The 1,153,433-nt window shown below is 42.6% G+C and overlaps 1 protein-coding gene across 1 annotated transcript; it reads right to left on the reverse strand.

The window, feature by feature from the left end:
• Positions 1-165,782: 165,782 nt before the first annotated feature.
• On the reverse strand, positions 165,783-754,693 carry LOC126280942 (acid sphingomyelinase-like phosphodiesterase 3a). Its single transcript, XM_049979805.1, has 10 exons — positions 754,040-754,693; positions 530,629-530,698; positions 430,727-430,795; positions 413,326-413,488; positions 304,602-304,807; positions 281,062-281,231; positions 253,026-253,224; positions 215,821-215,933; positions 208,121-208,359; positions 165,783-169,519 (listed from the first exon to the last, which is right to left on the reverse strand). Exons 2-10 carry the CDS (start codon positions 530,690-530,692, stop codon positions 169,264-169,266), a joined length of 1,479 nt encoding a protein of 492 aa, XP_049835762.1. The 5' UTR covers positions 530,693-530,698; positions 754,040-754,693; the 3' UTR covers positions 165,783-169,263.
• Between the last annotated feature and the right edge of the window lie 398,740 nt (positions 754,694-1,153,433).

The raw sequence follows: 1,153,433 nt of genomic DNA on the forward strand, positions 1-1,153,433 counted from the left end.
GGCCGTTTGGATCCGACGCGACATCACTGTAGAGATAGATAAAATTTGTGTGTTATGTGTTATGCGGGGTCATATAAGCGTCAATAAACCGCATCTTTTGTAACACGTCCATTGCTCGCAATAACTGACTTCGAGCGCCAGTCCTGATATTCTGAAGAAGACGCCGGAAGTTCATCGCTGATTTGTAGACAGCGCAGAGCCTCCGTCATCCTGAACGGTGCGATGATTGCAACTTGAGGTCCCCTTCCAATTGTCATCGCGCAGGATTTGGAGACGTTCATACGGCTGCCCGCACCTCTCCCGCATTTTTCGATCCCTCTTGCCTCTTGGAGCTTCTCGTTGATACGTACGATAAAGACGAGATCGTCTGAATGGGAGCGACATTTGAATGTGTGTCCTCGCAGAGTGATGCCTGATAAACGCCGTTGCTGGCTGTAGAAGTGGGTGTCTAGTACGATGGCGTACTTGGTGGTTGAAAGAGGACAATCCTGTCGGACTAAGCGTGCAATCGATATGGGTGTTGTCATCTGTCCGTTAACCGTCATCCGTGACGAAGCTTCACGGAGTAGCCGCATGATAAAGAGGACGAAGACAGGTGGGAAGGCCATCCGATCCACCAGCTTCGCGAGGAAGGTGTGGTTCACTCGATCGAGGGCCTCATCCAAATCGACGGAAACCATGGTTCCCTGCAATGACTAAAGTCTGTATAATCACATAGCGTCTATTCTATATAGAAGGACATCTGTTCAGCCGACTGGAGCTGCTGCAGGACTGCAGCACTCGTCTCAGACACGTCGCCAGGAAGAGCGTGAAAATCTTGCCTCAAGAGGGTGTGGGTATCCGAAAAATTACACTTCTCATAAAAGCCGGTACCGGCGTCGTCATAGGGGACAGTAATCGCAGGTAAATCTCCCTCCACAGCGGCAACATTAAGTCCTACTATATAAAGTTATTGCTACTATTATTAACCTGGTGAAAGTTTTATAATAAAACATTATTATTATGGCAAGTGTGTACAGCTCTGTCTCTAACAATATCATTGCCTTCTATACTTTTTCTCTAAATGTTACTAGGCGGTCTATTAAAACTTTATTATTGTTATTATAAACTCTTATATGTATCCATACAACCTGTATTATGAAAACCCGTATTCTGACATCTCAGTGGTCAAACATTTTCTGGAACGTTCTACTATAAGACATGTCAATGTTTTGGCAGAGAACAAACGACAGAAATTAATTACTATTTCTATAAATCACGAAAAGCCAGTTTTCTTGTATCAGATTGTGACATTAGAAATTTTTATAAGATTTTTTAACAATTATACCTTAATGCCCCTGCACGCAACAGACAACTTTAGTCGTCTTGCTACTGTAACTGCATGAATATTCTGCAATCCAGTAACATGGTAAAGTAATTCAAAAGAAGTATTGCGATTCTTGCAGAATGCAGTGCATGGTCACAACTGCTGATGTTACTACTCCCATTTTTTTTATAGAAAGCAAATGATCAGGAGGTGTTTAGTTAACAAGCCTTAAGTGGTATAAAAAATGAAAAGAATGAATAAAACTTTTAATTTATTATATTCTGAGAACTCACGATTCACACACTGACAAACTTTACTCACATCCTTCTTTTCCTTGGACAGTCTGATTAGCAAATACTTTATTTATTCCACAATTCCTTTAATCAATAATCACGTATTTGATCACAATAAAGACACGAGTATTATTTTCAATGTATGCGTACACAAATCTGACAGAATCCCTCCATTGCGCAAACAAGCAAAAACTACGTGCAGGAAAAAAGCAAATGACCAAAAGTCCCAGAATAATACAACATTCTCCTCTGGCATCACTAGCACCCTCAGCGCAGGCTACGGCATTCCTTGATACGTACCTTCTCTCCACGCCACGCTTCGTCCGACTGCTCTCAATAATTGGTTGCTCGGTCCCACTCGCTATAATAATATCTCAGGTTTTGAGTTTGTGTATGCACTCAAAAGCAGAATGAATAGCCCACATTCCGAAGAAAGATATATAAATGTCCAATTTTCATAATATCCATCCTCACTTTTAATAATTTTGTGGAGTAATTCTTGTCCAACATGCTGGCAAGGAGCAATCGCAAAATTCTTACATAACAAAGCTAAGAAATATAGGATCAGCTAACATTAAAAGAAGCGATAAAAACGTAAATAAATCATAATATTATATAAACATTTTGCCTAATAAGTCCAGAAAAATACAATACAAGTTACATATTATGTACTCGTATCCACAAAACACGGACAATACTTAATTTAACAGTATAATAATGTGCCACTTACAGTTCTCCAAGTGTGTGATAATGACCTTCCGTTGCGCCGATACAACTATTACATAGAACTACAAATAGTGGAAAGAGAAAATAATAAATATTCTGTTCTTTCGAGAACAGTTACTATCTTCATATACAGTTAAAGGCTACCCGGCCATTGACCTTCGTTTGTGTGAATGCGCACAGGTTCCCCGAAGTCTTATGGGAATTGTCACCTTATTTGGCGCGAGTAATGAGTGGATAGGCAAATATCTACAATGAACATTACGTATGTAGATTATGGACAGTTGGGATTGTGGGTCTCACGGGAAGCGTGCAAGGGATACGTCACTGCAGTCGCGCTATTTAGCTGTGTCCACATTGGCGCAGATGGAAAGAGCATGTGCCATGTAAGCGCATTAATGGCAACACATTTTAAAATGTTACAATTAATTGTAGATCCCAGTGTTGGTATGTCCATAGTAATTACATCTGATTCATATTATCATACAAATAGAAAATTAGCATTTTTTTTTTGAAGATGCGGTCACCAACAAAGTAAGAGTTGCAGGTAAACAATCAAAAATTGAAATTCATATAATCCCAATTCTGTGGTAGATATTGAATAAAAAGCATATGTGAGTATGCATGCTATTCCTCTCAGAAATGTGCATGCATCCTCTCATAAATTTTTTCTTGATAAAATAAATCTCCTTTAAAAACATCACTGTGACCATACTTTCGAACAAAGTGCGCTTAAACAGAATTTCCATGTATGTAGTTTTCGTTTAAAGAGTTTACATTCCTTATCTTGACTGATTCCATAAATAGCTCCATAAAAGCTTCCTCACTAAATTATTTATAATGCCTCGTATGTCTTCTTCAGAACAACATATTTCGTTATCCTTCAGCATAATGTCTTACAAATTGTAATCAATTTCACATTATATACCAAAAATGCCCTATAGCTAAAAGAAGATCGCTGCACCATAATAAGTCATAATAACATCATAATCCTCATATGGCAGTCCTTAAGCAAAATTCCTCATCATAATCCGAAACCATATCACACAATATTCCATTGATTCACCATGCGTATGTATGCAACTCTGAAATTACCACTCTTTGAGATTCTTAGTAAATAGTAGAACAAGTGTCCATCAGAAACTTTCCTAATTAAACTACTGCCCATCAAAAATACCTTTCTCAGTTCAAAACCACTCACACAATCACTTATCCAAAATAAAGTCAGCCTTTATCTACACCTCTAGAACTCGCAAGTTACTTCAGAAAAAAATGTACTTACATAAAATGTTACCTCATGCACTTTACTCAAACACAGCACAGTATTCCCTCTGGTAAAGGTAAAGCAGGAAATCCATAAGTCTTCGAAAGTCACAAAAACTTCATTACGTGTGCAAACTAGCTATCTGTAAATAACAAATGATCATCTTAGATTTTCAAAACCAAGCCTGCTCTGCTATAGAAAGATCTCAAAAGAAAAATTCCAAATTCATGAAATAACGTAAAGATTATTAGATTTCAATCAGATTCTTCACCTGGTTACTCAGACTGATACGAACTGAATACAAATCGTTCGCAGATGGCTTAACATTCCATATTGTCACAGTGCAAATGCAGATACAAAAAAAAAAGTTCTACAATCAATGTTTATCACTTTGTCAGACTATGCTTAGCAAATTCAAAGTACTTCTCTTCAGACGACACAAATAGTAGATAGACACTATTTATTAAAATTTCCTACCAAATAGATTGACAATAAAAGCGATATTAACAGATATACAGTTCAGTTAAAGAGTGTAAAGCAGTGATGAATGCTAAATTAATAAAATGCACTGTAACAGCTGGTGAAACTATGCTCGCCCTGCACATGATTACTACAAAATAGTAGAATGTCTAAGGTATTATTCTGTGTATTCCTTGCTTTCTGATACATGACACAGTGTCATGTACTTATAGACTTTCCCTCATGCGATAAACGATGCGATTTGAGCAACACTCTCTGACCTACCTCTAAGTTTTTAATATTTCTTCGTGGGTTTTGAAGCTTCTTCATTTCCTCTGCGGCTTTCTCTGTGTTTTACAATGCTAAATTGATTAATTCATGGTGTCTTAAACGTCATTGTGCATTGAAGTGTATTAATTGTTTTATACGACCTGGTGGTGCTTTATTCTTCAATACGAAGAGTGGACCCAAAGCTACAGAATCACTTCGCAGTTTGTTGATGATATTATTAAAATCCAACAACTGCAAATCCCTGTTTTTGTGTTGATAATGACAATACAATCTTCAAAATTTATCTAACCCTTCCATATTGCCTTTAGAGAGGCTACAGGGTTGCATAAAAACTGATATAAATATTCGTTTAATTTTTTCTACGACTCAGAGTTCTTAGCCATATACGAGTATTACAATAAAATTGTCGGCCATTATTAGAAATTACTTTGTCACTACGGCCTACTTCTTCCAGGAAGTTCCTTGCGAATGCAGTGTAACTGATTATGCAGTTACTTTCTGTAAAAGTGTGAATGACACAAATTTAGAGGTTAACTCAACAACTACACTAACAAATGAGTGACCACTTTTATATCTTGTAACTGGACCGAAAATATCAGGAGCAGCTCATTCTCTTCATTTCACGGGAGTAATCAGAAATAGTGGTGTTCTCTACATAATGGTAGGTGGTTTTACTTTTAGGCACAGACTGCATAAGTCAAGATTGTACAAATTCGGTTTTCCATATTGTTGAAGTAACATTTATCTCGTAATACCTGAAAAAATTTCCCAGCACCAGAGTGTGCGTGACTGAGATGTGTGTACTAAATGAGTTTGTTGACGAATCCCTCTGGGCTGCACAAAACCAAAATAGAACTGCCAAGATATCCATATCTGAATAAAATGTTGTTACATACAAGGTAAAACTGTATTATCACTGTATTTGATTTGTTTTCAAATTTTCTGTTCCATGGGTCTTTCCAGATTGTATCTTTCTGCTATTCGTGAACATTATTACATAATGAAGATGAAATAAGTTTTCAAAGGCTACTTTTTGCGGATATAACATACTAAAACCGTTTTCTTTGCAGTCTTCCTGCTTACTCTGGACTCAATCAACAGATGTACGTGAAAGTGCACCACGAATAATATTTTCAAACCCAGTATGTGAATCACAATGAAACTGAATTCCTGAAGGAAAAAAGCCCAACGTCTAAAACGATCGTGATTTAGTTTCATTGTCATAAGAAAGTGAACTACCCGATGTTCGGTATATATCTTAGTGTGTTTACCTTGCAGAAAGCAACGAAATTTATCAAGTGCCCAGACAATGGCTAATGCTTCGACCTAGGTGACAGAATAGTTAGATTCGTCTTTTGAGACTTGGCTGGCAGAAGCTATACTTCTCTGTGTAAGCATTCCCTTTTCTACAAATCTTGAAACAAGTGTGCACCAAGACCAGATTTTGAGCTATCCATCCAAAGGCAAATATCAAAGACATAAACAAGGATGTGATAGTATAGCTGCTTTAAGTAGTGCTGTATTTAGATTATCATCCCAGTCCCATTCTGTATTCTTACTTGTGAGTGTAAATAGTGTAGGTGTAGACAAGCTCTGTAAGCTGATGCAACGTCGATGACAATTCAAAAGGTCTAAGAATCCTTTACGTTGTCGATTGTTTGTTGGTATAGGTATTTCTTCAATTGATTTCATTTTTTCTGGATTGGGTAAGATACCTTTCATAGGGACAATGTGGCCAAAAAATTTAATTTATATTTTAACAAATTCTGATTTTTCTAAATTGACTGTAATGCCGTGCTCAAGAAATGTCTATAATAGTTCACTCAGTACTTGGTTGTGATCTGTCCACGAATTTTCAGCAATCAAAATGTCATCAACATAAGCGTGGATCCTGTCTTTCAAATGCTTTGGTAAAATATCAGTCAGACCGTGGATAAATGCAGATGATAAAACAGTGAGACCAAACAGTAATTTTCGAAACTGGTAGCAGCTTCCAAAATAGACAAAAGCTGTATGTTTCCTTCATTCAGGATGTAATTCGATTTGCCAAAATGTGTATCGTATACCGACAGAAGGCATTACATTTACACCACGAAATTTCAGCTGTAATTATTCCTCTGGTGTTCGTGGTCTATCAGTTTCTGGACGTATCATAGTGTTGATCTGTCTGGAATCGAGAACAAATCAAATGAATCACCTTTCATTTTAACAACTTGTAATGGACTATTGCATGAACTCACAGCATGGTCGATTATCCCGTTATCTAGCATCGATTACATCCCCTGTCTGACGTTTTCTCTGTATGTCAACGGAATAACGTAAGGTAGTACAAAAAACTGATTGACGAATTGATAAATAAAATTATTTAATGTTTTTGTCTTGTGAGAAAAACTTCAGGACGAGACCTCTGTGTACTTTCTTTTCTACTAATGGTACTTTGCTAATAGACTGTTCAGCTTCACAATGAAAAGCTGTTCTGTTGTTCTACATCTACATTTATACTCCGCAAGCCACCCAACGGTGTGTGGCGGAGGGCACTTTACGTGCCACTGTCATTACCTCCCTTTTCTGTTCCAGTCGCGTATGGTTCGCGGGAAGAACGACTGTCTGAAAGCCTCCGTGCGCGCTCGAATCTCTCTAATTTTACATTGTGATCTCCTCGGGAGGTATAAGTAGGGGGAAGCAATATATTCGATACCTCGTCGAGAAACGCACCCTCTCGAAACCTGGCGAGCAAGCTACACCGCGATGCAGAGCGCCTCTCTTGCAGAGTTTGCCACTTGAGTTTGTTAAACATCTCCGTAACGCTATCAAGGTTACCAAATAACCCTTTGACGAAACGCGCCGCTCTTCTTTGGATCTTCTCTATCTCCTCCGTCAACCCGATCTGGTATGGATCCCACACTGATGAGCAATACTCAGGTGTAGGTGGAACGAGTGTTTTGTAAGCCACCTCCTTTGTTGATGGACTATATTTTCTAAGGACTCTCCCAATGAATCTCAGCCTGGTGCCCGCCTTACCAACAATTAATTTTATATGATCATTCCACTTCAAATCGTTCCGCACGCATACTCCCAGATATTTTACAGAAGTAACTGCTACCATTGTTTGTTCCGCAATCATATAATCATACAATAAAGGATCCTTCTTTCTATGTATTCGCAATACATTACATTTGTCTATGTTAAGGGTCAGTTGCCACTCCCTGCACCAAGTGCCTCTCCGCTGCAGATGCGACTGTCAGACAAATGCAGTGAGTATGGTGCCTCAAGCTGAGAGGGAAATCGCATACAGTTCACATCTTCATCTTCCTTTGTCAACCAGCCTTGAAATTCAAGTGTTACTGGTACATGGTTTATTTCTAACATTATTCAGCATCGCAAGAAATTTACATCGTTTTATATTCACGTAGAAACTCTATAACAAATATTGCTTCTGTTGACAAAAGACTAATGATCAGTCAATGGAGTTAATATGGTTCCTACGTTGACTGTCGGCAACTGCAAACGGTTCGTTTGTAGGGTGACTGCTCGTCATTGTTGCGTCGGCTCGTTTTGCCTAGAATGATTGAGTGGCAAAAACTTTGAACATAGCTGCAAAGAAGCTTCCTGGCGGATTAAATCTGTGTGCCCGACCGAGATTCGAACTCGGGACCTTTGCCTTTCGCATGCCAGTGCTCTACCATCTGAGATACCGAAGCACGACTCACGCCCGGTCCTCACAGCCTTACTTCTGCCAGTATCTCGTCTCCTACCTTCCAAACTTTACAGAAGCTCTCCTGTGAACTTTGCAGAACTAGCACTCCTGAAAGAAAGGATATTGCGGAGAGATGGCTTAGCCACAGTCTGGGGGATGCTTCCAGAATGCAATATCCTTTCTTTCAGGAGTGCTAGTTCTGCAAGGTTCCCAGGAGAGCTTCTGTAAAGTTTGGAAGGTAGGCGACGAGATACTGGCAGAAGTAAAGCTGTGAGGATAGGGCGTGAGTCGTGCTTCGGTAACTCAGATGGTTGAGCGCTTGCCCGCGAAAGGCAAATGTTCCGAGTTCGAGTCTCGGTCGGGCACGCAGTTTTAATCTGCCAGGAAGTTTCATATCAGCGCACACTCCGATGCAGAGTGAAAATCTCATTCTGGATATTCGCAAAGGTTCAGTGACCGTGTCAGAATTAAAGATCTCGGCCGGAAAGGCGACGTCATGAGCACTTGTCACATGTTCATTGTTCGTTTGCGTCACCCTCTGGGATATTTGTACTACTCGTTTTGTAACTGTGATCAAATGAGTTGGCATCAATGAAACTTCAGTGTAAGTCTGTAACTATAATGACTCGAACCTTTATGCTAATTCTTCCATTTGTAAAGTCTGTAACTATAATGACTCGAACCTTTATGCTAATTCTTCCATTTGTAATTCTTGTTCTGACATCTGTTGTGTCAACCTACGGTATATCCTTCATTATGTCTGTGTATATTGTTGTAGGTATGTGCGGATAAATTGTACTGAAGATGCAATTAATAGTGAAAAAAAGCAATTAAACTCGAAGTAATTACAACTTTAGGCTAACAGAGATGCACCAATGTCTAAATCTGTCTCTAATGCTCTCCGCTGAGAATTTTTGCTTCATGAATCCTGCAAAGCCTCAATTAGTAGAGCACTAATTACCATTCCTATTGTACCTGCACAGTCTTAAATAACTTTAGCATATATGAATCAGTCTTCGTCAGAAAGTGTCCGGCGATAAGATTTTTACCTAGAAAGACTCTTAAATCTCTAGTGGCGAAATCTTGCTGCAGAAGCAACTGCTGATATCCTCCGGACGCTTTTAAAACCTTTACTGTTCATAAATAGGAACTTGTAGAGGAGGCTTGCTTACTGATTCTGTACAACTCACTCGACATGCTATGATGCGTAGCCGTTCACAGATTTCTGTTAAACAGGGAACACTAATAACCTGCTTCGACTATCCTTGCAGATCCACCAAGAAACATCCTCAGTCAAACGTCTGTAGTTCGTATAGGAGCTTAGCACAATTTACTCGCAAAAAATTTTCTTAGAAAATAATTGAGACCGATTCAATTACCTTTAAAAGAAATTCCATATATTCTCGCAGAGGTTTGCTATGTTAAACTCTCAAATATTTCTCCCTTTCTTTATACAACTCCGCAACAGTTTATTTTTTAGAAAATGGTGCTCAGCAATTTCTCTGCTCAAAAATTTTACGCATCTGTGTCCTATAGGTCCACACATTAACACTTCTCTATGGTGAGTTCTTTCCCATATCGCTGAATTTTTGCTACAGCCGACCACTCACTATGGAGCAGATCTATTTTTCAGAGTAAACGCATCCCTCACGCAGGTGAAATGCGCTTACTTGATGTATTTTATCAATTTTAGCTTCGTTGACCCCTCAGCGGCTCGGGTCAGCTTAAAAATATAAACGAGGAACATAAATCGAACTAGCGCAGATTTGGCCTGGATATTACAGACTCAATACGACATTATTAATATCGGATTTGAGAGATGCCCGCGTACTTAATTTTAACCTTTAACCTTCCTGAAATTTCCTAGAATTAATGATTTAAATTGTCATTCATCTCGACCCGACACAATGAGAAGTTCTCTTCCTGTATATTACAGTTTTGTTCCTGTAAGTTGCTAGAGTCTTTGATCTGACAATGAAGTTTCTCAATAGATCTTTTAATCTCAGTATGTAATTGTCTAGTTTCGTTATTGAATTTTCTAATCTCATGAAGCATAGCTATTATTAATTGTGTAACATTATTATTGAAAAGGGGAAGGCAAAATTACTTAGCTTTGCAGATGTAGAAACCATACCTCAATCTCTCATAACAAAATTGGATTCTGTCACGTTATTTTGATCTCTTGAACTGTGTTTAGTTCCCTGTAGATCATCACACAGTATTGGCAAATATTAGCCTACACTATTATTATTCACAGTATTGTTCGAAAATATCCTGACTTCATCATCCTGAGGATAAGTTTCTGCACTATGTCTCGAATTTCCGAAACTTCTTTTGGAACTATTCTACAGTCTTGTCCATTCATTGTCGTTGTATCAGTAAAGAAAATGACAGAAAAGTGCAAGAGAAATGTCTTAACACAAAACTTTTAACCTCACCGTTACGAACTAAATAGGCAATTTCTGATCCAGAATTTTGAAGTAATGCACGACAGTGCGCAAGCAACAGAAAAGCTACGCAATAACTACTGACCAACCTCCGATTATTATTGCATAAAATTTTGCGAATTCAGTAACAAGACGAATGATACCTAACTGAGAAATTATCCAGTGAAACAAAATCCTGTCAGCATCCAGGTGAAAGTTTGACTATCAAAAATTATCATTAATCTTAGCCTGGTAAAGCTGGATTATCAAAAATGACTATAATGACAACAGGCGTAAGGAAATGTGTAAAGGTTTAACTCTGGAAATATTAACGTTATCTTTATTTTTTCTCTAAAAGCTTGTAGGCTATCTAGTGAAACTCTTATTATCGTTATCATGAACTCCAACATGTAGCCATACAGTCTGTATTATGAAAACCAGTATTGCGACATCACAGTATTCAAACATTTTCTGGAAGATGTTATTCTGATAGAGACCAAAAAACAGGAAATACTAATTCTTCCTACAAATAATAAAAAATCAGGTCTCTCTATGAATTAATCCCCCATGAACCATGGAACTTGCCGTTGGTGGGGAGGCTTGCGTGCCTCAGCGATACAGACGGGCGTACCGTAGGTGCAACCACAACGGAGGGGTGCCTGTTGAGAGGCCAGACAAACGTGTGGTTCCTGAAGAGGGTAACCAGCCTTTTCAGTAGTTGCAGGGGCAACAGTCTGGATGATTGACTGATCTGACCTTGTAACACTAACCTAAACGGCCTTGATGTGAAGAACTGCGACCGGCTGAAAGCAAGGGGAAACTACAGACGAGGGCATGCAGCTTTACTGTATGGTCAAATAATGTTGACGTCCTCTTGGGTAAAATATTCCGGTGAATATGGATTGGGGGTAAGAAATGAAAGAGGAAGCCGTCTGGTAGAAGTTTTCAGAGAGCATAGCTTAATCACAGCTAACACTTGGTTCAAGAAGCATAAAAGAACATTGTATACATGGAAGATTCCTGGAGATACTAGAAGGTATCAGATAGATTATATAATGGTAAGACAGAGATTCAGGAACCAGGATTTAAATTGTAAGACATTTCCAGGGAGAAGATGTGGACTCTGACCACAATCTATTGGTTATGAGCTGTACTTTAAAACAGAAGAAACTGCAAAAAGGTGGGAATTTAAGGAGATTGGACCTCGATAAACTGACTAAATCAGAGGTTGTATAGAGTTTCAGGAGAGCATAATAGAAGAATTGACAGGAATGGGAGAAAGAAATACAATAGGAATGGGTAGCTCTGAAGGATGAAGAAGTGAAGACAGCAGGGGATCAAGTAGGTAAAAATAGGAGATACAGTTGAAATCCTTGAGTAACAGAAGAAATGTTGAATTAAATTGATGAAAGGACAAAATATAAAAACACAGTAATGAAGCAGGAAAAAAGGAATACCAACTTCTCAAACATGAGATCGACAGGAAGTGTAACATGGCTAAGCAGGGGTGGTTAGAGGACAAATGTAAGGATGTAGAGGCTTTTCTCACCACGGGTAAGATAGATACTGCCTACAGGAAAATTAACGAGACTTTTGGAGAAAGCGGAACCACATGCATGAATATCAATAGCTTTGATGGCAAGCCAGATCTAAGCAAACAAGGGAAAGCAGAAAGGTGGAAGGAGTATTTAGAGGGTCTATACAAGGGCGATGTTCTTGTGTACAATAATATAGAAATGTAAGAGAATATACACTCCTGGAAATTGAAATAAGAACACCGTGAATTCATTGTCCCACGAAGCGGAAACTTTATTGACACATTCCTGGGGTCAGATACATCACATGATCACACTGACAGAACCACAGGCACATAGACACAGGCAGCAGAGCATTCACAATGTCGGCACTAGTACAGTGTATATCCACCTTTCGCAGCAATGCAGGCTGCTATTCTCCCATGGAGACGATCGTAGAGATTCTGGATGTAGTCCTGTGGAACGGTTTGCTATGCCATCTCCACCTGGCGCCTCAGTTGGACCAGCGTTCGTGCTGGACGTGCAGACCGCGTGAGACGACGCTTCATCCAGTCCCAAACATGCTCAATGGGGGACAGATCCGGAGATCTTGCTGGCCAGGGTAGTTGACTTACACCTTCTAGAGCACGTTGGGTGGCACGGGATACATGCGGACGTGCATTGTCCTGTTGGAACAGCAAGTTCCTTGCCGGTCTAGGAATGGTAGAATGATGGGTTCGATGACGGTTTGTATGTACCGTGCACTATTCAGTGTCCCCTCGACGATCACCAGAGGTGTACGGCCAGTGTAGGAGATCGCTCCCCACACCATGATGCCGGGTGTTGGCCCTGTGTGCCTCGGTCGTATGCAGTCCTGATTGTGGCGCTCACCTGCACGGCGCCAAACACGCATACGGCCATCATTGGCACCAAGGCAGAAGCGACTCTCATCGCTGAAGACGACACGTCTCCATTCGTCCCTCCATTCACACCTGTCGCGACACCACTGGAGGCGGGCTGCACGATGTTGGGGCGTGAGCGGAAGACGGTCTAACGGTGTGTGGGACAGTAGCCCAGCTTCATGGAGACGGTTGCGAATGGTCCTCGCCGATACCCCAAGAGCAACAGTGTCCCTAATTTGCTGGGAAGTGGCGGTGCGGTCCCCTATGGCGCTGCGTAGGATCCTACGGTCTTGGCGTGCATCCGTGCGTCGCTGCTGTCCGGTACCAGGTCGTCGGGCACGTGCATCTTTCGCCGACCACTGGCGACAACATCGATGTACTGTGGAGACCTCACGCCCCACGTGTTGAGCAATTCGGCGGTACGTCCAACCTGCCTCCCGCATGCCCACTATACGCCCTCGCTCAAAGTCCGTCAAGTGCACATACGGTTCACGTCCACGCTGTCGCGGCATGCTACCAGTGTTAAAGACTGCGATGGAGCTCCGTATGCCACGGCAAACTGGCTGACACTGACGGCGGCGGTGCACAAATGCTGCGCGGCTAGCGCCATTCGACGGCCAAGACCGCGGTTCCTGGTGTGTCCGCTGTGCCGTGCGTGTGATCATTGCTTGTACAGCCCTCTCGCAGTGTCCGGAGCAAGTATGGTGGGTCTGACACACCGGTGCCAATGTGTTCTTTTTTCCATTTCCAGGAGCGTAGATTAAGGTGAAATAGGAGATATGATACTGCGTGAAGAGTTTGACAGAGCACTGAAAGACCTAAGTGAAACAAGGCACCTGGAGTAGACAACATTACATTCTACATCTACATCTACATCCATACTCCGCAAGCCACCTGACGGTGTGTGGCGGCGGTTACCCTGAGTACCTCTACTGGTTCTCCCTTCTATCCCAGTCTCGTATTGTACGTGGAAAGAAGGATTGTCGGTATGCTACTGTGTGGGCTCTAATCTCTCTGATTTTATCCTTATGGTCTCTTCGCGAGATATACCTAGGAGCGAGCAATATACTGCTTGACTCTTCGGTGAAGGTATCTTCTCGGAGCTTTAACAAAAGCCCGTACCGAGCTACTGAACATCTCTCCTGCAGAGTCTTCCACTGGAGTTTATCTATCATCTCCGTAACGCTTTCGCGATTACTTAATGATCCTGTAACGAAGCACGCTGCTCTCCGTTGGATTTTCTCTATCTCTTCTATCAACCCTATCTGTTGCGGATCCCACACTGCTGAGCAGTATTCAAGCAGTGGGCGAACAAGCGTACTGTAACCTACTTCCTTGGCTGTCGGATTGCATTTCCTTAGGATTCTTCCAATGAATCTCAGTCTGGCATCTGCTTTACCGACGATCAACTTTATATGATCATTCCATTTTAAATCACTCCTAATGCGTACTCCCAGATAATTTATGGAATTAACTGCTTCCAGTTGCTGACGTGCTATTTTGTAGCTAGATGATAAGGGACCTATCTTTCTATGTATTCGCATCACATTACACTTGTCTACATTGAGATTCAATTGCCATTCCATGCACCATGCGTCAATTCGCTGCAGAACCTCCTGCATTTCAGTACAATTTTCCATTGTTGCAACCTCTCGATACACCACAACATCATCTGCAAAAAGCCTCAGTGAACTTCCGATGTCATCCTCCAGGTCATGTATGTATATTGTGAATAGCAACGTTCCTATGACACTCCCCTGCGGCACACCTGAAATCATTCTTACTTCGGAAGGCTTCTCTCCATTGAGAATAACATGCTGCGTTCTGTTATCTAGGATATCTAGGAACTCCTCAATCCAATCACACAATTGATCTGACAGTCCGTATGCTCTTACTTTGTTCATTAAACGACTGTGGGGAACTGTGTCAAACGCCTTGCGGAAGTCAAGAAACACGGCATCTACCTGTGCTACCTGTGAACCCGTGTCTAAGGCACTCTGAGTCTCGTGGACGAATAGCGCGAGCTGGGTTTCACACGACCGTCTTTTTCGAAACCCATGCTGATTCCTACAGAGTAGATTTCGGGTCTCTAGAAAAGACATTATACTCGAACATAATACGTGTTCCAAAATTCTACAACTGATCGACTTTAGAGATATAGGTCTATAGTTCTGTACATCTGTTCGACGTCCCTTCTTGAAAACGGGGATGACCTGTGCCCTTTTCCAATCCTTTGGAGCGCTTCGCTCTTCTAGAGACCTACGGTACACCGCTGCAAGAAGGGGGGCAAGTTCCTTCGCGTATTCTGTGTAAAATCGAACTGGTATCCCATCAGGACCAGTGGCCTTTCCTCTTTTGAACGATTTTAATTGTTTCTCTATCCCTCTGTCGTATATTTCGATATCTACCATTTTGTCAACTGTGCGAAAATCTAGAGAAGGAAGCACAGTGCAGTCTTCCTCTGTGAAACAGCTCTGGAAGAAGACATTTAGTATTTCGGCCTTTAGTCTGTCATCCTCTGTTTCAGTACCATTTTGGTCACAGAGTGTCTGGACATTTGGTTTTGATCCACCTACCGCTTTGACATAGGACCAAACTTTCATAGGATTTTCTGCCAAGTCAGTACATAGAACTTTACTTTCGAATTCATTGAAAGCCTCTCGCATAGCCCTCCTCATACTACATTTCGCTTCTCGTAATTTTTGTTTGTCTGCAAAGCTTTGGCTATGTTTATGTTTGCTGTGAAGTTCCCTTTGCTTCCGCAGCAGTTTTCTAACTCGGTTGTTGTACCACGGTGGCTCTTTTCCATCTCTTACGATCTTGCTTGGCACCTACTCATCTAACGCATATTGTACGATGGTTTTGAACTTCGTCCACTGATCCTCAACACTACCTGTACTAGAGACAAAACTTTTGTGTTGAGCCGTCAGGTACTCTGAAATCTGCTTTTTGTCACTTTTCCTAAACAGAAATATCTTCCTACCTTTTTTAATATTTCTATTTACGGCTGAAATCATTGATGCAGTAACCGCTTTATGATCGCTGATTCCCTGTTCTGCATTAACTGATTCAAATAGTTCGGGTCTGTTTGTCACCAGAAGGTCTAATATGTTATCGCCACCAGTCGGTTCTCTGTTTAACTGCTCAAGGTAGTTTTCAGATAAAGCACTTAAAAATGTTTCACTGGATTCTTTGCCCCTGCCACCCGTTATGAACGTTTGAGTCTCCCAGTCTATATCCGGCAAATTAAAATCTCCACCCAGAACTATAACATGGTGGGGAAATCTACTCGAAATATTTTCCAAATTATTCTTCAGGTGCTGAGCCACAACAGCTGCTGAGCCCAGGGGCCTATAGATACATCCAATTACCATGTCTGAGCCTGCTTTAACTGTGACCTTCACCCAAATCATTTCACAATTCGAATCTCCGTCAATTTCCTTTGATACTATTGCACTTCTTATCGCTATAAACACGCCTCCCCTTCACTGTCCAGCCTGTCTCTGCGGTATACATTCCAATCAGAGTTTAGGATTTCATTACTGTTTACATGTGGTTTCAGCCAACTTTCTGTCCCTAGTACTATATGGACGTTGTGACCGTTTATTAATGAGAGCAGTTCTGGGACCTTTCTATAGACGCTCCTGCAGTTTACTATTAGCACATTAATATTGTTATTCCCTGTTGCATTGTGCCTACTCCTGCCTTGCCGCGTTTCAGGAGGCGTCTTGTCGGGCCTAGGGAGGGAATTCTCTAACCTAAAAAAACCCCATGTGCACTCCACACGTACTCCGCTACCCTCGTAGCCGCTTCCGGCGTGTAGTGCACGCCGGACCTATTCAGGGGGACCCTACATTTCTCCACCCGATAGCGGAGGTCGAGAAATTTGCACCCTAGCTCTCCGCAGAATCGTCTGAGCCTCTGGTTTATGCCTTCCACCCGGCTCCAAACCAGCTGACCGCGATCGGTTCTGGGAACGATACTACACATAGTTAGCTCTGATTCCACCCCGCGAGCGAGGCTTTCCGCCTTCACCAACTCCGCCAACCGCCTGTACGAACTGAGGATAACCTCGGAACCCAGACGGCAGGAGTCATTGGTGCCGACATGAGCAACAATTTGCAGTCGGGTGCACCCAGTGCTCTCTATTGCCGCCGGTAGGGCCTCCTCCACATCTTGGATGAGACCCTCCGGCAAGCAGAGTGAACACTGGCCTTCTTCCCCGACATTTCTGCTATTTCCCTAAGGGGCTCCATCACCCGCCTAACGTTGGAGCTCCCAATAACTAATAAACCCCTCCCCCCGTGTGCCTGCTCGGACCTTGCTGAAGGAGGCGTCACATGTCCACTCACAGGCAGAGCGGGCGATGCCACACGGCCAGCCTCCACATTGACCCTCTGCCTCACGCGCCGTGAACGCCGCTGAAGCTGCCACTCCCCATGGCGAGAGGTTGGCCCAACCACGCCCGGTACACGCGAAGTTGTCTCGACAGCAGGGACAGTGGGTGAAGCATGTAACACCTGGGGTGTACCTTGCGTCGCACCAGACACCCCTGCGTCCGTACACAGCAGTCACACATCCTATCCATCCTAAGGAATCAATTTACTGAAGAGACTTAATCAACTTTTAACTACACTGCTAATTCACTAAAGGCGGCTGATTATTGACTAAACTGTGATTGCTAACCACTTCTTGTATAAAACAATGAAAATAGCATTACCTGTCTCTGGACTGTATTGAAAACAAACACTAGCACTACTGGCACTATGGTTGACTAAAGGGACTCTCTCTGACTGTATTCAAAACAAACACGAAATCTATGGAACAGTATTACTAGCACTCGACAATTAAAGCTTCCTAAAAGCAAAAACACACGGAAGAAGAAGTGACAAGTAAGAAAAATATAGTTAATACTTAAATTAAGGTAGCTCGCTGCACAGCAGACGTGAAGCAGACGGCGGTTAGGGCGCCAGCCTTGGGGGAGCCAATCCCGACAAAACTCTACCATCTGATGAGCAAAATGCATGAGACAGGCGAAATACCATCATACTTCAAGGAGAATACAATAATTCCAAGCCGGCCGGTTCAATGCGCTACAGTCTGGAACCGCGTGACCGCTATGGTCGCTGGTTCGAATCCTGCCTCGGGCATGGATATGTGTGATGTCCTAGGTTAGTTAGGTTTAAGTAGGTCTAAGTTCTGTGGTACTGATGACCTCAGCAGTTAAGGACCATAGTGCTCAGAACCATTTGAACCGTTTTTAATAATTCCAATCCAAAAGAAAGCAGGTGTTGACAGATGTGAAATTACCAAACTATCAGTTTAATAAGTCACAGCTGCCAAATATTAACGCGAATTCTTTACAGACGAATGGAAAAACTGGTAGAAGCTCGGGGAAGATTAGTTTGGATTCCGTAGAAATGTTGGAACACGTGAGGCAATACTGACCTTACGGCTTATCTTAAAAGAAAGAGTAAGCAATGGAAAACCTACGTTTCTACCATTTGTAGACTAAGAGAAAGCTTTTGACAATGTTGACTCGAATACTCCCTTTCAATGGTCATACGAGTAAAATACAGGGAGCGAAAGGCTATTTACAATGTTTACAGTAACCAGATGGCAGCACAAGAGTCGAGGGGCATAAAAGGAAGCAGTGGTTGGGAAGTGAGTGAGACAGGGTTGTAGCCTCTCCTTGATGTTATCCAATCTGTATATTGAGCAAGCAGTAAAGGAAACAAAAGAAAAATTTGGAGTAGGTATGAAAATCGAGGGAGAAGAAATAAAAACTTTGAGCTTCACCGATGACATTGTAATTCTGCGAGAGACAGCAAAGGACTTGGATGAGCAGTTGAAAGGAATGGACAGTGTCTTGAAAGGAGGATATAAGATGAACATCAACAATAGCAAAACGAGGACAATGGAATGTATTCGAATTAAGTCGGGTGATGCTGAGGGGATTAGATTAGGAAATAAGACACTTAAAGTAGTAAAGGAGCTTTGCTATTTGGGTAACAAAATAACTGATGATGGTCGAAGTAGAGAGGGTATGAAATGTAGACTGGCAATGGCAAGGAAAGTGTTACTGAAGAAGAGAAATTTGTTAAAATCCAGTACAGATTTAAGTATCAGGAAGACGTTTCTGAAAGTATTTGTATGGGGTGTAGCCATGTATGGAAGTGAAGCATGGACGATAAATAGTTTGGACAAGAAGAGAATGGAACATTAGACATGCGGTGCTACAGAAGAATGCTGAAGATTAGATATAACTACTGAGGAGGTATTGAACAGAATTGGAGATTAGAGGAGTTTGTGGCACAAGTTGACAAGAAGAAGGGACCGGTTGGTAGGACGTATTCTGAGGCATCAAGGGATCACCAATATACGAGTGATAGAATAGCATGGAGAGCTACATCAAACCTGTCTCAGGACTGAAGACCACAACAACAACAACAACAACTAAGAAGTATACTGTAATGTTCCTGCACGCTACAGGCAACTTATCTTCTCTTGCCGCTGCAACCGCATGAATAATCTCCATCGAGTAACATGCTAAAGTACTTCAAAAGAAAATACTCACCTTTTCCTTTTTTTGTAGAAATTAAAGATCAGGATGAATTTAGTCAAGAAGCCTTAAGTGGTACAAAAGGAATCAAAAATATATTTTAATTTACTATATTCTGAGAACTGATTATTCACAAACTGACAAACTTTACTCAGACCTCTCTTTTCCTTGGACAGTTTGAATAGCAAAAACTGTATTATTCCAAAATGTCTTAAACCAATAAAGACGTATCTGGTGACGGCAAAGATACTAATATTGTTTTCTGTAAATGTATACGCAAATCTGACAAAATTCCAAAATTCCTTCATGCAGTCTAGTGACTGGTTTGATGCGGCCCTCCACGAATTCCTTTCCTGTGCTAACCTCTTCATCTCAGAGTAGCACTTGCAACCTACGTCCTCAATTATTTGCTGGATGTATTCCAATCTCTGTCTTCCTCTACAGTTTTTGCCCTCTACAGCTCCCTCTAGTACCATGGAAGTCATTCCCTCATGTCTTAGCAGATGTCCTATCATCCTGTGCCTTCTCCTTATCAGTGTTTTCCACATATTCTTTTCCTCTCCGATTCTGCGTAGAACCTCCTCATTCCTTACCTTATCAGCCCACCTAATTTTCAACATTCGTCTATAGCACCACATCTCCAATACTTCGATTCTCTTCTGTTCCGGTTTTCCCACAGTCCATAATTCACTACCATACAATGCTGTACTCCAGACGTACATCCTCAGAAATTTCTTCCTCAAATTAAAGCCGGTATTTGATATTAGTAGACTTCTCTTGGCCAGAAATGCGTTTTTTGCCATAGCGAGTCTGCTTTTGATGTCCTTCTTGCTCCGTCCGTCATTGGTTATTATACTGACTAGGTAGCAGAATTCCTTAACTTCATTGACTTCGTGACCACCAATCCTGATGTTAAGTTTCTCGCTGTTCTCATTTCGACTACTTCTCATTACCTTCGTCTTTGTCCGATTTAATCTCAAACCATACTGTGTACCCATTAGGCTGTTCATTCCGTTCAGCAGATCATTTAATTCTTCTTCACTTTCACTCAGTATTGCAATGTCATCAGCGAATCGTATCATTGATATCCTTTCACCTTCTATTCCAATTCCACTCCTGAACCTTTCTTTTATTTAAATCATTGCATCCTCGATGTACAGATTGAAGAGTATGGGTGAAAGGCTACAGCCTTGTCTTACTCCCTTCTTAATACGAGCACTTCGTTCTTGATCGTCCACTCTTATTATTCCCTCTTGGTTGTTGTACATAATATATATGACCCGTCTCTCCCTATAGCTTACCCCTACTTTTTTCAGAATCTCGAACAGCTTGTACCATTTTATATTGTCGAACGCGTTTTCCAGGTAGACAAATCCTATGAACGTGTCTTGATTTTTCTTTAGCCTTGCTTCCATTATTAGCCGTAACGTCAGGATTGCCTCTCTCGTGCCTTTACTTTTCCTAAAGCCAAACTGATCGTCACCTAGCGCATTCTCAATTTTCTTTTCCATTCTTCTGTATACTATTCTTGTAAGCAGCTTCGATGCATAAGCTGTTAAGCTGATTGTGCGATAATTCTCGCACTTGTCAGCTCTTGCCGTCTTCGGAATTGTGTGGATGATGCTTTTTCGAAAGTCAGATGATATGTCGCCAGACTCATATATTATACACACCAACGTGAATAATCGTTTTGTTGCCACTTCCCCTATCGATTTTAGAAATTCTGATGGAATGTTATCTATTCCTTCTGCCTTATTTGACCGTAAGTCTTCCAAAGCTCTTTTAAATTCCGAATCTAATACTGGATCCCCTATATCTTATAAATCGACTCCTATTTCATCTTCTATCACATCAGGCAAATCTTCACCCTCATAGAGGCTTTCATTGTATTCTTTCCACCTATCTGCTCTCTCCTCTGCATTTAACAGTGGAATTCCCGTTGCACTCTTAATGTTACCACCGTTGCTTTTTATGTTACCAAAGGTTGTTTTGACTTTCCTGTATGCTGAGTTTGTCCTTCCGACAATCATATCTTTTTCGATGTCTTCACATTTTTCCTGCAGCCATTTCGTCTTAGCGTCCCTGCACTTCCTATTTATTTCATTCCTCAGCCACTTGTATTTGTGTATTCCTGATTTTCCCGGAACATCTTTGTACTTCCTCCTTTCATCAATCAACTGAAGTATTTCTTGTGTTACCCATGGTTTCTTCGCAGCTCCTTCTTTGTACCTATGTTTTCCTTCCCAACTTCTGTGATGGCCCTTTTTAGAGATGTCCATTCCTCTTCAACTGTGCTGCCTACTGCGCTATTCCTTATTGCCGTACCTATAGCGTTAGATAACTTCCAACGTATCTCGTCATTTCATAGAACTTCCATATCCCACTTCTTTGCGTATTGATTCTTCCTGAGTAATGTCTTGAACTTCAGCCTACTCTTCATCCCTACTATAATTGTGATCCGAGTCTATATCTGCTCCTGGGTACGCCTTACAATCCAGTATCTGATTTCAGAATCTCTGTCTGGCCATGATGTAATCTAATTGAAATCTTCCCGTATCTCTCGGCCTTTTCCAAGTATACCTCCGCCTCTTGTGATTTTTGAACAGGGTATTCGCTATTACTAGCTACGTGCAGCAAAAAGCAAATTACCAAAGACCCTCGGTTAATACCAAAAGCTCCTCTGCGCCACTAACACTGTCAGGCCATGCTACGAACTCTGCTGAAGCGCGGCTCCTTTTCACGCCAGGCTGCGCCTGAAGAACATTTCTCCTGCTACTACTCGTGGTAATAATATCGATTCTGTGTACATCCAACATCAGAATCAATAGCCCGGTTTCCAAAATTTTTTTTTAAAAATGACACAAACGTACAGCTTTCATCCTTGAAGGTCATATAAAATTCTAACGGCAAGCCGTCTGATCCTGGTGATCGGTTGAGAGCCCCCTTGGCGAGCGCATTAGTGATATCTTCGGTTGGAAAGTTTGCTGCAAGGGAATCAGTCGCTGGTCGTCAATGGTAAGATGAAGCGTCTGTAGTATCTCCATAACTGTGTCTACGTTACGGTCTTATTCACGATAGAAGTGGCGATAGTGAGTTTCGAAGGCTGTTAGGATGCCTACCAGTGATACCAACCGTCGGTCGGCACTCAAATCTAAGATACGGATCAGCTCTTGTCGACGCTGTTTGAGATCTGCGACGACATGATGGAATGTGGGCGTTTCTTCGGTGATATTATCTTGGCATGGCGCTCCGAGAACTATGCCTACCAAACGGCTCTGAGTAAGGGCCAATACCGTGGCCTTCACGCGTCGAAGCTCGACCTGATATTCCGATGTTTCTGGGTGCTCCGTAAGTTCCCGGTGAACCACGTAGTCAAATTCTGTCGTGTCTCTGCCACTGCAATCTTTACTTGCCATACTGGACCAGCGTTTTGCCCATAGTTGGTTTCACACATTGTACCCATCACAGGAGGATGGACGAGGATTGTGTGATGCGTCTTTCGCAGTTCTCTCATATGATCGTGATCAATTCGTCGACGTTCCGGTTCCTGTAAGTAGGAAACGCTACGTTTCCATGGACACTGAGTGCGCTATACTGTCTGTCGTTGGAGGTCGATCATGCAAACATAAACACTATGGTCTGAGAAGGTCGAAGGCCATCTTTCCGCGTTCAGAACATCAGAAGTGAGAGGGAACGTCATGTAGACGTTGTACAATCGACTAAATGAGTGGCTCATGACGTACGTGTATCCCATGTCCCAGGTGTCTTTCAGGAGTGCTAGTCCTGCAAGGTTCGCAGGAGAGCTTCTGTAAAGTTTGGAAGGTAGGAGAAGAGATACTGGCAGAAGTAAAGCTGTGAGGACCGGGCGTGAGTCGTGCTTCGGTAGCTCAGATGGTAGAGCACTTGCCCTCGAAAGGCAAAGTTCCAGAGTTCGAGTTTCGGTCGGGTTCAGAGTTTTAATATGCCAGGAAGTTTCGTGTGACATCCTCCTAGGGCTTGTGACGATTTCATCTTGTAAGCACGACTCTGACTCTGCCGTCTATGTCATCTTCCTTTTCCTGTCGTTTTGGTGACCTTTGTTTGCGCGGTTGTGCTTCAGAGTGTACGACGGGATGGAGTCGCAACTTTCAGGGACGAAGACGATAGCGGGCACGCCCATGAAATCGACAGCCGAATCGTCTTCGCGTCTGTTATGCGGCACCGTGATCTCCTGGAGAGGAGCTGGCCGTTGTATTAAACGATCGACCTCGCCTTTCCCGGTCTCTGCAGATTATGAAAGGTCGTGTGGAAGGTTGGTATGCAGACATCGGATGGGTATCTGGTCTCAGTGCCGCAGGGTAGGTGTGTGGAAGTGATAGGCGGAAGGGGAGAAGCTTCGTCGGTCCACAACTGTGTAACTCTGCGTTGGAGGTATTCATTATTCACATGTACTTCTTTACCACTTGCAGAACAGGTCATTGGCTGCCTATCGTGTATGACTGTGGCCACGGAGCTGCCAATGAAGAGGTACGACGGGGCATGTTTCCTCATTTCAGTACGGACTTGCCGCAACTGTGTGTGTACTGAAGTGTGCCATTTCTCTGTCACATGCCTGCGTACTGCTCCATAATGGTACAGTGCCGGCACTAAGTCCTCTGCTGGCATTTCGAAGATACGGATCGTGCGTAATCCCAGGCCGGTATATTCAACAATTTGCGCCCATAAGATATACTCTGTTCAACAATTACTGGGCCGACGTGTCTGTCCGAATGTCGGAAGTTGAGGCCATCTTTCGTCCTTTCTAAGATCTTGTACAGCGAAAAAGCAACAGTGAAATAGGAGAACGGTTCTGGAGTGGGATTAAAACTCAAGGTAAAAGCTTATCAATTATATGAATCGCTGGTAACATAGCTTTTCTCCGCTAAACTGAGGAAGAATTACGTGATCTTCTTAATGGAATGAACAGTCTAATGAGTACAGAATCTAAATTGAGAGAAAGACGAAAGTAATGAGATGTACAGAAATGAGAACAGCTAGAAACTCAAAATCAGGATTGATGGTGCGAAGTGGATAAAGTTAAGGAATGCTGCCATCTAGGCAGCAAAATAATGATTATCCGACGGAGCAAGGAGCACATAAAAACAGAGAAGCACCGGTGTAAAGGGCATTCCTCTCCAAGAGAAGTCTACTAGTATCAAACCTAGACCTTAACTTGAGGAACACATTTCTGAGAATTTACGTTTGGAGCACAGCATTGTACGGTAGTATACATGGACTGTGGGAAAAACAGAACAGAAAAAAATCGAAGCATTTGAGACGTGATGCTACAGATGGATATCGAAAATTAGATGGACTAGTAAGATAAGGAATGAAAAGGCTCTGCGCAGATAGGACATATGTTAAAACATCAGAGAACAACTTACATGGTATTAGAAGGAGCTGTAAATGGCGAAATCTGTAGAGGAAGACAGATATTGGAATACATCCAATAGATAATTGAGAATGTAGGTTGGAAGTGCTACTGTAGTGAAGAGGTTGGCACAGGAGAGGAATTCGTGGTGAGCCGCGTTAAAGCAGTCGGAATATTGATGACTCAAAAAACAAAAGATCTTATTGCAAGCTGCATCGTTGGTCGGTTTGACGAAGCCAACTACTAACGATGGACATGTGTATTCCGATCATATTTTTCGGTGGCTAGTGCTTTGGTGGCCCATATTCGCTATAAGAGATGAACTTCATTGTGAATTTACAGTGACAATTGGTCATTCTGTCGTTGGTCTTAAAATCCTCGTTTTTCACTTTCCATTTTCTACCACGAATCGCACGTTTCACTAATTCTGTGCAATAGAAAATGAAAACTTATGTAGAACCGACTGAAGCCATCCACTATCCTCCATTCTTTACGTGTAGTTCACCTAGAAAAATTAATAACAAGGACATTACTAGAGTCTTTTAAAAATAGTAGTAATAAATGGAGGAAGACAGAAACGCTAAATTAATAGAGCTGTTTTTCAAGAAAACACTTCATTACCAAGATATTAGAGAAAAATTAAATAGTTTGATAAATGAAGAATACCAAATTGAATATTTTGGTTTTATTTAATTTAAAAATGGTTGTTCGAAAATTACAGTTTACGATAAGGAAATGAATGTTTTCGTACAAGTAAAAGATTTAAATAAGCATAGTAGAAACAAATATATAAAAAGGGTTCTTAAGGCAATTAATAAATCTTATTTGGAAGAAAGAGATTCAGATTTTAGCGAAGAAAGCGAAGTAAATATGGATAAATTTTATAAAAAAGATTTTCCTCAGGGAGAACCTGTAAAAGAGCACAATGGTAGTTGAATTTAGCAAAGAAGAATTTAATTTTTATTTATTGTTTTGTTTCTTTATTTTTAATTTCTGGATTTCCCCAACAAAGAAAAAATGCAAGAGTAATCAATTTCGCTACACACACAAAAATTCAACACATTAGAAAAATGAATCACTAAAATATAAACTCTAAACAAAGAAAAATTAACTAATCTCGAAATGAAGATAACTAGGTTAGATCAATTAAGTTAGACCCAGAAATTGGGGCTACATATATTTTGTGTTGAATGATGATCGATTAAGTTCGAAACCATGATAAAAGATTAATTAACCAATTAAACTTTAAACAAATGTAAAACAATTGTTAAACTAACCATAAAAATTAGCATAAATATAATACATGCTAAACATTCAGTTTGTTTAAAAGTTATGTTAATTATTTTTATAATTATATTTATGTTTTTTTTACATTTTTCCTGTGTCCAGCTTCCTCAAACTTGCAATAGAATAATTCACCATAATTATTCAGGTGGCAATTATTTTTCCCCTTTAATTCCACATAAAATTAATAAATTTTTCATTTGTGATTCAGGTGGCAGAATTTTTGGTCACTTACAATTTTTAAGATCATTATTTATTGCTTTTATTATTCTTAATATTTCCTGTGGGTAAATTTTTAACATCTGGAACACAACATTAAAATCCTAGAATATAATTAAATAAATGGATAATCTAATTATTCCTAAAGGTATTGCACCTTTGGAAACAGATGTACTTGTTTACATAACTAATGAGATCACCTTAATTTAAGTATTATTTGTATTTTTCTTACTTGTCACTTCTTCTTCTGCGTGTTTTTGCTTTTAGGAAGCTTTAATAGTAGAGTGCTATTAAGTGTTCCATAGATCTCGTGTTTGTTTTGAATACAGTCAGAGAGAGTCCCTTTAGTCAGCCATAGTGCCAGTAGTGTCAGTGTCGCCCTAACCGCCGTCTGCTTCACGTCTGCTGTGCAGCGAGCTACCTTAATTTAAGTATTATCTGTATTTTTCTTACTTGTCACTTCTTCTTCTGCGTGTTTTTGCTTTTAGGAAGCTTTAATAGTAGAGTGCTATTAAGTGTTCCATAGATCTCGTGTGTGTTTCGAATACAGTCAGAGAGTCCCTTTAGTCAGCCATAGTGCTCGTAGTGCTAGTGTTTGTTTTCAATACCGTCCAGAGACAGGTAGTGCTATTTTCCTTGTTTCTACAAGAAGTGGTTAGCAATCACAGTTTAGTCAATAATCAACCGCCTTTAGTGAATTAGCAGTCTAGTTAAAAGCTGATTAACACTCTATAGTAAATTGATTTCTTAGGATGGCTAGGATGTGTGGCTGCTGTGTACGGACGCAGGAGGAGCTGGCCACTCTTCGCGAACAGCTGAGCGTGTTGATGGCCGCGGTCAGCCGTCTTCAGGCTGCTGCCTCGGAGTGTAGCGGCAGTGGGGAGTCTGGTGCGTCGCATGGTGCACCCCAGGTGTTAGATGCTTCACCCACTGTCCCTGCTGTCGAGACATCTTCGCGGGTACCGGGCGCGGTTGGGCCACCCTCTCCCCAAGGGGAGTGGCGGGTTCAGCGGCGTTCGCGGCGCACGAGGCGGAGGGTCAATGTGGAGGCTGGCCGTGTGGCATCGCCCGCTCTGCCTGTGAGTGGACATGTGGCTGCTCCTTCAGCAAGGTCCGAGCAGGCACACGGGGGGAGGGGTTTATTAGTTATTGGGAGCTCCAACGTTAGGCGGGTGATGGAGCCCCTTAGGGAAATAGCGGAAAGGTCGGGGAAGAAGGCCAGTGTTCACTCTGTCTGCTTGCCGGGGGGTCTCATCCGAGATGTGGTGGAGGCCCTACCGGCGGCGATAGAGAGCACTGGGTGCACCCGACTGCAAATTGTTGCTCATGTCGGCACCAATGACTCTTGCCGTCTGGGTTCAGAGGTCATCCTCAGTTCGTACAGGCGGTTGGCGGAGTTGGTGAAGGTGGAAAGCCTCGCTCGCGGGGTGGAATCAGAGCTAACTATTTGTAGTATCGTTCCGAGAACCGATCGCGGTCCTCTGGTTTGGAGTCGAGTGGAAGGCTTAAACCAGAGGCTCAAACGATTCTGCGGAGAGCTGGGGTGCAAATTTCTCGACCTCCGCTATCGGGTGGAGAAATGTAGGGTCCCCCTGAATAGGTCAGGCGTGCACTACACGCCGGAAGCGGCTACGAGGGTAGCGGAGTACGTGTGGAGTGCACATGGGGTTTTTTAGGTTAGAGAATTCCCTCCCTAGGCCCGACAAGACGCCTCCTGAGACGCGGCAAGGCAGGAGTAGGCAAAATGCAACAAGGAATAACAATATTAATGTGCTAATAGTAAACTGCAGAAGCGTCTATAGAAAGGTCCCAGAACTGCTCTCATTAATAAACGGTCACAACGCCCATATAGTACTAGGAACAGAAAGTTGGCTGAAACCAGACGTAAACAGTAATGAAATCCTAAACTCTGATTGGAATGTATACCGCAGAGATAGGCTGGACAGTGAAGGGGGAGGCGTGTTTATAGCGATAAGAAGTGCAATAGTATCGAAGGAAATTGACGGAGATTCGAATTGTGAAATGATTTGGGTGAAGGTCACGGTTAAAGCAGGCTCAGACATGGTAATTGGATGTCTCTATAGGCCCCTGGGCTCAGCAGCTGTTGTGGCTCAGCACCTGAAGAATAATTTGGAAAATATTTCGAGTAGATTTCCCCACCATGTTATAGTTCTGGGTGGAGATTTTAATTTGCCGGATATAGACTGGGAGACTCAAACGTTCATAACGGGTGGCAGGGACAAAGAATCCAGTGAAATATTTTTAAGTGCTTTATCTGAAAACTACCTTGAGCAGTTAAACAGAAAACCGACTCGTGGCGATAATATATTAGACCTTCTGGTGACAAACAGACCCGAACTATTTGAATCAGTTAATGCAGAACAGGGAATCAGCGATCATAAAGCGGTTACTGCGTCGATGATTTCAGCCGTAAATAGAAATATTAAAAAAGGTAGGAAGATTTTTCTGTTTAGCAAAAGTGACAAAAAGCAGATTACAGAGTACCTGACGGCTCAACACAAAAGTTTTGTCTCAAGTGCAGATAGTGTTGAGGATCAGTGGACTAAGTTCAAAACCATGGTACAATATGCGTTAGATGAGTATGTGCCAAGCAAGATCGTAAGAGATGGAAAAGAGCCACCGTGGTACAACAACCGAGTTAGAAAACTGCTGCGGAAGCAAAGGGAACTTCACAGCAAACATAAACATAGCCAAAGCCTTGCAGACAAACAAAAATTACGCGAAGCGAAATGTAGTGTGAGGAGGGCTATGCGAGAGGCTTTCAATGAATTCGAAAGTAACGTTCTATGTACTGACTTGGCAGAAAATCCTAAGAAATTTTGGTCCTATGTCAAAGCGGTAGGTGGATCAAAACAAAATGTCCAGACACTCTGTGACCAAAATGGTACTGAAACAGAGGATGACAGACTAAAGGCCGAATTACTAAATGTCTTCTTCCAAAGCTGTTTCACAGAGGAAGACTGCACTGTGCTTCCTTCTCTAGATTGTCGCACAGTTGACAAAATGGTAGATATCGAAGTAGACGACAGAGGGATAGAGAAACAATTAAAATCGCTCAAAAGAGGAAAGGCCGCTGGTCCTGATGGGATACCAGTTCGATTTTACACAGAGTACGCGAAGGAACTTGCCCCCCTTCTTGCAGCGGTGTACCGTAGGTCTCTAGAAGAGCGAAGCGTTCCAAAGGATTGGAAAAGGGCACAGGTCATCCCCGTTCTCAAGAAGGACGTCGAACAGATGTGCAGAACTATAGACCTATATCTCTAACGTCGATCAGTTGTAGAATTTTGGAACACGTATTATGTTCGAGTATAATGTCTTTTCTGGAGACTAGAAATCTACTCTGTAGGAATCAGCATGGGTTTCGAAAAAGACGATCGTGTGAAACCCAGCTCGCGCTATTCGTCCACGAGACTCAGAGGGCCTTAGACACGGGTTCACAGGTAGATGCCGTGTTTCTTGACTTCCGCAAGGCGTTTGACACAGTTCCCCATAGTCGTTTAATGAACAAAGTAAGAGCATACTGACTATCAGATCAATTGTGTGATTGGATTGAGGAGTTCCTAGATAACAGAACGCAGCACGTCATTCTCAATGGAGAGAAGTCTTCCGAAGTAAGAGTGATTTCAGGTGTGCCCCAGGGGAGTGTCATAGGACCGTTGCTATTCACAATATACATAAATGACCTGGTGGATGACATCGGAAGTTCACTGAGGCTTTTTGCGGATGATGCTGTGGTGTATCGAGAGGTTGCAACAATGGAAAATTGTACTGAAATGCAGGAGGATCTGCAGCGAATTGACGCATGGTGCACGGAATGGCAATTGAATCTCAATGTAGCGAAGTGTAATGTGATGCGAATACATAGAAAGATAGGTCCCTTATCATTTAGCTACAAAATAGCAGGTCAGCAACTGGAAGCAGTTAATTCCATAAATTATCTGGGAGTACGCATTAGGAGTGATTTAAAATGGAATGATCATATAAAGTTGATCGTCGGTAAAGCAGATGCCAGACTGAGATTCATTGGAAGAATCCTAAGGAAATGCAATCCGACAACAAAGGAAGTAGGTTACAGTACGCTTGTTCGCCCAATGCTTGAATACTGCTCAGCAGTGTGGGATCCGCACCAGGTAGGGTTGATAGAAGAGATAGAGAAGATCCAACGGAGAGCAGCGCGCTTCGTTACAGGATCATTTAGTAATTGCGAAAGCGTTACGGAGATGATAGATAAACTCCAGTGGAAGACTCTGCAGGAGAGACGCTCAGTAGCTCGGTACGGGCTTTTGTTGAAGTTTCTAGAACATACCTTCACCGAAGAGTCAAGCAGTATATTGCTCCCTCCTACGTATATCTCGCGAAGAGACCATGAGGATAAAATCAGAGAGATTAGAGCCCACACAGAAGCATACCGACAATCCTTCTTTCCACGTACAATACGAGACTGGAATAGAAGGGAGAACCGATAGAGGTACTCAGGGTACCCTCCGCCACACACCGTCAGGTGGCTTGCGGAGTACGGATGTAGATGTAGATGTAGATGTAGAAAGGGAATGGTTACTGCTATTTTTTATTTATTTAGGATGTTATGTTTGCCACTTTTATTCTGAAGAAGATATAAATTTAATTCATCCTTGTTATTTTTTTTGGAGATTATTACATTTGTAAATATATAGCAAGCTGACTTGGAATTAATTATGAATATGAACCAATTAGACTAGATTTTTCAACAGAATAATATAGCGATTTCAGAGAAAATCGAAACAGTTAAAACAGATACATGAAAAATAAGACAAGAAGAACTGCTAATCTTTCCATATTGTTATTTGGTATTGTTTAAATTTTATATAATTTAACTTTAATCTTGTACATTAGAATTATGTTGTTATTTCTGATTCCTTTCTCAAGTCAGTATTAGGAAAATAACAATCTCCTACATTTTCGAATTTAAGAATGTAACTGTCATTTCCTAGATAATTTTCGATTTTAATGCTGGAAATAATTAGTCATAATTCTACTTCTAGATCTTCTAGTCGTTTACAATTTTTCATTCTTATTTTTGTAATATTTGACCTATTTTAGTGTTTTGGATTATTTATTTATCTTCTTCTTTAAACAATAATCTCTACTAGGCTCTGAAAACTGTTTAAGTAACTCATTTTAGGAAAGGAGTCTCCATTAAAAGTGGTGACTATATGGTCTTATTTCTAAAAGTGGCTCTTCCTTAGGCTGATAAAAAACTTCCAATTGTTGTTGAAGACTACTCTGTGGAATGAAAGAAATCCTTCTTTTTTAAGAATATTTTTATTTTCCTTAAGTTTTATGAAGATATTTTTTTGGGATCTTTGTTAATATACACAGATTTTTTTACCATTTTATTCACCCAATACACCTACATATGTAAACTTATTTTTATAATTTACCACAAAACCATAAATTTTAAATCTCCACTGTAGGAAAATCTATCAATTGTTGTTTCAAATAGTTTTTTTGTTTCTTCTCATGTTTCTCTTTTTTTTGCTCTTCTGAACTATTTTTGTAATCGGCTTTAAAAGATATAGTGCTATCTAAATATTCCAGTTTTCTTTTTTGTCTAGTTAAATTTTTTATTCCTTGTTCCCTCCTTTTAGTGGATTGCAAATATACCTTTTTAATAGGTTCATTTTCTTTAATTGTATAGTTTGTTGATATGAATGGAATAATATTATTTTCTTTTATTAATCACAATTTCTCAATATTTCTGTCTTTTGGTATTGTAGAAAACTAGCTAATGGTTTTATAGAAACATGTGACACCAGATTTTATAAAGTATGTTCATTTTACAGAAACTATATTCTCTGCCTCTTCAAAGATTTTAGGGGCTCATTTGCAGGATGTGTGCGGGTGTATTTGGAAAACATGCATGTAAGTTCAGAATATAAATAAAGGATTACTTATGATATTTATTAGTATAAGCAGATAATCCATTGTGGTGTGGAACCACTGAAACAGTATAATTATGCATTTAAGTTGTCTTGCCAGGAAGATGGCACCTTTCTTGTTCTTGAAGAGGCCCAAAACAGATGCATATTTGCCATCACTGCAGATAATTATTTGGAACACCGCCATTATTCTATTTTATTGCGATGCTATCTCACTTGGTGTACTCGTAGTGATGTACAGAAATAGCATTAATATAAGTGTCTGTGGAATTTAATTAAGTATAATATTTTATGAATACAGTGATATTATTTAATTTTGTATTTCATTTATGTTGAAAGCTCTTGTTCTAATTAAATGGCGTCTTGGCATAGCTAACGGTGCCATGTTCCAAATTTTATTAACTGTCCAGCACAAGCCATAACTTTGGAATTATTCAGTCTACAAAGTCTGGTAAAGAAATATTTTCAGAAAAGTCACTCAAGGACAAACTTACAATGAATGGACCTCAGACAAAAAGCCATTGTCAAGCACCCTAAATATCCATTATGCACCAAATATTTATTCTCTGATCACATTCTACTATCATTACCTATTACTTTTGTCTGTTCTCTGAGATTCTCAAACCAGACAGGAAAAGCCTAGAGATCCAAATGTTAATAGGTAATAAGTTAAAACTTAAAGCAGATAAATTACATTCAATTAGTATTTTCTCTTTATTCTTCATCATCTGCTTTAAATTTTATTTGCATTCCAGTTAATTTTTTAGTATTATTGTTAACCAATAGATATATTCCAAAAGATTGCTGTAAATAAGGCAACTACTGTTTCATAGTGTACCTGTTAATTTTTGCCGCATTTTAGGTGCTCTAACAGAATGAAAAAGGGCTTACTTGAAATATTTATTGTTATTGTTATTAGCGCTAAAGAATCTGTTAATGGGTCGAATTCTTCTTCTCTGTGGGATCCTCGATTAATATGATTATAAATAATATGATAAATAAATAACAGGATAATAATGTGATTATAAATTGTTCCTTCCAGTCTTGTAATTCCATTTTCTTTAGCTAATTTAGAAGCAAAAGTTTCTTTTAGTCTTTTATGTGGGCAGTTTAAAAATTTTATAACATACTTACTAAGTTGTTTATTAACTCAAGGACACAATATTTTGCAAATAAATTTATTGTATATTTTCACTCTAGAATTGGAATTAATTCCACTTAAACAGTCAATTCCTACAGAATTATATTTTGGTTACTATTACATTACACTCTTCTATACATTCACCTTCCATAGGAAAATTAAAATTGTTTGTTAAATGTTTGCACATTTCTTTTTTGTTAAAAATTCTTCCCAAATGCAATCAGTAATAGTGCTCCTTCTTGTGTGTCCAATCTTGATGTCTGCGATTTCTTTTTTGTAACAAATAATAACTTGTTTTCTATATGTACTTATTATTACATCCGTATCTATATTAATGGCTTGTTTAGCTCTTTTAGATGTTGTTGTATTCTAATCTATAAGAAGAGGTATCTTCCCTTCAATAGAATGCTTTGCAGACTAAAATTTAGAAAATATTCCATTCAAGAAACTGTCAAATGACTCACATATTTCTTTCTTAACTAAAAAAAAGTTTTTGTCTGCATCTCTTGTACAGTTTATAAAATCTGTAGTTTTCACTACCATAATTTATTGCAGAATAGTTCTGTAACCAGTTTAAATTGTTCTAATTTTTCTTCTCCATTTGTCTAAATAATATCTCCAACATTTTAACAAGATTATTATTATTTAAATTTTCTCTAAGAAACCATAAGCCAAATCTTTGGTTGATTACTTTTAATTTATTGCACTAAAGTTCTGTTACAGAGACTTTTTTATAAGTGGTAGACATTTTATTTTCAACTCCTATTTATAGAGGAATAAATTAATTACGTTTGTGATACAGTAGTTAGACTTAGAGATGTAAAATTATTAATAAAAGATATGCAGTTTAATTGTTTTCAAAAGTGGTTGAATCTGAGTAATTAAAAGTAAAGTGAAATGTTTTTTTTTTTCCCTATTTGAATAAACTTAAAACTAGAAACAATGAAATTCATGGTACCAGATTCACTTTATCAAAATTTGTTTTGAAAATTATATTTTTTCCAATTACATTTTGTGGTTTTTAAATGGACAATACGAAACAGCTAAAGCAGTGTGCTGGAAGTCAAGAGAAAAAGAATATTAATGAATTTCATAAAGTTAATTATGGAAATGATTGATATTGTTAGATTTCTAAGTAATAAAATAAATATTAACCAGAAAACTAAACTTACTTATGAATGTGAGAAAACTGTAAGTAGGTCTTATCTCAAGAAACGTTTACATTCGTCAGTTCTTTAAAATCTTATGACTGCACAAGAAGAAAAGAATTAAGAAAATTTTAGGAAAAGTACAAATGTCTTACATCCTTTCATTCATTTTATTTATTTACTTACATTCAATTTGTATGAAAAATATTAAATTTTATTTTCTTGTGTTCACCTTTTACATAACAATAATAAACTTTATTTTGTTATGTTCACCTTTTGTATGAAAAAAATTATTGTTTTTGAAAATTGATGAATGTGATACAAAAAATATTCATTATTATCAATTTTTCTAAATCAGTTAGACGTGAAAAGTGGAGAATAGTAGACGGATTCAGTAGTTATTAGGTAATTTTTCACTTTGTAGTGAAAAGAACGAGTGAAATGAGTGGTTTTTAGCAGAAAATGTAGAGTTAGAACTTACTAAATCCATCTACTCACTCGGAAGTGAACAACCGCAAGACACACGTTGCTTCGAGGACATCAACAGCTGTGCCATCTCCGCTTGGCGGCCAGTGGCGAGCTGACCATGTGGCTATTCGAACATTACTCACTGGCAGACCCAAACTTTCGTAGTTTGTCAACCATGTATCCACAAATTGTACTCGTATATCCATTACGTATATTCCTGTACAGGGAGTCATTTTACTTCAAAGCTCCTTGCCCGATAACGGCAGATAAGTGCTATATTTCAGTGCCTGTATTATTCCGACTACAACGCAATGTACCTTTGGACATGCATGCATGTCTGAAGGAAAGGCAGTGTGGTGACTACAGACGTTATGAAGTACATGAAATGTATTCGCTGTTGAGAATATGGACAAAGATTGGCTGTATCATAGAACTGTGACAATGAAAATTTGGGCTTGGCGGGGTCCCGGATTTCTCACTTCCCGCGAGCGGTCGCCTTACCATTTGGCTGTCCGAGCACAGCCCACGGCCAGTCCCAAACTTCCACATGTCGTCAACCATGCTGCTACAGCCTGTACTCGTATATTCATTATGTACAGGGGAGACATTGTACTTGAAAGCCACTTCTCCAGTGTCCCAAATAAATACGATATTGCTGTCCGCGTGTTATTCCGAACTATGATTTAAGTACATTCGGACATGTTAACCGTTGGCCGGGGGGGGGGGGGGGGGGGAGGGGTGCCTTTTCCTGCACTGTAGCGTTGGCCATCGTCATCGGCGAGTTTCTCGGGCAAGGAGCGGTTCTCGTCGCGTGCAACCAGGTTATGAAGTGCAGCAGTCAGTTGTGGAGTGCTACATACGCCGAGATGTATTGGAGAACTTGTTAGCAGCTGCGAGCAGGAGGGCAGTATTATCCGGTGCCTACCTGAAATCGTGAACCTATTGGCCTCCTTGGCGTTCATTTGTAATTGTATATGAAGACTGTTCAGTAAGAACTTACTTAAAGATTGTTAATTCTGCCCCGGTGTGAGCTAGCCAGGAATCTGGTTTCTTTATGCCTTTCAGTGACTCATTTTGGGGCTGTGACTCAATCTAGAGGTTTCTGTAAATGTCAAGCTAGAATTTTGCAATTTTGATCTGGTACTTGAAATCATTGTTTGGTATCATTGGGTATTTGATACTACTGGTTGTAATTTCTGTTCGTTGTAGACCTTAGCGCTTTTCCTGGGACAAGTTACTGTATTTGGGCTGTAACTCAAGTTGTTGCGCTCAACGAAAAGGTACGTGCGTGTGGTTCATGTGTGTGCATACTCTCTTATTTCATGTTGTGCAGCCCTTCGGTTTATAGGCGTACATTTTTATCAGCCGTCTTCTATATGGTGCGTATCGAAATTACAATGTGTATTAGTCCCTAAGAGGTCCCAGTAGAGGCATCCCTTGAATTATTTAATACTTAGTTAATCCTGTATGAATTATTATGTAATTATTGTTTAAATGACTTTGTACACTGTTCCCTGTTATTGCTAGGAAGGTTAACTTATCATGTTTATGAGTGTAGCTCTCCTGTACTGAAGTATGAATAGTTGGTTTCCTTGAAAATAATCTTTAGTTGGCCGTTTACGTATTGCTGTTTGTGTTAATTGGTTCAAATGGCTCTGAGCACTATGGGACTAAACATCTTAGGTCATCAGTCCCCCAGAACTTAGAACCACTTAAACCTAACTAACCTGAGGACATCACACACATCCAATGCCCCGGCAGGATTCGAACCTGCGACCGTAGCAGTCCCGCGGTTCCGGAGTGTAGTGCCTAGAACCGCAAGACCACCGCGGCCGGCTGTGTTAATTTCCATCAAACTTGCTTGCTCTTTGTTGTTTGTATAGGATAACAGCTTTGAAACGCAGCGTTTGACATGTTGCTGTTCTGCGTGTTCGCGGCATAGACGTTTTTCCCTTCTGCGTCGGCGGATTTTCCGGCATCCCACGAATCCCAGGTGTTGGCAGGTCACACAACTTCAAGTTGAGTAGTTTATTGTCATTCTTTTGGTATCGTGCCACGGCCAAGATGTCGCTGGATCAGGAAGTTAATTTACTTAGTGTTTGTATTATTGGAAGATCCTCGTGAGCGCGTGATGAAAACTCTTGGGTATACTAAGCTCTGAGTTTCTAGATTTCTTCAAAATAAAATGGAATTTAATAGTCATTATTACTTTGATAATGTTTTAGGTGCCCAGTAGTTGATTTAAGCACTTAACGACATCTACATATATACTCCGCAAGCCACCCAACGGTGTGTGGCGGAGGGCACTTTACGTGCCACTGTCATTACTTCCTTTTTCTGTTCCAGTCGCGTATGGTTCGCGGGAAGAACGACTGTTCAAAGCCTCCGTGCGAGCTCGAATCTCTCTAATTTTACATTCGTGATCTCCTCGGGAGGTATAAGTAGGGGCAAGCAATATATTCGATACCTCATCCAGAAACTTACCTTCTCGAAACCTGGCGAGCACGTTACACCGCGATGCAGAGCGCCTCTCTTGCAGAGTCTGCCACTTGAGTTTGCTAAACATCTCCGTAACCAAATAACCGTGTGACGAAACGCGCCGCTCTGCTTTGGATTTTCTCTATCTCCTTCGTCAGCCCGATCTGTTACGGATCCCACACTGACGACCAATACTCAAGTATAGGTCGAATGAGTGATATGTAAACCACCTCCTTTGTTGATTGACTACGTTTTCTAAGGACTCTCCCAATTAATCTTAACCTTGCACCCGCCTTACCAACAATTACTTGCATATGATCATTCCACTTCAAATCGTTCCGCACTCTTACTCCCAGATATTTTACAGAAGTAACTGCTACCAGTGTTTGTTCCGCTGTTACATAATCATACCATAAAGGATCCTTCTTTCTATGTATTCGCAATATGTTACATTTGTCTGTGTTAAGGGTCAGTTGCCACTCCCTGCACCAAGTGCCTATCCGCTTCAGATCTTCCTGCATTTCGCTACAGAGTAGATTCTAGATGTATCTGTAACAGTTTTGTGGCCAGCCGTTGATTTACTAATGTTTAATTGCTTTTGAATACATTGTGGGACTGAATAGAGATAAAAGAGTTACAAGTATTTACTATCGAAAACAGTCTTGATCACATTTTATTTATTACGGTAATGAAGAAATTCTGATCAACATGGTTTTTGATAGTAAATGCTAATGTTTGCTTCTGTTTTTACACGTGGGTAGCATTTAGCCACCTTGGCCATATCTTGTCTATATGAGAGCAGAATAAACAGTGGAGATGTATGCATTTTAACACTTTTTATTTTACGTTTGTTGAACATATATTCAAGTCCTGTTGCGGCATTATCTCACTGTTGTGATGCTAGTCGCGCGGACAGACTGCCGCCGCAGGTTTATTTAATCAGTTAACTGCTTGTATTCTGGCATTATATTGCACAACTGACATGTTCTTGGAGTACCATTTGTAGCTTTATGTGTAATGAAAATGTCCTTATTCATTGTGATTTTAAATCAAAAACCTTAACTGTCTGTATGTATTTGGCAAGAATCTTGGTAACTGTTAGTTAGCTTACGATACATTTGTTGTTGAATGAAATATATGTTTGGGAATGATAAATGACTCTTGAAGTTGGGTCACCGCTCTACGTGTTTTCCTTAAATTAATCACGTTCCTTATCCTGGGCAGCATTGCGAATATTGGAAACCCTCAGCTGTCTGTATAACGGAATGACGACCATGAACAATTGTGCCGGCCCGGGACTCGAAACCGCATTTCCCGCTTCTCGCGTGCAGTCACCTTACCATTTGGCTATCTGATCACGGCTTACGAACAACTGAGAATATATTTCATGCAGTTCATAACAGCCTTAGTCGCCGCAGTGCCTGTTCATTCGGAAGTACATGCATTTCCGAAAGTACTTTGCATCACAGTTCGGGATAACTCAGATACTGCAATATCGTAAAAGAGGAAAATTCTGAATGTGATAAACTGCGGTTACCTATGAGGTCCATTTTGAGTTACATCCAGTACGCACCTAATAAAAGATGTCGGACGGATGGCTTGCACAGAACCTTAAAATAATTTCGAGGCGATTTTTATAAGACGTTCCGGTGAAAAATTGACAATAGATATTCACAGAACCTCCTTTCAGACGTTCGTTGCGATCTAAGGATGTTACTAGACTAGTTGATTCGGTACGTTTTTTAGATAAGAAAGCTTTGTAAGCGACAGTACACCATCCGAAACTTAAGGTTTATTGTTGTTGTTGTGGTCTTCAGTCCACAGACTGATTTTATGAAGCTCTCCATGCTACTCTATCTTGTGCACACTTCTTCTTTTTCAGGTACCTACTGCACACTACATCCTTATGAACCTGCTTTGTGTATTTATCTCTTGGTCTCCCTCTACTATGTTTACCTTCCACGCTGGCGTCCATACTAAAATTGTGATCCCTTCATGCCGCAGAACTTGCCCTACCAAGCGGTCCCTTCCTCTAGACAAGTTGTGCCACAAATTCCTCTTCTCCCTATTCCATTCAGTACCTCCTCGATTAGTTAAGTTATCTACCCATCTAATCTTCGGCATTCTTCTGTAGCACCACATTTCGAAAGCCTCTATTCTCTTGTTGTTTAAACTATTTACCTATCGTCCACGTTTCACATCCACACAAGACTACACTCCATACAAATACTTTGAGAGCAGATTTCCTGACACGTAAATCTATACTTGATATCAACAAATTTCTCTTCTTCAGAAATGCTTTTCTTGCCATTGTCGGTCTACATTTTATATCACGCCCCCCCAACCGTTCTTCGACAGTCATCAGTTATTTAGCTCCCGAAATAGCAAAACTCATCTACTGTTTTAAATGTGTTATTTCCTAATCTAATTCCTTCAGCATGACTTTATTTGATTAGACTACATTCTGTTATCCTCGCTATACTTTCGTTGATGTTCATCTTACAGCTCCCTTTCAAGACACTGTCCATTCCGTTCAACTCTTCTTCCAGGTCCTATACTGTCTCTGACAGAATTACAATGTCATCGGCAAACCTCATAGTTTTTACTTCTTCTCTATGGATTTTAATTCTTACTTCATATTTTTCTTTTGTTTCCTTTACTGCTTGCCCTGTGTATAGATTGAATAACGTAAAGCTTACCGAAACAAATCTGGTACAATAATACGTTTCCTTTCTTCTTATTTTTGCCAGCGTTTATACCGTATGTTCGCGTGGTTGACATGTCAATCTGGATTTGGTAATGCTATTGGCATAGGGTGGCCAGATGACATTCCTGTTGCCACCCTGTCCCCCCTCCCCCCAAACACTCTCCACCCTTTTACCATCCGTTTGATGTTTGATTCTAGTTGTGTCAAAGCGTGGGACGTTTTCTAAGCTGAGGTGGTACGTGGTACGTGGGTACCAGTCGGGTATCATTTAGTCCAGTGGTTGCCAACGTTTCTGAGACCAGTACCCCCGAGTGCAACCAGGTAGTAGCTAGTAATCCCCCCCCCCCCTCTCGGACTCATCCCACCATTAAAACATTACCGCCTAACTTACTTTTAGAGTGAAAAAGTATTTTCTAACGCTTTCGTTTTTAAAATGACTGAAAATATGTTATATTTAGTTTTCACAAATATCTTATTAGACAAAGAATTAATGATCTAGAGAGACAAATTTTCCTGTTCATTTCTAAGAACTTTTTTTTAAACAATGATGAAGCCATTTCCATTGCATCACGAGTTTTACCTGTAACTCTGCAGAAGATTGTCCCCTGTTACAAAACATGCTCCCTCTGCTCCACTTCTCTTCCTAGCGATACTTGACCCATTCTCTGTACTCTCACCTAAAATCAGCTAAAGTAAACTGTGTTCACTATACTTAGGCCTGATGTATGTGCGTCACTTGATTGCTGGACTCCTTACTTCCAAACTGGCAGCAACTGGAAGACATCAAGCTGCCATGGTTTGTGCATCACCACTGACATTTATATTATTCGGATTGTTATTATTATTATTACAGCGTAGGTCCTATAACAGCTTAGCAGCCATTACGTAGTGACTGTTGTGTAGTGCTGTCTATTAGTTCGTTCACTTTTATGAAGGGAATGAAGAAGCAATTTATGGTGTATTGTGAGAACTATCAACATCTCGGACGAGTTACTATCATTAGATATCGAAGCATATGTGACTTACACGTCTCAATTTTAATGTCGTAGATGCAAGGCACAAAGTATGTATCTAGTGGGTAGACTGTGTGAAGAAGATGTTGATCATGCATTCGTGTGACAAGTTGTAATACACTGAAGCGCCAAAGAAATTGGTTCAGGCATGCGTATTCTAATACAAAGACATGTAAACAGGCATAACACGGCAATACGGTCGGCAAAGCCCATATAAAACAAGAAGTGTTTGGCGCTGTTGTTAGATAATTTACTGCTACTACAATGGCATGTTATCAAGATTTAAGTGAATTTGAACGTGGTATTATAGTCGGCGCACGAGCAATGGGATACAGCACCTCCGAGGTAGCGATGAAGTGGGGGTTTTCCCATACGACAATTTTCCGAGTGTACCGTGAATATCAGATGTAACTGAGGGACCATTAACAAGCGTCAGCGTGCGAACCATTGAATGAAACATCATCGATATGGGCTTTTGGAGCCGAAGGCACACTCGTGTAGCCTTGACGACTGCACGAAACAAAGCTTTACGCTTCGTCTGGGCCCGTCAACACTGACATTGGACTGTTGATGACTGGAAACATTTTTCCTCGTCGGACGAGTCTCGGTCTTTAGAGCGGATGGACGTGTACGGGTACGCAGAGAATCTCATGAATCCATGGACCCTGCGTGTCAGCAGGAGACTGTACAAGCTAGTGGAGGCTCTGTAATGGTGGGGGACATGTGCAGTTGGAGTTATATGGGACCTTGATACGTCTAGAAACGAATCTGACTGGTGACACGTATGTGAGCATACTGTCTGATCACCTCCATCCACTCATGATCATTGTGCATTGTCATTGACTCCGGCAATTCCAGCAAGACAATATAAATCGCACACGTTCGAAATCGCTACAGAGTGGCTACAGTAACACTCTCCTGAGTTTAAATATTTCCTTGGCCTCCAAACTCCCCAGACCTGAATTTATCGACTATATCGTGGTCTAGGGGTAGCGTCTTTGATTAATCAAAACGTCTTCGGTCCCGGGTTCGATCCCCGCCACTGCCAAAATTTTGATACTTTATCAGCATTGGCAGCCGAAGATTTCCGGCATAAGAAGTCAGCCTCATTCTGCCAACGGCCTTGTCAAAGAGGGCGGAGGTTCAGGGCACTCTCTTGTCCTAGGGGTGGGAAATTGCCCCTAAAGACGGAAGATCAACGACATGAGGATGCAGAAAGCAATGGAAACCACTGCATTAAAAGCACGTAACGTGTATCCACAGGACATGTGGCTTGTAGTTGAAGAAGTGTCATGATGATCCCTCCATTGGCAAAAGATTCCGGAATAGTCCCCCATTCGGATCTCTGGGAGGGACTGCCGAGGGGGAGGTTACCATGAGAAAAAGATTGAGTAATCAACGAAAGGAGAATGTTCTACGAGGCGGGGCGTGGAATGTCAGAAGCTTGAACGTGGTAGGGAAACTAGAAAATCTGAAAAGGGGAATGCAAAGGCTCAATCTAGATATAGTAGGGGTCAGTGAAGTGAAGTGGAAGGAAGACAAGGATTTCTGGTCAGATGAGTATCGGGTAATATCAACAGCAGCAGAAAATGGTATAACAGGTGTAGGATTCGTTATGAATAGGAAGGTAGGGCAGAGGGTGTGTTACTGTGAACAGTTCAGTGACCGGGTTGTTCTAATCAGAATCTACAGCAGACCAACACCGACAACGATAGTTCAGGTATACATGCCGACGTCGCAAGCTGAAGATGAGCAGACAGAGAAAGTGTATGAGGATATTGAAAGGGTAATGCAGTATGTAAAGGGGGACAAAAATCTAATAGTCATGGGCGACTGGAATGCAGTTGTAGGGGAAGGAGTAGAAGAAAAGGAAAATATGGGCTTGGGACAAGGAATGAAAGAGGAGAAAGACTAATTGAGTTCTGTAACAAGTTTCAGCTAGTAATAGCGAATACCCTGTTCAAGAATCACAAGAGGAGGAGGTATACTTGGAAAAGGCCGGTAGATACGGCAAGATTTCAATTAGATTACATCATGGTCAGACAGAGATTCCGAAATCAGATACTGGATTGTAAGGCATACCCAGGAGCAGATATAGACTCAGATCAGAATATAGTAGTGATGAAGAGTAGGCTGAAGTTCAAGACATTAGTCAGGAAGAATCAATATGCAAAGAAGTGGGATACGGAAGTTCTAAGAAATGACGAGATACGTTTGAAGTTCTCTAACTCTATAGATACAGCAATAAGGAATAGCGCAGTAGGCAGTACAGTTGAAGAGGAATGGACATCTGTAAAAAGGGCCATCACAGAAGTTGGGAAGAAAAACATAGGTACAAAGAAGGAAGCTGCGAAGAAACCATGGGTAACACAAGAAATACTTCAGTTGATTGATGAAAGGAGGAAGTACAAAGATGTTCCGGGAAAATCAGGAATACAGAAATACAAGTCGCTGAGGAATGAAATAAATAGGAAGTGCACTGGAGCTAAGACGAAATGGCTGCAGGAAAAATGTGAAGACATCGAAAAAGATATGATTGTCGGATGGACAGACTCAGCATACAGGAAAGTCAAAACAACCTGTGGTGACATTAAAAGCAACGGTGCTAACATTAAAAGTGCAACGTGAATTCCACTGTTAAATGCAGAGGAGAGAGCAGATAGGTGGAACGAATACATTGAAAGCGTCTATGAGGGTGAAGATTTGTCTGATGTGATAGAAGAAGAAACAGGAGTCGATTTAGAAGAGATAGGGGATCCAGTATTAGAATCGGAATTTAAATGAGCTTTGGAGGACTTACGGTCAAATAATGCAGAAGGGATAGATAACATTCCATCGTTGTTGTTGTTGTCTTCAGTCTTGAGACTGGTTTGATGCAGCTCTCCATGCTACTCTATCCTGTGCAAGCTGCTTCATCTCCCAGTACCTACTGCAACCTACATCCTTCTGAATCTGCTTAGTGTACTCATCTCTCGGTCTCCCTCTACGATTTTTACCCTCCACGCTGCCCTCCAATGCTAAATTTGTGATCCCTTGATGCCTCAAAACATGTCCTACCAACCGATCCCTTCTTCTAGTCAAGTTGTGCCACAAACTTCTCTTCTCCCCAATCCTATTCAATACCTCCTCATTAGTTACGTGATCTATCCACCTTATCTTCAGTATTCTTCTGTAGCACCACATTTCGAAAGCTTCTATTCTCTTCTTGTCCAAACTAGTTATCGTCCATGTTTCACTTCCATACATGGCTACACTCCAAACAAATACTTTCAGAAACGACTTCCTGATACATAAATCTATATTCGATGTTAACAAATTTCTCTTCTTCAGAAACGCTTTCCTTGCCATTGCCAGTCTAAATTTTATATCCTCTCTACTTCGACCATCATCAGTTATTTTACTTCCTAAATAGCAAAACTCCTTTACTACTTTAAGTGTCTCATTTCCTAATCTAATTCCCTCAGCATCACCCGATTTAATTTGACTACATTCCATTATCCTCGTTTTGCTTTTGTTAATGTTCATCTTATATCCTCCTTTCAAGACACTGTCGATTCCGTTCAACTGCTCTTCCAAGTCCTTTGCCGTCTCTGACAGAATTACAATGTCATCGGCGAACCTCAAAGTTTTTACTTCGTCTCCATGAATTTTAATACCTACTCCGAATTTTTCTTTTGTTTCCTTTACTGCTTGCTCAATATACAGATTGAATAACATCGGGGAGAGGCTACAACCCTGTCTCACTCCTTTCCCAACCACTGCTTCCCTTTCATGCCCCTCGACTCTTATTACTGCCATCTGGTTTCTGTACAGATTATAAATAGCCTTTCGCTCCCTGTATTTTACCCCTGCCACCTTTAGAATTTGAAAAAGGGTATTCCAGTCAACATTGTCAAAAGCTTTCTCTAAGTCTACAAATGCTAGAAACGTAGGTTTGCCTTTTCTTAATCTTTCTTCTAAGATAAGTCGTAAGGTCAGTATTGCCTCACGTGTTCCAACATTTCGACGGAATCCAAACTGATCCTCCCCGAGGTCTGCATCTACCAGTTTTTCCATTCGTCTGTAAAGAATTCGCGTTAGTATTTTGCAGCCGTGGCTTATTAAACTGATAGTTCGGTAATTTTCACATCTGTCAGCACCTGCTTTCTTTGGGATTGGAATTATTATATTCTTCTTGAAGTCTGAGGGTATTTCGCCTGTCTCATACATCTTGCTCACCAGCTGGTAGAGTTTTGTCATGACTGGCTCTCCCAAGGCCGTCAGTAGTTCTAATGGAATGTTGTCTACTCCGGGGGCCTTGTTTCGACTCAGGTCTTTCAGTGCTCTGTCAAACTCTTCACGCAGTATCGTATCTCCCATTTCGTCTTCATCTACATCCTCTTCTATTTCCATAATATTGTCCTCAAGTACATCGCCCTTGTATAAGCCTTCTATATACTCCTTCCACCTTTCTGCCTTCCCTTCTTTGCTTAGAACTGGGCTGCCATCTGAGCTCTTGATATTCATACACGTGGTTCTCTTCTCTCCAAAGGTCTCTTTAATTTTCCTGTAGGCAGTATCTATCTTACCCCTAGTGAGATAAGCTTCTACATCCTTACATTTGTCCTCTAGCCATCCCTGTTTAGCCATTTTGCACTTCCTGTCAATCTCATTTTTGAGACGTCTGTATTTCTTTTTGCCTGCTTCATTTACTGCATTTTTATATTTTCTCCTTTCATCAATTAAACTCAATATTTCTTCTGTTACCCAAGGATTTCTAGCAGCCCTCGTCTTTGTACCTACTTTATCCTCTGCTGCCTTCACTACTACATCCCTCAGAGCTACCCATTCTTCTTCTACTGTATTTCTTTCCCCTATTCCTGTCAATTGTTCCCTTATGCTCTCCCTGAAACTCTGTACAACCTCTGGTTCTTTCAGTTTATCCAGGTCCCATCTCCTTAATTTCTCACATTTTTGCAGTTTCTTCAGTTTTAATCTACAGGTCATAACCAATAGATTGTGGTCAGAGTCCACATCTGCCCCTGGAAATGTCTTACAACTTAAAACCTGGTTCCTAAATCTCTGTCTTACCATTATATAATCTATCTGATACCTTTTAGTATCTCCAGGGTTCTTCCACGTATACAACCTTCTTTCATGATTCTTAAACCAAGTGTTAGCTATGATTAAGTTGTGCTCTGTGCAAAATTCTACTAGGCGGCTTCCTCTTTCATTTCTTAGCCCCAATCCATATTCACCTACTATGTTTCCTTCTCTCCCTTTTCCTACACTCGAATTCCAGTCACCCATTACTATTAAATTTTCGTCTCCCTTCACTATCTGAATAATTTCTTTTATTTCATCGTACATTTCTTCAATTTCTTCATCATCTGCAGAGCTAGTTGGCATATAAACTTGTACTACTGTAGTAGGTGTGGGCTTCGTATCTATCTTGGCCACAATAATGCGTTCACTATGCTGTTTGTAGTAGCTTACCCGCATTCCTATTTTCCTATTCATTATTAAACCTACTCCTGCATTACCCCTATTTGATTTTGTGTTTATAACCCTGTAGTCACCTGACCAGAAGTCTTGTTCCTCCTGCCACCGAACCTCACTAATTCCCACTATATCTAACTTTAACCTATCCATTTCCCTTTTTAAATTTTCTAACCTACCTGCCCGATTAAGGGATCTGACATTCCACGCTCCGATCCGTAGAATGCCAGTTTTCTTTCTCCTGATAACGACATCCTCCTGAGTAGTCCCCGCCCGGAGATCCGAATGGGGGACTATTTTACCTCCGGAATATTTTACCCAAGAGGATGCCATCATCATTTAATCATACAGTAAAGCTGCATGTCCTCGGGAAAAATTACGGCTGTAGTTTCCCCTTGCTTTCAGCCGTTCGCAGTACCAGCACAGCAAGGCCGTTTTGGTTAATGTTGCAAGGCCAGATCAGTCAATCATGCAGACTGTTGCCCCTGCAACTACTGAAAAGGCTGCTGCCCCTCTTCAGGAACCACACGTTTGTCTGGCCTCTCAACAGATACCCCTCCGTTGTGGTTGCACCTACGGTACGGCCATCTGTATCGCTGAGGCACGCAAGCCTCCCCACCAACGGCAAGGTCCATGGTTCATGGGGGGAGGAACATTCCATCAGAATTTCTAAAATCATTAGGAGAAGTGACAACAAAACGACTATCCACGTTGGTGTGTAGAATATATGAGTCTGGCGACATACCATCTGACTTTCGGAAAAGCATCATCCACACAATTCCGAAGACGGCAAGAGCTGAAGAGAACGAGTATTATCGCACAATCAGTTTAACAGCTCATGAATCGGAGCTGCTTACAAGAATAATATGCAGAAGAATGGAAAAGAAAATTGAGAATGTTCTAGGTGACGATCAGTTTGGCTTTAGGAACAGTAAAGACACGGGAGAGGCAATTCTGACGTTACGGCTAATAATGGAAGCAAGGCTAAAGAAAAATCAAGACACGTTCAAAGTATTTGTGGACCTGGAAAAAGCGTTCGACAATATAAAATGGTGCAAGCTTTTCGAGATTCTGAAAAAAGTAGGGGTAAGCTATAGGGTGAGACGGGTCATATATATTATTTACAACAACCAAGAGGGAATAATAAGAGTGGACGATCAAGAACGAAGTGCTCGTATTAAGAAGGGAGTAAGACAAGGCTGTAGCCTTTCACCCCTACTCTTCAATCTGTACATCGAGGATGCAATGATTTAAATAAAAGAAAGGTTCAGGAGAGGAATTAAAATACAAGGTGAAAGGATATCAATGACACGATTCGCTGATGACATTGCTATCCTGAGTGTAAGTGAAGAAGAATTAAATGATCTGCTGAACGGAATGAACAGTCTAATGAGTACACAGTATGGTTTGAGAGTAAATCGGAGAAAGACGAAGGTAATGAGAAGTAGTAGAAATGAGAACAGCGAGAAACTTCACATCAGGATTGATGGTCACGAAGTCAATGAAGTTAAGGGATTCTGCTACCTAGGCAGTATAATAACCAATGACGGACGGAGCAAGAAGGACATCAAAAGCAGTGTCACTATGGCAAAAAAGGCTTTTATGGCCAAGAGAAGTCTACTAATATCAAATACCGGCCTTAATTTGAGGAAGAAATTTCTGAGGATGTACGTCTGGAGTACAGCATTGTATGGTAGTGAAACATGGACTGTTGGAAAACAGGAACAGAAGAGAATCGAAGCATTTGAGATGTGGTGCTATAGACGAATGTTGAAAATTAGGTGGACTGATAAGGTAAGGAATGAGGAGGTTCTAAGCAGAATCGGAGAGGAAAGGAATATGTGGAATACACTGATAAGGACAAGGGACAGGATGATAGGAAATCTGCTAAGACATGAGGGAATGACTTCCATGGTACTAGAGGGAACTGTAGAGAGCAAAAACTGTAGAGGAAGACAGAGATTGAAATACGTGTAGCAAATAATTGAGGAAGTAGGTTGCAAGTGCTACTCTGAGATGAAGAGGTTAGCACAGGAAAGGAATTCGTGGCGGGCCGCATCAAATCAGTCAGTAGACTGATGATAAATAAAAAAAAAGCGTGGATGCCTTGCAACGTGCTGTTTGGAAGAGATCTCCAGGCTCTCGTACTCTTATGGATTTATGGACAGCCCTGCAGGTATCATGGAGGCAGTTCTGCCCAGCACTACTTCAGACATCGGTCGAGTCCATGCCACGTCGTGTTGTGGCATTTCTAATGCTGGCCGGCGTTCTACACCAGTTTCTTTCTCTTCAATGTATATACCACATTGTGTAACACATTACTGCTAACGTTTTAAAAAATTTGTAATTATTAGCAACTTATGTAGTCCGTATTACAGTCTAACGAAATAGTGATTTTAAAAATAATTTAGCGTCATGACTGAAACGCAATTCAATCCTATCATTTTTATCCCTCAGAAACTTACATTTTTACCCTCAGGGGGTAATTACCCACAGGGTTCGAACCACTGACCTAGTCCGACGAGGGAAACAGCCTAGAAACATTTAGGCTGGTCGGCACACCGTCCCTCGTCGTTAATCCGCCGGGAAGATTCGACGTGAGATCGGCACACTCCCTAAATCCAAGAAAGGGGCCGCTAAGGCCCTCGGCCATCCGGGAGCATTAGAACAATAAAATACTTTGGTAGAATTTAAATGGTGCTTTCAGCCAATGATTAAAAACCTCTAATTATTTGTTGTACCTTTTGGTAAAGATAACAACATTTGGGATAAAATAATTCTGGGTAATGTGCGTCATTGCAGCTACCAAAAACCGCTAAATTTCCGACGTTTTGACCAACTTGTTGCGGTCATCTTCGAGGAGGTAGAAGCATTTCTTAGCTACACAGATTTTTAAGAGAAGGAATCTGTGCTTACTGTAGCAACAGTACTGCCATATGAATGTGAGAGCGTTACAGAGAATGAGTGGACTGTCGTCCCGATATCACACAGTTTCAGTTCCGCGAGTGATTCCTCAAGCAGTCGCAGTTACGGTGCCTTTCGAGATAATATCTTGGGCCGGTTACATTCAGGAGGGCTACGGCTACCTGAAAGCGCGCTTAATCAAATTGCGCTCCCCCCGGCTATTGACAGACCGTTCGCTGGCCCCGCTCGCTCTTTTCATCGTGAATTAGTGAGGGAGACGTCGTGCAGCCGGGGACACCCCGCTGGACCGCCCCTTTGACGGAGGCTCCGTCGCTCGACTCCATCTCCTCGTGTTCAGGGAAAATTTCCTTCCGTCCCTCGTGCAATTCAGCTGCACCTCTTTCCGCTGGCGCACCCACCAGCGTTTCCTCTAGCTACAGTATGTGTCCTGCCCAACTTCGTTTCATTCCAATTACTCGCAGCTACGTGAAACTGATGAATAATTACAGTACCTGTCGTGACGGAATCAACCGTAATACACGTTATGAACCCTCTGAGACCACTGTGTATAGATCATTTCATTTTTACGACAATAACATCATGAAAACTATCTATTGTAACGTTTGTGTCTAAAGTAAAGTGTGATGTTTATGTCCAACAAAGTGGTGTGCTTACTGCATAACTGCTTACGTGTATCTATATATTTACCTGTCCCTGTTTTAAACAATCTGTCTACTAGTAAACCCAACAGTAAACCCAAACTAATTAAAACCTGTGTGCGATAGCAACAAATTAAAGGTAAGTACATTCAGATCTACTCCACCTTACTATGTTCCTGTAAATCTGAATAAGTGTCCACCCCCGGTAGCTGAGTGGTCAGCGCGACAGAATGTCAGTCCTACAGGCCCGGTTTCGATTCCCGGCTGGGTCGGAGATTTTCTCCGCTCAGGGACTGGGAGTTGTGTTGTCCTAATCATCATCATTTCATCCCCATCGACGCGCAAGTCGCCGAAGTGGCGTCAGCTCGAAAGACTTGCATCCGGCGAACGGTCTACCCGACGGGTATACGACATTTTTTTTATCTGAATAAGTAAAATAGTGGTCCCTGTGCCAAAATCCATAAACTTGTGTGAAACAAATTTCTTACCTCGTATTGGTGTCGCATTGGATAACGCGTTGTTCTGCTCTCAGCACTTCTAAACTAGCTACAGTTGTAAAAGCCAAAATGGAATATATCTGACTGAGACACATATAGAACATGTTCAAATGAAAACGACATGGAATTGGGAGGCGGACCGTGACTGAGGAAAATGACTGTAATACCTTACTTCAGACTCTTACTGTATTATGAACCTAGCTTGCAACTGTTAAGCCATATCACAAATATTCCATTTATGCAAACAAATTATCTTTACAAAAAATACAATAAAGAATTTGAGGTTACGTATAAAGCTGGTCTCATTCAAATTCGTTCTACAGCAAGCTCCCATAAATACATAAATATTGATTACCTTATTGTAGGTGGATATGGCAATATGCAGAAAGATTCTTCATCAAAATTTCAGAATATTTGTAGTATTTTCTTAATTAACTTTACTTCAAATGTTATTTCTTCCATAGGTCAGTAATGCAGAACACTGAAATTATTACACAAATATTCAATACTGAGCGACTGCCCACTCCGGAGCATTCCAACAGACACGGCCAGCCTCTGGCGTGCCACTCAACAACTGCCTGCTATTGCGCGACCTAACATACGCTTTTCGTTACACATACTCCTCCTCATCGATAGCTGTCTCGCAGCGTTCTTTAACACATACATCTTTGCAATCGATGTATCGCTTATGCACTTGGATAATACGTTGAAATTTCAATTTTCATTATATTTACCTATTTCACTACACAGTAATGCTATACAGGTTGGGGCACGGAATGTGTCACCAATTGTTTCTTTCACAGTTTACGACCCACATTAGATATCACGTTGGGATCTCTACAGCAGTACCAGCAGAGCTTAGAAAAGCAAATGATTTACGAAATGACGTGTAATTCACGATACTGGCGCTAGGATACTATTAAGGAGTAATGGCTGACAATGGAAAACTGACGACACAGCAGCGATCGGCAATTGTGTTACTTTTCCATGAAACGAAAAGTCTTGGTGTGACTCAGAGGCGTTTTCGACAACAGTTTAACACACGATGGGTCCCTTGCAAGAAGACCATCCACAGGTTGTCAATAAACTTGTACAGGAAGGAAGAGTATTGGAAGCGGAGCCACCTCGACCTAAGCGTGTTTGTTCGCCGGAGAATTTTGAAGCGGTGCTGTACAGAGAAGTCCCGGGAAATCGTGTAGAAAGGCAGAAATGCAACTGGGAATATCCAGACGCTCCGTTCAACGCATTCTTAACAGTGACCTCCATTTGTACCCATATAAGATGACCTGTGCACAGAAGCTCACTGAAGAACACTAGCAGCAGAGACTACTGTTTGCTCAGTGGGCGGAGGATAGAGAAGAAACTCTCAACAAGGTTTGGTTTTCAGACGAGGCTGATTCTCATTTAGACGGTGTGGTTAACAAACAAAACGTACGCTTTTGGGCCACTAAAAATCCACAAGTGCTTCATCAACGACAACATAATGCTCCGAGGATTACAGCGTGGGCAGCAATTTCTAGTCACGGACCTATTGGACTATTTTTCTTTGAAGAAACGGTGAACAGCGAGCGTTATTTGAGCAAGCTTCGCAATAGCTTCATTCCACAGCTTCTGGCTATTGCCTTGCCCTTCCACACGCAGTGGTTCATGCAAGATGGAGCTAGGCCACATACTGCAAACACTGTGTTGGATTTCTTACACGAGCATTTCGACATGCGGATCATTTCACTCAGGTTTCCAGGTCGCATCAGTGACGGACAAAATTGGCCCCCCAATAGTCCAGACCTCAATCCATGGGACTTTTTTCTTTAGTGATACCTAAAGGAAAAAAATTTCCCGAAACGTCCACCTGACTAAATGGAGTTCAGAAGACTTATTCTTCAAGCTTGCAGTGAAATTACGGAAGACATGTGCCGCAGGGTAATCACTAACTTCGGTTTTCGTTTGAAGGAAGTTAGGAAACGAAATGGTGGACATATTGAGAATGTGCTGAGTTAGAACAAATCTCCATTGACGGCTCTTTATTGTAGTATATGTTCCTTTCAGATTGTATTGACAATAAAGTTTATATTCAAAAACAAAATGGTAACACATTTCGTGCGCCACCGTGTATTTTGTGCTTTCTGCTTCATTCGATGTGAATATAAACATAACTATGTAAATTTCATAAAGTTGCTATTTTGTTAATTTTACATAATGGATATGTATTATTCAGTTTAAACACTTCTTTTTCAGCAATGTAAACAACTAGGTCGTTTGGCTACAAGTGTCATCTCTGTTTTCTTTTCACTTGGCGAGAAGAATACATAAGAAAGAATCTTATGGAGTGATCTGAAAAAGTCAGATTTCTTTTGTGCAGACGTAGCAACCAGAACGAATTTCCTATCTCACGTCATAAGATGAAAATCGTATTAATGTGGAAGTTGTAAAAGTACTATGAGCTAGTTCTCTCAGCGTCTTAAAATACAAAATCAAAAAGGGATAAGCTATTATTCTTTCACATTTAAAGTTAGCCAACAAACTGTTACATCGTGAAAAGTCTCAGAGTTTTTCGTACATGTAAAGTTCGTGACAGTCATATACCGAAGAAGACAGCGGTGCCAACATAAAGACCAACCATGTAGCAGATAACAGTTGTTTAAACAAGTAGATGACTACATTTAAAATTTAAATAAAGTAAAAGACCGTTATCAGTGCTTTGTAGGTTTGATGTTATTAAGAGAGGATGTTACATACTTGAAGTGAATGAACAGGCCCATGAACACAAAATGTGGAACGGCAGTAAATGAAAGAATGATGAAAGTAATAATCTAAAATTGAGATTAGCACCAATATTGACACCTAAATGGAAGATAATGGCTCAATTATAAACTTCACAATTTCTGGTGAACTACAAAAACAGTCCACAAATCGTTAAAAATTTGTAGCCGGTTCTGTCTTTTCCAACCTTTGATTATACCACCTTTGATTATACCACCTTTGATTATACCACCAGCACAATGTAATAATTTATTACGTTACAATAAAAAGGTTTATTACGATATGTATTGAATTATTAAGAAAGTGACTTGTATAGCTCTCTATATCTCCCTCTTTCTCTCTCGTGCAAACGACTTTCTTTTTGTTAGTATTATTTCAACAGGATTTACAAGAAAAATAAAGATCTAACGATGGGTTGTTGCCTCCCAGATACACTTGCCAACATTTTAGATAATTTAGAAAATAAATTCCTTAAAGAAAAATCACAGCTAGCAAAATGATGGTATTCTATAGAAGATATGTAGATCAAGATCAAGCTTATCCATTACTGATATTTTAGAACCCATGACTGATAACTGAAGGTAAATGCATAAAACAGCAGCTAGTAACTTCTTTGAATATTTATTTACTGTTCCATCGACCGGTTTTCGAATCTTTTCAGGTCCATCTTCAGATTATACGATTTTCAGTAAAATGCATTGAAAGTTCACAATTTAAATCAAGGAAAACAATGTTATTAGCTGTTTAGATACGAGAAAAGTAATTGCTATTGGTAAACATGAATCCATTATATTCCCAAAAGGAAGGACCACTGACGGTACAACATAACAATCTTCTTGCACACCCAGGGATACAAAAACATGCTTTTTTCAGTAAGATTCTCGAAAGATTAATTAAGCACCATCTCCATGATGAAAAGTAGCCGAAATGACTTAGATATAATCGTACTAAAGTATATGAAATGTTTCAAATAGATGTATTACTACGAATTCTCATAATTTTACCTTGGTATCACACTCTCCATACAGCCTATTCAATGATATGTTAGAATACCTTTTGTCCATTTTTATTCATTTTCAAATGTTTTTTAAAGTAGCTACTGTGTGTATGTCATTCCGTTACTTATTTTAAAACATGTTGAAACGGTTAGGCTAGATTGTCATTTGTACCTGGTTATCTGTTGATAGGTTTCTTCTGCTGCTCGGTCTCTCTACATAGGAGATCGTGTTACTTCGGTTGCAGTCTGAAACGTTTAGCGAACTTACATTAGTTGCACAATCTATAGAACATGTTTTTAAATCAGGGTATTACTTTCTAAAAAAGTTTATTGGTAGTACATTAGAGGTAACTGTCGTTTTAATCAGTTACGACAGATATTGATAGAACCTTCTGCCTACATAATTGAGCGATATACAGCTCTTAATTTGAAATATATTCAGGTGGCTCTTTTAGGCATACATTATCTGTATCTTCTGTTTGAACCAGTGAGTTTCTCCACTTGTAAGGGTAAACATTGTGTCAACTCACGGAATCCACACAATTATGCAGCTGTTACCGTAATCGGTGACAGTGTAAAGTATTTCAGCTATCACTAACCATATCAATCTCTATTAGATGTGACTTTTAGTGTTAACATACTCGTAGAATATTTAAAGCCCTATATCCTGTAATTTTATTTTGTGTTAGTTTACTAGGTTACCAGTTTTTGTAACCTATAATTATTGTGTTTTGTATAGGGCGAAGCAGGCGTCATTCCATATTTCAAATTTGCTTTCTTGTTGCCCCAATAACTGTTGGCTGAAATAACATTTGTCACTCAAGGTCACTGTTGGACGGATGCAGGGTACAGAATATGTAAATTGTTTCATACAGACTTGTACGATTATGGTTTCATAACTCTGGGAAAAATGCAAGACTTCTCGACATAGTTTCCTTTGAGGGATATACACCTCGTCCAGCGATCCTCCAGATGTTTCATCCCATCAGAAAAATAAGTACAAACTCTTCAAAATACTCGTTGACTGCAACCATCTCATCAATATTTGGTGAAAATTCCTTCCCAGCAATCCGACGTTTCAAGTTAGGAAACAACAAGGAAACACTTGGAGTTAAATCTGGTGAATGAGGTGGATAAGGAAACAGTACATAGCTTGATTCATGCACTTTCGCCGTTGTGTGGGATGGTGCATTATTCTGGTGTAAGAACACATTTTGCTTGCCTACCTTGGTCTTTTTTCAGCCAACAGAAATTTCAAATCAAACATCATAGAAGCATAAAAGGTCCAGTTATGGTTCTGCCTTTTTCCGTGTAACCTATTACTATTAAATCTTGGGAGTTCCAAAAAGCAGAGGCCGTCACCTTACCAATTGACAAAATGGCATTTGTCTTCTTCGGTACACTTTCACCAGTCTTTGTCCGTTGTTTTGATTGCCGTTTCCACTCAATTGTGCAATGAGTGATTCAGGTTTCATCAAAAGTCACAAGTCGGCGCTGAAATCCTGCGGAACGCGATTAAACATCGCCAGACATTGTGTTTCGATGTTATACCGGATGCGCTTTCAATTGACTGTGAAGAATCGTGAGCAATCGTGATAGCCATTTCGCACACAGCTTCTTCATAGCCAATTCTCTATGTAGCATTTTAGGCACTCGCTTTCCTTGAGCTGCCTACAGTCTCAGCAATTTCCTGAAATTTTCTTCGGAGGTCTTTCATTAATAGAACATGGATTTAGTCAACGATTTCCCTTGTGGTGACCTCAATTACAGGGCCGAGAGCACTTCGTCTTGGTGTTTTCCCGACCATGCTTAAATTCATGATGGTGCAGAATCTGTGTGAACTTCATTCAGTTCAGTTTTCATTTGTGGAGCAGTCCATCTCGTCAAATGAAAATATTTAATAACAGCACTAACCTCACTTTTCTCTTTTTTTTTCAATCGCAGTCCTCGACACACATATCAATTGAGATGGTTGTCAGGAAAGGGCTGTACGCAGTACATTGTTGAAATTCTTTATACTGTCTTCGGAATAATAAAGCTTACCAACTATAAAGGTGCAACAGAAGTGTTCCATTCTTTCTAGAAATTTGGGAGACTGACCAAACCACGCCAGTATGTGTGTGTGTTTGCTGTTACTTATGTGTACCGGGTGGTCATAATTAAACTTTCCCTATTTAACACGGAAACTAATTACTGCACGAGGACCAGACTTGGAAGCATTAATGTCAATGACATGGGGAAGAGAAATAATTCACAATCATTTCAATTGCAGACTTTTAATATGCTGCTAGGCACATCATACCATTACATACCGGTGCCATTACAGCTATAAAAGGTGCTCAATATGGTGCCCATCAGTGTCCAGAAGAGTCTGAAAGCGCAGGATTGCATTCTGCACAGCAGAACGAAGCAAGTCCGTAGGTGTACTAGCTACGTCTCTTGATATGCTGTGCTTCATACAGCACAAGTGTACATGTTCTCCTGTTAAACCCTGTCCTTCAGGTAGCCCCACAACGAGAAATCAGAGGGATTGAGATCAGGTGATCGTGCCGGACAGGCATTTGGAAACGATCGGGCCCCATCTTGAACGAAAACTGTTGATTTCAACGCGTCTCTCTATGAGCAGGTATGATATACTGGCAAAGCATAGCGCTGTAACGCTGGCTGGGCTCTCTGCACATCTTTGGTCCTTGAGCGCTAACCCGTTCAAAAAAGAATGGGCTAATGATGAACGTAGCCGTGTAGCCATACCATACGGTGACACGTTCACCATACAGAGGAACTTTATGCAAAGTGACTGGGGGTGAAGTTACCCACTCTCAGCAATTATGTGTATTCACCTCACCCGTCAGAGAAAAATGAGTTCCGTCTGTCTGTAGGATGGTCCGGGGCCAGCCCTCGTCAAATTCAGTCTTTGCGAGAAAGTAGAGAGCGAAGTCAACACATCGTTGTGTGTCCTGTGGCGCAAGCTACCGTACGATACGGGTCTCGGACGGATACTATTTGAAAATGGTTCGAAGCACCTTCCGTACAGTGGACCACAGGATGTTTAACTTTAGTCACACAGCACTTCTTGGATACCTGCAATTGCGAGGAACGTTGTCTACCATGGCAACAGCGATTTCATCAACTACCTGTGGTGCAGCTTTGAAACGTCCCCTTGGAACAATTATACAAGACTGTGCTTAAGCTGACACAATATTTTTTTAGCGCAACGCAATCTGACTTTCAACAATTCCTACAAAAGAATGGCCCTATACCTTTCACAAATCACTTACCTTACAAAAATCTTCGTTACTCGATCTACTGCTATACAGCGAGCGCCACTACTGCCAGCTAAATAAAAGATTCAAATTACTGAAGGCACTAACTACTAATAGACATAGTTAGCGAATGAAAGATTTTAATAAAGAACAAATAATGTATTTACCTTAATATCATCAAAAGTCATAATATACACTCCTGGAAATTGAAATAAGAACACCGTGAATTCATTGTCCCAGGAAGGGGAAACTTTATTGACACATTTCTGGGGTCAGATACATCACATGATCACACTGACAGAACCACAGGCACATAAACACAGGCAACAGAGCATGCACAATGTCGGCACTAGTACAGTGTCTATCCACCTTTCGCAGCAATGCAGGCTGCTATTCTCCCAAGGAGACGATCGTAGAGATGCTGGATGTAGTCCTGTGGAACGGCTTGCCATGCCATTTCCCTCTGGCGCCTCAGTTGGACCAGCGTTCGTGCTGGACGTGCAGACCGCGTGAGACGACGCTTCATCCAGTCCCAAACATGATCAATGGGGGACAGATCCGGAGATCTTGCTGGCCAGGATAGTTGACTTACACCTTCTAGAGCACGTTGGGTGCCACGGGATACATGCGGACGTGCATTGTCCTGTTGGAACAGCAAGTTCCCTTGCTGGTCTAGGAATGGTAGAAGGATGGGTTCGATGACGGTTTGGATGTACCGTGCACTATTCAGTGTCCCCTCGACGATCACCAGAGGTGTACGGCCAGTGTAGGAGATCGCTCCCCACACCATGATGCCGGGTGTTGGCCCTGTGTGCCTCGGTCGTATGCAGTCCTGATTGTGGCGCTCACCTGCACGGCGCCAAACACGCATACGACCATTATTGGCACCAAGGCAGAAGCGACTCTCATCGCTGAAGACAAAACGTCTCCATTCGTCCCTCCATTCACGCCTGTCGCGACACCACTGGAGGCGGGCTGCACGATGTTGGGGCGTGAGCGGAAGACGGCCTAACGGTGTGCGGGACCGTAGCCCAGCTTCATGGAGACGGTTGCGAAGGGTCCTCGCCGATACCCCAGGAGCAACAGTGTCCCTAATTTGCTGGGAAGTGGCGGTGCGATCCCCTACGGCACTGCGTAGGATCCTACGGTCTTGGCATGCATCCGTGCGTCGCTGCGGTCCGGTCCCAGGTCGACGGGCAGGTGCACCTTCCGCCGACCACTGGCGACAACATCGATGTACTGTGGAGACCTCACGCCCCACGTGTTGAGCAATTCGGCGGTACGTCCACCCGGCCTCCCGCATGCCCACTATACGCCCTCGCTCAAAGTCCGTCAACTGCACATACGGTTCACGTCCACGCTGTCGCGGCATGCTACCAGTGTTAAAGACTGCGATGGAGCTCCGTATGCCACGGCAAACTGTCTGACACTGACGGCGGCGGTGCACAAATGCTGCGCAGCTAGCGCCATTCGACGGCCAACACCGCGGTTCCTGGTGTGTCCGCTGTGCCGTGCGTGTGATCATTGCTTGTACAGCCCTCTCGCAGTGTCCGGAGCAAGTATGGTGGGTCTGACACACCGGTTTCAATGTGTTCTTTTTTCCATTTCCAGGAGTGTATATAGCAGTTCATGACATCCATTCTTACAAATTTCTAAACTCCGCCATCTCTCTCCCCACATCCACCACTGCTGGCGGCACACCTCCAACTGCGCAACGCTACGTGCCGCTAACAGCCAACTGCCCAAGGCTACAATGGCGAGTATTACAACAATGCCAACCAGCCACAGACTGCACACAGCACGGCCAGTGATTTTTCATACAGAGCGCTATGTAGCGTTACCAATAAGAAAACCTGAACAGCCTACTTACAACTTCTCTTAGGCCTCTTCCCGCAGCGACGCCCAGTTCTCCCATTCATTCGAACATCTGCGTCACGCTCAGCACAGCAGGTGGAGAAAGATGACCCTTCCGTAATCCTTTCATCCGGTCATATTCTGGAAGTGCAGCTGCAGAATTATTGTGGTTCTGATAATAGAGCGTCACCAATAATAACCTGCTCCGCTTGCACAACCTCATGTTGTCACGCCAACAAGTGCACTGCGATTGGGTGCGTGCGACTATTAATCACGACTGATCATGGCATCTGGTGGCCATAGTTAGAACTGGACGGTGGCACTGTGACACACGGAAATCATGCTACCCGTACTGTGGACATTAATTCTAGCAATTCTGGTACTCGCACGGTAATTAGTGTCCATGTTATAACATGTTAAACACGGAAAGTTTAATTATAGCCAGCCGTATTTTGTTTCTATCACCGTAGCTGTTCGTGTAACACACGAAAGTTGCTGCTGATGCAAAGTACAGATTCTTCAACTGTTATGACTGTCACGTTTAGGAAATTAGTAATTTGTGGTAAGTGTCTATGGGACCAGACTACTGAGTTCATCGATCACTAGACTTACACACTACTTAATCTAACTTAGAACAACACACACACCCATGCCCGATGGAGTACTTGAACTTCCGTCGGGAGGACTGCCACGTTTACTCATTATAACATATGACCCACAGCACATAAAATCGTTAGACACTAGTCCCTACTATCACAGCGGAGCTATCGATGTATGCAAACCTCTACATCATAATTTGTTCAAGTAGTAAGCAATGATCAGCGGAGTAGTCGCCAGATGTATATTGACTCCGTTCGTAGGGTTAATGCTGGATATTCAAATGGTTCAAATGGCTCTGAGCACTATGGGACTTAACATCTGTGGTCATCAGTTCCCTAGAACTTAGAACTACTTAAACCTAACTAACCTAAGGACATCACACACATCCATGCCCGAGGCAGGATTCGGACCTGCGACCGTAGCAGTCGCGCGGTTCCGGACTGAGCGCCTTAACCGCGAGACCACCGCGGCCGGCGCTGGATATTCACGTAACAAAAATTAGGGCAGTGTCTGGCATATTTTATGTGTCTGTGGCTGTGTGGTATGCTTTGCTTATCGTCGGTTTTATTATTATATTTGTCGTACTCTTATTTCCAGCTACGAACTCGCGGATTTTATTACTTAACGCCATCGATAATAAATCGTCTAGTACGATGTCGTAAATGTTTTCATGTCTGTGTGTGACTTTTTTCGTATGTTTCTCGTTAACATGTACGCCATCATCAGAGTTATGACCGTTTAATCTTATAATGCTCTTGACACGTTCTTTCTGTTGGCATACGGTAACCTGATGACGCTCCCTGGACTGAAGCTGGTTAATCAGTATAGAAATTTTATCAGCACCTCTTGACCGTTAATTATGACTGTTGTCAGACAATGAAATGGCTGCAGTCGACCGTATGGTGTTATTTATTGTGTAGTTGTTTATTGTGTAGCTACTGGTTTCGGCTCTTCAATGTGCCATATTCAGGCCGTAGCTAACGCTGAACGGGCTATCAGGAACCATCTTTACAATGCATCAGTGGTCAACTTTAATGGTTTACGCACTCTATCTGTAACGTGGTGCCAGCACTCCAAACATCAACTGCCAACAAGTTGGAGTGCTGACACAACATTCAGGGAGTCTCTGTAAACTACAATACTGGCCATTAAAATTGCTACACCACGAAGATGACGTACTACAGACGCGAAATTTAACCGACACGAAGAAGATGCTGTGATATGCAAATGAGTAGCTTTCCAGAGCATTCACACAAGTTTGGCGCCGGTGGCGACACATACACCGTATATCTTTCCATTTATGGTCTGTGACTTCATATGTCAGTTTACATTGCATCACATTTTAACACCCGCGGTCACATATCTGATAAATATGACTTGACACTATGATTTTCTTCCGACAGGAAGAAGATGCTGTGACATACAAATGATTAGCTTTTTAGAGCATTCACACAAGGTTGGCGCTGGTGGCGACACCTACAGTGTGCTGACATGAGGAAAGTTTACAACCGATTTCTCATACACAAACAGCAGTTGACCCACGTTGCCTGGTGAAACGATGTTGTGATGCCTCGTGTAAGGAGGAGAAATGCGTACCTTCACGTTTCCAACTTTGATAATGGTCGGATTGTAGCCTATCACAATTGAATTTTATCGTATCGTGGCATTGCTGCTCGCGTTGGACGAGATCCAATGACTGTTAGCAGAATATGGAATCGGTGGGTTCAGGAGGGTAATACGGAACGCCGTGCTGGATCCCGACGGCCTCGTATCACTGGCAGTCGAGATGACAAGCATCTTATCCGCATGGCTGTAACGGATCGTGCAGCCATGTCTCGATCCATGAATCAACAGATGGGAACGTTTGCAAGACAACCATCTGCACGAACAGTTCGACGACGTTTGCAGCAGCATGGACTATCAGCTCCGAGACCATGGCTGCGGTGACAAGGAGCGCCAGCGGTGGTGCACTCAACGACGAACCTGGGTGCACGAATGGCAAAACGTCATTTTTTCTGATGAATCCAGGTTCTTTTTACAGCATCATGATGGTCGCATCCATGTTTGACGACATCGCGGTGAACGCACATTGGAAGCGTATATTCGTCATCGCCATACTGGCGTATCACCTGGCGTGATGATATGGGGTGCCATTGGTTACACGTCTCGGTCACCTCTTGTTCGCACTGACGGCACTTTGAACAGCGACCGTTACATTTCAGATGTGTTACGACCCGTGGCTCTACCCTTTATTCGATTCCTGAGAAACCTTACATTTCAGCAGGATAATGCACGACCGCATGTTGCAGGTCCTGTACGTGCCTTTCTCCATATCTCCCACCAATTGAAAACGTCTGGTAAATGGTGGCGGAGCAACTGTCTCGTCACAATACGCCTGTCACTACTCCTGATGAACTGTGGTATCGTGTTGAAGCTGCATGGGCAGCTGAATCTGTACACGCCATCCAAGCTGTGTTTGACTCAATGCTCAGGGGTATCAAGGCCGTTGTTACGGTCAGAGTTGGTTGTTCTGGGTACTGATTTCTCAGGATCTATGAGCCCAATTAGCGTGAAAATGTAATCACATGTCAGTTGTAGTATAATATATTTGTACAATGAATACCCGTTTATCATCTGCATTTATTCTTGGTGTAGCAATTTTAATGGTCAGTAGTGTACTTACGTTTACCACTGCTGCAGTGTATATATTGATCGTGAAAATCCCTTCAGCATCAACTACGGGTCCGCGCTCGTGGTCTAGTGGCTAGCGTTGCTACCTCTCGATCACGGGGTCCCGGGTTCGATTCCCGGCCTGGTTGGGATTTTCTACCTTGGGCCTGGGTCTTTGTGTTGTTCTCATCATTTCATCATCGTTCAAGTGACAATACTGGACTGTCTACAGATGACCGCACAGTTGAGAGACCCACAAACCAAACAACATAATAATTTTTATCAACTTCGGCTTGAAGATGACGCACTGAAGCGCCGAAACTCGTAGCTACACAATAAATAAGATCATAAGGACGGATGTAGGCGTCTTATTTTCTTACAGTAGTGAACGGCCGAGGTCGCCAAGACCTCCAGCCTAAAGGTTGGACATACAAAAAGTTAATTATGACGTTCTTCAGGTATTTATAAGCTGCGGGCCACCACCTTCTGAAAATATACTAAAAACAAATTTTTTGTAACATCAAGTACATCAACTTTTTAATTTATCTTTGTCGACTTTTTTCCATTCCCTAGAGGATAACAAAGCATGTTTGCGTTTTTGCTTTTCAGCCAAACCGGAACTGCGAAGACGCGGTAAATAGCTGTGCCCTAGGACAGGAACTGCACGAGTTATTGTCTTGAAAGTTACTTGGAACACTTGTGTGTACAGATTGTGCATCGTACTATGATTTTTGTTTTGTACATTGCAATTGTCAGTATACAGTATATTCATGCAAACGTTTCATAGTTTTCAAGTACGTTATTAATGAAATCGTGCATACAGATCTTCACTTCTATTGGCCCTTTCTTCCCATATGTCTCATTGAACATGTAGAAGTAACTGCTACCAGGTATACAATTTGTTTACATGCTACATTACATATATTCAATACTGTCGTTTTTGTTTAAGCATGACATACGGTACACAGATGTCATGCAGAAATGCCTGCTTGTTCTATTCCTTTCCAATACCAGAATGTGACTACAGTCTGGAGAAATGCCAAGAGAAATCCTGGAAAAATTTTGTTCTTGCCCCAAATAGACGATTTCTCAAGCTGATTCTCCATGACTTACTAAACTGGTTCCATAGGCGGGTCTCATTCTTACTTCACAGGGTAGAGCGATTTTCAAACTACGCGATGGTAGTAACATCATTTTGACCAAAATGTAACGTATCTGGTTAATGCACTAACGCCTACAATTGGAAACCAAATAGAAGACGAGCATTAAAGCAGGTATCATCGTGCATTTATCCACGTTTATCTCCATTCTCTTCAATATACCACGTAGAAATACTACCCAAACCGCCATGGACTTATTATGATTATGCAGTGACGTTATTTTCAAACGTAAAGTAGCACCGCCAGCCGAAAACCTGAAGGCGCTACTGATCTCTTTCCACAAATCTCGCAAAACATCTCAGTATCGGTAACGTTACGGATTAAGCATATCCGATGCTGTCTCCGTTTCTCTCCGTATGACGTATAGCGAAATGGTTTCTGTCAGTCAACAATTCTTCGACCTCGGTGCTTAGTTCATGAAGAATCTTAGTTATCAATCAGCAGAATTGAACAGTGCGTAACAGCTTCCGAAACGTTAGGAAACGGGAGACTACCTGATCATCTGCGTCTACAATTTTGAGATATTATCTATTAAAAACAGAACCTGAATGTTACTTGCAGATGTTTCCCATTCCAAAGGAATTGTTGCACGGATCTTGTTACTCTCCTGGGACGTTCTATCACAGTCAGGTTTAAAAGGGGCTGTAAAGACAGTCGTTAGACACATCTATAAGCATGTATAACTTTTCACTAATAAATAGGCGGATTCACGAAGAAGGGTAATGTGTGTAATCCGTAAATATTCTGTGGAAATAGCTGAATTATGACGCCGAGTATTTCTGTCTGCTGGTGAAGATATATCTGAGGAAATGCTGTAAGGATTTTGATACGATTTTCAATAATAAATAGACTAATTGACGAGAAATATTTGTGTGTAATGTTTTTCCACTACTGGAGACAATTTGCCCGACTGTAGATACTTATTTTTTGCGCTACCTGTGCACAGCTGGAGCGGAACATCAATCGATGCAAATAATGAAAATGCATGCACGTGCAGGGGGCAGGCAAAATAATGTGAACACTTGTACATACTTAGGAATGGTTTATTAATAAGTGTTTCGACCCCATTTGCTCGTAATACAGTTGCGATTCTTTTTTAAATACTGGCGTATAATTGTTTAGTCTCCAGTGGCATGTTATGCCACTGTTCGTTCAGATCCTCTTCTAACTCCTGTAATGACGAGGGAGAGGAAATTTGCTCCTGATGATGCGCTCCAATACTACCCACAAGGGCTCGATTATGTTCAAGTCCGGGGACTGTGATGGCCAGGGATGACGCTGCAGATCGGTTTCGTGCTCCTCATATCACTATTGTACTGTCCTGGCTGTGTGAGTGGGTGCATTATCATCCTAAAATATGGAATCATTGTTGGGAAACAACACTTGAAACATGGGGTGCCCGATGTTGGGAATAACGGAAACGTTGACTCGTCAGACCATATGACGTGTTTCCACTGATCAGCCGTCGAGGATTTATGCTCCTGACACCATGTATTTCCGCTTCTTTGCATTGGTTGCCGTCATTAATGGTTTCGGTATAGCAGCTCGCCCCTGAATATTCGCTTTGTGGAGTTCTCGCGAACAGTGTCGATAGATACGGGGTTTCGAAGATGGCTATTGAACTCTGCAGTCACTTTAGCCACCGCAGTTTTATGTTGTTTTGATACAATTCGTGTTAGCGTACGACGATCTCTGTCAATTAGTTTTGATTTGCGCCCATTATTACGTTTACACGATGATTACTTTCCATCTTTTGTGTTGGCTATCATGACTGTCGAAACAGTTGCTCTTGAAACTTTCAATATGTCTTGGTTATTGATGCTCCAGCTAATCGGGCCCCTCGGGCCCCCACAGTCTTCCCTTTTCGCAACTCTTTTAGGTCTTCATTGCTCGTCGACCACGGCCTCTGCATGCAAATTTGAAGTGAGCGCTACTCGTAAACAACCTGCACTGGCGCTTAGTCCGTACTGCACACACACAGTCCAGCGCGACACGTGCCTTACCTGCGTCGTTGACCTTCAATCATCCAATTACTACCACTATTCGCATGCACATATGTATATATGTATGTGTGTATGTACCAAATCTTTATCTAAACCGCTGGATCGATTTCAACCAGGGTCAGGAGACGGGTCATATACTGTGTGTAAAGAATCCCTGTCGGTGTAAGAACCACCTGTCTATCAAAGGGGTTGGGATGGGAGTAAGCGAGGGATGTAGCCCACTATGGGCGAATACCCAGTTATTCGCACTGTACTTTATGACTTACAAAACACCTTACACGTAATTTCTAACACTTAGGGATTTTTTCCTTGATGACAACATCCGCAAAATTATGAAAGCTTACTACATTTTCGCTGTTCGTGCAGTAATACTGCCTCATCAGGCATGACGTTTTAATTTATTACTAACTGTATTCGCCATACACTTTGTAGACAGTGTCCACATACACCCCTGAATGCACCTGCAAAATTATATCATTGCAGGACACAATTCTGGGAACACGACGTCGTAAACACAGAGATGAGGGAAAAACTACCGGATTACGCGTGGCTTTCAAATTTATTACTTCTCCGCTATTGAATGTATTCTTAACACATATAGCAGTTTGTATCCACACATGCTGTTGAATGTGCCTGCAAAATTACGTCTTTAAGTGACACATATTTCAGGATATACTACGTCATAAACAATGCGCTGCATGAAAACGAAATTTCTGTGCGAAATTCACTAGGGTAACAGGTAAACTTTGTTTATAAATATGTTTTAAATATGTTAAATACATGTGAAATCTATGTGGCACGTACGCGCTCGAGGAAAGCCACTGCTAGAAAGGTACCCCGCCCGGTGTATCCACGCAGTCTCCGGCGCCTAGCCACGGTTCACTCGGTTGACCCGTTGGAGGTTCGAGTCCTTCCTCGGGCAAGGGTGTGTGTGTTGTCCTTAGCATAAGTTAGTTGAAGTTAGATTAAGTATTGTGTAAGCCTAGGAAACAGTGACCTCAGCAGTTTGGTCCCATAGGAATTAACCACAAATTTCACAAATTTAGAAAGGTCCTTCTGTAGCCCTGGGTCGATTTTAGCCAAACTAAGTACCCTTATTCCTTATTCTCTGTAAAGAGATATTGTGGGGTTAAGAGACAGCAACCTCCTATTCGGGTAGTGGTGATATCGTGGAGAGAGAAGGGCGCAGGAGGAGATAGACACAGATAGGGCGAGGAGCAGATGGACAAAGAGACGGAAGAGAAATAGATGAACAGACAGAGCTAGAAGGAGATGAACAGAGAGGGGAAGAAGACATAGGCAAGGGAAGGATAGGAGGAGATAGACTAGAAATGAGCGTTTGGCATCATTGGGCGGCCCCATGCGGGACAGGTCCGGTCGCCTTGATGCCGATCTTATTACATTCGACGGCACATAGGGCGACCTGTGCGCCGGATGGGGATGAAATGATGATGGAGACAACACAATACCCAGTCCCTGAGCGGAGAAAATCTCCATCACAGCTGGGAATCAAACCCGGGCCCGTAGGACGACTGACCACTCAGGTATCGGAGTGAACAGGAGATGGACTAAGAGACAGGGGAATAGGAAATGAACTTAGAGGGGGTGAGAAGCAGATAGAGAGAAATAAGTAAGAGGCGGGAGGGGGGTAGGAGGAGGTGGACAGATGGGGGGAGGAGCAGATGGACAAAGAAGGTGCGAGGAGAAGATGACTCGACTCGGACAACAAATAGACGGACTTATAGATGATTAAATACATACCTAGGCAACGCTGGGTACTCATCTAGCTGCTGTATGTATCTCCCCGTCTTTTCTTTTATACACTGGTGAGACCTGTGTTCCTTTCCAGACATATTCAATAGTTTGCTCTGTCTTTCGATCTACTAAGAATGCATCGTTTAGTATAGATGCGCTGTTTTGTATTACATTCCAACTGCAATTAGCAAAACGAAAATGGTTCGAATGGCTCTGCGCACTATGGGACTTAACTGCTAAGTCATCAGTCCCCAAGAACTTAGAACTACTTAAACCCAACAAACCTAATGACATCACACACATCCATGCCCGAGACAGGATTCGAACCTGCGACCGTAGCGGTTCCAGATTGAAGCGCCTAGAACCGATAGGCCACAACGGCTGGCAATTAGCAATTACCTAAAAGAATCGCATAAGCGATCATACCTCACTTTTATCAGCATTCGCTATAGGGGTTTAGGAAGATTTACCAAAAGAGGAATTGTATCTGAAGAAATCTGATATGAAAATACTGACTTTAAAAAAAATTGTTTCATAAAAATTGGGTGTATGCAAGACAAACATAGAGTATAGTGTTTGCTTAACGTCACTTTATCAAATTAAATTTAAAAATGTCACTTATAGTTTTTGTATCTCTGATAATCTTACTAAAAAATAGATTTCAGTGCAAGTTTAATCTGACAGTTTGTAGTTTGTGGGCATGAACATTAAAAATTCAGGCTTCTCATTCCACCACCGAAGTTCAGAACCGATAAAATGGTCTGCAGCAAATTAAAAAGAAATTTACAGCGAACGCCTGGGGAGCCGTTTTAAAATACATCGGATTTATTGACGTGTGGCATCAGATATCGCTGACCGTGTAACAGGAAACTTTTTCTGCAGAAAGCAAAGCACACAATAAATCAACAACGTTCGTAATAAACGTAAGCATCTTTCTTCCTGGAACATGACACTGCCGGCTCGTAAATCACTCTCACAACAATTGTAGGCACATTCGCCTGAAACAAAACAAGAAAGCAGCGGAAGAACCTAAAAATACAATGAAAATTAAATATGGCCTCCAGATTAGACAATATTTGTAACGTACTGCATTGAAGAAAGAGAGTTGTTTTTCTTTCTAATGGGCGAATAGACATTGCCAGGCGTCGAGAAAGACGGGGTACACTCTGAAAAAAGCCGTATCAGCTATATTGCTCTTACCGAGGAGAGAAGAAATATATGCACTGACAAACCAAACACAGCCTGACAAAATGTGATGTGCCCAGAAGACACGGTCAAATGACAGTGTAACTTCGTACACGTACATAACATCAGCGTGTGTGTAAATGATCGGAGTTGCAGTTCTCTGTGACAAGTAGAGTGCCGACCAGAGTACATTAGCGTTGATCATATTTTGCGTTGATACCTGGCCTGGCATGATACGTAATAGACGAGAACTGCGTGAGCTGTTGAGAGATCACTGTCAAGGACACGAGAATGCCACTTACTCGTGTGAGACAGCGTTATAAGCACTCTACAGAATTTGATGGGTCCTCGCTATAGGTTTCAATTTGGCCGGTTGACCGAATTCTGCAATACCGATATCTATGAGGCATTCGGACGCGACAGTGGCGCGATGTTGGACTACAAGCGAGCTCGAGGGCAGGTATACTCAGCGTCATGGTTCGACTCGACCACGTCTGACCACCACAGTAGGGGGACCGACCTGTAGTGCACCAAATACCACACATCAGCACCAGCCGTCCAAGAATAAGCACTGGACTCCTTGCAAACATTGTGTGTCATCCTTCACCGTCGGCCATAGACAACAATGTCGGACTAGGGAATCATGGCCCCATCCGTAGGCTGCCGGTAACAGCACAACACAAAACGGCTGCACAGTACTGCTACTTCTGGCATCGTGGTCACGGCTGGAAGTGACTGAGGGAACTCTAACGGCACAAATGCACATCACGGACGTAGTGCTTCCCCATGTGTTACCTGTCAAGCGACAGTGTCGTCATTCCTGAACATGTCAATGCTTGCCCACACAAGTGTATGTATGAAATGTCTGTGTCTTGTTGAGAGACCCTCGCGGGCAGGAACATTCCGAGATCTATCCCGTTACAACAGCTAGGGAGTCAGCTCCATCCCATCCGGGAGATCAAGGACCAGTTACAGCAGTTATGGGCCAACTTGTGTCAGGAGAAGATTGAGCGGACGTTTTCAAGGGAATCAGTGCACGCTTCCAGGCCAGAGCATACTGATAAGTGGGCTGCACCCTAACTTCTTTAACCGGCCGGTGTGGCCGAGCGGTTCTAGGCATTTCAGTCTGGAACCGCGAGACCACTACGGTCGCAGGTTCGAGTCCTGTCCCGGGCGAGGATATATGTGATTTCCTTAGGTTAGTCAGGTTGAAGTAGCTCTACGTTCTAGGGAACTAATGACCTCAGATGTTAAGTCCCATAGTGCTATGAGGCATTTTAACCTAACTTCTTTGAGAATTTAAATCGATTTTATAATCACTAAAATAGTGTCATTTCAATCCGTTTCGTTTAGTTCTCCTCTTCTGAGTATTTCACTTTTTGTGTCAGGCAGTGTGCTTCGACCATTGCCTAGAGCGGAACTGAATGCTGCCTGGTGGCTCTACAGACTCCTGAAGCGATTAGGAAAGTGAGTAAGCGGAGCAGAGATTAATATCATTCTACTGAATATATGGACCGAAATTTTCTGCGATAAGCAAATTAAAAAAAGCGTGCTGTAATGGCCTGATGCCTGGGAACGAGTATCTCGAAAACCACGAAGCTCCTCAACTATTTACTTGCAACGTGGTGAGCGTCTACAGGAAAGCGAAGGCACAAACAGGAAGCGACAATCTTTCAGAAGTCCTCACCTCATGACAGAACGTGGAGGTCAAAGGCTGACCCCCTCTATATGACGGAATAGGCAACGATCTGTGGCATATATTACGAATATGTACATCTACATCTACATAGACACTCCGCCAGTCACCGGACGGTGCACAATGGAGGGTACCTTTTACCAATACTTGTCATCTCCTTTACTGTACCACTCGCAAATAGAACGAGGGAAAATCGACTGTCTGTCTGGCTCCGTATGAGTCCTAATTTCTCGTTTCTTATTTTCGTGGTCCTTGGGCGCTATGTATGTTGGCGGCAGTAGAGTCGTTCGGCTGTCAGCTTCAAAGCCGGTTTTCTAAATTTTGTCTTTAGTGCTTCTCGACAAGACCGTCACGTTCCCTTCAGTTCCCGAAGCATCTCCCAGCTCTTACGTGTTGTTCGAACCTACATCTACAGCTACATCTACGTGATTACTCTGGTATTCACTATAAGGTGCCTGGAAGAAGGTTCAATGAACCACTTTTAAGCTGTGTCTATCTTCCCACTCTCGAACGACACCCCGGAAACACGAGCACTTAAATTTTTCTCTGCGAGCCCTGTTTCCTCTTATTTGATCGTGATGATCATTTCTCCCTATGTAGGTGGGTGCCAACAGAATGTTTTAATGATTGCCACTCCAATTCACGTATCGTGTCTGTGACACTATCTCCCCTAATTCGCGATAATACAAAACGAGCTGTACTTTTTCGATGTCATCCGTCTTTCCTACCTGTTGTGGATCACACAACGCACAGTAATACTCCAGAATAGGGCGGACAAGCGTTGTGTAAGCAGTCTCTTTAGTAGACCTGTTGCACCTTGTAAGTGTTCTGCCAGTGAATCGTAGTCTTTGGTTTGCTCTACCCACAATATTATCTATGTGATCGTTCCAGTTTAGGTTATTTCTAATTCTAATTCCTCAGTATTTAGTTGAATTTATAGCCTTCATATTTGTGTGACTTAACGCGTAATCGAAATTTTGCTGAATTGTTTTAGTACTCATGTGAATAACTTCACACTTTTCCTTATTCAGGGTAAATTGCCACTTTTCGCACCATACAGATATCATATCTAAATCATTTTGTAAGTCGTTTTGATCATCTGATGACTTTACCAGACGGTATATGACAGCATCATCTGCAAGTAATCTGAGACGGCTAATCAGATTGTTTCCTATGTCGTTAATATAGATCAGGAACAATCTAGCAGCCAGCTTCTGAACGGCTTCCGCGTCTTCCTGCAATCTGACCTGGTTGAGATCCTAAACACTCGAGCAGTACTCAAGAACAGGTCGCTCCAGCGACCTATATGAATTCTTTTAGAGGTGATAAACTCTTGCCTTAGGTTCTCCCAGTAAACCGATGTCGACCATTCTCCTTCCCTAACACAGGTGTCACGTGCTCGTTTCGCGTCATATCGCTTTTCAGCGTTACGCTCAGATATTTAGCTGCCATTCGTCACACCAATTGGAAAATTTTATGTAAGTCGTCTTGTATGTTCCTACAGGCACTCAACTCCGACACCTTAAAGTACACCACAGCATCATCAGCAAACAACAGCAGATTGCTGCCCACCCTGTCCTCCAAATTATTTATGTGTATAAAAAATAATAGCGGTCCTATCATATTTCCCCGGGGCACTCCTGACGAAACCATTGTCTCCGAGGACAACATCTACATCCATACTCCGCAAGCCACCTGACGGTGTGTGGCGGAGGATTGTACTGTTTAGATCTTGTGTAACAGTGCTTTTCTGCCGTTTTACCTTGTTCATATCTTGTGTCAAATTATCAATTTTGGTATTCATATCACTGAAATTTGTGTTGATACTAATTTCGTGTTCATGTTAGATAATAACTGCCATAGCAGTGTGTCAGTTGTACTACAGTGGTTGCTGTCAGCTGAACTTTCCATGTTCATGTTTGTGTTCTGAAGAAGCGGTGTGTGTGACGTGTTGTCGAGGTTCATATTTGTATCGTTCTCTAATGTTTCATTCATGAGCAGTATATCACTCTGGGTATTGCACGACTCTCGTCAATTGTAAACATTGTGCCGTCAAGGTTATTCTGCTGTGGAGCATCGCTATCATTTGTCTCACACTTCGACATTCATCTCTGACCTACTTAAACCTTCTACAGGAGGCATGTATGGAGCCTGAACTTCAATAGTTCGATCTCGCAGTTCTACGCCATCTTGGCTGATTGCGTTTTCCCTATTACTATCAACAATGGGCATTTATTTTTCTGCCATGTTGTATAAATATGCAAAAAAAATTTTCACAAAAAATGTTAACATTTCATATGCTTACTATTACACTTGATAATTGTAATTTACGCGATGCCAAAGCCTGTTTTACGTCTATTATGATACGCAAACGATTGTGTCGCAATTCTTTATGTTTTACTGACAACTAATTCTTGCACATTTTCCACCATAAAAGGAAGGGAATAATGAGGAAAAAGTTTATATTTAAATCAAAAGAGGCGCTACCAAGCGTAATCGTGCAAGCAACTTGCGTAGCCGTTTCACCATCGCTGCGCCGAACAAATCAGCTTACTATGGAAAATTTTACGAAAACTGGGACTAGTTATTATTTCTTTCTAAAATATTCTCCTCAGTTTTTGCCTTTTTGCTTTACTTGCGCCCAGTTGTGATTCACACCGGGTGCTATTACTTAAGATGTCTTCGAGCCACTTACATATATGTTAACTTATTCCATATTTTCGTATCTTCGTTAGCAGCGTTCAGTGGGGCATCGTGTCAAATGCTTTCCGAAAATCTAGGAATCTGTCATTTGCCCTTCATCCATAGTTCTCAGTACATGATGTAAGGAAAGGACAAGCTGAGTTTCAGACGAGCGACTCTTTCTAAAACATGCTAATTCGTGGACATAAGCTTTCTTATAAAAGTTTATCACATTCAAACTGAGTATATGTTCAACGATTCTGCAGCAAACCACTATTTGTAAAATCGAACTGGGATTCCGTCCGGACCTGGTGATTTATTTGCTTTCAGATCTCTCCTTTGTTTCTCCATGCAAGGTATATTTATTACTCTGTCGTCCATACGGGAATTGTCCGCTTTTCAAATGAGGGTGTACTTGTACTATTCTCTTGAGTAACGGTACAATTCTTGTCCAGGCACAAGAGTTGCCGTGCGAACGTTTGCAGCATTTGGTTGGAAGTAAGGCTCCGTAACAGACGATCCGTACGTATTGGCATTTTCACCCAATGGGCATGACATCACAGATATGGGACATCGAAAAAATGGAAACGGGTCGTGTGGTAGGATGAATCACGTTTCTTGTTCTACCAGGTCGACGGTAATGTCCAAATATCCCGTCATCCAGGTGGACAGCTGCACGATGCACGCATCTCGCCAAAAAGACTGGACGGTGAAACATGCTAATCGGGACATTAGTATTTTGATATCTCGATAAAAATGTTTTTATATTGCCCTAGCGTCGTCAACTGGTAACAATTAAGATTCTGTCTTTTTGGACTCTACGTACAACAATTATTTCGTCTCTGATCTTCCGTCACTGTTCGGCAGCTAGCACCGCGAACATAAATTTTTGAAGTATTAGTTGTTATTGTTAAATGACGTAAGAGAGAATCTCGTACCGTGTTCTTTAATCGTTTTTGAGAACTGAAGATATTAATTCCCAACATGCACTCATTGCATTTTAATATGACTGTGTTTAATACTTCATATGCCGCAGTAATAGTTCAGTAAACACTGTTTTGATAGCATGGTGTGGTGTGATATTTCTCAAAAAAAAAAAAAAAAGGAAACCTTTAGCTTACTTGACTAACGAACCAGATCTCCGCTACTGTCTGCATCTCAGCAAAGAGTAAGACAACTGAAAACCCACAAGTAGAAATGCATATCGCTGTCTTGCTAAAATCGCAGAAAACGACGTACTTAAAATAGATCGTAAGGCGTTAAAATAAAACTAAGATATTACAGTGTCCCCAAAGTATGGTTAATGTTCTACTGTTTTTCGGCAGGTATTTGAAAATTCGTTTTTGCAACAAACAACAAACAGAGTAAACCCGAAAAAGTCCTCCACATTACGTCTTTCATGCGACGCCCATCGTCGAGGCAAAGCGTTGGTTTGATTTTTAAAGTGGGTCTTCAAGCGCCCATTCAACAGAGAGGTCCAAACTTAGTTCAGGGCGATACTCATTCGCTCATTCTTAACGGTTCTAGTAAAACGTGAAGAATAAGCAATACTCCAGCAGCGACGGCACTCCTCTGTCTTCCTCTTTAGTTCTTATATTCTACAGCTTCCTCTCGATCCATCCTTTCATCTTGTTCCTTCTCCTTGTCAGAGTTTTCCACGAGTTCCTTTCCCCACCAATTCTGTAGAGGACCACCTAATTCCTCACTCTATTAGTTCACCTAAATTTCAACGTTCTTATGTAGCACCGCATCACAAAGGATTCGATTGCCTTCTGTTCTGGTTTTCCCACTCTCCATGTGTCACTACCGTACAGTGCCGTGCTCCAAACGTGCCTTCTCACAACTTTCTTCCTCATTTTAAGGCCTATGTTTCAAAGGAGTTTACTGGCTCCCATTTGTATGTGGCACCCGAATATGATTTTATAAACGATGTATGTCTCTGACAGGCCTTATTTCGCTGACTGTGTAAGACCGCAGACCCAGAGATACAGCTTCTGGTCAGACATTATTGTAGTGTTGGAGTAAGAGAACGCTGTTCGCATAGTTGTAGGTAGCTATCGGTGAGCGAAAGACGATGGAACAGGCAGTTTTTGTGGTGTGCTTTGTGAAGCCACCAAGTGTTAGATTAATGTAGGTATGCAGCCATTGAAAATAAGTTACATAATTGAGATTTTTGTTTTTTCCAGCGTTTTAGTATGGTGAGTTGGCTGGTAATTGTCAATTCTTAAGTGACCCCAGAATGTACGTAAAATGATTTGATAAAAAAAGCTAGTTAGATATTTCTCTTTTTAATGTTTATATGATTTGTTAATAGAGCTATACGTAATTTGGTGATTTGCATTTATGTTGGATTAGGGTGGTTAGATAATACTTGCTGTTTAAATCTCATTGCCTGTGAATCAATTGTGGGTACTGTAACTTCAATTGTCAGCTGCTTTTAAAAAGAAAAACTTAGCTTGCAAAATAATTTTGCTACACAAATCCGTGATAGTAATCCACCACAATCGGTACTGCTTCCTTGTCCACGTCATACGTGTTTCAAAGAAGTTGGATTTTCATAAACTTTTTCATTTATCAGCCAAAACACTTTCATTTGCATTTCAAAGCACTGCAGCCAGCATTGCACATCTGTGAGCCTGTAGTTAGCATATTATTTTATGAGAGACCAGAATATGTCGCGTTCCATCGTTGCTGCTTTAGAGATAAGACAATTTATTTGTTATGTGCACAGGGACCAAAGTCATCAGTTTTGAACAGGGTCATAACATTCAGTGCATAAGGCGATGAATGTATTTTTCCGTGACTGTATTTCTTTGTTGGTGTTGGGAGTTGCATTGCCCAATTAGTTCGTATAAAATTTCGCTAATAATAACACAGAGTAAGCACACCACTTGCAGTTACAACACGCTACACGTTAACCCGGATTTTCTATCCATTTCACAGTTCAGGCACTCATTCAACGTAATCGTAAAGTTTATTTTATTTTTTAAAAAGAACGCTACATGTTTGATCCCAGAAGACATCTCTTGGCCAAGAATGTCTTTTTACTAGTGCTAGACCACTTTTTAGTTCCTCTATACTCTGTCCGTTATTGGTTATTTTACTGCGTAAATAGCTAGATTCCTTAACTTCAACTACTTCGTGATCCGCCATTCTTATGTAAATTCCTCATGGTCTCATTTCTGCTGACACTATACTCATTGGACTGTACATTCCATTCAGCAAATCTTTCGATTATTCTTCATATTCTCTGAGGATAGCTGTGTCATCAGCGAATGTTATCATTGATATCCTTTTATCTTGAACCTTAATCCCATTCTTAAACCTTTATTTTATTTCTGACATTCCTTCTCCAATGTATAGATTGAATAGCAGGAGCGAAAGACTATACACCCTCCATACATCCTCTTTAATCCCAGCACTTCGTCTTGGTCTTCTACCCTCATTGGTACCTCTTGGCTCTTGCACATGTTGAATAATAACGTGTTTCAGTGTAGCTTACCCTTATTTTTCTCATAATTTGAAACACATGGCACCATCTAACATTGTAGAACTCTTTTCCTGGTCGACAAATCCTATGAACGTATCTTGACATTTCTTCATTCTCACTTCCATTGTCAGAACTACCTTTCTGGTGCCTTTGCCTTTCCTCAATCCAAACTGATTCTCATTTAACTGATCCCCAATTTTGTTTCCATTTTTATTTATATCATTTTCGTCAGCAAGTTAGATGCATCAGCTGTTAAGCTGATTGTGTGATGGTTCTTGTACCTGTCGGTTGTTGCTATTTTCGGAGTTGTGTGGATGGTATTTTTCCGAAAGTCTGATGGTATATCGCGAGTCTGATAACATTCTACACACGAACTTGAATAGACGATTTATTGTAAATTCTTCCAGTCCATTGATTTTAGAAGTTCCGGCGGAAAGTCATCTATTCCTTCTAACTTATTTGATCTTAAGTCGTCCAAAGTTTTTTTAAGCTCTGATTCCAATAAGGGATTGTTTGGGCTAAGTCCAGCTAAACGTTGCCGAAACGAAATTGCAAATATCATCCGAAACACCAGAGTAAAGGAGCCTGACAACCCACAGGAGGGACCCAAGCTATATACTTTCTCTTTTATTTACACTATATGACATATCGTTAACGGTTTTAATGTTTTCCAGTGACAATGATTTTCATTCAGTCTTAGATCGAAGATTTACAGAGCATTGGAATTGTATGTTGCACACACACACGGAAATTACATCACTTGCATGGGAAGAAAAGCTACAGTACACAAATATTTACGCTGAAGACAGCACTGTAGCTTTCTCACACTTTTTTCTTTACACTACATTATATAGTCAGTAATTTTTTCATTGCTTCGTTAAAGACAGTTGTTACAAAACAGTTAGATTGTTTTGCAAAATTAGGTATTTGAATAATCTTTTACTTACTTGTTTTGTAAATAAAACCTCCTTTTCCTAGTACCAGCGGTTTTATTTACAAAACAAGTATTTCTATGCTTACTGCGGAGGATAGCCACGCGAACAAACTTGTTCCAATCGTATATACTTATATAATCGATTTGACACTGATTAGTTATTAGTGAACACACACAGTAATGCACACGTTACGTAAGTACACACAAAAATACATACATATACATATTCATTTGCCCTAGAGTGCATGCTGGTTTGTAAATATGTTCAGCTTTCAGTTATAATGTCTTTTAGTTTTGGTGTTGAAAGATCAGCATTACATAGGTATTATTTATATTTGCTTTTATTATATTGATTGGAAGTTTGCCTCCCAATGTCATCTGTCTTTTTATTTACTGTATGGTTACAATATTTATTCTTGGCTTCTTCACTACGCACGGCTGTTGAGTGGTGAACTAACTCCTTCTCCATGATATTAGTGCGGTAGTTGTAGGGAAACCCGGTCAGAATGCACAACACCGTGGCTTGTGGCATCATGATATTGTCAGGGTACATAGCAGTTGGTACAATTTGACATGCGGTAGACAGGACAGCTCGGAAACAGTATCACGGAGTGGTGGTTGGCACCGTCAACAGGAAAGTCGGTCAGCTTTAGCAGATGTGATTCATTCTGCCAAACATGCAACAGATCGTACAAGAAAATATTATTTTTAAATGAACCCAACTCCATTTGACTGTATTATAGTTTATTTAATTACGATCTATGTTTTATGCCATTTTCAGGTGATTGACTTCATGTTACTAACATATACTGGAGGACATTAAGATCATAATTGGCGATAACTAAAGAAAAATATTGGCTCCTCAAGACACGCCATTCTTTTAATGACGAATTTTGAGCTCGATGTCCTGCAACATATGTTAATGGCATAAACTCAATCACTTGAAAATGGCATGAATCGTCGCAACCTAGATCGTAATTAAACAACACAGTCATATGGGAGTGTGTTTGTTTAAAAATTACTGTATGACTGTTGATAAGTAATACCAAAACATTTTTAAGAAAATATTAGCAGTTCTTCATCGTCAGTCTACTGGTTTTGATAAGGTCTACAGAATACATAGTCAGTGGATTGTGGTAGTTTCGTTGAAAATATAATCCCAAGAGGTGATAACGCAAACAAGGAATATGAACAGCATGAAAGTGTGAATGGCCTAAAGGCATGTAATTAACTCTGCCAACGTCATTACAGGATGGAAACGTTTCCAAAAATGCGTTTTCAGATCAACCGAATCTGCAGCACGCTTATGCACCATTAATTTTATCTGTACTTTTGAGTGCCTCCATGAACGCGGATAGTTCAAGGCATCTCAATGTCATTTTTAACTGCACCACGTGATGTGAGTCAACTGTTCGCCTCTCGCAGCCAATTTCTGCCTGATATTAACAGCGACTAGGTAAACACCGCAGCCAGTTCGTAGAAGTAGGCAACACAGAGCACTTTATTCACAGTATTGAAATTTAACCGTCAGTGCGTTTCGCAGAATCTCGTTTATGCTGCATGGCACGTGATTAGGTACGTCGCATTTCAAAACGTTCGCTCATAGTGTGTACCTCCAGAAAATGTCCATCCACAAACCTCACACGGCGAAGCACATGGACAAATTAAGGTAGTAGTACAGTTAACATGTACTGTCTCTTATGACGTGAGAGGTAATGAGTAACAGTGGATGCAAAAATCGTCGATAGAAACATTAGCCATTGCGCAAGAATGATGAGTGATTACATAATAAAAACAGAGGAAAACCAACCTAAGTGAAATTGGCAATCAAACCGAGCCAAACTGTGATTCGAGGCACTACTATCTTGATACATGTTCCCAACTTAGACCTGGACAATCATGGCCTTTGCATTGGCAATGCTATCAGTCCTGCAGCCAGACTCAACACAGTGATTGTTCTCGAAAATTAAAGAAGGAATACATTGGACAATCACGCCTGAATGGGAAAAGATGGCGTACCATTCAGGAATACACTCCTGGAAAAGGAAAAAAGAACACATTGACACCGGTGTGTCAGACCCACCATACTTGCTCCGGACACTGCGAGAGGGCTGTACAAGCAATGATCACACGCACGGCACAGCGGACACACCAGGAACCGCAGTGTTGGCCGTCGAATGGCGCTAGCTGCGCAGCATTTGTGCACCGCCGCCGTCAGTGTCAGCCAGTTTGCCGAGGCATACGCAGCTCCATCGCAGTATTTAACACTGGTAGCATGCCGCGACAGCGTGGACGTGAACCGTATGTGCAATTGACGGACTTTGAACGAGGGCGTATAGTGGGCATGCGGGAGGCCGGGTGGACGCACCGCCGAATTGCTCAACACGTGGGACGTGAGGTCTCCACAGTACATCGATGTTGTCGCCAGTGATCGGCGGAAGGTGCACGTGCCCGTCGGCCTGGGACCGGATCCAGCGACGCACGGATGCACGCCAAGACCGTAGGATCTTACACAGTGCCGTAGGGGACCGCACCACCACTTCCCAGCAAATTAGGGACACTGTTGCTCCTGGGGTATCGGCGAGGACCATTCGCAACCGTCTCCATGAAGCTGGGCTACGGTCCCGCACACCGTTAGGCCGTCTTCCGCTCACGCCCCAACATCGTGCAGCCCGCCTCCAGTGGTGTCGCGACAGGCGTGAATGGAGGGACGAATGGAGACGTGTCGTCTTCAGCGATGAGAGTCGCTTCTGCCTTGGTGCCAATGATGGTCGTATGCGTGTTTGGCGCCGTGCAGGTGAGCGCCACAATCAGGACTGCATACGACCGAGGCACACAGGGCCAACACCCGGCACCATGGTGTGGGGAGCGATCTCCTACACTGGCCGTACACCTCTGGTGATCGTCGAGGGGACACTGAATAGTACACGGTACATCCAAACCGTCATCGAACCCATCGTTCTACCATTCCTAGACCGGCAAAGAAACTTGCTGTTCCAACAGGACAATGCACGTCCGCATGTATCCCGTGCCACCCAACGTGCTCTAGAAGGTGTAAGTCAACTACCCTGGCCAACAAGATGTCCGGATCTGTCCCCCATTGAGCATGTTTGGGACTGGATGAAGCGTCGTCTCACGCGGTCTGCACGTCCAGCACGAACGCTGGTCCAACTGAGGCGCCAGGTGGAAATGGTATTGCAAGCCGTTCCACAGGACTACATCCAGCATCTCTACGATCGTCTCCATGGGAGAATAGCAACCTGCATTGCTGCGAAAGGTGGATATACACTGTACTGGTGCCGACATTGTGCATGCTCTGTTGCCTGTGTCTATGTGCCTGTGGTTCTGTCAGTGTGATCATGTGATGTATCTGACCCCAGGAATGTGTCAATAAAGTTTCCTCTTCCTGGGACAATGAATTCACGGTGTTCTTATTTCAATTTCCAGGAGTGTAGTTCGCAATGCAGAAGATCAGCGTTGCACGCATATGAACATTACAAATACTGAAGTTAACTTATTGATCTCTTTCATTCCACTATAGTACAAACACATTGTATCCCCGCCAGTCCTAGACAACTTCGCTCAATTCTAGCCTCATCAAAGACTATCTCTTCCTTTCAGTATCATCCTTGCTCTTCCTACATTCACTGTTAGCAGCTGCAGATGCAAACTAAAGTATATATCTTTCTATCTTCTTCGTGAGCATGTGTCTCTTGGTACACCATCTCCACAGTCACATCATACCGCCAGTATAATTTAGATGTAAATTTATTCGTTGTTAACTTTTAACATCCACCAAACCACAATAATAATTTCAGTTGTTTCAGTATACAGGTAAATCGCAACAGGTCGCTTTATTTGACCAGTTTTGCTTGTCACAAACCAGAAGCTAAGATCTTCAGTGCCCTGGTGGCAACAGGCTAGAGGTTTAATACAGACACGACACCTTCGTCAGAACTATCACCAGGTATTTTACTTTTTTTTTAATAAGAACTGTCTATGCATTTGGCTGAAGAATAGCCCTACCTGCTGATAGGGGACTGAAGAAACCACACAGAAAAAAGGTCGGTATCTCCAGAAGATTGTACGTTACAGACAAAACAGAAAATTGTGGTTAAATTCAGGAAAAAGTATAAAAAAACCGACGCCTGGAGCAAGCAGGCAATTACCTCTTACCCCTCAACACAATTACAGTTACACTTCTTTTGACAAATAAATAAGTTTAGATGTTTTAGGAGTCAAAGAAACGAAAATAAAAGTATAATAATATGTGTTTTGATGAATATGGGTGATGCAAATAGAGACAGGAAATAGAACTTACTGTGTACAGTTCACCTCCAAGGTTACAGAAATCAACCCTACTGCAACAACAATTGTGTGCATCCCAATGACACAAGCTGAAGACGTCGACGTAGGGAGAGTATATTACGGAACTGAATGAGTAATGATGTATGCAAAATGATGAGGCAATGGAACACAACAGTCTGGCAAGGTCAAGATGACAAAACTATGATACAATAGGGATCCACAGTGGTACGAATGATATAAGAGAAATACAGTTTTACTTTGCTATAGATTGGAGCTAGTAACAGAAATACACAGAGAAAAAAAACATAGAGGGTGAAGTACACTTGGAATGGGTCAGGAGGCACAGGAAAATACGTACTGGATTACATCATATTGAGACAAACACTGCGAAATCAGACACTGGATTGTAAGGCCTACGTAGAATATAGACTCGTATCACAACTGACTAATTATGAAGAAAAGGCTGAAGTGTAAGAGACTCGCCAGGGAGAATCATTGCCTCAGGAAGGAGCTATTGGGAAAGATATGTCTGAGGCTGTTAATAGTGAGATAGGAAAAACTAGTTTAGTTTGTGAGAAATGGACGCACTTGGAAAGTGTAGTAAGTAAAGTCAAACACACAAATACTGCTATAAGAAAGGTACCTGAGAAGAAATTATTTCCATCGGAAAAATCAGTTCATCGATAAGAAGGTAAAATAAATAAAAATGTTCAAGCTAAGAAAAAATTATGAAATACGTAATGCTAAGAAATGAAATCAAGAGCAGTGCAAGAGAGCAAAAGCGAAATGGCTGCGGTAGAAAAGATTCAGCATGCAGGAAGAAAAGGTTAAGAGAAAACAAATACGTCAATATTGTAAACGTTAATACCGATAGGGATAATGTATATAGTGAGGACCAGATAAATGCAAAAACGGATTTCGATATGCATGACATAGGAGACATATCTTTTTTCGAAATTTCTTAAATATTTCAGAGGAAATGGTTGCCAAAGAACTTTGAAGTTAGTGAAAAATATCATGACATCATGAAGGGCATACCATCGACATAGTCACGAAGGTAGTGGAGACAGGTACATGTGATAACTATTGCACAATTAGCTTTACAGGCCATGCAATAATATTACTGTCCAGGGTAATGAACGGAACAATACCAGAAAGAATTGAGGCTTAGATTACGAACAATTTGGGTTAAGAATCGATAAAAGCATCAAAAGGACGGTTCTGATCTGGAATATAATAATGGGAGGAAGACATGGAAACCTTAAGACACATTTATAAGCTCTACCGACATGGAAGTAACGTAAAACATAAAGTGATGTAAAAGAGAAATGATCGGACTAAGAAGGACGTAAGGCAGGCATTCAGGCTTTTCTACGCTATCTTTCAACTTGTACATCGATGATGCAAATGATGACTATTAAAGAACACATCAGATGTAGAAGTAAACCGTGATGACATTGCTTTTTTCTGTGAAAGTAATAACGAATTGTTAAAGCTATTGGATGGGATCAGCAGCTAACTTAACACAAAATATGATTTGAAAGTAAATCAAAGAAATACGAAACATTAATGACGACCATACAGAGCTTAGTGACAACCTTGACCTCAAAATTATGGAATATGTTGACACGGAATTAAGGAATAATACTATGCATAACCCTTGACCAGTGAAGTAAGAATAACATAAACTAGAAAAACAAAGGTAAAAGAGGTTTACTAGTATGAAACAAAATATATTATTTCCGAGAGCGTTTGGATTATAGCATTGCTAGGAAGGAAATCATGGACTGTAGGAAAGAAACGGAAAAGAGATTACAACGTTTGAGATATGTTACTGAGGGACGTTAAAACTGAAATGGACTACTAAGGCAAGGTACCAAGTGGATTAGCAATTGGTGCGAAAATTAATCTATAGGAATCACGAACTCGAAGAAATGACGCTATGATAACACTTGCGTTAAGACGTCACTGAGGGCGAAGCAGATTGTTAGAAATGATAGAGATTTCTACATACCCAAAAAAATAATTGAGGACGCTGCAATCATGTGATATTCTGAGAAAAAGAGACAGTTACTGGAGAAAAAATTGTGGTGGACACCACGAAAGCTATTAATGACCAACAAAAAGAGGAGTAAGTATGAAAAAGTTTTCTGAACTAGTTGTGGATGAACAACTTTATTAACAGAGTCAGACTGATTTACTCGTAAAATCTGAGTGAAAAGTTATTTATCAACTATGAAAATATCTTACTACGGCCTCGTTCACTATTTGCTAAGCACTGGTCGTCTATGGTATAAATAGTATGATTAATAAAGAAAATATAAAAGATAGAAGAGCATCACAGAAAGGCTATTACGATTGTAATTGAAGGTGCTTTAAGACAGGCAGTGTCCACCATAGGTTGCTTCTACAGTGATCATGCAGCACATTACGTCATCTCATATACACCCCCGACTGAAATGGCTCTGAGCACTATGCGACTTAACTTCGGAGGCCATCAGTCGCCTGGAACTTAGAACTAATTAAACTTAACTAACCCAAGGACATCACACACATCCATGCCCGAGGTACCAAAAGGATCAAAACATTTAATATACATTGCAACAGTAATTGCAGAAACTTCCTTCGCAAAATTTCATGCACTAAGTCTTCTGCGTGGTTCAGCAGCGTGAAAAATCTGTGTTTGTTGGCTAAATCTAAAACGAATAATCCATACTGCAGAGCCAAGTAACATGCTATAACAGAGAAATTCGCCATTTCAGTGCATCGCCAGTAATTGACACGCTTTGGAATTGCTGTTGCAATGTCTCAAATATACACTCACGAGCTAAATCATTGTTGTGGTTGTTGTTGTTGTGGTCTTCAGTCCCGAGGCTGGTTTGATGAAGCTCTCCATGCTACTCTATCCTGTGCAAGCTTCTTCATCTCCCAGTACTTACTGCAGCCTACATCCTTCTGAATCTGCTTAGTGTATTCCTCTCTTGGTCTCCCTCTATGATTTGTACCCTCCAGGTTGCTCTCCAATGCTACATTTGTGATCCCCTGATGCCTCAGAACATGTCCTACCATCCGGTCCATTCTACTTCTCAAGTAGTGCCACAAACTCCTCCCCAATTCTATTTATAACCTCCTCATTAGTTACGTGATGTACCCATCTATTCTTCAGCATTCTTCTGTAGCTCCACATTTCGAAAGCTTCTATTCTCTTCTTGTGCAAACTATTTATCGTCCATATTTCACTTCCATACGTGGCTACACTCCGTACAAATACTTTCAGAAATGACTTGCTGACACTTAAATCTATACTCGATGTTAACAAATTTCTCTTCTGCAGGAAGACTTTCCTTGCCATTGCTAGTCTACATTTTATATCATCTTTACTTTGACCATGCTATTACAACCTGTTTAATAGCGTGTGCACTGATAAAACTCAATACAGTAGTGATTGTGTGTGGCACGGAATCGTCAAATCGTCGGCAGTTTTTCGGAAATATATGGCGACACACATGTTCGCACAGGTCGTACAACTTCCGTGACTGACACGCCAGTGTTCCATGTGCGGCGCAGGCGCTGAATACCGTAACCAGATATGTTACATTGGTTTGAGATCAACAGGATCTATTGACCGACATATCAACGTGAATTAACTACCATACTCCTCAAATCATTGTAGCACGATTCTGGCCTTGTGACAAGAACAATTATGTTGATGAAATACTCCTTCGGCGTCAGAGAAAATACCAAACATGGAGGGACACAGGTGTTACGGGATGAATACTAATACTGAATAATAATAATGAACTAAATGAATAACTGTCATCGTGCTTCCGGATTAGTACCATAATCCCATAGAAGCCCAGGTTTATTATCTCAGTTTCATTTTAACATTTCCAGCGTAAAAAGTACATCTTCCTTGCGATATATTTTGACAAAATTGTTCTCTGAGGTTTTTATCAAGGCAGCTATTTGCATTTGTGCCGTCTCGATTGTCACATGTCTTCCACTCTGTGGAGATGCACAAAATATCAGTGGATACTTCTGCTTCATTAGTCAAATAAGCTAGAAGGTTTTCAAGAAGGATCGGAAATACGCACTTTACGAGTTATGAATTTTATGAAAATATAGTTTAATGAAACACCGTATTACTTCGGTATACGAAGATTTAACCGCAATCACATTAGAATGTACTGAGTGCATGTTGTAAGTTAACAATAGCACTGCTAAAAAAATTACAGAACAAGGCACAAAATGCTTTCTTTCATTGTTTAGCAGTAAATACTAATATTTCAAAAATTTATTTTCGTAGACCTAGCTGACGAACAGTGCGTGAAGATCAGAGAAAAGCTAATTGTTCTTGTATCTCTTACATGGTGTCCAAAGAAATAAAATAGAGTATAATTGCTATCAGTTTTCGATGATTGGTTAGTATAAAACTTATTTTTTGCCAAGATATCAGAAATGGTGACATCGTGCAACGGTCGCTGAAATTACGTTTCCTACTGACCTACACACTTTAGCTACTCGTCTTATATGTATTTTATTGTGGATCGAAGAACTATTATCTTGTTGTGAATTTTGTTACGCGTACAACGGATAACGGCCAGGGGCGTAAAATTCAAAATGCTAATAAGCATATCCAGAAATCCATTTAGATGGATGCGGCACACAAGTTGATCAAATTTTTCTCACTTTCGTAAACTTCAAAGTAGCAAATTCTGCAAGGAGTAATAGCCGTAGGCAGTCTCTTCTGGCTCCATTAATATCTGGAAGTATCTATAATTTGTGGAGTTGTAGTAATACGCACCTTTTCTTTAAGTACATTATTTATAATACGTAGCATGAAAGTAGCAATGCTGCCTGTTGTGCTACGATAAAGGTTTTCTAAATTTTATCAGCCATTGTTGTGTGCATCTAACTTTCAGGACCATTCATGTTGTCCTGTGGAATTTAGCTAATTACTTCAAATATCCAATAGTAATTATTTTCAATGACTTAATGGTTTAACAAATATTTCAATTTTCACCTTGGATTTGCGTAGTTCCTCTGGGTGTAAGTCGGATGAAGCGAGTAGAGTATCTTATGAACATAAAGATGTGCCAGAAAGCTCAACTGTGTAAATCATTGAACAAATGACTCGCGTGTCAGCGGAATTGAAGGACTCGTATGAATGCTGAACAATCTTGGTGAAAAAATAGACACAATTAAATCTATTCTGGAGAAAGTTAACGTTTTAGATTTTGTCAATAAAGAGCAGGCCAAGACAGCAGATTAGGTTAACGGAATGGATTATATTCATGAAGAACAGACGAGCATTGCGATGAAAATTAATTCTATAGATTCCATCGCCGAAATGGTGAGCACAACTGAATCAAATAAAATTAGTTAACCAGGTCACAGTTGAGCAGAACCACTTACCTAAAGAATAGACCGTAATCAAACAACACTGTTGAAGCTTTATCTAACTGAATAGATAATATCATGATAGATCGACATATCGAAGTAGTGGTTGCGAGCACATTAGTTCTATGCAAACGCAAATGTCTGACTGGACCGCTCACCAAAGCAAACAGAAAGGAGCAGAGGCCACCGAAGAAAACTTCTCTTAGCTTAAATTGTGCAGTGGAGCGAATAATAGGGTAAAAAAATGAAAACCGGAGCCAGAACGGAACTTTGAATGCATTCACAGAATGGAGGTACGCGTTTAAGAAGTTTCATGGAAGCTTTTTTTTAAAAAAAATGAAAAAGAACTTAGTGGTTGTCACGACAATCACGTGGACAGTATACACAAATATGTGAAATCCATTCATCACGTGATCTACACGTACATGGTTACCCTGCAATTCACACTTAAGTGCCTGGCAGAGGGTTCATCAAACCATTTTCAAACTACTTCTCTACCATTACACTCTCGAATGGCGAGTGGGAAAAAAGGAACACCTAAATCTTTCCGTTCGAGTTCTTATTTCTCTTATTTTTTATGATGATCATTTCTCCCTAAGCATTCGGAAGAGGAAGTTGGTGATTGAAATTTCGTGCATAGATCTCGCCGCAAACAAAACCGCCTTTGTTTCTGTGACTGCTACCCCGACTCGCGTACCCTATCAGTGACACTCTCACCCCTTTTGCGTGATAACACGAAACGAGCTGCCCTTCTTTGTACACACCGAGGAGCAATATTACAGCAGAGGACGGACAAGTGTTACGCAGGCTGTCTCTTCAGTGGGTTTGTCGCATCTTCGAAGTGTTCTGCCAACAAAGTGCAGCGTTTGGTTTAACTGGCTCTGAGGACAATGGGACTTAACATCTGAGGTCATCAGTCCCCTAGGACTTAGAACTACGTAAACCTAACTAATCTAAGGACATCACACATATTCATGCCCGAGGCAGGATTCGAACCTGCGACCGTAGCGGTAGCGTGGTTCCCCACAATATTATCTGTGTGGTCTTTCCAACTTAATTGCTCGTAATTGTAATTCATAGGTATTTAGTCGAATTGACAGCGCTGAGATTTGTGCGATTTATCGTATACTCAAAATTTATCGGATTTCCTTTACTACCCGTGTGGATGACCTCGCACTTCTCTTTGTTTAGTGCCAGTTGCCACTTCTCGCACCATACAGAAATTCTCTATAGATCAATTTGTAATTCGAATTGATCGTTTGATGATTTTACTAGACGGTAAATCACAGCGTCATCTGCAAACAATCTAAGGAGGCTGCTCAGACTATCACCTAGATCATTTAAATAAATCAGGTGCAGCAGAGGGCCTATAACACTATCTTGCGGAACGCCAGATATCACTTGTGTTCTACTCGATAATTTAGCGTCTATCACTACGAACTGTGACCCCTCTGAGGGAAAATAACGAATCCAGTCACATAACTGAGACGACACTCCATATGCACGCAATTTGATTAATAGTCGCTTGTGAGGAACGGTATCAAAAGTCTTTTGGAGATCTAGGAATGTGGAATCAGTCTGAGATCCCTTGTCGACAGCACTCATTACTTCATGGGAATAAAGAACTAGCTGTGTCGCACAAAAACGATATTTTCTGAATCCGTGTTGGTTATATATTAATAAGTAATTTTTTTCAAGGTGATTCGTAATGTTGCAGTACAGCATACGCTCCAAACTACTGCAAATTGAGGTCATTGATATGGGTCTTTAATTCAATGGGTTACTCCCATTTCCTTTCGTGAATATTGGTGTGACCTGTGCTACTTTCCAGTCTATAGGAACAGACCTTTCGTCAAGTGATTCCACAAATCAAAACCCGTTTCAAACAGTTGAATGCCGACATGTCCACATTCAATGTCCATGACGCATACAGCGTAGGCAGTTACGTCCCCCAAAATAACAATGTCATTCCGTGCACTGCTGTCAGACACAAAGTGGGATCAACCCTGTACGCACTATTATAGAAGCATTGCCATGTCTTCCTACATCTACAGCTACATCTACATCTACATGATTACTCTGCAATTCACATTTCAGTGCTTGGCAGAGAGTTCATCGAACCACAATCATACTATCTCTCTACCACTCCACTGCCGAACAGCGCGCGGGAAAAATGAACACATAAACCTTTCTGTTCGAGCTCTGATTTCGCTTATTTTATTTTGACCATCATTCCTACCTATGTAGGTTGGTCTCAACAAAATATTTTCACATTCGGAAGAGAATGTTGGTGACTCTAATGTCGTGAATAGATCTCGCCGCGACGAAAAACGTCTTTGCTTTAATGACTTCCATCCCAACTCGCGTATCATATCTGCCACACTCTCTCCCCTATTACGTGATAATAGAACACGAGCTGCCCTTTTTTGCACCCTTTCGATGTCCTCCGTCAATCCCACCTGGTAAGGATCCCACACCGCACAGCAATATTCTAACAGAGGACGACCTAGTGTAGTATAAGCTGTCTCTTTAGTGCACTTATTGCATTTTCTAACTGTCCTGCGAATGAAACGCAACCTTTGGCTCGCCATCCCCATAATACACTCCTGGAAATGGAAAAAGAACACATTGACACCGGTGTGTCAGACCCACCATACTTGCTCCTGACACTGCGAGAGGGCTGTACAAGCAATGATCACACGTACGGCACAGCGGACACACCAGGAACCGCGGTGTTGGCCGTCGAATGGCGCTAGCTGCGCAGCATTTGTGCACCGCCGCCGTCAGTGTCAGCCAGTTTACCGTGGCATACGGAGCTCCATCGCAGTCTTTAACACTGGTAGCATGCCGCGACAGCGTGGACGTGAACCGTATGTGCAGTTGACGGACTTTGGGCGAGGGCGTATAGTGGGCATGCGGGAAGCCGTGTGGGCGTACCGCCGAATTACTCAACACGTGGGGCGTGAGGTCTCCACAGTACATCGATGTTGTCGCCAGTGGTCGGCGGAAGGTGCACGTGCCATCGACCTGGGACCGGACCGCAGCGACGCACGGATGCACGCCAAGACCGTAGGATCCTACGCAGTGCCTTAGGGGACGGCACCGCCACTTCCCAGCAAATTAGGGACACTGTTGCTTCTGGGGTATCGGCGAGGACCATTCGCAACCGTCTCCATGAAGCTGGGTTACGGTCCCGCACACCGTTAGGCCGTCTTCCGCTCACGCCCCAACATCGTGCAGCCCGCCTCCAGTGGTGTCGCGACAGGCGTGAATGGAGGGACGAATGGAGACGTGTCGTCTTCAGCGATGAGAGTCGCTTCTGCCTTGGTGCCAATGATGGTCGTATGCGTGTTTGGCGCCGTGCAGGTGAGCGCCACAATCAGGACTGCATACGACCGAGGCACACAGGGCCAACACCCGGCATCATGGTGTGGGGACCGATCTCCTACACTGGCCGTACACCTCTCGTGATCGTCGAGTGGACACTGAATAGTGCACTGTAAATCCAAACCGTCATCGAACCCATCGTTCTACCATTCCTAGACCGGCAAGGGAACTTGCTGTTCCAACAGGACAATGCACATCCGCATGTATCCCGTGCCACCCAACGTGCTCTAGAAGGTGTAAGTGAACTACCCCGGCCAGCAAGATCTCCGGATCTGTCCCCCATTGAGCATGTTTGGGACTGGATAAAGCGTCGTCTCACGCGGTCTGCACGTCCAGCACGAACGCTGGTCCAACTGAGGCGCCAGGTGGTAATGGCATGGCAAGCCGTTCCACAGAACTACATCCAGCATCTCTACGATCGTCTCCATGGGAGAATAGCAGCCTGCATTGCTGCGAAAGGTGGATATAAACTGTACTAGTGCCGGCATTGTGCATGCTCTGTTGCCTGTGTCTATGTGCCTGTGGTTCTGTCAGTGTGATCATGTGATGTATCTGACCCCAGGAATGTGTCAATAAAGTTTCCCCTTCCTGGGACAATGAATTGACGGTGTTATTATTTCAATTTCCAGGAGTGTATTATCTATGTGGTCTTTCCAACTGAAGTTGTTCATAATTTTAACACCCAGGTACTTAGTTGAATTGACAGCCTTGAGAATTGTACTATTTATCGAGTAATCGAATACCAACGGATTTCTTTTGAAACTCATGTGGATCACCTCACACTTTTCGTTTTTTAGCGTCAACTGCCACCTGCCACACTATACAGCAATCTTTTCTAAATCGCTTTGCAACTGATACTAGTCTTCGGATGACCTTACTAGACGGTAAGTTACAGCATCATCTGCGAACAACCTAAGTGCTCAGATTGTCACCCAGGTCATTTATATAGTTCAGGAAGAGCAGAGGTCCCAGGACGCTTCCCTGGGGAACACTGATATCACTTCAGTTTTACTCGATGATTTGCTGTCAGTTACTAAGAACTGCGACCTTCTTGACAGCAAATCACGAATCCAATCGCACAACTGAGACGATACCCCATAGGCCCGCAGCTTGATTAGAAGTCGCTTGTGAGGAACGGTGTCAAAAGCTTCCCGTAAATATAGAAATACGGAATCAACTTGAGATCCCCTGTCGATAGCGGCCATTACTTTAAACATGCTCTGACAGAGACAGTTTGATATTTTTTCACCAGGACGCTGTGATACGCATCCGACTCCGCTCATAAAGTCATTTACAGGTGAGCCATGGAGGCTTTAATCATGGTAGCATGGCATCTCACTGTCGGCATTAATTACGTGAGTAACAGATGCAGAACTGATCGTATATCGCGTGCCAAGGTCTTTGGCCGAGGTCTGTGTATGGTTGGTTTGCCTGGTCCTCGTGAGGCAATTGGCTGGAGGGCACGTGGCTGACAAGTTGTTGCTCTCGGGGGACTGTGGCTGTCCTGTGCGGATCTCGAGAAGCCATGAATGTTTAAATCAGTCGGGGGCAAGCTTTGGCGGCTCGCTTACTGATTGGTGGCGGTGAGAAGCAGGAAAACGATAGTTGCGTGTCAGACTGTAGGAGTCGAGGGAACATGAACAGGCGCAATGGTAGCACTCGCATTACTGGTAAGGATCACGACTGTAATAAAAATCACGTGGTGAGTGGCGTGACGATAATGGCCATGAAGAGAATTCTAGGAGTTGAAGTTACGGGAGGTGGCAGAAAAATAAACGAAATGTGCGTACTGCCCCGGGTATAACAACAGTAGGAACTGCAATCAGCCGGCCGCGGTGGCCGTGCGGTTCTGGCACTGCAGTCCGGAACCGCGGGGCTGCTACGGTCGCGGGTTCGAATCCTGCCTCGGGCATGGGTGTGTGTGATGTCCTTAGGTTAGTTATGTTTAAGTGGTTCTAAGTTCTAGGGGACTTATGAACTAAGATGTTGAGTCCCATAGTGCTCAGAGCCATATGAACCATTTTTTGAACTGTAATCAGAAGCAAGAACTGAAAAAGTTTTGTGATGGACAAAACATTAAAAACTAACGCCGAATAGGCAGATTAGCCCCAGTGATCTGGTTGAGGCAGATGTGAGGGACACAGATACTGATATCAGTATGTTACGTTTACAACGATGGAGTTGACATTCGATATGATTTGCAAGCCCTCCATGAAACTTGTACTTAGGTAGGCACAAAAAAGGCGATCGTTTATGGTGCTAAAAAGAGATTGAATTAATACCTTGTAGCCTCCTCATTCCCAATCGGCCTTCTGGATTGCGATAAAACTTACCGTGATCGCATATGAGTAATGAAAATTTACAGTGAGTAAGGCTATCGTGACTGAAGGAAAATAACACCGTTTAGTTGGAGGAAAGTGTACAAGAGACTCTTCGGAAGGAAGATCCTAATCTAAACTTAAGCTAAATACTAACGATAGTTTTGAAATGGGTGGAACAACAGCGCAATCGTTCACGAACCGCATAGCGGGGAAATGGGTACCAATTAATGTCCACTTACAAAAATCACTGATAATAAAAAGAAAACACTGATTCTCTAAAGAGAGGAGAGTTAAACAGTCGTCAGCCCACTAGGGCAGTGAATCTCCAGGACCTTAAGAAAGGTAATGGCAAAGAAGCTCAAGTAAATAATCACTAGAGTGGCAACAGAAGGTTGTCACGCTTGTCCACAGCACAACAGTTCACAAGAAAATAAATGAATGAGAAAGCACTTAGTTTGCCGTTACTTATGCTGAAATACTAAATTCTGAACGTAAAGTTAAATGGAGTTACTGGTTAAATAATTGACTGGCCTAACATGAACTCTGTTAAGTAAAAAAATTACTTTCAGTAACCTCAGTGTAACGTAATGCAAAATTTTGAAATAGGCATGCAATTTACTTTTGGGTATTGAAAGATTGAACTGAATTCCCTTTAAGAAAATGAGCAAAATAACAACAATGAAATACATACAAAGTTGGTAGAAGTCACTCGCTAAGCTAAACACAGAATAAATGAAATTGGGCACTCTTAATTTGTGCTCTATCATTACTTACTTGTTTTGCCAGTGAAATCTTACGTTACTTTGAGTGAAGTTAATACTACAATTTTCAAATTGGTTTACGCTCTGTTATTCAATGCAGCAAAGAACAGTTGCCGAGGCAAGAAATTTAGACTAAAACTTACCACTAGCAAACAAACAAAACTGCCAATAAATAGTTAATCAATTTTCATATATTTACGACACTCGGTGATTGCATGAAAAGGGAAAGGTATCCTGCCTGGCAATAATGTCTGAGGGCAATGACTACACAGGTGCCCAATAGGCTTTAACTATTGCAACTTACTATTCAAATTAGTCATACTTTGTGAAAGAAAAGTAACTGGGTAAAGCCCCTACATTCCTATATCTGTCTAACGACCTTGTAGCTGTGTGGACAATACGTTCAGCAAAGTCACCCTAGCTCACGCATGTATCGTTACTCTGGATTTCCGGTCAGTCAGTAGGCCGAGATGTGTATCACTTCAGCCACAATGCGTTCCACACCTTCATTCCATAATTTAGAAGTTAACTGTGCCCCATTGTCGGAGTAAATCGCTTTTGGTCAGGCGATATCCACAAAGTAACCGTTGGCAAGTTTGTTATGAACCACTTCAGCTGTTGCCTTTCTTATCATCTATAACTTAATGAACTTCGGAAAGGCTCCCACCACTACTAATATGTAGGCGAAATTACCCGAGAATTTTGGCAGAGGCCCAGAAAGTAAGTTCCGATAGGTCTCTAAAATGGGAACCACAGTGAAAATCAGAAACATTTTATTTGGATGAGTTACCTACACTTACCTGATACATCCCTACATAGTCGCCACTCCGACTTCGACGTTTGTTAGAGCGTTATACCCAACTTCCAATACCATTGTCGTAATAGGCAGCCGCCTATGCTTTCCGATAATTCTCTATGTTGGTCTATAGCCCATAGCCTGCACCCTAGTGTTGTCTTCGTATCCAACGTTTCATGTGAAGAGAGATGATACTCAGGATGAGCCCGTTGGGGTTGTGTTGTGGGTGATCGAACACTTCCCAACGAAAAGGCTGCAGGAGCGTTTTCTCTGCCCCTGCAGAGTGCACTTGAGAATTGCCATTATATGACTAAACATGCACATGAAGTTACAAGTGTGACTTTCGATTTACACATGTGAAAGAAAAGTAACTGGGTAAAGCCCCTAAATTCCTATATCTGTCTAACGACGTTGTAGCTGTGTGGACTATAGTTGTGTAACACGATTCATTGTCCCGATTCGACTCCTACGATTCAATCTCACATTGCGAATCGATTCCTACGATTCTTTCACGATTCATTCTAGTCTGCGATGGCACGATTCTTACGGAATGCAAAAGTTCTACTTCTTACTCACAAATGGCAGGACATGTCTGAAATTGTCAATGGGGTTAGAATCGAACTGTGTCATGATAGTTTATGACAGAATTAATTTACTTATATGAGTAAACATGCATATGAAGTTACAAGTGTGATTCTCGATTTACACATGTAATGCCTTAATTGATGAAAGGTCACGTTTGATCTGATTGAGTTTTTATTTAAAAAATTCTTTTGTATAAAATCGCGTGCTGTAAGGAAAGACATCTATATACAGATAAACATAAAAACCAAAACCTTAACTACATTCAATACGTACTAACAAAGTTTTATAGAAACATGTGAAATAGCGTTTTTATAATATAAAATTGCGTTTTTACGAATGGAACTATGTATGATATATATATATTGTAAAACTGAGTTTTTACGGAAGAATGGAGCTATGTAGGTGAACTCAAAAAGCACAAACCAGTCTAAATACAAATTTTCATCCAAATCATTAGGGTTCTTTTCGAGATACGCGAAATATAATACATAATCCAAGTGCTATTGCTCGTGTGTAAAGAAGGTGTACGTGTTTTGCACTGCATCTGCAAGAAATAAGAGGTACGTATTTATTCATCATACTTGGATTTCTGGATTTTAATCACGAGTATCGGGAGCTGTGTACTCGCTGTATATCGTTTCTGTCATCACTAGTTCGTGTATTACTCGCGCAAATTAAGCTGACGTCGCCGTGGTGGCTGATGGTAGCAACAGTAAATGGGATATGCCTTTACGCTCGTTCCCGTCAGCCACCGCCAAGTGTCAGCTTGGTTTCCGCAAGTAATATTACGGCCCACGAACTTCGTTTGTTCGTTCCGAGCTTCCTTTGTTCACACGCATCCTCCCCTCGACTGCCATCTGGCGGTCGTAATCATTCGCCACGACTCGGCATGATTCGGAAGTTGCCTTCGAAGCATAGCATACTAAGAATCGACGAAACATTGGAACTTGGAATCGTCACGACTCGGAAACAAGCAATCGTTCTTACGATTCTTTTGAACGACGATTCGTCCGTATCACGATTCTTATGATTCTTTATTTAGAGTCGTTCTAATGAACGACTTATTCACGAATCGCCACAGCTCTAGTGTGGACGACGAAGAATGTAGCCGACGACAATGCTCAGCTGCTGTCGTCGCTGCTGCTGTTCGAAAACTCCGAGTCGTCTCTAGAGCCACGGTTAATTACGGGACAGGGAATAGTTAGAGTTGCAGTTTCCTCCTTCTGTCCACTCCTACCGTGCTCTCAATGCTCGCGGGTTAGCTAATCAGGTGCGTCTACACTGGCGCGAGCATAGCTGCACACTGCGTCGGCGGTAGAGCCCAAGAAACACTTCCACAACTCTTTCATTGCTCAAGCTGCTCTGCTTCCTCTACGTTCGCTACGCGACAGAGGCTCTCCATACGCAGAGATAAACAACGGACAGCTACTGCATTTTGTCATTGCTATCGATACATTTAAATAAAGTTCCCTGGTCTATTAGCGAGAAATTTACAATATTTGCATTGTAATTAGGATGAGTTATATACAGTCAGAAATACAAACACTAGTACATCGATTACTTATTAAGTATAGTTTCTGTAACAAGACTTACAGCTACAGAATCAGATGTAGAGTACAAGTTATCAACGGATAGTAAATACCGAAAATTTTTAGATAGTGCAGTAAGTATTTTACCTCTATTTTCAGTGTTGCATGTGCCCAACACTCCATGAGTTTTTCCAGAAGGGAATGTCGGAAGAAATACAAACGGAACTGAAAATTCATTAATGCATTCAGTTTTGTCTACATAAATTTTCTTAATCATTCAAAAATGGTTGAAACTGATCTGAGCACTATGGGACTAAACATCTGAAGTCACCAGTCCCCTAGAACGTAGAACTACTTAAACCTAACTAACCTAAAGACATCACACACATCCATGCCCGAGGCAGGATTCGAACCTGCCACCGTAGCGGTCGCGCGGTTCCAGACTGAAGCGCCTAGAACCGCTCTGTCACACCGGCCGGCTCTTTATCATTCATTAAGCTTCTCAGTAATTATCATAATTATGTGTCGAAACAGCATGACAACACCGTGCCATTACAACTCATGTCATCATTGTGTACCATAACACATTTCAAATAAAAAAAATTACATCTTTCAAAAAATCATTACATTTGAAATGAAAATTTCAAGTCCGTGCTTTACAACAAAACGCAAGTAACGTAGGTAATGGTATACAAATAAAGAGTAAAGGGATAAGAAGCGATAAAAGAAATCAATAGTTACAATATTTACTTTAGATAGTTGTTCCTAAATATCTTAGTCATTAACAGATTCCATTTCTCATTACGAGAGTTTGTGTGTTTCAAGCAAGCGTACCGATGATATTTAAATGTCTACAAGAAATCTTTACACTGTTTGTGGTGAAAAGAAAAACGCCACGATCCGCAAGCTTATCTACAGACGACGCCGCAGCTTTCTAAGAGCCGGCAGCGGCTCAGTCCTGACAGGACATTGTTGCGTAAGCCACAGTGGCACGCTTGTTCTCAGTTTGTGCAGTGGCATACAACAGCGTCCACCTGCCTTACGTGTTTCGAAAACTCACTCTCCCGTAATATCAAGGAGTCCTTGTATTTCTATCACAGTGGATAACTCAACACTCTCAATATTCACGCGCATACACAGACCTGAAACTTACACATTTGCTGTGTGCATCGATATTCATTGACATTGGTCATGCCTTGGAGTTTCCTTTAATTTCAGTTGCTTCCACAACATTTACTCTTCAAGCTAAATTGCTCGTTATACTTCTTGCAAATTCGTTGATGACTATCTGGTCCACGAAATAAATTTGTAATAAATTTTAAAAATTACAATAATAACTAAGTTTTCACTGGCACTTTCAAGTCAACAGTGTTACGTACACATAACAGCTAGCCAGAATTAGGAAAAGCTAAACAGTAAGCCTTAGTGTTAGGTGTACTGACAATCGTAAGTGGTCCATCATAAATGAATTTAAATTCTGATATCTCATTACCAATCTCGCTTGATTTCTTGTTCGCTTCATCGAGAACGAGGTCGCCAATTGCAAATGTAGCAAAGTAGCAAACCACGCTTTCGTGTCATGACGCCGTATTCGCGCCTCGGCTTTCTTTTTCATAAACGTTCTTTCTTCACCTCAATGTCAATGCTAACTCGTGGAGAGAAATCAGTTATCTCCTCCACCAAACTCTTAGACTTATGATCTAAAAGGATTTCCTCGGGAGTGAATCCTGTAGATTCGTGTGTCCAGTATTCAAGATCTTTTCAAAGTCGTTTACATATTTGCCCCACGCTCTGCGACTGTGGTTACAATACGATCAGCAAAGTCACCGTAGCTCACGCATGTATCGTTACTCTGGATTTCCGGTCAGTCAGTAGGCCGAGATGTGTATCACTTCCGCCACAATGCGTTCCACACCTTCATTCCATAATTCAGAAGTTAACTGTGCCCCATTGTCGGACTAAATCGCTTTTGGTAAGGCGATATCCACAAAGAAATCGTTTGCAAGTTTGTTATAAACCACTTCAGCTGTTGCCTTTCTTATCATCTATAACTTAATGAACTTTGGAAAGGCTCCCACCACTACTAATATGTAGGCGAAATTACCCGAGAATTTTGGCAGAGGCCCAGAAGGTAAGTTCCGATAGGTCTCTAAAATAGGAACCACAGTGAAAATCAGAAACATTTTATTTGGAAGAGTTACCTACACTTACCTGATACTTCCCTACATAGTCGCCACTCCGACTTCGACGTTTGTTAGAGCGTTATACCCAACTTCCAATACCATCGTCGTAATAGGCAGCCGCCTATTCTTTCCGATAATTCTCTATGCTGGTCTATAGCCCGTAGCCTGCTCCCAAGTGTTGTCTTCGTATCCAGCGTTTCATGTAAAGAGAGATGATACTCAGGATGAGCCAATTGGGGTTATGTTGTGGGTGATCGAACACTTCCGAACGAAAAGGCTGCAGGAGCGTCTTCTCTGCCCTGCAGAGTGCACTTGAGAATTGCCATTAAGAAGAAAGTGCGTGGCAGTTGTGTTAGGTGTGCTGCCTTTATTAAGGCGAAGCCTCACAGAAGGCCCTCCTACTTGGCGGGAGACATTGTTGTTCTAGGCACCTTTACTCCCTCACAGTGCGCTCACAACTGAAAAGAGCGTCTTGATGCGATCGACAGTCCTACTGGAGACACTACCCCACAGATCTGGGCAATGCTTCATCGGGTTTTTACTGTGGTGTCCATTTCGCGACCGTTCGGAACTTACTTCCTGGAGAGATATAGTCATAAGCCACAACTTACACGAAATTGATTTTTTCATGTTACGGCATTCTTAACAATGTCTTCTTCACAACGTGTAGAAAAAGTTCCGTGTTACTGCAACAGACGGCAGGCTATGGCGGAGTGCAGTTCTATGCCGTGCCATCTGGTGGTAGTTTCAGAAGATACATAGTCACAAGCCACAGCAAAATGGCAGGTGGGTTAGGAATGACTGAAGCGTCTTCGGGTCTTCAACGCATATTTGACACAGACAGTAGTGGAAGTGAAGAGCTTTACCCTTTGGATCCTGACGATGATGAATCTTGGCATCCATCGACCAGCAGTGGCAGCTCAGATGATGGTTCGGTAAGTGTATAAAACGGTTTATTCCTGGTGATTAATTTCCTGTGGCTTGTGACTGTTTCTCTCAACATTGCAAACGCATTTGACAGCCATCCTGTGTTTTAATGATGAAACTTGATGGGCACATTTATAGTACTGCTTAATGGTGCAATAATGTAGTTTCAAAGGCAAAATATGTGTAAACAGTATTTTCTCATTAATGTGACGTTAAAAAAATTAATGTTTTGTGTGGCTCATGACTATATCTCACGCAAATTCTTAGACTATTTTGCTCTTCATATTATAGCTTGAAATAAGTACAATAAATGAAGAATCATCCGAAAAACCAAAGCCTTCACGGAAAAGAAAGCGAAATATTGATCAGTGGAAGAAAAATAAAGCAAAACGTCGATGAAACGCTGGTCAGCAGTATAAGTCTTTAAAAACCCACAAGACTGTTCAGACTGCTACTATAGGAAGTCCTTGTACAAATGCTTCACAAAACTGCTTGGAGAGAAAGAAAACATTTTGATTCATTTTGGGACATAGGAAACTGATGAGCTGTATGAAAATGGAACTTAAAAAGCGGTGGTTTGTTCACTATTTAAATACAAATGGTTTAATATTTTGTATATTTATTTCATTTTGTTATATTTGTCATAATTTCTTTCAAAGCTATCCAAAAATGACTTCCAAGAAAATATCAACCAGGGATGTTACATTTTCTTATAATGTAATGGTATGCGGAATAGAAGTCATGATCTGCAAGAAAGCTTTCCTAAGGGTTCATGGCTGGCTTACAGACACATGCACGAAGAGTGGGGAATTTGCAACATCAAGTGAAGCAGGGATTTGAAGTGCCAAAAGAAGATGGAAGAGGTTTGTATGTTACTCTGTGCTATAAGTTAGGGATGAACTCAAACTCGTACTATACAAATATTTCTATTAGGAAGAGGATACAAGCTCATCTTTTTTTGCTTTCAGGAAAACATGGAAACTACCCTCATAAATTTCAAGACGGAACTGTACAAAGTGTTAGAGAATTTCTCAACGCCATACCGAAATGTGACAGTTATTACAGTAGGAAACAGAACCCCAATAAAGTGTATTTGGATTGTGATCTCACAATTGCTTCCTTATTTCGAGATAAATACTCAGAATACTGCAAGGGAAAGCAGGTACCTGCAGTATCTGAAAGTAAATTCAGAGAAATTTTCGTATCTGAATTTAACATAGGCTTCAAACAATCAAAAAGTGACGCCTATTCAAAATGTGATGGATTTCTCATTGCAATAAATAACCCAGAATTATGTGCAGAAGAAGTCACAGAAAAGAAACAACAATATGAACAGCATCTCAAAAAGGCTGACAGAGGACAAAATATGATTGCGTCTTTAAATGCTCTGGCTAAAGAAAATTCGAAAGAGCATCATGTGATAGCAATGGACATGCAGCAAACGTTCCCCACACCTAAACTAACAGCTGATCCAGGATTTTACAAAAGGAAAATATGGACATACAGCTATGGTATCCACGACTGTGGGTCATATAAGGGTTATAAGTCTCTGTGGAGCGAGAAAGATGGAGGACGGGGTTCAGATGAGGTTGGGAGCTGCTTATTGAAGTACTTGGAGATAACAAATCCTCAGACAGAACATCTCCACATAATCACAGACAACTGCAAGGGTCCGGCAAAGAACTGGACTATTATTGCTTTGGAAAGGTCCCTTGTTGCTACCAAAAGATCTGATTCCGACCAGCATTACTTCCTTGTAATGTGGTAGGTCACACCATGATACCTTGCGATCGTGATTTTGGTCGCATTGAACGATATGCAAGAAACAGTAGTCCAATAGTGTACACTCCAGTTGAATGGGCAGAAGTAATAAAATCTGCGGGGCTAGTAGAACAAAATCCATATCAGCTGCCAATAAAGTACAGAAAGCCACTACCAATTAAACAGAAAAAAATGGATGATGTACTGACTCTTATGCCATACATACCTGCAGCAAATCAAGATTTATTTCGGTCATGTACTGGAAATAACGTGCACAATGACGAGGTAGAGGAACTTCCTTTATGTAACTGTATCGATGAAAAAGTAATTTATACATCTCAGATGCCTTATATGTATATATTAATGTGTAATAAATTTATATTCTGCTTACTGTGTACGAGTAGTTAAAATAAATCCTTGCCAATTCATACTTGATGTTTTAAACAGTTTTTTGGGAGATATAGTCATAAGCCACCGTTGACTACATCCTAACTAGAATCATTCTAAAATTAATATTTTATAGCATGCAGAGAGTTGACTAATTTACAACATGCTTCGCAAGTATTAAGCAAGTGTTCGCAGTAGAAATAAGGATTCTATTTTGTATTAAACATTTGCAGACCTCCGTGGAATTTTAAACTCGTTGTATCTCAGAACTAGTTCGATGTGGCTTATGACTGTATCTCTCCAAGAGAGAGAGAGAGAGAGAGAGAGAGAGAGAGAGAGAGAGAGAGAGAGAGAGAGAGAAGAGCCAAAGAAACTGGAACAAATGTAGGACCCCGCGAGCACGCACAAGTGCCGCAACACGGCGTGTTACGGACTTGACTAATATTTGAAGGAATTCTGGAGACAACTGACACCATGAATCCTACAGGGCTGTCCCTAAATTCGTAAGAGTACGAGGGGATGGATCTCTCTTCTGAACAGGAATCCCAGTTATACGCTATAATGTTCATGTCTGGGGTGGCCAGCGGAAGTGTTTAAACTCAGAAGACTAGTCCTGGAGCAACTCTGTAGCAAGTTGGGACGTGTGGGGTGTCACAGTGTCCTACTAGAGTTGCCCAAGTCCGTCGGAATGCACAATGGAATGAATGGACGCAGATGATAAGACAAGATGCTTACGTAGGTGTCGCCGGTCAGAGTGGTATCTAGACATATCAGGGGTGCCACATCATTCCAACTGCACAAGGCCCCACACCATTCCAGAGCCTCTACCAGCTTCAACAGTCCCCTGCTGAAGTGAAGGTCCATGGATTCGTGACGTCGTCTCCATACCCGTATGATACAATTTGAAACGAATCTCGTCCAACATGTTTCTAGTCATCAACAGCCCAAGGTTAGTGTTGATAGGCCGAGGCAGGCGTAAAGCTATGTGTTGCGCAGTCATCAAGGGTACACGAGTGGGACCATATCGATGACGTTTCGTTGAATGTGTCTCATGCTGATACTTGTTGATGGCAGAACATTGAAAACTGCAAGAATTTGCGGAAGGGTAGCACTTCTGTCACACTGAACGATTCTCTGGAGTCGCCATTGGTCCCGTTCTTGCAGGATCTGCTTTCCAGCCCCAGTGATGTCAGAGATTTAATGTTTTACCAGATTCCTGATATTCGCGGTACACTCGTGAAATGCTCGTACAAGAAAATCCCCACTTAATCGCTACCTCGGAGATACTGGGTCCCATCGCTCTTGCTCCAACCATTACACCACGTTCATACTCACTGTAATCTTAATAATCGGTTTACATATCTCTGTATTTGAATACACATGCCTATACATGCATATATCGGTTCAGTATCGACACCAGGCCAAATATTTCACGAAATTAGCATCAAACGAAAAAACTACAAAGAACGAAACTTGTCCAGCTTGAAAGGGCAAACCAGATGGCGCTATGGTTGGCCCACTAGATGGCGCTGCCGTAGGTCAAACGGATATCAACTCCGTTTATCTTAAATAGGAAGCCCTATCTTTTATTACATATTCGTGTAGTACGCAAAGAAATATGAATATTTTAGTTGGACCACTTTTTTCGCTTTCTGATAGACGGCACTGTAATAGTCACAAACATTTGGCCCACAATTTTAGACGAACAGTTAGTAACAGGTAGGTTTCTTAGATTAAAATACACGACGTAGCTACGTTTAAAGATTTTGTTTCGGTTATACCAATGTGATACATGTACCTTTGTGAACTTATCATTTCTGAGAATGCATGCTGTTAATGCGTGATTACCTGTAAATACCACATTAATGCAATAAGTGCTCAAAATGATGTCCGTCAACCTCAGCGCACTTGGCAATACGTGTAACGACAATCCTCTCAACAGCGAGTAGTTCGCCTTCCGTAAGGTTCGCCCATGCATTGACAACGCGCTGACGCGTGTTGTCAGGCGTTGTCGGTGGATCACGATAACAAATATCCTTCAACTTTCCCCACAGAAAGAAATCCGGGGACGTCAGATATGGTGAACGTACGGGCCATGGTATCTTGCTTCGACGACCAATGCACCTGTCATGAAACATGCTATTCAATACCGCTTCAACCGCACGTGAGCTATTAACCTGCCAAGGTCGCTGATGTTCCACTTGTCGCAGCCATAGTGGATTTTCCGTTGCCTAATAGTGCATATTATGCCGGTTTACGGTACCGCTGTTTAGAATGACGCTTCGTCACTAAATAGGACGCGGACAAAAGATCTGTCATCGTTCCGTAATTTCTCTTGTGCCCAGTGGCAGAACTGTACACGACGTTCAAGAGTCGTCGCCATGCAATTCCTGGTGCACAGAAATATGGTACGGGTGCAGTCTATGTTGATGTAGCATTCGCAACACCGAAGTTTTTGAGATTCCTGATTCTCGCGCAATTTGTCTGCTACTGATGTGCGGATTAGCTGCGACAGCACCTAAAAACCCTACTTGAGCATCATCATTTGTAGCAGGTCGTGGTTGCCGTTTCACATGTGATTGAACACTTCCTGTTTCATGAAATAACGTAACTATCCGGCGAAGGGTCCGGACACTTGGATGATGTCATCCAGGATGCCGAGCAGTATACATAGCACACACCCGTTGGGCATTTTTATCACAGTAGCCATACATCAACACGATATCGACCTTTTCCACTATTGGTAAACGATCCATTTTAACACGGGTGATGTATCACGAATCAAATACCCTCCGCACTGGCGGAATGTTACGTGATACCACGTACTTACACGTTTCTGACTATTACAGCGCCATCTATAACAAAGCGGAAAAAGTGGTCCAAGTAAAACATTCACATTTCTTTACGTACTACACGAAGATGTAATAAAAAATGGAGGTTCCTATTTTTAAAAAGTGGAGTTGATATCTGTTTGACCTATGGCAGCGCCATCTAGTGGGGCAACCATAGCGCCATCTGGTTTCCCCCTTCAAGTTAGACAAGTTTCGTTCTTCGTAGTCTTTTTCGTTTGATACTTATTTCGTGGGATATTTTGCCCAGTCACTACCAATGGGCCAATAGCCTGAGTGCATCAGAATGTTCATTAAACTGGCGCGTAAAAATTCGATGTAAAACCGTCAAGAACTTTTCGAGATTTTTGGTAACAACGTTTTCCTTTTATGTATCACAAACATGAAAATATATATAGCGTATATTCATCAGAATCTTTATTATAGAGTATTGTGTAAAAATTTGATGGACATTGCTAAAGAACTTTTCGAAATTTTTTTGGTATAAAGTTAAACGAAGAATTATCTTTATAGTGTAGTATAGATAAGGAATAACAACTTCCTGTGTTCAATATAGTAGGGAATAACGACATGTATGTGTCGCCCGATAACACTAAACTTCCTATAATGCCCCTCTACTACTGAAGAAATTTACGTTCCGTACTGATAACGAAGGAATGTCCTCATTCGCAGTAGTTGGGCCTTTCGAGACGTTTCGAAGCTCCTGAACTGGAGTTCTTAGAGCATAAAACGAGGTGGCGTAAACCCGCGGATGTCTCGCAGTTCTCAGAGAGGGGAGACTCTCGGAGGAGTTACGAGCGACAGGTAGCTCTCTGGAACAGCGGCTTTGGCGCGATCCGCGAGGCAGCTTGGAGCCCGCTTAACGAGATGTCACAAGAGCTTCATTACCAGCCGCTCGTTATGGGGTACTGGTGGGGAGCAGGTGGCAATCACCAGGCCACACCGCAGTCTGGCGTGGCTGCGTCGACCGGGCCAGCATCAGCGCCACTGTGCAGTCTTGTTCAGACATTGTAGGGGATTGTTGAGCAAAACGGGGTACATTAACTTTTAAATCATACAATTTTTTTCAGTGATCAGTAAGTCTGCATATTTAGGTTATTCGGATCTTTTATATATTCAAAGATGTTATTGTAGTCAGGTTTCAGCTTAAAATAAACCAGAATAAAAAGTAGGAACTTTGCTGCGCACTAAGAAACCAGTTTTCCTCCACCAGTTGGGTAAATGGGGTTGCCATTTAAATTTCTGTAAAATCTTGAAAACGTAAAGAAGTTTTAATTTACTACGCAAAATATGTGATCACATATAGAAATCTTTAAAAAGACTACCAATAATTACGATGAAACTATTTTAAGTATCAAAACTTTTTCAAAATATTACACTAATACAGAGAAAGTTCCAAATAATTTGTCACAATCAATAATAAACACGACGTCCTACTCAATCCTCCCTGATTTCAAGGACCTAGGGGAGAAAAATGCACCACATTGTAGAGCGTGTCAAAGAATTTATATTCCCACGCCAGAATGCCAAGTATCGTCGCCAGAGTGCAGCGTGGTCGCGTGAAGTGAAACTGGCGACTCCCAAGCAGTGCACGCAAGCAGTAGTGTGGTTTGCAGTAACAAAATCGCCGATTACTGTGCAAAGAAATTATCGTCGTGTGCATGAATATGATCCACCTGATGTAAAAACAACTAAACAGTGGTATAGGAAGTTTCTGGCCGCAGGAATTCTTATGAAACGTTCTGGAGGGCACGTTACGGAGTTTCAGAAGAGACAGTGGAGGACATCAGACCAACGTTTCTCAGAACCCCACGTAAGTCAATTCGTCAAGCATCTCGACAACCTGATGTACCTAGATCAACATTGCGTCGTCTAGTTCACCAGCATCTTTTTATGTGTGCTTACAAAGTGCAATTTCTGCAACATCTGACGCCGAACGACAAACCACGCCGACATAAATTTGCTTTGGATATGCTGCAGCATATTGATATAGATGCCAGCTTCCTGGAAAGGTGTTTATCCTCAGATGAGGCAACCTTTCGTCAATCAGGTAGGGTTAATAGGCATAATGTTCGGATTTGGGGTTCGCAAAATCCGCACATTGTCATAGAACACGTTCGTGATAGTCCTAAACTAAATCTCTGGTGAGGGGTAACGCACGACAGGACTGTTGGACGGTTCTTCTTTGCGGAACAAACAGTCAATGGGTCAGTGTATCTGGACATGTTGGAGCAGTTTGTGTACCCTCAGATACAACACTTGCACCACAACATCATTTTTCAACAAGATGGAGCTCCATCGCATTGGTCAACGGTTGTTCACAAGTTCCTGGATAGGAAATTTCCCAGTCGTTGGATCGGACGGGAAGGACCCATTGCCTGGCCACGACATTCACCCGACATTACACCATTTGGTTTCTTCATGTGGGGATTCGTGAAGGACAACGTCTACACGACCAAAATGGACGATATTCCTACATTGCGACATCGTATCACTAATGCGATTGCAACAATAAGAGAAGAAATGTTACAAAGAACTAGGAAAGAAATTGAATATAGACTCGATATTCTTCGTGCTACAAATGGTTCACATGTTGAGGTGTATTGATGATAAATAAATAAATTCTTTGAGATGCTCAACAACGTGGTGCATTTTACATTGTCGTATCTACTGTGGTTTTTCTTCCCTGGGTCTTTAAAGTCAGGGATGTTTGAGTGGGACACGCTGTATTTTATAAAGGTAAGATGCAACGTGATTGCCGCTAGGACTCAGAAAAGTGTCCCTGTACAATCAAGGGCCTTATGTCTTGTGGTAGCTCTCTATCCCTTATTGAAGAAGAAGGTTCCCTTTCTAAAGTAAGGAGCGTGCCTTTGAAGACATAAGGCTGGGACGTTTCGCCCACCAGTAATTTCTAGAACATCCCATGATATTCGAGAGTACTGGAGAGCATTACACAAGATTCCAGAATGTTTCGGAATGTGCTACAATGATCCGGGATATTCTGGAATGTTCCGGAATAGTCTAGAACATTCGGGACGATTCCAGAATGTTCGGGAACATCCTGGAACATCTCATAGCATTATGGAATAATTCAGAATAGTGTAGAATATTGTGGAATTTTCTGGAACACTGTGGACCATTTCAAGCCTTTTAGCTATGTTCTAGACTACCCATTGGTAGGGATTTATAAATCAAGACCTGTCGTGCGTACGAACGTCAATTTCTTTTCAGTGACGAAGATAGGAACCGAAAACAAGAAAAATCTTTCACCGACAGAAACAACGAATTCCGTTATAAAAAACATCCAGGAAACACTAAAACTTGCCCACTAGGCCGAGTACACATCGTACATCCGAAAAACGCCAAATTTGTCTATCTCCGGATGTTGCTGCACGAAATACAGGGACAAACAAGAGTCACAGATCTCAAGACGTACAGAGCAGCATGTTAACGCTTAGGACTAATGGAAAAACTGCAATCACTGGGAATTAACACTACAATAATCCTCACTATCACCTTCAGCTGAACAAATAAGAGACACATTCGCCATAATTCTAACGCCGAAAACATTGAATCCAAAAAACTATACGCTTTTTTCAAAGACAGTATGAGTAATGACATACTCTATGAAATCCAACAAGCTCATCGAACGGAAAGACGACATTTCCAATGAAATACTCATTCGCCTAGAAGACAAATGACTAATTGTTTAGCAGCATGCAACCAGATTCTGGTACGTGTTGGGATGCAAGCACCACGAAAAGATGCAAACACAGTGCTACACTTCGAAATTGCAAATGAAAAATGGTACAAAACTATGAATTATTTCAACGTATCGTTCACAACAAACCACTCCACAATGACAATCAAAAGTAAATTTATAACGTTGTTTGTGGTGTGGAACTATGTGCTTGTTAAAATTATCTCCTCGGATGGATAGACAATGACACATTATAAGACTTGCGAGGAAACTGTGAAGTGATGGGAGGAATTCTACTTATACTCTCAGATTGTAGACAAACACTTCCAGTTATCCCCCAGTCAAGACCAGCAGAAGCGATTAATTCTTAAAAAGCTGACGTATGTGTTCGACTAAAGAAAAATGAGAGTTGACCTATCGAAAGCCGAAACAACAGCACATTTTGCTCAATAACATAGTTACAAATAATCGAAGGAACATACCCTACTGACCAAATGACCGGCCACATTAAACTCAACAGTGATTTCTGCAACACAGCCACTGCTAAAAACCAACTCATCGACCAAATATACCCAAACATTGTTCACAACTATACCATTCCAGACTGGCATTTGAAAAATCAATTTTGGCAACTAGAAATAATATTGTTGACGACATCAACTTTAATATTCAAAAGAAAATTCTCGGTGAAGAGAGAACATACAAATCAATACACACTATGTAAAGCGTTCAAGATAATGTGAACTTCCATACAAAAAGTCTAAAATATTTGCAAGTACCGGCAATGCCATTCACTGCCTCAGAAATCTCAACTCACCAAAACTTTGTACAAGGGTGGTCTCCAAAGAGTTATCGAATAACGTCATCGAAGTCGAACTTATGACTGGAAAGAATAGAGGACACAGACTAATATCCCAAGAACACTTCTGGTTTCTGCTGAAGTGCCATTTCAGTTTAGAAGACTGCAATGTCCAATCGAATTAGCCTACAGTTTTACAATTAACAAAAAGCAAAGACAAACTTTAAAATACTGCGGCATCAACAGCGAAGACTCCTGCTTCTCTCATGGTCAGCTATACGCCGCTTACTCTTGTGTAGAAAATTCGAAAAATTTGTACACATATAACTCGGACAACAAGATGAAAAATGTTGTTTGTAAGTATTGTAAATAGAATGTTTTCAATAAAAACTCTTTTACTTCTTGTACTAGAAAGTAAATTTTATTCTAACTACCCCATAATCTCGTATCAACTCCCTGAACGAAGCCAGGCATCCTAGCTAGTAAAAAGTTTAAATACAAGTTATCGATAACAGTAAACGCAGAGAAGTAGTTGTCTCCCTCAACTTTGTAACATTGTTCATAAGTACAGAGCGACCATATAGACACTGGATCAATCATTCCTTCTATAATGAGTCTATATGTAGCCTATTACAAAATGTGAAAGTGTGTATGCTTCATCTGCGTTCATTTTGAATTTTTCTTCTTTCCCTTTCCTGGCTTTTTCTTCAGCTACCAAATCAGACTTGTACGGAGAGGCTTTTGATATTACTGTTTAGTCCTTGTAGGTGATTTTCTTTGTACATTCTACCAAATCATCCTTGGCTGGAGGCAATAGAAAATTTGATAACACAGAGAATGGCGACGATGTACCTGAAGCACCAGCAACCGAAATCAAGTCTACACGATGTCGTTTCCGAAGTCCAGAGAGCGCTTATCAGTTCATCTCGTAGTTCTGAAAGCATTTGAGCAGTAGAAGATTATGAAACTTTGTCTTGGAGAAAATTTACTCCAGGAACATCGTATTAGCTTCTGATATATCCTGTTGTGGGATTTCGCTTAATTGAGAAACAGTTACTTACCTATTTCTTGTCAGTTCATGTGCCCTCCACAAGGGGTAGCCGCGAGGTGTACTGTTCCTTGTCACGGTTGGCGCTGCTCCCCTCACCGTCGGAGAGGTTCGAATTCTCCCTTGGAAATGAGTGTGTGTATTGTCCCTTGCGTAAGTTAGTTTCACTTAGATTAAGTAGAGTGTAAGCCTAGGGACCGTCGACCGATGACCTCAGCAGTTTGGTCCAATAAGAACTTACCACCGACCAATTAGTGCATCTTTTCAACACACATCTCCAGGAAGCTCCATCATCGAAGAAAAATTCAGCGAAAATCTCAAAAATGTCTATAACGGAAAGGAACAGACGTCCGCTAACGATGACTATCTGCAATTCCCAGAAACGGCGGCTGCTAGTAGTTTCGACCGCTATCAGACCAATGTCAGCTCTAAGGCACTGAAATCTAAAGGTACTCTGTTTGAGCCACATCTTCAGTTTTACCTTACACTCGCGTATGGCAGTTGTGTTCTATCACGCAGGTAATTTTGATTGTAGTTCTTGATATCAAACTGACACTGTTTCCCCTTGACGACTGATAATGAAAGTTATCTACATAGGGAGCGCTGAAACAGTGTGAATTTCTCGGTACGATATGAAGCACTAATTTCAGTAGTGGTACAAGTCTATTTTTGTTCATTTTGAGATACAGAGTCCTAAAATTAAATGAGCGCTTAAAAATCTGCAGTTGAGGTACCAGAAAAATTCAAGGATATGGCTTTTCGCTAGAGATGAACCTTTCTTTCTGTTTGTTTGGATCATTAGAAGCATTATAGGCAGAAAAGTGGAGGTAATGGACTTGTACCACTATTGAAATAAGCCCTTCATATGACAACTGTCTAATTTCTAAATTCCAATTACAGATTCAGATGTAGTGGACTTCCTTTTGAACATGAACTCATTTATGCCACCTACTTCTTAGGAATGTTATTTTAATTAACCTGAAATGCCTCTGAGTATCTGTACTTTAAATTTCATAAAAGAATGATTCACGAGAATACTCTGAACAACTAACTGTTTCGCAATTCTGGTGTATCTGTTCAATGTACATAAAATTTACCTAAATGAAAACTGTTACCAATATTCTGTAAAAAAAAGTTCCTTTAGGACCTACAACAAATTCTTACCTTGCAGCGGCTAACTTGAAAACCGTCACTGCACTGTGTATGATGATCTGAAATAAACCACAATATCTTACTGATATTTCTTTGAAGTTGAAACTTGAGCTAATTAGTCTTTGATTCTCTTTTCCAAACCAGTAACTGCTGTCCACGCGAAAGTGCGAGGCATAACAAATCAAATTTTTCCAAATATGTTGTTTTGAGCAGTGCGGATGTGCTTCGTGAAATATTTATAAAAGACAAAAGGAAGTACTTCGAAACAGAATTTCTTTAAATGACACAATCGTGCACTTCAGCCGATACCAACAATCAGCATTATCTCCCTTTGTACTCTATATTGTCTGCTTCTACAAAATATTTCTATTACAGAATTTGTTATATTGAGTTCCTAGTACAATATCATGTAACTAATCTAATAGGGGAGCTAATTAAAATACTGGACGTGTTGTTGATATTTCTCCCAGATTGCTAACATGCAGATATTATTGTACACAATGAAATCTTTGCACAGCAATAGTAACTGAATTCCCACTTACCGCTAACAAACCAAAGAAAGTTACCTTTTTCTGAAGCGCTGTTTCTTTATACAGTCATCTAAAAGTTATACATCGTTCTCAGGTTTCACATCATTGGATCTCTCAAATTCCAATCTCTGTGCGACACCCCTGCTGTCTAAGCTCCTCATTCTGCCATCAAGCAACACCTTCTCTTCAAAGCTACACGTCTGCTACCGTAAAAAGCTGCGACTTGATTCACATCTACAAGCTTACACACGCTTTTCTGAACAGCCCAACCTTTGGAAACCAGAGACTGCATGTCACTCATGTGTTCAGCATGCAAAGATATCTGACGTGAAAGTACTCCGAATAACCAGATAATTTAAATTATATTGGCATGCAAATATGCACATAGTGGTAATGCACCAAACTAACTGTGAATTACTACCATTGAAATAAAATGTATAAAATTTTCAACAAGAAATGTATGACTAGCTCACCAAATTTTCCCACGTTAATAACTGAGCAACAGCCTTGCTCAGGCGCAAAAGGTTGAGAAATTCCTTAATAGTCACCTCCGTGTTATCGTCAAGAGAAAAGTAAATATGCGATTGACTCGACAAATGTTTTATTGGTGAACGACCAGACACTGTTGTTGTTGTTGTCTTCAGTCCTGAGACTGGTTTGATGCAGCTCTCCATGCTACTCTATTCTGTGCAAGCTTCTTCATCTACCAGTACCTACTGCAACCTATATCCTTCTGAATCTGCTTAGTGTATATCGTAGACAAATGGCTCAAGGAAACATTGTAGAACCGTTATTGTTCGGAATATATGTAAGAGACCTCGCACATAAAGAAAACAGTACACTGAGAAACATAAACACCAAGTTACGTACGGGAATGTCGCCTCGTTGGGAGCTATAAACATACTGAAAATGATATGGACACAATATCGACTTTCGTGGAATAAATAACACACTGATAAAAATTTAAATTGAAAGAGAACATAAATAAAGTCACTAGGTACATCAATTTATGAATATCGTAGTGAAATGTAGACTAGTAATAGCTACAAAAGTGTTACTGGGAAAGAGAAATTTGTTAATACAGTTCGTAAATTTAAATGTTAGGAATTCTTTCCTGAAAGTCGTTGAATGTAGCGGTGTGTTGAAGTGAAAATAGTATGATGAGCTGTTGAGACAAGATAAGAGTAAAGGCTTTTGAGATGTCGTGCTATCTGAGAATACCGAAAATTAATTGAATACATCGGACAACTAATGAGACTGATGTCGTGCTATCTGAGAATACCGAAAATTAATTGAATACATCGGACAACTAATGAGATTGATGTCGTGCTATCTGAGAATACCGAAAAATAATTGAATACATCGGACAACTAATGAGATGGTTTTGAACTGAGCTGGAGTGAAAGAAATTAGGTTCAAAACTTGATTGAAAGAAGAAATTGGCTGATAACACACATCATCCAGCATCGATTTGTCATCAATTTGGTAAGTGAGGGAAGAATGTGGGGTAAAAATTGCAGGAGGAGAAAGTGGCTGCAGTAAGTAAGTCAAAACTAATTTAGATTGTAGTTATTATAAAGAGATGAAGAAACTGGCACACGGCAGCGTAGTGGAAAGTTGAATCTGCACATTTCTTGTCTATAGGGTTACTACTATAGTCGTTACAAAGCAACATCAAGTGTGGACGGAACATCAGTTGTATGTTCGGTAAATAGCCTACTTAGACTTAGCGTGAGAATCTTATGAAACGGAAGCAGAGCAGCAGTCAGGCAAAAAATGAGAATTTAGCTAGGGTCAATGAATACTGCTCGAGTGGAACTTCTTGTCTGTTCAGGAAAGTGTTTTGCAACCGGACTCGACCACCGAGTTTTATATATTCGAGAATGCTCCTATGCCTTGAGTATTTTTGATGCTCTTTACAATGGATAAGACGAATTCGTCAAAAACCTTCAGACGTGACTCAGTTCGAAGTTCAGAGAGCAGATTAAGGAACTAAAAAGAAAGTAATAAGAAGAAAGACTACGTTGGTTTTCCTAAACTATGTGTATACCCGTATGTAAGCCATGTGACATGGCAGTGAAAAAGTGACAGAAGTATAAGTTTTTGAAGAGAATGTATTGCCATTTACAGCTACGGAGTGTTTTTTTTTTATTTCAGATACTTGGCCGCTTAATACAACGACCCAACAGCTAAACAGAAGACGTTTGACAGCCAAATTAACACTTAGTGTGGTAACCACGAGATCAAGAGTGGTACAAAACCCAATATAGTTAAATATAGTGTTTCAAAGCTCAAGTAGTGTGGATTGGGTTCGCGATTACGCTTGTAGGTGCTATGTAAGACAAACAAGGTCGTAGGAAGGTTGGTCTGCTCCTCAGACGCGACCAAATTCTCTAAAAAACTCTCGTAATAAAATCACTATATTTGAGAAAAAGAAAAAGGGCAACATGTGCTCTCTAGTTTACTCATAATGACATCGTCTTGGGTAACGTATTACAGAGCTGTAACAGTGCTTCATTGAGATGTCAGTGCAAAGCTGGAGTTCGAGTGATACAATGAGTTTATATCTATATTCATTTTGACTCATCTTAAGCATAAGGTGTCCAACAAATCAGCCCCTGGGAAGGACCATATCGGAAACGCAAGCTGATCTGTTGTTTGGGTGTTATTGCGCCTACAAAAATGGGGACAAGGAAGATGAAACCATGAGGAGACAACAAGGTGTTGGAAGTCCACGCCTCATCCCAGAAAGTGCAAGTTAGAGGCTCGCCTGTCCTGCACAGTAGGACAGGCGATCATCTGTAGCGGATACGACGACCAAGTACAATGCTAGTAGAGGCAGAAATGTTTCGTAACTCACCCTTCAGAATACATAGTTGAAAATGGTGTTTGCATGTTGGCCCAGCGTTAACATCAACTACGATTGCAATACGAATGGAATCTCAGAGACTTCTCAGCGGATCAATGCAAACGTGTTACTTGGTCGGGTGAACGGATCGATGATCGTGTCTGGGTGCACTGTCATCCAAGCTAATGGCTGCCCCCCACACTTTCTGATCTGCAGACCCATGAGGATAGTAATATGCTGGGCCGAACACCCACCGGCACTTCCTTGCAACCTCTGCTAGTGACGAAGCCTTCATGATCGCTCTGGACAACGTGATATGATTCTGGACCACATGAGTCTCATCATACTCAGTGTCTTACTCGATGGCGACAACGTCTTCATGTCAGATCGTTTCTATAACTGCTTGGGTTTTGCCTGTCTTTCCTATGCCGATCATTTCATCTCAGAATAGCTCTTGAAACCTACGTCATCAATTATTGTCAGAATGTATTTCAATCTCTGCCTTCTTGTGCAGTTTTTAGCCTCTATAGCTCCCTCTAGTAGCAGCGAAGTTATTCCCTGATGTCTTAAAAATGTTCGATCTTTCTATCTCCTACCCTAATGTCCCTTCCTCTTGTCAGTGTTTTCCACACATTCCTTTCCTCGCAAATTCTGCAGAGATCTCTCTCATTCCTTACTTTATCGGCCATCAAATTTTTTACATTCCTTTGTAACACTACAACTCAAATGCTTCGATTCTCTTCTGCCCTGGTTTTCCCACCATTTTTCCACTACCATACAATGCTCTATTCCAAATATACATTCTCAGGAATTTCTTCTCGAAACTAGGGGCTACGTTTGATACCAGCAGACTTCTCTTCACCAGGAATCCCCTTATTGCCAGTGCTATCCATTTTTCTCCCTCTGTCATGGGTTATTTTGCTTTGTAGGTAGCAGAATTCCTTCATCTCCTTCATGATCACCAGCTTAGATGTCAAGGGGGGACACTGATGAAACTGACCAAAAATGCAAATTTTCGAGTTAATTTTTATTTATTAGTACAACTCATAGACAATAAGGTCCCAAAATTTCAATGTTGAAATCGCATCCGAAGTGCCTGAAAATTAATTAAATGTGTGACGTGGCCTCCGTGCCACGCCCAAGTTTTGACGCAGCATTTCAATACCAGCTCAGTGAACAACGATTCTGTGAATTGCTTTTAACTAAACGTGTTCTGGATACATCTAGAAGGCCACATACTTTCGTTTTGTAGATCATCTTTGGCCGATCCTGCACTTATCAAAAAATGTGTTCATGCCAAAATCCAAAATCCAAATGTGTCTCTAAATTCACTATCATCGAGACGATGCCCTAAAAACACATATGCATCTGCTACAGTTGTCAGAATTGCACCTTATGATGCAGTTATGGTATGTAGTGATGGAAGTGTCGGGAGGATGAAGCTATTAGAAAATTTTACTCAAGACATACTGGGAAAAATAGATTACAGCGCGTCTCTGCGGCTGAAAGCCGGCCGCAGGGCGGAGCGGTTCTAGGCGCTACAGTCCAGAACCGCGCGACTACGACGGTCGCAGGTTCGAATCCTGCCTCGGACATGGGGGTGTGTGATGTTCTTAGGTTAGTTAGGTTTAAGTAGTTCTAAGTTCTAGGAGACTGATGACCTCTGAAGTTAAGTCTCATAGTGCTCAGAGCCATTTGAACCATTTTTGCAGCTGAAACGTCAGTTGAATACCTGGTAAAAGAAAGAAGACAGACAAGAAGAAACCCGTAGAGAAGCCTTGAAGGGAAAGACGACCCAGAGTACAAATGTGGTGCCTTTTTAGAAGTGACATACGAAAAAGTTAGGTTGAACTTTAAATTTCGTTTCCCGAAAACTTTGTTCTTTAAAGATTATGAACCTTTTCCTCAGATTCTATGAACGCTTGAATTATGAAATTTTGAATACATATTTCTGTAAACCTAGGAAACGTTGTCTAGAGAGCAAATTTTGAAATTCTGATTGTAAGCTGAGATATAGGGCAAAGTGCTTGGCATTTTACATGAATTTAAAATTGTACTTGTGTAATTATAATTAAGAAATTATGAAAATTCTTCTATGTGACCGATTCCTAAAAACAGCATGAGAGAAGCTTGCAACATATAAAGAGATGAAAGAGAGAAATTTTTGTAGAAATCTCTTGAATACTTTCTGAGGAAAAGGAACATAATTTATTTTTTGAAAACAATATTTCAAATTTCATTAAAAAAAGTTGATTGCATATAATCAAAGGATTTTATATGTACATGTGTTACTTTCATCTAAAGCGTGATATATAATTTCATTGCCATATCTCCAAATCTGTGGATTTGTTGCATTTTTGAAATGGTATGTGTTTTTCAACAATGTCCTCCCATAAGTCTCTCTCTGTAGTCTTATGTTCTACCCCTCATTACTTATGTCCTCCTTCGATATACTCTCAATCGACATTCTGTACTTATTAGACTCTTCATTCTATTTAACAGACTTCAGTGAATCTTACGGTTGACATCACTAGTAGCAGGATATGGTGGTTCTGGCATAGTCTACATTGTTGTCAAATTCATTCAAGATAGCGGATTCTATCCCAACCCTGCCCACTGGTGATGTCATGAGTTTTTTCCATTCCTCCACCCTGTCTTACATAATTCACAATATCGCTACCAGAATGAGCTCAAAATTTTGAAGGCTTGGGTAGAAACATTGGCGGGAAGCAACGGCAATGCTGCATCTGATCTTTCCAGGATGTTAGGCGAGCATGGCATTTATCAGGTGAAGCAGTGGTAATGTCACCGTTCCTCTATAATGACATAACATCCTGGAGGTCAGCAGGCACTGTCTTTCTCCAGTCTGGCACTGGTGAATGGACGTCATGCAGCTAAAGACCCTGCTCTATCTCTTCCACCCACCGCAGCATGTCTTTGAATGGACTGGCATGGACCTACTGGTACAGCTCCCATTATAATTTATAACAACAACATACTGATCTAAAAAAGTATGTACAGCACTATGAAACATTTCAACGGAAGGAATATGTACTTGCAAGACATCTGTGATTCTTTGTGGCTGGTGTAACATTGCCCTAGACTTACTTAAAATCCCCTACAATATGAAGAACATATCGACTTAAAAATATATATAGGTACACACAAATTACAATGCTATGAAAAAAACTAACACAGAACGTACTTAAAAGATGGAGTCACCACTGGAGGCTGCTTTGGGGATGACAGAGACTCATCAGCTGCACCCTTTCAAACCCTCACTGCTGATCAAGGTCAGTCAACATTTCAGGAAACCTATTGCGGGCTGCATCAAAGCTGGAGAAAAATCTTCTGGAACAGGTGTTGTTAACAAGGTCAATGTTCCAAAATTGTCTCTGTTGGCTGTTTTCACCAAGTCCACCCTGGACACCTATTGTCTGCCACATCAAAGCCAAGGTCAGCCATTCCAAGATGAATCTTGAGCATGTGTGTGTGTGTGTGTGTGTGTGTGTGTGTGTGTGTGTGTGTTTGTGTTGTGTGTGTGTGTGTGTGTGTGTGTGTGTGTGTGTGTGTGTGTGTGTGTGGTGACAAGAACTGCACCGACGTTTGACAGTATTTCTAAGAAGGTTTTTGAAGCTGCAGTGTAGTTTTGCTCCCTCAAACATGCCATTGGATGGCATTGACTCGACTAACGTCGTGCTGAAGGGAACTGACACCATGAACCTGCAGGGCTGCCCTAAGAGTACGAGAGGACAGAGATCTCTCCTGAACTACATGTTGCAAAGCATCCCAAGTATGCCCAATAATGTTCTACTCTGGGAGAGTGGTGACCAGTGGCAGTGTTTAAACTCAGAAGGGTCTTCCTGGAGACACTCTGTAGCAACTATGGACGTGTGGGGTATCGCCTTGTTCTGCTGGAATTGCCCAAGTCCGTGGGAATGGACAATGAGCGTGAATGGATGCAGGTGATCAGACAGGAAGCTTATGTACAAGTCACCAGTCAGAATCATACGTAGATGTGTCAGGCGTCCCATATCACTCCAACAGCGCATTACAGAGCCTCCACCAACTTGAACAGTCCGATGTTGACATGCAGGGTGCATGGATTCATGAGGTTGTCTCTATACCCATACATGTCCATACGTTCAATACAATTTGAATCGAGACTCATCCAACAAGGCAACATGTTTCCAGTCATTAACAGTCCAATGTCGGTGTTGATGGACCCAGGCGGGGAGTAAAGCTTTGTGTAGCGCAGTCAACAAGGGTACACGAGTATGCCCTCGGCTCTGAAAGCCCACATCGATGATGTTTCGTTGACACTGACACTTGCAGGTGGAGCAGCTTTGAAATCTGCAGAAACGTGTGGAATGGTTTCACTTCTGTCACATTAACCAATTATCTTCAGTCATCATTTGCCCCGTTCTTGTAGGCTCTTTTTCCCACCGCAGTGATGTCGGAGATTTGATGTTTTACTGGATTCCTGATATTCACGGTACATTCGTAAAATGGTCATACGGGAAAATCCTCATTTCATCACTATCTCAGAGATGCTGTGTCCCAATGTTCGTGCCTTGACTATAACACCACGTTCAGATTCACTTAAATCTTGATAACCTGCCATTGTAGCAGCAGAAACTGATCTGACAACTGCGCTAGATACTTGCTGCTACAAGCTGACAGACCATATCAAATTGAGACTGATGCAATGGCCTCAAGAAGCTGTTTCCAGTCTGTGAGCGAAACGCCATCTGAGCACCGCAGTAGTTTCTCAGATGAACATGTCTGACTGGAGGTGCTGCAGCAGCACAGGCTTTCTGCGCGCCTCTGTCAGTCTCTGGCTGGCACTGTGCGAGACAAGGCCTAGGTTCAGCACTCCTGGTGCACCAGGTAACATGTGGTGTAGTGCCATCGACACACTCTCATGTATGGTAGTTGTTGCCAGCGATGTATTTTCTTTTTTGTTAATCAAGGTATGTAAGACATCTTTAGCAATGAGTAGTGGATCCTTGGCACTGTGTATTGGATATGTCTTAACAGATCTTTAGCCCTGTGTATTTCGATGCTTTTATATACCATTTTGGCCGATATGTATGATTTTCCTCTAATTTCTATGCACTTCGTTGGTCTCATTTCAGTTTCCTGTGATTTTTTCAACCCGTGACGGTGCTTTTAACTACCGTTTTTTCGCGATATGTCTGATTTACTGTTAATTTCCATGAGTGTTTCTAACTACTTTTTTGTGATATGCGTCGTTTCTTGACAGTTTCTACACTTGTGAACACTTTAAATTGATGTCTGTTCAGTGCCCCATGATTTGTTTCTTGTTGTCATGTTTTACCTAGCATTTGTTCCTGATATATACGGTGTACTGTCAGTTTCATTGTGTACTTGGAACAGGACATCTTTGCAACAGTTGTGAAACATTTTCTATTGGGATAACATTTGTGGTGCCATGGTCTGTAAACAGCGTACAGGCGAGTATGTACAGCCAAATATTTGAAAGTTGATCGGTATTGTGAAATAGTTCTCACATCAAAGCCATAGAATATTTGGCAGTTCTGTTTCCCTCAAAAATTTGAATTTACCTTCAACTTTAGCCCCAAAAATTATGAAATAAGTAAAATTTTCCAAGAGGGTAAATCGTTTGAACCTGTCTTCACTTTCCCTCTGTCTTGTTTCTAAAATCAACTGCAATGTTGGGACTGCCTCTCTGGTGCCTTTACCTTTCTAAAAGCAAAACTTATCTTCCTGTAACATATCCCCAATTTTATTTTGCATTCTTTTGTATAACAACGTCGTCAGCAACTTGGATGCATGGGATATTAAGCAGATTGTGTGGTAACTCTAGTATTGGTTGCAGTTTTCAGAATTGTATGACTAATGTTTTGCCAAATGTCTGATCGATTCTACACATCAATGTGAATGGCCGTTTTGTTGCCAAATCCACTATATTTTTAGAAATTCTGAAGTAGTGTTATCTATTCTTCCTGCCTAATTTTGTTTTAAGATTTACGAAACTATTTTAAATTCTGATTCTAATACTACAACTCCTATGTGTTCCATATCATCTCAAGCTTCTTCTATCAAGTCATGAGACAAATCTTCCCCTCATAGAGGCTGTAAGTATAATCTTTCTATCTGATCTCTCCTCCGCATGTAACAGGGGAATTCTCATTGAACTCTTAATGTTATCACCTGTCTTTTTAATTTCAACGAAAGTTGTCTTGACTTTTCTATATGCTGCGTCAGTCCTTCTAAATATCACTTCTTTTTCGATGTCTTCACATTCCTCATGCAACCATTAAGCCTCAACTACCCTACACTTCCTATGTATTTCATTCCTAAGCGACTTCTATTTCTGTATTTCTTTATATTTATTTCGTCTATCAGCTGACGTATTTCCTCTGTTCCCATTGTTTCCTTGCATTCACCTACCTTTCCAGCTTCTGTGATTGACCTTTTTAGAGATATCCATTCCTCTCCAGCTCAGCTCCCTGCTGAGCTATTCATTACTACAGTACCTATAGCCTCAATAAACTACAGACGTATTCTTAATTCCTCAGTATTTCCGTATCCCACTTACTTGTGCAATATCATTCCAGACAAGTCTCTTAAGCTTCAGCCTACTCTTATCATTAAATTGTGATCTGAGACTTGTAAGGTCACCCATATATAAGCGTGCTAATGGTCCGCTCACTATGTGTACAAGGTAAGTGAAGATGAAATGGGTAGATCACGTAATTTCAATCATCAGTGTTCTCGTCCGATTGCGAAAACATTCTGTTGGCACCCACCTACATAGGGAGAAATGATCATCACGATAAAATAAGAGAAATCGTGGTTGGCACATAAAAATTTAAGTGCTCGTTTTTAACGCGCGCCGTTAGAGATTGGAACGGAAGAGAGACAGCTTGAAGGTGGTTCATTGAACCCTCTGCTGGGCACTTTATTGTGAATAGCAGAGTAATCACGTAGATGTAGATCTAGATGTAGATGTAGAACTAATGAGGACGTACTGAACAGGAATGTCGAAAAGAGAAATTTGTGGCACAAGTTCACTAGAAGAAGGGATCGGGGGGACATGTTCTGAGGCATCAAGCGATTACCAATTTTGTATTGGATGGCTGTGTGGAGGGTTAAAAGTCGTAGAGGGAGACCAGAAGATGAATACACTAAGAAGATTCAGAAGGATGTAGGTTTCAGTACGTACTTGGAGATGGAGAAGCTTGCACATGTTAGGGAATCACGGAGAGCTGCATCAAATCCGTCTCTGGACTGAAGACCACAGCAAAAACAACAACAAGGTGAATTTATTCTGCGGCTGAACGCTAGCAGGCCCAGGGTGCACTGCTGTAGTTCTGGTTAATTAACTGCTATGGGTGAGTTCAGGTACAGAGACGAACAGTGTAGCCAGATATGTGTAAATTCGGAAGTTCGAAATTTGGATGGGTGTTACCGCAGGAGATGGACGAAATATGGCAGGCAGTCAGGCCAGCTGAAAGATGACTTTTCATAGCTCTTAGAGAATGCATAATAGCTCAAAGGAAATCTGTACCGCAATCTCAGATAAAAGAGACGCATCCAAGGACACAATCTCAGAAAAATGAGGTGCATCCAATGACACAATATTTTCAATATCTTTAAAACTACGGAAGTTAATATTTTTCACTAAATAAACGTTTTTACAATGAACGTTTGAATTACCAACACTTTGCCGGCCGGTGTGGCAGTGCGGTTCTAGGTGCTACAGTCTGGAACCGAGTGACCACAACGGTCGCGGGTTCGAATCCTGCCTCGGGCATGGATGTGTGTGACGTCCTTAGGTAAGTTAGGTTTAATTAGTTCTAAGTTCTAGGCGACTGATGACCTCAGAAGTTAAGTCGCATAGTGCGCAGAGCCATTTGAACCATTACCAACATTTAAATGCTTCATACAAACACAAAAAACATTTTGGATCATCTAGGTTCCGAGAGTTCCGGAACCTGTGCAGAGATCAACATTAACATCATTTCCGCCCTTTTTATTCGTCATGAAATCCATACATAGCTTGTTGTACCACCATGCAGCGAGACCTTCAGAGGAGGTGGTCCCGATTGCTGTCCACATCCTTACCTCCAATACCCAGTAGCACGTCCTCTTGCATTGATGCATGCCTGCATTCGTCGTGGCATGCTATCCACAAATTCATCAAGGCACTGTTGGTCCATATTGTCCCACTCCTCAATGGCGATTCAGCGTAGATTTCTCAGAGTGGTTGGTGGGTCACGTCGTCCATAAACAGCCCTTTTCAATCTATCCCAGGCGTGCTCGATAGGGTTCATGTCTGGAGAACATGCTGGTCACTCTAGTCGAGCGATGTCGTTATCCTGGAGGAAATCATTCACAAGATGTGAACGATGGGGGCGCGAATTGTCGTCCATGAAGGCGAATTCCTCGCCAATACGCCACCGATATGGTTGCACTATAGGTCGGAGGATGGCATTCGCGTATCGTACAGCCGTTACAGCGCCTTGCATGGCCCCACATAACAGTAGGGAACCTCCACATTGCCGCACTCGCTGGACAATGTGTCTAAGGCGTTCAGTCTGACCGGGTTGCCTCCAAACACGTCTCCGACGATTGTCTGGTTGAAGGCATACGTGACGCTCATCGGTGAAGAGAACGTGATGCCAATCCTGAACGGTCCATTTGGCATGGTGTTGGGCCTAACTGTACCGCGCTGCATGCTGTAGGGGATGCAAAGGTGGACCTCGCCATGGGCGTCGGGAGTGAAGTTGCGCATCATGCAGCCTACTGCACACACTTTGAGTTGTAATACGACATCCTGTGGCTGCTCGAAAAGTATTATTAACATGGTGGCGTAGCTGTAAGGCTTCCTCCGAGTCATAATCCTTAGGAAGTGGTCATCCACTGCAATAGTAACCCTTGGGCTGCCTCAGCGAAGCATATCATCGACAGTTGCTGTCTCTCTGTATCTCCTCCATGTCCGAACAACATCGCTTTGGTTCACTCCGAGATGCCTAGACACTTCCCTTACTGAGAGCCCTTCCTGGCACAAAGTAACAATACGGACGCGATCGAACCGCGGTGTTGACACTCTAGACATGGTTGAACTATAGACAACAGGAGCCGTGTACTCCCTTCCTGGTGGATTGACTGGAACTGATCAGCTTTCGGACCCCCTCTGTCTAATAGGCGCTGCTCATGCATTACTGTTTACATCTTTGGGCGGGTTTAGTGACAACTATGAACAGTCAAAGGGAATGTGTCTGTAATAAAATGTCCACAGTTAACGTCTATCTTCTAGAGTTCTGGGAACCAGGATGATGCAAAACTTTTTTTTATTAGTATATAATGTCAAAAGACGATATCTCAGGTGATAGCATTGCATAATAGATCTCACCTCAGAAACCCACCTATCTGTATTTTATTTATTCACTAACAAAATCTTTTACATCTTAGTTTCTAACACAAGAATACTGGCTTATCTATTTGTAAACACACGTGCATGATGTATATTTATTGTGAATTGGCTGATAGTGACGGAATGTTTGTAACATTTCGTTATTTAATTATTGTTGTAATATATTTGTTCAGTCCGGGAAGTGGTGAAGTAGTGGCAAATCATGTTTGTAGAATTTAAGGACGATGTGTATTTGGTGGGGACGGAACACTACGAGGAATCAAGGAGAGACTGGGACTTTTCTAAAGAGGAGGGCATGAGAATGATTCTATACACTTAAAGATTAGTTTTGAAAGAAGGTTTCCTGCCTGTGGTAACATAAGATATACGGTCGTTAAGGTGATATGCTTTGTGTGGTGAACGGCTGCTACAGTAACTTCTGAAAGGGTTTTTTATATCGAGAGGTCTGATAGTCCCCCAGAGTAGTACTCTTTTTCCGACTTCTTTACGGAACTGAGGATAGACAGATTATGAGTCACTATTCTTTCTAATGCGTGTGCTAATTTGTAATACGCCATGTTGAAATGTGGATTGTTTTGAGATCGTGAATATTTCGTGCATTGTGTTCACGAAATGGACTTCGTCTACCAGTACATTTGATGATTTTTTAGTTTTGGGGGCTTTGCTACCATTCTCGTGACGCTGTCAGCGCTACTTTACTGCATTTCATAAGTATATCCCCTGTCTGTATTTTCATTGAATGCCATAGGGTGATTTCCCATTTATTTGAGGTATCCTTTCTTCAATACACATTATTCAACATAACTCTCTGTCGTCTACATCAATTACCGACTTTAGAATAAAACCCTTGATATTAAATTATTCATTTAATTTTTATTTTTATTTCTGTGTATTTTATTAACACGCAATTTTAGCCAATGCGCAGACTGTTTAAGTGCAGGATCGCAGCTACAGGTTACTATTTACAGAGAATTAGCTGCGCGACATGAAAGCAGACGTGCGTGGCTCGTTCTCATGACAACATCGAACGACTCTTTTTTAAACATAGTCGAGTGCAGCCCAAGTAGCTGATGTAACAGTGTTTTACTTTATCTGTATTGCTATACGAATCTCTTACTAATAATTAATTAAAGATTCAACCACTTAAACTTCGTTTTGATCTTCTTTGCAATACTTCTGTGAACTGCATCAAGTAAAACTAAATGTAATGTGCTGAACTGTTATACGAACAGTGATGTGAGAGCTTAGCAGCGGCTGTAGTCGAACAAAGAAAGTCAGTGTGTGTGTAGTCTCGTGTGCGCATGTACGTTGTATTACGTGCTGGTATCGCGCGGCATAAAAGCACATGGAAAATTTACAGGTGAGTTCTTTTATTTCGCATGTGGTTTGGATTAGATATTAACGTGAACGTTATAAAAGCAGTTGGTAGGCTGAGTACTGCAATTTTCTCAGTGTTGTGAGCGCATTAAAGATGCACAAGTGAGTAAATTTTGACTGTCATCATTAAAACCAAATGGTTGATAGTTGTTCGAACTGCACGAACTTCTGTACATTACAGCTCTAACTTTACTTGTAATTTCTTGAATTATCGCGCCCGCTGACACATTGACCGTCGCTGTGGCAACATTTCCTCGATGTACTACAAGTGAAACTGGTTCGGCAAAATTGTGAATTCGTGAAGCTGTATCACACTCTAAAATGGACGAAATACCTTCGCGAACGGCAAGCCGAGGTGAATTTCACGCCGTTTGAAACTGATTCTGGAATGTTACTAAGAGTATAGTGGAAGCAACGTTATAATCGTAGCTCTACGCGTATGGTCTAGGAACTGTCAATAATTAATTATGTCCGACGGAGGAATACATCACCGCCAGGAGAATCATATACTGAGCTACAGGATGTTATCATCGCAATACACAACTGACGGAGCCCTTTCTGTTACCCCACCACCGACGGGGAGTGGTCGTCAACGTCGCAACTCACCGACCACACGAAGAGATATGACTGAATGTGTAAGTACGCAGACTACGTTTAAACCGCGTACTCATAACTGAATGCAGGTTTATTTGGCTTTCATAGTTATAACTGCGCAACATTACAGGTTGTTCAGGTGTTGTTCATGAAGTGCACTTAAGAAATTCTGATCCAGTTTACATCAGTAACTTCGGTACCGAGACGGATAATTTCGAGTTCAGAAAAACTATTTCCTTACGTTTCCAAGATAACAGATAAAGTCGCGGTCAAAATTTCGCAAAGTAATTTTCTTAAAGCCCGTAACTCTACAAGAGGTGGAAACATAACAAGAAGATGGTGGACGAATTAAGTAACTACGAACACTTCTGAATCAAAATTATTATATGACTGCTATTTGGTGACTACCAAGTGTATACTGGTCTCTCTTCACATGTTCTCAGACAAACTGTGGCAAAAGAAATTGCTACCTACCAGCGTTAATTTGCTTAATCTATCCCTGATACAGAACTCATTTACACTGCTACTAAGTATTAGAAACTTCAGTTTTGAACATAAAGCTTTTTACGTGAGGCCACTCAATATCTCCTGCAAGCTGTTACATAGGATTCGATTAAGCTCCTTTTTGATGTGTAAAAGCGAAATCAAGTATTTAATTTATTTACTGGCGGTACTCTGCATCAAACACTATACTAACCTGTTACTGCGGTAACCACAGTGGTGGACCACAGTTTTAATTAAAACTCTTTTGGACGTATTCCCTTAAAACTGTCAAAAATTAAAAGTACAATGTACCGCAACAGCTGAATTTGATATTAAATAATACAGTTTCGATGACCTCCTAATAATTGTTGGTTCAAAATACATTTTTACCGTTTTCTGTACGTGAGAAATTAATTCTTCAGGGTACAGGAGTGTCAGATAATGTAATTGGATACCAGATTCATTTCTAGAACACTCGATTAATACTCTAAAACTGGACACCATAGCATCATGTGCACTATTTGCATGCACTGCATTTTTCCGGAACCCATCCTCCATTATCCTTCTCTGATAGTGATCTTACGTGACTGTTCTATTTTACCATCCTTTTTGATAGTATACACAAATACTTATACGATATGGTGTGCATATGATACTGAATGTAAAATCTAACTGGAATTTCAATACGGCATGGAGTCTCGTTCGCTTTAATACTTTTAATCATTTTTTTTATTTCTGGGGGTGCCTATTATATCTATCAGTTGTGGGTCTGTGCGGCCTTAAACATTAGTACGTTGGCCTCATCTTGCGGAATACATTTTTAAATGGGAAATTTAAGTTATCTGCTTTCTGTCTGCTGTCGTCGGTTTGAGCTCCAAACGTATCGAATATATCATGTGTATGCTATTCTGCAGCTACAAATTCTATAAAATACATTGTAGTGATATTCCACCAGGGTGGCTTTTAATATGTGTCTTTTACTTGTAGCTATCGGTTTCAAACATAGTTCATTTTCTTGCAGAACTTTAATGTAATCAAGCTATAACCAGTAAATATACACTTTTGTTTTCTTACTTTGGAAATGGTCGTTATATTATCGATCTGTGCGTCAGAGATAGGGTTTGTTCTTAAATTTTTGTCTTTGATGAAAATCGATTTATGTCACATGTAAAATTTAGAATTGTGTTTTGCTTGAGTTACTTGTCTCCAGAACATCGTCCAAGTTCTCAATGTGTTTCTTATTTTCGAGTTCCGACGTTAGTTGGTTTTTTTGCCAGATATGTATTTCCTCCGAAATGTTCATGTAGCTTCCTTTTAAGGCTCTGAGAAGAACAGAAAGATTAGTGTTTATATCCACCTAGAGCGTTGATTTCCACTAAGAGGTATAGTGAATCAACGTCTACAGTAGATATAAACACTAATCTTCCTATACTTCACAGAGCCGAAAAACGAAGGTACACACCATTTTGGCAAAAAATACGGGGTGTTCTAAAAGTCTCTCCGCAGTGCCGTATGATTGTTAGCAACGCGTACCGTATGTCGCAGTGAATATTCCGAAATGAAACTCAGTGAAATATAAGTTATTAATTTACTGAATACTCATTTTTAATTACAAATTTTCACATTAAATGTTGAAAGTGTCCCCCCTGTTGTTGAATACACAATTCAATTCGTCTAATCATGTTTCTAAAGACAAGCTGTAACATTTCTTCTGTAACAAAAGCAGTGAAAGTGGATATTGAGTTTTCAATTCATCGATGGATTTTGGACGGTTTTTGTAGGCAGTTGCTTTGGCTGCTCCCCAAAATAAAAAGTCAGGTGGTGTTAGGTCCGGAGATCGTGCAGGCCAAAGTCCCTGTGAAATTATGAGATCACCAAAAACGTCAGCAAGCAGTGCGTTGAAACGCGAGTTGTATGCGCGGTTACACCATATTGTTGAAAATAACTGTTCAGTATTTGACTTATTTTTCTATGAATGGGTATAGAGTACAGCTGCAGTATCGTTGTGCGTTTATTGTTTTGTGGAAAGATATGGGACGTCTAGAAATTGCAACGCAAATTCCTATTTTCAGAGAAGAAGTGGTTTCTCATGAATGCACAATAGATTTGCAGTACTGCACATACGAGAATTTTGCGAGTTCATGTATCCAAATAAAGGAAACCACGCCTCATCAACGAAAAACGTTTCATTTAGAATATCCCTTCCATTTTGTTGAACGAAATTTTTGAACAGTTGTCAACAATGCAGTCTCTTGGCATGATCAGTATTTTTTAATTCTTGCACGAGTGTCTCTTTGTATGGGAAAAGTTCTAATTTTTTCCGTACAGCTGTGTGGGCCGTTCCGATACTAACATCGACTTCCTGGTTGAGTTTTCTTACTGACGTGTTCGGATTCATGGACATTTTATCGGAAATGTCGAGTCGTTTACCCTCAGAGAAAACGGTAGGACGACCACTTCTCGGTGCATCTGTCACTGAACCTGTACTCCGAAATTTGTTAATCAGATCTCACACAGTGTCACGGCGTGGGAGTGTTGTCTCCGGGAAAACAGAATTAAATGTTTGACGAACTAAAACTGTGTATTTACCGCCACTTTGATCACTTGTTCGACTAAAAACACACGTTCTTCAATGGTTAGCATTTTAGCAGCGACAAAAACAAAACAAACGAAGAAAGGAACTAAACTTAAACGTTCAAGTCAACACGTAACGACCCACACCCACTATACTACTGACGCTGGCTGAGGCAAACGACACAGTGGGATGTTGGTAGAGTCCACTTGAAGGGAAGTAACCCAGGCAGGCGAACAATCACACGGCACACGTGGCTAACAATCATACAGCACTGTGGAGAGACTTTTTTAACACCCCGTATAAATCTACACAGATATGCAAAAAATCCATAACATCCTAAATTAACAAACAGTAATCAGAACTAAAAACATATTGAGAACTTCGACAAAATTCTTGATGGTGACAGGTAATTCTTAACTATGTTTATGTGTGCTGTCTCACCTTCCGGACGTGTCCCAAAGAACAGAAGCCTCTCGGGACCCACAGCTGTGATACATTGAAGATGGTGGGGAGTAGGGAGGTAAGGGAAGGGGTTACGTATGTCAGACGCATCGTGGCATAACGCGGAATCAGCAGTGACGATTGGAAATGTGTGCCAGACTCGTATGTCCTTCTTGACAGGCAGGTGCGTTAACAGCTGCGCCATCCAGCACATGGCAGAGGCACATTGCGACCTAGCACCGCGTAGTCGCAGTCCCGGCCCACGTCCTCCACGCTCGCTGCTGTGTGATTCCCGCAGGAGGTCAGATGTACTTGTACATCGGCAGTGAAGAAGATGGATTGATTCCCCATGTAGGTGAATCAATTATGTACGTGTGTGGTGTCCGTCCCTTTGGAATGTCCAGAAGAACAGACGCCGGACTGTGGAAAGGTGGCCCTCGGTGGGAGTGTGGGTCGGCAGAGATAGTCCACAGAGTTGCACCAACGCTGTGTGCTGGCTGGCGCAGTGGTTAACGCAGGTATTCTAGTAAAACGAAAACCCAGGTTCGAATCCCCGTTCGTTCAACATTTTTACTCGTCGCCGCTGATTCCGTTTAATGTCGTGATGCAGCTGACATCAGTAATACTTTCTCTTCCCTTTCTACACCCTCTACTTTCAGTCAGCATAAAACAAAATCCTAAATTGAGTGTTTGATACAAATCGAGTTTCATCAAAGATAACAGTTTAAAAATAACCCATATCTCTAACACTTAGGTCGACAATATAACGACAATATAGAAATGTAACAAAAGAAAATTACATGAAGATGGTATCTGTTCTTTCGAACATGTCCGAAAGATCAGATACTATCTTCATATAGTTAAGGCTAACCGGCCATTGACCTTCTTCTTCTGTGCGGATGCACATGCGTTGCCAGAACTCTTACGGGACTAGGTAAGATTGCTGCCGCGAGTAATGGCTGTAATGGGCAGGGGCTCTACGAATATAGTGTGTGTACATTAAGTTTGGAATGTGGGTCTCACGAGGAGCATGCAAGGGATAGCTCCCTGCAGTCGCACCATCCTCTGTGCCCTCGGTGGCTCAGATGTCTGCCGGCACGGTAGCTCAGCGTGTTCGATCAGAGGGTTTAGCTACCCTCTACACTCTGTAATAAAAAAAAAAAAAAAAAAATAAAAAAAAAAACTGATCAACGAACAACCTGAAGGGGTGTCATCGGACGTCCACTACGAACAAATTCAACGAACAATATAGAACAAAATGAGATAAAAATTGGATAGAGCGTCTGCATGTAAGCAAGATATCCCGGGTTCAAGTCCCCGTCGGGACACACATTTTCCACTGTCCCCGTTGATGTATATCAAAGTCTGTCGGCGGCGTAGGGTCTTTATTTAATCATTTCAAAGAAAAGTACATCCTAACTGAAAGATAGCATTTAGTATCTTATTGTGTAAGTAAAATTTTTTATTTCAACTATATATTACACATTTGTATACGTATACAGCGTGTTAAGTTAGGAATGTATATATTTTCATTGGTTATTGAGGACAGTCCACTGTACAACATGACATCAGTATTTACTTTATTTGCAGTCTAAGAAATGGCACTTTCTTAGGTTGACCAGGAGACGAATGCCTGTCAGAACGCATCAAATCAGGAAGGAGACTGGTGACTCAGAAAGAAAGAGATGCTGATTAATGCCTTCGAATGTGTGAGGCAAGTGTAAGTCATTAATGCTTATATTCCCTGGGCAGCGAGTCAGGTATTGAAGTGTGGATGCATGGAAGCAAAACGGGAAGTCTACACCGGCATGTGTGGTGCACTTACTGGCCCAGCTATGACAGTGTAGAAAACGTCAGCTAGCAAATTATCTGATACGTTTATGAAAAGACCTTAGACGTAGAGAAAAAGTAACTAACACAGTGAAGAGTGTATACAGTAAAATACAAACGGTCACATTATCTGCTCTTATACCCATAACAATCTTTACATAAATGTATATACTGATAACAGCTTGTTTAAACTTAGATGCCACTTCAAAATCAGCAATTCTTGATATTGGTAGCAATAAATAGAAAATATGTGTAGAAAGCAGCTGTAGGAATATATTATTAAATGCATTTTATTCGACACATGTCCGCGAGAGATTTGATTGCATGTTAGGACCCGTCCGTTGGTTTACGTATGACCAGATCTTATTAGGATTTTCTGATATCGCCAGGATCTGGCTGAGAAAATAACGGTGTAGAGACATGATTCAAACTCGGTTGTTACTGCTTGGTTTTCGAGTATTTTACTTAGCGCTTCTTACACGCTTGTCTAGTTACAAATGCTATAGCTACCACACCACCGACAAGTGGAGGCATACTCATGCAAGAGATCTTAATATCCATCAAGTGATGTCCAATCAAGAACATCAGTGTTCCAGATTATAAGTAACATGTGCTGTCGTTTCGCAAACGAGAGCATATTCACGCAAGTGTCAAATTGAAAAGTAATAGTCACTAAAATACACTCCGGCCATCGTTAATGCTATAAACATGTTGCTAAAGACACACCCGCACTGAAGTAACAGCCGAGGTCTCTAGCCGTCATTAAATTCACCGCTGTGAAGAAAATTATCGAGATGCTCTCCTACCAGGCGAAGCAGAGAGTAAATAAAATACACGGAGGAGCCAGAGAAACCGGTACACGTGCCTAACAACGTGTAGGGACCCCACGAGTACGCAGAAGTGTCTCTACACGACATGGTATCAACTACGTTAATGTCTGAAGTTGTGCTGCAGGGAACTGACACCCTGAACATGAATCCTTGCAGGGCAGTCCATACGTCCGTACGAGTACGAGGGGCTGGAGATCTCTTCTGAACAGCACGCTGCAAGGCATCCTAGATATGCTCAATAATGTTCATCTCTGGGGAGTTTTGTGGCATGGGAAGTGTTTAAACTCAGCGGACTGTTCCTGGAGCCACTCTGTAGCAATTGTGAACATGTGGGGCGTCGCATTCTCCTACGGGAATTGTCCAAGTCCGTCGGAATGCACAGTGGACACGAATGGATGCAGGTGATTAGACTGGATCCTTACGTACGTGTCACCTGTCAGAGTCGTGTCTAAACGTAAGAGGGGTCCCATCTCGCTCCAACTGCACACGCCCCACACCATTACAGAGCCTCCACCAGCTTGAACAATTGCCCGCTGACGTTCAGCGTCCATGGATTCATGAGGTTCTCTCCATACCCATACAAGTTCATCGGCTCGATACAATTTGAAATCAGACTCTTCCAACCAGCAACTTGTTTCCAGTCATCAATAGTCTAATGTTGGTGTTGATGGGCCCAGGAGAGGCGTAAACCATTGTGGCGTGTAGTCATGAAGGGTCCATGAGTCTACCTTCGGCTCCGAAAGCCCATATCTATGATCTTTCGTTGAATCGTTCGCATGCTGACATTTCTTGATGGCCCAGCACTCAAAACTCCAGCAATTTGCGGACGGATTACACATCTGTCACGTTGACTGATTCTCTTCAGTCACCGTTGATCCCGTTCTCGTAGGATCTTTTTCCGGCTTCAGCGATGCGGAGATTTTATGGTTTGCCGGATTCCTGATATTCACGGTACACTCGTGAAAAATCCTCACTTCATCGCTCGTGCTCCGATTACAACACCATGTTCAGACTCACATTAATCTTTATAAGTTGTCATTGTAGCAGCAGTAATCGAGTGAGACACTTGTTGTCTTATATAGGCGTTGCCGATCGCAACCCCGTATTCCGCCTTTTTGTACACCTCTGTATTTGAATAGACGTGCCTGAACCGGTTCCTTTGGTGCTTCAGTGTTCTTGCAAATAAAGCAACAGGAGATGATATGGAACCATTCCTTTGTCCTTCAATGAACTGACACCATACGAAAAAACGGTGAAAATTATGGAGGCTTCACACACGGTCATTTTTACATTCGTTCGCGTTGCCTTTAGCATTTCTCCCTCACTTTGTACGCAGTCTCTTCTGCAGCGAGAGTGCAGTAGTCTCTGTTTTGACAACAGTCTGCGAACGCTAAATGCTTGCGGCTGTCACAAAAAACTGCGGAAGTTCCGTTTTTTGTGTCACTCTGTCATACCACAGTACAAAAATCCAACACTGAACAGGAAGCCACAGGAAAATTCAGTCAATCAATGTTCCGATTGATTCCACGGAGCAGCATCTGTCAGTTGTGTGAAAGCCTTTCTGATGAGATCGCACAGGACGGGTTAAAATAGTTTTCAGATGTGACATGTGTTTGTCATTTACATCTCCGGGACGTCTATCAGACTAATAGAAGACCTACAGCGGACGAATGTCGCTCACGTAGCAGAATTTTATTGCGGCTGCAGGCTAAGTAATTTGGGACCATTCAGTTCCAAACAGGTGGCGCACGAGGGAAACAGCAAGTGGCCAGACCGGTAGCAGGGAGGGGTGGGGGTGGGGAGGGGGAGTGGAGGGGGGCAGGACAGCCGTTAATTCCGCAAATGGCCCCTATTTACCGACAGGACACCGAGCCGCGCACAATGGAGAGCAATTACGGACAGAGGCAGCCGGCCGGCCGCCAGTCGATACTTGTAATTTGCAGCGCGGTCAGGGCTGGCCCGGCAGCGCAGGATCACACGAGCCGCCGCCCGCCCCGAGGACCGGCGGGGGATGAAGCGCGGACACTGGCGGCAGGCGAGCCACCGGGGCATCAGCCACGTGGGCCTGGTCGTGGCTGGTGAAGCGGCAGCGAGAAAGGGGCACACTAATGACGAGCAATGACGTCGGTCAACACTGAACCACCTCGTCACATTGGCTGAACGTAGTCGGCAGTAGTGTTCAGAGGCAAATGGGAATACTCGTTCTTACCAACTTTGGAGCGGGATGAAGAAATTCCTGAACAAGAAAAGCGAATTTTTAAAATTAACCCAGAGAGTACTGAATTATTTGTTTTTCAAAATTGATTTATATCTTATCTACATTCATTCACAAGGTTGTAAGGAAGAAAGTAAAAACAGTTTTGAGTATTTATTTTTATTTAGTATTTCCAAAAATGGGCGTCCTTCCAGAAGGACGTCAGGAAAATAAGGGAACGTATTTTTAAAGTATGTGACATTGCACAATTAACTTGTTTTGGTTTTTATACTTTCAAATAAACATAAATAAATTTGAATTATGGGCTAAAACAGCTAATAAATACAAAAAAACAAAGAAAATAACCTAACCACACATTTTATGCACTAGTATGATAAGACAAGTAGTAAACAAATGTGAAGTGGTTCGTCACATTTTACACACATAGTAGTAGTTTTTATGTGGCAACGTCAGAATTTCAGCTGCTTCTTCTTTTTTTGTCATCTCGTCCGTTGGTAATTCAGCAACATAATGTTTTCTCCCATCAAATCTAGAATCTAGTTTTGCCCTCTTACTAGGACGTCCTCTGCTGGTAGTGACTCTTTTGTTAATTTTAAGGATTGCAGTGACAATCCGACGACGAAATGTCAGATGATCTATGGGTTCTTCGTTGTGCTTGTAAAAATCCCAGGCATTTTGCTCTACAATGTCTATAAAATATGCAATTATCGGGAAATAACACTTTTTCCCTCCTACAGAGCATCTATATAGGGATACATTATGCTCAGGTCGATCTATGCCTCCCATTGTAGGAGTGTAATAAGTTAGGTTGAAGCACACTAATCCTTTCTTTTGTTCCCTGGAAAATCTTGCTACAGAGTGTAGTGGTTGCACTCAATGGAAATCCCAGATGCTGAGTCAGAACAAACTCCATATGACCCTCTATTTCCTTTTATTTTATCTACATATGATAGAGTACAATTCTTAACTCTGTTTCCTCTTATTGTTCCTGTTGCTTCCACGCCCCTCTCTTTTAGGTCATATAGTAGTTCAATGCTCGTAAAGAGGTTATCAAGGTATATTCGATATGGAACATGTGGAAGTAACTGGTCAACATAAGTCATTACCACACCGTAACCCATACCTTTCGTTTCATAATCCTTACTAATCGTGCCAGCTCCTTGGTAGGGTTCGAGCCAAATAATATATGCATCACTTGTCCTCCACACCAAAATTTCAAACCGTATCGGATTGGTTTCCCTTTTATGAATTGTTTGCACCCACGACTCCTGAAGTATGGGGCCATCGATTCATCGACAGAATGATGACGCGCGTGAGGCGCAAATGGTTTGAATCTTTCATTCAGCACACATAGTAATGGGGGGATTTTCCCAAAACGGTCTGATTTATCTGAATTATCATTGTTGCATACATGCAAATTGGAAAAGATACAGTCAAATCGATCTCTGGACACGGCATTTGTTACGAGGTCATTGTGCCTGTCTTTATCTGATTGCCAGTACATCTTTCTGCGTGACGCTGTTACATATCCACTTAGCAGAAGCATTGCAATAAACACCAAAAATCTGAACAATCACCTAGTCTGTTTCTTTAGGCTGTGTACTGATTTGTGTAAGTGATCATCATTTGAAGCACTTCGTTATCAAAAAACTTTTGGAAATAGCAGTGTTCGCCCTTTCTTCATTGCAACTGTGAACATTAGAGAGGCCATGCAGGTGTTGGATACATTTCTTGAGGTTTAGAAATTTATTCTTTGATAGCCTAGCTGGTTTGTTTGTGGTTGTTGTTGTTAGTGTTGTTGTTTTTGTACTGCTGGAGGGTCCTGAAACAACATCAGTGGTAAAGGATTGTTCCCTTGTTGCATTCACAGCATTACCATTGATAGAACTGGACAAATCACAAATCGAAGCAGCATTGAGCTGACTTGCTGGTAATTTATTTACACTTGGATTTTCTTCAGCATCCGAATCTTCATCTGCTACGTCATCAGATGAATTTTGAGGAGTGTGTAATGTTACATTCACACCAGTATTCGGTATTTCCCCATCTATTGATTCTAACATGTCGAAAAGTTCCATCAGTATACATAGTTTTCTGTGAATACAAAATGACAACATATTACCCTGACGTCCTGCTGGAAGGACAGTTGAAAACGTGATTGAATTACAACTGATGAAAACTTTCAATGGTAATATGAACCCATAAAGAACATACACTCCTGGAAATGGAAAAAAGAACACATTGACACCGGTGTGTCAGACCCACCATACTTGCTCCGGACACTGCGAGAGGGCTGTACAAGCAATGATCACACGCACTGCACAGCGGACACACCAGGAACCGCGGTGTTGGCCGTCGAATGGCGCTAGCTGCGCAGCGTTTGTGCACCGCCGCCGTCAGTGTCATCCAGTTTGCCGTGGCATACGGAGCTCCATCGCAGTCTTTAACACTGGTAGCATGCTGCGACAGCGTGGACGTGAACCGTATGTGCAGTTGACGGACTTTGAGCGAGGGCGTATAGTGGGCATGCGGGAGGCCGGGTGGACGTACCGCCGAATTGCTCAACACGTGGGGCGTGAGGTCTCCACAGTACATCGATGTTGTCGCCAGTGGTCGGCGGAAGGTGCACGTGCCCGTCGTCCTGGGACCGGACCGCAGCGACGCACGGATGCACGCCAAGACCGTAGGATCCTATGCAGTGCCGTAGGGGACCGCACCGCCACTTCCCAGCAAATTAGGGACACTGTTGCTCCTGGGGTATCGGCGAGGACCATTCGCAACCGTCTCCATGAAGCTGGGCTACGGTACCGCCCACCGTTAGGCCGTCTTCCGCTCACGCCCCAACATCGTGCAGCCCGCCTCCAGTGGTGTCGCGACAGGCGTGAATGGAGGGACGAATGGAGACGTGTCGTCTTCAGCGATGAGAGTTGCTTCTGCCTTGGTGCCAATGATGGTCGTATGCGTGTTTGGCGCCGTGCAGGTGAGCGCCACAATCAGGACTGCATACGACCGAGGCACACAGGGCCGACACCCGGCATCATGGTGTGGGGAGCGATCTCCTACACTGCCCGTACACCTCTAGTGATCGTCGAGGGGACACTGAATAGTGCACGGTACATCCAAACCGTCATCGAACCCATCGTTCTACGATTCCTAGACCGGCAAGGGAACTTGCTGTTACAACAGGACAATGCACGTCCGCATGTGTCCCGTGCCACCCAACGTGGTCTAGAAGATGTAAGTTAACTACCCTGGCCAGCAAGATCTCCGGATCTGTCCCCCATTGAGCATGTTTGGGACTGGATGAAGCGTCGTCTCACGCGGTCTGCACGTCCAGCACGAACGCTGGTCCGACTGAGGCGCCAGGTGCAAATGGCATGGCAAGCCGTTCCGCAGGACTACATCCAGCATCTCTACGATCGTCTCCATGGGAGAATAGCAGCCTGCATTGCTGCGAAAGGTGGATATACACTGTACTAGTGCCGACATTGTGCATGCTCTGTTGCCTGTGTCTATGTGCGTGTGGTTCTGTCAGTGTGATCATGTGATGTATCTGACCCCAGGAATGTGTCAATAAAGTTTCCCCTTCCTGGGACAATGAATTCACGGTGTTCTTATTTCAATTTCCAGGAGTGTAGGTTAATTCTTCAAGATATTATGCGACAAGTTTCAGAATTATTGACGCAATATGAAAGAAAATATACATATCCATCGATGACAAGGTCAGTCAGTTGGTCTATGGTAAAATCAGCCCTACCTTCAAGATACAGTTTCTCACTCACTATGAACGACAGCGTCAAACTGACTGTCGCAGCGCCAACTGACTGTGCATACTTCATATAACAACGAGTCACAGTCCGTTGCAACAACGCATTATTCGCAAAAATAAATAATTTCAACAGTGAGTGACGTCGTCCTTCCAGAAGGACGACAGGGTTATCTGGGTTAAATAAATATCTATCAAATATTGATGAGCCATGGTAAAAATTGCTGCTTTGAAGAGCGCTCCGCAGCGCGTAGTGTGGAGGTAGTCGCCCTCCGTCTCTGGCGGTGGCACCGCTGTGGCAATCGTAGCTTTGGTGTCTCCCTCTGGTGGGAATGGGAAAGCTTGCCTGCTCACGTGCATTTAAGGGGGCTATGAACTCGCCACTGGTCCCCCCTACCCTCCATCTCTACACCCTTCATCTCCTTTCCCAAGGTGGCTTCCATCAACTCCCCCTCTCGGATGATGCACTCTCTCCCTCCATTTACCCCTGCTATCAACTCTGACCCTCACTCCCCCTTCTTTCCTCTGTCCTTTTCCCGGGCTCTCTCTCCCCCCCTTCCATCCTCTTTTCTCCCCACCTCCCCTCTCTCTGGCCCCTCCTCTCCCCCGAGTCCTTTTGCATTTCCCTCCTCTGCCTCTTCTCATTCCCTCTCGCGTGTGCCCTGCCCCTCTCCCCCTTTATAATTCCTCTCCTTCCTTGGTTCCCCCCCCCTTTTCGTTTTTTCCTTCCTCACTCCTTGTTCTTCCCCCTTCTCCAGGTCCCCTCCCCCATCTGCCTTTGGCTCGGGAGTGTCATCTTTGTGCCGCCCTTTTCGTGCAGTGTTTTACCGTGAGTGTTTTTAACAGTGAGTGTTCCATGTGTTTTGGAAGTGTTGCAAACAGCCATCATATTGTCCCTGGGTGTGCTTTTTATCTCTTGCGAACAGAAACCAGACTGTCGCCGTGGTTTTTAATTGTGCACGTACTATGTCTTTTATTAACATTGCCAACCCCTTTTGCTTTCTGTTTTAACTTTCCGCATTTTTCCGCCATTTTACACTTTACGTCACCGTTTTGTAGCCTATTTTTCTTGTTTCTTTTCTTCTTCCGTTTTTAAAATAAAAGTCTGTAGGCTGTAGAGCAGCGTACTAAGCTACTACCAGTCCGCCCCCTTCGAGGGGGGAGGGGGGGGATTGAAAATTAATAAAGAAAAAAAAAACTCGCCAGTGGGTCAGTCTGAGTCAGTCTCTCGTCCCCGTCTTGCTAGTCTGTCTCTCTTCCGCATTTGTTGGGCAGTTAGTGTCTGTCTGTCGTCCGGAGTGCTAGTATGTCTTTCGTTCAGATCAACCTTTTAAGTCTTTCCACTCCGCCAGTAAGAGAACTCAGCGAGTGGTCGCCCGGTCGGGGCTTAGTTCCTGCATCTGAGTCTGCGCGTTAGGCCGCCAGTCTGTTCGAGTTTGCTCAGGCAATGGTCATTGGCGGTGGGATCGCTCGGTTGGTCGGTCGCACACTGAGACACAAGATGACTTATCCGTCTTGGACACGAGAGTAACAGGAGTCAACCCACGACATCATTCTGGCCGGTGCGAGTTGCGACGCCGAGAGACGGGAGATCAGCGCGCCTTCCTGCGTCCGTTGTAGCGGCTGGCAGCGGACGGTTCGTGAGACCGATTTTGAGGTGCTGCACCAGGTCTTCTCGAGAAATCGCAGTTTACTAGAAGTTGAGTGATTGGTGATATGTTGTGTGATTTACTCTTGTTACATTCTGCTTGTTTTCTTGGTCAGTCTCTCGTCCCCTGATTGCTCGTCTGTCTCTCGTCCGCATTTGTTAGGCAGTTAGCGTCTGTATGTCGTTCGGAGCTGCCTCTGTCACATTTGTCGGATTTGGTGTGTTAACGAATGTATTGCTTGGAATGTAACAGCCTAATACCTGAAATATGTTTTGACCTTGCCTATGATCTTGAGAGGCGGTATCTGTGTACTGTAGAGCATCTTAACTTGTTTCGCCAACCGTGTAGAATTTTATATAAGATTGCATTTCATTGGCTTTTATTTAAATGATAATTTTAATATATAAAGTGGCCACCCTTTCACCGTAAGACTTTTCTTAAAAGTGAAAATCAAGCTGCACCTACGGTTGCAAAGCTAATATTTTAGTTGTTAGTGTTTTGTACCACTTCCATCTCACCTACGGGGGTGCATAGTTTGTGTGCTTGTGTAAATTGTTAAAACCTTTAATTTAAAGTAATCTGCTGTGTTGCAGATTAGCACCAGTGTAGTCTTTCAGAAGCTGTTGTGAGCGGGCGTAACTAAAGCCGTGTCAAAAGGGAGCGGCAAGGTTCTCTGCCCAAAAGCTCATATGGTAAAAATTTGTTTCTTTCTGCCTCTGAATAAATTGTAACTTGATATTTACAGGGTGCTTTCTGATTATAATTTTAAATCTGTTTCTTTGAAAAAAAATGCTTTTAGGCGCTATTGAAGTGAATAAAATTCCCGTTTGTTAAAAGCAATTTGGTTATCACGTCATCAGTTACTCCCTGGCATCTACGTCCGCGCTCACATTGTGCGATTAAATGTGTTAATGTTCTTCATGAATCGATAGTAAATAAAATAAATTCTTAAGAATATTCAATGAAATTAAATCACGGTACAATTGAGAAACTTAATTACAAGCCTTGAGAAGAGGTGAGTGTCAATGTTGCACACGGGTTGGACAAAAGTATGGAAATACTACAGGAGATGCATATCTGAAAAAGCAGATGCTAGTTAAGGCTGCAGGTTGCGCTCTTGTGTTTGACCAGGGGCCGCTCATGTGCAGTGTCCTCAACACGCTGGAAGTGTCGGTCGAACAGTGTTGTGTGCAGTTGTGAGTTCATTATGTCGGAGATGTCTGAATTCGAACGTTGGCAAATTGTTGGTACTGTTATGGTAGTTTCTTCCGTAATCAATTTAGCGAGAGTGTTTGGTGTTTGACGAGGCACCGTACCGAAGATGTATACCACATACAGGGATACTGGAGAGACGTCATCCCATAAGTTACAACAAAAAAAATGGCTCTAATCATTACGGAACTTAACATCTGAGGTCATCGGTCCCCTAGAACTTAGAACTACGTAAACCTGCAAACGTAGCAGCAGCGCGGTTGCGGACTAAAGCGCCTTGAACCACTCGGCTATACAGCCGGCTCCGATAAGCTACAACGCGGACGAAAAACGTATGTTGCGAGTTCATGAGGGACGGTCATTGAGGAAGACCTGAAATTCCAAAACCGCTCTTCAGTGATACAAACGCCCATAAAAGGAATGCGTGGCGGAGAAGCAATAAAACCAGGACTATGGAGCAATGGACGAACGTCATTTGGTCGGTTGCTTCTGAACTCACAATAATTCCAGCTTCTGGCAGTGTTTACATTCAGGGAGACAAACATGGCTCGGTGATGACCTGGTAGCCAAATCGTGGTAGTCTGTGGGCCCCATGGTCCACTCCAAGGTTGCATTTTTGCCAGGGACTATGTAACCCTTTTGGCTGATCAGCTCCATCCCTTGGAACAATGTTTTTTCCTCAATGGTGAACCTGTCTCCCAAGAGGAGAGGACCCCTCTTCACACAGCTCACATCGTCCAGGACTGGTTTTATGCGCACCTGCTTGAACATCATTGTCACCAGACCGCACTGCACCAGACCGCCAATTGTTGGTGCTCTTACTTATTTCCATCAGTGCTTCTTCGATGCATAGATTGTTCAGTATTAGGAAATGTCTTATACCCTTTCTAATACAAGCATTTCATTCTCGTTCTTCCATTCTAAGCTATTCTGGCACAAATGACGATCCAGCCTCACCACAGTTCTCTTGGTTCTTTTCTCATTCCATCCAAACTTCACAGAAGCTCTCAGGGTGAACTATCCTCCTGGAAGGAAATATATGGAGGAGGAATGCTTATCAATAGCTAGTAACAACTAGGATGAAATGTCAACTTTCCCCCTTTCGGCAGTGTGGTAGATTAAAACAATTTTTAAAGTAGAAAATAGGTATGTGACTCATCCAAGGGCAGCTCATTAAGCTAGGGTATTGCACGGACACTATCACTCAAATGAAAATTCTAAAGTACAAATATCTTGGCTTGTTCCCGATGCTGCTATCAATATTATACTGCCTGGAAGTTCCAAAACATCGCTTAGTCTGTGGAGGAATAAATGCGTCACTCTGTGACCAGGTCACTTTCTTGACTTACTCATCCTTCCCTCCGAATAATATGAACGATAAACCGGAGGGCTGTTAGGTTTATGAGTGATGATGATGGGAATGCACTCTATTGAAAAGATATTATTTATTTTCGTACTTTATCAGAGAGCTGATCAGTTGTACATTACAATTGCATTTGTCAAAGTATTTTAAAATATTTCAGTGAGGGTAGAACACAGTTTACAATAGACACATTTCCAAAACACGATAGTTTTCTAGATCACAGCTTTTTTCATTTAGAATGAAGACACTGCAAGGGTGATGGATAACACAGAAGGCGAAAGAAATTAAGGATTAAGTTCTTTTTAAGCACACTTGAAGCAAACAATAGAACCACTGTTCATTGAAAGGAGTAGAATTACATATCAAAGCGATTAACAGCCACGCTCTTTCCATTTATGTTTGGTACAATCCAAACAATCACTGTTTATCCAAGGCATTAGAATTATATATCGCAATAAAACAATACATTAAAGAGAACTTTGACTGAAAACAGTGCGAGATAGAGAGAGGGACAAGTGCCAGTTCCATAGAGCAGGGCTGATAGGTGCAGTAATGTGGCTAAAAATTTATCATACAAAATTCAAATTAAGCAAAAATGAGAAAAACCACAATTGTTACAGCAATCACGTGAGTGTAGCAATCAGAGTGTTCATTCACAGTGACAATGAATTCGACGTTGTAGAACTGTGAACTGATAATGCCATCAAAATCACTGTTCAAGAGACGATGACTATCAGACGAATGTTCCGAGCTGTATGAGCAGTTGCGTGGTGGTCAAAGACACGCCCTTGTGCAGTCTGCTTACTAAAAGAGGTCATCTTGTATAGTTTCTGTTGACTCCTGCAGCATTAGTTGCATCGTATCCATACTAAATACACGAAAGCATAACTATGTGTACATATTTTTTTCCTAGATATTTTATAAGATTTGCACAAATTATTTTACGTACATTCCAAGTCATGTAATGATTGTTAGTTGTTCTCTTATATTTAAATTTGCAGCATTATAACCACATAGCAATATGCCAAAGAAATTGCTAATGTAAGAAGTAATGCAGACTCGCACCTCGGTTAAGATAAATATTTATGTATCTGTGAAATGGGGCCGCACTCGTGGCTTGGAGGACGCGGTAAGCTAGCACGCACGTCGAAACGTTTGAGTAGCAGCAGGCGTGGTCGGCCTAAGGAGCCAGAAAGGGTAGTTTTGTGACAGTTGGTAGCCACGGTCTCATTAAGGAGCTAGAAGTGAACAATTTTTTAGTCTGTCGTGGTTTTCGTATGACGTGGGTCGGAAGCATATAGTGGAAGACTGAAGAGGGTTCTGCGATAATAATTATTAGTATAAAGTAATTTAGTAATGGGCTTCGTATGAGTACAGTGATGGAATGGACAGTGGCTGATGCTTTAGCAATGGTGTGGCTATTTTGCGCTGTGAGGCTAGAAGAATATTAGAGAAAATGACTTACAGAAATTCTCTGCTCTAAGTACCAACAATTCACATCCGTACACCTGGAGGAATACAAATAGCAGGTAATGGTGCATCAGCAGTAGAACAGGCAACAAAGTATGTGGTATGTATCACATGGAGCCCTGCCTATGAGCAGACACAAATTTTGCATAGAATTCATCAACTTCGAACAGCAAAGGCAAGATCGAAACATTGTGTACATTATTCACGTAACAGGATCAAAATTCATATTTTCACTAACTTTGACAATAGACTATACAGATACTAAAAATTTGTAGTATTTGTATATTAATAATCCTGGCTACTCTGGTAGTCCCTCCGCAGAGTATAAATAATGGACAATAATAGGGTTAATAATTTTAAATACTTTTTTAGTACGGCTCAAAATTAATAGTTAGAAACTGTACTCAGATATTGAAAGTTTTCAATCTAAAGTTTTCACAATATTTTTAAAAATCACAACATTTTATTGTTTAGTAGTAAGCACTAGCTTTCGGCTTAACTGCAAGTAGTGCACTGCGAATAAACGTACTTACATTAAAAGAGAATGAGCTGTTGTTTAGGACGTTTTGTTGTTTAGCAGAAGCCATAAGTCAATGTGCCTCTGTGTCTTCGGATACTGATTACCTTTAACGTTGAGGCACATCGTAACTGTGTCGGTGTTGATACCGGTAGAGACAATGTGAAATCAGAAGTAACTGCTACTTTCTTGCTTTTAGTAACAAATTTTTTTCCGTAAAACTGCTTCGTAAGACAACAGTTTACTAAATTAAATGCAAGTAATCGACCAGTCAATAACTTGCACAATACTAATTGCATAGGTCTTTTGAATAGTTATTGTTATTGCAGGAACATATAGTTTGAAGAGTAATTAGAAGTAAGACAGTTAGATCCGTCTTTATGATAACAGGGCAACTTTACAAAGAGGTCATGCGCTAAGTATTCAGTGAGAGTTCTAGCTCATTCAATTTGGAACATGTTAAAGGACCGTTACAGAGAGAGAGAGGGAGGGAGGGTGCAGATAAAGATAGATACAGAGAAAGAGAGAGAGCAGGGGCTGAATTATTTTGAGTCTAGTACGTCAATAATGAACATTCGCAGGCAATTCGATTAAACTGAAATTCACCAGTGGGGACGAAGCAGCAGAGTTCACACGTTGAGTTGCTCCTTGATACTGTCATCAGATGTCTGACCCTGAGAAATATGCATCTCCCTTGGAGTGCAGACTTTTAATGTCATCTGCACAACTACAGATTTTTTCTAGGTCTCACTGCACGTTGTGCCACAAACTTAGTTAACGAATGTTCTAAGCGATTTTCATCTCTAGGAACAGCACTAGGAAGCATTTAGTTCCCCTAGAACGGCATGAAAGAAGACAGTTCTCTCTTAATTTTCCGCTATTGTGTGGGGCACACATCTGAAATGACTGCATTGCTTCGCAACAGAGTGAAATGACACAGTGATGAAGACGTTGCTTCCGTAATCGGGAAGAAGGCGCTTCGAATCCTTGTCCGGCTGCCAAAATTGGATTTTCCATAAATCTCTTACTGTAATATTATAGCTGCTTCCTCTGATACAGACGCGGCCATCATTATCCAGATTTAGCTTTTGCACCATCTGTTCAATCGACGTCGTCGACAGAAGTTAATCTTAGTTCTTCTGAAAAAAAAAGAAAAAGTTCCAAGACAAAACGATGAAAACCTCCTGCATCAGGAATGAGTGTACAGTAAACTGCAGCATGTAACGTATTTTTTGAGGTAGGCCATGGGTGTCATTAGCTATGCTAAATAACTGCATCGAGAAGTTATCATTATGCACTAGCTGAAGCAGTATTTCATGCTACAGTCAGTGATGGCACGTAACCGCACTTTCACAGCTGTCTCTCAGTCTTCCTATTTGGCGACTAATGTTTAGTTGAAGGTTTTTGCTTCTATTTCTATTTTCGTTTTTATGTACTGTAAGTCTTTTGTATATATATGTTCGTATGAGATGACTACCAGCCCAATAACACGGGTTCCGGCAATAACGATAGTATGAAACGTAGCTCGTTCTGTTCGACCACAGGATACAGAAAGCTGTAGATAAAAAGCGCTCAGGTAGATATCGTGTTTCTTGACTTCCAAAAGGCATTTGATAATGTTCCACACAGCCCCCTAATGGACAAAATACGTGCATGTGAAACATTAGACCAACGGTATGACTGGATTGAAGAGTTTTTAGCAAATATAAAATAGCTTGTCTTTCTGAAAGGAAACAAGTCCTCGAACGTAAAAGTAATTTCGGGCGTGGCCATGGGACTGTTACAGGACCAATACTTTTCACAGTATGAATAAATGAGCTAGTAGGTAACTTCAGAAGTTCCATGAGGCTTTTCGGGGGTGGTGCTGTTGTATACAGAGAAGTTGCGACGCTAGAAAGTTGTGGTGAAATGCAGGAAGACGTGCACAGGATCGACGCTTGGTGCAGGGAGTGACCAATTGACACTCAGTATAAGCAAATGTAACGTATTTCGAATATATTGACAGGACGACCTTTTACTGGATGGTTACAAAATTGTAGTAGGATCACTGAAGAAGTTAACTTCCATAAAATCTGTAAGAGGATGTGTGTGGAATAATCTGAAATGGAATGACAGCGGCCGGCAAGAGTGGCCGAGCGGTTCAAGGCGCTACAGTCTGGAAGCGCGTGACCGCTATGGTCGCAGGTTCGATTCCTGCCTCGGGCATGGATGTGTGTCATGTCCTTAGGTTATTTAGGTTTAAGCAGTTCTAAGTTCTAGGGGACTGATGACCTCAGAAGTTAAGTCCCATAGTGCTCAGAGCCATTTGAACCATTTGGAATGACAGCATAAAATTAATAGCGAGTGTGGCAGACACCAGACAGAGATTCATTGGAAGAATCCTCAGGAATTTTAGATCATCAACAAAGGAAATAGCTTCCAAAACACTCGTTAGACAAATGCTTCAATATGGCTCGTCAGTATGAGACCCGTAACAGTTAGGACTGGTTCAGGAAATAGAGAAGACCTGGAGAAGTACAGCACTTTCATTTAGTAGGCACGAAAGTGTCACAGTGATGATCAACCAACTCCAGTGGCAGACAGTGAAAGACTGCGTCGTGCAACACATTACGATCTGTTGTTAATGTTCCGAGAGCATTCGTTCCTGGAAGAGTCAACCGACATATTGCTTCATCCTACAAATATCTCGTGGAAAGACCATGAAAGAGACTCGAGGCTCCGACCCCACCCCCTCCTCCCTTCTCCAGTGGACTGTTACCAGTAATATCTATTCCCGAGAACCACTCGTGACTGGAACAAGAAAATGAAAAGTAACACTGGTACAGTAAGTACGGTATCCTCCTCCTCATAGCGTAGGTAGTTTGCGAAATACAGATGTGGATTTGGATGTAGAAAATTCATTTATTTTCATGGCATTTAAAGCTTATTTTGTGACAGTGATCCAACACACGTATATAGAGTGCTACTTCCAACGATTGTGCGACAACCCACGAAGTTGTTTATTGTACAAGTCCTTGAGCGGTGCTGGAATAAAAAGAGACCCTCAAATCACTTTGAATGCGATTTTAGTCGACTATTTAATACGTAATTATGTTATCAGTTTAGCTGTTTTTAAACAGAAAAAAACTTATTTAATGACAATAATCAAAAGGCTAGATCATGTATGGTTTGGACATCTTGTTTCATTGTCCTAACATAATGGATAGTGAATGTAAAACCAAAGGGTGGTGAAAACGGCGCCCATATAAAAAAAATATTTGGGGTACGGCTAATGACCACATCAGGCTGTCCACCGAGCGTAGAACTGAAGAGGTGGAGTAGAGGAGAAGAGAAAAACAACAATAAGAAGAACAGGGACAATATCAAGAAGATCAGTGTCCGAGTAATGTTCAAACAAAACATGTACCAACATTAAATTATAACATTTACGAAAAAAAAAGATTTCTCTTTTCTTCGATGTATTTCCTCTCCAGTTCCCTCAAGAGCCAAGGAAGACTCTGATGTCTTAACAACTGTTCTATCATCCTGTAGCTTCTTGTAACTTTTTTCAATACATTATTGTCCTCTGTGATCGATGATCCTGCGGAGAACCTGCACAATATTTAATTTTTCAGTACACTTCATTTTCAATATCCTTCTATAGCACAATACCTCAAACGTTTCGATTTTTATTTTTTGAAATCTTTCCACAGTATTTGATTCACTTCCATACAGAGTTACACGACCCATTTACAATAATGTAACCGTCGTCTATTTTCGATGTCGACGTGCAATAACCACTCTCAGACGGCCGATGGCAGCACTAACAAAAAACATGGCGCTAGCACCATTGCGGACATGCCAGGAATGGTTCAAATGGTTCTGAGTACTATGCGACTTAATTTCTAAGGTGATCAGTCGCCTACAACATAGAACTAATTAAACCTAACTAACCTAAGGACATCACACACACCCATGCCCGAGGCAGGATTCGAACCTGCGACCATAGAGGTCGCGCGGTTCCAAACTGTAGCGCCTAGAACCGCACGGCCACTCCGGCCGGCCATCACTAACAGCGGAAGGTATATAAGGACGCGTGAAATAGTGCAATCGTTGCTATGCCGAAAAGGAGCAATTTTTCTGACATCCGAAAAGGCTTGACCAGCAGCTTTCGGGTCAAGGGTGGAAGCATTTCCGAAACGGCTACGTTTGTCAACTGTTCGGGAACCCCCATGGTTAAAGTATACCATGCATGGTAAAACGGCACTTTCCCAACGCGGCGCCGAGACAGCTAAAGTGCACCAACAGCAATAGATAACAGGGATGAACGACAGCTGCGGAGATTTGTAGGGGGTGGGGGGTGGGGGCAACAGCAGCTGTTGAACAGATGAACCAAGGGGCTACCAACAGCGTATCCTGAAACACCATTCAGTGAATGTTGTTGCATGTGGGCTTTCGTAGCAGGCACCTGATTCATATACCCATCTTGACTACTGTTCATCGATGATAAAAGCTGGAAATGGCAAGCAAATACCGTAATTGGGCGTCCACTGTGGCGACATGTGGGCCTTTCAGATGAACGCGGGCGAAACTCTGAAAGCGCTCGAAGAATCCAGCTACGAGGAGGGGGCGTTATGGTCTTGCGAATGTTTTCTTGGCATTCTCAGGGTAATCTCGTCGTGCTGGAAGGCACAGCGGATCAACACAAATACGCATGTATTCTTGGGGACCATGTAAATCTGTGCATGCAGTTTGGTTTTCCTCGGAACTGTGGCATTCTACCAGGAGGACAATGCAACGTGTCACACAGCTCGCAATGTACGTGGGTGGATCCTCAACCGAGGAAACTAACACAGCTGGCCAAGGCACTGGAGTAGACATGTCTCCACATCCCCGTCGATAACTCACAAAACCCCACAGATCTCTTCCTGCACGCATAGCAGCGGTTCGCGCACTATAAGGTGGTTATTCAAAAATCCTTTTTCTCAGATATCTTTTTGCTCTATGTTTCTGGTCACATTGTTCTGTTCATTCCCTTTAGTATATCCTTTAATTCTTCTTCGGTTTCACTGAGAATAACAATTTCGCCAGTGAAAGCAGTGACAGTCTTTCACCCTGAATTATTCACTTTTTTCAATTATTCTGTGTATTCATCTTGTCAACAAACTGGATGCCTAAGCTGTTATGCTGATTGTGTGCTCTAGCTATCTTCGGAACTGCGTTAGTGGTATTCTTCCGACAGTCTGAAAGTATGTCTCCAGTCTCATAGATCGTACTTACCAACTTGAGTGGTCGTTTGTTTGCATTCCCGCTCCCACCTCTCCTACTGATTTTCACAATCTGTATATTGAGCAAGCAGTAAAGGATACAAAAGAAAAGTTCAAAGTAGGTATTAAAGTCCGTGGAGAAGAAATAAAAACTTTGAGGTTTGCGATGACTTTGTAATTCTGTCAGAGACAACAAAGGACTTGGAAGAGCAGTTGAACGGAATGGACAGTGTCTTGAAAGGAGGATATAAGATGAACATCAACAAAAGCAAAACCAGGATAATGGAATGCACTCGAATTAAGTCGGTTGATGCTGAGAGAATTAGATTAGCAAATGAGATACTTAAAGTAGTAAAGGAGATTCGCTATTTTGGGAGCAAAATAACTGATGATGGTGGAAGTAGAGAGGATATGACATGTAGACTGGAAAGGGCAAGGAAAGCGTTTCTGAAAAAGAGTAATTTGTTAACATCGAGTATAGATTTAAGTGTCGGGAAGTTATTTCTGAAAGTATTTGTATGAAGTGCAGCCATGTATGGAAGTGAAACATGGGCGGTAAATAGTTCGGACAAAAAGAGAATAGAAGCTTTCGAATTGTTGTGCAACAGAAGAATGCTCAAGGTTAGATGCGTAGATTAGATAACTAATGAGGAGGTATTGTATAGGATCGGCAAGAAGATAAGTTTGTGGGACAACTTGACTAGAAGAAGGGACCGGTTGGTAGGATATGTTCTGAGGCATCGAGAGATCACAAATTTAGCATTGGATGGCAGCGTGGAGGATAAAAATTGTAGAGGGAGACCAAGAGATGAATACACTAAGCAGATTCAGAAGGATGTAGGTTGCAATAGGTACTGGGAGATAAAGAAGCTTGCACAAGATAGAGCAGCATGGAGAGCTGCATTAAACCAGTTTCAGAACTGAAGACAACAACAAAAACAACAAAGGAATGTTATCTATACCTTCTCCTTTATTAGAGTGCAAGTCTACACTCTAAATGTAGCAGTCTATTCTCAACGTCTTCATTATGGACTTCCATTGCTTCTTGTATCATGCCATCATGCTGCTGAACTGCCCATCGGATCCCTTCGATGTCTTCTTTCAACCACTCCGCTCTCTTCTCTCCTTTTCATTTAATTTTATCGAATGTTTACGTTTTGTGTGTTCTGAACCTGTCCTTCCGATAACAAATTGGCTTTCGATTTCTTCGGATATTCCCTGTAAGCTTTCTCCTTAACATCGGTGCCCTTTATTCCTGTCTTACATTTCTGTATTTCGGTCTCTGCCTGATGGGTTTCATATTTCCTTCTTTCATTAACGATGTGAAGCATTTCTTATTTACTCAGTGTTTACTCGCAGCTACCTTCCTTGTACATATATTTGTCCAACTTTCGTGATGGGCCTTACTGGAGATTTCGATACCTCTTCAACTAAACAGCCTAATGTGTTATTCACTATCTCAGCCTCAGAGAACATGAAACACATCTCGCCCCTAATAAATACCACTTCATTCCACGTTAACGCATCCAGACAAGTCCCTTGATGTCCAGCCCACTCTTCATCATTACGAAATTGCGGTCTGAATATATAGCTGTCTGGGTTCGTCTTTGAGTCCAATATGTGAATCCGGAATTTCTGTAACCATGATATAATCCAGCTGACATCTTCCAGTGTCTACCGGCTTTCTACTAATATACATTCTGCTTTTCTGATTTTTGATCAGTGCATTTTCTATTACTAGGTTAACTTTGTTGCAGAACTCTATTTGTTTTTCTCCTCGCTCATATCTACTATGATTCCCTTATTCTTCCGTATTTCTGTTCATTCCCCTAGCACAGCTTTCAAGTCCCTCATGGTTACTAAATTATCGTCTCCCTATACAAACTAATTTACCCTTTCAGTGCTTTCGTGTACTCTCTGTAATTCTTTATCTTATGCTTGTGACATCGGCACGTATAATTGAATTATTTTTGTTGGCATTGATTTGCTGTCGATTCTGATGAGAACAAGCCTATTTGTGAGTCCATAATAACTCACAAACCTTTTTATTCGTCTCGAATAAGTATATTACATATCATATCGAATAAATATATTACACTGCTTTTTCATTTTCTGCTGCTACTGATGTTACCTTATTATTGTCTGACCTTGATCCTTCTCTTTTTTCTGTTCCACTTCCTTGATCCCTAATATATCCAGGAATCAGCCTTTGAATTTCCCTTTGCAGGTATTGTAGCTTCTTTAGCACATTCATAGCTCTGACATTCCACGCTCAGAATCATAGTATGTTTCCCTTTTTTCGTTAACATCAAAATTGAAGGCTGTGAGGTAGAGGAAGTGAAGGAATTCTGTTTTCTGGGCAGCAAGAACACGGACAGATAAAGAGTGCGTTCCTAGTTAGAAAATTTCTACTAGCATCAAACAGCGGCCTTAATTTCAGGAAAAAATTTCTGTATATTTAAGTCTGAAGGACAGAAAGCGAAACACAGACCGTGGGTAAATCGGAAAAGAAGAGAAACGAAGCATTTGAGATGTGATATGGTAGAAAGATGTTAGCAACGAAGTGAACCGTTAAGAAATGAGGAGGTTCACCGCAGAATCGTCAAGGATATGAAAATAAAGCGTTGGCAAGGAAACGAAACTGCATAATGGGATACGTGTTACGACATCAAGGAATAAATTGTAAATTTCGTGCTTCTTGAGGGAGTCGTAGGGTCTAAAACCGCTAGGGTAATGCGTAGACAGAAATACACTCCTGGAAATTGAAATAAGAACATCGTGAATTCATCGTCCCAGGAAGGGGAAACTTTATTGACACATTCCTGGGGTCAGATACATCACATGATCACACTGACAGAAGCACAGGCACATAGACACAGGCAACAGAGCATGCACAATGTCGGCACTAGTACAATGTATATCCACCTTTCGCAGCAATGCAGGCTGCTATTCTCCCATGGAGACGACCGTACAGATGCTTGATGTAGTCCTGTGGAACGGCTTGCCATGCCATTTCCACCTGGCGCCTCAGTTGGACCAGCGTTCGTGCTGGACGTGCAGACCGCGTGAGACGACGCTTCATCCAGTCCCAAACATGCTCAATGGGGGACAGATCCGGAGATCTTGCTGGCCAGGGTAATTGACTTACACCTTCTAGAGCACGTTGGGTGGCACGGGATACATGCGGACGTGCATTGTCCTGTTGGAACAGCAAGTTCCCTTGCCGGTCTAGGAATGGTAGAACGATGGGTTCGATGACGGTTTGGATGTACCGTGCACTATTCAGTGTCCCCTCGACGATCACCAGAGGTGTACGGCCAGTGTAGGAGATCGCTCCCCACACCATGATGCCGGGTGTTGGCCCTGTATGCCTCGGTCGTATGCAGTCCTGATTGTGGCGCTCACCTGCACGGCGCCAAACACGCATACGACCATCATTGGCACCAAGGCAGAAGCGACTCTCATCGCTGAAGACGACACGTCTCCATTCGTCCCTCCATTCACTCCTGTCGCGACACCACTGGAGGCGGGCTGTACGATGTTGGGGCGTGAGCGGAAGACGGCCTAACGGTGTGCGGGACCGTAGCCCAGCTTCATGGAGACGGTTGCGAATGGTCCTCGCCGATACCCCAGGAGCAACAGTGTCCCTAATTTGCTGGGAAGTGGCGGTGCGGTCCCCTACGGCACTGCGTAGGATCCTACGGTCTTTGCGTGCATCCGTGCGTCGCTGCGGCCCGGTCCCATGTCGACGGGCACGTGCACCTTCCGCCAACCACTGGCGACAACATCGATGTACTGTGGAGACCTCACGCCTCACGTGTTGAGCAATTCGGCGGTACGTCCACCCGGCCTCCCGCATGCCCACTATACGCCCTCGCTCAAAGTCCGTCAACTGCACATACGGTTCACGTCCACGCTGTCGCGGCATGCTACCAGTGTTGAAGACTGCGATGGAACTCCGTATGCCACGGCAAACTGGCTGACACTGACGGCGGCGGTGCACAAATGCTGCGCAGCTAGCGCCATTCGACGGCCAACACCGCGGTTCCTGGTGTGTCCGCTGTGCCGTGCGTGTGATCATTGCTTGTACAGCCCTCTCGCAGTATCCGGAGCAAGTATGGTGGGTCTGACACACCGGTGTCAATGTGTTCTTTTTTCCATTTCCAGGAGTGTATATAGTACAAATAACTGATCATGTATGGTACAAGTGATGTAGCGTACACGTGTTACTTGAATATAAAGAGGGTGGCGCAGCAAAGGAATTTCTGGCGGACCACATCGAATCAGTCACATGACTGATGACTTAAAAAAGAATTTCGTCGATAAGAACACTGCTAACAGGTTCGAGGCCCAAACCAGCACACAGCTTTAACTATTAAGAAGTTTCATATTAGTATGCAGATGTTCATTAACTCTCTCAATACTGTACAACGAAATAGTATTCCATGTTATTGTTCGTATACTATTCGATGAAATGCAACCAATTTTAAGGGGCCTTATAATTGCTGTAGTAATTTGATTTTCTTTAGTGTATATGTAAATAAACTTAATCTGTCATAATTATAGCACAGAAACAAATTGAAATTCTGACGCGATCTTCACCTCGAGCCGACTCCGTCTCAAACATCCGTATTAGAGAACACTTTTTAGTTCTTCAGCCTGTCGCGGCGATTTGTTTACATCTCGAGGTGACGGTATCATTTGATAAAGGTAACGAATCACGGTTTCGAAATATTGTGCTTCAAGGACGCTGATATACGGCAGAATGCTCAGCCTCTCAAAATGTCTATGAACGTTCTTTCCAATTTTAATTCAAACATCTGAATTCTGATTGTTTATTTGTGTTTTGTCCGTGATTATTTACGCTTTATAGCGAAATCTCAGCGTTTCAAACAGCAGTAGTCGTACGACACCTTCCATTGTCCAGTAATACATAAAATACCTTGCAGTGGGCTGTGAAAATAATAACAAGTTGATGCAGTCGGAAATGAAGACCGCGTTTCCACTGATTCTACAGCTACGCTCTGCAAACCACTATTAAATGCATAGCAGAGGGTGCGTCTCATTTTGCCCGTTATTAGGGCTTTCTTTCGTCCAATTGGCGTATGGAGTGCGGAAAGAGTGTTTCCTTAGATGGATATCATACTTGTCAAAGCTTGTCTTCGTGATCCCTATGGGAGCGATACGTCAGAGGACTGTAATGTATTGCCAGATTCATCACTTCCTTGATCCTAAAACCTTTCTACATAGGTTTTCACGGGACTGTTCTCATCCCTCTTGGTATCTGCCACTGCAGTTTGTCCTGTGTCTTCATGATACTCTTCCTTGGGTCGAACAGAAATACAACTATTCGTGGTGCCTTTCTTTTTATCCGTTGTATTTCCCCTTTTAGTCCCATTAAATATGGGTCCCACACAAAGGAGCACCAGTGTTTGGTAAGCAGTCTTCGTCGTAGATTGAGTGATTTACCAAGCAATCTGCCACCTGCTTGATTTACGATTGAGACTTGGTACTCACAAACATTTTAAAATATTCAGTACACTATCTTCACCTCACATGTTTATTCACAGCGATCATTACAGTGCTGCAAAGGTCAGCACATTCTACTATCTCCAAAAACGTTTCTGAATTCCTAAGGGACCAAACGTCTGAGGTCATCGGTCCATAGAGTTACAAAATACTTGAGCTAGCTTATGCTGAAAACAACACACACATCCATGCCCGAGGGAAGACTCGAACCTCCGGTGGAAGGGCCGCGCAATCCGTTACATGGCGCCCCTAACCGCGTGTCCACTCTGCGAGGCCTACTATCTCCTGTAAAGGCGCCAACAAACGCGTGAGAGACTATGTGAGCGCTCCATTTCAATCCCCATAGATCGTTATATCCATGTATTTGTATGAGCTGATCGTTTCCAGCCGTGATTCACTACTATTATAGTCTTGGGGTGCAACGCTTTTTTCGTTTTGGGAAGTGCACAGTTTTACGTCACCAAAAATTTAAAGCTCGTTGCCAACCACCTTATGAAGATCTGCCTGAAAGTTAGTCCAGCTTATTTCAAATGATACTTCTTTATAGATACGTGCATCGTCTGCAACACGTCTGAGCTTACTGTTAATATTATCAGCACAATTTCTCGGGGCACATACGAATTTACTTCTATATCTGTCGACGACTCTCCATCTTAGATTATTTACTGCATCCTCCCTATCAAAAAATCCTCAATCCAGTGACAAATTTTGCTTGATACCCCATACGAGTGTGCCTTTCATAATACACACTGACATGGTATTGAGCCAAGTACTTTCCTGAAATGAAGGACATGTGGCCCTCGGTATGTCTTGTGAAAAGAGTGCGCGTTGGGTTTCGCTTGGTCTATGTTTTCGGAATCCAAACAGGTTGGTACTGAGGAGGTCATTCTGTTCTAGGTAGCTCAGAATATGTTATACGATTCTACAAAAAACGAATGTCAAGGATATTGGACGGTAGTTTTGTGATACCCTTCTTGCAGACGGATATGACTTGTGCTTCCTTCTTATTGGGTACGGCTTTTTTTTCGAGCGATCTATGGTAGATTATAATTAAAATAGCGGGTAACTCAGCAGCACTTTGAGCATAGAAACTGGTAGGGGCTACACAGTTCCCTAAAGTTTTGTTCAGTTTTAATTGTTAGCTGTTTCTCAACTCCCCAAGCATAAAAATTTCACTCATTTTTGCAGTGGTCCGGGGGTTAAATCGGGACATTAATGTTGGGTTTTCCTTTGTAAAGGGAGTTAAAATTTACTAAATTTCCCTTGCTACCCTCAATTTCTGTTGCTATATGGTCCATGAGTGACAAGTCACAAACTTTGGTAAGCCCTAACAACACAGAGGATAAAAGCTGCAGACGAAGACGGAAACTGCAATTCATCCACATCCAGCAAATAAATGAGGGCGCATTACATTAGTCAGAAAGTAACCTCTCTTTAAATAGGACTATAAATTCTTTGGTGGTCGTGGAGGATCATTGTACAATAATATTCTGATGTGGTAGTCATTGAAGGCTTCACTCATTGTTCTTTTGAGAGCCGAGCGGTTATCACTGAACATCTTTCCATCTATAGCTCTCCGATATTACACCTATTGTGCAATACTCTCTTTTTTCCTTCAAGAGTTCCTATAGAGTGTATACCACGGAGGTTCCTTCCCATCAAGAGGTGTCCCACTGGTTATCCATCTACACGTTTCACGATCAACTATTATTTCATTCTTCAGCAGTAGTTCCTCTTCATGCTCCTGCCCTTAGCTAAAAGTTTCAAATGTCTCAATGAGGGCACTACAGCGTCTTTACCCAGTTTGATTAAGATACATATTCCAGAGTGCTGAAATCTGTTTTGGGCCCTACCGCCTCATTTCATAAAGGTTAATACGACTGACAGTTGTATTCTTTAATGTGACTATCATGCGTGTAGTGGGATGAAATTTGTCAATCGTTTACATATAAATCCCCTGTCGTCGAATTCAAATTAGAGTTTCTTTATAGAGCCTCTGACAAGAGCAATACCCCTTCTCCTGAGAAAAGAGAACATTATGCTGATATATTGGTTGCTTACATGTCCGCCCGCGGGCGCGTAAATGGATTTCTGTGTGTGAGAAAAATATGTAGACATAAGAAAAAAATTACGTTAACGACTGTGGACTGTGGCTCAATTCCAAAATTCAAGGAAACTTTTTTATTGAAAGCAGTTATTACGTCGTCTTTCCCACAAAAAAAGTCGAATATGGCTTTAATTAAATGTTCAACCTCTGGCAAGCTGCTAGTCACGTCTGTGTCTGCTTAATTTCCTTTATATGAAGCGATAAAGCACATTGATCTGCTAAGCTCAGACACTATGTTATTAAATACATCCGATCACCTCCGCCTTGAGACTGCCTCGAACACTCGTCTGTGCCGTGTCGAACAGTCGTGGCCGCAGGAGCAGTGGGACAGAGAGCGGCAGCAGACAGTTGGCATGGCCTACCTGCACGCTCCCACTGTTGCACATACTGCTCGTACAACTCGCTGATAATCTAGTACCGCTGGTCGCAGCACTGTGCCGACGGAAGAGGGCGCTCTACTAATACATCCTTCTGGACAGACCCAAAATAAGCTAGGGTAATTGGGAAATTTTCAAACTATCATTCATTTAACTTTATTAGGAATTTACACCATTTAATGTGAGAAGAACGAGGGGCCCAAGACAATTATAACAGGATTTTCATGATTCTTTTACTTGTTCGTTCTTACAATCATTTGAAAGGAGACTATCTACACTTATTTTCGCATCTCTTCTAATTTCTAAACAGCGGCATCCAGCATTTCTGAAAAAGTAACATACACTGATGCGCCAAAGAAACTGGTACAGGAATGCATATTCATATATAGTTGTATGTAAACAGTCAGAATATGGCCCTGCGGTCGACAACACCTTTATAAGACAACACGTGTCTGGCACAGTTGTTACTTCTGCTACAATGGCTGGTTATCAAGATTTATGTGAGTTTGAACGTGGTGTAGCAGTCAGCACGAGTGTATCGTGAATATCAGGCATCCGGTAAAACATCAAATCTCCGACATCTCTGCAGATAGAAAAAGATCCTACAAGAATAGGATCAACGACGATTGAAGAGAATCGTTCACCGTGACAGAAGTGCAACCTTTCCGCAGACTGCTGCAGATTTCAATTCTGGGCGATCAACAAGTGTCAGCATGCGAACCATTCAACGAGACATAATCGATATGAGCTTTCGGAGCCGAAGGCCTACTTCTGTACCCCTGATGACTGCACGACCAAAGCATTACGCCTCGCCTTGGCCCGTCATCAACGACATTTTACTCTTGATGTCTTTAAACCTGTTGCCTAGTCGGACGAGTCTCATTTAAAATTGTATCGAACGGATGGACGTGGACGGGTATGGCGACAGCCTCAAGAATCCATGGACTCCGCGTGTCAGGAGGGCACTATTGAAGCTGATGGAGGCTCTGAAATGTGTGGGGCATGTGGAGTTGGAGTGATATAGGACCACTGACATGTTTATATACAACTCTGACAGTGACACGCACATAAGCATTCCGTCTGATCACCTGCATCCATTCATGTCCATTGTGCCTTCCGACGCAGTTGGGAAATTCTAGCAGGACAGTGTGAAATTCCACACGTCCAGAATTGCTACAGAGTTGCTCCAGGAAGACTCTTCTGAGTTTAAACACTTCCGCTGGCCACCAAACTGCCCACACATGAATATTTTTATTTATGTCTGGGATGCCTTGCAACGTTCTACTCAGAGGAGATCTCCACCTCCTCGTACTCTTACGGATTTATGGACAGCCGTGTAGGATTCATGGTGTCAGTTCCCTCGTGCAATACTTCAGACGTTAATCGAATGCACACCATGTTGTGCTGCGCACTTGTACGTGCTCTCGGCGGCCCTGCACGATATTAGTCAGGTGTGCCAGTTTCTTTGACTCTTCAGTGCACTACTTCTGTCACGCATCGTCTTATTTGACTTCATTCACATTAACCTAAAAAGCTCGATTTATGATTGGAGGTCCAGGAAAATCGCCAGATGTCGCATTAAATAAGTTGAGAAGAAAGCTGCGATGTAAAATAAATGGTGATGCGTTTGTAACAAGCTACAGATTTCATCGAAAAATTTAAATTTATTTCTTATTTATTCCAGCAGCTATCCACTAGCTTTCAAGTTGGGACTATTATGTGTATTATGCTGAAGATTAGATGGGTAGATCACATAACTAATGAGGAAGTATTGAATAGGATTGGGGAGAAGTTTGTGGCATAACTTGACCAGAAGAAGGGATCGGTTGGTAGGACATGTTCTGAGGCATCAAGGGATCACCAATTTAGTATTGGAGGGCGGCGTGGAGGGTAAAAATCGTAGAAGGAGACCAAGAGATGAATACACTAAGCAGATTCAGAAGAATGTAGGCTGCTGTACGTACTGGGAGATGAAGAAGCTTGCACAGGATAGAGTAGCTGGAGAGCTGCATCAATCCAGTCTCAGGACTGAAGACCACAACAACATCAGCTTGGTATTTTCGATCTTGTATTTTTCGTGCCCACTGTTTTTGTGTGCATTATCAGCTCAGTATTTTCGTTCTTGTATTTTTCTAGTTCTCTGTTATCGAAAGATTTCTTTCATTTTTTCGAAGTGGCAGGAGAAAGTGATGGAAAGTTGTATTCAGCAGCACACACAATTTCTAATATTACTTTTAATTTCAAGTGCAGGCTAAATAACAGAGATACTTGTAGTCCTGTGGGTTCCTTTGAGTGCCAGGCAGAGGGATTCAAAGTGTTGCTCGTATGTTACATCTTAATTAATTTTTTTCCACTCAACAGTCACGAAAGAATAAACTCAGTATGATTATGGTGAAGTCACATTCACAAGAAACGAAACGTATTGCTCTTTTCTGGTACCAGGACATTAGTAGGAAAGAGGAGAAGAGAAAGCAAAGTTTAGAACTTTTTTTATGGTGGAATAAATTTTCATTAAGCGCATACAGGAGTTATCATGCGTGCCGTTTTCATGCAATTCATTCATTACCACAATTAGCCGGTGTCTCTTCCGCAACGAGTATGCTCGAATCACCTGGCTCATGAGCTCCTGTGCTCTCGCTACCCCACTCCCGAGAAGCTGCCACAGTCACGCATAACGATCTATACTCAGGCTTGTGCTGGCCTCCTCAATTATCAATGCACCAGAAAACCCCCAGTTCTTTAAAGGATCGAACTCCTAGGAATAAAACAGCTTCAGAACTCTGATTACTTTACAGCTGAATTAGTGTGTAAGGGTTAAATAGGTTAAATATTTTACATTAAGCATGTAGGCTAGGGGAACTCTGGAAAAGTTTTGAAAGTATGCTTACAGTCCGCTGGACGTCGCTGGGTGTTCTCATTACGAATTACTTGATAAATATGGTCTGGGTAATTTGAACTTCGTTTTAAGCAAAATTGGTGGTTCACTGATCCCAATGTTTATGACAGCATATCCCCTGAAATATGTCTCTTACAGTGATATCATTTAGCTGATACATTCAGTGATATACACCTACAACACAAAGGTAATGCAATAGCGACATACATAAATACTGATGACGGTAGTATTGCGTACACAGGGTCTAAAATGTCAGTGAATTGGCGGAGCGGTCTCTTGTATGCGTCTGATTCACGTAAAAAGGTTCCCGATCTGATTATGGCCACACGACAGGAATTGCCAGACTTTGAACACGGAGATGGTTGGAACTAGACGCTTGGGATATTCCGTTTCGGAAATCGTAAGGGAATTTTATTGAGCCGTGCCGCGCCTCGCATTGGTGCTGTTTGTAGTTTTCCGCTCTCTGTTGCAGGCCAGACCGTATCCTTTAGTTGACATGGTTGCGATTGTTTGTCTTCTTCTGGTCTTGACTGGCGCCACTGGTTTCGCAAGCGTTCCCTGTACCCTAGTGGCAGCTGCGGCGGTTATCAATATGTAGTAACTGTTGCCCTATCTTTGGGGCCACGTCGTTGGTTTTTCAGGGTCGTGTGAGTGGGCCAGTACGGTTGGGGACGCAGGAGGAGCCATGTCTGCACAGTGCCAGAATACGACGAGACCGCTGGTGGCACGCATGGACTGCCGGATGGAAGGGCTGGGGTCACGAGGGTGCACGACCTCGTTGTAAACCGGATCTTGCAGGCTGTAAGTTGAGTGCATTTCCGTCCAACAGGAGAAACCTCTACCATTGTGACATCTCCCGATTCTCCAGTGGCTTGGGTTCGTGTTGCTGCTCGGAGTGTAGCCGAGGCGAAGAGCAGTGAGTGGAGTGCTTGGGTAAAGAGGATCTGATTACCTTTCCTTTCTTATTATTATTTACTGCGTTCAGCTTCTTACAATTTGTTAAGTTTAACCAGTTGTATTTTTCGTGCCTGGTGGCCACCTAACGCCCCAGTTAGCTGCTCTGAGGGTTTGTGTTTGTAACAGCAGTGTAGGTTTCCTCGCCTTGCTGCCACTGTCCGGTAAGGCGTGTAGTTTTGACAGCTTTCTTGAGTGTACGCCGTTTGTGATTCTTCTACTCATAGTGATTCCTTTCTCTTTGCCAGGCGCCCTAAGCATGGTATTCTGGGGACGTAGTGCAGTCCACCGTTTCAGGCTGTAGTGTGTTGTTCCATTTTTGCATTTGGTTCTTTTGGACGTCAGGTAGCTTCAGCAAGATTACCATTAGTCATTCGTTAGATAGCCACTAGTTTGAGTTGCCATCTTGTGAAGAGAATGCAACTCTTGGCTGCTTATCTCATCGCTCGAGGAAGTGTTTGTTGCCGGACCTTCTCAGAGGTCGATTTCTGGAGCACCGACTGTGACTGGTCCTTGTGTTTTGTTATTGTATTATTTACTACCATACCTTGTCATGCCTGCATTAAAGGATATGTATGTCTAGTTAATAGTTCCAGTCGCCCTCTGGAATAAATGTAGCAGTGTAAGGGTAGTGTTACAAGGTTACTATCATCTTATTTGGCCCGTCTGGTCGTCAATCGCTTGTTTCTTTTAATTAACTTTTGTTGTATTGCCTTTCCTGGCGTGTAAGGCCGTCAGCCGTGAATTGGTCATTTACTTTGAAAAAACAAATTCGATATTTGTATGTTAGCAGTAAGCCTTAAAATCTTATTTCCTGCCATTCCTGACCTCTGATACCTGCGAGTTCTGGCTCAAATGGCTCTGAGCACTATGCGCCTTAACTTCTGAGGTCATCAGTCGCCTAGAACGTAGAACTAATTAAACGTAACTAACATAAAGACTTCACACACATCGATTCCCGAGGCAGGATTCGAACCTGCGACCGTAGCGGTCGCTCGGCTCCAGACTGTAGCGCCTAGAACCGCACAGCCACTCCGGCCGCCTCAGCGAGTTCTTAAACATTCTTAATTTATTTCCATTCTTGGCGTGTAAGAGTTTCAGCCGTGATCACAGTGGCTTGGTACTCCTTAAGCGTTGTTTGTATCTGTATTTTATGGTGATTTGCTAAAATGTAACGCACTGAAAACGCTATTATTTTCAAAGTTGTTTATTCCTTCACTAATAACGTTTGGTATTTTGTCTGTTTATTGTTGAGCCTGGAATTACTGTTTTAAAAATAAATGTGTGTAACTGTAAAAGGCAACCAATAGTAAATGATTACGGCCCCGTCCACAATTGTAACCGAATCCTGTCTTCCGTTGACAATCAGGTTTCATTTATATTCGAAGATCCACAATGTCAAGAGTGTACCGAGAATACTAATTTTAGGACCGAGCGAGGTGGCGCAGTGGTTAGACACTGGACTCGCATTCGAGAGGACGACGGTTCAATTCCGCGTCCGGCCATCTTGATTTAGGTTTTCCGTGATTTCCCTAAATCGCTCCAGGCAATTGCCGGGATGTTTCCTTTGAAAGGGCACGGCCGACTTCCTTCCCCATCCTTCCCTAATCCGATGAGACCGATGACCTCGCTGTCTGGTCTCCTTCCCCAAAACAACCCCCAACAACCCAACTAATTTTCGGGCATTACCTTTCATCACGTACAAGGCAGTGGCAACTTCCTTCACTTAACGAGCGACAGTAGTGGTGTTTGTGTTGGGTTGTCAGTGCTAACATATAAGCAACAATGCCTGAAACACCCGCACATGTCAATGATTGACATACGACGAACATATTCATTAGTGAAATGTGCCGTTAATGCGCTATGGAAGGAGACCACCGCCAAGACTGTCTTTACTAACAGCACGGTGTAGTCTGCAAGACCTCTCCTGGGATCGTGACCATGTCCGTCGGACTCTAGGCGAGACTGGAAAACCGTGGCCTGGTAATGTGAGTCCCGATTTCAATGGGAGGGAGCCGATCGTGGGGTTCGAGTGTGGTGCTGACCCCATGTTGCCATGGACCCAGGTTGTCAACATGGCACTGTGCAAGCTGGTAGTGGCTCCATAATGGTAGGGCCTGTGTTTACATGGATCCACTGGATCGTCTTGTCCAACTGAACCGACCATTGACTATAAATGTTTATGTTCAGCTGTGTGGAGACCATTTGCAGCCATTCATGTATTTGATATTCCCAAAGATCGATCTTATGTCACCAGATCACAACTGTTCGTATTTGGTTTAAAGAACATTCTGGACATTTCGAGCGAATTATCTGGCCACCCAGACCGTCCGATGCGAATCCCATAGAAAATTTATTAGACGTATTTGAGAGATCAATTTGTGTACAACAGCCTGCACCAGCAACATTTTCGAAAATATGGCTCAATATTTCTACAGAGGACTTACAGCGGCTTGTTGGGACCATGCCACATTGAGTCAAGTCACGTCTTGTTGAAACACATCGTCGGGCAAAAGGAGGTCCCACACCTTCTTAGGAGGCGTCTCAACACTTTTGTCACATAAGTGTATGTAGACAGAGTTTGCAAAGTGCGAATAGAGGCAGTAGTAGCGAAGTAATAAATTAAAAGGTTACGTCTGATGTTGAAGTTTTATCGTACGAACGACGACAATGTAGTAACTGATAATGTTTTCCCTTTTATCATTTTGTGGGAGAAAAAAAAATTGTGGCACAGTCTGACTTGAAGGAAGAGTTAGACACATGGACATATTTTGAGTAGACAAGTAATGAAGAATTAATATTGGAGTAAAGGGCAGGAGGTAAAAATCGTATAGGGAGACCAAGAGATGAATACAGTTACCATATACAGAAGACTGTAACTTGCCGTTGTTATTCGCAGACGAAGAGATTTGAACAGGATGAAGTATCATGGACAACTGCATATAATCATTCTTCAGAATGCATACCACAACAACAACAAAGTTTTGTGGGAGGCATGAGCAAGAAACATTCATAAAGATACGAAATTGCGTGTAAAGTTTGTTGTAAGTCTCAAAGTGCTCTCAATCTCAAATATTGTATGAATAAAATCATCACTTCAAATTTTTAAATTCCGTCAATAATTATGCGAAATATTGAAAATCAAACTTTTGTTGCCACCAGCACCTGCTAGACAGGTAGTCGGCAACTAGTACCTGGTTTCGGGTTCTGAGTCCCTTGATAGTCGCTGAGTAATACAAATAACAAGAATGCTTAACTGAAAACTTGATAAATACATTTTCTCGGAAATGGAACTATTACAAACAAATTGTACCAATTAATCGTTACGTTATTTGTTATACGAATATGTCCCACCTTATTGGTTCAAAATTTATTTTGTTCATTGCGAACTGCTTCGAGGTTTCAACGATAAATTATGGAAATGAAACAACAGGAAGATAAATAGAGTATATAGGCCATCTTTCTCGTAGGTGATACCTGTCATTTAATTGTCCTCTATTACGATGATAATATCAAAACCAAGCCCAAAATATCTTATGGGTTTATCTGAGGAAAAGAGCTCTACATTGTTGAAAACGTGTGTACACTACCATTAATCTCAAACGTTTCATTAGTTATTACTGCAGTGTAGTTCGAACAGCCTGTGAGAAACGATCTGATAACTGCCGATTTTGAGGAGAAACATCGTTATGATGCGGGGAGCACTGCTAAATATCGAGCGAAATTTCACGTATCTGTTCCTTTACTAGAACTTCTTCCTAGAGCCTTGCGTGATATTCCTGTCAGGAGTATTAAATAGAAACAGTAATCTAGGATGTTCGTCAAGGATGGAAATAAGCTACGCATGTTTTATAATTTATTTTTATTCACAATTTGACATCAATTTGAACAGAAATATACGTTTTACGAATATCGTTGGGTATAAAATATTATCTTCAAAGATAGGAACAATATTAGCGTATTTAAATATTTTCAGAGGTTTCTCTTTCAAACTTAATACACTCATGATAGACGTTATCTTCACTGGAAAATTATTAAATAGACATTCAAAAATTTCTTCACACCAATTACATGATAACATACACTTTAAAAAACATTTGTAATCTATATCAATGAGATTAAAGCAGACTGTAGCTGCACTTAAAAAAATTATCACAGTTTCAATTAACCTGTGTATATTCGTATATCATTGGTCACACATAATTTCCCAGCAGCATCACATAGAACTCTTCAGCAGTAGTTTATGACTGAGAATTAGACAATGCCGTGTGAAAGATGTAAAAATGTTAATAATTAAACCAGCGAATAAATTTCAGGTAATACTGTCACATACAAATATCAGTTACTATGTCCAGGCAGTCATTTTGTAAGTAACAAAATAAAAGCGATATGTAACAAAAGACGCAAATGCCCAAAAGCTCATTCCCAGGACCGATAGAAGAAAATATAGTGTTTTTAAGTCGAGGGCTAACATTTTGTTAAGAAAGACAATGAAACCTCGAAAACTCTTCAAGAGATTTTCGATTTCATTAAATGCAGTTGTCGTAAGTTATATTGTACCATTCGAGTTTCTCGATTTTTATCTTGTGCCTACGAGGTCTGTGACAACTTATCAGAGACAAGACAAATTGTGGTGGTTACTGTAATAGTTTTTTAATCATTATTATTTGTTTCACATCTTCGTGTCAGAATCTGTAGAATTGCGACTTCGTCAACTAGACACCTGTAAGAATAATTTCAATTTGTTCCGGAGTTTGATGGAAGAGATTCTCTGTCTCCCCAATAAAAATAAATTGCTAAGTAACTGTAAATTTCTACAGGTAGGATTTTTATTTGCTTCTTTATATCGTAATGCGACTGCAAATAATAATACAAGTCCACAAATCACCGCTGTATTTGAAGCACAATAACCGTATTTACGAAAATAACATAAAGACGTATTGCTTGATATACTGATCATTGGTTGTACTCAAACTCTGGCACCAGCAGCATGCTCCGACCACAGACGTATAAACAACTGAAAATCAGTGAAGTTAAGAACTAACGTTGTTAGTCTGGGGAAACGTTGCACTCATCTACACTTTCACTGTTGAGTGATTAACTGACAAGCACTTTTCAATTATTTTTGTCCTAACAATTATGAGGAGACAGTTTTCGTGGAGATATGTGAATCAAGACAACGGTTTGGCATTTTGAATGTACTGTGTTATGCATCAGTATATTAAAATTCTGTACATATATCAAACAATATGAGATTCAACTATGCTTTTCTGTGATACCGAATCTACGAGTTTCAAATCAACAAAACATTTCTTCAGTGTAATATAGTTTTATTATGTAACTACAGTAATTTCTAACCTAAAGATTTAATCACTAAATTAAATAAAAGCTTGTAACGACAAATACAGTCACGCAAGTAAAATTTGCTGGTACAGACCTGGATATTGAACATAACCGCACGCAAACCAAAAAAGACAGTTATACATATGATAGCGTGAAGAAATTGTTACTTCAATTATTCCTCAAGAAAGAGAAAACATTCTATCACAGTTGTTGCTCTAGTCAGTTCGTCATAATATAAAAGCAGGGAATGCAATTTCGAGCAAATATGGAGTAGTCACCAAAGCAACAAAATGAAGAAAACTGAACCTTGTCTGATATTTCCGTCATTATTGTAGAAAAGTAAACAGCACACCGGTTGCATAACGAAAATTGTTTGAACCTTTAGCACATCACTTTTCTGTTGACAGACCGATGAAACTTACAACATAAAAGTCTTCTAAACAATAAAACAAAAATCTTGACGAAGATAAAATAATTGTCCGTTAACTTACTGACAGCGTCATGTATGCATTGAATTATATGGCATTGTTATTACCTGAAGTACGATTGAAAGCGTTTTGCGTGGAACTGTTCACTTATGGAAATTATATGTATACGATTTCTGAGCTTATAAGTCCAGTGACAATGGTTCTCCAGAATACAGTTTCACACTGATCGAGAACCATTAAAGCAGTGGGAATCCTTTGATGTGAATATCCATGTACTCAGTAGATACTATCAGCTTCGTTCTTCTGTGGTGGTGCCTCATTTGTTTTGACATGTAGAACATGAAGAAAGGCAAGTAGTGTTCTATGGAAGAAAATTTACATTTATTACGACTGTTGTTCTTATTGTTCCAATGCAGAACGAGTTTTATTGCTGCGCTTCGCGAAACGGACCAAAGGAATTTGTGAACCTAAGTCTGCAGAATGAGCTTTTCACTCTGCAGCGGAGTGTGCGCTGATATGTAACTTCCTGGCAGATTAAAACTGTGTGCCGGACCGGAACTCGAAGTCGGGACCTTTGCCTTTCGCGGGCAAGTGCTCTAGTGGAAGGTAGGAGACGAAGTACTGACAGAAGTAAAGTTGTCAGTAATGCTTGGGTTACTCAGTTGGTAGAGCACTTGCCCGCCAAAGGCAAAGGTCCCGAGTTCGAGTCTCGGTCCGGCACCCCGTTTTAATCTCCCAGGAAGTTTCTTACCTCAGTTAACACTGTCGATTATGTCAGCAGCGTTTCGAGATGCCGCAACATCAACTGTCAGAAAATATTCTTGATTGTGGAACGCAACAAAACACGTCAACGGCTGGAAGACGGCCTACTCGGAGAATGAATAGTGGCAGCCGAAACCGGAAGTGTATTCACAGCCGGCAAGTGTAGAAAAATTATCTGCGGTGATGTAAACAGAAAAAGAATGTTTATCACGTTAATAAATTCAACAAAGTTTCAAAATATTCCGGCGTTGTTCACAGATTATTTCCTAGGATAAATAGTACATGTAAATGCGACGGCTTCTCACTTAGAAATTGTTTGGTTATATTGGCTGTAAAAGTCTTACTCTGGGAAAAGGAGTCTCCGAGATAATTTTCCTTTTCAAGTCATTATTAATGTAAGAATTCCACTTCAGTATCGAGTACACCATCAGCTTTGCAAGTTTCATATGATACATGTACTGGGTAGCATGTCCGCTGATACTGATGGAATGCGTTGGAACATGTGAGGTTAATGATGAAAAATTTTCGACCATAAATTTAATGTACAGAGTTTTGTTCACAAGGCAATGGGAGGGTTATATTAATGTTCCACTTCTGGAGGTTAAGTTCGCATGTAAAGTCGTCTACATGAGCACAGTTTCAGGTGCACATATTTCGTAGCGCTGTAACTTTTCCAGTCTTCTTGTTAACTCCGTCGGTTGAACGAGCACTGCGGTAGTAGTCATCCAGTAGCAGTGGATGATCCGAGGTCTCCGCGTGCTTCAAGCGGCTTGCGTCACGTGCTCCCGGTGTCACGACGCCGTGTCGGATACGCACAGCAGCAGCGCCACTGTCATCACAGCGGCCGCCAGAGCAACTGTCGCGGCTGGTGGCCGGGGAACCCCCGCCGCAGAGTGCAGCGAGCTGGCGGCCACGGCGAGGCAGCGGCGCAGCGCGGCGCGCTCCAGCTTGGTCGCCGAGCAGAAGTGTGCGTGCGCGCACGCCGAGTCACACCACGCGCTGCCGCCGCCGGCGCCAGTGTACCTCACCGATGCCGCCCTGTCGTACCTGCGGAACGGCGTCACTATAAAGCGGCCCCTAGACGGACATAGGCTGCTCAATAATATCTTCAATTATATTGTCAATAATATTGTGCAATAATACTGTGGTTCGAGAAGTTGGACGATAAATCAGCTGTTGGTGTGATACTGTAGGTTTTGTGCGTACACGGCCCAACCGTTCATACATTATATAAGTCTCCACCTCCTCCCATGAACCATGGACCTTGCTGTTGGTGGGGAGGCTTGCGTACCTCACCGATACAGATGGCCGTACCGTAGGTGCAACCACAACGGGGGGGGGGGGGGGGGGGGGGTTATCTGTTGAGAGGCCAGATGAACGTGTGGTTCCTGAAGAGGGGCTACAGGCTTTTCAGTAGTTCCAGGGGCAACAGTCTGGATGATTGACTGATCTGGCCTTGTAACAATAACCAAAACAGCCTTGCTGTGCTGGTACTGTGAACTGCTGCTAGCAAGGGGGAACTACAGCAGGAATTTTTCCCAAGGGCATGCAGCCTTACTGTATGATTAAATATTCTTGGGTAAAATACTCCTGAGGTAAAATAGTCCTCCATTCAAATCTTTAGGTGGGGACTACTCCAGAGGACGTCGTTATCAGGAGAAAGAAAACTGGCGTTCTACGGATCGGAGTGTGGAATGTCGGATCCCTTAACCTGGCAGGTACATTAGAAAATTTAAAAAGGGAAATGGATAGGTTAAAGTGGGAATTAATGATGTTTGGTGGCAGGAGGAACAAGACTTTTGATCAGGTGAACACAGGGTTATAAATACAAAATCAAATAGGGGTAATGCAGGAGTAGGTTTAATAATGAACAAAAAAAAAGGAGTGCGGGAAAGCTACTACAAACAGCATAGTCAACGCATTATTGTGGCCAGGACAGACACAAAACCCACGCCTACTACATTAGTACAAGTTTATATGCCAACTAGATCTGCAGATGACGAAGAAATTGATGAAATGTATGAGGAGATAAAAGAAATTATTCAGATAGTGAAGGGAGACGAAAATTTATTTGTCATGGGTGACTGGAATTAGTCAGTAGGAAAAGGGAGAGAAGGAAACGCAGTAGGTGAATATGGATTGGGGCTAAGAAATGAAAGAGGAATCCACCTGCCAGAATTTTGCACAGAGCATAACTTAATCATTGCTAACACTTTGTTCAAGAATCACAAAAGAATATTGTCTACTTGGAAGAAGCCTGGAGATACTGACAGGTTTCAGATAGGTTATATAATGGTAAGACAGAGATTTAGGAACCAGGTCGTAAGGCATTTACAGGGGCAGATGTGGGCTCTGACCACAATCTAATGGTTATGAACTGTAGATTAAAACTGAAGAAACTGGAAAAAGGTGGGAATTTAAGGCGATGAGACCTGGATAAACTGAAAGAACCAGAGCTGGTACAGATTTTCAGGGAGAGTATAATGGAAAAATTGAGGGAAATGGGGGGAAGAAATACAGTAGAAGAAGAATGGGTAGCATTAAGTGATGAAATAGTGAAGGGAGCAGAGGATCAAGTAGGTAAAAAGACAAGGGCTGGTAGAAATCCTTGGGTAACAGAAGAAATATTGAATTTAATTGATGAAAGGAGAAAATATAAAAATGCAATAAATGAAGCAGGCAAAAAGGAATACAAACTTCTCAAAAATGAGATCGACAGGAAGGGCAGAATGGTTAAGCAGGGATGGCTAGAGGACAAATGTAAGGACGTAGAGGCTTATCTCACTAGGGGTAAGATAGATACTGTCTACAGGAAAATTAAAGAGATCTTTGATGAAAACCCAGTTCTAAGCAAAGAAGGGAAAGCAGAAAGGTGGAAGGAGTATATAGAGGGTCTATACAAGGACGATGTACTAGAGGACAATATTATGGTAATGGAAGAGGATGTAGACGAAGATGAAATGGGAGATATGATACTGCGTGAAGAGTTTGACAGAGCATTGAAAGACCTGAGTCGTACCAAGGACCCCACAGTAGACAACATTCCACTAGATCTACTAACAGCCTTGGGAGAGCCAGACCTGACAAAACTCTACCATCTGGTGAGCACGATGTATGAGACAGGCGAAATACCCTCAGAGTTCAAGAAGAATATAATAATTCCAATCCCAAAGAGAGCAGGTGTTGACAGATTTGAAAATTACTGTACTATCAGTTTAATAAGTCACAGCTTACAGACAAATGGAAAAACTGATAGAAGCCGACCTCGGGGAGGATCAGTATGAATTCCGTAGAAGTGTTGGTACACGTGAGGCAATATTAACCCTATGACGTATCTTAGAAGAAAGATTGAGGAAAGGCAAACCTAGCATTTGTAGACTTAGAGAAAACTTTTGACAATGTTGACTGGAATACTCTCCTTTAAGTTCTGAAGATGGCAGGGGTAAAATACAGGGAGCGAAAGATATTTACAATTTGTACAGAAACAAAAGAAAAATTTGGAGTAGCAATTAAAATCCATTGAGAAGAAATAAAAACTTTGAGGTTCACTGATGACATTGTAATTCTGTCAGAGACAGCAAAGGACCTGGTAGAGCAGTTGAATGGAAAGGACAGTGTCTTGAAAGGAGGGTATAAGATGAAGATCAACAACAGCAAAACGAGGATAATGGAATGTAGTCGAATTAAGTAAGGTGATGCTGATGGAATTAGATTAATAAATGAAACGCTTAAAGTAGTAAAGGACTTTTGCTATTTGCGGAACAAAATAACTGATGATGGTCGAAGTAGAGAGGATATCAAGTGTAGACTGGCAATGGCAAGAAAAGCGTTTCTGAAGAAGAAAAATGTGTTAACATCGAGTATAGATTTAAATGTTAGGAGGTCGTTTCTGAAAGTATTTGTATGGAGTGTACCCATGTATGGAAGTGAAACCTGGACGATAAATAGTTTAGACAAGAAGAGAATAGAAGCTTTCGAAACGTGGTGGTACAGAAGAATGGCGAAGATTAGATGGGTAGATCACGTAACTAATGAGGAGGTATTGAATAGAATACGGGAGAAGAAGAGGTTGTGGCACAGCTTGACCAGAAGAAGGGATCGATTGGTAGGACATGTTCTGAGACATCGAGGGATCACCAATTTAGTATTGGAGGGCAGCATGGAGGGTAAAAATCGTAGAGGGAGACCAAGAGATGATTACACTAAGCAGATTCAGAAGGATGTAGGTTGCAGTAGGTACTGGGACATGAAGAAGCTTGCACAGGATAGAGTAGCATGGAGAGCAGCATCAAACCAGTCTCAGGACTGAAGACCACAACAGTAACAACAACAATAATGTGCAATAATACTGTGTTTCGAGATGTTGGCCGATAATGACGCTGTTGCCGTGATAACTGTTCCACCTTATTGCAAGTAGTTGGGAAAGGTGGACCAAAAATTGTATCTAGGAGCGGAACTTGACAGAACTGGTGCTGACGGAAAAATATTATAAGTTTTTTGCGTAGACTACCCAACAATTCATACATTATATAAGTCTGCAGTCTTTTGTGGCTATTTTCAGTGATGTTAAACTCTTCTGTGTTGTTAGGCTGCGATATATTTCTTCAAACAATCGGCATTTCGCCCCCTCTTCTTCAAGATCTGGCGGTGTCGCCTTTTCTTATAATGGAGACATTCCTGTGCTTGTACTGGAGAAGTTGGATTAGTGGGCAAAGATTTTGAGACGTCGTGGTCTCCTGATCTTCATTGCTTACATATTCTGCCCTCACTATGAAATTCCGCAGATCATTCGAACCCAAACTCGATAAGATAAAGTCGATGTTGTATGAATTCATGTAAACGACACGCAAATGACTAATAAATCGCAAGTGCGTACCGTGGTTGAAATACTCGAGGCTGGCGTACACCCATACATTTCAGACACGACGGTCACAGGAGCTTTTAGTTCGAGAGAGGCAACCGCACGCCAGGAGGCCGGTCCCAACCCGTCTACGTCGGCCGGTGACCGCCCGTAGAGCAGACACTGTTTCCCCGAGTGAAAGGACGACCCCGTGTTCGGCTTAAAAGCAAATTCCGCTATACCGTGTGGGAGCGACCAACCTACGCATTTTTTACACATAGCACGCAGTTTCATAGTTTTCCACAATGAGATAGCAAACGCCTAACGCCGATACTACAGATTTCGGGATTGGTCACCTTAAACGAAACGTCATTCTCCCGTTTTAGAAGAGCAATAATGATTGGTAGAAGATATTTGTGACGCCTTGAGCTGAATGAATAATGGAAGAGACCGAAAGGTATACCCCGTCACATCTGGCATGGAGAGGGGCCGTTCCGTTGTCGCTCTTTGAGCGAGAACACGTAACGAGAGCGTGCGCGTTCGTACATGTATTCAAAGAGCGACGAACAAGTCTCTCTTCAGTACTTCACTGGGAGAGCACCTCTGTCAAGAGCTAATCGAAGTGCGACTGTATATTGAATCCTTGCGTTTAAGCGTTGTTCACTGTGTCGGCCGCCACACTTATTGTTTAAACGGACAAAGTTATAGTTAAACACCCGCGAGCAAATTTTGAGTGGCATCGCGGTGGACTGGTTATCTGACCGGTGTACCACGCCAGTAGTTAGACTAGGGGCGAATAGGAGTCCTTGACTTCATCAAGGCATAGGGAGAGTTTGATTGGCGATGGTCAGTCCAGATAGAAAGAGAGTTATCTTATTTTTCAGCAGCGAGCGGCGCAGACAGCAGTCATCGCATCTTACGGTATTGTGCGCTACAGCTCTTGCAAGCCCAATATTTCCTGCACGACAGTACACTTCACTGCATTTCACACGCGACAGCCTCGACCGTACCTAGCAACATTCTAACGGATAGTTATTCAAGTTGAGTAGTAGCGGCTCTCAGACATTCTGCCAAGTCAATAATAATCTTTAACTTTGTATAGAAATTCCATTAGCGATTCCTATCTTTAAGAGGTAACTTCACATCCTGAAAAGAACCAGGAATTAAATTATTCAGCTCATAACTTAAAGTGCCATTGTGATTTCTCAGAATTTTTACTAAATAAATAATAATTTTCGTTAGTTTCATGTTTTTCTTACACTAACTAGCACTACTCCAGTACCCAAGTATCCCACTACTTACGTAAGAAATTTTGTGAATTTTTGTGTCATTTCCTTACAATGGACGACTCCAGAAGATATTTATTGCTGAAAGCTCTTCAGGCATTTCTCTTTAGAACGTTAGGAGCGTCTGGCTGATTCTGTAGTAGTGTGGCGGTGGAAATTGCATCTTGCAGGAGTCACAGGGTATAGGGTACATCTCAGATTAATCCTTTGCGCAGAATGACAGAATAGCAACTCCACACGTTCATCACCAGAACCTTGGGTTGACACGGGTGTGTGCCATCATCACTGGATAGTTAGTGAAGTTTGTACACGCTAAGGTCGAAGAAGGGGGTTAGTGGCTTTAACTACTGTGGCTACCATTGGTGGGCCAACGTCTTTAGTTAGAAAGGAATTTTTCGCGCACTTATGTTGGAAAAGAATTCCTGGTTAAAATTCTGCTATTTGTGGCCCCATATCATTGGCCAGAAGCGAAACCGGCAGAGCACGAGTTAGGAAATTTTCATCCAAACTATAGCTGTCTGTAGAGGTGGCTTCCAGGGCGTTGTTTGTATTGCTCGTTCACAGCGGCTGCGTATTCACTTCTCTGATAGCTGAGAGCCACGATGCCGGAAACCTATAGCCGTCCTCTCTATTGAAGTTACGTGCTTTCTTAGAAATTTCAATCGTTTCTCGGACTTTTCTTCATCAAATGTTGGTTTCCTTAACCAGAACACGAACGTTATTGAAATCTGTGTCAAGGCCACAATTCTCGTGATGTTCCTCTGCCGCCGATTTCATGCATAGAGCAGCGGTGGCGTTTGAGTTCCTAATACGATCGACGCCCTGGAAGCCTCCTCCGTGGACAATAATATTTTGGATGTACATTCACCCTCTCATGCTCTGTCCGTTTCGCTTCTAGCCAATGATATTGGGCCTACCAATAGCAGCAGGAGTAATTTTAGGCAATAACTCTTCTCCGGCAAAAGAGCGGGAAAAATCACTCTCTTACCACCGACACTGGCCCACCAATGACACCCACAGGACTTTAAGCCAATAAACCCCTTCTTCGGCATTAGCGCAGGGACACTTCTCTTAATATCCAATGGTGACGGCCCACCAATGTAAGCCCAAGGCTTTTTACCCAGTAATCCAACTTCTCCAGTACAAGCACCATGACAGTGCCTAATCTGCTGTAAACACCACAAGATCCCGGAGAAGATCCCAGCAGAGGAGTCGAAATGTCGGCTGCCTGAAGAAATACGAAGCACCCTAACAACCCAGAAGATTTTAATTTCATTTGACACATTACTGGAAATGGTTCTCCCCATACATTGCCGTCAGCTTTACACACACTGTAGGAAAAGCTTAACACAAATGCTGTCTTTAACGCAGTTTACCTACTGGTTTCAGTCCAGGACCATGTTCACGGTGCTGTACAAAAACAAAACGAACATTGCGGTAAAATACAGTGACCAACAGGAGCTGCAAGATCAAAAAGTTAAGAAAACAATATTCATATGATACTTACGTCAAATATGCAATTATAAAACCAACATTATATATAATACATTTTTCGAAAACCAAAGATACATAACTGAAGTAAAGCAGAAGAATTCTGAACACAATAATTGTCTGAAATGTAGGTGCTAATCACTAATAATCAAAGGAAGACATTAAACTGGCTTAAAGTACTTAACAACATAAACACATGTAATCACAATATGATTGTCAAGCATCATGAAGTACAAAGATAACTCAACGATGGAACATAATTGAAGACATCAAAGATTACAAGGTCAAAACGTAAAATATATGTACATAAAATACTTAAAATACTATCAAGCATCTTATGTAAAACACATAAAATAGTAAAATAAAAGTCAGTGTTTCTTTCAGCTCTAAAACTAAGCACAACTCTTTTAACATTATATAAACTGTGTAACACATTCATAATTCTGGCTGCTATCAGGCACAATATGTCATCACACCACATGGTAAGCTGAAAACACAATGGTCTACATGTAAAAGAAGAAAATATACTGATGTAGCTAACATCAGCTATCAACTTCAGAACCAACAAAGTATCCAGGCTCTCGCCAACACCCCCCCCTCCCCATTCCCCTTTCCAAACATCAGATAATTTACTGTGGATGTACATATGCCCCGTATACCCATATCAAAAAAAATAATAGAATGAGAGACAGTGTTACACCAATTATTTATAAGGGGCTACCAAAAAGTATCAATTTGAGGAAGTTGCTGCAGCGTACATACAATTTAGTGCGACTGCGGTGCATAATTATGGAAGGGTTTAGTATAGCATTCGGATTTTCCCATGTGCGCGGTGTAAATCAGGAAACGTGGACTATATCGAAGTAATCACATAATGCGTCCAAACAGGAGCAGTATGCTGTTATTCTTTTCTTGGCTGCTGAATTTCATATAAGCACACATTCCGCTGAAAAGTGAAAATCTAATTCTGGAAGATAAATATTTATTGGGTGTATTCTTTCATTCATAACTTCGCATTAATTAAACTTTTTAACGATGTCTTCATTCATGGCCATGCACAATCTTTTCTGAGCTATAAGACTAGAATAAAATATTCATAACACCACACATATACATAAACGGTTTGAGACATAGAAACGAGTTTTCTGGAAAACAATAGTAGACAAAGAGGAGAGTATTTTGCCATATGTTCAATATTCAAAACTTCATTATCTACTGTTTTCTTCAACACATTACAACTTTTTTCACTCAAACAGTGTAATATTTAATGGTTATCGATATCTGGTAAACGATACTTGTTGTGGGGTTTGCAACAACGTTAATTTTTACACCAAGGATGCGCTTTCTTGTAAGCTATTAACCCGACTTATCCACGGTATCTCAGTTAATATATAACTGTTTCAGGATTATGCACAACTGTGTCTGCACTAGTATGTTAACGAGGCAACATTGTGTGAACACTACTGTACTTTAGCAAACATAGCAAATTTTAACATTACAGCCAGAAAACTTTAGGTTTTTAGTCGAACTGCGCTACTTATGACATTTGTTTAAAGAAGAAAGTAAGAAATCCGGGAAAATTAAAGCGTTCCATTTGTTGCAATTTCGCAGGAATCATGTAACCCAGTTTGTTTATAATAAGTAACATGTAGTGAAACTCAACAAAGAAATTTCTTTCCACAACTCAATGACTAGATGAATATGAAAAATATTAGCACCAAATAGCACACCATCGTTTCAGTTCTATGAGTGAGGGACTAAACTTATTTATGTCTGACAGCTTACAGTTCATCAAAGATACTGATTATCTGTTTCAAAACAATTTTGAAAGTAGTCATAGTGACCACAGCTTCAAAGATATAAAACATATTGTCTCTACAGGAACTCCTATTCCAGAGCCAAAAAGGAGAAGAGTTCTACGCATTAAAGCGTGTATATTTCCATTTATGAGCTGTTAGACCGTATGATTAGCATTTCAAAAAGATATTAGAGGTGAAGCAGCTGAATTACTTTTCTAAATGGGGATAGAAACAGTGAATTGTTCTAATTTTTCTCAGAGCACTGATAACAAGAACAAAAGTGCTTTGGTAAGTTTTAGTACCAACTGTTCATTATTAAAAACACAGTAGCTTACAGATATCCTTTGAAAATGGAACAAAAGAAATGATTTAGTGTAATCTGACTTGATAACCGTTTTTAATGTTCAGGAAAGTGTCACCAGTGGTGAATTATGAGTAAAATAGTTGAAATATTAAAATCTACTTCTTAGTGCAAACATACAGAGGAGTTTACACAATTTCACCTTAACAACATGTTGTGCAGATGCATCTGCGACAGAATCATGAAACAATTGTTTTCTAAGTGAGAGACTGACCTTATGAAAAAGCACACCCTCGGTCAAAAAGCAAACATGTAAAATCTTCACTTATGTTGTAGGAAAACCCACAGCAATTCTCGTTTGAGCAGTTATAAATCACCATTAAAAATGGCCTTGTTTCATTGAAAATTCTGTAATGTGTTAAATAAAGCAACAGATAGTAATGTTTTGCATATTACCCATCGAACAAAATACTCTCCTGTTTGTATCCTATCACTTCCCAAAAACTCGCTACAATATCCCAAATCATATATGAAATATGTTATGAATATTTAGTTCTGGCACTATTGGTGGAAGCGCGATAGCACAAGAGTGAACTACATAAAATCAGTCTTATCGAGTGTGGTGACAGATAGAGACCTGCTTCCAAATATGAAGTGTAATTCATTATGTTACCTAAATTTCATACTCACCAATAGGCAATGCAGCATGGTGCTAATGCAAAATCATTGCATTCCCTATTTTTCCTTGAAAGTTTTCGAATTTGGCACAGTGTCTCAGTTAACCGCAAAATCTGACAGTAACTTCATCATTAACGAAACGATGGGCACACTTCACCATGTGCTGGCATATAAAGCTACAGCAATTTATTTTTACCAACCGCTTTGCTTAAAATCGTTCGAAAGGAATTGCAGAGTGTGCACTTTCATTCTGGCAACGCAGCACATTGCCAACTGACACTTTGGAAGAGAGTAGAAAATGTCGTGTACATTCTGGCTTGCAGGTAGATACGGGTCCATATCAGTTGTGGCTGTCACCAGGTGGCCATTGTGTGCTGCCGCAGTAGGTGAGACGCTGGTAGAGGCACATGCTGTGCAGGAAACCCACTTCCTTTCTGTGAACACTGTTTTTACGGTAATACAGTAATAGTTACGCCCCGAAGATGGCTATTCCAACACGACCAAAATGTCGGACATTTTAGTATTTTAACGTTTTACTGTTTTATATGATAATGTACCCTTAGATCTATTTAAATGGCGTTTTTAGATCATTTGAACACTACCAAGATATTTATAGTGAATATTCGATTTTGTTTGCTGACTGTTTTAACTTTGAAACTCGTATTTTCAGCAGGGGATTGACAAACTGGGTATACAATATCTTATAGAAAGTATCCAGACACATTGACTAGCAGGCTGCCCAGCCTTTGCTGTGTGCACCCACAAGCATATATAGCTCCACTGGACAGCATGGAGAGCTTGTACACAGACACTTCCTACACCAAGAAAATGTTTCTTAAAATGGACCTGTCCAATCAGAGATTCATATAGGCTCTGTTCACCCTTCGTCTATATGGCGACTTGAACTCTGCTGGGGATATTTTCAATGAGGTGCCCGAATATCTGTGGAGTGATGACAACCCATTCATCCTTAGTAACTGAAACCAGAGAAGGTGATAGAGATGGAAGCTGCCGATTTCTAACTTATTGCAAGGGAATCACATTGGGTTCAGCTCAGGACTCTGAGTGGGCGAGGCTATTTTAAGAACCATTGTTTTGGTGTAAGAACTGAAAGAAAGCCAGTAGTCTGTGTGCCGACTCAACATGCTGTCCAGTGCAGCTATGCATGCTTACAGGTGCACACAATGGATTCTGGATAGCCTGCTAATCACGTTGCTGCAGTCCTGTTGTGAGTACGATGTCATGCACACTGTATCAGCTATGTACTCTTTATCACACAAGTTAAAAGAAATTATTCATTACAAAAAATTTACTTTTACGTTACGTTTAGCTGTGTATATCAGCTTCATGGTGAAGTGCCAATCATTTTGTTAATGGTCACACTTACTGTTATATTTGTTGTAAGGTGTCAAACAAATAACACACCTTACATTAAATTCCTGAAACAATTATGGTTAATTCGATATGTCACACGACACAGCTACGTGAAAATGTATGAATTTTATTGATAGGCAACGCGAAGTGAATAAACAAACCGACATTTCGTGAATATAAACCAGTAACACACACTCTAGTAATTACATGCAAGTAAGTTACTTGACCCGAGCTGTGAGACGCATTTCTAAGGGAAAGCGAATTTTACAATGGCATGCCGTCTCAAGCACCTGAAACCCGCGCCACGGGACACCTAACGGATACAATGATACGCCACAGCCACTGTATAGGCCGCCGGCAAAAGCAGCTCTGGTCCCTGCTTTTAACCAAGACCCTTTGGAAGGCTTTCTACAGGAACATGGCTGGAGATCACAGATAAACGTCTGGAGAACCCCAGCTCAAAACACTGGTGACTCACAGTAGCCACCTGCGTTAAAATTCACATGAAAGAAAAAGCTGATTATCACAGTATTACATAGTAGAAGTTAAAATCCGCCCTACGAAAGAAACGACACCTATGATAGGCTACAAGAAACTCTAGTGTGTGGAGACATAACAAGTAAGAACTCTCTGACTAGTCAGGAAGAAAACATGTGGGCACCAGCTGTGTTATAGCCAAATTGCAGGAAGAGTAATTGGCTTCGTCTCTTGCAGAAAATCGTCAAGTGTTTGAGCAAGGCGACTCGCACCATTCTGAGACGATTGCGAGAGTCATTATGTGAACACTTGTTCTCAGGCTCGTCGTAAGGAGTTTAACAGCAAAGTCCCCTAGTATGGAGAATTGCACCTGTCAGTTAACGCTTGCGAGTGATTTGAGGTCAACAACGTACATGCTATTCCAGCCAAATGCCACTTAACGTAGCTATTGAATAAAATGGAGTCTCGGCTTCACTGAAGACATAGGAAATTTATCAGGCTGGTGTTAAACAGCCGAGAGAGATTTACGTAGAACAGTTTCTCAGACTGACACCTCGTGCTGTCAGCCGCCACTATCGCCGTCGACGCAAGGTAATCACGTGCGCTTATGCTGCTCTAGCGAGTGATTTCAATTGATACTGAGAACTGCAGTTGTCTCCATCTCTCCTGATTTTCGTGCATTCAACCATGGTCAGTAGTTAAACATATTCACAATTGTCGAGCTTAACTGAATCAGAATGAAAGATGTCGAATCTAACGAAAAGTAGTGATCACCCACTGTAGAGTTATTAATTGTCTTACTTGTGTACTTCTTTTTGATTGCTGTTTACCGACCCTCATTCAATTTTGTGTATTTTCATTGTGCATTTTTGAATAATTTATTCTTTGGCCCCAATTGTATTAAATTTGTTTGTATTTTTATCGACCCATCAGACAATGTCATCAACCATCTTGCCATTAAAGAACCTTATAATAGTTAGGAATTTCGCTTCACAGTTGTGAACACACAGTATCAATATTTAACCATCCAGTACGTAATTTTGCTAACATTTCTGTGCCTCGAAGTCATACTTAAATGAAAAATAAACCTTAATAACGAAAATGTAAGACTTTCATTTTTGCTAACCCATACTCTAATTTCTGTTAACGATAATGTTACCTTCACAGGGAGTGTAGTGCAACTGACGGTGATATAAGACACCAACAGAAACATACGTTTTTCATAGTAGGTGCATTCTTCTGCCATCTGCTTCCAGGTACTCCATATTAGCGCCCTCAGTAGTCATTAGATACGTGAGAGGAGAGAATGGGGCGTTCTGCGGGACTCACGGGTTTCGAATGTGGTCAAGTGATTGGGTGTCACTTCTTCATACGTCTGTAAGCGAGATTTCCACACTCCTAAACATCCCTAGGTCCACTGTTTCCGATGTGATGGCGACGCAGAAACCTGAAGGCAAACGTACAGCACACAAACGTACACGCCTATCTCGTCTCCTGACTAACAGACACAGCCGACAGTTGAAGAGGGTCGTAATGTATAACGTCTATCCAGCCCATAACACAAGAATTCCAAACTGCATCAGGCTCCACTGCAAGTGGTCTGAAAGTTAAGCTGGAGGTAAGAAAAGGATTTCGTGGTCCAGCGGCTGCTCATAAGCAAAACGTCACTTCGTTAAATGCCAAACGACGCCTCGCTTGGTGTAAGGACCGTAAACATTGGACGATTGAACAGTGGAAAAACTTTGAGTGGAGTGACGAATCATGGTACGCAGTGTGGCGATCCCATGGCTGGGTACGGATATGTCGAATTCCTGGTGAACGTTATCTACCAGCGTGTGTAATGGCACAAGTAAAATTCGGAGTCGGTGGTGTTATGGTGTGGTCGTGTTTTTTATGGAGGGGACTTGCACCCCTTGTGATTTTGCGTGACACTATCACAGTACAGGCCTACATTGATTTCTAAGCACCTGCCTGCATCCAACTGTTGAAGAGCAATTCTGGGATGGCGATTGCATGTTTCAACAAAATAGAGCAAACGTTCAGAATGCACGGCCTGTGTCGCGGTGGTTACACGACAGTAAATTCCTGTAACAGAAAGGCGTGCTCAGAACACCTTTAGGATGTTTTGAAACGCCGACTTCGTGCCAGGCCTGACCAACCGACGTCAGTACCACTCCTCATTGCAGCACTCCGTGAAGAATAGGTTTCCATTCCCCAACACACCTTCCATCACCTGATTGAACGTATGCCTGCAAGAGCCGAAGTTGTCATCAAGGCTAAGGATGGGCCAACACCATATTGGATTCCAACATTACCGATCGAGGACGCCACGAACTTGTAAGTCACTTTAAGCCTAGTGTCAGGATACTTTTGATCACGTAGTGTACATTCGCGACAAGACTTCCTATAATGACGTAGAAGCAAAACCTAGCCTATCGCAGGCCTATTACACAACCTCGCTCAAACTCAGTGAGTTGTTGGTAAGGTGTCTTTGTCACCTTAAAGGCATTCTCGACTAACGTTAGCTCACCAAGTCCAATCTCAAAGGTAACTGAAGTTCAAGATCGTTACAGCGTGTATTTAAAAGATACCTGATTAGCATCCTCATAGAGGCGCTACTATAGCCAGTCTTACGCGACTGGCGGGAAATTTCAATAGACACAATCTTTCAGATGTAGAAACACGTTTACCAATTTTCGATTACGTCGCACCACTTCTTCTTGATGTTGCCACTTTTTTTTCCCGTCGATGTGTATTGGAATTTTTTCAGTATAGCTTGAATACGTCACAACGTACATTACGAAAAGAAAAAATTAAGGGCAAGACACAGACTTCAACTGAGAAATAGGAAGAGGTTATATAAGGGAAATTAATGCCGAAACCGATGGTCAAAATTAAAGTGCATCTGGGATTCATGACCGAAAATAGTTGTACACTAATCAAAACAAGTTTTCTATCATCCTTGTTCCCAGAACTCCTGAAGATAGACATTGACTGTGGATATTACATCACAGGCACAGTCCCTTTGACTGTTCAGAGATGTCACTAAACCTGCCAAAAGTGTAAAAAATCATGCATGAGCAGCCCCTATTAGACAGAGGGGGGCCGACAGCCGATCAGTTCCAGTAATTCCAGCAGGAAGTAGATGCACGGCTCGTGTTGTCTGTAGTTCAGTCATGCCTAGACGGTCAACACAGCGGTTCGATCGATTCCGCATTGTTACTTTGTGATAGGAAGGGCTCTCAACAAGTGAAGTGTCCAGGCGGCTCAGAGTGAACCAAAGCGATGTAGTTCGGACATGGAGGAGATACAAAGAGACAAGAACTGTCAATGACATGCCTCGCTCAGGCCGCCCAAGGGATACTACTGCAGTGGATGACTACTACCTAAGGATTATGGCTCGGAGGAATCCTGATGGCAACGCCACCATATTGAATAAAGCTTTTCGTCCAGCCACAGGACGTCGTGTTACGACTCAAACCGTGCACGATCGGCTGCATGATAGGCAGCTTCACTCCCAACTTCCACGGCCATCTCCATCTTTGCAACCACGACACAATACAGCGTGGTACACATAGGCCCAACAACATGCCGAATGAACCGCTCAGAACTGGCATCACGATCTCTTCACCGATGAGTGTCACATATGCCTTCTACCAGAAAATCTTCGGACACCAGTCTGGCAGCAACCCGGTCAGGCTGAACGCCTTAGACACACTGTACAGCGAGTGCAACAAAGTGGAGGTTTCCCGCTGTTTTGGGGTGGCATTATGTGGGGCCGACGTACGCCACTGGTGGTCTTGGAAGGCGTCATATTGGCTCTACGATACGTGAAATCCTTCCTCCGACCAATAGTGTAACCATATTGGCAGAATATTGACGAGGCATTCGTCTCCATGGACGACAATTCCCGTCCCCATTGTGCACATCTTGTGAATGACTTCCTCCAGGATAATGACATCTTTCGATTAGAGTGGCCACCATTTCCTCCAGACATGAGCCCTATCGAACATGCCTGGGATATACTGAATAGACCTATTTATGGACGACATGTCCCATCGACCACTCTGAGGTATCTACGCCGAATCACCGTTGAGGAGTGGGACAATCTGTACCAACAGTGCCTTGATGAACTTGTGGATAGTATGCCACGACGAATACAGGCATGCATCACTGCAAGAGGACGTGCTACTGGTTGTTATAGGTACCGGTATGTACAGCAATCTGGACCATCACTTCCAAAGGTCTCGCTGTATGGTGGTACAACACGCGATGTGTGGTTTTCATAAGCAATAAAAAGGGCGAAAATTTTCTGTGTAGGTTCCGGAACTCTCGGAACCGAGGAGATTCAAAACTTTTATTATGGGTGTAGTAGTAATGACACATGATGGAGGCAGCAAGAATTGTATAAACTGCAGACTAACACAGGTAAAGAGGAGACTCTTGATCAATTGAATTCTTTTTGTATCAAACACTGACCTTAAAAGGAGGAAAAATTCTGATAGCGTCGTCCAGGAGAAGACTGCACGTTTGGAGATTTTTAATACATCGAGTTACAACTTCCATGGTAACTGAGGCAGCTATAGAGATAAACTCTGTAGGGGAAGACATAAATAACTGAAGACTTCGTGTGCTTGAGCTGCTCTGAGATGGAGAGACCGGCCGCCCCAAACCAGTCAGAAGGCTGATGAGCAAAAGAGAGAGAGAGAGAGAGAGAGAGAGAGAGAGAGAGAGAGAGAGAGAAATGGTGTCACGACCCCAAATCTGGTAAGACCAATCTGGTGGCTCATTAAAGCCTAGCGACTTCTGCACCTGATGATAACTCCAGCATGTCGTTGCTTGAGACAATACTGAATGCAGTCGATTTTTCTGTGTGAGAAGGTAACGGATGCCTGTGAACTTATAGCAACCATTCACAGTATTTTTTTTTTCTTTTGTAAAATAGCTGTATAAATGAGTACGGAAGAGAATTGATGACACACTTGGAGGAAACAAATACCATCCCTTATTGGGGAAAACATTAATGCTGACTACTGACAAAAATACAGACGAATGGAAAAACTAGTAGAAGCCGACCTCGGCGAAGATCAGTTTGGATTCCGTAGAAATGTTGGAACACGTGAGGCAATACTGACCCTACGACTTCTCTTACAAGCTAGATTAAGGATGGGCAAACCTACGTTTCTAAAATTTGAAGACTTAGAGAAAGCTTTTGACAATGTTGACTGGAATACTCTCTTTCAAATTCTGAAGGTGTCAACGGTAAAATACAGGGAGGGAAAGTCTATTTATAGTTTGTACAGACACCAGATGGCAGTTATAAGAGTCGAGGGACATGAAAGGCAAACAGTGGTTGGGAAGGGAGTGAGACAGTGTTGTAGTCTTTCCCCGATGTTATTCAATCTGTATATTGAGCAAGCAGTGAAGGATAAAAAGAAAAATTCGGAGTAGATATTAAATTCCATGGAGAAGAAATAAAAACCTTGAGGTTCGCCGATGACATCGTAATTTTGTCAGAGACAGAAAAGGACTTGGAAGAGCAGTTGATCGGAATGGATAGTGTCTTGAAAGGAGGATATGAAATGAACATCAACAAAAGCAAAACGAGGATAATGGAATGTAGTCGAATTAAGTGAGGTGATGCTGAGGGAATTAGATTAGGAAATGAGACACTTAAAGTAGTAAAGGAGTTTTGCTATTTGGGGAGCAAAATAACTGATGATGATCGAAGTAGAGAGGATATAAAATGTAGACTGGCAATGGCAAGGAAAGCGTTTCTTAAGAAGAGAAATTTGTTAACATCGAGTATAGATTTAAGTGTCAGAAAGTCTTTTCTGAAAGTATTTGTATGGAGTGTAGCCATGTATGGAAGTGAAACATGGACGATAAATAGTATGGACAAGAAGAGAATAGAAGCTTTCGAAATGTGGTAGTACAGAAGAATGCTGAAGATTAGATGGGTAGATCACATAACTAATGAGGAAGTATTGAATAGGATTGGGGAGAAGAGAGGTTTGTGGCACAAATTGACCAAAAGAAGGGATCGGTTGGTAGGACATGTTCTGAGACATCGAGGGATCACCAATTTAGTATTGGGGGGGCAGCGTGGAGTCTAAAAATCGTAGAAGGAGACCAATGGATGAATATACTAAGCAGATTCAGAAGGATGTAGGTTGCAGTAGGTACTGGGAGATGAAGAAGTTTGCACATGATAGAGAAGCATGGAGAGGTGCATCAAACCAGTCTCAGGACTGAAGACCACAACAACAACAACTGACAAAAAACTACAGAACTGTAGGGTCTGGGCGGTGCAGGAGAAGAGAGACCTAACGAGGTACAGCGCATTCGAGGGCTGAGGTCGCCCCTGCAGTGATCTGTCTTACCGAATTGTCTAAGACTGTTTCTGGTGCTTTTATTTACTGGTGTGCTTCACCAGCTAATTTGCTGGCATGATCCGTGAACGCACACTGAACGATGTAAGACGCCGAGCGGTGCCTGCCTGACGATTGATGTCATAATGGTCGTGAGCAGCGTGCATCGTAGGGGCCAAGCGCAACGTTGCTGCTCACCCCAAGCTGCAGGAACATTTTTAAGATATAAATCGCCCCCCACATACGCACACATAACGTTTAGTTAATCGACCACAGAACTCAAACATTATTTATTGGGCAACTGATGCGTTAATATCAGCGTTTGGTTAAAAGCGAAAATAAATAAATTTGCCTATTTTAATGTATTTCGTTCCTTCATAAACCGTGTTATCATTTTTACAAATTTTATTCATAACGACATGTTCCAAACGTCAAAATGAGGGACATAATTTTTATATGTAATTAAAAGAGAGTGTCTTGAGAATATTTCGATAGGAGAACTAAATTCCACTTTCTGTCTGGACAGTCAACGTTCTAAATAATTATTTAGGTAGTGACCCTCAGCTGTCAAACGATTCAAGAATGGTACCTTCAAAGACTGAAACGTAAATAGTTCAGTCATATAACCAGTTTCGTTGGCAGGTCAAATGTTCACTTCTTATTTGCTCAATGAAATCAGCTTAAATTATTTCGATCTGCTGCTGATCTATGATTCGTAAATTTGAAAAAGGTTGTAGCAGCTTTTTGCCAATTTGAAGATGTAACTCTTGAAAAATTTGACAGCTTTGAACCACTGCCTGCAGAAAGTGTTCCCAAATTCCATATTCCATGGTTTACCTACAGTGATCTTATGTCCAGTCATTAAAAATTTATCTGATTGGGTAATGGAGATAGTGTGTAACCGTCGTTCCATATGGGGCCAGCAGCTAAAATCATAGAATGCATTCGCAGAAACAACAGCCTCTTCGTTCTCAGGAATGAGAAAAACAAAGATTAAAAAGTAAATGCGACAGTAGCACTCAACATTATGTAATATGAACAGACTCTTATTCTTTTCTTACCACACCTTGCTCCAGAATTATTAATATAATGCGTCACTTATATGGTTGTAGTTCCAGTTATTCGTCAAGCACAGGGAAATATATATCGGTCTGCTGCGTATCGCGTATTACTGGGGCTTCATATTGCTCACTCTTCACTTTGTATTGAACAGCGCCGCCGCTTTATACCATTGTGTTCTGTGAAATACGGATTCTGTGAACTCAGACCAATACCGTGCTGATTTGTCGCTTTTTACTTCCTACATTATTGGCCCATGCAAGAAATATTATTGCGATGCTACAGAAATGAACTGCTAAGCAAATAAAACAACTTTTCTCCGTTTTACAACCAGACGAAAATGTGAAAATTAATTGGATGCACTTAACGGCCAGTGAACTCACTTTCACACACTGTATTCTGTCGCAAATAGACGCATATTTCTGTAAATAAAAGTTATTTCACAGAAATATATTTTACGACGGGCATTTTATTAGTTAGACTATTTACCCACGATGAAACAATATGTGGGGGTCGAAATGGAAAATGATATCAGTATGGTATATCTCCGCAAAATACCACTAGTTTAAACGAAATAATGTATCAATAAAACATACACAGATCCATAAACTGTTCACAGTATATCAATTTAAGGTATGTATTTTCCTACATCACATCCATCACATTCGTAAGGTTTACTGAAGAACGAAATTATCGTTTCACTTTGATTGATCTGTCAGATCTGTGGGTTATCATAAGTCTCATGCTGAAGTGCAACATGAACACGAATTTAGAATAAAAATAAAAATACTCAGTAACGAACATGACTTCCTCTGAACTAACATAGACACAATTCAGTCCTATATTTCATGAAATATGTTGTATTAATTTTTAGAACATCGCGTGATGAGATGATTCTGATGCTGCAATGTGTCACGTACAAGAAGCTCGAATAAAAATTAAAATATTTAATAACGAACATTACTTTCTCTGAACTAAATTACTGGTTACAGAAAAATTCGCTTTAGTCACCAGGATTTGCTAATTATAGTATCTTCACTGGTAATGTTTGGTGTTAACATGCGCATCCAACATTAAAGTTTACAACTAAAAATTCTTATATCCAAGGAGTGGTGGTTAAATTTCTGACAATGGCTTCATTATAAAGGTTGTGATGTATCATTAACACTCAAGTGATGATATCTTGATGGAACCCACAGATTATTCTCAGATACAACCTGAAGCCACTCTTTCGTAGTATAGTAACTGAAATATTTTTATTTTCTTTGAGTTATTTAGATGAGTTATTATGTCGATTTTTGTTCGAAATTTATAAGTTTTTTAGTGTAATAAAATAAATTAGTTTCTTCTAGGAAACTAAAGACTTCAGGGTAACAAGTAGGTGTTACATTGTTTGATGTTTTATTTTTAGTAGTATAAGTATATATTTTAGACCGTAGCGACATCTTCTGTTCTGTTAGCTCTCTCTTAGTTAGAATCTCGGTTACATTTATGTTGTTGAAAACTGGTATTTGTGAAAGTTTCGTTTCGAAGGAGTTATGAATAAACCAGAATCAAAAGTAACCTCTGGTTCAGCTTCACTATTTATTGATTGCAATATGTGCAGTTATTGAAGCGTTACGATTCTATGTCTGACGCTGATTGGTTTAGCAATACTAGACTGCACTCACTAAAATTTTGAAGTCATTCTCAATTCAACATCAGTTAAAAAAGTTCATGAAATAGTTAACTCCCGATTGCAACACAGAGCGATCGGCTGACTGTCATTTACTTGAAGAATTTCACGGACTACATTGCAGCAACATCTTTGGCTTGTGAATAAACAATTTACGACGATGTCAAGCTATGTTACTTACACTATTGCTGTTTCAAGAGATTTGAATCAGGTTTGTGACTCGTTGTCCCGTCTGTAAATAAAAATAAACTAAATACGACCCTGGAGATCGAAGACAACTTAATAAACTAAAATTTAGCACCGTGGACCTTGCGTGCCTCAGCCATACAGATAGCCAAACTGTAGGTGCAGGCACAACAAAGGGGTGTATGTTGAGAGGCCACACAAACGTTTGGTTCCTGCAGAGGGTCAGCAACCTTTTCTGTAGATGCAGGGGCAAAGGTCTGGATGAAGACTGGTCTGGCCTTGTAACATCAACCAAAACGCCCTTGCTATGCTGGTAGTCAGGACGATGGGAGCACATAGGTACTTCGCGTGTACTACAATCTTAGTACAAATGATATCAGCGACACGTCATCTGTGGTAACACAGAGGAGGTATTAAGGAGAAAAGTTTCCGAGGGAAGAGGGTTTATCATACGCACGTACGTATAACCCTCTCCCTCTGTCCCTCTCTTTTTCAGCTTACCGTAGCACTCCTTGTGATATGAACTTTTGGAAAACATTGCAGAAATCTTCCCAATAGCGGATTATGTTTTATTGTCTCTCTTTGAGCTTCCAGAATTGGTGTCTATGATGCAAAGAAAACAAATCCATGAAGATTTTTTGTGACTATGCCACAGAATAGAAACCAACAACTGCAATATATTACGTCACTCTGGGAAACGGCAGATATATTTTAAATTTTATTCATTGTTTCGAAACTGATGATATAGGGACGCTGAAAATCCTCTTACACATCAGTGGATCTTGCCTTATTGAAATTAAAACTAATATTGCATTCGTTTTGTGTTAATGTATGTGTTTCACTGCTCGCTACTTTTCCTTTGCGTAGTCTACCCATCATCCTATAAATCGGTTCTTTATTTTATTATATCCAGCTATCTGGCACCCAGTAGTAATGAAAACGACCGATAGTGCGAAATACTTACTACGTAATTTGAAGCTAGCACGGACGCTACAAAAGTGGTAGCTACAATGTTTATGCCGGGTGATCACTCTTCTTGCACAGAAAAGTTGGAAATACAAATTTCACAAACATATCTCTTGAATTAGTCACGTAGGTTCCTTTCGGGATAACGGAACAGGATGAAAGTTAATGAAATGGTGTTAGCCCCTGGTATTAAAAAAAAAAAGTAAGATTAAATTTTGTTGGCAGAAATGTCATACTTTTAGCGTACGTATCATACATGCTGGTTATCATAACTCATAACGAAAACAGACATGGTGAAATTATATCATAATTGAAAGAAAAAAGTTTTATTGAACACAAGTCCCCAAACGAGCAGTTTCATCCGTGTCCCAAGTTTGGGACATATGATGGAAGAGGCAGTACCTAGGCCTCTGAGATGTCTTGGCCAAATTTTCTCTGCATTTTGTGTCATTGGTCGTCTCAAAAGCAAAGTATACCCATTCCCATTGATATATTTGAAGAACTGGAAGAGCGAAGTGTGTAGTACGGTCAAGGTTTACGAGATATTCTGAGAGTGTCTGAAAGAATTCGTAATCCACTGTAGAGGTTGGTAGAGTGTTCCATCGAAATGCGAGGACGGCCTTCTAAAGGTATGACTGTAGAGCAAATTTTACCATGTCCCGTACTGGAAACAGCATTGTATTTCTCATTAAGACATGTAAATTTTGAGCCCGAATATAGGATGACACAAGAAAGTCTACATCTGAGATACACGAATATATTTCAGTGGCACCTCGTAACTGCACGTTATCAGTTACCTTGCAGACTGATAATTTGCGGAAGTACGTTTGCTGAAACGTTTCTGCTTTCAGTATCGTGTACTGTTATTGCTCGAACACCGTATCTTGACAGTTTTAGGTGGGAGTTGTTTTCATCTATGGTTGCTGAATATTGCGGCAGAGGTCGGGCCTGTCAAATGGTTTTTACAGGATTGCCTATCATTACCGAATGCCTCATGTACTCTCCTCTTTGTTTTGCTTTGTATTGCGCCTCGCTTGTTGCTCGTGTCGTATTCTGCAATTGGGTGAAGACGCTGTTCCTGGTCGATCGCAGGGTACCAGTATGACTCCCGCGACCCTCAAGATAAAAGGGAGATTCTTAGTAATAAAGCCGTATTCATAAAATGATGCACAATGTGTTCAAGAGCTTTAAAGTGGAAAAGGAAAGCAGAGAGCTGCTACTCCCTATCACTCAGGTCCGTAAGAGAGCTGCTACTTACACCGTCAGAAGTGTTCGAACATTAGGTAGGATTAGAAAGTTTGCCAGCTCTCATCAAGGAGAAACGCCTGCTATTCCAGGAAAGGAAACGACGGTTTAGTTCTAATTTGTACTGTAAAAGTAAACAGCTGTTTACATTCGACGATGCTTCCAACTAGACAGCTGCTATGTTGAAATTACTTTATTTTTATTTCGTTTCAGTTACGAAGAGACGCAGTGATATTCAAGACGAAATCGACGACTTCAATAAATTGGTTATAAGGAATACCATCGCGGAGTTCTACACGCTGCGAAAAGTCTAGTGAGGCTAAATTTCTCCCAGTGCTGCGTGAGAAGATAAGTTGGAGATGGGCCACTTAGTCATTAAAAACTTTACTTAAGTCGATCGGATTCATGGGGAAATCCTTAATGAACAAACGAAATGTGTTATTAGAACGTAGTGATATTTCTCTCTGGCAGTATCGTTTCCTAGCACAAGGGAAACTGAACAAGGTATTTTTTATCTTGATAAGTCGTGGATTGATAGCAACCTGACTTGTGGCAAATACTGGCACATACCACAAGATGTATTCGATGTTATGGCGTGGGGAAGTGGCTCCTAGAAGATTGACAGTGGCAAGTGTTGGCTCGAAAGACGGGCTTGTGTCTGCAAGCGGAGCTTAAGTTCTGGGCGAAACCGACGCAAGGGGACTATCATGGCCAAATGGACTCAGACAATTTCGAGAAGTGGTTTTCAAAGAAGGTGCTCCCAGTCTTCCGCCAAATTGAGTTATCGTTATGAACAATACATCGTATCGTTTGAGGCAGGTGGACAAAACAACATCAATATGCTTTCCGAGGGTGGCGATTATAGAATGGCGGCGAAAAAGAAAATTTTATGACAGCATGGCAAAGGCGGCGCTGTATGCCCTTGAGGAGGCGAACAAATCGAATGTAAAGACATCTGTAGTAGACGAAATGGCGAATAATGCTGGTCACACCGTAGTTCGCCGGCCGCGGTACAACTGCGACATGAACGCAACAGAACTTGCATAACTTGCATGGGCGAAAATTAAACAGTAGGTGAGGGAGCACGTCCCTGAGGCATGTCTGTCGCTACTCTCAAAAGACTGACGGACAATGCCTTCAGTTCTGTCACTCAAAGCGACTGCGAAGGACACTGTAGAAAAGTGCTAAAGGCGGAACAAGACTACAGAAGACGCGATGGCGTAATGGAAAACTCACGACATCATTATACGTATTAATGACTCCAGTGAGGATTCATCTAATACAGCCACAGCGAAACATGAGCGCTCATCCCGCACGGACACAACAGATAATTTTCACGTACCGACACGGCCTAGGGTGTCCATTAAAGTGAGTAAAATAATTCGTCAAACAGCTTCAAGCAGTGTGTAAATGATGCATAGACTGACTTATATCTGTTTTCTATCAAACATTTACTTTTTCTGTAATTTATATCATTTCTGATCACTTTTACGCACGTTTTAGAAGCAGATTCCTTCACTGGTTTCGGCATTCATTGCCACCATCCTTCAAATCTGCTATCACTGAAGCGCGAAACACGGGTGTGGGCTGGCTGCCCTGCGAGAGGGAGGCGAGGCATGTCCCGAGCCCCTCTCGTCTACCCTCTATGGCCCAAGTTCTCGCTTGTTTACGTCCGCGGGCGGCTACCACGATATAGCGTCCGACTAATACCGAGGTCAATTTTCGCCATTAATAATTATGATACAGCTTATAAAAGTTATTCAGCGCAGGAGACTGTGATTTCTAAATTAAATTTATCGGAAAACTAAGATCGATAGACAAGTGCAAATATTGTATTTTTATTATGAAACCTTTGAGGTTTTTTTTTTTTTTACAAAAGTTATGAAGTAGTTCAAAAAGCTGCTAACTGATGTTGCTGTAGGCCGTGCAGCTCATCCAGTATCAGCGTCCGCGTCCATGATTAGACTCGTCCTCTGCAAGCGGTCTTCGTTGTCACATCACAGTCTTTTCGAAGTGGCCAGTACTCACATTATTGAAAAAACCCCACACGAAGAATGCAATTTTCCATCTCATCCCATAGTGTCTCAACGGAAATTGATTCAGATGCTTCACAGATCGCCGATTCAAGCTCGTCGAGCAAGCTGGAGTGGTTCAAGTAGACAGCGGTTTTCAACGTGCCCACAAAAAGTAGTGCCAAGCAACCAGACAGGGTGAATATGGACCCCAATCTCTCCCTGCACCAGTATACTTGCAATAAGCGAGACAAAATGGTTCTGTTCCCGAAGTATTCAAGAAAGCGAAACATCTTATCCGTGCGATGTGTTCTGGTCTCATTTTGCATGAACCATTTACTACCTGCTCGATCCTAGCTATGAGGCAACGAATTGTTTCAAAAGTGTCACGTAACGTTCACTAGCGACCGTTCCTAGCACGAAAAACGGCCGATAATTCTACTGCAGCATACTGAAGCCCAAACAGTAATTTTGGGAGAATATAGTGGTCTCGCTTCACAAAAGTGCGGACTTCCGACATCCCAAAACCACCAGTTTTGTTTATTCACGACTTCATTCAGGTGAAAGTGTGTTTCGTCTATCACCGAGATGCAGCCGACCTCAAATCATTCATTATCAATAGTAGTAACAATATGGTTCGCAGTCAGACCTTTGTTGCACAGCTCGTAAAGGCATGATTTTGAATGGAAACATGTGTAGATCTGTTTCAGTATTTTCTGCGTCCTGGAACGCTTCACACCAGTCTATTCTTCAATTCCTGGGACGGATTTCCTTCAATTTAGCTGAATAGTTCCAGAAAACGTTTTTAAGTTTGAGGAGTAAATACGATTTGCCGGGGGCCAGCATCCCCCGCTATATCATATCAATCACGCAGCCTCTCCTTTGGACTTTGGCAAAGAGCTTGCAAACGGTTTTCACATCGGATCCTTTTGGAATATTAAATCATACGACAATGGAATAAGTGATTTCAACCTCACCCTTCGGTACGCTAACGGCCTTTCACGTTTCAACGGCGGAACTGGTCGCTCTGAGCTGCGGCGCGCTATGTATTGCCACTATGCGACTACAGCGCCACATGTTAACAACTTTTCGAACTATTTCAAAACTTCCATACGATTTCTGTATAAAAAATTTTACTGCTTTCACAATAAACATACCGTTCGTTGCACTCCTACTTTTCGAGATATTTAATTTTGAAAGTAGGGATACCTTCGCTGGACACCCTGTATATGTCGCATGAAGTTTTCCTGCGCACGTAACAGATCGGCTTGCCTTCGAAGATGTAGAGTATCATAAATGAATCTATTATATTAAGTTAATCAAATAAGGAAATTATTCACCAAGTTTTAAAAGAGTAAATGAATGACGTGGCAGATGACGACGTTACCTTTCTGGAGGATTAGAAAGTCTCATACATCTATTGCTTGATTTCATTAAATAATCGCAGGTGAAAGTTGCGATGGTTTCCGTAACAAGTTCGCCTTATTACTGTCAGCAACCATCATTTGTTATTCAGCTTGCGAGTAGTGTACTCGAGTGCTGAACGTAATTCATCTGTATGGATGACACTGAACTGAATAATATCTGTTGCCATTAATTCGCTGGCTTCCACTCTTAACAGACATTATGGCACCTGATCTGTGCGATCTCCTGCTCTTATGAGCGAATTCAACAAGATCTGTGGTTATAGTAAACCTAATCTACCCACGCTGAGGGACCCGCAAATTTTAATTATTGAAAGTTGCGTATCAGCTTTCAAAATTATTCTTTCTTCCAGGTATTGTGAATTGGAGGCATACTGCTGTTCTATACCAAGCGATCGAGTACTGCTGACGTCGCAGTCTTTAGCTGGTTGAGAATACATGCATCACGACAGGTAATTTAGTGAGTGGTAGCGGAAGACTATATAGTAAGCCAGTGGGCTCGCTTGATCTCTGTAAGTGTATCCGTTTGAGCGCCGGCCGCGGTGGTCTCGCGGTTCTAGGCGCGCAGTCCGGAACTGTGCGACTGCTACGGTCGCATGTTCGAATCCTGCCTCGGGCATGGATGTGTGTGATGTCCGTAGGTTAGTTAGGTTTAAGTAGTTCTAGGTTCTAGGGGACTAATGACCACAGCAGTTGAGTCCCATAGTGCTCAGAGCCATTTAAACCATTCTTTTGCATCCGTTTGAAACCACGCAACGCATTCCACTGCGCTGATTTGTCTGTTCCTGTCAGCGTTTCTTGGTGGTCTAATGTGTCTCTAGGTGTTGCTTCCACGTCTGATCTTATAGACGACTTACAGAGCTATTTATACTGAAGTTACTTTCTGATGGTCCTCTTTATGCAAGAAGTTACAGAAGCGTACTGAGACTGTCGTTCAAATCGAGAAGCTTTGGGTAATATTGCTCGCGCATTTTTTGATCCATACTGTGCCTTTAATTGTGTTCAAACTTCACCTTCTGTGTACAGTGCGGTTCTTAGCATCCGACGCACATAGTACAGAGCTGATATATTACTATCCATCCGAAAGGAAGGTTTGTTAAATACATCCCACTCTAGTTTATTAAAATGACTACACATTTTTTGTGGTTCAGTTCTCTCTTATGTGGCAAACCAGTTATGTCACTTGTTTTAGGTATGGACAAGTGTATTCTTTCTTGTGTCAATGGCACTGATTTGATCCTAAATTACCCATCCATCAATGCTTTTCATTCCGACATCAGTGTTAAACATGATCAAAATTCCGCTGTGTGCTGCAACGCGTATTCGTATAAAATACTAGTCCTGCTCTGAGGAAGGCCTTTTTATTACGGTCGAAACATTTATCTTAAGTTAATAGTTAAAATATTTTACACAATGACACGTTAAAAATACTAGAAGATTTTTAATCAACTTGCCGTCGGCCAAGGAGCCTAAGCAGTAACGACAAATCAATGTCTAAAGACACTGTATGCATTTTGCTCTCTGCACTCAACTGCGAGTGTGAGCTCTCATCTTTCTTCTTTCTTCAGCAGGAATGTTAATAACAGGCTTAACTGTAAACAATATAAACTGCACTATGTGATCCAAAGAATCCGGACACTTGGCTGAAAATAACCTACAAGCTCATGGCGCCCTCCATCGGTAATGCTGGAATGCAGTATGGTGCAGACCCACCCTTAGCCTTGACGACAGTTTCCACTCTCGCAGGCATGAGTTCAATCAGGCACTGGAAGGTTTCTTGGAGAATGCCAGGCCATTCTTCACAAAGTGCTGCACTGAGGAGAAGTATCGATGTCGGTCGGTGAGGCCTGGCACGATTTCGGCGCTCTAAAGCTCTAAAACATACCAAAGGTGTTCTGTAGGATTCAGGTCAGGACTCTGTTTAGGCCAGTTCATTTTAGGGATTTTATTGTTGTGTAACCACTCCGCCACAGACCGTGCATTATGAGCAGGTACTCGATCGTGTTGCAATATGCAATCACTATCCCCGAATTGCTCTTGAACAGTGGGAACAAGAAGGTGCTTAGAAATCAATGTAGGCCTGTGCTGTGATAGTGTCACGCAAAACAGCAAGGGGTGCAAGTCCATGAAAAACACGACTACACCATAACACCGCCGCCTCCGAATCTTACTTGTGTCACTACACACGCTGGTAGATAACGTTCATTGGGCATTCGCAGTACCCGCACCCAGCGGTGGGATCACCACATTGTGTACTGTGATTCGTCACTCCACTCAACATTTTTCCACTGTTCAATCGTTCAATGTCAACGCTCCTTATACCAAGCGAGGCGTCGTTGGCATTTACCAACGTGATGTGTGGCTTATGAGCAGTCTCTCGGCCAAGAAATCTAAGTTTTCTCATGTTCCGCCTAACTATCATAGTACTTGCAGCGGATCCTGATGCAGTTTGGAATTCCTGCGTGATGGTCTGGATAAATTTCTGACTATTACACATTACGATCCTCAAATGATTCAAATGGCCCTGAGGACTATGGGACTTGACATCTATGTTCATCAGCCCCCTAGAACGTAGAACTATCTAAACCTAACTAACCTAAGGACATCAGAGAAAATCCCTGACCCCGCCGGGAATCGAGCCCGGGAACGCGGGCGTGGGAAGCGAGAACGCTACCGCACGACCACGAGCTGCGGACCATTTTGCGACCCTCTTCAACTATCAAGTATGACACAAGTGGCCCCCAATCACCTGACCACCTTCGAAGTCTGAGTTCCACGGAGCGCCCCATTCTGCTTCACGATGTCTAACGACTACTGAGGTTGCCGGTATGGAGTACCTAGCAGTAGGTGGAGCACAATGCAACTAATATGAAAAACACATTTTTGGGGATGTCAGGATACTTTTGATCACATTATGTAACCATGACAATAAAATTCATTTGTGTCCATAAGAGTCTTGCGTCGCAAGGTAAGTATTAACTACTTCTGAATATATTTTTAAAATGAAGTCACACTCCGTCAAAAATTTATTTCTTGAATCAAAACTTCGTGTAAGAACAGGCCATTCATAGCATTTTTCTAAAGACATTTTTTATTTTACTGAGAACAGAGAGTAGTAGGCCCGTAATCATAAAATGCTACGCTCACGACATAGTACCCTGCGTGGTGCCTCTGAATGATTGCCAGACGTTTTTAAAACTCCCGAAGAATGGTAGGGTCAGTGGGTAACAGTAGCAGTTCTGCACCTGTGCAGATACTACGCAGGTCCATTATTGCTACTGCTCCTCACCGACCCCCTTGCTGACATCTTCTCAGGTGTTGCTCTCCCAGCTGGATCTCGCTTATCACACAAGGCCTGGGCTGCCACAGGGCCACGCCAGGTGCAAAGACGCTCCCACCGGTGGGGCAAGCTGCCAGATCCACATTGTGACTGCCGAGCTGCGCACCAAGCTATGCGTCACATTGATAGCTAGGGTTGGATTCGAGGAAAAACACGTAGTGAAGAGAATTCCCTGTTAGCAAAATAGGAGACAGTGCACAGGAATGAAGAACTAGACACTGTTATTAAACATATGTAACCTTTGAACGTTCATCGTTTCTTATTCTTATATGCAGGCTGTACCATATTCTATGATGTAAGTGTATACAATTGACTGTACATGATAATAGAATAAAAAAAGTTTCAGTAAACATAGGTCTCCAAAACAAGGGTTTGCGGCCTACTAGCGACTTTGTGGTTACTAACCACCACAGACTTGATTCTGTGTAAGCGTCATCCCATTTAGGAAAAGATACGATTATTGTATAGCATTAACAAAAATTATTATCGATACTTTTGCAGAGGTGTAGGTTTGTTGACTGAGCACGACAACATAACATAAGAGGTTTCGGAGCAAACGGATCTTGTTGACTTCTTGCCACAATATTTCGGCTGGCAACCGTTCAGCCATCTTCAGGTATCCGCCACTGGAGACAGTCGGCTTCATAGCAAAAATTGGTGCATGAGCGTAGGCGGCCGTCACCGGAGCGTCGTCTATCGAAATCCACGCCCTATGAAAATAGTGTTCCATTTTTGGCGCGCAGGCGCATGCATAAAGGTGAAACAACATGCACGACCTCTAGCGTCACTCTTGGTACCGGCGCAAAAAACAAACGTAAGATGTCGCCAGATGTGAGACGTGTCATTATGAATAAAAGATTTTGTATCAGAATAAATTAAAGAACTCAAACCGTCATGGTTTATAAGTCCTAAAAGGATCTCGCCGAGAGCAAGAGGTTCCTTTTTTTTTTTTAATCAAAAATCTTATAATTCGTGACGGAGGCTTTCAACTGAACAAGGCTTGGGACCCGTTGATCTCTTTAATTTTTTATTGTGGGAAAACTCTCTTCTGATTGCCGCCTATGCACATGCGTCGCAGCACAAATGTTTGCTATAAAGCCGATATCGTGAACTCATAGTCTCTAGTGGCTAACACCTGAAGATGGCTGAACGGTTGCCAGCCGAAATATTGTGGCAAAAAATCAATATGTGCGGCTTAAATCCCGAAACCTCACAGAATATTCAGTATGCCGGGAAAATTTCAGGAATCACAACAGCGTGACAACAGTTACTCAACTGTACTCGTAATGAACGGAGGTGTTCAAAGTATCCCTATACCCGAATGTAGGCCTGTACCGCCGACAGAATGAGTTTCGAGTCCTCCCAAGTACGCCTGTTTCTATATGCTTGACAAGCACTGACGAGTCTGTCCTTCAATTCCTAAACCGAGTAACCAGCGTGGCCTACACCACACGTATAAGATGGCCTCAAACAACGAAATCCATGGGGTTCAGGTCAGGTGATCTTGAAGGACACGTTACAGGTCCTCCTCACCCAGTCTAGCTTTGACATATCGGCGCATTAGATGTGGTTTCACCATACCAGTAAAATGTGCCGGTGCTCCATTATGCTTGTATTATATGGTGTAGCGTTACTCTGAAGAAACATCCTCACGTAACCCTCCACAATGATGCCGCAGAAACCTAAGGTAATTCCGTCCATTGAGTTTGTCTGGTAATATTCACAGCCAATCAGACGGTCATTTCGTACTATTAATCATTCAATGAGAGATTTATGTTTATCTTATGAGTTGGAGCCTAGATGACTCCTAATGCTACTATTTTGATAATTACATACACCAGCAAGAGTGTACCCTGCTTTATATGTAAATAAAATTTTACTGTGAAATGAAGAGTTGCCAACGGATTGGTGTTTCATCCACGGACAGAGACTTAGTCTAGGACCGAAGACTGCCTCACTAAGACGCTAAAATCTTTGGGATTGGTAGGGGTACACTACTTTGCAATGCATTCTTCTCCAAACACTGCGATGTTTCATTCGAGGAATTTGTGTGGCCAGTGTCCCTGCCATGATACCTGGAGAGTTTTCATCTGATTCTAGCACCACTCCTTCACGCACATGTGTAATTCGTGCAACCCTACCCTCCCCACCTCAGACGCGATGATGCTACCTTTAAAGGTTCCTAATGTCTTTGGGCAAGGTATCCTCCTTGGTACAAGCGTGCAGCCTCTCGTGCATTGTCATTAGCCCTTTTTTTCTTTGTCATCAGTCTACTGAATGGTTTGATGCGGCCCGCCACGAATTCCTTTCCTGTGCTAACCTCTTCATCTCAGACTAGCACTTGCAACCTACGTCCTCAATTATTTGCTTGACGTATTCCAATATCTGTCTTCCTCTACAGTTTTTACCCTCTACAGCTCCCTCTAGTACCATGGAAGTCATTCCCTCATGTCTTAGCAGATGTCCTATCATCCTGTCCCTTCTCCTTATCAGTATTTTCCACATATTCCTTTCCTCTCCGATTCTGTGTAGAACCTCCTCATTCCTTACCTTATCAGTCCACCTAATTTTTAACATTCGTCTATAGCACCACATCTCAAATGCTTCGATTCTCTTCTGTTCCGGTTTTCCCACAGTCCATGTTTCACTACCATACAATGCTGTACTCCAGACGTACATCCTCAGACATTTCTTCCTGAAATTAAGGCCGGTATTTGATATTAGTAGACTTCTCTTGGCCAGAAGTGCCTTTTTTGCCATAGCGAGTCTGCTTTTGATGTCCTCCTTGCTCCGTCCGTCATTGGTTATTTTATTGCCTAAGTAGCAGAATTCCTTAACTTCATTGACTTCGTGACCATCAATCCTGATGTTAAGTTTCTTGCTGTTCTCATTTTACAACTTCTCATTACCTTCGTCTTTCTCCGATTTACTCTCAAACCATACTGTGTACGCATTAGACTGTTCATTCCGTTCAGCAGATCATTTAATACTTCTTCACTTTCACTCAGGATTGCAATGTCATCAGCGAATCGTATCATTGATATCCTTTCACCTTGTATTTTAATTCCACTCCTGAACCTTTCTTTTATTTCCATCATTGCTTCCTCGATGTACAGATTGAAGAGTAGGGGCGAAAGGCTACAGCCTTGTCTTACTCCCTTCTTAATATGAGCACTTCGTTCTTGAACGTCCACTCTTATTATACCCTCTTGGTTGTTGTAAATATTGTATATGACCCGTCTCTCCCTATAGCTTACCCCTACTTTTTTCAGTATTTCGAACAGCTTGCACCATTTTATATTGTCGAACGCTTTTTCCACATCGACAAATCCTATGAACGTGTCTTGATTTTTCTTTAGCCTTGCTTCCATTAATAGCCGTAACGTCAGAATTGCATCTCTCGTGCCTTTACTGTTCCTAAAGCCAAACTGATCGTCACCTAGCGCATTCTCAATTTTCTTTTCCATTCTTCTGTATATTATTCTTGTAAGCAGCTTCGATGCATGAGCTGTTAAGCTGATTGTTCGATAATTCTCGCACTTGTCAGCTCTTGCCGTCTTCGGAATTGTGTGGATGATGCTTTTCCGAAAGTCAGATGGATCCCCTATCTTCTAAATCGACTACTGTTTCTTCTTCTATCACATGAGACAAATCTTCACCCTCATAGAGACTTTTAATGTATTCCTTCCACATAACTGCTCTCCCTCTGCATTTAACAGTGGAATTCCTGTTGCGCTCTTAATGTTACCACCGTTGCTTTTAATGTCACCTAAGGTTGTTTTGACTTTCCTGTATGCTGAGACTGTCCTTCCGACAATCATATCTTTTTCGATGTCTTCACATTTTTCCTGCAGCCATTTCGTCTTAGCTTCCCTGGACTTCCTATTTATTTCATTCCTCAGCTACTTGTATTTCTGTATTCCTGATTTTCCCGGAACATGCTTGTACTTCCTCCTTTCATCAATCAACTGAAGTATTTGTTCTGTTACCCATGGTTTCTTCGCAGCTACCTTCTTCGCACCTACGTTTTTCTTCCCGATTTCTGTAATGGCCCTTTTTAGAGATGTCCTTTCCTCTTCAACTGTGCTGCCTACTGTGCTATTCCTTACTGCTGTAACTATAGCGTTAGAGAACTTCAAACGTATCTCGTCATTCCTTAGAACTTCCGTATCCCACTTCTTTACGTATTGATACTTCCTGACTAATGTCTTGAACTTTAGCCTACTCTTCATCACTACTATATTGTGATCTGAGTCTATATCTGCTCCTGGGTACGCCTTACAATCCAGTATCTGATTTCGGAATCTCTGTCTGACCATGATGTAATCTAATTGAAATCTTCCCGTATCTCCCGGCCTTTTCCAAGTATACCTCCTCCTCTTGTGATTCTTGAACAGGGTATTCGCTATTACTAGCTGAAACTTGTTACAGGACTCAATTAGTCTTTCTCCTCTTTCATTCCTTGTCCCAAGACCATTTCTCCTGTAACGTTTTCTTCTACTCCTTCCCCTACAACTGCATTCCAGTCGCCCATGACTATTAGATTTTCGTCCCCCTTTACATACTGCATTACTCTTTCACTATCCGCATATATTTTCTCTATCTGTTCATCTTCAGCTTGCGACGTCGGCATGTATACCTGAACTATCGTTGTCGGTGTTGGTCTGCTGTCGATTCTGATTAGAACAACCCGGTCACTGAACTGTTCACAGTAACACACCCTCCGCCCTACCTTCCTATTCATAACGAATCCTACACCTGTCATACCATTTTCTGCAGCTGTTGATATTACCCGATACTCATCTGACCATAAATCCTTGTCTTCCTTCCACTTCACGTCACTGATCCCTACTATATCTAGATTGAGCCTTTGCATTTCCCTTTTCAGATTTTCTAGTTTCCTTACCACGTTCAAGCTTCTGACATTCCACGCTCCGACTCGTAGAACATTATCCTTTCGTTGAATATTCAATATTTTTCTCATGGTAACCTCCCCCTTGGCAGTCCCCTCCCGGAGATCCGAATGGGGGACTAGTCCGGAATCTTTTGCCAATGGAGAGATCATCATGACACTTATTCAACTACAGGCCACATGTCCTGTGGATACACGTTACGTGTCTTTAATGCAGTGGTTTCCATTGCTTTCTGCATCCTCATGTCGTTGATCATTGCTGATTCTTCCGCCTTTAGGGGCAATTTCCCACCCCTAGGAAAGGTGAAAGGATATCAATGATACGATTCGCTGATGACTTGCTATCCTGAGTGAAAGTGAAGATGAATTAAATGATCTACAGAACGGAATGAGCAGTCTAATGAGTACACAGGACAAGAGAGTGCCCTGAACCTCTATCCGCTCCTCCGCCCTCTTTGACAAGGCCGTTGGCAGAATGAGGCTGACTTCTTATGCCGGATGTCTTCGGGCGCCAGTGCTAATTATTAATCAAAATTTAGGCAGTGGCGGTGATCGAACCCGGGACCGCAGACGTTTTGGTTATGAATCAAAAACGCTACCCCTTGACCATGGGTACAGCCCTAACACACGTGAAATGCGTACCTGCATACTCCCTAGCGATCCGTGTTACCACCAAAACTGCTACAAGACAACTGACGCTCCACAAACATCTGCCATGAGTGCCACTCTGACATGTGTAATCTATTGTCGTATCCATAGTGTTTACAGCTCCACGTCTCGAAAATGTAAACAAAAACCACACTACGGATCACCACGCAGTGCTTACACAGAATCATGTCAGTGGCAACTAGTGACCACAATGTCTCAGTTATCTCGTCAACAGTTAGTTAGCCGACCTATGTTTACTGATTCACTTTCGCTTTTTGTACCTTCTATTTTCAACTGTATCCGTTTACGCCTTTAATTAAGATACACCCTCTATGTATACACTTGTAAGTATCTCCCGAGAGTTATGAGTATTAGTCATATGCTAAATAACAATAATTAGTGTACACATGAATGAAATCACATTCACATTCAACAGCCTTCATACTTTTGCTGAGGAAATAAATTAAACGTGCTTCCCATCCACCGGTACTATCCAAGGTTTTTGAGAGGTTTTTCTTTTGTTGTAAGGCGATTGTAAATCCATTCGCAAATGTTCCAAAGTGGGATTCATTCTTCCCCACTATCACCTTTCCTGGTATTTAGCTGAAGAGTCCTTTCGTCTTCACTGGGTGATTGCTGGATCAATCTGGTCCACTTTCATAGGTAGGACATGAAATGTTATAAACTCTAAGAAAAATACTGTAAGAGGACTTACCCGAATTGGACTGAAAACGGGGGAAGTGGTTTGCATGTGCAGACAAACAAATGATTACACTTTCTGAAGAATTGAGTGGCTTAGTCAAGAGAAAGAGCATCACAAATCAAGCAAGTCAGGAACGGATTGTTGGTACACCTCAGGCATTTATGCGAGTGGTTGTTCGGCTTCACATTGACTGACAGGATTGTTGGGTCTTCTCGTGAGCAATATCATGCCAAACTCTGACACATTGAAGCCTTCCATCTTCAACATCCAGAGATGGCTATGGGGCCTTGCCCATAATATTCCAAACGTACTGAATTGTGGAGAGATCCGGAGACATTGCTTGCCTCGCACAAAGACAAGCTGTACAAGCTCTGGCCGGATGCGGACAGGCATTATCTTTCTGAAATGCAAACTCTTGACGTATTTCTGTACTATAAGCATATCATTGATGACTGATATTAAAAGAAATGGCACCCCACACCATCGCTCCTCTTTGTAAAAACATATGATAGGCGACAGTCGGGTTGTTATCCCACCTCTTTTCTGGGTGTCTCTAGACACGTCCACGCTAGTCATAGAAGCTCAGTTCTAAGTGGGACTCATTAATAAAGACAGTTATAGTCTTATCAATGAGACTGCAGACCGAGGCAAGTCTGGAGACGTCTCGGACAGCGATGGGATACCAGCCTGAATGTCTCCCGCTCTACGACCTGACAACAAGAAGTGATGTTTTGGTCTGCCATTTCTTTTCAAGCACGGCCCCTGTGGTTGTCATCCGCGACACCTTTACAGAAGAGCGGTAGGTCGAAGATATTCTACGCCCTGTTCTATTGTCTGACGTAGCAAGTCACCCTGGACTTAAAATTCAGCGAAAGAAAATGCCCGCCCTCACATGGCGAGATTTTCTACTACTTGTATTCGTGCATGCCGAACATAACCGTAGCCGCAAGGTCACCGGATCTCTACCCTGTTGAGAAATATTGGAGCATTATTGGCAGGGCCCTCCGACCAGCTCGGAATTTTGTCTATATAACACGCCAGTTAGAATTTGGAAAGATATCCCTCAGGAGGAGATCCGATAACTGTATGAAACAACGCAAAGCCGGATAAGAGTTAGGTTAAAATTCGTGGTGAGTGGATATCAGTGATAAAATTAGCTGATGACATTGTTATCCTTAGTAAAAAGAAGAAATATTAAGGGATCGGTTGAATGGAATGAATGGTCTAATGAATAGAGCATATTTATTGGGAGTACATAAGTGAAAGGCGGAAATTATGAGAAGGAGAAGAAATGAGAACAGCAAGAAATTTAACGTCATGTCATGATGTATATGAAGTTAGAAATTCTGCTTCCTAGGGAAAACATAACTCATAGTAGCTGGTGCAAAGAGGATATGAAAAGGAGAGCAGCACTGGGAAATAGAGCATTCCTGGCCAAAAAATTGTACTAGTATCAGACATGCTGAGAGAATTAGATTCGGAAATGGGACACTTAAAGTAGTAATGGAGTTTTGCTATTTGGGGAGCAAAATAACTGATGATGGTCGAAGTAGAGAGGACATAAAATGTAGACTGGCAATGGGAAGGAAAGCGTTTCTGAAGAAGAGAAATTTGTTAACATCGATTATAGAATTAAGGTGTCAGGAAGCCGTTTCTGAAAGTATTTGTATAGAGTGTAGCCATGTATGAAAGTAAAACATGGACAACAAATAGTTTGGACAAGAAGAGAATGCAAGGTTTTGAAATGTGGTGCTACAGAAAAATGATGAAGATTAGGTGGGCAGATCACATAACTAATGAGGTGGTATTGAATAGAGTTTGTGGCACAACTTGACAAGAAGAAGAGACCGGTTGGTAGGACATGTTCTGAGGCATCAAGGGATCACAAATTTAGCATTGGAGGGCAGCGTGGAAGGTAAAAATTGTAGAGGGAGATCAAGGGATGAATACACTAAACAGATACAGAAGGATGTCGGTTGCAGTAGCTATTGGGAGATGAAGAAGCTTGCACAGGATAGAGTAGCATGGAGAGCTGCATCAAATCTGTCTCTGGACCGAAGACCACAACAACAACGACAACATCAAACATAAACCTTAATTTCAGGAAATATGTTTCTGAGAACATGCGTCTGGAGTATAATGATATATGGTAGTGAAATATGGGTTGTGGGAAAACCTGATCAGTAGAGAGTTGAAGCATTTAAGATGTGGTGCTACAGAAGAATATGGAAAATTTGGTGGACTGATAAGATGAGCAATGAGGTTCTCTGTAGAATTGGTTCTATGTAGAATCGGCGGGGAAAGGAATATTTGGTAAACAATGACGCGAAGCAGAAACATGATGATAGGGCATATGTTAAGACGTCAATGAACAACACCATGGTGATAGAGGATGGTGTAGAGTGAAAAATCTATAGGAGAAGTCAGAGATTGGAATGCATCCAGCAAGTAATGGAGTGCGTAGTCTGCTATTGCTACTCTGACACGAACAGGTTGGTGCAGATAGGGAATTCGTGGCGGACTGCATCAAACCAGTCAGAAGACTGATGATTAAGAACAGAAAAATCGGATCCACAATTTCTGACCAAGGTTGTCCTTAGTTGTAAGGCTCGCCTGGTATTTGGTTGGTAAGTCAGAGACTCTACACTGGATCACTGCTCGAACAGCCTGCTTTACCTTTAAGGATAGGAAATGAAATGCAATAATAATAATAGTAATAAATCCAAATTATTGGAAAAACGATCAGAGTACGATCAGCGCTGTTACGTCTTTGAGGCTTTACGATTCATTATTTGTTGCCGTTGTGCAGTAGTAAAACCTGCACGTGGGGGAACACCGTGTGCATGAACGCCTGGGCTTACTTGTTGGCTAGTTTGGCACGTGCTGGGTCCGGGAAGGCCTCGGCGAGGCCAGCGAGAGCCTCCGGCGAGATCTCGTGGACGCCGTAGTAGGAAGTGAAGTTGTACTCGAGCTGCCATTCGTCGGCGTGCGGCGTGTGGTGGTGGTGGTGCTGGTGCTGCTGCTGCTGCTGCTGCTGGGCCAGCGCCTCCCGCGCCGCCACCTGCTGCAGGTCCAGGAAGTACTGCGCGTAGTCCAACACCTGAAACGTTCAGTCTACTTAGTGGTGTCGTGGTTTGACGTGAGGCGTATCTGCTTGTGCTCATGTCGTTTAACAACCACCTCCTGACACACTAGGAAATAATTACTGCTGCCTAACACCTGAATCGTGCTCTATATTTAAAACTGTGTTTTTTTTATCATTGGGCGTTTGTGCATCTTGGGCAGGTGCAATGGACATCGACATCGACAGTCATCGTAATTCTAGAAAATGTTGGAATTCACTTTTCCCTTTATGTCTAATTCATGTGGATCACAATAATACTGATATACATGCGATGTGTCATACTAATTTATACAACTACAAAGAATAATTAACTCTTCTGATATAAACATTATTCTTTAAAATTACATATTTACTATAGTACAATGGAATATACTGGAATATATAGAGTGAACCACCTAAACTTTGCATCGCAAATATTGCGGCAATGGAATGTGCTATTGGTGTGCGGTTTTCACAGAATGGATTAGAGGACGGGGACTCGTAACGTTGACCAATAGTAGCTTTCTCGCTTCCCGCGCCCGGGTACCCGGGTTCGATTCCCGGCGGGGACAGGGATATCCTCTGCCCTCGTGATGGCAGATGTTGTATGATGTCCTTACGTTAGTTAGGCTTAAGTAGTTTTAAGTTCTAGGGGACTGATGACCATAGATGTTAAGTCCCATAGTGTTCAGAGCCATTTGAACCTTTTCTTTTTGTTGACCAATAAACAGATTGTAATAATACAAACATCAACAAAAGTTTTGCATCAACTCGGTTCCGAGAGTTCCGGAACCTGTACAAAAAATTGGAATGACCTTCAGAGGTAGTGGTCCGGTTCACTGTACATACAGGTACCCGGTAGCACGTCCTCGTACACTGATGCATGCGTGTATTCGTCGTGGATTACTATCCACAATTTCATCAAAGCACTGTTCGTCCAGATTGTCCCAGTAATCAACGGCGATTCGGCGTAGATTCATCAGACTGGTTGGTGCGTCACGTCGTCTATAAACAGCGCTTTTCAATCTATGTCAGGCATGTTTGATAGGAGTCATGTCAGGAGAACACGCTCGCCACTCTAGTCAAGAGATGTTATCCTGAAGGAAGTCATTCACAAGATGTGCACGAAGGGGGCGCGAATTGTCGTCCATGAAGACGAATGCATCGCCAGTATGCTACCGATGTAGTTGCACTAGCGGTCGGAGGATGGCATTCGTGTATCGCACAGCCGTTACGGTGCCTTCCATGACCACCAGCAGCATACGTCGGCACCACATAATGCCACCCCAAAAAAGCAGGGAGCCTCCATCTTGCTGCACTCACTGGACAGTGTGTCTAAGCCTTTCAGCCTGACCGTGTAGCCTCCAAACACGTCTCCGACGGTTGTCTGGTTGAAGGCATATGCGACACTCATCGTGATGCCAAACCTGAGTGGTCTATTCGGCATGTTGTTGGGCCCATCTGTACTTCCTCTGCATGGTGTCGTGGTTGCAAAGATGGACCTCGTAATGGAGGCTGGGAGTGAAGTTGCGCATTATGCAGAGTTTGAGTCGTAATACGACGTGCTGTGGCTGCACGAAAAGCATTATTCAACATGGTGACGTTGCTGTCAGGGTTCCTCCGACTCATAATCCCAAGGTCTGGGCATCCTATGGAGTAGTAGCCCTTTGGCGGCCTGAGCGAGACATGTCAACGACAGTTACTGTCTCTCTATATCTCCTCCACGTCAGAACAACATCGCTTTGGTTCACTCAGAGACCCCTAGAAAATTCCGTTGTTGGGAGCCCTTCCTGGCACTAAGTAACAATGCTGACGCGATCCAACCGCGATATTGACAGTGTAGGTATAGTTGAACGACAGACAACACGAGCCTTGTACCTCGTTCCTGGTGGACTGACTGGAACTGATCGCCTGACAGATCCCCTCTGTATAATAGGCGTTGCTCATGCATGGTTGTATACATCTTTGGGTGGGTTTAGTGACATCTCTGAACAGTCAAAGGGACTGTGTCTGTGATACAATACCCACAGTCGATGTGTATCTTCAGGTGTTCTGAGAACTGGGGTGATGGACAACTTTTGTTGTTGTGTGTAATTAGAAAGTCTATTCTAGTCCTTTCATACACTTTTGTAAATGTAGCAATGGCTGCTGACATTAACGAACTAAACGAGGGTCAATTAGATTGTCAGTGTTTTTCGTTGCAGGACTCTAGTGCGAGTCGCTTGGCAGATATCGTATTTTCAAAGTTAAGATGACCACAAATATATACATTAATTCCGTGGATTCTGACCAGTAAAGAGACAGTTGACCATCACAGGTTGCATTCTAAATGACAACCAGTAGTGGCAATACACGCTTCCAGTCTGATACGGAAACACTGCTGCAAATGCGGCAGCATCTCAGCGAAGATGTCCGCCCAAGTTGCAGTAGTATGTCGTTGCATATCATCGGGTGTTGTTGGTACGGCTTTTGTAGAGAGCTTCTCTAAGCTTTCCTCAAAGAGAAAAGCCTTCTGTAGTCAAATCCAGAGAATGGGCGGGCAGGGTACAGGTCCTCTGCGTCCAATACAACGATTTGGAAACAATACGTGAAGATATGCTGTAATACTTCGTATTCTATGACCTAGACCGCCTCGTGTTGGTACCATAGGTTCCTTATAGTCTGCAGAGGAACGTCTTCTAGCATCCGTGGAAGATGATCTTTTAGGAGGCTGCTATACCTGTGTGCGATCAGCGTTCAGTCTACGAAAAACGGTCCAACGGCCTGATGGTTCACTATGACACACTCCATGGACGCTGATGTATTCTCTCTTAATGACTATGTACAGAAGTTAACACGACTCTCATAATCGTTTCTTTGCAACTATTGATGGAGAGAGATGGGATAAGGGTTGAATCTACGTCTACGGAGAATGCATAGGACACTTGCCTGTCTCATGCCACCTCTTAATGCATTTGCATGGGAGCTAAGATGCAAATCAATTCCAACAGCAGCAAGAACATTTATTTCCCACTCTTCTGTCGTCATTTGATTCATTCTGTTATGATGTCTAGGTGTTTCACCATCTCTTCTGCGAAACTAGCTGAAGAGTTTGGTAAATAACTGCCGAGATGATTGACGTCTATTGGATATCTTGCCTCATACACTATACAAGAATGAACTGTATTCTTTCTACACTCTCCATTGACCTTGAGCATGTCGACTTAATTATACATTTGTACGAAGTATGGATGTAGATGTAGATGTACTGCTTGGGCTGTCACACATTAACTGGCAACCATGTCACAATGCATTCAAGTAACACATAAGTGCACTGTATGCATATGTAGCAACGTTCTACTTAGCAACTATACCGGTTATAGAGCCAAAACAATTGTCAGTGTAGAAACCTCCAAAATATATCTCGCACTAGAATCCTGAAATAAACACTACCGACATTGTAATTTACGCATCTTTTAGTTTGTTAGTGTCAGTAGGCATTGCTATATTCAAAAAGTGTATGTTTGCAGGAAAATACACTTTATATGTATTGTTACACGCTGTTTATTGGCTAACAATATGAGTCCCTTACTGCCTATCCATTCTATGAAAATTGTACATCAACAGCATTTTCCGTTTCCGCAATATTTGTGGTGCAAGCTGTATGTGACTAACCCTGTATGTGTCTTTCGTAACGGTCCCACAACCAACGTATTTTCAATAAGATGTATTACAAGCTGGAGGGGCGGAGGATAGTATGTGCCCTACGAAAAATTTAAATTCTTTTTTAAAATTGTTGTTGGCTTATATTAACAATTATAATTTTAAAGATGTACCGATGTGTAAGTGGGATCCAAAACTTGAACATATCTATAAACACACTTTTAGGAACATCAACGTTCATTCATGAACGTCTACTCCCAAGAAACGGGGATCGTACTTTGTAGCCAAATGGAGAAATATTTTTAAAAATCTGAATTTTAATAAATGTTCTCAACTTTTACTCGCGACATGCATTTTAAGGAGATGCTGATGTATATGTAGGGTCCTGAACTTAAAACATTGAATATGACCCATACTGTGAAAAGTTACATCTACCGAGAAATCAATTTTTGGATTTAGTTTAGTAAAGACCACTGTAATGGAGGTGTAGATTCGTATTTGCGCTAATATTAATTCTTACCTCCACCATTGGCATGCTTTTACAACACTGTTGCGTACATTTTATGATTGTAGATTACATCTTCCACGCTGTGTGTCTCAACTACACTCCTGGAAATTGAAATAAGGACACCGTGAATTCATTGTCCCAGGAAGGGAAAACTTTATTGACACTTTCCTGGGGTCAGATACATCACATGATCACACTGACAGAACCACAGGGACATAGACACAGACAACAGAGCATGCACAATGTCGGCACTAGTACAGTGTATATCCACCTTTCGCAGCAATGCAGGCTGCTATTCTCCCATGGAGACGATCGTAGAGATGCTGGATGTAGTCCTGTGGAACGGCTTGCCATGCCATTTCCACCTGGCGCCTCAGTTGGACCAGCGTTCGTGCTGGACGTGCAGACCGCGTGAGACGACGCTTCATCCAGTCCCAAACATGCTCAATGGGGGACAGATCCGGAGATCTTGCTGGCCAGGGTAGTTGACTTACACCTTCTAGAGCACGTTGGGTGCACGAGATACATGCGGACGTGTATTGTCCTGTTGGAACAGCAAGTTCTCTTGCCGGTCTAGGAATGGTAGAACGATGGGTTCGATGACGGTTTGGATGTACCGTGCACTATTCAGTGTCCCCTCGACGATCACCAGAGGTGTACGGCCAGTGTAGGAGATCGCTCCCCACACCATGATGCCGGGTGTTGGCCCTGTGTGCCTCGGTCGTATGCAGTCCTGATTGTGGCGCTCACCTGCACGGCGCCAAACATGCATACGACCATCATTGGCACCAAGGCAGAAGCGACTCTCATCGCTGAAGACGACACGTCTCCATTCGTCCCTCCATTCACGCCTGTCGCGACACCACTGGAGGCGGGCTGCACGATGTTGAGGCGTGAGCGGAAGACGGCCTAACGGTGTGCGGGACCGTAGCCCAGCTTCATGGAGACGGTTGCAAATGGTCCTCGCCGATACCCCAGGAGCAACAGTGTCCCTAATTTGCTGGGAAGAGGCGGTGCGGTCCCCTACGGCACTGCGTAGGATCCTACGGTCTTGGCGTACATCCGTGCGTCGCTGCGGTCCGGTCTCAGGTCGACGGGCACGTGCGCCTTCCGCCGACCACTGGCGACAACATCGATGTACTGTGGAGACCTCACGCCCCACGTGTTGAGCAATTCGGCGGTACGTCCACCCGGCCTCCCGCATGCCCACTATACGCCCTCGCTCAAAGTCCGTCAACTGCACATACGGTTCACGTCCACGATGTCGCGGCATGCTACCAGTGTTAAAGACTGCGATGGAGCTCCGTATGCCACGGCAAACTGGCTGACACTGACGGCGGCGGTGCACAAATGCTGCGCAGCTAGCGCCATTCGACGGCCAACACCGCGGTTCCTGGTGTGTCCGCTGTGCCGTACGTGTGATCATTGCTTGTACAGCCCTCTCGCAGTGTCCGGAGCAAGTATGGTGGGTCTGACACACCGGTGTCAATGTGTTCTTTTTTCCATTTCCAGGAGTGTATTATCTTACCAATACGACATTGTTACGTGCAATGGATGACTATCGACTGCCACGCCTTACATGCTGTTTCATGTGTAAACGAGTCCGGTATCTCGCTCAACATTAACCACAAGTAAATGGGGAGCGAAAGTCGTTTAGATTCTGTAGGAGTAGTTTATCCGCAGCGAAATACTTGCGTGACACTGTTCTGACTAATTAATCATTTTGAGAAGCTCAAGAACAAGTCGTGGCTTTTGGTTCCATCAAAATATGTACGGAATCACCGTTTAGGTGAATCTCGTACCAAAAATGTAAGCATCTGCTGATGGATGACGATGTCTTTTCCATGGCGTACTATTTTATCCATCAGTACAGTTCCCAGTCAATCTGAAAGACCAAAGTCGTACAACAAAGCGTCTAAGAGTTAGGTGAATGCCAGATGACGTTACAGTGCCGAAATAGTCATTTTCTTAAAATTTCTGGATTTCGTGGGTGTGATCGACGCATAAATCTGGTATATATTCTCAGAGGTGAAACCCAGCTCCCGGTGTCAAAAACTCAAGGTAATTCGTATTTATAGGTCATTATGATTTATCATGCCGAGTCGAATGCATAAGCTTGCGTGTGATGACACCATTCTCGATTAAAGTAACCAGTCTTTCAAATCATTCTGTGCAAAAACACTATCACTAGGTTATTTCTTGTACCACTATTTACCTTTCCGCTAAAATTGTTATGCTATTTATTAATGTATATTGTCTGTCTATATAAGTATGCACGATTCTTTCTTCACTGAAACGCTAGTCTTAGAAAGTTTACTTCAGGCCTCCATACTGTAAAGCACATTTCACTGCTGTCGAAATAACAGTACGATCCCACAATCTACACCTGCACCCGTACTAAGCCAAACATAAAGGACTTCGAATTTATTTCAGTTCCCTAAATGAAGCAACAAAACAGATAGTTTGAGAGATTCCAAAATGAAATTTTCACTCGGAAGCGGAGTGTGTACCGGTTTTACACTTCGATAACAAATTAAAACTGTGTTTTTTCAGGTAGCTGATGATGGCAACGTAGTTGTTTGACGAAATATTGCTCTTGTTTAACACTAACATCCGGCAGTTCAGCCGTGAACTATTTTAACAGATTAAAACTGTCTGCTGTACCGAGACTCGAGCCTGGATCTTCGTGTTTTGCGGGTAAGTTCTCTCCCGTTTGGGTTATTCAATCAGGATTCACGATCCGTCCTCATAGTTTCATTGGCGCCAGTATCTCTCCTACCACCTCCAAAACTTCACAAAAAGTCGAATTCACTTAACTTTAATCTGCCAGAAAGTTTCAAATCAGCGGACACTCTTCAGTGGACCGTAAATGAATTCCGGTAATGATCTTCCAGGCAGGTTCTAAACCATTTCTCGACAATATCTTTTTTCCAGGAGTGCTGCTCCCACAACGCATCCAGGTAAACGTCTGCGAATTTTCGAAGGTAGGAGAAGTGGTACTGGTACAAGTAAAGGTGTGATCTTTACTTAAAATAAATATATAGAAAGAAAGTGGATAAAAAATATAAAATAACAGATAGCTCAGTCGTTAGGGTGCTTCGTCACGAAAGACGAAGAACCCAAGTTCAAGTACCGGTCCAGCACATAATTTTAATCTGCCAGAGAGTTTGACTACAGTGATTCGTATTGTCCCTTCAGTGTTTTGTATTGGTACTGTTTCTACCAAGCTGCGGCCTACAGTGTGTTATAAAGAAGAAAACAAAATAAAATAGAACGAAAACCACGACAGCGGCACAGCAGCAACTCACCTTCCCTGTGTCGGTGTCGAACTTGTAGAGGCGAAGCCCTGGGTTGGTAGCAGAGCCGTGCCCCCTGCGAGGCGAGACGGCCGGAGCCACCATAATCCACGACACGGGAACACCTGTTGGACAAGACAGTCCCCTTCATCATGCCCTCCTCGCCATCAGTATAGCTAGATGAAGCTTTGTGACTATCGTTGCCAGTTCAGCGGTAGCTAGGCGAGGATCGCAGTTAACAACATGTAACATCCACGACATAAATATTAGCTACAGTGCGACGAGAGGAAATTATGCTTGTAACAGTTATAAACATTATTTATTCGACATATGAAAAAATAGTGAAAACGATGATAAATAATTATTCTTATATAATATTCTATGATGTAATTGGACATATCGATGTGCATCACACAAAGACAACGATAACTGTAAATTCCTTTTATTATCTGCATTTGTCTTCCTACGTTTTTGCCTTTTGTTGGTTGGCTTTTGTAGGCGGCGGACGCATATCAAACTGAGGTCTGTTAAGAAATTGCAATTATTTGTTAATTATTACTTGAGAACAGAGTTCATTATTATTATAAATATGTGTGAATAATTATTTGTAACCTTAACTTCTCTCTCAGTAAGCATTATCTGTGTTAGTTATTTCTTTCCGCTGCAAGGAGCGCAGCCATTCATGATAGCGATTTGTATCGCGTTTTTTGTCTGTGTTTTCCTAAGAAAAAAAATCAGATGTTTTCTTGATGAAGTCTAAATAGTGCACAGTACGAAAGTAAAGTTTAATAAGCATTTCAAATACTAATCTTATTTGCTCTATTAATAGAATGTCTCTATCAATTTCTGCCGCCATCTTAACAATTATCTCATTGGCAAATTCCAATTACGCAACTCTGCAGACATAAATGCCGAAGGGAATACAAATGTGTAAAAATAAATGTGCACCGGTGGTACCGAACTTATTTTAATGAAAATAAATCGAATCACATTGGTTCTTTAAAAATAATCCTCATAGCACGATCCTTATAACAAACTTTTCTACCTGATGTATGGAGCCGAAATTATTTAAGCACGAGTTGCGAAGAATATTGTTTCAAGTAACACACGTCAGTGTTGTGCGCGGCTGATATTCGGTGGTTTTAATGATCATTTTGCTGAAGATAACTGTTTCCATCCTAATCAATAGTTGTATAGAATCTGTTGTATGAACTGTGATTTAGTGACACTTACACAACTTACAGAAAACACATTAACACGACGTTAACTTGGACTTCTTTAGCAACTTGACCAAATCTTTAGCCGGGAGATAAATTATTTAGTAATTACTCAATGTAATAAAATAAGATTATCATTTTCATTTACATATTAATAAAATACCAAACCACCGAATAAAACAGCGAACGCCACAAACAGCATGTAAAGTTCCTCGACGAAAGCGAAATTAATGTGTACTTATGAGAATTCATTATCTTGAAATTGAAAATATGGATCTTCAGCTAAAACGTCTAGAGTGGAAGGGTGTAGTCGACGTATAAACCTAAGCTGCGTAACACAATTAAAGGAGCGCTTTTTCTAAACCCCATAATTGTCTCCCACTGCGACACTTAAATTTAGAATTGGGCTCGAAAGTGCCTCAGCCTTCCCCTGTAATGGTGGAAAACAAAATCTGAACGTGATCCGAAGCAAGAAAGGGTATTTTTGCCTTTTCAACACTTGAGTCGCGCTCCGCTGCTACTTAAGCGCCTTAGTGAAGACAATCTCTTCCGAAGGGGTGTCGAAGGGTTTGCATACCTACAGGCACTAGAGCGTCAATCAGATAAGCGGGATGTCCATGTCTCTGCACAGATAAATTTCTGAAGTGCGCCTCAAAGAGGCGCAGGTGGTACTGAAGGTGTTGCCTAATTGGGGAACGGTGAGTTTCAGAGGAACCCTTTGCAATATTATCATGCATGTGTCAATGTTGCGTTCGTGTATGATCTAGCCGTGTCATGCTGAAGACAAGACTGCTCCATGTCCGGAAGATCTCTTCAAGTTCGAAACTCGATCGGAACACGCTGTTTCTCACGCACCGACATAGTTAGGTTACACATCGCCATGTTACACGCTGAAATTCGGAGACCTCTATCGGTAGAGAGGTGCAAATATGTAGACATGGAAAATTAAGATGTAAAAAGTTAATAAGGTTGGTTTTATATGAGAAACTTTAAGAGTTATCACATAAGAAATTCGGTGACATTACTTTTCAGCAAGCCCTTGTATTTCCGTTGTCTAAGACTTACAACACCCATTGCCGAAGCTGCAACATTACACTAATTTCCGCTTTTAAAATTAAAATTTATGTTTCCTGTGCAGCTTGTAATGTCCGTCACGTCAATACAACATCTGATATCTTCTACTGAGGTGTCATTGTTACCTCATGATCTCCATGTCTGTTCCTAGCACTACAGGAAGCGTGCTCTCGTCTGGGAATCAGCAATCACATAATAAGTAGTCTTACTGGTTATTTCGGTATTTTTACGTTAATAATCTTTCAGACGTAGACAGTATTTGACGAGAGCTCTGTTTCAATAAACCAAGGTCCACCAATCATCTCTATAAATATTTCAGGGGAAAACTGTCTATCTCCTTGTCGCAGACCGCTTCGGCGCCCAATGACATAGCAATTTGTAGTGATCGATGAGTAACTTGAGCCATCCCAATCCGATTTACTTTCAGTACTGTTTCACTTGGCCTATTGTATTCCTGAACATTCTGTTTGTTTCTTTATAAGCGTGAGTAGGTCCCAAGTACACCTCGGTGTTTCAAACGTAATAAATATCACAAACTGTATAATTTGGAATTTTGTGGTAAGATCTTATGGAACCAAACTGCTGACATCATCGTTCCCTGAGCTTATGAAGTACTTAATAGAGCTTAAACTAACTTACGCTAAGGACAACACAAATCCCCGTTCCCGAGGGAGGACCGGAACCTCCGACGGGGGCAGCCGCGCGAGCCGTGACAAGGTGCCCTAGACCACGCGGCTACCCTGTGCGGCACAAATTTTGTGAATGCATTGTTTCTTCGATTACATCTACTTGAATACTCTACCATTCACGTTTAAATGCTTTGTATAAGAGTCCAAGAAAACACTTTCAACCAATATTTTCTCCGCTGCGCTATCAGTCAGTAGATGGGAAAAATGAACATGTCTTTCCAAGTTTGTTTCATTTTTACCTCAACTGTCTTTTCTCCCTCAGTAAGTGGGAGCAATACAATGTTTCGTCTCCCTGAAGTGAAAGTTAATCATTTAAAATTTCAATCGCTTACCGTATTCGAGAGAGTTTCTCCCGTATTTTGTGATACACAAAGCAATGCTTATTTCTTCAACGTTCCCGGCGTCTTTCGTTAATGTTGTCTCGTAAGGATACGACAGCCAGCAACAACTGTTTACAAAGTACAGTCAGGTGAAGTGTAAAGTGTATACGACATGCGAGCAGACCTACTGCTGTACTTCTCAATAACGATGTTTCCTGAATGCTTTATGCTTCATTATGCGATAGCCTGTTGTACATTCATGTTCAGAGATATCAAAACACCTTCAATGACTAGAGATAGCAGGTTGATATTCACAGGGCATGCAACTTAGCATGTTGTGCGGAAATGATGAGCACTTCAGTCACCTCTTTTCAACATGTATCCTGTTACCTAGTAGGCAAAGGTTGCACCATGTGCCCTGATAACTTGTTCAATGCGTGATGGCATCGAAGCGTATAAGGCGTGAATGGCGTCCTATGATATAGCCATCCAAGCTGCATTCACCTGGTTCCAAAGTTGATCTACGGTGGTTGGCACTGAATCACAGCGCTGCCCCTGTTGTACAAGGTATCACGCATAGTTTCTATTGACAACAAGTCTGGTGATATGGCGCGGCAGGGCAAAAGGCTGACGTCCTGTAACACCAAGAAGACACTTATTCGTAAAACAAAATGTTGTCATACATTGTCTTGCTGAAAAATGGCGTCTGGGGTTTTATGCAGAAAGCGTATGGCTATGGGTCACACTGGTCACAGTCCCCTGGATATGCACCATCTGTGATTTGCGGTTGTACCCAATAACGCAGCTCACCATAAGGCCCTGAGTTGGCGCTGTATGTCTTGTGCGAATGCAGTCACTGTGATGCCGCTCTCCGTGTCTGCGGCGAACCAAAGTGAGGCCACTATTTTCAAATAAACAGAACCGGATTCGTCCGAAAATACTATCTGATGCCATTCTTGCCTGCAGTGACGTCGTTCCCCACACCACTGCAGTCTAGATTGTATCTGCACGTTCGCCAAATGTAGGCAGAGAAGAGGACAACGAACACGCAACTCAGGACGTAAAAATAAAAAAGGGAACGGACAGTCATACCTGATAGTGTACGACATGTTACACTGCTCCACTGTTCTGCCAGAGCCGAGGAACGACGCTTATCTGTTCTGCAATGCCATTCGGATGAGGTGTCGATCTTCTCGGGGGTGGTCTCAGTGGTGCGACCTGGACCATCTCGTCGTGTTTTACAGCCTTCCGTGAATCATTCAGCACACACCCGTTGTACTGCTGAAAAACTTCGTCCCATACGCACATCAATTTCCAGGCTGGGTGCGCTTCATTCTCTCTTGCCGCTACTGCGCACTCTTTGAAACTCTGACTTGTATGGTTCACAAATGTGTCTGCGCGGCATTTTGCACGTCTGCTCAAGTCATACTAATTCTTTACCTTCAATTTATAGCGACAACGAGAGCCGCAGACACGTTTTACCATTAGGTGATGGTGCTCCGCACTATTGATGTTAACATTGAGCAACCGGGGCGACTTGGTTAAAATGTTGATGATCTGTGCAGAACGTGTAAATGTATGTGTCCCGTGAATGTGAACGTCCTATCTATAGTCGCTCGCCGAACATGAGCGTGTAAGTACGAGGTACGTTGCGAACCAATATTACAAGCCGTTGTTGATTAAATGTTGTACAGGGCGTCTGGACTGAGGCATACACAAATAAATGCGCGTAATGAAATAACTCGATGATTTATGTTGATGGATAAATACGAAATCCATAGAGACAGTTTCAAAAACGTGATCGTCACCATTTCATGAACAGTGCTGAATCACATGACGCGTACATCTGTCTCGACATCTTCAGTGAACTATGTAGCTCCGCAGATGCCGCCCAATGTCATCTTCCAACAAAGTGGTGCTCTTTTCCACTATCATGTGGATGTTACTAAATTTCTTCATGAGATGTTTCCTGGGCGTTGGATCTGTTGGGGATTGGGATTTCCCATTGCCTGGCCTCTCGCTCTCCCAATCTGACTCCGATGGATTTCAGTCACGTGAGTTTATCAAGCAAATGGTTTGCAGAAATAAGGGCAGAGTTCCGTTAAATTTTATACAATGGAGCTATTCCTCAGTAGAGGACATAAAACCTGTCATTTTTATGAAAATGTTGCTGTGAGCCGTGGCATACGACTCCACTGGCGCCACTAACCACTGGTACATCCGATATCGAACACGGTCATATGCCATAGTTAGGGTCCTTGGTCGAGGAGTGTGTTGTTGAGTTTGGCGGGCCGTGGTAGTAGCAGTTAGCAGGAGAGCACGTGGCTGGAGAGCTATTCGTTTAGGGAACTCTTGCTGTCCGCTGAGGGCTTCCAGAAGCTGCCATAGGTTACATTGAGGCAAACTTTGCCAACTAGATTAAGGATTGATAGCTACGAGTTGCGAGAACAGCAGCGGACGCCGCGTGCAACATGTTCAACAAGTTCCCGGCTAACACTGCAAGCTTAAATTTTACAGCACCTGGAAGATCACCTGTACGGATTGGAGGCAATAACACCCATGCTTGGAATCCTGGATGTCACGACTCCTTCACATCTGAGCGATGTTAAGTTTTTATTTTTTATTTTATCGGTTCTTGTTGTCGTATGGGCACGTCTGTGTTAATGTAGAGCTAGATGTGCAATATTAACTCGCCTCCGAGTGATTATGTCCATGTCAATGGCCAGAGAAACTAATAATTATTTGTTATCGCAGGCCATATTCTGACATAGCATAAAAACTGGCCCCGAGTACTAAGCCTGGAGGTAATGAGTAGCCGTTTCAGAAATAGCGATGGGCCAGGCTCACATAAATACTGTTTTTAACTGGCAGGTTTAGCCACCACCAGGAGCAGGTTATGAGGGGAGTCTTTCCGATCAACGTTCATAAATGGACCATCAGCTGTCGCTTCAAGACGCCCTTCGCTAGGTTCAATTCTGCTATCCAAACCTGCGTCCGAATGCTACTCACTTGCTGCCTTCCAGCCGGAGGGCCACCTACGGGCTAACTTCCATCTACTGCAGACGGCCTACCTTATGGGTCCGCAGACCGTGCGTAGGTCACTTAACTGCCCAGCTTCCATCATCCTCTGTTTGCAAATTTTTTACCTGATCATCGCCCTGTGCGTGCAAATTTTTGGCTGCCGTTCGCACTGGCTTCCACGGTTCGACTCTGCAAAGCATGGCGCATCACGCACTGGGTCGTGCTTCTGCCCAGCTAACGAGACCGACTTTGCAGATTCTGCAGTAACGTAGCCACGACCGACAGCCTGGCAGCTGATACAGCACTAAACCGCGCACTGCAAACCACATAACCTCGCAGCCGGCTGGGCGAGGCGACGCCGCACGGGGGCCGTAACAAGAGGCTGTTTGCTGCCCCTAGCACGCTTCACCAACAGAGGTCAGCATGCGCCTTTGGGGCGCTGACAGCCGTCTGGCGTCACAACTGTTTTATCTTTCGCTCGCAGTAAAAGTGTCCTGGGAGCATATTTTTTTATGCCTGGACACCCGGTCATCCACCGGTTACCTACCCACCCCACCGGTGCAACAACGAACAGGGCGGAAAGCTGAAGGCCTTCCTGACCTCTAGCAGCCCAGCTCCACCACTGTAGAGATAAATAAAACCCAACCTCTACAATGACGTCAAAAGCGTTCCTTCCAGGGACATCTGGATCGAGAACAACTTCGGCAGCTGCAACGTATAGCATCAAGAAGGAGGTAACTGGAATGCAAAAACTGCTTTCTTCTTGCAAAATTGCAGGGTCTAGCGACATTAACATCGAATGAAAAGTTGTAGGGAAACCTCTTCATGGACAATTTTGAGGATACTTCTTTAGACATGGCTCCATTAAAGCCAAGTTCTTTCTTTCGATACATTGATGACAGCGACGTGAGAAACTTCACGAGTTCCTGGAACAGCTCAGCGACATAGCAACGTCCAGTTCACCATGGAAAAAAACGCAATGCCATTCCTCGACTTCTGAAGCATTACTTAAGGAATATCAATTTCTTGATGTGTGAATTATTTGAAACCATTTTGTCTTGCGCTCATGTGCGTCTTTTTAATTTAACAAATATTTACAGTTAGTTATGAAAAGCGCAATGAAACGAAATCCTGAGCAGGAGAGACTATAGGAATTGTACATTTGGACCAATGATGTCTGAGAAATCATTCTGTGGCTGAAACGAACCGCACTCTTTGTAATTTCAAATGTTTTGGAAAAAGCGAGGTACGAGGCTCGCGTCACAAAACTTCCCCTTCTTCTCTGATCTGCATCGATCTGAGGAGGCGACGTATTTTGGTGTGTATCTGTAGTAGCTTGTAGATTTCATTTATAATTAAATATGTTAAAAATCTCTTAAATTCTCGTTATCATTTATAACCAAAAGCTTTCCTCGCAACTATTAATATGTACAAGAATTTTAATTTTGTAGTATGTGTTTCAGAAAAGGCAACTGGAACTGCGGACTTGGAAGACCATAGGAAACATACGAAATGGCCGAATGCAGCCCGAGTTCAGTCATTGATTTTACTCTGCTATAAGCAAAGCACCTCCCTGAGATTATTTTCCGATCAATTAATACTCTCTTGCGATTATTTTTTGGAAGGGCAATCCACGTATAATTTGGGCATTGTCTTCAAACTGAGAATCTGCCGTTCTCGCTTTTGTGAGAAACAGGCTGCACAAAACTGATGGTGGTGTGAAGTGACTACGATTCGGAAAGAATGATACCTTCATGAGCCGTTTTTTTTTTCTAAAATCTCTGCATTATTTTTAGAGGCGTATGTGATGCAGTAGAAAGATTCCACGCTACCATCAACAATGACCGTTGCTCCACTGATCAATGAGAAAGGAACTAAATTCATTTTATAAGTACATTCCTACAAATTTTAATACTTTATTCAAATACCAGAGGAAACGCGTCACTTTCGCTTCCACCAGATGTGAAATGGATGCCTTTGCCACATCTTCTACTGAAAATCCAGCCACACCGATCAATATTTCCACTCCATTAGCCATCATCATCCAGCATACACGCGCACTGTGTTACGAATATTGGTGCATCGTGCGAGAATGATATCAGACAGTGACAACCTGCCCCATGAGCCTAGCAACCTACGCAAGGTCTTCAGGAACAAACGTTTGTCAAATAAATGAAGCAAATTCAAGCAAGAGTTACAGTAAGACCACCAACAAGGAGCACAACATGAATCTTGCTTTCTTGCCATTCTGTGGCTCCGTGACGGGCAACATAAGCCGACTGCTAAAGAAGCTAAGATGAAATCGAACTTGAGGACACCGACGAAAATTCGTTAATTAGTGAGTCCATGCGTTTGCGGCCAGTCTTACGTGGGACGGAGAGCACGAACAGTGGAACAATGCACGAAGGAGCGTGAGTGGTTTTATTGCCTGCACTACCCCGAGAAATCCGCTTGTCTGAGTTTGCTTTAGAAAATAGACCACATTTCACGAAAAATCCGTCGGTGTTCGCACTAACAGCTTCTGGGACTGTGTAATTAAAAAAGTAGTTGAAATAAAAATCACCGATACCACCCTAAATAGAGACGGTAAACTACAGCTCAGAACGGAGTGGGATCCAGCGATCAAGCGGGTGAAGCGGGCACTTCGATCGCCGACTCGACGTATACCCATATATCACTATGCCGCAAGCACTAACACGTCTCAGCCAGAAGCTGAGCGTACCAACAGCCCACTGGCGGTCATACCAGTCGACAATGGCCAAGGAGTGCATGATCGAAAGTTCGTGTGATTTTAATCCCTTGATGCAATGGGAACCCGAGTACTTTTTATGCTTTCTTGTAATTTTTTGCGATGAAGAATCAGTCTCCTACAGATTTCAGATTCCGCTTGGAAATGGAGTGTGTGGCATTATAGTCAGATGATGATTTAAGGGCAAGCACAATAAATGTTAAGAGGAATGTATTCTAGTTTGTTCCACTCAGTATGGCAAACGTGATCGTCTTGGAGTGTGTGAGGTGTGGACAGCCTTTCAGGTGCGTATGTTGAGTCAGAGCAGCAAGTGTGATGATAGTGTAACATTTAAGTGTCTTTCTCATCATTTTAACTATTTTTGGTCCGTTCTTGCTGTTTTGTTTTGCTTTTGTAGTTTTGTGTATTCGATGGAGGTTCCACAATGTCATAGTCAGAAGCACAGGCAATCACCCACGTAAGAGACTGTGAAATCTCTAGTAGAACAGTTAGATCAGTTGAAAGCTGATAATACGGAAACGCATAAACAGCTAGCTGCTGTAAGAGAGAGGACAAGGCCCCGTCCAGTTTGACTGATCCCTCATTATATTCGTCTGCCTCTAGTTCGGTTAATCCTTTTACGGGGAGGGCAGAACCTTAAAGCTTCCCTGTTGCAGAGCAGTAGAATATCTTGATAGAATAAGGAATATAAAAGTGAATAACTGTGAGCTGACAGGGAATGACGAAGCAGGAATAAATCGCTCGACCACTGTCACCACTATTTCTTTGAATTTAAGCCTGCACCGATAACTTGTTGTTCTGAACACGCATATTTTCCTTTTCTCTGTGATGTACCTGAGTATTACGTAATTCAAATTCGTTATAAGGACTGCTTTCACAACTTGCCCCACCGGTTATGAAACTATCTGTTGGTTTTGGGTTGTTTATCACTAACTGCTCGTGTATGCTATCGTGGACAATTCTCGTCTGCTCTAGAACTCCTTAAAAGCAATTTCACAGACAGCTGCAAGTAAACCCAGCGATATTTGATGCCTGCCTCCTACTTGATATATAAATTTTTACCAACGTATCGAGGGTAACTTGAGACCTTAAGCAGTTGTCTGGGACAGCTAACCATTTGAAATGTCTTTCTTGTAGTGTTTCAGGATATATGTCGCATGAAGCGGAGGGGGAATCGATAGAAGGAACTAATTCCTAATTTAACAGCGTTGAGGGATATAACTTCTAGCCATAGTAACTGATAATGTTAGGGCTTACCTAAGTACAGAACAAAAACGCAGTACCTCCATAGCTCGAAGAAAATACTTAACGGTAATAGCCTTCGGTGTCACAGAAAAGCGGCAAATTTTTAGGTAACAAAGGAAGGAGGATACGCTTAAAGTTGGTCAGCGTTCAAAGTCAGTTCCGTTTCGTAAAATCTGAACATGAATTGTATAAATGGAAGAATCATTTAGACGAAGTACGAAATACATGCCAAAAGAAAACTCGCACATTCACCAGCCGTACTGCTATTGCCTCAGCGATTTTCCAGTGGTCAAAACAGACTCCTAAAGAAGCCTTCGCCGCTGGCATGGAATCATGGCGTCAGCGTTGTGAAAAATGTGTACGTCTGCAGGGCGATTACGTCGAGAAGTAACGCCAGTTTCTTTGATTTCGGGTGAGTAGTTCATTAGAAAAAAAATCGGAGGCCTTAGAAGCTGAATGCACCTCGTAAAACTAGTGATCACTGTTACTTGCCTAAATGCGGTAATTTTTCTTTTCTCACGTGTACACGATGTAAAGAAAATATTTGTTTTCATCATCCAATAGAAACTTAGCATTTTTGTGACGACTACTAGAGGTCAGCGAATTGTCTCACTTCAGTAAAATACACCTTATTCAAAAATTATCATAAGGGCTATGCTAGATAAACTGTTAAAAATATTTCCTATCAACATACTTAAGTCCTGAATGATAAAAGTCGTCTGTAATGTAACATAATACTCTGCCTTTATTGTCGTTTCTCTTCTAGTTGCTTGTGTAACAATTACATGTGCAACAGTTTACCTGGCGATATGATCTGCAAGCTATTCAACGAGTTAATGATTTGAGGCTTCTTTGGTATGGTTTAAGTGTTTAAAAGTTTGGTGTGTGCACTTACGACTTGGAGCAACGTTCTGTTCTCCCGACTTCGGCTGCTTACTTGTCGCTTCGCGCGTCGCGCAGGAAGAGCTGTACAAACAGCTGTTATGAGCGGTTCCTCGAGGTGCGAAAAACGGGTGACTAAAATTTTCTTTAAAAATTAACTTCAGTGCACCTTACCGACTGAAATCATGACAGAGCATTTCTCTCGGTGTATTCTTCCTGCATGAAAAATTTCAGGTTAGGTTTCGACATGTCGGATTGTACCATTATCGTTTTAGAAACTGAAAGCACATTTATTCAGACACCAAACTACAGCCAGAACCGAAATGACCTACTGGACTCGAAGTGCACGTATTTATCGAACATTCCGTAATTTTGATGTTTATAGAAACATAAAATATTTAAGAATGTACAAACGTTAAAGGCAAAAGATGTCTGGAAAACCTTCCAGAAATGATAAATATAAAATAAGAAATAATTACTGGTGGCTCGTGTTTATGGTGGCATCCCGCAGGCGCTACACTGTATACACTACGTCTGCTGTCAGTACGGTTGTATCGAACGAAAATTTTGATGTTACGTTGTCTTTACAAAACCTGTTTTTCTAGAGTGTGGTCTTTATGGAAGTGGAACTTAGATGATGACATGTATAGATTTGTAGACGCTTCTGAAAAGTGTTGCTAAGTAATAATACCGAAGATTAAATTAATTTTTGTGGTAGCTTATGAACAGGTATTGCATCAAATACCTGCAGAAACAGGTCTATGATACAACTTAACTAAAAGATGGCTGTGTTGATAGTACATATGCTGAAACATTAAGGACAAGTTAATTTCCTTGTGGAGGGAATTGTGATGGGTAAAACTGTGGGGGGAGGACAAAGACTTGAGTACAGTACGTATATGTGTTGCAATGGTTACCCAGAGAAGCTGATAAACCAAAACAGTATGACCACTACCGTCCGCCATATCGGATGCCGGTTGGTGTTGTTGCGTGCACGTCACTTGGTAACAGAAGTACGTAAGAGGAGCAGACACGGACGGGGGATCACCCTAGCGAAGATATGGACTACAGATGTGGAAATCCATTGAGATAGGCGACTTTGGCAAAGGGCAGGTTATTATTATGCAGAGCCTGTGAACGAGTACTCCGAAAACGGTGAAGCTGGTTGAATGTTTGCTTGCTACTGTCGTCAGCATTTACAGAAAGAGTAGGACAGTGAAACTCCCATTAGGCGCTAAATAGTCGGACGTCCACGACTCTTCATGGAACCTGGGATTTGGAGGCTCCTTTGCTTGTCACGTCGCGAGTCAGTACGCAGTAACATTCATTGCACTACTTTGCAGTACGGCTCATAGCTTTGTAGCCGTTGGCGGTGATAGAAACAGCCGCTTGTATCTTAGCGTGTCTCATTCGCACCTGTCTCTAGCCTGGGAAGCGGTACCTGTATCAATTTCAGCGACAGAATATTCAAGTCCCTAAGAATCTAAATAAACTATGTTAAATATTATTCAATTTAGTTAAAAGTCAAATTACTGCTCTTTGTTAGTAAAGAGAAGATTGTGTAAAACTCTCAGCTTTCTAGCTGGCATACTCTCAGAGTTAGAGAAAATGACCTAAAACACCCCAAACGAACACTTGTAAGATTAAAGTCAGTTAGGATTCATAACAGTTTGTCTTTTAGTATCATTTGGAATCATTACTGAAGTTCACATAATGTTAGGTCAGTTTGTTTGAATTTTCATGATTAAAAACGTTAACAATTTTTCATTTTCGTAATATAAAATTCAGAAAATATCAGTATTTATTTAATGTGTTGTTGTGTGAGTAAATGAGATTGAGTGAGAGTGTGTATGTGGAAATACGAAAAAATTAAATATTATCTCATGTTAAACATTACGTAACTATGCCATGGGAAACTGTTAAGCAAACAAGTTGCCATGAGAAATGTAATTTCCCCATAGTGCTGTTGACATATGTCCAAGGGTACTTGCTTTTGAAAGAAGGCAGCCAGAATAGCTATTTGCAGAGTAATAGTTTTCTAAAGTTGTTTCAAGATTAGTTTTCTTTGCGTTTGGTTTTGTTAAACATTTTATTAATATTTGTATGATGAAATGACATAAATGCATCTGTAAATGTGGATTGGCGTAAGACAGTTTTAGCGCGAGAAATAACTCGGAGGATTGTTTTGATTGGCTGGTCATTTTGAACAACCAATCAGCGTTAAGAATTTCCCGCTCACTGCAAGTAGTTATAGGACCTGAAAGGATCGGCAGCGAGGGAGTCACTAATCAGCTATCGGACGTGCAGATCATATTTAACGCTTCTTTCTTCAGTGTGAGTAAAATGAAGAAATAATTGGATTCTCGCGTCCAGATTGTGTGGCCAGAATGGCAGTTGAATTTACGAACAGTTTCGTGAAGTGTGAAAGTTTTTGGATCGTTTTGTTAGAAGGAGAACAGCGTGTGAACTTTCGGCTTTAGAAAAAATTCCGAGTGGCATGTTTCGTATTCGTTTATGGAATATTTGGGGAGCAGTTTCTGTTAAAGAAATTCTCTGAAAAGGACTGAATGTGAAATTCAAATATAATAGCTGAGTATTGACTGTGAAGTCACGTATTCAATCGGGTCGGACTTAAGTGCATTTCTGGCTGCTTTGCATGTGAAATGTATGGCATGACTGTGAACTGAGAACAGTGATCTTGTTAGTTAAGTATATTCGGGGCTGATGGCAAGTGTTTATTTTTGAACCTAAAGAAATAAAATAACTCGTGGCAGAATTTTGCCACTGTTCTAAGGAGATAAAGCAATCGTCTTCCACCTGGAATTTGTTATAAGGTATTAAGGGATAACTTTCTACCAGAGTTTACGCGGACTTCGCAAACGTAAGTATTGACGGTGTTTTTCTTTAATGCTGCTTTTAACATCGTCTCGACAGTATCTACGTGTGAAGAGAAACGGGCTGGTGATCAGATGCCGTACTGAGGTAGGTGGAACTTTTGTAGCGCACAATACGACGAGAGTCAATGAACAAACACTAGGCATAACACGACTGTCTAACACGCCCCGCAGCACGCTCTGTAAAGTAGGACAGATGGTGATTTGTGGCATCTCTGCCGAAAGAGCGCAATGCTAGTGCTCGTACAACTGGTTCGGAGTACACCGTTCATCGTACATTACTGGACATGGAGCTCCGCAGCAGACCACCCCTACGTGTTCACATGTTGATCCAACGACATCGTTAATTACTATTGCAGTGAACACTGGGCTATCGGGATTCGAGCGTCAGTCAATGGAAACGTGTCGGCTCTTCGGGTGAATTACATTTTTGCTACACTGTCTCGATGGTCGTTTCCGCAAACGCCATCAACGGCAGTTCGAAACATGCAGTGCGCCACAGACGCAGGCTGCTACTGGTCGTATTATGCTGTGGGAGACATTCTTTTGCGCTTGCGTGGGGCCTACGGTAGCAACTGAAGACATGCTGACAGCTACGAACCACTGCATCCCTTCATGCGTGATGACTTCACCGGCGGCGATGTCATCTTTCAGCAGTATAAATGCCGTTGTCTCGAAAACAGAACCGGGCTTCAGTGATTTGAGGAGCATTATAGCAAACTCACGTTGATGTCTCGGTGATCAGATTCACCTGACGTAGATCCTACGTAGCCTATCCGGGTCGCTATCGGGCTTCATCACTGCGTACGCAAATTACTGGCTCGTTGTTTACGCAAATCACATGACTTTTGCGTAGACGTCTGATGCCACATGCCTCCACTAACCTATCAACAACGTGTCGGATCCGTGATACACAGAATCAGTGATGTATTTAGCTCAAAGACGGACAAACAAGTTATCAAGAGGGCGGTCGTAATGTTTTGGCTCATCAGTGTACATGTAGGTAGCTGAGCCGAAACCTTTAGGGACAGCTGCAAAATATTAGCCTTTAAATTGACAACGACAATAAGTGAATAAACTGACTTAATCTCCAAACTGAAAATAAAATTGAAAACATTCTTAAATGCCTTTGATTCTACGTTTTCCGTAAATATCTAGCTTCGTGATTTAAAATTCCTGTTAGCGTAATGAGGAATATCAACGTTAATGTTGGTGAAAGTTGGCGAGTCTGCTCATTTTTCATCTTCACGTACGTAGTCATCGTCACTCTCCTTAAAAAGCGAAAGCAAAAGGCAATTTAGTTCTATTACTGATTAAAGCTTTGAATTCTTTCTAGCTGCGATTGATTAGTGACCGATAAGAGAGTATTGATGTCTTTATTCATTTTATTGTGATTCCAGGGCTTGAAGGCTGTGATATAATTCCCGCAATAAAAGCTTTTGAGCTAATAAGTTATGGCGTTGCAACCTCTTATTACAACTGAGTTATTCGAATTCACAAGATAATAAACGAATAAACCGCTTCCTTCACCTTTTGTTCCTTTAATGACCCTCTTTATTGTATTCTTCTCTACTTCAACAGTAGTAGTTATACGCGTTTCCTCCCCTTCCGAACGATTCGTATTTGAATATAATCAAACGATTTCGTAACGTTGCAAAAACATGAGTCAGTTAGCCTTCTCTAGAACGAACAGCCTCTTTATGAGGAATGATATACCATCCTTTAGTAAATGATGATTTGTGGAAGAGAAAGAGCTTCAAATGGTTCAAATGGCTCTGAGCACTATGGGACTTAACTTGTGAGGTCATGAGTCCCCTAGAACTTAGAACTACTTAAACCTAACTAACCTAAGGACACCACACACATCCATGCCGGAGCCAGGATTCTAACCTGCGACCGTAGCGGTTCCGCAGTTCCAGAATGTAACGCCTAGAACCGCTCGGCCACTTAGGCCGGCTCCTAAACTAAAAAACTAAACTCCGCCCAAACAGGTCATGAAGTTCCAATGGCACTAACCGGCCGCCGTGTCATTCTTGGTCTACAGGCGTCACTGGATGCGCATACGGACGGGCATGTGGTCAACACAGCACTCTCCCGACCGTTTGACGGTTTACGAGACCGGAGCCGCTACTTCTCAGTCAAGCATCTTCTCAGTTTGCCTGACAAGGGCTGACCCTGCTTGCCAACAGCGCTCAGCAGACCGGATTGTCACCCATCCAAATGCTAACCCAGCACAACAGCGCTTAACTTCGGTGATCTGACGGGAACAGGTGCTACCACTGCGGCAAGGGCGTTGGCGATATACCATCCTAACCACTACTATTTCACGATACGTAAACATAGATTTCATGTATAATTCAGGCTGTTATGTCTGTTAATGGGTAATTTTACACAAACTGTATAACATTAATGAATGATCGCTTCGTCGGAACCACCTATTCGTCACCATTGCAGTGTACAAGTTTGAAGCTTGACTCTGAGGTGCCTCCTACCTTTCTCTCTAATTGTGCAGAAGCGTGAGGCCATTTGATATCAACCTCTTGCTCGACCCTTCAAACAGCAAGACACGTCGGAAGAAAACGTCAGTGCAGAAAATCATGTGAGGTGTAAGGTGGATTAATGGCACCAAATTTCACCATTATTCTGCACAGTGTCACCGTGATCTAGTCACACGTTGGGTAGGTCGTCATACTCTCTCTTACCGTCATCAGACCATCTCATCTTATCCCTTCTTCTGGCGCCTCTATGGTGGAAGTCAGAAACGCACGTCAAGCATTGAAGTCGCACGTTGTCTCACGTGTGACCGAAGAAAACGCTTCAGATATACCGCCTCTTAGGATCGAAATGAAATGGCCTTAGTGAGTAGCACAAATGGTGTCAATTGAACCACCCTTTTTCTTGGTGCATTACATTCGAGACATTTCACAGTCGAGTGCAATTGTTCTCAGTGTGGTGAGAAACAGTACGACGTTCTTGACACCTTTTGACGCTGCTGATACCCAAAGAGGAGTGGACCATTCTCTAAGCCGATCGTGCACCAGAAATCCCACTGAATGTGATTGCGCCAATTTGGAGCTCAGTGCAACAGCAAATTTTGCTTTGTTTTACACGTTGGAACCACTATTGATCGTTCAAAACTATTCGACGAAATCTGGACGTGATGCAAGACATCAAAGGTAGCTTATGCTTTTTCAGTCCCGTTGTTTCGTGTAATGTTTTGGCGAGAATATAGAGGATTGAGACATTGACGCTTGCTTCTCTTTAAGATTGGTTGTTGGTTGATTTGGGGGAGGAGACCAAATAACAAGGTTATAATTCCCATTGGATTATGGAAGGATGGCGCAGGAAGTCAGTCATGCCTTTTCACAGGAAACATACCAGCATTTGCTGGAAGCGATTTAAATCACGGAAAACCAAAATCAGGATGGGCGCACGCTGGTTTGAACCGTCGCTCTACGGAATGCGAGTCCAGTGTGCTAACCACTGTGCCACCTCGGTCGGTCCCTCTAAGATACGAGCAGTTTGGCAACACGCTTCGTGTCAAAGTCCCATCTTTGTTGAGCACATTAAGAATTACCTGAATGTATAGACTGATGGCATCCTAGACCAGCAACCCCTTGACAACTCTCTGATTCGCCACGCTTACTAGCAAGCATTATAGAAGCATCGTAGCCTCCCTGCAGGCTCCTAGTACTGTGCCCATACAGATATATTTCTAAACAATAAAGGTGGGCGGCAGGTACCGAGAGTGTTGCTGAAGTGGGTGGTCATAAAGGGACCTTTTGCCGTTTTATTCATGCATTTGTCATGTCACCAACCTCATCTCGTTGCCCCCTTCCCAATGACGTCACATGAGGGCTGAAAACAAAGAGGGCTGTGAACGTTTTGTTGCTTTCGATCACGTTCGGATTTCGTTGAATGGTTTTGAACTGTCCCAAGTCGTACTACAGTGTACACCAAATTGAAAATTGCAATCGCACTGCACTCCAAGTCGGTGCGATCACGTTCAATAGGTTCGCTGTCGCACAAATTTGACTGCAATACGACCTCAGTTATTGAATATGGTACACACGGCGGTTAGAGAAGGTTTGAAACGTCATCAGTGTCATAGACTGTCAAGTACATCGTCCTCTCTTTCATCTCAATGCAAACTGTCGTTTTCAACCGCGAAATGTGCAGCAATCAACGCCGCAAATAAGGGGGTGGTTTTATTAATACCGTTTTGTGTCGATTCTGAGCGTCGGATGTGTCTGAAATGTTTTCCTCGGCCACCCATACGAATACGGTGTGATGTCAACGGTGGGCGTCGCGGATCTGACTTCCACCGCAGAGGTGTCAAAATAAGGAATAAAATTTGGGGAAGAGGGGGTGGGACGCCCTTCCCATCGTGTGATGTATCCATAGCGGCGTTGGGCAGAATAATACTAAAATTTGATGCCAATATGACAAAATTAACTCACCTTACACTTGGCATGAACTTCTGAGTTACGGCCATTTTTTTCGTATGTGTCGATACATCGGTGTCTGAAGCTGGTCCCACGTTTTGTGTCATTCTATATAATAACGTTGTAGACAATTCTCGAATAAGGCTGTAGGCACCTTCGAGCCAAGTTTATAACTTGTATGTTGCAGTGGGGATAGTTAAGTGGTTTGGAAATAGTGATCCTTTATCTGTGTTGCGCAGAATATTTTAAGTAAAAAGTCAGAGTCCTATTGATATGTGCCGGTTGCTGTGGCCGAGTGGTTCTAGGCGCTTCAATTTGGAACCGCGCCTGCTACGGTCGCAGGTTCGAATCCTGCCTCTGACATGGATGTGTGTGATGTCCTTAGATTAGTTAGGTTTAAGTAGTTCTAAGTGCTAGGGGACTGATGACCTCAGATGTCAAGTCCCATAGTGCTCAGAGCCATTTGAACCCTTTTTTCTTGATATCTACATTTTGTCTGCATCCTGCCCGCTCTGCATCATTATGAACAATCGATTATTGGGGAAAGTCAGCACTGTAAAATACCTAGAAGTGAGCTAAAATGGAACGATGACATAAAAATTGTAGGAACTGCGTCATGTATTATTTGCTGTACGGGAGTCTGGAACCAGACAGAAATTGGTTGGAAGATTATATTTCATAGGCCAAAGTGGTAACCTCTAAAATGTTTTTTCGATGTATACTTCAGTACTGCTTTTCAGTGTGGGGCACCTAAGAGCTACGTTGAGTTTCAAACAACAACTGAGCGTTTTGATACGATTTTGTTTTGTAAGTCAGAGTAGGCACTGAGATGAAGGAATTGCAACACCACTAGTAGTAGGACGGAAATCCAGTCCAAAGTTGCAAATTTTGCTTTTTTATTCACTCGATGATTAGTTTCGGGGCGATACACACTTTCAAACCATCGTAACATAGTCGAAAATGGCATTTCCGAAGATGTGAAAACCGTGTATAAGAGGTGCAACGAACAGTTACAGCGCATACAGATAACGTTTTTGATATGGTTTTGAAACTTCTAAAATGCCATTTTCGACTATGTTATGGTAGTTTGGAAATGGGCCTCTGCCCAAAATTAACCATCGAGAGAACAAAAAAAGTAGTATTTGCCGGTTCGTTCTACCGATTAACAGAAGTTGCTTACCAACAGTTACTCCAGCATGCTGGAAGTTCGTATACACTACGAGTAGGTTTACGGTAATATTTCAGCACGTCGAATGAATAGCCGAGCACAATAAACATAATTCACAAAGTGACCGTAATGCAAAAAACAGAAATATTTCAGCTTATGCCATGGAGTATAATAAGTTGAGCCGCCATGACACCGCAAAGCAGACGTCAGCCATATTAGTAGGGTCAAGAATTAGCTTCTGTTGGTAGTGTTTTGGGAAAAAAAGGCCACATTATATCATTTACAGGTGTACTGGTCATAAGGGTGTCACGTATCACTGTTAAGCGGACTCGTTCAAGCGATGTGTTCCTTTATATAGTTGAATTGTAGTTACGCTGGATCCTTTTACTGTAGTAGTTTTGTTTCTGTACATCGACTTCCGATTTCCTATCAGTACAACTCGGAGAACGCTCTGATTGAACACGTGGACACGATAGAAATTAGGAACAAGAAGCAGTTTTAAACACTAGACTGCTACTGTTGAGGGTCTATTAACACGGGGGAGCCAACTTCAAAACAATGTACAGCGCACTTCCGTCTATTTTACCTCCATGGCTTATGCATCTCGTGCACATCGTTTACGACCAACGTAAGGCACACAACGATTTTATAACTCGATGCAACCTACAGAACGTAACACATAGTGGCTAGCGAAAGAAAAAAAATTATTTTAGGTATGGAAACATAAATTTTTCCTCGCATTGATTGTAAACCAGATACCAAGAGTGATGTGCTTTTTTCATTTATTTACGGTATTTTCTTACAACTGTCTAACTACAATCTGTTTACTTTTTTCAACCATATTTGGAAAAGCAGTTGAAATTTTTAATGTTCGAGTTATAGGATAAAGACAATTTCAGTTAGTTCATCTCAGCTGCGGAGATACTAGTAGATTGTTTGCATTGTTCTCTGTCCATAATTAATCATACTATAAGCAAAACACCGCAATATATAGTACATGCTAGTATCCATTTTCTGACAGTATTTGCCAAATATAGGTGCCCTGTAATCCACTTGCCTGTGCGGCAAGCAACAGTGAGTTCACGCGGCATCGAGAACAGGTCTACAGCTTCCGCGTAATTACTGGACGCCATATCATATGCCGGTAAATTGCCTCCGTTGCTGATGGGGTTAGCACAGGCTAAAATCATTTCGCTCCATAAATGCAATTAATTACGAGAACAACCGTGAATCTCTGGCATCAGAGCAGGTAACGGCCTCAATAGCCCGACGCATCTTACACATTTGTTCCCTTTCTGAAAAAAAAAATCATTCCACGGAGATAAAAACTTCATTTTCTGTACACTGCCCTTAATCAGTCGTAAATTAGAGGAAAATATTTGTGTAAGATGTGTAGTTTACGTAACAATGTATTTGGAACTGTAAAAATAGGAACGAAATTATTTCGTTCCAAGTTGTTCTGAAGGAATATTTTCTCCCAATTTCCTCTATTACTTACATTCTGAATGCTGTCTGTCAAAAACTTTATGTCAATAAAAAAACAGAATAGAAAATGAAATGAAATGGCGTGTGACGAGGGCCTCCCGTCGGGTTGACCGTTCGCCTGGTGCAAGTCTTTTCATTTGTCGCCACTGCGGCGACTTGCGCGTCGATGGGGATCAAATGATGATGATTAGAACAACACAACACCCAGTCCCTGAGTGGAGAAAATCTCCGACCCAGCCGGGAATCGAACCCGGGCCCTCTGGATTGACAGTCTGTCGCGCTGACCAATCGGCTACCGGCCCGGACAGAACAGTAATATAATGTAAAGGAAGCTGGTAAAGGCTCAGTAACGTTTTCAGTACCCACCAACTAATACATTTACCAGTTACTTAAAGATCTTTGTGATAATTAGGAATATGTATGTGATCAGTTGAAGTCACACAACACACAAATAATTTACACGTAGCCTGCAAGCTGCATCATTTCTGTGGACATCGTGCGAATGATATATGGTAGACAGAATTAGCAACATTTTGGAAACGTAAAATTAATTTCACAGTCTCACACATATGTTGACAGGTGTGTCGGTAGTTTCCTTCGATATTTCACAGGCGGATCTGACGCTATCTTTCAGTAACTTTATGGGAACTTCCAAATGCTATTTATTGTAGAAAGTGGCGAACTATAAGTTCGCTTTAGGGATGATTGTACTAAAATACCTTATTTTCCTTAACATAGTGGCATGTCTGAAATGGATTTCAGAGTAAATTAAAACAGTAAACTATTATGAAAGCTTTTAAAAAGAAAAAAATCTCGTAGATATTATTGACTGCCTACTGAAATATTTATTTGAAGGGCTTATTTCAATAGTGGTACAAGTCTATATTTGTTCATTCTGAAATACAGAGTCCTAAAGTCAAATGAGCGATGAAAAATCCGCAGTTGAGATACCAGAAATATTAAAGTATATATACTTGAATATTTCTGGTATCTCAACCGCAGATTTTTCAGCGCTCATTTAACTTTAGGAGTCTGTATCTTAGAATGAACAAAAATGGACTTCTACCACTATTGAAATATGCCCTTCATTTCTCTGCGTGGGTGGGTTTCACTTTTTCTCATTCTTTCTCAGACAGCATATGCGCAAATAAATCAAAAGAAATGTGCCTGTCATTTGCAGAAAATTGTATACACTATTTCTACAAAAGTGTTAATCATTAGATAAGAATGCATAGTTTCATAGTGATATGTACTAATAAAAGTTTCTCAGGCTTCCTGCCGCGTCAAGTGTTTTGAAACCATGAGCTTTCGGCCGAGTACTCCTCGGCCATTGTCAAGTGGTGACTGTTTCTAGTTGCTGCTGCCGTCCTTAAATAGCCGCACTGCCTTCCATGACGTCACTGGTACCCGATCCGGCCGCCGCCCCCGCTTCAGTCTTCCGACGGCCGGGTCCCACGCTGTGATTAGCTGCAGGCCGCCGTCTCTATTGAGCGTGTTGTCGCAAATTTTAATCTCGATCAATTCTTTCATTATGCTATCCCAGAAACTGTTAGTCCGTGTGATAATAGATGCATCGTCGAATGCAACACGATGACCGTTTTCTAATGCATGCTCTGCTACCGTTTATTTCTCTGGATAACGTAGACAAAAACATCTCTCGTGTTCTACACATGTTTAATGGTACGCACAGTCTGTCCGATAAAGAACTGTGTGCACCACATCAAGAACACAACCGACTTTATCAGTCGAATTATCAGTCTTGGAGAAGGGGATACCATGGTCAGGTGTGATGTAGTGTCATTGTTCACTCGCGTTCCATTAAAGACTATAGATCTGTCCTCCCAGTTATTTGATAACAGTGTTGTGGATTTATTCAAGCGTACTCTGACGTCATCGTATTTCTTGTATGATGGAGAATATTTCAACCAGACGGACGGCTTTGCGATGGGAAGCCCATTAGCTTCAGCTGTAGCCAGTCTGTTCATGAAGTACTTTGCAAACATCGTCCTGGACAGGGCTCCTGAAAAGCCTAGTTGCTTTTATCGTTACGTCGACCACACGTTGGTTGTCTGGTCTCATGTACGTGAAAAGCGGGGAGAATTCTTGTACCACATCAACAACATCCATGACAACATCAAGTTCACGATGGAAATAGACATATGGTGCCTCGCCGTTCCTTGATGTTCTCGTCCGCCGCAAAGCAAATGGGTGTCTCAGTCACAGAGTTTACCGGAAACCCACCCACACAGAACGATATCTGCACGCCAACAGCTATCGCTATACGCCGCAGAAACGCTCTGTTCCGTGGACCTTTGTACATCGAGCCGAAAGCGTCTCCGATTCTGAAAACTTACCGAAGGAACTGAGCCACTTAGGGAAAGTATTCAAGGAAAACGACTACAACAACCGCCACATTTCGCAACCTTCCTTTCCGAAAATAAGTAAGCAGAAATATTCCGAGGAGGACTCGAAAATGTTTTCGTTCTAGCCGTTCTGTGGCGAGATAACAGGAAAGATAAGCTTGCTCCTAAAGAGACATAAAATCGATTCGGTCTTCAGGACTCCAGCAAAAATTCGACAACTCTTGAGGCCTGTGAAAGACGACGTAGGCCTCAGAATGCCAGGAATATATAAAATACCATGTGGGTGTGGACAGTTCTATATCGGACAGTCTGTGCGTACCATTGAACAGCGCTGTGCAAAACACGAGAGATGTGAAAGTCTGCGGTACTCAGAGAAATCAGCGGTAGCAGAACATGCATTAGGAAACGGTCATCGTATTGCATTCGACGAGACATCTATTATCACAAGAACTAACAGTTTTGGGATAGCGTAATAAAAGAAGCGATCGAAATAAAAATTTGTGGCAACATGCTTAATAGAGACGGCGGCTAAGCACAGCGTGGGACACGGTCATCGGAAGGTTGAAGCGAGTGCGGCGGCCGCACAACGCAAACATTACCATATATGGTGCTGGAGCGGATACCCTGACGTCACGGAAGGCAGTGCGGCTATATAAGGACGGAAGCAGCAACTAGAAGACAGTCACCACTTGACAATGGCCGAGGAATACTCAGCCGAAAGATCGTGAATTTCAAACCACTTGATACGGCTGGAAGCCGGAGAAAATTTTACTAGCGATCATTGTTTAATACAGTTTAGACGTATACCTCTCTAAATATGATAATGCTGAATATTTCCCTAGCCATAATAGTTGGCAATTACGTATCTGAAACTCTTAAACGAAGAGCGTCTGTGAAGTTGCAGTAGAGAAGCTTATACTTTTATTCCAAAGCTATAAGTGTATTAGTGTTCATTATGGTAAAGTTTCTGTGTAGGTAGTGCTAAATATATCTCGAGGTAACTGGAAAACGTAGAGCTTACAGATATGTCCGTTGGATAGTATTCAGAGACCCCTCCTGAAAGGAAATACACATACAAACTAAAAGATACACAGCTCAGATCGAAACCTGGCTACACGGTTGCTGATAACCAGAATAGGGAGATTTATTTGGTTCAAAAATGGTTCAAATGGCTCTGAGCACTATGGGACGCAACTTCTGAGGTCATTAGTCCCATAGAACTTAGAACTAGTTAAACCTAACTAACATATGGACATCACACACATCCATGCCCGACGCAGGATTCGAACCTGCGACCGTAGCGGTCTCGCGGTTCCAGACTGCAGCGCCTAGAACCGCACGACCACTTCGGCCGGCACATTTATCTGGTTTAAATACAAAAAGAATAAACTTTTCTAAATGAAAGAATTTGATAAATAATAATGTAGGAATTATGTTAGCAGAAAGAGCTAAACTAGCTTATTTCGTTCACTATACACCATCTTTTTCCATCACAAATAACACAAATACAAGGAAAATGTGATGACCATCGGGAAGATTATGAAACGAATATCTGTGAAATGTAATACACTCCTGGAAATGGAAAAAAGAACACATTGACACCGGTGTGTCAGACCCTCCATACTTGCTCCGGACACTGCGAGAGGGCTGTACAAGCAATGATCACACGAACGGCACAGCGGACACACCAGGAACCGCGGTGTTGGCCGTCGAATGGCGCTAGCTGCGCAGCATTTGTGCACCGCCGCCGTCAGTGTCAGCCAGTTTGCCGTGGCATACGGAACTCCATCGCAATCTTTAACACTGGTAGCATGCCGCGACAGCGTGGACGTGAACCGTATGTGCAGTTGACGGACTTTGAGCGAGGGCGTATAGTGGGCATGCGGGAGGCCGGGTGGACGTACCGCCGAATTGCTCAACACGTGGGGCGTGAGGTCTCCACAGTACATCGATGTTGTCGCCAGTGGTCGGCGGAAGGTGCACGAGCCAGTCGACCTGGGACAGGACCGCAGCGACTCACGGATGCACGCCAAGACCGTAGGATCCTACGCAGTGCCGTAGGGGACCGCACCGCCACTTCCCAGCAAATTAGGGACACTGTTGCTCCTGGGGTATAGGCGAGGACCATTCCCAACCGTCTCCATGAAGCTGGGCTACGGTCCCGCACACCGTTAGGCCGTCTTCCGCACACGCCCCAACATCGTGCAGCCCGCCTCCAGTGGTGTCGCGACATGCGTGAATGGAGGGACGAAAGGAGACGTGTCGTCTTCAGCGATGAGAGTCGCTTCTGCCTTGGTGCCAATGATGGTAATATGCGTGTTTGGCGCCGTGCAGGTGAGCGCCACAATCAGGACTGCATACGACCAAGGCACACAGGGCCAACACCCGGCATCATGGTGTGGGGAGCGATCTCCTACACTGGCCGTACACCTCTGGTGATCGTCGAGGGGACACTGAATAGTGCACGGTACATGCAAACCGTCATCGAACCCATCGTTCTACCATTCCTAGACCGGCAAGGGAACTTGCTGTTCCAACAGGACAATGCACGTTCGCATGTATCCCGTGCCACCCAACGTGCTCTAGAAGGTGTAAGTCAACTACCCGGTCCAGCATGATCTCCAGATCTGTCCCCCATTGGGCATGTTTGGGACTGGATGAAGCGTCGTCTCACGCGGTCTGCACGTACAGCGCGAACGCTGGTCCAACTGAGGCGCCAGGTGGAAATGGCATGGCAAGCCGTTCCACAGGACTACATCCAGCATCTCTACGATCGTCTCCATGGGAGAATAGCAGCCTGCATTGCTGCGAAAGGTGGATATACACTGTACTAGTGCCGACATTGTGCATGCTCTGTTGCCTGTGTCTATGTGCCTGTGGTTCTGTCAGTGTGATCATGTGATGTATCTGACCCCAGGAATGTGTCAATAAAGTTTCCCCTTCCTGGGACAATGAATTCACGGTGTTCTTATTTCAATTTCCAGGAGTGTAGATGTTATGGCCAATAAACTAAATTGAAAGTAATTAGCTATAGTGTCGCTAATATCCGGTAGATTGTGTACGGTCAAATGATAGAGGTCCTACGACTGTATGATTGAGAAAAGATGTATGCCAATTACAATTAAACTCCAAATTCATCTTCACTTAATGATCATTTGCGTATATACAGCCAATTGTAATTCCTGTCAGTATGCTGATGTCTATGTGTATAGTAGGCCATTTGTAATTGTGATTTTACATCTTTGATATGTTGTTGTTGTGGTCTTCAGTCCTGAGACTAGTTTGATGCAGCTCTCCATGCTACTCTATCCTGTGCAAGCTTCTTCATCTCCCAGTACCTACTGCAACCTACATCCTTCTGAATCTGCTTAGTGTATTCATCTCTTGGTCTCCCTCTACGATTTTTACCCTCCACGCAGCCCTCCAATGCTAAATTGGTGATCCCTTGATGCCGCAGAACATGTCCTACCAACCGATCCCTTCTTCTAGTCAAGTTGTGCCAAAAACTTCTCTTCTCCCTAATCCTATTCAATACTTTCTCATTTGTTGTGTGATCTACCCATTTAATCTTCAGCATTCTTCTGTAGCACCACATTTCGAAAGCTTCTATTCTCTTCTTGTCCAAACTATTTATCGTCCATGTTTCACTTCCATACATGGCTACACTCCATACAAATACTTTCAGAAAAGACTTCCTGACACATAAATCTATACCCGATGTTAACAAATTTCTCTTCTTCAGAAACGCTTTCCTTGGCATTGCCAGTTTACATTTTATATCCTCTCTACTTCGACCATCACGATTTATTTTACTCCCCAAATAGCAAAACTCATTTACTACTTTAAGTCTCTCATTGCCTAATCTAAGTCCCTCAGCATCACCCGACTAAATTCGACTACATTCCATTATTCTCGTTTTGCTTTTGTTGATGTTAATCTTATATCCTCCTTTCAAGACACTGTCCATTCCATTCAACTGCTCTTCCAAGTCTTTTGCGGTCTCTGACAGAATTACAATGTCATCGGCGAACCTCAAAGTTTATATTTCTTCTCCATGGATTTTAATACCTACTCCGAATTTTTCTTTTGTTTCCTTTAGTGCTTGCTCAATATACAGATTGAATAACATCGGGCGGCGGCTACAACCCTGTCTTACTCTCTTCCCAACCACTGTTTCTCTTTCATGTCCTTCGACTCTTATAACTGCCATCTGGTTTCTGTACAAATTGTAAATAGCCTTTCGCTCCCTGCCACCTTCAGAATTTGAAAGAGAGTATTCCAGTCAATATTATCAAAAGCTTTCTCTAAGTCTACAAATGCTAGAAACGTAGCTTTGCCTTTCCTGAATCTTTCTTCTAAGATACGTCGTAAGGTCAGTATTGCCTCACGTCTTCCAGTATTTCTACGGAATCCAAACTGATCTTCCCCGAGGTCGACTTCTACTAGTTCTTCCATTCGTCTGTAAAGATTTTGTGTTGGTATTTTGCAGCTGTGTCTTATTAAACTGATTGTTCGGTAATTTTCACATCTGTCAACACCTGCTTTCTTTGGGATTGGAATTATTATATTCTTCTTGAAGTCTGAGGATATTTCGCCTGTCTCATACATCTTGCTCACCAGATGGTAGAGTTTTGTCAGGACTGGCTCTCCCAAGGCCGTCAGTAGTTCTAATGGAATGTTGTCTACTCCCAGGGCTTTGTTTCGACTCAGGTCTTTCAGTGCTCTGTCAGACTCTTCACGCAGTATCGTATCTCCCATTTCTCTTCATCTACATCCTCTTCCATTTCCATAATATTGTCCTCAAGAAATTTGCCTCTGTATAGACCTTCTATATACACTTTCCACCTTTCTGCTTTCCCTTCTTTGCTTAGAACTGGGTTTCCATCTGAGCTCTTGATATTCATACAAGTGGTTCTCCTTTCTCCAAAGGTCTCTTTAATTTTCCTGTAGGCAGAATCTATCTTACCCCTAGTGAGATAAGCCTCTACATCCTTACATTTGTCCTCTAGCCATTTCTGCTTAGCCATTGTGAACTTCCTGTCGATCTCATTTTTGAGATGTTTGTATTCCTTTTTGCCTGCTTCATTTATTGCATTTTTATATTTTCTCCTTTCATCAATTAAATTCAATACTTCTTCTGTTATCCGAGGATTTCTACTAGCCCTCGTCTTTTTACCTACTTGATCCTCTGCTGCCTTCAATACTTCATCCCTCAAAGCTATCCATTCTTCTTCTAGTGTATTTCTTTCCCCCATTCCCGTCAATTGCTCCCTTATGCTCTCCCTGAAACTCTGTACAACCTCTGGTTTAGTCAGCTTATCCAGGTCCCATCTCCTTAAATTCCCACGTTTTTCCAGTTTCTTCAGTTTTAATCTACTGGTCATAAGCAATAGATTGTAGTCAGAGTCCACATCTGCCCCTGGAAATGTCTTACAATTTAAAACCTGGTTCTTATATCACTGTCGTATCATTAAATAATCTATCTGAAACCTGTCAGTATCTCCATGCTTCTTCCATGTATACAGCCTTCTTTTATGATTCTTGAACCAAGTGTTAGCTATGATTAAGTTGTGCTCTGTGCAGAATTCTACCAGGCGGCTTCCTCTTTCATTTCTTTGCCCCAGTCCATATTCACCTACTACGTTTCCTTCTCTCCCTTTTCCTACCACCGAATTCCAGTCACCCATGACTATTAAATTTTCGTCACCCTTCACTATCTGAATAATGTCTTTTATTTGATCATACGTTTCTTCAATTTTTTCGTCATCTGCAGAGCTAGTTGGCATATAAACTACTGTAGTAGATGTGGGCATCGTATCTATTTCCCTTTTTAAATTTTCTAAACTACCTGCCCGATTAACGGACCTGACTTTCCACGCTCCGATCCGCAGAACGCCAGTTTTATTTCTCCTAATAATGACATCCTCTTGAGTAGTCCCCGCCCGGAGATCCGAATGGGGGACTATTTTACCTCCAGAATATTTTACTCAAGAGGACGCCATCATCATTTAATCATACAGTAAAGCTGCATGCCCTCGGTAAAAATTACGGCCGTTGTTTCCCCTTGCTTTCAGCCGTTCGCAGTACCAGCACAGCAAGGCTGTTTTGGTTACTGTTACAAGGCCAGATCAGTCAATCGTTACAAGGCCAGATCAGTCAATCATCCAGACTGTAGCCCCTGCAACTACTGAAAAGGCTGCTGCCCCTCTTCAGGAACCACACGTTCATCTGGCCTCTCAACAGATACCCCTCCGTTGTGGTTGCACCTACGGTATGGCTATTTGCATCGCTGAGGCACGCTATCATCCCCGCCAACGACGAGGTCCATGGTTCATGGGGGGAGTTTTTTATGGTAAGTAATTCATTTTATAAACTTGTGTCCTTCCTGCCGTAATTAGCCAAGGTCGACTTACTCAGGTTAACATTTCGCTTGAAGGTTCTCCCACGTTTTCTGTGTGCACTGACAGTTCTTTCTACATCTCGTCGCCTGTTAATTTATTGACAAAAATAATTTCAGGTGGTTGTGACGCCCATATTTTACATACAGGGGATAGGGAAAATAATATGAACAGTGGTAGTAATGGGATGGTTGTGTTTGACGGTCGCCAACGCAAGTAATGCACGTGTTGCGTTGCACTGTGCTTGTTCAGTACGGACTGGGCATCAGTACAGGTTATTTACGAGTAATACACACTTCGTTTCTACATTCAGAGGCCGAGATCGATATGCACTGTATGCAATGAAAGACGTAGCGGAGTTTCAAAGAGGGTACCCATTAGTTGGAGCATAAGTAATCAACACATGCAACCTACTGAACGTTTCAATAGCAACTATTTCAACAGTCATGAGAACCTGCACATAACATGGAAAGAGATCATCGTCTAAACGTAATAGTTGGGGCAAATTAAAACTAAATGACAGAGATCGTCGTGCGCTAACACGAAAAGAGTCAACACACGACAAAACTACGGCGGCTAAAATGACTGCAGAACTCAATAGCCATCTTCGAGACGCCGTATCTATCGACACTGTCTTCGAGAACTCCATAAAGCGAATATTCATGGGCGAGATGCTATACCGAAATCATTAGTGACGGCAACCACTGCAAAGAAGCTTAATACATGGTGTCGGGAGTATTAATCCTGGACGGCTGATCATTGAAAACACATCACATAGTTTGACGAGTCAACAATGTTTTCGTTGTTTCCAACATCGGGCTGGTTTTATGTCTGTATAACGTCAAAAGAAGCCTACAATCCAGACTGCTTGATTCCAACGGTTAAGCAAGGTGGTGGAAGGGTGATGGTGTGGGCAGCCACATCGTAGTGTTCCGCTGGTGCAATCATTACTCCCAAAGGCCGTGTTCCTGCCAACGATTATGCATTTTAGGTGATCAGGTGCACCCCATGATTCAATGTCGGTCCCCAACAATGATGCCATATTCCAGGACGATAATGCACCCATTCACACTGCCAGGGCACTACAATCGTGGTATAAGGAGCATGGAGCTGAACTGCAGCGTCTTCCCTAGTCAGCACCGTCCCCACACTTCAACATTATCGAACCCTTGTGGTTGGCATTGGAGCGCCCAACCCCTTAGTAATAAACGATTCCCAAGGTACTGGTGTTCACATTATCTTGTCTATCCCCTGTATTTGGAAAACGTCATATTATCTCTTCTAACTCCTGCAGTGACGAGTTAGGCGGAAGTGCGCGCTCCTTTGCCGCCCACAAGGGTTCGATAACGTTGAAGTCCGGGGACTGTACTGGCCTTAGAAGACGCGCTGTTCAGTTGCATGCTCATAATGCAACGATTGTACTGTTAAGCCTGTGTAAATGGGTGCCTTGTCGTCCTGACGTATGGCATCATTGTTGGAGAACATTTGAATCATGGGGTAAAATTCTTTATTTACACAACGAGTTTCAGTCGTCTGACCACACCAGACTCATAAACGGACTCACAGCATCATATTATGCGTAATATAAGATGACTAAGGTGAGGTGGCGAAACCATTAATTACACATTGTTATATGGTAACATAAATTACATTCTGATTCTATAAAAGCTGTTCTGAGTAGGGTAGTCAGTCATTTTATAACTGTAATCTACGTTAACGCCGTGAATGGATTCATGACCTTAAAGCTAAGGCCTTTGCTACTATCAACTTCGATATTAGTACTTTTAAGTTAGGTATACACGTGGGAGTCTTTCAATCTTGGAGAGCTTTTGCGATTAGTGTGTCTCGTATAAGCAGCTCCGAGAGTCTGCTCGCAGGCAGTATCCGACAGTGCAGGTATGCTCAGATAGCCGTCGCAGAGTTGTTTACATTAGGAACGAATTTTCACTGACAGTTACTATCGCTTGTTCTTTCTGTACTTGTCTGAGTGTCTTCGAGAGCAGATGTCTGAAGCGTTTACACGCATTAGGATGAGAGCGTCTGCAAGAGCTAAAAGATCACTATCCGCGAATTTTTTTTTGGTTGTAGTTTTGAACATGAAGGAAGAGGTTGCGATGGAAAAGCGCCGGCCTGCAGCTTCACTTTTAATACTTAAGTGGCAAAGAACAAAATTAAAAGACGGTATTCACGTTGGGTAAGAGAACGGATTGGGCAGTGGGATGATTTTGGAGCGTGCAAGACTCTTATTGTAGAGCTTGTAATGGAAAAATCAATAACAATATTGAAATTTTACGAGAATGACAGCTACGGAAATGGAAGAAATAGTCACTATAATTCTACCCAAAATTACCAGTCTGGATACTATTATGCACAAGTTTGTTAATGTAAAACACACTGTTTGTTACATAAATTATTCTGCCATCTTCTACATTTATTCTCTTTAATACTAGTTAAAGTGGCGATTGCGATGACATAATATTACATCAATTTCATCTTGATGTCTTCAAAAGTTCAAAAGCCGAATAGGGTAGGCATCCAATAAAATGAAGCATTTCCGAACATACATTTATTCGAATGTTTTGCTTATACTGACTTACGGAAGCACTAGTAACTTCCTGAAGATCTGATCCCAACACCCAGTATAATAACTCAATCAATAAATATCATGTCACAAATTCTAGATACAGAAGTATTGCTTTCCGAGTTTCAAACCGATTGCTTTCTAGCATAAATTTATCAATGTTAATTAATCAGTGTCCTAAAATTACTTTGCCCAAAAATATCTTTGCTGAAGGTTTTAAAAACTGTTGCCATTTCAGCCAACAAACTTCGCTTCTTATCTCATTTCCTGTAGTCCAATAAATGCACATTGTATAACGCTGGCCTTTCATCGTACAAATTAATTTAATGAACAACCTCGTCCTGGGTCCTCTTCATGCCAAATTACTTTTTTCTTTCTTTTTTTCACTGACGCGTTATCTTTGGTGCGTATCCATCACCAGTCTAATCTCAAGTTCCCGACAATGGTAGTAGTCGTATGTGTATTTTTTTTTTTTTTTTTTTTGGGTCGTCAGTCTACTGACTGGTTTGATGCGGCCCGCCACAAATTCCTCCCCTGTGCTAACCTCTTCATCTCAGAGTAGCACTTGCTACCTACGTCCTCAATTATTTGCTTGACGTATTCCAATCTCTGTCTTCCTCTACAGTTTTTGCCCTCTACAGCTCCCTCTAGTACCATGGAAGTCATTCCCTCATGCCTTAGCAGATGTCCTATCATCCTGTCCCTTCTCCTTATCAGTGTTTTTCACATATTCCTTTCCTCTCCGATTCTGCGTAGAACCTCCTCATTCCTTACCTTATCAGACCACCTAATTTTCAACATTCGTCTACAGCATCACATCTCAAATGCTTCGATTCTCTTCTGTTCCGATTTTCCCACAGTCCATGTTTCACTACAATACAATGCTGTACTCCAGACGTACATTCAAAGAAATTTCTTCCTCAAATTAAGGCCGGTATTTGATATTAGTAGACTTCTCTTCGCCAGAAATGTCTTTTTTGCCATAGCGAGTCTGCTATTGATGTCCTCCTTGCTCAGTCCGTCATTGGTTATTTTACTGCCTAGGTAGCAGAATTCTTAATTTCATTGACTTCGTGACCATCAATCCTGATGTTAAGTTTCTCGCTGTTCTCGTTTCTACTACTTCTCATTACCTTCGTCTTTCTCCGATTTACTCTCAAACCATACTGTGTACTCATTAGACTGTTTATTCCGTTCAGCAGATCATTTAATTCTTCTTCACTTTTTATGCGTATATAGAAAGCCTTATTTCACTGTTGATGTTGCGCGCGCTAGTTAATTATCCAAATATTTGTATTAACGTGAGATTAAGTCTCTTTAGTAACTCCTTTTTAATTTTCGTTTCTTAATTCTATGTTACATGTCTATGAAGTTTTTATACGTTATTTTCTGTGTAAGTCTAGAACTTTTGTAACGGGCTACATGCTCGTGGTGTTCATTTAGTAGATAACACAGGCGTTCCCTTCGCTCAGAAAGACGCCGCGCCTACATATCATGGTTCAAACACACAGTTTCGAGGCTTTACCTAACGTGTGTGTGATTACGGCAAAGTGTATTGCAAATTTGTGGTGCTGAACTAACTGTGAAATGCAGCCCACATCTTGGACGCAATATGACGTTCAGCGCTCCCCGAGATCTCCTCAGTTCTCCATCCAACGTTGATATAGATTTTCTTGTCTTACAGCTACCGCGACCAAGTCTCGAGAGATAGAGGTTACCAACTGTACAGATGAAATACGGTAAACCGTACCTTTCTTACACCATGTCCTAAAGTGATAAGGCCATAATGGCATCGTCAAAACATATAAATATAATCAGCACAGCATCGTCACATAGATCTAAAATAATGTGTAGAACAGCCCACATAGCTTTAGGATAAAAAAAAGAAAGTAAGTAATAAACGGACCCATAATCATCTAGAAAAATGAAAGAATAAAGAAAACATGAACACCATTCCAATGAAATTTCACGGAAAAATGCCCCAACAAATACAAAAGCGTTTGAATAAATCTAATGTTAGTTGTGGTTTTCAAGTTAACAACACGCTGATACTCCGTGTAAAACATAGTTTGAGTAAAGATTCTGATAAATGTGACTGTCCTGGAGTTTGCAAGATTGTTTGCAATAGTGGCAACAAAGTTTACATCGCTCAAACCGACTGTTCTTTTACATCAGATTCAGGGGGCATTTGCAAGCATATATCAAAACTGCATTGACAAGGCATTAGGCAGACACCAGCCACACTATAGACAATATTGAGAACTTCGTTGTTTGACAACGTACTACGATAACCAAATAATGCCTCGCGTATTTATACCTAATCTTACTTGATGATTTATGTCGAGAACAGTAGGCATTTGCCTTATTCCATACATTCGTCGCTCTAATCTTGTAACTGATTATGTCCTACCTATCCATGGAATGTATAGCCTGACTATATAATTTTATTTAGTGACTGTTAATATGTTATTTAAACGTTTTCTGTGGGAGAAATATAACGAACTACGTAAAGACCTCTAATGGTTAAGTTCTTACGATCGGTGCGCGCCTACATAACATCATGGCGGCCGGCCCAACAGAGGGCGCTGATCATTGATCTGTCTTTTTTCAACTGTCATATAGACATTTTATCTTACATAGCAATTTATAGGTTGCCACAGGCAATTTGTTACGTATTTTAATTGTTGACCGTAAATTCACCATAAAAAGGGCCGGACCTATTTTCTTCATACATGTCATTTTAATAATTTTGTATGGGTAACTGTATTCGTCTTTTAAGGTATGACATTTGGCCTCTACGATAGTTATCAATTTTAAAAGTCTACTACATGTATTTTACCTAATGTCTTTTAATCAGATTATGTTTTTTGCGTAAATGACGACTACATCCAAGCCCACAGTTGCATCATCTAGGGAGGATGTAGGTAAACAGATTTCTGGTAGCTATTGTACTTCAGTAGCCAGTTTCAATAATGACTGAGTGGACGATGTGGCCTATTCTACACCTTATTTTATGTCTATGTGACGGTACTGTGCTGATTATATTTATAGGTTTTGACAATGTAATTATGGCCTTGTCACGTTAGGACATGGTGTAAGAAAGGTACGTTTTACCGTATTTTGTTTGTTCATTTCCCTGGTTGTATGATAGTATATTCTGATACGAATTGCTGTACTGTGTTGAAATACTGCTCACTAGGTGTATACATTTTTATATTTTAGATCTGAGGATGGTCATTATGGACTGAAACCGGTCATCGTTAAAGAACTAATATTGTGATCAAAGTCTCCAATAAAAAAAATGACAGTATTGGATACGCGACTACGTCGCAATTGGGAAGATAGAGGTTACCGTCTATGCGAGACGTCTAAACTCGCAGAATGCCACTGTCTCTAGCTAGGTATTGTAATATTAGTAATTTTCGCCTCACAAACATTAATATGCGCTCAATAGTAAATGCCTGATGGCCTAAAGTTATCGAACAATTGTAAAAAAAACCATCGCATAGCAGCGACAGAGCCTATTATTCTCTATCATTGCCGTTCTTGCGCGGTGCCTGTAAATCTCTATGTGCATGAATCGATTAATGGTATAAAAAAGAATTCTGTTGTTTCAAGACAAATGAGTCTTTTGGCGCCTCACCTTTTACTGTTTGTATTCTATGAAAGTCGGACGCTGACTTGCTGCGTTCCGCAACTGTATTTTATATTCTATGTGAAAATATTGAGTGAATATGCTAAATGTTATTTTTTTTTTAATCAGACAGCATGTAGTTTCTTGTAACTGATTACGAACAGACAGCATCAAGAGGACACTTTGACTGTTATGTGTAAAGTATTTAACCACAATGGTCATCTATTGTAATTTAATATGAAAAGGTACGTAGCATTTAAAAAAAGTGTGTTACAGATAAGTGTGCTTACTTTAGTAAATTAACCTTGATTATTTCCATCTCCTCATTCAATCAGTTGATAATCAATTTGTGTTAGTTCATCACCAGAAATTACGATCACGCTGATGGACCGAACGCGCCATGAGGCAGAAGGAACATTATCATTTTCCTATTATTTCTGAGCCAATTTTTTAAATTGTGTAGTGTTGCATTTCTCTTAAGTCCATAAATCTTCTGGTCCCTTAGTGTTGTTCCGGGTATGACTATTTCGCAAATAGAAAAATGCACAGAAATGATAATATTTATCTTATTCAGGTATTTAATGCTCAACGTATGTTATTATAATAGTGTAATCAATCCTTGATTCTGTTGCCAAGTGGCCCACCAAAATATTCACTCTTTCGATATTACAAAAAAAAAATAAAAAAATAAAATAAAATAAAATAACAATTCTTTTTCTTTTCGTCCACCAAGAGCAACGCGACAGAATTTTTGCGAGTAATTCCCCTTCGTGTGTGCTGCGGGAACTGAGTCAGCTCTCTGGCAGTATCCGAAAGTGGAACAAGAATTCGTTCGACACTAAATTGGAACGTGACTGCTGCTAATCACATCAACTGGCCTACAGTTCGCTTCTTCGAGGGATAACTAGTATTTCCTACCTTTTTTGTTGTTCTTCTTATTCTTGGACTGTGTTATGTCCAACAGTCACTTGTTCCGCAGTTTACGCATAAAGGTGGCGTAGACCTGTCAGTGCAGCGGTAGGTGATGAAGCGGCAACGCGCGTTTTACGTACCACTCGTGTCGTAGACGACGCGGAAGCAGTCGGCATGCAGGTGTCCGAAGAACTGGCCCACGATGATGGAGCTGTAGCGGCGCACCAGCTCCAAGTAGCGAGCGTTGAAGCGCTCGCGGAAGACGGCGCGGGCCGGCGGGGTCACCAGGCCGCTCGTCCGCTCGTCACCGCCGGGAGGTACGTGGCCCACGATGTACACCTGCGAGAAGCGCTGCTCTCACAACGCTGCACAGCACGATATAATATTCACTCTTTCATACACTGAGGCGGCGAAAACATGGGGATAACATGTGCGTATGTACAGATGGCGGTAGTATTCCTTACAAGAGGTACAAAAGCAAAGTGCAACAGCGGAGCCGTCATTTTTACTCAGACAATTCATGTGAAATGGTTTTCGACGTGATGATGGCCACCCGACGGGCTTTTGCAGACTCTAAAACGGGAATCTTCGTTGAAGATAGATGCAGGGATCATTTAATTTTGGAAATCCTTAGAGGATTCAATATTTCGAGATACACAGTGTCAAGGGAGTGTCGAGAATATCAAATTACCTCTCATCACGGACAACACAGTAGCCGTCGGGCTTCATTTAACTGCCGAGCGCAGCGGTGTTTGCGTACAGAAACAAGCAAGACTGTGTGAAATAACCGCAGAAATCAATGTGGGACGTACGACGAACGTATCCGTCAGAGGAATGCGGCGAAATTAGGCGTTAATGGGATATGGCACCAGACGAACACGCGAGTGCCTTTGCTAACAGCTCCAAATGGCCTTCCGCGCTTCTCAATGGCTCGTCAACATATCGATTTGATTCTAGGCTGCTGGAAAACTGTGACCTGGGCGGATGAATTCCGACTGCAGTTGGTAAGAGCTGACGGTTGGGCTCGAGAGTGACGCAGACCTCACGAAGCCATGGCCCCAGGTTGTCAACAACGCACTGTGTAAGCTGTTGGTGGCTCCATAATGGTGTGGGCTGAGTTTACATGCAATGGACTGAGCCCTTTGATCGAACTGAACCGAACATTGACTGGAAATGATAGCATTCGGCTACTTGGAACCATTAATCGACTTCATAAACCCAGCCAGCCATGGAACACTTATTGGTGTCAACGTCTCATTCAACGGTTTTAAGAAAATCCTGGACTATTACAGATAATGATTTGACCACACAGATTCCCCAACAACCATCACAACGACCATTTATGTGATATAATCGAGAGATTATATTTTCACAACACCCTGCACCAGTGACATATATGTATCTATTTTTGGCTATAGAAGCAGGAGGCTCAGAATTTTTGCAGAGGACCTCTGAGTATTGCCATGTCGAGGTTTTGCACTACACTGGTCAAGAGCAGGTCCAACATGATATTAGGAGGTACCCCATGTCAGTAGTGGGACAAGGCCAGCATCACCCCACTCTCCATTGTTGCCAGATTTATTCAAGATGGCGCCGATGATGTCATCCAAGTCGGCGGCATGAAGACTTGGCAACAGCACATGTCATCATCCATGATGGCGGATTTTGGCAGGAAAATAGGGCAATTGGGCTACATCCACTAACCTAACCCTCCAGAAAAATGGAGCGAAATTTGAATTTTCGCAGGAAAATAGGCCAATTGGGCTACGTCCACTAACCTAACCCTCCAGAAGATGTTGGCGCGAAATTCAAATTTCAACAGGATAATGCCTACAAAACCATACCTGTCTTTACTCTTATTCATTATCATTTATTATTATTTATTATTATTCATTATCATTTATTATCATTCATTATCATTTATTATTATTATTTATACAGTGCACTTGTATTTGCTATGAGGTCCGGATACCAATTGTGTTAGTTCATACTCCTGCCACCAGAGAGCGCCACTGTGACGTCATTCAAGTTGGCGGATTTTGTTGGGAAGGAAGCCAATTGGGCTACCCCCACTAACCTAACCCCCAGACAAATGGCACGAAATTTGAATTTTGGCGAGAAAATAGGTCAATTGTGCTATATCCACTAACCTCACCCTCCAACACGATAATGGCTGCAAAAACTGTGCTTGTTATTACTATCATTAATTATTATAGATTATCATTTATTATAATTCATTATCATTTATTTTTTATTTTTATTATTGGCCTACCTCCCCTACAAAATTGCGCCAAATTCTAATTCCAACACGATAAAGTCTCGAAAGCTGTACTTATTATTATTATTATTATTATTATCATTTATTATTTATTCAAGATGTCCGATTTCTGTGGGAAGAAAGCCATGTGCGTTACATCCATATCAAAAAATCTGTCACAAGTTCAAATTCCAACACCATAATCAGTCACATGTACGAAATAGTCCACATCCTACGAACATACGCAAATGTTCTCAACCCTCCTATATCCCAGCCCAGCCGTTCAATCTTTCTTATTCCTTCTTATCGAATTTACTAGCCTAATTTCCTAAGGCCCTATTATCGAAGTCCGATCCTGCTTTCCTTTCTGAGTCTTTCTGTGGTTACTTTTACAGAGATCGCTAAATTACTTCCACAGCCCCCTCAATCTATACACGCACACATGCATACACACACACACACACACACACACACACACACGCATACACACACACACACACACACACACACACACACACACACACACATGGTCATCCTCTCTACTCATCTCATATCATAAGCAATAGTAACTTCACAATCCAGTATATACAAAGCCTACACAATGTACGCCACAGTAATTTTAGAGTACCGCCTATATGCCCCATTGCCCTCCATTCCTAAGGAAGCACTATGAATCTGCTTTTTTTTTCTACACATGCGACACTCAGTGGTAATCAGTGCTCCTACATCAACGGACGGAAGTCCCTCTCAGAACTGTTCCACAAATTCGGCGATCGCCTCCCTCACCACAAATTCGTTAATGTCTGTTCTTCCTTGCCTGCTCGCGTTTTCTAAAAATATCTCCAGACTCATAGACTACAAGAACACACCAAAATTTTTCGAAGTACAGCATCCTGTAAACCACTGAGTAACTAGTAACAAGCAGACCACAAATTGATATTCCCACTCTTGAATACTGAAGCTGTTGATGTCATCCTCAGACTCATAGACTGCAAGAACACATGTACTTTCTCCATAATATTGCACCATTTTAGACGTAGTTCTGAATATCATGCACTAGGCTACACCCTACATTTCACTAGTTCATCATAATTCCCAAGATATAGACTTCAAATTAATGCTCTACAACAGCCGAACTTTATCTATGTGCAGCATGCTGTAAACCACTGACTAACTAGAAACAAATATGCGGAAAACAATATTTCCACTCTTGAATACCATTCTGTCATGTAATATATACCAGATCTTCGCTATAAGTTACACGTCAACTAAGGTCTGCCCCAGGTCTAGAGAATAGGCAAGCGTGTATCCAACACACCACAATCGATCTTCACTCACCTAAATAAAGGCAGTAAATAAGCAAAAGTAGTCAACCAAACAAACAACATCCCATCGATTAACACTCCAACCCTAATCGATCATCTTCTCAAATTCTGACATGATCACCAAAGCCACCCAACAAATACTACTACTTTGCTATTCGGCCGTCTAGAAAACCGCCAAGTTAACCCTTACTGATCATTACGCTCCAACAGGTCTCTGCATTCGGACAGCTGCTCTAGTTATTTATTATCATTTATGATAATTTATTATTATTTATTATCATTTATTATTATTTATTATCATTTATTATTTTTTATTATTTATATCATGCCCGGTGTTCGCCACGAGGCCCGGAGTCCAACTGGGTTAGTACACATCGGCACCAGCAGTGGGCTTCATTCAATATGTCCGATTTTGGTGGAGAGTTTGAATATTGGCAGAATATCATACAATTCGTTTATCTAACAAAAATTGATCTAAGTTCAACTCTGTTTAGCTCCTATCACAACCACCAGAGTGCTCTGTCATCGCGTCAGTTGATTACGCAATTATCGTTATTCAAGATGGCTGTACTCAGTGCAAAATGTGTCACCTTTCCCAAACCTGCATGCTACAGTAACATTCCAACTTGACTTTAGTCACGCCCTACTTATCGTTCAGATGATCCCTTTTCCAGACCTTTGCGCATCTGATCTCTGCAATTTAATTCAGATAAAGACTTATCCATACCTTCTGTAGCCTGTCTAGAAACAGGACGACCTCAGTTACTGCAACAGGACCTTGTTTTGACCATTCGCCGGAAATGCGCTCAATGTTGTACATCCCAAACTAAATACAAGTACAACAGATCCTTAACATCCCATCATCTTTATTCTCTACCTTCAAACAGTGAAAAAAAATTACCAACTATAAAAGCTAATCATATTTACAAGTCACAAAGGCACCTATGCGATCCACCTTCAGTGTGGACAAATGGAATTCACAATGCTGTTGCCGAATAACTCAGAGTGCAGCCATCCAAGAATTCCTAACAGGTCACTAAGTCCAACTCCTCAAACTGCAGCTGCCTATGTGGATAAAATCATATTAAATATTCAGACGCTGCAGGGACCACTTTAAAGTTTTATCACCCATACTCTAAGTGAATGAGAAGCTACCTCTGGCCCTTGTTCAAACACTGTTTTCTATCACGCTTTTGCACACTGCTGAACATTTCGTCTTTCTGCTGCGACTTCGAAGTCCGTGTCTCATTCTAAACAGACATTAACACGGACTGATGTATGGCCTCTCACAGGAAACTATACGTTGCATCTTTCAATCATATTCTTACGGTCGATAGCATAAATAAAGGATGGCTAATATACAAGGAAACTAGAAGAGCTTGGTGGCGTTGTGGCGACTTTCCAAACTATCGCCCCCACCCTCCCCGAAAGTGATTAACGGCCTCTACATTTAAACCCATATATCACAGTGACCGAATAGTTGATAACTCTGCGTTCCATTTCTAGTGATTGCTCATTTTGCACATAAGTACCGCATCTCAGTTTTCGGTGCTATCAACCCCACAAGTTGCGGTCCATCAACCAAAATTTGTTCCCCAATGCAAACAAGCATTGCCACTCAATCATTATGTGGTACCCAATGCATGGTTGGGATGGAGAAGGCACCACCGATCTACTGTAACATCATCCGTCACAGCTGATACCGCGGAAAAATTTTTACAGCAAGTCCAACACTGGCCAATCATGTGACAGCATGTTGTCCTAATTTCAGTAACATAGCTAAACCATACCTCCTCTACTTTGCAAGTATCATTGCGATTATTGATAGATGACTGGTCAGTATGTCCACTCACACTTAATTCTCTAATTCATAAAAACGATCAAAGTATACGAGGCAACACTATGCATATTTCTAAGAGCTCAAACATAGTACTCGCTCAATCTCTCTGCGTATGGTGGTCACAGAGCAAACTCACCATCTTATGTTAAAAGACAATCCTCACCTGGATATTGACCAACCAACCCTGCATAATCGCTACCCAATTAATTCTTAACCGAGCAGATGAATACAGCTACACTCCACCTCCCTTGACTGAATAGAGCTGTCCTAGTCCTAACACCTCCAAGCACACCACATTTATCGAGATGTGTCCAAGTCTTGGAGCTTATCACACCATATTGATTTATGGTAACAGATTTCAAAGTCCCTTAATGTAATAGCATACAGTTAAGAAGAACAAGAACTGACTGATATTTATACTCAACGTCGCTCGACACATTTTTATGTAAATCATCCAATGTATCATGTGTAAAGTATTGTTCTAGAGTTTAGGATCGATGTCTTGAAGGTTCTGGTAAGACAGAGAGAGAGAGAGAGAGAGAGAGAGAGAGAGAGAGAGGGAACATAAAAACTTGCACTCCTAAGACTAGAAAACTTAGCCGGCCAGAGTGGCCGTGCGGTTCTAGGCGCTACAGTCTGGGACCACGAGACCACTACGGTCGCAGGTTCAAAACGTGCCTCGGGAAGTTAGGTTCAAGTAGTTCTAAGTTCTATGGTACTGATGACCTAAGAAGTTGTTGTCCCATAGTACTCAGAGGCATTTGAATCATTTTTGAATTAGATAACATAAAAACTGGCGAAAATCTTAGATCGCCACTTTTAGACATACATCCTCCTTCCCGGTTCCCCTACGCTATTTTTGCCCAATCGTAAAACATTTGCCTTGTATGATACGAGCACAATATAGCCCTGCAAACACATGCAGTGCCCACTGATCACATCTGATCTCGAATCAGAAATTATACTATTACTCCATCAGATCTAAATAAAAATGATAGTTATTAGTGGGTCGTACATCCTACAAGTAAACAGATGCGTTTAACAATAGCGTCCAACATGTGCAAATTACAAGTAATTCCGTCACCAACTGTGTAAACAGCCCATCTGTCAGTTAAATGTGTACACAAGGATCGCAGCGCCTCACAAGCACCCACAGCTATCTCGGTTAGGACCCTGAAGTCTCGAGTTTACACCAAGTATGCGACAGGCTGAATCAAAAAGAGTTTAGAGGAATGTGTCAAGTTTCATCACACATGAGGTACAAGTCCTCTGATGACCGATAGGTTCACCGTTAACGACTGCAAGTAGACAGTGCTTTAAACCACATACGGAACACGTATCTGTATACAAATAGAACGCAGGCTATATCACGTAACTATTGCATCCAGATAGCACTCTGGAAAAAAATTTAGCTTCAGCAACTTGTCCTTCTCTAGAATAAATCAGTCATCGTTTAAATCGTACCTAGTTACAGCTCTATCTCAATCGATCATCCCGTACGCTCTCTGTTATGCTTTAACGCAGATGCGAGTAACTTTAGACGTGAATGGTTCTCTGTCCTCCTGAAAAGCATCAAATACAGTGGTCAACTCGTGTGTATCACTGCTACTTCAATAGAAATTCACTATAATACGAACTCAAAGGGAAAAAGTTGACTACCTTCCTGATTCCGCTCGCTTTGATTTCATCATTTTCCCACATACCTCTTGTTGCCGCATACTTGACTCCATGTACAAATTGCGCTGTGCATACTAGAAGATAAGCAAGTACTCCCTCATTTTCACCACATTTCGGTGTACTTTCGGTTAGTTTATACCTATGCCCTAATCAGTTTACGCATTTGTTTCGATTTTATGTCAAAAACATCCAAGCCGCGCCAGATTAATCGAGGGGTCTTAGGTGCAACAGTCATCCACTGTGCGGCTGTTTCCAGGAGAGGTTCGAGTCCTCCCTCGGGTATGGGTGAGTGTGTTTGTCCTTAGAATATTTAGGTTAAGTAGTATGTAAGCTTAGGGACTGATGACCTTAGCAGATAAGTCCCATAACATTTCACACACATTTGAACATTTGAACAAGATCCATCCATGCGACCACGACATAACCTATCATTCTGTGTTCTAAAATTTCCTGTAAATGTAACACAGGTGTATCCAGTCTCTCCCACATTTGGAGTGCGGTTGCTCCGTTTTCTGTACGTGTGATCGATTATGTTGTTGGAATTGGAACTTGTGACAGGTTTTTTGTTATGGATGTAACGCAAATGGCTTTCTTCCCAGCGAAATCAGACATCCTGAATAAATAATAAATTATAATAATAATAAACAGAAATTAAGTTCTCGAGACATTATCATGTTGGAATTATATATGGCGCAATTTACTAGTGGAGGTAGGCCACTAATAACAATAAATAATAATAATAATAAATGATAATAAATTGTAATAAATGATAATCGATAATATCAAAAATAATAAAGACAAGCACAGTTTTTGCAGCCATTATCCTGTTAGCATTTGAATTTGGTGCAATTTTCTAGTGATGGTAGACCAATAATAATAGTGGTTCAAATGGTTCTGAGCACTACGGGACTTAACTTCTGAGGTCATCAGTCCCCTAGAACTTAGAACTACTTAAACCTAACTAACCTAATGACATCACATACACCCATCCCCAAGGCAGGATTCGAACCAGGGACAGTAGAGTTAGCGTGGCTCCACACTGTAGCGCCTAGAACAGCTCGGCCGCCCTGGCCGGCCATAATAATAAATAACAATAAATGATAATACATGATAACAAATGATAATGAATAATAGCTAATAATAATAATAAATTACAGTTTTTGCAGCCATTATCATGTTGGAATTTGAATTTAGTGCAGCTTTTTTCTCAAAGGTTAGGTTAGTGGATATAGCACAATTGACCTATTTTCTCTCCAAAATTGAAATTTCGCGCCAGTTGTCTGGGGATTAGGTTAGTGGAGGTAGCCCAACTGGCTTTCTTCCCGCCAAAATCCGCCATTTTGAATGACGTCACAATGGTACTCTCTGGCGGCAGGGGTATGAACTAACACAGTTGGACTCTCGACCTCGTAGTGAACACAAGTGCATTGTATAAATAATAATAATAATAATAAATGATAATGAATGATAATAAATGGCAATGAAAAATAATGAAGACAAGTACAGTTTTGCAGGGATTATCCTGTTGGAATTTGAATTTTGCACCAATTTTTTTCTAGTGGGTTAGGTTAGTGGACATTGGCCTATTTCCCACGAAAATACAAATTTCTCTCCATTTTTCTGGATGGTTAAAGTTGTGGACATAGCCCATTTCCCCTACTTTCCCGTCCAAAATCTCAATCTAGGATGACTTCATGCACTGTTGCCAAGTCTACATGCCACAATCTTTGATGATGCCATCACTGCCATCTGGAATACATTTGGCAACAATGGAGAGTGGGGCGATAACGGCCTTGTCCCACTACTCATGACTTTTCTCACTTCAGCATAAACATGTGTAATTCGAAATTTATTAGTTAATTATCCTGTATTCCATTGGCATCGATTTTCGTTATATTTTTTGCATTCCACTACGTTACAAATTTTTAATTTTTGTTTGTCCTTGTGCTGAGAAGAATCATCAGGATTCTGATTCAGAAGAGAATAGACAGTTAGATCATGTGAACACATCAGATCCCGACTTTGTAGTGGAGGGGAAGCTGTACTTTTACATCTAAAACGATATAAATGATTTGGTCAGAGGCCTAGGTATGACCTAGTCAACTGCCGAGCTTTTGATATTAAGATTGAACCAATGAAGCGATGGGAACTGTTAGATGCAAGTGCAAAAGTCGCAGATAAGAGAAAGCGTTAGGAAATTTTCTCCGGTTTTTTTCCTTCTAACAAAGTGGTCTCTGAATTTATTATGAAATTCATCTACATCTGCATGAGTACTCTGCAAATCACAGTTAAGTGCCTGGTAGAGGATTCATCGAGCCCCATTTAAAGTAATTCTCTAATACTCCACTCTAGAACAGCGCGAGGGAGAATCAAACACCTATATCTTTCCGTATGATCTCTGACTCCCCAATTTTATTATAATTATCGTTTCTGTCTATGTAATTTGGCGTCCACAAAATATTTTTCCATTTGTAGGAGAAATTGAAATTTCATCTGAAAATTCCGCAACCCTTTGTCATGTTCTTGACATTTTCTCCCCTATTTTTCAATAATATAAAGCGTGATGTCTTTCTCTGAACTTTCAAGATGGATTCCATTAGTCCTATCTGGCAAGGATCCCACATCGCTTAGAAGTACTCCAAAAGAGTATGGACAATCGTACTTATAGTGTAGGCAGTCTTTCTAGTACAACTGTTGCGCATCTAACTGTTCTGCCAATAAAACGCTGTCTTTGGTTCGCCTTCCCTACAACATTTTATGTATGTTCCTTCCAATTTAAGTAGCTCGTGACTGTTGTTCCTAGGTATTTACTTAATTTTTCGGCCTTTAGAGTAGACTGATTCATCGTGTAACCAGAGTCTGAGGAATTCATTTTAGGACTCATGTGGATGAACCCACACTTCTCATTATTTTGGATCAACTGCCAATTTTCGCACCAAACAAATATCTTTTCTAATTAGTTTTGCCATTTGTTTTGATAGCCTAGTGAATTTACTAGACGATAAACGACGTCATTAGCAAACAACCTGAGACGGCTGCTCAGATTGTCTGCTAAATCGTTTCTTCAGATAAGAAACAGATAGATAAGGAACACCACCTTGGGAAACGCCAGATTTCACTTCTGTGTTACTCGATTACTTTCCGGCCGTTACTGCGAACTGTGACCTCTCTGACAGGAATTCACCGATACAGTCACATAACTGAGATGATATTCCATAGGCAAACAACTAGATTACAAGCTATTTGTGAAGTATGGTGTCAAAAGCCATCTGGAAATTTACAAATGTGGAATAAAGATTAGTGGTCTATTTGACGTAACTGGAATCATACTGAATCCAAATGGCTGGTGCTCCTCATGGACTACTCATCAAAAAGCCTCAAAGCTGTAAAAGTACAAAATGAGAACAAGTATCCATCTCTTCCTGTGCCTCACTCAGTGCATCTCAAAGAGAAGTATGGGGATATTAAGATCTAGAGCAACGACTGATGTACGTGGGCCATTTGGAAAGTAAGGTCTGGTCGATCGTGTAATGGAAACCAATGTGAGTATCAATAATGTTGTACTTGCAACAGTTACCTACACCTTCCAGCTACTTCTCTAAATTCGTCCCTTCGACTTACAATTTCGTCGTAGCGTTGTACCAACTTTCCAATATCCTCGTCATAGAAGGCAGCCGCCTGTCTTTTCCGTTGGATCTCTACGCTGGTCTGCAGCTAAGTGCCTGCCAAAACGTTGTCTTCGTAGTCAGCGATTAGTGTGAGCAGACAGACAATCACAGGTAGCCACGTCTGTGCTATATGATGGACGATGAACGACTTCTCCTCAAAAACGATGCAGCAGCAGCCTCATTGCCCTTTCAGCATGCTGAAGATAATTGTCAAGAAGAAGGAAATGCATGATAGTTACGTATTGTGGGCTGCACGAAATCATGGCTGACCCCCCACCCCTCACCCCATATCTGGCAGGAGACACTACTTTCTTGGCTTGTTTACCTGTTCACCGTGCATTCAGAAGTGGGAAGAGCGCTGTAACTCGGTCGATAGACATGCCAGAGACACTTACCAATACATCCCTGCAAAGTCTCTTAGGATTTTCCCTGTGGTTACCATTTCGTGTCCGATTGGACCTTAATTTCCCAATAGCCCTCTACTGAAGAGTATGGGTTTGCAGTCATGGGGTGTCTAACGAGTTTCCTAGGTGGTTTTACCAAGTGTAATATGTCAAAAATATTAATTCATCACAGTTTCCGACAGGGCTGCAACATGTTAAAAATTCTTTCCCAAGTCTCCCTGCCATCTTTTTCTTTGGGATCGCAGAGACTCCAAGGAGCACTACAACAAACTAATTTGGCCTCTTAGGACTGATTTTTCCGTTAGGACATGTAATCTTATTTCAGAACGACTGGGTAAAAGCAAGAGGGCAGGTTGCCTCCACTTCACATAAATATGGGGCTTTGAAGCAGTTTGTATGAGTCCTAGATAAAAATTTCGCAGCAGTCAAATACTTTGAAATGTTCTTTAAAAAGTTCTAAGAGGCATCCGAGGCAAAGGTTAAAGAATTGCAATGCAACAAAATTCCACAGTTGCTTGATAAGAAGGGGAAAGATGCTTGGACCAGCTTTGTTGCAGTTGTTCAGGGCTTTCTGAGCAATAAAAATACCTAGACCTATGAGTAACTGATCCGGAACTTTGTGTGAACTACATTACTGTGGGTTATAGAATGTTTCTGAAGGTCCGTGTGCTTGATGCTCATCTTGATACCTCCGAGGACAATATGGGACATTAACTTGGAGGAACAAGGAGTGTGCTTCCATCAGGACATGCTGTAATTTTAACACCACTACCAGGGACAGTATAACGAATGTATGATGGGAGCCTATATTTTTGAGCTAATTCGAGACAGTGAGTTCGATAACACAGGTAAATCTCACAGTTTTAAACACGGCTGTCTCACAGCAACTGTGTAAAAGTTTCTGTAGAGGAATCACACAGCCGACCGATTGGAAATAACTGTTTGGTACATTGACCTAGGTTTCGATACCTCTAAGGATGTCTTCCTCAGAATGAAGTCTTAAAAAAAGAATTCATAGAAAATTAAGTTTGACAAAATTATTAACCAAGATGAAAACTATCGTAGCATACACAGGTTACTTACTTAAAATTACTTTGCAAGAACTAGATGGTGTTGTAAATAAGTATAAATTAATCTCAGAAGTAACAAATTCCTGCTAACAAAAATAAAGTTTGACATAAATGATTAAAACTTTACTAACTTTTCAGATATAATCAATCTGAAAATAGCATTTAATTCCCAAAGATAAAAATTGTTTGACGTAGTGTTAGTAGATCTCTGGAGGCGTGAAGACTTGAATAAAATCTCTGTCACGTAATGGGGCAGTTAGTAAGGCAGTGGTCTGATCTACCATTGTATAGAAGATCATCCATTTTCACCGATGCCACTATGTAATTGCCATCTCTGCTGATGCACACGTGAGTTTATTTTCAAACCGACTCTGCTCTCTACAATTACTACATCCAGTCTCACAAAACAGAGATGTTGCACCACAAATATGGAAGAAAATAAAGCCAACTGTTAGGGAAAAGAGCCTATCGCAGAAGGTTATATCTTTTAATGAAGAGAAACCCTGCCAAGAAAGTGACTAATGAGCTTAATATGAGTTCAGAGAATGAAGGACAACAAGAAAAAGAAAACATTGAAGATACAGTTGCTATTGTAAAATCGTTATAGAACATGCGCTAAGCATGCATGTTTTTCCAGGTCTGAGATTTACGCTTTCTAAAATTAGTCGTCAATCTATATCTCGCAATATTTGCATTTGCTTGTCTGCAATCGGTTGTAGTCCAGGATTTGTATCAGATTCTTCCTTACATTTACCTAGATGACGAGAGTTTTAAACCGGCCACTTGATCACACTAAAATGAAAGCTAATCTGGAATGAAAATGAACCTGTTTTACTCGTAGATAACCTTATCTCTGTGTAAGGTGTCAGGCAAATCCAACACCTTCCATGAAAACCCTGACATGTTAAGCAAATCCAGTACTATGTCGCATAGCTCCGAATAAAAATCGTAACATTAACTTAAGCATAGTAATACTAGTAAAGAATGACCAAATGGAATTCCACAGACTAACACAAGATTGCCTAAATGCATGTCGTACCTTTCTACCGTGAGACCGACGCAGTTCCAAGGGGAGAAACGAGATCAGAACCATGTTAAGCTGGAAGGCCCTACAATAAGGGACGGACTGGACACACACGTCGCCAGCTAACCATTAGGTCGACACCACCCGCAAGTTTTAGCGTGAGACTTTTTCGCGTCTCTGTTACATTAGGACCACCCCCCAGCCCATGTTAAAAGATAGAGCCCACCGGAAAAACAGTACAGATCTTACGATAGCGCTAAAAGGACCACACCAGCTGCAGGTTTTCGCGTGAGACTTTTTCGTGTCTCTGTTAGGTTGCAAACTTTAAAAACATTGCCCCACCAAGAAAAGTATAACGTTTCTCATTGGATAGACAGAATTTTTGTAGGCGGAGCTTAAGGTTAACATTGAGACCGTGATTGGTCAGATGAAAACACAGCCCGATAGTTCTTTATTTTTTAAACCAACTTCGATAAATTGTAGTAAGGGGACGTTAGGGGTTAGTTGCTCCCGAGAGGGCGAGCTGGACGTAGCTGCGCTGGCTGCCGCCCACCTGACGAACACCGACAAGGTAATGAATAAAATTTCCAGTGGTAAACTTAACTGCTTTTTCGACGTTATTTTACCAGCTAACTAAAAATAGGAAAGCCTTGAACTCCTTCCACTAAATTTAGTTAGTATTAAGATTCTTTTACAGGGTGTGCATTGGAGCTGACGCTGAAATCATTTCGTATTTGGTTATATCATCGCTAGTCTCACTGAACTCTTCTGAATTCTACATGTCATGTGTGATCTGGTCTCTCCTTACCAGCAATAGGTCCCAGGTTCAAACTAGTCAATTCCCTAAAAAACACGCTGAGAGCGTCGTTGCGCGAAAGTGGTAGGGAGACACAATATAGAACAAAAAGAAACCACCATGAATGTTAGAAAATGGCGACCCAGCCAGGATGGTAAAGTAATATGACTGAAGGTCGACCACATGCCTAACTAGGTCAAAAAAATAACTTGTGGAAAATTTTTTGTAAAAAAAAATTTTTTCTATACTTATATATAGTCGATACAGTAGCTGCAGCGATAGGTAGTAAGAAAGTATTCAACAAATAGTGAGACACTGTAGCAGAGGCAATAGCATAATTATGTTATGAGTTTTAATATTGTTAAAATTAAGTTTCTTTCCAATTCAAGCACACAGGTTCAAATGACTCTGAGCACTATGGGACTCAACTGCTGTGGTCATTAGTCCCCTAGAACTTAGAACTACTTAAACCTAACTAACCTAAGGACAGCACACACATCCATGCCCGACGCAGGATTCGAACCTGCGACCGTAGCAGTCGCACGGTTCCGGACTGCGCGCCTAGAACCGCGAGACCAGCGCACAGGTAGCGGATACATTGTTGACAAGTTGATTCTGACCCAACAAGTAAGTGAATGGTTTGTCAAGTCGAGTGAACAAAATTTTTATGAAACGCGTGAGATTGTATGAGCGCATGTTGACGCAAAGTAGGGCGCGTGAATTGATTTTAAAACAGAAAATAAGGGATTCGGAAAGATTAGCAATGGCAGATCGAGATCTTGACCGAATTGAGGTAGAGACCCATCATGAAAATGGACAGAAAGTAGAGGACAGTACAACAGACGATGCAGTACCGTGAGAAATAGGACAGACAACGCACTATAACGAGGATAATGTACGCCAACGCACAGAAAACCTAGGTCAGCATACGACAGAGGAGCAGGAAAGTAGGGAGACAGGCAATGAGGATTCTAACTTGGGTCTTGAATACATAAAACCCATGGTACAAGTAATCAGGGCTCCCTCACCACAGAGTACAAGGAATGCGAGCAAAAACGTGTCACAGCACAGTTCAATGCAATCGGTTGCAAACGAACACTTGGGCGAAAACACAGAGCACAGGACGTCGGAACAAAACGCAATAGGACCATTCAATCTGGTAGAATTATTACAGCAAATTACGGAAACAATGACATGGCAAAATAAAGACATAGCGAACCAAATTCAAATTCAGAATGCAGAAACCACGAGACAAATGCGTGAGATTAAAGAACAAAACAAAAAAATTCAGTTACACGTAAGTCATATTGAAGACGAGGCAAAAGAATCTCGAGAAGTGATAGGAAACTTAATAACAGGTCACAATCAATAGAGAACAGACATTGACAAGGTACAAGCGGACGTACAAATATTGTGTAATGACATTCAGGACGAGATCAAAACATTACGTAACAACACCCACGGAGAAGTCAAGAAAGTAGAGAAACAGATAAACGAAATTACTAGACAAGCAGGAAGTACAGCTCGTGTAATTGTTGAAAACTGTGTGTTACACAAACGTATCACAAAAGCAGCGCTGAAAAGATATGATAACCGCATAGTCGAAATAGAAGCGCAAACGAAGCGACAATTTCAGAAATTGCGAACAGAGTTGTTGCAAACCATTGAAGAGCGTAGTGAACAGGATCGAACAAGCACAGAGTGTGCAACCACATCCGTATCTGTAACAGCACTGGAAAAACAAGAAATTAATGAAGATATTACGCATTTGCAATTCCAATCACAGGCGGAAAGTAACATACGTGAAATCAGACAGTCTGCACAGCAACAAACACGTTTCGAAATTCTTGATGAACAAACGTCATCACAAACACATGCGGAACCACAAATGTATGTTTCAAGACAGTCTGGATAGTGCAAGGATGCGGCAAGGTTAGCCTGACAAGATACCCAACCAATACGTGACAATGGAAAGCCAGGTCGCGAAGAGTACAGTGCAATGCATTCAGCTACACGTTCACAACCGATGGAAGAAAATTATTGCGTACCATTCCACCGATACTACGCAAGGGTAGGCGAAAGTTACAGTGGACAATATCCAATGGATCTACCACAACCGGAAAGAACGATGGGAGAAATGATCAGAAACAAAAGTGGCGAAGAATCGCGAATTTCATATGGAACTATGACGAAGTACGACAACGATCATTTCTTCACAGTCAGAAAATTTCAGCACTTTCGAGGAGGAAACTCATTACATCCACGAACTTTTATTGATCAATTCCGAGTAGGATTACCAGAACACTGGACACTAGCATACAAATTAGACTTTATATGTGCACACATGTCAGGAACAGTCGTATAAACCATGCAGAATGTTGCAGCAACATGTCGATCGTACGAAGATTTCAGTGAGAAGTTTCTCTCACGATATTGGTCCAGTGAAGCACAGAACAGAGTGAAGTGCGAATTATTACAGAACCCATATTTTGAAAATTCAGGAGAGAAGAGTCCCATGAAATTTTTCGAATTAATGGCAAAGAAAAATCAATGCTTAAATGACCCATACAGTGACGGAGAGTTGATTAAATTATGCGGGATGAAGCTACCATTGAAATACTAGCAATCATTAGTGGGTCGCGGAGGCAATGACGTCGAAGCATTTAAAGGTATTCTAAGGGAACTGGAGTTCATATTTTCGGAAGATGACGCAAGAAAAAGAAGAAGCGCACGTGAAAACGAAAGCAAAACGCAGTGTAATCCACAAGACACAGTACGAAGAAACAATAATTACGAACCATGTGATAACTTTGCACCAAGAAACGACAATAGATTTCAACAAAGAAACTGTTATGGATTTAGAAGAGAATATGGCAATAACTATAATTCACCCAGGAACAGCAACAACTATTACAGAGGGAATAACGACAACCGGAACGGGTACTGGAGTACCAATAGACCGACAAATTATCAACAAGCTGAACAAGAAAAAAGAATACATATAGAAGAGGTGGAAGTAAGTCCTCCAAACGCCGATAAACGATCGAATTGGCAGCTAAGTGCCCATGCCAAAGAGAATGACGCACCGATCCAGGACAATTGCAGCACCTTGAACAGAGAAATAAAAATCTTATCACGAGAAGAGAAGAAGGAAGAAACAAATCCGTTGGGACCAGATGAAAGCGAAGGCAAGAAAATATCATTATCGTGTTGGGACGAAATTAATTGGGAGAATACTGATGAGGAAGATGAATTACCAGAGGCATGCACAACGAATGTAGGAGGAATGGTCGAAGTAATGAGTATTGCAGAGCTATTTGAGATGGAAACCAGGGAAAGCGAATTCAATGAGGATAATGCGCAGTCGACAGAAGTTGAAAATAAGTTACAAGTGGGCACACAACCCAACGTATATAATGAAGGAAGTTATGAAGCGATAATTAGAGCAATTAGATGCGATTATGTGGAAGTAGCGACGAAGAAGGAGAAGATAGACGAGGATGAGGAAAAAGTAGAGGATGTAGAAGAAACTGTAAATGAAGGAAGAAATAGAGAAGAGGAAATAAAAGAGAGAGAAGTAACAATCGAAGCTTATCCTACAGAAAGTTCGAATTCAAAAGGGAAATTCCTAAAAAGACTCATGCATGATTCAGTGGAGGATTCGTTGATGCAAGAAGAAGAAGAACAGAACCAACCCTTTCAAATTCAACCAATTGTGAAGGCCATGGTAAAGCATATCCGAGTCAATATTGTAATGGATTGCGGAAGTGGATTGACTGCGATCTCAGAAAATTTATTCATACAGTGTAATACCAATGAGGAATTGTCAGTTCTGAAAATACGTAAGACTAAAGTAAGAGGTCCTATTGGAAACAATGCTGCGGAAGTTACGAGACAAACAAGGCTAACTCTTTCGTGCCAAGGTCAAAAGATCGAAACCAACTTTGTGATTATACCTAAACCAACTGTAGATTTGATTATAGGTGCTGATATTTTAAATGAGAGACGAGCGATAATAGTTATGGGGAAAGGTGGCGTAATATTCGGGAATGTCACACTTCTCTTTGAGCAAAAGCTAAAATTAGAAGAAATACCAGTTATAAACAAACAATTAAGAATGATGTGAGATAAAGAGGATGAAGAATTAGAATGGTATGCACAAAAGAATGAATCGCCTGAACTCATGTTAGAAGTCCATAAAGAAATCGGCGAAAAATTGCAAGAAGTTCAAGGTATTTCGGAATACAGTAATAGAGAATTAGAGGGTATTTTACGAGGTAAAGCAGAGGTATTTTTACCTAATACTGGCAGTATTAAACACTTTCAGTACAAGTTTGAAGATTAATTTTATTACTGGAAAATAATCAGCACAATATTGCAAGATTACGTTGCAGATAAGATCGCCAGGAAGAAGAAGAATGAAGAGAGAGGAAGGTGGAAAAAAAAGAAAGTAGTTTCAATAATAACACAAATAGTACCATAGATTAAGGTGAAGGGATAAAGCGTAGATAGTATAACAGCATGAAATACTAAAATGCTATACACCATGACACAACACAAAAATAAAAAACGAATTTGAGGTTTCTAGAGTAGATGTTAAGACACCAAATATCTTAGAATTGTAACATAGAAAGGGTGTCTAAATTTGTAAAGCTTTTTAAGAAGGCGCAAAACAATGTACGTAGTAGACATATGATAGATGATTATAAGTAAAACTTTTTGTAAGAACCATTGTAAAAACTCCAGAAAGGAATAGATGCAATGACCGACAAGTTGCAATGCGAGAACTATCAAGTAAGAAAATGACGTAATTAGCAAGACACAATTCCTACAAGGTAGAAGCGAGACCAACAGAAAGCCCTTGTACAAAAGTGGGCAATAAATTTGCCCTCTAGGTGGAACCTTGATAGGATGGAACAGGGAGCCGCACAGTGACAGCCCTGCAGAGACACCACATGACGCCAGAAGGGACCGGTGCAGGGAAACCGGATTTTCACCGCTCGTAAACCCCGATGTGCCCCCGAATCAGCGGAGCGAGCAAAAAACGATCCAACGAGAAGACCGCTTGGGCAACCACCGCTGGCAAAAAATATGTGTAAAAGTCACACTACTGCTATTAAAGAGCACGCTGATGCACGAAACTGAAGAAAACTTCCACAAAGTAAAAATGACACGCCCAAACAATTTATCAAACTGTTACTAGGAGGAGAACTTCAAAGTGACTAGTTACCAATAAATATTTCTATATCCTGCCCAGAGAAGAACCAAGAACCAAGTAAGAAGCAGAGAAAAAGCAGGAAGAACAAAAGTTGAAGATTCGCAAGATTGAGAGCAAGAAAGAAGAAGGGTGAAGAATAGACGACATACCTTCCCAAATCCCTATCCTATTGTAAACTAGTCGTCTGCGAAGGATTACACCGAAAAACCACCGCTTTCCGCGACACATAATGATGACTTTCACGCATACAAAGCCAGTAAACCACGAGATTCTGCACTCACGGCTCCATTCCATTATGGGACCTCCACAACAGCAACACACACTTGCAAAGCCAACAAGGAACGACGAACAAAGCTGTACATCAAATACTTGCCCACATCCATCTCGCTCAAGTCCATCACCTTCGTGCCAAAACATTCGCCAACCTCATGCTTAAACATTCATAGGATTGTGTGAACGTGTGAAATCAAATTATGTGATGTACGAATTGTGCAAAAGAAACGTGTAAAAAAGCTAAATAAGTTAAGCCCACCAGACAACTGATAAACTACAAAATAAGTCATTGACTATGGACTTAAGTAAAATATAGACTTTCGATAAAAATAAGTCATTAGTTCTGAAATTGACAGTATATAAAGAAACCATATGCCACTTATTTTCTCCTCATAAAAATAAAAGAATAACTAAATGTTACTTATTTTCTCCTTATAAAAACAAAGAATAAAAAAATTATCTTGTTGGATGTTTTCCCTTTTTTTTAGCATTTGTACCATTTATTAGGATAATATCTCAATACTTGTGTATGTATATTTCTTTGTCAAAGCAATTCTTGGGAATAATTATTATTTGTTAGTGTAACAATGTTGGAAGTTAGATATAGTGGGAATTAGTGAAGTTTGGTGGCAGGAAGAACAGGACTTCTGGTCAGGTGACTACAGGGTTATCAACAAAAAATCAAATAGGGGTAATGCAGGAGTAGGTTTAATAACGAAAAGGAAAATAGGATGCGAGTAAGCTACTACAAACAGCATAGTGAAAGCATTATTGTGGCCACGATAGACACGAAGCCCACACCTACTACAGTAGTACAAGTTTATATGCCAACTAGCTCTGCAAATGACGAAGAAATTGAACAAATGTATGATGAAATAAAAGAAATTATTCAGATAGTGAAGGGAGATGAAAATTTAATAGTCATGTTGTTGTTGTGGTCTTCAGTCCTGAGACTGGTTTGATGCAGCTCTCCATGCTACTCTATCCTGTGCAAGCTTCTTCATCTCCCAGAACCCACTGCAACCTACATCCTTCTGAATCTGCTTAGTGTAGTCATCTCTTGGTCTCCCTCTACGATTTTTACCCTCTACGCTGCCCTCCAATACTGAATTGGTGATCCCTTGATGCCTTAGAACATGTCCTACCAACCGATCCCTTCTTCTGGTCAAGTTGTGCCACAAACGTCTCTTCTCCCCAATCCTATTCAATACCTCCTCATTAGTTATGTGATCTACCCATCTAATCTTCAGCATTCTTCTGTAGCACCACATTTCGAAAGCTTCTATTCTCTTCTTGTCCAAACTATTTATCGTCCATGTTTCACTTCCATACATGGCTACACTCCATACAAATACTTTCAGAAATGACTTCCTGACCCTTAAATCTAGAATCGATGTTAACAAATTTCTCTTCTTCAGAAACGCTTTCCTTGTCATGGCTGACTGGAATTCAAGTGTAGGAAAAGGGAGAGAAGGAAACGTAGTAGGTGGATATGGATTGGGGCTAAGAAATGAAAGAGGAAGCCACATGGTAGAATTTTGCACACAGCACAACTTAATCATAGCTAACACTTGGTTTAAGAATCCTGAAAGAAGGTTGTATACATGGAAGAACCCTGGAGATACTAAAAGGTATCAGATAGCTTATATAATGGTAAGACAGAGATTTAGGAACCAGGTTTAAAATTGTAAGACATTTCCAGGGCAGATGTGGACCCTGACCACAATCTATTGGTTATGAACTGCAGATTAAAACTGAAGAAACTGCAAAAAGGTGGGAACTTAAGGAGATGGGACCTGGACAAACTAAACGAACCAGAGGTTGTACAGAGTTTCAGGGAGATCATAAGGAAACAATTGACAGGAATGGGGGGAAGAAATACAATAGAAGAAGAATGGGTAGCTTTGAGGGATGAAGTAGTGAAGGCAGCAGAGGATCAAGTAGGTAAAAAGACGAGGGCTAGTAGAAATCCTTGGGTAACAGAAGAAATATTGAATATAATTGATGAAAGGAGAAAATATTAAAATGCAATAAATGAAGCAGGCAAAAAGGAATACAAACGTCTCAAAAATGAAATCGACAGGAAGCGCAAAATGGCTAAGAAGGGATGGCTAGAGATTCTAATGTTAGGATGTAGAGGCTTATCTCACTAGGGGCAAGATAGATACCGCCTACAGGAAAATTAAAGAGACCTTTGTATGAACATCAAGGGCTCAGATGGAAACCCAGTTCTAAGCAAAGAAGGGAAAGCAGAAAGGTGGAAGTAGTATATAGAGGGTCTATACTAGAGCGATGTACTTGAGGACAATATTATGGAAATGGAAGAGGATGTAGATGAAGATGAAGTGGGAGATACGATACTGCGTGAAGAGTTTGACAGAGCACTGAAAGACCTGAGTCGAAACAAGCCCCCCGGAGTAGACAACATTCCATTAGAACTACTGACAGCCTTCGGAGAGCCAATCCTGACAAAACTCTAACATCTGGCGAGCAAGATGTATGAGACAGGCGAAATACCCTCAGACATCTAGAGGAATATAATAATTCCAATCCCAAAGAAAGCAGATGTTGACAGATGTGAAAATTACCTAACAATCAGTTTAATAAGCCACAGCTTAAAAATACTAACACGAATTCTTTACAGACGAATGGAAAAACTAGTGGAAGCCGACCTCGGGTAAGACCAGTTTGGATTTCGTAGAAATACTGGAGCACGTTAGGCAATACTGACCTTACGACTTATCTTAGAAGAAAGATTAGGGAAAGGCAAAGCTAGGTTTCTAGCATTTGTAGACTTAGAGAAAGCTTTTGACAATGTTGACTGGAATACTCTCTTTCAAATTCTAAAGGTGGCAGGGGTAAAATACAGGGAGCGAAAGGCTATTTACAATTTGTACAGAAACCAGATGGCAGTTATAAGAGTCGAGGGGCATGAAGGGGAACTACTGGTTGGAAAGGGAGTGAGACAGGGTTGTAGCCTCTCCCCAATGTTATTCAATCTGTATATTGAGCAAGCAGTTAAGGAAACAAAAGAAAAATTCGGAGTAGGTATTAAAATCCATGGAGAAGAAATATAAACTTTGAGGTTCGCCGATGACATTGTAATTCTGTCAGAGACAACAATGGACTTGGAAGAGCAGTTGAATGGAATGAACAGTGTCTTGAGGGGAGTATATAAGATGAGCATCAACAAAAGCAAAACGAGAATAATGGAATGGAGTCGAATGAAGTCGGGTGATGCTGAGGGGATTAGATTAAGAAATGAGACACTTAAAGTAGCAAAGGAGTTTTGCTATTTGGGGAGCAAAATAAATGATGATGGTCGAAGTAGTGAGGATATAAGATGTAGACTGGCAATGGCAAGGATGTAGGTTGCAGTAGGTACTGGGAGATGAAGAACCTTGCACAGGATAGAGTAGCATGGAGAGCTGCATCAAACCAATTTCAGGACTGAAGACCACAACAACAACAACAACAACAACAATGTTGAAATGAGTGTCTAGAAACAAAAACATTTTACTTGCACATGTTATTTAGAAAATGTGTTAGGAATAGGTTTTACTTAATTACTACATTTATAAAAACAATATTTCTAAGAAAATCGATGTGAAAAACTCCTCACTTTCGATAACAAACTTCTTAAAAAACAAACTTCACACTTAAATCAAGAAAGAAACTAATTAAAAATTAATAATAGCATAAAAATATTCTTTTCTTGTCATTTTAATTATAATGTGGAAGAATATAAAAATATAAATTAGTAATACAAACTAGCATAGAACAGAATAACGTGGCTGAACATTACGCAACAAAATTTAGACAAATTAGAAAATTTTTGACTGACTTAGACAACGATTCAATCATTTACTAAATTCAGTACAAAAATTAAGTTCGAAGGGTGGTGATATGTAAGGTGCCAGGCAAACCCAACACCTTACATGAAAACCCTGACATGATAAGCAAATCCAGTAGTATGTCACATAGCTCCGAATAAATCGTAACATTAAATGAACCAAAATAATACGAGTAACGAGTGAGCAAATGGAATACCACAGACTAACACAAATGCTTAAATGCATGTTGTACCTTCCCACCCTGAGACCGATGCAGTTCCGAGGGGAGAAACGAGATCAGAAGCCGAGAGCAGAACCATGTTAAGCTGGAAGGCCCTACGATAAGGACGGACTGGACACCCATGTCGCCAGCTAACCATTAGGACGACACCACCCGCAAGTTTTAGCGAGAGACTTTTTCACGTCTTTGTTACATCAAGGACCACCCGCCAGCCCACGTTAAAAGCTAGAGCCCTCCAGAAAAACAGTATAGATCTTATGATAACACGAAAAGGGCCACACCACCCGCAAGTTTTAGCGTTAGAATTTTTCGCGTCTCTGTTAATATGTCCGCCCATGTTAAAAGATAGAGCCCTCCAGAAGAACAATATAGATCTTACGATAACGCTAAAAGGACCACACCAGCTGCAGGTTTTAGCGTGAGACTTTTTCGTGTCTCTGTTACGTTGCAAACTTTTTTAAAGAACATTACCCCACCACGAAAAGTATAACGTTTCGCATTGGATAGACAGAATTTTTGTAGGCGGAGCTTAAGGTTAACATTGAGACCTTGATTGGTTTAGATGAAAACACAGCCAGATAGTTTTTTTTAAAAACCGACTTCGGTAAATTGTAGTAAGGAGAAGTTAGGCGTTGTTCCCTAGAGGGCGAGCTGGACGGAGCTGCGCCGGCCGCCTCCCACTGACAAACACCGACAAGGTAATGAACGCACGCGGTGCCGCATAACAGCGCATAAAGCTTCACTCAGAACTGCAGAAGTCTCATCTGTTACACCTCCTTTTTGTGTAATACTAGTGTCGATTGTCAATTAAAGCTCATGGTGTTCACATTTGCCACTTGAAGTAAAAATCTGAAACTCGATGATTTTTCTTTTATATAGTTATTGAGAAGCCACATCAGCCACTGTAATTTACAACAAGTTAGATAAGTTATTAAAGATAATTGAGGGTCACTGTAGACCATTTTGATAGTTTTTCTCTTTTGTGAAACTTAATTTAAACCTAGATTATACACTCCTGGAAATTGAAATAAGAACACCGTGAATTCATTGTCCCAGGAAGGGGAAACTTTATTGACACATTCCTGGGGTCAGATACATCACTTGATCACACTGACAGAGCCACAGGCACATAGACACAGGCAACAGAGCATGCACAATGTCGGCACTAGTACAGTGTATATCCACCTTTCGCAGCAATGCAGGCTGCTATTCTTCCATGGAGACGATCGTAGAAATGCTGGATGTAGTCCTGTGGAACGGCTTGCCATGCCATTTCCACCTGGCGCCTCAGTTGGACCAGCGTTCGTGCTGGACGTGCAGACCGCGTGAGACGACGCTTCATCCAGTCCCAAACATGCTCAATGGGGGCAGATCCGGAGATCTTGCTGGCCAGGGTAGTTGACTTACACCTTCTAGAGCACGTTGGGTGGCACGGGATACATGCGGACGTGCATTCTCCTGTTGGAACAGCAAGTTCCCTTGCCGGTCTAGGAATGGTAGAACGATGGGTTCGATGACGGTTTGGATGTACCGTGCACTATTCAGTGTCCCCTCGACGATCACCAGAGGTGTACGGCCAGTGTAGGAGATCGCTCCCCACACCATGATGCCGGGTGTTGGCCCTGTGTGCCTCGGTCGTATGCAGTCCTGATTGTGGCGCTCACCTGCACGCCGCCAAACACGCATACGACCATCATTGGCACCAAGGCAGAAGCGACTCTCATCGCTGAAGACGACACGTCTCCATTCGCCTGTCGCGACTCCACTGGAGGCGGGCTGCACGATGTTGGGGCGTGAGCGGAAGACGGCCTAACGGTGTGCGGGACCGTAGCCCAGCTTCATGGAGACGGTTGAGAATGGTCCTCGCCTATACCCCAGGAGCAACAGTGTCCCTAATTTGCTGGGAAGTGGCGGTGCGGTCCCCTACGGCACTGTGTAGGATCCTACAGTCTTGGCGTGCATCCGTGCGTCGCTGCGGTCCGGTCCCAGGTCGACGGGCACGTGCACTTTCCGCAGACCACTGGCGACAACATCGATGTACTGTGGAGACCTCACGCCCCACGTGTTGAGTAATTCGGCGGTACGTCCACCCGGCCTCCCGCATGCCCACTATACGCCCTCGCTCAAAGTCCGTCAACTGCACATACGGTTCACGTCCACGCTGTCGCGGCATGCTACCAGTGTTAAAGACTGCAATGGAGCTCCGTATGCCACGGCAAACCGGATGACACTGACGGCGGCGGTGCACAAATGCTGCGCAGCTAGCGCCATTCGACGGCCAACGCCGCGGTTCCTGGTGTGTCCGCTGTGCCGTGCGTGTGATCATTGCTTGTACAGCCCTCTCGCAGTGTCCGGAGCAAGTATGCTGGGTCTGACACACCGGTGTCAATGTGTTCTTTTTTCCATTTCCAGGAGTGTAGATGTGATATGGCATAGGTCATCCTTCGATTCATTGTAGAACTTGGAAACCCATTCAGGGCATATTCGTTCACATTTTTGTTGAACGCTGTTGGTTTTCACCATCCTGTATTAAAACACTTCCTTTTATCAATAGTGCAATTTATAAACAATGTTTTGTGAGTAGAATAAAATTTCCAATGGTAAACTTAACTGCTTTTTCGACGTTATTTTACCAGCTAACTAAAAATAGGAAAGCCTTGAACTCCTTCCACTAAATTTAGTTAGTATTAAGATTCTTTTACAGGGTGTGCATTGGAGCTGACGCTGAAATCATTTAGTATTTGGTTATATCATCGCTAGTCTCACTGAACTCTTCTGAATTCTACATGTCATGTGTGATCTGGCGTCTCCTTACCATCAATAGGTCCCAGGTTCAAACTAGTCAATTCCCCTAAAAAACACGCTCAGAGCGTCGTTGCGCGAAAGTGGTAGGGAGACACGATATGGAATAAAACGACACCACTATGAATGTTTAGATCTGGAACACGCCTGCCTTCACGGCTGTTTCAAGCAACGTTGAAAATGATTTATGCGATGTGAACGAGAGTGAAATAGCACATCAACCATGCAATGACAATTCTCAGAATTGGTACTAAACCTTTATGGTTTGTACTGGAGTAGCATTGAAGATTTATTTAGCTTCCAGCAGCTTTTGTCCAAACACAATAAATGGCTTTCTTCGCGAGTAAAGGTATAAAATCACAGTGGTTATCATGTAGGTACTGCATGCTTCTGTTCTGAATGTCTGAGGGCCTTCGATACTGTATTTGGTTGGTGTATAATATCTTTAGCCCAAAAATTTTTCTAAGGTTAGGACTTACGAAGCCACAACTTTTCAACCTATACAAAATTGGTTATAACGATTAATTGTAAAATTAAAAAATAAAATTAGATATATTACATATTTCCATCACTACAACTAGGTGAAAAAGTCGTGGGAGATCTCCTTTAGCCCCACGTACTAGTGGAGCAGTTCGACATGACATGGACTCCACAAATCGCTGGAAATTGTCTGCAGAAATATTGAGCCATGTTGCTTCAATAGCCGTCCATGATTGCGAAAGTGTTTTAAATGCTACATTTTGTGCACGAACTAAGCTCTCGATCATGTCCCATAAATGTTCGATGGAATTCATGTCTGATGATATTGGTCGTCAAGTCAGTCTCTCGAACTGGCCAGAATGTTCTTCAGACCAATCGCAAACAATCATGACCCGCTGACACCTCGTATTGTTACCCATAAACTTTCCGTCGTTGTTTCGGTTCATGAGGTCCATTAATGGCTCCAAGTAGCCGAACATAATAATTTTCAGTCAATGATAGGTTGAGCTGGACCAGGAGACCCATTTCATGTAATCATAGCCCGAACATATTTAGCGCCATTACCAAATTGTAAAGTACACTGTTGACAATTGTGTCCAAGGCTTCGTGCGTTCTGCGGTAGAATCGAACCCTACCAGCTCTTACCTTATGGAAATAAGGACTCATGTGATCAGGTCACTGTTTTCCAGTATGGGATCAAACCGATATGGCCACTAGCCCAGGAGAGACACTGCAGGCTAAGTCGTGTTGTCAGCAAAGGATCTCGTGTCGTTCGACTGCTACCATAGTCCATTTACACCAAATTCCGCCGCACTGTCTTACCGGATGCTTCCCTCGTACGTTCCACATCGATATCTGCAGTTATTTTACGCAGTGTTGCTTGTCTGTTAGCATTTATAACTCTATTAAAATGCTGTTGTTTACAACCGTTAAGTTAAGTCCATCGGCCATTGTGCGATGAGAGGTAATGCCCGAAATCTAGTATTCTAGGCACATTCTTGATACTGGCGATCTCGGAATAATGAATTACGCAAAGAGATCCGAAATGGAATTTCCAACGTGTCTTACTCCAACTACGATTCCACGTACAAATGATGACAATTCTCGTCGTGCGGCGATAATGACGTCGGAAACCATACGTATGAATCATCTGAGTACAAATAACATCCCCGTAAATGCACTGCAGTTTAATATCACGTGTGCGCGAGCCCATGTTTTTGTCACCTCAGTGAACAATGATGGGGAGCGCTGCCCGTGAGGGAACGCACCGTCTCCCTGTTGTTGAGCGACTTCTGAAGCGTGTTCTCCAGCCACGCCCACTGACCCGCCGGGTCGTCGTCCGACCCATGGGAGGCGCCGCCCACGCCTATGTAGAGGTTGGTGTTGATCAGAATGAGTCGCAGCTTCCTCTCCTTGCGCTCGATCGTGTAGTAGCCGCCTGCAACAGAGAAATAAATCGACACATTTAGCGCCATGCGTTACAGGAAATCTGAGTAATGAAACTGTACATGACCAGAAAGAGAAATGTCCTCCGTATGTTTGACAAGCAATAAATTAGTCAATCGCAATTTTACTTTCAGAAATTTTTTGTCAGCAATGCAAAGCATACTATGCCAGCTAGTTTAAAAGAAAAATATTTCCCATTTTACTACTCCATTGCATTTTTCTACACTCCTGGAAATGGAAAAAAGAACACATTGACACCGGTGTGTCAGACCCACCATAGTTGCTCCGGACACTGCGAGACGGCTGTACAAGCAATGATCACACGCACGGCACAGCGGACACACCAGGAACCGCGGCGTTGGCCGTCGAATGGCTCTAACTGCGCAGCATTTGTACACCGCCACCGTCAGTGTCAGCCAGTTTGCCGTGGCATACGGAGCTCCATCGCAGTCTTTAACACTGGTAGCATGCCGCGACAGCGTGGACGTGAACCGTATGTGCAGTTGACGGACTTTGAGCGAGGGCGTATAGCGGGCATGCGGGAGGCCGGGTGGACGTACCGCCGAATTACTCAACACGTGGGGCGTGAGGTCTCCACAGCACATCGATGTTGTCGCCAGTGGTCGGCGGAAGATGCACGTGCCCGTCGACCTGGGACCGGACCGCAGCGACGCACGGATGCACGCCAAGACCGTAGGATCCTACGCAGTGCCGCAGGGGACCACACCGCCACTTCCCAGCAAATTAGGGACACTGTTGCTCCTGGGGTATCGGTGAGGACCATTCGCAACCGTCTCCATGAAGCTGGGCTACGGTCCCGCACACCGTTAGGCCGTCTTCCGCTCACGCCCCAACATCGTGCAGCCCGCCTCCAGTGGTGTCGCGACAGGCTTGAATGGAGGGACGAATGGAGACGTGTCGTCTTCAGCGATGAGAGTCGCTTCTGCCTTGGTGCCAATGATGGTCGTATGCGTGTTTGGCGCCGTGCAGGTGAGCGCCACAATCAGGACTGCATACGACCGAGGCACACAGGGCCAAAACCCGGCATCATGGTGTGGGGAGCGGTCTCCTACACTGGCCGTACACCTCTGGTGATCGTCGAGGGGACACTGAATAGTGCACGGTACATCCAAACCGTCATCGAACCCATCGTTCTACCACCCCTAGACCGGCAGAACAATGCACGTCCGCATGTATCCCGTGCCACCCAACGTGCTCTAGAAGGTGTAAGTCAACTACCCTGGCCAACAAGATCTCCGGATCTGTCCCCCATTGAGCATGTTTGGGACTGAATGAAGCGTCGTCTCACGCGGTCTGCACGTCCAGCACGAACGCTGGTCCAGCTGAGGCGCCAAGTGGAAATGGCATGGCAAGCCGTTCCACAGGACTACATCCAGCATCTCTACGATCGTCTCCATGGCAGAATAGCAGCCTGCATTGCTACGAAAGGTGGATATACACTGTACTAGTGCCGACATTGTGCATGCTCTGTTGCCTGTGTCTATGTGCCTGTGGTTCTGTCAGTGTGATCATGTGATGTATCTGACCCCAGGAATGTGTCAATAAAGTTTCCCCTTCCTGGGACAATGAATTCACGGTGTTCTTATTTCAATTTCCAGGAGTGTATTTATAGAATTCTGATGGCAAGTGTATAAGAGTGGCACCATAGGATTGCTGAAGTTGCACAACAATACGAAACGGGAGGAGTTGATTCTAAAGCTTATAAAAGGCACAGTAAATCCGAAAATACACTAACGGCGAAGGAAAGTTGCAACACCAAGACGGGTTTCTATATGTGAAAGATGACGTCTGTTCAAATTTAGCACCAGTCGTATAGGAGAAGCGATAGTAGTGCCATTGTTCTTGTTGTTGTGGTCTGCAGTCCTGAGACTGGTTTGAAGCAGCTCTCCATGCTACTCTATCCTGTGCAAGCTTCTTCATCTCCCAGTACCTACTGCAGCCTGCATCCTTCTGATTCAGCTTATTGTATTCATCTCTTGGTCTTCCTCTACGATTTTTGCCCTCCACGCGGCCCTCCGATACTAAATTGGTGACCCCTCGAGGTCTGAGAACATGTCCTACCAACCAAACCCTCCTTCTAGTCAAATTGTGCCACAAGCTCCTCTTCTCCCCATTTCTAATCAATACCTCCTCATTAGTTATGTGATCTACCCATCTCATCTTCAGCATTCTTCTGTAGCACCACATTTCGAAAGCTTCTATTATCGTCTTGTCTAAAATATTTATCGTACACGTTTCACTACCACACATGGCTACACTTCATAAAAATACTTTTAGAAACGACTTCCGGACATTTAAATCTATACTCGATGTTAACAAATTTTTTTTCCTCAGAAACTCTTTCCTTGCCATTGCCAGTCTACATTTTATATCCTCTCTACTTCGACCATCATCAGTTAGTTTGCTCCCAAATAGCAAAACTCCTTTACTACTTTAAGTGTCTCATTTCCTAATCTAATTCCCTCAGCATCACCAGACTTAATTCGATTACATTCCATTATCTTCGTTTTATTTTTGTTGATGTTCATCTTATATCCTCCTTTCAAGACACTATCCATTCCGTTCAACTGCTCTTCCAAGTCCTTTGCTGTCTCTGACAGAATTACAATGTCATCGGCAAACCTCAAAGTTTCTATTTCTTCTGCACGGATTTTAATACCTACTCTGAACTTTTCTTTTGTATCCTTTACTTCTTGCTCTATATACAGATTGAATAACATCGGGAATAGGCTACAACCCTGTCTCACTCCCTTCCCAACCACTGCTTCCCTTTCATGCCCCTCGACTCTTACAATTGCCATCTGGTTTCTGTACAAATTGTAAGTAGCCTTTCGCTCCCTGTATTTTACCCCTGCCACCTTCAACACCGTTAAAAGCTTTCTCTAAGTCTACAAATGCTAGAAACGTAGGTTTGCCTTTCCTTAATGTATTTTCTAAGATAAGACGTAGGATCTGTATTACCTCACGTGTTCCAACATTTCTACGCAAATCAAACTGAGCTTCCCCGAGGTCGGCTTCTATCAGTTTTTCCACTCGTCTGTTAAGAATTCGTGTTAGTATTTTGCAGCTGTGGCTTATTAAACTGATAGTTCAGTAATTTTCACATCTGTCATCACCTGTTTTCTTTGGGATTGAAATTATTATATTTTTCTTGAGGTCTGTGGGTATTTCACCTGTCTCATACATTTTGCTCACCAGATGGTAGAGTTTTGTCAGGATTGGCTCTCCGAAGGCTGTCAGTAGTTCTAATGGAATGTTGTCTACTCCGGGGGCCTTGTTTCGACTCAGGTCTTTCAGTGCTCTGTCAAACTCTTCACGCAGTATCATATCCCCCATTTCATCTTCACCTACATCCTCTTCCATTTCCATAATATTGTCTTCAAGTACATCGCCCTTGAATACACTCTCTATATACTCCTTCCACGTTTCTGCTTTCCCTTCTTCGGTTAGAACTGGGTTTCCATCTGAGCTCTTGATGTTCATGCAAGTGGTTCTCCTTTCTCCAAAGGTCTCTTTAAATTTCCTGTAAGCAATATATATCTTGCCCCTAGTGAGATAAGCCTCTTCATCCTCACATTCGTCCTCTAGCCATCCCTGCTTATCCATTTTGCACTCCCTATCGATCTCATTTTTGAGACGTTTGTATTCCTTTTTGCCTGCTTCATTTACTGCATTATTATATTTTCTCCTTTCATCAGTTAAATTCAGTATTTCATCTGTTACCCAGCGGTTTCTATTAGCCATCGTCTTTTTACCTATTTGGTCCTCTGCAGCCTTCACTACTTCATCCCTCAAAGCTACCCATTCTTCTTCTACCTAGTTTCTTTCCCCCATTCCTGTCAATTGTTCTCTTATGCTCTCCATGAAACACTGTACAACGTCTGGTTCTTTCAGTTTATCCAGGTTCCATCTCCTTAAATACCCAACATTTTGCAGTTTCTTCAGTTTTAATCTACATTTCATAACCAATAGATTGTGGTCAGGGTCCACAACTGCACCTGGAAAAGTCTTACATTTTAAATCTTGGTTCCTAAATCTCTGTCCTACCACTATATAATCTATCTGATATCTTCTTGTATCTCCAGGGTTCTTCCATGTATACAACCATAGCGCTATTATGAAGCAGTAAATATGGTTTACTTTAAATAGACGCTGTAACGGTCACAACCGGTAGTTATTTTTGAGATTTGACGTTGCGAGTTGATGTCAGTCAAGATTGCCTTTAAGACAAATAAGGCGTCATTATTAGTCCCTCTGTGAATTTGAACAAGGTCGGGTAATAGGGATATGAAAACGTGGATGTTCCTTATGGGATATCACAAAAAGAAGTGGCAAGAATGTAGGCATTGTGCATGACTGCTCTTCACCAGAATGTACGATCGTAAAATGACTGGGCTCTGGACAGTCACGTGGCAACTGCGAGAGGGAAGACCACAGTGTTCGTAGAATGGTTCTGGTGCATCATTCTGCATCTGCAGCAACAATTTGAGCAGAGGTTGTCACAAAAATGACACAACGACCTGTAGTGTTCATTCCACTGACCCTAAACCGCCGCCATCTGCGACTTTAGTCGTGCCAAGCGAGAGCTCATTTGAGAGGAGAATGGAGGTTTCTGATGAAAACTGGTTCTGTTTCCGTGCCAGTGATGGCCGTGTGTTGTTTAGAGGCCAGTGGTAGACACACTGAACCATGACAAGGAGTTACGGTCCGGCATGTGATTTCGTATGACAGCAGGAGCACTCTCGTATTCAATCCACGCACCCTGACTACAAATTTGTACATCAGTCTGGGGATTAGGTCTGTTATACTGCCACTCATGAACAGCATTCCAGCGCTCGCCCACACACCGCTGTTGTAACCCAACGTGCTGTATAGATTATCGACAAGTTGCCTTGCCCTGCACCATCACCATATTAGTGTCCAATCGAGAGCATAGGGGGAAATCATCAGACGACGACTCTAGTGTCATCCACAAGTATGATTAGCCGACCAGCAGCAACAGACGCGGAACGCCAACGCACCAACTGACATCTAGCACCTGTACAACACAGTGGAAGCACGTTTACTTAGTTGCATTCAAACGTCTGTCGGTTGCACGTGTTTTTAATGGACCAACATTTCACATTTGCAAATGTTGGACGTGGATTTTTCTCAGAGGATCCACGCAGGCATGGCTTACTTGGAACAGATACAATGGCGACTACAGTGAACGAAATATGAGGTGATCTTGCATTTTCAGGACGTTACAGAGCTAACACAACAAAACCAAAAACCCAACAAAAATCGCGGTGGTGAGACGAGGTCGGCTTTAACTCTAGTCTACGGCAAGTATTGAACAACGTGTAATTATTTTCAGTTGTGAGTATTACGCTGAACAGTCGAGATTAATAACAAGTTAATCACTGGAGACATCACTTCATATGAAGCATCAAGATGGGTTGGGTTCTTTTGGGGGAAGAGACCAAACTTCGAGGTCATCGGTCTCATGAGTTTAGGGATGGACGGGGAAAGAGGTCGGCCGTGCCCTTTCAAAGGAACCATCCCGGCATTTACCTGGAGCGATTTAGGGAAATCACGGAAAACTTAAATCAAGATGGCCAGACGCGGGATTGAACCGTCGTCCTCCCGAATGCGAGTCCAGTGTGCTAACCACTGCTCCACCTCGCTCGGTGCATCAAAATGAAAAGCGCTCTGACTTTTTTTTTAACAAAATACGTTTTCAGTTCCATTTTGATTTCTGTACTTTGTTATATGACCCTAGACTTACTTCAAGTATGTCCGCCTCCGTTGCCAATTGGTAGCGTTACCACCTACCACGCAGGGGGCCCGGGTTCGATTCCCGGCAGGGGACTGGGTGTCGTGTGTCCTTTATCATCATTTTCGTCATCATTGACTCGCAAGTCGCCGCCGTGGCGCCACCTACAAAGGACGTGCAATACGGCGGCCGAACTCCCCAGAATATGGCCTTCCGGCCACCAATCCCATACGATCACTTCATTTTTTTCTTCAAATGTCAAATGATTGCAGAAAATGTTCCAAACATTCATTGCTAGATATCGTATGGTCTTTGTGAAGAGCTTTGGTTCCCAGTAAGGTTCCAAATGTCATGAGTCAAGCTCTCCTCCGTGTAACCTGGGATGGTTTCACAAGGTAACACATAGTCTAAGTTTTTGGTGAAGAGACACAGCACGTTAACCCTGACAGAGATTTTGAAATTATAGAGAAAGGAAGAGGGGTAAACAAGGAATTTTGTTTCTCAAAATTTACACAAGTCATGTAAAGCTGTGTACCGATTCCATGCAATTCCAGCGAATAAAATTGACGTTCTTGATTTTAAAGATGGTGCTGTAACATTTTTGAGAATGCAGATGGGTCCTTATCCATCACAAATAGATATATGAAAATTCATATATTGGAACGGAATAATGGAAAATGTCAGTTCATTCAGTGGAAAGCCTATAACAGATGCATGACGTACCGAACTCCAAATGAAAGACCAGCTATGATTATCAGTTGCAAAACAGAACTACTTTGTTGAAGAAGTTGACAATTTTTCTTCAATACCACGGGGAGTTTTACAGTGAACTTTTCAACGTCTGATCCGAAGAATAGATGTTATAAGAAACATAAGTTACTACTTAGATATGGTTTTCTTAAATTTAACTATGTTATTTCCTTGTAAGAGATTGAAAAAAATGTGAAATGGTTTATGTTGACTAGAGTCGTATTGGTACGGCCGTATTTCTGCACTTTAAGTATCATAAGTAAAAAGTAGTGCTTCTGTGTTAATGGAGCATGAAAGAAGAGCTTTCTTGTTGGAACATAGAACCAGTCTGTTTCCTGATATGACACTTTGAAAATTCTGAATAAATTATTTATTTTCTTAACCGTCTCATTACTTTTTTGCAGTACTGAGGTCGGCAACATCATTTTATGGCATCAGAATACCTTCTCAGCTTTTTGGATGTACAATAAGATATATATATATATATATATATATATATATATATATATATATATATTAATTCTCTTATTCATATGATATCAACAAACACAGCAATACATACATTTTAAACCCTGGTGCATACAGGAAGTTACAGACGATTTTATAAATAATAGATATGCAAATGTGCCACAGATACAGATCCTACGCAAGATGAAGACAGCAAACTTTACCAACTTCCTCACCTAATCATTCCAGGTAATGACTACTTATGTTAGCTATTAGATTACACTGTTATTTATGTAAGTGGACTTGAATAAAACATGTATTAAATCTCCATGAAAGAAGTACATCGTTTGTTTGAAAGAACCTTCTTGAAGCTGGCTAAATGTATTTGGTCGTTTTAATGTAAACTGAATAATTGGATGTAAGCATATTCAGAAAAATTATTGATAAATTTTGTGACACTGTATTGTTTTTCTAATGAAAGATCGCAAAACTTTAGCAATAATCGTGGGTTTATTGAAATAATGTGTATATATGTGTGAAAATTGTTTACTTTAGAATGTTGGTGATTGTTTCAATATTTAACACGAATTCAGTAGTTTGTGATATAACATTTATATCAAGTATTCAAGATCGAGCAGCAGCGCACACATACAGTCTTTAGTTTCGAGATTTGCGTCAGGGGACGCTTTTGACTTTTGGATTGGTGTTGTGTTGGGGGCTGTGCTTGACGGCCATCGAGATAGTCTGGGCGGCTAAGCGGTTGCCCTACTGAAACCAGGTTTGTCTATCAATAGTTAGAATAATTATGGTGAGCGTAGGCTAGAACTTTAACTTTTGATCGGGCGTAGAGTATTTGACGGTACTTTAGGAGAATGAGTTTCAGTGCCGATACCAGCTTTATTTGTGGGGCTAGTAGCAGATGAGTACTTTAAATATTTTGCTGCAGTTAATGCTGAAATACAGTACAATGGGCTAAACTGCTTGATTTGCATTGGTTATTTGTGATAAAGAACGTAACTTTTATGTCCCGATTAATAGTGAGGAACTGTACTGTTCGACTTTGAGTACTTGCTTTCGAATTTCGTAATTCAAGACCTTTTATGCGAACAGTGCATGCACGTGTTCCATATATGTTTCTCCGCTGCGCTGCATTACTTGTTATTTACCTTTGTTTGCAATTTAATCCGCAGTTCTGTAATGCCACTGTTCATAAATGTGTGAAATATTTGCAACAGTCATTTACTGCATTTAAACGATGCTTCCACTACATTATCACTCCAATTGGATTTACCTATACAGTTTCCCTACTTATTATGAATTATTTCGCCAAACCCCCTACTAAATTACAACAGTCTAAAAGTCAGTTCATCAGTAAATGCATGGGTTTCAGAGTGCTGAAACACGACCGACTCTTACGACACTGAAGTGAACAAAGATAGTAGACTAAGTCGTAGATCGTTCCTCACCAAGACTGCCGGTGTAGTCGCAAGGGATCCATGCTTTTCCGTTGTTTGATCTCAAGTGTTCCAAAGTTCCTACAAATACTAATAGTGGGTCATCTATGTCTTCCAAATCGACCCATATTTCTTCTTCTATCACGTCAGCAGACAGTTCCTTTGCCTTTTAGAGCACTTAGTGTGCTCCTACCTATCCGCTCTCTCCTCTGCGTTTGATAGTGGATTTCCTTTTTCGCTCTTTAATGTTGATGCTTTTAATTTCACTGAATATTTTGAATGATTTATATTTTGAATTTGTCTGTTGTAAAGATTATTAATCTGTTGTAAAAATTATTTTTCATTCCTACACACTTTTCTTGCTGCCATATCGCTTTGGAAACCAGCAAAATTCCTGTTTAATTTCATTTCCACGTGACTTACATTGGTATGTTCCTATCTATTCCTGAATTTTTTGTAAATTTCCTTCGTCCGGCCATAAACTTGAGTAACCCCACATTCGTTAGCAGTTAGCGTCCTCTCCATCTTCCGTACCTGCGCTATTTAAGAATCTCGTTTCCTAAACATCCTTCACTACACGAAACCAGACCACGGCCGGCAGAACGTAATTGGTTCGAGGCCCCTGCATAATGCGTCGAATGACGCCGTTGACAGAGTATGGCCCGGCGGTCAGTCGGTACCAACGGGCCCGCCAGGGCCTGTTGACGGGGCTTACAAACCATCTGCAGCTTAGCTGACGACCGTGGTGTTCATTTTCATGGTAACTATTTTCTCGGAGTGCTCCACACACCCTCATTAATTCAGTATATCACGGATTTCCACAATGATTCTTCCTCATGATTCTCTTAAACGTCATCACTGTTTTATCTGATATTACGTCTGTTCCGGGGTGGGACTAAAATCGAGTATCTGATTTAAACCTTTTCGTCTCACCGTGATATACTCCCTGATTTCTGTTTTACGGTTTCTCTCTCTCTCTCTCTCTCTCTCTCTCTCTCTCTCTCTCTCTCTTTCATCACCTGTTTGTGACTTCGTAATGTCTAAACTGCTCCCTTTGGCGTTAGTTTCCTGGCGTTTCACTGAAATCACAGTAAACCACTTCGTACTGTCGTCTTATACATAACGAACCCTACTCTCGTTGATTCATTCGATGCTCTTGTTCATATTATCCTATACTCTTCTGAACAGAAATCCTTACCTTCTTTTAGTCTCACTTCACTGACCCGAACTATATGTAGACTGCATCTTTGTATTTCCCATCCCTGCCACACTCAAACTTTCGAGATTCCGAGACTGAGTCGTGGTATTTCTCCCTTTCACTGATTCTTCTATGCTTTTCTTATGGACTCATTCGCGTTCACAATCCTTTCGAACGAAATCCCAGTGCGGAACTAATCCATCATCTTTTCCTGACACTTCGCGTTTCATGGGGATTGGGGATTAACAATAGGTGTATAAGCTGTGGTTTAGAAAAGTGTGTGTGACATCTTATGGGAATTAACTGCTAAGGTCATCAGTCCCTAAGCTTACACACTACTTAACCTAAATTATCCTAAGGACACACACACACACACCCATGCCCGAGGGTGGATTCGAACCGCCGCCGGGACCAGCCGCACAGTCCATGACTGCATCGCCCCAGACCGCTCGGCAAATCCCGCGCGGCTGTGGTTTTCATTTCCGATATTCTTGTAGCCGTTACGCACCGTAAGAAGAACTGGGCACCCTGATCCCTATCCACTCACTCTCTTAATTACATACTCCGCCAATCGTTCCAACAATTCTTTTATCAAAATTATGTGGAACGAGTCATTTTACAAGATATGTATACCTGACTCATTTTAATGGACTTCAAGGGGTTGATGGAACACAACTAGAATAGTTAAGAGGGTCACTCTGAAAGAAATGCGCAGTGTTATTTAAACAGTTTTCCACACCTTCCATATTTTTACGATGTCTTGATGCATTCTTAAGATAGACAACGTCATTTTCGTACATAACGTTAGATACTTTAAGTTAGTTAACGCCACCTGCACAGTTTGAAGCACTGTTTGCAACCTTTCAAAAGGGAGTCATCATCTTCAAATCCTGTTGCACAAAGCGATTTTTTTTCAGTTTACCGCAGAGGTAGTAATCATTCGGTGATAGATCAGAGCTGTAGGGTGGGTGTTTCAATGTCGTCCTCGCAAGCTTTGTGATCTCGTCGGGATTATTCTCTGAAACCGCCTTTTCCAACCTCAACTGTTTCACTATTCTGCACACACTCGCTTTTGCCACTCCCAGTCGGACTGTGAGTTCCTTCACTGCTATTTGTCTGTCAGCCAACACCAAGTGGTGAACGCTCTGCACAGGAGTCAAGGCAGTAATCTGATCCAGAGCCACACATCATGCCAGTAAATGCCATACGACGCCTCGCTTGGTGTAAGGAGCGCAAACAATGGACGACTGAACAATGGAAAAACGTGTGGAGTGACGAATCACGGTACACAATGTGGCGATCCGGTGACTATGTGTGGGTATGGCTACTGTCCGGTGAACGTCGTCTGCCAGTGCGTGTAGTGCCAATAGTAACATTCGGAGGCGGTGGTGTTATGGCGTGGTCTTGTTTTTCATGGAGGGGCATTCACCGCTTGTTGTTTTGCGTGGTACTATCACAACACAGGTCTACATTGATGTTCTAAGCATCTTCTTCCTTTCCATTGTTGAAAAGAAATTTGTGGATGGTGATTGCAGCTTTCAACACGATCGAGCACCTTTTCGTAATGTACGGCATGTGGCAGTGTGGTTACAAGACAATGACGTCCCTGTAGTAGGATGGCCTGCACAAAGTCCCAACCTGAAACCTACAGAACACCTCTGAGATGTTCTGAAACGCCGACTTCGTGCCAGGCCTCACCGACCGACATCGATACTTCGCCTGAGTATAGCACTTCGTGAAGAATGGGCTGCCATTCCCCAAGAAATCTTCCAGCACCTGACTGAACGTATGCCTGCGAGTGTGGAAGCTGTCATCAAGGCTAAGGGTGGGCCAACACCATGTTGAATTCCAGCTTTACCGATGGAGGGCGCCACGAACTTGTAGGTCATTTTCAGCCAGGTGTGCGGATACTTTTGATCACATAGTGTAACCTCTCGTTCCAAGAGCTCCTCCACCTGCTATGTTCGATGCGGTCACGCACTGTCGTCGGTAAAAACGAAGTCAGAGTCGAATGCACCCATGAAAAGATACACGTGTGGAAGGAGTACAATGTCGCAACAACGTTTACCGGTGATTGTACAGTACTCATGTATTTGGAAAGTCAGAATTCCCATGCAACATTATGCCTCCCCACTCCTAAGCACCCGGAAACTAAAAAGATAATGAGACACTGTTTCTGTGCACCTTTAGTACCGTGACATGGCGAGAGATTGTGAGACGTAATGCATCCAAGAATCTTGTCGAATATGTTCTGATGGGGCAGGCGTTAATGGGTGGGGAGGCATTATACTGCGTGGGGGTACTTACTTGAAAATGTTTGAACATGGTACTCACTGGTCAACATTATTGTAACGCTGTACCTCCAACCCCACGTGCATCTTTTCAGTATGCATTGCGAAGAACTATTGCAGAACGTAGATTTGCACCAACGACCGGCAGTTGACAACCGCGCAGGTGCAGATATGGAATGGCCTACAACAAGAATTCGTTACCAATCACGTGGCCAGCATGACAGGATACTGCAGAGCATGCATTATCATCTGTATTGATGACACACCATGTTAAGAACCATGTCCCGCCTTTTGTAATGTCCAGGGGACCATCGTTAATTGCTGTGAGTCCAGTGTAATTACTGTCTCATTGCGTAGTTCTTTCTGGTACCTTCTTTCAGTATTTCTGTAGAATTTCCTTCGATGTACGGTCCAACTCACTCTGAGTTATTTTACTTGCAGTGGCTTGTCTTCTAAAAGTTACTTTCGTTCTTAAGTTCATACCAGTGCACACTGAATTTAAGATGTGAAATAAAAAAGGCTCCAAGTGCCAAAATCATGAATTTGAGGAACATGACTTTTAAGTATATTACGTAATTAATGGTCATAATTGCTGTATTAATGTGCTTCGATTCAAAGTTGCGGGTAGTATGGATCTAATTTTCAAAGGATATTACAAACATAGTGTTGCAATTGTATGAACAACATACTGGATGTGGAAATGCAATAAGTAGCTCTAAGTCATGTAGTTCATAGTAAAAATTCACTGCGTTTCGCAAAACTTTACGTGCTCATTATTTGTCAGGTACCGTGACATTTAAAACAAATCTTTCTTCTTTTCTTGATAGATGTGACTTGTTACATCCAGGGCAGATACTTGCATATAGTAAACCTTTACCCAAAATAGGATACCTTCGCAGGTCTCAATTTCATTTAAGCTTTTCCTGGTCTTAACTACATGATACTAGCATTTCTTCAACCATAACCACGGTACTTTGGATATGTTTTTTTTATTTGCTGTGTTTAAATTACGAACTACTCCTTTCGTAAAATCTACGAAGTCATACGCATTCATGTTACTAAGGTAAACGGCGATATTTGTCTTGATTGCTTATCATGACAAATCACCCCAGGCCAAGGCCGGAATGGTTCCCTTGAATGGGCACGGCTGCCTTCCTCCCCCGCCCTTCCCTAATCCGATGAGACTGATGACCTAGCTGTCTGGTCTTCTCCTCCAAAGCAACCCAACCATTACCATGTACTTTAAATCTTCTGGACCAGTACAGTTGGTAAATCATGAGTAAATATTCTGGCGAGTTATGATGTTCGTTAGTGATCGGTAATGAAATTTACCTTCTGTGCTGGGCGAGCTTTTAGCAGGAATACGTTTATTACTTGAATTTACAAATTCATTCCCTCCTCTTTTCATCTTTTTTTCTCAATGTTGCCACAGTATCTTCTCCTTTAATTCTTCTTTCTTTCCACTCAAACTATTACGGACGTCTAGGGTGTGTCTCACATCTTACCCAACGCTGAAGAGTGCCATCTTTCGATCGCATTTGGTATTGAATTTTTATTCGTGGCAGTTTGTGCCTGTTATATGTTATTTGGCTTCACACGTAGGCTCCATTTCAGACAAAACCTCAAAATTCCTTACTATAGGATTTAAAGCCTTTTTTTTTTTATTTGAATCCTAAAACGTCTCTATAAACGTTGCTTCACTGACTTCCAGTGTTGATGTCCAATTCTACATTTCTTCATCGATTATGTGCCGGCACTCCTATGAATTCACACTGAAAGATATATGAGCTAACAGGAATACTGAGCTTTCAATACTAAATTATCATGTATCAATTATATTTCATATCTCAATCACCTTCCACATTAGCTACATGCATATTAAGATTTTCATTTAATACAAAACAGTAAATAACCATATTCTTGCATTTTCACCCTAAGATTTCCTTGTTCCATCCCTTTTGTTGTCTGCTTCGAAGTGTGTTTGTCGTGTGCTGCAGTTTCTGTACGTCATTACTAGTGCTAGGGTAATGGGGACATGAGCACAATTTTGATGTCAAATAGATATTAAAATTAATGAAACTGATCAGTTAATTATTCCCATTACCCTCCATTCCCCCCTGGCGCCACCCGGATGACGTCATGTGTTTTCCGCAGCCTACATGTGGCTCCCTGCCATCTCTCCCTCCCAAACCCTCCCCCGACTACCATCTAAGCTACTGACAGGATTTTCGAATTTTGGCGAGAATTTTCAAAATGGTGGGAATTTCTCTGTCCTAGGGCTGTACTGACGTCCTTCCCCCACCCCCCACCACACACCCTTGAATTGTCGGGGAAGTAAAAATGGCAGTCCCATTTCTGGAAGACGAACACCGATCCCTCCGAGGTGAGCGATAGATTTCGCGGACAAATAGTGGACTTTTTTCCCCGATTTTACGCAGGTTGGACATGTGTAGGTGGTGTACAGCCCTGACCTCTGCAGTCTGATCATCCGTAATCGGCTCTGAGCACTATGGGACTTAACGTCTGAGGTCATCAGTCCCCTAGAACTTAGAACTACTTAAACTTAACTAACCTAAGGACATCACGCACATCCATGCCCGAGGCAGGATGCGAACCTGCGACCGTATCGGTAGCGCAGTTCCAGACTGTAGAGCCTAGAACCCCTCGGCCACCCCGGCCGGCCTCCGTAATCGGGGGTGGTGCAGCAGTCTTCTTCACTTTCTTGAATCGTAATATAATATGACGCGAATTATGTCCTGCAGTCGAACGTAAAAACTACACCGATTTTGCTAATAAAACCAAAAGGAAGTGGACTGCAGCCATTTTCATGCAATGATTATATTTATTGTCGTCGCAATTGTGTTTTCCTTTTTAATAGAGACTCACTTATGAGAGGTGCGTTGACGTTAAATACAATTGTTACAGTGAATTTTTCCTCCTCTGAACGGCGTGCGCTTGCTGGCGGAGGTACCAGAGGTGTGGTGGGCGTGTTCCATAGGAGGTCGCAGCTGCCCTTTTAGACAAAAACATGAGGTCAGGATAATCATCATTGACCCCACTTTTGTTCTGCGGACGACAGTGTGACCGTCTGTTTTAAGCGTAGTTTCTGTCGGCATCGATAACGTTGACTGCCCTGTCACATGCTCATCCGGGACGCTTTGTACTGCAGACTCCGCCACCAGATCGGCGAGAGGCTGCTCCAGGGGCATAGGCAGTGAGCGTCCTGTTTTCCAAGCAGCGGACGTTTGAAAAAGTGATCTAGAGACTTCTCCGAATTTTCGTTGTTGCCCCAGGAGTGATCCAGTCCTTCATAGAAATAAGTTTAGCAGATTGTACGAAGCATCTTGTTCTTGTCTTCTGCCTATCTGCGACTGATTTTTGCAGACTGGAGACTGTATATCAATGCCATCAAAAGGATTTCTTTTTGGAACATCAGTGACAAGACACAACAGGCCTCTATCCCTACCTACAGTGAGGAGAGGGACAGATAAGGGATGGTAGGGTGGTGGGGAGTAAGATCGCCTCCAAGTTGTTCAGTTCATGACAGCCAGTTGAGGAGGACACAGCTGCAACTGCTGCCAATCTGTAATCTTCTTGGGACGGTTTTTTTCGGTAGTTCTTTTATTACAATTATTTTTTCCCAATCCCCAGTACATGTATTGCTGTATAACCCGTTGATTACAAGTGCTTCACTTTTTTTCACGACAGTTCCGATACCTAATTAGAACAGTGAACCATATTCAATCAGCTGTGGTAGCAAGTAATGGTCTTGATTACCTGGACTGCAGAGTAATTGTCGAGCAATGTCTGACATAAAACAACAATAGACACAGTCCTCAGCTGTATGCTTAAGGTAATATAATTATCAAACTCCTCTCTGTCCAACATCAGCATCTTGTCAGCTAAACACAATTCCAGCCTATTTTTCCCCACCAGCTTGCAGGTGAAGCGTAGCGTTTGAGTACGTCTGCCGCTAACTTAGGGTAGTATTGCGAAATTTTTCCCCACCAGGATAACACCAGTTGTAATTCCCGCCAAAATTCTAAATTTATGACAAAATTCGAAAGTACAACCAATAGCATATGTGGGGAAGTGGGAGGGTTACGGAGGGGGAGGGGCGGGGCTCTCGTGGAGGCTGAGGAAAATACATGACGTCATCAAGGGGGAGAGGGGTCCAGGTGGGGGTGGAGGTGGGTGCGTGAGAGTAATTAATTGATCAATTTAATTAATTTGGATATCAATTTTATATCAAAATAGCGCTGATACCCTCCTTACGATACAACTTATGTCTCTGGACTTGCGGTAAGTCTCTGTGAATGTAGGGACAGCTTAGCCAACTTTTGCGTTTTTCAACGGGGACTCTTCTGGGTCAGAGAAAAACCAGCGACTGATGGTCTGTCGTCCTTGTTACGTTGGCACAGGTAGAATATGCATATTGTTTGTGTGCCAACTCCCGGTTCACAGTAGAGACTCGAGCAGTCCCACTGCTCTGAGGATCGTCGAACAGGTAGGTAGCATCTATTTTTAGTCCTTAGTGCTTTAATTTTGTGAATGTGTAAGCTTCAGCTTAATTGAGTCCTCAATTCATTTCTTATTAGGTTCCAACTGTTATAGAACAACTAAAAACTCCTTTTGTAGACAGGAGCTGAGAATAATTTCGCGATTTTTACAATTTGTACCAGTGTTTCCTTTGTGCTCTCTAACTTTATGACTATGGAGCACAGAGCGACATGGATCTATTAATGTTATTATCTTCCCATATAAATTGTGAAATTAATTTGAGCACTGTGCATGGTTTTAATATTCGATAGTCATATTAAGCAAAAAGGCCACTGGGTTTTGTGCAGATTTGAGTGAGTTTTCTTTGAGCACTTGTATGATGTTTTAATACGTTTAAGAGCATTTCCCAATCTGATTCTCCTACAGAATTAATCAAGACTCACTAATAAGAATTTAATTAACTTTTACTGAATTGAGGCCTATCCGCTGTTTTTTCTTTGAAACTTCCTGGAAGATTAAAACTGTGTGCCCGACCGAGACTCGAACTCGGGACCTTTGCCTTTCGTGGGCAGGTGCTCAACCACCTTTTTTCCTTTTTTTTTCTTCTTCTAATGAACCGCTGCAGGAGCAGGACGGCGGGTAGGGCAGGGATCGACACCCGAAGCCTGGCCATCCCACTGCCACGCCCAAGCAACGTGTTCTACTTCGAGAATCGAAGGATCAGGAAGAGGATGTACTGGGTTTGTCGATGTTGTTTTATTTATTTATTTATTCAATTTTTATAATATTTTTAATTTTTTTCATTTTTTTTCATTTTGTATTGTATTTATAGATTTATTTTTTTTCCATGACAAAGAAAGATCCTACAACTGCTGTAGCCGAGTGTCCGAGTCGTCTTCTCGTCTATTGGGAGGGGTTCCCCCCTATTCCGTCCGTAGAGAATCAGTATGCTCCAGGTTTCTTCTTCATTTTCAGCGTCTCATACGCGGAACGCCCCAGTGAGCAGGAGGATCCTCAAATAATGAACCTAAATAATTTACGAAACGAGTTCTGTATTTCGGGTGGCGGCTGAAAGCTACATGTGTCGTAATCAATAGGGGCCAAAAGTCGAGGGTGCCTTTGGGAGCATCGCAAAATATGTGGTAAACGGACATGCCTTTGAGCCAGTTAACGGCGTTCGTTCTGGTTGATGGAAAGTATACGCCGGCGGGGCGCAATACATCATCAGGGGAGATAGACTCCGGCAATCGCCGCAAGAGTAACGCCAGCATGCGCTGCGTCAGTAGCCAGCACTCGCTGGTCGCGGAACACGTCATACGGTGTGAATCAGAGTCAACGACTGAGCATGTCGGACACAAGTGGTCGTCGGTCAGATGTATGGAATGTAACCTCTGACGAGTAGCGAACTTCCCATTCACAACAACGTACCACAATGAAAGCACCGTCGTAGGTAGAAAAGGCGTGTGTACCGCTCTCCACACCGTGTTCCAGGCAACTTAAGGACGTCTGTGGGCGACCGTATTTACAGATTGCTGCTGTTGATAAAGGCGATAATGGTCTTTCGTGCTGGGCTTCCGTGTCGTCTGAAGTTCTGACCGTAAGTAGCTGAAGTCAATCAAGAACTCTCTGATGTAGGTGAGTGCCGATGAAATGTGTCCTACAGAAACAGGGGGATGCAGAGAGTGTGGTTCCACTTCCGCTATCAGGGTGCCCGTCAGAGTGGCGTGGGCAGAGGTCCACGTGCGACGCATAGTGTTGAGATAAAGCGATCGCGCACGGTTATATACATGAATTAAGCCGATGCCGCACGCCCGCTGCGGTAGTGTCAGGGTGACGTATCGGACTTTAAAAACAAGACCGGTGCTTACGAAATGTCCATATGCTGCTTGAAATCTGTCGGCCATCGTAGCCGTCAAGGGAAGGATATGCGCAAAATAGTTCAGTTTTGAGACAAGATAGGTGTTGACATAATGTGTTCTGAGGAGCATATTCAAGCGACGGAGTTTGTCGTCCTGCAGCAGAGCACGTGTCTGGCGTAGGAGCCGACGGTATGTAGCCGCCGCCGTGCGGTGGACATTGCTATAGAATTGCACTCCTAAACACTTGAGTACGGGCACCTTGTCAAAGGGCACCGCCGTTGTGTGGGAAAGCCCCCCTCCGACATCCATGTATTTTGTCTTCTTCACGTTGATGACGCTCCCAGCGACCGACCCGTACTGGCGTAGCCACTGTAGCGCCATATGCATTTCATCCTCTGATCCGGCCAGGAACACCACGTCATCGGCGAATGCACCACAACAAAAGGTCAGGTCCTGTAAGGAGATACCAGTTAATCGCTGCCTTAGCCCATGTAAAGCTGGTTCAAGCGCTGCAGCAAATAATATACCTGACAGAGGGCACCCTTGTCGCACTGACCGTCCAACAACAATGTGACCAGACTGATAACCGTTGACCATCATGCGGGAGCGCGCTCCGTATACCAGTCGAAGGACCACCTGTGCAGACTCCGGAGAGAGGCCCATGTGTTGCAAAACTGCGCGTAAGAAGCCGTGGTAGACGCGGTCGAAAGCATGGTCAAAATCTACGGCGACAATGGCGCCTCGTATTTTGCAGGCCGCCGTCAAAGCACTTACCTCGCGGTATGCTCCTAACGCCGTATGAATGTTGCTGACACCACCTAAACATGTCTGGTCGGTGTGGATGGCTTTCCCGATAGCGGTGTGGAGACGCGCGCGGAGGATACGGACGAAGATCTTGTAGTCGTTGTTGAGGAGTGTGAGTGGGCGAAATTCCTGCCACCTACAAACACCATTCAGTTTCGGTACTGGGATCAAGATGCCTTCTGTGAATTCTGTGGGAATTTGTAGCCACTTGTCGCCCATAAGGTCGTAAAAAGTGCGGGAGAATTCCAGGGGTAAACCGTCCGGTCCAGGCGACTTGTTCGGTGCTCCACGTGCCAAGGCCGATGTCAGCTCGTCGGGTGTAATGGGCAACAGCAGACTATCATCGGATGCCACGTCCCAAGGGGCGGGAAAATCGTGCAACAGCTCGTCATAATCACGTAGATTTCGCGGATCTTCCATGTACAAGGTCCCATAGTGTCCGGCGAACGTGTGCGCGATGTCCATTTGTGTCACTGCGCGGCCGCCCTCCTCCGTGTTTACCGCCATTAATGAACTGACGTTTGCAGTGGCGCCTCTCGCGCACGATGTGATACACTGACTCCGTTTCGTTGGGTATACAGTCTTGCACTCGCGCACGGATGCGGACACATTCTAGCTGCTCGGTCCAGATGCGAAATAGACGAGGTTTGATGCGTTGTACGGATATCTGACGTTCGGGAGACGGCGGTTGCGTTGCCAGCTTACGTAACGCTGTATAGTAAAATTCCGATGTTCCCCTTTGCCGGTTCGCTCTGTCACGCCCGTAGGCCATCAAGGTCTTTCGGACTGCAGATTTGACACATCCCAGCCACCACAGCAACGTGGAAGCATACATGGGCAGGCGCCTGATGCATCGACGCCACGTGTCAGTGACTGCTCGCCGACACCCTTATTCGCGAAGGAGGGAGACGTTCAGCGACCAAGGGCCCCTGCTGCGTCTTGTGAGTTGTCGGGTTAAGGTGATAGTGCATATGTACGCGAGATGGTTCGTGAAGGCCGTCGGCCAGAGTTCTGCATCACGGGTTGCTGTGCGGAGGGTACGCGAGACGTATATCCGGTCCAGACGACTGGCAGAATGGCTGGTAAAGTGCGTACATCCACTCTAGGTCCCATGATGTAAGAGCCATGTGTCGTGGAGCGCGAGGTCGCGTATCAGTGCTTGTAGAGCCGGGCTTGGCACGTAATGCGGTATCTGGTCCTCGGGCCGCAGAACACTGTTAAAATCGCAGTCCACTATGTAATGGTCCATATTTCATTGCAAAAGTGGGGCTACCTCCTCCGAATAGAAGACATGCCTGTCACCACGGTGCGAATCACCGGAGGGAGAGTAGACGTTAATGAGGCGGACTGCGCCAAGTGTGGGTGTGATGCCTCACCCGTTCGGCCAGTACGTCACGTCCGTCGTGTCTATGCCATCTCGGAGAAGGATGGCCGTTCCACCTGCGCCATCACCTAAGGGTCGGCTGTAGGTGGCGTAGACTTATAGGTCTAAGCGCAGCTCGGGACGGACCTCCTGGAGAAGGACAATGTCCAAGTCTGCCGCTATAATCATGTCGTGTAACATGCGGGTCTTGACAGTGGAGTGGACACCATTTACATTGACTCTTCCCACACGGTATGACTGAGACATATCAAGTGCCGAAGGAAGTGTGCCGGTGCAAGCCCACAGTGATCTCACACATTCCACAGCCATCCATCTGCATGCTGAGCATTACTGTGCCGTATGAGTCCCTTACTGGCAGAGCCCTCCGGACTCAATGTCAGCCATGGGCTCTGGTGGAGATATCGATGTTTGCTGAGCATCATCTGCCTCCATATCGTCTGCCCAATCACCAAGAGACGGTTGTGATGTCATTGGTGGCTGGTCGCTTTCACAGGAGACCACATTTTGGGAGTCGGCGCAACGCGCCTTGTTTTCTGGGCCACCAAATTTAGGAGAGTGTTCCTTGTCCTTAGTCACCTTCTGGTGAATGATGCCACTGGAGACCGTTGCAATTGTGGACGAGTCAACGAAGTCGATATCTTCCGCCGGCTTCACATCCCTGTCCTGTTCATCAGCTGACAATCGCCTCTTCTTGTGTCGCTTGGGTAATTTTTGCTTTCGGGTCCGAGATTCGACATCCACTGGAGGACGGGGCTCGACACAGTCTCGGTCGATGGGAACCACTGTGTCCGATCCCGACAGTGACGGTGGCTGGATGCCCACGACGCTGCGGTGGGCAGAGGCTGTAGGAACCTCTGCACCGTTGGTCTGCGGCGTCGTCGATGGCGCTGACTCTCCAACGGAGCTGGCAGCGGCTTCAGGAGGTGGCATGTGTTGATCATCCATCACATCATGTCGTGCCGCCTCCACATATGTTAGCGGGAGAGAGGCCATAGTGGATCGTTGGGGAAGTTCATTGCGGGGCACCTGAACGAGGCAGCGCTGCAGACACTCAGTTCTAACATGGCCCTCCTGGCCGCATCCCGGGCAGGTCCTCGGTTGTCCATCATATATAACAATAGCGCGGCAGCCACCAACGAAAATATATGACGGAACGTGCTTCTTAAGTTCTATGCGCACTTGTCGTACTCCGTTAAGGAGGGGTACGTTTCGAATGTGTTCCATTTCTCCTCTGTGTGGCTCAAAACTGTGCTGTATGGCCGCAGCGCATCAACGGCTAGGTTGGCAGGAACTTCGAACGGTAGTTCAAAGAGGCGCACGGTACGCACCCCCAGATCAGCATGGTCAACTCCTTCCACGCTCACGTTACCGTCTGCGTGACAGAAGCGAAAGCCGTTTGCAGATCGTTGGAGTAATCTGTCGCAGGCCGCTTCGTCAATCAGTTTGAGGTACACTGTGCTGGTTACAATAGACAGATGAATGCCTATCAGTTCTTGTGGTTCTATATGCATGATGTCTCGTAGAAACCGTTCAATTTCATGGGCCTTCGGTCTCGTGTACGATGCGTTGAACGTTATTTTGATTGTAGCTTTTCGATATGAGAACGCCATGTCGGGTCGGTACAGGTACTATACGGCAAGACAACGACGCGACCGCGCGCTAGCGGGTAAACAACAACACCTGCGGAGCACTGCCCGGCCCGCCGAGTTCGTCCGCACGGTATCACGGCTGAAAGCCAACGCCCCATCTGAGCTACCGAAGCACGACTCACGCCCGGTACTCACAGCTTTACTTCTGCCAATACCTCGTCTCCTACTTTCCAATCTTTACAGAAGCTCTCATGCGAACCTTGCAGGACTAGCACTCCTGAAAGAAAGGATATTGCGGAGACATGGCTTAGCCACAGCCTGGGGGATGTTTCCAGGCTAGTCCTGCAAGGTTCGCATGAGAGCTTCTGGCAGAAGTAAAGCCTTGAGTATCGGGCGTGAGTGGTGCTTCGGTAGCTCAGATGGTAGAGCACTTGCCCGGAAAAGGCAAAGGTTCCGAGTTCGAGTCTCGGTCGGGCACACAGTTTTCATCTGCCAGGAAGTTTCATATCAGCGCACACTCCGCTGCAGAGTGAAAATCTCATTCTCGTTTTTCTTTCCAAGAAAACATTCAGGTTAATGCTTGGTAGGTCAATTCAGGCGGTGAACCGAGATATCTTCTATAATTAGGTCTCAATTTAAATTCATATAATAAATAACTGATCATAGTCGAAGCAGAGAGGGTATAAAATGTAGACTGTCAATGGCAGGGAAAGCGTTTCCAAAGGAAGAAATTATTTTAACATCGCGTTTGGATTTAAATGTCAGGAAGTTTTTTCTGAAAGTATTTGTATTGAGTATAGACATGTATGGAAGTGAAAAATGGACGACAAATAGTTTAGACGAGAAGAGAATAGAAGCTTTTGAAACGTGATGCTACAGAAGAATCCTGAAGATTAGATGGTTAGATCGCGTAACGAATGTGGAGGTACTTAACTGAATTGGGGAAAAGAAAAATTTGTGGTACAACCTGACTAGAAGAAGGGATCGGTTGGTGGGTCACACTCTCAGGCATCAGGGGATCACTAATTTAGTACTGGGGGTGAGGGGGGTTAAATCGTAGAGGAAGCCTAAGAGGTGAATATACTAAGCAGATTCAGAAGGATATAGGTTGCAGTAGTTACTCGTATATTAAGAGGATGGCACAGGATAGAACAGCATGGAGAACTGCATCAAACCAATCTTTAGACTGAAAACCACGTAAACAACAACAATAATGTACCAGACTACGTAACAGAATAATTTTCCGTCAGCCAACTTCCCTATATAAACAACCAGGTACGTTACGGACATCAGTTATCAGGATGCTTTACCTTTGCGCATGGTGTGCAGTGCCTCGGAGGGCAGCCAGTAGCTCCAGAGCTGCGTGAGATTTTGGTAGGCTCCGGGCGCGTCCTCGTGCCCCAGCACGGGGAACACGAATTGGCTGCTGAACGACTGCCGCAGCAGCGCCGTGATGTTCTGCAGCGCCGACAGCTGTTGCTCCTGGCCTCGAGCGCCCACGTGCGAAGCGCCGTCCCTGCGGAGAGAGCGACAGGCGCACTTAACAATCGTGGCCAGCGCTGTACCACAAGTAGCACAGCTGTTGGTACTCCAACATAGAAAAAAGCAAAAGTCAAATTAGCCCCATACTCAGAGAATTTTTGTAGGGCAGCAGATGTTGAATCTTGAACCACTGCTCATGATAAGACAGCTACTGCCACAGGTACAGTCGTGGACAAAACGAGCGAGACCCCTCGCCTTTTCGTTCTGCTGACCCGCACAGCTTTAAAGTGTGCTACACAGCATAACAGGCAAGGCGACGAAGTACTACCAACATACTATGCACAGGCGTGAAATTGATAAACTATCCGGACTTTGTCACACTGTTTTCAATCAGATGTAAGACTATACTAATGCTGATTAGTGTGTTAAACACAACACGTAAATATAAGATATAAATGAAAGAAGAAACGCTAATTAGAATGAACTGTACTAATAAAAATGAATTTCAGCTTATCGAGATAACACAACAGTTCTAGTAAGACAAAGTACCCCAGATCGATACGAATTATCAAAATATTATGCGCATTCGGCCGCGAAACGGTTTGTGTCAACTTTCAGACCAGTCGTAGTGGATTACCGTTGCTGACCTACCATGAAAGTGTGCAAATGTAGCAACGCGTAATGATTCACAACGAAATTCCGTTAAAAATCATTCAGTGCCACACGTAAGTCAATTCAATTATTGACAGAAGTGGAAAAGGAAGGCAGTAACAAGTATGAAATTCTACAAGAGTTTCATATTGACATCCACAGGGCGCAAGTGCAGAATAGATGTAGCAATAAAACGCATTGGGGGCGCGAGAATTTCTTAAAATTGCTTTACTGATACTCTATCTGCCTACATCGACATTAGAACCGAAAACAAATCAGACCTCCCTTGCAGTAGCAAATACCTTTCACTATGCTAGCAGACAACCCAGGCAAACAGCCCTCTATTATTACCCCAGACATGAATAAGCCGGCAATTTCGCAATGAAAATGTCAAAATGATCTGCAGTTCCTGTTGCATAAAGCCTTCTGGACTCTAAAACATGAATTTTGAACCTTTATGTCATCGCTTATGTGACAATAATTCGGGATGTTTATAGAAATAACAAAATAATGTTATTAGCGAGTAACGGCAACGGGTTCTACACAACGCTGCTGACTACTTTGAAGGACAGTAACAGGTGCAAACATGTAACTCTTTTGTATCGGTTGTAAATTAATAGTTGCCACTATTTAAGCTCCAACCCTCGTATAGTCTTGCATATGATTGAAAGCAGTCTGACAAAGTTTGGATGGTTCGTCAATTCCACGCCTGTGCATAGTATGTTGGTAGCACTTCGTCGCCTTGCCTGTTATACTGTGTAGCAGACTTTAAAGCTGTGCGGATCATCATAACGAAAAGGCGAGGGTCTCGCTCGTTTTGTCCACGACTGTACATCTACATGATTGCTCTGCAAATTAAAATTAAGTTCCTCGCAGAACTTCAAGCTATTTATCTACCATTCCACTCTCGAAAAGCGACGGGAAACACGAACACCTTTATTTTTCTGTGCGAGCTCTGCTTTCCGCTAATTTATGATTAAGATCCTTTCTGCGTATGTAAGAGAGCGTCATCAAGTATTTTCGCTATCGGACGAGAAAGTTGATGATTGACATTTCATGAGATGATCCTGCTTTAACGAAAAACGGCTTTGTTTTAATGACTGCCACTCCAATTCAAGTGTCATGTCCGTGGCACTCTGTCCCCTACTTCACGATAGTACAAAACCAACTGCCCTTCTTTTAGTTTTTTCGATGTCTTCCATCAGTCTCACCGGAGGCGATCTCACACCACACAGCAGTACGCCACAGGAAAACAGACAAGCGTAGTGTCAGCAATTCTTTAGTAGACCTGTTGCATTTTCTAAGTGTTACGCATTATACATCGCAATCTTAGGTTTGTTTTACCCACAACATTATCTATGTGATCGTTCCTATTTACGTTATTTGTAATTATAATCCGTAGGAATTTAATTCAATCTACAGCCTTTAGATCTGTGTGATTTATTGTGTAACCGAAATTTAGCGAATTTCCTTTAGTACTCATGTGGATGACTTACCACTTCTAAATATTTAGAATCAATTGCCACTTTTCGCGTGATATCTTGTCTAAATCGTTTTCCAATTGGTTTCGATACTCTAATGTCTGTACTAGTCGATAAACGACTGCATCATCTGCAAACAATCTAAGAGAACACCTCAGATTGTCTCCTAAATCATTTATGTAGGTCGAGTGCAACAGACGGCCTGTAACAACGGATATTAATTCTGTTTTACTAGATGACTTTCTGCAAATTACAACGAACTGTGACTTTTATGACACAATATCACAAATCAAGCATTCATGTGATCCGTTAATAGGCATGAAGTTTGACTAGTAGGCCCTTGTGAGGAACACCTCAGAAGCCTTCTGCACATCTAAAAATATCGAATCGGTTCATTCTCTGTCGATAGGATTGATTCCTTCCTTTCTAGAAGAGATAGAGAAGATCCAACAGAGAGCAGCTCGCTTCGTTACATGATCATTTAGTAATCGCGAAACCTTTACGGAGATGATAAACTCCAGTGGAAGACTCTGCAAGAGAGTTGCTTAGTAGCTCGGTTCGGGCTTTTGTTGAAGTTTCGAGAACATACCTACACCGAAGAGTCAAGCAGTATATTGCTCCCTCCTACGTATAGCTCGCAAAGAGACCATGAGGATAAAATCAGAGAAATTAGAGCCCACACAGAGGTTTACCGACAATCCTTCTTCCCACGAACAATACTAGACTTTAATAGAAGAGAGAACCGATAGAGGTATTCAAGGTACCCTACGCCACCAACCGTCAGGTGGTTTGCTGAGTATGGATGTAGATGTAGAAGTAGAAGAAAGAGCAAGTTAAGGTTCAAAAGAACGAAATTTACTGCATCCGTGGAGACTATTTGTCAATAAATCGTTTTCTTCGAGATAATTTACTATTTATTATGTTTGAACACATTAAATGTTCCAAAATCCTACGCCAAATCGAAGTGTTGCGACTGTATTTCAGCATATTACTCCTACTTTCTTTCTTGTGTAGTTGTGTGACTTGTGAAACTTTCCAGTCATTAGGTACAGATCTATCGGAGCGAACGGTTGAATATGACTGTCAAGTATGGAGCTATTGTATCAGCATACTCTGAAAGGAACCTGACTAATATACTACCTGGACTGGAGTTCTTGCCTTTATTAAGTGATTTAGACTGCTTTGCTGCATGAAGGTCATGTGTTTCTAAGTTATTTTTGTTGACAGTTGTCCCAGATTCTAATTCTTCTTTGGTGAAGGTGTTTCGCAACATCATAGCTAGTAACACTGTTTTAGTGGCACTGTCATCAGTGACATCACAATTGGTTTATCTCACAGTGCAACTATTGATTGCGTCTTTCCGCTGGTGCATTAAATATGTAACCATAATCTCTTTCGGTTTTCTGCAAGATTTCGAGATGTAGTTTCGTTGTGGAAACTATTAAAAGCATCTCGGGTTGAAGTTCGTGCTAAGTTTCGAGCTTCTATAAAACTTCGCCAGTCATGAATGTTACGACGTGTCACGTGTGGATCTGCGTCGTGTTGATGGCGGTGAAAGGTTTGTGTTGACATGGTGGAAGAGAAGAAAGGGGTGAATCACGGAGCCGGCGCATAGACTACTGCTCTCGTATTGCACCAATGGCGCAACGTCTCCATCACAGGGATGGATCACCATCCACAGTGTCACATGCTCTCACTTCGTGTGACACTGCGGACAAGTTTGGAATGTAATCCAGGACACTGGATTACCCCTCGACGGTCAAATATTGGCAATGAAACTTTCCCACCATTCAAACGCCACTGCATAAGCGTGCGTTAGTGATGTCGACTACAGAATTGAGTATTGAGTCCAGCACTGCCAAACAAGACAGAATACTCATGGGCAAATGAATCAGACACATCTCCTGTTCTGGGACTTCCAAGCAGGTGTAAGTGCTGGAGTAGGACTCGAATGCAAAACTTATGTATCACAGTAAATATCGTAACTACTGTGGCATCAATGCACGACTCATAACGCGCCCCCACAGCAAGATAGGAAAGTAGGAAAGATGTTCCCAGCGGAAGTAAAACTGTGATGGTGGGTCGTCATGGATCTAGATAGCTCAGTCGGTAAAATGATTTCTTGATACATGCGTGGTTCTACATTTGAATCATGGTCCGACACAAAAGGTTTGATCTGCCAGAATGTTTCAAAACACGTACGCTACCTGATCAAAAGTATCTGCGCGCCTGCTAATGCACACTCATATGAAGTGTCTTCTCCTATATAAGGGCTTGAACGTGGCCTGAGACTCTTTCAAGGATTTCTGAATGGCGCTGGAGGAACTGCAGCCCATACTACAACGGTTTAAACAAGAGAAGTTAGTGATGTTGCACGCAGGGGTCTTGAACGAAGTCGATATTCTAATTCATCCCAGATGTATCCTGAGAGCTTGAGCTCGGGAATCTGGGCAGGCCAGTACATTTCAGGAATGTTACTCTACACAAACGATTGCCTCGTGGATGCTGCTTAATGAGAGAGTGTACTGTCATGTCGATAGAACGAATCATTGTTTCCGGGTTGTTCCTCTACACTGCCGCAAAAGGTGTTCGTATCCTTCTTCATTGGCCGTTTTCTTAAGAAAAATAAGCCATATCTAAAAGTTGCCATACCACTAAATTACAACCTTGGTGCTTCGCTGTTGGCACTACACATGACGACAGATATACCTCTCCAGGTGTTTGCCGGACCCAAACACTTCCATCGGCTATAATGTGATACGTCAGTCCAAACCACTCGTTTCCAGCCACCCATGGGCTTCACATTTTACACCACCGTAAGCATCGCTTAGCACTGACTACAGAAACATCTGGTTTGCGGGGAGCACGTGGACCTTTGTTGTACAACGTTTTAACTCCTTATGAGCTCTCCTGACCGCCCCTTTCTGCTGTTGTTCCTTTCCTACTTCTTTCATACTAGTGGGTACACTTCTCGAGACGTCTGGGGTTCAGTTCGGCATCACATATTGTGTCCCGATATTTTTGGTCAGACAGTGCACTGCATAGTGAAACATTCGTCCTGTAGAACTCCCGTGTTTCAAAAGACAACGGTCCTGTCACCGTGGTATGTGCAACAGGTGATCTTGTCTGTCGCCGTGTTAGTCGTCAGTTTCACCAAGTAGTGCAGGGTGGGCAAACTGTGAGTTGTTCGTACATTGAATCGCTATGATATAGCGGATACTCGGTGGATGGGACACTATGGCTCCGAGTCACACAGTGAAGATGGGTGTACTCTAAGTACCGGCTGTTCGAGACAAATGCCGATGGCCGGACTGTCTTGATGACTGAGGTCTTTTACGACATTAGTGCAACATTGGAGCTGATAGACGGGGCAGAGCGGAGCATACTACCAGCCTATTTGTTCCGGATGACTGGGGCTATTGACTAAGCAGCCTGCTGCTGTTTCACACAAAGCATCCGATTACTGGACGTCAAAGAAGTCGTGAAGCCAAGTTTGGTGCAAGTTTTGAAACGAAAACAATTTTAATAGAGGTTGCCTGAGAAGGACGGAAAAAAGGTGAAAATACAGAAGATTAAGAGTATTTTTTGTCATGGTAATAGTGCGGAGTGATTTTGCCGAACAGCAGCAGATTGTAAGTTATACTGACGTTATGCAAACAAAGTGTTGGTAGGAAGTCTCTTTCCAATGTACACCTGTTTAGCTGGATCGCTACTTACTTGCCTCCCATGCCGCATACCCGGGTTCGATTCCCGTGCAGGTTGGAGATTTTCTCCGCTCGAGGACTAGGTGTTGTGTTGTCCTCATCATCATTGCATGCTTATCAACGGCACGCAAGTTGCCCCACGTGGCGTCGACTGAAACTAGACTTGCGCTCGGCGGCCGAACTTCCCCAGATAGGGGCCAACAATGCCATGGAATCATTTCATTTCTTTCCCATACCAGAACAACACAAGAATTCTTTGAAAATCGTACAGCTCTCAACGCGCATACATCGGCTGAAGTTGAATACGTTTATCTATGTGCTTGCCATCAAATTTACAGAAATTAGTATGATAACAAAATGGATTCATGTGCTTCAGGCTTCATCATTCCTGCTTTTAAAAGTATTTTTTCCTTCTCCTAACAAATTATCTTCAAAATCTGACAGCCTTTTATAGCTTTTTCAAAGAGAAATGTAAAGTAAATACCCACTGATGATAGCATCTAATGTCCTTGAAGACGGACACCTGAAGGAAAAGTAGTGTTTCGCATTAGGCAGAATTTCCATTCTACTTTATAAACATTTATGACGGTCATGCGCGTGTTATGTATTTTGGCCTTTCGATGTAGTTTTAAAGTGGGTTTCAATGGAGTTTTGATAATATATGACTGGGATCCTCAGAACCACATTTGAACTGCATTATTCGGATCAAAAGTGAATTCACACGCCTCACGACGGAAGCTATCTGTCAAACTGTGTAATGTCATGGCCAAATTACAGTGGCAGTGTCAGTCAACCTGTGTGTTCATTAAACAGCAATTAATAACAGGAATTCAATTCGAATTTCCCAACGCGTTTCCTTTAATAACTTGAAAATGTTTGTAATGATGTTTTATTTCTGGCATTAAACGAAAAATTAACAGTAAAATTTAAAATACCGTAATGCTGAGCAACCTTCTAGCCGAAGAGTAGAGGACTGCTTCCAACTCACAGACGACCAAGATCTGACTACATTGCAGAAAATAGTTACTCACATACTGCTAACAAAATGTTATTTGCGCTATAGATCAAGTGGTCGGTGTTCTTGCCAATGATTAGCAATAACTTTATGGATCATTTGTTCGAGTAGCTTGACATGGCATATGGGAAATGTAGCTTGACATAGTATATGGAAAATGTTAGGGAATACAGTGTTATACGTTTTCTTTACCGTTGGGAGGGGCGTAATGGAGCTCAAGATTATAACGCCAGGCCAAACTTTGAGCTGATCATAATCTTCAATAAATGACTAGACACTCCGGAGATAGCTAAACTTTCAGTATGCGTGTGCTGGACATCTCTAAACTCCACATGTACCACTAAACTCCACATGTACCACTTTCTTTAAAAGAACTCTAAGCAGCTCTTTGCTAATCCAAAGTTACTTTATGTGGACACAGAGAGTTTCTTCTCCTGGTCAAATGGCCGCTATCTACACTCCTGGAAATTGAAATAAGAACACCGTGAATTCATTGTCCCAGGAATGGGAAACTTTATTGACACTTTCCTGGAGTCAGCTACATCACATAATCACACTGACAGAACCACAGGCACATAGGCACAGGCAACAGAGCATGCACAATGTCGGCACTAGTACAGTGTATATCCACCTTTCGCAGCAATGCAGGCTGCTATTCTCCCATGGAGACGATCGTAGAAATGCTGGATGTAGTCCTGTGGAACGGCTTGTCATGCCATTTCCACCTGGCGCCTCAGTTGGACCAGCGTTCGTGCTGGACGTGCAGACCGCGTGAGACGACGCTTCATCCAGTCCCAAACATGCTCAATGGAGGACAGATCCGGAGATCGTGCTGGCCAGGGTAGTTGACTTACACCTTCTAGAGCACGTTGGGTGGCACGGGATACATGCGGACGTGCATTGTCCTGTTGGAACAGCAAATTCCCTTGCCGGTCTAGGAATGGTAGAATGATGGGTTCGATGACGGTTTGGATGTACCGTGCACTATTCAGTGTCCCCTCGACGATCACCAGAGGTGTACGGCCAGTGTAGGAGATCGCTCCCCACACCATGATGCCGGGTGTTGGCCCTGTGTGCCTCGGTCGTATGCAGTCCTGATTGTGGCGCTCACCTGCACGGAGCCAAACACGCATACGACCATCATTGGCAGATGCGACTCTCATCGCTGAAGACGACACGTCTCCATTCGTCCCTCCGTTCACGCCTGTCGCGACACCACTGGAGGCGGGCTGCACGATGTTGGGGCTTGAGCGGAAGACGGCCTAACGGTGTGCGGGACCGTAGCCCAGCTTCATGGAGACGGTTGCGAATGGTCCTCGCCGATACCCTAGGAGCAACAGTGTCCCTAATTTGCTGGGAAGTGGCGGTGCGGTCCCCTACGGCACTGCGTAGTATCCTATGGTCTTGGCGTGCATCTGTGCGTCGCTGCGGTCCGGTCCCAGGTCGACGGGCACGTGCACCTTCCGCCGACCACTGGCGACAACATCGAAGTACTGTGGAGACCTCACGCCCCACGTGTTGAGCAATTCGGCGGTACGTCCACCCGGCCTCCCGCATGCCCACTATACGCCCTCGCTCAAAGTCCGTCAACTGCACATACGGTTCACGTCCACGCTGTCGCGGCATGCTACCAGTGTTAAAGACTGCGATGGAGCTCCGTATGCCACGGCAAACTGGCTGACACTGACGGCGGCGGTGCACAAATGCTGCGCAGCTAGCGCCATTCGACGGCCAACACCGCGGTTCCTGGTGTGTCCGCTGTGCCGTGCGTATGATCATTGCTTGTACAGCCCTCTCGCAGTGTCCGGAGCAAGTATGGTGGGTCTGACACACCGGTGTCAATGTGTTTTTTTTTCCATTTCCAGGAGTGTATATGAAGTGATTAGTTACCTTCCCAAGGAAATCGGCGAATACGGATTCACAGCGATAATTCTCATGGTGTATCATCGCAAAACAGTAAGGTTATCGCTCTGAAGAGAGACGAGGCGAACGGCTCGCGCGATTGTATAGTCTGTAGTTGTCAGATCTAAAGCGTATGGATACCCTATAAATACATTGTTACAATTATTGATCCATATTGAAAAAAAGGTAAATTAGTTACAAACTACGGCGTGCGCACACTTTATTCAACATGCAAATGTCACTGCAGATGATCTGATTTGCGTTATGTTACGTTCGATACTGTGTGCTTTTACCAGTAGAGGGGATGTACTAGGGGGTTAGTATAATTATATATGTTACTAGCTTGGACCGTGGCGTTACCCATGGTTAAATAGTTATTTATAAATAGATGGTAATGCCGAAACCCACTATTCACGCGTTGCACAATCAGAAAAGCCATCCCTTGTTATATCTTTAAAAGTACATTATAGGTAAAGCTTATTTACAAAATCTTCTACATACAGGTATACGAGGGGAATTGAAAAAGTAAAGGTACATTTGTGAAAAGCTGTACTAATTCTTATGATAGAAAGGTAACATCCCTCGACTTCAATGCAATTTTCCCGACGGTTTACGAGTTTTTTTTATTTCATCAGAAAGTACGTTTATCACTTCCATCTGTAACCAATTGACCAGCAATGACGTCTTCATCACTTTCAAATTTTCTTCCCTGTAGTGCTTCCGTTAAGGGTCCAAACATGTGAAAATCGCTTGGAGCCAGGTCTGGACTGTATGGTGGATGTTCCAGCACCTCGAATCCCAACTCTTTTATTACGTCGGCTGTCCGTTTGGCAGAATGTGGGCGAGCGTTATCTTGCTGCAGGATGACGCCTCTTCACAGTTTTCCTCGACATTTGCATTTGATTGTTAGTTTCGTACGCAACACATCACATCCACCATACAATACAGACCTGGCTCTAAAGCCTCGTTTACGCTGGGTTCACGTCTTGCAACATTGTGGCATGCTACGGAAATGTGGCGTGCGTCGTCTTGTCATTTAGTTCTAAATGTTTTGAAATGCTTACCTACTACATAACACTTTTTCAAAATTAATAAGCAAACATTATTAATAGTATTAATAGTAAACTTTCAATGTTTGGCTCGACAAATTTAAATTATATGTTTTAAGTTTTACTCCAGTGCGTGGCAAATATACATCCCAGGTTGGGATGCATAAACTAAAACCAGAGGAGAGGATGGTCTGATGCAGAGGGGGGCAAATCCCCCCATTCCCCCATGCAAATCGCACACTGGTTAGATAATCCCTACCATCATTGGCGACGATGTGGCGCAGACAAATAGCGAACTTCTGCTTGACCCTCTGAAGTATGGGAACGTCGATGCTGTCGATGACCTCCTGCGTGGCTGTCTTCCGCTATTCATTGGTTTTGGAACTATTGCTGTATACTTTGTCTTTAACATAGCCCCACAAAAAAGGAGACTCATGTGTTCAGATCCGGAGAATACGGCCAATTAAGGCCCATACCAGTGGCCTCTGGGTACCCCAGAGCCAGAATGCGGTCTCCAAAGTGCTCTTCCAGGACATCACTCCCCTGCTTCTGTGCGATCAAGATCTGTCTCGCATGAACCACATCTTGTCGAAATCAGCGTCTCTTTGGGTAAAGGGGATGAAATCATCTTCTGAAAGCTTCAGGTACCGTTAGGTAGTCACCGTGCCCTCAAGGAATGTCGCACCGATGATTTCGTGACTGGACATAGCACACCACACAGCCAGCTGTTGAGAGTCAAATGCTCGCGAAATGTAGTCCCCCTAAATGCACCAATTTTGATTATTGACGAATCCATCCAAATGAAAGTGGGGTTTGTCGCTTAACCAAACATCATTGCGCTTACTAATTCCCATCATGACCCGTTGCCAACATTGCAGTTTCAACGACATAACGCAATCCGTTCAGAAATTATGACGATTTCATTTCATATAGTTCAATAATTCTCACCCTGTACTTGTGCCACCGAAGGGCGAGATAAGGGTGTGCAACAGGCTGCCTCAGTGTGGTGCTGCACCTAAGCCAGTATACAGGGTGCTACAAAAAGATATGGTCAAACTTTCAGGAAACATTCCTCACACACAAGGAAAGAAAATATGTTATGTGGACATGTGTCCGGAAACGCTTAATTTCCATGTTAGAGCTCGTTTTAGTTTCGTCAGTATGTACTGTACTTCCTCGATTCACCGCCATGATTTCATACGAGATACTCTACCTGTGCTGCCAGAACATGTTCCTTTACAAGTACGACACAACATGTGGTTCATGCACGATGGAGCTCCTGCACATTTCAGTCGAAGTGTTCGTACGCTTCGCAACAACACATTCGGTGACCGATGGATTGGTAGAGGCGGACCAATTCCATTGCCTCCACGCTCTCCTGACCTCAACCCTCTTGACTTTCATTTATGGGGGCATTTGAAAGCTCTTGTCTACGCAACCCCGGTACCAAATGTAGAGACTCTTTGTGCTCGTATTGTGGACGGCTGTGATACAATACGTCATTCTGCAGGGCTGCATCAGCGCATCAGGGATTCCATGCGACGGAGGGAGGATGCATGTATCCTCGTTAACGGAGGACATTTTGAACATTTCCGGTAACAAAGTGTTTGAAGTGACGCTGGTACGTTCTGTTGCTGTGTGTTTCCATTCCATGATTAATATGATTGGAAGAGAAGTAATAAAATGAGCTGTAACATGGAAAGTAAGCGTTTCCAGACACATGTCCACATAACATATTTTTTTTCTTTGTGTATGAGGAATGTTTCCTGAAAGTTTGGCCGTACCTTTTTGTAACACCCTGTATATGGTGTAGCAAGGAGTCTTTCGATCGCGAGGTCATGTGATACACACCACTCGCAACCGAAAGTCCGTTTCTCACGCCATGATAACATGCTATTCATCCATGAAGACGAGACAAGAGCTCCATCATTCTCACACTCTTCACCAGAATGTGATTGAATTCCTTTTGTGTGGATGAGGTATTTTTTTGTGAATACAGTGAGGGACACGTTTGCATGCCGAGTAGTGGCAGTGTGAGTCTGCCTCTCATAATTATTTATGAATCTGTGTGTGAGCGTGTGTGTGTGTGTGTGTGTGTGTGTGTGTGTGTGTGTGTGTGTGTGTGTGTGTGTTGTGTGTGTTTTTCTGTGTGTCTGTGTGTTTGTGTATGTGTGTGTGTGGTTTCCCACTGCTGCTGCTGCTGCTGCTCTTGTTACTTCTGTAAATATAATATATATAAGAAATATCACCTCTATCACACTGTCTCTCTCTCTGCTATTAATGAGTGTTTATTCCTGCATACACAATGTAAATGAAAACAAATTCCTGAACGATCATTTATAAATCTATGATGTAGTTATGAAATGAAATTTCCAAAAAATTTCTTTGTAAATATATTGTAATTGAAAGAAATAACAAAGAGCTTTTTGGAAATAAAGATTGTAAATATGTAATTAAAAAGGTATCTGTATGAATAATAAAAATTGTTCATTTTCTTTTTCTTCTTGTTTATTTATGAAATACCTTCTTTCGAAGCCTATATATTTTTTATCTATTAATGACGACGGGAATCACAAAAATATAAGGAAGCGTCTTCTGAACATAACATTTATTGTTATTATATCACAGACATCCTCCCCGCCTTCCACACACACACACACACACACACGCACACACACACACACACACACACACACACACACACACACACACACACACACACACCAAATAGTTCAGTTTTACGTGCATTGAATTCAGCTTGGACTGCATTCAGTCCTATCACAGCAATTACATACACTAAGATTCCCTCAGTGTATTCCACATCCAAACTTAAAGGATCAGCTTTCATGGATCGTGGCACATGAGGAATACACGTTTTGCTATACAGATCTAGCTGGTCCAACCTCACTTTTCTGGCGTGCAGATACGTAATACAGGCATCAAATGCTTCTCTAACATGCTGCTGCCAGCGACACAGTATGTCTGACACTGTCATTAATGTATATTATAGGTCACATAAATGGACTACGCTTGAAAGTATGATGTATCTGGCTGCACCATCACTGCTGCAGTATATCTCCATACTTGTCTACTACAACTGCTTTAGCTTCTATCATTTCGTTGTGAATTGGGGTAAGGAGAGAACAGTACTCATCAATTATTTTCTTTCAATGTATTCAGTCCTGCCGCACAAATAGTCTAATCCTATTCACCTGTAGCGCAATTCGTTGCACTTTGCTACACATTCTGGATGTCGATAACAGTTTCAGACTCCTTGTCTGACAACATTCTGCTACCATTAGTAGTCTTGAGCAGTTTCGATGCTGCTGCTACTGGCTGGGGTCGATCGAACGCCAGCAGGTCTGGGAGCTCTAATGCAGACTGTTGCAAACTTCTTATCTGCCAATTTGCTCCTGTTGAATGCGTTTCATTCTTATTATTGATCGAAGTACTGGACGCAAGTGGCCCTGGTGTTGCACAGGCATCAGATAGTATGAACTACTGCTCCACGTGGAGCCCATTGGCCGAAATGCATCGACACTCAAACGCTATTGGACCCCCTCCCAACCCACTAGACCAGGATGGTGGGATTGGGGAAAGGGGAGCGGAACCGAGAGGGCACAGAGAGAGACGTAAGAGACCAATTACGTACCAATTAATTGAGTTGTGTCTGCTTGCTTAGTTGAGTGGTAACGTGCTTGACTCCCGTGCAGCAGCGGTCCCGTGTTCGATTCCCGTTCGGGTTGGAAATGGTCCCCGCTCGTGTGCTGAGTGTTGTGTTTTCCTCATCATCCGTTTCACCCTCATCAAGTCGCCCAATGTGGAGTCGGCTGAAATAAGACTTGCACTCGGCGGCCGAACTTCCTCAGATGGGGCTTCCCCGCCACCAATGTCAGATGATCATTTTTTAAATTGATTTGCTATCTTGTCATGGATCAATAAACATGTAAATCAAATAAAATATTATGGAGAAGGTACTGTCATCCAACTGGTTTGTGTACATTTATTTATATTAAGATAAGGTGACAGACATGTAAGAATCGTTCCATTACCGATTCCTATATTTTGAAAGACTGATTCCTTCCAGAGAATAGTCGGTACATGAAATGGAACGGGTGAGATGGAGAACAAGGAAGCCGACGTTACTCTCCTACTAGATTGACGGATATAAGACACACGGTTGGCTGAGACTGACAGTGATAATAAACCGTCTAAGAGAAAAATGAAAAATTCACACACTGCTAACAAAATTTTATTTGCACCATAGATCAAGTGGTCTGTGTTCTTACCAAAAATTAGCAATAACTTTAGTGGTCATTTGTTCGAGTAGCATTTCACACATTCACCTCTCACTGGCTCACACTCAAACACGAGGTGCTTCCTCGCTTCTTGAGAGCAAAATTCGCCTAGAATCTACAGTAGATATATATATGCCGTCTAATGCATCATAAGTCTAATTCCCCTGATGACTGCGATGCAGGACGATGAGTGGAACATGGACTCCTGTAAAAATTAAGGAACCTTTACAATCCGTGACGCTCAACCGTTGGCCACAACACACGTTTATTAGTATCTGCTATACCCCAGAACCTCAGTGATTGAGGTTACAAATATGGTTAGTACCAGTGATGTAAGATGACCTGTGGGCCCACACAAACACACTCATTTTCGTAGAGTGTACTTCAACCCATTCTGACACGATTTAGGAACATTGTTTTTCTAAGGCTTTAGATTGCCTGCTGGGCGCGATAGTCACACAAGGAACGGTCAAACCTTTATAATTAGTGACACATTTTCCCTACGAAAGATGACTTGGAGGAGACAATTGCAGATGTATGATTTCGGGCTGCTCAGTAAATATCTCACCACCAAAATCACCTCGTCAGCATTTTGGAAACGCCTGCCACACAATGAAGGAAAGGGAAGATGTAAGGAATTAGGAAAAATTTGATAGCGTAAAGAAGCATTGTGTATGACATTATCTTGTGCGAAGTGAGTGGAGTTCCAGGGTAAAAACAACCTCTTGGAAAGCGTCGTCTTCTCAGCCTCTCTAAATCTCCTCAGGAGATTTCGGTACAATCCTTCAGTAAGGGTTTGCGCCTTAAAGACTTAATTAGTTGGTACCAAACCATGACAGTCACGAAAAACAGATTGACCACGTTCAGACGATGGTTGGGTCTTCGCTTTTTCTGGTGGAATAGAAACCACAAATAAGGAGCAGCTGCCGACATTGCTCCTTTGTCTCGGGTTTACAGTGATCGATCTAGCAGCTCCTCCATTGACGTTACGGACGGAGAGGGAGGGATGGATGAGGGGATAGGGAAGTCACCCTCACGTATAGATGATTTTCCATTTCATCCTTCGTCATTCACACATGTCACACTAAATCACCAGCAGATGATGACGTATTTTTGCCATACGCTTCCAGCATGTCAGCATGAACTGTTGAAGTGTTGTTAGATTGTAGGCGCAGTGTAACGAGACGGGCCCATTCGAGGACGAATTCCGAATCAAAAGCACTTGCTGTCACGCGCTGGCTCAGCATTACGCCATGACAGCAGCTCCTCAACCACGTCACTGTCCCTTGGGCCATGACAAGCCTTAGAGACGTTTCAATTTCTCTTGGCGAGTTCTGTACCATATCTGCAGTAAGAAGTCCTATCCTACATTCTAAAATTCGTTGGCTGTGGATTCCATGGCATGGCCTGTGTTAGGTATAGATCTACTATTAAATAGTGACATATGAAAATGTTTGCTGGACTAGGACTCGAACACGGATTTCCCGTTTATCGCAAGCGGTAGCCTTAACTGCTTCGGCTATCTGTGCACGCTCCCCAGAAAGACTACTCCCTTATGTCGTAGTCCACTAAGATGGACGAGATTTTATTCGGTCACGGAGGGCAACGCACGCATGCTGAAGTGGTGAAGACTACCGCTCACAACAAGAGGGAAATCCTAAATCGAGTACCAGTCCGGCAAAAGTTTTTATATGTCACTATTGGGTCGCAGATCTATACCTAATACTGCTGGTGTCATGGAATTCAGTGAATTAATTTCGAAGTATTTCGTACAGTTGCAGATCGTCATCAGTGTTTGTTCTTCCAGATATGCTTGTAATTAAGACCTACCCTGTAGCGCATAAAAGTTAGCCTCCGATGTGTAGAGCGGGGCTTAGCGTCTGCCTTGTGTACTCTTCCACCGTGAGGTCGCCAACACTATTCGCCACCTAGACGTGACCGCCAGCCTGGTGGTACAACCGAAGTTTCAATGGATCAGGGGTCGAGAATGGCCGTCGCAGCGCCGAGCCATCGGGATGCCCCACTGCCTCTCTCAAGCCACCATTCTGCGATATAACTGGGCAACACCTCCGACTACCGTTTGGCGGATAGTCGGCTCGCTCCGCTCACAGTTACAAGAGATGATGCGCTGATGTCTGACATAGCTCTGCGAGGTAGGTTGACCTATGCGGCTGAGCACAGCCGCGCGAACGCCTCATATCCGTTTCCCGTCAACGCACAGTTTCTACACCCGTCTAATAAAGAAGTCAGTCAATTGTATCGTCAATCACTGGCTGCCCGCAACTTCTTCACCTGCACCCCAGCTTCACGAGAGATCCTCACGCCCACATCGATCTACACCCTTACGGTACAAAACGAATTAAAGCGCCATATCGGTGGGATAAGCCATTTTGTTTTTTTCACCTGTGGTAGGAGGATTCGATTTTGTGCGAGACATGTGGGCGTAAACAGACAAAATACAGGACATTATTAATAGAATTTTACTAACTAGGAGGACAGGTTCCTTGCAGCAAAAGACCAAAAAAAAAGTTCATTAAAATGTGCTTGGTTTTCGCGTTATTAATGAAATTTTACGATTTAGGTGATTCTACCTCATCAGCAGATAACTTGCGTAAATAAATGCTCGAAATTTCCTCTTTTGCTTCTAAAAACTCATGCACTCGTCGAATTATGGGCTGTTACATCCATTCAGCTACTCCTCGATGGTTTAGAAAGGTTTCGCAAGCCTCCCTGACACGTCGAGTAAGAGCTTCTGCATCCAGGTCGTCTGCTGCGTAGACCAATTGTCTACAGAACGTTTTGCGGTGGCCGGCCGGAGTAGTCGAGGGGTTCTAAGTGCTACGGTCGCAGGTTCGAATCCTGCCTCGAGCATGGATGTGTGTGTTGTCCTTAGGTTAGTTAGGTTTAATAGTTCTAAGTTCTAGGGGACTGATGACCACAGCAGTTAAGTCTCATAGTGCTCAGAGCCATTTTGAACCATCTGAACCGTTTTGCGGTCTATATCCAGTTGGTACACGTAAAAGATCCAGATGGTGCAGCAACAGAAATCTCATGATGCACAGGAATTTTCTGAATTTGCTCTTCGGTTTCTGGCAGGGATCTAAATTGATAACTTATGGCCGGGCAGTATTCTGTGGAGTGATGATGGTTGTTGATGGTGTCCCCAGCGATAATAATCGAATGGATTGAGGGCAGGGGAACGTGCTGGTCCTCCGCTACTTGTCCGTCTGTCACGGCAGATACTAGGCAGTACATCTCGAAAGCTGAGAAAAATCTGATAGAGCTCAATCATGCATTAGCAACACGTTTCTGTTTATTTGCAAGGGCCCGTCTTGTAATAGGACTAGGAGGATGTTCAGAATATAGTCCCGTTATGCGTGCTGGGAAAACGTATAGCACTACCAGACAGTCGCCCACAGTTCCAACCTAAACATTAATCTTAGGCCGGCCTGAGTGGCCGAGCGGTTCTGGGCGCTACAGTCTTTAACCGCGCGACCGCTACGGTCGCAGGGTCGAATCCTGCCTCGGGCATGGATGTGTGTGATGTTCTTAGGTTAGTTAGGTTTAAGTAGTTCTAAGTTTTAGGGGACTTATGACCTCAGCAGTTGAGTCCCATAGTGCTCAGAGCCATTTTGAACCGTTAATCTTAGACTGACGTTGATGTCTAGTCCGTACTGCAGAATGGGGATTGCGACCGGCTGAAATGTGTTGGCTGCGGAAATTTGTTATTCCATCTCCTCCAAACGTTCTTTCGTCTGTAAAAAAAAAAAAAAAAAAAAAAAAAAAAGACAAGCAAACGACTGGCAATTGTGCAACAATTCATAGGTAAAAGCTCTCGCGTGGTGGATGATCAGCAGGCCTAAGTCCCTGCAGACGTTGAAAATGATCCGGATACGTGAGTTGTTCGTGAAGTACCCTCCTTTCTGAACTTCGAGCAAGGGTCACTTGTATTGCGCTAATATCTGGCTGCCCGTATGACTTACTTTTCTTGTTCTTCCTCGGTCAGTAATCTGTGGAACTATGGACAACGTCTTGGTAATGTACTGTACACGGCACCCCAGGTTGGACGGCTCGGTAGTTTTCGATCTGGAAACAACGTCTAATACAGCCACACAGTCTCGTGTCCATTACCATTCGTGCGACCATACATAAATATGATATCCACCTGCAGACGAAATCAGCATCCTGCAATGTTTGAACGAGGCCCTTTCAGTTAACATGTATGAGCCGTGGCGTTTTGCTGGAGCGCCAGCGTAGTTTCAAGTACCTAGCCTTCGTGCTCTTATCTTTGCTTCGGACACGTACTGAGTCTTGGCTGCCTTATCTTTGCCGGAGGAGTTAACTGGAGGTTCTCCAGAAGAACGTGACAGTGGCCGTTCGATGTTACCTGAGGCCGGAGTGCGCTTAGAGTAGAACTGGAACCGACCGCGTGTATGGGGCAGCTTGGTGGAGAGCCTTTCCTGTCGTCTGTGAGGAGGCTCGTTGCTGCCCTGGGTTGCGTGCTGGGCTCGTTGCTGCCCGTGCTGCTAGTTCCGGATACGGCTGTCTGCGGTCGTCCGCTGCCTTACTTCGGCCTGCTGTACCCGACGCACTCATGGCCTGTGCGGCTGGTCCCGGCGGAGGTTCGAGTCCTCCCTCGGGCATGTGTGTGTGTTTGTCCTTAGGATAATTTAGGTTAAGTAGTGTGTAAGCTTACGGACTGATGACCTAAGCAGTTACGTCCCATGACAATTCACACACATCTGAACATTTTTGTACCCGACGCAAGCCATATCGGACGTCCAGCTAAAAGTTAAGTGGATCTGTCCGTCATATGTGACTTCTGATTTGTCAGCAGTTTTGTAGTGCTTTAAAGTATATCGAACATTTTTCCCTTGGCTTATGCCATAATCAACTTCCTGTGGTGTGAAAGCATTCTGTCGATCTACTATTGGTTTCCAGAATGAGATTTTCACTCTGCAGCGGAGTGTGCGCTGATATGAAACTTCCTGGCAGATTAAAACTGTGTGCCCGACCGAGACTCGAACTCGGGACCTTTGCCTTTCGCGGGCAAGTGCTCTACCATTTGAGCTACCGAAGCACGACTCACGCTCGGTACTCACAGCTTTACTTCTGGCAGTATCCGTCTCCTACCTTCCAAACTTTACAGAAGCTCTGGAGTGCTAGTTCTGCATGTTTCGCAGGAGAGCTTCTGTAAAGTTTGGAAGGTAGGAGACGGATACTGGCAGAAGTAAAGCTGTGAGTACCGGGCGTGAGTCGTGCTTCGGTAGCTCAGATGGTAGAGCACTTGCCCGCGAAAGGCAAAGGTCCCGAGTTCGAGTCTCGGTCGGGCACACAGTTTTAATCTACTATTGGTTTATTTCTAAAACCTTGGGTGTATAAGTTCTGAGGATGTTCAGAGTGGTATGCTATGTAATAAGCCTTGTATGTAGGAACCATTTATTTAGTGAGGTGTGTAATTCTTCTTTTACCATTACATGAGTATGCTTCATTGTATTGCCACAATTAACCCAAAATTCCGTTTTGTTCATTAAAAATAGATGCACATATTTGTTGAAACTGATTTTGCGCCTTCATCTGTCAGCTAAGCGATAAGACCTAGTGTACAGTGTATTTATATTTGGAAGTTGATTAGCTGTGCCTGCATGGTCGTCATTCCGGAGGAGAAATGTTTATAAATGTTAATCGAATCATAAAGTACTTGATCTTGTAAGTGGGCTGCTTCTGTGTTGGCAGGGCTGTGTAGAGCTTTTCATTGGATCTCTGACTGATCTTTCTTTGTAAGAGACTATGTTGTTGGTTGGATTCGTTGTTGGAAGATAATCATCAGTAGTGTTGGGCAGTTGGAAGTTGGTCGCCAGCACTGATGAAAGTACTGTTGGGCAGAGGTCTGAAGTGTTAGCGTAGGCTAACGTTCTGTACATGTTTGACTTGGAGATATTATTCATGATTATATACCTTTGTACTGGATGTCAATGAACATTTATATTCGTCTCTGAACTGGATGTCACATTATTAAGGTAAAGCAATACATTTCTTTGGTTTGCAACAAAAACTTTCCATTGATAATCACATTCCTATTAGTAGTTAGAGGCTTTAGTAGTTAGAATCTGCCGGCCGCGGTGGTCTCGCGGTTCTAGGCGCGCAGTCCGGAATCGTGCGACTGCTACGGTCGCAGGTTCGAATCATGCCTCGGGCATGGATGTGTGTGATGTCCTTAGGTTAGTTAGGTTTAAGTAGTTCTAAGTTCTAGGGGACTAATGACCACAGCAGTTGAGTCCCATGGTGCTCAGAGCCATTTGAACCATTTTAGTTAGAATCTTTTATTTACTTGGCACTATTGGCGCTCGCTGTATAGCAGTGGTCCACGTAATGAAGATTTTTGTGAGGTAAGTTCTTAATGAAATGTATGGGTAATTGTTAGGATTTCTTTATAGTCAGGGCCATTCTTTTGAATTGATTATTTGAAGTCAGGTTATCATTTTTTGAGCAGTCAGATTGCGATGCACTAGGATATTGTAGGTCTCAGTCATTCAGCAATTTAAGCACAGCCACATGCATTTAAATAAAGAAGTTTCAATTTTAAAGAAGGCAGTGAGCTGTTTTATTAGTGGATAATTTAGCCTGTTATTTAATATCTTTTGGTGGTTGTTTACATTGTCCCTGAGGACCTGTTCTGTGCGCTTGTTAAATATTACAGCTGGCTGGCTGGTGTTTCGGAGTAAGCGCTGCCTTATCACCTACTGGTACCGGGGCTGTGAAATCCTGGGTAGTGGGAGGTGACTTCAGGTCGAAGCTCGAGAAGTGGGTCTTGTACGAACTGCCGGCTTCCGCCTTCCGCCCTCCGCCTTGGCTTCTACAAGTTAAGTTTCCGTTCCGCCTTCGAGCGACCTGGCGTCACTCCTCGCTAATTAATTCTGGTGCTAATTATGTTTACTCGGGCGTTTGTTACATTTATTATTTATTAAAACCGGCTAGGGTGGCCGAGCGGTTCTAGGCTCTTCAGTCTGGAATTGCGCGACCGCTATGGTCACAGGTTCGAATCCTTCCTCGGGCATGGATATGTGTGATGTCCTTAGGTTAGTTATTTTTAAGTAGTTCTAAGTTCTAGGAGACTGATGACCTCAGAGATATTGAGTTCCATAGTGCTCAGAGCCATTTGTTTATTTATTAAACTTTGCCTGAAGAGCAACATACAATAGTGAATCAATTTTAATCCTTCAGCGCATAATTGTTAGTGGTTTTAAAATTGGCTTATATATGAGATTATATATAAGACACTGGTAGCAGATTAAGGTATTGTTGTTTAAAAGGAATTTGTTTATATGACTGTTAAATAAAACGAGTGATAACAAAAGGGGTCCAGTCCTTCCTATCTGTTTCCCTATTCCCTAGAAGACCAACGTACCAATATACCTGAAGTACATATATGCAATGGAGACGCTGAAGAGAGACGAATGACGAATGTAAACAACTCTCCTCCGGTAGCGCCATCTAGAATACAATGAGTCTAGATCGTGTGAAGGTATGTGAAGCTGTTGGGAGGTACTTGGTAAGCCGCTGAACGTCAGTTTTCATTAATAATTCTAAACCAAAATATTCTCGGACATATGTTGACCCGAATTATTTTTCTTGTTTTGTTTTAAGGAAACTGTTCCCGAAGTTTGTAAAAGTATTTTTGAAAAAACACAGTATTAATTATGTAACTTAATTTTTAGAGGTGACAAAATAAACTTTATTGCTACTTCTCGTAGAAACGGATGCATTTTACCCGAGTTCAGGTTCTTGTAACATTCATCCCCGATATATGACGACCATCGTTCTAGGGATAACTTTCATGCCATTTAAACCACCATCACACGAGACTTCTTCCATTATGTGCCTAAATAGCGTGGTGTTACAGAGTGGGCTTGCTTCATCTGTAACAGTTCTCAGTGACCTCAGCTATCGATGTTAGCAAAACGAATATAGTAAAGTATTACTGGAGAGGGATGTCACTAAATTTCGTTATTAACTATTGAAATCATTATTAAAAATGAAAGGATTTATTCATGCGCAGAACTATGTTTTACAGGCCACTACGATAATCTTCAGTTTTGTGGCGAACTTCTGTGTCGACAGGGTTTGCGAAATGTGATGCGACTGTAGCTAGTAGTGAAGAGGAAATAATTTAAAAAGTCATTCATGATGCTGATGATGAACAGCGAAAATTTAGTAAACCTTGCATCATTTAGTGGATGCTGCCAAGGAGAAAAAGTTTCATGTAGATTCGAAATAATGTGTGAATTTAGTTGCTAATCAATGGGTCCTCTCATTCTCAACTACTGGATGTATACACTATGTGATCAAAAGTATCTGGACACCCGGCTGAAAATGACTTACAAGTTCGTGGCGCCCTCCATCGGTAATGCTAGAATTCAGTATGGTGTTGGCCCACCCTTAGCCTTGATGACAGCTTCCACTCTCGCAGACATACCTTCAATCAGGTACTGGATGGTTTCTTGGGGAGTGGCAGCCCATTGTTCACGGGGTGCACTGAGGAGAGGTATCGATTTCGGTCGGTGAGGCCAGGCACAAAGGGGGGGGGGGGGGGTTCCAAAACATCCCAAAGGTGTTCTATATTATTTCGCTTATGAGTCTGTGCAGGCCAGTCCATTGTAGCGATGTTATTGTCGTGTAACCACTCCGCTACAGCCAATGCATTCTGAACAGGCGTTCGATGGTTTAGAAAGATGCTATCTTCATCCCCGAATTGCTCTTGAGCAATGGGAAGCAAGAAGGTGCTTAAAACATTAATGTAGGCGTGTGCTGTGATGGTGCCGCGCAAAAAAAACAAAAAAAAAAAACAAAAGGTGTAAGCCCTCCCCCCCCCCCCCCCTCACCATCCACAAAAAACACGAGCACACCATAACACCAACGCCTCCGAATTTTACTTGTGGCACTACACACGCTGGCGGATTACCTTCACCGGACATTCGGCATACACACACCCTGCCATCGAATCGCCACATTCCGTACCGTGATTTTTCACTCCACACATCGTTTTTCCACCGTTCAATCATCCAATGTTTACGCACCTTACATCAAGCGAGGCTTCGTTTTGCATTCGCCGTCGTGATGTGTATCTTATGAGCAGCCGCTCGACATGAAATCCATGTTTTCTCACCTCCCAACTAACTCTCATAGTATTTGCAATAGATCCCTATTGAGTACGGAATCCGTGTGTCATGGTCTGGATAAATGTTTGCCTATTACATATTACGACCCTATTCAACTGTTGGAGGTTTCTGTTTGTCAACAGACGAGCTCGGCCTGTACGCTTTTGTGCTGTGCGTGGCCGTGCACTTCTCCACTCCACTATCACACTGGAAACAGTGGACCTAGGGATGTTTAGGAGTGTGGAAATCTCGCGCACAGACGTATGACACAAGTGACACCTAATCACCAGACCACATTCGAAGTCCGAGAGTTCCGCGGAGCGCCCCTTGCTGTTCTCTCACGATGTCTAATGACTACTGAGGTCGCTGATATGGAGTACTTGGCACTAGGTGGCAGCACAATGCAGCTAAAATGAAAAACGTATGTTTTTGGGGTGTCTGGATACTTTTGATTACATTGTGTATATTCTGGGGATCTGCGCGCATCGATTTTCACTGCCTCAGAATATCTACCGGGTGGTTAAAATTAAATTGCAGCTAGTCAAGGAGGTCCAGTGTGGGCTCTAACTATTTTACGATAGCGAAACTTGGTAAATATGTTAGAGCGTTAATGTTGAACCGATCTGCGTCGAAACATATTAGTTGTTCTTTTGGCCACAAGTGCAAATCTGGCACTGTACACGGCGTGACAGTATGATATCCACGCTACCATTTTATTTGTCACGCCATAGCGTGAGAGAACAGCATAGTTATAGAGTTGAAGAATAGTACACTGTGCGATTACAGTGCAGTATTGATAGAGTATTGACGATTGAAAGGTCTGAGGAGTAGCCTAATGTCATTAATTAGTTCAAAGCAGATGATAAGGAAATTCGAAAACACGGATGAGCTTGGTGTGGCACCTCGATGGGGAAGCTGTGATTTATTAATGAGGTTTGCAGTTGCTGTGATTTACAATGTAGCACGTGCCCAGGCAGTGCTAGTGCTCGTGTAGTATCACGAAAACTGTCCATCCCATGGTCAGCAATACGGAACGTTTTGTGGTGTATATCCAGGAGATAACCATACAAGATCCAGACGGTGCAGCAAATGAAACCTCATGATCCACAGCAATCTTCTGAATTTGCTACTCAGTTTCTGGCACCGATCGAAGTTCGTGACTTATGACCAGGCAATATGCTATGGAGTGATGAGGAATATTTTACACTACATGGTGCAGTGAATATACAGATCTGTCGAATTAAGGTACTGTTGGACGCCATTTTGTGGAGTCAAAGAGCCACTGAAATCTCCTGTGTGACCGTGTGATGTGGATTCACAAGCACCTTTTTACCCGGCCGTTCCTCTTTCAAGAGAATACACCCAAAGGGGCTGGCAGGGGTAGCATGACACCTTCAAATTACCAAGTCCACCTTGTTCAGCTCGTAATTCGCGCTTTGGAAAAACGCAACTGTGTGGAAACCACTGTTTCCATGCAAGATGGTGCAACACCTCATGTCGCTCGTCCACTGGAAGATATGCTTAATGCAGCCTTTCAGTAATGTAATATTTCCAGAGATTTTTCAGGCACGTATACTGTAACACCACCTCACCTGAAACCACGTGACTTTTGGTTCTGGGGATATCTAAAAGGAGACGTTCACCAGGAATACGTTCGATCTCCAAAAATGGTTCAAATGGCTCTGAGCATTATGGGACTTAACGTCTGAGGTCATCAATCCCCTAGAACTCAGAACTACTTAAACCTAACTAATCTAAGGACATCACTCACATCCATGCCCGAGGCAGGATTCAAACCTGCGACCGTAGAGGTCGCGCGGTTCCAGACTGAAGCGCCTAGAACCGCTCAGCCACTCCGGCGGGCGTTCGATCTCTAGCCCGTTTGAAGGCCAGTGTACAGGAATGCGTTGTCCGGCTTTACCAAAGTGCTGCGAGCAATTGTTGATCACGTCGTTTATGGATGCAGCATCACTTCGACGTCTCCGGGGCTAATACTGAACAAATCGTATAAGCAGCGGTTAATAACTAAAGTAAGATTATGCCTTTATCACTTTTATGCCCACGTCCATTACCTAAACCATTACAAATGGAAACATTTCTATACGTCTCTCTTGCATCACAGCACCATATTTGCAGCGGATGACCCATATTGGAACTATTTCTCTTCAGGATGAATTCGTACCGCATTAGAATATCTAATAAGTTTCGCTGTCGTACGATAACAGCCCGTAAGAGTCCTCTCTCACGGTACACAGTTTACAACTTTAATACTTTTCGTACTCTGTTGAACTATTCCATAAGATTATACCTCTTAAAAAGTATATTACGTCAGCATTTTAATTTTTAGATTCGGGCCGGCCAGGGTGGCCGAACGGTTCTAGGCGCTACAGTCTGAAACCGCGCGACCTCTACGGTCGCAGGTTCTACTCCTGCCTCGGGCATGAGTGTGTGTGATGTCCTTAAGTTAGTTAGGTTAAGTAGTTCTAAGTTCTAGGGGACTGATGACCTCAGAAGTTAAGTCCCATAGTGCTCAGAACCATTTTTTTTAATATTCGGTCATAATTCATGTGAAATACGGAAAATAAAATTTTTGTTGTCTCTGGAAACCGTTCGATAGGCAGCCTGCAAATGGAACCTATTCCGAGACCCAGGATAATCATTAGTAATACAGGACGGTGATGAAAACATAATACACATTTTCAGTACTTTCCATACCCAAGTAGCAGCTTTAAAATCTTACCGACGATCCCCGTTTTTCCCACCAGTTGGCTAGGAACTACGAAAATAAACATGAAGTAATTTGCTTACCAAGTGAGGTCGAAGCAAATGAAGTTTATTTCCAGGGTTTATTGTAAACATACCTAACACTTACAATTTACGGAATTCATTACGTTACTTCCAGGGGATTCTATGTAAATTCAATTCTGCCCGTCAATTCCGTGAGAACATCTGCGGCAGAACACGATCACGCAACTGAGCGAGATATGGAACCCCACGGTGCAGCGCACTCGCAAAGCAAATAAAGCTCTGAAGTAAAATATTCCATTGGTGTTCTCGTCCGTAAATCTCAGTACTTGTTTTTGCGCGCACGTACGATTCAATCTAATGAACAAGCTTTGTGGAAGCATCGAAGTTATTTCAATTTCGCTGCAGTCCTTGTGTATCTGATTCTCTGTCCAGATACATGTACAAAACACGCATATACACACACACGCACGCACACACATACATGTACTGTAACACAATGCGGTTGGCAGTTTGGTGAAATATATCCACATAAAAGCGATTGTAGTTGTTTAGTCAGTGTGCTTATTTCGATATTATAAAAAAATCTGCTGAAGGAGCCGCTATTGTCATTTTAATCTAAAGACATCATTTTTAGAGTCTTAATGAAAGAAAGCAGGGCACCGGTGCGAATCTTTCACATTTTTAATGTTTTAAATAATGATCGTACTGAGAATAAACTTAATCGTTGGGATAAGGTTAATTGGGGAAATGAAGAGAAAATACCTTCAAAATTGAATCGAATGACATGAAATAATAATCACGAATTTATGCTACATTCTATGTGTAAACTTTTCCAAGCACATAATTTTGAACGAAATTCAGTTATAGTAAACACGTTAGGCCGTAGTAGCAATAGATAAATCACAATTCAAGGCGACAATAAAAAATATGCTTATCGTTTCGGAAAGTGTATTCATTTATAGAAAACAACTTATGCCACGGGTAGAGACAATGGACTACTGCAGTAATCTCGGTTATTATCTCCGACAATATTGTACACTAATATTCAGTAACTAATAACTGTAAAACAAATAAAACTGTGTTTTCAGTTAGATAATATGAGAAGGGAGATTCTTGTTCGTGATTAATTAGTTAGCTTTCTAAAATATAGGTATGAAGGTGGGCATCTGTTACGTTTTTCTTGACTTTCGTAGTTAAAAGCCTCTTATATGTAAAAATTTTCCAGCAATAGAATGTTTTAGAGCAAAATCGGCAGGCGGTGTTAGAAACCCGTTAAAAACCTTTCTAACGTTACCACATTTATCCCTACTGTATCAGTATATGTTGAGAAAAAAGGATGTTGATTTGAGAAATAACATGCTTCGTAAGGAAACGTTAAAGGAATGAGCAGTTTGAATTGGAATTTCGTTACCCTTTTCTACAGACGTTTCATTTGTGCGTATCTTATTGGTCTCTGCATGTGATGTTTTCAAACCATGCTCAGTTCCCACATCATCTGCGAACAAAACTTCAGGTGGCTTCTTAAACACCCTCATATTACGAGCTCGTCAACTGGAGGAATCAACTATTTTCTAGGACTGTGACTTTGCAAGAGATCTCAGTTTTCAGCAGATAACACTCACATTAAGTAAATAAACTGAAATCCGTAAAAGGTTTGTAAAAAACAAAGAAGAAACCCATAAACTTCTAATCACATAACTTTTGTCTCATTTTCGACCTAAATTTCATCTACTTCTTCATCTGTACTCTGAAGCCCACCTGATGGTGTGTGGCGGAGCTTACTTCTGGCGCCAGTAACTAATCTCTCCTTCGCGGTTCGTTAATGGCGTGTGAGAAGAATGATTTGGCACAACATTGAAACATGGAAAGATCTTGAACCCACAGTATTTTATTAACTCTAGCAGTACCGATGAATTTTTTTAACGCGCTCCACCACTAGAGGAGGAAATGGGGTTACTTTGCATCCACTCTGTAAAAAAATTAGAAAATAACAAACTTCATTAGTTGTTGAATTATATTTACAGCATACTTCGTAAAGGCGTACTGATGTGTAATTAGGATCCAGAACTTGAAAAGGTGGTGTAGCACACTCTCAGCAATAAAAAAATCACTTTTAATAACGTATATTACCTATGACCACCAAAAAAGAGTTCAAATTACGTTCTTTGTTGTTGACATTTGTTTTCATCATACATGTTAAACAGACTGATATGTAACTAAAGCCCTGAACCTGGAAATATTGAATACGATCTTCAATTGGAAAACTGACATCTACTACTGAGACTTCCATTTATTGGTTTAATAAGAACTAAAAACCAAACAAAAGGCGACTGGTTGCAATAATTTCAATAAACCTTGAGACTTAGAGTTAAGTTTAAATAAAAAACTTAAAACGATAATGGAATGTGGAAGAAAAATTCATTAGAACCATAAACGTTTTGTTCAAAATTTTGCAATATATGAGAACTGAATGGATTGTAGCACTAGCGAAAGGTGGCATAAAATACCTACTCCTCCCCTGGTACTGTGAGGGTTAAGCGTTATACGTCATCATGAGGAGAAAGCGGTGGGATAAAATGTAGAAAGGAATTACCGATAATAAATGTGTACAACGTAAGTATGCATACTAGTGATCGATATACTGAATTTTCAGGTAGTATAATACATTTGCATCAAATATCAGTAAAAAGCTCACAAAAGCAAGCATATGGACTGAATAGAACATATATTTCATAAGGACGTATTTGACGGCTCCATTGCCTATTCAAAGAGAACCACAGCCAAAGTGACTGTGGAAATTAAGCCATCCAAAAAGTGAACGAATGCCATTAGGTAGCACTAGTATTGACGGTAGAAATGAAATCAAAGAGTAACTTTCCAAAAAAAAAAAAACATACGTAGCGGCGAATTATATGTCAGAACATCGTGGACAATTTGACAAACATACATTTATGCTACTTATGTAGAAAAGAAACTTATACTATTATTATATAAAACTATGGTAGGATGATAGCTGTGCCGTGAAGTACCACCGTGAAACAGAGATGCTCATTAGACAGTAATCAAAACGGAAGACATATTTGCAACTGTTAACTAGTGTAGTACAGTGTAAATATAAAACCGATATAGGTCATAAAATAAATAAAATACACTCCTGGAAATGGAAAAAAGAACACATTGACACCGGTGTGTCAGACCCACCATACTTGCTCCGGACACTGCGAGAGGGCTGTAAAAGCAATGATCACACGCACGGCACAGCGGACACACCAGGAACCGCGGTGTTGGCCGTCGAATGGCGCTAGTTGCGCAGCATTTGTGCACCGCCGCCGTCAGTGTCAGCCAGTTTGCCGTGGCATACGGAGCTCCATCGCAGTCTTTAACACTGGTAGCATGCCGCGACAGCGTGGACGTGAACAGTATGTGCAGTTGACGGACTTTGAGCGAGGGCGTATAGTGGGCATGCGGGAGGCCGGGTGGACGTACCGCCGAATTGCTCAACACGTAGGGCGTGAGGTCTCCACAGTACTTCGATGTTGTCGCCAGTGGTCGGCGGAAGGTGCACGTGCCCGTCGACCTGGGACCGGACCGCAGCGACGCACGGATGCACGCCAAGACCGTAGGATCCTACGCATTGCCGTAGGGGACCGCACCGCCACTTCCCAGCAAATTAGGGACACAGTTGCTCCTGGGGTATCGGCGAGGACCATTCGCAACCGTCTCCATGAAGCTGGGCTACGGTCTCGCACACCGTTAGGCCGTCTTCCGCTCATGCCCCAACATCGTGCAGCCCGCCTCCAGTGGTGTCGCGACAGGCGTGAATGGAGGGACGAATGGAGACGTATCGTCTTCAGCGATGAGAGTCGCTTCTGCCTTGGTGCCAATGATGGTCGTATGCGTGTTTGGCGCCGTGCAGGTAAGCGCCACAATCAGGACTGCATACGACCGAGGCACACAGCGACAACACCCGGCATCATGGTGTGGGGACCGATCTCCTACACTGGCCTTACACCTCTGGTGATCGTCGAGGGGACACTGAATAGTGCACGGTACATCCAAACCGTCATCGAACCCATCGTTCTACCATTCCTAGACCGGCAAGGGAACTTGCTGTTCCAACAGGACAATACACGTCCGCATGTATCCCGTGCCACCCAACGTGCTCTAGAAGGTGTAAGTCAACTACCCAGGCCAGCACGATCTCCGGATCTGTTCCCCATTGAGCATGTTTGGGACTGGATGAAGTGTCGTCTCACGCGGTCTGCACGTCCAGCACGAACGCTGGTCCAACTGAGGCGCCAGGTGGAAATGGCATGGCAAGCCGTTCCACAGGACTACATCCAGCATCTCTACGATCGTCTCCATGGGAGAATAGCAGCCTGCATTGCTGCGAAAGGTGGATATACACTGTACTAGTGCCGACATTGTGCATGCTCTGTTGCCTGTGTCTATGTGCCTGTGGTTCTGTCAGTGTGATCATGTGATGTATCTGACCCCAGGAATGTGTCAATAAAGTTTCCCCTTCCTGGGACAATGAATTCACGGTGTTCGTATTTCGATTTTCAGGAGTGTATATCGTGTGAAAGAATAAGTTTCCAGTCATCATAAGGTAAAGTGTTACTTGGGTGTGACCAAATGTAGTTATATTACAATAGTTGAACATGTAATAAATGAGATACAACAGAACGGCTTAGGTAAGTCAAGATGAATGGCAATTACTTCGATTAAACCAGTAGCTAATATTACAATATAACGATTTTTAAAGATTTTTTGATAATCGTAATGATATAACATTCGATCGTAAAACAGTCTAGCTTTGTCTTTCAATGGTTTTTCCTGTAATAACAAATTCTACTCACAGCCAAATGACTTAACTATGGGTATTTTACATACTGGTGCCTTGGCAGAGATTTCTATCAATCGCTTCGAAGGCACATTTTTGTAATCCCGTTCATTGTTCATACCAAAAAGAAAATCATATCATCGTTAAGCTGATGACATTGTTGTACACAGGATGTGATGAGAGAATTTCCACACAAACTTTTATTTTCCTAAAAACCAATTATTTACACATTGCCTCAAAAGGATCAAAATAAAACAATGCAGCTGAAGGGCTAGTTAAGCAAAATTTAAGATACCTCCTGGGCTGAAGGTCAAAAACCACACCAAAAACCAGAATGGCTGAAGGCCTGAACACAAGTTCTAATAAAATTGCTTTAAAGAATACACATGGCTGAAGGCCTCATCTTAAAAATATTTCACAGAAAAGCTTGGCTGAAAGCCACACACTGGACATTGAGCAAATAAGGGCTTAAGTACCGGAGAACAAGAATTTCAGATAGAAAAAAATTTCAAAATTTAGTTTTTAATCAAATCAGTCTTCAAATTTTAATTTATCGCGGCTGAAGGCCTGATTTTAAAATTAAAGCAAACTAAATTAACTGAAGGGTGAACGCCTCGCACAGTATTTCAGATTAAAATGAAAATCACAATCTAAAAGCAACAGAACAGTGGTTCTCAGAAGTGATCCAAGGCTCAGCCTGAGGAGCTAGCTCTAACATAAGGTGCCAAGAGTAAGGTTAAATAATCTGATGGCAACCCTACCTAGGGACGGCTGAAGGACCGACCAACAACCTAATCCATTCCCTTCCGCCCGACCAACGGCACGACAACGGAAAGTATCAGCTGAGGACGAAGATACCAGCAGCACTAAGTCTTCAAAATTGGCGTCTAAAATCAGCCAAGGCACAATAATCACACTAAGAAAAAAATAAGAACAAACAACTAAAAGGCTGTCGAACTACACACCGTACTTGATATCATCAACATGACGAGTGGGGCGCTAAAGGCCGCACGGCAGATAATACCGCTGGTGCACTTCACTGATAGGTAACAACCAATTTAATACTTAAAGACCATACAGGAAGACATCTGTAAAAGTTCGCCAGCTCCGATGCACCATACGTTGCTGTTAGCCGGAACGGCCCAGGGAGCAACAACTGGCAATAAACGAAGATATGTTACAGCAGTTGAGGTTTCATAACAGGTTAACTTGCCACTCAACTGCAGTGTCCAGGTTCGGTGGGCAACGAACTTTGTAGCTCTCGCAGCTAGCGCCTCACAATCCAACTGCGCGCGTCCGCCGCCAACGGTCCTGGCCTCACCTCATGCCGCAGAGTCTTCCTCGCTGCTCTGTCTCAACCGATCGACTGCCACACACCACCACACGGAAATACAAGGTGTTACAAAAATTTAAGGCCAAACTTTCAGGAAACATTCCTCACACACAAAGAAAGAAAACATGTTATGTGGACATGTGTCCGGAAACGCTTACTTACCATGTTAGAGCTAATTTTATTACTTCTCTTCAAATCACATTAATCATGGAATGGAACCACACAGCAACAGAACGTACCACCGTGACTTCAAACACTTTGTTACAGGAAATGTTCAAAATGTCCTCCGTTAGCGAGGAAACATGCATCCACCTTCCGTCGCGTGGAATCGCTGATGCAGCCCTGCAGAATGGCGTATTGTATCACAGCCGTCCACAATACGAGCACCAAGAGTCTCTACATTTGGTACCGGGGTTCCGCAGAGAAGAGCTTTCAAATGCCCCGGTAAATGAAAGCCAAGAGGTTTGAGGTCAGGAGAGCGTGGAGGCCATGGAATTGGTCCGCCTCTACCAATACATCGGTCACCGAATGTGTTGTTGCGAAGCGTACGAACACTTCGACTGAAATGTGCAGGAGCTCCATCGTGCATGAACCACATGTTGTGCCGTAGTTGTAAAAGCACATGTTCTAGCAGCACAGGTAGAGTATCCCGTATGAAATCTTGATAACGTGCGCCATTCAGAGTAGGTGCAAGAACATGGGGCCAAATCAAGACATCACCAACAATGCCTGCCCAAACGTTCACAGAAAATCTGTGTTGATGACGTGATTGCACAATTGCGTGCGGATTCTCGTCAGCCCACACACGTTGATTGTGAAAATGGATAATTTTATCACGTTGGAATGAAGCCTCATTCGTAAAGAGAACATTTGCACTGAAATGAGAATTGACACATTGTTGGATGAACCATTCGCTGCTGATAGTGCCTGTACACGCTGTACATGGTACGGAAACAAATGGTTCTCCCGTAGCACACTCCATAGAGTGACGTGGTGAGCGTTACCTTGTACAGCAGCAACTTCTCGAACGCTGACATTAGGGTTATCGCCAACTTCACGAAGAACTGCCTCGTCCATTGCAGGTGTCCTAGTCTTTCTAGGTCTTCCCCAGTCGCGAGTCATAGGCTGGAATGTTCCGTGCTCCCTAAGACGCCGATCAGTTGCTTCGTACGTCTTCCTGTCGGGACACCTTCGTTCTGGAAATCTGTCTCGATACAAGCGTACCGCACCACGGCTATTGCCCCGTGATAATCCACACATCAAATGGGCATCTGCCAACTCCGCATCTGCAAACGCTGCACTGGCTGCTAAACCACGTTCGTGATGAACACTAACCTGTTGATGCTACGTACTGATGTGCTTGATGCTAGTACTGTAGAGTAATGAGTCAACATTACCTTCCTTCAATTGGGCCAACTTGCGGTGAATCGGGGAAGTACAGTACATACTGACGAAACTAAAATGAGCTCTAACACGGAAATTAAGCGTTTCCACACACATGTCCACATAACATCTTTTCTCTGTTTTTGTCTGAGGAATGTTTCCTGAAAGTTGCGCCGTACCTTATTGTAACACCCTGTATAGCTGTTACACCAAAGATGGTACAGCAGTACTGTTATCGATAAGTGCTGCTGCTGCAACTGGCGGAGCAAATCAGCAACTCGTTATGGTAGTAAGTCAGGGAGAATGCCAAAGTACAAACTGCATCAACGTGAGCCGGCCATGGCTCAAAATTTAACTTGTTACCTTGAATATAATTCATGTTAATTAGACTGTAGGTAGCCTTACGAACCGGAACTCAACATCACACTCCCCATAAACTCTTCTTAGCACTGAAAAGCATCCCATCGACTCACTGGTAACAGCCCCGCACCACACTACACGCTCCTTCTCAATAATCATCCCTTACCTGGCAACCGGAGCAAAGATATCAACTTTGCATCATATCTCTACGACAGCTACTTCATATTCGATTACTCTTGCTTTAGTTAATCCCTATTCTCTTTTATCTATGAGTGTACTGACAATACTGACAATATCTCTGGCGCCCAGCTTCCAATACTTCGAGGACATACCGCAAAAAGAATTAAATACCCAATGACAGAACGTGACGTAAGAGTATAAATTCAAAGAAAAGGCAACTCATCCACTGGTCACGACCACCCCTCACCTTTCTAGTCACTCTTGCAAACCTATATACCACTATCCTCTCCATATGTTACTATACTGAGCCGTGGAGAACCCCCTATATTTCCTCAAACGGTACAAACTCTCAGTGCTACTTCCTCCTACCACACTGTCTGCCTCACCTCTGGCTTGAGCAATGTCTTCGAATCCATATTCTTCCCACGCATCCATCAACACTTGAACCAGCATCGCCTTCTTGCCATTGACCGATGTGGTTTCTGTCCCAATTTCTCCTCTGAAGACCAGCTCCTTCATATCAGCCATCTCCTATCCCACCATCTTAACTCCTGTAAACCCGCTATTTTTGTGTCCTCGATGTAGGAAAGCATACTGAAGGGGGTGGATTGGTGAGGGTTGTCTGGGCATATCATCTGTGTAGAGGAGATAAAAGATAGGAGAGCGGACAGAGCCTAGGCAGCGGGGAAGAAGTGACAAAATAAACATGAAGAACAAGGACGATTAGATAAGGATGCAATGAGGTTGACATAGCTAGTTAAAAATGCATATGTCTGGAGTTTGGGAAGTACAATGGACTGCCAATATTACATTAAAAATGAAAGCCAGACAGTTGAAAGACGAAAAAGTACATATTTCAAAAACACGTCGCAGAATAGTGACACCAATTTCCTTGCCCTTTGCCCTACACTCAGAACGAATTCCTCCACATCCACTACAAATAGCTTACCTCCTGATGTAACCAATGACTCCTCAAGTTCAACCCTTCCAAAACCCAGGCAATAATTATAGGATGAAGCACTTCCACCAAGTGGGTGGTTTCTGGTACGTTGTAAAAGTACATGCTATTGTATGGAATATCTCACATATGCTGAACAGTTTCAGGTAATAGTTATATTCTACGATATGCTTTGAGCTGTGCCTTCAGAAACTACGTATATATCCATACGGACATACTTTGCAGTATAAAGAAATAGACCGAAGCGCGAAAGGAACTGGTATAGGCATGTGTATCCAAATGGAGTCGACAACGCTGCGGTCGGGAACGTCTATATAAAACAAGGGTCTGCCGCAATTGTTAGATCGGTTGCTGCTACTGGAATGGCAGGTTATCAGGGTATAATTGAGTTTGAACGTAGTGTTATATTCGGCGCACAAGGAATGGGATACGGCATCCTCGAGGTAGCGATGAAGCGTGGACTTTCCAGTTCGACCATTCTGCAGTTGGAGTTATATGGGACCCCTGATTTGTCTAGATATGACCCTGACGGGTGACGCGTACGTAAGCATCCTGTCTGATCACCTGCATCCATTCATGTCCATTGTGCATTCCGACGGACTTGGGCAATTCCAGCAGGACAATGCGACACCCCACACGTCCAGAATTGCTACAGATTGGATCCAGGAACACTCTTGTGAGTTTAAATACTTCCTATGACCACCAGACTCCCCAGATATGAACATTATTGAGCAACTATGGGATGCCTTGCAACTTCAGACGTTAGTCGAGTCCATGCCACGTCGTTTTTCGGCCCTTCTGTGTGCTGGCGGGGGCCCTATACGATCTAAGGTAGGTGTACCAGTTTCTTTGGCTCTTCAGTGTATATTCAGCATTGTGCACATTTCATACGCTTGATGATATTAGTTTTTATTTTGGTCCACTATTACAATTTCGCCGGCCGGAGTATCCGTGCGGTTCTAGTCGCTACAGTGTGGAGCCGAGCGATCGCTGCGGTCGCTGGTTCGCATCTTGTCTCGGGCATGGATGTGTGTGATGTCCTTAGGTTAGTTCGGTTTAATTAGTTCTAAGTTCTAGGCGACTGATGACCTCAGAAATTAAGTTGCATAGTGCTCAGAGCCCCATTACAATTTCGCCTTAATTATTTTCCGTGCGGACATCAGTTATCTATGAGCCTAACAAGTTTGTTTTGCCCGCACTTGTTTTCAGATTTCTGTTCCCTATCTCGTGACGTGCTATGTTTATGAACGCTTGTTTTACAACAAACAAAGACATAACATCGTAAGTTCTTCAACTTCGTGTACTAAAATTTTAGTTTCGAGTTTGATCCTGTGTTACGCTTGAAAATAATGTACTGAACATAGATGATGTAAATATATATTTCTGTCCATGAAACATATCTTGAGAACTGTATTAGAAGATGCTGTACGGTACTTAATGTGTGACACCGATTTGCATATGTAAGTTTCCAGCTGTTAGTATAAGACGTGGATATACTCTGAAATCGTATCGATAGCACAGTAAGTCTTGTGTTTTCATTCTCTGACAGACAGTTAAAATTTTCCCATCCACTCATACACATGTGATAGTTATATAAACAAATGTATATATTGAGATTTGTAGAAAACATTACAAGGTGCTTTCCCTTGTTGTTTCTGGATAGATTTGACCTTTTAATAGCGTAGTAATGTTATTGTTCTCGTAAGCACCTTCATGTCATGCAACTTATGTTTTAAAAGACGATCGTTGACGACCGGCCTGTGCACCAATGTGCAGCTTACGTGATTTTTGAACGAACTGCAGACTTTATATCTACATCTGTTGCTGAAGCTAACTACTATGTTCGTTTAACACTACATTCAATGTAGTTATATGGATCTCATACTTTTGGTCTCTTCTTTAATCATGGTGCGTTGCATGTTTTTGCATTCGCTTTAGAAAGGACAGTGTTCAAAACTAGAAGTGAAAAATAAATATTTTATAACACAACCTTAATGGAATGAGATAATGTTCCATTATTCATTGTTCTGAAATTCGTTTAGTGCTATCCTTACACTGCAAAAAATGTTAATGGAATGGCATAAGCTCCAGTAATTAATTATATTGTAAAAGTTAACTCCGTAATTTCAGAAATATAAAGAAGATTAATATTGTAACATAACTCATCTTGTAGATTTATAAGAATGCTTCCAGTGCATGGTTCTTTTGTGGAACAGTAGTTGTACCCGTGTTTTACAATCTGAATCATGATTTTTAGCAAACTAATGAGGTGACCTAGCCAGAAGCACTACTGAAACTTTACATGGGATTGGTCCGACATGTAGGAACATGCCCTGAAATTTCTTATAGAGGAAAAAAAATACACCGAAAGAAAGATTCTGCATAAATTTTAGCTGGCAGTGCGCGCTGCAGGTATTTAAAAAAAAGTGTTGAAATTCCCCAATTCGTCGCTGGAGACATGCACATCCTACTGCAGCTGCAACGGACTGAATATGCGTAACATGGCAACAAATAACAAGACTCAGAGCGACCGTAATTTCTAAAGCGAATTTTAGTTTTCTTTGCTGGTTTCTCTGAAACAATTGTTCGCAGTTGTTATTCACTCAGATCTGCGACTCATTTAACATCTATAATTATAATCAGTTGTCTTTACTGTATTGTAAGTGTCAACAGTGGAGATAATATTAATTTTGTTTAACGTGTGATGTTCAGCAGTGTGAAAACCCGGATTTGCTTGGTACAATGTCACTCTGAACTAAATAAATGTAAGAAGGACTTATTTGAAGGATAAATATACTCCAAAACGAAACAAAAAGACAAACTATTCGGAAGTTTCGCTGTACAGAGTGACAACAAAGCCACGCTGCCCCCATTTATAGCCGACATAAATCCTAAAGTTCTTAATAAATAGAATGACCATCAATTATTTAGAGGAGTTTTCTTGAGATATAAACCATGCAGGGCTGCTCGTGAGTAGTAATGCAGCGTTACCGATGGAGGTCTATGAGATTTGGCCCTCATAACCGCAGTTGCTTACTTGAAGTCTTCTTAGACATGGTTAACCAATTTCAACACATCGTACAGTATAAGAAGTCACAAAACAACGAACTTTACTTCAACCGAAAGTGTAATGGAGGTGCCATTAATTAATAGATGATGTGAAGACGATGCTTGCTTTTACCCCACGTCTGCTGATTGTAAAGTCGATCAGTGACGTATCATAAAGAACTGCAAGCAAACCACACTTTATCAAATGGCTCTGAGCACTATGAGACTTAACTTCTGGGGTTATCAGTCCACTAGAACTTAAAACTACTTAAACCTAACTAACCTAAGTACATCACACACATCCATGCCAGAGGCAGGATTCGAACCTGCGACCGTAGCAGTCGCGCGATTCCAGACTGTAGCGCCTAGAGCCGCTCGGCCACTCCAGCCGGCACAGATTTTATCATTTCGAGGAGAAACAAGACAGAGTCCGTTGTGCAATTGATTACTGCTGTGACGCATTGATATACAACATGAGAGTGGTAAGTATGAGTAGATCACTGCTTCCCCAGATTTATACCTGTGTTTAAGGATCTCATGGCATATTAGGACCAACGTATAACAGACATTTCAAAATCTGGAAAAATATGAAAGAATAATTTTTAGCATTTTATTCGAAATGTTTTCTTATCACTTGCTCAGACAACTAAATTGTTTTTGTTGGACTATTCATTAATTACAATATTGTGTGCATTAACAATTTGCTCAAGCACATTTTACGAACTGCCTTAAGCATGTTCGGTATGCAGCACAATAAACGGAGCAACGACCAGTACCATATCTTAATCTGCACTACTGGCCATTAAAATTGCTACACCAAGAAGAAATGCAAATGAGAAACGGGTATTCATTGGACAAATATGTTATACTAGAACTGACATGTGATTACATTTTCACGTAATTTGGGTGCATATATCCTCTGAAATCAGTACCCACAACAACCACCTCTGGCCGTAATAACGGCCTTGATACGCCAGGTCATTGAGTCAAACAGATCTTGGATGGGGTGTACAGGTACAGCTGCCCATGCAGCTTCAACACGATACCAGAGTTCATCAAGAGTAGTGACTGGCGTATTGTGATGAGCCAGTTGCTCGGCCACCATTGACCAGACGTTTTCAATTGGTGAGATATCTAGAGAATGTGCTGGCCAGGGCAGCAGTCGAATATTTTCTGTATCCAGAAAGGCCCGTACAGGACCTGTAACAGGCGGTCGTGCATTATCCTGCTGAAATGTAGGGTTTCGCAGGGATCGAAGGAAGGGTACTGACACGGGTTGTAACATATCTAAAATGTAACGTCCACTGTTCAAAGTGCCGTCAATGCGAACAAGAGGTGACCGAGACATGTAACCAATGGCACCCCATACCATCACGCCGGGTGATACGCCAGTATGGCGATGACGAATACACGCTTCCAATGTGCGTTCACCGCGATGTCACCAAACACGGATGCGACCATCATGATGCAATAAACAGAACCTGGATTCATTCGAATAAATGACGTTTTTCCATTCGTGCACCCAGGTTCGTCATTGAGTAAAATATCGTATGCGCTCCTGTCTGTGATGCCGCGCCAAGGGTAACCGCTACCATGGTCTCCGAGCAGATAGTCCATGCTGCTGCAAACGTCCTCGAACTGTTCGTGGAGATGGTTGTTGTCTTTCAAACGTCCCCATCTGTTGACTCAGAGATCGAGACGTTGCTGCACGATTCGTTACAGCCGTGCGGATAAGATGTCTGTCATCTTGACTGCTAGTGATATGAGGCCATTGGGATCCAGCACGGCGTTCCGTATTACCCTCCTGAACCCACCGATTTCATATTCTGCTAACAGTCATTATCTCTCGACCAACGCGAACAGCAATGTCGCTATACGACAAACCGCAATCGCAACCCCAACACACCACCACGTGATGGTATGCATTTCCCCTCCTCACACGAGGCATAAAAACAACGTTTCACCAGGCGACACTGGTCAACTACTGTTAGTCTTTGAGAAATTGGTTGGAAACTTCCCTCATGTCAGCACGTTGTAGGTGTCGCCATCATCGCCAGCCTTGTGTAAATGCCCTGAAAAGCTAATGATTTGCGTATCACAGCATCTTCTTCAGGCCGGTTAAATTTCGCATCTGTTGGACGTCATATTCGTGGTGTAGCCATTTTAATGGCCAATAGTGTACCACAATTCTGTCTGAATAAAGCTAATAATAACTCTGAAGTGACTGAAAGCATTAATATTTTTCTCTCGCTAGGTGTGCCTGGTGTAAATAAATTGTTTGTTTACATCTTCGAAATGACAATTCACTTTATTTTGAAGAGTATAGGGAATGAAGGAGGAACTGTTTCATTGTTACCTCTGTATACATCATTATTAAGTACTGTGTTACAGGAACTATTAAAAACTGATATATGCGCAAGAAATATTTCATGCCAGTAAATTAAATTCACGATTTGGTAAGCCGTCTGTATTGTAACATCACACACTGTCTTGGTTTATTTCCTCTGCTAGTCAGCTTTGTAAGAATTACATATGCAACAGTGTAGCTGTTTCAATTCGAACTACCTTTCATTCGAAACATTAACGATACGCGACGTTTTTTATATGGTTTTGGTGCTTCCAATTCGCTTGTGCCACTCCGGACTATGCCACTGTGCGGCGCCATTCTCTGTTGTCACGGCCGATTGAGCGCTGGGCAGGAAGGGCTGCACAAACCGCTGCCATAAATTGTTCTTCGAGAGGCAAAAACGAGTTTACATGAACAATTTTTAAAAAGTACTTTAAGTGTGTTTTAGCCGCTAAAATTCTGCGGTGCATTTATTTCTTCGTATTCTTTCTGCATAACAAATTTCAACGTGGTTCCTGACATGTCGAATAGGACCGTTGTCTTGTTAGACAGCAAACGGGATGAGAAACGGGCAAGCTATGATCGAAGGGTAACATACAATATTTTATATTGGAAAGCAGTTTATATATTTATCTTGTGGCATATATTAGGAGTCTTTGGATGACACTAATAGCTCTATCTACACAAAGATATACGACTGCTACATATCAACATTGAAAACCAGCTCTCCAAAGTAATATAACACAAATGACAGTAGTTACGTGCGATAAGACGGTGATTTATTTATTTTAATAGCCCACTCGTCTCTGACAGGAAATATTTGAAAGGAGCCTTGTAGGTATGTGTAGGACAGGTTGACGTAACAGGAGCAACTATCTGTCGTTTATCACCACAGTCACAATATGATGATGATTTACATCACCTGCGGAACCTCGCCGGCCAGTGTTGCCGAGGGGTTCTAGGCGTTTCAGTCTGGAACCGCGTGACCACTACGGTCGCAGGTTCGAATCCTGCCTCGGGCATGAATGTTTGTGATGTCATTAGGTTAGTTAGGTGTAAGTAGTTATAAGTTCTAGGGGACTGATGACCTCAGGTAATAAATCCCACAGTGCTCAGAGCCATTTGAATCATTTTTTGCGGAACCTCTTCCGTTGCCAGTTCGGACGTAGTTCAGTGTAGTTTAGATTGCCCGAAGTTGGTCATATTAACGTCATTTTGAAGAACAGTTTTGTTGCTATCAGCTTTTCTATTCATAGATGGCTTTGTATTCATTTCCAGTAGGATTCCTCTCTACGATAAGAAATGGATCTCCTGATATTGGTCTGTTTCGCTCCGCAGGGAATACATCCCTTTAATATTGGAAGGTCTCAATTACCAACGGTTATCCAGTAGTCACGCAGAAGCAAACTGTTCCCTTTCATACAATAAGTGGAATGAGACTCCAGAAAGGTCACCAGTACGCGCAGAGATTCATTAAGTGATACATCCAACTTTTTTCAAAAGTGGACTGTTAAGCCAGACAGACAAGCAGTGCTCTGCTGTTCAATGAACCTATCCGAGGGCTGGTACTTGAAGAGATTCCGCTGACGATCCCCAACTAGAGCCACAGAACTCACCGAAAATATTATTTCAGCTTTTGAATTTAGCTGACGCTCGCGTCAAGCGCCAATTGAAAACAGATCTAAAACCGGGGAGCAGAGCAGCCATATAATCTCAATGATCTTCTGACTGAAATAAATTTGTAAAAGACAGGAAAACAGAAAATTAGGTACATGTTAAATCTCACATGTAACGCAATTCCCATGTAACAATTTCAGTACAACTACTCACAAAAAATATAGTCTACAAATGGAAATCAGAATTCTTTTCAGACATTCTTCACAACAGAATGTGCTTTATGAAGCAAAGTCAGGAATTTATAACAACACAGGGATTGGGTAGAAACACTCTTGTTTATGCACCATTGACAAAAAAGTAATAAGAATATCTTTATTCCGAGGGAAATCATATTAAAAGATATGAGAAAAAGCACTATTTTGGCAGTGTTGAGGCCTGAAGATTGCGGTACCGTGCCGCGGAAATTAGTCGTGTGGTAGAATCAAGATACCCTCAAGATACAATTGCGGTGGCACTTTTTCTCATATACCCCATCAGCTGAAGTTCCTCGTCCCTGCAAGAAGATGGGCGTTAATAAACAGAGTAAGCGAGTTTTCTCTCTGTTATATTACCTGGAGGGTTTTCTGTGAGTAAAAACATGTTACCTGTACTGTCAGTCTTAGTCTTTAACGTACCATCATCGTTATTTGACAGGATCTCATGAACAAGAGCATAAAAATATTTATGCTTCCATCCTACAAGACTTAACAGCGGAGCTGATTACCATCCTGCAGAGTTTCTAATCTGCTTATTGAAAAATAGGAGAGTCAACCATCATACGATCGGATTAAAGATGTGAGGCTACGCTAATCACGTGTACAACTGAAGAAGTAATAACGCTGTTGCGCTTCATAGATGTAACATGAACTTCTTACCAACGTAAATGACTACTTTGTTTCCTCCATGACGCAAATAAATCAAATATATATATTGGATGCATCAACATCGTCTGTGTCCAACGAGGCTATCAACACCGTCTGTGTCCAACGAGGCTACTTCGACTCAGACCACCACCTACTACAGATCAGGATTCGTCTTTTGCCCAATAAAAAGCTCCAGAAGAACAAAAATTGTTAGACCAGATCCAGAATACTTTACTTTAATCCAGACACAAATATTACACAAAATTAAAATGGAGAAAATGACAGACTGGACACATGAAACTAGCACAAGCACCACGCACACGGAAACACCGATGGTGGCACCACACATGTAACCAAGTTATTGGCCAACGAATCAGTGCATAGAAAAAATTTTGTAGCCATAAATCCCAAGAGAATTGGATGAACTTCTTGAAAACACAGAAGCAATCAAGCAAAATCATTCGCAGTGAAAAACGACAGTGTGATAAACGGCGACTGACGGAGCTCGAATCGGACTTCATGAAGAACAATACAAGAAACTTCTACAGAACGTTCAGAGAAAATATAATTGGATATCAACCACCCAACGTGTGCTCTATAAGACCGGATGGAACCCTAGAAACCAATACCAAAAAAATTGTGATATTCTGGCAAAGTACTTTGAAAAACTGCTCAACACGGACCAATTAGTGGAAGAAATGATGACAGAAACGAGCACGTACAATCCAGATAGTGAATCTCCAACTCTAGAAGAAGTGAAAGAAATAATCAAGTCACTCAAAAATCGTAGAGCACCAGGAGAAGATGGCATCACCGCGGAAATATGGAAGTTACATGACACAGAACTCACCAAAGACATCAACAGGATATTGAAAGACATCTGCAAGACCATGAAAATTCCTGACGATTCGAAAACTGCCCTAATAAACTACACAAAAAAGATGACAAGACTGACCCGAACAACTACAGAGGAATATCCCTACTACCGGTCACATACAAGATCCTCTCTAAAGCTTTACTGAGCAGACTAGAATGCCAGACCGACCACTTGATTGGGGAATACCAAGCAGGCTTCCGTAAAGGACGGTCTTGTGAGGAACAAATTTGGAACCTGAAAGTGATTTTACAACACAAACAGAACCTGATCATTACCTTTGTCGACTTCAAAAAGGCGTACGACTCTATCGACCGGAAAAAAATCTTCAAAATTCTAGCAGAATACATAGTAGACAACAAAACACGGGCTATCATAGAGCAAACTTTAACCAACACGACGTCCAAAGTAAAGTTCTGTGGGGAACTATCAGAGCCCTTTGAAATTCACCAGGTGTCCGACAAGGCGATGGCCTCTCACCTCTCCTTTTCAATCTGGTGTTAGATAAGGTCATAAAGAATGGGAAACATCAAAACAGGGGATAATCTTAGGAAACCTACAGATTAAATGCCTGGCTTTTGCAGACAATTTGGCGATTGTCACGAAAGGTATAAAGGAAACAAAATACGCTATTGAAAAACTGCACGAAATCGCTTCCAAAACTGGACTACAGATCTCTTACGAAAAGACTCAGTTTATGAGCACAAAGAAACTCTCATCTCTGAACACAAAGTATTGCACGATTTACAAAACGGCAAACTTCAAATACCTCGGTGAAACACTACAAATGAGTGGACATATCAGAGACTCAAACGAAGAAAGAAAGACTAAACTGGACAAGGCATACGAAGTAGTGTGGAATCATTACAACAAGAAGTCTATCTCAGAAAAAGCCAAATTACGCCATTACGACACGGTGGTGCTCCCCGAGGCACTATATGCAGCAGACACCACACTAATCCTAGGGCATACACGTATCAGACAATTAGAAAAAGTAGAACGGAAAATACTTAGGAAAATATTTGTTGCAACTAACAACAATGGAATATGGATCAAGAAACCTACAGAGGAACTATACAAACATACGGAGACAATCACAGAAAAGATTAGAAAACGCAGACTACAATTCTATGGACACCTATACAGAATGCCATCACACATGCTGGCCAAACAGATCTTTGACTGGGTAACCACTAGAAACAACAAATGGGTGGCAGAGGTAGAAAACGACCTGAACCAACTCAACATAACAGCAGACACAATAAACGACAGAATAAAATTCAGAAACATCATTAAGAAAAGTAAACTACATGAGATACAATGTGACAAACGAACAGTCACAAAATGGACCGAAGAACGCAAGCAAGATCACAGCCAGAAGATGAAAGAAATATGGGCAGCCAAACAGGCAATCAAGATGAAGCCGAAGACACAAAGCCGACAAGAAGCATGCACAGAGGATCGGAAACAGAAACACAGCGAGCGAATGAGGGAAGTTTGGGCAGCAAGGAAGGCAGCAAAATGAACTGGCCATGTAGTTTAGTCCAAATGCGCTCTTCAAGGGCAAAACCCCAATAAAAATAATAATTGGATGCATCAACATCGTCTGTGTCCAACGAGTTACAAAAAAGACAATAGGTAGGCTACACTAGGTAGCACGTTATAATACGCACAATAATTCCATTCTGTACCTCTGACATCCAGGTTTATCTTCACAGAGCCAGTACGTACACTTACGAGCAAGGGTCACTTTAGAGAAGACGTTCAAAGAGGCCGCCTTGCATTTGCAAACACTTCGCCACCGCTGGATCATACTTTGCTTGACCGTATGCAACACACCTCCACCCACCAGTGCCGAAGCGGTATGCATGTGAGCTATTAGATCGTGTACATCCACGGATGTAGTATTGCAAAGTTGTTCAATTAAATGCCCCCACTAATAAAAGTCTAGTGGATTAAAGTCCAATAAACGAGGACACCAGAGCATTTGATATCCGCGACAACACATTTTCATGAAAACGATTAATTTATATAGTTAGACACGTTCACTCCAAAGTGTAGTGTTGCACCATCATGCTGAGACCTGGCTATCGCGGAACACTAAGTGTAAAGTTTTCTAACGCGTTAGTCAAAGTATTGCAAGGGAACTTGAGATACAGGGGCGCACTCAAAATGTCCATTAATATGTAAAGGCCGAAAAGCACTCCTCACACAATTTCACCTCACAGATTTATGTCAAAGCGTGGTGGAAAGCCACGTTCACGGGTGAGATGTTGGTTGTGTTCTGACCAATAACGGTTGTTGTGGAGATTGAAAATACTTTCACGAGTGAAGCGAGATCCCTCAACCCATATCACGTTATTTATCAATGTCTTTATCTTCCATTTGGTGCAATAGCCGTTCACAAAACTGTACTCGTCAAATGCAGCCTTCTGGCCGTTGTGCTAACATGTAATGATATGGATGCAGTTCTCCTTTGCGCCGCACTTCAACAACTAGTCTTTGCGTTATTTGGAATTGTATTGTAGTGTCATGGGTAATTCGCTGGCTGACTGGTGAACAGCTTCTAGAACTCCGTCCTCTGTGTTAATAAACGAAAAAAGGTTGGCAAGTTTAAACGAACGCAAAATCCCCAAGGTTCGCGATCTTTTAAAGAATCTCGAAATAGCAAGGACTACAAAGCGAGATGCTTATAATACACTCCTGGAAATGGAAAAAAGAACACATTTACACCGGTGTGTCAGACCCACCATACTTGCTCCGGACATTGCGAGAGGGCTGTACAAGCAATGATCACACGCACGGCACAGCGGACACACCAGGAACCGCGGTGTTGGCCGTCGAGTGGCGCTAGCTGCGCAGCATTTGTGCACCGACGCCGTCAGTGTCAGCCAGTTTGCTGTGGCATACGGAGCTCCATCGCCGTCTTTAACACTGGTAGCATGCCGCGACAGCGTGGACGTGAACAGTATGTGCAGTTGACGGACTTTGAGCGAGGGCGTATAGTGAGCATGCCGGAGGCCGGGTGGACGTACCGCCGAATTGCTCAACATGTGGGGCGTGAAGTCTCCACAGTACATCGATGTTGTCGCCAGTGGTCGGCGAAAGGTGGACGTGCCCGTCGACCTGGGACCGGACAGCAGGGACGCACGGATGCACGCCAAGACCATAGGATCCTACGCAGTGCCGTAGGGGACCGCACCGCCACTTCCCAGCAAATTAGGGACACTGTTGCTCCTGGGGTATCTTCGAGGACCATTCGCAACCGTCTCCATGAAGCTGGGCTACGGTCCCGCACACCGTTAGGCCGTCTTCCACTCACTCCCCAACATCGTGCAGCCCGCCTCCAGTGGTGTCGCGACAGGCGTGAATGGAGGGATGAACGGAGACGTGTCGTCTTCAGCGATGAGAGTCGCTTCTGCCTTGGTGCCAATGATGGTCGTATGCGTGTTTGGCGCCGTGCAGGTGAGCGCCACAATCAGGACTGCATACGACCGAGGCACACAGGGCCTACACCCGGCATCATGGTGTGGGGAGCGATCTCCTACACTGGCCGTACTCCTCTGGTGATCGTCGAGGGGACACTGAATAGTGCACGGTACATCCAAACCGTCATCAAACCCATCGTTCTACCATTCCTAGACCGGCAAGGGAACTTGCTGTTCCAACAGGACAATGCACGTCCGCATGTATCCCGTGCCACCCAACGTGCTCTAGAAGGTGTATGTCAACTACCCTGGACAGCAAGATCTCCGGATCTGTCCCCCATTGAGCATGTTTGGGACTGGATGAAGCGTCGTCTCACGCGGTCTGCACGTCCAGCACGAACGCTGGTCCAACTGAGGCGCCAGGTGGAAATGGCATGGCAAGCCGTTCCACCGGACTGCATCCAGCATGTCTACGATCGTCTCCATGGGAGAATAGCAGCCTGCATTGCTGCGAAAGGTGGATATACACTGTACTGGTGCCGACATTGTGCATGCTCTGTTGCCTGTGTCTATGTGCCTGTGGTTCTGTCAGTGTGATCATGTGATGTATCTGACCCCAGGAATGTGTCAATAAATTTTCCCCTTCCTGGGACAATGAATTCACGGTGTTCTTATTTCAATTTCCAGGAGTGTAGAAACGTCTCTTTACATAATGCTGTTGCTCCAGAAAGATAGCAGACAAAATCTGAAAAACGATTCGAGCGTGTTCAACAACTGTAAACTAATTAACACCTAGGTATTTCTGAAAGTAGACTACAAGGGTAGTCCCTAATGTAAGGTCTCCTATTTTTTTATAAGTATATAGAACTGTTTATTTCTACGACAGGTTACGTCAGTTTACAGCTTGAACATTTAGCTATTTTTCGATAATCACCATTTCTGTCGATCCATTTTTGTAGACGCTGTGGCAGTTTTTGTATGCTCATGTCATACAAGCGCGTCGCCATGCTGTTCAGAAAGTTATGAACCTGTTGTTTCACCTCGTCGTATGGACGGAACAGAATCGCTTTCTGGCCAAATGCTCTTTTAACTTCGGGAACAGGTGATGGTCACTGGGCGCCAAGTAAGGACTATGGGGTGGGTGGGTGGGTGATTATGTTCTACTGAAACTTTTGTAGGAGAGCAACAGTTTGCAGAGCGATGTGTGGGCGAGGGTAATCATGAAGAATGTGTATGCCCTTGCTCAACATTCCTCTTCTCAGGTTCTGAATTGCCTGCTTGAGTTGTTTCAGAGTCTCACAGTAGCTGTCAGTGGTAATTGAGGTTCCAGTGGGCATAAAGTCGATCCCAGAAAACGGTTGTGATGACTTTACCGGCAGACTGTGTTTGAATTTTTGCGGGTTTGCCGAAGAAGGATACCGCCACTGGTGTGAATATTGCTTGGTCTCAGGTGTAAAGTGGTACGCCCAGGTTTCGTCCCCCGTGACAATTGAGTCCAAAAAGTCGTCCTGTTCGGTTGCAAAGCTGTGAAGAAATGCGCTTGAAGCATCAACTTGTTGCCGCATGTGGTCCTCAGTCAGCATGCGTGGCACGCATCTTGTGCACACTTTCCGGTAGTTCAATGTTTCCCTTAAAATTTTGTGAGCGGTGCTCCTGAAAACATAGAGAACCAACGAGCAGAGATCATCGAGAGTGATTCGCCGATCTTCATTCATGCTTTGCTCAACCTTCAACACTGTCTCCTCAGAAATTGACGGTCTCCCGCTCTTTTGTTCGTCGTGAATTTCGGTCCGACCAGCTGCAAACTCTCTACACCACTTACGAACATTTTTGACATCCATGCACGACTCACTTCCGTCAATTGGCGATGGATTTCAATCGGCGCAGTGCCCTTTGCGTTCAAAAACCGAATAACTGCGCTCAATTCTCACTTGGCGGTAACATCCAACGGGAGCTCCTTTCTCAACGGCTGCCAAGCCAAGACTGAGCGGCTCAGCGAGGCGTGCGCATGTTTACACACAGCGCGTGAAGCACTCTTCATAACAGTGTGACAAACTGCCACGCAAACAGAGTTCTGTACTTATTAAAAAATAGGAGGCCTTACTTTTTGGGTCACCCTCGTATTTTACAAACGACAATAATTCGGAACTTGACTACGTACAGTCTGTTATATGAAATGTTTTCAAGGTTTTGCTCTTCTTACTACGAGGCAGATGATGAATCTAGATGTATGCTCACTCCACAGTAGTTTAAGTACTTGGCCCCTATTGTCGTAAAAGGCTGCTCCAAAGAAGTCCGCAGCTCGTAGTCTAGTGGCTAGTGTTGCTACCGCGCGATCACGGGGTCCCCGGTTCAATTCCCCAACGGGTTGCGAATTTTCTCTGCCCGTGGGCTGGGTGTTTGTTTTGTCCTCATCATTTCGTCATCATTCGCGCAAGTGGCTAGATTGGACTGTGTGAAGACTGGGACAGTGTACGGGCGCTGATGACAGCGCACTTGAGCGGCCCACAAACCGAACATCATCATCTTCATCATACTCTAAACAAAACGAAAGCATTAAAGCAGGAGCCATTCATATTCGATTTGAATTTGAGTCACCGGAAAATTTCCCACCAGGCGCTAATGCATACTCGTTATTATTGCACAATACTGTATTCAGTTACTCGCCTTTGACTAGCGTTGTTCAGCGAGCTGTGTCAAGGTATATATGTGTCTTTCATGTGCGCCAGTTGGAGATGAATACCCATTGCGCAAATATAGTGGCTGACGTGCACGGATTTCATAAACACTGCAATAGTTTCGTCGCATTCACAGACTCAGGACGAGTTTTAATAGGTATCGTCGCTTCCCCCCATCCACTCACAACAATAAACTGTTCGAATACTCAGAAGACTGCAGTGTGGTGGGTCTGCTTTCATCATGGGTAAAGCTGGGATGAAAAGAGAAAGTCTGTGCAATACGCTGCTCTAAACGCCGGTGGTCAGTAGCTGCTTGTAGCCAGATGCACCATCTCATTCTTCTCTGTACGCAGAGTAGTCCTACTCGTTTAACAAGCGAACTACTTTTTATGCGAAATTAACCCGCTTCTCCTTCTTGTCCATGTTTGGTAAGTAGTGCTGTGTACCAACTCGCTGGGGCTTTTTGCACCACGCTATAGGTAAGTATTTGTACTGACTAGAGCAATTTTTCTTTTCTTTTTTTTTTTTTTTTGTCGACCGTCTACTGACTGGTTTGATGCGGACCGCCACGAATTCCTTTTTCCTGTGCTAACCTCTTCATCTCAGAGTAGCACTTGCAACCTACGTCCTCAATTATTTGCTTGACGTATTCCAATCTCTGTCTTCCTCTACAATTTTTGCCCTCTACAGCTCCCTCTAGTACCATGGAAGTCATGCCCTCATGTCTTAGCAGATGTCCTATCATCCTGTCCCTTCTCCTTATCAGTGTTTTCCACATATTCCTTTCCTCTCCGATTCTGCGTAGAACCTCCTCATTCATTACCTTATCAGTCCACCGAATTATCTACATTCGTCTATAGCACCACATCTCAAATTCTTCGATTCTCTTCTGTTCCGGTTTTCCCACAGTCCATGTTTCACTACCATACAATGCTGTACTCCAGACGAACATCCTCAGAAATGTCTTCCTCAAATTAAGGCCAGTATTTGATATTAGTAGACTTCTCTTGGCCAGAAATGCCTTTTTTGCCATAGCGAGTCTGCTTTTGATGTCCTCAATACATGACTCAAAAAAGTAAAAAAGGTTGCTGTCGGCAGATGACATATTCCATAATAAGTAATGATATTAGGTTTGCTTAATAGTAGTAGTAGTAGTATTAGTAGTAGTAGTACCGAGTAGATTTAAGCACGCTACAACCTGTTACAGAATTTTTTGGGTAATTGCGTTTCGCTGGCTGTACTGTGCACGAGAAGCAACAGCAGGGGGCAGCGATTTGAAATCTTTATCGGTGCTCGCCGCACGGCTGGCGTGTTCGGGATTATAAATAGCTCTGAGCAGCGTAATGCCAGCCGCATTCTACCTCAGATCACCACCTGGTACTGACGTCTGAAGAATGAAACATCTAACCAGTAGAATAGTCGTGATCGCGATAATGACCACAGCAAGTAGCCATACAGTCACATGATGACAACACCACACTATTATCATTATTTATAAACGATGGTGTACATCTTAAACGACATAGCAGAGAATGTGGATGAATGTAGGCATGAAGTACTATTTGGTGTTTATTCATGATTCTTCTGTGCTCTTTCTTTAGTTTCTACACGGTCTGGCTTTGCTGTGGAAATTAAATCCTGTCACCGATGATGAAATGTCGTGTGGCTAGGGCCTCCCGTCGGGTAGACCGTTCGCCTGGTGCAGGTCTTTCGAGTTGACGCCACTTCGGCGACCTGCTTGTCGATGGGGATAAAATGATGATGATTAGGACAACATAACACCCAGTCCCTGAGCGGAGAAAATCTCCGACCCAGCCGGGAATCGAACCCGGGACCTTAAAATTGACAGTCTGTCACGCTGACCACTCAGCTACCAGGGCCAGACGTCTCTGACGATGATCCCTCGGTAATGCAGATGCGTGAGTAGTAGCAGTAATTCTCCTATTATACTTCTGTAACTCATTTGTTGTAACAAGACGTTGATGTCTTGTACGTTAGAAAATTGGCGTTCCACCAGTACCATCACCATCACCACCATCACCACACCCAACCATTTGTGCTGTGACACAAATGCAATCATTTTTCACTGACAGGATTCTCTCGGACGCATTCTCCAACTGGCACCGTACACCTCCTTCTCTTCCTGCACCACTAACAATACCAATGTTGCTGGATATTCTTCTAGCAGCTGATGATGAGCCCCCAGTTGATGACAGGTTACTATAAGCATATTTCAGCAATGCGGTCAGCAGTAGTTTTATGCGTAATACTCGGAAATTACTATTATCAGTCATCACATATTACTAATTTCTATTTCTGAAGTAGTAGATATTTATTGGTTTCGTGCATTCTTCTTCTGTGCCCGAATTAATAGATGCTGACAGGCTCGCACTGTCACCGCCGCCCTTGCTAGTGTAGTCAGCTGCATCTGCCACCAGCCTCACAGTGGTCTGCTCTACGTCTACAATGATATTCCCATGATACGGAACGATGCCTGGCGGAGGGTACCAAGTACCACTAATAATCATTTGCTTTCCCAGTGATTAAAATTCTTCTGGGTATTATGCCGCGTCATTGCTAAAAACTAACAACAATAATAAACTAAAACCAACGTTTCGGCCGAATTGCAACGGCCTTCCTCAAGGCACGACTGGTTTTGCATGGGGATAATGTTTGACGTCACTGCTGTAAATTTTTAATTGGCCCTCTAATGTGATTGGCTAGTCACGACGTAAGATAAGATGGAAGGAAAGAGGCCTTTCGTCATGACTAGCCAATCATATTAGAGGGCCAATTAAAAGTTTTGCAACAGTGACGTCAGACATCGATAGTCTGTAATAAATTGTCCCCATGCATAACCAGTAGTGCTCTGAGGAAGGCCGTTGCAATTCGGCAGAAACGTCGGTTTTAGTTTATTTTTGTTGTTAGTTTTTAGCAATGACGCAGCATATTACCAAGAAGAATTTTAATCACTATGACATCGACCGCGGAAGCCTACGTTCTAATGTTTGCGTTCCTCTTTCACTCGCAAACAGAGCGAGGGAAAAACGAATATCTATATACCTCCGTATGAGCACTAATTTCTTGTATCTTATTTTCGTTGTCTACATGCGTTGTATTTGATGCCTTTTACCTGTGACCTAGGTTTAGCGTCTTCGATTAGTAATATTAAACGTCCTCGGACCCGAATTCGAAACCCATCACAGCTTAAATTTTGATTAATAATCATCAGTAATGGCTGAAGACTTCCAGCAAAAGAAGTCACCGTCATTCTGCCAACGGCCTTGTCAAAGAGGGCGAAGTAGCGGACAGAGGTTCAGGGCACTCTCTTGTCCTTGGGGTGAGAAACTGCCCCTAAAGGCGGAAGAATCAGCAATGATTAACGGCATGATGATGCAGAAAGCGGTGGAAACCACTGCGTTAAAGACACTTGAGTGTATCCACAGGGCATGTGACATGTAACTGAAAAAGTATCATGATGATCTCTCCATTGACAAAAGATTCCAGAACTGCCCCCGTTTCTATCTTCGGGAGGGGACTGCCAAGGCTGAGGTAACCATAAGAAAAAGATTGAATAATCAACGAAAGAATAATGTTCTACGAGTCGGGGCGTGGAATGTCAGAAGCTTGAACCTGGTAGGGAAACGAGAGAATCTGAAAAGGGAAACGCATAGGTTCAATGTAGATATAGAGGGCTCAGTGAAGCGAAATGGAAAGCAGACAAGGATTTCTGGTCAGATCAGTACAGGGTAATAACAAAAGCAGCAGAAAATGGTACAAGGACACTAGGATTCGTTGTAAATATGGAAGGTAAGGCAAAGAGTGCGTTTACCTCTACATCTAAGTTCAAAATGTCTCAAAAGGCTCTGAGCACTATGGGACTTAACTTACGACGTCATCAGTACCCTAGAACGTAGAACTACTTAAGCCTTACTAACCTAATGACATCACACACATCAATGCCCGAGGCGGGATACGAACCTAAGACGATTCAAGACTGTAGCGCCTAGAACAGCTCGGCCATCCCGGCCGGCTACATATAAGTGATTACTCTGCTATTCACAATAAAATGCCTGGCAGAGGGATCAATGAACCACCTACAAGCTGTGTCTCTCCCGTTCCACTCTCGTACGGTACGCGGTAAAATCGAGCACTTACATTTTTCTGTGCGAGCCCGGATTTCTCTTACCGTGATGATCATTTCTCCGTATGTAGGTGGGTCCCAATAGAGTGTTTTCGCAATCGGAGGAGAAAACAGGTTATTAATATTTGATGAGAAGCTTCCGTTACAACGAAAAACGCCTTTGCTTTAATGATTGCCTCTCCAATTCACGTATCATGTCTGTGACACTATCTCCCCTATTTCGCGATAATACAAAACGAGCTGCCCTTGTATGTACTTTTTTGATGTCATCCGTCAGTCCCACCTGATACGGATCCCACACCGCACAGCAGTACACCAGAATAGGACAGACAGGCGTGGTATAAGCAGTCTCTTTAGTGGACGTGTTGCACCTTCTTAGTGTTCTGCCAATGAATCGCAGTCTTTGGTTTGCTCTACCCACAACATTATCTATCTGATCGTTCCAATTTAGGTTATTTGTAATTGTAATTTCTAAGTATTTACTTGGCTTTACAGCCTTCACATTCGTGTGGCTTATCGCGTAATCGAAATTTGGTGAATTTATTTTAGTTCTCATATGAACAACTTCAAACGTTTCTTTTTTCAGGGTCAACTGTGAAACGTTCAGTGACGGGGTTGGTCTTATCAGAACCGACAGCAAACCAACACCGACAGCGATAACTCAGGTATCTATGCCGATGTCGCAAGCTGAAGATGAAGAGACAGACAAAGTATATGAGGATATTGAAAGGGTAAACAGTACATAGAGGGAGATGAAAATGTAATCGTCATGGGGGACTGGAATGCAGTTGTGGGGGAGGGAGTAGAAGAAAAGGTTGCAGGAGAATATGGGCTTGGGATAAGAAATGAGAGAGGAGAAAGACTAATTGAGTTTTCTAATAAATTTAAGGTAGTGATAGGGAATATTATGTTCAAGATTCACAGGAAGAGGAGGTATAGTGGGAAAAGGCTGGGTGATACGGGAAGATTTCAGTTAGATTACATCATGGTCAGATGATTCGGGAAACTCAGGAATAGAGAAGTACAAGCCGCTGAGGAATGAAATAAACAGGAAGTGCGGGGAAGCAAAGATGAAATGGCTGCATGAAAAATGTGAAGAAATCGAAAAATAAATGATAGTTGGAAGAACAGATACAGCATACAGGAAAGTCAAAACAAACTTCGGTGACATTAAAAGCAAGGGTGGTAACATTAAGAGTGCAACGGAAATTCCACTGTTAAATGTAGAGGAAAGAGCGGATTGGTGGAAAGAATACATTGAAAGCCTCTATGAGGGAGAAGATCTGTCTGCTGTAACAGAAGAAGGAACAGGAGTCGATTTAGAAGAGATGGGTAATCCGGTATTAGAATCAGAATTTAAAAGAGCTTTGGAGGACTTCAGATCAAATAAGGCAAACGGGATAGATAACACTCCATCAGAATTTCTAAAGTCATTGGTGAAGTTGCAACAAAACGACTTTCTATATTGGTGTGTAGACTGTATGAGTTGTCAACAGCTTAACAGTTTATGCATCCATGCTGTCGACAAGAATAATATACATAATAATGGAAAAGAAAATTGAGGATGCACTAGATGGCGATCAGTTTGTCTTGAGGAAAGGTAAAGCCACGAGACGGGCAACTCTGACGTTGTGGTTGATGATGGAAGCAAGACTAAAGAAAAATCAATACACGTTCATAGGATTTGTGGAAAAAGCGTTCGTCAATATAAAATGGTGCAAGATGTTCAAAATTCTAAGAAAAATAGGGCTAAGCCTATAGGGAGAGACGGGTAATGTACTATATGTACAAGAGCCAAGAGTGTATAATAAGAGTGGACTACCAAGAACGAAGTGTTCGGCTTAAAAAGGGTCTAAGAAAGAGATGTAGCTTTTCGCTCCTATTGTTCAATCAATATATCGAAGAAGTAATGATGGAAAGAAAAGGAAGGTCGCAGTTCGTAGAAATAGACGGCAAATCATCGCGTAAAACTGAAGTGATATCAGGTGTTCCCCAGGGAAGCGTCCTGGGACCTCTACTGTTCCTGATCTATATAAATGACCTGGGTGACAATCTGAGCAGTTCTCTTAGACTGTTCGCAGATGATGCTGCAATTTACCGTCTAGTAAGATCATCCGAAGACCAGTATCAGTTGCAAAGCGATTTAGAAAAGATTGCTGTATGGTGTGTCAGGTGACAGTTGACGCTAAATAACGAAAAGTGTGAGATGATCCACATGAGTTCCAAAAGAAATCCGTTGGAATTCGATTACTCAAGAAATAGTACAATTCTCAAGGCTGTCAATTCAACTAAGTACCTGGGTGTTAAAATTACGAACAACTTCAGTTGGAAGGACCACATAGATAATATTGTCGGGAAGGCGAGCCAAAGGTTGCGTTTCATTGGCAGGACACTTAGAAGATGCAACAAGTCCACTAAAGAGACAGCTTACACTACACTCGTTCGTCCTCTGTTAGAATATTGCTGCGCGGTGTGGGATCCTTACCAGGTGGGATTGACGGAGGACATCGAGAGGGTGCAAAGAAGGGCAGCTCGTTTTGTATTATCGCGTTATAGGGGAGAGAGTGTGGCAGATATGATACACGAGTTGGGATGGAAGTCATTACAGCATAGACGTTTTTCGTCGCGGCGAGACCTTTTTACGAAATTTCAGTCACCAACCTTCTCTTCCGAATGCGAAAATATTTTGTTGAGCCCAACCTACATAGGTAGGAATGATCATCAAAATAAAATAAGAGAAATCAGAGCTCGAACAGAAAGGTTTAGGTGTTCGTTTTTCCCGCTCGCTGTTCGGGAGTGGAATAGTAGAGAGATAGTATGATTGTGGTTCGATGAACCGTCTGCCAAGCACTTAAATGTGAATTGCAGACAGTCATGTAGATGTAGGAAGGTTCAGTGGTGGAATTAAAATTCAAAGTGAAATAATATCAATGATACGATTCGCTGATGACATAGCCATCAGTGAAAGTGAAGAAGAAACATGATGTGCTGAAAGGAATGAAGTATGTAATGAGTATAGAATATGGAATGGGAGTAAATCTAGCAAAGATGAAAGTAATGAAAAATAGCAGAAATGAGAACAGAGAGAAACTTAAAATCTCGATTGTTGATCACGAAGTAGATGAAGTTAAGGAATTCTGCTACCTAGGTAGTAAAGTAACCAATAATAGACAGAGCAAGTAGGCCATCAAAAGCAGTCTAGAAGTGGTAAAAAGGGCATTCCTGGCCAAGAGACGTCTACTAGTATTAAACATAGGCCTTAATTTGAGGAAGAAATTTCTGAGACTGTACCTCTAGAGTACAACGTTGTATGGTAGTGAAACATGAACTGTGGGAAAACCGGAAGAGAAGAAAATCGAAGCATTTGAGATGTGGTACGACAGGTGAATGTTAAAAATTAAGTAGTCTTATACGGTAAGGAATGAGGAGGTTCTGCACAGAATCGGAAAGGAAAGGGATATGTGGAAAACAGTGATAAGGAGAAGGGACAGGATGATAAGACTGTTATTAAGAGATGAGGGAATGACTTCCATGATACCAAAGGGAGCAGTAGATGGCAAAAATTGTAGAGGAAGGCAGGAACTGGAATGTTGTGATCTTCAATACAGAGACTGGTTTGATGCAGCTCTCCATGCCACTCTATCCTGTGCAAGCCTCTTCATCTCCCAGTACCTACTGCAACCTACATTCTTCTGAATCTGCTTAGTATATTCATCTCTTGGTCTGCCTCTACGATTTTTACCCTCCGCGCTGGCCTCCAATACTAAATTGTTGATCCCTTGATGCCTCAGAATATGTCCTACCTACCGATCCCTTCGTCTAGTCAAGTTATGCCAGAAATTTCTTTTGTCCCCAATTCTATTCAATACCTCCTCATTAGTTATTTGATCTATTCATCTAATCTTCAGCATTCCTCTGTAGCACCACATTTCTAAAGCTTCAATTCTCTTTTTGTCTAAACTATTTGTTGTCCACGTTTCACTTTTAAAAAAGAATTCCTGACACTTAAATCTATACTCGATGTTAACAAATTTCTCTTCTTCAAAAACTCTTTCCTTGCCATTGCCAGTCTACATTTTATATCCTACCTACTTCGACCATCATCAGTTATTTTGCTCCCCAAATAGGAAAACTCATTTACTACTTTAAGCGTCTCTTTTTCTAACCTAATATCCTCAGCATCATCCGATTTAATTCTACTACATTCCATTATCCTCGTTTTGCTGTTGTTGATGTTCATCTTAAATCCTCCTTTCAGGACACTGTCTATTCCGTTCAGCTGCTCTTCCAGGTTCTTTGCTGTCTCTGACAGAATTACAATGTCGTCAGCGAACCTTAAAGTTTTAATTTCCTCTCCATCGATTTTAATTCCTACAATGAAATTTTCTTTTCTTTCCTTTACTACTTGCTCAATATACAGATTGAATAACATTGGGGATAGGCTACAACCCTGTCTCACTCCCTTCCCAACTACTGCTTCCCTTTCACGCCCCTCAACTCTTATAACTGCCATCTGGTTTCTTTCAAATTGGAAATAGCCTTTCGCTCCCTGTATTTTACCCCTGCCACCTTCAGAAATTGAAAGAGATCATTCCAGTCAACACTGTTAAAAGCTTTCTCTAAGTCGACAAATGCTAGAAACGTAGGATTGCCTTTCCTTAACCTATTCTCTAAGATGTGTCCTGAAGTCAGTATTTCTCACGTATTCCAACATTTCTATGGAATCCAAACTGATCTTCCTCAAGGTTGCCTTCTACCAGTCTTTCCATTCGTCTGTAAGGAATTCGTGTTAATATTTTGCAGGCTTGGCTGTGGAACTGGAATAGAGCCAATAAATAATTGAGGACGTAAGTTGCAAGTTCTACTCCGAGCTGTGAAGTTGGCACAGGAGAGGAATTTATGGCAGCCCGCATAAAACCAGTCAGAAGACGGATGACCACAAAACAAATCATTCGGCAGTCGTATTCAAATGCCTGTTTTCTAAATTTACTCAGTAGTGTTTTCTGAAAAGACCATCGCCTTCCCTTCAGGGTTCCCCATATGAGTTCCCGAAGCATCTCCGTATCACTTACACATTTTTCGATCCTACTGGCAAAAAATCTAGCAGCTCGCCTCTGAATTGCTTCATGTCTTCCTAACTCCCCCCCCTTCCCCCCACTCCCCTCCCCCCTGGTACAAATCCCAAACAGGCGAGCAGTACTAAAGAATAGGTAGCGCCAGTGTCCTATATGCGGTCCCACTTAGAGGTGGATCACACTTTCCCAAAATTCTCCCAGTAAACCCAAGTCGATTACTCACCTTCCTTACCACAGTTCTCACATGCTCGTTCCACCTCAAATCGCTTTGCAGCGCTACGTCCAGATACTTAAATGACTTGATTGTGTTAAGTGGGGCACTAGTAATACCGTATCCGAACATTACAAGTTGTATCGTCCCTATTCATCCTCATTCTCTTACATTTTTCCAGAATTATGTCTGGCTGCCATTCATCAGGCCAACTCGAAGTTCTGTCGAAGTCGTCTTGTATCTTTCTACTATCACTTGACTTCCACATCCTACCGTAAATCACGGCATCATCCGCAATCAACCACAGATTGCTGCCCTCCTTGTTCGCCAAATCATTTATGTATATAAAGAACGACAGTGGTCCTGTGACACTTCCATGGGATTCTCCTGGCAATACCCCTGTCTCTGATGAACACTCGGCATCGAGGACAACGTTCTGGATTCTATTGTTTAACGTGTCTCTGAGCCACTCACATATCTGTGAACTTTTTCCATAAGCTCATGCATTCTTTCACAGGCTGCAATGGGCCACCGTGTCAAATGCCTCTCTACCAAGCTCACGACAGACCTGAGCATCTCACTGGCGACCGTCCACATCGCCACAACCAGCCCACCTCCCCCCCCAATTGGCGACCAACCCGTGCTGCCACTTCACCGCCACCACCACCCTCCCCACGGTCTGGCTATACAGGAAAGACGCAAGAGGTGCATTTCCCATCATGCATTCAATGCTGCAGTTTGCCACCATCCCGCCCTGTTAACATGGACTGTCAGGTTAGTCACACAACTGTTTCAACTTTCTGAGTGATTTCTGGAGCCTTCAGGAACAGGAACTCCTATACCTGTGTAGATAACTCTATTGATAGGTGTAGGGACTCATCTCATTCCTCGATCCATGTATGCCCATTTTGCAAAGAGAAATTCCTAGAATTGCTAGTAGCCCTCGTTATCCCACTATCAACAGTGGTCCACTTCTGTGCTGTGAACTCACTTCCCCCCTCACGGAAGAAGATAGCACTGACAGTGTTGATGAGACAGTGAATGTCTACATTTGTGGGGGAATGGTATGATGTAGGAGAGTAATTCAGTTGCAGGTTGGTTCATCACTTTTGTCTCGAGCGTTATGCTGGGCCAGTTTCCCGAACTGTAGAAAAGAGGGCCCTGTATGGTGCTTAGGTGGTGGTGGTTGTTGGGATGTTTAAGGGGGACGGTGCTTAGGATTGTACTCCTCCTTGATGTGTACTCCTATGCCAATTACCCAATAAATAGTGGAGCCAGCTTGATAAGTCTTTCGAATCAGATTGCACCAGATAATTACATCACTGCTCAAACTGCTGCTAAGGGAGAAGTGTTTTGCTTCGCATGGGTGCTTCTGGCTAGCGATAGAAGTTATGAGCATAATGTTCATCGTTATACTCAGTCAAAAGTAATAACGTCTGTGAGCATTGTAATTTCAATGGTTCATTCTTCTCCATAAAACTCTCATAGATTTGCAAGGTAATAGACAGACAGCAATATGTCTCGATCAAGAGCGTTTCCCAACTACTTTCCTCCTAAATGCGTAAAGACAGACACAAACGACATTTTTGTCAAAGACGCCTCCGCTTGTATACTTCAAGCAAGTATTTAGCTAATTCTTAATTCATTGATAAACCCTGGAACCTGAGCACGTAGTAATGCCGAGTGAGGCAGACAAGTTGTTGAATTTTAAGAGCACCAACCCCCAGGTAGATATCCCTTTGTAGTTTACACAGAATTCGAGGGCCTCCTAGCTCCTTTGGCGCGTTGTGAATACAATCCCTTAGCCTCTCATATAGCCTTCACAGAATGATATGTAACATGTGTGGCTGTATTCATTGTTGTGTGCACGAACTATTTAACTCAGTCATTTCAGATCATTCGTATTGGGTAATCCTGCGAGCTGATTGCTCACTGACATCAAACTCTCGCATGGGAGGTTGATCACTATTACAGCAACACCGTTCCAGTAACCGACTTGCAGAAAAGCAGGGAATTTTACGAGAAAGCAATTGATTGTTGTGTCTGAGGGTTTTCGCTGGATAAAGATACAGAGGCGCCTCATAGCGATCACTGTCATCTAACGGGGAAATTCCGTGGAGCAGCTCTGCATCCATGTTACTAGAAGTACCAATTACCACAACAAATACTCATTTTCTTTCATAATTCGAGCGTGTAAGATGTTCATTTTCTTGTTGAGCCTTTGCGTCACGTCAGCATGAGAGATTATAAAGTCATTATCATCACTGACACCGCTGAACGGTATAACGGTATATTTCATTCTCTAAGCGGATTGAACCTACAATTGAGCTCCGCTTCCTGGATTCTCTCTGGTTCACACTTGCACCCCTTCGGAAACTAGCTACAATGCAGCGTTAAGAGGATATGCATATCAACAGAGCAGCATATTCCGGTGATACAAAGTTTCAGATTATGACGAAAAAGTGGTCTTTCCTTACGAATACCGGACTCAAAGGAGAGACCCAGCGAAACAACATTGCCCGATATTCATTTATCCTCTAGTACTCATAGGAATTGTCATAACGGATGCCGAGTAAGAGTACACGCTGAAGATTTGGTAGGGGTTTAATACCACTAATTTACTGGATTATGCAAGATTGTGCAAGCATATGAAGACACACGTAGGACTACCCGCAGACATTTTGAGAAGTTCCATGCTGAACGCTTGGACACGCACTCTCTGGGTCCTTCTTTTTATTACTGTGCACCGGCGCTTTCGGTGGACGTAATGTTTCGGTATGGGTGGGTTAGTATCGAGCTCTTGTCATGCTATTTTATTCGGAATGTGGGGGGGGGGGGGGGGGGCTTTGCCAGTGAATGAACAGGTAAGCTAAGATGAATAACCGACAAATGAATAACGAGAAGTACAAGGCTTCTCGCAATGAATCGAATCATATTCCCGACTTGGAGACGAATACTCCATGAAACAGTCTCTGCCGACTGGAGAGTTTCAGTCGATATCCGATGAACGTAAACTCATCAGGTTAGGGATATAGTGTAAACATGTGTCCATTAACTCTGACATAGGATATGTCATGGAGGTGGACCTTAAAATACATGTGACGTACATGACATGGACGCCGATTAGCCGTTATGCCCGGAGCTCTTAGCCCCGCATAATGATTCCATTCGCAAGCTGGTGACAACTCTGGCTAACAAGCAGAGGTATATCATTCACTACCGTATCATCCAGCAACACCTCAGTCTGAGATGGAACTTGTTATAATCATCCGTACCATCTTCTTCAACTGGAGTCCACGGCTGAGAGAGTATATTGATTTAAATGCCGAAAAGATGGTTCTCATGATGTGTGCTTTTGAAAAGGCCTTTTTCAAAAATAAGGAATAGTACGTTTTGCGGGTAGATTATGAGAAATGTTAGAGAGTACCCTGTTATGTGTTTACCTTACCGTTGGGAGGGGCCTAATGGCGGACAAGACTATATCGTCAGGCCTAATTTTGAGCAGCTCATAATCTTCAGTAGAGGATTACACTCTCCGGAGATAGCAAAAGTTTCATTGCGATTTACGAAGCCTGTCCGTGTCACAATGTGTGAGTTGGACCTCTCTAAACTTCACTAGTACCACTTGGAAAGTTCGCTGAGCAGCACTTTGCTAATCCAAAGCGTGGCCGCGATCTGTACGAAGTAATTAGGTACCATCCCGAGGAATTCGGCAAGTCCGGATCCGGAGCTGATAATTCATATGGTGTAACATCGCAAAAGAAAAAGGTTATCGGTCTGGAGAGAGACGAGGCAAAGGCTCCACCGATTGTGAAGTTCGTTTTCTCTTTTGTAAAGCGTTTGGATACCCTACATATACAGTTTCATAATTATGGATCTATATGAAAAGAAACGCAAATTAGTTACAAATTACGGTGTGCAATACGTAAACGTCACTACAGATATTCGGCTTTCGTTATGTTACGTTCGATAGCGCCTGCCATCATTGACGAAGATCTGGTGCAGACGAACAGCGAAATTCTGTATGACCCGCTGAGGCTGTCGATGAGCTCGTGAATGGTTATTTTCAGCTCAGCAATAGTTTTGGAGCTATTACTGTACACTTTGTCTTTAATATAGCCCCACAAGGAGGAGTCTCATGTGTTCGGATCCGGAGAATATTGTGGCCAGTCGAGGCCAATGCTGGTGGCCGATGGGTATCCCAGAGCCAGAATGCGGCCCCCAGAGTGCTCCTCCAGGACATCAAACACTGTCTCGTTTCGATGGGGTCGAGCTCCGTCTTGCATGAAGCACATCTTGCCGAAATCAGAGTCACTTTCGATAGTGGAGACGAAATCGCCTTCCGAAACCTACACATACAGTTGGGTAGTCACCGTTCCCTCAAGGAGTATCGCACAAATCGTTCCGTGACTGGACATTGCACAACACACAGTAAGCTGCTGAGAGTAAAGAGCTTACCAATCGCGAAATACGGATTCTCAGTCCCCCTAAAGGCGCCAATTTTGCTTATTGACGAACCCATCCAAATGACAGTGGGGACTGTCGCTAAACCAAACAACAATCCGCATGCTAATTCCCATCACGCCCCGCAGCCAACCTTGCCGTTTGAACGTCGTAACTCAAACCGTTCAGAAATTATGACGATTTCATTTCATATAGTTCAATAATTCTCACCCTGCACTTGTGCCACCCAAAGGCGGGGTAAGGGTGTGCAGCAGGCGGCCTCAGTGTGGTGCTGCACCTAAGCCAGTATATATGGTGCTCCAAGTAGTCTTCTGATCGCGAGGTCATGTGATCTACACCACTCGCAACCGAAAGTATTTTTCTCACGGCATGAGAAGAAGCTAAGGTCTCTGAAGACGAGATTCTCGTTCTACCATTCTCACACTATTCACCAGAATGTGATTGAATTCTTGTTGTGTGTGGATAAGGTGTTTATTTATGAATACAGTGATGAACATGTTTGCAAGCCGAGGAGTGGTGCCGGCCGGAGTGGCCGAGCGGTTCTAGGCACTACAGTCTGGAACCGCGTGACCGCTACGGTCGCAAGTTCGAATCCTGCGTCGGGCATTGATGTGTGTGATGTCCTTAGGTTACTTAGGTTTAAGTAGTTCCAAGTTCTAGGGGACTGATGACCTCCGAATTTTAGTCATCTAGTGCTCACAGTCACTTGAACCATTTTTGAGGGGTGTTAGTGTGAGTCTGGCTGTCGTAAGCATTTGTACGTGTGTGTGAGTGACTACATCTACATCTACTTCTACATCCATACTCCACAGGCCATCTGACGGTGTGTGGCGGAGGGTACCCTGAGTACCTCTATCGGTTCTCCTTTCTATTCCAGTCTCGTATTGTTCGTGGAAAGGAGGATTGTCGGTATGCTTCTGTGTGGGCTCTAATCTCTCTGATTTTATCCTCATGGTCTCTTCGCGAGATATACGTGGGAGGGAGCAATATACTGTTTAACTCTTCGGTGAAGATATGTTCCCGAAACTTTAACAAAAGCCCGTGCCGAGCTACTGAGCGTCTCTCCTGCAGAGTCTTCATCTCCGTAACGCTTTCGCGATTACTAAATGATCCTGTAACGAAGCGCGCTGCTCTCCGTTGGATCTTCTCTATCTCTTCTATCAACCCTATCTGCTACGGATCCCACACTGCTGAACAGTATTCAAGCAGTGGGCGAACAAGCGTACTGTAACCTACTTCCTTTGTTTTCGGATTGCATTTCCTTAGGATTTTTCTCTACCTATTTATCTGCACAATGTGTGTGTGTGTGTGTGTGTGTGTGTGTGTGTGTGTGTGTGCGCTTCCCTACTGCTGCTGCTGCTCTTACTTCTTTAAATATAATATACATAAGAGATTTCACGTATCTCATACTGTTTCTCTCTCTACTAGCATACATAATGTAAATTAAAACAAATTACTAAAGAATTGTAAATCTATGTTGTAATTAATAAATGAAATTACCAAAAAATTTCTTTGTAAATATATTGTAATTAAAAGACATAACAAAGAGTGTTTTGGAAATGTATATTGTAATTATCAAATAAAAGTTTTGAGTGTATGAATAATAAAAACCGCTCTTCTTATTGTTGTTGTTGTTGTTGTTTTTTACTTATAAAATACGTACTAATGATGACGGGAGGCGGAAAAATTTAATGAAGCGTGTTCTGAACATAACATTTACTATTATTGTTTATTTCACACATAGTACTGCCCAAACAGTTCACCTTTAGGTGCCATGCATTCAGTTTGGATGGCATTCAATCCTACCAGGGCAATTATATATTCTCAGATCCCCTCAGTATTTCCACATCCACACTTAAAAAATCGGCTTTTATGGAATGTGGCACATGAAGAATACACGTTTTGATATACAGATTAACCTGGTCTAAATTCAGTTTTCTGGTGTGCACATGCCTAATAAAGTTCTCAAACGTTTCTCTAACATATTGCAGCCAGCTACACAGTTTACTTGTCACACTCATTAATGGGTATTACAGGTCGCATAAATGAACTGCCCTTGAATGTCTCATGTATGTCGCTACACCATCACTGCTGTGTTACCTCTCCATACATGTCCACTGCTAGTGTTTTACCTTGTATCATTTCGACGTTAATTGGCATAAGCAGAGAACAGTACTCATCAATAATTCTTCTTTCAATGTATTCAGTCCTGCTGCACAAGTGGTCAAATCCCATCCACGTATAGCCCACTTCAGTACAACTTTGCAACACATTGTGAATGTCGATAACGATCTCTGAGTGCTTGTCTGGCAGCGTTCTGCTAGTAGTAGCCCTCGAGTGCAGTTCCCATGCTGCTGCTAGTGGCTGGGGTCGATCGAACGCGAGCATGTCTGGGAACTCTATTGCAGACTGCTGCAGTCTTTTTATCTGGCTACTTGCTGCTGGCGAATGCACTGCGTCGTGATTACTGCTTAAAGTACTGGACGCAAGTGGCCCCGGTGGTGCTCAGACATTTGGAACTATGAAATACTGCTCCACGTGAAGTTCCCAGGCTAAGAAGCCCTTGGCCGAAATGCGTTGTTACTCAAACGCTATTGGAAACCCAAACACTACATCAGGGGTGAGCTGTGGGGAAGGGCGGGAGGGGAGACCTTAGGGCCCAGAGACAGACTTAAGAGACCAATTATGTACCAATGGATTAAGTTATTTTCTTGTCAGGGATCTATAAATTTGTAAATTACAGAAAATGTTATGGAAACGGTACAGTCATCCAACTGGCCTGTGTACAGTTAAGTATATCAACATAAGGTGATCGTCGTGTGAGACTGGTTCCGTTACTCTTTCATAAGTTCTGAAAAGATTGGTTCCTGTCAGAGAATATAAAGAGACTTCAAATGGAACAGGTGGGATGGAGACCAAAAAGGAAGTCAATGTGACTGTCCCACTAGACTGTCGAATATAAGATACAGGGTTGGTTGTGATGGGTGACCATACGTTCTGCCGAGTGCTGTAGGTAAGCGGGATGCACTCAGCCATCGTGAGGCAAACTCAGTAGCTACTTGATTGAGAAGTAGCGGTTCCGGTCTCATAAACTGGCATACGGCCGGGACAGCGGTGTGCTGACCACGTTCCCCTCCATATCTGCATCTAGTGACGTCTGTGGGCTGAGAATGACACGGCGACCGGGCGGTACCGTTGGGTCTTCATGGCCTGTTCGGACGGAGTTTTGTGTCATCTTTTAGCTATGTCCGTATTTACTTCAACTAAACAACGCCGTTATTAATATGAATCAATTTGTATGGACCTAATTCTATGCTTTACCTACAGTCACACTCAATTCACAATCAAAAAGTTGAAAGTCATCTGATATAAGTGGTTTGTTGCAAAACTTATCTATGACTAAGACTCTGTAGTCAGTGTCTCCGTCTACTTTGACTGAGTAGTACCAGCCATGTCTTTAGTCAGCGTTTTGGACGTGGTGTCTAACCAGCCAATCATAATGCCTGGAGCCGAGCCTTTGAGCTTGGTTGTGCAGCGCGATCAGCTGGACCTTCTTCTCTCAAAATCCGACAAATGTTGTGAAAATCGTTGTGCCTGCACCGAAGTGGAAAGTAGAGACATTTGTCTTGTGACACAGACTGCGAGATGGACATTTTGAAGTTACGTCTTCGAAGATTATTGATGAGACTGTTCCTTGTTCGCACTGCACTGGCGTAATTGTACTTTATGTGATTCTTCAAGTTCATTTACGGGATTTATTCACATGGAAAATGATAGCTGTATATTCGATTCACATCTCTGTTAGAATACTGTAGGAGCAATGTCTACTTCTCCTTGGATCACGTGAGCAGATTGGTCGCTTTGTACATTACTTTATCACTCTTTAAATAATACCGTTGGTAATTATCATAAATAATATTGTGGGTAGTTATCATTAATAAGGGGTTATCATTCCAAATTCCGAAAATGTGTTGTTACGTAAAGTCACATGATCTGCCAGCAGATGTTTGTAAATGTTATTCACGAGTTTTAATGTCTGCTTCCTGGATAATAACTGAGTTTAAATTCAAGCCTCTCCTGATTTATTTTTCCCAAGGATACATATTTCAGTTCTTCGATCTTTAATGCTTAGTCGCACGTGTACTCATTGCAGCTTCGTTCTTGAATGTAAAAATTCATGTGCAACCCATTTCAAACGTATTTTAACTGGGCTGCCTACAGCAGGCAAAACATTTCTAGAAACTGATTTCAACAGCCATACTGTTTTCCATTTATATGCAGTCTTCGGCTTTGTGGCTAACGAAAGTCGCAGTGCTCTTCGAGGCACTTCCCGCAACGAGAAAAGGTTAGAGACCCTGTTTTCAAATAATTTTTCCCATTCGTTAATTATTACAAGTTTCGTCTAAAATCTGCAATGCAAGTATTTTTCCTTGAACGAAGAATAGATTGTGTCAGAACAGTTAGATCTTGTTTGCAATTTAATCTTGATTTCAATTATGCTAAAGGCATCTTTATTATTGGGTCTCGCTGTGAAAGTTGCTCCACCACCTCATATTTCATGAACCATAGTCAGATCTTGTTGTTGTTCCCTCTTAAAATCCAAGTTTCACAAAAAGGGGAATATTTTCAGGATATTAAAATCGGGAACAGTATTCATAGAAGGTAGTGGCGTCATTCAGAGTCAATGACATTTACTTCAATAAAGTTATTGTGATGAAAGTGCCAGCGCACAAACTCACAGACAGGCAGACAAAAATCCGTGTGCGAAGCTCTGTAGCTCGTATGGTGTCCCTACAACCCATTCATTATGACTATAAAATGCCATTGTTTTTTATTTTTTAGAAACTGCCTCTGTTGGTGAAGTGGCTAGTATACGCGATTGTGGTGGAATTCGTCTCGAAGGTATAGTTCTGACAAATATTTCACCATCCTTAGTCGGTTAGCAAGAAGACATCACGAAGTTTTTGTTAATGACAGTGCGACACTGAGTGTTTAATCGTCCGTCGGATGAGAAGGAGGCAAAGCACCGACATTGATACGGCACAATGACGAAGGAATAAACAACACTTCAGTATTTAAATATGATCCATGAAGGTGGATCGTAATCTCTCGACGCACTTCGCTTTAAGACGAGAGCACAGATAAACAAGAAGAGTAAAATCAGACCGATGCGCGTTCGGTTACTGGTCCAAAAGAAGATTCCATTTTTACAGTCTGTAGTTGGGAAACTGAACTAACGGTTTTTCTCCGGTTCTCCTGTTGACGATTCGACGTTGTTCGCTGCATCATTTCCAACATCACTGCCATACGCGAGTTCCACAGGATGCCAGGTTTACTCTTTGATGAACATTTGTTCACACTCCTCCGCATCAGCGTTCCTTCAAACTCACACTATTTCGCTGTTTTCAAATCTTACGGATGATGCAACCACTCAGTACAAGCCAACAAGTTCCCATCAATAAAAGTACGTGATATAACCATACGGTATGAAACTGCTTAATTTTCACGACCAGCTGAACTCAATCCATCCCAGTCTAAAATATATGTGGGAACATGAAAGACTGAGCTACTTTTACTGAGACGTTTGTTATAATGGCAGAGGCATTCTTGGTCTGTACAGAGTATTTGTGCGCAGTGACCTCTGCCTGCAAGTCTAGAGATTTTTGCCATATTTACGAAGGAATCCCGTGTTGAGGAATCTGGCCATACCGCTTTCAAGTTGTCAGATTTTCCAATGGAATGTGACACCAAATCGATAAATCTAGCTGCCGTTGCGGAAAAAAAGTTAACAACGTCTTTTTTTAAAGTATTGTGACCGAGAAATAAAAGAGGAATACGAGGGGAAACGAAACATCTCTTACCGTAACAACGCTGGCTAACTTTCACTGAATCCTGGCATTCGGCGAATTTCATTCCTGTCGATAGAAATAAAAAGAATGCTATGTACGTTGAAGACAATATCGGACCCTGAAAACTGGCTGCTGCATACGGCACTGTAACGGCCTTACACGTCGTTTCTGTGGTCCAAACAGCGAGTATCATGGAGCAGCTGAAATTTCTGCCTTACGATAATTAAAGACTCTAATAAACTGGGATAAACCTTACATACAGGCAAGTAGGTTCCACGCCAAACAACAATATCTCTATACCCGGGTATCATATATCTAAAAATACAGACTGGAAGTATTGCTTTACCTAAAGTATCAATCTTGGACCACACGTAGAATTGCTGCAGTATAAAACAGAAGGTAACTGAAAGAAATACGTAATGACACGATTAACAAGAGAACTTTTATTCAAAAACAATAATTAAACTAAATTCATAGAGATTGATGATGGTCCCAGGGACATTACAGACGGCGGAACACGGTTTTTAACAGGGTGTGTGATCATCACGGACGGCAGTTCACGCTCTGTGCCGTCTTCCCATGTTGGCCACGAGGTTGACAAGGAGCAGTTGTGTAGGGGGGAGGAGGAGGAGGGGGAATAATATGTTGTCCGACTCTTCTCGGAATGTGCTCTCTCGACATTTCAACAGCACATCTCTACGTGATACACAAAGTCTCTATCTGCCAATGGAGTTTGTTGAGCATCTCCGTAACGCTTTCGTGCCGGCCAAACCATCCCGTGACGAAACGCACCGCTCTTCGTTGCATCTCTCCTATCTCTTCTATTGGTCTTACATGGTAAGGATCCACGACAGATGAACAGTACTCAAGCATCAGTCGAACAAGCGCTTGTAACACACTTCCTTCGTGGATGAGTCACATTTCCTTCAGCTTCTTTCCATTAAACTGATTCTGTCATTTTATTTTCCCACTATATGTTTTATATGGTCATTCCATTTCAGGTCACTCTGGATTCATGGAGGAGATAGAAAAGATCCAAAGAAGAGCGGCACGTTTCGTCCCACGGTTATTTGGTAATCGTGATAGCGTTACGGAGATTTTTAGCAAACTCAAGTGGCAGACTCTGCAAGACTGCAAGAGAGGCGCTCTGCATCGCGGTGTAGCTTGTTGTCCAGGTTTCGAGAGGGTGCGTTTCTGGATGAGGTATCGAATGTATTGCTTCCCCCTACTTATACCTCCCGAGGAGATCATGAATGTAAAATTGGAGAGATTCGAGCGCGCAGGGAGGCTTTCCGGCAGTCGTTCTTCCCGCGAACCATATACGACTGGAACAGAAAAGGGAGGAAATGACAGTGGCACGTAAAGCGCCCTCCGCCTGCCTAGAAACCATATCCACAGTTGTCGGGTTACCTCTCCCCGCTGTTAACCCGTCGGCCGAATTCGAGCCGGGGACGCAACACTTCCCCATGTCCCGAAAGTGAGCGCTTGAACGTACTCGGTTATCCGTGTAGGTGAGGTGTGCACGTGTATAGTGCAATTAATTTATTTGCAGCTTTTCGTAGATTAGGAACGTTACACGTTGTTTCAAGGTAGGCCATATTTCATCAAAACCCACTACTTTGGATATAGCAGAAAGACAGGTGATGCCGCATGTGATGCATCTTATGCATGGACGTGAAATTACGCCAAATTTGGAACTGACAAAAATCTGTCAGAATTCAGAACTGTAGGAAGAAAGTGCTTGTTTGGAGAAAATGAGAAGTGGAGTGGGGAAATGAAAGTAAGATCCATTTGGCGAAATTGGTTGGCTACAACACGGTGCGGCTGGCAGGCTTCAATCATACAAAGGAAGCTACGTGGCATCAGACGGCTGGAGTGGCAGATCCTGCAGATGACCGGCCGACTGAGTGGATCGACAGCTGACAGCTTGTGTAGTGGGCGGGAGCCGGCGTTCTGAGACCTGGGGCAGTGTTCGCAACCCCCGCACCGTCCTCCCTTACCCCACGTGTATACACCGCGCATCTGCTGCAGACAACGAAAGATAGGTCCAATTTATTTCGTTTGGTACTTTGTGGTGTTGAAATAATTGTCAGTACGGAAGGGAGTGAAGGTGGATAGATTAAATGATGCATTTCACTGTCGTTGCAAGTGAAAGTAGCTCTCCAAATCTTTCAAGTGTAGTACAGCAATCGAATTATCCTCTTTGAAAACAGCACATTTACTTGTACATTAGATCGACTGAAGTGTCTATACGTGTAATGAGATGTTACAGTACAAGTCGTCACATATTATGATAAATAATACACTACTGGCCATTATAATTGCTCCACCATCAAGATGACGTGCTACACAAACGAAATTTAACCGACAGGAAGACGATGCTGTGATATGCACATGATTAGCTTTTTAGAGCATTCACACAAGGTTGGCACCCGTGGTGACACCTACAACGTGCTGACATGAGGAAAGTTTCCAACAGATTTCTCATACACAAACAGCTGTCGACCGGCGATGCCTGGTGAAACGTTGTTGTGATGCCTCGTGTAAGGAGGAGAAATCCGTACCATCACGTTTCCGACTTTGATAAAGGTCGGATTGTAGCCAATCGCGATTGCGTTTTATCGTATCGTGACAATGCTGCTCGCGTTGGTCGAGGTCAAATGACTGTTAACAGAATATGGAATCAGTGGATTCAGGAGGGTAATACGGAACGCCGTGTTGGATCCCAAAGGCCTCGTATCACTAGCAGTCGAGATGACAGGGATCTTATCCGCATAGTTGTTACGGATCGTGCAGCCACGTCTCGATCCCTGAGTCAACAGATGGGGACGTTTGCACGACTACAACCATCTGTACGAACAGTTCGACGACGTTTGCAGCAGCATAGACTATCAGCCCGGAGACCATGGCTGCGGTTACCCTTTACGCTGCATCACAGACAAGAGCGCCAGCGATGGTGTACTCAACGACGAACCTGGGTCAACGAACGGCGAAACGTCCTTTTGCGGTTGAATCCAGGTTCTGTTTACAGCGTCATGATGGTCGCATCCGTGTTTGGCGACATCACGGCGAACGCACATTGAAAGCGTGTATTCGCCATCGCCATACTGGCGTATCATCCGGCGCGATGGTATGGGGTGCCATTGGTTAAACGTCTCGGTCGCTTCTTGTTCGCATTGACGGCACTTTGAACAGTGGACGTTACATTTCAGACGTGTTACGACCCCTGGCTCTACCATTCATTCTATCCCTGCGAAAACCTACATTTCAGCAGGATAGTGCACGACCGTATGTTGCAGGTCCTCTACGGGCCTTTCTGGGTACAGAAAATGTTCGACTGCTGCCCTGGCCAGCACATTCTCCAGATCTCTCACTAACTGAAATCTTGTGGTCAATGGTGGCCGAGCAACTGGCTCGTCACAATACGCCAGTCACTACTCTTGATGAACTGTGGTATTGTTTGAAGGTGCATGGGCATCTGTACCTATACACGCGATCCAAGCTCTGTTTGACTCAATGCCCTGGCGTATCAAGGCCGTTATTGTGGCCAGAGGTGTTGTTCTGGGTACTGATTTCTCAGGATCCATGCACCCAAATTGCGTGAAAATGTTATCACATGTCAGTTCTAGTATAATATATTTGTCCAATGGATACCCGTTTATCATCTGCATCTCTTCTTGGTGCATCCGTTTTAATGGCCAGTAGCGTACGTACAAATTTTGGTTTCTCAGAAGGATGGAACTGAGCTTGCAGCTACACTCTAATGTACAGTGGTGTGCAAAACTTAAGAACGAATCTAACTTCCGCGCTATGTGTCACTGCCACGTCAGATAGCTTGACGAAACTTGGACCATACATAGAATGAACTGCTACAGTATAATACAGAAGATAACAGAAATAAATATGCAATTAGACAAACTGAAATAATTATTTTATTGTAATACAACGAACAAAAATTGAAATGATCGTGTGACATTGTGGACAGGGAAGTCCCATTTGCGGAAGTTCAGCCATTAAATGAACGCCACTCTGGGCGACTTGCATCCCGGGGATAAGCATGAAATGACGAGGAAGACAACACAATACCCAGTCCACGAGCAGAGAAAGAACTCCAACCCCGCCGGCGATCTATTCTGAGCCCGCTGCGTGGTAGACAAGCATGTTACCACTGAGATAGGCAGGCATACAATATTTATACTGAAGTCACCACAATTTATTACTTTCCCCTGGACATTAGAAACAGCACGACATGGTTTTTAGAAGCTTAGTAGGATGTGATAGCCTGAGACGGCAGCATACATTGTGCAACGTGCTCCCATGCTGGACACGAGGTTGGTCAGTAATTCTTGTATTAGGGCTCGTGTTGTCTGTAGTTCAACCTTGTCTAGACGGTCAATACCGCCGTTTGATTGTGTCCGCATTGTTACTTTGTGCCAGGAAGGGCTCTCAACCAGGGAAGTGACCACGCGTCTCGGAGTGAACAAAAGAGATGTTGTTCGGACATGGCGAAGATACAGAGACACTGCAACTGTCGATGACATACCTCGCTCAGGCCGCCGAAGGACTACTATGCAGTGGATGACCACTAGTTACGGATTATGGCTCGGAGGAAACCTGACAGCAACGCCAACATGTTCAATAATGCTTTTCGTGCAGCCACAGGACGTCGTGTTACAACTCAAACTGTGCGCAATACGCTGCATGATACGCAACTTGCAATCCCAACGTCCTTGGCGAGGTCCATCTTTGCAATCGCGGTACCATTCTCCGCGGTACAGACGGGCCCAACAACAAGCCGAATGGACCGCTCAGGATTGGCATCCCGTTCTCTTCACCCATGAGTGTCCCAAATGTCTTCAACCAGGCAATAGTCGGAGACGTGTTTGGTGGCAACCCGGTCAGGCTGAACGCTTAGACACAATGTCCAGTGAGTGCAGCAAGGTGGGGGTTCCCTGCTGTTTTGGGGTTGCAGTATGTGGGGCCGACGTACGCCCCTGGTCGTCCAGTAAAGATTGTACGATACGTGAATGCCATCCTCCGACCGACAGTGCAACCATATCGGCAGCATATTTGCGAGGCATTGGTCGTCATGGACAACAATTCGCGCTCCCATCGTGTACATCTTGTGAATGACTGTCTTCAGGATAACGACATAAAAAAAGAAAAATGTGTGTGAAATATTATGGGACTTAACTGCTAAGGTTATCAGTCCCTAAGGTTAGCGATACTTAACCTAAATTATCCTAAGGACAAACACACACCCATGCCCGAGGGAGGACTCGAACCTCCCGCTGGGACCAGCCGAACAGTCCATGACTGCAGCGCCTAAGACCGCTCGGCTAGTCCTGCGCGGCCGATAACGACTTCGCTCGACTAGAGTGGCCAGCATTTTCTTCAGACATGACCCTATCGAACGTGCCTGTGATGGACGACGTGGCCCCAACCACTCTGAGGGATGTACGCCGAATCGCCTTTGAGGAGTGGGACAATCTGGACCAACAGAGTCTTGATGAACGTTTGGACAGTATGCCACGATGAACACAGGTATGCATCAATGCAAGAGGATGTGCTATTGGGTATTACACATACTGGTGTGTACAGCAATCTGAACCACCACCTCTGAAGGTCTCGCTGTATGGCGGTACAACATGCGGTGTGTGGTTTTCATAAGCAATAAATAGGGCGGAAATGATTTTTATGTTGACCTTTATTCCAATTTTATGTACAGGTTCTGAAACTCTCGGAACCGAGGTGATGCAAAACTTTTTTTTTATCTGTTTAAAAGAAAAGTTAATTGTTTTAGAGTGCTGCTAACACCTCTGATATATGCTTCCGTGTTTCGTGTACTTGTAGTCTTCTGGTCGCACCACTGTTGACTACACACACTCGAGAAGTTAGTGTCATTGTTTGGACAATTACAACTAGAGGTAATGGTAACCAAAGCCCTGAAAATTCTTTGTTCGCTCTGTACTATCTGTGGTGTAAAACAAATAGGTGGACGTCCAAGCGAATTCCGAAATACTGTTTGTGAAAAATACATACCATTACTCGTTTGTATGCATTTGTACACAAGCGAGATCAGACAAAATCAAGTGAATGGAAAGCAGTTATTTCTATATATTTGTAGCACCACAATACCTCATTGACCAATTGTGGTCATTATTTACTTATACATAAAGTTACTTTAATTTATTACAAGTCTCCAATAATTCATATGAACATCCTAACTCAACGTTGTTTTCAATGATTACGCTCCACTTTTACTGCGATGTTCAAATCGTAATGAAGTGCTAATACCCTGAAGCATTTCTTTTATTACCGATGGCTCACCGAGGAATAACGTTCCACGACATACAAATGGGTATTTCAAATCTAGGGCACCATCTGCGTAGCGGACTGCGACATTTTCAAAACAATGCAAATCCTGTCAGTGTAACGTAGAAGGTGTTAGTTAAAAATCCTTTACTGAATGAAATGTTGTGAGTGTTCATTTTCTCGATTGACTGTTGCGGTGATACTGTACTCCTTCATCATGTGCATCTTTTCAAGAGTGCAGTCGGCCATGGCCTCATTTTTATGGATGACAATGCTCGATCGCATAGATCAGCTAAAGAGGAGAATAAGTGGATATTCGGTGAATGGACTGGCCTGGTGACCGTTCCCCCGACTGAAGTCCCATCGGCAACAAGTGGGACGCGTTGGGCAAACGTACTGCAGCACATTGTAACGTAGCAAATTATTACGAATTATCACATTGTATCAGAACAGTAGCTTATCATGGAGGCGGGAGGAGAGGAAATGTTGGTTCACACGCTAGTACCGAGCGAGGTGGCGCAGTGGTTAGCACACTGGACTCGCATTCGGGAGGACGACGGTTCAATCCCCCGTCCGACCGTCCTGCTTTAGGTTTTCCGTGATCTCCCCAAATCGCTCCAGGCAAATGCCGGGATGGTTCCTTTGAAAGGGCACGGCCGACTTCCTTCCCAGTCCTTTCCTAGTCCGATGAGACCGATGACCCCGCTGTATGTCTCCTTCCCCAAACCAACCAACCAACTGCACGCTAGCACATCTGACACTCGCTAGTGGGATTGGCGAGCGATGTCCTGGCTTAACGCTGCGTGCAATGCATTACGCATACTCTCTATGAACCTGAAGAAGTACTATTCAGTATTAATCGACCTTTTTCCAACTTAGTATACCAAATTCTATTGATAACAGGAGCATACTGCTAAAATTTCAAAGCTATAACTCTAATACTTTCGGAGTTATAAATTTTTACCTAAAAGACATAACACCTTCGCTGGCATCGTGACACCTAATTACGAACCGTAATTTATTTATCTATAGTATCAACTAAAACTATAACCAACAGGATAGGTTTATATAATCTAATTTTCTGGAATTTTCGTTAGCTTACTTGCCACAGATTTCTGACGTAATCAACAGTACATTGGAACATTATTATGTCATAGTTTTCTTTTTTTTGTTTTTTTATTTGTTTTTTTTTTTTGGTTGTGCGAATACTTTGGAGAGACAGAGAGAGTGAATGGACATATATAATGTGAAAATGTGATATTTTATTAAAACTATGTCAATGTAACCCTGAGAAAGTTTTTGTGTAATTTAGTAATTTTTTTTTTTTTTTTTTTTTTTGTAGAAAGGAATCGTATTTCGTTTTCATTTAATTTTATATACACTCCTGGAAATGGAAAAAAGAACACATTGACACCGGTGTGTCAGACCCACCATACTTGCTCCGGACACTGCGAGAGGGCTGTACAAGCAATGATCACACGCACGGCACAGCGGACACGCCAGGAACCGCGGTGTTGGCCGTCGAATGGCGCTAGCTGCACAGCATTTGTGCACCGCCGCTTTCAGTGTCAGCCAGTTTGCCGTGACATACGGAGCTCCATCGCAGTCTTTAACACTGGTAGCATGCCGCGACAGCGTGGACGTGAACCGTATGTGCAGTTGACGGACTTTGAGCGAGGGCGTATAGTGGGCATGCGGGAGGCCGGGTGGACGTACCGCCGAATTGCTCAACACGTGGGGCGTGAGGTCTCCACAGTACATCGATGTTGTCGCCAGTGGTCGGCGGAAGGTGCACGTGCCCGTCGACCTGGGACCGGACCGCAGCGACGCACGGATGCACGCCAAGACCGTAGGATCCTACGCAGTGCCGTAGGGGACCGCACCGCCACTTCCCAGCAAATTAGGGACACTGTTGCTCCTGGGGTATCGGCGGGGACCATTCGCAACCGTCTCGATGAAGCTGGGCTACGGTCCCGCACACCGTTAGGCCGTCTTCCGCTCACGCCCCAACATCGTGCAGCCCGCCTCCAGTGGTGTCGCGACAGGCGTGAATGGAGGGACGAATGGAGACGTGTCGTCTTCAGCGATGAGAGTCGCTTCTGCCTTGGTGCTAATGATGGTCGTATGCGTGTTTGGCGCCGTGCAGGTGAGCGCCACAATCAGGACTGCATACGACCGAGGCACACAGGGCCAACACCCGGCATCATGGTGTGAGGAGCGATCTCCTATACTGGCCGTACACCTCTGGTGATCGTCGAGGGGACACTGAATAGTGCACGGTACATCCAAACCGTCATCGAACCCATCGTTCTACCATTCCTATACCGGCAAGGGAACTTGCTGTTCCAACAGGACAATGCACGTCCGCATGTATCCCGTGCCACCCAACGTGCTCTAGAAGGTGTAAGTCAACTACCCTGGCCAGCAAGATCTCCGGATCTGTCCCCCATTGAGCATGTTTGGGACTGGATGAAGCGTCGTCTCACGCGGTCTGCACGTCCAGCACAAACGCTGGTCCAACTGAGGCACCAGGTGGAAATGGCATGGCAAGCCGTTCCACAGGACTACATCCAGCATCTCTACGATCGTCTCCATGGGAGAATAGCAGCCTGCATTGCTGCGAAAGGTGGATATACACTGTACTAGTGCCGACATTGTGCATGCTCTGTTGCCTGTGTCTGTGTGCCTGTGGTTCTGTCTGTGTGATCATGTGATGTATCTGACCCCAGGAATGTGTCAATAATGTTTCCCCTTCCTGGGACAATGAATTCACGGTGTTCTTATTTCGATTTCCAGGAGTGTAGTTTCGGAATTACGGATTTTCAAGTCTAAATTACGTGTGGTAACCTGATTGGCTGACATTGGAAATAACACGAGTACAGAAGTGCGAGAGATAATCTGAGTGGCTGCTTAACATACCAGCCAATAGGAATTCAGCATTTCCCGCGCGTCTAAGTGCGAGTTGGTACCTCTACTCTGTGAGTCGAGGTAGTCGCTCGGGACACGTCCTATGCTAAACACCTACGTTAAATGGCGCTAATCAAATTTGTACCAAAGTGAAGAAATCCGCTCGTGTAATCGATTCTCGTATAGTTGATGTAAAGCAACTATATTGTTGAGTATTTCGCGAAAGTTCGAGCTTCGTGAGTGATTTATTTTAGGATATTTCGCATGTGAACCTTTCAAGTGGTAAATTAACTCCGCGTTGCGTGTTTCGTACAAATAGCAAGATATTACGACCAGAAGTTCCGTACAAGAAAACTGCTGAATGACTGACTGGGTTAACTGGCAAATATTCGTGAGTCGGTGACTGTTTAGGACGTTTAAAATATCCGGTCGACCTAATTATCATCTGGTTGCTTTTGTGTGTGAACTTGTTACAGAAACAGTCAGTAACATTGCATAATTAGTGTCGGATATTATAATCGGGCTTTATAGCCTTGTTTCAGAGACAATAAATCAACTAAAAGGAAATTTTCGACATTTTTTTCCAAAAGAACACTCGATAGTTTAATTAACTTTCAGCTACAGCGTATAGATTGGAGTTACGTGGCCTTTGCATAGCATGTACTTAGTCGGAATTGTGTCAACGCTGCTTTTGTCGGGTAACCCACTATCTGATATCGCAGAGTGAAGAGACAGATAACCTGAAGCCTATCCAGGTAGGTGGACAGATTGTTTAAAGGATAGTGAGAGAGCAACCCGCCCCACCGCAACACTCACATGTACCAAAGACCACCCAGCACCTGTCAAACCCCGCGGTTGGGGAACGGAACGCTCTACCGCAAGAACTCTTGACCATCCTTGTGGCCAGCGTGGGAATACGTTGCTGAGCACGCATTACCTGCTGTGACGGTCACTCACGCTGTTAAGAACCTTGTCCTCCATTTGGTAACGACTTGGGGTCCATCATGAACCGTGGTGGCTTAAGTGTAATTAATAACTTAAAACAGAAATATCATTTCTGTTGTTCTCATTGATCATTTCTTTCACTTACATTCTGTACTATGCCGTAGGAGTACTATCTGCGTATGGTCCAAGATTCGTGAAGCTATGTTAATTGGCAGAGACTCCCTAAGAGAGAGTTACTTTCGTCCCTAAGTTTTGCACACCAGTATATACTAGTAGTGACAGTAAATTTGATGTGTACATTTCGACAAGTAATGCAGACACTCTCGATGTGTAAATATTTATTCATTTGTTCTTCACGCCTTGCATATTGTGGTATAATGGAAATAGTATTCTCAGCATGCGTAGCTTAAACTTTTATTTAGATCAGCGGTGTCAGTATGCGAGCTATATGTATATTTTTAAATGTTATGAGACAATTATGACAGTAATGCCACGTGCGATTTGTACTCACATTCTTTACGTATTATCATAAATAATTTTCTTTTTGGGCAAGAGTTATGTTTTACAGTTACTATTCTTTCCTCTCTGTGTGTGAAACCGTGTCCATAATTTTCTTCGGCCATTCACCTTATTTACATTTTCATATTTGGAACATCACAAGGTTATATTTACGTATTAGGAAAATGTAAAGTTTAAGTGATATTATTCACTAACGACCTCGTCAAACAGTCTTCATCTCCTCTAAAATTGTGCTTGGACAAATAGCTTTTGTGCATAATGTCATATAGGCCTGTGACGAAATATCTGCCGCCCGGGACAGCGGCTGGTCCAACATTTATCAGAGAAGGTCACCAAACAGCAGTACGTTTTGAGGAGTTACTTTACTTTCTTTTTAAACCAGTTTAGGGATTTCAATATCCGTCTTCATGCGCCATATGCACTTCATACATAGTCATTCAGATATATAGATATTGGTGTACTTGAGCCATCATTATCAGGATACCGTGAATTGGTTATTTCTATGCACTTGAATAACGAATTCACGGTATCCAGATGAATGTCTGTACATCAAGTGCACATTGTGCAAGAAGATCGCATATTGAAATGCCGAAACTGGTTGTCAAAATAAAATTAAATAACTTTTCAAAACATACGGCTGTTTGGCGATCTTCCTTGGTATTTTTTCACGTGGGAATTACAATATGGCGCATAATTTGGGAGACGGGAGACATATTTTAAGCATTAGCTATAAGTTACACAATATTTCCACTTTTGCAATAATCGACATGTCATTTTAGCTAAACATCAATACTGCAGAACAATTTAGATCTGTTAGTGACAGGGAGATAACCATTGCTTGTGTGCTAAGACATTTTTGATCTACTACCAGTCTTATTTCACGCCAACGAAGGAAGATCAGGTTTTAATGTCGCGTTGACATCGAGGTAATTATAGACGGAGCATCGGCTCGAACTCTTGCAAATATGTGGAAGTAAATGAGCTGTGCTCTTTAAAGGCAATCATCATGGAATTTACTTGCAGGAATTTAGGGAAATAATAGAAAATCTGAATCTCGGTGGCCAAATACAGATTTGAACTATCGTCCTCCGAAACGAGAATTCAGTTTGGTAACCACCTCGTTCGGTCACTTGAGTTACCAGGAATTTTCAGCTGCCTGCTTGAAATGATTGTAGGTGGGGAGAAGATAAGGAAAAAACGTGACCACCAGCGAAATAACATTTACGAGTCGGAACTCAGATGTGAGAAGTCTGAGCGCAGTAGGGAAGCTAGAAAATACGAAAACAGAAATTCGAAGGCTCAGTCAAGATAATGGTAGTGGAACTCAGTGGAAAGAAGATAAAGATATCTGATCAGTCGAATATAGGGCAATGTGAACCGCAGCATAAACTCGCAAACGGGAGCAGGATCCGTTGTGGACACAGGGCTGTACTCTACAGATTTCACAGGGAAAGAACCGCCGCGATCTACTGTCCAGGGATACATGCCGATGTCGCAAGAAGAAATTGAAGAGACATGAAAACATGTGACGATATTTACCGAGTAATTCACTACGTAAAGTTAGATGAAAATCCAGTCGTCTTGGGCAACTGGAACGCGGTTGTTGGGGAAGGAGTAGAAGAAAGGATAACTGGAGCTATGATTTGTAGCAGATTAATTCAGTTCTGCAACACATTTCAGATGATAGTAACGAATACTCGTGTTCAAGAATCACAAGAGGAAGGGGTATTCTTGAAGAAAGACCTGGAGAAAAGGTGAGTTCCTACTAGATTACATTATGGGCAAAAAGTGTTTCAGAAGTCACGTATTGGAATATAAGACGTACCCACGTGCAGATATAGACTCAGATCGCAATATAGTGATGATAATAAGAGGTTGAAGTTTAAAAGTATCGCCCGGAAGGAGCAGTGTAGTAGGACGTTGGGTACTGAGGGAAAAAGGAAATTCTGGGTAGCTACGGCGAAATGGTTGGTGGAGAGAGAGAAGAAAATTGGAAAAGAAACGTCTGTCGCGAGGAATGGCTCACTGCCAAGGAAACTCAGCACAAACTTTGGTGAAATTAAAAGCAAGAATGGTAACGTAAAGAGTCGCATGGAAAGTCCACTGATAAACGTAGAGCATATAGCGAGTAGGTGGAAAGACTACGTTGAAGGACTCTAAGAGAGGAGGATTGTCTGATGGCGTTGCATGAAAGAGGAGTAGACGTAGAAAAAACAGGGCATCAAGTATTACAGTTAACATTTAAAAAAGCTATGGAAAGCTTAAGAACAAATATGGCAAAAGCGTCCGACAATGTAAATTGGTGCAAGATGTTCTGAATTCTGAAAAAAGTAGGAGTAGGCTATAGAGAAAGACGGTATAATATACTGTGTACTCGTACAAGAACCAAGAGGGAACGATAAGGTTGGAATACCAAGATCGAAATGTTCTGATCAAAAGGATTTCAGAGAAGTATGCAATTTCTCATCCCTAATGTTTAATCTCTACAACGAAAAAGCGATTACGGGAATAAAAGAAAGCTTCAAGAGTGGGATTAAAATTCACGGTGAAAGGATGAACAGTCTAATAAGGAAAGAATATAAATAAAGAATAAACCTACAAATGTTAAATGTGATTAGCACAAACTTTACACCCAAATTTTTGAGCATGAATTAGGTGATACTAAGTAATTCCGCTACCTTGAAAGAAAACCATGATGGATAAAGCAAAGGGGAGACAAACAACAGACTAGCACAACTAGACAGGGAATTACTGGCCAATAGTACTCTACTGGTGCAAACACAGGGCTTAACTTGAGGAAAATATTTCTGAGAGTATACGTTTGCAGCATAGCACTGTTTCATAGAGAACGTGGACAGTGATATAACCGAAATGGAACAGAATCGAAGCGAATGAGATGTGGTGGTGTTACAGAAGAATCTTGCAAATTAGGTTGACTGGTAAGATGAAGCGGTTGTCTGAAGAATCGGAGTAGGAAGGAGCGTATAGAATACACTCAGAAGAAGACTAAAAAGGGACAGGATGATAGCACATATGTTAAGTCAACAGGGAATAACCTGTACGTTACTATAGGGCGCTGTAGAGGGTAAATACTGTAAAGGAATTCATACAACAGGTAATAGAGGACATATGGTGCTAGTATTACCCTGAGATGAAGAGGTTAGCAAAGGAGAGGGATACAAGATGGGCTGCATCATATCATTGAGAAGACTTATGACTGAAAGAAAGTTGACATGATCATGTGTTTGTTTACGTATTTCTGATGAACAACAGATAATTTAAAGGTGGAAATACTGAATATGTGAATCCACTTTGCATTTCAGCAAGTGCTACAGAGATCAAACTCAGCTTAATGACAACTGCTGCTAAACCAGTAATTTCTCGAGATGAAATCTCTTTAGCATGAAATAATGATGTCTATAAAAACAAACTGTGTCCAGTTGTATGATAAATTTCTTATAATTTCGCGTTCAACTGTCGACATGCTGACATTGGTATTTTAGATCTTGGGAATAGATGGGACGAAATTAAGAACACAATTCCTAGGAAAGGGCACCAACGCCTGAGGAAGAGTTTAGTAAGCGTAAGCGTAAGCTGCAGAAAAAAGAACTAATTAAAGGGTGTAATAAAACTGGAAAGGAATTGGCATGGATCCAGGGGAATTAGAAACAATACAGAATAAAGTGGAAGAAAAGAGTAAGATTCACAAGTTAGAGAATACCAAATAAACCATACCTTACCTGTGCTTTCTTATGACTTGGGTGATTCTATTACAAGAAACTAAGAAAATATCTCTCTAAACATTACTCGAAAAGCAAGAATAAATGCCTTTTATTATTATGAACTTCTCTTCCTACATTTAATTATTGATACTGGACTTCAAATATTGTGATGTGAGGAATATCATTCTGAGACCATAACATATTTTAGTGCATCGAAAAATTACCTCTGGTATGAATATTAAACTTTTTTTCTGACTCGAAATAAATTCAAAAATTCTTTTAATTCTGAAGTATTACTTTGTCAGGCTTAAGCCAGGGTTAATTCAAGCTTCTGATAGTGTCATCTTTTGTTCAACAGTCGAAGCAAGAACAAATTTTTAAAATTCATCACTGATAATTATATTTAGCGGTAATTCATCTTACGTGAATAGGCAGCAAGCCTCTATACATCGAATTGCATACATAGTCACGAGCCTAAGAGGAGACAAAAGCTAAGCAACAAGATCAAAAAGTAATTGGAAGTTTCAATACACTACTTGTGATAAATATTCCTTATTAAGCGCATATCACTGCAATTACTTTTACCATTAATTAGAAGCCTCACACAAAAAGAGAATCAAAACGATTAGTAAGTGACAATAAATATTTTTTTGATCGTTAAAGAACATTCACGTTTTTTAGTAGGAACTATACCAACAACGGAACATTATAAGGAAGAAATCAGTGATCTCATTCATAACATGCTCAGACTGGACGTTAGTGAAAGGCAGTTATCCTAACTCACGTTCCGGTAGTTGGGGTGCCTAATCACGATGGATTAGTTAGGTTAGTGTTATACGTCACAGGCCCGAATAAGATGGTTTTATAAAGTCGTGCCTTTCATGTTGAATATAATAGTTTGTGTGTTTATACGAGGTGTGTCCCAAATGTTAGGTGGTGGATTATTGAATCATGTGTATGGAAATGATATTTTGATTTCCACGCCAATTTTAGAAGGGAATTGCACGCTGGACAAAGTTCTTGGAAGCAATCGGAAAAGGGGAATGAAATTAAAATGAGACAAAACAGTGTCTATAAAACGGTAAGTGAAACTTTTGGGACATATTATTGGTGATGAAGTAAATCTTCCAAATCCTGAGAAAATCGATGTTATAGTGAATAACACAGCATCTACTGACAAAAAAGCTGAAGCAGACGTTTAGCTTTGGAAATTACAGCAGATTATTATCAGGAAAGTTGTTTAATACTACATGTTAATGGAATTTATTAAAGGAAGAAGTACCATGTAGAAGGACAACAGAATGTCAATGGGTGTTTGAAGTAGAGGGTCTTTGTGCAGCAATAAAATACTTTATCAAGCGAACTTTGCAAAGCCATTTCGTATAAATGCACGTGCGTGTGGGTATCGAATACCTGTGGAACTGTTCCAAGTGGATGAAGAACGCACCATTTTTAAGCTAAGGAAAATCGGAGCCACGCTCTCCGATTGGCCATGGGATTGCCCTGTTGCCGTTCGTCACTTGACGGGCAGGGCTATGGTTATCGGTTCACACATACAAACGTCCCTCGCCCCCTCACTGCCCCAACGTGATATGAACACGTGTTGAACAGGTCTTGCAGTTTGTCTCCACTTCACGTTAGAGGAATTCGCATTTAAGTTACTCTTCGGAGCACACACCTGCGATTTAGTCATACACCAAGCATGGCCGCACAGTACTCGTTTGAAGAACAATGAGATACGCTTTTTGTTTATGGACTACCCGACAGTAATGAGCATGACGTTGGACGGTTGTATGGGAAACGGTACCCAGCAAGACGCCACCCACGCCCGCAAACGTGAATTCAGCGGTGACTTGGCGAAACAGGCTCGTTATCGGGATATCATGGTGATGCTGGATGACATCGAACACGGCGGAATGCTGCATTTGAAGAGACTGTCCCCGAGCGCTTCACACTGGACTCGCATTCGGGAGGATGACGGTTCAATCCCGCGTCCGGCCATCCTTATTTAGGTTTTCCGTGATTTCCCTAAACCCCTCCAGGCAAATGCCGGGATGATTCTTCTGAAAGGGCTAGGCCGACTTCCTTCCCCGTCATTCCCTAACCCGATGAAACCGATGACCTCTCTGTTTAGTCTCTTCTCCCAAACAACCAACCAACAAACCCGAGCGCTTAGAGGAACCATCTACGACAAGTACGTCAGCCGCTGGGCTGGACACTGGGGTTACTAATCGGCTAGTTGGGATATTTTGAGGGATGACGGCCAGAATCCATTTAGTTTCCACCCTGTCCAAGGCTCTCAATCCTGCGTCGGACTATGGACACGGGCTAGGGTATTGCCGGTGGTTTCTGCGAAGTTTTGCACGAGATCCCGACATCCCCGCTATTGTGTTATTTACCGATGAGAGCAACTGCCATCGGGATGGCCTTTAGAACACTCACGTTCATTACTGGGCAACGGTAAATCGTCACGTCACGTGCGTGCACCGACAGCAGGAACGATTTTCGCTTAACATTTATCTAGGCATTGTGGTTGACCATCTGCCTGGGCGGTTCGTCTATCTCCTTGACTCACTGGAGCAAATAACCTAGACTTTTTGCAAGATACTCTACCCAGCCTGCTGCAAGATGTTCCCCTAGACATACGGCTACGCATGCGGTTGCAGTATGATGGAGAGCCAGCACATAACAGTCGTGCTGTGTGCGGATATTTAAATGAACTCGTCAACGGCCAAATGATCGGCAGATATCCTAGTAGGACATGGCCTCTGCTATCACCAGACTTCAAGCCACCGGACTTTTTCCTGTGGGGATTCTACAAGGTTCTAGTTCACCCACCCGGACCCGAACCACCTAGCAACGAAGAGAAATTAATGGATCGCATTCAACATGTCGCCAATCGCATCAGAAAAATGTCAGTAATCTTTGAAAGAGTTCGACGAAACACCATTCGTCGTTACCAAGCTTGTGTGGCGTTAGAGGTCGCTTGCTCGAGTACTTGCTTTAAGTAAAAATGTCCTAGCTACAAAGACTTTCTGTAGGCGAACTGACAGCTGTTGACGGGTTTGTTCCCGGTACGTCTAATCATGAAACAACAATGGATGAGTCGTGACCCCAACGGATTCACCCCCAGGCTCCCAGAGTTGAAGGCTGGCACGCTACAACCGAGCGCACAGGCCGCCTTGGATACATCCCAATCTACGAGAGGCAAAGCATCGGACAACTGGGCAATCCCGCGGCCAATAGGAGCTCGTGTCGCCCAGTTTCCTTAGTTTAAAAATTGTGCGATGTCGACCTACAAATTTTGGTTGCTACTGGCATCAGCTATCCAGGGTTAAAATGTCGCTACAGAATCTTTCTCCACCCTGTATATTTTTGCTATGATGATGAAAATCGGTGTTGAAGACCTACTGAAGAATATTTCCAAAGAATTAACGAAGTAACGATATTAAGATGGCAACAATACTGGTAAAAAGTTATTTAGGTTAACCAGAATATCCCAGAGTATTATCAGTTCTATAAAGACATCTTGATTAGGAAGGAAAGAAGAAAACATAAAATTAATAGAACATTTCTTTCCAAGACCATGTAAAATTGATAAAACCTTGTGCAACCTATCGTAATGATGGTAGTTACAACAAAATGAATTTCAGCTTTCCTGCGCGGGAGTAGCCGAGCGGTCTCAGGCGCTGCAGTCATGGACTGTGCGGCTGGTCCCGGTGGAGGTTCGAGTCCTCCCTCGGTCATGGGTGTGTGTGTTTGTCCTTAGGATTATTTAGGTTAAGTAGCGTGTAAGCTTAGGGACTGATAACCTTGGCAGTTAAGTCCCATAAGATTTCACACGCATTTTGAATTTCAGCTTTAAATGATAAATCACTTTCGGCTTAAAAATTACCTAAAACACAGAATTTACTTCTTTTCTTGTGACTCAACTTTCTACATCTACAGCTACATCTACATGGATACTCTGCAAATCACATTTAAGTGCCTGGCAGAGGTTTCATCGAACGACCTTTACAATTCTCTATTATTCAATTCTCGTATAGTGTGCGGAAAGGATGAACACCTATATGTCGCCGTACCATCTCTGATTTCCCTTATTGTATTGTAGTGATCGTTTCTCCCAATGTAGGTTAATGTCAACAAATTATTTTCGCATTCGTAGGAGAAATTTGGTGTTCGTAGTTTCGTGAGAAGATTCACGCACAACGAAAAACGCATTTCTTTCAATGATCTCCAGCCCAAACACTTTATAATTTATGTGACACTCTATCCCATATTTCGCGATAATACAAAACGTGCTCCCTTTCTTTGAACTTTTTCGATGTACTCCGTCACACCTATCAGGTAAGGATCCCACACCGCGCAGCAGTATTCTAAAAGATAACGGACAAGCGTTGTGTAGGCAGTCTCTTTAATAGGTCTGTTACATTTTCTAAGTGTCCTGACAGATGAACGCAGTGTTTGGTTGGCCTTCACACAATCTTTCCAATTTAAGTTGTTCGTAATTGTAATATCTACATATTTAGTTGAACTTACGGCTTTTAGATTAGACTGATTTATCGAGTAACCGACGTTTAACGAGTTCCTTTTAGCACTCATATGGATGACCTCACACTTTTCGTTATTTAGGGTCCTCTTCCACTTTCCGCACCACTGAGATATCTTTTTCTAAATCGTTCTGCAATTTGTTATGATCTTCTGCTTACTCTGTTAGTCAATAAACAACAGTGTCATCTGCAAACAACCGAAGACCGGTGATCAGATTGTCTCCCAAATCGTTTATATAGATAAAGAACAGCAAAGGACCTATAACACTACCTTGGCGGACTTTGTGACACATTAACGTGTTTCTTGCAGAGGACGGCGAGAAATACTAGCTTAATACTTGAACACTGAACGTAAGAGCACACTTTGATTAAAACACTAAAAATGTACCTAATAATCTCAGTTTCAGAGCGCCATTATTATTTATACTCGACAACATTTTTATGATGAGTTTTGTAGTCTGAGAGGAGAAAATGCTTTAAGTATGTGGAGTTAACAACACCGAAACTGTGGATAAATAAGAGAGAGCGTGGGAACAGATTCTGCAGCAATGTTCAGTGTGTGGGGGACTATATTCTGTACCACTGTAGTCATTTCAGTTTGCTATTTTCATCATTGCAGCGCCAACAACAATCGTTACGAAATTGTCTCGAATGAAAAACAGCCCACAGTTGCACTAAATTATGTTTATTTTCAAACTTGACTATGGTCTCTGCTGTAATAATATAGCCTTCTTCAGAAGTCATACACACTAATAAATGAAAAATATCTTAGACCAGTGGCTAAGTTATTTCATTGGTCATGACGCAGCCGCTGGACTGATAAATGAAAAATGTCTTAACGGAGTAAGTGACGCCAGAAACTATTTCCAGAAAGTTAAGCGATTTAGACAGGAATATAATTTAGCTTACACAAGCAACAAATTAAATACGTGCATTAGTGTATCGTTTCGTCTTGCCGTTAAAGGTTTCACTTTTCTTTGTGTAGTTTTCCAGAAAACACGAAAAGATCGTAACTTCGCGAAGTGGTGTTTAGGCTTAAATTTTGTAAACGTGTTTGTTTCTTGTTTTACGGTAATTTCACTACTTTCTCGGTAACAAATAAGTAAACTATCGTAAATAGCGTATAACTTCATTGTTTTAATACAGCTTTCAGAAAAACAGCGTAACTTTCTATCAGAAACTTGCTTATATACATTTGTAAGAGGTCCATAATTAAGGAATTTGTTGTTAGCGCACTCGAACTGATGTAATTTCGATGTATTGCTCACGCGTTGCCTGCGATATGTAAGCTAGAAGAGAATCTGAAACCAAAGAGCAGTATTGACTGCAGTAAGAACTGTGTGTTAGTAGGAGTAAGTAGTTGCTAGCGAGCAGTCGTGTCTGGTGTATCGTGTTAGCTGGGCCGGTCGTGTGCAGCGATGGCGGAGCCTGAGCGTTGTACGATAAGGTAAAAGCAGCCTCGCGCATATGTAGTATTGTTACATCAAGTCCCATGTAAATGTTTTAAAAAAATCTGTTAATAATAATCTTTCTCATAAAGAGTGACTTCTGACTTTAATCTCAATTTAAAGAATTCACAAATTTCTCCAATCCTTGGCCATCCCGATTATTGAAAAGAAAAATCAGTTCTTTCCTCTTATATAAGACGAATCTATCGGCCAGCATTACACATAGCTGCGCAAGGAAAATTTCTGATAGGAGCAGATATATACGCGTTATCCGGCGATCTAATTAAGGTAAGATTTTTCAGTTTATTCAGAATGATGTATCAGGGCCATGACGCAGCATTGCTGACGTCCAAAATTTACCAGGTTAAATTGACTGTAAATTTATAAGTGACCCACATTTTTTTATTGAGAGATTAGTCACGTTTTTATTATTGATAGGTTACGCAATTTATTTTGTGTGGAGGTTACACTGAATGTGAACGACATAATTATATTTTTTTTACTGTTGAGAGGTTTAGGAATTTCTGGTGTTTTGAGATTACACTAAATGAGAATAATATTCATATTATTTTATTTTGTGGGGAGGTTACACTTGTCGACAACCGGCCAGGATCGTATTTTTGTGAATTTCTGAGAAGTAGTCAGCTATATATCTGCTCTTGTTTACTCAATATTAAAAGTAGTTTGCATCTGGCGCAACGCATTTACTAATTTGTCACTTTTTCTTTCACAGGTCATCGGCAATTTATTCTTTGTTGTAACTGTATTCGTTCCATTTTTGCTTTGTCTTTGTTTGATTTTGTGCTTAACTTTGAGTTGTGAAAATGCCGCAAAAAACAGCTAACAGTACATCGCGAGTCGTAATGGGTGAAAAAGCCGACTTTAATAATTTGACTGATAATACTAGCGACACTCAGTGTCTTGATAATAATCCTCCAGTTACAGACAATCAGTGCGTACCGACCACTAGTAATGATTATAATATAAATGATGACCAAACAAATTCCATTGTGTGCACTGTAAATTTAACAATTGATGACGTGGCACTTTCCGTTACAATGAACGCACTCCAGTTTGACACGGCTGATTTGCAAAATTTACGTAGCGAACAGATAATTGTTTCTAACGAAGGTGACCAATATACACAAATCACGTCAGATTTGATTCCGCTGTAGTTACCAACAAAGCACATTCGATTAGCAAACCTTTTTGTGAATCAGACATTGACCATATGGTTATACAAAACGTGACACATGCAGATACACCATCACACAGCACAGAGAATACAGCAACTAATTTTGGCATGGATCGAGTTATGGCTTTACTGCTACAACTTAATGAAAATCTCAAACAACAAATTACTGAATCGAACAAGCAACTTAATGAAAGTTTCAAACAGTCGAATGAGAAACACGACAGGTCGTTCAAACAAATTAATGAAAAACTTGACACCTCTATTGAACAACTTACTAAACGGATAACAGCCGTTGCGGAGCAATGTAGCGAAACTAAAAAAAAAAAAAATTACGTGAAGAAATTAAGGCGTATGCCAGGAATAATAGTGAAGGGACAAGAAATATACATGCAGCCACAACGAAATTACTTAGATATGAAATCAGTGCAGTCGCTAAACAATGTTCTGAAAACGCAACACAGTTACGCGACGAGTTTAAATCAATATCAGAACTTTCACGCACACTGGATGCGAAAGTAGACACGAAATTCGAACAACAGAACAGCCTAATTGACGAACGTTTTAATCACCACCTACAAAACAGTGAAACGCGTTACCGTAAATTCATACAGGAACAGAACCAAGTAAAGAAAAGTCATGGATACAATTACTGCACAGAGACAGGAAGATAAGCGTAAAATGCTTACGAAGGCGAAAACATACGTAGACAACAATATTGCAACAGTATCAGACGAAATCAAACAGTTGAACACCGAATTGCATGATGAAATCTCCGATCTTAAAACACAGACACACACACACAGTAGACTTTCAGACAGTGACCAACAGACTTGAACAATTACAATTAATACAGGATCCCGAAGCCATTAAAGCAGACGTTAAGAAATTGAACAAAACTACCCGTAAAATCCAAAAACATATTAATGCTTGTGACACTAAAAATGATCAGGTTAAAGCATTAACTGAAAAATTTGATGAATTGGCCAGTCGTATTGACGTTATCGGAAATAATAATGATACCAAATCAGACGATACGTCACCAGTTTCGTTTAATCAAACACCCGAATTCAAAAATTTACAGCAGACGATTAGTGAGATAGGTCCGTCCAATAATACATTACGTAGAAAATTGTCATCTTTACAGCACGAATTGACGGAGATGAAAAATATTTCAGCCTTTAACACTTCTCAGCATACGCCACTTTCCGAACATTTCACACACTCACACAGCCAGTACAATTTAGGTAATTTACATAGAGTACGTGACTTAGATTCCGAACAGTCACAGACAAACAGATTATCATACAATCCTGAACCTGTTCAGACATTCAGAGACGAAAATTTTGATTACAAGCACTTTCTGTCCGTTAGGAAATTTAAGGTATTTAAAAATGACGGAACACAGATTCACCCTTTGGACTGGATACAACAATTTAGATTTGCTTTTCCACCAACTTGGCCCGTGACACACAAACTTGAATTTATTTGCAGTTTTTTAGAAGGTGAACCGGCAACTCGTATGAGACCGATCGCGAGACAGTGCTACTCGGTAGAAGAATTTCAGAATGCCTTTCTGTCAGTGTATTGGTCGAAGACGACACAGCGCGGAATCAAGGATCAATTAATTAGCTTACCAAATTATGAGAACTCAAATTTTCCCACTGTCACGCAATTCTTTGAGCACATGGTCCAACAAAACCAATACTTAAGTGAGCCATACAGTGAATCAGCACTTATACAATTATGTATTTCTAAATTACCACGATCGTTAAGAGTATCACTTTTAACAGGTCAGCAGAAAGAAAATATTTCGGCATTCAGAGATCTGTTACAGCTTTTGGAAGTTCAGCAATCAGACTATTCCTTCATTAACAAAAATTTTTCACATCATAACCAAGGCAAACAAACACACGGAAATCACGATCAGCCACGCTATTTTAATAGCAAAGGTGATAGACGGTCCAGGAATGAGAACCACCAGAACCTTAGTAACAGACAAAATTTTAATTATCAATATCCTCATAATTATCAGCAACAGCAAAGACAATTTGGCAACAATAGAGGCTTTTCGCCACAACATCAAGAAAACCATTCGGTTAGCATACCTAACCAACAATGTAGTCTGCCAGGTCAACCAAGCTTTAATGTTTCGCCTCCTACACGTATAGCGTCGGCTCCACCAAATAGTAACGCACAGCAACAAGGAAATCACTACGTACAGAGAAAACACCATTTCAACTCGTATCGCAATGCGCCGTATAGCAACAATTATGACAGACGTAAAAGTAATGAGCACAGTTTTCAGCGTAACAGTCGGTCTTACCAGCAGCAGAATCATCGGCAACAGATTATCATGAATGAACCAGACAGTAGATATCATCCCGAACGTAATACGTCAGAGAGAAATAAAAGAACAGTACAAATAGTGGAAATGCCACAGCATCCTCCCACAAATAACAACACGTCAGATAGAATTTGACTAGATACGGCACAGATTGAACCTCCCAGCGATGTAAGAAAAACTTTTGATACACACTCTTGTTCACGAAAATGTTATTACTTTTGACGACATCCGAGACACTCTTGCAGGAAAAACCAGTTATTCAAAAAACCATTTCCCACCCTGTCATTGAAGTAACGATTGGATCATCCACATTTTCAGCAGTAATCGACTCTGGATCACTTATGTCAGTTATAAATGAGGAAACTTTCAACGAATGTAACGAAGAGAATACTTATCCTACGTTACCATTAGGTAAAACTAAAGTAAAAGGAGCAGTATCTAGTAAAGGAGTAGATGTAAAATTACAGACACACTTATCATTTTGTATTGCAGGTCATACGTTCCACTCAAATTTTTGGATTGTTCCCTTATTGACAACAGACGTTATTTTAGGTACGAATTTTTTGGTACAACACGACGCAGTTATTGACTTTCAAAATTCCTATTTAATGTTAAAGGATGAAAATGTACAACTTGCATTAGAATTTCAGCACTCTTTATATGCAGAAGAGCAAACAATTAATCGGACAGAGGTCATTTCTGCACCACTGTCATTCCACATTGTTCACAGATACGTTCGTACACAACTATAATACACAAGACGAAGCTTACTATGACGTTATGCAAATGATTTCTGATAAAGTAAAACAAAGCAGTGCAAATACAGACGACGAACATACGCAACTACGCAAAATTCTTTTATAGCAAGCTCCAGTTTTTGATAACATTCCTGGTACTATGTCTGGTTTCATGTATGAATTTCAAGTTAAACAGCACGACACATTTAAAGCTAAACATTATCCCATTCCGTATATTCACAGAGAACAGGTTAAGAAAGAATTGCAAGCCATGCTTGACCAAGGTATTATTGAACCGGCAGTTAGTCTGTACATAAACCCGCTCCATATTGTTAAGAAAAAGGATGGATCACTATGACTCGTACTTGATTCGCGTCACATCAATGACATTATTATTAATGAAACAGATCGCCCTCAAACACTAGAAGAACTTCTACAGAAATTTCATGGTACTGCTATTTATTCCACATTAGATTTGAAATCGGGATTTTGGCAAATTCAGGTCCATCCGAACTGCAGAAAGTACACAACATTTCTCTGTTTTGGTGACTGTTATCAATTTTGCAAATTACCGTTCGGTTTAACAATTTCTTCAGCAGCGTTTATTCGCGGTTTGAATACTATACTTCCGACAGAACTTAAAGACAGAATCACAACGTATGTAGACGACATTCTTATTGCAGAAGCTAACTGGTCTGAACACAATTTGATTCTGGAACAACTGTTGGAAACTTTTCGTGCACAAGGACTCACAGTTAATCTTAACAAATCGCACTTTGGCAGAACTTCAATAAAATTTCTTGGACATGTAATTTCAGCAGAAGGCATTGCGCCTGACCCGGAAAAACTTCAAGCTTAACGTGACATTACTGTTCCAACGACAAAGAAACAATTACGCTGCTTTCTGGGATTAATTAACTTTTTCCGTAAATTTATTCATTACTCTACTTTAGACACCGCTAGATTATGCCAACTGATGGGTAAAAACACTATTTGGTCCTGGGATAGCCAAGCACAGACTGAATTTGTCAATCTGAAACAAGCTTCGTTGAACGCACCACTTATGTCACCCCCAGATCTCACTAGCAATTTTTCCATTGCCACCGACAGTTCTAACACAGCTTTAGGCGTACACATTTTTCAGGAAATTGAAGAAGACGGTAATACAGTAATTAAAAACATCGCTTTTGCAAGTCGCATTCTGTCACCTGCTGAACGCAATTATTCTCTTACAGAACTTGAAACATTGTGTTGTATGGGCGTTTACCCGATTTAGGCATTTTCTTTATGGAAGACATACTACCGTTTACACAGACCACAGAGCTATCCAGTTTTTACTTTCCGCTAAATTTACACATGACAGATTAAGCAGATGGAAACTTTATTTACAGGAATTTAATTTTACAATTGTTCACATTCCCGGTACACAAAATATTGTAGCAGTCGCACTATCCCATTCTCTCTGCAACAATCAGCAATCAATCAGCAAGACATCGCAACCAACTTCTGCCAAGCAAATTCTAGCGTCATGTATATTCAACATGTCGCATTTGAAAATTTCATTTCATCGTCATTACGAAACATAGCACAAGAGCAGAGTAAAGACAATGTATGGAACGAAATTAAACACCTTTGGCAAGATAAGAATAACGTTAGCATTAGAAACCATTATACTGTACGCAATAACATTCTGTTTCTCCGCTCTCACCCTGACAGCAACAATTGGGTACTATGCATTCCTGACGAACTTGTTAACAAATTAATTTGGTATAGTCATTTAAGTTACGCACATTATGGAGTCAGAAAATGTTTTCTTATACTAAGACAGAACTGTTATTTTGCCAACATGGAGAAACGTATTCGACGAGTTTTAGGGTCATGTAAAATCTGCCAGAAAGCTAAATCAGACACGACTTCACATATTCCTCCGTTACATCCCATTGTACCTGTTGAATTGAGACACATGGCTTCTATAGACTTTTTCGACCGATTCCCAGAACTAATAGAGGTTTTTGCTACATCTTTGTCTCCTTTGAACTCACTTCGAAATTTGTTACCTTAACTCCGTTGCGCAAAGCTACTGCTAAATCTATTTCGAATCCATTTGTAAAACATTTTTTATTTTATGTAGGGCATGTATTGAAAGTAATTTCCGACAATGGACCACAATTTCGATCTGCGATATGGACACGTATGTTACGAGCTAGAGACATTTCTCCGATCTATATATCCAAGTATCACGCTTCTTCGAACCCTTGTGAACGACTGATGAAAGAAATTGGTAAACTGTGTAGAATGTACTGCCATAAGACTTATTGATTGGGATACACACATACTCTCATTCCAGGATGTAATTAACTCCATACCAAATGAACCTACTATTCTATCTCCGACTGTTATATTGAAAAATGTTGAACCACCTAACAAAATTAAAGAATTAGTATCCTTTCCTTCATCTCGTCAACTACGCCACCATGAAATAATTGAGATTGAGCTCAATAACATTAAACGTGCCGCAGAGCGCCGGAGAAGACAGCAAAAACAGGTTTGCACACGCCGTGACTTTCATATTGGATAGAGGATATTAGTACGCACACTCTATTTATCCAAAAGAGAATAGAGTAGATGCAGTAAATTTGAACTTCTATACGCAGGTCCATACAGAATTCGCAGCATTCCTCATCCCAATGTGGTACATGTTGAAACTTTGAGAACCAGAAAAAGCAAAGGCAATCACCATGTCTCCAATATTAAACCCTTTATTGAATGAACATACTTTGATTTATCACATTGTAATGCCTTTTCCGGTTATTGATGTGAACACTTACTGATGATTATCATATTTTTTTCTGGCAAGTGCCCGGCAAGGTAAGGTTAGCAGGTCGCTTTTCTTGTTATATATCAGACAGTGCACATTCTCCATTTTTTTTGGTGTATGTATGATTGTTTTCCTAACGAAAGTAGAATTTTTGTCTGAATGCACTATGAAATGTTTAAGATGTAATAAACACCAGTTGACATTGACATTTTGCATTATGATATCTCAACATCTTGACTATTTGTCATTTTTACATTATGACAATGTGTGTACATTTTTTGCCCGTGAAAACTGTCTGTTTTTTACCTAATATGTTTTCGGTCATGCTATGCTGTATGCTTATTTATATTACTAGAAACAAGTTTTTATTTAATGGGTATATGAATTAAATGCAAGATATTTACCCATATTTATCATTTTTCAGAAAGCAATACCGTGTAAAAGAAATGAATTAAACAACCACAGTGGTTTACTACGAAATGGAAATTTTACCACCAGAATGAAGGAAAGAAAATGCAATATCTTGTCATGAAGAGTAAATGGATCAGAATTAACAAGCATTAACCAGAATATACTGTACACATCGTATGATAGCAGTCTTAACTATTTTTCTTTCAGAATACAAGGCGATTGATGCAGACTGTCAGACAGAACTACAGATGTTAATTTTAGTGATGAAATATGCTAGAAGTAAGAAACTCTTTACTATATGAAGTAATGAATGATAATGAATAGTTGTATGAAGTAAATGGTAATATGAATATGCATAATGAAGTATCTATTTTTTGCAGATGATAATAAATGATGATGAATAGTTACATGAAGAATATGCTAATACGAATAATGAAGTTTTTCTTTGCAGCTGATTATAGTGATGAAGTTATGGTAGTACATATAATGAAGTTTTTCTTTGCAGATGATGATAATGATATAGTTTATATATTTACTGTTAGTTAAGAAGTGCTATGTAGTTATTTAAGTATGTGTTGCAGTTCCTTTTGACAGTATGTCATATGTCGCACTGTATAATGATTGAATGTTTTGGGAAAGACAGCTAGAGTACATACACATTAAGTACTCGTTTCATTACCTGTTAATTCAAAGTTAACTATTTTTCAGCATAATATGCATTTCTTCTTTCAGCTCAATAATCCATTTTGTATTTCTTCCAGGAGAAGCTTTTCGTGACAGAATATGCTATAAGTTACTAAACCTGTTCTAGTACTTGCGTTTTTTTTACCCAGTTGTGTCTATCATTTATGAATGTGATCACATATACTGTACTTATTTCAGAACCTTGCTACAGCTGACTCATGACGAATGACATAAATAATCCTTATTTCCAGCAATAAGTCAAAGCAAATATTTTCATGCTCCAGCAATTAATTATCGACCTCAGTGCAATGCATTATTACGAGTCCCAACTATTACCTGTATACAACTAAATAGTGCTACCAGTTTAAGATATATTTTTAGTCCTAAAGATAAGGCAAATTTTCTGTATATTGATTCCATTTTGTCTATGTATTATTGGACTACCGACCATGAGTAATAGTTCCAATGTCTTACATTTTAAATATGTCTCATGTAACTTACATATCATATATAAACACCAGTAGCTTGATACTACATTCAGTAGCTCCTGTTTTAAATGATTTGTGAATAACACTGAATAATGTTTTGTAACGCTGTATGAATACTATGTAACTGGCCAATGAATGCCACTGATTCAATCAGATGAGTTATGAATAGTGTTTTGTAATACTCGATACTTACATCTCTAGTAACTAGCCAATGAGTGCCAATAATTGTTCATATGGGTTGATAAACTAGTGTATTTCTATGATGACTAGCATAAGACTTAATGTGTACTTCACCTTCTGACCTAATTACCAGCAATTACTGCAATATCCGTTTATCCTGTCCATCCTCATAATGATGGAGCACTATATTGGTTTTTGCACTAATTCTACGTTGCTGTAAGTGTATGGAGTCTACAAGAAAATGGTGTTGACATATCAAGCTGTCCACCACCTTGAACGATGGAGATGTTATTATGGTCCTACTGTTCGGTGTACCTAATGAACTACCAAAAGAACAGTGAATATTAGTACAACATTTCAGTGTCTTGGCTACATTAATAAATACTTCAGGGAAGAGAACTTCAGACTGTCTCACTTGGTGTTGTGCTTCTGTAGAAAGATATGAACTTTCAGTGCAGCTACGTGCAACCTACTGTGCTACAACCATAATGCAATCCTTCCCATTCCTTTCCTAGTTTTTATAAAATGGTGAAGACTTATACAGTGCGTTTGCACTTTATTTCATTTCTCAATTTGTTTAAATTTTGTAAAATGGTAAACACGTATACATTGCGTGTGCACTTTGTCATGTAATATATTTTGTACTCAATGCGTATATACTTTGTCATTTCTGAATATGTTTTGTACTCAGTGCATGTGCACTCTATTTAATTTCTTAAGATGTTCTGCACTTGTCAATGATGTATATACTCTGTGACTGTAGACAAAGTAACTAAATAGATTATAGAAAAATTTGTTGCTCATGGCAAGTCCAATTGACAAACCATCGCTGCCAAATTTTTGCCCCCCCCCCCCCCCCCCAGTGGAGGGTTATGTAAGAGGTCCATAATTAAAGAATTTGTTGTTAGCGCACTCGAACTGATGTAATTTCGATGTATTGCTCACGCGTTGCCTGCGATATGTAAGCTAGAAGAGAATCTGAGACCAAAGAGCAGTTTTGACTGCAGTAAGAACTGTGTGTTAGTAGGTGTAAGTAGTTGCTAGCGAACAGTCGTGTCTGGTGTATCGTGTTGGCTGGGCCGGTCGTGTGCAGCGATGGCGGAGCCTGAGCGTTGTACGATAAGGTAAAAGCAGCCTCGCGCATATGTAGTACTTTTACAAGTCCCATGTAAATGTTTTAAAAAATCAGTTAATAATAATCTTTCTCGTAAAAAGTAACTTTTGACTTTAACCTCAATTTAATGAATTCACTAATTTCTCCAATCCTTGACCATCCCGATTATTGAAAAGAAAAATCAGTTCTTTCCTTTTATATAAGAAGAAACTATCGGCCAGCATTGCACTTAGCTGCGCCAGGAAAATTTCTTATAGGAGCAGGTATATACGCGTTATCTGGCGATCTAATTAAGGTAAGATTTTTCAGTTTATTCAGAATGATGTATCAGGGCCATGACGCAGCATTGCTGACGTCCAAAATTTACCAGGTTAAATTGACTGTCAATTATTGAAAGATTATAAGTGACCCACATTTTTTTATTGAGAGATTAGTCACGTTTTTATTATTGATAGGTTACACGATTTATTTTGTGGGGAGGTTACATTGAATGTGAACAAGATAATTACATTTTTTTATGGTTGAGAGGTTAAGGAATTTTTCTGTTTTGAGGTTACACTAAATGAGAATATTTTTCATATTATTTTATTTTGTCGGGAGGTTACACATTCGTTTATAGGCCTAATTCTCGAAACGTTTTTGGAGAATCAGACTTAAAGTATCTCCTTCAATTGTCCTTTTTTTCATTCCATCGAGTGAAATATATAATAAATATCGTATACCTTCATTGTTTTAATACACTTTTCAGAAAAACAGTGGAATTTTAAATCAGAAACGTGCTTACATACATTTGTGAATAGGCTTAATTCTTTTAATGTCTGTTTCGATTTTCAGTAATTTAATTGAATTATTCTAGCTAAAGTATTATTTTTTCCATGAGTGAGAAGTGCCTGACTTGCTGTAGAATTGTTAGTTCCGGGGTTTGGTGTGATGGATGGAGTAGTTTTTCTCGTTGGGGGGACTGCAATGGCGTGGGTGTCTGGAAAGTGGATCAGACACAACAGTGGTTATGTAGGATTTGCAGCAGAGATAGGAAGATAGTGGAACAGGAGGGGAAAATTGCTGCCCTTCAGGCTGAGCTAGATCAGTCTAGGGAAGATCTGGACAGGCTAAGGAGGGAGAAGGGCAAAGAGAGGTGGGAAGTGTCAACACGTAACAGAAGGAACAGGCCCAGAACTAAGTCTGACAGTATTGTGGTGAATGTCACAAATCAGTTTGACCTCTTGCTTCAGTTAGAAACTGATGAGCCTTAAGCAGATGTAGGTGTAGACAGTACACAACAAACTTTCAATAGGAAATTGAAAAAGAATGTAGGAAAGTCATCGAAAAGGAAGAAAGTTTTGTTGTTAGGTAGTTCCAATGCCAGAGGTGTAGGGCAACGTCTGCAGAAGGAATTAGGACCAGAATACCAGGTCACAATTTTTTTCAAACTAAGTCTGGATCAGGTGACAGAGGGTTTAGGTTCACTCTAAAGGATTTACCAGGAAGACACCGTGGTTAATGTGGGAGGGCTAGGGCACAGTATCGACAGAGATCCTGGGTACAGTATAGAGTGTGACCTGGTAAAGATTGCGTCGGCGTCCAGACAGACCAACGTTGAATTTGTATCTGTCCTGAGACGTCATGACCGGCCTCATTTGAACTCTTCTGTTGGGAGAGTTAATTTGGAGTTTGAACAGCTGCTTCGGTCGGATGCGGGGGCTCATATTGCTGTGGTTCCTGTTGATTCTCTCAGTCGGTGGGACTATACCAGGCCTGGCCTACATCTCAACAGGAAAGGGAAGGGTAAACTGGCTGGGATAATAGCAGGAAATTTAAGGGGAAAGCACTGCCATGAATGGTAAAATACCAGTGGTTACAGGTGTTGGAGCAGCACCTTTTTTAGGATAGGTAAGACAGAAAGATGTCAAGTTCTACGAGAGGTCAGGATTGAAACAAATCTTCGGTTTAGGAAAGAAATAAAACAGCAGAATTCTAGCACATTGGATCACCAAGCACAGCTCTCAATTATAAATTTTCACCAATCATAAGAGATTTTATCTCCACCAAGTTGTATCTGTCATACGTAATAGCATTGATGAATTAGTCACCCAACCCAGTTGACATATGCCTCTCGGAACACCATGTGACCACTGGTATAGGAACTAGGTCTAAGCACAATGAGAATCTCAGAAGAGTACTGCAAATGTTGGAATAAGGAAAGGTTCTCATAAAAGTGAAATCAAAAATAACGTAAGTATATTTCATCAAAATATTGGAAGCTTAAAGAATAAAATAGATGAGCTTCTGGTTTGTTTAGGAGATTTAGAAGGTGAGGATGAAATATACTATGCCTGCCTCAACGTCACATTTTTACTCATTTGGATAAGGTAAGTGTAAGTGGATGTAAGCTCTCTGCACATATAATTAGAGAAAATATCGAGAAAGGAGGAGTTGTCATAAATGTCAAAAGTTATCATTCTGCAAAAAGTATAGAAGCAAAAAAGTTTTGTGTAGAGAAACATATAGAAGCATGTGCCTGTGAGCTTAAATTAAATAAAGGCACATTTATAATTGTAACTGTATATAGGTCCCCATCGGGAAATTTTCATCTATTTCTGAAAAATTTGGCCTCCTTGTCTGTCAGACAGGGGGAAGCAAATTATTATTTGTGGAGACTTCAATGTAGAATCTCTGAAAGACGGTAATAGGAAAAATGACCTCGAAGTATTACCAGATTCTTTCAATTTGACACCCATTAATGATTTTCCTCCTTGGGTGGTAAAGAATAGCAGCTCACTGATAGATAAATATACTCGTAAGAAACTATGTAACAAACCATGGCTTACTAAGGGTATAAAAATACCTTCTAACCGGAAAAGGGAATGTATCTGACACCAAGAAAGAGTAGTGACCCAGAAACTATCAACATTATAAAAACTACTTTGCTATATTAAGTAAAGTTACTAAAAAATCCGGAATTATGTCTGAAATCAGCAACTCTGATAACGAAATTAAAACACTTTGGAATATTATTAAAAGAGAAACAAGTCAACCAAGAGCACAGGAAGACAGTATTACTATCGAATTGAATGAAAACTTTACAAACAAAAAGTCAGAAGCTGAAAATATTTTTAATAATCATTTTATAAATGTTGTGGATATAGTAGGATCCAGGTGTTCATTAGAAGATGCTAGGCTGTTAATGGAAGAGGCCATACCTATACAATTTGATACAATTGAAAGCTCACCCAGTTCTCCCTCTGAAATTAAGAAAATAATAAACTTCTTTAAAATCAAAAACTCAGATGGAATTGATGGCATTTCCAGCAAAATACTAAAAGCTTTTGATTCTTGAGTTTCTCTCGGCGTATTTGATAATCAAAATATCCGCGGGTGTACTGCCGGTCTATCGTGTCCCACGGGCACAATATTTCGGCGATCAAACATGTCGCCATCATCAGGTGAACTGATGGACTGAGCTCCTGTGAACGCGCCGGCACGGAGATCCGTACGCTATGGCTGCTCAGGCGGCGGCGGCGGCCGATTTAAATACCCTCCGCCCGCGGCGCGCTCCCTCCGCCGTCCGCGCCCCACGCCACGGTCGCGCGGTGGAACAGATTGCGACGGCGTCTCAGATGACGTCGGTGTGATGGCTCTGTCCGCCGTGGTCGTCACAACTATGGGTTTGCTCGATTTACTGTTGATTAACCCAATCGCTGGTTCCCAAGCCTTGCTAAGATTATAGCCACAGTCACGGTTTATGAGGTCGTCATTGGTGCGAATTTCGATGGCCTCTCTAACAACGCTCTCCCAGTATCGCGACGTCTGTACCAGAATCCTCGTGCGGTCATACTCCATAGCGTGATTTTCCGATAAACCATGTTCAGCGACCACCGACTTGCTCGGATACATCAGTCGAGTGTGCCTCTGGTGTTCACGGCATCGATCCTCGACGGTCCGCATCGTCTGACCAGTATACGACTTGCCACATTGACACGGAATCTGGTACACGCCGACCTTCCTCAAATCGAGGTCATCTTTGGCGCTCCCCACCAGTGCACGAGTTTTATTCGGAGGACAAAACACAGTTCCGACCCGGTGTTTCTTCAGAATGCGGGCGATTTTCCCAGAGTGCGCGCCTGTGTATGGAATAAATGCAGTGCCTACCTCCTCCCTCGTGACTTCATCCATCTCAAAAGGTTGTGATGCAGTGGTTGGGCGGAGTGCACGTTGGATCTGCCACTCTGAGTACCCATTTTTTCGAAATACAGTTCTCAGATGTTCCAATTCCTGGGGTAGACTCTATGTGTCAGAGATAGCGCTCGCCCTATGTACTAGAGTTTTAGGAATGGGGTACTTAAAACTCTAGTACATAGGGCGCGCACTATCTGACTGAAATACGCTATTGTTATACCTTTGTATAAAAATGGGGATAGATCTGATGTCAACAATAATTTTTTTAGAAAGTAATGTATTCAAGAGAAGCTTCACATATCTGTAAAATGAAGTACTAACAAAATGTCAGTTTGGTTTCCAGAAAGGTTTTTCAAAAGAAAATGCCACATATGCTTTCACCAATAAAATTTTCAATGATCTGAATAACCGAACACCACCGATTGGGATTTTTTGTGATGTGTCAAAAGGCTTTTGAATGTGTAAATCATGACAGTATGCTAGACAAGCTTAAGTATTGTGGCTTGAGTGGGACAGTGCACAAATGGTTTCATTCGTACCTACCTGGAAGAGTGCAGATAGTGGAAATAAGCAGTTCTCATAATATGAAAAGATCAGCACATTCCTCAAACTGGGAATTATCAAGAATGGGGTTCCACAAGGGTAAGTCTTGGGTCCTTTGTTCTTAATATATATATATATATATATATATATATATATATATATATATATTAATGACTTGCCATTCTTTATTCATGAAGAGGTAAAGTTAGTTCTCTTTGCTGATTATACAAGTACAGTAATCACACCTGACAAGAATTAACTGACGAAATTGTGAATAATGTCTTTCAGAAAATTACTAAGTGGTTCCTTCTAAATGGACTCTCACTGAATTTTGATAAGACACAGTACACACAGTTCTGTACAGTAAATGGTATGACGCCATTAATAAATATCGACCATAATCAGAAGCATATAGCTAAGGTAGAATATTCAAAATTTTTAGGTATGTCCATTGATGAGACATTAAATTGATGATCTGCTGAAATGTTTGAGTTCAGCTACTTATGCAATAAGGGTCACTGCAAATTTTGGTGGTAAACATGTTAGTAAATTAGCTTACTACGCATATTTTCACTCATTGCTTGCATATGACATCATATTTTCGGGTAATTCATCACTGAGGAATAAAGTATTTATTGCACAAAAGTGTGTAACAGAATAACAGCTGGAGTCCACCCAAGATCATCCTGCAGACATTTATTTAAGGATCTAGGGATATTCACAGTAGCTTCTCAGTATATATACTCTCTTATGAAGTTTGTTATTAACAACGAAACCGAATTCAAAAGTAATAGCAGTGTGCATAACTACAATACTAGGAGAAAGGATGGTCTTCACTCTTTAAGATTAAATCTAACTTTGGCACAGAAAGGGGTTAATTATACTACCACTAAAGTCTTTGGTCACTTACCAAATAGTATCAAAAGTCTGACAGATAACCAACAAGCATTTAAGAAGAAATTAAAAGAATTTCTAAATGACAACTCCTTCTACTCCATAGAGGAATTTTTAGATATAAATTAAGAAAAAAGCAAAAAAACAAACAAACAAAAAATTATAAAAAATAAAAAAACAAAAAAAAAATAAAAAAGTTGTTATATTAACTTAATTGTGTTGTTAAATTAACTTAATTATGTCATGTATTGGAAAATTTGACTCGTTCCACATCATTATTATTCATGACCTATGGAACTAGTATTAATCTAATCTAGACCGGATGGTCACCCAGCCCAACAGCGCTTAACTTCGGTGATCTGACGAGAACCGTTGTTACCACTGCGGCAAGGCCGTTGGAAGGCCTGCTCAACCCTATGTACATATTCTAAAGTCTAATGTCAATTCGCTACCACAAATTTCTTCTGTCACTATCGTGTCCTTTCCCTTCTATGTAGTTGACATATTTTATATTTTATCCTCTTCTCGATGTCTTGCAGAAAATTCCTCATCGGCCGTCTTCTTCTTTTCTGTCCCAGTGCTTTCCTTTGAAGAAAGTGAAAGAAGAAAGTGTGGTGTCAGATGACATATCCAATAAATTTTATTTCTCTGTTTCTCCATTTCTTTTAATACTCTTAATCTCTTCGTTGACTTGACTAAGGACTGTGGGCAAGGGCTTTTCTTTTTTTTTTTTTTTTTTTTTTTTTTTTGTTCTGCCCGTTCTTGTCACTTTCCACCATATCCAAATTTCAGCAGCTTTATGTCGAATCATTTCAAAATTCAACTTTCACTTTCATAATGAAGTGTCCTCTATAAATATGATTTTATAAAGCATTTATTTTAGTTTTCAGCCTGTTCACTTTTAAATCCCATAGTATAAAAGTCTGATTGGGACTGCAACGTTATATTCATTTCTGTGTCTGTGTCAGTAACTACCATGATTGCATCAGCAATTTTGATGAAATGGATCAATTTACAATTGTTTTCAATTCCCTTTGTTCTCTTATTCGTGATAAATAACTTCCACAATGGACATATCAAATAAATATGGTGAGAGGGTACACGCTTTCAAACTCTTTTTTCTGTTGCTGGTCTCATCCTCTGTCTCATTTATGTTTAATATTTGCTGTCATTCTGATACTGTGGATCAGTGTTCTGTCGTTCCACTAAAGTTCTTTTTCTTCATAGTTGTAAAGGATAGATTATAGTTCTCGCTGTCAAAAACTTTTTCTAACTCAATGAGGGTAAGATGATTTCTTCTGTCCAATCCATCTTTCTCTTCAGTATCATGTGGAAGGCCAAAATTCCATCTCTTATTCCTGTGCCTTCTCCAACTCAAAATTGGTCTTCTACGCTACGTTTATCTACTATTACTTTTAATATGATCCTAAGTCTTTTATGATTCACTGATGAAATATGTATGTAAAATGCGGTACTGCCTCGTTAGTAAAGTTCATTTCCCTTTCTTTGTCTAAAAACATGCGTCTCATCTATAAATTTAATGTCACATTCCGCTTTATACTTCACTAAATGCTTTTGTCTGTAACACTTATAAGAATACCTAATAATATTGGAATTTACATCTTAGGTCCACTTCAAGCAATGTTACTTTTAGTAGATCAACTTGAGGCAATGTTACTGCTAGCCGCGCGGGATTAGCCGAGCGGTCTCTGACGCTGCAGTCCTGGACTGTGCGGCTGACCCCGGCGGAGGTTTGATTCCTCCCTCGGGCATGGGTGTGTGTGTTTGTCCTTAGGATAATTTAGGTTACATAGTGTGCAAGCTTAGGCGCTGATGACCTTAGCAGTTAAGTCCCATAATATTTCACACGCATTTGAAAATTTTTCTTTGTTACTGCTGGTACAAAGAATATTTTTTTGGTTTCAATAATGCTTCATCTCAAAAAAATGGTTCAAATGGCTCTGAGTGCTATGGGACTTAACTTCTGAGGTCATCAGTCCCCTAGAACTTCGAACTATTTAAACCTAACTAACCTAAGGACATCACACACCCCCATGCCCAAGGAAGGCTTCGAACCTGCGACCGTAGCGGTCGCGCGGTTCCAGACTGTAGCGCCTAGAACCGCTCGGGCACAACGGCCGGTGCTTCATCTCATCAGAAAGTATTTTAAGGCGAAGAAGATACTGCATGTACTACAGAAAAATTTAATCGCTGTTTGTTTTTATTACATTTTGTCTGGAATCTATTCTTGGTGACATGTTTATAGACAAACATTGCATTTTTCAGACACACAAAATACTCTTGACTCCCCTAAAATGTTCTTTATCAAACCATTGTGCGTAAAGTATCATTTTTTCGTAGTACTGTCAACTGCCTGCTTGGACTGTTATGTTACCAGCTCATATGTTTTTCTATGGTTATATAATTACAGGATAACCAAAAACTTTGCTTACTTCGATTATTTTAATAGCGCGATTGTAAGCTCTGACGGATTTGGTAACAATTCAGTGTATGGCAAACAACAATGCTGAACAAATATTGAATGTATACATTTTTCTTCAATCTTTAGTTTCAGCAGACCTCATGAAATCAACAAACTATCTCAGCATAAGTCAGTTAAATTAATCTGAGCACCCGGTTGACGTGTCTAGTGCAGGTAATATTTTAGCTGAGGAACATTCTACGTTGACATGTCTAGTGCACCAAATTTTTACCCCCTCTCTCCTGCTCGAGCTTTTTTTTTATAAAAAAGGCTGAGGAGCACCATACGTAACTTCAGGGTAGATGATACAGATGATACTTTTGCAGAACTTACTGAAGAGATTACTTTCGATGTTAGTCTTACGGCTGACGCACACTCACCCCGTCCAGAGGATGAAGTCGATGTTGTCGCCGTGCTTGCTCTTCATAGCACGCACAGCAGACTCGACCAGGTCCCACGGAGCGTCGCAGCGGTAGTCTCCCAGCTGGCCAGGAGAGGCGCCACCTACACCTCCTGCTCGACCCGTGTCCGATCGCCAACAGTCTGTGACAGTACGAAATGTGGCTCTCAGATAGGTCTCTGAAATAGTGATTCAGATTCAGTTTCTTACCATCTAAAATTGTTGGTGAAGGTGAAAAGATACAGAAAATGTATGAGGACATTGGATATGTAATTCAGTATGTAAAGTGGTTTGAAGAAATAGAGGTGACTGGATAACAATAGCAAGGGAAGAAACAGAAGAGTTACCAGAAATGACGGCTTCGATAGTAAGCGTCAGGGAAGACTGGGACTAATTCAGTTCTACACCATATTTCAGCTAGTAATATTGGAGCAGATATAGACTCTGAGTTCAGGGTTTTATAAGCAATGAAGAGTGCATCGAAGAGAATCGTCTGGAAGGGACAGTGAGAAGACATATGGGAAGGAGAGGTACCGAGGAATCATAAGGTGCATTTAAATTGCTGTATGTGTATAGACTTGCGATAGTAGATTGCATAATAGACAGTTTAGCTGAAGAAGAATGGATATTTGTAAAAGTGGACAGACAAATACTAGTACAATGAATGTAACAGCAAAAGAACCTAGAGAAACAAAAGAATTACCCAACGGTCGACCGACGAAAGAAGTACATATGTTTAGGAAAAGAATTGACTAAAGCGACATAAATCACATAGGAATAGTTCAAATGGCTGTAACCACTATGGGACGACACATCTGAAGTCATCAGTCCCCTAGACTTAGAACTACTTAAACCTAACCACCCTAAGGACATCACACACATCCATGCACGAGGCAGGATCCGAACCTGCGACCGTAGCAGCAGCGCGGTTCCAGACTGAAGCGCCTAGCGGCCACAGCGGCCGGTATGGTACATAGGAATGATATAAATATGAAGTGCAGGGAAGCTAAGGCCGAATGACAGCAGGAAGATTGTGAAGAAATTAAAGAAGGAGTGGTCGTCAGAAAGATTGATTCAGCATACACGAAACTCACTACAAATTTCGGTGAAACTAAAAGCATAGCAGTCAGCATTAACAATGCAAGCGGAATTCTAGTAAAATGCTGAGGAGAGAGCGGACAGATAGAGTACACTGGAGATGTCTATGGAGGGGAAGGACTGTCTAATGATGTGATAGAAAAAGAAATGTGAGTCGATTTAGAAGACATAGAGGATGCAAAATTAAAGTCAGAGTTTAAGCATTGCATTAAGAGCTTTTCAAGAGTTCCGATCAAATAAGACAGAACGCACAGATAACATTCCTTCGGAAGTACTAAAATCACTGAGGGATTGGCAACCGAACATGTTTGTAGAATGTGTCAATCTGGAGACATAATTGCAGGCTTTCAGAAAATTTTTTATCCACACAACCTGAAGACGGCAGCAACAGAGAGTGGGAGAACATTTGCACAAGCAACAACACCAGAGGGGAGAAGTGACGTAGGGCGTGATGGTTGAGGTAAGACATAAAACCAAAAAACGCGTTAATAGGATCTGTCGATGTAAAACACTGTTCGACAATGTAAAATGGTGCAAGACATTATAAATTCTCACAACAGTAGGTGTCTGGTATACAGGATATGTCCGGAATCCCACTCATGGTGAAAATATAATAGATCTGAAATCAACAAACTGACCAGATTTCCTCGAAGATGAAAGTATTGGAACTTGTCTCAGTGACCATGAAGCAGTTGTAGCAACAATGAATGTCAAATTAGATAGGGCAACTAGAGGAGAAGGATTTATGTTTTCAGCAGAGTAAATGAAGAGCCAGTGGTGTCGTATCTCAGTAAGTAACTCCAAACGTCTATATGTGGAGAGGAGAAGGTAGAAGATCGGTGGCTCAGGTATAAAAGAATAGCGGACCATGCACTTGGGAAATATGCACCCAACATCAGAATTTACGATGGAATAAACCCTCAGTGGTAAATATTTATTGTAAAGAAAATTTTAAAAGGAACAGAGACTACAACACAGTAGGTGTAAAACAAAGCAAAGACCTTCATATAGGTAGATCCTAAATAAAACGCGTTTGGCTATCAACAGGGCAATGCGTAAAGCTTTGAACGAATAACATATCACAATATTATCGAAGGACCTCTCACAAAACCTAAATAAATTTGGTTGTAAGTAAAGGCCTTTATTGGTACCAATGTTAGTGTCAAGACACTCGTGGACGAGACAGGAACTGAAATTAAGGACAGCAAAGCATAACCAGCGATGCAGAACTCGGTTTTCAAACATTACTTTACAAACGAAAATCCAGGAGAATTCCCTAGTTTAATTCCCACACAACTGGAAAGATGAGTGATATAGCCTAGATATTAGTGGTGCTGAAAGACAGTTGACATCGCTAAAATTAAACAAAGCTCCAGGACCGGACGAATCCCTATCAGCCTCTACATTGAGTTTTCGGAAATTAGCCTTGTTTTCCCATAATTTACCGCAAATTTCTCAAACGGAAGACCATACACATTTGCTGAAGCAATTACTGAGCACATCCGTTTACAAGGATAGTGTAGATGATCCAGAAAACTGGCATCCAATATCCTTGACATCTGCCTGTTGTAGAATCGTAAAAAACACATCCTACGTTCAAACATACTGAGATATTTCGAACAGCACGATCTCCTCCGTGCCACCAGCATGGGTTCGGCACATACACTCCTGGAAATTGAAATAAGAACACCGTGAATTCATTGTCCCAGGAAGGGGAAAATTTATTGACACATTCCTGGGGTCAGATACATCACATGATCACACTGACAGAACCACAGGCACATAGACACAGGCAACAGAGCATGTACAATGTCGGCACTAGTACAGTGTATATCCACCTTTCGCAGCAATGCAGGCTGCTATTCTCCCATGGAGACGATCGTAGAGATCCTGGATGTAGTCCTGTGGAACGGCTTGCCATGCCGTTTCCACCTGGCGCCTCAGTAGGACCAGCGTTCGTTCTGGACGTGCAGACCGCGTGAGACGACGCTTCATCCAGTCCCAAACATGCTCAATGGGGGACAGATCGCTTCCCACACCATGATGCCGGGTGTTGGCCCTGTGTGCCTCGGTCGTATGCAGTCCTGATTGTGGCGCTCACCTGCACGGCGCCAAACACGCATACGACCATCATTGGCACCAAGGCAGAAGCGACTCTCATCGCTGAAGACGACACGTCTCCATTCGTCCCTCCATTCACGCCTGTCGCGACACCACTGGAGGCGGGCTGCACGATGTTGGGGCGTAAGCGGAAGACGGCCTAACGGTGTGCGGGACCGTAGCCCAGCTTCATGGAGACGGTTGCGAATGGTCCTCGCCGATACCCCAGGAGCAACAGTATCCCTAATTTGTACTGTTGAGACCTCACGCCCCACGTGTTGAGCAATTCGGCGGTACGTTCACCCGTCCTCCCGCATGCCCACTATACGCCCTCGCTCAAAGTCCGTCAACTGCACATACGGTTCACGTCCACGCTGTCGCGGCATGCTACCAGTGTTAAAGACTGCGATGGAGCTCCGTATGCCACGGCAAACTGGCTGACACTGATGGCGGCAGTGCACAAATGCTGCGCAGCTAGCGCCATTCGACGGCCAACACCGCTGTTCCTGGTGTGTCCGCTGTGCCGTGCGTGTGATCATTGCTTGTACAGCCCTTTCGCAGTGTCCGGAGCAAGTATGGTGGGTCTGACACACCGGTGTCAATGTGTTCTTTTTTCCATTTCCAGGAGTGTATAAATCATGTGAAATCCAACTCGCATTTTCCTAATACGACTTTCTGAACCCATGGATCAAGACAGTCACGTGGACGCAGTATCTCTATTTTCTAAAAGTATTTGTACTACACGCACGCTAATAACCAAAAGTACGATTATGTGTGGTATCAAGTGATGTATGTGAAATAGAGGACTTCTTGGATAATGAGACATCGACAGATGTAGAAATAACTTTGGGAGTGGTGCAGGCATGTTTGTTGGGACCCTTCCTGTTTATTTTTCCTATTCATGATCTTGCATAACATTAATAGTAATCTGAAATCTCTCGAAGTTTATGCCGCTATCTATGAAGCACTGCCGGAAAACAACGGCACAGGTATTCAGTAGAATCTAAATATGATTCAAAGTCGTGTGAAAACTGGTCACTTGCTTTAAATGTTCATAAACACAAAAACTGTGCATATCTCTAAACTAAAAAACTGAACATCGCATGACTAAAGTATCAGTGAGTGACAACAGCTATCAGTCAACTCATACAAATATGTGTACCTGGTTGTAACACTTTGTAGGTATAAAGAATAACACTACAACACAGACTTAGGCTTATATGAAGCAGATGACATGCCTCAGTTTATTGGTAGAATAATAAGCAAATGTACATCAATCTATACAGAAGACTGCTAAGAAATCACTCGTAAGACACCTCCTAAAGTATCCCTAAATTTCATGGAACTTGTACTAACAAGAGATATTGAATGTATACATGGAAGGACAGCACTAATGGTCACAGGTTTCTCTAACCCGTGGTAAAGTGCTATAGAGGAAGAAACTAAACTTGAAGAAAGACGCAAACTACCCACGGATAAATTACAAAGTTCCTATAACCAGCTATAAATGATGAATCTGCGATTAAATTATAGCCCCGTCATATCACTCCCATAAGCGTCGTGATGACAAGATTAGATTAATTATTGTGCGCACAGAACCATGCTGGGGGAAGTTATGCTTCTGGTAGGGAATTCGGTGTCAGATTGGTCTGCCTGAGAGAGACCAGACAAAGAATAGTCCGCCAAACAGTGCCCCTTTCATGGGAACATGTGAGCGGCAACCAGATGGGCCTAGAGCTATGCTTCCACTTAACTGTGACAGACAGTTTATGTTTTCTTTCCCATCAGAATCTGTAGGCCAACTGTTGCTTTTTCGACGCCGACAGAGTTACGTTGCCAGGTTCGATGGTGTCTTTCGTTTTTATTCTCCATTGAAGAAGATATCATTGGCTAAGACGGTCGAAGACAATGATATACGACACCCAACAGTAGAAGAGGCGGAAGACATCTGCTCGGGTCCGACGAAATCGAAGGCTGGGAGTGGTAGTTGGCCTAGGAGAAGGAGTCCGAAATATTACGCAGCAGGCTTGGAAGCTGTGAGGTGGCAGCCCTATCCCCAAGCTTAACCTGCACAGCTCTCGTAGCGCGGCCAGGAGACCTTATATACTGACTCTCTTCACGATTCACGGCGTATGATGATAAAGGATGGGTCATGGAAATGTCCTACGTAAATCAAGGATAAATGAGTAGGTAACATAGATAGAGTGACAATAGCTACATGGAAGCAACGAGGGGTTGGAAACAAATAAATGGAGCTCTTTCGTAAATTAAGAGGTAAACAAATTGCTATAACTATTATAACAGAAATAGAAAGGAAGATTAGTATAAAATGTGCAAACGTTGTCAAAGATGCCTAGAATCTTTCTCTGTAACGGTGCACAAACGTCGTACCCTGAGACGTCAGGGGTCGACGACGCTTCAGATTCCAAGGTGCCGACACATGCGGTAATACTGTAACGTTACGCGTAAGGTGATTTTGCTTGCTGGGCTGGGTGAGAAACGATGAGACGAAGACGCCAAGTGATCTCTCCAGACGAGCCATTTGCAAGGGCGTCAATAAAGGACCGGTTGGATACCCTAGGGACCGTCCAAAATCATTCGATGAAATTTGGACGCGATCTGAAGCAGCAAAGGCACGCTTACGCATATTCAGCTGCCTCCCTCCCCTTTTACTGGACAGTTAGTTCAGTTCGTAACGGGTCATGAAAATCTAATAGACATGAGCTAATAGAATGCGGTTATAGGGGAAAGCGAAGAAGAAAGGTTTACAGAAGAGTATGGGTTCGGTAGTATAATGAGAGGAGAGAAACACTAATTGTGTTCGGCAATAAATTTCAGCTGGTAATAGCGAATACTCTGTTCAAGAATCAAAAGAGGAGCAGGTAGACGACTTAGAAAGGCCGAAGATACGGAAAGATTCCAGTTAGATTGCGTCATGGTCAGGTAGAGATTCCAGGCTTACCCAGGAGCAAATATAGTGATGATGAGGAGGCTGAAGGTTAAGACACTAGTCAGGAAGAAAAAGAAGTTGGATACAGAAGTACTAAGGAATGAAGGGACCCATTTGAAGTTCTCTGAAGCTATTGATACTGGAATAACGAATGGCTCAGTAAGAAGTTCAGTTCAATAGGAATGTACATCTATAAAAAAGGAAATCATAAAAGACTGGAAAGAAAACCCTAGGCAATGAAGGAACTACGAAGAAACCATGCGCAACAGAAGAAATACTACAATTCATTGACGTAACAAGGTAGCACAAAAATCTGCAGGGAAATTCAAGTATACAGAAATAAAAGTCACTTAAGAATGAAATACATGGGAAGTACATGGAAATTAAGGAGAAATGGCAACATGAAGAATGTGAAGAAATAGGGAGAGAATTGGTTGTCCGAAGGATTGATTCAGCAAACAGAAAAGTCAAAATAGCCTTCGGTTAAATTTAAAACAATGGCAATAACATTAAAAGTGCAACTGCAATTCCGTTGTTGAATGCAGAGGAGAGAGCAGATAGGTGGAAAGAGTACACTGAAAGCCTCTTTGAGAGGTAGGGCTTGTCTGATAACGTTATAGAAGAAGAAACGAGAGTCGACAGGGAAGAGATAAGGGATCCAATATTAGAGTAGAATTTTAAAGATCGTTGGATGACTTAAGATCATATAAGTCAGGAGCGATGGATTATCTCGAAATCACTGGGGAGAGTGACAACAAAACGATTATTCACGTTTGTGTATAGAAGGTGTGAGGCTGGAGATATACCACGAGACTTTTGGAGTAACATCATCCACACATTTCCAAAGACAGCCAATGTCGGCAAGTGCGAGGATAATCGTTGAATCATCCTAACAGCTCATGCATACAAGTCGCTGACAAAATAATATAAATATGAATTGGAAAGAAAATTGAGGATCAGTTGCTTGGCTTTAGGAAAAGCAAAGGCATCAGAGAGGGAGATCGCCCGTTGCGGTTGAAAATGGATGCCAAACTGAAGAGAAATAAGGGCATGTTCGTAGGATTTGTTGACATACAAAAAGCGGACATCAATGTAAAATGATGTAAGATGTCAGAAATTCTGAGAAAATATTGGCAAACTATAGGCAGATGGCTTACATATAATATTCACAAGAACCAAAAGGGGAGAGTAAGAGCGAAAGTCCAAGGGACCAAGGGCTAAAAGCTTGGATTAAAAGGATCCTAACACCGAGTTTTATTTTTTAGTCTCTATTGTTTAATAAATTCACCGAAGAAGGTATGATGGAACTAAAAGGAAGTTTCAAGACTTGGATTAAAATTCAAGGTCAAAGGTAACCATGATTCGCTGATGACTTTGTTCTCTTCAGTGAAAGTGAAGTAAAACTGCAGATTTTGTTGAATAGAATGAACTGTCTAATGAGTACAGAATATCGACAGAGACTAAACCGAAGAAAGTAACGAGAGGTAGTAGAAATGAAACCAGCGAGAAACTTAACATCAGAATCACGGGTCACGAAGATGAGTGTCATAGTACTACTGGAGGCTGCACGAGGTAAAAACTGCAAAGGACAGAGGCTGTAATACATCCAGAAAACTGATTACGTATATTGCAATGCTACTCTCAAATGCAAAGCTTGCCGAAGGAGAGGAATTCTTGGCGGGCCGCATCGAACCAGTCAGAAGTAAGAGGATTAAGAATAATAAAAAAATAAAAACTGGCCTAAACAAGGTAGTTGCTTGTCACCAACCTTATTGAATGTATATATAAATGATCTGATTTAGAACTGGAGACAGAATTTAAACACGGTTATATAGATTAACAGAAATAAATGTGTTAATATCCTCCTGTATGCAGTTGATGTTACAATTTTGGAAGAAAGTGAAGATGAGCTATAAACTACATCATTAGGAAATGAGAATATAGCTCTCGAATATAAGCAAAGCAAAACTAAAATCATGGGAGAAACGTCCCCCTTGTCACCGCTGAAAAATGTTGATGGATAATGCAGAACCTAAGCGAGTCTCCAACTTCAATATTTAGGATGCGACGTAAGCTATGATATGGAAAACGACACATAAAATAAGATTAACAGCTGTAATGCAGTATGTGGAATGATACAGAACGAAATGGCTACGACCATGTTGTTAGATAACTGAGTCGTGGGATGCCTAAATAATGCGATAAAAGTATACTACAAGCAACAGAAATGAGGTTCCTTGGGAAAGTGAGAGGTGTTACCAGGTATTACCGTACAAGAAATGAAGATACTGAAGATGAATTAAATTTTTTATAATATTAATGAAAAGATTGAAAAATTAAAACATTCAGGAAGCATCACCTAGAAATAATGAGTTTAGAAAGAACCCCACGTCAGGCTATGATGTACCAGCCAAGAAGGAGAGAGGACGTAGGAAGATTTAGAATGAAGTTGCAGTGAAAAGTAGAGACGGAACGTGTACAAGTTCCTGAACACTGAAGCGCAAAAGAAGAAGACAGTAGTTTAAACAATTATTCTTCCCAAGCCTCATATGCGAATGGAATGGGAAGAAGCCCTAATAACTGGTAGAATGGGAAGGACTTTCATGCACGTCACAGCGGTTTGCAAAATATCGATGTAGATATAGCTATATATGTTTACAATAAGCAAGAAGGAACTATAATAGTGGAGGAATAAGAGCTTCCATTGAAAAGGTGGTAAAATAGGAATGCGGTCTTCCATTTCTACTGTTCAATCTGCATATCGAACAGATAATTTCGCAAATAAAGGCTTAGTCGTGGAATGGGATTCTGCTTCAGGACGACGCGATGTCATTGATGACTCGCGGATCACATTGCTATTACCAGTGAAAGTGAGTAAGAATTTTTTATTGTGTTGAACGCGTTGAACAGTCTACTGAACAAAGAACACAGACTATGTGTAAAGCGAAGAAAGGCAAAAGTAATGAGCAATGTCAGAAACGAGATTAATGATGATCTTTCTATCAAAACTGGGAAGCACGATGTAGACTAAGTTACCGAATTCCGCCATCTCGCAAGCAAAATGACATATGATGGGCGAAGGAGACAAAAAGTATACTAAAACTGGCGAAGGAAGCATTACTTGTCCAACGATGTATCAAATATCGGCTTTAATTTGAGGAAGAATTTTCAAGGAATATACTTTTGGAGTACAGCATTGTGCAGATGATACCAATGATACGAAACGTGAGATTTATAAATTTTAATGAGCGTGGATGCTTTTCGAAGTGCACGAAATCAGTAACGTTGTGATTCATTTGGCTGTAGCGTAGTTTGCTAACCTCATTAATAAGAGCAGTGACTATATGATTTTACGTCAAAGAAGGACACCATTTTCTTCTTATCAGTGGGCACGTTTATGATCTTTTATCAACTCGTCTTCAACTTCAGTTGTTTCAGGATAGCGTTGCTCGTGCTTCTCGTTGTGGCTTAAAATATGTGACTATTTATTTATCACCTGATGTGAAACAGAGAAATATGGCTCTAATTGAAAGCGAGTGAACAGTCTGAACATAAGAGAGAGAGAGAGAGAGAGAGAGAGAGAGAAAGAGAAATACTACGTCTAAACTTAAAGAAAAAATATGGGAATTTTATCTGTCAGAGAGAGGTGGCAATGATAATGAAACAGGGATAATACAGACATATTATGAAATTAAATTACATATACATATGTACATATTGACACACAAGAAACCTATGTTTGTCTTTTGAAGTGAATATCCAGTCCTTCAATCCAGCGCTCTGCATCTGGAGTTGTTAGCAGGAAGTCCTCTTTGGCGCCGTGATAGGCTCGAGTCTTGCATTCACTGACAATGTGGTGAATAGTCTGGTATGGAGCCCCGCAGTCACAGGCTGGATCAGGCAGCTTCTTCCACTTAAAGAGAGCATCCCTGCATCGGCCATGGCCGGTACGAATTCTGTTGAGAGTATTCCATGTCTTGCGTGGTAGGTCGAATTAACTTGGAAGTTTAGCACCTGAGAAGACGTTATGCAGGTGCACGTCTGTCACTGCTTCCCACGGACATTTCCATTCTTCAAGAGCTTTGAAATCCTTAGCAACCATGTCAGCAGTATTGCACAGTGTTGTATGGCGTGATTTCAGTCTCTTACGATTTAAAAGTAGCAGGTCGCTATGCATGGGTAAGTTAGAATTCTTGGAGATCTTGTGCAACTTCTCATAAGGTCAGTACATCTGCGAAGATCAGGAGGCATTATACCGGTTACAGTAGAAGCCAATAAACTGGAGTAGATCTGATTGTGCCAGATATTATGCGCATTGTCGTACCCACCTGGGTATCAACAAGCCTTGTATGGTGACTGTTGTCCGCAGCTCGTGGTCGTGCGGTAGCGTTCTCGCTTCCCACGCCCGGGTTCCCGGGTTCGATTCCCGGCGGAGTCAGGAATTTTCTCTGCTCGTGATGACTGGGTGTTGTGTGATGTCCTTAAGTAACTTAGGTTTAAGTAGTACTAAGTTCTAGGGGACTGATGACCATAGATGTTAAGTCCCATAGTGCTCAGAGCCATTTTATGACTGTTCGTCCAAACAGCTGTACAGTACTCAGCACTTGAGTACATCAAGCCCAGAGCAGAAGATCGCAGGCTGGTTGCTGAATATCCCCAGGTGGTTCCGCATAGCTTGTGGAGGATGTTGTTTCGAGTCCTCAACTTTTCAGCTAAGTTAAGAAGGTGTTGTTTGAAGCATAGTGTGCGATCCAGGATGACACCAAGATATTTTGCGTTTCAGTTATGACGAAGAACTCTGCCTGTGAAACTTACTTCCCGTTTTACGTTCGCCAACCGGTTATTTAGATGGAAGCAACACACTTCTGTTTTACTCACACTGGGTTGGAGTCTCCAGATTTTGAAGTAATTATCTAATGCAGACAGGTCATTGACTAGAATCTCTTCTGTTGTCTTCAATTCCTGGTGTTTTACTGCTAGAGCCAGGTAATCGGCATAGCAGTATTTTCTGAACGAAGAGTCAGGTAGATCAGATAGATATAGGTTAAACAGTAAGGGTGAGAGAATTGATCCTTGAGGCAATTCGTTGTTCAGCTTCCTCTCCTTATGTTGCTTCCAGTGATTACCTGGAACTTACGATCACTTTTTTTTTTTTTTTTTGGGTCATCAGTCTATTGACTGGTTTGATGTGGCCCGCCACAAATTGCTCCCCTGTGCTAACCTCTTCATCTCAGAGTAGCACTTGCAACCTACGTCCTCAATTATTTGCTTGACGTATTCCAATCTCTGTCTTCCTCTACAGTTTTTGCCCTCTTCAGCTCCCTCTAATACCATGGAAGTCGTTCCCTCATGTTTTAGCAGATGTCCTATCATCCTGTCCCTTCTCCTTATTAGTGTTTTCCACATATTCCTTTCCTCTCCGATTCTGCGTAGAACCTCCTCATTCCTTATCTTATCAGTCCACCTAATTTTCAACATTCGTCTATAGCACCACATCTCAAATGCTTCGATTCTCTTCTGTTCCGGTTTGCCCACAATCCATGTTTCACTACCATCAAGGCTGTACTCCAGACGTACATCCTCAGAAATTTCTTCTTCAAATTAAGGCCGGTATTTGATATTAGTAGACTTCTCTTATCCAGAAATGCCTTTTTTGCCATAGCGAGTCTGCTTTTGATGTCCTCCTTGCTCCGTCCGTCATTGGTTATTTTACTGCCTAAGTAGCAGAATTCCTTAACTTCATTGACTTCGTGACCATCAATCCTGATGTTAAGTTTCTCGTTGTTCTCATTTTACTACTTCTCATTACCTTCGTCTTTCTCCGATTTACTCTCAAACCATACTGTGTACGCATTAGACTGTTCATTCCGTTCAGCAGATCATTTAATTCTTCTTCACTTTCACTCAGGATAGCAATGTCATCATCGAATCGTATCAATGATATCCTTTCACCTTGTATTTTAATTCCACTCCAGAACCTTTCTTTTATTTGCATCATTGCTTCCTCGATGTACAGATTGAAGAGTTGGGGCTAAAGGCTACAGCCTTGTCTTACACCCTTCTTAATACGAGCACTTCGTTCTTGATCGTCCACTCTTATTATTCCCTCTTGGTTGCTGTACATATTGTATATGACCCGTCTCTCCCTATAGCTTACCCCTACTTTTTTCAGAATCTCGAACAGCTTGCACCATTTTATATTGTCGAACGCTTTTTCCAGGTCGACAAATCCTATGAAGGTGTCTTGATTTTTCTTCAGCCTAGCTTCAATTATTAGCCGTAACGTCAGGATTGCCTCTCTCGTGCCTTTACTTTTCCTAAAGCCAAACTGATCGTCACCTAGCACATTCTCAATTTTCTTTTCCATTCTTCTGTATATTATTCTTGTAAGCGGCTTTGATGATGGAGCTGTTAAGCTGATTGTGCGATAATTCTCGCACTTGTCAGCTCTTGCCGTCTTCGGAATTGTGTGGATGATGCTTTTCCGAAAGTCAGATGGTATGTCGCCAGACTCATATATTATACACACCAACGTGAATAGTCGTTCTGATGCCACTTCCCTTAATGGTTTTAGAAATTCTGATGGAATGTTATGTATCCCTTCTGCCTTATTTGACCGTAAGTCCTCCAAAGATCTTTTAAATTCCGATTCTAATACTGGATCCCCTATCTCTTCTAAATCGACTCCTGTTTCTTCTTCTATCACATCAGACAAATCGCTACCCTCATAGAGGCTTTCAATGTATTCTTTCCACCTATCTGCTCTCTCCTCTGCATTTAACAGTGGAATTCCCGTTGCACTCTTAATGTTACCGCCGTTGCTTTTAATGTCACCAAAGGTTGTTTTGACTTTCCTGTATACTGAGTCTGTCCTTCCGACAATCATATCTTTTTCGATGTCTTCACATTTTTCCTGTAGCCATTTCGTCTTAGGTTCCCAGCACTTCCTATTTATTTCATTCCTCTGCGTCTTGTATTTCTGTATTCCTGATTTTCCCAGAACATGTTTGTACTTCCTCCTTTCATCAATCAACTGCAGTATTTCTTCTGTTACCCATGGTTTCTTCGCAGCTACCTTCTTTGTACCTATGTTTTCCTTCCCAACTTCTATGATGGCCCTTTTTAGAGATGTCCATTCCTCTTCAACTGTGCTGCCTACTGCGCTGTTCCTTATTGCTGTATCTATAGCGTTAGAAAACTTCAAACGAATCTAGTCATTCCTTATAACTTCCGTATCCCACTTCTTAGCGTATTAATCCTTCCTGACTAATGCCTTGAACTTCAGCCTACTCTTGATCACTACTATATTGTGATCTGAGTCTATATCTGCTCTTCGGTACGCCTTACAATCCAGTATCTGATTTCGGAATCTCTGTCTGACCATGATGTAATCTAATTGAAATCTTCCCGTATCTCCTGGCCCTCTCCAAGTATACCTCCTCCTCTTGTGATTCTTGAACAGGGTATTCGCTGTTACTAGCTGAAACTTGTTACTGACCTCAATTAGTCTTTCTCCTCTTTCATTCCTTGTCCCAAGCCCATATTCTCCGGTAACCATTTCTTCTACTCCTTCCCCTAGAACTGCATTCCAGTCGCCCATGACTATTAGATATTCGTCCCCATTTACATACTGCATTACCCTTTCAATATCCTCATACACTTTCTCTGTCTGTTCGTCTTCAGCTTGCGACGTCGGCATGTATACCTGAACTGTCGTTGTCGGTGTTGGTCTGCTGTCGATTCTGATTAGAACAACCCGGTCACTGAACTGTTCAAAGTAACGCACACTCTGCCCTACCTTCCTATTCATAACGAATCCTACACCTGTTATACCATTTTCTGCTGCTGTTCATATTACCCGATACTCATCTGACCAGAAATCCTTGTCTTCCTTCCACTTCACTTCAGTCACCCCTACTATATCTAGACTGAGCCTTTGCATTTCCCTTTTCAGATTTTCTAGTTTCCCTACCACTTTCAAGCTTCTGACATTCCACGTCCCGACTCGTAGAACATTATCATTTCGTTGATTATTCAATCTTTTTCTCATGGTAACCTCCCCCTTGGCAGTCCCCTCCCAGAGATCCGAATGGGGGACTATTCCGGAATCTTTTGCCAATGGAGAGATCATCATGACACTTCTTCAACTACAGGCCACATGTCCTGCGGTTACACGTTACGTGTATTTAATGCAGTGGTTTCCATTGCCTTCTGCATCCTCATGCAGGTGATCATTGCTGATTCTTCCGCCTTTAGGGGCAATTTCACACCCCTAGGACGAGAGAGAGCCCTGAACCTCAAACCCGCTCCTCCGCCCTCTTTAACGAAGCCGTTGGCAGAATGAGGCTGACTTCTTATGCCGGAAGTCTTCGGCCGCCAATGCTGATTATTTATCAAAATTTCGGAAGTGGCGGGGATCGAACCCCGGACCGAAGACATTTTGATTATGAATCAAAGACGCTTTCCCTAGAGCACGGGTATCACTTCCGATCACTTAGCATGCTGTTAAACAGTCGAGCCATTGTTCTGCAGGGTATGATTCAGTTAAATCAACAAATGCCACAAATGTTTTCTGTTTCATTTGCTATCCTGACTCTATGAAGGATGTGAGAGACAATACTTGGTCGCAGCAGCTACGCCCTGGTGTGGAGCCTGCCTGATCAACTGGAACGTTCTCTAGGATAGCGCTACTTATTCTGTTATAGGCTAGCCTTTCAAAAACCTGGTAGCAGCAGCTAAGTAGGGCAATGGGGCGATAGCTTTCTACCTTGGTGCTGGGTCTGCCAGGTTTCAGAATACATATTAACTTCGCATTTTTAAACACCAATGGAAGTTGACTAGTTAGCAGGATGTCAGTGAAAACTTCTGCCAGCCATTTCTTAGCTTTTCCTCCCATATGGATCAGAAATTCAGGATGGATACCATCGAATCCTGGCGCCGTAAGAGGTTTTAGGTCCTTCAGTCCAGAGTTAATGTCTGAAACTGTGAAGGGATGGGGATACTCAGATGAGGGAGTTGCCTTCTTTTTCAGGTCACGAAGCTGTCATCTGATACGTCTTGTATGTTTCTTGTCAGGAGGTACTTTTGAGGTAGTAATGATGTGGAAAGCAATTTGGTCTGGTGTTACTTCGGAATTTTTCCTGCATGCTGGTGCACTTCTTCCCAGTTTTCTCAGAAGACTCCATTCTTTCCTGCTCGAGTGGGTAAAGTCCATATTTTCAACTGTTTCTGCCAATTTCTGCCTCCGAGATATGTCCAAGATTCACAATAGTCCCTTAACTATCTCTGGGTCACCACGTTGCTGGAAGTGTTGATACAGTGTTTCACTTTCATCGTTCCATCCTGGAACGTATTCTTTTCGGTATCCTCTTGGCATACACTCTTTAGCTGTTTCTGTTACTGCACCAGCCAGCTTTCTGGAAATTCCATCGAGCATGCGGAGTTGATCTTATGACAGAAACCGTGCAACCAATTTGTATTATTACAGGTCTGTGTTGGCTGTGAGGAAAGGCATCTATCACTTTCCTTGTGACTTTGATAGGTAGCCAGTTTCGTTGAAGATAACAAAGCATAAGTCAGGATTTGAATCCTTGTCCCAAGTAGCTGATCTGAAAGTGTCTTGATCTTTGGCATCAAACTCTAGATGGAGAGTATTCTTCGGGCCATCCTGCAAGCATGCTCCCATTTTCATCAGTTTGAGAGTACTTCCGAAGTTAGTTGTAACTATTGAAGTGTCGTATATAACTTGCCGGATGATCTGCTGTGTGTGGGACAAAATCAGGCCATGTTGGTTTGGGTGGTTTGTAAACATTTGTAATAGTAATACCATGCAATTGTATGACAACTGTATGTATTTCTGCCTCCATACTTACAGAAATCAGTGAAGCTTCGTTTATGTTGTTACTGACATACGTAGAAATTCCATACACCTGGTGGTAAGTTACATCAAGTGTAGAATATCCAGGAATTCGACCTCGGCTTCGGAATATTTCTTCGCCGGAAACACGAATTTCCTGAATGGTGACGACATCGATATTGTTGTCCAGTAAAAATTTTGACACGTAGCCACACTTTGTCCTGCTAATGCTTTCGATATTCAGTTGAAGGAGTCTGATTGTTGGTCCAATGTTTCTTGTTTATGATCTCTGGAAAGAACTATTTATGCTATTTAGTTGATATGCCTTTGCCAAGAGATCCTATGGACAGTCTGGCTGCCTGTAATCACTGTTGCTCAATTAGCACTACCCAGGAGGCACGTGTAGGGTATTTTAAGGCTAAACCTAGGGACGTGAGCAACGTTACCTCACTACAGGAGGGAATATAAATGTGACTAAATACATATTTATGGAAAGCGTCAGTGAATGAACGAAAACAGTACCAAGATTTCTAATACTTGAATTTAGAGAGAAAAATTTATCACTGAAATGTGTTAAACGGCCGTGTACGTGTTTCGTATTTCGTTGAAGACGAATATATATCGTACGGCTGAAGCACTGCTACTGGATGATGTTTGAGAGGGCAAAGGCACATTCGTCTGATTTGAATAGTAAGGGTGGCGACATGTTATGGCGTGAAGAATCAGTCCCGATGTTCTGGTCATAAATCATGGTCAAACCTGCCAAAACTTCATTCGTGGTGACTTTGCTGGGGGCCACCTGCACCTACAAAGCCACGTGGGAGCCAGCTGTAAGGAGATTTCTCACAAGATCCGTAGCTTGCAGTCATGTCTTCATTCGTTGTCAGAAGTATACAATGTATATATTCTTCCAGAATGAGAGAATATTCTTGTCAACTGCAGATGAAGTCTTTTGTAGTACTAAAAGTGTTAGTTACGTGTCAAAATATCGTTCGCCGTTTAGAATAAGGAGCAAAATCGTTTCTATGCTTCAGCTTCTTTGTCTATATGTGGTGTTAGCTTCACCAGAAGTGCAGGCATAAGTCACTGAAATCTGTAGATGATAGAAGATTCTTTTGTAGAAGGAGCGTACCAGTTCTTCATTCACATCACTTTTACACGTGGATTAACGTTTGATTATGTTTTCTAGCCTTAATTTAGATTTTATTATGCAAAAGTGTTAATGAGTGATGCCGACAGTAAATTAAACTTATACAATGAAGTGAAAATATGAAGTAATCTGATTAAAGTTTATACGGGTGGTCATTCAGATGCAATGTAAGGTATTTTCTGGTAGAGCAGTGGGAAGCAGCGAAGATTTTATTCATCAGTACTTACTGGATTTTGGGTCACCGTTGCGATCGTACTTTGGGTCGTAATGGATGTCCGTAATATGCCAGAAGTATCCTGCAAAGGAATAAGAAAAATCATGTTAGTTGTTCAATGTCTTGGAATGAGCTAGTAATGTCGTATATAGGTAGAATTTATATAACACTTCCAATCACAGTGTGGAATATAATTTCGTTTAATATTCCAAGAAATTAATTTCCTAATTTACATCGCTATAGTGTATACGTAGAGGCATGTATCTGCCCTCTCGAATGGCTTTTGAAACAGCCTGACACTAATCTCCTTCTCTCAAAAAATATCCGACAAGCGCATGGTTTCACAAAAAAAGACTGCTCACTCAGCCACTAAATTTCGAAAAACTTGCTGATTTTCAGTTCTGAGCCATACCCACCAGTAGTGCAAAAATCCAACCAACATGACACAAGTTTATTCACGATGCTTTCGCTTACTGGATGAGACACAAATCCACCGCGCTGTGTGGCAAACAAAATCATCTCAGCTGTAAAGGCAAAAGGTGTTCTTTACAAAGAGTATATTCTTCCAGAATACAAGAAATCTTCAGTCTTGAAAAGAGGAACAAGTAAACAATGGTTTCATCACAATCACTTCTTACTCATCAGACTAATTTCTCAAAATTCATCACGCATCTGCAGTACCTTCTCGCCAATGATTCTGATCACCTTGACATATACCAAGAAATATACATCGAGTAAAAGGGGGCAATCAAAATATTTCCTTTCGAAGGCCACACTAGCTCCTTGCCTATATGTCAGTGCTTATATACCCACATCGGAGTCACATCGGGTTGTAGTTTTCACACGCTGCAGCAACGCCCTCGAACGGAAAGTTTTTAATTGCCTCTTTCTCGTATAGACTACATGTAGACTTTAACACTAAGCTGAGAATGCACCCAGTAACTCCAACAGTAAAATACGCATGTGTATTCGTACAAATCCCACATGGAGTTACTTTCCGGCCAAACATATAAGCTTCAGCGAAGGAACGTAATTCGCTCGAGCAAGCAGATGACAGTAATTATCATTTCATTGAAGGCTTCAAGTATAATTAAATATTGATACAAGGGCCATAGAATCCTATACAAATAACTGTAAGTTCCCACACAAAATCTTTAATTCTTCAGTTCAAGAATGTCTAAAGAGATGTAAGTCGAGTTAGACAGTTAAATCATGTCATGTAATAACAGATGTTATTCCCAGAATGTGTCAGAACATTAAAGCACTATTCTACGAGCAAAGAAGGTACCATGAACTTTACACAATACCATTGCTTTCAACAAGCGGTACAGCTGAATAGTGGAATAATAATATCCCTTGCAAAGTGCCTCACTGTAATTACCAAGAAAATCAGATGTGATATTTCCACAAATAGAGACACAACAGAACAAGGAAATACTACGATAAGCTGATAAACATGGGAAAAATTATATCAGGGACAGAATTATGAATAAATTATTAATCAGAAAGGTAACAACTCAGATCTTGGGAGGTGTCATCTACCGTGTTGAGAACTAATATGATTTCATGCGTGGCTAGACAAAGCCTCGACCTATGAAGATATGCTTTGTTAAAGGTGTGTACGCGCCTTAATGTTGTTCGGTAACGCTGTCTTCCCACTAGTAGGTAAATGAATTTATCAAAGTAACATACACGCTTGTGTACATCAGTGCAACGGAAAGTGGATGTGTATTGCTTATGTAATTGAGTATCAAATAGTAGGTATTCCACACAAATAAAAATGTAAGTGTTAGTTTGTTCAAACCCCCCGTCTGCCCTCGGCTCTGGTATGTCACATTCGTGCCAAGTTTTTAGCGCAGTGTTGAAGTGAGTGTTCAGTGTTGTGTGTCTTTCCAAAATGTTGCGAACAGAAACCATGCTGTCGCTGGATGTGAATTTTATATCTGTTGCGAACAGAAGCCAGACTGTCGCCGTGTTTTCTAATTGTCTGTCTGTTATTCTACCTGCCTGCTTCCTGTGTATTTTATTAGCATCAACCCTTTGTTTTATGTTTTATGTTCCACAATTTCGAGTCATTTTACCATTCAAGTTACCGATTTTATCGCCTGATTTTATTATTTATTATCTTCATCTTTTTAAAACAAGTTATGTTGGCTGAAGAGCGGCGTACTAAGCTGCTGACATCCGGCCCCCTTCAGGGGGAATCGAATCTCAATAAAGTAAAAAAAAAGAAAACAATAAGAATCGTATATCTCTGAAAGTACTTCATCGATTGCTTAGAAATTCTGACGCAACTTTGCTTTCGAATACGAGCGTGTTTTTACGTACCTACTAGAACGCCTTACGGTATATAAATTTATAAGTGATCCTGTGTTTGCGTCCGAGATGCCCAACATGGCTGTGCCCATGAAGGATCGGGCACTACTGGTAAAGCAACTTCACAAGAACGGTGAAAGTGTGCCAGTAACCCTGCAGAAGTTCCCAACACTAGAGGGTATGAAAAAAAGACATTGGTCCGATAGCTGCGGAGGATCTGAAGAGAATGATTACAAAATTCGGTAAGACAGGTTCTTTTGAAGCGCAAACTGGCATGTGGCAAAGAGAAGACGTAGCCAGAGCATTGCAGGAGGGTCGAGTGGTGATGTGGAAATAAGCAGTGCACGGGGAATTACCTGAATATTGGAGATGCCCACCAGCAGGGTGAATAAAATCCAACGAAATATTCTTCATGACCAAACGTACAAAATTATCGACTTTCAGGTGTTGCTTCCTGTTGACCTCCCAGCAAAGCAAAGGTTTACTCTCGAATTTCTTGCTCGCTTGGAAACAGACAATGAATGGCCGTGGAACAAGCCGTGGACAGACGAAGCCCATTTCCATCTCCAAAGACATGTCTATACGCAATGGACAACGTAAAACCCGCACGCATATCAACCGGTATCACTTCACTTTGCGAAGGTGACTGTGTGTTGCGGGCTGACGGCATCGTGTATCGTAGGACTGTATTTTTTCGAAGAGATGAGTCCTGTGGATCCTGTCAGCTGTTCCGTCACTGTTAAACGCAGCCATCCGACAGTGTGGATGTGAAGGTAGGATCATTTTTATGAAATCTGGTGCTGCTCATCACTTTGCACAGCCAGTGAAGCGGCTGGTCAGAGGCATTTCGAAAATGTTACAATTATCAGCCGTCACTTCCCAACAGAAAAGCCATCCAGACCACTTGTTCTTAACGCGTGTAACTTCTGGCTGTGGTGTTATCTGAAATATTTTGAGTTCAGTGCTCCAATTACGAACGTAGCTGAACTGAAGGCATACATAGTGCAACGTATTCTGCGCATGGCCCCCGAGACCCTCAGATCTGTTGTGGAACAAGCTATTTCTCGATTTCAGCTTGTGGTAGAAAACGGTGGACAACATACAGAACCTGTCTTTCGCCAGTCTCACGATAATTAGAAACAGGAATCATTTTTTTATCCGGTTTTTGGCACAAGGACAATTAAAAACGGGCGAATTTTTCATTTTAATGCGGTTTCGATCCCAGGAGAATAGATATCATTTTTATTTTTATTTTGTTTGTAGTCTCAGGATGTTTAAAAGTAGGTGTTTCCCATTCTACGTGGTACGAAAGAAGTATAGGGTTTAACGTCCAGTCGAAATCGAGGTCATTTGAGACGGAGAACAACCTCCGATAATTTCAAGGATGGTGAAGCAAGTAGGCCGTGCTCTTCCAAAGGAACCACCCCGACATTTCCTGGAACGATTTAAGGAAATGAAAGTAAACCTAAATCAGGACGGCAGTACCTAGTTTTGAACCTTAGGTTTCTGTAACGCCGATCGATTATGGCAACCATTGCGCCACCGCGCTGGGTGACGTGGTACGATCTTACCGTGGTGGATGTACTTATCTCACTAACAGAGCCACAGCTGTTGACTGCTGTATTTGTGGTGCCATGTCCGTTGAAATGTACGGATGGTGCAATGTGCAACTCAAATCATAGCCGTCGAATAGTGATTGATCTGTCGTTTGTAGGACCGCCAGAGTGGCCGAGCGGTGCTAGGCGCTACATATAGTATGGAGACGCGCGACCGCTCCGGTCGCAGGTTCGAATCCTGCCTTAGGCGTGGATGTGTGTCCTGTCCTTAGGTTAGTTAGGTTTAAGTAGTTTTAAGTTCTAGGGTACTGATGACCACAGTAGTTAAGACCCATACTGCTCAGAGCCATTTGTTTGTCGTTTGTAGCTGACCCGATTTACACTAACTCACAATGTATTCATAAAATTTAGAATTTTTGTTTGTTTCATGACGTTTCCCCTGCCTCAGTAATATGCTGTTCAAATCTGACGTCATTCTGAGCAGTGGCTCTCTTTCTACAGCGTTCTGAAACTTTAACTACACTCCTGGAAATGGAAAAAAGAACACATTGACACCGGTGTGTCAGACCCACAATACTTGCTCCGGACACTGCGAGAGGGCTGTACAAGCAATGATCACACGCACGGCACAGCGGATACACCAGGAACCGCGGTGTTGGCCGTCGAATGGCGCTTGCTGCGCAGCATTTGTGCACCGCCGCCGTCGGTGTCAGCCAGTTTGCCGTGGCATACAGATCTCCATCGCAGTCTTTAACACTGGTAGCATGCCGCGACAGCGTGGACGTGAACCGGATGTGCAGTTGACGGACTTTGAGCGAGGGCGTATAGTGGGCATGCGGGAGGCCGGGTGGACGTACCGCCGAATTGCTCAACACGTGGGGCGTGAGGTCTCCACAGTACATCGATGTTGTCGCCAGTGGTCGGCGGAAGGTGCACGTGCCCGTCGATCTGGGACCGGACCGCAGCGACGCACGGATGCACGCCAAGACCGTAGGATCCTACGCAGTGCCGTAGGGGACCGCACCGCCACTTCCCAGCAAATTAGGGACACTGTTGCTCCTGGGGTATCGGCGAGGACCATTCGCAACCGTCTCCATGAAGCTGGGCTACGGTCCGGCACACCGTTAGGCCGTCTTCCGCTCACGCCCCAACATCATGCAGCCCGCCTCCAGTGGTGTCGCGACAGGCGTGAATGGAGGGACGAATGGAGACGTGTCGTCTTCAGCGATGAGAGTCGCTTCTGCCTTGGTGCCAATGATGGTCGTATGCGTGTTTGGCGCCGTGCAGGTGAGCGCCACAATCAGGACTGCATACGACCGAGGCACACACGGCCAACACCCGGCATCATGGTGTGGGGAGCGATCTCCTACACTGGCCGTACACCTCTGGTGATCGTCGAGGGGACACTGAATAGTGCACGGTACATCCAAACCGTCATCGAACCCATCGTTCTACCATTCCTAGACCGGCAAGGGAACTTGCTGTTCCAACAGGACAATGCACGTCCGCATGTATCCCGTGCCACCCAACGTGCTCTAGAAGGTGTAAGTCAACTACCCTGGCCAGCAAGATCTCCGGATCTGTCCCCCATTGAGCATGTTTGGGACTGGATGAAGCGTCGTCTCACGCGGTCTGCACGTCCAGAACGAACGCTGGTCCTACTGAGGCGCCAGGTGGAAACGGCATGGCAAGCCGTTCCACAGGACTACATCCAGGATCTCTACGATCGTCTCCATGGGAGAATAGCAGCCTGCATTGCTGCGAAAGCTGGATATACACTGTACTAGTGCCGACATTGTGCATGCTCTGTTGCCTGTGTCTACGTGCCTGTGGCTCTGTCAGTGTGATCATGTGATGTATCTAACCCCAGGAATGTGTCAATAAAGTTTCCCCTTCCTGGGACAATGAATTCACGGTGTTCTTATTTCAATTTCCAGGAGTGTATATGAAGGGGATACATTGTTAGCGTAAAACCTCATATTCGTATGTTCAGAATACTAAATCTCCAAAAGTTCTTCACCGACTGCTTCAAAATTTTGTCACGACGCTGCATTTGAACAGTCATGTTCTCATATATTTACTTTCAATACGTGTATAAACTAAACTAAACTCCGTCCGAACAGGCCTTGGAAGGACCGACGGTACCACCCTTCCACCGTGTCATCCTCAACCCACAGGCGTCACTTAAGCATGTGGTCAGCACACCGCTCTCCCGGCCGTATGTCAGTTTTCGAGAACGGAGCCGTAGCTCCTCAGTTTGCCTCCCAAGGGCTGAGTGTACCGTGCTTGCCAACAGCGCTAGCAGACTGGATGATCACTCATCCAAGTGCTAGCCCAGCCCGACGGCGCTCAACTTCGGTGATCTGACGGGAACCTGTGTTACCGTTGCGGCAAAGCATTTGGTATATATGCATATATGTAAATCTTAAGTAGAAATGTTATTACCAAAAATATCGAAACGTTGTTGACAGATTTACTTCACATTTTTGCTCGATACTCTAACTTTTGGACAGTCATAGGCTATATACTATATCTAATGTGTATAACATTTCATAAAATAATCACGATGTATATATATATAGGAAACGGCAAAGTTGTATGTATGGATTGTCAGATTATGTTTAGAGTAATACCACAGAACCTAATTTGCAACAACAATAACCAAGGCGGTAGGTCAGAGAGAGTGGGGAAGTGGAAATGGACCTAGAAAGAGGAGATAGGGAGAGAGGCATTAGGAGATGGAGAGAGGGTCGACAAGATGACATAGAAAGGGGGTATAGTCTTTACACGTTGTATTATGGACTGCCACACACTTTAATACCCATCTACATGGCATCCAAGTTTTTAGCTGATTACCTCGGCATTTTGTGTAAACGTCTTTGAAGTGTCTTCTGCAGAACGAGATGTTTTGGGTGCTCACAGGTAATAATCCAATGTATTGAGAATAGGAGTGCATAACTAGTTCTCTGCTATCTGTACATGGTGGAGAACATCCAATGTATATCGAAAAATGAAATATGATTAATTCCCAAATCACTAATGCGATCCCGGGCATCTGAGCTCGAGAACGGGAGGCCAACCACAGAGTGTCGGTGAGTGGCCCCGGAGGTGTAAGTGATACGGTGTTATCTGCAATAATATTCAATTATCAAGCAGAGTGTACCAAGTTATGTGGCATCAGAGCGGCCGTCGGCGGCTGTATGTAAACACGGCTGCGTGCTGCGCTGGTGGAAAAAAAATGTTCAAATGTTTATGAAATCTTATGGTAGCCATTTGAACACTTTAAATTAGAAGAAGACATATCAGATGGGCCTGCCGAATTTTTAGCTTCTTTTCCATACTGAAAAGGATGATGATTAATAATGCTTTTACATGTTCGTCCCAAATACCATATTAGATGAAGACCAGTTGGACTACAGCCACACAAATAACGGGTTCCTAGTATTTGTTGGGAAGTCTTGCTCTATGGTGTAGTGTCTGCTGGAACCAATCATCGCTGTAAGCTAGTGGTTTATCTTACGACACATAAAAGAATTCATCCTGAAAGCAACCGTGAACTTCTGCCAAAGTCACTATCCACCATATTCCCCAGGAGAACGAGAATAGCGTATGTAGCAGCCTAATGCTAGTGGAAATCAATTGGGTTGAATGAGGTATGAGCAGCCTAAATGTTTACATCGATTCACAAGATACGTTTATTAAGTACAGTCCGAAATATAGACTCCACCACACGTTTCTAAGAGACAAAAACAGTTTATTTGGTGTTAAGTAATTTAAACGTCACTACATCACTGGACGTAACGGATAAAGCCTTTGTAAACGAAAACTTGAACTCGGAAGAGAATAAATTCGCGAACTCTCTACATATCAGAAACGAATGAAAGAAGTTATTGAGTGAACATCCATTTAACTTCGAGATAATTAGTACAGGTGGAATAGTTCTTTTGAGCAAGAATGGGTACAGGAAACATTTAAGTACTAATGAAGAGTTACTGATGAAGAGTGTTTGATAGCTTCCGCCTTAATTCATTCAGAGAGCCGACATTAACTCTAAATAAAGATTTCTAAACCTTCATCAAAATGTGCTGAATTTTTTAGGGATTGAGAATGTCTCGTCAAAAGAAAAAAAATTGGGATTAAAATCAAAATACGTGCATCACTCTAGTTATGAAATTCCAAAATAAATTAAACTATTTCGCTTTTATTACAGTACTAGTTAATTATTAACAGTTTACTAATGCTTACATTTCTCTATGCGCTACAAAAATACACTTCAGCGAAGAACATTTCAATATCGTAGATCACCTGCCTATCGCTGAACTAAATTTAATAACAGTTTTATACAACAGTGCAAATAAAGGCTTTTGTCTTCCTTTTCTGTCTCCATCTGATGCTTGTAAATCGGATTACTATTGGCTACAGTCTCGTGCAGTTTACACAAGTGCTTATTAAATGTTTTACTGCTATCATGCCACGAACTTTTAATCTCGGAGTAAAAATACCGGATTATTCAGCCCTAAATGTCCTCTGAAACAGATCAGTCTATAGATGACCATCGCAAACACGGGACCTAAGTAATCCTCTTAGAGATGTATCAGGCAATGAATTTACAATTGCAGCAATAATTTCTGATCCTGTTTTTGTTTTGTTTTTCCTTCTGAGTGGGCGTGAAGCAATGTGGATCACATGTATGTGTTTAAATATGATCCTGTACCAATGTGCTAAAAGACGTGATGAAGTGCTTGTTTTATCCTTCGCTTTGCATTATTTTATAAGCTGTTTACAGAAGCAGATCGCGTTGATTGTGGTTTAAGGAATAAATCCGAATCACCAAACGATTTATTTTACGCTTTTTTGAAGTATTTCATTGACATTAATTAACTTACATGACAAAGCTGGTTCTCAATACCGAGAATAATATTGCAATTAATTTCTCTGTTTCTGAAGTCACCAATTAAACAAGTCATGTACTGAGACCAAACACATGCCGTAAATTGCACTGTTTTTATCACAAATCGGGCAAAAGTTTGATTAACTTCAGCTTGTTACAAGAAATCTGGAATTAAGAGCTTTATCACTGATACTGAGTTTTAAGTGACACTGTAGCTCAATAACTTTTTTTCTCTTCCGGAGCCTAAAGGCTCTGCATCAAAATCACAGGAATTTAACCGTCCGCCCCAATAGCGGAGAGCAACTTGAACGGATGTCTTGTGACGTCCGCCTAGACCAAACACAACGAACTGTATCGAACAAAATGAAAAAAGAAAAAAAAAAGTGGTCAGGTTGACGGATTGCCGTCCAGGGGGCCGGGGTTCGATTCCCGACTGTGTCGGAGTTTTTCACCTCTCAGGGACTGAGTGTTGTGTTGTCTTCATCATCATTTCATCCCCATAAAGCGCGCAGGTCGCCCAATGTGGCGTCGCATGTAATAAGACCAGCACCAAGGCGGCAAGATCTGCCCCGCAAGAGGCCTCCCGGCCAATGACGCCAAACACTCATTTCCATTTCCGCAGGAATTTTACCGACTAATTTGTTGTCTGCCAGAGATAGACGAAGTTAGTTCCTGAATTATTGAGACCGACGAGTTTATACGGACGTAAGTTCTAAGAAAAAATTTTTTTTGGAATTTAGCAATACGTTTTATCTTCCTGAGACAAATGCTGAAATCAATCTCTATAGTTCAAGATCTGTATATAAGTGTTCCAAGACCTAATATTTATTACATACATTCTAATCCCTTCATCTACTACATTGCACATATCTTTAAGTGATACGTAAAAGCAAATAACGACCAAATGGAGAAAACTATCGTTTCATTGAACTGAATTTTATGACAGTTTCGTTTTTGAAGGACGAGAAATATAGAATAGAGAAAGACACAAATTGTACCAGAGAAGAGGCAGACAGAGAGGCAAAACTGAGGATGGCGAACATGGAAAAGGAGTTCGATTACTGTAATGTAGTATAAACTGTTACGAAATAAACAAGCCTGGGAATGAAGTCACATTTTTCGTGAACCGAATGCACGTCAGGAACTCATCGGAAAACATTGAACAGAGAGGAATAACTAGGAAATGAAAAAGCAGCAAGAGATCAAACAGTTCATGCTGGTGTTCAGAGAGTAAGAGACTGTAAATAAGTAGTGGAGTAACGCAAATAAGAAAGAAATAACAGTCGTGTACGATGACCGAGAAACTGCAGAAGGAAATTCTAACTGGCAGGGTCTCAGTAATTATTAGACAACGATCGCACAATGTGAACTGAAAGGCAGTGTGGATGCAAACAGTATTTGCATCAAAAACCCGTAGCAGCGAGTAGCGGCATAAATAAATAAATTATTCTACCACAGTACTAATTATATATTTATGTGGATATGCTGTCTGTTCTTTCGGACACCATTGAAGACCTGCAGCCGTCTAGAACGAAATTTCAATTATATTAGTACCTTCCGCTGCTGACGGGCTTTGATATACACTCCTGGAAATGGAAAAGAGAACACATTGACACCGGTGTGTCAGACCCACCATACTTGCTCCGGACACTGCGAGAGGGCTGTACAAGCAATGATCACACGCACGGCACAGCGGACACACCAGGAACCGCGGTGTTGGCCGTCGAATGGCGCTTGCTGCGCAGCATTTGTGCACCGCCGCCGTCAGTGTTAGCCAGTTTGCCGTGGCATACGGAGCTCCATCGCAGTCTTTAACACTGGTAGCATGCCGCGACAGCGTGGAAGTGAACAGTATGTGCAGTTGACGGACTCTGAGCGAGGGCGTATAGTGGGCATGCGGGAGGCCGGGTGGACGTACCACCGAATTGCTCAACACGTGGGGCGTGAGGTCTCCACAGTACATCGATGTTGTCGCCAGTGGTCGGCGGAAGGTGCACGTGCCCGTCGACCTGGGACCGGACCGCAGCGACGCACGGATGCACGCCAAGACCGTAGGATCCTACGCAGTGCCGTAGGGGACCGCACCGCCACTTCCCAGCAAATTAGGGACACTGTTGCTCCTGGCGTATCGGCGAGGACCATTCGCAACCGTCTCCATGAAGCTGGGCTACGGTCCCGCACACCGTTAGGCCGTCTTCCACTCACGCCCCAACATCGTGCAGCCCGCCTATAGTGCTGTCGCGACAGGCGTGAATGGAGGGACGAATGGAGACGTGTCGTCTTCAGCGATGAGAGTCGCTTCTGCCTTGGTGCCAATGATGGTCGTATGCGTGTTTGGCGCCGTGCAGGTGAGCGCCACAATCAGGACTGCATACGACCGAGGCACACACGGCCAACACCCGGCATCATGGTGTGGGGAGCGATCTCCTACACTGGCCGTACACCTCTGGTGATCGTCGAGGGGACACTGAATAGTGCACGGTACATCCAAACCGTCATCGAACCCATCGTTCTACCATTCCTAGACCGGCAAGGGAACTTGCTGTTCCAACAGGACAATGCACGTCCGCATGTATCCCGTGCCACCCAACGTGCTCTAGAAGGTGTAAGTCAACTACCCTGGCCAGCAAGATCTCCGGATCTGTCCCCCATTGAGCATGTTTGGAACTGGATGAAGCGTCGTCTCACGCGGTCTGCACGTCCAGCACGAACGCTGGTCCAACTGAGGCGCCAGGTGGAAATGGCATGGCAAGCCGTTCCACAGGACTACATCCAGGATCTCTACGATCGTCTCCATGGGAGAATAGCAGCCTGCATTGCTGCGAAAGGTGGATATACACTGTACTAGTGCCGACATTGTGCATGCTCTGTTGCCCGTGTCTATGTGCCTGTGGTTCTGTCAGTGTGATCATGTGATGTATCTGACCCCAGGAATGTGTCAATAAAGTTTCCCCTTTCTGGGACAATGAATTCACGGTGTTCTTATTTCAATTCCCAGGAGTGTATATCAACGGGAAAAGGTGAAAATGTGTGCACCGACCATGACTCGAACCCGGAATCTCTTGCTTACATGGCAGACGCTCTAGCCATCTTTTTATTATTATTATTATTATTTTTTAGTGAGCCGGTGGGGGCTCGGGGGGCAATGCGGGCAGGGGTAGAAACCCGAGGCCTGGGCACAGTGTCCTCCTCACCACCACCGAGCCTGCGGTGCTTAGGGATGTGGGAGACACAGGAATCAACAACAGTGGAAGGCGTTGTTATTTATTTATTTGCATGTGTTTTTGTATTTTTCACTAAAATCGTGAAATTATGTGAACACATCGGCGAAAGATAAAGAAATATAAATTCTGGTTAAAGAAAGAGAAAGGAAAAAGGAAAAGTAAAAAAGAAATAAAATCCGCGCAATCTGCGACGCGCCCTCCCATCCGCAGAGGTCAGAAGTAGAATAGATCGTAGGCGGTTGAAACTCAGACACCGCCGGGGGAGGAGGGGTAGGTACCCTCCGAGCCAGGCACCCCCCAACTCAGTGGAGGTCTAACAAAGACCGCTCGAAGATAGTTAGCAAATAATGTTCGGTAACGTGTCGTGTTTTCGAGAGCTGCATGGGCTGTTCTTAAATAGGTCCAGAAGTCGAGATGGTATTTAGGTCCCTCATGAAAGAGATAAGCGACCGCCCACCCTTTCACCCACGTAATAGCATGACATTTGGCGGCGGGAAAATGTCGGTCCTCTGGGTATAGAAACATTCGAGGTTCGATTGTGGCTGGTGGCACCCGGAGATAGCAGGCAATGATTTGCTGCACGAAGCGCCATACATCTTGCAATGAGGCGCATGTCAGACGGTGTTCATCAGTGTCCAGTTGCTGGCAAAGGAGACAAAGAGGGGATTCTGACAAGCCAATGTTCTGCAGTCTCTGCTTCGTGGCAAATTTCCTGTTGACTATGTGATACCACAGTGCCCGGACGTTCGTAGGGAGGAAGGGCTGGTGGAGTGTAGTCCACACTATGAGCCACTGGATAGAGGGATGTTTGGTCTCCATCACACTCCGGGGAACACAGCGCAGCAACAGGCTGTAAAAATCATTAGTCCTGGGTGAGTGTGTATCTGGGAGACTGGTATGTATGTAACTGTAGTCGACGAAAAAGGTCGAATGATGTGACAAATGAGGCACGATATGGCCGACAGACACCGGTGGTGAGGCGGAAGCAGGTAGGAGGACCTCAAGCAAGCTGTGTGTTAGAGATGTACCGTGGCCCATCCACAGTTTTCTCATGGTACTCATGTACAAGGCTGCAGCTCGCAGACGGACATTGACGAGCCCGACGCCACCATACCGTGGGGGCAGGGTAAGTGTCTCATAACGGACATTGAACATTGAACCAGCCATGAGATAATAGCCAAAAGCCGCCTGAAGGTTGCGCCCAATTGCAGTTGGCAGAGAGAGAACTTGCGCGATGTGAACCACTTTTGATGCCACATAAAGATTAATAAACTCAACCCGTTGAAGTGTGTCCTGGCGGCGCAAGAGGTTCTGGCGGACGTCGTTGCGGATGACGTGTAACAGGCGATGGAAATTCGTTGCCGCTGTGCGTGTGACCGTGGGTGTAAAGGTAGTGACCAGGTACCGGAAAGTCAGCACAAGCGGCGGGGGTGCCCCTGCACCCCCCTGGAGGCCTCGTCCAATGTGCATTGCAGAAGATTTGGCGACATTCATGGCACTGCCAGCGGCAGCCCCATAACGGGTAATCAATTCGAGGACTTCTCCAATGTCAGAGCCGGAGCGAATGAGGAGGAGGAAGTCACCAGTATATGCCCGACAGCGAAAAGTGTGTTGGCGTAGGGTGAGGTCAGAGAGCTTGGTCGTCAAGCCCCCCAATAAGGGGCTCAAGGGCTACGGCGTACAGGCGGGTAGAGTGGGGGTACCCCTGCCGTATCGAGCGGCAGATAAGTACCGGCCCCGCTGAACGTCCATTGACTTGGACACGTGAACTGGCACTGTCGTAAAGACGCCGGATGACGTCAAGAAACGGATGCCACCGGAAAGAGGAAACGATGACGCACTTTATCGAAGGCGCTGTCGAAGTCTATAGCGACGACCGCTGCACGGAGTTTGCAGGCCGCCGCCATCGCAATTAAGTCTCGGCATTCCCCTGTGGCAGTGTGTATGTTAACCTGTCCTCCAGGCGTCGTTTGCTCTGATATCTGAGCCATCGACGGCATCCAGGATAACGTGACTGCAGGGACTATCTCGCGCACGCCTCCCGCGAGACCCACATTCTCACCTTGTATGTCCACACACTACAATCGTAGTGTCCCACCCCAACACAATCATTACCAGTGGAAAACATTCTTACCAAGTCCCGTAAGAGTTTGGGGAATATGTGTGCATCCGCACAGAGGAAGGCCACGGCAGACATAGTTTTTGCAATACTGGCCATGACCTTCTGTGAAGATGCACACATATCCCGGGTTAGAGTCGCGGTCGGGGCACACATTTTCACCTGCTCCCGTTGATATATACCAACGCCCGTCAGCAGCTGAAGGTATTAATATAATTCTAATTTAATTCAGTAGTAACTGGTAATACACACAAACACAGCGACGTGTTAGGTGGGGAAGCACCAGCAAGGAATGAATACAGAATCATCTGCGCGTGCTATATTCATTGACGAACTAGTACTAAGTTTTGCAAAGAAGATCACGCACATGTTTGAACTTTAATTTTTAAGGAACGTGCGGATCAGGGAGGATGGAGACAGTAAAGAGGCACTGAAATAAAGCGACGTACGAAAGGGAATGGTGCAGACAACGCAAGTACCACCTCCCTTCTTCAGTGTTAGCGACAAATATCATGTGGCGCTAATAAAACTTACATGTTGTTATTGTTTTACTTAAACTGAAATAACTATGTGTGTGTGACTTAACTGCTAAGGTCATCACACGACTTAAGCTAAATTATCCTAAGGTATCCTAAGAACAAACGCACACACCCATGCCCGAGGGAGGACTCGAACATCCGCCGGGACCAGCCTGAAATAAGCGAGAACGTGAAACTTAAATTGCTGAATGCTTACTGAACCTTCTTAAATTGCTGAGTGGAACTGAACGTACTGTCTCTTTATTTGTTTTTTACCATTTCAACACTGGCCTACAGAATTTTCCCTGACAAATACAGCTCCAATTTGTTCAATTCATTTATTGCCCACAATATACAAGGATAACGCAATCTGACGGCTCAAATAATTAACACGAAAGAATTGCCCTGAATTAAAAGAAATCCTAACAATATCCTACACTTTTTTGTAGCGCACTTACCTCACAGAGAACCTTCGTGACACCATCTACAGCAAATACAGCAAGCAGCAACTACAGCCAGCTAAATAAAAAGATTCTAACTACGAAAGTCTCCAACTACTAATGCGCATATGGTTAGCAAAGGAAAGATTTTGTTGCAGAGCAAGCAATGTATTTAACAGAATTCACCTTAATCATGAGACATTCAGTTCCAAAAATTATATAATTGTCAATAATTCCATTTTGCGAACATCAGCAGATACATCAATCATCATTTTACAATTCATGTCCTGCGAATACTAAATCTCCATGACGGACACACGTGCAAATCGGCGCTCGCGCTGACATGACACTTCCATTGCTAACTATTATCTTCTAGCTGCGAGTCCGACCAGCCACACAGTCTCTTAGCGAGAGCTTTGAGTGCTGTCAGTGATATTAATGCAGTCTATAGTACTGCCAACATACAAACATATAAACAGACTACTTTATTTCTCTGAACCAAAATAAAATATTGTAAAACTGATTACTGATCGTTGGGAATAATACTACACAATGGTCTATTAAAGTCGACCTTACGTCAAAAGAGTTAGTAATAAGCCGTAATTATCCTCGTACAAAACATACGTATCAATTTACCAAAAATCATGGAATAAAACCACAAACATCCAATAAGGGACTCAGGAGTTGTTTTTCTATGAGGGTTAGCAGTTCCTGGCAAAGTTACAGTAATTGCCCAAAGTGGTCCTACTTCCATCGGCTGCGATGATAGGAAAAAGCTCTCCTTATATGAAACAAGAAATAAAAATTATATGCTCATGACTACCTCGTGAGGCAATATTTTTTGTCATGGTACTGGGATGGCATTATAAAATAAAACAGCTCGTAATATTGTCATAGACAACGTGGTGGTGGAGAGTATTCTTACACTGTCCTGCATTAAATAAATATACATCTTGTAGTCAGTCGTTATTTCACTAACAATAAATTGCGGTTTACTCTCTACATGACTATTAGACGTCACGGCTTTGTGGAAACATCGCAGTGTACATTGGCGGCAGCAGAATCGATCTGCTGTCAGCCTCGAATGCCAGTTCTCCAAATTTCGTCAGCACTACTCTGCAAGAAGGGCGTCGTCTTCCCTACAGTGACTACCGCTTTAGTTCACTAAGCATGAAACACGGAATAAAAGTATATTTTCAAGTCTACATGGCCTGGCAAAACGTTTCTTGTCTTGGTGCTCCGTAATATTCAAGTACTATTAATAAATCTACCAGAAAGCTACCGAAATTCTTCTGCATCTTCCTTTAATCAGATCTGGTGGGGATCCGAAACTCAGAGAATCCTTCCCGTCCTCAAGCCAATTATTTAGCCCATATTTCCCCAGAGCACGATATTTAGAGTTTAAACTTTTCCCATGCTTCCTCTATGTGCATCATATTGGAACTAAATGGTGCTCATTCACTGTACATGAAGCATGCTAACAACTTCAATCTCTAAAAGCATTAAAATTCTATTACCCTTATTGAATGATTCTATAGTAGTTACAGTCTGTTATGCATCATGATCACTTATCCCGGTCTCTATACTGGCACTATCGACCAGGTCAAGCCAGTTTGTAGTTTCAATCCCTAAATGGCTTCCACTGCTTATGGGTTGCCAAATAGCTGCTCAACACAGCTTTAGAAAAAACTGTCCAAAACTATTTTTCGAAACTCTATCAGTACCACCAAATGGTTCAAATGGATCTGAGCACAATGGGACTTAACTTCTGAGGTCATCAGCCCCTTAGAACTTAGAACTACTTAAACCTAACTAACCTAAGGACATCACACACATCCACACCCGAGGCAAGATTCGAACCTGCGACCGCAGCGGTCGCGTGGTCGTACCACCTGTAAGGGATCCATAGACGTCCTTTTCTATACTCGGTAAGTTTAAGCTGCCTCCGACAAATGTTGTATGATCTGCGTACATTGTCGTCACTGAGAGTAGACTTTCTTTGAAACATACTACATCTGTTGCGGCGGAATCACATGGCCGGCAAAAATCTGATGAGTAACTTCCCGTTGGCCAATTACTCGCTCCCAGAAAACTTCACTGTCAGACGCAATATTTTTGTTGACTGCAGTGAACACTCCCCTACCAATGACGCGTAACCTCTCTCATCGATAAGCGTTCCATTGCTCGGTAAATATTATGGAACTACTTCGCTCTCACTCAACTCTATGTTTCGAGCGTAATGTGATCGTGACAGTTGTTGGGTGTGCGGTAAACGTGGGAAACTTGTTACGAATCCTTCGGCTGTTTATTGTCAGAATTTTGATATTCGAAGAGTGTTTTCTGTGAACGCTGTCTGATTTCGCTCTCTGATTACAGACTAGTGAGCATTCCTCAATCGACCTCAAACTATCCGCTAGCCTCAAAAACCCCCTTGTGCACGCCACTACTACTCTGCTACCCAAGTAACTGCTTCCTCTGTGTTGTTCGCCTCTACCTATCAAGGTGAGTGTTACAATTCTTTACCCCATAACGAATCTGCTGCCACGATCGACAAAGAATCAACAGGATCTCTGACTGAGACTCTCTACTCAGTTCCTAATCAAATTACACAGATCAATTCCGAGTACGACGTTAAAGAGTACTAGTGGCTTGCACAAGGTTTTTTTAATATTGTAACAAATAAGCCGTCGGTCACAAATATTAAGTCAAAAATTGTCCAGGTGACTGAACACTGAACTTTAGCAGTTATGTTACTTTTTTCTTTTTTGTCTTTTGAGGCTAGCAGATTGCTTGAAGTCCTCTCATTAAAGGTCGCTAGTCTAGTGAATTCAGACTGAGTAGACAATAAAAACTCTTCGAATATCAAAATTCTGAAAATGAACTGCAGGATTATTCGTAACAAGTTTCCCACGTTTACTGTCCACCCAACAGCTGTCACGATCACATTATGCTTGGAACGTAGAGCTGGATGAGGGCGAAGTAGCTCCGAAATATTTAACGAGAGGCGGCATGCTCAGCTTTGCCCCTCGAGTGAGGCTAGTACTCTTCTCCATTTCCGCGAGCCACTCATACCGACTGAGCATGGTCTTACAATCAAAGCAAGGGGTGTCAGTGGTACCGACGTGGGCCACAACTTGAAGATGACTGCATCCTCGACAGCAGGAGACAAGGCCTTCGCATACTGAGATGAATCTCTGTTCCCCTCGGATGAAAGTAACGTTCATACGGTGGACTTCTTTCCAGACCTGGACGCTATCTCCCTAAAGAGTTCCATAATGAAACTGGAGCTCCCGATTACTAGCAATGCCGCATCATCCCGTGCTCCCGTTTGGACTCTACCGAAAATACGGCCACCTATCCAGTTACAGGGTGAATAAGCGAGGCCTGATAGCCAGTCCCGAGATTGACTCCCCTACCTCGAGCGAAGCGAAGGCATTACGAACCGCCACTCACCTGCTCTGACTGCCCACTTCCTCCGCCACCGTTACAACCTGAGACACCAGTCACAGCCAGATGACAGCAACGAACACGTCTTCAGCTGTTTGCAAACTGCGGTCTACCTCTCCGTCATCTGCACACAGCAACTAACCATCCTACGTTTTTGACTCATCAGTCTTTTGACTGGTTTGATGTGGCCCGCTAGGAATTCCTCTCCTGTGATAACCTCAACGTCGTACTTGCAACATACGTCCTCAGTTATTTGCTGGATGTATTCCTATCTCTGTCTTCCTCTGCAGTTTTTGCCCTCTATAGCTCCAACTAGTACCATGAAGTCATTTCCTGATGTCTTAATAGATGTCCTATGATCCTGTCGCTTTCCGTTGTCAGTGTTTTATATACATTCCTTTCCTCTCCGAGTCTGCGCAGGACCTCCTCAATCCTCACCTTATCCGTCCACCTAATTTGACACATTCGTGTACAACTCCACGTCTCAAATGCCTTGATTCCCTTCCGTTCAGGTTTTCGAACAGTCCATGTTTGAAACTTCCTGGCAGATTAAAACTGTGTGCCGGACCGAGACTCGAACTCGGGACCTTTGCCTTTCGCGGGCAAGTGCTCTACCAACTAAGCTACGCAAGCGTGAGGACGGGGCGTGAGTCGTGCTGAGGTAGCTTAGTTGGTAGAGCACTTGCCCGCGAAAAGGAAAGGCCCCGAGTTCGAGTCTCAGTCCGGCACACAGTTTTAATATGCCAGGAAGTTTCATATCAGCGCTCACTCCGCCACAGAGTTAAAATCTCACTCTGGAGCCCATGTTTCACTACCATCAATCCTGTGCCCAAACGTACATCCTCAGAAAATTCTTCCTGGAACTAAGGTCTACGTTTGACACCAGTAGACTTCCCTTGGCCAGGAATGCCCTTTTTACCAATGCTGGGGTGCTTTTGATGTCCTCCTTAATCCAACCGTCGTATGTTATTTTGCTGCCTACGTAGCAGCCCTCATCTGCTACGTAGCCACTAATCCTGTTGTTACGTTTTTCGCTGTTCCCATTTCTGCAACTTCTCAGTACTTTCGTCTTTCTTCGATTTACTCTCAGTGCCTACACATTAGACTATTCATTCCATTCAGTAGCTCTTGTAAGGTCATGCTGCTACTAATAATTTAAGGAGGAGGAGGAGGAGATTAGTGTTTAACGTCCCGTCGACAACGAGGTCGTTAGAGATGGAGCGCAAGCTCTGGTGAGGGGAGGAAATCGGCCGTACCCTTTCAAAGGAACCATCCCGGCATTTACCTGAAGCGATTTAGGGAACTCACGGAAAACCTAAATCAGGATGGTCGGAGACGGTATTGAACCGTCATCCTCCCGAATGCGAGTCCAGGGTAGGTGCTCATATAACTTAATGTCTGTCGAGAATCGCGTGGGGGCGGGGGTTAAGAATTAATTATATATCAAAGGGGGTAGGAGTATGATCACTTAGTGACTGCCAATCAACATATAGTTTCAAACCTTTAGCATACTCCTTCTCACTGTCGATCCCCACAAAGTAATGAGGGAAGAAAGTTTGTCGGTTACTAAATTTTCACTGTCGATGCGGTAAATCTGCCGGATGAAGCATGATATTCAATTTATTACTTCTTTACTGCTGCGTATATTCGCGACACACATTGAAGACAGTATTTACAAATACCGCTGAATGTAATAGCCAAATTATATCTTTATACGAAGCATAGTTCAGGTAATACGCCACTACAAACACCGAGATGCATGAAAAAATATCGCATCATGCATTTCATTACTTACAACTCTGTTCACAACACAGAGGGCAGGCAGTAGTCAAATTTACCACCGGATGTGACTGCAGAACTATATCAATCTAGAACACAAAGTTCAGGAGATATGTCGTTAGCATGGAGCTGCGCGGTAATCAAACTGCAGGGCGAAATTCGCTAGAACGTCAGGTGAAATGCGTGTACAAATACGTGTTAAATGTAAATAAAATATTAAGTGACTCATCCTAAACCCCCTACAACGCTTTCAACCAAATTTGGTACACTTATAAGTTATGATATAAAAATAAATACTGCGGGGGCAAAAACCACCAGCCCCCTAGTAGGATGAGCGTGATAAAATGGCGAGAGAAAGGGGGGGGGGGGGGGGGGGAGGAGCTACGGCTGGAGTTGCCGAGCGGTTCTAGGCGCTACAGTCTGGAACTGAGAGACCGCTGCGGTCGCAGGTTCGAATCCTGCCTCGGGCATGGATGTGTGTGATGTCCTTAGGTTAGCCTTTTATTCCCATCTCTGAATCCCAAAGAAAATTGTTATTTATGTATGATTTTATCGCTGTTGTCAACGTAACTACTGTACTTAAAGTTTTCAACATGTTTACTGGTTATGTAAACGATTTTGAAATTTAAGCTACATAAGCTTGACAGAATCGTATTTCTATACAACCTGAAATATTTATTTCAACGCATGTATTACCAGCTCAAACAAAGATCTCTACATCCCTTTGAAACTAATTCTGAAACAATAATGTTATCATGTACATTCTTTGTATTTTGTGAGTTTTTCTCTTTTGCTATTTGATACTTGCATCAAATAGTTTCTAGACGCCATCTTTGCTTACATAATATGACAGTTTATATATGATGTGTTACGACAGAGAAAGGAGCCTGTGACTACTGGAGGTATCCTGTTTTACTTCTTTTATTTTCACCGTTAGATGTAAATTCTGTTTTTAGTAAAAAAAGAAAAACTCAAAACCATCTTCTCAAATAGTTTTTTCTTTCTTCATTAGACAGCTTCAGTTCCCCCAAAATTGTAACACAATACGCACATGCGTCATACTAACAAATGTAAATGGATCTCGTGAGGGAGCTCTAAAATTTAGAAACGCGAGCCGGCCGGTGTGGCCGTGCGGTTATAAGCGCTTCAGTTCAGAACCGCGTGACCGCTACGGTCGCAGGTTCGAGTCCTGCCTCGGGCATGGATGTGTGTGATGTCCTTAGGTTAGTTAGGTTTAAGTAGTTCTAAGTTCTAGGCGACTGATGACCTCAGAAGTTAAGTCGCCTAGTGCTCAGAGCCATTTGAACCATTTTTTGAAGGGGGAGCAGAAATGAAATGAAATGATCGTATGGCATTGTTGGCCGGGATGCCCCATGCGGGGAAGTTCGGCCGCCGTATTGTTAGTTCTTAGTTGACGCCACTTCGGCGACTTGCATGCAGAAGATGGACATGGAAAACTGGAAGAGGAAATGGATAGAGAGGGGGAGTGGGAAATGTCCAGAGGAGAGAGGAGGAGATGGACACAGAAGGGAGATTAGAAGGACTAAGAGAGGGAGGAACAAGAAGATGGGCAGAGGGGGAAGCAGCAGATGCACAGAGAAGGGAGGGGCAGATGTAGAGAGGGAAGGAGGTGATGGACATAAGGAGTGGCCGGAATCGCTGGAATGAGAGTGGAGGTGCGGACAATTTGGACTGAGAGCGGGGCTGGAGGAGAGATGGACTAATAAAAGCCTGGAACGCTCTCAGGTAGCTAAACTATAAAAGCCGAAAGGAAAGCAGCTAAATAAAAAACTCTCTCCTGACGGTTCATGATTGTAGCCTAGCACCTGAGACAGTTATCTACAACTGCCAGTGGTTGTTCTGGACAAGCGGCAGCGGCACTAAAGTCAGCGTAACTCTGCACTACACAGTTACTAAAACGCGATACTATCTCTCTTAAATATACAAACACCCAAGGAATTTAAATATTAAACTATGAAAGTATGCAGGAAAGAAAGTAACTCGCCACCCTCCTGGTGGTTAGTGATCATAAGATCAGTGCACCGAGACACCCAAACCGAAGAAAAATAAGCAGAAGCGTATCTACTTAAAATAGAGGAACCGTAAAAAATTTGAGTGACCGCTTCCTTAGAGACAGTCTCCATTCCTTCAGAGCGTAGACCACATGCGGCTTGAATACGACGAAATAACGTCAACAGATATTGAGAGATTTTTACAAAAATAATTAATAATAATTTGAGAAATTTTAGGAACATTGACCTTAGGAGAAACAGCTAGCTGTAAAATTATATTAAAATGCTGTTCAGTGTTCCATACACCTCCATAGCAGCCTGCTACACGTCACCGCATCCTGCTGATACCAAGGACTAAAAAAATGGTCCGATAATGGATCGATAAAGGACCAAAACCACTCACAAAACGGAGCATATAGGTCCACAATACATACACGCAATCAAGACTGTTATATTGATAATAATGAGAGAGGTAATGTAGTGGTTAGCACACTGGACTCGCACGCGGCAGGACAACGGTTCAAGCCTACAATCGGCCATCTTGATTTCGGTTTGCCGTGATTTCCCTAAATTGCTTATGGCAAATGCCAGGGTCGTTTCTTCGAAAGGGCACGGTCCGAGGTTGTTTTCCGCCTCTTAAGACCCCATTGTCGACGGAACGATAAACACCAATTTCATCCTCCTAAGACAGTTTCATTGGGGTAATTTTAATAGAAATTAACAATAGACGGAACTGGTCCCCCACGGTACATAAAACACTGTCGCAGGAGCAACGGAAGAAAACGTGCCAAATTTAAAAGAACGCAAAATCCTCATGATTGACGAAGTTTTGCAAAATCTCGAAATTTAGCGCAGACTTCAGTGCGAGATCCTTTTAACAGTTTGCGCAACGAAACTGTGTTTCGAAAACTGACGGAAAATCCCGAGATATTCTAGCAGTATATAAAGCTTACCAGCGGCCAAATAAAATAAATAACTTCACTGTGTTATAGCGATGAGCTATGTTTCCGATGACAGTGCCGCTGAATCAGAGTTACTAGGTACGCTTTCTGAAATACAGAGTGATTATTATTAAACTTTCAGAACGCTGCATAAATAACACCACTGGTCAGAACCACATCAAATTGCAACGGAATATTATGGGGGAAGGGGAAAAATGCAAGGCAGAAGAATTAAAATTGTGTGAAAATTGATCAACAGATGGTCATCAACAGATGGTCATAATACGTAAATGAAAACATCTGTCACGCGCACGAACCATTCGAGTTGGTATAAACACGACCTGTACACGGCTTTTCCTCCTTTCGCGTTTGCAACGTTCGCCACGACGGTCCCAATGCAAGATCGCGCTCTGCTTGTAAAGCTGTGTTATAAGAATGATGACAGTGTACATATTGCTCGGCAGAAATTCCGAACACTGAAGGGTTTTCAAAAAGGCGTTGGTCGGATGACTGCCTTGGGTCTGGAGGAAATGATTCGGAAATTCGAAAATACGGGTTATTTTGGTCTGCAACCTGGTAGAAGGGGAAAACGAATTGATTCGTTTGGAAGCAGTGGCCGAAGGAATTCAGGAGGAGAGGTGGTGCGCAAACGTGTAGTGCACGGAGAATTCCCCGAACATTCGACGTATCCGTGAGCACGGTGCGTAAAATCCTATGAAACATCCTTCTTTGCTATGCATTCGAAAATACCCATGTACACTAGTTTCTTCCTGTTGATGTACCAGCAAGAGAGACTTCTGCCTTAGAATTTCTTGCCCGCGTCGATGTGGAAAATGATCCAACGTGGAAGATTTTGTGAACGGACGAAGTCCACTTCCTTCTGACAGAATATGTCAATACACATAATTGTCGAGTATGGGCAACGGAAAATCCGTAAGCAAATCTACCAGTAGCACTTCATCCTGAACAGTTCATTGCGTGGTGCGGATTTACAGCATCATTTATCATAGGGCCATATTTTTTTCGAAGAGACTTGTGCTTCCGGTCCTGTTACTTGTACCGTCACTGGTAAGCGCTTTGAGAGTCTTTTGCGCAACGACGTCATTCCAGCTCTCCATCACCGTGGATATGTGAATGGAATCATTTTTAGGCAAGACGGTGCACCTACGCACATTGCAAATCCAGTTAAGCAGCTGCTGAACCACCACTTCTGAAACGCTAGAATTATCAGCCGCCATTTCCTTACAGCCTGGCCGTCCCGATCACCTGATCTTAATCAGTGTGACTTCTGGCTGTGGGACTATCTGAAAGACATTGCGCAACATATTCTGAACGTGACCCCGGAAACACTTCTATCAGTTGCGGAACATACTGTTTCTCGATTTCAACTTATTGCAGAAAACGGTGGACAGCATATTGAAGATGTTTCCAGTCACACGGAAATTAATAATCCTATTTGACTTTCAGTGACGTTTTTTATGTTTTTTTTGGACTAAGGACAATTAAAAACCGATTTTCACCATACGATTTGATATGAGCTTGGCGTGGTGGATGGGAGTACGTAAGTAACAGTAGCACGTCTGTACACCCATAACCATTGAGTAGCACAGTTCGTTTAACGACAAACGCACACCTTAGGCATTATTGTACGATTCATTGGTCATTTGTAGTCGACCACTATTAAATTATGATGTTTACAGCAATTTGACGTCATTCTAACCAGTGGTGTTATTTCTACAGTGGTTTGAAAGTTTATCTTTAATTATAATCACCCTGCACTTTCACCAAATAAGACGAAGTTAATGTTCGAAAATACACGTCAAGAGTAACTGTCAATATGAGTAACTTGGAAGTAGATATCCTTAGTATAGCAAAACAGCTTATATCACTTAATAATTGCAAGTCTTCCGGCCCTGACTATACCAAACAGGGTATCTCGGAATATGCTGGTATAATAGGTCCATACCTATCAGTCACATACAACTACTCGCTCGATAAAAGATGCGCACCTAAGGACTGGGAAGTTGTACAAATGACACCAATACTGAAGAAAGGAAACAACAATTATCCAGCGAATTATAGAGCCGAATATTGTCGTAAATTAGCAGTAGGAGTCTGGAAAATATACTATGTTCGAACAATATGATCTTACTTGAAACAAAGTGTCTAGTGATATATTGAATGGATTCATAAAATACAGTTCTTTTGAAACGCAACCAGTTCTTCATTCGCTCGAAGTGATGAGTACTTTTGCAGGGTATATCAAACTGATCCGATATTTCTAAATTTCCAGATGGGTTTTGATACTGCTCCTCACAAGCGTCTTCTAATAAGACTACTTGCCTAGGGACTATCATCTCTGCTCCGGATCTTCCTTCGCCATTCATGTTAGAAATGGTACAGTTCTTATTAACGGAAAGTCGTCGAGTAAAATGGAAGATACATCTGCTGTAGTCCGAGAAAATGTTGTTGACTCTCTCCTGTTACTAATTTATATAAATGATTTAGGGGACATTATGAGCAAACCTCGTATTTGGTTTGTAAGGTACTCAGGAGACCAAAACCAGTTATAAAATAATTTAGAGAAGAAATCTGTATGGAGTGAATAGAGGCATATGACTAAAGAGCCACGCGGAGTGGCCTCGCGGTTAGAGGCGCCAGGTCACTGGCTGCGCGGCCCCTCCCGCCGTAGGTTCGAGTCCTCCCTCCGGCATGGGTGTGTGTGTGTGTTGATCTTAGCATAGGTTAGTTTTAGTTGGTTTAAGTCGTATGTAAGTCTAGGGAGCGATGACCTCTGCAGTTTGGTCCCTTAAGAACTCACACACATTTGACGCTAAATATTTAGAAGTGTGAAGCCATCCACATGAGTACTGAAAGGAATATGCTCAATTTCGGTTACACGATAAATTGCACAAATCTAAAGCTGTCAGTTGAAAAATGTTGTAACCAAAACCAACTGCGGCCTTGGGCTGGGGATAGGAGCCGCCAGGCGGGGAAGCCGCCGGCGGTGGAGCACGCACCACTGGGTAAACACAAGGACGAGTCGGACGACAGACCAACGACAACTAACAACAACCGACCACGACCGACTATGACCAACACAACAAGATAAACAACGGAGGCTTGTGGAAACAACAACACCAAACACCAAAAGTAAATCCACTCAGAACCAGAGCCAGGCAAATGTCAACAACGAGAAACAACCAGAACGCAGGACCGCCGAGATAGAAACGAAATCCAGAGCGAGTACCAGACTGACTGGACTAGGTTCTTTTTGTTTTCTTTATTGTATTTCAATTCCCCATCGTGGCGGGCTGGCAGCAGCATAAGCGCTGCTCTTCAGCAGAAAGACATAGAACAAACAATAGAAGACATTTAAAAATAACAAAGGAGAGAATATGTTGAACATAGGCATAACAAAAGGGGGAACATCATGGAAGGCAATAGACAAAAAAGGGGTGACTGTAAAATGGAGATAAAAAAACTGTTTAAAAGTAGCACACACTAAAAACCACACACTGCGACAATGAAAAGAACATAAGGCACAGTATGACTGGAGCATAAAAGGTATCGATGGATGGCGTAGCACAGAACAAACACTGACGGCGAACCTCAAGGCAGTACACAATTAAAATCACACCTTTTGGCGCACAGGAGAAACAGCACTAAACAGAGCACTGATGTGGCACAAAGACGACGGTCAAAACGGAGGATCTGCCAGGCGCAGGGAGATGAGGGAGACCGGAAGAAAGGAGGGAGGGAGGGGAAGAGAGGGGGGAGATGAGTGGGGGGCGTGCTGAAGAGGGGCAGGTAGGGAGGTATGTGGGAACGAAAGAGGCAAGTATGGGGTGCAGGGTCTCGGGGGGGGGGGGGGGAAGGAGGAAAATCCGCTCTGGGAGAAGAAGGGGAGAGGAAAAAGGAGGCCCTGGGGAAGGGGGGGGGGGGGAACAAGGCCAGGTTATAGTTGGAAGGAAGGCTAGATGTCACGGGAAAGTTCGTCATCCAGGAGGGGGAGGTGTTGGAAATTGCCCTGATGGAGGAGATGGAGGGTGTGGAGGTGGAGAGAGGGAGGGATACAGCGATAGGGGCGCAGCAACGGGCAGAGGGTGGAGAGGAAGGAGGAAACCAGAGGGTGGAGGGGATCAAGTCTGCAGACAATGTTAAGGAGGGACAGGAGGAGGTGGGGGGAAGGGGATGAGTTCATACAGGAGCCGTGTGGGGGAAGGAAGGCGGATACGGAAGGCAAGGCGGAGTGCATGGCGTTCAAGGATTTGGAGGACCTTGTAAAAGCAGGTGGGGGCAGACATCAGGGCAACTCTGGCATAACAGAGGATAGGACGGATGAGGTATTTGTAGGTGTGGAGGATGGTAGGAGGATGCTATCCCCATGTCCGGCCAGATAGGAGCTTCAGAAGGCGGAGGCGGGAATGGGCTTTTTGCTGGACAGTCTGGAGATGAGGGGTCCTGGTGAGGTGTCAGTCAAGGGTGAGGCCAAGGTATTTCAGGGTAGGGGTGAGCTGGATGGAACGAACATAAAGGGTGACGTAGAAATCATGGAGGTGAAAGGAGCTAGTGGTGCGACCTATGATGATTGCCTGTGATTTGGAGGGGTTGAGATGGAGGAACCACTGGTTACACCAAGTGGTGAACTGGTTAAGGTGGGTTTGGAGGGTACGTTGGGACCGTTGAAGGGTAGGATAGAAAGCCAGGAAGGCGGTGTCATGAGCATACTGGAGAAGGTGAACTGGTGGGAGTGGCTTGGGCATATCAGCCGTATACAAGAGTTAAAGGAGAGGGGAGAGGAGAGAACCCTGGAGGACGCCAGCTGTGGGATAAAAGATACGGGAGTTGGTGTTCTGGAGGGTGACATAGAAAGGACGGTGAGAGAGGAAGGAAGCGATCAGACGGACGAAATTGATAGGCAGGGCGTAGGTTTGGAGTTTAAAGAGGAATCCGGGATGTCATACACAGTCATAGGCATTTTGGAGGTCAAGGGAAACAAAAATGGTGGAGCGATGGGAGTTGAGCTGGAGGGCCAGAAGACGAACGAGGTTGAGGAGTTGGCCTTCAGCAGAGAAGGAGGGTCGGTAGCCACACTGGGTAAGGGGGAGGAGGTGGTGTTGAGCGAGGGACTGATGGATACGGTGGGAGAGGATGGATTCAAAGACCTTACTGAAGACAGAGATGAGGCAGATGGGACGATAGGGAGAGGCAGCAGAGGGGGGTTTGTTGGATTTGAGGAATAAGAGGACGCGGTAGGTCTTCCACAGATCGGGGTAGAAGCCATGAGAGAGGATGACATTATAGAGCTGGGCGAGGACAGTCAACAAGGAATAGGGGCTTTCTCGAAGGTGACGGTAGGTGACACAGTCATGACCAGGGGCCGTGTAGTGTTTGGACTGGAGGATAAGTTTAATGTCTTGTGCTGTGATGGAAAGTGTTTATGTCAGAGGGGGGCAACTGCCCTAAGTACTGTAGACTAGGAGCAAGTTGAGCGACCGATGTATCGGCACGTTCCGTGACGGTGGGGAAAAGATAATAATCAAAGTGGGGATCATCGGGGATGGAGAAGACCTCGGAAAGGTGGGAAGCGAAGTGGTTGGCCTTACTGAGGTTATCAGGAAGGGGGCGATCGTTATGGAGAAGGGGGTAGTGCGGAGCGGAAAGGGAACCAGTAAGGTGATGGGAGGCCGACCAGTACTTGGAGGAGTTGATAGGGAGGGTGGCGTTGAGTAGTGTGCAGGTCTGGCGCCAGTCTCGGCGTTTCGTTGCTGCAATAAGGTTCCGTACGTGTCGCTGTATTTGCCGGTGGCGTTGGAGTGTATCCCTGTCACGAGTGCTGGACTAGGGCAGAACGGTTCCCTATATACGAAACCGGAGGGAGCGGCTATTGGCCGCTGTCTGCACGTGGCTTAGCGGCTGCGCGGAATAGCTGCCGCGGAGGCGGAGCCCTCTATGGGCTGACCACGTCCATTTGTTCTGGCACTTGTTCGACTTCCGCGGCGGAAGGTACTAGAAAAAAAAACTAGAAAAAAAATACAATTACGAAAAACGTAAATTGGAACGACCACATAGGTCATTTTGTGGGGAAGGCGAACCAGAGATGCAAAAAACCCACTAAAGAAACTGCCCACACTAAGCTTTTCCGTCCTATGCTAGAACACTGGTGTTCGATATCGGATCATTACCAGAGAGAACTGACGGAGAACATAGAGAATGTTCAAACATGAGCAGTTTGTATTGTAATAGCGGAATAGGGGAGAGAGTGTCACAGGTTTGAAGGGCTTATTTCAATAGTGGTGCAAGACCACTTTTGTTCATTCTGAGATACAGAGTCCCAAAGTTAAATGAGCGCTGAAAAATCTGCAGTTGAGATACCAGAAATATTCAAGCATATGGCTTATTGCTAAAGATTAACCTTTCTTTCTGTTTGTTTGGATCATTAATGTCAGAAGCATTATATACAGATACGTGGAGGTAATGGACTTGTACCACTATTGAAATAAGCCCTTCATATGACGCATGACTTGGGATGACAGTCAGTGAAGGTCTTTTCTTAGTTGCGGATATTTTCACGAAATTTTCATCACCAACTTTCTCCTCTAAATGCTAAGAAAGCCCTTTGACTCACATCTGCACAGGAATAATTGATCATCGTAACAAAATAAGAGAACTCAGAGGTCACATGGAAATATTTAAGTGTACATTTTTCCCACAAATGCTGTTCGTGAGTAGGAAGGTAGACGAGGAGTGTTAAAGTCGTTCGATGATTCCTCAGTCAGACATTTAAGTTCAATAAAGGACAATACAACAGTCGTAAATAGAATAAGCTAGGATATAAGAGTGAGAAATCAAGTACCTGCAGGATGGAAATTCGCGCTAAAATGTAAGTATTTATAAATTGGTCAAAAAAGTTTACACTTCCAAGCAGTGCAAGTAAATTACAGTCTAAAATGTGAAATGCACATTAAGTACAATTTCAAAAACATTTAACCGCGAGACGTTGCATGCCAAACGATATCTAAGTACTCCAACGAAACATGTAACATATACTCAAGACCAACAAACTAGGGCACTGGTAGTCATACGTTCTTGCACAAGAGTCAATAATGAGACTGTAGGCCACGCTTAGAGCCACATATGTACCGATTTTGTTATTAACTGGTAACCTATATAAAATAGTATATTAAGTGTCTCAATACAGTATCTACAGTAAGGGCGCGGTACGGCGGCCGCCAGCCCTTTAGATTAATCGTTAAAAGCCAGCACCATCCGGAACACTTGTTGTCGACTGTTCTGTGCTTCATGTTGCTGTCACCTTCAGCAACTCCAAAGTTGTGACACTGTCGTGTTCACTGTCAAGCGCCCTATCCAATATGAAAAACGGTAGCAAATATTTACTAAATTTTTTGAGTGCCATTTTCCTTCCGCTAATTGAAATGTCTTTCAACAACCTTAGTTTAATTTCATATCCCTTACTACATACTACATTCAAGAATCATGTTACTTTCATGTCCAAATTTATACGTTCGCGCACGCACCTGAGCTGCCAGTACAGGAAGGGACAGAACAAAACACTCTCTCTCACACGCCATTTACACCGCAAGAGCTGTGCTACTCTATGGTAAGCTCATGGCCGAACGAACTAACGTCAATTATAATTAAGAATATCTTGAAATATTACTGTCTCTGTAAGTAGTTTTGTTTGTTACTGAGCGTGGAATCTACGCTGTTAAGACGTTCTTCAGTTTAGTTGACGTTTCTGGGGTTTCTAAATCCATGTTATTGTAAAACACGGCCGAGAAAAGCGGGCCAAAAGAATATTTGATTCGTGAAGAAGTTTCACGACCAGTGCTACAGAGCAACGCCGACTGGGGTGCTCATGGTGATATTGGGCTTACTGCCACGGTACATAGCAGTGCAAAGCAGTGGTGCACAGTATTGGCCCAAAAAGCGTGAATATGACAAAGTAAATGAGACATTGGGCACATCGAAGACAGAGATAGTGCAAGAAATTTGATACGGGTCAGGAACGGGGAGGAGACCATACCCGTTCCCTCTTAACATAAAAGAAAGATTAAGAGTGTCAGACTTGTTTCCTGTTAGTAGCTAAGTGTGTGCTGAGTTCAAACTTGGCCTTGAATCTGGGCTCTTTGCCTTTCGTAAGCAAGTGCTCCGCCTACTGAGTCATCCAAGCACGGTTCGCGACCCGCCCTCATAGCTCAGCTTCCGCCAGTAGACCATCTACAACATGTCAAACTTCGCGTAAGTTCTCCTGAATACCTTGCAGAAGTAACCCTCCTACAGGAAAACATATTGCAGATACGTACCTCAGCCGTTGCCCTGAGTATTGTTTCCAGAACTATTTTTCGCTCTGCAGCGAAATATGTACTAATTTGAAACTTGGTGGCAGATTAAGTGCCCTGGACAAAGAAACTAACGGTGGCTTAGCCATGTCTGTGCTATATCCTTTATCCGAAGATGTTTATACACACAACGTATACAAGAGAACTTCTATGAAGTTTGGGAGGAAGGAGATGATGTAATGGTAAACCCGTGAGGGCGGGTCGTGAGGCCAGGTTGGATGTCTCAGTCGGTAGAACACTTGAATGCAAAAGGAAAGATCCCAGGTTCGTGTTCTCGTTCAGCACACAGTTTCAGTGAGTATGAAACTTTTGACCTAGACACTGCCTATCGGGACTTAGACCATATCCCAGCTACTTACTTAAAATACGGCAATAAGGCACAAACACTTGTGGATGTGGAGCAATCGACACCCTTCTCCACATCTTATGGGAGTCATCCATTACAGAAGATGTTTCAAGTTATGATAGACATGTCTTTGGTAATACACTTGACTAAAGCACAATAAGAAATAAGGAGCTGTGGCAAAAGTTATACTTGGTAACATCAAAAATATATGCTTAAGTGGAATTCTTCAATTGTATGACCATACTGTCATACAGTTTCTTCGTAACTGTTGAGGGTATTTTTGTTCTGTCGTTGCAACTACAAAAATGCGTGATTGTTTTCACCAGACGCGTTCGCTTTATTGAAGTAAAGCTTAATCAGTGATCTGTAAGTTATTTACACTTTGATTTACTTTTAGATCGAAAAACAGTACGTTAAGAATAAGTTGATTTGTAAATATGGTGATTTTGGGTACATTTCTCTGATACGTCGGGAAATGCCGATTAGTAGCACAAGGTTGTTTTTCTGCGTTTTGGTCATCAGTCTACTGACTGGTTTGATGCGGCCCGCCACGAATTCCTTTCCTGTGTTAACCTCTTCATCTCAGAGTATCACTTGCAACCTACGTCCTCAATTATTTGCTTGACGTATGCCTATCTCTGTCTTCCTCTGCAGTTTTTGCCCTCTACAGCTCCCTCTAGAACCATGGAAGTCATTCCCTCATGTCTTAGCAGATGTCCTATCATCCTGTCCCTTCTCCTTATCAGAGTTTTCCACATATTCCTACCCTCTCCGATTCTGCGTAGAACTCCTCATTCCTTACCTTATCAGTCCACCTAATTTTCAACATTCGTCTATAGCACCACATCTCAAATGCTTCGATTCTTTTCTGTTCCGGTTTTCCCACAGTCCATGTTTCACTACCATACAATGCTGTGTTCCAGACGTACATCCTCAGAAGTTTTTTCCTCAAATTAAGGCCGGTATTTGATATTAGTAGATTTCTCTTGGCCAGATATGCCTTTTGCCATAGCGAGTCTGCTTTTGATGTCCTCCTTGCTCCGTCTGTCATTGTTTATTTTACTGCCTAGGTATCAGAATTCCTTAACTTCATTGAATTCCTGATGTTAAGTTTCTAACTGTTCTCATTTCTACTACTTCTCATTACCTTCGTCTTTCTCCGATTTACTCTCAAACCATACTGTGTACTCATTAGACTGCTCATTCCGTTCAGCAGATCATTTAATTCTTCTTCACTTTCATTCAGGATAGCAATGTCATCAGCGAATCGTATCATTGATATCCTTTCACCTTGTATTTTAATTCCACTCCTGAACCTTTCTTTTATTTCCATCATTGCTTCCTCGATGTACAGATTGAAGAGTAGGGGCGAAAGGCTACAGCCTTGTCTTACTCCCCTCTTAATACGAGCACTTCGTTCTTGATCGTCCACTCTTATTATTCCCTCTTGGTTGTTGTACATATTGTATATGACCCGTCTCTCTCTATAGCTTACCCCTACTTTTTTCAGAATCTTGAACAGCTTGCACCATTTTATATTGTCGAACGCTTTTTCCAGGTCGACAAATCCTATGAACGTGTCTTGATTTGTCTTTAGCCTTGCTTCTATTATTAGCCGTAACGTCAGAATTGCCTCTCCCGTGCCTTTACTTTTCCTAAAGCCAAACTGATCGTCACCTAGCGCATTCTCAATTTTATTTTCCATTCTTCTGTATATTGTTCTTGTAAGCAGCTTCGATGCATGAGCTGTTAAGCTGATTGTGCGATAATTCTCGCACTTGTCAGCTCTTTCCGTCTTCGGAATTGTGTGGATGATGCTTTTCCGAAAGTCAGATGGTATGTCGTCAGACTCATATATTCTACACACCAACGTGAATAGTCGTTTTGTTGCCACTTCCCCTAATGATTTTAGAAATTCTGATGGAATGTTATCTATCCCTTCTGCCTTATTTGACCGTAAGTCCTCCAAAGATCTTTTAAATTCCGATTCTAATACTGGATCCCCTATCTCTTCTAAATCGACTCCTGTTTCTTCTTCTATCACATCAGACAAATCTTCACCCTCATAGAGGCTTTTAATGTATTCTTTCCACCTATCTGCTCTCTCCTCTGCATTTAACAGTGGAATTCCCGTTGCACTCTTAATGTTACCACCGTTGCTTTTAATGACACCAAAGGTTGTTTTGACTTTCCTGTATACTGAGTCTGTCCTTCCGACAATCATATCTTTTTCGATGTCTTCACATTTTTCCTGCAGCCATTTCGTCTTAGCTTCCCTGCACTTCCTATTTATTTATTTCCTCAGCGACTTGCATTTCTGTATTCCTGATTTTCCCGGAACATGTTTGTACTTCCTCATTTCATCAATCAACTGAAGTATTTCTTCTGTTACCCATGGTTTCTTCGCAGCTACCTCCTTTGTACCTATGTTTTCCTTCCCAACTTCTGTGATGGCCCTTTTTACAGACGTCCATTCCTCTTCAGCTGTGTTGCCTTCTGCGCCATTCCTTATTGCAGAATCTATTGCGTTGGAGAACTTCAAACGTATCTCCTCATTCCTTAGAACTTCCGTATCCCACTTCTTAGTGTATTGATTCTTCGTGACTAATGTCTTGAACTTCAGCCTATTCTTCATCACTACTATATTGTGATCTGAGTCTATATCTGCTCCTCGGTACGCCTTACAATCCAGTATCTGATTTTGGAATCTCTGTCTGACCATGATGTAATCTAATTGAAATCTTCCCGTATCTCCCGGCCTTTTCCAAGTATACATTCTTCCTCTTGTGAATCTTGAACAGGGTATTCGCTATTACTAGTTGAAACTTGTTACAGGACTCAATTAGTATTTCTCCTCTTTCATTCATTGTCCCAAGCCCATATTCTCCAGTAACCTTTTCTTCTACTCCTTCCCCTACAACTGCATTCCAGTCGCCTATGACTATTAGATTTTCGTCCCCCTTTACATACTGCATTACCCTTTCAATATCCTCATACACTTTCTCTATCTGTTCATCTTCAGCTTGCGACGTCGGCATGTATACCGGAACTGTCGTTGTCGGTGTTGGTCTGCTGTAGATTCTGATTAGAACAACTCGGTCACTGAACTGTTCACAGTAACACACCCTCTGCCCTGCCTTCCTATTCATAACGAATCCTACACCTGTTATACTATTTTTTGCTGCTGTTGATATTACCCGATACTCATTTGACCAGAAATCCTTGTCTTCCTTCCACTTCACTTCACTGACCCCTACTATATCTAAATTGAGCCTTTGCATTTCCCTTTTCAGATTTTCTAGTTTCCCTACCACGTTCAAGCTTCTGACATTCCACGCCCCGATTCGTAGAACATTATCCTTTCGTTGATTATTCAATCTTTTTCTCGTGGTAACGTCCCCCTTGGCAGTCCCCTTCCGGAGATCCGAATGAGGGACTATTCCGGAATCTTTTGCCAATGGAGAGATCATCATGCCACTTCTTCAACTACAGGCCACATGTCCTGTGTATACACGTTACGTGTCTTTAATGCAGTGGTTTCCATTGCCTTCTGCATCCTCATCTCGTTGATCATTGCTGATTCTTCCGCCTTTAGGGGCAATTTCCCACCCCTAGGAAAGGTGAAAATATCAATGATACGATTCGCTGATGACATTGCATTCCTGAGTGAAAGTGAAGATGAGCAGTCTAATGAGTACACAGTATGGTTTGAGAGTAAATCGGAGAAAGACGAAGGTAATGAGAAGTAGTAGAAATGAGAACAGCGAGAAACTTAACACCAGGATTGATGGTCACGAAGTCAATGAAGTTAAGGAATTCTGATACCTAGGCAGTAAAATAAACAATGACGGACGGAGCAAGGAGGACAACAAAGGCAGACTCGCTATGGCAAAAAAGGCATATCTGGCCAAGAGAAGTCTACTAATATCAAATACCGGCCTTAATTTGAGGAAGAAATTTCTGAGGATATACGTCTGGAGTACAGCATTGTATGGTAGTGAAACATGGACTGTGGGAAAACTGGAACAGAAGAGAATCGAAGCATTAGAGATGTGGTGCCATAAACGAATGTTGAAAATTAGGTGGACTGATAAGGTAAGGAATGAGGAGGTTCTACTCAGAATTGGAGAGGAAAGGAATATGTGGAAAACACTGATAAGGAGAAGGGACAGGATGATAGGACATCTGCTAAGACACGAGGGAATGACTTCCATGGTACTAGAGGGAGCTGTAGAGGGCAAAAACTGCAGAGGAAGACAGAGATTGGAATACGTCAAGCAAATAATTGAGGACGTAGGTTGCAAGTGCTACTCTGAGATAAAGAGGTTAGCACAGGAAAGGAATTCGTGGCGGGCCGCATCAAACCAGTCAGTAGACTGATGAAAAAAAAAAGCCCCAAGTCACTGTATGTTTTTTTGTTGAAGTGCACGTTTTATGAGATGTGTGGTGAGGTTTCTTTTTCATTGTTTGTCTCATTATTTTTTGTTCAGTTGGTCTACTGTTGTTTCTTTGTGTCCATTTTTCATGTTATTTGTTTTCTGATGGCTAGCTATTTGTGGTAATCAGCCTGTTTAACATGTATCTTATTGCTGCTTGCTTGTGGTTCTGCTGATTGGTTTGAGGCTGCATTTAAGATAATGTCACTTTCTGTTTCTTTTCTGTATATGTCAAATATGTGTTTATTATTGTCTTTTCCTATGGTTATATCTAGAAATTAGAGTGTGTTTTCTTGATCTTCTTCTATTGTGAACTTTATGTTTTCTTGTATAATACTTATATCTTGGTGTAGTAGGTGCATTCTATGTTTAGGTTCATCTACCACACATATTATGTCATCAACGTATCTGTACCAGTACATGATGATGTAGCTTTTATTTGTCATTATGTATTCAAATATTAATTTTTCTATACAGTTCACGAAAATGTTGACTAATAGCTGAAATAGCTGAACCCATGGGTAAACCTTCTTCTTGTATGTATTCAAAATAAGTTTGTTGTGTTATTAACTGTAATAATTTCATTGTTTCATCTATGAGTTAAAGAGGTAGTTGGTTGCGTGATTGCAGGATTTCTTCAGTTATGTTTATGGTTTCTTTAACAGGGATGCAACTTTAACAGGGATGCAACTGTACATACTTTATACATCAAAGAAGAGAAATATTGCTGTGTCAGGGATTTTAGTGTCTGTTATATGTTCTGCCAGTTGAGTGGTATTTTTTACTTTATAATATTGGGTGAACTGTGACTGACTTTGTTTTGCTAGTAGATATGTAGGAGGTCCCAAGTTCGAGTGTCGGTCTGGTACACAGTTGTAATCTTCCAGGAAGTTTCGACACTAAATTCTTCATTTGTATGCCATAGAGTCTGTAGTTGGGTTATAATTCTTGCGGGTATTTTTATTCTGTCGTTGGAACTACAGAAATGCTAGATTTTTTTCACCAGACGAGTTTTATTTCATTGAAGTAAAGTATCATAGTGGCCTGTAATTAAGTTATATACATTTTGATTTGCCTTTAGATAGAAAAACAGTTAGTTAAAAAAAGTAGATTTGAACTTACGGTGATTTAAACACGATCCCTCTAAATGCTAGCGATTATAAAACAAATAGCACTGAATTGGAATGACTGGCAGCATATTCGACACAAGGTATAAATAGTACATCAGAGCATTTAAATACGGTACAAATTATTCAACATTTGTATATCATCTAAACAAGAACACCATAGACCAAGCTATAATGAAAAAGATATGAATCTCATAAAAATCAGTAAGAACAGACATCTCCTCCTTTTCCAAGAAATTTTCTACACAAATAAGCATTAATACAAACTGAACAGTTGCTCAGTTACCAAATAAATATTAGAAATCAGACACTATATATAATAATTGATGAAATTACATGAAAAATAAAGTAGCCTTTTCTATCCTTGCTTTCATTTACAAGTGGAACCAATAAGAACCGTTCCAAATCACTTGACGGAATTTGAACCTGATCTGAAGTAGCATAGGGTGGTAAGGCCTTTTCAGCCTTCCTGTTTCACCTTCTCTATGGCGTTATCACAGTGGGGTCTAACTCTGACACATGCATTAGCACAATGGTACGGTCCCTCTAAGACCATGTAGTCTGCCAGTCTTTTCAGTGGCACCCCTACAAATTCAATGATAATTTTTGAAATGTGCATTCATATGGAAAGTAGACCAAGGTGCCTGAAGGCAACCACTTTACATCCTTACGATGCCAGTTAACTCCCTGCAGGGATCTAGGGCTAATTCACAGGCATGTCAGGCGCATGTGACGAGGGGCATTGCCAAACCTGTGGCGACGGGGGAGGGGGGGGGGGGGGTATTTATACATCTGTCAATGACGCATCCGTCCGTGGTCATGCCACAGCCATGAGTGAAATGATCACCGTTTGCCTCCTTCGGGTAACGTTCAGATTCTCGAATAATTTTGAACGGTTCTAGTGTTTTCAACCTTTAGACGAGATCACAAATTGCAGTCATGTTGCACTCCAGAGGGGTGCGGTCACGTTCAGTGGGAATGGAACCCCACAATGTCCTTACAGGCATGTACTTAGAGCGGGGTTGAAACACCCAGGAGTATCAACAGCGTCCAATATTGCCAAGGACGTCGTCCTGTTGCTTATCACACTACGAACTGTTGATTTCGACCGTGAAATATGTAGGAATCAACACCCAGAAAAAAGAAATGGTGTGTCTGAAATGTTTTCCTCCACCACTCATAAGAAAATTGCGTGCTTTCAACGCTGAGTATCGTCATTGTGTCCTCCAACTGTGGCAACAACACAAGGGGTGCATTGTGGGTAACAGGGGGTTGCGACGACCATCCAACCGTGCGACACGTCCACGGTTGCATGAGCCGAATCGCAGTCATATTTGGTGCTAGTGTGACATCATTAACCCACCTTACATGTAACACGTAAACTTCTGAGCTGTGGCCATTTTTTGCATGTCGCGACACCTTGCCAGTTACAGCGTTATTGAGGCGTCGGGTGACGTCAAAGGGCGACATGTCCTTTCACGCCTACGCAGAAACGATGTAGGCACCTTCGAGCCAAATTTTAAACTTATGCGTTGCAATGGGACTCAGTTACGGGTTGTCGAAGAAGTGATACTTCGTGTTGCGCGATGTAGATTACACAAGCCTGCGTTTTGAAAATTTTCTGCAAATGATTTCCCAAAAATATATGTTCTAGGATCAACACAAGTCCGAAAATTATTTTCATTTTGATCTATCACATCAGTATTTTTCACAAATACTATGTTTCATTTTAAACATCTATATATATGTGATGTAAAATTACTACCTCTTGTGGTTCGTTGTAATATGTGATACGGAAATTTAATAATATTACTCGCGCTGTTAAGGATCACTAATTTAAACTGGGTTTCGGGTTTCCCTCATACAAGTTTTCATCCTTTCTCTACCCGTTTCCAAATACCATAACCTCCTATGCTACGAAGTAACAACCACCATACACAGTGGTGGGAGGGAGAGGGTGGAGGGTGGGAGGGAAAGGAGGTAAGTTTGTGTCTGTCGCCGATGTTCTTTGCTTGACGGGTCGTAAAGGAAACGTCATAAGCACCCGTGTTTAGGCAGCAAATTCACGTGCGTAGTTTGAGTGAACTCGAGGAGAGACTTTTCAGTAAATATCAGTAGCTGGTGTAGTAGATCAAAATTAACTATATTTGGACAATAAATTGTTGTGTGCAGATATTATCTGCGGATTAGTATTAGATTTATTTGGTTGCTTTCGGTTTAACAGGAAGCGCAGACCTCATCACATGGTACAAACTCTTGTCATCTACAAACACGCTTTATTTAGGAAATAACTTTTGGTCATTTCGACGGCTTAGTGGATTATTGCTCTTAGGATAATACGTCAACCAGATGTTATTAATAATCGTGAGTATATGTATATGGATAGAAACCCACAACTCTTCCCTTACAAACTAAACCCAACTAATAAGAATGCTTTGGCTATATATAGGCACTCACCATTTTTAATCACTTCTAAGGTGCTTGTCTACATCTACATCTATATCTACATCTACGTGATTACTCTGCTAATTACAATGAAGTGCCTGGCAGACGGATCGATGAACCACCTTCAACCTGTCTCCCTTCCGTTCCACTCTCGAATGGCACGAGGGAAAATCGAGCACTTACATTTTTCTGTGCGAGCCCGGATTTCTCTTACCGTGATGATCATTTCTCCCTATGTAGATGGGTCCCAACAGAGTGTTTTCGCAGTCGGAGGAGAAAACAGGTTATTGATATTTCATGAGAAGATCCCGTCGCAACGAAAAACGCCTTTGTTTTAATGATTGCCACTCCAATTCACGTATCATTTCTGTGACACTATCTCGCCTATTTGGCGATAATACAAAACGAGCTGCCCTTTTATGTACTTTTTCGATGTCATCCGTCAGTCCCACCTGATGCGGATGTCACACCGCACAGCAATACTCCAGAATAGGGCGGACAAGTGTGGTGTAAGTAGTCTCTTTAGTAAACCTGTTACACCTTGTAAGTGATCTTCCATTCTATCCAAAATATTATCTATGTGATACTTCCAATTTAGGTTATTTGTAGTTGTAATCCGTAAGTATTTAGTTGAATTTAGAGCCTTCAGATTTGTGTGACTTATCGAGTAATCGAAGTTTAGCTGATTTCTTTTAGTACTCATGTGAATAACTTCACACTTTTCCTTATTCAGGGTCAATTGTCACTTTTCGCACCATACAGATATCTTATCTAAATCATTTTGCAAGTAGTTTTATCATCTGATGACTTAACAAGACGGCAAATGACAGCATCATCTGCAAACAATCTAAGACATCCACTGAGATTGTCTCCTATGTCGTTAATACAGATCAGAAACAATAACACTTACTTGGGGAACACCGGATATTAATTCTGTTTTACTCGATGACTTTTCGTCCGTTACTACGAACTGTGACCTTTCTGACAGGACCTCACGAATCCAGTCGCACAACTGAGGCATACTCGGTAGGCACGCAGTTTGGTTAGAAGACGCTTGTGAGGAACGGTGTCGAAAGCCTTCTGGAAATCTAAAAATATGGAATCAATTTGACATCGTCTGTCGATGACACTTATTACTTCATGAGTATAAAGAGCTAGTTGTGTTTCGCAAGAACTATATTTTCTGAAAACTGAACTTTACACACATAGAAGAGAGATAACAGTACGCAATATTAATTATGTTTGATATTTTACAAAATTTGCTTTTTCATGTGTTTGGGTTCAAATGGGTCAAATGGCTCTGACCAGTATAGGACTTAACATCTATTGTCATTAGTCCCCTCGAACTTAGAACTATTTAAACCTAACTAACCTAAGGACATTCACACAACACCCAGTCATCACGAGGCAGAGAAAATCTCTGACCGTGCCGGGAATCGAACCCGGGAACACGTGCACGGGAAGCGAGAACGCTACCGCACGAGCACGAGCTGCAGACTGTGCTTGGGCAAGGCATCTTTGTCCGTTATGTTAATTATGACCGCGCTCTTGCAGATTCACCTTTTATCTTTATATCGGACTTCGTATTTGAGATCAGCACCCGAAGATGTCGATGGTTGGTGCTGGACGACTATCTTTTCAATTTACGGATCCTTTCTTTGCCAAGCCAAGACACTCAACAATCTTACAAATAACTAGTGACACAAAATAAAACATACATGGATTGGTAATAATTATATTCTGAGATAGAAACATAGTTTAAAAACACACATCATGTGATTACGAGTGCCGAAGACTGCAACTCGTGAATAAAATATTGAAATAATACAATGTCTATGGCGGTGTGTCACACACATCCGATCTGTACAGGAACTATCAAACAAAATACTTTCGTCATCTGACGATCGTAATTCTTTCTCTGTTTTGCAGCGGCTGCAGGCAATGCTTGCACTGGATTTCACCTCTGGTTTTTTGCTGTATCTTTGTTTTTCAACTTATAACCACGACCTTTTCCTAAATGACTGCTCAGCGTTAAAATGCGCCTTTAAAGAACGGTGTCTAAAGCCTTTTGGAAATCTAAAAATATGGAATCAATTTGACATCCCCTGTCGATGGAACTTATTACTTCATGAGTATGAAGAGCTAGTTGTGTTTCACAAGGACGGTATTTTCTAAAACCGTGCTGACGATGTGTCAATAAATAGTTTTCTTCGAGGTATTTCATAATATTCCAACACAGTATATGTTACAAACCCTACTGCAAATCGAAGTTAGTGATATAGGCCTGTAATTCAGCGGATTACTCCTACTTCCCTTTTTGGGTATTGGTGTGACTTGAGCTATTTTCCAGTCTTAAGGTACGGATCTTTCTGTGAGCGAGTGGTTGTATATAATTTCTAAATATGGAGCTATTTTATAAGCATACTCTGAGAGGAACCTGACTGGTATACAATCTGGACCAGAGGCCTTGCCTTTATTAAGTGATTTAAGCTGCTTCGTTACTCCAAGGATATCTACTTCTATGTTGTTTATCTTAGCAGTAGTTCTTGATTGAAATTCAGGAGTATTTACTTCGTCATATTTGGTGAAGGAGTTTCGGAAAGCCGTGTTTAATAACTCTGCTTTAGTGGCACTGTCTTCAGTGACTTCACCGTTGTTATCGCTCAGTGAAGGCATTGATTATGTCTTGCCACTTGTATGCATTATGGCTTTTCTACCAGATTTCAAGGCAGAATTTCGTTGTGGAAATTATTAAAAGCATCTCGCATTGAAGGACGCGCCGTATTTCTAACTTCTGTAAAACTTTGCCAGTATTGGAGATCTTGCGTTCTTTTAAATTTAGCATACTTTTTTCGTTGCTTCTGCAACGACGATTGTCCGTCGTAGACGACAGAGGTGCCGCATGAATCTACCGTCATCAAAGCGAAGACGAAAAACAGTAACGAGGATTCTTCTGTGTTGCATCAGAGAGCCATATCTTTGCTGTACAGGGATGTGCTACACTGTATAAATGTCTTCTCCTACACTGGTATGTATAGTAGGTGCTGTTATTTCATGCGCCTGATGTACCATAATCCTCGTTAGGAAGATCTGTTTACGGAACATCGTCACACGCTTTTGTCTCTTGGTGGTTGTCTCTTGGTGGTTAGTCTGGTGGTACCATAGCGTTTCATCACCCATAACATTACAACACTCTTATCGTGACGGTGTTCTGTTAGTGCTACTGGCTGCACGATTCGGTGTGAGACAGTGAGCTCCACTCAATGTACCTTTCGTAACTTGTATTTGCCGACTGTTTGGTCTTTTCTCTGGTGCATGCGTTGTCAAAGGCAGTTACTACTTGATCCATAAGTAGGAGAGACGGCACGCTTGTTCTCATCCACATGAAACGTTCAACCGGTCAGTGTTCACATATTCCAAGGATTGTGTGTCAGGGATCATCCGTTGTGAAGAAGCTGAAATTTGCATTAACTCTGTCACGTTGGATAATAGGTTAGTGTGGCGTAGCGTAAACAAGAGCTGAAGCGGAATTCACAGGCTCAATACGAGCCAGCAAAAATTATTAGCCTTGGACCGGTGTACTTCAAATTCGTCTACTACTGCAGACAGAACATATGCAATTTTCTTATTTCAACTTTTTTATTCCAGCTCTAGGTATTTATGAGCGAGTGAGGAAATACTTTTGCGTCCCTGGTGAGGAAAATCAGTACGCCTTTCACATGTCATCACTACAACAGTTAGAACAAATTCATTTTGCTTATATCAACTTCATTTTATTTACGACTGCACTAATATTGAATCCAGAAATTTAGAGCGCACACGCCATCTTCAAAGTTCATCAGGTACAGTGTGCTCCTCCGCCATCCCCACGTTTCCCGAGTCTTCTAAAGGTCAGAGCTGTCAGACACCACGATGTACTTTCGTGTCGTTTGCAGACAGCTTCGGCGCCGCCTCTTGTGCTTTTGTGCTTCCAGCGACGTTTACACCGCAGCGTCGTCGTCGTCGTCAAACTCAGATAAATCCAAGACTCTGAAAAAGAAAATGAGTATATGAACAAAAGTTTCTTGGAAATCGTGAAGCTCCTGAGTGCTAAGACTCCATGGTATCGTTCGCAGTTTCGACACCGCCATCTCGGCTTTTGCGCTTATAGTGACTGGTACACGTCTCGTTCTCATCATCCTCATATAACTGCAGTGCTCTGGAAAAAAGAGAAACCGGAGCGTGAAGAAGAGTTAACTGAGTCGTGGGAGCTTTTATGTACTCAAGAAACTATGGCATACCTTCGAATGGTTCGAAAATAACTTCGACGTTGCCACCTCTTCAGCTTTTGCGCTTCCAGCAACTGGCACAGCGATGATTTCTTCGTCGTACTCAGATAAATCCAAGGCTATGAAAAAAAGAAGAGTACATGAGTAAAAGCGTACCGAATCGTGGGAGGTTGTACGTGCTCATACACCACGCATACCTTCGTATCGTTCGCAACAGCTTCGACGCCGCCATTTCCTTTGCTTTTGCGCTTCCGGCGACTTGTCACAGCGTCGTCGTCGTGATACTCAAACGCATGCAAGTCTCTGAAAAACAAAAGAAAATACATGAGCAATAGATCACTGCGAGTCGTAGCAGCTCGTACATACACACACACCATGGCATACCTTTGTAACGTTCGCTAACAGCATCGAGGCCGCCACATCCTCGGCCTTTGCTCCTCCAGCGACTTGTACACGGCGGCGTCGTCGTCCAAATTCGTTCGCCTTCTGCAGCATGCTGTCTGCTCTCAGCGACCTGTCTCTGACACTCTGTCTGAACTTCCCAGCGTCCTCCCTTATATAGATGTACGACAATGCTAAGCATAGTTTCCGTGGAAATTTGCTGTGACGTCATTCCTCTACACATTGTTCATTGCAGTTCCTCGTGCGTGTATCGATACCCCACAACAATTCGTGAAATACGAAGCGAGGAACTATAGTCTGGCTTACCCACTGCTTCTATGCTCGATATATAGATTGAAAATTTAGTGATTTAATCCCCAAATATTGTTTGCGTGGTTCGCAGACACTATCGCGTACATTGTGCTGTTAATCCCTTTATGCTATCTAGACTTGTAACAATTTGTGTCTCACTTATGATATGAATTCACACGAGTATCATACACAATGTTATGTACTTTCTAATATTATTGATGGGGATGAAGTTTTTTTTATTTCACCAGAATGTTACCCGAGTTGTACTAATAGGTTCAAGTCTCCGGACAGTCTCCTGTATATTCCTATTCCATGGTTTCTTTTCAAAGCTAAAGAAGACCAAATGGCGTTCAACCCCTTTCAGGCTTAGGATCTTGTGACTTTGTTGGCAAAGAGACACGGGATTATGCGCTTCCTGTTTCTTAATTTTGTTTATATGTTACAAAGCTAGACTTTCAGTTTAAGAAATCATCGCTATTCTGCCAGCTTCCCTGTCAAAGCGGGCGGGAGACGTGAAAGACTTTCAGTGGACTTTCTTATTCTTTGGATGGGGAACTATCCCTAAATGGGGTATTAACTAACAACAGTAGTCGTTATGGCAATGCTGGAGAGAGTGGATACCATAGCTTTAAACATACATAATGTGTATCTAAAAGAAAAGTGCCTTATCGTATATGGCGGATCACACAAACCCAGTCGGAAAACCTATATTATCTCCCCCTATATAAGTTGGTTTGAATCATTTACGTAGTGGGCAACTCGAACATAGTACGTGTTCCAAAATTCTACAACTGATCGACGTTAGAGATATAGGTCTATAGTTCTGCACACCTGTTCGACGTCCCTTCTTGAAAACAGGGATGACCTGTGCCCTTTTCCAATCCTTGGGAACGCTACGCTGTTCTAAAGACCTACGGTATACCGCTATAAGAAGGGGAGCAAGTTCCTTCGTGTACTTTGTGTAAAATTGAACTGGTATCCCATCAGGACCAGCGGCCTTTCCTCTTTTGAGCGATTTTAATTGTTTTTATATCCCTCTGTCATCTATTTTGATATCTACCATTTTGTCATCTGTGCGACAATCTAGAGAAGGAACTACAGTGCAGTCTTCCTCTGTGAAATAGCTTTGGAAAAAGACATTTAGTGTTTTGGCCTTTAGTCCATCATCCACCGTTTCAGTAGTATTTTGGTCACAGAGTGTCTCGACATTTATCCATTCGAGCTTAGAATATGATCAAGAATTCTGCAGCAAACTGGCAAGGACATTAGCCTGCTGTTTTTCGGGCCACGTACTGGAGAGCGAAAAATAGAGATACAGATGAGAGAGAGAGGAAATCGAAGCAATGGATGAGCTAGTGGGCTCGAGTGATAGGTGTAATTATTACCGTAATGAAAGTGAAGTGTGGGTGGGGAGAACATGTAGCCAGACGAATAGATGGCAGTTGGAGGAAAGAAGCTTTTTATTAGGTAGTAAGAAAAGACCGAAGCTATGACATTAGGAAAGAAGGCTGCCTAAGACCATAACACTTGAAAAAGTATAGCTCAGAGAGAGGACTTTACCCATTACGATGACTTTGGTATGATCACTCTATTGAGATCAATCTGTTCAAGCAAATTGTATACTGCCTGACCAAAATAAAAAAAAGGGAGGAAGCACCCAGGAGGCGAAACGGAAATTTTATAGGATGAGAAAATAGGCCTATATGATGTTATTTTAGTGACTGCAAAATAGAGCCGAATTTACAGTCAACTTGACAGTAAGACGATGCACCTGCTCTGGGCTCCACGCGAAGCGCGGTAAGAACGTGCCACAACGACATCTTATTCTTTGTTACCGGTCGAATGCATGGCTCGTAGATCCAGAAAGGGAAATGTAGCACAGGCTCTTCGGCGAGCTCAGAGAACTGTACTATTGTGCCTGACAGGCGCGTATAGAACATTGGTCGTCAGATGATTTGGCTCAAAAGCCTATACTGACATTTGGGCTGGCACCTTCGTCTGTATATGTACCTCCCTTGCGATTGAATGGTAACCTACATAAGTTAAAATGGTTCAAATGGCTCTTAGCACTATGGGACTTTACTGCTGTGGTCATCAGTCCCCTAGAACTTAGAACTACTTAAACCTAACTAACCTAAGGTCATCAAACACATCCATGCCCGAGGCAGGATTCGAACATGCGACTGTAGAGGTCGGGCGGTTCCAGACTGTAGCGCCTAGAACCGCTCGCCCACTCTGTCTGGTCCTCCATAAATTATTATGATACGAACGGCCCATTGACTAGCTACGGTAAGTTGACTAGGGGCCCCTTAGTGTACTGATCGTTAAAAGTCTGCACCATGAGAAAAAATTTGTATCGACTGTTCTATGCTACATTTAAATGCTTTATGCAGTATGAGATACGGTCGCAGTTGTTTACTAAATGTTTTGGATGTCATTTTTGTTATATTTATTGCACTGTAATACCACAGCCTTACACCTTGCTACAAACACGAACCGCATTTAAAGATGGTAGTCTCCTTAAATCGTATTCACGAGCCCAAGTTACTTCCATGTCAAAATTTACATCATAGCAGCTGCTTGGTACGTTAGTGCATGACCTCGACCTGCCAATATTGGTGTTACTGGAAGTGAAGCAATAAAAGATTCCCTCTCTTAAAACCCTCTGCAACTGCAGAGGCTGTGCTTCTACCCTGTGGCAAGCGACCAACATTAACCAGCTCACGGCAGAATGAACCAACATCATCTAAAACTATGCAGATCTTGAAATATTACTGTCCATGTCGGTATTTTTGTTTGTTACTCGGCATCAAATCTACACTCTTAAGAAGCTGTGAACGTTAGTGGGCGTTTTTGAATTAGTTGCTAGATGCATATTACGAAATATGAGAACCGCAAGCGGCACGAATAGTTGATTCCGGACGTATGCGGCCAGCGGGCCACAGTTTGAGGACCACTGGTCTGGGGAAACCAAATTGCAATAAAACTGTAATTGTTTACAAAAAATTAACAAATATTAACCCACTGCATTTACAAATGGGATATGCCACGAATACAACAGCCAAGACTTTATTGTGGATTACAGACACCACAAACGTATAAAGACACTGTAAGCTATGAAACCGTAATAGTCTCTTAGGATGACAGCTGTCAGCGTATATTTCATGATACATTCCACTGAACTATTTCTTTCATTGCTTACAGTGTCTTTATTCTTAAAAACAAACAAAACTTCATTATTGGTAACAGACACCATATTATATGCTGACACACAACATCCTAGCGAACTATTCCTTTCTCACTGCATACGATGTGTGTATTCATACATGGTGCTGTTATCCGTAGTAAAGTTTGTTTGCTTTGTTCGTGACATAGACCGTTTGTACATATAACTGCTTAATATTTGCTTGTTTTAATGAAATAACTACAATTTTCTAGGAATGTGATTCCTCTTAGAATTCAGAATCTATTACGATATTTCATTGGAGTTATTCGATGTCCTGCTTTTAGTATTTTTAGGCGTTACAATGTGTTTATGCCGCAATAAGTTTTATTCATGACAAGTGATGCTTGTAAGAAATTGGTGTAACTTTGAAAATGCTGTCTGAAAAAATAGAGGTGTACAGTGAAAAATATTTTTGCGATTATCTTTTACAAACTGTAAACTTGGTTGTCTCGGTATGTTATGTTTTCGGACTTTGATATCTACGCCATCTGGCGCTTTCTTGAGTTTACCAGGTTCACGAGATTGGGGGTTGGGGTTGTTTTGGAGAAGGAGATCAGACAGCGAGGTCATCGGTCTCATCGGATTAGGGAAGGATAAGAAAGGAAGTCGGCCGTGCCCTTTCAGAGGAACCATCCCGGCATTTGCCTTTAGTGATTTAGGGAAATCCCGGAAACCTAAATCAGGATGGCCGGACGCGGAATTAATCACGAGATTGCTGCCAACGGTAGTTTGGTATGGGATGTCTCTTGGTAAACATCGTTTGAAATTGTACTGAATCTATCTTACTTCAGTCTCTATGTTTTACTTGTACTGGTTCCTAGTGTGAGCATTTTTTAGAGATTTATAAGTACATACTTTTCAGCGTGTGTCTCGTTTTTGCTGCTACTAGAATTTACTTTGTCATATATTTTACTTACGACTTTTGTACTGTTTTTTTATTGCCACAGTATTTGAAGAAGATGTTTCGAAAAGCGTTACAATGCCCTGAGGTGACAAAAGTCATAAAATGTCTCCTAATATCGTGCCGGACCTTTTGCCCGGCGTATTGCAGCAAATCGGTGTGACATGGCTCAAGTTGTTGAAAGATCTCAGCTGAAATAACGAGACAAGCTGCCTCTATAGCCATTACTGTGAAGGTGTTGCCGATGCAGTATTTTGTGCAGGAACTGGCCTCTTGATTGCGTCTCGCTAATGTTCGATGGAACTGATATCGGGCGGTCTGGGTGGTCAAATAATTCGCTGGAATTTTCCAGAACATTCTGCAAAGCAACAGCGAACTGTTGTGGCCTGGTGACATGGTTCGTTGGTTGGGAACACGAAATCCTTGAATCCCTGCAAATGGTCTCCAAGTTTAGCCGGAACCAAGTTCATTCCATGTAAACACAGCCCTTACCATTATGGGGCCACTATCGACTTGCAAAGTGCCTTTTTGATAAACTGGGCCTATGGCTTCGTAGGCCAGGGCCACACTCGAACCCAGTCAGTATCTATTACCAACCGAAATCCAGACTCATCTGACTAGGCAACCGTTTTCCACAACCGATATGGTCGCAAGGCCAGGAGAGGCGCCACAGTCATCGTCGTGCTGTTAACATAGGTAATTGCGTCGGTAGTCTGCCGCTAGATGTCGGTGCACTATCCTGACGAATACGTTTGTCGCACGTCCCACATTGGTTTCTGTGGATATTTCACGTTGTGTTGCTTGTCTGTTAGCACATAACTCTACTGAAACGTCGCTTCTCTCGGTCGTTAAGTGAAGGCCTTCGACCACTGCGTTGTCCACCTACATCTACATCTACATCTACATCTACGTGGATACTCTGCAAATCGCATTTAAGCGCCTGGCAGAGGGTTCATCAAACCACCTTCACAATTCTCTATTATTCCAATCTCCTATAGCGCGCGGAAAGAATGAACACCTATATATTTCCGTACGAGCTCTGATTTCTCTTATTTTATCGTGGTGATCGTACCTCCCTATGTAGGTCAATGTCAACAAAATATTTTCGCATTCGGAGGTTATAGTTGGTGATTGGAATTTCTGAGGAGAATCCGTCGCAACGAAAAACGTCTTTCTTTCAATGATGGCTAGCCAAAATCCTGTATCATTTCTGTGACACTCTCTCCCATATTTCGCGACAACACAAAACTTGCTTCCTTTCTCTGAACTTTCTCGATGTCCTCCGTTGGTCCTATCTGGTAAGGATCCCACACAGCGCAGCAGTATTCTAAAACAGGTTTGCCTTCCCCACAAAATTCCCTATGTGTTCCTTCCAAATTAAATTGTTCGTAATTGTAATAACTAGGTATTTAGCTTAATTTACGGCTTTTAGATTAGGCTGATTTATCGTGTAACCGAAGTTTAACGAGTTTCTTTTAGTACACATGTGGATGATCTCACACTTTTCGTTATTTAGGGTCAACTGCCACTTTTCAACCATTCGGATATTTTTTCTAAATCGTTTTGCGGTTAGTTTTCGTCTTCTGATGACATTATTAGTCGATAAACGACAGCGTCATCTGCAAACAACCGAAGACGGCTGTTCAGATTGTCTCCAGAATCGTTGATATAGATAAAGAGCAGCAAAGAGCCTATAACACTACCATGGGGGACGCCAGATATCACTTCTGTTTTACTCGATGACTTTGTCAATTACTACGAACTGTGACCTCTCTGACAGGAAATAAGAAATCCAGTCATATAACTGGACGATATTCCATAAGCAAGCAATTTCACTACAAGCCGGTTGTATGGTACAGTTTCAAAAGCATTCCGGAATACAGAAATACGGAATCGATCAGAAACCCCTTGACAGTAGCAGTCAACACTTCATGTGAATAAAGAGCTATTTGTGTTTCACGGAACGATGTTTTCTGAACCTGTGTTGAATGTGTGTCAATACACCGTTTTCGTCCAGGTAATTCATAATGTTTGAACACAATATATTTTCCAAAATCCTGCTGCATATCGACGTTAGCGATATGGGCCTGTATTTTAGTGGATTACGCCTACCACCTTTCTTGAATAGTGGTATGAGCTGTGCAACTTTCCAGTCTTTGGGTAGGGATCTGTCGTCGAGCGAACGGTTGTATATTACTGTTAAATATGGAGCTAATGCATCAGCATACTACGAAAGGAACATAATTGGTATACAGTCCGGACCATAAGACTTGCTTTTATTAAGTGATTTAAGTTGCTTCACTACTCCGAGGATATTTACCTCTGCGATACCCATATTGGCAGCTGTTCTCGATTCGAATTCTGGAATATTAACTTTGTCTTCTTTTGCGAAGGCATTTCGGAAGGCTGTACTTAGTAACTCTGCTTTGGCAGCAATGTCGTGGACTGTATCTCCATTGCTACCGCGCAGAGAAGGCAGGGATGGTTTCTTGCCGCTAACGAACTTCACATACGACCAGAACCTCTTTGGATGTTCTGCCAGGTTCGAGAAAAGGCTTGTTGTGGAAACTGTTATAGGCATCTCGCATTGAAGTCCGCGCTAAATTTCTAGCTTCTGTAAAAGATGGCAATTTGGAGAATTATGCGTCTGTTTAAAGTTGGCATATTTGTTTCCTTGTTTCTGCAACAGTGTCCTAACCCGTTTAGTTCCCAAGGAGGATCAGCTCCGTAGTTTGTTAATTTATTTGGTATAAATATCTCAATTGCTGCCGATACTATTTCTTTGAATTCAAGCCACATCTGGTCTACACTTACATTATTAATTTGGAATGAGTGGAGATTGTTTCTCAGGAATTCGTCAAGTGAATTTTTATCTGCTTTTATGAATAGGTATATTTATCGCTTATTTTTCGAGGATTTGGGGATTACAGTATTCAATCTTGCTAGGACAACCCTGTGTTCACTAACCCTTGAATGAGTTTTGATGATCGTTATTAACTCAAGATTATTTGTTGCCAAGAACTGATGCCTGAAATCTCGTATTCGCGACACATTCTTGAAACTGTGGATCTCGGAATACTGAATTTCCTAACGATTTCCGAAATGTAACGTCCCATGCGTCTTGCTCCAACTACCATTCCGCATTCAAAGTACGTTCATTCAAGTCGTGCGACCATAATCCCGCCGGAAACATCTGAACATGAATCATCTGAGTATAAATGACAGCATCACCAAAGCGCTGTCCTTTTATAGTTGTTTTCGCGATACGAGCGCCATCTGCATACGTGCAAATGGCTGTGGTACAACTTTTGTCCCCTCTTTTTAAATTGCCTGCTGAATACGTCTCTTTTATTACATGCTGAGCCTGAACGGTAGCGTAACTTAAACGTGGATGGATTCGACAATCACATGTAAAAAATCTTTAGTGTGAATTGCAGAGCAGTCATGTAGATGGAGGTATGATTCACTGTGGCAGGCTGGTGTCGGATCACTCACGTCAATTCAGTGATACCAGTAACATTAAATGCAGGCCACATTCCTGTTTTCAAATCATGAAGAGACCTCTGGCCTAACTGACAGTAGTTTCCGAATTACAGCGCTGATTGTTCTGTTAGTTCACTTTGGCGATAAATACAGTCATGCTTTCCATCATGCAAGTACTGCAACACCCAGTTGCAGTACTGACTTCAAACAACAGTATCTGAATTGGACAGTCGATGCACTGCTGTAAGGTAGTAGTTTGTAAGGATCTGTACAGAGCTCTCTGTCGAGATTCAGCTGTCCTGGCCGTCTGATGTACCAAATAGCGCGATGATTTTCTCGGGCTTATTCGCAAAGCAGTCATTAATTGGTCTGATTTACTGACGGTTATAGACGGTACAGCTATTGTAGTGATCGGGACTTGCCGCAATCTCCATTGGTTTGCTCAGTGCTGGAGTGCGCTTTCGTCGTGCGTGAAAGGCCTGAAGTTCACACCTCTGTCCTTGAAAATAGACGCCACCAGGTCTAAACATGAAGTTATGCGGACGCATACCAAAGCTGATGTACGGAGAAACTGGTTCACTAAATTTCTGTCAACTCTCCTTAGGGCAGTACACAACTGAAAAAGTTTTTTTCGTATCGCTGACGCATTTTTTTCGTCGGTCGCAGAGTATACACTACGCATTGCTCTACTGTAGGTGCTACTTCCCGTGCGACTGAGTAAACTCTTGGATAGGGTGCCATTGAAACAGCGGCAAAAACTGCACAAAAATTTCCATATGTGATGTTCTGCGCTACGTAACGTCTTTGCACTCCAGCTGAATAAATGATGTCGTTCTGGTCTTCAATCCAAGACTGGTTTGCTGCATCTCTCCACGCTACTCTACCCAGCTCAAGCCTGTTCATCTCTGCCTAACTACAGCAGCCTACATCCATTTAAACTTTCTTACTGTATTGAAATCTTCGCCTCTCTGTACGATTTCTCTCCTTAATTTTCCCATACGTTGCATCGATCTCTGCCATTTTCTTACATGCTTCTACTTCTCTTACGTCTGCGAAGCCCAAGATTCTTTTATTATTTGTTTTGTGTAGATTTTGTGTCTCATACCGAAAACAAAAGTTGTAAGAAATGCTTAGAATTAATTATGAACTGATCAAAGGAATCAACATGTCGCTTTTCGATTTACAGAGTCAACACTGATGTCATGTAATAAATGACTTAATTTTGTGGCAACGAAACTCCATGTTCCTTTTACAGCAGAGGTTTAATGGTTAAAAATTTACATATAAACTTTACAAGCCATATTACACTCTGTGACGGAGGGTACTTATACTATCAACATCGCTCATCCTCCTGTCTATTGCATCAGCAACTGCTACTCTAGAAGGATTGCTGACCGTAAGACTTCGTATCTGCGATCTAGGAACAGTTGCAAATTGACAAAACTTGTCGACTACAGTTTGTATAATTGCATATGGAGCCTCTAAGTAGCAGATGCTCAAACTTCAATATTTTATATTTGCAAATTGACAAAACTTGTCGACTACAGTTTGTATAATTGCATATGGAGCCTCTAAGTAGCAGATGCTCAAACTTCAATATTTTATATTAAGTGGACATTCTGGACATCAAAATAACGCCAACAGATCAGCCTTCGTAATAGCGAACGATAGCAAAGAATAAAATATAATTAGGTGAAAGTATACATAAAATTTAACTATAAAATTAAAAAAAATAGAAATACCTTCTCCATCTGCATGAGTACGCTTTGACTCGAGGATTGCCGACTCACTCACATACCAAAGGGGCCAATGTAGAACAGTGCAACATCAGTAGCTCTAACTCCTTGTGTGTTTGTAGTTAGTAACCAATCTTTGAACTCATCCGATGCTGCCCTTGAGAAATCTGCTTTTCTTTGATTACATTTTCAATACTGTATTTTGTTCTCTATTAATATCAAGAATAGTAACTATTAATATAACTTTATATATATACAGAGTTGCCACCTAGAATAACTCCGGCCACCTAGAATAACTCCGAAAGTATGATAGTAGCTGAAACGTTTTGTGGGACTAGAGTTGCATGGGACAACGGGGGCCGTAATATGACGTTCGTCTTTTGTTGCTAGGTGGTGTCGCGTCAGAGATATTAAGGTCAACTTTTTGTGATTCAATACTATAGTTTGGTACTTATTTTCTGATAGCAGCTACCGAGGTGAATCCAATGATGTGTAACAGTAAGGGCCTTGAAGGTCAACAAAGGTCACAAAGATGGCATGAACGTTCATTTACGGAAGGTGTTCAAAGTGATGACCATTGGTATCAATACAGTGCTTCAATCCCCTTATCATGGATTGTGTGGTATTCCTTATCACATTGGCAGTTATTGAAGCAAATGCCCTGACAATTCTCTCTCATATATCTTCAGTTGTAGCTGGAACATCTTTATAAACAGTTTCTTTCACGAATCCCCATAACAAAAAATCAGAGGCGTCAAGTCTGGCGAACGAGCCGGCCACGACACATCTCCTCCGCGTCCAATCCAACGATTTGGGAACTGTCTCTGCAACTTATTTCTAACGATCAGCGAAACATGTGACGGACTCCCATCGTGTTGATATGGCATTCTGTTCCTTGTTCCTAAACGTATTTCTTCCAATAACAGATCTAATGTTGATGAAATCTTCTCGGGTTATCAGCCGAGTGGTGGCGTCGTCTTGTCGCAACGTTTCGATGAGTTTCGTACCCATCATCTTCTGGGTACGAAACTCATCGAAACGTTGCGACAAGACGACGCCACCATTCGGCTGATAACCCGAGAAGATTTCATCAATGGAATACGCCGAGAAAGACTGCAATCGCGTAGATCTAATGTTTCTTGCATTAATGTGGTATACTTCCTAATATTAAGATTTCCTTCGATGACATAGGGGCCTATAATTCTGTCCTCCACACCATACATTCACCGACCACGGTTTTTGGTGTGTAGGTTGCTGCAGCCTACATGGATTTTCAGTTGCCCAATAATGCATGTTATGCAAATCAATATTTCGATGGTTCGTTCAGTAAATAAAATAAAATTCATTCCAGATCCCCTTGCGATTTTACGCGAACTAACACAAGGATTTCGAGCCACAGTGGCGAGAGTACCAATTTCCGTTTCCTCATTAGTAACCTACATTTGCCGGATATGTTTCGATGCGTTAAACTGCCAGTTGTTCTTAATTTGACATACACATATTTGAATATACGACGTGTAGGGTGAGTACGTTGAAGATATATTCCAGCGTATAAGTCTCTAGCTCTCAATGAATTTCGTTGGCATTCTCTGTAAATGAGATGCATATCGACTAGTCCTTAGAAGCAATGCATTGTTAACATTCGCTTGATTCGGAGATACAAGTCTTATCGTTCCTATTAGTGTTGTACTGCGAAATCGTCGAATGGTATTTACATGTCAATGGCACGTTACATGGATACGCCGTATTCGGCGAATATTTACTATTTGCACGTTATACGAGAGATAATTGTCAGATCACGTGCTTTGATAAGTGCCGAAGCGATAAGATATCTTATCTAAATCATTTTGCAAGTTTTTCATTCATCTGATGACTTTACAAGACGGTAAATAACAGCAAGCTACTCAGATTTTCTCCTATGTCGTTAATATAGATCGGAAACAATAGAGGGCCTATAACACTTACTTGGGGAACGCCAGATATTACTTCTGTTTTGATCGATGACTTTCCGTCTACTACTACGAACTGTGACCTTTCTGACAGGACGTCATGAATCCAGTCGCACAACAGAAGCGATACTGCGTAGGTGCGCAGTTTGGTTAGAAGACGCTTGTGGGGAACGGTGTCAAGAGCCTTCTGGAAAACTAAAAATATGGAATCAATTTGACATCCCCTGTCGATGGCACTTATTACTTCATGACTATAAAGAGCTAGTTATGTTTCACAACAACGATGTTTTCTCAAACCGTGCTGACTGTGTGTCAATAAATCGTTCTCTTCGAGGTACTTCATAATGTTCGAATACAGTAAATGTTTCAAAAACCCACTGCAAATCGACCTTAGTTATATAGGCCTGTAATTCAGCGGATTACTCCTACTTCCCTTTTTGGGTATTGGCGTGACTTGAGAAAATTTCGAGTTTTTAGGTACGGATCTTTCTGTGAGCGAGCGCGTGTATATAATTGCTAAATATGGAGCTATTTAATCACTATACTCCGAGAGGAACCTGACCGGTATACAATCTGGACCGCAGACATTGCCTTTATTAAGTAATTTAAGCTGCTTCGTTACTATAAGGATATCTGCTTCTATATTTATCACTTTAGCAGCTGTTTTTGATTGGATTCAGGAATATTTACTTCGTCTTCTTTGGTGAAGGAGATTCGGAAAGCCGTTTTTAATAACTCACCTTTAGTGGCACTGTCATCTGTGACTTCACCGTTGTTATCGCGCAGTGAAGGTATTGATTGCGTCTTGCCACTGGTGTGCTTTATGTATGGCCAGAATCTCTCTAGGTTTTCTTCCAGATTTCGAGACAGAATTTCTTTGTGGAAATTACTAAAAGCATCTTGCATTGACGTAAGCGCCATATTTCGAACATTTAAAACTTTGCCAGTGTTGGGGATTTTACATTCTTTTAAATTTGGCATGCTTTTTTCGTTGCTTCTAAAAAAACGATTGTCCTTCATAGAAGACAGAGATGCTGCATGTATCCACCGTGATCAAAGCGGAGCCGAAAAATAGTAACGAGGATTTTTCTGTGATGCATCAGAAAGCCCTATCTTTGCTGTACATGGATGTGCTGCACTGTATCTGCATAATGTCTTCTCGTTCGCATGCAAGTCTCTGAAAAACAAGAGAGAATACATGAGCAAGAGATCATTGCGAGTCGTGGGAGCTCGTACGTGCTCACACACTGTTTAGGGAACATACCATGGGCATTATCCATACAACACTCTTGTCGTGACGGTGTTCTGCTAGTTAGTGTTACTGACTGTACGATTCTGTGTGAACAGCAGCACTGGCTTTGAGTGAGACAGTGCGCTCCACTCTGTGCGTCTTTTGTAACGTATTTGCCGACGATTGGATCTTTTCTTCGACGCATGCGTTGTCAAAGGCAGTTACTACTTGATCCATGAGTAGGAAAGGTAGCACGCTTGTTCACATACACATGAATCGCTCAACAGTTCAGTGTTCACATATTCCAAGTATTGTGGGTCAGGGATCATTCGTTGTGAAGAAGCAGAGATTTGCATTACCTCTGTGTCACGTTAGCTAATAGGTTAGTGTGGCGTAGCGTAAACAAGGCTCAATACGAGCCTTGGACCAGTATACTTCGAATCCGTCTACTACTGCAGACAGAGGAAATGCAATTTTCTTATTTCAACATATTTTGTACCAGATCTAAGTATTTATGAGCGTGGGAGGAAATACTGTTCCGTCCCTGGTCAGACAAACTAGTCTTTCGCATGTCTGTCACTACAGCAGTTAGAACAAAGTCATTTTGCTTATATCAGTTTTATTTTATTTACGACTGCATCAATATTGAATCCACAGATTCAGAGCGAAGACGCCATCTTCAAAGCTCGTTAGGTACAGAGGGCTCCTCCGTCGTCCCCACGTGTCTCGAGTCTTCTAAATGAAAAGCTGTCAGATGCCACGATCTACTTTCGTGTCGTTTGCAGACAGCTTCGGCGCAGCCACCTCTTGAGCTTTTGTGCTTCCAGCGACCTGAACAATGCAGCGTCGTCGTCATCAAACTCAAATCCAAGACTCTGAAAAAGAAAGTGAATATATGAGCAAACATTTCTTGGGAATCGTGGAGCTCCTGAGTGCGGAGACTCCATGGTATCTTTCGCAGATTTCGACACCACCAGCTCAGCTTTTGCACTTATAGTGACTGGTACACGCCGAGTTGTCATTGTCCTCTAATAACTGCAGTGCTCTGGAAAAGAAGAAACCACTACGTGAGGAAGAGTTAACTGAGTCGGGGGAGCTTTTGTGTACTCAGACACCGTGGTATACCTTCGAATCGTTCGAAAATAGCTTCGACGTCACCACCTCCTCAGCTTTTGCGCTTCCAGCGACTTGCACAGCGATGATTTCTTCGTCGTACATGAGCGAAAGCTTACCGAATTGTGGGAGCTCGTATGTGCTCATACACCACGCATACCTTCGTATCCTTCGCAACAGCTTTGACGCCGCCATTTCCTTTGCTTTTGCGCTTCCGGCGACTTGTCACAGCGTCGTCGTCGTGATACTCAAACGCATGCAAGTCTCTGAAACACAAGAGAATATATGAGCAATAGATCACTGCGAGTCGTGGCAGCTCTTACGTGCTCACACACCACGGCATACCTTTGTAACGTTCACAAACAGCATCGACGCCGCCACATCCTCGGCGCTTGCTCCTCCAGCGACTTGTACACGGCGGCATCGTCGTCCAAATTCCTTCGCCTTCTGCAGCATGCTGTCCGCTCTCAGAGACCTGTCTCTGACACTCTGCCTAAGCTTCACAGCGTCATTCCTTATATAGATTTACGACAATGGTAAGCGTGGTTTCCGTGGAAATGTGCTGCGACGTCATTTTCTGCCCATTGTTCATTACAGATTCTCATGCATGTATCGATACTACACAACAATACGTGAAACATGAAGCGAGGAAATATAGTCTGGCTTACCCACTGCTTCTATGTTGGATATATAGATTGCAAATTTAGTGATTTTAGTCCCTAAATATTTTTTTGCGTAGTTCGCAGACACTATCCCGTACATCGTGCTTTTAATCTCGTTATGCTACCTGGACTTCTAACATTTTGTTCCTCAGTTATAATACGGATGCGTACGAGTACGTCGCACAATATTAGGAACTTTTCAATATCATTGAGGGAGATGACTTTTTTCTTATTTAATCACAGTGATATCCGAGTGATACTAATTTCAAGTCACCGGTCAATCTCCTGTATATCATTATTTCGTGGTTTCTTTTCACAGGTCAACAATCCCGAATAGCCCTCTACCCTTTTTCAGGCTTAGGATCTTCTGACTTTGTTGGCATAGAGACACGGGATTCTAAGCTTCTTGTTTCTTAATTATGACTGTATGTTACAAAGCTAGACTTTCCGTACAAGAAATCATCGTTATTCTGCCAACATCCCTATCAAAGCGGGCGGAGTACGTGAAAGAATTTGAGGGGACTTTCTTGTACTTTAGGTGAGGAACTATAAATAAAAGGGGGATTAACTAACAACAGTCATCTATATGACGATGCAAAAGGGGATCGATACTATAATTTTAAACATACATAATGTGTATCTAAAAGAAAAGTGCCTTATTATATATGGCGGACCACATAAAGCCGGTCGGAAAACTGATATTCTCTTGCCCCATATAAACCCGCATCCCGTGGTCGTGCGGTAGCGTTCTCGCTTTCCACGCCCGGGTTCCTGGGTTCGATTCCCGGCGGAGTCAGGGATTTTCTCTGCCTCGAGATGGCTCGGTGTTGTGTGATGTCTTTAATTTAGTTAGGTTTAAGTAGTTCTAAGTTCTAGGGGACTGATGACCATAGATGTTAAGTCTCATAGTGCTCAGACCCATTTGAACCATTTGAATCCCATATAAGGTAGTTTTAATTATTTACGTAGTAGGCAACGTATGAAATTGCTAAGCGGAGGACTCTGGTTCGATACAAGTTACTGGAAAACTATTAACGCAGGTTGGAAAGAGCTGCAGAGCTACGTGGCGTCCATTCCGCACTCATATCGATAGGCTGCTTCCGCAGAGAATGAAGCTACAGTCAGTCACTACTCCAATGTGCTATCGGACGATAGACCTGTAGACTTCACTTTATGAATACAGTCCTTTCGTCGGTTGATAGGCTTGCGCCCTAACGCTGGCGTGTCACTGTGACGGGAATGGAACTGGTGTATGGCCTTGCTAATAACTTTAACAAGTAGCTGAACAAAGTAGACAGACTGGAAGAAAGTAAAGTACCTTGAAGACATGGTCGGATTTGAGTGTAACTTCGTACGTGTAAACTCCTTCGCCGGGATGTAAATGATTAGAGTTGCAATTGTCTGTGAGTTACAACAACAATCACCAGAGTGCATTAGTATTATTAGTTTATAGTGTTTTTACGAGGTCAGGTATGCTATATAACTAGTGTGAACAGTATCACATGTTGAGTAATTACTATGAAGAACACGGAAATGCCGTGTACTCGTGTGAAACAGTGTTATTAGCAATAGTGTCAAATGGCTTCTAAGTGGGTTTATCTCGATTTGTGGAGCATTCGGATTGGACTGTGGCCCGATGTTGGACTACATGGGAAAGTGAGAGCGGTCATACCGTTCGTCGAGGTTCCAGTCGATCACGGGCGACCACCACAGTGGTGGATTATCGTATTTTGCACCAACCGTATCGTAACAGCTTCGGACATACGACGCCTACCAGAGAACAAGTTACGGGCATCCACAAACATTCTTTGTCATTTCAAACCATTGGGTGGAAAATAGGCAGGAGGCAGCTGGAGCATTATCGTTCCACTTGTAACACACCGTTAACACCACAACACAAACAAATGAGTTTTGTCAGGTGCTGTGATTGGGAAGAATGAACTGCTGACGAACGGTGTAGGCACAGTGGTTTTACTGTACATCTCCATCTAGATACATACTCCGTTAGCCATGGAATTGTGCGTATTGGAGTGCACCTCGTACCAATAACAGCCATTTCCTTTCCCATCCAACTCGCAAATAGAACGACGGAGAAAGACTGCTAAAATGACTCCGTGTCAGTCCTTACGTCTCTTATCTACTCTTCGCGGGACATATGCGAAATCCACTTTGGCTGCAGTTGCATTTTTCTACAGTCAACTGCAAATTATTGTTCTCTAATGTTCCTCAGCAGAGTTTCGCGAAAGGGACGTTGTCTACCGTCAAGGTACTCATTCCCATTTGAGTTCACGAAGTATCCTTGTAACACTCGTGTGTTAAACAACCTAACAGTAACAAATTTAGGAGCACGCTTCTGAATTGCTTCTATGTCTTCCTTTAATCCGACATGGTAGGGAGCCTAAACACTTCAGCAGTACTCAAGAATGGGTACCACAAGTATTCTGTACGCGGTCTCCTTCGTACATGGACTACACTTTCCTAAATCTCTTTCACCGTCCTTACTTTCTCTTTCGATCTGATATCGTTTTATATCGTGACGACGAGATAGTTAATCGATATAACTTTGTCCAACTACACACCATTAATACTGTATTCGAATTTTACATGGTTGTTCTTCCTACTAATATGTATTAATTTACATTTTTATACGTTTCAGGCAAGCCTCAAAACGGCAAACCAAAAATTATCTGAGTCATCCTCTGTCCTCCTACAGCCAGTCAACGACGACGCTTTCCCATAACATATAGTGTCATCTTCGATCAGACGGCGCTGGCTGTTCGTCCTATACGACAGTTTATTTATATTAAGAACAAGAGCGGTCCTATCACATATACACGGGAGAGTACTCAGTATAAGTTGGTCCGTTGGTTTCTGATGGACACTCGCCGTCCATGACTACTAACTGATGCTCTGGAGACTTTCGTTAACAATCTTTCGTGGGTCATCGTGTCAAACGCATCACTAAAATATACGATACATGTAATCTGGCTGTACCCTTCATCCAGAATTCACAGGACAAACTGAGTTTTGCACGAGCTATCCTTTTTAAATCAGTGCTGATCTGTGGACAAAAACTATTCAATCTCAAGCAACATTTATCCATTCAAACTTAGAATATGTTGGCTCGTAAATCCAGAAAGGTAAATATAGCACAGGCTCTTCGGCGAGCACAGAGAACTGTACTTTTGTGTCTGGCAGGCGCGTATAGAACAGTGGTCGTCAGATAATTTTACTCAAAAGCCTATACTGACATTTAGGCCGGCACCTTGGACCGTATGTATACCTCTCTTGCGATTGAATGGTAACCTACTTAAATTAGTATGTTACGAACGGCCAATAGGCTAGCTACAGTCAGGGTACGGTAAGTTGACTAGGGCTCCTTAGTACTGATCGCTGAAAGTCGACACCATGCAAAAAACTTTGTATCAACTATTCTCTGCTACATTTAAATGCTTTACCTAGTACGAGGCACGATCGCAACTGTGGGTGGGGTGGCCGAGTGGTTCTAGGCGCTATAGTCTGGAACCGCGCGACCGCTACGGTCGCAGGTTCGAATTCTGCCACGGGTATCGATGTGTGTGATGTACTTAGGTTAGTTAGGTTTAAATAGTTCTACGTTCTAGGGAACTGATGACCTCAGAAGTTAAGTCCCATAGTTCTCAGACGCAACTGAATCATTTTGATAACTAAATGTTTGGATGTCATTTTTGTTACACTCATTGCATTGTAATACAACAACCTTACACCTTGCTACAGACACGAACCGCATTTATAGACGACAGTCTCCTTAATGCGTATTCAAGAGTCCAAGTTACTCCCATGTCAAAATTTACATCATAGCAGCTGCTTGGCACGTGCGCGCACGCTCTTGAGTTGCCATTATTGGTATTACTGGAAGTGAACCAATAACAGATTCCCTCTCTTAAACCCTCTGGAACTGCAGAGTCTGTGCTACTTGTTCTTCTACCCCGAGGCAAGCGACCAACATTAATCAGAATGAACCAACATCAAGTAAAATTAAGTACATATTGAACTATTACTTTCTTTGTAAATATTTTTGTTTGTTACTGGGCATGAAAATCTACACTCTTAAGAAGCTGTGAACGTTAGTTGGCGTTTTTGAATTTGGCTTTTAGTTGCTAGATGCATATTATGAAATATGATAACAGGAGGCGTCACGATTCGGGAAGTATGTGGCCAGCAGGCCACAGCTTTACGAGCATTTTTGTAGGGGAAATCAAATTGCAATAAAGTTGTAATTGTTTACAACAAATGAGCAACTATTAACCCACTGCATTTACAAATGGGACATATCACGAATAAAACAGCCAAGGCATTATTATGGATAACAGAAGCCATAAACGTATAAAGACACTGTAAGCTATAAAACAGTTCGCTAAAATGACAGCTGTTAGCATATATTTCATGATACATTCCATTGAACTATTTGTTTCGTTGCTTACAGTGTCTGTATACTTAAAAACAAACAATACTTTATTATTGATAACAGACACCATACTATATGCTGACTGACATCATCCTAGAGAACCATTCCTGTTTCACTGCATACGGTATGTTTATTCGTAGTCGTATTTTTCTTTATTCGTGTCGGAGCACATTTGTAGATATTCGTGGTTAATATTTGCTTATTTTTATGAAACAATTACAATGTTCTAGAATTCAGTATCTATTACGATATTTTAGTGGAGTTATTCGATGGCCTGCTTTTAGTATTTTTACACGTTACGATGCATTTACGCCGTAATAAGCTTTATCCATGGCAAGTGATGCTTGTAAAAAATTGGTGTCACTTTGAAAATGCTGTCTGAAAAAGATAGATGTGCACATTGACAAATATTTTTACGATTTTCTTTCACAAACTGTAAACTTTGTTGTGTCGGTATGTTATGTTTTCGGACCTTGATATCAACGCCATCTGGCGCGTTCTTGAGTTTAGCAGGTTCACGAGATTGCTGCCAACGGTAGTTTGGCATGGGATGTCTGATGGCAAACAGCGTTGGAAACTGTACTTAACCTACGTCTCACATGAGTGTCTAATTTTACTCCTACTGCTTCCAAGTTTGAGCATTATTGACAAATTTATAAGTACTTACTTTTCAGCATGTGTATCGTTTTTGCTACTGCTGTAATTTTCTTTGACATGTATTCTAGCATATACTACTTATGACTTTTGTACTGCTTTTTTAATGCTACAGTTTTTGAAGAAGATGTTTCGAAAAGCGTTACAATGCCCTGGGGTGACAAAAGTAATGAGATATCTCATAATATCCTACCCGACCTCCTTTTGCCCGGCGTATTGCAGCACCTCGACGTGACATGGACTCAAGTCATTGAAAGATCCCAGCAGAAATATCGAGACAAGCTGCCTCTATAGCCGTCCATAATTGTGAAGGTTTTGCAGATTCGGTATTTTGTGCACGAACTGACCTCTTCATTATGTCTCGTTAATGTTCGACCGGACTGATGTCGGGCGGTCTCGGTGGTCAAATCATTCGCTGGTATTGTCCAGAACATTCTGCAAAGCAACCGCGGACTATTGTGGCCTGGTGACATGGTTAGCTGTTTGGGAACAGGAAATCCATGATTGCCTGCAAATGTTCTCCAAGTATAATCCGAATCCACTTCATTCCATGTAAACACAGCCCTAACCATTATGGGGCCTCTATTGACTTGCAAAGTGCCTTTTTGATAAACTGGGCCCATGGCTTCGTAGGCCAGGGCCACACTCGAACCCAGTCAGTATCTATTACCAACGGAAATCCAGACTCATGTGACTAGGCAACGGTTTTCCACAACCGATATGGTCGCAAGCCCAGGAGAGGCGCCACAGTCATCGCCATGCTGTTAACATAGGTAATTGCGTCGGTAGTCTGCCGCTATAGCCCATAAACGCCAGATGTCGGTGCACTATCCTGACGAATGCGTTTGTCATACGTCCGACATTGGTTTCTGTGGATATTTCACGTTGTGTTGCTTGTCTGTTAGCACATAACTCTACTGAAACGTCGCTTCTCTCCGTCGTTAAGTGAAGGCCTTAGACCACTGTGTTGTCCACCTACATCTACATCTACATGGATATTCTGCAAATCGCATTTATGTGCCTGGCAGAGGGTTCATCGAACCACCTTCACAATTCTCTATTATTCCAGTATCCTATAGCGCGCGGAAAGAATGAACACCTATATCTTTCCGTACGAGCTCTGATTTCTCTTATTTTCTCGTGGTGATCGTACCTCCCTATGTAGGTCAGTGTCAACAAAATATTTTCGCATTCGGAGAAGAAAGTTGGTGATTGGAATTGCTGAGGAGAATTCGTCGCAACGAAATACGCCGTTCTTTTAATTACGTCCAGCCAAAATCCTGTGTCATGACACTCCCTCCCATATTTCGCGACAACGAAAAATGTGCTTCCTTTCTCTGAACTTTTTCGATGTCCTCCGTTGGTCCTATCTGGTAAGGATCTTACACCGCGCAACAGTATTCTAAAAGAGGACGAATAATCTTAATACAGGCAGTCTTCTTAGCAAGTCTGTTACATTTTCTAAGTATCCGGCTAATAAAACGCTGTCTTTGGTGTTCCTTCCAATTTGAATTGTTCGTAATTGTAATAACTAGGTATTTAGCTTAATTTACGGCTTTTAGATTAGACTGATTTATCGTGTAACCGAAGTTTAACGAGTTTCTTTTAGTACACATGTGGATGACCTCACACTTTTCGTTATTTAGGGTCAAATGCCACTTTTCACACCATTCAGATATTTTTTCTAAATCATTTTGCAGTTTGTTTTGGTCTTCTGATGACATTATTAGTCGATAAACGAAAGCGTCATCTGCAAACTACCGAAGACGGCGGTTCAGATTGTTTCCAGAATCGTTTATATAGGTAAAGAGCAGAAAAGGGCCTATAACAGTACCTTGGGGGACGCCAGAAATCACTTCTGTTTTACTCGATGACTTGCCGTCAATTACTACGAACTGTGACCTTTCTGAAAGGAAATCAGAAATCCAGTCACATAACTGAACGATATTCAACACGCACGCAATTTCACTACAAGCCGCTTGTGTGGTACAGCGTCAAAAGCCTTCCGGAATTCCAGAAATTCGGAATTGATTTCAAATCCCCTCCTCCCCTCATGAACCATAGACCTTGCCGTTGGTGGGGAGGCTTGCGTGCCTCAGCGATACAGGTAGCCGTAACTTAGGTGCAACCACAACGGAGGGGTATATGTTGAGAGGCCAAACAAACGTGTGGTTCCTGAAGAGGGGCAGCAGTCTTTTCAGTAGTTGCAGGGGCAACAGTCTGGATGATTGACTGATCTGGCCTTTTAACAATAACCGAAACGGCCTTACTGTGACGTTACTGCGAACGGCTGGAAGCAAGGGGAAACTACGGCCGTAATTTTTCCCGAGGGCATGCAGCTTTACTGTATGATTAAATGATGATGGCGTCCTCTTGGCTAAAATATCCCGGAGGTAAAATAGTCCCCCATTCGGATCTCCGGCCGGGGACTACTCAAGAGGCTGTAGTTATCAGGAGAAAGAAAACTGGCGTTCTATGGATCGGAGCGTGGAATGTCAGATCCCTTAATCGGGCAGGTAGGTTAGAAAATTTAAAAAGGGAAATGGATAGGGTAAAGTTAGATATGATGGGAATTAGTGAAGTTTGGTGGCAAGAGGAACAAGACTTCTGGTCAGGTGACTACAGGGTTATAAACACAAAATCAAATAGGGTTAATGCAGGAGAAGGTTTAATAATGAATAGGAAAATAGGAATGCGGGTAAGCTATTACAAACAGCATAGTGAACGCATTATTGTGGCCAAGATAGACACGAAGCCCACACCGACTACAGTAGTACAAGTTTATATGCCAACTAGCTCTGCAAATGACGAAGAAATTGAAGAAATGTACGATGAAATAAAAGAAATTATTCAGTTAGTGAAGGGTGACGCAAATTTAACCGTCATGGATGACTGGAATTCGGTAGTAGGAAAATGGATAGAAGGAAACGTAGTAGGTGAATATGGATTGGGGGTACGAAATGAAAGAGGAAGCCGCCTGGTAGAATTTTGCACAGAGCACAACTTAATTGTAGCTAACACTTGGTTCAAGAATCATAAAAGAAGGCTATATACATGGAAGAAGCCTGGAGATACTGACAGGTTTCAGATAGATTATATAATGGTAAGACAGAGATTTAGGAACCAGGTTTTAAATTGTAAGACATTTCCATGGGCAGATGTGGTCTCTGACCACAATCTATTGGTTATGACCTGTAGATTAAAACTGAAGAAACTGCAGCAAAAAGGTGGGAATTTAAGGAGGTGGGACCTGGATAAACTAAAAGAACCAGAGGTTGTACAGAGTTTCAGGGAGAGCATAAGGGAACAATTGTCAGGAATGGGGGAAAGAAATACAGTAGAAGAAGAATGGGTAGCTTTGAGGGATGAAGTAGTGAACACAGCAGAGGATCAAGTAGGTAAAATGAAGAAGGCTGGTAGTAATCCTTGGGTAACAGAAGAAATATTGAATTTAATTGATGAGAGGAAAAAACATAAAAATGCAGTAAATGAAGCAGGCAAAAAGGAATACAGACGTCTCAAAAATGTGATCGACAGGAAGTGCAAAATGGCTAAGCACGGATGGCTAGAGGACAAATGTAAGGATGTAGATGCTTTTCTCACTATGGGTAAGATAGATACTGCCTACAGGAAAATTAAAGACACCTTTGGAGATAAGAGAACCACTTGTATGAATATCTAGAGCTCAGATGGAAACTCAGTTCTAAGCAAAGAAAGGAAAGCAGAAAGGTTGAAGGAGTATATAGAGGGTCTATACAAGGGCGATGTACTTGAGGACAATATTATGGAAATGGAAGAGGATGTAGAGGAAGATGAAATGGGAGATACGATACTGCGTGAAGAGTTTGACAGAGCACTGAAAGACCGGAGTCGAAAAAAGGCCCCCGGAGTAGAGAACATTCCATTGGAACTTCTGACGACCTTGGGAGAGCCAGTCCTGACAAAACTCTACCATCTGGTGAGCAAGATGTATGAGACAGGCGAAATACCCTCAGACTTTAAGAAGAATATAATAATTCCAATCCCAAAGAAAGCAGGTGTTGACAGATGTGAAAATTACCGAACAATCAGCTTAATAAGTCACAACTGCAAAATACTAACGCGAATTCTTTACAGACGAATGGAAAAAATAGTAGAAGCAGACATCGGGGAAGAACAGTTTGGATTCCGTAGAAATGTTGGAACACGTGAGGCAATACTGACTCTACGACTTATCTTAGAAGCTAGATTATGAAGGGCAAACCTACGTTTCTAGCATTTGTAGACTTAGGGAAAGCTTTCGACAATGTTGACTGGAATACTCTCTTTCAAATTCTGAAGGCGGCAGTGGTAAAATACAGGGAGCGAAAGGCTATTTACAATTTGTATAGAAACCAGATGGCAGCTATAAGACTCGAGGGGCATGAAAGGGAAGCAGCGGCTGGGAAGGGTGTGGGACAGGGTTGTAGTCTCTGCCAGATGTTATTCAATCTGTATATTGAGCAGGCAGTGAAGGAAACAAAAGAAAAATTCGGGGTGGGTATTAAAATCCATGGAGAAGAAATAAAAACTTTGAGGTTCGCCGATGACATCGTAATTCTGTCAGAGACAGCAAAGGACTTGGAACAGCTGTTGACCGGAATGGATAGTGACTTGAAAGGAGGATATAAGATGAACATCAACAAAAGCAAAACGATGATAATGGAATGTAGTCGAATTAAGTCGGGTGATGCTGAGGGAATTAGATTAGGATATGAGACACTTAAAGTAGTAAAGGAATTTTGCTGTTTGGGGAGCAAAATAACTGATGATGGTCGAAGTAGAGAGGTTATAAAATGTAGACTGGCAATGGCAAGGAAAGCATTTCTGAAGAAGAGAAATTTGTTAACATCGAGCATAGATTTAAGTGTCAGGAAGTTATTTCTGAAAGTATTTGTATGGAGTGTAGTCATGTATGGAAGCGAATAATGGACGATAAATAGTTTGGACAAGAAGAGAATAGAACCTTTCGAAATGTGGTCCTACAGAAGAATGCTGAAGATTAGATGGGTAGATCACGTAACTAATGAGGAAGTATTGAATCGGATTGGGGAGAAGAGAAGTTTGTGGCACAACTTGACCAGAAGAAGGGATCGGTTTGTAGGACATGTTCTGAGGCATCAAGGGATCACCAATTTAGTATTGGAGGCTGCGTGGAGGGTAAAAATCGTAGAGAAAGACCAAGAGATGAGTACACTAAGCAGATTCAGAAGGATGTAGGTTCTAGTAAGTACTGGGAGATGAAGAAGCTTGCACAGGATAGAGTAGCATGGAGAGCTGCAGCAAACCAGTCTCAGGACTGAAGACCACAACAACAACATCAAATCCCTTGTCAATAGCACTCATCAGTTCATGTGAATAAATAGCTAGTTGTGTTTCACTGGATCAATGTTTTCTGAACCCGTATAGAATTTGTAATTCATAATGTTTGAACACAATATACGTTCCAAAATCCTGCTGCATATCGAAGTTAGCGATATGGGCCTGTAATTTAATGGATTACTCCTACTACCTTTCTTGAATATTAGTGTGACCTGTGCAACTCTCCAATCTTTGAGTCCAGACCTTGCGTCGAGCGAACGGTTGTATGTGATTGTTAAGTATGGAGCTAATGCGTCAGCATACTACAAAAGGAACCTAACTGGATAAACATTCTGGACCAGAAGACTTTCTTTCATTAAGTGATTTAAGTTACTTCACTACTCCGAGGATATTTACTTCTACGTTCCTCATGTTGGCAGCTTACCTCGAATCGAATTCTGGAATATTTACTTTGTGTTCTTTTGGGAAGGCATTTCGGAAGGCTGTTTTTAGTAACTCTGCTTTGGCAACAATGTTATCGCCAGTATCTCCTTTGCTATCGCGCAGAGAAGGCATTGATGGTTTCTTGCCTCTAACGAACTTCACATACGACCAGAATCTCTTTGCATTTTCTGCCAGGTTTCGAGAAAAGGCTCGTTGTGGAAACTGTTATAGGCATCTCGCATTGAAGTCCGCACTAAATTTCTAGCTTCTGTAAAAGATGACCAATCTTGAGGATTTTGCGTCTGTTTAAATTTGGCATATTTGTTTCCTTGTTTCTGCAACAGTGTCCTAAACCGTTTTGTTTCCAAGGAGGATCAGCTCCGTAATTTGTTAATTTATTTGGTATAAATCTCTCAATGGCTGCCGATACTATTTCTTTGAATTCAAGCCACGTCTGGTATACACTTATATAATTTGGAATGAGTGGAGATAGTCTCTCAGGAATTCGTCAAGTGAATTTTTATCTGCTTTTATGAATAGGTATATTTTTCGCTTATTTTTCGAGGATTTGGGGATTACAGTATTCAATCTTGCTAGAACAACCCTGTGTTCACTAACCCTTGAATGAGTTTTGATGATCGTTATTAACTCAAGATCATTTGTTGCCAAGAACTGATGCCTCAAATCTAGTATTCGCGACACATTCTTGAAACTGTGGATCTCGGAATACTGAATTCCCTAACGATATCCGAAATGTAACTTCCCATGCGTCTAGCTCCAACTACCATTCCGCATTCAAAGTACGTTCATTCCAGTCGTGCGACCATAATCCCGTCGGAAACATCTGAACATGAATCATCTGAGTATAAATGACAGCATCACCAAAGCGCTGTCCTTTTATAGTTCTTTTCGCGATACTAACGCCATCTGCATACGTGCAAATGGCTGTGGTACAACTTTTGTCCCCTCTTTTTAAATTGCCTGCTGAAGACGTCTCTTTTATTACATGCTGAGCTTGAACGGTAGCGTAACTTAAACGTGGATGAATTCGACAGTCACATGTAAAAAATCTTAAGTGTGAATTGCAGAGCAGTCATATAGATGGAGGTATGATTCACGGTGGCAGGCTGGTGTCGGATCACTCAGGTCAATTCACTGATTCCAGTAACATTAAATGCACACCACACGCCTGTTTTCAAATCATGAAGAGACCTCTGGCGTAACTGACAGTAGTTTCCGAATTACAGCGCTGATTGTTCTGTGAGTTCACTTTTGGCGATAAATACAGCCATTCTTTCCATCACGCACGTACTGCAACAGCCAGTTGCAGTACTGACGTCAAATAACAGTATCTCAATTGGACAGTCGATGCACTGATGTAAGGTAGTAGTTTGTATGGATCTGTACAGAGCTCTGCGTCGAGATTCAGCTGTCCCGGCCGTCTGATGTGCCAAATAGCGCGATGATTTTCTCTGGCTTATTCGCAAAGCAGTCATTAATTGGTCTGATTTACTGACGGTTATAGACGGCACAGCTATTGCAGTGATCGGGAACTGCCGCAAGCTGCATTGGTTTGCTCAGTGCTGGAGAGCGCTTCCGTCGTGCGTGAAAGGCCTGAAGTTCACACTACTGTCCTTGAAAAAATTAAGCCACCAGGTCCAAATAGAAAGTTATGCGGACGCATACCTAAGTTGATGTACGGAGAAACTGGTTCATTAAATTTCTGTCAACTGTTCCTTAGGGCAGTACACAACTGAAAAAGTATTTTTCGTATCGCTGACGCGTTTTTTTCCTCGGCGGCAGTGTATACACTACGTATTGCTCTACTGGAGGTCCTAATGCCCGTGAGATTGAGTAAACTCTCACCTAGGGTGCCATTCAAACAGCCGAAAAAACTGCACAAAAATTTCCATATGTGATGTTCTGTGCTTCGTAATTTCCTTGCAGTCCACCTGAATAATTGACGTCGTTCTCGTCTTCAATACTAGGCTGATTTGCTCCATTTCTCCATGCTACTCTGTCCAGCTCAAACCTGTTCATCTCTGCCTGACTACAGCAGCCTACATCCATTTTAACTTGCTTACTGTATTGAGATCTTCGCCTTTCTCTACAGTTTCTGTCTTTAATTTTCCCTTATTTGCATTGATCATTGCCATTTTCTTACATGCTTATACTTCTCTTACGTCTATGAATCCCAAGATTGTTTTTATATTTGTTTTGTGCCGAGTCCTGTCACATACCGAAAACAAAAGATGTAAGAAATGCATACAATTAATTATGAACTGCTCACAGGATCCAACGTGCCACTTTTCGAATTACAGATTCAGCAGGGATCTCATGTAATAAATGACTTAATTTCGTGACAAGGAAATTCTATGTTGTTTCTACAGCAGAGTTGTAACACTGTGTGGCGGAGGGTACTTATACCACCAATATTGCTCTTCCTCTTCTCTTTTCCATGCACAAATGCTGCCGTAGAAGAACGGCTAACGGTAAGAATTCGTATCAGCGATCTACGAACAAGTGAAAATTACCAAAACTTGTCGACTACAGTTAGTATAATTGCTTATGGAGTCTCTAAAAAGCAGGTGCTCAACGTTCAGTGTTTTAGATTAAGTGGACACTCTGAATATCAAAATAACGCCAATACATTAGCCTTCGTAATAGCGAACGATAGCTAGGAATAAAATATAATTAGGTAAAAGTACACAAAAAATTAAAGCATAAAATTAAAAAAAAATTAAAGGACCATGTCCATTTACACGAGTACGAGTAGACTCGAGGATTGCCTAGGCACTCACATACCAGTGGGGCCTATGTAGAACAGTGTAACAACAGTAGCTCTAGCTCTTTGTGTGTTTGTAGTTAGTAGGCAAACTTTGAACTCATCCGACGCTGCACTTGAGAAGTCGAGTAATATAAACTGAAAGTTTTTAAATAAGAACTTTAAGTCATTTTTTTATTTTCTGTTGATTTTATTTGATTACATTTTCAATATTGTATTCTGTTCTACATTAATATGAAGAATAGTAACTATTAATATAGCTTTATATATACAGGGTGAGTCACTAACTACTGCCACCAAGAATAACTCCCACCGAGCGGCTCTAGGCGCTACAATCTGGATCCGTGCGACCGCTACGTCCCAGGTTCGAATCCTGCCTCGGGCATGGATGTGTGTGATGTCTTTAGGTTAGTTAGGTTTAAGTAGTTCTAAGTTCTAGGCGACTGATGACCTCCGATGATAATTCCCATAGTTCTAAGTTCTAGGGGACTGATAACCTTAGCAGTTAAGTCCCATAGTGCTCGGAGCCATTTGAACCAGTAACTCCCAAAGTATGATGGGATCTGAAAAGTTTATGAGACAAAAGTCGCATGCGACAACGGGGGCCATAATATGACGGTATTTTGTTGCTAGGTGGCGTCACATCAGAGACACAGAGGTCTACTTTGTGTTATTTTTTTTAATGGGATGCTATAGTTTGGTACTTATTTTCTGATAGCAGTTATCGAGGTTAATCCAATGATGTGTAACAGTATGGTCCTTGAAGGTCAACAAAGGTCACAAAGGTGGCATCAACGTCCATTTACAGAAGGTGTTCAATGTGACGAACATTGGTATCAATGCAATGTTAAATCTTCTTATCATGGGTTGTGTGGTGTTCCTTATCTCATCGGCACTTCTTGAAGCAGACGCTCTGACAATTCTCTCTCGTATATCTTCATTTGTAGTTGGAACGTCTTTATAAGGAATGTCTTTTACGAATCCCTACAATAAAAAATCCAGAGGCATGAAGTCTGGCGAACGAGCCGGCCACGACACATCTCCTCCGCGTCCAATCCTACGATTTGGGAACTGTCTCTGCAACTTATTTCTAGCTATCATCGAAAAATGTGCCGCACATCCATCGTGTTGATACCAAATTCTGTTCCTTGTTCCTAGAGGTATATATTTCAGTAACAGACCTAATTTTTCTGCAGGAACGTGGTGCACTTCCTAAGATTAAGATTTCCAGCGATCAGATACGGACCTATAATTATGTCCTCCAGAATCCCATACCAAACATTCACCGACCACGGTTTTTGGTGTGCCAATTGCTGCAGCCTACACGGATTTTCATTTGTCCAATAATGCATGTTTTGCAAATTAACATTTCTATGGTTCGTGAATGGAGCCTCGTCAGTAAATAAAATCAAATTAATAAATGTGTCATCCCTCGGAATCTGAAGGAGAGCCCATCGGCAGAATTCAATCCGTACCAGTTAATTCTTGGTGGAGACTGATGTGGTAAGGATGACATTTATTTCGATGCAGAACGCAAACAACACTACTCTTGCTCATGCCTGATTCCCTTGCGATTCGACGCGAACTAACACAAGGATCTCGAATCTCAGTGGCAAGAGTACCAATTTCCGTTTCCTCATTAGTAACCTACCTTTGCCGGATATCTTTAAATGTGTTAAAGTTCCTGATGTTGACATACATGTATTTAAATGTACGACATGTAGGGAGAGTACGTTGAAGATATCTTCCAGCGTGTAAGTCTCTATATGACTGAATTTGGTTGGCATTTCCTTTAAGTCAGACGCATATCGACTTGTTCTTAGAAGCAATGCATCATTAACATTCGCTTGATTCGAAGATACTAGTCTTACCGTTACTATTATTGCGAAATCGTCGAATGGTGTTTACATGTCAATTCCACGTTAGATGGTTACGCCGTATTCGGCGAATATTTACTATTTGCACTATATAGAACAGAGAAGTGTCAGAGCATGTGCTTTGATAAATTCCGAAGTGATAAGGAATACCACTCAGTCCATGATAAGGAGATTGCAGCACTTCATTGATACCAATTATCATCACTACAAACAACTTCTGTAAATGGATGTTCATTCCACATTTTTGACCTTCGTTGACATTAAAGTCATGTACAGTGTCTTTACAGAGTCTTTGAGCATTGTCAGTGCCAGAAAACACTAACGGAATCAAGAACTGCACGGGATGAGGCCAAAAGGATAGCGGGACGCAATATGGCCGCCGTGCCATCCTCTGTCAGCGACTTGTTGCGTGCAGGGGCTTGAGGTTAGTTCAGCACACCGTCCTCCCGGCCGCTGTCGGCTCCCGGATCTTGGAGCTGCTTCTTGTAATTGAAGCGGCTTCTCAGTTGCCGTCACAGAGCTGTGTGGTCTCCGATCCGGTCATCCGACAAGGGAATGTACCTGGCAGTTCCGAGAATTGAAACCAGTTTCACATGGAAATCAGACGCGCTGACCAATCAGTTACCGAGGTGGAACATCGTGAGTACTTTGAAAGAGTAAATAGATCTAGACTTGTTGCATATAAAATTGAGAATTCCAAATGTTCAAATGCGTGTGAAATCTTATGAGAATTAACTGCTAAGGTCATCAGTCCCTTACCTTACACACTACTTAACCTAAATTATCCTAATGGCAAACACACACACCCAGGCCCGAGGGAGGACTCGAAACTCCGCCGGGATCAGCCCCACAGACCATGACTACAGCGCCTTCGACCGTTCGGCTAATCCCGCGCTGCTGAGAATTACAGAAATGAATGCATATGATTACATGCAGCCACCCAAAACGCTGGCAAATTGTTGGCGGAGTCACCAGTCATTACATTTACATCTGCACATACATCCATAATCTGCAAAGCACTGCGAAGTACATGACAGAGGGTTCTTCCTATTGCACGACTTATTACGGCTTCCTCCAGTTCCATTCACATTTGTAGCGCGGGAGGTACAATTGCTTGAAAGCCTCTGTCCATTGTGTAACTATACTAGTCAACATTGGGGCGATACACTTAACCACTTAAGCAAAGTAAGTCTTCCGGTCCAGACTGTAGACCAGTTAGGTCCCTTACAGAGTTTGCTGACGCAATAGCTCCATACTTAACAATCGTATAGAACTGTCTGCTCGACGAAAGATCCGTACCCAAGACTGACAAGTTGCACAGGGCTCACCAATACTCAAGAAAGTTAGTAGGACTAAGCCACTAAATTACAACCCATATTATGAACGTCGATATGCAGCAGGATTATGAAACATGCATTGTTTTTTAACATTATGAATTACTTAGCAGAGAACGACCTGTTGAGACACAATCAACACGAATTTAGAAAATGTCGTGAAACACAACTAACTCCCTGCACACTCGAAGTGTAGAGTGCTGTTGACAAGGGATTTCAAGAAAATGGTTCAAATGGCTCTGAGCACTGTGGGACTTAACATCTGACGTCATCAGTCCCCTAGAACTTAGAACTAATTAAACCTAACAAACCTAAGGACATCACACACATCCATGCCCGAGACAGGGTTCGAACCTGCGACTGTAGCAGCAGCGCGGTTCCGGACTGAAGCGCCTAGAACCGCTCGGCCACATGGGATTCCAAATTGATTCCATATTTTAGACGTCAAGAACACTTTTGACATTGTACAACACAAACGGCTAGTAGTGAAATTGCGTACATACGGACCATCGTCTCAGTCATGTGACTGGATTCATAACTTTCTGTCAGAGAGGTTACAGTTCGTAGTAATTGATGGGAAGTCACAGAGTGAAACAAAAGTGATTTCTGCGGTCTCCCAAGATAGTGTTGTAGGCCCTCTGCTGTTCCTTATCCATACAAACGATTTAGGAGGCATTCTGAGCACCCATCGCAGGCTGCTTGCAGATGGTGCTAATATTTACCGTCTAGCAAAGTCATCAGAAGATCAAGACAATGTGCAAAACGATTAAGAAAAGATATATGTAATGTGCTGAAATGGGCAATTGACCCTAAATAATGAAAAGGGTGAGGTCATCCACATGAGTGCTAGAAGATATCTGTTAAACTTCAGTTACACGATAAACCAATCAAATCTAAAGGCCATCAATTCAATTAAATAACTAGAAATAACAATTACGAACAACTTAAATTGGAAGGAACAGATAGAAAATGTTGTGTTGGAGGGTGACCGAAGATTGCGTTATATTGGCAGGACACTTAGAAAATGTAACAAACCTACTAAGGAGACTGCTTGTCTGTCCTCTTTTAGAATACTGCTGTGCGGTGTGGAATCCTTACCAGATAGGACTGACGGAGTACATCGAAAAGAAAGGCAGCACGTTTTGTATTATCACGAAATATGGGAGAGGGTGTCACAGAAATGATTCAGGATTTGGGATGGACGTCATTAAAAGAAAGGCGTTTTTCGTTGCGACGGAATCTTCTCATGAAATTCCAATTACCAACTTTCTCCTCCGAATGCGAAAATATTTTGTCGACCCCGACCTACATAGGGAGGAACGACCACCACGATAAAATAAGGGAAATCAGAGCTCGTACGGAAAGATATAGGTGTTCATTCTTCCCGTACGCTATAGGAGATTGGAATAACAAATACTTGTGAAGGTGGTTCGATGAACCCTCTGCCAGGCACTTAAATGTGACAGAATGAGATTTTCAGTCTGCCGTGGAGTGTGCGCTGATATGAAAATTCCTGGTAGATTAAAACTGTGTGCCGGACTGGACTATTTGTTTTTCGTGGTCATTCCTCTTAAGGTCGCTCTTAATAGTTATTCGTAGATATTTTACGGTAGGCACTGCTCCCGGCGGTTTCATCAACAGTGCAGCTGTACAGTAGTGAGTTTCTTTTCCTATGTATTCGCAGTACGTTACATCGTTCTGGATCAGCTGCCAGAATCTGCACCGTTCATCAATTCTCTGGAGGTCATTCTACAAATCGTTACTACCTTCTGGCGATGCTACTTTGTAATGGGCAGCCAAATCATCTGCAGTCAGCCTTAGAGAGCATCCCATGCTTTCTATTAAATAGTATATATATGTATATATATATTTTGTAAACAGTAAAGGTCTTATCCACTTCCTTCGGGTACAATGGGAATTATCTTTACATGTGTCGATTTTGTGCCGTTTCAGTGCAGCATGTTGAGTTCTACCTGCAAGAAAGTCTTCAATCCAGTCATAAATCTGCTCCTATACTTGAAAAGCTCGTGGGTTTTTTTTTTCACTAAACGTCAGCGCAGGACCGTGTCAAACGCCTTCCCGAAGTCAAGGAACACTGCATCAACCACAGCGCCGTTTTTTACGGTGCTGTTCATTTCATGGTGGAACAGAGCGAACAGAGTTTCCTAGGACCTCTGCTTGTAGAATCCATGTTGATTTTCATAGACGAGATTTTCATTCTCAAAAACGTCATAATTCTTGAGCATAAAACATATTCCGTAATTCTTCAATAGAATGACGTCAGCGATATAGGTCTTTAATGGTGTGGATCTATCCTACTGCCGGTCTTGAAAATGGGAATGACCTGCGCTTTCTTCCAGTCACTAGATACCCTTTTATGCTCCATAATTCTGCGATATGTTACTGTAAGAAGGATTGAAGAATTCTAAATTCTTTTCCATAATCTTTCTAGAATCTTATACACTGAAGCCCCAAATAAATTGCCACAGGCATGCATATTCAAATACAGGGATATGTAAAACGGTAGAACACGGCGCTGTTGTCGGCAACGCCTATATGAGACAAAAAGTGTCTGGCGCAGTTGTTAGATCGGTTACTACTACTACACTGGCAGGTTATCAAGATTTAAGTGAGTTAGAACGTGATGTTATAGTAGGCGCACGAGCGATGGTACACAGCATCTACGAGTAGCAATGACATAGGAATGGTCCCGTACTATCGTTTCACGAGTGTACCGTGAATATTAGGAATCCGGTGAAACATCAAATCTCTGACCCCGCTGTGCTCGAAAAAGATCCTGCAAGAATGGGACCAATGATGACTGAAGAGAACCGTTTAACGTAACAGAATTTCAATGCTTCCTAATTGCTGCAGATTTCAATGCTGAAACAACAGGTGTCAGCGTGCGAACCATTCAACGAAACGTAATCGATATGGGCTTTCGGAGCCGAAGGCCCACTAGTGAGCCCTTCACGACTGCACGACACATAGCTTTACGTCTTTCCTGGGCCCGCCAACACCATCATTGGACTGTTAATGATCCGAAACATGTTGCCTGCTCGGACCAGTCAGATTTCAACTTGTATCGAGCGGATGGACGTGTACCGATGCTCGCTTGGGTCCTACACGACATCAGGCAGGTATACCAGTTTTTTTGCCTCTTCGGTATAGGTATCTCTTCTGGTCCTCACACGTTTCCACTACTAAGCGATTGTATTTGTTTTCATATTCTGCAGGCAGTTATCTCAATATCTGTCATTTTGCCATTCTTACGACGATGGAAAGGAGGGACCGTGTCGTGATCTTCCGCAGTGAAACAATTTCGGATGACGGAATTCAGTATTTCGGCCTTCTTTCTGTTGTCTTCCGTTTCGGTGGAAGTATGGTCACTGAGAGAATGATTTTGAACCATTTACTGATTTTACATACGACCAAAACCACTTAGGGTTTTTACTCAGATCGGTAGACAAAGTCTTACTTTCAGAGTCGTTGAAGGCCTCGCTCATCTCTCCCTTTACGCTCATTTTAGCTTCATTCAGCTAGGTTTTTACTTCACTTGAGTCAGAGATGAAGTTCTTTTTGTTTACATAGCTGTTTTGCAATATGGTATTAAACTATGGCAGGTTTTTCCCATCCCTTAAGATCTTACACGGAGCAAACCTGTCTTGGGGATATTTCACGATGCTTTTGACTTTTTCACATTTTTTCTCCACATCTTCATCCTCATCACCGAATATTTGGTACTGTCTGCTAAGATTCTCTGAAATTTGTTTCCTGTCACTCGTGCTAGGCTAAAATAACTTCCTACCTTTCTTAAAAGCCGACCGGTGTGGCCGAGTGGTTCTAGGCTGTTGAGTCTGGAACCGCGTGACCGCTACGGTCATGGATGAGTGTGATGGTTGGTTCAAATGGCTCTGAGCACTATGGGACTTAACATCTACGGTCATCAGTCCCCTAGAACTTAGAACTACTTAAACCTAAGGACATCACATACGTGCCAGGAAGTTTCATATCAGCGCACACTCCGCTGCAGAGTGAAAATCTCATTCTGGAAACATCCCCCAGGCTGTGGCTAAGCCATGTCTCCACATTATCCTTTCTTTCAGGAATGCTAGTTCTGCATGTTTCGCAGAAGAGCTTCTGTAAAGTTTGGAAGGTAGGAGACGGATACTGGCAGAAGTAAAGCTGTGAGTACCGGACGTGAGTCGTGCTTCGGCAGCTCAGTTGGTAGAGCACTTGCCTGCGAAAGGTAAAGGTCCCGAGTTCGAGTCTCAATCGGGCACACAGTTTTAATCTGCCAGGAAGTTTCATATCAGCGCACACTCCGCTGCAGAGTGAAAATCTCATTCTGGAAACATCCCCCAGGCTGTGGCTAAGCCATGTCTCCACAGTATCCTTTCTTTCAGGAGTGCTAAGTTCTGCATGTTTCGCAGAAGAGCTTCTGTAAAGTTTGGAAGGTAGGAGACGGATACTGGCAGAAGTAAAGCTGTGAGTACCGGGCGTGAGTCGTGCATCGGTAGCTCAGTTGGTAGAGCACTTGCCCGCGAAAGGCAAAGGTCCCGAGTTCGAGTCTCGGTCGGGCACACAGTTTTAATCTGCCAGGAAGTTTCAGTTTCTTGGATGTTTCTACTGTTAATGTTAACTTATGCCAGTTCAAGTGTGGACACCCTCAGGTCTATTTTTTGACATTACATTGAATATATTTGGGGTCGTGAACCAAGAAGGCATTTGTCCTAGAAGACGTCTTGTCACATCCAACACACACAAAATAATAACATCCCCAGGTTATTGTCGGTTAACTGAAGTCTCCTCCGATAATCACAGAATGATTTGGAAACTCACGTAGTAGAAGAATGAGGTGTCATCTAAAGTTTTCGGTCACACCTGAGCATGAGTCTGGAGGTCGATACATGTATATGCTTTGTTTAATACTGAGCGTTGCCGAAACAATCTCTCATTCAGTTTCATTTGTATCTCCGTTTACTTGAGTTTCTAGCGTACTGGGACATATATACGACTTCAATTCCCATTAGTCTATCCCTTCAATATACACCTACTTCCCGATATGTCTCGCAGGTATCAAATTCGGGTTTTAGCCAGCAGTCTACATCTGGTATTAAGTATGTAAGCGCCACAGTATTTCAGGAGCGCTTGAAGCTCTGACACTTGGGTGCGAATTTTATGAGAGTTAATCACTAGGATTTTGATACCATCAGCTATAGGGGGCATTTCTTTGATTCATGCACTGATACTTTCCATTATTCGCCAGCTACCATTATTTGGTCTGAGTAGAGAGTCACCTAATCTTAGAAAAGTGTCTGCATCCCACACAAAGCTAACTGGGTAGTAGCCTCTGATGTGTAGTACACATCTGACTCATTTAAGTGGACCACACAATTCTCATACCCATGACACAACTCTACAAAATCGGACACTAGCTTGTCACATAATTTTCGATGTCTGTCGTTCGATCCTACCATACGACTCATATCTATGGTGCCATGATCAGTTACGGAGACAATGTTGCAAATTGTCAGCTTAGTTGAAATCCAATGGTTCAAAAATGGTTCAAATGGCTCTGAGCACTATGGGACTTGACTTCTGAGGTCATCAGTCAAATAGAACTAAGAGCTAATTAAAGATAACTAACGTAAGGCCATCGCACACATCCATGCCCGAGGCAGGATTCGAACCTGTGACCGTAGCGGCCGCGCTGTTCCAGACTGAAGGGCCTAGAACCGCTAGGCCAATCCAGCCGGCTGAAATCCAATGAGGCACGTTGATCTTGTCAGCCTTATCTGCCGGAATGATACAAGTATAACATCAATGCTTACACGTTAGCCCCTATTTTTCCCAACGTGCACTGCAATTTGCAGTTGGTTGTATCATGTTATGTCAATGGCTGCCGGAAAAAAACTCTTTAACTTATTGAACAACGCTTCCAGACTTATACACTGGTATTCTTTCCCATAACTTGCTGCCATTTTCCTATTGGGCACCACTGCGGGTCGTACACTTGAACTTCTTTTTGTTGTGGGAGACTACAGTTGTCATCGCATCCGGCATCTCTGTCGCCAGGCGCCTCGAGCTCGCCGTTCTTATTCCTCCTTTCCTATACCGCTCCATCGCTTCTTCGATACCCCTTAGTCTTTCTTTTCCTCTGCTTCCGGACGGTTGCTCTTTTCGGCCATCTGTGTGCTTCCATTCCTTTAAAATACCTTAGCCATCCCTGCTGTCTATCTCTCTGTTGAAATCATATTGCTACAGTGGGCCGTTCTTTTATTTCCTTATTTCTTACGACGTGAAGTCGGGAAATTCTACAGGCTCTTTCAAAGTGGGCCATTTCTACAGCTCTACGTCCCACCTTACTCCCATTAAGAATTCCTAACACTCACTGCCATAACTTGTTATTGTTTCCAAGTTGGATTTATGTATTAATATTTTAACCTTTAAACGTTTTGGGAAAAAAAGGTGCATCATTTAACAGCAGCCTACCCAGCCTTATTACTTGTTGTTAATCTCTGTCACATACTCCATCATGTGACAGTATACTTCCTAGATACTTAAACGCTTTACACATCTTAATCTGGTTTCCTGCGATGTCCAAGTTCATTCCGTTCTATCCACAACCTAGACATTCCGTCATCTCAAACTTAGCTCTCAGACCCAATTTCCTGTTCTTTCAACAACTTCCTAAGCATGGAAGATACATCCTCCTCTTCAGTTGATTTAACATCCCAATCATCAACATGGAAAAGAGTGTTGTTGTTGCGGTCTTCAGGCCTGAGACTGGTTTGATGCAGCTCTCCATGCTACTCTATCCTGCGCAAGCTTCTTCATCTCCAAGTACCTACTGCAACCTACATCCTTCTGAATCGGCTTAGTGTATTCATCTCTTGGTCTCCGTTTACGACTTTTACCCTCCACGCTACCCTCCAATACTAAATTGGTGATCCCTTGATGCCTCAGAACATATCCTAGCAACCGATCACTTCTTCTGGTCAAGTTGTGCCACAAACTTCTCTTCTTCCCAAACCCATTCAATACTTCCTCATTAGTTATGTGATCTACCCATTTAATCTTCAGCATTCTTCTGTAGCACCACATTTTGAAAGCTTCTATTCTCTTCTTGTCCAAACTATCTATCGTCCATTTGTCACTTCCATACATGTCTACACTCCATACAATTACTTTCAGAAATGACTTCCTGACACTTAAATCTATACTCGATGTTAACAAAATTCTCTTCTTCAGAAACGCTTTCCTTGCCATTGCCAGTCTACATTTAATATCCTCTCTACTTCGACCATCATCAGTTATTATGCTCCCCAAATAGCAAAACTCGTTTACTACTTTAAGTGTCTCGTTTCGTAATATAATTCCCTCAGCATCACCCGACTTAATTCGACTACATTCCATTATCCTCGTTTTGCTTTTGTTGATGTTCATCTTATATCCTCCTTTCAAGACACTGTCCATTCCGGTCAACTGCTGTTCCAAGTCCTTTGCTGTCTCTGACAGAATTACGATGTTATCTGCGAACCTCTGAGTTTTTATTTTTTCTCCATGGATTTTAATACCTACTACGAATTTTTCTTTTGTTTCCTTCACTGCCTGCTCAATATACAGATTGAATAACATCGGGCAGAGACTACAACCCTGTCTCACTCCCTTCCCAACCGCTGCTTCCCTTTCATGCCCCCTCGAGTCTTATAACTGCCATCTGGTTTCTGTGCAAATTGTAAATAGCCTTCAGCTCCCTGTATTTTACCCGTGCCACCTTTAGAATTTGAAAGAGGGTATTCCCGTCAACATTGTCAAAAGCTTTCTCTAAGTCTACAAATGCTAGAAACGTAGGTTTGCCTTAATCTTTCTTCTAAGATAAGTCGTAAGGTCAGTATTGCCTCACGTGTTCCAGTATTTCTATGGAATCCAAACTGATCTTCCCCGAGGTCGGCTTCTACTATTTTTTCCATTCGTCTGTAAAGAATTCGTGTTAGTATTTTGCAGCTGTGGCTTATTAAATTGATTGTTCGGTAATTTTCACATGTGCCAACATCTGCTTTCTTTGGGATTGGAATTATTATATTCTTCTTGAAGTCTGAGGATATTTCGCCCGTTTCATACATCTTTCTCACCAGATGGTAGAGTTTTATCAGGACTGGCTCTCCCAAGGCCGTCAGTAGTTCCAATGGAATGTTGTCTACTCCGGGGGCCTTTTTTCGACTCCGGTCTTTCAGTGCTCTGTCAAACTCTTCACGCAATATCATATCTCACATTTCATCTTCCTCTACATCCTCTCCCATTTCCATAATATTGTTCTCAAGTTCATCGCCCTTGTATAGACCCTGTATATACTCTTTCCATCTTTCTGCTTCCCCTTCTTTGCTTAGAACTGAGTTTCCATCTGAGCTCTTGATGTTCATACAAGTGGTTCTCTTATCTCCAAAGGTGTCTTTAATTTTCCTGTAGGCAGTATCTATCTTACCCCTAGTGAGATAAGCCCCTACATCCATACATTTGTCCTCTAGCCATCCCTGCTTAGCCATTTTGCACTTCCTGTCGATCTCATTTTTGAGACGTTTGTATTCCTTTTTGCCTGGTTCATTTACTGCATTTTTGTATTTTCTCCTTTCATCAATTAAATTCAATATTTCTTCTGTTACCCAAAGATTTCTACCAGCCCTCGTCTTCTTACCTTCTTGATCCTCTGCTGCTTCCACTACTTCATCCCTCAAAGCTACCCATTCTTCTTCTACTGTATTTCTTTCCCCAATTCCTGTCAATTGTTCCCTTATGCTCTCCCTGAGACTGTGTACAACCTCTGGTTCTTTCCGTTTATCCAGGTCCCATCTCCTTAAATTCACACTTTTTTGCAGTTTCTTCAGTTTTAATGTACAGGTCATAACCAATAGATTGTGGTCAGAGTCCACATCTGCCCCTGGAAACGTCTTCTAAATCTCTGTCTTACCATTATATAATCTATCTGATAGCTTTTAGTATCTCGTGGGTTTTTCCATGTATACAACCTTCTTTCATGATTCTTAAACCAAGTGCTAGCTATGATTAAGTTGTGCTCTGTGCTAAATTCTACCAGGCGGCTTCCTCTTTCATTTCTTAGCCCCACTCCATAGTCACGTACTACGTTTCGTTCAGTTCCTTTTCCTACACTCAAATTCCAGTTACCCATGACTATTAAATTTTCGTTTCCCTTTCACTACCGGAATAATTCCAGTGTCTTCTGCACATACATCATGAGAAGTGTGGGAGACAGAAAGCATCTTTGTTTCAGTCCTGTAGCTACTCTGAATGCCTCTCTACAAATGTATTTACCAACTTTAACAACACACTCAGACTATTTGTAGAGGTCTTTGATACTTCCTAATATTTTGACAATTCCCCTGGCCACAGGACCTCGCACAATAGCGTTAGCTACATTGTGTCATACACTTTCTCAAGGTCTACGTAGACCAAATGGCTGCTCAGATGTATTTCAAATCTCTTCTCCGCGTTCTGTCTTAGGATAAAGATGTTATCTACACAGGACTTTTCTTTTCAAAAGCTACGGTCTTCCAGTTCTGTTGTGGTTCTCTACGTTCTTGGTTTTAAATTCCTTCTGTACAGCCTACTTCTGCATTTCTCGTAGAGGGAACAGGATCAACAGAAGATAGTACGTGAGTTGACTTTTGACCTGCGGCACACGGTTCTCGGGCGTCAGTTTTGCCTACACATACATTCGCAGCAGCTTCTAACCGTTTGGTAGCTGTCAGGGTGAGTTCCATCTCCTTACCAACGGTAACTACTTATTTGTGCCTGAGAAAAGCATTCAGAGTGAGGGATCACTGTGGCAAGTGCAGTGTTTCACAGAACAGTAAACACACAATTTGTCTGTGGTTATAATCACATAAAAACTCGAGAACAGCTGTAACTTAAAGATAAATGTAGATCATACACATTTCCGTAGAAAAAGAAAACTAAGTGTCACGCGATGTTAGGTAATATATTTTTCAGTAACTGTGGCTTATAAAGAGCTATTTAGAATGAAATATTTTATGCATAATATTCGCTGCTTTCGAAAATTGTCAAAAATATACGGTTATTCACGTCGATACACATAAATTGGGGACAAGTGATTTTTAAGAAAAGTAGGATACTATTTCTGAAATGTATAAAGTACATTGTAACGTGATCAGAAGTTACAAGCAACTGTGTAGCACAAAATACGCATTTCGTAGTATTCAGCGTACGAAAGTACACTATAATGACGATTCGCCACGCTGTTAGATACAATTCACACATAAATCATGTTTCAATTTTACGTTAGGTCCTGGAACAAAGATTTTCGAAGCGTTTATGTGCCAAACGTGATATGGCTTGGAATCAGTTTTATACACTTACTTGTAAGTGCACAGATTTAGAAACTAGCTGCTTTTGTGACAACTTTTACACCAGAGTGCCAAAGAGGAGCACTGTAAAAGCAGTATATCTAACAAGAAACAACATCCTGAGCCTAAGAAAATGAGTCCTCAGACGTAACTGCACTGAATACTGTAGGAAGGTTGGGAATTTTATCTGCAAAACAAGCACGAAATCTAAAATTAAGACACAATTTTACTACCTCTCCTTTCTTTGCCAAGTATATATCATTGAAGTTTTTATGGCCTAAGACCGATTTGGTACAACTCCTCCTGCTACTTCATACAACAAACATTCTGACACGATGAAATTTGCAGTAGCAACTGTAGGTTCGCTTTACAGCGCACTCTCACGAAGCCAATTTGAAGACAGAAGGAAGACTACTGTTACCATCCAGGTGGAAGAGTCGTCGTGTGCAGCCGTCATTTCTATTCTACATTTTTTTTCACCTGTTGAACCTATAGAATTAGTACGGCGAAAATTAAGTATTAAAAGAATAGTGAAAATAAGTAATTCGCGAAATACTGAATGAGTTATTATTTTGCAGAATTCAAAAGCTTAAAACTTTAGATAATTTACATCATTTTGTATTATGATGGCACTTGAACAAGTCAAACAAAAAATACATCGGCTCTTTGCAGCCTCAAGAAACAGATCGCTTTCGTTGAATAACCAGCATTGGAGGGACACATTGTAATTGATGCGATCTGGTGATAAGTACAATAATACAGCAATATGACCGCAGCTAGGTAAGCTCCATTTAGGGAGATATGTTACACGAAACATTTGCAGGACAACTGTTGCATTTAAGCTGTTTTAGAGCTTGAATTTCAATAGCAATGGCTTTAATGTTTGCTAGAGCGCTTCTAAAATAGCGATGAAATTCTAACGCTCGCTTAAAACCAATCTACTAGTAATCCGTTCCTGTACTGTTCTGTTATATATCATTAATAGTAAATCCCCTCTTGATGACTACATTATCTCTCTTTTAAGTACAATTGTTTCAGTTAACTTATTGTTCTGATATGTCTATTGGTATGTAACATAAATGGCCATATTTTATCAACTGACAATATGTGAATGAATTTTCACTATTCAGGACTCTTTATTTGTTTTAGAGAAGCAAAACGATGGAACAATAAGTACTCGTAGCAATGTTAAAATCTATGTTAATAATGTCTCACCACTTGCTGCTACTAAAACCAGTTCATATTTAAGCAGGTACTTCTGTCACTTTACTGTCGTTTACTTTACCTCAGAGTAAACCACGGTCAGTCAAATTCATTCTTAATTCTCTCTGGGAATCACACTCACGTAAACTTCATAAGGCTAGAAGAAACAGCGATTTCAACTCCCGACGACTTCCAATCCATTAGAGGCAAAGAAAGAAATGAGTTTGGCTGGTAAAAAACTTACAATATCAAACATGATTGTGAACCAACAACAGTACAAGAATATGATCTGTGAATTATGTACGGCAAACTGGACGAACATTTGCTGTTAGATACAAAGAACACTTCTTAGGGAAAAAGTTACAAATATATATAGCTCATCCTTTGCTGGTTATTTATTAACTTATGAATTTCTTTACATCAGTGTCCTAAACACAGAAACAAAGGGTTCAGACTTAATATCCTTGAAGAATTAGAAATCTTCAAACATCTTTCTCTTAACGATATCTTCATTCTGAATGAACAAATGCAGTTGCGTGATAAAAATTTCTTCAGTGGTATAAAGTCCAAAACTGCCTCCTTGTTTTTCTCAGAGCAGACTATAAAATATTGTCTTCCTCTTTCCTTTTTATTTGTTACACTGTAATCGTTTGCAGACAAAATGCGTACAAAGATGAACAGTTACACTATTTAAAACGTTTTTGTAATTTAAGCAGCTGATTTAATTTAGATTACCAACATATGACACGACTTAATTAGTGTAGACGTAGTGGGAACTTCGGCCTATAATCCTCTTAGTCTGACGTCACCTCCAGTGCCTGTTTCCTCTTACAGCCCTTAGTGGCGTATAGAGTGCTCCGTCATGTAGCTATGAGTTTACTGACAGTTATCAATTTTATGCCATTTACCATATCTGTATTGCTGTATGGTTTAAATATTATCTTCTTACGAAATATTTTATATGATGAGAACATTCCACACTTAAATCGGCCCCATTTTTACTACACGTGAGTCTGGTCTATTCATAAATATGCTTGGTATAATAACTGTCTGCTCTTGGTTTTTCCCTTTGTGAATGGTTCTTTAATCCATTTAGATACAAGTTTCGATATTATGTTGAGGACACCCTTACTCATTCTCGAAACCAGGTTAAAGCAAAATCCTGTTGCAACCGCTTAGCTGCGTTGTACGTATCACAAAACAGATGAGTACTAGAAGACGTCTTTTGAGGAACTCCCTGTGAATATTCCGTGTTTCTTGACTTGCAGAAATTCTTCGTTACAGCCATGCTTATGAACAATGGCGAAATCGACTCAGTGCTAACTGTATTTGGAAATACATTCACCTTTCTGATCTATTGTCCGTCTACTACGTTTGTGTCTCACGAAACTCAGCATATCATTATAGCTGATTCACAAAAGAATACCCACCCATATGGACAAATTTAAAGACTTACGTTTCTGATATGCCTTCTAACAAGAATTATAAACGCCTTTACTGACATTCTAGATATATGAAGCCGCAAAAAAAGTCTTTTCCCACAAAATCCAATTTCTCTGTGTTTGTCTGTAGCTTCGAAAAGTTACTACAAGCGGCAAAATAGCTCCCTTTCATGCGAGGACACTTGATGTCACAGAACTAATTTGAATCTGCCCTTAAAATGGCACTGTAATGTAATTACACATGCATACATGTCATCGCAACTAATAAATGAATCGAAAGTAATTGCAGAAGTGCACTTAACAACCCGTACTGGCACCAGAAATTTTAACGCTTCTAAAGCCCTCCCCTTCTCTTCTAAGCTCTATAACCCCCATCCCTTCCATTTCGTATCTAGCAATACAGCCCTCAGGTATTTCATTTAAGCAGAATAACCCTTCATGTACAAAGTGTGTCTTGCAAATGGGTCTCAAACCACTTGCCATGCTCATATTCATCTCTGGGAAATTTAATTTTGTAATAAAAGCAGCAAACATGGAGCCTTTTTAATGATTTTTTTTTTATTTACTGTCTTTACAAGCGAAAATTGTTAAACGGTAAGGAATTCGTTGTTATTTATTATTAAAAATTCTCTACATATTTTTTGAAATCAACGCAGCGTAGCTTTTCATGTCTCTGACAGTTCCCTTTGTTGTTTGTGTGACGACACAAAACAATAAAAACTCCTACATCACAACGCAGAAGTCTAAATACCACTGTGCTGTTGAACTCTCTGATCCTTCGGTAAATGAGGACGTCGTTGCGAAGTTGGTAATACACTCTTACGCACACACACACACACACACACACAAAACGACGCGCCACGAAGGAATTATCCGAATGTGTCGGAAGTCTGTAGATGCTATGTACACTCACATATACAAAGAAATAAATAATTACAGTTTCATAAAAACTGGATGATTTATTCAAGGAAGAGATTCACAAATTCAGCAACTCAGTAACATGTTGGCGCACCCCTTCTCATTATGGAAGCAGTTGTTGAGATTGGGACTGATTGACAGAGTCGCTGGAAGTCCTCCTGAGAGATATTGTGCCAAAGACTGTCCAACTGGCACGTTAGATCGTCAGAATCTGGAGCTTGTTAGAAGGCTCTGCCCATAATGCTTAAACAGTTTTAGCTGGGTAAAGATCCGATGATCTTGCTGGCCAAGGTAGGGTATGGCAAGCGCTAAGCAAGCATTAGAAACTCTCGCCTTGTGCAGGTGGACGTTATCTTGCCATGAGGAGCAAGGAAAGCGGGCGTAGAATGTCGATGACATACTGCTATACTGTAAGGAAGCGGATGGCAACCAAAGGGGATCTGATGTGAAATCAAATGGCACTCCAGACCATCACTCTTGTGACGGCAAGCGACCGTCGGGCTGATAACCCACAGCTGTCCAGGGCGTCTCCAGACACAAATTAGCTGGTCATCGGGGATATGTTAGAAGCGGCGCTCGTCACTGAAGACAATTCTGTTCCACTCAGTGAGATTCCAGCCCGAAAGTACCTGTGCTGTGAACGTAGTTCCTTGTCTGTGAGCCGCCTATTAGTGGCCCTTGTGGTCAATGAAGCACCAGCTGCACACGTCGGTTCGATGATAATAATGAATCCGTGGCTTTGAGTGCCTCTCTGACGAATGCTCGGTCCTCACGTTCTCTCGTCTCTCCAGGCCGACCGCTTCCTGCTTGTGGCTGTGTTCGCCCGCGATTCCACCATTCCTGCCAACATCGTCTAGTAATGACATCGCTCCTACTGAAATGTCGAGTAATTCGTCGAGTACTCCCACCGACTTCTTTGAGCCTAATTACATGATCTCCTCAAGCGCTGACGTCTGCGTATATTTTTCCTGCGCTTGCCTGCGAGGCATAATGTGCAACTAAGTACACGGAATGAAATTCGCGATGACTTTATGCCCTGGTATCGACATGTCCCATATTTACCATTCTTTCCACCTACCTAAGTATTTACCAAAATATTTAGTTATGTAACCAGAGCATTCCCCAAATGTGCAATGGATTGGCCTCATTTATAAGTACACCATCAAATCAAAAGTTGAACCACCTGTCAGCTTGAAACTATACGTACATCAACTAACAGCAAAAACTGTACATCTACCTGCATATTTTCAAGCATTAACCATATTATTAACGCAAAGGTTAATTAGTTATTACATATAACAGATTAAATCTTAAGTACTCCCTGCTTTGTAACGTTTGCTCTCATCCAATTACTCCTTCCAATCTCTCTCTCTCTCTCTCTCTCTCTCTCTCTCTCTCTCTTTCTTTCTCTCCCTCCGCCTCCAGCCTTTTATTCTCATCTCTGAATCCCAAAGAAAATTGTTATTTATGTATGATTTTATCGCTGTTGTCAACGTAACTACTGTACTTAAAGTTTTCAACATGTTTACTGGTTATGTAAACGATTTTGAAATTTAAGCTACATAAACTTGACAGAATCGGATTTCTATACCACCTGAAATATTTATTTCAACGCATGTATTAGCAGCTCAATCAAATATCTCTACATTCCTTTGAAACTAACTCTGAAACAATAATGTTATCATGTATATTCTTTGTATTTCGTGACAGTTTTTCTCTTTTGCTATTTGATACTTGCATCAAATAGTTTCTAGACGCCATCTTTGCTTACATAATATGACAGTTTACATATGATGTGTTACGACAGAGAAAGGAGCCTGTGACTACTGGAGGTATCCCGTTTTACTTCTTTTATTTTCACCGTTAGATGTACGTTCTGTTTTTAGTAAAAAAGAAAAACCCAAAACCATCTTCTCAAATAGTTTTTTCTTTCTTCATTAGACAGCGTCAGTTCCCCCAAAATTGTAACACAATACACACATGCGTCATACTAATAAATGTAAATCGACCTCGTGATGGAGCTCTAAAATTTCGAAACGCGAGCCGGCCGGTGTGGCCATGTGGTTATAAGCGCTTCAGTTTGGAATCGAGTGACCGCTACGGTCGCAGGTTCGAGTCCTGCCTCGGGCATGGATGTGTGTGATGTCCTTAGGTTAGTTAGGTTTAAGTAGTTCTAAGTTCTAGGGGACTGATGACCTCAGTAGTTAAGTCCCATAGTGCTCAGAGCCATTTGAATCATTTTTTTTTTCGAAACGCGTCGTGGAGGTAAATAAACAGCGACTGGTAACAAATGGCTCTGAGCACGATGGGACGTAACATCTAAGGTCATCAGTCCCCTAGTTATAGAACTACTTAAACCTAACTAACCTAAGGACGTCACACACATCCACGCCCGAGGCAGGACTCGAACCTGCGACCGTAGCGGTCGCGTGGTTCCAGACTGAAGCGCCTAGAATCGCTCGGCCACACCGTCCGGCGACTGGTCACAGTAAACTTGATGTTCCATTCGATATCAATAAGAATCACGGTAAACCTAACCTAAAATGTTCGTATTTAATGTACGAGAATTTGTTAAAGCCAAAGTGTCAAAGAGATTTCATTTTACAAACACATACTCTTGCTTTGTAGCTATCCTATTTATTTAGGCTAGCGGTCGTGAGAAATGCATATGAACGCAGAATTAACGACCGTCTCCAGTCATGAGTAGTAACATTAATTGCAACTGAATGGGAGACAATTATCCAATGCAGAGCGTGTTTTTCCCTTTTCAACGGTGGCTGTGGGCAGGTGGTGCAAGATTCGCACTGAATTTCAGGGAGCGATGATGCTCCACGAGTGCCTAACCCACAACCAACATAAGTCGATTGTAGTGGGAGCGAAGAAGGGTACGTCTCATTCAGTTTTTTACAAAATGAGCTCAAGCTCCTCCGACGTGAAGAACACACAAATACCCTCACGGCCCAGGTGTACAAATGATTAGATGGGTAACATCAAAAGCATAGTGAAGCAGTTCCTTGATGATGCTGTTGTGTGTATTGAAGCCACAACGAGAGACAATTGTTGTGATCTGAACTGAGCATGACCACAGCCTTGTGTAGTTCGGGGCAGCTATCCTTGAACACGCATAAATAAGCTGAGAGAGCCAGTTTTAATTGATTATAGTAAAACAAGAGCACACGACACTGGTCGTCGAAATACGCATTTTTTTCTCAACAGAGCTGTAAAATTACAGAATCTGCTCATAAGCATCTCATACCATTACACAACTCTTTCTTGGCATCGCCACACAGTTCAGCACTAGCGTTTTCGTTTGCGAGATAAGTATGTGGCGAAGGTGAGAATTTCTTTTGTTTTATTTAAATACAATCCAAGCAGCGAGTTGCTGAATTTTGGACTGGTTCACAAGTCAGCATTTGGAATTACGGCATAGATACTCAGACATAGGAACACCAAGACGTGGAAACATTTGTGTGTAAATTTTCGTAGGAATTTTTCTTGTATTTGATGTCTGAAATCCTGCTCGTAAGGTTTTAATCGCTTAGACACACGTGCACAGCATAGGCAGAGAAGCTGTGCTGCACGGAGTGCCAGTGCTGCCAGTAGGAGGTGATCTTTGGTGTGCGAAATTGCGCACCAGATTTATCTGTTGATCACGAGGAGCGGAGATGAAACAGACAGTCGAGCATTGGTGTTACTTGTGAACAGTCGAGTTTTGGTTTAGTAGCTGTATGCAGCAAGCAATGGAGGTTTGCGAATTATATTATAAATTAATGGAAGATTCGTTGTGTTGGCTAAGCGAATCGAGTTTTGCTTTGGTACAAGATTAGGCTCTATGTGATGAATGGATTGCACGTAATAATTAAGTTTGCTTTATTTGCAGCACCGTTTTGACAATGCAGCATTCTTGGCTTGTCAGATCAGGAGTCTTTTTGACTTTATATTCTTTAGTTAGGATTTATCAATCATTGTGAGAGAAATGGATTTAAGAAGTAGATTTTGGCATTATGTTTAAGGGAAGAATTTATATGTGAATTGTAATTTTTGTAATTCTTTAATTATTGTGCGATTTCAGAGAAAGCTTTACTATTATTGAAGTTTCATTAAATGCTATCAAGTCCAGTGAGATGAGGTTGCTGTTGATTTCATTTAACTTAGAATCATTGCCCACATCCGAAGAGTAAATTAATTTTCAGTTTATTAAAAACCATTATCCAAAATTATGAACCAAGAATGATATCATTGCTTTTAGAGAGTACATTGACCTTTTCTTATTTCAGTAGTTAGCTTTTGCATCTCTGTTATTAGAAATCAGATTATGTCCTAATTAAGTTTCAACCAACTTCAGTTTTAAAGTAATCAGTTTTTCATGAAATTTCATGGTCAGATTTTGTGATAACAATACGTTTCAGACAGGGCTTGATTTTCCTAGAATTCTTGCAGTTAAAATTCTCTATGAATTTTCACTGTTGAATTTTGTCACCATTGTTAGCGTTACATAAGTTACTAGCTTTAAAGTCTGGTGCGCGCACCATTCAACACTGGGAGCCCAAAGGTTACCATCTAACAGACAATTTATTATTAAGAACACAATTGACATGAAAGATCTACTTTCGCTAAAATAAATTTAATCAGATAAGTTTAAACGTGAAAGAAGAAGAAGAAGAAGACAATACAAGAATACCACCACTTGCGAGTGACAGTCAAGCTGTTTCTCAATTAAAAGGACGTTTAATGTACATTTTTCTTTGTACATTGTTCTTCAATAAATCGAAAGCAATGACCTTCATCGAAAAGATAGCCCCGTACAAAATTCAACTAAATTAAATTTCCTAAAAAGTACCTTGTTTATTTTTTCTGTAGGGCTTACAGTTTGTGCCTAGCGAGCGAAAAAGTATGAAAATCTCGCTCGTGGTTTTCGAACACACGATTCAGAACTGCTGGTTACATAAAACGACATCGGTAGGGGCAACTGAATTAGCGTTTTACGCGTCTTTATTACCTTAATGAAAGAGTTATTTTATCTCTGTCCTTAGGTTTGGAGGTTTGGCGGACTACGGCAGGTCACTATTGTAAGAAAATGAAACATCTACAACCGTCCTTATGGTGTCACCTCTCCAACGATCACCTGTTATCTCAAAGTTGCTTTCTGGGAAACCCTCGTACAAACTGAAAACGCACATACAACCACAGACACACACACGCACACGCGGCAAAATGATCTAAAATACAAAAATTCCAAAAAATTAAAAGAGATAAAACTGAATAGACAGATTCGTGGCTGTCCGATGACGCAAATCATACAATGAATCAGCAACACCGCCACACTTCAATTGCTCCTATCTACTACTGTACACTCAAACTCTTCCCATAGTACTCTAAAAAAAGGGGCATTATTGTAATTGACACGATTTGTATATTTCAGATACTACAGTCGTCCAATTGCAACTTTATACTACTAGCAGTCCCTCATTTACAATAGGATAGGCCCATCTGTTAGTTGCTTGAACTATGTTTCACTGGTAGAAGTACGTCATAGGCCTTTTTAACGATTGGTTCCTCAAGCTGACACAGTGACCCTTACGACAAATGTGCATGACAGTAAGCAGAAAATCTCTTCTTCGTGGCCAAGTAGAGGAAGCTCTGGATCTGTTTTCGGGATTTGCATGTTGAAGCTCTCTGACTCAAAAATCTCAGTCATCACATTCCTTGGTTCAGTTGGGTGGCAGCTGTGACCCACAAGCACCATTCACTGCTTCAACAGTTATTTGTTTCCCTCACTCCTCCCTGCCTACGCATTCGACTACTTTGCCTTTTTGCTTTAACTAGTGAAAAGTATCTTGAATGCACTGGAAAGCTTGCTGGATACAAGTACGAGTATTGGGCTATTGGTATAGCCTTGCTATGTCACGTCTCCTCTGATCCAGTGCCTTCAGTAGTACAAGGTGCTCTGCGTCAGTTGAACTCCTTCGGAAGACTAATCCTCGATCTTTGATGAGAGAACTTTTATCCCTGCTTCGATGTGCCTGTGGATATCTTAGAGCTTTCATTACCTCGTAAAATATGTTTGTGATACGAGAGTTATCGTATTGCAGTAACCTTAAATACGGCCAGGGCCTTTTCCGTATCCAGGGAGAAGATCAGCTCCAAACTTCCACACTTGCTACAGCCTAAGCTTATCGCACCCTGTAAAGAGCGTCTCCTGGAGGGATGTACCTAATGACTTTTCCTTGGATAACAGTCTAAGCTCTTCCTCGTTCGTGAGTCTTGTATCCGCTTGTGTTCACTGAACTTTGAGCCATTTTACGACCCGGTTGACTTCTGTGTGTGAGGAGGGTGGCAGAGGTGTTGCAGGACTAGTGGGAAGCCCGTTTCTGAGCCGCAAATATTCTTTGAGAATGGGAATAGTTACCCCAAAATACCAGGTGATCAAAAAGTCAGTATAAATTTGAAAACTTAATAAATCACGGAATAACGTAGATAGAGAGGTAAAAATTGACACACATGCTTGGTAAGACATCGTGTTTTATTACATCCAAAGAAAACAAAGTTCACAAAATGTCCGGCAAATGGCGCTGGACAGCAAAACGTCAGTGACTGCGCATGACAATCGTGTACAAAAGGAGTCGTAATGAGAGAGAGAATCAGCAGTCGCAGCATGTTGACGTCACCTGAAAAGGTGCTTTTAGTGAATCTGTACTAAGAGAATGGGGAATTTGATAGTTCGGCGTTACGATCCTATCGACATAGGAAGCGGTAAAGGTCCGTTGACAAATGCAGCTGTGGCGAGAATGATTTCAAAGTTCGAAGCCTCGGCTTGTGTAGATGATAGAACCCGTAGTGGTCGACCGAGCACAAGGCGTAATGCTGCTGAGACAGTTCGGGAAGAAATGGAGACTGTAGCGGGTGCGTCTGTGCACGGGGAAGTCAGCGCTCGTGCAGTCTCATGTCGCGCCGGCATTCCATACACTACTGTTTGGTTGGCGCTGAGGCGTACCCTCCGATGCTATCCGTACAAAATGGATCGGCATCATGAACTGTTACCTGGCCATTCAATGAAGCGGTGGGCAATGGCGGTCTGGGAGTTTCAAAAGATGGCGGAAGATGACGATTGGTTGAGTAACGTGTTGTGGAACGACGAAGCTCATTTCACGCTCCGAGGGTCTGTCAACGCCCAAAACTGCAGAATTTGGGCTACCGAAAATCGCAGAACTGTCGTGGAAACTCCATTGCGCGACAAGCAAGTCACGGTATGAGTTAGATTTACCACATCTACGGTAATCGGGCCTTTTTTCTTCGAGTAAATGCGTGATTCTGGTTTCGTAACTGCTACCGTGAGGGTGAGAGGTACGCCAATATGTTACTGAATCGCATCATCCCCAGCCTGGCTGATAAACACCTGCTGGAACGTACGATGTTTACACAGGATGGCGCTCCACCCCATATTGCTAGACGCGTGCAAGATCTCTTGTGCGCGTCGTTTGGTGATGATCGTAAGCTCAGTCGCCACTTTCGTCATGCTTGGCCTCCCAGGTCCCCAGACCTCAGTCCGTGCGATTATTGGCTTTGGGGTTACCAGCAGTCGCAAGTGTGTCGTGATCGACCGACATCTCTAGGGATGCTGAAAGACAACATCCGACGCCAATGCCTCACCATACCTCTGGACATGCTTTACATTGCTGTTCACAACATTATACCTCAACTACAGCTATTGTCGAGGAATGAAGGTAGACATATTGAGCATTTCTGTAAAGAACATCAGCCTTGCTTTGTCTTAATTTGTTATGCTAATTATTGCTATTCTGATCAGATGAAGCGCTATCTGTCGGACATTTTTTGAACTTTTCTATTTTTTTTTTTGTTCTTATAAAACCACACGTTATGCCAAGCAAGTGTGTCAATTTGTACCTCTCTATCTACATTATTCCGTGATTTACTCAGTTTTCAAATTTATACTGACTTTTTGATCATCCGGTATAATGCCATATAACGTAAGCGAATGAAAATAAGCAGAGTAGACTTATTCGAAAGTCGAACGATCACTTACTTCAGATACCGTTCGAATAGTAAAAATGGCAGCATTAAATCATTGAACAATATCCTAAACGTGGGCATTCCACGACAATTTACTATCTACCTTAACACCTAGAAATATAAACAGTTCATTTTCACTAATCACATGCGAATTCTGTGATACTAAAACGTCAGGGTTTGTTCAATTGTGCCTCAGAAACTGTAAAAGCTGAGACTCACTGTGATTTTGCGTTAGTTTATTTTGTACAAGCCATGAACTTATGTCATGAACTACACTATTTGAAACAGAGCCATTGTTTCACACAACATTCTTTACTACCAAGCTAGTGTCATCAGCAAACATTTTAGAATTACCTGTAATACTACGGGGCATATCATTTATATAAATACACTCCTGGAAATGGAAAAAAGAACACATTGCCACCGGTGTGTCAGACCCACCATACTTGCTCCGGACACTGCGAGAGGGCTGTACAAGCAATGATCACACGCACGGCACAGCGGACACACCAGGAACCGCGGTGTTGGCCGTCGAATGGCTCTAGCTGCGCAGCATTTGTGCACCGCCGCCGTCAGTGTCACCCAGTTTGCCGTGGCATACGGAGCTCCATCGCAGTCTTTAACACTGGTAGCATGCCGCGACAGCGTGGACGTGAACCGTATGTGCAGTTGACGGACTTTGAGCGAGGGCGTATAGTGGGCATGCGGGAGGCCGGGTGGACGTACTGCTGAATTGCTCAACACATGGGGCGTGAGGTCGCCACAGTACATCGATGTTGTCGCCAGTGGTCGGCGCAAGGTGCACGTGCCCGTCGACCTGGGACCGGACCGCAGCGACGCATGGATGCAATGCCAAGACCGTAGGATCCTACGCAGTGCCGTAGGGGACCGCACCGCCACTTCCCAGCAAATTAGGGACACTGTTGCTCCTGGGGTATTGGCGAGGACCATTCGCAACCGTCTCCATGAAGCTGGGCTACGGTCCCGCACACCGTTAGGCAGTCTTCCGCTCACGCCCCAACATCGTGCAGCCCGCCTCCAGTGGTGTCGCGACAGGCGTGAATGGAGGGACGAATGGAGACGTGTCGTCTTCAGCGATGAGAGTCGCTTCTGCCTTGGTGCCAATGATGGTCGTATGCGTGTTTGGCGCCGTGCAGGTGAGCGCCACAATCAGGACTGCATACAACCGAGGCACACAGGGCCAACACCCGGCATCATGGTGTGGGGAGCGATCTCCTACACTGGCCGTACACCTCTGGTGATCGTCGAGGGGACACTGAATAGTGCACGGTACATCCAAACCGTCATCGAACCCATCGTTCTACCATTCCTAGACCGGCAAGGGAACTTGCTGTTCCAACAGGACAATGCACGTCCGCATGTATCCCGTGCCACCCAACGTGCTCTAGAAGGTGTAAGTCAACTACCCTGGACAGCAAGATGTCCGGATCTGGCCCCTATTGAGCATGTTTGGGACTGGATGAAGCGTCGTCTCACGCGGTCTGCACGTCCAGCACGAACGCTGGTCCAACTGAGGCGCCAGGTGGAAATGGCATGGCAACCCGTCCACAGGACTACATCCAGCATCTCTACGATCGTCTCCATGGGAGAATAGCAGCCTGCATTGCTGCGAAAGGTGGATATACACTGTACTAGTGCCGACATTGTGCATGCTCTGTTGCCTGTGTCTATGTGCCTGTGGTTCTGTCAGTGTGATCATGTGATGTATCTGACCCCAGGAATGTGTCAATAAAGTTTCCCCTTCCTGGGACAATGAATTCACGGTGTTCTTATTTCAATTTCCAGGAGTGTATATAACTAGCGTTGCAGCGAGCTTGCGTAGTCACTCACCTATCTTGGCGTGGGAAGCCGGGCAGAGCAGCACCAGTAATAGGGCTGCGCCCGCCACCAACATCGCTGCCTGCAACAGACAACTCGCGTCAGATAACCACTTCTGTGGGACACACTACCAGCGCAAAAACAGCACTCAGGAACACTGAAAAATAGCGTACCAAGAGGAGAGCATCAGACTGGTATGATATTAGATGTAATTATACCGATGAGATATTCACTTTAACCCAAAATCCAGACAAGTAAACATCTACATGGATACTCTGCAAATCAGTGCCTGGAAGAGGGTTCATCGAACCACCTTCACAATTCCCTACTATTCCAATCTCGTATAGAGCACGTACGAACTCTGATTTCCCTTCTTTTATCGTGGTGATCTATCTCCCTATGTAAGCCGGTGTCAACAAAATATTCTCGCATTCCGAGGAGGAAGTTCGTGATTGGAATTTCGAGGGAAGATTCCATCGCAACGAAAAACGTCTTTCTTTCAATGATGTCCAGCCCGAATCCTGTATCATTTCTGTGATACTCTCTCCCATATTTCGCGATAGTACAAAATGTGCTGCCCTTCTTTGAACTTTTTCGATGTATTTCGTCAGTCCTATCTGGTAAGGATCCCACACCGCACCGCAATATCTTAAAAGAGGACGGACAAGCGTAGTGTAGGTAATCTCCTTAGTAGGTCCGTTACATTTTCTAAGTGTCCTGCCAATAAAGCGCAATCTTTGGTTAGCTTTCCGCACATCATTTTTTGTGTGTGTTCCTTCCAAATTAAGTTGTTCGTAACTGTAATACCTAGGTATTTAGTTGAATTTACGGCTTTTAGGTTAAACTGATTTATCGTGTATCTGAAGTATAACGAGCTCTTTTTAGCACTCATGTGGATGACCTCACACTTTTCGTTATTTATGGCCGACTGCCACTTTTCGCACCATTCAGATATCTTTGCTAAATCAGTATGCAGTTTGTTTTGATTATCTGACGACTTTATTAGTCGATAAACGTCACCATCATCTGCAAACAACCGAAGATGGCTGCTCAGGTTGTCTCTCAAATCGTTTATATAGATAAGGAACAGCAAAGGGCCTATAACAGTACCTTGGGGAACGACAGAAATGACTTCTGTTTTACTCGAACTACGAACTACAACCTCTCTGACAAGAAAGCACAAATCCAGTCACATAACTGAGACGATCTTCCATAAGCACGCAATTTCACTACGAGCCGCTTGTGTGGTACAGTGTCAAAAGCTTTCCGGAAGTCCAGAAACACGGAATCGATCTGAAATCCCTTGTCAATAGCACTCTACACTTTATGTGAATAAAGAGTTGGTTGTGTTTCACAGGAACGATACATTCTAAACCCATGTTGACTGTGTGTCAATAGACCGTTTCCTTCCAGGTAATTCATAATGTTCGAACAAAATATATGTTCCAAAATGCTGCTGCATATCGACGTTAATGATATGGGCATGTAATTTGGTGGATTACTCCTACTACCTTTCTTGAATATTGTTGTGACCTGGGCAACTTTCCAGTTTTTAGGTACGGATATTTCGTCGAGCGAACGGTTATATATGATTGTTAAGTACGGAGCTATTGGGTCAGCAAACTCCGAAAGGAACCTATTTGTCTGAACCAGAAGACTTGCTTTTATTAAGTGATTTTAGTTGCTTCACTACTCCGGGGATATTTGCTTCTACGTTACTCATATTCCTGATTCGAATTCTGAAATATTTGCGTCATGTTTTTTTGTGAAGGAATTTCGGGTAGCTGTGTTTAGTACCTCTGCTTCGGCAGAGGACAAGTAGACAAATACAGCGCAACATCAACAATGCGTTGGTTCTCGTTTTTCTGCAGCAGATAGAGTAAGACGATCCGGCATCAAGTTAATTAGATGTCTGATGTAGTCTTGAGACAAACTGACCCACAAATCTTGAACACCTACCTATAATGGTTCAAATGGCTCTGAACACTATGGGACTAAACATCTGAGGTTATCATTCCCGTACAACTTAGAACTACTTAAACCTAACTAACCTAAGGACATCACACACATCTATACCCGAGGCGGGATTCGAACCTGCTACCGTAGCGGTCGCGCGGTTCCAGACTGAAGCGTCTAGAACCGCCCGGCCACTCTGGCCGGCAAACACCCACCTCCAAATCATTCACAGAGTGACACGGTGGCATCTGACGTTCCACATTTGGCGTTTCACCTGATTACACACATGTGCTGTAGAGAACGAGTACGGGGAGCAGGCCGGCCATGACAGAGTTAGAGCATGTCGCAAAAAGTCTGGAGTAACTTGAACAGTCTGTGCATTATCTTGCTGGAGAAATGCATGTTTGTGCAGAACATGTATGTAAGGTCCGGTTTGAGGAACTTCATCTGCGTAACGGTGACGCTTTAAGGTACCACGCTGCACAATTAGGGGGGGGGGGGGGGGATGGCACTCCTCCACGACCCAACCTTTCCAGACGAGTACGCAGGCTGTGCAGACGGAGTGGCGCGTGACACGGTGAGCGGAGTTGTAAAATTCACCAGGCTACCTCGACACCAGCATGCGGTTATTACCCGTCTCCAAAACGAATTGGAATTCATCACTGAACACCGCGTTGTAACAGCCTGTGCCAGTTCACGTCTCTGTGGCTTGGCACTGCTGTAGAAAGAGTTGTCGATGTGTCATGTTAATAGAAATACACGACAAGAGCGCCTGCACTGCGAATTCGCATTAGCATGGCTATTGGAAATGGTTTGGGGAACAACTGGTACCCGTACATCTGCTTGAGTCACTGTAGGATCCCTGATAGCTTGCCGCTTGATTCTTCGATCCTTTCGCTTCGTCGTCTTCCTAATCGCTCCACACACGGAACGTCGCACGTTGGTGTATCATATCGTGTCCATATCGACAGAACACTGCGAATGATCGATATGGCGAGCCACATAGCATGTTGTTCAGACTGCGATTTTCGTGCCAATGCTTAGACCCTTCTAAAACCTGCATCTACCTACCACCCTGCTCTTTAAAGCCCTTCTGGAGTTGGGATGCTACTGTCAAGCCCATGACGTCCACTATGCTTCACTCAAATAGCGTCCAATGACCGACTGCTGCGCCACTGCAGGGTCTATGGGCATTTGCATTGGCACCAAACTTGGACCATTTGAGTATAGGATCTCACTATACTTACTTGCAAAGTTTCGATATCAGACGCTGGTAAGGTTCCATGAGTTGAGCCAACTAAGCAAGATCTTCAGGAAATCTATAACGTCCATAAAATAAATACAGAGATTTCAATCAAGACTCACAAGCCCACTGACGAGGAGCAGGAAAATAAACTTGTTTTCTTTTCGTTCTGTGGCTCAGTGTCAGGCCAGGTGAAAAGTTACAGGATTAAATCGACCCTCAGGCCTGAGCCGTGGTAGTAATTGCTGTTTTGTAGAGCTCTCCGCAGCGCGTAGTGTGAAGAAGTCGCCCTCCGTTTCTGGCTGTGGCGCCGCCTTGACAATCGCAGCGTTGGTGTCGCCCTCTGGTAGGAAAGGGGAAAGGTTGACTGTTCACGTGCTTTTAAGGGCGCTATGAGCTCGCCAGTGAGTGAGTCTGGGTCAGTCATCCGTCCCCAGCTTGCTAGTATGTCTCTCGTCTGCATTTCTGAGGCAGTTAGCATCTGTCTGTCGTCCTGTGTGCTAGTATGTCTTTCGTTCAGATCAACCTTTAAGGCCGGCAAAATGAGAGTCTTTCCACTCCGCGAGTGGTCGCCCGGTCGGTGCTTAGTTCCTGCATCTGAGCCTGCGCGTAGACCGCCAGTCTGCTCGAGTTTGCTCAGGCAATGGTCATTGGCGGTTGGATCGATAGGTTGGTCGGTCGCGCACTGAGACACAAGATAACTTGTCCATCTTGAGCGTCGGCGCATGTGAGGGCGCCACGTAAGTCCAGTGGGCCGCGCCGTGTAGCGAGGGGTAGTGGCTTCGCGGTCGTCACGAGAGCAACAGGAGTCAACCCACGACATCGGTCTGGCCGGTGCGAGCTGCGACGCTGTAAGACGGGTGATCGGCGCGCCTTCCTGCGTCCGCTGAAGCGGCTGGTGGCGGACGGTTCGGAAGAGCGATTTGGGATCCTGCCCCAGGTCTTCTCGAGAAATCGCCGTCTATTAGAAGTTAAGTGATTGTTGATATGTTGTGTGATTTACTCTTGTTAAATTCTACTTGTTTTCTTGGTCAGTCTCGCGTCCCCAGCTTGCTTGTCTGTCTCTTGTCCGCATTTGTTGGGCAGTTAGTGTCTGTCTGTCGTTCGGATCTGCCTCTGTCATGTTTGTCGGATTTGGTGTGTTAACGAATTTATTGCTTGGAATGTAACGGCCTAATTCCTGAAATATGTTTTGATCTTCCCTATCATTTTGAGAGGCGGTATCTGTGTACTGTAGAGCATCTTAACTTGTTTGGCCAACCTTGTAGACTTTTGTATAAGATTGCATTGCATGGGATTTTATTTAAATGATCATTTTAGTATATAAAGTTGCCACTATTTCACCGTAAGACTGTTCTTAGAAGTTAAAATCAAGTTGCACCTTCGGTGGCAAAGTTAATATTTTAATTTTTAGTGTTTTGTGCCATTTCCATCCCTCCTACGGGGGTGCATAGTTTGTGTGCTTGTGTAAATTGTTAAAACCTTTAGTTTATAGTAGTCTGGTGTGTTGCAGATTTACGCGAGTGTAATCTTACAGAGGCTGTTGTGAGAGGTCGCAACTACGGCCGTGTCAAAAGGGAGTGGCAAGGTTCTCTACTCAAAAGCTCATACAGTCAAACTTGTTTCTTTCTGCCTTTGAATAAATTGTAACTCGATATTTAGAGGGTTATTTCTGATTATAATTTTAAATCTGTTTCTTTTAAAAAATGCTTTTGGGCACTATTAGAGGTGCTAAAATTCCCATTTGTTAAAAGGAATTTGTTTACGATTTCATCAGTTACTCCCTGGCAACTACTTCCATGATTACATAGTATGATTAAAAGTGTTGCCGGCCGTAGTGGCCGAGCGGTTCTAGGCGCTTCAGTCTGGAACCGAGCGACCGCTACGGTCGCAGGATCGAATCCTGCCTCGGGCATGGATGTGTGGGATGTCCTTACTTTAGCTAGGTTTAAGTAGTTCTAAGTTCTAGAGGACTGATGACCTTAGAAGTTAAGTCCAATAGTGCTTAGAGCCATTCGAACCATTAACAGTGTTAATGTTCTTGATGAGCCGCTAGTAACTAAAAGAAATTCTTAAGAATATTCTTTCAAAATAAAACACGGTTCAAGGCCTGTGACAAAAATCCGTCAATTACTGAGACCAGTTAAACACGCAGCAGGTCTCAGATCACCTGGGGTCTACAAGATACCTTGCGAGTGTGGCGATTCTTCCGTCAGAAAGCAGTACGCACTGTGGAAGAATGCAGGAAGGAACATGAGAGGTTTCATCGCCTACTCTACCCTGAGAAATCTGGATTACAGACACTGGATAAAATCCGACGAAACATCCGTCTTGACTCGCACAGAGGGCTTCTGTGGTTGTGTAATTAAAGAGGTCATTGAAATAAAATCATAGATAACACTCTAAAGATGGCGGCCTGCTGCTCTGCACGGCGTGCTATCCGGCGATCCCACGGTTGGAGCGGGCGCTTCAAACAACGAGTCAATATATGTCCGTACATGGCGATGCCGAGGGCACCAGTGACGTCAGAGCCGGAACTGGTTTATGTAAGGGGAGTACCAGCAGCCCACTGGCAGACGTATCACTTGACAACGCCCGTGGAGTGCTAGGTCGAAAGCTCGTGTAGTTTTAATTACTTGACATGACTGGAAACCCGAGAACATTTTATGCAGCTAACAAATGCGTTTGTGTGGCGTTTATCCGCAGCAAGTACATATATATTGGTTTTACAAACTCAAACGCCATTTCCTTGATGAAGTCTACATTTTCTTGAGTTACAGACGAGTTTTTCTTTCACATCAATGGGTTTAACAGTTATTCGTTTTCCCGGTCGAAATCTGTGCTTCTCTCATCTGATAAAGTGACATTGCGACACCTAACCTATTGTCAGATTTCAGGAAATGCAGATTTCGGCCAGCAGAAAACTACTAAATTCCTGAATAAAGTGAAACGCATGTGGAACTTACATAAATATAAATAAGAGGGAGTTTGAATTTATAAAACGCGTACGTATAAGCAGTTGTTCGCTAGAACCTGTCCGGACAGCGGCGCTCGTTAACACGCCGCTCCCTGGGTTTGGGGAAGACGAGCTAGACCCCTATCGAATCCTCCCGGCGGATTAAGGAGGGCGCTACGCTGGCAGGCTGGTACTTAAGTCCAGCCTGTGTTATACGATTCGCAAACATTTCGAAAACACTCCCATACTTCCATACTCCCATACTGCCATGAAGTAGGCGCACATGGTGGGGGTAGACAGTTTCCTTTCTGGTGGGGTGGAGGGGATGATAGGAAGGTCATCGGCCGACCCTATACCACAATTATTGCCAAATCCAGATTAACACGCAGACCCCCTCGAAGATACAGGACAAAGACCAGGAAAAAGAAGAGGTTATTCGTAGAAATTGTTCAGCAGTTAACAGCTGTTATTACTACAGCAATTTATAATGCAGTCAGTGTAAAATGTCAGCTATCGTTCAGCAAGAGAATATTCAATATTCGATGGGTGAAGAGCAAAATTAATGAGCGATTATTTTCATAAGTGGATTAGAGCTCTCAAACATGACCGATCCCTATTATATCATTTGGTAGCCGGTAGACTATTTGTCAATATTTCTTTATTGAGAAGACGAGCAAACATTTAACTATGAAAGTATTAGACTTTGAGTTAAGGAGAACTTACAACGTAGAACCATAATTATAAATTATAGATTGTTAGACTTTTCTTCATATACTATAACGTTTTTGAGTGATACCCCTTTGTCATGGCCACCTTTCATTGTTGTCAGGAATAATAGTTTGTTGTTCTACATTCATCAAAGATTCACTATAGTCATTTTCGGGACCTGTAACAAAAAAAGAAGTATTTCATGGTTCAGAAAATGAGAAAATATCTGAAAATATCGTAAAAAATTGACTCAATAACCTTAATGAAACGAGAATTTGATGGAACTTGTCTTCCATAAAGTCAGTATCATCAGCTGAATCAACGCTATCGTCATCCTCATTGGCATTCTTAACAAAATGTCCCTCCAATTCAGTCCCTACGAAAACCTGGAGCCACGTCTTTCATTTCTTTACGTACCGGCACTGACCGAGCAGCCACCGCTAGTATCGGCTGTTTGAGAAACTACGTGTCCTTCGCAACACAATGAAGATCGATACGCAATCGACAGTCTACCGAAATTTTTCGCTTCCTGTCAATTGAAGGGACTGGCAGTTAAAGCGTTAAAATACTCGGTACTAACAAATATTTCTTAAAACAGCACCTGGACACATGAGCATTAGAATTATAATTTCATAAGAACAGCTTTGATAATAGTAATTGTAAACTGAGCACCTGTACGAAATTTTTTTAAAGACGTTTATGCTGTTGAACTGAATGCACATTTTCTTAGTAAGTCTTACGTGAGGGAGTAACATTATTGTTCAATAAAATTGATAACGCAAAATTGCTTTAAATCAACATAAATGAAATCTTTATAAACAGCTACTGGACAAATGTGACATATATTCCGAAGCCAGTGGTCAATGGTCTCTGAAACCATGACTAGCAGTTTCATGTGTTCATTGTTAAATGGTGTAAAAACTATAAAGTCTGATTGCGGTAGGGTAATCAATAAGCCAAATTTTATTGCCAGCGGTTCTAGGCGCTACAGTCTGGAACTGCGCGACAGCTAAGTCGCAGGTTCGAATCCTGCCTCGGGCATGGATGTGTGTGGTGTCCTTAGGTTAGTTAGGTTTAAGTAGTTCTAAGTTCTATGGGACTGATGACCTCAGAAATTAAGTCCCATAGTGCTCAGAGCCATTCGAACAAAATTTTATTACTTTAGGAAATTAGTCATAAACATGAAACGACTATTTAACCCATTTATTAACAGATCCCTGACATTCATAAACTATTTGTTCAAAAGTTTACACCCATATCTACAAAAAGTCATGGGATACTCCACGAATACAGGTATTTTGTGTTACGAAACGGTAATAGCATGCTTGTCAAACATATCTCTGATGTTAACGCTTCATCGTAAAATATTAAAGCAGTGAAACATACATCATAGCAGATGGATTATGAGAAAAATAGAAACACATAAACAAACAAGAGAAAGACAGTATCGAGAAAAGTGAAGCAGAGAACTGATAGATCCAGAAATGAGGAAGAGGCAGGGTCTTTTAGATTCAGTGGTACATTCGTAGAAAACGTGTGTAGTGTTACTAAAATTGTAGTATTTGAACATGCATATCACAGCTTTTACTAGGAAGATGAGGTTGTCGGCTCATTAAATACTGTCATGGAATACCTCTGATTAGCAATTATAAATAGTTTCAGTAAAATGAATTGGACGTTCATTATGCCTGATTAAGTAATGCCCGTCATAAAATGTGTAAAATAACAAAAAATTAATTTTTGTAACAAATAAGATAACAACAACGAGCATTGTTCGGTAAAATATAATGTTCTTATCTCTGGTGCATATCCAGTTTTGCTGAAATATGAAGTTGAGCTACCATTTAAGAAAGGAGACAAAGAAACAGCATCACACTTCCATCGCATTCCTTTTTTATGAGAAATCTCAAAAAATTATAGGAAAGTTAATATACAAGCTGCTACCTCACTACAATCACAGTTGAGATCCGGAGATTTGTGAAGCTTTTCGACATTAAGAACAATATTTGTTTAGAAGGCATAACTTTCTCTCCGTCTGAACAGGCCATGAAGGCCCAACGTACCGACCGACCGCCGTATCATCCTCAACTCATAGGCGTCACCGTATGCGGACGTGGATGGGCATGTGGTCAGCACACCGCTTTCCCGGTCGTTGTCAGGTTTCGTGGCCGGAGACGCTACTCCCCAGTCTAAGAGTTCCTCAGTTGGCCTCATAAGGGCTCAGTGCATCCCGCTTTGCCAACAGTGCTTGGCACATCCCGACGATGGTGCTAGCTGAGAACGACATGGCATAACTTCGGTAATCTGCCGAGGGCCGGTAATAATAATGCGGCAAGGCCTGTGGCAGAGTGAATAAGGGCTGCAGAAATGAAAAGGAGACTGCAGTTATACCTAAGGAAATTTTAACAACAACAGTATAAAAACAATTCATGTAGAATAGTGCCACCATACATCATTGCCACTGATACTGTTACACCGATCCCAGCGAGTACTGGCGAGAAGGGAGTAGTTGGCTTCAGGGTGACAACACCTGGATTGCTGATGGACCCAGTTACCGTTGCGCGACACTTGCTTGTCGCAGGTGAACCTCTGACCGTTCATAGATTGTTTTAAGGCGCTGAAGATACGCCATTCACACGGAGAGATATCAGGGTGGAGGGAGGATGTTCCAGGACCTCTCATCGAAGTGTTTAAAGGAGTCGAAGGTTTTCTTGGCCGCACATCTCGCCTCATAACGCTGAAACCCCCGGAACACTGTGCACCGTGTTAGACACTAGTCTCTCTATAACTGTCGCATCTTGCGATAAATTTGTGAAGCGTGTTCCCCTTCTAAGCGAAGAAATTGGATAACTGCAAGTCGTGCTGATCTGCAGGAGTTCATCATTTAACAAACTACGGAAACATCTCTCCAGCCGGCCGTATTGGCCGAGCTGTTCTAGGCGCTACAGTCTGGAACCGCGCGACCGCTACGGTCGCAGGTTCGAATCCTGCCTTGGGCATGGATGTGTGTGATGTCCTTAGGTTAGTTAGCTTTAAGTAGTTCTAAGTTCTATTGGACTGACGACCTCAGCAGTCAAGTCCCGTGGTGCTCAGAGCCATTTGAACCATTTGAACCAAACAACTCTCCAGAACCGAGGAAACTGCTGCGAAGCCCGTAACTCCATTTGTGCCACTAGGAATACCAAACACCTTCTCTCGGTAAATATATTGACTCACTGGGATTATATAAAATGCCTCTACAGCAGAGGTCGCCTTTTTAATTGGTCATACCTTGTAGTCAATTCATCCGACTACAAAGTGCATGCCTCTGATGTAATCTGTTTTTCCATGGCCCTCAACTGCGGAGCTCAACATGTATTTTAAGTAAATTAGAGTATTGTGGTAGCTTAGGAACTACGAAAAAGTTAAAATCATATCTGTTTAAGTGAAAAAAGTGTCAATAGGACAGAGCTTTGTATTGACGTATTAATCATCATCCGACTCGGATAAATTTACAGATGGTGTCCGAGATGATTTCACCTTGGGACATTACATCACTCATTCTATTAGATGCAAAGTTTGTTTTGTATGCAGGTAATATAAATATTGTGGTACCTGACAAATATAATTTTAGGTAGAGATGTTAATGAGAAAGAGTTGCTAGACAATTTTTCATTACAAAAATTAGAAAACTATATGGTTCACTTTGCTTATTTTTGTTGTATAACGTAATTTATTCTTTTCCCTAGCTTTCATCACGTCTAGTACGGCGCCCTCCTTTCCATGATCTGGAAAATTTCATTCGATTAACAATCATCGGGGTAACCTGGAGGGGAGTTTTGTGCATCCTCTGTCTGTAAGTCGTGTTAAACTGTTCTGTCCGTTACCGCATTCCAACTGTTTGTGTATGTCGCATTCTCTGAGATGCAATTACGGGACCAGCTCACGTTTTCCCTAAACGAGTGAGGGAAACCACCCAAAAACCACATTCAGATTGGTCACTCTACCACCACACAGTGCTTAGTCCGTTGCGTATATGCGATGGGCCTCTGGCTCAGTGCCCTGTCGCACCAAGTAGCACGCTGTGGATTACGCCGTGCGAGCAGGCCGTTTATGAAGACGTACAGGATAGTATTTCGAGGGAACTCATCTAGCCCAGCTAACGCTTTGCAGTACATAAGCGTGTAATCCGAATTACTGCTGGTGTGAAATCAAGCACCTGCTGCAAAGGTCAGTTCAAGGAACTATGGGATTACACACTACTACTGACGAGTATTATTTAGCAGAGAGAGTTCGACTTAAAAATACACTTTTCTCGATGATTACCCACTGCAAGAGATGATTCCGGTGATAGAGAAAATTTACGTGTCGATCGATAGTATGACTGACGAAAATGAAAGTGTAAAGTTTCGTACTGAATTTTTAAATTCGTTGAGTGTTCCAAGAATGCCATTACACTGCCTCAAATTCAACGTTGGGACGGTTCTCATTTTACTGTGGAATCTGAATTCGCACATAACGTGTAATGGTAGAAGACTGCAGCAAACAGCTGCAGAACAACATCATCGAAGGCAGTATAGCGACTAGTAAAGAAGGGTGGTCAATATTTATACCACGAAAACCTTTAATATCAGTTGGATTGCCTTTCAGTTTAAAGCGACAGCAATTTCCAATAACGTGGGCTTACAGCATGGCTATAAACAAAGCGCGGCGCCAAATGTTTCGAAATTTTAGCGTCATGTAAAAGGAATCATCCTTTTCTCATGGCCAATTTTAAGCAGCGTGCTTACGAGTTGGATCACCTCAAAATTTGTTCATTTAAAGTTCGAAGAACAAAACTGCAGATATAGTGTATAGTAAAAAATATTAATATCTGTATACAATAAAATTAATATTTTTTATTAAATTAAATAAATTAAAATTTTGATAAGTTTTATTTGGATACTAATATTTTATTCTATTGTTGATTAATTAATTTACTGTAGTAGTAGTAGTAGTAGAGGGGTTTTTGGGCGCACGACAGCAAGGTCTTTAGCGCCCGTTCAGTAACATAGTAAGACGGGTGTCGAAAAATCTCAGAACAGTAATATAAAACGGAACATAAAACACAGGGAACAATCGTTGGAAAACATGTGCTCACCCACACCAAAGCGTGGGATGAAGCAGGGCGTCAACAGTAAAACATGGACAACACAGGAAGAAAGTGGTAGAGGGAACTAAAACAATGCAGCAGATGGAAGTGGCTCGATGACCGCAAGGAAAAAGGGAGGAGTCAGCCAATCTGCAATACACTAAAACCACCAGCCTAAAAGTTTAGGCCAGAGTCCACACACGTCACATAACTTAAGAACCCTAGACACACACGTCTCACCGTTAGCTAAAAGACAAGACAGATCCCCATCAACTTGTGCTTCTGCCCGTGCATCACGCTATAAAATGCAGTCTGTTAAAATGTGCCGGACAGAGATGTGCACACCACAAGCATCACAAAACGGAGGATCCTCACGCCGTAATAAAAAGCTATGTGTGAGAGGACAGCGCCCGATGCGAAGACGTGTGAGGGCCAACTCTTCCCGCCTGAGCAACCGGCAGGTGAAACGCCACGGTCGAGTGGTTGACTAAAACCGCAGTTTATTGGCCGTCACCGCCATCCATTCGTCCTCCCACAACTCCATGCACTTCCTGTGGAGCGCAGAGATGACAGACTGCAAGGGGATAGGACACTGGACCATATCCTGCTCTCTGCAGGCCTACTACGCAGCCAGATCGGCCTGTTCATTGCCCCATATTCCGATATGACCAGACACCCAGCAGAAGGATACCCCTTTGCCCAACCGTTGGAGCAAGTACAGTTGGTCATATATAAGCTCGACAATCTCCTCAGTCGGGTGCAGGTTCTGCAGTGATTGTAGGGCACTAAGAGAATCGAAGCAGAGAAGAAATCGATCGCCCCGAACACGATTCATCTGCTCCAGTACCTTCAGGATCGCGTGGAGCTCCGCCGCGAAAACGGTACATTCAGCAGGGAGGCGAATCCGGGTTACATCATCAGGGAAGACCACAGAACATCCAAGGAAATTCTGTTGTTTGGAGCCATCAGTGTAAACGACAGTGAAACCGTGATGCACATCTAAAATTTTTAAAAACAGAGATTAGAATCTAAAATCTGGTGTGCGATCTTCCTTAAAATTAGTCAAATCTAAAATAAGTTTGGGTTCCCGGAGGAGCCAAGGTGGAAATCTGCTCCAACCGCGATATAAAACACGAAGACCAGCCATAGACATCGCAGCGAGGCAATCCTGTGCGCGAATCCCATAGGGCTGCGTCCCACGTTGCCGGTTATGAAATAACCGTGACAGAGGAGGCTGAGCAATGGTATGGTATGCAGGTGTGTATGGTGTGGACAAAGTTTTATAGGCCTGGCGTACTGTAAGTAGCCGTCGCCGCATATGAAGTGGCGGTTCACCAGCCTCTGCACAGAGCCTCGGTTTGGGGGTAGTTCGGAATGCCCCAGTGGCCAAGCGAAGCCCTTCATGGTGCACAACGTACAACATCTTTAAGTAAGAAGGCCTCGCAGACCCATACACATTGCACCCATAATCGAGCCGAGATAGCACAAACGCCCTGTGAAACTGAAGCAGACAAGTCCTGTCAGCTCCCCATGTACTGTGGCTAAGACATTTTAAAATACTTAAAGCCTGAAGCGACCGCCGTTTCAGGTCTTTAAGATGAGGTAACCAAGTAAGCTTCGAGTCAAAAATGAGCCGCGGGAAATCTCACCGTGTCTTTAAAAGCAAGGACAGTGTCCCTCCTCCTCAACTCGGAAGGGTTAAAATCGAACGAGAACGGTGAAAAAGAATTCACACGGACTTCTCGGTGGGAAACTTAAAACCACTTTTCTGCGCCCAGCCATCCAAACGTCTAATAGTAAGTTACAACTGACGCGTTGTCGTTGCTTGGCTTGAAGAAAAGCAAAACAAAGAGAAATCATCCACAAACAAGGAACACTGGACAGGACTTTTCACTATGGACGTAATGCTATTAATAGCGATGGCAAAGAGAGTCACACTTAAAACGCTAACGCTACCCTGAGGGACACCGTTATCCTGCTCAAAGCGATCAGACAGAACGTCACCAATTCGGTATCTAAAATATCGTGGCGAGAGGAAAGACTGAATAAAAAGAGGAAGACAACTACGAAAACCCCATTCGTGAAGCTGCTCCAGGATGAGACGCCTCCAAGTGGTATCGTAGGCCTTCTCGGTGTCGAAAAATACACCTATAAGGTGATGACGGCGTAGGAAAGCTTGTTGTCTAGCCGCCTCCAGGAGGGAAAGATTATCGAAGTTGGAACGAAACCTCCTGAACCCACACTGAAAGCGAGTAAGGAGTTGCCTGAATTCTAACATCCAGAGAAGGCGGCGGTTGACCATCCGCTCCAAGGTCTTCCCCATACAACTAGTGAGGGCAACACTACGGTAGCTACTCGGACTCGTGCGGTCTTTCCCAGGTTTTAAAAAAGGAATTAAAACTGCCTCACGCCAAGCGTTAGGAAAGTGACCCGACGCCCAAATGGCATTATAAAGTGCGAGGAGGATTTCTTTGTTGGGCTTTGTGAGGTGCCATAGCATACTGTATTGGATCCTGTCGTGACCAGGGGATGTGTCACGAAATGCAGACAAGCAGAAGCCAGCTCCCACATAGAAAATGGGCAGTTGTAAACTTCATGAGAGGTGGACTGGAAGCCCAGACTACATCTCTCAGCAACGGCTCTATGGCGCTGGAAACCGGGATCCTGATTGGTTGTTGCAGTAACTGTGGCAAAATACGTTGCCGTAGTCTGGACAATGTCTCGCGGATCCGTGTGGAGAGTGCTGTTATTCATTACAGCAGCTATGAGGCACCTCTCTCCTCCGCTAGAAATTCTCCTGATAGTTTCCCACACAATTGATCTTTTGGTGGAACGATTAATGGTGTTTAGGAACTTTTGCCACGACCTCTTCTTACTTTTACGAATAATGCGGCGACATTTTGCCCTCGCCACCCGGAAGGCTGCAAGATTCTCAGCAGTCGGCCGACACTAGAACCGACACAGAGCCGCACACCTGGACCTGATTCTAGAGCGGCATTCGGCACTCCACCAAGGGACCAGTGGCCTCTTCCGGTGACCTGTGGACTGTGGAATGGAAGCTGCAGCGGCGTGGTGGATCGCTTTGGTAATATGATCCTCCCACGCCTCAACATTCGCACAGTGTCCGAACTGGGCCAACTGGATGTAAAATGTCTAGTCGGCTCCACTGGGCACCTATCGGGACCCACGCGATCTGGCAGGTGAATCCAAATTGGGAAATGATCACTGCCATGCAAGTCAGCGACCACTTCCCAATGAGCACTAGCGGCAAGAGCTGGAGAGCAAAGTGAGAGATCAGTGGCAGAGAATGACCCAGTCGCCGTGCAGAAATGAGTGCTCTGTCCTCCATTGAGCAAGTAGGCACAAGATGACAGGAGAATCCTATTAATTGCTCTACCCCTGGAACAGGTAATTGGAGAGCCTCAAAGCACATTGTAGGCAATAAAATCCCCTCAAATAATGAATTGCGAACCTCTGGTACAGAGCCGAGTGCAGGGTCTGAATCAGAGGTTCAGACGGTTCTGCGACCGTGTAGGCTGCTGATTCCTCGACTTGCGCAAAAGGGTGGTTGGGTTACGGGTTCCGCTGAATAGGTCAGGTGTCCACTATACGCAGGAGGCGGTTACACGGGTAGCAGGGTCTGTGTGGCGTGGACTGGGCGGTTTTTTAGGTTGAGGGTCTCGGGAAAACACAAGATGGGCTTCAGTCACAAAGGGTGTAGGCTGAACACAGGAAGAACATAGGTACAAGAACCATTGGTATAACAATTGTAAATTGTCGTAGTTGTGTTACAGCTTCAAGCGCTAATAGAAAGCACTGATGCTCAAATTGCTACAGCTACTGAAAGCTGGCTATAGCAGGATATAAGCTCAGCCGAAATTTTTGCGAAGAACCTAACGGTGTTCCAAAGGATAGGCTAAACACGGTTGGTGGTGGCGTGTATTGTAGCTGTTAGAACTACACTCCAGGAAATGGAAAAAAGAACACATTGACACCGGTGTGTCAGACCCACCATACTTGCTCCGGACACTGCGAGAGGGCTGTACAAGCAATGATCACACGCACGGCACAGCGGACACACCAGGAACCGCGGTGTTGGCCGTCGAATGGCGCTAGCTGCGCAGCATTTGTGCACCGCCGCCGTCAGTGTCAGCCAGTTTGCCGTGGCATACGGAGCTCCATCGCAGTCTTTAACACTGGTAGCATGCCGCGACAGCGTGGACGTGAACCGTACATCTACATCTACATCTACATCTACATGACTACTCTGCAATTCACATTTAAGTGCTTGGCAGAGGGTTCATCGAACCACAATCATACTATCTCTCTACTATTCCACTCCCGAACAGCGAGCGGGAAAAACGAACACCTAAACCTTTCTGTTCGAGCTCTGATTTCTCTTATTTTATTTTGATGATCATTCCTACCTATGTAGGTTGGGCTCAACAAAATATTTTCGCATTCGGAAGAGAAAGTTGGTGACTGAAATTTCGTAAAAAGGTCTCGCCGCGACGAAAAACGTCTATGCTGTAATGACTTCCATCCCAACTCGTGTATCATATTTGCCACACTCTCTCCCCTATAACGCGATAATACAAAACGAGCTGCCCTTCTTTGCACCCTCTCGATGTCCTCCGTCAATCCCACCTGGTAAGGATCCCACACCGCGCAGCAATATTCTAACAGAGGACGAACGAGTGTAGTGTAAGCTGTCTCTTTAGTGGACTTGTTGCATCTTCTAAGTGTCCTGCCAATGAAACGCAACCTTTGGCTCGCCTTCCCGACAATATTATCTATGTGGTCCTTCCAACTGAAGTATGTGCAGTTGACGGACTTTGAGCGAGGGCGTATAGTGGGCATGCGGGAGGCCGGGTGGCCGTACCGCCGAATTGCTCAACACGTGGGGCGTGAGGTCTCCACAGTACATCGATGTTGTCGCCAGTGGTCGGCGGAAGGTGCACGTGCCCGTCGACCTGGGACCGGACCGCAGCGACCCACGGATGCACGCCAAGACCGTAGGATCCTACGCAGTGCCGTAGGGGACCGCACCGCCACTTCCCAGCAAATTAGGGACACTGTTGCTCCTGGGGTATCGGCGAGGACCATTCGCAACCGTCCCCATGAAGCTGGGCTACGGTCCCGCACACCGTTAGGCCGTCTTCCGCTCACGCCCCAACATCGTGCAGCCCGCCTCCAGTGGTGTCGCGACAGGCGTGAATGGAGGGACGAATGGAGACGTGTCGTCTTCAGCGATGAGAGTCGCTTCTGCCTTGGTGCCAATGATGGTCGTATGCGTGTTTGGCGCCGTGCAGGTGACCGCCACAATCAAGACTGCATACGACCGAGGCACACAGGGCCAACACCCGGCATCATGGTGTGGGGAGCGATTTCCTACACTGGCCGTACACCTCTGGTGATCGTCGAGGGGACACTGAATAGTGCACGGTACATCCAAACCGTCATCGAACCCATCGTTCTACCATTCCTAGACCGGCAAGGGAACTTGCTGTTCCAACAGGACAATGAACGTCCGCCTGTATCCCGTGCCACCCAACGTGCTCTAGAAGATGTAAGTCAACTACCTTGGCCAGCAAGATCTCCGGATCTGTTCCTCATTGAGAATGTTTGGGACTGGATGAAGCGTCGTCTCACGCGGTCTGGACGTCCAGCACGAACGCTGGTCCAACTGAGGCGCCAGGTGTAAATGGCATGGCAAGCCGCTCCACAGGACTACATCCAGCATCTCTACGATCGTCTCCATGGGAGAATAGCACGCTGCATTGCTGCGAAAGGTGGATATACACTGTACTAGTGCCGACATTGTGCATGCTCTGTTGCGTGTGTCTATGTGCTTGTGGTTCTGTCAGTGTGATCATGTGATGTATCTGACCCCAGGAATGTGTCAATAAAGTTTCCCCTTCCTGGGACAATGAATTCACGGTGTTCTTATTTCAATTTCCAGGAGTGTAGTTTAACTTGAAGCGAAATTGAAGTAGATACTTCCTGTGAGTTAGTATGGGTAGAGGTCATTGTTGGCAACCAGAATAAAATATTAATTGGATCCTTTTACCGACCTTCCAGCTCAGACGATACAGTTGCTGAAAGTTTCAAAGATAACTTGAGTTTGATTTCAACATGTACCCGACTCATACGATAATAATTGGTGGTGATTTTAATTTTCCCTCGATATGTTGGCGGAAATGCATGTTTAATTCCGGAGATACGCATAAGATATCATCCGAAATTGTGCTAAATGCATTCTCTGAAAATTATTTTGAGGAGTTAGTTCATGAGCCCACTCATTCCAAATTAATAAGAAAAGTGTAGACCAGATGTAGGTTAAATTCAAACAAATAGTATCGGTAGCAATTGTGAGGTTAATACCAAATAAACTAACAAACGACGGACCTGATCCTCCTTGGTACACAAAACGGGTTAGAACACTGCTGCAAAAACTACGAAACAAACATGCCAAATTTAAACAGACGCAATATCCCCAAGATTGGCAATCCCTTACAGAAGCTCGAAACTTAGCGCGGAGTTCAGTGCGCGTCGTCTGTAACAGTTTCCACAACGTAACTTTGTCTCGAAACGTGGCACAAAATCCAAAGAGATTCTGGTCGTATGGGAAGTACGTTAGCGCCAAGGAACAATCAATGCCTTCTCTGCGCGATTCAATGGTGCTGCGAAAGAAATTTACAAAGCACAGCCTTTGGAAATGCCTTCGCAAAAGAAGACCAAGTAAATATTCCAGAATTCGAAACAAGAACAGGTGGCAACATGAGTAACGTAGAAGTAAATATTCACGGAGTAGTGAAGCAACCCAGATCAAGTCTCCTGGTCCAGACTGTATACCAATTACGTTCCTTTCGGAGTATGCTGATGCATTAGCTGCATAATTAACAATCAAATACAACAGTTCGCTCGACAAAAGACCCGTACCGGTCACACCAATATTCAAGGAAGGTAGTAGCAGTAATCCACTAAATTATGGGCTCATATCGCTAACGTCGATATGTAGCAGGATTTTAGAACATATATTGTGTTCGAAGATTATGAATTACTGCGAAGGAAACGGTCTATTGACACACAGTTAACATGGGTTTAGAAAACATCGTTCCTGTGAAACACACCTAGCTCTTTATTCACATGATTTGCTTATTGCTTTGTCAAGGGATTTCAAATCGATTCCTTATTCCTGGATTTCCGGAAGGGTTTTGACACTGCACAACACAATCGGCTCGTAGTAAAATTGCGTGTTTATGGAATATCGTCTCAGTTATGTGACTGGATTAGCGATTTCCTGTCAGAGAGGTCACAGTTCGCAGTAAATGACGGAAAGTCATCGAGTAAAACAGAAGTGACATCTTGCGTTCCCCAAGGTAGTGTTATAGGCCCTTTGCTGGTCCTTATCTATATAAACGATTTGGGAGACAATCTGAACAGCCGTATTCGGTTGTTTGCAGATGAAGCTGTCGTTTATCGACTAATAAAGTCATCAGAAGATCTAAACAAACTGCAAAACGATTTAGAAAATATATCAGAATGGTGCGAAACGTGGCGGTTCACCCTAAATAACCAAAAGTGTGAGGTCATCCATATGAGTGCTAAAAGTAACACGTTAAACTTCGATTACACGATAAATCAGTCTAATCTAAAGGCCGTAAATTGAACTAAATACCTAGGTATTACAAATACGAACAACGTAAATTGGAAAGAACACATAGAAAATGTTGTGGGGAAGTCTAAACAAACGCTGCGTTTTATTGACAGGACACTTAGAAAATGTAGCAGACCTACTAAGGAGACTGCCTACACTACGCTTGTCCGTCCTCTTTTAGAATACTGCTGCGCGGTGTGGGATCCTTACCAGGTAGGACTGACGGAGTACATAGAAAATGTTCAAAGAAAAGCAGCAGGTTTTGTACTATCGCGGAATACGGGAGAGAGTGTCACAGAAATGATACAGGACTTGGGCTGGAAATGATTAAAAGAAAGGCGTTTTTCGATGCGACGGAATCTTCTCATGAAATGCCAATTACCTAATTTCCTCTTCGAATCCTAAAATATGTTTTTGACACCGACCTACATAGGGCGGAACGATCACCACGATAAAATAAGGGAAATCAGAGCTCGTACGGAAAGATATAGGTGTTTCTTTCTTTCCGCACGCTATACGAGATTGGAATAGTAGAGAATTGTGAAGGTGGTTCGATGAACCCCCTCCCAGGCATTTATATGTGATTTGCAGACTATCCATGAAGATTTAAATGTAGATGTAGTCACCAGCAATGTGTATAACCCGTCGCCAGCGATGTGGAAGTCGTCGGATGCCCTTAGGAGTGCCAGTTGTGTCGGCAGTTCGAGCGGTGCCCTTTTAATGCCCGACTAATTTGTAGCAGTTCTGAAGCGAATGACGTGAAGTGATTCCTTTAGTTTAGAAATCGAGTTGCACTCACGAGGGTTTAAGTCAGGGGAGTGCAACAGGTGGTATAGCACTTAGCAGTCCCACCAGTCAAACAAATCAGTAACAGCTTGCACTGTACGTGCTTGAGCTTGTACTGCAAAATGATGGTCGTGTCCTGCAGATAGTGTCACCGCTTCTATCTCTATGCTGTTCTATTCTGGAACCCAGGCTACGACCAGCTTAGTGAGAGAAGTGATGATGCTTTATGCAGGTTTTGTAGGGCAGGCTCAAGCACTTACAGTGCCAGCTATTACGCATTTGTTTGACTGATGGAACTGCTAAGTGCTGTACTACTTTCTGCATACAATTGACTTAAGCCCTCGTGAGTTCTACTCGACTTTTAAACTGAAGAAAACACTTCACGACATTCGCTTAATTTTTTTCTTTTTTTTTTTTTGTCATCAGTCTACTGACTGGTTTGATGCGGCCCGCCACGAATTCCTTTCCTGTGCTAACCTCTTCATCTCAGAGGAGCACTTGCAACCTACGTCCTCAATTATTTGCTTGACGTATTCCAATCTCTGTCTTCCTCTACAGTTTTTGCCCTCTACAGCTCCCTCTTGTACCATGGAAGTCATTCCCTCATGTCTTAGCAGATGTCCTATCATCCCGTCCCTTCTCCTTATCAGTGTTTTCCACATATTCCTTTCCTCTCCGATTCTGCGTAGAACCCCCTCATTCCTTATCTTATCAGTCCACCTAATTTTCAACATTCGTCTATAGCACGACATGTCAAATGCTTCGATTCTCTTCTGTTCCGGTTTTCCTACAGTCCATGTTTCACTACCATACAATGCTGTACTCCAGACGTACATCCTCAGAAATTTCTTCCTCAAATTAAGGCCGGTATTTGATATTAGTGGAATCCTCTTGGCCAGAAATGCCTTTTTTGCCATAGCGAGTCTGCTTTTGATGTCCTCCTTGCTCCGTCCGTCATTGGTTATTTTACTGCCTAGGTAGCATTATTCCTTAACTTTATCGACTTGGTGACCATCAATCCTGATGTTAAGTTTCTCGCTGTTCTCATTTCTACTACTTCTCGTTACCTTCGTCTTTCTCCGATTTACTCTCAAACCATACTGCAGATCATTTAATTCTTATTCACTTTCACTCAGGATAGCAAAGTCATTAGCGAATCGTATCATTCATATCCTTTCACCTTGTATTTTAATTCCACTCCTGAACCTTTCTTTTATTTCAATCATTGCTTCCTCGATCTGCAGATTGAAGAGTAGGGCGAAAGGCTACACCCTTGTCTTACACCCTTCTTAAAAGGAGCACTTCGTTCTTAATCGTCCACTCTTATTATTCCCTCTTGGTTGTTGTACATATTGTATATGACCCGTCTCTCCCTATAGCTTACCCCTACTTTTTTCAGAATCTCGAACAGCTTGCACCATTTTATATTGTTGAACGCTTTTTCCAGGTCGACAAATCCTATGAACGTGTCTTGATTTTTCTTTAGCCTTGCTTCCATTATTAGCCGTAACGTCAGGATTGCCTCTCTCGTGCCTTTACTTTTCCTAAAGCCAAACTGATCGCCACCTAGCGCATTCTCAATTTTCTTTTCCATTCTTCTGTATATTGTTCTTGTAAGCGACTTTGATGAATGAGCTGTTAAGCTGATTGTGCGATAATTCTCGCACTTGTCAGCTCTTGCCGTCTTCGGAATTGTGTGGATGATGCTTTTCCGAAAGTCAGAAGGTATGTCGCCAGACTCATATATTATACACACCAACGTGAATAGTCGTTTTGTTGCCACTTCCCTTCATGATTTTAGAAATTCTGATGGAATGTTATCTATCCTTTCTGCCTTATTTGACCGTGAATCCTCCAAAGCTCTTTTAAATTCCGATTCTAATACTGGATCCCCTATCTCTTCTAAATCGACTTCAGTTTCTTCTTCTATCACATAAGACAAATCTTCACCCTCATAGAGGTTTTCAGTGTATTCTTTTCACCTATCTGCTCTCCCCTCTGCATTTAACAGTGGAATTCCCGTTGCACTCTTAATGTTAACACCGTTGCTTTTTTTAATGTCATCAAAGGTTATTTTGACTTTCCTGTATGCTGAGTCTGTCCTTCCGACAATCATATCTTGTTCGATGTCTTCACATTTTTCCTGCACCCATTTCGTCTTAGCTTCCCTGCACTTCCTATTTATTTCATTCCTCAGCGACTTGTATTTCTGTATTCCTGATTTTCCCGGAACATGTTTGTACTTCCTCCTTTCATCAGTCAACTGAAGTATTTCTTCTGTTACCCATGGTTTCTTCGCAACTACCTTCTTTGTACCTATGTTTTCCTTCCCAACTTCTGTGATATCCTTCTTTAGAGATGTCCATTCCTCTTCAACTGTGCTGCCTACTACGCTATTCCTTATTGCTGTATCTATAGCGTTAGAGAACTTCAAACGTATCTCGTCATTCCTTAGAAATTCCGTATCCCACTTCTTTGCGTATTTATTCTTCCTGACTAATGTCTTGAACTTCAGCCTACTCTTCATCACTACTATATTGTGATCTGAGTCTATATATCCTCCTTGGTACGCCTTACAATCCAGCATCTGATTTCGGAATCTCTGTCTGACCATAATGTAATCTAATTGAAATCTTGCCGTATCTCCTGGCCTTTTCCAAGTATACCTCCTCCTCTTGTGATTCTTGAACAGGGTATTCGCTATTACTAGCTGAAACTTGTTACAGGACTCAATTAGTCTTTCTCCTCTTTCATTCCTTGTCCCAAGCCCATATTCTCCTGTAACCTTTTCTTCTACTCCTTCCCCTAAAACTGCATTCCAATCGCCCATGACTATTAGGTTTTCGTCCCCCTTTACATACTGCATTACCCTTTCAATATCCTCTAACACTTTCTCTATCTGTTCCTCTTCAGCTTGCGACGTCGGCATGTATACCTGAATTATTGTTGTCGGTGTTGGTCTGCTGTCGATTCTGATTAGCACAAACCTGTCACTGAACTGTTCACAGTAACACACCCTCTGCCCTACCTTCCTATACATAACGAATCCTACACCTGTTATACCATTTTCTGCTGCAGTTGATATTACCCGATACTCATCTGACCAGAAATCCTTGTCTTCCTTCCACTTCACTTCACTGACCCCCTACTATATCTAGATTCAGCCTTTGCATGTCCCTTTTCAGATTTTCTAGTTTCCCTATCACGTTCAAGCTTCTGACATTGCACGCCCCGACTCGTAGAACATTATCCTTTCGTTGATTATTCAATCTTTTTCTCATGGTAACCTCCCCCTTGGCAGTCCCCTCCCGGAGATCCGAATGGGGGACTATTCCGGAATCTTTTGCCAATGGAGAGATCATCATGACACTTCTTCAACTACAGGCCACATGTCCTGTGGATACACGTTACGTGTCTTTAATGCAGTGGTTTCCATTGCCTTCTGCATCCTCTTGTCGTTGATCATTACTGATTCTTCCGCCTTTAGGGGCAATTTCTCACCCCTAGGACAAGAGAGTGTCCTGAACCTCTATCCGCTCCTCCGCCCTCTTTGACAAGGCCGTTGGCAGAATGAGGCTGACTTCTTATGCCGGAAGTCTTCGGCCGCCAATGCTGATTATTTATCAAAATTCAGGCAGTGGCGGGGATCGAACCCGGGACCGAAGACGTTTTGATTATGAATCAAAGACTCTACCCCTAGACGACTGGTCCTTAGCTGCTTATTAATTCGTCGGGCAATAGACCGCGCCGCTCGAACTGTGAATAGAACTGGCAGTGCTAAGAGTTTGCTACGACTTCCACATCGCTGGCAACGGTTTATACACAATGCTGGTGACTACTCTGAAGGTCAGTAAAACATTAAAACGCGTATCTATTATGTATGAGCTGTAAATAAGTAGTTGCCACTAATAAAGTTCCAACCCTCGTAAAAGTGGCCAATTTTGCCCTTCCGAATGGCGGGATGGTCCTTTCGGAACTGCCACACTACTTAGACGGGTTGCGTCAGTCTTGCAACTATGCTGGTATCAGTGGACATGGGAACATTCTCACCTACGCAGACGATGTTCTGGACGTCTACGCAGCATCGACGCCGGCTAGGATTGTCAACTGTAAGAGCTGCAGTAACAGAACAGCTGCCAGAGCACAGATAAGAGGGCTTGTGAGCCCATACGTGTCAACACGAACTGTTGAGAAGCGGTTGTTAGCAGTGGGACTACAGTCACGGACATCTGTAGCCCGTGCTTCAATCACGCCACAGCATCGACGTGCAAGGCTCGACATTTGCCATCAGAGGATCATTTGGAAGGTGGAATGGCGCTTCTATTCGCTTCAGTCCGGAACCGCTCTGCTGCTGCGGTCGCCGGTTCGAATCCTGCCTCAGGCATGGATGTGTGTGATGTTCTGCACTTATGTTTAAGTAGTTCTAAGTCTAGGGGACTGACGACCTCAGATGTCAAGTCCCATAGTGCTTAGAGCCATTTGAATCATTTAGTCGGCAACAGTGGCCGAGCGATTCTAAACGCTTCAGTCAGGAACCGCGCTGCTGCTACGGTCGCATGTTCGAATCCTGCCTCGGACATGGATGTATGTGATGCCCTTAGGTTAGTTAGGTTTAAGTAGTTCTAAGTCTAGGGGACTGATGACCTCAGATGTTAAGTTCCATAGGGCTTAGAGCCATTTGAACCATTTTGAACCAAGATGGAATGGCGTGTCGAGGTCTTCACGAATGAAAGAACATTCTCTTTGCAAGTGATGGTCGTTTGCACGTAGATGTGGTGAGAAGTATCTCATAGAGCGCATTCGTCCATGATAAAATGCGATAACTCTCGTTTGTCCTGGTGTTCCTACAGGGGACGCTAAGCAGCGTTCGGTACTTGAATAATGTTATTGCACCCGTTCTTTAGGTGTTCTTCCAGCAAGAAGGTTTTATCGCTAAATATGGGAGAGAGTATCACTGAAATACAGGATGTGGGTTGGACATCATTAAAACAAAGTAGTTTTTCGTTGCGGCGAAATCTTGTCACGAAATTCCAGTCACCAACTTCCTGCTCCAATTTCGAAAATATATTGTTCACACCGACCTACATAGGGTGAAACGATAACCACGATAAAGTAAGGGAAATCAGAGCTCCTACGGAAAGGTACAAGTGTTGGTTCTTTCCGCATGCTATACGAGACTGGAATATTAGAGAATTGTGAAGGTGGTTCGATGAGCCCTCTGCCAGGCCCTTCAATGTGATTTGTAGAGTACCCATGTAGATGTAGACATGTAGAGGTAGATGAGGTAGTTGTAGCAGGATAATGCTCTCCAACACTGTCTCTGTAACTCAATGTGCCCTACAAGACGTTTAGTAACTTCCCTGGTCATCACGATACGCGAATTTGTCTGACTTTTCTCCTATCGAGCACGTGTGGGCTATAATGGGACAAGAAGTGAAGCTTGCAAATCGTCAACTAGCAACTCTTATAGAACGTCGCGAAAAGGGGGAGCAGGTGTGGCCAGGACAGTATTTGCCACCTACACTACCGACAGGATGTCGGAATCAGTCCTTGTGTACTAATACGACTGCTTGAGCATCGGATGATAACAGGTACTTCGTGCTATTGATCTTTAGATGTAATTATTTCACGTACTCCAGATGCACTACAACAATAAATCTTGAATGAACTGTAAACCGCTAAAAAGGTTTATTAATTTTTTTTACGGCAACAAACATGTTACATTCACTCTGATATATTCACATCTTGATTGCAGGAATATGTTGTCTGCAAGTAAGGTTGTAAAATTATCTGAACACTGCACTTGACATGCATTTCAATGTTTGTGACAATTTTGGTATTAACACTTAAAAGAAAATAAGTTTCAGATTTTTCGTTTTTTCCATTTCCTTCAGGACTACTTCACTTAGGTCTGTGGAATAAATAGCAGCACATCTCTTTTTTTATAAATATGTATTATGTGTGGTTTTAAGACAAATGCTACATTCTTGACAATCTACTTTTTAGGGATATATGGAGCAGTTCTTCAGTCTACCCTGTCCGTAGAAGCCTGGCCCAATTTCCGTCAAACCTGGGTGTTCAAATAGTTCACATCAACGTTATGAATATTTCTTAAGAAGAATTTATTATGCATGTCCACGTTATGTCTGAAAGTTTCAGTATGTTGTTAGATTTTATAAACTAGATTTTGTTCAGCCACGAAAAATAGTCCTTTACTGTATGATTACGTGATAGCGGAACATAAACTGGTAGCAGTTACTTCTGTAAAATATCTGGGAGTATGCGTACGGAACGATTTGAACTGAAATGATCATATAAAGTTAGTTGTTGGTAAGGCAGGTGCCAGGCTGAGATTCATTGGGAGAGTCCTTAGAAAATGTAGTCCATCAATAAACGAGGTGGCTTACAATACACTCGTTCGACCTATACTTGAGTGTTGCTCATCAGTGTGCGATCCGTACCAGATCGGGTTGACAGAAGAGATAGAGAAGATCCAAAGAAGAGCAGCGCATTTCGTCACAGGGTTATTTGTTAAGCGTGGTAGCGTTACGGAGATGTTTAGCAAACTCGAGTGGCAGACTCTGCAAGAGAGGCGCTCTGCATCGCGGTGTTGCTTGCTGTTCAGGTTTCGAGAGGGTGCGTTTCTGGATGAGGTTTCGAATATATTTCTTCCCCCTACTTATACCTCCCGAAGAGATCACTAATGTAAAATTAGAGAGATTCGAGCGCGCACGGATACTTTCCGGCAGTCGTTCTTCCCGCGAACCATACGCGACTGGAACAGGAAAGGGAGGTAATGTCAGAGGCACGTAAAGTGCCCTCCGCCACACACCGTTTGGGTGGCTTGCGGAGTATAAGTGTAGATGTAGATGTGTGCACTGACAACTTCCGACTGCTTCTATGGTAATGCTCTCGATTATTGCATCATTCTTTAGCTGACGCCTGCAATTGTCATCTGTCTGACCTCGCGGTTGCTTACACTTTGGTGTGCTGTGTTAATCGGATCTTGTTGGAAGTATGTGAGCGAGAGAACACTTGGGGCTAGTCACTGTTAACGTTGAATCGACGGAGGAAACGTGACGTGGGATTCGGGATGAGCTTCAGAGGCGCCCTGTTTCTTGGGGATGCCTGGCTCGGCTCCTCGGCAGACAATGACACGCCGGGCCTGCGAACGGAGCCCGGCTCGCCATTATGAAAGTTAATCGGTGCGCGGGGCGCCGGCAATTTGCATAAGCCGCGTCCAGACCCGGGCCGTGCGATTAATTAACTGCGCCAAGGACGTGCGCGGCCCGATGTGCGTGCGACGCAATTACACAGCGGCTTAATCACGATCTATTACGGGTGACCGTTAACAATTCGCATAGCCTGAGGCGCGCCGTCGATTATGCATTATGCAAGTGATTATACGCATCCAGTACGGAGCACAGAAGCCGGCCCTAGCAGGTCTGAAGTGAGATGAGACCATGAATAAGCCGGCGGGTTACTTTGCGATCTGAATAATTCATCGCACTTCAGACGTCCATCACTCGCAGACGCAATGAGCCCTCTTGTAGCGGACAAGGAAAGGTATTCTTGTCTTTGTACGAGAGTTTCCGGGTTATTTCTTTATCAAAGTTGTTTATGAAATATCACTTGTCAAGAATTTAATTATCTCTTAACAGACAAGATAATAGAATAATTCCTTTCACCACAAGAAGCCAGTGTAAGTAACATTGATTTACGGGGTTACTGGTGCGTATGATCTAAATCCAAGAAACTTCCTCCGGTTTACCGCCTGTTCGTGCTTTCAGCAATTTAGAGTGTATATACGGCATGGAAAGTTCTGACAGAAAGCAAATAATTCAACAGTGGCGTAACTACACACAGAGCGGAACAGCCTCTCAATCATCGATAAGTTCACAAAAGAGAGTGAAAATTTCGCCAGCTTTCGGGCGATTTCTGTTTCGATCTAGAGTAAGCAAAGACAGAGTAAGCAAAGACACACACACACACACACACACACACACACACACACACACACATAAACACACGCAGTGTTGGTACGCGAAAGAACTTGCCCCCTTCTAACAGCCGTGTACCGGAAGTCTCTAGAAGAACGGAAGGTTCCAAATGATTGGAAAAGAGCACAGGTAGTCCCAGTCTTCAAGAAGGGTCGTCGAGCAGATGCGCAAAACTATGGACCTATATCTCTGACGTCGATCTGTTGTAGAATTTTAGAACATGTTTTTTGATCGAGTATCATGTTGTTTTTGGAAACCCAGAATCTACTCTGTAGGAATCAACATGGATTCCGGAAACAGCGATAGTGTGAGACCCAACTCGCTTCATTTCTTCATGAGACCAGATAGTCTTAGATACAAGCTCCCAGGTAGATGCTATTTTTCTTGACTTCCGGAAGGCGTTCGATACAGTTCCGCACTGTCACCTGATAAACAAAGTAACAGCCTACGGAATATCAGACCAGCTGTGTGGCTGGATTGAAGAGTTTTTAGCAAACAGAACGCAGCATGTTGTTATCAATGGAGAGACGTCTACAGACGTTAAAGTAACCTCTGGCGTGCCACAGGGGAGTGTTATGGGACCATTTCTTTTCACAATATATAGAAATGACCTAGTATCGGAAGTTCCATGCGGCTTTTCGCGGATGGTGCTGTAGTATACAGAGAAGCTGCAGCATTAGAAAATTGTAGCGAAATGCAGGACGATCTGCAGTGGATAGGCACTTGGTGCAGGGAGTGGCAACTGACCCTTAACATAGGCAAATGTAATGTATTGCGAATACATAGAAAGAAGGATCCTTTATTGTATGATTATATGATAGCGGAACAAACACTGGTAGCAGTTACTTCTGTAAAATATCTGGGAGTATGCGTGCGGAACGATTTGAAGTGGAATGATCATATAAAATTAATTGTTGGTAAGGCGGGTACCAGGTTGAGATTCATTGGGAGAGTCCTTAGAAAATGTAGTCCATCAACAAAGGAGGTGGCTTACAAAACACTCGTTCGACATATGCCTGAGCATAACCCAGATCGGGTTGACGGAGGAGATATAGAAGATCCAAAGAAGAGCGGCGCGTTTCGTCACAGGGTTATTTGGTAACCGTGATAGGGTTACGGAGATGTTTAACAAACTCAAGTGGCAGTCTCTACAAGAGAGGCGCTCTGCATTGCGGTGTAGCTTGCTGTCCTGGTTTAGAGAGGGTGCGTTTCTGGATGAGGTATCAAATATATTGCTTTCCCCTACTTATACCTCCCGAAGAGATCACGAAATTAATTAGAGAGATTAAGGCGCGCACGGAGGCTTTCAGACAGTCGTTCTTCCCGCGAACCATACGCGACTGGAACAGGAAAGGGGGGTAATGACAGTGGCACGTAAAGTGCCCTCCGCCACTCACCGTTGGGTAACTTGCGAGGTATTAATGTAGATGAACAAGTAGATGCATATACGTGTATGTATGTGTGTGTGTGTGTGTCTCTGTGTGTACACAAATAGACACATGTATTAGTACAAGTACAAGTGTATGTGTGTGCGTGTACGTGTACTCTAGCTACAAAAGTTTTCATTCCTTTCAACGAACCTATTAATAACTCACCGCTTTTGCTACTTTGTGAGCTATTATTTCCGCAACATACAAATACACTAAACTGGTGAAAAACCAAGGAAGATCTAAACTGTGAAAATGTTTTGTGATGCACACTGTAAGCACCGGTAATCTCATAAATTAATGGCACTTACAGTGACTCCTGAGGGTAAAATGAGTACGGCCTTCTTCTGTTATTTCGTCTGTTAACAGAAAATTAGAACGTTCACACGTGACTGTCCATACAGAGGGAACAGTTAGAACCGCTGGTGGGACGGGCATCTTTAATAAGAAAAAATCAGAAAGTCTATGATACAGAAAAGAAATAAGTTGAAAAGTACTATAAAAAATAATGACACATCTTATGTTTGTCCTTTACGAGAGTGCTCATTGCAACTGCTTGTCATGGACGTTTGAACTGCGATGAATTATTCAGATCACAGAGTAACTAGTCAACTTACTCATGATATCTCCAAAATTCAAACATATTAGTGGACGGCTTCTGCCGGCCGAAGTGGCCGTGCGGTTCTTGGCGCTACTGTCTGGAACCGAACGACCGCTACGGTGGCAGTTTCGAATCCTGCCTCGGGCATCGATGTGTGTGATGTCCTTATGTTAGTTAGGTTTAATTAGTACTAAGTTCTAGGCGACTGATGATCTCAGAAGTTAAGTCGCATAGTGTTCAGAGCCATTTGAACCATTTTTTTGGACGGTTTCTGTATCTTCTGTACTGGATGCTTATGGTCGTATGTATCACGCATAATCGACAGCACGTCGTTATAACTCTTAACAAAAAAAGTGAAACACGCAGAAGTGGAGGTGGGAACGAAATAAAACTTCACTGCTTGATAGCGTATGCAATGTTATTTCAATGACTACAAAATCCTTTCAAAGTTACAAAGAATTAGATAGTATGAAGCCACTCATTAGTATAACGGTGCAGCTCATCCAGCCTGGAGGTATGCACAAATACAGTTAGAAAGGGTGTCATAATGCCGTAAGCCGGTGTTTCATCTCCTGAGGCAGGCTGGTGGTGAACTTTTGTAAATAGACCGAGACGGAACTGACGTCCGAGCTGGTCCCGCACAGGTTCTGTAGGGACAGATCTGGGGATCCTGATGACCAACGATGTACCTCAGTATCAGACTGTCAGTTGATAGAGACAACTGCCATGTGCACTGTCATGTTTAAAAATTGTATCACTATATTGTCGCATGAGAGGTAACACAAGAGGAGGCAGAATATCCGTGACGTACCGTTTTGACTTCACTGTTCGCTCAACCCTTACCATCCGTCACCTCAAGTCATATCCAATGGCTCCCCTCAGCAGCAGTAACATCGCTCTTCATCTCCAAAGCATTGGAAGAATGCGACCCCTCCCCACTACCCTGATCGCTGCCATACTCACCGACGATGGTCATCCAGAATAGGGCAAAGACGCCATCCATAACTGAACAAAATAAGAGTCCATTAATCACCAATCCATGGTTCCCGGTAACCGCACCGCTCCAGACGTCGTGGTGTTACCGGCAGCCTACAGTTGGGACGATGAATCCTTAGCCCCGCAGCTATTAGTCTGACCAATGCTGAAGGATGACACCGACTGTTGGCAGGAAGCCAATTATTAATTTTTGGTTGGTAGGTGGAGATACGAAAGGGTTACGGTATGCTTGGTAGCTAGATGCGGAGAGTCTACCCTCGCAGTCCCATACAGTCCTACGTCAGGCCACTGACACTTCCAAACGCTCCACAAATCTAGATATTGCACTATTCGGCAAGCCGGCCAAAAGGGGACCAGCAATGAGGACCTCATTAAAGTCTGTGAGGTGCTGACAACCCTGTCTCATTATTGCACATGGCATCTCCGTTTCTTCCATAATGATCAAGGCCCTTATATACCATATCAGCCCTTGTAACAACACTAAACGGGAGCAACACTAATATTCCCTGGTAGCCGTTCTACCTTTCACAGAGAAATGCAAGTCTAATCATATACATACCTGCCGATGGTCAGTATGTGTACGAACTTATACTGACATCTTATGGTGACTGGTAGTAAGTCGAAACCACTTGTGTGACGTGAGGTTGTGGCCGAGTGGTTCTAAGCGCTTCTGTCCGGAACCGCGCTGCTGCTACGGTCGCAGGTTCGAATCCTGCCTCGGGAATGGATGTGTGATGTCGTTAGGTTAGTCAGGTTTAAGTAGTCCAGGGGACTGATGACCATGAATGTTAAGCCCCATAGTGCTTAGAGCCATTTGAAAGGTTTTTTTTTTTTGAGGTAGAAATATATAATAGAAAAACAATGTGCCTAGACTGTTAAGAAAGAATTGTTTCGTCCAATAGTACGATAACAATAGCAAGAAAAATAAATAGTTGAGTCTGAATCGCCTCAGACTACACGAACAGGTAAACAAGGTAAACAAGTGGTAAGGTTCTTCGTAGTCATAGCCTGTCAGTCCACGAGAGTTTTTCCGCTTTGTAAGATGTCCTTACGGAAAAGATCCACCTCGTTAGACTAACTCAGAATCAATGGAAGATCAGCTCTCCAAATCGTCGCAAAAAGTTGCCCATGAGATTCTACGCAAAACATACACGATTGAGCTTGTGAGTTTGTGTTCTTAAAAAAGTTGTGTTCATCTACACCTGAATCGCTTCTTTCATCTCTCAATGTACTTCTGAATGGCGTTTTCCGCGAGATTGCACAAGAACACCGTCTTGCCAAAGTAATGCAAGGAGTCTCGTTTTCTTGCTGTAAGACTATGTGTTAAGTACTTATCTTAGTTAGTTGTTTATGCATCTATGAATCATTTACAAAATTATATCGCAGATGTCATTTTAATTGCACAGGACTCAGAGAATTTTTCATCCTTTTGGTTATCCGTACACACTTCAGCCCAGCTTTGTGCTGATGACACCCTCGAAAAATCTCGAGCTTTGGGACTGGAAAAATTTCTTTATTAGGCCTGAAATTCGATCAACTTCTGCAATGTAGCCACTTTCATTAATTGGCAGAAATTTTCAGAGTCCAAGAACCTTTAAATGCACAATACAGTGTTCCCTTCGATAGATGACTGATGCTGAGGTTTCCGTTATCCTTGTGGTGGTGTTCAGCAAATGTGAGACGCCAAAATAATGAGGCACGTTTATGAGACTTGAAAGCTGTCTGCTACGAACTTATTTCATGTTATCTATCTACAAGCGAGGTGCGAATTTGTCGTATGAGTCACTTTATACTCCTGTTTTCGTCCGTTTGTGTGGTCTTATCTTTGGCTGAGTAGTGAAAAGCATGTCCTGAAGCAATAATTTTATCGTGGAGTCTAACCAGCCGAGCAGGTTGCTTGGTGCCCAGTGTCGAGTTTGACAGGGCCGTGTGGACACACACAGACTACACTTGGTCTCCGCCTGAAGCTGTTACCATTGTGCTGCCAAGTTCAGACAATTGTTTGGTTACGACTGAGGTGGGGGTTTCGAAGTTAAGGCGTCCACGATTATTGGTGTGATCACTGTGTGCTTCATTGTGTATTACATGATTCAACACACAATGGTAGTTATTTATTGATCCTTGTGAGCCGTGGCCACGTCCACTGAAGATATCTATTCACATCGAATTGTAACCCAGTTCTTACTAACACTGAGCACACAACATTGTGTCGCCGCATAGTTCATATTTTCACCGTTACCATAACAAAAACTTGAAATTCTTGGGCCTCTCTAAGACATACGATATATGAAGCGGTATTGAGAGTTACAGCTTAATTTCCAGGTATAGTACTTCATACACAGAGCTTAAGCACAGAACATGGATGAGCGGGAAAACGGCTACATTCTTCTTAAAGGACGCATCCCACAATTCGTTAAAAATAAAAATAAATACCAGAGCCAATGTTGTTGACTCGCGGGGAACGAGTATTCTCATCCAATAGGACACCATTGTTTTTTATGTTGTTTTTCTTTGGAGGTGTCACCGACAACACGGAGTCTCTCTTACCATGAATATCAGCTGTACCTGTCCCTATATTTGGTGACGGATCCCTAAGCACAACCGCCAGTATGTTGTTTTACTCTTCGAATACATTGTAAAGTTACTCTATTTTATCCGTAAGTACTGCCGAGCGCCCAGGCATATTATAAGCGGGGAGATGTATTAGTGCTAATCTGTGCATTCAACTGTTAGAAAAGCTACTTTGTGTAACGATGTCACGTAGTTTCCACAGGAGCTTGAGGAAATCCAGCCAACGATACGTGAGCGGTGGCAGCTGGCTGACAGTAAGAGTACTTGAGCAGTCAATGTGTGTTGAGTGTCAACGCTGCTATACGATTATGCTGAAATGATGATTTCAAATGCTTCAAATGGCTCTGAGCACTATGGGACTTAACATCTGAGGTCATCAGTTCCCTATAACGTAGAACTACTTAAACCTAACTAACCTAAGGACATCACACACATCCATGCCCGAGGCAGGGAACCTGCGACCGTAGCGGTCCCGCGGTTCCAGGGTGAAGCGCCTGATGATTTCATACACAGTTGTTTACCAGTGTATATCTACGGAGAGATGTATTTTATTTTGTGGCAGGACAAGAGTTTTACTCATTATTAAGAGACTGAATAGGAATTAATTGAAATATTTAAAGTCAGCTAGGAAAATACTAAGTGCTGTGAATGTGTTTTTGCAATATACCAGCTTGGGTTAGGTTAAAATTGGTTCTTTTTTCTCAGCAGTTGGAATTCATTGTGTATTGAATCAGAACTGTGCCTTAATGTATTGGTTAATTCACTGCGAAGCAGCTGATTTTACTTAAAAGCAAACTCTAACAGTTTAAGATGTTTACTCGTTGGAGCTAATATAAGAGGAATTAAAAAGTTTCCGTTCGAATCTGCATGCAAGTCAGGTAAAATAGCAGTGAACACTGAGGCAGACCGCGCGAGGTGGCACACTGGTTAGCACACTGGACTTGCATTCGGTAGGACGACGGTTCGAATCCGTGTCCGGCCATCTTGATTTAAGTTTCTCGCGATTTCCCTAAGTCCCTTCAGGCAAATCCCGGGATGGTTCCTCTGGAAGGGAACGGCCGACTTCCTTCTCCATCCATCCGTAATCTGATCTGATGGGACCGATGACCTCGCTGTTTGGTCCCCCCCCCCCCCCACCAAATCAACCAATCAACCATTGAGGCAATCATACCACCGACACACCAAGTTCTACATCTACGTAATCTAGATATATACTCCTTTGCCACCAAGGAGTGTGTGGCGGAGGGCACAATTTGAGCCAAAGCCATATTCCCCCCCCCCCCCCCTCTCTGTTCCACTCGCGGATCGCGCGAGGGAAAAACGACTGTACGAGTTCTAACTTCACTTATCTTTGAATGGTGATCATTGAGCGATTTGAAAGTTGGTGGTAATGGTTCAAATGGCTCTGAGCACTATGGAACTTAACTGCTGTGGTCATCAGTCCCCTAGAACTTAGAACTACTTAAACCTAACTAACCTAAGGACATAACACACATCCATGCACAAGGCAGGATTCGAACCTGCGACCGTAGCGGTCGCGCGGTTCCAGACTGTAGCGCCTAGAACCGCTTGGCCACTCTGGCCGGCAGTTGGTGGTAATAACGTATGCTCTACATCCTCGGCCAAGATCGGATTTCGGAATTTAGTGAGCAGCTCCTTCCGTTTAGGGCGTCGTCTATCTGCAAGTGTGTCCCACTTCAAACTTTCTATGTGATTTCTAACGCTCTCGTGATGGCTAAATGCACCAGTTACGAATATTGCCACTCGTCTTTGGACCTTCTCAATTTCTTGAGTCAGACCCAACTGGTAAGGATCCCATACACATGAACAATACTCTAAGACTGGACGAACTAAGTTGAAGATACACCTTAGAGTCCGGAACCGTGCGACTGCTACGGTTGCAGGTTCGAATCCTGCCTCGGGCATGGACGTGTGTGGTGTCCTTAGGTTAATCAGGTTTAAGTAGTTCTAAGTTCTAGGGGACTAATGACCACAGCAGTTGAGTCACATAGTGCTCAGAGCCATCTGAACCATACACCTTGGAAAAACACCGTGTCCCTCTGGGAGAAGTTGTCCATAACTGCCTGCTGCACATTCTCGTCCAATAGGAACTGTGCAACATTCAAGACCTTTCTTAATGGACAGAAGACGTGAGAATCGCATGGGGAGAGATCTGGATTATGAGGCAGGTGTCTGGGTGTCTCCCACTTGAGTTGGCTTCACTTTTGCTGAATAACGTGTGGAACGCTACCGAAGCTGATTCGATATCCTTCACTAGCACACGAATTGTTATGCATAGGTCAGCCAAGATGACATCATCAATCTCCCCCCTTGTTACCGTCTGTAATGGATGAGGCGGGACCCCCAGATAGACTGTCGTCTAGTGTCGAATCGCGACCAGCACGGAACTTGAAATGCCATTCCTTAACAGTCGTTTTCTACAGGTATACACGTTCTTCCTTTTCCGATGGTGGTGTAACTGTGCTTGGTCCTGATTGGGTGCATTTGATAATACCGTCGCTTCAGCTGACATTTTCGCATTAACCGCACGCGCGTCGCAAAGACACAAATGCCACACTAGTACCTTGCATTCATGTCGATGCTTCCATACCTGCACCGGAGTCTCACTAACTGGCATATAAGCTGTAGGATTACTCTCAAACATTAACTTTTCGTCGTCCTTGACACTTATTAGCAGAGATTTGCAAATTTCACAGATCGCGTGCAGAGAGAAATATTTTGATTTTTAAAGAGTCAGTGCCAACAGCTTAGCGGACCATCGCGCTTTAGTAAGGGAATTTTTAGACGTCCCTACTCCTAGATCGAGCTTAACAGGTTTTTAGCGGCCATGATCTGGAAGATGCGGAGTTAGATGAAATTTTTACAACACCATTCAATAAATCGCCTCCCGACCGCCAGATCGACTCAAATTATTGCGCTATACTGTGTAAAATTTCACTACCATTACTTGACACCTCCTAGTGATTTCTCTTACGACAAGAGAGGAATGTAGACTGAAAGCGTGCACATTGCAAAATCGATACTGGTTTCATCGAAGATAGCTATCTGGGCAGCTAGCTTATCCAGCCCCGAACAAAAGAAGCGGCAGCACTAATGCGGTGTTCCGCACGGAAAGCCGATAAGACTGAAGAAGTTGTTGCGGTACTGTGGCGTGGCAGGCCTGGTCGTGCCGCAGGCAGATAGCGCCGGCGCCGCGGGGCTGCACCTTTAACGAGCAGCCAGGCGTGCCAACCTGATAAACTGGTCACGGGCACGCGACGCCACGGTCAGATTGCCCGCGGGCGCGCCGAGATGAGGCGCGCTGTGTGGCTGTCCAGCTGTGCGGGTGGTACTAACTGACGCCACGCCATCCGCATTCCTGATAGCGCTACCCTAGCGCCGAAGGGAATCCTCTAATGCGGATACTGGTGCCTTCCCCATCCTACGGGTATTTGTCACTCGTTAGCTGGAACTGATACACCCATAGCGCGCACTTTTCTACGTCAGACCAACAATGACAGATATTGATCCGCTCGCACAAGTCAAGAAAACACTTCGCTAGACAGCGTGACGCCACCACACCTAAATGGAATATGCACAATGGGCTTAAGACAGCTTGTCAAGTAATCCAACTAACCAGATATTCATGACTTTTAGGCAATGCAGATACAGCAAACAAACATCTTAGATGCTATAATGTATTTACCTTTTTATTTTATCTGACTTCATTATGGCGAGGATGTTTTGTCTTATGTATGAACAAGCACCATTCAAGTTCTGCTAATGTGAGATATCGCAGCAGAGATTGTTTTACGCAAATAATATTCATGACGAAGAGCCTGAAACAAATACACTGGTGTACAAAATTTAAGGATGAAAGCAGGATTCACATGATGTATTAATTTCAAATAATATAGCTCAATTAAACTTGGACAATATTTAGAAAGAATTGCTGCAGTATAGTACAGAAAGTATCTGAAAAAAATATGCAAAGAAATGATCAGAAATGGGACTTTTATTGAAAGACAATAATTACAGCCGCGCGGGATCAGCCGAGCGGTCTTAGGCGCTGCAGTCATGGACTGTGCGGCTGATCCCGGCGGAGGTTCGAGTCCTCCCTCGGGCATGGATGTGTGTTTTTGTCCTTAGGATAATTTAGCTTACGTAGTGTGTAAGCTTAGGGACTGATGACCTTAGCAGTTTAGTTCCATAAGATTTCACACACATTTGAACAATAATTACAGTGAAGTCACCTCCATATATGATGGTCATTTGCCATCAGGTGGAGCATGGTTTTTAATGGGGTGCGTAATGATTGCGGACAGCAATGCAACGTACTCCCATGTTGGCCGCAAGGTCGGAAACGAGTTATTCTGGTAGGGCGTTCCAGTCCTCCAACATCGTGATTGAAAACTGTCGTATGGTCATCAGTGCTTGTGGTCGCTCTACAAATCGTCTCGATAATGCATCCCACATCTTGTTCTGATCTTGCCCTGTGGGATTTAAGTCGGAGAAACGGACGTGCTAGTCCCTTCGCCTAATATCATTTATGTCCAAGAACTCCTCAGCTTATGCTGTTCGATGTGGTCAGCATTGTCATCCATAGAAATGAGGTTAGGGCGTAATTCACCCCTGAACAGACGCACACTGGGAAGGAGTACAGTGTCGCAACAGCGTTGGCCGATGAGTGAACCGTGTTCAAGGGTTTGGAGGTGAGTACGCACATGCAACATTATGTCGCTCCACACCATAGTACCGGGCTACCAAAAGTAACGTGTTCGACAATGCTGTACGTAGCGGCATAATGTAATATTTCTGGCTTATTCAGCCATCATATTAGGCTCCAGGATGGTATTCACAGGGCAGTGGAGATGCAATAAACATAGAGACGACGCAATGTGGGATGAGGTACCGGTAACAGATGTTAGATTCGGTACCATACCCGTGAGAAAGACCGCCTGCATGATGCTGTTGCTCTGTGATTGGCTGCTGCGTTCGGCGGTAGGGCGCCAAAACGTTAAATTTTAGTTGCTATTATTAATTAAACCTGTCATCCAAATTACTTCATTTTTTAAAATAAACGTCTCTCAACAACCAGCTATCAATCAGTCATTTAAAAATTATTAAAATCAAAGTATTACTAAAACAAAAGACTGACGATATTACTGCCGATGCACTTCGGTGGCGTTCGGGTCACGCCTTGCTGGTTTGGCGCGCGCAGTGTCTCATGCAGTCCGGATCTCCAGTTCTGACCGTTCCAGTAGACAGACATGTTGCCTGTTATAGCAGTATTTGTTTCATGCAATTTTATTTACTACAGTTCCGACCGTCGCTAGGTACAGACATGTTGTCTGTAATAGTAGTATCTGATTCATGTAATTTTATTCTCCAGTTCTGACGGTTCCAGTAGACAGACATTTTATCTGTGGCAGGATGTATTTCATGTTAATTTAGCCAGATATAATGACTGTGGAAAGATATGTTCAATACGTTGTGATCAAGAATAGTTTCTCGTGTCTATATCATTAAAAACGCGTGTGGCATCCCAAATGAGTTATAGTTTATATGTATCAGCAGTTCCTTGCGAAGTTAATTTCAGCCTCAAGAAAAAGAATCCACGATCTGCGTGATGTTTTCTGTGCTGGGGCATCATCATCATGAAGACAGTAGGTCAGTGAAGTGTACAAGAACTCATGTATTCCGTACTGGGCAGTTGAAACAACTAGGCACCTCACGTGTACTGCATGCACAGTACAAATGTGCTGAGTGACACGTCATCTGCAGTAATGCAGAGGAGATAAAGAAGGATGAAAGTATTAACGCTATCTCACTTTTATTCTTTTTTCTTGCCGTAATAAGAGGGCGAGAGGTAGGAACATGTATAAGTAGGCTGTTTAAGTATTTTTATTGGTAACGCCAACACCACGTAGCGCTCTGTATGAAAAATCACTGGCTGTGCCGTGTGCAGTCTGTGGCTGGTTTGCATTGTTGTCTGCCATTGTAGTGTTGGGCAGCGGCAGCTGGATGCTAACAGCGCGTAGCGTTGCGCAGTTGGAGGTGAGCTGCCAGCAGTGGTGGACGTGGGGAGAGAGATGGCGGAGTTTTGAAATTTGTAAGAATTGGTGTCATGAACTGCTATATATATTATGACTAGTGAGGTAAATACATTGTTTGTTTTCTATTAAAATCTTTCATTTGCTAACTGTGCCTATCAGTAGTTAGTGCCTTCAGTAGTTTGAATCTTTTATGTAGCTGGCAGTAGTGGCGCTCGCTGTATTGCAGTAGCTTGAGTAACGAAGATTTTTGTGAGGTAAGTGATTTGTGAAACGTATAGGTTAATGCTAGTCAGGGCCATTCTTTCGTAGGGATTTTTGGAAGTCAGATTGCGTTGCGCTAAAGATATTGTGTGTCAGTTTAAGCACAGTCGTGTATAATTGTTCAAAGAGGACGTTTCACATAGACCAGTCTTGTATAATTTTTCTAAGGGGACGTGTCACATGTATCGTTCTGGTGATGCACGTGCTATGGCGTGGGGAAACATAATATTGTATGACTGTAATGACCTACTAATCTTTGAACACGGCATACTCACCTGTTAATGCTATTGTGACACTGTATTCCTTCCACACGTGCGTCTTTTTAGGGATGCTTGCGCCACAGACTTCATTCTCGTGGACGACAACGCGCGACTGCATCGAACTGTGATCATGTGAACAAGCATAGTCTGTCGGCTATGTGCAACGAAACACTACACACACAGTTACTGAATATGTGTCACGCAGATTTCTTCAAGGTCGTTGTCTTCCCGATTAAATATATGCACCGAACATTTCATTATGTGCTGCCTTTCTCTTCATGGTCTACGTGTACTGATTGTCCCTCGCAAAGAGAAGTTACAGATTTTAATACAGGACAAATACTCCCGAAATATGCAACTTTCGAAGCCATCTGAAAGTGAAAGTCACAGTAGCCCGTGCTGACGACAGTCCAGGAAAGTAATCGGGCAGGTAACTCCTCGCCAGGGGAGGGGAGTGGGCTCTCTCCTCGTGAACTTGCCTGGAAGAGCTTCCATTCTGGCGGCAGCGTATCGAAGGTGACCTGAATGGAGGAGGGATATTTCCATCTCCGCTCACGTTGCGCTCAAAAGGACCAGCAGAGGGGGAGAACAGGACAGCAATACATGTCTCCGACGTAGAAGAGATATTGCTTCCCGCCTGTTCCCTTCCACTCGAGCGATCGCATAGTACGAGCACGATTTTAAGATGGAGAGGGATAATACCCTACATATATTGATATTGCCCACTGAGTGGCTCGCACGGATCTTTTATCATTCTCGGAGGAAAAGTTCGAAGCTTATGTCGCTAGATGACAATCCATTTTATTTCGGTTGTTCCAATGTGACCTTTGTGAACTTATCATTTCTGAGAACACTTGCTGTTACAGCGTGATTACCTGTAAATACCACACTAATGCAATAAATGCTAATATGATGTCCGTCAACCTCTATGCATTTGGCAATACGTGTAACGACATTCCTGTCAACAGCGAGTAGTTCGCCTTCCGTAATGTTAACATATGCATTGACAATGCGCTGACGCATGTTGTCAGGCGTTTTCGGTGGATCGCGAATCATGATAGCAAATATCCTTCAACTTTCCCCACAGAAAGAAATCTGGGGACGTCAGATCCGGTGAACGTGCGGGCCATGATATGGTGCTTTTCACCATCTGAAAAATGTCTGGGGTTGCTACTGATATGCCATGTGGCACATTTGAAGTACATCTTTGTGTGTCGATGACTTTCCATCTAAGATAACATGCATATATCATTTTCCACCTTAACAAAAAACTCATAACTCATCCGTAAATTTCATTTTATACTCCAAATGGTAGTACTTTCGTTAGTAAGCGCTGGTGTGATGTCCTGTAAAACGGTGTTCTAAAGTCAAAAATTATTACATACCCCAGACTGACTTCTCCAGTAACTTCCACGATGTAATGTAAGAAAAGCGCGATTTGGGTTTAGGATAACTAATGTTTTCGGGATCCACGTTAGCTGCCATGGAGGATGTCATTAGATGGAGAATGTCACTGTGTTCTTTGCCTCATTGCGTTCGAGCTCAGAATGTGATGTAACTATCTAAACAGATGGACGCACAGTCATTGTATGGTTTCTAGTGACCTACCTGTAGGAGGTTGTGATACTGTAGTTAAAATGCCGACTAAATAAGTACAAACTATTCATAAAATCTAATAAGAACTGTGTTAGGTCCTGAGGCTTTGTGAAATTTTAGCGAATTTAGCTCTTTTTCACACATCGCACGTCTTTGCTGTAGTGTGAGAATTTAACTGGAACGGTAATCCTGGATCTTGCTTCGCAAAGCAACAACTGAAAAAGGAATTCGGCATTTTTGTTTTTACTTTGCTACGCTCAGTGTCATTCATTGTGTTATCCAAGAGTGTCGGGGCACTTTGGTGGCACTGAGACCCTTGACATACGTCCAGAATTTCTTTGGGATTTGTTGGAGGTTTTTAGTGAGATCCCACTAGAATTATCGTTGAGGGCTTCATGCACTGCTCTTTTGACAGTCACATATGCTTCATTTATGGCCGGCCGACGTGGCCGAGCTATTCTAGGCGCTACAGTCTGGAACCTCGCGGCCACTACGGTCGCAGGTTCGCATCTTGCCTCGGGCATGAAAATGTGTGATGTCCTTAGGTTAGTTAGGTTTAAGTAGTTCTAAGTTCTATGGGACAGATGACCTCAGACCCATTGGACCATTTTAACCATTTGTTTCATTTATCAATTCTCTATCTGGATGAGAAAATCACAATATAGTCCTTACTGAAGGCAAATGTGATGCAGACATAAGATCGTAATGGTCAGTAAGGTATTACTACGACTACTGCTGGTATACCTCTACTATTAATGCTGTTGTTACGCAGATTCAACAGCGTCCTACCGAATGTGAAGACAGCTTATTACCGTAGCGACCATCTTGCGCTTTAGTATTAGTAGTAGTAGCAGTTCTCGTAGTAGCAATGGTAGTAGTGATTATAATGGTAACAACAATGAAGTTAACCCGGTAAGATAGTATTGCGATACAAGATTTTCGTGTCTGTTACAGTCCCAGGTTTGTAGCTTGCTGCTTTTAAGACATTGTTGACTGAGAGTACAGGAATGGAAGCCTTAAAAAAATCGTAAGGTCGTTCGTCGGATGTAAATCTGTACAACATCAAGATTTGCATTTACATTTTCCAGCACAAAAGAAAAGACGACAGGAAGGTAAAGGTTTAATGGGCGTCAGCGTCGTTAGAGAAGAAAGGCAAGTTGGCTGTGGAAGGAAATGGTTCTCGTCCTTTTGAAGGGAACTTTTCTGGCATTTGTCTTAAGCGGGTTAGGGAAATAACGGAAAATCAGCGTCTGGAATTCATGATTGGGGCCTGAAACGGCGTTCTCTGGAATGTGAGAACAGCTTCTTACCAGAGCGCTATCTCGCATGGATTTCCAGAATCTGCGTGTTAAGAAATCCGCGTCGCAAGCGGAATTAACACTCAGACCTGTTCGTTTCCATGTATTGTTATTTCCATTTGTACTCTCTTATACCAGAGCACTGCGAACAGGTATTCAGTGCTATACGATGATCTCTGTTTCTGGAAGTTATTAACAGTACTCTCACCGATCGTAATGGAAAGCACATCACAGTCGCTGTACGAGGATCAGTGGATTGCATGTACATTGTTTCGATATGCAATCGAAAGCACGGTATAACCCCTTTGCCTCCAGCTAAGTAACGGCACATTTCGAGAAGCACTTCGTTCGGATTTGGTGGGTGGGGGTCCTGTAATATACGAGTACTACTTATGGCTACGGAATGCACGAGCAAATTGGAGTTACTTAATCTTAGTCATTGACGTTACGTCCGGTAGACCGGCTTTGTGAGGATAGTAGTCTGTAGACTGTGCGAAACTTCGCCCCTGTCCGCTGTATTGTAGGGATTACTGCAGCGTGTCAGCGTGTGTTTTAGGTTTTAGCGAATTTGCATCTTTAAAGATGGCTAACCTACATTGCTCAAACTTCCTGTCTCTTAATCACACAGCCATTTTCGCTTAACGGATTTCACGCTGTTTTTAATTTAAGGCTCAGAGTCGTGACTGTGATTTTAAATCAGTCACACCACTTTTGTGCAAGGAGACATGTTTGTTACTGTACATGTTTAGCTACGATGTTAGATAGCCATATTGAATTGATATGCTATGACATACGATTATTATTGGAACTTTTATACCCGGATGATAGTGTAAACCAAAACTTGTAGTTTTACAAGAGCGTGCTGAAAAGTAATGCCTCCGATTATTCTGTGCAAAAACTCTTAACACTTTACAAATAAAACATTGTTAACGTTCTACATCTTCATCCTTCGTGTCTACATATTTACTTCCGTCAACATATTCACCGTGGCGGAGAACACAGGAGCGACCAGTTTGCTTGTAACGCTACTGTAGAATGACTTAGTTGATAAGAGTCTTAACTTCACCTCTCTTTGCAGCGCTTCAACACTGTCACAGTGAAGTTCTCGAAGGTGTTCTTTAAGTTTTGGAAACAAATGAAAATTGGATGAGGAAAAGTCGGGGCTGTATGGAGAACGATCGACGACAGTGAACCCAAGGTCTTAGACTGTTGCAGATGTAGCCAGGTTAGTGTGTGGTCTGGCACTATCATGCTCAGGGACAGTGTGTTCTATGCGTTGGCGAACTCTTCGAATTCGAAACTCAATTACAGTACGTTGTTCCTCACAGACTGACATAGATGCGTTACACTCCGCTATGCTACTTTCTACGATTCGGAGCCCTGTAGCGGCAGAGGGCTTGCAAATGATTAAACACGCTGATTAGAGATGTAGAATGTTGATAACGTTTGTTTTATTTAAAAACCTTGAACAGTTTTCACATAAAAAACTCGACGGCGCTACCTTACGGCACGCAATCTTACAAAAGACACTTGAACAGCTGCGTGCCGGGCGTTTCAAATAGTACGTGACAGCTGTTGATATTCATCTTCAAACTACGAGGGTTAGAATAGATTATTAGATCAGATTTACTTTCACTCCAATTGACCCGTAGTGAGGAGGTCCTCCAGGATGGAACTTAAATAGTGGCAACTATTTATTCATAACCGATACAAAAGAGTTACATGTTTGCATCTGCTACTGTCCTTCAAAGTAGTCACCAGCGTTGTGCAGAACTCGTTGCCAGCGATGTGGAAGGCGTATTATACCGTTAGCAAAGCCTATTCTGTCGATAGTGCGAATGGAGCGGTCTACTGCCTGTCGAATCTCTGCAACAGTTCTGAAGCGAATGCCACGAAGTGGATCCTTTATCTTCGGAATGAAATGAAAGTTACAAGGACTTAAGTCAGGGGAGTATGGTAGATGGTACAGTACTTCACAGTCTCATCGACTGAACAGAGAGCAGTTTTCTGAATGCGCCCGCGCCTTGTCGTGCAAAATGATGGGTGGGTTGCTAAGAAAGCGTCGCCGCTTCTTCCGGAAAGCACGTAGCATGCGATGCTCCAAAACCGAACAGTAATAATGTCCATTGACGGCCTGCCGTGGAGGAACGCAATGCGTTAGGATAACACCATCACAGCCCGACACGAGAATCACCACAACTATCACCATACTGGAGCTCTGACGCACTTTCGACTTTCGCTTCGACCCGTAATTACTCCATTCCTTAGACTGGTGTTTCAGGTTTTGCATCGTGGCATTCACTTCAGAATTGTCCCAGAGATTCGACAGGCAGTAGACCGCTCCATTCGCACCATCAACAGAACACACTAATGGTATACTACGCCTTCCACATCGCTGGCTACGAACTCTACACAACGCTGGTGACTACTTTGAAGGCCAGCAATAGTTGCAGAAATGTAACTCTTTTGTTTCGGTTGGGAATAAATAGTGCCAAACCTTGGGTATTCATATTTTCACTTTAATGCCACACGCCTTACGGTTACAAATTTTTCTTTAATGCTGTGTTCTCCATTCTGTTATGCACACTCATGTCGTGGATCACAGGTAATTATTTCACTTTTAAAGGCAGTGTCTCATCCAAAGAGCCAGAGGCGTATCATGCAAACTCTTTTCGCTCCAAGCCTTCTTTGAAAGGGTGTTGGCAGGTCTAGAATGACTCCTTGTTGTTGAAATTCTCGTCCAGCATTGCTGATGATTTTTATTCATAAATTAACTAGTGACTGAGTTCGAATCGGAGACCCATGATGATTTGATTGCTAGCCCAGGACGCTACCGGTATACCAGACTGAAGACTACTAGTCTCAAATATGGGCACTGGAAGAAATTTCTGAGAAAGCACCGGGCACAGGATTATATGAACATGAATCGTGAACACTGGGAAAATCGAGAAGGAAGAGAATCGAAGCTTTTCATATGTGGTACAATATAAGGACGTTTAAATTTAGGTACACTGATCATAAATATGCAGATTTTATGCAGAATATTCGAGGAGAGAAACCGTTAAGCTTTGCCATCGCTTGACGGAGCGTAACCATGGACAAGAAAGAGCAGGATGATATGACATATGTCAGGACATCTAAGAACAACTTCCATGAAAAATTAGGGGACTATTGAGGATCAAAGCTGTAGCGGAAGACATTTTTGTTGTTGTTGTGGTCTTCAGTCTTCAGACTGGTTTGCTGCAGCTCTCCACGCTACTCTATCCTGTGCAAGCTTCTTCATCTCCCAGTACTTACTGCCACATACATCTTTCTGAATCTGCTTAGTGTATTCATCTCTTGGTCTCCCTCTACGAGTTTTACCCTCTACGCTGCCCTCCAATACTAAATTGGTGATCCCTTAATGCCTCAGAACATGTCCTACCAACCGATCCCTTCTTCTAGTCAAGATGTGCCACAAACTTCTCCCCAATTCTATTTAATACCTCCTCATTAGTTATGTGATCTACCCATCTAATCTTCAGCATTCTTTTGTAGCACCACATTTCGAAAGCTTCTACTCTCTTCTTGTCCAAACTAGTTATCGTCCATGTTTCATTTCCATACATGGCTACACTCCATACAAATACTTTCAGAAACGACTTCCTGACATTTAAATCTATACTTGATGTTAAAAAATTTCTCTTCTTCAGAAACGCTTTCCTTGCCATTGCCAGTCTACATTTTATATCCTCTCTACTTCGACCATCATCAGCTATTTTGCTCCCCAAATAGCAAAACTCCTTTACTACTTTAAGTGTCTCATTTCCTAATCTAATTCCCTCAGCATCACCCGATTTAATTTGACTAAATTCCATTATCCTCGTTTTACTTTTGTTGATGTTCATCTTATATCCTCCTTTCAAGACACTGTCCATATTTTGAAATATATCCAACAAATAATTAAGCAAGTAAAGCACCGGGGCTACTACGAGATAAAGAGGTTGACACACAGGGGGAAGTCGTGGAATGTTGCATAAAAATAGTCAGATAAACAGTAAAAAACATGGAAACCTGTGTACAGGTACATAGGTTGAATCGAAAAGGACTTTACAACTTTGGAATGAATCAGAAATTTGTTGACATAACTTACAGAAGCGATGGATGTGTTATTTTGTTGCAGCAAAGCCGGCCGATGTGGCAGAGCGGTTCTAGGCGCTTCAGTCCGGAACCGCGCTGCTGCTACGGCCGCAGGTTCAAATCCTACCTCGGGCATGGATGTGTGTGCTTAGGTTAGTTAGGTTTGAAATAGTTCTAAGGTGACTGATGACCTCAGATGTTAAGTCCCATAGTGCTCAGAGCAACTTGAACCATTTTAGTAAACAACATCAAATTTGATTCACGTAGAGCACCCGTGCCTGATTCAGCCAGCAGGTGCGCCAGCGAATTGCATAGTTAAATGGCTGCTTTCACTGGGGCAGAACGTGCTCGCTGTGTGCTTTGGCTTCATGAAACCAAGTCTGCAACAACTGATCGTCGTAATTTCGCACCGAATACGGCAAAAAACCTCCAAGTAGGCTTACAATCGTGGCACAAGAATTTTGTTGAGATGGGCTGTTCACTGCGACATAATAAATCACCACGTTGTCCGCGTGTTGATGATTATGTCGAACAGTTTAGCGCGAGCTTTACCTGTAGTCCACAAAAATCAATCCGACGTGCGTCTCACGAGACTGGCATTGCACAAAAAACTGGCGAGTACTGCCCTGACGGCTTAAACTAGGAACCGTAGAGTTCACAAGGGCACAGCACATTAGTGTTGCAGATAGGGTTGCTCGCCGGCAATTCTGTGCGGAAATGCTGCATTGGATAGAAGACGACGAAACATTCGTGAACACAATTATCCTCAGCGACGAGTAAACATTTCGCATCAATGTCATGGTGAAAACCTACAACAGCAGAATAAGAGTCACCGGAAATCCTCATTCAACCTTGGAACATGTTGGTGACAGCCCCAAAGTTGATTTGTTTTGTGCCTTTAGCAATCTGAAAGTGTATGGCCCTTTCTTCTGCATGGAGAAAACTGTCACTGGTATTGTCTGTATCTGGATATCCTTGAAAACTTTTTAATTCCACAGATACATGAAGACAGATAGATGAAGATGATCGAGATGGGATGGTTTACTATTCAACAGTGTCGCTTCCTGTTTTTCTCTTGATTTACTCCTGTTTGGAGTTACCGCGCTTTCCTAGAAGGCGTTGCGCGCCCGCTAGGAGGAGACGTTGTGTGCCGTGGCGAGGGCGGACGAGGCAGCTGCGACGAGTGTTTGGTTATGGACGACCGTTCTTCAGCGGGACGCTCGGTCTCTCTATGCTGTGGAGCGTGAGGACACAAGAGGCCGTAAATCTGTGGTCAACGTTTGATTTCCGTTCATGGGCTGGGGAAGCTATGAAGTTCGTCTGCGGTTGCCAAGAACCTCCAGAAGGTTGTGTCGTCACTGAAAGTGAGATTTTTCATATAGTTAATGCAACGGTCGTTGTTTGGTGAGGACAATCTCCCAGTGTTGTGGGAGCTATTAATAACTGTGTGGCAACGTTTCTCTGCTCTGAGTTTGTGATCGGAAATGGCCCACTTGCATGATAGTGCATTTGAACACCATGCTGACTTAAGGCGCGCGTCGTAAAGAAACAAAAAAAAGGAAAAAAAATTGCTGTGGACCTTCTGCAAGCCGTTGTTTTCCCATGGGCGGCGTAGTTCACTGTTTGGATAAGCACTTTATAAAATGTTAAATAACCCTCTACTGTCTGAGTCTGACGGAGAGATAGACTGGTAATTAATTTTATGGTAGATTATTAATGTTCGCCAATATCTGCTGTGTTTTAGTACGTAGACATATTTAACTTTAGTCTTTGTTATTAGGTATATATTCTTGTGTTAAGGAGTTTAGTCCCCGTAGCATTTAAGTGCTCTATTTAATTATATTTAAGCTAGTGCTAGAGTTTCTATTTGCTAATCCGCTTAGCCACGACTGACGTCGGTTGCTCGGTCTGTCTGAAATGTTGAGACTATTGGGTAGAGACCGTTGCTGACTTGCTCTCCTCAGCTCCGAAGTCCCGCATTGATACTACGCCGGTAGTTCTGCCGGAATCTCATTTGCAGAAGTTATCAGTTCTTGTGAGCACAAATAAAGCTACCTTTGCCTCTGCAATTTTCGTCCGCTGGCTAGAAATCTTTGGTTAATGATTGAAAATCGCAACTGGTCTTCGTCCAACCTAGTAGCTCGTGTTACACGAGTTCGCTTTCGAGTTCGGGTAAATGTTTCCTCCTCCTGGTGGAGCCATCCTCTTGCCCGAGTGTCTATTGGAGCTTAGTGTTCCAGAAGAACGAAATAAGAGTTTAATTATTTACTCCATCGTTATGCCCAAGAAAGGCGAATTAGAGTAGTTCTGGATAACCTAAGTATTGTACACTATTAAGATAGTTGTAGTTTTCTAGAAATTGCTGTTCGGTAAAAATCCGGCGTATTCCACAATCCAACATTGTTATAGAACTGAAAGATTTGGTTTAGATACATTTGCTGAGCCGTGACTTAATTATTTGCTATTGATGTTAATTACTTTAAATAAATCTTCTTAAATTTGTAATTATAATTCTTAATAAGTGATCTTCCTTAATTGTGTAACATTTAATGTACGTCTGATTGTCCCCTATGTCACCTACTGAGTTCATTCAGAGACTGAAAAGGTGACCCTTACCTTATGGGACTTTATTTACCGTTGATCTTTATCGTTTGTGGTCTCAAAAATTTGTTCGTTAAAAAGGAATAATTTAGGTTCCTATTGTTTATTAAGTAATTCTTAAGTTATTTAGCAAATATTACGAGTACAAATATTTTCTCAGTGTTACACTTGCTTGTTCTGTGGTTAGCACTGAAGAGTGTGACAATAAATGCAAAATCTAAAATGAAACGTTGGGGCGAATTAATGCTTTCCCCTATTATTACCTTTAAACATAAATGATTGTTTGTCCCTTGTTATTGAAACTGGTTGGGGTAGTAGTTTATTGATTGACTCCGTGGAAAGAGTACTTCATCTACCACCAAGATGGTGCACCAGCTCATTTCCTCAAATAATTTTCGAGGTTTCCTCGATAATCGCTTCTCAGGTGGGTGGATTGGCCAGTCGGATGACAACCTCGTTCTTTAGACGTGACACCGGTGGATTTCTTTCTCTGGAGCTTCATTGATTTAAGCGACGTGAAAAATCGAATCTATGCTTCCTATAAGTAGAAAAATGGTTCAAATGGCTCTGAGCACTATGGGACTCAACTGCTGTGGTCATTAGTCCCCTAGAACTTAGAACTACTTAAACCTAACTAACCTAAGGACATCACACACATCCATGCCCGAGGCAGGATTCGAACCTGCGACCGTAGCATTCCTATAAGTAGATTCGCTGCAATGAGATAAGAAGAAATTGATTATCGGTGGAATCTATGACGCTTAACAACTGATAGTTACATGTAACCAAAATGACACTTGACACTTTTACCTGGAACTTGAGGCTGTTTGCTACGAAGTGACCCATCTACCAATTGATTCTGTAGGTTAATAAATTTCTATATAATTCCAAAGATCTAAAGTCCTTTTTCACCCACCCTCGACTTCGTATAAAGGAACCGATATCAGGCATTTCCAGCTAGCACCAAGGACGTATTGCCGCATTTGTAGACGCTTCACATGACAAAGCTCTGTGTGACGGTTGTGCGCCCCTAGCGGGAAGCGAGCCAACACGGCGCCCGCAGAGGGCGCGCCAGCGCTGGCGGTGCGCTTTGCCAGTTGGCTCGGCCCCTCCCCTTTAATCTCTGTCAGCCGTTCCCCGCTCCTCGCCTTCATAACTCTTGTTTGAAAAGTTCTCCTTACGCGACGAGAGAGTTCGCCAATGACTGTCAAGTGACTGCGGCCCGAAACCCCTCTCTGCGCTCTTCATAAGACCAGCCAGCCTTGCTCTGGAGGTACAGCAACAGGCTGGAGCGCTACCGCTCTAATGCAGACGATTCTGCGCTTGGGAATCTTAAATTTCCACGGACGTTGGTCCTAAATTCGACTACTGGTGGTGAACAACCAGGAGACTTAACCATGAACGTTACGTTTGGACAAGATGAAGCTAATGTATAACTGTTAATGCGCATACATCTGCTTAAGAGCGTGTGTTCCAGAACGATACACCTTTGCACACCTTTTCTGTTTCTATACCCTTTATGAGTCATACATTTTAAGATTACTTTCGACTTATAAATAATAAGTCTGCCCACTTAGGGTTGTGCTACCACACCTAAACTGACTGCCATAGTTTCCGTATCCCTGGTGGCCTCACTGAAAAGAGGTTGGCCCAATACGCCACTGGGATCTCAAGTTATTATTCTACCCATTGATCTGAATAGATCTTAGGGTAAAGGTGGTAGAAATCGCAACACACACAAAAGATTTAGGAACTAGCACAAAGTGATATATTTAGAAATTAGCACAGGAAAACGTACCCTTAACGGGGGGTGGCCTCCACTGAGAAAGACACATTAACAGAATCACCTTTAGAAAGACGAGGCCTGCTCGGTCGGTCTCAAAATAGAAACCACTGTGAAAATCAAAAATGTTTTATTTGAAACATTTAGCGACACGTTCCAGCAACTTCTCTACATAGTCGCCACTCCGATTTACATATTTTTCGTTGCGTTGTACCAACTTTCCAAAATTCTCCTCGTAAAAGGCAGCCTCCTGCGCTCCCTGTCAATTCTCTACGTTGGTCTGCAGCTTGTTATCTGTGCCAGAAAACTGTCTTCATAGACAGCGGTTCATGTGAGCAGAGATGAAACTCAGGGATGGTCAATTACGGGCCCTATGGTGGGTGACCAAACACTTCCCATCGAAAACGCTGCAGGAGCATCTTCATTGCCCCTGCAGAGTGTGGGGCAAGTATCAAACATCCCGCGCTAAACAGTTCACAAGGGGCTGCTTTAACTACTGCCCTTGCACGTTCAAAAAGTTCAGACAGCGCAAGTATTGAAGCGAAACGCAGCTACGCCAGCAATTTGCTACTCAGACGTTGGACTGAATGGGGAAAAAAGCCCCTGTATCAAGGAAATATCGTTTTCTCTGACAAAGCACCCTTTCATATACGATTATGTGCGACGGTTAATCTGCATCTGTGCTTCGGAAAAACCGTACTGTTTTCAGGAAAGTATCAAAGACAGCGAAAATGTGAACGTATGTTGTACGCTGCTGAACAACAGCATGGACCACTTTTTTGTCACCGAATAAATAGCAACAGGAACCGTTTGTCACCACATGTTTGAGCAGTTTCCTGTCCCTCAGCTTTTTCCCTTTCAACAGTGTGTCATATCCCAGCGGGTTGGTGCGCAATCCTACTGGAGCTCACATGGTCGTGAATTCTTGGACCGAACATTTCTACAGCAACGGAAATAACAATATGGACCAACGAAGTGGCTACCAACATCTCTGACGTAACCCATCACGATTTTTCCTGCGCTATTGTGTAAAAGACATTGTGTATCCTCGCTGGTACGTGATCTTAGCGATCACCGTAGAGGAACTCTGGTTCAAACGCACCCATCACCGCAGAAATGCTTGCACGCTCGTGAATTAAGATGGGGAAGCGTGTAGACATTTTAAGGGTTACGGAAGCAGGCCATGTTGAAGTGAGTAATATTTTTGTATCAAACTTTTCTAGTTGCTTTCCTTGGTGTTGTAAACCACCAGCATGTATCCGTCGTGGTTTATTTTCGCTATATCTGGGTATGAGGGAGAAGTTTATGTCGTCATCCTACACGAGCCATTTAAAACATGAAAACATTATATTAAATACTAGTTAGTGCAGTGTTTTTTTTTTCAGCACATAGTGTAGCTTCTTGTCAAACAGACCCAAAATATCGCAACTTAAAATAAAAATGTCGGTAGGTCCACTAAAACAAAGGGAGCGAATAGAATGAGCACTGCTCACTGCTGTGGTGTGTATATGTATACTCAGAGCGACGTCACTAAACAACGGACAGCTGGGCCAGGTGGGACTTTCTAGAGTTATGCAAATCTCATTCATTCGGCCATATTGATTTTCCGTTCTTCTAAAATAGAAGATTGGTTCTAACAAGTTTCTCTGAAGAAATGAGAGTGACTTTAAACACTCACACCGTAAAGACTTCTGTTAAAGGAGCGTTAATGTTACGTGGTACTGAAAATTATTCGCAGGTGAAACTTTGTACACAACAATGTACTTGATATTAATACACAGCATATCCCCCATAAGGGTGGTCAGGCGTACTTTCTCTTTTGTTTCACAGATATTTGAAAATTCATTTCGGCAATGTATAACTGCATTCAGATCAAAGACATACTACTAATCACATGTTTTATACGACGCCGAATGTGAACAAAAAACGTTGTTTTCCTTCCACTTACGAACACAACGATTTTCAAAGCGAAATTTTTAAAGCCCTTTAGATAGGGCGGGCTCAGATTAGTGTAACGCGGTATTCGGTTTAGCCATATGTACTAACAGGGACACTAAAACAATATGAATAACCTGTACTCCACCAGCGGGTGACAATCAGTAGCGCTGCTGCATGACTCTACCAGTTAGTGCAGACGAAAACGGTGTTAATTCTGCTGCCGTACTTCGTGTTTCACTGTCCCTGTTAATACAAATTGTTAAAATCTAATATCTCCCGACGCTAATCTGGGAGAACTCTATCGAATGGGCAACTAAAATAAAGCTGTAAAAAAGATTTTGTTTGTAATGGGAAATAAATCGACACTTTTCGTTGACACTAGGCTTCACATGAAAGATGTGGTGAGTATTATTTGTTTGGGCTGATTCCAGCTATAAATTACAAAAAGGAAAATGCAAATATCTGCCGAAACAGTAGAGGAGATGTGCTTGACAACTCTTGCTGGGGACAACCGCATGTATTCACAAAATTAATAGTAAATGGAATTCTAGCCTAGCCTCTGGCGAATCTAGTTTTGCCAAGTAAAGAGTTATATTTACAGTTATATAAAGCTTTGATAATTTGTTCAGCGAAATAAATGTGCGGCATCAATAGTAGTTTCAAATTCAGATATTTTCAATACGCGGTGCACCACACCTGTAACGTATTTTACGGAAATTATGTTGCATAATCTGGAACCGCGCTACCGCTACGGTCGCAGGTTCGAATCCTGCCTCGGGCATGGATGTGTGTGATGTCCTTAGGTTAGTTAGGTTTAAATAGTTCTAAGTTCTAGGGGAATGATGACCTTAGAAGTTAAGTCGAGCTCAGAGCCATTTGACCCATTTTGTTGGAGAACGCCGACAGTTACTAAGCTAATGTCTTTATTCTTCTACCAACTGCGACGTGCATAACCATCATCAGGTCACGAATTAGGATGCGTTTGTATAATACATCACAATATTATAGACAGACATTTAGGACCATTTTAATCTTACATATCTTAAAGATAAATTATAGTTTTTTGAAAGCATGATAGAGTATAAAATTATTTGACAAGATTATGGTATGTAGCCTCATGATGATATAACAGATCTAAACGAAAGGAGAGTAAAAACATTAACTTGAAAGCGGTCGGTATATTTTCCTTTGAATTTTATAACATAAGGATACCTTTCTCCTCAACAACCCCTTCATTAGTGTAGAGAAATTCTTAAACAATAAGTGATTTACGAATTCGTCTGTTATGCATCTCTTAGATAATATTCTTACAATTCATTTTCTCAATTTTTCGAGAACTAAGACTTCTATTTGGTGGTATTTTGCTGTGTCTCCAAACAACTTTCACCGTGTCAAACGTCAGATGCTTAAATTTTTTATCAGACGTGATTGTTTAACGAGATGAAACGGTGGCATATGAAACGAAATTGGAGCTTAACGTTCTGTCTGCGCTGATGTTATTTAAGACCTCTCCTAAAGCCAAACTAACTGTCATCTGACAGACTCTCAACTTACTTTTCCATTCTTCTGCATATTATTCTTGTCGGCAACCTGGGTGCATGAGCTGTTAAGCTATCTGTGCAATAATTCTTGCACTTGTGGGCACTTTCAATCGTTGAATTTGTGCAGATGGAACTTTTCCGAAAGTCGAAGATAAATCGCAACTCTCATACATTCTACTCACCAACGTAAACAATCGCTTTGTTGCCACTTCCCTCAACGATTTTATAAATTTCAGTGGAATGTTATCTTTCTGCCTTATTTGATTTAAAGTGTACTGAAGATCTTCTAAATTTTCGTTCTAATGCCGGATCCCCTGTCTCTTCTCTATCTACTACTGTTTACCCCTCTATCTCCTCACCACAAAAGTCCTCCACTTAATAAAGGCCCTCTTTCCACCTGCCCACCTACCTGCTCTCTCCTCCGCATTTAATAGTGCAATCTATATTGCACTCTTAATGTTAACACCCTTGCTTTAGATTTCACAGAAGGTTATTTGGACTTCGGACCTTCCAGACAATATTTCTTTAACGAGTTCTTCACATGTTTCATGTGGCCATTTCGCCCTTTCTTCTGTGCGCTTTCTGTTTATTGCAGTCCCAACTGTCTTGTATTTCTGTATCCCTGAATGTCCCTGAACATTTTTGTACTTCCTTCTTCTGTCAATCAGCTGAAATATTTCTTCTGTTACCCAGGGTTTCTTCGCAGTTACCCTCCTTGTATCTACGTTTTTCTCTCCTACTTGTCTGTGTGCCATTTTTAGAGATTTCCATTCATCTTCAACAGCACTGCCTGCTGAGCTATTCACTGTCGCAGTATCTATGCCTGAGAGAACATGGAGCGTCTCTCTTCATCCCCTTGTAATTCCGTATCGCACTTCTTTGCGCTTTGATTCTTCCTGCAGAATTTATTAAATTTCATCCTACTCTTTATCGTTACCAAACTGTTATTTGAATCTATATCTGCCCCTAGGTACGCCTCACAAGCCAACCTCTGATTTCGGAATCTCTGCCTGCCCATGATGTAATGTGACTGAAATCTTCCCGTGTCTCCCATCCCCTTTACAAGTATAACTCCTCCGCTTACGATTTCTGATTAGGGTATTCGCTTTTACTATCTAAAATTTATTTCATAACTCAACTGGTTTTTCTTCTCTCTCAAGCTTAATACCAATCCCATATTCTTCCGTATCACTTTATTCTCCTTTTTCCTCCATAACCGCATTCCAATCCTCAATGGCTATTAGATTTTAACCTCTGTTTACAAATCTAATTACCCGTTCAATTTCCTCATATACTTTCCCTATCTCTTAATGGTCTGCCTGCGACGCCGGCTTGTATATCTGAACTACTGCTGTCGGTGTTGGTTTGCTGTCGTTTCTGACGAAAAAAACTCCATCACGAAACTCTTTCCACTAACTCAGTCTCCGTCTTAACTTCTTGTTCATAACAAATCCTACTCCCATTATACCATTTCGGCTGCTGATGATATTACCCTATACTCGTCTGACCAGAAATCATTGTTTTCTTTCCTTTTCACTTCACTGATGACCACTATATCTAGATTGAGCCTTAGTATTTCCCTTTTCATATTTTCTAGTTTCCCTACCATGTTCAAGCTTCTGACATTCCACGCCCCGACTCTGACATCGTTATTGTTTCGTTTGTTACTCAGTCCTTTCCTCAGAATCACCTCCCTCTTGACAATGATCTGTCTATTTAGTCACATGACGTTTCCTAGACCTAGCACGATATTTACCTACATTGAAATAGAAAAATCCCAGGATATTGTGTAACGATAATACGATGTTTCAGTAAGAATTCTAAAAGCACACCGGCCGCTGTTGAAGAGCGGTTCTAGGCACTTCAGTCGGGCACCACGTTGCGACTACGGTCGCAGTTTCGAGTCCTGCTCCGAGCATGGATGTGTGTGATGTCCTTAGGTTAGTTAGGCTTCAGTAGTTCTAAGTCTAGGTGACTAATGACCTCCGATGTTAAGTGTCATAGTGCTTAGAGTCATTTTTTACTAAAATCACAGGCGAATCAAAACACTTACCTCGGTTTCACTATTTACTGTAGTCCACAGGACATCTATAATTTTATCTGAAACATGAAAGAGTCTTTTGTACGTATGCAGTTTCACTTACCTCTCTTTTATTCTGGAAATTGTTGTCGACCTTTATTGAAAGAATACGATGTCTGAATTTATTTAACGGGTAAAATAATACTAATAAAAATTAGAGAAAGCTTCAGATGCCAACATGTGGCCGTGATTTTCTTACGTTGATAATATAACTAGTACTTTTTTGTGTTTCTTAATTTCTTTTAAACACACTGTAATGGGATTTTTTTTCATGTTATAAAGTTTCAGCTTTTTGGCACAAACTATTCATGATTCACCTAAGGTTACTTGTTTCATTAAAAGCTTAAATACGACCTCTTCCTTGACGGGATGTCACAACTGTGCGGATAGTCACAACTGTAAGCGTTGTAGCATAAAGAGTCAGCTCTAACAAGCACATACGTGAGCCTGTGCGTGAGTTGCACAGGTGTTTGCCACGAACGACGCCCTTTGGCCTTTCATATAATCTCCTCGCTAAAATGGCTGCCGCAAGCATTCAGAGCGCGGCCTTTTGATTTACGCAGTGAAAAAGAGTGAGCTGACTGTAGGATTCGACAGCCAACCTTAATGACCATCGTTCTCTCTCCTCTGCAAACCGTTTCAGTATTTACATGCTATAACTAAGGATACTAAAAAGACGTACACAGTCCGCCATAAGCTGTGGTTACGACACTGCATTCGGGTTTACATGCAGAGTGCCTTCGAAAGACCTCTGTTTTGCATTGAAAACAGTTTCACGTTTGCTGGGTGACCTCTTTAATATCTCCAACATGTTACGACGAGAATGTTTTGCTATGCTGTCAAACTTGAGAATAAGAAATTGCTGCTTCGTTGAATTTACTATTCCTAGTGACTATAATTCTATAGTTATGCAACATGTTTCGAATCACTCCATACGGCACCTGTAACGTCGCGCGTCAACACGCAGTAGCATTTACTGCATTAGTTTGCAATATGGCTCGTATCTTTGGAACCGTTGGCGGTGATAGAAACAGCCACATGTATCTTAGTGTGACTCATTCGCACCTGTAGCTAGCCTAGCCGAGGGAAGTAGTACCTGTGCCAATTCGAGTGGCAGAATATTCAAGCCCTAAGAATCTAAATAAACTGTATTAAATTTTATTCAATTTATTTATAAGTCGATAAGCTGCCCTTCGTTATTAGAAACAAGATTGTGTAAAAATTTCAGCTGTGTATCTGTCATTGTTTCAGAGTTAGAGAAAATTACTTAAAACACTCCAAACTGACACTTGTGAGATTAAATTCAATTAGAATTAATAACAGTTTGTCTTTTAGTATCATTTCGATTCATTACTCAAGTTCACAAAATGGCAGAACAATTTATTTAGATTTTCATCATTAAAAAGAGTTAACTACTTCTCATTTTTCGTAATATAAAATTCAGAAAAGATTATTATTTAGTTAATATGCTGTTGTATGAGTAAATGAGAGTGAGCGAGAGTGTGTATGAGGGACATACGTAAAAATTCAGTATTATCTCATGTTAAATATTACGTAACTATGTCATGGGAAAGTGTTAAACAAGCAAGTAGAAATGAAACATGTAGTTTCCCCACCGTGCTGATGATGTATGTCCAAGGGTGCTTGCTTTTGTAACAAAGCAGCCAGAATAGTCATTTGCAGAGCGATAGTTTTCTAAATTTACTTCAAGATTAGTTTTATTTTCGTTTGGTTTTGTAAAACATTTTATTAATATTTGGAAGATGAGGCGACGTAAATGCCTCTGTGAATGATGACGGGCGTATGAGAGTTTTGGCACGAGAATAATCTCGAAGGATAGTTCTGACTGGCTTATCATTTTGATCCACCAATCAGAGTTAAGCAGTTCCCGCGCACTGTTAGGTACGTACACTGGGAGAGAATCAGACTGAGTAGGTGTCGCTGGATAACTATCGAACTTGCAGGTCATGTTGGACGTGTTCGTCTAAATTATGAGTAAAATGAAGAAGTTACTGGTTTCTCGCGTCCGGATTGTATTGCCATGAAAGCAGTTGCATTTATAGACAGATTGGGAAAATCTTAGCTTTGTGAAGTGATCTGTTGGATAGATAAAAGCGTGTGAACTTTCGGCCTTTGTAGAATTCCGTGTGGCATGTTCCGTACGAGTTTATGGTAAAGCTGGTGAGCATTCTTTATTAGAAATCCACTGAAAAGGACCGAATGTCAAACTCGTATATTGTAGCAGAGTAATGACTGTAAATCGCGTAATAATTCGGGTCGGACTGAAGTGTGTCTCTGGCTGCCTTGCGTGTGTACTGAGTTGTCTGAACTGTGAGCTGAGGACAGTGATATTATTCGTTAATTAAATACGGACTGATGGCAAGTGTTTATTTTGAACCTAAAAAAATTAAAGAACTCGTTTGCTTGACTTTCTAAAGAGAGGAAGCAATCGACCTCCACGCGAAATTTGTTATAAGGTACTACAGGTCAGCCTGCTACTAGAATTTATGCGGACTTTGCGAACGTAAGTATTGACGGTGTTTTTCTTCAACGTCTGGACAGCATCTACGTATGCAAGTAAACGGGCAGGTAATCAGACGCCGTACTGGGGTAGGTGGGACTTCGGTAGTGCACAGTACGACGAGAGTCAGTACGCCACCCAACAAACGCGCCCCGCCGGACACCGTTAAGTTATCTCAATATTTTAGAAGGTTACGGCTTGTAAAAATTAGAAAACTGAGTGATAAATTCAAAAAACAAAATAAAATAAAAACGCTTTATGATTTGTTATTTCCTAGAGAAGGATTATTTTCCCAGAACAACAGCTTCTTTCCTGGGCATTTCAAATACAAGAAACACTTCGACGCAATATATGCCTGAAAACTTCATAATATATGATGTGTAAGAGACTTCTGGCATTAGAAATAAACTTTATTATGTCGTTGTCAAAGATGGCAGAGGCATCTGGACAACCTCTTTCTCGTGGAATGAGAAGAAAAAGCATGCATGAGCAGGTAGACTACAATGGAAATCACTGCATTAAGGACAGTGTGAGTCCGCAAGACGTGTGACATGTAATCGAAGATACGTCATGATTATCTACCCATCTGCAGAAGATTTTGGATTATCCCCATCGGATTCCAAGGGAACGGAAGAGAGAGAGAGAGAGAGAGAGAGAGAGAGAGAGAGAGAGAGAGAGAGAGAGAGAGAGAGATTGTCAGTATGGACGTGAAGTTCAGAAGGATACTGAGATACCAACGAAAGGGTAACGTTCTACGAATTGGAGCGTATAGGGAAGTAGTAGGGAAACTACAAAGTATGAAAAGGGAAACGCGCTGTGTAGATATAGTAGGGGCAGTGAAGCGAACTGGAACAATTTTTTGAAAGACAACATTTTTACGCCAGTGACTCTTAAATATTTTATATGCACTATTGAAATTTCGGCCTTAGGCCATTACACTTGCAGATGTTTTGGCTTAAAGCCAAAGCCAAAGCCAAAACATCTGCAAGTGACAATGGCCTATGGCCGAAATTGCTGTAGTGGAAATAAAAAGTTTAAAAGTCACTGGCGTAAAGATGATGCTTTCAAAAAAATTTACATAACTGTGAATCCTAGTTATAAAAGTTAGTGGAAACAAAATGACTTCTCGTCAGAGGAATATAGAGTAGTATCAGCAGCAGTAGGAAATGCCATAATGGGAGCAGGATTCATTATGACTAGAAGGGGACGGCAGAGAGTGAGTAGCAGTGAACAGTTCGGTAATACGGCTTTTGCTAGAATCGTGTTACTGTGAACAGTTCATTGAAGCGGCTTTTATCAGAATCGACAGTAAACAACGCCTACACTAATAGTTTTCGGATACATGCCGACAAGATAAGCAGAGTGCAAAGACAGAGAAAGAGTATGAACAGGTAATACAGTATGTATGGGATACTGAAACACTATAGCAGAAGAAGGAAAACAGAAGGAAGAGTTACTACAGAATGTGGATTTGATAACAGGAATGAGAAGACGGAAGGCTAACTGAGATCGACAATAAATTTAAACTAGTAATGGAGAATACACTGTTCTAAAATCACAAGAGGAGAAAGTATACTTCTAAAAGGCCTGGAAACACGGGAATATTTATTTTTTAATATCATCCAAGGATCATCTCACAATGATAAGGAAGTGGTCACGTTAATACAGTAAAAGTCAGTAGCTGATAATATACACTGAGTACTGAAGTACAAGGATAAGACAGGTGGTCGGCCATAGGCTTGATGAAAGAACAGTTCAGGCATTTGCCAGAAGCGGTCTAGGAAAAACACCGGCAAACTCAAATCAGTATGGTCCGACAGTGCGAACTCCATACTTCAGAATGTGAGGTCGGTGCTGTAACAACTGCACCGCCTCATATGACTCGATCTTATTGTACAATGCTCCTCATTTACAAAAAAAAGTAACATACTATAAAAACATAATTTTGCTCTTCTTCGTCACACATTCTAAAGATTCCCGCTGATGATAACTGGATCATGAAGATGCCGCAATACCCCTTGCATAGCTCCAGCCTGTTCACGCAACCAATTCCTGGAAATTGCGTCAGCAAGACTTTACCACCATATATTATATCACATACGACCTTCTTGCAAAAGTGATATATCGTGACCACGTATTGAAATATGACAGAGCTTCGCAGTTAATTCGTTATTACCCATAACTCTTGAATCTTTCATGTAATTTTTAATTGTGTGATTTGCATCTGTTACGAAGCATGATTTAGCTGCATTTTTGAAAATATGTGATTTATTGATGTCTTTCATTTGATTGGACAGTTTATTCTACCATTTTATTCACGGAAAAAATACCCCTTGTCCCGGTTTGAGATTGTTTGTTTTCCGTAGGTAAATTTAAGTCCATACTGGCTCTTGATTCTTGAGTATGCATACAGCTGTTAATGATTACTTAGCAATGTTATCCCTGACATGCACCAAAAATTGGTGGATGTAATCTCTTGGTTCAGTAAAATAGGCTTCTGCAACGAGCCGACTACTGCTTATCGTCGATATTCTAACGGTCCGTTCCTGTAGATAAAAGATTGTATCCACGTTTCAAGCCTTCGATCCGTTTCGTGCCTCCGATCCCCAGAAAAGTATCCCATAGCTAAGAGTTGAGTGTATGTGTGAATGGTATGTCACCACATGACATTGGCTGTTACAAACTGACGGTAAATCCCTAAGATATAACATGCTCACAACAACCTTTTTGGCAGCATCCTTGTGTCCTCATTTCACGGTAAATGATAACTGATATTCATTCCTAGAAGGTTTCTGTTTGTTACACAATCTATGGATATATCGTCTACACCTAGAAAGTCACAGTTGTTTGAAAATAACTCCTCAAAAATTAATTTAAACAATGTAAAGAATCTAGAGAACTCAGCATTTACGTTGTCATTGTTTTCCATATATGCTCCAATTTAAGTATGATTTACCACTGTTATGCAAAATATATTTAATTTACTTTTCGAGAAGATCCATTTGCACTTTTGCAGTTTTGTGGGATCTAACAAGCTGAATTTGATCATCTTGATATAGAGATTCGAAACAAGATATTACATTTTAAGGCGTACTCAGGAGAAGATTGACTACTGCCGCAATTTCGTAATGATGAAGAGTAGGTTGAAGTTTAAGAGAACCGTCATGGGGAATTGATATGTAATTACGTGATATACTGATGTGTTGAAAAATGATGAGATGTGTTCTAATGCTATAAATACTGCGTTAGTGAATAGCGAGGGGTTGAAGAGAAATGGCCATCTCTGAAAAATCAAGCACGGAAGTTGGACAGATAGATATAGTTACAAGGATGGTAAAGGTGAAGAATGCTAGTAGACGAATTACTTTAACTGATCTACGAAAGACAAAAGTATAACCGCGCGAAGTGGCCCATCGGTTTGAGGCGTCATGTCACGGATTGCACGGCCATCCCGCCGGAGGTTCGAGTCCTCCTTCGGGCAAGGGTGTCTGTCTTGTTCTTAGCATAAGTTAGTTTAAGCAGTGTGTAATTCTAGGGACCGATGATTTCCGCTGTTTGGCCCCTTAGTAATTCACACACATCTGAACATTTTGTACAAAAGCATACAAAAACGTTTAGGGATTGACAGCAATACAGTACAATAAGTCACTTAGGAAAGAAATGTATATAGGTAAAGCAGATAAGACGAGGGGAAATGTTAGAAAATATAAAAAAGAGCACTCTCGCCTGACTGATTTATCATATGTAGAAGTACCAAATAACCTTCGAAGAAATTAAATTAGAAGCGAGAGCGGCGAGATTAAGAGTACAATGGGAATTTCACGGGTACACTCAGAGGAAAGAGCGTATATATGGAAAGAGTACGTTGGAGGCTTGTATGATGGGAGGATTTGTCTGATGAGGTAATAGAGGAACAGATAGGAATCAACATCGAAGACATCAGGAATCAGTGTTAGCATCAGAGTTTAACAAGGCTTTGCAAGACTTGCGATTAAAAACACAGAAGCTCTAAAACCATTGGCGGATGTGACGATCAAACAACTATTCATACTGGTGAGTAAAAACCTGTGATCATGGAGGCATATTATAAAACTTATCTAAGAACATCATCCACACATGGCCAAAGACAGCAACAGCAGGTAAGTGTGACAACTCTGGTACGATCAGTTTGACAGCTCGTTTATCCAAGTTGCCGGCAAGAATAATTTACAAAAGAACGGAAAAGAAAATTAAGAATTTGTTAGCTGCCAATCATTTTAGCTTCAGGAAACATAAAGGCACCAAAAAGGAATTTATAATGTTGCATTTATTAATGGAAACAAGAGTTAAGAAGGATCAAGACAGCTTTACAGGATTCGTCGACCTAGAAAAACTGCTAATAATGTAATGCCAAGCTATATGTTTAAAATTCAGAGAGAAACTGGAGTAAGTTATAGAAAAAGCTGCGTAATATTTACAAGAAGCAAGAGGGAACAATGTGAACAGAAGTGAAGAGTGTAATATTCGGATTATAAACGGTGTAAGGCAGGAATGCAGTCCTTCGTCCCCATTTGACAATCTGGAAATTTGAGAAGTAATGACGGAAATAAAAGAGAGGATCAAGACAGCGAAAAAAAGTCAGGGCGAAAACTTATCGATGGTAAGATGCACTGATCGCAATGCCGCTGTCAGTGACAGTGAAGAAGAATTACAGGAAGTTTTAAAAGTAATAAACAATGCACTGAGGATATGGACTGAGAGAAAACAGGAGAAAGACGAAAGTAATGAGGAGCAACAGCAATGAGATTAGCGATAAAATTAACAAGATTTGTGTCGAAAAAGTATAGAAAAGAATTATACGACCTAAGGGAGTAAGACCTGTGGGAGTAACTCCTATGGTACAAGAGGAAACTGCAGAGGGTGATAAAGTAGAGGCAGACAAAGACTGAAATACATCCAGCGACTAATTCAGAATGTAGGGTGCAAATGCTACACAGAGATGAAGAGGTTGGAACAGGAGTGGAATTCGTGCCGAACAGCATCAGGCAAGTCATAAGACCGATGAATCAAAAATAAAATAAATTAATAAGTAGAATAAAAAGAAACTATCACTATATTTTAGAATCATGCCTCAAGATTCTTTTAGCATAAACTTGTTTTCCTTGATTTTTCATTTCAACAATTTCTTTATAATACGTGGTTGTCTTACGCACAAATTCTACATCTACATCTACATGATTACTCTGCAATCCACATTTAAGTCTTTGGCTGAGGGTTCATCGAATCACAATCATACTATCTCTCTACCATTCCACTCCCGAAAAGCGCGCGGGAAAAACGAACACCTAAACCTTTCTGTTCGAGCTCTGATTTCTCATATTTTATTTTGATTATCATTCCTACCTATGTAGGTTGGGCTCAACAAAATATTTTCGCATTCGGAAGAGAAAGCTGGTGACTGAAATTTCATAAAAAAATCTGGCCGCGACGAAAAACGTCTTTGCTGTAATGACTTCCATCCCAATTCGCGTATCATATCTGCCACACTCTCTCCCCTATTACGTGATAGTACAAAACGAGCTGCCCTTTTTTGCACCCTTTCGATGTCCTTCGTCAATCCCACCTGGTAAGGATTCCACACCGCGAAGCAATATTCTAACAGAGGACGAACGAGTGTAATGTAAGCTGTCTCTTTAGTGTACTTGTTGCATCTTCTAAGTGTCCGGCCAATGAAACGCAACCTTTGGCTCGCCTTCCCCACAATATTATCTATGTTGTCTTTCCAACTGAAGTTGTTCGTAGTTTTAACACCCAGGTACTTAGTTGAATTGACAGCCTTGAGAATTGTACTATTTATCGATTAATCGAAATCCAACGGATTTCTTTTGGAACTCATGTAGATCACCTCACACTTTTCTTTATTTAGCGTCAATTGCCACCTGCCACACCATACAGCAATGTTTTCTAAATCGCTTTGCAACTGATACTGGTCTTTGGGTGACCTTACTAGACGGTAAATTACAGCATCATCTGCGAACAACCTAAGAGAACAGCTCAGATTGTCACCCAGGTGATTTATATAGATCAGGAACAGCAGAGGTCCCAGGACGCTTCCCTGGGGAACACCTAATATTACTTCAGTTTTACTCGATGATCTGCCGTCTATTACTATGAACTGCGACCTTCCTGACAGGAAATCACGAATCCAGTCGCACAACTGAGACGATACCCCATAGGCCCGCAGCTTGATTAGAAGTCGCTTGTGAGGAACGGTGTCAAAAGCTTTCCGGAAATCTAGAAACACGGAAGCAACTTGAGATTCCCTGCCGATAGCGGCCATTACTTCGTGCGAATAAAGAGCTAGCTGCGTTGCACAAGAACGATGTTTTCTGAAACCATGCTGATTGCGTATCAATAGATCGTTCCCTTCGAGGTGATTCATAATGTTTGAATACAGTATATGCTCCAAAACCCTACTGCAAATCGATGTCAATGATATAGGTCTGTAGTTCGATGTATTACTCCTACTACCCTTCTTAAACACTGGTACGACCTGCGCAATTTTCCAATCTGTAGGCACAGATTTATCGGTAAGCGAGCGGTTGTATATGATTGCTAAGCAGGAAGTTATTGTATCAGCGTAATCTGAAAGGAACCTAATTGGTATACAATCTGGACTTGAAGACTTGCCCATATCAAGCGATTTGAGTTGCTTCGCAACCCCTAAGGTATCTACTTTTAAAAAACTCATGGTAGCAGCTGTTTGTGTTTCAAATTCTGGAATATTCAATTCGTCTTCCCTGGTGAAGGAATTTCGGAAAACTGCGTTCAATAACTCCGCTTTACCGGCACAGTCGTCGGTAACAGTACCATCGGCACTGCGCAGCGAAGGTATTGACCGGGTCTTGCCGCTTGTGTACTTTACATACGACCAGAATTTCTTCAGATTTTCTACCAAATTTCGAGACAATGTTTCGTTGTGGAACCTATTAAAGGCATCTCACATGGAAGTCCGTGCCAGATATCGCGCGTCTGTAAATTTTAGCCAATCTTCGGGATTTCGAGTTCTTCTGAACTTGGCATGCTTTTTACATTGCCTCTGCAACAGCGTTCGGACCTGTTTTGTGTACCATGGGGGATCAGTTCCATCTCTTACCAATTCATGAGGTTTGAATTTCTCAATTGTTGTTGCTACTAATCTTTGAATTTGAGCCACAACTTGTCTACATTTGCATAGTCAGTTCGGAATGAATGGAGATTGTCTCTTAGAAAGGCTTCTAGTGACACTTTATCGGCTTTTTTAAATAAAATTATTTTGCGTTTGTTTCTGGTGGATTTGGAGGAAACGGTATTGAGCCTAGCTAGAACTACCTTGTGATCACTAATCCCTGTATCAGTCATGATGCTCTCTATTAGCTCTGGATTGTTTGTGGCTAAGAGGTCAAGTGTGTTTTCGCAACCATTTACATTTCACATGGGTTCGTGGACTAACTGCTCGAAATAATTTTCGGGGAAAGCATTTAGGACAGTCTCGGAAAATGTTTTCTGCCTACCACCGATTTTGAACAAGTATTTTTGCCAACATATCGAGGGAAGGTTGAGGTCCCCACCAACTATAAACGTATGAGTAGGGAATTTATTTGTTACGAGACTCAAATTTTCTCTGAACTGTTCAGCAACTATATCATCGGAGTCTGGGGGTCGGTAGAAGGAGCCAATTATTAACTTGGCTCGGCTGTTAAGTATAATAAATAAATACCCCACTCATACGGTTATAGTTGGTGGGGACTTCAACCTACCCTCGGTATGTTGGCCAAAATACTTGTCCAAAACCGGTGGTAGGCAGAAAACGTCTTCCGAGATTGTCCTAAATGCATTCTCCGAAATTATTTCGAGCAGTTAGTCCACGAACCCACGCGAATTGTAAATGGTTGCGAAAACACACTTGACCTCTTGGCCACAAACAATCCAGAGCTGATAGAGAGCATCATGACTGATACAGGGATTAGTGATCACAAGGTCATTTTAGCTAGGCTCAATACCATTTCTTCCAAATCCATCAGAAACAAACGCAAAATAATTTTATTTAAAAAAGCGGATAAAGTGCCACTAGAAGCCTTCCTAAAAGACAATTTCCATTCCTTCCGAACTGACTATGCGAATGTAGACGAGATGTGGCTCAAATTCAAAGATATAGTAGCAACAGCAATTGAGATATTCATACCTCATAAATTGGTAAGAGATGGAACGGATCCCCCGTGGTACACAAAAAAGGTCCGAACGCTGTTGCAGAGGCAACGGAAAAAGCATGCGAAGTTCAGAAGAACGCGAAATCCTGAAGATGGGCTAAAATTTACAGACGCGCGAAATTTGGCACGTACTTCGATGCGAGATGCCTTTAATAGGTTCCACAACGAAACATTGTCTCGAAATTTGGTAGAAAATCCGTAGAAATTCTGGTCGTATGTAAAGTACACAAGCGGCAAGACGCAGTCAATACCTTCGCTGCGCAGTGCCAATGGTACTGTTATCGACGACTGTGCCGCTAAAGCGGATTTATTGAACGCAGTTTTCCGAAATTCCTTCACCAGGGAAGACGAATGGAATATTCCAGAATTTGAAACACGAACATCTGCTAGCATGAGTTTCTTAGAAGTAGATACCTTAGGGGTTGCGAAGCAACTCAAATCGCTTGATACGGGCAAGTCTTCATGTCCAGATTGTATACCGATTAGGTTCCTTTCAGATTACGCTGATACTATAGCTCCCTACTTAGCACTCATATACAACCGCTCGCTCACCGATAGATCTGTACCTACAGATTGGAAAATTGCGCAGGTCGCACCAGTGTTCAGGAAGGGTAGTAGGAGTAATCCATTTAACTACAGACCTATATCATTGACGTCGGTTTGCAGTAGGGTTTTGGAGCATATACTGTATTCAAACATTATGAATCACCTCGAAGAGAACGATCTATTGACACGTAATCAGCATGGCTTCAGAAAACATCGCTCTTGTGCAACGCAGCTAGCTCTTTATTCGCACGAAGTAATGGCCGCTATCGGCAGGGAATCTCAAGTTGCTTCCGTGTTTCTAGATTTCCGGAAAGCTTTTGACACCGTTCCTCACAAGCGACTTCTAATCAAGCTGCGGAGCTATGGGGAATCGTCTCAGTTGTGCGACTGGATTCGTGATTTCCTGTCAGGAAGGTCGCAGTTCGTAGTAATAGACGGCAAATCATCGAGTAAAACTGAAGTGATATCAGGTGTTCCCCAGGGAAGCGTCCTGGGACCTCTACTGTTCCTGATCTATATAAATGACCTGGGTGACAATCTGAGCAGTTCTCTTAGACTGTTCGCAGATGATGCTGTAATTTACCGTCTAGTAAGGTCATCCGAAGACCAGTATCAGCTGCAAAGCGATTTAGAAAAGATTGCTGTATGGTGTGTCAGGAGGCAGTTGACGCTAAATAATGAAAAGTGTGAGATGATCCACATGAGTTCCAAAAGAACTCCGTTGGAATTCGATTACTCGATAAATAGTACAATTCTCAAGGCTGTCAATTCAACTAAGTACCTGGGTGTTAAAATTACGAACAACTTCAGTTGGAAGGATCACATAGATAATATTGTCGGGAAGGCGAGCCAAAGGTTGCGTTTCATTGGCAGGACACTTAGAAGATGCAACAAGTCCACTAAAGAGACAGCTTACACTACACTCGTTCGTCCTCTGTTAGAATATTGCTGCGCGGTGTGGGATCCTTACCAGGTGGGATTGACGGAGGACATCGAGAGAGTGCAAAGAAGGGCAGCTCGTTTTGTATTATCGCGTTATAGAGGAGAGAGTGTGGCAGATATGATACACGAGTTGGGATGGAAGTCATTACAGCATAGACGTTTTTCGTCGCGGCGAGAGCTTTTTACGAAATTTCAGTCACCAACTTTCTCTTCCGAATGCGAAAATATTTTGTTGAGCCCAACCTACATAGGTAGGAATGATCATCAAAATAAAATAAGAGAAATCAGAGCTCGAACAGAAAGGTTTAGGTGTTCGTTTTTCCCGGTCGCTGTTCGGGAGTGGAATAGTAGAGAGATAGTATGATTGTGGTTCGATGAACCCTCTGCCAAGCACTTAAATGTGAATTGCAGAGTAGTCATGTAGATGTAGATGTAGATAACCTCCACCCATACCAATTCGCACGGAGTATCTACTTCGACTTCACTATAAGATAAACCACTGCTGGGAGACACAAACACTCCACCACGAATTCTGTCTAATCTATCTTTCCTGAACACTGTCTGAGACTTCGTAAAAATTTCTGCAGAACTTATTTCAGGCTTTAGCTAGCTTACTGTACCTATAACGATTTCAGCTTCTGTGCTTTCTATTAGCGCTTGAAGCTCAGGGACTTTCCCAGCACAACAACAACAGTTTACAACTACAATTCCGACTGTTCCTTGATCCAAGCACGTCCTGTATTTGACATGCACCCTTTGAGATTGCAGCCTACCTCGTACTTTCCCGAGGCCTTCTAACCTAAAAAAAACCGCTCAGCCCACACCACACAGCCTCCGCTACCCGTGTAGCCGCCAGCTGAGTGTAGTGAACTCCTGACCTATTCAGCGGAACCCGAAACCTCACCACCCTATGGCGCGAGTCAAGGAATCTGCAGCCAACACAGTCGCAAAAACGTCTGAGCCTCTGATTCATACCCTCCTCCCGGCTCTGCACCAAAGGTCCGCAGTCGGTTCTGTCAACGATGCTGCAGATGGTGAGCTCTGCCTTCATCTCGTAAGCAAGACCGGCAGCCTTCACCAGATCAGATAGCCGCTGGAATACAGAGAGAATTTCCTCAGATCCAAAGCGACACACGTCATTAGTGCCGACATGTCCCACCACCTGCAGCTGGCTGCACCCTGTGCTCTTCATGGCATCCGGAAGGACCCTTTCCACATCAGGAATGACTCCACCCGGAATGCACACGGACTGCACACTGGATTTCTTCCCCTCCTTAGCCGCCATATCCCTAAGGGGCCCCATTACGCGCCTATCATTGGAGCTCCCAACTACCAATAAGCCCACCCTCGGCGATTACCCGGATATCTAATCCGTGATGTACAACAATACAAAGAAGTAAAGTATTCGATCTATCTTTCCATAAAACCCAGTGAATTTTCTTATCTACTCAGGCAAATATACATTCACTATATTTCTTCATTTTCCTATACTTTTAATAGTCATAACAGACTATGGCATGTTAACAGATATTTCGGGGCCATGTTTATGTTAGAAACATCGTGTTTCTGTTCAAAGCGATGAAATCTCACATTTCAGCAGCCGCATCAGGTAGAAGGATGCGTTTCCTGCTCTAGAATTTTCAGCTCTTCAGTAGAAGGGATCCGGAACTGATTACCTGAACGAATAAACAGCTAAATATTAATGAGCTGTGGAAGTGACATTACATTGAGTTTCTTGCACTACGCTCTGAAAAACACGACATTTAATAATCACTAATTTAGTAAAATATGACGAGCTACTATAGAACAGTTGAAAGAAGTGTTGCACCTAACAAAAGTAGAGCTGTCATATGAAGATGACATTTCGTCAATCGTTTGCTGCATTACACATTATTGTAAAGCATTTCCTGTATTTATTGTCTCTTCAAACACTGTTATTTTTACAAAATAAGCCAATGGACATTATCGGCCGTTAGCACAATAAGGCCCTTTTGGGGGACATTGCGTTATTTCGCTGATGTAATTTTGTCGATAAAGCCCGAAACCTGCCAACATGCTGACATAGCGTGGGAAGTGCTGGCGTCAAGTCGTCTTCCGCTAACAGTTGAATGGAGTAATTATTCCAACAAAGGACGTGGATGAGCAGTCAGCCTAGAAGTGAACAAGTTCACTACTTTGAAGTTCCCTTAGTGCTTGGAAGGGGGGGGGGGGTAGATTGTTAAATACACTCAAAATGGTTCGAATGGCTCTGAGCACTATGGGACTTAACTGCTGAGGTCATCAGTCCCCTAGGATTTAGAACTACTTAAACCTGAAGACGTCACACACATCCATGCCCGAGGCTGGATTCGAACCTGCGACCGTAGACTGTAGCGCCTAGAACCGCTCGGCCACTCCGGCCGCCGAGTACACTCATACCACTTCTAATTTACACTACATAATGAATTTCTTTCTTCCCCTATCACCAATTGCCTTCCACGTTTATTTCACATTTCTACTTCTGCAGACTTCACACCAATCATAGGACAATAATAAAGAATGTATTGCTAAATATTCTTCTAATCTCCTCAGGAGAGTCCTATCATCAATTCGGAGTTTGGGATGTTTGTTCTGATTTTTATTGCTTCTGTGAGTTGCTTAGGTATCTGTTATCTGTAGAAGTAAATGTCCGTATGTGTGGTACAGTATAGCTCACGAACGCGTGGAACAATGTTATACAAACGCGCAACACGTATGACTTCGTACCGGGAGGGATATGTACGAGGTGTGTCCGAAGTGAATGTAGAAATGAAGAGGGCTGATAGAGTGGCTCACAAAAAGCATATTTCAGATAGCAACCACCATCCCCATTCCTTGGCGTATAACTCTAGGCGTTGTGGAACAGTGTCACACGCCGCCAAGATGGTAGGCACACAACATGCCGTTCGAGCCGTCTTGGTAGCAGGTCTGCAGGGCCGCTTTTTCAATCTACACTCCTGGAAATTGAAATAAGAACACCGTGAATTCATTGTTCCAGGAAGGGGAAACTTTATTGACACATTCCTGGGGTCAGATATATCACATGATCACACTGACAGAACCACAGGCACATGGACACAGGCAACAGAGCATGCACAATGTCGGCACTAGTACAGTGTATATCCACCTTTCGCAGCAATGCAGGCTGCTATTCTCCCATGGAGACGATCGTAGAGATGCTGGATGTAGTCCTGTGGAACGGCTTGCCATGCCATTTCCACCTGGCGCCTCAGTTGGACCAGCGTTCGTGCTGGACGTGCAGACCGCGTGAGACGACGCTTCGTCCAGTCCCAAACATGCTCAATGGGGGACAGATCCGGAGATCTTGCTGGCCAGGGTAGTTGACTTACACCTTCTAGAGCACGTTGGGTGGCACGGGATACATGCGGACGTGCATTGTCCTGTTGGAACAGCAAGTTCCCTTGCCGGTTTAGGAATGGTAGAACGATGGGTTCGATGACGGTTTGGATGTACCGTGCACTATTCAGTGTCCCCTCGACGATCACCAGAGGTGTACGGCCAGTGTAGGAGATCGCTCCCCACACCATGATGCCGGGTGTTGGCCCTGTGTGCCTCGATCGTATGCAGTCCTGATTGTGGCGCTCACCTGCACGGCGCCAAACACGCATACGACCATCATTGGCACCAAGGCAGAAGCGACTCTCATCGCTGAAGACGACACGTCTCCATTCGTCCCTCCATTCACGCCTGTCGCGACACCACTGGAGGCGGGCTGCACGATGTTGGGGCGTGAGCGGAAGACGGCCTAACGGTGTGCGGGACCGTAGCCCAGCTTCATGGAGACGGTTGCGAATGGTCCTCGCCGATACCCCAGGAGCAACAGTGTCCCTAATTTGCTGGGAAGTGGCGGTGCGGTCCCCTACGGCACTGCGTAGGTTCCTACGGTCTTGGCGTGCATCCGTGCGTCGCTGCGGTCCGGTCCCAGGTCGACGGGCACGAGCACCTTCCGCCGACCACTGGCGACAACATCGATGTACTGTGGAGACCTCACGCCCCACGTGTTGAGCAATTCGGCGGTACGTCCACCTGGCCTCCCGGATGCCCACTATACGCCCTCGCTCAAAGTCCGTCAACTGCACATACGGTTCACGTCCACGCTGTCGCGGTATGCTACCAGTGTTAAAGACTGCGATGGAGCTCCGTATGCCACGGCAAACTGGCTGACACTGACGGCGGCGGTGCACAAATGCTGCGCAGCTAGCGCCATTCGACGGCCAACACCGCGGTTCCTGGAGTGTCCGCTGTGCCGTGCGTGTGATCATTGCTTGTACAGCCCTCTCGCAGTGTCCGGAGCAAGTATGGTGGGTCTGACACACCGGTGTCAATGTGTTCTTTTTTCCATTTCCAGGAGTGTATTTGTGATATCAGGATAAATGAGAAGTCGGGTTGAAGTGTTATAGCTTTTATTTGGAAACAGTTACAAAAAGTGTTTGAAATTACTCCCTCCTACTTGACTGCAGGCCTTTCAACGACGCTGGAGTAACTATCACTCTCTTTCAAACACTCTTGGCAAAGTGGAAATTACATCGCAGGCTGCCATAATGCTCGCTATTAGTTCATCAGTCTCAATGGTTGTTTCGTACACAACTGATTTCAGGTGGCCCCAGAAGAAAAGAATGTGAGCGTCAAATACGCGGAAAGTGCAGGCCATGCCACCAGCGCATCGCGCCCTATCCAGTTCTCATCAATGGTTTCATGCAAATGCATTCGCACTGCACGTGAGAAGTGCGCAGGTGAGCCATCATGATGATACCACATTCTCTGTCTCAAATTGAGTGGAACATGTTCCAACAACTCTGGTAGAGCTTCTCATAAAAAGACTAAATATCTATTTGCGTTCAGTCAGCGGGGAAACATGGAACGACCAGATTATCGCCTTCCATGTCGGCGCAGATGATGGCAGCGAAGCGATCTTGGTGACCACACCTGTTGATTAGTACTGTTGCCCATATCCTCATCCGTAAAAAGTACACAGTTCGGAGTATCCGGTCGAATGGCACACTTTTGTACAAACTACGGGCAGACTTCAATTCGTCATGGAATATCGTGAATCTTCTGAAGGTGGTATGGGTGTAAATCATATCCATATCATATACGAGAAATTGTGGACTGGTTATACCCATTTCCCGTGCTCACACCTCCTCTTCAAGCCCTATTATATGCGCTGTACGTTGACCACCTCGTCCATCATGCCTTCGCACATGTAACACGAAGTGAATTCATAAGGTTTCGAAGTAGTCCTTAAATGCACGAGAATGTGTCTTTGAAAAACGTACCTCAAGTGGACCTGTCTTTCGAAACGACCTGCGGATGGCAGTACATGTGCGTTGATCTAGTATTCGACGACTAGGAAACTTCCTACTGCACTAACGATGGGCTGCATGAGCATTTCCATCCACCGTTCCAAACACACTGCAAGTCTGTCCCTTTCTCCCAAGAATAGCGCTTTATTTCCTGTCCGCTCCGCACAATACCAAACACAAGTATGTCCCCGTTTGAAGACAAACTGACGCAGGGCGAACCAGACTACACTGTACATAGGTGTTGCCTTCTACGCAACACCAACCTAACACGCACTTCCACAGTCAGAAGCAACGCGTACACGTTCCATTAAGAGGCGCAATGAAGGTATGAAACTTAAGCCTTATGTTTCTTTCAGCCATGTCACAAATAAATTGAAATCGTTGGCCCGAAAACCTGCTACCACGACGTCTCGGATGACATGTCGTGTACTTATGCTCGCGGCAGCGAGCGACGCTGTTGAACAAAGTGTGGTTCCGTACGTTAAGCCATGACGACATACTATGTGAAAAATGTTTGTTACGACCTACCGTACCAGCCCTCTCATTTTCTGCATTCATTTCAGATACATCCTGTATATGTAATAAACAGCTTGAGTCACTAGCTATTGCCACCTACAATAACTCCTAGAGTATGATAGGAGGTGAAACGTTTGTGGGACAAAAGTTGCATGGGACAACAGGGGCCATAATATGACGTTGATTTTTTGTTGCTAGGTGGGGTCGCTTCAAAAATATGAAGGTCAACTTTGCTTTTTTTTTAAAAATGGGATGCTGTAATTTGGTCCTCATTTCCTGATAGCGGCTATCGAGACGAATCCAATGATGTGGAACAGTAAAGTCTTTGAAGGTCGACGGAGGTCACAGAGGTTGCATGAACGTCTATTTAGAGAACGTGTTCCAAGTGATGACCACTGGTATCAATGCAGTGCTGCAATCTTCTTATCATGGGTTGAGTGGTATTCCTTATCACATCGGCACTTACCGAAGCACATGCTCTGACAATTCTCTCACGCATATCTTCATGTGTAGTTGGAACTTCTTTATAAACAATGTCTTTCACGAATCCCCAAAAGAAAAAATCCAGAGGCGTCAAGTCTGCCAAACGAGCCGCCCACGACACAGCCCTTCCGCGTTCAATCCAATGATTTGGGAATTGTCTCTGCAAATCATTTCTAGCCATCAGCGACAAATGTGCCGGACACCCATCATGTTGATACCACATTCTGTTCCTTGCTCCTGAAGGTATTTCTTCCAATAACAGACATAATGTTTCTTGCAGGAATGAGGTGTACTTCCTACCATTAATATTTCTTTCGATGAATTAGGAGCCTATAATTCTGTCCTCCAGAATACCACTCTATACATGCACCGACCACGGTTCTTGGTGTGCAAGTTGTTGCAGCCAACATGGATTTTCAATTTCTCAATAACGCATGTTATGCAAATTAACATTTCCATGGTTCGTGAATGTAGCCTCGTCAGTAAATAAAATCAAATTAATAAATGCATCATCCTCTGTATCTGAAGTTGAGCCCATCGGCAGAATTCAATGCGACGCGTACAATCCGTACCAGTTATTTCTTGGTGATGACTGATGTGGCAAGGATGAAATTTATGGCGATGCAGAACACAAAACAGCACTACTCTGCCTCAAGCCAGATTCCCTTGCGATTTGACGCGAATTAACACAAAGCTCTCTAACCACAGTGGCAAGAGTACCAATTTCCGATTCCTCGTTAGTTACTTTCTTTGCTCAATTTGTTTCCCACGCATTAAAGATCCAGTTGTTCTCAATTTATCATACACATTTTTCAATGTACGAAGTGCAGCATGAGTACGTTGAGGTTATCTTTCAGCGTGAAAGTCTCTAGCTGTCACTTACTTTCGTTGGCATTCTCCGTAAATGAGAAGCATATCAACTTGTTCTTCGAAGAATACATCATTCACATTCACTTGATTCGACGATACTAGTCTTACCGTTCCTATTAGTGTTGCATTGCGAAAACGTCGAATGGTGTTTACATATCAATGGCACGTTAGATGGATAGGCCGTATTCGGCGAATATTTACTATTTGCACGAAGTACGATTGAACGATTGTCAGAGTATGTGCTTCTATAAGTGCCTAAGTGATCAGGAATACCACTCAATCCATGATAAGAAGATTGCAGCACTGCATTGATACCAATGGTCATCATGTCGAACGCCTTCTGTAAATGGACATTCATGTCACCTTTGTGACCTTCGTTGTACTCCAAAGATCTTACTGTTACACATAATTGGATTCGTCTCCATAGCCGCTATCAGAAAATAAGTTCCAAACTATAGCATCCCATTTAAGAAACAAAGCTGTCCTTCATATCCTTGACACGACCCCACCTAGCAACCAAAAAAAAAAAAAAAAAAAAAAACCTCGTACTATGGCCCCCGTTGTCCCATGCAACATTTGTCAGACAGCTACAATCATACTTTCTAAGTTATTATAGGTCGCAATAGTTGGGACTCAACCTATATAGTAGGAATGTGGTAATATCATAATCAATGTAGCCAGGTAATAAGTTACATGTGTTGCACGTTCGGGTAAAATTTCTCCAAGAGTTTCAGAGATATGCTGGAACCCACATACACAAACAAATCTTTATTTTCGAACAAAATGGCTTTCAAAACTTTGCATCCCTATTCGCTATAGCGGTGCCAGATTAGTCTAGTGCCATATTCGGTTAGATATGTGTATTAATGGATCAGTAAACCACAGAAAAAAACCTTTTTCGCTATGTCTTCGTAGCTCGACTTAAACCTTCTCCTGTGCCGCCCTAGTCTCCGTTATATGCTACCGCCATGCAACAGTGCTACATTGTATGTCGCTCGTGGAGTACTGGTTATTCTTCGTCCCTTACTGTTCCTATTAATAAAGCAAATCGCTAAAACGAATACCACACTTCAGTAATTTGGGATCGCTCCATCAAAGTGCACGTAAATTTACGCTTTAGGAGTAATTTTGTTTGTAACTAGAAGCAAACCGACATTTTCCGTTCACACTGGGCTTATGAAACACTTGATGAGCAATGTTTGAGAAATCCTCTCTATACTAATTCAAATTAAGAACGGTCACGTCTTTTATCACTTCATGTCGCGGGCCGAGATACAGCTGAAGTGAACAGAGAATTACCAACAGCACACGCTTCACAGCAGTTCAGAAAGAGTACCGCTATATTTTAAAATCCCGTAAAATCTGTTTAGTTCAGTATTTTATAGGCATATCTCTTAGTTCATATAGCTGTCTGCCGTGGTTGCTTTCCTGAAGGAAACGAAATGGGTGACGAAGAACTCTAAGACATCAGCTGGCGGTTTACAGGCGGTTGTATATCAAAGGCCTTCGTTTCTTCTTCGATGTGAGATCTTCGCTGCATCTCATTCCACACAGGCAGTGTAGGGTGATGATATTGTCTCTTGAAATGTTCAAAAAAGTGGCGTTTCCGTGTATCTACCAGCAGTTTCCTTCAGGTAACTCCTGTAATGCAGCTCTGGAAAATATGGGTTAATAACCCTAGAAGGTGCTGTGCACCAGACTAGATGTATTGTGAAAGAACGCTTCAATTATACAAATCGTTGTCTGATCCTATACAGTGGCTCCCCGTTCTCAATACGCAGTAATAAACTACATTCCTGACTGTTCAGCTCCGAATATTGCACTCAACATTGGTTTATTTTGATGGAGGAGTAGCATTTACTGTCATTTGTCCAATATTCCCTAAAACGGTCGTCCAAAACAGAACTCTTTCAAGAACGTTAAAGTTCCTGAATATGGAAAATAGTTCACTCGTCATTCAGTAAAACAAGTCGATAATAGTTTAAATGGCTCTGAGCACTGTGGGCCTTACATCTCAGGTCATCGGTCCCCTAGAACTTAGAAGTACTTAAACCTAACTAACCTAAGGACATCACACACATTCATGCCCAAGGCAGGATTCAAACCTGCTACCGTAGCAGCAGCGCGGTTTCGGACTGAAGCGCCTAGAACCGCTCGGCCGCACTGCCGGCCAATTCGATAATGCACTAGAAACTGCTTTAGCTACGCAAAAAAAGTTAGTGTCAGAACACGGGTAGACTGATAATTTATTTTTTAAGTGCACGCGCAGGACTTGGTTTACTAAGACAGACAATAGTGTGACATAGCAACTGCTTCCACGTCGAATCCTCACTTGGTGGCTAGGGACGCAGCCTTCATCTGTCAGAGCTGACGGCGGACGGAACAGCTTATGGATGTGACGCATTGTACTGCATTTGCAGCAGCAATTTGATCAGCTGCTAGCACCACAATGGCACAAAGAACTGTTACAAATCGGTTACTTCAAGGATAGCTCCGAGCCAGACGCCCTGTAGCATACTTTCCACTGAATCCTAATCACCGGTATTTACGAATCATAGTTAACAAATGAGGGCTCATTGTAGCGCTGCAAGTGCTGTACACGTGATCAACTTAATCGCTCATAGCGTTCGCATCTGGGACTCCACTATGGTTTCAGTATTTTATATCATTGGGTTGTCTAAGCCTGAACCAATCTCGTTGTTGTTGTTACGGTCTTCAGTCCTGAGACTGGTTTGATGCAGCTCTCCATGTTACTCTATCCTGTGCTAGCTTCTTCATCTCCCAGTACCTACTGCAACCTACATCCTTCTGAATCTGCTTAGTGTAATCATCTCTTGGTCTCCCTCTACGATATTTACCCTCCACGCAACCGTCCAATACCAAATTGGTGATCCCTTGATGCCTCAGAACATGTCCTACCAACTGATCCCTTCTTCTGGTCAAATTGTGCCACATACTTCTCTTCTCCCCAATCCTATTCAATACTTCCTCATTAGTTATGTGATCTACCCATCTAATCTTCAGCATTCTTCTGTAGCACCACATTTCGAAAGCTTCTATTCTCTTCTTGTCCAAACTATTTATCGTCCATGTTTCACTTCCATACATGGCTACACACCATACAAATACTTTCAGAAATGACTTCCTGAACTTAAATCTATACTCGATGTTAACAAACTTCTCTTCTTCAGAAACGCTTTCCGTGCCATCGCTAGTCTACAATTTATATCCTCTCTACTTCGACCATCATCAGTTATTTTGCTCCCCAAATAGCAAAACCCCTTTACTACTTTGTCTCATTTCCTAATCTAATTCCCTCAGCATCACCCGACTTAATTCGACTACATTCCATTATCCTCGTTTTGCTTTTGTTGATGTTCATCTTATATCCTCCTTTCAAGACACTGTCCATTCCATTCAACTGCTCTTCCAAGTCCTTTGCTGTCTCTGACAGAATTACAATGTCGTCGGCGAATCTCAAAGTTTTTATTTCTTCTTCGTGGATTTTAATACCTACTCCGAAATTTTCTTTTGTTTCCCTTACTGCTTGCTCAATATACAGATTGAATAACATCGGGGAGAGGCTACAACCCTGTCTCACTCCCTTCCCAATCGCTGATTCCATTTCATACCCCTCGACTCTTATAACTGCCATCTGGTTTCTGTATAAATTGTAAATAGCCTTTCGCTCCCTGTATTTTACCCGTGCCACCTTCAGAATTTGAAAGAGAGTATTCCAGTCAACATTGTCAAAAGCTTTCTCTAAGTCTACAAATGCTAGAAACGTAGGTTTCCCTTTCCTTAATCTTTCTTCTAAGATATGTCGTAGGGTCAGTATTGCCTCACATGTTCCAGTGTTTTTACGGAATCCAAACTGATCTTCCCCGAGGTCGGCTTCTACTAGTTTTTCCATTCGTCTGTAAAGAATTCGTTTTAGTATTTTGCAGCTGTGGCTTATTAAACTGATTGTTCGGTAATTTTCACATGTATCGACACCTGCTTTCTTTGGGATTGGAACTATTATATTCTTCTTGAAGTCTGAGGGTATTTAACCTGTTTCATACATCTTGCTCAACAGATGGTGGAGTATTGACAGGACTGGCTCTCCCAAGGCCGTCAGTAGTTCAAATGGAATGTTGTCTACTCCGGGGGCCTTGTTTCGACTCAGGTCTTCCAGTGCTCTGTCAAACTCTTCACGCAATATCATATCTCCCATTTCATCTTCATCTACATCCTCTTCCATTTCCATAATATTGTCCTCAAGTGCATCGCCCTTGTATAGACCCTCTATATACTCCATCCTCCTGTCTGCTTTCCCTTCTTTGCTTAGAACTGGGCTGTCATCTGCGCTCTTGATATTCATACACGTGGTTCTCTTCTCTCCAAAGGTCTCTTTAATTTTTGTGTAGGCAGTATCTATCTTATCCCTATTGAGATAAGCCTCTACATCCTTACATTTGTATCTAGCCATCATCGCCATTTTGCTCTTCCTGTCGACCTCATTTTTGAGACGTTTGTATTCCTTTTTGACTGCTTCATTTACTGCATTTTTATATTTTCTCCTTTCATCAATTAAATTCAATATTTGTTCTGTTGCCCAAGGATTTCTACTAGCCATCGTCTTTTTACCTACTTGATCCTCTGCTGCCTTCACTGCTTCATCCCTCAAAGCTACCCATTCTTCTTCTACTGTATTTCTTTCCCCCATTCCTGTCAATTGTTCCCTTATGCTCTCCCTGAAACTCTGTACAACGTCTGATCCTCTCAGTTTATCCAGGTCCCATCTCCTTAATTTCCCACATTTTTGCAGTTTCTTCAGTTTTAATGAACCAATCTCAGACAATAGTAAATAGCAGTACAATTTTTCTTAAAGACTCAATATGGTTGCTAACAGCTCAGGAAAGAATCGAAAGCAACTTCATGATATTATGCCAATTCGAAACCATACAGGAGTATCTACACAGTACAACGTATACAGGGTTACTAAATGAGAGGTCAAAAATATAGCTTCGTAAAATATCTAATATAAATGTGTTATAACACAATAACTTCGTCAAAACGGAGGCCAGATATAAATTTTCACAGGCTGGGTTTCGCGCAAAATGGTTACACGTTACAACTGAATAAAAGTGTCCTAACGGCATTTTCAGCCAGCGATAAATTCGCTGACGGAAAATAATCGCGAAACCAAAAAATAATTAATGTACATTAATAGCACTTCGGTAATACATTTATGTAGATAACATATTTAAATGACTAACATTGCACACATTAATGTAAGCGCGAGATACGCCATTGCCAATACTAAATACTGGTACATTAGTAACCGGTGAAACCGCCCTCAACTGGCCTGTCCCTAACCACCACACGACCGTCACGTGAGCTGAGGCAAAACCAGCTTTCATCAGAAAATACAACAGCCTTCCTCCCTGTCCTACAATGAGCCCTCGTTTGTTACCTCTGAAGTCATGAATACCGGTAATTAGGGGTCAGTGGAATGTTCGCAACAGAGCGTCTGGGTCTGAGCTATCCTTGAAGTAACCGATTTGTAACAGTTCGTTGTGCCACTGTGATGCCAGCAGCTTATCAAATTGCTGCTGCAAATGCTGTACAATGCGTCAGAGCCACACGCAGAACAGGATGGTGTTCCCTCTCGGTAGTGACACGTAGCCGTCCTGAGCCCGGTCTTCTTGCGACGATACGCTCTGGTGACCGCCACTGCATAAATTATGAACAGTGCCTAAATCCCTGTCAGTTCTTACTGCAGCATCGCAGAAGGAACATCCAGCTGTTCGTAGCCCTATTACTCAACCTCGTTCAGACTCAGTGAGTTATTGATAATGGCGTCTTTGCCGACCGAAAAAGCTTCCTTTACTAACATCAGCTCACCACGACCAATTTCAAACACAACTGACGCCCACGACCGTGTTTAGAGCAAACCTGGTTTTTATCCTCATATGCGACTGATGCGTAATTTGAATAGACGTCATCTTTCAGATATAGAAACATAACTTCCAACCTTCGTATGTGTTTGTGTTATCTTTCTCGTCAGTGTAGCGAGAAAACAAGCAATACCTCTAAAAGCATTTGTCAAATCTTCAGGCAACTTTGCATGGTTACTCAGTACTTTCTTTGCATCGACAAAATTGAATTTACACCTTAATCTGCCTTGAGTAGGTAAGATAATTGCGCAAGAGGCTGTGCGCCAACGTTGGCGCTGGGCGCGCGTGACTCAGGTTGCACAGGGGAGAAAGCCTTACTTGTTTTCCCATATACCGTGACTAGGAGAAAAATGTTTTCACCTGAGAGAGATATTCGACTGTAACCCTACCTCCACCCTTGATAATAGTTTCAATTTTGCGAGAAACGATGCCCACAAGCCTTACAGCCCTTTTGACATTTTGAAAGACGGTAGTCCACAATATTCTCACCATGAAGATTAAGAGGCAAAGGAAGCATTTCGTTACGGAAAATGGTTATGCGCCGCCGCGAGCAAAGGACTGTTGCAAAGCACCCGACTCCAGTTTCCTCTGCAATACTAGGTCGCAAACCGTTTGACATGAAGCTTCATCACTGTCATTTCCAGTTCTGGTCGGATTGTAAGCCGATTGTCATTGACAAGACGTAGCACTCGTGTCCAGTCGTGTCGGGTAGTATGTCTTTACAAGCATTGTTCTTGAGCCGTTTTTCGTGGCTGCTTGAGGAATGTCTTTCCTTGCAGAGAAGCTGCACGGTTCGCCTTTCACGTACCAATGACACTGGGTATCTTCACTCGCAGTGTGGTCATGGGCACATCCTAACACGACAGCTCCTTCCTGCCATTCTGCCACGTCCCCTCGTCGATCCATCTCACAAGTCTGATTCCATACAACGGACTGGTACATGCACACTACAGTACTTCATTGCCTCGAATTACGCTTGCTGTGGACAGTCAGATACTCGCTTTGTACCACTTAAACGCAATACGCAGCGCTCCAAAGCGTCCAGTGTGCCCTTTTATGGGGGTGACGCATATTTTACGTGGTCAGCTAATTGACGTATAAGCAATTCAAACACTTCATACACTTAATGATCAATAAAAATCACCTTAGCTGTATTATTACACCTTTATTGTGTTACGACAAATTCCGTTCGTAGACCATCTTTACTTTGTCAGTTTTAGTTCTGTCCGTTGAACAGCAAAGGCACCTCGTTTTCCATGGTCAGGAATTCAAAAAATAATCGTCAGTTCGTCCATGCTTCCTAGCAGGGCGACAGAGCGACAGCCTTTATTATATTCCACAGCCCACCGGTTTCGGCACTCCGTTGTGTCATCACCGGACCCTCTATGCTATCTTAGTGGCTGAGCTTAAATTGCCAGACAAAATATCATGTAAAAGTGAAGTATGATACATTGTCTGGCAATGTAAGTTCAGCCACTGCGTTACCATAGAGCGCTTGATGATCGCATAATAGAATGGCGAAACTGGTTGACTCTCGAATACAACACTGTTGAAAATGCAGCTGTAAATAATCTTGGTGACTTTGAGCACTGTAGCTGACTCTAATTTGAATGATAATGAAAACCACCTCAGCTGTGTTACTGTGTGAGCCATGGCTGCTCATATCGATAATGCCACTCTGGAGGGTTATCTTTCCTACCACGGTCAGGGCGGTAAGCAGCGCACTCTGGGGTCTACGCGAGGAGTAACGAGAGGCGAGGTTCTGTGCGTGTGTGTGTGTGGCGGGGGGGGGGGAGTGCTCCGGGTCGTGGACGAAGACGGTTATCGGGTTGACGCAGCGAGTGTGGGACCGGGGGACCGGACATATACAAGTTGGCTCTGAATGGAAGCCGCCGTAGCAAGCAGCGGGAAGCGGGCGTCCAGTAATTTGTGTGAAGGAGTAACGATTTTGCATTGGATTTCCAAGTGGTTCCTGAGAGTTGCGGTGGCTGCTTTCGAAGAAGAGAATTGGTAAGAGATTGTGTCTACGCTCTTTTCCGTACGATGTTGCTGCCTGCCGTTATAAACGGGTGAAAATAAGGCGCTTCTATTGACTATACAGGAACTGGTGATGTAAAATTACATTTGTGATTGAGTCTCACTTGTACTGTGACAATTTAGAGGTGAAAACTGTGGTGGTTTCATTGGGTCTCGTTCTCTGCTGTGCAACTAAGGGAGTCAGTTATTTGGGGTAACTGAGGGAGCACCATTATTTTGGTCTAAGTGATACGTTCTCCGCGTTTTGTCTATGGCTTTGCGAATCGAAATCGTGGGGGAGTACACGTGTGAGTAATTTGCTCTTATATTGATGGCTATGTTGTAAAGACTGTTCTCTGGTGTGTTAAATCCCGCGCTGATTTGTAGCCAATCTAAGCAGAAGTTTATCTTTGCTACTTGCTTATGTGCTACTGTCCTTATGATTGGCGTTGTTTGTCTTTTGATTGTTGGTGTGCTCACGTTAAATAAAAATACGGCCGCTATTCATAAGGGTTGTCTAGTAAGGAAATTGCTTAAGCTTTTGTCATATGCTGGTCTGTTTGCCTATCACAATTGGCTTTCCAATGCAGTAACTGAAGGAATGTGTATGGTAGTTCAAGATTGTAGGCTGACTAGTATTTCAACTGGTGTTGAGGTTAAGGGCGAGATCAGCATCCCAAAAATCCGCACGCTGTGCGTGGTTAAATGTTCGGCTATTGGGGAGCCGCCTCTCTGTTCTTGGATTTTATAAGGATACGTGATGAGTGCATCGCTGTAGTTTTTCGCGTGCTAAAATGCGGGGTGTCGGTGTCATCCTAGGGTTAGACTTGTGATGTATGTTATGTTGAAAGGGAATTAACTGTACCAAACTTAAGAGAGCTTTCAGTTTGTTTTAGGTCTGTACACGGAATGATGTTTATATTTTGTCGATTGCAGCAATAACTTCCTGTGTGGGGAGATGCTCTGAGGGACTTGCATTGTACTGTTGCAGTGCAGTCCATCTGAAACGTGCTGCTCAATACTTGGGACTGCAGCTCTCTGATGTTATGTGTTATTGTTTAATGTTAAATGTCTTGGATGTAATATGGTTGTTGAGGATTATGTAATTAATTTAGATCGCTTGTTCCTTAGCGGAAGTATTTCGTATTAAAATATGTGCTCGGTCAGAGCCGATTTAAATATGATTTTAATTTATCATTCAAATTTTTCTACTCTTACTTTCTTAAATGGCTTACAGTTAAATGATTGCTATTTGCCTGTTTAAGTGTTTGAGTGACTTAAAGGAAAACACTATTATTCTGAAACTTGTACTGATTGTTCCTTTTGGGTAATACCTGACATGTGTTCAATAAATGAGTGTCTAGTCAATGGTGATGCACTGTTCTATTGCTAGCCTACCCCTCCTACTCCACAGCCTATTGAGCTGCTTTGTGTTCAGAACCCCCCTCTGACCTGACACCTCACTGTACATTTTCTGCGTATCGCATCAGGAGTTAACAGGATGTACATCGTTGGTATACTTTGACTCTTGATGCTGAGGGAAAAGCTTGTAATTAAAGAAAAAAGGGCTTCAAAGTACTTTGATATGAACTGGCATCAAAGTAACCTCTTTGCATGTCGTATCTTCCCAAAAACTAATTTAAGTGAATGTATTCGTTAGCTTTATTCAAATTATATTCTGATGTATTAGATATCAAGCTAAATCTGAGATCCGGACTAGAATCAATAATCGATTCCCCGCTTTTCGAGGAATATGCACTAATTGATTGTGCACCATCTACGAAAGGTGGTATTCTAATCTAACTCCGACAAGTCAAACCCATCATCAAAATACACCCTTCGTTGATTGTTTCGAAACATCGAACAAGTAGTGAAATATTAGGTGTATGCGAATTTTAGTGGACTTGTCACGTTTCCTTGAGTCACATTGGAGCTTACCTCTGGTGAATTGTCGTGCATTGTCTACTAATTTGATGAAAGATACAGCGTGTTAAAGGCATTGTTTTGTAGATGTCCATATTGAAAAGAGTATGTAAGGCATTGCAAACATCACTTACAAAGAAAATATTGTGAGCACTAAAACGATTAGTGAGAATGGTACAAGGCATACACAATTTTCCTTCTAGTGCGTTTTCTGTAATCCGATATTCTAACGACACTTTTTACGCGCAATTGATATTAGTGATGAATGAGCTTATGCAGTCTGAGAAGAATAGTAACACCCACAACCACACACTTCGACACTTACCACTGTCGCTGTTAGTGGCGCAGGGGGCATTTAATTATGGAGCAGCTGAAATCTTTCATCACTGTACCGGTAACACAAAGTGTAACAGATGAAAATGAAATTTTAAAACTAATCTGAAATTATTCCCTCTGAAAAACTCATTATATTCTGTCGACTAACTTTTAATTAAATACAGTGTGTCATATAATATAACAGTGTGTCTTATAATACAAAGATATGTTTACTTTATTTATTTCGTACGTAATATGAATAGAGACAAAGATTAACATGTTCGCTCTGTTGTTGACTAATTTTTTAATGTGTCAGTAGCTGAATACACATAAATAATTAAAGCCTGAACAGCCTTAACACTGAAGCTTTTCCTTATAATTTCAATAGAAATCTTGCAAAAGATCTATTGAATGTGTAACATAATAGCGTGTGAAGCACGTGGTATTTGTTTCATATACGCTGATGGGAATGGAAAGTGTTGCGCTGTAAAGTACCAGTCACATGTTTCTCAAACATCTTGGAGCTGATTAACCCATAACTTGTATTAAACGATTAAATGTTCTTTCCATTCGGAACTGATGTCCATCATCAACATCAGTACGACGACAAGAAGACGGTATGCACATTCTTCAAGGCGTTGTGCTGTGGCGTCTCATACCATCTTTCAGGAGTGTGCCATTTGGCACCGTGGTCATGAAAGAGGTGAAACAGACTTTACAATCACAGCCACATACTGGGAGCAGTAAGGTTCCCTTCAAAAATGGTTCAAATGGCTCTGAGCACTATGGGACTTAACATCTATGGTCATCAGTCCCCTAGAACTTAGAACTACGTAAACCTAACTAACCTAAGGACAGCACACAACACCCAGCCATCACGAGGCAGAGAAAATCCTGACCCCGCCGAGAATCGAACCCGGGAACTCGGGCGTGGGAAGCGAGATCACTACCGGACGACCACGAGCTGCGGACAAGGTTCCCTTCAACAACTACCAAGTCAGTCCTGCTGTTATATGCTACAGGGCCGCACACATTGCTTCAAGGAGTTGAAGAGATGTATGTCCCAAGAATCGATAGATCCTATGACCTACAATCACGTGGTCTACAGACCACTGGCAACGATCTGAGTGCCATAAAGAGAGGCGAGAATCTTCACCGAACACCAAAGAAGCTCACCCAGTGGTTCAATTGGCGCTGCCTCTTCAACATGCCTCTGTTCCCAGCTTCATGGTAACACTGAACTTGCTACCTCTATCAGGATGTCAGCCAGTGTCATCCTTTCATTCACGATAACCATTCGAACAGTTATACAGGGTGGTCGGAAATTTCCGTTACAGACTTCTAGGGCTTGTAGAGGGGAGTGAGTACATCGTATTTTGAATAGGAACCAATGTCCAGAAACGTCACCTAACGAGACTACAGAGCGTCAAAGTTATAGGCGCGGACGTCTGTAAATGTACGTATACACGGGGTTATTCCGTGACGATGTTACAGACATTCTGATAATCCATGCTGCTGCAAACGTCGCCGAACTGTTCGTGCAGATGGTTGTTGTCTTGCAAACGTCCCCATCTGTTGACTCAGGGCCGGCTGGAGTGGCCGTGCGGTTCCAGGCTCTTCAGTCCAGAACAGCGCGACTGCTACGGTCGCAGGTTCGAAATCTGCCTCGGGCATGGAACTGTGTGATGTCCTTAGGTCAGTTATGTTTAAGTAGTTATAACTTCTAGGGGACTGACGACTTCAGATGTTAAGTCCCATAGTGCTCATAGCCATTTGAACCATTTTGTTGACTCAGGGATCGAGACGTGGCTGCACGATCCGTTACAGCCATGAGGATAACATGCCTGTCATCTCGACTGCTAGTGATACGAGGCCGGTGGGATCCAGCACGGCGTTCCGTATTATCCTCCTGATCCCACCGGTACGGCTGCTCATGCACCTTCAACACGATACCACAGTTCATCGAGAGTAGTGACAGACGCATTGTGACGAGCCAGTTGCTCGGCCTCCATTGACCAGACGCTTTCATTTGCGTTATCCTGCTGAAATGTAGGGTTTCGCAAGGATAGAATGAAGGGTCGAGCCACAGGTCGTAACATATCTGAAATGTAACGTCCAATGTTCAAAGTGCCGTCAATTCGAAGAAGAGGTGACCGAGACGTGTCGCCAGTGGCACCCCATACCGTCACGCCGGGTGATACGCCAGTATGGCGCTAACGAATACACACTTTCCATTTGCGTTCACCGCGATGTCACCAACCACGGATGCTACCTTCATCATGCTGTAAACAGACCTGGATTCATCCGAAAAAAGGTAGTTTTGCCATTCGTGCACCCAGGTTCGTCGTTGAGCACACCATCACAGGCACTCCTGTCTGTGATGCAGCGTCAAGTGTAGCCGCAGCCATCGTCTCCGAGCTGATAGTCCATGCTGCTGCAAACGTCGTCGAACTGTCGTGCTGATGGTTGTTGTCTTGCAAACGGCTGCATCTGTTGACTAGGGGATCGAGACGTGGCTGCACTATCCGTTACAGCCATACGGATAACATGCCTGTCATCTCGACTACCAGTGATACGAGGCCGTTGGGATCCAGCACGGCGTTCCTACCCACCTGAACCGACCGATCCCATATTCTGCTAACAGTCATTGGATCACGACCAGTGCAAGTAGCAATGTCGCGATACGATAAACCGCGATCGCGATAGGCTACAATCCGACCTCTTTCAAAGTCGGAAACGTGATGGTACGTATTTATGCTCATTACACGAGGTATCACAACAATGTTTCACCAGGCAAGACCGATCAACTGCTGTTTGTGTATGAGAAATCGGTTGGAAACTGTCCTCATGTCAGCACGTTGTAAGTGTCGCCACGGCGCCAATCTTGGGTGAATGCTGTGAGAAGCTAATCATTTGCATATCACGGCATCATTTCGCGTCTGTAGCACGTCATCTTCGTGGTGTAGCAATTTTAATCGTCGGTAGTGTATATCTGGATAAATAAAGTTTACTTGAGTGCTTGAATGAATCTTTTTCAAATGTTTCCGTTTACAATTAAGTTGACGTGAATGATAACATTTTGCAAATGATGCACAGACGCATAAACAACTAAAGCAAGAGCACCGCCTAGGGCCTATGTCGTATCGCCTGTTTACCAGTTTATCCTTTGAGAATCTTGAGACGGGTGGTGCCTGTCACTCCCTCCCATCGCTCCAGCGAGCCCGCCGTGTGCGGTCAGCGACGACGTCTGACGCTGTCTGCGAGCGGCCGCCACTTTTTTTGCTGCCTGCTGCTCCCGCTGACTGCTGACTTCTCCCCAGCGGCCGGCCAGACCGGCGCCGCGAGCACAGTCCGCCAAATCCCAACTGATACCGGTAGCTGGTACGGCGAGCCGCGGCCCGCCAATAACATATTTCCGCTTACCGCGCGCTACCAGGATTACCCGAGGATCTGATCCCCGCGCAAACATCCTTCCGTCCCTTTCCTCCGCCGCCGCTCGGCTGCCTCCTGAGCTCTGTATATTTCGCCGGTATCTGACTTTCCCCGCTCCCTCGGCGGCTCTATCCGTCGCTTCGAGGATTTGCTCGTCTACACCCCTGTGCATCTGCAGATAATAGTGGTCTCGCGTACAGGGAGATCGGGCGAATCGTGAGAAACGGCCGTGTTTCGATGAAACCGATATTTCGTGATCGTACTCTCGAAGGAATCCGTTTAAAGCCGAATGCAAATTCACATTCGACTTTGTTCAGGAATTACGCTAACTCCCAGGCGTGAAATGACCCAGGCTTGTTCAAACGTCCAACGTATGAAAATATTTTTGTACGTCCAAGCTCATGAAGACAAAAAAGATAAAATTTTTATTGAAATCATAATTTTCAAGAGTGAATATATAAATATCCGTTTATGAACTGAACGCCTTTTACTTGCTGGAATGCTGGTTTCGCATTTCCGATGCGTACGTCTACAATGATCCCTGGAGTAGTAGACTTACAACTTCATTTACAAAAAAATTTAAATTGTGAACCGTTTTAGTTGTGATTGCTATATTTATATGAACCCCATACTCTTCTAGAAAAGCACTGAAAATGCATTTCATAAGAGGCTAAATCTCCTTTCAAAAATACTTGCCAGTATTAGTGGAAGCAAAATACGTTTTGTTTGTATATGAAAAAAATTGGAAATTGGTCGTAAGGTGCTGTGGGACCCAACTGCTCAGGTCATCGGTCTCTAACCTAACGCACTACCTAATCTAACGTAAACTGACACTGGCAACACACACATCCAAGCCCGGGGGATGACTCGCACCTCTGGCGGGGGGAAGCCACGCAGACCGTGACATGGCGCCCCAGACCGCTCGGCTACCCACATGGCGTTTGTATATGAGTAATTACACATTGCATGTTGCTGCTTTATATGTATGTCCTTTATAATGAAGTGAACAAAATCATGGATACTTCATAATATCGCGTCCGACAGCAACTCGACGAGGCATAAACAAGCCGCAGGTTGCCAGCGCAGAAATAATGAGCCAAGCTGCATCTATAGCTGTCCCTGATTACGAAACTGTTGCCAGTTTAGGATTTTGTTCACAGAGTGTCCTCTCGACTGTGTCCCCCCCACTTAAAGGAAAACACTATTATTCTGAAATTTGTACTGATTGTTCCTTTTGGGTAATACCTGACATGTGTTCAAAAAATGAGTGTCTAGTCAATGGTGATGTACTGTTCTATTGCTAGCCTACCCCTCCTACTCCACAGCCTATTGACCTGACACCTCACTGTACATTTTCTGCGTATCGCATCAGGAGTTAACAGGATGTACATCGTTGGTATACTTTGACTCTTGATGCTGAAGGAAAAGCTTGTAATTAAAGAAAAAGGCTTCAAAGTACTTTGATATGAACTGGCTTCAAAGTAACCTCTTTGCATGTTGTATCTTCCCAAAAACTTTTTTAAGTGAATGTATTCGTTAGCTTTATTCAAATTATATTCTGATGTATCAGATATCAAGCTAAATCTGAGATCCGGACTAGAATCAATAATCGATTCCCCGCTTTTCGAGGAATATGCACTAATTGATTGTGCACCATCTACGAAAGGTGGTATTCTAATCTAACTCCGACAAGTCAAACCCATCATGAAAATACACCCTTCGTTAATTGTTTCGAAACATCGAACAAGTAGTGAAATATTAGGTGTATGCGAATTTTAGTGGTCTTGTCACGTTTCCTTGAGTCACATTGGAGCTTACCTCTGGTGAATTGTCGTACATTGTCTACTAATTTGATGAAAGATACAGCGTGTTAAAGGCATTGTTTTATAGATGTCCATATTGAAAAGAGTATGTAAGCCATTGCAAACAATGTCAGTACTTCAAAGCGCATAAGTTTCCTAAAAACCAAGCCAAGCTGCATCTATAGCTGTCCCTGATTACGAAACTGTTGCCAGTTTAGGATTTTGTTCACAGAGTGTCCTCTCGATTGTGTCCCATAAATCATTGGTACGAACTGTGCAGAATGTTCTTCAAATTAATCGCGAACAACTGTTGTCCGATGGCATGACATCGCTGTTTGGGAACATGAAATCCATGAATGGCTGCAGATGATATCCGAACATATCCATTCCCAGTTAGCGATTAGTACAGTTGGACCAGTGGATCCAGTCCATTCCATGTAATCACAGCCCACCCACAGTCAACGGCTCAGCTGGACCAGAGTGCCTAGCCCATTCAAAGCAAACACAGCCCACATCATTATGGAGCCATCATCAGCTTCATTCTGCCTTGTTAACAACTTGGATACATGGTTTCGTGGGGTCTGCCCCACGCGCGAACCCTAGCATCAGGTCTTAACACCTGAAATCACGACTCATCTGACCAAGCTACAGTCTTCCAGTTTTATAACGTCCAACCCATATGGTTACGATTCTAGGAGAGGCGATGCAGATGAAGCTGCGCTGTTAGCGAAGGCAAACGCGTAAGTCGTCTGCTGACATAGTGCATTAATAGCAAATTTCGCCGCAGAGTCGTAACGAATACGTTAGTCGTACGTCTCACATTCATTTCTCTGTTATTTCACTTTCTACTGCTTTTATGTTAGCACTGACAACTCTGTGCAAACTCTGCTGCTCTCGGTCGTTGCCGGCCGCAGTGGTCTCGCGGTTCTAGGCGCGCAGTCCGGAACCGTGTTACTGCTACGGTCGCAGGTTCGAATCCTGCCTCGGGCATGGATGTGTGTGATGTTCTTAGGTTAGTTAGGTTTAAGTAGTTCTAAGTTCTAGGGGACTGATGACCACAGCAGTTGAGTCCCATAGTGCTCAGAGCCATTTGAACCACTTTTTTCTCGGTCGTTACGTGGAGGCTGTTGGCCACTCCGTTGTCCAGGATGAGAGGCAGTGCCAGAAATGTGGTATTCTTGGCACACACCTGACACCGTGGATTCCATAACGATTTCCGAAATGGACTCTCCATTGGAGTGACCACTGTGTCTAGCTAGGAACTACTATTCCGCGTTCAAAGTCTGATAATTCCTGTCGTGAGGTCATAATCAAATCAGAAACCTTTTCACATAAATCACCTGAGTACAAATGACAGTCCCGTCAATGCACGCTCTATGGTAATTTGTGTACGAAATACTACCGTCATCTGTATAATTGCATACCTCATGACGTCAGCGTGTATGTTACTTCAAGCAGAAGTCCTAGAGTGTAATAGACTTCGCTTTATCTGTTATATTAAACTTTAGTTTCGTTCGAATCATAGCTCCTCCGTAAATTACAACTATAGTAGTGAGGCATATATGACATGTATGTTAGAAATATCGTCTTACTCGACAGTCCAATTCATCAATCCTTCCTTTAATCAAATTTGTTATATAGTATGGCTTCTAATTTTTATCCCTTATTCCCTGTGTGTGTGTATGTGTTTTGTGAACCAAATGACAGGCTCCGAAGTTCTACTCGTAGATTCAACACAATCTAATACCGTTTAATTATGGGACGAGACGTGCAATGAATTATTAATTTACTGTCGCTCATTTCATATGTTCACATTCACTCAAGAACTATTATGTCGATAGATATAAAATATTGTTGGTTCCTCATTGTAAAAATATTCTCGAATTTTAGATTTTGGTGTAGAAGTTCCACGCCTTTTTCCGACGTACATTAATTCCGCTTTTCCAACATTTCCTTAGTATTTTGCAATGAGTTCAGCAAGTGCCTGACCGTTGATGGCGTTGATTGTTCTATCATATCCATTTCCTCCATCAGTCGGAAGATAAACGATCTGTGAACTTGACAAACATTTTTGAATAGTTTGGAGAAGCTCATAATATCGGAAGGTTTATAACGTAGCGCCACTGGGAGTTCAGTAAATTGGAGTAGCTAGTTTCAGCAATTAGCACCTTATCAACATACTGTAGTTTTTTAGCTTTATTCTGACGTTTCATTATAAATGTCTGTGTGATCTGTAATGTTAGCGATTACAAGCTGACATCGGATTTCACGTTCCTAACAGTACGTGATTGGAAAGTAAGAGTAAGAATGAAAACATTTCAAAAACAGTAATTTGGAAATTGTTAGCAGTAGTATTAAACGAATTTCACAGAAATACTTGGAAGAAATTTTCACGACAAAATTTGTTGTTTAACTAGTTACATTTTTAGCGATATATGTGTTGTCACAATCGTTATTGTAAAGTAGTTAGTGTTTCTAGAGATAGACTAATGCAAACACTGAGCAGACAGATTTTTCGTCGATCTGTGTAAATTTATGCATGCGTTACCCGTCGAAACATTCTCTTTCAGGGTAAGACATGTTGATTTCATGAGATGAAGCTCAACTAAAGCTACAATGTGAGAAATGAAGGACGTGAAACGGAGCACATGCTACCGTTGTCAAGGAAATCTATGGTGAGCAGTTTGAAAAAAAAAAAAATTATATGTTCGGAAGCATGGTCAAAATGTGGGAGACTCATATACATGCTGAAGTCTGACACCAGTAGCAGTTTGGCACATGACTAAGACAATGTGCGTAAAGGTGGGTTTACACCTGTGCGCTTTGCGTCTAGTCGCCGTGCGGTTGTGCTGGCCCGGCGCGTTAAGTAGAGAGGCCCAGTGTGAAGGCAAGTGTGAATGGAAACACTTGGGGGCACATGTTGTAGAAAAGGCGTCCACCTGCGTGAGCCTCTCCTTGTGTATGGGGCAAGTACAGCCACGCGATGACTAGCCGAAAGGTGCACAGGTGTAAACGCTCCCTTAGGGACCGAATAAAGTAATGTTTTGACATTATTGGCAGACAGATCCCATTTGCGCCTTTCCGGCCTCCTGGTACAAGTATCTGGGGCTGATGCCTCTTTGACGACTTGGGACTCTTTGAGATGAGGATGAAACGAAACAATTAGTGCAACGCAAACACTCAGTCCTCAAGAGAGGAAACATTTTGAACGCATGGGCCCTCGATGTGGGACAGCGACACTAGGCATCAGATTACAAGCGGCAGATCACGTCTTCATTCCAAAACCACTGACACACTTTACGATACTCTGTGGCGATAGCGTGGCCCCATTCTCCCGATTGAACTTTACAACTCAACAAACTCAGCAACTTACACCATCGGATATCCATAAATGACTTAAATTTCTAAATGGGAATCTATTACACGTTTATACTACAAATGGGAAATAATGCGGGTTGTGTCTGAAAAGTCTTGTGTATGCGATGAAGGCCTATACATGTGCACAGCTGTCGACATCTGTGTGACTAAGGACCAATATGCAATTGTGGAATCACACGTGACCATCAATATTCCGAGAGAATATTCTCATTTCGAACACAATAAATTCCCACAACACGGGAAACTTCTGTCCTCAAAGCAGCACAGTTCTATAAAGCAATGCTCGTCCGAAACTCAGCTTGTACTTTTCTTAAATGATATTCTGCATATCATGGATGAAGGGCTGCAGGTAGATTCCATATTCCCAGATTCCCAGAAAGCGTTTGATACGGTGCCAAACCGCAGACATTAATGAAAATACGAACATACCGAATAAGTTACCAGAAACGTTAATGACTCGAAGACTTATTAAGTAATAGACTCCAGTTCTCGACGGCGAGTGTTTATCAGAGACAAGAGTATCGTCTGTAGTGCACCAGGGAAACGTGATACAACCGGGTTGATTCTCTGCATATGTAAATGACGTGACGAACAGGGTAAAAAGGAATCTGCAAGTGTTTGTTGATGAAGCTGCGGTATAAGGGAAGGTATCGAAGTTAAGTGACGGTAGGAGGATACGATATGGTTTTGACAACATTTATAGTTGTTTGATGCATGGCAACTAGTTCTAAACGTACACAATGTAAATTAATGTCGATGACTAGGAAAGACTATCTCGTAAAGTTTGAATGCGGCATTAGAAGAGTGCTGCGTACATCATCTACATCTGCAGCTACATTTATAATTGGCAAGCCACACAACGGTGTGTGGCGGAGGGCTCTTTACGTGCCACTGTCATTACCTCCCTTTCCTATTTCAATCGCGTATGGTTCGCGGGAAGAACGACTGCCGGAAAGCCTCCGTATGCTCTCGAATCTCTCTAATTTTACATTCGTGATCTCCTCGGGAGGTATAAGTAGGGGGAAGCAATACATTCGATACTTCATCCAGGAACGCACCCTCTCGAAACCTGGACAGCACGCTACACCGCAATGCAGAGCGCCTCTCTTGTAGAGTCTGCCACTTGAGTTTGCTAAAAATCTCCGTAACGCTATCACGCTTACCAAATAACCCAGTGACGAAACGCGCTCTCTTCTTTGGATCTTCTCTATCTCCTCTGTCAACCCGACCTGGTACGGATCCCACACCGATGAGCAATCCTCAAGTATAGAGCGAACGAGTGTTTTTTAAGCCACCTCCTTTATTGATGGACTACATTTTCTAAGGACTCTCCCAATGAATCTCAACCTGGCATCCGCCTTACCAACAATTAATTTTGTATGATCATTCCACTTCAAATCGCTCCGTACGCATACTCCCAGATATTTTACAGAAGTATCTGCCACCAGTGTTTGTTCCGCTATCATATAATCATACAATAAAGGATCCTTCTTTCTATGTATTCGCAATACATTACATTTGTCTATGTTAAGTGTCAGTTGCCACTCCCTGCACCAAGTGCCTATGCGCTGCAGATCTTCTCTTGGAGAATGTCACAGCAGGTGAATTCTAAGCTGTATCACTTAAACTTGAGCAGCATTTGCTGACTTTAAGGTAGAGCGAGCGAATGCACTGTATATTCCTCTGAACATCAAACGACAAGTCTTCATTAGGCTTATGCTTTTTTTCTGAGACTCTCACCTCCATTCGAATGTAAATCACCATGTTTCGAACCTTCCTTTCGCTTGTCTCTCTCTCTCTCTCTCTCTCTCTCTCTCTCTCTCTCTCTCTCTCTCTTTCTCTTTCGTGCACTCTTGCTCTTTCCATAAATCTCACTTTTACGCCCACACATCTACATACACACTCAGATACCCATGCCATGGCCGAGTTGGTTTCCCCATCCGCAGCGGAAATTTTTAAGAGTGTTCTTAGGTTCTTTCGTACCATATCTCGCTATTGACTGCAGTAAAATTCCATTTCTTTTATTGCTGCAGGCAGTTGAGAGCCAGGGTCTGAAAGAGGCTACGATCCCCCATGAAAATGCCCTCTGCGGTCGACGGCGGAACTTTGGGGTTTAAAGTGAAATTCCATTCGACCACTGCATCATAGCCCGGAACATTTTATTAATTGTTAACTTTTTATTTAATTTGCCACCAAACAGAATATTTTCCGTTTGACAAGAAGTGTTGTTTTGAAGCAACCATGATGGAAAACGCCCTTAAGCGAGTAATACAGATAGTATATAGACTTTGCTCCTGTAACGTGGGAGACAGTGTTTACCTTTATCGTGCCTGGCAGGTTCCCATACAGGTTTTAGTTAATACTGAAGAGATAAATTATCATTCAAGGAAATCTGTTGTCAGTCTGAATACGCTGATCGATTTAACAATTCCGTTGCTGACGGTGGTGTGTTAGATATGAGAGCTGCGTACTCCTGTTCAAAAATATATGCGCAAACACTGAATGGTACAGATTATCTCGACCCACTGAGAGGGAGACAATGGCTGCTTTATTAGAGTAAATCAACTAAATGGGACTAGCCCGACGGTCTGTCAGTGGCATCCAGATGAGATGTGCTTCATTAATATTTTATAGTCTACAGCCGACATTACCACGAATAGCCTACTCGTCACAGTAACACTCTAACAAGGTGTCAGGAATTCTTAGCCATCTGTCACGTAAGATTTGTAAGTGGTAGGCACATGAAACGATCATAGTTGTTTCATAGTGGCAGCGAAGGTGTGTCATATACTTGACAACGCCGTCAGAAAAAGGACAGTTTCGTGTGTCTTGTACGACATGCAGAGAAACTCATATTATTCTGCCTTATTCTATCCTAAACTACAGCTTCTGACAGGTTCAGCTACAACGTGCGCTGGTTTCATAGCAACAAATGCCGAGATTTTGCCAGACTTTTAGTGACGTAACTAATAACAATGACAATGCATCGAGATGTGTGTGGAAAAGGCCTATTCTTGTCAGAATAAATGTTGGAAGGTATAATTTCTTATAAGATGACAATGGTTATCACCCGATATCAGCCAAGCAGCTAGCCTATTGCCAATTACAGTTTAAATAAGGAAGTGTAATGGACATGAAAATGGTATGAATGACGGTTAGTGATATTGGGATCAGTCGTACCAAGGTATACTTAACTCGAGAATCTGAGTTTGAGAAAAGAGGTGGTTCGAGAGACATGTGATACGTGTGTCTCATGGGTAGGATTGTGTAATCTGAGAAGGGGAGCGGCTCTGACAATGTAACAGAAATCATCGAAGAGTGCAGTATGCGGTACGAAAACAGGGTTAACGAGGGGAGACTACGACATTAAAAAAGAATAACAATTTCAACTGTAATATCGGGCTTATGTTTGTATTACGTAAATGTTTGTTTATTGTACAAAATCTGTTGCACCTCCTGTATAACCATACTATAGCACTAAATCATCGCCGGCCAAGGTGGCCGTGCGGTTCTAGACGCTACAGTCTGGAGCCGAGCGACCGCTACGATCGCAGGTTCGAATCCTGCCTCGAACATGGATGTGTATGATGTCCTTATGTTAGTTAGGTTTAATTAGTTCTAAGTTCTAGGCGACGGATGACCTCAGAAGTTAAGTCCCATAGTGCTCAGACCCATTTGAACCATTTATTGATGGCATAAGATGCCATAAACCTGACAGTCACCAAATACATAATATTTTTGAGAACGTGATAAAGGTGATTTCTACTTGGGAGAACAACACGGCAAGTGTAAAAATCCGATTTCACAGAAACTTCATCTAGTGGAAAAGGGGTCAAAATAAGCGAATAAATGTCTCAGCTTATCCGTAGGTAACTGACTGTTTCTGAGAAAACGACGGTCAAAGTCTTAGGTGTAACGTGGAAGCCATTTAGCGAGCAACCGAAGCTGTGGCACAGTGGCTAGCATCGCCGTTGTCCACTTTAGCACCCCGTTATTTTTTTCGTTTATCTACCAATGTCCGCAGAAGATTGTTACACAAATGTGAAAAACAGTAAATTAATACACCAAGTCTTCCTTAAGAATAAACTGAAAACTAAAGCATACGAATTACCATACGAATTGGTATAAGGACAAAATATAAGGACTCGAAAATTTAAAAAATATTGTATCCTTGAAAACACTATACACATATACTGTATTTAATATACTTAGTGTGAACTCAAGTTGTAATTTTACAATTAATGTAACGCCATTGTATTCCCTAACTTAATGAGAACCATTCGTGCACTAATATTCTACGGACATGGGAAATTATATGAAAAAAATAAAGAAAGCAATATTAGGGTATCGAACACGGGTCACAAACGCGTGAAGCCATGGCGCTAGTCACTGCTGTGCCGCCACTTCGGTGGAACCTACAGCCTGCATATAAACTGCACCTAAAACGTTGATCGTCGTTTTCTCAGAAAATGTCGACTATCTACGTATATGCTGAGACATGCGTTTGGTTATTTTGACCTCTCTTCCACCGGCCGAAGTTTCTGAGAAATTGGTTTCTGGCACTTTCCGCGTTCTCCTCGTTAATATTAAGTGGAATATTGATTCAAAATGAAGACATACATTTGACAGGAGGGAGAGAGAAGAGAAGAGTCCTGTAAATACTATGCTGACAAAAAAAAGACAGCAGCTTTTCAAGCTCTATAAGTTAAGCAATACGTCTGATACGTCCCTCAAGCGATGAAAACAGCTTTCTAGTCCCTTTTCCAGCAGACTACAACAACGATTCGTTTCTTATCCCTTACAACAAAAGTTCTGCGTTGTATCAGAACCAAGATACGATAATTCTGACCTCGCAAGCTGGTTTCGTTAAAATCAGATGTGATCCGACTGACATTACTGTCAGAGCCGGCCGCTGTGGCCGAACGGTTCTGGGCGCTTCAGTCCGGAACCGCGCTGCTGCTACGGTCGCAGGTTCGAATCCCGCCTCGCGCATGGATGTGTGTGATGTCCTTAGGTAAGTTAGGTTTCAGTAATTGTAAGTCTAGGACGACGGTTTAGTCCCGCGTCCGGCCATCCTGATTTCGGTTTTCCGTGATTTCCCTAAATCACTTCAGGCAAATGCCGGGATGGTTCCTTTGAAAGGGCACGGCCGACTTCCTTCCCCGTCCTTTCCTAATCCGATTAGACCGATGACCTCGCTGTGTGGTCTTCTTCCGCAAACAATCCAATCCAATCAAATCTAAGTCTAGGGGACTGATGTTGAGTCCCATAGTGCTCAGAGCCATTTGAACGATTTGGACATTATTGTCAGAGCCACTGCGCCTCCTGGGAACTGAAATAAGACTGACATAATAGAACTTATATGCGATGCCCGTCAACATATGTCATCTCGAGACCGCACGACGCACTGAATATGTGCTGTTTCAACAGGTTGTATTATACGAAATATTGTGCTGTGAACTTCTATCTCGAGATTGGATTGATCCATCCAGTCTATCAGCATGGCCTGCCGTCTTTGTATTGCTGCGTTAACTTACACCTATCTGAACCAGAATACTTTAGGCAAGTATTGGTCTCACTTTGCAATGTTGACTCCCGTCAGTTCCATCCCGCTCTCAATTAGCTATTTCTTTACGTCTCAGGCTGCGCCCCGTCAACAAACATCGTCTTTTAGTCACGTTGTGAAAATGTACTACATATTTTGTTTTTTCCCAATGTGATTCCTATCCGTTAGTTGTCCGTTATAGTGAGCTAAATGGCATCTGAAACACACTCAATAGTTGGACTGTAATTGGTTGTTTGTTTTCTACTCGTCTACACTACTGTTGTTTTTCAGAAACAATTTTCTCACTATTGCTAGCTTGTACGTCTTCTCCATTTTGCCGATGTCTATTATTTTGCTACTTAGATATTATGGTGAATACATGGTGCAAAGTCGCCTAATAAGATTACTGACGCTGAATATAATTGGGTAACAACATTAAAAATTTAAGCTGTTTATGCTAGTACTGCTGCAAGAATCGAAACAGATGTCAGCTCTTTAAGGTTTTCGGATGTGACAGGAGCGAAATGTGAGGGTAGTCGTAAGCGTCGTCATAGTTCCGTTCGATCTCGTCTTGACAGTCACAGGGGAGAATCGCCGTAAGACGACCAAGACCATCGTAACCTCTTTAAATGTTCTCCTGCCATCCGAGAACAAGTAGTGGACTTCCTGAAACATTCTGTGTCAACCCACACGATTGGTCAGAGACTAGAGGTAGGCGGACTTCAGAATGACCGTCCCATAAATAGGTTGCCGTCAAAGCATAGCACAAACAGTCGCGTTTGGAGTGGTGGAGCATATGAAAAACACGGACTACAGATAAATGACGGTCGCATTATGTTCAGCGATGTATAGCAATTCTGCATATCACCGTATGATCAGCGCTGTGAAACCTGCGGATACGTCGTGTTCTTCCGCGTCATGGAGAGGCACAGAAGCGTCATTGTATGGGGAAGAGTAGGGCATGACTTTACTTCACAGCTAGTAGTGACTGAGGGAACTCTAATAGCACGAGGGTATGTCACGGACATCCTGAGTCCTACGTATCGTAGTGCCATTTCTCAACGGGACATTGCCAGTCAATACATGGCACGCATGTTTGCGAATTGCCTTGGTGATGCCCTTTCTAGTAAAGATCGCGGTTCTGTCCTCGACGAGATATGTGTGGGACCACTCCATCCCAGCGCCAGTATGCAGAACATCAAGGACCAGATACGTCAATTGCGGTCCAGTGTGCCTCACGAGAGTCTATAACGGCTTTGTGACTGTTGTGTACATAGTTCCGTGTAGTCAGATCGTACACAACTTTCCCACTAGAGCGCACCCCGCTAAGCACAACAATGCAGGTGCAGCGCTCGTCCGTCTCCGCACTACGAGATGGCGCTGCCATAGAGACGGACCAAATTCTGCTTCCGCCAATCCGCGTATTAATATGGAATGCAGTCAATGAAAGTGCTGCTAACGTAGAACCTTTTCTCCTCACGGATCACACTAGCGCAGTGATACATGAATGCACGAGGTATTATAACGAGTGTACAGACCTCTGATTAGTCAGTCTGTACCAGTCTGCATTGGTCTGTACCAGTCAGTACGAGTTCTACATTTGTCTGTACCAGTCTATAGTCAAGTTTAAGTCTGCGTCGAATAAGATTACCATATTCCTGTACATAGCCATGAAGATAAACGTATAGAGAGATATACGTGAGAATAAGATTAACATACCAATACCAAAGAACTTCAGCTTGTCAATTGTAAATAGCATCCAGAACCAAGTTAAGTAATTTTTATGCTTGCTATTATTTTAATAAATGTGTGTGAAAATTAATCAAGTTCTGTTTAAAGTTGGTCACCGTCTATCTGCTACTCTAAGCGTGCAAGTGGCATTTCTATCGCCTGACCTAACGGCAGAAGATAAACACGCCACGATAAGACCACGAGACATATTGCTGACACTCGCAACCTACGCTAGAGCGACAAGTCAAATAACCTGGTGGTCTGTGTACCGAAGGTCTTACAGTGCGCACACCACAGTGACATCCTTGTCAACCGAATCAGTCCATGAATTCGGGCCAGAGGAGGTGCAACGTCGTACTGAAAAGTGGACTCACACTGCCAAGTTCTTCATAAACCTGACTCGATTTTGTAATCAATGAAATAACAGCACATAACCCATCAAATCTTGTAGTTTCGATTTGTTTCCTCCTGCCCTTCTGTGTACTTCACTATTATTGTCAGGCAGTATATTCGGAAGTTCAATACATATAGTGCGTCATCGAAATCGTTCTGATACATTTCTCCTACGCGCCTTTAGTTTGTTTCAGATGCACTTCTTGTCAATCTTCATACACATACTTTAAGATCACTGTCGCTATCACAATGGAACTGCCAATACAGAATCTTACAACCATGCTTTATCGTTTAAAATATATGTATTTATTGAGTTACGAAACTTTCTTTTGATGCTGTTTTTCATCATTCCATATATTGTACTAGTCTTCACACACTGCATCACTACCACATCTAACATGAGCTATAGTCTGTCCCGCGTGTTCTATTTTTTATCAGCCCCCATAATTTTTCTTTTCTTCTCTATTGAGCGTCATGTTACCAGTTCCCAAATTCCGTAGCAGAAGTTCGTCTAATCTGACACTTCGTCTTGTAAGGGTAGTCAACGAACTCCCTTTGTCCTCTATTCTTGGTAGTAGTTCTTCATTTCGTACTTTTTCTGTCTCATTGACTTTAAACATTTTTCCACAGCACCATATTTCAAATACTTTCAATTTCTCTGGATGTTGTACGATCCAGGTTACCAGTTCGATTTTACAGAGAGTAGTCTTCGGCTTTGTTCTCGTACTTAGCTTTCATTTATTGTGAATGTGTCGTCCAGCGGTAAGATCCATTTGACTGGGAGCAAGCGCCGATGACTACAATAGTACACAAGAAAGGTAAAAGAACTGAACTGCAGAGTTGTAGGCCAATACTGCAGAGTTCGTGAGGATATTTTAAATTCTCATATGATACATTTCCTTGACGGAGAAAACTTCTATCCGCAAAGAAACTTGGGTGAAGCTCGTTCGAAATTCAGCTTTCTGTTTTGTGTGCCTTAGATGAAGGGTAAAATGCGAATTCGGTATTCATAGGTGTACGAGAAGTGTTTGGCACATTGATGCACTGCAGACTATTAACAAAGATGAGAACATAGGGAATAGGTTCACATATTTGTGAGTGTTTGTGAGATTTAAGTAGTATGAGCTAGAACGTTGTCCTGGAAGTGTTCATCAGAGACAAAGGCATCGTCAGGAGTGATCCAGCGAAGTATGGTCGGACTGCTCTTGTTCTTATATATCTAAACGATCAGAGGGATAGAACGAGCAGCAATGTGCTGTTGTTCGCTGATGACATTGCAGCGTACGGAACTGTGACATATGAAGATGACTAAAGGAGGATAAAGGATGACGTAGCTAAATTCTCTATTTGGTGTCACGAGTGACTGGTTACTCTAAATATGGAAAACTGTACGTTAAAGCAGACGAGTAGAAGAAAAATCCTGTAATGTGATAATAAGACATCAGTGCTGTGCTGCATTCAGGACGATTAAAGGAGTAACGAGGGAAATCGACATGAAACAGAACCAGCGCATAAGGTCGCTCGTAGATAAGGTTAAAGCACGACTTCGGTTTAGTAGGAGGTTTCTTGGAAAATGTGGCTCATATATAAATGAGTTGACGTAGAGAAAACTTGTGCAACCCATTCTTGATTACTGCTCGGATCTTTGGTATATCCGTCAGTTGAAATTAAGCAATTCAGAGGCGTGGTGCTATATTTGATGCCGAACGTTTGGTCAACACACGAGCACTATGGAAATGCTCCGAGAACTCAAATGGGAATTCCTGGAGAGAAGAAGACGTTATTTTCATGAAACACTGATGAGAAAGTTCAGGGAATCAGTATTTGCGGAATATTTCAGAACGTCGCTACTGTCAATAACATGCATCTCGCGTAAGGAACAGATAATAAAAGTTAGAGCTCGTACGAAAGCATACAGATAGTCGCGTATCCCTCGCTCCTTTTGCAAGTAGAACAGGAAAGACAATAACTAATAGTGGTGGAAGCTACCCTACCTCTTGAACGTTATGGTGGTGATTTGCGGACTACGGATATCGCTGTAGATGGATTTTTTTGTTTTATATAGTGCTGTGGTCCATAGCCACACGTTCAGAGCACTGTTCTACATCAATATACAGTATGTAATCATTAGATCTCTTTGATATAATAAATCTGTTTCACCTGCTTGTGCTATCTTTCTTGCGTCTGCATTCCTGCGCAGTTTTTCTTCTAAGAATTTTTCAATTTTTTTCCTATTCTGCATCGTTCCCACATCTAATGTCAAGCAATCTATTCCCCTACTACTTTTTCAAGAAATTCTGATACGCTTTTTTATTCTTACAACACATTATTTGCGAGGTAAACTCAGTATTTCGCTCAATAGTTCTTCTCAGTCTTACGCGAAGCCAGAGGGCTACATCTTGCTCGAACGTCAGCACTGAAAACGTTTGCACTTTTTTTTTATTCCTCTAATTGGAATTTTAATACCTAGATACCTATACTTTCTGATCAAAGGTACCTGAACACCTGTTAGTGGACTTTAATACAGAGTGTATCCACTCTTCACGTTTGTGATGGCTGGAGACACTTTCAAGCAGTTATCTGAATATGTGTGGAGGTATGGAAGCCCATTCTTCCTGAACAGAACAAACCAAAGATAGCTGTGAAGCAAGTCGCTCAGGTCTCACTCCGCGTAGCGCAGCTTAGCAGAGACTATAGAAATGTGTGGCATATTAGGAGGTACTCGACAACAGTATTCCCTTTTTTACTATTCCTTACACTAGCTAGACTGCTGGCAGCGCTTTCGAAATCAAAATGGATTCTTTGCACTGATTTCATGTGATTTTTTATGCCTACCCTACGCAATGCTGGACGGTGCCTGTACATGAAGTCTCCCTGGTCTCGGTTTAGCTGCGATCGTTCCTTCTCCTTTCCACTTCACAGTCGCATCAACAACAGTCGACTTGGACAGCATTACAAGGATTGAAAATTTCCTGACGAATTTATTACTCAGCTGGGATCCAATGCCTAGTCCACAATGGAAGTCACCGAACTGCTCTCACTGTTTCTCTACGGACTACAAAGTACTCTCTGCCCTCTTCCACGTGGCGGGTCCACCTCTTATAATATCTATTGGCAGATTCCTCAAAAATAATTCAAATGGCTCATAGTACTATGGGACTTAACATCTGAGGTCATCAGTACCCTAGAGCTTAGAACTACTTAAACGTAAATAACGTATGGACATCACACACATCCATGCCCGAGGCAGGATTCGAACCTGCGACTGTAGTGGTCTCACGATTCCAGACTGAAGCGCCTAGAACCGCTCGGCCACACTGGCCGGCGCTGATTCCTTATTACATGGAGATGTACCGATATACTTTGTTCTTCTGTAAAATATCTGGGAGTATGCGTGCGGAACGATTTGAAGTGGAATGATCATATAAAGTTAATTGTTGGTAAGGCGGACGCCAGGTTGAGATTCATTGGGAGAGTCCTTAGAAAATGTAGTCCATCAACAAAGGAGGTGGCTTACAAAACACTCGTTCGACCTCTACTTGAGTATTGCTCATCAGTGTGGCATGCGTACCAGATCGGGTTGGCGGAGGACACAGAGAAGATCCAAAGAAGAGCGGCGCGTTTCGTAACAGGATTATTTGTTAAGCGTGACAGCGCTACAGAGATGTTTAGCAAACTCAAGTGGCAGACTCTGCAAGAGAGTGCTCTGCATGGCGATGTAGCGTGCTGTTCAGGTTTTGAGAGGGTGCGTTTCAGGATGAGGTATCGAATATATTGCTTCCCCGTACTTATACCTCCCGAGGAGATCACGAATGTAAAATTAGAGAGATTCGAGGGCGTACGGAGGCTTCCCGGCAGTCGTTCTTCCCGCGAACAGAGAAGTGAGGTAATGACAATGGCACGTAAAGAGCCCTCCACCACACACCACTGGGTGGCTTGCGGAGTATAAATGTATATGTAGATGTAGGTGATAAGAGCTGTCACCACTTGTGTGAAATTATTTGAGGCAGGGAGATGACAGAAAAGACGACATAAAATTTTGTTCATATCTGTAGTGCCAAGTTGCGCCGTTAAGGGAGAGAAAGTTTGGCGACAGACTGAAATTTCTTGCCGATGTTATTCTCTAGGAAAAACGTAAAGGATTAAGCAAACAGAAGGCCATTCAGGCCGTCCACATATCGCGACGTTGCTGATAGATCTGCACACAGTCGGAGGGGCGCGCGCCTCTTCTTCGGGAAACACTCCACAGCCCTTGTCAGTGGGGCTGCGTGAGGGGACGTTCGGAACGGCCGGGCGCGCGGTGTGTTTGCACAGGCGGCCGGACCCTTGTAATTGCGCAGGCGCAAACACCGTTTTGCCTGTCAGAGGTTTATCGGCGCGATTCTGCGGCGTCGGGAGCCGGCGGTTATCAAGGGGGTCCTCAGTCAACACGCGACCCGTGGCCGTCGATTTGCCAGTTAGGCGCCTCGGCCGTTGCTGACTCACAGCTTGTTGCTGGCTAGCTGAGGCGGAACGGAGACGCGTCTTGTTTGCCACTCCGTTCGCAGCACAATGATGTTTTATTGACAGTTAAATGTCGTATGTATTTTAAAAGTCCATTTCTCAGCGAAAACGAGATTTCAGGTTATGTCGATCATCTCCGTCAAGGCGTATTCGGTATATCATGGATCTCTAAAGGTAGCTGCTATATTGCTATTGAAACTATTCCCGGGTTCGATTCCCGGCGGGGTCAGGGATTTTCTCTGCCTCGTGATGACTGGGTGTTGTGTGATGTCCTTATGTTAGTTAGGCTTAAGTAGTTCTAAATTCCAGGGGACTGATGACCATAGATGTTAAGTCCCTTGGTGCTCAGAGCCATTTGAACCGTTAGTGCTAACGCACTCGAGCAGATGTAATTTCGATGGATTGCTCACGCGCTGCCTGCGATATGCAAGGTATAAGAGAATCTCAGAGCAGTGTTGGCAGCAGTAGGAACTGTGTGGCTGTAGGAGTAAGTAGTGGAGTAAGTAGTTGCTAGCGAGCAGTCTGGTGTATCGAGTTGGCTGGGCCGGTCGTGGGGAGCGATGTAGTATAAGGTAAAAGCAGCCTCGCGCATATGTACAATTGTTATATCAAGTCCCATTTAAACGTCTTAAAAATAAATGGTTCAAATGGCTCTGAGCACTATGGGACTTAACATCTGAGGTCATCAGTCCCCTAGAACTTAGAACTACTTAAACCTAACTAACCTAAGGACATCACACACATCCATGCCCGATGCAGGATTCGAATCTGCGACCGTAGCGGGAGCGCGGTTCCAGACTGAAGCGCCTAGAACCGCTAAGCTACTTCGGCCGGCTCTTAAAAATATCTTAATAATAATCTTTCTTAGAAAAATTAACTTTTGACAATCATTCATCTCAATTCAAAGAATTTACTAATTTCTCCAATCCATGGTCATCCAGATTTTTGTAAAGAAAAATCAGTGGTTCCATTTTATACATGACAAATCTATCGGCCAGCATTGCACTGGGTTGTGCCAGAAAAATTTCTTATAGGAACAGATAATATCTGTCTACTTCTCAGAAATTCACAAAAATACGATCCTGGCCAGTTGTCGCCAAGTGTAACCTCCCAACAGTTAAAATATAATTATTTCATTCTCATTAACGTAACCTACCAACAGATAATTTCCGTAACTTATCAATAACAAAATGTGACTAATCTGTCAATTAAATTGTGGCTTACTTATAACTTTTCAATAATTAACTGACTGTGAATCTAAACTGGTAAATATTGGACGTCAGCAATGCTGCGTCATTGCCCTAAAAGATCATAGAGAATAAATTGAAAATTCTTACCTCATTAAGGTCGCCGGATAACGCATATATATCTGCTCCTATATGAAATTTTTCTGGCACAGCCCAGTGCAATGCTGGCCGATAGATTTGTCATGTATAAAAAGGAACCACTGATTTTTGTTTAGAATAATCTGGATGACCATGGCTTGGAGAAATTAGTAAATTCTTCAAATTGAGATGAATGACTGTCAAAAGTTAATTTTTATCAGAAAAATTATTATTAAGATATTTTTTAAAACATTTACGTGGGACTTGATACAACAATTGAACATATGCGCGAGGCTGCTTTTACCTTATACTACATCACTCAGGCTCCGCCATCGTTCCCCACGACCGGCCCAGCCAACTCGATACACCAGACTGCTAGTTATTACTTACTCCTACACCCATACAGTTCCTACTGCATACAACACTGCTCTCTGGTCTGAGATTCTCTTATAGCTTACATATCGCAGGCAGTGCGTTAGCAATCCATCGAAATTACATCTGCTCGAGTGCGCTAGCAAATACATTCCTTAGTCATGAACCTCTTACAGCGTATCTCTGTGTTCGTTTGCATTCCACGGGACCGTATATTGGTAGAGGATAACGGAAAGTTGGTTTTTGGAATGAAGTAAAGTTCTCTACCTGAAATGAGTTCCGTCCCAGTATGCGACATTGCTTCTGTCAAATATGATCATGTCGTTCTTTTCTCTCTCTCTCTCTGTCTCTCTCTCTCTCCCCATCTCTCTCTTTCTCTCTCTCTCCCTCTCAAAAGCCGACGGTGACTGTATTTATCTGTGTCAGTATTGGGTGGGGGTGAAAGGGGGGGGGGCGTTCCAGTGAACAGGTCGCTGGCTCTTATTTGAGACTAACTTAGGCTTCATGTACATCGAATGAATGAGATTCTGCTTTCTCCTTTGAAGACTGCCAGAGGGAATATAACGATTATTTTGTGATACGAAATCATGTATTCTAAAGTGGGTGAGTCACAAGAGTTTGTAATACCAATACTCAGGTCAGTTATAATTTTGAAACAACCAGCAAGTTTTGGCGGCGCGGTTCCTTCCGTCCCTTTACGAAGAACCTGCACCCACCTGTGAACATTGTCTCAGCATATCATTAGTAGGGAAGCCACTTCGACGTGAACCAGGCTGCAGTTAAAGTCACTAATCTACGTTTCGGGAGAAACACGAAATGAAAGGTTAGAAATTTTGTCCTCCATTAATATATTCTGAAACTCAGGTGAACAAGTATCGCTGCCAGGCCCGTGCTAGTCTTAATACAGTCACGCACAATCCCTTCCACTCACGTTACCAAGTTAATGGTGTTGCATTTCCCGAAAACGTAATAGCTACAAAAATACTGATTGTTTTTGATGGAGAATGCTCGCCAAATATTAAGTCTGTCGGTACCGAATGTAATCACAGTTGTTAGCCACCCACCTGCGCAATACGCCACGCGGAATATATGCCTCTTCTCGTCAAAAAATCCACTTAAAATTCCGAAATTTCTACACGACCATCGTAATAATTACGCCGTCACCTTACCACACTTTTGATGTATGAAACACTGCTAGATACGGCAACTTATCGTTTACATCGGAACTAGTACTACACACGTCCGAACTGTTTCATGGCTAAGCTCCCACTCTTCTCTAGAATGCTCTAAGTCTTCCCTCCGAGCTGAAAAAGGCGCGAGAAGAATATTGTTTTACCATTGGTCAGTTTACTCAACAGCCAACAGCGCGTCAATCCGCGCTTTTCATCAATAACCAATCGCGAAATAGTACACCTAATGACTGCACTTTTTACCGACATAATTATCTAATATGCTGAAGTTTTGCTTATGCATAAAGTTATTTACTATTGTAATTTATACTTGAATTAACTGTCCCTTTACCATAAACTTACTTTAAAAATCTATTCTACAAAAATCCCCTTTGTCCATATCCATACTTCATCGAAATGTTCCCACACTAAGTCCTACTACATAATTCGTTAAACAGTGATCTTCATATTAACCTTAAATCACACTCACGCATCATTCATACTGCTAAAACACATTTATAGCATTTTACCTACACAAAAACTTACAGTAACACTTTATGAAAATACCAGAACAGTTTATGAAAAACATTCTATTTCTTTAGTGCACTCTAGTGGGCACAATCGAAACTATAATCATAGTCCCCCTATCCAATGCTGTCCTCTATCGGCTGATACATAAACTACGTGCGCATCCACTCTCGCGTCACCATCTGTCACTATCCACCTGTGAGACACATCTCCCACTTAACCGCCTCCAAGGCAGAATCGTCATACGGCGCTACGCCTCAAAGTCAGTCGGATTTATTGAAGGCCTTGTGGGGAATTACCACAAAAAGTAGAATTCAGCGACAAGCACCCACGTATATTACTAGCACTCTTAAAATCGTAACGGAAATTGTAGAAAAACTCCCAAATGAAAGAACTTCGCCACGAAAAAGGTTATAGGAGAATAAAGAATCAGTCCACACAACAATCAGCCAAATAAAAGACAAATATCTCAGCTGAAAGCTAGTGTGACCAAACTTTCCAGATGCGACTACAAGTTCTACACTGTGCTTGGCCGCTTACACGCACTTCAACGATCTGTTCCCGACAGCATTATGGCGACACCAGATGAGGCTCACGGGAATCCCTTACTGTGAACATTGTGGTTTGACTGACAGAGCGCTGCACCGAACGGTAGGCTCTACGCTAGTCGTAGGCTTGTGAAAGGGGATTAAATTTAAATGTGCAAAGTTATTAACGACAAAAACGGCTGAACTTAACACCAAGAAGATAATATGCCCAGCTTGAAAGATGAGAATATCACGTGGGTAATCTGTAACCGAACTCAAATTATGCACCAAGAGAGGGACAGAATTATCAGAAGCGACTGGGAAAAGAAAAAATATGGCTCGTTCACACACTTTTTTTTATAATAATAAGGATGATTAAAAAAGGAAAACACCAAACAAATACATTTAAAGGGAAATCTCGATTTCATGCAGATGTGTAGCTTAGTTCCCTTAAGTCAAATGCAGCCGCTCGCGGTAGCCGCACGGTTTCGAGGACCTTGCCACGGTTCGCGGGGCTCCCCCCATCGGAGTCTCGAGGCTCCGTCGGACATGGATGTGAGAGTTGTCCTTAGCGTAAGTTAGTTTAAGTTAGGTTCCCATTAATTTTGAAGAAATGTTGTAACCAACATATAAACATATATCTTACTAAGTGTAATTATTAGTTAAATACTCTTGGAATAAAAATTTATTTCCTCATGGGGGTACGTTGTTATGTATCTCGTCTCGTTTTAGAAGCATTAAATTTTTGTTTTAACTGCACAAGTATCCCACTGAACACGCGAACACGAACCGACGAACCAACCAGCTATCCAAATTCAGGTTTCAGGGTCAGTCGCGGTAGAGTGATGAATAGGTAAACGCGAGTAATTTACTGCTCATGTCACCATAATTGACAAGAGATACGTATACGTGCCTTTGGAAGTACCAGTTGTTCTGCGACTCACAGCGGTATAACCACCATTGTTGCAATCTACTTCTTCTTTGTGTATTTCAAGGGGAGTTCGTAATCTGAGGCAACCAATCTTACCATTACGCAAGTTTTGGTTGGATTATGAATTTGTTAACAGGTTTGGGTTTATAATAATTTCGTGTGATATTTAACGAATAATTACACGCACTAAGGTATATGTTTATATGGTGCGATGCCAGCCACAGTGGCCGTGCGGTTCTGGCGCTGCAGTCCGGAACCGCGTGACTGCTACGGTCGCAGGTTCGAATCCTGCCTCGGGCATGGGTGTGTGTGATGTCCTTAGGTTAGTTAGGTTTAAGTAGTTCTAAGTTCTAGGGGACTTATGACCTAAGATGTTGAGTCCCATAGTGCTCAGAGCCATATGGTGCGATGATGAGATCCCATACTCCGAGGAGTGTAGGGGACGATGCGGGAGACCTGCACCGCCGGCTAGGCAAGGTTTATATGGTGGTTACAACAAAAATGGTTGAAATGGCTCTGACCACTATGGGACTTAACATCTAAGGTCATCAGTCCCCTGCAACTTAGAACTACTTAAACCTAACTAACGTAAGGACATCACACACATCCATGTCCGAGGCAGGATTCGAACCTGCGACCGTAGCTGTCGCGCGGTTCCAGACCGAAGCACCTAGAACCGCTCTGCCACAGCGGCCATCAAGGTTACAACATTTTTTTAAAAAAAATACACTATATGCTAATGCCGTTAGCAAAAACTGTTATGCAAACTTAAATAAATTATTAGTGGCTGATAAAATGACAACCATTTTTGTAAATGGCACGTACGTACGAGAAGAAGAATTTTCGCTCAGACAAATGGGAGCCCGAGTGGATTGAAGGGGCAGAGAGAGCCGTAAGAGAAAGACCCAATGTCCCACGTGCTTGCTGTAAGTGTTCAATGCGCTACGTCTTATGAAACGCCACGGCGCCACGTGCTTCTCTCTAAGAAATACAAAACGACGCCAAATATAGAAATAGAAACCATTTTCACAAACAAGCAGGAAAGTGCTGTGGCATACAGGCTTCAAGAAGTGGCGAAGAGGGGTTTTCCTCTAACCACTCAGCCTCAAGTACGCAGAACGTCTGAAACTCCGAAATTGTTTCAGCGAAAAAGAGAAAATTGCTGGGTGAGACTTCATCCAGAGTGTTAAGCGTCGACACAAGGATCTGTTCCTAAGAACAGCTACGGGTATTTCACAGTGTAGCATTTCTGGATTGACAAGGGTAACGCTCTCTGTATTGTACGACATATTGTAATCAATATTGGTCGGTTGACTAGAGCATGTGGGATAAAGGCGAAAGCACTACGTTGATGAGACTGGCCTTCCTCTCAATAGCTATTCTCTTGCTTGTGTTGCTACTAAAGGGCAAGGGCACGTTATTAGCAATACGAGTGAGGAGAGGTGAGAAAATGTCACTATAGTGGTCTGCTACACTAATGTTCATTCTTCCTAAAATGACATATATGGTGGATGCTGACAAGTTATGGTTTCCGCATGAAGAAGCATGAGACCATAACGCAATTTGGTTCTCTCTTGAAAGAAGCGAGGAGATAATCAGCTACAATCCTGAACGCTGTAGAAGGAGTCAGAGGGACGGGAATTTTCTCTCTAAATCGGCTAGAAATTCCGGAAGAAAAGTTTGTTTCTGAAACTGCACAGGAATCGTCCAGTGAGAAACTTCTGCAACTAGCTATGGCAGGTGAAAACAGAGAGGATTCGGATGTAGTAAGAAGCATACTGCCGTCTCTCAAGGGAGAACGATCATATGACTTAGCGATGAGATGGAATTAAGAGATACGAGGCAGGAATATTGGCAGCCCTTCAAAGAATACAAAACATTAGGGTCTTGCAAAGACAGTGTTCTTCCTAACCCTTCTGAAGAGGATGAGGTACCTGAACGAACAAACTTTTATACAAATGTCTGTATATTTTGTCGCATCATCTTCTTTGAACAAAGTGGCAGTTGATTTTACGATTAGGATAATTTGAAGAGAAATGAGGCAGATGGCGCCACAACTGTCGGAGCAGGAATGAGAAAAACTTCGTCTGTGGTAAATGCGGTTAGTAGCCACTTCACCGAAAGAATCTGTTATTCGCTTTACCCCGCATATTGCGGTGGTGTCAGCAAAACGCACATCAGAATTTTGACTGCTTCAAATGTTTTCTGTGTGCACACAATTACGATTCTCATATATGGTCTCGATGTTTAAAACAGATTCTCAAAAGATATATCATATCATTTTCTTTGTAAATGTGTCTTAAAATGTAAAGCAGCCACTTAACTCTGAGCTACTCAGTATAGATTTTGAACATTAACCTTCAAATAAAATATAGTTTCGGTAGGATGAAAACTATTTCAACTCTGACGATTGAAGTTCAGAAGGACGAGATGAGTTATGTTTGCTATGTAGTCTTAATCTAATCACAAAGCTGGCCCGAAATTTCACACAGGTGAAAGTGTGGAACTGTATCGAATATTTCAAGGAAGTCCTGTAGCGCGAAATCAACTTGAGCGTCGCTAGCTACAGCCTTGTCCATCTAATGGACGAGAAGAGTAAATTTCACTCAGCTTCTGTTCAGCGAGTATGTTGATTACTATAAACGAGATATTCCCCCAACTACTAAAAGTTTTCCGTAGAGCAACAGTTGATTGATGTCTGATACATTAACCTGTTAGAGCGTTCGTCCAACAACCCTTATGGAAAACACCAATGATCTGCACCTTTTTCAATCGAAATGCGGATTTTGTCAGAAGCAGGCGAAATAAAATAAAGGTAATGTAGTTCGCTTACTTTCACGACATGATGTCATATGGGCTAACAGTGTACTGAACATAAGTTTTCTGAGTCTAAGAGCATGTGTTACGGATAATTTGCGGTGTGAAATCAAGAACGTCCTATCAGTGTCTATTCGAGGAATTAGACATTATTATTGCTGCTTCCCAATTTATTTATTTCTTAATGTAAGTCATCATTCAAAACACGTTTTTCAAACCAAAAGACACGTTATCAAAACCAAAAATATTATTAAATTTAGTACTGATTTAAAGTCACTTGCTTTGGTCCAGGGTCCAATATTCAGGATGAAGCATTTTCAGTAATTTACCAGCAGCCACAAAAAGTTCAGTTCAGTTGGAGCCTGTAGGATGTCCTGGTGGCTAACTCCATCTACTCACCTCCTGCTGGAAAACTCATTGTACCCCATTCAAGCTAGTGAGGTTTCTGTTATTAATAATATGAGTGCCACATTGTAATACATATATATGCCACCGGTTATGGCGCTTTCATGTTACCTGTACACACCGTAATATCTGTGTTTTTTAAATTATTTGAGTTAAAAAGTACGGCAATAATTTTTCTTATTCTATAACCTTACGTAGCTGGAAATATTTTTGTGCATGTCCTTTTCAAAACTCTGTTCTTTCGTGGTGTGTATAATAGGTGTGTGTGTGTGTGTGTGTGTGTGTGTGTGTGTGTGTCTGTGTGTGTGTGTATGTGTGTAACTCGTTCATGCTTAGGGACTTTAGGAGTGTATACATTGTAAAAGCCGCAGGGAAATCCTTCTGCAAAGAAAAGGCTTAGACGGGAGTGAAAGTTGGTTTGGCACGAAGTGGAGCGAGAATCCTTCGTGGAATATGTAGCCTGCAGCCAGCATCAAACTAGCGAAAATCCCGAGTACTTAGCGAAGCAAGGATTGGAGTATAAGGGCAAGAATTATGCTTTGGACTTGGACTAAACGTAAGATTCCGATACTGAGAAGGTAATTTACAGAGCGTGTTACATGGCGAACCATGATTCCATAATGCGGCTTTGTTGTGATGTCACAGGAGAGCGCCACTGCTACCGCATTAAGACTAAGTAAATATTAATTTTATGTTTACCTGAGTGGACGAGAAGTTTGCCGAATTAAGAAATATAAATATTCCAGTTTTAACTCTGTGTCGTGCACCCTCATCTATCCTTAATCATTTACCTTGATAGCGTCATTTCCAGTTACCGAGATAGGGCGGGTTTTCGTTTTCAAAGCTGATAAACTATACACTCAATGTTGTTAAAAAGTTTTTCTAATTATCGTGGAGTAATACCGTTCTTAACTTATTAATTAGCACTTCTCTATGTGGTGTTCCACATTAAAGTGGCTACATTCAAGCACAGCAAAAGAATAAGTGCTTATAAAATTTAAATTTCAGTAATAAATATCATTTATTGTTACAATCATAGAGCAGTACTTAAATTTCGCATAGAAAAACACTGGTCACTAAAACTATGTATAGGCCACAAAATTTCGAATGCGGTCAACTGGATTATTTACATTACAGGTCTGTAACAGTGCTTTTGTTTATGTATCAGTGTTTATGTATATTGTTACTTGTCATGCTAGACGTAGCAATACAAACAGACAGGAAAGTGCTGCATCAGCGGGTTAGTTATTCTACACCGAAAATTTGTGCATAGTCCATTAATTCTTCTAGAAATATTTAGTGACTTCAAAATACAGCTGGCAGTGATTTCAGGGTACTCATGCATCACTCAGGCTTGTATACATTCTAGGAAAGCTAATGTTTTTCATCTTAGTTAAAATAACAGTTTACCCTCTATTTCAAAATTACTGTCCTTCAGCAGCAAAGATTTAGAGCCACATTATATTCAGATCTTTCGCAATCCTACATGTCTTCTATTGAGTGGTTCATTATAATTAACATTATCCTTTATAGTCTAAAGCAGGCAGTGCGCGTTAGTGTGAAGCAGTTTGTCACCAACACATTTAAATGTTTATATGTCTTGCTCTTCAAAAGCCTTCTTGCTCACACACACTAGGGTGCGCTGCTGTTTTTGTGTCCGATTTACCACACCGACTTCTAAGTAAAGTGAAGTTTAATTCAGTGCTTATTTCACCATGTGTAGTATACAATTACTAGAAACCAATTTTTGCCGAATTAGGTTGCTAACCATCTTTCATTTGCATTAACACAGCTCTACTTTTCAACCATACCGGATGGAAAGCATTTAAACCGACAAATTCTGGGAGGTTGTAGGGGACATCGAAACAAATATTTTTCCCTAATGTCATTTCTTCCTATGAGGGTTATTTAAACCGGTGGAGGCCGTATTACGCTCTTCCGTTGTTAGAGGGCGTATTACGCTCTTCAGTTGTAGGTAACTGTTGTCCACCAGTGTAGTAATGCATTGTCTCTGTTTACTAATGGAGCGATACACATGGAGTGAGTACACTGATATGGTTGGTGCGTACTACGTAGCGCACCACAACAGACGAGCTGCACAGCGGGAATATCAACAACAACATCCTAAGCGCCGTATTCCGCATCATAGGACCTTTGCTGCTGTGTAACAACGTCTGCGTGAGACCGGGTAATTTGGCAGATTACCTGGACAGGGACGCCGTCGCACGGTAAGAACGCTGCAGTTTGAGGAAGCTGTCTTGCAGCATGTGGAGCGGAATCCTTCAATCAGCACTCGTGCAATTGCACGTAACCTGGGGACGAATCAGACGAATGTAAGAACAGTCCTTCGAGGGAAACTGTTACGTCCGTTTCACTTACAGCGTGTCCACAACCTGGAACCAGTTGATTATCCACCCAGAGCACAGTTTTCGCAGTGGTACCTGGAACAGTGTGAAATGCATCCTACATTTCCATCCTCTGTGTTGTTTACCGATGAAGCAACATTCGGGCGTGATGGAGTCTTCAATATGCACAATTCGCATGTTTGGAGTGAGGATAACTCACATGCCACAGCTACTAACGCTCATCAGGTGCGGTTCTTCGTTAATGTGTGGGTCGGTGTTGTTGGGGACTGTTTGATTGGGCCGTATCTGCTACCAAGGCCATTAAATGGCAGGCAATATTACAATTTTCTCCCCAGAGCATTGCCAGAATTGCCGAAAGACGTCCCGCTCCCTACAAGACAACGCATGTGGTTCCAACATGACGGGGCGCCGACACATTTCAGTCGTCGTGTGCGTCGATTCCTGGACCGACGGTTCTCAGAAACATGGATCGGAGGACGTGGTCCTGTACCATGGCCTGCACGATCCCCAGATATGCCCCTCTGGACTTTTTGTGTGGGGAGAGATGCGCAACCTTGTTTACGGAACTCTTGTTGCATCAGAAGAGCATCTGGTTGCCCGGATAGTATCAGCAGCAGAAAAACAGTTCAGGATAATCGTGGGGTTTTTGTCCGTGTAAAACAGAACATGATCCGACGGTGTAATCTTTGTTTACGTGTTAATGGGTGCATTTTTGAAAATCTACTGTAATTGAAATTGGGTTGTGTTAATGTGTTGTCTCTTGGTCATAAGTGTTTGTTGGTTTAATTAATTTGCCGCCAGAGAAATCTTCCTCTACCGGTTTAAATACTTCTCATAGGAAAAAATGACATTAGGGAAAAATATTTGTTTTGATGTCCCTTACAACCTCCCAGAGTTTGTCGGTTTAAATACTTTTCACCCTGTAATACCGACGGCTCGACTCTCGCTAGAATAACGATTGCTTTCTTTCAATACGTAACATTTCTGGTTACGAAATCGCGTCCTATTCATTCATTAGCACATGATCACCGTCACATTAAGTCATATAAAAGGGGTACCATTGAAGGATCAAGTTGCTGTAACAATAATAGCTTTGTGTGTACATTACGTACATCCGATTTCTGTACCTGTCTATAGATAAGTGTTGTAAGTTTTCGATAAGTACGTGAATACCTCATGAATGAATTGAGCAGTGTCGGCTCGTATGATTACTCTTATTGTCGACTTCCTCTGCTTGGTTTCTCCTCTGGTCGTCCATAGGGCCGAGTGTTCGCGATGTGAGATTCTCGTTTGTTCAAAGCTAGGAGAACGCTGGGGCTCCGAGCTGAAGCGGTCGGGGCGACGGTAGGCCGATTGTGCAAGAAGTGCGAGAGGCTGATGGCTATTGGTTTTCGATCGAATGTGTGTTGCCGCCGCCGCCGTCCCATTGACTTGGCATCAGTCGAAGTGACTTCTTGGTAACAAGCTGCCAGTTGGTGATTCCACTGTAACCGTTTCCCTCGCCTGTGATTTCACCGGAAACGACCACTGGTTTCTCGGTCGCTCGTCTCAGAGGACGTCGTGTATTGGGTCTTCTGGTCACTCTTGGATTGTGTGTGCTCCTGATAACTTGCTGTCCGTCGCTGTTGCTGCACAGTGACTGGTTTTAGTATTGTTTGAGCTGCTTATGGTATGTTTTTTTTTTTGGTAGATCTGTGAAATGGCCCAACTAACAGGAGTCCTACAAAGACAGGCAGGGCGATTATTGCGGCGAGTTGTTAAACTCTTTATTTAATTGAGTTTTAGAATTACATTCGCCATCCAATGAGATGTCTATTAGCCCTAGCCGTACAGGGAGATGGCTGTTATGTAATGGACACTGTGAACTGTTGACAAATGCCCTACATTCCTAAGGCGCAGTAGTTGTATCTAGTGAACTTTTGGAATGATCAGTCAATGTTGACGTTGTCCAAGTTCTGGATTGTGGAGACAACTTGTTGTAAGTTCCTTTGATTCATTTGCATTTAAATATTACCCTCTTGTTTAAATGTTTGTCAGTATATATACAGAGTTCTGGGGGACAAATATTAGTTTTATTGAAGTTGATGATATATATTTGGAATTGTTGCCTAGTTACCAACATGTAAGGCCCTACAGGCCTGCTCACTGTCACTGCATTTGCATTTGTTGTATTCCTTGTAGGCTGCACCGTGGTCTAGTTGGTTTGAAGCGGGCCAAATACTCTTTTAAATTGTTTTAGAAGAATTGTGAAATATCATACTCTATTTCTCTTACGGTGTTTTCTTTTTAGTTTTTTTTTTTTTTTAAATGGAATGTTTATAAGCCGTCTGGGGCTCTGTATTGATCTTGACCTTGTTGCAATACTTCAAAATTTCAAGGCAATTTCTAACCCTTCTGGCACGTGGTGAGTATTGATTTTGATCTCGTTGTAAATTTTCAAGCGAGAATTTTTAAAGAAATTTGAAGCCTTCTGGTGTTCTATGTGTATTGATGTCGATTTTGTTGTAACTGCATTTTTTTTAGAAAAATGGTAAATTTCAGAGCAACTTTTAAAGCCCATCTAGTGTTCTGTGGTTGTTGGTTGCTGTTGTCTGGCTTTTTTTGTTGCATTCCAATATAAAGGAAAATTTTAAATGTTTTCAGGAAATATATCTAGATGTTGACAACCACATGTGAGTTTGGATCTGGGGCTTGGCCCTTCTATGAATTCCTCTCGCTACCGATGGAAAGAACATTTCATGAACACGTAACTTCTCGAGTTGCCCTACTTTCGTGAGAACCGTTTTACCTAGAATCTGTGGTAGTAAATTATCATGGGTCCCTTGTCCTTCTTTTTTTTTTTTAAAAAAAAAAACTATATACTATGTGTTCTTGTGTTATGACATTTCCAATATCTTCGAGGATTTACTCAGTGTAGATCTATGACACAAAAGAATACCAAATTTTGGAGCACTTTGTTCCTACGATAAATCGCTGCTAAATTTGTAGGGGAGGGGGTAAGTTGCTTAGGACATTCTGCGAAGAAAACTCCAACCAAAAAACGTTGGTCCTGTGTGGACGCTTTTGGTAATAACGTCGCCATAGTTCACGTTTTCGCATTTACCGCATGCACATCGAAAATACATAATGGCAACATATCGGTGCTTATATACCCGCATCACATTCGTGCTAAGTTGCGTATTCGCTGCAGCAGCGGCTTCAGACGGAAACTTTTTAATCACCCCTCATACATGCAAACATCTTTGAATATCACATGAGCTAGAAACAATTCGTGAAAGACGGGTATAGAAGCCCGGCCAGCAAATACTGTAGCACATCTTGGTGATACTCTACCCTTCCGCAAAAGATTCGTGTGAGAAACAGTTGATAAAAAAGTCAATTCGAAAGTTTGACCACACAAACTGAACACAAGTTCAGTATAATTCACAGAATTTATCGCCTACACATTGTTTATACATTCATTTACTTACACTTTGTGCACTTATTATACTCAATTGATCCAATGTATTTCCTTTTTTTACTGCGGATATCATCATGATATGTGCGTTCGAGCTTGCGAGCACAAATACAGGGTGTTACAAAAAGGTACACAAAGAAAGCAAATATGTTATGTGGACATGTGTCTGGAAACGCTTACTTTCCATGTTAGAGCTCATTTTATTACTTCTCTTCAAAGCACATTAATCATGGAATGGAAACACACAGCAACAGAACGTACCAGGGTGACTTCAAACACTTTGTTACAGGAAATGTTCAAAATGTCCTCCGTTAGCGAGGATACATGCATCCACCCTCCGTCGCATGGAATCCCTAATGCGCTGATGCAGCCCTGGAGAATGGCGTATTGTATCACAGCCGTCCACAATACGAGCACAAAGAGTCTCTAGATTTGGTACCAGGGTTGCATAGACAAGAGCTTTCAAATGCCCCCATAAATGAAAGTCTAGAGGGTTGAGGTGAGGAGAGGGTGGAGGCCATGGAATTGGTCCGCCTCTACCAATCCATCGGTCACCGAATCTGTTGTTGAGAAGCGTACGAACACTTCGACTGAAATGTGCAGGATCTCCATCGTGCATGAACCACATGTTGTGTCGTACTTGTAAAGGTACATGTTATAGCAGCACAGGTAGAGTATCCTGTATGAAATCATGATAACGTGCTCCATTGAGCGTAGGTCGAAGAACATGGGGCCCAATCAAGACATCACCAACAATTCCTGCTCAAACGTTCAGATAAAATCCGTGTTGATGACGTGATTGCACAATTGCACCGAAGTCAACATCACCTTCCCTCAATTGGGCCAACTGGCGGTGAATCGAGGAAGTACAGTACATACTGACAAAACTAAAATGAGCTCTAACATGGAAATTAAGCGTTTCCGGACACATGCCCATATAACATCTTTTCTTTATTTGTGTGTGAGGAATGTTTCCTGAAAGTTTGGCCGTACCTTTTTGTAACACCCTGTATACACGCAATAACGGCACGTTTAAAAATCCTTCCAAATACAAGAGGTAAGACTCAACTGTTTACTCTTACTTCATATACAACAGGCTACGCAGTACTGGAGTGAGGTAAGAGGCAATAACGACAGTTATTCCGCCCTCTAAGAAGAAAAATATGGACGTCTTGTGAAAAAGCCGGCCACGCTGTACTTGTGAGAAACATGTTGACTTTATAGCAGGCCCTTGTTCAGAAGCTGGGGATTTGACTCCGCCGAGTAACCATCGCTGAGTTTCTTCTCAACTCTGGAAGTGGACTTTGTTAGCCACTGTCAGTACTCTGTTGTCCTTCTGTCAGTAAGGTGTACATCACCCATTGCAACACAGTTAATTGAATCCCATTCACTACAATGACTTAGTACAGTTAAACTTCAAATCCATACCCACGAGAGTGAGTGAAGCGGTTGCATTCTGGATGAGCAAAGATGAAATCGCAGTGAAGTATTTGGATGCGCATAACAATATTTAACTGGCTAAACGAGCTTTGCCTTGTGCTGAGAGCCAGAGTCGTGTACGGCGCTGGTTTCACGCTGCCAAACCTTCGTGTCCTTGACTGCCGCGTATGGGACACTTGCTATCCCCGCACTGCTCGCCGGGATGGTGTGCCGTGTGCGTCCACAGACAGCGACAGACAACGGGCTGCAACAGCAGGCCAGACCGCCGTATTGTCGGCTTACGAACCTGCTGTCCTGGGCGCTGTGCTTGCGGATTCTCCTCTCCAAGCTATTGCCTATGCTGCGGCGCGCCTTCCGACAAATGGTTCAAATGACTCTGAGCACTATGGGACTTAACATCTGAGTCACCTAGAACTTAGAACTACTTAAACCTAACTAACCTAAGGAAATCACACACATCCATGCTCGAGGCAGGATTCGAATCTGCGACCATAGCGGTCGCGCGGTACCAGACTGAAGCGCCTAGAACTGCTCTGTCACAGCGGCCGCCGCCTTACATCTGAAGCATCCTTCAACTTACTGGGAGAAAATATGACTTTAATGCTGTGTCTCATTTGATTCCTAAAGTTGTGTGCAAAGCTTAGGAATGAACTAATTCACCCTTGTGTCACTGCCAACTAAGGTACTTCGATGAAACTTGGAGCGTACGTAGAAAGGAACTCAAAGAAGTACACAATCGTACGAACAGAAAATAGACTTCAGTTCAAAGGCAATAATTACACTGGTGTGCTGTACTGTAGTGTAATATAGCACTTTTTACTATGTATGGTCCAAGTTTTGTCGATCTATGTTACTTAGCAAAGAAACATCATGCTAAAGTAACGTTTGTTCTTAACTTTTGTACACCAACATCCTACGTGTCCGTAAATTTCCTTTAATTCCGTCATTGAAAGGCACTGTTTCTAAATTAGTAATTCACCCAGAGTCAATATTTTCTGTAATTTATATTCCTGTCAATAAACTCATATTATAGATAATGGAGTTGGGTTCTCTAGTTTGCAGTCAAGGGCAAATATAGTGACATTCAACTTTCGAGCAGTAGTTTCATTTATTTTCAGATTACAATGGAGATCTTTTGGGCACATGCAGCAGTACGGGTGTGTCGGAGGGGGGGGGGGGGGGGGGGGGGAGTTGGGGTTCTCATCGGCGATTCGTTGCCACAGACTGTGGCCCAGGAGCAGAGCGACCTTGCATGGTAGTCAAGCCTAACTGGCGGCAGAGTTGCAATAGAGGTGCTGACATTGCATAATGGCGTGGCTTTCCTGCTGTCCTGAGAGCTGAACATACTCCATACCAGCCTCAACAGCGGGAGGTAATGCAGTCGGTGGATGATGCGAGTGTACTGTGGCACCAAGGGCTGGGCGCACCAGGCGATGTTATATGCCCAGCGGATTGGTAGCGAGAACAGCCCTTGTTCGATCTTCATCCTCAGATCTGGACCATACGGCTTTTGATGTTGTAGGATGATGGACGACAATTACTGTTAAAGAGGGTGACGGTAGAGTGACGATGCTTGGTACCACGTATGCTAGGCTATACAATGGACGTGAAAAATGTTGATTGATCACTGCGAATGGCACGGATATGCCCCATACTCTTGCGACAAGGAGTTATCAGCAACGGAAGAGTTTCAAAGAAGCCTAATTGTGCATTTCCACTTCGCCGCTGGTCCAAGTGGGCAATTTCAGTTTTTTAGGGCATTCGTATGTGACAGTTTCCCGACAATGGATTGCATGGAAACGTGAGGGTCAGCTTGCCCATCATCAAAGTTCCTGTCGACCACTTCGGATCAACACAAATGAGGATCTCATACTGTCTACCAAGCACAACGTAACAACTGTACATTTGTGACTGCCATTTGATAGCAAGTAATGGGATCCCAGCAACATTCTGTGTGATCCTGAGTGACGATGCTTGGTACCACGTATGCTAGGCTATATAATGGGCGTGAAAAATGTTGAGTGATCACTGCGAATGGCGCGGATATGCCCCATACTCTTGCGACAAGGAGTTGTCAGCAACGGAAGAGTTTCAAAGAAGCCTAATTGTGCATTTCCACTTCGCCGCTGGTCCAAGTGGGCAATTTCAGTTTTTTAAGGGCATTCGTATGTAACAGTTTCCCGACAATGGATTGCATGGAAACGTGAGGGTCAGCTTGCCCATCATCAAAGTTCCTGTCGACCACTTCGGATCAACACAAATGAGGATCTCATACTGTCTACCTAGCACAATGTAACAACTGTACATTTGTGCCTGCCATTTGACACCAAGTAATGGGATCCCAGCAACATTCTGTGTGATCCTGAACGACTGGTAGGAGCTTATTTATTTATTTCTCAAGTACAGACCTGCCGCCTCTTATTATATAGCAGATCGCACATTTTTTAGTTTTATATGTTACAACATACAAACTCAGTTTTATATTAGTGCATTTGTTTAGAATTTTACAAAAGGATGAAACAAGAGAAAAACTAAGAAAAATAGGAATATGTACAAATGTATATATTTATTTTTTAAATTTCTATATATACATCTAAGTGATTTCTCAGCAATTCACAATAAAGTGCCTGGCAGAAGGTTCAGTGAACCACCTTCAAGATGTCTCTCAAGCGTTCCACTCTCAAACGGCGCGCGGGAAGAAACGAGCACCTAATTTATTCTGTGAGAGCCCTAGTTTCTCTTATTTTATCGTGATGATCATTTCTCCCTTTATTGCTAACGTAGATAATGATAATAAAACAAGATACATAATACGTTGCAGATGAATTTTAAACTAAAATTAAATTTGTATTTAATGGAAGAATAACCCAGGGTTATTGTGCGGTTCGGCTCTCAGTGAACCCCACTCCCCCCCCCCCCCCCCCCACACACACCCCTCATCCCCATCCCCAAACCTGAGCGTCACATACCAGTCGAGTGTAGCCCTAATATTTTCGTGGTACAGTAATTATGATGTACCCGTACGAGGAGAAAGTGTTTGCGCAGCAATCGACGACATAGAGTAACTGAGGCGGAATACGAGGAACAAGCCCGCATTCGCCGAGGCTGATGGAAAGCCTCCTAAAAACCATCCACAGGCTGGCCGGCACACCGGACCTCGACACTAATCCGCCTGATGGATTCGTGCCGGAGACCGGCATTCGTTCCCGCTCGGGAAGCAGCACTTTAGACAGCGTAGCTATCCGGGCGGGCTTAACTTTAGCTTACTTTTACTATGTTTGTATGTGTATCTCGTCTTCACTTCCTATGTGTGGTATAGCATCCGAGTAAACGTATGTGGTTGTGTCTTTGTCGTTTACTATATACTGCTGATCTCTCCGATTAGGAGCCTGTATTATTCTAGCGTATGGTCTCTCCTATTTGTAGTTCTTGCAGTACTCCGTCTGCGATATTGTTCATGGAGTTCCACTCACCCTCTGCGTATTGGTTCCACAACCTCGGCCTTGCATATCCTACGGCTTCGTAGACAAGCACGATGTGTTCAGTTGAACCATTCTCACCACAGGCACCACCATAAGTTTGTTTTAAGCAAAACCTGAGGAGGTGCACAGGATACTGGCCGTGGCCAGTGAGAAAGTATACCAAGCCGCGTGTTGGGTTTATGTGCTTCAAATTCATCCGCTCTCGGATACGGGAAAAAAGAGTAGCCGTGTCTTCCTTTGTCAGTTGTGTCCCAGTCTGACTGCCATCTGCCAGCATGCAGTTATTTATTTACACTCCTGGAAATTGAAATAAGAACACCGTGAATTCATTGTCCCAAGAAGGGGAAACTTTATTGACACATTCCTGGGGTCAGATACATCACATGATCACACTGACAGAACCACAGGCACATAGACACAGGCAACAGAGCATGCACAATGTCGGCACTAGTACAGTGTATATCCACCTTTCGCAGCAATTCAGGCTGCTATTCTCCCATGGAGATGATCGTAGAGATGCTGGATGTAGTCCTGTGGAACGGCTTGCCATGCCATTTCCACCTGGCGCCTCAGTTGGACCAGCGTTCGTGCTGGACGTGCAGACCGCGTGAGACGACGCTTCATCCAGTCCCAAACACGCTCAATGGGGGACAGATCCGGAGATCTTGCTGGCCAGGGTAGTTGACTTACACCTTCTAGAGCACGTTGGGTAGCACGGGATACATGCGGACGTGCATTGTCCAGTTGGAACAGCAAGTTCCCTTGCCGGTCTAGGAATGGTAGAACGATGGGTTCGATGACGGTTTGGATGTACCGTGCACTATTCAGTGTCCCCTCGACGATCACCAGAGGTGTACGGCTAGTGTAGGAGATCGCTCCCCACACCATGATGCCGGGTGTTGGCCCTGTGTGTCTTGGTCGTATGCAGTCCTGATTGTGGCGCTCACCTGCACGGCGCCAAACACGCATACGACCATCATTGGCACCAAGGCAGAAGCGACTCTCATCGCTGAAGACGACACGTCTCCATTCGTCCCTCCATTCGCGCCTGCCGCGACATCACTGGAGGCGGGCTGCACGATGTTGGGGCGTGAGCGGAAGACGGCCTAACGGTGTGCGGGACCGTAGCCCAGCTTCATGGAGACGGTTGCGAATGGTCCTCGCCGATACCCCAGGAGCAACAGTGTCCCTAATATGCTGGGAAGTGGCGGTGCGGTCCCCTACGGCACTGCGTAGGATACTACGGTCTTGGCGTGCATCCGTGCGACGCTGCGGTCCGGTCCCAGGTCGACGGGCACGTGCACCTTCCGCCGACCACTGGCGACAACATCGATGTACTGTGGAGACCTCACGCCCCACGTGTTGAGCAATTCGGCGGTACGTCCACCCGGCCTCCCGCATGCCCACTATACGCCCTCGCTCAAAGTCCGTCAACTGCACATATGGTTCACGTCCACCCTGTCGCGGCATGCTACCAGTGTTAAAGACTGCGATGGAGCTCCGTATGCCACGGCAAACTGGCTGACACTGACGGCGGCGGTGCACAAATGCTGCGCAGCTAGCGCCATTCGACGGCCAACGCCGCGGTTCCTGGTGTGTCCGCGCGTGTGATCATTGCTTGTACAGCCCTCTCGCAGTATCCGGAGCAAGTATGGTGGGTCTGACACGCCGGTGTCAATGTGTTCTTTTTTCCATTTCCACTAGTGTAGATACCCGCTGCTGACGGTGCAAACATGGTGACAAACGCTTTTTTCGGGTTTTCTCAGGAGCTTCTCGTGAAGTTAATGGTGATTCCACAAGGCTCTTAAGGCTTACCGCAGACTACACATACTTCAAACGGAATGAATCTACTTGCTCAATTTGCCTAATCTGGAGGAACTATGCAACATCCAAAAACTGACGCTCTATGTAGAATAGTTCCACTAAGTCGCTCCTTCTGTTGGGTATCCAAATGGTCCCTAGTCCTAGGGCTATGCAGAGCACTTGCCCGTACTTTTGCTCACCAACAGAAGAGGTAGGAGCCCTGAAAAAAACCCGTTCTTACGCGCAATGTTTTGGAACATATTGATAGCGGTCACTACTGCATGCTTACCTTCATACCAGTACTCATATCTAGGGCGATTCCATACAGATTTGTCGGGAAAGAAATACTTGTTGATATAGGAACTATACTGTCTTGTGGTAGCCATAGATAGCCATACAGTTTTGGCCATTAATACCTACAGGACAATGTTTCGAACACCTTGTAAGTCTGATTGTACAATGCACGCATTCACGGTACCTACACACATTAGGGCGTGGTCTAATTGCTATGTAACTGAAATTACTCTTCATGTCCGTTGAGACCCACAGTGCTGCTACCATTCATTTTCAAACATCCTTCAGTCTTCTTCAAAGACTCACGAAGTCCTGCTGCCCATCAATGCATGCGTGACACGCACCTGTTACGCATGTATGTGGACAGCGGGGTGCAACAAAATGTCCCCGTAGCCAGAAATCTAATAGGTGAAGAAGTCGCGAGAACGTCGAGTTTATGCTATTGGACCTCAATGACCAATCGATTTCTCATCAACAATTATCCTAGATACAGCAGCACAAGGTGTACCTCATCCATAGCTTTTCTATAAGGGCAGCGTGGCTACTAACGAGGGTACAGATACAAACATCAACAGAAATAAACATCTGCAAGAAGATAACCTACACCCCTGAATAATGACAGTTTCTCAAACAAGCAAAATACCCTTTTGGAACAAAATTTTACCACAATTCTTTGCTTGTTTGGACCTCCTACATTGAAGAGCAAAAGAAACTGGTACACCTACCTAATATCATGTTGGGCCAACGAGAGAACGCAGAAGTGCCGCAACACGACTTGGAATGGACCTAGAAAATGTCTGAAGTAATTCTGGAGGGAACTGAAACCGTGAATCCAGCAGAGCTGTCCATACATTTATAACAGTACAAGGTGGAGGAGATCTCATCTGAAAAGCACGTTGTAAGCCACCCAGGATATACTCAACAATGTTCTTGTCTGGGGAGTGTGGTGGCCAGCAGAAGTGTTTAAACTCAGAAGAGTGTTATTGGAGCCACTCTGTAGCAATCCTGGACCTATTGACTGGGAATTGTCCTTCTGGAATTGCCCAAGTCAGTCGGAATGCACAATGGAAGTGAATGGATGCAGGTTATCAGACGGGATGCATATTTACGTGACACCTGTCAGATTCATATCTGGACGTAACAGGGGTCCCCTATCACTCCAACTGCACACGCCCCGCACCATTACAGAGCTCCACAAGCTTGAACAGTGCCCTGCTGACTTTCTGGGTCCATGGATTCATGAGGTTATCTCCATACCCGTACACTTTCATCCGCTCTGTACACTTTGAAAAGAGACTCGTCCGACCAGGCAACCAGTCATCAAGAGTCCAATGTCGGTGTTGACGGGTCCAGGAGAGGCGTAAAGATTTGTTTCGTGCTGTCATCAAAGGTATGCGAGTGGGCCTTCGGCTCCAAAAGGCAGTACCGATGATGTTTCTTTGAACGGTTCGCACACTGACACTTGTTGGTAGCCCAGCATTGACATCTGCAGAAATTTTCGGAAGGTTTGCAGTTCTGTCACGATAAAAGAGTCTCTTCACTCGTCGTTATTCCTGATCTTTCAGGACGTTATCCGACCGCACCGATGTCGGATTTTTGACATTTTACCGGTTTCCTGTTATCGCGGTAGAGTCGTGAAATGGTCGTAGAGGCCTTCCGGGATGGCCGAGCTGTTCTAGGCGCTACAGTCTAGAACCGCGCGACCGCTACGGTCGGAGGTTCGAATCTTTCCTCGGGCATGGATGTGTGTGATGTCCTTAGGTTAGTTAGGTTTAAGTAGTTCTATGTTCTAGGGGACTGATGAACGTAAATGTTAAGTCCCATAGTGCTCAGACCCATTTTTTTATGACCTTATAAGTTAAATCCCATAGTGCTCATAGCCATTTGAACCATTTTTTTTGGTCGTATAGGAAAATCCCCACATCATCGCTATCTCGCATATGTTGTGTCCGATCGCTCGTGCGCTGACTATAACACCACGTTCAAACTCACTTAAATCTTGATAAACTGCCGTTGTAGCAGCAGTGACTTTAAAAATTGCGCCAGACACTTGTTTTCTTGTATAGGCGTTGTCGACCATAGCGCCGTATTCTGCCTGTTTACATATTTCTGTATTTGAATACGCATGCCTGCATCTATCTTTCGCGCTTCAGTGTATAAGAATATAGAACACTTTATGTAAACACTCTTCATAACAGATGCGTCGTTTTGGTAACATCGGTTGGGCTTTCTTGTTCTCTCAGTTATTCGCAACTCTGCTTCGAATCTATCAATCGACATATAATCACCCCACATTTGTGAACGTGTGTCCAAGTTGAAGTGTGAGCAAGGGACAACAAAAACGTCCGAGCTGTTCTTTGGCGGGGCTCAGCGACTTTGCTGCCTTGTGTTATTGCCAATTACTTACATACGTATTCGCGTAGAGAAAGTGCGTCTTGCTGCTTTGTGAGAGCATCACTTAAATACCTTATTCCTTGGCTTGTACACTACTGAAAAGTGTGGCATTCGGCTGGTAGACCTGTTCAACTAATGCAGTACGTGCAGATAATATACGAGACACAGATCTTGCTCTGCAACACGAATTGTGATTTGTTGAGCATTTGCGGTATAGTAAGGACAATTCCTTACAGTCGTGTCACCTCTTTCCGAATTTTTCCACTGGTGAAGTTTGTGTCTACACCTCCCTTCCCCCCCTCCCCCCCTCCCCCCCCTCCAACCCCCCCCCCCTCCCCCCCGCCCCGCAGACACAAGTATAAATTACAGGGTGTATCAAAAAGAATCATCCGATCTGATACGTCCATATACACTGCTGGAAATGGAAAAAAGAACACATTGACACCGGTGTGTCAGACCCACCATACTTGCTCCGGACACTGCGAGAGGGCTGTACAAGCAATGATCACCCGCACGGCACAGCGGACACACCAGGAACCGCGGTGTTGGCCGTCGAATGGCGCTACCTGCGCAGCATTTGTGCTCCGCCGCCGTCAGTGTCAGCCAGTTTGCCGTGGCATACGGAGCTCCATCGCAGTCTTTAACACTGGTAGCATGCCGCGACAGCGTGAACGTGAACCATATGTGCAGTTGTCGGACTTTGAGCGAGGGCGTATAGTGGGCATGCGGGAGGCCGGGTGGACGTACAGCTGAATTGCTCAACACGTGAGTGGAGAGGTCTCCACAGTACATCTTTGTTGTCGCCAGTGGTCGGCGGAAGGTGAACGTGCCAATCGACCTGGGACCGGACCGCAGCGACGCACGGATGCACGCCAAGACCGTAGGATCCTACGCAGTGCCGTAGGGGACCGCACCGCCACTTCCCAGCAAATTAGGGACACTGTTGCTCCTGGGGTATCGGCGAGGACCATTCGCAACCGTCTCCATGAAGCTGGGCTACGGTCCCGCACACCGTTAGGCCGTCTTCCGCTCACGCCCCAACATCGTGCAGCCCGCCTCCAGTGGTGTCGCGACAGGCGTGAATGGAGGGACGAATGGAGGCGTGTCGTCTTCAACGATGAGAGTCGCTTCTGCCTTGGTGCCAATGATGGTCGTATGCATGTTTGGCGCCGTGCAGGTGAGCGCCACAATCAGGACTGCATACGACCGAGGCACACAGGGCTAACACCCGGCATCATCGTGTGGGGAGCGATCTCCTACACTAGCCGTACACCTCTGGTGATCGTCGATAGGACACTGAATAGTGCACGGTACATCCAAACCGTCATCGAACCCATCGTTCTACCATTTTTAGAGCGGCAAGGGAACTTGCTGTTCCAACAGGACAATGCACGTCCGCATGTATCCCGTGCCACCCAACGTGCTCTAGAAGGTGTTAGTCAACTACCCTGGCCAGCAAGATCTCCGGATCTGTCCCCCATTGAGCATGTTTGGGACTGGATGAAGCGTCGTCTCAAGCGGTCTGCACGTTCAGCACGAACGCTGGTCCAACTGAGGCGCTAGGTGGAAATGGCATGGCAAGCCGTTGCACGGGACTGCATCCAGCATCTCTACGATCGTCTCCATGGGAGAATAGCAGCCTGCATTGCTGCGAAAGGTGGATATACACTGTACTAGTGCCGACATTGTGCATGCTCTGTTGCCTGTGTCTATGTGCCTGTGGTTCTGTCAGTGTGATCATGTGATGTATCTGACCCCAGGAATGTGTCAATAAAGTTTCCCCTTCCTGGGACAATGAAATCACGGTGTTCTTATTTCAATTTCCAGGAGTGTATCTCAGAGTAATAAACATGTACAATGAATTTTGATTCTTGATGAACTGGAAATTAATTTTTTTTTTCACGTCTTTTCATATGTTTTCAATACGTCCCCCTTGAGATGCACGCCGTATGTCAATGCGGTACTCTAATTGTTCCCACTCTGTAACGAGCATGTCTTGAGTTGTAGCACAACTTTTTGTGGTTGTTCCATACCCCATATTCTCACACTACGACGGTTCACCTTTGGATTTAAATGGAATGTTGCCTCTCACGAAACACTAAGCATGAAAAAAAGCTGCCATCCTCCATCTGACCACGAACGAAACTGCAGAGCTCCACAGGTTGTTGTATGTCGCCTTACTGATGTGCTTACAGTAGTTTCATGTGTAAGCGCTTACGCAACAAATGCCAGACAGACATCGGGGGCATGTTGAACTGTCGAGCTGCACTCCGAACGCACGGCTGTGTCAGGCACTCGTGGATGTCCCGTAGATTTTGCTTTTACGCAAACAACCTGTTTCTCTGGATTGTTCATGCCGTTGTTTAATGCTCTGTGTTGTAGGAGGACCCACACCATACCTAGTACGAAAGTCATGCTGAGCAGTTATTACTGGCCCACACTGAGCAAAACGTAGGACACAAAATACTTCGTGTTGTCCCAACACTTTTCTTACTGCAACTGAAATGGGCGCACACTGCTGTTACCTAGCGGGAGCCACGTGAAACTAGAGAGTTTGCTCTCTCCAACAGTACGTAATTCACCCAAATATCTCAAATAACGTAATAGTTAAGATTTTTTTTAAAATTGGGTGATTCTTTTTGATCCACCCGGGATAGTTATGCAGAACATCTGCATCTATATACATCTGATTATTACATCAAACATTCGCAGAATTCCAATTATTCGTCGGTATATCACGATGTTTTAACCAGTGTAACAAGTGAGGAATCTGTTTCGTAATTTATACCGTGGGCAACATCAGGAAACAAAAGTACATATGCATAGCCCTTAACACGCTGGTGAAAATTTATAGCAGTAATAAAATATTAATTCATAGTTACCTTAGTTTTGTTAATCAACACTTCAAAGCAGTCTTTGCCTGGTGTTCTATTAATGCTTATTACTAGAAAAATTACGAAGCTAATGCTTTCCATTTATTTTAATGGTAGCTAAAACAGATACAGAAAGCACAATAACACGGTTACATAGAGAACGGTTTTAGCTACATACTACCACTTTTCCACGTACCGAGTAGTTATAATTAAACTGCAGCTGAAACTTCCTGGCAGATTGAAACTGTGTGCCCGACCGAGACTCAAACTCGGGACCTTTGCGTTTCGCGGGCAAGCGCTCTACCAGTTAGGCGGGAGCTGAGAAAACTTGGATTGCATGATGACCCGGGGCAACGCAAACCGGGTGTTTACCGTATTCCGTGTAAATGTGGTGAGGCATACATCGGGTAAACTGTATGGACAATCGAAGAAAGATGCCAGGAACACAAAAATGTTCAAATGTGTGTGAAATCTTACGGGACTTAACTGATAAGGTCATCACTCCCTTGCGGAACATTGCATGGATACTGGAGACACTACGGAGTACGCGAAAACGGCAGTTTTACGGCAGGCGTCGTCTCTTTGGGACTCTGTTCTGAAGGAGGCGATTGAAATATGTGTAGCTGATGAACTGATCAACAGAGACGCCAGGTTCAACCTCAGCAAAGCCTGGGACCCAACACTCAGCCAACTAAAAGCACACGGGTGTGCTAAGAATTTCAGTGAGGAGTGACTGAATGTCTTCCCATTTACAGAACTCATATTCTCTACGTAGTTACATTTTCATTTGTGCTACACAGACCGGTGACAAATAACCGTGTTCTCACATTGCAGTTTGTGATAATTTGAGTGCAAATTCAACAAACAATGCAGAAAACAGAGCTGATTCATTACTTGGTGACGATAGGGTCAGTATCTAGGTGTATTGTTAGAGTCGCTATGAGATAACCAAGTACGTGGAAGATTAAAGAAGAAGACTGATTGTTAATGTTTCCTCCACAGATCCTTATTAAGGTGTTTCTCTCGGGTATGGAAAATTTAAACATTAAGATCCTTACCCCTGACTTGAGTGTACACGCATAAGTACTGTTGTAGCCAATCGTCATCAAATCGAAAGAACTCGCACTTCTGCACTTAAGCTATGGTAACGTCAGACGCAATTGTAGAATGTGATACAGTTGACATATACTATAACTGATTTAGCTAAGGAATTCGTCAACGGGACGGGAGGATTTAGACAAAAATAAATCCCAAAGGGATTTCTTAAACAATTCTAGCAATTGCACTTCGTATACTTGGTGACAATTAGTTGAAATAAGTGTTCTGGCTCAAACTATGTGACTAAGTCTTTATGAAGAGCATTATTACTCTTAGTATTTATTCAGTAAACTGAAATGCGGATTCGAAAGAGACCTATGTTACTTGTGATAAATGTCGTTGAAGTAGGACCAAAAAAGGTTATCGCAAATCGCAAAATACAGTTTGTCACGAAGGGAATGTGTCTATTTTTGTCGTAGTTACGAGAAATCTGTTTAAGGCACACTTGACGATGAATTTTTGCCACCACTATTTGAGTTAATAAAAGCGCATCAGCTCCTTTCCGACCCATTCTCGATATTGACTCTTACGAAGAACTTTACTTGCGCAAATTTTTCTTAAATGTAGGTATGTAGTCGCAGGAGCGAAGACAGTATGTTATACTTATAGTTACTTCGTATCAGTACTGCTGCGAAGTCCAGTTGCCGCAGTAGCCCTAACTTTCATGCGCCATTTAGCAACATTATGCAGTGCGCAACCTAGAAATTTTGTAGTCATCGACACCGGATGAGAAATCCTATGAAACTACAAAACTAGATCTACTGTGAAGTAAGAGGGGAATACCGTTCATGCTGTGTCTGTTCATGGACGGATAATTTAAATTTAAGACATTCACTTGTGATGTGTCTACATTATGTGACATTCAAACGATTGTGACTACCACATTGCTGTGATCTATGAATACAAGTACCTGATAGAGTAAGGGCTTGGGTTGGCATTTAGTGTCCCTAGATACTGTTCATTGCAGAGATAAGAGGGTAATCTAAATAACAATAATATCATGTCTACTCACAACTGCCGCCAGAACAGAAGTTATCCATACTCCCGAAGATCCTCACTCATATAGGTATACGTGTCGACCCACAACCAAACAAATGTTCACAGTACTGGAACCAGTGATTCTTTGTTAACCAGCAATTCGATTTTGTAAGTTCATCGAATTAATCGGGCATGCATATTATTCATCGAGACGAAATACGCATTTACACCTGCAGCGCGGAGCTAAACAAACGCACGGAAACGAGGTTTGATGTTGGTGCGTCGCGCCGTCATTAGCACAAAAATCAATTCGTGGCCACAGAGACATGACAAATATTTATACAGGAAATTACTCGTGATGCATAGTCATAGGTGAACATGCGTCGCATTAAAACTTTCCCAATTATGTAGTATGCAGGGGCTGGACTCAAAAAACGGAAACGCACTGCTCCAAGCGTCAGGAAACCAGTGGTTGTTTACCGAGTGAGGAAGCATTTATTGTTCACAACCCTACTAAAGCACCATGATTTACTGTGGTGTCACCGCCAGACACCACACTTGCTAGGTGGTAGCCTTTAAATCGGCCGCGGTCCGGTACTATACGTCGTACCCGCGTGTCGCCACTATCAGTGATTTCAGACCGAGCGCCGCCACACGGCAGGTCTAGAGAGACTTTCTAGCACTCGCCCGAGTTGTACAGCCGACTTTGCTAGCGATGGGTCACTGACAAATTACGCTCTCATTTGCCGAGACGATAGTTAGCATAGCCTTCAGCTACGTTTTTTGCTAAGACCTAGCAAGGCCCCTTGATCAGCTTCTATTGATATTGTAAATCATGTACCTTCAAGAGCGACGTTCGTCATTAATGGATTAAAGTTAAGTATTCCACCAGCTACAGCCGGCCGCCGTAGTCTCGCGGTTCTAGGCGCTCAGTCCGGAACCGCGCGTCTGCTACAAATGGTTCAAATGGCTCTGAGCACTATGGGACTTAACTGCAGTGGTCATGAGTCCCCTAGAACTTAGAACTAATTAAACCTAACTAACCTAAGGACATCACACACATCCATGCCTGAGGCAGGATTCGAACCTGCGACCGTAGCAGTCGCGCGGTTCCGGACTGAAGCGCCTAGAACCGCGAGACCACCGCGGCCGGCGCGCGTCTGCTACGGTCGCAGGTTCGAATCCTGCCTCGGGCATGGATGTGTGTGATGTCCTTAGGTTAGTTACGTTTAATTAGTTCTAGGTTCTAGGCGACTGATGATCACAGATGTTAAGTCGCATAGTGCTCAGAGCCATTCCACCAGCTACGTCCGTTTTCCTCAATTCCCTTGTCATGTTCCAGATCTCACGCCAGCCTGCGTGAGCTTAGACGCGTGCATTTCGGCCTCCTTTTAGTAATACGGGGTTGGCTCTCCTGCCAACCACCACATTTAAAGTCGCTTCAGTTTCTCAAAATTACTTAAGACGGACGTTGGGTCAGAGTGCTACGCATTCTTCGCCACTTCACATGCAGCTAATGAAATGCCCAGCCCATTATTATCTTGTACAAGTATATTCTGCAAGCAATATTATGGTCTGTGGCAGAGGGTGTTTGAGGTTCACTATTTTTACCTAACGTTCACGAACAGCACGTGGGAGAGTATTGATCAGTAAACCTCTGCATGGACTCTAATTACTCTGATTTTCGCGCCGCTGTCATATAGATAGCCCCTATTACCTTGCACGGTTTTCCTGGCAAGCACGATATCGGAATTTCAGCAGTAATCTCTTCACGATGAAAAACAACTGTCTTGTAGCGCCGGCTTCTGCAGTTCGTAAAGCAGCGTCATATCGGTCACACGTTAAATACACAGTCCGGTTTCAAAAAGAGCCCGTCTTCATCTTATCTTCTCCATCTATATCCAAGCTGGTAATGGTCTCAGACTGATGAACAATTCTCAAGAATTGGTCTTGGAATTGCTTTGAACGTAATTTCCTTCATGAATGAATAACATTTTCTTCAGATTGTCTGAATGAATTTCAGCAAAAGGCGCCCTTCTTAGTTCGATCTTCTTTAGTTCGTCTGTTACTCATAACTCGTTGGGATCTCAGGTTGATGAACAATACACAAAAATCGGTCTTATACTTGCAAATAAGTTATACACAACTGCAACAAGTCACTTATTTACTTATTTACATTCAATATACAGTAACGGTTCTAAAATTTCCGTAATGGATATGCATAATCGGTCTTATACTTGTTTTGTAAATTACTTCTTTCGTGAATGAATTAGATTTTCTTCAGATCGTCCCAATGACTCTCAGAAAAACTCGCCATTCTTAATTCGGTCTCCTTTACGTCTTCTGTTACTCAAAATTCGTAAGGGTCCCAGGCTGATGAACAATACCCAATGATCGCTCTTGTTTCAGAAGTCATTTCTCTCCTGGATGAATTAAATGTCATAGTGATTCCCCCAACGAACATAACCGAAACGAGCCGCTCTTGGTTGGATCTTATACACTCTTCTATTAATCCAGACCGATAAAGTTTTTGTCTGATGAACAGTACTCAAGAAATTGTTTCGCAAGTCTCTTTCGTGGATGAAAAATATTTTATTGAGATTTTCCTACAAAATATCGGCCTGGTTTCTGCCTTTCCTACATTTATTTGGTTTACAACACTTTATTTATTTGTTTATGCAGTTGGTCAGATTAGTTTCTGCAAGCACCCTTTTATATCTAACCAGACATTATAATCTGTATAGTACATGAGCAGTATAGTGGATGTTAGGAGTATAAGTGCAGGTATTTGTATTGATGACTGAGGACAGTTTGCTGAGCAACATTAAATCCCTATTTACTTCATTTGCAATCTAATTACAGTTATTACTGCGACTAGTACGTTTCTAGTTTGTTAAGTATCTCCAAGTGAGCGTTGTACCAGCGAGCTGTTAATACTTATTTTCCCCTGGGCAGCAGGTCAGGTATCGAAGTATGGACTCAAGGACACATGGTAGGCTACTCTGACAGGCGCTGTCCATTTTATAGCAGATTTACGACACTGCAAAAAAATAGTGGAACACTTTACCCTTCGGCACGCACCTTGCGATGCCTTGAGCAATATCTATGTAAATGTAGATGTAGAAAACATCCGGTAACGAATTATTAGACCCCGTATAATAATGATAGAAATGGTGATATACAAAATTTAAAATATGTCAGTCTCATTAACAGTGTGTTAAGCAATATCCTAGTTACAGTTTTTTTAATGTGAGCGAGAAAACCAAACAAAAATATGTGTCAGCGATACACAAAAAGTTTGTGTGGAGAAGGCGTTCACTTCTCAATGGAAGGTAGAGAGATAATAGAGTGCGAATAGCAAATGAGATGGAAGGAAGAGAGAAATAGGGATAGAAAAACATGAACAGTTTATAATGTGCAGGGGTAATGTGACTATAGATCTCTCCAGGGGGTCACTCGTAAGTACTGTACGATAGATACAGTTTGTAGTTATTTATCGCCGACACTGTAATGGAACAGTAATGGAGCTTATGCCCAGAAATTGGACCTAGAAGCTATGAATCGTTTTAGGCATGTCTTGAGGTCGATACACTTTGTTTTCGACGTTGGTTACTGCGAGTAGACGGAAGGTGCAGCCAAGGGAAACCCGCTTTCCAATTGTCGCAGGCCTCAGCATGGAAACTTTCAAGAGAAAAGCACTGGAATTAGTCCTGTGGAAACCAACCTGTTCTTTTTTTTGTATGTCGACACCAGCTTCGTCATTTCACCATGTGGAAAAGATGAATGAATGATTTCATAATACCTCTCAATTCCATACAACATAACATCAGTTTTTCCACGGACGTCGAAATGGGTGGTGTGCTTCTCTTTCTGTGTGACCTGGTAAAAGAGAAGAGCTGGCGACACATTGCACCATAACGCATAGCGAGAATACGAACACCGAGGTATACCAAACGTTGACAGCTATCACCACCCTGCGCTCAAAGCTAAGATACTAATACATAGGGTTCGCAGCGTTCCTGACAAAAAGATTCTCTACGAAGGATTAGAACATCTGAGGACAGTGTTCCAGATGGGCGGCCACACAAATAAATTGGCAGAGCCTTACGATCCAGAATGTATGTGCAATAGGCTGAAAGAGACATGGAGAAGCCGTTTACTGAATAGTGGACCTCTTCGCCAACGTAAGCACGATACGCTCCTCATATTTACTTTCAGATTCAACTGCCAGTCGCTCAACAAAACGTAGCTCCTTTGTAGGTCGTCATGCTCTTCACTGCAATCTTCGAGAGAAACCATCATACTGACAGCAACGTTGTGAGTGAAAAACCTCAAGGGGCCAACGTCGTTCAGTACGTCATTAATATATAGTGAAAACAGTAATGCCTCTGTCACACTCACTTCTGGTAGCTATAAATTGTCCTTTAAATCCGGCCTGGATCTACGCACCCCCCCCCCCCCTACCTTTTATAAATCCCTTCAAATCCTTCAACACCATGCTCTCCGCCTCACCTATCGCATCTGTGCCTCCTCCCCCACACGGATCCTGTACAATCACATTCCTTTCCCCCACCTCCTCCTCTTCCTTGAAAGAATACGGATCCTGTACACCTCCCGCAAACTCGACCCTCCTCACCCACTTGTCTCGCCCATCCTCTCCCACCCCCACCCAATGCCGTACCTGTATTCCCACGTCCCACCCGGTCTCCATCTCTCCACCCTTCTTACTCTCTCCCAAGGAGGCTTCCGCCAGCTCCCCCTCCCTGATGATGACCTCTCCCCTCCATCTACCCCTCCTATCAACTTTGATCCTCCCCACCTCCACTTCCTGTGTCCTCTCCTCTTGGCACCCTCCCTCCCTTCTCTTTCCTTTTCCTCCATCCCCTTCCTCCACCACTCTTCCCCCAGGCTTCTCCCTTTTTCCTCCCCTCCCCCTATCTCCCTTGCCCATGGCATCTGCCCTCCCCTCTACCTGTCCCACTCCTCTTCCTCCTCCCCGTCTCTTGGCAGGTCCCCGGACTCCCACACGCTCAGTGAACACTTGCGCGCTGGAGATCATCGCCGTCAGTGTCTCGTGTGTGTGCCTTCGATGTGTTTAGTGTTCTATCGCCGTCACGCCACCACTGTTCACGTGTACCGTCGCTGTCATCCGTGTTATGTGCACCGTGTCAACTAGTGTTCGTGATGTTTCTCGTCCAGCATTAACAGCTCCATGTTTTTTTGTTTATTTAGTGTCTTCATTTTTGGGCCGCCGTTATGATTGTCTTCTTTGTGCCTCCTTTATGTAGTACTTATTGTTAATCTCAAAGCTGAAGAGCGGCGTACTCTGCTGCTGACAGCCCACCTTTGTATAAGGTGATAAAAATAACAATAAAGAAAAAAATGAAGCATAGCCTTCTACAGTGGTATATCTGCAAGGGACCGCTGGATACGAAGACAAATCGGTCCTGATAACTCTGTAAGCCCGTATTTTGTTCATTAAATGACAATGCGGAACTACGTCAAACGCCTTCATCTCTGTAAAGCATTATACAGTAGCACTCCCATCCTGAATGATCGTTTATAATGTCAATCGGCTATTAATAGAATATTTATGCACTAAACAATATCCTGTACGAGGCAGTAAAATAAAACAAATTATAAGATTAAGAAAATTCAGTAACACAGCTGTATTAACTACACTACAGTTTGAACAGTACAGAATGTAGCAGAAATTTAAGCAAAATTTTCGGGACAAATGCCTCACATTTAGGAAAATAAGTTGTTTTGTATGTATTGGGTCTTAAAACGCATTATTATCTTCGCAGTAAAGCATCCGCTTGCTTGTTGAAGTTCATCACCAACAAACTTCTCTGTCATTGTTTGGGCCAACAGATTTGGTAATCGTTCGATTTTTTTTCCATTATTGATTTTCAATTCCCCCGAAGTGGGTGGGCTGGCAGCAGCTTAGTACGCTGCTCTACAGCCTACAGATTAAAAAAAAAAAAAAAAACGGAAGAAGAAAAGAAAGAAGAAAAACAGGCGACAAAATGGTGATGTGAAGTGTACAATGGCGGAAAAATGCGGAAAGTGAAAACAGAAAGCAAAAAAGGATTGCAATGTTAATGAAAGACACAGGAATCAGACAAGTAACATAGTACACAGAGAATTGAAAAACATGGCTATAGTCTGGTTTCTGTTTGCAAGAGATGAAAAGCACACCCAGCGACAGTATGATGGCCGTTCGCAACACTTCCCAAAAAACACAACACGGAACACTCACTGTAAAACACTCCCTGCAAGACACTGCACAAAAATAACGGCACAAAGATGACTCCCAAGCCAAAGGCAAATGGGGGGCGGACCTGGAGGATGGGGAAGAGCAAGGAGGGAGGAAGGGAAAAAAACGAAAAGGGGGGGAACCAAGGAGGGAGAAGACTAATAAAGGGGGAGAGGGGCAGGGCAAACATGACAGGGAATGAGATGAGGCAGAGGAGGGAAATGTAAAAGGACTCGGGGTAGAGAAGGGGGCAGAGAGTGGGGAGGTGGGGAAAAAAGAGGTGGAAGGGGGGTAGAGGGAGCCCGGGAAAAGGACAGAGGAAAGGAGGGGTAGTGAGGATCAGAGTTGATAAGAGGGATAAATAGAGGGAGAGAGGGCATAATCCGGGAGGGGGAGTTGATGGAAGCCACCTTGGGAAAGGAGATGAAGGGTGTAGAGATGGATGGTAAGGGGTGACACAACAGTGAAAACGTGGCAGTGGACGAGGATGGGAGAGGAGAGGAGCAACCAGGGGGTGAGGGGGATCAAGGCGGCGGAAGGTGTAGAGAATGCGGATGTGTTCGAGGAATAGGAGCAAATGGGGGAAACGAATGAGGTCATAGAGATTCTGTGTGGGGGACGGGAGGCGTGTACGGAAGGCGAGGCGGAGTGCATGATGCTCGTTCGATTTGATATTTTAGTTTATTTAAACTGGTATTATCAGGTTTCAACAGGGTAACGGAACAACACAGTTGACTTTTCGGTAGGAGAGACAGAGACAGACCAGCGTCTTGGAAATAAACAGTGAGTGCACGGACTTGGAGTGCACGTGGAGCAACCGCGGATTGAGCGCTCTTCCCTGCAGAGAGTAGAGGTGGAGCTACCGAGCCGCTCACAGTAACGCTGTGGAGCTTTTTATTGCGTCCAGTGAAGAGTCGCTTTTGTAGGTGTGGTGTTGCGCTCTAACTGGCGGAACGAAGTACATTGTGTCTCCGAGTCTGCCACCCGCTGTCTGCTATCTTGGCTTAGTCGGAAGCCTGAATCGCTGATCTCAGTATATGTGATTGCAGCTATTGAAGGCGCCTCTGCAAGTGCAGCTTATGAAAGAAGTTATGGCCGCGAGTGGGAGGAATGCGACCAGCTTTGGATGGTCTCTAAGTGTGTTGTAATCCGTGGGAGTAGAGTAACTGCACTAACGCTGTACGATGCAGTGAGCGTTTTATAGTTAGAAAGCACTTGCTTCGTTCTAAATACACGTGTTGTAGTCTACTTAGGTGAGGATAGCAATCCTGGTTACAAGATGCTATTTTTTTCAGATAAGTGATTGTTTCAGTGTTCTCGTAGAAAATCGAAAAAACGACCATTTATTAATTTCAAACAGCACAGTACTACTTGTTACAGTTGCTCCGTTTAGTTCATTAACCCTGTTTACTGTGGATAGTAAACTGTGGTGTCATCCATTGGCTATTGTTGACGTGTTATTTGCAGTTTCTACAGATTTTCGGTGCAACTTTTGATTAAAGCACAGGTATCGCACAAGGTACTTCTGGCCATTAAATTTATCATTATACTTAATTCTTTGCTCCTTTTCTTATTATTTAAAATTGTTGTTGGTAACTTAAATTCTTTGTTTAAAATCAAACGAAGAAAATTTCGGTTAATTACGTCAAACGCTGGTGGTTTTAAGTATTAAAAGATTAAAACTAATTTCAAGTTTCCTTATTATTGTACGTTATTATTATTATTACTTAGGTTGCAGGAGCAATTGCTATGTGCTGAAACTGGTACAATGAAATTGATGTAAGGCCCAAATTTCAGCCATAGATGTGACAGCAATGATGTGAGCAGGACGTTACAGTTACTATCAGACTAGTTGACCTAGTTTTGAGTTTTTATTGCTTACCTTTCACGTACTTACTTATTATAAATTTTTAAATATCTTTCTGTTATCTTAATTCACTATGTAGTTCTGCTTCAAAACTTTTAAAGTTACAAAAGCTTTTGAAATTTTTATTCATCTCAAGGCTTCGTTAAATTTAGAAAGGTTAAATAAACTGTCGTGGTTTTGTACTAAAAGTGAATGAATGCTTTACGTAAATTACAAGAGACGGTTTTTGGTGTTTAGTACAATAATCTCTTTTGAAGTAGGAGTTGGACGTTTCTTGTCCCAGCATCTGTCTTACTTCACAAGCTTATAAATGCCCGTTTGGTCCAAATCCATTAATAAAACATGTGCTGAGGATAGGGGACCACATACGTCATACAGCTGCAGGCACCACATAGGAAATTGCTGAAATAATTCACGATGTAGTGAGAAAAGACTGCATAATGAATACGAGACAGGTAGCTATTGAGGTTTTTGTTTCAAATAGAAGTTTACGATACATTCTAGATGCGGAAATGCCACGTGTACTGGGTGCGACGATTGTTGGATTCATGCTTAGAAGAGACCTGGAATAACATTTTACGTCGATTCTAGAAGAGGAAAATTAGAGTTTAACGTCTCGTCAACGACGTGATCATTATAGACGGGGCACACTCTCAAACAGCGGACAAAGGTGGACGGAAGCGGGTCATGTCCTTTTCAAAGGAATTATTTCAGCAATGAACTTAATCAGCTTAGGGAATTAAAATGTAGACCACCCTTCTTTATCGCAAAATTTACTCTTCATTGCATTTCGACTGATGCCATTTCTGAAGCAAGCCTTTGGACTGAAGTGATAAGGGTTTCTTTATTGGTGGTATACTTAATCACTCTTTACTGGGAGGATATAAGATGAACATCAACAAAAGCAAAACGAAGATAATGGAAGGCAGTCGAATTAAGTCGGGTAATGCTGAGGGAATTAGATTAGGAAATGAGACACTTAAAGTAGTAAATGAGTTTTGCTATTTGGGGAGCAAAATAACTGATGATGGTCGCAGTAGAGAGGATATAAAATGTAGACTGGCAATGGCAAGGAAAGCATTTCTGAAGAAGAGAAATTTGTTAACATCGAGTATAGATTTAAGTGTCAGGAAGACATTTTTGAAAGTATTTGTATAGAGTGTAGCCATGTATGGAAGTGAAACGTGGACGATAAATAGTTAGGACAAGAAGAGAATACAAGCTTTTGAAATGTGGTGCTACAGAAGAATGCTGAAGATTAGATGGGTGGATCACATAACTAATGAGGAAGTATTGAATAGGATTGGGGAGAAGAGAAGTTTGTGGCACAACTTGACTAGAAGAAGGGATCGGTTGGTAGGACATTTGTTTAGGGATCAATGGATCACCAATTTGGTATTGGAGGGCAGCGTGGAGGGTAAAAATCCTAGAGGGAGACCAAGAGATGAATACACTAAGCAGATTCAGGAGGATGTAGGTTGCGGTAGGTAGTGGAGGTGAAGAAGCTTAATTTGGTATTGGAGGGCAGCGAGGAGGGTAAAAATCCTAGAGGGAGACCAAGAGATGAATACACTAAGCAGATTCAGGAGGATGTAGGTTGCGCTAGGTAGTGGAGGTGAAGAAGCTTGCAGGGGATAGAGTAGCATGCAGACCTGCATCAAACCAGTCTCAGGACTGAAGACCGCAACAACAACAACTTAATCACTCAGCTGAGTCTGAGCTCTATGTACTTAAGTTGAAAGACTTGCGTCAAAGATGGGATAAGCCGAAATATGTGAATCACAGTTATAAATCATTTTGTGACCTAGATGGAAAGTGCATTTCAATATGCACAATGGTCACAGAGTGGTGTAACCGGTTTCTTTCCTCCATTCACAAGTTACGGAAACCACTAAACGTGTAAGTGTTTAACAGTAAACATGTAAGTGTTTACTGCTGGACGTCGCTTATAACCACCGTTCTCTCAAATGAGAGTTCAGAGTTTCAGCATTGCCCGCCTCTCTCGATACGTCAGAAATGGGTAATGTTGACGCACATTTCACATGTTCTTATAGGCAGAGCAGTTACTTTTCCATTAATCACATTATTCATGAGTCGAAGTAATTATAAATGTAAAAAGAAAACCTGATGAGAGTTCACCAAACAATACCAAAACTGTTTAAGCAAACAGTTCATATCGTCACACTGCTACACATGCTACCTGTTACCGTTTCTTTACAACAAAATTCAAATCAGTCAATAGGCGCTCCACATACGTCAGGTTATACTGCTTGCATTGGTCATCAGTTATATTCGACGGGTGCAAGCTCATAGTCATTGTGACAGGACAGTGCTGACAAGTCACTCTAAGAAAAAAAAATTTTCAAATGGCTCTGAGCACTATGGGACTTAACATCTGAGCTCATCAGTCCCCTAGAACTTAGAACTACTTGAACCTAACTAACCTAAGGACATCACACACATCCATGCCCGAGGCAGGATTCGAAACTGCGACCGTAGCAGGCCCGCGGTTCCGGACTGAAGCACTTAGAACCGCTCAGCCACCGCGTCCGGTTCAAGTCACTACTTACAATAAAAAACCGTATCTAGTTTTTATTGTGCTTTACAATCGCTTAAAACGAAAGTTTACAGGAAAGCAATGAGAAAGTGGTCTTTACCAGAACCACGATTCAGCCAACAATAAAAATGGCGAAGATTCATCAACTGCTATTCAAAGAACGGGCTGTATCCTACAGAATCTCAGTGCTTAACCCAAACCGATTACTTCGTATTCCCTATCTTGAATGTTAGGATTCTGAGACCACAGAAGGTCCAGGTAGCAGCCTTCATAACGTCTAGGAATAATTAACGCTGTGAATTGTGCTAGAAAAAAAATGGTAACGGTAGACAAGGTCTACAGTATGTACAACACGTTATTGATGGTAATGGATGTAGTTGTGGCATAGAGATGGAAAGAAGTGATTTTGTTGGATAGGGTATCATGAATTCGCTGTATTCTCTCCTGAGCCAAGCAGATCACAGTTTTTGTGACTGGCGCATGTTGTCATGGATACCGGCAACGGGACGGAGCTTACGTCCGAGCAGGTCCCACACGTGTTCTATCGGAGTCGGATTCGTGGATCGTCATGGCCACCGGAGTACCTTAACATGACGCTTACTGTTCGTAAAGATACGCAGCATGCGAGGAGAACAGTTCATATCGCCACACTGCTACACATGCAATCTGTTCCCGTTTATTTACAACAGAATTCAAATTAGTCAATAGGCGTCCACATGAGTGAGATTATACTGCTTGCACAAGTCATCAATTATATTGTGAGGAAGCGGGATTTCCGTGACGTAATGTTGTCCGTCAGAGTTCCCTTAGTAACTTCCAGCCCTGAGCTGAAGTCATATCCGATGCCAGGAGTAAGACGGCTGCACCTCATATGAGGAGAACGGGACCTTGACCCAGGACCGGACATACTCGCCCATGATTTTTATCCGGGGTACTGCACAACCGCGATTTGTCCCTGACACAGTGTGACGCCATTCAGCAAAACTCCATGCTTCCCGGTAACGGCTCCGCTCCAAAAGCAGCCGTTTCTATTGCACTGTGAACGGCAACCTACGCATGGAACTGAAATACCATAATCCAGCTGTTTACCTGTTTACTAATCTCCGACCAGTGGTTCAGGACCACGCCAAATGTTGCTGATAGTTCATTAGAGAGCCAATTACTTGTTTGCAGATGGCAGGCGCAGAAGTACAGTGGTTAGGGTGTGCTTGGTGCACAGTGCAGTGACCCTCACTTGTGTTAGTCAGACGTGATCGAAGGGAACTTTGATGACGAGTAAGCCCGCTCCCACGTTCCCTGCCGGCTGGGGTGGCCGAGCGGTTCTAGGCGCTACAGTCTGGAACCGCGCGACAGCTACGGTCGCAGGTTCGAATCCTGCCTCGGTCATGGATGTGTGTAATATCCTTAAGTTAGTTAGGTTTAAGTGGTTCTAAATTCTAGGGGACTGATGACCTCAGAAGTCAAGTCCCATAGTGCTCAGAGTCATTTTGAACTACGTTCCCACGCGGGCCACTGCCACATCTAAGTGACCTAAGAATCTTGATATTAAACAATTCGACTACTCGGCAGAATGGAGGCCCACAAAGAGGTTTCTTTAAAACTCTAGCTGATGTATCACACGGATATAGAGCATCGCCGTGAGCTTCGTAGTTACCACTCAACATCTGACGCTGATCACGTCCCTCACACTTCCTACAATCCCTTATATATCCTACACCAAAACTAAGCCAAACGGCTCTAATTTTTCTCTGGCGGTCATCCTGTCACACGTAATTGCAACATATGTGTTGATGGAGCATACATGTACGAAGTTAAATTGACATCCGACCATGTCTTCTGGCTGTTTCATTATTTTTTCAGCTGGTGTGTATACTGTCAAGGGAACGGTTGGGTGGTATAATAATAGTGTACATATGCCTCTGTGTTCATCTACATCCATACTCCACAAACCACCTGATGGTGGTCTATTCCAGTCTTGTATTGTTCTTGGAAAGAAAGATTGTCAGTATGCCTCTGTGTGGGCTCTAATCTTTCTGATTTTATCCTCGTGGTCTTTTCGCGAGGTATGCACAGAAGGGAGCAAAATACTGCTTGACTTCATAGTGAAGGGATGTTCTCGAAACTTCAACAAAAGCCCGTACCGAGCTACTGTGCGTCTCACTGGCAGAGTCTTCCACTGATGATGGTCGAAGTAGAGAGGATATAAAATGTAGACTGGCTATGGCAAGGAAAGCGTTTATGAAGAAGAGAAACTTTTGAACGCCGAGTATAGGTTTAAGTGTCAGGAAGTCGTTTCTGAAACTATTTGTATGGAGTGTAGCCATGTATGGAAGTGAAACATCGACGATAAATAGTTTCGACGAGAAGAGAATAGAAGCTTTCGAAATGTGGTGCTATACAAGAATGCTGAAGATTAGATGGGTACATCACATAACTAATGAGGAGGTATTGAATAGCATTGGGGAGAAGGGGAGTTTGTGCTATAACTTGAGAAGAAGGGGCCGGTTGGTAGGGCATGTTCTGAGGCATCAAGGGATCACAAATTTAGCATTGGAGAGCAGCGTGGAGGGTAAAAGTCGTAGAGGGAGACCAAGAGTTGAATACACTAAACATATTCAGAAGGATATAGATTGCAGTAAGTACTGGGAGATGAAGAAGCTTGCACAGGATAGAGTAGCATGGAGAGCTGCATCAAAGCAGACTAAAGAACACAACAAACAACATGCATTGTACAAAGACGCAAATCCACCAAGACACACTGATGTGAGTATTAATCCATGGTAGACAGGAGGTCTGTTCAAAAAAATTCGGAAACTTTGTCCACAAAAAATTTCTGTTCCTACCTTTTACTAGTAAAGCTTGGTCTCCTTCTAAATCCTTTATTCCACAGTTGATCCGTCACTCCCCACACCGTTTACACTTCATGAAGCAGCCTTGGTATGCATCTTGTAGGGTCGCGCGAAGCGCCATCTGCGAATTTTCTTTTATCTCGTCTATCGCTGCATATCGTCGTCCTTGAAAATTCGGAAATAAAAAAGTCCGCGGGTGTCTAGTCTTGGAAGTACGGAGAATGAGGCGGCACCATAATTTCGTTTTTATGTGCAATAGTCACGCACCAACAGGAATGAATGTTGAGATGCGTTACCGTGATGCTACAGCAATGAATTGTCTCGCAGCATTTCAGATCGTTTCCTTCTCACAATTCCTGGAAGGTATCGCAATACGTCCCGATAGTACCATCAATTAATAGTTTGTCACTGTGGCACCAATTCATGACCATCTAATCCTTCCGTAGATGTCGAAGGGCATCCTGAACAAAGGTCACCTTTAACTCCCATCCGCCCATTTTTAAACGCCAGCCGGTGTGGCCGAGCGGTTCTAGGCACTTCAGTCTGGAACCGCGCGACTACTACGGTCGCAGGTTCGAATCCTGCCTCGGGCATGGATGTGTGTGATGTCCTTATGTTAGTTAGGTTTAAGTAGTTGTAAGTCATGGGGACTGATTAACTCAGATGTTAAGTCCCATAGTGCTCAGAGCCATTTGAACCATTTTTAAACCGTGTGAACCGTTCGTAACACCGACGATGGCTTAAGCACTCGTCATCATAGGCTTCCTCTATCATTTAGTGGGTCTCTGTAAAGGTTTTCGTACGTTTTAATGCAGATGTGTTGTTCCTCTAATTCCGCCATCTCGAAATTCGCCGACTGTGCGACGGAACGTGCTACTCAATACAGCACTGTACAATTAGTACAGACAAACCACAATGAAACTTCTGGTTGTTACACATTAAACACAGGCGTGTGCAGGGAAGTCAACCGCATTTCGCTCCAACACACCACTTTTCCGGAATTTTTTGATCTGACCTCGTAGAGTGCCAACGGATTATTGTGTGATGTATGCTTCAGCGATTTCTTAGGATTCCTTCTACGTCTACCGTACTATTGACCCACAGACACTGTCAACCACAACTCTACAGAGATTGTTTCGGCGGTGATTCAGGGATGTTTTCGAAGTATTTTGCTATAAGAACCTTTTAGTCTCCGGTAGCTCGTTATAGAATAATTATTGTAAAATCTTCTGAGTCAAAACAAAATAAATTTTGTTTTACGGTGGAAAACAGTTGCACCAGATTACCTTCAAACTGCGGGCGTCAATGAAACGACCTTTGTCTACGGCAAAGTGTATGCTGCGAAATGGGAAGGATTGTTAAAAAGGTATGGAGGAACACGAACGCCACGCGCGCATAAAACAACCTGAGACGTCTATGGTACCGGAAAAATCTAGAGAAATGTGGTATTGACATGATTCAATAACATACGTGTGCTGCCTAAAGAAACCAACATTGATAGACGAAGAGTCCGAAAAGCACCTGATATTTCTAAGAACGTATGAAACTACAATTGAGAGGACGGCTACAGGAGTCCGGCTTCGTGGAACCCCGCCATCCGTAGTGAATACGCGGCCGCGCAATGCGAGCAATAAAAACAGCTTCCAGAAAGCCACCGCCGTGGACAATAAAATTTTTAGAAGAGTACTCCCCCCTATCTTGTTCTGCTTGATTCGCTTCTCCCCAATGACGGTAGCCTACCAATAGCAGCGGGAAGAAATTTAACCAATAAATTTTCTCCGTCGCAAGAGCTGGAATATTTAATCCAGTGACGATGGGCTTACAGTGGTAGCCACAGGAATTACACCCAATAATCCCCATTAACTGACGACGTAGGTTGCAAGTGCTACTCTGGGATGAAGAGGTTGACACTCGAGAGGAATTCGTTAGCGGGCCGAATCAAACCAGTCAGATAACTTCCCCCTCCCCCCCCCACCGCCCCCTCCCCACCAAAAAAAAACAAAAAAAAACACTTCTCCAGCATAAACGCGGCAGAACTCCCCCTTTAGAAGAGAACGCTGCACTGGTATTTGACATGGTTCCGTCAACCGTGGACAATCCATGGTCAAGAAGAAGATGGTGTAGAAGAAATAAGACGCGGCTTCATAACCTTGAGTGAAAACGGCCACGAAAGCCTGCAGACGTACATAATACCATTTCGTTTGATTTCTTACCCCTTGTGTCGATACTGCATTGAAAATATCTGCACAACAGTGTGAATGTAGACCATACATGCTCTGTGTCTCGTCTGGAAGGAAACTTGTTCCATTCAGTCATGGTAGTTGCTATGAACAACAGTAAGACCTACATTACTTTTGGTTCTCAAGCACGCATTCAGTACTGCTCCATTCTGTCTCGAGTTTCCTTCCTGCAGTGTTAGTTGTTCGGTAACAGCGATGCATAGCAGTATGAATAGGCCACTGGCGAAGAATCAGCCCAAATACACCTCGTCTATGGTTTCACTGAATGCAAGGAGAAAATGGTATGACGACGCTATGCTTAGTTCTTCGCGGAACTAGTGATTGCCTGCTACAGGATTTTTCACAGTTGTGAAAGTGTTTCCACAGAAACAAAGGCAATTCTGGTAACAAAGGGAGAAACTCATAATGACCTGATTACTCTCTAACGAGCCACCGAAGACAGCATCTCCCATATGCGGAATTAGCCAGAAAATACCCCTCAACAACCTCCGAAAGGTTGTCGGTGGAGTTCTGGTTCAACCGGTATTTAACAAAGAATAATATATAATTCTGCTTTCTATTATTCACGATTCGTTTTTCTTTAATCTCTACAGGGGAGCCTGCCAGAGGGAACTGGTTCAGCACTTTATTCGTGCCAGCCTCACTCTTCGCCATTATTTTGTTCAACCACTGTACACGTATACAACGAGCGCTGCGAGTCCGCATTTACGTAGGTTTACTGGCGCTTTTGTGCAGCACGAACGGACACAAGAGTATTATGTGAGCGAAGTGCGGCCGTTGCCCGCTTAAGGGCACTGGCTGGGATCCCCGGCGGCTGGAATAACGTTGCACGCAATGTTAATTCACGCGCCGCGCGCCCGCGCGCGCACGGCGTATTCGCGCCATCGAATTGAACGCTCCGCTGGCCGAGTCATTTCATTTGTCGGGCGGCGCCGCAGGTTAAAGTATCAGAGGACGTGCAGCGTTAATGGTTGACCGGCGACTGTCAGAAGGTTTGTTAGGGGCGACAGAGTGGCGACAACGCATCTGCTCGGCGGCTGCGCTCAAATGTGCGTACGAATCTCGCGCCTCGCAGAACCGCCCGTGCACGCACACTCTGCGGGTTAGCATTATGCGACAGGCCGGTATACGTCACAGCGACAGGGCGAGGTTTCGGGGGAGCGGGCGAAGGGCGCAGAGCACTGCGCTGCGCTCCCGTGAGCCAGGCGGCAGCCACACAATCAGAATCCGGTGTCGCGCGCCGACGGAATGCCGCGAACAATGCGCCGGCACTCAGCGCCGCCAAGCCGCCGGCCTCTGGCGCCATTATTAAGCAGCAGGCCAATAACGAAAACAATGAGCGGCGCCAGTGTCGCAACGCTGAGGAATAACAGCCCGCCGCAGGAGGCGGCGCGCAGACGCCGACTTCAGAAACGCTCCTGCTTCTGCCAGCCCCACGAACAGGACAGAGGCCCGAAAACCTGTTATAACTACACTACAAGCCATTAAAATTGCTACACAAAGAAGAAATGCAGATGATTAACGGGTATTCACTGGACAAATATATTATACTAGAACTGACATGTTTCACGCAATTTGGGTGCATAGGTCCCGAGAAACCAGTACCCAGAACAACCACCTCAGGCCGTAACAATGGCCTTGATACGCCTGGGATTTCAGTTAAACACAGCTTCGATGGCGTGTACAGGTACAGGCGCCCATTCAGCTTCACCACGATGCCACAGTTCATCAAGAGTAGTGACTGGCGTATTGTTACGAGCCAGTTGCTCGACCACCATTGACCAGACGTTTCCAATTGGTGAGAGATTTGGAGAATGTGCTGGCCAGGGCAGCAGTCTAACATTTTCTGTATTCAGAATGACCCGTACAGGACCTGCAACATTCGGTCGTGCATTATCCTGCTAAAATGTAGGGTTTTGTAGGGATCAAATGTAGGGTAGAACCACAGGTTGCAACACATCTGAAATATAACGTCCACTGTTAAAACTGCTGTCAATGCGAGCAAGAGGTGACCGAGATGTGTAACCAATGGCACACCATACCATCTCGCCGTGTGATACGCCAGTATGGCGGTGACGAATACACACTTTCTATGGGCGTTCACCGCGATGTTGCGAAACACGGATGCGACCATCATCATGCTGTAAGCAGAACCTGGATTCATCCGTTTTACCATTCGTGTATCCAGGTTCGTCGTTGAGTACACCATGGCAGGCACTCCTGTCTGTGATGCAGCAGCCTCAAGGGTAACCGCAGCCATGGTCACCGAGCTGATAGTCCATGCTGCTGCAAACGTCGTCCAACTGTTCGTTCTTAAGGTTGTAGTCTTGCAAACGTCCCCATCGAGAGGTGGCTGCACGATCCGTTACAGCCATGCGGATAAGATGCCTGTAATCTTGACTGCTAGTGATACAAGGCCGTTGGGTTCCAGCACGACGTTCCATATTACTCTCCTGAACCCACCGATTCCATATTCTGGTAACATTCATTGGATGTCGACCAACGCCAGCAGCAATGTCGCGATACGATAAACCGCAATCCGACCTTTATCAAAGTCGGAAACGTGATGGTACGCATTTCTCCTCCTTACACGAGGCATCACCACAATGTTTCACAAGGCAACGCCGGTCAACTGCTGCTTTTGTATGAGAAATCGGTTAGAAACTGTCCTCATGTCAGCAAGTTGTAGGTGTCGCCACCGGCGACAATATTGTGTGAATGCTCTGAAAATTAATCATTTGTATGTCATAGCATCAACTTGCTGTCGGTTAAATTTCGCAATATAGCACGTCATCTTCTTTGTGTAGCAATTTTAATGGCCAGTAGTGTACACTTGTGATAGAGTTCTGTTGAATTCATGACCCTTTTCAACGTTCCGAATGTCAATCCGTGCAACCGGAATTGCTAAAGAATTAATTTGTTGTTCGTCTGTCTGTCAGTACGACTGTTAAAAACACTTTCTCACAGAAACGGGTAGACGTGTCAAGAAATTTATATAACATTTCAACACCCCTTGGCGTTATTATAAACATTAGCTTGTAAGTCAACGCAATCAAAAGCGATTTATATCACACACTAGCCTCTCCTACGTGTTACCGCGATTAAACACTTGTTCATAAAGCAGTATTATTACTGAAACTCACTATCCACTCGAATGCGCAATCAAAAAATTATCTCTTCAAGGTATTGGGCGCGAATCACTTACGGCTCAGCAAGACGCGCCACATTGGAAAAAGAAAAAAAAGAAGAAGAAAAACATCACCAGATATTGAGACGATGGGACAAGTTGACAGAATACGTGTCGCTCACAATTCACTTGTTTACTTAAGGAAAAAAAGAGTAGCCAATTACGAAATGTGCCAAGAAGGGAGCAAATAATTTCACTACTGTTTGCAACATGCCTAACGCGGAAAAGATAAAAATTTTCAAAATGGTTCAAATAGCTCTCAGCGCTATGGGACTTAACATCTGAGGTCATCAATCCCCTAGACCTTAGAACTACTTAAACCTAACTAACCTAAGGACATCAGACACATACATGCCCGAGGTAGGATCCGAACCTGCGACCGCAGCGGTCGCGCAGTTGCACACTGAAGCGCCTAGAACCGCTCCGCCACTCCGGCCGGCATCAAAATTGTCTTAGTGTGTAAGGAAAGCCATAAATCTACTGTGATATAGATCTGTAAACAACGTTGCGAGAATACTTGGCCGGCCGCGGTGGTCTAGCGGTTCAGGCGCTCAGAACCGCGGGACTGCTACGGTCGCAGGTTCGAATCCTGCCTCGGGAATGGATGTGTGTGATGTCCTTAGGTTAGTTAGGCTTAAGTAGTTCTAAGTTCTAGGGGACTGATGACCACAGATGTTAAGTCCCATGGTGCTCAGAGCCATTTTTTTTCAGAATACTTGTTTTTTGTGTATATGTTGAGATTTCACGCGAGCAGACAATGGAGAACTGTCCGTACACCATTGTACCCAGATGAATGTCTGTCACTTCTAATACTTGTCATTTTATTTCTAGTGGTCGAGGAGGCCACTTTCAAGGGGAACTGCAAACTTTTGAACTGGAAAGACAACTTCGTGGAGATGATAAGAGTTCTTGATATCATTAATTTCGTATGTCAAAAACGTTAAAACTAATCTTTAGGCTAAACTTATTGCATCCCGTGGATGACATTCCAGTCACGTTATCCATCCCATAGTACAGTACTCACGTTGATCATCCCACGGGAAGAATCATTTTCTTCAGAGTAAGAGGCAGCCTATGTGTTAACTCAAGGTATAGGTTATCTCCATTACAAAGTTCATCCAAATCCTTTCAGCTGCCTCTTCGTGAAGGAATAGCAAACATACTAACCTGACGGATAAAGAAATGAACGGAACTTATAGTTCGGTGCAGCCCAAATTTTGTACTATTTGTACGCGCAACGACGTCATGAGCGCACACGTGTGTCCCCTGTTACGAGCGGATACGTCCACGTATCATAATCAAACGCAGCCTCACTAAAAGCCTGTCATGTTCTACATGTAAAAGCACAATTTCTCTGTGTGGTACAGCGTTTAAATGACATGGCCGTTGTGCGTATTCACGCGTCTCAGGAGCTATAAGATACGCCTCAGGCTGAGCAGCTAAAAGCCAGCGGGCTTATGAGGAATAACGGATTAAGTATTTTGAGCATTGTATAAGCAATGAATACATAACATTGAATCATATTATGTAGGAAACATTAACCAGTAAAAGCATTTTCTCAAATGCGATTCTGTTCAAAAGTCAACGAATAGAGTTTCTCAGAGTCGTTATTGGTCCACATTTTACGTTATATTCTGCAAATCAATGAATATCTAGTACTGCACACTTTTGAAAGTAGCATATGTGTTAATTCAGTATATAGGTCATAAGCCACTTCCTTTCCAAAGTTCTTCTAAATCAGTCCAGCCGTTTCAAAATGGAGTAACAAACATACATTTTGCATTTATAATGTATATATGATTGTGATACTCGCAAATTAAAAATCAAAACCTACAGAATACATCCCGTTGAAACTTGGCAAGAAGCAAGATTTCACAGGACAAGTAAAGGCAAAAATCCGAAAATTGTTCATTTGTAATTATATCACACGAAAGAAATGTGTCTTTTTGTCGTTTGCTATGCGAAATCAAGAGAATTCTTGGGACCGATATCTTGCCAGTCTAATTGTCGATAACAGGCAAAACTGATCGACAATCTCTATTCCTGGAATGGATGAACTGTTTTCATACGTAATTAAGTTTGTACGGAACCCTTAGTGAACGGGTCCTACTTCCACCTGGCAAATTTTCCTCAGTCTAAAAAGTCTGCAAGCACTCAGTGTTGACATAATCGATTCTGTCTTCTGTAAGGCTCTTTAGATGATGATGACGGCGATGTTTCGTTTGTGGGGCACTCAACTGCGCGGTCCAATCTAGCCAGCGTCACGAATCATGAAGATGATGATGAAATGATAAGGACAACAGAAACTGGATGACAATGCAATATTAACGCACTTAGTGCCAGATGTGGCCGAGGGTATGAAGAGAAACTGAGATAATTAATCCTCAAATTTACCACATCTCTCCATTTTAATCTCGTCAAAATGTTTGAAATCGGTTGAAAAATTTAACACACACAAGACTAGAAAAAGAAGATTTATTTCAATAAAGACCTATTTTAATACAACACGTTCTAAGAAGTATAAAATAAATTCTTCTAGCCTCGGTCTAAAAAGGATAAAATAAATTCTTGTAGCCCCACACAAATTCCTAATCCCATACAGATGCTCCGGAAAATTTATGCTTGCGAACAGCAGTGAAAATAGAAGGGGTATTCGAAAACTAAGGTCTGATCTATCGCGAAATGGAAACCACTGTCAAAATCGAAAATCTTTTATTTGAAACTGTTAGCTACTTCTTCCAGCTACTTTCTACATAGTCGCTGCTCCGATTTAGACAATTGCCTCAGAGTTGTAGCTACTTTCCAATACTCTTGTCACAGGAGAGAGTCCCCTGTGCTTTCTACCAAATCTACACCTTGCTCTACAAGTCACTGTTTGTGCCAAAATGTAGCCTTCATAGCCGGCGGTTCATGTTGGCGGAGGAGAAACAAAGGGGGAGCCAATTACGGGATGTATTGCGGGTGATCAAATACTTCTCACAGGAAACGCTGCAGGAGCATCTTCATTACTTCTGCAGAGCGTGGCCGAGTATTTTCATAAAGAAGGATAAGCATGACACTTATGGTATATGAGCTGCGCGACATCACGCTAAGTCTCTCGCCTCGCCTTCATACAAGTCAGGGGACACTACGTTCTAGACTTCTGTGCGCACAGAACTGAAAGGTAGACGGGCATACTTGAGACACTGGCCAACACATCGGTGCAAAGCCTTATCGAATTTTCGCTGTGGTCTCCATTTCACGCCCTAACTGGTAGAATTTAAAACGTAAAACATATTGAAACGCCTGCGCTAGCAGGACAGAGCGGATTAGGTTATAGAAAGGGGCCAAAATATCTTGCTCTCAGTTTCACTCAACATACAAACTTTATTCATCAACACACAATATTCCAACAATGATACAAAATACTCAAGAATTTAATCGACCTCATTTGATTAACTTTAGATCGCCTGAAGGCCACACCCAAAATCCAAGACACAAGACGTAAGCAAGAAAGTGAAATAAAAGATTCTTCTGGAGGTTTCACCCAGGAATATTTTCTAAATATTCACTCTAAACAGGCTGAAGGCCTTAGCAATTTAATTTTAATAGAACATTGCTGGGGGCCGCATATTAGGCAATAAGAAGATTTTCAATCAAAAGGCAGAAGGCCTTACCTTAAAACAAAGCATAACAACCTTAATCCTTAAGGGCAATATGAGGACACTAATTTAAGAGACAGTAAAACTCGGCTGAAGGCCACACATCAACCAAACAACTAAAATTCAAACAGACTACATAAAACACAAGGGACGGCACTCAGAAGTTTCCAACGGTCGGCCTGGAAGTGTAACACTAACGCCCGTTTAGGTGAGACAGGCAGCCTGTCCAACGACTTCTTAATCTGGAGGCAACCCAACCGACAGACACCCGACCGACCAATCAATCAAATCAGCTCCGCTCCACGCAACCAGGAAAACGACCACAAGATTTCAATACACGACACACAGAATACTGGCGCCCACACCGACCAACAACACCTCACCTGTCGAACTGCACGCCCCACTGGACAGCAACAACACGACGAGGAAAATGCAGTGCCTACAATTGCGTCAACGACCAGGGCAGGTAACTGGAACGTCAACGGCCACAAGGCAAAGGATACCACTGGTGAACACCCATAGCAGGGAATAAATTAAGTTAAATTCCACAGGAAGACGGCTGGTATCTTATTCGACTTAAATACACACACGTTGTTGCTCGCGGGAATGTCCCAAAAGCGGCAACCAGGATCAAACGAGGAAATGCTGACAGTTGAGGCTCGATAGTAAGTTAAGTGAGGACTCAACAAAAAAAAGTTCAAATGTGTGTGAAATCTTATGGGACTTAACTGCTAAGGTCATCAGTCCCTAAGCTTACACACTACTTAACCTAAATAATTATCCTAAGGACAAACACACACACCCATACCCGAGGGAGGACTCTGTAAGTAGGCTGTTTAGGTTTTCTTATTGGTAACGCCACTTAGCGCTCGGTATGAAAAATCACTGGCTGTGCTGTGCGCAGTCTGTGTTTAGTTTGCATTGTTGTCTGCCATTGTAGTGTTGAGCAGCGGCAGCTGGATGCTAACAGCGCGTAGCGTTGCGCAGTTGGAGGTGAGCCGCCAGCAGTGGTGGACGTGGGGAGAGAGATGGCGGAGTTTTGAAATTTGTAAGAATTGGTGTCACGAACTGATATATATATTACGACTATTAAGGTAAATACATTGTTTGTTCTGTATTAAAATCTTTCATTTGCTAACTATGCCTATCAGTAGTTAGTGCCTTCAGTAGTTTGAATCTTTTATTTAGCTGGCAGTAGTGGCGCTCGCTGTATTGCAGTAGCTTGAGTAACGAAGATTTTTTGCGAGGTAAGTGATTTGTGAAACGTATAGGTTAATGCTAGTCAGGGCCATTCTTTCGTAGGGATTTTTGGAAGTCAGATTGCGTTGCGCTAAAGATATTGTGTGTCAGTTTAAGCACAGTCTAGTATAAATTTTTCTAAGGGGACGTTTCAACTCGAACCTCCTTCGGGACCAGCCGCACAGACCACGACTGCATCGCCTCAGACCGCTAGGCTAATCCCGCATGGTGAGGACTCAACTTTCATGTCCAAGATCTGTGGGCCACGAACTCCGCAGCACTCGCAAGCAGCACCTCACACTCCAATCACGCGTGCACACCACCAGCAGCTCCAGCGCGACGGGAGCTTACTTGCTGCTACACGCCAACCGACTGGACTGCTGGACCGTCCGCAACTGCCGCTCCGTCGCGACTGCACTGCTGGTGGGTCTCACACTCATTGACTCCCCGACACACGACGACCTGGAAATACTATCGGTCGCTCCAGAGATGGTACGACAGTGCGCTTATAGATACGCGCTGCTGCTGCCACTCACGGGCAAGTAAGGCAGGAAGCTAGTGACACCAGTATATGGAATAAGAAAACGAGGCGGCACCAGCGTAATATAAGATGAGAAACAATTAATGGGATGAGCACGAGCTGTGCAAGGCTCATGTATGTGGTGCACAATACAAAACTGATGTATGAATACTTCACCTCCTTACTATTACCTATTGCAAGCACCCCAGTCTCTCATCTTAAATCCTACTAATATTTCCATAGGTATAAAAAATACACAATCACAAATTTACAGGACCATTTGCATGGGGATGCGAAGCTGTACTTTGGTAGGATTTTTTTTTTACTTTTTAGTCCGTTTCGAAAACCTGTTGTATTAAAACGATTGTTAATTTTATATATATATATATATATATATATATATATTTGCATTGAATTCAATGGCCACAGGGACAGAATGTGGAATGGTCCAGCGGAAGTTCCGCACACATAAAAGAAGCACACATCTACCACGTCCGTTTATCGGATTGCGGTACACGAAATTCATGGAATCAGGAAGTACTCTGTAAAGGACGAGTCCTCAGCGTCCAAGCACGAGTGATGAAGATGTGGACGGGGCGCGACACGTATTAATCCGGAGCTCAGCGAAAACAGCCCTTAAAGCGTCTCGAACGTGTTCTAAGCACTGGCTTCAAACTATGCTCAATGATAAACAACGACTGCTTGAAGAATATCGCAGAAGCTGTTATTTCTGAAGAGCAAAGTGGATTTAGATGCGGCCGTTCATGTACAGACAATAAATGTGTGCTCAAAAACAGTATAGAACGAATAACACAGAGATTTTAATGCAGGAATTCATATGGCTTGTACAACCTCGAAAAGGCTTTTTACCGAGTGAGCCGTGAATACCTATGGGAAATTATGTCTGAATACGGACAGCCTTATCGCCTAACAGAGGCAGTGGAAAGTCTGTACATAACTGCAAGCATTGTTAATAAAGACAGGTAGGAATCGACTAGAAGAAATGATGATTAACCAGGGTGTTAGACAATGTTGTGGACTATCACCCACTCTTTTTAATTTTTGCGCTTACTTCATTCTTCGTAAACAGAAATGGAATGTAAACAAAGGAATTAAGGTAATGAATGAGGAATACCTGAATGTACTTACGTTTGCTGATGGCTTCGCTATTATTCAAAAGAAAATGACCTCCAAAGATCAGTAACGCAGCTGTACGAAATTTGCAAGAAGTACCACTTTAACATTTTTAGCAACAAAACAAAAACAACGGCATTCCGAGGAAAATTTTCAGTCCGATCAAAAGTTGTTTGTATAATTCATTTCTAGAATAAGTGTCTCAAATCTTTTATTTAGGCTGGGATATAAGTTTTGATTTTTACAATGATATTGAAAATAAAATACACAAACTCCAAACTCTTTGTGGCACTGTTAGCAGGACATCGGACCGTAAAGTACAAAAAGAAACTATCACGAAATTCTATAAAGTGATGGCGGTTCCTGTGTTATCCTATGGAAGCGAAAGCTGGGGTACCATAAAACGAAAACAAGAAAATAAAATTCAAACGTTAGGGTTGAGGTTCAAAAGAAAGCAATATGATTAGGAACGAGTATATTAGGACAGCATTAAATATTTTTAGCGTGAATGAAAGCTTCGAAGATATTATGGAGACAACACTTCATGAGAATGCCAGTACGCAGAATTCCTCAGAAGATCTGAACTACAAACCGAATGGGAAAGAAGATATTGGAAGAGCTCGAAAAGATGGGAATGATTTTGTTTGTGATACCGGGACAGGCAATAGCATTATCCTTGAAAGGCAGATGACGATAATGATGATGATCATGATCATGATCAAACCGTTCAAGAAAAGATATTTAAGAATCATAGGATTCGGCCTGAAATTATGCTTACGACATCGAAGTTACTGTCTGTAGGGCAAGTATTCGTTGACCCATATGTAACCCTACTAAACATTGTCGTATTAGAAAGAAGAAATGAAGATTAATGGTTAATGTCCTGTCAATGATACAGTCGTTAGGTACTGAGGAAATACTGGGGAACGATGAGGAAATAAATCGACCGTGCCCTTTCCAGAGGAACCAGCCCAGCATTTGCTTAACACTGCTGAGAAACAATGGAAAACTCTGTACGTCCGGACGGGGAGTCGAACCACCATTGGCACGAATGCGAGTGCGCTGCGTGTCCACGCTCGGTTCCTGTGAGAACAAGGGGTGAATTACTTCTAAATTTCTCCGATCTTACAGATTGACTAGGGATCTGATTCTGAGTGATTCTTGACTTTTCATTTTACATTCGCTAAATCTACCAGTAGTGGTACCCACTTTTAAGTGCCTGTGATATGAGTGATTCATGTCGGTTATCTTTTAGTCTAAAGACCGACACAAATTACGTTATACTAACGTCTGAGCGGTTATCAGTATATCTTAGTATTTTCTCTCAGTAGCTATCTTTCATAAACCAACACTGTCGTACATTAACAATCTTACATCGATTATTAAGTTTCATTCTTGATGAATTAAGATTAAAAAAGTGATTGGTTTCACTGCACCGAAATAAATAGCTAGTTTAAATCCACAGTGGACATAATGTATTCTAATTTTGATATCTACTAAGACGATTATCCAAACTGGTGTGTCTTCTTTTTTAGGCGAACACTTTTTATAGTAACAAGCGTTTATCTCAAGCGACTTAACGCATCTGTATGAAGGCTGTCAGAGGATTATGTCTGCTATGCTCGTAATCCTTGACTAGCATGCGCTGGCCGGCGAGTCCAATATTCTGGATCCTTCTGTATGCTGCGTACCCTGTTTTTGGTGGCAGGAACATTGCCAATTTCTAAGGGCACTGAACCAGCACTTAAAGAACGGGCATTTGTGTTCATTGGCATTTGGAGTTGAAAGTGTTGGTAAGAACGTTAGGATGGGCTACGGTAGCAGTAAAAGGTAAAGACGGTGTTGAGAGGAAGAATGATATTAAGGGAAAGAACCGTTATTAATTAATAATGATATGCATCAAAATTATTAGGAAGAAGAGAGTCGAAGCATCGCTGAAGTTACTTACTTGCTAGTATTTATGTGACGTAACAACCTATATGAGACTGTATTATAAGTCTAATGAAAACCTACTAAATAGTGGCCTCTCCGGAATGATAATTTTCTAGTGTGGACTGCGAAAGTGTGGATGTGGAAGGCATGGTTAGGGACAGGCATTGTTGCCTCTGAATAGAAAAAGGAAATGTCCTAACTGACTGACTCGTCATCACCCAGCCCAAACTGCTAATGATATGGAGATGGTGTTGATCTTATGCTGAAGGCATTGTTTAAGAAGGGATTTTCCAGAATTCCACCCTTATGGGAATGAACTAGGGGATGAAAGCTTTTTGAAAATATGCCGCTATTGAGGGAGCTTTTAAGATAGAACTACGAAAACTAATACATGGATTCTCAACAAGAAAAGAAGAAATGCATGTATCAGCATTTTGGAAGTTTACCCCCTTTGGGGGTGAAATTCTTTTTTGATGATTGGTAAAGAACTACTAAAGCGTTACTTGACTTCTCCTTTGGACATAAAGAATACGTCTTTTATTGTTTTTGCAAACACATAGGCAAAATAGGGGATGAAATGCTTCAGGAAAACATTTCATTCTCAAAGCATTGTTAAAACTAGATCGATCAGAATTTGAATTTGGCTACTAGATTGGGAATGAAAAAGAAGTGTTTCACTGTTTTTGGAAATTCAACCTCTAAGGGTATGAGAGAGGTGATGAATGTTCTTATGAAAATGTTTCATTATGATAGCATTTTTAAAGCGACATTACGGAGATTGGTATTTATCTTCTCTGTTATAAATAAGAAAAAAATAGTTGTTGGAGTATTTTTGGAAATTCAGTACCTAAGGGGGATCCATAGGGGAATACAATTTTCATGAAAATATTTCCTTGCATGAAAACAAAGAGGTTGTTGATCTTATACTGTTAGAACTGTTTAAAAAGACATTTTTAGAAATCTCACCCTTAAGGGGGTGAAATAGGGGATGAAATGTATTTTCTCGCTCAGAAGTAAGAAACGCGTGTTTCAGCGTTTTTGAAAACTGGACCACTAGTGGGTAATAATTTTGAAAATAAATCAGTGTTGCAGAACTACTAAAGCTGTTTTAAAGCTAATTTTATGAATATTGGTATTTGACTTCCCGGTTAGAAATAAAAAAGTACGTTTCTCAGTCTCTTTTGGAAATTCAAACACTAAGGGAGTGTAATAGAGGATGAAAAGTTTATAAAAATATTTCATTTTGAAAGCAGAATTACGTTTCGTTGAGAAGTACATTCGGAAAAGACCGTGCGTTTATTGCATTAATTAGCGCGAAAAGTGCACAAGGTGAAGTAAATCAAGAAAAATTATTTAAAAGTCACAAAGACAGATCGTATTTGTCAGAATTTCGTACACAAAGAAGGCGATCTTCCATACATAAACTTTTCGATATGCCAAATGTATGTTTATAAAATATTTTTCATGTAATTCCTACGCAATCTACCTCTATTGTTACCATATTTAAATACGATGTCCTTTGCAGGAATATTCGTTTAACATAAAAGAATTGGCGCTAATAATTATGGAATCACTTATCAGGTTTGCCTGTTTCTTTTTTTTAGGTAGCTATATGAAATTGAATTATACCTGCAGAACAGTTTAAGTGTACAAAGACTGGCGGCCATGTAAAGCGTCGCTAACTCTTTTCATAGTGCTTAGATTTACACATGAGCTTTGGGCGCTAAAACATACAAATTAAAGAAAAAAATATTCTGTGCAGACCATACAGTTCACACCAACGAATCAGCAGGCGCTAGACTGATAACAGATTCTGATCATGTGTAATTATCAATTCGGTGGTGATTAATTACACACAACATCAAGAACAATCAGTTACATGCTTTATTTCTAACTCGAGCATGATCCGTTGTTAAGTCCATCACCGAACAGTTAAATACACAAATATAACTGCCGCCCGGTGTGGCAGAGCGGCTCTAAATGTTTTTGTCTGGAATCGCGAGACCGCTACGGTCGCAGGTTCGAATCCTGCCTCGGGCATAGATGTGTGTGATATTCTTAGGTTAGTTACGTTTAAGTAGTTCTAAGTTCTAGGGGAATGATGACCCCAGATGGTAATCCCATAGTGCTCAAAACCATTTGAACCATTTTTGAACCAACAACAGTAACTAAAATTTCAAAGAGAGGGCTTAAAAAGGCAGGTGCTTGGAAACTTCCTTCCAGTGAAGACAAGACAAAGGCCACATTGACCGAGGTGGTGGAGTGTTTAAGACATTGTACAAAATTACGAGATGTTCATATACCCGTCCGTTTGTCATGATTTATTTTTTTCTGCTTCTTCTCTTCATGTATTAGGCAAAATTGGCTATCACGGTGCCCACCGTTGCCGGGATCTTCCGTTATCTCTTCTTCCTCGTGCACTTCTCATTTCTAGCCTTTAAGGGGAGTGCCACTCTTTCTAGGTGTTCATTTCATTTTCTCCTACAATCCAGAATTTCGTACTTATTCGTTAAAGTAAAAACAATTTCCCAGGAGGTCCTGTTGTTTATCTGCTAGGGTCACTTCATCGTCAGTATATAGTAAGTTATTTAAAAGAACCCTCCTGTCTGGGAAAATAACTTTTTGGAATTATGTTTCCCATTATGTCCTATATGTGAATGTTTAACAAACTTGGGAATATACGGTAGTACACGTTATTTGGAATCTCACTAACATTCGTCCGTTTGGATGCAAAGTGGTAGTTCTGTTCTGAGACCAACTTTTTATCCCATTTATTAGATGTTTCGGATACCGGCAATTCCTACTGACAATGGCAAAAGGTTTTTCCTTTTTCTTTTAATCGACAAAAGCAATATACGTTTCTTTACTATATTATCTGTGATTTAGTATTATCTGCTGCAAAGTAAAAACTGCATCTCTCATATAGCGTCCTTTCCTAAGACCAAATTGTTCGTCGCCCAATAATACTTCCGTTATGTTTTTTAGTTTTGTGTTTAAAATCTTAATATATATCTAGTATGTTCAGCTGAGTAAACTTATTCCTCTGTAGTTACTGCATGGGCTTCAATGTCCTCTTTTAAAAACTGATATTACTTTAGCGATACTCTTGTTCTTCCAACATTCGTTTAAAAGATGTAGCAGTCGTAGATGTAGCATCATTCCTCCATATTTTAGCAGTTCACATGAATACCATATCTTTCTGTCGCTTTTCTATTCTTAAGTTCAGTCTGACGTTATTTCACGATCCAATTCCTTCTCATTTATTGGTTCAATTTCATTTTCTTTTGCTGTGTCATTATACCATAATCTTGTGTTATAATTTGCCCATTGTTCTTGTTCAATGCTGTTTATCAACTGAAGACATAAAGTCTGAAAATGAGTCCGTGTTAATATTTTTGGCACTTTTTCCTACAGGTCGGTCTTGATCACACTGTAAAATAAAATGTCAATGCTGTTTATTTGTATCTTTTCATTTTATGTTGTTTTTAACGTTTTTAACGCTGCTAGACCATTTCTGTCTCCCGTGAACATCATTCTCGATATTAGAAATAAATCTATCGAAATTTTCTTGGCGCGCAGGATTAGCCGAGCGATCTAAGGCGCTGCAGTCCTGCACTGTGAGGCTGGTCCCGGCGGAGGTTCGAGTCCTCTATAAGGCATGGGTGTGTGTGGTTTTCCTTAGGATAATTTAGGTTAAATAGTGTGTAAGCTTAGGGACTGATGACCTTAGCAGTTAAAACTCATTTCACACACATTTGAAAATGTTTTGAAATTTTCTTGGTGTGCTTTTCTTACTATATGTTTATCAATATTTCTTCTCTCCTTCTGTCCAGCTGTGAGGCTGTTTAAGTATTTATATATGCTTCCTGTTTTTCTCCAACAACTCTCGTTATATCCTCAGCCCAAATTTTTAGGCCATTTCTTCTCCTTGTAATTTTTTTTTTTTCACCGAGAACTTGTCCTGCTGCTCCATAGATCGCATGCTTTGGATTTTGCCATTCTTCTTCTGTATTCTCAAGTAGTATATTGAAAGTTTTATAACTTTTTGTTCAACCTACTTTGATAAAAGTGTGTGATGCTACCCTCTTTAAGCATGTATACTTTATTACTGGTTCAATCGCGTTTGTTGCTTATTCATTTTGTAAATTTATTCTATTACACCAAACGATCTGTTCTGAAGATTGCTAGATAATGCTCTGATCTTACATATTGTCCTCTCAAAATTGTTGTTTCCGTTACTTGACCGGCTAAAAAAAAAAATGGCTCTGAGCACTATGGGACTCAACTGCTGTGGTCATTAGTCCACTAGAACTTAGAACTACTTAAACCTAACAAACCTAAGGACATCACACAGATCCATGCCCGAGGCAGGATTCGAACCTGCGACCGTAGCAGTCGCACGGTTCCGGACTGCGCGCCTAGAACCGCGAGACCACCGCGATCGGCACTTGACCGGCTAGCTTATCGTTACCAAAATGGTCAATTAATGATCTATGTCTTCCACTAGCCCATGTATACATATGTATATCTCTTTTCTTAAAAATGATCTTGTTTCGTGTAATTTTCCTAAATATTTGCTATGATCGTATCTGTTATTTCGGACATGTCCGAAGAATATAAAAATCCCTGCAGTCACGCTATCCTCTGTGTCCTTGGTACCTCAGATGGATAGAGCGTCTGACATGTAAGCAGGAGATCCCGGGTTCGAGTCCCAGTCGGTGCACACATTTTCATCTGTCCCCGTTGACGTATGTCAACGCCTGTAAGCAGCTAAGGGTGCTCATTTCATTGTAACTTTTCCTAAATAGCTAAGGGGTAATATCGAGGATGTCCCTGCGAAATTTACTAGCTTCCTTTTAACCAATCCAAGCTTCAGCATCTGCTTCGTCTCTAACGACATTTAAGTCTAATCGTTACTGTGATCACATCACCTATTCTCACCAGAAATATGAACTGTGATTTGAGAACAGTGACAGTCGGATGGCGCCCACATGGCGCTCGGAGCAGAAGCCGGGTGAGCTTGCGGCTGGCCGCCACGCCTCGGATGAACGTCGGCGGCTCGTCTAGACCCCCCGCGGAGTGGGCCGCCTCTTAATCTCTCGGCGGCGCCTGTCGCGGAAATGAGAGCTTCCGGCCCCGCTGCGGCCTCCTCAGACGTTATTACGGCCCGATATTAAGTTGGGTAAGATGGCAGCAGACGCCAGCGCCATACATGTCACTCAGTCTTTTACCTCCGGCAAAGGAAAGCCGCCGCCTGTTTACTCTGCTCTTTTATTTTCAGCGCCTTTGTGGCAGTTCGCTTTACTCTTCCTTTGTTACCCTTCTCATGACATCAGAATCTCTTTGTATCACCTACGAATAAAAATTTCTTGTTTTTATTTGAGCCCAGTAGAACTTCGTTTCTGCCTTTTCCTCGTCATCTAATTTTATTACTTTCACGGTCCTTTACAAAACAAGGCTACTATAATTTTTTGGTGGTCACGCAGTCTTTAATAAGCACGTATTGATTTTAGGAACTGATAATCGAGAGAATAACATCCCACGGCCAACTGGTATAACGAGTTTTTCAACTTCGAATGAAGTTGTATTAATAAAGCCGACAAGAGGAATTGACTGCAGGGGTAAAATCCTTCAGAACTATTTGCATACAGACTATTTTTTTTCCGGCGAGTCTATAATGTGACGCATGGAAAATACTGGAAACAATTAAAGAGCACAAACACCACACCCGTTTAAAGCGTGCTGTGAAATCTGCTGTAACGCAACAATATGAACACTATGGCCACCCAGTAGGTGGCCAAACAATCTTTTATTCATAGACGGTAAACTTAACAAGCAAGTGAGATCTCTAAAAATGAAAATAGTTTCAACACAGAGATTCGCTTCGACTTGCCATAAAGGAAGTAAGTAACCATCTACCTCGGCGGCAGGACAAATTAATTTGCTAACATTACCCCTCCCTCCTCTTCAGCACCGGCTATAACTACCTATCCAATCACGACGGCTAGTCAGCTGTAGCCTGAAGAGGTTTAGCCAGCAGCTATACTTTTTTCTAACAAGCTCCGGAGAAAATCCTTTTACATATAAAAGCGACGCTAGCGAGCATCCATCCTGAGACATTCCTGAGAATCAACTTGGTAAAGGGGTGGAAACGTCGTGTGTCGAGAAATATGATGCGGCCCAATCACCTTCATTCCTATACATCTACATCTACATCTACATACATACTCCGAAATCCACCATACGGTGCGTGGCGGAGAGTACCTCGTACCACAACTAGCATCTTCTTCCCCTGTTCCACTCCCAAACAGAACGAGGGAAAAATGATTGTCTATATGCCTCAATACGAGCCCTAGTCTCTCTTATCTTATCTTTGGGGTCTTTCCGCGAAATATAAATTGTCGACAGTAATATTATACTGCAGTCAGCCTCAAATGCTGGTTCTCTAAATTTTCTTATTAGCGTTTCACCAAAAGAAACCTCCTTTCCTCTAGAGACTCCCACCCGAGTTCCTCAAGCATTTCCGCAACACTCGCGTGATGATCCAACCTACCAGTAACAAATGTAGCAGCCCGCCTCTGAATTGATTCTATGTCCTCCCTCAATCCAACCTGATAGGGATCCCAAACGCTCGAGCAGTACTCAACAATAGGTCGAATTAGTGTTTTATAAGCGGTCTCCTAGATTAGTTGGTTGGTGGTGGAAGAAAGCTACCGTCACCTGTTAGGTAACCATCAGATATTTTGCAGAAAGAACTCAGGAAACCATTTTTATCCTAAATCAATAGTCAAGGAAAAGTTTGCTCCTCTCGGATATGGTTTCTAGGGTAAATCTTAGAGAGGAAGAAAGATAATAAAATATTAAATTCACCTCTACCTGCTACATTAATTAGAACGTATGTTATGTGTGTGATCACGACTTTGCGTATTTGTGACACGTTTGTATCGAATTACTCTCTTCATACTAAATGAATGACTTTGGAAAAGCAGGCCGCGGTGGTCTAGTGGTTCTAGGCGCGCAGTCCGGAAGCGCGGGACTGCTACGGTCGCAGGTTCGAATCCTGCCTCGGGCATGGATGTGTGTGAAGTCCTTAGGTTAGTTAGGTTTAAGTAGTTCTAAGTTCTAGGGGACTGATGACCTAAGAAGTTAAGTCCCATAGTGCTCAGAGCCATTTGAACCATTTGAACTTTGGAAAATGCTAGTTTGATATCGAAAGCGGAAAGCTCGTATTCTTACAGGGAGAAAATAATAATAAGCAAATATTCATTTCTTCTTAGGCTAAAAATTTTGTCTTATTTCAAAAACTTACGTATTTTTAATGGACTTAATTATAGCTTTAACAACTGATGTGAGATGGGATCTAGGGAGTACGGGTGACGTCCGTTGCTAAACCGTCACCTTCTATCTCTCTCGAACTAACCTAAGGACATCACACATATCCATGCCAGAGACAGGATTCGAACCAGCAACCGTAGCAGTAGCGCGGTTCCGGACTGAAGCGCCTAGAACCACTCGGTCAAAGCGGCCGACTGATCATGTTCTTCTTCTTCGCTTGTTTGTGTGGCTTGAATGTAAGTTTACTGTCTAGTTACAAGGTATCTGACCTGGTTGGTTCACTGGATTTCTATGTTGATAATTCGCAGTCTCTCTCAGATCTGGTCTTCTGGTAAATGACTGCACATGGCATGTCTGCGTTTAGTCTTATCATGTTACACTTTGTCCACTATTTTAGTGAGGCACTGTCGTCCGCTACAATTTCTGGCACAGTAGGCATGTCATTGACACATAAAATGAACGGGGTGGGCGACAGAGAGTTCCTTGAGCAAGATATTTCGTATTTGAAGTTTTGCTGTCGATATTCACGGAAAACGTTCTGTCCGAAAGATATCTATCAGGGAGATTAAGTAATTTGGGTAACGCCGATGGCTGCGATATTTTATATTAGTTTGGCCTTCCACACTTTTATATGCCTTCTCCTGCAGCGTGATGGGCACAGCTTATATTATACGCTATATATTCTGTCACTCTCAGTAGCTGTAATTACGAGGGCAAGTGCGTCTCCAATGAGAGTCTTATATTGTCAGTTTACGCAAGCATCTGCCTTAATCGGTATAGTATTATCCATTCAAAGACCTTAGACATTGTTGGCAAGGGGCTGATCTGTCTGTGGTCTCCTGGCTGTCTTGGACTTTTCCGCAGTTTGCCAACTGCTACCATCCTCATATGTGTTCTATCGGATAGAGATCAGGTGAATTTGGTGACCAACATATCAATGTGAGTTGGCTATCATGCTCCTCAAATCCCTCTAGCAATTATCCCGCTGGAAGATGTCATGGCCGTCGGAGAGCACAACAATCATCAAGTGATGCAGTTTGCTCGCAATGATGCTGACGTAGTCCACGGTTGTCATGGAGCCTATTATAACTACTAAAGCTCCAATGGAAGTTCAGGTGAATCTATCACATGTCGGTATACTGTCGTCACCGACTTGTGTTTGTAGTGTGGTCCATTATTCGGGCAGCTGTTCCCCAGGGTGATTGCGTATCCGGGTACGACCTTTCACCAGGTACAATGAGATACTTGATTCAGGTGAAACGTTTCCATTTACGTAAGCTCCAATCTCTGTGATACCATGCTCATTGATATCGTTATACACAATGCTATTGGACCAATACGGGAACACAGGCTGCGAAGACGTATGTACAACAATGTTCGCTGAACGGTGTGTTCCGAAACACATGTGCCTGATCAACATTTCATCTACCGCAGATCCCCATCTATCTTGCTGTACGGTGCACTCAAGCCTTCGACCTCCACCATTTGTGAATTGCGTGGTTGGGGGCGGCGGAGGGGCAGGGTGGATACATCGCTGTCGCCTTTCCGTGGTTTTGCTGTCCTTCAACAACTTTCCATAGACGCACACGGCAGTAGCACGTGAACAGCCAAGCAGCTTCGTCGTTTCCTAGATGCTCGGCTGCCATAGGAATCTTCAAATTGTCAAAATCGTTTGTGTAAGTGAAGTGACCCATTTTTGGCCCGCATCATCGCTAGAATGATTCACCATTCGTCTCTGTTCCACTTATATCCTTTCCTTGCCGCGTCACACCCTCTAATGCCACCAGGTGGCAGTCAGTCTCGCAGAGGAGAGTGGTCACAATATTCTTGCTGATTAGTGTATGAAATCTCTCTGAATTTATCCTCATGGTCTCTTCGCGAGATATACGTAGGAGGGAGCAATACACTGCTTGACTCATCACTGAAGGTTCAACAAACGCCCGTGCCTAGCTACTGAGCGTCTCTCTTGCAAAGTCTTCCACTATAGTTTATGCATCATCTCAGTAGAGCTTTCGCGATTACTAAATGATTCTGTAAAGAAGTGTGCTGCTCTCCGTTGAATCTTCTCTATCTCTTCTATCAACCCTATCTGGTACGGTTCCCACACCGGTGATCAGTATTCAAGCAGTGGGCGAACAAGTGTACTGTAACCTAATTCCTTTGTTTTCGGACTGCATTTCCTTAGGATTCTTCCAATGGATCTTAGTCTGGCGTATGCTTTACCGACGACTAATTTCATATGGTCTTTTTTTTTGGGTCATCAGTCTACTGACTGGTTTGATGCGACCCGCCACGAATTCCACCCCTGTGCTAACCTCTTCATCTCAGAGTAGCACTTGCAACCTACATCCTCAATTATTTGCTTGACGTATTCCAATCTCTGTCTTCCTCTACAGTTTTTGCCCTCTACAGCTCCCTCTAGTACCATGGAAGTCATTCCCTCATGTCTTAGCAGATGTCCTATCATCCTGTCCCTTCTCCTTATCAGTGTTTTCCATATATTCCTTTCCTCTCCGATTCTGCGCAGAACCTCCTCATTCCTTACCTTATCAGTCCACCTAATTTTCAACATTCGTCTATAGCAACACATCTCAAATGCTTCGATTCTCTTTTGTTCCGGTTTTCCCACAGTCCATGTTTCACTACCATACAATGCTGTACTCCAGATGTACATCCTCAGAAATTTCTTCCTCAAATTAAAGCCGGTATTTGATATTAGTAGACTTCTCTTGGCCAGGAATGCCTTTTTTGCCATAGCGAGTCTGCTTTTGATGTCCTCCTTGCTCCGTCCGTCATTGGTTATTTTACTGCCTAGGTAGCAGAATTCCTTAACTTCATTGACTTCGTGACCATCAATCCTGAAGTTAAGTTTCTCGCTGTTCTCATTTCTACTACTTCTCATTACCTTTGTCTTTCTCCGATTTACTCTCAAACCATACTGTGTGCTCATTAGACTGTTCATTCCGTTCAGCAGATCATTTAATTCTTCTTCACTTTCACTCAGGATAGCAATGTCATCAGCGAATCTTATCATTGATATCCTTTCACCTTGTATTTTAATTCCACTCCTGAACCTCCCTTTTATTTCCATCATTGCTTCCTCGATGTACAGATTGAAGAGTAGGGGGGAAAGGCTACAGACTTGTCTTACACCCTTCTTAATACGAGCACTTCGTTCTTGATCGTCCACTCTTATTATTCCCTCTTGGTTGTTATACATATTGTATATGACCCGTCTCTCCCTATAGCTTACCCCCACTTTTTTCAGAATCTCGAACAGCTTGCACCATTTTATATTGTCGAACGCTTTTTCCAGGTCGACAAATACTATGAACGTGTCTTGATTTTTCTTCAGCCTTGCTTCCATTATTAGCCGTAACGTCAGAATTGCCTCTCTCGTACCTTTACCTTTCCTAAAGCCAAACTGATCGTCACCTAGCGCATTCTCAATTTTCTTTTCCATTCTTCTGTATATTATTCTTGTAAGCAGCTTCGATGCATGAGCTGTTAAGCTGATTGTGCGATAATTCTCGCACTTGCCAACTCTTGCGGTCTTCGGAATTGTGTGGATGATGCTTTTCCGAAAGTCAGATGGTATGTCGCCAGACTCATATATTCTACACACCAACGTGAATAGTCGTTTTGTTGCCACTTCCCCTAATGATTTTAGAAATTCTGATGGAATGTTATCTATCCCTTCTGCCTTATGTGACCGTAAATCCAGTTGATATTACGCGATACTCATCTGACCAGAAATCCTTGTCTTCCTTCCACTTCACTTCACTGACCCCTACTATATCTAGACTGAGCCTTTGCATTTCCCTTTTCAGATTTTCCAGTTTCCCTACCACGTTCAGGCTTCTGACATTCCACGCCCCGACTCGTAGAACATTCTACTTTCGTTGATTATTCAATCTTTTTCTCATGGTAACCTCCCCCTTGGCAGTCCCCTTCCGGAGATCCGAATGGGGGACTATTCCGGAATCTTTTGCCAATGGAGAGGTCATCATGACACTTCTTCAACTACAGGCTACATGTCCTGTGGATACACATTACGTGTCTTTAATGCAGTGGTTTCCATTGCCTTCTGCATCATCATGTCGTTGATCATTGCTAATTCTTCCGCTTTTAGAGGCAATTTCCCACCCCTAGGACAAGAGAGTGCCCTGAACCACTATCCGCTCCTCCGCCCTCTTTGTCAACGCCGTTGGCAGAATGAGGCTGACTTCTTATGCCGGAAGTCTTCGGCCGCCAATTCTGATTATTTACCAAAATTTAGGCAGTGGCGGGGATTGAACCCGGGACCGAAAAGTTCTGATTATGAATCAAAGACGGTACCCCTAGACCACGGGTACTTGGACATTTCATTTTAAATCACTCCTAATGCCTACTACCAGATAATTTATGGAATTAACTGCTTCCCGTTGCTGACCTGCTATATTGTAGCTAAACGATAAAGGATCTTTCTTTCTGTGTATTCGCAGCACATTACACTTGTCTATACTGAGATTCAATTGCCATCCCCTGCACCATGCGTCAATTAGCTGCGGATTCTCCTGCATTCCAGTACAATTTTCCATTGTTACAACCTTTTGATATACTACAGCATAGTCCTCAAAAATCCTTCCGATGTTATTACAAGGTCATTCATATACAGGGTGTTACAAAATGGTATGGCCATACTTTCAGGAAACATTCCTCACACTCAAAGAAAGAATATATGTTATGTGGACATGTGTCCGGAAACGCTTACTTTCCATGTTAGAGCTCATTTTATTACTTCTCTTCAAATCACAGTAATCATGGAATGGAAACACACAGCGGCAGAACGTGTCAGCGTGACTTCAAACACTTTGTTACAGGAAATGTTCAAAATGTCCTCCGTTAGCGAGGATACCTGCATCCACACTAGGTCGCATGGGATCCCTGATGCGCTGTTGCAGCCCTGGAGAATGGCATATTGTATCACAGCCGTCAACAATACTAGCACGAAGAGTCTCTACATTTGGTACCGGGGTTGCGTAGACAAGAGCTGTCAAATGCCCCCATAAATGAAAGACAAGAGGGTTGAGGTCAGGAGAGCGTGGAGGCTATGGAATTGGTCCGCCTCTACCAATCCATCGGTCACCGATTCCGTTCCTGAGAAGCGTATGAACACTCCGATTGAAATGTGCAGGAGCTCCATCGTGCATGAACCACATGTTGTACCGTACTTGTAAATGCACATGTTCTAGCAGCACAGGTAGAGTATCCCGTGTGAAATCATGATAACGTGCTCCATTGAGCGTAGGTGGAAGAACATGGGGTCCAAACAAGACATCACCAACAATGCCTTCCCAAATGTCCACAGAAAATCTGTGTTGATGACGTGATTACACAATTGCGTGCGGATTCTCGTCTGCCCACGCATGTTGATTGTGAAAATTTACAATTTGATCACGTAGGAATGAAGCCTCATCCGTAAAGAGAACATTTGCACTGAAATGAGGATTGCCACATTGTTGGATGAATCATTCGCAGAAGTGTACCCGTGGAGGCCAATCAGCTGCTGACAGTGCCTGCACACGCTGTACATGGTACGGAAACAACTGGTTCTCCCGTAGCACTCTTCATACAGTGACGTGGTCAACGTTACCTTGTACAGCAGCAACTTCTCTGACGCTGACATTAGGGTTATCGTCAACTGCACGAAGTATTGCCTCGTCCATTGCAGGTGTCCTCGTCGTTCTAGGTCTTCCACAGTCGCGAGTCATAGGCTGGCATGTTCTGTGCTCCCTAAGATGCCGATCAATTGCTTCGAACGTCTTCCTGTCGGGACCCCTTCATTCTGGAAATCTGTCTTGATACAAATGTACCGCGCCACGGCTATTGCCCCTTGCTAATCCATACATCAAATGGGCATCTGCCAACTCCGCATTTCTAAACACTGTACTTACAGCAAAACCACGTTCGTGATGAACACTAACCTGTTGATGCTTCGTACTGATGTGCTTGATGCTAGTACTGTAGAGCAATGAGTCGCATGTCAACACAAGCACCGAAGTCAACATTACCTTCCTTTAATTGGGCCAACTGGCGGTGAGTCGAGGAAGTGCAGTACATACTGATGAAAGTAAAATTACCTGTAACATGGAAATTAAGCGTTTGCGGACACATGTTCACACAAAATCTTTTCTTTTTTTGTGTGTGAGGAATGTTTCCTGAATGTTTGGCCGTACCTTTTTGTAACACCCTGTATATTGTGAATAGCAACGGTCCTACGACACTCCCCTGCGACACACCTGAAATCACTCTTGCTTCCGGAGACTCCTCTTCATTGAGAATGACATGCTGCGTTCTGTTACCTACGAACTCGTCAATCCAATCACAAAATTGGTCTGATAGTCCATATGCTTTTACTTTGTTCATTAAGCGACTGTGGGGAACTGTATCGAACGCCTTGTGGAACTCAAGAAACACGGCATCTACCTGGGAACCGGTGTCTATGGTCCTCTGAGTCTCGTGGATGAATAGCACGAGCTGGGTTTCACACGATCGTCTTTTTCGAAACCCTTGCTGTTCCCTACATAGTAGACTTCTAGTCTCCAGAGAAGTCATTATCCTCGAACATAATACGTGTTTCAAAATTCTACAAGTCTGATCAGTTAATTCGGATGATATTACATGCACTATCAAATTACCAGTTTAATAAAACATACTTGCAAAATGCTAACACGAATTATTTACAGAAGAATGGAGAAACTGGCAAAAGCCGACCTCGATCAAAGTCATTTTGGATTCTGGAGAAATGCAGATATACACGAGGCCATACTGACCCTACAACTTGCGTTAGAACATGGGCTAACCAAAGGTAAACCTACGTGTAAGGCATTTGTAGACTTAGAGACAGTTTTGACAGTGTTGACTGGATTAGTCCTTTTCAAATTCTGAAGGTAAGAGGACTAAAATACTGGGAGCGAGAAGCTATTTAAACACAAACCAGACTGTAGTTATAAGAGTGGCGGGGCATAAAAGGGAAGCACTGCTTGGAAAGGGAGTGAGACAAGGTTCCAGCCTACCCTTGATGTTATTCAATCTGTACATCCAGCAAGCAGAAAATGAGGCAAGGAAAAATTTGGAGTACGAACTAAACTTCAAGAACAATAAATAAAAGAGAGATTCGGTAATAACGATATAATTCTGTTAGAGACAGCAAAAGTCTTTGAAGAGGAGTTGGGCGGAACTGACGGCTTCTTGAATGGAGAATATAAGATAAACTTCATAAAAAGCAAAACTAATTAAATCAGATGATACTGTGGGGATTAGATTGGGAACCGAGACACTATAAATAGTAGATGGGTTTCTCTGTGTAGCCAGCAAAATAACTGATGATATCGGAAGTAGAAAGGATATAAAATGTAGACTGGCAAAGGCAAAAGAAGATTGTCTGAAGAAGAGAATTTTCCTAGCAGATAATGCCGATTTAAGTATTAGGAAGTCTTTTCAGGTGATATTTGTCTGGAGTGTAGCCATGTATGATTAACATGGATGATAAACAATTTAGGCAAAAAGAGAATATAGGCTTCTGAAATGTGAAGAACGCGAAGATTAGATGACCGCGTAACTAATGAGAGGGTACTGAATAGAGTTGGGCAGACAAGATATTTGTGGTACATCTTCACTAAAACAAGAAAGTAGTTGGTAGGACGCATTCCGAAACAGAAAGCGATCACCAGGTTAGTGTTGAGGGAAGTATGGGAGGCTAAAAACGTAGAGGGAGACCAAGAGATGAATACAGTAAGCAGGTTCAGAAGGATGTAAGATATAGAGCTATTCGGAGATGAAGAGGCTTGCGCAGGATAGAGTGGCACGGAGAGCTGTATCAAACCAGTCTTCAGCCTGAAGACCATAACAGCATGCGTATATCAAAGTGTTGTGCATTCTGCCACGTTTCTCCTGGAATTATTAGAGAAGTATCTTAAGGCTTAATTTGTTGTTCAAGCCTTTCATAAGGTGACGTGCGAGGCGCAGTTGGTACACTACCTTCACGCACTCCAAAACCTGCAGCAGTGATTGTTACTGAACAAATTTCAGCGTCTTCATGAACTCAGTAGGCTGTTTCGCTCGATGTCCTAAAACACATCTCCTCATAATTAATCAGACATAAATTCTGTTTGCTTTGATTTCTGAATCAGAAGCTAACACTTGGTAATATTTTATCTTCATCTGCTAAGCAGGTATTTGTTTCGATAATTTTAGGCCTCTTCTAGCCATACGTGGCGCCGAAGCGGACTGTATATCTCCAGATCGATGAGTCTGTAGTTAATAAGAAAGTGTGTACTCACAGTTCCGTAGGCAGTAAACGTCACACCGCGCCCCAAGAATTATGCTCACCAGCATGTACTCTCTGACAGTCCGCCAAAGCACCACTGCATTTGCCCGTTGAAGGACACCGTGTTTCATATGAATTTATAAAAGTATTCACTGATTTGTTAGTAATTTACGGCATTTTTCCGCCGTTGCTTTGCAAAGGTGAGCCGGCCGGAGTGGCCGAGTGGCTCTAGGCGCTTCAGTCCGGAACCGTTCGACCGCTACGGTCGCATTTTCGAATCCTGCCTCGGGCATGGATGTATGTGATGTCCTTAGGTTAGTTAGGTTAAAGTAGTTCTACGTTCTAGGGCACTGATGACCTCCGCTGTTAAGTCCCATAGTGCTCAGAGCCATTTAAACCATTTTTTTTCAAAGGTGAAGGGACAACACCTACATCTAAGTGTTGGGCATGAGTGAAAGAGCAAGAATAAATTTGGATGCTGTAGGGGTGAGTCTGGAAATCCAAATGGTGAGGTCTAGTTTTTAATAGTAGATTAAAATCTTGGTCAGCCGGTGTGGCCGAGCGGTTCAAGGTGCTACTGTCTGGAGCCGAGCGACGCTACGGTCGCAGGTTCGAATCCTGCCTTGGGCATGGATGTGTGTGATGTCCTTAGGTTAGTTAGGTTTAAGTAGTTCTAAGTTGTAGGGGGCTGATGACCTCAGCAGTTAAGTCCCATAGTGCTCAGAGCCATCTGAACCATATGAACCATTAAAATCTTGAACTGGGAAAAATAGGTCATGGTTTGATTTATTAGGCCTACTTCCAACGTCAATGTCTTTATGAAGAGTATCACGATACCGATACTCAGTTTCTTTGAGCTTATTGATGCTCTTACTCTTTGGCCGTTTGCTCTCAAATTACTCATCCAGTTCTCTTTTTCTCGGTGGTTTTGCACTTACATAATAATTTCAGGTTTTCTGTTACATTTCTTCTCGGAATGGTGCCCTCTTTTTCCGACAATTTAGAAAGATATACTGTTAGAATAACTTCTAACAGACCGTATGTACTGACTGAAAGCCATATGTTTTGAATAAAAAGAAACGGAAGAATAATAATGCTCCATAATTAATATTAAAAAAATAATTTGGATCAAACTTTCCGCGAGAATGTAGTTTCATTTTAGAGGTTACTAAAGGGATCTAACAACATGTAAATGAAGTTCAACTTTTGATCTTGCATGTAATGACTACATCACAACGATCTGGGTACTTAGATGCACTTAGTGCGTGTTTGTACAGTATTCGCACACAAATCCTGGAAAACATTTACTGTTCAATAGTGGAGCTCTCACCACCACCGCAAACGTCGGCAAATAACGTCATAGAGTATAAAAAGTTGGCGCATGAAGTCAAAGTTGACTTCCTGGGTGGGAGCCTTGTATCGACATTGCTTCAGCACACACGAATACATCAAGTTTTCTGGTGTACGATGCGAGTTTCCAGTACAGCATCACAAAACATAAAACAGCTGTGTTTTTCCGTCTTAATGTTACTGCAGTTGAAGCGTATTTTCCACCAGACGCGTCTCGCTGTTATTTATAAGGCATCTTCTTCGCTCATTCCGAGAACGTGATATACATAAAGTCTCTACATTTTAAAATTTATAAATTATAAAAAATATTTTTATAAAATGTGTGTTGTTGCTTCTTGTGTACTATTGTGAAGTCCAGTGTTTTTTTTTTCTTTGTTGTTGTCGTAGATTGAAGCAGAAACAGTTTTGTGTCACATCCATTGCTCGCAAATTTTCCTCCTCTTTGAACTCACTGTTTCTTACACTATATTTTTGTTGTATTGTTGTCCCTGAATGCACTTCCCTTAGTCGGGTATCTTGGGGGGGGGGGGGGGAGGGGACAGGGGGAGACAGTCAGTTGGAGAACTGATGTTACGTAAGTAAGCGAGGCACGTGGGGGTGGGTGAGGATGATGTATAGGCTTTGGGAGTGGGAAGGGGAGAGTGGGGGAGTGGTAATGGTGAATGGGAACTGAATGGATGACCTTGGTGGGGGATAGGGGGAAAGCAGCTGTCTTTGTCAGAACAGGCCTCGGAAGATCCGACAGTGCTGGCCGACCACCGTGTCGTCCTCAGTCGACAGGTGTCATCTGGTGTCGGTAAGGATGGGCATGTGGTCAGCACACCACCTTCCCATCCGTTGTCAGTTTTCGTGACCGGAGCCGCTGCTTTTAAGTCAAGTAGCTCCTCGATTGGCGTCACAAGGTCTATGTGCACCCCCCTCCACCCCCCCGCCCTCCTCCTCTTGCCAACAGCGCTCGGCAGACCCGGATGGTCACCTGTTCAAGTACTAACCCACCCCGACAGTGCTTAATTTCGGCGATCTGACGGGAACTGATGTTACCTGCGGCAGGGCCATTGGCGTATTTAAAATTATACTGCCTATTAATCTAAATAGTGTGTCGTTTGATAACTTGGTGTGATCATTTATTTGTGAGCTGTTTCTTTTTTGTTCTGGCCTTATGAATGTAATAGAAGAGAACCTGTTTTTTGTTGTTGTGTTAACTGTATGTTCTCTGTGTGATTTCCTCTTGTGGTAATTTTATGTTGGTGTTGCTGTTTATGTTGGACAAAAATCGAGTGATTGGTCCTGAACTTCCATGCCCTTACGTACTCTATGTTCTTGTGACAAATGATCTACTGATTTGACCTCTGTACCTTCGTTTGCATGTATTACATTTTAGTTGGTAGATTCCGGACTTCGAATACAGATCTGCTTTTTCTATTGGTTTTGGGAAGTGTTTTATGAAGTGAGGAGGTTTGGTGAGCTACACTCCTGGAAATTGAAATAAGAACACCGTGAATTCATTGTCCCAGGAAGGTGAAACTTTATTGACACATTCCTGGGGTCAGATACATCACATGATCACACTGACAGAACCACAGGCACATAGACACAGGCAACAGAGCATGCACAATGTCGGCACTAGTACAGTGTATATCCACTTTTCGCAGCAATGAAGGCTGCTATTCTCCCATGGAGACAATCGTAGAGATGCTGGATGTAGTCCTGTGGAACGGATTGACATGCCATTTCCACCTGGCGCCTCAGTTGGACCAGCGTTCGTGCTGGACGTGCAGACCGCGTGAGACGACGCTTCATCCAGTCCCAAACATGCTCAATGGGGGACAGATCCGGAGATCTTACTGGCCAGGGTAGTTGACTTACACCTTCTAGAGCACGTTGGGTGGCACGGGATACATGCGGACGTGCATTGTCCTGTTGGAACAGCAAGTTCCTTTTCCGGTCTAGGAATGGTAGAACGATGGGTTCGATGACGGTTTGGATGTACCGTGCACTATTCAGTGTCCCCTCGACGATTACCAGAGGTGTACGGCCAGTGTAGGAGATCGCTCCCCACACCATGATGCCGGGTGTTGGCCCTGTGTGCCTCGGTCGTATGCTGTCCTGATTGTGGCGCTCACCTGCACGGCGCCAAACACGCATACGACCAACATTGGCACCAATGCAGAAGCGACTCTCATCGCTGAAGACGACACGTCTCCATTCGTCCCTCCATTCACGCCTGTCGCGACACCACTGGAGGCGGGCTGCACGATGTTGGGGCGTGAGCGGAAGACGGCCTAACGGTGTGCGGGACCGTAGCCCAGCTTCATGGAGACGATTGCGAATGGTCCTCGCCGATACCCCAGGAGCAACAGTGTCCCTAATTTGCTGGGAAGTGGCGGTGCGGTCCCCTACGGCACTGCGTAGGATCCTACGGTCTTGGCATGCATCCGTGCGTCGCTGCGGTCCGGTCCCAGGTCGACAGGCACGTGCACCTTCCGCCGACCAATGGCGACAACATCGATGTACTGTGGAGACCTCACGCCCCACGTGTTGAGCAATTCGGCGGTACGTCCAACCGTCCTCCCGCATGCCCACTATACGCCCTCGTTCAAAGTCCGTCAACTGCACATACGGTTCACGTCCACGCTGTCGCGGCATGCTACCAGTGTTAAAGACTGCGATGGAGCTCCGTATGCCACGGCAAACTGGCTGACACTGACGGCGGCGGTGCACAAATGCTGCGCAGCTAGCGCCATTCGACGGCCAACACCGCAGTTCCTGGTGTGTCCGCTGTGCCGTGCGTGTGATCATTGCTTGTACAGCCCTCACGCAGTGTCCGGAGCAAGTATGGTGGGTCTGATACACCGGTGCCAATGTGTTCTTCTTTCCATTTCCAGGAGTGTATTTTCATGCCTTGTATCCAGTATTGTTACTGGCGTACGCAATCAATGAAAGTATTTCCAGTTCAAGTTGTATTGTGAATAGTGCTACAGTACACTCATACCTGGCTTAAAAACAGTCTATTAGGATAACAGGAAAAGTAAGAAAAGGAAAACTTAATAATTACTGGATGACGATTAGCCTTGTGCCGTAAAAGGTCGAGGTAGTTTACGTAACGGCGCTGGCCGGCGCACGCCACGTTGCCTTAACCGCGCTGATTGTATCAAGCACCTGTCGCAGCATTTTACTATCACAGCCGTTCTCAGTATACTGGTACGACCCTCTAGTCGGCAAACAGCGGAATTCCTGAGGTCTGAGAGCACGTGCGGGAATTGCGAGAGGAAGCACCGGCATGTCAGTACGCCTGGCCCTGACACACGTAAATACTGGCTGCCAAGCTGACGAGGTGCTTCGATCCGGCAACAGCTGTGGTGCGGGCTACCATCATATGGCCCAGAGATGCTCTACACTTTGCCGCTGTCTGCCGATGCGTCATCCAAAGTCCGTCATCCCTTGAAACCGTCCGCCGTACATTCAGCATTATCTCTGATACACTGAGAACCGAACTAAGAACTCTCTATCCACAGACTCGGTTAGAGAGCACAGTCGCTAGACGGTGCAAGTCAGACGTTGAAGGCCGGAGTTCGCTCCCTGGATAGCACCGGCTTCGCCTCCTGTGGCCGCTGGGGTTGGAAGCAACGCCGCATAGCCGCTTAGACTGTGAGGTAGGATGGCTTGGCCAGCACTGTCTCAGCACCAGCCGCGTTAGGTGCGTGCCTAGCAAGGACTCGACACTGTTTGCATCTGCTGGCAGTCGTGAATGCAGATACAGTACATTTAGGAACAATAACGGCTCAGCAATCCCCGATGGGTTACGGTCCAGCCGGATCTTGATATCACCGTCACCTATCGTATCGTCCGGTTGTCCAGTTGTTATAGTTAATATCGTTTATTACCGACGTCGCAGACAAAGTTAACAGTAACCTCATTTCCATAATGAATAAGCCTATTATCATAAGAAAATACATATAAATCCAATAAGATCTTGGTAACATTTGAATGTGGTGCCGTATTGACATCTTGCTCCAAATACTCAGAAATATAGAACTGTGCTCTTCTTAAAATGAAAGAAAGTATGATCCTCCAATACCAACGAGTCAGAACTGGAATCAGCCAACTCATATGAATCTGGATATAACAGTTTTAAGGACCATAAAATGGAATCATCGCTTAGGACCAGTTGTAGGGAAAACAAATGACGGACTTCGATTCGTTGGCAGGATACTGGGAAATTGTGGCCACCCCTAAATGACATTTTTTTTCGTTGCCTGACTGACCCTACAACAATGCCCTTGTGTGCGAGACCCATGGCAGAGAGGACTACCAGGGTATATTGAAGATATAAATAGGTCAGCTGGCATGGTTACAGGTTTGTTTGGCCCAGAGGAAAATATCATGGAAGTGTTGACATACGTAAACCGACAGACTCATCAAGACAATTCCCAACCATCCGTTGATAACCTCATATAAAACGTTAGGAATTTAGGAACATAATACAAAAATGGTTCAAATGGCTCTGAGCACTATGGGACTTCACATCTATGGTCATCAGTCCCCAAGAGCTTAGAACTACTTAAACCTAAATAACCTAAGGACATTACACTCATCCATGCCCGAGGAGGATTCGAACCTGCGACCGTAGCAGTCGCGCGGCTCCGGACTGAGCGCCTAGAGAACATAATACAGCCTCTTACTTATTGCTCCCATGGCGACGGCGAAGAAAAGATTAGAATAATTGCAGATAGTACAGAGGCCTTATGCAGTCATTAATCCCAAGTTCCATACGCGACTTCAATTACAATTGCCCGCAATACAAGATACAATGGGGAGTACCATCTGACATACACTTCCCAAAAGATTGCAGAGAACAGATGTAGATTTAGATGGACATATAGAAGTAGACAATTGGTTTGGTTTGGTGGTAGAAAAACGTAACAGGGTAAAATTGAGAGGATAGACAAAACTATTGTCTAATGCACATTTTAATATGCACATCAGATTGTGAGAGAAGACGTAGACGGGGGAAAGGTAACGAAAGCAATGTACATCATGCATGTTATGCACAATGAGTATTTCTGTCCACAAATTTATGTGTCCTTTAAAATGGAACCTTTAGAGGTGACCGCAGTGCACGAGACAAAGAAAGTGTCTAGTATTTTACAGTTTGTTGTTTGGTTCATTGATATGAAGCACAGTATCGGTTTCTAGAAATAAATTCCGTTGTTAAGCATGTTTACTTTACTTCAAAGTCAATCAATACTCAGGTTAATACACCTCCGTATTCGCCAGATGTTGATGCAATGACGACAGTATAGCTCCTCACGGTACTCAATTTCCACTCTTAATGTGCTCTTGTTGCTAGTGCTAGAGTTGCGGAAAACAGGGAGGGTAGAGTGAAACCGATGCTGGGACATAGCACACTTCTCTGCTCTAGCTACAGAGGCTCTCGTTCCTCCATCCAACTGAAGCAGCACTACCTCACGAGGTATCATAGGTTTGGCAACGGATCCACATCACTAGTGCAGAGCCAGAAATGTAAACAGTGTTCCCCTAACTGCAATAACCAAAATCTGCAGTTCGAATTACGTGTCACACCGACACTGTGCACGGAATATTTCTGTCACACACAGTGTCTTTGTAGAGATGTAGTTCCCCTTAACATGGTGGTCGCTGATATCGTCAGAGTAATTAAGGAAATTCAGCATTCGTAACTTTAAGGGCTGGTTGATTTCCTAGTGGCATTCTTTTTATCCCAAATAAAAAATCTATTACACCTGAAATTCTCCAAGGTCTCTTCGGTACATTTCAAAATTTTTGTAATCCCCACACAATTTCCCTCTACTTACCAGGACGAAGTAACTATTGTTGATAGACTTCTTTGTGTGGTGACACCGCCAGACACCACACTTGCTAGGTGGTAGCCTTTAAACCGGCCGCGGTCCGGTAATATTCGTCGGACCCGCGTGTCGCCACTGACAGTGATTGCAGACCGAGCGCCGCCACACGACAGGTCTAGAGAGACTTCCTAGCACTCGCCCCAGTTGTACAGCCGACTTTGCTAGCGATGGTTCGTTGACTTCTACGCTCTCATTTGCCGAGACGACAGTTAGCATAGCCGTCAGCTACGTTATTTGCTACGACCTAGCAAGGCGCCAGTATTCGTACTATTGATATTGTGAATCATGTACCATAAAGAGCGACGTTCTCCATTAATGGATTAAAGTTAAGTATTCCACCAGCTACGTCCGTTTTTCTCAATTCTAATTCCCTTGTCATGTTCCAGACCTCACACCAGACTGCGTGAGATAAAACGCGTACTTTTCGGCCTCCTTTAGGAACACGGTTGGCTCGCCTGCCAACCACAACACTTCGTGTAGACTTTCGACGCACTTCTTATCTTCTCTATCTTCTCATTATCCCTTCATTCCGAACACTTCGTTTCTTCAACTCCTGATTTCTGTTGTTCAAAGTTTCACTGTACTGTGCAGAGTTTCAGGACGTTCTTGATCTTTACACCATTGAAGTTAGTGCATTTCTTTTGTTGAAGAGAGCTTTCTTCTCTTGCTTAAATCTATATCTGATACCTTCCTTCCTAGACAGGGAAGGTAGTTGATTTATTCTGTTACGTGTATTACCCAAATCTGATGCTAAGGTATTCTGCTTTCTACTGCTCCACCTCATTAATATCTTTGGTATTTTTATATTTAATCATAATTCTGCTCAAATTATATTATCTACTTCATTCAACAGGTTCTCTAATGCACACCTGAATTCATATACCTTGTCTGTTGCTTCTGCTCAGTTCCGCACTACCGGATTGATTTCTTTCAGATATGTAATTGCCTCCTTTTACAATGCCAGATTTCCCTCATCCCAGAAATTCTATGAAAGCTTTTAAAGATGAGATTATAAAGGATCCTCTGATGCCTCCAAACTTTCTCAAACTTACTCTGGTGTTCAGCTTTACATTTTCTTGTTATGCATGGTGTTCTAGTCAGCAGTGTCATGTACAGCAAGTGACTACCAAAAGGAGATTGATGACTGCTGTGGTTAAGACTGCACAGGTAACTGAAAGTAATTAATTCTATTCATGTTAGCAATACCGAACACTTCGACAAATTTAGATTCGAAGCAAAGCAGCATTCTGTAACTCATCCTGCACTGTTTTAACTTATCGTTCTGCTCCTTTTCACATTATTCTGACTTCCAAAAGCTGTTATTAAATCACTTATGTCGAGTCGCTCACTACAACTTAGAAAGATCAATAGCAGCGGCTGCATCTAACAACACATTTTCACTGCTTCTACAATTCTCTCACAAATGTCCTCGAGGGAACTTAGGTGTGTGCGTAACTGAGATTACCACTATAATGGAATATCTATGATTATCAGTTCAATTGTAGAAAAACAATATTACCCATAAGGTAATATGAGGCAGTAATGAGCCTAAACGAGTTTCCTTTTCTAATGCTAATGACATAGACGGGTACTAGATAAATATGTAAACATTCCTGAAGTGGCAATCACAAGTAGTAGATTAAGTTTGACGGTAAAGAATCCTTTACTAAAGTACAGGGAGTTTCAGAGTCTTTCAAAAAAAAAAAAAAAATGGTTCAAATGGCTCTCAGCACTATGGGACTCAACTTCTGAGGTCATTAGTCCCCTAGAACTTAGAACTAGTTAAACCTAACTAACCTAAGGACATCACACACATCCACGCCCGAGGCAGGATTCGAACCTGCGACCGTAGCTGTCTCGAGATTCCAGATTGCAGCACCTAGAACCGCACGGCCACTTCGGCTGGCGAGTCTTTCCATCAAACAAGTATGCTGTAGATTAGATGGGTAGATCACATAACTAATGAGGAAGTATGGAATAGGATTGGGGAGAAGAGAAGTTTTGGCACAACTTGACCAGAGGAAGGGATCGGTTGGTAGGACATGTTCTGATGCATCAAGGGATCACCAATTTAGTATTGGAGGGCAACGTGGAGGGTAAAAACCGTAGAGGGAGACCAAGAGATGAATACACCAAGCAGATTCAGAAGGATGTAGTTTACAGTGGGTACTGGGAGATGAAGAACCTTGCACAGGATAGAGTAGCATGGAGAGCTGCATCAAACCAGTCTCAGGACTGAAGACCACAACAACATCACTTCAGGGGGAACAACGTTTGCTAGAGACAAAATGTTCGTTGACACTTCCTGGCGACACAGTCGTCGTTTTGTTATTGGAAAGGCAACTGAGAGATGGAATGCCATACGGTCTCTGCGGCATGCATATGCAATGTGTGTTGCCTACAGTCTGGTCAACTGCCTAGTATGACAGGTGGAAGGCCGAATAAAATAGAGTTTAGGATATGTTCTAAAATATTTTCCTCCACTTAGAGATGTCAACTCTTAAAGTTTTCATGTTGAAGAGCACTACCAGTTTATAGGTTTGGTAGTAAATCCTCCTAGTTCTGTATAACCCTGTCGTATCAGAGCTGCCGGATTCAAATTAGGCATCTTGCATATTCTTACGATTTCTCGTCATAGTGTTCCTTCTTCATCGCTGTTTTTTCCCCTAACCACCGTCGTGACGAAGTTGATCCGCAGCCTCTGCTTAAAGGGAAGTAACTTTTCTGACGAACTGGAGCAAATCTTTCAGGAATACTGGAATAGTTTCCTCTAGCCTGCCGCTGTGGTCTAGCGGTTCTAGGCGCTCAGTCCGGAACCGCGTGACTGCTACGGCCGCAGGTTCGAATCTTGCCTCGGGCATGGATGTGTGTGATGTCCTTAGGTTAGTTAGGTTTCAGTAGTTCTAAGTCCTAGGGGACTGATGACCATAGATGTTAAGTCCCATAGTGCTCAGAGCCATTTGAACAATTTTTTGAATAGTTTCCTCTCAATGATACCCGTCACTTGTAAGTCAGAGACCGAGGCACCTCCTATATTTGAATAACTGAAAGACGGTACAATTACATCACAACTATCCATTTCTGCTCAGAGCAACAACTCGTCTTTCTGCTATGGTCGCCAGGATAAGACACGAGAAAAGCGCGTCCTTAACATATTCACGCCGGACTCCAACAGCCGGACTGAGCAGCAGCTCACGGTAGTTCTTCTGATTGGGCGGCGTGTGCTACCGGTAACTGAGGCCCCAGTCTACCAGTTTCCACATTCACACTAAAAGATCGATATATTACAAGAGTAGCCTCGGGCATTTGAATATGACCGTTGCCCCTTGAGAGAAACAGGCAAAGCAGTGACGCCACAGCGTGTATACGCGGGCCGTCCCGGAGTGAGATACAATTCACAGCGCCGACGTGAAAGTGTTAAAACAAACAATGCTCAAGAACAAAATAAGTTCTTGAAAAATAAAAATAAGTGTACGCAATTTCAAGTTAGTCACGAGTAATGTAGTCCCTGCTTCTCTTAAGAAAGAAAATTCGTGAAACTGAAAACAAGTAGGAGTAAATGTCATGTTGATTTATAAAAAGGTTCAGTTCAGTATTATACTATAAACGTAGGCTATCTAGTTCTTGTTTCATTAAAAGGTCCACACAAGAAACATAGCAGGTGCTCAAACTGGCGGCGTCCCATAAGATTATAGGCGTTGTAGATACACTGCCTGGAGTGCTCTTTTCGAAGTTATAGGAGTGACGTTACATGCTGCCTATATCCGTTAGAAAAAAACACACACTTTACTTTTGGTGTGACCCCACAGGAAGAAATTGACTGACGTGGATTCTGGTGACTACGGTTGTCGCTGCACACAGCCACCTCTCTAATCCAATAGACTTCTAATGTGTCAGTGTCTCTCTTTCACACATGGCGGGTAACATCTCGTGATGTGCCATCATGCTGAAACCAAAACTGCACTCGTACATTCAGCGAATATCTTCTCTCAGCTTGAGTAGATCATTAGCCAGGAAATTCGATATATCTGGGTCAACAGACGAGGTGGATAGAAAAAGTGCCAATAATATGTTCATCAACGGTGCCAGCCCACACGTTTTTTGAAAACTGTTGTTGGTGACGTGTGGCCTCCTTCGCACTTGGGGTATCTTCAGACCACACGTGGCTGTCATGGGTGCTCACATATCCATCTCTCGTAAAACATGCTTCGTCTACAAGAAACACACACAATAAAAACTGTGACTCGGCGGTGCATTGCTGCATAAGTCAAAGTAGAACACGGGGCTCAAAGTCATTTGATCCAATGACCTGTATCTCTTGCAAGTGGAATGGATAAAGCCCTTCCTTATGCAGTGCTCTCCAGATGGAGATTTGAGCGACACTCACGTCTCTTGCAATCTCTCTTCTGCTTGTGGGTGAGTTCGCCTCATCTTTTTACAGTGTCGAAACACCCCTTCCGTTTGAAAAGTTTCTTTTTATGTGTAAATAAATTTAAGCCAAGAAACTAAAATAATTTTAGTAAACCTACGTAAGAAACGCTATACTTTAGTATTAATTCCGTGTATTGCCGCCCTTAATTGTATTATAATGTAAATTTGTAATTAATTCTTAAATGTGAGAGAGCGTAATGATGTTAAAATTAGAGAAATAGAGCAACTGTATTTTGTAATTGGCAACTAATGCATAAGAGGAAGCGCAAGCGGCATCAGTACTCAAATTCTATGCGGTAAGCCGCGCCGGAGAGGAGCGCAGCGAAGTTTCGCGAACATTTTTTCCTCGCAAGAGTCTTCCAGAAAAGGAAGAGACTGAGGAAAAATGACAGTAAAGTTGCCTTTAGTTGTCGTATATAAACACGATCGGCGTCTGACTCGTTCTCTCTCTCTCTCTCTCTCTCTCTCTCTCTCTCTCTGTCCTGAGGCCTGCTTTCTATTGATGTCTCCACTCTTGTCGATCGTTCTCTCTTAATGATCGATCTCTCGAATGATTTTGTGAAAGTCAGAGTCGTCTGTAATTGAAAGATATTTTCAAGGGTTGTAAAGTATTTATCTATGGAAAAGTATCGTCAATATATGAATAATTGTTATTGTTCACTTATTGAACAATAATCTCGTAATCGCTAATACTTAAGTTGTCACACGTGTGAAACTGTAAAGTATTTTATTCGCGTACCTTGACGAGCTAGTCTGCGGTCCACCTCAAGCAAAACTCATACACTTTGATCTTGCGTCGATTCAAATGAGACATTATGTAGACGAAATATGTTACATGACCACAAGAAACCATGTTGCACAGCCTGAATCCGAACTTCATCAACACAGTTTTGGAGGCTTATCACTGATATTTCTGGCAGTATGCTAAGAGATCCTCGGTCTCCGGTGTCTCTGACTGAGCAATTGTATTTCGTTTTATTTCTTGCCGCACATTTATCTTTGTATCAGTATTTCACTGAAAATGTCTTCACAACACAGCAAACGTCGACAGTATGCGCTATGTATCTTGCTTGAAAAACGAAAAAAACGTGAAAAATAAAGAAATGAAAGTTTCTTCCATTCACTCACTGCTACCGCAGGGGCGGTAACAACATGTGTATAAAGTTTGATCACACTGCGTCTCATGTTGTAAGTTTTGGTGACAGTAAATTGAAGGACTTTTCCCGCTGTGACTGTATTTTCACAGAAGCAAAGTCAATTAAAGTAGCAAATCGAACAAATCATAATTACATTATCACTCCCGAACGAGCCACTGGAGATTGAGACCACTGGTTCTTTTAACGGAAGTGCTAAAAAAAAAGACCCGTGATAAAATCTGATTCTCTTCAAATTCCTTCAATGCCCGACGATTCGCTTCCTATGTTGCTATCTTCTTCGTAATTCCACTGGTGTCCCTGGATGACACAGAGAATCTCCCTTAACAACGTGCCAAGTTTAATTTAAGTCTGCAGGCTTTCGAGGCCGTTGCCGTTGAAGGTAAAACCTTTTAAGTGGTTAGGCCGCGAGATGTTCCTCTTCCATTTCTTCTTACACTGTCAACGTTTGGACCCCTTCACTGCTGCCTTCTTCAGGCTCTTATGAGGTTCCAAGTTAGTTGAACAGAGCGCTTGAAACGTCGGTCGTGTAAGAAGATACTGAAGAGGTGTATTACGACGTCTAATGATCTAGAGAATTTTACCTAATAAATGTGTTCGTTCGAGTTCCAGTTCACCTCATACAGCAACTCAATATAAATATCCTGCGACACAGTGAAACCACAAAAGGTGTGCGAGACTTTCGAACTTGATTCGATATTTTTCTCGGTGACAATAAGGCAGACTGTTTCTAAATGTGTAGTTCAAATGAAGTTAGCAACACACTTTGTATTGTGGGAAATCATAGCTATAAGAATTCATTCCTGTTAAACAAATAGTGCCAGCTGTTGAATAATTCTTTATTAGGAGAATCAGTTCCGCAGCCTAAAGTTGCATCCTGCGGTTCATCTGAATTAAAATTATTTTGACGTGAAGTCAAGTGAAATCAAAACGCAACAAGCAGAATACACAAATTCCAATAATTTACAGTGAAACGTAGAGATTTTTGAACGTCCCCAACACTCTGTCTAGTTGTATTAAAGTGTCCTTCAAGGGGAAGGTAGTCAGATTCCGAGTGGTGGAATCAAGTAAATCCGTACTTGTTCTCCAGTGACAAGCCGGCTGCATGCATAAAGACCCACAATTTCTTATCCTTGTGTCTATTTTCTTTTCCGGCCCCTCGTTTTATTTTTCGCCTGCCTTATTTCTTCATGGGTAGTTGACTCTTCTTGAGTAATAAGAGGCGAACTCTAATAATAACTTGACAGAAGGTGGACTTCATAAGCAAGATCGCTTGTAATCAAAATCTGTTGTTGATTTCGGTAAGCATGGTTATCAAACCAAGTCCATCTGGCATAGAAGACATACAGCAACCTTTTATTGAGATCTAAAGATAGAAACCATGCCTACCGAAAGCGGTAATCGACAGTAAAGTTTGTTTACAAGCGATCTTGGTTAAGAAGTTCACTTTCACTCAAGTATTTCACTGAAGGGTATACGATTTAATACTTTCATAGCAGCGTCCGTTTCATGAACCTACAAGATAATTTGGTTATTTTCCTCCGGGTGGGCATGACACAACAGACTTTTACGAGTCTTATCCATTCCTTGGTGCGCTTGATATACTTTTATTATATAATCCTCCATGTCTTTGTCTATAAGTTGAGGCATTTATCGTGACTGTCTCCTTATTCTACCACTCGTAATTTGACTATGGGAAGCCATCCGGAGGATTTCCGGTAAACGCAGCTGTTTACCAATAGCTGCAGTCCTGAACCAGGGATGCCTCCAAACGAACACCCATAGCCATTGCTCAGACGCTGGCAGAACATTTTTCACAAAGTACTGCCACTGCAACCCAAGATCCAGCGTTTCGTCGCTACCGTGCGACTGTCGAAAGACTTTCGGTCGAACAGTTCTGAGGTCTACAACTCCCCTTTCTCCATGTGGCAACTTGAATCGCCACTTACTGAGACTTCTGACACTGCACCAGGTTACGACCGCATGCGGTACTCCATGCTTCGACATCTGCCAGCGGCGTCAAAGGAAATCCTCCTCGAATGTTTTAATCTCATATGGCAGATATGAGTGTTCCCCACCTCGTGGAGGGAGGGAATCCTCATCCCTCTCCTCAAACCAGGAAAGGACCGCACATGTCCCAGTAGTTATCGTAGTATCGCCTTGACAAGCTGTGTGGTAAAGACCCTGGAACGGTTGGTTAAGCGTCATCTGGCCTGGCTGTTAGAGACTAGATAGCTCCTTAGCCGCTTTTCAGTGTGGATTCCGAAAATTTCTGTCCACGGTCGACAGCCTGACCCTCCTAGAGGTGGCTATTCTGCAGGCTTTCCTCCGTCAGCGTCACTGTATCGGTATCTTCTTTGGTATCAGTAAGGCATATGATACTACTTGGAGACACTGTATTCTTGCACAACTGCATCAATGGGGCTTTCGTGGCCGCCTCCCCATTTTCATTCGGTCTTTCCTGTCTCAGCGATTTTTTCGGACCCGCGTTGGTAACACACTGTCTGATCGCTTTGAGCAAGAGAACGGTGTCCCCCAGGGCAGTGTTTTTAGCGTTACCCTCTTTGCCGTAGCCATCAACAGTATAACGTCTACAGTGAGGAGTCCAGTACAGTGTTCCTTGTTTGTGGACGACTTTGCTGTTTTCTGTTCCTCCTGCAGTGTCGCAACCGTGAGCCGTTAGTTGCAGCTAACAGTGCGGCGTTTAGAGGAGTGGGCTGCAAAGACGAGTTTTCGGTTTTCTGCCGTTAAGTGTGTTTTTGTTCATTTTGATCATTCCCGTCGTCTTTTTACTTTGCCTGTCTTGCATATGGGGGATACCGTCCTACTTTTAGAGACACAGTGCGGTTTCTGGGCCTAATTTTTGACTCCAGTTTGTCAAGGCTGCCACACCTACGTGACTTGAAAGCCAGAACCCTGAAGGCACTCAACATCCTAAAGTGCCTCAGCCACAGGTCTTGGGGAGCGGACAGGAAGCGTCTCCTTCAGTTTTATCGAGCTTTTGTGCGTTCACGGCTGGACTATGGGTGCACAGTGTATGGGTCAGCAAGGCCGTCTTATTTGCAGATCCTTGACGCTGTTCACCATGCAGGGATTCGACTGGCCACGGGTGCTTATCGGACCAGTCCTGTACCCAGCCTCTGTGCTGAGGCTGGCGAACCGCCACTTACCATCCGGCGGCAGCTCCTGCTGGTGCGCCAGGCTTGTAAGTTTCTTGCAGCTCCCTGCTCGCCTGCGCACCATCTTGTTGCCCATCCACCTCTGGACCGCCTTTTTTCCCGCCGCCACCGGGCTACGTTGCCGTTTGGGATCCGTGTGCAACGTGTGCTAGAGTCGCTCGGTGTGGAGTCTGTACAACCTCAAATCCAGGGTTTTAACCGCCTGCCACCCTGGTTACTGAAGAGGCCCGGAGTGATTTTAGATTTATTGCAGTACAAGAGAGATTGCACTCCTGCCACCGTTTTTAATGCAGCATTTTTTGCCATTTTATCTGAGCACCACGACTATGTAGCTGTTTTTACGGATGGGTCGAAACAAGGGGATTCCGTTGGTTGCTCAGTTGTTTTTCCGGATCGTGTCCTCAAGGTCCAACTGCCTCAGACTTTTACTGTCTTTGACGCAGAATTGTCAGCGATCTTGCGGGCACTGGACGAGATGAGACATTCTTCTTCTCCTAAATTTCTTGTTTGTAGCGATTCACTCAGTGCCCTTCTCACTCATTGCAACGTTTGTATCCGGCAGACAAAATAGTCCAGACCATCCAGGATGCCCTCCTCTGACTACAGCGACTGGGGAAGGATGTGGCTTTTTGCTGGCTTCCGGGGCATGTCGGCATTGCTGGGAATGAAAGGGCAGATCTCTCAGCCAAGGAGGCGTGTGTCGATCCACAAGTATCTCAGTGTGCTATCCCCCTGCACGCACTCACCTCGTTGTTGAGCTAACGAGTCATGCGTCAGTGGGAGGATGAGAGGCTGGAAGTGACTGACAATAAGCTCCGTATAGTCAAGCCCACAACGCGTGTGTGGTGTACTTCCTTTCAGCCCCATCGACGGGGCCAGGTTCTCCTCACTCGGATTCGAATAGGCCACAGCCCTATGACGCATGGCTTGCTGCTCCGGCGGGAGGACCCTCCCATGTGTGGTGCTTGTGGCGTCCAGGTCACTGTGCGCCACGTTTTATTGGATTGCGTTTTATTTTCTGACCAGCGGGTCGCGGCTGACTTGCCAGCGCACCTGACACCTCTTTTAGGCAACACACGGACGAATGTGGTTAATGTTTTAAAGTTCTGTGCCATGTCAAATGTTTTTACAGAGCTTTTAGGGAGAGGATTTTAATTTGCTCACTGTGTGACAAGCTCGACCATATTTTATGTAAGTGGCCAGCCAATGACAATTTCCTGTGGCATTCTAGTTGCTATGTTTTCCCTTTCCCTAGGTTTTACTTTCTTATGTAGCATTTTACTTCTTTTCCTAAAGAAAGCAGTTCTTTGAGTGTGTGCTTCAGTTTCATAAGGTCTGTCCACATTCGTTCCTTTTAATGTGTGTCAGGGCGGTGATGACCTAGAAGTTGTGTGCCCATAGGCCCCAACACACACAAACACACACACACACACACACACACACACACACACACACACACACACATACATACACACACGCTTTTTAAGGACGTTTTAATACAACCGGACTGAGGATGAGGTGGGTGTTCAATAATTCTGTGTTTCGCTGTAAATGATTGCAGTGTGAGTATTCTGCTAATTATGTAGCCGATTCTTTTAACTATTATGGTCAATTTCTTATATTTAGTATCTTAACATCATTGAAGTTAAATATTGATTTCACTGGTGTTCTTGCCAAAAAAAAAACTAATTTTTCCCTCCAATTCTTTTCTCTCCGTTCAAATTTAGGTTGCGAAACCGGTTGTATTACATTATTCAACTGCTGCAGCTTTTCTGTTTTACAAGAATGCTATTGAGAAAGCTGCTAATTCGGAAGGTGCTTTTGTTATGGAGGTGAATGGGAGAGTTTGGCGCATCACTTGGCTGGGACGAGGCCCAGTATAGGCCTTGGCTTGATAGTTCAAAGTGTGATGGGATAGAGGCACGATATCTGGGTATTTAACCGCGGCTATACCGTGCGTGCCCGGCGCATGTAACACTTCATCTTCGAGATCACGCAGGCGGTGGACTTTTCACGCGCTACTGTGTCAAGGGCGTACCGTGAGTGCTTCAGATCGGTGAAATTCACTGCTCCCAGAGTCAACAGCGACGGGCGGCAGCGCGTTGGAAATGTACGTCATCACTGACTGCGATGGATTGTAATAGCGAGCAATCTCGGCTCTTCAGTTTGGTCGCCAGTTCCCCGCTGGACAACCACAAGTGGGGAGCGTACGTAGCGATTAGACGCATCTCCTCCGAACGTGACTGTGTACGAGATTTAAGTGTAGGTGTTGCAACACGGTCACTGTACAAGCAGAGCAACGTGAGTAATGGACCGTGTTGATTCATGTCGACGGCCGAGCTCAAGCAAACAGAAAATCACGAGTCGATACAACAGGACACAGCCTACAGAGGTGGTGGAGGTGTAACAATGTGACGGCATGTTTACACGGGAGAAGACTACGATCGTCGCTGACCGGTGGGGCAATTAATGTGCGCCCCTTTGTTCAAGTACAACGGCAGTAAGAAAATGCACTACACTACATCGAGCACTGTTTGAGAGTAGCTGGAAGAACGCTGTGGTGTAGTAGTTTATGTAACTGCTCTGCCTGAGGCTAAGTTAAAGTGATGGAAGTAGAATATGATATTCTTTTTTTTACTATTATCACCCGTTATAATGTACAGTTTTTGTGGCAGCGACTCATAGTCAAGAAAAATTTAATGTCACTATAGATGTTTTCTGAAACTCATTACTCGACTTACTTGTTAATGCGATCGTCACAGATCTTTCCTGAACCTGGCTTTATAGGACACTACCACTAAAGTTTTAAGGTTCGCTGGCTAAGTATCCCAAGCATAAGGAAAAGGACAATAATCATACCTAGTGACTCGCTGATGACGCAAAAGACTCTCGGGGATAACAGACAAGGGTACTATTCCAACTTCAGACAAATTGCTCACATCTGGAACGGTCGAGTCGTATGTTATAAGAGAAAATCGTTGTCATACCTATGACAGAGGAACACATTTACTAGTACCGTCGTTGTTCAAATTTTAGGAGAAGCAACTTTCAGACATGGTAGTATGGGCCGAAACAAGAAACACAGTCTACTAAACATGGGCTCTAAAATGCATACCTAAAGAGCTATGAGCACTTGCTTACCTTCGATATTGTGTAACACATCTCTTCTACTGAACAAGTGGCCATACCTCTTAAGGAATGCAGTTTAGAAGCTGTATTTAATTAACATTTTTTTCTTGTTTGGGCGCATACTGCCAGCTCTGCAAGTTGTCTACCCTTACCTCAAATTGGTACACGTACACTTCTCCACCATCACAGAATCACCCTGTACATCCCACAACCCGAAGGCTACTTTGACGCGGATGTCTATACTATTCTATGCTAACCAAATATGTGTATAGCTAGTGCAACCCACATGGAGGAGTCAAAACAGCCGTTGTCCACCTTTGGAACACAATACAGAAGCTGTTCAACGCGGCAAGGATCCGACAAGTAGTTGCTATGTTCCTGGAGACGTGTGGCACGATATGCCTACACAAGGGTCACGCAGTGCCCGGGAATTACGGAGAATGGATTGTAGGTGCGGAGCTGCCGTCGACTTGGTGTGAAGATAAACGTAATTCATCTGACCGACTGAAGCCCAGTAGCGTCCGAGATGTGTTTCCTCTGATCGAAAACAGGCACATTTGATGGAAAAGACACTGAAGTGTGTTTAGTTACTCCTCAAAGCACTGCACCAGGGTACTAGACATGTGACAGGGACATTTGTCTTGCTGGAAGACGTAATCGCCGTTCGGAAAACATCTAGCACGAAGGAATGTAGGTGGTCGACAGTATTGGTTAAGTAGTCCACAACGTTCATGGTGCCTTCGATTACTACTACAGGTCTCATGGAAACACTGGTGAATGTTCCTCAAAGCAAAATACTGCTCCAACTTGTTTGCATCCGTGACATGGTTGTTCAAACAAGCTTTCAGCTTGATGACTGTGTGTCCGGACATTGGCAGTCAACTTGGTGTAACAATAAACGCAATTCATCTGACCAATTGATGGGGTTAACAAGGAAACACTTAGGGAACGTGCTGCGGCGCCTCGTGTTCAGACAAGTGTCCTGCACGGTGAGCTCCGAGACACGCGCCTACAGCAGCATTGTACTCTGTCGTCAGGCCTGCCGCAGATCTGTAATTATCGGGCTTTATAAAGCGGACAAGCCTTTGACCTCCATGGTCTTTGATACGGTGCACTTGCCCAAGAACTCGTGGCTTCACATTTCCATCAACCATTTCACATTGGAAATCTCAACAGTGACTTACGAACAGCTCACCAGTTTCAACAATCCGACACTCTCGTCTGTAGGTGCCGAGCCATAACAATCTTCCGTTTGTGAACGTCGCTTACGCCAGTATATTTCTCCATTTGCAGTTCGTATCGTCGTATCGTCGATATTTTATTTGTTTACTACAATCATGATATTTGCTTTGATGTGTGTCTAAATCATTCCTACAGCTGACCAGTATATAATAATACCCGCATTTTTAAAATTCCCGCCTTGTAGAAGCAGGGCAGACTACTGTAGAACTTAGTTCTATTCAGCCAAATATACCAAAAGACTAGGAGCGGGGATTTTCGCAAGGTAATTTCCAGTTCCGACATCCGCCTGAAGACCGATGGGAACCTCCCGAAAACCGTGGTCGGTCTGTATCCTCCGCCTACATCCGTAAGCTTTACTGAAAGTCGTGAGCAACCCATTGTTAAACCCAGTCCCGCCAATATTATAAAAACGACTGCAGGATCGTAATCTACAGACTTCACACGGCATGTTGCCATGTTACCATACTGTGAAGTGATAAGCGTCTGTGACGTGACCACAGGCAGTTCTTTCAAAATGGCCTACATGAATATTTCGTTCCGACAGTGCGCTGTCACTGAATTTCTTGTTAGAAAGGGGAAACGTGCTGCTGAAGTTCACTTCAAGGCGGCTATGGAGATGTCGGCATCGGCTACGTTTGGTGATGAATGGAACATCTGAAAGACAGAAACACGAATATCGAAGATCAACCTCGTAGCGACTACCCACGGAACACAACAAGAAAATTTTTTCATTGATTTTCTAGAACCTGGAAGAATCACAAATGTTGCCGCTACGCAGTTCGTAACACAGTTCCCTTTGGAGACGTTGATGACTTGTAGTGGAGGAAAGACTGTTAAGTTTAGCATAGGAACTCATGTTCGGAAGCATTTCATTTACATACTACACACATTCAAATAACCCGCATTCTCGGCGCCACAGACCATGGTACTATGTTCATCATTCAACGACCACCTTACATCGCATGCCCACTACTGGTTTGTTTACATGTCATTCAGTTGTGTTCGTGATCTGCCCAGAGAGGTTTGTCTGTGCTGTTATGCTTGTGGTCTTTGCTCATACTGCACTACTTGTGGGGTGCCGGCTGAGCTGTTAAGCATACCCCTAAAACGCTACACATCTGATCCCCGGTGACCAACAGGGAAAGGAAGCTCCCAATAAGATCATGCAAATTTAAGAGAAATACTGACGTGATGAGCATAACATATGCTGAAAGAAAATTATTAGGGGTGGACCAGTTTAGCATGAAAGTGTAGGTACCACACTCACACGGACGTATTAGTTACGGGATTCATCAAACCACAAAAGGAAGCTTGTAGTCAAAATAAAAATTCGGATTATTTCATAAAAAATGAAACAAAAAGATTTACTCACTGAATGAAGCATATGGACATTTAGTTATTGGACAATAGAATGCAACAACGAACTATAGCCTTGCAACAACTGGGTGAATACATGAACATATAATACAAAATTATATCGTGAGTACAGTTAGTGGCTGAAAAAATGGTTAGTGATTTGGAGAAAGGTCCCTGGAAAAGTAAGAACGAAAACCAATACTGTCTTGAAAACAAATCACAAACAGCTTTTGTGTGATCCGTTAGTAGCAATGCCAGATCCTCGATGTTAGAGCTGGTCTTCAAGCACATATATTTTCATATCATTCACAGGAAAAAGTTGAACACATTGCACATCCCATCATTCCCACTCAAACTAAATTACTCTTGAACAGGACATGAAGGCCCAATGGTACTGACCGGCCGCCGTGTCATCCTCAGCCCATAGGCGTCACCGGAGGCGGGTACGGAGGGGCATGTGGTGACCACACCACTCTCGCGGCCGTACGTCATTTCCGAGACCGGAGCTTCTACTTCTCAGTCACGATGGTTCTGAGATTGCCTCACAATGGCTGAGTGCTCCCCGTGTGCCAACAGACTTCGGCAGCCTGGATGGTCACTCATCCAATTGCTAGCCCAGCCCGACAGAGCTTCACTTCGGTGATTTGACGGAAACCGCAGTTACAACTGCGGCAAGGACGTTGGATTCATTCCCAGTCAGGTTTTAATAAATTCACTGAAATAGTGAACAGTACTATTAAACGATTAAACAACAGCAGTTTGCGGTTTCTTTTCAAGAATGCATACCTTCAGCAGTGAATGACCATATTTTTAAGTCTACTGTTACCAATGTATTCACCATGTACATCTCATATCTAATATTTTTGTGTTGACTATGGTGAACTACACATTGGCAGAATACGCCGAAATAGTGTTATCGTAAAGCGAAGGTGGTTCAATGGGATGGCCACTCGTCAATCTTACGTGGAGCACTTTTCACACCGCCAGACGCTTTCACACGTTGCTGTATACCAGTTGGCATAGGAGAAGCGTTCATTCACCGCCAGCAGGGCCGACTGTCGTTCTCCACGGCGACGCTGCACACCTTATTTTGAAGAGGCTGTACCCCAAGCATCTGAAGTGGATGCTACAATGAGTATCAGAAACGTAGCAGGTAGACAGAATGTGGATCACCAAACTGTCTAGCGTGTTCTGTTTGAGCAGCAGCTACAACCATTCCACCGCAGAAGGTACAGGCAATGCAACCACAGGATTTCATTCAATAAATAAATACATTTTCTGTCGTAGGCTGTATTATGCTTTATTAAAATCGTGATACTAGGTAACGTCAGCCATGAACCATTATCTAACACTTTTCTTATGTCGCGTATTACATATCGTGCTCATAACAGTCTTTTGTCATGTACATAAAACCAGAAGTCGCACTCCATCGTAAGTATTTGTCAGCAATTAGAGGTTCAACATGTTTCAGCTCCAGCCATAGACGTACTCTCTACCTTTGTACACTAACCTTCGACAGTCACGGTACGACTTCTGTGAATGTAAATGTTTTATACAGTTAAGCGTTCATTGAATCATGCCCCAGATTCCATGTACAGGTTTGCCAAGCCATTAGCTTATTACTTTAAATAATTATTAAACCGCTTCTTTTTCTTTTTCTTTTAATAAACTGATTCAATTGAGATCCTTGTTTAATTTCGTAGGTAGCGATCCCTTGATCATTGCTTTTGTGGGAAACGATTTAATTATGTCAGATAGACATGGTCACCTTAATATATCTAGTTAAGGATTCACATTTTCAATATCACCACCAATAATAGAAAACCGACAGCTTGCTGCTGCATTGAAATGTGGCAGATTAATAATTTTTATAGTTGAAGCTATCATCATATATATATATATATATATATATATATATATATATATATATATATATATATATATATATATGGCATTCTCTTTTCTTGGTAAACAAATATAAAATTAGGAGTAATTACGTTTTGATAGACCCTCGTATAACCTGCTTTCCTGCTTTCATGTTTCTGAATATTATGCTCTGTGCAAAATTCTACGATGAGGTTTCCTCTTTCTGTCCTTTCCGCCGGTCCATATTCCTCTACTGTATTTCTTCTCTTCTTTTTCCTACTATCGAAATCCAATCCTCCATCACATGAAAGTTTCGTCTCTATTAATTATATGAATAGTTCCTTTTATCTCATTGTATATATTTTTTCTATCTTATCATAATTTGCGGAGTTAGTAATAGTGTATTCTTATTGCACTATGATGAGCTGTGTCTCTGCGTTTACAGTATAACTTGGTTATGATGATCCATTCGCTATACTGTTTCTAGTAGTAATTCCTATTTTTTGCTTCTGATTTTTGACATAATCCTATCCTCAACTGACCAAAAATACTGTTCCACATGCCATCGCAATTCAGTAGTTCCCATTATATCTAATATGAAACTTTTCAGTCCTGTTTGAAATTACTGTATACTAGCGACTCAATTAATCCATCATTCATCAGTCGATTGGTTATTTCTGGTAAAGGCATCCTTCTGCGTAGTTTCCCCTACTGCCTCTCTCCCTCCCTCGGGGGACCCAATTTTTTGGACCACACTTTCACTTTTCCCTAGAACCATATGAAGTTTCCAACAGTATGGCTGTTTGTATCCTTAAGGCAAGCAAGTTACCCCTCCGCACTTGGATCCAATGTTCATTGGGCGTGGAGTAGAGTGGAGGTTAGGGGAGTGTTATATCCACATTCTTTTTACGATTATTTTGAGCTTTCCCTCATTACAGAGGCTTATCTCCGACATGATAATCTACTTGGAAATTACAGTACAAAGAATAAACGTTCTTAAACTATATTCTCAAAATATTCCTCCAGGTGTTTCCATCTTGTGTGTCTTCTTCCTCTGCGCCCGCTCTCCTCATTGTGTGCTGTACATTTTGGAGCCAGGTGGTCATAGGTCGTCCTCTTCTTCTCCTCCCCTCCTGTTCCCACTGCGGTATCAATTTTGGTATTCTGGTTTCCTCCATTCGTCGTACATGCCAACCACTGTAATTTCTTCTTATCCATTACGTCACATATTCTTTCTTTTATTTCCATTCTCCTTATTATTTCGGTGTTACTTATCTTTTCTTTCCTGTAAATTCTTGCCAATATTCTCCAGAAGTCCATCTCTAGAGTTTGTAATTTTTTAATGTGCTTCACGTTAATTGTCCATGTCTCCGTTCCACAAAGAACCACACTATCTAATATGGATTTGTATATTAATTATTTAGTTCAGCTCATTACATTCCTGCTCTGTAAGACTGAGTGAAGCATCCCAATGACCTTCCGTCCGCTAATAATTCTTTTAGTGATTTCTGACTGATTTTCCCTCGATTTTTAAAATGGATCCCAAATAACAGAAACTGTTTATCTTTTTCTTTCCTTCAATGTATAGCTCAACTCAACCATTAGTCAAGTATTCTGTTTTTTTGGTAATTAATCTTCAAACCTCAAGTTTAGTATGCTACTGCTAGTTGATTGCACATATAGTTAACATGCTCATCTCAACCATTAGTCAAGTATTCTGTTTTTTTGGTAATTAATCTTCAAACCTCAAGTTTAGTATGCTACTGCTAGTTGATTGCACATATAGTTAACATGCTCCCCATCTTGTGCAACGTCTACTTGATCATCAGCAAACAATAAATGATGCAGGTAAACTCCATCTCTTATTTCTAATCCCATACTATTAGATTTACAAGGCCATGTTTGAAGGCTAATATCTATATAGGTTTTAAATGATGATGGTGACATGGGACAGCCATGTAAAAGGACTTTGCTTGTTCTAAATTTGTGTGGAAGTTTATTACCAACTTTCATTTGCCGAACATCTACATCTACATCTACATCTACATGACTACTCTGCAATTCACATTTAAGTGCTTGGCAGAGGGTTCATCGAACCACAATCATACTATCTCTCTACTATTCCACTCCCGAACAGCGAGCGGGAAAAACGAACACCTAAACCTTTCTGTTCGAGCTCTGATTTCTCTTATTTTATTTTGATGATCATTCCTACCTATGTAGGTTGGGCTCAACAAAATATTTTCGCATTCGGAAGAGAAAGTTGGTGACTGAAATTTCGTAAAAAGGTCTCGCCGCGACGAAAAACGTCTATGCTGTAATGACTTCCATCCCAACTCGTGTATCATATCTGCCACACTCTCTCCCCTATAACGCGATAATACAAAACGAGCTGCCCTTCTTTGCACCCTCTCGATGTCCTCCGTCAATCCCACCTGGTAAGGATCCCACACCGCGCAGCAATATTCTAACAGAGGACGAACGAGTGTAGTGTAAGCTGTCTCTTTAGTGGACTTGTTGCATCTTCTAAGTGTCCTGCCAATGAAACGCAACCTTTGGTTCGCCTTCCCGACAATATTATCTATGTGGTCCTTCCAACTGAAGTTGTTTGTAATTTTAACACCCAGGTACTTAGTTGAATTGACAGCCTTGAGAATTGTACTATTTATCGAGTAATCGAATTCCAACGGATTTCTTTTGGAACTCATGTGGATCATCTCACACTTTTCGTTATTTAGCGTCAACTGCCACCTGACACACCATACAGCAATCTTTTCTAAATCGTTTTGCAGCTGATACTGGTCTTCGGATGACCTTACTAGACGATAAATTACAGCATCATCTGTGAACAACCTAAAAGAACTGCTCAGATTGTCACCCAGGTCATTTACATAGATCAGGAACAGTAGAGGTCCCAGGACGCTTCCCTGGGGAACACCTGATATCACTTCAGTTTTACTCGATGATTTGCCGTCTATTACTACGAACTGCGACCTTCCTGACAGGAAATCACGAATCCAGTCGCACAACTGAGACGATACCCCATAGCTCCGCAGCTTGATTAGAAGTCGCTTGTGAGGAACGGTGTCAAAAGCTTTCCGGAAATCTAGAAATACGGAATCAACTTGAGATCCCCTGTCGATAGCGGCCATTACTTCGTGCGAATAAAGAGCTAGCTGCGTTGCACAAGAGCGATGTTTTCTGAAGCCATGCTGATTACGTGTCAATAGATCGTTCCCTTCGAGGTGATTCATAATGTTTGAATACAGTATATGCTCCAAAACCCTACTGCAAACCGACGTCAATGATATAGGTCTGTAGTTAAATGGATTACTCCTACTACCCTTCTTGAACACTGGTGCGACCTGCGCAATTTTCCAATCTGTAGGTACAGATCTATCGGTGAGCGAGCGGTTGTATATGAGTGCTAAGTAGGGAGCTATAGTATCAGCGTAATCTGAAAGGAACCTAATCGGTATACAATCTGGACCTGAAGACTTGCCCGTATCAAGCGATTTGAGTTGCTTCGCAACCCCTAAGGTATCTACTTCTAAGAAACTCATGCTAGCAGATGTTCGTGTTTCAAATTCTGGAATATTCCATTCGTCTTCCCTGGTGAAGGAATTTCGGAAAACTGCGTTCAATAACTCCGCTTTAGCGGCGCAGTCGTCGATAACAGTATCATCGGCACTGCGCAGCGAAGGTATTGACTGCGTCTTGCCGCTTGTGTACTTTACATACGACCAGAATTTCTTCGGATTTTCTACCAAATTTCGAGACAATGTTTCGTTGTGGAACCTATTAAAGGCATCTCGCATCGAAGTCAGTGCCAAATTTCGCGCGTCTATAAATTTTAGCCCATCTTCGGGATTTCGCGTTCTTCTGAACTTCGCATGCTTTTTCCGTTGCCTCTGCAACAGCGTTCGGACCTTTTTTGTGTACCACGGGGGATCCGTTCCATCTATTACCAATTTATGAGGTATGAATATCTCAATTGCTGTTGCTACTATATCTTTGAATTTGAGCCACATCTCGTCCACATTCGCATAGTCAGTTCGGAAGGAATGGAAATTGTCTTTTAGGAAGGCTTCTAGTGGCACTTTATCCGCTTTTTTAAATAAAATTATTTTGCGTTTGTTTCTGATGGATTTGGAAGAAATGGTATTGAGCCTAGCTACAATGACCTTGTGATCACTAATCCCTGTATCAGTCATGATGCTCTCTATCAGCTCTGGATTGTTTGTGGCCAAGAGGTCAAGTGTGTTTTCGCAACCATTTACAATTCACGTGGGTTCGTGGACTAACTGCTCTAAATAATTTTCGGAGAATGCATTTAGGACAATCTCGGAAGACGTTTTGTGCCTACCACCGGTTTTGAACAAGTATTTTTGCCAACATACCGAGGGTAGGTTGAAGTCCCCACCAACTATAACCGTATGAGTGGGGTATTTATTTGTTACGAGACTCAAACTTTCTCTGAACTGTTCCGCAACTGTATCATCGGAGTCTTGGGGTCGGTAGAAGGAGCCAATTATCAACTTAATTCGGCTGTTAAGTATAACCTCCACCCACACCAATTCGCACAGAGTATCTACTTCGACTTCACTACAAGATAAAACACTACTGACAGACACCAACACTCCACCACCAATTCTGCCTACTCTGTCTTTCCTGAACACCGTCTGAGACTTCGTAAAAATTTCTGCAGAACTTATTTCAGGCTTTAGCCAGCTTTCTGTACCTATAACGATTTCAGCTTCTGTGCTTTCTATTAGCGCTTGAAGCTCAGGGACTTTTCCAGCGCAACTACAACAGTTTACAACTATAATTCCAACTGTTCCTTGATCCAAGCACGTCCTGTAATTGCCAAGCACCCTTTGACGTTGCAGCCCATCCCGCACATTCCCGAGGCCTTCTAACCTAAAAAACCGCCCAGTCCACGCCACACAGCCTCCGCTACCCGTGTAGCCGCCAGCTGAGTGTAGTGAACTCCTGACCTATTCAGCGGAACCCGAAACCCCACCACCCTATGGCGCAAGTCAAGGAATCTGCAGCCAATACGGTCGCAAAACCGTCTGAGCCTCTGATTCAGACCCTCCACCCGGCTCTGCACCAAAGGTCTGCAGTCGGTTCTGTCAACGATGCTGCAGATGGTGAGCTCTGCCTTCATCTCGTAAGCAAGACCGGCAGCCTTCACCAAATCAGATAGCCGCTGGAATCCAGAGAGAATTTCCTCAGATCCAAAGCGACACACGTCATTAGTGCCGACATGTGCCACCACCTGCAGCTGGCTCCACCCTGTGCTCTTCATGGCATCCGGAAGGACCCTTTCCACATCAGGAATGACTCCTCCCGGAATGCACACGGAGTGCACACTGGATTTCTTCCCCTCCTTAGCCGCCATATCCCTAAGGGGCCCCATTACGCGCCTAACATTGGAGCTCCCAACTACCAGTAAGCCCAACCTCTGCGATTGCCCGGACCTTGAAGGCTGAGAATGATCCTCTGAAACAGGGCAGGCAGCTGCATCTGGCTCAGCCAGAGACAGTGCCTGAAACCGGTTTGTCAGACGCACCGGGGAGGCTTTCTGATCAGCTTCCGGGGACGCCTTTCGCTGCCTGCCACGCCTTGGAACGACCTCCCAATCAACCACAGGCGAGGGGTCAGCCCCACTGCGGGCAGCAACCGGGGCAACCACAGCGGCAGACCGATCTGGGGACAGACGGGATGAGGTTGACATCCCCGTGATACCCGAGTCCGGCTCCCCACAGTGGTGCCCATTGGCAACAGCCTCAAGCTGCGCGACCGAAGTCAGCGCCGATTGCAGCTGTGAGCGAAGGGATGCCAAGTCAGCCCTCATCCGAACACAGCAATCGCAGTCCCTGTCCATTCTAATCGATGTTTAACAACAGTTACTGAAACACGAGTCGGTGCCTAGATAACGCAAGCGGAACACGCAAAGAATGTATCAACTAACCTGTACAAATGCCTAACAACTGCGCTACAATCTGCTGAATTTACGATTACAGTAACTAAAACTCGAAATTGCACCTCCTATACGAAACTCACACGCAATTTAAATAAGAACAAAACGTTACCTTTCTACATCTGTTGTATTATTTTAATGAAGGAAGGGTTTATATTTGCCATATGTAGTTCCCTCCAAACTAATTTTCTTGGAACAGTATCATACGATTTTTCTAGATCTATGAAAAGTAATCCTATATCTTTTGATTTTTCCCTATGTTTCTCTAAAATATGTCGTAATGTGAGAAAATGGTCTACACATGATATCCCAGCCGTGAGGCCACATTGTTCTTCTTGGGTTCTAAATTTTTTTTCCCGTTTGTTTTCAATTACTTTCGCAAAAATTCTCATTAATTACTCGATAGTTTGAACAAGTTTTCGATCCTCTTTCCTAAATATTGTATTAATGTAACCTAGCTTCATCTCATTGTATATCTTTTTGCTTCCACTTTCCTTTACTTACACTTAGTCGCATAAAATGTTACTTTAATTTACTCTCTGGACTAACAGAAAAGAGGCGGCCAGACGGCGTATTCGATTGGCTCAAAAATCTGATCCGCCACGTCCGGTACTCATCACAACCAAAGGTAAAGCTAAGTGTAGCTCACCACGTGCAATTTGACAGGAATGCTGATGCTGTCAACACAAGTACACATAAACTGTTCGCTGACAATATGTTGACGTAAGATGTACTGATGTAAGCGTATGGGCTATCGCTGAATAACTGTAAGACTCAGCAGAACTAGTAATTTAGGTTTTGCAGCAGATGAAATCTCTTTAATACGTGCAAATTAATGATCATCTAAAGGACAGGCTTCCGTAACGTACAGTGAGAATGTAAGTATTAAGTCTCTACATATCACCAAATCGATTAACTGTGAAACAATAAGAGCGGTGTGCCGGCCGCTGTGGCCGAGCGCTTCTAGACGCTTCAGTCCGGAACCGCGCTGCTGCTACTGTTGCAGGTTCGAATTCTGCCTCGGGCATGGATGTGTGTGATGTCCTTAGGTTAGTTAGGTTTAAGTACTTCTAAGTCTAGGGGACTGATGACCTCAGATATTAAGTCCCATAGTGCTTAGAGCCATTTTTTAAGAGCTGTGTAAAGAATGAAAGCGCAAAACCAATCGTCGGGAGGATTAGTGACAGACTTTGATTCATTGGAAGAATTTTTGGGAAATGTAATGTTGACACACAGGTTTATTTTATTGCCTACTACTGGGCCAAGGTTCCTGGTACGTGGAAAACGGCCAGAACGAAAACGTCAAAAGACGTGTTGCTACTATTATACCCAATTGTTTCAGTCTGTACGAATATATTATGAATGATCACGGGTAACTTTTACTATAGGTAATCATAAATTGCCTTGAAGGGCTGTTCAACCAATTAAACATTTCAGGAGCAATGTAGAACAATATATCGTACATTCATATTCAGCGTAAGATATTTAGATAGAGAAGAGTCGTGAGTGAAATACATGTAGCTGGTACGGCGTATGGGAAATGGGGAAGTAAATGTCTTACTTAACAGCAACGGTGGGTACTTGAATACGTGTGCTGCCAGCCAAGAAAGGTCTTTGGGTATCATATTGCTACGAAAAATGTTGCAAACTAATGTATTTAGGTAAACACAGTACACTGATATGATGAAATCCATCAGACACCTCCTAAAATCGTGTCGGACCTCATTTTGCCCGGAGGAGTGTAGCAACTCGACATGCAGCCATAGATTCAACAAGTCACTGGAACTTCGCTGCAGAAATATTACGCCGTGCTGCCTCTACAACCATCCATAATTACGAAACTGTTGCTGGTGAAGGATTTTGTGCATGAACTGACCTCTGGACTACGTCCCATAAATGTTCCACGAGATTCTTCTCAGGCGATCTGGGTGGCGGAATCATTCGCTCGAATTGCCCAGGATGTTCTACTAACCAATAACGAACAACTGTGGCCCGGTAACAGGGCTCATTGTCGTCCGTCCTTGTTTGGCAGCATGAAGTCCATGAACTGTTGCAGATGGTCGCCAAGTAGCCGAACATAACCATTTCCAGTCAGTGATCGGTTCATTTGGAAACACAGCCATTATCGCGCCACCACCAGCTTGCACAGTTGACAACCTGTGTCCATGGCTCCGTGGGGTATGCCTCACTCTCTATCTCTACCGTCAGCTCTTACCAACTGAAAGCGGCACTGATCTGACGAGGTTACGGTTTTCCAGTTGTCTAGGGTTCAATTGATATGGTCATGAGGTGTGGACAGGCGCAGCTTGCCATGTCGTGCTGTTAGCAAATGCACTCGCACTTGTCGTCTGCTACCATAGCCCACTGATGCCAAATTTCGTAGCACTGTCCTAACGGATTCATTCTTCGAACGTCCCATATTGATCTGCGATTATTTTACGCAGTATTACATGTCTGTAGCACTGGCAACTTCACACCAGCGCCGCTGCTCTCGTTAATTGAAGGCCGTCGACCGGTGCGTTGTCTCTCGTGAGAGGAAATGTCTGAAATGTGGTATTCTTGGCATGCTGTTGATACTGTGGATCTCGGAACACTAAATTCCCTAACGATTTTCGATATGGAATATCCCATGCGCCTAGCTCCAACTACTATTCCGCGTTTTAAGACTGTTAATTCCCGTAGAGCGGTCATAATCACGTCGGAAACCTTTTAACGTGAATCACCCGAGTACAAATGATAGCTCCACCAAACTGGTGCCCTTTTATACCTTGTGCACGCGATACTACCACCATTTTTATTATGTTCATTTCAGTATCCCATGACTGTGGTGATGAAGGCAAAATGTATGTAATAAAAACTGGATGAACATTTAGACTATTTAGTGACTGATGAAAATATGTTAGAACCATCGGAGGTGCGTATGAAAATAGGAGAGGGGACAGACCAATTAGATACAATAACTTTAGATGAGCTTAAGTTAGTCCATCAGTTGATGAACAAGGTGCTTGGAGAGGATGCAAAACTATTAAAATGTGTGGGTGATGTAATACATATTGAAACACTTTATCCAACTAATAACGTCTGTGACACGAAGAAATTTCTGAAAGCATCCAAAATAATAAAAGGTGATTGCAACAACAACCTACTTACATTCTTCGTAATTCGCGGCACATAGAATATTGTGAATGTAGATGTTCGACAGCGAAAGCCAACAGTCAATCGATACGGTGTAATATTTTTGTTATTAGAAGTAATGGGAAAGTGTTTCTATGCTACACTGTAGTCCTTAATAATAGGAAGTGTAGCAAATGAAGTAATTATACATACTGCTTTTGAGAGTACACAGAGTGTGAAATTTACTACGCACAACCACCACCTTCGGAGGCAGTAACAACGTCTGTATGCTGGCTCTGCATCAGGTATAAATGACCGGTATGAGTACTGCTGCTTCAAATCTATGGCGGGATTTCCTCAGTAGTAGTGGCTGGTAAGCGACAGATTGGCAGTGACTCGGAAACCGGTGGCCAACAGTCTCCAACGTGCCGTCCAGGACAACAGTCGGACACCCTACTGAGATAAGGCAGGACAGCACGTGCAGCAAGAGGTCTTGCGCTATCTTGTTGGAAGGTGACGTCAAGAAGACATCTGAGATAGGACACAGTCACAAGCCTTAGCATTTCAGAACTTGTCTTATGCCTTCCTTCCACATTACCGCCTATGCGAACCTGAAGTAATCGCGTGCTGTACTCAATGGCACGGCACAAGATAGCGCGGGGTGCTGCGAATGTATGACGGTGATCAATTCAATCTGGAAACGTCTGTTCTCCTCGGATCCTCCGCATATTGATAAGCCCATTGTGATCCTATCTGCAGAATCACGACTAATCTGGAAAAATGACGTTGCACAGTGTTGTCGTTGCTCCACTTATGGCGCGCTTCTCTCCTCTGCCGTGTTGAGGGAAGCCACAACAATGGTCTCTCTGCCGGCGCTCTGTGGGCCTGCAAAGACTGTCTCACCATCCTTATGGTAACTTGTGTCCTGTTGCAAAATAGCTCACTTCCTGACTGAACGTAGGTGGTTCACCTGTTTCAAAGACGAGTGAACTGTATGTACTGCCTATTCTCTTGCTCATTAGTTACGTGTGGCCTTTGAAATCTAGTATGGAATCGAATATGGCTCTGCTGAATCACATATTCGCTTGGCAGTCGTGAGATCTTGCATAGCCAGTGCAGCAGCTTCGCGAAATGATAAAACGAGGACTCCATAGGCCACGATCTTCCCGCTTTCGATTCCAACAAGTGCTGGTAGCCATTTTCACATTTTACACAACGCCTAACTCAATCTCGTAAACAAGTAAGAACAAAATGCTATTTCAGAATGAGAAAATGAGCTACTCGCAGCGTGGTCTTTCCTTATATGCCGAACGTAGATGTCATTACTCCTACCTACTTTTCGCGAATACGCTGAACTGCTAATCGTTTGCACATCCAAGCATGTAGTGTAAGGCAAGATAAAGTTACGCGATCTGGCCCTGGGTTGACCAATCGGGAACGACCGATCAGCGTATCACCCTCGGCCAATAGGGTATGGAGAAGCACACTGCTCTCTGGGGCGTTGTCGGATTTGTAATCTTTCGAATCACTACTAATCAGTCGAGTAGATCCTCACTTGATCTCACAAGGTTGAGAGCACCCCACCACCAATGAAAATCCCCTGGCAGTACTAGGAATAGAAGCCAGATCTCCCCTTATCGTAGTCAGCCGCGGCTGATCACGTAGTTTCGGAGACAGACAAACATGTAGTGTACTTCCTGACAAATTGACGTATGTTGCATGCTATCTTGTTGCAATTTTAATGGCTAGCAGTAGATGGTAAACTTAATACTTCCTTCTTGGCTAATTTGAAGCAGGCGGATCGCGGTATACCTGTTGAGCATATGTTGCAATGAATAAATTGTACGTAACAAAAACCTGGTCACTTTAAAATAAATGTGCGCTCATCTATCGATAACGTCAATGACGTATGGTGAGATCTCTGGAATATAAGAAGTGGAATACAGTTAACTAAGAGTGATACACGGTGCCACGTTTCATTCAATCTGGTCTATTAATAGATGGTTAGACACGCAGACAAGACTAGGGTACAGCGGGGCTATTCCGTTCACGGCGATAACCCGTCTGAAATAAGAAATGTTGCAACAGTATTCGTTAGTTTCTCACAGAGTAAACCTCGTCTGGCCTTACGTTTGTGCAGGTCTCTCTGTGTCGCCGCATGTGACTGCGGTAAGGGTGTTTTCTGTTACTTGATCGACAGGACAGAAGAACATACTCTAGACGCAAACGGAATTGTGATGAAATTTTGTCAGAGTTAAAGAATACAACCTAACAAATTAACGTGTACCATATGCAAAAACCCGAAGTTTTAAACACTCATTGTTACTTGTACAGGAACACACGTGGCTTTTTCCACAAAGGTCTGATTTGCCGCACTATTCTAAATTTCTGCACATGGTACTATTTCGTCCTTCACGCGTGGGGATATTTCGCTCAGTCAAATTATTAGTTTAATTAATGCTTTATTGCGAAATTCTAGAGAACACGTTTTCTTTGTTTCCTTTGAGACGGTCGATGCATCCAAAGGGAAGAAGCTAAGTGATTCATGGTCCGAGGAGGATATCAAACAACGAGTTTTGTTGACAGCTTCTCCTGAACAATGTGCGACATAGTAGTTTCATGGAGTTTATGTGGATGCAAAATGGTGAAAAATGTTTACTTATGGTAAATAATTGTGGTTTTCACATTTGAATACGCCGGGTGGAATAGCCTCCTGACTGGGCGGAAGAGCCCCCCCCCCCCCCCCTCCCAATTTTTATATACCGTAATGTCTGTCTTCCTCAGATGTTCGTGTAACGGAATTTCGATCTTTCAGATACTGGAATATATTCACAATTAACGTACCATAATTGCATCACATTGCCAGATTTTTTTAAAAGGTTTCATGTCATATTATAAAGGTCTTACAGATGAAATGAGCGGAATAGCCACGCTGTACCCTGGTTTGGTGACAACTGAACAGACAATGCTAAACCACCCAGGTGACATTGCGTTGATAATTCAAGGCAAAGACGTGTACGAAATTGTAGCAGAAAGCAAAACGCAATGAAAGGACTACGCATATATATGGAATTAATTTCCAAAGCATTGGAGGCATTGACGCACTCTGAAGTACATGAAAGGAATTACGTTTCATCACAAGTCCTCAATTAAGCCACCAGATGAAACAGAAGATAGAGGCAAACAAATGTTTCTTTAACTGCTAAATGTGGAAGATTCTATCAGACGAAAACACGTAGGTTCGTCTTCACAGTACTTGTGCATCTAAAACCGTGTGTACTAAAGTTATGTATATACATGCTATAGAATTATAGATTTTATCAGAATATTTACAAATGTAATCTTTTTCTCGTATCTGACGTGGACTGTTACGAAATCAGTTCATGATAGTCATATACAGTATATACTAAGGACAAATGCCGCAAGCTTAGCGCTACTATGCGCTTAAGACGGGAGGATGAGAGGAAAATGTGACACATACATCCAGCCCCCTTAGATCCACACCAAGTTTTGTGAATACAATAGAGATTGGATAATGCTTTAAATTTTCATAGATTTGAAAAGATGAATACTATTAAGACATCGACCAGATTCGACCCTAAATGCTCGTCGAAATAAAGAGCTTATGGCAGCAGTATGAACCAAGAAGCATGTGTAACTCATGAACTGCACTGCTATTCGCTGAAGGAAGTTAACGGTTGGTTCGTCATTTCTATCTACATACGTAACATTCTCTGTTATTTTGCTGTCTGAGCGACTCAGTTCAAGATGTACGAAATACCTCCTCACGCACAAATTGCGAAAGAGGAACTAAATTGTTGGTATGAATTTCAGTCCCGTGACTAGCTTGAAGTAGCGCAGTTGACAATTTTTTAAAAATAAATTTTTTCTTCAAAGTAAGAAAAAGTCATCTACACTCATACTGGACTGACGCTCGAACGTAGGACCATCTCAGGTGGAAGGAGCTATTACAAAATGGTAGAAGTACACAAGTGATTCATGTAAGAAGTACGATGACTTCCAAAGAAAGCTACGCGAGGACCTTAACAAATTCTCGTCGTAAATTATTCTCGGAAGATTGTAACAAATATTCTAAGAAGCTATGGCGGATGAAGACAAAAACTGTTTCACCACGAATCCGTGTAAAGAAATCTCCATGACCCTGCCTACAGGTAAGTGTTCTGCACACATAGCTCGCAAATTCACGGCGAATCCTAAACCGCTACTGGTACTGAGTACTAGATAAGTATTGGAAAGAAAATAAAGCCTCTCAAGTGCCAAGAGTTTCTTAAGTTGTGCTGCGAAAGGGAATCGATTAACCTATATCATATGCATAACAATTACTTGTAGGAGATCTTTTCTCAAACAAATGCTGCCAGAGCGTGATGTAAACAGAAAGAAGGACACAGAATGGAACAAAAATTTCGAAACTTGATGTTACTCTAATTAGATGCAAGGTTTTTTTTTTCCTTGGAGTATGAAGACAGGCCTTAAAGGAACGCTAATGGTCCTCAGTTGCATCGAATACCGGAAGCTAATGACACTCTAATTGCGCGTGATATATTGAAAGCCATCAGTCATGTCAAACTGATGTATCCTCTGTCTTTCGATTTCTGGAGACCATTCAGAATAACTCCTGTTTAGAGAGGAAAATCTTTCACGAATTGGTTCTTGAATGTGTCGCAGGTATCCTGTGATCTAAGTGGACCAAATTCAATCATTGTATAAAGAATGAGCATGACACACACACACACACACACACACACACACACACACACACACACACATACATACATACACACACATTACGAAGTTGGCTCGTCGTAAAACTGGAGCTCTTATAGAGTGGTGTTTACGGGAAGAAGTGGAACTCAATGTACGGGGAGAGGTGGACCTTAATGCTCCTTAGACAACTAGCTGAAGAGATACGTGGGTCCTGTACATCACCACCCTGGGGGTGCTCGAGTAGATTTACTCTGTTAGTCCTACGATGGTCACGCACAGGTCTGGCTAATGTTTTATGTTTTCCACACTACTGTATAGTGTAACTGACGAAATCCAAAATCGTTTCTTCAGCAGTTCTACGGCCGAATTCTCATCATGACATTTGTCCAATCCCATCTTGAATCACTTATGTATAAAGATAACTATTTTGCAATGTACTTTGTTATTTTCATATTGATTCAACAAATGCAGAAAGGATTTATGTGGCACTCAGAGATAGTGTGAGATACATACGTCGTGTTTTATATATAACACTCCGTATTTCTTTTTCTCTAGTTTCCTATATTTTATTTCGAGCTGACATTTCCATCTCCAGGGAAAGTGAGTTTCAATCGAGACTTTTCATCACGGGCTGGAAATATACTTTACTATTAGTTCATCGTTAGTTCCTCTACATTCTTAGAAACTCATTATAAGCATACCGTCATAACTGATGCATGAAAAAACAGCAGTTTTACTTTAGTCAATGTAGCAAACACAACAAAAAAGACAACGTAACGATACCGAATACTTTGAATACACTATGGCACGATGAAAGCGAAACTCTTGAATGCACTTGGAAATCGCGAAGAGAGATTACACAGAGGAGACAAAAGTCCATAAAAAATCAGGTACGGATACTGACAGATAAGGCGAGGATAGCAATTGTGAAGTATTTTTGCTGACAATCTGTGAGAAACAAATAGTAAGAAATTCGCCAAAAATTTGACGATACTTGCCACCTAGTGCTTCACAAGTTTGCATAAATGGACACAACTGTATAACCGCAGCGCTTTCGACTGTATTTACGTGGTGCTAAAGCAGCGTCTATGATACCTATTTAGTAGTCTCGGCGTCATGAAGATGTACTTTTATGCAAGTTTGACGTATCCAGTTATCGCAAAGCAACAGATTATCCACTAAAATCGATTGTCTAGAATTAATCACGATAAAGCAAGGCCATAAAAGAGGGTTTCAGTTTGCGGTTTATTTTTCTCGATGGATAAACAGATTCTTTGTGTACATATTACGTTGGGAGTCCTAGTGCGACATAAAGAAGGAACCTGGCGCATCGTTAATGCTGTTTTTGATGTAAACAAATTAATTCCAAGCGGTCAAGCAACGAGTAGATAGAGTTTGTTAGCGCTTCATACGTCACTGTCAAGCGACTCCTACGAAAATAAGGAGAGTGGGGACCAACACAGCGCGAGCTATAGTGCTAGAGCAATGCAATGATTTACTTAACAGCAACCACGCGAAGAAAAATGAAAGTGTTTACAGTATCATGTTGCCTGGTACATAATCTGCATGGATACGATTGTCGACAGTCGAGAAGGTAAATATCGTCCGACTACCAGCCTGAAAGACGACTTTAGTTTTGATGCCACCTTTGCGTCTAGCTGGCTGACATTTATTATCGTAGGGGATTTTCATTCGCTGTACCAATACGCCAGGTAACTTCGAGTAAGCAGCTTCCGTTAAAGAGACACTGCGAGATGTTATCAGAGAATTAAATACTTGAAAAACGTGAGAAATAAAAGTGAAACTTTAGCTGTAAGAGAATCGGTAACACACCTACATAATGTAAAAATGCAGAAGCCAGGGTTATTCTACTATGTCTCATTCGTGTTGTTTTGTAAGAAACTGAATTCCCTTTAAGAGTTATACATTGGTCGCCGAAACGAGACTGTGTTACAGTTGCAGTGAATGTCATATGAAAGCGATTAACGACATAAAATTTATATTAGTACCAACAAAGTATCATATTAAATCTCTAGGCAATTCTACTGCTTTCACGAATAATTCAGTTTGTTACATATTTTCATACCTGTGCCAGTTTACTGTATGTTTGCGTTATTGCAGAGTCACCTACATGCTGCCATTCTCGTAATTTTCCACACTCCATTTTCAGCTTTCACCTCGTTCATTCTATGTCGCCCAATAAAGTCACAAACCGTAACTCTAACTTTTCGGGATTTGAATCAGCTTGTTGTTTAAAATTATTTTGTACAGTCGAGTGTCGTCCTCACTGTGAGTATTAATTATACGATAGAAGTTCATTATTCTCTCTGTTAGACTTAACGAGTCAGGTGGTGCAAGTGGTATTACACTGTACTCGCGTTCGGAAGAACGGCGGTTCAGAAGCGTGTGTGACAATCCAGGTTTAAAATGTTCGTGATTTTCCTAAATCTCTCCAGGCAGATTCCGGGATGGCGGCCAATTCTGGAAATATTTACAGCGTTTGTTCTGTCTCCAAGGACCTCAGTTCTTAATGGACGTGAACCTCTCTTCTTCGTTTTCTCCCTTCTCTCATGCTTACAGGGGGATCGTAAGAGCTTCCCCTCAGCGATCTGATTCATATTGACAGGATGTGTCGGACGACTATGACCTTAACGCATGTATACAGGAAGATCCAACTCTCAACCGTTTTCGAGAAAACAGAGTTTGAAAAATTGAGGTGTCCTTATAGGAAACCTCATGGCAGATTAAAGGAGTGTGTCGGACCGAGACTCGAACTCGGGACCTTTGCCTTTCGCGGTCAAGTGCACTGGCCCGCGAAAGACAAACTTCCCTAGTTCGAGTCTCATTCCGGCACACAGTTTTAATCTTCCAGGACGTTTCGTAACAGTGCACACTCCGCTGCAGAGTGAAAACCTCATTCTGGAAACGTCCTTATAGGCTTCGTTTGCTCGCGAGAATTTAGAGGTTCCGCAGTGTAATGAGTACGCGCTTACTTTCGTAAACGCCAGCTCTGCGGGGCGAACCTCGCTGCCGGTATTTTCTTTTTTTCCCCTGATAACCGAGAACCGTTTACGAATGTTAACGCAGACATTTGCAATAGATACAACAAAAAACCCAGGTACATGAAAAACTTCGGTGTTCATCACAAGCGTTGTACATCACAATTATTATTGTTTCCCGTGTTTCCATGATCAGTAGTGCAGTAGTCCATATTTTACACCGAATACCTGTCAGAAATGTTGATGTAATAGTATCGATAAAATGACTGTACTGATATGATCGGAACTTCTCGTGTATACTTTTTTCTTCATCCAATCTCCTTAAGAATTTCCTTTTCCCCTTTTCACGGCACAAAGGTTATGAAAAAAGAAATGAATCATTAAACACTGATATTCTGCACAGTGATAATAAATCTTTTGTTCGAATTACGCAGGAGTGAGAAAAAAGGAGGTTCCAGCAGCGAGATTATATCCACAGACTTTACAGAATGTAATAACAAAAAAAAAATCGGAATATTTTAAGCAAATAATATCAAAGAATCCCGTTCGCACCATGCTACAGAAAAGCATCATTATTAATGGAGTGCTGTTCATTCAATTTACAGTGAGTTGTGATCTATCAGACTCTACCATTCATCCATTCATTTATTTACAGGTTCAGGTGTCAGGCGACAGAAATTAAATATGCATTGCGCGAGTCGATTTTCTCTTAAAACAATAAAGTTACATTCGTACAATTCTTTTATCCTTCCTTTCTCATCAACGTTTCACATATCAGTTAAGCTGTTACAATTCAAATGTTAAATTTGGTCTGCAGAATAAAATTACCCGTATCATTTCGCAAAATATTTTAAAAATTCCATTTTCTTCTTCCTACAAAATTTATCGTGCGCAGGAAAAAACATGTTATGAAATATGTGCACCATTGTGCCTGCTACTTTCGAAAAACCGCAGTGGAAAATACACTCAAATAGATCTTAACACAGAAGGAAAAAAGAAATGTTGACACTCGACCGTGTTACAATATGAATTACACAAGCTCGAATGTTAACAAAACTGTTGGTTTTTGACATTAGAAATCAACTCCTTTTTCTTACCTCTTTTAGACATAAACATCATTTGTCACCTTTTGTGGGATATATAAAAGCCCTCTTGCAAAAGTATACAATATTACAATCTTTATATGCAGCTTTTTCACAGTTAGCCACATCCATCTAATGATTTAATCTTGAATTATTAAATGCCTTCAGCCACCGACCCAGTTAACATTTATTGCTTCCAAATACTGCGAAAGATACACTGTCAACATTCTGTTACCATATGAAAACTCAAATATCAATTGTCTGTTTCTCAATCGACAGTTGCAAAATAAGCAGATCTTTGTCACATATCTTCCCCGTTTCACCACATACCATACGTGGAAATCATTGGCAGCAACACACCCAAGGCGACAGAGATTGCCACTTATGTCATCTTCATTTTTGTGAACCAAAAGTTATCACTACCAACATACTGGAAGGAATTCAGCAGTCAAAAGCAGTAAGCAGATACACAGCAAGAGTAAATAGAGCCTACTGTGTAACCAGCAATAACACTCCCCCCGCCCCTCTTCCGCAGATTCTTTAAAGGATGTAACTCCCTCGTATAAAACAAGTCTCACCCATCTCGATGTTTATTACATCATTTTCTTCTGATCTATGTGTCGCATAATGGTATAATTTTTCGTGTACTTTCAGTGCTGCATGGAGAATGTATTGCGAGTGGAGCTAGCAATGAAGAAGTAATATATTAAACCGCCATGGTGAAGTTTTACAAAGAGAACAGTGAAAATAAACTACGCGATCAATTACTTTTCTTTCACTACTTTATGGGAGATATCAGCGACAAAATGATTTTAAAGAGCTGAAATTATGTGGAAGTTTTGTTGGCAGCCCCTAACTGAACTTATTCTCAAATACTAGATGAATATAATCTGTGTAATTTGCGCACCGTGAGTTATGTTGACTCAAGATGTACACAGATTCTAACTGTAACACTGTGTATTCAACCTATGACATACTCTTAATGAGTTCATTATGACATCATATTAAATTTTTAAATTCAATCAGTTGTTATATGAAATACTGAAAATCAAATTTCTTACCCTTGAGGTAACTTACAACTGGGACTCACCGCGTTAGTCGTTTAGTAATACAGATAATGTGGCACACTTTTAGTCTAACACTTTTTTCAATGAACGACAATGCAGCCGCGTTTCTCAACGATCTTTCAGTGGGTTAAATCTAGTTAGATGAGGAATTCCATCATTGGTCTCAAAATGGCATGTTTCAGTCTCCAACGTATTTTTCGCTGCACTGCATCCTTATAAGCGCTTCGAAGTTTGAGAAACCATCATTGTAATGTGAGTCCGATAGAAACGCGATTCGCCTTCGAGAGACCTTTCTTGCGATGTCAACGCGATGAAAATGCTGTTCAGTGGACGAGTTGCCCTCTCGTCTCATACTAGATCTCCTTATAGATCCCACCTCACCTCAATTTTCACTCACATACACAGCAAACACGTGTTGTAGAGTACAGTCTTTTGTGTGTTATACTTTGCTAGTACGAGAAAAAAATATTTCCGATGTCGGATGAGAGGACACAGCAAGCACTTGACATACGATTCCTTCTGATGGACGCAATGAAAAAGAAATTTCAAGAGTAAAACGAAGACCTGATGATGATGCTGTGTGTCGACACGAACCAAAATGAGTAAATTACACAATTATACAATAGTAAACTTTGTTGTTGTTGTTGTTGTGGTCTTCAGTACTGAGACTGGTTTGATGCAGCTCTCCATGCTACTCTATCCTGTGCAAGCTTCTTCATCTCCCAGTACCTACTGCAGCCTACATCCTTCTGAATCTGCTTAGTGTATTCATCTCTTGGTCTCCCTCTGCGATTTTTACCCTCCACGCTGCCCTCCAGTACTAAACTGGTGATCCCTCGATGCCTCAGAACATGCCCTACCAACCGATCTCTTCTTCTGGTCAAGTTGTGCCACGAACTGCTTTTCTCCCCAATTCCATTCTATACCTCCTCATTAGTTATGTGATCTACCCATCTAATCTTCAGCATTCTTCTGTAGCACCACATTTCGAAAGCTTCTATCTCTTCTTGTCTGAACTATTTATCGTCCATGTTTGACTTCCTTACGTGGCTACACTCCATACAAATACCTTCAGAAACGAATTCCTGACACTTAAATCTATACTCGATGTTAACAATTTCCTCTTCTTCAGAAACGCTTTCCTTTCCTTTACCAGACTACATTTTATATCCCCTCTACTTCGACCATCATCAGTTGTTTTGCTCCGCAAATAGGAAAACTCCTTAACTACTTTAAGTGTCTCATTTCCTAATCTAATTCCCTCAGCATCACCCGACTTAATTCAACTTCATTCCATTATCCTTGTTTTGCTTTTTTTGATGTTAGTAAACCTTAGTAAACCTCATCTGTCATATATTGGGTGGAATTCTTGGCCACATACACGAGAAGTTCCGATCAAATCAGTACAGTCATTTTATCGATACTATTACATCAACATGAGGCGGGGAATATGCAAGACTAAAATTTGGAAATAATATATACGGTATAAAAATAACATGTATAAACTGTGATAATGAAGGAATGCAACTTCGTGCGTTCAGCTCCAGACTTACCTGTTGTGTTTCTAATGGAGTCCCCTCGGAGCGAAGCACTAGTCGAAGGACGGCATTTTCTTGTATAGGAGCTTGTCCTGTCGGCACACTTGTCAGATTTTTTTAATATTTCAGGAGGCTACTATTACTTCTCTCTAGTAAATACGAGCAACACGCTACGTAAAATATGAAAGTAAGCGATATAAGCTACAACAGATTCGAAAGTTACAGATACAGTGGTTACTTATTCATTGCATAGAGCCCGTAAGGCTGCTTGTAGGCTGTAGCACGTTAGTTTCGTAACGTTGAACTTCAGTATACAGTATCAGTTCGAGAACCAAGTGGTTTAGTTTCCGGTGAAGACCCTCATTTGGGAGGGGAATCAGAAAGTTGTGTGTTTAAATGGACAGTGAATTCCGGTGTTTCTCTAGTCCCGTGAAGGGGGTGTAACGCCCAGAGGTCAGGGCCACCTGTGACCTTTTCCAGTTGACGTCCGACAGCCGCTGTGCTGCAGCGTGTTCCGGCTGGAGAAGCTCGCGGCGGCCACCTGTCGCGGGCGCCGTGTAACTTCGCGAGCGCGCGCGGGATCTGCGACCCGCTGTGGAGCGCGGGGCAGTGCGGAGCGAGCGAGCACGAACGCCGTCCGGACGTGGCTGACTCCGGCAGCCGACTCGCGTGTCGCAGACCGCCGCGCCGCCGCTGCCGCCCCGGTTCACCAGCGGCGTCGCTGCACTGCGCATGCGCGCGCGCCGCTTCGCTTACTCTGGGAAACGTCACTGGTGATCGCCTGATTGTCGCCGGGGTAACGGCTGTTGCGCCGCTGTCGTGCGATTAAACGCACGGCGGATTGGCTTACGTACGCTGGTCACCGAGTTTGCGCGTAGTTAAAGAGCTGGACTCCTTGAGAGACTGAAGGTTAATTCAGAGACACGAGGTTCATTCCCAGATACGTATTTTCTGAAGCTTACCTACATACTTATCTTAGAAAATAGATTAAGGAAACACAAACCTATGTTTCTAGCATAGTAGACATAGTGAAAGGTTTTGACCCTCTTTCAAATTCTGTAGGTGGCAGGGGTAAAATACAGGGAGCGAAAGCCTATATACACTCCTGGAAATTGAAATAAGAACACCGTGAAGTCATTGTCCCAGGAAGGGGAAACTTTATTGACACATTCCTGGGGTCAGATACATCACATGATCACACTGACAGAACCACAGGCACACAGACACAGGCAACAGAGCATGCACAATGTCGGCACTAGTACAGTGTATATCCACCTTTCGCAGCAATGCAGGCTGCTATTCTCCCATGGAGACGATCGTAGAGATGCTGGATGTAGTCCTGTGGAACGGCTTGCCATGCCATTTCCACCTGGCGCCTCAGTTGGACCAGCGTTCGTGCTGGACGTGCAGACCGCGTGAGACGACGCTACATCCAGTCCCAAACATGCTCAATCGGGGACAGATCCGGAGATCTTGTTGGCCAGGGTAGTTGACTTACACCTTCTAGAGCACGTTGGGTGGCACGGGATACATGCGGACGTGCATTGTCCTGTTGGAACAGAAAGTTCCCTTGCCGGTCTAGGAATGGTAGAACGATGGGTTCGATGACGTTTGGATGTACCGTTCACTATTCAGTGTCCCCTCGACGATCACCAGAGGTGTACGGCCAGTGTAGGAGATCGCTCACCACACCATGATGCCGGGTGTTGGCCCTGTGTGCCTCGGTCGTATGCAATCCTGATTGTGGCGCTCACCTGCACGGCGCCAAACACGCATACGACCATCATTGGCACCAAGCAGAAGAGACTCTCATCGCCGAAGACGACACGTCTCCATTCGGCCCTCTATTCACGCCTGTCGCGACACCACTGGAGGCGGGCTGCACGATGTTGGGGCGTGAGCGGAAGACGGCCTAACGGTGTGCGGGACCGTAGCCCAGCTTCATGGAGACGGTTGCGAATGGTCCTCGCGGATACCCCAGGAGCAACAGTGTCCCTAATTTGCTGGGAAGTGGCGGTGCGGTCCCCTACGGCACTGCGTAGGATCCTACGGTCTTGGCGTGCATCCGTGCGTCGCTGCGGTCCGGTCCCAGGTCGACGGGCACGTGCACCTTCCGCCGACCACTGGCGACAACATCGATGTACTGTGGAGACCTCACGCCCCACGTGTTGAGCAATTCGGCGGTACGTCCACCCCGCCTCCCGCATGCCCACTATACGCCCTCGCTCAAAGTCCGTCAACTGCACATACGGTTCACGTCCACGCTGTCGCGGCATGCTACCAGTGTTAAAGACTGCGATGGAGCTCCGTATGCCACGGCAAACTGGCTGACACTGACGGCGGCGGTGCACAAATGCTGCGCAGCTAGCGCCATTCGACGGCCAACACCGCGGTTCCTGGTGTGTCCGCTGTGCCGTGCGTGTGATCATTGCTTGTACAGCCCTCTCGCAGTGTCCGGAGCAAGTATGGTGGGTCTGACACACTGGTGTCAATGTGTTCTTTTTTCCATTTCCAGGAGTGTACAATTTGTACAGAAACCAGATGGCACTTATAAGAGTCGAGGGACATGAAAGGGAAGCAGTGGTTGGGAAGGGACTGAGACAGGGTTGTAGCCTCTCCCCGATGTTGTTCCATCCGTATATTGAGCAAGCAGTAAAAGAAACAAAAGAAAAATTCGGAGTAGGTTTTAAACTCCATAGAGAAGAAATAAAAACTTTCAGGTTCGCCTATGACATTCTAATTCTGTCAGAGACAGCAAAGGACTTGGAAGAGCAGTTGAACGGAATGTACGGTGTCTTGAAAGGAGGATGTAAGATGAACATCAACAAAAGCAAAACGAGGATGATGGAATGTAGTCGAATTAAGTCGGGTGATGCTGAGGGAATTAGATTAGGAAACGAGACACTTAAAGTGGTAAAGGAGTTTTGCTATTTCTAGACTGGCAATGCCAAGCAAAGCCTTTCTGAAGAAGAGAAATTTGTTAACATGGAGTATAGATTTAAGTGTCAGGAAATCGTTTCTGAAAGTATTTGTATGGAGTGTAGCCATGTGTGGAAGTGAAACATGGACGATAAATAGTTTAGACAAGAAGAGAATAGAAGCTTCCGAAATGTGGTGCTACAGAAGAATGCTGAAGATTAGATGGGTAGATCACATAACGAATGAGGAGGTATTGAATGGAATTGGGGAGAAAAGGAGTTTGTGGCACAACTTGACCAGAAGAAGGGATCGGTTGGTAGGACATGTTCTGAGGCATCAAGGGATCACCAGTTTAGTTCTGGAGGGCAGCGTGGAGGGTAAAAATCGCAGAGGGAGACCAAGAGATGAATACACTAAGCAGATTCAGAAGGATGTAGGCTGCAGTAGGTACTGGGAGATGAAGAAGCTTGCACAGGATAGAGTAGCATGGAGAGCTGCATCAAACCAGTGTCAGGACTGAAGACCACAACAACAACAACAACAACAACAACCTACATACACTGACGGACATTAAAACAGCAACTCGTCGAAGGTGGCATATAAATGCACATGAAAGTAAGTGATGTAAGCTACACCAGATTCGAAAATTACGGCGCCAGTGATTACAGATTCATTGCATGGTGCCTGTTAGATCTTTCATAGACTGTGGCAAGTTAGTTCCGTAACGTTGAACTTCAGTTCAGTTCACAGTATCAGCTCGAGGTGTAGATCCTAATTGTGGGAAGAAAATATCATAAAATTGTGTGTTCAAATGGAGACTGAATTCCGGTGTTTCGTGTCAGTGAAGGGGGTGAAACGCCTAGCGTCAGAGCCACCTGAGACGTTCTCCAAACACACACACACACACACACACACACACACACACACACATATATATATATATATATATATATATATTTTGTCCGTGAAACTTGTCTGTGGCGACCTCGTGAAGACGATTTGACCTGCCTGCACAGTCTCCTCCGAAACAGATGGTTTGCTGCAGCTTGTCCGTTTCTGACCTAACCCCGTCGCTACAAAAGCGTTCCATCCTGGTTGTAATTGACGTTCGGTGCTTTCTTCCCATAATTGGGCACAAACTTTCACTGCACAGTAATCGAGGATTTGTGTTCTGCTAGCCACATAACACACTGCGCTTTCTGCTGGGGGAGGGGGGAAAGGCCTGTTTATGATATAGCTCACACAGCACTCCTTGCAGCGACAGTGTTAAATGAGTGACAGTTGTGTAGAAACTTCTTGGGTTCCCTAGCAGACTTGTAACAAAAACAAACTTTACCCTCATAAATGTAATTAATGTTTAACCTTGAAATCAGCGTACACCTTTGTGGACATCCCATGGGTCCCTTGACCGCATCTAAGTGACGCTGCTAGAGAGTATCGCGTATAAAATAAGCTGCAGTGGGAGAGGTAGTCAGACCCGCCAGAAATCTCGGCTATTTGATTGTACCAGGAAAGGCACTGTTAGTGAAGCTTTACTACCAGAATGGAGAATCTGTTAGCGCAGCTTTACGATCCTACGTCATACGAAGAACATTCGAACGTTAAAGGGCACCTGGCAAGTGTCGCTGTGAAGAAACTAGTCATAAAGTTCGAAGCCTCAGGTGTTATGGAGAAAGTGTCTGACAACAGCTGGAAAAGATTTTCTTCCATTTATTCGCAATATTATGGACCGAATTTGGAAATTTCTGGCCAAGTTTCAAGTTCAAATAATCTTTACACCCACCAAGAAGATCAGTGAGCGTTTAAGATCGGCGAAAGACGCTCAACATCCCTTAGAAAATCCAGGGGTCTATAAAATTCCGTGTAGCTGTGGGAAGTTCTATAGTGGAATAACGAAAAGAAGTGCCAATACCCGCTTAACCCAGTACAAAATGAACTGTCGACTGGGAAATACCGACAAATCAGCTGTAGCGGAACATGTTTTTAGAGACGCTGATGAAGGAATAAAATTTAGTGAGACGAGCGTGCTACCCAGAACCTCGCATTATTATGCACGCATGTATAGAGAAGCTATAGAGCTTCAGAAACACCGCAATAATATTAATAGAAAAGAGGAAGGCTTAAAGTTACATAAGATATGACTGTCGACTTTGTCCCATCGATGTTACAATCGATTACCTTCAATTGAGAATAATGACGTTAGTCAGAGGTATAGTCGGCCCCACGTGTATGGTGGTGCCCTCTACGCACTCTGTATGAACGGGACATCCACAGCCTCGCTGCCAGTCTTTGACTCACCTCGCGAGATTTTGCCCGCAGTAGGCAACGAAACGTCAGCAATAAGAAGTCTTACAGATCGACCATGGCTTCTCAGGCGGACTTTTTAACTAATGAAGCACGTAGGGAGCGACAAGCTTCTGTAGTTAGTGCTAAGCGACGGTTGACGTTGTGCAAAGAATGACACCATTGGAAAGTGGATGATTGGGGACGAGCGATTTCGAGTGTAAATCAAGTTACTCACTGTTGTAATCTGATGAATTTCGCGAATGCCTGAAAAGCATTACCAAGCGTCATTTTTGTGCCAACCGTCAACTATAGAGGAGATGGTAAGGGTGTCGTCCCCTTACAGCACATAAGAAAGCACTAACCGCGAAAGGATGTGAACACTCAGCTCTGTATACAGCGTACAGTGGAGGAGTGTGGAACGGAGGTTTTTAACAGCTGTTTTATTTAACCATTAAATCTAAATGGGTGGAAGGGCTGACCCTATATAGTGAACATTTCAATTCCAATGGTTTTATTAACTACCCAAAACAATCTCAGATACAATTTGACAGGCACCAATTGGGCAAGATTAATTAAGAGACGTTCATTACATATGTCATAAGCAAGTTAATAAGTAAGTTTAACAAACAATTATAGTTAACACACATTATTTAAGACCCTTTCAATTAACATTACATACAGCCCACGCTTTTCCACCGTAACTGTCAGAAGCCACTGAGGCTGAATTTAACCATAGCTTTAACTAAGAATTCTAGTTAAAACACGCCATTTAAGACCCTTGCAATTAAAACCTTACATCACATGTAAAATAACATTTGATACACAGCCTCAACTTCAATACGAATACTTAAAACATATTTATAGCTTGGTCAATCCTACAAGCGACCCCGAAATTATTGAAATGCCCGTTGACTTATAGGGTGGACTTTTAGGGCATAGAAAGTTACAGCTTTGTAAAATGATAAATGTGTAGTAACAGAAGCAAGGCCCAAGCTTGTAAGCCCGAAGTTTAACGACGAACGGCGGAACCGTAGTACTTCACTTCGAACCAAGACGGGGCTCCGTTTACAACCCCACGTCGAGTAGACCACCAAAACGTGAACCAAGCAAACACTACCGAAGTGGAACACCCGAACTCAGGCGAAGTCCACCGCCCGTAAGCCGAGCTTGTAATAAAAAGGGAACCCCTGCTCTTCGGTTGCCCGGTGCTGCCTAAGCTCACTGAAACACAGACTACACCCGACAACAGAAGGCAGAAAAACCCTGTTTAACCTTAACATTTAAGATTGATCAGTAAATTAACTCTACAAAATCAAGGCTAAACAACAACTAATTTCATTAGGAAGTGCTCACTTTAAGTGAAACCGTACTTGATAAATAAACACTAAGAGTGGGAAATGATCTGGCTCGCGAGAACCGGCACTCACCTGAGCTTAATGATACACATCTGCAAATAGATCAATATTATGCGGAAGCAGAGCACTCGCATAGTTGGAGGCCTCAAATAAAATCTAACAAACATCACATCACAGGTCGTGCAACGTATTACTGTACCAAGAGCGCCCACAATCACAGTTAACTAAGCGCTCTTAGTAAGTGGCGCACTTAACTGGGTGGGTGTCTAGATGCTGGGGCGATTTTCCGAAGGTATCAGACCGTCGCTTAGCAAGACCATAACAGCGTGTCCCTCCAAGGAAGCGGGAACGTATACAGCCCACGAGGTTTGCCGGAGAATGCAGAGCTCCCAGGTTGATGCCACATTTCTCGACTTTCGAAAGGTGTCCGACTCAGTTCCGCACTGTCGGTTGCTCCACAAAGTGTGCGCATACCGTCTACGCGATGTCATATGCGGTTGGATAGATACTTTTCTAACAGACAGGGAGCAGTATGTCGTCCTGAACGGAGTGACTTCAACAGAAACAAGCATAATTTCAGGTGTGCCCCAGGGCAGTGTAATAGGTCCGCAGCTTTTTACGATTTACATAAACGATCTGGTACATAGAATTGACAGCCGCATCAGACTGTTTGCCGATGATGCTGTAGTCTACAGTAAAATAGCATCACACGTAAACTGTGAAAAAATCAGTGAGGATAAATGGGTGGTGTAATGACTGGCAGTTATCCCTCGATATTAGTGAGTGTAACCTACTGCGTGTAACAAGGCCAAAACCCCATTAATGTACGAGTACAAAATAAATACCCAGTATTTGGAAGCGGTAACATCAGTCAAGTATCTGGGTGTGACTATTCGAAATGATCTCAAATGGAATGATCAAATGGACAGGCGATCTCTAGATCGCGGTTTATTAGTAGAATTCTGAATAGATGCAGTCCTTCAACAAACGATGTAGCTTACAATACGTTAGTTCGTCCAGTCTTAGAGTATTGTTCGTCGGTATGGGACCCTTCCCAGTTGGATCTGATTCAAGAGATTGAGAAGGTCCAAAGAAGACCGGCAAGATTCGTGACTAGTACATTTAGCCATCTCGAGAGCGTTACAGATCTCATAGAAAGTTTGAAGTGGGACACGCACATAGACGGCACGCTAAGCGGTGGGAGCTGCTCACTAAAATCCGAAATCTGATCTTCACTGAGGATGTACAGCATATATTATTACCACCAACTTTCAAATCGCACAATGATCAAGTGGGGTCACCGCCGGACACCACACTTGCCTTTAAATTGGCCGCGGTCCGTTAGTATACGCCACTATAAGTGATTACAGACCCAGCGCCGCCACACGGCAGGTCTAGTCTAGAGCGAGACTCCCTAGCACTCGCCCCAGTTGTATAGCCGACTTTGCTAGTGATGGTTCACTGTTTACATCCGTTCTTATTAGCAGAGCCGACAGTTTAGCATAGCCTTCAGCTACGTCATTTGCTACGACCTAGCAAGGAGCCACATTAAGTTACTATAATCTGAACAGATAATATTGTGTATCATGTACCGTCAAGAGTCACGTTCATCATTAATGGATTAAAGTTAAGTATCAAACTAATTTCGTCCGCTTTCTGAATTCTAATTCCTTATCACGTTCCAGATCTCACGTCAGTACAGTTCTTCCCTCCTCACGCCAGGCTGCGTGAGGTAAAACGCGTGCATTTCGGCCTCCAATAGTAACACGGTGTTGGCTCTTCTGTCAACACAACAGATCACCATTCAAAGATCAGGGAAATTAGAGCTCGTAGTGAGGCGTTCAAACAGTCGTTTTTCCCTCGCGCGATCCGCGAGTGTAACAGACTGGGGGAAATAAGGCTTTGGTGCGTATTGTTCCCTCCGCCACACACCACTTGGTTGCTAGCGAAGTATTTATGTAGATGTAGACGTTTGTTTGTTCATTCAGTGAATCGCTAAGTGCTTCAACTCTTCTTAGCCCTCTGTGTACATCCCACAGTATCCAAATGATGTTTAACGTGGGGCAATCAAGCTGTGACAATCCAATCCCTGTAATTCTTTCGACAGAAGACTCCTCACATACGATTGATTGTCTGATCAGTGATCACGTGTCTGACCAAGGTCAGGGATAAAAATTCGTAAAGGTGATGGATGAGTTATGGAAGAATGACAAATGTGATTTTTTGAAGGTGTCAGACAAATAACACACCTTACATTGAATTTTTGACAGGTTCAATCGATATGTCACACGATATAGTTACGTGAAAATGAACGAAGTTTATTGACATGCAGATTGAATAAACAAGCAGACATATCGCAAATATAAAACACTAACACTCACACTTCTAATAGCATGTAAGTAATTTCCCAAAACCGAGCTACGAGAAGCAGTTTTGAGGAAAGAAGAATTTTATGATGGCAACGCCAGTCCCTTGTTTGGCCGAAACCTTCACAGCAGGATATACAGCAGACATAATGCGACTCTGCTGCCACTGCGCAGGCCACCAGCAAAAGCCGCATTTGTCCCTCCTTTCACTTCGGAAAGCCTTTCTGCAGGAATCCGGCTGGAAATGACAGTCAAATGTCCAGAGAAATGAAACTGTGACCACCTGCATAAAAAGCCGTGTGGAAAAATCTTGTTTGTATCAATATAATGCAGCAGAAGTTGAACCACGTCCTACGAATGAAACGAAGCTTCCCTGTGATAGCCTACAGAAGCTCCAGAGAGTGGCGTTATAGGGACTACAAACGTTGTGATTGCCTGGAAAGAAAAAGCGTGACCACCAGCTTTGATATAGGTAATAATAGTAATAATGGCGTGTGACGAGGGCCTGGTGCAAGTCTTTCGATTTGGCGCTACTTCGGCGACTTGATCGTCGATGGGGATGAAATGATGATGATTAGGACTGTTGTGGTTGGCAGGAGAGCCAACACAGGGTCACCAAAGGAGGCCGAAATGCACGCGTTTTAGCTCACGCAGGCTGGCGTGAGGTCTGGAACATGACAAGGGAATTAGAATTGAGAAAAACGGACGTAGCTGGTGGAATACTTAACTTTCATCCATTAATGGAGAACGTCGCTCTTGACGGTACATGATTTACAATATCAATAGAAACTGATCATGGCGATCGTTTCGGCAAATGAGAGCGTAATTTGTCAGCAAAGTCGGCTGTACAACTGGGGCGAGTCCTAGGAAGTCTCTCTAGACCTGTCGTGTGGCGGCGCTCGGTCTGCAATCACTGATAGTGGCGACACGCGGGTCCGACGTATACTACCGGACCACGGCCGATTTAAAGGCTACCACCTAGAAAGTGTGGTGTCTGGCGGTGACACCACATTCCTCCCCCGCAAATCGGCGTGCGGTTGTGGCATAAGGGTTCCGCGTGCCGTGGGGAGGACCGCATGCTGACGTATGCGACGAGGTGGGGAGCCTAACAACAGGCGAGGCTGTGCCACCCGCACCCTGCCATTCGGACGGCGGAGAGCTAGGAAACGTCTGAAAACCTGCTCCAGGATGTACGCCAACATGCGGTGTATGCGCCCGTAGAGAGACAGGAGGGGCCGAAGGGTCGACCTCTATCGGGCCGGGGCACCCGACGGGCGAAGACGACATACGGTACGGAGCGGGCAAGAGTTCCATGTCGGACAACAACTGGTCACGGGAAGCGATCGGCGGCGCGTGACCCAGGGAGGCGCCCGGCGGTTGCAGCGAAGCGTTCACTGCCGGCGTCGCCGGCGGGAGAACAGGCGGCGGCTGCGGTGGCGGTGGAGGCGGCGGCGGCGGCGCGTCGCCATGGGGCAAAATTGAAGGCAGCGTCGGGAACACCTGGGGCTGAGGCGAGCCAGTAGATGGGTCCCCACGGCGCTGACCGGACGGCACCGTCGCTGAAAGCAGACGGCGAGCGGCAGATCCCGTGCGACGACCGAGGCGCAGCTGATTGAGATGCCGAAGCACCTCTCCAGAGGTCCCCAATAGCGCGTCCGAGGCAGCGAAGAATGCACCCTTCGAGCCAACGCCGTGAACCTCGATAGTGGCGATAGTAGACAACGCCGCCTGGAGCAAAATCAGGTGTCTGCCGCTGCACAGGAACCTGATGCGTCGGATGTAGCAAAGATATTAAGGTTCGATGAGGGCGACCGTGGAGCAACTCAGCCGGCGAGCGACCATCTCGGGGCTGAGAGCGATACGAGGACAAAAAAAGCAATAACGCGTCCTCCCGAGACTTCAACATCTGTGACTGGAAAGTCCTAACCAATGGTTCAGCGGCACCGTTTGACTGTGGCGAAAACGGCGCGGACGTTAGATGTTGAATACCATTGGCCTTGCAGAATGACTGAAATTCTGCGGACATGAATTGTGGGCCATTGTCGGAAACAATAGTCTGTGGAAAACCTTCAATGCAGAAGATAGCGGATACCGCTTGGATGGTGGCAGATGACGTCGTGGAAGACATCCGGACAACAAAAGGAAAATTACTGAATGAATCTACCACAACCAACCATCGAGCATTCCAGAATGGACCAGCAAAATCGATGTGTAAGCGCTGCCAATCGGAAGTGGCTTTTGGCCATGCAAAGAATTTCCACTGTGGTGCTGATCGTTGTTCGGAACACACCATGCAAGAAGAGCACATATTCGTAATCGCGGCATCGATTCCGAACCAAGTACAGTGCTCTCACTATACCCCAATGTCCTTGGTGGAGAAGGTGTAAGGCAGAGGACTGTAACGAACGTGGTACCACGATCCTGGACTGATCATTATCAGAACGCAACAGCAAAAGTCTCTCATTGTGAGCAAAAAATCGGCGAACCAACGGGTCCCCGATCCGTGACTTTGACAAGGGCCATTGCGTAGCAACAAAACGCAGAACGGTAGCAAGGACAGGGTCGGCAGCGGTGGCTGTAGCTGCACGACGAAAATCAATCAGAAACGATTCGACAACGGCATCGGTTTCCGCATCAACTAACATACAAACAAGTTCGGAGGAACCGAATGCCCTATCCTCAGCAACAGGCAAGCGGGACAACGCATCGGCGTTTCTGTGCTTAGCAGTGGACCGATACAAGATATCGTAGCGGTACTGCGAGAGGAAAATAGACCAGCGAATGAATTTCTGCGCTGTACGTGGAGGTACAGGCTTGGTCGGACGAAAAAGCGATGTCAGTGGTTTGTGGTCTGTGGTTATGGTAAAGTGACGACCATACAAGAAATCATGAAACTTTGTAACACCAAATACGAGAGCCAATGCTTCTTTCTCGATCTGTGAATAATTTCTTTGCGCCGACGAGAGCAATTTGGACGAAAAGGCAATAGGGCGATCATGCGATCCATCTTTGTGCGCAGGCACAGCTCCGATCCCGCAATCCGATACATCCACCATCAACAAAAGGGGCTTCTGGGGATCGAATGGCGTAAGGCAAGTATTGGAAAGCAACGCCGATGTCAACTGGCGAAAGGTGCGTTCGCATTCCGTCGTCCAGACGAACGGAACACCTTTACGGCGTAAGCGATGAAGCGGAGCTGAAATGGAAGAGGCATGCGGCACATAGCTACAGCACACTCTGTAGCTGCTTCAAATTCTGCCGCGAAGGCAAGTCTTGTATGGCACGGAGGTGCGTAGGACTGGGATGTATGTCTTGGGCATTGAGTACATGTCCCAAATATGGCAAGTCCCGAGCAAAAAACACACATTTGTCCTTCCGCAAGCGAAGACCATTTTGTCGCAAGACCTGAAATAATGTTCTGAGATTGGCCAAATGTTCTTCTTCCGCCATTCCAGAGATCTCAATATCGTCCAGATAATTTGCTGCAGTAGGGACCGACGCACAAACAGTTTGTAGATATTGCTGAAACAATGCCGAAGCGGATGCACACCTGAACGGCAGTCGTTTGAATCGATACAAACCAAGATGCGTGTTAACCACCAAAAACGCGCTGGGATTCTTCGTCCACCGCTATTTGCAAGTACGCATATGCTAGGTCCAACTTCGGAAAATATTTACCCGGGCACAGTTTGTCAAAAAGATCTACCGGGCGGGGTAAAGGAAAAGTTGCAATCACTAGTTGTGGATTCACTGTTGCCTTGAAGTCCACAGTAAGTCTCAATTTGCCGGAAGGTTTTGGCAAAATTACTAAGGGTGATGCCCAGAGAGAAGCCTGCACACGTTCAATTACACCTTGTGATTACAAATCGTGTAATGTTTTTGCGACCTCATCATGCAATGCGTGGGGAACACTGCACGCTCTGAAAAATTTCGGTTGCGCGTTTACTTTCAGTTCCAAATGTGCTTTATAGTTTTTAGCGCAACCGAAGCCCGGTGCAAAAATGTCTGCAAATTCTTCACATAGACGAAAAACACTGTCTGAAGGCACAGTCCGGTTCACGGATAGGACCTGATTTACTATAGACAAGTTAAACAACTGAAATAAATCGAAACCAAACAAGTTCACTGCAGAAGAAGAACGAAGGACGTAAAATGACACAAGTTTTGTTTGTCCTTTGTATGTTGCAAGTAGGCTGCACTGTCCTAACACAGGGATATCTTGACCGGAGTAGCTATTTAACGTAACATTTGCGGCATGCAACGGAGGTGTGCCCAGCAGTTTGTAAGTGTCTTGATTGATCAGTGTAACTGCAGCTCTGGTATCGAGCTGTAATGGTATCACTTTGCCGTTAATATCCAAGTCTACAAAAAGATTATTGTCCTGCTGACGACAAGAGCGACTGTCTCGTGCAACGTGAACTGATACTGGTACATAATCACTTGCGACTTGACGGGAGTTCCGGCGATGTCGACGCACACTATTTTTGGGACGAACACAGTCACAGTTAGAGAGAGTGGCACTGCGCGGAGTGGAATGAAGTACATGGATTTCCATGGGCGAAGTTTCGCGAGCCCGAGTATCCTTGGTTCGATTTCGATTCCATCGCGAAGCAAAGGACCAGGAACGGTTTTTGAGCTTCCGATCTGAGCTTTTTCTGGCAAACACTCTGAAAATGTCCTTTTTTTATTACAATAAAAGCAAATAGCTTGACGTGACGGGAAATTCTCACGCGAGTGTTTAGTAGAACAGCGCGGGCATGATTTGATCACTGCATTCGCTTGTCGGCGCGGCGCACGTGGCTGAGAGCCTGGCGGCAGCGGCGCGGCCGGGTGCGCGGGCTGTTTACTGCTCCGTGCAGCTGGGCCGGCGGGCCCGTTAACCTGACACACTGCTGGCGAAGTTTCAAATGATTCCTGAGCAATGTCAGGTGTGTCTTGCCGATCCAATATGTCCATCACTTGTTGAAGGGAGGGATTGACTAGTTTCAAAATCTGTTCCCTTATACGAACATCAGAAACGTTCTGTGCGATTGCATCACATACCATAGTATCTGAATACCACATTGACACTCAAAAGCACAATCCCTAGTAAGGCCTTGCAAGGTTGCAACCCACTCCCGATTAGTCTGTCCTGCAGTACGTTTTGTACGAAAGAAGGTATACCGTTTGGCAACTACATTGACTGATTCTTTGAAATATGCATCCAATGCAGACAAAATTTCTTCCTAGGACAGAGTTGCTACGTCGCGTCGGGGAAATAATTTGACTATCACATGGTACGTGGTCACCCCTAATGAAGACAACAAAAAAGTTTGCCACTCGTTACCTTGAATTCTGTAGGCGGCGAGATGGAATCCAAATTGGCGTGACCACTCCTTCCAGCTTTCCAGGACAGCATCAAAAGGTCGAAAAGTTGGTGCAACAGCGTGTTGTGGCAGCGTGAGCGGTGAAGCGGCTGCTGCAGCATCGTTTTGCATCGCACGTTCGACCCTGGACGAGCTGTCCAAGGGCATGCAGTAAGGCCTGCGTCTGCTGATTCTGTAAGCGATAAAATTCGGACAGTACATCTGGAGATTGTGGCGAAGTCATTACATAAGTAAATCAGGGAAATATCGATAAGAACACTTTTACTCTCGTCGCCAATGTTGTGGTTGGCAGGAGAGCCAACACAGGGTCACCAAAGGAGGCCGAAATGCACGCGTTTTAGCTCACGCAGGCTGGCGTGCGGTCTGGAACATGACAAGGGAATTAGAATTGAGAAAAACGGACGTAGCTGGTGGAATACTTAAACTCTAATCCATTAATGATGAACGTCGCTCTTGACGGTGCATGATTTACAATATCAATAGAAACTGATCATGGCGCCTTGCTAGGTCGTAGCAAATAACGTAGATGAAGGCTATGCTAACTATCGTCTCGGCAAATGAGGGCGTAATCTGTCAGTGAATCATCGCTAGAAAAGTCTCTCTAGACCTGCCGTATGACGGCGCTCGGTCTGCAATCACTGATAGTGGCGACACGTGGGTCCGACGTATACTACCGGACCGCGGCCGATTTAAAGGCTACCAGCTAGTAAGTGTGGTGTCTGGCGGTGACACCACAAGGACAACACAACACCCAGTCCCCGAGCGGAGAAAATCTCCGATCCAGCCGGGAATCGAACGCGGGCCCTTAGGATTGTGAGTCCGTCGCACTGACCACTCAGCTACCGGGGGCCGCCTTTGATATAGCTAATTCAGAAAAATTCGCTCTTCTCTTGCAGCAAATCGTCGAGTGTTTGAGCTAGGCGAATGGCGCCACACTGAGACGATTGCGAGAGTAATTATGTGAACACTTGTTCACAGGCTCGTCTTAGCTCTTAAGGAGTTAAACTGAAAAGTCTCGTTGTATGGAGAATTGCACCGACCACGGACGGTTAACGCTTGTGACCGATTTGAAGGCAACTACATATGCGCTAGTCCAGTCAAATAGCGTGTACCGTGCCAATTAACTTAGCTAGGGAACAACCAGGAGTCTCGGTTTCACCGAAATGTATCAGACTGGTGTCTAACAGTCGAGAGAGCTTTAGAATAGATTAGCGGGTTCACAGCTCGCGAAGACAGCAGCAAGTGCTGGTTAGCACACTGGACTCGCATTCGGGAGGACGATGGTTCAATCCCGCGCCCAGCCATCCTGAGTTAGGTTTTCCGTGATTTCCCTAAATCGCTCCAGGCAAATGCCTGTATGGTTCCTTTGAAAGGGCACGGCTGACTTCCTTCCCCGTTCTTCCCTAATCCGATGAGACCGATGATCTCGCTGTTTGGTCTCTTCCCCCAAACAACCCCCAACCCAGCAGGTGCCGACGACGATCAAAGGTAAACAGGCGCCCTCACGCTACGCCAGCAAGTGATATTCAATTGACACTCAGAACTGTGGCCGTCTCCGTCTGTCCTATTTCTTCGTACATTCAGCCTTGACCTGTAGTTAAGCATATTCACGATTGTCGGACTTAACTGAAGCAGAAACGCGAAATATCCGATCTAACGGAAAGAATTGACCAGCCACTGCAGGGTGCCTTATACTCTGAAGTTATTGAACTGTTTTAATTGCGCAATTACATTTTTCGAATCCTATACATAGTCCCATTCAATTTTAGGTATTTTAATTTAGCTTAATTGGTATCTCTGGCCCCATTTGTATTTAATTTGTTTGTATTTTATCGACCCCCAGACATGCTCATCAACAGTCTTACTATTAAAGAACCTTAGAATAGTTAGGAATTTCGCTTCACACTTGTCAACACCGAATATCTATATTTTACCATCCTGTGCGTATTACAATTATGATCGATATGTCATAAAGTCCTACTTAGAGTGAAATCTAAACCTTAATAACGAAAAGCTAAGATTTGCATTTTTGCTTAAATGTAGTTATGCTTGAACCCCGACACTAATTTGTGCTAGCGATAACGTTTCCTTTACAGGGAGTGTAGTGGAACCAACATTCAACATTGACCAGATTGTATGATTACATCCGTACTGCTGCACTCTTTTGAACTCTGCATGGTGAGCTGGAGTCCGTACCTTCCAGGCCATAGGTTGAACTCAAATTCCTAGAACACTCACAGAGCGTCCTTGCGCAGCTGTTGTAGGAAGATAGATGAGAAATAGTCTCACACGTGTTAGACGCGACAGCGGGAACCTCTCCCCCCCCCCCCGCCCCCCAACACCGACAACACCACCTGGGATAGTCGCGTAGGAATTCACCACTCCTACTATTACGGCATATTAACAGGTTTATGGTAGTCATTCACATACGTGGTGCGGCATAAAGAACGGTCGTTTAATAAAAAAATATATCGTTACTTCTACTTTAAAAAAATTATGTACAGAATAATACTCAAAGGATGTTGCCATTTAAAAAAAATTGTGCTTGAAAGCAACATCTCCCAGATGACGGCCGTTTTTAGCGATGTACTTCTCATGCCGCTTTCGGAAGTTGGCTTCAACTCTCCCACATTGCTCAGTCAATTTGAACTACTTTCACATGAACTGCTTCCTTCAGTTCTTCAAGAGTACGTTGTTTATTCTCGTACACACTTGACGTGAGGTAACGCACAAAAAGTAGTCGCACATGAACAGGCCTGGGGAATGAGGAAGCCAACTAATGTTACTAAACTGGGAATAGATGCGACCTCGAAAACAATCCGAATAGCATGCACTGACATTCTTGCTGTCCGAGGTGTGGTCCTATCCTGCTGAAACTAAACTCGCTGGATAGGAATACGTTTTTTCTTAGTTCAGGTATACAAATTCTGTCTGTAGCGTTCCGAAGTAATAGTTACAGTGTTCGTGTTATCGTCTTGTATAAAGTGTGGACGAATAACATCTGTACCAGTTGCAGCACACCAGTCACCTAGGGACTATGATTAGGTTCCTAGTGCTTTAATTTTGGATTTTCACTGGTCCAATAGCAACTGTTCTGCTGCTTTACCATACAGTTCAAATGAAAATGAGTTTAATCATTCATAAACAAAATAATGTTGTCATTTTGCTCAAGTATGACCTCCATTGGCTACTGTAAATGAAACTTGCGGTTCAGTTGTTGCACCATGGCCTTTTTATAGGGCTGAAGTCCCAGATAAATATGCAAAATACGCCTTACTGAACGATTACTGAGGCGCAGTTCAACATAATGTTTCCTATCAGATCGACCAGTACTGCAGGGTATGTCTTGCGGAACGGTGAGCATTTTCTGCAGTGCATACTGAGCGAGGAGCCCCTGGCGGTTGTCTATCCATCACCCTTTCTCGCAAACGAAATGACTCTGGCCAGCACAAAGTAAAGTTAAGAGTGAGAAGGCTATAATGTCTCACTAGACTAAAATGGCGACGAAACTCACGATGAAATGCAACGGTAGACTGATTATTGTGCACAAAACTATCGTAAGCAAACACACGATGTTGCTCAGTGCACAGCTCCATTACCTCGACTAAACAAAAGGCATGAGCTACCAAACACGTGACCACATCAGTCCCCCCACTTCCACTACCTGAGCCTCAAAGCTATCTGTTCTAAAGAAGTTCGTCTTTCCTGCCTATGCAGTTTCTAAAATCACAAAAAATAAGTAAAAATGCATAAAAATAAAAATTTCTTTTTTATTTTCACCTACATTGAAACGTGGGACTTAGGGAAAGCAGGAAAAGGTGTGGACGGGATCTAATCAGTTACCGTAGGTTGCACAGTGAACACATACACTTTATTTAAGGAAACATTTTTTTAAAACAATCATTTAAAAGAAACTGACTGCAACAGAAGCTACACAGACGGCTGAAGGCCTTATTAAGAAATAATTCAAGTTATCTGTCAGCTGAAGACCACGAGCAATACTTCAGAACAATTAACAGCTGAAGGCCTCAATGAAAAATAAGGAAGACAATTACACGTTAAAAATTCCAAAATCATTTTTTAAAACATTTTAAAAAATTGACTGTAACACAAGCTACACCGAAGGCTGATGGCCTCTTTAAGAATTGAAGGCCACAAGCAATAGGAATAATTTAAACAAAATATTATTTTTAAACAAATGCACAATCAGAAAAAATAAAGAAGGGAGTGATCCACAGACAGTGCTCCAAGGATCGGCCTGAGAAAAGCCCCTACAGCTGCGTAAGCGGCGAGACAGGCAGCCAAGCGTTATGCTCACGTAACACGAAAGCAACTCAAACTAGGGACAGTTTAAACGTCGACTATCCCTCTTACCAAATTCACCTAACATCTGATAACCAGTACAACGATGGAATAACTCAGGCGAGGGCAAACTGACAGACAGCATTGTGTCTCCAGAATCCGACTTTTAAAACACCGAAAGGTAGAAGGAACGATTCCACAAATGCAGTACGTAAACAGCCTTAAAACAACTGCTCATTCAAACACACTAAATACACACGGACCCGCGAAAACAATTCCACCAACAACTTAAAAAATGCTAAAACCAGTCACTGTGGAACAGCAAGCACGAACCACAAGTCGATGCAAACACAGAGGGCCCAGAAGCGGTCGAAGACCAAATACACGTCGTCCGATGAGACGACCAACAAGCGGTCGCCCCCTCTCAAGTCAGGCAAGGGAAAGGTGCCAGTATGAATAGTCGACTGACAGCTAATTGCCATGAGGTCACTTCCACGGACGGACACACACGAGTGAAGGTTGCACTACTCGAATATAACGATCCATTCAACTTAAACTCGCCGAATCCGGGCCTCATTGCTCCTCCGTCCTAAGCGAACTCCCTGACATACGACGACCCGGAAATACCAGAGGTCGCTCCAAAGATAGTAGGCCTACCACAGTACTTGTTATCGATAAGCGTTGCTGCTGCCACTGACGTACAGAAAGCGAGCAAACGTAGTGGCGCCAGTGAACAGAGTAAGAAAACGAGAGGTGAACATACCAATACACGACGCCAAGCTGACAATGACACCAAGACGAGCTGGAGCACTGCCCATATATACAATCCCGTTTGTGGAAAATTATATCAGGCATATGTCTACGCCCACTGTCTCGGCAGGCAGTTATTTGGTCCACGATGTTTTTGATGAACTTGGCACAGACATCTGTTGACGTCGTTGATGACAAGTTGAATTTCTTCCTGAAGTTGGAGAATTGTTTGTGGTTTGTTCACATAGACCTTAGACTTTACATAACCCAATAAAAAGAAGTCACATGGTGCAAGTTCACAAGATCTCGGAGGTCATCCCTAGTTGTCACTAAGTGAGACCACAGGTTGAGGGAATTTTCCATGGAGTAGGATTATTGTCTCGCGAGATGTGCGACACGTAGCTCCCGTCCTGCTGAAACCACGTATTGGCTGTATCCACTTCATACAGAACAGACCAGAAGTTGTTTCTGGCCATTTCACGATACACACGTTATCGTTACCAAGTGCCCATAAGCTGCGCCTAACAGTTGCACGCAGTGGATGCATGTGGCTCTCTTGAATCACCGTACGACAGTTTTGTCCGTCAACGAACCCACACAGACAAAAATGTTGCTCCTCACTGAAGATTATTCTTTTTCGCAAAACTGTTGTTCCCTTCTTACTTTGTGGGAATTCACTAGGCGAAACTTCTCCGTTTCAAATGATCTGTGGGTTTAGGATATTGCGTCAACTGAATCTTGCATGGATGTATAGGAAGATTCTTTTTTAAAATTCTTTGCAAATGTCCAGTTGTCTACAACGACACTATAGTGGTTTCTGAGGGCTCACAGCCACACTATTCGGCAACAGTGCCATTTTTGTTCCTTAAGGGTCGTATGGTTTCGTGTGCACGATTTTATCTTCGCAACGGGAAATAATATTTTACCAGTCAGTTTAAAAGTTGTGTGATATCTGAAGACCCTGTAGACTGATGATGAACAGAACATTGTTTGTTTAGTTATGTCACGACTATTCAGGAAAACATTATATCACTCTCATCTCTGTTTAAATGCATTTAATGAAAACAAATAGTTCAAATTGTTCAGTTTACTAAAGTTGTTTCATGCTCCGTGCTAGTATCAGTGTGATTGTTACTTCAACAATGTTTATCAGAGATACATACATTTTCAAATACCAATGCTTTAATCATGTATACTTTCTCAGTCAAAATGTATAAACTTAATTAACATACGCTTTTGATTTTAAAAAATTTCCTTAAATGATTGAAAATCGACTAAAATGTATTGTACTGCTTTGTGATTTTTAGAATGCTCACACACACATTTTCCATAGTGTGATTTACATAAGGACTTATAGCAGAAGCCGTGTGAATTTCTTCAGGCATACTTGTGGGAGATTTTTACTTTACAGTTAGGGAGCCTGAGCAGAACTAAGCCTTGTTATCTTTATTCCAAAGGTAAAAATTTTCATTAGGGCCATGAGAAATTATTTTTTTGGAGAATTGAGCTAATAGTCAATGTTTACACATTGCCATATACATTCAAATTAGTCTCAGAAACTTTACATGGTTGTCCCATACTACAGTTAACATCTAGCTTTTGATTGATGGAACTTTATGAGCCACAGATGCACTGAGAATACCATAGTATATTCATAATGTTGCACACGGGCGTTTGACTTTCAGATTGTTGTAAAATCAGATTATGTTCGTAGCGCAACAAATAATTAACTAGCCGCAACATAAAAGGTTGTGGAAGCCATGACGACCGATTTTCAAAAATTCGAAAGCGGTAATGCGTGAAAATGAAAAAAAAAAAATTTGTACTTTACTTACGGCCTGTTGCTATATTCGTGCCATAATCGCTGTATGACACTGAATTCAATATATTATATTAAATCCTGCCCCTGGTTAGCAACTGGCCGAGAGCAAAACATTAAAGTAAAAGAAAAAAAGAAACAAAACATTCACCGTGGCGGAATATATGATTTTAAAGAGCTGCTAATCGGCTAAAAGCTTTCAGAACACTGTTAAACCTCAGTCAATGTCGCGGGCAACCAGATTATCCAGATTCGATCTGCCGACCCACTTAGAACATTATTAATATCTCTTCCCTTGCTCGTCCCTTTCCGCACACAACTGGATTATCACACGGCGAGACAAGCATAAATAAACAGCGAAGTGTCCAGCTGTGATTTTTAAAACTACAATAATTCAATTAGAAAATTATTTTTATTTCCATCTACATATACTCCCGTTTAAATGTGGAAAATTATATCAGGCACATGTCTACGTCCGCTGTCACGGCAGGTAGTTGCTTGGTCTATGAAGTTCTTGCTGAGTCTGTCACAGATATCTTTGTTCACAGCTATATTGAGCTATATTCATTTATACAAATTAACCTTTATAAAATTGTGTGTAACTGGTAAATGAAAAGATTCATTCTTTATTAGTAACAGGCCAAGCATGAACGTTCCGTGTAACATTCTTAATGGTGGAAGCATGTATGAAACTTGCTGCTTGCGTACTTAGATGCTCTCTGAACTCAATTCTATCAGTTAACAGCCGCGCGGAATTAGCCGAGCGGTCTTGCGAGCTGCAGTCATGGACTGTGCGGCTGGTCCCGGCGGAGGTTCGAGTTCTTCCTCGGGCATGGGTGTGTGTGTTTGTCCTTAAGATAATTTAGGTTACGTAGTGAGTAAGCTTAGGGACTGATGACCTTTGCAGCTAAGTCCCGTAAGATTTCACAGACATCTGAACATTTTTCTATCAGTTAATAACTGTATTTCTACTAAATATCTCAGTGCAGTTCAGTTCAGTTTCCTTCCGCGTTCAAAAATCAATATCAGTTACTAACGTCGAAACTGTTACGGATCCTGTCACACAGCCTCGGACTGAGTATTTTTGCAGAATCTGCTTGCTATTAATATAGACCAAATGTGACATTAGAAGCATTGAGGGATGAGAGAGTGACTGATATGTCAGTCTTGTGATCCTAGGAATGTAATATGCATTATCGCCGAGCGATTGGAGGTTTTCTAACGAACAATCTGTAGGTAAAGATTCTGATAAGCTTCCTCTGCCTCTAATTTCATTCATTCTGCGCATTCACCCACCTATTAGCGAAAGAAGTAGGCGCCGTCAGGTTATACCTCGGTTTAAGGCACAGTAAAACTTCTTCTATTAGTGAATGTATCAAGCCAGTTTACATAGGGAGTGAGAATACCTGGAAACTGATATTAGAACATAGTGTGCTGTAGGAGGTCGAGTTGCATTTCAAGCAAGTGCTACGATGTACTGGCACTGACGAATTAATAAAAAATGAAATTCTTGTTATTTGTAAAAAGCATTAAAATACATAGTTTTTGAAAATAGAATTTACCGAAGAAAGAAACAAACTAAATTTGTACCTTTTCCATTTCTTCAAAAGTCCTGAAGGAAGAGAAAGCCGATAAACACAACTGACGAAGCCTCACATAATTCTTGGATGCTCCACTAAAGTCTGTAACGCCGCCCCAGTTATATTGACCACAAATACTCGCTGTGTGGCTGCATCGGTAGAGCGACGTCAGCAGAAGTCCATTACACCCACAGCGTCGCACAGCGCTGCGACAACTCACTAAATTCGCAAATTCTCTTCGCTACTGAGTAGTGGGCTACCAAACAGCCGATTCGTTTTGTAGTTTCATGATAGCCGCTCCCGAAAGGTCAAAACACGACGAAAATATCTTTGAGGCAGACTTCGCAATGTACGTTCTGCTGAATGTACACTGGTGTGCAGAACTTAAGGACGAAAGTAACTTTTGCATGATGTGTCACTGCGAAGTAACACAGCTGTATGGAAGCTGGAGCATACATGGACCGAACTTCTACAGTAATTAGAGAAGGTAGCAAAAAGAAATACGGTACGAAACTAACAGATATGACACTTTTATCCAAAGACATTAATTGCACTTAAAGTAAAGCAATTTATGTGTGTTCTCTAGATACTATAGAAGACTGGGCATGTTTCTTAATAGGGTGTTTGATTACCAGGACAGAAATGAATCCTCTACAACGTACTCCCAGCTGGTCTCATGATTGGTAAGGCGAACCATTCCTCCACCAGAGCGGTTGACAAGTGCTAGATGTTCGTTGGTGTAGGTGAAGGTTTTGCAAAACGTCTCCTCAACGCACGTACTCTATAGGATCTGCGTGGTGGCGAGGGGTAGCGCAGTCCTTTCGCCGGAGATCTTCTCGTCCCACGACTCTTCCACCTGCACTGTTCAAAGAGGTGGCGATTATCATACGTAAACAGGGGCCGAATGCACCCCTAAGAGGACGCTCTTGGACGAGTACAGTGTCACAATAACGTTGACACATGAGTGTACCTTCTTCAAAGATCAGTACGCACATGCAACATTATGACTCCCCATTCCAACAGCACCTGACCCACCAATACGATCATGTTCCATAGTGTTCCTGGGCGCATTACGTCCTCTCATCGAACGCCTCTTCTGATTAATTCGTGTATACTACAAGATAGAAAACATTTTGTGTCAATAAAGTCGTCCTGATTTCGTTTACCTTGTCCGTACCAGTTTTAAATGGCAAACAGCAAATACGATTCAGCTTGTAGGAAATTGCAATTGTAGGCCTACATGTTGATACAAGGAGCAAATTTGGAGAGGCAATTGGAGTCCATAGAGCGTACATTAAAATAGCTCATATCGTGAAAGGTACCAACTCAGTGCTTGCGTGAACCAGTTTCTCACATTATCTGGAGTCTGTGACGTGAAGACGGACTTATAGACGAAATCGCTCGACAAAATTAAAACCAAATATTTTGTTGCGGTCTACATTGCTTCTTATTTTTTTAAATGGTATTTATGTTCCCTGAGAATCTATGAAGATATTTGTATACGTTCTTTTGATATTATCCTTCAGTAGTTCAGTTTTGTGTCCATGTCTAACGTATGTAACAGTTTTGGAGCTCGTTGCTTGATAATTGACACTTTGGATATGCAAAATCGGTACACAGATTTGTTCGAAATGAAGTGGTTCAGTGATTAGAAGGGAGAACCGATAGAGGTACTCGAAGTACCGTCCGCCACACCGTCAGGTGGCTTTCGGAGTATGGATATAGATGTAGATTAAGACAATTCAGAAAGAATAGATCTCCAATCATCCTCATTTTGATAAGTTGCCGGTTCCGCTGACTGTAACATGTGAATGTCCTAGTGATCGCTTTCGCATACGCTTACTGTATTACAGACGACTGCAGGCTACGGACATTCTTTTTGAAGTATGTTTTTCATTCAAAGACGTACCCTTGGTTCGGTCCTTTATGCTTTGTGACAAAAGAAAAACACCTACAGCCGTAGTTATGATTTTATTTTATTTTGTCGCTACCAGTTTCAAAGCTTCATTGCGTCATATTCAGGCTGTTTTGATGCGGTACAGGTTGGTACAATCTCCATGCATAACCCTTCAGTTGCCAGCATTTGTGGATACGCAGATAATGTGTCAGCACTCCAACTATCAACTGACAACTGAAACTGGTAGCGACAGAATAAAATAAAATCATATGGACGGCTGTAGGCGTTTTTATTTCTTGTCACGATAGTAAACGGCCGTCGTCCTAGAGACCTCCTGCTAAAAGCATGGACATACAAAAGCTTTATACTTTGTGTTCCTAGCAATTTACGGCTAGTGCTGGCTATCTATCAGAAAATTAGAAGATCCGTTTCACAACTATATGAGATTCGGAATCGAAAGTTTAATCGACCTAGCTTCGAAGCTTATTCAAGTACTGGGTGATAATTGTGTTAAGATATCAGCCGAGACGGGCTTGAAGAGCCTGTGCGTCATTTTTCCAAAATGCATTAACGAGACCACGGAAAACATAGCTCATAATGGGAAGTATCACAATCCCTTTCATTCACAACACAAAACTGTTTTAAAAGAACTGATTCGCATCTGCCCAGTCTCATACACCACTTTTTTTCCGGCGTCTGCCATGAAATACACAGATTTCTAAATTTTGTCGAGAATATTCTGTACTTTATTTACTTTTGTGTATGACGTTTTCCTGGAAGGACAGTTGTTCAGATGTCTTCTAATATTTTCCGTCTGCCCTTCGCTTGCTACAAGACCACCAGTGTCAGCGTCCGCAAACATAACACGTTTATTTGGGAAGAAGAGTTCGCTTTTGTGCGGCTCTTGTGGTCTACATCTGCTCTGAAGCACCAACGCCAGTTACGTCAGTATCAGAGGCGACTGCCTTCCTCGGAGCGTATGGAAGGAGGATATTTCCGGCCACCTGTATCGTCTTGAGATGGCATCTCGGACAGCAGAGTAGCGTCTCCGACAAGAGAGCAGAGAGCAACAACCCAGAAGTCAAGAGAAGCTCTTCGAAGTCCTCTTGCATGTAATTTCAGGAACAGCGGAAGCCACAGGCGACTGATATCACAGGACTCTAAGGTGGATACTGTGCACGTGCACAACATGGCGTACCACAGCGAAGCTGAAGTTGTAAACTTAAAGTCAATTTCGCTATAAGACTCTGACTAGATGAACACATACGTTTGCTTTCTTAATTCCAAATGGTTCATTCAGCTAATGTTAACGTCATTTTGTTAGCCACGTAATAAAATATTGAGCGAGAAACTACTTTAGTTTTCCCTCGTATGTTGTGGAGATCACAAAATTCTTTTGAAAGAGTTAAAATTTAATTCTATGAAAGCCACTAGCAGGACCCAATAACTGGCTTGTTTCATTCCGAATTTACAGATAACAGAGGATTAGTTGCTTTAATTATATTAGATAAGCAGTCATATGTTTGGCGACAAATAATTACTGGCGTGCTACAATCCATAATTTAACATGTAGCACTTGGGCCGTGGTGCCGTTGAGTTAGTACACTGTTCTGTCTGGCGCCACTGGCTCAGGTGCAGTAACGACTATCCCTCTTGCGACCCCATCGCCAATATCTACACTCCTGGAAATGGAAAAAAGAACACATTGACACCGGTGTGTCAGACCCACCATACTTGCTCCGGACACTGCGAGAGGGCTGTACAAGCAATGATCACACGCACGGCACAGCGGACACACCAGGAACCGCGGTGTTGGCCGTCGAATGGCGCTAGCTGCGCAGCATTTGTGCACCGCCGCCGTGAGTGTCAGCCAGTTTGCCGTGGCATACGGAGCTCCATCGCAGTCTTTAACACTGGTAGCATGCCGCGACAGGTGGACGTGAACCGTATGTGCAGTTGACGGACTTTGAGCGAGGGCGCATAGTGGGCATGCGGGGGGCCCGGTGGACGTACCGCCGAATTGCTCAACACGTGGGGCGTGAGGTCTCCACAGTACATCGATGTTGTCGCCAGTGGTCGGCGGAAGGTGCACGTGAACGTCGACCTGGGACCGGATCGCAGCGACGCACGGATGCATGCCAAGACAGTAGGATCCTACGCAGTGCCGTAGGGGACCGCACCGCCACTTCCCAGAAAATTAGGGACACTGTTGCTCCTGGTGTATCGGCGAGGACCATTCGCAATCGTCTCCATGAAGCTGGGCTACGGTCCCACACACCGTTAGGCCGTCTTCCGCTCACGCCCCAACATCGTGCAGCCCGCCTCCAGTGGTGTCGCGACAGGCGTGAATAGAATGACGAATGGAGATGTGTCGTCTTCAGCGATGAGAGTCGCTTCTGCCTTGGTGCCATTGATGGTCGTATGCGTGTTTGGCGCCGTGCAGGTGAGCGCCACAATCAGGACTGCATACGACCGAGGCACACAGGGCCAACACGGGGGCCGTACACCTCTGGTGATCGTCGAGGGGACACTGAATAAGTGCACGGTACATCCAAACCGTCATCGAACCCATCGTTCTACCATTCCTAGACCGGCAAGGGAACGTACTGTTCCAACAGGACAATGCACGTCCGCATGTATCCCGTGCCACCCAACGTGCTCTAGAAGGTGTAAGTCAACTACCCTGGCCAGCAAGATCTCCGGATCTGTCCCCCATTGAGCATGTTTGGGACTGGATGAAGCGTCGTCTCACGCGGTCAGCACTTCCAGCACGAACGCTGGTCCAACTGAGGCGCCTGGTGGAAATGGCATGGCAAGCCGTTCCACAGGACTACATCCAGCATCTCTACGATCGTCTCCATGGGAGAATAGCAGCCTGCACTGCGGCGAAAAGTGGATATACACTGTACTAGTGCCGACATTGTGCATGCTCTGTTGCCTGTGTCTATGTGCCTGTGGTTCTGTCAGTGTGATCATGTGATGTATCTGACCCCAGGAATGTGTCAATAACATTTCCCCTTCCTGGGACAATGAATTCACGGTCTTCTTATTTCAATTTCCAGGAGTGTATGAGGAAGAGGTGGCATCTTTGGATTGAGCCCTTAGAAGGTCTTTCCTTTCCGATATACACTACTGGCAATTAAAATTGCTACACCAAGAAGATGACGTGCTACGCACTCGAAATTTAACCGACAGCAAGAAGATGCTGTGATATGCAAATGATTGTCTTTTCGGAGCATTCACACAACGTTGTCGCCGGAGGCGACACGTACAACGTGCTGACATGAGCAAAGTTTCCAACCGATTTCTCATACACAAACAGCATTTTACCGGCGTTGCCTGTGAAACGTTGGTGTAGTGGCTCGTGTAAGGAGGTGAAATGTGTACCATCACGTTTCCGACTTTGACGAAGGTTGGATTGTAGCCTATCGCGATTGCGGTTTATCGTATCGCGACATTGCTGCTCGTGTTGGTGAGGTCCAATGACAGTAGAATATGGAATCGGTGGGTTCAGGAGGGTAATACGGAACGACGTGCGGGATCCCAACGGCCTCGTTTCACTAACAGTTCGAGATGACGGGCAATTTATCCGCCACGTCTCGATCCCTGAGTCGACAAATGGGACGTTTGCAAGACAACCACCACCTGCACGAACAGTTCGACGACGTTTGCAGCAGCATGGACTATCAGTTCGGAGACAATGGCTGCGGTTACCCTTGACGTTGCATGAAAGACAGGAGCTCCAGCGATGGTGTACTCAACGACGATCTTGAGTGCACGAATGGCAAAAAGTCATTTTTTTCGGATCAATCCAGGTTCTGTTTACAGCATCATGATGGGCGTATCAGTGTTTGGCGACATCCCGGTGAACGCACATTGGAAGCGTGTATTCGTCATCGCCTTACTGGCGTATCACCTGGCGTGATGGTATGGAGAGCCATTGGTTACACGTCTCGGTCACCTCTCGTTCGCACTGACGGCAATTTGAACACTGGACGTTACATTTAAGATGTGCTACGACCCGTGGCTCTCCCCCTCTTTGAATCCTTGCTAAACCCTACATTTCAGCAGGATAATGCACGACCACATGTTGCAGGTCCTGTACGGGCCTTTCTGGATACAGAAAATGTTCGACTGCTGCCCTGGCCAGCACATTCTCGTCAACTGAAAACGTCTGGTAAATGGTGTCCGAGCAACTGGCTCGTCACAATACGCCAGTCGCCACTCTTGATGAACTGTGGTATCGTGCTGAAGCTGCATGGGCAGCTGTACCTGTACACCACATGTTGGAGGTCGTGTACGGGCCTTTCTGGATACAGAAAATGTTCGACTGCTGCCCTGGCCAGCACATTCTCGTCAACTGAAAACGTCTGGTAAATGGTGTCCGAGCAACTGGCTCGTCACAATACGCCAGTCACCACTCTTGATGAACTGTGGTATCGTGCTGAAGCTGCATGGTCAGCTGTACCTGTACACGCCATCCAAGCTCTGTTTGAGTCAATCACCAGGCGTATCAAGGCCGTTATTACTGCCAGAGGCGGTTGTTGTGGGTAGTGATTTCTCAGGATGTATGCACCCAAATTGAGTGGAAATGTAATCACATGTCAGTTCTAGTATAATATATTTGTCCAATGAATACCCGTTTATCACCTGCGTTTCTTCTTGGTGTAGCAATTTTAATGGCCAGTAGTGTATACACAGGGTTCGCTGACCCGAGAGGGAAGCACGAAGTTTGGGGATTGGCTGTATCGCCGCGACGAGAGGTGGTGACGAGGTCCGAGCGGCCGAAGCCACGAGGAGCCTGCACAGAGCGACGATACCGGTGTACAGCGTCGGCTACAAGGAGCAGGCCGACATCCCGTCGGTTGGTTGGCAACATTCGTGTCGGACGACCGCTCGTGGCTTGGCTGCACTCTTCTACCTGTCTTTCATCAGCACCACAGGGGATCTATGGAACTGCTTGTCGCCGGCCGGAGTGGCCGATGCCGGCACGGTAGCTCAGCGTGTTCGGTCAGAGGGTTAGCTTCCCTCTGTAATAAAAAAAACTGAGTTAATCGATCAACAACGAACTTAACCGGATGTCTTACGACGTCCACCCCGAGAAGATGAAACGAACACAAGCGAACAAAATGAGATTAGAAAAAAAGCGGTTCTAGGCGCTACAGTCTGGAAACGCGCCACCGCTACGGAGGCAGGTTCGAATCCTGCCTCGGGCATGGATGTGTCTGCTGTCCTTAGGTTAGTTAGGTTCAAGTAGTTCTAAGTTCTAGGGGACTGATGACCTCAGATGTTAAGTCCCATAGTGCTCAAAGCCATTTGAACTATTTGAACTGCTTGTTGATAATGGGGACTAACATTCTGTAATCCTTGTGCTGATTTGTGTCATTGTCTACCTGCATTCCTTATTGTTTTCTGGTTTGTACCCGACCCTCAGAGTTTTATTCGGTCTGCTCTTTGGTCGTAAATATAGACCGTAGTGTTGTACTAAGACACAGGTTGTCGTTTGAAAATCTGTCCCACTATTATATTGCCTTTCTTCTCTGATTTGTGCCCGATCATTAATTTTCTAATTAATTAGCTCCTGGTCGCAAACATAGACGGAACAGTTGTACTATGGCAGCTTTATCATTGTCATATCGTTTGCTAATCTGTTTAACCTTTAAGCACAGGTACGCAGCTTAACACAGAACATTTCGACATACAGCTTTCAATTTAAAAGTTAAGTCATCTTTTTCGAGTATGTCAATCGATCTTGTCATCGATGGTACTTATATGCGACGGTAATTTAATTATTATCCGAAAAGTAGTAATATCATTTTATTGTATTCAAATAGGAAACTTAAAAGAACATCATTTTTCAAAGCACGTGGTCCATCGTTGTACAAGCTTCCTGATGCCCTCATAAAAGAAGGTTCTCCGTTGAGCTGCTAGCCAGGAATGCACCGCTTCTTTCACTGCTTCGTCCGAGACAAACTGATGGCCCGTTAACGCCTGTTTGAGTGGACCAAAAATGTGATAGTCACAAGGGGCAAGATCGGGACTATATGGAGGATGATCCAATACTTCACATTTGTGTTTCTGGAGCGTTTCAGCAGTGTGGGCAGCAATACGCGGACGGGCATTGCCGTGCAACAACACAGCACCTTTTGACAGCAATCCTCGTTGTTTGCTTCGTATTGTAAACTTTAGCCTGACACACAATGAAGGCTTTCACGACTGGATGGTACTGTTGTTGATAATTCTTCCGGGTTATATGGTCGTGGTCCACGGAATTCTTCTATTACTAATGTTTCGTCCAATACTACGTTGGACATCCTAAGAGGTATGGCTGGTCCTGCTGAGTCCTGCCGACTGACGAGTCGGGCGTCGGAGAGCAGCCTAAATATCGAGGAAAGTGGGCGTGGTCTAGCTTGCACATAGTAGCAAGGAGAAAACTGGTCAAACATACAATGTAACTATCGATAACAGACCGTCATAGATAAAAATCAATTATCGATTCTGTAACGCCACTGTCCATATCTCGCTTAATTTCAAGGCCTCTTCTTTTCTATTAAAATTATCTTTATGTTTATAAATTTCAATAGCGTCCCTATACAGTCGTCGATAATAGTTCGTGGTAGCACTTAAAACTGTAGTTTCACAAAATTTAACTACGTGGTCACCTGACAGAAGTGCATGTTCCGCAACGGCCGATTTATCTATTTTTTCCAGTCGGCAAAGACTTTTACGCTTCTTTATCCTCGTATTCACACTTCTTTTCGTAGTACCAATATAGACCTTGCCACAAGTACTAGAAATTTTATACACACCGCTAGACGATAATGGTGGCCTTCTATCTTTAATAGAACGAAGTACTTGTCCTATTCTTCTGGTAGGTTTGAATACCGGTTTCGCTTTATGTTTCAGCAAAGTATTGCCGATTCGATCTGTAACCTTACTAGTGAAAGGTAAAGACACCGTGTTCTTCCATTGCTGTGTACCATCCTTGTCCTTTGGCCTGCTGTAGTTATGTCTTAAAACTCTATTAATTTATTTGAGTACCCATTCTTTTCGAAGGCCTGTTTCAGATGATCCAGTTCCGTACCAAAAGTTTAGAGGACAGGGCAAAACGGATTTGTACGCCGGAACATCTGGATACGGATAAATAATTTTTTGTCTATGACGGACTATGATCGGTAGTTACATGTTATCTTTGACTAATTTTCTCTCTGCTGCTATGTGCAAGCTAGACCACGCCCACTTTCCTCGGTATTTAGGCCGCTCTCCGACGCCCGACTCGTCAGTCGGCAGGACTCAGCAGGACCAGCCATACCTCTGAGGATGTCCAGCGTAGTATTGGACGAAACGTTGGGAATAGAAGAACTCCATGGACCACGACCATATAACCCGGAAGAATTTAGCCTGACAGTAAGCATCTCACTGTAACTTACACCGTTTATTGTTGTGCCCCTTTCCCCATAATGTTACAGTACTGGACCTTGTGCTTCCCATAAAAGCATCAGTTTTCCTGCGGACGGTTGGTTCCTGAACTTTTTCTTGCACGGCGAATTTCGATGTTTCCATTCCATACTCTGCTGTTTCCGGCTCGTAATGATGGATCCATGTTGCGTCACTAGTAAGAAGTTGTCCGCTCGTTACCATAGCGATCCAAATGTTTTTGCGGATGTCCTAGCGATTTTGTTTATGTATCTGTGTGAGTTGTTTTGGGACAAATCATCCACAAACTTTATGAAACCCAAGTCTGTTGTGGATGATTTCGTAGGCTGAACCGAGACTAATTTGCAGACGATGTGCCACTTCGTCAATAGTTATCCGTCTTTCTAAGAGAATCATTTTACGTGAACGATCAACGAATTTTACATTTGTGGCGGTAAACGGTCGTCCGGCTCCTTCATAGTGCGTAACACTAGTGCAACAATTTGGAAATTTTTCAATCCATTCGAATACACTCCGTTGTGGCGAAACACTGTTCCCATAATGTACCGAAAGTCTTCGATGAATTTCGGCCCCTGATACGTCTTCCGACCACAAACAACGTATCACTGAACGTTGCTCCTCTTTGGTACAAATAGACAGCGGAGCAGCCATGATTAACAACACGGCAGCGATAACGTAACTGACCTAGCAGGTTGAAAATTGCAAAGATATAACAACAAAGAAACAAAGCAACCGTCATCAACTTAAAACGATAGTATTACCAAAATAAACAAGAATGCAACTAAATTGCATATAATAATTGACTTACCCGTTTAGTTTCCATGTGTTTCAGAAAGGCATTTAATAAGACAGACTGTGACCAGCGCGATAGGAAACACCAATGTTTCGCCCGGTAACGGGCTGGCATAAGTGCGGCCGTCTTGTAATCATTATCATATTGTTTGCCGTTTTGAATTCTTCTGCAAAGGTTTATTCATCTTAAGGTTTAAAGTCAGAAGAATTTAGCAAATTTGAGCATTTTGTAAAAAAAAAAGATTATATACAATGTAAAATAAACAGGTTGTGTAAAAAGAAAGTAATATTGGTGGGTCCTCTCTTCCACGTTTTCCTTAAATCCAGTAATTAACATGTGTCAGTACTATTCGTATTTCGTACGTAAATAATCTTTCTCCTTGTACAGGCAAAATGAAAGTAATCGTCGCAGTCTTTAATGTTTCTGTGTAAGCACATACATACAAGCTTAAGTTACAGAAAACATAACGGAGATCTTAAACTTTAAAATCTAGCAAATTTATCTGTGTGTATTGTTGCCTAATGATGAAAAGGGTACTGTTTTGATATTTCCATTATTTTTTTTATTAATCCCATATTCAATGGCACTTTAACTATAAGAGCAAACATTACGTAATAATGATAAAACGAAAGGAATTATATATGAATACTTTTGGCAACTTAAACGATCTGTAAGAAAATGTTTAAGTGAACCGGCATACAAACAACTTAACAGTACATTTTATTTCCCTACGAAGTTGGTAACAAAGGGCCGTTTACAGTTTGAAACTACCTGTAATACTTCTAAAAATATTCTCATACTGCAGCACTAAGACATAACCTGACTATGCAACAGAAAATTATGTAGGCGACGACGTGGTCCACTACCACCTTGGTGGTTGTTGTCCTGTCATTCTGTCCCTTCGTGTAATCATTGCTTTCCCTAGTTAGTGTTTTCGATGTGTTCCTTTCCTCGGTGATTTTGCGGAGAACCTTCTTATTCCTTTCCTAATTAGTCCACCATATTTTCAACATCTTTCTGTAGCACCAAATCGCAAACTCTTCGATTGTCTTCTTTACTGGTTTACCCGAATTCCATGTTTCACTGCCATCTAATGTTGTGCTCCAGACATACATTCACAGAACTTTCTTCCTCAAATTAAGCTCTATATCTGTTACTGGACCTCTCTTAGTCAGGAATGCACATTTTGCCAGTGCTATTTTTCTTTTTATGTCCTCCTTGCTCTGTTCTTCATGAGCTGTTTTACTGACCACGTAGCGGAATTATTCCTTATCGTCATTTACTTCTTGATTACCAGTCTTAATGTTACGTTTCTCCTTATTCTCGTATCTGCTACTTCTTATTACTTTCGTCTTTCTTCGATTCAATCTAAGTCCATATTCTCTACTAATTAGTGTTCATTCCATTCGACAGTTCATACGGATATTCTTCATTTTCACTGAGGTTAGCAACGTCATCAGCGAAACTTACTACTGGCATCTTCTCACCGTGAATTTTAATCCGACTCTCGAACCTTTCTTTTGTTTGCATCATTGCTTCTTCGATGTATAGATTGAACAGTAGGAGCGAAAAGATCCCCACCTTACGCCCTTTTAATTTCGAGCGCTTCCTTCTAGGTCTTCCAGTCTTATTCTTCCCTCTTAACTCTTAGACATATTGTACATTACCCGCATTTCCTATGGTTTACCCCTATTTTTTCTTGTATCACCTTACATTGTCGAACGCGTTTTCCAGATTGACACATTCAATGGACGTGTCTTGAGTTTTCTTCGCTCTTCCTACCACTATCAAATGCAACATTAGGACTGCCTCTCTGGTGTCTTCACCTTACCTAAGGCCAAACTGACGGTCACTTAACGGATCCTTAGTTTTCTTTTACTTTCTTCTGTGTTTTATTCTTTGTCAGAAACTTTGCTGCATGAGCTTTTAAGCCGATTGTGCGATATTTCTGGCACTTTTAGACTCTTGCAGCCTTAGGAACGTGTGGATGATATTTTTCTGAAAGTCTGCCGGGATGTCGCCGATCTCATACATTTTACAGGGTGTTTCAAAAATGACCGGTATATTTCAAACGGCAATAAAAACTAAACGAGCAGCGATAGAAATACACCGTTTGTTGCAATATTCTTGGGACAACAGTACATTTTCAGGCGGACAAACTTTCGAAATTACAGTAGTTACAATTTTCAACAACAGATGGCGTTGCAAGTGATGTGAAAGATATAGAAGGCAACGCAGTCTGTGGGTGCGGCATTCAGTACGTCGTCTTTCTGCTGTAAGCGTGTGCTGTTCACAACGCGCAAGTGTGCTGTGGACAACATGGTTTATTCCTTACAACAGAGGATTTTTCTGGTGTTGGAATTCCACCGCCTAGAACACAGTGTTGTTGCAACAAGAGGAAGTTTACAACGGAGGTTTAATGTAACCAAATTACCAAAAAGCGATACAATAAAAGATCTGTTTGAAAAATTTCAATGGAGTGGGAACGTGACGGATGAACGTGCTGGAAAGGTAGGGCGACCGCGTACGGCAACCACAGAGGGCAACGCGCAGCTAGTGCAGCAGGTGATCCAACAGCGGCCTCGGGTTTCCGTTCGCCGTGTTGCAGCTGCGGCCCAAATGACGCCAACGTCCACGTATCGTCTCATTCGCCAAAGTTTACACCTCTATCCATACAAAATTCAAACGCGGCAACCCCTCAGTGCCGCTACCATTGCTGCACGAGAGACATTCGCTAAAGATATAGTGCACATGATTGATGACGGCGATATGCATGTGGGCAGCATTTGGTTTACTGACGAAGCTTATTTTTACCTGGACGGCTTCGTCAATAAACAGAACTGGCGCATATGGGGAACCGAAAAGCCCCATGTTGCAGTCTCATCGTCCCTGCATCCTCAAAAAGTACTGATCTGGGCCGCCATTTCTTCCAAAGGAATCATTCGCCCATTTTTCAGATCCGAAACGATTACTGCATCACGCTCTCTGGACATTCTTCGTGAATTTGTGGCGGTACAAACTGCCTTGGACGACACTGCGAACACCTCGTGGTTTATGCAAGATGGTGCCCGGCCACATCGCACGGCCGACGTCTTTAATTTCCTGAATGAATATTTCGATGATCGTGTGATTGCTTTGGGCTATCCGAAACATACAGGAGGCGGCGTGGATTGGCCTCCCTATTCGCCAGACATGAACCCCTGTGACTTCTTTCTGTGGGGACACTTGAAAGACCATGTGTACCGCCAGAATCCATGAACAATTGAACAGCTGAAGCAGTACACCTCATCTGCATGTGAAGCCATTCCGCCAGACACGTTGTCAAAGGTTTCGGGTAATTTGATTTAGAGACTACGCCATATTATTGCTACGCATGGTGGATATGTGGAAAATATCGTACTATAGAGTTTCTCAGCTATCTCTTATGCCTTATTTCATTTTAAGTCGCCCAGAGCTCCTTTAAATCACGGTTGTAGTACTGGATCCCCTATCTCTTTCATGCCGACTTTTGTTTTTTCTTCTATCACGTCATCAGACAAGTTCTCCCCGTCATAGAAACTTTGCTTGTATTCTTTCCACCTATCCTCTCTCTCCTCTGCGTTTAATTTTGGAATTCCTGTTGCATTCATAATGTTAGCTCCTTTTCTGTCAATTTATCCGTATGCTGAGTCAGTTCTTCAGACAATGAGTTCTTCTTCTACTTGTTCTCACTTCTCATGCTGCCGTTTCGCCTTAGCTTCCCTAGACTTTCTATTTCTTTGAATCCTAAGTGACCTCTGTATTCGTCAATTTCACCAAATATTTTTGTGCTTTCTTCTTTCTTCGATCAAAGGATGTCTGCAGTAGCTTTTCCCAATTACCTACCTTGCACTTACGTTTTTCTTTTCAGCTTACGTAACTGCCCTTTTCAGAGACACCCATTCCTCTCCAATTGAACTGCCTACTGACCCATTCATTATAGCAGTATCTATAGCCTCAGAGAACTTCAAGCTTGTATCTTCTTACCCACTTCTTTGCGCTATAATTCTTACTGACTAATTTCTTAAACAACAGCCTACCCATCAAATTTTCTAAACGGTGATCAGAATCTGTATCTGTTCCTGGTTACGCATTACAATCCAGTATCCGATTTCTGAATCTCTGCCCAACTGTTATGTAATCTAACTGGAATGTGCTAGTAACTCGCCGGCCGGAGTGGCCGAGTGGTTCTAGGCGCTACAGTCTGGAATCGCGCCATCGCTAGGGTCTGAGGTTCGAATCCTGCCTCGGGCATGGATGTGTGTGATGTAGTTAGGTTAGTTAGGTTTAAGTAGTTCTAAGTTCTAGGGGACTGATGACCTCAGAAGTCAAGTCCCATGGTGCTCAGAGCCATTCTTTGCTCGTATCTCCCTACCTTTTCCTAGTATACCTCCTCCTCTTGTGATTGTTGAAAGGAGTGTTCGCCATTACTAACTGAAATTTATTGCAGAACTACATTAATGTTTCTCCTCTCTCATTACTGATACAAAGCACATATTCTCCCATAATATTTTCTTCTACTAATTTCCCTACAACCGCTTACCACTCCCCCGTGGTTTGCGACTTCGGCATGTGTACCTGAAATTCTTTTATCGGTGTTGCTTTACTATCGTTGCTAATGCGAACAGCTATAAGACTGAACTGTTTACAGTAACTCACTCAGTGTCTTTACAATTTTCTGCAACTGTTGAGATTACCCTACACTCAACTGACCAGAAATTCTTGCCTGGTTTTCGCTTCACTTCACTGACCCCACTATATGTAGACTGTGCCTTTGCATTTCCCTTTTCAGATTTTATGACTTCCCTGCCACGTTCAGATTTCTGTCATTCTACGTTTACGACTCATAGAACATTACGCTTTCGTCAGCTACTCAATCTTTTTCTCATGATCGCATGACCCTTGAAAGTCCTCTCCCGGAGATCCGAATGGGAACTAGCCCAGAATCTTTCATCATTGGAGAAATCATCATGACACTTTATCAATTAATAGAAACCACCGGTCCTTGGATACACGTTGTGTCTTTAAGGCAATGGTTTCCATTGCCTTTTACGTCATAATGCCGTTATCACTGCTGAATCTTCCACGTTTTAGGGGTAATTTCGCACGCCAACGTTAAGAGAGACCTCTGAGCCTGTCTTCTCCGCCACTCTCTTTGACGAGTCTCGGCAGCGCAAGGGTGTCTTCTTATGCCAGAATTTTTCAGTTGCCATCGTTCATTACTTTTATTCTGAACTGAAGCAGTTACGAAGTTTGAACTCGATACCGAGAACGTTCGGATTACTAGCCAAAGACCCTACTCTTTTCTTTCCTTCGTTATTTTAGTCGTCATTATTATGATCATTTGGTCTCGGCGGTCGACACATGACGCACCTTTGGTTCGTCTTTGAACATATCATTCAGTTTTTTTTACTTATGTTACACAGTAGACCACAGGTCTACCAGTTATTAGAAGTGGCAACTGCTTCGTGGCCGGCGATGTATACATTGTGACAGCACCGGGCCGTGTGATATGCTATCCCAGGAGTAGCAGGACAGGATAGTTTTCTTTAAAGGGAATTCTATTTAACACCAAATGATTACAATAAAGAAACCATTACAGAATGCAATGTAGCCCAGCAGATGAGTGCTGAATTTAAATTTCTAGTCAGATTGAAACTGAGAGTCAGAGAGGGACACGAATCTATCCTTTTCCGGTACGCTGTTGTATTGAAGTTTAAAATAAACCTTCACTTGCCGCCAGTTTCAAACTACCTACGTAATCGTTATCAGGCAACGTAAAAGTCGTTATTGTAGTCTAAATATCACCATTAAACATAAATTTATAAGAACCCATTTAGACCATAGCAGTAACGATTTCACATGGACTTCAAAAGCAATTTTTGCGTTACCTGATGATGACCGGATATACCGAAGCTGGTAACTCATAGACGAAGTGAAGACGTGATTATGGACAAAATGCGAAGAGTTTTGGCAAGGCAAGTGAGAAGACTCAGCCTTATGGTAAGCTGTATCAATACAGAGAAAGATATATTTGACAACCAGGCACTTCTCTCTGAGAAGAGGTTTTACACAGTGACTTCTCCTTTAATTGATCTAGCTCATCTATTTGAATATTTGTATAATTTACCAAATAAATCACAGAATGTGAAAATCCCTTACTCCTATTGTGAAGAAGACGTATATTGGCGAATACTTAGCTCATTACGGGCCTTCAGAAATTAAATGTGAAGGGTGCAAAATGTTCCTAAATGGGATGGATGACACAACAAATATTAATCGTGAACACGAATAATGACATAATTAACAGACCAGTAAGAGGCCGAAATAGGGCTCAGCAGCCTGTCTGTCACCTAAATACACCTGCTATAAAAACATGTGAGCGTTTGACATGCGTTACCCTCTCTACGTGTCTTATATCTTTGAAAATAGTGCTTGACCACTGCACGCAACAGAAATTCGTCGCTGGTGATTATACACTCCTGGAAATTGAAATAAGAACACCGTGAATTCATTGTCCCAGGAAGAGGAAACCTTATTGACACATTCCTGGGGTCAGATACATCACATGATCACACTGACAGAACCACAGGCACATAGACACAGGCAACAGAGCATGCACAATGTCGGCACTAGTACAGTGTATATCCACCTTTCGCAGCAATGCAGGCTGCTATTCTCCCATGGAGACGATCGTAGAGATGCTGGATGTAGTCCTGTGGAACGGCTTGCCATGCCATTTCCACCTGGCGCCTCAGTTGGACCAGCGTTCGTGCTGGATGTGCAGACCACGTGAGACAACGCTTCATCCAGTTCCAAACATGCTCAATGGGGGACAGATCCGGAGAACTTGCTGGCCAGGGTAGTTGACTTACACCTTCTAGAGCACGTTGGGTAGCACGGGATACATGCGGACGTGCATTGTCCTGTTGGAACAGCAAGTTCCCTTGCCGGTCTAGTAATGGTAGAACGATGGGTTCGATGACGGTTTGGATGTACCGTGCACTATTCAGTGTCCCCTCGACGATCACCAGAGGTGTACGGCCAGTGTAGGAGATCGCTCCCCACACCGTGATGCCGGGTGTTGGTCCTGTGTGCCTCGGTCGTATGCAGTCCTGATTGTGGCGCTCACCTGCACGGCGCCAAACACGCATACGACCATCATTGGCACCAAGGCAGAAGCGACTCTCATCGCTGAAGACGATACGTCTCCATTCGTCCCGCCATTCACGCCTGTCGCGACACCACTGAAGGCGGGCTGCACGATGTTGGGGCGTGAGCGGAAGACGGCCTAACGGTGTGCGGGACCGTAGCCCAGCTTCATGGAGACGGTTGCGAATGGTCCTCGCGGATACCCCAGGAGCAACAGTGTCCCTAATTTGTTGGGAAGTGGCGGTGCGGTCCCCTACGGCACTGCGTAGGATTCTACGGTCTTGGCGTGCATTCGTGCGTCGCTGCGGTCCGGTCCCAGGTCGACGGGCACGTGCACCTTCCGCCGACCACTGGCGACAACATCGATGTACTGTGGAGACCTCACGCCCCACGTGTTGAGCAATTCGGCGGTACGTCCACCCGGCCTCCCGCATGCCCACTATACGCCCTCGCTCAAAGTCCGTTAACTGCACATACGGTTCACGTCCACGCTGTCGCGGCATGCTACCAGTGTTAAAGACTGCGATGGAGTTCCGTATGCCACGGCAAACTGGCTGACACTGACGGCGGCGGTGCACAAATGCTGCGCAGCTAGCGCCATTCGACGGCCAACACCGCGGTTCCTGGTGTGTCCGCTGTGCCGTGCGTGTGATCATTGCTTGTACAGCCCTCTCGCAGTGTCCGGAGCAAGTATGGTGGGTCTGACACACCGGTGTCAATGTGTTCTTTTTTCCATTTCCAGGAGTGTATTTATTATTTAATAGTCATCTAACTGTGAGTAAGTTCTATCACATTCGAGATTTCAGAATGTAAATCCCATTGAGAATAAAAAACATTATTGTAATCTAATCAAGTAAACAACTGACAATGTACATTTACAGAACAGTGACCTCGAAATATTAGCAAACTAAAAAAAATTACTCTAAAATCCGGGTGACTCGCGTTTTATTGAAAGATTGCGCAGGAAGCACAAGTGAACTAGATTTCACGTCTGGGCAGTTCAGAAGACTGAATGCTGCTGTCAACCTGACGAATAAATATGTTACCTTTGGTACGTGAAAGCGGGAGACAGAAGCATAAGCCGGCCGCGGTAGCCGTGCGGTTCTAGGCGCTCCAGTCGGGAGCCGCGCTGCTGCTACGGTCGCAGGTTCGAATTCTGTCTCGGGCATGGATGTGTGTGATGTCCTTAGGTTAGTTAGGTATAATTAGTTCTACGTTCTAGGGGACTGATGACCACAGCAGTTGAGTCGCATAGTGCTCTGAGCCACAGAAGCATAAAGTTCCCATTTAAAGCTTGTAGAAACGTCGTTGCGATTCATGAGGTTGGTACTGGTTTCCTATAGTGGCACTCCATCGTTAAGCACTGCTCACGCCGCGTCTGGTGGTGGGGGCGTTATTTTATTGAGGAAATCGGTAGTTTTAGAGGGGAGCAACGAACTTTCTCATTCCAGAGAAAAGCCGGTAGGCGGCTGTTTATGTGGAGACAGAAAGACAAACTTTATCCATCACGACTTGTGGTACTATGCCCTTGTCAAGTAGATTCGCACCAGGAACTGACCACAATAAGCATTTCGAGAAACAGGACCATTTCGGTGAAAACTCGCTGCCACCCAGCGAGTGCTCGTTTCTGCTTTTGGGACACCGCGGGGAACCTACTCCTCACCTTACAGACTGCTGAGCCTTCCAGAACCAATCCCTTTTGACAAGAAATCGAATACTTTCCACACCCATTAATATGTACCAGAGTGACAAAATTATCACGTAATCGTAACAGAGCTGAAACAAAATCGCAAAGCGATGTGTGGCAGTGATATTACAAGTGTTGTAATAGCTAAGGTAAGCTATGTTACTGAAAAAAGGTCATATTGCAATGTATATTTCACCTACATTGCACGTAGAAGTCTTAGCAGATTTGTATCTTTGCCGACAAATGAACGAGTATATCGAAATACACAAATGGCTCTAACCTCTACGGGAGTTAACATCTGAGGTCATCAGTCTTTCATTTTTTCTGAGTGTCATTATTGTAGAGCTGTTACGCTAATTTTAAGGGGGTATCGTTGTTATTGATACGATTTTATTGTACGTAACTAATTAGTCAGGTACACTAAATATATTTAACAGAGTAATGATTCTGCACCGGAGAGCTTCTGACCCTTGATCACTGAGAACTTGAGAATCTGGAATTCAGCAATATTAAAAAGGACGAAGGTTCTGATGTGATGGATCAGACTGTGCAAAGGAAGCAAATGGACGTAACGTAAGAAATTCACGAAAGCAGATGTGAACTGAGCACCTGCAAATGTCAATATTACTAAAGTTGCCACCAGAAGGTGGGATATCCGTCTAATCACTGAAAGACTGTCATTGATATCGACCCATATTTTCGTTTAACATACTTTCTGTAATCAGTCTGATTGTTCTGGACGAAAAACATTTATCTAGTACTCCTTTTTATCTTGATGGAATCTTACAAGACTATTCCGTTACTAAGTTCCGATTGAAGTAATGTCCATAAGTGAATTGTTGATCTCACTGAACTTAATATTAGGAAAGGAGAAGAATGAAGTTGAAAATAACTGTCCACCATGAAAGTGACATAAATCAAATTTTTTAAGCGTCACAAAATAAATTTGTAAGATCATCAGAGTAATTTAAAGTGAGAACAGATGTGTAGATTTCCCTGGCTACTCTTATATGCTAGTTATCTACAAGGAATGTCTTAGTCAACGATATTATTGTATCGTTGACGTATTTACCAGTTCATAGGAAAACGGTTTAGATGTTAATTACTGGCTTGAGAGTAATATGGACGTGATACTGAACAACGGACCCACTTTAAAGTAAGCTTCAACAGTTCCTTCCTGACACTCAGTCATTGTCCGACCACACATTCAGTCGTAGGACCAAATGGAAATTTCGGTAAACCTTCCAATATCTGTTTTCTAAATACCATTAACCCATATTACAGTTCTTTCCCGTCTTAGTCATCCCGACAAGACTACGTCTTGGATCCATACTTTGATGATACTCGATTTGATAAATAAAATTATTTTCCATCCACGTAGCTGCTTTCGAAGCCGTAGGTACGTCAATAGTCCCTGCGTTGTAGATTCATTGAACAGTTGATCTCTTTCTCTTTCTCTCTCTCTCTCTCTCTCTCTCTCTCTCTCTCTCTCTCTCTCTCTCTCTGTGTGTGTGTGTGTGTGTGTGTGTGTGTGTGTGTGTTCGTGTCCATTCGCGTCTGCGTTTCAAGCAATCAGATTGGAACGAGATGAGATGTGTGAAAATATAATTTAAATGTTTAGACTACAGGCTCTTACAACGGGGAAATATGGAAACGGCTACCCATTCCACAACACGTGACATTGCCAGAATCACATATGGAACATAAAACGGTAAGTAAGATGTTGTTTTCTCAGGAAGAGTTACAAGAAGTGGTATTGATGTCTATGGTGGTTGTAAAACGGCACAGTATAATAGAACATAAACAAAACAGTTCTAATTCAATGATATACAGCTTATTTCCAAAATCATTTCTTTGTCGAAAAGATTGTAACCAACAGTCTACATGCTGATTAACAGTACCTCTCCTGAATATAGGCGACAAAATCCATATTAGTATTTCATTTTACTGAATATTTGTGGCGTCCTCCCATTGTTCTGTTCCTACGGTGGGATGAGCTGGACTAGCTGGTTCATTTTTTCCTTTAATTTCCCCAATAAACCACAGGATTTACTTTCCTTTGGACAAAAGGTTGTACGCTTCTGTAAATGAGGTCTTCATTTCATCTTCTCTTAAATCACATGCTGGCGTAACCGGCAGCAGTAAGAAAATGAAGACTTTGATACAACTTTTGACCCAGGCATTCTGTAAGACGGCTCTGGGTTTTAGTTTAGAGAGTCATACTGCACTGAAATCACATAGGGCGCATGAGATGAGTTAACAAGATGGTGATATTCTTTAAATTAGATTTTCCCACGCCAAAATACACTTTTCTCTGCAACACTTCGACCTAACTCTCCCCCTGTAAGCCTATTACATCATAATAACGCCAGCTTCTTTACACCAGCTGTGACATCCTTGAATGAAACAGTCTAGAAACTGTAGAATAAATATCTTTCATCTTCGTCAGAGATAATAGAATTTAGTTGTTTGTTCTCTGAATATCGGATTCGGTCAGCGATGAACATCTGCAAACCTGCAGAAAAATGAGAAACTGCTTACCATTAACAGACACTTTACACCTTAAAACAATAAGTTAACGAATAATGAAAAATATTGCATTCATGCGTGTGGAACACATGCGCTTGAAGTACGACAAGACACACCAAGAATTTTATGTTGCAGTGTGATGATCATAATGAATTGGATTGTAATTAAATTTATAGAATTTCCTGTATTCGTAAGCCTTATATAGACTGTTGGATCACCATACCGCCAGTTCAGAATTGCTGCTTAAGAGTTTTTGGTGAAATCATTTAGCTATCTTTAAGCAATTTTTCACTTCATCCACCGACTTTTCTTCTTAAGATTTAAAAATGAGGTGTTTTTTAAGTTTAGTAAAATCAGATTTTAATCTAGAGCCAAACGGGTCAGGAGAAAGACGTTTTTCAAACAAAATAAGAATGTGGATGGCGGTTGTCTCTCTGCTAACGCTGTACGTAGTGGATGCAATCTCTTTAATAATTTCATATTCAAAAGGGCTAGTCCAGATGTAAAAATCGTCAATCTTGTAAACTGCTGATGTAGTAATGAATACTCTTCCTAACGATGTAACTTGAAAGCCCCAAATAACTTAAGGGAAGGCAGCCGAGTGACGTCATTGAAAACAGCAAACAGCCGCTATTTCGATGGGGGAACAGCCTGTAATTTTCAGGGCAAAACTGCAGCAAATAAACACTGTGTAAGTGAATCTAAACTTTGGTTTTTCGGAGCAGTTCCGGAACAATAACACACACACACACACACACACACACACACACACACACACACACACACACACAACACACAAAGACGGTAAACACCGGCAACACACAACCGAAGATAAACGACGCCGAAAGTTATTGATAGTGAAAGTTTCTAAGCAACGGGTGAGGTAGAAATAATTCTCCTGGTGGCAGGACAATGTTCTACAAAAGACCATTTGTTTGGCTGTGTGTGTGTGTGTGTGTGTGTGTGTGTGTGTGTGTGTGTGTGTGTCTGTGACGCATATGATCAATAAACCGGTTCCCCACGGTTGTGGTAGTCTGACCAATGTACGACATGCCACAGCCGCAAAGAATACAACAGATATCCGTCCAACGCGACGTAGAAGGACCATGATCTTAGACAGAACCGGGAAAAATCATTGTACATCATACTAATCTTATAGGAGAGACTCCCTGTGAAAGGGAGAAAAGCCGTAGACCCCGGTGCCTAGTCGGTATTGTCATCGCTCATCCGGATCTCTGTTGGTCTATAGCCCAACGCACGTTCGGTTCGTCTTTCAATATATCCATTGTAACGGGATGTGCCCTCAGGATGGGTTAACTCAGCTGACAAACACTCAGGGTCTGAAATGAAGTGGGCCCCTTGAACTAAGGTACGATGTATCCCTTCAGGCTCAGCCGGGTGGCGACAACTATGAGCATTTAGGTATAAGTCAGTGTGACTAACATGCCTATAAATAACGTGTCCCAACGTACCGTCAGTTTCCTTCCTAACTAATACATCAAGGACGGTAAGGCGTCCGTTCCTTTCATCTCCATCGTGAAACGAATATTCGCTTGGTTTGAGTTTTAGTTTTCTCAAAAATTGCTCTATTTCTGACTACCACGAGGCCAAGGAGCAAACGTATCGTCTACATATCTGGAAAAAAACACACACACAGGTTTCAACCGCTCACTTCCTCGAAGTCTTCTAAAAACAAATTTGCATTAATATATGACAACGGGCTTTCCATCGCCACTCTCTCTGTCTGCTCGTAGTACTAGTCACTGAAAAAAATCAAGTGGAATTCAATACATGTCGAAATGGATTCGTTAATTAAGCACCAAAGCTAACCTCAGTTAACCGTAAAGAAAGACAGAGAAACACGAGTGAAGAGAGACACATCGAAATTTAGAAGACTATCGGAATCGTTTTGACGAATTCCCTCGAAACGACGTACGAAATCCGTCGAGTTCTTAATGTGGTGCTGACACCGACCTACTCTAGGGCTCAACAGATTAGTAAGATATTTTGCCTCAAGATATACCGGAACACCAATGTTACTGACAAACAAACGAAGAGGCGCCCCTTCTTCGTGGATCCACGGAAGGCTATAATACCTAGCGAAACAGTGCAATAAGTATTAATACTCTTGGTAGTCTCCTGTGACAAGGAACTTTTCTTCAGGAAGCTGTTAATCTTTGTCTCAACACATGTTGTGTGCTCACCACTGGTCCTGCTATACGCTGAATCACGCTGTAAACACTGCATATTTTGAACGCAAATCTGCTTGTCCAGAACAACTGTAGCGTTGCTCTTGTCAACGGGGAAAATAACTATAACCAGATCAACTGTAAGTGGACGTAAAGCAGCCCTCTCTGCCGCTATTATACTACTCACAGGTTCGGTTAAGGATGATGATGGTTTGTGTAAGGTGAATATCTATCGTATTTCTTGCAGTGGTGATACGTTATATATTGGTCAGTCCGTCAGGACCGCGAGGGACCGGTGTACCGAGCATAGGCGTCACCCTCTTACAGCAGCCTGGCCTATCGACTATTGCAGAACATGGTTTTGCCAACGGTCATGGTAAGGGATAGGTAAACATGGAGATCATGGAATTCCAGCTATTAGGTCAGTGTTATTAACGAAGCAGTTGAGATTGATTAACAAGTCACTTTGTAAACAGATATGGAAGTTTTTGCTTAAATTCAGTTTGGGATTCTGCTTTCTCCCTTGTGAATTAATGCTACCACAATTGTTGCTTAGCAGTTTTCACTATCGATAACTTCTGACTACCGGCCGTGGGGGTCGAGCGGTTCTAGGTGCTTCCGTCTGGAACCCCGCGACCGCTACGGCCGCAGGTTCGAATCCTGCCTCGGGCATGGAAGTGTGTGGGATTTCCTTAGGTTAGTTCGGTTTAAGTAGTTCTAAATTCTAGGGGACTGATGACCTCAGATGTTAGGTTCCATAGTGCTCAGAGCCATTTGAACCATTTGATAACTTCTCGCATCGGTCATCTTCGGTTACGTGCTTACAATGTAAGTGTGTGTGTGTGTGGGAGGGGGGGCGGGGGGGGGGGGCTGTGTGTGAGTGAGTGCGTGTGTGTGTGCGTGTGTGTGTGTGTGTGTGTGTGTGTGTGTGTGCGTGCGTGCGTGCGTGCGTGCGTGCGTGTGTGTGTGTGTGTGTGTGTGTGTGTGTGTGTGTGTTTTATCTTTCCGGAACAGCTCTGCAAACCTAAGTTTTAAATTCACTTGCACAACGTTATTTGGTGCATTTTTGCTTTCAAAATGAGAAGTTCTGCACTTGTCGAAATACGAGCCACTGTCGACGACGTCACGCGTTTGCATTCCCGTAAATAATTTGAACTTTGAATACGCGTCGAGGAATTCAGATCTCACAATTTGAAATCTTATAATTTACCAGTGTGTTGTCAGCTGTAACATCTCGCGATACTTTGATGTTCATCCAATCAGCCCCGTATAACAGAAATTAAGTGAGCTATTAGTTGCAGTTGCGATTCAAAGAAAATCGAAATGAAAAGCGTTAAAATCAGAACGTAATTATAAAAGAGACACGATTTATTAAAATGTTATTTATTTTGACAGAACCAGGTCATACGGAAAATTGTCTGTCATTCACAATTGAAACTACAATATTAACGAAGTTTGCTCTATACAGTTTCGTGCAGAAGGTGAGACTCCTATGCTACGCACCATATCCAGTTACAGTGCCGCGCTGAATAATTGAAGCCGCGTGGCCATTACAGAGGAGTTTGTAACGAGGATAACTGCTGATCGTCAGCTTTGAACATTAATTACTTATCTGCATGTAGGTGTTTGAATTTATACCAAGTCACCATTTTTCGTTTTTGTTTCACATTATGCAAATACACCATAGTTCCAACAGTAAACAATGTCCTTTAGCAGTGGCCTCAGCCTCTAAGTAAGTTCGTCTTTCGCTTTTCAATCCAACTAAAGTGCCACTTTCAGTGTCACCTGATATATTGTCTCAAGCTTTGTGTATTTATATACGGTCGGTAGAGCATTATTAGACTATATTCAAAAAGCTTATTAACGCTTCCCAACGTGCTCCCCAAAATAAAGGAAACCTATCGCTACATTGAAAGACGTGTTCTTTAACAAAGACGTTTTTCGTCGAACTATGTTTACTCTAATACAGGCAACTAAAGATAAATGCTAGACTACGTAACATTCCAGAGTATTTATCTGTAGCGAACATGAACGGTCGAAATTGAATAAGCCAATGACGAGAATACATCACTCACAGTAATTAAAGATCGCAGAGATACTGAAATGAAACATAGATACGAAATGACAAAGTAATGCAAATGCTACATGACGTTTTGGAGGAGGGGAAGAACAAGATTGCGCTGTGGCGATACTATTGACTCGTATTCCCAAGGAGAAGGTTTTATTAAAATGTTATTCATTTTGACATAACCAGGTCATTTAAAGTTGAAACTGCAGCAGTAACGAAGTTTGCTCTACATAATTTCCTGCAGAAGGTGAGACTCCTATGCTACGCATCGTATCCGAATGCAAGAGTGATAACTTCAACAGATGCTTTACTGACTTAATGTTTGTCTCTTGAAGATAGTCTTCAGTGACCGTAGTTTCTGGTAGCTATTAAACTCTTGACCTGCCTTCAGGACACGCACTCTTGACACTGTGTATCTCGTAATATTAAATTCACCAGCGATTTCCGAAACGGACCTTGGTAAAGACGCCCAACCTAATCACTCTTTGTTAGGCTTGTGGTGAGAATTTCTGTACTCCCTGGCTGTAATTACCCCGCTGGTTCATGAAAATGTTCTCCAAAGTCAGTTCTCTGTAGTTAATTTGCGGCAAAATACAGCGGTGGAAGATTAGTTGGTAGAAAACAATTCAGATTGGGCAATTCTACGTACGCGGTTCGCAGAAAAGAAATTACGATGTAATTTGACACGAAATCCTCGTTCAAACGAAGTCAGGAGCGTTGTTTGTCGATCTTGGATCTTTACCTAGATGGATTATCGTAAGGGATAAAGAAAATATTCAAAGAAGAGATATAATATTTGTAGTCTATTCTTCTCCATCTTTTTTATGGGGGGGGGGGGGGGGAGAGGGAAGTAAGAGTGTTACTAGGACGCTCAATAAACCACTGAAGGAAACATTCCTACACCGTCCACCACAAATTGTACTCTGGCTTGCAGACAACAGTCCTAGATGTAGGGGAGTGACGTGCAGCAAACATTTGCAGTGTAATTGCCTTATCCTTGTCGCTTCCACGAGGCACGTGCTAAGCATTAAAGCAGACGGCTGTCACTTGAGAACAACTCATGCCACTAAGTTCCTAGTGCACGGGTAATCATTACGTACATCCATCATTGTTATCCATGCATCATAGTAGGTGACATGTTAATGAATATCGACGGAATTCAGTGGCGACGAAAAGGTGAGGGAGAGCTATAGAGAAGGGTTTAGGGAAAGTGCCGTGGATCGATGAGTAGCAACAGCACAACACGATTGCAAGCAGTGATAGTCATTCATTGCATTTCTGCCTGAATTAGCAACCATTTGAAACAACTTGCAGTTATGCTTTACTGTAATGAGGAATGCAACAGTGACTCTCATATGGAATGCAATGCAGTTTTGAGACAAGACAGTTCAGTCTACATAAGCACAATATATGTGCTCTACTAGCCACGATACAGTATATAGCGGAGGGAACTCCGTACAGTCTTATCTATTTACTTTCCTCCTCCATTGGTGCAATCGCCGGAAAAGAAAAAGAGATTATATGCCTCTGTAAGCGCTCAAATCTCACTTACCTTATTTTCTTGATCAGTGCACGAAATGTACGGCTGTGGCGTTGGATACAGGCTTTTAGAGTTTCGTGTGAACATTGTCGTCTTTCTTTCAGCAATTAACGTTTAAGTTTCTGAGCATTTCCGTTATAGTTTTGGATGGGTTCACCGATGCACAATGATCCTAGCATTAAATCTCTGAATCCAATAGAAATCTGTTGTCACATCCACCTTGATAAGGACTCTTATCACTTGAACACTACTTACACGATATGATGTGGTCATGCTATTCATCCGTGTAACTGTAGTGAGATTCTACCAGATTCTTTCTCTTTCTTCAAAACATCTGCTTGGATTTTTGCCGTAGTTGCCCCTTGTCAGTTATAGGGCCCGCAAACAGACAAGTAAGGTCGGCTGCCGTCCTCCCTTCAAGAGCTCAGAATGAAACATCGCCAGTGGATGTAAACAACAGTATTTCCACATGAATACGGAACTACTTCGAGAAAAGCCATGTGACGGAGATCCAGAATTGCAACTAATGTGACTAAGTGTAGCACTCCGCCGAATCGGCGTTATAAGCACGCCAGCACATCAGATCGGCAGGGTGTACCTACAGCTAGGACAACTCCGGCCAATACCTACGCCGGCTCTAGCATAGTAGAACGTTATATACACTCCTGGAAAAGGAAAAAAAAACACATTGACACCGGTGTGTCAGACCCACCATACTTGCTCCGGACACTGCGAGAGGGCTGTACAAGCAATGATCACACGCACGGCACAGCGGACACACCAGGAACCGCGGTGTTGGCCGTCGAATGGCGCTAGCTGCGCAGCATTTGTGCACCGCCGCCGTCAGTGTCAGCCAGTTTGCCGTGGCATACGGAGGTCCATCGCAGTCTTTAACACTGGTAGCATGCCGCGACAGCGTGGACGTGAACCGTATGTACAGTTGATGGACTTTGAGCGAGGGCGTATAGTGGGCATGCGGGAGGCCGGGTGGACGTACCGCCGAATTGCTCAACACGTGGGGCGTGAGGTCTCCACAGTACATCGATGTTATCGCCAGTGGTCGGCGGAAGGTGCACGTGCCCGTCGACCTGGGACCGGACCGCAGCGACGCACGGATGCACGCCAAGACCGTAGGATCCTACGCAGTGCCGTAGGGGACCACACCGTCACTTCCCAGCAAATTAGGGACACTGTTGCTCCTGGGGTATCGGCGAGGACCATTCGCAACCGTCTCCATGAAGTTGGGCTAAAACACTAAGACTGACGCGTTTAGGAAGTCAAGCTTCCATCATCAGAATTATAAAAAGTAAAAGAACCTGTTAAAACTCGCTAAAATGCAACATGCACCAGGCACAATAAAATTTATAAAATTAAAACATAGTGGCTGCTTCCCTTGTTGCAGCCGTGTATTCCGAGGTGTATCTCCGCATAGACGTCAAAACATAAAAAAATTCTAAAATGGTGTCGCCTATGGTGTTCAACGTCTAACCACATGGCTCTCTTCTCTATCGTCGTAACCTCCCGTGCGTCTTCATTGGTACCACACTCTACGTAGCACACCGTTAGGCCGTCTTCCGCTCACGCCCCAACATCGTGAAGCTCGCCTACAGTGGTGTCGCGACAGGCGTGAATGGAGGGACGAATGGAGACGTGTCGTCTTCAGCGATGAGAGTCGCTTCTGCCTTGGTGCCAATGATGGTCGTATGCGTGTTTGGCGCCGTGCAGGTGAGCGCCACAATCAGGACTGCATACGACCGAGGCACACAGGGCCAACACCCGGCATCATGGTGTGGGGAGCGATCTCCTACACTGGCCGTACACCTCTGGTGATCGTCGAGGCGACACTGAATAGTGCACGGTACATCCAAACCGTCATCGAACCCATCGTTCTACCATTCCTAGACCGGCAAGGGAACTTGCTGTTCCCACAGGAAAATGCACGTCCGCATGTATCCCGTGCCACCCAACGTGCTCTAGAAGGTGTAAGTCAACTACCCTGGCCAGCAAGATCTCCGGATCTGTCCCCCATTGAGCATGTTTGGGACTGGATGAAGCGTCGTCTCACGCGGTCTGCACGTCCAGCACGAACGCTGGTCCAACTGAGGCGCCAGGTGGAAATGGCATGGCAAGCCGTTCCACAGGACTACATCCAGCATCTCTACGATCGTCTCCATGGGAGAATAGCAGCCTGCATTGCTGCGAAATGTGGATATACACTGTACTAGTGCCGACATTGTGGATGCTCCGTTGCCTGTGTCTATGTGCCTGTGGTTCTGTCAGTGTGATCATGTGATGTATCTGACCCCAGGAATGTGTCAATAAAGTTTCCCCTTCCTGGGACAATGAATTCACGGTGTTCTTATTTCAATTTCCAGGAGTGTATTTGCAATTGTGTTCAAATGGTTCAACTGGCTCTGAGCACTATGGGACCTAACTTCTGAGTTCATCAGTTCCCTAGAACATAGAACTAATTAAACTTAACTAACGTAAGGACATCACACACATCCATGCCCGAAGCAGGATTCGAACCTACGACTGTAGCGGTCACGCGGTTCCAGACTGTAGTGCCTAGAACCGCTCGGACACTCCGGCCTGGTTGTAACTGTGTAGAGTAGTATTTTGATTATTATTTTCTTTTCATTGTCATTATCTGGTTTTTGCCACCACAAGAATTGTTGCACTTCTTGTTGTTATTGCGATTGAAAATTAGTGCACGCCAAGAAGGCTTTTTAGTTATAATAAAGTGTGTTCAAAATGGATCGTCAGTTCTTTACTGACGAGTGCAGGATACTACAGTTTGTCCATTTCAGAAGCGGTGGCAGGAGTATTTTGCAGAGTCGGCATACTGAATAAGTACCCATGCACTCTGAATTTGTCTTATTACTTCACAGTGTTCGGTCAACAAAATGATGGTACCTCCCTTCCACGTCGTTTTGCTGCATTGGCACCAGGCAGTTCATTACTCCAGAGGAGGTTGAGGCGCAGTAGCTCAGCTTCCTGGGCTCCCTTCTTATTCATAACTTATCCTACTCCCGTTGTACCAATTTTTGCTGCTCTTGATTTTACGCTCTGTTCGTCTGACCAGTAATCCTTGTCTTCTATCCATTTCAGTTCACTGGCCTTCACTATGTTAGACTGACCTTTGCATTTTCCTTTTCACCATAGCACATTCAGACTATTGACATTCCCAATTGCTACTCATCATTCTTCCTTAATAAATTCAACAACAGTGAGTTTCAGATCAAAAAATCGTTCCAGGCCTTCCTATTGAATTGACAAATGTACTCTGCAGTAATATATGAAGTCTCCACAGTATTCGTCCATTTGTCCGCAGCTCGTGGTCTAGTGGCTAGCCTTTCTACATCTGGATCACGGAGTCCCGGGTTCGATTCACGGCCGGTATGGGGATTTTCGCCGGCCGCAGTGGTCGTGCGGTTCTAGGCGCTGCAGTCTGGAACCGAGCGACCACTACGGTCGCAGGTTCGAATCCTGACTTGGGCATGGATGTGTGTGATGTCCTTAGGTTAGTTAGGTTTAATTAGTTCTACGTCCTAGGCGACTGATGACCTCAGAAGTTAAGTCGCATAGTGCTCAGAGCCATTTTATGGGGATTTTCTCTGCCCATGGATAGGGTGTTTGTGTTTTCCTCATCAGTCAATCGTCATTCATGAAAGTCGCTAGAGTGGACTGTGGACAGAGTGGTACTTTGTACGGGTGCTGGTGACCGCGCAGTTGTGGCCTCACAAACGAAAACACCATCAACGTCGTTTGAAATGAAACCTGTCGCAACTGACAATGGGGTAATGGGTGCGGCTTCAGAAATCTCCATATTTAGCACAACGTGGTTCTTGGTATACAGAACGATGAATCCGTGTGTCGATCGTTGTAATTTTTGTTCCCTTCCAATGTCAAAAAACCTTTAAAATCTTTCTGCACGCTTTTGTAATGTCGTTTCATAGCAAATATGCAGTACTCGTCGTTTATGCGGATTGAGAATTATCGCTCTCTTCTGTCATTCCCATTCCTTTTGTGCAAACGTGAACGTCCTTCAGACCACGAACAAATAGCGAAGGGTAAACAGAGGTGACACAACGATTCTGCCGAACTCTGACAGTTATGCCGACTGGAAAATGCCGCACCGCAACGGTATATGAAATGTCGCGGTTTTCCGAGTACTTCCGAGAAGTGCCGAGCAAAGCCAAGTGACGGCCCAGACCTTGGCTCGTACGGTGCCCGCACACACAGCACGCATGGAGTTTGGCACGCCGTGACCTGCCCTGCTCTACCACAACCGCCACGTATAGCAAACACACATTACGATAACATCATCAGATCAGGAGACCCATTAAGCGGGAAGCTCACTATCTTCGATAGCGGCAGCCAATCGCGCTCGTCAAATGTAGCAATCCGCGTCGTATTATAGCTTGTGGCCCAAGGACAGATCGAGTTGCTGCAGCAAGTACGGAGTTACTATCTGGTGCTATTCATGTCATGGGCTGAGTTTTCGTCTTTGTTGAATACTTGTATGCCATAGTTCATGTCAACGTATTTTGTGGGTTGTAACGAACAAGAGTTCTTGTACTAGGACTAATTTATTTGCTTAGTAGTTCCACAATTTGCGTTGCCACAGTCATTAATAGTGACGCAGCCCAGCATTAGTAGAGAACAGATTACAGCAATGAAACAATGAGGCCAAACTGCAATTCTGAGATTAAAAAAAACTCGTGGCAGAAAACAGCAAAATCTCATAAGCGATTTACCAAAAAATATTTTCCTCTCTCCTTGGTAACTATTTCCAGGAGGTAGCAAGACGTAGGTGTTTGCAGCCAAAGTGTTTGTTTGCATAACAATTTTCATATTCCCTTATTTCCCAAGTAGTGTTGAATTTAATGCTTAAATCTGGCCCTTGCAATATGATTTAAAACCACCTGAGCATATTCCGACCTGTCAGTCGCGACGACAGAGGACGGGCTTGGAGACACCTGGTAAGAAAGAGAAATACTTCTTTTTGTCCCCCATTGGCTCTTCTCTGTACGGCCTTAAAAGAAAGCGTGGCATTTCCTGTTTTCTGGTGCGCTAATGTGGAGAAGCCAGAATATCCCAACACTGTAGTCGTGGCGTCACTTCAGTTTTCTGAGTTAAGTTTAAAGTTCATTTTGGTGAGATACCAGACTACAAGAGTTGGCCATCTAGGGATTGTATAAGGTGTCTAGAGTAACAAACTGAGGAACATCGTCTAATGACGCTACTGAGCGCAGAATTATTGAGACTAAGGCTTGCTCCTAGAAACATCTTTTAAGCGGAGAATATGAGTTTGTACTCGGTCTGGACGCGTAGAACGTCATCTTACGTCCTGATTACTGTCAGGATCATTGAAGACAGTTCATCTGGCGGTTCATCAGCATTAGAGCTGTAAAACTAATGACCAAATTTTGTTCTGTGTGCATTTCGTATTAGCGAAACACATACCTGTTACAATTTATTCGTTACGAACTTCTTTTGTTTTTGAATTAATTTCATTACGAACCAATGTATTTCGAAGTTTACTGTCGAGTCGTATCAGACTGTTTTCTTAATTTCTTTACTCTTCACTGAAAGAAATTACACAATTTACTTCTTTTCTTCTACATGGTCACTACAACACACAATTTGAAAATGTACTGCATTATCATTCACGTGGAGAATAAGAATAGCTGAGTAGTTGGTGTAACGCTGAACTAATCTACCCATTGACACGAATAGTCGAACACATTGGCAGAAATGTAGATAGGTCGAACTATTGTAAGTCTGCGACATACAGTGCAAGACACTCACGCCATCGATTAGTCGCGAACGGCGTTGGTAATTCGTAGATCTGAATGGCAAGGTGCGGCGACACACCGTCACCGGACGGCAGTTCCTGTTTCCGACCATATGAAGCAGTGTATGAAAATCCAGAACAGCGCTGGTGCTATCCAAAATCCAGCGATTTGCTGCACAGCGGAAATCGAAGAGCGTGGAAGACTGTAGCGGGTGAATCGTGTCTGGGAGGAAGCGTGGAAGACAGGAAGTGGTGATTCACAGGTACTGCCCGGGTCAGACACGAACGATATGGGGGAATGAACACAAGGCCAGTAACAAATGTCTAGAGTTCTCCGTGCTACTAGACCCGTTGAGACTGAGAAAGTAGAGAGATGCGGAAACTACTGAGCCCGCAGTAGCTACACGTGGGAAAGAAGACTTGCGAGTAACGAAACGCTACAGGTGGTAACAGAACAGAACTTCGTACATTATATTCATTACTCAGTGACTAATACAGGTAAATCCCTGGAGCCGTAATCTGCCTACGCACTTATTTGCCGTAAGCGTGGACTGTAGGTACGCGTTGGCCCCTGAAGCGTCGAGTCTCTGTGGCTTCATTCGATTCAGACAGGGGTTCTCACATTCGATTTGTTACTCACCAAGCCCTTTGATTCCCTCGTAGTTTGATTCCCTCGTAGTTGCCACCATTGTTTTGTTACAATCTGTGTATTACTTGTCCTAGAACCTGGGTAGAGAACGCGAAACGTACGCAATGTTCAGTCTTATTTATACTGGTTCTTCGTGTGTGGTTCCCTCCAGCCTCTACGTAAAATCTAAATTTCAAAAACCATTTTAACTGCCCACCGTAAGGTGTCAGAATTTTTTTCACTGCATGTGTAACGTTTGAGTGTTACGTCAAGTGTGGCGTCTCTCTTAATCGGTAATGGGGTAGCTATTATTTGAGTCTGCCTCGTGATGACTGGGTGTTGTGTGATGTCCTTAGGTTAGTTAGGTTTAAGTAGTTCTAAGTTCTAGGGGACTGATGACCATAGATGTTAAATCCCATAGTGCTCAGAGCCATTTGAACCATTTTTATGTTATTTGAGTTATTCTTTGACATTGTCAGTGGGGAGATAAGCGATCTGTTGATTTGAAACATTTGTACCAAAAATCTTAAGTCAAGGTCGCAAATTTTCTTTTTTGGTTACCAGTTTCGGCTCATTGACGAGCTATCTTCAGATCAATCGAAAATGTTTTTCAGTACGTGACAATCATTACAGATCGTCGTGTTCTTAGAGCTAAGTCGTCCCAAAATGTAGTATCGTAGTTGGTCATGTAAACTGACAAAGTTACTCACTGTTTAAGTACTGTTACTGTGTTCACAAGTTCTACAGTATGGGCAATGTACGACGATCTTTCGAGTGAAGAGCACGCGTCACAGCCAGACGCCTGCAGTCCACTGCTAGCGACCTTGTGGTTCACTGTATGGCGATATCTGGCAGACATGACTCCTCGTCAATCAAGATCCCGATTGCCACCATCGGCTAGGTTCAACTTGTGACCATTTATTGCACTATAAATTGTTTTTAATTCTATGAAGTAGTTGTTGAAAGGAAGATAGCCTACACTATCCGAAAAGGAAACTGAAGACATGGAGGGATATCAATGTAAGTTCATAGACCTACAAGCTGTGAGCGTTGTCTTTTTCTTAATCATTATTGTTCTGACTAGTTTGGAGCGCCACGAATTCCTCTGCTGTGCCAACGTCTTCATCTCAGAGTAGCACTTGCAACCTACGTCCTCAGTTATTTGCTAGATGTATTCCAATCTCTGTCTTCCTCTATAGCCCCCATCTAGTACCATGGAAGTTATTCCCTGATGTCTTACCAGACGTCCAATCATCCTGACCCTTTTCCTTGTCAGCGTGTACCACATATTCCTTTCCTTTCCTCTCCGATTCTGCGCAGAACCTCCTCATTCCTTACCTTATCGGTCGACCAGGTCACTATACAAATGATTGGGAGTGAGAGGTAGAATTGACACCAGCGTGCATTAGTGGTGTTCGTGTTAAGCGTCGTTACGAGGCCTGGTAGGGTAAATAATTGGTGTGAGTAGAGTCAGAGTTTGAGTTCTTTCTGTGCAGCATACTGACGTCCCGCGTACTCATGAGACACAGCGTTATCAGCACCTGACAGAAGTCATAGACGGCTGCATTCGGAGTGATACAGTGACGGGGAAGCATGGAATACTGATGAGTGTCGTCAAGCTGTGTTCAGTGATGAGCCACGGCTCTTCACTACCACAGATGACCATCGTCGGCTTGTATGTCGGCGACCTGGAAAGAGATGCCTTTATTCGAATGTTATGGACAGGTAACGAGGTGTTACTCTTTTAGTTTTGTCGTCATGGCGTGAGGAGCCATCGAGTATGATCTGCTCACAGGTGATAGTGCTCAGGGGATTCTGATGGAAAAACGGTATATCACAGACGTCAGATGCCCTCATTTGTAGTTGCCATGCGACAATATCAAGATGTCATTTTTCAGTACGACAGCGAGTTCACGTTTAGCAGGGGTTCGCGTATAAGACCTGTCTCTATAAATTGTCTGCGTGACGATGAGGTGCGCTCGTGGTCAGCAAAATACCCGGCTCAGTCCCTGATAAGACCAGTATGGTACCAGATCGGACGTCAACTTCGTTCCAGTGCCAGTATTGAAGATTTCACGAACCAGTTACAACAGTTGAGGGCCAGCTTGCTCAATGCCTCAGGAGAGGATGCGACGGCCATATGACACACTTCCAACCGAATCAACGCATGACTGCGGGCCAAAGGGGGAGCAAGGTCATCGTGACAAGTGGTCGTACTTACAAGTTCTTTGTAAATATGAGTCGATTTTGCTATCATCGAGATATCTCATACCCCCTCGACCATTGAGGTTTCATTTCCGTTCCTTCTACCCTTCCGTGTGTTTCACTTCTATTGTAATGCAAGTAGGACATACCGTGTCTAGGGCCGGATGAGAATTAGACATTTGCACCACGTTGTGACATGGTCCACAGTTTATGGATCACAGTCCGCATCTCCAGAATACAGATATGGCAGAATGAAACATTTATTCGTAGACACTTTTATTCTCCAGAACACATTATTTTTCGAAGGAGCAAGTTAAACAAGCAAGGAATAACACAATACCGTAATTAGATCACGTACGGTATAAATACTCTGTTAGCGTTCAACGAATGAACAAAAACACTATCTAATGGCGGGACTGTTTGAACCATTGTGGTGACCTTAGTGTCAGCGATAGTGAAATACTGCGCCAAATTTTGCATTAAACTATGATGTTGACATCAGTATAGAGAATCTGGCTGCATGGAGCAATGCACGGTATATCTCAAGGTATCCAAGTCTGACGTATCAGTGGTCACTGCAGAGTATCACTGATGAAGAAGATGCAGTCCGACGATCCTGCGACGCGGACGCACTTTTAATCGAAACACATCAATGGCTTAGTAGTCAGGCTAGAAGAGAAGAAAGTAGCAAGCACTGTGTGCTGGACTTTTTCTGATAGTTTTCATTTCCTAGCTACTGGGTGTACTGCAATACTGTGGGTAACATTGCATTATCAATTACGAACATTAGGTGGTGTCACGTTGTAGCGTTGCCTTGCTTGTTTCATAATATGTTATCAAGCGGTTCTAGTGTCATCGCTGAAGTCACCTATGACTCATCGGAGATACTTCGCTAGAAAACAAGATGGAGCGAAGAAAATACTTCACATATTAAAGAAAACGAATAAGTCAATAAGGTACTTTCAAATATCTTCATATAATTGCTGTCCCTACTGTCGTGTCTAATTTAGATTTCGTATGAGTGGTCGGTTCTTTTTTTTTTGTGTGTCATCAGCCACCATTTTCTCTCCTTTGGCAGTCTGTTTATCTCAGATTAGCGCTTGCAGCCTATGTCCTAAATTATTTGCACGATGTATTTCAATCTCTGTCTTCCTCTACAGTTGTTACTCTTTTACGGCTTCCTCTAGTACCATCGAGGTTTGCCTTGCTTTCTTAATAGATGTCCTAACATCCTATTCCTTCTTCTTGTCAGTGTTCTCCCTCTTTATATTCCTTTCCTCGCCGAGTCTGTTGAGAAGCACCTCACTGTTTTCCTTACCGGTCCACCTTATTTTCAACATTCTTCTGTAACACCAAACCACAAAGGCTTTAATTCTTTTCCGGGGGGCTCCCATCGTACATGTTTCACTATCAAACAATGCTGTGCACCAAACGTACAATCTCAGAAATTTCTTCCTCAAATTAAGACCTGTATTTCATACTAGTAGACTTCATTTGGAGAGGTATTCCCTTTTTACTTGCCCTGGTCTGTTTTTCATGACCTCTTTGCTCTTTCCATTGGCGGTATTTTGCAGCTTAGGTAGCAGAATCCCCTAACTTAATCTACTTCGTAATCATCAAGCCTGATTTAAAGTTTCTCGTAGTTCTCAGTTCTGCCGCTTCTCTTTATTTTCGTCTTCCTTCGATCTACCCTCAATCCATATTCTGTACTCTTTAGAATATTCATTCCATTCGGCAGATCCTGTAATTCACTGTGGATAACAAGGTCATCACAGAATTTTATCCTTGATATTCTTTCACCTTGAATTTTAATTCCACTCTTGAACTTTTCTTTCATTTCCGTCATTGCTTCTCCCATGTATAGATTCAACAATAGGTGCGAAAAACTAGAAACCCGTCTTATGACCCTTTCATCAGAGCTGTTCGTTCATGGTCTTCCGCTCTTATGGTTCCCTCTTGATTCTTGTACATATTGTATACAAACCACCTTTCCCTGTAGTGTAACCTATTTCTCTTAAAATTTCGAACATTTTGCACCATTTTACGTTGTCGAAAGCTTTCTCCAGTATACAAATCCTAAGAATCTTTCTTGATGTTTCGTCACTCTTCATTCCTATGGAAAGTCAGAACTGTATCTTTGGTGACTTTACCTTCTCTAAAGCCACCCGATCGTCATCTAACGTACCTTCAATTTAATTTTCCATTCTTCTGTCTATTATTCTTGCTAGAAACTTGGATGCATGGACTGTTAAGCTGATTATGCGATAATTCTCGCACTTGGCAGGTCTTGCAGTATTCGGAATTGTGTGGATGATATTTTTCCGAAAGTCAGATGGTATGTCGCCAGATTCATACATTCTAGACACGAACGTGAATATTCGTTTTGTTGCATGGATTTTAGAAATTCCGATGAAAAGTTATCTATCCCTTTTGACTTATTTGATCTTAAGTCTTCCAGTGCTCTTTCAAAGTCTTATTCTAAGACTATATCCCCTGACTTTTCTATATTTACTCCTGTTTCATGTTCTGTCACATAATCACAGACGTCCCGCCCCCCACTCCCCTTCCCCCCCTCCCACCCCCCCACACACACAGATCTATTTACTCTTGCCACCTATTCGCTCTCTCTTCTGCATTTCAATTCACTTTCATTTTCTTCTCATTTTTCATGCCGCCGTTTCGCCTTTGTTTTCATGAACTTCCTATTTACTTCAGACCTCAGCGACTTGTTTTCTGCATTCCTTAATTGTTCTGAAGATTTTTGTACTTCCGTCTTTCATCGATCAACTGAAGTATTTCTTCCGTTACCGATGGTATTTCGCAGTTACCTTCTTTGTATCTATGTTTTTCTTTCCAACTTCTGTGATTGCTCTTTTTAGAGAGTCCATTCCTCTTCAGCTGAACTGTCTACTCAGCCTATTGAGCTGTTCCATATCGCCTCAGAGAGCTTCAAGCGAATCTCTTTACTCGTTACTACTTCCGTATCGCACTTCTTTATGCGTTGATTCTCTCTGAGTTTTCTCTGCAACTTCAGCCTATTCCTCACCACTACGAAATTTTGATCTCAGTGTACATCTGCTCCCGGGCATTCCTTGCTATCCAGTACCCTATTTCGAATCTTTGCCTGGCCATGAAATAATCTAACTAAAATCTTTTCCAAGTATGTCTCCTCATCTTATGATTCTTAAACAGAGTATTCCCTATTACTAACTGAAATTTACTGCAGAACTCAATTACTCGTTCTCTTATCTCACTCTTACAACGAAGCGTATATTGCCCCGTAATCCTTTCTTCTACTCCTTCCCCTACCCCTTACAATCGCAGTCCATTCCCCCCTCCCCTGATTGTTAGATTCACATTTCCCTTTACGTACTGAATTTCCCGTTCAATATTATCTTATACTTTCGCTATCTCTTCATCTTCGGCTTCCAAGGTCTGTATGTATTGTTGGCGATTGTGATCAAAACAACCTTATTACCGATCTGTTCACGGTAACTCACTCCGTGCCCTAGCTTTCTGTTCGTAGCGAATCCTACTCCCGTTACAGCATTTCCTGCTGCTTTCGTTGGTTATTCAACCTTTTTCTCATGGTCATCTCCCTCTTGGCAGTCTCTTCCCGGAGAGCCAAATGGGGACTATCCAGGGATCTTTTCCTAATGGATAGAGCATCATAACACTTTTTCGGCTACAGGGCACGTGTCCTGTGGGTACTCATTATGTGTCTATAACACAGTGGTTTTCATTGCCTTCTGCGTCCTCATGCCGTTGATCATTCCAGATTGTTCTGCCCTTTGTGGCAGTTTCCCACCCCAAGGGCAAAAGTGTGTCCTGAACCTCTGTCCGCTCCTCCGCCCATTTTTGACAAGGCCATTGGCCGAGTGAGGGTGATTTCCAATGCCGGATGACTTTTCTTTAAAATTTAAATGATGGCAGGGTTATAACCCAGGACTCACTACGTTTTTATTAATAATGCTACTGCTTCTTTGTTGGTCCCATTTTTTCGTTGACGTCCCATGACGCCCGTGCAAGTTCATCGTTGATCCATTAACTCAACTTTTTATTTTAATTTTTTTAATTACAGAGGGCAGCTAACTCTCTGAGCGAACACGCTGAGCTACCATGCCGGCATCCTAGACCACGGGTGCCTGTCACTCCCATAGAGATCACACTATACTTTTTGTAACTGCGTTGATAGAAGTAGGAAGTGCTTGTACACCAGTACGTCCCCGTTACCCAGCCTCCACATTTACTGCACCTATTCCCGCTGACATTATGCGGTCAAAGTCAAGTCATAAAATGATAATCATCATATCGTTGCTTATCTATAGTATCATATCCACTTGAAAATGGCCTTCACAGAAGCGGTCGTGCACTTAATAAAGTTCCTATTAACAACTGAGCGGCTTTCCATTAGTTTAACTATTTCATTGTCCCAGAAGCGTCTAATAGAAATAGATTTTCTACACACAATAGAACAGTATTGTTAAACATGGGAGCTACTGTCTTGTATTTTCCGAAAATTAAATCTGTACAGTAGGGATACATCAGCACAACAGCAGTGTGAGTTTAGAATTAATTCCAACGACTCACTGAACCATAGGAAGCATCTAAATTTTTAAACAAGTGCAGTAGAAATGCAGGAGGCACGTTAAGTGAAACAAATAAACACTTCTTTATCGCCTTCGCCAGAGAGTGGTCGTGTTGTTTTTTATGTTCATGGAAACAGTGGCTAGATTCAGCTAAACAATAGCTTGTACGCTTTTTCGTATCTGATTAGCTATCCTACATACATCTGGACGTAGTTCTTGTACTGAAGCCTTACACTTAAAGTATCAGTGAGAACTATACATTGCCGGCCGCGGTGGTCTAGCGGTGACTGCTACGGTCGCAGGTTCGAATCCTGCCTCGGGCATGGATGTGTGGGACGTCATTAGGTTAGTTAGGTTTAAGTAGTTCTAAGTTCTAGTGGACTGATGAACACAGATGTTAACTCCCATAGTACTCAGACCCATTTGAACCATTTTTGAAGTACTATACACTGTAGGTTACTAGTTTACAGATCAACCCCCAGCTGAATGTCAGCACGCAGCGGTCAGTGTCCTGATGCGTGACCTAGTCGCACCTGCTGTTCCCCAGACGCTGCCTCGCTCCCAGTGGAGCCGTCTAGCGGAAGTACCGCCATAAGTGGGTCACACAGCAGCCGCCAGCATCAATATCCCTTATCTCGAGCGCGCCGCACTGCAGCCGTCTACAACGCATTCGGGCATCGCACAAGCTCTTCATTCTACAGGGAAAGAGGTTGTCGTGCCAGCTATCTCTCTCGTTCGATCGCCAACGACGTATTTCGGAGTCGTTTGCCACACTTGCTGTAACGTCTCAGGGGTCATTACCACGGGTTGTCATCTGTCAGACGATGGAACGATCGGTATTGCCCCGTTTCTCGAACTTCTTCTACATCTACGTTTATGCTCGTCACGTCACCTTACAGCGTACTCGGAAGACACTTCTAGCAACATATAACACTGCAACTGTATTTACGCAGCTTGTGTAATCAGATACCAAATTTGATTTATTAGGTACCATGTCCCAACACAGCAAATAGTCCTGTCACGAAAAAACCACGTATAACACTTCTGTCCGCTACTACTATACGATAACCTTAAAGTTGGAGGCAGGTCGTGAAATAAAACTATCTTGTTAAAGTAATTATGGTATAAAGCAACAGAGCAGTGTTACCCCCTGAGAAGAATATTGTTATGTTGACCCTGTTGTACTTAACGGAGGTGGCTTATCGGAAATGAAAGTCAGAATTACGTAAATATTTAAACAGTAACAAACAATGTTTTACCTATCTACACTGTGCAAAGATAAGGAAAAGGGTCGCCAGCCTAATTAGGCAAGAGAATGATTGGCATCCTTGTTCAAGAAAATAAGTATGAATGACAACTACAACCTATACTTTGTCACACGCCAGTGCAGTGAACTTTGGCACCTGAATGTTCACGTTAAGGTTGAAACTACCATATCAGAACAAACTATTTGCATAAATATAACATAACTAAACACACTACTACCTTGAGGACTTAGTTGAACTGAATGGTCTCAATAACGTTACTATTAATATTCACTGTAGAATCATAAATTGGACACTGTTTCAGTAACACTTATCAAATATTTTCATAGCTGACATAAAACTGAAATGTAATTCACTGCAAAATTATAAACAGGTCACAGGATAAGTCTCTCTCGGCTAAATACTTTTCAATTTAGAATGAAAATTAAATGGAATTCACTAACAGGCTACTTCTCACTGTCTTTTGAATAAAGAAATTATTGTTTTCATAAATAATGGTCTTTCTATTAATCATTATCTAGCATGAGCACAATAGACAAACTGTGGGTCCTGTTACGCCATTAATATGCGCTTTTAATACACAAGAGGAGCCCAATATTGTACAGAATTTGAATTGAATAGCAAGAGTAATTAAAACTTTCTATAATTAAGTAACTTTGTGCATTTGAACTACTTTCAATGGAGGTGGGCCTTTAATCTTGACGACAGTAGCAGAGCAAATGGCTCTCAGCACTATGGGACTTAACTTCTGAGGTCATCAGTCCCCTAGAACTTAGAACTACTTAAACCGAACTAACCTAAGGACATCACACACATCCATGCCCAAGGCAGGATTCGAACCTGCGGCTGGAGCGGTCCCGCGGTTCCACACTGTGGCGCCTAAAGCCGCTCGGGCACCCCGACCGACTGTAGCAGAGCAAACTAAACACGCTATCAATACAGTAGAGAAACAAGTACTTAGCAAGCATGGACATATACTTCTCAACAGTTGCAGTACTGAACTTTTACTGCAGTGGAACACAAATTTGAGATATCCTTTCAACAAACAGCATTAATTTTAGCAAACTCTAATGCTATATTAATTTTAATATGCCTTCAATCACTTTAATTCAAACAGAGAGGAACCTGAGAGGTGTTATGATAAGGAAAAAATCAAGGTGGGTACATAAATTCATTTATAAATTACCTTAAATTTGAGTACACTATAACATCCTTTGTGCTGATCCTTCACAGTACATTGCTGAAGAGTTAGATTACAGTGACTGCGCGGTGTATTGGTAATTGCATGTTGGTAGGTGGATTTGCAAGTAGAATTGCTGGACTCTGTCATTTCTTGGTGGTGATGATAGATACCAATTTAAGAATAGTTCCAGCTCTTTATCCATCCATCCGAGGCATTGGAAAGCGTCAGGAAAAGCCTCTCTCGGAACCATCACAATACTCAACTTTTACATGAGTAGTTGATAGTTTGGTAGCTCGTCCCCGACTGACTCTCGATTCCACCGTTTCTACCCAGGCCAACCACAACTTGCGCGCGCTGCCTGCATCCGTTCCCGATGGGAATCACAACACCTTTTAAATACAAAATAACTAAGAACCCTAAGTGAGGATCAGCAATTACATAACAACAGCCAAACATATTAATTAAACCAGAACATTTGCATATATTGGTATTTCTACAAAAAATTATTTCAACAAAATTATCAATCTCAAAGATAGCCAAAGACATTAAGTGAGAAAGACAAATACATCATTTGCACATATCGTACATATTACGTAGGGCAAACATCCCACATTCTAAAAGACATCAAAGATTTTAACAGAGAAAAGAATAAAAAACTCTCATCATGGTATGGATTCAATCGAAAACATTTACAGAAACTCAACGTTATAACATTAATTAAAAGAGAAGGCAAAAGAAATCAGTAGAGCTGTGGTGTTACAACCAGTATCCTCAGTTCTGTTTCATTCGCAATGCCTGGGAAGAGAGACTGTCAGTAAGCAAACCTCTACATGACGTACCTGCGATTTTATCGTTGTGGTCATTTCGCGAGACGCGTCTGTAAGGAATTAAAATACAGGGCAAATGTAGTGATTTCGGTCGGCTGTCAATTTACTTAAGGGTAAGCCGGACACGAAACCAGGACCCAGTTGCACGTAGCCTAACTGACAGCTTCCAGTGGCCAAAAATTTTATAATCAATATCTCCTTCAAATAGTGACCGAATTTAAAAATTTAAATGCTGACGCAATCTTTTCATTAAGAGCCATAACCTTACGTGAAAGTTTCAACACAGCAAGTCTAGTAATACAGTTAAAAATTTTGTAGGCTTATGTGTCTTGAGGGAGCATTACTCATCGCACGTAAATACCCACACCATTTTTTTCTTTTGGCGGGTAGACGCGTGGCCCTAAGCTTTTCTGTTAGCAAAGTGCACTACTGGTCATTAAAATTGCTACAGCACAAATATGACGAGCTACAGACGCGAAATTTAACCGACAGGAAGAAGATGCTGTGATATGCAAATGAATAGCTTTTCAGAGCATTCACACAAGGTTCGCACCGGTGGCGACACCTATAACGTGCTGACATGACGAATGTTTCCAACCGATTTCTCCTACACAGACAGCAATTTACCGGCGTTGCCTGGTGAAACGTTGTTGTGATGCCTCGTGTAGGGAGGAGAAATACGTACCATCACGTTTCCGACTTTGATAAAGGTCAGATTGTAGCCTATCGCGATTGCGATTTATCGTATCGCACCATTGCTACTCGCGTTGGTCGAGATCTAATGACTGTTAGCAGAATATGGAATCGGTGGGTTCAGGAGGGTAATACGGAACGCCCTGCTGGGTCCTACGGCCTCGTACCAATAGCAGTCGAGATGACAGGCATCTTAGGCGCATGCCTGTAATGGATCGTGCAGCCACGTCTCGATCCCTGAGTCAACAGATGGGGACGTTTTCAAGACAACAACCATCTGCACGAACAGTACGGCGACGTTTGCAGCAGCATGGACTAGCAGCTCTGAGGCCATGGCTGCGGTAACCCTTGATGCTGCATCACAGACAGGAGCACCTGCGATGGTGTTCTCATCGACGAACCTGGGAACACGAATGGCGAAATGTCATTTTTCGGATGAATCCAGGTTTTATTTACAGCATCATGATGGTCGCATCCGTATTTGGTGACATCGCAGTGAACGCACATTGGAAGCGTTTGTTCGTCATCGCCATAGTGGGGTATCACCCGGCATGATTGCATGGGGTGCCATTGGTCACACGTCTCTTCAGATGTGTTACGACCCGTAGCTCTACCCTTCATTCGATCCCTGCGAAAACGGGCCATTCTGGATACAGAAAATGTTCGACTGCTGCCCTGGCCTACACAAATTGAAAACGTTTGGTCAAAGGTGGCCGAGCAACTGGCTCGTCACAATACGCCAGTCACTACTCTTGATGAACTGTGGTATCGTGTTGAAGCTGCATGGGCAGCTGAACCTGAACACGTCATCCAAATTCTGACTCAATGCCTAGGCATATCAAGACCGTTATTACGGTCAGAAGTGGTTGTTCTCAGGATCTATGCACCCAAACTGCGCGAAAATGTAATCACATGTCAGTTCTAGTATAATATATTTGTCCAATGAATACCCGTTTATTATCTGCATTTCTTCTTGGTGTAGCAATGTTAATGGCCCGTAGTGTAACTCCTTTTTAATATTGGAGGAGGAGAAAGTTTGCGAACGATTTATTTCACGGACGTAAATTGGATTTATTTCATTTTCTCATGCTCTTAAGCAATTGATGAACTTTGTCGCTACCTTTCCTGACAACTGAATCTCTGGCAGCTAGTCAGTGAGTCTACTATTTCGTTTTGTGAGTGAGCCGTGCTACTGAACAGTAAGTGTGTTCCGATACATTTACGGTTCCGTTGTTGATGGATGTATGAGTGACCACCTTGTATCTCGCAAGTTAACAGCAAAATACCAACCTGTTGTTGTCTTGAACCTAAAAAGCTAAACTGGCCAATAATTCTTGCGCAGTTGAACAGTCAGGAACTTCGGCGTTGTCGGTGGTTGACAAAAGTGAAAATGTGAAACTGAACATTGAACCTACTTGCAAAAATACAGTAATCGAACGTCTGTACGATATCAAGTCAAATGATTTTAAGGATTTTTCGACATTGGATCAAGAAATCGCATATTGTGAGAAAAATGACTGGTTATTGATTTCGGACAAAAAAATAGTTACAAAAATTTGCAAAGAAGTACTATATCTTCGCGTAGAAAGAAATAAAGAAGGCATGACCAGTACACAACCTAGGGCTTTAATGTACCTGTCTCATCATCGGGTGATTGAAGAATGTGTTTTAAACACGACGGAAGTTCCGTACGTCAAGCTGCTGCCAAAATAATATCTTGTGCTACAGAGAAAACTGTGGAAATCGCTTACACTAGGACATTTCAAAATGAACAGGAGGTGACAGCAAAGATATTTCATGCTGCTTTTAAACTCTCAATTAAGAACCAACCAATCAGTGCTAGGTAATGTTAATTACAATGTAGTTTTATGATGAAGTAAATAATCATCTTTTATTTTAGAGACAGAGTAATGGTCTACAATATATTCACATAGTATATGAGAATAGCAGTACTTACTGACATTCAACGAATTTTGAACATAGTGTCGAGTCATTAAGAAACTTTTTCTCGCTGATACCACCGACTAAATGATGAAAGGAAAAGACTTTGTCTCTTAATACATCGTTGTTCAGCAGTAAAATTACCGCTTCAGTCACGACGTTTTTCATTTATTTATCCTTCGCTAATAGCTGTATTGCCAATACATTTTGCAGACCATATAGATGTATAACACCGAATGTACCTGCAATATTGTAGCATTATACAACACATAGTTCATGAGATATAATGTCACAAATATTGAGATTACTGAAAGACTAACTTTTGCATAAAACGGAGCACATATTACCCAGAAAACCGTCATCCTGTGTGTGATTATGAGAGCAATTACCGACTTCCAAAATTCTTTTAGTATATTTTCAATTCTCTTCTAAACGTTTTCTCCATTACCTGCTTAATGTCAAATATATAACCCGTAAACACACTTCCAAAGTAATCAAAAGTTGGAAGCTGTTTTATACAAGGGAGTACAATTCCATAAGGAATGGACGTTTTACTGCTATCCAGAAAAGCTACATCGATAAGAATTGCAGAGGGGGGGGAGTTGATTTGGGGGAGGAAACCGAACTGCGAGGTCATCGGTTTCATCAGGATAGGGAAGGATGGGAAAGGAAGTCGGCCGTGCCCCTTCAAAGGAACCATTCCGGCATTTGCCTGAAGCGATTTAGGAAAATCGCGGAAAACCTAAGACAGGATGGCCGGACGCGGGACTGAACCGTCGTCCTTCCGAATGTGAGTCTATTGTGCAAACCAGTGTGCCACCACACGGTGAACTGCAGAGAATGTAAGAAAGAGTGTTCGAAATATCGATCCGTGATGTAACACAGTGAATCAGAAGAAGGCATATATGCGATGATGTACAAATGGAAGAAGTGTCAAGTTAAAATGGCAGTACCCTTACAGGCGATTTTCTTCTTAAACAACTTAACAATTGTCTTTCTTTCATCATAGAACAGAGACGGTTCTGTTAGAGAAATAACTGAGCACCCATAAATGTACACAACATGAATAGATTGAATCAGCAGTTTGAGAAAACAAGAAATCTGCCCAAAGGGGAAAGAACCGTTTTGCCACCTGAATCTGCACAAAATGTCGAAAGAATTAGCCTTTTGTTTGAATATAATCGACCTACGACACCAAACAGGAGCTACAAATGCAGCAACCAAGAGTTTAGTTTGTTCTCAAAACGAAGATGAAAATAAAACCGTACGCAATTCAGATTTTACCGAATTCAAACAGGAAGACTACTTAAGACGTCCGAATTATGCAACGCCAATGTTGGAAACCATGGAGTGACAAGCACTAGCTACCCGTCTCGTGTTAAACGATACGGCAGCCTTTGACATGAGTGACAAGGTTATCCACCACAATACTGCAACAGAACAGCCCTGGTGTCTAACTGAAAAACAGCCTTGCTCTTCGAAAGTTAATGTGTTCCCAGCGATTTCAGCATCAAAATTCTATCGTACACTTTTCATCATCTACATCTACATCTACATCTACGTGATTACGCTGCTACTCATAATAAAGTGCCTGGCAGAGGGTTCAATGAACCACCTTCAAGCTGTCTCTCCACCGTTCTAGTCTCGAACGGCACGCGGGAAAAACGAGCACTTAAATTATTCTGTGCGAGCCGTGATTTCTCTTATTTTATCGTGATGATCATTTCTCCCTATGTTGGTGGGTGCCATCAGAATGTTTTCGCAATCGGAGGAGAAAACTGATGGTTGAAATTTCATGAGAAGATTTCTTCGCAACGAAAAACGCTTTTGTTTAATGACTGCCACTCCAATTCACGTATCATATCTGTGGCACTATCTTGCCTGTTTCGTGATAGTATAAAACGAAGTGCCCTTCTTTGTAATTTTTCGATGTCATCCGTCAGTCCCATCTGATGCGGATCCCACACCGCACAGCAATACTAGAGAATATGGCGGACAAGCGTGGTGTAAGCAGTCTTTTTAGCAGACCTGTTGCACCTTCTAAGAGTTCTGCCAGTAAATCGCAGTCTTTGGTTTGCTCTACACACAATATTATCTACGTGATTGTTCCAATTTAGGTAATTGTAATCCCTACGTATTTAGCTGAATTTACAGCCCTCAGATTTGTGTGACTTATCGCGTAATCGAAATTTTGCTGATTTCTTATGGTACTCATGTGAATAACTTCACACTTTTCCTTACTGAGGGTCAATTGACACCTATCGCACCATACAGATATCGTATCTAAATCAGTTTGATCATCTGATGACATTAGAAGACGGTAAATGACAGCATGATCTGCAAACAATCTAAGACAGCTACTCAGATTTTCTCCTATGTCGTTAATATAGTTCAGGAACAATAGGGGGCCTATAACACTTCCTTGTGGAACGCCGTATATTACTTCTTTTTTACTCGATGACTTTCCTTCACTGGGTTCAGTGCTTCAGCATGATTTAGTTGGGCATCCTTGAACAATGGCTAATGCGACAGCTGGATACGGATTCCACAGATTATAAACTGTTGAGTCACATTAATGCGATCAACTGCCAAAAATCTGAATAGCTACCCTTTGCAGAAGAGACCTCTGTCTGCCTAGGAAGAAGAGAGTCAGTTAGGTCCTGGGAGGTACCGAGAGGTCATGTCGATTACAGAACCCTGGTTAGCTGCACTAGCTTTCTCAGTTGAGAATCCATAGCTCAATCGAGGAGGTCCTACTGGATTTCGATTGGGTTTAAATCAGAGGTCTTCCGTAGCTATGGCAGTGTGGTAAACACATCCTGGTGCTCTCCGAAGCACTCATGTACGTTTCGAGCTGTGTGACACGTTGCACTGTTATGCTGGTAGATGGAAAAATAAACGGCATGTGAGTGTGGTCAGCTCACTAAGGACAGATGCGTACTTTTGTTGATACAATGTGTGTTCCAGAATGACAAGACCGTGATATGCCACGAAAAGTTTCAACAGATCATAACTCATCAGGTTGTTTGCTTTCAGGCGTTTCACGCCATGCACGCCAATGGACATCTCTCCGATGGAGCATAAAACGTGGTTCTTGTGGAAAGGCCACCGGTCACTAAACAGTGGACATCCCGTTCCTTATTGGCGTACAGATCCCAGGCTTCGTCGCTGAAGAGCAGAAGCCACGAACCAGGCTCCTGTTGCGGAGGCCCCTGCACAGCGCAATGAAGAGACCCTGTTCGTCTCCCCTTGGCTCATCTGAGTGGTCAGTTGCTCAAACGTTGGACGTCTATTCACCAGTATTCCCCGCCGCAGATACAGTTCACATCTACGGGCCTTGATGCAATGCAGTTGCTTCGGTGCTGTTCTGGTATAGCGCCTTTTTGTTTTGCATGTCACACTTTAACCAGGAAGGCATGCGGACAGTTTATCGACTTACGTATTTCGGAAATGTTTGCACCTTGACACGAGAGCCTATGATCATGCCTTTTGGAACATCAGATGAATCAACCTGTTTCCTCATTACAACAACTGCACTGTCTTCCGAGATCCACCGCCATGGCCGGTCGGAGTGGCGAGCGGTTCTAGGCGCTCCAGTCTGGAAACACGCGACCGCTGCGGTCGCAGGTTCGAATCCTGCCTCGGGCATGGATGTGTGTGATGCCCTTAGGTTAGTTAGGCTTAAGTAATAATAAGTTCTAGGTAACTGATGACCTCAGATGTTAAGTCCCATAGCGCTCAGAGCCATTTGAACCACCGCCATGGTTTAATACTCTCTGCTGCCAGTGCTGCAATTTGCTGTCTTTGAGTGGTAACTGCACACTGACATCGAACATATACGTTGGTCATATTAGTGTGACTGGACTGAGTATGTTTCAGCTAAACGAAATACCCTTGCATTGTGGCACGTAGATTTGCATATATTTAAATCACTATCTCCGAAATCTTTGGGTTAGACATGCTAGACATGGCGATGTATATTTAGTTATTGACTACCTAGCTCTCTATATATACAACACATCTGTTTGTAAACATGCAAAATACTCAGCATGTACTTGGAAAGGCTGGTTGTATTCTATCTAAATGTGGTGAACTGGGCATTATAAACCTAGCAACAGAAGATATGTTAACAGGATTTAAAACTGATGGAATAACAGGATTTAACAATGTTTCATTTACTAACATTGTAAACATGGTTCTATATGGAAGAATGTGCAGAGGAAGAATTTCCTACATACAGCCAATAAGAATGGGAATGCTTCACAATAGCTTAATTCAGGAAATCAAAAGTAAAATAAAAGTCCATGAACGCTCTCAGCTGGAAGAATTGCAAGAAAGGATAGAGCTTATTGTTAAAACCCCAAAATAAGTAGTTTATAGGGAGAAAACTAGATGTGTACTAGAATTCTAAAATATGCCTTCTGCATAATTATTCACCTATGGGCTATAGAGAGAATTAGATGATTTGTCTGTAGATTTAAGTTAATAATTAAAATTAAGCAGGCTGTTATTAAAACAACACCAACAAAAATAGAGAGTAGTTTTCTGTATGTAGCTTTATGCGTGAAATTAACAAAAATTTTGTTGAAGGATATTTGTTTTCTTATCCGCTATCCTGCCAAAAATTGAAAAGAAGTATCCCATTTACGATGAAATAAACTTTTGTTTTGGACTGTGATCTTTTTAAGTAGTCGGAAGTGGGTAACTGGGTGATCTTGAGAAGAACCTATTAACCTACAATTTATTTGAAGTGGTATCAATAAGCATGCAGTATCTATAACAATAAGTGATACCGGAAATTTAGATGTGCAACTATATAATATGAAGGTCCACTGTGCTTTAAATGTGAGGAATACTATTATGTGTAATATCTTGCTCAAATTTTTGTACAGGTGCTGCATATTATGATAAGCATACTATTTCCATGTATTTTAATAAATTATACAGACTGTTTAGAAGTGGAAATATTCAGTTTGGAAGTCCATATAGCTTGCAAGTGTGATACGATTATTTTGTCAGTAGTGCTAATATGTGATCTGTAGGTATTTTAATAAGTAATAAGACAATTTAGCAGCCGGAATATTTAGTTTGAAGCTTCACTGTGCTTATTAATAAATAATTTTATTTTTTGAGATATTAAATCTGTCATTGTCTTTGGTGATTTCACATCTCTGTCACAGTTTGACTGTATGCAAACAATGAATGTCGTTCTGAAGTTTAAGTGATGTATCATAATAAAACAGCATCATTTGTCTTAAAATCGAAATGATAAAAATGCTTCTTCCTTCTTAAAATCGAGTTGTGTTTTTAGAGAGCCTTAGTTCCGACTGCAATAGTTTGCTCAATCATTTCTAACTCTTGCCATCGATGTGTGATGCTTTATGAGCACACTGTACATATTTAAATAATGCTGTAACGTAAACATTACACTTTCTTGCATTTCTGCAGCATTTTGGCACGTAGTGATGTTTAAGAAGCATCACAGATTTGGAAAAGAAATAATTAAAGGCTTTGTTGTGTCTTACACCAAGTGCGGTTATAGATCGCATTTCGAAAGCTGGCATTTGTGGGCAAAGGGAAGCCACAGGAGCTTAAACCAGCAGTTCATTTTATTTTGTAGTTTTGAAATTTTGTGGATTAGTATTTAATATCTGAGGTAAAGCTAATCTAAATATTACTAATCGTTAGTTACATTGCAGAAGCACGTATTGGTTTTCACTGTTCATACACTGCCTATTTTTACACTCACTTCCATGTCAAATTACATAAGCAAATATTGGTCTTTAACGTTTTACTGAAATTACGTTTTATAGTCGTTCTCATATTCCATAAAGAAGCTGGCCAGTTCTTTTTAGGAATGAAAATAGCAATAGGACATTTAATTGAGAGATCTAAATAGTGTAATTGATACCAATCTGACATAAACATTGCGCTTTTTTGCGTTGTTAATTCATTTTTGCAGACCTGGAAGAAATGTTGCCATATTTGACGAGTGTCATAGATATAGAAAATATAAGTGACGACTGTGTTGTTAGGCACCAATCGTAGTACATAGATTTAACACCTGTGGTGACAGTAAGCAGTTGGGGCATAAATCAGCAGCTGAGTTCATTTCGGGTTTCCCAGGGTTTGCGGAACAGTATTTAGAGTAAAACTCGTCTTCAGCAACTACACAGTACTAGCTCATTAATTACATCGGATAAGCAAATGTTGGTTTTTAACGATTTATGGGAAGTATGTTACATTCTCTCCAATAATCCGGAGCGAAAGATACACAGCTTTCGATGAAATTTATCACTGCAATTGATAAGCCAGTTCACAAAAGATGTTTTGAAGTCAGTAGTAAGGACATATTTCCGAATATTATCATCACTTTACGCAAATCTGAAATATTTTTAAGTGGATAATTTACTTTTTACGAATAATTGAGCACCACCGAGATGAAGCTACCATTCAATTGGCTCTTTAATTTTAATGGCATCCAACTCACTAGCCTCAAAGTGGAGGTGAAGAGAAGGGATGTGGTACATTTCACAATGTGCGTTTACACAATTTGACGTAAATATTACGGAAATATCCCGATTGGCGGGAGATGGAGAGAAAGATTGACTGCAAAAAACACGAGTGAACTAGTCTCCCACCCCGAAATTTTCGTTAGCTATTTGGTTTTCAACATTGCAGAATGACTCGCTACAAACAGGGGGTGGGGAGGTGGAAAGGACAGAGTGTTCTGTTTTCCATTAGCACAAATGGATTAACCAAGTCTGATTCCATCAGAACATCTGTGGACGTCAGATGTAGTATATTTCAAAAAAGGAAAAGGGATTCCGTGTTCAGTCGCAGATCCAATACCAAAGCTTGTCAAAGCTTGACGAGTCTATATGACTCGATTTAAACGCACTGAAGATGGCTGTTCAATAACTGTAATCAGGATTTAGGGCTGATTGCTGAATCCCTTTTCCTTTTTTCAGACGTCTTCCACTTGAGCATTTTTATAGTTGGTTCTTTCATTTTTAACACTATGTGATAAGCTGGAAATAGGCGAGGGGCGGGGAGCGGGAAGGAGAGAGGCAAAAATGGAGCATGGCTTCCCACTAATAAGGATAATGACATCACTGGTAAGAGATATGTCACTAATGACGTCATTGTCGAGCACATTGGGTATAGGCTGTACTAACGGAAAGGTCAAAGTGGCCTGGAGAGAGTCTGATCCTATTATTCAACATTATAACATGAATTGCTCAGAAACGCTAGTATCGCCATTTAGAGCCATGATATTTCAGAGCGGGTCACACTGTGTATCTGATTTTCGGCAACTGTACAGATACGACATCAGGACACGGGCCAGTTGTGTTATCGTCATGCTTACAGAACGTAGTGCTTAGCTAGGCTGTTGGCGTGCTAAGGGAGTGATCATACAATGGCGCGCTATATTCTTGATAAACAGTTTGTGCGAGACTAGATTACTCATCGGATGAGCGACCTAGCCGCGACGGTCGGCGCTGCTACTTGCGTCAGCAACCTCACCTCCGTGATTACACTGTGTACCTCGGAGCGCTTCTTCGTAATTGAATTTAGCTGTTTTCTATCACCTCGTCGACTATGGTAATCGGTCGATGGAGATACGACGAGTCTGTGCGTAAACCCTGCCTTCGCTACTTTTCGTCATAGCTGGCGATAAACGAATCACCCTTCCGTCTGCACATCACTCAAACTGTATAATTGTATTTTGCTAGACTGCCGCGAAAGGGACAAGAATAATTGTAGAGCTTCTATGGCAAGGCTACAGAGTTCCGCAAACCACAACTTCAAAGGAAACGGTAGAAGCGACAACAGTGAGCTTACTCAAGAGAAGGCGAAAATTAATTTCGCTTCCGAGTAAAGGCATAGTCGGGAAACGTGAACTCGAGAGAGGAGGAAGCCGGCTTCTCTTTAAGTGCTGGTAATTAATTTGTTTTGTCTTCCACATTTATTTCATTAATGTAATGTGCAACGAATTGTAGCTGTTAATGCAAAATTAAATTAAAAGTTTCAAGTGTACTTTGTGACAAACTCTAAGGGAGGTTAGGATCTGTAGCTGCGTACGATAGGTTTATTGAACAGTGAGGATTTTTATCTCTCCTTTTGTGTTCTACTGGGCATCCTGGCATGACAAAGACGCGTCATGTGTTGAGAGAACTTCGGTGAGCCGCTGTCATTGGATAAACATATGTGGACTGTCTAAACAACCATCGATAATTTTTAGCTTAAATCGTAGAAAACTTCAGTTTCCTACAAACATAGATAAGATCGTACTAAACTGCAGCAAGAATCTACATTTTGACTATGAGGACTATTCTTTTAATGTGAATACATAAACAGCTGGAACAGCTGCCGTGAGATTTATTGATCCCATTTTGGCACGCAAATACACACTAAAAAGTTTTGCATCACCTCGGTTCCAAGAGTTCCGGAATCTTTACAGAAAATTGGAATAGAGATCAATATAAACATCATTTCCGCCCTTTTTATTGTTCATGAAAATAAAATAAAAATGGTTCGAATAGCTCTGAGCACTATCGGACTTAACATATGACGTCATCAGTCCCCTAGAACTTAGAACTACTTAAACCTAACTAACCTAGGAATATCATACGCCCGAGGCAGGATTCCAACCTGCGACCGTAGCAGTCTCGCGGTTCCGGACTGAAGCGCCAAGAACCGCTCGGTCACCAAGGGCGGCCACGAAAATCAAACATTGCATCTTGTAACACCATAGAGAGAGACCTTCAGAGGCGGTGGTCCAGAATGCTGTACACACAGGTGCCTCTAATACCTAGTAGTACTTTGTCTTGCATTGATGCAAGCCTGGAATCGTCGTGGCATACTATCCACAAGTTCATCAGGGCATTTTTGCTCGAGATTGACTCACTCCTCAACGGAGATTTTGCGTAGACCACTCAGAGTGGTTAGTGGCTCACGTCGTCCTTAGACAGCCCTTTTCAATCTAGGCCATGTTCGATAATGTCTGCAGAATATGCTGGCCACTCTAGTCGAGCGATGTCGCTATCTTGCAGGAAGTCATTCAAAAGATGTGCGCGATGGGGGGAGCGAATTGTCGTTCATGGAGACGAATGCCTCGCCAATATGCTGTCGATATGGTTGCACTATCGGTCAGAGGATGACATTCACGTATCGTACAACCGTTACAGCGCCTTCCATGACCACCAGCGGCGTACGTTAGCCCCACATAATGCACCCCAAAACACAGTGTGTCTAAGGTGTTCAACCTGATCGAGTTGTCTCCAAACATGTCTCCGACGATTGTCTGGTTGAAGATAATCTGGTTGAAGATTGTCTGGTTGAAGGCACATGAGAGACTCATCGTCGAAGAGAACGTGATGCCAGTCCTGAGTGGTCCATTCGGCCCACCTGTACCGCGCTTCATGGTGTCGTGGTTACAAAGATGGACTTCACCATGGTCGTCGGAAGCGAAGGTGCGCATCATACAACCAGTTGCGACAGTTTGAGTCGTAACACGACTTCCTGTGGCTGCACGAAAAATATTATTCAACGTGATGGCGTTGCTGTCAGGATTCCTCCGAGCCATAATCCGTAGGTAGCGGTCATCCACAGCAATAGTAGCCCTTGGGCGGCCTCAGAGAGGCATGTCATCGACAGTTCCTGTCTCTGTGTATCTGCTCCATTTCCGAAAAAAATCGCTTTGATTGTCGACTCCATGGAGTGTTCTGTGCACCATCACCAGATAATGGATATACTTGGAAGGAGAAACAGCATTGGTGGTATTTTTTTTGTTTTATTAAACGCAAAATCGATTTTCGGTCACTTAGTGATCATCCTCAGTGCTAAAAGTTAATTTTTTTTCACATAACTATCAGAGAGTATAAAACAAAAAATCACAACTACACCTGCATATGAACATAACAGTTGGTAGGAACATACCTGTAATATACAATTGAAATTGCTAGGCACTGGTGTCAACAGGCTTAGAGCGATCACATAAACTGAGGCCGCTGTTTACATGCACTTGTTCAAAAAATGGTTCAAATGGCTCTGAGCACTATGGGACTTAACATCTGTCGTCATCAGTCCCCTAGAACTTAGAACTACGTAAACCTAACTAACCTAAGGACATCACACACATCCATGCCCGAGGCAGGATTCGAACCTGCGACCGTAGCAGTCGCGCGTCTCCAGAATGAGCGCCTAGAACCGCGAGACCACCGCGGCCGGATCCACTTGTTCAGGAGACCTCGGTGTGACAGGGCTTGGAACGCCCTCTATGTGTCACGTGAATACTTAATATTACTGGTTTTGCGAGATTGTTGTTGTTGTGGTCTTCAGTCCTGAGACTGGTTTGATGCAGCTCTCCATGCTACTCTATCCAGTGCAAGCTGCTTCATCTCCCAGTACCTACTGCAACCTACATCCTTCTGAATCTGCTTAGTGTAGTCATCTCTTGGTCTCCCTCTACGACTTTTACCATCCACGCTGCCCTCCAATACTAAATTGGTGATCCCTTGATGCCTCAAAACATGTCCTACCAACCGATCCCTTCTTCTGGTCAAGTTGTGCCACAAACTTCTGTTCTCCCCAATCCTATTCAATACTTCTTCATCAGTTATGTGATCTACCCATCTAATCTTCAGCATTCTTCTGTAGCACCACATTCCGAAAGCTTCTTACTCTCTTCTTGTCCAAACTATTTATCGTCCATGTTTCACTTCCATACATGGCTACACTCCATACAAATACTTTCAGAAATGACTTCCTGACACTTAAATCTAGACTCGATGTTAACAAATTTCTATTCTTCAAAAACGCCTTCCTTGCCATTGACAGTCTACATTTTATATCCTCTCTACATTGACCATCATCAGTTATTTTAATCCCCAAATAGCAAAACTCCTTTACTACTTTAAGTGTCTCATTTCCTAATCTAATTCCCTCAGCATCACGAGACTTAATTCGAGTACATTCCATTATCCTCGTTTTGCTCTTGTTGATGTTCATCTTATATCCTCCTTTCAAGACACTATCCATTCCGTTCAATTGAACTTCCAAGTCCTTTGCTGTCTCTGACAGAATTACGGTGTCATCAGCGAACCTCAAAGTTTTTATTTCTTATCCACCGATTCTAATAACTACTCCAAATTTTTCTTTTGTTTCCTTTACTTCTTGCTCAATATACAGACTGAATAACATCGGGGAGAGACTACAACCCTGTATCACTCCCTTCCCAACCACTGCTTCCCTTTCATGTCCCTCGACTCTTATAACTGCCATCTGGTTTCTGTACAAACTGTACCCCTAGTGAGATAAGCCTCTACATCATTACATTTGTCCTCTAGCCATCCCTGCTTAGACATTTTGCACTTCCTGTCGATCTCATTTTTTAATCGTTTGTATTCCTTTTTGCCTGCTTCATTTACTGCATTTTTATATTTTCTCATTTCATCAATTAAATTCAATATTTCTTCTGTTACCCAAGGATTTCTACTAGCCCCCGTCTTTTTACTTACTTGATCCTCTGCTGCCTTCACTACTTCATCCCTCAAGGCTACCCCTTCTTCTTCTACTGTATTTCTTTCCCCCATTCCTGCTCTCCCTGAAACTCCGTACAGCCTCTGGTTCTTTTAGTTTATCCATGTCCATCTCCTTAAATTCCCACCTTTTTGCAGTTTCTTCAGTTTTAATCCACAGGTCATTACCAATAGATTGTGGTCAGAGTCCACATCTGCCCCTGGAAATGTCTTACACTTTAAAAGCTGGTTCCAAAATCTCTGTCTTACCATTATATAATCTATTTGATACCTTTTAGTATCTCCAGGCTTCTTCCATGTATACAGCCTTCTTTTATGATTCTTGAACCAAGTGTTAGCTATGATTAAGTTGTGCTCTGTGCAAAATTCTACCAGGCGGCTTCCTCTTTCATTTCTTTGCCCCAGTCCATTTCCACCTACTACTTTTTCCTTCTCTCCCTTTTCCTACACTCGAATTCCAGTCACCCATGACTATTTAATTTTCACCTCCCTTCACGATCTGAATAAATTCTTTTATTTCATCATACATTTCTTCAAATTTCTTCGTCATCTGCAGAGCTAGTTGGCATATAAACTTGTACTACTATAGTAGGTGAGGGACCTTGCCGTTGGTGGGGAGACTTGTGTGCCTTAGCGATACAGATAGCTGTACCGTAGGTGCAACCACAACGGAGGGGTATCTGTTGAGAGGGCAGACAAACGTGTGGTTCCTGAAGAGGGGCAGCAGCCTTTTCAGTAGTTCCAGGGGCAACGGTCTGGATGACTGACTGATCTCGCCTTGTAACATTAACCAAAACGACCTTGCTGTGCTGGTACGGCTAACGGCTGAAGCAAGGGGAAACTAGAGCCGTAATTTTTCCCGAGGGCATGCAGCTTTACTGTATGATTAAATGATGATGGCATCCTCTTGGGTAAAATATTCCGGAGGTAAAATAGTCCCCCATTCGGATCTCCGGGCGTGGACTACTCAAGAGGATGTCATTATCAGGAGAAAGAAAACTGGCGTTCTACGGATCGGAGCGTGGAATGTCAGATCCCTTAATCGGGCAGGTAGGTTAAAAAATTTAAAAGGGAAATGGATAGGGTAAAGTTAGATATAGTGGAAATTAGTCAAGTTCGGTGGCAGGAGGAACAAGACTTCTGGTCAGGTGACTACAGGGTTATAAACACAAAATCAAATAGGGGTAATGCAGGAGTAGGTTTAATAATGAATAGGAAAATAGGAATGTGGGTAAGCTACTACAAACAACATAGTGAACGCATTATTGTGGCCACGATACACTCCTGGAAATTGAAATAAGAACACCGTGAATTCATTGTCCCAGGAAGGGGAAACTTTATTGACACATTCCTGGGGTCAGATACATCACATGATCACACTGACAGAACCACAGGCACATAGACACAGGCAACAGAGCATGCACAATGTCGGCACTAGTACAGTGTATATCCACCTTTCGCAGCAATGCAGGCTGCTATTCTCCCATGGAGACGATCGTAGAGATGCTGGATGTAGTCCTGTGGAACGGCTTGCCATGCCATTTCCACCTGGCGCCTCAGTTGGACCAGCGTTCGTGCTGGACGTGCAGACCGCGTGAGACGACGCTTCATCCAGTCCCAAACATGCTCAATGGGGGACAGATCCGGAGATCTTGCTGGCCAGGTTAGTTGACTTACACCTTCTAGAGCACGTTGGGTGGCACGGGATACATGCGGACGTGCATTGTCCTGTTGGAACAGCAAGTTCCCTTGCCGGTCTAGGAATGGTAGAACGATGGGTTTGATGACGGTTTGGATGTACCGTGCACTATTCAGTGTCCCCTCGACGATCACCAGAGGTGTACGGCCAGTGTAGAAGATCGCTCCCCACACCATGATGCCGGGTGTTGGCCCTGTGTGCCTTTGTCGTATGCAGTCCTGATTGTGGCGCTCACCTGCACGGAGCCAAACACGCATACGACCATCATTGGCACCAAGGCAGAAGCGACTCTCATCGCTGAAGACGACACGTCTCCATTCGTCCCTCCATTCACGCCTGTCGCGACACCACTGGAGGCGGGCTGCACGATGTTGGGGCGTGAGCGGAAGACGGCAGAACGGTGTGCGGGACCGTAGCCCAGCTTCATGGAGACAGTTGCGAATGATCCTCGCCGATACCCCAGGAGCAACAGTGTCCCTAATTTGCTGGGAAGTGGTGGTGCGGTCCCCTACGGCACTGCGTAGGATCCTACGGTCTTGGCGTGCATCCGTGCGTCGCTGCGGTCCGGTCCCAGATCGACGGGCACGTGCACCTTCCGCCGACCACTGGCGACAACATCGATGTACTGTGGAGACCTCACGCCCCACGTGTTGAGCAATTCGGCGGTACGTCCACCTGGCCTCCCGCATGCCCACTATACGCCCTCGCTCAAAGTCCGTCAACTGCACATACGGTTCACGTCCACGCTGTCGCTGCATGCTACCAGTGTTAAAGACTGCGATGGAGCTCCGTATGCCACGGCAAACTGGCTGACACTGACGGCGGCGGTGCACAAATGCTGCGCAGCTATCGCCATTCGACGGCCAACACCGCGGTTCCTGGTGTGTCCGCTGTGCCCCACAACAGGTTTGTTGTTTTACCGGATTCCTCATATTCACGGTACATTCGTGAAATGTTCGTACGGAAGAATTCCCACTTCATCGCTATCTCAGAGATGCTGTGTCTCATCGCTGGTGCTCAGACTGTAACACCACATTCAAAATCAATTAAATTTTGTTGTGCATTTTCAACTTGTCGAGGTGTAATGAATTTCGGGCATGCAGCTGTCCAAGCAAAAATTTCTTCCACTGATATTTCGGCCATTATATTCCGGCCATCCTCAGAGTGAGTCTAGCGGCTGCATGCCCGAAATTTAATGGACTCACTTAAATCTTTATAACGTGTCATTGTAGCAGCGGTAACCGATCTAACAACTGTAGCAGACACTACTTGTCTTATACAGGTGTTACCGACCACAGCGCCGTATTTTGCCTGTTTACGTATCTCTGTATTTGAATACGCATGTCTATTCTAGTTTCTTTGGCACTTCAGTGTACTACACTTCGTTTAGCCCGAGATGCCCTCCTTTCCTGTACTAGTCTCCTTTTCTGTGCTCCTTGCTTCGTCCGTCATGTATTAATTTGTTTCCAAGATAGGAGAATCCCTAACATCACCTATTTCGCGACCCCCAATTTTCATGTTAAGTTTATAGGTGATCCCGTTTCTGCTGTTCTTCATTATTTTCGTTTTCCATCGGTTTCCCCTAAATCCATATTCCATAATCCTTTGATTGTTGTCTCCTTTCAACTTGTTCTAAAATGCTTTTTCATTTTCAATGAAGACACCAATGTCATCAGTTAATATTAACACTGATATCCGTTGTTTGTATATTACACTTGTCTTGTAGCGTTTTACAAACATATAATTTGGGACTTGGTATTCGCATAAGATTCGATTATTGCAGAAAATCAGGGTGCTGGTAGAGAGGGTCTTAACAAGCACATTTCACTCAGCAGCCCATGTCCGCATCCCTTAGTGTACGGCGCTAGGCTTCGTTGAACAGTGTCGCGCGCCGCCAAGAAGGTAGGCACAAAGCATACCATACGAGGCGTCATGGTAGCAGGTCTCATGGGCAACGTTTTCAATGTACAGTACTGGACATTAAAATTGCTACACCAAGAAGAAATGCAGATGATAAACGGGTATTCATGGGACAAATATATTATACTAAACTGACATGTGATTACATTTTCACGCAATTTTGATGCATAGATCCAGAGAAATAAGTACCCAGAACAACCACATCTGGCGTAATAACAGCCTTGATTCGCCTGGGCATTGAGTCGAACAGACCTTGGATGGCATGTACAGGTACAGCTGCCCATGCAGCTTCAAAACGATATCGCAGTTCATCAAGAGTAGTGACTGGCGTATAGTGACGTGCCAGTTGCTCGGCCACCATTGACTAGACGTTTTCAATTGATGAGAAAGCTGGTGATAGATAAGGAGAAAGTGCTAGCCAGGGCGATAGTCTAACATTTTCTGTATCCAGAAAGGCCCGTACAGGACCTGCAACATGCGGTCGAACATTATCCTGCTGAAATGCAGGGTTTCGTGGGTATCGAATAAAGGGTAGAGCCATAGGTCGTAACAGATCTGGAATGTAACGCCCACTGTTCAAAGTGCCGTCAACGCGAACAAGAGGTGATTGAGACGTGTAACCAATGGCAGCCCATACCATCACGCCGGGTGATACGCCAGTATGGCGAAGACGAATACACGCTTCCAATGTACGTTCACCGCGATGTCGCTAAACACGGATGCGACCATCATGATGCTGTAAACAGAACCTGGACTCATCCGATGAAATGACGTTTTTCCATTCGTGCACCCATGTTCGTCGTCGAGTATACCATCGCGGGAGCTCCTGTCTGTGATGCATCGTAAAGGGTAACCGCAGCCACGGTCTCCGAGCTGATAGTTCATACTGCTGCAAACGTCGTTGAACAGTTCGTGCAGATGGTTGTTGTCTTGCAATGGTCCCCGTCTGTTGACTCATGGATCGAGACGCGGCTGCACGATCCGTTACAGCCATGCGGATGCCTGTCATCTCGACTGCTTGTGATACGAGGGCATTGGGATCCAGCACGGCGATCCGTATTACCCTCCTGAACCCACCGATTCCATATTCTGCTAACAGTTACTTGATCTCGACCAACGCGAGCAGCAATGTCGTGAGTCGATAAACCGCAGTCGGCGATAGGCTACAATCCGACATTTATCAAAATCGGAAACGTGATGGTACGCATTTCTCCTCCTTACACGAGAGATCACAACAACGTTTCATCAGGCAATGCCGGTCAACTGCTGTTTGTGTATGAGAAATCGGTTGGAAACTTCCCTCATGTCAGCACGTTGTAGATATCGCCACCGGCGCCAACCTTGTGTGAATGCTCTGAAAATCTAATCATTTGCATAAGAGTATCTTCTTCCTATCGGTTAAATTTCACGTCTGTAGCACGCCATCTTCTTGGTGTAGCAATTTTAATGGTCAGTAGTGTAATTCATAGCGTCAGGGATAATGATAAGTCATGGTGAAGTTGTATACCATTATTTGAAAACAGTCAGAAAAGTGCTCAAAATTACAACCTCATACTTCAATATTTCGGAGGTAAAATAGACCCCATTCGGATCTCCGGGCGGAGACTACTCAAGAGGATGTTATCAGGAGAAAGAAAACTGATGTGCTAAGGATCGGAATGTGGAATGTCAGATCCATTAATCGGGCAGGTAGGTTAGAAAATTTAAAAAGGGAAATGGATAGGTTAAAGTTAGATATAGTGGAAATTAGTGAAGTTCGGTGGCAGGAGGAACAAGACTTCTGGTCAGGTGACTACAGGGTTATAAACACAAAATCAAATAGGGGTAATGCAGGAGTAGGTTTAATAATGAGTAGGAAAATAGGAATGCGGGTAAACTACTACAAACAGCATAGTGAACGCATTATTGTGGCCAAGATAGATACGAAGCCCTCACCTACTACAGTAGTACAAGTTTACATGCCAAATAGCTCTGCAGATGACGAAGAAATTGAAGAAATGTATGATGAAATAAAAGAAATTATTCAGATAGTGAAAGGAGGTGAAAATTTAATAGTCATGGGTGACTGGAATTCGAGTGTAGAAAAAGGGAGAGAAGGAAACGTAGTCGATGGATATGAATTGGGGCTAAGAAATGAAAAAGGAAGCCGCCTAGTAGAATTTTGCACAGAGCACAACTTAATCATAGCTAACACTTGGTTGAAGAATCATGAAAAAGGTTGTATACATGAAAGAACCCTGGAGATACTAAAAGGTATCAGATAGATTATATAATGGCAAGAAAGAGACTTAGGAACCAGGTTTTAAACTCTGAGACATTTCCAGGGGCAGATGCGTACTCTGACCACAATCTATTGGTTATGACCTGTAGATTAAAACTGAAGAAACTGCAAAAAGTGGGAATTTAAGGAGATGGGACCTGGATAAACTGAAAGAACCAGAGGTTGTACAGAGTTTCAGGGAGAGCCTGAAGGAACAATTGACAGGAATGGGGGAAAGAAATACATTAGAAGAAGAATGGGTAGCTCTGAGGGATGAAGTAGTGAAGGCAGCAGAGGATCAAGTAGGTAAAAAGACGAGGACTAGTAGAAATCCTTGGGTAACAGAAGAAATATTGAATTTAATTGATGAAAGGAGAAAATATAAAAATGCACTAAATGAAACAGGCAAAAAGGAATACAAACGTCTCAAAAATGAGATCGACAGGAAGTGCAAAATGGGTAAGCAGGGATGGCTAGAGGACAAATGTAAGGATGCAGAGGCTTATCTCACTAGGGGTAAGATAGATACTGCCTACAGGAAAATTAAAGAGACCTTTGGAGATAAGAGAACCACTTGTATGAACATCAAGAGCTCAGATGGAAACCCATTTCTAAGCAAAGAAGGGAAAGCAGAAAGGTTGAAGGGGTATATAGAGGGTCTGTACGAGGGCGATGTACTTGAGGACAATATTATGGAAATGGAAGAGGATGTAGATGAAGATGAAATGGGAGATTCGATACTGCGTGAAGAGTTTGACAGGGCACTGAAATATCTGAGTCGAAACAAGGCCCCCGGAGTAGACAACATTCCATTGGAACTACTGACGGCCTTGGGAGAGCCAGTCCTCACCATCTGGTGAGCAAGATGTATGAAACAGGGGAAATACCCTCAGACTTCAAGAAGAATATAATAATTCCAATCCCAAAGAAAGCAGGTGTTGACAGATGTGAAAATTACAGAACTATCAGTTTAATAAGTCACAGCTGCAAAATACTAACGCGAATTCTTTACAGACGAATGGAAAAACTAGTAGAAGCTGACCTCGGGGAAGATCAGTTTGGGTTCCGTAGAAATGTTGGAACACGTGAGGCAATACTGACCTTACGACTTATCTTAGAAACTAGATTAAGGAAGGGCAAACCAACGTTTCTAGCATTTGTAGAGTTAGAGAAAGCTTTTGACAATGTTGACTGGAATACTCTCTTTCAAATTCTGAAGGTGGCAGGGGTACAATATAGGGTGCGAAAGGCTATTTACAGTTTGTACAGAAACCAGATGGCAGTTATAAGAGTCGAGGGATATGAAAGGGAAGCAGTGGTTGGGAAGGGAGTGAGACAGGGTCGTAGTCTCTCCTCGATGTTATTCAATCTGTATATTGAGCAAGCAGTAAAGGAAACAAAAGAAAAATTCGGAGTAGGTATTAAAATCCACGGAGAAGAAATAAAAACGTTGAGGTTCGCCGATGACATTGTGATTCTGTCAGAGACAGCAAACGAGTTGGAAGAGCAGTTGAACGGAATGGATAGTGTCTTGAAAGGAGGATATAAGATGAACATCAACAAGAGGAAAACGAGGATAATGGAATGTAGTCGAATTAACTCGGGTGATGCTGAGGGAATTAGATTAGGAAATGAGATACTTAAAGTGTTAAAAGAGTTTCCCTATTTGGGGAGCAAAATAACTGTTGATGGTCGAAGTAGAGACGACATAAAACGTAGACTGTCCATGGCAAGGAAGGAGTTTCTGAAGAAGAGAAATTTGTTAACATCGAGTATAGATTTAAATGTCAGGAAGTCATTTCTGAAAGTACTTGTATGGAGTGTAACCATGTATGGAAGTGAAACATGGACGATAAATGTTTTGGACAAGAAGAGAGTAAGAATCTTTCGGAATGTGGTGCTACAGAAGAATGCTGAAGATTAGGTGGGTAGATCACATAACTGATGAAGTATTGAATAGGATTGAGGAGAAGTTTGTGGCACAACGTGACCAGAAGAAGGGATCGGTTGGTAGGACATGTTCTGAGGCATCAGGGAAACACCAATTTAGTATTGGAGGGCAGCGTGGAGGGTAAAAATCGTAGAGGGAGACCAAGAGATGACTACACTAAGCAGATTCAGAAGGATGTGGGTTGCAGTAGGTACTGGGAAATGAAGCAGCTTGCACAGGATAGAGTGGCATGGAGAGCTGCATCAAACCAGTCTCAGGACTGAAGACCACAACAACAACAACTTCAATATGCACTGTGCAATTATTGTGGAGTGGCTGTCACCCTCAGACACTCCTGGCAAAGTGAAAATTATGTCAGAGGCTGCCAAAATGTGCGCTATCAGCTCTTCATCAGTTTCAATTGGTGTTTCTTAGACTACACATTTCAGACAACCCCAGAAAAAAAAAAAAAAAACAATGGGCCCCAAGTCGGAGGGGAAGATGCTGGCCTCCACACCTTGTCCCGTTCTCACCAAAGGTTTCATCCAATTGCATTGGCACTGCATGTGCGATATGCGCAGCTGCATCATCGTTCTGGCACCACATTCGCTGTAACACGTTGAGTGCAATATGTTCCAACAACACTGGCAGAGTTTCCCGTAAAACGATTACGTATCAGGTTGCGTTCAGTCGCAGGGGGGAACATGCACGGAACAGCCAAATTATCGCCTACCAGGCTGGCCCCAATTTGACAGCGAAGCGATCTCGGTGACTATGAACGAAGGCGGCGTATGTATTTTCCTGTCCCCACAGTTGTTGACTGTTGTTGTTGATCTCCCTCGTGTAAAGGATGTGTCATCCGTAAATATTAGATAGTTCTGTAAGTTTGGTTGAATGGCACTGCAAAAACCACTGGAAGAATTCTCTTCTACATAGAAAACCGACTCTGTTAAGGGCGTGAGCTTTCTGAAAGCAGTATGGGTGCAAATCATCTTCATGTCACACACTCCAAATTGTGGAATGGTTTACACCCACTTCCTATCCAACACCTCAGGAGCTTGATGAGGGTGCGTCTTCCAGCAGAGCCATGCACGCCTCCTCTTCAAGCTCTGGTGCACGCACTGTTGACGCCAGCCCTCGTCAAGCCTTCAAACGTGCAACACAAAAGGAATACACTGTGTTTCGAAGTAGGTCCTAAATGTGTATGTGTCATTACGAGGAAGTGCCCGTGGAAAGCGTATCTCAGGTGAACCTGTCTCTTGTAGGGAGCTGTGGATAGCAGTAAACGCGTATGGATGCGGCACTGGGCGATTCGGAAACCGCTGGACGTACAAACGTTGGGCCGCGTCAGAATTAGCATTGGCGGCCCGTGAGCGCAATGTATGTGTCCCCTTTCCTACCAAGAATAACGTTGCATTCCCTGGTAGTAACAAACCAAGAGTTTTTTTGATGACAAAATGACGCAGACTGTACAGTCTTCAAATATGCCATCCTCTATGAAGCACCTACCTAACAGGTATTGGTACAGCCAAAAGCAAAGCTTTGAATTTCAAATTAGAGGCGGAAAACCCGTCGTGTTGTCCTGCCTGAAACCCCGTCAACTGTGTCGACTGCAGTGTTTGTAGATAAAGGTCATACAACCAGAAGTGTCTTTAACCGTGGCGTCTCCTGGAAAATCCTATAAAAATTAAATTAAATTGATACTGGGACTGTAAACGTGGAGTATAAATAAGTATAAAACTGAAATTATTTCTATCGACAATAATCGTAGCTAATTACTAAACCTACAGCTTGTTAATATGTTTTTTGTATTAAATGTTAATAAAACATGTATTTTAATATCGAAGAGTAACTATACAATGTAAAGACATTCTTTGTAACCATGGACATCTTATCTCGTGGAAAAAGGACTTGGTTCAAAGATTGTATACTAATTTTGTCTCTACTGTTGAAAGAAGTCACTTAGCTGTTTTGACACACTAAGGATTTTACGCACATATTTTCTGTTACAATATATGGTAAAAAATGAATTACTCCTGTTCTTCTTTAAAACCTCTCTCCCCCAGTGGAAGTGTTTAAGTGAAAATAACTGTTTTAAGTGAGCTGTGGAAAAGATAGCCATCTGGCTTTCTTTTGCCATAATGGCGCACAGGCGGCCATTGTGTGGAATTTCATTAAAATTTTGAAGATTGGCCTTACCCTCAGGTTAACATAATAAATATTTGGAATATTGACAACAATTTTCAAGAATTAAAATTTGCAAAGTTCATTTTATCAGAATTTTTAAGGGATTGCGTTTACAGGTTTAACTGCAGTAGGCAACAAGGCTTAGGTTATCGTTGAATTTGCCATATATCTTTGAGTTTGCAGTTAAATTTATTTCTGTCAACGGAATGCTTAACCTAAGACGACGCCAGTGTGATGCAAATGAAAGTATTTATCGTGAGTTCAAATCCTTATGCTATGTAGGTAGTTACATAGCCTCTCTATTCGCAACATTTGATTTAACGGACAGTAGCAGTAATAGTTTCATACTACTTCTGATTGTCTTTGAGCTATCCACGAGATTAGATAACGTAATTAAACCTTGATTATCGTCGGCGTATGTGTGAGTCGCATTTACGAGCGTGCAGAATATACTAGACACCAACAATGTATTAAATATCCCTTACCTTTTTCCCAACATTCCCGACTACATCTTACATTAAAATCAAAACATTTTAACAGCAAAGAAGAGAGAGGGACGATATAATCCCGTAAATACATTGAAATCGTTGCTCTGCAGACGTGCTACCATTAAGGCTCCGATGGCTGGGAAAATTAGGGTCGGATGGGAAGCGTGCTCAGATGGCCGAGGCGGTTAAGGCGAGCCGGCCGTTGTGACCGAGCGGTTCCAGGCCTTTCAATCCGGAACCGCGCTGCTGCTAGGGCATGGATGTGTGTGATGTCCTTAGCTTAGTTAAGTTTAAGTAGTTTTAGGTCTAGGGGACTGATGACATCAGATGTGAAGTCCCTCTGTGCTCAGAGCCATTTGAACCATTTTTGGTTAAGGCGATAGATGCGTGAGGCGGACGAGACAGATTAGAGTCCCCGTGTGGTAGAAATTTTCACCTGTTACCATCGAAATTACTAAAGTCATTGAATTATTTTGAAAAAATCTTCACCATAATTTGGTCTACGAGCTGTAAACATACAATACTGTTAAGTTCTGTAATTGTAAAATTGTAATTTTCCATTCATTGAGACAACTGTCAGAAACATTTCACGAATTCTGACGCAACGAACTAAATAAAATACGTAGCTCCTTGAAATCATGGGGTGTATCCATAACTTCCTTTCACTTCCATTATTAAAATGTTTTATCACTTCTCTGTTTTTTTTCCCTTACAGAAAAAAATCCAATGCTAAAATTTCCGGAATCAGTTGGATTCTGCCTCCAAACTGACGCGTATGTTCAATCTGAAGCAAACTGCAGCAGTACCTAAGTTTCGAAAAAATGCGACGTATCTGGTTTTTTCTCCTGCCATAAATATGTTGATGTGACGCTTCTTGTTCGGAATCACTAATAGTATCACGCCTCAAAACGTGTACAACTCCTCCTGAATCACGCTATCTATCCGTTATTTTTCCGTGGAGTTACTCACTTTTTCACAATATGACTAGTTTCGATCACATGGCATCAACTTCAGATTTACATGCGTAAGCCACCCGCCATGTCATGCTGAAACTACACAGAAGAATACGGACGTCTGAGGACCCAAAACATGGCGACCATCGTTCACTGCAACACTGCACGCCCCCTGGTGTGGTTGCGGTCACGTATCTAGGTAAAGAAACAAGTCTCGGTAAGGAAACAATAAAAGCCAAGCAAAGTAGCTGGCCTGTGGGAAAAATTCGCGCTCTATCACGATCAGTAACCGACAGCTACAACAGTAAAGGAGAAATAAGTAAATGCGAATATTTGTTAATAAATCTATTACATTTTTGTAGTGATAACAAATACTAGTCTCATTGTAAAAAATCGGTTTCATTATGTACAGTATAGTTAACTATGAAATATTTAAAAACGAGATATTCTCTTTATCAGATTAATTTTATATTTTTAAACTTTTTTATTTTACAGAACGTCATTGAAAACAGTCTTAGCAGTTATATTGTGATTATCGTTTACTTTCTGATTGCATGTTTGTGTAGCACTAAAGTGTCACTGTAAGTGTAAACTCGCCAAAAAGCCACTTGTAACTGCCCATGTGAAAAAATACGTTATTGCAATTAAAACATCGTACTTTGAGGCTTATGACCTTGTGCTTTATTAATCGTCAGTGCGAAGGTTACCTTTATTCGCAAGTGTATTCTCATCACTGGGAAAGTCATTGTTGGATCACAAGGTGTGACTTCAGTGAGAAGTATGAGCACAGTTTTTTGGGAATCAATGAATTTAGCAGTGATGATGTACTGGCCTGTGTGAGTAACTACTAATCCTGAAACATAGGTATTCTATTATTATTATTATTATTATTGAGATTCCTAATTAATATAGTACTAGCATTTTCTTTAAAATCAGCTAATGACGAGGTATACTGGGCGGGTTTAAAGAGTTGAAGAATTCTACTGGGTACAGCTGAAAGTTGTTTATTTCTTCGAGTTGGACAAAATCAGAACTGAGACAAAATTTTATCCAGCCTAGTAAAAAATTGGAATAATTAATTGGTGTGCAATTCTTTTTTGGCATAGAATTTCCGTTGATTAGACCTGCAACAAAATTTGGTCATTGATTTCTGCAGCACTGTATGGGGTGCTAATAAAATTATGTAAATAAAAACACATTCTTTAAGAATTTTGATCGCTTCATTGAAGTAGAAGCACAACGTAACGTGCAAGCGCTGTAAACTAATGAAGAATTACGTTATAAAAACCAATATGCACATTAATTGTACTGTGGTCAGTAGTAACGTAACGCTACGCTACGAATGCTGTAAACTAAAAGCGAATTAAAAGTTAAATAAATCAAGTTATACAAATAAACAGTTTTTATCTGTTGCTATGAACGTTGATATAGTTCAGTTTATTCGCGCAGTATGCAGCGCGTACTTAAAAAAAAGTAAACAACTCGCAACGCATGCTTAAAGGAAGTAAACAACTCCAACCACCTCTTGTGCATAATAGTAAAATTAGATTGTCGATAGGATGTGCCTTCTAAATTCCTTAAGTTGATATACGTAACTGAAATCGCGTGATGGACTATGCTTGTGCAAAAATTCTGAACAACTGCAAAAACTCTCGTCAAAGAGCTTAGCTTTCGTGCATTTTAGTTAAACAGATTGTCAATAGATGGCACTTACTAAGTATTCTTTTATTAAAATGTTCTAACTAACTGTTTATTTTTCGTCATGTGTGATGAACGAAACCTTGAAACGATGGCTCGGTCACTAATTTTGATTAATTTGTACGACAGATATAATGTAATGATTAAAAAACCCTTGAAAAATAATATATATGACTCCAGCGACAAATCCACCCATACCAGCAGATGCGGCAAAAACCAGATTCTTACTGTTGAGGGCATTGGAACGATATCGTCGGAAACGGAGTTCTTCAACCTGTGGAATGCTATACCGTGAGCGCCGTAGGAAGATAGAAACCGTGAGTAGACGACAAGTTGTTGCATGTCGACGGCACGTCAGATCGTGGAAGTCTGGGGCTCGTCTCCTCTGTGAAGCACGATAAGAAGCGGCCTGCAGGATAAGTGGCTATCTCTCCAAGACATGACGACACCAGACGCTGCTGTCGCAGGCCCAAGTGCTTCGTAGCACACACTGTTTAACGTAGGGATCCGATTGGACAATCCATACGTGTTTCCATTTTGAACTAACGATATTGTCAATAACGACTGCAGTGGAAATGATATATTTAAGAATAAACGGTGGAACTATGCAAATGTGTTGCCTGGTCGGATTAATACCTTTTTTACACTACTGGCCATTAAAATTGCTACACCAAGAAGAAATGCAGATGAGAAACGAGTATTCATTGGACAAATATATTATACTAGAACTGACATGTGATTACATTTTCACGCAATTTGGGTGCACAGATCCTGAGAAATCAGTACCAAGAACAACCACCTCTGGCCGTAATAACGGCCTTGATACGCCTGGGGCATTGAGTCAAAAAGAGCTTGGGTACCACAGTCCATCAAGAGTAGTGAAAGGCGTATTGTGACTAGCCAGTTGCTCGGCCATCATTGATCAGCCGTTTTCAGTTGGTGAGAGACCTGGAGAAAGTGCTGGCCAGGGCAGCAGTCGAACGTTTTCTGTATCCAGAAAGGCCAGTACAGGACCTGCAACATGCGGTCGTGCATTATCCTGCTGAAATGCAGCGTTTCGCAGGGATCGAATGAAGGGGAAAGCCACCGGTGGTAACACATCTGAAATGTAACGTCCACTGTTCAAAAGTGCCATCAATGCAAAAAAGAGGTGACCGAGACGTGTAACCAATGGCACCCCATACCACTACGCCGGGTGGTGACGAATACACGCTTGCAATGTGTGTTCACCGCGATGTCGCCAAACACGGATACGACCATCTTGATTCTATAACAGAACCTGGATGCAACCGAAGAAATGACTTTTTGCCATTCGTGCACCCAGGATCGTCGTTGAGTACACCATCGCAGGAGCTCCTTCATGTTATGCAGCGTCAACGGTAGCCGCAGCCATGGTCTCAGAGCTGATAGTCGATGCTGCTGCAAACGTTGTCGAACTGTTCGTGAAAATGGTTGTTGTCTTGCAAACGTAACCATGTGTTAAGTCAGGGATCGAGACCTTGGCTGCACGATCCGTTACAGCCATGCGGATAAGATGCCTGTCATCTCGACTGCTAGTGATACGAGGCCGTTGGGATCAAGCACGGCGTTCCGTATTACCCTCCTGAACTCACCGATTCCATATTCTGCTATCAGTCATTGGATCTCGACCAACGCGAGCAGCAATGTGGCGCTACGATAAACCGCAATCGCGATAGGCTACAATCCGACCTTTATCAAAATTTGGAAACGTGATGATACCCATTTCTCCTTTTTACACGAGGCAACGCAACAACGTTTCACCAGGCAACGCCCGTCAACTGCTGTTTGTGTATGAGAAATCCTATGAAAACCTTCCTCATGTCAGCACGTTGTAGGTGTCGCCACCGGTGCGAATTTTGTATGAATGCTCTGAAAAGCTAATCATTTGCATATCACAACATCTTCTTACTGGCGGTTAAATTTCACCTCTGTAGCGCGTCATCTTCGTGATGTAGCAATTTTAATGGCCAGTAGTTTATATATAATAGATCGATGATCATATCTCAATATCTTCTGACCTTCACTTTGCATGTTATTACTTGGGCTATTCAAATCCGATTCTGTAACTGTAATATAACCACTTTATTGCATGTACAACGTCAGAACAGCGTTGTCTAAAAACAGAAACTCCCAAGAAAACAACTGAAAGATCTATCGTCAATGAATTAACAAACACAAAGTATTCTTTTGTGGTAACCGGTCGGCAGGTAGCGTCATTCCGTATGGCTGTATGGTGGCGTCTGTGAGGGACCGCGTTGCATGGAGGAGCGTAGTCACAACGACGGTGCGAAGCAGAACAGAGTGTCCTGGGTCGCCTCAGCGACTGCGGTGCACCGTACTGGAACGCGTAATGCAATTCCAGCTGAACCCCGCACTTGCCTGCTGGACGCCGTGCCTCTCTCGTGTATCCAGCAGGCGGAAGTAAGTTTCCGTCAGCGTGATGTGCGAACGGTGTTTGTTGTTTGATAGAAGCGCTACCGGTTCGGAAGCGGAGTCTGGATCAAACGGCGTAAAACAAACAGTTTGTGTACAGCCATGTTGCCGTAACATGTATGCACGACTTGTATGAAGACACAATCGCCGGAGAGAGACATTTGCGGGCGAAGGTTCGGCAACTCCGTATGGTAGAAACGTCGGCCTGGCAGCGCACACATTCGGCCTACTGCCGCTATACACTCATGCTCATAAATTAAGGATTATTGCAGAATGTGGTGCCACACAACGTGGCACTACACAAAACTGGCGCTAATAGCATAGGCACATACGGAACAAACACGACACAGATCTGTAACTTTACGGTATTGGTGATTAGTTGAGAAAACCGTCCCGAAACACACGTGCTACAAAACGCTACTGTTTCCTGCGCATGTACCCCGACACCAATATGGGATATAATCACCATGCACACGTTCATAGGCCGCACAACGGGTTGGCATACACTGTATCAGGTGGTCAAGCAGCTGCTGGGGTTGTTGTTGTTGTGGTCTTCAGTCCTGAGACTGGTTTGATGCAGCTCTCCATGCTACTCTATCTTGTGCAAGCTTCTTCATCTCCCAGTACCTACTGCAACCTACATCCTTCTGAATCTTCTTAGCGCTGTTGGGGTATAGCCTCCCATTCTTGCACCAGTGCCTGTCGGAGCTCCTGAAGTGTCGTAGGGGTTTGAAGACGTGCAGCGATGTGTTGACCGGGAGCGTCCCAGACGTGCTCGGTGACGCTTAGGTCTGGAGAACAGGCAGGCCACTCCATTCGTCTGATATCATCTGTTTCGAAGAACTCCTCCACGATGGTAGCTCGATGGGGCCATGCTTTATCATCCATCAGGAGGAAGGTGGGACCCACTAAACCCCTGAAACGGTGGACATACTTGTGGAAAATGACGTTACAGTTCCTCTGTCAAAGACATGCAGGGGTGTACGTGCACCAATCATAATCCCACCCCACACCATCAAACCACGTCCTCCATACAGGTCCCTTTCAAGGACATTAAGCGGTTAGTATCTGGTTCCTGATTCACGCCAGATGGAAACCCGGCTAGAATCACTATTCAGACTATACCTGGACTCGTCTGTGATCATAACCTGGAACAAATGTTCCAGTGACCATGTACTGTGTTTTGACAACTGTCTTTACGGGCTGTCCTGTGACCGAGGGTCAGTCGAATGCACATTGCAGGTCTCCAAGCGAATAAACCATGTCTGTTCAGTCGTCTGGAGACAACTATTCCAGTGGCTGCAGTAAGGGTCCGAGCAAGGCTGCCTGCAGTACTCCGTGGTCGTCTGTGGGCACTGATGGTGAGATACCGGTCTTCTTATGGCATTGTACACTGTGGACGTCCCGTACTGTAGCGCCTGGACACGTTTCCTGTCTGCTGGAATCGTTGCCATAATCCTGAGATCATACTTTGTGACACAAGGTGGGCTCGTGCCACGACCTGCTGTATTTGACCAGCCTCCAGTCGCCCTAGTATTCTACCTCTCGTAACGTCATCAATATGTATTCTTTGAGCTATTTTTAACACACAGTCACCATTGGCACGTTTGAACACGTCTGCACACTTCCTCGCTGCACCGTACTCTGACATTCACCAACACACCTCCCCGTATGTGGACTGTTGCCAGCGCCACAGTGCGACGACCGCAGGTCAAATGCACCGCATGGTCATACCCCGAGGTTATTTAAACCCGCAAACCGCCAACCAGATCGTTGCTTCACCTTGTATCAGTAATACCCTTAATTTATGAGCTTGAGTGTACAATAGAATACGCCTTCACTCGGCGAACAGCTGTTGGATACACGCTCTGCACCACAAATGTAGACCGGTGGTGCTAGTAGTATTTTGTGGGTGATACTTAACCGTGATTCCACTTAAACTGTGGCTGTACTGGAGGGCACGACAGCTGCCGTGGATCACGTGATCACTGGCACCCCTTCATGCATGCTGCCTCCCCAATGGCAATAATCTCTTCTGGTAGCTATTTCATAAATCTGAATTTGAAGAACATGATAACGAACTTATTGGCCACAAAATTCAGGTCATTTGCACCAGATGGAACACATACGGTGACAGTGCCTCGCCCACAAAGAACTGTTCCAAAAATTACCAGAATAGTCTCACCTACGCACAGTAATCTGGTTTCACATACCTCTGGGCACCTCACAAAGACCTGTGATTCCACGACGTAGGGAGTCACTAATGTGTCGTCCCAAAGGAAATTCAATAAACTATTAAACAGATGGTCATAATTGACATGGAAAATCCAAATGTAAAGATAGGTTTTTGAAAGAGGGCGAAGAGAAAACATATTTCACCCTTTAGTCTCCACACTTTATTTAAATAAGACCCCAAATTTTTCAATAAGAAAGCATTTCCGGTATTTTAACAAACATAATAATTAACTTTAAAGGATTTAAATAGAAGACACATAGAATAAAGTATTAAGCCCTCAGTGATTCCACCGTACTTAACAGAGTTTTACAATATCTATCAGTTAACCAAACAACAGGAAAATTATTAAGGTATTAACCGTTTAAGAAGAACAATCATTTGAGACACACCCCTAAAATGTACTTTCAAGACAAACTTCCTATTATGTGTAATTGCTTAATGTGATTGTAGATACGGTAAGACATTTTCAGATACGTCGTCCTTCGGTTGTCGCAGGTCCGGGCGTCCTTCCAACAGATTAGAAATGAGTCGCCTTCTGCAAGGCGTGGCCCTCACGCCGGTGAAACTAGAACACAGTAAGGCGTGAGTTGACGGGCGGTTCCATACCACTTGCCGACAAGTAGTCTTAGTTAAAAAAAAAAAAAAAAAAAAAAAAAAAAAAAAAAAAAAAAAAAAAAAAAAAACTGGAGGGGAATATACGTTTGGTGGGAAATAGCACAATGCCTTTGTGAAACCACAGTCTATTTGGAAGCACCGGCTACTGGGGGATCAAAAGGCAATGGGCAGAAAGCAAGGCCTGCAACCCCCACGCGTCTGTGTCGGACCAAAACACAAGCGAGACGTTACGGAGACCCAGAACAACTCAAGAAGTAGCCGACAGGCGCAAAGGTTAAACGACACAGCTGCCCAGCTTCAATATACTCCGGAGAACTTGTACAGTTCAAGGGTAGGGTTTAATGAGACAGACCCATTAACTCGAAGATGTCAGGAAATATCTAGAATAGAACACCGAGGAAGAGCTTCACATTAATTGAATAAAAATGAAATAACATCCACCAAGGGTACACTCCCCAGGCTTATTCTTTCAGGATTTAAGTTCAGCAACCATCAAATCCATGAGTCAAAGTTTGTAACTAGGATCAAAATTCGTGTCCAAGATCACAACACTACAGCCAAACCACCAAACGACAGAGATGAAAGAAGTTCACTAAGTATTAAAAAAAATGGCTAGGCTGGACAATGGTTCTCTTCAGCCGAACACAAACACATGTGAGCCTCTTCTTCTGAAATCCGATTGCGGCCTCCTGCTGTCTGTTGTGACGGTCGCGTCCAAACTCACGCCACCACTTCCGCCCAGCTAGAGGCGCTCCACGCAACTGCCTTGCATCTGACATCGCATCCACCATACAGTCGATCGCGTCCTCTCGCGGCTACCGACGCTGAAATCGAGGTCCCGCTGCGAGACTACCGCCTCCATCAGCACAAGGACATCTCAGAAGCGAACAAACACAGGACAGGCAGACAGCGGCAATTCGAAGGAAGCTGAGTTGTACGGCTCAATAATGTTTTAACTAACTCATCTACATGTTGATACCAGCAACGTACTGCCAACTACCTCCTGTTGCGTGTAGGCTATTGCATACAAGCTTGATACGCCCCTATTCAGTGTGTCCCAGAATGAATGGTCAACAATCAGGGATGCGACAGGAACGATCACCCTAAGCTCTTAAGCTATCCACGTTTAGTAGACATTTCGATTGATCGTTCCTCTAATATCTTTGAATATCAATCACTCTTCCAGGGACACCGTGTATTATCATGTAGTGTCTTTTATGTGTTTCCAGGATTCTTGCTTCATCTAATGGCCATTAAAATTGCTACAGCAAGAAGAAATGCAGATGATAAACGGGTATTCATTGGGCAAATATATTATACTAGAACTGACATGTGATTACATTTTCACGCAATTTGGGTGCATAGATGCTGAGAAATCAGTACCCAGAACAACCACTTCTGGCCTTAATAACGGCCTTGATACGCCTGGGCATTGAGTCAAACAGAGCTTGGATGGCGTGTACAGGTACAGCTGCCCATGAAACTTCAACACGAAACCACAGTTCATCAAGAGTAGTGACTGGCGTATTGTGACGAGCCAGCTGCTCAGCCACCATTGACCAGATTTTTTAGTTGGTGAGAGATCTAGGGAATGTGCTGGCCAGGGCACCAGTCGAACATTTTCTGTATCCAGAAAGGCCCGTACAGGACTTGCAACATGCGGTAGTGCATTATCCTGCTGAAATGTAAGGTTTCCCAGAGATCGAATGAAGGGTAGAGCCACAGGTCGTAACAGATCTGGAATGTAACGCCCACTGTTCAAAGTGGCGTCAATGCGAACGAGAGGTAACCGAGAAGTGTAACCAATGGCACCCCATACCATCACGCCGGGTGATATGCCAATATGGCGATGACAAATACACGCTTCCAATGTGCGTTGTCGTCAAACACCGATGCAACAATCATGATGCTGTAAACAGAACCTGGATTCATCCGAAACAATGACGTTTTGCCATTCGTGCACCTAGGTTCGTCGTTGAGTACACCATTGCTGGCGCTCCTGTCTGTGCTGCTCCGTCAAGGGTAACCGCAGCCATGGTCTCCGAGCTGATAGTCCATGCTTGCTGCAAACATCGTCGAACTGTTCATGAAGATGGTTGTTGTCTTGCAAACGTCTCCATCTGTTGCCTCAGGGGTCGAGATGTGGCTGCACGATCCGTTACAGCCATGCGGATAAGATGCCTGTCATCTCGACTGCTAGTGAAACGAGGCCGTTGGGATCCAGGACGGCGTTCCGTACTACCCTCCTGAACCCACCGATTCCATATCCTCTTAACAGTCGTTGGATCTTGACCAACGCGAGCAGCATTGTCGTGATACGATAAACCGCAATCGCGATAGGCTACAATCCGACCTTAGCAAAGTCTGAAACGTGATGGTACGCATTTGTCCTCCTTACAATAACGCTTCACCAGCCGGTCAACTGCTGTTTGTGTATGAGAAATCGGTTGGAAACTTTCCTCATGTCAGCACGTTGTAGGTGTCGCCACCGGCGCCAAACTAGCGTGAATACTCTGAAAAGCTAATCATTTGCATATCACAGCATCTTCTTTCTGTCGGTTAAATTTCGAGTCTGTAGTACGTCATCTTCGTGGTGTAGCAATTTTAATGGCCAGTAGTGTATTATTTTTCGCATTTATGAACTAGACACAGTTCGTGGTTTCACAAGTTTAGAAGTTTTGTAGCTCTAGTCAGTGTATTTTAAACACAAAACTTTGAGGTATAGTTTTCGGTATTCTGGCAGGAAGTGGAAGCGTGTGAGAGTGTGTCACGGAGGATAAGGATTACATTTTATACTCTACTATTTGTAAGAAGTGAAACAATGAGAAGCAGCGATCTGCAACACGCTATGATAAGAGGCCGTGTAGAACAATGGAAACATAATGACTGACAAACTGCTGAGAGTTGAGTACACGTAGGCCGAATCGCGCCCTCTCCTGTGTGACTGGACACGTCGGTTTTACGCAACGCTCGCTCGGTGAGGAGCCGTCATAGGAAGTGGAAACGTGTAACTAAGTTCCATTGTGCCTCGCCATCACCACAGGGGGAAATATCGGCATGTGAGTGCTTTAGAACAGGTCAGAATAATTGGTCTCCGGGAGGCGGGTCTGCCGTTCCGTGACACTGTAGCTCGCAAAGGCACGCTGCATCAAAAATGAGGTGTATGTGGAAATTGTGGAGAGAAGAGAGGTATACACGGCGCCGACAGGGCACTGAATGACACAATGTGACTACAGCGCGCGATGATCACCATCTTCTCAGCTTGACTGTATCAGACAGAACATCTTTGTCCACAGTGTTGGTGCGATGTTGGAGCTCTGGAACAGATGTGCACATGTCTGAACCGAAGGTTAGACGCCATATTCTGCGTGCTGGACTGGTGGCACGCATGCCATTGCCTCGGCTTCCAATGACCAGAAACCAGCAAGGGCGCACACTACAATGGGCACAAGCGGGCCGCGGTGGCCTCGCGGTTCTAGGCGCGCAGTCCGGAACCGTGCGACTGCTACGGTCGCAGGTCCGAATCCTGCCTCAGGCATGGATGTGTGTGATGTCCTTAGGTTAGTTAGGTTTAAGTAGTTCTAAGTTCTAGGAGACTGATGACCACAGCAGTTGAGTCCCATAGTGCTCAGAGCCATTTGAACTTTTATTTTTTTGCAATGGGCACGTGAACGCCCACAGTGTCTCGCTGAGTGGCGAAATGTAGTGTCGTCTAACCAGTCCCGCTTTAATGATGCCCGCATACACTTCGACGCCGCCGTGGTCATTACAATCGGACAGACTTATTGTTGAGCAGTATAGCGGACAAAGGCCAAGTGTGATGGTTTGGGGTGCCGTTGTTTATAACACTTGATCTAGCATCCTACGTTTTTTTAGGGCTAAGTGAATTGTTACCGCTACGTCAGGGATGTGTTACAGTCCGTAATTCCTTCACATAAGAAGATGAACTAAATATTCCAGAATTCCAAACCAGAACAGCTGTTAGCATGAGCGACATAAAAGTGGACATTTCAGGTGTTGGGAAACAACTCAAATCACTTAAGAAAGGCATGTCTTCTGGTCCAGATGGTATACCAATCAGGTTCCATTCAGAGTATGCAGACACAATAGCACGCTTCTTAGGAATCATATACAATCGCTCACTTGACGAAAGGTCTGTTCCTAAAGACTGGAAAGTAGCACACGTCACACCAATATTCAAGAAAGGAAATAGGAGTAAAACACTGACTTACAGATCCATACCACTGACCTCAATTTGCAGTAGGATTTTTGAGCATATACTGTATTCGAACATTATGAATCACCTTGAAGAAAATGTCTTATTGATACATAACCAACACGAATTCAGAAATATCATTCTTGTGCAACAGCAACGGCTCTTTATTCATATGAAGTAATGAGTGCTGTCGACAAGGGATCTCAGATCGATTCCATACTGCTAGATATCCAGAAGGCTTTTGATACCGTTTCTCACAAGGGACTATTAGTCAGATTGCGTACATGTGGAGTATCGTCTCAGTTGTGTGACTGGATTCGTGATTTCCTCTCAGACAGGTTACAGTTCGTAGTGACAGACGGTAAATCATCCAGTAGAACAGAGGTGATATCTGTTGTTCCGCAAGGTAGTGTCATAGGCCCTGTGCTATTCCTGATTTACCTAAATAATATAGGTGATAATCTGAGCAGCCCCTTAGATTGTATGCAGCTGACGCTGTAATTTACCGTCTAGTATAATCATCAGACGATCAATTCCAATTACAAAATCATCTAGAGAGAATTTCTGTATGGTGCGAAAAGTGGCAATTGGCACTAAACAAAGGAAAGTGCGAGATCATCCATATGGGTGCTAAAAGAAATACGATAAATTTTGGGTATACGATAAATCGTACAAATATAAGCGCGGTCAATTCGACTCAATACCTAGGAACTACAATTACGAGCAACTTAAATTGGAAAGAACGCATAGATAATTTTGTGGGGATGGAAAAACCAAGACTGCGCTTTGTAGGCAGAACACTTACAAGATGCGACAAACCCACTAATTAGACAGTCTACATTACACTTGTCCGTCCTCTGCTGGAATATTGCTGATCTGTGTGGGATCCTTACCAGGTAGAATTGACGGAGGACATCGAAAAAGTGCAAAGAACCCTCTGCCGTGTTTTCGCGCAGTAGGCGTGACAGTGTCACTGAAATGATACACGAGTTGGGGTGGCAGTCACTGAAACAAAGGCGGTTTTCTTCACGGAGAGATCTATTTACGAAATTTCAATCACCAACGTTCTCTCCTGAATGCGGGAGAAATGATCATCATAAGAAAATAAGAGAAATCAGAGTTCGAAAGGAAAGGTATAAGTATTCCTTCTTCCCACACGCCATTCGAGAGAAGAGTGGTAGAGAAGTAGCATGAAAATGGTTCGATGAAACCTCTGCCAAGGACTGAAGAGTGAATTGCGGAGTAACATGTAGATGTAGATCCGTCCTGAAGGCCTTTCCAAATGCCATACTTCAGCAGGAAATGACGAAGACTGCCGAAGCCTTCGATGAACGACTGGTACCAATGCGTCCTGAGCTTTCCCGTTCGCCTGACGTGTCGCTCATTGAAAGTGCCTAGGATATGCTCATTCGGTAAATTGTTCATTCAGACCCTCCTGCAGCCACATCTGAATCTTCGTGGACAAGCCTACAAACAACGTGGAACAGTACTCCCCAGCACCAGAAGCAGGGGCTACGATTTCATGCCTCGACGTCTAGCGGCTTTGATTTCAGCACGTGGTGGCACTATCCCTTATTGAATTTCGACTGTCACAGTACTGTGCAGGTTCGTAATGTTAATCATTTGTGTTGCGACTGCTCCTAATCAGTCGAATAATTTTCATTGCGATTACAACTCTCGGCCTTGGTGCTTTTAGCCTATATTCCACTGCTCATCTCCTAATTATTATTGTAAGCAACAATACTTACAACAACAGAGAACGTGGTATGTTGCACCTAAGGTGACCATCTGTCCCATTTTTACGGGCCAGTCCCAATTTTTGTGTGTCTGTCCCGAAATTTTTCAAAGGTAATTCTGGACACCTGTTTGTCCCGAAATTAACAATCATGACCCAGTTTGTCCCGAATTAGACATTCATTTCACCAGTAACGGTATATTTTATTATTAGTTTTAGTTATGGTGGGAAATTGTTTGACGAGAGGGTACGACCAATTATCGAAAGTGTTATCAAACTGTTTCCACTGTGCAAACACGGGTTGGACGCATCTCGAACAGCTAATGGCCAGTCAGAGACCACGGCAACTGAGAAAAAAACGCACTCTAACGCATTCGCGCGGTCGAAATTGTTCTAACCGTAATTCGAAAAGAAGAAGGATGAAATCTGCCCATTTTCTGATAGCCATGGAAGAGGCAGAGCAGGCGTTATGGCAAACATGCAGACGAAATACGAAGTAGCTCGAACAGACGAACAGCAATATACGCTCTCGTTGACTCTGGCATCGCCAACGCAGTGTATGCTGGTCTCTAGAATACTACCATTTGTCATCTGTGTGCGCCATATTATATCAGATTCAATTTTGTGTTACGTCGTGTTATGGTATATTACGTTTGATACGTTTAGTTGTTTTTCCTCGTCGGTAGCATTCTCGCTTCCCGCGCCCGTGTTCCCGGGTTCGATTCCCGACGGGGTCAGAGATTTTCTCTGCCTTGTGATGACTGGGTGTTGTGTGATGTCCTTAGGTTAGTTAGGTTTAAGTAGTTCTAAGCTCTACGGGACTGATGACCATAGATGTTAAGTCCCATACTGCTCAAAACCATTTGAACCTTTTTTTTTTCTCGCCAATAACAATAACAATACTTCTTCGCAAGAATGAGTTCAAAGAAGCGCAAGTGCTCCTTCAATGAACAATTGCAGAAACAATTTCCATTCATCAGTGACATTAGTTCTTCGGACTCAAAAGGAAAAGTGAGGTGCAACACATGTGCTTCTAGTTTCTCACTAAGTCACAGTGGACGTGGTGATATACAACTACATCTAAAAAGTGACGAACATAAAAGAGCAGTCTCTGCAGCAGCGTCTAGCGCAACATTAAACTCATTTTTTACACCAGAGAAACTTTGTGGTCAGGAGGAGAGGTTAGTTGCAACTGAAGGCGTTTTTGCGTATCATACAATTCAGCACCATCATAATTTCAGATCTATGGACTGTACATGGAAGCTTCTTCAAGTGACAGTAGAGTCTAAATTTGCTTGTGCACGTACAAAAACAGAGGCAATAATTGTGAACGTCTTAGGTCCTTATGCATTAGGTATGTTGCGACTTGATTTAGAAAAAGTGATATTTATTTTACTTCTGACTGCTGCATCTAACCACAAAGAGATTAAGGTCTTTCCTATCGTCGTCAGATATTTTGGTTACAAAACTGGTCTAAAAGTGAGATTATTACAATGAAAATCGTTGTCTGGGGCACATCTACTATTGTGAGTGGCTATTTAACAGACTGCCTCCGAAAAAATAGCCTAGAAGAAAAAGTTGTTGGACTGTGCGCTGATAACACTAACTGCAATTTTGGAGGTGCTGAAAGGAAAGGTCAGAATAGTGTTTTTACAAAACTACAAGTGGAACTCGGTCATAGACTGAGAGGAGTTGGTTGTGCTGCTCATATGCTGCATAATACTGGTCAAGCAGCTACTGATATTTTGCCTGTAGATATAGAAATGGTAGTGAAACACTTTTGCAGCTTTGTTGAAACAGATTTTGCAAATGATTTTGGGTTATGCTCAAACAAGATGGTTAGCACTGTTGCCTGCTGTTGAGCGAGTCATCAAAATGTTTAAACCACTAAAATCATACTTCCATTGTTACTTCAAAACCTCTTTCAAAACCCTTTGTCTGAACTAGGAGAGAGCGGGGAAATACCGTGCACGTAAGCCGTTTTTCAAATATTTCGTATTTTTCGAACTTCATTGAAATGCTGAACACTTTTTTTGGACAAGAAACCAATGCCCCACACCCTTATGGCTTCATATTTGCTATATTAAATCGATTTACGTTCCTACAGCTGTTTTACAAAAGTGTTACGAAGCACGGTATTATTCCGAGGGGTGGGGTAATACCGCGCAATACATCTTATGATACAGCATAGCACATAAAATGACAAAAACTCTCTAAAAATAAATCAAATCAAGAAATTCGAAATTCAGAATTTATTTAGAATTGAAGAAGATAAATTTTACAACTTATTAAATTTTCTAAAGACAGAAAATCCTTTTACTGGTAAAACAAAATTATTGGATTATGGTGTCAACTTGCCGCTGAACACATTTATCCCCTGTTTTAATGACAGTAGCCGCTAAAACAGTTTTCAGCTGTGTCGCATGCACTATAATCGGAATGAACCCATCCACAGCAAATCACACATCGAAACCACAGCTCCCTGTTTTTCCCAAACTCCCCGCAAAGCATGCAAACAGAAACAGAGTAGTCGTCTGTAAAGGTTCCATTCTTGCTCGTAGCCCTAACACTAGTTTCTCCGAAAGGGTCAACGTCCTCAATCCCATCGCCACTACAAAGTTTGTGCAATCCGATGAAGAATCAAAAGAAAGATTCCGTCGACATTTCTTTGTCTCAAATTTGTGAGGTCTTATCTTTGAAGCAAACTTTCTGAACTGGCTTTTTCCCGTAGGCTTTAGCACTGATTTTCTTTCTCTATATATTAATTTTGCTCTTTTACTCTCTGCTGCTTTTTGTAAACGAGCTTCCTTAGGAGTCAAAGCAAAAATTGACGAATGATGTTGTCTGGCAGTTCTTTTCAGTTTAAGAGCGCCTGGTAGGGAGAAATATCTTTCAATTGTAGCCCAACTCCGGTCTGAACGTGTAGGCCTAAGGCTTTGTGTCTATCTTCGGGGACACCAGTCACTGAAGAACAGAGCACACCTGTGTCACTACTTTCATCATTATTAGCGCTGCAATCCCAAACAACTGATAAAGCTAGGCCTGTTGCTTCGTCTAGGTGCACACGCATTAAATCTTCGTCATTACATGTGGAAGGATTTAGAGGGAAAATTTCTGTTTTGCTAAAGCCAGAGATACCCTTCTCAATGTTATAAATCCTCATGAAGACTATTCTAAAGAAAGGACAAATGTCGTAAGGAGGTATTTTCTGCTGGGGATTAGACCTCATAAAATTGTTACATCCTTGATTGAATGCAGCCTTCAGGCTACTGAAAAAGGCCGCATCTAAAAGTTGTAGCCTGTGTGAGCAGTGAGGTGGTCCCGTCATTGTCTACTCTAACCCAACAATCACGAACTGTAACGTCTAACATTTGATGTTTAAAAGAAGATCATTAGATGCGTAATGAAATAGAGCTACTTTAAATATTGCTGCTATTAACATATTTCACTCACCTCTAGACTTATTATCTTCAGATTTTGTAAGAAAACAGTCGAAAGCAGTCGAAACCAGTTGTCGAAGACGTCTGCGCCGTTGAACGATATAGACCCCTCTGTATCTGATTATAGTTACATCCGCTATGTGGCAGCACCGTGCAGCGCTGTTTGCATTCTCTGGAAAACTGGATAAAGCGGTGCACGGTATTACTCCGCTATACGGCATTCGCCCGTTCTCCCCAATGGCTATACTTCGTTCACAGTCAGGCTTCATCACTTCATGAAGCAGTTAAAATAGTTGAAGGACAGACAGTCACTATATTTGAAGTGGCTGATTGTATTAGTCACTTGAAAACTACATTGCAGTCCAATATTGAAGACCAGTTCCTTCCCTCAAGAGTTAAAACAATTCTTGAAACTCTGGAAACAGGTAGTTCTGCTCCCAGCAGAGGTAAAGAGTTTTCATGGTGCTGTATTACTTTTCTATGAAACTGCTCTATCCTACTTAAAAAAGTGGACTGAAAAAGTTTCCAAAACTTGGACTGCTGGAATTTGGTTACCTTGAATCAAATACCTGCATGGGATGACATTGAAAGAACCTCTTCTCAAGTGTGCGAACCTGTGCCATATGGTCAGTTTGCAGAAAATCTAATGTATGATGAGTATGTCAGTGTCAAACAGTTTGTAACCACTGAGAAAATCATTGAATGGATTGCTAACAACACTGCTCCAGGTAAAAGATGAGTTGAGATGATTTCTCATTTCAGCCAGACTCATGTGCCATTCTCAAATTTACTCAAGCTAGTGGAGTTTCTTTTCTGCCTTCCTGGCACTAATGCTGCTACTGAAAGGGTATTTTCCCACATTAACAATACGTGGACAAGTGACAAAACACTGTTGGCTGTAGAAACCATGAAAGCAATGTTAGTAAGAAGAATAAATTATGGTGAAACTTGTGTCGAGATTTTTCATATGTTGTTGAAAAATGCAGACTTGATAAAGAAAATTCACAGCACTGACAAATACAGTTGCCCTGATTACACTCATTCATCTTAGAAGCTATTAATAAAATGTAAATGTGCTTTTCTTAGTAAAAAATTTAATTGATATTTAGTATTTATTACATTTAATTGAAACCTTCTTCTCATATGATGAATAAATAAATATATATTGCCTATTTTGCAATGTTTTTAATGTGTCCCCGATTTGGGCCTAGGAAATATGTTAATGTCCCGAATTTAAGTCTAGAGAATATGGTCACCTTAGTTGCACCCCATCCTACGCCTCTGACTGACGCCACTGTTTTCCTCAGGAGTTCCGTCCCTGGCGCCGTCATCTGTTCTCGTGCACTCGGCCGAGAACCAGGCCGGACTTGGGCCGCGATGTTCGCATCCGATGGCCGCAGCCTGTCAGCAGTCGGAACAGCTGACCGTGGGGAGAGCCCGCCGCTGAATAAACTACGTACGCTGCTGAGAGAGGGCGAGCAGGTCAACTATTGCAGCTAATATCGGTTGACTGTCGCCACATATCGCACTCACTTGCACGAACCAGACCACGATGGAGCAACCTCATTAAAATCATTCCGCGTGCACTGCCGCCTGATCGTATAAAATACTTAATACATGAAAATACTAAAATATTAAATCACCGACCTATCACCCATGGTGCAGTGATCTACCTTATCCGGCCCGGGTGGCCGAGCTGTTCTAGGCGCTTCAGTCTGGAACCGCGCGGCTGCTACGGTCGCAGGTTCGAATCCTGCCTCGGGCATGGGTTTTTGTGATGTCCTTAGTTTAGTTAGGTTTAAGTAGTTCTACGTTCTGGGGGACTGATGACCATAGAAGTTGAGTCCCGTGGTGCTCAGAGCCTTTTGATCTACCTTAGTGAATAGATTACAGATCTGGAGAGTGTTTACTCCAGTATATCACAATACTAACTATACCATAAAACCACCGACATCACAGTTCCTAGAATTTTATCGACCCTAGAATAACAATGGTCGATGTTAGGAGGGAGTTAGTGGATAATGTATCAGATTATTTGTGTGTTATATAACTGTTGTTTATTGGTAGTCCGCTACAAATCAGCGAAAAGTTTCCTGGAGCATTGTTTTCCTGCCGCTAGTTGCGGAGAAATGAGGTCATTGTGCGTGCACTGTTTGTTTAATGGCTCTTAGCGCTATGGGACTCAACTGCTGTGGTCATTAGTCCCCTAGAACTTAGAACTACTTAAACCTAACTAACCTAAGAACATCACACACATCCATGCCCGAGGCAGGATTCGAACCTGCGACCGTAGCAGTCACACGGTTCCGGACTGCACGCCTAGAACTGTTTGTTTAGTTGAACACGGCAGTGCCCAGGGAGATCGCTTCCCCCAAATCACAGACGGTCTGTTGGGGTTGCTGCCAACCAGAAGGGCGGCCCCCTGTCGCCGTCTTCTCTGCTGACGTTGTCTAGCTGCCTCAGGATTTCAGTTTCCTCCCTTACTTAGTCTGCGCGTAGCCACAGATGTCTTGCTACTATTCGTTTCTAGGAACTTATTAGTTGGGCTTACAATCGACGCACTTCCGCTGGTCTCGAGTTGTTGTGCTGTTCCAGCCAAACGTAGTGTTAGTATGCGGATGATATCACGCCTTCCGGAAAAAGGTTTTCAACCGTCCCCAGGCAAGCGCCCTTCCTCTTCGACCACTGGCAGGTGTTCTTTTATTTCATTATCTATATCAGGCTCTGTTGAACTTCGCAGCTTTTCTTACTGTTTTATTGCCGTTTCTGTTGGTTAGGAATGTTTTAGGCAACTTTCTCAGTGTTTTATCGATACTGTTACATTCACAATGAGCGTTCTCGGACCGTCAGCTTGTGTAGGACGAAACACTTCTGAGCTGGATGATGGTTGGTTGCGACTTATAGACACTGGGTGCTGGGGATACATTTCAGATAGACCTTGTGTCACAGTTTGCCATTGGTCCTGTGGGTCTCCACGTCCAGGGACGGAGCTAAATGATTAATGATTAATGAATATGTTGGTGGAATTTATGCTGTTCCGTTTCTTCATGCACCCGAACAACGGATGTGTCGTCCACGTATGGGTATGTAGAAGAGAGTATGCCCCAAAGCTTGTGTGAAGGTGTTCACTGCTATCGACGAGAGAGGAGATGTCATTTGCACTCCATCCGATTGTTCGTAACATTTACCACGCCACGTGAAATAGACTGAAGACAAATATAGCCGCACTCGGTGACAGATACGAGGCCGTACGTGACCGGACCAGGTTGGCACACTAGACGAAGGTGCAAATGCGCGTCCGTCATCTAGAACTAAGTTCTTTGTGGTTTCCATAAATCAATCCACATGAAGGTCGGGACGGTTCCTTTGAAAGCGCATGACCAAATTCCTTGCCCACCCTCGAAACATTCCGAGCTTTTGAACCCTCTCTACCAACCTCGACGTTTCCACGACGTCATAGCCTTACCTTCCTCCCTCTTTTTCTCCTATATGCTCTTCTATTTGTATTTTGGCGAAGAGAGACATCACCAAAGCTGAAAACTATATCAGCTGCTGCTGAGTCGAATCATTTACTAATGATTATATCAGGACGTAGTAGCTGTAATGCTAGAAGCTTCGCAGGAAACACTGACTTTTGAAGGTGGTACTTTATTAGATGGCTAGGCGGTGCACACGAAAGGATCTTATTGCAACTGGCACATACCGTGAACTTCAAAGGGTGTATACCACGGCAGAACTGTACACGTTGCCCAAAATGAAAAATGTGAAGGAGCGGCCACGGCACCGCATAAACCAAGAAAGTAGGCGTAACAATGCTAACAAGAGCGCGCGAAGATGGGACAGCTCCGTAAGGGACGGAGGAGTGCAGGAACACCAATACGGCACGAAAGCTCCCGAGGAAATCCTGAGACATGGCATTTATTTTTGTCTGCAGTCAGCCAGAACCTGCAACACAGGGAGCTGCGAATCCTGAGACCCTGAGCAAGATCTTCAGCTACTGACGCGTGTCCTGATGGGCTACACGCTAAACTTTAAGGGAAAAAGAACCACACTGCCCACACACAACTTAAACTACGAACGCTAGTACATACATAATTTGTTAGCTGTCTCCTTGGTTCCTCTTTCCCTGTGTTGGAGACGAACATAAACTGCAAAGAGCGCAAACGGCGCAAGAGCGAAAATATAAACAAATGCAAAATAATTTTCTTCATATTTTATAAGAAGTCGTAAGAAGATACTGATCGTTTAGTAGCACCACTATCACTGATTTTTTTCAGTCATGTACTACTGAAACCAAGGTAACAGGTTCAGGATAGGAAAGAATCCAACATCAACCTGTGGAATTGAGACCCATCAGATACTTCGTCGTTTTCACCAAATTAACTGCTGTGGCCCTCTCCACCAGACACCACGGCGCCTAGCGTATCGGCAACCAAACTGACAGCTCGCAGCCGCTGGTTGCTCGAGTCGCCGGCACACCGAATCACTACACAACCGACAGGCAATATTGACGAACGGCCACAGCAACAAGCACAACAACAACACCACAGCAAAGACATCAGCGGCCACCAGGGGCCACTACCGGCCCACTTAAACATAAGGAAGAGGTCGCCGCAGTTCCCGGAACTATTTTTATACGTCAAACCACGTGATGGAAAATAGTTACGAGGTACTCATCGGCCGGCCGCATATCGAGAGTTCATCGACCGCCAGCAGACTTGGATAGCTGCCGCCTCGGCAGCCCTGCTTGGATCTTCTCGCTGATCTCTGGATTAGGCTTGGTATATCGGAGAAGTCTCTGGCGGACACTAGTAGGAAATTATTTCAGTAGTTTTCTATCTTATTCTTGTATGTAGTTGTGATTCGAAGACGGATCACTGTTTTCTGTCGGTGTTATATTTGGAGAATTATTTTTTGTTAATTGAACAGTCCAATAAATTGTTTTAAGACTTTGATCGTTAGTTTCTTCTGATTACGCAGACATATCATTAACATTCATTTAAGAAAAACTTACTGATCAGTTAAATTCCAAATGAATAACAGTCATGAAACCCATCCCAATTATACTGACGTACAAAGTGACAAACTACTTAAATTAACCACTATAAGCAAAAGGAAACATATTCAATGAACACAAAGCATCTGAGTTTATAAGAGTAAGAACAAATTTAGAATCGTATTTTACAAAATTCGTGAGTTAATCCCGCCAAACTCGACAGCCTACAACCCAGGCGGCAGTTACTCGACCCCCGTATAGCTCCAAGGAAAAGACAACCACTCAACTTTTGCTGGGTATGACAGGCGACGAGTTAAAGCACTCCCACGGCAATAGCTAAGACGTTGGGTGTTGGGCAGTATGCCGCTAAGGTAGCGGCCCAGAAGTCACAGCGGCAAACACCAAGGTAGACTCGCGTGCTTAGCAATCAGCTGTGAACATAAATCACACGCGAAGCAGCACACTCAAACAATAACAGAATATTCACTCACAAATTATGAGACTTGCTTTAGCAACGTAAATACAACACCCAACCTTAGATAAAACAAATAAGCCAAACTTGAATAAATAAACTAACATGTATATGTGCCTTCACAAGGCTTTTAAACAGATCGGGAGGAACTCGCTAAGACTAACAGAGATAATTAGGAAGAATATTGTCGTACACACACACACACACTATATATATATATATATATATATATATATATATATATATATATATATATATATATACCTCTGTCTAGGTAACATGATAAGCGAGTACATGTAACTGACAAGATGCAGATACAAACAGAGCTTTTGTAGTTAAACCCTTCCACGCGGGATTAGCCGAACAGTCTCAGGCGCTGCAGTCATGGACTATGCAGATGGTCCCGACGGAGGTTCGAGTCCTCTCTCGGGCATGGGTGTGTGTGTTTGTCCTTAAGATAATTTAGGTTAAGTAGTGTGTAAGCTTAGGGGCTGATGACCTTAGCAGTTACGTTCCACAAGATTTCGCACACATTTTTTGCAGTTAAACCCTTAAGCCAGGCAGAAAATTTCTCTCAGCAGTAGCCCTACATAATTCAATTATGACTAAAAGACATCAACGTAGGTTAGAATAAATACAAGGTACTACATCAAATTAGATTTTAAAATCATACCCAGTACTTGATACAGTACCACGACATTGCTACAGGGTACAGTGCCACTCACTGGTGTTACCACTTCACTTCATAGCATCCTATCCCAAGCGGGTGCACACAAGCAGTTTACCAATTAACAGAAAAACGTGACTTCACAGAAGACACACCAACAGCCATTGGCCACTCTCAAGCCAAGGTACACTACAAAACAAACAAATACATATTATTCATTGGACATGACACAATAATATTGTCCAAATTTTCCTTTAAACAATAAAACCACAGGACCAGAATGTCCATAGGCGGTATGTTACGGTGCACTCTCCCAACGGCAATTATCCTTTCAACTCCTACTGAAAAAAACAGAAAGAGGCCTCCGTCAACAGAGCTCCAGAGCGCAAACTTCATCGTCTTTAGCGGCTGCCCAACAGCCGACAAGTCGCTCCAATCTGGCTGGGTACATGCGTTGTCCATCCAAAATCTGGCCAACCAAACTCCGCCCCCACGCACTGCTGCTCCTGCCATCTCCCTTCCGTCACGTGCCGCTCACAATTCACTCCGCCGCGCCGCGCCGAGCCTCCACCTCAACCAGGAAAACCAAAGATAAGTCACAAGGGAGGTGACTATTGACACCGGTGCCAGAGGCAGTTAGGCCAGCAAACAGAGCCGACACGGCTCAACTTCTAATAAACTTTTTAAATTAATCATTTCATATTATTAAACTCAACTTTCCAAAGTCCATTGTTTTTATATTAGTTGCGTATTAAATGTTAGAAACACCTCAGATGTTACATTTTACCCACATCTGATCTGTCTGGAGACAGGACGGTACCTTCCAGAGAACCGCAGGGTAAGTGTTCTGGAAATGAAACATAGTTATGCTAACAGCATATAAAATGTCACATATTGTTAACAAGTTGTGTTTTAGAGTGTAATGTTTGACACAGACTCAGATGTGGGTACCATTCAAAACGCAATTGAATGGAATGGACAGAGTCTTAAGAAGAAGTTATAATGTTAATACACACTAATAGTGTAAGGTTGCATGGGAGTGGAAGGGCTAGGAAAAATAAACAGTGAACATCTCTCGTATGAAGATTTTTATTGACACTCCTCAGGAAAAGTACTAGTTAGGTCAATAGGTCCTCGGCGTGTTAAAACAAAAGCACTCAGCTAAATCAGACAGTTTAACAACATTTGCTGACAATCGATAACACACTGTCTTCATAGGTTCTTAAGGTTTAAGTGCAAAACTCAAGAATGGCCCAATAATGTAAGTATTGCATCACAGAAGAACAGTCTTCAAAACAGGCAGGAAGGCAATAAACGTCACTAGAATACGTGTGACCAAAATACGACAAATAATTCAAATATTTTTATGAGGAAGTTCATTAAATGGAAAGAAAGACAATTAAAGCAGCTTGATATGAAATGACCACGCATCCAGCAATGCAGTTGGACGAATAGCCTGCAGATTACTTAGGGCAGGTGCAATACGATGCTCACAACACTTCTCCTTTCCTAAGAAAGCAGTGGGTACACGTCCCAAGGCATAGACGTACAATGATAGCCTGGTGAACAAAGAAAGAAAATTTCAGAAAAACTAGCGATCTTGACGTCATTAGATTACCACAAAGAAGTTATGAAGCCTAAGCGTGAACTGTGTGGGTACCTTCAAGAACGCCTTATCAGGCCCATACAGCGGGATGACAGTTTTCTGAATGCCTCAGTCGAAGTGTCTCTACCCTACAAATTTCTCATGAAGACTATAACCTCCACACAAATGTTCCCCAGACAGTGACGTTCGCTATAGCACGTTTCTTGCCTTTTGTGTGTGCTCTGAATATCCGACCTGGATCTATGCCAGTTAGCTCTGGTTAACTCAGGATTAATATCACTGGTCATCACATCATGTCTGAAGCAGATATTTGATAAATGAAAACTAAGGGGATTGGCAGACATGAGAGAAGCAGGGGTAGCTCTGAGTGCCTCGTGTTTGACAGTTTTAATAGCTACGTTAAGCCATGGAAAAGAACGATCCCATGTAGATTAAGCCTCAGAGTGGAAAACAATCAGAGAGGACTTTAGGTTAAAATTAACCTGCTCTGAGAAAGAAGGTTGGAGGTAATAAGTTGTCGTGGTGACATATTTAACCCCTGATCATAATTAGAATTTCAGAAACTCCATCAAAGAGAAAGAAGGCGCATTACCGTTGACAATGATCTTCGGAGAACTGAACCAAGAGAAAACCTTACACAAATGCTTAATACTTTGTCCAGTGGCAACGCCACTACTGGGGAGTAACCAACAGAACATAGTAAAGCCATCAACAATCGGAAGTATATAGCACTGCCTACCTTGAATCCGCGGAATACCTCTGGCGTAATCAATAAAAGGATGCCCCAAGGGCACCTCCTCTCGAGTGGATTGAAGCACTCGCCTACACCCATTGGAATTTGGGTTAATCATCATGCATTCTCGACACAGGCTACTAATTTTTCTAAAATCATGATACTGGGTGTCCAGGTTAGGGACTCACGGATCTTATGAATGGGCCTCCAGATGAACCCCCACAACAGAAATATAATTTGAAAACAGCAGGGACCATCAGGGAACGCAGACAGATATTAAGATCTTCGTCCTGACCCCCACGGTGGCAGAGAATATCCCTTCGCACTTCGTACGCAGCAACTTGCTCACCAGCTCTCAACTGCTTCCTAATGGAGCGAACAATGATCCTTCTCTTGTTATAGCTGCAAAGTCAGCAAACAAAACGAGCATCTCCTTGGTAAGCATTGAATGAACAGGACTGAAACCTGGTAGGCAGGTATTGAGAGAGAGCACAGGATAAGGTTACAGTTGTGGATGGGGCCGTAAACAGTTACTGTGAGTTGCACAATCAAACACACAACTAAGGACCACTTATTTATACATTATTTTAAAAGGCCACAGTCAAACAATACGACTCAAGGCCTAGTTAAAAAAACTTGACTTGCTTTCTGGGCTGAAGGCACAAAAGCACACCTAAACCAAGAGCTGCTGAAGGCCTGTTTTAGAAATCAGAAGCAATTAAAAATTAGTTAAATTAAAAAAAAGCATGCAATTGAATACAATTAGTGACTGAAGGCCTATACTAGACGTCTGAACGACAACTATAATTAAAACGCATTAATAAACAATTATTCTAACCAAGAAATTTATTTTTGAATATACAGCAGAACAGTCGAAAGCCTAAAGGAAATATTAACTTATTGCACGGCTGAAAGCCACAGAAGAATTTGAAACAAATTCTGAAGGCCTGGACGATGTGTCAGACAAACAGTTTTAAATAAACCGTTTGCTCCTTATAAAAATTTTCCTTTAAAGAATACACATGGCTGAAGTCCTTGTTAAAAGCGGTTTATGCAAATCCTCGGCTGTAGGTCACACATAACACTTTGAACAACTAACGGCTTGCCTTGATTACATACAATTTGAGACAGAACAAATTTAAAGGGAAAGATATTTTTTTATAAAATCGATATTAAAAATTTTAATTCAACGCAGCTGAAGACCTTTATGTAATATTTAAAAAGAACTCAATTAATACACCGCTGAAGGCCTCGCACAATACTTCAGACTAAAATGAAAATCACAATCTAAAACAAACACGACAAGTGGTGCTCAGAAGTGTTCCAAGGGTCGGACTGAGAAGGTAGCTCAAACGTAAGGTGAAGTGACACAGGCAGCCAAGAGCTGAAGTTAAATAATTGGATGGCAGCCGAAACTAGGGATGGCCCAAGGACCGACCAACAATTTAAATAATTCCCTGCCGTCCGACCAACGGCACAACGATGGAAAATATCGGCTGAAGATTGGCATCTAAAATCAGCCAAGGGAACAATAACCACCATAAGCAAAATACGAACCAAACAACTTAAGAGGCTGTCGGACTACATGCCATGCCGGACAGCATCAACACGACGAGGAAAGGCACACTGCCGGAAAACAGTGCTAACTACCAGAGCAGGTAACTGGGACGTTAACAGCCACAAGTCAGAAAATCCCGCTGGTGCACTTCACTGGCAAGTAGCAGTCAATTTAATAATTAATAACGACGTAGGAATACAGCTCCTAAATTTCGCTGACTCCAACACATCATATGTTGCTGCTAGCCCGAATGGCGCAGGGAGCAACAACCCGCAAAATGGTTCAAATGGCTCTGAGCACTATGGGACTTAACATCTGAGTTTATCAGTCCCCTAGATCTTAGAACTACTTAAACCTAACTAACCTAAGGACAACAGACACATCCATGCCCGAGGCAGGATTCGAACCTGCGACCGTAGCGGTCTCGCGGTTCCAGATTGCAGCGCCTGGAACCGCACGGCCACTTCGGCCGGCCAACCCGCAAATGAAAGAAGAGATGATGTCACAGTTGTTTAGGTTTCATAACAGGTTAACTGATCACTCAACTTCAGCGTCCAAGTTAGGTGGGGAACGAACTTCGTCGCTCTCGCAGCTAGCAGCTCACGATCCGACAGCACCTGCACATCGCCAAGTGGTCCCAGCCTGACCTCGCGCCACGGAGACTTACTCGCTGCTGCCTCCCAACTGACTGACTCAATCCAGCACGCACACAGCATTAAAATAACTGCTCAGTCCAAACTACGTAAGCGGTTCACGGTTCCGCGAAACACTTCCACAAACGACTCGAACAATATAAAAACCAGTGACTGTGGCACAACAAAGAGGAATCACAAGCCGACACACACAGAGACCAGAAGCAGTCGGCGACCAAATACACGTCTTCCGAAGAGACGACTGACCGAACGACCAATCAAAGTCATCCCCACTGAGGTCATATGTGCCGGCAACGGTCGGGCGAGTCATGGCTGTCTGGACCTCACTGCTGCTCCGTCCCCACTGAACTTCCGACATATGACGACCCGGAAACACTAGCGGTCGCTCCCAAAGATAGTGCGACAGTGCTCTTATCGATGAGTGCTGCTGGTGCCACACACGGGCAGGCAAGCCAGCAACTTAGTGACGTCAGTAAATCGAATAAGAAACGAGACGGCAGTACTGCAAAGACAAGATATCAAGCAATAAACGGCACGAACACGAGCCATGCACAGCTTAAAGTCCTTCTACCAACTTGGTATCATGGGAAGAAAGACATTCCTCCTCAACTTTAAACGTTCTGCTTCAGGTGTCCACTACAATGTTATAGCACCTCTTAATGTTGTGCTCGTGAGAAGCGGAATGTGGAAATTCGGACAGCTCAACTTGCGATACGCTCAGTTTTACACAGGTGAGCCACACTCCATCTAAGGGCGTGATTCCTATCTCCAGTGTGAATTCCCAGTGTTTGCGATTGCATATGAATTTCTCCAGCGCGAACAGGTATTTGTTGTCAGCTGGAGAAGAGCACATAGAGGCGTAGGCTACGGATCTGCTCTCGCCGCCTTCCTTCTGAAGCAACGCAGAAGCAACGCCTTAATTAGAGGCATCAGTTTGGATCAATGAAGGGTTGATTGAAGGCATCGACAGTCAAAGCACTGCCATTACTCAAAGCGATCTTAAGCACATCAAACGCAGACTTCTGGCTGTCCGCCTCTACGAATGCCTCATCCGTCTTTCGCAACAGGTTTAACGGATCGGCTAGCTCAGCAGACTTCGGAGCGAATTTTCGGAAGAAGTTAGTCATTCCAGTGAAATCTACTAACACTATTTTAGTCGTAGGAGGGCTGAAACTGTAAATAGCTTAGGCCCTAGAATGATCGGTCATCACCCCTTCGATCGAAACCAGAATCACGAGGAAAGATATCTTACAATGAGCAAAGGTAACTTTAGACGGTTCGACAGTTAGACGCAATTGCCTCAGACGCTCCAAAACCAGTCGCATACGCTCCAAATGTTAGGACAAAATGGCACCGTAAATAACAACATCGTTAAGTAGTTATGCACACTGGAGCTCTCTGAGTATGGAATCGAGTAATCTAGAAAGAATTGTCGCCCACTTAGAAAGGCCAACAGGCACCTATTGAATCCATGTAAGTCCCAGTCAGTGAAAAAGGCAGTGGCTGCCTTGGATTCTTCGGCAAGGGGCATCTGGTAATACGCCAAGTTGATATCGAAAACGGAAAAATAGTGGACCACGGAAAATGGTGAAAAACAATCGGTGTAGATTAGGAAGAGGGACAGACTGCAAAAGCAGTTAATATTTAAGGACACCATAGTTGACAAGAGATCCGAAACCTCCCCGTTATTCTTAGGCATCAAAAATATTGATGATTCATTTGGCGAGGTGGACGATCTTGTAACCCTCTCAGCAAGCATTTTATCCACCAACTCACGCAGTACCTTCATCATAGGTGGAGATAGCCGGTAGGGTGATTACCTAACTAGGAGACGGTCGAAAAGTAAAATACGATATTTAGTGCGATTAGTCACACTTAATTTATCTGTCAGGTCTTCCGGGAAGCCACACTACATATGAAGGAGAGCATCAGACTGACCAGACGTTAAGTGCGTAACGTCGAAATCCTTCCCACCTAGTATGGCGGCACAAGCGAAACTTCATTTGAAGCCGAAATCCAAAATTATATTTCCTAAGGGCATATTCCAATAATAATCGCGTTTTACTTACATATTGACACCTCAAATACTTTCATGGGTAAAGAAAATTCACAGACACGACAAGAAATGCACGTGGATCCTATCAGAGGAAGAGCTTGACCATTTGCAGTTCTACAAGTTCTAACACCGGACTGCAAAATTGGGAAACTGGCAAATGACCCGGTATATGGAGTACCATTTACAGCTTACTAAGAAAGACTAAGGCCAGAATTTAATAGCGCCCTCGTATTAGCAATCGAAATGTCCATACTGACGACAGCGATTAACACCTACCTTGGGAGAACCTCATCGTACCAGCGGAGACGGCGCAGCGCCCTGAGTGCATTTGGCGTAAGTCTGAGATGACGCTTTCTCACGGCCTCTCCTTTGGTCAGCTTGTTTAATCCCCTCCATATCGGTGACTTTATCGAGGCCACGATAGGTAGTTGCCCTCTTGACAAACAAGATTCTAGCACGATCCTTCGGTTTAACCCCTTGCAAAATAACGGCAAATGTCTCATGCTCACCCCACTATATATTAAAGCCCTCGGCTGCCATGCGTACTTAACGAAAATACTCAGCTAGGTTCTCGTAATCTTGTTGGACACAATAAAATATTAATTAACGAGATAGCTCTTAATCTTCGCACACAGACGCTCCCTTAGCACGCGGGCGCGCAGTTGCGTTAAAAAGTCCTTCCTCGCTAAGCCCTCACAGAAAATTTAGGCCAAGGACCCTTGACACAAAGGATACGTCAACTTAAAGATATAGTTTTCCTGATATTTTACAAACGTTAACACGTGCTTCTAACCACTAAAATTTACCAACTCCTGTTTAGTATCATTAGCAAGGCATTCTATCCCGCACAACACATTCATGACCTTAAAAATAATTCAACAGCCAAGATCACATAAAATATTTCTTTATTTAAAACACCCGGTTTCAAGAGGCTATGCTGTCATCTTCAGGCATGGTCTATTGAAACCGGTAGATTTAAATAGTGTGATCTTAGCTGCTGAATGATTTTCAACAATTAAACAAACCGCCCTTCAGTTGCAAAATGAGAAAATTCAGTCACATTCAAAAATCGATTAGGTACTGTAGTAAAACTGGACTTCGGATTGTCTGCATCGTAACTTCTGGGCCCTGGAGAAACGGTTTCCTAATTGGTAACCATCGGATTTTGTAATTCACTAAGCCCTTGATCACTCTGCTATTCTGAGGCTGTCAAAGTAATTTGCAAATTTATCACTCTGTTATGCAGTTTATCAGTCTCAGGTTTGAACGGGGAATCCGTCACTACCAAAGCTACGTGCTCAACGCTACACAACTATTGCGTAATTGGCGCCTGCTAACTGAGAGCCCGTCGGGGCACTAAACCCAAGAAACTTTAAGGTCTGCTCTACCTCTGAGAGGGAAACGACACAGTGCTCGATGGTTATGCTCACTTAATCAATAGGGTTCGCCTTCACGTGCACCGGAGAAGAGAAGACACACAGATAACTCTGCGACGTCCCCCATGCTCTGTCAATCCTCGGATTTTATTCTCGTACCTCAACAGGTCCTTGCGAATGCAGCCCACTCGCACCAAGACTCGAGGCTCCGTAACAGACGAATTCAGTGGAAACCTAAGCCAAAAAACAACAGATTGTGGCAAACCAGACACGATGAAAGTATTAAGGTATTATTAAATATGTGTACAGGGTGTTTCCGTAAGAGCATGCAAACATTTAAGACGGCATAGAAGTTGCTCCACAGAACAATATGAGATAGGGATCCGTGGTCGGAGAAGCCAGATTAAAGAGATAATACGAAAAAAATCTGATTATTGTGTACTTTTTATTTATATTATTTACAGTTAACGGCAGATGCTATCACTGACACAATGGACGTAGTATCTGTACTGTATCTTACATAATGAGACGAAACTGAAGGCTATGAAACTCAATGCAAGCATGACATCGGCGAACAACATTCTGACGCACCCTGACAAATTACCAGAGTAATTACCAGAGGATGATATTAATTGAACACAGATTTTTATATTCACTCACGTCTGAGCTGAGCTACAGTCCAGGATCGCGCAACTCCGCTTCTCTTCAGCACTTGCAGTTTCAAGACACTACACATGTGGAGATCGTACTAAGTTCCACAAGCTATGGACACTCTTGCGCAAGAACTCTGCTTCAGGAGTATGAACTTCGCCTGCTTCTTGACGCTCCGTGCACCATTTCACGGATTAGGTTTTGAATAATGTGACAATGTCGGTACTTGGGGATGACATGAGCTTCACGCCTATGACTAGAACCTTGCTTTTAACTGTTATGTGACGTCCACGTACGAGAGTTCTGCCTTAGGAGAGTAATGTTTCGTCCATGGAAGTTACAAAAAAATGTGTAAACCAACGTTCCGGAAGATTCATAAAGATCCTACAGGGAGATTAAAAATAAAAAGTCAGCGTTGTTGACTTTATTCTTTTCTTCCGAAAGAATCTGTGAAAAGATGGCGATCTCATAGCTTTGGTGTACCAGTATTATGTGGTCTTCCCTTAACTGATAAATGTCTACTATTAGATCCTATGTGAGAATATCGGCACACTGATTTATGACTTAGCTACAAACCTAACTTAGTTACTGAACAGTTTCGTGTGAATATGCTCACATCATATTCGCAACTCTGATGACGTGTGATAAGTTTCGATGTCACCTCACTCTTCACTTGGATCCCTCTAATGGATTCGTTATCACTCATCGACAGTAAGTTCGAAGCCCATAGAAGAGCGTTATTTCATCATGTCCTTCTTTCAACTCACTTTCCATTCAACAGTGAGTATTTTGAGCAAATTGACAGTGTAGCCATGAGTAATCCTCTTCCCTCCTGGTGGTGACTTTAGAGAGAGCACCTTCGATTCGGTCAAATTAAACCGAAAGGCTTCTGACGGTATGCAAATGCTACTTTGGTGGTGTGTACCTACTGTGAAGAAGAGCTGTCACGATTTTCCGAGCATCTGAATTCAGTCGACGAAATATTCATTCTACGATGGAAGGTGTCTGCCACATCTTGCATCTTACAGGAACTTGAAAGAAGCTGGATCCTACAGTCTGTACTGAAAGATAATGGATATTCATCACATCAAGAGAAGAGGTAGCGGTTCAAGTCCAGGACACCCGTTCTATATGTGGGTAGCATTTCGTCGAACTTAGGCACAGTCTTAAAGAAAAATTATATTTATGTCTTCAGACGGTATGTAACACAGTATGTGAAACCTGGGCTGAGCATTATCTCTAAAGTCGTCTTCCGGAGCACAATATTTCAGCCATAGCCCGACATTGTATTTTCGCAGAGCATTCCATGGATTACTCTGCCACGGAAATCTTGGCCCCGATGAGATCCTTTTCGGATTCAATTTTTAAGGAATCTGTGGTAATACATTTGGCGAAAGATCTTTGTAATAGTGATGGTAACATTTTAAATGTTAAATGAGTGGGAACAGCTGATTTCTTTAATATCTTCAGAAAGAAAATATTTCCACCCAGTGACACGTTTCGCGAAAGATAATTTTATTAGTTCGAAATGAGAACTGTAATTTTTTGGGCTCGCGTTCCGCGTGGTTGCAGTATCATCTTCAGCACGGTCCTGTGAGCCATAGATGAGCAGTTTTCGAAGAAAACACATATATACTTTGTACCGTCGTTTGCATTCAGTGACTCCGTAACCGTGCGAACAAACGTTTGGTTTCATAAGTGCGATGTCTCAGTATTGGATCTCGCTCACGGTAATTTTTTCCGCCCCTTGTAACTCTACCAACGCATTTATGACTGTGTAAATGGATCATTTATTGTTTCCATGATCTTTACATGGATAAATTAGATTTTTCCCACAGTTTTGGAAGTATTTTCTCATTATAACAGAGATTCATTTATGAATGTAAACCAAGTTTATTTTGCAATACAAACATTGAAACAACATGCACATGCATAAATTCGGCGACATTACATGTGCTGTATGTCTCAATAACTATTGTTTTCCACGTTTCTACGATCAGTATCAATCCGATACGTCTGGTGCCCCATAGGTCATTAACTATATTTGTCACAAATGTAGTTACAACATATAAATAAAATGACTATACTGATGTAACTGAATGTTATCTATCCTTATTTTATTTCCTGTCATCTTAAAATAAATTTCCGTTTACTCCTTTTTCAAGACGTGATCGTGAAAGTAATAAACGAATAGTCAACTATTGATAAACTGCACAGTCATATTAACTCTGCTGTGTTAATTTCGTGGGAAAGAAAAAAAAGTACTGGTAGTGAGATCCGATCCCCCCCTCCCCCGCAACCCACACACACTTCTAAAACTGAGCGCTGATTCGCTCGTCTGCCGACTCCTTGAATAACAACCACACAAAATTATAAGCATGTCCGAAATTTTCAAATTACATTTTTGTCTAAAACTTTTGAGAATTGTCGCTTGCTGTTCACTTTTGTTGAATTCGTAGTCGTGCCCTACACACTTTGTTTACACGAACCAGACCGGCCAAGGCAAGTTCGTACGGTCTCCATGTTAGCGGTACACCAGAAAACTCCTGTATAAAACGATCACTTGAAAACGACTGAATGGTTATCAGCCGGAATATTGTGGCAAGCTGTCAGCGTCATTCGGCTCCAGTCCCGAAACTTCATGGAACACTTGCGTACTTTCTCAAAGTGTACGATCAAATGTGCTACGTCCATGACCACGACAAGGAACGCTCTCCCCTCTGGCTAACGTCGCTACGTGACAGGGATAGCTAAATTTTGATTTTACATTGTTGTTATACGCCTACGATTACTGACACACTTCTGTGTATTGCATTATAGTGTTGAGTACACCCTTCATAGTGTTGTAAATATTTTTGGGTTTTTTTCGAATTTGTATCAGTATAATCAAAGGAAAAATGATGGTTCAAATGGCTCTGAGCACTATAGGACTTAACATCTATGGTCATCAGTCCCCTAGAACTTAGAACTACTTAAACCTAACTAACCTAAGGACATCACACAACACACAGTGATCACGAGGCAGATAAAATCCCTGACCTCGCCGCGAATTGAACCCGGGCGCGGGAAGCGAGAACACTACCGCACGACCACGAGCTGTGAACGAAATATGATTTTATGAGAATATAGTTACATTTACATTTACTTATAGTAACTCAAACAAAAGCAACAAAAACTCTGAATTTTTGAGTCAGATGGACGGTCTCGGCATTATTGATGATATTTTACTGTTGAAGACGTCCAGAATGTCATCGATCAGAAGTAACACAGCCTTAGCGACGCTGCGGAACAGATGGACCCGCATTTGTTAAACTTGCAATTGGAATGGATTCACAGGCCAGTCTCGTGTCAAACATCTCATGTGGGTTTGTGGCGCAGACGATGCCCTCCAGAGTTCCCAAACAATGAAATATAACGGCGTTAAATCTGGAGATCTGAGTGCAAACTCAACGTTTTCTTGTTGCTCCATCCACCTCTCAACAAATGTTTCATCCAAGAATTCCGCAAGTCACGTTGGTCGTGTGACAGTCCACAGCCCTGTTGAATGAACAATCTTGCTATAGATGGTGAACTGTTGGTACAATTCGTTCCTGCAACAACGTAAGGCTTTTTCTTTTAAACCTGTCACTGTTCCTTAAAATAAGAGTGGCCCTTCAAGTCATCTGATAGACATACCACGGCGCATTCAAAACTCAGGGAGATTAACAGCTCCTTTCTTCCGTAACAAGGGAAGTATCTCTTCCCCAGTCCACACAGTTATGGTGTTATGACGACTGATGGCTCCATTCCGCATAAACGTCGCCCCATCAGACCAAACAATGACATGAGTAAACTGTTCATTATCGCAAATCTATTCAAATTCAAGCCGCCTATCCGGATCCTCCTCATACATCACGTGAGGCAACCTGGAACCCAAGGTTTCCACTATAAAATTAGGTGAACTAGTGAAGCTTGCCTTATGGACTTCTTTGTGGTTCTTGTGAAAGCATGTACCACTGCACTTCCCTCTCTTTGTTCGCACTTTATTTCTTCCTGCCTCATCGTCCCTTCTTCAGATCATGCATACGTTCTTCCTCCTCAAATATGTCGTGTAATTCTGTTATTGTTCCAAGTGATGCTGACGCAGTATCAAACTCCGCCGACCATTATATCTGCACTTCATTTATGCTTCGTTATTTCCAATAACACATTAAAATCCTTATCCTTGCAGCAAGGACAGGTTTTCAGCCACATTGTCATCTATGTGCAGTTACTAGCAACTGAAAATAAACAAAACAAAAATAAATAAATGGCTGTACACACTAGTCATTAAGTCACCGTTTAATCATAGTTATATGAGGTTTTCATTAATACCCGCTCACTTATTAAGGGTCGAGCAGAGTATATCCTTTGTGTCACACCTACTAATTACACTACAAGCCAAAGAAAGAGCACCACTAAGGAATTATCCGACTGGGACGGAAAACGATTTGCGTCTACATCTACATTTACTTTCATACTATGCAAATCACGTTTAAGTGCCTGGCAGAGGGTTCATCGAACCACCATCACATATCTCTAACATTAAAATCTCGTATGGAGCGAGGAAAGAACGAACACCTATATTTTTCCATACGAGCTCTGATTTCCCTTATTTTATTGTGGGGATTGTTTCTCCCTATATAGATCGGTGTTAACAAATTATTTTCGCATACAGAGGAGAAAGTTTGTGATTGGAATTTCGCGAGAAGATTCCGTCGCAACGATAAACGCCTTTCTTGTAATAATTTCCAGCCAAAATCCTGTATCATTTCAGTGACACTCTCTCCCGTCTTCCGAGATAATACAAAACGTGGTGTCCTTCTTTGAACTTTTTCGATGTACTCCATCAGTCCTTTCTGGCAAGGATCCCACACGGCGCAGCCGTGTTCTACAAGAAGGCATACAAGCGTAGTGTAGACAGTCTGCTTAGTAGATCTGTTACACTTTCTAAGTGTCCTGCCAATAAAACGCAGTCTTTGGTTAGCCTTCCCCACAACATTATCTGTTTGTTACCTCCAATTTAAGTTGTTCGTAACTCTAACTCCTAGGTATTTAGTTGAATTCACGGCCTTTATATTTGATTGATTAATCGTGTAACCAAAGTTTAACGAATTATTTTTAGCAGTCATATGGATGACCTCACATTTTTCGTTTTTACTGTCAACTGCTAATTTTCGTGCCATTCAGGTATCTTTTCTAAATCGTTTTGCAGTTTGTTATCGTCTTCTGATGACCATAGAAGACGATAAACAACAGCGCATCTGCATGCAACCTAAGACCGTTGCTCAGATTGTCTCCCAAATCGTTTATATAAATAAGGAACAGCAAAGGGCCTGTAACACCACGTTGGGGAAGATAGAAATCACTTCTATTTCACTCGATTACTTTCCGTCAATTACTACGAACTATGAACTCTCTGGCAGGAAGTCATAAATCCAGTCACATACCTGAGACAATATTTCATAAGCACGCAATTTCGCTACAAGTCGCTTGTGTGGTACAATGTCAAAAGCCTTCCGGAAATCCAGGAATGCGGAATCGATCTGAAATCCCTTGTCAATAGCACTCAACACTTCATGTGAATAAAGACCTAGTTGTGTTTCATAGGAACGATGTTTTCTAAACGCATGATGACCGTGTGTCAATAGATCGTTTTATTCGAAATAATTCATAATTTTCGTACACAATATATGTTCCAGAATCCTGCTGCATTTTTTACGTTAATGATATGGGCCTGTAATTAAGTAAATTACTCCTACTACTTTTCTTGAATATTGGTTGAGCTGTGCAACTTTCCAATCTTTGAGTACGGATCTTTCGTTGAGCGAACGGTTATATATTATTGTTAAGTATGGAGCTAATGCATCAGCAAATTCTGAAAGGAACCTAACTGGTATATAATCTGGACCAGAAGACTTGCTTTTATTAAGTTATTTAAGTTGCTTCACTACTCCTAGGATACTTACTTCTTCTTTACTCATGTTGGTAGCTATTCTTGATCCGAGTTCTCGAATTTTGCCTTCGTCTTCTTTTGTGAAGGCATTTCCGATGGCTGTGTTTAGTAACTCTGCTTTGGTAACACCGTCTTCCATGGTATCTCCATTGCTATCGCGCAGATAAGGCATTGATTGTTTCTTGCCGTTAACAGACTTCACATACGATCAGAATCTCTTTGAATTTTCTGCCAAGTTTCGAGATAAAGTTTAGCTGTGGGAACTATTATAAGCATCTCGTATTGAAGTCCAAGCTAAATTTCGAGCTCCTGTAAAAAATGGTGATTCTTGAGGATTTTGCTTCTGTATAAATTTGGCATGTTTGTTTCGTTGTACCAAGGAGAATCAGCTCCGCCGTTTGTTAATTTATTTGTTATAAATCTCTCAGTTGCTACCGATTCTATTTCTTTGAATTCAAGTCAAGTCTGATCTGCATCTATATTATTAATTTGGAATGAGTGAAGATTGTCTCTCAGGAAGGCATCAAGTGAGATTGTATCTGCTTTTTTGAATAGGTATATTTTTCGTTTATTTTTGGAAGATTCGTGGGTTGCAATATTCAATTTCGCTACGACAACTCTGTATTCACTAAACCCCGATCCGTTTTGATGCTCGTTAATAACTGAGGATTATTTATTGGTAAGAGGTCCAGTGGGTTTCACAACCGTTTACTATTCGCGTGGGCTCATGAACTAACTGCTCGAAATAATTTTCAGAGAATGCGTTTAGCACAATGCGTACCTACGGAATTAAACGTGTATTTTCGCCAACATATCGAGGGTAAATTAAAGCTACCACCAACTATAATCGAATCAGTCGAGTACATGTTTCAAGTCTAACTCAAGTTTTCTTCAAACCTTTCAGCAGCTGTATCATCTGAATTGGGAGATCGGTAAAAGGATCCAATTATTATATTATTCCGGTTACCAACAATGATCTCTGCTCATACCCACTGACATGAAATATCTACTTAAATTTCGCCACAAGGTAAGCTACTTCTAACAGTAGGAAACACGCCTCTGTTTACCCTATCCTTTCGGAGCAACGTTAGGTTCATCGCAAATATTTCGGCTGAGCTTATCTCTGGCTTTAGCCAGCTTTCAATGCCTATAACGATTTGAGCGTCAGTGCTTTCTATTAGCGCTTGGAGCTCTGGTACTTTCCCGTTCCACATCTGGAATGACTCCACCCGGTATGCTCACGGAGTGCACAATGGTTTTCTTTCCCTTCTTGGCAGCCATGTCCCTAAGGCGCCCCATAACGCGCCTAGCGCTGGAGCTCCCTATTATCAATAATCCCTCTCTCTGTGGTTGTGCGGACCTTGCAGGGTGAGAGGTTTCTTCTGAAATATGGTAGGCGACAGCATCTGGCCCAGCGACAGTGTCAGCCACAGACAGCATCTGGAACCTGTTTGTCAGAGAAACCGAGGAGGCCTTAGGTGAGGCCGCCTGGGAAGACTTTCGCCGCATGCTGCGACCTCCCACGCTACCACAGGTGAGGGGTAAACCTCAGTTAACAGGGCTGGCTACCGGTGAGGACCGATCGAAGGACTCGGAGGTGCTGGAAGTCCGCTGGATCCCCATGGCCGGCCCAGAACAGTGGTGCTCATCCACTGCAGCCTCAAGCTGTATGACCGAAGCGGATAAATTCTAGAACCTATCGCATTACACCTAGTTTGAAACTATGTTTAGTCTGATTTAATGCTTTTCCCAGTTTTGTTCATGCTGGTTTGATTATTTTCAGAAGGGAATTTTTTGGCAACTATTTTTCTAACTTGCTAAATTTTAAAGAAAAAGTTACTCACGATTATTTTTAACTGTATTTTCTAAGAGTAAAATTTAAATGATGTACAACATTATGAAGTATTCACTAAATTCTTTGAAACATAAATTTGTAATGTTTTCTATTCCTTAAAAATAAAAAAGAAATAGGTGTCCAGTTTGGGTGTTTTCTATTAACAATAGTTGCTTACATTACAGGTAATACATGGGACTTCAATCAAAAGAAACTATAGCCCAGTTAGCTTCAAAACTACACGGTTCTGGTGGACTACTTGTTGTAATACACGCTACATATGACTTTCCCAATATTAATGCTTACACAGGACGTGGATTGTTTACACATTTTGTTTTTCGATGAGTCGTATCCCAGTAGGTAACCTTATTTCATGACTTTCAACTGAGACTACAAATACTTTCATCATTATGAACTCGAAGTAGCACAAAGATAACTACTGAAATTTAATTAACTAAGCCAATGTTAGATGCTATCGAGGCAGACAGAGATTTCTCTGTGCCAGTGCCCCTTCATCAAAGTTTGGAGGCCACCTTTTGTTTCCCGCTACCATGCTGATAAAACGTAAAGCTTCTAATTGAAATTGCTTTTAATTCCTTAATTCCAGCAATTCCCGAGGGTTATAAGGCGCTTAAGAGTAAATTTTAATTAAAAAACTTGAGTCTTGTTGTTTCAGATACAAAGTACTTTTCCGGTTCCGGTAATAAAGAAAGAGATTTTTCAATGGGTCACTTGTTGAATCTGCAAGCTACTTCCTACACTTTCTTCAAATACGGATATTAAGTAAGTAGAACTACATGTTAATGCCTGGTCTGTCACATGACAGTTATTACGCCCTGCTGATTTTTGTGAAGTATGTACTGATGATTTAGTGCACTCCATGTTGGTAAGTTTGATTTCAGGTGCTTGATAATGACGTGATTGTCTAAACCTGTCTATGGCACCACTAATTACAAATAAAAACAATACAGCCCACTATGACACCATGTGTCTTGCCTTCCTTCATAATTACAAGTTACTACTGGAATGCATGAATTAGCTACGTATGGCCACACGTTGATAAAGAGAAATTACAAGAAGTGTTAAACATATCTTGATAAGCAACCTAGCAATAAGGAGCATAGTAAAAGCTTTCTTCTTGATAAACACCTAAAGAATTTGGAAATACATAAATGTGGAGAGGCAATAATAGGATGTAAACTGTACGAACAGCTTTAGCATACTATCAGCCAACGTCATTTTCATCTACATCTTGCGTTAAACACACACAACAACTGGTGTAATATTCAACAATGTTTATTATTGTTACGCGAACCGGTTTTCGGCTGTTATGCCATCATTAGGCACAAATATCAATATGTGGTGCAGAGAAATTTTGTTGCGTCGAAGATTTGAAACTAGAGATGCAAAATATTAATATTATAATTTGGAATAAAACAAGAGGAATTATTTCAGTGTAAATGGAATATAAGATTATTTAACTAAAATAAAATATGTTACACACAAAGTATTGAACTATTGACAAATTACAAGAATTGTACATAGAAGAAAATAACTGAACAGTAAACTTAGGTGTTATATTCTTTAGACATTGCTGAATAATATGTAATCTTGTCTTTAATAGGTCCTAAATCATAGACAGATAAGATACGACAGTAATATTAAACAGGTAAGTGAAGCAGCTATGATTATACAAGCAAAAATTTTTTAACACAACGAAATAAATTATAGTAACTGACATAAAAGAAAAGATGAATGTGAATAAGACTGGTAATTTACAACGTGGTCTGGATGGGATAATGCGTAGTATCTGCAGTTAGAAGTGGCGACTAAGGGAACTGTGCTCATTCACATTAAGCTTGGCTTGATGGACATGTTTATTAATTTCCAATATTTATGGCCATCTTTAAGCACGTGGACAGCAAAAAAAGTCTCCTTTTCTAAGTTTCCAACTTCTGCGGTGTTCCCTCAAGGGGGTATATATTGCCCTGCTAGACTGACCTGTACAGAATTTCACACCTATATAAGTAATATCAAAGAACAGATAATCATTTTTTCTTCTACGGTTAACTGTACCGCTGTTAACTGGAATGACAGATCCCTTTTTAATAAAATTTTATGTCGGGAGCCTTATACCTTGTCACTATTCGTTACAAAACATTCATACATCGAATTCTCGGCTGCAGTAGCTCAAATGACACAAGGAAATTTTTATTTATGAGATAAATGAGATGAATTTTTTCTCTGTAGCATTTTTCGTTGTATGTGGTGTGATATATCGTATAATGAGATTCTCTCTCTAAATCAGAGGGAGTGACCTACGATGAAAATACCCCAGCGGATATTACTCGCAGCTTAATTAAATTACGACGGAAGTCGAGGAATAATAGTGACCGCGCTTTATACGTCTACACGATTTAAATTTAAATAAACTGGTGGCTTGCGAACTTCTCCTGTAGGGAAAACAAACAGTTGCGGTAAACATCTCTGCAAATTTCTCCAATAAAAAAAAGTAGGCGAATTCGTTTTTCTTCCGTAATGGGCCCATCGGTGATTAATTCTGTAACTACTCCTCTTAATTAAAGCTTTGTTTAAATTTAGAGCGTGATAACTGCCTCAAGGTTTAAGGTTTAAAGTTTTAATGGAGATAAACTGCTATTAGGCTGCGGGCATGCGCCGGTGAAAGCGGGGAGAGTCGCGGTAGGGGGGATACGGGAGAGGGAGGAATGGAGAGGTGCCGTGCTGTAAATAGCGTAGGGTAGCTTTACTGTCACGGTGTAGTAGAGGGTGCGGAAGGGGTGGGTGAGCTCCGCTGTGGTGTGCAGTCTTGTCGGACATGTGATTTTTGGATGAGCATCACACCATCTCAGTTGACAGCTACGAGTTTCCTGACTGGCCATATAATCAGAAGTGAAGAAACTCTCTTATCTTTGAAGTGTCTCCTTCTTGGACGCGACTTGCCATGGTGAAACGTCGGTTACGCCTATGTTGATGTTATGCAAGATGTGAGTACATCGCGGAGAGATTTTCTCAGTGATGAAAATGCAAGATATAGTAAAAACATTACAATCCTGTATGTAAGCATCTTATCGATGGACAGTCGACAGCAACGCACTTCTTGATGTACAGGGTGTTTCAAAAATATTCACCCGATTTTAGAAGGCTAACCTCCGTCTGAATTACGATAAACATTTGTGGTAAATTTTAACGTAAACACAGAACCTAAGAACTTTTATTTTTGAAAGAAATCCGATTTTCCGACTCTATGTAATTTACTTTCATGCTCATACTTCCTTGGTGTAATTTTTACGATATATTTTCAGTGAGGGACGAGTTGGTAGCAGTAAGATGAAGACCACAAAAAGATAACCCTTTATCCAGGAAATGGACACATATAAAATAAAAGATTTGTTTTCACATCTGAAATTAGCAAATTCATATAAATGCTGGGAATTACCCAAAAATATTTAACGTTTGAATTTTAAGTGGCCATTACAAATTATAGGATGGTGTAATCCTCGACCTCTCTCAGGTAGTTCTCCCACTACTTAAGTCAAGGGTACAGTAGGAGATGCGTTACTCATAGAACACCAAAAATATTTTATATCATTTGCAATCATTTGTTTTACGGTGTTCTATGCAATGTCCGAAGGAACGTTGCATCGAATGTGTGAACAACACAGGGGCTGCAATATCGTATTTATACGTGGACACTAGGCAAGTCACTTTCAATTTAAAAAAGTACTAGCCTATTGCATTGGTGGCCGGGAGACCCCTTGCGGGGGTTCTTTAACGCAACTACGGCAACTTGCGAGTGAATGACGATGAAATGATGGTGAAAGACACACAACATCCAGTCATCTCCAGGCAGAGAAAATCTTTGACCCCGGGACCCTGTGCGCGGGAAGCGAGTACGCTAATGCAAGACCACGAGCCGCGGACTTCAATTAAAATATCTGCCCTGTATCAGATTATACATGGCGGATGTATGAGTCAAAGTTGTAGACACATGATTGACGACACATGGATGTCTGGATTGATCTCTGACACGTGGTCGGATAGCCAAGTGCTAAGGCGACTACTGCTAGTGATCAACTGGAAAGCCGGGTCATTTCATTATACAGCTGATGGTCGCAAATTCGAACACATTTCACGTACTTATTATCATTGTTGCTGCCTGTATCGGCATGTTTACAGTGTCTGTGTTTTACGTTCCAATGTCCTTCAGGCGTGCTCGTATGTTGCTGATGATTGTGGCAGTGCCTGTTCTTTCTGGCATACATGCAAGCCTGGATGTGTGCCCGGATAGCCGAATGGTTAACGCGACCGCACTCGTAAGGCCGAAAATCCAGGGTCGGGTCCCGGTCCAGCATACATTTTCACGTATTACCAACGAATAGTGCTGCTGAAGTTGAACGTATTCGCTATTTCGATAACATATGTTTTATTTCATATAGCTGTAGATCGTAGCAGCGTGTATTCCTTCAGATATACATTTATATCTGCAGGACGCTGCATGGTAAAACACAGACACTTCACAGAGTATTTACTGGACGGGCTGTGACTATAATAATAGATTCCTTCCTTGTGTGGGAGTCACTGCAGTTGTGCGAGTGCAGAACGAGGACATTCAGTGACATATAGTGTTCTGTATGGGTCCTGGAGGCGTGGTCGGATAGATGGAGTGGTTAAAGTGACGGGTCGCCTAAGGCCTGAAATTGGGGTTCAAGTCCCGGTGAGACACATATTTTCATTGCTACTTATCCATTCTGCAGCTGAAGTCTAATCATATTAGATGTTCCGAACACATTTTTTCCACAAACCTTTTAATTGACTCATGATCCCAAAAATATAAATCAGGTATCAAAAAAGATTTAATTACCGATTCAGTTAAAACCCATAAAGACAGGCAATGAGAACAGACATGAAATGACTACTGAACAATGGACCGTTCGCCTGGTGTAAGTCTGTCGAGTTGATGGCACTTCTGTGATTTGCGTGTCGATAGACATGAAATGATGATGATTAGGACAACATAACACAAATCCCTGTACACAGAAAATTTCCCACCTACCCGGGAATCGAACCCGGGCCGTTACGCATGATATTTCGTCGCGCTGACCACTCAGATACCACGGCCGGACTGTTGAACATAATAAGCTATAGACCACTTATAAAGAATCAAGTAAAATGCAAATCGCAACTAAGGGCCGAGTAGCTGTGTCGACAACTTGATTTTTAAATTGAGATAGCTCAAGCTAGTTTTATAAAAGACTGCACATATGAAATTTAAACAAGAACGTACTCAAGTCTTCACTTAATTCAGCAATCGATAAAATTAAGGTTTCGACATTTCGACGTACTTCTTGCGGTCCTCTTGAGGACCGTTCACTTTATACAGAACACAACAGTGTATCGCCTTGAAGAGAACAGGACCAAGTCGGTCGAAACGTGAGCAATTTAGTTGTTACAGTGGTTTACAATGTCGCGGCCCGCAACTTCAAAATTATTTTATCCTAACGGTTACAAGATGCTTTCGATTTGATATCGAAACAGCGCACTACTCATATTAACATTATATTTAGGAGCAAAGATCTGATTTACGTTTCACCAGTGTACCGTGACATCTGGAGGTCTCGGAGGCCAATGCTGCAATGCGAGATTCGTACCCATCTTACAAAAGCACCATCATTGAATCAGCTCATTGTTGAGGACAACGGCCTCCTCTCAAATACAGGCACCGGTGCGGTGCGACTCGATGATGAGTTTTCTACCCCTTCTCGCAAGTGTGGAAAAATCCACATCTCCAACGAATCGATGTATGTGTATCCTGTAATTGTTTTTTTTGCGAAAAAAAAGAACGATCCGTAAGCGTTCTCATGAGAGACGGCGGCAGGTGTATGAAGAGTCAGTTTCGTTTACGACTGTGGTATAAGGCTGCTGTGTTTCTCATATTATCGCGTTGTGACGGTATATTTTTCCACATAAATAGCACTTAGTCTTATCTTCGAATATAAAAAACATGAAATTCCTTTGCTAACTTTCACCTCCAAGCCCAGAATGGTTTCTTATAACTCTACTGGTTGTTACAATGAAATGAATACCCTTAGCTGCATACAGGCGTTGATATAAGTCAACGGGGACAGTTGAAAATGTGTGCCCCGACTGGGACTCGAACCCGGGATCTCCTGCTTACATGGCAGACGCTCTATCCATCTTTTATTCCATTTTGTTCGTTATGGTTCGTTGTATTTCGTCGTGGCGGACGTCACGTGACATCCGTTGAAGTTCTTTGTTGATCCTTTCATTGAGGTTTGTATTACAGAGGCCAGCCAACTCTCTGACCGAACACGCTGAGCTGCCGTGCTGGCATCACCGAGGACACAGGGGATAGTGCGGCTGCAGGGACGTATCAGTGACACGCCTTCCGTGAGACCCACATTCGCAACTTATCGTCCCGCACTATATTGATAGTGTCCCTCCCATCATACTCATTGCTCGCGGATTTACTGCCGATTCCTAAGAATTCGGGGACTTTTTGTGCATCTGCACTGAAGAAGATGGTCAAACGGCCGGTAAGCCTTAAATATATGGTACCTGTTCTTTAGGAAATGTCCGAAAGAAGAGATGCCATCTTCATATATATATGTGTACTGATTGTTGTTTGTCAACAACATGAAGGGAATTCTTGGAGTTTGATATTGTATGGTTTCAAACACAAACACCGTCACGAAGCAAAGCACACACAAGAGGAATGGCAAAATTTCGACTGGCAGGACGTTTTTTTTCCTTTATTGTCATTTCATTTCCCTTCGCCCCATATGGGTAGGGGGCGAGCTGTCTTTGGGTACTAGTCCCCGTTCTTCGGTCACACGAGAATAAAAGTTTAAAACATACTATAAAATTGGACACGAGTGGTTGACAAGGTTAATGTTCGACGTAAAAGAGACACATATCAAGTTGCATAATTTAAAATATATTAAAGAGTGAGCTGTTCATTAAGCGAAAGATTGACACAGATGAGGTGGCAAATGAATTTTTCACAAAATTTAAAAAAGGACAGGGTCAGTTGCATAAGTTAAAAAGTAAAATTCCGGTATGATGATTAACATAGAGACGTTTATAGGTGAAATGATGAGTCGACCTGGACTGCCAGGAAGAGGGGTGTGATGAGAACTTAACAGCTGTGGTAACGCATAAGAGACTGATTGTGTGGACAGATGTTTGGAGGCGGAATGCGGGAGAGTGAAGAGGGATGCCGCTCCAAACTAAGCCTTAGGGTGGGTGCAGAGGAGTGGAGAGGAAAGGAATCCTGACAGGGGAGAGGTGCGGAGGATTCAGATTAGATCTCGTAGGACAAGTATATGATAGGACACATTTCACGGTCAGGTAAGGAAGACGATTAAATCTCCGCTGGCAGAGGATGTGGAGAGTGTGTAAGTCTGGCACAACGGCTGCAGTCTACACCAAATACTCAAAAGAGTTCACGGAGGTAAACTGTTAATTTTTCCTTGCATAGACAAGAAGTAACTTGAAATGGTCGGTTCCTTCGTCGAATGTTTTGAATTGTGAGATGTGCAGTGCCTTCAACCCGTGCGGCAGACTTTCAAACAGAGAACGTTAAACGCCGAAAGTAGTGTAGGAAAGAACTGAACGTCCATCATCATGAAAGTGTAGAATGAGCTCCGTTTGTAACGACTTTGAAGCTGTGATGGGAGCCTTCAGTGCGTTCTGCAAACATGAAGTACGCCATAAACGTATTACACATTCTTACAAATCTTCTTACTGTTACGTATTTCGATATCATGAAAGTCACTACGAGCATAACAGTGCGACTCATAATAATACTTCAGCAATTCATTTAAGAGGTCAGTTCATTATATCCAGCATTATTTCTAGTCAAAAATGCATTTTTAGCATTGTAGCGTGGAATAAGACTGCACATCATCTATTGATCTTACGTGGGGAGGAGTAAGTTTGAAGAGAATGAGTGAAATTACGAGGTATACTTAGGATGTCTCAGATGATACAGAAAGAAAATGTAATGATCCTAACATCGCCTGAAAGGAACGTCAAACACAAAAAAATGCAGCGTTATCACAAGAAGTACTTGGTACGTTTTAATAATTTTCATCTTCTATCAGATATCGTTCCAGAGTTTGCGGGTATGTTCAGAAAAAGTATTTTGTTACGTCATTCAATTGTGAAACACTTTGTTGGGTCTCATTGTTGTACACAGAAGTTTTTAAGATAATATTTTGATTAAAGTCTGAATATTACAAAAGCTACAATGACAATTAAGTTAAATTTGAAGAGGACAATTGCAAGCCTGCATCTCTTTCAAAATAACCGCAAAAATTCCACTACTACAATTTAGGAGCCCCTAGGCCGAAAAACGTTCAGTGTAGAAAAGTAATGTATTTCATTTGCTTATCAAAAACGGGAAGCTTTGAAGGAAGATATTAACGAATATTTGCAGAGAAGGGATCTGGTTCGATAGAATAGCAATGGGGACAATGTGGTAGGACAGACCGACCAAGTTTTAGCTTTAAATTTTGACATAGCGCCATGTTAAAAACTCGGAAGGGACCTTGGGGCCACCAAACATACTGCGTGGGAAAAAGTGGCAGTATATAACTTCACCTTACACAGACTAGGAAGTCAAGACAGCAGTCGTTATTCGTGGAATAAGAGAGATAATGAAGGGGGATCGATTGAAGTCGTCACAGATCGCAATGGTTGCATCACGGTGGTGCGATAAATTAGATAAGTGAACATGATGTCAGGTGGATATGGGGATCAGCAGATGATCTCTACGTTTGTGCCTCTGCAAGAACAATCCAAACTTACAATCAACTGATAATGCATTTTTCTGAAACATGTAACACAAGAAATGGCGTGCGATTCTCTTCATTCCAAAGTAAAAGGTTAATATCCATGTTAGAAGAAGAAGGATGAGTGGATCTGGGGTGTCCTGGAGGGACTGGAATGAGGAAAAGGTCCCTACTCCTCCCTGGGATTGAACTCAGGGCCGCAGGGACCAGCATATCACACTCGACCTGCTAGATCTCGGGCAATATTCATTCCCCATCGTCGCGAAAAAACAGTGTCCTGTATATGTTATAAGTTCCCTTTAATTTAGCCTACGGTCACAAACATTTTGCTAACAGTTTGTGACCATAGATGTAAATTAAAGGAAACATACTATTCAGTCCTACGTAGAGAAGAAAAGTAGCTATATGATAGAGACATACACAAATTATTCGTAGCCCCAAGTACAATCCTTGTCCTTCCGTCATCCGAATTATTCTGTATGATGATTCTCTAAATTTTAAAAATAATCTGAAATACATCCCCCAGATTCCTATGAACGATGCTTAGCTACTTCACTGTGAAAGACACAAACCTCTATCATTGTCTTATAACAGAATTTGAAGGGGTCTTTGGTGGAGCAGCCTCAACAGAAGGGATAACCTTTGGCCAATGCCAGGGGGCTATAATTAAACCGACGGTAATCAGAGAGCTGCAGTGCGGCCTGCGTACATCGCAGGACGTTAAAACATCGTAAGTATGTTGATTAATTTGTGTGTGTTAATGGCATGTGACAAGTCAAAACGGCCCATTAGGCCAGAATCTGCCATCTTTCCGAACGAATCACACGACACGTCTCACAGATCGCCACATTCTTGATTTATTTTCATGCATCAAAGACAACACACAGTATCACCCACGACTCTGCAGACATTGTCTAAAAAATCGGCATTGGAGAGGCTGCCATTATGGAAGGCTTATGGATGTTACTGGATCGGACCTTGGACCATTTATGGGTGCCTCACTCACATGAGAAGAGCGCTGCCGTTTCAAGGCATGTGTCAAGCTTTGAGGTACTTTCAGTCACACTTGTTTATCGCGTCACGAATGGATTACTGTGATCAGGAGCTGTTGAATCCACGAAGACTCAGAACTGCTCACAATAAATGCTAGTGAAAAAATGTGTGAACATGTGCGGCGCTGAATGATAGTGCACGTTAGTCCGCACTCATGCTTCCTGAAGATCTAAGGAAGAAGATAAATATTTGGGTCGGATCAAATTTCAAGGTTCTGTATACTGTATTCTTCGATTTTAGTCGTGTGAACAGTGTGACATCTTCGCCGCAGGTGGTATTGTCAGCTAGAAGTGCCAACTGAAATTTCTGTGCTATTTGAGCGTAACACTTCCACCCTGACATCATGATATCTGAGGATGCATTTGATGGAAACTGCTCCGCGATGAAATACTGCTCCTTCGTAAATATTAGGCAAGTAAAATATTGTGATGAATCAGTCTTGTGATGCGCAACCTATGGCGACTGTTCAATAGATAGGAACCACTACGAAGGGCAATGTTTTGTAAACACTAAAGAAAGGAACTCTTAATCACTGTCGAACCGAGCATTGAAACGATCGACATTCCAGAGAACCCTGTTAATGAAGAAAGGCGCTTGTCCGAACATATACCTTCAGATAGTCAGTACTTCAAAACGGAAAAATTTTGTCGATGAAAGACAAATCTTCCTGTTATATTTTTGCGAATTTCTTTTTTATCACACTTCGAATGATCACTTTTGATGTCCCGTCTCGCGTTTAAATTAGCCACGGTGCACGAAAGGTAACATGAAACAGCAGCGGGGTATATTACTCAGTCTTTTACTAAATTACTTATAAAACGTGCCTCGTATATTTTAACCTCATAAGATAATCCTTCCAAAGTGAACCATGTGAAGAAGCGTTAATAGATATTAACTACTTCGTAGGGATACTTTCTGAAGATCTTAGGTGAACTTCAACAATATTTATTCAAATAACTGCATCATCACATTGATCGACGACTCGGCCTCTGTCTATGTGTCCATGAGTAAAGTAATGAATATTGATATGCGAGTTCGGAAGGTTAGTCAATATCAAAGTGTAAAACTCGGTCACAAATACCGATTTTTTTTTTAATCTCTCATATAAATCGGTTTCTACACGGCAGAAGCCACAGTTCAGAGAGCCCATATTGTATTCCCTTCACGTATATTACAAGGGAAGAAGGATTGTCTTCACCTTCCTGTATAAGAGCGAGTACTCCTGATCATTCCATAGCTCGTTGCGGCCCAGAATGAAATCGATAATTTCCTCTCATTTAACCACAGCAATAAATAAATATGTGTTGCTGAATTGTTTCACATTAGTCCTGTTTTGTAATAGCCACAGGTAAACAAACACACACGTGAATTATAAGGACTTTTTTCGCAAGTGATAGACACTTAAATGATTCTTCCAATATATTTCTGTTGTTAACCTTCGCACCGCTAATTTTATATCGTCGATTCTCTACAGTGAATCAGTTTTGAAAGACGGAATTTAACATTACAGCTTTCATTTTATCATGATGCATTCCGGTGCTATTACGAAGAACGAGCATCTGAACTGATGACATTGTTCCACTGACTATGTCTGCACTATTCCAAAACTGAATGGATTTTTTGCCATCATGGCAGTTAAGGTCTTCCTGTGTCATTAAATCCTTTGCGCACAATTGTCCTCATATGTTTTTTACTTCACACATGTTTTGATTGTCCGTACGGATTCCGCTCTATGCGGCTCTCTCAGATTCCATAGTACCTTCCTTGTACTTCTCCAACATTATTCGTTAGTTCCCCAATTCTTCCGGCTATTGTTAAAGCTAAAAATGTGGCATGTAACTCCTCTCTGAGGTAGTTACTACTACATTTCTCAGATACACGATTTCCTAAGAAATAATAGAAGGACATCGTCTGCAAAAAGCGTGACAGTTAATTCATGTATACAGATACAACTATGTAAAGGCTGTTTCTGGGAAGTACTACCTCAGGCACGATACGTAATCTTTATTTGTGCTACCGGTTTCAGAATACATGCATTCCACTTTCAATTGAAGGAACAGCATACAGCTAGGGGGCTTTGCAGGGCCTAAAAGAATATTCACGCAAGAAATCTCGCATCATTTTGGTATGGATTTTACACAATATGGCGAATATTTTATGAAAAAGAAGTAAAATGACTGCCGAAACCGGTTCACAGAATAAGTAAATGTTTCAAAAAAGTGACTGGGCAGGCTGCGGTGGTCTAGCGCTTCTAGGCGCGCAGACCGGAACCGCGCGACTGCTACGGTCGCAGGTTCGAATCCTGCCTCGGGCATGGATGTGTGTGATGTCCTTAGGTTAGTTAGGTTTAAGTAGTTCTAAGTTCTAGGGGACTGATGACCACAGTAGTTAAGTCCCATAGTGCTCAAAGCCATTTGAAACTGACTGGTTGCCGTTTTATGTATTTACATTAAATAAACAGACACTGGTTCTAAAACAGCAGTAATGGGTAAGCATAATTATTTTAATGTGACATTTGTCCAGAAACCTCGAAGACGTACGTTAGCTCTTAGTTGAGAAATATCTTACTAATGTATAGCATGTGTACACGTTATAAGAGTACTGTGTCAACAATTCATAGCTCAATAATTATGTATATTTTACTGTCGAGAGATGACTCACATTTAATCTACCTTATATCAATGTAACCTAGACGTTTACGCTTTTACGTAAGGTATTTCAGCTCCTTCATTGTAAGCACTAAGTATAAGTATTTATTCTGTTATACACGTTTCGTTTCCCACACTTATAACATTGCCTGTGGTTTGGAGACAAAGATATTTAAAATCATAGATTTGGTTATAGATTTGAGAACAGTTCGTTTCATAACATACTATAGGGTGGTTTTTACTTAAAGTGTAATCTCTTGGTTTCTATTGTAATTTCCCCGGTGTTCTTATAGTTGGCACCGATGTTTTAGGCTTGTCTTTTGCCTTTAACCTGTAGAAGCACGAATTTCTTAACGTAAAACACGATTACATAATGAATCACTAATACTTGTGCATGTTATTTGATGAGACATTTTGTAATTGAGATAGAGCTTCTTGGGTTACTTGACTGCGAAAGCGAGCAGGTGAGCCGATACATTTTGCTTTTGTAATCTATAAGTATAGTGTTTCGAACGTTTTCTACATTCACTTCTTCTTTGATCTAAAACGATCTTTACTTCTGTTATTTGTCATTTGTAAACTACACTACTGGAAATGGAAAAAAGAACACATTGACACCGGTGTGTCAGACCCACCATACTTGCTCCGGACACTGCGAGAGGGCTGTACAAGCAATGATGACACGCACGGCACACCGGACACACCAGGATCCGCGGTGTTGGCCGTCGAATGGCGCTAGCTGCGCAGCATTTGTGCACCGCCGCCGTCAGTGTCAGCCAGTTAGCCGTGGCATACGGAGCTCCATCGCAGTCTTTAACGCTGGTAGCATGCCGCGACAGCGTGGACGTGAACCGTATGTGCAGTTGACGGACTATGAGCGAGGGCGTATAGTGGGCATGCGGGAGGCCGGGTTGACGTACCGCCGAATTCCTCAACACGTGGGGCGTGGGGTCTCCACAGTACATCGATGTTGTCGCCAGTGGTCGGCGGAAGGTGCACGTGCCCGTAGACCTAGGACCGGACCGCAGCGACGCACGTATGCACGCCTAGACCGTAGGATCCTACGCAGTGCCGTAGGGGACCGCACCGCCACTTCCCAACAAATTAGGGACACTGTTGCTCCTGGGGTATCGGCGAGGACCATTCGCAACCGTCTCCATGAAGCTGGGCTACGGTCCCGCACACCGTTAGGCCGTCTTCCGCTCACGCCCCAACATCGTGCAGCCCGCCTCCAGTGGTGTCGCGACAGGCGTGAATGGAGGGATGAATGGAGACGTGTCGTCTTCAGCGATGAGCGTCGCTTCTGCATTGGTGCCAATGATGGTCGTATGCGTCTTTGGCGCCGTGCAGGTGAGCGCCACAATCAGGATTGCATACGACCGAGGCACACAGGGCCAACACCCGGCATCATGGTGTGGGGAGCGATCTCCTACACTGGCCGTACACCTCTGGTGATCGTCGAGGGGACACTGAATAGTGCACGGTACATCCAAACCGTCATCGAACCCATCGTTCTACCATTCCTAGACCGGCAAGGGAACTTGCTGTTCCAACAGGACAATGCACGTCCGCATGTATCCCGTGCCACCCAACGTGCTCTAGAAGGTGTAAGTCAACTACCCTGGCCAGCAAGATCTCCGGATCTGTCCCCCATTGAGCATGTTTGGGACTGGATGAAGCGTCGTCTCACGCGGTCTGCACGTCCAGCACGAACGCTGGTCCAACTGAGGCGCCTGGTGGAAATGGCATGGCAAGCCGTTCCACAGGACTACATCCAGCATCTCTACGATCGTCTCCATGGGAGAACAGCAGCCTGCATTGCTGCGAAAGGTGGATATACACTGTACTAGTGCCGACATTGTGCATGCTCTGCTGCCTGTGTCTATGTGCCTGTGGTTCTGTCAGTGTGATCATGTGATGTATCTGACCCCAGGAGTGTGTCAATGAAGTTTCCCCTTCCTGGGACAATGAATTCACGGTGTTCTTATTTCAATTTCCAGGAGTGTATATGGTTTATTTATACCCAATTGTGCATATCCAGTTATGGGAATGGGGTGACAGTATGAGGCACATGTTATTTTCAGGAACAATGGTCACAAAATTTAACCATTAAATTTCCCAACACAGAGTTCACTGTTCATATGTGTACTGTAAGCGTCGTCCCGTTCCACCTCCAAGGAAATACTGTGTGCATTCATCTTTGAATCTCTGCTTCTACACACGATCGCTAATACCAAGATGGTCTCAAACATTTTAGTAGCATATTTGATACACGCCAACCTCACTAATTTATAGTGCATTAAGTCAGAAGGCATGTCAGATACTTAACTGGACAGCAATAACGCCTGCAACATGTCATCCAAGTCGACTTATACACCCGGATGAGGTATTGCATATTTAGTATTCAGGAGTTGCAAATCAGAACCATACGACAGGGGTTAACTAAGGAAAAAACTTGTGAATTTATCAAAATTGCCTTCCGTTTTGCAGTAACAACCACTGCATCATGTTTTTTCATTCCGAGTCAAGGAATCACCAGATCTACGTAATGTGTCCTACCGGCTGAACAGTCGATTTGCTGATTCCATTCTTACGCACAATATTGCGGCAGCCAACCTAGTCGTCTTGTTCATGTGTGCCAAGCTGCTTACTCTCTACAAACGTCTGTTTAAAGTCCAGCCCTGGATATACAGAACCCAACTTTCAGCACCGGAAGAATGAGACTGAACCTGTCGTCGGAATATTGCGCGTAAAACTGGAACCAACACATCGGCGTAAGACCTGAAGGCACACTATCTCTCAATCAAGCTGAGAAAAGCCGAGAGATCGTAACTCCGAATCTAATGCTGAAATTAATTCATCAATCTCGAAAAGCTCATGTCTGAAACTGTATAGCACAGGAAACGAGCACTTCCCTACTGACTACTCAGAAGAAATCGTATATCTCAAAAAAGATTACATCACTTTTGTTGTTGAAACCATTAACTATATACTTACATTGCCCATCCCAGTCTTCCATTTCCCGACGTTCTTAATCTGATATCTTTTCAATCCATGTATAGATACTGACCTAGTATATCATTTGTCAAGATTTATTATTATGGTCTGGAGTGGACCTAATTCATAACAGAGACATTCTCGCTTGAAATTTCAGTGATATTTGTTCTTGTGAATATCCCCCCCCCCCCGTACAGAGAGAAAAATACGGGATACTGATCTGCCAGTGGCTTTCCCCACTTACGTTTGGACTTATCAGTTTCAATCCTACAAGCCAATTCACTACGGGCTGGAGGTCTGAATTCAGCACAGTCGCAGCTACACAACATTTTATCAAGAGTGAAGTGAGCAGTGGCACAACCTAATCTATTGTCGGAGTCTCACCTCTGTCAGTATGCTCCTGCCGGTTGTAACGATGATCTCAGTCGTACTTTGACGACAAACGGGGCTCTTGAAAAAAAAAGTGCCTACGTGTCACTAGGGGGCATTCGACAGTGACATAATTTGCAAAATAAAAGTAGGTACAGCTGTATACAAGGTGAATCACTAACTACTGCCACCAAGAATAACTCCGAACGTATGATAGGAGCTGAAAAGTTTGTAGGACAAAAGTTGCATCTGACAACGGGGACCATAATATGACGTTGGTTTTTTGTTGCTAGGTGGGGTCGCTTCAGAGATATCAATTTCAACTTTTTTTTTATTGTAATGGGATGCTATAGTTTGGTTCTGGTTACCTTATAGCGGCTATGGAGACGAATCCAATGTGTGTGACACTAAGGTCTGTGAAGGTCAACGAATTTCACAAAGGTGGCAGAACGTCCATTTAGAGAAGGTGTTCGAAGTGATGGCCATTAGTATCATTGCAGTGCTGCAACCTTTTTTATCATGGATTGAGTGCTACTCCTTACCACGTTCGCCCTTACCGAAGAACATGCTCTGACAATTCTCTCTCGCATATCTTCAGGTGTAGTTTGAACGTCTCTGTAAATAATGTCTTTTATGAATCCCCACAAGAAAAAATCCAGAGGCATCAAGTCTCGCGAACAAGCCGGCCATGACATATCTCCTCCGTGTGCAATTCAACGATTTCGGAATTGTCTCTCCAACTCATTTCAAGCCATCAGCGAAAAATGTGCCGGACACCCATCGTGTTGGTAGCACACTCTGTTCCTTGTTCCTATAGGTATTTCTTGCAAAAACAGGCCTTATGTTTCTTGCAGGAATGTGGTGTACTTCCTACCGTTAAGATTTTCTTCGACGAAATAGGGGCCTATAATTCTGTCTTCCAGAATTCCACACCATACCTTCACCGACCACGCTTTTTGTGTGCAACTTGCCGCAGCCAACATAAATTTTCAGTTGCCCAATAATGCATGTTATACAAATTAACATTTACATGGTTCGTTAAAGTAGCCTCGTCAGTAAATAAAACCAAATTAATAAATGTGTCATCCCTCTGAATCTGAAGTTGAGCCCTTCGGCAGAATTCAGTGCGACGCACACAATCCGTACCAGCTAATTCTTGGTGGGGACTGATATGGAAATAATGATACTTATGGCGATGCAGAACACGAACAACACTACTCTGACTCATGCCAGATTCCCTTGCGATTTGACGACAGTGACACAAGGATCTCGAACCACCGTGGCAAGAGTACCAATTTCCGTTTCCTCGTTAGTAACTTTCCTTTGCCGGATATGTTTCCTATGCGTTAAAGATCCAGTTGTTATTTATCTTACCCATATTTAAATGTACGACGTGTACGGTGAGTACATTGAGGATTTCTTTCAGCGTATAAGTATATAGCTCTCACTGAATTTCGTTGCATTCTCCGTATATGAGAAGCATATCGACTTTTTCTTCGAAGGAATTTATCATTCACTTTCGCTTGATTCGACGATACTAGTCTTACCGTTCCTATTAGTCTTGTATCGCGTAACCGTCGAAAGGTGCTTACATGTCAACGGCACGTTAGATTGTTGCATCGTATTCGGTGAATATTTACTATTGGGACGATATACGAGAGAGAACTGTCAGAGCACGTGCTTCGATAAGTTCCGAAGTGATAAGGAATGCCACTCAATAATGATAAAAAGATTGCAGCGCTTCATTGTTACCAATGGTCATCACTTCGAATACTTTCTGTAAATGAACGTTCCTGCCACCTTTTTGACCTTCATGGACCTTCAATGATCGTACTGTCAAACATCACTTGTTTTTCAGTTCCACCACTTGTTTTTCAGTTCCAGTCAATAATACCGAAATTAATTGCTCGTGTATCCACTGACAGGTTTTCTCCACCGTGATGCAGTACAGCCTTTTCCGATGCGGGTGTGCAGCATCTCCGTAGAGCACCACAGTCACGCCTGGTGACAGTGAAGGTACTTCAAAATGGCTCTGAGCACTGTGGGACTTAACATCCATCCCCTGGACTTAGAACTACTTAAACATAAGTAACCTAAGGATACGCCAGACATACATGCCCGAGGCAGGATTCGAACTTGCGACCGTAGCAGCAGCGCGGTTCCGGACTGAAGCGCGTAGAACCGCTCTGCCACAGCGGCCGGCAGTGAAGTTGCTTTCACGAGGCCGTTCCATAATTGTTTCAGAAAGGGTATATGTTGCAGTCGAACGTCGTGGAGAACGACCTTGATAAAGGCTGCGACCAGTTCTTCAATTACAGAGATCATCACAAATCAGAAGGGTAATGTCGCTGTACTCGACAAACGCGTATTCAGACGTGTTTCCCTAACACTCACAGACGAATGAATGATGCTCGAACCAGGTAGGATGGACGTTAAATTTAATTTAGCCACAATCTGTAACCCCCCCCCCCCTCCCCACTCACCCACCCCCTCCACCCTGTAGCATACCTACCTAACAAACATGTTTTCAAACGGCTGTATTATATAGTGTACATACTCTCCTCTACGAGTTCTGGAAGTCTGTAACGCGAATTTTCGGACACGCTCTACATTTTTCTAAAACGTTCAATATGGCCGCAATGGGCAGAGGGGATCGTCGAGACTGGAAAGCTGTTAAATGAGGACATGTCGCCTGATCGGAAGAATTACGTTCCTTGCTACACTAGGTCGAGGGTCACTTCAATATACATCATCCAGGTGAACGACTACTAGGATGCCCCCGAAAGGCAAAGGTCCCGAGCTCGAGTCTTGGTCCAACACACAATCTGCCAGGAAGTTCTCGTCATAAGCTATAGGGTACTTCCCGTTAGTCTGGAATCATGGGATTTGATAAGAATAAAGGTTTCACAGAACAAGTAAAGGAAATAAAAATCAGAATTTTTTTAAATTTTTTGTTATATAACAGGGAAAAAGGGTTCTTGTCATTTCTTATACTCACGAATGTCTTGGAATATCTGTGACCGATGTCTTGCCAGTATCAATAACAAGCAATAAACGTCTATATCCTCTCCCTGAATGGAAGAACTGCCTATGTGCGGTACATTATTAGGTTCACACGGAATCCACTGTGTAGGAATCCTTCCTGCACCTGGCCTTTTACTTTTGTTGTGTAGGGACAGTCATCGATATTTTGATAGATCTGATCTGGCTATCTGGCTCGCCACGGCTGACTTCCCTCTGTCAACCTCTTCATCTCGAAATAGCACTAACTGCTACACTCTTCGTCCTCGATTACTTAATATACATTCCAGTGCACCTCTTTCCCATCAGCTGCTAACGTTTTCGTCAGGTGCCAAAGAAATTACTTCACAAGTGTCCTGCAATCATTCTAGTCCCTGTCTCCTACATATTCCCGACATCGCCGAATATTAAGACCATCTGCTTAATATCATATTGGTCCACCTTTGGAACGAAGTGTAGCGGCTCTTCTTTGTAGCATGGATTCAATAAGTCCTTTGTAAGTTTCCGAAGGTATGTGGCACCAGTTCTCTACACGCAAGTAACGCAGTTCTGGTAAATTACGTGTAGGTGGTTTTGGGTGTGGAGAAGGCCCTCGATAGCGTCACAAAGGTGTTCCGACTGATTCAGACCAGGCAAATTTGATGGCTAAGGCATCAACGTCACTTCACAATCATGTACTGCAAATCACATCAGGATGACGCTGGGCTTACGACGCGGTGTGTTATTTCGCTGTCACTGTCGGTGAACACATCAAACAGTAATGGATGCAGGTGGTCAGAATTATATTCACGTGGTCCGCTGCTGTCATAGTGCCATCGATTAATACCACAGGTATTATGGAAACCTAGGTGAATGTCCCCCTTAGCATAACAATGTCATCACTGGCTGGCGACCGTAGCGCCGTCGAAACTGAGCTACCCAAGCACGACTCACTGCCCGTCCTTATAGCTTTACTTCTGCCAGTACCTCATCTCCTACCTTCCAAACCTTACAGAAGCTCTCCTGCGAACCTTGCAGAACTAGAACTCCTGAAAGAAAGGATATTGCGGAGACATGGCTTAGCCACAGCCTAGGGGATATTTACAGAATGAGATGGTTCAAATGGTTCAAATGGCTCTGAGCACTATAGGACTCAACTGCTGTGGTCATCAGTCCCCTAGAACTTAGAACTACCTAAACCTAACTAACCTAAGGACATCACACACATCCACGCCCGAGGCACGTTTCGTAGCAGTCGCACGGTTCCTGACTGCGCGCCTAGAACCGCGAGACCACCGCGGCCGGCTACACAGAATGAGATTTTCACTCTGCAGCGGAGTGTGCGCTGATATGACGGAGTTTGCGAGTATCAAAGTATGTGACATAAATGGAGTTTTCATTTGATTGCATTGACTTAGAGGTTAACGTTTATTATATCGCCAAGGGACTGTAGAGGTTAGTATGTAACGTAAATTTCAACATGGTATGTATACCCGTTGATGAGAACAAAGGTGTGTCATCATACAATAAAGGCTTTCACTAATGGATGTTTCAGCTGCCAAGCACTTCTTCCCGTTAAGGATAAACGCCCCCCTCTGTCTGCAAGTGATGAATACAAGTTTCCGTGTACATGTGATAGGGTCAACACTGGAACTACAAAGAGAAGTGTGAATACAAGCTCGAAGGAACATAAATGTATTTGCCGACTGGGGAAATAGATTAGTCAGCCGTGGCGGAACACGCTCTCCAGTCCGGTGATCACGTAGTGAAATTTTCTGAAACTAACGTTTTATGTACCATGACGAACTATTTTACACGGATACGTAGAGAAGACATCGAAAAATATAAAAATGTGTATAATTTTAACAGAAAAGAAAAAGCTATGACACTCAGCGATATATGGACAGTGGTGCTACAGAACCGATGAGAAGTTTTTATCTTTGACGTACAATAATCGATAGTTATATTTTATTTTTATCCTTCAGAATATTTATATCTGCTATCACGTGAAATCCAGACTACGCCAACTTTCCACGGTACTTATGCCGTTCTTCGACGTCCTACTCGTCAGTCGACAAGACTCAGCACAACCAGGAGCACCTCCGAAGATGTCCAACGTTGCTGTCAATGAAACGTCAGGGATGGAAGAGTTCCATGGACCACGGCCATACAACCCGGAAGAATTCTCGGCAGCTGAAAGGTGTCTTAACGGAGGGACAGAGACAGTATGAGAACAAATGAAATAAAGGTTTTTGTCTTGTGGTATAATTACAGATAAACAGTTTTCTGATTTTTCATTTCTTTGTAGTTTAAAACCTTACTTCATGGCTAATTTCATGACTGTAGGTCAATGGGAGTACTCTGTAGTTTTTTATGAATGAGTTTGCGCCCATCAAAAATGTGACGAAAATTGGCGTAGTTATTGATTGCATTGACTTATAAGTTTCAGTTTTTTACATTTACAATTAACTGTAGACCTTAATGTGTCACAAAAATTTCAAATTGATGTCTGCCTCTTCCTAAGTAAAAGGGTTTTAAACTGACAGGCAGACAACAGACAGAAGGACAACAAAGTAATCCTGTACGGCTCACGTTTTAACGAGTGGGACACAGAACCCTACAAAATATGGGGTATCTAGTGTCGAATGCCTCTGCTGGCACTGAGCTGAGGCACCTGAACGTTTTGCGGTTCTAGGTGCTTCAGTCCGGAACCGTGCTGCCGCTACGGTCGCAGGTTCGAATCCTGCCTCAGGAAGTTGTGTGATGTCCTTAGATTGGTTAGGTTTAAATAGTTCTAAGTCTAGTGGACTGATGCCCTCAGAAGTCAAGTCCCATAGTGCTTAGAGCCATTTGAACCACTTGAACGTTTGCTGGGAGGTCGCTCAAACGTGTGGTCACGTTTGTAGGCGCTGACAGACAATTGGAGCTATTGATTCTGCCGGATCACACGACAAGTATGAAACTCCGTGCATTTTGCTACAGTCGTTCGGTTTCTCAGGCCATCAGTCAACAAACGTTTACGGGCTACAGCATCTAATTAAAAGTGAGCCTACTAACGTTCCACTTGTCTGAAACTAACATCTTAGCATGTTACCCTCCTTCCTTCGAGAGAAGTAGCTGAGGAATACCCAGCTTTGGCTGCCGTTCAATGCGATTAACACAGAAAGGAGGCGACGTTTTTCCGGCAGTCGCTCGTGTGAAGGAAGGCACCTATGGATCCGCTCCGGGACATGAAAGAGTCCGACTTCAAAAGTGGCAAGGATTCACCGCAACACGAGCAAATGTGTGGCAGAACTGGTAATAAAGTGAGTCACCGTGTGTGGGTGTCGGAAGTGACCCAGGGCACGGGGAGTTCAGGGAGGCAACTTAATCAATGAGAAGCCCTATTTGAAACGTAACTCGGAAACTGAAGTAACCAAACACACTTCTCAGTGGACGAGGACAAAAATCCTTGGTTTCGCTGCTCACGGTTTCGTTCATGCACGCAGCGCCACCATTGATGAAGCCTGTAACTTGTTAGTTAACGTAGCTTTTGTGTTAACGGTGGTACTTAGGAGAGTTCTGAAACCTTAACATCTCTCCAAAAGGGTGATAACTATCTGAAGATGATTTCTTCTGTGTAGAATGAAAATAATAATAAAGAAATTTTTAAGCTACCTGCAGCTGTTTGTCCGTACTTTAACTAAAAGGTTGGAAATTTCTATCTCTAATGGTTATTGGACCTACTACTCGTCAGTACATATTGATTGATTCGGTGTGTTATGTCCATGTGGTTGACTGATAGTCGCGATGGTACGTTAGTGCAGACCGTATTATTTATATCCCACAGTCATGGAGTCAGGCGAAATTCCTGACTTCCTCCGACTTGTCAACAGTGTCGTTCTCCGAGACGTGTACTGCTGTGAAGAGTCTGCGTTGCGACCGGAGCACCTGCGATCGTACGTCGCGGCCTAATTCCGGCGAATGACGTCACGGTTACGGCTCGCGAGGGTGTCGTCAATAGCGAGTGTGGAGGAGACGGCCCTCGTTACGCAGGCGGCGCATCCCGCACCTGTCGGCTCGGCGGCCAGGGTCGCAACGAGCCGGATGCTGCTACCACTTTCAGCGACCTACGCCTCGCCCACCATTTTCCTATTAGTCAACTGGGGATTGATGAACTAGCTATTACGTTTTATGGCAACACGATTAATTATTCTGCAGCTGTTATTGTGTTGGAAGAAGTTTGGTACTATACGCCTAATCTGGATGATTTAGTGCGTCAGTTTAGGGACGCATATAGAGAATATGTATTCATGCCAAATGGTATAAGGTGTGCAAACAGGTATTTTGATTTTAGGCAAGGCCGTTATAGGCCATTGTGGTACAATTATTAGAACCTCAATAAAATAACCTCAAAAGTCATATCTCAGACGCAAAGCCGAAGGTCGTCCTAGAAAATGGCCTCACAGGTAGTGAGGTCTCCTGATCAGGGTAGAAAGAAATATAGGCTTGTACACAATTTACCCAAAGAGAACCCCCATTGGCATTGTAGATGTTCTAATGAATTTTGTTTGCATTTGAGGTGGTTACTGTTACCACGTCTGTATTATTTGTTCGACGTTTCAGGATGGCGTACAATGTCCGTAGCAGAGGCCAGCAGGGTTCAGGAGCTTTACACGTGGTCATCGGTACATCTCGTACACCACTGTCGAGCACAGAAAACTAAACTTCTGCAACAAAGCAGTACCGGCACTCTCACAAGTGAAGCTACAAATGAAACTTACTGCATCTTGCCAGATTTCGTCTTTTTCTCCCAGTCTCTCAACCTTAGATGGACAGTTTTTTTTTCAGGACAGTATTAGGGGTGTTGTTGAGTTTCAACTATATCTACGAAAATGATAGCTAGGAGCCCAGTAAGTGGTAAGGTATCAGGAATAATTTCGACCAGGAAATCAGCACAGTGTTTTATTAGCTTAGTATAGGACTCATCGTTCATCACTGAGGACAGTTCGACTCCTGCGAATGAGTTACCAGGCCGAATGAGCCTGACACAGTTGCATACGATCTCTGTAAGTCCATCTTTCTACGGATGTTTGCGGGACCTCAGCTGTTCAGAATAAAATGTCTAAATTTCCAGTTGTTATTTTATTTGAGGAACCAGCTGCAGCGCTAATTACCTCATCTTCAGGTCCCCTGACCGACGTGTGGAAAGAACCATACCTCTGGTCCAGTCAAAACAGGAGCCAGTATTCAGAGACTGATATCCGTAGACATTCCCTCCGATGTTACGATCCAAGGGGTAGCTCAAGAATCTACGGATAACAGCCGCTGAATACTAGCTCTATTTTGACTGGACCAGGGGTGGGATTCTCCCTACACGTCGGTCATAGGGCCTGATGATTTCGTAATGTGGCGCTGAAACTGGTTGCTCAAGCAAAATAACAAATGGAAATTTAGGTGTCTGATGAAGTTTTGATTTGAAATTAGCTTGCATTTCATAAAGGCTGGTTGCTTTACAGAGGTCAAGGGGCACCGTCAGACCAGCCACGTTTCTGTGGTCCTTGTGGGTACTCAAGCACCAGTTGCACGTCGGATCGATAAAAATGATGAATCCGCTGCAGTGATTGATTGACGGTTGCTCGGTCCTCTCATTATGTCGTCTTTATAAGTGGACCGCTACACTCTTAACACTGTTTTCGGCAATGGTTCACATATCCCTACCAACATCGTTGAATAGTGACACCGCTCCTATGCAAACATCGAGCGATTTTCCGGTTACTCCAACTGCCTTCTCTGGGGCAAACTACAAGTCCTATCTGATATCTGCGTTTACTATCCATTCCCGCTGTGCGGTGAAACTGGGCTACAGCGTCACACTTTCATCCACGGCTGCTCAAGTCTACAGTTTTGTATTTCCTGCCGATACCTGTACGAATATCTTTTTTGATAAGTTACCATATATCTATAATGATGTGTCCTATTTTGTCTTAGAGTATAGTATGAGTTATTGTTGTGCAGTCTGATCTCCGTTGTATTTGACTGCTCGCCTAATAATCAATTGTGAATACAGTCATCTGTTGCGCCAGTAAATATCTTGATTTCTATTTATAATATATCCATTTCACTTCTATTTCCACGAAAATTGATCAGTACCCTTCGCTTGATAATACTAAAGCAAATGAAAATCAACAATAGGGAACGTATTGGTTACAAGGTGATTCGATTTTCATCGAAATCCACTGAGAAACTTTAAATTTCTGTCAACAATGAAGACTTATTTGTTAGTACGGTTTCATTTTCCACCGTAAGTGTATCCATCGGTCCCAGGCATGTCAGTCAAAAAAATTACTGGTTGTAGTGCGTGAAAAATAAGTTATCCTGGCAGCTAAATGTTCTATTAATTGTCGGATGCGGTTTCGTTACTTTACCATAGCTCCTACTCTATAAGCTGTCCTGTATTCGAAAACTCAATGGCGGCGATAATACACTCCTGGAAATTGAAATAAGAACAACAAGAATTCATGGTCCCAGGAAGGGGAAACTTTATTGACACATTCCTGGGGTCAGATGCATCACATGATCACACTGACAGAACCACAGGCACATAGACACAGGCAACAGAGCATGCACTATGTCGGCACTAGTACAGTGTATATCCACCTTTCGCAGCAATGCAGGCTGCTATTCTCCCATGGAGACGATCGTAGAGGTGCTGGATGTAGTCCTGTGGAACGGCTTGCCATGTCATTTCCACCAGGCGCCTCAGTTGGACCAGCGTTCGTGCTGGACGTGCAGACCACGTGAGACGACGCTTCATCCAGTCCCAAACATGCTCAATGGGGGACAGATCCGGAGATCTTGCTGGCCAGGGTAGTTGACTTACACCTTCTAGAGCACGTTGGGTGGCACGGGATACATGCGGACGTGCATTGTCCTGTTGGAACAGCAAGTTCCCTTGCCGGTCTAGGAATGGTAGAACGATGGGTTCGATGACGGTTTGGATGTACCGTGCACTATTCAGTGTCCCCTCGACGATCACCAGAGTTGTACGGCCAGTGTAGGAGATCGCTCCCCACACCATGATGCCGGGTGTTGGTCCTGTGTGCCTCGGTCGTATGCAGTCCTGATTGTGGCGCTCACCTGCACGGCGCCAAAGACGCATACGACCATCATTGGCACCAAGGCAGAAGCGACTCATATCGCTGAAGACGACACGTCACCATTCGTCCCTCCATTCACGCCTCTCGCGACACCACTGGAGGCGGGCTGCACGATGTTGGGGCGTGAGCGGAAGACGGCCTAACGGTGTGCGGGACCGTAGCCCAGCTTCATGGAGACGGTTGCGAATGGTCCTCGCCGATACCCCAGGAGCAACAGTGTCCCTAATTTGCTGGGAAGTGGCGCTGCGGTCCGGTCCCAGGTCGATGGGCACGTGCACCTTCCGCCGACCACTGGCGACAACATCGATGTACTGTGGAGACCCCACGCCCCACGTGTTGAGGAATTCGGCGGTACGTCCACCCAGCCTCCCGCATGCCCACTATACGCCCTCGCTCAAAGTCCGTCAACTGCACATACGGTTCACGTCCACGCTGTCGCGGCATGCTACCAGCGTTAAAGACTGCGATGGAGCTCCGTATGCCACGGCAAACTGGCTGACACTGACGGCGGCGGTGCACAAATGCTGCGCAGCTAGCGCCATTCGACGGCCAACACCGCGGTTTCTGGTGTGTCCGCTGTGCCGTGCGTGTGATCATTGCTTGTACAGCCCTCTCGCAGTGTCCGGAGCAAGTATGGTGGTTCTGACACACCGGTGTCAATGTGTTCTTTTTCCCATTTCCAGGAGTGTATTTATTCCCATTAGTAATATAAATCCCACAGTTCTTAACACCATTTTAAAAAGTGAAAACACTCTGCATTATTAGTAATACATTATAATTTTTGTTTTAAACTTTTGATGCTGTGATTAGCTCATCAAGTGAACAAAAGTCTTTATAATTTTTCCGAAGAATCTAAAATGATCTTTGTATGAAGCACTTTCCTTCACAGATAATAACTTTCCAATACCGAAATGTTCCGTCTGATAGTATGAGTGAATGCGTCCATAGGTTGTTCGTAAAGGATCGTGACTTCCAATGAAAGCTTTACGCCACATGTCAAATCAGATTATATGCCTTCGAATGCGTCATGGACGCAAATATAAATAAAAAAGATAATTACTTACATTGTTGTAGCTGACCGATCGGGGGCCCATGATGTCTTACAAATAACGAAGCGTGTGTCACATAACAGGGAGTTTAGTGTTTTCTCTTTCAATGAAGACGCAGTTGAGTTGATTTTTATCTCGTTACTGTGTTGTATCTAAAAACTACATGCTTACTGCCGGCCGGTGTGCCGGAAAGGTTCTAGGCGCTACAGTCTGGAATCGCGCGACGGCTACGGTCGCAGGTTCGAATCCTGCCTCGGGTATGGATGTGTGTGATGTCCTAAGGTTAGTTAGGTTTGAGTAGTTCTAAGTTGTAGGGGACTGTTGACCTTAGACGTTAAGTCCCATAGTGCTCAGAGCCATTAGAACCATTTGAACATGCTTACTTTTATGTTACACGGCGTACGTCCCAGCAATCTGCATGTCTTTTATGATACAAACGATTGCCAATATTTTTCATCTAATTTCTGTTTTTCACCAAACCGTTCTTTCTCAGATCTTGAACGTTGTTTTTTGATTTCTTAGAAAACCCAAAAGACAAATGAAAAGTTTCTGTATAACGATTATTTGTGGATGGTGGCATCCATTAGCAAATAGTCGTTGGTTCGGCGAGTAAGAATAGGCAATTGTTTTCTATTGTTTTTAACTACTGAAACAAAATTTACTCTCAGGTGGTTCCGCTTAATATTTACTGCAGTACGTAATATCATAATTAGTTTCCACGAAAAATCTTTTCTCAGATCCGTACTTACTGTTTCTCCTTTAATTTGTCAAGATAAAATGCAGCTTAACTTGTATAAGTGCCAGATCGTCGTCTTTCTCATAACTGTGTCAACAGGAGCTTAAATAAGATATTTATACTAAAAATATATAGATGGAAACACAAAGAAACGGGCGTATTGGCAGCAAATAGAACGCGACATCCACTAGCAAATGACCTTTGTTTCTGTGAATATGCGTTTTATCCACTGTTTTTAACTACTGAAATAGAATTTACTTGTTTTAAAGATAACTCTAGTAGTTCTGCTGTCGCAAAGGTTCAGTACAACGAATATGATCTTAAAATTTACTGTGGTATGTAATTTTATAATTAATTTTCACGGAAAAATATTTCTCAGATCCGTATGTGCTTAACAAAATGGAACAACGTTATCGTATATAGTTAACATAATGGAACAAGGTTGTCCCTTTAATTTATCAAAGTCAAGTATAACACACTTAGCACACTTGTGGAGTCTGTCAGAAGTAAAATAGTCGTTTACGTAAATGTTGGTTTGCACAACTTTGAGCTTTAGCCGACGTGTTCACTTTGACACTGGTATGACCTTACTTTCGACCACTCGTAGATGGATGAGGAGAAAGCTGGTAATGACAAAGTTTTCATTTTTTGGTGATTGGTGAAACACTAGGTGCGGTGGAGGACCACGCCTGTATTGCCGTCGGGTATTCCTAGTTCAGATTGTCTGTCGTGCTACGTGTGAATGCCATCAAGACCAAGGATGTCTCTTTATCCTAGCCTCTACAGTCTCCGATGTTGATTGAAGTTTCACTCCAGAACGCGATAACTTAATCGTTCTCCCAAAGACTATCAATGCCAAAAAATAGAATTATAGCTGCTTTGCACAAAATATTGCATACGTTACTAGATGAAGGGGCTGTGGACCGTTGCGTCTAATAGAAGCTTTCGTCACTAACACCGGTTAGCGTGTATGAGGTGAACTCTTACTTTCAAAAGCCTTTGTTTTTTATTAGGTTCACTCTTACATAGAGACATGTGTCACTGGGAGCAGAATATATATTATAACTTCCCGCAAAAAACTATTTCCTTCAGTCAGGTGCTTTTGCAGCGAGGGTGCCGCGAGTTTTTTAAATATAAATCTATGTTTTTTTTGCAAACAGGTACCACGAACCTTAGAACTTTGTAATCAACGTACGTAATAGCTACTACACTACCGTAATCACGATGATGACTAACTTCTTTATCAAACATAATTTAGAAATTCTTGGTACCTGTATTGTGACGTTTGATACTCCAATGGCCACGCGGTTAGAGGCTCCATGTCACTAATCGTGCGGCTGGTCCCGCCGGAGGTTCGAGTCCTCCCTCGGGCATGGGTGTGAGTGTTGTCCTCAGCGTTAAGTTAGTTTAAGTAGTGTGTAAGTCTAGGGACCGATGACCTCAGCAGTTTGGTCCCTTAGGAATTCACACACATTTGAACATTTGATACTCCAGTGTAAACAAGAGCCTTGCGTGTCATTTACTTTTTCTGTTCTTTTCAGCAGAACTGTAAATTCCAAAGCGCTCTCTCTCTCCCTCCATCTCTCTCTCTCTCTCTCTTTCTTTCTGTCTTTCTTCAGTGGACATTATCCCGGAATTCGAATACGTATAAAGAGAGAAGGTGTCACCATAATTCCATATCACCTAGTCTCCATTTTTCATTTGAAATGAATACTTATCAGTGGAGCGGATTTAGTGATAACCGGTTTAATCATTATTGTATTATTTTCGTAGAGGAATTGTATTTTTTCGTCTCAGAATTCATGTACCAGTGAAATACAATCGACCGAAATCATTAGGTTCCAGATTCGGCATGACATATATATGTTGTCGTTGATGTGGTCCTCAGACTGGTTTGATGCAGCTCTCCATGCTACTCTAACCTGTGAAAGGTTCTTCATCTCCCAGTACCTACTGCAACCTACATCCTTCTGAATTTGCTTAGTGTATTCATCTCCTGGTCTCCCTCTACGATTTTTACCCTCCACGCTGCCCTCCAATGCAAAATTTGTGATCCCCTAATGCCTCAGAACATGTCCTACCAACCTGTCCCTTCTTCTTGTCAAGTTGTGACACAAACTCCTCTTCTCCGCAGTCCTATTCAACACCTCCTCATTAGCTATGTGGTCTATCCATCTAATCTTCAGCATTATTCTGTAGCACCACATTTCGAAAGCTTCTATTCTCTTCTTGTCCAAATTATTTATCGTCCATGTTTCACTTCCATACATGGCAACACTCCATACAAATACTTTCAGAAACGACTTCCTGACACTTAAATCTGTACTTGATGTTAACAAATTTTTCTTCTTCAGAAACGCTTTCCTTGCCATTGCCAGTCTACATCTTATATCCTCTCTACTTCGACCATCATCAGTTATTTTGCTCCCCAAATAGCAAAACTCCTTTACTATTTAAAGTGTCTCATTTCCTAATCTAATTCCCTCAGCATCACCCGACTTAATTCGACAGCATACCATTATCCTTGTTTTGCTTTTGTCGATGTTCATCTTATATCCTCCTTTCAAGACACTGTCCATTCCATACAACTGCTTTTCCAAGTCCTTCGCTGTCTCTTCTTCATGGATTTTAATACCTACTCCGAATTTTTCTTTTGTTTCCTTTACTGCTTGCTCAATACACAGATTGAACAACATTGGGGAGAGGCTACAACCCTGTCTCACTCCCTTCCCAACCACTGCTTCCCTTTCGTGCCCCTCGACTCTTATAACTGCCATCTGGTTTCTGTACAAATAACTGCCATCTGGGTTCTGTACAAATTGTAAATAGCCTTTCGCTCCCTGTATTTTACCCCTGCCACCTTTAGAATTTGAAAGAGAATATTCTAGTTATAATTGTCAAAAGCTTTCTCTAAATCTACAAATGCTAGAAACGTAGGTTTGCCTTTCCTTAATCTTTCTTCTAAGATACGTCGTAGGGTCAGTATTGCCCCACGTGTTCCAACATTTCTACGGAATCAACACTGATGTTATATCAGTAAAGCCTCTTCATGCATTTACCGTATTTACAGTCAGAAATGCGACACCTACACTTTCACGTTTGGATTATTTTGCCCAACTGCTAACTGAGAATTTTCCTAAAGTAGGAATCCCTATATATATATATATATATATATATATATATATATATATATATATATATATATATATATATATAATAGAACTATATATAATAGAACTGAGATTCTGTAAGTACGGTAAATACATGAAGAGGCTTTACTGATATAGTATTATACTGCTGAATAATGTAAGCGTCTCACTTTGTCCGGCGAGTCTTATGCTATGAAAGACGACTTGTTACAAATATGTAAACATGTAAATAGTGAGCACGATTCTATTAATAAAAGCGTGCACCTTCTAAGACGAAAGTTTTCTTTTTCCCACGATTGCTATCATTCATAATTTGTTGGCAAACGAAAGTAGGGAGTAATCCGTAATCTCTTATATTGTGTAAAGTGAGGACAATGCACCCGTTAAGATTTTGAGGTAGTGCTTTGAAATAGTTTGAAAGCTATTTCATAAACGTGTTTTCTGCGGAAATGAAAAGCCGCCTTTGAAGTATGTTCTCTCCTGAGTGATGCAGGGATCAATCCTTTTCCATTTTTGTTCTCGTTGTGGGGCGATGACTTCTCGCCGGTACTGTCTTTCTGAAAATATCATTTCTGTACTTCACGTCCAATTGCAGCCAAGTGACAGGACTGAAGGCATTAATACCACCATCGTAAGATGAATGACGGCCTGTTTCATAGGCCAAAGAGTACTACAAACTAAATCGGAAGAAATCCCGTGTAGTGTTGGTGTTTGGAAAGTTGCTGTGCGATCCAGCATATGTTGTAAATGACACCCACGGGCGGCTGTTCAAGCCTGCACCCGGAAAATGTTATTAGTAAGCACTTTCTGCAGATTTGACTGTGATATGCTTTTCACATGTGCTCTTATATCAGTTTTCAAGTCACAAAGCATGCGTGGGCAACTGCAGTATACTATACATCTTGCTGTTCTACAAAGAACAAACGTCAGGTGGACGGAGCAATAGACTTCTGAGATGAGACGTTCCCCAAAAATTTTTTCGAAGACACATGGTATTGTTAAATGTGCTCTTAGTAAGCAACTGGTGAAACGCTGAGTAGTTGATTTCTTCTTCCAGATACCACTTCGCGCAACGGTGGCATCATCTGTGAAAACGATGGAGGACAAATCCCGGAACCGTTGTTGCCTGGTAAAGAAACCAGTGACAAAAGTGGTCCCAATGTGGAAAGTTTGTCGCTAGGAAGCCCTGCATACGTAGTAAGTGATATGGGTAGTAACAATTATCATGGAGAATGTTCGACATCCTCGTCTGGCATACCATCTACTGGCGGGTAACTGCCTAGTACTGACATATGCGGCCACCTACCATAATGTCAATCACATTAGCCACCAAGTCTGGTGTTCAAACATTTCGGGTACGCCCTTCATGATTTCCTGCTTCCTGAAACGGCCCTGTCTCAGACAAACGGTGAAACAGTGTTGCAAACTTCGAATGCTGTGGTTGTTGTCACCAAGGATAGATCTCTAGTTGCAACCTTGCTGTCCGTCACCCGTTGTCATTTGTCTTTCCGTAAGTACACACCATTTCGGCAAGCTCTCGCTGGAATACAGAACCTTGTCTACAACACTGTATTACATCCGCTACTAGACGAATCAGCAAGAGAAGCGGTAAGGTTCTATGGGACCAAACTGCTGAGGTCGTCGGTCCTTAGGCTAACATACTAATTAAACTTGTAAGTAGGCTGTTTAGGTTGTCTTATTGGTAACGCCACGTAGCGCTCTGTATGAAAATCACCGGTTGTGCTGTGTGCCGTCTGTGGCTAGTTTGGTTTGTTGTCTGCCATTGTAGTGTTGGGCAGTTGGTTATTAACAGCGCGTAGCGTTGCGCAGTTGGAGGTGAGCCGCCAGCAGTGATGGATGTGGGGAGAGAGACGGTGGAATTTCGAGAGCGGTCGATCTGGACCTGTGTCCATCAGAAAGAGTACATTTGTAAGAATGGATGTCATGAACTACTATATATATTATGACTTTTGAACACTATTAAGGTAAATACATTGTTTGTTCTCTATCAAAATCTTTCTTTTGCTAACTATGCCTATCAGAAGTTAGTGTCTTCAGTAGTTTGAATCTTTTATTTAGCTGGCAGTAGTGGCGCTCACTGTATTGCAGTAGTTCGAGTAACGAACATTTTTGTGAGGTAAGTGATTTGTGAAACGTATAGGCTAATTTAGTCAGGGCCATTCTGTTGTAGGAATTATTGAAAGTCAGATTACATTGCACTAAAAAATATTGTGTGTCATTTTAGTGTTGATCAGAATAAGTAAAGAGCGAAATGCGAAATGTCTGAGTACGTTCAGTTCTGCTCAGCTGTCTGGAAATCAAATAACGTAGGGACTTACCAGCGCAGTAATTCATTAATTTTTCTAAGGAGACGTTTCATATGTCGACGCTTAGTCGAGGATACCTCACTAGAATCCTTTGACTTTCTCTTGTAGTTTGTGTAATTGGTGTAGCTATTGTTCATCGCTAGCGAGTAATTATAGACAGAATTTCCTTTGCAGTTGTGGTTTTCCATTGTTGTACAGTAAAACAGTTGTGGTATGCATGTAGATTTGCAACTAGTATTTTGCAGATGCGCTTGCAATTAACTAGATATTATTTCCAGTGCTATGTTAATGTGTTTTCTTATTTTAGTCTTCCAATTGTGCTTTTCTGTGTTATCGTGTGAAACATTGTGACAATTATGGCGTGTGAAAAACGAAACACTAGGCTCCAAAGTAAACTGAGAAATAACAGTGAAGACAAAAGCAGTGTGTTAGCGCCACCAAGTAATGACTTAACTAATGTTCAACATAGTAATTTGGTAATTGTGCGTAGGGAAATGGAGCGGGCGGCAAATAATGGTGTAAACAGTGAAGAGGGAAGCATTATCGATCGATCGGTCGGCAACTGTTCGCATCAGGAATCCGAAATGACAGGACACAATCTTGCAGATACTGTAGATTCAGGTTTTGCGTCCTCTCCGTTTTCTCAAACAAGTCAAGACACATTTTCTGCTCGTCAAAATGTGAATGTTGCTTGTGCAAATGCACTGCCGAAAAGCATAGAAGAACAAATTCCAGACACTAATACATTATTATTGCAATTAATGCAACAAATGAAACAAAATCAGAGACAAACACAGCAACAGCTTCAAAAGTTAGACACCACGCTTGAACAAACACGTGAAGGTTTAACTGCTAAGTTACATTACATCGAATCAAAATGTCAAAACGTCTTTATTGCCGTAAAAACACAAATTTGTGAGCATTTCCAACCTATTTTTTTGCGTCATGAAAATGCATTACAGAATCGCATAGCATAAAAGAACAGCAAACTATTGTTCATCAAATTCACGACACCTTGCAAACTAAAATTGACTCAGTTGCATCTACCGATTCGGTTACGCAACTTGCAAAAACTCAGGAAAACGTAAAGGACACAGTAGATACGATTTCAACACAAATGGACACTCTGAAACCTGGTTCAGAAAAACACACTGAGTAAAAATTCAAACAATACACAGTACAAAAGAGAAATCCGGGAAGTACAAGATCAGTTGACACAGGTAATACAGGAATTACGTATTTCACAGGGGACTCGCGCTCCAACACGTGAAGAGGGACTTAGAAATACGGAAAAGTCACAAAATAATAACACAGGGCATTTCGGAAATTATGAAAGAAGTTGGCAAGGCTCACTGAATTTTGAGATTAAACCACCGAAACGAAGTAACAGTGACCGATATGCTACTCGCCGACATGATGATTTTGACTATAAGTTGTTCCCACGCGCCATTCGAGAGTGGAATGGTGGAGAAATATTATGAGAATGTTTCGATCAACCCTCTGCCAGGCACTTAAGTGTGAATTGCAGAGTAACCATGTAGATGTAGATGTAGATAGAAGGAATCTCCAGTGGGAAACGATACTCTTCTGCGCCCATCCGCCTTGCCCATTGCTCGTGTTTCAAGGAATGATTTCCAAAGACTTCCAACACTCACTTAACGGTTCGTTTTGTGTGTAAAGCTGGTGCGTCCAAGCAATTGGCTGTCTGTCATAGTATGCTACAATTGAGAACTGTATCATTTGCGACTATCAGAACTTTTGTGTTTGTTCAATCGCTGCGGAGAGTGTAGCTCAGTGGTGATTGTCGCAGATAGGGCTTGTCAGAAAACTTCGCAACTGTGGACCAGACGCAAGTAATTTGAATGAGACCATTGTAGAATGGTTTCTTTAGTAAGTCATTCGTGACTAATTCAGATTTGTGAATTAGATTACATTCTCTTGAGAAGCAAGAATTTCAAGTTCACACACTTACATGTCGTACATGTATTCTCGTATCACCCATGGGTTTTACGAATAGTGGTGGAGTAAGCTTAGTAGCTTACGATGTTGCTCGGCGCTTAGTAATCTGATTCCGCTGCCTTAGCCTGCGCTAAATTATCCACTTGACGTGCTTCTTCGTTATGGGCAACATTTGTGTCGCACTGACGTTTCCCTAGTAGGTTGATGTGTAAAAATAAAACATTCAGTCGTACGCATTTTACCTTGACACAAGGCAGTACCTATCGTTAATGTCAATTTTTCTTACAAGATGCAGCGCAATCTTTTCTCCATGGTCTATTTTGCAAATAATCCCGCTTGAGAGGCCGATCTGTGGTTTCTCTCACGCAAAAAGTCCCATCCCAGGATTACAGGAACTGACAAATTATTTACTAATAGGAATGTGCAACAATGGCTCCTTTTCCGACAATGACGTCAGCCTGGACCTGGTGTTTAATCACATTCAGCATTAATAGCCTCCACAACCATACAATTTTGCACGGGGAGAGTAGGCAAACGCTTTACCTGATTGTTACGCTTGAAAAAACTGCACTCGATAACTGAAGTAGACGCTCCTGTGTCCACAGCTAATTGCACAGCGAGGCCGTTGATAGAACTGTCAACAGCGGCTTTACCTCTTCAACTTGGTCTTTCATACCATAACAACTCCTGCCTCAGGTGACCTCCGTCATTGTACCGCAACATAACTTTAAGTGCCCTTGTGTTGTGCCTTCATTCTGTGCCGCGGCTGACTGACGGGAGCCTACAGGGATCGCCCACAGTTTGACTCCCGATAATGTGTACTCTGCTCAGCTTCGCCACATCTACAATGCCTACACTGTGTGACTGCATCTGATTCGCTGTTGGACATGTTACAGGCGGCTGCCTGTGTCGCATTGACTACTGTCTTGCATCGATATCGCCAACATCTGATTAATGTGCACGTTTTGTGGCTGCCGAGGTGGTGGTGCTGTATTTTGCATCCAGCCACTGGTTCTGGGATTCTGCCATGTCCCATTTGCAGTCCTCATAATTTACTATGGTTGTTGTAATCAAAACCTTTATTATTTCGTCTTTTTCTATTATATTCTTGTTGCTACCGTTCTGCTATTTTCTATTGTTGCTATTGGCAGCTTGGTAGTTATTGCCATCTGGTTTAGGTTTGTCTGAAACCGCTTTTGTTGCGGTTATCATCATTATGGTAACTACTATTGTTCCAGCTGTTGTAGTTCGATTTCTTGGCGTTCTCCTGTACGAGGTCCAAGGAATCATGACAGGAAATTCTCCAGGTCAGTACCAGGAACATTGACTAATTCCTCCCATATATTTGTGAGAAGACGAACTATTCTCAGAAGGTCTTTATGAGAGGTTGGTTCATCCCAGTATCTGGTCATGTTAGTGTATTTCTCGGAGTATTTTCTGAGATTTCCAGCTTAGGGATTGTAACTTTGTGGCAGATTAAAACTGTGTGCCGGACCGAGACTCGAACTCTCGACCTTTGTCTCTCGCTGGGAAGTGCTCTGCCATCTGAGCTACCCAAGCATTACTCACACCATGTCCTCACAGCTTTACTTCTGCCAGTACCTTGTCTCCTACCTTCCAAATTTTACAGAAGCGCTCCTTCGAACCTTGCAGAACTAGCACTCCTGAAAGAAAGGATAATTGGGATTGCATAATTAGGGATTAGATAATTTCTGGTTGTATACAAGCTTCCTAAGACGTTCCTGCACACATGTAGACCAAAACCGTCCTAAAAAGCATTCTCTACTAATGTGCTGCACGTCTCTGTAACTTCGAGTGCCCATAGTGATGCATCTCCAGTTGTATGTGAGATGAAAAACTATATTCTCTGCCTTTCTGTCATGAACTTGGCGGAACACTTCGGAAATTCTTTGTCAGTACAAGAGGATGCATATTCTTTTTGCCATCATTGAAAGTTGGAAACTGGCGATGTTTGATCAAACATTCCTCCTACATTTTGTCAAACTTGGTATGCCTGGTTCCGTGTAAGACATACTTCGATTTCTCCCATAGCCTGTGTTATTACACGGCATTCTTTCATACCTAGTCACGGATTCATACGTCGGCTGTGCTATTGGTGTATTACTATACTGAGGAACAGTGTGACTTATATCATTTCGATCTGTGTTGTCTTTCTTACGCGTTTTCCTGTCAGGTTCTGCGAACTGCATCTGTCGGTTACCTTGTCACTTGGGGAAGGTAGACTGTGTGGTTTCCCTATACTAGTTAGCTGCTCACGTAAGCGTTGGATAATTTCACCTTCGGCAGAAGCTGCCTCTATCGTGGCATTTTCTACCTCTTTCGTTGCCTCACTCCACTCCTTCATCTGTGTACTCACTTCGTCCACAGTTGACGTGACTTTTTTCACTTGATCTTCTAAAGCGTCATGAGATACTTTTATTCCCTGCAGTTCTGCAGTCAGTTTTTTCACTTCGTGTGGCAAGTATCTGCCGTTAGTCTGCAAAATAGTGAAGCTTTCATGAATACTACCTTAACGTTCTCTACAATAGCTTAATTGCGAGCGTCTAAGACTACGTTTAGTCGTGATACTAACACCTCGTCTCGTGCAATTAGTGCATGATTTAGTTGTTTGTTCATTTCCTTCTCCCTAGCTCCTGCTTAGCATCTCGTTCTTTTCCTGAGCCAGCCTGTTTGGCTTCGCCTTCTTTTTCTAATAAAGCCAGCTTCCGCCTGTTTGGCTTCGCGTTCTTTTTCTAATAAAGCCAGCTTCCTATCTCGTTTCTTTTTAAACTCGATCAGGCGTTGTTTTCCCCTAAGAGCCTGTCGCTCTTCACTCTCTTTCCTTAGTAAAGCCTGTTTGGCTTCACGCTATTTTCGTCTTACATCCAGTAACAGTACATGTCGCCACAGAAATCGATTAGACAAGCTTCGCGAGAGCCGCATTTGCTAAAGAGTACAGTGTATAAAGTGCCAAACTATTCAGGCATTACAACCAGATGATCGCCCAAAACGTGAACAATTTACAGCGGACATGATGAACCGTTTAGGTGAGGACAGTGATTTCTTGAAGCGTGTGTGTTTGCTGATGAGGCTACATTTCATGTTTGTGGTTCAAGTCCCGAAATGCAGATCAGAAAAACCTCATGTGGTACACCACATTCGGTACTGTCCAGAGGTTAATGCGTGGTGTAGCGTAATGTGTGACCGAGTGACTGGCCAACTTTTCTTCCTTGAAAGCAATGTAAGCAGATAAGTTATAGCTTTCCCCTGCTGCAGTATATGCAACACACTATCATCTTTCAGCAAGAGGGCGCTCCCGCTCTTTATGCTCTACAGTTCCCTGGTTTTAGTAATGAAATCTTCCCCAACAGGCTGAGTTGCAGGGATGGCTCAATTCTATGGACTCCGAGATCACCTGTCGTTATCCCCCTTCAATTTGGTTCTTTTGGGGTGTATGTGAAAGATATTGTAGGCAAAGCAGCAGTTCCTGATACTGCGACATTGTAACAACGCATCAGAGACACCAACTGCACAGTCACATCATGCATGTTGTAGAATGTGTATGCAAGAGATTGATACTTTGGGTGTTACAATGGGCTCGCATGTTGAAGTGATTTAAATGTTGAAGTGAATTACCTGTATTAAATGTTTACGTAATGTTGAAAACTTAATGCGTTGAGGCATATGTAGTACAACGCATGTTTCATTTACTGTATCCAAAAAGGTTCTATGTTGTTTTGTTGTCAATGTAAACATTTATGGACATTCTATACTTATCTGTTATTGTTACCTTGTGGCTATTCAGTTCTAAATTTTATTTTACTTGTGTTCTAGCTTACGAAGTCCAAACTAAATGAATCTAACGAACCATGTCTAGGCTTAGCTCAACGTGGTTGCTTATTGACAACATATGTTTAATGACCTGAAGTACATGTTTCAGGTCCTCGAACAGTGATTAATGTTCTCATTGCTTAAGTTTGTTAATATTGATTTTCTCGCTGTTTACAATGTCTAAAAGCGATATGTACTACATTTACAATTTTCTTTAAATGTTATGGCACTTTCATTGTTAGAATCATTAACTAATTTATGGTGGCTCTTATAACATCTTCCTTACATTGTTAATTTTGTTCATGTTAAAATGCTGCTGATGCTAATAAATGTTGCTAAGATTCTTTTGTTTTTTGGGTTCTGAAACTTACATTTCCCAGCTCCATGCTGCCCTTCATTTTACGTCCATATGTTTCATTCACTTCTGAGAATTAACATAAGGGAGAGTATTCTATGGTGACCTGGATTTTGTTGCGTGAATTATCGAATCTGAGAAAGATAACAAAATTAATTTTCTGAACATGACAATGAGTAACATAAACCAAACCCTAAATATCAATGTATACAGAAAACCAACAAACACAGACACAGTCATTAATAAATCTTCCACATATTCCAACCTACATAAACAAGCTGCATTCAGACCCTTCTTAAACAGAGCACAGAAATTCTCACTTAATGCTGCCGACTATGAGACAGAAATGGACACTATCAGATACGTTGAACATAACAATGGCTATCACGAACACGAAATAGAAACACTATCACAACGCATAACTATAAATAACAACAAACAATGTGACACAGCTTTCTCAAACAACATCCAAAAAACCCAAGTTCATAACGTTACCATATTTAGTGCCATATCAGACAAAATGGCCAAGCTGTTCAAGAAAACAGACATAAATATCACCTTCACCACCAACAACAACTTAATAAAGAAACTGATACATCTCATCTCACATCCCACAGAGAACCATAACAATACAGGAATTTATAAAATTTCATGCAGTTATTGCAACAAATATTATATTGGCCAAATGGGAAGAAATTTTAAACCCTCTTTAAAGAACACAATGACTGTTTCAGACTTGACAAACCGAATAAATCAGCTATAGCGAAACATATAAATGAAACAGGACACAGTGTTAGAATAAACAAAAATCTATAAGTACTACATAATTTAGAAGACAGCTGGATAATAGACATCTTGGTAAAAATATTCATCCTTGACCACATGGGGAATAATGAGATCCTGAATGAAGTGACAGCCTTCAAAAATTTACAATTCTTTTAAAATTTCACTACATTATTCCTAGAACATAAGATTCATAACATAGCAGTCATTTGACTGTAGCCCCAGCAATAGCTTAGAAATTTGTAATATAAATGGTTTATATCATGTGTTCAATAATATTGTAACAGGTGCTCAATTTGTAATGTATTTCGTCAACCTACATCTGTAATACGATAAGAAGACTTGCAGAACACATGTAAACATCTAACACCACACAGATCGACAAACTGATAGTCAAATCGAAAGCAGCTGGCTTTCAACCGCCATCTTGTCCACTGCACTACAGAACTGTTTGTGATCGTATTTCCAAGATACTACTATGTTCGTGACAATTTGTGAACAGTGACCAAGAGAGCCATGGAAATAGAAACACCGTAACGCATCAAAACGAGACTGCCACTCCAGAAGAACAAAGTAGTAAGTGACAGTTACAACATATTTTCGTGTAAACATCACTCCACATTCCAAAGTGACATCGCTTCTTTCTAAGTTTCCTCTTCTTCCACAGGATAACCACAGCATTTACGGTAATACTATGTAACATCAGTATGACCTTATTGTAAAATTGTTTTTGTGGTCCCATTTAGCCTGAAGATGAGGTATTCCCTCGAAACATGTTGCTAAATAATTAAGTAATACAGTAGTCAACAAAGTTCATGACTGGTAGAGATAATTTAAAAAAACTTAATATAGTCTTGGTTGTATATGCTTTTTGTTCTCTATTGGATCCTGAAATATCTTTTTCTGTCAGCTGCTGACCACCTCTGTCTCCATGCACGCTTACCTGTGAGATATTCTGTCGATGTTATCTCAGTTATTCACTGGTAACTTTGATGACAACCATAAAAGATTACTACACAGTTGCATTCTATGAAGCTCTGGAGTTGCTGTATTCTTTCCCTTCATAAAGTATTGCTGGCTAGATGGTAAATGGTTCTTGCCTTTCTGCTGTTGCTGTCCACGGTGTGGTTCAAACTGCCTCTGTGCACTAGGACTTAACTTCTAAGGTCATCATTCCCCTATAACATAGAACTACTTAAACCTAACTAACCTAAGGACATCATACACATCCATGCCCGAGGCAGGATTCGAACCTGTGAGCGTAGAGGTCGCGCGGTTCCAGACTGTAGCGCCTAGAACCACTCGGCCACCTCGGCCGGCTCTGCGATATATAGACTTCACATTCGCTATCTGACCCCACAGGGAGGTAGAGTGGAGAAGTTTCCTTCAGCGTTTAAAACGCCTGCGTAACAAGATGCAGATCGAAAACAAAGGTGTGTCACCAGTTTTGGATGTGGAAGTATGTAGAACAGCGGATGGTACATTAGGAATAAAGTGAACCTGAAAACAAATCACACAAATCGGTGCCGGCATGCGGAGAAACACCACAATCCATATCAGAATTATTCAGTTTTGTGTGAAATGACTGCCTTCCTACCAGGTAAGTGACATTAACAGCATAAAGGAAGAACTGAAGGAGCTACACCACACGTTTCACGCCAATGGTTTTAAGACCAACATTGTAAGAAAAGGCCAAAGAAGAGATGCTTCTCCTACTGCACTCAACATACACTCATAAAAAAAAAAATGCACCACCTGGGTTCCGAGAGATCCGGGGAACCTATACAGAAAACTGGAATAGAGATTAACATAAACATCATCTCCTCCCTTTTTATTGCTCATGGAAATGGCACACTGCATGTTGTACCACCATACAGTGAGACCTTCAGATCTGGTGATCCAGATTGCTGTACACTCCGGTACCTCTAATACTGGTAGCACGTTCTCTTGCATTGATGCATGCCTATATTCGTCGTGGCTCGCTGTCAAATGGCTCTGAGCAGTACGGGACTTGACATCTGAGGTCATCAGTCCCCTATAACTTAGAACTACTGAAACCTAACTAACCTAAGGACATCACACACATCCATGCCCGAGGCAGGTTTCGAACCTCCTACCTTAGTCGTCGAGCGGTTCCAGACTGAAGTACCTAGACCCCTCGGCCACAGCGGCCGGCGGCATGCTATCCACAAGTTCAGCAAGGCACTGTTGGACCAGATTGTCCCACTCCTCAATGGCGATTCGGCGTAGATCCCTCAGAGTGGTTGGTGGGTCACGTCGTCCATTAATAGCCCTTTTCAATCTATCCCAGGAATGTTCGACATGATTCATGTCTGGAGAACATGTAGTCAAGCGAAGTCGTTATCCTGATGGTAATTATTCACAAGATGTGACGATGGGGGTACGAATTGTCGTCCATGAAGAAGAATGCCTAGCCAATATGCTACCGATATGGTTTCCACTATCGTACAGCTTTTACGGCGCCTTTCATGACCACCAGCGACGTATGTCGGCCCCACATAATGACACCCAAAAACAGCAGGGAACCTCAACCTAGCAGCACTCGCTAGTCAGTGAGCTTAAGGCGTTTAGCTTGATCGGGTTGTCTCCAAACACATCGCCAACAATTGTCTGGTTGAAGGCATATGCGACACTCATCGGTGAAGAGAACGTGATGCCAATCCTGAGCGGTCCATTCGGTATGTTGTTGGGCCCATTTGCATCGCACTGCGTGGTGTCGTGGTTACAGAGGTGGACTTCACCATGTACATCGGGGGTGAAGTTGTGCATCATCCATCCTATTGCGCACAGTTTGAGTCGTAACATGACGTCCTGTGGCTGCATGAAAAGATTTATTCAACATGGTGGCGTTACTGTCAGGGTCTCTCCGAGCCATAATCCTTAGGTAGCGGTCATCCACTGCAGTAGTAACCCTTGGGCAGCCTGTCCGAGGCATGTCATCGACAGTTCCCGTCTCTCTGTATCTCCTCCATGTCCGAACAACATCGCTTTGGTTCATCCCAAGACGCCTGGACACTTCCCTTGTTGAGAGCCCTTCCTGGCACAAAGAAACAACGCGTACGTGATCGAACGGCGGTATTGACCGTCTACGTATGGCTGAACTACAGACAACACGAGCCATGTACCTCCTTCCTGGTGGAATGACTGGAACTTGTGTGCTGTCGCCCCCCCCCTCCCCCCCCCCCCCATCATGTAATAGGTGCTGCTCATGTATGGTTGTTTACGTCTTTGGGCGGCTTTAGTAACATCCCTGAATAGTCAAAGGGACTGTGTTTGTGATACAATATCCAAAGTCAACGTCTATGTTCAGGAACCGGGATAATGCAATACTTTTTTTGATGTGTGTATATGTGAACTGTGTCAGTGAACGGCTAGGCAATGTACGCTGCCAACGAGGTTCCAAATCGATTTTCCGTAGGAGCCACAGGAATCACAACATGATAGGTTCCACTAAGGATGCAGTCAACAAACCGAATACTGCAGGAGTATATGAACTACTCTGGAACTGCGGGACTGCCTGCATAGAAGAGACAAGGGGATCAGTTAACATACTAGTAGCACAACATGAAAATTATGTGCGATTAGCACAAAATAATAAATCGCATATAGCGGAACACCACTTTGAGCGTCGACAGCTTATCTTGTTCCAGGAAGCCCATGTGCTGACAGAAGATTAGAGGACACACCAACGGAAATCTCGAGAGACGATTGAGATTATTAAGCAGCCTGGCAACATCATAGCTACAAACGTCCGGTATCCGGACTGCCAGCTATCACTGCCCAACGGGCCCTCAACGGTTGTGAGGCGGAAGTTGGACCGACGTGACAGCCTAAATTAACTCATATGGATATGGTGTCAGTTCTTCCGGAAGTGTCCGAACGAACAGCGACCGTTGATAACCTGCAGCCGTCTAGGACGACACTGGAATTATATTGATACCTTCAGCTGCTAACGGGAGTTGATATATATCAACGGGGACTGGCTAAAATGGGTGCCCCGACCGGGACTTGAACGCGAGAACTCTTGCTTATATGGCAGACGATCTATCCATCTGAAACACCGAGGGCACAGAGGATAGTGCGACTGCAGGGACTATCTTGTGCATGCATCCCACGAAGACCCGCTTTCACAACATGTATGTCCACACACTACATTCGTAGTAAATGATGATTAAATGAAACCCCTAGCTGCCGAGAGGTGTTCTTGATATATATCGATCGGAGCAGCAGAAAATGTGTGCCTCGACCGGGACTAGAACCCGGGATCTCCTGCTTATATCGTAGACGCTCTATCCATCTGAAACACGGAGGGCATAGTGGATAGTGCGACTGCGGGGACTATCTCGCACAGGCCTCCCGCGAGAGCCACATGTTCACCTTATATGTCCACACACTAAATTCATAGTGTCCCACACCAACACACTCATTACTCATCAAAGACATTCTTACCAAGTCCCGTAAGAGTTTGGAGAATATGTGGGCATACGCAGAGAAGAAGAAAAACATAGCCAATATTGCCAGAACTACACTCCTCGAAATAGAAAAAAGAACACATTGACACCGGTGTGTCAGACCCACCATACTTGCTCCGGACACTGCGAGAGGGCTGTACAAGCAATGATCACACGCACTGCACAGCGGACACACCAGGAACCGCGGTGTTGGCCGTCGAATGGCGCTAGCTGCGCAGCATTTGTGCACCGCCGCCGTCAGTGTCAGCCAGTTAGCCGTGGCATACGGAGCTCCATCGCAGTCTTTAACACTGGTAGCATGTCGCGACAGCGTGGACGTGAACCGTATGTGCAGTTGACGGACTTTGAGCGAGGGCGTATAGTGGGCATGCGGGAGGCCGGGTGGACGTACCGCCGAATTGCTCAACACGTGGGGCGGGAGGTCTCCACAGTACATCGATGTTGTCGCCAGTGGTCGGCGGAAGGTGCACGTGCCCGTCGACCTGGGACCGGACCGCAGCGACGCACGGATGCACGCCAAGACCGTAGGATCCTACGCAGTGCCGTAGGGGACCGCACCGCCACTTCCCAGCAAATTAGGGACACTGTTGCTCCTGGGGTATCGGCGAGGACCATTCGCAACCGTCTCCATGAAGCTGGGCTACGGTCCCGCACACCGTTAGGCCGTCTTCCGCTCACGCCCCAACATCGTGCAGCCCGCCTCCAGTGGTGTCGCGACAGGCGTGAATGGAGGGATGAATCGAGACGTGTCGTCTTCAGCGATGAGAGTCGCTTCTGCCTTGGTGCCAATGATGGTCGTATGCGTGTTTGGCGCCGTGCAGGTGAGCGCCACAACCAGGACTGCATACGACCGAGGCACACATGGGCAACACCCGGCATTATGGTGTGGGGAGCGATCTCCTACACTGGCCGTACACCTCTGGTGATCGTCGAGGGGACACTGAATAGTGCACGGTACATCCAAACCGTCATCGAACCCATCGTTCTACCATTCCTAGACCGGCAAGGGAACTTGCTGTTCCAACAGGACAATGCACGTCCGCATGTATCCCGTGCCACCCAACGTGCTGTAGAAGGTGTAAGCCAACTACCCTGGCTAGCAAGATCTCCGGATCTGTCCCCCATTGAGCATGTTTGTGACTGGATGAAGTGTCGTCTCACGCGGTCTGCACGTCCAGCACGAACGCTGGTCCAACTGAGGCGCCAGGTGGAAATGGCATGGCAAGCCGTTCCACAGGACTACATCCAGAATCTCTAAGATCGTCTCCATGGGAGAATAGCAGCCTGCATTGCTGCGAAAGGTGGATATACACTGTACTAGTGCCGACATTGTGCATGCTCTGTTGCCTGTGTCTATGTGCCTGTGGTTCTGTCAGTGTGATAATGTGATGTATCTGACCCCAGGAATGTGTCAATAAAGTTTCCCCTTCCTGGGACAATGAATTCACGGTGTTCTTATTTCAATTTCCAGGAGTGTATATACGTATTTAGATATGGTGTCTGTTCTTTCGGACATTTCCGAATGTAAGTCTCTCTAAAGGCGTGCCCGAGATATTCCCTGCAGTCGCACTGTCTTTTGTTCCTTCGGTTGTTCAGATGGATAGAGCGTCTGCCATGTGAGCAGGAGATCCCCGGTTCGGGTCCCGGTCGTGACACACATTTTCACCACTCCCAGTTGATATATATCAACGGCCGTTAGCAGCTGAAGGTATTAATATAATTCTAATATCGCCTAAACTCCCATCGGTATGGGAACTGTCAGTGCATTTCCGCTCACACCAGGAGAAAAACGCCCCCACCAGAGCACCAATCACTGACAATCCGGCTAGGCCACCAAAAACTTACTTTCTACTGTCTTCCTCCCGCCGCCAACCGCTGCTTTCATGTCGTTGCAATACGGTCTAAACGTTTATTTTATGTATATAGTTAAAGTATTTCCCTGGTTTCTATAGTACACGTAAGTACATAGCATGTTTTCCATGTCAAAACTATTTTTCGATGGTGCACGACTAACTTTGGTGCCAACTTTCAGCGTTGAAAGGATTCACAACGGATTGGCGTTTGTAGACAGGAAATGTTATCCCATAATAAATGCATGAAAACTTCAGTGAAAACTGTATCGTGCATTAAAGTTTTTACTTTACTTCGTACAGTGCGATATTCACAAAAACTCTGGGCTTCTCTCAGCATAGATGCGCCTGTTTGTGTCATGCACAAGAGTTCTTATTTTACGCTAGGATCGGAATTGTAGTAGCTGACATACATTCAACCACTGTAAATACCACAGAGATAGAATGTTTAACTTGCCCAGCTCAGCCAGGAGAGGTAGCACAAACATTAACTAGCGCTGTCGGTAAATACCTCGGCAGAAATATGCGTTCTTCGCTTCACGTACACACACACACACACACACACACACACACACACACACACACACACACACACACACCACCCTATTCGAATATTTGCATCTGGTATCCCGAGGACAGATGTGCATAATTAACTGTCTTTTAGAATAACTGACATAAGGTCGATACTGACAGTGAACAAAAGCGATGCATCACAAAGAACTGAAGGCCCATTTTCTGAGCTGGACGTCGACAGAGCAATAAAACAAGCCATGCTTTCAACAAACATACGCTTTAACGCTTTAAAGATATCTGGAAACAATCTATTGGAACTGCAATATTACCACGTTCCACACTCGTGGTGTGTCGAGTGTGGTCCCTCGGTCAAGGTTGAAACTTACTGTCACAAACACATAACTTACACCCTGTTTTTCAGGAAAGGAATTCTCGTAAGATGACACTCACATTGCAACCACAGTTGCAGTGAATGTGCCACGACACATCATTCCACTGTTTTGGTGACGGTTTCTAAATGCAGGCAGTGCTCCTCGCTGACCAAAACAAGCGCTACCACTAGAGAAATTCTGTTATCTGGACTGATACCTACCGTCAGACTGCACGGCCTAGTCAGTTGATGCGTCCTTGAGAAAGTCTGTGGAACTTTCATTTGGTTTAGGAGAAAGCAGAATTCTAAAACACAGAATAGTAACAGTTGCTCTGTATTCTAGGCGTAATGTGCAATGTAGTAGAGAAGCGAGTCCATCTTTTTGTGAAGTGAATAGCATTGAATGTGGATGGTAATGACTGGAAGAGCATGGTAGTCACGTGGGAGTGAGTTAAAAGAATTACTCTTTCAGGACTTTTGTCCGGAAACAACACAGCTCTCAGGGGACAAAATTCGGAAATCCTTCATCCCCATATTTATTCATCACTTATAGAAGGTGCGGCAGATCACGTTTTACATCTACATCTACATGACTATTCTATATCTCCCAGTTAAGTGCCTGGCAGAGGGTTCATCGAACCATCTTGAAACTGTGTGTCTGCGGCGCTCCACTCCCTGACGGCGCGTGGAAAAGTCTATCTGCAACAGCTCTGATTTCTCTTACTTTAACACGAAGATTGTTTCTTCCTACGCCGATTGGCGTTAGTAGAATGTTTTTTGCATTTAGAGGAGAGAGTAGGTGACTGAAATTTCGTGAATAGATCTCGCAGCAATGAAAGAGCATTCGTTGTAATGTTTGCCACCCCAACTCGCTTTTCATATCCGCGACACTCCCTCCCCAGTTCGCGATAATACAAAACTGATTACCCGTCATTGGATATCTCGATCTCCTCCGTTAATCCTATCTTGCAAAGATCCACACTGCACAACAGTACCCAAGCAGTGCATAGACAAGCGCAATGCAGGCAATCTATTTAGTAGAGATATTGTATCTCCAACCTGCTTTGTCAATTAACGCAATCTTTGTTTTATCTTCCCACAAGATAAGCCTTGTGATCGGTACAATTTAAGTTGTTTGCAGTTGTAATTTCTAGGTATTCAGTCGAATTCATATCCTTTAGATTTGTGTGATTTACGGAGTAAATGAAATTTAACGGATTTCTTCGTGTGATTATGTGGATGACTTCACACTTTTTCTTATTTCGTGTCAACTGTCACTTTTCGCATACTCCGAATATAGTGCCTCAGTCACTTTGTAATTGGTTTCGATCTTCTGATGTCTTTACTAGAAGGCTACTATCATCTGCAAAAAATCTAAGAGGGTTGTTCAGATTGTCTCCTAAATCATTTCTGCAAATTAGAAACGTCATATGGTCTATGAGACTCCCTTGGGGAACGCCGGATTTCACTTCTTTTTCACATGATGGCCTTCTGTCAGGTACTACGAATCGAGACGTTTCTGAACCCTAAGCAGAAGTGAGGAGATGCTCCATAGCCTCGCAGTTTAAATACGTTTCACTTTCGAGGAATGGTGTTAAAAGCAGTCTGAAAACCTAGAAATGTGGAATCAATACAAAATTCTCAGTAGGTATCACTCATTATCCGTGCAAATGAGGAGGTAGTTCTGTTTCACAAGAGCACATTTTCTGAATCCTTGTTGCATATATGTCAATAGACCATTTTCTTCAAGATAATTCATTATGGTAGAATACACTATTTGTCCGAAATCGTACTGCAAATCAACGTTAGTGACATGGGTCCTCAATTCATCGAATTACACAATTTTCTTCCTTGAATGTTGACGTAACGTGTGTAATTTTTCAGTATTTAGGGATGGATCTTTCGTCGAACAAGCGGTTGTATTTGAGTGCTAAGAATGGAGATATTGTATCAGCATATTCTGAAAGGAATCTAGCTGATACAAATTATAGAATGAAAGCTTAGCCTTTATTAAGTAATTCATTCTGTTTCGCCATACCGAGGATATTTACTTCTAAATTACCCATGTCGGAACTCTTCGTTGATAACATTTTGAATAATTTTCTCTGGTGAAAGAATTTCGAAAAACTATGTTCTGCAACTTCGCTTTAGAGCTCATCGGTAATATTACCTTTGGTATGGCGCAATGAAGTGCATGTTGTGTCTTGCCGCTCGTGTGCTTTATATATGAGCAGATTTTTGTATTTTGTGCCAGATTTCGAGACAGAGTGTCTTTGTCTAAACTATTGAAAGCATCTCGCACTGAAGTTAAAGCTTCGCTAAAACGTTGCCAGTCTTAGAGATTTTGCTTCTGCAACAGTGTTCTGACCTATTTTATGTACCATTTGCAATCAGTAGCAGCTTTTACTAATTTATTTAACATACATCTATCAGTTACAGCCGATAATATTTCTCTGAACTGAAGCCAGATCCCATCTACACTTACATTTCTAGTTGGGAAGGAGTGGAGACTGTCTCTCAGGAAGTCGTGAAGCGGAATTTTACGTTTTTCAAGTAGATATAACTCGCTTTTACTTTTAGTGGATTTGGATTTCATGTTCAGTCTTGTTACAACGAACGTGTGGCCACTAGCCCCTCTAGCCATTGTTACGCCCTCTATTTGCTTAAAAGTATTTGTTGCTAAAAGTCAAGCATGTTTCCGCTACCGTTTACACTTCAGTGTGCGTCTGAACTAACTGCTCAGTTTGCAGAGGAAGCATTTAGTACGATTTTAACGATGTTTTCTGCCGACCAACGAGTTGAAACATATATTTTCGCCACCGTCTCGAACGTAGACTGAAATCACCTCCAACTATAATCATATGAGCTGGGCACGTATTTGAAATAAGACCTAGGTTATCTTTGAAATGTCGAACAACTGAATCATCTGAGTCCAGGGGACAGATAAAAAGGAACCAATTATTTATTTATTCCTTTGTCAAGTTTAACCTCTACCCATACTAACTGAAACGAACTATCTGCTTCAATGTCACTGCAAGATAAACTATACTAACAGGAACAAACACCCCACTGCCAACGATATTTAATCTGCCCTTTCTGAACACAGTTAAGTTCTTCGTAAAAATTCCGTTGAACATATTTCCGCCTTCAGCCAGTTTTCCGTACCTATAACAATTTGAGCTACAATGTTTCCCATTAGCGCGTTCATCTCTGGTTCTTTCCCAACGACAATTTACAATTACAATGCTGATTTTTGCTATGAACTCGTCCAATGTTTATCACTCACGCTTTGAGACTGAAGCTCTTTCTGTACTTTCCCAACACCCTCTAGCCTAAGACAGTGCCCTGCTCACTCCACACAGCCCCCGCTACCAGCGTAGCCGCCTCCGGTGTACAGCTGACATCTGACGTATTAAGCGGACGCCAAAACCTCACCACCCTATGGTGAAAGTTGAGAAATCTCCTGTGTACATGCTCGCAGAACGGTCCGTGCCTCTGAGTCAGACCCCCCCGCTCCGCTCTGTACCAAAGGTCTGGAAGCGCTGCTGTCGACAATGCTGCATGTGGTGAGCAGGCAAGACCGACATTAGCCACCACCTGCAGTTGGCTACACTCCGTGCTCTTCATGGCATCCAGAAGCACCCGTCCCACATCTGGAATGATGCCTCCCAGTACTTGCACAGAGTACACACTGAATTTCTACCCCAACTTGATAGCCATATCCCGTAACGTCCACATTACGCGCCTAGCCTTGGAGCTCCGAACTACCAGTAACCCCACCCTCTGTGAGCACCCAAATACCTTGGAACAATACGTTTCCTCTTAAATAGGGGAAGCGACGCATCTGGCTCAAGCAAACAGAGCTTGGAACCTGTCAGAGGACTAGGCGCGGCCTCTTCTGTCACCCCCTCCCACTCCCCTCCCCCCACCCCAGAGAGTCTTTCGCAGCCTGCCACACCTCACGCCTACTCGACCACCACAAAGGAGATGTCATCCTCAATATAGGCAGTAACTGGGGCGGTCACAATAGTGGACCAATCACGAGATATTATGGAACGTGCTAGATGTCGCCTGGATCCCTACATCCGCCCCTTCTCAGTGTTGCCCACTAGCAACAGCCGCAAGCCATGTGACCTGGAGTTGCGAGTGAAGGGTCACTAACTCAGCTTCCATTTGAATACAGCGGTCACAGTCCCAATCCACACTAAAAAAAGCCCCAACTATAGACAGTTATTAAAGAATGGAAATGTGGCTACTAGAAATTTGAGACATTAAACTATAATGTACACTGTAAATCAAAATAACCCGTGGTTAGATAGGTAACCACAGACAGCTCGGACGGGGTCATACATGCAGGCACTCTTTCCAAAGCCCCTATGTGAATGGAAGATTTATTATATGGTACAGTAAAGGTTTCCTCCTCCATGATCTTCCTGAAGAAGCTCGTACAATCACAGTAATGTGAATGAAACATCAACTTGATCGTGATACCGTCCTGGTTGGGATGCCGTCGCTTTGGGGTGATGTCGGAGCTCCACATTGTCGTTGGTGACAGGAGTAAAGCTGTTAACGACCAGACATACAGTATCAGTTACAGCAACCACAACTTTTACAGAGATGCAGTGAGTGCACAATTCTTGGTGCAGTGCGTACAAACTCCCTCTTCGTCGTTGATATTATGCATCCACATCGATGTTTTAGGGTAAATCAATTTCTCTTAGGCTGATACTCATCACATCTAATGGCCTCTCTGCAGAAGATTTTCGAATTGTATTTCAGAGACGAATGACAGGCTCTCATGCGTCACAAGCTTTTAGTAGGTAAAACGACCGATTACAGTGCTTTGGACCACCCCATACCCTACTGCTGTCAACTTATTTAGAAGCTAGGTATTATTGTTTCGTATACGAAACATTTTCCTAATTTGGAAGAGATTTTCCAGGTTTCTCTATTCTTTTAACGTTGTCTGTTTCAAAACTTTTCTAGGTTTGTAAATCTTTTGACATCCTAAATTGGAATTTCTAGATTTTGTTTTAATTATAGTGACGTACTTCTAAACAAGGTCTTACAGTATATCTCAAGATGAAGTCTGATGTAGTCTGGAACCGGTTGCTATTTTTAAAACCTTATTCACTGATTGCGAGACTATAGACATTTCATGCATTTAACAAAATGGCTACAAACACAAAACTTAGTTAAATGATCTTAGAATTAGAAAAATGTCAAGTTACCCCTTGTGCTGGTGACAAAATTCTTCATTTACACTAGTTTCGGTCGACAAGTGTAATGTGATGCGAATACATAGAAAGATAGGTCCATTATCATTTAGCTACAAAATAGCAGGTCAGCAACTTGAAGCAGTTAATTCCATAAATTATCTGGGAGTACTCATTAGGAGTGATTTAAAATGGAATGACCATATAAAGTTGATCGTCGGTAAAGCAGATGCCAGACTGAGATTCATTGGAAGAATCCTAAGGAAATGCAATCCGACAACAAAGGAAGTAGGTTACCGTACGCTTGTTCGCCCAATGCTTGAATACTGCTCAGCAGTGTGGGATCCGCACCAGGTAGGTTTGATAGAAGAGACAGAGAAGATCCAACGGAGAGCAGCGCGCTTCGTTACAGGATCATTTAGTAATTGCGAAAGCGTTACGGAGATGATAGATAAACTCCAGTGGAAGACTCTGCAGGAGAGACGCTCAGTAGCTCGGTACGGGCTTTTATTAAAGTTTCGAGATTATACCTTCACCGAAGAGTCAAGCAGTATATTGCTCCCTCCTACGTATATCTCGCGAAGAGACCATGAGGATAAAATCAGAGAGATTAGAGCCCACACAGAAGCATACCGACAATCCTTCTTTCCACGTACTATCGAGACTGGAATAGAAGGGAGAACCGATAGAGGTACTCAGGGTACCCTCCGCCACACACCGTCAGGTGGCTTGCGGAGTATGGATGTAGATGTGGATGTAGATGTAGACTAACCCTAACCAGATCAATAAAAAGAAAGTATTTTCAGCATCATGTTAGGCAAAATATAAGATCATTAACGTCAGATGATTAAGCTATGAATTAACGCTCATTCGTGACGTAATTGATATCGGCGTTATCGAAATAAGCAACTCTTACAGCCAAACGAACGGGCGAAACAAGGAAGGACTTGATAGGTACGCACGCAGAGAGTTTTCTACGTAGACACAATCTAAATGTACATCCACATCTTCTGTTCTGCAGATTGGTTCAAATGGCTCTGAGTACTATGTGACTTAACTTCTATGGTCATCATTCCCCTAGAACATAGAACTACTTAAACCTAACTAACCTAAGGACATCACACACATCCATGACGGAGGCAGGATTCGAACCTGTGAGCGTAGCGGTCGCGCGGTTCCAGACTGTAGCGCCTAGAACCGCTCGGCCACTCCGCCAACTCTGCAGATTACTAATTTGAAATGGAACTGATGATTCTCCGGATATTTCTCCGATTTACACTGTTTCCTGCTCCGTCTGTGTTGCGTGTGAGAAACGATCGCCGGTGCGGTGAGCTCTAATTACTCACATGTTCTCATTGAGCTCATCCTGCAGTGTTTTTGTAGACAGAAGCAAATCTAGAAGAAAGTTCCCTCTGCGAACCACTTGAGGCTCACCTTTCACCAAGCCGACTGCATTTCATCAGTATGTTGTTGTGGTGGCACGACAAATGCTATACGCTGGTAGCTATTCGTGGCGTCGGATAAAACCATGACTTGAAGAACAGCAGACTGTACGTAAAGGCCCTATTATCACTTCGTATCGATTGCTTAAGGATACTGCCCTCTTTGATCGCATGAAACATGGGTGAATCTCATGGTGTGTGAATATAAAATAAAGAATATTGCTGAAGTTGAATATTTTATTTGTTACACTTTTGTCTTTAAGAAATCATTTGTGTGTACACACCGGACGCCCTCTGTAACCGTTGGACCAGGCGGAAAGACCCCTTGTAGCCATAACGGTGGTCATGGGTGTGAATTCATGAAGCCCTCCAATTGAATCTGTAACAAAATAATTGAGGTCGTAGGTTGCTATTATTACTCTAAGATGAAAAGGTTGGCACAGCGTAGGACTTCGTGGCCGACCGCATCAAACTAAACAGAAGACTGATGACTCAAAATATAAATATTTTGTGTGTCATTTTCTATACATTTTTTATCAGAATGCGTAGGATAACTGAAAACTGTGTCGCGCTGTAACAAATGTCATTTTCTTCGCCCACAAAATGGAGACCAAATCGTGCACATAAAATCGACTTTTGAAGATATCTCAAAACTGCTAGTACGCTGACAGAGAATTCAATTTAGAACGCCAGCATCAAATTCCGATCAAAATCGTATAAACCGTTTGCGTCTTACTTTTCGCGCCTGTCTAAAAACACGGTTTCGAGAGAAAAAGGCGTTTAAGGATTGAGTTACATATTTTGAACAGCCAGAATCCTAATGAATGGTTTAAAGTAATTTACTTCCTGATTACATTAGAACATCAAAAATTAATTTGCGTGATACAGACAACCTGTGCTTTAAGTTAGGAACCACCAACGGTGTTTACCAGTAAAAATGAAACAGTAAATGACAACCTAATACCAGTAAGCTGTATCTGCCACTCCTCACAATTAGCTTTGCCACATGTTTCGGAGGAAACATTACTCCCCGCGACCAGGCCATGTATATTCAACGGTTAGCGACCGATCGCCGTGTCATCCTCATCCCGCAGGCGTCACTGTATGTGGATGTGGAGGGGCATGTGGTCAGCACACCGCTTCTCCCGGCCGTATGTCTGTTTCCGAGACCGGAGCCGCTACTTCTCAGTCAAGTAGATCCTCAGTTTGCCTCGCAAGGGCTGAGTGCACCCCGCTTGCCAACAGCGCTCGGCAGACCAGATGGTCATCCATCCAAGTGCAATCCCCAAAATAATGGTTCAAATAGCTCTGAGCACTATGGGACTCAACTGCTGTGGTCATTAGTCGCCTAGAACGTAAACTACTTAAACCTAACTAACCTAAGGACACCACACACATCCATGCCCGAGGCAGGATTCGAACCTGCGACCGTAGCAGTCACGCGGTTCCGGACTGAGCGACTAGAACCGCTAGACCACCGCGGCCGGCAATGAACATTGTTAAATCGCGGAGATGCTGTACAGCACCTATTGTGACGCTACGAACCACTGATATTTAATTTATTTCAACTGAAAAAATCAGAAGGTCCAGCGAAGAGTAAACATTTGGAAAGCAGTGACCTTGGAGTAAGTAAATTTTACAAAGACCTGATAGCCTTAACCTGTAAGTGGTTACACTCTGAATCCCGCAGCAAGACTTTAGGTCTGACGAAATGATGTCAGTTACTTTTGATCCGTCGTAGTATATGAGGTAGGATTTAGAGACGAAGATAAGCGAATGTAACGTAAAAAGTGAAGTTTCGCAAAAATTAAATTGCGAATATTACACTGACACTTCTCAGTGAACTACGAGCAAAATTGCATACAAACTTTGCAGTTCTGCAAAAAATGTCAAAGCCGTTAAGATTGTTACACTATCAATCTTCGAAATAGCACAGTAATTTAAAATGAAAGAGATAGTGATCGATAAACTTCTATCGCAAAACATTCTCTAAATAAAATGGCAGTATACTCCGTCCACTACTGAATTTCGATGTGAAGTTTTGAACTATATTGACGCCGCTGGAAACAATCACTTTAGGAACTGGCTGGATATGCATCAAGATTATGAACTTTACCGCAGAATAACTTAGAGACTGAGTGGGTAATCAGCCAAGTTAACGTGGTTAAAAATAAACTCAGGAAGAGTTTCTCAACCTCCAAATTAAACTGTTTTACATGAAAGATTTGGTTTGAGAAAACTAATGAATGCTGTCACACATACCGTGTCCTGGACCTGGCGTTTACGAGACATAAAACAAAGGGGACATGTACGCCCACGTTTTCTGTTCAAATGGCTCTGAGGACTATGGTACTTAACAAATGGTTCAAATGGCTCTGAGCACTATGGGACTCAACAACTGTGGTCATCAGTCCCCTAGAACTTAGAACTACTTAAATCTAACTAACCTAAGGACATCACACACATTCATAACCGAGGCAGGATTCGAACCTGCGACCGTAGCGGGCGCGCGGTTCCAGACTGAAGCACCTAGAACCACTCGGCCACCCCGGCCGGCACGTTTCCTGTGCCAGACTCTCCAACTGCTACTGTTCAAGAAGATAAAAACCAGTGCCTATATACACTGAAGAACCAAAGAAAGTGGTATACCTGCCTAATATCGAGTAGGACCCCGCAAGCACGCAGAAGTGCTGAAACGCAACGTCGCATAGACTCGAATAATGCTTAAGACTGCTGGAGGGAACTGACACCAGGTAGGCGGGGCTTTCCATAAATCCGTAAGAGTACGAGGGGGTGCAGAACTCTTCCAAACAGCACATTGCAAGGCATTACAGATATGCTCAGTAACGTTCATGTCTGGGGAGTTTTTTGGCCAGCGGAATTGTTTAAACTCAGAAGGGTGTTGGTAGAGTTGCTCTGTAGTAATTCTGGACGTGGTGGTGTCACATTGTGTTGCTGGAATTCCCCAAGTCCGTCGGAAGGCAGAGTATGCACGAATGAATGCACGTACTCAGACAGGATGCTTATACAGGTGCAACCTGTCAAAGTATCAGGGGTCCCATATCACTCCAACTGCCCACGCCCCACACCATTACGAAGCCTCCACCATCTTGAACACTCCCCCAATGACATGTAGGGCCCATGGATTCATGGGGTTGTCTCCATATCTGTACATGCCCATCCTCTCGATACAATCTGAAACTAAACTCGTCCAACCAGGAAACACGTTTCCAGTCATCAACAGTCCATTGTCGGTGTTGACGGGCCCAGCATGGCGCAAGGCTTTGTGTTGTGCAGTGACCGAGGGAACACGAGGGGGCCTTTAGCTCAGGATGCCAATATTGATGATGTTTTGTTGAATGGTTCGCATGCTAGCATTTTTTGTTGGCCCACTATCGATATCTACAGTAATTTGAGGAAGGGTTCCACTTCTGTCACGTTGAAAGATTCTCTTGAGTCGTCGTTGGTTCCATTCTTGTAAGATTTTTTTCTTTCCGGCCGCACCGATGTCGGAGATATTTTTTACCGGATTCCTGACCGAGCGAGGTGTCGCAGTGGTTAGCACACGACTCGCATTCTGGAGGATGACGGTTCAAACCCGCGTCCGGCTCCTGATTTATGTTTTTCGTGATTTCCCTAATCGCTTGTGTCAAATGCCCGGAGGGTTCCAGCGATAGGGCACGGCCAGTTTCCTTCCCTATCCTTCCCTAATCCGAGCTTGTGCTCCGTCTCTAATGAACTCGTTGTCGATGGGACGTTAAACACTAATCTCATCCTCCTCCTCAGGATTCCTGATACTCATGGTACACTTGCGAAATGGTCATACGGGAAAATACCCACTTCATCGTAACGTCGGAGGTTCTGTGTCCCATTGCTCATGCACCGACTATAACACCACTTCAATGAAGTGGTGACGTTTGCCGCGACCCAAAGTGCCCAATAGAAGCACCTGTAATGACTTACCGACGATATGTGTCTGTTTTCTGTATCCCTCGTAGCTCCCTAGCAGTCGTCTTTTGAAAGAACGAAGGTACTTATGAATAATTTGACAGTGTAGGCACATTAAGCTGTTTAAGGTTGAGCTCATATAATTTACATTAATGCCTACCTCTCTCAACATCATTATACAATGTCCTCCTACATTTTTCATGAACTAGCAGTGATTGTTAACTGCAGGTGTTTTCCGCAGTGCTCTGTAAACAGACGTGTTACATAAATATTCCTTCAACACCCAGAATCAGCGTTTAATGTGCATCTCTAATTGAGTACTCGTCCACTCGCTACGCACGCCAGTGACGACTGTTTCGTAATCGACATTGGCGCTTTATTTCGGAATGCTGAATTACTAATGCAATTTCACATGCGTGCATTACGGCGAATGTACGATTAAGAACTTTATTACTCGGATAAATTTCTCCCAAACGGCTACGCGTGACTGCGAAATGAGAGCGCAATATGCAGCGTGCTGAAGCCATGTGGTAATTGAAGACATGAATAATTCTGTTGGTTAATGTACAAATGGTGTGCTGTGAGAGCTTAAAGAACACGGGGTGCTGACGGTCACGTCGCTGCAAAAAAAGCTGATTACGACAGTCGGGCCACTGGCAGGAAAATGGCACTGCGTATAATCAACTAATTCGCCGAAACAAGAAAAATTGTGGGATGCATTCATCTATAAATTGCGTCATCCGTTAGCGTTCTTTAATTTAGTACACTGGAAAATGGTATTTTCTGTCGTTTACTGCAGTAGTCGATTGGAATTAAAACAAAATTTATTGTCACTGTAGTATTTAAACAATTTACAAGTCTTGGCTAGACTTTTGGCACAAATGAAAAAGTATAATCACTAGAGTATCAGTAATCACAAGCACATGTTCCAGTCGCATTAATGCAGCCACCACCTGTGTTCGACTTCAACGTTCAATCACCGCTCACAGATGGCAGTCGGTAGCACTAGCAGTGGAGAATGTGTAAAACGTTTTGGGGGAATGCGGAACTGCACCACGGGCCACAAACGACAGGAGTTAACGACGTCGGCGGAGATGTGTACGGGTTATGAGATGTATAGCTGCTGTGCAACAGACCACCCACATAAACCAACAGTGTCTCCTCAAGATAATTTAGTGGACGTTGTGTGTGTGTGGGGGGGGGGGGGGTTGGGGGGGGGGCGCAGCCGGAGCCTGGTTTACGCACCCATGCAGACTGCTATTCATCTGTGACGAAGGCTGGAACTTCCACTCCATTATTACAAAGAAATGCGCACTTACACAGTGTCCATTTCAGATGGATCACGTTTTATACTCCATCGGACAGATGGCCGACACCTTGCAACGATCGGGGAGGGTCCAAGCCGGAAGAGGGAACTTTACTGTCTGGGGAATGTTTTCGATGCATACCCGTGGTAGCTTCTTCGCTTCTTCATTCTGAAAGACACAATGGATCAACACAAGTAAGCATCCGTCCATTGGGACCATATCCACCACTACATGCAGTTTGTACTTCCTCGGTACGAACAATTCTGAAAGACACAATGGATCAACACAAGTGAGCATCTATCCTTGGGCATCATATCCACCACTCCATGCAGTTTGTTCTTCCTCAGTACCAACAATTCTGAAAGACATAATGCATCGACACAAGTAAGCATCTATCGTTGGGGAACACATCCACCACTAGATGCAGTTTTTTCTTCCTAGGTATGAACAATTCTGAAAGACACAATGGATCAACACAAGTAAGCATCTATCCTTGGGGACGATATCCACCACTACATGCAGTTTGTTCTTCCTTGGTACAAACAATGTTCCTTGGTAGAAACAATCAGTGCCTTCTCTGCACGATACCAAAGGATATACTATCGAAGGCAGTGCTGCCAAAGCAGAGTTACTAAACACAGCCTTCCGAAAAGCCTTCACATAAGAAACGACGTGAATATTCCACAATTCGAATCGAAAACATGTTCCAACATGATTAACGTAGAAGTAAATGTCCTCAGAGTAGTGAAACAACTTAAATCATTTAATAAAAGCAAGTCTTCTGGTCCATACTGTATGCCAATTAGGTTCCTTTTGGAGTGTGCTGATGCATTAGCTCCATACTTTAAAATCATTTACAACCGTTAGCTGGACGAAAGACCCGTACCCAAAGACTGGAAAGTTGCACAGGTCACACCATTATTCAAGAATGGTAGTAGGACTAATGCACTAGATTGCATGCCCAATACCGTTAACATCGATATGAAGGAGGATTTTTGAACATATGTTGTGTTCCAACATTATGAATTACCTCGAAGGAAACGATCTATTCACAAACAGTCAACATGGGTTTAGAAAACATCGTTGCTGTGAAACACAACCAGCCCTTTATTCACATGAAGTGTTGAGTGCTATTGACCAGGGATTCCAGATCGATTCCGTATTACTGGATTTCCGGAAGTCTTCTGACACTGTACCACACAAGCGGGTCGTAGAAGAACTGAGTGCTTATGGAATATCGTCTCAGTTATGTGACTGGATTTGTGATTACCTGTCAGTGAGGTCACAGTGCGTAGTAATTGACGGAAAATCATCGAGAAAAGCAGAAGTGATTTCTGGTGTTCCCCAAGGTTGTGTTACAGGTCCTTTGCTGTTCCTTATCGATAAAAAAACGATATGGGAGACAATCTGAGCAGCCGTCATAGGTTGTTTTCAGATGACGATGTCGTTTATCGACTAATAAAGTCATCAGAAGATCAAAACAAACTGCAAAACGATTTAGAAGAAATATCGGAATCGTGCGAAAAGTGGCAGTTGACGCTAAAGAACGAAAAGTGTGAGGTCATCCACATGAGTGCTAAAAGGAACTCGTTAAAACTTTGGTCAGACGATAAATCAGTCTAATCTAAAAGCCGTAAATTCAACTAAATGCCTAAGTATTACAATCAAGAACAACTGAAATTGGAAGGACCACACAGAAAATATTATGGGGAAGGCTAACCAGAGACTGCGCTTTATTGGCAGGTCACTTATAAAATGTAACTGACCTACAAAGGAGACTGCCTACACTACGCTTGTCCGTCCTCTTTTAGAATACTGCTGCGCGGTGTGGGATCCTTAGCAGATAGGACTGACGAGGTACATCGAAAAAGTTCAGAGAAAAGCAGCATGTTTTGTACTATCACGAAATATGGGAAACAGTGTCACAGAAATGATATAGGATATGGACTGGGCATCATTAAAAGAAAGGCGTGTTTCGTTGCGACGGAACCTTCTCACGAAATTCCACTCAGCAACTTTCTCCTCCGAATGTGAAAATATTTTGTTGACACCGACCTACATAGGGAGGAACGATCACTACGTTAAAATAAGAGAAATCAGAGCTCGTACGGAAAAATGTAGGTGTACATACTTTCCGCGCGCTGTACGAGATGGAAATAATAGAGAATTGTGAAGGTCCTTCGATGGAGCCTCTTCCAGGGTGATTTACCGAGTATCCAAGTAGATGTAACTGTAGATGTTCACTACTGGCCATTAAAATTGCAACACCAAGAAGAAATGCAGGTGATAAACGGGTATTCATTGGGTAACTATATTATACTAGATCAGATATGTAATTACATTTTTACACAATTTGGATGCATACATCCAGAGAAATCAGTACCCAGAACAACATGCTCTGTCCGTAATAATGGCTTTGATACGTCTGGGCATTTAGTCAAACGAAGCTTGGATGGCGTGTACAGGTACAGCTGCCCATGCAGCTTCAACACGATACCACAGTTGATCAAGAGTAGTGACGCGTATTGTGGCGAGCCAGTTGCTCGGCCACCATTGAGATCTGGAAAATGTGCTGGCCAGTGCAGCAATCGAACATTTTCTTTGTCCAGGAAGGCCCATACAGGACCTGTAACATGCGGTCGTGCATTATCCTGCTGAAATGTAGGGTTTCGCAGGGATCGAATGAAGCGTATAGCCACGAGTCATAACACATCTGAAATATAACACCCACTGTTCAAAGTGTAGTCAATGCGAACAAGAGGTGACCGAGACGTCAAACCAGTAGCATCCCATACCATCCGAGCTGATAGTCCATGCTTGCTGCAAACATCGTCGAACTGTTCGTGAAGGTAGTTGTTGTCTTGCAAACGTCCACATCTGTAGACTCAGGGATCGAGACGTGGCTGCACGATCCGTTCAGCCATGCGGATAAGATGCCTGTCATCTCGACTGCTAGTGATCGAGGTCGTTGGGATCCAGCACGGCGTTCGTTAGTACCCTCCTGAACCCACCGATTCGATATTCTGCTAACAGTCATTGGATCTCGTCCAACGCGAGTAGCAATGCCGTGATACGATAAACCGCGATCGCGATATGCTACAATCGGACCTTTATCAAAGTCGGAAACATGGTGGTACGCATTTCTCCTCCTTACACGAGGCATCACAACAACGTTTCACCAGGCAACGCTGGTCAACTGCTGTTTGTGTATGAGAAATCGGTTTGAATCGTTCCTCATGTCAGCACGTTGTAGGTGTGGCCACCGGCGTCAGCCTTGTGTGAATGCTCTGAATGGCTAATCATTTGCATATCACACCATCCTCTTACTGTCGGTTAAATTTCGCGTTTGTAGCACGTCATATTCATGGTGTAGCAATTTTAATGGCCAGTGGTGTAGATGGCATCTTCCAGTAGAACAATCCACTGTGTCAAGCAGCTCACAGTTTACGTGCGTGGTTCGAAGAGCACCAGTATGCGTCTACTGTACTACTGTGGCCACCAAACTTCACTTATTTTAAGCAAGTCGAGAATCAGTGACACTTTCTCTTTCGGGCTGTTCGGGCCATGGATCCACAGCCGAGACACCTAGCGCAGCCGGCCACGGCTGCACTTCCTGTCGTTACCTCAACAACCTCACTGACTCTCCTACTGCACGTCTCAGAGCAGCCACACTGCAAAAGGTGGCTATGGAGGCTTCTGACCGGTGGTCTCTTTACTGTAACTGGACAGTGTATAAAACGGTTGTTCATTGGTGACGACGAGGATTAGCATTACATTTTATACTGTAGCAAGAATTTACGATGCCGTTAAGGCAACTTAAGCGAAAATTACTACAAACTCTTGCATCAAACACCTTTTTTTGTGACTGAAAGTTACTAGTCCTACGAGAAATGTGATTCTTTACTCTATCAGTCCCTGTTGCTTTAAACAGAACACAGCGGGTAAAACAGTACCGCAAGTTAAACTTCACAGCGCCCATACCTCAGTTACAAAGCAACTGCTGGTTGCTACCCGACTGGGAGCGAAATGCCAGTTCTCCATGGCAGTGGTCACCAAACTACGGCTCGTGACGAGCAAGCGACACTAATCGGTATTCCCGCGGATCGTCGTTCTCAGCGGTATTTTATAATGATATGCTTCTACCAACAGGCAAGTGCATCGCCAGACAAGGTTAAGAGCTTCTGAAGTGTAATTTTCCTACTCAGTAGCATACAACAATGGTTACAAAAATGGTTCAAATGGCTCTGAGCACTATGAGACTCAACTGCTGTGGTCATCAGTCCCCTAGAACTTAGACCTACTTAAACCTAACTAACCTAAGGACATTATACACATCCATGCCCCAAGGCAGGATTCGGACCTGCGACCGTAGCAGTCACACGGTTCCGGACTGCGCGCCTAGAACCGCGAGACCACCGCGGCCGGCAACAATGGTTACAGATGTAATAATAGTTAAGTTGTGCTTTTTATGAGTTGGGGGGTGCCTGGCTCTGAGGGCACCTACCCCTCCTCCCACGGCGGTGTCTGAGTTTCAACCGCCTACGATATATTCTACTTCTGACCTCCGCGGATGGGTGAGCGCGTCGCAGATTGCGCGGATTTTATTTATTTTTGTTTTTCTTTTTTCCTTTCTTTTTCTTTAACCAGAATTTATATTTCTTTTCTCTTTCGCCGATGTGTTCACATAGTTTCATGATTTAGTAAATATTACAAAAACTCATGCAAATAAATAAATAACAACTCCTTCCACTATTGTTGATTCCTGTGTCTCCCATTTTCCTAAGCACCACAGGCTCGGTGGTGGTGAGGAGGACACTGTGGCTAGGCCTCGGGTTTCGACCCCTGCCCACTTTGACCCCCGAGCCCCACCGGTCCACTACAAAAAAAGAGCGTCTGCCATAATAAAAAAAAGAATGAAAAAAAAACTGTAAATCAGGTTGGTGAATTCGGCCATGAGCGGAGTAAAAGTGGCCACCTACCTCGGGGACAAAAGGTTAAGTAGCGTCAACTACCGGCTTAGAAGATGTGACAGGGGAAGTATTTCATTCTTTGCCTTCAAGTGTTGACACGTCACTCAGGCAGCTGCTGTGGTATAATTTTTGTCACTCAAGTGGCATATTCAAATGCTTTACATTAAATTAAATTAACTAACAACATTATCTTACATGTGGGGCATCGACAGTTAAAATAATACATGATATATAAGATTGGAACTTTAGTACCATAATATCAAATGATAATTAAAATGAAAGTCCATTTGATTGCATTAGCTGTTTCTGTTAGTTGTAAAACCACCGTAGGCTACCGAAGGCAATCATAAGTAAGCGTAGGTGGCGGTAGTTTTCCTAGTAACTTTGTTTATTTATGGTCATACCTGCGTTACCTGTACGTTTGGTGTATTGCATACCACGATCATCGTCGTACTAAGACTCCTCTAAAACCAGGAAGCGGTGAACTTTCTAGAAACTGAGTGAAGATTTATAACGGGCCAGGTAACCTACAGAATTTTTTGTTTTACATAGTTATCCTCCTGTTTGTTAGTTAAAAATAGACAGCATTTATAGGAAAATTGAAATTGTCAGTGTTTAGTTCAGCATTTATTCGGGAATTGTTGATTTGTAACGTGAAACAGAGGGATACTGTAGTAAAAATAAAGAAAACAATACAGATTTATCACACAGCGCTAGACAAAGGAATTTCCTAAAAAAAGGTGAAGTAAAAAACATGCATAACAAAAATACTATTTATCGAGCATCGCTTCAATACGTCGACGATCTTATGTATTTCAAGTTTATGGTATTCATAAACGTACTTTGCATTTATCAATACATAAAGGACTAACACTGAACAACGTGCGGTTTCAATTATGTGTAAAATAAACAACGAAACGAACAAAAAACAAAGAGAAGTCGTCGGTTTCCAATATCTCTCTTACGCTTTTGTTTACCTTTCTGTCCCTACCTGTGCTACCAAAACTAACGGTAATCCTAGAATATTCTGCGTCATTTATATAATATATCGAAACTACCGAACCGTAGAGCAGAACTCTAATTGCACTCCTTTCAAAGACCCACGACCGGTTCCGCGCCTTAAAGTTGCAGCCTCAGGTGCATTTAAGTAACCACTTCATGCCTAATGAGAATTGGGATGTTACCAGGTGCAGCAACATGGTATCAACCACAAATTAATTAAGGCTGTAATTAGTCAACGACGTCTCATATTCAACACTGAATTTAAATGTAAGTGCGAACACTATTTCTTTTATAAGAACGTAGGCTTCCGCGGCCGGTGTCATAGTGATTAAAATTTTTCTGGGTATAATCCCGCGTCATTGCTACAAACTAACAACAATAATAAACTAAAACCGACGTTTTGGCCTAATTGCAACGGCCTTCCTCCTGTCCTGAGGAAGGCCGTTGCAATTAGGCCGAAACGTCGGTTTTCGTTTATTATTGTTGTTAGTTTGCAGCAATGACGCAGCATAATATCCTTCAGAATTCTAATCACTATTTCTTTTGTTTCTTTTTTTCTTATTTTTTCTTAATTCATCGGTCCTGACTGGACTGATGTGGCCCGGTACGAATTCCGCTCCCGTGCCAACCTCTTCATCTCACCTATGTCCTCCAGAACTGTTATTAACTAATTAACCATTCGCTCACATAGGCAACACAACACTTCTTCAGGCAGTTACCGTGTCAAACGTTGGGGTTATTGAAGCAGCTATCTGAAACACAGAAGAGTCGACGCGAAGTATTTCGAATGGTTCCGGCTTTTAACCATCATTACTTGAAGCTAACAGGCCAACTAAGAGGCTGACCAAACAGAACGCTTGTTACACCCGTTGTTGTTATCGTGTCGGCCAGACAGAGCGCGACTTAGACGCGGCTGCCATTTGATCTGCCGCAGCGGCCAGCGCCTAGTGTCTCAGGATACAGATTCGCCGCCAGACGCAGTACTCCCCACGGATAGCCGCGGCCATAGTCGCAACTTAAAATAGCATTCTGTCTGGCCAGCTCTTTACCGTCCACTTGTTAAAGCTAGTCTATTGGCGGACTCAGTACACACAAATTCATGTAGAGTACCTACCTTCTACATTAATAATGAATTTGTAAAACTTTCGTGACTCTCTGTCTTCTAACACGCTAATCTCCAAACTGTAAGACGAATTTTCAAGCGGTTTCGCAGTTAACTTGAGCTTAGTTGGTGCATCGTATAGGCTTTTGTTCACAGAATCGCAACACGGAGGGAAAGATATTCATACATGTTATACAATGAAGAGCCAAAGAAACGTACACTTACCTAACATCGTGTAGGATCCTCCCGCGAACACACAGAAGTGCCGCGACACGACATGGCACGGAAGTCACTAATATCTGAAGGTTTCCTGGAGGAAATTGAGACCATGAATCCTGCAGGGCTGTTCATAAATGTAAGGGTACGAGGAAGTCTCTTCTAAATACCACTTTGAAAGGCATCCTGGATATGCTCAATAATGTTCATGTCTGGAGAGTTTGGTGTTTAAACTCGGAAGTGTGTTCTTGGAGCCACTCTCTAGTAATTCTGGACATGTGAGGTGTCGCATTGACGTGCTGGAGTTGCCCAAGTCCTTCGGAAAGCACAATGGACATGAACGGGTGCAGGTGATCAGACGGGATGCTTACGTACGCGTCACCAGTCAGAGTCGTATCTGGACGTTTCAGGGGTCCTATATCACTCCAACTGCACCCCCACCCCCCAATTCATTACAGACCTCCACCAGCTTTAACAGCGTCTGCTTACATTCAGGCTCAAATGGTTCAAATGGCTCTGAGCACTATGGGACTTAACATCTTTGGTCATCAGTCCCCTAGAACTTAGAACTACTTAAACCTAACTAACCTAAGGACATCACACACATCCATGCCCGAGGCAGGATTCGAACCTGCGACCGTAGCAGTCGCGCTGTTCCGGTCTGCGCGCCTAGAACCGCGAGACCACCGCGGCCGGCTACATTCAGGCTCCATCGATTCATTAGGCTGTCTGCATTCTCTATAACATGCAGGGTCCATTGATTCATGAGGTTGTCTGCATACCAGTACACATACATCCAGTCTTTACAATTTGAAACAAGACTCGTTCGACCAGGTAACTTGTTTCCAGTCATCAACAATCCAATGTCGGTGTTGACGAGCCCAGGCGACACGAAAGCTTTGTGTCGTGTAGTCATCAATGATGATGTTTCGCTGATTGTTTCGCACACGTACACTTGTTGATGGCCCAGCACTGAAATCTGCAGCAATTCATGGAAGGGTTACACTTCTGTCACGTTGAACGATTCTCTTCACTCGTCATTGGTCCCGTTCTTGCAGCATCTTTCTCCACCTGTAGCGATTTCGAAGATTTTATGTTTTACCGGATTCCTGATACTCACAGTACACTCGTGAAACTTTCGTACGGGAAAATCCGCATTTCATCGCTACATCTGACATGCTGTGTCCGACTACAACACCACGTTCACACTCACTTAAATCTTGATAACCTGCCATTGTAGCTGCTGTAACCTATCTAACAACTGCGCTAGACATTTGTTGTCTTATACAGGCGCTATCGACCGCAGCGCCCTATTCTGCCTGTTCACATATCTCTGTATTTGGATATGCATGACTATAACAGTTTTTTGCCGCTTCAGTGGAAAAATGTATGTCTGTGTACGTGTGTATGTATGTGTGTTGTACATCTCCTCCAAACCCACTGGACCGATTTCAACCAAACTTGGTAGACAGATCATTTAAAGTCTGATAAGAATCGTTGTGTGGGTAAGATCCACCTGTCCATTACTGCCGTGGAGGTGACAATCAATGAGTGTAGGCCACGACGCGCAAATACCCAAATTTTATTCATCCAGTATTCTAAAACGAGAGCATTTAGTGGTCTGGAACAAAGTCTACACAAAATTTCAAACCCTTACGAGACCTTTTTCCCTCTGACAACCCCTAAAATGATGGAAGGAAAAACTATATCGCTTACGATGTTTTCACTGTTGCTGCGGTAAAACTGTCGCGTGATTCACGCCGTTTACATTTATATCCTTTTTTTCTAGCAATCCTATTCGCATTTAGTAGACAGTTTCCACATAAGCATTTGAATGTACCTACAAGATTGTGTCATTGTAGGACGCGTAGTTCAGGAGATAAGGGTAGGATGAGATGGACGGAAAGAGGGGCAGAAGAATATTGACAAAGAGGGGCAGGTTAAAGAGGTGGGCAGATAAACGAGGTAGGAGGTGGACAGAGAGGGGATTAGAAGTGATGGACAGAAAGGAAAGGAAGAGATGGATTAATAAAACTGAAATAAGTACTTACCGTGTGGTCGTCGGGTACGCAGGTAGTTAAGAGTGTGGTACACATGCGGCCGAAGGTGCCTTTCTTGAAAATTGGAAATTTTTGGTAAGGAGTAAGGGACCAAACTGTCATCGGTCCCTAGGCTTACGCACTACTGAATCTAACTTCAAATAACTTATGACAAGGACAACGCACAACCACGCCCGAGGGAGGACTCGAACCTCCGACGGGGGCAGCCAGGGAAACCGTCAGAAGGCGCCCTAGACCGCATGGCTACCCCGCGCGGCATTGGGTCTTGACCAAAAAAGTTTTACAGAGAATGCTTTATGGACATTGTTCATTATCCTTGCACTGCCTGCTAAGCAATACGGTAAGTGTCGTTTCGCACTATTTGCAGATAAGATTTCGTGATGCGAAGATACCCTACAGTTCAGGCAGTACTGAGCTGAGGACGTTTAATTTTATAACTTCATGTGAGGTGTAGTGGGGTTTCTGGCGCCGCCTTTCGAATTCCTGACGCCACTAGCTCCATCTGTCGTGTGATTTCCCTCTGATTTGAGGCCACTAAGATCTTTGCTCGAGGTGATTGGTGGGGCCGGGGCGTGTTGTGGCGTGACGAGTTGGGAAGGGGTAACGGAGGGAGGAGGATGATGTGAGAGGTCTGCCCGGCGAGTAGGGCAAAGACTTGGGCAAGCGTTTAGGAAACGGAGTCCGGCGAGTGATTGATGGGCATATTTGTGACTGATTCGTATCCGTGGCTGACTTCGAGTGTCGTCTTCGTTCACAGCCTGGCCAACCAGCTCTGGGACGTAGCACACCGATGAGAGTTGAACCCAGTTACGCTGAGCTGAATTATAGGGCCCCTTTGGAACCGTCAAGTTTCAGCTTCGATTCCTGAACTTCAGTTAAGTATTGGATTCTGAGGAATTAGCTGTTATTTTCTTATTGATTTCTATAGGTCTTTTCGGCTCAGTGACTTAGCCAAATTAATACCTTTCTGTTGCTCGGGCACAGAAGGGTAAAGCGTTTATGGTGGGTGTCCGTCGCTGCATCGTTGCTTTGCAGCTATTGCAATGTAGATTCTGAACGATTTGTTTGAATTGTTGATTACAATGAAACTTCCTGGCAGATTAAAACTGTGTGCCCGGCCGAGACACGAACTCGGGACGTTTGTCTTTCGCGGGCAAGTGCTCTACCATCTGAGCTACCGAAGCACGACTCACGCCCGGTACTCACAGCATCACGTCTGCCAGTATCTCGTCTCCTACCTTCCAAACTTTACAGAAGCTCTCCTGTGAAACTTGCAGAACTAGCACTCCTGAAAGAAAGGATATTGTGGAGACATGGCTTTGCCACAGCCTGGGGGATGTTTCCAGAATGAGATTTTCACTCTGCAGCGGAGTGCGCGCTGATATGAAACTTCCTGGCAGATCTCGGTCGGGCACACAGTTTGAATCTGCCAGGAAGTTTCATATCAGCTCACACTCCGCTGCAGAGTGAAAATCTCATTCTGTTGATTACAATGTTGTGCTTAGCTTCAAGAATGACTTGCATGATTGCAAAAAAAGAGCTCAAAATGAAGGAATACGGTAACATGATGGTTTACTTTAAAGCAGGGAAAACGGAGATGGAGACTCGTGGAGCATTAGTGTTAGTGTGCGGTGTTGAAGCAGTGAGTAAGTGATGTGTCTTTGAGTGGATTAAGCGGGTTAGAGACCGAAGGAACTGTGTCAATGACGAGCCGTGTTCAGGTCAACATGCACCATCCCAGACATCGAGCGATGATCAGCGGAAGAGTTGAAGATCATCAAAGAAAGTGTAAGCGCTACTGCTCACGAACATTCGCAGACACTGCGGAAAAGCAACTTCGCGTGACCGCGGTGCTTCATTTCCAGAAGAAGCGTTTGCTGACCGGTTTCCAGCAGCTTCACAACCGATGTCACAAGTCTGTTGTAGCTAAAGGTGATTATTTTGAAGACCAGTAAAGGTATGTGCTCCTCATACTTTACCCACTTCTGTTCAATTTTCGTTTTAACACATTGTGAACTAAAAATTTCTTAACTTTCACTTGGCATATTTGGGAATCACGCCAGCCAGGATAAAATGCTTGTTGAATACGATTTTGAGCTGGTCAACCATGTTCTCATTTTCGCTAAATACGAAATTGTTGCGTCCTGTAAACACCAGCATGGCACAACAAATTGCAATTGTGACTTAAATCACGCAGGATAAGTGCTACATAATTTATGAAAGTGTCGCCAGTAACGGTACTTCGTTTGTAACTCTTGTTTCCTTTATTTTATGATACCATTAACCTTGCAGTTACTCATCTTCAGCCTGTTTACGGTGGAGATGTTGGTCCTTAAATGCTCTTTTTTCTGGTGAAACTCGACTGCGTTCGTCGGGGTACACAAATTCTCAGAGCAGTCGACACTGGAATTCAGAAAACCGTCATATGTTACATCAAGATTGTAGGCATGATGCGGAAACTGTGGCGCCGGTGTGCAATTACTGCAGCATGAAACTGACTGATTTCTTTTCATAAGATCTTCGCTTCTGATACGCAGGCATTGCAAACAGTTTTTTTCAGAAAATGAACAATGGAAAGAGACCCAGTTCCTTTATGCAGGATGATGCGAGAGCGCATCATGCATTCCTTTGTCTCATGTGGTAACCACTTCGTTAGTATCCTGGGAAGAAATTGGGTTCTTAGCAGAATCGACGAGGAAAGAAATATGTGGAAGCAATGACAAGAAGAAGAGAAAGGATGGTAGGACATGTGATAAGACTTCAGGAAATACTGCCCGTGGTACTAGAGGAAGGTGCAGAGGGCAAAACCGGAAAGTATCCAACGAATAATTGAGAACGTTGGGTGCAAGTTTTAGATTGAAGAGGTTAGCTTTGGAGAGGAAGTGCGGCGGGTCGCATCAAACCAGTCAGAGGACTGACGCCAAGAAAAAAGGACCAGTAGCGTGCGTCAAACATTAGAGTGGCAGTTTACGGTGCTTCGTCGACTACTAACCTCGCGCCATTGTGTTTGTGTCAATTCCATAATAGTTAAGACTCCTAGTATAACGATGTGTTTAGTTGAAAATGTGTTACAAAGAAGATGTGTTTGGTTCTTCACATGATCTTCGCTACAGACCAAAGCATTTAGAAATTTCGTTCCTGTATTTGTGATTTTTCCATCCATGCTTTTCTGTTAACAGGCCTGCGTATTCCAACAACGGGATGCAGCTTTCGCAGTTCAGAGGTATAGATGAACGCGCTGTGCAACTTACGGGTTTAAAGTAACAAGCCAGACAATCTCTGGTATCCTAACGTCTACTAAAGGGATTGCCTACACTACACTTGTGCACCGTCTTTTGGAGTGCTGCTATGCGATGTGGGTTTCTTACCTGACAGGATTCTTGGGAACATCAAGAAACTTCAGAGAAGAGCAACATGTTTTGTATTATGGAGAAATTGGGGAAAGAGGTCACGTCCATTGAATAGGACTTTTGGTGGACATAACTGAAACAAAGACGTTTCTAGTTGCTGTGTGGTCCTGTCACGAAATTTCAATCATTAACTTCTTCTCTGAATACGAAACTTTTGTTGACGTCGTACTATACAGGGAGAAACGATCATCATAATAAAATAAGGGAAATCAGTGTTCACACGAAAGATACAGGTATTCGTTTTCTCTTCGCGCTGTTCGAGTGTGGAATAATAGAGAATTATTGTTAAGGTTGTTCGATGAACCTTGTGTCAGGCACTTAAGGTGATTTGCATAGTGTTGTTATGGTCTTCAGTCCTGAGGTTGGTTTGATGCAGTTCTCCATGCTACAATATCCTGTCCAAGCTTCTTCATCACCCATTAAATACCGCAACCTACATTCTTCTGAATGTGCTTAGAGTATTCATCTCTTGGTCTCCCTCCACGATTTTTACCCTCCACGCTGCCCTCCAATACTAAATTGGTGATCCCTTGATGCCTCAGAATATGCCCTACCAACCGATCCCTTCTTCTAGTCAAGTTGTGCCACAAGCTCCACTTCTCCCAAATTATACTCAATACCTCCTCATTAGTTATATGATCTACCCATCTAATCTTCATCATTCTTCTGTAGCACCAAATTTCGAAAGCTTCTATTCTCTTCTATTTATTGTCCATGTTTCACTTCCATACATGGCCACACTCCATACAAATACTTTCAGAAACGACTTCCTGACACTTAAATCAATACTCGATGTAAACAAATTTCTCTTCTTCAGAAACGATTTCCTTGCCATTGCCAGTCTACATTTTATATCCTCTCTACTTCTACCCTCATGAGTTATTTTGCTCCCCAAATAGCAAAACTCCTTTACTACTTTATGTGTCTCATTTCCTAATCTAATTCCTTCAGCATCACCCGACTTAATTCGACTACATTCCGTTATCCTCGTTTTGCTTTTGTTGATGTTCATCTTATATCCTCCTTTCAAGACACTGTCCATTCTGCTCAACTGCTCTTCCAAGTCCTTTGCTGTCTCTAACAGAATTATAATGTAGTTGGCGAACTTCAAAGTTTTTTTTTTTCTCCATGGATTTTAATGCCTACTCCGAACTTTTCTTTTGTTTCCTTTACTGATTGTTCAATATACAGATTGAATAACATCGGTGAGAGTCTACAACTCTGTCTCACTCCCTTCCCAACCACTACTTCCCTTTCACGTCCCTCGACTCCTATAACTGCCATCTGCTTTCTGTACAAATGGTAAATAGCCTTTCGCTCCCTGCATTTTACCCCTGTCGCCTTCAGAATTTAAAAGAGAGTATTCCAGTCAACAATGTCAAAAGCTTTCTCTATGTCTATGTCTACAAATGCTAGAAACATTGGTTCGCCTTTCCTTAATCTTTCATCAAAGATAAGTCGTATGATCAGTACTGCCTCACGTGTTCCAACATTTCTGCGGAATCCAAACTGATCTTCCCCGAGGTCGGCTTCTACCAGTTTTTTCAATCGTCTGTAAAGAATTCGCGTTAGTATTTTGCAGCTGTGACTTACTAAACTGATAGTTCGATAATTGTCACATCTGTCCTGCTTTCTTTGGGATTGGAATTATTATATTCTTCTTGAAGTCTGAGGGTATTTCGCCTGTCTCATACATCTTGTTCACCAGATGGTAGAGTTTTGTCAGGACTGGCTTTCGCAAGGCTGTCAGTAGTTCTAATGGAATGTTGTCTACTCCCGGGGTCTTGTTTCGACTTAGGTCTTTCAATGCTCTGCCAAACTCTTCATGCAGTATCATATCTCCCATTTCATCTTCATTTACATCCTCTACCATTTCCATAATATTGTCCTCAAGAACATTGCCTTGAATAGAAGCTCTATATACTCCTTCCACCTCACTTTCCCTTCTTTGCTTAGAACTGGGTTACCGTCTGAGCTCTTGATATTCATGCAAGTGGTGTTCTTTTCTCCTAAGGTCTCTTTAATTTTACTGTGGGCAGTACCTACATCCCTAGTGAGATAAGTCTCTACATCCTTACATTTGACCTCTAGCCATCCCTGCTTAGCCATTTTGCACTTCCTGTCGATCTCATTTTTGAGACGTTTGTATTCCTTTTTGCCTGCTTCATTTACTGCATTTTTATATTTTCTCCTTTCATCAATTAAATTCAGTCCCTCTTCTGTTATCCAAGGATTTGTACTATCCCTTGTCTTTTTACCTACTTGATTCTCTTCTGCCTTCACTATTTCAACCCGCAAAGCTACCCATTCTTCTTCTACTGCTTTTCTTTCTCCCATTCAGTTTTAATCTACAGTTCATAACCAATAGATTGTAGTCAGAGTCCACATATGCCCCTGGAAATGTCTTACAATTTAAAACCCGGTTCCTAATTCACTGCCTTACCATTATATAATTTATCTTTACACCTTTTAGTATCTCCAGGTTCTTCCGTGTATTCAACCTTCTTTCATAGTTCTTGAACCAAAGGTCAGCTATGATTAAGTTATGCTCTGTCCTTTTCCTACTGTCGAATTCGAGTCACCCATGATTATTAAATTTTCGTCTTCCTTCACTACCTGTATAATTTCTTTTATATTTGCAAAAACGGTTTTTATGGTTCTGAGCGCTATGGGACTTAACATCTGAGGTCATCAGTCCTCTAGAACTTAGAACTATGTAAACCTCACTAACCTAAAGACATCACACACATCCATGCCCGAGGTAGGATTCAACCTGCGATCGTAGCAGTCGCGCGGTTCCGGACTGAAGCGCCTAGAACCGCTCGGCCACCGCGGCCGGCTTCTAGAGTTGACTAGACTTTTTCTTAATAGCTTGGTTTTGAGGAACATTTGTTCATGACTATGTTAAGTGCAGAAAAATCAGAACAACAGATAACTTTCCCAATGCACACTGCCGTTATACAATGTTCAATAAATTTAAAACCTCTTTACGTAAAGCTGTAGCGCACTCTCGAGATGTTTCCTCGGTTTGTCTTACTAGTGAGTTCATCTGAGACTTCCGGGGAATCTTAACATTCACATCTGTGTCAAGATGTTGCTCTGCACAACTTCAACTGAATGACCGGTGGTACAGTAATCCGGCGTCTGGTTGCTCCGCGAGTCCTGTGTAGCGTGCTAGTCCCACTGAGTATCAAATATGGGAGCATCCTGGAACTTGGGACGCCTGAGTAGTTTAACAGCCGGGCGGGTGCTGAAGCTGGTAACTTGAGCGCGTCTGGAGCCGGCCACCTTTGCCTCTACTGTGGCCGACCGCCAGCGCGAGCTCGGCTGCTAACACAGTTAGGAGAGCTTTGTTGAGTGCTTGACACTTCGGGGCAGCCCGGGGTCGGCTGGGATAGACGCCTGGCAGAGCGGTATTCATTCCGACCTTGTCCCCATTTAAAGGGACCCTCTGGCCCCAATCTCCGTACATACTTTACAGAAAAGTGTTTAAAGCTTCACGAGTCCTACAATGAGCACGGACTATATCATAGAGCCAAGAGGAATAAGTTTATTATTTAAGGAGATTTACCTGGGTGTTCTCTATTAAAAAGCCTCATCAGATGCAAATATGACTAACAGATATGAGTCGAAGTTGGTAACCTGCGTTAAGTGAATGACGTGACCAGCTAAAGATTTCTGATTAAAATAATTGAATTGCCTACGTGTCCAGCAACTTTGCAGTGGTCCTCTTCGTAGCGGTTAAGGTGATTTAGGGTTTAATGGCGTGTGTTCAGAAAGTATAGAACACATTATTTTTGTCAGACAATTTAGGTCCCAAAAATGAGGTAATTATTGCGGGACGCCGTGAAATAGTCCCAGTCAGCTACTGTAGTTTCGATTGGTCACAACGATATACGTAGCCTTCAAAATGAGGTCTGTTAGAGTTTCGTTCCAAAAAGGGAGCTATCATTGACTTTCTTTTAGCGGTAAATCAGAAAACCAGGGATATTCGTAGGGGCTTACAGAAAATCCACGGAGACCAGGCAACAAACAAAAGCAGGGTGAGTCGTTGGAAGAGGTGACTGACAACCACAACAAGATCGCGCTAACCTGTCATATCTCCTGCGCGTCCGCCAGCCACACACAGCTGTAGCTCCTACAATGTTGAAACACTCTCATTCGAGGTGAAAGACGGATCTCAATGAATCTCTTCGCTTCACAGCTGGATGTCTCAATTGGTAGTGCTGATACACTCGCCCACCACTTGGGGTATTCAAAGGTTTCTGTCGGCTTGATTCCTTGCCGCCTAACAGAAGACCATAAAGAGCAACAGGGGCCATCTGTGCGGAATTGCTTGCGTGATAAGAGGCTGATAGTGGCAATTTTTTGTCAATCATCGTCACAGCTGACAAAACATGGGTTCCTCACTTCGAATCGTAGAAAGTGGCAACCCTTGTTGTGGCGCCACACTACCTCTTCTCCGAACAAAAAATTCGAAGCCACACCCTCAGCCGGTAGAATCATGGAGATGATCTTCTGGGACTTTGATGTCCCCTCTCATAGTCCAACGATCAGCTTTCAATTGTATTGTGCTACCTTCGGTAAACTGAAGAAACGACTTCAGCTCGTTAGTCGCCACAAAAATGCAAACGAAGTTCTTCTCCACGACAATGCAGGGCCTCACACAAGTCTGCACATCCGAGAGGAACTCACAAAACTTCATGCGGCAGTTGTTCCTCATCCACCTTACTGCCTTGCTCTCACACTTTCCAACTTCCATCTTTTTTTTAGCCCAATGAAGGATGCACTGCGCGGGAAGCAGCACGTGGACGACGGAGAGGTTATTGAAGTAGCAAGGTGTTGGCTCCGACGTCGACCAGTAGAGAGGTACCGTGCGGCTTTAAAGGCCTTCCAAGTAAGGTGACGTAAGCAAGACGCACAGAAACGAAAAATAAAATGTTGAAGTGTGTATGAATTCCCAATGGACCAAAGTGCTGAGGCCATCGGTTCCGAGTCTTATACACAATTATCTTACGCTAAGAACAGCAAACACACCCATGCCATAGGGAAGGCTCGAACCTTCGGCGGGAGAGGCCGCGCAAACCGTGACATGGCGCCTCTAACAGTGTTGCCACGCCGCGCGGCTCGCTGAACGGAGATTATGTTGAAAAGCAAGGGTTTTGTAGACGGAATAGCGGGGAATAGTGTGGTGTATCGGAATCTTTAATACAACGAACCGGTTTTCCGAGAAGAAAAACGAATCTTGCATTACTTATTGAACGATCATCGTACAATTATGCTGATAATTACCCAAAGTTATATTATTGTAAGTGACACTAGTTGTGAACACCTACGAACCTGTATAAACTCAAACGGTTTAAAGTACACTACGGAAATGAAATCAACCAGTTCAGTAAAATTGATCTCGGTATGTGGTCGCATTGGCCACTGTTGGAAATGGTTTTCCTCAGGACCAGGCACAACACCTTCGTGAAGGTTATTTGCAACAGTGGCCCACACGTTGGTAAATTTTACATATTGACAATGCTTTCACGTACCCTGAAGAATGACAGTGAAAACGGCCGCGGTACCTGTATTTACATCTTCCGAATGAAATATCTAAGATATTGTGGCATTCTGATCGGCGTTTTGATGCAACAAACGTCATGGTGATGGTTAGACGTATGTTACATCTGTCTGCAAGGAACATGTAATTAATAGCATCTGAAAATGAGGGGAGAATAAGGAATTGAGAAATCTGTCCTGGGATAATATGTTAGGTACCCACCAGAGCAGCACGAAAAGAAAGAAAATTTAGGGTCCGTGACGTTATTTGAGTGTTTACGAAGTCGAATCAAATTTAGAAAGAGCACACTTACCAGTATGACTTGTACCTCCTGTGTCCGGGATGAATGCACTGATTCTGTTAGAAAGGGTATCGAAATTTTATCCTGTCATGCGGCAAACCGGGCCACAACCCTTCTAACTGGTCTTTGATATTGGAACTGCTACTTGGAGTCGCGCATGAGAAATGTGACCGTTATGATAAATCAAGTAATTGCTCGCTAATAACAAATCTTGGATGTTCCACAGAAGCGGCAATTGGATTCAGTGCAACATGTCTGTGGAATATCCAAGATCTGTTATTAGCGACCAATCAGCAGTGTATATGTTTATTGGACTTTGATATCTTGGGTATTGTTACTGGGTCGGAATTTACCTTGGAGCTGGTTCCAAATATATTCTGTCGGGGACAGATCTGGAGATATTTATGGCCACGAGAGTACGTCAACACTATGGCGACATTTCATAGAGGTACGAACCATGTACTGAAGCGATGTCCTGTTGATAAATAGCATATGATACTGTCGATTGAGAGTTAACACATGAGGACGCAGGTTGTAGGTACCGTTGTGCTATCCGAGTTCCCTCTTTCACTACGAGCTATGACTTGTAGTCATACCCGATGGCAAACAATAACGCCAGAGAAAACATCGCTGTGCGTCACCATAACATTGGAATACTGAACTCCTCACCAGCTCGCCACCTTATTCGGCGCCTATTGTCACCCAGGGCACCGCAGAACTGCAATTCATCGTTGAACACAATGCGACACTACACGTCAGTAGTCCATCCTTTCTGGCCACGGCACCTACGTTTGTTTTATGTTCTTAACAACGGTTTCGGCATGGGATAGTAATACCACAGTCGGGCTGTAGGTGGTCTCCGACCACTTTTGCGACATGACACATATTGTTGCAGAGACTCTGATCATGTTGTCGGTTGACAGGCAAAGATAGGAAGAGTTCACAATGTGTTTGATGCACAATATGCCGATCCTCTCTTGTGATGGTCAGACATGTCCGACCGGAACCTTGAAGATGAGTAAACCTGCCCTTGCGTTCTTATGCTGATCAACTTAGGGGAACTGACCCATCTCAGTTCTCCACAGATCAGGATTTTGAGCCGGCCGGAGTGGCCGTGCTGTTCTAGGCGCTACAGTCTGGAGCCGAGCGACGGCTACGGTCGCAGGTTCGAATCCTGCCTCGGGCATGGATGTGTGTGATGTCCTTAGGTTAGTTAGGTTTAATTAGTTTTAAGTTCTAGGCGACTGATGACCTCAGAAGTTAAGTCTCATAGTGCTCAGAGCCATTTGAACCATTTTTCGAACCAGGATTTTGCGGAGTCGATCACTTGGTCAAGTGGAGTCCTACACTGCGGCCCCATTTCGACTCTGTCAGGTGCTGCTAGGACTGTCTCACACGTAGGTATGGCATCTCTTTTTTTTTTTTTTTAATCTTATGGGACCTAACTGCTAAGGTCATCAGTCCCTAAGCTTACACACTACTTAACCTAAATTATCCTAAGGACAAACACACACACTCATGCCCGAAGGAGGACTCGAACCTCCGCCGGGACCAGCCGCACAGTCTATGACTGTAGCGCCTTTGACCGCTAAGCTAATCCCTCGCCGCGTGGCATTTCTCTTTCCTTCATAGTGATTACTTAGCATACTTATATGATCTACCAGGCCTAGCGGTCGTTTTTCTTTCATCAGTTTTGTGAAGGATTTGATGTGGCCCGGCTCGCCATGAACCTTTCCAAGTCAGATTGGCAATTGCAAGCCATACAGTCTATTGTTTGCTGGGTGTATTCCAATTTCTGCCTTCCTCTACAGCTTTAACCCTCTATAGTTCCCTTAGTACCATGGCAGTTGTTCCATGACGTCGTAAAAGATGTCCTGTCATTTTTCCCTTCTTCTTGTCAGTGTTTCCCATATATTACTTTCCTCGCCAATTCTATGGACAACCTCCTCATTCCTTATCCTATAAGTGCACCTAATTTTCAACATACTTCTCTAGCATCACATCTGAAAGGCTTTGATTCTCTTCTTTCTGGTTTTACCACAGTCCACGTCTCACTACTATACAATTATGTGCTCCTGACAAACATTCTCAGAAATTTCTTCCTCAAATTGAGACCCATATTTAATACTAGCAGACTTCTGACCTCATTGCCCCGTTCATCATGGGTTATTTTGGTGCCTTGGCAGCAGAATTCCTTAACTTCATCTACTTGACGGTTCCCAGTTCTGATGTTAAGTTTCTCGCTGTTGTACTTCTTCCTACTTCTTATTACTCTTGCCTTTCTTCGATTTACTCTCAGTCCATATTCTGTACTCATCAGGCTATTCATCCCATTCAACAGGTATTGTAATTCGTCTTCACTTTCACTGAGGATAGCAATGTCACGAGCGAACCGTATCAATGATTCGCCTTCGATGTATAGATAGGACAGTAGGGGCGAGGTCTACACCCCTTCCTTGCAGTCTTTTTAAACCGAGCACTTCATTTTTGGCCTTCCGTTCTTATTGTTCCCTCTCGGGTCTAGCAAATACTGTATATTATCCGTCTTCTCCTATACTTTAACCCTATTTTACTCACAATTTAGAACATCTGACACCCTTTGTCATTATCAAATGCTTATTCCAGTTCGGTTAACTGAACGAACGTGTCTTGATTTTCTCTTTAGTCTTGCTTCCAGTATCAACTACAACGTCAGAATTGCATTTGCGATGCGTTTACCTTTCCTAACGCGAATCTGATCGACACTTAACAGACCTTCAATTTACTTTTCCATTCTTCTGTAAATTATTCTTCTCAGCAACTTAGAGCCATGATCTGTTTGTACGGCAATTCTCACACTTGTAGGCTCTTGATATTCTCGGAATTGTGTGGTTGACGTTTTTCCGGCGTCGTCCAAAGTTCTTACGGTTGTGATTCTAATGTGGGCTCCCTTATGTCTCCACAGTCGACTCTTGATTCCTCTTCTTTCACGTCATCAGACAAGTCTTCCCCTTCGTAGAGGCTTCAATGTACTCTAGCCACCTATCCGGTCTCTCCTCTGTTCTTAACAGCGGAATTCTCGCTGCACTCTTAATTTCACGGACCTTGCTTTAAGGTTGTTTTGACATTTCTATATGCTGAATCCGTCCTTCTGACAATAATTCCTTCTGCGACTGCTTCACGTTTATTATGCACCCCTTTGGGCTTACCTCCCTGCACTAACTATTTAGTCCGCAGCTCGTGTTCAACAGGCAGGTTCACTGCCTGTGGATCATGGGGTCCCAGGTCCAATTCCTGGACGGGTTGGGGATTTTCTCTGTCCGAGGGCTGCGTGTTCATGTTGTCGTCATTATTTCATCATCATCGTCGTTTGTCAAAGTGGCTAAAATTGAACTGTGAAAAAATTAAGACTTTGGATGGGCGCTGATGACAGCGCAGTTGAGCGCATCACAAACCAACCATCACCACAAATCAACCATCATCACTAACTATGTATTTCGTATCTAAGTAACTTGTATTTCTGTATTCGTGAATTTCCCTGAAAATTTTTGTACTTCCTTCTTTCGTCGATCAACTGACTTCTTTTTTTTATTCTCCACGGATCCTTCACAGTCACTTTCCTTGTACCTACCGTGTTGTCTCCAACTTCCGCGATTGTCCTCTTTAGAGAAATGCATTCTTCTTCAACTGATCTGCCTACTGAGCTATTCCTTATCGTTATATCTTTAACTACAGAGAACTTCAATCCTGCCTCTTAATTCCTTAGTATTCCCGTATCCAACTTCTTCTCACACTGACGTTTCCTGAGTAATCTATTAAGCTTCAGCCTGCCCTTCATCCTCAGTAAATTGTGACCTGAGTCTATACTACTCCAGGGTATATGTTACAGTCTAGTATCTGATTTCGGCATTTCTGTCTGACCATGATGTATTCTAACTGAAATCTTCCTGTAGTAGCCTCCGACCTTTACCACGTATTTCTCCTCCTCTTATGATACCTGAACAGAGTATTTGCTATTACTAACTGATGTTTGTTGCAAAACTCAATTAGTCTTTCTTCTCTCTCGCTCCTACTACGAAACTCATATCCTCCCGTAACCTTTTGTTTTGCTTCCTGCACTACATCGGTTTTCCAACCGCTATTAGATTTTCATCTCCCTTTACGTACTGAATTACCCGTTATACCCAAAAAATACTTTCTCTACCTCTTCATTCTCTGCATGCGATATCGGCATGTATACTTGACTATTTTTGTCGGTGTTGGTTTGGAGACGATGGTGATGATAAAAACCCTATCACTGAACCATACCTTGCTAGTCATAACGAATGCTACTCCCGTTATACTATTTAGTGCCCATATTAATATTATCTTATACTCGTTTGCCAGAAATCCATGTTTTCTTTCCATCCCAATTTAGCAATCATCACTTTATCTAGACTGAGCCTCTGCATTTCACTTTTCATATTTGCCACCTTCCCTACCACATTCAGACTTCTAACATTCCAAGGCCCAACTTGTAGAATATCACGCTTTTCTTGGTTAGTCAAGTTTTTTCTCATGGTCTCCTTCTTCTCGACAAACCCCACCCAGAGATACGAATGAAAGCCTAGTAACAACACTAAGCATAAACAACGCTAATGCATTGTGGTGGTCACTCTGCCTGTCACAGAAAATTGCAACTACAGGGTGTGGTAGATAAGTAATGAGACTCAGTCTAGAAAAACAAAATTATTGATCCAATTTGTACAAAACGTTAATATTCTTCAAAGTACTCGCCTTGGGTGTCGACACAACGTTGCCAGCGCGTTTTCCAAGCTTCATAGGCCCCACTTTAGTCCGTTTGAGTTATCCCAGTTAGTGCCTTCGTGACAGCACGTTGGATGTTCGGAATATCGTCGAAACGATGACCCTTCAGGCGTCTTTTGACCTTCGGAAATAGGAAGAAATCAGGAGGACTCAACTCAGGGCTGTATGGTGGCTGTGACAGAACTTCAGCTCCAATTCGGGTCAAGTAGGAGGTCACGAGGAACGCTGTGTGCGCCAGAGCGTTGTCATGGTGGAGACGCCAGCATTGAGCAAGGTCCTGTCTCTTCCGTTTGACGGCTCTGTGCAATCGCTGAATGACTTCTTTGTAGAATTCGGCATTGACAGTCTTCCCCTGAGAGACAAACTCTTTGTGAATTAACCCCCGCTTGTCGAAAAACACAATCAGCATTGTCTTGATGCGGGACTTTAACATTCTTGCTTTCTTCAGCCGCGGGGATGCCGGTGTGTGCCACTCCGAGCTCTGGGCTTTCGTCTCCGGGTCGTACTGGAATGTCCACGATTCGTCGCCTGTTACTACGTTGTCTAAAATGTCTGGATTATTTTCCAAATCATTCAACATCTCATGGCAAACGTCCACTCGTTGTTGCTTTTGTTCGGCCGTGAGCACTCGGGGAACCAATTTTGCGCAAACTTTCCTCATCATCAAATCTTGCGTAACATTTTGGTGAACCGTAAATTTATTCACAGAGACCTCATCGGCGATCATTTTGAGACTTAAACGACGGTCGGAGTCCCGGAGTTCTTTCACTTTGGCCACCGTTTCATCCACACGACTCGTTGAAGGGCGTCCAGATCGTTCCATGTCTTCAACGGATTCCCTCCCGTTTTTAAATTCATTAAACCACTGGAACTCTTGAGCTCTTGATAGGGAGTCTTCTTTGTAGGCCTTCGTAATCATAGCAAAAGTTTCCGAAGCAGTTTTGCCCAAGCGAAAGCAAAATTTGATTGCATACTGCTGTTCTACCGAGCGATCGATCTTCATCGTTTTCACAAGTGTCACGGGCACACAAACAACGTAATACGCGAAGCTCGACCCTCACTGCACCAGAGCTCCGACGCGACTGCGAACCGGATGTATTGTTAGCTCAGATCCCCCACCACGTGATGTACAGGTGGAGACCGCCCTGCGAGCGACTGGGGCGCCGCGCGGCGGCCAGTCTCATTACTTATCCACCACACCCTGTATAATCAATTATCCCCCCGCCGGCGGGGGTGACCGAAAGGTTCTAGGCGCTACAGTATGGAACCGGGCGACCGCTACAGTCGCAGGTTCGAATCCTGCCCTGGCATGGATGTGTGTCATGTCTTTAGGCTAGTCAAGTTTAAGTAGTTCTACGATCTAGGGGACTGATGACCTCTGAAGTTAAGTCCCATAGTGCTCAGAGCCTTTTGAACTAACATCCCCCCCCCCCCCCTCCTTCCACCCCAGTGACCCCAGTGAACCACGGACCTCGCTGTTGGCGGGATGGCTTGCGTGCCTCAGAGATACAGAGAGCCATACAAAAGGTACAACCACAACGGAGGAGTGTCTGTCGAGAGGCCAACGAAACGTGAGGTTCCTGAAGAGGAGCAGCTATCTTTTTAGTAGTTGCAGGAGCAACAGTCCGCATGATTGACTGATCTGGCTTTGTAGGATCAACCACAACGGCCTTGCTATGCTTGTAATGCGAATAGCTGAAAGCAAGGGGAAACTACAGCCCCAACTTTTCCGAGGACGTGCAGCTCTGCTAAATGGTTAAATGATGATGGCGTGCCCGCCCGGCTAGCCACATTGTCTAACGCAATGCTTACCGACCGGGAGTGCGTGCCGGTCCCCGCCAATAATCCGCCCGGCAGATGAGTGTCAAGGTCCGGCTTGCCAGTCAGCCTGTGGATAGTTTTTAAGGCGGTTTTCCATCTGCCTCAGCGAATGCGGGCTGGTTCCCCTTATTCAGCCACAGTTACACTATATCGGCGATTGCTGTGCAAGAACTGTCTCCACGTATGATACACCGTAAATACTCTACAACGCCAACTTTTGGGGTTACATTCGTCTGGTATGAGACGTTCCTGGGGGAGTCAGCTGAGGGCCGAACCGCGCAATAACCCTGGGTTCAGTGTGGGCCGGCGGTGGGGCGGGTGGACTGCTGTGGCCTGTTGTGGGGTTGTGAACCACTGAGGGCTACGGCAGGGACGAAGCCTCGCCGTCCTTTCTGGTTCAATAAACAACACACTCAATGATGGCGTCATCTTGGTTAAGACATTCCGAAGGTACAATAGTCCCCATTCGGATCTCCAGGAGGGGACTACTCAGAAGAATGTCATAAGGAGAAACAAAACTGGAATTCTACAGATAGGAGCGTAGAATGAGAGATCCCTTGATCGGGGAGGTGGGTTAGAAAATTAAGAAAAAAATGTCGAGATAAACTGATGTTACATATAGCGCCAATTAGTGAGGTTTGGTGGGAGGAGAAACAGGATTTCTGGTCAGGTAAATACAGGGTTATAAATGCAAAATCAAGTAGGTGTAACGCAGGAGTAGATTTAATAATGAATAAGAACATGGGAATGTGGGAAAGCTAATGTGAACAGCATACTGAACGCATTATCGTAACCAAGATAGACACGAAGCCTACTCCCACACAGTAATACATGTTTACATGGCAACTATCTCCTCAGATGATGAGTTGACTGAAGAAGTGTATAATGAAATAAAAGAAATTATTCAGATAATTACAGGAGACGAAAAGTTCATCGTGATGGGGAAAAGAATTCGGTAGTAGGGAAAGGAAGAGAAGGAAAAATACTATATGAATATGGACTGGGAGAAAGGAATGAAACAGGAAGCCACCTGGTAGAATTTTTCACAGCACATAACTAAATCGTAGCTAACATATGATTAAGAATTATAAAAGAAGGTTGTATACCTGGAGGAGACATGGAGACACCAGGAGGTTCCAGATTGATTATGTAATAGTTAGACAAACATTTAAGAAGCAGATTTTAAACTGTAAGGCATTTCCAGAGGCAAATGTGGACTCTGACAGCAATTTGTTGGTTATAAACTATAGATTAGAATTGAAGAAATTAAAGAAAATGTAAAAAATTAAGGATAAGCTGAAACATCCACAGGCTGTTGAGAGCTACTGAGGAAGCATTACACAATGGATGACTAGAACACGGCAAAAGAATACAGTAAAAGACGAATGGATAGCTTCAAGAGATAAAATAGTGAAGGCAGCAGAAAATGACACAGGTAAAAAGACAAGGCCTAGTGGAAATCCTTGGATAACGCAAGAGATGTAGTTTTTAATTGAGGAAATTTAAAAATGCCGCAAATGAAGCAAGCGAAAGGGAATCAGAGATTTAAAAATTGAGACAAACAGGTACTACAAAGTTGCTGAGCAGGAATGGCTAGAGTACAAATGTAACGATTTATAAGTATATTTTACTAGGGGAAAGATAGCCCGTCTACAGGAAAGTTAAACAGGCCTTTGGGAGAAGGAGAAGCAGATGTATGACTATCAAGAGGTCAGATGGTAAACCAGTCCTAAGCAAAGAATGGAACGCTGAAAGATGATTGGAGTATGTAGGGTGCTTATACAAGGGATGTTGTTGTTGTTGTGGTCTTCAGTCCTGAGACTAGTTTGATGCAGCTCTCCATGCTACTCTATCCTGTGCAAGCTTCTTCATCTCCCAATACCTACTGCAGCCTACATCCTTCTGAATCTGCTTAGTGTATTCATCTCTTGGTCGTCGTCTACGATTTTTACCCTCCACGCTGCCTCAAATACTAAATTGGTGATCCCTCGGCATTCTCAGAACATTTCCTACCAACCGATCCCTCCTTCTAGTCAAATTGTACCACAAACTCTTCTTCTAGCTAAATTCAATACCTCCTCATTAGTTATGTGATCTACCCATACAATCTTCAGCTTTATTCTGTAGCACCACATTTCGAAAGCTTCTATTCTCTTCTTGTCTAAACTATTTATCATCCACATTTCACTTCCATACGTGGCTACACTCCATACAAATACTTTCAGAAACGACTTCCTGGCACTTAAATCTATCCTCCACGTTAACAAATTTTTCTTCTTCAGAAACGCTTTTCATGTCATTGCCAGTATACATTTTATATCCTCTCTACTCCGACCATTATCTGTTACTTTGTTCCCCAAACAGCAAAATTCCTTTACTACTTTAAGTGTCTCATTTCCTAATCGAGTTCCCTCAGCATCACCCAACTTAATTCGATTACATTCCATTATCCTCGTTTTGCTTTTGTTGATGTTCATCTTATACCCTCCTTTCAAGACACTGTCCATTCCGTTCAAATGCTGTTCCAAGTCCTTTGCTGTGTCTGACAGAATTACAATGTCAACGGCAAAACTCAAGGTTTTTATTTCTTCTCCATCGATTTTGATACCTACTCCGAACTTTTCTTTTATTTCCTTTATTACTTGCTCAATATACAGATTGAATAACATCAGGGATAGGCTACAAGCCTGTCTCACTCCCTTCCCAACCACTGCTTCCCTTTCATACCCCTCGATTCTTATAACTACTATCTGGTTTCTGTACATATTGTAAATAGCCTTTCGCTCCCTGCCACCTTTAGAATTTGAAAGAGAGTATTCCAGTCAACATTGTCAAAAGCTTTCTCTAAGTCTACAATTGCTAGAAACGTAGATTTACTTTTCCTTAATCTTTCTTCTAAGGTAAATCGTAGGGTCAGTTTTGTCTGACGTATTCCAACATTTCTACGGAATCCAAACTGATCTTCCCCGAGGTCGGCTTCTACTAGTTTTTCCATTCGTCTGTAAACAATTCGCGTTAGTATTTTGCAACTATGACTTATTAAACTGACAGTTCGGTAATTTTCACATCTGTCAACACCTTTTTTCTTTGGGATTGGAATTATTGTATTCCTCTTGAAGTCAGAGGGTATTTCGCCTGTCTCATACATCTTGCTCACCAGATGGTAGTTTTGTCATGACTGGCTCTTTTAAGGCCATCCGTAGATCTAATGGAATGTTGTCTGCTCCCAGGGCCTTGTTTCGACTCACGTCTTTCAATGCTCTGTTAAACGCTTCACGCAGTATGGTATCTCTCATTTCATCTACATCTACATCCTCTTCCATTTCCATAATATTGTCCTCAAGGACATCGCCCTTGTATAGACGCTGTATATACTCCTTCCACCTTTCTGCTTTCCCTTCTTTGCTTAGAACTGGGTTTCCATCAAAGCTCTTGATATTCATGCGAGTGGTTCTCCTTTCTCCAAAGGTCTCTTTAATTTTCCCGTACCCATTATTTATCTTACCCCTAGTGAGATAAGCCTCTACATCCTTACATTTGTCCTCTAGCCATCTGTACGTAGACATTTTGCACTTCCTGTCGATATCATGTTTGAGACGTTAGTATTCCTTTTTGCCTGCTTCATTTACTGCATTTTTATATTTTCTTCTTTCATCAATTAAATTCAATATTTCATCTGTTACCCAAGGGTTTCTACTAGCCCTCGTCTTTTTACCTATTTCATCCTCTGCTGTCTTCACTATTTCATCCCTCAAAGTTACCCATTCTTGTTCTACTGTATTTCTTTCACCCATTCCTCTCAATTGTTCCATTATGCTCTCCCCGAAACTCTGTACAACCTCTGGTTCTTTCAGTTTATCCAGGTCCCATCTCCTTAAATTCCCAGCTTTTTTGCAGTTTCTTCAGTTTTAATCTACAGTTCATAACCAATAGATTGTAGTCAGAGTTCACATCTGCCCCTGGAAATGTCTTACAATTTAATACCTGGTTCCTAAATCTCTGTCTTGCCATTATATAATCTATCTGATACCTTTTAGTATCTTCCATGTATACAACCTTCTTTCATGATTCTTACACCAAGTGTTAGCTATGATGAAGTTGTGCTCTGCGCAGAATTCTACCAGACGGCTTCCTCTTTCATTTCTTACCCCCAATCCATAAGCCGCTACTTTGTTTCCTTCTCTCCGTTTTCCTACGCTTGAATTCCAGCCAGCCATGACTACTAAATTTTCGTCTCCCTTCACTACCTGAATAATTTCTTTTATCTCATCATACATTTCACCAATTTCTTCGTCATCTGCAGAGCTAGTTATCATATAAACTTGTACTACTGTAGTAGGCGTGAGCGTCGTGTCTATCTTGGCCATAATAATGCGCTCACTATGATGTTTGTAGTAGTTTACCCGCATTCCTATTTTTTTATTCATTATTAAACCTACTCGTGCACTACCTCTATTTGACTTTGTATTTATATCCCTGTACTCGCCTGACCAAAAGTCTTGTTCCTCCTGCCACCGAACTTCACTAATTCCCACTGTATCTAACTTTAACCTATCCATTTTCCTTTTTAAATTTTCGAACCTACCTGTTCGTTTATGGGATGTGACATTCTACTCTCCGATCCGTAGAACGCCAGTTTTCTGTCTCCTGGTAACGACATCCTCTTGAGTAGTCCCCGCCCGGAAATCCGAATGGGGGACTATTTTACCTCCGGAATATTTTATCCAAGACGACCTCATCACCATTTAATCCTACAGTAAAGCTGCATGCCCTCGGAAAAAATTACGGCTGTACTTTCCTCTTGTTTTCAGCCGTTCGCAGTACCAGGACAGCAAGGCTATTTTGGTTAGTGTTACAAGGCCAGACTGCAATCATCCAGACTGTTGCCCCTGCAACTACTGAAAAGACTGCTGCCCCTCTTCAGGAACCACACGTTTGTCTGGCCTCTCAACAGATACCACTCCGTTGTGGTTGCACCTGTGGTGTGGCTATCTGTATCGTTGAGGCGCGGAAGCCTCCCCGCCAACGCCAAGGTCCGTGGTTCATGGGGGGGGGGGGGGGGGGCATACAAGGGATATGAAATTGAATGCTATATTACAGGAAGGGAAGTGAACGTGCATGAAGATATGATGGGAGATATGAAACTGCGAGAAGAATTTGACAAAGCTATGGGAGATCTAAATCGAAACAAGGGTCCTTGGGTACATGATATTCCGTCAGAGCTATTGATAGCCTTGGGAGAGGCAGCCACGACCAAATTCTTCCTTTGCTCAAAGATGTATGAAGCAGTCGAAATACCCTCAGACCAAGAATAATGTATACTAATGGATATTAAAATTGCTACACCAAGAGGAAATGCAGATGAGGAAACGGGTATTCATTTGACAAATATATTATACTAGAACTGACATGTGATTACATTTTTACGCAATTTGGGTGCATAGATCGGGAGAAATTAGTACCCAGAACAACCACCTCTGCCAGCAATTACGACCTTGATACTCCTGGGCATTGAGTGAAACACAGCTTTCATGGCGTGTACAGGTACAGCTGCCCATGCAGCTTCAACACGATACCACAGTTTATCAAAAGTAGTGACTGGCGTATTGTAATGACCCAGTTGTTCGGCCACCATTGACCAGACGTTTTCAGTTGGTGAGAGATCTGGAGAATGTGTAGGCCAGGGCAGCAGTCGAACATTTTCTGTATCCAGGAAGGCCCGTACAAGACCTGCAACATGCGGTCGTGCATTATCCTGCTGAAATGTATGTTTTCAGAGGTATCGAATGAAGGGTAGAGCCACGTGTCGTAACACATCTGAAATATAACGTCCACTGTTCAAAGTGCCGTCAATGCGAACAAGAGGTGACCGAGACGTGTAACCAATGGCACCGCATACCCTAACGCCGGGTGATACACCAGCATGGCGATGACAAATACACGCTTCCAATGTGCGTTCACCACGATGTTGCCAAGCACGGAGGCGATCTTCATGATGCTGTAAGCAGAACCTTGATTCATCCGAAAAAATGACGTTTTGCCATTCGTGAACCCAGGTTAGTCATTGAGTACACCATCGCAGGCGCTCCTCTCTGTGATGCAGCGTCAAGGGTAACCGCAGCCATGGTCTCCGAGCTGATAGTCCAAGCTGCTGCAAACGTCGTCGAACTGTTCGTGCAGATGGTTGCTGTCTTGCAATCGTCCCCACCTGTTGACTCAGGGATCTAGACGTGGCTGCACTGTCCGTTAGAGCCATGCGAATATGATGCCTGTCGTCTCGACTGCTAGTGATACGAGGCCGTTGGGATCCAGTACAGCGTTCCGTATTACCCTCCTGAATCCACTGATTCCATATTCTGCTAACAGTCATTGGACCTCGACCAACGCGAGCAGAAAAGTCGAGATATGATACACCGCAATCGCGTCAGGCTACAATCCGACCTTTATCAAAGTCGGAAACGTGATGGTATGCATTGCCCCTCCTTACACGAGGCATCACAACAACTTTTCACCAGGCAACGTCGGTCAACTGCTGTTTGTGTATGGGAAATCGGTTGGAAACTTTCCTGTCGCCACAGGTTTCAACCTTGTATAAATGCTCTGAAAACCTAATCATTTGCATATCACAGCATTTTCTTCCTGTAGGTTAAATTTCGCGTCTTGGTGATGTAACTATTTTAATAGCCAGTAGTGTAGTAATTCCAATTCCGAAGAAATCAGCTGTCGACAGGTGTGAAGTCTACCGAACTAATTGCTTAGTAAGTCATGGTTGCAAAATACCAACACGAATTCGCTACGGGAGAGTGGAAAAACTGGTTGAATCTGACTACGGGGAAGGTCATTTTGTATTCCAAAGAAGTGCAGGAACACACGAGGCAGTACTTACCGCACGACTTATGTTACGAGATAGGTTAAGGAAAGACAAACCTGCATTTATAGTGTTTGAGGGCTTATAGAAAGTTTATGCTAGTGTTGACTGGAATACACCCTTTCAAATTCTGAGGATACCAGGCGTAAAATACAAGGCGTGAGAAGCTATTTACAACTTGCACAAAAATCAGACAGCAGGTATAGGAGGCATGAAAGGTAAGCAGTGGATAGAAGGGAATGAGACTAGATCGTAGCCTATACCCTATGTTATTGAATCTGTACATTCAACAAGCAGAAAAGGAAAGGGAAGAAACATTTGGGGTAGGAATTGAAGTTCAGAAAATGAAATTAAAAGTTTGTTTGCCGCTGACATTTTAATACTACCAGAGATAACTATGGATTTCGAAGAGCGGTTGAACGGAATTGCCAGTGTTTTGAAAGGAGGATATAAGATGAACATCAACAAAAGCAAAACAAGGGTAATGGAATGTAGTCGATTTAAATGAGGGAATTAGATTTTGGAAACCAGACAATTAAAGTAGTAGATCAGTTTTACTATTTTGGCAGCAAAATAACTGATAATGGCCGAAGTGGAGAGGGTATAAAGTGGTAACTGGCTAGAAAAGTATTTCTCAAGAAGAGAATTTTATTAACGTCGAATATAAAGTGTTAGGAAGTCTTTTCTGAAGGTATTTGTCTGGAGTGTAATCATGTATCGAATTAAAACATGGATGATAAACAGTTTAGATAAAAAGAGAATAGAAGCTTTCGAAACTAACAAGAAAGTACTGAATAGAATTTGTGAAACAATAAATTTTTGGCAAAACTTCACGAAAAGAAGGGATCGGTTGATAGGACACATTGTGAGATATCAAGGTATCACCAGTTTTGTTTTGGAGGGAAGTATGGGTGGTAATAATGGTAGAGGTAGACCAAGAGATGAATACAGTAAGCAGATTCAGAAAGATGTTGGTTACAGTAGTAATTCTGAGATGAAGAGGCTCGCATTAGCTAGAGGAGCATGGAGAGCTGCATCAAACCAGTCTTCGGACTGAAAACCACAACAACAATAGCAATCATTTACATACCGGCCGATGTCGCGTACGTGTATGATGTTGCATTGAGATCTGACCATATCATCCGGACGCTTCACATTTGTTGTCGGACACTGTATTTCGTTCACAATGGAACCATTTTCAAGGTCTCCGAATAAATAAATTTTGCATCATTCAAGCTATTGTCAGGTAATTACTTTTATCATATTAGTGATTACATTTTTCAAACAGTGTTGTAATTGGTTTAATGTGGCACAGCACGATTTCCTATCCTCTGATGGCAACTTCATTTCAGCGTAGCACTATACCTTCCGTCCATAATTAATTCTCAAGTGTATTTTGATCCAACCGAATAATTTTCGTCATGTACCATAATTTTTATCTTGTCATGGCATCTATACTGTATTTAATTTCTTCACCGTTTCTGCTGAGAATTTTCTCGTTTCTTACTAATCCACATAATTTCATTTTATATCCTAAAATGTATTACTGAGTACTCTGTAGTCAACGGTGTGAGCAAAGGGTATGAGGTGTCTTGCGTTGGCGATAACGTCGTGACATTAAATTCAGCGGTGAATATTGGTACACGCTGTAACGTACACTTTTTCACACCGATACGGATGTATTTTCGGTGGAGTTCATTGTTCAACACAGATTTTAGTGAGGAGAATAATTTCACGTACGTACAGACACTTCGACGAGACGGACGTGAGCCGCTTCTCGATTGTCGGAATGCTTTTTGAAATGTGCGTCATCGGAAAAATTCCCTTTATTGACAGCTACAAAGGGAGAGAGATTTTCCCGAATACCGGGAATTGCAGGGCACTTGGGTACGCTTTCACTGAACGAAGCATGCCATAATTCACATGACATTACAGAAATTTTTCTGGTCTTTTTTTATTCGAGGGAAGAAGATGAGGTCTATGGGGCCTGAATTGCGGGAAGTTCAGATTTTCGAAGGTGGGCTTAATCCATTAAGAGGAGGCATGCGGGGTGTTACTGTAACACCTGTTGTTAATTAATAATGGATTGCCTGTTGTGATTCTTCAGGGCGAATGAACATTGGTGTAGCTAAAGTAGATATTATTCGGCAGTAGTTTTGTGCAGGGTCACCGAGCGAGTAGTAGGCTGGCAGAAACTCCTTTTATTGATATGCCGATGCCACTAGTTTTCTGATATTCACGAGGACATTGCACAGTGTCATTTGAAAATTAAATCCTTACTACTCTGTACGTACCCTCGCCTTCCTTATTATCACTCCACTACGTTAAACATTTAGTCCTTGCAGCGCAATATTTATACACCCTTATTTGTTTACAAGTTATACTGCCCATCTGAGCTTCGCGAGAACTAGGTCATCTCTCTTCCAACGATTCCCACGTAAGTTTCTCAAGCAATCTGTTGGATTTTTATAAGGTCAGTACCGACCTGTTACGATCGTAAGAGCGCGTCTCCAAAGTCATTCGACTTCCATAGTCATGCCTGCCGACATTGGAGTAAAAATCTACTATTGATCACTACAGCGAGTCTACAGTACCCTTTATAGTTGCGCTGCATTATTTTTCTGTAATCCTTTCCACAAACGTAAGTTTTCCATTCCGTTTGTATGGTTGTCCTTTTTCACATTGTTTTTTATTATCACCCCTAAATACACGGGGAGCATGTTCTGGTCAAGGCGTTCACCATGTATATTGTAATCGTATACCATCAGGTTATTTCTCTATTTTGTACACATTATGATTATCAGTATTGAAAGAAAACCAAATGGAAATTTGTTTCGACTCTTTCTGTAATTATTTATTGTCTTCCAGTAACGATACTGTACACAACTGCACCGTCAGCGAAAATCGTAAAGTGCGGCCGATCATAAGGTTCAAATAGCCCTGAGCATTATGGAACTTGACATCGGAGGTCATAAGTCCCCTAGAACTTAGAGCTACGTAAACCTACCTAACCTAAGGGCATCACACACATCCATGCTCGAAGCAGGATTGGAACCTGCGATCGTATCGGTGGCGCGATTACAGACTGAAGCGCCCAGAACCGCTCGGTCACTGCGGCCGGCGATGCTGAACATATCTAATAGATTTTTGGGATGTATGCTCTAAACATTAGCGGTCCTATTGCGTTTGCTTGAGGCATAATCGCTGTTATACCCGTTTCTGTGGGAGTCATAGTGGCTCCAGCATTTTAGGACATGTTTTTTATAAAAACAAATCTGAAGATGGTAAATATAGTCCGAAACCGGTAGTCTGGCGACAAAAATTTATGGCGGTAGGTGCGAAGTAAAGGAAGTTTATTCTATATTCGGGCCATTTTTCAATTTGCGACCATGTCGCAGCCTATGAACGTGTGTTAGTGTAACAGAGGAGGAAGAGGACTTGACTGCAGAATCCAGGGGTTATCCAGCAACACAGTTATGATTTAACACGGTGTGAATGATCCGAAGCCAAATGGGTTAATACGAGTCGATACATATTCGAAGGTGCAGAAATCTGTGGGAGGGACCTGGAGAAATGTGGTAATTACAGCTGTTATCTAAAATATCTGAGATTGGCACTTTATTATCAGATTTCCAAAACAGCGTTACCTCACTGCTGAAGAAGCCACGAGGGAATAAAGGCGAAATGTGTCAAGTTACACTGTCGAAATATCGCAATTATTTCCCATTACGACGTAGTACTTAGAAATTTGGCTACAAGGTGCCTAGGAACTCCGTCTGTAGTCATGGTAAAGCGTGGCTCCTCGTGAAGACGCCCTCTGGCTCAGACAGAAAATTGTCGACAGACGCGAAGAAATGGTCAGACCTCATAATTTCATGTGAGGTGTAAGATAGCTAACGATGTCACGTTGGTACCAAATTTCACCACAATTCAGCGCGGCGCCACCGTGGGCATGGAAGTGCCCCATGATGGAAAGACCGTTAACACCTCCCACTCACATTTTAACCACATTTTAACCCCTTCTGTTAACGCCTCTGTGATGGTCAAAATTGCGACGCCCGGCTTTCAAACCACGTGGTTGTCTTATGGGTGGCCTAGAAAAACGTTTCAAATATGCCGCCACTAGTATGGACACGAAAAGACCTTGGGGAGTGACATAAGGACATCAGTGAAACCTTTGATTGGACTGCTGATTCCCAGACATTTCGCTGATGAAAATGACAGCTCGCAGTGCGTCGAGCAGCCGAAGAACGTTCTTGACAACCTTTGACGCTGCTCGCATCCCCCGGGCGATTCAGCCCTTCTCTAAGAGCACCGTGAGCGAGCAGCCCCATTCATCGTGACTGTACCCATTCGGAGTGCAGTGCCGCCACCGTTTTCGTCCTGATGCAGAGAGTGAAACCACTAGGAAATACTGAAAGCCATTGAAAAAAGTTAGACTGCGATCCAAAGGAGCAAGGGGTGCTTACGTTTATATCAGCCCTTCTGTTTCTCATCTTCCTGTGACATATAAGTGAGTAAAGCCTCCTCTCCTCCTGCCCACCTGTGTAAAGCAGTTTCAAAATGTACCTGCACAGGGGCAAACTGTGACGAGACCCCTAGGGCCTGTTGGCAGGCCACGCTGCTGTACCTGCGCCTTATTGTAGACATGAGGAATCACAGGGACGTAAAATGGTTACCTGTCAGCAAGCACCTGGAACTCGCTCACAGTTTGTTTCTGTACAGATACATTTCTAAAGTGCTCAGCAGAGGTGTGCAGGTGGCACAAAGGCTTTTGCTGAGGTAGGCAAGTAATTTCGCGGTCTTATACATGTATTTGTCAGTATCATACCTTTCTGTGATCACGCTAGATTAGTTCGTGAAACAAGTGGGCTGAATAACCGCTTCCGCCCAGAACACCACACAAACCTTCAATCACAATGCATTCCAAACACGTGCGTTCGGTGGTACGTAATCCTGTGCCTCAGCACACATTACATCATCGTTTTCGACCACGAAACGTGGGAATCAATGCCCCGAGGAAAGGAGTGGTTTCATTGGCGCCCTTTATACCATCCCATTAAGCCTTTTCAAGGCGATTGTGAGAGGTTGTACCTCTGACACGTTTTCCTCGGCGCCCATAAAATGGTGTGATTTCAACTCTGGGCGTCGTAGTTTCTACCACCAACGCAGAATGCAAAATGCAGATAAGAGGGGCTGTAACAAACTTCCCATCCTGTGACACATCTACGATGGCATTGGGGAGAATTACGATGAAGTTTGGTGGTATAATTAACCCACGTTAAACCTCAGATGAATTTTGTCCTCATGTGTCGACAACTTGTTATTTGAAACGTCGCCGAACCAGAGGATGACGTCACGGGTCACCGCTCTTTTGCATCGTTACAGAGGAAGGTTGTCACAACCTTAGGACCAATTTTCAAACACATACGTCGCTGTCGAAAATTGTTACGACCTTTCAAAAACGTGATTCTGCAATTGTGTTGCACAGTTCCTTACCTAGATATGTCGTGCCAGTAAACTGCGGTCGATAATGTATGCAGGTGAATGAAAACGAGATGTAACGGACAGAAACCAGTTTAGTTTTACAGAAGGAAACACATCATTGGAGCCGACCTGATGTTAGGCGTCTACAAGCATACTCTTCAAGCCACCGTATGGTGCCTGGCGGAGGGTATTTTGTTACAACGCTCATTATTCCCTTTCCTGTTCCATTCTCAAACGGAGAGAGAGGCGAATACGACTGTCTATATGCTTCCTTCCGAGGCCTGATTATTCTTATCATCTGTTCGTATTTCTTACGTGAGCTAGTGCCAACAGAATCATTCTACCGTCTGGGGTAAACGCTGATTCCGTAAACTTGCACCATACTGTTTCGCAAAAAGAATGTCGTCTTCCCCCACTGGATTACTGTTTAAGCCATGGATCATTTCCGTAATAATACCGTGTTTGTCAAATCCACAGCTAACAAATCTAGCAGTACGCTTCCGAATGGCTTCGATGTCTTGCTTTAATTCTACCATTCCCAAACACCTCTAGTAATAGTCAAGAATGGATCACACTAGTGTACTAGATTTGGTGTGTTTTAAAGATTAGCTATACTTCCCCAGAATTCTCCCAGTAAACACAAGTCGATCATTCGCCTTCAATGGTACCGATGTTACACGCTCGTTACGTTTCATATAGCTTGGCAACGTTATGCCGAAATATTTCGTCGACTTGACTTTGTCAAGCGGCACACCACTAATAATGTATTCAAACATTACGGGATTGATTTTCCTGTTAATCTGCATTAACTTACATTTTCTTTCATTTAGAGCAAGCTGTCATATATCAAAGCAAAGAGAAATTCTGTTTAATTGATCCTGTGTTCCCCTACAGGCACTCAACTAAGATGCCCTATATCATGAGCAAACAGTCGCAGATTGCTGCTCAGTCAGTCCGCTAGATCGTTGATCACGTATGAATATAGGCAACAAGAACGTCCTTTTAAATTTAGTGAAACATTGCCTAATCAGGACATGGTAGGGATGTACGAAAACTATCAGTATAACAAGATATCGATGTTTTTCATAGGAATATTGTTATAAATAGCCGCCATCTAAGTTATCAATGTATGGATTAACTGATATTAAAATTTGAGTAGCGAAAGTGACGTCTACTATTGTCTGTCTTTTCTTGACTCATAGGCAGATTTGTTGCTAATTCTAGCTACTATCAATCTTTGCATTGTAACAGTTAATGACTACAATGAATTTAATTTAATTTCATGTTCAGTAATACAGACGAGCGCCAGATTTGTGCATGAATATGTCTGTATTGCAAATTCCTGAAGGCTTGTTACTTACGTGCGTTATTTCTAACACTGGAAATGATAGGCATGAGGTGCAAAACAAACACGTTTGGTAACAGCACTGTATGAGAATGGTGGTAATTACCACCCCCGGCTACCACCTATGTGGCAGAATGTGCGCTCTCCGTACCCCCTGAGTGTCAGGATCAAGAAAGCACAGACGCATTGTAAAAGTAACGTAGAAACGGCACAAAATTCACACCCACTACAACACTGGTATTTAATGGAAAATGAACTCTTATTGCCCTAAACGTTTATTTTATATAAAATGTTTGATGCGCAGAACACAAAGCAGAAGTGTTTGATTCGCGAAACTTCTTAATTGAGATGGTCAAAAAATATCGACATTTCACAACTTACCAATACTTTAGTCTCGGTGATATCGACAGCTTTCAAAACATCGATATTTTTATATATTTTTATATATTTACCCCTCCCTAGGACATGGGGAAGGTACTCCACTACTAACGAACCGGTATCCTAGTACTGAAGACAGCTGAATGCATTTGATTTGTGAGACAGTGTCTACAAAAACAAGAAATGCCAAAAGACGTGTATATGAACATCGAATGTATATGAAAAATAACGTTATATCTGTGGAAATTTAGTGAAATGTTGTTGATTAAGAGAGATATCAAAAATATTTTTATGTGTTAAAAGATATTTAATTGGCATTTACATGTCCCCACTACAAGTTAAATTGGCCCTGCACGTGATGGCAGACCAAATGTCCTATGATAGTTACAGATACAAACAGGCAGCGCAAGAAACTGATGAAACTTTTCAGTACAATGTATGCGAATATTGACGTAGAACAGAAGATGCTAGATATCATAACCGACAATTTTAAAATCTTTAGAAACATAGAAAACCGTATGGACATCTGCTTTACGGATCCAGAGTTGGAATTATCAAATAAAGGCCTTATGGGCAACATAAAGTCTAAATTCCGAATTAGTGTAGTTAAAAATGGAAATGAAAAGGTGGAAGCAGCCTAGATACAGCTCAGTTACCAGTAGTGGAACAAGATTTAATACCGTGTAAAATCATCGAAATAATTTCAGAAATAATAGTAGGAAGAGGACAAATCAGAATAAAGAGGAAACACATTCTGTATTTGGTATAAACAGTAAACTAGAGTTAAATAAAGCGATAACTGGAAGGTCAATGAAGGCAACAAGATGGTAATTGCAGATGAAGATAACTGTGGTAAGAAAAACCATGAGTTCTGTAAGAAAAATTACAAAATTATACAAGGGCAAATTATAAACTTCAGTGATTTAATCCAAAGGAGTATACAAAAAAACAGTTTTCTCTGTGACGTGGAACCTAGACAGTTTACAACAAACAGTTTTACAGCTCTTGTACTCTGAGTACAGCATAAATTTCATAAAGAGGTTGTGTCAAATGAACCAATCGTAAATTGTATCGAGATCTCTGCATATGCACTGGCGTGGTGATACAGCAATCATTATGTAGAAGGACGAGAAAAAAACAGTCTTAGTTGCGATATAGAAATCACTGTTTATTTATTCTTGAATGACTTGCGTTTCATCTTACTGATGACATCTTCCATTTGGCTGATTGACGTTTATTAGCAAATTATGGATTCACTGATAAAACATCCGAGAATAAATTGCACTCTTCAGGAGCAAGAAAAATAATAGAGGCTAATCTGTGCTCCTATTACGTATTAAAAGCACAGTATCCGAGAACCCTGGTGGTACGCGTAATGTGGTCCAGTGAACAGAAGGCAGGATCGGGTCTGTGCAATTTTTCAAGTGATAAACATGCTTGAATTGTCGTTCTACATTATGCGACAACACGACAGTACACTTGCCTAGATAGCCTCAAATTGCATGTTTATTATACTCTGAAGTGCCAAAGAAATTGATATAGGCATGTGTATTCATATACAGAGATATGCAAAGAAGCAAAATACGGCGCTGCTGTCGGCAACGTCTATATAAGACAACAAATATCGGGCGCAGTTGTTACATCGGTAACTGCTGCTACAATGGCAGGTTATTAAGATTTAAGTGAGTTACAACGTAGTGTTAAAGTCGGCTCACGAGCGATGGGACAGAGGATTTCCGAGGTAGCGATGAAGTGGTGATTTTTCCGTGCGACCATTTCACGGGTATACCGTGAATATCAGGAATCCGGTGAGGTATCAAATCTCCGAAATCGCTGCCGCCGAAAAGATCCAGCAAGAGAGGGACCAATGACGGCTGAAGAGAATCGTTCAGCTTGACACAAGTGCAACCTTTCTTCAAACTGCTGCAGATTTCAATGCAGGGCCATAAACAAGCATCGCCATGCCAACCATTCAACGAAACATCATATGTATTGGCTTTCGGAGCAGAAGGCTCACTCGTAAACCTTGGTGAGTGCACGAAACATAGCTTTACGCCTCGGCTGGGCCCGTCAACACCGACATTACACTGTTGATGACTGGAAACATGTTGCTTGGTCGGACGAGTCTCCTTTCGCATTGTATCTAGTGGACGGATGTGGAGAGAACCTCACGAATTCATGGACCCTGCATGTCAGCAGTGGACTGTTCAAGCCCGTGGATGCATCGTAATGACGTGGGGCGTGTGTAGTTGGAGTATTATGGGACCCCTGACCCGTCTAGATACAACTCTTGACAGGTGACACGCATGTAAGCATCCTGTCTGATCATGTGCATCCTTATATGTTCATTGTTTCTTCCGACGGACTTTGGAAATTCCAACAGAACAATGCGGCACCCCACACGTCCTGAATTTCTACAGACTTCCAAAACAGCACTTCAGTGCTGAAGACTAGTCACTGGAAATAAAGTGGACAAAGGGCACTGAGCTGAAGGTGGACAAAATTAAAATATTTGTGTTTTCACGTAAACCAGAGCATCGCTCACAGCTAGGGTGGGAAAAAATCTGTTTCTTCGCTTAGATAATTTGTTCAGCGGGTTTTATTACTCAGGACCAGTTAATTGTAGCATCAGACTGGTGGAAATATAATAAATTAAAATAAAGGACAGACGTTTCTGTTTAATGTTGGGAGTTAACGGGCGAATTTTGGCGCCCTGAAAATATTCTATGTTGGCGTGGTCGCACGAGCCGCTCCGCCAGTCGGGGCCCGGCAGCAAACAAGTGGTGGCGAACTTTAGCCGGACAAGATGGGTAGCCCCAGCGCATGGTCCAGCCGCTGCCTCGAGGACGGCGCTTTGTGTCGATGAAGGAGAGCTAAAGATGGCCCACTTTGTGAAACCTGAATGGCAGACATTTCAGAGTTCGTAGAGAAATTTATAGTAGCCCGATGAATCATGATACCTCAAAAAGAAACATCTACATTATCATTAATTGCACGATGATTCTGATGGTGTAATCAGATTTTCAATATATTTATTAGTTTAAAGTTTAGTATCTGACGGTAAATTATACAAGTAACACCCAGCAACGAATTTCCAAAATATAAACACTTCATCCGATTTTGTCGATCGCTGTGTCTTTATAAAGCTATTAGTGTAAACCTAAATTGCAGGCATGTAACGTGAATAGTGCATGAGTTATTGGAGGTCAAAGTGGACGATTACTATTGATCGCAGTCAGGCCACAAGTACTCCACAGTTAAACGAGGAAAACGGTAAAAGCATGCTTATAAATATATTTATTCATCTATCTCTTTGTTTATCTAAGATATATGCTATTCATGAAGAAATTGGTTAAATACTGTATTTTAGAAGGCACAGAGGCATTAGGCAACTGTAGTACATTTTGTTCTATTCCTTTGGTATATGTGTATTTAATTGATGTTTAGATTTAGACTTGGAGAGGGTGGAGCGGTTTGCGCATAGTCGCGACGGGTAGAAATACTTTGGAATGCCGGCTTGTGCACTTGTGAGATTTCCGTAGCTCCTACAGTGAAGACGTAGTGTGCGATTAGAAGTGAATATCTCGCGAGCTGTGTTGTTGTTCATAACTAATTACATGCTGTAGGAATCTATTTCCCTGTTATTCAAGTTACATTTTATTTAATTGCTGAACCATCGACACTAATAAGTGTTTTGGAGAAATATACCGCATTGTTAGAAGTATTTCTACTATCGTACTCATCATTTAAAGTCGTTAAGATAGTACCTGCAGATTTTATTTAATTGCAATCTTTCATTTATAAATTTACGTGTTACCTTCAAAATTCGCAATTGCCGAGTGATAGAAACCTTTGACCATTAGAGTCATGTTTGTATTCTTATCGTATTAGCAGTATTTGGCTTGTAATGCAGCAACTACGTATCCCAGCCCTTAGACACCGAAATCAGCCAAAACTGTGTCGGAGGGTACGTAGTTGAGGGCCACCTCATTTCATTCATCATTATAGTATGAAAGCCCGCAATGTGGTGTAATCATTTTCCGTGTATTTCATTTGTCACTGAATGACATGGTTGAATATAGTCTCGTTTTCCCGCTCGCACCTACTATGAGGTCGTTCCCACGATATAAGTTTACCGGAACGGGCTGTACTTCTGTTGGTTAGCAGTGTCAGGCGCCAATAGCCGTCTATCCTAGCGGCGACTGCAGTACAACTATGTCAGCAGCAAGCAACGCTTATCCACTAACCTGGGACTGACGCCACATTTCAGCACCTGTCGCAAGCAGCCAGCCACCCAAATAACCTGGCAACGCTGAACTCAGGTACCAGTCAGGTTGTCTAGCTGGCATGGCGTGGGATGGTGTGCGGACGTGTTCGGCGAGCCCTCCGCTTTTTTCGGTTTTGTAGCAGCATTTTGTGTGGTATGTGGTAGCTTCTGCGCGGTCGCGGAGAGATGTGATCTATCACGTGACAGTAAGAATGAATTCGGGGCTGGATTTGCTGCGAGAAGTTTTTTTTTGCCATAGGGACAAGGAACACAAGTTCAAAAGTGGGAATTCTGACGTGTAAACTTGTTTAATGTGCTAGTGTGGACTCCGTGGGTGTGCAACAGTGGTCTAGTGTGTGACAATACGAGAAGACACGTCAAGTAGTGGCTGCATTCTCACCAGCCGTGAGATAAGGTTTCGTCGATGGAGCGGGAGACCATTGTCCTCTGCGCCGGCGATGGAGCGTGGCGCCCTGTGCTTGCGCGGTGTGTGGCGTCATGTGCTTACGCGCCGCCCGCTCAGTTTAGTGACGTCAGCAGCGGGTGGTGCTCTGACGACAGTCACGAGCTGCCGAGGCCTACGAGAAAGACAGGCCGCGACGCGTGCATCACAGCACGTGACACTGCACGTCTCGTGAGTGCCAGTAGCAGTTCAAATAGCTCTGAGCACTATGCGACGTAACTTCTGAGGTCATCAGTCGCCTAGAACTTAGAACTAATTAAACCTATCTAACCTAAGGACATCACACACATCCATGCCCGAAGCAGGATTCGAACCTGCGACCATAGCGGTCGCTCGGCTCCAGACTGTAACGCCTAGAACCGCATGGCCACTCCGGCCGGCCCAGTAGCAGTCTCTAGCGGGGAGCGAATAACTGTTTCACACGAGTTTTAATAATTTTTATCTGCACGTTTAAATGGATGGAAGCTGTCGATGACAGACGACGTAGCTAAGAGCTTTAGCAGGTATCTTTTCATTGACATATTGATTTCCTGTCTGCCCTACGCGGAGGCTAGTATGACATCACAGCTTCGTTGCGAGGCCCGTATTCTTCGTGGGCACCGCGAGCGGTGCTGACAGCACGCTGAGCTGTTCCGTCGTGTCAGATGTAATTGTTTGAAATGCCACGCGGTCAGGAACACCAGCTAACGCAGCGGGACAGTACAACAGAACTTAAGAGTAAAATACATTGTGAAAGTGGCACAAAGCAAAGATCTTCACACTAGGATGAGCCAAGAGATGATGACTGCTCATGCTCTGAAGATGGTTCTGGTACGAGAACATCACAGTCATCTTACAAGAAAAAGTTCCAGCAAACGCACATTCAAATAAGTTAATCAGTGAACTGAAATGCAAAATGTGTAAATGGACTTTGTTTCAAGAGCTTAAAGAGAGGCACGAGGAGCTGCTATAAGAGAATTGTCACTTGTGTGGAAAACGGACGCTCTGGTGTTGATTAACTAGGAAGAGGGGATCAGAAATTAAAGAATATGGGGAACAATGTCGCTCTCACGTTTGACAACAGCCGCATCGCAGAAACAGGTATTAACAGCTGCTGTTCTAGATCCAACAGAAGCTTAAAACACAAACAAAATGGTTCAAATGGCTCTGAGCACTATGGGACTTAACATCTGAGGTCATCAGTCCCCTGGAACTTAGAACTCCTTAAACCTAATTAACCTAAGGACGTCACACACATCCATACCAGAGGCAGGATTCGAACTTGCGACCGTAGCGGTCGGGCGGTTCCAGACTGAAGGGCCTAGAACCCGTCGGCAACACCGGCCGGCAGAACAAACAGACACTGTATTCAGTAAATCTGCGGGAAACAAAGACGCCAAGGAAGTAAAAAAGGAATTAACAAATGATACTCACACAGGGTAGCCGAGCGGTCTGATGCGGCTTGTCACAATTCTCGCGGCTCCCAAAGTCTGAGGTTCGAGTCCTTCCTAAGGCACGGATGTGTGTGTTGTCCTTAGCGTAGGTTAGTCTAAGTTACATTAAGTAGTGTGTAAGTCTACAGACCGATGACCTCAGCAGTTTTGTGCCATAGGAGCCCCGTAGTAGCTTACCACAAATTTCCAGAAACAAATGCTATAAGCCTCTAGATTTAAATCGATCAGGACAGATAGCGGTTGTCTTACTGTTGAAACATAAGACGAAGACAAGTGCAAGGAGTTACTAGAAATACAGGAAAAAAGCCGCGCTCCTATTGATTATATGTATGATCGCAAAAGACATAGATAATGGCGGCATGTTCGCTGATATTTGAGAATGGAATCTACAAACACACCTCACAGAAAAGGAATTCAGTAGTGGAGTTAAGCTGAGGTTGAACATGGGTAAAAAGGCAAGACCGCAAAACATAACGTGTTAGAGATTTCTCCGACAATGCAGAGTATATTGCTGCCAGAGGTAATCCAGGAGGCCGATTGTCGATGAATATTATGCAGTGTTCAAACGTTCAAATGTTTCGTATTGGACACACGACTCAGACATGTAGCAGGGATCACGTCTGCGTAAGCATGGCACCTAAAAACAGCTGTCCATAGAGAAGCGAAACATCTCTATGCATTCCACGATAATGCAGGGGCAAGCGTTGTAATGGAGTAAAAAAGGAAAGCACAACATACACTCCTGGAAATGGAAAAAAGAGCACATTGACACCGGTGTGTCAGACCCACCATACTTGCTCCGGACACTGCGAGAGGGCTGTACAAACAATGATCACACGCACGGCACAGCGGACACACCAGGAACCGCGGTGTTGGCCGTCGAATGGCGCTAGCTGCGCAGCATTTGTGCACCGCCCCCGTCAGTGTCAGCCAGTTTGCCGTGGCATACGGAGCTCCATCGCAGTCTTTAACACTGGTAGCATGCCGCGACAGCGTGGACGTGAACCGTATGTGCAGTTGACGGACTTTGAGCGAGGGCGTATAGTGGGCATGCGGGAGGCCGGGTGGACGTACCGCCGAATTGCTCAACACGTGGGGCGTGAGGTCTCCACAGTACATCGATGTTGTCGCCAGTGGTCGGCGGAAGGTGCACGTGCCCGTCGACCTGGGACCGGACCGCAGCGACGCACGGATGCACGCCAAGACCGCAGGATCCTGCGCAGTGCCGTAGGGGACCGCACCGCCACTTCCCAGCAAATTAGGGACACTGTTGCTCCTGGGGTATCGGCGAGGACCATTCGCAACCGTCTCCATGAAGCTGGGCTACGGTCTCGCACACCGTTAGGCCGTCTTCCGCTCACGCCCCAACATCGTGCAGCCCGCCTCCAGTGGTGTCGCGACAGGCGTGAATGGAGGGACGAATGGAGACGTGTCGTCTTCAGCGATGAGAGTCGCTTCTGCATTGGTGCCAATGATGGTCGTATGCGTGTTTGGCGCCGTGCAGGTGAGCGCCAAAAATCAGGACTGCATACGACCGAGGCACACAGGGCCAACACCCGGCATCATGGTGTGGGGAGCGATCTCCTACACTGGCGGTACACCTCTGGTGATCGTCGAGGGGACACTGATAGTGCACGGTACATCCAAACCGTCATCGAACCCATCGTTCTACCATTCCTAGACCGGCAAGGGAACTTGCTGTTCCAACAGAACAATGGACGTCCGCATGTATCCCGTGCCACCCAACGTGCTCTAGAAGGTGTAAGTCAACTACCCTGGCCAGCTAGATCTCCGGATCTGTCCGCCATTGAGCATGTTTGGGACTGAATGAAGCGTCGTCTCACGCGGTCTGCACGTCCAGCACGAACGCTGGTCCAACTGAGGCGCCAGGTGGAAATGGCATGGCCATCCGTTCCACAGGACTACATCTATCATCTCTACGATCGTCTCCATGGGAGAATAGCAGCCTGCATTGCTGCGAAAGGTGGATATACACTGTACTAGTGCCGACATTGTGCATGCTCTGTTGCCTGTGTCTATGTGACTGTGGTTCTGTCAGTGTGATCATGTGATGTATCTGATCCCAGGAATGTGTCAATAAAGTTTCCCCTTCCTGGGACAATGAATTCACGGTGTTCTTATTTCAATTTCCAGGCGTGTATTTATTTCTGATTAAAAGAGAAATTCTAAAAACTGACTATGGCCGTTGAGTAGTGAGGCTCACATACTGTATCTCAATGCTGGTACTATGTGCTGTCTTTACGTTGCGTGCTCGGCTTAGACCGCAGCGCCGCCTGCTGGCTGCCTCCCGCAGCTGGGAGGAGTACCTCCGGGTAGAAGGAGGGAGGAACGGACATCGGTGAGCAGCGGGCCCTTCTTTCTTCGGACAGCGCATGGTGCTGCTCCTGCACAGTCTGGTGACGGGCAGAGCCAAAACTGGAGTGGGGCTCTTGCGTGGTTGGGTCGCTCAGGCTGTGCCGTGGACGTCCGGGGTGATCTGTCCAAGTGTTTCCTGGCAAGCGGATAATGTGTTCCGTTGGTATGGTATTTTCTTGTCTCTTGATTTGCCGATGATAGGTTCTTTCAGGTGAGAGTAGCGTTCATGTTGATTGTGCATCCTCCATCTTATGTACAAGCATGTTTTCACTGTGTGACTTTAATGCTTTCCCGGCGGATCTGTTGCAAATACGCATCTCGGGTTTGCCGCCGGATCGTATTGTGTAAATCGCACAACATTTCTTCGATGCAACTGCTCGACCTAATCAGGTGGTGGTAGCTGCTGCTGTCACTGCTGCAAGGTGGCGGCGTCGGAATTTATCATGAGTGGGAGCAGGCATCACGAGTGCGCGGGAAGACGCTCATAGTTGGAGGAAGCGGCGCTCCTGGTGCCCCCTACTGGGAGTTGCAGAAAGGCCATCCGCGCGTGCGCTGTGGGCAATAACTGTGCTGCCGGACGCTCCTGCGGTTAAAGTCTGAACTACATCTCAGCTGCGTGTTGCGTCACTTGTGGAAACGGAAGTTCTTGTATTCCCTGTTTTTGATTTCATGGCAGCCAGTGCTGGATTCCAGGCGGCGCTCAGTTGAAAACCTGCATCCCTGTTGATAAGATTGTCCGCCGTGCGAATATGTATGGCCTCCTTAATAACACAGTCCCAGAAAGATGACGCTGAGAATAAAATTTCCGTCTGTTCGTAAAGCATACGATGTCCCGTGTCCAGGCAATACTCCGCTACCGCAGATTTATCATGTTGCCTCAGGCGTGTATGACGATGATGTTCGACATACCGTTCTTGCACGGTTCGGCATGTCTGTCCAATATAAGATTTTCCACATTGGCATGGGATGTTGTACACGCCACGTTTTCTGCGGCCAAGTTCGTCTTTGACAGAGCACAATAAATTCCTCAGTTTTGCTGGTGGCCGAAAAACACACTTGACGTCGTGCTTTTTGAGCATATATTGAGCGATTTACACAATGCTATCCGGCGGCAAACCCGAGAAGCGTATTTGCATGTTTTCACTGTGATTGTTACCTTGAACATAGCCGTGGGCAGCCATTTGCTGGTTCATTTCCCTAATGTAAAGTAAGTCCACCGCGTTAAGCACTGTTGGTGGGCTACCTGTCCTCACTGTGTCAATTTCTTGTTTACCCAGCCACTCCTGGTAGGTCTGGCTACTGGCTGTCTGTTCAGCCGTAACGGCTCGGACTTTTGCGAAAATATATTCGAATGGTACACTAGCCATGACGAGTGAGGCACTCAAATTTTGTTAGTCTCCCTTAGCAAAGCTGGTTTTACTGTTTTTAACACAGAGAATCTAGTTGTCTTCTGTGGATCTAGCACATGTTATTTCTGACTGGTGTTTTAAGTATCCTGCTCTCAAGATTAAAACACCAGTTATAGTGTTACCTTGAAGTCTAAATGTGGCGTAGAGGGTGCTGGCTTCATTAATAACATAAATTACAAAGTTTGCCCAGCGTGGGTCGGATATATGTGTTAACTTTCTGGCTGCTCCATATCTACGCAGATAAACCAAAACGTTATGACACTGCCTACTGTGACGTCATTGTGAGCACGTGGCGTGATAACAAAACCGTGTAAGCGGTTCCCGATACCACTTGGTAGTAGGATTTGACCCTCAGCAATGATAATTTTCATATGTGTTATCCATATACGGGCACAAAATATTTAAAAATGACCCAAGAAAACTGGTTGATAAGTCAGGACATCATGCATACAATTAGCAGAGTAAGTGAGAATATGAAATACAATGTTCTAGGCTTACAGGAACCATATACAAAAAGTGTAAAAATCCCTGAAATGCCACTCGCAGCTTCAGCTTGTCATACACTACCAAAACACGACTAGAGTCGTTTTACTATTTAACAAGAAATTTCAGCTGTAAAAACAATACAGTACTGTAATAAAAATGTGACTTGTGCTGATGTTCTGACAAACAGGGGAAGTTTGATTTATGTTTCAGTGTTTCCAGTTCAGAGACACCATGGATGAGTACGTATCTAAAGGAAACCATTGATCTACAGCACGGACGCGTACGCTAAGCGCCATTACGGTTCAGTACAGTGCAGGATGGAAGAGGCATTATACTTCAGGAACCACGAGCGACCACTACGTTGTAATATTCACAGTAATGAAAGTAATGATGAGGCATTAAACACGTTAAAGATGCGTTAGAACATAAGGAAAGCCGGCTGGACCCATCTGAGTAGCATTTTTTGCTTCCGGACCTGGTGGAATTACATAACGTAGACGCAAAAGCGTCATCGCAATTCAAAAGACCATGAAACATATAACACCAGTCATAAGACAAACCGGCTGGAGCTGCAGGTCCCCAAACACTGAGAGCAGGAATCAAAAGAGCAAGAGGATTTCATCAGGAGGGCCTCACTGTGGAAGATAGAGTTCGCAGACTTATCGAATATAGAGACCTCAACCATAAACTTGAGGAACGTCAGAAGTAGGCAAGTGCAGACCGTTGGAAAAGTTTAATGGCACAGAAATTAATCTAGATCCATAGGGTACGCAGTATAAAATCATATGTCAAAAAATTGTCTCCAACCATGTTACCGACTCTCAAACAAGTAGACGGCAGGACTATACACAGCTGGCTGCAATTCGCACAGTTATTGACGGAAACTGCTTTCCCGGATGGACTCTGCAGAGGCCCATTTTGACGTACACAGAGAATTCCGGACCAAGATGAGCATACTATGGACTCGGGATAGTTTGTCCATTTTCGGAAGAGCAGGTGAGAAAAGGAATTTTGAAACTGAAACGGAATAAATCATCTAGCCTTGATGCCATGCCTGCTGAAAGACAAAGTCATTCGTATGCACGTAAATTTGTATTTATGGAAATGTTCTGGAGCACCTGCCATGCCGTAGACTAAAGGAAAAATGACTGCTCCGTGGAATGAACTCGCACATCATAATTTCAGTAGCGAAAAGTCAACAGAATACGCTGATACTGAGGCGTTAAGATTTGTGGGAAACGCCAGTTGTAAATATGTCGTAACCGTAATGGTGGACATGGCCGAAGCGTCCGATCACTTGTAGTTCAAATGGTTCAAGTCGCTCTGAGCACTATGGGACTTAACATCTGAGGTCATCAGTCCCCTAGACTTAGAACTACTTAAGCCTAACTAACCTAAGGACATCACACACATCCATGCCCGAGACATTATTCGAACCTGCAACCGTAGCAGTCACGCGGTTTCAGACTGTTTAACTGTTAGTATTTCTGATCTGTAGTTTGTTATATTTCCCCCACTGGTATGTCTGATTTCTGTGCATTGTTTCCTATTTGTAATGTATGATTTAAGTATGTCATAGCATTTTCCTCTAATTCCACACTGATATAATTTCATCATTAATTTTGAGTGGTTCACACAATCAAATGCCTTAGATAGGTCCATAAAGATCCCACAAGTCTTTTGTTGCCTGTCAAGTAAATTAAGAATGTGCTCAATTATATCTGTTGATGCTGTTTTTGTTGACTTCCCTTCTCTGAAACCATGTTGTGATGAATGCAGTATACTGTACTTTGTTATAAAACTTACAATTCTATTCTTTATTATCATTTCATAGATTTTAGCAGATGTTGAGATCAATGATATTGGCCTGTAATTTCCTAATTCATCCCTGTTCCCCTTCTTAAATATTGACTTCACTTTACTTACTTTCAGTGAATCTGGAAATATACGTTCTTCTATCGCAGCATTCTGCATGTGTGTCAATGGTTTTAATATACGTTCTCTGCATTCCTTTATGAGATGTGATGTGACACCATCCAAGCCAGATGAATGGTTCATTTTAAGTTGTTTTATTAGGTTTGACACTTCTGTATCTGTTGTAGGTATGAAAACCATAGTATGAATTGTATGTGGGGGGTTTAACAATTTACTTACTGCATTTGTTTTATTTTGACTTATTAATTCGTCCGCTACAGTATTATAATATCTGTTAAAAGTATTGGCTATTTCTAGAGGGTTTGCGTTGCTTTTCCCACTGATCAGTGGGCAGATATCTCTGCCCAATTTGTTACTTTTCTAGGAACTCTGCGTTTGCGACAGAGAATGACAGTTCTAGGACAACATAGTTGACGTGATTTCATGAAAGGCTTTTATAGCACTTTATCTAATCAATCATCCCTCGTCTATTGTATTACAAGAGATTGCGACAGAAGATTGAGAAGCAAGGCAGCTGAGATCAACAGTTGCGGTAAAAGGACAGAGAACACAGCATGTACGACCATCATGAAAACCTAGAGATAAACGCAGACGTGGGCCACGCCTCGGTACCCAAGGACCTGAGCGATGTGGGTCAGTACGTGCCTTTGCTCCTTACCAGCGCAACGGCGCTCCCTCGGAAAATGGGAATCGACCGCGTCCACCACAGCCAGGCAGCTAACGAGCAATAGTAGAGGCTGCTGCAACCACAAGTCTCTCCACAGAGACTAAGGAACCGGCAGCTCATATCTATGAACCAGGAAGCGATGGAGTGCAATGTGGAATGTGACAGACAAGGATATTTCATAAGTCATTTTTGCACTTTTTGAAGTGTCAATTTCGGTTAAAACCTCGAGCTTTTGACGACAACCTTCATCGTCTTCGTCATGAACAACCGACTGTCTTTTCTGCTGCTGAGATTGCCTAATCACATAAATGGCTACTGATTGGTTAGTAATTACGTAATGCTTTTGTAGATGGTTGTGCCACCGCTCTCACAGTAGCGTGAACATTATGAATATTTCTGCTTCCTCTCTGAATCGAGATCTCGCTACCATGTATCGCTAAGACCAGATCCGCTGTCACGGTTGAAGGTCTCCTCGCATACTCTTATTTCAACTGCTTCTGTTATCCCAGTATCCAGGGTGTTACAAAACGGTACTGCCAAACTTTCAGGAAACATTCCTCACACACAAAGAAAGAAAATATGTTATGTGGACATGTGTCCGGAAACGCTTACATTCCATGTTAGAGCTCATTTTATTACTCCTCTTCAGATCACTAATCATGGAATGGAAACACACAGCTACAGAACCTACGAGCGTGACACTTTTTTACAGGAAATGTTCAAAATGTCCTCCGTTAGCGAGGATACATGCATCCACCCTCCGTCGCATGGAATCCCTGATGCGCTGATGCAGCCCTGGAGAATGGCGTATTGTATCACAGCCGTCCACAATACGAGCACGAAGAGTCTACATTTGGTACCGGGGTTGCTCAGACAAGAGCTTTCAAGAGCGTGGAGGCCATGGAATTGGTCCGCCTCTACCAAACCATCAGTCACCAATCTGTTGTTGAGAAGAGTACGAACACTTCGACTGAAATGTGCAGGAGCTCCATCGTGCATGAACCACATGTTGTGTCGTATTTGTAAAGGCACATGTTCTAGCAGCACAGGTAGAGTATCCCGTATGAAATCATGATAACGTGCTCCATTGAACGTAGGTGGAAGAAACTAAAATGAGCTCTAACATGGAAATTAAGGGTTTCCGACCACATGTCCACATAACACCTTTTCTTTATTTGTGTGTGTCAGGAATGTTTCCTGAAAGTTTGGCCGTACCTTTTTGTAACACACTCTATAGGACCATAGGACAAAACTCTGGTTTCGTGAAACTGTATTTCGTGTTTGTTTGTGAGAGTGCGTTCAGCAACTGCAAATTTCTCCAGTTCTCCATTATTAATATTTTGCACAATGGTCGGAAACTATACCGACGGACTGACCGATGCGATTGCTTCCGCATTTACAAGAGATCATGCAACTCGAAATCTTAAAATGTTCAAATATGTGTGAAATCTTATGGGACTTAACTGCTATGGTCATCAGTCCCTAAGCTTACAAACTACTTAAATTATTGTAAGGACAAACACACACACCCATGCCCGAGGTAGGACTCGAACCTCCGCCAGGAGCAGCCGCACAGTCTATGACTGCAGCGCTGCAGACAGCTCGGCTAATCCTGCGCGGCTCGCAATCTGAGGCCGAGACTGTTCTTAATAGGGCGTAGCATCACCTTTATCTTCTTAGGAAGTAGCAAAATGAGTCTTACTCTGCCTATTTTGCCGTATGTGGGCTCACAGGAAGGCTCATCGCATAAATGTTCAACATCTTCATGTTTCCTTTTATTGGCGAAATAAGACTTCACATCACATGAACAATAGCCGTCCTTTAGGCATAAGTACTTCAGATAATTCATTTCGGAATTTAGGTGGTCCTCTTCAGAAACACTGTTTTCTCTGTGTGCCACTGTATATAAGGATGAAGAAAAGTGGGCGCTAAGACATAAATCAGTATTCGTCGGTTTACGGTACGCAGAGTGTCAGAGGCAATCACCCAACTTTTCGTTGTATCAAAACGTCTAAAAATGGCAGCCTTCCTTGTTTCTCTGTCTCGATAGTGAATTGAATGTTTGGATACAAGCTTTCAACGAAGTGTTCAATAGCTTCTACGCAATGGGGCCAAACCCTAAACATGTCGTCTACATAAGAAGGGAGCCAAATTTAATACATGTTTCTAAAAAGCTCCATAAAGGTGTTGGCCACTGCTGGAGACAACAGAGAACTCATAGCCATTCCGTCCCTCATTTTATAAAATTAACCATTATATAAGAAGTAGATTGTCGGAATAATTTTATCGTCTCAGGAGGAAATTGTTTCGCCAACAGTTTCAATGTGTACTCCTCAAGAACTTTTGTAACTAGTGAGACCACATTTAGGCTGATTAAAATATCATTTTGGCCAACTCATACCTGTTTGACTTCATCAATCAACATCTGAGAGTTTTTGATGTGACGTTTTCAGCGGGCAACTATCGGGATCATTAACTTAGTTTAATCTGGGTAGCCTGTAGGTAACAGAACCAATAAAGCTAACAATAAGTCTCAGATACATACCTTCTTTATATACTGTATTTCATCCGTGCAGCCTGGGATGTCCACAAGCTCGAGTTCTGAGATTTTCAAGTACGTTCTCTGCTACACCAGAATTCTTGAGGAGCTTCACATGATCACACTGACAGAACCACAGGCACATAGACACAGGCAACAGAGCATGCACAATGTCGGCACTAGTACAGTGTATATCCACCTTTCGCAGCAATGCAGGCTGCTATTCTCCCATGGAGACGATCGTAGAGATGCTGGATGTAGTCCTGTGGAACGGCTTGCCATGCCATTTCCACCTGGCGCCTCAGTTGGACCAGCGTTCGTGCTGGACGTGCAGAGCGCGTGAGACGGCGCTTCATCCAGTCCCAAACATGCTCAATGGGGGACAGATCAGGAGATCGTGCTGGCCAGGGAGTTGACTTACACCTTCTAGAGCACGTTGGGTGGCACGGGATACATGCGGACGTGCATTGTCCTGTTGGAACAGCAAGTTCCCTTGCCGGTCTAGGAATGGTAGAACGATGGGTTCGATGACGGTTTGGATGTACCGTGCACTATTCAGTGTCCCCTCGACGATCACCAGAGGTGTACGGCCAGTGTAGGAGATCGCTCCCCACACCATGATGCCGGGTGTTGGCCCTGTGTGCCTCGGTCGTATGCAGTCCTGATTGTGGCGCTCACCTGCACGGCGCCAAACACGCATACGACCATCATTGGCACCAAGGCAGAAGCGACACGTCTCCTTTCGTCCCTCCGTTCACGCCTGTCGCGACACCACTGGAGGCGGGCTGCACGATGTTGGGGCGTGAGCGGAAGACGGCCTAACGGTGTGCGAGACCGTAGCCCAGCTTCATGGAGACGATTGCGAATGGTCCTAGCCGATACCCCAGGAATAACAATGTCCCTAATTTGCTGGGAAGTGGCGGTGCGGTCTCCTACGGCACTGCTTAGGATCCTACGGTCTTGGCGTGCATCCGTGCGTCGCTGCGGTCCGGTCCCAGGTCGACGGGCACGTGCACCTTCCGCCGACCACTGGCGACAACATCGATGTACTGTGGAGACCTCACGAACCACGTGTTGAGCAATTCGGCGGTACGTCCACCCGGCCTCCTGCATGCCCACTATACGCCCTCGCTCAAAGTCAGTCAACTGCACATACGGTTCACGTCCACGCTGTCGCGGCATGCTACCAGTGTTAAAGACTGCGATGGAGCTCCGTATGCCACGGCAAACTGGCTGACACTGACGGCGGCGGTGCACAAATGCTGCGCAGGTAGCGCCATTCGACGGCCAACACCGCGGTTCCTGGTGTGTCCGCTGTGCCGTGCGTGTGATCATTGCTTGTACAGCCCTCTCGCAGTGTCCGGAGCAAGTATGGTGGGTCTGACACACCGGTGTCAATGTGTTCTTTTTTCCATTTCCAGGAGTGTACAAACGAAAGGTAACAATAACGATGCTAGTTATAGTATCCTAATTTATGCAAACAAAAGTTTTCTTCTAATTTTTCACAAAGGTCCGTGGTAACACACTCACACACTAGTAACAGTCCAGTTCAGAGACGAAGTTGTAATCTTCCACGGTTGCATCACACGAGGTCGGCATCTGGCGTGAACAGAATTTTGGGGCTGGTTCTAGCCCCTAAATAGCTGTCTCCAGCCTATCTGGTTTTGGCATAGTGGTACTTCCTACAGGCCGCGGCTCGAACCCTACCCCCTGCATGAAATAGTGCTCGGAATGTCTGTTTCCGTTATGTTGTTTGTAATTAGCCGGTGTTTACCAATGTGTTTTGGTACGCCTTGGGAATAGACAACCTCGTCCTCAGTGATGTAATATGGATTGCCGGCCCTCAGTAGCTACCTTGGCCTCGGTATAACACTGTGATACTAAGTAGAAGTAAGAATAACCGTGGAATTTTCCCTCTCAGTCGGAAGTAGCACACTATCGATCGTCATATCTGCGCAATGCATTGAGTCCCTCTCTCTCTCTCTCTCTCTCTCTCTCTCTCTCTGTCTACCTGACCCAGTCGTTCTTTCTCGGTAGAACGCGTCATTTCATTTAACAGTGTGATGCAATACTTTCTTCCAGAAAACGGCGTTGGTCGCACGACTTACATCAGGAGTTCGGCAGAACCGTCGGGTCGGCTCTGTTTATTCCTCTCTATTTTTTCGTTGTGTTAAAGAAGATCACAGGTCCAGTGGCCGTTAGCGTAGGAATAGGATGACTAGCAATATGTTGTTCAGTCTTTAACCCTAGATTACTAAACCCTCGTACAATTTACCATAGCCGTAGGGTGTAAAGCAGGACATTTTGTACTTAATTTGGCATGTCAAATACCACTGGAGACTAAGTAGTTGTAATCAATTAACGCTTAACCTATGAATAAAATGTGGAGTAGTAAACTTCAGGATGGTTTGTAGCAATGTAACATTACCCTCCTTTATTGTTCTATGGTTAAAAACGAATGGGAAACACAGAGAAGAAGGAAGCTATGTAGTATGTAGTCGCGTAATGGACGGGTACCGCAGATTTGCTATGGAACCCTACTACAACAGTACTGCTTACAGAAAGGAGTTCAAGATTTAGTTGATGACGAAAGAGTTAAAAACGATAACGATGATAACGATATGGGGTTCATTGCTCTGTTCATAAACATGTAAATATAGAAGGTATGATGGAATTGCGAATTTTCTGAAGTGTCGCTCATTATTATATCGTTACTTTCAAAAGCTTCTGACGGATCTGGACAAAGAGTGTTGCTGCGAAGTACGTTCATTAAGTCAGAAGACATGCCTGGAACAATTTTCCGATGTAAGATACGCAACATTGACCTTCAGAAGGAAAATGGAATGCAAGATAGAAAATTATAACAGCCGGAATGGATTGCTAGCCATGGAGTTTGAATAGAGTTGAGTGCAAACTGCCCTCAGTAAGACACTGCAAAGTGAGAAGCAAGTTATTTCCTATTTCACAACAGTTGATGCATTTAAACAGAAAATAGCATTGTGGGATGACGTCAGTTTCCAAGAGCTCACTGGCGTTGCAGACAACGTGAATTCCGAACAATCCATTCTGACATTGAAAGAAATTACAGGAAGAGCTTTCTGAATGTTTGAAGAGACTGCCAGCCTTCCATTTGTCTTTTATCTGTTTCCGAGACCGTTTGCCATTTCAGATGAAAACGACCCTGTACATCTGCAGACTGAAATGGTCGCTCTGCAGTGTAATTTCCGTTTAAAAATTCTCCGGGAGTTATTTTCCTCTAGAAGAGTTTCCACATCTCCATAAAGAGGTTGCAAAGGTGAAATTAATCTTTCGAACAACGTATGTGCGTGCAAGACTTTTTTCGGTTATGGAACCAAGTAAGTCACGTGGCAACTTGAATGACGAAAACCTGCGAAACTGTCTGCGTCTGTCGGTATGCCTGCAGTTTTTGCCAGGTGACAATTTTTATTGTATTCTCAGCGCTCCAAAAGTGATTAAATAATACTAAAACTTTGTTTTGTTTGTGATTTACGTTGTTGACAAAGATGAAATATGAAACAAAGCCGCTTGCGACATACAGCACTTCCGCAATTTCCTCCCTTCCCCCTCTTACCACTAGACAGCGTGGCGTATTAGGGCGGGGGGAGTGTATACTCGGGCCAGAGAGATACGCATGCGTGCACGAACACTACATTAGAGCCGAGGTCGTGGTCGTTCTTGAGCTAAAATTATGCCAGACGGAAGTAGGCTCCACGAGAAGTGCTGACTTGGAACATGTTACCCAAAGATACATTCGAAACCGCATGTGATAAAATGACGGAGACGCGCTTTTGGGCATGCATCTACAACATTCGTTACCACATAATTATTAAACATGGGTCTGAACTCTAAAACTAGTTATAAGTTTGTAATTCCTGCTTCAGCAAGTTTACGTGACGTTTTAGGAAACGACAAGAAAATATACAATAAGTAATCAGCCCTTCGTAGTAAACACTGATGGTCATCCCTAAAGCAGATATCACACTAAATAGGTGTAAAAGTTATAGACGCTTGCCCGGGAGTTAGGGAAACCTGTTGTACCTTTCGTGTGAAGTGATTTCCCAGCTATGGAAACAGGCTTAGAAGAGAGACGAGCAGCCTTCAGGTTTGTAAGGGAATGACCACAATGGAATTTGTGTCAAACCGGGACTCGATCCCGGATTTCCTGCTTTATACGAACTGTCGCCTTAACCGCTTTGACCAGCCGCACACGACTTACGACCAGGTCCAAACTTAAGTCCTGCGTCACAACCTGTGCTCACACACACATTACGTCATAACCGTACTGGGGGAGGGCATTAAGTCAAAAGGCTGATCGACGGTCCTGCGTCACAATCTGTGCTCGCTCACACATTTTGTCATCACCGTACGGGGGACATCTTAATAGAAAGACGCTGCTTGGTGTCAACGGATAAAAATGATACTGCAGTGCCTGGTTTGTTAAGGGGAACGATTCATGTCCAAAGGAACATTGCACCCTTCTTCTTAACAACACAGGCACTGCAACAAGAGAGAGAAATTCTAATATAAAAAAATCTCATTTCATTTGCATTTTTTGCTATTGTAACGGAAGTGGGCTTGATGTGTAGATCTATTGGAATATGTTTTCTATTTTAACAGTAATGGAGAGAGGTACACTGACGACGCCAGCGAGTCATTATGGGACAGATATTTTTTCTTCTCTTAGATTGATCTTACAGAGACTTCTGATACTGATCGTCACCGAGGGCATAGACTCCCAATATATGTGCATATTCCAGACAGAGTAACTCAATAAACGAATCCCATCAGAATGTGGAAAGAACTTGCTCCTGTGCAACTACGTAGCTGGTTCTGAACGTAGATGTAAAACCTATCACTGGTACAGCCACACTATACCGGTAACCCACCATCATTCTGACGTACATATACCGTGAAAATGAGGAAACCTTAAAAGTCCGTAGAGGAACGACAAATTTTAACATATATCAGAGACAGGTGGACAGCATTACGAGAATTCAAGTGCAGAAGAGTGGTATGTAAAATATCAGCCTCTCGGGAAAACGCTCAGTGCACAATTTAACGAAATAGAAGAAAATTAAGACCGTGCCTGATAAAACTTAATCAAGGACTAAACATGGGTTATACACTATAATTAATGTGCTTCGGGTTCCGTAGCATGACAGGAAAGTAGCTGATCTGCTGTAATACATGAATTCTAATTATTCAATTAGCTTCTTACTTCAGCATTGTTCCTTGAAAGTTCACTAACAGTCATTCCTCGAGCCACCTTCTAGAACCCACCAGTAATGAAAGCATTTGGCATACCGAAACTCCGCCATAGGTAGTATTCAGTTATCCGTAACCTGATTGCTTGTGCGTTAACTGGCTCTTAAAGAGACTGGCTGGATGTACAAGCGAACTGAAAAAGCAGAAGCTAATTAATAGTGTCTTCGGCTCAAACTTTTAGTCTTATATATTAGGCGCACTTTTCTGTATATCCATGAGCAATTGACTGACAAATGGAAGGCAGAGGGCCTCTATAGCCACTGTCAGTGTTAACATTTAGCGCGCCATGTGACTGGAATGCTGTAGGGGAGGGTGGGATTAGATATTACAAGGATACAGTGTGTTTTGCATCGAGGCCGCCACGAGCAGCTCTTTGTGGACTCAATAGAAACACGACGCTGTCCTTGCTGTCAATCTCCCCATTTTCCCTTACGTCGTGTTTTGCGTCGACTTCCCGAACAGAAAAGTTGTAATTCTGTTGGAGCTAGGTATTTGGTATTTGGTCTCAGAGTAAATCTTGTAGCTCCACATCTGTTACCACTTATCAGTGGCTATTTGTTGTACGAATTAAGAAAGAAATGCTGCAGTGAGGCAAATGGGCGACGGTAAACTGTGTCGATAAGCGTTACACTGCGGTATTTAGTTAAAGACAGTGTTGGTTTAACGTTACGCTCTACGACAGCCTACAAGATCATCGGATTTACCTTGACGGAAAAACAATCCCAAAATTAAAAACAATAAATTAATGTAGATCAATGTAACTTCGGGAATACATTTGTCTAGGTAACGCATTTAAGTGATAGAAAGTTTACGCGAGAAAAGCAATTGTAGATGTGAAAGGATGGTACATGAATGAGCAGTGTAACCGCCAGAATGCTGATTGCAAAAATGCCAGCGTGCATCGTGTATTGTGTTGTACAGGTGATGGATGTCAGTTTTTGGATGGAGTTCCATGCCTGTTCCACTTGGTCGATGAATACAAGGTTGGTTGATGCTGGTCTAGGATGATTCTTGGGTTCTTGTCCGATGTTGTTCCATAGATGTTGTATTAGAAACACATTTGGTGACCGACCAAGGCAAGGCAACATGTTGACACCCTGTAGAGCATGTAGGGTTACAGCAGTGGTACGTGGTGGAGTGTTATTCTGCTGGAAAACGTCCTCTGGTATGCCGTTCATTAATGGCAGCCTAATACGTCGATGCATAATTTATGCAGCCAGGATGTGAGAGATAGCCATCAAAGTGTTCCCGCTTTCATACGAAATCGCACCCAAGATTACAACTCCCGACGCAGGACCAGTGTGCCTATGCCGCAGACCTGGCCTCTTCCTAACACACGGTCATCAGTGGCACAAATGCACAACCGGATCCGTCAGAAAACACCTGCCCTCCAATGGCCTCTCACTTGACAGCAGTGAAGTCGAAAATGGCAGTAGTGTGTGATACGATGGCCCACAGCCATTCGCTGAAGACGACGGTCTTCCCTCTTGGTGATACCATGTGGCCGACCGAAGCCCAGTCTTCTTGCGACCTTTGCTTGCGTGACCGCTGCTGCCAGGAGTCGAATGCTGTGGCTATATTCCTGCCAAATCAACACTGCCTAGGTCGTACAGACACCAGATTATTCACTACCTTCCTTGTGAAGTACTCAACATAACTGCATAGTTTTTCGGAGAATTTTCATACCCTCTGTCGAGTGCCAATGTGTTAATGGTAAGAATCACCTTCAACTCTCGCCGACTCCACCACTGGAGCGACGGCTGACAGCGAAGAAATCACAAACTAATTCATTGCTGGGAAATCACAACCTGTAAACAACCATATCACCAGAATAATTTCACCGTTATGAAGTACAACAGCAGTCCCTACGTCACATATGCTTATCTATTTTCAGTACTTTGCTACGTGCACAGGTCATCATGGACACAGGAATAAAAATACGGATGACTTGCTTACACGAATAAGACTGATACGTACTGTTGGAAGGGTAAAAGGTGTAAGAGATCCCATCAAGCGATGCATCACGAGTGCGGAAATGATGCCGTTAATGGAGATGTTTGAGGTATTATTTCGTGAATAATGTTTACCAGGACGATATGGAGACTTCCACCGCCTCCCAACAGAGAACATTGCAGCAACATACCGTTCTGTTACGTATAGCTGCTCATTTGTGTAAGGCGCCTAACAAGCCGTGTGTGCCGTCGGAATTTTGCGGAATAGGTCAGACCCGTTTCAGGAATGCTCCGCAGAAACGATGGGTCTTTAGTGGTCTTGAAGATAACTTGATCTTAATTCTGTCGAGAAAATATCGGACGTCAATGGGCCAAATGTTCCCTCCTTCGACGTGCCTTCTGTCAAGAATTGTGAGAGGAGAATCAGTGGTCATGGTTATGGTTATCCTCAATGATTTCGGTGTTTCTGGTACACTCGAAGACGCATACAGTCAAAAGCTGAGCCACATAATATTTATAACGTGTGTTCATAATAATTTGCTTTCTGATGCTGAAACCACACTGTTGAAAGCTTCCACACAAAGGGAGCAACAGTAGAAGGAATACAGTTTGTAAATTACTAGAGGACCCGAAAATGCTTCGCTATTGTTAAATATGTATGGAGCTGTGAATATATACGTCCCAAATTCCTCTTCCCGCCATTTACCGACTGCCCATATCCTGCACTCCTCCACTCTTTTCGTCCATGTCCTCCCGTCCCACCCTCGCACTGTGCACTGCCTCCTCTCTCTCACTCCGCCCATCTCTTACTCCAGTATCTACATGTTCATTTCTTCCTCCACTTTATGTCCTATCTCTCTCTCTCTCTCTCTCTCTCTGAACTTGAGTCTAGTTTACTGTAATTTCAAACTAACCTAGACTGAGAACTGGAGAACCTAAAAATGAGTGGGTAAATCGTTTGGGCTCATTGGTATAATGGGCATGAGAGAACAATCCATCTGCTGATCTGTGAAAATAATAGATTCACTTACAATATGTCGCATAGTTTTAATCTGCCAATGAGTAGGATTTCAAAGTTTCAGATTATTTGAATTCTGTAGCAGTATTCTAACCACAAGCCGATAACCCGCAATATATCTTTGCTGCTTTGTGTAAAACCAATGGCAGTGGATAGGACAAATTAGCACATTGTTGTGAAAAACGATTTTTGTTTAAAATTATGTGCAAGGAGAAAGAAAATACAGAAGAGGGAAACAATTTGTTTAACGCTTTACGTGACCGGCTATCGTAATTAAAACTATCTGCGAGGAAGAAAATGAAGCAGCACATTTTCATAATGCAGCGCAATAAAGCATTTCCTTTCTCGCAGTCGGTTTCAACAGAAAACATATACCAAGTTATTTGAAGGATATAACTTAATCTCGTCTCTTGTGTAAGAATTTCAGGTAAATCAGCCAAGAACATTTCTCGATATTTTTCCTAACAACGTTTCCCTTTTTTGTATTACATACATACTTTGTGTAATAAAAATATATAGAATATTTCCATTAACGTATTCAGTCAGGACTTGAGGTAAATTAGTCAATAAGATTTCAAGATATTTCCCCTTTCTAAATTATTTACATATTTCTATATCAAATATGTCAAAAATGTGTAACCTATGTCCATATCAATGTTTATTTATATATCACGTAAATTTTTTAAGAAAATCATTCAAGAAGCTTTACAGAATTTGATAACACTATTTCAACCTTTATTTATTACTTATATGTTTATACATTACACCTATCAAAACTTTATAGCCTGTCTGTCTCTGAATGTGTAACGATGTGTCATATAAAATTTTGAAGTAAATCAGTCAAGAACGTTTCAAGATTCCTCTAAACAACATTTCAAGGTTTTTGTAAACGACGTTCCATCATTATGTATTACACGTACTTATATATCATATATTATATGTAATAAAATTTGTAGCATATATTCATTTGATTCTTCAATAGAGTATTATGTAAAAATTTTAAGTGAACTTTGACGAAGAACTTTTATAGATTTTTATTAACAAGGTAATCCCTTTGTATACAACATATTTTTAATAAATTGTACGTATTAAGAAATGTATATAGCCTATGCCTCTCTGAATTTTCATTACGGTGTCGTGTAAGCCTTCGTAGTAAAATTGGTAATGTACTTTTAGATTCTTTGGTAACAAAGTTCTCTCTTCATAAATTACATGCATATTCATATTTAAAATATATTTAAAAATATATGGCCAAAGTCTGTGCGAATGTTTATTAGAAGATTTCCAACTTTATCGAAAATCATCCTTGCAGATCGGTGATTCCATGTCTGATATCAAACACTCTTTCACACAAAATTATGCAAGGGAATGCTATGCCTCAGGGGAAGACAGTAAGTGTTATTGCTTTGAATGACAGTGCTACTACCAGACCAAAGAAGGGGATTGTAGAGAACAGTTTTTTTATAGGAAATCGTTGTCATCTTTCACTGTCACAATGACTTTATTTGCAATTTTTAATGATAATAATTTTATTTGGATCGTTTTTAGGCGAACTAATTTTGTGCAGTAGCACATGTCACAATTTTAAAAGTGTCTGGTAATGTAAAAGTATCATATGTAGACGATGGCGTGTCATTTGTTGCCTTTTTGTTTATCCTTTTTTCTTTTTTTTAAATTTTGACGTGTTGTAAAGCACGAAATTCGTATGCTTTCAAATGGCTCAATGGCTGAAACAACAATCGTTTAATGTTTTAATAAAGTAATATTAACAGTCAAATGCGACAGTGAGGTCATTTAGAGGGTATTACATGAACCCATAAAAAGATATGTGTTGGTTTTGCTCCTTCTCCAGTTCGTAATCGCCGTCTGTCAATTACGGTCGACGTTACAGCGGCTATCAGAATGAACGATCTGCGTTTTCAGCAGATAAAGCAGTATATTCTCATTTCAGCTGTGTATGTTGCACTTTTAATGTGAGAATTACATTTTCATGGGACTGTGCGCCAATTTACTGATACAGTAGTGATACTCAACAGATATTTAATTAAAAGCTCACAAGGTTACCACACCTGTTACTTTAAAATGGCATAATGGAAAAAATCTGTGGCGTAGAGGGAGAATGTTTGTTAGAATTTTATGCGGCATGTATCGGGTGACGGCTAGACTGCACCTTGCATTGAAGCTCCTACATGCAGATGTTGCTCCACAACGCAAAAAGCAATCGGGATATAAAAGCTCTTGGAAGAGAATAGTATACGTAACATATGTTCCTCCGCAGTGTTGGAGCAAGCAAATGTCTAAAGTGATGAGAAGGCACAGAATGACTGAGTTATTCTTGTAAAAGAAGCCGAGTACAATGTATTTTGTAGATGAATGTACATTTATTTATGCTTTATCTAGACACAGTCATTTTTCAATGATATAAACTGACATCTAGAAATAATGGCTTTATTTGGCTGCTCGGTTAGGAACTTGCCTACCTACCCAATTTAGTATATTTATTTTTTACGTTTAAGAGATTCTCGTTCTCAAGCAGAAGAGTTGTGAGCATTCTTTGACGTACCACTGGTCTAACTCTCTCTGCGAGCTGCTGGCCGTTTAGCGTATTTTGTCCAGAATATCTCCTTTCTTATGAATCGTGGAATAAGCATCACTCCATTTGTAACGTCGCGAGTCAATCCGCAATAGGGTTTTAAAGCAGCTTTGGAGCCGGTGGCGGTGACAGCCGCTTGTATCTCGGCGCGATTCGCTCTCACCTGTCGCTAGAACGGCCGTGGGAAGTTTCAAGCCCCGAAGAATCTAAATAAACTACACTAAATATTATTCAATTTTGATAAAACTTAATATGTAGCCTTTTGTTACTAAAAAGAAGCTGGTTGCAAATTCTTAGCTTTCTGGCGGGGTATTTTCAAAATTAGAGAAAATTACCGAAAATACCAGAAAACGACACTAGTAAAATTAAATTCAGTTCGGATGCATAACTGTTTGTCTTCTACTATCCTTTGGAATTAATACAGAAGCTTATAAAATATTACGTCAATGTCTTAGATTTTTTGTACTTAAATAACGTTCAACATTTTTCTCTTTCATAACACAAACTTCAGTAAGAGCAATATTCTTTTGAGAATTATTTTTTTTTATTGTGTCAGTAAATGAGAGTGCGTAAGCGGGACACATGTAAAGATTCAATATTATCTCCTGTTAAACATTATGTAACTTGGTCATGGGAAAGTGTCCAACAAACTGTAGGAACGAAACCTGTAATTGTCTTTGCTTGCTGATGACGTGTCCAAGGCAGCCAGAATAGTTATTGCAAGAGTAATGTTCTTCTAAAGTTATTTCAAAATTAATGTTTGTTTCGTTGGGTCTGGTGGAACATTTTACTAATATTTGCAGCATGAAATGACGTAAATGCGTCTGAGACCACATACATACTAAGATGGTATTATGAAACTCCCCTTAGTAAAATTAGCGTATTACTTTGATGGTAAACCCCTTACGTTATTTGATTTTCAAACAGCTGAGCAAAACTGAACGTACTCAGACATTTATCTCTTTACTTATTCTGATCATCACGAAACTGACACACAATATTTTTAGCGCAACGCAATCTGACTTTTAATAATCCCTACAAAAGAATGGCCTTGACTAACAATAACCTATACCTTTCATGAATCACTTACCTCACAAAAATCTTCATTACTTGAACTACTGCATAACAGCGAGTGCCAATACTGCCAGCGAAATAAAAGATTATAACTACTGAAGTCAGTAACTACTGATAGCCATAGTTAGCATATATATATATAGCAGTTGATGACATCCAGTCTTAAAAATTAACTGTCTCTGATGGACACATGTCCAGATCATCCGCTCTCAAAACTCCGCCATCTCTCTCCCCACGTCCACCACTGCTGGCGGCTCACCTCCAATTGCGCAACGCTACCTGCTGTTAAGAGCCAGCTGCCCAACACTACAATAGCAAACAACAATGCAAACCACCCACAGACTGCACACAGCACAGCCAGTGATTTTCATACAGAGCGCTATGTGGCGTTACCAATAAACAAACCTAAACAACCTAGTTACATAGCCACTATGCTCCCCACAAAAAAATTTAGAAATTGCTTTGGGCACTGGCCAAAGCAGATTTGACAAAAAATTTAAAATTACAATAACAAAGATATCAAATTCACACATTTGCTGATACACTGTTGGTCAAAAGCAAAGACTCACAGTACATAAAGACAGTCCTGATCATTCATCACAGTAAAATTGCAGTGTTTTTCTCGAAGTCTGAGAGGTAAAAAAAATGCAAATGGACGTAGTGGATTTCCACGCAGTCTTGAAGAAGTAGTGTTGTCCTTCCAACGGAAAGACAGTGCTGACTCTTGACATGCAGACAGGTAACTGGCCACAACAGAGCAAATCCACAACAGAATCAGTCGAAGTTTTGAAGAATAATGGTAGGTAGGTCATCACAGAGCAGACCCACTGTAGTCCTGTTAGAGATTACGGTATTGGTGGGCCACCAGAGGTGCACAACCACTGAAGTCCTTGTAGAAATAATGGAATTGGTGGGCCATCAAAGATGCAGACCCACTGTAGTCCTTGTAGAGATGGCCAGCAGCCATCTGTTGCGACTGTTCAGATGCACAATCACCATCGAAGACTCTTGCGGATAATATAGAAAATCCATGAACCACCACTTTTGCACTCACAAAAAATTCTTTTGAAATGTCCTTAGAACCAGCAATGCTGTTATCCAGTCCCTTGTTGAATTATTAACACACGTGTAAACACTAACAGTCCCAACTTCTCATATATTGTGCATTTACTATGACCAACAGAAATGTGTGTCAGTGAAACGAATGTTTACAAGTTACTTAATTTGGTGAACATCATTAAAGAACATAACAATACAGGTAACATTTGTAGTAATACGGGCTTCACAAAAGAATCGAAATAACATATACATTAGTGTTACAGGAATTATGATATAAGTACATACATAAATGATCAGAATAACTTTTGAAGTATCAACTTCACAGATGAGCATTAAAAGAAAACAGAATAAATAATGTCCAAACATCTTCACAAAGTAAATAACATATTAATTGAAAAATTCTACAACATAACTGTTATCAGATAAACACATAAAAACAGGAAAAACACAAATACACAAGAGTACCCATACACATAGAGGAATAGCACAAAAGGAAAGGACAGGGTTTGTTTTCAGTGTAACTTCATTCCATAGATCTTTCCTCTTATTTCAACATTTGTTTCCAGCAAAAAAATCCTATCCAAGCATGCTTTCTGTATTTATATGTTCACTAAGTTCTTACCTCATTATTTATTTTCCATTATCTTACCTTATCATTTATTTCCAAGAAAATCCTACCTAAACCTGTTGTCCCTAAACCCTACTTTTTTGTTCACATCCTCTTTCAAAATCCTTTTTTGGCCAAACCATTTTCTTATAGCTTTTCAATGCATCACAACTCATTCTCTTATGTAGCCTACCCCATCTTAAGCTGTCATAAATCTACTGAGCTCAGATATATATACTAAGGGATGAGCAAAGGAAGTAGCACATAACAAATTAACACAAACAGCAATGACAAGAAATGGAAATTGGCAAAGCGAGTGGCAGTATATCTGAATTACCAAAGCAATTACAATATTACGACTAATAATACGCACTGTAGAGCAAACAATAAAAATAAATCAGTAGTAAAACTGGCTTAACAGAGTAATACAAAGTCAAATTCAGTAACACTATGCCTGGCACAGCAAATGCTATAACTTATACTTAAGTAGGACATAGCTCAAGCAGAAAAAATATTACAGTAAAGATAGGAAATATCTAATACCTATGTCACATCTTAACACTAGAGTGATGCATCACCTTGACGTACTCTACGAAACTAGTTACCCAGTCACTGACAAAAATAATGCATGCAATTCCTGTGAAGGGAAATTTCTTTTTGTGCTCCCTCGTTTTTTTAGAAGTAGCACATAAAATTTTTATTTACTGGATCTGCAGGCATAAAATATCTATATTAGTACATCTATTAAATTTTATTTTATCCAATGTGGCAGTGCAGATAGAAACTAGATATTAAACAAAATAGGCCAATATATATACAAAGTATGAAACATCATTCACTAGGCAAATGGCGTCTCCAAAGGCAGTAAAAAAATCTCTCCACTGGAAAGACAATAGGTGTAAAATGTTTCTCAGCATTTCATTAGGCATTTTAGTAAATATCATAAATTAAGAGCTCCACAGTGTAATCATATGTTTTCAAGTTTGAGCGTGTCGTATTTGCGATGATTTCTACTAAGAAATGTCAATGGCGAGGATAATGGCCTCTTTTTTTCTCCACCTAATGGCTTTCTTTTTTCAGGCGACTATCGCTCAGCTGGGCGCCCATTACATCAAGGTCACTTAGCTTTCTTACCGAAATATTTACGACAGCAGTGACTGTCTCATATAAAAATTTCACAAGTCGAGAATTTGCGATACAAATGTGTAGAAACAAAATCCTATAAATATGACAGTCCCCAAAAAACTTTCACCGGCATTGTGATACATTCACCAATATACACACATTTCATAACTCTTAAAGTACGATTCTTGGTTTCCAACATCCTTTTACATAAACCAGAGTCCCTAACCACTACTCATTACTCCTTACCTTATTGCACATACACATATTCGTAAACGTTTCTTCAATATTTCAGTATAATAAATACGTAGCATAATCAAATTCCTCATATAGCGTCAGCTTATTGATCATACCTCAACAGCATAATACACATCGCCGTCATAATAACGACATCATAATACCTCAGCCAAATCTCAAAAACGTCGTAGCTTTCTGCAATAAAAATTTCTCTGCTCATTTCAGTAGTGTCATCTACCTCAAACGTACTTTAAAAATCATGATCCCATACCAAATACATCATTCAAAGCTCTCATAGTATAACAATGGTCTTGAAAAAAATATGAACAGTGTACAAAGTACAGACAAAATGCAATTTCATAAGTGTGAAGTTATCCAACTGTGTAATTACGTAAACATGTGTCACTGACGTAGTAAAATATATGTTTATCTCTCTCAGTTAAATGATCAGATAGGTGTGTCATTTATGTGTTAGAGAAATATGGTACCGATGTGTAAAGTTGTATAAGCAAATACCATATTAGCTAGGGATCCTTGTGCTTGCCAAACACATGGTACATAAAGTAAGCGTGTCTCCCCCTGACGATTAATGTAATTATACCCTCAGGTGTTACCGATTACAGCAATCGAATGATATGTTTCACGGAAAACTTTATTTGTATTCAAAAATATTTAAAAATAAATGTTTTAAGAACAAAATTAATCACTCAAATACGTGTATTGCCGCGACAAATTGTGCGTCTTGTTGTAACATAATCTCTGTCATTACTTAAGCGTAAAAAATGTGCCATGTGTCGTAATTATCGTCGTCCGTAAGCAAAGTTCTGTGGAAGTCAATGTACTTGCCTCATAATAAACAAAATTGAAATGCTATGCTTACAGATATCTTAGTTATTGCGCTTATTGCCTTGATGAAGTAAGGACTGTACTGTAACGTGTTGTTGTGCTACGTAAAAGGCTGTCTCATTGTAGCTATACCACGAAGTTACTACTAAAACATGTTTTCCTTTCCAGGAGAATTCAGAAAACCTGAGCACAGATAAAACAGATACACCGCAAAAGCAACAATGTTAATTGTGTCACACATTAGTAGCGTCATGATATAGTCGTGTAGCTGTCAAATAAACTAACCACTGTGTCATCTGGTACCTCTCAGAAAGTACTTGAAATACAGAATGTATTTTCAAGTAAACCAAAATGTTGCATTAAAATCTCATTAGCAGAACCGGTATATGTTATAAGTATGTGAGCCTTATAGTCATTACGTAATCGTGCAACTAACAAGCAAGAATGTACACACACAATAACACTGTGTCGTCTGTTCACTATAACAATGTACTCGTAAATACAGTCTAAATATGTTCCCTAGGTTCTAGACTGGATAGTTAACTTCAAAACATTGTTGCATGTTAACTGTTTCTCAATGTTTCAAATTGTGCTAGTAGCGTGAAGAGAAAAATTTTATGGCAGAGACTAAGTTAAAAAGCAGATTATCTCTCAATAAATGGTTTTACATGTGAAATGTGGTGCAATCCTTTACTCTTCCTAGTGCACAGAGTTTAAACTTCAAAGCAATTATCATGTTGTATACGTCGGTAAGGAATACTGGAATTTTTCTGAAGGTTAGCGTCTACGTTATTTTTCTCTGAGCCAGCCGGCGCACGTGGTTGCCTGCGGTGCGAGTCATTGTCTCCTATCTCTTTGTTGGCGTGGGTCGTTATTGGGATTAGGAGACCTAACTTCTACAAATTCACCTTGTCGAGAGGCCACTGCCCTGTTGGAATCCCACCAGTTCTGATAAAATTCAGGTCTGTCGTTATATCGGTAGTTTCCATGGTTCCTTTTTTGTCGGTCATGTGGTGGAGAATCTCTCCCGGAATCCTAACTGCGCGGTGGACCGTTGCGTCTGAAATTATTCTGTCTCCCTTGGTAGTAACTGTTTTGGTTCTCGTATTGTCTGTTTCAATGGTTATCTCTGTCATATTCATTACTATGGAAATGCGATCTTTCTCTGTAACTATTATTCTGCCAACGGTTGTCATACGGGTGGTGTCTGTTTTAGCCACGATTTGCGTTGTAAGAGTAGCCTTTTGTGACCAGTTATTATTTCTTTCATCGCGGAATTGTGACGGATGTGACCTGTAATTGTTGTGTTCCTGTTTTCGAGTCCCGCGATTGTCATTGTCAATTTCCAGTTCTTCTAACAGTCCCTGAAAAGTTTCAATGTCGTCTCTGCAACGTCCTGACAAAATAATATGTCGTAAATGTTCAGGCAATTTGATTAAGCAAATGCGGATGAGCTCTGAGGGGCTGTATGGGTTTGACAGGTACTGATTCTTGTGCAACATGTCTTCAAAATATTTCACAAGACGGGAAAATTCAGATTGTTCGAAATGTTTCATCATTATTATACTATGTTTTATTCGGTCTTGTGTACCTTGAGATCAATGTGCTGAGAGGAAGGCATGATAAAATTCTCCTTCACTGTGACGATCGTGAATGACCGATCGCATTCTTACAGCTGGTTCATTCTCTAAATAGCCACACATAAATTCTAATCTGTGCTCTAATGACCATTTGGGAGGATAACAATGAGAGAATTGATGAAGCCACGCTTGTGGATGAATGTCGTTGCCGGCATTCTTATATGTTTTGAATTTACGTGTAGTAATAAACGGCTCATAGTCAAAATAGTCATGTCGGCGAGTCGCTTGTCGGTCATTGTTACTTTATTTCGGCGGTTCCATCTCAAGATTCGGTGTACCTTGCCAATTTCTTTCATAATTTCCGAAGTGCCCTCTGTTATTATTTTGTGGCTGTTCCGTATTTCTATGTCCTCTTCCCGTAGTGGAGCGTGAGTGTCCTCTGAAATATGTAAGCCATTACCTGTGTCAACTGATCTTGTACTTCCCGGATTTCTCTTTGGTGTTGCGTATTAATTTGATTCTGATTTTGTTTGAATTTCCTAGTTTGTTCTTACTCTTCTGTATCATTACAGACTACCGGTCTTGTGTCATTCAGATTGTCATCTACCTTCGTAGATAAATTATTTAGCTGATGCGAAAGTTCGACTACTTTCTCTGGTAATGAAGTAATTTCCTCCATGAGTCCTTCTGAACCAATTTACAGAGCATCTACTGTGTCCTTTAAGTATTGCGTACCACAACATCGCTAGCGGTGATGCTCAGGTGCTAAGGATGGGGAGAGAACTCAATTGTTCCCTTGTCGTAGGAAGCAATCCAGGATCAGCCATATTCCTGTAACCCGTAACGTCTAAATGAAGCTTAACGGAATGGGATTTGAAACCCGCTCTTCCCGTGTGCCGGTCAAGTGTTATAACCACTGCCTCATCACCATCGGTAACTTGTGATACGTATTTCGTATGTCATGTAATTGTAGATGACTTATTTCGACTCGAATGGGAGAGAGTTCAGTAGTACTGTTCTATACAGTTTATTTGTTACATCCGAGAATAGAGCTAACCTCAAGATTTTTTGTTTGACGCTGAAGGTCTCCGGCCTTCTCTTGCTCGTCTTCTGACTCCCTAAAACGTACGCTGTAGATACGCTATCGATCACAAATATTGAAACATCTTGAAGAAAAGAGGAAAGAGATTGCACTATTATTTACAAAGGGTCCATAGTGCACATACTGAGAATTATAAAGTCCACAGGGATAAGCCATTAGGACATGCGTACAATAAATACGCAACGGAGCAGCCATACGTTGCAAAATAAGGCATCTATCCATCATGGTACCAAATAAAAATGACTTAATGCATGAATGACGAATTTGTTTCGTTGTATCCTTTAGGTCTCTATGGCTTTCTTGATGAAACAGTCGTTGGCCAACTTTTCAGGGACACTGGATAGTCCACGACCGACTATGAATTTCTGCAGTATCGTTCCAGATAGTTCACTCAGTAGAATTATATACGTTCACGAGTATACGAAATACGAGAAGCCAATAGAAGCTGGTGTCATGAAACAGAGTTAGAGCTGTATCTAATTTCAAAAGTAGCACTAAGTTTCCTAGAATGATCGCTGTCGGAAGTTTTATCAGCCTAAGGGACGCAGTGTGCACGTAAATGAAACACATGTATCGATGCATTCTATCAATATGTGACGCACTTGCACGGTGCCATTACCGTTGTTTGACACTGGCTGAACTTCTTGATTGAAAAGTGAGCCATGGTTTAAGTGTCAGAAGGACATATGAAAGCGGACTATTGTTTCCTCCATTTGCTGAAAAGCAAGAAGATACGTGTGGTCCAGTGTTTGGCTTAATGTGTCGGATCACGTTCGCGTCTTCCTCCAGCTACTCTTTGGTCGTTAATTTGAGGATATCCTTCTCCCCAACGCAAAACGCAAGGCGCCAGCACATTCGAACACACTGGTTTTGGAACAAGAGTATTTGGCTGTTACGTTTGACACATCATTGTTTTCATGTATACCGACGTATCTTGGAGATCAATGTGCGGCGTTGCTGGTTTCTATGTTGCGTAGCTGCTTTCTGCGTAAGGTCAACCGGCGTACTGTCAATGACAGTTGATCCACCTACCTTAGCACAGCGTCTAGTCACCAACCCGCTTCTCTGCCAAGTAAGTACTCTCCAGACTATGTTAAAAGCAGCGTTGAAGGAAACCATCGCCCGTACATACGTCTGCAGAGTGTAGGACCGTGTCTAAATGTCCTAGACTGCGCGGCGGGACACAAGAAGTTGAACGCTAATGTAGGTTGCAGTAATTATTCATGAAGAGGCTTGCGCAGGATAAAGTAGCATGGAGATCTGCATCAAATCAGTCTCTGGACTGAAGACCACAACAACAAAAACAGCAACAACAACCGTTTTCTCTTCTTGGTGTTGTACAAAACATGGTGAGTGTACTCTGAAACACAAGGATTTTGTAAGGAAAGTAGCGTAAATTTTTTTAAATGCCTCTTACTATTATTGCAATGTGGTATACTAGTTCAAGTGTGGAAGTGTTGAGAAGTAACTTCAACAATATGAGTGATCGCTTACAAATTTACGAATATCTGTGGAACACGATTACGTAACTGAACCGCCAAGGTGAAGCGAAAAGTTAAGACAGAATTAGAACTACAAAAGCCACTTCCTTATCATGTTTAATGCCCTCTGTCGGTGATCTATGAGACACTTCACTTTCAGTAGAGGACGTACAACACCTCCCTTGAATGTTGATCAGTTCATCATCATCCAACGTCATTCTCACACTTGTACGTTTTACATATCAGAATATCGAAATATGAAGTGCTGGGGTGTGAGTGCTGTAATGTGTTGTAGCTTATCTAAAGTAAAACTCACACACGGGCCTGCAGATTATTTGCGTCCCTTTTTCTGCCTCTGCTGTCCACATCTGTTAGTGCCAAGGAAATTTGAGACGACAGACGCTTGTGCGTCGCCACCAGATTTCTTATGGGCATCTCGTCACACATGGCGAATTACTTTTACGAAGTAAACACCAATAGGTGGTCACTGGTTCATTCAGTCAACCTAAATTGTGGCCTAGTAGCAGCTTTACAACACATAATAATATTCCATTAACATAATTCTGATGACTGCACAATATTTGGTAAAAAATACCTGAACACTACTAATGGACACTAATATGGTGTGCGTACAGGCTTCGTCTCCATGATGTGGCTTGAACCTTGCTGGGGACACTTCCAGTGATTCGTCTGAATGTCTGTGGAACAATGGCAACCCAATGTTCCTCAAGAGCTAAAACCAGAGAAGACAGTGCTGTTGTTAGCTGGATTCTGGTGTGAAGTCGACATTCTAGCTCATCTCAGAGGTGTCCCAGGACAGGAGAGGCCGTTTCAGGAATGGTACCGTCCATGTGCCTCACAGTTGTTTGTTTATGACAGTGTACATTCTCATTCTGATACAAGCAATCATGTTCTCCGGATTATGGCTCCACTGTACGCTGTACCCAGTGCTGTAAAACGCATTAATATCTTCCGAGGTTTGGCATTTGTGCCACCATTTTCTCCGTACTTCACTATTGGCACTGCACATGACGGCAGGTAACGCTCTCCAGACATTCACCAAGCGCAAAAGTATACCAATTGATCACTCCAAATCACTACTTTCCAATCATCCACTGCTCAGTGTCGTCGTTCTTTATCTCAAACACCGCTTACAATTGTCTGTGGCGCATGGGTAATTGCTCGATCACTGTACCCCGTTCTTTTTAACTCCCTAGACGCAGTCATTGGCCTACCTGGGCTACTGGTAGCACCTGTGAACTAGTGTGGCGCGCGCCCCCTGACTCCAATTGCGTGCTGATGTAGTCGACGCCGTAGGGCTGCTACTGCCACAGCTCTCGCGGCAGAGTAGAGCACGATGCGATATAACGTCTGTTCCCGTAGATTAACGGGAGAAAAAAAAACCCTGAAAAACTTGCGATAAGGCGTTCCTCGCGTATCTCAATTACAAGTCCGCAGCGTTTCCACTTACGTGAACTCGTATAATTGATGCTTTATATTATTAATATTGTATTGTTAATAGACGGATGTGAAATAGTTATTAATTCTTCTCTCGTTCGCATAGCACACACCACTGATTGCGAGGAAATATTTTAGTTAACAGTTTTTTCTTACGCTGTTGTCTCGTTGCTAATGAATTGCTGTGCTGGTATGCAGCGAGTTCCAGAGATATTCTTTGATTCGGTCTTTGTAAGATTACGTCGTAGTACTAAAATATTTTAAAGTTCACTTCTCAAGTAATGACGTAAATATTTGCACTTCAATGAAACAGTCTTTCATGAGTAGTCGTTTATATAGTCATTTATCAAACTATTTAATGTTGTAGTCCACACCGGGTATTTAACTGGTAACGAACAGTTTATTGTTATTATATCACTAAACACTTATAACTCCCGCACCACATGCACACGGAGTAGTTTAGTTAAGTCAGTCCGTTTGAGTTATAGTTTTTTGGCAATTACCACAACTCAACACTTTAGCGTAATTGTTTTATCTTCATGATGTCGTGTACTTGGGTCCTACTCAAGAGTAACTGCGTGTATTCTTTCATAGAATGTTCACTTCTCCTTAAGGTCCAACTAATCTAAAGTCAAGTCCAATGTTCACTAATTCCATTGTTAGATTTCAATTAACCCGTAGTGGACGATTAAATGAGTCTAACTGTTCCTGTCTCAATTCATAAATTCAGTTTCTTACGCCGTGAATCCCGTCACGCAACAAATATTTCTAAACTCGAAAACAATCTCGTCACGATTCGTGATCTCAATAATTCAAATCAGAACTGCTCTCGTAAGTCTGCACTGGATGAGTTCTAGCAAGCGATTTCTTCTGTGGAAGAGCATTGTAGGCGCATTGAATTTCTTCGTTGCGCTTACAACTCTCTTCCACATAGAAGTTATCTCTGATGACATTACTTTGGACTTAACTTTTGAGATATTAATTTCACATTTGTCACATGGATATTTGTCCATTGCTGAAATACGATGTTTCTTCTTACTCTTTTGCTAACAGATATGCTCAGTGGTGTACAATATATTTGCTGACAAAACTCTTTCGTGTTAGCTCAGCGGCAAAGATGTCGTAACTGCCAAGATACCTTTCCCTACTTGATGTTCTTTCTTAGTTGACTTTAAGGTACACTGGCTAGTGATTCCTTTTACTTCTTTCATGTGATCTTTTACAACCACTCTCCGCAGTGCTCGGCAATCCCTGTCCGTCAGAAGATAAAGCTAGCCTTGACTTGGTTTAGCTGTGATTGATCTTTCGCATCTCCACCTCACTATCTCTTGTCCAACAGTCGACTTGGCCAGCTTTAGAAGGGTTCAAAAGTACCTGATGGACTTGTTACTGAGGTGACACCCTGTGACAAGTCCACGTTTGAAGTCGCTGAGATCTCCTGATAGACCCATTCTGCTGCTATTGGTTCTCTACTGACGACACAGCACTCCCCGTTCCCTTTTCTACTGGAGCATCCGACTCTCGTGATATCTAGTCGTCATTCCTCATTGCACGGCAGTGTCTTGATACTTTTGATGAGTTACTCTATGAAACTTCCAGGCAGAGTCGAATTCGAGATCTTTGCGTTTCGCGGGAAAGTGGTTCACCGTCTGGTCTACCCAAGTACGACTTACGACCCATCCTCACAGCTCCAATTCCGCAGGTACCTCGTCTCCTACCTTCTGCAAGGTCTGCAGGAAAGTTTCTGTGAAGATTGGAATGTAGGAGATGCGATATTGGTGGAACTGGAGCTATGAAGAGGGGTTGTGAGTCGTGCTTCGGTAGCTCATGAGGAAGCACCCGAACGTCAACTGGCGAGTGGTGTGGAGGTCAATTCACCACGTAACACTGGGCTCTGACGTCACGGCCATGTGGTATATCACTTTCAACAGTAAGCAGGTGACCAGATCAAGGCTACATGCGACCCATATGGTAGACTCACGTGCACGAGCTGCAGCGTTCAAGACAATAATGAACACCGTCTTAGCTGTGGCGAATCTACGGCAGTGTAGCACTTAGTGAAGCAAATGTCAGCCATGACGTGGCTTTTTGGACATGCAGTGCATTATTTGTTTCAAGACGGCACAAAGGACACTTTAGACTTTCGAAAGTATTTGCAGGAACGACATTGCAAGATCCTCCGTAACCAAAAGTATCGACAATATTTTTCCAATTATTTGTGAAGTGGTTTCCACGACTTTCCACGTATCTGGAACATCACGGGTACGAGAAGCTAAAATTACAAGACGATGATAGAACACTACACGGTACAACGTGGGATCTACCTTGGGCATTGCGAGAAGACATAACTGGATGATACAGCAGATGGAGAGTTTCGTCGTGACCCCTCGCTCTCTAAAGCAGTATATGCCCCATTTCCTCTGTTTCTCCCCGGTGCGGAAAGGTCTTCGCATTTTTCGTGTCCTATCCGGTGCAAGATGTAGCACCGGTTAATGGTGGTATGGATTCCAGCCTTAGGTTTTGTTTCATGGTTTCCTTAGCCCCACGCTTTGCTACATCTATAACCATCTTTGTAGTTATGTGCGTCCCCAACTCGACGCAACGAGTGTACTTACTAGTTTCAGTCACTTGCTGTTAAAAAATAAAGAAATGAAAAATATTAACAATAAATAAATAAATAAAATAACAAAGACAAGTTGGTAGAGCACTTGCCGCGAAAGGCAAAGATCCTGAGTTCGAGTCTCGGTCCGGCAAATAGTTTTAATCTATCAGGAAGTTTAATATCAGTGCACACTCCTCTGCAGAGTGAAAATTTCATTTTGAGTTACTGTATGTTTACGCTTCTGAAGACAATTTCAACTACCTTGATCTACCTCATACCACACACATACATTGCCGACGAATATTATCAGAGCACTGTCATCTGTCCGCTCTGTCTGTCACAAACTGAACAAGTCGATGCTTGTTTGTATGCTCCTCAACTGTGGTACGAACTGCGCATTTTAGTTTCTGGTGGTTGTTTGAATTTGGAGAACGGTACATTATGATTCGTACAGGAAGTTTCAAACACAGAATGCTCGAGATGGTAGCAGAGCTGAGTCCCGTTACATGCCGCCAGGGATCACCTTCTGGCGTCCGTTGGCTCCCCTTCTCCCTTGTCTCGTGCGACTGCGTAAAGGCTAGCCTTGGCGCCTGGCGGACTGTGACATTACAGCGCGGCTTGCGCCTTTTGAACTGCCGCCCTACATACCTTCAGCATGGCGGAACTTTTCTCTGGTTCCGTTGTTACTTGACAATGAATATTATGGAACTCAACACACTGTAGATTGCGGTAGATCGCTTTTGTCTTTTCCGTACTATTCCAATCCTACTATCTCGTTGTCCATACATTCTAATTTGCTCAATGCTATTTAAAATTGAATTGATAACTGTTCGATTTCGTTGTACACAACTCGATAACTCTGTATACTATCGCTAGAGGGACATCACACCTAGTAGATGCACTGACGACTCATTTTTCTCCATGTTTAATAGTAGGAAGAAATGCGCTTCATGCGGAAGCGACTTCGTAGCGCTGGTGGAACATATAAGTGAGCTGCTGCAAGAAAAACGTGACTTACAGTTCAGTAGAACTTGTTGCTGTCCTTCAATGGCAGCCAGCTAATGTTATATAGCTTAGAACAAAAGTTTAATCATTCGTTCTGAAAAGAACACCTTGACTGACATACGTTTTGGTAAGATCAGAACTGTGTTCTGCACCCAGCCTCGACCTCCATCTCGCCTTTCGTGGGCAGTGCGCTTATCGACTGAGATATGCGGGGACTCCTCATGACACGGGCTCAGAGCTTTACTTGCACTTCTTTCCCTTACATTCCAAAGTTCAAAATTCTCTTGTACGTGCATAGCCAACCACGGTAAGATAGTTTTCATTCCCTGTGCCTGATCACTTTTTCACACACGTAACGTAACCGATAGGGCCATCATCGGCATACAGGCGTGACTTTCGACACGTTCCAGAGCCAACCCAGAAGTAAGCTTCTGTCCAGAGTGAAATTATGGACATATTCCGTGTGCGCTACACGGGAAGAGGCGGAATGACTTTACGGCCATCACGCGCGCCGCACTTGGCTCCATTGCTATTTTATCTGCGAGAGAGAGGCAGGATGTTGTGAAAGAAAGGGTGCGGCTAATGTTGGAGCTCCGAGAGATTGGATTACTGCGGCGATGCTTGCGAATGTGTAACAGAAGGTCGAGTAACTTCCACACGTTGTCTGCGCTGCAAGTGGTCCTCACATTGAGATCTACTAAAATACTCTGCCTACTTTGACCATGTGTGTAAATTTCAGTGCAAGAAATAGTATATTTCTGATGACATACGTCTTCATTTTTCACCATTTCATTCTCTAACACCTGGAACAGGTGGAAACCGAACAACATTAGCAGTGTTTTGGAGTTTGTTCAGAGGTCTGAGAATCTCTATAGCTAAGAGGCTAAAACTGTTAGTTTGTCATCCAACCACCCAGTTCCAGTCGCAGGTTTCTTGTCTAACGAGTTCTAGAGGCAATAAAACTTCTGGTTTTAGTATTTCATGCAATTATTGAGCAAATTTCATAATTTAGAATGCTGTAATAATCCGCTCATGATGAGGTATTATCTTACTTGAAAGAAGTAACACAGTTGAATGGTTCAAATGGCTCTGAGCGCTATGGGACTTAACATCTGAGGTCGTCAGTCCCCTAGAACTTAGAACTACTTAATCCTAACTAATCTAAGGACATAACACACATCCATGCCCGAGGCAGGATTATCCAGACTGAAAAGCCTAGAACCGCTCGGCCACCAACGGCTGGCTACACAAATATAAACGCAAGAAGCTATGCACACAAACGCTCTAGGAGAAAAAAAAGACCACAAGGAAAGGGTTGTCCTAACGAGACGGAATTATTGTACAGGCAAAAAAAGATTATAATCTGAGAAAAAAGTGGTTGATTTATTCAAGAGAAAGAGCTTTACAAACTGAGCAAGTCAGTAACCCGTTTCTCAAATTCCAGTCCTAATAAAAGCAGTTATTCGGCTTAGTATTAATTGTGAAGTTAGTCTGACATACGATGGGGGATATCGTGTTCAGTTGTGTCCGACTGGTGCTCGAGATCGTTAGAAACCCGATCTGCTTGGAGGGGCTGACCACAATGTTCCAAACGGTCTCAGTTGGGGAAAGACTCTGTAACCTTGCTGGCCAAGATAGGCCTTGGCAACCTCGAAGACAAGCAGTAAAAACTCTCGCAGCTTGCGGGCAGGTATTATCTTTCTCAAATGTGAGCCGTGGATAGCTAGCTTGTCATGAAGGGCACTTAAACAGGACGTAGAACATCGTCACGTATCGTTGTGACGTAAGGGTGCCGCGGATGATAACCAAAGGCTATGAAATGAAATGACATTCCAGGAGATTACTGCTCGCAGTCGGGTCGTATGGCAGCCGATAGTCAGAGTAATGTTCCGCCTTCTAGATAGGACTTCACTGGTCATCGAGACTCCTTTCTTAAGACAATTCTATTCCAGTCAATGAGATTCCAGGCAGAAGAAGTGTCTGATAGCGCCCTGGACAGCGATGGGATACCAAAGTGATTATCGCCCACATTCGTCCAGACAGACAGGAATGGTGATCTGGGATGCCATCCCTTTTCATAACGGGACCCCTTTGTCATCCGCGGCACTCTTAAGCACTGTTGTACGTTGTCGATGTTCTACGCTTAGTTTTTTTTTTGTTTTTTTTTTATTTGTTTTGTAACTAACCTAAGGACATCACACACATCCATGCCCGAGCCAGGATTCGAACCTGTGACCGTAGCAGCAGCGCGGTTCCAGAGTGAAGCGCCTATAACCGCTCGGCCACAGCATGATGTGTGGTCTTTCACTTCAGCAAGATAACGCCCGCTTTTCAATGGCGACAGTTTCTACCGCTTGTCTTTGTGATTATCAAATCCTACTTCGGCCAGCAAGGTCGCCTGATGCCTCTCCAATTGAGAACGGTTGGAGCGTTAACGGCATGACCCTCCAATCAGCTCTGGATTTTGACGCTCTAACGTGACATCTCGACAAAGTCCGGAATGACATCCATTAGGAATACATCCAGCAAATCTATCAATCAATGCCAAGCCGAGTACCTGCTTGTAAAAGGGCCGGAGGTGGACAAAGACGTTACTGACGTGCTCAATTTGTGAAGTTCTCTTTCCTGAATGAATCATCCAATTTTTGTGAAACTGTAATCATTTCTTGGTCTGTACATGTACATCACATCTACCGATTTCCACCCCATTCCGATAATTCCTTCGCTGTTCGCACTTTTATATAATAAATTAAAACGCCGTGGCTGACGTAGAAAAATTTTAATGCATTTGATGCATATAGAACGTAAATCCAGTAAGTGATGAACTTTCTTCCCTTGGCGTTTTAATATATATATATATATATATATATATATATATATATATATACCGCCGTGGGAAAAAAGTTCATCACTTATTGTATTTACGTTCTTTAAGCATTAAATGCATTAAAATTTTTCTACATCAGCCACGGCGTTTTAATTTATTATTTCTTCACAACTAACTCCTTACGCAAAACATTTTGGAGACAGAATCGGCAAAAATCAGGGAATCTACCTGCAGTAGAGGAGAAATGACTTAATAAACACTGACATGCGTGAAAAGTGGCTGTATTATACACAGTAGATGGTTTCTTTAAAGAGTCGGTGGTTGGGGAGAGGGGCTGGCGCATGCTGGGCCTACATGAGAAGTTTTGTCCGTGGATTTCGAGTGCAGATCTATAATTTATAGCGAGATATATCAGTATCTACCTCATAAAGTAAAATTCAAAGGAATGAATCATTTTACACTTTCTCTAGTGTGTATAAAATGTTTCACAGGATCATCACATATTTAAACTCTTCCAGCTCTCATTTTTATTAACTGTCCTTTTCACATTAACAAATAATCCAAAATACAGCCGTCCCATCTTTCAAAGTGCATCGGCTATTAAAATGCGATGTATCGCCTCCAGGAAAGAGCAACAAACGTTACACTCGTTTATCCCCAAATAATTAACATTTAAATTACATACAGTCTCAAAAAACAAAACACTTGCGAAATAACTAATTAGCGTGTATAAATAAGGTATATTTACGGCACTATTTACCGTAGTATGGAAAATGTTGAGTTTTGCTTAGTGATAAAGGAAACAACAGTTGTGTAATTAAAGGGTAGAGTACGGTATTTCAATCTAGCCGCATTTGCTTGGAGAATGATTTATTCCGATAAGTTCTTTCAATAGGACCACATATTTGTTTCAATATACTAATAAAAATAAATAGAGAAAGTTATGAATATCATCCTGAGAGAGTATTCGAATCACCTAGCTGATATGAGAAAAGTTGATACTGGCTATTTTCGTAATCCATGCTGTTTGGCATGGAAAAGAATATCCGCTTTACTATACCTCATTATCTTTGAGCTCAGAATATTCTATAACAGGAGGACGTCAATGTGTATCGTATACAGTGATGATCTGTGCCTACTTCCAAATGTATCTGTGCTACACTATGTCGTATTGTATGTTCTACTATCAGCACAGCCAGATGTCCGATACTCAGCCACTGGTTACAACAGCCGACAGGTGGACATCAATGGCCCAACCCAACTCATCATCTAGTTCGTTGCTGGATAACATTACACAGTGAAGAACGAAGTCAACGCAAAACGAGCGTATCCTCCTTTTGAACAGAAAACATCGCACCCAATTTGCACCATTGCTCAGCGGTCGTTATAGAGCATATATATTTGTACAGGTGCATTAACATCAAAGGTTTGAAGAAGGGGAAACGTGACCAGGACTTCACGGTACGTGCTGTACTCCTGTGACAAGTTACAAGCACGTCGAAAACCACAGGAAGCGATGTGCCCCAGTAGCCAGAATTAAGCCGTTCAGGCAAGGATTGGAGATATTATTTCATTTTGGAAGCTAATATGGGTGATTTGAACTCCTCCCGAATAGGCCATGAAGGCCCAACTGTACTGACCGGCTGCCCACTCCTCAGTTTGCCTCACAAGGGCGGAGTGCACCCCGTTAGCCAACAGCGCTCGGTAGACTGGATGGTCACCCATGCAAGTGCTAACCCAGCTCGACACCGCTTAACTTCGGTGATTTGACGGGAACCGGTGTTACCACGGTGGCAAGGCCGTTGGAAATATGGGTGATATGCGGCCTTCATTATGTCTGCTGTTGATTCTCACAGATGAAAAGTGCAGAAAACTGTTGTAATACTTTGCTGCCAGATGTTCAGGACAAAAGGACCCCACTCTGACCGCAGCTGGATGACTTTCCCGAAAGCAGGAACAGTTTAAATACACCGTTTTCTTCGTTCTGAAAAATTTGTCCCTTTTAAAGAGTGACTGAAGAGGCCCACTACTAAGCCATAAAGAACTGGGGAAACCTGAGGGAAGCACAGATATCCCCAATTCTAATAAGTGGGTTGGTTGTTGGGTCGGTGCTTTCTTAACGACTCGCGCAAGTGCACAAATACACTCCTGGAAATTGAAATAAGAACACCGTGAATTCATTGTCCCAGGAAGGGGAAACTTTATTGACACATTCCTGGGGTCAGATACATCACATGATCACACTGACAGAACCACAGGCACATAGACACAGGCAACAGAGCATGCACAATGTTGGCACTAGTACAGTGTATATCCACCTTTCGCAGCAATGCAGGCTGCTATTCTCCCATGGAGACGATCGTAGAGATGCTGGATGTAGTCCTGTGGAACGGCTTGCCATGCCATTTCCACCTGGCGCCTCAGTTGGACCAGCGTTCGTGCTGGACGTGCAGACCGCGTGAGACGACGCTTCATCCAGTCCCAAACATGCTCAATGGGGACAGATCCGGAGATCTTGCTGGCCAGGGTAGTTGACTTACACCTTCTAGAGCACGTTGGGTGGCACGGGATACATGCGGACGTGCATTGTCCTGTTGGAACAGCAAGTTCCCTTGCCGGTCTAGGAATGGTAGAACGATGGGTTCGATGACGGTTTGGATGTACCGTGCACTATTCAGTGTCCCCTCGACCATCACCAGAGGTTTACGGCCAGTGTAGGAGATCGCTCCCCACACCATGATGCCGGGTGTTGGCCCTGTGTGCCTCGGTCGTATGCAGTCCTGATTGTGGCGCTCACCTGCACGGCGCCAAACACGCATACGATCATCATTGGCACCAAGGCAGAAGCGACTCTCATCGCTGAAGACGACACGTCTCCATTCGTCCCTCCATTCACGCCTGTCGCGACACCACTGGAGGCGGGCTGCACGATGTTGGGGCGTGAGCGGAAGACGGCCTAACGGTGTGCGGGACCGTAGCCCAGCTTCATGGAGACGGTTGCGAATGGTCCTCGCCGATACCCCAGGAGCAACAGTGTCCCTAATATGCTGGGAAGTGGCGGTGCGGTCCCCTACGTCACTGCGTAGGATCCTACGGTCTTGGCGTGCATCCGTGCGTCTCTGCGGTCCGGTCCCAGGTCGACGGGCACGTGCACCTTCCGCCGACCACTGGGGACAACATCGATGTACTGTGGAGACCTCACGCCCACGTGTTGAGCAATTCGGCGGTACGTCCACCCGGCCTCCCGCATGCACAAATGCTGCGCAGCTAGCGCCATTCGACGGCCAACACCGCGGTTACTGGTGTGTCCGCTGTGCCGTGGGTGTGATCATTGCTTGTACAGCCCTCTCGCAGTGTCCGGAGCACGTATGGTGGGTCTGAAACACCGGTGTCAATGAGCTCTTTTTTCCATTTCCACTAGTGTATTTGATGCGATTCACTGGGGAACAAGCAGCTGAGAAGTTAAAGTGAGAGCAACATGTAAAATCTCAGATTTCACACTAGAGCCACACCATCGAAATTTTAAGACCCAAAATTTTAAGACCCTGCAGGATGAATGGTAGATGTGGTTGTGCAGTATCGATAGTTTATCGTCTGTCGCTGGAAATGGAGCCTACCAGTGACAAGGAAATATGACGGGAAATTTAGCGCCACGCAATTTAGAGAGGAGACCAAACCGTCAGAAAAGCGAGAAGTAATCAGGCAGCGAATGAAGATAGCGATCGATCAGTAAGAGGAGAACTCAGAGATGCCTGATAAGGTGATTTTCTTGCAGTTTCACGCAAAACGTTCAAATTTTGTCATTTGGAGACAGTTTAGCCTTTTACAAATTTAGTTTTACAACTGCGTCTGATTCCAGCTTATTTTCCATTACTTGTCGGTTGGACTTTCTTCCGTTGCTATGGTTCATCTTTAAACATCTGAGTGAGTATCCCTTGTCTGGTCTAAACTTCCAAATACAGAAGTGACAATCACTATAGACAGTACTCGCCGTGCACGACGATAATAGCACCTTCTTGGCTGCCAGTCCACGCTCTGCCGACAAGGATTAGAGAGGTAGCACGGATTAAAACTATTCAGGACGTCGACTGAGACCTGGAGAACAAGGAAGATGAAGACGGATTGCAGACAACGAACATCCTGGTAACATGAAAAGGGATCACAGCCTCACGCCGCCATGGAGTCAGCCCCACAAGCCACCAAACAACGCTGACTTCTTCCAGCGGTGAGGTGAAGTGCTTTTCTACCACTCCTCCCGCCCTCCTACTTACATAATTACTGATTTGTGCACATACCCGGTTGCTAATAATAATAATAAACGCAAATGTTTCCATGTATTTGCCACTTTTTAATCAATTACAACCATGCTTTCAAATCATATACATAGGTTATTTCGAATTAAGCTCCAGACCAGGTTGATCTGATAGCAAGACAACACACTGTTCCGTGACAAGACTGTTTGAGAAGCTTCAGTAGCAGTAATGTTGTGCCGTGAAGTCTATGTCTTAGTGCGTCGTCGCCATCAGGTCTGCATTCTAACAGGTATTTTTAATCACTACGTTCCTCACCAATGTCATACATCGGTATGCAGACTCGAAATTCTAGCAGTCGGAAATATCCAGAAGGAAATTATTGAGAGCGATAGGTGGAAAGAATGTGTTACATATACTTCTTCTTCTTGTTCCTCTCCTTTTCCCGGTTTTCTATGAGATCGGAATTGTTATATGCATTTTCGCAATGTTGGTGACAGTTGATGGCTAGATTACCCTCTTGACTCCTTATTTCTTACATACACTGGTGGCCATTAGAGGTTCAACTCCATGATGAAGGCAAGGCACAAACATCAAAGTGGCATGAAGGGTATTTATTATTTTGAAAATGTAAAATTATCGGTATTTCATTGCAACAATTTCGCAGAAATCCAGCTCCTAAGCAACCGGCAGCCTGCCATTTATTCTTGCCATCGCTACATGTTCTTCGCGATGCCTTGACCTTCGTGGCTAGTAAACTACTCTTGGGCTGTCGTTGCTCCCAGAAAACACCTATTCATCTGTAAGAGCCCCGCTTTTGTTCAAAAGCCTCCAACGACGTCTTCCATTGCTGTATGTCCCGTAATGTTATTGGAATGACGATCCATCACAAGAATGTAACGCATCTCGCCATCGCCTTGCTCGTATTTCCATTCTCGTTGTTCCTTTTTGCGCAGTTAGTCTGTTATTAATTTGTTTGTGAGTACTCACAGGGGCACCCACACGATATGCAGTGTCCGAGAATTAACGTTCAATAAATAAACCATTTATGATGGAAACCTCAATGATATTGTAAATCCCGTGAAAAAATGGGAGGCTATTTTGTCACAGGAAACTTTGATGAACTGCATTTCATAGTGTTGATATGGTACTGTATCGTAATCAAGCGCTGTAACGGAAAATAATAGTTCGGCACATGTGACGGATGAGATTTTTTGGATTTAATCGAGCATTTTTCTTAACTGGAAGATACAACGAATGGCTAGTTCTTCTGTTTTCATACTTTACCACGATGTTTGTTATGTGTTCCACGAACTATACCGAGCTTAAAACTCATTAACTGCACTTACGTAACTACTCGAGATTCTAACATCTCAGTTCAGACGGCCTTGAAAGATTGTAACTGAAGGAATAATTTTTTTTTAGTAGTCCGCAACAGGCTTTACAGTTTACAGTTAGTATTTACTGACAGTGAAATAATCCAGGAAGTTTGTGTTACTAATTTGATAACTCTGCTCATGCATGAGAGCTTTAATGGCTGTATGTAGGCGGACACATACTCGTTACAGTCTTACTCTTTCGCTCTTCATCGAAGTGTTCTGTCCTGCAGCAAACAGTTAGGGATAGTAAGTATTAGGTATAGCTGTGGTATTTATAACATTTCTTATCCTGACTGGTAATGGTTTCATGTTCTGTTCTATCATTTAGTAACAGCTCTGCAGATGTTGCTTTTGTGGATGGATATTTTCTCTGCCATAAGACACCATATCTTTTGCGACTCTATCTATTTGAAGAAAACTGAGTGAATTACTGCGAAGCCGATATTATCAAGTAAGGACAGCTACTTCGTTTCTCTGACATTCGATTACATAATTTGGGGAGACGTTATTTGATATATCGCCTTCTTTTTCCTTCAAATGACTGGCGCAAACAATAAAAGAAATGGGAACATGTAGCGTTAAACTTTATACCTTCAGCCTACTATTCCACTCTTCTATCCATTTTGCCACAAGGAACGGATGTGATTGTAGTCTGAATATATGACGCTATACGCTCGTATAATGTAGTCTTATTCCTTTAATTTTAGTTCCAGGACGTACGATGTTATAACTTCTAGATGAAAAATACGGATATGGGAGGTTTTAGAAAATCAGAAACCTGCTGGTAAATCTCTTCTTCCATCCTTAGTTAGCCGGAATGGTAAATTGTTACCCCTTATAAGTACATTATTAGGCGTTTTATAGCCCCTGTGACACATATTTATTGGTATCTAGGTACTGTCTTTCCAGTTCAAAAATAATCTGTATCTTAAAGTAATCAGTCCTTAGCACGTAGGGCATTGGTAAACACAGAGTTGTCTTTGGATATATAGCATTTACTGAAACAACGACTCGCTTCCTCTCCCTGACATACGGCCTGACCCGGTTTTTATGCTGCTAACGCCAAATGCTCCGATTTTTCAGTCGTTTAATTCCTGTATGGTTTATAAGAGCCGCTACTCGTCTTGTCTCTTACAGAACAGTTTCCATTGCTCTTCGTTGCAAGCCAAGTCAACAGCTACATCAGTTATGTGCAGGACGGCCACTTCTGTCCCAGAATGGCATATGCGGGGTCTGTGGGTCGGGATATTCCAATACTTAAGCGAGCGCGGAGTCAACTATTCTCACTCAGTAAGAAATATCTTTATTATGCGCTGCCTTCACACAGTAAGTCGGTAACTGTCCAAAGAGCAGAGGTGGCAGGTGTGTGCAACAGGGCAGCGACGAACCGCCTCAGGATAACAATGGTTGGCAAAATGCATGGTCTGGCTGATAACATTGTGAGACAGCCGAGTGGCGTAAAGTGCTTACTGCCTTAGTGACAAGCAGAGGCCCACAGACAGCCTACTTTGGACCTAGGACACGTTTTCAAAACACGGAACTATCATAGATAGCTGATCACAGACAGTAGCTTTGGTTGAAGTTTCTCATAGATAGAGATAAGAAGGAGCGATCTGTAATTGCTTTGAAGAAAATTTAATAGCCCAGACCTCATTCACTACTCATTATTTCTGCTGACCAGTTTCAACATGTAAGACCGTCAGCAAACGATCTGTAAAAAACTTGTTGTATATCCTGTTCTATTATGAATGTTTGGCAACATATCATGTTGACATTATAGTGTATATTATATAGCACATTCAACATTTTTCTTTTTGGAATGTGCTACATAATATCCACTATAATGTCAACATGGGATGTAGCCAAACAGTCATAATAGAATAGGATGTATAACAATAAGTTTTTTTTTTTAAATCGTTTGCTGACAGTCTTAAATGTTGAAACTAGTAAGCAGAACTAAAGCGTAGTGAATGCCATCTGGGCTATTAAATTTTCTTCGCTAGCACGTTTGTTTAACTGGTGTACCGTTCAGTGAGGTTGTAGCTGTTCAGATACACATGGAACCACGAACGACGTCGGTTGAATTCAGAAGGCCATTAAGAAGAGCTGCTAATGACTCCGTCCAGGTGTGTTGTAACATGAGTCCGCTTCCTGTCATGTAGGATCCTGTAGAAGTCCAGCGTAGCGCCAAGGCACGTTGTAATCCAGGGTACCACTACTGTAGATTGCTGCGTCACAAAATGCTATGTCAGCACTATTTTAGGAACCAACTACAGGACTTCGAAGTTGCCGGCCTGCATGCCGCTTGGCGGCTGCGAAGTGTTGCCCAAATCTGAAGCCACAACGTTTTGAAGAATATACTTTGGTCCTCCACGAGTCTAAAAGGTGTATCTATTCAGTGGACATGGCACGTGATGGAACAGTGGCTGGTAAATCAAGTGTCAAACACGTTCATTGTGTTAAGACTGCGTCCGATAAGTACCGAAAATCCACATGTACTTTTTCCGTTAGGCGTGATGTCCTTTATGCATTGGAATATCGCCTCAATAATATGGCAATTACTGTTTAGTAGTTGAAGCCAGTTTCTTACGTACTGGCCAAGACAGAGAGGATCCTGTTCTCATATCCAAAGTACAATATTTCTTTTGATCAAATGCGAGAGCTAATTTAAAAAATGATACATTTAAACGCAGTCTTTATGACCTAAGTAACAGGTCTGAATCACCTGACGACGCAAAAAAAAAAAAAACGAAGTTGGCAGAAATAAATATTTATAAGCGTATCTACATGCATGGAACTTCATGTTTCCTGTTAATAATACATACACGCACAGACAAGTGCACATCATCTGAAGCAGAGGCACACTGAGCACGTAATATTAAAAGTCGAAATACATGGCCCACTTGAATGGATCTGAGTAAGATTTTACAATTTTATCAAAGTATCCTTCTCATTTCATAAGTGTGGTATTTTGGATGTAGGCCTATTTATGTCTACTCCTCTCAAATACACTCCTGGAAATTGAAATAAGAACACCATGAATTCATTGTCCCAGGAAGGGGAAACTTTATTGACACATTCCTGGGATCAGATACATCACATGATCACACTGACAGAACCACAGGCACATAGACACAGGCAACAGAGCATGCACAATGTCGGCACTAGTACAGTGTATATCCACCTTTCGCAGCAATGCAGGCTGCTATTCTCCCATGGAGACGATCGTAGAGATGCTGGATGTAGTCCTGTGGAACGGCTTGCCATGCCATTTCCACCTGGCGCCTCAGTTGGATCAGCGTTCGTGCTGGACGTGCAGACCGCGTGAGACGACGCTTCATCCAGTCCCAAACATGCTCAATGGGGGACAGATCCGGAGATCTTGCTGGCCAGGGTAGTTGACTTACACCTTCTAGAGCACGTTGGGTGGCACGGGATACATGCGGACGTGCATTGTCCTGTTGGAACAGCAAGTTCCCTTGCCGGTCTAGGAATGGTAGAACAATGGGTTCGATGACGGTTTGGATGTACCGTGCACTATTCAGTGTCCCCTCGACCATCACCAGAGGTGTACGGCCAGTGTAGGCCGGGTGTTGGCCCTGTGTGCCTCGGTCGTATGCAGTCCTGATTGTGGCGCTCACCTGCACGGCGCCAAACACGCATACGACCATCATTGGCACCAAGGAAGAAGCGACTCTCATCGCTGAAGACGACACGTCTCCATTCGTCCCTCCAATCACGCCTGTCGCGACACCACTGGAGGCGGGCTGCACGATGTTGGGGCGTGAGCGGAAGACGGCCTAACGGTGTGCGGGACCGTAGCCCAGCTTCATGGAGACGGTTGCGAATGGTCCTCGCCGATACCCCAGGAGCAACAGTGTCCCTAATTTGCTGGGAATTGGCGGTGCGGTCCCCTACGGCACTGCGTAGGATCCTACGGTCTTGGCGTGCATCCGTGCGTCGCTGCGGTCCGGTCCCAGGTCGACGGGCACGTGCACCTTCCGCCGACCACTGGCGACAACATCTATGTACTGTGGAGACTTCACGCCCCACGTGTTGAGCAATTCGGCGGTACGTCCACCCGGCCTCCCGCATGCCCACTCTACGCCCTCGCTCAAAGTCCGTCAACTGCACATACGGTTCACGTCCACGCTGTCGCGGCATGGTACCAGTATTAAAGACTTCGATGGAGCTCCGTATGCCACGGCAAACTGGCTGACACTGACGGCGGCGGTGCACAAATGCTGCGCAGCTAGCGCCATTCGACGGCCAACACCGCGGTTCCTGGTGTGTCCGCTGTGCCGTGCGTGTGATGATTGCTTGTACAGCCCTCTCGCAGTGTCCGGAGCAAGTATGGTGGGTCTGACACACCGGTGTCAATGTGTTCTATTTTCCATTACCAGGAGTGTAGTACCGCGCATCCCTGTCGGGCGAACGACCATCAACAGTACTATGCTTTCGCACAGTGGGATCGATTATGTTACCGCTGTAGTTGGGATACTGAAGAGCCGTTGTGCCACCTGCCTGTACACTCAGATTAATGTTTCCTGTGATTTTGTCCAACTCGCTTAGGGTGCATCCTGGGCATTCCTTTGATAAAGAAACATTTCCTTCCTCGACATTATCCATTTCTACTTTATGTTCCCTCTCTATCTCGCTCGATTTTAAGCCCTAACTTACAGGGATGTGTGTGGTGTCCTTGGGTTAGTTAGCATTAAGCAGTTCTAAGTTCTAGGGGACTGATGACCTCAGAAGTTAAGTCCCATAGTGCTCAGAACCATTTGAACCATTTGAAATGGGTGACAATTACTGGAATATATGAAGCGCCAATTAGTTACAAGCTACGGCGTGCACACACTTTATTCAACACGTAAACGTCGCTACAGGTATTCGGATTTAGGTTATGACGTGTCCGATATGCCTGCTGGCGATGATGTGGCGCAGAGGAATAGTGAAATTCTCCATGACCTGCTAAAGTGTCCGAACATCGATGCTGTCGGTGACCTCCTGAATGGCTGTTTTCAACTCAGCAATGGTTCTGGGGTTATTTCTGTACACCTTGTCTTTAATATAGCCCCACAAAAAGAGTCTCGTGTGTTCAGTTCCGGAGAATAATGCGGCCAATCGAGGTCCATGCCAGGGGCCTCTGGGTACCATAGAGCTGGAATGCGGTTCCCAAAGTCCTCCTCCAGGGCATCAAACACTGTTGTGGTTCGATGGGGTCAAGGTCCATCTTGCATGAACCACTTCCTGTTGAATTCAGGGTCACTTTGGGTAATGGGGATGAAATCATCTTCCAAAACTTTCAAGTACCGTCAGATAGTCAACTTGCCATCAAGGAATATCGCACCAAATATTCCGTGACTGGACATTGCACACCTCACAGTCACCCGTTGCGGGTGAAGAGCCTTCTTAATCGAAATGCGGATTCTCAGTCCCCGAATGAATCAGTTTTGCTTATTCAGGAACTCACCCAAATGAAAGTGGGCTTCGACGCTAAACCAAACCATACTAATTCCGATCACGCCCCACGGCCAACCGTGCCCTTTGAAAGTCCTAAAGCGAGCTTCTCAGAACTAATGATAATTCTTTTTCATATTGTTCAATAACTGTCGCCCTGTACCTAAGTTAACAGTCCATGACTCACTGACAGCAGGTGTGTTGATTAAAACAGAACACTAGCGCAACGATGACCAGAAATACCAATTTCTCCGTTATCGACCGAATTACGGAAACAAAAGTTTCTTAGACCTCCTGGGTTCGAAACGGCAACCTCCGGCCTAGCGCCATCGCTCCACGAGTGTATCAGTGACCTCGGCGAAAAAAAAAAAATGTAGCAGTTCTTATATGATGCCCAAAAGTTCCAATCAGAATAAATATTTCTGCAGAAAAATTTGCACGTCTACTCCAACACATTTTAGAGCAGTGTGTGTTATTACAAGGTTATTTTGCTTAAAGAGCATTTATTCGACTTGCATGTCTATCTCCCTCTTTCGCTCCCTCGTTCCCCGTGGTTGGAAACTGATTCGGTAGGACGGCCATCAGCCACGGCGATAGAAGTAAATGCTCGCCCGGTGGTCGCTTTTCTTGATTTACGGCGAGTATAAAATGACGGATACTTTCCAGCCCTCTCGAGGGAAAGTAATATATTTTTTAAAGAGGGAGTGGAGGGGGGAGTCATTATCCTTTAAGACCCCTCCATAAAACGTGACGGCATCGGGGTCGCATTATGGTGGCAGTAACAGCTCCCCCCGTGTGTGCCGCGCGTTTTCATGACCCATAACCATAGGCGCCGTCGCCACGCGCTTTTCATTCGGTGGCCCTTCAAGTGGGGAAACTTGTTGCACTTAACCCGCAACCCCGATCGGCACCGCTTCTCTTCATCACTTCCGCCCCTAACTTGGCGGCGACCTTAAAGCTCCAAGAAAAACACAAATCTGTCCGAAATCAGCGTCGGCAATTGTCGCTTATTGCAGAAGCTGACCATTCTCTTTGGTGCTGGCAATATTCAGTTGGAGGAGATACTTTTGACATGTCTTTCTACGTGGAAAGTGATATGGCTTCGCTTTTAAGCTAAAAAAATCAGCATTAAATAAAATTAATTTCTCTTTTTTTTTATTTTTCAGTACCAGTTGCGCAGTTTTTTTGTCATGACGAGTTTCGATGTTCCTGGATCATCTTCAGCTCTAGAAACGAAGTAAACCTAAATTAGTACTATCTATTATTTTACAAAAAGTGTAAAAGCGTTGTAAAAACTGTTGAGTTTACCTGTGCCGTTGTGTCAGCAACTAGTCGTGTCTGTATAATCAGAAGACTGTGGTATGTAACTGGCTCTGTTTTATATAGGTGATTGTTGGAGGAGAGACAGGGGGTGGAAAAGCGGTAGAGAGGATAGGGGAGAAAAAGTCGTGCGAGGGGTATTCTGAGAGGGAAAGAAGACATACAGGGGGTTCAAAAACGGTTCAAATGGCTCTGAGCACTATGAGACTTAACGTCTGAGGTCATCAGTCCCCTAGAACTTAGAACTACTTAAACCTAACTAAGGACATCACACACATCCATGCCCGAGGCAGCATTCGAACCTGCGACCGTAGCGGTCGCGCGGTTCCAGACTAAAGCGCCTAGAACCGCTCGGCCACAACAACTGGAAGACATACAGGGGGAGTAGGAGCTATGTCAAGAAAGCAATGGGTTTACTTTTGATGGAACACTATAGTAATTTGTGTAAAAGAAGTGCCGTACGCTAAAGTTATAAAAAACAAGTTTTTTCCAAAATAATAAAGAAAATTATTGTAATTAATAAAATAAAAATTAAAATTATGTGCAAAATTTATCTTTAGAGTATGGAGTGTGCTGAACTATTAATTTAAAATTTAAGTGATGACTAATAGCACAAATTGAGAAGTGAACTTGTTTCAAGTAACTAAAATTTAATTAAACATATTAAAACTGTAAAGCATGTAAACTATAAAATTATAATAGATATGAAAGCAATAAAATTATAAAAATGAAAGTCTGTGAAGAAAACATGCGTTGTGTCATGTGGACGATTGTAAGTGAGACCTGATAGTCAACGGAAGGCAAGATTAGGTTGCGATTGTGGACGGTGCCGTAATCAGTTACTATTGGTTGCCTTTATAGTTACAGGCATTTTATTTTAAAGCAGTAATTCCAGACTCAACAATAAATAAAAATACCACACGTTATTAATGAAGGAATAAATAACCGTGTAAATAATAATGTTTTCAGTGAGTTACAATTTAGCAAATCACCATTAAATACAGATGCAGCAGATAATGTTTTAAAAGCAAACCACTGTGATCTGGGCAGAAGGCCTTACACGCCAGGAGTGGTAATAAATTAGGAGCTGTTTAAAACTCAATACAACTTGCAAATTATGTTTAGGTATTGAAATACTATAGGTAAGTCGCCACAAACACAGCAGAAGGTATCAGACGCTAGGAATGGCAGTGAAAAAGGTTTTAAGGCTTAGTGCTAAAATACAAATACTAAATTAGTATCTTAAAGCAAATGACCACAACCACGACTGAAGGCCTTACACGTCATAAACGGCAGTAGTATGAAACATTATGAAACCTGCTATAATACACTAAATACAATAGCAAAAGTTAGTTAAGAAAAAGAAGAAACTGATCCAAACGGTGCCCCAGGAATCTACCTCTGAGAAGGCCCGGCAACAAACACTTTCGCGAGCAATAAGATAGGGAGCTAAGAGCTGCATTCACTTCACATGGCAGTCTCACAAATGACTAGTGATAATTTAAGTGAAGCTACCTGACGTATGATAAATCAAATGCAACGATGGAACAACACGCCAAAGCCGGAATCGGCGGTATGCACTACGTCCAGAATACTGTGTTTAGAGCGTCCGGAACGAGAAAGGAATCACTACCACCAGAGTAGAAGAATCACCAACCAGCCTACAATCAAGAAAGCTGTCAAAACGCAGAGGCGCGCAACGGCCGCACTCTACTCGCTGCTCTTCGTCTCGGCGACACTACGAGCAGCAACACGAGCCCAAGTCACTGGGGAATCACGAGATATCACAACGGTGGAGGTTTCTCTGCTGGGTTTGAAATGCACTCATCTTAAAGCTTGCTCGATTCGATTTACGACGAGGTCGCGCACCCTCGTGACCACAGCCCTTCCATCCGGAAGTCCATGCGTGCCACCAGCGGTCCCGTCGTATTCTGGCTCTGTGCAGACCTGGCTCCTCCTGAGTCCCCAACCGAACTGGCCCAATCGCACGATACGGAAAAACAACGACGTCGCCCCAAAGATAGGGCAACAGTCACAACATATCGATAACCGCCCCTGCTGCCACTAGCGAACAGGCGACGCTTGCGAAACCAAGTGGGGCCAGTCAACACGAGAAAAAGACAAACAACCGCAACCATGCCAAGTAAATGATAACGTCTGGCCTCCATCAGAGGGCAGAAACCTAGAAGCAGCACCAACGACAGCAGCAGCACGCCTCAGTACGAGACCTTAGAAGTTGCTAAAGAAATGAAAATTAGTTTCCTCTAAGGAAGCAATTGAATTTTTGGATGATAATCTGTCGGATATTCTCAATTTCTCGTGATAAATTTTCTTCAACAGAGGAAGTGTATACATCACAGATGTACTAGGTGATGGCAAAGACAAATGCTTGCCAGAGGAAGCGCAGGTGACATAACACGACGTACAATATCGAAACTAAAAAGCGAAGTCAGCAGAGTGGTAGATAAGGGCTGACGACTCAGCCACTCCACCTGCAAAGACATCTTCTGTAATGTGACGGATAACGAGCCATACTTTGTCCATTTAGAGGAAAGGAAGACGAATATTTGAAACATACATATTATCACAGTAGGAAACTATCACAAGAAGAAATATACTGCCAGATTGTCAACATATAGTTAATACGGAAACAAACTTCAAATTAAAATAAATACGGCATGGCTTTGTGAAACGTGTTGAAGGAGAAAAAATCATAAAAGGCGAATCATTTATTCCAGAGATACGGCGTCATTCGCCAAGTGGCTACTAAGAAGTATAACGGCAAACCGACATTTAACATAATTCATATTTCCATTAGAAGTTATTGGTGTGCGAAAACTCGGAAAAGCGACATTCAGTGACAATGGTAAGTCTTCAGTTATACTACAAACTTCTACTTTCATATTCCGGTGAAAGAAAACAATCATAACGACCGGGAGAGCGGTGTGCTGACCACACACCCCTCCTATCCGCATCCTCAACTGATGATGACACGGCGGTTGGATGGTCCCGCTGGGCCACTTGTGGCCTGAAGACGGAGTGCCATGCCACTCTCATATTCGATGTTTAGCAGGTTTCTCAATACATCTGTTTGTATAGCATAGGACGTGAAGGGGACCTCGTACATGTTACTGGTTAGAATATTCTGCTGTGTCCTGGAAATCCGCGGTGTGACATGTGCAGATTCTGCCATTTGATTGCATTATATACGTCTGACAAAATATCCTGCTTTAACCGTGGAACGGAACACCACATAACTCTTAAGAAAATATAACCGCAATGTGGACGGCGTTGACAGGTACAAATATTCACTGCGTTGCACAACTTGTCAATCAGAAACGCCATCGAAATTATTCAAAGAAAATCATACACGCATGCAGCTAGTGGACAACAATGTCACCTGCATATGCCTGTGGAAGACCCATATCTGCAGTCAAACAACACTTACATATGGGACCCATAGGATTTCCCAGGACTCTCATTACGAAACAGCCAACTCAGCAATGTGATAATGTGAGAAATTCCTACTCGTACACAAGTTTTTCTACACACAAAGAGCCACCTCTGTGATCCTACATCAGGAGCGATGTAGAATCACACACAACCGAACTGACACAGATACATCCGCTTGGCACGAAACACCCTGTAACAGGATTCAACCCCTACCAAACAAGCGAACTAAGGGGAAAATCAACTGCTGGTTGGCACTGTTGTTGAAAAACTGGTTGAGATGACTACACACGTTGTGGAAAATGCAAAAGTAGACTCCCCTTTGAATGTTCAGCATCTTCAGAAGGTCGTAGAGAAACAACGAAGTTAATGCATCTCACCTCATCTACTCTGTCAATGAAGTTACTGAAATGGAGTGTGAGATTGCATTTTCCTCTAAAAATGTCCATTAAAAATTTCAGAGAACCAACAGTAAATTGCCTTTATAAAGTAGTTATTCAATTATGCTGTTGTGAAAATGCACATTTGGATTAACGTCACCAGTGGCTGTTCCCACTTCACTGTTTGTTGCTCTGCTTTTGGTAGAGGTCTTGCAGGCATGAATGCCCACAACTGGAGTGATGAAAGAAGTTTGACGCTGTAGAACTCTTTTACTCTGGGCAAGCCCTCGTTCACACGCAGCGAGGCTGGTCTTAGTGCTCCCCCAGCTGACACTGGAGGCGGGTTGCGGGACATTAATTCCTTTCACGAAGCAAACATGAAATTCCTCGTGAAAACCCTTTTAGCCGGATAAAAGATCTCTAGGCTGGTCTGGTTTATCAAGACGTGTGAATGTTCGTTACGATGCTTCGGAGTAACCTGCAGTTTTAACTTTCAGAATACCGCTTTCTTACTGGATCATTCCGTATTTTTCGGCAGAATCCGCACTTTTGTGCTGTGCTTGCTAGCAGAGTTTTTCATTCTACATCTGAATCTACATCTACATATATACTCCGCTAGCCACCAGGCGGTGTGTGCCGGATGGCACAATTCGCACCAAAGTAATATTTCCCTTCCTCTGTTCCACTCGCGGATCGCGCGAGGGAGAAACGACTGTCTGAACGCCTCAGTGCGAGCTCTAATTTCCCTTATCTTTGAATGGGGATCATTGCGGTATTTGGTGGTAATAATGTATGCTCTACATCCTCGGTGAAGATCGGATTTGGAAATTTAGTGTGCAGCCTCTTCCCGTTTAGTGCGTCGTCTATCTGCAAGTGTGTCCCACTTCAAACTTTTTATGACATCTCTAACGCTCTGGCTAAATGTACCAGTCACGAATCGTGGCGCTCTTCTTTGGACCTTCTCAGTCTCTTGAATCAGACCCAACTGGTAAGGGTCCCATATAAAAAATGGTTCAAATGGCTCTGAGCACTATGGGACTCAACTGCTGTGGTCATTAGTCCCCTAGAACTTAGAACTACTTAACCCTAACTAACCTAAGGACATCACACACATCCATGCCCGAGGCAGGATTCGAAATTGCGACCATAGCGGTTGCGCAGTTCCAAACTGAAGCGCCTAGAACCGCTCGACCACATCGGCCGGCAGTTCCCATATAGACGAACAATAATCTATGACTGCACGAACTAACGTGTTGTAAGCTATTTCCTTTGTTGAAGGACTGAATCGCTTCAGGATTCTACCAATAAACCGCAATCTAGAGTTCACCTTACCCGTTACTTTTGTAACCTCATCGTTCCATTTGAGATCATATCAAATAGTCACACCCAGATGCTTGACGTATGTTACCGCTTCCAAATGCTGGACATTTATTTTGTACTCGTACATTAATGGGGATTTTTGTCTTGTTATGCGCAGTAGGTTACTCTTACAAATATTGACAGATAACTGCCAGTCATTACACCACGCATTTCTTTTCCGCAATTCCTCATTGATTCACTCACAAGTTTTGTATGATTGTACTTTCGTGTAGCCTACAGCATCATCGGCAAATCGTCTAATGCCATTGTCAATACTGTCAGCCAGGTCGTTTATGTAAATCGCAAAAAGCAGCGGACCTATTACGCTGTCCTGGAGCACACCTGAAGTTACGCTTGTTTCTGTCGAAGTCACCGCGTTCAGGACGACATACTGCTAACTGTCTGTTAGAAAACTTTCTGTCCAACCGCATATGTCATAGGACAGATACAAAGTGTGCACGTTTTGGATCAAGTGACAGTGCGGAACTGCGTCAAACGCATTTCAAAAGTCGAGAAGTATGACATCAACCTGGGAGGCGGTATGTAGAGTCTGTTGTACATCATTCACAAAGAGGGCCAACTGTGTCTCGCATGACCGCTGTTTCCTAAATTCAGAATCGTGCTGTGGAATGGGCGTAGTCTCCTGTCTCCAACTGCTCACCTCTCAGCCCTTGACTGAGACAGAAAAGACTAGGAGATTGTTTAGCGCTGTTATGTATTTTTCATTCGTCGGAAATCTGAATCCCAACTCTCACTGGTGGTGAGTTCCAGTTCTGGCTCTAACATAGCCGAGTTTCAGAAGGATTTTGAGGAACATACTTCCTGTCAGGTTGTAGTAGAGTAAGTACTCAGCTTTAGGTTTTCATACGGTGATGGTCTTACTTAACGCGTTTGTGAAGTACACTTGTGCTCAGGTCTTATAAGCATCTAAAATTGTAACAGGAGAGATGATTCATGAAAAGAGCCCTGCTATCGCTGGAAAAATGTCTGTACTTAAGCACCAATTTCACAAGGAGAGCTGAAATCACATAAATGTCTCAAATAGCCTCTTTTATTTATGTACAGCCCGACTGGAAACATAGGCACCCGTGGATGTTGCTGTTCGTCGTAAAGTTCATGGCTCATGAGGCTCTGTATATCGTAAATCAACAATTACTAATTTATGTTTACATTCCAGTAGGTGCCATCACTAACTGTAGGTGTCCTTAAGACCGTACTGCACAATGCATACTGTATATCCGATAATGGTAATTTTCAACAAGAGCTCCCACACCTCTAGAGCATTTTTAAAGGAAATTTATATAAACAACAACAAATTCGCAGAGAATTAAATGTGAATCCTAGAATGCAAATATTTGAGCTAGAAGAAGAATTTAATACCTTCAGATGAAGAGAGTTTTTGCCTTATGTGGGTGCTTTTTCCTCGAATATAAGCGGTATTCTAGAGAAAAACACCTTGTTCAGGCGATCTGCGAAGATTGCAACCTTAATCGGTACTGTGAAGGATCATCTGCATCGTAAGACGGGTGTGTATCAGATTTCTTGCAGAAATTGTAATATATCGTATGTAGGTCAAACAACAGCATCGCTCATGAGAGGTTCGTGAAACACGGAAGATACACACGCCTGCTACAGCCAGACAAGCCAGACATCGTATGAGTACAGGTCTCTCAGTGAACTACAGTTGAAACGTCCCCTTAGAAAAATATATGAGTTACTGTGCTGGTAAACCCCTTACGTTATTTGGTTTTCAAACAGCTGAGCAAAACCGAACGTACTCAGACATTTCTCTCTTTACTTATTCTGATCGTCAATAAACTGACACACAGTATTTTTAGCGTGACGCAATCTGTCTTTCAATAATCCCTACAAAAGAATGGCCGTGACTAACGATAACCTATACCTTTCATGAATCACTTACCCCACAAAACTCTTCGATACTCGAAGTGCCAATACTGCCAGCTAAATAAAAGATTCTAACGACTGAAGGCACTAACTACTGATAGGCATAGTTAGCAAATGAAAGATTTTGATAGAGAACAAATTTCGTTTTTCTGACGGCCACACGTCAGATCTTCCGCTCTCGAAACTCTGCCACCTCTCCTCCCACATCCACCACTGCTGGCGACTCACCTCCAACTGCACAACGCTACGCGCTGTTCACGTCCAACTACCCAACACTACAATAGCGAATATTCCAACAATGCCAACCAGCCACAGACTGCACACAGCACAGCCGGTGATTTTCATACAGAGCGCTATGTAACGTTACCAACATAAAAATCTAAATAGCCTACTTACATAGCCCCCATGCACCCTACAAAAATTTTACAAATTGTTTTGGGTAGTGGCCAATACAGATTTGGAAAAATTGTTCATAATTACAATAACAAAGATATCAAATGCACACACTTATTGATTCACTGTTGGTCAAAAGCAAAGATTTTCTCACAGCCCATAAAGACAGTCCTTATCATTCATCACAGTAGTAATTGCAATTTTTTTCTCAAAGTCTGAGCAGTAAAAGAAAATGCACACAGAAGTAGTGAATTTTGATGCAGTCTTGAAGAAGTAGTGTTGTTCTTCCAACGGAAAGACAATGCTGACTCTTGAAATGCAGACAGGTAATTGGCCACAACAGGGCAAACCCACGGCAGAGCCAGTCTAAGTTTTGAGAATATTGGTAGGTAGGTCACCACAGAGCAGACCCACTGTAGTCCTGTTAGAGGGTATTGTACTGGTGAGCCATTCAAGGTGCAGACCCATTGCAGTCCTTGTACAGATGGCCAGCAGCCATATGTTGCGACAGCGCAGATCCACAGTCACCATCTAAGAGTCTTGTGGACAATAGAGCAAGTCCATAAACCACCACTTGTGCACTCACAAAGTTTTTAGAATTGTCCTTAGAACCAGCGATGCTGTTAACCAGTCCATTTCTGAATTATAAACACATGTCCAAACAGTAACAGTTCCAACTTCTCACATATTGAGCATATACTATGGCCAACAGAAATGTGTGCACTGAAATGATAGCTTACAAGTTACTTAATTTGATGAACTGGTGTCAAATACAATTTTATTACATGAGAATATAATTACAAAGGTACAGAAAACATTATTAAAACATAATAATACATATAACATTTATAGTAATACAGGATTCACAAAAGAATAGAAATAAACATATACATCAGTTACACAGTAATTATGACATAAACAAATAAATAAAATAAGGAGAATAGTTTTCGAAACACTAATTTCACACATGAGCATTAAAACAGAACAGAATAAATAATGTCTTAACATCTTTACAAAGAAAATAACATATTATTCGAAAAATTCTACAACATAACTCTTATCAGATAAACACATAGAGACAGGAAAAACACAAATACACAATGGTACACAAACACATAGCAGGAGAACACAAAAGGAAAGGACAGGGTTTGTTTTACTGCAGTGTTTATAGTATTTGCTTTGCAAACAAAACTTTCTTTACTTCTTGGAGATCTCCCTTAGTTCATCACTGTTCCCAAAAAGTCATATCTATACCTGTTGTCCCTCAACCCTACTGTTTTGTTCATATCCTCTTTCAAAATAATTATCCTTAATTGTACACTACTCATTTTTGCCCAAATCTTGTTCATATAGCTTCTCAGAGCATTCTTCCCCTAGTCCACGAACCCACGCGAATTGTAAATGGTTGCGAAAACACACTTGACCTCTTGGCCACAAACAATCCAGAGCTGATAGAGAGCATCATGACTGATACAGGGATTAGTGATCACAAGGTCATTGTAGCTAGGCTCAATACCATTTCTTCCAAATCCATCAGAAACAAACGCAAAATAATTTTATTTAAAAAAGCGGACAAAGTACCACTAGAAGCCTTCCTAAAAGACAATTTCCATTCCTTCCGAACTGACTATGCGAATGTAGACGAGATGTGGCTCAAATTCAAAGATATAGTAGCAACAGCAATTGAGATATTCATACCTCATAAATTGGTAAGAGATGGAACGGATCCCCCGTGGTACACAAAAAAGGTCCGAACGCTGTTGCAGAGGCAACGGAAAAAGCATGCGAAGTTCAGAAGAACGCGAAATCCTGAAGATGGGCTAAAATTTACAGACGCGCGAAATTTGGCACGTACTTCGATGCGAGATGCCTTTAATAGGTTCCACAACGAAACATTGTCTCGAAATTTGGTAGAAAATCCGAAGAAATTCTGGTCGTATGTAAAGTACACAAGCGGCAAGACGCAGTCAATACCTTCGCTGCGCAGTGCCGATGGTACTGTTATCGACGACTGCGCCGCTAAAGCGGAGTTATTGAACGCAGTTTTCCGAAATTCCTTCACCAGGGAAGACGAATGGAATATTCCAGAATTTGAAACACGAACATCTGCTAGCATGAGTTTCTTAGAAGTAGATACCTTAGGGGTTGCGAAGCAACTCAAATCGCTTGATACGGGCAAGTCTTCAGGTCCAGATTGTATACCGATTAGGTTCCTTTCAGATTACGCTGATACTATAGCTCCCTACTTAGCACTCATATACAACCGCTCGCTCACCGATAGATCTGTACCTACAGATTGGAAAATTGCGCAGGTCGCACCAGTGTTCAAGAAGGGTAGTAGGAGTAATCCATTTAACTACAGACCTATATCATTGACGTCGGTTTGCAGTAGGGTTTTGGAGCATATACTGTATTCAAACATTATGAATCACCTCGAAGGGAACGATCTATTGACACGTAATCAGCATGGCTTCAGAAAACATCGCTCTTGTGCAACGCAGCTAGCTCTTTATTCGCACGAAGTAATGGCCGCTATCGACAGGGGATCTCAAGTTGATTCCGTATTTCTAGATTTCCGGAAAGCTTTTGACACCGTTCCTCACAAGCGACTTCTAATCAAGTTGCGGAGCTATGGGGTATCGTCTCAGTTGTGCGACTGGATTCGTGATTTCCTGTCAGGAAGGTCGCAGTTCGTAGTAATAGACGGCAAATCATCGAGTAAAACTGAAGTGATATCAGGTGTTCCCCAGGGAAGCGTCCTGGGACCTCTACTGTTCCTGATCTATATAAATGACCTGGGTGACAATCTGAGCAGTTCTCTTAGGTTGTTCGCAGATGATGCTGTAATTTACCGTCTAGTAAGGTCATCCGAAGACCAGTATCAGCTGCAAAGCGATTTAGAAAAGATTGCTGTATGGTGTGTCAGGTGGCAGTTGACGCTAAATAACGAAAAGTGTGAGATGATCCACATGAGTTCCAAAAGAAATCCGTTGGAATTCGATTACTCGATAAATAGTACAATTCTCAAGGCTGTCAATTCAACTAAGTACCTGGGTGTTAAAATTACAAACAACTTCAGTTGGAAGGACCACATAGATAATATTGTCGGGAAGGCGAGCCAAAGGTTGCGTTTCATTGACAGGACACTTAGAAGATGCAACAAGTCCACTAAAGAGACAGCTTACACTACACTCGTTCGTCCTCTGTTAGAATATTGCTGCGCGGTGTGGCATCCTTACCAGGTGGGATTGACGGAGGACATCGAGAGGGTGCAAAGAAGGGCAGCTCGTTTTGTATTATCGCGTTATAGGGGAGAGAGTGTGGCAGATATGATACACGAGTTGGGATGGAAGTCATTACAGCATAGACGTTTTTCGTCGCGGCGAGACCTTTTTACGAAATTTCAGTCACCAACTTTCTCTTCCGAATGCGAAAATATTTTGTTGAGCCCAACCTACATAGGTAGGAATGATCATCAAAATAAAATAAGAGAAATCAGAGCTCGAACAGAAAGGTTTAGGTGTTCGTTTTTCCCGCTCGCTGTTCGGGAGTGGAATAGTAGAGAGATAGTATGATTGTGGTTCGATGAACCCTCTGCCAAGCACTTAAATGTGAATTGCAGAGTAGTCATGTAGATGTAGATTCTCCATAGTTAGTTTCTTATATAGTATACCCCCTTCTTAAGCTATCCTAAATCTACTGAGCTCAGATACATAAACTAAGGGACGAGGCAACGCAGCAGCACAAAACAACAAAACAATTAACACAAAAAAGCAATGAAAAAATTGCAAATCGGCAAAGAGAGCAGCAGTATATCTAAATTAGTAAACAAATGCAACATTACAAGTAATATGAGCCAATATGCAGCAACAGGAAAAATAAATCAGTAGTAAAAAAAAAATACAATGTAAAATTCCATAGAACTATAAATGGCAAACAGCAGCAGCAAATGCAATAACTTATACCTAAACATGGTAAAGCTCATGCAGATAGAATATTACAGTAAAGATAGGAAATGTCTAATACATAAGTCAGATGTTAACACAAGAGTGATGCATCACAAAAAATACTTCGTCAAAACAGTTACCAAATCGTTAAAAATTATGCTTCGAGTTCCTGTGAAGGGAAATGGTATTTACCTTAATGGTGTTCAAAGTCATTATATATATATATATATATATATATATATATATATATATATATATATATATATATATATATATATATATATATATATATATATAAAGTCTTAATAACTTCGTTTTTCTGACGGACACACGTCCAGATCGTCCGCTCTAAAAACTCTACCATCTCTCTTCCCACATCCACCACTGCTGGCGGCTCACCTCCTAATGCGCAACGCTACGCGCGTTTTCACATCCAACTGCCCAACACTACAACAGCGAATATTCCAACAATGCCAACCAGCCACAGACTGCACACAGCACAGCCAGCGATTTTCATACAGAGCGCTATGTGACGTTACCAACATAAAAACCTAAACAGCCTACTTACACAGTGACGTGAAGATTTTAACATTCATCTCTTCCCTTTTCGATTGTATTTTCAAGGAAGCCATAGAAATTGGATTAACCAAGAATATAATAAACAATGATCATGGTTTTAATTTGGATGACACACGGATCCGGCTCTTGGAGTAATTAAATTGCACAGAAGTCGTCAAGGTGTTACCACTACGGAACATAGATCGATAAGCCAATCGGATGCCTGAACGCTTTCACCACAGATGATATGTACCTCTTTACCGCCGACCAGCATCTGTGACCCGCATGCGGGTAATTCCGTATGTGACGCGAGATGAACATCTGATCGTGATGGAGGATTCGATCGGGGTAGTAAGGGCGAAATGGGGCACAGAAGACGGAGTTGCACGAGAATATGGGGTCGGTAGTAGAAATAAGAGAGGAGGAAGAGTAATTGAGATTTGAAGTAAATTGCATATTGTAATAACAAGTACACTGTTGGAAAATCGCTAGGGGAAACAGTTTACTTGGAAACGTAACTGAGACATGTGAAGATTCCAGCTGTATTAAATCATGGGTATTCAGAGAAAACGAAATCAGACATTGGATTTCAAGTGTACCCATGAGCAGATACGCTTTTATATCACCATTCAGTAATGATGAATTTGATGTTTAAGAAAATTTTCCGGAAGGAAGCCGGATAATGAACTACTGAGGAAGGATGAGGTGCCTTTGAAATTCTCTAAGGCTGTAAATACAGAGAGAGAGAATACCACATTATACGGTTGGACATATCCAAAAAAGGCAGCCAAAAGTTATAAAGACCAATATAAGTTCAAGGAAGAAAACAGAATAAATAATGAGTCCTTGAAGAAATACTTCAGCTGACTGATGGAAGAAGAGGGGCAAACATTACGAGGAAAAATCCGGAATTCAGCAATACAGGACACTTAGAAACCAAGGAAATAGATAGGCAGAGAAGCCAAGTCGATTGTCTGACTGAAAAATGGGAGGAAATCGGAAAAACAAATGCTCGTGGGGCATCAAAACAACTGCTGGAGAAATTAAAAACAAGGGCCTCACCATTTACAGTGCGACATTGAAATCTACTGTTAAACGAAGAGGAGAGCGTGAATTGCTGGAACGAGTGATTTGAAGACGTTTTCGCGGAGAGCAACCATTGGAAGAAATGACAGTGGAAGAAACAGGAGTCGATATGGAAGACAGGGAGCGTTAGAATTTAACAGAGCTGCGGACAAGTAAAGTGGAAGACCTAGATAACAATCGTTCTGAAAACAAACGACAATTCTAGTCCCCGTGTAGGATCTATGAGTTTGGGGAAATAAGATCAGATTTTCGAAGAAATGTCTTCCAAACAATCCAAAACATAGCAAAGACAGATAAGTGCGACGTCAACTGAACTTCTCATGTATAGAAGTTACTGACAAGAATAACACATGTATGGGTAGAAAAGAAAGCTGGGTAGGAAGCTCCAGTTGACTTTTTTTCTATGTCTGTGTATTATTATTTTTAAACTCTGCTTTCTGCTAGACGCAATGTATTTTTTTTTTTTTTTGTACCTGTGTGTCATCTTCTGTGGGTCTCAATGTATTTCTGCTAAACATCATGCGATGTTCACGGCATTTTTTTCAGTTTTATCCCTAAAAACAATAACTTGTTTATTTTGTTTCGATCGCTCATCCGGAACTTCATTACTTATGAAAATGGACTTCTACACGTCAACTTGTTTTTATGCCTTATATCGTTTGACAGCATATCATCTGCAAAGTAGCCACAAATAATTTGCTTCTTTAAAATAAATCCTTTCTGTGAGCAGTAGTTATGTACACTCCTGGAAATTGAAATAATAACACCATGAATTCATTGTCCGTGGAAGGGGAAACTTTATTGACACATTCCTGGGGTCAGATACATCATATGATCACACTGACAGAACCACAGGCACATAGACACAGGCAACAGAGCATGCACAATGTCGGCACTAGTACAGTGTATATCCACCTTTCGCAGCAATGCAGGCTGCTATTCTCCCATGGAGACGATCGTAGAGATGCTGGATGTAGTCCTGTGGAACGGCTTGCCATGTCTTTTCCACCAGGCGCCTCAGTTGGACCAGCGTTCGTGCTGGACGTGCAGACCGCGTGAGACGACGCTTCATCCAGTCCCAAACATGCTCAATGGGGGACAGATCCGGAGATCTTGCTGGCCAGGGTAGTTGACTTACACCTTCTAGAGCACGTTGGGTGGCACGGGATACATGCGGACGTGCATTGTCCTGTTGGAACAGCAAGTTCCCTTGCCGGTCTAGGAATGGTAGAACGATGGGTTCGATGACGGTTTGGATATACCGTGCACTATTCAGTGTCCCCTCGACGATCACCAGAGGTGTACGGCCAGAGTAGGAGATCGCTCCCCACACCATGATGCCTGTGTGCCTCGGTCGTATGCAGTCCTGATTGTGGCGCTCACCTGCACGGCGCCAAACACGCATACGACCATCATTGGCACCAAGGCAGAAGTGACTCTCATCGCTGAAGACGACACGTCTCCGTTTGTTCCTCCATTCACGCCTGTCGCGACACCACTGGAGGCGGGCTGCACGATGTTGGGGCGTGAGCGGAAGACGGCCTAACGGTGTGCGGGACCGTAGCTCAGCTTCATGGAGACGGTTGCGAATGGTCCTCGCCGATACCCCAGGAGCAACAGTGTCAGTAATTTGCTGGGAAGTGGCGGTGCGGTCCCCTACGGCACTGCGTAGGATCCTACGGTCTTGGCGTGCATCCGTGCGTCGCTGCGGTCCGGTCCCAAGTCGACGGGCACGTGCACCTTCCGCCGAGCACTGGCGACAACATCGATGTACTGTGGAGACCTCACGCCCCACGTGTTGAGCAATTCGGCGGTACGTCCACCTGGCCTCCCGCATGCCCACTACATGCCCTCGCTCAAAGTCCGTCAGCTGCACATACGGTTCACGTCCACGCTGTCGCGGCATGCTACCAGTGTTAAAGACTGCGATGGAGCTCCGTATGCCACGGCAAACCGGCTGACACTGACGGCGGCGGTGCACAAAGGCTGCGCTGCTAGCGCCATTCGACGGCCAACACCGCGGTTCCTGGTGTGTCCGCTGTGCCGTGCGTTTGATCTTTGCTTGTACAGCCCTCTCGCAGTGTCCGGAGCAAGTATGGTGGGTCTGACACACCGGTGTCAATGTGTTCTTTTTTCCATTTCCAGGAGTGTATGCCCTGTATTTACGTTTTTCGTCCATTCTGCATATATTGTGTTTTTCTTTTTTATATTACAAAAACATGCAATGTTTTCCATACCAGTTATAAAACACTCTCATCTGTTCTCGCACGATTTTTCAGAAACACCAGTCCTGAGCGAAGACTTGCGTTACTGTAGTCACAGCAAGACTCTCTGATATTGACGCCGGTCACTCGTTCGTCGATTCTTTTTCTGTTCAGTATGTCGCCAATTTTGAATGCTTCGTGAAACCTTTTTATGGTTTGTAGCTAGGTGGTAATATGGTGCATTTTTCAAGTTAATTATCGGTCTGAGTGGAGTGTTGATAGAATACTGGTAGACTACCTAGGTTGAGTGCGTCTCACCACCTAGCCAGACAAACACACACACACACACACACACACACACACACACACACACACACACACACACACACATTATTGCAGGAACTGTACACTTTCACTAACAAAAGGAATCTATATAACACCAACGAACTGATAGAAAAACTGACGTGATACATCATCAACAGAAAATATTATATCTCTTAGCAAGAGTCACACATAAACAAATGTGCCAATAGGAAACAGTCAGCATTATGAAAGAACAGTTGCAGTAGCAAGGGAACACCAAAAATGCTTACCTACATGAAACTGAAGCCTTAAAGAAGGTCAGAAGAGAGTTACTACACTTCCAAAAAGAAGTTCTACTTACAGAAAAAATGACTCCATTTGGGCTCACCTTTCAGTGATATACTTCAGAATCACATTGAAAACTAGTTATTCAGTGAAATTATATACCTAGAATATTAAAAGGTTTTATACTGGTATCGTTATGTGCATGACGTTATTTGTTTGGTAGATATAGCAGACACATCAATAAAACAACAACACAGTGACAATTCACACAGTCTACTCTAAAATAAAATTCACCTTTGAAGAAGCAGACATGAAGCTAAATTCCTAAGTTATCGCCCTCCGTAGAAGTGCAACCATTCACAACCAGTCCAATCGCCCGCTGTCACAGAAGCACTGAAGTTTCAGATGCAAACTACACAGGCTTAAAAGAGAAACCCAGTGGACAAACTCAACAAAACGCAATACACAAAGTAGCCAGAGAGAAAGGGAACAACACACAAATCCGCTATGAAATGTACAGCAACATAAGAAAGCAATTTAAGAAAGGACAGATCAAGGGTAAATTACCAGCTGCAACAATGAGCCAGAAACTCCAACACATGATAAATACAGAGAACACAGGGAAACAGGAACACCATACAAGGAACACATTGACACATACTAATATCCAGCAACATAAACGTCTACAGGGCGAATAACATTTTGCAGAGACAAGGACTTCAAATATCATACAGAGCAAATTTAGTGTATGGAAAAATCCAAAAAACTAAATACAAATACTCCAAAGACGGAATCTATTGATTAAACTATAGTTGATGCCAATCTGTCTACATAGATCAAACATATAGAAATTTTACAACTAGACATTATGGGCGCCTCAGAAGCTTAAAAAGTGACAGTGCACATTTCGCTTTTGTAGATCATCTCATAGAGGAAAACCACAATCTAAAGAACAATGAACTTGATCTCAAGATCCATTGAGAAAGCAGTTGTCTCTGTCAGAAACTAGTGTAACTGCCACTTGCTAAACTCAATAATATAAGGAAAGAAAGTTGAACGAATACCCAACACTGTGCAAAAGATCACTTTTTGCAACACTTAATGAACTACACAAAAACACTTTCCCAAATAAAAGGTAGCATTCAAACATCCTTGAATATAAAAAAAATCATGCTCCTCAGTCCCCTAAGACCCTCAACATTTTTCCAGCTCCTCCTCCACCCCCCCCCCCCCCCCCCCGCTCCACGTATCTGTATCTGTCCCTTCTTCTCATTCTCTCTCTTTCCACAAACACACACACACGCAAACAGCAAACATACTCAAACGCACACGTACACACATATCAAACTCAAGATCATCCCATGTAGAGACACCTCAAAAAGTTTATACCTAAAATTCAAAATTAACGACGCACTGAAAAGAAACAAAACGGCCAACAAGTGAACGGCTACCATAACGCAGAGTCTCTCTATGACTATTTTATGACCATTGCAATATATATCTTTTCCCAGATCTTGTTTTTCTGTAAAAATTGTGCTATACCATGAGAGAGTGAACCGCCAAAATGTATGAGAATTAGTATGTTTTTACAACAGGAAAGAAACAGAACAAAGATGCACCACAGAACGAAAAATGTAAGATCGAGACATACCGGACAAATATTTACGAAAAAGTATTTTTAAAAAGCAAGCAAATTCTATACGGTTAATTGGAAAATGATATGGTGTCAAACTATAAAAGCCATCAAAATAAGATGATCTGTAAAAATTCATTTTCATAATTTCCAGATGATCAATCCAAACAAAATAAGTAAAATGCACATGGTATAATTTTTAGGTGTAAAGTAGAAAAATAGTCATGTACTTTGGATGATACTGTAAAATAAATTGAGACCCACTGAAGATGACACACTTTTGCGTAATTTGAAACTCAAATTCAATATGTTTTCTAGCCAAAAAAATTTAATACAGAAGGGCCTTATTGTTGTTATGCTGCCTCGCGTATGATGAAGGACGGGAAGCAATTGCAATATTTCGTCCTCATCTAAAGCACGTTAGATGTTTAGCCCATGCTGTACATCATGTAGCCAAAAGAAAAAATATGGCTCTTTCCACTATGAGACTTAACGTCTGAGGTCATCAGTCCTCTAGAACTTAGAACTACTTAAACCTAACTAACCTAAGGACATCACATACATCCATGCCCGAGGGAGGATTCGAACCTGCGACCGTAGCGGTCTCGCGGTTCCAAACTGTAGCGCCTAGAACCGCCCGGCCACACCGGCCGGCGGAATAATTTCAAACTGACTAGTGTTGTAGAGGCCAAAAACTGTATAGGAAGTTAGAGATTGGAATACATCCAGCAAATAATTGAGGACGTAGGGTGCAGGTGCTACACTGAGATGAGGAGTTTCGCACAGGAGACGAGTTCTTGGCGGGCCCCATCAGTCCAGTCAGAAGCCTAATGAAGTCTTTTCAGTTAAGAAAAAAAAGAGAGAAAGGTTTACAAATATTTCAGTTCCAACCTCTAACAACCCTACCACAACAAAGGTCAAAATTTAATAATGATTGTGGTGTTGCTGACACTGCAAAATACTGCATTTTTGGGTAACAACAAAGTTATTATATGGCAGGTGTCATTAGAGCTCAGTTAATAAAGCCATTTCATGTAATAATGAATAAACTAGGCACTTATCTCTTCGTGTTTCCCAATCTGGTCTCGTTGTAAAATGACGGCTCAATCGTCGAAAATCTAGGTGGTGATGCAAAGAGGCCTAAGTTTTATTCTGCTATATTCAAAAGTTTTGTAGATGCGCTTCACAAACCATTCTTGAAGATTAAACTATTGCAGAACAATGGTGATGTAAGAAAGGTAATCAGCACTCCAAATTTAAGTTACACTTCTTTTTTTTATTACTTTTGCTGCAATATCGCGTCACACACAAAACATCACTTCACAATACAAAACATACTTGAAAACATTTTTATAAACTGGCTACAATATGCGTCTTTCCAACATGACGTCCAAGACTTGACTTTCTCAAGGACCGACTCTCTAACTAACTATTAATCGCTTACGCGCCCAAAAATCATGAGTTACAAGTACGTCAAAGATCATAGTGACAAAAGAATAATATCATTGCAATATAAACATATCGATATATCAAAATACCTCTACATTTATGAAATCAAATCTGACTGTTGTCTCAGAAATATGTTAACTACTTTACAGAAAAGCAGTATAATATTGTTACGTTATTCAAGTACCATTACAAACCCTAGTGCCCGACATTACTACCCTCTCTGATTTCGGCTGTTGAGGATGAATGACAATAACATTGACACACCTTGTTTAATGTGTTCCCAACATAGGTCAAGCTGTCATAAGGGCGAAGGCTTGACACACCCCGTATGAATGTCTACGAATAGGTGTAGGGATACATTTGGTCAGATAATATAGAACTGAATTTTGATGCTGCATGTTTTGTTTATGTGTCTCATTGTGCGGGAATGGTGATACGATACTGCATGGCTGCATACACGTTTTACAATCTGATAGTGCGTGAGAAACCGGGCTCTATTGATGACCGAGAAACAGAGAACAAAAAAAGAAGTGCTGAACCACGGAGAAATGTTTTACTGGAATTGCGCGACTCCAGAGCAGCACGTGTCCACTGCGCTGTCGTGTTCCAGAGCGCGTGCAGCTGCCCGGCGTCGGCGCTGGGGCGCGCCTGCCTCTTTGCCGGCGGCCGCCCTGCCATTCCGAGTACAGTGGCGCAGCGCCGCACGCCGCCCTCCCGTGGGAAATTCCGGCCGTCTGCCGCACGCAGCAGCGGCAGAAGCGGAGCCACCAGGCGGGCGCGTAAAACAAGTCCGGCCGCCCACCCACTCTTATTTCTCGTGCTGGAACACCGCTTTTACCCCTACAGCCGGCAGCAAATAGTCGGCCGGAGTGAATATCACTTGTCAGAGCACTTCTACACGAATAAAAGACTTTTTTTTCAGCCACCGCTCAAATGTTTTATGAAATCTACATCTACATCTACATGATTACTCTGCAATTCACATTTAAGTGTCTGGCAGAGGGGTTCATCGAACCACAATCAAACTATCTCCCTACCTAAACATTCCTGTTCGAGCTCTGATTTCTCTTATTTTATTTTGATGATCATTCCTACCTATGTAGGTTGGGCTCAACAAAATATTTTCGCATTGGGAAGATAAGTTGCTGACTGACATTTCGTAAATAGATATCGCCGCGACGAAAAACGTCTTTGCTTTAATGACTTCCATCCCAACTCGCGTATCATATCTGACACACTCTCTCCCCTATTACATGATAATACAAAACGAGCTGCCCTTTTTGCACCCTTTCCATGTCCTTCGTCAATCCCACCTGGTAAGTAATCCACACCGCGCAACAATATTCTAACAGAGGACGAACGAGTGTAGTGTAAGCTGTCTCTTTAGTGGACTTGTTGCATCTTCTAAGTGTTATGCCAATGAAACGCAACCTTTGGCTCGCCTTCCCCACAATATTAACTATGTGGTCTTTCCAACTGAAGTTGTTCTTAATTTTTACACCCAGGTACTTAGTTGAATTGACAGCCTTGAAACTTGTACTGTTTATCGAGTAATCGAATTCCAACGGATTTCTTTTGGAACTCATGTGGATCACCTCACAGTTTTCGTTATTTAGCGTCAACTGCCACCTGCCACACCATACAGCAATCTTTTATAAATCGCTTTGCAACTGGTACTAGACGGTAAATTACAGAATCATCTGCGAACAATCTAAGAGAACTACCCAGATTGTCACCCAGGTCATTTATATACATCAGGAACAGCAGAGGTCCCAGGACGCTTCCTTGGGGAACACCTGATACCACTTCAGCTTCACTCGATGATTTATTGTCTATTACTACGAACTGCGACCTTCCTGACAGGAAATCATGAATCCAGTCCCACAACTGAGACGATACCCCATAGGCCCGCAACTTGATTAGAATTCGCTTGTGAGGAATGGTGTCAAAAGCTTTCCAGAAATCTAGAAATACGGAATCAACTTGAGATTCCCTGTCGATAGCGGCCATTACCTCGTGCAAATAAAGAGCTAGATGCGTTGCACAAGAACGATGTTTTCTTAAACCATGCTGATTAAGTATCAATAGGTCGTTCCCTTCGAGGTGATTCATAAAGTTTGAATACAGCATATGCTCCAAAACCCTACTGCAAACCGACGTCAATGATATAGGTCTGTAGAGCGTTGGATTACTCCTACTACCCTTCTTAAACACGGGTGCGACCTGTGCAATTTCCCAATCTGTAGGTACAGATCTATCGGTGAGCGAGCAGTTGTATAAGATTGCTAAGTAGGGAGCTATTGTATCAGCCTAATCAGAAAGGAACCTAATCGGAATACAATCTTGACCTGAAGACTTGCCCATATCAAGCGATTTGAGTTGCTCCGCAGCCCCTAAGGTATCTACTTCTAAGAAATTCATGCTAGCAGCTGTTCGTGTTTCAAATTCTGGAATCATTTGTCTGAAAGTGTGAAACACATTACAGAAAAGATATCATGCAGCTCATTTGCTATACGTGACTTCGAATATCTTTAAGGGGGATAGGACGTCAAACGGGCCGACTTGGAGCAGGAGAGGCACCACAGGACATTTTAATTTCCACTGTCTATACTTTTACAAATAAATTCATAAAACATCAACAGCATGACCAGGAAGGATTCAGGATTCAAACTCATAGCAGTAGAAGCTCAAAAACTTAACAAAACGCATTTTTTCCACGTGAAATTTCATCGTTTTTTCACTTACTACTGGCTGCATTTATTGCTATAGGTACACTTTTCTTCCTAAGTAATACAGATTTTTCGATGACTTTTGCACAGCATACAAACCATAGTTACAGGTTGATGAAGGTTTCTCTGGTCTCGAGCCGGGTGATAGCGTTGATATCTCGCGAAGTTTCGGGAAGTGTCATACTACACATCTTCTGGCAAAGTGTCGAGATTCGTGGAGAACGGGCTATTTATATGTTTGACAACTGAGAAACCTTCATCAATAGCTTACGCCGGGAAAGCCTATAGTCACACATAGTTACAGGTGTATGAAACACTAGAAGTTATTTAATTTATGAAAAAATGAATGAACACTTACATTTTAAAATTCATATGTAGAAAGAGACTCAAGTTTTATAGTTAATTATCTCAATTTTCAACCTTTTATTAGTAGATTTGGAAACTTCTATGGTTTCATACACCTGTAGCTACTGTTTGTATGCTATGAAAAATTCATCGAAGTATCTCTCTTACTTAGGAAGAAAAGTGTACCTATAGCAACAAATGCAGCCAGTAATAAGCGAAACAATGATGAAATTTCACATGTAAAAAAAAGGTATTTTGCTACGTTTTTGAACTTCCACTGCGATGAGTGTGCGTCCTCAAACCTGCCTGGTCGTGGTGACAAAGTTTTATGAATTTATTAGTAAAAGTATAGGCAGTAGAAATTAAAATGTCCCGCTCCAAGTCGGCCCGTTTGACGTCCTACACCCCTTAAAAGTAATATCAAATGTTTCTACACTCCTGGAAATTGAAATAAGAACACCATGAATTCATTGTCCCAGGAAGGGGAAACTTTTTTGACACATTCCTGGGGTCAGATACATCACATGATCACACTGACAGAACCACAGGCACATAGACACAGGCAACAGAGCATGCACAATGTCGGCACTAGTACAGTGTGTATCCACGTTTTGCAGCAATGCAGGCTGCTATTCTCCCATGGAGACGATCGTAGAGATTCTGGTCCTGTGGAACGGCTTGCCATGCCATTTCCACCTGGCGCCTCAGTTGGACCAGCGTTCGTGCTGGACGTGCAGACCGCGTGAGACGACGCTTCATCCAGTCCCAAACATGCTCAATGGATCTTGCTGGCCAGGGTAGTTGACTTACACCTTCTAGAGTACGTTGGGTGGCACGGGATACATGCGGACGTGCATTGTCCTGTTGGAACAGCAAGTTCCCTTGCCGGTCTAGGAATGGTAGAACGATGGGTTCTATGACGGTTTGGATGTACCGTGCACTGTTCAGTGTCCCCTCGACGATCACCAGAGGTGTACGGCCAGTGTAGGAGATCGCTCCCCACTCCATGATGCCGGGTGTTGGCATTGTGTGCCGCAGTCGTATGCAGTCCTGATTGTGGCGCTTACCTGCACGGCGCCAAACACGCATACGACCATCATTGGCACCAAGGCAGAAGCGACTCTCATCGCTGAAGACGACACGTCTCTATTCGTCCCTCCATTCACGCCTGTCACGACACCACTGGAGGCTGGCTGCACGATGCTGGGGCGTGAGCGGAAGACGGCCTAACGGTGTGCGGGACCGTAGCCCAGCTTCATGGAGACGGTAGCGAATGGTCCTCGCCGATACCCCAGGAGCAACAGTGTCTCTAATTTGCTGGGAAGTGGCGGTGCGGTCCCCTACGGCACTGCGTAGGATCCTACGGCCTTGGCGTGCATCCGTGCGTCGCTGCGGTCCGGTCCCAGGTCGACGGGCACGTGCACCTTCCGCCGAGCACTGGCGACAACATCGATGTACTGTGGAGACCTCACGCCCCACGTGTTGAGCAATTCGGCGGTACGTCCACCCGGCCTCCCGCATGCCCACTATACGCCCTGACTCACAGTACGTCAACTGCACATACGGTTCACGTCCACGCTGTCGCGGCATGCTACCAGTGTTAAAGACTGCGATGGAGCTGCGTATGCCACGGCAAACTGGCTGACACTGACGGCGGCGGTGCACAAATGCTGCGCAGCTAGCGCCATTCGACGGCCAACACCGCGGTTCCTGGTGTGTCCGCTGTGCCGTGCGTGTGATCATTGCTTGTACAGCCCTCTCGCAGTGTCCGGAGCAAGTATGGAGGGTCTGACACACCGGTGTCAATGTGTTCTATTTTCCATTTCCAGGAGTGTATAATCTATCCTATTACTCAGTTTTGGATGCAACATTTCACCAAAGATTTCACCAGTTTCCTTCCATTTATATTCTAATTTTACACTCATGTCCACGAAGCGTGATGTTATTGACACCTCATTTGATTCGAGGCGCTTCAGTCTGGAACCTCGCGACAGCTACGGTCGCAGGTTCGAGTGCTGCCTTAGGCATGGTTCTTTATGGTGTCCTTAGGTTAGTTAGGTTTTAAGTAGATCTAAGTTCTAGGGGACTGATGTACTCAGATGCTAATTTCTAAAGGGCTCAGCGCCATTTGAACCATTTATTTGAATAGTTGGGCGAGGCGTTTGTCATCATCACGACTAGATCACATAAACTGTCCAAACTCCCGCGAGCCGGCCGGCCGCACATAGCTGTAATTCCTCCAGTGCTGGAACGTGTGGCGACTCTCATTCGAGGTGATCGACGGATGACACTCAAACACCTCGCTGCACAGCTCAGTTTCTCTCTTGATAGTTCTAACACACTTGTCCTCCAGATATGGTACTCAAAAGGTAGTGGCCGCTAGGTCCCTCGCCGCGTAACAGAAGGATGTTAAGTCCAACAAAGGATCATCTGGGCCGAACTGCTTCCGCGTTACGAGGCTGATGGCAACAATCTTCTGTCAAACATTGTTACAGCTGATGAAATGTGGTTTTCTCACTTCGAACGGGACACAAAATAGCAATCCACGGAAAATCACAAGTTTTTCTCGATTACCGTAATTGTTTTAAAACAATTTAATATTTTTTATGCAAACCTAAATCTCTGGATGGTCAGTTTCATACCCGTTTTTCTCTATTTCACCACCTTCCAAAAGCTGTGATAATTCAGAAAAGAATATTCTCTCATTTCACTTATTAATTTTTCAGTGGATTACAAGTAACAGCCAACCAGTTGCCAAATAAAGGTTTATTAAACACTGGAAATGGTTTCGACGGTTTTAAAACCATCTTCTTCAAAAGATGATGTACGTATTAGCAAGATTACGACATTGTGTGTGGTAACATTAAAATAAGCAAAATTACAGGACGCGTTTACAAAATAACATTATTGAAATATACTGACGTAAAATCACTTTATTCATTGTTTTACTTTACTTTCCCGTTCAAGATCTCAACTTAAACTGTACCAAAGCTTTCCTCTTGGAACGATAACTTTACATTCCATGACTTAAATATATTCGCCACTTTCTCTGAGATTTGCCTTAAATATAGCGCGGTGACGATATTCTAATCCCTTGATAGTTCTACATCTTGCTTGCTCTTCCTGTTGTGGATATGGTGATTCACCGTACTTGTATCGTAAGGTTGTTTACTGCCACTTTATTAATAATTTCAAACTCTTCAGTCTATCCGTTGTAGCCAATGACACGTAAATCAGTCAGTGCACTGAACTTCTAAACGTAGCTTCCTCATAAAAACGGAAGATGTATTACCGTTAGGAATCACGACATCTGTTGTGGTTTGACTTCTAAAGATGTTAAAGGCATGATATATGGCTTGTCTCTAGGCCCAAAGGAAGGCAGCCTGTATCACGCTCAGCAGACGTGTGCAGTTGTATTGCTATAGAAAAGGAACGCTTTGGTGACCTGAGGGCAGTATTACATAACAAAACAGGGGCAGGTGTTTGACAGTATGAACGAGGTTTTCTTTTATTTTACGACAATTTTTTCTGTTGTTCTTGTGGCCTTCACTCCAAAGACTGGTTGGATGCAGCTGTCCATGCTACTCTATCCTGCGCAACCGTCTTCATCTTCGAGTAGCTTCTGCAACCTACATCCTTCTGAATCTACTTAGTGTATTCATCTCTTGGTCTCCCTCTACGATTTGTGCCCTCCACCTTCCCTCCACTACTAAACGGGTGATCCCTTGATCCCTCAGAAGGTGTCCTACTATCCAATCCCTTCTTCTAGTCAAGTTGTGCCACAAATTCTTCTCTTCAGTTCTGTTCAGTACATCCTCTTTAGTTACGTGATCTACCCATCTAGTCTTCAGCATTCTTCTGTAGCACCGCATGTCAAAAGCTTCTATTCTCTTCCTGTCTGAACTAGTTATCGTTCATGTTTCACTTCCGTACATGGCTACACTCCATACAAATACTTTCAGAGAGGACTTCCTGACACTTAACTCTATACTCGACATTAACAAATTTCTCTTCTTCAGAAACGCTTTCCTTGCCACAGCCAGTCTACATTTTATATCCTCTCTACTTCAGCAGTCATAAGCTTCCTAAATAGCAAAACTCATTTATTGCTTTAAATGTCTCATTTCCTAGTGTAATTCCCTCAGCATCAGCTGATTTAATAGGACTACATTCCACAACCTTTTACTTTTGTTGATGTTCAACTTATATGCTTCTTTTAAGACACTGTTCATTCCATGCAGCTGCCCTTCCAGGTCATTTGCTGTCTCTGACAGAATTACAGTGTCGTTGGCAAAAGCTCAAAGTCTTTAGTTCTTCTTCATGTATTTTAATTCCTACTCCAATTTTTCTTTTGTTTCCTTTATTTCTTGCTCAATATACAGAATAAATAACATCGATGACAAGTTACAATACTGTCTCACTCCTTGCTCAACCACTGAGTCCCTTTCATGCCCCCAACTCTTATAACTGCCTTCTGGTTTCAGTACAAATTGTAAACAGTACGTATTTTCCCCCTCTCATCTCCAGAATTTGAAGGAGAGCATTTCAGTCAATATTGTCAAAATCTTTCTATAATTCTGCAACATGGGTTTGCCTTTCTTAACCTATCTTCTGAGATAAGTCGTAGGGTCAGTATTGCCTCGCGTGTTCCAACATTTCTACGGAATCCAGACTGGTCTTACCTGAGGTCGACATCTACCAGTTTTTCCATTCCTCTGCAAAAAATTCGTGTTAGTATTTTTCAACCGTGACTTATTAAACTGATAGTTCCGTAATTTTCGCTTCTGTCAGCACCTGTTTTCTTTGGAATTGGAATTATTACATTCTTAATGAAGTCTGAGGATATTTCACCTGTCTCATACAACTTGCTCACAAGATGGAAGAGTTTGATCATGGCCGGCCTCCCCAAGACTATCAATAGTTCTAATGGAATGTTGTCTACCCCCAAGGCCTTGTTCCGACTTTGGTCTTTCAGTGCTCTGTCAAATTCTTCAGGCAGTATCATATGTACCATTTCATCTTCATCTACGTCTTCTCCCATTTCCGTAATATTGACCTCAAGTACATCGTCCATGTATAGACCCTCTATATACTCCTTCCACCTTTCGGCTTCCTCTTCTTTGCTTAGGAATGGTTTCCCATCTGAGCTCTTGATATACATACCGGTGGTTCTCTTTCCTCGAAAGGTCTCTTTAATTTTTCTGAAGGCAGTATCTATCTTACTCCTAGTGATACATGTTTCTGCATCCTTACATTTATCCTCTAGCCATTCGTGCTTACCCATTTTGCACTTCCTGTCGATCTCACTTTTGAGACGTTTGTATTCCTTTTCGCCTGCTTCATTTACTGCATTTTTATATTTTCTCTTTTCACCAATAAAATGCAATAAATTTTCTGTTACCCACGGATTTCTACTAGCCCTCGTTTTTTTTGGTTACTTGATCCTGTGCTGCCTTCACTGTTTCATCTCTCAAAGCCACCAATTCTTCTTCTATTGTATGTCTTTCCCCTGTTCTTAACAAACCTTCCCTAATGCTATCTCTGAAAGTCTCTACAGCCTCTGGTTCTTTCAGTTTATCGAGAACCCATCTTAAATTCTTACCTTTTTGCAGATTCTTCAGTTTTAGTCTACAGTTCATAACGAATAAATTCTGGTGAGAGTCCACATCTCAAACCTTTCTGTGTCTGTAGGTCTCTTCCACGTATACAGCCTTCTTTCGTTATTATTAAACCAAATGTCATCTATGATTAAGCTATGCTCTGTGCAAAATTCTTCCAGGCGGCTTCCCCTTTCATTCCTTACCCCCAGTCAATATTCACCTACCACTTCCCTTCTCCTCCTTTTCCTGCAATCGAGATCTAGTCCTCCACGACTATTAAATTTTCGTGTCCCTTAACTTTCTGAATAATTTCTTTTATCGCGTCATACATTTCCTCAATCTCCTTATCACCTGAAGAGCTAGTTGGCAATAAGCTGGTACTAGTTTGGTAGGTATGGGCTTCGTATCTATCGTGGCTACGATAATGCGTTCACTAGACCATTCGTAGTAGCTTATCCGCGTTCCTACTGTATTGTTCATTATTAAAACTACTCCCGTATTACCTCTGTTTGATTTTTTATTTATAACCCTGTCATAACCTGGCCAGAAGTAATGTCCCTGCTTCACTAATTCCCACTATATCTTTAACGTATCCATCTCCGTTTTTAAATTTTTCTAACCTACCTGCCTGATTAAGGGATCTGACATTCCAAGCTCCGGTCTGTAAGACGCCAGTTTTGATTCTGCTGATAACGACGCCTTTCTGGGTACTCCCCACCTGGAGATACGAATGGGGGACTATTTTACCGCCGGAATGTTGTACCCAAGAGGACGCCATCATTATTCAGCCATACAGTAAAGCTGCATATCCACGGGAATAATTACGCCTGTTGTTTCCCATTGCTTTCAGCCATTCGCAGTACAGCACATCAAGGCCGTTTTGATTGATGTACAACGCTAAATCAGTCAACCATTCAGACCGTTGCCCCTAAAACTACTGGAACGGCTACTGCCCCTCTTCAGGAACCACACGTTTGTCTGGTATCGCAACAGGTATCCCTCCGTTGTGGTTGCACCTATCGTACGGCTATCTGTATCACTTAGGCATGCAAGCCTCCCTACAAACGGCAAGGTCCATGGTTCATGGGAGGACGACTGTTCTCATTCATTTTTAAGTGTGTGTGTATAAAGGAAATGCTAAAGACAGCCCAAGGACAATAGCTTGATTCCCAACACGTGTAGTTGTGAATAACATTCATTGTATTTGTATGTTGTTTGCTACATAGCTTTAACGAGGATTTGTGTTCAAACTAAGCAAAATATCAGTCCCACACCCAGACATTGTTGTTCTATCCTTATCTGCTACAAGATATTTTGACTCCTTAAGCTACCTGGCTAAAGAGTCAAATCAAAGTGGGAGGTGGAATCGAGAACTTCTATAAAGCGCAAACGTTTACGTGTATTCTGAGTTCATGTTGGGAGTTTCCGCCTACATTCTTCTTCAGTCAGAGTGTCAAGTGTCTCAGTGGTTTGATTACGTGTCGGTCAACATTTTTTCATTATCGCGTTTCCGTGAATTAGCAGTTTAACTAAGGATTACCTAAAAGAGAAGCATGTTTTGTTTTAAATTTATAAAACAGCTGCAGAAATGCACCTAGTATTGGGGTAGGCTTCTTGAAAAATATCTTTTAGGTCAGATACAGACTTACAACTAGTATAAAGGTTTAAAAACCAGTTAATCTGTGTGTGAAATCTTATGGGACTTAACTGCTAAGGTCATGAGCCCCTAAGCTTACATACTACTTAACCTAAATTATCCTAAGGACCAACACACACACCCATGCCCGAGGGAGGACTCGAACCTCCGCGGGACCAGCCGCACAGTTCATGAGTGCAGCGCCTTCAGACCGCTCGGCTAATCCCGCGCGGCCGGGTTAATCCTTAAACCGAAACACCTCTCAAACAAGCGTAACCAGTCTTCGAGTGGTTGCTAATATTGTTCCACCAGTCACGATATTCGTGACTAGAAATGAAAAATTGCTGAAAATAGAACCGAAGGTAATAATGAAGTGGACAGAAAATGTTAAACCACAGCACTTTTGCATACTCGCAGCACATCTTTCTATTATATTCCAAGTAAACAAGTGGAGCACATGTTGTGCACTTGTACGAGAGTTTTATTTCCTCTGTTACAGACACTACATTCACGCCTTCTCCTTTTCTTTTCTAGCAGTCGGTATGCCTCCAACATGTAATCAAGTGAATTCTTCTGTGCTTGAGTGTCAGTAGGCCTTTTCATCAAAATTCGACTTTTGGTCGTTAGTTCCAACATATCTCCTTGCAAAATGTTATGGCGAGCTATTTTTGCTGCCCCGACTGTCTCGAAACGTTCCCTCTTGATTTTATTTGTGCCATAAATGGGCTGTGTTTCTTCTGAGGAAACTGAATAAGTTCACAGCAGGCACTTGTTCCAATGAAGAATTCTCTTCACTGGTATCACTCTTTGTTTCGAAGTGACCGTCAACTACCACGAAATCAGGATCATCATCAATATCGTGGAAAATGTTGTAGTCTTTCCTCTTTTGCTCATTATATGTATGACGTAACCACTGTTACACCCAAGCTTCAAAATCTGGATCAGCTGCAGACATCTTACTCCTCTTAAAATGTCTCTCTATGTTAAAGCTGTAATGTAACATAATTTTGACCTGCAATAAAATTCTATAAAATAAGAAAATTCGAAAAAGGAATTGAAAGCTAAATATATACTAATTAGAAACATGTGGCCTATTAGTCGTCCTAATTGTTAGACATAATGTGAGACACTTGTTATTGGAGACACTCGATTTCCAGCCCGGCCTTAAATAATGAACTTTGTAGCTAGTATAGAGTGACAAAGTGAAACTGATTGATGAACGTTATCCCACATGCGGTAAGCCTTAAGACGAAGATACTGAGACGAGGATACCACGTTTTTTTGCAGTGCTGCCTCGCTCAGTTTTGAATAAGACCAACGACTCTCAGAGACAGATATTTCGGGTTAAGGGTTAACAGCGACTGATGATGAACATCGTTCCGGTCGGCCGTCAACGACCATCTCACCACGAAATAAACACAAAATTGGAAACCATCCCAGACCTCTGAACATCTCAGGAGCACTTTCTGGTACAAGTAAACGTGTTGTGTCAGAAGAACTGACTATGAATAGAGTTGCCATGACTACTTTAAAATGATTAGGAGGCACATTGTGAGTTTGCAGGATGGTTAATAATTACTTCACGACGACTGGGGCACCCCTTCAAAGGTCTTCAGTGGTGGTTAAAGTTGTATTCATAGCTGAGTAATGTAACAGTCCTCCGTCACGACTAAGAGAATACTCGACAAGCCAAGCAAGCACTTCTTCAACTTTCTTTAAAAAGCAGGTAATGATGTTTTCGTCCTCAAAGTCATCCTGCCTCCTGGTCAGTAGGCCAAAAAAGAGTTGTTTAGCGATGTTCTAAGACGATGGAGGGTGAGATGGGCATATGAGGAGGAAACATCCATAGAAGTAGTATGCGAACGACTGGGTACTTTTCGATGCCATCGCAAGAAAGCACACCCTCTAAATTATTCAAGAGTTTCTTTTCTTTACTACAGACACGATGATAGTTATTCCTTGCCTCACTTTTCCCCAAGATGAATTTGAAGGCATGAAGATTTAATACAGTGGGGAAGATTAAGGGAGAATCGTAGAAGGCAATAAACGCCGTATCAGAGACGGACTTCAGGGACGCATTTCAAAAGTAGAAGAAACGTGGTTATCTGTGCAACCACTCCCCAGGGGACCTTTGTGGAGTCTACTGTGAAGAATAATATATAGCTAGGCTACATCAGTTCTAATTAACACATATGGGGAGCTTAAATATAGCATCTACAATTCAGTACTTCCATTGCATAGTCCCTCACCTGTCACTGTATTTACTGATCTTAGGCCTGACGTTAACCGCCTCCACCAAAGAGATGAATAATTCTGCCATAATCAAGCAACAGTGTTCGCGAATTAAAATTAAAGCCCCAGTACAGAGATAACAGTCAATGTTCGAAAGCCAAATAGTATACTATTCCATTAGCCTTAGTAATAATCTAATCCTATTACGAAATAATAAATGGCGGTGCACAGACTTAAGCCAGATACTTTCGTCTGGTGGTTGCAGTATCACCTAGTGAACAAAATAGTACCTCACGGAATAATGGGCCAGTTTTTGATCATATTAAGCCCTTCCGAACTGGGTGAAACCGTATGATATGAAAGCGGTTCAGAGTGTTATTGAACTGCAGCTACCCTCAATAAACAGGGTCTGATGTGACGGTGGTACAGACTTTCAGGTATGAAACTGATGTGCACATACCTCAGTTTGATTTAGTAAAACTTTGTCTGGACACGAATGAGATAGAAGTTGTAATCGAAACAGAACATTTGAAATTTACCCTGGTCGGCTTACCCGATTCTAATCTATACGTATCATAAATCGAAATCCCCATAGTCATTTCGTCTACATGTTCTGGTTAATCTTAGAAACTAATGAAGTGATTTTGTAATCGTTTCAATACACGCAGATTCACGAGAATTTTTGTGTGTATAATTTATTGCTGCCGTATCGCGGAAGTCGTCTGCCTTTAGATACTTAGTACTACTCGTGCGAAACAGGAGAGGGTCACAAGTTTTTATCATAGCCTTCTTTTTCTGTACTACTTACACAATATGCCAAATATACTGTAGTTGTCCTTGTGGCTTCCATTATCTTCTGTGTAGTCATGAAAGCGGTGCAGAGCACCTAATTTCGTTGCATGTCTCCCACCCATTCGCCCATCCAAAGAAAAATACTTCGCTACTGAAGAAGCAAAGCTTTGAAGGCAGGTCGGAGTTGTGCCTGGACATTGCACTTAACAAGAACACTGCCTTGGAAAACAAAGGTTCAGGGCTCGATGCACTGTCCTGCTCTCAGTTTCATATATCAACATATTAAAATCCTACCATTCTTTTACTCATGCGGCACAACATGTGGCCTGTTGATTGCCCTCAGCTGCCAAAAGAGGCTTCCAATAGTGAAGCAGAAGAAGCTCTGAACAATGAGCTCATTGTTCTCATTATGTAATTAAACCAGCCATTTGGCCTAGCATTCTTATGTGAACAATCTGCACTTCACTAAGTCACTCCATTGTTTATACAAAACAAACTGCTCACTTGTGCTCTTTAATTACGTTTACACATGTCTAATTTATAACCAAATGCATATAGCCTTATTTCAATTGACATCAGTTATGACTCAAAATGGCTACCTTCCCCTATCTTTCTCCTCTCTAAGTAGTTGACTTGCATCCTCATTCTAATGTAAATAACCTGCTTACTTCTGCTCTTAGGTTATGTTTATGGAAGTCTAAAAAATGATCGGATGCCTTCACCATAATTTAAATCACCATAATTTAAGATGTAACAAGATTTCGTTATAGATGCCACCACTTCTCTAAGCGAATTGTGTCACCTTTGGATGGTCTATTGGGCTGAATTATCTTAATCATCTTTAGTTACGATCCAAAACAATTATGTCACAGTTGCCCAGTTTCTTTGACATTACAGTGTATGCTGGAAATCAAAGCATTGTTTCTTGAAATAGTATAATTTAATGATGTTTTGGCTGCCTACAGTTTTGCCATTCGCGCTCCAATGTATGACCATGTTCCTGTGAGGCAATTAGTTATAATTTGGGGCAATTTGTTACAATTTTTGCTTAGTTTTATCTAAGTATCCTTCCACGTTTCAATGTAGACATCAAAAGACAAATGTCGATTTTCATAAATATGATACTTTCAATGCTTAACTATTACCATAGTGCATTATTTAAACAAATGTACTCTTTGTGCAAATCAAGGTTCTTCATGTAAGAATGTTTCACTGCAAGAAACGTGTCCTTGCAGTATTAGTGAGTGAAAATAGATGGCTGAATCACTATAATGCTACTATCAGGCCACCTAAGAGGAGTCTAACAACTTAACAGTACTTCTGACTTGTAAAAAGATTAAGTTTGAAAGCTTTATAGCTCACTTGTTATCAAACACTCATAACTGCCATATGTAGATGTAACGTTGGAGTGGGAGAGGTACAGACTTGATATAAAAGTACAAAATCCAGGAAGTTCACTCGTTCTGTTAAGGGTATGGCTATAACTGAAATATCCAAATTAATGGCTCCTCCACATGTGGTAGCAGTGAACATCAGCGGGATGACAGACAAAAGATTCATTTTGCGACTGTTCACTACTAGTCTACACATAAAGCACTCTACAGAGATATGTGTGCATGTAATATTGAAACACTCCCATTTAATATAACGTCATTTGTTACTCACTACAATAGCAGCTTAGATTCAATTTTGATGTGAGTGTAAGGATAACTGATGATTTTAGATCATATAATTTGCTATCAAATGTATCGGTCGGCTTTGGAAGTCGTTTAACAACTGAAAATGCTGTATTCTATTTTCTCTGTAAGGTACTGGATGGATTGAACAAAAGGTTTTGAACGCTAGGCATATTTATTGATTTAAATAAGGTGTATGATTGTGTAGATCACAAAATATTTCTCCAGATGTTGGACCATTACGAAATACGGGGAATAGCTCTCAATTAGTTCACCTCTTACTTTAGCAACAGGCAGCAAAAGGTCATTATTCACAGTATTGAGAATGGCTGTGATGGCAGTCGTCAGCGGGACACAGTCAAATGGGGGATGCCCCAGGCATCAGCGTTGGGGTCACTCTAGTTCCTTATTTATACACATGATATTCCCTCTAGTATTACAGGTAATTCTAAAATATTTCTGTTTGCTGATGACACTGTCTTGATAGTAAAGGATGTTGTGTGCAACATTGTCTCTGTTACAAACAGTGCATTTCATGACGTAAGTTTATGGCTTGTAGAAAATAAACTAACACTAAATCACAGCAAGACTCAGATTTTACAGTTTCTAACACACAATTCAACAAACCCCGAAGTTTTAATTTCACAGAAAGGCCACATGATTAGTAAAGTTGAACAGGTCAAATTTCTAGGTGTTCAGATAGATAGTAAACTGACGTAGAATGCGCACATTCAGGATCTTGTTCACAAAGACTTAATGCTGCCATTTTCACTATTCAAACGGTATCTGAAGTAAGTGACCATTCGGTGCGAAAATTAGTCTACTTTGCTTATTTTCATTCGCTTATGCTGTGTGGTATTTTGGGGTAACTCTTCCAAATCTAAAGGTATATTTGTGGCTTATAAAAGGGCACTTTGGGCAATAAGTGGAGTAAATTCGCAAACCGCATGTCCACCCCTGTTCACTAGTCTGGGCATGTTGACATTGCTCTCTAAATATATATATTCTTTGATGTCTTCTCTTGTTAACTACTGCAGCTTACTCCCAAGAATTAGCTGCTGCCACTCAGCTAACACTGAGCAGAAATCCTATCTGCATTTGGATCACACTTCCTTGACTCTTGTGCAGAAATGTGTGCAGTATATTGCTGCATCCATTTTCAATAAGCTATCTAGTACTCAAAAATCTTAATAGTACTCCAAGTGTTTTCAAATCGAAACTGAAGAGTTTCCTCATGGGTTACTCCTTGTATTCTGTTGAGGAGTTCGTTGAACAACTAAGCTGATTCCTGTGTTATACAGTTGATTTCATTTACGGCTTGAATTTTTTGGGTTCATAAGCGTTTTATTTTATCAGTTATTAGTTTTATGCTGTAATTTCATGTACTGACTCGTTCCAGGACCCTGAAATTTGCTCCTCAATTTGGTCTTACGGAAGTAGATGTGGAAGTAAAATGAAGTCGTCGTTAGTTCTGACTGAATTTAGCTGCTTCAGGAGTCATATCTAATCACAGAATGGCTGCTCATAAATGTTCGCAGAATGATAAAGAGTTTTGCAATAAACAATGCCAGTATGCCTTAAACTGTTTGACCTGCGTATTCTATTTAGACACAATGTGATGCATACACTACTTTCATCTCACACCTCTGGTGATGGTTAATCTCAACACAGGTCAGAGTTCTTGCTATTGTGTTGTATGCTATAACAATGATTGATACACACAATCCGCACAACAATGCCATGGGTGGCTGGCGCCATTAAAGTAAATATGAATATATGGCACACTAAAACCTTTCTAAAATAGTTAACAGGAATATCATATGACCTGAATTGGCAATGTTTATGCAGAGAGTCAGCTCACAGTGGTGGGGACTCACTCAGCTATTACAACACGACCCATAGCTCATGGCTCTGCCTGGATTCGACCGATTCCAAACTCCGCCTCTAACTGGCACTTCACTTACAGCTAGCGGCTCTTATCAATAGACTTTGCCTACCATTGAGTCACGTGAGACAAAAATACTTTAACCTTTGAGCATGGGATCATTGATCCCTTGCATTCCCACTCTAAAAGACTTTTTTGCAGCTATAAGCAAAAAAGAAAATAGAGAAAGTTGTCAACGATTACAAAAAGGTAAATAACATTAAACTCAAAGACCAACATTGACTTTACAAGCCATCTGACACAATTCCTTTGACTCTAGTAGCGCACTGCTTCTTTAAACATATTATACCTCACTGAAAAGTGGTACCCCTTTCAGCAAATTTTGTGGGCCTTCTTATCCCATGTCCCCTTTGGTGTGACATCCTTTTGGCAGGGTTCTGTACTCCATACTGTCATCACTGTTCCACTTAACCTATTTTTGCTACCCCTTCGGTTTGCCATACTTTCAATAGGTTTTTCGCCATCCACGGTGTTATAATTAATTAATCTTACCTCTGGCACTATGTATGAAAAGTATAGTGAAAATATCTCATATTAATTTCTATACTATTCTTATCTTTAAATAAATTATTAAGTGAAGTAGGACGCTAAATGGGCCGACTTAGAGCAGGAGAGGCACCACAGGACATTTTAATTTCCACTGTCTATACTTTTGCAAATAAAGTCATAACACTTTGTCATCATAACCAAGAAGGATTCAGGGTTCACTCTAATAGCAGTGGAAGTTAAAAAATATAACAAAATAAATTCTTTACTTGTGAATTTCATCTTTTTTCACTCTCTATTGGCTGCATTTGTTGCTATAGGTACACTTTTCTTTGTAAGTAAGAGGGATAATTCAATGTATTTTGCATAGCGAACTAGCCATACTTACACGTGATATCTTGTTATATTTCATTAACGCTTTTCTGCTCTTTCATTACTCATGAAATTAATTTAGAAGTTTACATAGAATCCGCAGTTGATAATGATTACCTTTTCTTGAGATTTTGATCGATCTAGCCTTCAGATCTGGCATTTTCCCCTGTCGCCTCTGGCACTGATATTTTTATAGCCTGATTTTAAACAGTTACACAAATTATGAACATTCTGATATCTCAGTTAAGACTGTAACGTTGACATAATATGATGAATGTACCACACGTTTTACTAAATTGTTCGTAAATGAAATATATCGGCAACCCCTACTTAAGTTACTTAATTATTTCTACTAGTTTCTTAAATCTTAGGACAGGATATACGGAGTAAGGCTTGAAACAGAAAATAAAGTCTCAACCACTGGAAGCGTACCAGTTGCCACCTCATATACCAGCAAAATAGTTCCTGGTTCTCTATTCTCTCTTTCATTATACTCTGTCTTTTGGGTTACCACTACATATATTAAGAAATTTACAGTGTAGTAGATCTTTTAGCGTTGTATCATGATAACTCTTGGACCAACATTCCTTCATAAATACTCATTCAAACTGCCTGCAATCATTAACTACTTCTTTCTTCATAACCTCCTGGCGAAAAATTGTACTTCCATTCTGTACTTTATAATTGGACTTTTTGCATTTTTTAGGTATGTAATGAAAATTCCTTATAACTATTTCGTAAATATCATAGGGTGCAATGACCTCTCGAGCTTATTCTTCTGCCTTGTATTAGCGTTGATGTATCATTATCTGTTGTCATAATGACATTATCTCCCCTTAACTATTGAAGTTCCATTCTTAATCTTCCCATCAATTTCTTCAGTTTTATTCTCCTCTTCTTCTATACCTTCTTCCACATGCCTGATCGCTTGTTTGATTTGCGGATGGTCTTCCTGCCCTTTTATTGCTATTTCTTCAATCAAATCTACAGCCTTTTCGCATTTTGTAATAGTGGTGTTGCATTCTTGTGGCGATCTCATCATATCCTAAATCTGTTGATTTTAACATATCTCCAGTTTCTGAATCTCCACTTGTATTTCAGTCTTAGCTCCCATAATGTTTTCCTCAGATTTTTCTGTTATCCACATTCTAAACCTACAAATATCATTGTGGAGTTGGTGTATGTTTTGCTGCAGTTTGCCCTCTCTTTCATTCCTATAATTAATTTTTGAAGTCTCCTCGTTCTTGTATAACTTCCCAATACTGTCTTTGGTTCATTTACTTTCTTTTAACATCTCTTCTTTCTTCTGTCTCGTTTAATCTAAGCTCTGTTGGGTTTTATATGATCTTTCTTCATCTTCCTGTGCCCTCTTCTCTTCCTTTTCTCGTAATATTCTTTTCATCATTTCTTGCTGTATCTTCTTGATATTTTCTTTGTGTCCTCATGCTCTCTTCTCTTCCCTTTCTCATATTATCTTCTCCATGTTTCCTCTTCAGCTTTCTTTGTTTTCTCATACCATCTTCTCTTCTTTTTCTTGTGATGCTGTTAAAAATGCTTCCAACATCCATCATAGGTTCTCTCCTGCTACATTTCATCTGTCTCTTCCTTGACTTATTGGTGTCTCAGGGTACCTGCTAGATGACCTAAAGGGTTACTCTGACAACCTACAACTACTGATTCACGAATCATCTCTTCCTTCTGGCGCTTTCCATTTTATTGCATACTACACACCCAAAGTTTTACTCGGGCTCAGAAGATATTATGATTAATTGTAACCCAACAGCAGTTACTATTAATCAATCATTGGAAACTACTCCTAATAAGCAGTTAATTAAATAAGCTTGCATGGTTCCAGCAACTTAACTTAAACTAAGAAGACAACTATCACCATTAAACATAGTAAGAAGCACAAACATACCGAAATAAAACACTGACTTCAACATTCACAATTAACATTGAGATAAGACCCACAACATAACTTAATAAATATATAAACTTGTAATTTCACACTTAGTGGTATAGTGCATCTGAAGTGCAACTAATAGCTACCGTTCTACAGCTGTACACACACATTTATCAACATGATATTCTCTAGAGACAAATTTTGAAAATTTCAAAATGCTTTTTACAGTTATATGTATTAATGAAACATGAAATTTAAACTCATTTACATACTGTGAATATAGTGTAGTGTAGTTTACTACTACACCAACACATCGTTTTGACTCACCCATTGAAGCTAGCACAAGTCGAGATTACTGCGGTTTGTTGCAGTTACATGTCTCTGTTTACAACTCACCATTCATCCGCTAGCAGGCTGCTGTGGGGCCAAGTGCGGCGCCTACTGTCATGCCTGTGAGTACCCAGTATCTGGTTTGTGGCAAGATATGTCTGAGGCTTCAGAACTAGATGTCAGAGTCAGCGACTTCATTGTTCCCAACTTGCCACTGGGGGCGGCTATAGTCAATTAATGGTGTAGTTTTTCTATGCTGTCCAACTTCCTTGACCGTTGCACTGTAGCAGCATGTGGAATCACTTTCCTTCCCACTACTCTGACTAAGCTGCTCCATACACCTGTGTGATGTCGCTTGGCAATTATGTCTTTGTCAGATCTGTTGCTATGCTTTTGTCAGATCTACTGCAGACATCACTTTTTATGGGTCCACACAAGATCATACGACTTTAACCGTTTGAAAACTAATTTCAGACCAAAAATTACAATAAAACACTTTCCTACAAGGGTAGTAATGAAATTTTTGTTTCGTTTTGCCTCGGCAATTTTTGTTTATTTTGCACTAGAGTCTTACTGTTTTTCAAGCAAATTTTCTTTTATACTTTAAGACATAGCTCTTTGACACTGTGTATGCTGCTTGATATTGCAAAAACAAGTTTCTCCATGAGCCACAAGATATTGCACTGCATTATCAAAGAACATTTTTCGTTCCACGATTTTTGCTTTTTCACATTACGTTACACTTTGTGTACTTTCCAGTTCACATAAGCCAAGACTAATACGGAAAATAAGTGAAGCATTGTACTATGTTGTGTATTTTTCATCGAAGATTGCCATTGTCCTTTCATGATAAGGCAAGATGTAACACTCCTGTTTAATATACCGTCATTCGTTAATAATGGAAGCAGCAGCTCAGTTTTAATTCTGGCGTAGCCATTACGTAATAGATAAGCTCTGATCAGATATAAATGCTTCATGAGTCATCAAAACTAGACATGATTGTCTCAATGGGAATTCCACCATCGTGCATTAAATAAAATATGGTGCTTCGGTCGATCGATATTCTTTATTTTCAATTACCGGTTTCGGGCCAGCTAGCCATCTTCATATCGTATATTGTAATTACAGAGTAACTCGTCCGCACAAAACACTCTGTTCGCTGTCATAAGTAAAGTAAATTTCAGACTTTGTGTCCTCATGCTCTCATCTCTTCCCTTTCTCATATTATCTTCTCCATATTTCCTCTTCAGATTTCTTCGTTTTCTCATACCATCTTCTCTTCTTTTTCTTCTGAAGCTGTTAAAAATGCTTCCAACATCCATCATAGGTTCTCTCGTGCTACATTTCATCTGTCTCTTTCTTGTCTTATAGGTGTCTCAGGGTACCTGCTAGATACCCTACAGGGCTACTCTGACTGACAACCCACAACTACTGATTCACGAATCATCTCTTCCTCCGTGCACTAGTTCCATTTTATTGCATACTACATACCCAACGTGTTACTCTGGCTCAGAAGATATTATGATTAATTGTAATCCAACAGCAGTTAGTCTTAGATTGAAATTTACTTTACTTATGACAGCGAACCGAGTGTTCTGTATGGACAAGTTAATTTGTAACTACAATATATGATCTGAAGATGGACAGCCAGCCCGAAACCGGTAATTGAAAATAAAGAATAGCGATCGAAGACTGAAACGCCATATTTTACTTCATGAGTCATTTCCAATCAGAATATGGCTGCTCCAAAATCATCACACAATGGTAAAAGTTTCTGCGATCCAGTGCTGAGATATTTACACGGCTTGACTTAAATAATCTATTTGGACAGAATATCAGGCAGACACTACTTTCACACTTCTGGTTATAGTTAATCTCATCACAGGTCAGAATCCTTCCTTAATAAAATTACAGAGTTATATAGATACACTTCGAAAAAATCAGTATACGTAATATGAAATGGAAATTTGCAACACAGGCTGAGGAGGTTTAATATAATACATATGAGAGGGAGATAACACCAAGAATGTGTACTTTAATACAGTAATCATATACTGACCAATAAGATAAGACAGCAATATAGGAGAGAGATAACATAACATAGGAGAATGCTAGTGTGGATCAGCTTGAGGTATGCGTCTCTAAGACGGCATTGGAACAGACGATTAATAATTCCTGTATGGGATCGCAGTAATTGAAAACGTTGTAGATAGATTGTGGTCTGACGGAATCCATGTCTTTACTAAGCAAGATCGTAGCGGTGAAAAAGCTGGAAGGCCGTAGAGAGAGTTGCAGAGGATGGATGACTTCTGCAGCGACTTGAATTCATATAAACGTAGCGTTAAATGGGCGAAAAGGTCGATAACTGGTAGATTGTACTGTAGATGGAAACAGTAACAATTGTGTAATATCTACAATTAGCCATCCAGTACGACCTAAAGTAGAATGATTACATGAGGAAGTGCAATTCATCCACAAAAGAAGAAATAGCTTACAAAAACACTTATTCAACCGATGTTTTGAGTGTTGTTTGTCAGCCTTCGACCATTACGAGATTAATAGACGATCCAGCAAATAACGGCTCACATAGCCGTAATGTCACATCGAAAAGCTAAGCAATTTCCTCGTCATGAAAGGGAGTCATTTCATATCATTAAGAGGTTTAGTGTTCAGAACCTGTGGAGTATGTTCTGGACAATAGATTACTTCCTCTCACACATCCCCTCACACATCCCGCGAAATGACCACAACAAGGGATTATAGCGCAATCCATGATTTTCACTGATGATTATTCTTTCCAAGCTAATGGAGTATCGATGTAGGTTAAATCTTAGATATATGCTCTACCACACGTCGTAAGATAGTATACAGGTGTTATGCATATGATTTCGATATAGACATTGGCAGAACAGGGAATATACTGCGGATATTCGAGCAACTCTCCGACATGTGTGTCAGACAATCGGTCGAAAATTCGATCCACACAGGCGTGCAGAGGCTCTAACCTTCAATTCAATTGCATCTTCAAACATTAGTGCTTAGTTTCTAAAGTAACTACCAGTTTGTGCTGGCACATTGTACAGATGAGAAAAGTCACATGTTGCCCTGGTAGTAAACTAACATCAAAGTCATTTCACAGTCAAATAGTACGTGAGAAAATGAAGAATGTGTTCGGTACCACTTCGTAGGAAAATACTGGCTATGATGTAATGCGGGTCTGTGGATGCTATTCTAAGCAATGTATAATGAATAGTGCAGTAGCAATGCATGTTTGATCATTGTTCTGGAAAGCTATTAGTTAACAGGAGTGTCTCTATTGCCTGAAGTCATGAGCAACTCTTTTACAGGTCATCGGGCAACACTGGTGTGTAGCTTCGCTCCCTTATTCAGATCCCTAAAAACCTGAGCCCGGCGCAACGCTCTGAAGTGGACACAAATTAAGAATGGATCTCTCTTCGCATCTTCCGCCTGCTACAAGTTGCTTGTAGTGAGCCGTCTTTTGAGTGCCAAAGGCACTGTCGCCATTGATATCCATTGTCAGTTATGTGAACTCAATGGGCCCTTGTGCATGGGCACCAAAAAACGTGCGAAAATGAGTCAGAGGGTTCAAAACGGAGGTGCAGACGTTCATAACGAAAAGCATTCTGATCGGCCTTTGGTTTCAGTCGAAGCAATTGCCAAAGTGGAGAAAGAAGTACCTCCTACGTGTGACAGTTCACAAGGTTAGAAAGTTAAAAAGAGTATGATTGACAAGATTTTGACCGAACATTTGCATTATCGCAAGGTGTGCGCGAGAAGTATCTCTACAATGCTGACCTAAGCCCATATACGGCAACGTGTTGTGGTGGTCTATGGATTCCTGAAGTGCTATGCATAACAGGGCCAGGAACTTTCTGAGTCAATTATTATTGGCAACGAAATCTGGATACACTACGTGACACCTCACACTAAGGAAAAGTCTCATCGGTGGCGGCGTTCGAATTCGAGTTGAAAAAAAATGTTGTCTGACAGCAAGTGATGGTCAGTGTACTCAGGAACGGAAAAAGGTTTGCTGTTGTGCCAACGGCGTCAAGCTATTGCAAATCGAAGGAGGGTGGTGCTGACAGAAGGAGTGTGTTGTCATCACATCCTCCTCTCATACTGCCCATGCAACAACCACTCTTCTGTCCCAATTCGAACAGAACATCCTCACCCGTCCGCCTACAGCCCAGATTTAGCACCTAATCATTATCATCTGTTTCACGTGTTGAAGTCACTCCTGAGTGGAACACAATTCCAGACCGACGACGGGTTGAATAGCGAGGTCGAGCATTACCTGCGCAAAGTGACGGGAGTGTTCTCTGACAATGGTACACAAAAAATGCCACAGCGCATGCAGATGTGAATCTGTTACGTAAAAAAAAATCTGAAATTGCAGCCTTTCCATCATTGTCGCATTCATTGCCAATAAACGTGAACGAACGTCTATACAGGAAAAAGAACATGCACAGAATACAATCAATCAAATATACATGGTAGGGTATCACTTAGTACAAATGTTCATATGTTGTTTATGTATCACATCGTAACAAATTTGTTGAACACCAAAAGGAAAGACAATTTTCTGTACTCAAGAGATGGTGCATCATTGTAAACAAATCAAAGAGTAACCGAGCATACATGTGTTTAATGGAAAATAAGTCAAAGCAAAAATATAGCTGCTGCTACAACACCCGTTCATTGCTGAAAGTTACTGAAACATGTAAAACTCGTCACTCCTCCTAGATATAGGGTAAATGTATACTACTAAAGTACAAATATGTTGAACAAGAGTGTAATGAAGGAAGAGAAAAATTTAACACCTAAGAGACAATTGTGTAAATATATATAATGTATTATAGTAAAAATTGGCACATAAGTGAAAATAAAGAAAGTATAGATGTTTGTAGTAACATAGCATGATAATATCACAATTATTTTATCGTATACATATGTGTATATCCCACTTCTATACCTAGGCTCGATTTTTTGCAACACGTTTCAGTTACTTTAAACATTGCATGCTTCTAGCAGCACCATCTATATCTTTTCTATAGTTTGTTCTTTCGTTACCCACATCAATGACCAGTTATCTTCAGATTGATATGATCACTTATAACTGTGCTTTGATATATCATACACTACCGCTTGAGTATAGTTCATAACACAACAATAGAAATTACTCAAGGAAGAGTTCACTCGTTTGTCCCTTTGAAGTTCAGCAGTTCTATGGGCAAGTAGTAATAACATTGCAGTGTTACAATAACATGAAATGATAGATCAGTAATATTTCAAATTTTTTAAATAACAGTATATGCTATCTTACCGTAATCTATGCATTTCTGGTTGTTTCGAGAGTTTATTGTTGTATATAGAAACTATGATGATTGCTATTATCTGAAACTGGTATTGATAACAGAGGACGCACAGGTAGCTGCGTGTCAAGCATTTCATAAAGTAATAAGAGAAACCTGCAACCGAAATAAGGAGAGTGTATTTTGTCCTCAGGAGATAGATGAAGGACCTAGCAATAGTGGCAAGGAGTAGGATTCATTCCAATATCGGCCCTCTTCAGAGAACTGTATGTCATCACTCTTTGGCTTCGCAGAATCGATAGCAACGGCAACCACCAAACACTCTGTTGAGCTGTTTGCTTACCTGCAGCGTGTTTCAAGGTGTTTGCACACCGAACTACGCTTAATGCAGTTTCTCATGTACTGTGCTACATTGGTGTTTGCTAGCTGGCATAGACGTGACAGGTCACTAACGAAGATCAAATTACTCCGTACGTAACCGTTCGTGTTTCCTAATATTGCTGCATACAAGTGCCTTCAGAGACGACTTGTAGCAGAAGTGTTAGTGAAAAATATATGGTAGCTCCCGATTCATTTTTATTCTTGGTAAAAAAAAAAAACAATCTGCGTTTGAAAGGTGTAAACAAATAAGCTACTATCACGAGCAGTTAGTAATGACCTCATCTATTAAGCTTTGCTGTATGATATGAATTTTTGCGACCTACTGACCTAAATGTAAACACGAAGTGTTCAGAAACCTGTACGGAAATGTGGAATAGAGATCAACATAAACATCATTTCCGCATTTTTATTACATGTTGTATCACCATACAGCGAGACCTTAAGAGGTGGTGGTCCATATTGCTGTACACACCGGTGTCTCTAATACCCAGTAGCATGTCGTCTTGCATTGATGGATACCTGTATTCGTTGTGGCATACTATCCAAAGGTTCATCAAAGCACTGTTGGTCCAGATTGTCCCACTCCTCAATGGCGATTCGGCTTAGATCCCTCAGAGTGGTTCGTGGGTCACGTCGTCCATAAACAGGCCTTTTCTATTTATCCCAGGCATGTTCGATAGGATTCATGTCTGAAAAACATGCTTGCCACTGTAGTAGATCGATGTCGTAATCCTGAAGGAAGCCATTCAGCAGATGTGCACGATGGGGGCGCGAATTGTCGTCCATGAAGACGAGTGCCTCGCCAATATGCTGCCAATATGGTTGCATTGTCGGTCAGAGGATGGCATTCAGGTATCGTACATCAGTTGCGGCGACTACAATGACCGCCAGCGGTGTACGTCTGTCCCACATAACGCCACTTTAAAACAGCAGGTAACATCCACCTTGTTGCACTCACTGGTTGAAGGCATACGTGACACTCATCGGTGAAGAGAATGTGATGCCAATCCTGAGAGGTCCATTGGGTTTGTTGTTGGGCCCATCTGTACCGCGCTGCATGGTGTCGTGGTTACAAAGATGGACCTCGCCATGGACGTCGGGAGTGAAGTTACGCATCATGCAGCCTATTACGCACAGTGTGAGTCGTAACACGACGTCCGGCATCTGCAGGAAAAGCATTATTCAACATGGTGGCGTTGCTGTCAGTGTTTCTCTGAGCCATAATCCGTAGGTAGCGGTCATGCACTACAGTAGTAGCCCTTGGGCGGCCTTTGGTTCAATTCGGGACGCCTGGACACTTTCCTTGTTGCGAGTAACAATGTGGACGCGATTGAACCGCGGTACTGCCGTCTAGCCAGGGTTGAACTACAGACAACACGAGCCATGCACCTCCTTCATGGTGGAAGGAATTGAACTGGTCGGCTGATGGCCCCCTACGTCTAATAGGCGCTGCTGATGCATGGTTGTTTACATCTTTGGTGGATTTTGTGACACCTCTTAAAAGTCAAAGGGACTATGTCTGTGATACAATATCTACAGTCAACGCCTATCTTCAGGAGTTCTGGGAAAAGAGATGCTGCAAAATTTTTTTCGATATGTATCATTTTCCAAAGAACACCAACTCTTTAAAAACTGCAACGGTAAATGAATTTGCGTAGCTGTGTACTTGAGCATCAAATACAAGGTAATGACTCACCAATTCCCACCCAAAAAATGTACAGTGTGTGAACAGTCTGCTTACAGTCGAAAGGGGTGCCATGAGACTACTTCTCCGTTACTTTAACGTATCTAGCCTCGGAAAGAATGATTACCGGAATGCTTCATCATATCACTTAAGATCCAAGCGTAATTCAAAACCAAAATCAGCACATACTGTTAAAAATAAGGAATGCCTCGTTACAATAAGCATCACTAAATGTTTCACTAATATGCAAGACACACAATTTGTTTTCTTCCACAGTCATCTGTGTTCCATAACAAAGTTCAAAAATCGACCCTCTGTTAATCTGCTGAAACAATAACGTGCTACTGAACTATTTTGTTATCTGCACACTGTTGTTGATTATACAAGTCCGCCTGCTTAGCTTGGTGGTAACATTCTTGCCTCCCGTGCAGCAAGCCCGGGTTCGATTCCCGGCCGGGTTGGGGTTTTCTCCACTCGTAGACGGGGTGTTGTGTTGTCCTCATCATCTTTTCATCTTCATCAACGGCACGCAAGTCGCTCAATGTGGCGTCGACCGCAATAAGACTTGCACCTGGCTGCCTAACTTCCCCAGATGGGGCCTCATGGCCAACGATGCCGTACGCTCATTTAATTTTTTCCTGGATGATAAGAGACTGTAGTAATATGTGCCTATAAGATGTCAGCATTCCATTACGTAGCTACTTTAAATTTGATTGTAAATTAATGATTTAGGTGAGAAAAATAACTAACAGAAGTGCAGAATATTGGTAATACACTGTGCAGCAAAAGAAACTAGTACACCTGCCTAATATCCTATAGGGACCCGGCGAGCATGCGAAAGTGCCGCAGCACGAGGTGGAATGGGCTCGATCGACCAATGTCTGAAATGGTGTTAAAGGGAACTGACAACATGAATCCTGCAGGGCTGTCCATAAGTTCGTAAGAATACAAGGGGATGGAGATCTCTTCTGAACAGCACATTGTAAGACATCCCAGACGCACTCAATAATGTACATGTCTAGGGAGTTTGATGACCAGGGGAAATGTTTACACTCAGAGGAGTGTTCCTAAAGTTAATCTGTAGCAGTTCTCGACGTGTCAGGATTCGCCTTTTCCAGCAGGAATTTCCCAAGTCCGTTGGAATGTACAATGAACATGAATGGATGCAGATGATCAGACAGGATGCAAACTGATGTGTAACATGTCAGAGTCCTACCTAGACGTATCACGGGTCCAATATAACTGCTGACTTACAGGATCCACGGACTCATGAGATTGTCTCAATAACCGTACACGTCGATCCTCTCGATACAATTGAAACGAGACGCCGCCGACCAGGCAACATGTTTCCAGTCATCAACAGTCCAGTGTCGGTTTTGACGGGCACAGGCGAGGCTTAAAGATTTGTGTCGAGGTGTCATCAAGGACACACGAACGAACCTTCGGTTCCGAAAGCCCATACCGATGATGTTTCGTAGAATGGCTCACACGCCGACACTTGATGACGACCCAGCATTGAAATCTGCAGCAATTAGCGGAAGGGTTGCACCTCTGTCACGTTGAAAGATTCTCTTCAGTCGTCGTTGATCCCGTTCTTGCAGGATCTTTTTCCGGCCGCTGCGATATCGGGCATTTGATATTTTAGCGGATTCCTGATATTCAAGGTACACTCGTGAATGGTTGGTACGGGAACTCGCTACCTCGGATGGGCTGCGTCCCATCGCCCGTGTGTCGACTATAACACCACGTTCAAACTCACTTAAATCTTGATAACCTGCCATTGTAGGAGCAGTAACCGATCTACCAACTGCGCCAGACACTCGTTGATTCATACAGGTGGTGCCGACCGCAGCGGCGTATTCTGGCTGTTAACATATCTCTATATTTTAATACGCATGCCTAAACCAGATTCTTCGGCGCTTCGGCGTATGTTGTCACCAAAACTGTGCAAACATATCACGAAAACCACATGGAGCCTCACAATACGTTAAGACTTGTTCGCCACATGTGTGTTGCAAAGGCACAATAAAGCGTTCATAATGTATTGATGGCAGCAGTTGGCGTGGAATTTGAACAACTTGTTCCTGTATACTCTCCTTCAGATCGTGTAGGGAACAAACGTGTCCCTGGTAAACGCGTACTTTTACACATCGCCAGAGACAAAAATCACATCGATTCAAATCAGGTGATCTTGCAGCCCAAACACCTGGAAAACCTATCGAGATAACATGTTCGTAGTAAGTTGTAGACCGTTCACTGGGCGAGCGACATGAGGTGTTGCACCATTTTTCATGAAAGCAGCAGTTCCCACACGGTTGCTGTACAATGCGTTCTCAATAACGTGCAGGGTAGACTTTTCAGGCCTCTTGGTGTATTCTGTTCAAAGAAGAACGGATCGATAATAAAGGTGCTTGTGAATCAGTACCACACAGTCAAAAACTACGATTTAACGTGTGTTCGTTCACAACACGCGGTTTAACAGTAACCCAGATTTGGCAGTTCCGTATATTAAATGCACCCTGCAATGTAAAATGTATCTCGTCAGTCCATAGAGTACTGACCGCTCACAAATCATCAACTTCGATTCGTGCCAGAAACCGAAGCGGAAGCGCTGAACGTTGCTGCGGATCATAAGGTTTCATCCACTGTCTGGATCTTTTACGGATACCAGTGTAAAATAGACTACAAAAGGTTGTGTGCTGTTGACCTTGAGTTGGACAATTTCCGTGACATTTCACTAACACTAGAACTAGCCGGGGAGCATGCTACATCGTTAGTTACAGCAGCAACAACCTCATCAATAATTTCCACTGGAATATCACGCCTTACTCTCCCAAGTACCACGCCATGTTCACATGTTTTTTCGAATTTCAATATCATCTTCTTTAAACCATATAATATGTTGGGCCTCTCCTCAGATCTTTCAGTCGACAGTACTCTCTTAATGCAGCACTGTCGTTGCTGCTGTTAACATAAAACAGTTTCACTGATAACGCACGGTCTCTCTTTCCTATAGCCATACCGTTCACGCACGTTATGGCTTGTTTAATCACGGCGTAGACGTCATACTCTCATGCAGTGTACAGCACCAGATTTGCACCTAGTGGCCACATTAACGCATTAGCATATCTACCAATGTTCGCTACCAAACTATAATTACAGCCCACACTGGACGTTCGTGAGTTACTGCAATTTAATTATAACCACTCAGTATTTATTGTCTCTTATTTCTTAATTTCAGTCCGTCGCCTACTTGGATTCCACTGCATTCCTTTACTTTTGTCGATATTCATATTATGACTTGTTAAATCTCTGTCTATTCCTTTCAGCTACACTTCCACGAATGTAAAATTAGAGGGATTCGAGCGCTCACGGAGGCTTTCCGGCAGTCGTTCTTCCCGAAAAACCATACGCGACTGGAACAGGAAAGGTATGTAATGACAGTGGCACGTAAAAGTGCCCTCCGCCACACACCGTTGGGTGACTCGCAGTGTCTCTGCCAACTGCGCACCAGTTGATAATAACGAGGTGACACGGAAGACTGTGTTCAAAATGGTTCTAATGGCTCTAAGCACTATGGGACTTAACGTCTGAGGTCATCAGTCCCCTAGATTTCCAACTACTTTAACCTAGCTAACCTAAGGACGTCATACACATCCAAGCCTGAGACAGGATTCGAACCTGCGACCGTAGCAGCAGCGCCGTTCCAGACTGAAGCGCCTTGAACCGCTCGGCCACAGCGGCCGGCGAAGGCTGTGTCGTTTGTGCCTTACGCAAGGGCGTTCCGAACAGAGCTAGTCGTAATTTGCGGAAATATTACATGATATGTGTTTTTCGACCAACATCTAAGATCGAAGTCCTTTTAGGGTCCCTGGAGGATGATCTTGGCTTTCATAGGCAAGTGTCTACCGTATATCTTGCAGTCGTGGAAGTCATATATTGGTCAGACTTTTAGGACTGTGGAGGACCTGTTTGCTCAGCAGAAGCATCGCACAAGCTCACAACAGCCGAGCACATCCGGCATTTCCAGAGCACTGCCTTGGCAATCCTCTGGAATATAATAAAACCGAGATTCTGGTATGAACTTCCAGCTATTGGGATAGTGTTAGTAAGGAAGCAATTGAAATTAAATTAGCAAGTGAATTTATAAATAGAGGTGGTGGTTCCTTTTTAAATTATATAGAATTTTGGGCTCTCTCTTGTCAAAAAACCGAGGAATAGAGTTAATTCACTCACCGTTGATTATTAATTTCACTATCGATAATTTTTGACGTCGGTATCTTTGTATATCTCATGACACTTATGCGTGTGTTGTGTGTGTGTGTGTGTGTGTGTGTGTGTGTGTGTGTGTGTGTGTGTGTGTTATCTTTCCGAAATTTCTCTGCAAAACCGATGTTTTAAATTCCTTTGCACGGTGGTTACTTGATGGAGTATGACTTGCAAATGGCAGGGTGTTCCCATGTTACAATATGAGCGACTGCAGACGACGTTCCACAGCTGTATACCCGTAAGTTACATGTAAAAAATTCTTCTAGCTATTATATTAAACATGCTGCTTTTTACACTCGTCGATCCATCTTACTTTTCGAGATATTTAATTTTGAAATCAAGGACTACTTCGCCGGGCCGCTACTTCGCTGGTCCTATCTCTTTCCCGAAATTTCTGTTTAATTTTCCTGAAGACAGCGTCTGCCTTTCCCCTAGATAGGCATGACTCCAAAACACGAGAGGGGAGAGAGGTGATACCTTGTGTCTACCTCTTTAAATTATTGTAATCTAGTCAAATACTTTATATCTTAAGATTTCGAAAAAAAATTATTGATTCTAATAAATCCTTCCACCTGACACCACAAACCTTTTAAATTTCCCAGGTAAGCGTAACCCAAAAATTTAAGTCTCAGTATTACATGTTTTTCCCCCACTGCACGTCATATTCAATAAATCCAGATTCAGGACACTTGAAGATCTCATTAAACAGTGTGAGACAAAGCCAACAATACTTAACGAAATTTGCAACGAAATTTTCAACTTTTTAAAAATTGGGGTGAGCCTGAAGTAAACCCCACACCCGCTGTACTGTTTCTTCTGGGGGGACTTGGGTGTAAAAAAATGAAAACCAAACATTACGATAAACTTTATAAATAATTGACAAGTACGCCAAAGAAAAAGAGATAGGACTACAATGGACATGTTATTCCATGGACTCTTGCGCTTATATGCATGAACTATCTTTCCTCTGTCTTTCACTTATCTTATCTCCTTGGATTCGGACCTAAGACGACGTTCTTGTGTAAAGCTCATCTTCCTATACCAGCTGATAATGTAAGCTGTACTTAGAACCATGAAAAATATAATGGTTATTTTGTCAAAAGAATTTGTGTATGTGGTCAATCAATTAAGAGCCTGATACCTGGATTGTCTTAACTAGATATGGGCCTCAACAAAGAATTTTCATTGTTAGGCGCCATCTTAGAGAAAGCTTTAACATTTTTCTTTTAGCTCATCTACGAGACGTATTACGATTAACCGTATTTCAGATCCCACGAGACCGGAGGCAGCTACTAGTAATTTAACAATTTTAGTTACAGATTTTCTTTATATGACGAGATAACATCCCAGGCAGAAAAGATCTGGTCACAAGATTCCATTTCCAATCGAGATGAAACCACGATAAGTTACGTATTATAGTAGTGTGCACCGAACAGACTTGGCAAATATTCTCTGGTACCATAGGCACACGACTCCTCACGAGCCTGGAATAACATCTGTAGTTTTGGGTAAATAAGAAAAGGGCAATTAATTATCGACGATCACGTAACTACCCTGAGAACTGAGCTGGTTTACTGAGTGCTTATAGACGTCGGGCTAAATTAAATAATATATTACACTGTTAATAATATTCCCACATTATTTCATTAATTATTTCTCTTTTATGCTGAGCCATTGCATTAATGTTTCTTTCTGTTTGATGTAAGTCACGGCTCATATTCATTCTATTACATTACAGTGACTGCAAAGAAAAAGAATCGCAAATAATTTTTGTTTTATTACTTTACACCGCGCTTGGTATTATATGTTACTGAAGATGTATTGATGTTGCTAAGAGTGTGATAAACTGTATTTTCATCTCCGGGACACTAGTAAAAGATCAGTACCTTTTGAAAAAGTATGCTACTAATATAAGTAAACAAAAGTTACGAATTGAACCCTTTTCTCTTGAGCGGTCATAAAATACCATTCTTAGTAATGTGCGTTGTGTAAAATTTTGCGCTGTTAGGTTTATATGACATTTTGCCGGCCGCGCTGGCCGAGCGGTTCTAGGCGTTTCAGTCCGGAACCGCGCGACTTCTACGGTCACAGGTTTGAATCCCGCCTCCGGCATGGATGTGTGTGGTGTCCTCAGGTTAAGTTAGGTTTCAGTTCTAAGTTCTACGTGACTGGTGAACTCAGATGTTAAGTCCCATAGTGCTCAGAGTCATTTGAACCATTTTCATGCCAGTTTGAAGAAGTGTGATAGAATCATAGTGAAGCATACAGCGACCGAATGATCAGAACTTGGGGAACTGAAAAGTCTTTCATAGCTAATTTTTTTCTTTATTTCATGTCCGGATTCGATCATCAGATGAGCGTACAAAGAGGGTGTCATTTGTTGTCAACATGAAATTGGAACACTTGCAAGTAATAAAATATTTGGAATACAACTGTCGGGGTGGAACAGGTGTCCGCAGGCAGCGGGATTCCCCGAGACGTCCTTGAGGTGTTCTTTTGGCTGCAGCGCGAGCTACGCGTCGGCGTGTGTTCCGCACCTGACCCTACTTTCCGTCCCCCGCAAGTCCCTCCCCCACGCCACGCAATCTCACCCCCGCCAGCTGCTGCTAGAGATAAATCAGGCCGACTGGGGTCGCGGGCCGGCGCGCGGCTATCAGCAGAACAAAGCCGTCTTTGATCAGCGCTGATACGGCCGACCCCATTATGCCCGCCGAGGCCGACCTACTTCAAAGGGGGAAAAATACCCCTCGTGTTTGTCGCCGTACAAAGCGGAGTGCCCTCGACTCGTGGCCCAGCCCGGCCAGGCTCGGGCCCAACTAGTGCACTACAGTACGCCGGCGAGGCCCGTCCTTTGGCGCAGCGCGCCGCTCCCTGAGACGGGCCGGCCGGATCCGTTGCAGGCAGAACGGGACAGCGGGCAGGCTGCAGCTCGGGTAGCGCGGCCGGCGAGGCGGTGCCCAGTGTCAGGTGGGGAGCGCCTGCAACGGGACTCCTTTGCCGAGTTCACAGTGGCGAGCCTTAGTCAGTGACGGCCCGCTTAAACTACTTCTAACAAGCTTCTTCTGTTGCTATCGGTTTTTGTTTGAGACTACTGTGCTCCACAGTAACACTGTACCGAGTAGGGCTGCAACTTTTTTATTCAAGAAATAAGGGACATTTACTTAAAAATTCGGCATTTTTCACAAAAATAGGGTACAGGGCATAAGTACTTGGAAATCAAACGTTAAGTCCCAATTCCAAATACCTTACAATTCGTTTCACTAACACTTTCTTTCATCACTTCCGAATACGCGCAAACAACTTTCTTTACCTTAATTGTTTTCTGTTTCTGTTGAGATCACTTTAACAGTTAGCAAATAAAAATTGCCATTAAATTATATATCCAGCACACATCACATACATCACGTCTTTAAACTTTAGAGTCCTCCACACATCTCTCGATCAGTTACTCTAAAATATTACCCATAAACCTTGAATCAGACATCGCTGTTGAGCAGCGACGCTGTTACATAATCGATACTACATTTGACCATCACTGGTTAAACATAATGTTTTCTTACAAAACTGGAATCAATTTACGCTGTGAATATATCTTTCAACATGTTTATGTTTATAGTAATTTGCAGTTCGCTTTTAATAAGATCTATGAACGCAATTGTTAGACATTAAGGAGAAAATGGGTACAACAAATGCACTTGACCCAGGAACGCTCAATACAAAAGTCACGTGTTATTCTAATTCTGTTAATTTCTGTTGTTTTTTATGACTAATAAACACTGACAATCACTTGCTTGACGCATCTTCTGCGGTCTCCAAATTAGTGGCAGTGATATTTCAAACAAGACTAAACCAGTCGTAATTTCCTCCGCATCAATTGTTAGAGTTAATTGGGGGGAGTTCATCACAGCAACCAGGGAAGGGAAACCTATGCTTCTGTTTAAACCAAAACATTGGAGCCTCGCTGCAAAATTCTCTTCCGACAAATCATGCGATACTTGAAGGTAGTTCACGGGTTCTTGATACAACTGCGTAAATCTTCTTTCCAGTTTGGTTCTTTCTGAGGAAGACTGAGCTTCCATGGCATTCATAACTACAGTTCTGAAGAACTTCTCTCTTTTGTTCGAGTCTTCAATTCAGTAAGCGTATGTCGTCATAAGCGTCAACCGTAGACGCACAGAACTAAAATATTATCTACATTGCTAAGGAATGGTGAATGTATTTATAACAGTATGTCGCTAAGTTCATTTTCTGGCTCTAAATATTTCTTCAGAACTTTCGAAGAGTACACTCCAATGATTTCAAGAAGCTTTTGATGACAGGACACATGTGGATTAATTATTCTAATGTACGTTCTAAAATAAGCCAGCGACTTGTAACGTGTCTCAGTATCTCAACCTTTTCAATATCTACAAACTCCAAATATCTCTTCAGAACTTCACGACGCTTCGCGGACATGAAAAAATGAGTATATATTTTCAGAATAATATTTTCTATGTCTATATCAAAGCAAGCAGTAGCGCGCCTCATTGAATTCCAGACAATATGAGCTGAGCAATTTGATTTCAAAATTCTGCTACGTGCATCATAAAACAGCTTAAAAACAAAATCGTGCTTAATGGAACTGCCATTTTTGTTGTTCGCAATACAGGCTGTAATCTATTAAAATTTACATCCTATTGGTCAGGTGAATACAGGGTTATAAATACAAAATCAAATAGAGGTAATTCAGGAGTAGGTTTAATAATGAATAAAAAAATAGGCGTGCTGGTAAGCTACTACAAAGAGCATAGTGAACGCATTATTGTGGCCAAGATAGACACGAAGCCCACGCCTAATTCAGTAGTACAAGTTTATAAGCCAAATAGCTCTACAGATGATGAAGAAATTGATGGAATGTATAACGAGATACAAGAAATTATTCAAGTAGTGAAGGGAGACGAAAATTTAATAGTCATAGGAATTTGAGTGCAGGAAAAGGGAATGAAGGGAACATAGTAGGTGAATATGGATTGGGGCTAACAAATGAAAGAGGAAGCCGTCTGGTAGAATTTTGCACAGGGCATAACTTAATCATAGCTAACACTTGGTTCAAGAATCATAAAGGAAGGTTGTGTACATGGAAGAACCCCAGATATACTAAAAGGTATCAGATAGATTATATAATGGTAAGAAAGAGATTTAGGAACCAGATTTTAAATTGTAAGACATTTCCAGGGGCAGATGTGGACTCTGACCACAATCTATTGGTTACGAACTGCAGATTAAAATTGAAGAAACGGCAAAAAGGTGGGAATTTAAGGAGACGAGACCTGGATAAACTGACTAAGCCAGAGGCTGTACAGAGTTTCAGGGAGAGCATAAGGGAACAATTGACAGTAGTGGAGGGAAGAAATACAGTAGAAGAAGAATGGGTAGCTCTGAGGGCAGCAGAGGATCAAGTAGGTAAAAAGATGAGGGCTAGTACAAATCCTTGGGTAACAGAAGAAATAATGAATATAACTGATGAAAGGAGGAAATATAAAAATTCAGTAACTGAAGCAGGCAAAAAGGAATACAAACGTCTCAAAAATGAGATCGACAGGAAGTGCAAAATGGCTAAGCAGGGATGGCTAGAGGATAAATGTAAGGATGTAGAGGCTTATCTCACTAGGGGTAAGACAGATAATGCCTACAGGAAAATTAAAGAGACCTTTGGAGAAAAGAGAACCACCTGTATGAATATCAAGAGCCCAGATGGAAACCCAGTTCTAAGCAAAGAAGGGAAAGCAGAAAGGTGGAAGTAGTATATAGAGGGTCTATACAAGGGCGACATACTTGAGGACAATATTCTGGAAATGGAAGAGAATGTAGATGAAGACAAAATGGGAGATAGGATACTGCCTGAAGAGTTTGACAGAACACTGAAAGACCTGAGTCAAAACAAGGCCCCGGAAGTAGACAACATTCCATTAGAACTACTGACGGCCTTGGGAGAGCCAATCCTGACAAAACTCTACCATTTGGTGAGCAAGATGTATGAGACAGGCGAAATACCCTCAGACTTCAAGAAGAATATAATAATTCCAATCCCAAAGAAAGCAGATGCTGACAGATGTGAAAATTACCGAACAGTCAGTTTAATAAGTCACAGCTGCAAAATACTAACGCGAATTCTTTACAGACGAATGGAAAAACTAGTAGAAACCGACTTTGGGGAAGATCAGTTTGGATTCCGTAGAAATGTTGGAACACGTGAGGCAATACTGACCTTACGACTTACATTAGAAGAAAGATTAAGTATAGGCAAACCTACATTTCTAGTATTTGTAGACTTAGAGAAAGCTTTTGACAATGTTGACTGAAATACTCTCTTTCAAATTCTAAAGGTGGCAGGGGTAAAATACAGGGAGCGAAAGGCTATTTACAATTTGTATAGAAAGCAGATGGCAGTGATAAGAGTCGAGGGGCATGAAAGGTTAGCAGTGGTTGGGAATTGAGTGAGACAGGGTTGCAGTCTCTCCCCATTTTTGTTCAATCTGAATATTGAGCAAGCAGTAAAGGAAACAAAAGAAAAATTCGGAGTAGGTGTTAAAATCCATGGAGAAGAAATAAAAACTTTGAGGTTCGCCGATGACATTGTTATTCTGTCAGAGACAGCAAAAGACTTGGAAGAGCAGTTGAATGGAATGGACAGTCTCTTGAAAGGAGGATATAAGATGCACATCAACAAAAGATAAATGAGGATAATGAAATGTAGTCGAATTAAGTCGGGTGATTCTGAGGGAATTAGATTAGGAAATGAGACACTTAAAGTAGTAAATGAGTTTTGCTATTTAGGGAGCAAAGTAACTGATGATGGTCGAAGTAGAGAAGATATAAATGTAGACTGGCAATAGCAAGGAAAGTGTTTCTGAAGAAAAGAAATTTGTTAGCATCGAGTATAGATTTAAGTGTCAGGAAGTCGTTTCTGTAAGTATTTGTATAGGGTGTAGCCATGTATGGAAGAGTAACATGGACGATAAATAGTTTGGACAGGAAGAGAATAGAAGCTTTCGAAATGTGGTGCTACGGAAGAATACTGAAGATTAGCTGGTTAGATCACATAACTATGAGGATGTATTGAATAGAAAGAATAGGGGAGAAGAGGAGCTTGTGGCACAACTTGACGAGAAGAAGGGACCGGTTGGTAGGATTGTTCTGAGGCATCAAGGGATCACAAATTTAACTTTGGATGGCAGCGTGGAGGGTAAAAATCGAAGAGGGAGACCAAGGGATGAATACACTAAGCAGATTCAGAAGGGTGTAGGTTGCAGTAGGTACTGGGAGGTGAATAAACTTGCACAGGATAGTGTAGCATGGAGATGTGCATCAAACCAGTCTCAGGACTGAAGACCACAACAACAAAATCTATTCTAAAGGCAGTGTACTTTCAGTAACTGCCTGACTGAGACACTCTCTGAGCTGAACTTATGGCTTCACTGACACGTTCATAACCCAGAAAATTGTCTTGAACACAACTTGTAACTGTGAAGTATCATACACAGAGAGGAAGCACTTTACTGTTCCCTTTATGCTGGCACCTGTTGCAACTGAAAAGAAACATTTTCAAAAAAAGTTCGGTTACAATACCTTTTAAAGACTATCGAACCAATATATTTTGCTCCATACTTTCCCCCTTCGTTCTTCCACACCAAACTCTATCAGCAGAACTGGAATCCACAATAATATGAGATATCATCTTATTCGAACAATCCTTGCTGGCGTAATTGTGGTTATATTTTACAACAGTAGTTAGTTCTGCTGCAGTCACTTTATCTTGGTGTGTTTGGGAAACAACTTGATTAGAAAATTACGTCTCCAGACTTTTCGTTTCGTTTTGTTGTATTTTCTTTACTGGTTTCATTTATAACATATTGCTTAAAAGCCGTCTCACCGCAATAACCGATAGAGAATGCAAGCTCACGTGGAACACTAGACCTTATGGCATTGTCCAACAACAGGTTTCACGCGCACATATCAGATTCCCAGCTGTTTTCGTATGATGTTAATCGTTTAACATTATTCGTAGGACCTATATTCACTGAATTTTCATCAGAATCTGGCATCTTAGCACTGATGTCTTGATGAGATCTGATAATTTTAAAATTTACGTACATTTAGTCTCAAACAGCATGAAAAATTACATTTGAAATTGGAAGGGAAGATCTACGGAATTACGTTGCACAAGACGAGGCAAATAATTCAGCATGTTCAGCTTTGTTAGGAATGGCGAGACATCACGACACGATATTTCGTTTGTCTGAGACAGCAAAGAAAGATAAATACTGGAGCTAATTCGAAATTCAATTACGTTCAAATCAAATACGCATTTGAAAGTAGTCAGAGGCAAATAGAAACAAACGCTTGTTTTTACGGGACAACAGTTAACAATAACGCACGTAAAATATCTCAAATACAGGATGTCCCGTATAATACAAGACAGGTTGTAATGTTATTGTAAACATAATACTGCCATTAATCTCTATATTTTAAAATTATTTTGTTCCATAAAAATTTTGAAAAATTAAAAAAAAATACTATAATGGGAGTAAGCTTTTGTTAAGTGAAGTTTATCTATTTAAAATAACCTCTTTGAAGTAGGTGGAATAAATGTATTTTGCAAATAATTATGGAACATTTCAAGTACAACTTCAATTAATTATGTCAATTTTGTATGTATATGCTGTCATGCAATTGTAGATGGTTCATACTTAGGGCTTTTGTAAGCAGAAGTGTAAATTGAAAAGGCATATGGATCATAGGTAGAACGGAACTCCGTTCTGTGGTGGAATGGAAAAGGTGGTGGGGCACGCGAGTAAGAGTTGGCGCACAAGTGGTATACACAATCGGTAGTTGCCCTGCAAGTGGTGAACACGCATTACGTTGGCCAAGCACTAGAGGCCCCGAATTTACCTGCAAGACTGGGGTTTGGCCTCGGACGTTTTGTACATGTTGGCGCAGTAAGGCAATAAATTAATAGCTCAGAAATTTGGAATTTTATCGTCGCCACCAAGAGGAAGACAGAGCTATGTACATCAAGAGTCGTACCTGCGCAATGTTGCTACGAAGCTCCACCTCACGCCACCTTCGACATCAGTAACAGGCTAAGTACCTTATTTACAAGTGTATCACAGTGCGAACCATCCATCTTCAATCAGAGGAATACAAGTGTTAAATGTACCTTTGTGTTTAACTGTGATTTTCCTATGTCACGTACCTCAGTAGGGTACTTACCTAAGCGAATTTATTCCCAGTATCCTGATGTTTATTGAAGCTCGAAAAATATTAAATTACTGGCAAGAGTACTGTTTTCGTAGTAAATTCTGAAAATCATTATTAAATACTAAAGTTTGTACGTATCAGTTTAAGGGCCCTGCTTTGCGTGACCGTGAGGTTAAATTTTCAATAGTATTGCTGCTGCTGCACAGGCAAGTGCATTGAACGCTGCCAAGATGCCTTACAGGAGGTACCGTCGCCGTTCTAAACAGACAATCTACAAAACCATCGAGAACATCGAATTTGCTACAACATTTGGAGACAAGAAGAGCCGTATACCAGTCAAATCTGTTGCTGCTCAAGCTTTGCTGGACGGACCGTCTGTTTTTTATGGTTGTCGTCTTAATTTTAGTTTAGATATTAATGATTCTTTTGGTCATGGTAACGGATGGTTTACAGTAGCTATTGTACGTGGAGGTACAGGAGTACCTACTGTTGGTGGACTTGAAAGTTTTGTTGATAGAGACACGTACAATAGCTACTGTACGCGTCTAATAAAGACTTTGGTAAATCTGCTTATATGTCGCCCTGTTCTTTGTCTTTATATACGCGTAATAAGAGAAAAATATCAGCCACTAACCGGACAAGAATACATCTAGTACCGGAGGGCTCAAGGATGTAGAAGCATGTTGCGCCTACAAAGGCGGGCTACGCAACCCGCCAACCATATTACGCAATCTTGGCAGCGCGCCAGCGGTGGACATAATTGTTTAACTGCAACAATCTTAACAGTAATTGTTCGTATTGCTTCTCCATGTCAAAGAAATCCAGACAAATATTGGTGTTAGTAAAACATTAACAAATAACAGTCCTAAAGAAATGAAATTTACTCGTGTTAAATAATAGTATTGGTCATATGAATGATAGCTATAAGTTTAATATTTTTTTGTATTCTTGTTGAACCATATGTGTGCCTTCTTAAAATAATTACCGAAGTATAGTGATAAATTCGGTAAGGAACAGAAAGTTGGATTAATAGTACTTACTGCCTAGTGACCGTAGTAAATGGAAGTAGTTATTTATTCAGCGTCGAAAATTGACTTCATATTTTTGGGTAGACACTGTGCCCCATTTGGGCTGGCGGCCGATTTTATTAAGCGAAACAGTTTTTATTGTAACAGGCTTTGTCTGATAAAAGGTTTCCAAAAGTAATTATTTTCACTGCTTTTCCCTAAACTGTGTGATTCGGAGAAATTTAGTTCGATACTTTACCATTGGGTTGAACACGGTTAAAATCTCTCTCTGAGAGTCGATGGTTTGGAGTGTTAGTGCGGGGTGATTTTGTGGTGGTGTTCCTGCCGCTACTTACTGCACTGTTCTGACATTCCGAATCGCGGATCTTCCGTCTTTACAGTGGTAGAACTTAAACGTTCTGGTACCGTATTGACGACAACGCGAAAGTACCGTTGCAAGGTTGCAGCGGTAGTACAGAGGGGTGGTGAGATACGAATCCACCAAGGGCTCGGGCTCAGAAGGAGGACAAAGACTGGCCGAAAATAAAAACTAAGAGGGAGACTGGTTAAGTAATATAATATATCTCCTCCGGGTGAGATTTAATCATAAAAAATATTTACTAATGGAACCCATGTGAGCAGCAATATGGTAAGGAAGACGAGACGTTTTGATGAAAAAATGATAGAAGTAAAGGAATATGGTTAAAAATTGGCACATGTCTGCATCTACATGATTACTCTGCAATCCACAATGAAGTGCTTGGCAGAGCGGTCATCGAACAACATTAAAGCTACTTCCCCACGGTTCCACTCTCGAACAGCGCGCGGGAAAACGAACACTTAAATCATTGCTTGCGAGATCTGAGTTCCCCTATTTTATTACGAAGATCATTCTTTTCTATGTAGGTGGACGCCAACATAACAGTTTCACACTCTGAGGAGAAAGGTGGTGATTGAAATTTCACAAGAAGATCCCTCCGCATCGAAAAAGTCTTTGTTTTAACGATTGTCACTCCAGTTCAGATATCGTCCACTGCAAGTACTATTACAGTTAGGCGGGAGGTGAGATAATTCATATTTCATGGTCGAGTGGCTCCCCATAAGCCACTCATCAATCCCGTAAATACCAAACGACACCTCGCTTCGTGTAAGGAACGCAAACTTTGGTCGATTGAACCTCGTGTGGAATGACGAATCAAGGGCAACGTACTGGATAAGTGTTATCTACTGTCTTAGGGTTGACTGTAGATTTGACGTCGACACAAATGCGAATGCGACCAGAAATCTTACGCAACAAAGCTAGTGGACTTGCCCACTGACAAGCTTGAATGGAAACAATCACCATTATCTTGCTATTATTTCAATTCACTGACTACTTCGTCTCATAGAGCAATTGGAATTGAGCCAGCCCAAAAAAGCTTAGGCTGTACATTGTCTTTCAATGTAACATGCGCTACGATATTATTAGCTTTTCCAATTCCTTTTGAAAATAGCTTCGGCGATTCTTTAAGGAAGGTAGCGACACTGTCTTCTTGATCGCAAGCCGATATGGAAAGTACGTTGTCATGGATGCTAAGGTCAAACAAATCAAAGGCATTTAATCCGGATTCGGGAGGACGAAAGTTTAATCCCACGTCCGGCCATCCTGATTTAGGTTTTCCGTGATTTCCCTACATCACTTCAGGCAAATGCCGGGATGGTTCCTTTGAAAGGGCACGGCTGATTTCCTTTCCCATCCTTCCCTAATCCGAGCTAGCGCTCCGTCTCTAATGACCTGGTTGTCGACGGGACGTTAAACTCTAATTTCCTCCTCCTCCAACTAAACTGAAAATGTCTCACTGTCTCTTGATTTCTACACGGTAAAATTCACTGTCCTAGTGTGAGATTTGTAAGTGGCAGGCAAACTACGCTGTCCAACCACTGGAATTTCTTGTCCATTGTAAGCAATGAGGTGTTTACTAGATTCAGAAAGGTGAGATGAGCCTAACGGTTTGTGCGTGGGGCGATTAAGCAAAGTGAGTGATGCATCTGTGTCTAAGTGAAAGTTCACACAAGGGACCGTCACCAGCGGAACTTCTGCATAGCCGACGCCATTGGGCACTGCTACACACACACCAGCATCTGGCGCTGCCAATGGTCTGTAAGTATCACTTTCTTTTCAGGGTTTATGGCAACTGTGGGCGCTGGGAAAGAGATGTCAGCCTGGAGTGCATTGGCTCTTCTATGTATTTAATTTCAGCTCCTGGTGGTTTGCAACGCCGCCACCAGAACCAAATTGCGGATGTCATTTGCTCCATGATTCTGCTGCTTATCTTCCCCCGGATTCACGGCCTCACGGGATGACATGGCCTTCGCAACGGCCTGCAGGTGCCACCAGGGCACCCCAGGGGAAACGGATGGACGATGCTCCCTCGCCTCTGCCTCCTCTTCTCTCCAACCTCATGGACCTGGACCCACCATCGCCGTATCAGCACATCTCTACAATCGGCGTCCTGACTCCCTCCTCATTGTCGCTGACAGCCTCACTATACGACAAAGGTACGTCATTTTGTGGGGGAGGAATGTGCTAACGTAAACTGGCGCCAGCACACCACATGGTATAGAGCCTGCGCGCATGTTGCCAGAGACCAAAAACAGACTCACAGGAAACACGGCGCCAACCCCCATCTCAGCCGCCAGTATTTAGAATGCCACAATCGACCGGAGGGCCAGTTAGTTCGAGTTGTTCAAGTTCGTCACATCGAGTGAGTTCCAGCATGTCACTGAGTTGGTGTCGCAGTCACAGCCTCTAGCTCAGAATCACGCAGCATACAGCAAAGAGAATACTGTACATAGCGGATTTTGTACTTCATCAGCAGTGAGGCTAAAGTGAACTGGAACAGGGAGCTTGTACCGCAGAAAATGTAAGCTTAAGTTAAGTAACTCTTGGTTTATGTTTATAAAGAATTCAGTTAATAATTACGTGCAGTTTGTGTTATAGAAAGAGTATCCTGGCCACCAAACAATATCGTGTCGTTGCTTCCCATGGTACTGTTCTATGGAGACAATGAGATGACATAAAGTTATGGCCATTAACGTGCAGATATCCAGTTGAGAATGAAGCTCTCATACGAAACTATAAGATACGATTTAACTAAAATTTACTACGGAGTAGTTTCTTTCTCATTATTAGAGGAAGACTGCAGAGCAGCTGGCATGTGCATGACTTTCTACTGATGCTTCAAAATGGGTGGGTTAACCACAATTGTGTTGCTGCCCTACACTGAATGCAGTCGACCTGTAAAGGGATAAGCTGATTATAAATGGATGGTGCTCTCTGTTTGTATTACCCAGCATTAAACTGACTAATAGGCTACACTGCCCCCCCCCCCCCCCATTCCCAATTTAACAATTCAAGATTGTCCACACTGTGCACTTAAAAGGAATAATAGTCAAAGAGCAGCCGAAGTAAATACAAACGGGCCCTAAAGACTACACTGTTGAGCGCCCATTTCCCCCATATCCATAAATACAAACGATTTGTAAACAGCGAGGAGGATATGATAGAGCCTGAATCACCTACGACGATACCATATTGCGATGGAAGAACTCAGATCCCTGGGAAAGCCAGCTATGACAAAACTGTTCAAATTTGTATGCAAGATATATCAATTGGCGAAAGAACCTCACAATTCAAGAAGAATGCAAATAATTCATATTCCTAGAAAGGCAGGTGCTCAGAGGTATGAATCCAAAGAACAATGTTTAGTAAGTCATGGTTGCAAAACACTGACATGAATTAATTACAGAAAAAAGAAGAGCTGGTAGAAGCCAACGTTAGTGTCGAGCGATAAGAGCTCTGGAGAAATGTGGGAAAGTGTATGGCAATACTAGCTCCACGATTTATCTTCGACTAAGGTTAAAGGAAGACAGTCCTTGGGAAAGTGAGGGAAAAGTGTTTTCCAATACTGATTGTAGCACACACTTCGAAATTATGGAGGTAGAAGTTAACAAATACAGGGAGCGAATATTATTGACAACTCTTGCAGAAACAATACGGTAGTTGTAGCAATTGTTGTTATGCAAAGCATCATATGTATTATAGCAGGCAGCTGACGTCAAATGAAAGTATTGATCGGTGTTTGCGAATAAGGAAAGTTGGCATAAGCATATGGGACCACAATGCGGTGAGATCCTTCTTGTGGCTGACGTGAGAACAGTGGACAATGCTACGCCCTCATTGGCTACTGCGTCCTGGCTTCCATGCAAAACCTGATGCTTCAATGTTATTTGCTGCCTAGTATTTTCCCTGTGGCTTCTCCTGCATATGCGTTCGACATATACATTGGGCCCACCTCCCACACCCCTTCTTTTTGTCCACCTTTCCCTCCATCGGTCTCCCATCTCTATCTGTCTACCCCTCCTCCACATCCCCTCTCTTCATTTCCCCCTCCCCGTCTCTTTGTCTATTTTGTCTGCCTCCTCTCTCTCAGCTTAATTTCCTGCACCTTCCTGTGACCCTATCATCCTCTGGCTCTCTCTCTTCCTGTCCATCTTCCTTCCGAATCTCCGCATTACTCCTACACTTCCTGCCTTCCCCATGCATTTCCCACTACTCCTGTCTCTCTGTCCATTTCCTCTTCCATCTCGCTCTGCATCGCCTCCCCTATCAATATCATCTTGCCCCAGCCATCATTTGTCACTGACGTACATGTCACTGACATACAGCAGGTTGATATAGCTCTCTGATGTCCTTTTTTCATATTTTTTTTTATTCATCACTTGTCTAACTGGTTTCATGCACCTCATCAATAATTCCTCTCCTGTGGTCACCTGTTCATTTGAGAGTAGCACTTGCAATCTATGTCCTCAATTATTTGCACTGTGTATTCCAATGCCCGTCTTTCTCTACAGCTTTTATCCTCTGCAGCTCCCTCTAGTACCATGGAAATTATTCTGTTATGCCTTAACAGATATTGTACCATCCGGCCCCTTCTTCATGTCAGAATTTTCCATATACTCTTTCCCTCGCCAGTCCTCTGGAGAACGTACTCATTAGTTACCTTGTCAATCCACCTAACTCTCAACGTTCTTCTGCTGTAGCACTGCAACTCAAAGGTTGGGTACTCTTCTGTTCCAGTTTTCCCATAGTCTGTGTTTCACTATCATGCGATGCTCTGCTCGAACTTTACACCCTCAGGAATTTCCTCCTGAAATTAATGCCTGCATCTCATACTAGTAGACTTCTCTTCGCCAGGAATTCCCATTCTGCCAGTGTTTGTCTGCTTCTGATATCTTCCTTGCTCCGTCCTTCATGGGTTATTTTGCTGCCTAGGTAGCAAAATCCCTTAAATTCATACGCGTTCCCTAAGCCTGATGTTTAAGTATCTCGCTGTTCTCATTTCTGCTACATTTCATTAAATTCGTCTTTGTCAGATTTACTCTGAGTTAATATTATGAAGTCATTAGACTGTTCAGTCCATTTCACAGATACTATACTCCTTCACTTTCACTGAAAACAGCAATGTCACCTGCAAATCTTACCACTGATATCCTTTCACCTTGAATTTTAATTCAAGTCTTGAACCTTCATTTTATTTCCTTCATTCGTTATTCGATATATAGGGTGAACAGTTCGGGGGAAACACTGGATCCCTTTCCTGTATCATTTTTAATCCAAGCACTTCTTCTTTCCTCTTATTGTTCCCTCTTGGTTCTTGTACATTTTGTTTATTACACAACTTCCCTTATTTATCTCAGAATTTCGAACATCTTGGACCATTTGACATTGTCGAAGGCTTTTTTCAGATCGACACTTCCTATCAATGTGTCTTGTCTTAATTTTTCTTTAGTCTTGCTTCCATTATGAAATGCAACGTCAGAACTGCTTCTCTGGTACCTTTCCCTTTCCTAAAGACACACTACTAATTATCTTGCAGAACTTCAATATTCTTTTTAAACTTTTCTCTTACTATTCTATGCGTGGGCTGTCAAGATGAGTGAGCTAAAATTCTCGCACTGGCCGGACCCGACAATCTTTGGAATTGTGTCGATGATGCTTTTCCCAGAAGTTTGATGGTACGTTGCCAGGCCCATACATCCTACACACCAACGTGACTCGTCATTTTGGTCAACATTCGTCAATGATTTTAGAAATTCTGATGTAATGCTTCGTTCGCTTTATTCGATTATGAGTCTACCAAAGTTCTTTTAAATTCTGATTCCAATACTGGATCCTCTATCTCTTCTGTATGGTGTCCTATTTCTTATTCTATCACGTCATCAGACAAGTCTTCCCCAGTCATAGAGGCCTTCAGTGTAATCTTTCCACCTATCCACTCTGTCCTCTACACTGACCTGTGTAGCTCGCATTGCACTCTTTATGTTTCCACCCAAGCTTTTAATTACATAGGTTGTTCTGACGTTTCTATGCGCTGAATCAGTCTTTCTGACGAACATTTCCTCGTCTTTTCCGTGCAACTATTTCTCCTTCGTTTCCTTGAACTTCCTATTTATTTCATTCCTAAGTTACTTGTATTTCTTTATTCCTGAATTTCCCTTAGTAGTTTTGTACTTGCTTGTTTCATCAACAAGTGAAAGTATTTCATCTGTCACCCATGGTTGCTTCGGAGTTACCATTTTTCTACATATGTTTTTCCTTTCCAACTTCTGAGACTGTCTTTTTAGAAAAGTACATTCCTCTGCAACTGCATAGTGCACTACTTGTAAATGGTCTTCAATGCTCTTTATTCTATGATTGTGCATGACAGATTTTGATTTTGAAATGTTGTTCAAACATTGCACAGTGCTGAGAAAAGTAGCCTTATAAATTTGATTGCGGATATTGAAATATATGTACATAAATCAAATTACCACGAATCATCTCAATGAACAAACCGTGTTAGCCAATACAGCCTTTCTTCAAAATTTCATTCACCTGCTTTCCAATTTAAACTAAATATAAGTCCAGTGTTTCAATATTTATATATGTAGAAGTCCATCCCAACCCATTTACTGTGCTATCATTGTATGCCGTAATTTGTCCATAGTTGTAATATTTATTTATGTACATCTGGCCCTTATCATTTACTTTTGTTCCAATGTATAACATAATATTTACGTAGTATGACTGCAGTACCATTTTATAAGTAACTGTTTTATTTCTTTCTCTTAATTTTAATCATTTATCTTCCAATGCAAATAGTAAATAATGTAACATTAGCAATTCGTAAGTTTCTACTGTCACATACTTATACATAATTAAATATCACTGAGAATGGAAGTCTTTGGCTTTGTTATGGTTGTAATGTCACCATCTTTGCATACATACCACCATGTGATGAAACACACTAAAAATTTAACTATCCAGTTTTCGCCGCTGCAAGGTGATAAGCAACCTGCACTGGAACATAACTTCCCTTTGATAATAATGGTGTGTTTACATCACTTAAAATCGTTGTGAGGCACAATTACAGTTAAAAAGCCTTTGTCTCACATCTTGTTTTGGTTTTAGGGCGTCACCTCCCCAAGGAAATTTCATCAAGTGGGGAAACAAAAGGCGAAGTCTAATGTAAAACTTTAACTAGCCTTCTGAAGATGAATCTCTCGCTTAGAAACCGGTAACGGCGCTGTTGAAGTAAATAAATAGCATTGTAAAAAGTGGCTTGTTGCTGTAATATTTTGTGTAAGAGTCAGCCTGTATTTTGTACAAAGCCACAGCTTCAAAATGTCAGTTTTTGTCAAAATGTCTCCTTACTCCCGTTTTACCACTGTCTGTTGCTGTGGACATTACTACGTACTCGTCTTACCATAAATACTTATCTTCTTTCCATGTCACTTCCCTAACCTCCACCATACCTAGAATTAGTCTTAGTATTTCTCTTTTCAGGTTCTCTAGCTTCCCTACCTTGTTCAAACTTCTGACATTCCACATCCCAGCCCGTGGAACGTTATCCTTTCGTTGGTTATTCAGTCTTTTTCTCATAGCCACTTCCCGATCGGCAGTCACCTAGAAGTGATTTTTATGGTTGGTTTAGGGTTGTATGTAGCTACCGGATCGTTTCTTGTAGTCGAGGCGGAGTCAAAACGTTTCATGGGATCTGTCCCCCGACATAACATCAGACTTATTTATCTTTTTCTTTTAATTCGGTCGCTGTCGTTGATTCTCTTGAAGCAGAGGTTCTGATAATCAGTGATTCTCAAACATCACGTGTAGCCGCGGAATGAATTGACTTTCCCCTGTTACTGGCGCAAAAGAAGATAACTTCTACTCACATCGTGGGAAAGAACGTCCGCTACTTTCCTTGTACAAACACATGTACGGATTGTGAGTGTGAATCTTGACTTAATGTAAAACACAACTTTTATAAAACACATGCCTCGAAGGAGCAGCATGGCAAACCAGATTACAATATATTTCATTTGTCACTAAACCACCTTGTCTTTTGTTTTCTTCCTTTTGGAGTGTGGCTGCTCTTTGAGGTTCAAGCTACCGCCAAGCCTTAACGCCAAAACATGAAAGGCCCGCATATAGCAGGTGAAGCCGTTTATTTGCGTCGCATATTGGCGTCTTCTGTATTTCATACTTCCCATATAATGTGTGCACATTTGAAAATACACAACCGCACACAATATATATGTTCCACAACTTACTCCCTACTTCGTATTATTCTGTCACTATCATGTCCTTGTACTACATCAAGAATGTGAAATGTCGTTTGCCTAAATGGCATGTAACACTTCCCTCCTTAAAGGAAATATGATGGGACCTTTCACAATCCCAAAAAAAGGTTTTGATTTCTCATGAACTGTACAACTGTACAACTGTAAACAACGTATTTATTTAAAAACACTGAACATGATTTCCTTCTTTAAAAAGGAATATAACTTCGTTTTAATAACAAGTCTTTTCAGTTTTGTTGTTTCGATTGTGGTAAATTGTGTTAAACAGTGTTAATCTATTTCGTGTATTTTCCTCTTATTTACTTCACATCCTGTGTGATGTAAGAAACTGTCCTATGATGACAGACTTTTCTATATAGCAAGCTATATCTTTCCTGTACCTTTTCTCAGTCTAAACAGTATGTTTCTATAATAACTGATTTCTACTGGCAATACATGATTACTCTCTATCTAAATATCTTAATATCCCTCTTCTAACTTCTTTTTTTGTTCCTTACCCTTGCTTATAACACATATAACAACGCTATGTAAACATACTTCTCACGCTTATGTATCTTGCTTCTACTTACTGATACCTATAGCTTATCCTTTACTTTCTTCCCATTCTCTTTTTAACTCTTAATACCTTTCTTCTTATTCACTTACGCATGTTATAACGTCATCAGTTGGTCTTGCCTTCCAATTCCTTATCTGGAGGCTAGGCAGAAAATTCTATTTGTCTACTGTCGTCGTCATATGACAAATACTCGCCAGTGCAGTTCGACTGATAGAGATCCTATGGTAGGAACTTTGCATGTGAACAGAGGGAAGACAGATTTGGCACTCCTAATGGAGATGTAATAAAAGGAAAATAGACAGACAGGTATGTTAGGATCGAAGAAGGAAAGAAGACAACATCCCATAGGTGCATTCTCTTTCCATTCACGACCCTGTGACCCCTTCTGCTAAGGTACTTCACCATGGCGAAGGAGGGGAGAGTTGTTCGGCATTCCCTATAGAAAGTTATTCCCATGGCTTCATCATTGCCGACACCCAGAAAATTTATCCTAAGAGACCCTTATGAAATGCAGAGGAATTCACAAGTATGTTCACGTAAGGCATCGTTAATTGTCATTTTAATTTCTGTCGTCGGTTTATTGGTCGATCAACACTCGACAGAGATGATATCACAACCCATGATTCACCTCCCCTTACAAAAAATTCAAATGCAAACCCAGCCATTCTACTTTACTTGCTTTATGTTTGACAAATGTACTAAACCAATAACTTCTTATTCTAAATTCCAGGAAATTTAGCTTACTGTATTCATAGCCTATGCAAAGACCTTGTGATTTAAAACATTTCGCTGCAAGTGTCAGAGTGTTACTAACATCTTATAACGAAGGGGTTAAAATCGTTCTTATTGTTGGTTTTTCGTATACAAGAAATATAGGGTCCACTTTCAAAATTTGCCATGAAACATTAGTATATAGTTAAGTTTATCAACTAATCTCATGTCTGTCTTCGTGAACATACCGATGCAATTATTATTGAAGAAACTCTAGACGCTAGGCGTGCAGGTGTTTGGGTCGTATTTTTACTTCTATTTCTGTAAGATGTGGTAGTAGAAGCAAATAATATTAATAAAAGATAATAGAATAGTCAAAGAAGATAGAAATTTTCTCTGAGAAAACTAAGACAGAAATACGGAAACAATTTAACTCGGACTGCGGATGGTGGTCAATCCACCGAGTTCGCAAAGGGCACGAACTCCCTTGGGGCTTCAACTCTTTTAATTATATCTGTATTGTATAATCTTTTATCTTGCCATGATCAGGGCTTATTAAATGTACTGCTTTTGGTTGCGGTATATTCTGAACTTTGAAAGGTCCACTGTAACGTTGAAAAAATTTGTTCCTTTCCTTCTTTAAATTCGAGCTATAAAAAAACTCCCACACTAATATAAAATATTTTTTTGAAATTTTGGAACAATAGCATACTGTTAAAAGTTCTGACTCTTTGTAGTGCCTGCGTAATCAGATCCTCTTTTACTTTCTCTTGAAACTTTTCCATATCACCACCAGTGAATTCGGCCATGTAAACAATTTTAACAAGGGCGCTCCTATAAATGTTTTATTCATAATTTCTAAAGGAGCTAATGCTGTGAACACATGAGGTAATTCACTAAGGATTAGTTGAAATTCAGGAAATAACTGTGCCCAGGTAGTGTGCCTCGTAGAACTGTATATTTTACACAGTCACCCTAATTCCTTCACAGCATATTTGCGAAGATAACACATTTGCAAAGATTAGTTTGTGGACTACACTTTGATATAGTTACGTGTCTTACCTTTCTCAGTGTACAGTGACAGGATACTACTCGTTTCTGCAGTGAGAATATTTACATATTTGTAGTACTCCAATTGTCGAATATTTCAGTCAGGTATTTTTGTCATGGCTCTACATTCTACACACTTCAGCAATTTTTAATGAAACTATTACGACACTAGGTTTTGTAAATCCAGCAACAGTGTCATACAAGGCTCGTAACAGAACGAAATACAAAACTGTAGGCGACAAAACGTCGGGAAAGCAGAACGACACAAACTGTCATGAATAGACATGCAGAACTGTATCTATCACAAACTTTCCTGTACATAACGCATGGCTCTCCTTTGTTTATGATGTCATGGATACACATACATACACAAATAAACTGCAGAGAAAAGGTAGAAAAATGAGCAAGTCATATCCATATATTAGTGAAAATTGGCAAACTTCTCTGTCTACAAGTGAAGTAATCATTTGCTTTTGTTAGTTACTTGAACAAATCCAAAAGTTAGATACAAATCTGTATGCAATGCCAGTTGAATGTGCTTTTTTATTTACAAATCTTCACTTGACAGACGACTTCTAATTTTGGAAAGCGCGTACCAGTACATCCTTGTTCACTTGAAATGTGCATTCATATATATCTTATTTTTTATTTTTGTTGTACGTCTCGATACCAGCTAATCTGCTATATTTTGTCAAAATTGCTTTCTCGTGTAATTTCAAGGATATATGGACTATACATTAAATACTATTCATCATTATCTCATTATCAGGGGATATAGTGTATCTTAGTACATGTGTTTATAGACTTAGCTCTTAGACAGACGTGACATGTCCTCAACAACTGATTCTCTCGTCTGTGCAGGTTTGGGAGATAACAGTGCAATGCTACTATTTGTTTGGATTTCTCTATTCCTACATAGTCCCACGTCAAGTGTGTATACCATATGAGGTGGTCCTCATGGGCTTGTGATATACAAACATGCCTTAATTTGGATTTGGCATTAATACGATGTGACAAAAAATTATAGTATAGCCTGTAAAATTTCGATATCTTATTGTTGTGCTGATGCTGGATGATCTGAATTAACCTTCTTCCATCTGGGGACTGTGTTTTGTAAAGCACTCATATTTTACACACCTCAAGATAATACTTGTCTGAGCTCCAGAAAGCCAGGTTAACAGGAATTTATGGAAGGGCTGGGCCCTAGGTTATGACATTATTCATTATATGTCAAGTGATTGCATTTATTAAAAAAAATTCTCTAAAAAAGTAACAATAGTAAAATATAATTAAATAATCTTCTAGAAATCAGGAGTTTTTAGAACAGTGACTTGAATTATTTAAATTCAAAGGAGTACAATTTCTGAACCAGTCTCACAACGATAGCAAAATATTTAAAGAAATAGGATAACTTAGCTGTGCCAGCCTAACACAATGGTTTTAAATTGCAGACCCAAGATTTAACACTGTGTTTTAAGAGACCTGACTAAGTTAAAGCAAAATTTTTGAAGATCAAATGTGACAACGACCAGCATAAATTTAATAACAGCTAAAATGTTTAAGCAAATTCAATATCCCAAAGTAAGAGAATGCGTTTACATTACAGACTAAAGTTTCCAAAGGTCAAATGTAACAACTTGTAGCACAAATTTAGCAACAGTCAAAATGTTTAAACAAATTTAAATGCCCAAGCCAACAGAATGGTTCTAAATCACAGATCAAAATTTAACATGGTCTTTTAAGAGACGTGACAAACTTAAAGCAACATTTCTAAAAGCCAGATGTAACAACGACTAGCACAAACTTGGTAAAATGTTTAAAGAAATTTAAATGTCCCAAGTTAACAGAATGGGATGGAATTACAAACCAAAATTTAACCTGGTCCTTTAAGAAACCTGACAAATTTAAAGCAAGATTTTTCAAAGTAAAATGTAACAATGACTAGCAAATGTGACGGTCAGATTACGGTACAAGATGGCCTACTGACCTAATCAGGCCCGATTGTCCAGGTAAGGAATCTTGCCTTACAAAACCAAAGGGTGCCAATAAAGAAAATTTCTAAATTCTCCAGCAACGCACCTAACACACTAACAGATCTGTCCAGATCAGAATTTAAAACATAATTAAAGAACAACATCAATTATAAATGTTCACGACAGTAGAAGTAGTACATGCGATCACTGTCGCATTACTACAGTTTGCACAGACATCATTTGACAAGGAGAAACACTGTTAAGCGAGAAGGTTCATCATGGGGAAGGTAACTGCATTACCGATGGTATCTTAAAACCAAACAGTAAAAAAACTATTTCCACAGTCGTCGCTCCCGGGCTACACAACTACTTTACTTTTCAGGGAAACAACACAGGGCACTCAGCAAATACCGTGGTGGGCAGGCTCAAACAGTTTCTATGAGTGATACAGACCACGCTGACGATGGATCCACACTTTCCGGAAAGGATAAATTCACAAGTCAGGTAAGAATCACATAATTCACGGCAGTAACAACAGAGCCTACTAACGTTGCCAAACTAGATCACACAACATGACTTTACAACAGGGAAGAGGTGCCAGCACAGTACACTGGAATCAGGTAATCACAATCAAAGTCGTTCCCACTGCAACACTTCCCTCAACACCAATCAGCCAAGAGTGTTGCATGGCGAACCAGAGGGAAAACGAACCATATATTCGATCTACAGACCAAAATCGATACGAGCTGATTTAGCTCACTGTGATGTGCTGCTTCTTTCATTAGGTGTATCTTACATTCATTCGCTTCTTCTACTAGTTAGATCGGTCTTGGATACTCCGCGAAATACCTGAAGTTGTCCTTCAAGCACCTCTGATGTGGAAAAAACAGATATTAAGATGTCATTTATGTTGCGAACGCTTGGAATCAAATGCACACCACCTAATGCTTTACTGATTGCTAAAAATGGACTGCTTTGTAGCGACACTGGCGTTTCTATGATGTTCCAGGATAGTATTCTGCATATCGCTTGTTTGACTGTCTCGTTCTTGGTCCAAGTAACGGAATAGTTTTGTTGAGTAAAAGTTTCATGGGGAACGACGCCCATCTTGTATCATAACCCCTGGTGACGCCCAGTGTAAAGTTAAAAACATTTGCAAATGACAGTAATCAGACAGTTCAGTTTTCGCTCATCGCTCAGTTTCACTAATCTATTGAGATTCTTGTGCCTTAGTGAGAACTTTACTTGTATCAGGTATGTCTCACTTTACATCAGCTGACACGAGTTTGCCTTTACCATGGGCAAAAAGATCGTTGTCTGCTTACATCACTTTGTCTTTAATTTCATGTTCTGGCAAAATTTGCCTTTATGTGCCTTAGTGCCTAAATAATCACCCTAACCCCATCACCTGAACATGTAAATGGCGTGTTTCACTCCTGAAGTCTACTTTTACATTCCCACATAGTACAAATTGCATACCGACTATATAAGGTACAGACAAACAATTAACTAAGAAAAACGTGTATTTTATTGCTCGTCTTTCAAACAACACGTTAACCTGTGCCTACTTTTCAATACTTTGTGTCCGTGCCCTGGTGACTCCTGAGACAACAAAGTTTTCCACTGGCAAGGTTAGAACCGTTTTTATTTCACGTATTATAAATAAAAAATGTGAAACAAGAACTTCACCACTGTGTCACCCACTACTGAGTTTCCTGCTGCCTGCGCGTGTTCTTGATAACTTTTAACGACTGATGTAGGATACATAATTCTTTTCCTATGTCCATCCCTCAGTTGTAACGAATGATGTTGGTCACAGCGTTATTCGTTTCACCCTGATTCCAATCCATGGCTAATATCCAGGAGTAGTGTAGAACTGCCTCTAGTTTAATGCCTGACTCGCGGTTTGAGTCGCTCTTCCGTCACCTCACAAAAACGTACTGATTCAGTGTGTTGTTGTTGTTGTGTTGTTGATTTTGCCAGCCGGAAGGCGACTGAGAATGATTTGTCGGTGATGGTCCAGGAAACATTGGCTACCACTGATATTCGTTACTGGGTTGTTGCCCTAGTACCCTTGATTACAGGAATGTTTATTATTGCGATATCCAAGGTGATACTGGTTATAATAATTTTTATTCCTACGTGCAAAACCAGAACTGTTTTGATAATGATTTTGCATGTTGTCATTTCTGTGGCCTGCAGGAGGTGTGGTACCACTGCTGCTACCAGCTTGATTCCGTCGATTACTGTATTGACTTGCGAAATGCTGTGTGCCCTCGCCACCGTTGCCATTCGCATGTTTTACATCAGACTAAATTAAATCTAGGGTCTTAAACTGACAGAAAATTTTCCAATGTGTCGTCTGATGCTTTGATGAGCTTTAATCGAATAGTAACCGTCAACTTCCTATTTAGTAGTCCCATTACATCTTTGTGCGCTATGAGATTATCCCAATACCTTACTTTTTATATGTATTTTTCAAAGTTGCTCCCGAGACTCCCTTATTTGGAATTATAAGTTTTAGTATTAAATACTTCTCTCCTCAAATGTGTCTGAATATGACGCAACCAATATCTGGTGAACAATTCTTGTTCAAGTTGCTCGAATGCAGAATGTGATGTTGAGGTCGCTGCTGCCGATAACGAGTATTCGCCTTCCACGTTTGATGCTATAAATTAAATACATTGCCTTTCTTGCGTTTCATTCCATATCTTAGGTAAGTTTCATTTTAAAACTGCGAATGAAAATTACTGGCAGAGGGGATTTCTTCTTAGCTACATGCATCTGGAGTTGCTGGTGTTTCAGACGACGCTCTTCTCAAGTTACGGCTGTCAGTGTAGGTGCAGCTGCTGTACAATCACAGCTACATCCGCCACTTGGGTTACTAAGTCCTAAATCTTCAGAATGTGTTGGTTGTACGGTGGAACATTTCCGTACGTTCGTTTTCATGTGGGTCGGCATATATATTGTTTCACGCAGCGTCATTCTTATTTGCTCGCCCCGCTGTTTTGAGTCAGTTACCTGGCAGTCAGCTCCTCTCCGCTACTCAGGTAATGCAACTGACAGACTCTGCTTTATTTGACTACGTTCTGTGCGAACATATTGTTCTCCATTTCTTGGCTCTGATAATACTTCAGCACTCCAGGCCTGGATCGCCGCAGGTATCTCTTTCTCCTCTTTTCCCATAATGTCTGTTTTTCTAAGAAATCCACTCATCAAAAATCTTACCGTTTTTCGCCCTGAGCAGTCAGTTTGACATTCTACATCTACATCTACATTCATCTACATTCATACTCCGCAAGCCACCCAACAGTGTGTGGCGGAGGGCACTTTACGTGCCGCTGTTATTACCTCCCTTTTCTGTTCCAGTCGCGTATGGTTCGCGGAAAGAACGACTGTCTGAAAGCCTCCGTGCGCGCTCGAATCTATCTAATTTTACATTCGTGATCTCCATGGGAGGTATAAGTAGGGGGAAGCAGTATATTCGATACCTCATCCAGAAACGCACCCTCTCGAAACGTGGCGAGCAAGCTACACCGCGATGCAGAGCGCCTCTCTTGCAGAGTCTGCAACTTGAGTTTGCTAAACATCTCCGTAACGCTATCACGGTTACCAAATAATCCTGTGACGAAACACGCCGCTCTTCTTTTGATCTTCTCTATCTCCTCCGTCAACATTGTTCGAGCTTGCTCAAGTGACAATTTGTGAACTTCACAATTAAGATTTGATACGTTGGATTCTTTTCTGTTTGTGTGGTTTTTAACTTTTTCATATCGTCCGATAACTGACCGATAATACCCGCAATTTTACGATATGTGTCGGTTAGAGTGGATGTCTCTGTTTCGACCTCGTCTGATGTCGTAGTTATCCGCTTGTTAATATCTTTTAGCAGAGCGTCGTATTTTTTACCGATTGTTACTTGGAAAACAGAGCAAAATTTTCTTTCATTTTTTCTGACTGCTGTTTGGCAACTTGAGCAAGCAAACTTTTCTTTCCTTTCATTTGATTGTTATTTTGCAGTTGCTTCATTTTGCTCTTTTACAATGTGAGAAAAATTCGCAGTTATTCACATAATTAATTCGTTAAGTGGTGGAGGCATAACTTCCTCGTAAATTTGCAATTGTATGCTCGCTACTTGAAATACTTCTCTTACATTCGCGACACGAGATTCTGATACTTCGGTAATGGAATCTGCAGTTTCTTTAGTCGGTTGGACTGTTTCGTCACCATCACTGGAATTTGCTTTTGTGTGTCTTGAACACTCTCTGCTTTCCCCACTTTCCCGACTTTCGTCATTTTATTAAAATGAATCACTGAATTTCAACATTATTTGCCGAATAAAATAATGCTAATGACAAAATCCACGGTATACTTAAAAGCATATGCGCCGTAACAACATTACGTAATCTAATGTGACAAGATGTTCGCTCACTTATAAGACAGAAGAATGGCAAGTAGTGTATCTTGCGTTATAGCGCCCAGTTGGACAAATTGTTTATCATAACGCCTTGCACAATTTACAAGTTTGGTTTTCATAAACATTAAAATATGAACCAGACACTAATTATTTGAATTTTGAGAAATAGTCGATCGTGCTAAGGCGTGCTAGCTGTGCTGGCAATACTTACCTTTTCCTTACAGTTTGGTGTCTTGTCGACAGTAAGTTTTCCCCTCAGATACGTGTCCGTCGAACACCAATGGACAACAGTATCTTCATATCTGATTTATCTTCTCACAAGTTGGATACGCGAAAATCAAGGTACAACGTGCATTAGACATACACAATTTTATATCCGACACACCACGTTCGGTGCCAGAATGAAGCGTTGTTGGCTTTGGTTTTCGATTAAAATGACAGAATTTGTGAAAATAAAATAGGCAAAAGAGTACAGTTTCTTTTTCACAGAGCATGGAGCAATTGCCAGTGTTGATGGTAGCACTGCTATTGCCTCTGATACTCGTTTTAAATAGAATACATTGACTTCAAACTAAAACTGGCTGCTGAAATGTTTTACTATTTACGAGCCATAGTAATTAAATACCACCTTCTGTGCTGTGGGGCCTTTATCTGACAGAAGGGAGAGGAGCAGATTCGCAGTCCGTAGACAATGCCCATATCATATGTAATTTTTGCTTGCTAAAAATGATAGCAAATCACTGCTAAATAATCCGCAATTAATCTCAGGGGTACACTTTTCTTATAGGGGAATGAAATCAATGGCTGAAGGCAAACTGCATTCGCGCCTTTGCGTCTTTTTACCGTGATCTGATGAGCTTTTCTGAAACAAATATGTTAAAAAAAAATAATTCATGCACCGCTTAATAATTGCGGGTCGTACATTCCCTTTTAAATGAAACAAAAATATAAGGGTTTTCAACATATTTAATTACAAATTAAAAATAATTGTCCTACAGATAGACTTACATAAAAATCGTCAGCTCAGTTCGAAGAAGACAAGAGAAAAGAGTATAGTTTGAGGAATGGAGCTTCGCTCTTCGCTTACAAATTGTTATAAAGCATTTGAAAATATAAATTCTCGGATTCGTTTCAGCGACAGACTGATTCCTCTCATTTCGTTCATCTGAATTCACATTCTATACCAACTTCATTACATATTTCACAGACAACATGAAACTGTTCCGTAAGGAAAGAACACACGCCCAAGAAAGAAGATCACTTTAAAATATTTTTTTTAATATTTAAGAGAGATGACTTTTTTCAAATAAAGCTTCAATTTTCCCTCGTCTTCGTTTGGTGCTCTATACAGGGTACATGCGTTCTTCATATTTTATCCGTATTCTGCTGCTGTAAACTTTGATACGTTAGAGAGTAAATCCACAATTGTGGTTTGTTTCACGAATTTCCTTGTATATGTTAAAATACATTCACGGCAGTGACAGACTCCACTGCCAAAACGTACAGCACAAACACGGGCGAAGGCAAAAACTGTCACACGAAATACGTATACTTCACAACATTCGAGGAGGACTGCATTCCTGGCTAATTTTTATTCTGTTAATTGCAAATATATTTTAGCAACTGTGGAATTATATCCAAGTCATGATGACTTATTGCAAATAAAATCTCATATGGTACCAAAAGTGACAGTACAGATAACCCACACTTTTATTTCAGAGTGTTACCTCTGCTATTGTTAGTGTACTTTGCAGAACTTCACACGTGAGGAACATTTTCGTTATACGTATCGCTCCAAGTATCGAGCGCCATGATCGTCATTGGAGTGTACAACAACGCTCCAGGAACTATCTTACACTGTCAAATGTCCCGGGAGTTTGGCGTACTGCTTCCGCATCTTAGACAATCCTGCCAATCAGATCTCCATGAGTTTCGACCAGTCACACATTTCTTTACATACCCACCAGAAGAAAGTCCATTGATTTCACATCTGCTCACAGAGATATCAATGGAGCAGGTAAGCAATTCATTTTTCTTCAAACTGTATATCAACGTGGCTGCCAACAAGTGAAAAGTGTGCCGACGCCCTTTCGTGTTAAAACTAAATAAGATAACGAGTTCTTAATGACACTTTTTCTAAGGATATGTCGAGAAAATTTTGAACATATTGTACGCGACCCTGTTTTCGACAGGAGGTACGTGAGGTCTAATCATTTAAACGAAGTGCTTATTGGCCAAGTCTTCACCAACAAACTTAACCATGATGTTCTGTATCACTTTTAAAGCATAACGAACACTGTCGAAAAAACAAGTTTGAGGGCGAATAGTACACTCCTGGAAATGGAAAAAAGAACACATTGACACCGGTGTGTCAGACCCACCATACTTGCTCCGGACACTGCGAGAGGGCTGTACAAGCAATGATCACACGCACGGCACAGCGGACACACCAGGAACCGCGGTGTTGGCTGTCGAATGGCGCTAGCTGCGCAGCATTTCTGCACCGCCGCCGTCAGTGTCAGCCAGTTTGCCGTGGCATACGGAGCTCCATCGCAGTCTTTAACACTGGTAGCATGCTGCGACAGCGTGGACGTGAACCGTATGTGCAGTTGACGGACTTTGAGCGAGGGCGTATAGTGGGCATGCGGGAGGCCGGGTGGACGTACCGCCGAATTGCTCAACACGTGGGGCGTGAGGTCTCCACAGTACATCGATGTCGTCGCCAGTGGTCGGCGGAAGGTGCACGAGCCCGTCGACCTGGGACCGGACCGCAGCGACGCACGGATGCACGCCAAGACCGTAGGATCCTATGCAGTGCTGTAGGGGACCGCACCGCCACTTCCCAGCAAATTAGGGACACTGTTGCTCCTGGGGTACCGGCGAGGACCATTCGCAACCGTCTCCATGAAGCTGGGCTACGGTCCCGCACACCATTAGGCCGTCTTCCGCTCACGCCCCAACACCGTGCAGCCCGCCTCCAGTGGTGTCGTGACAGGCGTGAATGGAGGGACGAATGGAGACGTGTCGTCTTCAGCGACGAGAGTCGCTTCTGCCTTGGTGCCAATGATGGTCGTATGCGTGTTTGGCGCCGTGCAGGTGAGCGCCACAATCAGGACTGCATACGACCGATGCACACAGGGCCAACACTCGGCATCACGGTGTGGGGAGCGATCTCCTACACTGGCCGTACACCTCTGGTGATCGTCGAGGGGACACTGAATAGTGAACGATACATCCAAACCGTCATCGAACCCATCGTTCTACCGTTCCTAGACCGGCAGTGAACTTTCTGTTCCAACAGGACAATGCACGTCCGCATGTATCCCGTGACACCCAACGTGCTCTAGAAGGTGTAAGTCAACTACCCTGGCCAGCAAGATCTCCGAATCTGTCCCCCATTGAGCATGTTTGGGACTGGATGAAGCGTCGTCTCACGCGGTCTGCACGTCCAGCACGAACGCTGGTCCAACTGAGGCGCCAGGTGGAAATGGCATGGCAAGCCGTTCCGCAGGACTACATCCAGCATCTCTACGATCGTATCCATGGGAGAATAGCAGCCTGCATTGCTGCGAAAGGTGGATATACACTGTACTAGTGCCGACATTGTGCGTGCTCTGTTGCCTGTGTCTATGTGCCTGTGGTTCTGTCAGTGTGATCACGTGATGTATCTGACCCCAGGAATGTGTCAATAAAGTTTCCCCTTTCTGGGACAATGAATTCACGGTGTTCTTATTTCAATTTCCAGGAGTGTATATTGGCCATTACTGTTGTCAACACTTACTAATTATCTGTTTAGCGTATGGCTTGCTACATCAAGTGTATTCATTAAATGTAAATAATGTACAAATGGTTCAAATGGTTCTGAGCACTATGGGACTCAACTGCTGTGGTCATTAGTCCCCTAGAACTTAGAACTACTTAAACCTAACTAACCTAAGGACATCACACACACCCATGCCCGAGGCAGGATTCGAGCCTGCGACCGTAGCAATCTCACGGTTCCGGACTGCGCGCCTAGAACTGCGTGACCACCGCGGCCGGCTAAATAATGTACAACACAAACACTAAATGTGAGTATAAAAACATGCGGGGTAATTAAAAAAGAATAAGTATAAAAATACACGGAATATGTTAAACCAGAAAAAACACGGAAACACTACTGTAAACGGATGTCCATATTGCTGATATCTTCTATTGTCTTTTCGGTAGCATGCAGAAATCCGGAGCGGCCACCAGTGAAGGCTGTCAGTGGGAAGTCTTCAGCTATATCTTCAACTATTTGCTTAGCAGCCCCACAATCCATCTTGGGAGTAGCTATTTCCCCGCATCAACTCAAAACGTCAGGACATCTACTGCAGATTGTTCGACTTCTATTTAGGGGGGAACAGATTTTACGAGGTATGTCGGATACGTGTGCTATGGTGTTGAGGCAAGTCATATATCGAAAGGCATGCGGTGCATGGCTGAAGTTTTCAGCTGATTTCGGTAGCCGGCTCCTATGAATGTTGTTAATGAGAGACCTTGATCCGAACAGCTTCGATGAAGGTGGGATCCTACCCCTTCAGCGGGGGTATTTTTATCTCAGGGCTGATCGTGTTACAATTTTCCAAAATATTTGTAAATTACGATGAAGAGTGAAATTAGACTACAGTTTTCAGGAAAATCATTTATTGTTAATGCTTGCTCTCTTGAATTGATGGTTAATATTGTTTGTCTGCAAGATACCGGTGTAAAAGTTGGCAGGTCACTCTCATGACTGTTTACGAGGAATTTGGTAAGGATGCCATCGAACTTGTGCTTTTCCTAATTTTTCCTGGAGAGCTACTGTGATTTTTTCCAAGAATGAGGGGGCTGAGTACTTGTTTCCTGTATTGACAGGCTCTCTTTTTGTAACGTCAGTTCTTAATATCTGACATGAACAAATTTAGAAACAACCGATCTGCAGTGTTAAAATTGTGGATTTAAAAAAATCCCCAACACTCAAGGTACCAAATATAATTTTATTGATTACTATTTTCGGATTATCGGTAAGCCATCATAAGATTTGAAAAAGGACAACGATTAGTGTGCAAGAGCAAATGGCCTTTTGGCAGTTTTACACTAATCAATATATTTCGCAATGATCGGAAGATGGCTTGTTGATAACTAGTAATCAATAAAATTATACCTACGGTCATGACTATTACTGGTTCTTCTACATCCACGTCTTTAACCTTAATAGCATGCTGCCGATTTATTTGAGTTCTTGAAGTGAAAGGAATGTGATTATCGACTTGATTTTGTGATACTAAGACGGATAAACGTTTCATTGGGCTAATATTTAATAGATCCCTCAGCATGGAACAAGCTGCTCTACTTGGGTATTCAACGGACTCAGCCCACATTTAGCGTCTCCCAAGATCGATGTTGTAAAGTAATTCGCCCGTTATATCGCGATCTCCGCTTTGCTGGAATTCTTAATAAAAGTTATCATATTCGAAAGTCGACCCTGAAACGAGTTCCTACTAGAAGGTTTTTTTTTCACTATACTAAAAGCAGCCTCAGTAAACCTATTGTAGTTCCTACTTGTTGAAGTTGTCCATTACTCCCATTTCTCTAAGTTAACGGAGAACGCTTCCCAATAAGCTTTTTGGAAATCCCACTAAACTTGAACTGTTGCTGCTACTGGCTGGATGGTATTATCAGACGACACAAATCAGAGGTCAGGATTATTGTTCTAACGCCAAGCTGCCGATCGGAGCCTACGTTGATTTTCAGTGAGTGTGTAGTGCCTCTCAGACGAGTCAACCAGACCACTACCGTTGTCCTGATTTTCTTTATATTTCTAGCACTGGTGATGACTATTGAAGTCTCCGAAACGTACGTATTATTGAATCGATGCGGGTGCTTATCGCACGTTTTGGCCAGGTGCGATCGGGAGGCTTGTAGATGTTACTGATGGTGATTCCGCCAATTTTCACAGTCATTTCGTGCCTATTGTTGTCAGTGGCAATAAGAGACGCATTTTCAGTATTTGATCTCACATATGTCGCTTCACTATACATTCAGTCGTATGTGGCACACAACTAGTCGATGCCGGGTACTTAGCCCCATGAGTTAAGGTTTCTTCAGACTCTGCGCGTGTCCCTTGTTGGCGACCATGTCGTTAACGTTGTCACTTTTTTTTTTTTTTTTTACAGTTTGACGTTTAGCGGTTCTTAATACCTCTGTATTAAAGTAGCAAAGTCGGAGAGAAGGTCCGAGATTCCTATTTCCGATGTTCCTTAGGAAATCATTTTGTTGATATCATACGGTGATAGGTGATGTTAGTGCTAGGGAATCTCAATCACTATAACGTGGGTCAATGAAACAGGTTTGTTTCCAAAACAGACACAGACCACATGTCTTTTATAATTGCAATGTTGTGATGATATTTTCAGTGCAACGTAAATACGAAGATAAATGGGAGTAAGAAATCAAAAAAAAAGCAATTACACCGTAATGGGAACTGTGAAACCGAGGGACCCTTGTATTAAAATACTCTGAAAATATCTTTGAACGACTACCAAAATTTGATCGGCGGAGTTAAAGTACACCCAGTAGCTATTCTTCACCATTATTATGCCTATCAGCTGCATATTGAATGTTATAGTTGCTTTTTATTTAGTACTGGAATTGAAGAAAAGTGAAAACCCGAGATGGGCTTTGATAAAGATAAGTTAAAAAATAAATGCTTGGTTACTGTATATTTGAAGTAATTTAATTTGCATCCACGGAACTGAGCCACCATTACTATGCATAAATTTATGTTTTATTGCTGTATTTCTTTATGGGAATTCAGGTCCACCTACAACGCAAAAATTACTGTTTTTTGATTCACAGACATGTTTCACAACTTTAGTGCCATCATCAGTGACATTCAGATCTGTGAACTGCAGACGCGGTTTTTCTATACATTGTTATGGCCTGTCCGTTGTGTATACTTTGAATGGTGACATTCATAATATTTCGCCTTCTTGTTTCTCTTTCTATTAAGAACTGAATTTTAAGCTGCAAATGTAGTGCTGTTTATCGGTCACACGTATCACGTCATGAACGTAACGATACCAATGCAAGACTCTGGATTGTTTGAGTTTTAGTAAAATTTGCAGATTTTCAAAGTAGGTTGTTTATGAATATATTCGGTGACAATCATCGAATTAGTGATGTAACTGGCAGAACTTCGTGCTGCAAGTAAAATTTTTGTTAAGTATTACCCAATAAGGTAACAACCATAACAGATATAAAATGCTTCATGTCTAATCTTCTCATTTATTATTTAATTCACACCAGAAAATGCGGCTGCTGTAGTGCCACAACACCAAAAAACGACGGAAAAATTATTGGATTGACGTATAATTGCATTTGTTTTCTGTTTGTCAAAGTAATCCGAATCCGATTATTATCACAATTCCTCCAGGAAGTGGGAGGGTGTCATCATTCGCCCTGTTACACTGACTTCGGAAGCGAAATAAGTGTTACTGGTTTTCTTTTGTTACTTACTGTAATAATTCGCCGGTGTAAACTGTCAAAATTATAAAACATCAAAAAAGGGACAAAGAATTTGTAAAAAGCATCGTTCACTGTTATTGAATTACACAAATATGTCATTCTAATAGTGCTGCAGCAACATGTTTAGTCTTCTACGTCACAGATAATCATATAATGCAGTAAGGAATCGTTTGATTCAGATATAAAACTATCAAGAAGTAAACCTTTCTTGGCAGTATCACGTTGAAGATCATGAGCAGGAACCGAATGCTGCAGTCTTTACTACAGGAATAATTTCCAGAGCTTCAGGCACTGAAGCTTCATGTCTCGTTTGTTTTGATTACTTTCACTCTGTTATCTCGTATGGTGCTGTATTGTGGGCAACTCAACTCTTCAAGGATCGGAAGATGGTAGAGAGACTTATCTGCTGTGTCAGTTTGCGAATCTCTGTAACTGACGTGTCTCGATACAAATTCTGCACCACTGTATATATGTTCCACCAAGGGATTTGTTGTTGACAGTATTGACCCGTTTACAAGAAACTGCAACTTTCATTCAGCGAACACTACACGGAAAAACCATGAGCACTTTCTAAAGCATTGTACAGAAAGGTGTGCATGCAGTGTGCACCACTGCAATAGGCTTCCATCAGAAATGAAGAGAAAAGGGTGATATCCGAAAAAGGATTTCTTCCGACACACGTATTATACTCTGTACAGGAGGTTCTGTTTTTTTTTCTGTAATGTGTTATTTATTCACATGCTGTGTCACTTTTTCGTGTTCCATTAATTCTCACCAGCAATTTGTAAAGTATGTGCCAACTGATTCCATAGCTTCAGCTCGTACGGTTCTACGTAACCTGTTAAATAAATAAAAATAAATGGGCGAAATAAAAATGTTGAAGCCCTTCGCGAGCGTCTACGCTGAACGACACACAGAATACTGCGAACAATTTTTGCCGCTGGCCTGAAAGACGTACAGCTGGGGTGTTGAATACGACTGTGCGGAATATTTTACGTCCCCACTTCACAAGCTAATCTTCATTTACTGCTCCCCGGGGACGCAAATGATAACGCGTTGTAGCACAGGGGATTAACATATCTGCCGCCAGTGCCGGCCAGATATAAAAAGTTGCAGCCAGCTGTCTCCTGGCATAAAACAAAGTCCGCGGGGACGCGCACACACATATAAACACACACAATCACACACTCACTCACGGACGCATATGTAGTTCTCTCTGTGACAGGCTCCTCAGGGAGGGAACAGACTGCTCATTTGTTTCGGTACATGTACGTCTAAGTGAATGTCCTCTCTCTGCTTCCTCTGTGATAACGCCCGTCGTCCAATAACGTGTTCTGAATGAGTTGCCTGGCGTTGTTTGTAGCAGGGAGAAGTTCCGCAGTTGACATGACAATCCGCTGAATTATTCGCTCGTAGATAAAGCAGCAAAACAGCTGCTGCAGCAAACTCCGATTTATAGATCATCTGCGAGGAAGAGCACCTGGTTAAACGTAGGACGAGTATTTTAGATGAACACTGAAATTTCGTTTCGTGAGTCATACTCTACTCAGTAAGCAGTTACATGCAATCTTTTATTTTCTTTTTTTAGAGCAATCGGTTCTTCGACCATTCTGATAATGCCATCGACATCTTAGCATCCTCTAATAATTTTAATATTGCCAATCATGGGAACCTCAAGTAGTGGATCTTAAGATAACCATTCTATTTATTCAACATAAAACAAAAAGAAACAATAATTATGCAGACGTTGATGTGGGAGTGAGACAGCACTGTAACCTATTCTCCGGTCTGTCCGTTGACCAAGCAGAAAAGTAAACGAAGGAGAAATTTGGAAAGAATCAAGTCTCAAGAAGAACAAATAAATACTTGTACGGTTGATGATCCTTCATAAGAGGAGAAAGGAATTGAAGCAGTTGAACCGAATGGATAATATATAGAAAAGAAGTTATAAGACGAAAATCAACACAAATAATACAAGGATAATAGGAAGCAGTTGTATTAAAGTATTAAACAAAGCGATACTGAAAGAATTAGTTTAGGAAGCCAAACACAAGAAGTAGCAGGTGAGTTTTGCCATTTCGACAGCAAAATAACTTATCAAGGCTTAAGCAGAGAGGTTATAAAATGAAGACAGTCAATAGCAAGAAATGGATTAACCAACTCTGATTCCATCAGAAACCGTTGCGCACAGCGACCGTAGATTGTCAGGAAGGAGAGACATTAGCAGACAGTCGCAATCCCGCTAGTATTTATTACACTTGCAAATCTATAATTCGGCTATAAATAGCCATCGTCAGTGCATTTTCATTACATCTCAACAATTTCGCGGCAGTTCATGTCACCACACGTTCTTGCACGTGTACAGGCAGAATGGCGCTGACCTTAGTGTCCTCCTGCCTATATACCTGTAAGAACGTGTGGTGACATGAACTGCGGCGAGTCTGTTGAGTTGTAACGAAAATGCACTGAAGATGGCTATTTATAGCCGAATTATAGATTTGCAAGTGTAATAGAAACCAATGGCATTGAGAGTGACTGCTGTGTGGCTCAGATGGCTCTGAGCACTGTGGGACTTAACTTCTAAGGACATCAGTCCCCTAGAACTTAGAACTACTTAAACGTAACTAACGTATGGACATCACACACAACCAGGCCCGAGGCAGGATTCGAACCTGCGACCGTAGCGGTCGCGCGGTTCCAGACTGTAGCGCCTAGAACACTGCTGTGTGCCTCTACTTCCTAAGAAATGCATTTCTGAGAAACAGAAATATGTAACACCAGGTACACATTACAGGTATTTCCTGGAGTGTACCTTTTAGCGAAAGTGATACAAAATGGTTCAAATGGCTCTGAGCACTGTGCGACATAACTTCTGAGTCATCAGTCACCTAGAACTTAGAACTAATTAAACCTAACTAACCTAAGGACATAACACACATTGATGCCCGAGGCAGGATTCTAACATGCGACCGTAGCGGTCGCTCGGCTCCAGACTGTAGCGTCTAGAACCGCACGACCACTCCGTCCGGCCGAAAGTGATACATCTAGGACAAACTTTTGAAATATTACAGTGCAGAAGAATGTTGAAGATTAGCTGGATTCGTTGTACTATTAATGAAGCAATGAAAGTCAAGTGGCAACACCACTCATGATTGAAGCCTTATAGCTGGTCTGACCTCTCGACTGCTCTCTGTTATCTAATATGAGGAGCCACCTGCGATCGTGGGACATGTGAGCATCATATTGCCACCCACTCCATTTGTTATCGGCACTACATAAATTCTGATGATGCTGAAGCTACTTCTTTTACTTTAGCAGAGGAGGCAGTCGCGCTATTAATTCGGCTACGAAGGTGATACTTTGACACTGAATACAAGTATGGAAAACAAAATTTTTGACACAAAGTGACAAAAAGAAGGAATAGATTGATAGCACACGCTCCGAGGCGCCAAGCAATCGTCATATTGGTAATGGAGTAGGTGGGAAGGGGAAGGTGGAATTGTTAAAGAAGATCAAGACATGAACACAACATTCAGGTTGAAATGAATGTACGTTACAGTAGTTTATCACAGATGAACAGGTTTGCACAGGGTACACTAGTGAGGATAGCTGAATCTACGTAGTCTTCGGGAGGAGGAGCACAGCAATACCCTCTTGCTTTCTCCTGGAATCAGGCACTCATTGTCTGACCCAAGTGTTTAAATTCATAAAAGCGGTATACTTACGCTTGCGAAGCTCTAATCATAATAGAACGTTGATTGGCTAAAAGGTCCTCTGAAACGCCGGGTTAAAACCGCAGGACAAAACAGGAAGTTGGAATTGTGGAAAGGGGCCAAAAATGAGCGGCTGTCAGTTACACTGGAACACATTTAACTTTATTTAGTTGCCAAAACATTACAGCGCAAATTTCCGAGCTTAATTGTCGACTGAATATGTCACACAATCTTATGGCTTAAGGGCACAACCTTTTTAATTTTTAAAACGGCTGAAGGCCCATGATTTAAAACACACGTACAAAAAAATTTCAAAAGGGAGAAAGCGCAAGATTTTATCTGTAAGTAATATTTCAATGAGGCTGAAGGCCCAAACAATCCTCCTCTGGCTTTAAGGTCGCTAATTCGTGTTATTCTACACTCCTGGAAATTGAAATAAGAACACCGTGAATTCATTGTCCCAGGAAGGGGAAACTTTATTGACACATTCCTGGGGTCAGATACATCACGTGATCACACTGACAGAACCACAGGCACATAGACACAGGCAACAGAGCACGCACAATGTCGGCACTAGTACAGTGTATATCCACCTTTCGCAGCAATGCAGGCTGCTATTCTCCCATGGATACGATCGTAGAGATGCTGGATGTAGTCCTGTGGAACGGCTTGCTATGCCTTTTCCACCTGGCGCCTCAGTTGGACCAGTGTTCGTGCTGGACGTGCAGACCGCGTGAGACGACGCTTCATCCAGTCCCAAACATGCTCAATGGGGGACAGATCCTGAGATCTTGCTGGCCAGGGTAGTTGACTTACACCTTCTAGAGCACGTTGGGTGGCACGGGATACATGCGGACGTGCATTGTCCTGTTGGAACAGCAAGTTCCCCTGCCGCTCTAGGAATGGTAGAACGATGGGTTCGATGACGGTTTGGATGTACCGTGCACTATTCAGTGTCCCCTACACGATCACCAGAGGTGTACGGCCAGTGTAGGAGATCGCTCCCCACACCATGATGCCGGGTATTGGCCCTGTGTGCCTCGGTCGTATGCAGTCCTGATTGTGGCGCTCACCTGCACGGCGCCAAACACGCATACGACCATCATTGGCACCAAGGCAGAAGCGACCCTCATCGCTGAAGACGATACGTCTCCATTCGTCCCTCCATTCACGCCTGTCGCGACACCACTTGAGGCGGGCTGCACGATGTTGGGGCGTGAGCGGAAGACGGCCTAACGGTGTGCGGGACCGTAGCCCAGCGTCATGGAGACGGTTGCGAATGGTCCTCGCCGATACAGTGTCCCTAATTTGCTGGGAAGTGGCGGTGCGGTCCCCTACGGCACTGAGTAGGATCCTACGGTCTTGGCGTGCATCCGTGCGTCGCTGCGATCCGGTCCCAGGTCGACGGGCACGTGCACCTTCCGCCGACCACTGGCGACAACATCGATGTACTGTGGAGACCTCACGCTCCACGTATTGAGCAATTCGGCGGTACGTCCACCCGGCCTCCCGCATGCCCACCATACGCCCTCGCTCAAAGTCCGTCAACTGCACAAACGGTTCACGTCCACGCTGTCGCGGCATGCTACCAGTGTTAAAGACTGCGATGGAGCTCCGTATGCCACGGAAAACTGGCTGACACTGACGGTGGCGGTGCAGAAATGCTGCGCAGCTAGCGCCATTCGACGGCCAACACCGCGGTTCCTGGTTGTCCGGTGTGCCGTGCGTGTGATCATTGCTTGTACAGCCCTCTCGCAGTGTCCGGAGCAAGTATGGTGGGTCTGACACACCGGTGTCAATGTGTTCTTTTTTCCATTTCCAGGAGTGTATTTCCTAACTCTCGTTCACTAGGTTGCCTCTTCGTCTGCAGCGCCGCTGACTGTGTCCACTTTTTTTTTTGGGTCATCAGTCTACTGACTGGTTTGATGCGGCCCGCCACGAATTCCTCCCCTGTGCTAACCTCTTCATCTCAGAGTAGCACTTGTAACTTACGTCCTCAATTATTTGCTTGACGTATTCCAATCTCTGTCTTCCTCTACAGTTTTTGGCCTCTACAGCTCCCTCGAGTACCATGGAAGTCATTCCCTCATGTCTTAGCAGATGTCCTATCGTCCTGTCCCTTCTCCTTATCAGTGTTTTCCACATATTCCTTTCCTCTTGGATTCTGCGTAGAACCTCCTCATTCCTTACCTTATCACTCCACCTGATTTTCAACATTCGTCTATAGCACCACATCTCAAATGCTTCGATTCTTTTCTGTTCCGGTTTTCCCACAGTCCATGTTTCACTACCATACAATGCTGTACTCCAGACGTATATCCTCAGAAATTTCTTCCTCAAATTAAGGCCGGTATTTGATATTAGTAGACTTCTCTTATCCAGAAATGGCTTTTTTGCCATAGCGAGTCTGCTTTTGTTGTCCTCCTTGCTCCGTCCGTCATTGGTTATTTTACTGCCTCGATGTACAGATTGAAGAGTAGGGGCGAAAGGCTACAGCCTTGTCTTACACCCTTCTTAATACGAGCACTTTGTTCTTGATCGTCCACTCTTATTATTCCCTCTTGGTTGTTGTACATATTGTATATCACTCATCTCTCCCTACAGCTTATCCCTAGTTTTTTCAGAATCTCCAACAGCTTACACCATTTTATATTGTCGAACGCTTTTCCCAGGTCGACAAATCCTATGAACGTGTCTTGATTTTTCTTTAGCCTTGCTTCCATTATTAGCCGTAACGTCAGAATTGCGTCTATCGTGCCTTTACTTTCCCTAAAGCCGAACTGATCGTCACCTGGCGCATTCTCAATTTTCGTTTCCATTCTTCTGTATATTATTCTTGTAAGCAACTTCGATGCATGAGCTGTTAAGCTGATTGTGCGGTAATTCTCGCACTTGTCAGCTCTTCGGTATTGTGTGCATGATGGTTTTCAGAAAGTCAGATGGTATGTTGCGAGACTCATATATTCTACATACCAACGTGAATAGTCGTTTTGTTGTCACTTCCCCTAATGATTTTAGAAATTCTGATTTAATAGTATCTATCCCTTCTGCCTTATTTGACCGTAAGTCCTCCAAAGCTCTTTTAAATTCCGATTCTAATACTGGATCCCCTATCTCTTCTAAATGGACACCTGTTTCTTTTTCTATCACATCAGACAAATCTTCACCCTCATAGAGGCTTTCAATGTATTCTTTCCACCTATCTGCTCTCTCGTCTGCATTTAACAGTGGAATTCCCGTTGCACTCTTAATGTTGCCACCGTTGCTTTTAATGTCACCAAAGGTTGTTTTGACTTTCTTGTCTGCTGAGTCTGTCCTTCCAACAATCATATCTTTTTCGATGTCTTCACAATTTTCCTGCACCCATTTCGTCTTAGCTTCCCTGCACTTCCTATTTATTTCATTCCTCAGCGACTTGTATTTCTGTATTCCTGATTTTCCCGGAACATGTTTGTACTTCCTCCTTTCATCAATCAACTGTAGTATTTCTTCTGTTACCCACGGTTTCTTCGCAGCTACCTTCTTTGTACCTATGTTTTCCTTCCCAACTTTTGTGACGGCCCTTTTTAGAGATGTCCATATCTCTTCAACTGTACTGTCTACTGCGCTATTTCTTGTTGCTGTATCTATAGCGTTAGAGAACTTCAAACGTATCTCGTCATTCTTTAGAACTTCCGTATCCCACTTCTTTGCTTATTGATTTTTCCTGACTAATGTTTTGAACTTCAGCCTACTCTTCATCACTACTATATTGTATCTGATTTCGGAATCTCTGTCTGACCATGATGTAATCTAATTGAAATCTTCCCGTATCTCCCGGCCTTTTCCAAGTATACCTCCTCCTCTTGTGACTCTTGAAAAGGGTATTCGTTTATAGTAGGTGAAACTTGCTACAGAACTCAATTAGTCTTTCTCCTCTTTCATTCCTTGTCCCAAGCCCATATTCTCCTGTAAACTTTTCTTCTACTCCTTCCCCTACAACTGCATTCCAGTCGCCCATGACTATTAGATTTTCGTCCCCCTTTACACACTGCATTATCTGCATTAACTCTACCTAAGGGATGTCAAAGGGGTTACATAATGCTTTGCGCTAGAGTAGACGCGAGACTGTATATGTGTCGAAATTTGACAGATAAATCTGTGACGTGCTTAACGAAGGTTTCTTATGTGCCACCGAGAGTGTTGCTGAACTGGGGTTCTTAGAGGAACATTTTCCGTTTTATTCACACACACAAGTTAATGTTGCACTCCTCCCACTCTCCCGTGATCACCTTACAGGAGGGCACGAAACAGGAGGGGGTGGAAAAGCAGAGACGTCCTTTGTTACTTGGGACCACTTTCATATTTCTTCGAATGGTTTTGATCGGTCCCCAGCAGCTCCACCCCGTATGCGAACGAAAAAAATTACTGACGCACTACAGTCCAAACAGGTCAGATGACGTTCAATGGGGTTTGAGCCCCACGATGTCCTTAGAGTAGGGATGAAACGCTCACGGGGCGGCAGCTGTGAAGACCGTCATCCTGCAGCTCGTCGTGTTGCGTACTGTCTATTTTCGACCCCAAAATATACGAAATGGATGTTCATCGGCGCCGCAAGGAAAGGGATGTTTCCGTTGACGCTTGATGCCTTTTCGTGTCGATTGTAAGCGGTTCTGCGCCTGAAAGGTCTTCCTCGGACACACATAAGAAATCGTAGCGGTTCTGACCTGCATCGCAGAGGGGTCAAAAGAAGGGTTGAATTATGGGTATGAGGGGTGTGATGACCTTCTCATCTCGTTACATGTCCACTATGACGTTGGATAGAATTTTGGTGAAATTTGGTAGCGATGTGCCATCATTAACCAACCTCACAAGCTCACATGTACATCTGAGATGTGGCATTTTGTTTTCCTTGCACGTGACGACACCTTGCTGTTTTCAGCGCCGCCGAGCCTGAAGGTGACGTCGCACGGTGACACGCTTTTGCGCCATTACAGAGGAAGGCTGTAGGCACCTTTGAGTCAATTTTAAAAGTTATGCGACAGAATCTGAGACATTTACGTGGTTACGATCAATTTTGTTGCCGCTCGGGGTAGCCGCAAGGTCTAGGGGTGGCCCTTAGCGTAATTTATTTTAAGTTAAATTACGTAATGTGTCATCTTAGGCACAGATGACCTTACCAGTTTGGTCCCATAGGGCCTTACCACATATTTCCTATTAATTTTGTAGCGCAGTGTATTTCCATTCGTTTTTATGTGTGGAATGGACTACTATACTCTTCTGCTGGAACGGATTTACAAGAATATTTATACCTTTTTAAACAGCAACCGTATTGAGAATTTTATAGTATTTATTTCTGTAAATGGTTTCGTTCATATAAAAGTATTAGTCCAAGCTATTCTATAGAAAATTTTCTGACTGGTACCTACCAGTCACACAGATTTAGTCTTTCATATCTTCTGAATGTTTTCCTTGTGTATACCGCACTAATAGAAACAGTAAAGATAAAACACATAACCATGACGTAGAAGGGATCGACTGAGTTACCTACACAATTTATGGCACACAAGTTGCCTCGTTACAGCAGTAATATTCCTCCCCTGTAAATAAATCACCATGAGAAAGAAAGACATGGAAGTACACGTTATTTAAAAGAAGCGTCACGTTTTCTACAGGAGTCAGTATTTGTCAAAACGAGAAGATAAGTTCCTTTGGTGCACATCCGGGAACAAATACTCGTTGAGATCTTGGCCAGTCTGCCCTCTCACTCCCATATGACAGTGTTGCTTGTGATTGCGACACACGCTCACAATCCTTCAGCCCTTCTTCGCAGTGAATTATGCACTGTTTCAGGTACTCCTGGCTCCATTCGGAGTGTGTGACGTGTGATGGTCACTCCTATAATGCCTGCGCTTTTTCCGTGGGTTTAACGTACAACAATTTCATTTTTTATTTCATTAAATTTTATTTGGTTTCCGGCTCAGTCTGTTTCACGAGATAAAATTACTGCTCGTAACGAGACGGACAGGGCACTGGTATTATTTCGGTACAAAATATAAAACGTAATTACATAACATAGGGAATCATCAAAGTTTTTTGTTTGAGCCCACCATTACATTAAAAGCCACGAAATTTTAACATAAAATTTAATTAAACACATACATATTTAAAAATTAAAAGATATTTCCAAATTTTAATGTTCCGTATTACAAAGGCGAATGACAGGGGAAATAAATGGTTCAAATGGCTCTGAGCACTATGGGACTTAACATCTTAGGTCATCAGTCCCCTAGAACTGAGAACTACTTAAACCTAACTAACCTAAGGACACCACACAACACCCAGCCATCAAGAGGCAGAGAAAATCCCTGACCCTGCCGGGAATCGAACCCGGGAACCCGGGCGTGGGAAGCAAGAACTCTACAGCACGACCACGAGATACGGGTGAAGAGTACATATATTTGCCAACGGTCCTATTCGTGGAGCTAAGAACTACTCTGAGAGGAGAGTAGTCTTTAATTTTTAAAATATTATAGAATGTAATGTTTCTTAGACGAAGGTGTATACCATATTTTTATGGATGTGTGTGCAATTTCCTCGTCAGTAAGACTCGACTCAAAGCTCGGTGAAGCAATTAGCTTTAGCAAATTCGTCGTTTTATCATTAACAATGTGACCTCTTCCTGTGGGCGCAAAGGTGAGAAGCAAGTGTGGGATGGAATGTGTTACTGAATTGCCTAATAACATGTGGCTTTAATATTTCAGTCTACGTCCACAAACTGTTTCCATTCCTTTATTGTTCGGTTGGCGAGTCTGTTACGAGTATCGCTGTATGTCAATGGGAATTAAGAGGCAGCATTACTTTCTTCAGCTGATCTGTACGTTGATTTACCATGATTCCAACATGTCCCCTTTGTCCACCGAAGATGAACCCATTGACCCAACTCCTTCGCAGCATATAGTGTGCCAAAGAAATACGTTTCTCTTCCGGCTGCCCTCCTAAGACTCTGTAGCACTCATCGAATGAGCAGATACTATGACCTTCTCGCCTTGTATGTCGATTATGTAAAGAGTAGCACCGAAGCTTTCAGTATACCCTCAGTAGGAAACCAACGGATGGATGACAGATAAGAATACTTCACGTTGCTTCAAATCTGTGCCAGACTTTGTGACACTACAATACTAATGTTCTACCTAGAAATGTTCCTATTGTGTTTATTACAAATATGATGCCCTTTGGGTATTCTGTAGATATTTATATTTTATATAGTACCCATAAATGTGCTGTACACTGTAACACATATAAATTACATTGTATTACTATGTATTTATTCTGAGCAAATACCATTGAACAAAGTTAGGAAAAGCAATATCATTGGCAGAGAGTAAATATTTGTGTAGGAGCAATGTCTCTGGACGTGAGTGTGACGTCAGACCAGAGAGGACACTTACTTGGCTGTGAAGCGTAAGAGTGAACGCACGCAAGACGCGTGAGCTGTCGGGCCTAGGTGAGGCGCAAGTGTTACTAGCGAGGCACGAATAGCATGTGGAGTGTGGGCGGATGTAAGAGGATCCAGTAACGGAAAGATCCTGCACCTTAATTGGTCACTGCGAATCAAGATGTGCCCGCACTGTTTAATGGAGCAATGAGGGCATTGTAGATGACAACGAAGATGACGACGTAAGGTCTGCAACGAACTGTAATGCTGCTTTACTTTTATTCGCGTTAGGAACTTTGTGAGGCATTATCCAGCGACGTACTCGGTGAAACTGATTGCAGTAACAAGAATTGTGCGTAAAAAGTGGAAGTACCGGACCCTGTGAGTTCCCTCAGTCATTGTCACTTACTTAGAGTTCTATTACTTTTCAGTTAATAAACATCCAAGTGTCGTCTTCTAAGGTAGCTAAAATAACAGTATTAACAATAATTACCAGTTTTGTGTCTTTGGTAAAAGATAACTGAGAGTAATTAAAAGTGAAGCCTCAGTAATTTAACAGTGTTGTTCAATAATATTTAGAAGCAAAGTCATTCTTCCCGATTGGCTGAAGTCAACTAAAGTAAAATAACTAAAATTAAAGTAATTCTGGCAATTTCAAGATAAAGAAAAGAATAAATGAAATTTACGTATTTAGTATCAGTGTCCATTGTAATAATGCTGTTGTGTACTGGCTTGATTCGTATTTCGTCGCTGTAAATCTGTTGAAAGGCAACAGTTGCTTATTTGATCCAGTACATTTTTATGATAATTACAGCATATTTAAAGTACGTAGCTTGCGATATCCAGAAAACAAGTTCACGTACGAAAACGTTAATCCTATGTTACGTAGATTATTGTCACACCAAAAGATCAATTATCTGCTGTCAATAACGGATTTCAGTATGTTTTTCTAAATTAATGTAGCTGAGCTTTAACGATGTCAGGAATCTACTTTCTTTTTCGTTGTTATTTCGTAACGTATTGTGTTATCGTTCTGCTTCCACACGTACAGCCAAACGGTTGTGTAATCATTGCTGTTCGCGTTATTGATCAGATAGCTGACGGACACTGCCCAGTTGTGCTGCCGACCGTATTAATTAATTTCTGTGTTATTCCAATTAGATATTTTGTGAACGCTTAGATTCATGTAGTACACCTTTTCGTTTCGTATCTTGTATGACTGTTTTAAGTATCAAACAAAATCCGTATAAGCAGACAGTGCTGGAGTGGAGAAGGTTGTTCTTTAGAACGACTGGTTGTATACTTCTCTGCACTAACCGATCATAGTTTCTTCTGGGACGACAGTCTCATGGAAAATCAAGTTTATCAGGCATAAGCGCGCATTAGACAACCAGTAACTGGGGAGTCAGGGCACTCTCGTGCCCTTGAGGTGCCAAACTGGCCCTACAAGGTGGAAGAATCAGCGTTGATCAACGGCACGAGGGTGCAGAGGCAATGTAAATCACTGCTTTCAAGACACGCAACGTGTATCCACAGGACATGTGGTCTTTTATTGTTCCATGAAGTCCTCACCATTCTTAGAAGATTCCAGACTTGTCCTGGTTTCAGATCTCAGAGAGGGGACAGCCAAGCAGGAGGTGACAGTGAGATAAGAACTGAATAATCAAACGAAAGCATGACGTGAAATGTCAGAGGTTTGAACGCGGTAGGGAAGCCAGAATGTCTGTAAAGAGAAATGCTAAACCTCAGTGTAGATATGGTGGGGTCAGTGAAGTGAAATGGAAAGAAGAAAAAGATTCCCAGTAGACGAGTATAGGATAATATCAATTTCAACAGAAAACAATATAGCGGGAGTAGGCTTTGTTGCGAATAGAAAGGTAGGACAGAGAGTAAGTTGCTGCTAACAGTTCAGTGATGCGGTTGTTCCCATAGTTCAAGTATACATGCCGACGTCGCAGGCAGAAGAAGGAGAGTAAGTATATGAGGACACTGAACAGATAATTCAGTACGTAAAAGGAGATGAATATTTAATTATTATGGGGGGAATGGAATGCGGTTATAGGGGAAGAAGTGGAACAAAGGATTACGGGAGAATATGGGCTTGGTACTAGAATGAGAGAGAAGAGAGAGTAATTCAGTTTTCCAATAAGTTTCAGATGGAAATTGCGAATACTCCGTTCAAGGATCATAAGAGGGAGTAGTATACTTGGAAAAGGCCAGGAGATATTGGAAGATTTCAGTTAGATTATAACATAGACAGGAATGCCGAAATCAAATATTGGATTGAAAGCCATCCTAGGGTCGGACACAGACTCAGACAACAATTTAGTAACGGTGAAGAGTAGCCTCACGTGTAAGAGACTGGTCATAAGAAATCAATGTATAAAGAAATGGGATACAGAAATACTAAGAAATAAAGAGATATGTTTGAAGTTCTCCGAAACTATAGACACTGCGATAATAAGCAGCTCAGTAGACAGCTCACTTGGAAAGGTAAATTAATCTCTAAAGAGGGCAATCACGTCGGTACAAAAAAGGTAGCTGCGAAAAAACTATGGGTAACAGTAGATGTACCTTAGTTGACTGATGTTCAGGGAAGCTCAGGTTTACAGAAACACAAGAAGCTTAGGAATGTAAAAAATAGGAAGTACATCGAAGGTAAGGCGAAACAGCTCCATGAAAAAATGTGAAAAAATTTAAAAAGAAATGGTTGTCGAAAGTATTGACTCAGCATATAGAAAGGTCAAAAAATCCTTTGGTGAAATTAAGAGCATTGGTGGTAACATTAGGAGTACAATGACAAATCTACAGTTAAATGCACGGGGGAGAGCGGATAGGTGAAAAGAGTACATTGAAGGCCTCTGTGAGGTGAAGGCGTGTTTGATATGATAGAAGGAAAAACAAAATACAAGAGATTGAGGACACGGTATTAGAATCAAAGTTTGGAAGGGCTTTGGAAGATTTATAATCAAATAAGGGAGAAGGGATGGATAATATTTCACCAGAATTTCCTAAAATCATTTGTGGAAGTGGCAACAAAACCACTATTCAAGATTGTGTGTAGATTATGCGAGTCTGACGATATCCACCTGACTTTCGGAAACATATCAGTCACACAATCCCGGACACTGCAAGAACTGAAAAATGAGAGAATTATAGCACAATAAGCTTAACAGCTCATGCATTCAAGTTGCTGACAAAAGCAGTGTACAGAAGAATGGAAAATAAAATTTAGTATTTGTTACATGATAATCAGTTTGGCATTGAAGAAAAATGAAAACAAGTTCGTAGAATTTTCCGACCTGAAAAAAGCGTTCCACAATGTTTAAGGATGCAAGATGTTCGTAAGAAAGTAGAAAAACAGAGGTAATCTATAGGGAAAGATGGATAATATTCAATATATAAAAAAAGCCAAGAGGGAACAATGAGAGTGGAAAACCAAGAACGAAGTTCACGGATTAGAAAGGGTGTAAGTCCGGGTTTTGTAACCTATCTACCCCATTGTTCAATTTACACGTCGAAGAAGCAATGATTGAAATATAAGAAAATATCAGGAGTTGGATTAAAATTCAAGGTGAAAGGATATCGATGTTAAGATTTGCTGGTGATGTTGCTATCCTCAGTGAAGTTGAAGAAGAATTATAGGATCTGTGGAGTGGAATAAGCAATGTAATGAGTACAGATTATGGATTGGGAGTAAATCAAAGAAAGACGAAAGTAATGAGACGTAGCAGAAATGAGAACAGCAAGAACTTAATTTGGGTGACGAAGTGTATTAAGTTACGTAATTCTGCCATCTTGGAGCAAAATAACCGATAACATGCGGACAGAGACGACATAGAAAGCAGACTAGCACGACAAAATGGCATTCCTGGCCAAGAGAAATCTACTTGTGTCAAACATAGGTCTTAATTTGAGGAAGAAATTTCGGAGACAGTACATTTGGAGCACTGCATTGAATGGTAGTGAGACATTTACTGCGGTAAAGTCGGAGAAGAAGAGAACAGAAGCATCTGATACGCGGTGCCACTGAAGGATCTTGAAAATTAGATAGAAAGGTCATGTATGTAATGGGGAAATTCTTCGTAGAATCGGCGAGGAAAGGAATATTTGGAAAACACAGGGCGACGAGAGAAATCATGATCCAAGGCTGTTTTAGGTACTAGGATCAACTTCCCTCTAGTACTATAGAAGTTATTCCCTGATGGTTTCACAGATATCCTATCATACTGTCCCTTATTCTTGTCAATGTTTACCATACATAACACACATGAAAAAAAGTTTTGCATCACCTCGCTTCCGAGAGTCCCATGACCTATGCAGAAAATAGGAATACAGGTCAAAAGGGGCATCATTTCCTCTCTTTTTATTGCTCTTGAGAACCACACATTGCATATTGTACCGCCATACTGCGAGACCTTCAGAGGTGGTGGTCCAAATTGCTGTAAACACCGATACCTGTAATACCTAGTAGCACGTCCTCTTGCACTGATGCATGCCTGTATTCGTCGTGGCATGCTATCCACAAGTTCATCAAGGCACTGTTGTTCCAGATTGTCCACTCCTCAACGGCAATTCGGCGTAGATCCCTCAGAGTGGTTGGTGGGTCACTTCGTCCATAAACAACCCTTTTCAGTCTATCCCAAGTATGTTCGATACGGTTCACGTGTGGAGAACATGCTGGCGATGTCGTTATCCCGAAGGAAGTCATTTACAGGATCTGCATGATGGTGGCAAGAATTGTCGTCCATGAAGACGAATGCCTCGCCAATATCCTGCCGATATGGTTGTACTATCGGTAGGAGGATGGCATTCACGTATCGTTCAGCCGTTACGGAGTACGTCGGCCCCACATATCGCCACCCCAAAACAGCAGGAAACCCTCCCCTTGCTGCACTCGCTGGACAGTGTCTCTAAGGCGTTCAGCTTGACCGGGTTGCCTCCAAACATGTCTCCGACGATTACCTAGTTCAAGGCATATGCGACACACTCATCGGTGAAGATAACGTCATGCCAATCCTGAGCGGTCCTTTCGGCAGGTTGTTGGGCCCATCTGTACCGAGCTGCATGGTGTCTTGGTTGCAAAGATGGACCTCGCCATGAACGGCGGGAGTGAAGTTTCTTATCATGCAGCGTATTGCGCACAGTTTGAGTCGTAGCACTGCGTCCTGTGACTGCTCGAAAAGCATTATCCAACATGGTGGCGTTGCTGTCAGTGTTCCTCCGGGCTATAATCCGCAGGTAGCGGTCATCCACTGCAGTATGTGCCCTTGGGCCGCCTGAGCGAGGAATGTCATCGACACTTCCTGTCTCTCTGTATCTCCTCCATGTCCGAAGAACATCGCTTTGGTTCACTCCGAGGCACCTGGGCACTTCGCTCGTTGAGAGCCCTTCCTGGCACTAAGTAACAATGCGGACCCGATTGAACCGCTGTATTGACCATCTAGGAGTGGTTGTCTACAGACAGTACAAGCCGTGTACCTCCTTCTTGGTGGAAGGGCTGGAACTGATCTTCTGTCAGACCCCCTCTGCCTAATAGGCGCTGCTCATGCATGGTTGTTTTCATCTTTGGGCGGGTTGAGTGACATCCCTGAACAGTCAAAAGAAATCTGTCTGTGATATAATATCTACAGTGAATGTCTATCTTTAGGAGTTCTAGGGACTGGGGTGATGCAAAACGTTTTTAATGTGTGTATTTAGGTTGTGGCGTCACACATGAGTATGACGAAGACGTAGGTAAGAAATTAACGCCGGCCGTAGTGGCCCAGCGGTTCCAGGCGCTTCAGTGTGGAACCGCGCGACCGCTACGGTCGCATGTTCGAATCCTGCCTCGGGCATTGATGTGTGTGATGACCTTAGGTTACTTAGGTTCTAGGGAACTGATGACCTCAGATGTTAAGTACCATAGTGCTCAGAGCCATTTGAACCAGTTTTGAAGGAATTAACAAAGTGTCTAAAAAAGGAAACGAGGGAAGAAACAAGACTGAAATTTTATAAGACAATAGCATCTCTAAAGCTTGTTAACGGACATGACTCATGGGTTTTAAGTAAACGTCAAGAAAGTCACATACATGTAACGGAGATGACGTTCTTCAAACCAGTAGAAGAATGCACCAGAGCCGACAAATTTAGAAATTTGGAAATCAGGGAAGAGCTGAATCCTCAATGAAATACAAGAATGTAGGAGAAGTTGGAATGAACACCTTGTAAGAATGAGTTGAGGCAGACTATCTCTTTAGGTAATAAGACTGAAGAGAGGGAAGACAGTGAAAGCGGCGGGTACCGTAACAGGCAAAACAAGAAAAGGCCTAATCCTTGAAGTGAAAATGATTATGATGATGAAGGAACTAGTGGGAACTGTAGAGGGTAAAAGCTGTGAGAAAGACAGAGACTGGGATACATCCAGCAAATAATTAATGTAATTTGAAAGTGCTACTCTGAGATGAGAAGGCTGGCGCAGGAGAGGATTTCGTGGGAGTCCACATCCATCAGTAAGAAGACTGATGTCTCAAAAGAAAGGGGGCCGGAGGTTTCAAATCAATCTTAGAGGCTGCCGCGTCTACCATGGCCAGATTATTTCAGTTGACGAGACCTGTAGAGAGCTTGAACTCAGCGAAACAAAGAAGACAGCGCAGGCAACATGCGGTCTTGCATTATCTGCTTTGACAGATTACATCACAAACACATAGAAACTATACTTTTTGGAAGCGGCCAGTGTACGTAGCATGTCAGAAGTGTAATGTCTGTTGCCCGACTTGTAAGCTGCCACCTCTTTTAAAAATACGACCCATTGATGACGTGACGTTACTTTCGAGAACCGTTAGTAACAGCAAAGCGCAACGGAAAATGGCGTGGGAAGGCGGGGGGGTGGGGAGGGAGTTACGTGGTGGGTGCCCACTAATCTGAAAACATTGAACTTGAAACTTCCTGGCAGATTAAAACTGTGTGCCCGACCGAGACTCGAACTCGGGACCTTTGCCTTTCGCGGGCAAGTGCTCTACCATCTGAGCTATCGAAGCACGACTCACGCCCGGTACTCACAGCTTTACTTCTGCCAGTATCTCGTCTCCTACCTTCCAAACTTTACAGAAGCTATTACCGGGCTTGAGTCGTGCTTCGGTAGCTTAGATGGTAGAGCACTTGCCCGCGAAAGGCAAAGGTCCCGAGCTCGAGTCTCGGTCGGGCACACAGTTTTAATCTGCCAGGAAGTTTCATATCAGCGCACACTCCGCTGCAGAGTGAAAATCTCATTCTGGAAACATTGAACTTGTGTGACGAATGCGGGGATTTGCTGTTAGTCGTATATTCTCTTACCAGCAGAATATCTCAGAAAACTGCGTCAGCGCTATGCTTGAAAATTTCTTACCAAAGACAATAAGTAAATAAAAATAAACAAATTCGAATATCAAGCCGCACGCTTGTACAATGTAATCTGCGAGCAAATGCAACTTTCGTGTAATCAAACTTTAAGATTCCAACGTGAAGGCAAAATGCGTGTGGCGCAATTGATAGTTCAAAAGTTAAATTAAAAAAACTGGAAGATTAAGACTTCGCGAAGTCTAAAGGTACGAGAAACCGAATATAATTTACAAGCAGGTATTGTATGTGGTTCAGCCGCGGTGTTTAGGAACAGACATCAGATTGGAGTATCTAACACATGTTCCGATCAACGTTTTCTAGTAGTATAAAGTTTATAATTTATAAAAAAAAGAAAAAAGCAGCTACCAGCCATCCGAAACCGGTCATGGTCTGAAGAAAATAAACCTTTTTAAACCATACATGTGGCTGGTAGCTGTTTTCTTTTTATAAATTATAAACCTTATATTACGACAGCCACGTTTCTCAACATGTCGACTTTCGACAAAGTAGCGTTTTATAGTAGTGCCAAAAAATAGCCTTACATATGGTTGAGGGTCGTAGAGTAGAGTGAAAACTCAGTCATGAAAACAACAAGAAATATTCGAAAAGCTGTTTTTGACAAAGAGTTACTTTCAGTTGCTTGTCCAGGTGGATATGATAATGGCCTGGGAGGCTGGAGTAAACGCTAGATAAAGATGTCAATTAACAGTGTAATTGTACACGCCAAAAGCAAAATTTAAGATGGATTGAAGGAACTGAAATAAGCAGTATAGCTCCATTTACACGCTAACATGAACAGATTCTGCAGATCTGTGTTTACATTCTTAATGCTGACTGCAGTACTTTCTATGCTATGGACACACTTAGATTTTATACCATGTTATGTATGACGTTGTCAGAATTGTGAAAGATTGTCATTGTCATAGTAATTAAATCAGTTTCATAAGACATAAACAGGGTACACCTCTACTTTACCAATTTTCGGACGAAAGGTTTTCATACGATGTGCAAGGTGTCCGTGACGTACCGCTATCATTTCAGAAAATTGTAGTTCCGAACGTATCAGAGACAGAGACTGATGGTTCTCTAAAGAAAGTTTAATAGCTCTCGAAGTATTTCTTCTTTGTCGTATGTTTAAGATTTGGTAGGAGTGCATCAAAATGACGACAGACCAGGATAAAACACTGTGTGTCATCTGGTGTGCGGAACTGTAGACTCCAATATGATAGGGCACCACTGGCAAAAAAAAGAGAAAACAAGGAAAAAACAACCAGGGTAATGAGGTGGCTGAAAAATCTTAAAGAGAAGGCAGTTTCAACGACCATCTTCGTATAGGACGTACCCCCGCGTCTGAAGCACAATATGTCTTCCTGTTTGTTGATCCACCACTACCTTCGAGTTTGATCATGCGAGATATGCTGCCACATTTCCTGAGTGATGAACGGCTCCTGGAGGTCCCATTGCTTGGCTTGCGTGCTCTCCCGATAACACGACATTATCGACTTTTTTTTATTTTTACATGAAGTTAGCGCATACAGCATTCAATGATGCTGCCACCTTTCGTGCAACGCTGACCCATTGTGACACTATCATGAGAGTTGAATGCTTCCTATTAAAATGAACCGCAGTTTGTGTTTCTTCCCGCAGAAGGAGTGCCAAGTATAACACTTTAATGGGGGTTTAATGCATCCTATTAAAATAAACTACTGTTGCCAAGTATAGCACTACCACAGTAGACAGGAGAATGAATCTTCGCAATTACCGTCTGAAAGTCCGGTGCGTCCGGTCCCTAATTCTCGTAACTGGATTGTAGCCAATTTGCTTACCTCGCCTCTTGTAGACGTTGACCTAGTTGGTTTCTTCTCCGTCTGTCGCGAGTCCTAACGGTAAACACAGCAACAAAAATGCAATAAACGTGGGCAGGGATGTGGCATAAACGCCACACTATCTACATCTACATCCATATTCCGCAAGCCACCTGACGGTGGCTATACATGCGCAGAACTGCTAAACGTTTTGCAACAGGTCAAGGTGCTTTGTCTCAAATAGTATCCAAGTTATGATTTCCGGAAATGTTAGCAGAGCCTTGTGGACGTCCTGTACTTTCCTTAAGTGCTGTTTATGGGATGAAACGCTACATCGAAGCAACAAGCACTGATTTAGGATTTTTTTTAAATTGATAGTTGAGCCGTACTGGATGACCTACGCGATGTAAAACAAAAGACATTCTCAGAGTTACGTTTAAGTTTCTTTCAGTCAGTACTACTACGTTTCTTTATAAATGACACTATATTAACAGGAAACTGTTGTTTCTTTTAAATTATTGTTTAATGTGGGAACAGTGTCGGCTACACATCATTGTCCAGAACAGATTGGGTTAATAGTAAAAGAAAGGAATACGCGACAAAAGAAACGTAGCTGGAAAAATGTAGTCCGTGTTTCAAAACTACGTTTCGTCTTGCAGAGGTAGACGCATGAAACTGACCTCTGGATGAGTAAGCATCATTTACAGGTATTATGTGTTCGGCATTGCTATCTTTTTTTCTGTAAACTCCTAAGTCATGCCGTTAAGCCAAAATGTGTTAGGTAAAGGTGTTTGACTGAAACCGGTTGCACATTAAAGAATAATTTGAACAGCAGCTTAATATTCTGTAGAACGGCGTTCCTAAAATTCATCGAAGCTTTAGAATACACTTAACTGAAATGGTTTTGATTTCATTCCTTCAGAATGAGCCCTTTTCCCCTTGTCAGACCGAGGTTTTCTGGTCTTTGGGGTTTTTCTGCCAAGCCATTTATCCAATCGCGAATTTTTTGCTTAAAATTTTTCTTTGCGGTACATAAAGATGTGTTATTCCTCTATCCTCCAAGTGTCCTTTCACTACAACGATCAAATTTATTATTTCAATTTACTGCGATTTTCGTAGAATTCCAGAACATGACTAGTTAATTTGGTTCGTTCCATTCTGCTGCCTGCAGTATGCTCGTAGGATTTTATCGTGCCTTTTTTCGTATCCGAATAAACGTATGCGTTTAAATCTCTTTATTATATCTTAGACCGTTTTCTCCTTTTTGAGTATAAATTGCACTTAGAACTTGCCTGGTTATCTTTCGCTCTCTTTTCTCATTTACAATGAGTGCGTCAGGCCCTTAAAGACATTTCACTTCCGTAACTTGAGGTGCAGTTTGTGTTGCATAAACAATATCTTTTGTTTGCTTGAAAGCTGTCTACGTTTTGTGCAACGAGTTTCATAAGGAATATGTTCCAAGCCGGATTCCTGAATGGTTTCACATAACTACTTGAAATGTGGAACAATTTTTCTATTATGCACAGTTTAGTTCTTGTAATTTTAGTTCCAGATTGTTGCTATACATTTATATAGTACATTTAGTAAACAAACTACACTGTCCAGATACATTAATGAGAAGCCTGAAGAGCCACCTTTTACAGCACGGATCGCTCCGAGACGCGCAGGAAGAGAGTCATTGATGTTCTGGAAATTATCTAAACGGATGTGGAGCTTTACCGACTCCAGCGCCTTGGCCAGATGCGCTAGGTTTCTCGGTTGATGGTTCGAGGCGCGAACAGCCCAATCGATGTGGATCCACTGGTTCTCGATTGTGTTTAAATCCGAGGTGTTTGGTGGTACGATAAAACCATTCTAGAGCTCTTAGAACCAAGCACGAACGCTGCGAGCTGTGTGACACCTTGCATTGACCTGTTGGTAGATCGTGCAGAGGAGAAACCAAACTACATGCAGGAATGAATATGGTCCCCAATGATAGATACGTACCTGTGTTGATCCGTTGTGCCTACGAAAATGACGAGATCACCTAAGAAATGCCACGAAAACATCCCCAGATTATTAGTTTTCCTTCAGGTTTACTTCCACGGCCGTCACATAAAACGTGATTCATCCGAAAACGCCAACTGTCGCGATATCGGCGAGCAAATTCCAGCCTTCGTGGCCGATGAATAGCTGTCAGCATGTGTGCATGAACCCGATGCCGGCTGTGGAAGCCAATATGGCGCAAATTTCGTTGAACGATCGTTGAGGAGACACTCTTGGTAGCCCCTTGGTTCATCTTGGCGGTCAGTTGGTCATCAGTTGCAAGGCTATTTGCACGTTAACATCTGCGCACCCGACGTTCACTCCTGTCATCTGAAGCCCGCGGTGCACCACGGTTGACTAGGAGTTGGTTTTGAATAGCGTCATTTTCCCATGCACGGTATACTTTAATCACATCGGTATGCGAACAGTTTTAAAACGTAGCCGCTCGGGAAATACTTCCACCCTTGCCCCGAAAGCCAATGACAATGCCATTTTGGACTCCACATAATTCGCTCCGGTTCCGCGTTACGAAATGGACTTCACAGATCTCCTCGTGCGTCCTTCACTTATATCGATTATCGCACTTTTATATAGAACAAAGGCGGTGTTCACATCAATGTGACTGGACGATGTGAAATTGTCATATCTTTATATTGAAGCATTTGTAAGTAGGGTGTTTAGGTTTTTATGTTGGTAACGCCACGTAGCACTCTGTATGAAAATCATTGACAGTGCTATGCGCAGTCTGTGGCTGGTTGGCATTGTTGGAATACTCGCTATTGTAGAGTTGGGTAGCTGGATGTGAACAGCGCGTGGCGTTGCGCAATTGGAGGTGAGCCGCCAGCAGTGGTGGATGTGGGAAGAGAGAGGGCAGAGTTTCAAGAGCTGACGATCTGACGTGTGTTCGCCAGAAAAAGGAAATTTGTAAAGATGAATGTCATGAATTGATACGATGACTTTTGAACATTATTAAGGTAATATATTATTTGTTCTCTATCAAAATCTTTCATTTGCTAACTATGCCTATCAGTAGTTAGTTCCTTCAGTAGTGGGAATCTTTCATAAAGCTGACAGTATTGGCGCTTGCTGTATTGCAGTAGTTCGAGTAAGGAAGATTTTTAAGAGGTAAGTGATTCACGAAAGGTGTAGATTATTGTTAATCAGCGCCATTCTTTTGTAGGGTATAGCGTCCCCAATGCTATGTTACGAAAAGACTTAAAAACGGTATTTATAAAGAAGAGACATTTAAAAATTGAATTATATATATATATATATATATATATATATATATATATATATATATATATATAATGATGTACCCGTAAAATAATAATTTCTCTGTGTAAGTTTCGAGAGCAAATAAATAGAACAAAATGATCCAAACAGACGACAAGATACGCTCTTTTGTTAATTTTTTAGTCGTCTTCACTTCTTCTCTTGTTTTGGTTGCGTGTAGACGGACATCTTGCGAGTGCTGGCAAATGTAAGCATATTTGTACGAATTAAGCAGATAATATATTGATTTAATATTATTGTGCACTTTTAATTTGTAAGAGGTGATCCCGATTTCATGTCCGCCTTTCTTGAATTAACCTGCATTCAAGTAATTTACAGTACAACAATCGCAGCGGCTGATGCAGCCAACGACACCATTACGTGGCGATATTAACTTATAAAATTTATCGGAAACACAATATGCATTTTTCTCCACAGCCGCCCGACGTTGCAGAAAATACGTAGCTTTAAGGTTCTTATTTTCAGTACCGCAGACGAGAGCCAGAGCCAGGACTCCGACTACAATACAATGGTTAACGGGGATACGAAAAAATACACTCGCGCGTGTATGGGCCGCAATTGTAATTAATAACTAAAGATTTTTTGCTTTAAAGTGAACTGACTAGCCGAGGAAATTAATATGAAAAGTTTATTCCATGCTCATGTCTTCAGATTCATCGAGTCTAACGTTCATTAACGTAAAAAAATACTGTAATTTAAGATAAGTATTGTTAAAAAGGAGAACTTCACGAAAGCATTTAATAGTAAATCAAAATTGAATGAAATGTCATTTTTATAAAGGCCCAACACGTAAGTCGGCAACAATCAAAATAATAATATATTAAATTACGACGGCCGACGGACGCGAGAAGGGATTATTGAAAGTCAGACTGCGTTGCGCTAAAAATATAGTGTGTCAGTTTAGTGATGATCAGAATAAGTAAAGAGAGAACTGTCTGAGTACGTTCAGTTTTGCTCAGCTGTTTGAAAATCAAATAACGTAAGAGGTTTACCAGTACAGTCATATTAATTGTTTTGTAAGGGGACTTACACATTCTTCGTAGATTTACATATATGTAACGGCAATGCAAATTACACTTGCGGGGGAAGGAGGGGGGCGGAAGGGGTAGAAGGTACAAACTGTGAGCTCCACCACATCCGAAACCTGGACACGGGATCTGGTTACGTCGCTGAAGGTTCCTGCACGGCCAACGGAAGCGAACAGAATGTCATTCATCTCTGCCGATAGTCACGTTAGGCCGCTGACGCCCTCGCATGGCGTTGAGTACGGCCCTCATGAACCCGTCGATTCTATATCCTTATGTTACTCGCGGGATGCCGACAAAATACGAGAAGCAATATCGCGGAACGATAAAACGCTCTCTCGAAAGGGCACGGTCCAGCCGCTATCGGTATCCAGCAGGCGCTGGTGTGCGTTTCTGCAATGTTACGCGAGACGAAATGTGATATTCCTCCAAACAGCAAAAATTCAAATGCGATTTCTGAATGAGAAACACACTGCATAGTCTTCTTTTACACACAGAACATAAATCGCGTTTTCTCACCTTTTATGTGCTACTGTGCTGAAATTTGACAACTGTTCAATGGTGAATTCATGGCGCTACAATTTTAGTGTACCAGGGACGTATACTGCTAAAGTACATAGAAATTTTTTCACACCTTTGAAAGAGTATATAAATCTGTTAAACTACATTATTGTTTACAATCAGCTGTGAGACAATAAATGTTCAACATGAATCCCATTATCAACTGCAACAGGTCAATCAAGCAGTAGCGCATTGGAGCCCAGTTATAATGATGGACATCTATAGGAGGCGATAGACACACATCTACGTAGCATTAAACTTTTTTGTCTGTGCACTTTAAATATGCGCTGTTAGTAATCAGACTCCACTACCCGCATCTAGTTCACTAAGTTAAAGTTATGTTCTGAGGGAATGGGTTTTTCATCTTACAGTAATTAACATTCCTATAATAAATATCTTCTCAGTATAATAACGTTTCCAGTGGCTGAATACAAACCACACGTGGGTAATTTCAGTGCATCTTATCTATAAAGCATTCTGACTTGGTTTTCAAATAGCATACGCTACGTGCTTGAGGATGTATGGAACAAAACGTACATCTATAAATCTTACATAGGGTGTTCAGGAGTGCCTGTCAGTATTCAGGAATATAACAGGATCGCTCACTTTAAGCAAGAAACTTCATACGGGCATATGCTCAATTCGGAAGGGTCTTCGAGACAGATCGCGTTAAACGTACATTTGTTTTTTGGCTAATGGCGCTTACGTATGTGTCTTACGCGCCCAACCACTTTCTTGTTTAATTCTAGTCTTGGGATGCCTTTCTGCCATTAAACTAGTCCACTGAATGCGGAGTTGTCCATGCTATAAAGGAAATACTGTTATATTCACAGTAGTCAATATTGAGAGCCATCAGCTGTGTAATGGAACAACAGAAACGAAATTTGGTGCCATACTGGGACTCGAACCCGGATTTTTAGCTTTCCCTTAGCGGTCACCTCAACAGTTTTGGCTATATGTGATTGACTTCCACCCAGACACAAAGTTCCATATGTCGTCGTCAGCAGCGCCACAACCAGAGAGGGGGGGTAGGGGAGGGGAATACATTTTAATTCAAATTCGCTGCTTCGTATCGGCTGATAAATACGATATGGCACTTCCTGAGTTGTGGTTGCACGGCAGACAAAACGCGGGGCGTCGAATGCCATAAACGTCATTCGTCCTTTGTGACTTCGCATTCAAGGGGTTCCTTGTAAGTACCTACGCCTGAGCAACACATCTAGCGGAGTGGGAATCTATTATGTATACAGACCTTCCTCTCCATCAGTCTCTTCATTAGGTAGTTCCTGAGTTCAGCATGAATATGGATACAGCATGCTAAGGAACATCGCATCATACTTCTTAACAACACAGGCACTGAGCGTTGAGATAATATCAGAGAGGAGCATCGCTAATCTGTGTTTATAGATGCGGTAGGTAATATGCCACACATCTACACTAACATAAAAAAATGCAGACATGGTGTAATTTTACAGCTGATGCTCTTGTAGTGCATCTATCACTGTCGAAGGACACCATCGGTTCTATCCGACACGGTGAATTCCTGATCGTAGACGTTTGCAGCACACTGCTAGAAACAGTTAATTTTCCGCGTTTCCATTTCCATTCTGAACGTGCAGTTCGACAACAATTGTAGGAACAGCAACACATTTTTGAAATCGTGCATCGTAGTCGTATTAACATCAGACGCCGTGTTAATGTTCCACGAACACGTGTAGGGCGAAGATTACATGCTGAAAATTTGGACCGATGTTACACACCGAGCGTCCACAATATTCGCATTGACGACAATGCCATACGACTTGAATTTCGTCACTGGTTAAAAGACGCTTGTCATTTGCATCCATTACTACTACCCAATATGAAGTCACCTTTACATATAATGCAATCAACAACACAGGTAATGATCAATGATGGTTGCAAGAAAGTCCACGCGCTGCAGAGGAAAGCAATTTCCAAGATCGGACTTCCATCAATGTGTGATGCGGCGTGATCGGCAACATGTTGATAGGACCATTCATTTTAGAACAGCGAATGGCGGGACAGAATTACTAGCTTTTTTTAGAAAATTCTTTTGTTGAACACCTCGAGGATATTCCTTTGTCTACGCGGAGTGCAGTGTATATCCATCACGACGGGACACCTCCACGTTGTACCAGACGTATGGGGGAACGTCTCAACCGCGCTTAGCCCAATCGTTATATTTAACGAGGTAGTGAGCTTAACTGACCACCAAGACCTTACGTAGTTAGATTTTTGTGTATGTGGTAGGATGCAGTCGGAGGTCAACAAACGAAAGGTCAACCGTCGAAAGGAACTGTTTTTTCGTATCATGGACGCTGTATCCCTAATTATGCAACGTACAGGGGCACTCAGACAATGAACACAACATGTCTTACCAAGAGTGCACAAACAGACTGAAGTCGACGATGTAATGTTCGAACATTTATTGTGTACTGTACAACATCTGTAATGTAACGTGTACGACAGTCCTTAGACGTGAATGTGTTAAAAACACGCGTTTTTCAATTGATATATTTTGAAACGCTTGTTACAGCGTTTACTACCCGTTGTACATGTTTTCATCTGTAAACCTGACAATTTATTAAATAACACAGCAAGTAAACAACAATGTGCATTAATTGCCTTCTTTCTCGAAAACCATTCGGAACTGTGCATATTTCCATGCGAAGTTCTTTTCAACAAATGATCCTTCCCTGAATATTGATCATTATCCGCCGCAGATTCTGTATGTATGTTTATGTAATAA

The sequence above is a fragment of the Schistocerca gregaria genome, chromosome 1 (genome assembly GCF_023897955.1).
Source record: "Schistocerca gregaria isolate iqSchGreg1 chromosome 1, iqSchGreg1.2, whole genome shotgun sequence".
Lineage (NCBI taxonomy): Eukaryota > Metazoa > Arthropoda > Insecta > Orthoptera > Acrididae > Schistocerca > Schistocerca gregaria.

Bases quoted from the DNA above. Each gene is read 5' to 3' on its own strand.
- LOC126280942 (XM_049979805.1), bottom strand. From the start codon at position 530,692: ATGTTGGTGGCGGGCGCAGCCCTATTACTGGTGCTGCTCTGCCCGGCT. The intron at 281,232-304,601 runs GTAAAGCATCCT...TCTCTGTTGCAG, and splicing joins ACTGCACACCATGCGCAAAG to GCGGCTACTACACGATCGAG. The intron at 208,360-215,820 runs GTGAGTTGCTGC...TGAACGTTTCAG, and splicing joins TCGACACCGACACAGGGAAG to GTGTTGGACTACGCGCAGTA.